Genomic DNA, 1,153,433 nt, shown 5'->3' on the forward strand with positions numbered 1-1,153,433 from the left:
ACAGTAATTAGTGCATATTTATAGCACTGATCGCAGTATAAATGTGAATGGCGCCAAAAATGTGTCAAAAGTGTCCGATGTGTCCGCCATAACGTCGCAGTCCCAATAAAAATCGCAGATCGCCGCCATTTCTAGTAAAAAAAATAAAATAATAAAAAATAATAATTCTGTCCCCTATTTTGTAGGCGCTATAACTTTTGCGCAAACCAGTCGCTTATTGCGATTTTTTTTTTTTTTTACCAAAAATATGTAGAAGAATACGTATCGGCCTAAACAGAGAAAAAAATGTTTTTTTTTTTTTAAATTGGGATATTTATTATAGCAACAAGTAAAAAATATTGTATTTTTTTCAAAATTGTCGCTCTTTTTTGTTTATAGCGCAACAAATAAAAACCACACAGGCGATCAAATACCACCAAAAGAAAGCTCTATTTGTGGGGAAAAAAGGACGTCAATTTTGTTTCGGAGCCACATCGCATGACCGCGCAATTGTTAGTTAAAGCGACGCAGTGCCGAAAGCTGAAATTTCACCTGGGCAGGAGGGGGGTATATGTGCCCAGTAAGCAAGTGGTTAATCATCTTCATTACAAAGGTGGGGGGGGGGGTAAGTTCTAGTTTGGAACATTATTTGTGATTTCAATTGAGTTTACAGGAAGTGACAAGGACACAACATTTCTGAAAATATAAACAGGTATTTTCTGCACTTGCTGAAAATGTTCTTGGCATGAAAAACAAATGCAGCCACCACATCTGAGGGCTGGTAAGCTACACTACTGTACATGTTTATTCTTGGGTTTCGATATCGTAAGACTAGGGTTTTATATTGTGATCTCATAACACAAAGCAGCTAGAATCGCTGTTTGCGATATACAAACTTCCTCTGTATTACTCTCCTGTTCTTTGCACATAGCTTAGAAAGGAACGTTAGGATTTAAAAATGCTCAATTGGTAACATATAGGAAACATTGTGATTTCATTTCCTGCTGCTTTATAGCTGTGATCAGTCACTTACAAGTAAATACATGTTCATTTTCTTAAAATAAACAATATTTCGGAAGTAATGAACACAATCACGCCCTCCGCAGCGCGCTACTCTGTAATTCTGTTCAGGAAGAGAAATGGGAATGTCTGGCCGCCTAAAGCAGAACTCCAGACCGTCAGTATATTAACTTCTTGCAATACTCTTCACTCAGAAAATGAATGTTGAGGATTTTAAGCCAGTGGGGGCTAAATTACATTACATATAGCTGGATTCAGAAAGCTTTACGCCGGCGTATCAGTAGATACGCCGACGTAACTCTGAATCTACGCCGTCCTAAATTTAAGCGTATTCTGGAAACCAGATACGCTTAAATTAGGCTAAGACATGAGCGTCGGATCTTAAGGTGCAATTTTTCCTCTGGTCGCTAGGTGGCGCTTCCGTTGAGTTTGGCGTAGAATATGTAAATGACTAGATACGCAGATTCACAAACGTACGTGCGCCCAGCGCATTTTTTTTACGTCGTTTACGCATGGCTTTTTCCGGCGTAAAGTTAGTCGAACAAATAGCTGGCCTAGTCAATGTTAAGTATGGCCGTCGTTCCCGCCTCGAAATTTGAAATTTTTACGTCGTTTGCGCAAGTCCGTGAATGGGGCTGGACGTAATTTACGTTCACGTCGAAACCAATACGTCCTTGCGGCGTACTTTGGAGCATTGCAAACTGGGATATGTACACGGACGGCGCATGCGCCGTTCGTAAAAAAACATCAATCACGTTGGGTCACCATCCATTTACATAAACACGCCCCCTCATCCTCATTTGAATTAGGCGCGCTTACGCGGCCCCATTTACGCTACGCCGCCGTAACTTAGGAGGCAAGTGCTTTGTGAATACAGCACTTGCCTCTCTGACTTACGGCGACGTAGAGTAAATACGATACGCTACGCCGCTGCAAAGATACACACATGTACCTGAATCTAGCTATCAGTGTTATTAGTCAAATATCTTTTCAGACTTTGGGAGCTGGAGAGAGTGGTGGTTAAATAGCCTACGTGGGAAGTAGAGGGCAGGGTAGGTACTCCCTGTGGTCTGTGCCTTTGGGTGGACCTTGAGGCACTATTGCTCTCAGTGACACCAATCATAGGGCACTATTTCTTCCAATGACACCAACAATGGGGCACCATTCCTCCCACTGGCACCAATGATGGGACACTATTCCTCTCACTAATACCAACAAAGAGGCACTATTCTTCCCACTAATACCAACAAAGAGGCACTATTCTTCCCACTAATACCAACAAAGGAGCACTATTCTTCCCACTAATACCAACAAAGGAGCACTATTCCTCCCACTCCCACCAATGATGGGACACTATTCCTCTAGCTATTAACAACAAAGAGGCACTATTCTTCCAACTAATACCAACAACAGGGCCCTTTTCCTCCCACTGACACCAACAGAGGGACACTATTCCCCTCACTTATACCAACGGTGGGGCACTATTGTTTTTACTGACACCAATGAGGGGGAATAGACTCCCTCCAGAGGTGGTTCTGGGAAGCTCAGTAGATTGATTTTAAAAAGGCCTGGATACTTTCCTAAATGTACATAATATAACTGGGTACTAACATTTATAAGTAAAGTTGATCCGGGGAAAATTTGATTGCCTTTCGGGGGATCAGGAAGGATTTGTTTCCCCTGCTGGAGCAAATTGAATCATGCTTTGCTGGGGTTTTTCGCTTTCCTCTGGATCAACTGTGGGTGAAGGATTGTGTATATGGGATTGTATTTTTCTTTTTTGGTTGAACCTAGATGGTCTTTTTTCAACCTAACTATGTAACTATGTAACTATGTAACTATTCCTCCCACTGACACCATTAGTGGGGCACTATTCCTCCCACTAATACCAACAACAGCGCATTATTCCTCCCATTGACACCAACAAGGGGGCACTATTCCTCTCACTTATACCAACGGTGGGGCACTATTGTTTTTACGAACACGAATGAGGGGGCACTATTCCTCCCACTAATACCAACGATGGAGCACTATTACTCCCATTAATATCAATGGGGCACTATTCCTCGCAGTAATACTAACAGGGCACTATTCCTCCCACTGACACCAATGATGTGGCACCATTCCTCCCACTGACACTAAAGAGGGGGGCATCATTTCTTCCACTGATAACTACAGTATGATGGAGCACTATTCCTCTAACTGCTACTCACGATGGCCCTATACTTACTACTGATACCAATGATGGAGCACTAATTCTCCAAGTGATACTAATGATGGAGCACTATTCATCCCACCGATACTAATGATGGAGCACTATTCCTCCCACTGAGATCAACAAGGGGGCACTATTTCTCTCAATGATGGGGCACTATTCTTACCATTGATACCAACGATGGAGCACTTTTCCTCCCACTGAGACCAAAGAGGGGGACATGATTTCTTCCACTGATACCTACTGTATGATGGATCACTGCTACTCATGACGGCTCTATACTAACCCTGATACCAATGATGGAGCACTATTCCTCCCACTGATACTAATGATGGAGCACTATTCCTTCCACTGATACTAATAATGGAGCACTATTCCTCCCACTGATACTAATGATGGAGCACTATTCCTCCCACCAATACTAATGATGGAGCACTATTCCTCCCACTGATACTAATGAAGGAGCACTATTCCTCCCACAGCTACTCATGATAGCCCTATATTTATCACTGATACCAACGATGGAGCACTATTCCTCCAAGTGATACTAATGATGGAGCACTATTCCTCCCACTGATACTAATGATGGAGCACTATTCCTCCCACTGATACTAATGATGGAGCACTATTCCTCCCACTGATACTAATGATGGAGCACTATTCCTCCCACTGATACTAATGATGGAGCACTATTTCTCCCACTGATACCAATAAAAGGGACACTATTCCTTCAACTGATACCTATAATGAAGCACTATTCCTCCCACTGCTAATCATAATGGCCCTATACTTCCCACTGATACCAACATTTGGGTACTATTCCTTCCACTAAACACCAATGATGGGATAATTATCCTCCTCCCATGAACCACAGGTGCTAGGTCTTACTCATGCCAGGGCATTTTAAATTCCTATTATTTACAATCTACCCTCCCAAGGTCTGAAGGACAGTGAAATAGACTTTTGTTTAGAAAGTTTAAGGATCTCTGATCCAAGCCATCTGAGCATGCTGTTTCAAGGTCCAATAAGCAGGCAAGAGACCCAGAATACCGCAAAACCTATCTAGGAAATAACCCGGCAGGGATGGAAAAGAGTGGCTAAAGAGAGTTACAAACACTAAAGCAGGTACATGGTTTATGCTTTGCTCAGAAAAGCCTTCTCATACTACATACATGTATAGGAATCATGTTGGATTCTTTATCTAGGCATGAGACAATCAAAGAGAACAGGAAAATGTTTAAGCACAAAAACCATGGAAGGTTTATTTAAGGCACACATCATAGAGCATCTGGTCCTTTAGTAGCAATAAGTTATCCAATGACTAGACAGATATCCAACTCTGTCAAGCACTTTTCCCACCTTCACTCCTATCCATCATCAAGGGACCATTATTGTATATACTGTGTTCTTGTATTATAAAGTTTACTTGTTTTCCTCGTCGAGTTCCTTGTTAGGCTGTCGAGGAACTCGACAAGGCAAGTTTCTCCATTCCCGTCGAGGAAAAAAGAAGACATCCTCTCTTTTTGGCTCGACGGGATCCTCGACAGTTTCCTCATCGAAAAATGTACACGCGACCGGTTTCCTTGGCAAAAAAAAAATTCCAGCAAGTTTCTTGCTGGTTTTTGCAGAGAAACTCGGTCGTGTGTACGAGGCCTTAGCATAAGCATTACTTGCTACCATTAGCCATCCTGACATGTGACTTAAAAACTCAAAAAGGTTCAGGAGACAAGAGATGGAAAATAGACAATTTGCGGTTCATATAGGAGAGTAGAATTAACAGATCCACAGAGAATATTGCTTTTCATGAATTTGGCTCTCAGAGAACCAGTTTATTACCATAATAACTATGTAAACTGCATTGTAAAACTCATACTTTCGCCTCTAGCCAAAACTGTTTTTGTCATTTTGTATACGTTTGGAAGGGCTTTTATTGGGGGGAGATTTCCCAACTATAACAAGTCAGCGAAAATCTGACTACGTTTCTAACCCTTCTTAACTCAAAACATTGTTGGGCAGGAGTATCAGTTTAATTAATAATGTTTAAATTATTAAAATGAATTAAAATAATTTAATGTAGTAAAATAAATAATTAAAACCAAATTAATTTTGTCAAACAGATTGAGTGATACCATTGCAGCTGGGATTAGTAATTAAGTATAGCGCATAATCTAATAAACTTACATTTCATAAACATAGCAATCAAGTTTTCACAACCAGCATATATGACATACACAATTACGTTACAACAAACCAAATCTCAAACATCTAAAACAAAAAGTGACTACGAAGACCATCAAAAAATCCAGAGTTAGTGGCCAAAACTGGTATACCCAACCAACAGCAGAACTCTTTTTATGTGGTTACAACATTCCAAAAACCATCCCCTATTAGTTAATTTTAAAAGAGCTAGATGTCAAAGAAAGGTTAGCCCAACAATATGGCCAGAATAACATACATTTCATAATTGCACTAATTAAATTTCACCTGATTTCTCAGTTAATATCTGAATATCCACACATAATAGTTTTAGGGATTGTTACACAATGGGACTTTAAGGCCCATTAAATATTTTCTGAATTGATAAAATACTAGAGTTTTCTAATCTATACAATGATGTGGTGACTTCTCCTTGAATGGTTCAAAGTCACATAAAGTAGGTTCTGCTCTTGATTGGTAAACCAATTCTTATACAAGAAATATACATTTGTCCAACTCCAATTTACACATTTTTGGACAAAAAGATCAACTATATTTCAATCCTGAATTCTATACAGAAATGCCAATATAAACATTATGCAATCAGATATTCAAGCCATTGAATTAAGAAATAAACACCCAAATATAGACTTTATGGACCCAGTGGTAATATTACAATTGGTGTTATCACATAAAACATTTTGTGGCATTTCCACCATGGATTCTGTTTCCCCCCTCTAGTTGAGGACATTAGCAGGGTACTCATCCCTTATCCTTGGATATCACATATATGTACATGTAGTTAAACCCTAACTACAGTCAAAACCATTTTTTGGGGGGAAGGCGGTGGGGGGAAGTAAATAATTATATCAAATTTTATTACTGCCCATAATCCTGTTGGGGAGATTTCACCTCACTTCCTGTCCCAGTGACAGCAGTAGAGATGAGAACATTTCTGCAAAGTTTGATGGTTCTAAAAAATTTGCGAACCTCCAAATTTTGGAATTTCTGAACCCAATTATTTCAATAGTTATCCCAACAAGGCTCCATAAAGGGTGCATTACAGATCAGCAAATGTTGCAAAATGTTCCAGAATGGTTTGGGAAATGCCTGGCAGCCCTGTCTAATGAGGAGATAGGGACTAAAAAAAAACAGTATGAGCTATTTCCTTTCAAAATGGTAACAGGGATACAAAGACAGAAGGGTGGGAGTCAGGACCTGGCAGTCAAGCTAAGGGAATAGTCAGAATAAAAAGCAAGTGAAAGTTTTAAAAGTTTTGATAGTCCAAATATAAAGCCTGATAAAAGTTCTATCCCTTCCTCACTCCTCGTAGTTCGGTTTAAATGTTATGGAGAACCACTAGGCAGACCATAATATTCTAGTTTTTAAATAGTTGCAGCCGGAACTCAAAGCTGAAAACCTCAACATTTTGAAAAAGCATCTTGTTACCAACGCTCAAGAGACATTATACTGCTTAATGATTGTTCCACAAAAAATATATATATATAATTTTGGCCTTTCACTTGTCCAAACCTAAATTTACCCTTTGTCAAGTTACAAATGCAGATTTAAAATTTGTTATAAAAGTAAAGGTGGATACCTGACTGAATAATGTTAGACCTAGAACTGGTCACTTACCGTTTTCTGTGTGCTCATGTTCGGTGTCCGTGAGGGTCAAGTTTGAGTTGGCTCTGCTAGATAGACAAGAGCTTCGGCCAGACTTGGTGTTCCGTGCCCATAGTCTGACTGGGTGCTCCGGAGATAATACTCCATCTGCTTCATTGTCTGCATCGTTATCACCAGACATTGAATAACAATGTGGCAAGCTAATATCGGTCCGGTACAGTGTCCCGTGTGGAGGAGTAACTTCACCAAGACCCAGTTCATGTAATGTAAAGCTGCCACCTATAACACAGCAAAAAATATAGTTTTATTAAAACACTTGCAAAATGTTTTAAATATGCAGCATCAAATGAAAAATTATATAGATGCACTACAGTGAATGAACAGGCTGTAATCTCAGTAATACTACTGGTCTTTTAGACTTCATTACTGGGCACTTAAACCCCCTTCGTGCCCAGACCAATTTTCAGCTTTCAGCGCTGACGCATTTTGAATGACAATTGCGCGGTCATACAACACTGTACCCAAATTATATTTTTTTATCATTTTTTTCCCACAAATAGAGCTTTTTTTTGGTGGTATTTGATCACCTCTGCGATTTTAATTTTTTGCGCTATAAACATAAAAAACCTGAACATTTTGAAAAAAACACAATATTTTTTACTTTTTGTTATAATAATATCCCATTTTTTTTTTTTTTTAATTAAAATTTCCCTCAGTTTAGGCCGATACGTATTCTTCTACATATTTTTGTTAAAAAAAAATCGCAATAAGCGTATATTGATTGGTTTGCGCAAAAGTTATAGCGCATACAAAATAGGGGATAGATTTATGATTTTTTTTTTTTTATTTTTTTTACTAGTAATGGCGGCGATCTGCGATTTTTTTGTCAGGCCTGCGATATTGCAGCGGACACTTTTGACACAATTTTGGGACCATTCACATTTATACAGCGATCGGTGCTATAAAAATGCACTAATTACTGTATAAATGTGACTGGCAGTGAAGGGGTTGACACTAGGGGGTGAGGAAGGGGTTAAATGTATTCCCTGTGTTCTTACTGTGTGGGGGGAGGGGACTGACTGGGGGAGGTGACCAATGCTGTGTCCCTATGTAATGGGACACAGATCGGTCTCCTCTCTCCCTGACAGGACGTGGAGCTCTGTGTTTACACACAGAGCTCCACGTCCCTGCTGTGTCATCGACGATCGCGGGTGTCTGGCGGACATCACGGCCGCCAGGCACACGCATCGGCGCCCGAGCGATGCGCCGGGCACGTTGTTTCCCCGCTGCGCGCCTCCAATATGACAACAATAGGACGTCCAAAGACGTCCACTTGGCACTTGAGAGCCGCGCTGTGGACGTCTTTCGTCAATAGCGCGGATCCCAAGTGGTTAATGAATGGACGTTACATTTTTAGTGATGTTATTGGTTTTCCAATAAATGGATAGGCTAAATTTTCACTTATATCACAAGTTCCTAGTGAATAAATAGGCTGCATTCTCTGTAATGTCATTGATCTGTAGTGAATGGATAGGCTGCATTATCAGTGAAGTCACTGGTTTCTAGTGAAAAGGATAGGCTGAAACCTAAGTGATCTCATTGGCCTCTAGTGAATGGATAGGCTGCCTTCTCGGCAATGTCACTGGTCTTTAGTGACTGGATAGGCTGCTTTCTCAATGATGCCACTGGTCCTTGTGATCCAATAGGCTGCATACTCAATGATGTCACTGATCTCTAGTAAATAGATAGACTGCATTCTCAGTGATTTCACTGGTCTCTAGTTAATCAATGGGCTACATTCTCAGTAATATCGTCAGTCTATGGTGAATGGATAGGCTGCATTCTCAATGATGTCACTGGTCTCCAGTGAATAGATAGGTTGCATTGTCAGTGATGTCACTGGTCTCTAGTGAATAGATATGGATGCATTCCTGGTGATTTCATTGGTTGGTCACTAATGAATTGATAGGCAAAGCTTTTATCGAGATCTGTACAGCTTTGGTATATCTAGTCTTGTTATGGATAAGGTGTAATAAAACAGATATTGGTGTGTAGCCCCTAACCCAATGTAGCTTGATTTAGTTACCAGCATATGCATTATGATGCAGTTGTTTGAGTTGTAAGGGCATAAAATGTGCCAACTCCATTTTGAGGTTGAAATGAAGAAGGTTTTAGAGCCAGAAGATCAGATGAATCATGAAAGTTTCTCAGCATGGCAAAGTTGGAACATCTAACTGGTTCAATCACATCTTGCACTTCACACCTTTTTTAATTAAGCCGGGCAGGTTGTGTTTCCTGACAAGCATGACAGGCAGAGAAACTTAGGCTTTCACACCTCCTAACTTCAGCAGCCAAGCCTCGTACTACAAAGCTGCCAGTGATAATTGCACCCAGACAAAAAGCTCCTTGCTTTGACAAAACGCTGCACTTCTCAGCTTCAAATGTTCGCCTAAAGTTTTAAAGATTAATCAACTTGATTTACAGAGAAGTGGTCATTTGCACTGTTTCTTTCAACGGCAGGTCCTACTCTTTCTTTCTTTTTTTTTTTTTTGCTTGGCAGAGGTGCCAGAGATGAATGTGGTGATGGATTTCAAAATAAATTCAACAGCATTTTTTTCCTAGGACGTTCACACTAATAGGCTTTTCATTTTTGGGTGTTAAAGCGGAGAGTTCAAAGTCGTTTTTCTTAGTGCCTGCTTCTCAGTCAAAACAAAACGGGGATTATTCGCAGAGACTGGCGTGGTGGTGTGGTGGCTACGTCAGGTGTGAGGAACACAGATTCTCCCAGGCCACAAGAGCTGGATTTGGGCTTTTATCCAAACTGCTTAAGGAACAAGAGGGGGGGGGGGGCAGGGAGCGTGCAAATCGCTTTTGATTTTCAGACATTTGCGAGGATTCCTCTATGACCTGAATGGGTGCAAACTTCGCAATGTTTACCAAATGGGGGAAAACTAACCCTTAAATGATAACTAAACCCAAGAACAAAAATACAATATGGTGCAGCTTAAGCCTCGTACACACGACCGAGGAACTCGACGGGCGAAACACATCATTTTCCTTGTCGAGTTACTTGTTAGGCTATCGAGGAACTCGACAAGGCAAGTTTCTCCATTCCCGTCGAGGAAAAAGAAGACATGCTCTCTTTTTGGCTCGACGAGATCCTCGACATTTTCCTTGTCGAAAAATGTACACACGACCGGTTTCCTCTGCCAAAAAAAAAATCCCAGCAAGTTTCATGCTGGTTTTTGCCGAGAAACTTAGTCGTGTGTACGAGGCCTTAGGGTCCATAGATGTAGTAGCTGCATCAGTTTTTCCTTTTTTTTTTCAATTCAAGAATTTTCTGAAAAATACAGAAATTATCTGTTGATCTTGCCATAAATGCCATGACCTGTGAGCTTCACCGAAGAATAACTTCCTTCCCAGCTGTCTTCTGTAATCTACTAATTGCCCTCATGTGATGGCCCCATGTAATAGAGATGAAGAGATTTGGACATGTTTGGAGTTCATAGCAGGAGAACACCCTAGGGTGACAACCCCGGTTCCTACCATAGATACAGTAAAGGAGTGGCATAGCCACTTAGAGACAGGAAATGTGTTATTTGCAGTGTTTCCAGATGAAAAAAAAAAGATAAAGATGCTTGAAAAAAGAAAAAAAAAATACAGCCAGAACATTAAGAACTTGTAATCTGCAATATATTACCTTTTTGGTTTTGGGTTTAGATACACTTTAACTATGGGCAGCACTTGAACAACAATAGATTATAGGAGGAAATCTCTAGAATTATCTCATCTCCAGTCATTTCCTTCCACGATCATGCCCCACAATTAGCCCTACCATACAGATTTCTATAGATGCATGGCTTACCCCCCGAGCACATATGTTCTCTCAACACAAACAAACCACCACACTGAGATTCCCACTCGCAGCTCTCTCACTTATCATACCGGGTATCTCCCTCGCTAATTGGCACTCTAGTAGAACTTCATTGTTGGAAGACTTATGCCGCGTACACACAATCATTTTTCGGCATGAAAGAAAACGTTGTTTTTCAGCATGTCCAAAAAACAAATTTTTTACAACTTCATCATTAAAAACGACGTTGCCCACACACCATCGTTTTAAAAAAAATGATGAACAAAGCGCGGTGACGTACAACACGTACAACGGCACTCTAAAAGGGAAGTCGCGCCTTTGGGCTGCTTTAGCTGATTCCTTGTTAGTAAAAGACGATTCACGTTTTTTTGTCTGTTACAGCGTGATGAATGTGTTTACTCCATTATGAATGGTAGTTTTACCAGAACGAGCGCTCCCATCTCCTAACTTGCTTCTGAGCATGCGCGGGTTTAAAACATTGTTTTAGCCCACACACGATAATTTTTTACTATCCGAAACACGACATTTTTCAGAAACTGAAAAACTATGTGCAGCCCACACACGATCCTTTTTTAAATTACGTTTTTAAAAACTACGTTTTTTTCATGCCGAAAAATGATCGTGTGATCCTACGTTTTTTTCGGCATGAAAAAAACGTAGGATCGTACAGTACGCGGCATTATATGTGGGCCCTGCACTCAAAACATTCAGAACTCTTCAACTGAAATTTTCCATTCCCTAATCTGAACACTACATATATCTCCAAATCTCACATCAACTGAAACAGTCCAGTAAATTAACTACCTCACTGCCATGGCAAATTGCTCAATACTACCTAGCTAAAACCATGAATATTAAGGGTATTTCATTATTTCATACATCTTCAAAACAAACTGGAATTTAAAAAATCATTATCTATTCAAGCATAGGAAAAGGATTTTAATAAGGTGTATTCAGATGACCAATGGCAAAGAGCATTACATATAAGGTACTCTTCTACCAGGAGCGCTAATCACTGGGAACTCTTCTAGAAAATCTTGTTACGTTGGTATCTCACCCCACATTGTATATTCAAATTTGCCCCAGACGTTTCTCCCTTGTGCTGGAGAAATTGTGGGGACCCCAGTACCTTAATACACCTTCTATGGTCCTTTCCTAATATAACCCATTACTGGAATCTAGAATTTAACCTCATAATGCAGGTCCTAAGACTCAAAATGGAACCAACACTGGGCATGACACTATTATCCCTGGGGGTGGACTCTGTCCCACCTTCTCGGAGGAAACTGATATCCCACATCTTTTTAGCAACCTGACTTAATATGTTCTGGCATTGGAAAGACAATAAGACCCCTAATATACAAGAAACCATCCAAATAATCAAGACTTATGGTACTTATGAACAACTTTTTGCATCTAGTGTGCGTAGATACTCAATTATACACAAGATCTGGAAACCTTGGAAAGAGTGGTATAATACAGTCTCTAGTTCTTGACCTAACCCCAATTTTTTTATATATTTTTTTGATAACACTAACCCTAAATATCCTATACTAGCAAGATCAAAAATACTAAAACTGCCATACAAGTGTAGCACCCTCCTAGGTAGGTTGCTAGGATGATATGTGAATTTAGATCTTTCTGGCTCCTCTGTAATTATTGAAGCAGCTGTTGATTTCTCTGGGCTTTTCTAGATCTTAAAGGCTAAAGGATTGAAGGGACTGAGAGAGTCAAATGGGCAGCTTGAGTATTAATTGTGCTGCAGCCAATCCCTGGGGAGGTGTGCCCAGTAGGTGGCTGGGTGGGGCATAAATAGGCTGGGGTCTGGAGTAGCCCTGTTCTTGTCCTGCTGGAGAGGTTCCCAAGTTCCCAGCTTTAGGGGCTGCTGCCCCTTTGAGGCCGTTCTACTGGAGTTTGCCAATGTTCAGCGAGGTCCCAGCTATAGCAGAGCTGGAGGGCCTATTCCTAATCACTTTTGGAGCTAAGTAAGCAGTTTCGCCAAAGGATCTGATCTGGAGAACTCACTGAAGAGTGCCTGATGGAGCCTGAAAGGTGTGTAGCTACTCTACAACATTGAGTACTGACCTGAGCTCAGGATCCTAGTGACTGTGTGCTGTTCTATTTGGTTGCCCTATTTTGTTTCAAATAATGTTATTGACATTTAGGGAGAACAGATCAATAGACAAAACATAGGGGCAGATCCACAAAGGTATTACGCCGGCGTATCTCTTGATACGCCGCGTAATTTCAAATTTTGCGCGTCATATCTTTGTTTTGTATCCTCAAAACAAGATACGACGGCATCTTGGCTAGATCCGACAGGCGTACGTCTTAGTACGCCGTCGGATCTAAGCTGCAATTTTTCGGCGGCCGCCAGGTGGCGTTTCCGTCGAATTCCGCATTGAGTATGCAAATTAGCTAGTTACGGCGATCCACGAACGTACGACCGGCCGGCGCATTTTTTTTTACGTCGTTTGTGTTCGGCTTTTTCCGGCATATAGTTAAAGCTGCTTTGCGTAGAATGACGTCACCGTCGGAAGCATTGGTTTGTTCCGGGTTAATTTCGAGCATGCGCACTGCGATACCCCCACGGACGCCGCATGCGCAGTTAAAAAAAAACGTTGTTTACGTCGGGTCACAACGTATTTACATAAAACACGCCCCCATTACATCCATTTGAATTCCGCGCCCTTACGCCGCCAAAGATACACTACGCTGCCGTAACTTACAGCGCAAATTCTTTGAGGATTCGAAAAAAAAGTTACGGTGGCATAGTGTATCTTAGATACGCTGCGCCCGGTGGAAGATTACGCGCAGGTACGTGGATCTGCCCCTATATCTTTATAAGTCAATTCAGAGTGGACCATACAAAGTCGATACAGTATATGTAATAACTTCCTAAATGTTGACCTACAAAGAACATCAAAGCTTTATCTGTGGATGCACGTTCTTAAATAATCCGTAAAAATTTGAATAAATCAGTAAAAAAATATTAAACTTGAAAAGATATAGCTGAATATGCGGAGAACGATCCACATCTGTCCAGATCAGGACGGGGGAAAAAAAAGGGAGGAGGATGGGGGTGGTAGAAGAAAAGTGACAGGGGGGAAAGAATAAAGGGGGTGGCAGTATTAAGGACCTTGAACCATACAGGGGAATGAGTGGGCTTAAGGAGGATGGATAGATTGAGATAGGGCATAGGGGGAGGGGAATGGAAGGAAAAGGAGTTTGGGACTGGACTAGAAGAGTTAGTTAGCATCTCATCCTTCTCATCTAATGGGTACGGCTTTTACTGGGGTGCCCAATTTAAAGGCATAAAAAAACCTGCACAAAATTGTGTTCATCAACATTAGATTAGACACTATTAAGGCCAGGGCCGTTCGAAGACATTTGGGGGCCCCAAGCAAAAAAGTTACATTTCAAGTTGAGAAGCGGGGGGGGGAGGGGTTGGCGTCTTACCTCTATCCTCTGCCGCACACGCCGGCATATGTTGGTGTCCGCACAGGGGCCCCAGCAGGGAGGGCCCTTGCCGCATCGCTGCGTCCTCCTGCAGTCCGGTCGGCCATGTACCATAACCGCGCGGTACAGGAGATTCAGTTTGCTGTTCCCGGGGCTGGACTGAAAGGAAGTGAACACTCAGTGTGTGCACTTCCTGTCAGTCCGGCCGGGAACAGGAACCTAATTCTCCTGTACCGCACGGTTATGGTACACGGCCGACCGAAATGCAGGAGGGCGCAGCGGTGCGGCAAGGGCCCTCCCTGCTGGGGCCCCTGGCCAGCTCGGGGGCCCCAGGCAAATGCTTGCTTTGCCTGGCAGGTTCCGACGGGCCTGATTAAGGCCTCTACACACGATCTGACTTTATGACAACAAACCTCAGACGGGCCTGTTTTTGCAGACAATCCGATCGTGTGCACGCTCCATCGGACAAACTTTTTCGCTTTTTCATCGGACAAATGTTCACTGTGAGAACAGACAAACTTTCCTGCAACAAATGTCCTACGTTGGCTAATCTGATTGTGTGTACACAAGTCCTCTTAAGATTTGTATTTCTTTTCTTTAAATTCTAAAATATACACAGCCCTGCCCATGCAGCACAGCCAGGCTGGTGACCTGACTTTTCTTTACTAGGGTTAGGCAATATTGTTTGGTCAGCTCCCTGCCCCAAAGATGTGATTGGCCAGTGCAGCACACTCCCTTGCTTGCTCTGCTCTCTCCTCCTGTCAGAAGTTTCTTGATAATATGCATACCCCTTTCTGCTGTACAGGGGATTACAGAAGGCCAATACCATGGGCCAGATCCACAGAGCAAGTACGCCGGCGTATCTACTGATACGCCGGCGTACTTTCAAATTTCCCACGTCGTATCCTTAGTTTGAATCCTCAAACCAAGATACAACCGCATCTGGGTAAGATCCGACAGGCGTACGGCTTCGTACGCCTTCGGATCTTAGATGCAATACTTCGGCGCCCGCTGGGTGGAGTTCGCATCGTTTTCCGCGTCGGGTATGCAAATTAGAGATTTACGACGATCCACGAACGTACGCGCAGCCGTCGCATTTTCTAACGTAGTCTGTAGTCGGCTTTTTCCGGCGTATAGTTAAAGCTGGTATTTTGCGGCGTATAGATAGACTTGCCATGTTAAGTATGGCCGTCGTTCCCGCATCGAAATTTGAATTTTTTTTTTTTTCGTAAGTCTCCCGTGAATAGGGATGGACCTAACTCACGTCTAAGTTAAAAAAATGACGTCCTAGCGACGTCATTTAGCGCAATGCACGGCGGGAAATTTTGGGACGACGCATGCGCAGTTCATTCGGCCCGGGGACGCGCTTCATTTAAATGAATCACGCCCCCTAATCGCCGATTTGAATTCCGCCGCCAGAAATACACTACGCCACCGTAACTTACGGCACGAAATCGTTGAGGATTCGAAATTCCGCCAGGTAAGGTACGGCGGCGTAGCGTATCTCTGATACGCTGCGCGGATGTAATTCTCTCTGGATCTGGCCCCATATTTATTAAAAAAATACACTGCATTAATTGATAATTCAATAGCCTCTTCTCAGCTATTCCTTAGTAATTTAATTTCAGCTACAAGGTCACAGGTTCTCTTTACAGTTCTTCAGCTCCAGCAGAAGAAGCGATCCATCAGGACAGGAGTTAAAACACCGCCCTGTCTCTGTCAAAACACATCTCTCTGTTCTCAGGGTAAGTGATCTCCGCCAGAGCCGCGGCTCATAAATTATGAAGAGACACCGCTGCTACAATTAAGTCAAATCAAATGTATTTGCAATAGGCAGCATGACATACATTGATTTCCATATCTCATGCGCCATGTCGCTTTTTAAAGTGGAATAATTCCAGCATGTCAATAAGAGAAAGATAGAAAATATTGAATAGCCTTAAAAGGCCTCCCCAGCTGAACAGCTAGATATGCGGCTGACAGAAATACACAGAGTCTGTTTTATCCACCAGACGAGTAATGTAATTGTCAAGTAGTAACGGAGACACACATTTCATGCTCACTCTCCTGATGAGCTATGTGGTTGCGTGGCATAAAAAGGTAACAACACTATACAGTACCTACAACTTTGTGTCACTACTTCACCTCCTGCCTGCACGTGGCCCAAAGGAATGTCCCCTGGTAGCTGTAAACACCAGGTGATAGGATGATAGGTATTAGGATGGCCTTCTATCAGTATTTGGATGCTCTGGTACCCATTTCTCTAGCAGAGTGTAGACAGGTGTAGGATGACCTCCCTACACAGGTGGCGCTGTTGCAAACACCATGCAGGGAGAGTGGAGGACAAGCGGAATGTACATTCCTCTAGGCCTCCATACACATAATCATGTGGGCTGCTGTCCGATTGGATGCTTCTGCCCCAGATGACTCCTGCCCCTGACTTCTATTTCTAAACTCAGACGAAAAAAGTCGGAGGCCCCGTACACACGTCCGAGAAACTCGACGGGCAAAACACATCCTTTTGCTCGTCGAGTTCCTTGTGAAGCCGCCAAGGATCTCGGCGAGCCAAGTTTCCTCATTGACTAACGAGGAAATAGAGAACATGTTCTCTAGTTGGCCCGACGAGATCCTCGTCAGTTTCCTCGGCCGAAAGTGTACAGACGACCGGGTTTCTCGGCAGAATACGGCTCAGATCGAGTTTCTGCCGAGAAACTTGGTCGTGTGTACGGGGCCTGATGGGGCCAGTGGCGTAGCGTGGGATGTCAGCGCCTGGTCCCTTGACCCATGGACTTGCCTATTTTCAGCTAGCTCCAGTCTGGTCACATGATCCACTGTGTGAGACAGCGGTGGCTGTAGGGAAGAGGAGAGCATGCTTGATAATGACTGGTAAAGTCGGTGACATCATGCATATGTTCCTATGTCCCATCTGTTGTTGGTGCTTCCTCCTATCCACACTCGTGACAGCGCCCCTCTAAACTTTGCGCCCGGGGAGGTGGCCCCCTTGCACCCCCCACGCTACGCCACTGGATAGGGCCCACACACAGTCGGAATATCCAATGAAAAAAATCAGTCTGACTTTTTTCATCGGAAATTCCGATCGTGTGTACAAGGCATTCGTGTTGCTGTCAGTTCTAAGTTGCTGCATAGACTCTGTTGCTGTATGTTGGAATGCTCTTAACAATACAATTTCTTCCAACCACTGTGTATGCCGTTCCTTCCCCTGGGAATGCTAACCACCTGTCCTCCCTTTCACCTACAAGTGTGTAAGGGTGAGGTCTGGTGACCACATTGCAGGGTGCTTTACCTTTATACTAGTCACTGCTCAAGGACATTTTATAGGCATTGCTGGTACTTTTGTTCCCACCAGTGGGGACTGGTGGCATATTTTTTGGGGAGGGGCGGCAAACAATGATGCACCCACATTCCCCCCCACCTCTTCCGTGTCTGGCATTGACTCTTCTCGCTGAGCTATGCTGGACAGCTCCCTGCCTGATCTATTGGACAATCCTGCCTGATCCATTGGACAACCCTGCTTTGTGTCTTGATTGCTGTTGAACCTTGAACTCCTTGCTCCTCCCATGAACTTTCTATATAAGCACTGTATTAATTAATAATCCAATAGCCTCTTCTCAGCTATTCCTTAGTAATTTAATTTCAGCTACAAGCTACAGCTACAAGCCTGATCTATTGGTCAATCCTGCCTGATCCATTGGTTTCCTGCAGTGTACTGTAGGTCCATTGGCGCCTACTGTACTTGTGCACTAGGGGGCCATTGTTATTGAGTGGTGTCTTATTGTGCATTGCCCGTTTCTATTGTAATGACACATGTAAACTTGTAGACTGCCCCCTCGTATTTCCTTCCAGCAACAATGGTCACCAAGACAAATAAAAGAGCAGATCTACTCAAAAGGGGCAAAAAACACAACTGAAACCCGACAGTGGGTCTAACCCCCCCCCCCCCCCCCCCCCCCAACCACTATAGCCAAATATAAAAATCTTTGGCTGAAGTTTCACATTAATGAATGCATTTGTAAAAGTTTCAGGGAACTGTCTTAAAAATAAATATTTCAAATAATGGTTGAATAGCGAAGAATGGTATTTTCCTGCACACAGCTGTCTTCCTGTCTTGTAATCCCCAAAAAAATAACAGCTGTTTTCATGCCACCATTTGCCAAAAATGGTAACGTAGAGCAATAAGCCCAAGAAGTCCTAAAAAAAGAAAATACCTCATTTTTATGCAGGTGAATATACTTGGATACATAACTTGGAATGTTATTACACTCTCAAATGATGCAAATTTTTCCAGTTCAGTTTTAGAATTAAAGAAGAGGTTTTAGTGAATTTAAATTATTTTTTTTGTGAAAGTTTAATAGTTTATAAACTGATTTTTCGTATTCCTTATAAAGGAATTCTTGAGGTACCCCCCCCCCCTCCCTCCTAAGAATTTCCCCAAAAAAACACAACTCTCTAACATCTTTCTATTGTAGCACCACCCCCACAGGAGACACTGAATTTTTGGGGTTCTCTGTTGGTCTCTGAGACCTGGGCAGAACACCACCTCTGCTAACAGCACAAAAGTACATTGGCCAGGTAGTTTTCTGATTGCATCACATAGGAAGAATACGCACACACTGGTAAAATAAATGCATAGCTGGTGTAGCACCCTCTAGTGTATGCTACAAGTAGTGAGAGTAGGTAAAAGCAATTCTGGCTCTGGGATAAACCTAAGTCATTACATCTGGGTCAGGGTTATTAGAGGCCAAGGCTGGATGACTCATTCTGGCAGCTCGCTGTTGCCTCCCCCTGTTTCTAGAACATTGGAGAATGTTCTGGAACTTGTGGGGTGAGGTTAAAAGGGGCTGCCCTGAATATTTATTGGCCCTCAGCCAATCCCCAGAGGTGGGTCTGTTGGTTGCCCTTGAGGGACCCCTGCAGGGGAGGGGCTTTGCCTCGGGCTGGAGCTCGGGATAGCTGGACTGGAAGGATCCCGCAACAGGAGGCAGTTGGAGGGATTCATGCTGGATAGGCAGCGGAAGAGAGCAAGCAGAGACAGTGAGTAGATCAGCATGATGCAGGAATAAGACAAGGGGAGACTCTGTCACCTGTAATGCCGCGTACACACCATCACTTTATGTGATGAAAAAAAATGACGTTTTTAAAAGCGTCACTTTAATTGACTGTGTGTGGGGGAAAACGTTGTTTTATGTCTTGTAAAAAACGACCAAAAAAAATTGAAGCATGCTTCAATTTTATGTGTCGTTTTTCAAAAGTGCACTTTTTACTTCACAGAAATTGACCGTGTGTAGCAAAAAACGTCGTTTTCTAAGACGTTTTTTCATCCACTCATGCCCAGAAGCTACTTATGAAGCAAGCTTCAATGGTAAAACGTGGTGGAACGTAACCTCACTTTGCAAGAACATTGTGAGAAAAACGATGGTGTGTAGGCAACTTCGTCTTTGAAAATTGAAGTTTCAAAAACGTAGTTTTTTACTTCACAGAAAGTGTCGTTTTTTTCATCACATAAAGTGATGGTGGGTACGCGGCATAACAGTGCTCTCTTGAAGAATGCGGTGTGCCAAGTTTTCATCTAACCTTGCCCTGGGGAATCAAGCAGGCAGCCAGGTGGGCTGGTGGCAGCCAGGTGGGCTGGTAGTCTTTTGCAGCGGTAGAACTGGACTCAGTGTCTGCAGGAAGGCAGAAGGTGATACTGTTCACTCCACAATGTATTAAAGTTTATCCACAAGGGATGGGATGTTCCTAGTCTGTAATGGGCTGCTGTTGAATTGACAAGACTGTTAACTCCTTGGAGTGATCAGTGGGTGCTGTTCTATGTTCTGGGTATTTTCTAAGTTGGGCATTACATAATTCCCTACCCCATCCAAGTTATTATCCCCTAATAAAACACAAAAACAAGCCAAGGACTGTTTTCTGTGTCTAAACGCATGAAGGGAATTCTAAGTGACTGGCTGTACAGTAGTGGGGACCCAAGCATCGGGCACTCCTGCAGGGGCAGTGCTACACTTGCATCAAGGTCAACAAATAGTAGCAACAAAACTGCTAACCAAATTTATCACTAAGCAAGGTAATACAGCGAATGGAGAATACAGCACAGAACAGTATCACTTTGGGACACACCCAACCATCCTGCAGGACTGAAAATGTAAACGATAACTTCTGGACAAGAGATTTCCCCCAAATGAACAAAAGAAGGTAACAAAACGCAAGGCGGCCTCACCTGTAAGCCTTCAGGCAGAAGAGTCTAAGTTTAAACTTCAGGAAGTTTGTCAGAGCTATCACCCCCAACTAAAACTTTGTATTGGGTTCTACTGCCGGCTTAGTTGGGGCCCTTAGTTGGCGTGCAGTGAACGGTGCAGTTCCTTTTAAGATGTTATGAAAATAGATTAATCCCTTTTAGTCGTAAAGCAATTTGCAGAGTTCTATTTAATTTGCAGAACTGGTAGGAAAGGTATCTTTAAGAATGGTGATATGTAGGCAAGAGTCACTCTGGTGGTCAAATTGTTGGTAATGGTCATGTTTAACCGCTTCAATACAGGGCATTTTCACCCCCTTCCTGCCCAGACCAATTTTTAGTTTTTAGCGCTATCACACATTGAATGACAATTGTGCGGTCGTGCGACGTGGCCCCCAAACAAAATTGATATCCTTTTTTTCCCACAAATAGAGCTTTCGTTTGGTGGTATTTGATCACCTCTGCGGTTTTAATTTTTTGCGCTATAAACAAAAGAAGAGCGACAATTTTATAAAAACACAATATTTTTTACTTTTTGATTTACTGGTAATAAATATTACAATCATTTTTTTTTCTAAAAACAACTTTTTTCCTCGGTTTAGGCTGATATGTATTCTTCTACATATTTTTGGTAAAAAAAATCGCAATAAGCATATATTGATTGGTTTGCGTAAAAGTTATATAGCCAGATTCAGAGAGATGGCCGCAACTTTGCGGCAGCGTAGCTTAGCGTGTTTAGGCTACGCCGCCGTAAGTTAGTGAGGCAAGTACTTGATTCTCAAAGTACTTGCCTGCTAAGTTACGGCGGCGTAGCCTAAATCGGGCGGGCGTAGGGGCGCCTAATTCAAATTTGTCTGAGGGGGCGTGTTTTATGGTAATGATGCTTGACCCGACGTGATTGATGTTTTTTTTAACTGCGCATGTGCCGGGCGCCTACATTTCCCAGTGTGCATTGCAGCTAAGTCCGCCGCACGGGCCTATTGATTTCGACGTGGACGTAAACTACGTAAATCCCTATTCAAGGACGACTTACGCAAACGACGTAAAATTTTCGAATTTTGAAGCGGGAACGGCGGCCATACTTTAACATTGGCTACGCCACCTAGGGGGCAGCTTTAACTTTAGGCGGCCTATCTCTTACGTAAACGGCGTACATGTACTGCGGCGGTTAAATATGTTCCTAGTTAGTGATTAACTGTAGGGGAGGGGACTCACAAGGGGAGGATAACGATTGTTGTTCCTCTGTACTGGGAACACACATCGGTCTCCTCACCTCTGACAGGAGGTGGATCTGTGTGTTTACACACACAGATCTACGGTCCTACCGTGATCACGGGAAATTGCGGGTGTCCGGCGGACATCGTGGCCGGCGGGGACGCGCACCGGGTCCGGAGCGATGCGTGCGTGCACCCCCTAATCGGCCGGGAAGCCCAGGACGTCATATGAAGTCCACCCAGAATGGGAGAGACCATCTATGGACGTCATTTGACTATGGGGTAGAGAAGTAGTTAAGAAAATACAAGGGGGAGGGGAAGAGGATTGTAAGATGCATGTCCCTTTAAATGGAAAAGTTGAACACTGCCATCTTGTGGTCAAAATAACGATCTGGGTTCTTCTGCCGGCTTAGTTGGGGCCCTTAGTTGGAGCGCAGTGAACGGTGCAGTCCCTTTAAGATATTATGAAAATACATTGATCCCTTTTAGTGGTAAAGCAATTTGCAGAATTCTCCTTAATTTGCAGAACTGGTAGGAAAGGTATCTTTAAGAATGTTGATATGTAGGCAAGATTCACTCTGGTGGTAATTGCTGGTAATGATTATACATGGGGAAGGGGAAGAGGATTGTAAGATGCACATCTCTTTAAATGGAAAAGTTGAACACTGCCATCTTGTGGTCAAAATAACGATGACTAAAGTCATCCCAGGACAACCGCTAGGAAGTTCCCCAAGTAAGACCCTCCCAGTCTGCAGTCCAGATGAAAGAAAATTTGGGACCCAACGCATCGTGGCACGGCATATTCCAGCAAGTAGGGTTTAAGATTATTATTTTCATAATAGTCGTAAAGCAATTTGCAGAGTTCTATTTAATTTGCAGAACTGGTAGGAAAGGTATCTTTAAGAATGGTGATATGTAGGCAAGAGTCACTCTGGTGGTCAAATTGTTGGTAATGGTCATGTTTAACCGCTTCAATTCAGGGCATTTTCACCCCCTTCCTGCCCAGACCAATTTTTAGTTTTTAGCGCTATCACACATTGAATGACAATTGTGCGGTCGTGCGACGTGGCCCCCAAACAAAATTGATATCCTTTTTTTCCCACAAATAGAGCTTTCGTTTGGTGGTATTTGATCACCTCTGCGGTTTTAATTTTTTGCGCTATAAACAAAAGAAGAGCGACAATTTTATAAAAACACAATATTTTTTACTTTTTGATTTACTGGTAATAAATATTACAATCATTTTTTTTTCTAAAAACAACTTTTTTCCTCGGTTTAGGCTGATATGTATTCTTCTACATATTTTTGGTAAAAAAATCGCAATAAGCATATATTGATTGGTTTGCGTAAAAGTTATATAGCCAGATTCAGAGAGATGGCCGCAACTTTGCGGCAGCGTAGCTTAGCGTGTTTAGGCTACGCCGCCGTAAGTTAGTGAGGCAAGTACTTGATTCTCAAAGTACTTGCCTGCTAAGTTACGGCGGCGTAGCCTAAATCGGGCGGGCGTAGGGGCGCCTAATTCAAATTTGTCTGAGGGGGCGTGTTTTATGGTAATGATGCTTGACCCGACGTGATTGATGTTTTTTTTAACTGCGCATGTGCCGGGCGCCTACATTTCCCAGTGTGCATTGCAGCTAAGTCCGCCGCACGGGCCTATTGATTTCGACGTGGACGTAAACGACGTAAATCCCTATTCAAGGACGACTTACGCAAACGACGTAAAATTTTCGAATTTTGAAGCGGGAACGGCGGCCATACTTTAACATTGGCTACGCCACCTAGGGGGCAGCTTTAACTTTAGGCGGCCTATCTCTTACGTAAACGGCGTACATGTACTGCGGCGGTTAAATATGTTCCTAGTTAGTGATTAACTGTAGGGGAGGGGACTCACAAGGGGAGGATAACGATTGTTGTTCCTCTGTACTGGGAACACACATCGGTCTCCTCACCTCTGACAGGAGGTGGATCTGTGTGTTTACACACACAGATCTACGGTCCTGCCGTGATCACGGGAAATTGCGGGTGTCCGGCGGACATCGTGGCCGGCGGGGACGCGCACCGGGTCCGGAGCGATGCGTGCGTGCGCCCCCTAATCGGCCGGGAAGCCCAGGACGTCATATGAAGTCCACCCAGGATGGGAGATACCATCTATGGACGTCATTTGACTATGGGGTAGAGAAGTAGTTAAGAAAATACAAGGGGGAGGGGAAGAGGATTGTAAGATGCATGTCCCTTTAAATGGAAAAGTTGAACACTGCCATCTTGTGGTCAAAATAACGATCTGGGTTCTTCTGCCGGCTTAGTTGGGGCCCTTAGTTGGAGCGCAGTGAACGGTGCAGTCCCTTTAAGATATTATGAAAATACATTGATCCCTTTTAGTGGTAAAGCAATTTGCAGAATTCTCCTTAATTTGCAGAACTGGTAGGAAAGGTATCTTTAAGAATGTTGATATGTAGGCAAGATTCACTCTGGTGGTAATTGCTGGTAATGATCATACAAGGGGAAGGGGAAGAGGATTGTAAGATGCACATCTCTTTAAATGGAAAAGTTGAACACTGCCATCTTGTGGTCAAAATAACGATGACTAAAGTCATCCCAGGACAACCGCTAGGAAGTTCCCCAAGTAAGACCCTCCCAGTCTGCAGTCCAGATGAAAGAAAATTTGGGACCCAACGCATCGTGGCACGGCATATTCCAGCAAGTAGGGTTTAAGATTATTATTTTCATATTGCTGCAGTGATGTGGTGGATGTATTTTTTTTTTAATGTTGGTGGAATAGTTCAGCTTTTATCATTTATATAAAATCTATAGTACAAATAAACATATATCACTGGGTGAATCCAGAACATTCAGTTTGCAAAGCATGCTGGCTTTCTAATACAAAAACCTAACACTTCCTGCACACCTGTTGTGTAAACCCAATAAGTACTTCTCCTTTGAGGCATTTAGTTTATTTTTTTATTTTTTTATCACAGCAGTTGCTATCTGAATCTCCAAATAGCTTCTGCTTTTTCATGTAGCCAACTATTGCAGTAAATATTAAATACCAATATTTTATATTTCATATTCAAAACATAAAAAAATATTTAAAATCTTTTTATTACCGACCATAAAAAATAAATAATGCATACAAAATACTAGTTTACATTCCCTTTAACAGTCCTCTAAGACATTCTTTGGGGTCAGTCCACCTAAAACTGGAACCACTGTATATTATGACGTCCTGCCTACAGAAGTCACTAAGGTAGGGTGACCAGACATCCCCGGTTTCTGGGGACAGTCCCCGGATTGAGGACGCTGTCCCCGGACCAAGTCTGTCCCTGGTTTTGTCCCCGGATTGGATTTGAACAGGGGATGGGGCAAACTACTAGGGGGTGTATTTTTTTCTGTTAATTGTGACCCTTTCTGGTGATCAAATGCTGGTCGGCGTGAAGGGAATATTTCTTCAGTTTCGGGTGCATGCCCATTCAGTTCCACTCACATGTTCTTTTGCCTTGGCTCAAGTCCCGGCCAGACACCTGTTTATCTCCTTGCCTTCCCTGGTGGAGTGATCTTCCTTCACTCCCCACACAGTAGTAGTCGGGGCCCGGAGAGAGAGGCCGCGTACACATGATCGGTCCATCCGATGAGAACGGTCCAAAGGACCGTTGCCATTGGTTAACCGATGAAGCTGACTGATGGTCCGTCGCGCCTACACACCATCAGTTAAAAAAACGTTTGTGTCAGAACACGGTGACGTAAAACACAACGGCGTGCAGAAAAAAACGAAGTTCAATGCTTCCAAGCATGCGTCGACTTAATTCAGAGCATGCGCGGGTTTTTAACCGATGCTTTTGCATACTAACCATCGGTTTTGACCTATCGGTTATCAGTCCATCGGTTAAATTTTAAAGCAAGTTCTAAATTTTTTGACCGAAGGATAACTGACCGATGGGGCCCACACACGATCGGTTTGGACCGATGAAAAGGTCCTTCAGTCCGTTTTCATTGGTTTTGACCGACCGTGTGTACGCGGCCTTAGTGTTTCCGAGGCTCTCTGGCGCCCCCCACCTCTGGCCACATGCAGTATTGCATGCCATTGAAGCTAGTGCGGAACAAATTATTTTTGTTTCCATTGACTTCTATGGGGAAACTCGCTTTGATATGCGAGTGCTTTGGATTACGAGAATTCTCCTGGAATTATGCTCGTAATCCAAGGTTCCATTGTATTTTCATATTTGCAGTTCCTGCTCCAATTCTACACCATTTGACAGTCTTAGTATTCAGGAATCTGCTATTCCTATGTCCAAAACCTGCCCTGAACAATTGCAATGAGAGGTCTTCAAAAAGTTTCCACACTTTTTTTATATTTAATAGAGTTAAAAAAGTGTAGAAACTTTTTTAAGAACCCTCGTAGCTAGCCACCGTAATGGAAGGACTCATAGTTCTCAGTGTGGCATCGCCTCACTTGTAGTCCATCGATGCTTTACAACTGACGGTCCACACCTCGTATGGACATGAGGCTTGAGGACCAGTCTGCAGGAGCAACAGCATTGCACATGTGATCCACTGATTGTGGTTGCAATGCTTTATTTATTATAATTTTTTGCAAAAGGTTGGCTATGCCTTTAACTGGTTGCCGACCAGCCACCGTCGTTTTACGGCGGCAGGTCGGCTCCCCTGCACGAGAGCACGTAGTATAACATCGGCTCTCGCGCAGGCCAGGCATACGCAATCGCTCGTTACAGAGCGGGGACCGGGAGCTGTGTGTGTAAACACACAGCTCCCGGTCCTGTCACGGAGAGAAATGCTGATCTTCTGTTCATACAAAGATCAGTCATTTCCCCTAGTGAGGCCACCCCCCCTACAGTTAGAACACACCCAGGAAACATACTTAACCCCTTCCCTGCCCCCTAGTGTTAACCCCTTCCCTGCCAGTGGCATTTTTATAGTAATCCAATGCATTTTTATAGCACTGATCGCTATAAAAATGCCAATGGTCCCAAAAATGTGTCAAAAGTGTCCGAAGTGTCCGCCATAATGTCGCAGTACCGAAAAAAAATCACTGATCGCCGCCATTACTAGTAAAAAAAAATATTAATAAAAATGCCATAAAACTACCCCCTATTTTGTAAACGCTATAACTTTTGCGTAAACCAATCAATAAACGCTTATTGCGATTTTTTTTTTACGAAAAATATGTAGAAGAATACGTATCAGCCTAAACTGAGGAAAAAAAATGTTTTTTTTATATATTTTTGGGGGATATTTATTATAGCAAAAAGTAAAAAATATTCATTTTTTTCCAAATTGTCGCTCTATTTTTGTTTATAGCGCAAAAACTAAAAACCGCAGAGGTGATCAAATACCACCAAAAGAAAGCTCTATTTGTGGGGAAGAAAGGACGCCAATTTTGTTTGGAAGCCACGTCGCACGACCGCGCAATTGTCAGTTAAAGCGACGCAGTGCCGAATCACAAAAAGTGCTCTGGTCTTTAACCAGCAATATGGTCCGGGGGTTAAGTGGTTAAAAGATGAAACCCGATTGGACTTCTCTGGGAATCTGCTCTCCTTTTACTTGCACCACCCTTTGTAAATCACCCGCAAAGGATCCTTTGCTACAACTTCAACAACCCCCAGTGGATGAGTATAGACCTCATTTTCTCTGGCGGCCATCCTTCTACTGGCTTGTTAACTTGTTTCGGGCAGCATTATTTAACTTTACTCATTGGTAATGGCAGTCTGACGAGGTCTAAGACGGGATCAGTTCAATGTTTCTCGACTGCCTTACCTCCAGCTAGAGCTGCTGTTTACACAATACCATCTGTTTTTATCAATAACTGAGCTTAATAAGGTTGGAGAAAATGCAATTCATTAGCCATTTACTGCTAAATTAGACATTTGCAATTACATTAAGAGATGTGTGCCGCTGTAGCGGTCCCAGAAGAAGTCAGGTGTATTTTGCTGCCTGCTCAGCCTTTTCAAGCTCAATAAGGTATTTTAGGTGAAGGTGGTTCAATGACTGCACATATTATATAAGAGGCTGCAAAGCATGAGGACAATGTTACATTCAAACTTCAAATTGCTCGTGCCTCTGTAGAAAATGAAGACTTTATTAATAAAGACGAAACTTGTGGGACCAGGAGCCACGCATTTTTTAACTAATAGAAATATCATTCCCTCTATTATATTATATTACTATACAGGATTTTTATAGTGCCATAGTGGGTAGGTGCAGCGTGGTTCAGAAGCAGAAAGCACTCAGGGCCAGATTCATAAAAGAGATACGACGGCGTATCTCTGAGATACGATTGTCGTATCTATGCGCCTGATTCATAGAATCAGGTTACGCATAGATATCCCTAAGATCCGACAGGTGTAAGTCACTTACACCGTCGGATCTTAGGCTGCAATTCTAGGCCGGCCGCTAGGTGGCGATTCCATTGCGGTCGGCGTAGAATATGCAAATGACTAGTTACGCCGATTCACGAACGTACGCTTTGCCCGTCGCTGTAAATTTACGTTGTTTCCGTAGAGATATGCGGCGTAAAACAAAACCTGCCCTTGGTCTAGCCAATGTTAAGTATGGCCGTCGTTCCCGCGTCGAAATTTGACATTTCACGTCGTTTGCGTAATGGCGCTGGACGCTATTTAAGTTAACGTTGAAACCAATGGCGTCCTTGCGACGTCATTTAGCGCAATGCACGTCGGGAGATTTTAGGGACGGAGCATACGCAGTACGTTCGGCACGGGAACGCGCCTAATTTAAATGGTCCCCGCCCCATTTGAATTAGGCAGGCTTGCGCCGGGCAATTTACTCTACGCCGCCGCAAGTTTACAGGCAAGTGCTTTGTGAATCAAGCACTTACGCTGAAAACTTGCGGCGGTGTAACGTAAATGGGATGCGTTACGCCGCCGCAGCGTAGGGCAATTCTATGTGAATCTGGCCCATAGAGTCCAACTGCAAAAAACACAACTGTACTGAAATTGAAATTCATAATATGCAAGAAGCACCCGGCGACCGGGAACAATCATAGAATGTGACAATGATGAGTAGTAGCAAGGGGTCTCAGGTTTGCCTACAGCATCAGTTTCAAGGGACAAACTGCAGCCTGGCTGGTCTGTACCCAAGTAGGGAGGCTTCCAGGTAGCATGACATGTCTCTGCACTTTCCCTACTCATTTGGACCTATCCCTACTCTAGCAACATGTGAAATGCATGGCAAACTGGGGAGCCAGGGTCTTAAATAGACTCTGCCTGACCCAAGATGACCTCCTAAGTCACATGGATTGCCAGCATCCAGTCGGATGTTGCCTCTCTGTGACTGAGAAAACCATAAAGGAACTGTTTGTGCAGCACTTTACAAAAAGGAGGGGGGTAGTACAGTTATAGTACAATTCTTCTGGAGAAATTAAGGAGGCAAGCATGAGAGGAGGTAACAAGGAGAGCAGCAGTTCTTGGGAGGAGTGAAGAAAACTGGTTGGTACTTTAAGACAAGGCTGATGATTTAGCTGGGGGCAGTATCCTGAAGGTTATGAACTATAAAATAAATTGGGGTAAGGAGTTCCAGAGAAGTGGAGAGGCTCTGGAGAAGTCCTGGAGGCGGGTGTGAGAGGAGGTAACAAGGAGAGCAGCAGTTCTTGGGAGGAGTGAAGAAACCCGTTTGGTTGGTACCTTAGGACACGGCTGGTGATTTAGCTGAACTAAAAGTCCAGTACTTCTTATTAGTAAGGTGCAGGATAGACATCTCTGAAGAGACAGATTTTCAGGCATCATCTAAAGATGGGGAGAGTGGGAGATTGTCGAACTGATTAGGGTAAGGAGTTTCAGAGAAAAGGGGAGGCTCTGGAGAAATCATGGAGGCAAGTGTGAGAGGGGGTAACAAGGAGAGCAGAAGTTCTTTGGAGGAGTGGAGAAAACTGTTTGGTTGGTACTTTAAGACAAGGCTGATGATTTAGCTGGTGGCAGATTTGTGGATGGCTAGGTCAAGTATCCTGAAGGTTATGAACTATAAAGTAAATTGGGGTAAGGAGTTTCAGAGAAAAGGAGAGACTCTGGAGAAATCCTGGAGGCGGGTGTGAGAGGAGGTAACAAGGAGAGCAGCAGTTCTTGGGAGGAGTGAAGAAACCTGTTTGGTTGGTACCTTAGGACACGGCTGGTGATTTAGCTGAACTAAAAGTCCAGTTTATTAGTAAGAGGCAGAATAGACCTCTCTGAAGAGATATATTTCCAGGGATGGACTGGCCATTGGGACTACAGGGGGTTTCCCGGTGGGCCGATGGCTCAGTGGGCCGGGTTCAGTGACAGCGGCCTGGGAGTTTCTCACTTCTGCCTAATCTTGTCTCATAAGGGGGGGGGGGCACCAAACTGATTCTTTGCCCCAGGAGAAATAATGTCTAGCTTCCCCACTGGTACTGACTATAAGAGTACCAGTACCAGCCGTTCTACTCTAATAAAGTAAAACGGCTAGTGGCTAGGGAAGAGGGAGAGGGGGCTTAGGTGGCCGGGGGGGGGGGGGTGCGGGAGTTGTCTGGCCGCTGTGGGAGAGACCTGTCAAAGTGGGCCAGTCTGGATGAAGTCCAGGGCCAAATTTTTGTCCAGCCCTGGGATCATCTAAAGATGGAAAGAGTGGGAGATTGTCAAACTGATTAGGGTAAAGAGTTTCAGAGAAAAGGGGAGGCTCTGGAGAAATCCTGGAGGCGAGTGTGAGAGGGGGTAACAAGGAGAGCAGCAGTTCTTTGGAGGAGTGAAGAAAACGGTTTGGTTGGTACTTTAAAGTGGAGGTTCCATTAAAAAAAAAAAATTAGAAAGTCAGCAGCTACTAACACTGGAGCTGCTGACTTTTAATAAGGACACTTACCTGTCCTAGCCGCCAGCGATGTCAGCCCCTGCCGAGGCCGATCCTCAATCCTGGCAACTCCAAGTGCCGCCATCCACAGTAAGGGAAACAGGCAGTGAAGCCGTACGGCTTCACTGCCCGTTTCCTACTGCGCATGCGCGAGCAGCGCGGCGCTTTGTGAATGGGCAGGCTGCTTTCTGGGACACACACAGTTCCCAGAATGCAGCGTGCCCTATTCACAAGAAGACGCCCAGTGTAGGAGGAGGAAGAGAATCCACCGAGGACGATGAAGAGGCAGATTCGGCACTTCCGCATAGCAACAGCTTTTCATTTTTTTTTTTTTGATTTTTGGTGAAATATTTTTTTTTTGGTGGAAACTCCACTTTAAGACAAGGCTGATGATTTAGCTGGTGGCAGATTTGTGGATGGCTAGGTCAAGTATCCTGAAGGTTATGAACTATAAAGCAAATTGGGGTAAGGAGTTCCAGATAAGTGGAGAGGCTCTGGAGATGTCCTGGAGGTGGGTATGGGAGGAGGTAACAAGGCGAGCAGCAGTTCTTAGGAGGAGTGAAGAGAACAGTTTGGTTGAAACTTTAAGACAAGGCTGGTGATTTAGCTGGGGGCAGATTTGTGGATGGCTAGGTCAAGTACCCTCAAGGTTATGAACTAAAACGTAGAAAAAAATTAAACTCTGTCATCAAAAAAGTTAACCGCTTAAGAACTGCCACACGACTATTTACGCCAGCAGAATGGCACGGCTGGGCACATAGACTTACAGGTACATCCCCTTTAAGATGCCCAGCCGTGAGTCGCTAGCGCGCCGCCGCCGGCGCGATCGCAACCTGGTCCTGTCCTCCATGACCGCGCACGCGGGACCTGATCGCCGCTGGTGTCCCACGATCTGGTCACAGAGAGGAAGAACGGGGAGAGGTAAGTGTAAACAAACCTTTCCCATTCTCCTTAGGGTGGTTGTCAGTGATCGTCTGTTCCCTGTGTTAGGGAACGACGATCAGTGACATCACACGCACAGCCACGCCCCCCCACAGTAAGAACACTACCTTAGAACACACTTAACCTCTGCAGCGCCCCCTCCTGGTTAACCCCTTCACTGCCAGTGTAATTTTCACAGTAATCAGTGCATTTTTATAGCACTTTTCGCTGTGAAAATGACAATGTTCCCAAAAATGGGTCAAAAGTGTCCGATGTGTTCGCCATAATGTCGCAGTCACAAAAAAAATCATTGATCCCCGCCATTAGTAGTAAAAAAAAAATATTAATAAAAATGCCATAAGACTATCCCCTATCTTGTAAACGCTATAAATTTTGCGCAAACCAATCAATAAACGATTATTGCCATTTTTTTTTACCAAAAAAATGTAGAAGAATACGTATCGGCCTAAACTGAGGAAAAAAACAAAACGTTTTTTTATATATTTTTGGGGGATATTTATTAAAGCAAAAAGTAAAAAATATTGATTTTTTTTTTAAATTGTCGCTGTATTTTTGTTTACAGCGCAAAAAATAAAAACCGCAGAGGTGATCAAATACCACCAAAAGAAAGCTCTATTTGTGGGAAAAAAGGACGTCAATTTTGTTTGCGAGCCACGTCGCACGTCCGGGCAATTGTCAGTTAAATCGACGCAGTGCCGAATCTCAAAAAGGGGCCAGGTCCTTTACCTGCATATTGGCCCGGGTCTTAAGTGGCTAAGGAAAATATTTAAATTATTTTTTTAGGTACTCAGAGTACACATTGATCTTTTAAAGTAGTTGATAATTGCTCCCTCCTCGTCATTAGTAATGTTTTTTTTATTTATTTTTTTATAAAAAGCTATGTTTGGTTTATTTTCTTACTATCATTGAGATTTAAATGTTTTAACATTTTTAACTCTCTAGTGACGTGACCTACATATTTGTAAGATTGCTTATAAAATATAACACTTTTATGACTTCTAGTGTACATATGGTGTTATAGTGTACAATAAACCAGTAGTAAAGGAGGTAACGGGTTTATTGGGAATGATGAAGGAATAATATTCATTTTTATGGCCATTTTTTAACATGCCTATTGCAGATAGTAATACAGTACTCTGTTAATTGAAATTGGCCTCAATCAGCTGAATATAATGAAGGGTGAAAAGGGTAATTATAGTCTTTTCATTGTTTTATATATTGTTTTATATAAATATATGCTCTTGTGATTAATCTAATATAGAACGTCTTATCAATATTTGCCTATGTTTAATAGATTTTGTTTCGGTATAAAATTTGTGAATATATACATGTATTTCATTACACATGCAGACTTAAAGTGGAACTACACCCTTCTATCCTTTACAGCCTAGAAAGCTTCCAACTTAGGGCCAGATTCACAAAAGGGATACGCCGTCGTATCCCTGTTTCTATCTATGCGGCTGATTCATAGAACCAGTTACGCATAGATATCCCTAAGATCCGACAGGTGTAATGCCCCGTACACACCATCACTTTATGTGATGAAAAAAAATGACGTTTTTAAAAACGTCACTTTAATTGACCGTGTGTGGGGGAAAACGTCGTTTTATGTCTTGTAAAAAACGACAGAAAAAAATTGAAGCATGCTTCAATTTTATGTGTCGTTTTTCAAAAGTGCACTTTTTACTTCACAGAAATTGACCGTGTGTAGCAAAAAACGTCGTTTTCTAAGACGTTTTTTCATCCACGCATGCCCAGAAGCAAGCTTCAATGGTAAAACGTGGTGGAACGTAACCTCACTTTGCAAGATCATTGTGAGAAAACGATGGTGTGTAGGCAACTTCGTCTTAGAAAATTGAAGTTTCAAAAACGTCATTTTTTACTTCACAGAAAGTGTCGTTTTTTTTCATCACATAAAGTGATGGTGTGTACGGGGCATAATTGTTTTACACTGTCGGATCTTAGGATGCAGTACCGCGGCCGCCGCTGGGGGGAGTTCGCGTCGTAAACCAGCGTTGGGTATGCAAATTAGGAGTTACGGCGGATCCCCGATGGATTTTCGCGTTCGATACGTCGCCGCTAGTCTAGTTTCCCGTCGCAAAGTTAGTCGTCGTTTTAGGTGCCCTAACTTTAGTCAGCAAACGTATTGCTGTCTAAAGTATGGCCGTCGTTCCCGCGTTGAAATTTAAAAAGTGAACGTCGTTTGCGTAAGCCGCCCGGGAATACGGAAGTACGCTACGCGCGTCGCCGCTCGAAAAAATGACGTCACGGCGTGCAAAGCACGACGGGAATTGCGCAACTGAGCATGCGCAGTAGGTCCGGCGCGGGAGCGCGCCTAATTTAAATGGCGCACGCCCATTTAAATTGGCCCGCCTTGCGCCGGAGGCAGCCGGCGTAGTTTTCATCGCAAGTGCTCTGTGAATCAGGCACTTGCGATGAAAACTTGCGGCGGTGTAACGTATCTACGATACGTTACACCGCCGCAGTTCTATGTGAATCTGGCCCTTAGTCTCTGTTTGATGTACAACTGTTGCATGGAGCACAGTTGTACATCACAGTTGCACAGTTATGACACCACCTTTGGTTAAAAGAGAAGTATGGAGTTTTGTTTTTTTGTAGAGTCATACTTACCTAGGTGGATGCAGCATTGATCTGATGCTGCATCGGTCCCCCACCGGTTCTAACACTGAGCGATCAATTACTGCCGATCACTCAGTTCTTAGAGCTCCTACAGCAGAGAGCTGCTGACTGTCAGTCACTGGCTCTCTGTTCTGCCCCCTCCTCGCTCAAGAAGCTCTGGCTCTCTGCGGCTCACTGAGAGACTATATCGAGTGCCGGTCCAGGCATATGGGCGGATCTCGACTTTGATGTCACAATCTTGCCTGAACCTGGACTGGCTCTGTGACATCAGCCGTCAGCGGGCTTCAGAACGAACTGCACTCCTGTGATCCACACAAGAAGTACAGCGAAATTAGCTTTGTCTGTACTTCTCCTTTAAGAGGACAAGCAACTGTGACCATTCATCACATTCCTTAACTACTTGCCGACCAGCCGCCGCAGTTCTACGGCGGCAGGTCGGCTCTCCTACGCGAGAGGCCGTAGTATAACGTCGGCTCTCTAAGCGGGCACTAGGGGCGGGTGCGCGCCGCCGGAGGCACGTGCGCGCGCCCCCCGCTCGTCCCTGACTCCCGTGCGTGTGCCCGTCGGGCGCGATCGCCGCCGGGCATCCGTGATTGCTCGTTACAGAGCAATGAAACACACAGCTCCCGGTCCTGTCAGGGGAGAAATGCCTGACCGTCTGTTCATACAATGTATGAACATCTATCAGTCATTTCCCCTAGTGAGGCCACCCCCCCCTACAGTTAGAACACACCCAGGGAACATACTTAACCCCTTCCCCGCCCCCTAGTGTTAACCCCTTCCCTGCCCGTGGCATTTTTATAGTAATCCAATGCATTTTTATAGCACTGATCGCTATAAAAATGCCAATGGTCCCAAAAATGTTTTAAAAGTGTCCGAAGAGTCCGCCATAATGTCGCAGTACCGAAAAAAAATCGCTGATTACTAGTAAAAAAAAAATATTTATAAAAATGCCATAAAACTACCCCCTATTTTGTAAACGCTATAACTTTTGCGCAAACCAATCAATAAACGTTTATTGCAATTCTTTTTTACGAAAAATAGGTAGAAGAATAGGTATCGGCCTAAACTGAGGAAAAAAATAGTTTTTTTATATATTTTTGGGGGATATTTATTATAGCAAAAAGTAAAAAATATTAATTTTTTTAAAAATTGTCGCTCTATTTTTGTTTATAGCACAAAAACGAAAAACCGCAGAGGTGATCAAGTACCACCAAAAGAAAGCTCTATTTGTGGGAAAAAAAGGACACAAATTTTGTTAGGGAACCACGTCGCACGACCGCACAATTGTCAGTTAAAGCGACGCAGTGCCGAATCGCAAAAAGTACTCTGGTCTTTGACCATCAATATGGTCCGGGGGTTAAGTGGTTAACCACTTCAGCCCCGGAAGGATTCACCAGGCCATTTTTTGCGATACAGCACTGTGTCCATTAACTGTCAATTGCGCGATCGTGCGGCGCTGTACCCAAACAAAATTGATGTCCTTTCTTTCCCCACAAATAGAGCTTTCTTTTGGTGGTATTTGATCACCTCTGTGGTTTTTATTTTTTTACGCTATAAACAAAATAAGAGTGTCAATTAAAAAAAAAAAAAAAAAGTACTTTCTGCTATGAAACATTTACAAAAAAATAAACGAAAATGTATTTATCAATTTAGGCCAATTTGTATTCTGCTACATATTTTTGGTAAAAAAAACAAAATCACAAAAAGCGTATATTGATTGGTTTGCGCAAAAGTTACTATGTCTACAAAATAGGAGATAGATTTATGGCATTTTTTTTATTATTATTTTTTACTAGTAATGGCGGTGATCTGCGATTTTTAGCTGGACTGCGACATTGCGGTGGACAGATAGCATAGCAGAAAGACAGGATCTGTGTGATCTCCCCTGTCAGAATGGAGATTTTCCCTGTTTACACAGGCAGATCCCCGTTCCGTCACTGCGGGGAACAATCGCGGGAGGCCAGCAGACATCAAGTCCGCCGGACTCACTGATTGCCTCCCCCGCTGCCCAGTGGGAGCGTGCTTGTGCCTCCAGCGGCGTGCACGCACCCACAGATCTCAGTGTACAAGCCCAACGTACACCTATGGCGATTTGCGCAGCCGAGCTAACCTGCTGCAGTATAAAGAATAGTGTATATTTGTTTGTGAGTAGACTGACAGCCAAACCTGAGTATGTTTTGATCTAGGTTGAGAGTGACGCAGAGCTGGGTGACTCACAGGCAGCATCACCAAAACCTCCCACTTCATTCCAGAATGTTCTAGCGTTTTCTGGAAAGGGAGGAGGAAAAAGGAGGTGGTGCGGTCTGAGGTGTTCTAATGAAGCCCTGACCAATCCCCAATCTGGATTGGCAGGGGGCATGCCTCCTTAAATACCTAGGGTAAGCCCAGCTGTGGTCCCTGGTAATAAGGCCGATAGTCCCTTACTGGCAAAAGCTTCCCCTCTACCTTCGACCGCGACAGGTCCTCCGGCCAACAGAACCGTCACATTTGGCTGGACTGCAAGCCGCAGTCCCAACCCTGCGCTGCTCTCTTACTTCTGGATAGGCCCTCAGGCAGCCTAGCAGCCAGATGTGCCTGGGATAGGCCCAATCTCTGGCCTAGCAGCACGGGCAATAAAACACATGTTCACCCAGACAGCCATCCAGATGGCACGGAACACAGATCACCTAACTCCATCCGATATAGATAGGTTCTCCAAGCAGGCCAAGGGATTCAAGAAAACCCCTGCCCATTGGCTTAGATACCCCACATACCCATAACCCGACCCTGGGTTGCTTTTCTTATATCTAAGTACCACCTAGTGGTAGAAGAGAAAAGCGCAAAAGACCAAACTTAGGGAGAAATCAATAGATCTCTATCAATCAACCAGGATAACTACTCCTGGCAGGTACATTTGTGAGGAGCTCCCTGCTTAAACTACAGAGTGCTACACATAGTGGAAATGTATAAATTGCTGTGGTATGGTATACAGGTATGAAAACTGAATTGGTTAAAGTGTTTGTAATTTCAGCTTTTTTAAAAAATTAGAGTAAAGAATTGTTGGAATTCCTTTCAGGTTTTTATTGCTGTCTGCATTACTCCTAGAAAAATTACACATTTATCTATCTGTTGACCAGTGTCTCCCAATGGTTAAATATCTTGGGCTAGATTCACGTAGGGGGACGCAAGTTTGTGCGGGCGTAGCGTATCCTATTTATGCTACGCCTCTGCAACTTAGACGGGCAAGTGCAGTATTCACAAAACACTTGCTCCGTAAGTTGCGTATCGTAATTCTGCCGGCGTAAGCGCGCCAAATTCAAATTGTCAAGAGGTGGGCGTGTTTTATGTAAATAAAACATGACCCCACGTAAATGACGTTTCTCACGAACGGCGCATGCGCCGGCCGTAAATGTATCCCAGTGCGCATGCTCCTAATCACATCGCAAATAGTCAATGCTTTCGACGTGAACGTAATTTACACAAAGCCCTATTCGCGAACGACTTATGCAAACAACGTAAAAATTTTAAAATTCGACACGGGAACGACATCCATACTTAACATTGGCTATGCCACATATAGCAGGAGTAACGTTACGCCGGAAAAAGCCTTACGCAAACGACGTAAAAAAATCCGCCAGGCGCACGTACGTTTCTGAATCGGCGTATCCAGCTCATTTGCATATTCTACGCTGCGTCATCGACAGCAGCGTCACCTAGCGGCCAGCGTAAATATGCACCCTAAGATACGACGGCGTAAGAGACTTACACTAGTCGGATCTTAGCCTAATTTTGGCGTATCTTGCTTTCTGAATACAGAAAGAAGATACGCCGGCGCAGATTTGAATTTAGAATACGCCGGCGTAAATTCTTTCTGAATCTAGCCCCTTCTATTTTTGCTCTCTAGAACAGGAAGTGAAGGGAAAACAGATGGAATTATAAACAGGGTTAAAGGGAACTTACGCATTCCCTACTCTATCCATAACAAAAAATAAATAAAAATGTATTGGCTTTCCATTCAGTTTAAGTCAATCTCTTGTTGGAACTCACCAGATCGGCAGAACTCATCGACCTCTGGGTGGACCATTTCCTTTATTCGGTTGCTGTAGGACAGTCTGGAGTCTTGGTCATAGGCTTTTAAAGTCTCGCTGGAGCTGTAAGATTTTTGGGGTATCTTGCTTTCATCACTTTCGGCAGAGGAACTCGTATATCGGCGCTCAGTATCGCGCCTCCTGGTTAGGGATCGGTACGGTTTCCTCTCTTTCACATCCATGGCACGGCCCTTCTCCTCAACATTGAATAGAATTGGTCCTTTACTTTTGAAGAGAGGAATCAGTAATGTTTCTGAAAAAACATAAGTAAAATAGTAACGTTTTAAAAATGAGCTCCAGATGAAGACGTGAAACGGCATTAATATATGTACTGTATGTTTTTATTTTAGCTAATTTGAATGCCAGAAATCTATCATTACATGGAACTGCCACATATGTAAGTGGCAGCCGAACTAAGTTTAGTAGTTTGAACTCTGCAAAGCTGAAGAGCGGGAGGTACATAAGCTAAGCTTAAAGCTGCTTTTAGCATCAACCCTTTTCTCCTTTATCCAATTTATTCAAACAATGACAGCACTTCATTGGTGGCTCTGACATTTGACTTGATTTGAGTTGCATAGTTGGAAGGTAAATAGCACAGAAAAAGATAGACATCAATAGGTCCCACAGGGGAAGTACATAGCACAGGAAAGGGTAGGCATCAATATTTCCCATAGTAGAGGTACATAGCACAGGAAAGGGTTGGCATCTATGTGTCCCATAGTAGAGGTACACAGCGCAGAAAAGGGTAACAATAGGTCCCACAGGGGAGCTAGGTACATAGCACAGGAAAGGGTAGACACCAATAGGTCACACAGGGGAGGTACATAGCACAAGAAAGGGTAGGCACCAATATGTCCCACAAGGGAGGTACATAGCACAGCAAAGGGTAGGCACCAATAGGTCCCACCGGGGAGGTAAATGGCACAGGAACAGGTGAGCGCCAATAAATCCCACGGGGGAGGTACATGGCACAGGAAGGGTAGGCACCAATAGGTCCCAAAGGGGAGTTACATAGCACAGGAAAGGGTAGGCACCAATAGGTCCCACAGGGGAGGTAAATGGCACAGAAAAGGGTAGGCACCAATAGGTATCACAGGGGATATACATGGCACAGGAAGGGTGGTCACCAATAGATCTCACAGGGGAGGTAAATGGCACAGGAAAGGGTAGGCACCAATAGAACCCACAGGGGAGGCACATAACACAGAAAAGGGTAGGCACCAATAGGTCCCACAGGGGATATACATGGCACAGGAAGGGTGGTCACCAATAGATCTCACAGGGGAGTTACGTAGCACAGGAAAGGGTAGGCACCAATAGGTCCCACAGGGGAGGTAAATGGCACAGGAAGGGCAGGCACCAATAGGTATCAGAGGGGAGGTACATAGCTCAGGAAGGGGTAGGCACCATAAGGTCCCACAGGGGAGGTACATGACACAGAAAAGGGTAGGCACCAATAGGTATCACAGGGGATATACATGGCACAGGAAGGGTGGTCACCAATAGATCTCACAGGGGAGTTACGTAGCACAGGAAAGGGTGGGCACCAATAGGCCCCACAGGGGAGGTAAATGGCACAGGAAAGGGTAGGCACCAATAGGTCCCACAGGGGAGGTACATAGAACAGGAAAGGGTAGGCACCAATAGGTCACACAGGAAAGGGTATGCACCAATAGCTCCCACAGGGGAGGTACATGGCACAGGAAGGTTAGGCACCTATAGGTCCCACAGGGGAGGTACATAGCACAGGAAAGGGTGGGCACCAATAGGTCCCAGAAAGTTGTCAGCAGGCCTGGAAATGCATTAATCATCTAAATGAGACTAAATGGCAGGCACTGTGCCTTTAGCACTGGTGTCAATGTCACATGCCACTAAAAACATAGGAAACATAACCAGGGGGCACAATGTTATAGGATGCCCAATTCAGGTGACATTTTAAGAAATTTAACATACTGTATAATCACAGAAAAAACATCCTCTTCAGTGTTGGATAGCATGGGGAGGAATTAAAAACTACGTCAGGCTGGACGAACATAACTGTACAAAAATAGCCATACAGTACCTGGAATTCATATTTAACCCCTGCCTTTTTTTCTTTTACTGTATTTCTAATTTTCCAAACATTAAATTGCATTTGGCTACATTTTTTTGTGTTGCATTAAAAAAGACTTTATTTCATTTGTAAAATAAATAGGACAATTCATGGAATAAAATTGAGACTTTTGTCTATAGTAACACATTTTTTTTTCTTAACACTGATGAAAGTAGAAAAGAATTGTGTGTTTTATGTCTATGGATTGCATAAAAAATAAAACATTTGCTTTTGGTCCATATGGGTGCACGGGTGTGAGAACTGCACTGGTTAAATACCGGAGCTAGAGATATAATTCATTAGCTGCCCTTACACATTGTCTAACTTCAATTTAGCTTTTATTTTATCAAATCATCTACGTGACATTTTCACCAGCAGCTTCCATACGCTTGGAACATGTGCATCCTACATGCTAAGCATATGCCTGTAATGTGATTAGGTTTCCACACATAATCAAATACACTCCAGTAACATATGTGCTACTCTGTACTGCTGTAAGGCCATTAATAATAATTATAGGCTGAGTGACATGCAGATGTGTTCAATAATCCCACAATTGTATTCAAATTCATAGCAATTAAGTCCTGCAAGACTGTCATACCGCACATGGTAAAAGGAGAGTTTCACAACATCATTCAAACATACTGCCCCCTGTCAATCCCTCTGCACCCCTTTCCTGCACATAGAGTTCCCTGTCATACACTCGACACACTGCTCCCCTGCACTCAATGTCTCTTTTATATCTCCTGATGCCCTCTGCACTCTTTTCCTAAACAGACACTGCTGACTGTCCTAACCTCTGCTCTCCTCTCCTGCACATACTGCTTAGTGACACCCGCCATACAGCTTTCCTGCTCTTACTGGCCCTGTCATATCCTCCACTCTTATCTCCTGCACCCACTGCCCCCATCATACCCTTCTCACTCCTCTCCTGTACATACTGCCCCCATCATACCCTTCTCACTCCTCTCCTGCGCATACTGCCCCCATCATACCCTTCTCGCTCCTCTCCTGTACATACTGCCCCCATCATACCCTTCTCACTCCTCTCCTGTACATATTGCCCCCATCATACCCTTCTCACTCCTCTCCTGTACATACTGCTCTAATCATACACTTCTCACTCCTCTTCTGTACATACTGCTCCCATCATACCCTTCTCACTCCTCTCCTGTACATACTGCCCCTATCATACCCTTCTCGCTCCTCTCCTGTACATACTGCCCCCATCATACCCTTCTCACTCCTCTCCTGTACATATTGCCCCCATCATACCCTTCTCACTCCTCTCCTGCACATACTTCCCCCATCAGACCCTCCTCATTCCTTTTCCGTACATACTGCCCCATGATATCCTCCTCACTCCTCTCCTGCACATACTGTCCCCATCATACCCTCCTCACTCCTCTCCTGTACATATTGCCCCATCATACCATCCTCACTCCTCTCCTGCACATACTTCCCCCATCAGACCCTCCTCATTCCTCTCCTGTACATACTGCCCCCATGATACCCTCCTCACTCCTCTCCTGCACATACTGCCCCCATCATACCGTCCTCACTCCTCTCCTGTGCATATTGCTCCATCATACCATCCTCACTCCTTTCCTGCACATTCTTCCCCCATCAGACCCTCCTCATTCCTCTCCTGTACATACTGCCCCATGATACCCTCCTCACTCCTCTCCTGCACATACTGCTCCCATCATACCCTTCTCACTCCTCTCCTGTACATACTGCCCCCATGATACCCTCCTCACTCCTCTCCTGCACATACTGCCCTCATCATACCCTCCTCACTCCTCTTCTGCACATACTGCCCCCATCATACCATCCTCACTCCTCTCCTGTACATACTGCCCCATCACACCATCTTCACTCCTCTCCTGCACATACTGCCCCCATCATACCCTCCCCACGCTTTTCCTGCACATACTGCCCCATCAGACCCTCCTCATTCCTCTCCTGCATATACTGCCCCATCATACCATCCTCACTCCTCTCCTGCACATACTGCCCATCATACCATCCTCACTCCTCTCCTGCACATACTGCCCACCATCATACCCTCCACACTCCTCTTTTACACATACTGCCTGCTAACATAACATCCACACTCCTCTCCTGTACATACTGCCCACTGTCATGCCCTCCACACTACTCTCCTGTACATATTGCCTTCTGTCATACCCCCCAAACTCCTCTCCTGTACATACTGCCCACTGTCATACCCTCCACACTTCTCTCCTGCACATACTGCCTGCTAACATAACATTCACACTTCTCTCCTGTATATACAACTTGCTTTCATACACTCCACACCCCTCTCCTGTACCCACTGTTATGCCCTCTACTTCTATGCATACTGCCCCCTGTGAAACCCCTCAACACCCCTCTCTTGTGCATACTGCCCCCATCATATCCTTCACACTCCTCTCCTGTACATACTGCCCGCTGTCATAGACTCCACACTCCTCTCCTGTACATATTGCCCTCTGTCATACCCTCCACATTTCTGTTCTACTCACTGTCCTATCCTCTGCACTCCCCTTCTGTAAATACTGCCTGCTGTCCTACTCTCTGACATTCCCTCCCATACATATTGCCCACTAAGACTCTCTTTTAGCAATGTATATAATAATAACCCCAAACTTGTCCATTTGAGAAGTTTTACTAGTATGTGTAATATAAATGTGTTTTTAACCTAGAGTTCAGCTTTTTAGCTCTATCATTGCCTCAATGTCTTAGCCACTTTGAGAAAAAAATAAAAAGCTTATCATAATAAACACAATCTATGATGTTGAAAGGCAACATTCACCCCTCAGTAGCTGTTATTATAACATGTACACGCCAACAGGCCCAATTTTCACATTAGCAGCCTGCAACGGCATTCTGTTAAAAGGCCACTGAGTTACGGTAGACTGGCTGGCTCTACTTCACTCCGAGCAAACTTAATTAACGGCGAGAAAACATTACCTCACATCAGCATCACTTTATAAATAAGAATACGGTTTGCGTTTTCTCAGTGGAGCAAGAGGCCGGACGGTGAAAAATAAATGAAAAGGCAATTTGTAAAATAGAATGAAAAAAAAATTTGTAATATTAAGTGCGTATATAAATATTAGCCAAGTGTGAACAGCACGATATCGGACAAGAACAAACAAGAGCCGTACTGACAGCCTTTTATTACTTGTTAAAAGGGCACAAAAAAAAAAAGCCCTTAAATCTGCGGGCACACATAATAAAACACTTTCGTATTTCCTAAACATACTTGAGAAAGCAATTGAATCTCTGTTAAGTAGCCTATTTTAATAATAAACAGTAATCGTGGTTTTATCACACACCATTTAACTTGTGCAGGGGCTGCAGCTCCCTCGGACGACAAGATGGATGAAGCGTTTACATGTAAGCGGTTACACAAACACGCCTCACACCTGGCCATCGGCCACATCGCCAATGAAGGTTTTATTAGGAAAATTGTATTTTCGCCTGGCTAATGAACGGTTCAGCCTCAATTGTCAAACTGGCGCTGAATGAAATTATTAACAATGCTTTTATCGAGATGCAAATCATAGTCATTTTGGGTTGAGTAAAGAAACGAGGCAAGCAGAGGCCTGGAATAAGTGAACAACGAAGCTAGACAAAGGGCTAGATTCACATAGATCAGCGGATCTTTAGATCCGCGTGATCTATGTGATTTAAGATCCGCTGCCGCAAGTTTGAGAGGCAAGTGGGTAATTCACAAACCACTTACCTCCAAACTTGCGGCGGCGGATCGTAAAAAACCCCCGGCGGAATTCAAATTCCGCGGCTAGGGGGAGTGTACTATTTAAATCAGGTGCGTCCCCGCGCAAAACACTGCGTCAGGCCCGCGTACGTTCATGAATTTGCGTATCTCGCTGATTTACATATTATTCAGCGTAAATCAGCGAGAACGCCCCCCGCGGCCATTTTTAAAATGCAGTTAAGATCCGACGGTGTAACACAGTTACACCTGTCAGATCTTAGGCATATCTATGCGTAACTGATTCTGTGAATCAGTCGCATAAATACGACCGGCCTAAGTCAGAGATACGACGGCGTATCAGGAGATACACCGTCGTATCTCTCTCTGAATCTGGCCCAAAGTCTTTCTTGCTGTCCATAGCAAAAGATTTACTTTATTACTTCTGTGTTTGTGCTAGCAATACATTTTTAAATCTCCAGGTGTGGGGCCAGTCATTTTCCACCAGAGTTCCTCTAGACTCAGTTGCTAGGAGTTCCTTGAAGAACTGGCATATTGATCTTCAGCCTTGTGGTAGCTTCATAGTTCCAGAGTGAATGCCACTTAATAGAGCCACCTAATAGAGCCACCGGCATGATACCAATGCTTTTGTAAGAAAGGCATTCTTCCCATTGACCCCCAGTGTTAGGTACATTTATTTTATTGGTTGCCACTGGAAGGGGCATTATTCCCATTAATCCCCAATGCAATAGTGTTGAGCAGAATATGTCATATTCGATTTCGCGATATATCTCGAATATATATTCGAATATTCGAGATATATTCGCTAAATTCGAATATTCGTGATATTTTATCGAAATTAATTGAATGCGATTTTTCGCTATTGCGAATGCGAAAATAATTGCGATTTTTTTAATAACTGCGGTAGGAGCGCTCTGATTGGCTTAGAATATTCGTGATATTTTATCGAAATATCGCAACATGCGAATGCGATATTTATTGCGGAATTTCGAGATATGCTGGAGGAGCGCTCTGATTGGCTTAGAATATTCGTGATATTTTATCGAAATATCGCAACATGCGAATGCGATATTTATTGCGGAATTTCGAGATATGCTGGAGGAGCGCTCTGATTGGCTCAGAATATTCGTGATATTTTATCGAAATATCGCAACATGCGAATGCGATATTTATTGCGGAATTTCGAGATATGCTGGAGGAGCGCTCTGATTGGCTCAGAATATTCGTGATATTTTATCGAAATATCGCAACATGCGAATGCGATATTTATTGCGCAATTTCGAGATATGCTGGAGGAGCGCTCTGATTGGCTCAGAATATTCCTGATATTTTATCGAAATATCGCAACATGCGAATGCGAAATTTATTGCAGATATTTCGAAAACTGCTGTAGCAGCACTCTGAAATCGAATATGTATGATATTTTAACCAAAATACATATTGCGATTGCGATTTTTCGATCGCGCATGCGCAATTGCGCGAACAACACGCGACCATTTCCTGGAGCCTTGCCAGTTTCCAACTTATGATCGCAGCGCAATCACACAGCAACATGGTTGGAAGCAATTTCACTAAGTCTGAGGAAAAGTTGCTGATTTGTGTAAGTATTTTGACCACTGTTATTTCATCATCTTCAACTGCATTTTAGTCTAGTTTAAAAGTTAGTATATATGATCATATATTAGTATTTCACAAAAAATGTGTCTCCTGCTTTTACAAAACTACAAGTCCCAGCATGCCTGGACAGCTGCAGACACCCTGGTTGGCAAATGTGTATTTAGGCACTTTTCCTTGTTATTTAGCATAATGAATTTAAATTTTTTTTGGACATAGGACGTATGCGAACGTCCTGACTTCAGTGTCCTCAAGGCCCAAGGACGTTCGAATACATATTGCCCTTTAGATGTTGCAGAACTACAACTTCCAGCATGCCTGGGAATGCTGGCACTTCTAGTATTGTAAGTTCTGCAGGCCCCCATTTTTCAGGCCTTTATGCACGGGTCTCTAAACTGTGGCACCCTAAATGCAGCAAAAGTAAAATTCTTAGCATGCACTGACAGACCGTGGCTGATGGGAGTAGTAGTTTTGCAACAGCTGGAGGTGGACTGGTCTTGAAACCCAGAGTTAAGTAACAAACACGTAGTGTTTTGCAACCATTCTGCCTCCAGCTGTTTTTTTCCTGTTGAAAAGCCTGTGGCGTGCAAAACACAACCCAAAAACTCCACCCGGATGCAGTGAAAAATGTGCACACACCTAAAGAGTGACATCACAAAAAACTGCGACTGGTACATACGTCAGTGGTCCTCCGAAAAAGGTCCCGTCTCTGACCCCCCGGGGCGTTAGGCTCCTGACAGGGAAAAGAGTTAGCAACGCATATCTCCCCTATACGTGTATCCTGTGTTGTTAATAATATATTCATAATTATGCAAATGATAATGGCTGCTATATTTATGCAAAAAAGGTGGCGACCGAAATGGCAGGATATAAAATCTTTCATGTTACCCCTGTCATTGATTAATAAGGCGAGAATGCTTTCAATTGTTGAATAGCATACATTTACGTCATATATCCATAAGGCTGTCAACAGAAGTATTACAATATACTTTGTTCTTCATCTTGCAGAAGTTCCTGGAAACAGGATACGATGAGCTGCGGAGGCAGCCACAGAAAAGGGCTGTGGTCAGCGCCCTAATCGCTGACTTTGGCGGCCAACATGACCACAAGGCCATTGTTAAGAAGTGGTCTGACCTGAAGAGGCGCCAAATGGTTCATGTCAGACGTCTTCGGGCTAAATATCATCCAGGTAAGTTATTGTTGACAGTTATGTTTTTTTTTAAAAAAGTGTATTTTGTGCGTGAACTCGAAAGAGAGAGGAGCCGGCCTGCAGGAGTTGGGAGGCCTCCCCCAGAGGCAATCTGCCACCTTTCTCCATGCCCCGGTTGGCAATGGCGGGTGTGAGGGGGTCCTCCCAACCCAACCTCGCATAGCACACCCACCAGGGGCGGGGCTGAGACCACCAAACTCAATTCACAGGTAGCCGAGAGCGGGATCCGAACCCCTAGCTGCAGAGGTGAATCAGTTGTCAGTGCAGTGGCAATCGCGTGGAGCCACCGCAGCTCCTTTGGTGACAGTTATGTAAGGTCATATGTAATTCATGTAAGGTCAGATGTTGTTAACCAAGATGCCATGTTGTGCTAACATATATCACCACCGGCCAAGGTATTCATAGTACTGTTGAAAAAATACATGGGGCAGCAGACAGGAACACAGAAGTTATGTGGGAACATAATTTTCCCATTGCTTTGCATGGGACTTTAAAGAAAAACCCCGACCATGGCAAGTGGGGGTGGGTAAGGTTTAAACCACCTATCCTATGTTTGTGGCTGACATATAAGTAACCTGTGTGCCAAGTTTCATATAAATATCTTTAGCCGTTTGTACGTGATGCTGGAACATACATACATACATACATACATACATACATACATTTATGCACACACACACGTTGAGTTTTATATATATAGATTACCACTAAATTCCTGTGTTAGGAGTGGGGTTGTTATAGTAATCCCGTGTGCTCCATCAGGCCCTTTTTTTAACATGAGATGGTCTGAACAAAACAAAGGAGACAAAAACAGCTCATTTTAACATGGTTGCATCCCAGCTCACGCTCAGTCCCCTGTAGTGCCCACAAGACCCTTTAATATAACATTGTCCCATTGGTTAACTGTCTATATAAATCAATTTGTATTCATATACAATACAGCACAGTACACAGAATTTGCATACGTCATTAGAAAACATTTTTATAATATATGAACATTGTGTTATTATAGGAGCTCCAATGCCAGTTGTCCGCGCCAAGCGCAGAAGGCGCCAGGCCGATGAGGAGGAGGAGGATGCGGCAGAGGAGGATGCGGCAGAGGAGGAGATGGATGAGGAGGAGCAGCCAGGGCCCTCCCACTCCCCAACCCCAGCTCCTGTTGAGGAGCAAGCTGAGGAGCTTCCCCCCCCCACCACCCCAACTTCTCAAGCAGAAGAGCAGGAGGAAGAGAGCGGTCCTGTGAGCCTCATTCAGGAAGGTAAATATGTGCACAATGATTAATAACATTTCAACAACAAAATGTAGATATAAAAATGGACAACATATAAAGCGCACCTGTCAGATTGTAGAACCATAATATGGTATTGATGCTAGAAGTATACAGGTAGTGCATAATTATTAGGCAAGTTGTATTTTTTGAGGATTCATTTTATTATTGAACAACAACCATGTTCTCAATGAACCCCAAAAACTCATTAATATCAAAGCTGAATTTTTTTGGAAGTAGTTTTTAGTTTGTTTTTAGTGTTAGTTATTTTCGGGGGATATCTGTGTGTGCAGGTGACTACTATTACTGTGCAGAATTATTAGGCAACTTAACCAAAAAATAAATAGATAGCCATTTCAATGATTTATTTTTAACAGTGAAACCAATATAACATCTCAACATTCACAAATACACATTTCTGACATTTAAAAACAAAACAAAAACAAATCAGTGACCAATATAGCCACCTTTCTTTGCAAGGACACTCAAAAGCCTGACATCCATGGATTCTGTCAGTGTTTTGATCTGTTCACCATCAACATTGCGTGCAGCAGCAACCACAGCCTGCCAGACACTGTTCAGAGAGGTGTACTGTTTTCCCTCCTTGTAAATCCCACATTTGATGATGGACCACAGGTTCTCAATGGGGTTCAGATCAGGTGAACAAGGAGGCCATGTCATTACTTTTTTTTATTTAATACCCTTTCTTGCCAGCCACGCTGTGGAGTACTTTGACACGTGTGATGGAGCATTGTCCTGCATGAAAATCATGTTTTTCTTGAAGGATGGTGACTTTTTCCTGTACCACTGCTTGAAGAAGGTCTCTTCCATAATCTGGCAGTAGGACTGGGAGTTGAGCTTGACTCCATCCTCAATCCGAAAAGGCCCCACAAGCTCATCTTTGATGATACCAGCCCAAACCAGTACTCCACCACCACCTTGCTGGCGTCTGAGTTGGACTGGAGCTCCCTGCCCTTTACCAATCCAGCCACGGGCTCTTCCATCTGGCCCATCAAGACTCACTCTCATTTCAGCAGTCCATAAAACCTTAGAAAAATCTTTCTTGAGATATTTATTGGCACAGTCTTGACGTTGCAGCTTGTGTGTCTTGTTCAGTGGTCATCGTCTTTCAGCCTTTCTTACCTTGGCCATGTCTCTGGGTATTGCACACCTTGTGCTTTTGGGCACCCCAGTGATGTTGCAGCTCTGAAATATGGCCAATCTTGTGGCAAGTGGCATCTTGGCAGCTGCACGCTTAACTTTTCTCAGTTCATGGGCAGTTATTTTGCACCTTTGTTTTTCCACACGCTTCTTTTGTTTGATGATCACGCTTCAGAAGCTTTGCAACTTTAAGAGTGCTGCATCCCTCTGCTAGATATCTCTCTATTTTGGACTTTTCAGAGTCTGTCAAATCCTTCTTTTGGCCAATTTTGCCAAAGAAAAGGAAATTGACTAATAATTATGCACACCTGATATAGAGTGTTGATGTCATTAGACCACACACCTTCTCATTACAGAGATGTACATTACCTAATATGCCTAATCTGTAGTAGGCTTTCGAGCCTATACAGCTTGGAGTAAGACAACATGCATAAAGAGGATGATGTGGTCCAAATACTCATTTGCCTAATAATTCTGCACTCCCGGGATGTGTTAGACACATAACAAGTGTATACACATGATAATGATTGATTAATAAGCAAAAAAAAATATTTATTTATTTGGTAACGTTATTTGAAATCCAAATGTTTTTTTATTATATCCTAAAAGCATCAAGAGATCTGAGGAGGCAAAATATACTCATCGAAAAGACGCACCAGAAGATCCTTCAGAACCAGCGGAAGATGAGCTACCTCAACCAACAAAATGCTCTGCTAGAGCAGCAGCTATCGGGTCAGATTGCGGAAATGCACCGCATTCAGAAACGGATTGAGAGCTATATTTAAATTTATTTTTGTATTAAAAAAACTTATTTTTTGGAAATGTTTCATTTCTTTTTGAGATAGAGTTGTAGGTTTTTCAACACATCTAACTTCACATCAAACAAATCAACATCAACACATTTAACTTCATAATAAGCAAAAACATTTTATACTATTATTTTATTTAACATTAACCTAGGACAAACTAAAGCACACGACACAGACACGACGAACACAAACTAAACTGTTGAAAAATGAACATAACAAAAGCAACAATATATATATATATACAAAGAGAGAGAGAGGGAGAGCAAGAAAGAGAGAGAATGCAGATGAGCTCTTGCAGTCAGCCCAATGGTTGCAGTATAAATGCCGCAAAACAGGGTTTAACATAAGGTTCATTGTTATAGTTACACTTGCTGTTTAGATCCGGTCTGGTAGTCCGGTCTGGTAGCTTGTAGCGGAGGCTGTTGGTGGATCCGCTGTGCCAGAAAGGTCATGAAGCTTTACTCAGCATGGAGGCAGCAGCAGGAGTATTAAAATATAATATAACTAGACAATGCATTTCCTGAGGAAAATGCGAGTGGGAATGCTGAATAGCTTAATTGGTGAGCCCCTTGCCAAAGACATTCACCATAACCACTACACTATCTTTAGGACACACAGCTTCTTTCTCTATCTGCAAAGTATAGAGTATGCTGACTTCCTGGTCGCCCCTCCCCCCTCAATAGGTTTCCCCTCCCCCCCAGGTCAGTGAGGAGGAATATTGCACTGAGGTCAGGAAAGTTATTTATGGAAAGAAATAACATTACAAACGCTTTTAATTCACAGATCTAATACATGATTTAAGCCTCCAAACAAAGCTTAATAAATCCTCAAACGTACATGCAATTGATACAACGACTACACCGTTTGAAATACACGGCCCTTGTAAACGCATCGATATGAAATTTATGTAGATAAACTTAAAAATGTGGCCATGTCTGCGATTTAGAAAAGAGCGTCTTTGTGAGTTCTGCAGCAACATTTTTTAGATAATTTCACATGAGAGTCTATGAGACATAATTTCTGGCTGTTGCTCCAATAATTAAAACTAAAATACGTATCGCAGAATTGGTCACATTGCCATAAACCAGACAAGCATAGCTACGTTTTGATATAAAAATTGTGTATGAAAAGTAGATCTTGTGGGCGTGAGACCAATTTGTTTCCCCTTTTTGTAAAGATATTTTTAATTACAAAGATCTCCAATGTTAAGGTCACATGACAGACTCTAAATCCCCTCCATAGGATTACATTATAACCTATTGCATTTTTGTGAAAAATTCGCAAAACGTAAATTGCGTTTTCACCAAAAAATTGTAAACGATAACGATCTGAAAAGTCATAGCCGGATAGCTAAATATTTTGTGACCGCTTTAAAGGTTTTTCAGTGTCTGTAAGTGAAAGTATGAAGTAGCTGAAACTTTTGGCATGGCATGTGAATTCAAAGGGGAAAAGGATGTTCTCATTGACTTCAATGTTTAAAAAAAGGGTCTAAAAGCTTAAAATTTATAAAAGTGTAAAAAGTAGAAAAAAACTTGAAGAAGTCCCATCATTAGCTGAACGAGACGAACATTTTTACAGTTGAATGGTCTCAATAGCTGAAAGTATGCCGAAGTTACGCAGAACCAAAAAACGTAAGGAATAATAAGATTACTAAATTTACGGATATCAATACTGGAAATGTTTATTAAAGCATTCACACTAATTAAGATTAATACATTTACGGGTATCCATACTAGGAATGCTTATTAAAGCATTCCCACTAAGTATCACACAGGCATGATTTACAAGCAGTAGTGGTAATAGTAATACATAGCATAAAAACACTTGGGGAATACTTTACAGCATCAGTAGTGGTCATAGTAGTCAATAGTGTACCAAAAAATTGGGACACAGGTGTCTTGACTGAGCTGTAATAGTAGTAGTAGACATTGACAATACAGTGTCAAATCACTCGGGCAAGAGGTGCCATGATGAACAGCAGTCTTAATAAGAGTATATAGGGTGTGAAATAACTGATGACATAGGTGTCTTGACTGGGCAGCAGAAGCAGCAGTAGTAGTATTAACAGTAGTAGTTGATACAGAGTCATATCACATGGGCAGGAGGTGCCATGATGAACAGCAGTAGGAATAGGAGTATATAGAGTGTCAAATAACTGCTGACATAGGTGTCTTGACTGGGCAGCAGCAGCAGAAGCAGCAGTAGTATTAACAGTAGTAGTTGATACAGAGTCATATCACATGGGCAGGAGGTGCCATGATGAACAGCAGTAGGAATAGGAGTATATAGAGTGTCAAATAACTGCTGACATAGGTGTCTTGACTGGGCAGCAGCAGCAGAAGCAGCAGTAGTATTAACAGTAGTAGTTGATACAGAGTCATATCACATGGGCAGGAGGTGCCATGATGAACAGCAGTAGGAATAGGAGTATATAGAGTGTCAAATAACTGCTGACATAGGTGTCTTGACTGGGCAGCAGCAGCAGAAGCAGCAGTAGTATTAACAGTAGTAGTTGATACAGAGTCATATCACATGGGCAGGAGGTGCCATGATGAACAGCAGTAGGAATAGGAGTATATAGAGTGTCAAATAACTGCTGACATAGGTGTCTTGACTGGGCAGCAGCAGCAGAAGCAGCAGTAGTATTAACAGTAGTAGTTGATACAGAGTCATATCACATGGGCAGGAGGTGCCATCATGAACAGCAGTAGGAATAGGAGTATATAGAGTGTCAAATAACTGCTGACATAGGTGTCTTGACTGGGCAGCAGCAGCAGCAGAAGCAGCAGCAGTAGTATTAACAGTAGTAGTTGATACAGAGTCATATCACATGGGCAGGAGGTGCCATGATGAACAGCAGTAGGAATAGGAGTATATAGAGTGTCAAATAACTGCTGACATAGGTGTCTTGACTGGGCAGCAGCAGCAGAAGCAGCAGTAGTATTAACAGTAGTAGTTGATACAGAGTCATATCACATGGGCAGGAGGTGCCATCATGAACAGCAGTAGGAATAGGAGTATATAGAGTGTCAAATAACTGCTGACATAGGTGTCTTGACTGGGCAGCAGCAGCAGCAGAAGCAGCAGCAGTAGTATTAACAGTAGTAGTTGATACAGAGTCATATCACATGGGCAGGAGGTGCCATGATGAACAGCAGTAGGAATAGGAGTATATAGAGTGTCAAATAACTGCTGACATAGGTGTCTTGACTGGGCAGCAGCAGCAGAAGCAGAAGCAGCAGTAGTAGTATTAACAGTAGTAGTTGATACAGAGTCATATCACATGGGCAGGAGGTGCCATGATGAACAGCAGTAGGAATAGGAGTATATAGAGTGTCAAATAACTGCTGACATAGGTGTCTTGACTGGGCAGCAGCAGCAGAAGCAGAAGCAGCAGTAGTAGTATTAACAGTAGTAGTTGATACAGAGTCATATCACATGGGCAGGAGGTGCCATGATGAACAGCAGTAGGAATAAGAGTATATAGAGTGTTAAACAACTGCTGACATAGGTGTATTGACTGGGCGGCAGCAGCAGCTGAAGCAGCAGTAGTAGTATTAACAGTAGTAGTTGATACAGAGTCATATCACATGGGCAGGAGTTGCCATGATGTACAGCAGTCTTAATAAGAGTATATAGAGTGTGAAATAACTGCTGACATAGGTGTATTGACTGGGCGGCAGCAGCAGCAGAAGCAGCAGTAGTAGTATTAACAGTAGTAGTTGATACAGAGTCATATCACATGGGCAGGAGTTGCCATGATGTACAGCAGTCTTAATAAGAGTATATAGGGTGTGAAATAACTGCTGACATAATTGTCTTGACTGATCCAAAGGAGTCATGGGAGAAAATCATGTGGTCAGATGAGACTATAATATAATTTTTTGATCATAATTTCACTAACCGTGTTCGGAGGAAGAATAATGATGAGTACCATGCCAAGAACGCCATCCCTAATGTGAAGCATGGGGGTGGTAGCATCATGCTTTGGTGGTGTTTTTCTGCACATGGGACAGGGTGACTGCACTGTATTAAGGAGAGGATGACCGGGGCCATGTATTGCAAGATTTTGGGCAACAACCTCCTTCCCTGAGTTAGAGCTTTGAAGATGGGTCGAGGCTGGGTCTTCCAACATGAGAATGACCCAAAGCACACAGCCAGGATAACCAAGGATTGGCTCTGTAAGGAGCATATCAAGGTTCTGGCGTGGCCTAGCCAGTCTCCAGACCTAAACCCAATAGAGAATCTTTGGAGGGAGCTCAAACTCCGTGTTTCTCAGCGATAGCCCAGAAACATAACTGATGTAGAGAAGATCTGTGTGGAGGAGTGGGCCAAAATCCCTCCTCCAGTGTGTGCAAAGTTGGTGTAAAACTACAAGAAATGTTTGACCGCTGTAATTGCAAAGAAAGCCTACTGTACCAAATATTAACATTGATTTTCTCTGATGTTGAAATAGTTATATTCAGCACTGTAAATACATCAGGTCCGGGGCTTCATCAGGGAATGCATGGCAAGGGACCCTTCAGCGCCCTGAACCGACGACGGGTGCCAGAAAGTCACCGCCGATCCAGGACTCATTCATCTTTATGAATGTGAGTCTGTCCACGGAGTCTGTGGACAGACGGGTCCTCTTGTCCGTGACCACCCCACCTGCCGCGCTGAATGTCCGCTCAGATAGTACGCTGGAGGGGGGGCAAGACAATAACTCCAGCGCATACTGAGCGAGCTCGCGGCAGGTGTCCAATCTGGCAACCCAGTACTCCATGGGGTCGTCGGTGCTCATACTGTCAGAAGCACCGACGGACGCCATGTAGTCTGCCACCATGTGGGCCAGCCGCTGGTGGTGACTGCTGCTGCTGCTGCTGGTGGTGGTACTGGGTCGCTCGGTTTGAAAGAACATCCTCATCTCTTCCATTAGGTCCCCTGCTCGGCTGCAGCTGGGTGCAGCCACCTGCTGGGTGAGATGAGGGGGGACAACTGGAGGCCGGGGAGTTGCCTGCTCCAACCGTCTGACAATGGCTGCCTGCAGTTCCTCCATCCGGTGCTGCCTCCGGCTGGCTGGGATGAACTGCTCCAGTTTCCCCTTGCACCTGGGATCCAAAAGGGTGGCCATCCAGAAATCATCCCTCGTCTTGATGGTCTTAACCCGGGGGTCCCTCCTGAGGCATCTCAGCATGTGGGCAGCCATGGGGAAGAGCACAGCCCGCTGTGACTCCTCAATGCTGGCCAGGTGAATGAGGTGCGACTCTTCATCCCTGAGGCGCTGCTGGTCAAACTCAGACATGCCCAACCCCCGGACTATCGGTGCCCCCAACACCGGCTCTCCCTCCTGACCAGGCCCTGACTCCGGGACGACACCAGCAACCACCTCCTCCTCCTCTTCATCATCATCCTCCTCCTCCTCCTCCTCCTCCTGGTCCTGGCCCTGGTCTCGGTGGAGCATTGCTGACTCCTCCTGCTCCACCAAGGCACTCTCCCCAGCCTCGAGCAGGCGATCTAGTGTCCTCTCCAGCATGAACAGTATTGGCAGCACGCTATTGAGGCCAATTTGCTCACTGCTGACCATCTTGGTCGCCTGCTCGAAGGAGGACAACACTTGGCAGACCTGGTTTATCTGCCCCCACTCCGCACAGGCGATGAAAGGGAGTTGTGGTGAAGCCCTCTCAGTGCCTAGTTCCATCAGGTACTCCCTCACCGCCCTTTGCTGCTCCCACAACCTCTTCAGCATGTGGAGGGTGGAGTTCCACCGCGTCACACTGTCCACAATCAGCCTGTGAAGGGGCAGATTGTACTTCCGCTGCAATTTGGACAGGGACGCGGTAGCGGTTGGGGAGCGCCTGAAGTGGCTGGCAATCCTACGCGCCTTTGCCACAATGTCACTCAACCCTGGATAAGTGCGCAGGAACTTCTGCACCACCAGGTTGAGGACATGTGCCAGACAGGGCACGTGCGTCAGACTGCCAGCATGGAGGGCGGCGAGTAGGTTGCTGCCGTTATCGCAGACAACCATACCTGGCTGGAGCCTTCGGGGTGTCAGCCACTTCTGGACCTGAGCTTGAAGTGCTTTCAGCACTTCTTCTGCAGTGTGTCTCCGGTCCCCTAAACTAACAAGCTGGAGCACGGCCTGACAGCGCACGTGCCCCACACTTGAGTAGCTACGGGGGCGCTTGCTGGGAGGCTCAGCAGCTGCGGAGACAGTGGCTTGAGGGAGACCAGCAGTTCTCCCCTGGACACCCCGGGGCGGCACCACAAGATCGGTTGCCGACGATCCCTCACCGACGCCTCGGAGGGAAACCCAATGGGCCGTGAAGCTGATGTAGCGTCCCTGCCCATGCCTGCTGGTCCAGCCATCCATTGTCAGATGAACCCTGTCGCTGACAGCGTGATCCAGCGACAGGGTTACATTCTGCACAATGTGCTGGTGTAGGGCAGGGACACCAGTCCTGGCAAAGAAATGGCGGCTGGGGACACGCCATTGGGGTTGGGCCTGCTCCAACATCTGCCTGAAGGGGTTATTGTCAACTATGTTGAAGGGCAGCAGATGTTGGGCAATAACCCTTGCCAGGAGCCCATTGAGGGAACGCACACGTCGGTCTCCAGGGGGGAAGGGAGTGGTGCGGTCAAAGGCGTCTGAAATCGACGCCTGGCGCCGGACGGCAGTGCGGGACACAGACGTGGAGGGTGCTGTGGAAGTAGAGGTCTGGCTGCCGGTACCAGTACCTCTACTAGAGGGAGCGGGGGGGCATGACCTGCTGGAAACAGATGAAGATGTGGCAGGGGCTGCTGTACCCTGCTCACTTGTGGTGGTGGCGCTGCTACCACCACCACGCTTCATCTCGTCATACAACGCCCAGTGGTTTATCCTCAGGTGCTGGTTCAGGGCTGTGGTACCCACCCGAGCCAAACACTTCCCTCTCTTCACCCTCACTTTACAAATCCGGCAGATGGCCACGGTAGGGTTGTCTGCCACCAGGGTAAAGAAATTCCAGACAGGTGACTTCAGCACCGCCCTCCTGTCAGATGGGGTGACGCTTACTTGCACCTGCTGGGATTCGGTGCGCACAGGTGGAGCTGCCTGCTGCTGCTGCTGCTGCTGCTGCTCCTCCTCCTGACACCTCCTGCTGCCATCACCAGTGGAGACCCTGACGATGGTCTCCCTGGTGGTGACCTGGCGCACCGTTTCACCAGGGTGCCTACCTTCCCCGTCGTCACTGACGTAGTGAGCCGACGCGTCAGATGGCAACCATGATGGGTCACCCTCTTCGCCCCCAGAGATGTCAGACCAAGGGCTGAGATGTGTTGGTCTGAGGGAACCACGTGACATGGAGCCTCTAGCCTGGCTCCGCTGTCCCCTCACCCACGCCTGGGTCTGACTAGGTGCTGCTGTTTCCTGCACCAAAACAGCAGCACCAGTTTGAAGGGATGTCTCTGGGATACTGCCAGCAGGTATCCCATCCTCCTCATCCATCCCTTCAAAAAGGTCCTGACCATCAGGACAGAGCTGGAGGTCTGCCTGATGCATGGCCTCCCCCAAGAGATCCCTATCACTGTCGCTGTCGAACAGTAAGATGCTGGACTCTTGGGGGCTGGGGGGGGGTAGTACAGGCAACGGTGTAATGGTGGTACTACTGTGAGTCGGGACCGACGACTCAGTGGCACTGCTGTGCCCCATGTAGTCCACCACTACTTGAGCCTGAGATGGCAATATCGGGCGGCTGCCCGATGGGAAGAACTCCCGGATCAGGCGTACTCCCCTTGCACCCGATCCTCTACCACTAGTAGGGGCACGAGAGGTACCCCGTGCTGGCAGCGATCCAGCACTGGGAGTAACTCCCCTACCCCTGCTGCCACGGCCACGGATGCCGCTCATTATTGCTGATATGTGTGTGGGGGGGTTAAACTTTATTGGGGGGGAAAATGTGAACAAAATGTGTTTTTGTGTTTTTTTTACAAGACAGGCACGCAGACAAAGACGTACACAGACAGCTACTAAACTATAAGAAAAGTAGTACACCAGACAAGGACTACAAAATTAAAGAAAAAAAAAAAAAAGCACTAAACAAACACTAACTTTTTTTTTTTTTTTTAAACACAAAACACAGACACTAAACACACACTAAGCTAAGCTAGATGAAATAAATGTACACTAACAGTGTGTACACTTACTACACAAAATTTAACTAAACTGAACACAAAACTTAGCTTTTATAAAAGCTCTTTAGGGAAAACTAAACAAAATTTGAACTGAGATGCCTATCAAATATCACTGAACAGCGAACCTGCAAGATCTAACAGTAACACAAGATGAACAAAACTTAGCTTTTAGAAAAGCTCTTTTATAAAGCTCAGCAAAACGTGTTCTGAAATCTCTTGCAAATATAACTGAACAGGGAGGATTGCAGGATCAAACAGTAACACAAATGAAAAAAACAGCACAAAACAGCACAAAACGTAGCTTTGAAAAAAGCTCTTGGGTCTATTGCTTTGAAAAAAGCAGTTGATATACTGGAAAAGATCCACTGGAATCACTAAATAGCAATGCTGGTGATGATCTAAATCAATCAAGAACAAAGACACAGGAAACCAGGAACACAGAAACAGCCTCCACACTCTATAGCCAGCTTCTGAATCTGCAATGAAATGGTGCTGGGAGTGAGCTTATATAATGTCCATGCAGGCAGGTTCCTATTGGTTGCTAACCTGTGACGAGTGTGGAAGGAGAACTCTGATTGGCTCTGATGCAAAAGGGCGGAGCAAATAATCGCGCAATATTCCTATTGCCGAATATTCGCATTGCGAATATTCGGCAATATAAAATGATCGCTTCAGCTACTCGGCCCAATGGCTCTAATCATACCAGCAATGCTTTCAGACGTCTATGGAGATCACTAGGATGTGATCTGTTTTAAAAATGAAACTGTAAAAATCGCTCTGATGCGGAAGATCGGGGCGAGGAAAATAATCGCGCGATATTGCGTTTGCCGAATAATCGCATTGCGATCTTTCTGGAAAATTCAATGAACGCTTCAGCTACTCGGCCCAGGGTCTCTAATGATACCAGCAATGCTTTTAGACGTCGATGGAGATATCTAGGATGTGATCTGATTCAAAAAAAAAATTGTAAAAAATCGAATATTCGGAATTGCGAATATTCACCGCGAATTTCGAAATATAGCGCGATTTCTCGAATATGCTATATTCGAGTCGAATATTCGCAATGCGAATATTCGTGAGCAACACTACAATGCAAGGGATATTGTTCCCACTGACCACCAGTCGACAATGTACTGCATGTGGCCACCTTTCCACTGACCACCAATGTAAGGAGCATTCTTCTCACTGAATACCAATGTAAGGGGCATTATTCTCACCAATGACCAATGGAAAAAGCATTCTTCCTAACAATGCCCAGCGTAAGGGACATTCTTCCCACTGACCTCCAATGTAAGAGATATTCTTCCCATTGACCACTAATTTAAGGGGCATTCTTTTGACTGACCATCAATCAAGGGGGCAATGTTCCCATTGACCATCAATGAAGGGGCATTTTTCCCACTAATCACCAATGTAAGGTGCATTCTTTCCACCGATCACCAATGTAAGTTGCATTCTTTCGACAGACCATCTATCTAAGGGGCATTCTTCCTACTGCTCAGTGCTCACCAATGTATGGGGAATTATTTCCACTGATCACCAAGGTAAGAGATAGTTTTCCTATTGACCAACAATCTAAAGGGCATTCTTTTGACAAACCATTAATCTAGGGGGCATTCTTCCCATTGATCACCAATGCAAGGGGCATTCTTCCCACCAATCAGCGATGTAAGAAGCATTCTTTCGACAGACCATCTATCTAAGGGGCATTCTCCCTACTGCTCAGTGCTCACCAATGTATTGAGAATTCTTCCCACTGATCACCAATGTAAGGGGCATTCCTCCCACTGACCTCCAATGTAAGAGATGTGCCTTGTTCACACAATCGGTTAAACCGATGAGAATGGTCTGATGGACCGTTTTCATCAGTCAAAACCGATCGTGTGTGGGTCCCATCGGTTATTTATCCATAGGTTAAAAAAAAGCAATCTTGTTTTAAATTTAACCGATGGATTCCTAACCAATGAGAAAAAAACGACTGTTAGTAGGCACAACCATCGGTTAAAAATCCACGCATTCTCAGAATCAAGTCGACTCATGCATGGAAGCATTGAACTTCATTTTTTTCAGAAAGTCGTTGTGTTTTACATCACCGCGTTTTGACACGATCGTTTTTTCAACCGATGGTGTGTAGGTGCGACGGACCTTCAGTCAGTTTCACCGGTTAACCGATGAAAACGGTCCATCGGTCCGTTCTCATCGGATGGACCGATCGTGTGTACGCGGCAATAGTCTTCCCATTGACCACCAATCTAAAGGGCATTCTTTTGACTGACCATCAATCTAGGGGGCATTCTTCCCATTGATCACCAATGCAAGAGACATTTTTAAACTGGTCATCAATGTGAGGACCATTCTTCCCATTGACCTACAATAAAAGGGTAAATTTTCCCACTAATCACCAATGTAGGGGGCATTCTTTCTTCCACTAAACACAGATGTAAAGGTGATCTCTACCACTTACCGGGAGAACTCTTGTTAGTCAGACCCATGCTTGTACGCATGCATGCACACCCATCACTGGATTGGCACCAAGTGGAATATTTTAACACATCTGCTGCACTAGGACCTTTCCTTATGGTCTAAAGTATTTTGCTACCTGCTACTTGTTCCTGTGCTTGATGCCCTGTTGCCATTCTGCTTTCCGTCTGACCATGCTTAAACTCTACCTGAACAGAGCCCTGGCTTGCTCTTTGACCACGTTCCTTCCTGATCCCTCTGCCTATCTGCTTACCATTGCCAACTCCAGTCTACTCTTCTGCCTGCTGCCCTGTTCCTGATGTACCTGCTAGTTACTGACTCAGCTTGCCTGACTCTGCTTTGTGTCCAGCCTGTGGAGGCCATCCCTACTCCTGCAGGCAAGGTCGGTGCTACCACTAGGCAAACTAGGCAAGGGCGTGCGGACACTGTTTTCCCTCTGCGTCTTCATGTTCTGCAGGTTGCAGCATGTAACTAACTCAGTCCCAGGCAGCTCCCTGTCCGACCAGTGGTGTAATTAGGGGCGCTTTGCAGAACTGAAACCAGCTCTAGAGGAAGCTGATGCTTCCTGTATAGCGCTGCCTCCTGTAACATGGGTAGGGTAAAGAGGGTGGAGTCAGGGGTGGAGCCAATGGGGCGGAAAAATTTGGTTTCGCCTAGGGTGTCAAAAATCCTTACACCAGCCCTGCCTGCAGCCTGTCAAGTACCTACTGTTTGCTGTCTGCAAGCCACCAAAGTGCCCACTGACTGTCTTCCAGACTGCTGTGCTTGCTGCCCTGCCTGGATTCAAGTGCCCACAGACCTGTCATCTGCACCCACCATCACCAGAACTGCCAGGCAGTCATGCCACTCCAGGCTCTTGTGCCTCCTGTTACCTTATCAGGGGTACCGAGCCAGAGGTGTAAGAGATTGTTTTCCTCTCCACGCCAGGCTCCATCACAAGGCTCCATCACCAGGTATGTGACACTGGTGCTTCAGTGCAATTAAGAGTCGTTCAAATACCTGACACATGCAATGGTTCCCTTCTCTGGTGGTGATCAAATACCAGCAAAAGAAGGTTATATCGGTGTGTAAAAAAAAGCAATTGTCAATTAAAGTAGCACAGTGCTGTATATCAAATATGGCCTGGTCATAAGGGTGCAAATCTTTCCGGAGGTCAAGTGGTTAATGAATGAATTATAGTTAGATGTGTTTATTTTGCTATGATAGCTGTAGTAATGGTGGCAGCTTCATATTGGAGAGGGGGGTTTAACGTTCTGAAGCTTGTATATGATTTTAATGATTTGGCCTACACCCACGTGGTTGCCCTGACATTCTTCACACATTAAAAATACAAAAATTTCACTGACCAGCGTATTTGCGAATTCTAAAACACGAAAAAATCATTAACATAATCCATAATTAAATCCCTCCCCAGCAAAACTAAAGGGATTTTCCTGAATGATTAAGGCAGCGCTTTGTTTTTGTCTTGGCGCTGCAGCTGTTTTTTCCCGGGTAAATTATACGCCGGCGATGGTGACTGATCCAATGCCGGCCGCTTCCGGAAAAAAATTACTTTCCAGCCCGGAGCTCGTAAATCTCCCTAATTTTTGACACGTATGCTAATATGATTAATGATTGAGCCCACTATGATCATGCCCAGCCGAACACACATAAAAAAAAAAAAATCGAAGGACATTTTTTAAAGTGAAACTGTAAAGCCATACTTAAAATCACGCGCTAACGTTTTTTAGTTAATTCCATATAAATCTTTCCTCGGTGGCAGTGGGTGGAATAGTGGTTTAAAGATTAGTCTTCCAATTTGAATGGGCTAAATACATAAAAAAAAGAAAAAAAAGATGTGCAAAATCTTAAAGATAATTTTTTTTTCAGAGTGCAGTATAAAAGTCTACCCACCCCCCCTAAGGCTGCATTCACACCTGAGCGTTTTGTCGCCTGAAGTGCGACGCTCAAAAACGCTAGAGGGGAAAAAATACATTATTCCCTATGGAGATGGTTCACATCTCCACTCCAAAATGCCTGACGCTGAACGCCTTTTTTGTCACGCGAATTAGGTGGTTTGGGCATTTTTGAGCTTTTTTATTTCCCATAGAAAGTAATGGAAACGCTAGATTCAGGCGACTAGCGTGACAACAAGCGTTTGCTACGGGTGTTTTGTCGCTTTAATCAATAGAACATTTCACCCAGGCAGAAGATAAAAAAAATCTACCAACATAGCAACAAGTGATGAAAAGATGATAATTTTTCCTATTGGCTAAAATAAAAAACATCGAAGTACAAAAACGTCGGACGACGCTGTATGCAAACGCGCAAATAAGCATGAATACGCGCGAAAAAAACGACAGAACGACCTACGCTCAGGTGTGAATGCAGCCTAATTATTAACCACTTCAGATCCAGAAGATTTTACCCCCTTCATGACCAGGTGGTATCTGATCATCACTGTTTTTATATTGTGTATTATATAAATTAATAAAAGACTAAGGCCCAGATTCACGTAGAGGGCGCATCTTTTGGCCGGCGTAGCGCATCTCATATGCGCTAAGCCGACGTAACATAGAGAGGCAAGGCCAGTATTCAAAAAGCACTTGCTCCGTAAGTTACGGCGGCCTAGCGTAAATGGGCCGGCGTAAGCCCGCCTAATTCAAAGTAGGCAGTTAGTGGGCGTGTTGTATTAAAATGAATCGTGACCCCATGTAAATGAAGCGCCGAACGAACGGCGCATGCGCGCGCATGCTCAGAATCACGTAAAATTTACTCCCTAAGATACGCCGGTTCAATGCCTACGACGTGAACGTAACCTACGCCCAGCCCCATTCACGTACGACTTACGTAAACGACGTAAAATCAGATGGCAGTTCCGACGTCAATACTCTAACATGACTTAGACCTGCTATTGTGTGGAATATCTTTACGCCGGACGTACGCCTTACGTAAACAGCGTAGCTTACTGCGACGGGCGCAAGTACGTTCGTGAATCGGCGTATCTAGGTCATTTACATATTCGACGCGTTAATCAATGGAAGCGCCCCTAGCGGCCAGTGTAAATATGCGCCCAAGATACGATGGCGTAGGAGACTTACGTCGGTCGGATGGAGCCGAAATTCAGGCGTATCTCCTTTGCAGAATCACACACATAGATACGACGGTGCATCCATGGACCTACGCGGCGTATCATTAGATACGTCGGCGTAAGTCTTTGTGAATCCGGCTAAATACGTCTAGAATTTTTTTTTTTTTTACTTTCTGCTATAAATAAAACACATCCAATAAAATTTTTTATAAAAAAATCGCATTTCTTTATCAATTCTGACCAAAATGTGTTCTGCTACTGGTATAGTAAAAACAAAAAAAACACAAAAAAACAATACAGTGCGTGTATATTAATTGCTTTGCCTGAAAGTTATAGTGAATACAAACTATGGTCTATATATTGGATTTTTTCTTTTTGTATTCTAGTGGTGATCAGCAAGTTATAATGGAACTGCGATGAGCAATCTGACACTAACTGACTCTGGAGGGGAACTGGCACCGGTGACACTAATACAGTATACCCAACTTTTTGAGGTGGGAATCACCTATCGAGAGGGACACCTATTAGTAAAAGTATGTAGGCATAGGACAAACCCCCTGCCATGTCCCAGACACATCCCTGCCACGCCCCCTCTACGTCATACTGGCGCCAAATGGCTAAAGTATGTCCGATATAACAGCTGTTCTGTGCCACAGAAAAAAATAAAACAGTTTTAAAGCCAAATCAGATTTGCAGAGGGTCATCATAGGCAGGTTTTATTTCAGACATATGACTGGCTGCTGTTTCAGGTACTAGGGGCCTGCCACTGGTCTAACCCTTCTGCCCCAAGTCTCTGAGGAAAATTAAATCTTTCTGAAATAGCCCTCACACGATAAAAATAAGTTATGGCGGAACTCCAAGATATAAGTACCTCACCTGGTAGCAGCATCTTGCAGTCCCTGTGCAGCAGAACTCAGATTGGGCGAGTGAGAAGCAGCAGGGGAATGAACTCTCAGATCCTGAGCTCAGAGCTCAGATCAAGGGAGGAATATGGCATGTGAGAGGTTTGAGAAAAAGCTTGCTCCTGTGATGGGGGAGGTGAGCAGGAGCAACTAGGCCTCGCTTAGCAACTTCCAGTTAGGTCTCACTTAGAAACTTCTAGTTAGGCCGCACTTAGATACTTCCAGTTAAGCCTCTCTTAGCATCTTCCGGTTAGGCCTCACTTAGCATATTCCTGTTAGGCCTCACTTAGCATCTTCCTGTTAGGCCTCACTTAGAAACTTCCAGTCAGGCCTCACTTAGAAACTTCCAGTCAGGCCTCCTAAGCTTCCAGTGAGGCCTCACTTAGCAACTTCTGGTTGGGCCCCACTTAGCAACTTCCAGTTAGGCCCCCTAAGCTTCCAGTCAGGCCTTACTTAGCAACTCCGGTTAGGCCTCACTTAGCAACTTCCAGTTAGACTAGGGTTGCCACCTGTCCAGGATTCACCTGGACAGTCCCGGTTTTGAATCAGTTTGTCGGACACATTATTCAGATTGGGCTGTGGCTTCCCAAGTAATCGAGTCACACAAATCTGTTGCCACCTGAAAGCTGTGGGCCGCTGTCTAGGGGCAGGTTTGGTATCACTGGGGGGTGGGGTTGATGTCAGCAGGAACAGTTTGGCCACACACAAGGCACGCCACATAGTTACTACTCTCCTTGGGGCATCCAAAGGTGTCCTAGGTCTTTAATAATCCTATAGTGTATACTATGGACAAAAAAATTGTCCCTGTGCCGCTAAAGTGTTCAGGATTGGCTTGAAGAAAAAGTGGCAACCATAAGTTAGGCATGACTTAGCAACTTCCAGTTAGAACTCACTTAGCAACTTCCAGTCAGGCCTCACTTAGCAACTTCCAGTCAGGCCTCACTTCAACATATAGTTAGGCCTCACTTAGCAACTTCCAGTCAGGCCTCACTTAGCAACTTCTAGTTAGGCCTCACTTAGCAACGTCTAGTTAGGCCTCACTTAGCAACCTCTAGTTAGGCCTCACTTAGCAACCTCTAGTTAGGCCTCACTTAGCAACCTCTAGTTAGGCCTCACTTAGCAACTTCCAGTCAGGCCTCACTTAGCAACTTCCAGTCAGGCCTCACTTAGCAACTTCCAGTCAAGCCTCACTTAGCAACTTCCAGTCAGGCCTCACTTAGCAACTTCCACTCAGGTCTCACTTTGCAACTTCTAGCTAGGCCTCACTTAGCAACTTCCTGTGAGGCCTCACAAGGTACATAAATGGCCTACACCTCTAGTAAGGGCCTGTTTCAACTTCAGTCAGAGCTGCTTAGTTTGTTTTTATCTACAGGCGCCCCTATATCTGCATAGGCAGTTTTTTTGGGGTAACGGTGAATTAACCCTTTAAAGGGAGACACTGTCTGTTCTAATGGTGGTTCTGCATAGGACTCAATGCTAATTATACTAATAGGTAGATTCACAAAGAGTTAGGCTGGCTTATCAGTAGATAAGCCGACCTAACTCCGAATCTACGCCGCCATATGTTTAAGCGTATGCTCAAACAGAGATATGCTTAAACAAAGCTAAGATAGGACGGCTTGCGCCGTTCTATCTTAGCTTGCAATTTTTCGGATGGCCGCTAGGTGGCGCTTCCATTGCGGCCGGCGTAGATTATGTAAATTAGCTTTTACGCCGATTCCCGAACGTACGCCAGCCCGCCACAGTCGAATTACGTCGTTTCCGTAAGGCCTATGAGGTGGAATAACAATGTTAAAGTATGGCCGCCGTTCCCGCCGTGAGGTTCGAATTTTTTACGTCATTTGCGTAAGTCGTCCGCGAATCGGGAGTTACGTCGTTTACGTCCACGTCAAAATAAATAGGCCCGTACGGCGTACTTAGCCGCAATGCGCCCTGGGAAATGTAGGCGCCCGGCGCATGCGCAGTGTAGAAAACATCAAAAAACGTGAGGTTAAGCCTCATTTCCATACAACACGCCCCCCTCCAAGTCATTTGAATTATTCGCCCTTACGCCCGCTCGTTTGAGGCTACGCCGCCGTAGATTAGCAGGTAAGAAGATTGAAAATCATTACTAGCCTAGCTAATTTACGGCGGCGTAGCCTAAACAGGCTAGGCTACGCCGCCCTAAAGATATTCCTGTGTACCTGAATCTACCTATATGTGTTGGGTAAGGACGCCCATCACAGCCCAATGCATATGACATAAATGAGCCCTAAAAAGTCAAGTCAGATGTTGCAGATTAAAGGAAAACGCTACTCCTGCAGTGTTTATGCCGTCGGTTATCACTAAAATCGAGTTAATTCCAACATCCACATTTGTGATCGTTTATCTAGATCTGTACATCAGATCTCACAAAAATAGGATTGTGACAGCCCAAGGGAGGAAGGGATTTGGATCAAAAAGAAAGTCTGATCCTCTAAGGAAGTGATTTTTGGAATTTAGGAAAGACGCAAAGCATCCGCAGAGAGTCGCCATGGCAACGTCATTGTTTAGGTAGCCTGGGGAAAGCACAATTAAATCTCCAGCCCTGTGCATATGTCTGCTGTACTCCCAATTATAAGCCCCCCCCCCTGCAATGTAATGGGGGTGTGGGTGCATAAATAAAGGAACGACAATCATAATTTGTCCACCAGAAATGTAGCCTTTGTACCATCTCTGCCCAGATCTATAAGCAGACCCCTGAAACCAAAGCCATACAGAGGTAACGATAGCCCCTAATCCGCAACACCCCATACCCGAGGGACATTGCGCTGTCATTATTACACTGACAGATGGGCTGCTGGTTCCCCGTCGTAGGAAGCAGCGTGATAATTACTGAGTGTGATAATTACTGAATTAGTACAAAGCAATGTTTATGTTTTAACGGTGACAAGCTTTCCGAATGCCTCCGCTGCGCCACCGAGATAGTCCACCAATAAACAAAACAGACTATATTTAATACTTTTATTTGTAGTCATCAAACGACTGCTCTGCTCGTGAAAAGCTTCAACAAACGCAGTATTAAACCCAAAAACAAACATGGAATATATTGCAGCTTACTGATACTTAAAGGGTAATTCCACTTTCGTGGGGAAAAATATTTGCAAATAAATAAATAAAAAGTAATAATATTGTATGCGATTGGGACACAAGTCATATTGTAATAGAATGTTATTAAAAATGACCTTTCCTTTTCAATGTGAAGCGCTGTCATTTTCTGTAAAATGCAATATGGCTGTTCTGTACACAGATATACTATAGAGTTGAGCGAACGGTTCGGCCCAAGCATGAGTTTGGGCTGAACATTGGCTGTTAGTCCCGTTGGGAATACCCAAATTTGCAGGGTGTTAGGTGGGTGTTTGCCCCGCTGAACGCCCTGCAATGCACTGCGCACTACACAGTGCATTCTGCGCCCTGATTGGGCAAAGCTTTACCCAATCTCGGCGCAGTAACAGCTGGTTGTCAAGGGGCGGGCACAGGAAGCCAGTGGGGCCTGGAAGTCATCAGCTATCAATGGGCTTTCCTGCTGACAGCTGAATTAAAAAAAAAAATGCTGGTATAGAATAGTAAAAAAAAAATGACATGGGGTCCCCCCAGTCCAGCCCACGCCAAAATGTAAAAAAAAAAACGCCCCCTCTGAACCATACCAGGCCACGTGCCCTCAACATGGGCTCTGCCCCCTCCAAAAAAAGCACCTTTTCCCCATATTGATGGGGACAAGGGCTTCTTCCCCACAACCCTGGGCTGTGGTTGTGGGGATATGCAGGCGGGGGGCACGTGGTCGGTCTTCATGGACGATGGGAATTTTTTTTTCTTTTTCGGGTGTGGCGGGCGGCGTGATTACAATGGATTTACATCAGGGCACACTGTTTTTTTTTTTTTTTTAATAAAGGAATTGTCAAAAACTGTGTTTTTATAACTTTTTGACACTTTTTTGGTGAATGGGTAGGGGTACTCATTCACGTGGGGGCGGGATCTGGGGGCCCCCCTGCCCCAAATCACCCACCCCCATGTTGAGGGCATGTGACCTGGTATGGTTAAGTAGGGGGGGGTTCGCTCACCCCCCCTTTCCTGAACTGCCAGGCTGTATGCTTGGATAAAGGTCTGGTATGGATTTTGGGGGGGCCCCCACGCCGTTTTTTTCTTTATTTCTTTCAACAGCTGGGTGCCAGCAATTGCAACCGTGATTTAATTTAAATGTGATTTGACCCGCTTTTGTTTTCTTTAGAAATGTCATTTCAATGTTCAATGCATCCTACAGATGCGACACTTTAAAAGGCAGCCTAAGGGGACCTCCCATGTACTATATTTAAAGGATGTTTTTGTTTTTATTGTTGCACTTTAAGCATCATTAAAATCACTGCTCCTGACAAAATATATATAAAAAAAAAACATTTTTGCATTGATAGATGTCCCCCAGGGCTGTGCTTGGACCCCCCATACCCCTTTTATGGCCAATTACTTGCATAGAAGCCTTTTGATTTTTCCTGTTTGGCTCCCATAGACGTCAATGGGGTTTGCCATTCGGGCCAGGACTTTTACTCTGTTCGGGAGTTCTGCTGCGAACCAAACAAGGGGGTGTTCTGCCCATGTCTACACAGCTGTACAGAATGCCCCCCTAGAAATGTAATTTTATGCTTTTCCCAGGAGACTCCACTAAGATACAAATCAGATTTTGGGCATCCCCTGCAACAAAAATTGCATTTTCGATGAGATCATGTCTAAAGGGATGCAGATCAGGCCACTTTCCTCATTAGAGCCCTGCAAGTGCATCAGCTGCTTAACTATAAAATCACTCCTATACAGATTCACTTCACACATGGACAAAGACAGACAAACAACTTTTCCTTCAGAATAATAAAAGGTAGTAATCTGCAACAAAGTTTGCAAAAATCCTTACAATGTACATAGATCACCCAGAGGGGAATGTTATTTTCTCAACAAAAGTGGAGTTACTCGTTAAATCTTTCTCCCCACTCCTCAGATGTACCCTCACCTTTTATGTTATAAAATGTGCCTTTGTTATCTCCCTGAGGAAGTCACGAGCAGTGACGAAACTAGTAGGAGAGACGAACGGAGCTGCAGATCCGGCAGGCAGGTGAAACTATCATCCTGGCACAAGCTGTATATGAGATATATGCATATTTTTTTGTATGGTTCAATAAATCTAAAATAGGATAAAGCACTATTGCATGGCTTTGATTGCTTTACATGTTATAGTTCTGACTGGAGCTTGCAAGCAGCACCAATAAGGAAGGGGGATCACTGAGAGGAGAATTTCAGAGGAATATTCATTAACAAAGGCACAATTTTATAGGGTACATCTGGTGGAGGGAGCACAGGAATCCCAGTAGATGCACGCAGGAGGATGTTTGTGAAGAGATCTATTAATCCATTTTCACTATTATAAGTGGACTGGCACGTTGGTTTCACTTTCAAGTCATTTACAAGGACATTATGTGGACCTGTGTGATATATTCATTATTTAAAACTCTGCACTTTATTTGTTTGCACTTTATTACTATTTTGATTACATTGTTTGTTACATATTTTAAGAAAGTGTGTGGAGTCCAGGGGGCTGCGTTTAGTTTGCATAGCAGCTCGAAAGGTTATTTTTTCACATGTGGCCTGGTATGGTTCAGGAGGGGGAGGGGCACTTGCTCCCCCCTCCCCTTTCCTGACCTGCCGAGCTGCATGCTCGGATAACGGTCTGGTATGGATTTTGGGGAGGCCCCCAAGCCCTTTTTTTTTTAAATGTTGGCGTGGGGTTCCCCTTAAAAATCCTTACCAGACTCAAAGGGCCTGGAATGGATACCATGTTTGTGTATTGCCGGCAATGGTATTGTACTGTCATCAATTTAAATGTCATTTTTTTTCTTAAAAAATTTCAGTTTGGCTGCAGCAGCTTCTATTCATGGTACAGATGCACCACTTTACAGGCAGACTAAGGGAACCCCCAAGCACTATATTTAACCACTTCCCGCCTGGTCAATAGTGAATTGATGTCCTGCAGGATAACAGCCGCCACGTGCCCGGGGGTGCGCATCGCGGCGATCGGTGATGCGGTGTGTCAGCCTGACACACCGCTACACTGATCCGGCGGAGGCTCTTTACCATGTGATCAGCCGTGTCCAATCACGGCTGATCACAATGTAAACAGGAAAAGCCGCTGATCGGCTTTTCCTCACTCGCGTATGATAGACGCGAGTAGAGGAGAGCTGATCGGCTGCTCTCCGGACAGGGGGGGTTTGTGCTCATAGTTTATCAGTGCAGCCCCCCTTTGGATCACTGCACAGGACCACCAGCATGCCGCCCAGGACCACCAGGGATGGGCATTCACACTGGACCACCAGGTATCCCTAGACCACCAGGGAATGCCAATTGTGCCAAGGCAGCTGCCAATCAATGCCCAGACAGCTGCCGATCAGTGCCCATTCAAAATCCCTGCCAGTGCCACCAGCGATACCCACCAGTGCTGAATATCAGTGCCGCATGTCAGTGCCCATTAGTGCCCATCAGTGCCATGTATCGATGCTCATTAGTGCCCATCAGTGCCGCCCATCAGTGCCCAGCAGTGCCGCCTATCAGTGCCCATCAGTGCCACCTATCAATGCAACCCATACACTGTAAGTACCCACAATTGCAGCCTTTCGGTGCCCATCAGTGTCGCCTATCAGTGCCCACCAGTGCCACCCATGAGTGCCCATAAGTGCCACCTATCAATGCCCATCAGTGCTGCATATCAGTGCCACCCAACAGTGCTGCCTACCCCTGCCCACCGTCAGTGCCACTTCATTGGCGCCGCCTCATCAGTGCTGCCTTATCAGTGCCCGTCAGTGCCGCCTTATCAGTGCCCATCAGTGAAGGAGAAAATTTACTTATTTACAACATTTTATAACAGAAAAAAAAGAAAAACTTAAATTTTTTCAAAATGTTCTGAATTTTTTTATTTGTATAGCAAAAAATAAAAACCCCAGAGGCGATCAAATACCACCAAAAGAAATCTCTATTTGTGGGAAAAAAAATTATAAAAATTATGTTTGGGTACAGTGTAGCATGACCGCGCAAATTGTCATTTAAACAGCGACAGCGCAGAAAGCTGAAAATTGGCTTGGGCAGGAAGGGGCATAAGTGCCTGGAATTTTTCATTTTTATTGTTTCACTTTAAGCTTCATTAAAACAATCTTTTTTTTTATGTTTTTGCATTGATACATGTGCCCCGGGACAGTACCTGGGATCCCCATGTACTTTTTAATGGCAATAACTTGCATTTAAGCCTTCAAAATGGTCACTATTGATTTTTCAAGTTCGGGTCCCATAGACTTCAATAGGGTTTGCGGTTCAGGTCCGAACTTTTGCAATGTTTGAAAGTTCTGGCGCAAACCGAACCGCGAACCGTGTGTGACCCAACTCTAGTCACAAAGAGGTTTTACATATAACAATGTTCAATAAGCCACCGGCAAGTATTATATTTTCTTTACAGTATATTCTGCGGTGTTTTGCCTTTTAGATTATCATTTTTCTTGAGTCTCTTAACACTATATATATATAGATCGCTTTCTAAAAAAAGGTATTCAGGTGAATTGGTGGCCAATTAACAGATACGAATTTCCTGACTTCACATGAGAATTTGGTTACAGGAAGAATAGCTAAATTTCAGAAATAATTTCCCTTGAGTCCTTATGAAACCTTTCTGTATTTTTGCTGGTCATTTTGTCTTAACCTTCATATAAAAGCACACCAGGCCTTCGGGCACCAGACTTGTCTCTGCAAAATGTTGAGGTCTCATTAAAGTTATTCCCAGCTGTGCATCTTTAAGAGTAAACCGTTTTAGATAAGACAAGCCATGAGAAATGTGTTTTTAAATGTGTGATTTCAAGAAATAATCAGAAGAAACTGTTAGAAGCATTATAGGTTGCTTGCCCACACTTACAGGGGTGATTATACTGCTCGGCCTAGGAATATCCAAATCTGGTCAACTGTAGTGCCTGGTGCTTAGATTTAATTCAACGCACAGATTTTACTGAGATCTCCAATTGCCTGTTCATCCTAAACATTAATTTGCAACGACCCTATAGAAACTGAGTGTATACACAATTGAATTCTCTCTACATAACACCAGTGAATAATACACACACAGGCCCAGATTCTCGTAGATCGGCGTATCTTTGTGCGGGCGTAACGTATCCTATTTACGTTACGCCTCCGCAACTTAGACGGGCAAGTGCAGTATTCTCAAAGCACTTGCTCCGTAAGTTGCGGCGGCGTAGCGTAAATAGGCCGGCGTAAGCCCGCCTAATTCAAATTTGGAAGATGTGGGTGTGTGTTATGTAAATGTTGTGTGACCCCACGTAAATGACGCTTTTTACGAATGGCGCATGCGCCGTCCATGGACATATCCCAGTGTGCATTGCTCCAAAGTACGCCACAAGGATGTATTGGTTTTGACGTGAACGTAAATGACGTCCAGCCCCATTCACAGACGACTTACGCAAACAACGTAACGTTTTCAAAATTCGACGCGGGAACGACGTCCATACTTAACATTGGTACGCCACAAGTACGCTCATATAGCAGGGGTAACTTTACGCCGGGAAAAGCCTAACGTAAACGGCGTATCTGTACTGCGTCGGCCGGGCGTACGTTCATGAATTTGCGTATCTAGCTGATTTACATATTTCTAGGCGTAAATCAGCGTACATGCCCCTAGCGGCCAGCGTAAATATGCAGTTAAGATCCGACGGCGTAAGAGACTTACGCCGATCGGATCTAATACAAATCTATGCGTAACTGATTCTAAGAATCAAGCGCATAGATACGACCGCTCAGACTCAGAGATACGACGGTGTATCTGGAGATACGCCGTCGTATCTCCTTTGAGAATCTGGGCCACAATTAATAAGAGTGAAAAATGGCATTTACTTAACTAATAACAGATGATAGGTTAAAGAAAATAACAGGCTTAGGTCTTGCTCTTAGGTTTCGTCCATCTCAACAGGGGATCCAAACCTGTCGACATCCAACACTGAAGGCTAATGAGTTTCGACGGTTATAAATTATGATGACAGTTCGCCATTCAAAGAGCTCCTAACCATCAGTACAAATGAGATGTTTAAAGGGTAACTCCACTTTCATGGGCAGTTGGTATAGTGGAAGAAAATCTACTCACTGGATCTCTGCCTGCAATTAAGGCCTAGCTCTGAATACTATGGTAAAACACTGCTTAGCTATACGTTAGGAAAAGTGGGTCAAAAGTGTAGCACCCACCTTGTGTAGGGTGATAGGCAAATGTCCTTTTTGGCTCTTTCTGCAGTCAAGGGAGTACTGATTGTTTTGGCCTGTTCAGGGTTCCACAGGCTGGGGAGTTTGACTGCTTTCCCCTGCCTCTGGAAGAAGCTTCCGGAACATAGGGAAGGAAATTCAAATAACCAGTCATGCCCTAGCCAATCCCCAGAGTGAAGTGTCCAGAAGGTGGCTGGGGAAGTAATGCACGGGAAGCCCTGGTGAGATTGTTGTAACCTTGTCATGGAGGGTTCCAAAGCCTCTGGGGGTTCTGCCCCCTGAGTCAGCCTGTGGACTGTGTAGCTGTTCTCTGAGGTCCCAGCTGTTGCAGAGATGAGGACCTGAATTGATCTTTCTGCAAAACAGGCTGTAGGACTTCACTTTAAGGGATCGGGTCATGGAGATGCATTGTCTCATTCACTAGACCTGGAGAAAGCTTTAAGGATGTGCAACTGTCCTGAGGAATTGTGGGTTTTGACTCTAAATTGTAAACCCTGAGTGACTGTGCTTTGGAGATGTAGGTGCCAGAGGTACCCGTGGACTGAACCAGCGCTGACAGGCTCTCAGAGTACTAGAACTTTCCCTGTGCTCAGCAGAACCCTGGAGTGGGAGATTAGAGAAGAGTGTGCTCTGTTATTGTGCAGCATTTAGGAATATCCCATGCCTAAACCCCTCTCCTGTTAAAGTTCTGCAACCAATACATTTTAAAAATACATCCACTAGACTAAGCTATTGGACTGGTGCTTCTGGCTATGAGTAGTCTCTGCACTATTAGGATAGAGCTAGTTATTACCAGCGCCCCCTAGGTAGGTAGCACTACAGTAATAAAGTCAAAATAGATTTTCAAAGTGGCAACATACATCTTGTAGCATTTGCTCTTAGCCAGCACCCTTAGGCCTCGTACACACGATCAGTCCATCCGATGAGAACGGTCCTTCGGACCGTTCTCATCGGTTAACCGATGAAGCTAACTGATGGTCTGATGTGCCTACACACCATCGGTTAAAAAACTGATTGTGTCAGAATGCGGTGACGTAAAACACAACGACGTGCTGAAAAAAACAAGCATGCGATAAGCATGCGTCAACTTGATTCTGAGCATGCGCGGGCTTTTAACCGATGCTTTTGCATACTAACGATCGGTTTTGACCTATCAGTTAGGCGTCCATCGGTTCAATTTTAAAGCAAGTTCCTATTTTTTTGACCGAAGGTTAACTAACCGATGGGCCCCACACACGATCGGTTTGGACCGATGAAAACGGTCCATCAGACCATTCTCATCAGATGGACCGATCGTGTGTACGCGGCCTTACTTCAAAACTTTAAAACTGACTATAGGTTCACTTTGAAGCTGAACACCAGGCAAACCGCCAACCACACATTTGAAATACATATATATGAATTGTCCAACCTGCCACAGGATTTGTAATTTGGTTCAACAAGTGTTGCGATCCAGGCACCCTTGCCATATAGCACAGAACTCTCAGCAAGATGCAGTTCAGTTAAACAGTACAGCCTGGTCTGAGACCAATTCCAGCCTGTAGCGTGAACAGCAGGGCACAGGTGAGCTCACCCTAGCATGTTCAAACACACACAACTGCACAAAACAATAGGATTGCCACTCAAAATTTGGAAATTTGAAAATTGAAAATCTAAAAATTAGAAAATTTGAAAATCCGAAAATAAAAATGAAAATCCAAAAATTCAAAAAGAATGAAAATCTGAAAATAAGAATGAAGATCTGAAAATTAGAAAATCCGAAATAAAAACTAACTAATAATAATAACTATTACTAACTATTGATGGGTATTAGAATTTCCTTTCAAATTTGGCTTTTAGTGAACGTAACAAATACAAATTCATCCAAAGTAATAAATGCTGCATCTAAATTAATGGATTGTAACAAATGAATAATTATACATAATAAAAATAAAAACTTTTTATTATTATTGGAAAAAATTGTGGGAGCAACTGCGCTAATATATAAAAATGAACAAACTAATGCTCTTAAAAAATACACGTGTGTAAACAAAATCAATGAAAATAAAGCTGCACCTTCCTGTAAATATTGTACAGTAAAACATAAATGGAAAAAACAAGATGCGCTATATAAAAAGAAACAAACTTTTTCTAAATAATCATGACATAGATCAATGTCCATATATGATCTAAAAACAAAAAGAAAGTCCAGATCCCCAGTGAAGTGAAGGAAACAGAAAAATTAGTCCATAAGTGCTTGATCTAAAACTGTAGTGACGATCCAATGAATAGCAAAACCTCCACCATGAATCAAGATGTCTGCTTACCAGATGACCAGCGGTCTCTTAATTAAAAGAAGACCAGAGAAGGCGTGTAGATAAACACTATGGCAGTTGGATTGTAGAAAAGCTGTATAGCAAGTACACCTCCGTCTCAAGCCAATCGATGGAAAATTGGGGTCCCGATAATCATGGAAGACACATAAGGGCCACAATAGTGTAGTAACGTAGGTAACATTTATTAAAAAGAAGAAAAAAACGCACTTACATATAAACGGTAAAATTTAGGCATGTCAAAATTTGGAGCTCCGGCCGGAAGCCAACCAAAAAAGACCCGTCCAGGTAGGTAGGGAAAGGTGAAGTCAACGGGGGGTGATCCGGTACAACACTCGTTCCGCCCGACCGGTTTCGCGAAAACTCGCTTCCTCATAGGGCACTATGAGGAAGCGAGTTTTCGCGAAACCGGTCGGGCGGAACGAGTGTTGTACCGGATCACCCCCCGTTGACTTCACCTTTCCCTACCTACCTGGACGGGTCTTTTTTGGTTGGCTTCCGGCCGGAGCTCCAAATTTTGACATGCCTAAATTTTACCGTTTATATGTAAGTGCGTTTTTTTCTTCTTTTTAATAAATGTTACCTACGTTACTACACTATTGTGGCCCTTATGTGTCTTCCATGATTATCGGGACCCCAATTTTCCATCGATTGGCTTGAGACGGAGGTGTACTTGCTATACAGCTTTTCTACAATCCAACTGCCATAGTGTTTATCTACACGCCTTCTCTGGTCTTCTTTTAATTAAGAGACCGCTGGTCATCTGGTAAGCAGACATCTTGATTCATGGTGGAGGTTTTGCTATTCATTGGATCGTCACTACAGTTTTAGATCAAGCACTTATGGACTAATTTTTCTGTTTCCTTCACTTCACTGGGGATCTGGACTTTCTTTTTGTTTTTAGATCATATATGGACATTGATCTATGTCATGATTATTTAGAAAAAGTTTGTTTCTTTTTATATAGCGCATCTTGTTTTTTCCATTTTTATTATTATTATTTATTATTATAAATTAGTTACGTTCCATTCATTTAGATATAATTTGTAACTTCGGATAAACTAACAGCCAAATTTCAAAGGAAATTCCAATACCTATAGTTTAATAGTCAGTAAATATTAGTTAGTTATTATTTTGAATTTTCATATTTTCGTTCTTATTTTCGAATTTTCAGATTTTCGAATTATCGAATTTCCGAATTTCCGAATTTCAAGCATAACGAATGACCCAAAAAACGAAAAAAATAAATCTATGAAACACATTTTTTGCAGTGCACATGTCTAGTGTACAGGGGCACATAGGTGCAGGAATGCTGGAAGCATATGTAACTCTACCCCTGCAAAGGGGTGCCGATTTGTCCCAGGTTCCTCTCTCTCTAGTGCAGCGGCTGTTTGGCTCAATAAACAGTCTATGGGTTGCCTTTTTCTGCATTTATTGCTGGTTAACTTGGGTAGGGCAGGGAGATGTGGGATACTCTGGAGCACTGAACAGTAATACCAGGACACCACTCTGTAGCTCAGGGCTCAAGTCCTGCGGGAACGCGTGGGAACGGAGTTCCTGCACTTTTTTCACAGCAGTAACGCAGTTCCCTTTGCAGGACTAGAGCAGCTGAGTGAAGCCGAGCCGCACAAGCCAATCCTTCACTAAGCGGCGATGCCCAGCTCGAGTCACTGTCAGGGGCAGGCGAACCTTAGTAATCCTTTATGTTACTGCCCGCTTCCTGTATATGGATTCATTGGGTAGTGTGCGGGTATTCCGTCACTTCATCAATGCCGCAATGTCTCCTGGGAGCTTTTGTCATTGTTCCCAGGAGACTTTGCGGAGATCTGGCGCGAGTTATCGCGGGATTTAGAAAGAACTTGCTTAAAAAAAAAAACATGCGTTTTAGTAATTATGCATATGAGGGTATAATTTTTATTTTATTTTTTGGTGGGGGGAGTGGATCTTGGGTGGGAGCTCCCACACTTTTTTCCCCAGGACTTGACCCCTGCTGTAGCTACTTTTCAGAATACAGGCAGTCCCCGGGTTATAAACAAGATAGGGTCTGTATGTTTTTCATTAGTAAGACCTCATCTGGAATATGCAGTTCAGTTTTGGGCCCCAGTTCTCAAAAAGGATATCGGAGAACTGGAGAAAGTGCAGAGAAGGGCAACCAAACTGATAAGAGGCATGGAGGAGCTCAGCTATGAGGAAAGATTAGAAGAACTGAATTTATTCTCTCTTGAGAAGAGGAGAATAAGGGGGGATATGATCAACATGTACAAATATATAAGAGGTCCATACAGTGAACTTGGTGTTGAGTTATTCTCTTTACGATCAACACTGAGGACAAGGGGGCACTCTTTACGTCTAGAGGAAAAGAGATTTCACCTCCAAATACGGAAAGGTTTTTTCACAGTAAGAGCTGTGAAAATGTGGAACAGACTCCCTCCAGAGGTGGTTCTGGCCAGCTCAGTAGATTGCTTTAAGAGAGGCCTGGATACTTTCCTAAATGTACATAAAATAACTGAGTACTAAGATTTGTAGGTAAAGTTGATCCAGGGTAAATCCGATTGCCTCTCGGGGGATCAGGAAGGATCAACTGTGGGTATGGAGTTGGGTGTATAGGATTGTACTGTGTTTTTTATTTTATTTTTTTATTTTTTGTGGCTGAACTGGATGGACTTGTGTCTTTTTTCAACCTGACTAACTATGTAACTATGTAACTAAGTTGAATCTGTTTGTAAGTCAAAACTTTTTAAGCTTTTTGGATAGCATAGGGAAGGGTTATCACCCTTGTAATATTTGATTTGATGTCTGTGCCCCTGTTCAGAAGATTTCACCTCACTTTCTGTCCCATGACAATTGGATTTTGAAAATTTTGGGTTGTTGTGGAAACAAGCCTTGGTGATAAAACATCAGTGAATGTACCTTTTCCCCATAATAACTCTTACACAAGTGAATTTCCCTGCTTAGGGGTAGATTTCCTCTTACTTCCTGTTGTTTCCCTCCACGCATGCGTCGAATCACTTAGACGCATTCAAGGGCTTTCGGCCGAGCGGACATGTCCGGTGAGTCTGTACAGACAACCAAACATGTCCGACGAACAGGCTTCCAGCGAACATGTTTCTTAGTATGCTAAGAAATATTTGTCCGCTGGAAACCTGTCCGATCCGCCGGAAAATTGTCCGGTCGGACATACAGACAACCGAACATGTCCGCTGAAACTGGTCTGCGGACCAGTTTCAGCAGACATGTTTGGTCGTGTGTTACGGGGCCTTAGATTTGCTGGAACCTCGTTGAGCTTCTAGGCAGGTATCAGTCAAGTGGCCTGGAAGGACAATAGCCATCCAGGCTGGGTACCTCTCCTCCTGGACCAGAAACCCTAACTGCTCCAGCCCCAGACTATTCATGCACTCTGCAGCCCCTTTGTGGTCACATGTCCACAGGGATTTGCTGAGACCTCATAAATATTCAAACTCTTCAGTTCAATTGGCCTGCTCAACTCCTATGTTCTGGAGCTTTCTAGAAAGGCAGGGAGAAGCAATCAAGTGTGCAGCCTGTGGGGCCATGATCAGTCCAAAGCAATCAGCAACTGATCCACTGATTAGAGTAGCTAAAAAATAACTACATTTACATGACATCCTAGCACCTACTGTAAGGCCCCGTACACACGACTGAGTTTCTCGGCAGAATTCAGCCAGAAACTCGATCGGAGCTGAATTCTGCCGAGAAACCCGGGCGGGTGTACACTTTTGGCCGAGGAAGCCGACGAGAATCTCGACGAGGAAATAGAGAACATGTTCTCTATTTCCTCGTTGTTCAATGGGAAATTTCGGCTCGCCGAGATCCTCGGCGGCTTCACAAGGAACTCAACGAGCAAAACGATGTGTTTTGCCCGTCGAGTTCCTCGGACGTGTGTATGAGGCCTCAGAGGGTGCTACATGGGTCTCAGAAGAGTGGGTTACAATTGGGACACAGAGAAACTTAGGGGTTCAAAGGTGTGAGAGATAATCTCAGACAGGCGTTCTCAAACACAGGAACTCGGCAGCTAGAATAGTGACGCATTGCTTGAATGCTGAACATGTGTGGTTTAAGGAAGTAGCTGGGCTCTGTTTGATGCAAAAACTTGGAGCTGGAGCAGGCGAGTGTTAAAATGTTAAGATTTTTTTTTTTTATATGAATTACTGTACTATTTAGTAGTCTTTTATGCCAGCTTTGAATTTAGCTTTAAATTTTCCTGAGAGGAGACAGCGAGGAACACTGGACTGCAGGGAATGCAGCCCTTCCATTATTAATGGGAACAAATCGAGATGCAATTAGTAAAATAATACATGGTTGACACTCAGTCTTTTGGAGTCCCATTCTCTCTCCGTTCAGCCTTCCTTTCTTTATCCTTCTCCATTCCAGTTCCTCTCGCCTAACTTTGTAATTTTTTGACTGCAGGGAGATCATGTTACTGAGGATTGATTCCGCTACCTCAAAGACACACAGAGGAAAGCACTGACAGCTCTTGAAAAGAATCTTCCATTGTTCATGTTGCCAGACACCTGGAGTCAGGAATGTTCTCGTCGTGCTTATTAACTTTTCGAATGGTTATAAAGTAAAACATAAAACGTTGGGTGAATAAACCCCTCATTTTATTCACACTCTTTTGCACAACGTGAAAATAGAACATTTCATGATTATCTTCATTAACGGTCATGTAGATCAGATCACATGATCTCTCATCAACTGCCACTTAAAACTGGTCATTTGGCAGTAGGAACGAGCCATTGGATCTTTCATCAAGTGCCAGTTGCAATGCGACTTTTCAACTGTACTGTAGCTTCCCAGTAAACCCATCACAGTGAAGAGGAAAAGAAATGGCAAAGGAGTCGGGGCAAAGCATTTGAAATTTTAACTTTCTGGGATTCAGGAAATCTTTAACATTTAATGGAAGCAGGAAGGTTTGCCACTCCTCAAGCTTGCTTCATATGCCAGAATCTGCAGGCAGAATGGAGCTCATCCATGTTCCCAATACAAGTTCACTGCAAAAAACTAAACACACACTGATAATATCAGCATCTCAATAAAACTTTATTGTTCCAGACATGCGTTTCAACCTAGAGCAGACTAAACCGTAGGGGACCGCCCCACTTTAATGTGGTTCAGCCCAGAACAGACCAATTCGTAGAGGACACACAGACAGAATTCTCACCGCTCCAGGTGAGCCTCGTGATGATCAGGGGTTGTTGAACCACCAGGGTGCTGGCAATGCGGTAATGGCAAAAAAACAAAAACATGACTAAGCACTGACGCCAGTGCGAAACGTTGGCCATACTGATTTTTGTGGGCTTGCAGTGACTGTATGCACAGTTGAAAATAAAGACATCTCTTTTAAAGAAAATTTTGGAGTGCGGCTGTCCAGCTTTTGTTCTTTTGTTTTTTGCCAATTCGTAGAGGACCTCCCCACTTTGATGTGGTTCAGCCTACAATAGACTAAATCGCAGAGGACCTATCCACTTTGATGCGTTTTATCCTAGAACAGCCTAATTGTAGAGGACCTCCACACTTTGATGGACTAAATCGTAGAGGACCTCCCCACTTTGATGGACTAAATCGTAGAGTACCTCCCCACTTTGATGGACTAAATCATAGAGGACCACCACACTTTGATGGACTAAATCATAGAGGACCTCCACACTTTGATGGACTAAATCATAGAGGACCTCCCCACTTTGATGGACTAAATCGTAGAGGACCTCCCCACTTTGATGTGTTTCAGCCTAGATTGGGCTAAATCATAGAGGACCTTCACACTTTGATGGGCTAAATCGTAGAGAGGACCTATTCACTTTGAAGCATTTCAGCCTAGAATTACCTAAATCGCAGATGACCTCTCCACTTCGATGGGCTAAATCATAAAGGACCTCCCCAGTTTAATGTGTTTTAGCCTAGAATGTGCTAACTCATAGAGGGCCTCCCCACTTTGATGCGCTTTGGCCTGGAACGGGCTTAATCGTAAAATCCATACCAGACCCTTTAGGTCTAGTATGGATTTTAAGGGGAACCCCACACAAATTAAAAAAATGGCTTGGGGTTCCCCCCAAAAATCCATACCAGACCCTTATCCGAGCACGCAACCTGGCAGGCCGCAGGAAAAGAGGGGGGATGAGAGAGTGCCCCCCCTCCTGAACCGTACCAGGCCACCTGCCCTCAAAATGGGGAGGATGTCCCCATGTTGATGGGGACAAGGGCCTCATCCCTGCAACCCTTGCCTGGTGGTTGTGGGGGTCTGCAGGCAGGGGGCTTATCGGAATCTGGAAGCCCCCTTTAACAAAGGGGAAATCCAGATCCCACCCCCCCTATGTGAATTGGTAACGGGGTACATTGTACCCCTACCATTTCACAAAAAAATTTCAACAATTTAAAAACCACAGGAGACAGTCCTCTATTAAAAATAAAAAAAAGTTTCCAATGATGTAATCCACTCTCGAGCGATACGGGGTTGGGGTCACCCGTACACGTCATTGGGTAAACCCAGGCATTCTCCTTGCGTCAGAGAGGGGGCTGGGTCACCCGCACACGTGATGTGTGGCCCGTCCTCAGCTATAAAAGAGCTGTCACACTGGCAGAGCGTCATTCGGCCGGGCGCCTCCTATGGAGGTGGTATCGTTTGTTGCATCGTTTTTTTTTTTTTTTTTTTTCCGTATCGCTCAAGAGTGAATTATATCATTGGAACCTTTTTTTTATTTTTATGTTTTTTATTTTTAGTAAAGGACTTGTACCAAACTGTCTCCTGTGGTTTTTAACACTTTTTTTGTGAAATGGTAGGGGTACAATGTACCCCGTTACCAATTCACATAGGGGGGGGGGGCTGGGATCTGGAGTTCCCCTTTGTTAAAGGGGGCATCCAGATTCTGATAAGCACCCCACCCGCAGACTCCCACAACCACCGGACAAGGGTTGTGGGGATAAGGCCCTTGTCCTTATCAACATGGGAACATCCTCCCCATGTTGAGGGCATGTGGACCGGTACGGTTCAGGAGGCGGGGGGGGGTTCTCTAGTCCCCCCCTCTTTTCCTGCGGCCTGCCAGGTTGCATGCTCGGATAAGGGTCTGGTATGGATTTTTTGGGGGAACCCCCGCCATATTTTGCAGTTTTTAAACCTTTTTTTTGCATGGATACATGTCCCCTGGGGCAGGACCCAGGTCCCCAAACACCTTTTATGACAATAACTTGCATATTAGCCTTTTAAAATTAGCACTTTTGATTTCTCCGATAGACTTTTAAAGGGTGTTCCGTGGATTTTCGAATTTGCCGCGAACACCCAAATTGTTCGCTGTTCGGCGAACGGCGACCAACCAACGTTCAAGTCGAACTCATGTTCTACTCGAACATAAAGCTCATCCCTAATCAGAACCATATAAAATACTGAGCCCATTGGAAAATGCATGACAGTTTGGCAACTAGCATTTTCAGACCAAAATACCATTGGATCATTGGCCTGTGCATTCTAATAAAAAAAGATTTTATTTCAGGTTCAGTTGACGTCAAGACCTGCCAGCTGAGTGTGAAATAGCATTAGCTGACCATCTTTTTTTTAATTATATGTGCCCTTGAAGGCTATATCCATAATATACAAATACATAAGTAGCAAGTAGTAAGTTGTGATTTTTTTTTTTTTGCAGCTGCTAAATTGAATTTATAATTTAACATGGCCATTTTGTGCATGTTAAGACAACAAATAGGGGATTTATGTGGCTACTCAGAATTCTGTATGCTTTCAAAAGAAAATTTCTACTAAATGAGAGATGTCATGGGTGTTGGCGGCACTACATGGCATTTGGCGACAGTTTTCTGCGGTGAGTGTTTTTTTTACACCTCTGGTCATTAATCTAGGAATGCGATAGAAGATGAAAATCTGATTTTTAAGACCTAAACCAGAAGGGTAAAAAAAAAACTATCCACATAAACTAGGCAAAGTGAATTTTTAATAAACTATTGTTTAAAATAGATTATTAAAACAGAGAATTATGTTAAAAAAATAACAATGTTGGGGTTAATTGCTAAAGCTGGAGAGTATAATATCTGGTGCAGCTCTGCATAGAAAATAATCAGCTTCCAGGTTTTTTCTTTCTTTTTTTTTTTTTTTAAAGTGTATTTTGTGCGTGTACTCGAGAGAGGAGTTGGGAGTAGGCAGGCCTCCCCCAGAGGCAATCTGCCACCTTTCTCCATGCCCCGGGTGGCAATGGCAGGTGGGTGAGGGGGTCCTCCCACACAGCCCGCCCTACCTGCTCCGCTTTGAAGCCCAACGGGGCAGAGGGACTCCCTATAAGGCTGCATTCACACCTAGGCGTAGGCAATAGTGGCGTTTTCCGGCGTTTTTTTTCGGCGTTTTTTTCGCGCGTATTCATGCTAATATGCGCGTTTGCATATAGCGTTGTCCGACGTTTTTGTACTTAGACGTTTTTCTTTTAGCCAATAGGAAAAACTATCATCTTTTCATCACTTGTTGCTATGTTGGTAGATTTTTTTAATCTTCTGCATGGGCGACAAGTTCTATTGACGAAACGCCCGTTGTCGCGCAATACGCGCGTGTCTGGCGTTTTACATTGATTTCAATGGAAAACCAAAAACGCTCAAATACGCGCATATCGCGCGTATTGCGCGACAAAAAAGGGTCCGGAACTTCTTTTGACTACAGGCGATGCGCGTCAGGCGCATCAGCGTGCAGATGTGAACCATCCCCATTGACTTTTCATTGCTTTTCGTCCCTCTGGCGTTTGTTTGCGTCGCGCTACATGCGACAAAACGCGAAGGTGTGAATGGGGTCTAAGGGAGTGAGAGGATTAGCCCGCTCAACCAGCCCCGTTAGTCCTTCGCCTCTCTTTTTAGAGACCGCGTGGTCAAAGTGCGTGATGTTAACCCAATTTCGAGTGCGTGTAAGTGTGGTGGTTTTTGTGGGAGGGGGGTGGGCGTACTAAGCGCAGGCTTACCTCGCATAGCACACCCACCGGGAGCCGGGCTGACCCCACCAAACTCAATTCACATGTAGCCGAGAGCGTGATCCGAACCCCTAGCTGCAGAGGTGAATGGCTTGTCAGCGCAGTGCCAATCGCGTTGAGCCACCGCAGCTCCACATCAGGTTTTTTCTTTCTAAGGCCGTGTACACACGATAGAATCGCCAGAGGAGAACGGTCTGAAGGACCGTTTTCATCAGTCCAAACCGATCGTGTGTAGGCCCCATAGGTTCTTTAACCTTCGGTCAAAAAAATGAGAACTTGCTTTAAAATGGAACCGATGGATGGTAACCGATAGGTCAAAACCGATCGTTAGTATGCAAAAGCATCGGTTAAAAACCCGTGCATGCTCAGAATCAAGTCGACGCATGCTTGGAAGCATTGAACTTTGTTTTTTTCAGCATGTTGTTGTGTTTCGGTATACTGTATCTTCCTTCTGTGTCCCATTTTAGAGAATTCCCTTAATTTCCTTTCATGTAGACATTTTTGCATCTATTGCTTATCTGCAGACAACACAAATGTTGAATCTTCCCCCCACTTTCAGATCCAATGGCAATGGTCATCAGGACCATTGACTGAGCTGCTCAATAAGGGACGACTTACGACTGTAAGGCCCCATACACACCATAGAATCTATCCGCAGATAAATCCCATCAAATGGGTTTCTGCGGATAGATCCTATGGTGTGTACACTCCGTCGGATATTTATCCGCGGATAAATCTCCCCTGGGATGGATTTCCAGCAGATGGATATTTGCTGACATGCTCAACAAATCCATCTGCTGGAATCCATTCCAACGAATGGATCCGCTCGTCTGTACAGACTTACCGGATCCATCCGTCCAAAGGGATTCCCCGCACGCGTCGTAATGATTTGACGCATGCGTGGAATTCCTTATATGACAGCGTCGCGCCCGTCGCCGCGTCATAATAGCGGCGACGGCGCGACACGTCATCTGCAGAGGATTTCAGCGCGGATTTCAATGCGATGGTGTGTACACGCCATCGCATAGAAATCTTCTGAAATCCTCGAGAGGATTTATCCGCGGATACGGTCCGCTGGACCGTATCTGCGGATAAATCCTCTCGTGTGTATGGGGCCTTACTCTATGATTTGCACATATACAATTCAGATTGAGTTACTGAGCTCTGTAAACATTTTTACAACAAATGAGCAAAGGTGACAGAGGAAAAATTTGAGAGAAGTAGCTCAGATCTCTAAGAAATATTAATATAAAAATATCAACGTTTACCTAAAAATATTTTTCACAATGTATTTTTTTTAAAAGTCCATAATAAATAAAGGACATAAACACAAAACCTACTTCACCATTCCCTTTTATATCTCTCTCAACTCTTCAGCAGTTACACTCTGAACAAGCCCTTAGTTGGTTATTCAGGTCACAGAAGACACAGTCTATCTAAAAAGGAAAAGCCGAGCTTTCTAAAGCTGAAGTGTAAATTCTGTACTTGGTTATCTTCTTCTCTAATAGCAAAGACAGTTTATCAGAGTACTTTAGTGATTCCTGGAAAGGCACACTTCTAGCTAATGGGTCCTTGTGATAAACAGTCTTTCCAGAGATAATTACACCAGGAAAATACAACTCACGAACTATTGTTGTTCTTCATGAGATGTGGCAACTTGCCATGTATACATACATATAGACTTTTGCTAAAGGGTAACTCCAGGGAAACAACTAAATACACATCTAAAACACCTAAAGTCTGTAGGAATGATTTATCTCCTAAAAGAAATTGTATTTTAACCACTTAAAGCGGAGGTTCACCCACAAAACAAGTATATAACATTACATTCTGTATACCTCAAACATGTACAGTATGCTGTTTCTTTTTTTTTTGGGGGGGTGTATATACAGTATTATCGCTATTTTTTACCTGGCTTCCGGATACTAGCTCCCGTGGGAGTGGGCGTTCCTATGCAGTGGCGCAATGTCCTCTGGGACTTCGCCCAGATGATTGACGTGCCTGACAAAAACTTCCCCCCCGGCGGATAAGGCGCGTCACGAGTTTCTGTAACTAGCCGAACTGCGAGTCAGCTCTATACGGCGCCTGCGCAGTCAGATCCACACGGCTCCTAGTCGGTGCGCCGTATAGCGCCGTATAGAGCTGACTGGCAGTTCGGGTAGTTTCGGAAACTTGTGATGCGCCTTATCTGCCGGGGGAAGTTTTTGTCAGGCACGTTAATCATTACAGGAAGCTGTGTACACTGTCCTGTCACTAGGAAGACTGGGGAAATGCTTGTTCACATAAACATTTCCCCCTTCTTCCTCACCATGATACGATCGCGGGTACGCCCGCGGCCATCGAGTCCACGGGACCCAGGGTCGGAGTCACTGAGCTTGCGGCGGGCGCGCGCGCATCCACAATGCCGCTTCTTAAAGGGGACGTATATATAAGTCCTTTTGCCTGCCCATGCCATTCTGCCGATGTATATATGCGGTCGGCGGCCGGCATGTGGTTAATAGACCTAGGGGCAGATCCTCAAAGAAATTACGCTGGCGTATCACTTGATATGCCGCGTAATTTCAAATTTCGCGCGTCGTATCTTTGTTTTGGTATCCACCAAACAAGATACGACGGCATCTGTTTTAGATCCGACAGGCGTACGCCTTAGTACGCTGTCGGATCTTAGATGCAATTTCCCGGCGGCCGCTAGGTGGCGTTTCCATTGTATTCCACGTCGAGTATGCAAATTAGCTATTTCCGAACAATCCACGAACGTACGAGCGGCCGTCGCATTTTTTTACGTAGTTTCCGTTCGTTTTTTTCTGGCGTATAGTTAAAGCTGCTATATGGTGGCGTACTCAATGTTAAGTATGGCCGTCGTTCCCGCGTCTAATTCTGAAACTTTTACGTCATTCGCGTAAGTCGTCCGTGAATGGGGCTGGACGCCATTTACGTTCACGTCAAAACCAATGACGTCCTTGCAACGTCATTTAGCGCAATGCACAGCGGGAAATTTTAGGGACGGCGCATGCGCAGTTCGTTCGGCGCGGGGACGCACTTCATTTAAATGAAACACGCCCCCTACCCGCCGCATTTGAATTTCGCGCCCTTACGCCGCGAGAGATACACTATGCCGCCGTAACTCACAGCGCGAATTCGTTAAGGATTCAAGCTAAGTAAGTTACAGCGGCGTAGCGTATCTGACATCTGCGCCGGGCGCAGAGTAAGGGACGTGGATCTACCCCCATTAACTTTAATGGCATCCCAGTCTTAGTCCGTAGGGTTCAATACTGAGTTGGCCCACCCTTTGCCGCTATAACAGTTTCAACTTTTCTGGGAAAGCCGTCCACAAGGTTTAGGAGTGTGTCTATGGGAATGTTTGACCATTCTTCCAGAAGAGCATTTGTGAGGTCAGGCACTGATGTGGGCCAGAAGGTCTGGCTTGCAGTCTCCGCTCTAATTCATCCCAAAGGAGTTCTATCGGGTTGAGATCTCTGTGCAGGCCAGTCAAATTCCTCCACTCCAAACTCGCTTATCCGTGTCTTTATAGACTTTGCTTTGTGCACTGGTCCAAATCATTTGATGGAGGGGGGATTATGGCGTGGGGTTGTTTTTCAGGGGTTGGACTTGGCCCCCTTAGTTCCAGTGAAGGAAACTCTTAAGGCGTCAGAATACCAAGACATTTTGGACAATTTTATATTCCCAACTTTGTGGGAACAGTTTGGGGATGACCCCTTCCTGATCCAACATGACTGCGCACCAGTGCACAAAGCAAGGTCCATAAATCCATGGGCCCGGATTCACAAAGCACTTACGCCGACGTATCTCCAGATACGCCGCGTAAGTGCAAATATGCCCCACAAACTGAGATACGCCTGAAAATAGGCTTCATCCGACCGACATAACTTTCCTACGCCGGCGTAAAGTGGGCGCATATTTACGCTGGACGTATTTGGCGCACCCATGGATTTTCTATTCACATATGCAAATGAGGGAGATACGCCGATTCTCGAACGTCTGTCCGTCCGACGCAGTGCGCGTAAAGTCATACGTCGGGCGTAAAGTTATGCCCCATAAAGCAGGTGTAACTCACCATGCAAATGGCTGCACCAGGGAACACAAGCCAACATATTTTACGTAGGACGTGAATATGACTAGGTTTAGGTTACGTTCACGCCGTAGGCAGTGATCCGGCGTATATTAGGGAGTAGTTTCGACGTGATTCTGAGAATGCGCACTGGGTTTGCGTCCACGGGATGGCGCATGCGCCATTCATTATACGTATCTGTCTGAGACTCAGCCCATCATTTGCATGGGGTCACGCCTCATTTGCATGGCTCACGCCCACTTCCACATATGCCGGCTTACGCCTAGGAAACCCAGCGCAGATTTGGCAGCATTGGCTTTGTGATGTGCTTGCCTCTCTGCGCCGCATTGGCGCAGCGTATATTAGATACGCTACGCCGGCATAAATATGCGCCAATGTATGTGAATCCGGGCCATGGAGTCCAGAGTCCTGACCTCAACCGGATAGAACCCCTTTGGGATGAATTAGAGCGGAGACTGCGAGCCAGACCTTTCCAGAAGAGTTGAAGCTGTTATAGCTGCAAAGGGTGGGCCAACTCAATATTGAACCCTATGGACTAAGAGCGGGGTGCCATTAAAGTTCATGTGTGAGTGTAAAGGCAGGCATCCCCATACTTTTGGCAATATAGTGTGTGTGTGTGTATATAGATATACAGTAGATATATATATCTATACGGCCAGATCCCCGTACCTTGGTGCATCTATATGTCCGGCGTAGCGTATCTCAGATACACTACGCTGCCGTAACTTACAGCGTATTTTCCGTATCCTGAAAGAATTTGCGCCGTAAGTTATGGCGGCGTAGTGTAACTGTGTCGGCGTAAGGGCGCGCAATTCAAATGGATAAGATGTGGGCGTGTTGTATGGTAATTCTTATTGACCCCACGTAAATGATGTTTTTTTTAACGGCGCATGCGCCGTCCGTGGGGGTATCCCAGTGTGCATGCTCGAAATCACGCCGCAAATAGTCAATGCTTTAGACGTGAACGTAATTTACGCAAAGCCCTATTCGCGAACGTTTTACGCAAACGACGGAAAATTCGACGCTGGCCCAACTTCCATACTTAACATTGCGTACGCCTCATAGACCCAGGGGTAACGTTACGCCGAAAAAAGCCTTACGGAAACAACGTAAAAAAATGCGCTGGGCGGACGTACGTTTGTGGATCGCCGTATCTAGCTCATTTGCATATTCTACGCGGAAATCAACGGAAGCGCCACCTAGCGGCCAGCGTAAATATGCACCTAAGATCCGATTGCGTACTAAGACGTACGCCAGTCGGATCGAGCCCACATTCAGTCGTATCTTGTTTTGTGGATACAAAACAAAGATACGACGGTGGATCGTAGAAATTACGCGGCGTATCAATAGATACGCCGGCGTAATTTCTTTGTGGATCTGGGCCTGTATGTACAGTATATAAACGCATTTTCTCAAAATGTTCATGTTTTACAGGAGTGTTGGATGCTAAAATGGTTCTTTTTCTTTTTTTTTTTTGGCTTCATGCTTCATGAAAGAAGCTTTTAAAACAGCAGTTCAACAAACCAGAAGGAATGGAGTTTCACATAATACCTCCAGATATTGAGATAACGCAATCGGACTTTCTCCAGTGAGCCTTCTTTGTTCTTTTCAATTCCTTTCCCAACTTTTCACTCTCAGACTCCCGACTGTTTCCAGCGACGGCAGTTCACATTCATTCTAGTCTCCCTGCGAAGGCCTGGGCGCGGTTGATGGGCGTAAATGGGGCTCCCGAGGGCCAATTCATCAAAGCGGAAGCACCGAAGCGAGCCACGAATCAGCCTATTAGCACACAGTGAGTGTGCCGTGGACATGTCGGGGGCCAGGGGAGGAAACTGCGTGGAGACCAGCGAGATTAGAGGTAAACTCATGATTGAAGATGACCTCTGCCACTGAGCAATATTCTGGACGGAGATCCCAATTTCCCATTGAACAATAAATAGATAATAAATCCGAGGGAACTCAATGATTTTCTCTGTGCTCTACGGCAGAGCAAAGACCAGGAAGCAGCACAGTGTGAAGAATGCAATCTATTATATTAGATGGACCTTAGTGTCAATACCATTATAACGGAACGGGCAGGTGCTGCATATGGTTGTGTTTGAAGCTATAAAAATTCAACAAAGGTTCAAAGCCATCTCCACTCAACAAAAAAAAATGCCTGGATCTGGACGTTAAAGAGGAACTTCGGGCCAGATTCACATATAATTACGTTGCTCCAGGGCAGCGTAACGTATGTGATTTACGTTACACCGCCGCAGGTTTACAGCGCAAGTGCCTGATTCTCAGAACACTTACCTGTAAACTTGCGGCGGTGTATCGTAAATGCGCTCGGCGCAAGCCCGCCCAATTCAAATGGGGCGGGCACCATTTAAATTAGGCGCGTTCCCGCGCCGAGCGTACTGCGCATGCTCCGTCGGGTAAATTACCCGACGTGGATTGCGCTAAATGACGTCGCACCGACGTCATTTGCTTAGACGTTAACGTAAATGGAGTCCAGCGCCATTCACGGACGTCTTACGCAAACGACGTTGATTTTTAAATTTCGTCGCGGGAACGACGGCCATACTTAACATGGCTTAGGACAACTAGGGCTAAGCCCTAATTTTACGTGGCGCAACTCGACGGAAACGACGTACAGTTAGATCGACGGGCCGTTCGGGATCGCCGTAAGTATTCATTTGCATATTCTACGCCGGCCGCAATGGCCTCGCCACCTAGCGGCCGGCCTAGAATTGCATCCTTAAGATCCGACAGTGTAATTCCATTACACCTGTCAGATCTTAGGGCTAGCTATGCGGAACTGATTCTATGAATCAGTCGCATAGTTAGGACGGCCCTAACACAGAGATACAACGGCGTATCAGGAGACACGCTGTCGTATCTCTTTGGTGAATCTGGCCCATCATCCTTATCTTAAATATTACACAAAGACACCATTTAAAATCTTTAGCAATGGCAATCTACAAACAGATACTTAGGCCCAGATTCTGATACAGTGGGCGTATCTCTGCGGCGGCGTAACGTATGTCATTTACGTTACGCCGCTGCAAGTTTCTCAGGCAAGTGCTTTATTCACAAAGCACTTGCCTGTAAAGTTGCGGCGGCGTAACGTAAATCACCCGGCAGAATTCAAATTCGGCGGGTAGGGGGCATGTTTCATTTAAATGAAGCATGTCCCCGCGCCCCGAATGAACTGCACATGCGTCGTCCCTAAAATATCCCAGTGTGCATTGCTCCAAATGACGTCGCAAGGACGTCATTGGTTTCGACCTGAACGTAAATGACGTCCAGCCCCATTCACGGACGACTTACGCAAACGACGTATATACAGTAACCTCCTTGTATAGAACCTTCACCTTAGGTAGTAAATATAATTGCCCTTCTATTTCTAAAAAGGTCTAATCTCAGATCTTCCTCGGCCAATGCACAGATCTCTCAGGAGTGGCTTTAAACACTGGGCTAGATTCAGGTACAATTGCGCTTTTTTTACGGAGGCGCAGGGCGACGTTTTGCCCTGCGCCCCCGCAAATTTACTGCACTGCCCTTGATTCACAGAGCAGTAGCTCCGTAAATTGCATGGGCGCGCCGGCAAAATGCCCGGCGTAAGCGCGCGCAATTTAAATGATCCCGTAGGGGGGCGGGAATCATATAAATTAGGCGCGTTCCCGTGCCGATCGTAGAGCGCATGCTCCGTCGGGAAACTTTCCCGACGTGCATTGCGGCAAATGACGTCGCAAGGACGTCATTTGCTTCAAAGTGAACGTGAATGGCGTCCAGCGCCATTCACGAATCACTTACGCAAACTACGTAAATTTTAAATTTTGCGACGCGGGAACGACGGGTATACGTAACATTGGCTGCCCCTGCTAATAGCCTTACGCGAAAAATGCCATACGGAAACGACGTAAACTGCGTACGCAGGGCTCGCGTAACGTTGTGAATCGGCGTTAGTATGCAATTTGCATACTATACGCTGAGCACAACGGGAACGCCACCTAGCGGCCATCGCGAGAATGCAGCCTAAGATATGCGGGCATAAGAGCCTTATGCCGCGCATATTTTAGGCTGCAGTCAGCGTAACAAGGTTCCTGAATCAGGAGCATTCGTTACGCCGGGGCAAGTAAGCAATTGCGCTGTGTAACTATGGTTACACAGGCGCAATTGCTTCTTGAATCCAGGCCACTCTCAGTAGGAAGCCAAAAATACTGGTCCTCCCCCTGGCCAATCTCCCCATGGACCATGGATAGGGATACAGAAACAGAATGTGCCAATAGCGTAAAACCTTCTTTGATATTATACTAAAAGTTTAAAATCACACCTACATTTTAAAAACGATCATATTGACAATCCCATTACAGTTTTGTTCACCGGCAATACATTCAAACACCCACACTTCTGGGATTGATAATGACGCGATGATGTTAGCACGCAGCTCCGCCCTATGCGCTTCGTCACATGTGACGTCAGGGCACTATGAGAAGACTTTTTCTGTTTATTCACGTGGACTATTTGGTACACTATATTTATATACCTATTTTTCAAATTTGGGGGATTTATATTATTTGAAGATTTGTATATTTAGTCTTTGTTACTTTTTGGATAGCGCAGCTCTGGAATGTATTTATGATTTAGCACACGGTATCGCTTGGCTGAGTTGCTACGTTGCACTTTATTTTCATATGTTGTGTTTTGCACAATCGAGATTTCTTTTTGCACATGTTTTAAAAAGTCTGCCATAATGTGCTAATACTGTACATTGTGCTAGTATGGCAGAGGTCTAATTCCACTTTAACCACTTGCCGACCTCCTCATGTAGATATACGTCAGCAGAATGGCACGGACAGGCACATGTACGTACCTGTACGTCCTCTGCTTGACGTGGGTCGGGGGTCCGATCGGGACCCCCCCGCTACATGCGGCGGTCGGTAACCCGCAGGGAGCGATCCGGGACGACGGCGCGGCTATTCGTTTATAGCCGCCCCGTCGCGATCGCTCCCCGGAGCTGAAGAACGGGGAGAGCCGTGTGTAAACACGGCTTCCCCGTGCTTCACTATGGCGGCGCATCGATCGAGTGATCCCTTATATAAGGGAGACTCGATCGATCACGTCAGTCCTACAGCCACACCCCCTACAGTTGTAAACACACACTAAGTGAACACTAAATGTTACAGCGCCCCCTGTGTTTAACTCCCAAACTGCAACTGTCATTTTCACAATAAAGAATGCAATTTAAATGCATTTTTGCTGTGAAAATGACAATGGTCCCAAAAATGTGTCAAAATTGTCCGAAGTGTCCACCATAATGTCGCAGTCACCAAAAAAAATCCCTGATCGCCGCCATTAGTAGTAAAAGAAATAAAAAAAATAAAAATGCAATAAAACTATCCCCTATTTTGTAAACGCTATAAATTTTGCGCAAACCAACCGATAAACGATTATTGCAATTTTTTTTTACCAAAAATAGGTAGAAGAATACGTATCGGCCTAAACTGAGGAAATTTTTTTTTTTATATATATGTTTTTGGGGGATATTTATTATAGCAAAAAGTAAAAAATATTGCATTTTTTTCAAAATTGTCGCTCTATTTTTGTTTATAGCGCAAAAAATAAAAACCGCAGAGGTGATCAAATACCACCAAAAGAAAGCTCTATTTGTGGGGAAAAAAGGGCGCCAATTTTGTTTGGGAGCCACGTCGCACGACCGCGCAATTGTCTGTTAAAGCGACGCAGTGCCGAATTGTAAAAACCCCTTGGGTCTTTAGGCAGCATATTGGTCCGGGGCTTAAGTGGTTAAGGGTAACTGTATTTATAACTAGAAACATATTACGAAATTTAGGCAGTGCTTGAAAATATCTGCTGCACCCAGCGGCCTGCAAACAGTGCTGCCGGCCGATGGCTGTAAGCTGTAGACAAGGGAGCCGGTCTTCTTCATTTTGACCTTATTCTCTAGAAGCCAGCGTGAAGCAGACAACCCTACTTGTCCGCAGCATCGGGATACAGGCTTTAGAACAGGAAGCAGAGCTGCCAACGGCTCATAGCACTGGAGGCAGGCTGCGGGGTAAGTTATCACCGGGGACTATACAGATGCTTATTTATAGCTAGCAAGCCTGTCCTTGACTACATAATGCCTGAACTATGATTTTAGTGGAAGGTCCTCTGTAACATAGCAGCCACTTACTGTCCCGTAAAAGAAAAATCACTTAGGCTATGGATAAACAGCGTGATCCAGCCGCTCAAATCTCTAGATTCATCGGTAATAGTAGCAATTGTTAAATAGATGGAAGAAACGCTCCCCCCGCGGTGTAAGCTACAGCCGCATGTAGCAAAATGCTAGAAGTCTGAGCAACTGATTGCTACTTTCCGATTGCTTATTATTTTACTTGTGTAGTAAAGAACATCGGGAGTCCTTTGTTCAGTTTTTTAGCGACTGATCACTACTTTTAGGCCCAGTTTACACTTGCGGGTGGGGAGGCCGTAAAAATGCATGGTTGAGACCAATTTTTACTGCCCCCCCCCAACACCTCACCTTTAAGCTGTAAAGGCAGCGAAGGGGGAGTGTACTAAATTACCAAAAGTATTGGGACACCTGCCTTTACACGCACATGGGGCCAGATTCACGTAGATCAGCGGATCTATAGATCCGATTTAGGCGCCGATTTAAATGCGCATGCGCCGTCCGGGGAATTTCCCGGCGTGCATTGCTCCCACTGACGTCACTAGGACGTCAGTGGTTTCGACGTGAGCGTGACTTGCGACGCGCGTGTTTGTGAATCGGCGTACGCAAACGACGTTAGAAAATTCAAATTCGACGCGGGAACGCCGGCTATACTTAACATTGGCTGCGCCTGATAAAAGCAGGGGTAAGTATACGACGGGTACGCCGCTACGGAAACGTCGTAAGAAGACTGCGTCGGGTCCGCGTACGTTCGTGAATTTGCGTATCTCGCTGATTTACATATTATTTATCGTAAATCAGCGGGAACGCCCCCGGCGCCATTTTTAAATTGAAAAAAAGATCCGACATTGTAACACAGTGTAACACTGTCAGATCTTAGCCCTATCTATGCGTAACTGATTCTATGAATCAGGCGCATAGATAGGACCAGTGTAAGTCAGAGATACGATGGTGTATCTGTAGATACACCGTCGTATCTCTTTGTGAATCTGGCCCATGAACTTTAATGGCATCCCAGTCTTATAGGTAGATTCAAAAAGAGTTAGGCCGGCTTATCAGTAGATAAGCCGACCTAACTCAGAATCTACGCCGACTTATGTTTAAGTGTATTCTCTAACAGACATACGCTTAAACATATCTAAGATACGACGGCTTGCGCCGTCCTATCTTAGGTTGCAATATTGAGGCTGGCCGCTAGGTGGCGCTTCCATTGCGGTCGGCGTAGAATATGTCAATTAGTAGATACGCCGATTCACGAACGTACGCCCGGCCGCCGCAGTACATATACGCCGTTTCCGTAAGGCATTATCAGGCCTAAAGTTATTCCATCTAATAGATGGAATAGTAATGTTAAAGTATGGCCGCCGTTCCCGCTTCGAAATTCGAAATTTTAACGTCGTTTGCGTAAGTCGTCCGTGAATAGGGATTTACGTCGTTTACGTCCACGTCGAAATCAATAGGCCCGTGCGGCGTACTTAGCCGCAATGCACACTGGGAAATGTAGGCGCCCGGCGCATGCGCAGTTGAAAAGAAACGTCAATCACGTCGGGTCAAGCCTCATTACCAGTAAACACGCCCCCTCAGACAAATTTGGATTAGGCGCCCTTACGCCCGCCCGCTTTAGGCTACGCCGCCGTAACTTAGCAGGCAAGTACTTTGAGAATCAAGTACTTGCCTCGCTAACTTACGGCGGCGTAGCCTAAACACGCTAAGCTACGCCGCCGCAAGTTTACACCATTCTCTCTGAATCTACCTATTAGTCCGTAATGTTTAATATTGGGTACAGCCACACTTTGAAGCTATAACAGCTTCAACTCTTCTGGGAAGGCTGTCCACAAGGTTTAGGAGTGTGTCTATGGAAATGTTTGACCATTTTTCCAGAAGTGCATTTGTGAGGTCAAGCACTGATTTGAACGAGAAGGCCTGGCTCAGTCACACTCAAATTCATCCCCAAGATGCTCCATCAGGTTAAGGTCAGGACTCTGTGCAGGCCAGTCCAGTTCCTCCACCCCAGACACCCTCATCCATGTCTTTATGGACCTTGCTTTGTGCACTGGTGGGTAGTCATGTTGGAACAGGAAGGGGTCATCACCAAACTGTTCCCACAAAGTTGGGAAAAGGCGGTTCTACAAAGTATTGACTCCAGGGGGCGCCATACAAATGTACACCACACTTTTCACATATTTATTTGTAAATAATTTGGAAAACCATTTATCATTTTCCTTCCACTTCACAATTACGTACCACTTTGTGTTGGTCTATCACATAAAATCCCAATAAAATACATTTACGTTTTTGGTTGTAACATGACAAAATGTGGAAAATTTCAAGGGGTATGAATACTTTTTGTACCCATATGAAATTGTTGTCCTTTTTTCTCCACAAATAGAGCTTTCTTTTGATGGTATTTAACCACTTAAGACCCGGACCTTTAGGCAGCTAAAGGACCTAGCCAGTTTTTACGGTGCGGCACTGCGTCGCTTTAACTGACAATTGCGCGGTCGTGCGACATGGTTCCAAAACAAAATTGGCGTCCTTTTTTTCCCACAAATAGAGCTTTCTTTTGGTGGTATTTGATCACCTCTGCGGTTTTTATTTTTTGAGCTATAAACAAAAATACAGCGACAATTTTGAAAAAAAAAACAATATTTTAAACTTTTTGCTATAATAAATATCCCCCAAAAATATATATATATATATATATATAAAAAAAAAATTCCCTCAGTTTAGGTCGATACGTATTTTTCTACCTATTTTTGGTAAAAAAAATCGCAATAAGCGTTTATCGATTGTTTTTTTGCGCAAAATTTATAGCGTTTACAAAATAGGGGATAGTTTTATTGCATTTGTATTAATTTTTTACTACTAATGGCGGCGATTAGCGTTATTTTTCGTGACTGCGACATTATGGCGGACACTTCGGACAATTTTGACAAATTTTTGGGACCATCATCATTTTCACAGCAAAAAATGCATTAAAAATGCATTGTTTACTGTGAAAATGACAATTGCAGTTTGGGAAGTAACCACAAGGGGGCGCTGGAGGGGTTAAGTGTGACCTCATTTGTGCTAACTGTAGGGGGGTGTGGCTGTAGGTGTGACATCATTGATCGTGTTTCCCTATAAATGGGAACACACGATCAATGACAGCGCCACAGTGAAGAACGGGGAAGCTGTGTTTACATACAACTCTCCTCGTTCTTCAGCTCCGGGGACCGATCACGGGACTCCAGCGGCGATCGGGTCCCGCGGTCACGTTCACGGAGCTTCTGACCGGGTCGCGGGCCTGTGACCCACGGCTGGGCACTTAAAGAGGACGTACCTGTATGTGCTTGTGCCCAGCCGTGCCATTCTGCTGACGTATATGTGCAGGAGGCGGGCCTTAAGTGGTTAATCACCACTAGATTTTTTATTTTGTGTGCTATAAATACAAAAAGAATTTTTTTTTTGTAAAAAAAATAAAAATCTTTGTTTCTATGAAAGGAAAATAAAAACAAATTTTTTAAAGCATTTTTTACACATTTTTACAGCACTGATGGGCACTGATGAGCACTAATAGGGCTCTGCTGTGCCACTGATGATCACTGGAATTGCACTGATGAACACTAATAGGGCACTTATGAGCACTGTAGTAGCGCTGATGAGTACTTTAGTGGCACTGAAGAGTACCCAAATAGCAAGGAAAACTTCTCACAAATTTGTGGCAGTGTTGAATTGTAAGTCTGTTAACTTTCTGCACATCTTCCCTGGCAAGTTGTACACTTGCAGAGCACTTGAAGCACAAGTTCTAGTTGACACTTTTTCAATTTGTTGCAAATTTGGGTGGCAAGTCTCTAGCAAGAGCAAAGTTGCAGTGGTGAGTCTACAGCAAGAGCTCTGCAAGTTTACAGCATGAAAATTCAACCACAGTGCCCCCCTGTGGTGGGATGACTATTGCACAACATAACTGAAACCAGAACTTGCAGCAGACTTGCAAAATGTTTGCAAAGAAAGTTGATCTCGGGTCATGCAATGCGGACTTGCTGCAATTGTGCAACAAACTTGTGAAGCCTGGCAAGTCTAGCAATAGCTTAGCAAGTCATTTTCAAACTTGCAGCTCGATTGCTTGGTATCTGGGCACTCACTGATGGCACTGTAGGGTACTGATGAGCACTGATAAGCACTCACTGATGGCACTGTAGGGTACTTATGAGCACTGATAAGCACTCACTGATGGCACTGTAGGGTACTGATGAGCACTGATAAGCACTCACTGATGGCACTGTAGGGTACTGATGAGCACTGATAAGCACTCACTGATGGCACTGTAGGGTACTGATGAGCACTGATAAGCACTCACTGATGGCACTGTAGGGTACTAATGAGCACTGATAAGCACTCACTGATGGCACTGTAGGGTACTGATGAGCACTGATAAGCACTCACTGATGGCACTGTAGGTCACTGATGAGCACTAATAAGCACTCACTGTAGGGCACTAATGAGCACTGTAGTGGCACCGTAGGGCACTGATAAGCACTCACTGATGGAACTGATAAGCACTCACTGATAGGCACCGTAGGGCACTGATGGCACTGTAGGTCACTGATGAGCACTAATAAGCACTCACTGTAGGGCACTAATGAGCACTGTAGTGGCACCGTAGGGCACTGATAAGCACTCACTGATGGAACTGATAAGCACTCACTGATAGGCACCGTAGGGCACTGATGGCACTGTAGGTCACTGATGAGCACTAATAAGCACTCACTGTAGGGCACTAATGAGCACTGTAGTGGCACCATAGGACACTGATAAACACTCACTGATGGAACTGATAAACACTCACTGATGGGCACTGATGGCACTGTAGGGCACTGATGAGCACTGTAGTGGCACCATAGGGCATTGATGAGCACTACGCTCAGGTGTGAATGCAGCCTGAGAGTGCACCAGATGATTATAATGAACCAGACCCTCCAATTCAGAATCAGTCTGCAGAGGACACGGTGAATCAAACAGCTATTTCTTGAAAGCAGAAACAAGTAGGACTCTACTTCAACATTTGTTAAAATCCCTTCATTGTACATTGATCACACAGAGGGGATTGTTTTTTTTTCTCAAAAAAAGCGGGGTTACATTTTAAGTTGCCGCTGGAAACCATGGAAACGCTGTTTCGTTCCAAGCGCCCCTTTAACCTCTATTCCAATAAAACGCCTTATTTTATTTATTTATTTTTTTGTTCTGTCTCCTTTTCCAAAACTGACAAAAAACACCTGTAAAAATAAATCTCCTGCCGGCTGTTTGGACATATCGCTGAAAAACTGACTCATGTTTCTGTTCAAGCAAAACATAATTTATTTTTAACTCGATGCTGCGAGATCTGCAGGGGTTGATGAAATTGTGCTCTGCAGTAATTCATTTGCTCGGCTAATGTGAGCTAAATCAAACACAGCCATGAAATAGACTTACAGGAAGTCTTCTGAAGAGCGGGCGGGCGCTTTTACGCGGGCCTTTAATCCTTTGGCTTCCGAGCCGCTCTTGCCCGTGAAAAAGTGTGAAAATCAAAATTAGCTGAGATACAAAAACAAAAACAAATCAATGACGTGACCACCTCTGGAACAGTATTAGGAGAACTGCTCAGAGGAATTTTTTTCGAAAAGTAGATGCCTTTTGGCAGGTGCATTGTTAAGCAAACATTTTATTTGAATATATCATGTGCTTAGGGGTTTATCAGCACCGAGATCTTGGCTTCAGTTCCCATCACAAACTTAAAATAGAACTAAAGGAAACATTTTTTCATTGCGGAGAGAGTAACCCCTGTTAGATTTTCTTATTTATTTTTTGCCATCTGTGTCTTATTTCGGAGATTTCCCTTCACTTCCTCTCCCATAGCCCAAACAGGAAGTGGGAGGACATGCCTCCAAAGCAAGGGAATGTGGGGGGTGTATAATAATAAGGGGGCGATAATAGTAGGTGATAAATAAATTCCAAATTCTAGCTTGAAACAATATATTACCTTATTTATCGGCGTATACCGCGCACTTTTTTGCCCTGAAAATTAGGGCAAAATCGTGGGTGCGCGGTATACGCCGATACCCGCGGCGAGTTTGAATACTGCGCCGACATATACCGAGCGCAGTACACTCGTGTATTGTCGGGCAGTCTCGGCTCCTCTCGCGCTGACGTCCTGGAGTAGCCGAGCCTGCCCGACAATACACGAGTGTACTGCGCTCTGTATATGTCGGGGGAGTATTCAAACTCGGCGCGGGAAATGAGCGGGGAGGACGCCGCAGAAGGACGCCGGACCCGACGAAGAGGACACCCGAAGCCGCAGACGGACCCGACGAGGCCGCCGATGGACGCCGCGCAAGACACCAAAACTGTAAGTACAAAAAACTTTTTTCCACAGGAATTCGGGGCAACTTTAGGGGTGCGCGCTATACGCGGGAGCGCGCTATACCCCAATAAATATGGTAACTATAAGGTAGGGTGACCAGACATCCCCGGTTTCAGGGGACAGTCCCCGGATTGAGGACACTGTCCCCGGACAAGTCTGTCCCTGGTTTTGTCCTCGGATTGGATTTGAACAGGCGATGGGGCAAACTACTAGGGGGTCTATTTTTTTCCTTTAATTGTGACCCTTTCTGGTGATCATATGCGGAGTGGAGGGAATATTTCTTCAGTTTCGGGTGCATGCCCAATTTAGTTCCACTCGCATGTTCTTCTGCCTTGGCTCAAGTCCCGGCCAGACACCTGTTTATCTCCTTGCCTTCCCTGGTGGAGTGATCTTCCTCCACTCCCCACACAGTAGTAGTCGGGCCCCGGAGAGTAAGGCCTTATACACAAGATCGGATAAAACCGATGAAAACGGACTAAAGTTCAGTTTCATCGTTCCAAACCGACGTGTGTGGGCCCCATCGGTCAGTTGTCCTTCTGTTCAAAATAGAGAACTTGCTTTAAAAAAATTGAACCGATGGACGCCTAACCGATAGGTCAAAACCGGTCGTTAGTACGCACGACCATCGGTTCAAAATCCACGCATGCTCAGACTAAATGAGGGGACGGGAGCGCATTCATCACGCTGTAACAGACAGAAAAGAGCAAATCGTCTTTTACTAACACAAAATCAGCTAAAGCAGCCCCAAGGGTGGCGCCATTGGATTTGAACTTCCCCTTTATAGTGCCGTCGTACGTGGTTTACGTGTCCGCGTTCTGACACAATCGGTTTTTAAAGTCAGCTTCATCGGTTAGCCGATGAAAACGGTCCTTAGGACCGTTCTCGTCGGATGGACTGATCGTGTGTACGCGGCCTAAGACTTGACAGGCTGTGAGGCAGGCGGCGGTGGCGACGGGCAGAGAGTCGCTGATTGCCACCATTACTAGTAAAAATAAAAAATATGTCCCCGGATTTCATTAAAAAAATCTGGTCACCTTACTATAAGGTCAACAATATATTAGTGATTTAAAGTGCAAGTGCTTATATAATGATCAACAATTAGGTGCAAACAGGTCCAAAAAATGCAGCAAAGGTCTCTAAATTATAAGCAATGGAAAGTCCATGCATCAAATGGTTGACTTCAGAGTAGACACCATCACCACGGAACAGATATCAAACTGACGACACCCGGTGAAAAGTAGAGGTAAGTGCCTACTTACCAGACCACTATGACCCTTTGTATGACAAAAGGATCAGGTGGATCTTTAGTACAGTTGGTGGCCTAAGGTCTGTACTGGTACCTGGATGGGACTGGCCAGGAATGGACTCTTGTGCAAGTGCCGAGACCTTGGCACTAAGGTATTAAGCGTGTTACAGCTAGATGTGATGTGGAGCACCAGCTGCACTGTGTCTCACTCTCGCGGGTAGGTGTAGCTTGCGTTGCACCACCCCTCTCTGCCAAATCTGGAAGTGGCTGAACGTGACCAGGAACGCCTCGACGTACGTTTCATCTATTGATGTCGTCAGGAAGCTCTTTGCTAAAGTTGTTTTCACACCACTCTAAAGGGCCCATAACACACGGTCGGACTTTTTGCCAACAAACTTCAAAATCTGCAAGTTTTCAAATTTGTCCGATCGTGTGTACGCTCCATCGGACCAACTTTATCGGGTTTCATCGGACAAAAAGTTCGGTCTGCAAACGGACAAACTTTACGTCAACAAAAGTCCGATGGTGCCTAGTCCGACCGTGTGTACAGCAAGCAATCGGACTTTTGTACAAAGTACGAACGCACATGCTCAGAAGCAAAGACCAGCCGGAAGCGTTCTGTCTGGTAGAACTAGCGTTCGTATTTGAAAGTGCACTTTCTTGACGCGGCAAGTTCTGAAATCAAGAAAAGCAGCGTTCTCTTCTTCTTTATAATGTGATAATACTAAAAGCTGCTCTGCTGGTGATACTGACGGAGTAAAAACAAATGTCTTTACTTTGGATTAGTGTATTTTGGTTATATGAATCAAACATATTTTTCGTAACGCGTAAATCAGAAGATACGTCGGCATAAGTCGTACGTGAATCTGGGCCAATATATATATATATAATACACACATTTATATTATGCATCACAAGCCCATTAAAAACATGAAGGCCTTTACATTTTAATGGACCCAATACAATAACAGATTATTATTTTTCCTCTATATAACAAAGACCATTCTAAGCTCCTGGGACCGCGATGACCAGAAGTCATAAACTGTTATAGTCTTGCTGAGTTCCTGCCATTCACTAAGGCGTATCACAAAATCAATAGCAGATCAGGTGAGCAGGCAACTGTTAAACAGTAATGCTCCATCTCTACACATAGTCGTTAAAAAACAATTATTAGGGCTACAATTAACTTTTAATGATGTTTGATATTTTTTACTGCATAATGCATGGCCAATAAATATGAAAATGCAAAAAGGTGAATGTTCTGAGCATTAATATACCTGCCAGTACACACCGCCACTGTGCTGAGTCCAGATTGATTTTGCTTTGGCCACAGGTCAAATACATTTCTAGAAAATTCAAGGCCAGGCTAAATAGGATTTATATATACTGGATACAAAGAAACGTTGTATATTGTACATGTATTGTGTATTTTTTATTTATTTTAACCAGTTAACCCCCGGACCATATTGCTGGTCAAAGACCAGAGCACTTTTTGCGATTCGGCACTGCGTCGCTTTAACAGACAATTGCGCGCTCGTGCGACGTAGCTCCCAAACAAAATTGGCGTCCTTTTTTCCCCACAAATAGAACTTTCTTTTGGTGGTATTTGATCACCTCTGTGGTTTTTAATTTTTGCGCTATAAACAAAAATAGAGTGACAATTTTGAAAGAAATTAATATTTTTTACTTTTTGCTATAATAAATATTATATCCACATATTTATATCCACAAAGTACAAAGTCCATTAGGAGCATTATCATAGTGACTAAATACAAAGTTAATTAATACAAAAAATTTAAAAACTCAATGCTAAGTCCATTAATACAAGTGCCAATATAAAGTGAAAAGTCCAAGCTCCCATTCCTTAAGGCTGGGTTCACACTGCCGTACGGAGCGGCTCACAGCAGAAACACGGTGCGTCCCTGTTCACTTTTTCAGATCTGATATCGGTCCGAATTGTTGGCTAATTTCGGACCTGAAACGGACCGAAAGACACACAGGACTCCTGTGCAATTCGCTCCGGAGCAGCTCTCGAGATGTGTGAGGCGCTTTGTTGACTTTGCACTTTGTGGATACGATTATGCACTTTGTTTATCACGAGAACGCTTGAAATAGGATTTGGGTTTAATTTGTTTATGATGTGTACTGCTTTAAATTATGACACAGTTACCAACAAATAATCAGGCCCCGTGGCAAAAATGAGAACATTTCTATGAATGAATGAATGAATGAAAAACTTATATAGCGTGGCACATGCGAACTAAATCGCCTCTGGGCGCTTGTTGTTCCTGTCTCCTTTGATATCAAAAGAGATGTGTCTTGATCTTTCTCCTGAATGCTAGATGGTTTTCCTCCAACCGAATGCTGGTTGGTAAGGCGTTCCATTGTCTGGGACCCTGGACCGCGAATCTCCTTTCTCCTTTTGATTTGTAATTGGCTTTCGGTATCTGAAGCAGATTTTGGTTGGTGGATCGCAGAACGCGATTGGAGTTGTGAGCTTTTATTTTTTCACACAGATAATGGGGAGCGTTCCCATGGATACATCTATGCGTTAGGCAGAGTGCTTTAAAAGCAATTCTGTCTTTTACTGGCAACCAATGAAGGGATCTCAGTGAAGGTGAGATTGATTCCCATGTTTTTTTCCCAGTCACTAGTCTGGCGGCCGTGTTTTGAACGACTTGCAGACGAGCGATTTGGTACTTTGGGAGTCTGAGGTAAAGGGCGTTTGCATAATCCAATCTGGAGTTTACAATAGCTCCCACCACGGCCGCTATGTCTTCTTTGGGAATAAAAGGAGTAAGTTTGCGAAGTAGGCGCAGCAGATGGTGAGATCCGCTGACTACTGACCCTATTTGTGCGTCCATTGTCATGTGAGAGTCGAAGATGACCCCGAGACTTTTGACTTTGGCGCTAGGGGTGATGATTTTGCCCAGAATGGGCGGGGGTATCAAAGTTGTTGCAGGTTGATTCATACGCTTGGTGTGAAATAGGAGAAGTTCTGTTTTCGCTCCGTTGAGTTTAAGATAACTCTTCGTCATCCAGTTCTCTATCAAAGAGAGGCATGTCTCTAGATTGAGATAGTGATCCTTTTCGTTGCAAATGCGGTCCATATGGGGTATAAAGGTACAGGAGTGGAACCGATTGTTACTTTGCCAAGTAAGACCTGAACACTGTCACGTTGGGGGACAGTGCTGTCCTCCTCCCATATAAGCTCCAACCTCATCAACACCGGATGGACTCAGGTTGGACTCCTGTAACAAGGACAATGTTTTCTTATTCTTATGTTTTTCCAGATAAAAAAAAAATACAAAAGGTGTGAGCAAGTCAAAATAATTTTAGATAAATGGCACTGAGACTTTGTCAAGTAAGACCTGAACACTGTCTAGTTGAGGGACAGTGTTGTCCTCCTCCCATATAAGCTCCAACCTAATCAACACCAGATGGACTCAGGTTGGACTCCTGTAACGGGGACAATGTGTTCTTAATCCTACGTCTATACAGAATAAAAATACAAAATGTGTTGGGAAATCAAAATAATTTCTGAAAAATTACATTTGAGACTTTGCCAAGTAAAACCTGAACACTGTCAAGTTGGGGGGGAAAGCCGTCATCCTCCTATATAAGCTCCAACCTCATCAACACCGAATGGACTCAGATTGGACTCCTGTAACAGGGACAATGGACCTGATCCACAAAAGGGATACGCCGGCGTATCTACTGATACGCCATCGTATCCCTGTTTCTATCTATGGAACTGATCCACAGAATCAGTTTCTCATAGATAGGCAGAAGATCCGACATGTGTAAGGGACTTACACTGATCTTAGGATGCAGTACCGCGGCCACCGCTGGGGGCATTTCTCGTCTAAATCCAGCGTCGGGTATGCAAATTAGCACTTACGGAGATCCACAAAGCTTTTTCGCTTCGTTTTTTTCTCCGTAAGTATTAGTTTGCCGTCGCAAAATTAGGGCTGCTTTTACAAAGTGAAAACTGTTTACACCATGTAAAAGTAGACCCTTCTATCCCGCGTCGCTGTAATTTTTTATTTTATTTTATTATTATTTTTCGCCGCAACTCTTCTTTTTTTTTTTTACGCCCGTCGCGATTCTCAAAACCCGGCGCAATGTAAATCCGCACAAAGCACGCCGGGAAAATAACGTCGGGAGCATGCGCAGTACGTCCGGCGCGGTAGCGCGCCTATTTTAAATGGGACTCGCCCCATTCGATTAGGCACGCCTTGCGCCTGACGGATTTAAGTTACACCGCTGAAAATTTCTAGGTAAGTGCTTTGTGGATCAGGCACTTAGGTAGAGATTTTGCGGCGGTGTAACTTAAATGGCAAAAGTTAAGTTACGGCCGGTTTTTGTGGATCTGCCCCAATGTGTTCTTAATCTTATGTCTAATCAGATTAAAAGAAAAAATACAAAGGCGTGGGCAAGTCAAAATTATTTCAGATAAATGGCACTGAGAGTAAAACCTGAACAATGTCACATTGGGGGACAGTGATGTCCTCCTCCCACCAGGTTGGACTCCTGTAACGGGGACAATGTGTTCTTAATTCTACGTCTATACAGATTAAAAAAAAAAAATACAAAAAATGTGGGCAAATCAAAATAATAAAAAAAAATGGCATTGAGACTTTTCCAAGTAAAACCTGAACACTGTCAAGTTGGGGGGGGGCAAGCCGTCATCCTCTCATAAAAACAGAACACTGTCACATTGGGGGACAGTGATGTCCTCCTCCCATATAAGCTCCAACCTCATCAACACCGGATGGATTTAGATTGGACTCCTGTAACGGGGACAATGTGTTCTTAATCTTACATCTATCCAGATTAAAAGAAAATATACAAAGGTGTGAGCAAGTCAAAATAATTTCCGATAAATGGCATTGAGACTTTGCCAAGTAAGAACTAAACACTGTCACATTGGGGACAGTGCTGTCCTCCTCCCACATAAGCTCCAACCTCATCGACACCGGATGGACTCAAGATTGGACTCCTGCAACGGGGGACAATGTGTTCCTATTCTTACATTTATCCAGATTTAAAAAAAATTATATACAAAAGGTGTCGGCAAGTCAAAATAATTTCAAATAAATGGCATTGAGAGCATCTCAGCCTACACATAATACAGCCTGTGCTAGTCAAGCTGTACTTGTGATATTTATATAAAAAAAAATACCCCATTGAGCCGCATTCACACATGATGAGCAGTGATGTTTTTTTTGCTCCTACCATAAAAGGGACTCACGCTGAGACACATTTTCTTCTTTATACCTCACCGTAACTAACAAGCGCCCTGAACTTAAGCTTCTTCTACTCATGCCAATCTATTTAATTCGAAAAATTCACATTTTACATCTTCAGTTATGATACAGTTCATAAAAAAAAAAAATAACTATTCTAGATTTTTTTGGCCAGTAAAGGCCAAAAATGACCATTAACTCATATGAATTGAAGTCATGTCTATTTAGTACACTATATGGCCCAAGTTTTGAGGACATCTGACCACCACACCTACCTATATGGCCAAAGATATGTGGTTCAGTTGTTTCCTATGAAGGGTACTGTTACTGCTTTAGCATTAACTAATTGATTGCATTCAGGTCTTTTCTGTTCTGGTATGCCTGTCCCCCTGTGTACAAAGCCAATTCCATAAAGCCATGGTTTAATGAGTTTGGTGTGGACGACCTTTAGTGTCCTGCACAGATACTGACCTCAAATCTAAAGAACATCTTTGGGATGAATTGAAACTCCGATTGCAACCCAGGTTTTCTAGTTCAACATCAGTACCTGACGTCACAAAAACTCTTTTGGTTAAATTGGAACAAAGTCCCATAGACACTAAAAAATCTTGTTGAAATCCTTCCAAGAAGACAGTATTGGCCCGGATTCACAAACAGCGGCGCATATTTATGCCGCCGTAGCGTATCTCCTTTACGCTACGCCGACGCAGCGCAGAGAGGCAAGCACTGAATTCACAAAGCCAGTGCTTCCAAATCTGCGCTGGGTTTCCAAGGCGTAAGTCGGCGTAAGTGGAAGTGGGCGTGAGCCATGCTAATGAGGCGTGACCCCATGCAAATGATGGGCCGAGCGCCAGACAGATATGTATAATGAATGGCGCATGCGCCGTCCCGTGGACGCATCTCAGTGCGCATGCTCACAATCACGTCGGAACAACTGCCTAAGATACGCCGGATCACTGCCTACGGCGTGAACGTAACCTACACCTAGTCATATTCACGTCCTACGTAAACTACGTAAAATATGTCGGCTTGTGTTCCCTGGTGCAGCCCTTTGCATGGATGCTGCTGAGTTACACCTCATATGGGGCATAACTTTGCGCCGGACGTATGAATTTACGCGCACTGCGTCGGACGGACGGACGTTCGTGAATCGGCGTATCTCCCTCATTTGCATATGTGAATAGAAAATCAATGGGAGCGCCAAATACATCCAGCGTAAATATGTGCCCACTCTAAGCCGGCGTAGGCAAGTTACGTCGGTCGGATGAAGCCTATTTTCAGGCGTATCTTAGTTTTGTGGGCACGGAGCACAGATACGACGGCGCATATTTGCACTTACGCGGCGTATCTCGAGATACGTCGGTGCAAGTGCTTTGTGAATCCGGGCCATAGTCTTCTCAGATGGAGGCTGATATAGAAACAAAGGGTGTGTGTGTGGGGGGGATGTTACTCAATATCAATGCCTATGCATCAAGCTCATAAAATGATGAAACCCTGTCTGTCTTTGCTTAAAGTGGATCTTCACCCACTCCAATGACTTGGTTCCTTTGCATCCCGCCAAACCTCTGCTGCTTATATATTGGGTTCTTATTTCTATTTAGTTGTGGCCTGCCCCCCTCTCCCCCCATTCTCCATCACTCATCTATGCAACTTACATCAGTGCATATCCCAGGAGCCCCATGCGTTTTCCTGTTGACCTACGGAGGAGGGGGGTGGGCCTAGCACCACCATCATTTGTAGGCTACACCAGAATCCAAAAGAGAGCTGGTGCAGCCTCCCAATGATTTCACAGATAAACATGGCGGCACGGTTTCCAGCGACAGCTGCAGAAAAGAGGTTCTCAGTGGGACAACATTGGATCCTCTGTGTGGGTGAATATCTGAAGTGTGGCCAACTCAGCATCAAATAAGTGGGGCATCAAGAAAAAAAAATATAGGGGGGGGGGAGGATGAAACTCCTCTTTAAGAATCAGTCCATTCAGAAGTGATACTGTAGTCATATATTTAACCCAGTGAGAAGAATAAGCCCCAGCTGCTTATAAATCATGAATGCACCAACATCGAAGTGCCCCTGTCATACTTATCAAGGTACTGTTAGCAGAATTACCACCTTAGCTTTTGTTTGGATTTTATTGCATAGAAAATGCAAGACATTCTGGAAACGGGGCCCATTCGGAGATATCAACCCCCTATGGCTACTACTGTATGCAGCTGGGAAGCAGGATTGGACCCACAAGGTAGGGGCTATCACTGTAGTAGTGATTTCCAGATTCCAGCGGGATCCCACAGGTATGAAGTAGGCATACTTACATCCAATGTAGCTATGCAATAAAATCCATAAATACATATCAGTTTGAAAGTAAATACATACTAATCAGAACCTACCCCTGCAAACAAGCAAAGCAGTAGGAAGCAAATGGTTACCGGTACATTTATTAGCAATAAAGCAGTGATATGAGCAAGCCTGCTGATTCAATTATACTGCTTAGAGAGAAAAGAGCACATATGACCCCTATTAGCCTATTGTGCCTACAAGATACCCTCACTAGGTCTAGGACAACATATGCATAGTCTGTATTGTGTTTCCAGATTTGAGCAGTACATTTAAATGCTGAATTGCACTTGTCACTCTGGTCTCCCTGAAATGAAAGCACAGGGTCACCAGCCTCCTGAGACTCTTTGCTGGTCTTTTGTGTTATCTGCAAGAGCCCTTTACCTCTAAAATTCAGGCTGGCCAAGGACAGCCATTCACTCTGAGATGCTGACTTTTCGGAAAGCTGAAATTTGCTTGCTGCAGTCACTCAGAGTGCAGGGGGCTTCCAGGACATCTGCAGCAAACCTTTGAAAGGCGGAAGGTACTGAATGACACCTGTTGGTTTCTAGTCTTCAAATCACAGCTAATTGTATGGATCAAGATAACAGACAATATTACTTTAAAGGACAACTTTATGAATGAATCCCCCCAACTCCTGAGTGCAGCCTACCCGGTAACATACCTAACCTTCCTTCCCTCTCCAGAGATTGTCAATGTATGACCCTGTGTGGCGTTCAATAGTGTTGAGCGGAATACGCCATATTCGATTTCGCGATATATCACGAATATAAAGACGAATATTCATGAAATATTCGCTAAAATCGAATATTCGTGATATTTTATATAAAAAAAAAAATTGCGAAATTTCGCTAATGCGAATGCGAAATTGATTGCGAAATTTTGACAACTGTGGTAGGAGAACTCTGATTGGCTCTGATGCAAAAGAAGGGCGAAGAAAGTATTCGCGAATATTCGGAAATCGAATATTGGTGATATTTTATCGAAATTTCGCTAATGCGAATGCGAAATTGATTGCGAGATTTTGACAACTCTGATTGGCTCTGATGCAAAAGAAGGGTGGAGAAAGTATTCGCGAATATTCGGAAATCGAATATTGGTGATATTTTATCGAAATTTCGCTAATGCGAATGCGAAATTGATTGCGAGATTTTGACAACTCTGATTGGCTCTGATGCAAAAGAAGGGCGAAGAAAGTATTCGCGAATATTCGGAAATCGAATATTGGTGATATTTTATCGAAATTTCGCTAATGCGAATGCGAAATTGATTGCGAGATTTTGACAACTGTGGTAGGAGAACTCTGATTGGCTCTGATGCAAAAGAAGGGCGGAGAAAGTATTCGCGAATATTCGGAAATCGAATATTCGCGATTGCGAATATTCGGCAACATAAAAGGATCGCCTCAGCTTAGCTACTCGGCCCAGGGTCTCTAATCATACCAGCAATGCTTTTAGACGTCGATAGGACGTGATCTGTTTTAAAAATAAATTTGAAAAAATATGAATATTCGGAATAGCGAATTTTGGCCGCAAAATTCGAGTTATTCGCGAATATTCGAATATGCCATATTCGTAACGAATATTCTAAATGCGAATATTCGTGAGCAACACTAGCGTTCAATGGCTTTTGCAATGAAGCATCCCGACTGGGGCCACGTCTTACTGTATGTTTGCACTGGCCCAATTTATTTCTGGAGCAGTCATATTCTGCTGTGTGACTGGAGGCCACTATGGCTCATCCAAAGGTACAGTGCCTTGAAAAAGTATTCACCCCCTCATTTTTCGTGTTTTGTTGCCTCACAACCTGGAATTAACATGGATTGTTTGAGGATTTCACTGTGGGGATGGTGTTCTTTGGGTGATGTGATGTGTTGGGTTTGCGCCATACAATAGCGTTTTCTTTAATGGCCAAAAAGTAAATTTTTTGTCTCATCAGACCAGAGCACCTTCCTCCACACATTTTGGGAGTCTCCCACATGCCTTTTCGCAAACTCAAAACGTGCCATTTTGTTTTTTGCTGAAAGTAATGGCTTTCTTGTGGCCACTCTTCCATAAAGCCCAACTGGCTTATTGTCGTCCTATGTACAGAAACTCCAGTCTCTGCTGTGGAACTCTGCAGGTCCTCCAGGGTTACCTTAGGTCTCTGTGCTGCCTCTCTGATTAATGCCCTCCTTGCCCGGTCCCAGAGTTTTGGTGTGCGGCCGTCTCTTGGCAGGTTTGCTGTTGTGCCATGTTCTTTCCATTTGGTTATGATAGATTTGATGGGGCTCCTAGGGATCATCAAAGATTTGGATATTTTTTTTATAACCTAACTCTGACTTGTACTTCTCAACAACATTGTCCCTTACTTGTTTGGAGAGTTCCTTGGTCTTCATGGCAGTGTTTGGTTAGTGGTGCCTCTTGCTTAGGTGTTGCAGCCTCTGGGGCCTTTCAAAAAGGTGTGTATATGTAATGACAGATCATGTGAGACTTAGGCCCTGTACACACGATCAATCCAAACTGACTGAAGGTCCGTTTCATCAGTCCAAACCTACCGTGTGTAGGCCCCATCGGACTTTTGTCCTTCAGTCCAAAAATGTAGAACTTGCTTTAAAATTGGACTGATGGACGCCTGACCGATCGGTCAAAACCGATGGTTAGTACGCAAAAGCATCGGTTCCAAACCAGCGCATGCTCAGAATCAAGTCGACGCATGCTTGGAAGCATTGAACTTCATTTTTCTCTGCACGTTGTTGTGTTTGACATCACCGCGTTGGACTCGATCGGTTTTTGAACTGATGGTGTGTAGGCACATCAGACCATCAGTCAGCTTCATCGGTTAACCGATGAAACGGACCTTCAGTCCGTTTTCATCAGTTTGGACTGATCGTGTGTACAGGGCCTCAGATTGCACACAGGTGGACATCATTTCACTAATTATGTGACTTCTGAAGGTAATTGGTTGCACCAGAGCTTTTTATGGGCTTCATAACAAAGGGGGTGAATACATACGCACATGGCAGTTATCAGTTTTTTATTTCTGAAAAATAGTTTTATGTATGTATTTTTCTAATTTTACTTCACCAACTTAGACTATTGTGTTCTGATCCATCACATATAATTCAGATTAAAACAAAACAATGAACTAAAGGATCGAATGTAACAAAATAGGTAAAAAGCCAAGGAGGTGGGGGGGGGGGTGAATACTTTTGCAAGGCACTGTATGAATTGGGCTACGACATGTAGTGAGAAAGTACAGTTGCAAAGGTTGGTGCCACGCAGTGAAAATGGCTGGAATGGGGAAAAAGGTAAGGTATTTGACCAAATGGGCTGCATTCAGAGGGTGGGGTGGGGGGGGGGGTTAAAGTGTTTCTTAACCTGAAAAGCTTACTAGTCCTTAGATGTAGTCCCTGCCTTCGTTTTTTTTTTTTTTTTTGCAAGCTTTATTTACAATATTTTTACTTGTTCGGTAACACCTTTCCAATCTTGAGGTGGCTACCCCCACTCCTTCACTGTATTTAATAAGGAGCAGCATAGCCACCGTTGGAGAACAGCCTGTGGAGAGGGTAGTGGTAAATGGACTAGTAGATTTAGATGGCCTTTGTAAAAGTGACTAACAAATTAAAGCTTAACTCCAGATGAAACCTTTTAGGCAGTTACAGTTACTTTACCTGTTTATATCCAATCTCATTTCCCAGGGGCTTAAATAGGTTCTGCCTGATCCAAGATGGCTGCAAGAGTCAAATTGGGTAGCAGCATCAAACTGTATAGCTTCCCAAGTGACCCAGGAAGCCACAGAGGAACCATGTTTCCCTCACCGTCCTCTCCAACTGTACTGTTGCTATAGATGAGCGCCATCTACAGTAGAGAAAGTAGGCTGCACCTGCCTACAAGCTCATCACCCCTGGGGTGGGGGGGTGCTCTGGTGAAGACCAAGATGCCACTTTTGCCTCGTTTCTACTGAGCGGATCGGTTCGGTACGGTTCGGTTCGGTACGCTATTTTGGGTGTTTCCATTATGAAAGTGTGCCATAAAACCGAACCGTACCACACCATTCTGGGTCCTGCTTCAGATGTGGGGCCATAGAAAATGGAACGGTACGGTTAGGGCGAAGCTACAATACATTCCACTGATTGGTGGACACGCTAGGCATTTTTTTCTAAACCCTGTATGGCCCCTGACGGTCCGACTTGCATTGGAAACGCTCACCTGAATAGACCGGACCATTCTAACTGTTCCAAACTGTGGAAACGAGGCATTAGAGATCACCTGTCATGGGTAAATATCGTAACACTTTCTCATTCTCCTATCCTTTTCTATTTAATTTTTACAATAATATTTTCTTTCCTTTTCCCTTTCCGTTTCTCATTTATTTTCTCTTTTTCTTTTCCCTTTCCTTTTCATACCCAAGTGTATCTCTACCCAAAACATATTTATTTTAGTTCTAGAAAAAATGGAAATAGGTCAGAACCCCTATCAGGTTTTATGGCTAATCGAAATTTGGCTAGTGAAATGTTCCCTCTTTTCCTGTCCTGGGGACAGAAAGATTATGTCCTCTCCCCTCTCCGAGGAGTTGAGGCAAAAGTACAACGTTCGCTCTATGCCCATCTGCAAGGACGATGAAGTGCAGGTCGTTCGTGGACACTACAAAGGTCAGCAAATTGGCAAAGTTGTCCAGGTGTACAGAAAGGAATACATCATCTACACTGAACGTGTGCAGCGTGGAAAAGCTAACGGCACCGCTGTCTATGTTCATATCCACCCCAACAAGGTGGTGGTCACCAGGCTAAAGCTTGACAAGAATCGCAAGAAGATCTTGGAACGCCAAGCCAAGTCTCGCCAAGTTGGCAAAGAGAAGGGCAAATACAAGGAAGAAACCATTGAGAAGATGCGGGAGTAACTTTATCAATAAAAACAAACTGTCAATTTTCTTTTCCACTGTTAAATTTGTATTTTCCTTGACCCTCCCTTCCCCGTCCCCCTCTCTCCTTTTTCAGTCCTATTTCCTTTCTTTTTTCCCCCCTTTTCCTTGTTCCCTTTTTCTTTTCTCCGTTCCTTTTTTCTATCTCCTTTCCTTTTCCCCTGGCCCTTACCAATTCCTCTGTTTCCCTTTTCTTTTCCCTTTCCTTTTTTCTTTCTTTTATTTTCTTCCTTCTTTTTCCATTCCCCCATGTTACCTTTTCCTTTTCCCTGTTCCATTTTTGTTTTCCTCTCTTTTCACCCTTCCTTAAAGCGGGGGTTCACCCTAAAAAAAAAAAAAATCTTTATCTACCATACAAACTAGCATACTAGCGTCAGCTACAGTATGCCTTTTTTTTTGCGTTGTACTTACGGTTTAATCCGTAACTTTCGTTTCAGACTCTGGCCGGGAAATGGGCGTTCCTATGAAGAGGGGTACATGATTGACTCCAGCTATGGCGCGTCATGCCTTCCAAAAAAAGCCGAAATAGGATGCGGACATATACGGCGCCTGCGCTGTCAGCTCCTAGTCTGTGCGCAGGCGTCGTATAGCGCCGTGAAGAGCCGAGTCCTACTCCGGCTATTTTCGGAATGTGTGACGCGCCATAGCCGGCCGTCAATCATGTTCCACTCTTCATAGGAACGCCCATTCCCCGCGGGTGTCTGAAACGAAACTTATGGATTAAACCATAAGTACAGCACAAAAAAAAAAAAAGGCATACTGTAGCTGATGCTAGTATGCTAGTTTGGATGGTACAAAGTTGTGGTTTTGGGTGAACCTCCGCTTTAATTTATTTTTGTTTTTCTTTCCTTTCACCCCTCTCCCCTTTTTCCTTTCTCTTCACCCCTGTCCACTTTTTGTTTTACTTTCCCTTCTCCCATCCTCTTTTTATTTTCCTGCCCCCTTACCCATTCCTCTGTTCCCCTTTTCTTTTCCCTTTCTTTTTTTCTTTCTTTTATTTTCTTCCTTCTTTTTCTATTTCCCCATGTTTCCTTTTCCTTTTTCCCTGTTCCATTTTTGTTTTCCTTTCTCTTCTCCCTTCCTTAATTTATTTTTGTTTTTCTTTCCTTTCACCCCTCTCCCCTTTTTCCTTTCTCTTCACCCCTGTCCACTTTTTGTTTTACTTTCCCTTCTCCCATCCTCTTTTTATTTTCCTGCCCCCTTACCCATTCCTCTGTTCCCCTTTTCTTTTCCCTTTCTTTTTTTCTCTTTTATTTTCTTCCTTCTTTTTCCATTTCCCCATGTTACCTTTTCCTTTTTCCCTGTCCCATTTTTGTTTTCCTTTCTCTTCACCCTTCCTTAATTTATTTTTGTTTTTCTTTCCTTTCACCCCTCTCCCCTTTTTCATTTTCCTTTCTCTTCACCTTTGCCTCATTTTGATTTTATTTTACCCTTTCCTTTCCCTTCTCTGTTTCCCTTTTATTTTACTTTTCTCTTTCTCCTTTTTATTTATGTTTCCTCATTTAATTTCCTTTCCCTTTTTCCTGTTCATTTTCCCTGCCCTTCTTCCCTTTTCAAATAAATTTCACCTTTTCTCATTCCTTTACCCCTTCTCTTTCCTTTCTTCTTCCTTCCTGTCTTCCATTTGTCTCCCATTTTTCTTAAGGCTCCATGCACACTGAAGCTCATAAACTGCACTTTATTGGCGTTTTGGTGTTTTTTTTTTTTAAAAGCCCATAAACTGCACTCTATGTTAGCCTATGTGTCCACGCACACATGGAAGTTTATTAGCGTTAATGAGCAGTGGAGATTATGGGCTTTTTTCTAAACGCCCAAAAATCGCGGTCAAAGTGCAGTTTTTCGGTGGGGAAAAACGCAAAAAAAACGCAAAACGCCGAAAAACGCTGCTCGCCAGCATTTTTTTGCATTTTTTTTATCCATTGAAAAAGGAAAAAAACACTACACTGAAAAACGTTGAAAGGCTTCCTGCAAAGCTACTGGCGTTTTTTATAGCTTTTTTTTAGCTTCCAGTGTTCATGGAGCCTTGCTCATTCTCTCCTCTCTTCCTTTCTTTTTTTTTCTTTCTTTTTCTATTCTCTCTTCATTTTTCTCTGCCTCGTCCATCACGCTCATTATGATTCCTTTTGTCCATCCAAACAATAAAAGGAAATAATTAACTATCCATTCGATCATCGTCTGTAATAAAATACTGCACACATCATCATTTGCATGAATGGTATTGCTGCGGAAGCATAAAAATCAATTATAAAGCTATTTTGACAATAAAAAGGGCCGGCCGTTACTTTGCATGCATGCTGGTGGCTTTGGAAACCAGATTATCAATGTTTAATGGGTTCCTCGAAGACAATATTGCACAAACATTTTCCGTCAGATGCATGCTTAATTAAGCCAGATTATTACATGCAAAGGGCAAGGCACAAGTGCACTGAAAAGAGTCCCGTGGGATTGCTTTCATGAGAAGAGTGGCTTTCTTAATTGCTAAGCTCCAGTAACGCAATGGCAAGGCTGCTTTCTTGTTTCAACCGCAAATCAATGGCTGTTTGTCTTAGACATACCAAGGGGTGCGAGTGAACATTTCTGGTTGCTGCAGCAACTGGATCACATGACCAGGACGGCATCCATGTCCCTCTAGACATCAGATTATCTAGGATTACCTTAAAAAGAAAATAGCTGTAAACAGTGGTGTAACAATGGCCATAGTGGCCCATGCAGCTGCTGTGGGGCCTGGGACAGGAGGGGGGACCTCATTAGGGGAAATTTTAAGGAAAACTAAACTGTGACGTTTTCAGTATAAAAGAGATGGGAAAAAAAGTTTACTATTGTTTATTACTACTATTATTATAGTTTATTAATATTGCATTTACTATACTGACAGCCCTCCTGCCTGTCCTGATTTAGGTAAACTTTATGTGAAAGTAGATCTTCACTCTTCTTTTGAATATTTTGGGCCCTACTTTTCCCTTTTAAAACACTTTTCAGTCATTCCCAACAGCAACAACATACTCCTTAACTTGCAAACAGGTAAAAGCAGTGGGGTAGATTCAGGTACCGCTGCACACTTCTTACGGAGGCGCAGCGTACCGTTTTTACCCTGCGCCTACGCAAATTATCTGCGCTACGCTTCATTCATGAAGCAGTAGCTACGTAATTTGCGCGGGCGCTCCTTAAGACCGCATTCACATCTAGGCGTTTTTACGCCTGTAGCGCTACTCCGCTGCCGCCAGAGGGCTGGAAATACATGTCCCTCTATGGAGATGGTTCACATCTCCACGCCGAACGCCGGACGCCTGACGCCTATCGCCTGAAAAAAGGTCCCAGACTTTTTTTTCAGGCGTCTTTCGGCGTTTCGGCTAGGAGATGGGAAGCATCTCCATAGAGGGGGTCATTCTGGGGTACATCTGGGCGGACAATACCGGCGTTTTGTCGCCGCAAATCGCGGTACAAAACGCCGCTATTTGTACCGCGATTTGCGGCGACAAAACCCCACGATTTCGTCCGCCTAGATGTGAATGGAGCCTAAAACTGTCCGGCGTAAGGGCGCGTAATTTAAATGATCCCGTAGGGGGCGTGGATCATTTAAATTAGGCGCGTTCCCGCACCGAAAGTAGTGCGCATGCTCCGTCGGGAAACTTTCCCGACGTGCATTGCGGCAAATGACGTCGCAAGGACGTCATTTGCTTCAAAGTGAACGTAAATGGCGTCCAGCGCCATTCACGATTCACTTACGCAAACGACGTTAAATTTTAAATTCGCGACGCGGGAACGACGGGTATACGTAGCATTGGCTGCCCCTGCTAATAGCAGGAGCAGCCTTACGCGGAACCCGACGAACGGAAACGACGTAAACTGCGTACGCAGGGCTCGCGTAGGGTTGTGAATCGGCGTTAGTATGCAATTTGCATACTATACGCTGACCACTACGGGAACGCCACCTAGCGGCCAGCGTAAGAATTCAGCCTACGATACGATGGCATAAGAGCCTTATGCCAGTCATATCTTAGGCTGCAGTCGGCGTATCGAGCTCTCTGAATCAGGAGCACTCGATACGCCGGCGCAACTAAGCAATTGCGCTGCGTAACTATGGTTACGCAGACGTAATTGCTACCTGAATCCACCCCAGTGATGACAGCCAAGTCAATGACCAGCCCATACCTTTATGGGTTTGCCGGAGTCATACATCCCATACCCAAGGAATGAGTAGTCCAACAAGTTCTGCACCTCTGCTTGCTTGCTTCTGCCCTACAATGAAACTCCCAAAAGCTAGAGCCTCAAAGATTATATCTTTGTATGCCTTGGTTCTTGCACTGCTTCCCATGACCAACACACTTTAGGCAGACTATTTATATAGAACCCTCTACCCAAGATACCATTGTGGCAAGGGCAGGTCTGGGTGTCAGGATTAGTAAATAAACCCACAACCTCTGCTGCATCAGACAGTGGCTCTTCTTGTGGAGCCACCTGAGGTGCTGGACAGCTCCTTGGCTGCTCCTTTGGACTTTCTTGCTTTGTTTGTTGTTTCTGGTGAACCTTGAACTCTTTACTCCTCCCATGAACTTCCTGTTTTAAGCCATGTCCTTCCTGTTCCGGGTCATTGTGCTCTGCCCAGCCGATATCTTGCTCATTTTCTTCCTTATCTCCGCTACCAATGGTTATCGACCTTTGGCTTGTTTCTTGACTATGCTTCGGCTTGATCCCAACCTGCAACCACTTGGTACTGACTTTTGGTTTGTTTACTGACTATACTTCTGCTTGATCCCTATCTGCTAAATCTTATACTGGACCCCAGATTGCTCATCTCCTGGTGGGGTGATTGGCTTGTTCCTTGAGTATGCTTCTGCTTGATCCCAACCTGCAACCACTTGGTACTGACTTTTGGCTTGTTTACTGACTATACTTCTGCTTGATCCCTACCCACTAAATCTGCTACTGGACCCCAGGTTGCTCACCTCCTGGTGGGGCGATCTTGAGGAGCGTGACCTTGTATTATTATGCAATAAAACCCATCTCCATCATCGGGAGCTTTGGTAAATACCAGTTAGTCTTTAGACCCCACACTTCGGGTGAACCTGCTTCATTCGCCAGGGTGCTCTGCTTATTTGCTTATCTTGCTGGGAGCCTCTCTACGGCTATAGCTACTGGTCTCCAAGTCTGACAGCTGAACGTGACACTGGGACTTCCTCGCTATCTATGGTACACCCCACTCACTACACTGTGGAGCTCTAGTGGCTACTTAGGGAACTACACTGCCTACTTTTCATTACAGATCTCCCAAGCCTAACTATGGTGACATCCAGTGGCCAGTTTGGGGAACTACACCAGGCAATTTTGTGCCTCTACCCTACTCTATGCATGTGTGCCTTATAGTAAATGTTGCACAATATACATTTAAGCAGTGCTCTTTAACCACTTAAGTACCTCCTGACGCAGATCTACGTCCTTTTTTTTTAAAGATGGATATCTCGGTAACAGCAGCAGCTGCTGCCACAACCGAGATATCCATATTTAGCGTGAGCGGTCCTGTAAACGATAACGGTGGTCTCCGCGGCGGATTTTCCTCGAGATCACTGTTATCGGCTGCGGGAGAGGGGCTCCCGCCGCTCTCCCGCGCCCTCCGCCGCTTACCAGAGCCGTCGATGGCGGCGGAGGCGATCGGGTCCTTTCACGTACTGTGTGGGGATGCGAGTGAGGGCAAGATGGCCCCCACCCGTCCCCATAGCATAGCAGGGCGGAAGTGACGTCAAAACGTCACTCCCACCCATGCTTCTTAAAGCAATTTTTTTTTAAATATCATTTTTTCAAATGACAAAATTTGCCTTTTTTTTTGCATTTAAGTCTAAATATGAGATCTGAGGTCTTTTTGACCCCAGATCTCATATTTAAGAGGACCTGTCATGCTTTTTTCTATTACAATGGATGTTTACATTCCTTGTAATAGGAATAAAAGTGATAATTTTTTTTTCAGTGTAAAAAAATAATAAAATAAATAAAAATAAATAAGAAAACACAAAAACATTTTTTTTAAAGCGCCCCATCCCGAAGAGCTTGCGCGCAGAAGCGAACGCATACGTGAGTAGCGCCCGCATATGAAAACGGTGTTCAAACCACACATGTGAGGTATCACCGCGATCGTTAGAGTGAGAGCAATAATTCTAGCCCTAGACCTCCTCTGTAGCTCAAAAGATGCAACCTATAGAACTTTTTAAACGTCGCCTATTGAGATTTTTAAGGGTAAAAGTTTGACGCCATTCCGCGAGCGGGCGCAATTTTTAAGCGTGACATGTTGGGTATCATTTTACTCAGCGTAACATTATCTTTCCCAATATATAAAAAAATTGGGCCAAATTTATTGTTGTCTTATTTTTTAATTCAAAAAAGTGATTTTTTTTTCCAAAATAAGTGCGCTTGTAAGACCGCTGCGCAAATACGGTGTGACAAAAAGTATTGCAATGACCGTCATTTTATTCTCTAGGGTGTTAGAAAAAAAATATATAATGTTTGGGGGTTTTAAGTAATTTTCGAGCAAAAAAAAAACTGCCAAATCTGAAAAACACCCAAGGACCTTAAGTGGTTAAAGGGCTCAATGCAGAGAGATATTAGTCTTTAAATCGTCTTTAATGTGTTCACTGCAACCGTATAAAATGCCAGTGCTAAATAATCACATGACATAACCTGCTGTTACATTTGAAGTTCATGTATACCAGCTAGAAATGTCAGGTCAGACTGGGCCATTTACACTGTGGATGGGATACTATGGCTGCTTACAGAAGGAAATGCCTACTCATACTTGTGTCCTTTATCAACACAAAAAAGAATAAAAGACACATTGCTATGTGTTTAACCTGCTTCACATTTCTGAGATAATGTAACATAATACAGATTATGCATAGGATTCATTACAGCAACTGTATAAAATGCCAACTGTCAATGATCACATGACCTATCCCGAAGTTCAGATATATTGACTATAAATGTCAGGTCATACCAGGCCAGCTACACAGGAAGAAGTACTGTGACCGCTCACAGAGAGACACGCAGAGTAATTTTTGTGTCCATTACCAAAAATAGATATATAAATAAAAAATTATAAAAAAAATGAAGAGTGGAATTTCACAAGTCCCAAGTTCTCATTCCTAAAATAGATTACAATAGCTAGTAAAAACGATGTGACGGGCCACATCGGCGTATACCGCACACTTTTTTGCCCTGAAAATCAGGGCAAAATCGTGGGTGCGCGGTATACGCCGATACACGCTTTGCCGCGCCCAGTTTTGAATACTGCGCAGACATATACCGAGCGCAGTACATTTGGGTATAGTCTGGCAGTCTCGGCTCCTTCCGCGCTCACGTCCTGGACGTACAGGACGTCAGCGCGAGAGTTGCCGAGCATTGCCGACAATACACGTGTGTACTGCGCTCTGTATATGTCGGCGCAGTATTCAAACTCGGCGCGGGAAACGAGCGGGGAGGACGCGAGGACGCCGCAGAAGGACGCCGGACCCGACGAAGAGGACACCCGAAGCCGCAGAAGGACGCCGGACCAGACGAGGCCACCGATGGACGCCGCGCAAGACACCAAAACTGTAAGTACAAAAAAAACGTTTTTTCCACAGGATTCGGGGCAACTTTAGGGGTGCGCGGTATACGCGGGAGCGCGTTATACCGCGATAAATACGGTACCTGTCACATGCCTGAGAATACAAATGGTGATGCCAACACATGCTGTCACCCTCATCAAACTGGTTCAAAAAGATCCCAAATCTCTCATTTACCTTTAAAAGCAAAAGTAAAAAAGTAACATTTTTTATTTTTTTTACTTTGGCCCAGGAACCGGAAGTGATATCAGACATCGCTCCAGTCTTCCAAAGGCATAGAGAATGAGATGAGTGGTGGCCATCTTTTCCTTACTCTTCTCTGTACAAGGGTTGCCACCTCATCCCTTTAAACCTGAACACACATGAATTACACAGGTTCTAAGGAAAATTTAATGCAGATAAGACACCAAGTGAGTTGAATACAATTGGAAAAAAAATGCTCCCAGGGACCTATAGGCAGCTGAATTTTTTTTTAACTAGATCAAATATATCCAAAAAAATCTCTTTATTGCATACAAATATATATATGGAACATAAATTAAAAACGACATGAGCTCTGGTATGCATGATATTCAAAAAATGAGATGTCAATGTTTACATATGCAGATAGCAAGAAATGCAAAGTGTATTTCTCAACACTGTATGCTACTGCTTGGAAAACCCCAACGTCTTCCAATCGTATTCTGTCCTGTACTTCCTCAGGGGGATGAAGACATCTTCAAATTGGAATATCATGTGTAATCAGCGCCAACTAAATACATAGGGACAGGTTGGTTTACTAAAAAGCACTCGATATACAGCTGACACCTTGATGGGAATTTCTTTCAAAGATATATATATATATATATATGATGTATCCCACCTAATTTTGTAGTCAGGAAACTAAATCTCATGCCACGCGGTACGGACCTGGTAGGGAGGGGGGGCCCGGGGGGGGCGTAAAAAGAACATAGGGAGGGGGCCCGGGGGGAGTAAAAAGAACTGGGGGTGCTTTGCATGCGGGGGGTGGGGTGGTTGTGGGCCCTCCATGTCCATTTTGCTTGGGGCCCCCAAATTCCTTCAAATGGCCCTGTTCACCAATTGGTCAGGTAGGCCTGGGAAACAACTGTGGGACAACTTAACTTAAAGGGGTTGTAAAGGTACAATTTTTTTTCCTAAATTGCTTCCTTTACCTTAGTGCAGTCCTCCTTCACTTACCTCATCCTTCCATTTTGCTTTTAAATGTCCTTATTTCTTCTGAGAAATCCTCACTACCTGTTCTTCTGTCTGTAACTCCACGCAGTAATGCAAGGCTTTCTTCCCGGTGTGGAGTGTCGTGCTCGCCCCCTCCCTTGAACTACAGGAGAGTCAGGACGCTTTCTACGTTGTGGATAGAGAAAGGAGCTGTGTGTTAGTGGGCGTCCTGACTCTCCTGTATTCCAAGGGACGGGGGCGAGCACGACACTCCACACCAAGGAGAAAGCCTTGCATTACTGTGTGGAGTTACAGACAGAAGAACAGGAAGTGAGGACATTTATAAGGACATTTAAAAGCAAAATGGAAGGATGAGGTAAGTGAAGGAGGACTGCACTAAGGTAAAGGAAGCTATTTAGGAAAAGAAAATGTGTACCTTTACAACCCCTTTAACTACATGCCGACCAGCCGCCGCAGTTCTATTGCGACAGGTCGGCTCCCCTGCGCGAGAGCACGTAGTATAACGTCACCTCGCAAAGCAGCCACTAGGGGCGCGCGCCGCGCAACTGCAATCGCTCGTTACAGAGCGGGGACCGGGAGCTGTGTGTGTAAACACACAGCTCCCGGTCCTGTCAGGGGAAAAATGCCTGAACAATGTATGAACAGCGATCAGTCATTTCCCCTAGTGAGGCCACCCCCCTACAGTTAGAACACACCCAGGGAACATACTTAACCCCTTCCCCGTCCCCTAGTGTTAACCCCTTCCCTGCCAGTGGCATTTTTATAGTAATCAATGCGTTTCTATAGCACTGATCGCTATAAAATGCCAATGGTCCCAAAAATGTGTCAAAAGTGTCCGAAGTGTCCACCATAATGTCGCAGTACCGAAAAAAAATCACTGATCGCCGCCATTACTAGTAAAAAAAAATATTAATAAAAATGCCATAAAACTACCCCCTATTTTGTAAACGCTATAACTTTTGCGCAAACCAATCAATAAATGCTTATTGCGATTTTTTTTTTACGAAAAATATGTAAAAGAATACGTATCGGCCTAAACTGAGGAACAAAAATGTTTTTTTTATATATTTTTGGGGGATATTTATTTTGGTAAAAAGTAAAAAAAATATTAATTTTTTTCAAAATTGTCGCTCTATTTTTGTTTATAGCGCAAAAACTAAAAACCGCAGAGGTGATCAAATACCACCAAAAGAAAGCTCTATTTATGGGAAAAAAAGGACGCCAATTTTGTTTGGGAGCCACGTCGCACGACCGCGCAATTGTCAGTTAAAGTGACGCAGTGCCGAATCGCAAAAGTGCTCTGGTCTTTGACCAGCAATATGGTCTGGGGCTGAAGTGGTTAAAGAGTATCACCTATAGTAGCTAGCTACTGCCATACCCCCGATATTTAACGTCAAACAAATTACATATTTTTACTAGAGGCCGGTTGGCAAGTGGTTAAAGCGGGAGTTCACCCGACATTTTTTTTTTTAACATTAGATTCATGCTCATTTTGTCAAGGGGAATCGGGTAGTTTTTTTAAAATCGAAGCAGTACTTACCGTTTTAGAGAGCGATCTTCTCCGCCGCTTCCGGGTATGGGCTGCGGGACTGGGCGTTCCTATTTGATTGACAGGCTTCAGACGGTCGCATCTATCGCGTCACGAGTAGCCGAAAGAAGCCGAACATCGGTGCCGCTCTATACGGCGCCTGCGCACCGACGTTCGGCTACTTTCGGAAAATCGTGACGCGATAGATGCGACCGTCGGAAGCCTGTCAATCAAATAGGAACGCCCAGTCCCGAAGACCATACCCGGAAGCGGCGGAGAAGATCGCTCTCTAAAACGGTAAGTACTGCTTTGTTTTTAAAAAAACTACCCGATTCCCCTTCACAAAATGAGCATCAATCTAATGTTAAAAATTAACATTTCCAGGTGAACCTCCACTGTAATCACTTCCCGACTGCCGCATGTACATATACGTCGGCAGAATGGCACGTACAGGCACATTGGCGTACCTGTACGTCCCTGCCTAGACGTGGGTCAGGGGTCCGATCGGGACCCCCCCCGCTACACGCGGCGGTCGGGTTCCCTCGGGGAGCGATCCGGGACGACGGCGCGGCTATTTGTTTATAGCCGCTCCGTTGCGACCGCTCCCCGGAGCTGAAGAACGGGGAGAGCCGTATGTAAGCACAGCTTCCCCGTGCTTCACTATGGCGCTGCATCGATCGAGTGATCCCCTTTATAGGGGAGACTCGATCGATGACGTCATTCCTACAGCCACACCCCCCTACAGTTGTAAACACACACTAAGTGTACACTAAATCCTACAGCGCCCCCTGTGGTTAACTCCCCAACTGCAACTGTCATTTTCACAATAAAGAATGCAATTTAAATGCATTTTTTGCTGTGAAAATGACAATGGTCCCAAAAATGTGTCAAAATTGTCTGAAATGTCCGCCATAATGTCGCAGTCACGAAAAAAATCGCTGATCGCCGCCATTAGTAGTAAAACAAAAATAATTAATAAAAATGCAATAAAACTATCCTCTATTTTGTAAACGCTATACATTTTGCGCAAACCAATCGATAAACGCTTATTGCGATTTTTTTTACCAAAAATAGGTACAAGAATACGTATCGGCCTAAACTGAGGGAAAAAAAATTGTTATATATGTTTTTGGGGGATATTTATTATAGCAAAAAGTAAAAAATATTGCATTTTTTTCAAAATTGTCGCTCTATTTTTGTTTATAGCGCAAAAAATAGAAACCGCAGAGGTGATCAAATACCACCAAAAGAAAGCTCTATTTGTGGGGAAAAAAGGACGCCAATTTTGTTTGGGAGCCACGTCGCACGACCGCGCAATTGCCTGTTAAAGCGACGCAGTCCCGAACTGTAAAAACACCTTGGGTCTTTAGGCAGCCTATTGGTCCGGTCCTTAAGTGGTTAATGTCTTTGATTTGGGGTTTGGGGATACGTACTGTATAACATTTTCAGAAAACCAGCCTCGCTAACAAGCCAGCTCGGTCGTTTTTAGTCCGTCAGATGTCATTCACAGAGGCCACAGAGAAAGGGGAAATATTACAAGCTTTTCTCCTGTTAAAGGCAAGAATACAAATTGCCGGCCGAATTTGGCCGTTACGGACGTCAAGTCCTTCTCAACTTCATTTTTGTCTTTTCTTGTGTTCGATAGAAGATACGCCATTGAAAAGAAAACCAGCATGTCCGTCACAGCTTAGGAGGCTGGTCAGAACCACCGGCGTGAAAGAAAGCCTTTTGTTTTGGTTCTCACATAATTCGCTCTGCAACTTTTGGCTCGGCCTGTCCGTTCTTTTTATTTTTTTTTTATTTTTTTTTTAGGTAAAAAATAGCCCGGGCAACCTTTCAATTAGTAACTAATGAGTAGACATGGAACACCTTTGAAGCTCTGGCTTGTTAGGGCTCTTGTTGAGGAGGTGTTGCTGTTTCTGACAAGGATCAACCAAAAAAAAAAAAAAAAAAACAACAAAAAAAAAATAACATTCTTGACAGAACTCAGCTGCGGTTTTGAAAGCCTGATCTGAGAAGGTTCCCTGCGATGTGTTGGGCTTGTTTCTTGAGTTCTGCATCTTTTGAGAGACACAGCTGGGGCCTTTGATGACTTTGGATGGAATTTAAATTTGGAGGATATTTCTGACAGCGAAAAAAATTCAAATATCAAAGTCGGCGGCAGATGTTGACATGAGATGTAAACACGGGAACAATATGTATGAAAGATTTTTTTTTTTTTTCTTTTTAAATAATTCTTCTTTCTGTCAGTCGGGGGTTATTATTTAGCAAGAGTGTTTGCTTGAAATTTACTCAGCTAATGATACAGGTGCGTGTTAAAAGCTCTCTTACTTTTACCGCTACAATGCTGTTCTTTTAGGTTTTTTAAGCATCTGCCCATATTTTAACAAGTCTAAAAACACTTTTACTTCTCTGTTAGAGTACATGTGTAATACATGTTCAAGGTATTGCTTTTCAGCACATTCCTTTTTAGATGCGTATGAACCTATTTCTGTGTGCCCAGTGCATGTCAACACAAAACACCAGGCAAACCAAAACATAATAATAATAATTATTAGGGTTGTCCCGATACCACTTTTTTAGGACCGAGTACAAGTACCGATACTTTTTTTCAAGTACTCGCTGATACCGATTACCGATACTTTTTTTTAAATGTCCCCCATATATGCAGCCATGTCCCCCACATATGCAGCCATGTCCCCACATATGCAGCCATGTCCCCCACATATGCAACCATGTCCCCCCACATATGCAGCCATGTTCCCCACATATGCAGCCATGTCCCCCCACATATGCAGCCATGTCCCCCCACATATGCAGCCATGTCCCCCACATATGCAGCCATGTCCCCCACATATGCAGCCATGTCCCCCCACATATGCAGCCATGTCCCCCCACATATGCAGCCATGTCCCCCACATATGCAGCCATGTCCCCCACATATGCAGCCATGTCCCCCACATATGCAGCCATGTCCCCCCACATATGCAGCCATGTCCCCCACATATGCAGCCATGTCCCCCACATATGCAGCCATGTCCCCCCACATATGCAGCCATGTCCCCCCACATATGCAGCCATGTCTCCCCATACCTAGATGCCACCGCCTAGTTAATCAGCGTGCGGGGAACATTACAGCTTTCATTTGAATAGCTGTGTGTTCCGCACCGCGTATAGACACTCCCCCTTGCTCGGGATTGGACGGGTGATCTGCACTTTGATAGACAGATCACCCGTCCAATCCCGAGCAAGGGGGATTGTCTATATGCGGCGCGGAACACACAGCTATTCAAATGAAAGCTGTAATGTTCCCCGCACGCTGATTAAATAGGCGGCAGGGCCGTTGCGGTATGCGGCGATGGGGGGGTGGTAGTATCGGATCTGGCATCGGAGGCATTTGCGGGAGTACAAGTACTCCCGCAAATGCTCAGTATCGGTCCCGATACCGATACTGGTATCGGTATCGGGACAACCCTAATAATAATAATTTAAATATGTTTTGCTTTCTGCTATAATACACATCCAATAAAAAGAAAATGTAAAAATCAAATTTCTTCCCCTATTTAGGCCAATATGTAGTCTGCTACATATTTTTGGTAAAAAAAAAATCTCAATAAGCGTGTTTTACCGTATTTATCGGGGTATTGCACGCTCCGGCGTATAGCACACACCCCTAATGTTGACCCTAAAATCCTGTAAAAAAACATTTTATTACATTTTACTACTTACAGTTTTGGTGTCTTGTCCGGCGTCCATCGGCGGCCTCGTCCGGTCCGGCGTCCGTCTGCGGCCTCGGTGGTGTCCTCCCGGCTTCTCCGCGTCGAAACCCCGCTTCCCGCGCTCAGTTTGAAGCCTCCGCCGACATATACCGAGCGCAGTACACTCGGGTATATTCGGCCACACTCGGCTTCTTACGCATAAACGTCACAGAGTCACAGACTACGAGCGAAGCCGAGCCTGGCCGAATGTACCCGAGTGTACTGCGCTCGGTATATGTCGGCGCAGGCATTCAAACTAAGCGCAGGAAGCGGGTATCAGCGTATATCGCGCACCCACAATTTTGCCCTGTTTTTCAGGGTATACGCCGATAAATATGGTAATTGGTTTGCGCAAAAGTTATCACGTCTACAAACTATTGGCAATTTTTATGGCTTTTTTTTGTATTTATTTTGCTACTAATGGTGATCCAGGATTTTTAGTGGGACTACAACATTACGGCGGACAAATTGGACATCTAACTGACACTTTTTTGGGAACCAGTGACATTATTGCAGTGAAGAGTGCTAAAAATATGCTGTTAGGGCTCATTTAAACTTGCTTCGGCTTCAACACACATTGAGCCCAGGTTCACACTGGGTACGATTTGGTACGATTTGAGATGCGATTTCACATGTCAAATCGCATCTCAAATCGGCTGCATTTGCCGGCAATTGTCGGCAATGGCACCGTCCTAATTGGTGCGACGCCGCATCTGCGGCGCTGCACCGATTTCAAAAAGTAGTTCCTGTACTACTTTTTGCGATTTCGGGCTGCGATTTACATTGAACCCTGCATAGATGTCTCTAAAATAGCGGCCGAAATCAGGGCAAAATCGCAGCAAAATCGCGGCAAAACCGCAGCCGCAAAATCGCAGTAAAATCGCGATTTTACAGCGATTTTGAATTCGCAGCAGTGTGAACCTAGCCTGAGGGCTAGTTTACACTTGCTTCAAATCAAGGCTTCAGACAGGCTTTGTTAAAGCTCTCTAAAATGCCAGTCAAAGCCCATGTCAGTAAAAAAAAAAACAATTCGTTTACAGTCCTGTTTACACCTGCTTTTGCTTTTATTTGCTTCAACTTCGCTTCCAAAATTATCCCCCATGTCGCTTTAGTAGTGCTTCAAAGCGTCTTCAAAGCCTCCATAGAAGTCTATGGCAAAGCTCCTATTAAAGCCCCACCGAAGATTCATTAAAGCCCCACAAAGCCCCACCAAAGGCTCATCAAAGCCCCATCAAAGCCTCATTGATGCCCTCTGAAGCACTAAGCAAAAGCAAGGTGTAAACAGGACTGTAAGCTAACCATTTTATTTAGTGACAGGAGTTTTGACTGGCGTTCCGAGAGCTTTAACAAAGCCTGTCCGAAGCCATGTTTTTAAGCAAGTGTAAACTAGTCCTTATTGTACTAATGACACTGACAGGGAAGGGGTTAACATCAGGAGTGATCAAAGGGTTGAGTGTGTCCCTAGGGGATGCTTGCTAACTGTGTGGGGGATGGAGTCACTGGATGAACACAGAGATCCGTGTTCCTGTTTATCAGATCTCTGTGTTCTTCCCTTTCAGAACAGGGATTTGCCTTGTTTACATAGGCAAATCCCTATTCTGCCACTCTGTGGGGCGATTATGGGTGGCCGGAACCGCTGATTGGCTCTTCCTCTGGCCAATTAGTGCATGCCGTCTGTTGCACGAAATGAAGTACAGGTATGTTGTTTGGCGTATGATTTAAAGTATAGCCTCTAAAGTAGTAACATATAAACATAATATAAAAGGTACCATCATCCTGAAATTTTGATATAGAAAAAATTGGGTCTAAGGTCCCCAAACCAGAGAGCCAAGAGGGGGTGGGCCGTTTGGACTATTGCGGTACTAATGAACTTGGGTAATGAAATACAATTGGAGTGTAAAAGATATAGTTTTATTAAATCAAAACATACAATAAACAATCAGCGCGAACCCCCCCTGTCAGGAGAGCGGTCGATCGGCTCTCCTCTACTCGCGTCTATCATACGCAAGTGAGGAAGAGCCGATCAATGGCTCTTCCTGTTTACATCATGTTCATCCATGATTGGACATGGCTGATCACATGGTAAAAAGCCTCCGCCAGAGGCTCTTTATCGAGATCGGAGATGCAGGGTGCCAGACTGACACCCAGCATCACCGATCGCCGCGCTGCGTGCCCCCACGGGCGCGCGCCGGCATGTTATCCTGGCTGGACGTCAATAGACGTCCAGTCAGGATTTCACAACCACTTCCCGGACGTCAATTGTCTATTGACCGGGCGGGAAGTGGTTAAGGACGGAACACTTTTTATTTATTTTTTATTTTAGTTATACTGTTATATATTGGCACATTTAGGATTTTTCGCAGATTTTTAACATTTCTGAAAGGTTCACTTTAATGTTGCTAGACTGCATTCCACTATACAGTCACACCAGCTGTTCCCTGCTTTGGTTCCTACTGCCACTGATCGACTATGTAAGGAATATCAAAGACCTGAAATAGAGTTTAAAAGGGCTATATAAAGTCGAACCAACTCTCAGTACCAAAAAGAAACATCATAAAATACAGCAGAAGTGAAAAATAGTATGGAGCATATGATATTATCTTCTACTTCCACTTTTTTTTTATTTTTATTGTGTGTCAAATAGAAGTTAGAAAGATAAAATCGAAAGGCTTCCCAATCTGTGCCCCTCAAATCCTCTTTAACTACACATCTTGACCTCTCCAGAAAAATATAGAACTGAGAAGACTTAAAGCAACACTTCCTTGTCCTAGGCATTTCATCTGACATTGGCATGCGGGAGACTGATGAAAAACTATTACGAGAAAGTTAAGATATGGCTAGCCTATTTACTGAAAGGGGATTTCCAGGCTCCATTCCCATCTGGGTTTAACAAAAATCTCGATTGCCATCTGGACATTTCTATAAGCTCATCATCACCATGAAGTATAAGCGCAAGACAGGCTAGAAAAGTTATAAGTTGGCCAATGCGTTACAAGAGAGAAGGAACTTCACTATGACATTATTTTTTCTAAGCAGTTCTCTGCAGAATGTAATTTAAAGCCAATGTATTACCGTAATGCAGTTATGCCGCATATATAGTAATAACCCAGATAGCAAGCAATTGTGCTGAAAGTTTGAAAATGACTTGCTAAGCTGTTGCTAGACTTGCCAGGCTTCACAAGTTTGTTGCACAATTGCAGCAAGTCGGCATTGCATGACTCGAGATCAACTTTCTTTGCAAATATTCTGCAAGTCTGCTGCAAGTTCTGGTTCAGTTATGTTGTTCAATAGTCATCCCACCACAGGGGGTCACTGTGGCTGAATTTTCATGCTGTAGACTTGCAGGGCTCTTGCTGTAGACTCACCACTGAAACTTTGCTCTTGCTAGAGACTTGCCACACAAATTTATTACAAATTGGAAACGTGTCAACTAGGACTTGTGCTTCAAGTGCTCTGCAAGTGTACAACTTGCCTGTGAAAATGTGCAGAAAATTAACAGACTTACAATTCAACTAGGGTGACCACGTGTCCCGGATTGCCCGGGACAGTCCCGCATTTTGCAGGTCTGTCCTGTGCACCTTTATTCCAGGACAATACAGTGTCCCGGAATGAAATTGACACAGCCACCCCCCCAGGGCCAATCTGATGCCCCCAAAAAAGGCTGCCACATCACCGCTTTACTCACTGACAGTACAGTGGGGATCGAAAGTTTGGGCACCCCAGGTAAAAATTTGTATTAATGTGCATAACAAAGCCAAGGAAAGATGGAAAAATCTCCAAAAGGCATCAAATTACAGATTAGACATTCTCATAATATGTAAAAAAAAGTTAGATTTTATTTCCATCATTTACACTTTCAAAATTACAGAAAACAAAAAAATGGCGTCTGCAAAAGTTTGGGCACCCTGCAAAATTTATAGCATGCACTGCCCCCTTTGCAAAGCTGAGACCTGCCAGTGTCATGGATTGTTCTCAATCATCATCTGGGAAGACTAGGTGATGTCAATCTCAAAGGTTTTAAATGCCCAGACTCATCTGACCTTGCCCCAACAATCAGCACCATGGGCTCTTCTAAGCAGTTGTCTAGAAAACTGAAACTGAAAATAGTTGACGCTCACAAAGCTGGAGAAGACTATAAGAAGATGGCAAAGCGTTTTCAGATGTCAATATCCTCTGTTCGGAATGTAATTAAGAAATGGCAGTCATCAGGAACAGTGGAAGTTAAAGCAAGATCTGGAAAACCAAGAAAAATATCAGACAGAACAGCTCGTAGGATTGTGAGAAAAGCAATTCAAAAGCCACGCTTGACTGCACGATCCCTCCAGAAAGATCTGGCAGACACTGGAGTTGTGGTACACTATTCCACTATAAAGAGATACTTGTACAAATATGGTCTTCATGGAAGAGTCATCAGAAGAAAACCTCTTCTACGTCCTCACCACAAAAATCAGCGTTTGAACTTTGCAAATGAACATATAGACAAGCCTGATAAATGAAGGGTTTGATAACTGTTACAGCCGCCATTGGACACAGGGAGTGGTTGGAGGAACAGCCAACTACTAAACAAAAGAAATGCTCACTTCCACAGGATGAAAAATTACTACCACTGGTTGGGAAGGGGGATTAATTACTGCAACCAGGAACAGCTGAACAATAGTGTTGAGCAGAATATGCCATATTCGATTTCGCGATATATCTCGAATATATATTCGAATATTCGAGATATATTCGCTAAATTCGAATATTCGTGATATTTTATCGAAATTAAATGATTGCGATTTTTCGCTATTGCGAATGCGAAAATAATTGCGATTTTTTGATAACTGCGGTAGGAGCACTCTGATTGGCTCAGAATATTCGTGATATTTTATCGAAATATCGCAACATGCGAATGCGATATTTATTGCGCAATTTCGAGAAATGCTGGAGGAGCGCTCTGATTGGCTCAGAATATTCGTGATATTTTATCGAAATATCGCAACATGCGAATGCGATATTTATTGCGCAATTTCGACAAATGCTGTAGGAGCACTCTGATTGGCTCAGAATATTCGTGATATTTTACAATACAAAATAATTGCGAATATTCGGCAAATGCGGAAGGAGCACTCTGATTGGTTCAGAATATTCTTGATATTTTACAATACAAAATAATTGCGAATATTCGGCAAATGCAGAAGGAGCACTCTGATTGGCTCAGAATATTCTTGATATTTTACAATACAAAATAATTGCGAATATTCGGCAAATGCAGAAGGAGCACTCTGATTGGCTCAGAATATTCGTGATATTTTACAATAGAAAATAAAAAGTGTTTTGCATTGGTGGTGATTCTTTACTCTATCCATCTGTCACAGCCGTTTGTCAATCAAACACCTTGAAGATTGAACACGTTCATGCTGCATGCTTTGGACTTTTTTTCACTTCACATATCAAAGACATTTTTATGAAAGATTATTTTTCTATTATTGGGACTATATTTCTTTATATATTTGTTTCACTGTGTATTTCACAAGTTATTTGCGCTTGCTTATTTTAAAATTTGCCCACATGTCTTGTCACTAGACATATTTTTTATTCTTGTAGAGCGACTCCATTTTCTGTCTTGTATTAAATTATGTTGTATAACATTTTTGAGTTGCTGCTGTATTCTCCCCTTTTTTTAAGGTATGCGCAATTTTTTCCTTCTTACAAAAAAAAATAATATCAAACATACAAATATTCATAACAGAAACATACACAAAGCCCCCCCCCTTTTGCATCAGAGACAATCAGAGTTCTCCTACCACAGTTATCGAAAATTCGCAATCATTTTCGCATTCGCAATAGCGAAAAATCGCAATGTTTTTTTTTATATATTCGGCAACATAAAAGGATCGCCTCAGCTTAGCTACTCGGCCCAGGGTCTCTAATCATACCAGCAATGCTTTTAGACGTCGATAGGATGTGATCTGTTTTAAAAATCAAATTGAAAAAATGCGAATATTCGGAATTGCGAATATTCACCGCGAAATTCGAAATATAGCGCGATTTCTCGAATATGCCATATTCGAGCCGAATATTCGCAATGCGAATATTCGTGAGCAACACTACTGAACAAGGACTGACAACTGTCAAGCCTCGTACACACGATCAGTCCATCCGATGAGAACGGTCTGAAGGACCGTTGTCATCGATTAACCGATGAAGCTGAATGATGGTCCATCGCGCCTGCACACCATCGGTTAAAAAAACGATTGTGTCAAAACGCAGTGACGTAAAACACAACGATGTGCTGAAAAAACGAAGTTCAATGCTTCCAAGCAATGCGACTTGATTCTGAGCATGCGTGGATTTTTAACCGATGGTTGTGCCTACTAACGTTCGGTTTTAACCTATCGGTTAGGAATCCATCGGTTAAATTTAAAGCAAGTTGGCTTTTTTTTAACCGATAATTAAATAACCTATGGGGCCCACACACGATCGGTTTTGACCGATGAAAACGGTCCATCAGACCGCTGTCCTCTGGTTAACCTATTGTGTGCTCGAAGGCCTTACAGCTGGGAACTACTGCTGGACACACAGTCCACTCACTGCAGTATCCACAACACAACCATGATTACAGCCACAAAGTAAGCTAGATATGTGTAGAGTATTATCCGATAAAGTGAAAGTTGTTGGTCCTATGTACATTCTACACCAGCATATTACTCCTCTAGCAGATAGCTATTCCCGTAGGTTGTGTCGCTAGTGATGACAAGCAAGCTGTGTGCGTATTGGTTATTTTGAGTCTCCAGATAAAGAGTTATTATTTCCTAGCTGTGACGCCTTGTCTTCAGCACGGTGTTCTACTTGTGAGGTCTAGCTTGTTGGTGACATGAGACGTCCATTACTGTGTCTAATAAAGAATTTTTCTCTACGCAGGGAAGAGATACAAGAGGGACCCCTGTGGGGGGAATGCACTTCTCCTGAAACACCATCACAGCGGGATCTTACCCTTATTAGTGACTTCATTATCGCTGTGCTCAGGGAAAAAAAAAATTACATCTGCAAGAAAAGCTTTGTCAAGGGGGTGACATGCTCTACTTTCAAGTCGGCAAAGCAAGTCAGAAAAAATTTCCATTAAACAAAGTAGGCTGTGGCATGCGCTAACTAGTGCAGTCTATCTGCAGTACTCAGATGTTTTTGTCTGCCTCCACAATAAAAGTAAAAGGTAAAACTAAAGGCAAAACTTTTTTTTTTTAGGGAAAAGAACGTTCTTGCATGTTGTACATGTGCTGCCGAATGTTCTGTAAAGTTGTTTACTCTGATCAGAGCCTGGTCTGAAGTTACTCAAGGGGTGCATTTGGGGTACTGGCATATTTCTCTAAGGAACCTGGGTCTGGACTAGCACATTGGGTATTGTGAAACATCACTACAACAAAAGGTTAACTTGCAAGGAAGTTGATATGTGTAAGACAAGGGATAATATCTTTTGGAAGAACTCTGCTTATAACACTACACACAAGAGGCTCATCTCTGAGTTGGAGGACTAACTTATTGTTTGATTATTCACATGACCATGGCCCTCGCCTTGCAGGGCCATCTTTTCCATTGGGCACGCTGGGCAGTTGCCCGGGGGCCCCGCTTGCCTGGGGGGCCCCACCGGCTGCCCAGCAACCCTAGTAAAAAATTGTGGAGAGTGACGGGCTAGAACTGCCCATGCCCAGTTTGCAGAAATCACAGAGAAGATCCGGTCCTCCACGAGTGCGGGGGGTTGCTGATGTAAGGGGGGAGTGAATGCAAAAATGTAAGGGGCACTGATATAAAGGTTCCCCCTCCTATATTAGTGACGCCCCTTACCTTAGTGTATTTACTCTACGGAAGGTGGTCTCTGGTCACCAGAGTGCCCCCCACATCAGAGTTCCCCTTTACATCAGAGCCTGCAGGATTCCCCCTTACAATGCAAGGGGGAACTCAGTCTGCGGACCCTGATGTAAGTGGGAAAGAGAAAGAAGTGGACTCTGATATAAGGTGGTCTCTGGTCACCAGAGCCCCCCTCCACAACAGAGTTCCCCCTTAGATCATGATCTGCAGCGTTCCCCTTTACATAAGAGTTCACTTTCAATGTAAGGGGGAATCCTGCAGACTCTGATGTAAGAGGAAACTATGTGCTGGCTGGGTTATAGTAACCTGACCTTCATGTCAATGAAGACATTTTTTTTTTTTACTTTTGTTTAACTTAAACACATTGCTAATAGCACTAGCTATATGTTTATAGTTTAAATATTGATATTTGCATTGTTCGGCACTGAAAACTGTAATTTTAGGTACTTTTTTTTGCAGTGGCAGTAAAAAATGTGGTTCTGCCAGTAAATGTTATGATTTTTGTCAGTAAATTCTCGTGCGTGATTGTGTAGACAGGGCCCCAGTGCACTGTATTGCCCGGGGGCCTATAATGCTCTTAAGATGACACTGTCGCCTTGTCCTGGCATTGGTGAGCAAGGTTTTACCTCTGTGCTGTGATGAGCGACTACGTTCATTGCCTGGCATAGCCTAAGAAACCAACCCTATGTGACCTCCTATGTGACCCACACTTGGCACACAAAGAGTTCATGGGGAACATGGAGGAAGTGTCAATTGCCTGCCCCTCTGCCAAGGTTGTAGGAAAGAAGAAAGCTTGATTCAAACTGTCTATGGCTTAAAAGTGAAATAAAAGTTTAAATTTTGTGTTGTCACCAGAACAGGAATATAGGGGGATCAAGAGAGAAACTGGTTAACAATAGTGATGTGTGCGATAGAAAATGTTGTTGTGTTTCAAATTCATGTGTTAAGTAAATCATTTTGTTTCATAATATTCGTGTAGCACCAGGGATGGACTGGCCATCGGGACTACCGGGACATTCACGGTGGGCTGATGGCTCAGTGGGCCGGTCGGAGGTCCGTGGTAATCTACCCGTCAATCGCCGACAGCTGGCGCCTGGCGGGTAGATCGAGATTTAGCGAGCATGCAGAGTAGCGCAGGAAGCGTGTGTAATATGTTCTTTCTCCTGTCACGGCACTCACGCTGCTCCCTGGCGGCCCCTCCTCTCTTCTCATCCATCCCCATTTGCTTGTGACATCATCTGGGATGGACAAGAAGAGGGGAGGGGCCCCTGGGGAGCCGAGTGAGTGCCGTGACAGGAGAGAGAACATATTACACACGCTTCCTGTGCTACTCTGCATGCTGGCCGGTAAACGATGTGCACCATAATGTGCCCTGTGCCCTAATGTGCTATGTGCCCTGATGTGCTATGTGCCCCATGCCCCGATGTGGTGTGCCTTAATGTGGTGTGTCCTGATGTGCTGTGATGGGCTCTGATGTGATATGCCATGTATGTGTTGTGCCCTGATGTGCTGTGCCCTGTACCCTGATGTGCTGAGCTCTGTACTGTGCCCTGATGTGCACTGTACCCTGATGTGTTGTGCCCTGGGCCGGTCTGGATGAAGTCCAGGGCCACATTTTTGTCCCAGTCAAGCCCTGTGTAGCACCCTGATGTTTAGGCAGGGTTGCTATCAAATTTAGTTGCCAGGCAATAGTTGCCTTGGCCAATTGTTAGGAGGTCAATCGATTCCTCTCCAATCTGGACTTGTTGCACCCTTTCTCTTCTGTCACTGTGTGGCACTGTTCTAGTGACATTAGATCAGACAGGGGCTTTGCAAACTCAGACATAAATGGATGGGGTGTCTCAGTCAATGGGCAGGGATGTTCTTTGGTCCCTTGGCCTGCTGGGAAAGCCTATTTATTTGGGTGGAGTCAGGTGATCTGGGTTCTGTGCCGCCTGGACTGCTGTCTAGGTGGACGTGTGTTGTACTGCCCCGGGCTGCTAGGCCAAGCCTGAGGCCTATCCCAGGGGCATCTGGCTGCTAGGCTGTCTGAGGGCCTATCCAGAAGCAAGAGAGCAGCATAGGATTGGGACTGCTGGCTTGCAGATCTAACCAGAAGTAGCGGTTCAGCCGGGCGTTGAACCAGCTGTGGTTGGAGGTAGAAGGGGAAGCTGTCGCCACTAAGGGACCAACCACCTTGTTACCGGAGACCACTGTGAGTAAGCTGAAGCCAGTGCCAGAGCAGTCTTCTCACCAGCCTGGGACGGTGGAGAAGTGGGAAAGCTTCAGTGAGTGCCCAGCCAGGGACCTAGGAGGTCAGCAGGAGTGATGCTTAAAGAGTATTCATGAGTGCCAAACCAGGGACCCAGCAGGGAACTGGGGGTGATGCTTGAGGAATTTACTGAGCATTAAAGTGGAAGAGCGCGGGGGATCTAGTGGCTATTGAATCCAAATTCTAGTGAAAGGCTGTGGAGTAAGCAGAGAACTGTTTGTGATGCCAATAGTTGACGACAATTACCATTAGTAGATGCTACAGGATTGTCCCCATAGGAGACAGCGAACCTAACCTATACAGAAGTGGTGTCCGGCTGGAGGCCTTCACCTGTTTAGCTGTCTGCCTATAGAAGTTTCAGAGTATGCCAATTATCATTGCATCTACTTAAAGCGGAAGTAAACCCATCAATTTAACAGTTTCAAAAAGCAGTTACATTTTTGGCATGCCGGGATTGCTAACTGTCACATTGGTTGTGCTCTCAACCAAACTGTCAAACCATCCAATGGCTGGTGTCATAACTGATCACATGTGCAGCACCATGGCAGTTGAAGATTAAACATAGGCCAAGATGGCAGCTTCCTTGGCTGAAAATGATAGGTGGCTTTACTTACACTTTAAGGGTGTCCTTGTCCTAACCGTCTCTCCCACAGTTCTGTTCAAGAGACAATAAATCTCTTTGCATTCAAAAAGTGTCTGGCACCCAGCTTTTCATCTTGCATTACACCCACCATGCCTTGTAACCCACTCAGAAGGATCTCAGCTGTCCCTGACTCTGGATGTCACCGTTAGGCCTCTTGAGGTCCTGGACTTTGCTACATTCGGTACGTTAGAATGATTCATTTTCAGAATTTATTTTGTATATTCATTGTTTTAAATCAATTTGGATTTTCAGAAGTTGATTCGGAAGATTGGCTATATTCGTTTTAACGTGTTAATTCATTATTTCAGGAGATTATGTGTGCACTCTGAGTTACTTCTGCTGGTTTCAGCCACAAAGAGAAATGGAATGAGGTGACTGAACGATATTGTTTGCACCGGAAAGGACAAATGGAACAAAAATAATTTCGGATTTATTTGTTATGTTATGATACAGTGATTCTGATGGATCCACCTCTATCCAACCCAAACACAATGGGCTGGATTCATGTAGATCCGCGCATTTTTACGGCGGCGTAGCGTATTGTATTTACGCTACGCCGCCTTAAGTCAGAGAGGCAAGTGCTGTATTCACAAAGCACTTGCCTCCTAACTTACGGCGGCGTAGCGTAAATGGGGCCGGCGTAAGCGCGCCTAATTCAAATGAGGATGAGGGGGGCGTGTTTTATGTAAATGATTGGTGACCCGACGTGATTGACGTTTTTTACGTACGGCACATGCGCCGTCCGTGTACATATCCCAGTGTGCATTGCTCCAAAGTACGCCGCAAGGACGTATTGGTGTCGACGTGAACGTAAATTACGTCCAGTCCCATTCACGGACAACTTACGCAAACTCGACGTAAAATTTTCAAATTTTGACGCGAGAACGACGCCCATACTTAACATTGGCTACGCCACCTAGGGGGCAGCTTTATCTTTACGCGGCGTATCTCTTACGGAAACGTTGTATCTTTACTGCGACGGGCAAGCGTACGTTCGTGAATCGGCGTATCTAGTCATTTACATATTCTACGCCGAAATCAACGGAAGCGCCACCTAGCGGCCAGCGGAAAAATTGCACCCTAACATACGACGGCGCAGGCCGTCGTATCTTAGCTAGGTTTAAGTTTATCTCAGTTTGAGCATACACTTAAACTTACGACGGGCTTAGATTCCAAGTTACGTCGCCGTATCTACTGATACGCCGGCGTAACGCTTTGTGAATCCAGTCCAATAAGTAAGAATCAACCTATTTTACTTTCTTGCCTTACTGTATCTATTGCAAGATGTTTGCATTTTAAATGCAGTGCATTTTTTTCTAATAATGAAAAATGTTAATGCAAAAAGAATCAGCTGATAATCCAAGAGTCAAAGACAACTGTCTCGCTCTCATCGGAATAAAACAAAAGTATTCTAATTAATTCGGATCATTCCTTATGTCATTACATCATTTTCAAACTTTAACAAAAGGCTCAAACTATCACATCATTTCACCCGAATGAATACAAATTAACATGTTGGCTTTGTTATAATTTATTTTGTATTCATTGAAGGTGGATACATCCAAATCTCTGAATAATGAAAATTTGGTCCGAATTTTGATTCGTAACTAAATGAATCGCACCTGTCTAGTTCACAACAGGACCAAGAGGAGTGGGGTGAGGAAAGGCCTTCCCGCCAGGGCACTGATCTCCAAACTGCAGCCTATGGGCTGAATGTGGCACTTTGGTAGCCTTTACCTGGCCCTTGGGGAGCTACTTTTCCCACTGACACCAACAAGGAGGCACCATTCCCTCCACTGACACCAACGTTGGGAAACTATTCCTTTCTTCCACTGAAACCAACATTGCGAAACCATTCCTTCCACTGACACCAATGATGGGGCACTACTCCTCCTCCTACTGACCACAGGCGCTATGACCTTTTTTTTTTACTACCACTGGACACTCTGCCCCCCATAATGTTTGGAGGACAGTAAACAAGCCCTTTGTTTAGAAAATTTGGAGACCCCTGTGCTAGGGTAACAGATAGCAGTAAAACTCAGCAAGCTCAGCAAGCATCAACCCATGCCCTTTCCACCCAAAATGTAAAATAAACAAAATAGGAAGCTTTGTTGAATCCCCCACCTAATTGCTTCACAGCATCACATTCTCTGTTCAAAATACGACTTTGTGCTCTCTAGCCAGACCAAGTGATGACACCGTGTAAGTTGGCTGAACAAGCCCAAAACGTGTCAAGCCAGACTGAACAGCTCGAGATTACATCTTCATCCGATGGACAAGATTGCAGTCCCATTTTACTCGGTGCCATCTCTGGAAGAGTTTGAAAGCCGCCTGGAGTGAAGCAAAAACATGTTTTGTCCCGTAGCCAGATCCGTAATGACTGAGTCTTTAATTCTGCTAGGTCTTTTTCTTGGCACTTTACAATTGACGGACAAATTAAGAAGCCAAATTCAAGGGCTTCTCAGCCTTTCAATTTTTTTTTTCTGTGGCTGTGACAGCGATAATTAATCTTTTTCAGTCTGCCTCGATTTTAGATGTAAACCACCTCAATCTCGATAGGGAAGATCTTCTGGATGAATCCAACTAATCATAATTTTACACAAGACGACCTGCCACGTTGTGTCAAGTAGAGAACATTCAACGTCATGCTCCACTGGCAAGACATGAAAATACAAATAAGCAACAGAATAACATCCTGATATTTATCAAGTGCTTCGGCACGTTGTTCAGCTTTACAATTACACAATGAACAAGTCAATGAGTCATTGGATAAAAAAAAAGTATGTCTTTGTAAATCATTATACAGGGTCTGACCCAAATATTTCAGCTTTGAATAGCTAATTTATTTATTTTTTGTCATGTGAATGTACAAATTATACAGACACTGTTATTCAGTGGCTTTGAAGAGTAAAACCCCCCCACCACCACCACCAGTAACACTGGTGGACCTTCTGACCCAAGGTCTACCAGGCCCAAATCCAGCTCCTGACCAGGTCTGTGCTTGTAACCGCACTGGAAGAAATAACATTTAAGGTCCAGCCAGGGCCGATCCTAGGGTCACATGCGCCTGGGTGCAGAAATATTTCTGGAGCCCCCACATGGGCGTGGCCATTTTACTAACTCTTCCCCTTTACACATGTTTCTATGGCAATGACTCAACCACAGAGATGCTCCCCCACAAAGTCTTCATTAACCTGGGATCCTTACATGATCTCTTAACAATAAACAAAATACAGGAAGAGAAGCAGAGAACTTTATTGGGACCTGGAGGAGGGCCTCTCTGATGGACACAGAGAGGGCTTCTGTTAGAGAGTCTGTTAGAAAGAGCCCCCAGACATACTACAGACATGATACAGGTGATGGTCAGAGACTGCAGACATAGTACAGGAGACGGTCAGAGACTGCAGACGTAGAAAAGGAGATGGTCAGAGACTACAGACATAGTACAGGAGATGGTCAGGGACACCTCAGTTCTGGCCGGACACACACCTATGCTCAGACTACTAGTTTTGGACGAACACAAACAAGGAGAGAAGGAGGGAGGGGAGAACTCTGCCACTTAGGTGCCCCCACCTCTGCAGGCGCCTGGGTACCCTGTGCACCCTGCCTAGGATCGGCCCTGGCTGTAGCCATCTTTTGGCCAGAGCACAGGCAGGAAGAGGTTCATATTCAAAGCAAACTCACCCATCCATCCATGTCTTCATACTTTACTTTGTTGAGAAATTTCTTTGAAAAACACCTCCCTGTGTTTAAATGTTTATTTAACAGAAAACGGTCAGAGACTGCAGATTTCGTACAAAAACGGTAAGAGACTGCAGACATAAAACAGGAGATGGTCAGAGACTGCAGACATAGCACAGGAGATGGTCAGAGACTGCAGACATAGTACACGAGATGGTCAGAGACTGCAGACATAGTACAGGAGATGGTCAGAGACACATCAGTTCTGGACAGACACACACCTATGCTCAGAACACTAGTTCTTGACGGAAATAAACAAGGAGAGAAGGAGAAAGGGGGAGAACTCTGCCACTTTGGCATCCCCACCTTTGCAGGCGCCTGGGTGCAAAGCACCCTGTATACCCTGCCTAGGATTGGCCCTGGGTCCAGCTTATTTTTAGTCCAAATAGGAGAGAAGAAACTCCCAATCGCCACACACCAAACAAACCCGGCGGTCATGCGAGTGATAGCAGCCTCTCTCCATCCAAATTACTCCTCCGATGCGTTTCACCCCATCCACCCAAACACAGCGCTAAAATGTGATAATTTGCTCAACATACCTTAATGAAAATATGTCATAAAAGAACAAAAAGTTTCTGCTATGTACTAGTTACTAGACATGTCCACACTGAAATATTTTGTTGCAGAATTTTAGTTTTCGTCTGAAAAATAAATTTATTTAGTTACTCCCGAAATTCGTTTGTATTTATTTAATTTCGTAAAAAAATGCATTCGTCCGAAAATCAAAATGAATTATGGTTGAATCTGTCATTGAAGGCTTATGGTGTCTGTCGAATGTTCTAAGAAGATCAGCGGAGCAGCTAAACTGTACGACGCTGCAATGGTACATTTCCTGTCAAATGCTCTGCCCATAGGCTATGGAAGAATTCTAATGTTGTATGACACTAGTAATAATTATATTTATAAATTATTATTACTAGTCAACCAACATTCGAATTCTTCTATAGCCTATAATCCGAGCATTTGACAGAAAATGTACCATTGCAGCGTCGTACAGTTTAGCTGCTTGTCGAATCTTCTTAGAACTTTTCGACGGACACCATAAGCCTTCAATGACAGATTCGACATTTGTATGTTTTTCGCTGCTTCGCCGAATCTTCGTCGTTCAAGTCGAAAGGTCTACCCCAACACTGTCTCTATAATGTCGAATATTTTCTCTCTATAATGTAGAATAATCATGGACTAATAGAGTTAGGTTAGGCACTTTCGACCACAGGTATCGATAGGCACAGATCGCTATTTTCAGAGTCATGTCGAATCTTCTATCTATATCGAACTGTTGTAGCAACAAAAATAAAGCATTTTTTTTAAGTCGGATCTTTCGGATTCTGCGCATTCGTTTTAGTTTGTTAAAACGATAACGAAAATACCCGAAATTCGCACGAAAATGCATTCCGACGAAAACCAATGCACATGTTTACTGGTTATCCATAACAACTGCATTTCTTCTCCAACTTATCTTGCAGAGTTAACATTTTGTAGTGGGTTTGCATCATACCCAAATTTGCATTACAGACCCTGTTCTTCTGATACACCATAATCTACCATGCATCCCTTTCAGTAACTTCAGACCAGGCTTAGAACATTTCTAAACACAATTTCAACCCAACAACTATCTCATCTGAAGCGGCCCAGGCATACTTTGACAAAGGTGATAGTCCATTTCTGGCATCCTCCAAAGCTTGGCAGTTTCTCCAAACTTCCTGTGTCTGGAAAGACTACATGAGTGCAGCAGCCTCTTTTTAGTATCCCATGTCAGTTGCGGTCAGGAGCATGGCGGGAAATAACTCTAGCCCTCCCCCTCTTTTATGTCCCAGGGTGGAGGGCAGGGCCCATAAAGCCCAGGAAAGGAGCCAAAACCTCACATTGTAATCAACCTTCCCCGGTTGCAGTCAGGAACAAGATAGGAAAGAACCCCAGCCCTCCCCGTTTTATGTCACAGGGTGGAGGGCAGGGCCCACAAAGCCCAGGAAAGGATCCTGAACCTGGTTAACCATTTTTCAGCCTGGGCAGGCTATCTGACTCTCTATAACAAAAACTCACATCATAGGCAACCTGCCTCGGTTGCAGGTAGGAGCAAAGTGGGAAAGAACTCCAGCCCTTCCCCTCTTTTATGTCACAGGGTGGAGGGCCAGGCCCACAAATCCTGGAAAGGGACCTCAAACATTATTAACCCTTTCCCAGCCTGGGCAGGCTATCTAGCTTTCTATAACAAAAATTCACATTGTATGCAACCTGCCTCGGTTGCAGTCAGGAGCAAGAAAGGAAAGAACTTTAGCCCTTCCCCTATTTTATGTCACAGGGTGGAGGGCAGGGCCCACAAAGCCCAGGAAAGGATCCTGAACCTGGTTAACCATTTTCTAGCCTGGGCAGGCTATCTGACTCTCTATAACAAAAACTCACATTATAGGCAACCTGCCTTGGTTGCAGTCAGGAGCAAAGTGGGAAAGAACTCCAGCCCTTCCCCTCTTTTATGTCACAGGGTGGAGGGCCGGGCCCACAAAACCTGGAAAAGGACCTCAAACATGATTAACCCTTTCCCAGCCTGGGCAGGCTATCTAGCTTTCTATAACAAAAATTCACATCGTATGCAACCTGCCTCGGTTACAGTCAGGAGCAAGAAAGGAAAGAACTCCAGCCCTCCCCCTCTTTTATGTCACAGGGTGGTGGGCAGGGCCCACAAAGCCCAAGAAAGGATCCTGAACCTGGTTAACCCTTTTCCAGCCTGGGCAGGCTAACTCCCTATAACAAAAACTCACATTATAGGTAACCTGTCTACAAACCTAATCTAGGCCTTTGCATTCCATAAAATCTTATACAACCTTCCATATAAAGGTTGTATAAGATTTTCGCGATAGGATTTACCTCTTTAACAATCAACAATCTTGCTCAACCAGACTATTTACTACAAGCACCTTCTTGATTATAAACTACCTACCATTAGGCATGCAATCAATATCAATTTAAACCTTCCACTTTACATTCATACAGTAGAGAAATTTCGGCGGATGAGAATTTCCAAACTTGAATCTCTACCAACAAAGAGCATCTGTGCCAAGCTCCCTGCGCTAAACAGAACTGGGATTACCTTTTGTTGAACTTGACAGCTGAAAGGTTTTGAGTGATTAATTACTTGGAGAATTGAGGAGCAGAAGAAAATAATAAACAAAACACCCCTTCACATAAAAACAACACAAAAAAAACAACACAAACTGCTATTCATTTCAAAAAGAAAAAAAAATAAATATATATATATATATTTTTTTTTAAAGGAGACAGATTGGGTTGAGATTTACAGTACCGGCAAATCCGTTGCAAAGTTAAGTTTGTCGGCAGCGACCATTAAAGGCAGGAAAAGAAAAAAACATATATGCAAATGTTATTACGGCGCGGAGGGGAAATGGGCTGCAAACGGCAGTCAGAAACTGAAAGTTCATTGTCTTACTTTACAAAGGACGGATCCCGATTGAGCCGCGGTTGTCATCTAGTTTGCATACTCTTTCTTTGCCTTAATTGTCTTTACGCAGGAAACTTATCTGGTAGGCCATGGGAACTAAAAGGCAGGCCTTTGAACAGGCGAAGTCCAATTAAAGCCCAATTATCTGTCTTTTACCGTGCTTACACATTCTGAGAGGCAGAGAAGACTTAAAAAAAAAAAAATTAAAAAAGAAAAAGTGATCAGGGCTTGTCTACATTTCTCATAAAACGATGTGTAAAACCAGGGACGAATTCAGAGGAGACATTTATCTATTCAAGGACTGAAGTGGATGATCTGGAAAGTGCGATCGCTTTTTTGTTTTTCTTTTCTTCTCTTCCCTTGGTGAACAACGTCTTCCGTCCGCCACTGCAAAGTGAGATGTCATAGGAGTATGGCAGCGCAATCTAATGGGGAATGTGAAAGATCCAAATAACCGAAGACGAGATGGGTATGGGGATTTTTAGATTTAGACTAGGTCCAAAATTGCGCTGGCCTTTAGCAGATGTGTGGTCATGGGCATCCGCTGAAATTTTTTCAGAGGGGGGTGCTTTGTCATTTTACCCTTTTTTCGACCACTAGCAGGGGTTAAAATGCCCCCCCCACGTTAAAATGTAAAAATACCCCACTGTGCCCCCTGCATCTTTCAATATCTCTTTGTCACTACTGTGTACGCCCTCTTCACAACTGCACCTCTGGACCCCTTTACATTACACAGCACCTCACAGCTCTGGACCCCTTTACATTACACAGCACCCCACAGCTTTGGACCCCTTTACATTACACAGCACCCTGCATCACTGGCCCCCTTTACATAACACAGCACCCTGCACCACTGGCCCCCTTTACATAACACAGCACCCCGCACCACTGGCTCCCTTTACATTACACAACATCCTGCACCACTGGCTCCCTTTACATAACACAGCACCCTGCACCACTGGCTCCCTTTACATTACACAGCATCCTGCACCACTGGACCCCTTTACATTACACAGCACCCTGCACCACTGAACCCCTTTACATTACAAAGCACCCTGCATCACTGGACCCCTTTACATAACACAGCACCCTGCACCACTGGCTCCCTTTACATTACACAGCATCCTGCACCACTGGACCCCTTTACATTACACAGCACCCTGCACCACTGGACCCCTTTACATTACACAGCACCCTGCACCACTGGCCCCCTTTACATAACACAGCACCCTACACCACTGGCTCCCTTTACATTACACAGCATCCTGCACCACTGGCTCCCTTTACATTACACAGCACCCTGCACCACTGGACCCCTTTACATTACAAAGCACCCTGCATCACTGGACCCCTTTACATTACACAGCACCAGAAGAGGGACAGGCACTCTAAATAAGGGACAACTAGAAACGATGCCGTAGACTACAACTCTGTGTTGTGTTTGCTCTGCGTTTCCAAACTTGCTAAAAACACATCAGAAAATAGTCTAGTGTTACCTGTGGCAACAGATGTTGGAACAAACAGAGCACTGGCCTTGTAAACAATATCAAACGGCGCTCCCCTCCCTCTGTCCTCTGGCGCTCATATCGTATGTCACGGAGCTGGGTCTGTGTGCAAGGTCCCGCCCCCCCTAGTTTGGCTTGTGTGATAGGCGGAACACTAGAAGACGATCAGCCGAGCCGATCTAGGAGGGCGGGACCTTGCACACATACCCAGCTCCATGACATACGATACGAGCGCCGGAGGACAGAAGGAGGGGAGCGCTGCAGTGACCCCTTAAAGCGCCCCCAGGGCCAGTTCGGCCCTGCTCCTGGCTCTCCCTGGCGATTCCAGGGGGGGACAAAAATGCCCTATGGAGCGGACGCCCATGTGCGTGGTGGTGTCATTATTTGTTAATAATTCCCCATACATCTGCCAACGTGCATGTTTTCGTGCACACTAAACCACATGGTTTACATGGTCCCACTGATACCAATGATGGGGCACAATTGCTCCCACTGACACCAATGATAGGACACTATTTCTCCCACTGATACTGGCAATGGGGAACTATTCCTCCCACTGACACTAATGATGGGGCACTATTCCTTTCACTAGTACCAATGCTGGGGCACTATTCCTCTCACTGACACCAATGATGGGACACTATTCCCCCTAGCAATACCAATGATGTTGCACTATTTCTCCACCACAAGGGTGCTATGTAACTTTTTTACTCCTACTAAACTACCAAGCCTGAAGTATTATCTATTCCCAGTGGCCACAGTTCACCCCTCCTCCCTAAAGTCTGAAGACAGTCTAGGTAAGGGCTTGTTGCCTCACCTCCTCACCACTAGGGATGAGCTCAGGTGTGTAAGGACATGCTAGAACTATCTCCCTGAACCAGCCTGAGCTATCTCGCTGGGAAACCTTCAAAGGTGACAGCCAATCATAGGCGGTGTAAGAATTCCCCACCATGCAGCCAGACTTATGCATGTCTGTGAGATAGAGAATGCCTTCCCAGCCTTTGACAGATTCCCGGTAGGATAGTGCAGGTGAGTTCAGACTTGTGTCCAAATACACCCAAGCTTATCACTGCTCACCACCCATTTTGACACTTAAAAGGCTGAACCACTACACACGGTTGCAGGGCGATTGCGTCGTTGTTATTGGTCGGGTACCACCACCACAGTTTTATTTTTGCAGTGGCATGTCTACACCCTGGGTAGCTGCATGCCCTTTTTAAGCATTGAGGGGGCTCATCTGCCTGCTTTTTTAGATCGTGAGTTTCTGGGTTTGGGCATCCAACACTCGATCCTCTAATGCAGGGTTCTCCAAACTGTGGCCCTTTTCTTGCCTATATCTGGCCCTTGGGGCACCATTCATTACATCAATACCAGGCACTATTCCTTCCACTGACACCAAAGATGGGGCTCGTCGCCAACCCCCCCCCCCCCCCCCCCACTGACACCATAGATGGGGCACTATTTCTTTCACTGACACCAAAGACAGGGAACTGTTCCTCCCACTGACACCCTAGATGGAGAACAAAGTCTCCCACTGACACCAATGATGTGATTTGTTTTACTCCCACTGACCACTAAGCCTATGGCATTGTGTACTCCCACTGGCCACAGTCAGCCCCCCTAAAGTTTGAAGGGCAGTAAACTAGCCCTTTTTTTTCGAAAGTTTGAAGACCCCTGCTCTAATGGAAAAGGGAAAAGTCCTGGAAGTCGCGCATTTCTGCAAAACCCCATAATCAGGAGTATGACAGCCACAACCAGGCCACGCCCCTACATTCGGTATGTCCTGCCATCTGCAGGATGGAAAGGGGAGGGCAATTATTTAAAAAAATAATTTACAAAAAGGAGCACAACATGCTAATGTATTTAGGGCAATGTACTGCATAGTTATTTCAGTTTACAAACGAAGTAAATGTATAGTAACTCTTTCAGCCTCTTACCTCTTCTTTTCTGTCTTCAAGAATAACCCATTAAATAGAGATGAAGCTTTCTCTTGGAATGATAAATGTGCGACTCCTTTCGTCTACCTGTCAGAGAAAAAGCAGTGGGGTTATTAATGTCATATTAACATAATAACAGTCATTTGTTTTCTAGTGGTAGATATATTATAGGTTTTAGAATTGAATACATTCATTGTGAATTATACTAACATTGTGTAGGGGGTGACAGGAGTCAACCCAGCTACATGACCTGCATTAGCTTGTATGAAACAGTGTAAGACCTAGTAAATGTTCTTTTAGATCTAAGCACTCTTAGGGCTCTATTTTTATAGATCTCTCTCTCTCTCTCTCTCTCTATGTATATATATATATATATATATATATATATATATATATATATATATATATATATCAATATATAAAAAAATTATAAAAATTAACGCGACAAGCATACGTCCAGCTATGCCAAATTCTGGCTTCAATGGCTTCAGGGGAGAGGAGGGGACAGCAGACAATGAATGCCTATGGGTGACGTCACCGCCCTGGCACTGCTCTCTCCTCTTCACTGAATCCACCTGCATGGGAGATAAAGTGACCAGTCGGAGCACCTTTAGATTAGGTAAAAATATACATCTGTCCTTTATAAGATAGTTAGTACAGGGCTTAGAGGGGTGGGAACAGGTTTAGGCAGTGGGAGCAGTATTAGCCCAGACCTGTGCTTTGCCCATGCAGTGCCAAGCAACAGGTTCACTATAAAGCAGTGGCTCTCAACCACTGGGTCTTCACCCATGCATGGGCCACCAGGCCATGGGGTTTTGTCTGCTATGACTGCTCTTGTTGTCACATCCAGCTTTAACATACCCATTATCTGCCCTATTTTTTTTATGAATGGTAGTGCCATTCTATACAACTGGCTTCTGTAAGAAGGCCTGTTTGGATTCTGTTTTGTTATTTTAATTAATGAATGATGATATAGTAGTGCCCGTCTAGACAACCAACTTCTAAAATAAGGTTGTCAGATTTTATTTTATTTTTAATTATTATTATTATTATTTTTTTTAATGAAGGGTGGGATAGTAGTACCAGTCTATAAAACTGGCTTCTGGAAAAAGGTTTGTCAGATTTGTTATATTATTTGTTTATTTTTATTATTTAATGATGGGATAGTAGTGGCAGTCTATACAACCAGCTTCTGGAAGAAGGTTGTCAGATTTTATTTTATTTTTAATTACTATTATTACTTTTTTTGATGAATGGTGGTATAGTATTGCCAGTCTATACAACTGGCTCCTAGACGAAGGTTTGTCAGATTTGTTTTATTATTTGTTTTTGTTATAAATTAATGGTGGGATAGTAGTGGCAGTCTATATAACTGGCTTCTGAAAGAAGGTTTATCGTTTTTTTTTTTTATTATTTGTTTATTTGTATTATTGAATGATGGGATAATAGTTGCAGTCTATACAACCAGCTTCTGGAAGAAGGTTGTCAGATTTTTTATTATTATTCTTAATTATTTTTTTTTGATGAATGGTAGTAGTGCTAGTCTACAGGGCCGCTGATAGGGGGGGACCACCAGTCCTCCTGTAGGGGGCCCGGGCACACAGGGGGGCCCAAACACCAGCGGGAAGGAGGGGCAATTACAGGATACACCTGAAAACCCTCCTGCCGACTTTTAGCTGTTGGAAGGAGAGACACAGACACAACTGCCGTCTTCCTTGTCCTGTTAAAAAAAAAAAAAATGTAACCCTGTATTGTTTGAATCCATTGTAAAAATAATTTGTAAAAATTGTAAAATTAAATAATTTTTTTTTATTATAAAAAAAATGTGTTCAACATTTTTGAAAACTATTTAAAAAAGGGCTAATTCACACAGCTTCTTTGTTATCTGTGTGTCCGCTAAAAATGATTTTAGTATATTTATTGTGAACATTTTTTATATATATATATATTTGAGGGGGGGCCCTGTCAGGTACCCTGTATGGGGCCCCATGATTTCTAACAGCAGCCCTGCTAGTCTATACAACTGGCTTCTGGAAAAAGGTTTGTCAGGTTGTATTTTTAATTATTGTTATTACTTTTTTTTTTTTTTTACGTATGGTGGTATAGTAGTGCCAGTCTATACAACTATCTTCTGGAAGAAGGTTGTCAGATTTAATTTTTAATTAATATTATTATTATTTTTTTTTATTATTATTATTCTTGAATGGTTAAATAGTAGTGCCAGTCTATACAACTAGCTTCTGGAAGAAGGTTGTCAGATTTTATTTTTAATTATTATTATTATTACTTTTTTTGATCAATGGTGGTATAGTAGTACCAGTCTATACAACTGGCTTCTGGAAGAAGGTTTGTTATTTTATTATTATTATTATTATTATTATTTTTAATGAATGGTGGTATAGTAGTATAGGAACCCCCTTCTAAAAGAAGGTTTGCCAGATTTTTTTTTTATTATTTGTATTTTTTTATTAATGAATGGTGGGAAAGTAGTGCTAGTTTATACAACCCCTTTCTGAAAGAAGTTTGGCATAATTTAATTTAATCGATTTATTAATAACAATTCAAAAGAGAAATTCTAATTTTGGATTTCCAGCGATGCAACATTCAAACAGATGCAAAGGTAACTGGAGGTGTTGCTGTTTTCATGGTTACATTAAAAAAGCTTGCTGCTATGGGAAATGACCCTGTTTTTCATTCTTTTGCCCTTCAGTAAATTATCATTCCAAATGTATTGTACGACTCTTTTTGTAATGCATAAATAGAGCATAATTAAAGAGGACCTGACTGTTTTTTTAAGACCTCTCTTTGGTTTAAAAAAACATCACATGGAAACTGAACCATAAAAGCAGTCTTATCCTGCACATTAATATATAAATTCCAAGTGCAGTACATATTGAAAAAAATTACATTTTGTTCTTCTGTTTTAATATTAATTTGCAGGCACATCCTAATAAACAGTAACATAAAAATGCATGTTTTTTTTTTTCGTGGACACATTTGGAACAAAAGAAATACAGAATTATTTTATAAGGAAAGTCAACAGAAAATTATTTAATGTGTTTAAAGCACATTAAATAAATGAACAATAATGTTCTAAAAAGCTAATTTTTAAATTATATTAACTCATGTTTATGACTTATTACTCCCGTGTTAACCTGATTACTGACTACTTTTTTTAGTAAGCTGTACGCATCATCCAGGCAATTTTTTACAAGGCAAATTAGGCTTTTATTTGATGGTAAAACTTAATGGATATTTCTTGTTTTTTATTTGATTATGAAAATAAAACTGTCAAAGAAAAAAAAAAACTTTTCTAAACTTTAGCTGTATATTTCTTACCACGACCCACCATAAAAGAAAATAAAAACAAAAAAACAAAAAAAACTCCTACTCCAGACAATCACCAGTGATACCTGTAGCAGGGCCAAGAAGCAATAGTGCACATTTTGTTATTGCTTTTTTTTTTCTATTCTATTTTTTTTTGGGGGGGGGGGGGTTTTATGAAAGTAAATCTGTCTCAAAAGATTAAAAAACAAATATATTTTTTACTCTGACTCCCCCCCCCCCTCCTCTGAGGCCTCGTACACACGACAGAGTTTCTCGGCAGAATTCACCGAGAAACTCGGTCAAAACCCAGATTCTGCCGAGAAACTCTGTCGTCTGTACAGTTTTGGCTCGATGGAGCCGCCGAGGAACTCGACGAGAAAATAGAGAACATGTTCTCTATTTTCTCGTTGTCCGCGTTGTTCTATGGGAGAAGGCGGCCCGCCGAGCTCCTCGGCGGCTTCATCCCAAAACTCGACGAGGAACTCGACGTGCCAAGCACGTCGAGTTCCTCTGTCGTGTGTACGGGGCCTCACAAGGAGAAAAAGATACAATGGGCTAGATTCATAAAGCCCGCCGTAAGTTTGTGCGGGCATATCGTATCTGAGATACGCTACGCCGCCGTAACTTAGTGAGGCTGGGGCTGGATTCACAAAGAATCTGCGCCCTAAGTTACGGCGGCGTAGCGTACATCTGCCGGCGTAAGCAAGCCAAATTCAAATTCTGTAAATAAAACATGACCCAAAACATGACCCAAAACATGACCCGTAAATGACGTCTCTAATGAACGGCGCATGCGCCGTTCGTGAAAGAATCCCAGTGCGCATGCTCGAAATTCCGCCGCAAATCGTCAATGCTTTAGACGTGAACGTAATTTAAGCAAAGCCCTATTCACGAACGACTTACACAAACGCCGCAAAATTTGACGCTGGCCCGACGTCCATACTTAACATTGGTTGCTCCTCATATAGCAGGAGCAACGTTACGCCGGAAAAAGCCTTACGCAAACGACGTAAAAAATACCGCCGGGCGCACGTACATTTCTGAATCGGCGTATCCAGCTCACTTGCATATTCTACGCTGAAATCGACGGAAGCGCCACCTAGCGGCCAGCGTAAATATGCAACTAAGATACAACGGCGTAAGAGACTTACGCCAGTCGGATCTTAGGCAAATTTCGGCGTATCTTGCTTTCTGAATACAGAAAGAAGATACGCCGGCGCAGATTTAAATTTACGCGGCGTATCAATAGATACGCCGGTGTAAATTCTTTATGAATCTAGCCCAATGTATTGATGAGTTTTGCAGACTGATGACTGATAGCCAGCCCCAGGCTTTCACAGTGATCATGTGAAGTTGGTCCTCCTGGCTCCCTATCGTTGGCATAAGACCCGGAGCCATTGTTGACAGCTCGGTCTCTGTCCTTGGAGAACGCTACGGAGTGCGCTTACAGCGCACACACTTGTGAGCATATAGGCAGTGCCTTGGAAGAAGGCCCACCACACTCTAAACACATACAGTACCACTGCTTTAAAGCCATCCCACTAGGGTGACCACATGTCCCGGATTGCCCGGGACAGTCCTGCATTTTGCAGGTCTGCCCCGTGCACATTCATTCCAGGACAATACAGTGTCCCGGAATGAAACTGACACAGGCCAATCTGATGCCCCCAAAAAAGTCCACCACATCACTGCTTTACTCACTGACAGTACTTGTCCTGGCCGGGAATGCCTGGAGGAGCACAATCCCGCCCCCTGCTTGTCATTGGAGAAATCATAAATCCCGCCTCTTGTGTCCAATCACTGTGCTGTGATTCGTTACAGCACAAGCTGATTTTTGGGAAGGAAGGGTGTCCCTGAATGGTAGTTTGGAAATATGATCACCCTACATCCCAACCTACAACCTTCCCCTCACTCCGCTTTGTTTTCTGCCAGCTCCCGCCACAACAGACCACATTCCTGTGCATTCCCCTGCAGTACAATTTGGCCTGGGCTGCATATCGCATCAGATCGCATAAAAAAGTATTTTTTAAAAACACACCACATTAAATCACGTGGCAGTGCCTGCAAACACACTGCTCCCATCCTCTTGACTAGACAATGAAGGAGTATCACCATGCGTGAAAAAGCTGGGGTTACTCTTGAACCATCGGGAGGGTTTAGAAGCTCCAAAGCAATGTCTTTAATCATCTATTGAACTCTTGAATACTTTACTTCTGTTTGGCTTCATACTCTCATAAGGACTAATGCCCCGTACACACGATCGGATTTTCCGTCGGAAAAAGGAATTCCGCTCAAGCTTGGCTTGCATACACACGGTCACACAAAAGATCTCTGAACTTTCGACCGCCAAGAACGCGGTGACGTCCAACACTATGACGAGCCGAGAAAATTATTTCAATGCTTCCGAGCATGCGTTGAATTGTTTCCAAGCATGCGTCGGAATTTTGCGCGTCGGAATTGCGACAGACGATCGGATTTTCCGATAGGAGTTTTTTTTGTCTAAAAATTTGAGAACCAGCTCTCAATCTTCTGCTGGCAGAAATTCCGCCAGCAAAAGTCCAGTGGAGCATACACACGGTCGGAATTTCCGTTCAAAAGTTCACATCGGACTTTTGCTGTCGGAATATCCGATCGTGTGTGCGGGGCATAACAGTTTATACATATTAGGAATGCAGTCTGCATGCATTTGATCCCAACTCTTCTGGATGCTCTTTGGCAGATGAAGTTTCAACCCTGGTGCTCCAATCAGACATGTATTCTGGCCTAGGCCGACAAGGCCCAGGCCTAGGGCGGCACTTTGCGGGGGGCTGCCGGCCGGTTGCGATTTTGCTGGGGGCCTGTTGGCCATTATTCATTACTATTCCCAGGGACGGAGACATTAGGAAGTGCCTAACCTGTTATTCTCTAGGCCTTATTGATCGCCACAATGTCCCTCTCTGTGCTCTTCCCACGGCATCCTTTTCCCACAGCGTTCCTCTGTCCTCTTACCACGGCGTCCCTCTGTCCTTTTCCCACGGCGTCCCTCTGTCCATCAACCACGGCAACCCTCTGTCCTTCTCCCAGGGCGTCTCTCTGTCCTTCACCCACGGCATCCCTCTGTCCTCTTCCCATGAATATGACAGGGCGGGTCTTAAAGAAGAAGGGGTGTAGCTTTGACAGGAAGGGGTGGGTCATATTTAAATTAGCGGGTGCGCAAGTTTAGTCAGGCCCAGGGCAGCACAAATCCTAAATACACCTCTGGCTCCAATCCCCTTCCCCTGGCCCTGGATATACCCTCCAGTACAACAGAAAAAGGAGGGGCTTTAGGCCCCTGCATTTGCCCTTTAGCACAACACATCCTCCCCAGGCAGCAGGCCTGGGAGGAAGAGAGAAATCCAGCAGCACGCAACCTTTCTAGGAAGCGGGTCCAGAAGTAAGAGAACTTTCCAAAGTCACCACAAAAAAATATAACCTTGCCCAACGTGCACCACTGCCACTAAACCTCCTAGTAGTTGGTCAACGAAACATAAATAGTCTTCACTTTAGATTCAGGGAAGCCATCAGAAATGTCCGGGTCCCTTACACAGCTTTCGGCCTGGTCCTCCCAGACCTGACCACCAACATTCCCTAGGGGCTGCCCACTGGCCATCCCACTAAATCCACCCACTGGCCATCCCACCAAGTCCTTCGGTGCACCCATTTTTATTTTAACACCCTTACTAAAATTAAAAGTGTAAGTTCAAGTCATCAGTGCTTTCAAGATTTAAGAGTAAGGAATTATATATTGGCCAAAAAAAATGCAGCCTTCCACCTCAACAAGGTAGAATTTTTTGAGCAGGACCCTACACCAACACTAACTGCTCTACCTTTTCAAAGAGACAGCCCAGTCCAGCTAAGAGACAGCCCAATATATTCAGCAAAGAGACAGCCCAGATAACACTGGTATCTGGTAGTGATCCTATTAATAGATAACACCAAAACCATTATACCCACCACTCTTAGTTAACTTCCCTATACCCCCACCCACCCACCGGGGCGGTGGGGAGAGAGGCACTGGGTGGGAGAGCCAGAGAACTAAATGCAGAGAACAGGAATCCTCACTGGGTTGAGGATACCGCAATGAGAAGAGTAAAGTGCCAATACTTAGTCTGGCACTAGCCTCATCCCCAGGAGCCACTCATAGGGCCCCCTACTGACTGAGTGCCCAATGGGTCAGTCTGCCCTGCTTGCTACTAAACAGAATCAACAACTCCTTGGATGGGGCCCCCGGGTACGGGCCTCCTATATGCGTATGTACTGTCCCTCCCGATTAAGGCCTTGCTTAGATTTGTTGTATCTTTTCATGCTATTGGCAGGGACACTCCCCATCAGCCAGCAGAAGTAAACATTTAGACTCAGGGGGCCGGATAAAGATAGGAGATACGATGGCCTATCTCCTGATATGCCGTCGTATCTCTGAGTCCGGCCGTCGTATCTATGCGCCTGATTCAGAGAATCAGTTACGCATAGATATCCCTAAGATCCGACTGGTGTAAGTGTCTTACACCATCGTATCTTAGGCTGCATAATCACGCTGGCCGCTAGGTGGCGCTTCCGTATAGTTACGCAAGGAATATGCAAATGAGCTAGATACGCCAATTCAGAAACGTATGTCCCGCGGCGCATTTTTTTACGTCGTTTACGTTCGACTTTTTTCGGTGTATAGTTACCCCTGCTATATAAGGCGTAGCTAATGTTAAGTATGGCCGTCGTTCCCGCGCCGAGTTTTGAAATTTTTACGTCGTTTGCGTAAGTCGTTCGCGAATATGGCTGTACGTCATTTACGTTCACGTTGAATCCAATCCGTCCTTGCGACGTAATTTGGAGCAATGCACACTGGGATATTTTACGGACGGCGCATGCGTCGGGTCAAGTAAAATTTAAATAAAACACGCCCCCAACATCCCCATTTGAATTAGGCGGCCTTACGCCGCCACACATACGTTTACGCCGCCGTAACTAAGGGCGCAAGTTCTTTCTGAATACAGAACTTGCGCCCTTTACGTCGGAAGAAAGATGCGCTCATCTTTCTGAATTCGGCCCAGGGGGGCTCTACTGCTTATGGTCCCTGCATGTCTAAGCTTCCCATTACTTTGGAGATATTTGATTTCCTTATGTATTTACCAGAGAGGAAATTAAGGAAAATTTTGCCAAAATGACGCAGGGATCGCAACTCTTTCCTACACTATCCAAAACCCAAAATAAAAGTTTTAGCTTTAGATAAACTTTAATTGAGATGCGTTACAGTCAAGCCCTCTAGCTCCTAACAAATCAGACATCCAGATGATCCATTCAGCATTGAGGAACAAGTTTGTGCTTTCCAATTTCTCACAATACTTTATTTTCAGACTCTGTACCTTGTTATGCAATTCCCAGGTGTATTAGAAGGGAAGGCCTCCATTAACTGCTGCCACAATGCTAAAACTCGGAAAAAGTCACTTTGTACGACAAATACAAGACCAAATGTGAACGGCAAGTGGCAAAAAACATGAGATTTACCCTGAAAATGTTCTCATTATTTTGTTCTCCCGTGGAGGACACAAAGCTAAGTGTTGGCTAACCTTAAATGATCTTCGTTAAATTGCAAGCCTGGACCAAAACAGCTGGGAGCAGGCAAATGTTTTTCACAGGGCAGAAGACACAAAGTTATATCTTCTGTAAACTTTTCTGAAAGGGTATTAAACTGAAAAATAAAGATGTTGAGATTCTCTACGTGACAAACTGTTTTCTAAAAGAATATTTCTGGGTAAATATATAACAAAAAAGATTTTGCTACAATCAGGTAATTCTTCTGAAGTCGTAAAAATATATAGAGTTCTGCTGTGTGTTTTCGGTGCTTGGCATTTGGAAGCAGTAGGACCACAGGAGATATGTTTGCTGTGCCAAAGCGGTACGCTTAGAATCCAACATAAAACTCACATGTAGGACTCGTAACAGGTAAAAAACCCTGGGAATCAATTTCCCCCTCCCTTAGATCCCTTCATTGGTTGCCCGGAAAAAACAGAATTACGTTTAAGGCCTGATGCACAAATGTGTACAAGGAAGTGCGCCCCAATATCTATGCGAAAAATGTCACAACCCCAATCGCGTTCTTCGTTCTACCGACCAAAATCTACTCCAGATTCCCAAGGCCAGATACAAGTCCATGGGAGGGCTGGCAGCCTTAGGCTTGGGGGGCAAGTCCAGTCAAGTGGCCCATAGAGCGTGGAAAAGTGATGGATCGAGGAAAACAGTGTAAGATTTTTCATGATCACAAGAGTTTGCACAAGAGTTTGCCCCCTTACATCAGAGTACGCACAGAGGCCCCCCCTTACATCAGAGTCAGGCAGGCTGTCTGATGCTTTTTTGGGTTCAAACTTCCTGTCCAGTGCACACACATGCCCGGGGAGTGTGGGCAGGGCAGACTCAGAAGGAGGAGGAGCAGATGAGCTCTATCTCTCCTCGTGTCTGTGCAGAGAGAGAAGGGGATGTCAGCACTGGTGTGCGCTGAGGCTGAGCTATGTGTGAGACGAGACATAGCTCAGCTCTGCAGCCATCTAACCTTAGAGCTGACACAGGCACGGCTGCACAGTGGGAGGTGAACAGCGGCCGTGACCTGTGTTAACAGACCTCCAGCAGGCATATTCCTGCTCTGCAAAAACAGCATTTGGTAGTGGCGGCCTGTGGCTGTGCATAGTGTCACCAGCCCGGAGGGAGATTTCCACCCTGCCCCCCCTGCCAGCCCTCCCCTGTACAAGTCCAAAGGAGAACGAAGATTTGCAGTCCTAGGACCTAGACTGTGGAATGCTTTACCAACCAGCATCTGATTGGAAGTGAATCACCAGGCCTTCAGAAAAAAACTCAAAACCCATCTATTCTGAAGGCAAAATATAGTAGGAAATGGATACCAAGCGCCCTGAGGTGATTCAGTTGGCATGTGTTACGCTATACAAGTTTCTCACTCACTCACTCACTCACTCACTCACTCACTCACTCACTCACATGGCTTAAAGAAACCCTGACACTTTGCCCATTCAGTGCCAAATATACCCCCCGCCCCATTACACTTACAGTAACTCCCCTCGTACTCCACTTCTCTATCAGAGAGGAGTCAAAAATTAAACCTGGTGTAAGCTCCATGTTGGACGGTATCGGAACGTCTACATCGATAATGAGATCTTTCTTTTCCTTGTACGATGGTGTTCAGCCTTGACAATTGGCCACTCAGGCACAAGAACTGCATCTTGGGTGAAGGGGCCATTCTCCCCCATACCTAGAAGCACCGGACACCGCAGTAGAGCAAACACCGTATGCCACGCCAACGCAGCGCGGAGAGGCAAGCATTGCATTCAGCAAGCCAGTGCTCCCAACGCTGCGCCAGCGTGGCGTGGGTTTCGAAGGCGCACCCCGGCGTAGGTTGAAGTGGGCGTGAACCCATGCAAATGAGGCGTGACCCCATGCAAATGATGGGCCGAGCGCCAGACAGGTACGTATCACGAACTGCACATGCGCCGTGACGTGGACTGGACGCATCCACAGCCCCCCACTGCGCCTGCTCACAACCACGCCGGCACAACTGCCTAAGCTACGCAGGATCACCGCGTACGCCGTGAACATAACGTACGCCCAGCCAGACACACGTCCAACGCACAATACGCAGGCTTATGTTCCCTGGTACAGACCTGTGCATGTTTGTTGCCGGGTTGCCCCTCATTTATGGGGAATAACTTTACGCTGGACGTACAACTTACGCGCATCTCGCGTAGCATGCGCCGGGCACACGCACGTGAATCGACGTATTTCCCTCATTTGCATGTTTGAATGGCTAATCAATGGGAGAAGCACCATGCGCCCAGCCCATATGTGCGCCCACCCTACGCCGGCGTGTGCAAGCTACGTCGGCGGGGTGTAGCCTGTTTTTAGTCGCATGTTGGTTTGTGGGTCTGCCGCACACATACGCCGGCGCACATTTGCACTTATGTCGGCGTAACGTGTTATACGTAGGCGTAAGTGCTTTGTGAATCTGGGCCATAGTACCCGGTTTTAGAGTTTTTTTCTTTCATATCTGCCTGAAGTTAACCACTTGCCGCCCGCCAATGACAGATTGACGTTGGCAAAGTGGTTGTAGAATCCTGACTGGACGTCATATGACGTCCTCAGGATTCTGAGCCGCTGCGCGCCCCCGGGGGCGCACATCACGGCGATCGTTGTTGCAGGGTGTCAGTCTGACACCCCGCAACACCGATCTAGGTAAAGTGTCTCCCACGTGATCAGCCGTGTCCAATCACGGCTGATCACGATGTAAACAGCAAAAGCCGGTAATCGGCTTTTCCTCACTCGCGTCTGTCAGACGCGAGTAGAGGAGAGCCAATCGGCTGCTCCTCTGACAGGGGGGGGTTTGTGCTGATCGATTATCAGCACAGCCCCCCCTGAGGATGCCCACTGGACCACCAGGGATGCCCACTGGACCACCAGGGATTCCACTAGATCACCAGGGATTTAAATCAAAGGTATGCCACCCTAGACCACCAGGGATGACACATAATGGATGCCGATCAGTGCCACAATGGATGCCAATCAGTGCCCACAATGGGCATCACTGATTGGCAGGCATTGTTTGGCACTGATTGGCATCCATTAGTACAACACGTTAGTTAGTGCCCATCTATGCCCATCCATGCCCATCCATGCCGCCTATCAGTGCCCATCCATGCCACCTATCAGTGCCCATCTATGCCACCTATCAGTGCCCATACGTGTCGCCTATCCCTGCCCATCCGTGCCGCCTATCCCTGCCCATCCATGCTACCTATCCCTGCCCATCCGTGCTGCCTATCCCTGCCCATCCGTGCCGCCTATCCCTGCCCATCCGTGCCGCCTATCCCTGCCCATCCGTGCTGCCTATCTGTGCCTATCTGTGCCACCTATCCATGCCACCCATCAGTGCCCATCCGTGCCACCCATCAGTGCCGCATATTGGTGCCCATCATCAATGCCACCACATCAGTGCCACCTCATCGGTGCCCATCAGTGCCACCTTATCAGTGCCAGTCAGTGAAGTACCATCAGTGCCCATTAGTGAAGGAGAAAACTTACTTATTTACAATGTTTTATAACGGAAACCAAAATTCTTTTTTTTCTAAATTTTCGGTCATTTTTTTATTTTTTTTTGCAGAAAATAAAAATCCCAGAGGTGATCAAATACCACCAAAAGAAAGCTCTATGTGTGGGTACAAAATGATAAAAATTTTGTTTGGGTACAGTGTAGCACGATCGCGCAATTGTAATTTAAAGTGCAACAGCGCTGAAAGCTAAAAATTGGTCTGGGCGGGAAGGTGTATAAGTGCCCGGTATGGAAGTGGTTAAGCTTCAATCACTGTCCAGGTGTAGTTCTTTTGTGTCGCAGGAGCGAAGCTGGATTTTTAAAAAATCGCTGCCCTTTAAAAATCGCTGAATTGCCCCTCCCCTCTCATGTGCTGTTTAATATTCTGCTTACGCTTCAAGAAACTTACTGATTGCAGTACACGTTTTTTTTTTCTCTCTTTCTAAATCAATGTTTTATTGTTCCAATTCTTTCTCTAATGTCACATGCCTATTTTCTCGAATGTTTCATAAACATTTAATAAAAAATAGATGTCTGACAAATAAAAAGCAATCTTAAGATGTATTCTGGTTTATTCGCCCACTTATGGCGTGTAGAACTGTCAATTTGTTGTTAAATATCTCGCAGACGTTTCCTGTGGCGTGCTTCTGAGTAACGTTTGCAAACTGATTTGCGGCGCTATTAACCAAATAATCGCCCAATAAAAATAAATAAGTGCCAAATCTCTCAGTCGGTTCTTTTTCCACCTTTTTTTAATAACTTAAAGGGGTTTTAAAGGTAAAAAATGTTTTCCCTAAATTGCTTCCTTTACCTTAGTGCAGTCCTCCTTCACTTACCTCATCCTTCCATTTTGCTTTTAAATGTCCTTATTTCTTCTGAGAAATCCTCACTTCCTGTTCTTCTGTCTGTAACTCCACACAGTAATGCAAGGCTTTCTCCCTGGTGTGGAGTGTCGTGCTCGCCCCCTCCCTTGGACCACAGGAGAGTCAGGACGCCCACTAACACAAAGCTCCTTTCTCTTAGCCAGATTCACGTAGAGATACGACGGCGTATCAGTAGATACGCCGCCGTAACTCAGAATCTGCGCCGTTGTATATTTAAGTGTATTCTCAAATTGAGATACGCTTAAATGTAGCCAAGATACGACCGCCGGCGCCGTTGTATCTTAGCTGTCTATTTAGGCCGGCCGCTAGGGGCGTGTACGCTGATTTACGCCTAGAATGCGTAAATCAGCGAGATACGCCTATTCACGAAATGTACGCTTGCCCGTCGCAGTAAAGATACGCCGTTTACGTAAGGCGTTTTCAGGCGTAAAGATAATCCACCAAAAAGATGGCGCAGCCAATGTTAAGTATGGACGTCGGAACCGCGTCGGATTTTAAAAATTTTACGTCGTTTGCGTAAGTCGTCCGTGAATGGGGCTGGCCGTAATTTACGTACACGTCGAAAGCAATGAGTCTTTGTGGCGTAATTTGGAGCCTGCACACTGGGTTACGTCCATGCGCCGTTCATTAAAAACGTAATTTACGTGGGGTCATGCTTTATTTACATAAAACACGCCCACCTCTTCACAATTTGAATTAGGCGCGCTTACGCCGGGAAAACATTTACGCTATGCCGCCGTAACTTAGGAGGCAAGTGCTTTGTGAATACAGCACTTGCCTCTCTAACTTACGGCGGCGTAGCGTATATGAGATGCGCTACGCCCGCCTAAAGTTAGGCACGGATACCTGAATCCAGCTATCAGCAAAGTAGAGAGTGTCCTGACACTCCTGCTCGCCCCCTCCCCCTTCAGGAGGCTTTCTCCACACCAGGGAGAAAGCCTCGCATTACGGTGTTGAGTCACAGACAGAAGAACAGGAAGTGAGGATTTCTCAGAAGAAATAAGGACAAATTTCCTGCGCTACCCGCGATTCTCGGAGCAGTAGCTCCGTAAATTGCGTGTGCGCTGTGTAAACTTGCCCTGCGTAAGGGCGCCTAATGTAAATGATCCCGTAGGGGGCGGGAATCATTAAAATTAGGCGCGCTCCAGCGCCGAGCGTAGAGCGCATGCTCCGTCGGGAAACTTTCCCGACGTGCATTGCAGCAAATGACGTCGCAAGGACGTCATTTGCTTCAAAGTGAACGTGAATGGCGTCCAGCGCCATTCACGAATCACTTACGCAAACGACGTAGATTTCAAATTTTGCGACGCGGGAACGACGGGTATTCTTTAGCATTGGCTGCCCCTGCTTTTAGGATGTGCAACCTTACGCGAAACCCGACGTACGCAAACTACGTAAATTGCGTACGCAGGGCTCGCGCAACGTTGTGAATCGGTGTTAGTATGCAATTTGCATACTATACACTGAGCACAACGGGAACGCCACCTAGCGGCCATCGCTAGAATGCAGCCTAAGATATGCGTGGCATAAGAGCCTTATGCCACGCAGATTTTAGGCTGCAGTCGGCGTTACGATGTTCCTGAATCAGGAGCATTCGTAACGCCGGGGCAAGTAAGCAATTGCGCTGTGTAACCTATGGTTACACAGGCGCAATTGCTTCTTGAATCTAGGCCAATGTTACAATATAGGCCAGTTCTTCTCAACCTTCTTTATTCATATCACCGTTTGAGAATATGCAAAATCTTCAGGCACCCCAGTCTAAAATGGGGTCCTCTATAACAAGGGTCTTCAAACTTCCTATACAAAGGGACAATTTACGGTCCCTCAGACTTTAGGGGGGGGGGGAGTGGCCAGTGGGAGTTGAAAATGCTCCGGCATTAGCGGGAGTAAAAAAAAATACATGGGCACGGATTCACAAAGCACTTGCGCCGATATATCTCGAGATACGCCGCGTAAGTGCAACTATGCGCCGTCGTATCTGTGCGTCGTGCCCACAAACTGAGATACGCCTAAAAATAATCTCACCAACGTAACTTGCCTACGTTGGCGTATCGTGGGCGCATATTTACGCTGGACGCAAGTGTTGCTCCCATTGATTTTCTATTCAAATATGGAAATGAGGGAGATACGTCGATTCAGGAACGTACGTGCGCCCGGCGCATAATATACGCGGTTTGCGTAAGTCGTACGTCCGGCGTAAAGTTATTCCCCATATAGGAGGCGCAACTCATGCAAAGGTATGGACCAGGGAACACAAGCCGCCGTATTTTTTTTTTTTTTTCTCACGTCAGACTCTGCACACATATAGCCGAGAGGCTAGCTCACGGTTCGCCCGCCCTTAGCGTCTCTCTTGCGGCTTCGCATCATTCGTGGGTTTTTGTCTTTTTCCCCTCTTTTTTTTTTTTTTCTCTTTTTTTTTCTTTGACATTACAGATTTAACATTTTTAAACTGTTAGGTTAGTATTTTCCCGCTTAACGAATCCAACTGCATTCTTTGATAGCATATCATAATTAGCATATCATAATTAATCCCCCCCCCCCTTTTTTTTTTTTTTTTTTTTTTTTTTTTCCCCTTTTTCCTCCCCCCTTTTCCTTTCCCCCCCCTCCTCCCCCCCACCCCGGATCTGTGTGCCATGCAATCTTCTTTATGGTTTCTCAGCTTTCTGCTTCTATCGTTCCCTGGACGAACTTTTCTGTGGATTTAAACACTTTCCACTTTTCCCAAACCCTCCTGTTTTTGTCCTCTTCTCCTAACTCTCTGCAGGCAAGATACTCCATCTCTTCTATATATTCCACCCTTTCTATCCACTCTTTAATTGATGGCCTCTTTGGGTGTAGCCAATTTTTGGGGATCAGAGCCTTAGCTGCATTTAACAACACTGGGGCCAGAGTTGTTCCATATTGTTTTTTTGTTTTTTCTGTTCCGTGAAACAAACAGGTCAGCGGGCTACATAGAATCGTCTCTCCTGTTATTTCTACAATATATTTCAAGATTTCTTTCCAAAATTCCTGCATTCTCGGGCAGTCCCACCATATATGTAGCGTTGTTCCTTTTTGTTTACAGTTTCTCCAACATAGCTCTGAATTTCTAGGGTGGATCTTATTCATTCTTGATGGGGTCATGTGCCATCGCACCATACATTTATAGTTTGCTTCTATGGTGGTAATGTCCGCAGCATGGTTATATACTGCACCTATCATTTGTGTTTTATCAATTTTTTTACCAATGTCGCTTTCCCATTTTTCTAAAAAGGGCAATGCTTCCTGGGTCTCGAGTTCTGTTAGTATCCCGTATACCTTTGATATACCGTGTATCAGGGGCTTGTCCATGCTGCATATTTTTTCTATTGGATATAGTGTCTTGTCTTCCCTAATTGGTTGTGGTAGTGTGCTCACAAAATGTTTTAACTGCATATACTCCCATTCACTCATGCTTTGTTCCCCTTCCCCTATTTGTATCTCTTGTCTAAGTTTAATTTTTCCCCGTGTAACAATATCTTTTAATTTTTTCTCCCCTAAGTGTTTTCCAAAACGTGTTCCGTTACCTGGTGGAAAAAAATTTGTGCCTGCTAATGGGATTAATGGGGAGTTATACTCCCATTTTTCCCGTCTAAATATTGTGTCCCATATCCTAAATACGTTCCTTGTTATGTTGTGTGTGTTCGTGCTCAATTCCCTCATTTTCGGTGGTATCCATACGTTTCTGTTTAATAGTGTCCTACTTAATATTTCTTCCATACGTACCCATTTTTTTTGTGTATGTGCGTTTGTCCATTCTACCAGCCTGGCTAAGTTTACAGCAAAATAATATCTTTTTATATCAGGGAGCCCCAACCCCCCTCCTTTTTTTTTCATGCTCAACAATGAATAACTTAATCTAGCCTTTTTACCTGCCCATATATATTTCAAAATTACTGTTTTAATTACTTTAAAGAAGCTTTGCGGTATTTTTATTGGGAGCATTTGAAGTTTGTATGTTATCTTTGGTAAAATCATCATTTTAAACGCATTAATCTTGCCTATCCAGGAGATATGTTTTTTTGCTAGGTTTTTCAGGTCTTGGTTAATGTCGTTAATTAAGGGGACAAAGTTGGCCGAATAGAGTTTTTCAACTTTAGATGTAATTTTTATACCCAAGTACGTTATAGCTTCTTTTTCCCATGTAAATGGAAACTCTTTCTGTAGTTCTTCTGCTTCTTTTTTTTCTATCCCCAGATTCAAGATTACCGTTTTTATCGGGTTTATTTTAAAATTTGAAAGTTCTCCATATCTTTTTATTTCCTTTATAACATTAGGGAGAGATACTCTAGGTTTGGTCAGATATAGGAGTATGTCATCCGCATACGCCGCCACCTTGTGTTCTTCATCTCCCACTCTCACCCCTCCTATCCCCGGGTTTTCCCGGATTTTTGCTAACAACGGTTCCAAGGCTATTACATATAGGAGAGGTGAGAGCGGGCACCCCTGTCTGGTTCCGTTTTCCATGTTGAACACAGATGACACACTCCCATTGACCTTCACCCTTGCCGTCGGGTGGCTGTACAGGTTCTTTACCCATTTCATGAACCTTGGTCCCAGGCCTATATTTTGTAAAGTTTCCATCATAAACCCCCAGTCGACTCTGTCAAATGCTTTTTCGGCATCTAAGGACATGAGTACGACTGGGGGTTTCCTTTTTGGATCTTGTTGTAACAGTAACAGGGTCCTTATACTATTGTCTCTTCCTTCTCTGCCTGCTACAAAGCCCGCCTGATCTGAGTTTATTAATTGCGGCATTAAACCTTTTATCCTGGTTGCTAATATTTTCGTGTATACTTTCAGGTCTGCGTTTAACAGTGCTATTGGACGATAGCTGGAACACAACGTTCCATCTTTTCCCGTTTTAGGGATAATAGAAATATTTGCCAAAAGAGATTCTTTTCTTATTTCTTCTTCCTCTCCTATTTTGTTAAAATAGTTACACATCTCTGGGACCAGGAGTTCGCTAAATGTTTTATAATATTTGATCGGCAAGCCATCGGGGCCTGGACTTTTCCCGCACGGGGTTTCCCGAAAGGCTCTATATACCTCTTCTTGAGTTATTGGGGCCTCTAGGGATTCAATGTCGTTTTGAGAAATTTTAGGTAATTTCGCTTCTTCTAAGTATTCCCTGATTTTCCTTTTTCTCATCTTTTCTTGCTCCTGTGTTTCCTTGGTTCTTATTGAATATAATGAACTATAAAAAGTCCGAAAGGATTCCGCTATTTCAGACGTCTTATATTTCATAAGGCCGTCTTGATTCTTTATTTTTTCGATGTAGTTTTTTTTTTTTTTTTTCCTGGATATTCTGGCTAAATGTTTCCCTGGTTTGTTCCCCCATTTATACCTCTCCTTTCTAACATTTTTGAATATGTCTCTTGTTTCAACCTTCATCAGATCTCTAAGCTGGGTCCTCTTTACAATAATTTCATGATATATTTCATTTTCTCCTCGCTCTTTATGCATTTGCTCCAGTTCAAATAGCTCAGTTGTTAATTTTTTCATGTTTAATTTCCTTATCTTTTTTTTCCCTGCTCCTATTGAGATTAATTTCCCTCTGATGTATGCCTTATGGGCCTCCCAAACGGTAGCTACCCTTACTTCAGGTGTGTTATTAAGGGTGAAATATTGATCCAGATCCATTCTCACTATGTTGTTTACCTCTATATCCTCTATAAGTTCTTCATTCAAGTTCCATGATCCTTTTCTTTGCTCTATTTCTTTGAATCTAATTTCCGCTATTACAGGAGCGTGATCTGAGATTGTAGATACCCCTATTGAAGTTTTAACTACCTCTTCCAATAACTCATGGTCTACCAATATATAGTCCAGTCTTGAGTATGTTCCGTGCACGGAGGAATAGTAGGTATAGTCTCTTTTATTTGGATATGTAATCCTCCAGGGATCTATTAAACAGTAGCTATGCATTTTTTTTCTTAATATTCTAAGCTGTTTAATATTTCGCCTCTGAGCCCCGGATGTACTATCCAGTTGATAGTCCATTGAGAGATTGAAATCTCCTGCTAGTATTACATGTCCTAATTTAAAGTCCATAAAGGCATTCAAAATCCCCCTCAGATATTTGTGTGGTTGGCTGTTTGGGCAGTAAATATTTGCTAACGTGTATTTTTTCCCTTGGAGTACTCCTTTTAGGAACAAATAACGACCTTCCGGGTCTACTTTCCTATCTTCTACTGTAAAGGAAATATTCTTCCCTATTCCTATGGCGACCCCTTTTGCTCTCTTCTTTGGGGAGTCCCCATAGTACCAAATAGGGACTGCCCGAGAATACAATCTAACATTAGAGTCCAACGTTATGTGTGTCTCTTGCAGGAAAACTATTTCAGCGGAATACCTTTCAACTTCTCTTAGTACCATATGCCTTTTTTCAGGGCAACTGAGACCTCTTACATTGTATGTTAAGAAATTTATGTTTGTCATGTTTTTTTTTTTTTTTTTTTCCCCTCTGTCTTGGGTATATATGTTCTTTCCTGCTGCATGACACACAGATCTGAATCCCTTTCCCCCCCTCTCTAATCTTCCCCTCTCCCTTCCCACCCAAACTCCTCCCCCCCTCCCTTCTCCCTCCCCCCCCCTCCCTTCCATTTGTACCTTGCCCCCCTGTTCTTCTTTTGGGGCTTTCTCCTCCCCTCCCCCCCCCCATTCGATCCCTGACCTTCTGGTCATTTTTAGAGCTTTTTCTATTTGGCGCTCCTGGCGCTCTTTTGCTCCTCAGGCTGAGGTGGAGTTCTATTTTGGCCCGGTCTCCTGTCCCCCTATACTAGGGAACTGGTGAAGAAGCACTCACTGGGTCTCCCTTCTCCCCAGTCCCACTCCGATGGCTTACTATGTTGACCCTCCCCATTTCCCTCCCACCCACCGCCCCCCCCCCCCACAGTTCCCCCCCTCCCCAGCCGATCAACACTAATAATTTTTTGGTATTGGGATGCCTAAGCTATGACAAAATTCTGGTATTTCCTCCAAAAACCTCAGTCTTGCCGAAACACCATTTTTCCTGCCTATTAGGCACGCTGGAAATCCCCAATTATACTGAATATCATGCTCCTGCAGAACACCTAGCAAGGGTTTTAAACTTCTTCTTCGTTTTAACGTCTCTTGTGACAGATCTTGATAAATTTGAATATTATGTTGATCGTATTCTAACGGCGACTTCCCTCTCAGTTTTCTCCATAGCTGGTTTTTCTCTTCCCAACTTTCAAAACGCACAATAATGTCCCTTGGGTAATCCTGTGCTCTCTCCCTAGGACGTCTTATTCTGTGTGCTCGTTCTATTCTGAGCGGGGAAGTTGTTTCTCTCTCTAATATTGGATTGCAGATTTTTCTTATTATTTCTGGGAGGTCCTCGGCTTGTGTCGTTTCTGGAACACCGCGTATTCTTATATTCTTTCTTCTATCTCTGTTCTCTTGATCTTCTAATTTATACGCCTGTTCTCGTTGGTTTATTTTTAATGCTTTTATTTCATCTTCTAGTTTTTTAAATGAGATTACATTGTGGTCAACTTTTTTCTCCACTTCTTCCACTCTTTCCAATATATGCCCCATATTTTTCTCCATTTTTTCCATTTGCGTTTTGAGTGATCTTTCTAAAGCAGCGAACATTCCTTCCATCTCCCTTTTTGTTGGCAAAAGTGTCATATCCTGCGTTTCTTCCTTATTTCTCTGTTCTAGATCTATTTCTTTGTCTGTTTCCCTGTCTTGGTCTGTTCTGCTCTCTAGGAGTGATTCTGAAAATGTTTCTGAGTCCGCCAAGGTATTAGCTGGCCCCTTTTTCTTATCTTTTTTCTTTTCTTTTTCTGCTTGGCCTGCTCTGCCAATCGATGGTTTTTCTATGTGCTGGTTGTCGCCATTTATCCCATGGGTCACAAATTTACACATCGGGCCTGGGCTTTGACTTAAACGGGGTACCTTTGGGGTTGCCCCGCCTTTCACTATTTTTCCCCTTGTGGTCATCCTTGCCCCTAAGTTGTAACTATGTCACTTTAGAGCGGTTCCGGGGGAAATCCGTTTGCACTTGTGATAGGTGTGTACTCCCCTCTCCTCCCCGTCTCCAGCGCCCGTATATCTTGGGAACCTTCTCCTACGGGTTTTCCTGGCTCTGTAGTCAGATTACCCACAATGTGTATAATACTTTTACCGATACTTTTACCGTTATGTTATGGCTTTTGATGTTTCGTTTATCGCAATTTAAGGTTATTTAAGGTTGTTGTAATATTTCTGTCCTTTATCTTTAACTTTATATAAAGATTTTCAGAACCATTCAAAGCCATATACATGTATACTGACCCCCCTCTTCTATCCGACTCCAGTGTCCATCTACCAAATATAGTACAAAAAATTCCGTGTATCTTGTTCACTTATTGATCCCCATAAGAAGAAAGAAAGTATCAAGAGGGGGCCACAGGAGAAACTATGGGGTTACCGACCTCCTTGCAGGAACACAAAAAAAAAAAAAAAAAGAGAAAGCAGTGCTGAACTCATGGCTCTCATGTCACATTATTCCATGCTATCATCACAGTCCCATCCTTTTATCATTCTCCACAGAGAGCAGTGTCCCATTTATATATTTCTTTTTAATAGTTCTTATATATTTTTTAATAAGGAGTTTGTACTCACCACTTCAATGGTTGAAGTGCACTCGTAGTGTGTACTCACCGGTCCAATGGTTGATAGGGGGGCTTACCAGCTGTTGTAGTAGGTTCCAGGATGTTTCCCCACCTACTATTGTGGCTGTGATGGTGAAGCCAGCTGCAGGCTAAGTCCTCTTAGTCTAGGACTGGTGCTCCATTTCACTGGGCTGCAGGGCTACGGAGCTTACAGAGCCTTCCCAGCACTGCATGTCAGTCCCCCCCCCCCGAGCCCCCCTCCTGGAGCCGCGCGGCGCGCCTCCACAGCGCGTCCACTCGCACGCTCCGGGGGTCTGGGCAGACCAGGGAGATGTAGCACCTGGACGCAGCACTGCTGCTATCAGCCAGGAGAATCAGGAGGGACGAGGGAGACGCAGCGCCGCCACTAGCCTGTCAGCCGGGAGAGACAAGGGAGCCGGAGAAGCCGCCCACGTGTCAGGTTAGCCGTCCGGGGGAGACCCGTGCAGATCTGCTCCGAGCGGCCGGCCAGGAGCTATGTTCCGGAGAGGGAGGGAGGAGGGAGGGGGGCACCCGCGCCTAGTGGAGGAAGCGGAGGGAGCGGAGGGAGCGGGGGGTCCAGCTCTCACTCAGTTCGGCGTAGGTTCGGAGCATGGCTGGAGAGCGGGCATCCCGTCTAGCTGCTCCTCCACACTGACCGCACCATCTCTAGACTCCTCCCTCCTCCAGGCAAAACAAAGCCGCCGTATTTTACGTAGTTTACGTAGGACGTGAATATGACTAGGCGTAGGTTACGTTCACGTCGTAGGCAGTGATCTGGCGTATCTTAGGGAGTAGTTCCGACGTGATTCTGAGCATGCGCACTGGGATGCGTCCATGGGACGGCGCATGCGCCGTTCATTATACGTATCTGTCTGAGACTCAGCCCATCATTTGCATGGGGTCACGCCTCATTTGCATGGCTCACGCCCACTTCTACATACGCCGGCTAACGCCTAGGAAACCCAGCGCAGATTTGGCAGCACTGGCTTTGTGGATCCAGTGCTTGCCTCTCTGCGCTGCGTCGGCGTAGCGTAAAGGAGATACGCTACAGCGGCATAAATATGCGCCGATGTCTGTGAATCCGGGCCATAGTGCCTATAGTCAGTAGAAGGAGGAAGAGTGCCCCATCATTGGTAATAGTAGGAGGAATAGTGCCCCATCATTGGTAATAGTAGGAGGAATAGTGCCCTATCATTGGTAATAGTAGGAGGAATAGTGCCCCATCATTGGTATTAGTAGGATGAATAGTGCCCTATCATTGGTATTGGTAGAATGAATAGTGCCCCATCATTGGTATTAGTGGAAGAAATAGTGCCCCATCATTGGTATTAGTAGGAGGAATAGTGCCCCATCATTGGAATTAGTGGGAAGAAATAGTGCCCCATCATTGGTATTAGTAGAAGGAATAGTGCCCCATCATTGGTATTGGTAGAAGGAATAGTGCCCCATCATTGGTATTAGTAGAGGGAATAGTGCCCTATCATTGGTATTAGTGGAAGGGATAGTGCCCCATCATTGGTATTAGTGGAAGGGATAGTGTCCCATCATTGGTATTAGTGGAAGGGATAGTGCCCCATCATTGGAATTAGTGGGAGGAATAGTGTCCTATCATTGGTATTAGTAGGAGGAATAGTGTCCCATCATTGGTATTAGTAGATGGAATATTGTCCCATCATTGGTATTAGTAGGAGGAATAGTGCCCCATCATTGGTATTAGTAGATGGAATAGTGCCCCATCATTGGTATTAGTAGAAGGAATAGTGCCCCATCATTGGTATAAGTGGAAGGAATAGTGCCCTATCATTGGTATTAGTGGAAGGGATAGTGCCCCATCATTGGTATTAGTAGAAGGAATAGTGTCCCATCATTGGTATTAGTGGGAGGAATAGTGCCCCATCATTGGTATTGGTAGGAGGAATAGTGCCCCATCATTGGTATTGGTAGGAGGAATAGTGCCCCATCATTGGTATTAGTGGAAGGGATAGTGCCCCATCATTGGTATTAGTAGAGGGAATAGTGCCCTATCATTGGTATTAGTAGGAGGAATAGTGCCCCATCATTGGTATTAGTAGAAGGAATAGTGCCCCATCATTGGTATTAGTAGAAGGAATAGTGCCCCATCATTGGTATTGGTAGAAGGAATAGTGCCCCATCATTGGTATTAGTGGAAGGAATAGTGCCCCATCATTGGTATTGGTAGAAGGAATAGTGCCCCATCATTGGTATTAGTGGAAGGAATAGTGCCCCATCATTGGTATTAGTAGAAGGAATAGTGCCCCATCATTGGTATTGGTAGAAGGAATAGTGCCCCATCATTGGTATTAGTAGAGGGAATAGTGCCCTATCATTGGTATTAGTGGAAGGGATAGTGCCCCATCATTGGTATTAGTGGAAGGGATAGTGTCCCATCATTGGTATTAGTGGAAGGGATAGTGCCCCATCATTGGTATTAGTAGATGGAATAGTGCCCCATCATTGGTATTAGTAGAAGGAATAGTGCCCCATCATTGGTATAAGTGGAAGGAATAGTGCCCTATCATTGGTATTAGTGGAAGGGATAGTGCCCCATCATTGGTATTAGTGGAAGGGATAGTGCCCCATCATTGGTATTAGTAGGAGGAATAGTGCCCCATCATTGGTATTAGTAGATGGAATAGTGCCCCATCATTGGTATTAGTAGAAGGAATAGTGCCCCATCATTGGTATAAGTGGAAGGAATAGTGCCCTATCATTGGTATTAGTGGAAGGGATAGTGCCCCATCATTGGTATTAGTAGAAGGAATAGTGCCCCATCATTGGTATTAGTGGGAGGAATAGTGTCCCATCATTGGTATTAGTAGGAGGAATAGTGCCCCATCATTGGTATTAGTAGGAGGAATAGTGCCCTATCATTGGTATTAGTGGAAGGGATAGTGCCCCATCATTGGTATTAGTGGAAGGGATAGTGCCCCATCATTGGTATTAGTGGAAGGGATAGTGCCCCATCATTGGTATTAGTGGAAGGGATAGTGCCCCATCATTGGTATTAGTAGGAGGAATAGTGTCCCATCATTGTTATTTGTAAAAGGAATAGAAAAGTAAAAGAATGATAGTGACCAGAGAGGCAATGAGAATGATTCAGAGAGGAGCATGGCAAGGACGAGGAATGTTCAGACGGCAGAGCATGCATTTGTAGAGCAGAAGGATCTATATACACAATGGGGGTTATTTACGAAAGGCAAATCCACTTTGCACTGCTTGTGCACTTGGAAGTGCAGTTGCTGTCGATCCGAGGGGGACATGCAAGGAAAATAAAAAGAAGCATTTTAGCTTGTACATGATTGGATGATAAAATCAGCGGAGCTTCCCCTCATTTCAGATCTTCCCCTCAGATATCCAGCGACTGAACTTTTCAAGTGCACAAGCAGTGCAAAGTGGATTTGCCTTTCGGAAATAACCCCCAATATTACCAAAAGTATTGGGACGCCCGCCTTTGCACGCACATGAACTTTAATGGCACCCAGTATTAGTCCGTAGGGTTCAATATTGAGTTGGCCCCACCCTTTACAGCTATAACAGCTTCAACTCTTCTGGGAAGGCCGTCCACAAGGTTTAGGAGTGTGTCTATGGGAATGTTTGACCATTCTTCCAGAAGAGCATTTGTGAGGTCAGGCACTGATGTTGGATGAGAAGGTCTGGCTCACAGTCTTCATCCCAAAGGGATGTTCTACCAGGTTGAGGTCAGGACTCTGTGCAGGCCAGTCAAGTTCCTCCGTCCCAAACTCGCTCATCCATGACTTTATGGACCTTGCTTTGTGCACTGGTCCAAATAATTTGGTGGAGGGGATTATGGTGTGAAAAAAAGGGGTCACATATACGTATTCTAGCGCCATTATTTTTTATTGGACGAGCAAAGCTTGCTGGAATTCTTGGTTAACAACTGAAATTTCATTATGGAAAATAACAGTGAAACAAAAGACGCCCCCCCCGACTAATGAACCTTTTCTCAGCTGTAAAACAAGCCGTCCACCGAGCGGAGATCTCCCTGCAGCAACAATAGCGGCGACATTCGTTTAACGATCACAGCTGCTTCCTTCTCACATATAAACGCATTGATGAACCGCCATTGATCGTTTAACCTTGGCGCTATGCGCTTTTCATTTGTTTTTTAAATAACAGTTGCCCTTTTCAAGCCACACGGTGCGGAAGCATTACCATTCGCTGCTGCTCAGCACTTTTCTGACGCAAATTTAATAAGATCATCAGTTGTATGTAAAAAAAAATTAAAAATATTGGCAGCCAATCAATGGCGGGTTTAAGAGGCCACAGCTGGAGCTTAATACCGACACAGATTATCTATGAGACCTGATACAGTATAAGCGCTGACCTGGCAGAAAGAGGCTGTACAGGTACCTCTGCTGTCACAGATACTCTCAGTTGTGAATCACTTCCGCGGGAGATGGAAACAAATCTATGAAATGAGATACGCATTAAAGATGCCTATTTATAGAGTTGTGCGCAGTGAAAAAAAATGTATATTAACCCTTTAAAAGGACCAAAGCAGTGTCTAAATTTCAGCTATGGGCCCATTAACTCTGCAATATGTTATCAGAGTGAAGATAAACATACATCATTTTTTTGGGGGGGTCTAAAGATTTTTTTGGGAAATTATCTTACAAAAATTATTTTATTTTTATATTATTATTATTATTATTATTATTATTATTATTATGATATTTTATTTTTATTATATTATTATTATTATTATTATTATTATTATTATTATTATCATCATTATTTTATTTTTATATTATTATTATTATTATTATTATTATTATTATTATTATTATTATGATATTTTATTTTTATTATATTATTATTATTATTATTATTATTATTATTATTATTATTATTATTATTATATTTTATTATATTATTATTATCATCATCATTATTTTATTATTATTATTATTATTATTATTATTATTATTATTATGATATTTTATTTTTATTATATTATTATCATTATTTTATTTTTATATTATTATTATTATTATTATTATTATTATTATTATTATTATTATTATTATGATATTTTATTTTTATTTTATTATTATTATTATTATTATCATCATCATTATTTTATTTTTATATTATTATTATTATTATTATTATTATTATTATATTTTATTTTTATTATATTATTATTATTATTATTATTATTATCATCATTATTTTATTTTTATGATATTTTTAACGCAATTAAAAAATGAAAAAAATACTATTTTAATTTAGTCCGACTAGTGATAGGTTTAACCACCTCAGCCCCGGAGGATTTGGCTGCCAAATGACCGGGCCACTTTTTGCAATTCGGCACTGCGTCGCTTTAACCACTTAAAGCGGGAGTTCACCCGAATTTTTTAACATTAGATTGAGGCTCATTTTGTCTAGGGGAATCGGGTGTTTTTTTTTAAAATCGAAGCAGTACTTACCGTTTTAGAGAGCGATCTTCTCCGCCGCTTCCGGGTATGGGTCTTCGGGACTGGGCGTTCCTATTTGATTGACAGTCTTCCGACAGGCCTCTGACGGTCGTATCCATCGCGTCACGAGTAGCCGAAAGAAGCCGAATGTCGTTGCGGCTCTATACGGCGCCTGCGCACCGACGTTCGGCTACTTTCGGAAAATCGTGACGCGATGTATGCGACTGTCGGAAGCCTGTCAATCAAAAAGGAACGCCCAGTCCCGCAGCCCATACCCGGAAGCGGCGGAGAAGATCGCTCTCTAAAACGGTAAGTACAGCTTCGATATAAAAAAAACGACCCGATTCCCCTTCACAAAATGAGCATCAATCTAATGTTAAAATTAAGTTTTCGGGTGAACCTCCACTTTAAGACCCGGACCTTTAGGCAGGTAAAGGACCCAGCCAGTTTTTGTGATTCGGCACTGCATCGATTTAACTGACAATTGCGTGGTCGTGCGACGTGGCATCCAAACAAAATTGGCGTCCTTTTTTTCCCACAAATAGAGCTTTCTTTTGGTGGTATTTGATCACCTCTGCGGTTTTTATTTTTTTGCGCTATAAACAAAAATAAAGCGACAATTTTGAAAAAAATGCAATATTTTTTACTTTTTGCTATAATAAATATCCCCCAAAAATATATAAAAAAAATGTTTTCTCAGTTTAGGCCGATACGTATTCTTCTACCTATTTTTGGTAAAAGAAAAACGCAATAAGCGTTTATCGATTGGTTTGCGCAAAATTTATAGCGTTTACAATATAGGGGATAGTTTTATTGCATTTCTATTATTTATTTATTTTTACTACTAATGGCGGCGATCAGCGATTTTTTTCGTGACTGCGAAATTATGGCGGACACTTCGGACAATTTTTACACATTTTTGGGACCATTGTCATTTCACAGCAAAAAATGCTATAAAAATGCATTGTTTACTGTGAAAATGACAATTGCAGTTTGGGAGTTAACCACTAGGGGGCACTGAAGGGGTTAAGTGTGACCTCATCTGTGTTTCTAACTGTAGGGGGCGGGGCTGGATGTGTGACGTCATTGATCGTGTTTCCCTATAACAGGGAACACACGATCAATGACAGCGCCACAGTGAAGAACGGGGAAGCTGTGTTTACACACAGCTCTCCTCGTTCTTCAGCTCCGGAGGACCGATCGCGGGACTCCAGCGGCGATCGGGTCCGCGGGTCCCACGGCCGTAGTCACGGAGCTTCGGACCGCCCGCGACCCACGGCTGGGCACTTAAAGAGGACGTACAGGTACGTGCTTGTGCCCAGCCGTGCCATTCTGCCGACGTATAAGTGCAGGAGGCGGTCATTAAGTGGTTAACTGACAATTGCGCGGTCGTGCGACGTGGCTCCCAAACAAAACTGACGTCCTTATTCTCCCACAAATAGAGCTTTTTTTTGTGGTATTTGATCACCTCTGCGATTTAAATTTGTTGCGCTATAAACAAAAAAAGAGCGACAATTTTGAAAAAAATAAAGCAATATTTTGTACTTTTTCCTATAATAAACATCCCCAATTTTTTTTAAAAGGCAATTTTTTTTTATTTCAATAGGTCTTTATTGAAAGTTTTTTTTTAAATAGCAGTAAGCAAAGTAAAGAGCTGGCACAGCAGCAACATATAGGTTAGAACAAAGTGCTGCCAGTGGGTCCAGCACAAGGAATATCTAAACAAAATAGAATAAAACGTAATGGAATAAAATGCTGTAAATACTGGTAACATAAGATGAAATAAAAGAAAAAGAAAATAGAATAGAACAGCCCAAGTATCAAAGTTGGTTTGCCCTAAAGGAGATAATTGTATTTAGTATCACTATCCTTTGTTCTTCTCATACCATAAAAGGCATTTTTTTTCTCATTTTAGGCCGATATGTATTCTTCTACATATTTTTGGTAAAAAAAACAAAAAAAAAACGCAATAAGCATTTATTGATTGGTTTGCGCAAAAGTTATAGCGTCTACAAAATAGGGGACCATTTTATGGCATTTTTATTATTATTATAAATTTATTTTTTACTAGTAATGGCAGCGATCAGCGATTTTTATCGTGACTGCGACATTATGGCGGACACATCGGACACTTTTGATGCTATTTTGGGACCACATTTATACAGCGATCAGTGCTATAAAAATGCATTTGATTACTGTATAAATGTGACTGGCAGGGAAGGGGTTAACCACTAGGGGGCTAGGAAGGGATTAAATGTGTCCTAGGGAGTGATTCTAACTGTGTGGGGGCGGGGCTTACTGTGACACGACACTGATCACTGCTCCCGATGAGAGGGAGCAGACGATCGTGTCCTGTCACTAGGCAGAACAGGGAGATTCCTTGGGCTGGATTCAGATACATTGGCGTATCTGTCCGCCCGGCGTAACGTATCTGAGATACGTTACGCCACTCTAACTTTGGGGCGCGAGTTCTTTATTCAGAAAGAACTTGTGCCCTTAGTTACGGCGGCGTAGCGTATGTGTTGCGGCGTAAGGCCGCGTAATTCAAATGGGGATGTAGGGGGCGTGTTTTATTTAAATTTGTGTTGACCCCGCGTTTTTTACGTTTTGTTTGAACGGCGCATGCGCCGTCCGTAAAATATCCCAGTGTGCATTGCTCTAAATGACGTCGCAAGGACGTCATTGGTTTCGACGTGAACGTAAATTACGTCCAGCCATATTCGCGAACGACTTACTCAAAAACTCGGCGCGGGAACGACGGCCATACTTAACATTAGCTACCCCTCATATAGCAGGGGTAACTATACGCCGGAAAAAGCCGAACGCAAACGTGGTTCAAAAAAAGCGCCGGCCGGTCGTTCGTTTCTGAATCGGCGTAACTCCTCATTTGCATATTCCTCGCGTAAAAATACGGAAGCGCCACCTAGCGGCCAGCCTGGAATTGCAGCCTAAGGGTCCTTTCACACTAGCGGACCGTTCGTCCGCTCATTACAAGTCCGTTAACGGACTTGTAATGAATCCCTATGGGAACGTGTCCGTTAGCGGATGGAGCATCCGCTAGCGTCCGCGTCAGTCGGGATCCGCTTTTCCGAACGGAAGAAACCCTATTTTTCTTCCGTTCGGCGGAGCGGAACTGATGCAGACGGACAGACGGACCGTCTGCATCCGGTTCCCCATAGGGCAGAGCGGAGCAGAGACAGGGCGGTCCCTGCACTGTGTGCGGGGACCGCCCTATCCGCCGACAGCTGAGCGGGGATCCCCACTGAGCCGACGGAGACACACGGAGCGGACCCGGAAACGGTCCGCTCCGTGTGAAAGAGCCCTAAGATCCGACAGTGTAAAACACTTACACCTGTCGGATCTTAGGGATATCTATGCGTAACTGATTCTCTGAATCAGGCGCATAGATACGACAGTCGGAACTCAGAGATACGACGGCGTATCTCTTTCTGAATATGGCCCCCTGTCTACACTGGCCTGTTTGGCTGATTAGCAATTTGTGTTACCAATCAATTGAACAGGCGTAGCTAATGAAGTGTCCGGTGAGTGTATATTTGTCAATTCCCAAGAGAGTTGGATGCCAAAGGTAGTCCAACACCATATCATTCTTTTACCTGGTATTTCCATCACTTTGTCCAACCCACGTATATAATACATGTTTGTTTTTGGGTTTAATACCGTTCTAAAAAGAGTCCTGTTCCCAGGGGCGGACTGACAACTTACGGGGCCCCTGGGCAATAGGAGATTATGGGGCCCCTGGGCAATAGGAGATTATGGGGCCCCTGGGCAATAGGAGATTATGGGGCCCCCGGGCAATAGGAGATTATGGGGCCCCCAGGCAATAGGAGATTATGGGGCCCCCGGGAAATAGGAGATTATGGGGCCCCCAGGCAAGAGGATATTATGGGGCCCCCAGGCAATAGATTATGGGGCCACACAGTATACATACACACACTGAAACGTTCTGGAGAGGCAGGGCAGCTATAATCTTGGGATTTTTTAGAGCGAAAGGATGTCGGTAAGGGACATTTCAGGGACAGATGTTAAAAAAAAAACACACATTTTTACATACTGTCCCTAGTTTTACTGAGGCTGGCAACCCTGATGGGGCCCCCTAGTGGCATGGGGCCCTCGGGCAGTGCCCGAGAGCCCAAATAGTCAGTCCGCCCCTGGCTGTTCCTATGTACTAGATGTGTGTCTGTATGAGAACAGATACCCCAGGCAGCTGGCCCAGTTTCCTTCTAGACATTTCAGGGCTTCCATTTTCAATTTTGACTTTAAAAGGAAAAAAACTTGTTTTCTCTGATCTTGTCCTTCCCGCCCTCCATGGAGTCTCGGTAAGTCAGGCTCGCCATCGGACCTTGCAGATCTCGGTTGTTTTATGATTAATGACACATTTTTGCTCGTTCTTCCTTACAATAACGCGGCCTCTCTTGAGAAAATAGAGACTAGAAACTGGCCAGAGGACACGGGAAGACGGGGGGAAGACAGTATAAGAACAGGCTGCCTGTTTCACGCTTTGTTGTTTTCTTTAAGTGCCCAGCCGTGGGTCGCGGGCAGGCGCCCGCGACCTGGTCCAAAGCTTCGTGACCGCGGCCGCGGACCCGATCGCCGCTGGAGTCCCGCGATCGGCCCCCAGAGCTGAAGAACGGGGAGAGTTGTGTGTAAACACAGCTTCCCCATTCTTCACAGTGGCATCTTCATTGATCGTGTGTTCCCTGATATAGGGAAACACGATCAATGACGTCACGCGTCCAGCCCCGCCCCCCTACAGTTAGGAAAACATATGAGGTCACACATAACCCCTACAGCGCCCCCTAGTGGTTAACTCCTAAACTGCCATTGTCATTTTCACAGTAAACAATGCATTTTTATAGCACTTTTCGCTGTGAAAATGACAATGGTCCCAAAAATGTGTCAAAAGTGTCCGATGTGTCCACCATAATGTCGCAGTCACGAAAAAAAACCGCTGATCCCCATTACTAGTAAAAACAAAATATATTAATAAAAATGCCATAAAACTATCCCCTATTTTGTAAACGCTATAACTTTTGCGCAAACCAATCAATAAATGCTTATTGCGATTTTTTTACCAAAAATAAGTAGAATAATATGTATTGACCTAAACTGACGGAAAAAAAATGTTTTATATATTTTTTGGGGGATATTTATTATAGCAAAAAGTAAAAAATATTGAATTTTTTTCAAAATTGTCGCTTTATTTTTGTTTCTAGCGCAAAAAAAAAAAAAACGCAGAGGTGATCAAATACCACCAAAAGAAAGCTCTATTTGTAGGGAAAAAAGGACGCAAATTTTGTTTGGGATCCACGTCGCACGACCGCGCAATTGTCTGTTAAAGCGACGCAGTGCCGAATCGCAAAAAGGGGCCTGGTCCTTTACCTGCATAATGGTCCGGGTCTTAAGTGGTTAAAGTTCATGTGCGTGTAAAGGCAGGCGTCCCTATACTTTTGGTAATATAGTGAATGTATAGCACCCCTCCAGCCTTTATCTGCCTGCATTGCACAAAGATGCACTGAGACCCTGTGATGGCATCACTGGGTCTGAAATAAGGAATATCAGGACTGTTAGCTCTTAAGAGGAGTACTGAGGCATTGTGCTGTGATGTTTCAGGAAGTATGTACAGCGCTCTGCCGCCAGCCATTAATAAAAATTATTGGATATCGCACTTGAATAATAATTATTAGATATCGTCTCTATGATATGTTTATCAATGCATCTGACTGCATTGCATAGAGAAGCACAAAGACACAGCGATGACATCACTGGTCCTAAATTAAATATAATGAAAACCAGAAAGGTTTCATTAAAAAACTTCAATTTATTAGCATGTTGATGACCAGAAATTATTTTTGCATAAATGATTCCTTCAGTCACCCAGAATGTGAAGATGGATGGATATGATGACACCTTTTGAATTCTATATATTTTTATGGGGGTATTTATTTTTATTTTTTTAAAATTTTTTATATTTCTTCTTTCTTAATATAATATATACATATTTTATTCCTTTTTTTAGGATTTAATTTGAGTATTATCTTGGTGTTAACAGGGCCGATCCTAGGGTCACAGGCTCCTGGGTGCAGAAATATTTCTGGCGCCCCCACATGGGCGTGGTCATTTTACTAACCCCTCCCCTGTACAAATGTTTCTCTGGCAACGACGCAACCACAGAGATGCTCCCCCGCAAAGTCTTCATTACCCTGGGATCCTTACATGATCTCTTAACAATAAACAAAATACAGGAAGAGAAGCAAAGTACTGTGGGCCAGATTCTCGTACAATTGCGGCGGCGCAACGTAACCCGTTTACGTTACACCGCCGCAAGTTTTCAGTGTAAGTGCCTGATCCACAAAGCACTTACCTGTAAACTTGAGGCGGTGTATCGTAAACACGTCCGGCGCAAGCCCGCCCAATTCAAATGGGGCGTTTACCATTTAAATTAGGCGCGCTCCCGCGCCGGACGTTCTGCGCATGCTCCGTTCGCAATTTTCCCGACGTGCTTTGCGCAAAATTACGGCGGCACAACGTGTTTGTGAATCGCGACGCGCGTAACATACTTACGCCGAAAAAAAATATTTCAAAATCGACGCGGGAACGACGGCCATACTTTAACATGGTGGAGTAATTTTACACCATGTTAATAGCACACCTAACTTTGCGACGGGAAAAAAAACTTGCGCCGACGTAACGAACGCGAAAACCTTCGTGGATCGCCGTAACTGCTAATTTGCATACCCGACGCAAACTCCACCCAGCGGCGGCCGAGGTACTGCATCCTAAGGTCCGACGGTGTAAGTCAATTACACCTGTCGGATCTTAGGGCTATCTATGCGGAACTGATTCTCTGAATCAGCCGCATAGATAGGACAAGAGATACGACGGAGTATCAGGAGATACGCCATCGTATCTATTCTGTGATTCTGGCCCTTTATTGGGACCTGGAGGGGGGCCTCTCTGATGGACACAGAGAGGACTTCTGTTAGAGAGTCTGTTAGAAAGAGCCCTCAGACATACTACAGACATGATACAGGAGATGGTCAGAAACTGCAGACATAGTACAGGAGATGGTCAGAGACTGCAGACATAGTACATAAGATGGTCAGAGACTGCAGACATAATACAGGAGATGGTCAGAGACTGCAGACATAGTACATAAGATGGTCAGAGACTGCAGACATAATACAGGAGATGGTCAGAGACTGCAGACATAATACAGGAGATGGTCAGAGACTGCAGACATAGTACAGAAGATGGTCAGAGACTGCAGACATAATACAGGAGATGGTCAGAGACTGCAGACATTGTAAAGGAGATGGTCAGAGACTGCAGACACAGTACAGGAGATGGTCAGAGACTGCAGACATGATACAGGAGATGGTCAGAGACTGCAGACACAGTACAGGAGATGGTCAGAGACTGCAGACATAATACAGGAGATGGTCAGAGACTGCAGACATTGTAAAGGAGATGGTCAGAGACTACAGACATAGTACAGGAGATGGTCAGAGACTGCAGACATAGTACATAAGATGGTCAGAGACTGCAGACATAATACAGGAGATGGTCAGAGACTGCAGACATAATACAGGAGATGGTCAGAGACTGCAGACATAGTACAGAAGATGGTCAGAGACTGCAGACATAATACAGGAGATGGTCAGAGACTGCAGACATTGTAAAGGAGATGGTCAGAGACTGCAGACACAGTACAGGAGATGGTCAGAGACTGCAGACATAATACAGGAGATGGTCAGAGACTGCAGACACAGTACAGGAGATGGTCAGAGACTGCAGACATAATACAGAAGATGGTCAGAGACTGCAGACACAGTACAGGAGATGGTCAGAGACTGCAGACATTGTAAAGGAGATGGTCAGAGACTACAGACATAGTACAGGAGATGGTCAGAGACTACAGACATGATACAGGAGATGGTCAGAGACTGCAGACATAGTACAGAAGATGGTCAGAGACTGCAGACATAATACAGGAGATGGTCAGAGACTGCAGACATTGTAAAGGAGATGGTCAGAGACTACAGACATAGTACAGGAGATGGTCAGAGACACATCAGTTCTGGACGGACATATACCTATGCTCAGAACACTAGTTCTGGACGGACACAAACAAGGAGAGAAGGAGGGAAGGGAGAACTCTGCCACTTTGGCGCCCCCACCTCTGCAGACGCCTGGGGGCAAAGCACCCTATGAACCCTGCCTAGGATCTGCCCTGGGTGTTAATACAGTTGTGTGCAATTAATGCAAAAACAGTGGGCCAGATTCACAAAAGAGATACGATGGCATATCTCCTGATACGCCGTCATATCTCTGAGATATGATTGCCGTATCTATGCGACTGATTCATAGAATCAGGTTACGCATAGATAGCCCTAAGATCCGACAGGTGTAACTGTGTTACACCGTTGGATCTTAGGCTGCAATTCTAGGCCGGCCGCTAGGTGGCGATTCCATTGCGGTCGGCGTAGAATATGCAAATGACTAGTTACGCCGATTCACGAACGTCCGTTTTGCCCGTCGATCTAAATTTACGTAGTTTCCGTAGAGATGCGTCGCGTAAAACTAAGTATGCCCTCTAGGTGGTCTAAGCAATGTTAAGTATGGCCGTCGTTCCCGCGTCGAAATTTTAAATTTCACGTCGTTTGCGTAAGTCGTCCGTGAATGGCGCTGGACGCCATTTACGTTAACGTCGAAACCAATGACGTCCTTGCGACGTCATTTAGCGCAATGCACGTTGGGTAATTTGACGGACGGAGCATGCGCAGTACGTTCGGCGCGGGAACGCGCCTAATTTAAATGGCGGGCTTGCGCCGTGCGGATTTACGTTACACCGCCGCAAGTTTACAGGTAAGTGCTTTGTGAATCAGGCACTTGCGCTGTAAACCTGCGGCGGTGTAATGTAAATGGGATACATTACACCGCCGCTGCTCAACGTATTTCTCTATGAATCTGGCCCTGTGTTGCTTAAAGTGTAACTTTCATTGGAAAAATAGCAAATAAGAAAGGAGATAGTTTTCCTTTTTGGAGTTACTCTTTAATGCCTTTGCTACTGTTGCTTCATATTAAAAATAAAAATAAAAAACTTGACAGGAGTTTTAACCATTCTCTAATAAAGCTAAAATGAAAAGTTTGGACTTTAGATATAATTTAATTGGCTGTAGTTATAAGAAAAAAAAAAAAAAAATCTGCTTTGGGTTCTTCTTCAGGAAGGAGGGGCAGGAAACCTCAGCGTATTTAAAATTTCATTTTTATTTGACAGGAAAAAAAAAAAAAAAAGTGCCTCAAACAAAAGTGAGTTTTGCAGTATTCATAAAGGCTCGATTTACACCTCTGTTAAACGATTTAGGCCACTAAAAAATTGATGTCCAGAATCCGGGGTCATAAAACTTCATTTACTCAAAGGTGTAACAACTGCAGAGTAGAATAAAATGTTTATGGCACAAATAAATTGCTGTGAGCTGGTATTAATGTCTATGAGCTAAAAAAAAGTTTCATCTTGCTGTGACTCGGATGTACCCGGCGAGTTCGGGGATTGTCACATTAATGATTTGCATATAGCAGTCTATTTAGCGGGACAGTTAACAGGATGTTGTTAACAAAAAAACTTCTCAGAGGAGTCAATCATAGCTCATAAAGAAGAAGATAAGGACAAAGAACAGCAAAAGCCGGCTTACTTTTAGCTTTATTGACGGGAAGGGCTCTAGCTATAAAAATTACATTGAGCCACTATCAGCAAAAATCACGAATAACACCCTTGCAAATGCTTTTAATAAGTGTGAAATTTGATTTTCCGATGTGCAAGTTGTCTTTTGCTGGTTGATGTAACATTCTGTTTGTTTTGCTGTTTCCAAATCAAATGTATTTGGGACAGGGTAACTATTATGCGTGTTATTATTTGGAATTCTTAGGCCCCGTACACACGATAGAATCTATCCGCAGATAAATCCCATCAAATGGGTTTCAGCGGATAGATCCTATGGTGTGTACACTCCGGCGGATATTTATCCTCGGATAAATCTCCCCTGGAATGGATTTCCAGCAGATGAATATTTGCTGACATGCTCAACAAATCCATCTGCTGAAGTCCATCCCAAAGGATGGATCCGCTCGTCTGTACAGACTCACCGGATCCATCCGTCCAAAGGGATTCCCCGCACGTGTCGTAATGATTTGACGCATGCGTGGAATTCCTTATATGACAGCGTCGCGCCCGTCGCCGCGTCATAATCGCGGCGACGGCGCGACACGTCATCGCCAGAGGATTTCGGCGCGGATTTCAATGCGATGGTGTGTACACGCCATCGCATAGAAATCTGCTGAAATCCTCGAAAGGATTTATCCACGGATACGGTCCGCTGGACCGTATCCGCGGATAAATCCTCTCGTGTGTATGGGGCCTTAGTCAAATATAAGCAGTACTGGTTGCAACATATTCTAAGAGCAGTCCATCCTATGAGAAAATACCCGCAGGCTTCATTTCCATGGACGTTTTTACAGCTTTTTTTAGCCTTTTTTACAGCTTAAAAACACCTGTCCATGTTTTTTTAAAGCTCAAAAACGCAGCGGTAGCGTTTTTGCGCGTTTTTGTGCGTTTTTTAACATCTGGCGTTTTTACAGCTCTAACGCTGGAGCTTCAGAACGCACTGGTCCTATTTTTTTTTTGCAGCTTAAAAACGGCTCAGCCATCTACAGCTCAAAAACGTCATGGTGGGCATGAGGCCATAGACTAACATGGAGAGCCGTTTTTAAGCTGCAAAAAACGCTCACAAAAGTGGCTGTAAAAACTTCCAAAAACTTCCATGGAAATTAAGCCTAATGCCGCGTACACAAGATCGGTCCATCCGATGAAAACGGTCTGATGGATTTTTCCATCAGTTAACCGATGAAGCTGACTGATGATCAGCTGTGCCTACACACCATCAGTTAAAAAAACGATCGTGTCAGAATGCAGTGATGTAAAACACAAAAAACCGAAGTTCAATGCTTCCAAGCATGCGTCGACTTGATTCTGAGCATGCGCGGGTTTTTAACCGATGCTTTTGCATACCAACGATCGGTTTTGACCTGTCGGTTAGGCGTCTATCGGTTAAATTTTAAAGCAAGTTCTCATTTTTTTGACCGAGGGATAACTGACTGATGGGGCCCACACACGATCGGTTTGGATCAATGAAAACGGACCTTTAGTCCGTTTTCATCGTTTTGACCGATCGTGTGTACGCGGCCTAAGAGCAGCCCATCCTATGAGAAAATACCCTAAGAATATTTGATCAGAAGAGAAAATAGCCTAAGAACATTTGAACAGAAGATAAAATACCCCAAGAACATTTTATCAGAAGGAAAAATAACCCTAGAACATTCATGTCTAAGATAAAATATTACTAGAACTCTTGATCAGAAGAGAAAAAAGAACATTCCACCCTTACATAAAATACCCTAAGAACATATGATCAGAAGAGACTTAAGAACATTCAATCAGAAGAGAAAATATATACAAAAATCATTTAATCAAAAAAGAAAAATGCCCCTAGAACATTAATTCAGAAGAGGAAATATCCTAAGAACATTCAATACCTTAAGAACATTCCATCAGAAGATTAAATACCCTAAAATCATTTGATCAGGAGGGAAACTAACCGTAGAAGATTCAGTCAGAACGGAAAATACCCTGAGAACTCTTGATCAGAAGAGATAAGAACTCTAGGAATATTCAACCCTTAGGCCCCATACACACGATAGAATCCATCCGCTGAAAAATCCCAGCGAATGGGTTTCAGCGGATAGATCCTATGGTGTGTACACTCCAGCGGATCTTTTTCCGCGGATATTTATCCCCTGGGATGGATTCCAGCAGATAAATATTTGCTGACATGCTAAACAAATCTCTCCGCTGGAATCCATCCCAACGGATGGATCCGCTGGTCTGTATAGACTCACCGGATCCATCCGTCCGAAGGGATCCCCCTCATGCGTTGTAATGATTCGACGCATGCGTGGAATTCCTTATATGACAGCGTCGCGCACGTCGCCGCGTCATAATCGCGGCGACGGCGCGACACGTCATCGCCAGAGGATTTCGGGGCGCGGATTTCAATGCGATGGTGAGTACACTCCATCGCATGGAAATCCGCACAAATCCTCGAGAGGATTTATCCGCGGAAACGGTCCGCTGGACCGTATTCGCGGATAAATCCTCTCGTGTGTATGGGGCCTTACAGAAAATACCCTAAAAACATATGATCAGAAGAGCACTTACCACAAGAACATTCAATCAGCAGAAAAAATACCCTAAGAACATTCAATCAGAAGACAACACCCTAAGAATATTTGGTCAGAAGAGAAAATAGCCTAAGAACATTTGAACAGAAGAGAAAACACTCTAAGAACATTCAATCAGTAGAGAAAATACTTAAAAAACTAGAACATATGATCAGACGAGAATATAATCTAAGAGCTTTCAATCAGTGGAGAATATACCCAAAGAACATTCAAACTGATCAGAAAATACCCTAAAAACGTTTGATCAGGAGGAAAACTAACCCGAGAAATCTCAATTTGAATGGAAAATACCCTAAGAACTCTTGATCAGAAGAGAAAAAACTCTAGGAACATTCAACCCCTACAGAAAATACAAATATATAGAGAACAGTGCAGCGCAAACCAATAATTAAGTATAAATGAATAATCAATAGAGTCCAAAAGAGATTGACAATCCAATTCTTAGGAATCTTCACCAAGTGAAAGTAGGCACACCAAACTAATAAGTGATCCCTCCACCAGTAGAGATGGGTACTCTCACCTCAGCAATAGACCACTGTGTTACCAGATGGTCAAATGGGCAGGTAAAATCAACCAAGGAGACCAGGGAGCAAGATGGCGATTCAATTCCTCATAGTATCAGCCATACACATGGACCGGAACATGTAAGGAGAAATCAATACAGAAAATACCCTAAGAATGTATGAAATATTTGGTCAGAAGAAAATATACCCTAAGAACACTCGAGCAGAAGAAAAAATACCCTAAGAACATTCAGCCATTTGAGAAAATACCCTAAGATTATTTAATGAGAAGGAGAAATACCCCTAGAAAATTTAAATCGTCAGAGAAAAAAACACTACGAACATTCATTAACTAGAGAAAATACTCCAAGAACATTTGATCAGAAGGAAAACTAACCCTAGAACATTTGATCAGAAGGAAAACTAACCCTAGAACATTTGATCAGAAGGAAAACTAACCCTAGAACATTTGACCAGAAGGAAAACTAACCCTAGAACATTCAGATCCAAGAGAAAATATTACAAGAACTCTCGATCAGAAGAGAAAAAAGAACATTCAACCCTTACATAAAATGCCCTAAGAACATATGAACAGTTAATCAGAAGGGAAAATACTCCAACAGCATTCAATCACAAAAGAAAATACCCTTGGCACAATTAAACAGATAGGAAAAAGCATTCAAGCAGACAAGAAAATGCCCCATGGACATTTGATCAGAAGAGAAAAATATCCCAAGGGCATATGATTTTTGCCACGTTCGCACAACAGCTTTATATATTGTGTGAAAACGTCTTAAAACGAATCAAGAAATGCTGGTTAATTCACACAGGACGAATGTATATGCAGTTTTGCTGGATAAATTGCTATGCAAATATTTTATAAATAGACCCCTTATTGTTCAGTGGCAGTTAGAAAAGTGAAGACCACTCCGTTAGTTTTCAGCGTCACCATCTTAGTCGCATTTGGTGAAGAGACTAAGAGTGTTCTAAGCCAACCCTGACACAAGATTGTCTAGTATACTGTAGATCAGAAGGTATCAAAGTGGATGTCTATCCACAACTGCTTTTTCTAGTTTTGGATAGAGTAGGGAAGGGTTAAAACCCTGTCAGTTAATATTTTGCTTTCTTTGTCCGGTTGAGATTTCCCTTCACTTCCTGTTCCAAAACTCAACAGGAAGTAAGAGAAATTCTCTCCAATGGGAGGAGAAATCTCCTCTTAGCTCGAACAGGTTGCTTCCATTGGAAGATTTCCCCTCACCTTCTCTTTCTGGGACAACTCTCAACGTTTGGATTTCCCATTACTTTTTGTACAGACAATGGTCATCAAGACAAATAGAAAGGGTGACTCTACACAACAGGGACACAGACAGCAATGAAAACCTGATAGTCGTTTTAACATTTCCCCATTCTGTCCAAAATATAAGAAAATAGACATTGGGCATTACGTACATTACGTACACCTTAAGGCCTAGTTTACACCATGGCCCCTTTTAGGTCAATCCCTCCTGCAGTGATGTTATGGGTGAGGCAGCACCTATATATAAGCCAGGATTGGGGTTGTCTGGGGTGCCTCTCTTTATGCTGTCTGATGCCCCATCTGGGCTTCCATTCCTGAGTTTTGCCAATCTTTAATACTCCAAAATTAATGTTTTTATTGATAGTTTAATAAAATACAATTTTAATTGTAATTATAAGATTGTATCTTTTTGTAGATGTATATGGTCGACTCCTCCCGAAGAAGCGACGTATGTCGCGAAACATGTAGAGAACAAAGTTTGAACCTACATCTTTGTGTCCCCACACATCATTGGGGTTTACTATGTTCTCTAAGTGTGAACTAAATTGAACCTTTTGCAACAACCATCCTTTATGTATTGTTGTACTTAATGTGTGTGTATGTTTTTTTTTTTTATGAAAATTGTCTCAATAAATGTATGTTTTTATAATTATCTTGTTCTAATCCCTGGGTACCGAAATAGTCCTCAACACTATTGACGTCTTGGGGCAACGTTTTGGAGTAGCCCCAGGCAACCCCACTTCTAATATCCATCGTCTAATCTCAGGATGATGGTACCCCCCCCCCCATGTGTTTAATCATTCAATCGAGGCAATACCTTTTAGTCTACCTTTTATATATAAGCTAGGTGGGAGAAGCCTAAGAAACAGATGAGCATGGGATCCAAGTACCCCACACCTATGTAGATGTAGTCTGCTCAGGATAGAAGTCCCAGGATTGGTGTGCAGAGTTCAGTAGTAGCAAAATGCAGCAATCCTGTCTCTGGAACCACTAAAGAGTCATGAGTCAGATGCCCAAAGCCTAATGGGCAAGTCAGAGCCCTCTGAGTGAGTAATCACTATTCTGTCTCTAGGACAGATGGCTAAACCTTCTAATCATATAAACTTCAGATACCATATTTCTTTGATCTCAGTTTTATTAGAACAAGCCAGGTGAAACTACAAAATAACAGAAATAGACCTCAATAAGTACAATATTGCATACACTACAGCATACATTACAGAAACAACGATCTGCAATATAGGATGAGATAGTAACAACATAGGGCCAGATTCAGGTAGACTTACGACGGGCGTATCAGTAGATAAATGTTGCTAAGATACGGCCGGCGTAAGTCTCCTACGCCGTCGTATCTTAACTGCATATTTACGCTGGCCGCTAGGGGCGCGTATGCTGATTTACGCCTAGAATATGTAAATCAGCTAGATACGCCTGTTCACGAACGTACGCCCGGCCCTCGCAGTAAAGATAAGCCGTTTACTTAAGGGGTTTTCAGGCGTAAAGATAAACCACCAAAAACATGGTGCAGCCAATGTTAAGTATGGACGTCGGAACCGCGTCAAATGTTTCAAATTAGCCGGGCTTACGCCGGCCCTAATACGCTACGCCGGCGGCAAAATCTTTGAGAATACCCTACTCACCTCTCAAAGTTACGGCGGCGTAGCATATAGGGGACACGCTACGCCCGCCTAAAGGTATGTGAATCTAGCTAATACTTTTTAAGTTCTCTAAAGGGTGATAGTGATAGATTGAGAAATACATGTCTTGCTTCCTGCAGTATCTTCTCAAATAATGGTGGCTGGTTCACTTCCTGTGAAGATCCTACCCAGAATTCCCTGCTTACTAACAACTTCCTTAACTACACATACAGTAAATCAAATAAACAGAACAACTGCAGCAATACCCAAAAAGAACACTAGATGGAACCTGCACTCCACATAGGATTGGCTTATGTAAATAACAAACCTTACATGTAATTTTAACAACACAGATACAGATAATCAGCATAGAAATCTGGTGGACAGAACCATAACTCAATTCTGGGATCAGGAGAGTAACTGCAGGGAGCATATCTGGCTGGGTAGAGCTATGGGGCCGGATTCAGATACGAGATACACCGTTGTATCTCTGAGTTGCGGCGTCGTATCTATGCGCCTGATTCAGAGAATCAGTTACGCATAGATTTCCCTAAGATCTGACTGGCGTAAGTGTCTTACACCGTCGTATCTTAGGCTGCATATTTACGCTGGCCGCTAGGTGGCGCTTCCGTATAGTTAAGCAAGGAATATGCTAATTAGGTATTTACGCTGATTCAGAAACGTACGTCTGGCCGGCGCATTTTTTTACGTTGTTTACGCTAGGCTTTTTCCGGTGTAAACTTACCCCTGCTATATGAGGCGTAGCTAATGTTAAGTATGGACGTCGTTCCCGCGCCGAGTTTTGAAATGTTTACGTCGTTTGCGTAAGTCATTCGCGAATAGGGCTTTGCGTAAATTACGTTCACGTCGAAACCAATGAGGCTTTACGGCGTAATTTCTAGCATGCGCACTGGGATTCTTTCACGAAAGGCGCATGCACCGTTCACAAAAAACGTACAATACGCAGGGTCATCTTAAAGTTAAATAAAACACGCCCACAACATCCCCATTTGAATTAGGCGGGCTTACGCTGCCACACATACGTTACGCCGCTGTAACTAAGGGCGCAAGTTCTTTCTGCATACGGAACTTGCGCCCAAAGTTACGGCGGCATACCGTATCGCAGATACGTTACGCCAGCAGATAGATAGAGAAATCTATCTGAATCCGGCCCGCAGAGTGGAACTTGAGGGGAGAGACTGTCTGAGGAAAGATGGCTGCTAAAGTGTTGACTATGCTTTCACATGTGACTGCTGTGGATTGTCCACGAGATGTGTTTGGCAATATACTGTCAAGTGACTCCAGAATGTATGTAGATGTGATGTGACTGTTTTGTGCCATTTTCCAAGTACCACCAGTAAAGTGTAATAACTTATTTATGTGTGGACATTCCATTATTTGGGGATATAAAGGTCAATGGCTCGGAATGAAGTGTAGATGCCTCTGGTATGGAGTGAGCACAATATGGCAGAGGGTATAGCCTCAGCAGGAGGGTTAGTGTTCCAGAAAGAACAGGAATAGGACAGGGACTTGTGCTTTGGCGCCAACATCCAGCTAATTACAGAGCTCCTCTTACAAGATGGCATTGGTTTTCAGTGGGCGGTCGGGGGGACGATTAAACCATGGCTACCGTGTTTTAATTAACTTTCCAACTAAGGCGATGCACCTCCATTGCCACAAATTTCCACAGCACCTCTAAAAAAAACTACCAAATCCTCTGTGTCAAAAATCAACCTACTGTGAAGGATGAAAAAAGAATGAGAGAAACCATTAGAGTTTAGTAGCTTTATGACTACCATGTGACTTCAGAGTATCAGCTTCATGTTTCCAGTAATAGGATTATAGGAAATAAGGTAGCAGCATAATGGTTCAGCAGTTTTATGATCCTCCAGCACATCAATGAGAGTACACAGCACTAGCTCCATGTTCCCGGTAACAGGGGATTAAGGGAAGGAACTCACGGCTAGTAGCGTTCAGCGGCTTCAGCAGCTTTTTGCAGGATAGGAGCTGCCACGACTGCAGCATCATCATGTTAAAGAAGATTTAAAACATGGGAAAAATAGGTGACCAATATGAGCCCCCCCAAGGCAGTGTTCTAACATGCCACAACCTCTATTACATAAAGACCTATGACATAAAAAAAAAAAATCATATACCAAATGTTAGCATTAGAATAATGGTTTGGACACATTTCATATATACAGGTGTGTGTGTATATATATATTGGAAATTACAGAAATTAGGCTCTGTACCTGGACCCCATGGGACTTGGTGAAGCCCATTCTGCCCACAAGTAGTGTTCCCAAAGATTGATATTCCCTAGCTGGGGAATACTTGGAGAGGTCCTGGTGGCCTGTATACTGGAAGTTGTGGATAGGACATAGATGGCCCAACCTGGGAAAGTGCAGACGACCGTGACCATAATGGTGAGGATTTATGTGCCCAGAAGTTGAAAACGTATTGGACTCACTTCTTCTTGTTACCCATTCTAGGCCTATTGTTTGAACTGGAACCTGTCTCAGTTGGGGAAGAATACAAGATTAAGAGTTGGGCTTGGAAAAATACCTGTGTTGGCAAATGTATGCTTATTTTGCTTCTTCTGGGAGTCGGGACTCACACTAACAAGTAACTAGGGCAAGGGGCCTGTTAGTGGTACCTGGTAATGGAAGATATACCCCACATTCTGATGGCCCTGCCTACACATCATTTGGCTGTGATGAAGATCTGTAAACCTCTAGATTAGTGTCTCTCAACCACCAGGCATCAACCCACTGCCTCCCTCCTACTGGGCCATCCTCTAACATCCCACACGACTGCCCAACTCCCATAGTGCTAACTGCCAACCTTGCAAAGTGGACAGTATTGCCCCTCAAGCCCCACAGTGCCCACCAATCTCCCTTAATGCACCCTCCCACAGTGTTATACTATCTCCTGCAGTGTCCCTAAGCCCCCCTGAAGTGGTTCCCCACCTTCCAAAGTGAACAGCAGTGCCCCTCAAGCCCCACAGTGCCCCCAATCTCCCACAATGCCCCCTCACCCTCCCACAGTGTTCTACAGTCTCCTTCACTGTCCCCAAGCCCCCTGAAGTGGTTCCCTACCATCCAAAGTGAACGACAGTGCCCCTCAAGCCCCACAGTGCCCCCACACCCTCCCACAGTGTTCTACAATCTCCTGCAGTGTCCCTAAGCCCTCTGAAGTGGCTCCATACCTTCCAAAGTGAACAGCAGCGCTCCTCAAGCCCCATAGTGACTCACAATCTCCCACAATGCCCCCTCACTCTCCCACCGTGTTCTACAATCTCCTGCAGTGTCCCTAAGCCCTCTGAAGTGGTTCCATACCTTCCAAGTGAACAGCAGTGCCCCTCAAGCCCCACACCCTCCCACAGTGTTCTACAATCTCCTGCAGTGTCTATAAGCCCTCTAAAGTGGTTCCATACCTTCCAAAGAGAGAAGCAGTGCCCCTCAAGCCCCACAGTACCCCTTAATTTCCCACAATGCCCCCTCACCCTCCCACAGTGTTCTACAAGCCCCCACAGTGTCCCTAAGCCCCCTGCAGTGGTTCCCCATTTTCCAAAGTAGACAGCAGTGCCCCTCAACCCCAAAAGTGCCCTCCAACCTGCCACAATGCCCCTCACTTTCCCACTGTGTTCTACAATCTCCCACAGTGTCCCCAAGCCCCCTGAAGTTGTTCCCCACCTTCCAAAGTGGACTGCAGTGCCCCTTGATCTCCACAGTGCCCCCCCCAATCTGCCAGAATACCCACTCACTCTCCCACAGGGCCCTACAACCTCCCACAGTGTCCCTAAGCTCCCCATCCAACTGCAGAGCCTCCAACCCCTGATAGTGCCCTCAGTCCCTCGGAGTGTCCCACACTACCCCCTCAGCTCCCTGTTTTTTTTTTACTGTTGAGGCAAGTAAAGTTTTGGAAGAATTTTCCCGGCCCCTTAATAGGGTTGATAATCAGTGCTGTACTTCCTCGTCTAATGTGATCGTTGCTCTATAACTTTCGCTGTTGGTACTCAAACATATTCAGCTAAGACTTCTGTGATTACCATTATGTTATAAACCGTGTTTCAGGTCCCCTTTCATGGCTAAGTGAGAGGGATTTTTTTCTTTTTTGTTCCTTGCAAGGATGGTAAAGTATCCTACTGTATGTCATGAAAAGCGGAGCTGCCATGTAATAATTTTGTCACGTGCCGCAAGACTCTGTTATAATTGCTCTTCTCTACATGCCATCAACTGCCGATGTTCAAATGCTGTCCGGAAAAAGGCAAACTGAGCACTTCAAAGCTGAAGATGAAAAACGTCAGCTCTTTCCCTGACTAATTCCTTTTTCATATCGCCTCTTTTGAACTCTGGTGGAACTTTACAACCATGAGTACGTTTGATGGGCAAAAAAAAAAGATAAAAAAAAATAAAAAAATATTTTGTTGGGTGAAATTAAAGCTTAAAAAAGCAACTCCAGGTAATGAGTAAAACCAGTCAGTGAAAATCAAAACTACGGAGATCTCCAGCCACAACTTTTTAATATGTGTTTTTGGGTTCTATAAAAATAGGTTCAAGTATATTCCTCTTCAACAATGAACTTCTGATATTTGGTTAACCGCTTTAGCCCCGGACCATATTGCTGGTCAAAGACCAGAGCACTTTTTGGGATTCGGTACTGCGTCGCTTTAACTGACAATTGCGCGGTCGTGCGACGTGGTTCCCAAACAAAATTGATGTCCTTTTTTTCCCACAAATAGAGCTTTCTTTTGGTGGTATTTGATCACCTCTGCGGTTTTTAGTTTTTGCGCTATAAACAAAAATAGAGTGACAATTTTGAAAAAAATGAATATTTTTACTATATAATAAATATCCCCCAAAAATATATATATATAAAAAAAACTTTTTTTCCTCAGTTTAGGCCGATACATATTCTTCTACATATTTTTCGTCAAAAAAAAATGGTTTGCGCGAAAGTTATAGCGTTTACAAAATAGGCGGTATTTTTATTAATATTTTTTTTTACTAGTAATTGCGGCGATCAGCGATTTTTTTTCAGTAATGCGGCATTATGGCGGACACTTCGGGCACTTTTGACACATTTTTGGGACCATTGGCATTTTTATAGCGATCAGTGCTATAAAAATGCATTGGATTACTATAAAAATGCCACTGGCAGTGAAGGTGTTAACACTAGGGGGCGGGGAAGGGGTTAGGTATGTTCCCTGGGTGTGTTCTAATGGTAGGGGGATGAGGAAATGACTGATCGCTGTTCATACATTGTATGAACAGAAGATCAGCATTTCTCTCCCTCACAGGACCGGGAGCTGTGTGTTTACATCAGTGCCGCCTATGAGTGCCCATCAGTGCAGCATACCAGCGCCGCCTATCATTGCCCATCAGTGCCGCCTATCGGTACCCATCAGTGCAACCTCATCAGTGCCCATCAGTGCCGCCATATTAGTGCCCATAATTGAAGAAGAAAACTTACTTATTTACAAAAAAAAAATTAACAGAAAAAAAATACAGAGGTGATCAAATACCACCAAAAGAAAGCTCTATTTGTGGGAACAAAATTATAAAAATTTCATTTGGGTACAGTGTAGCATGACCGCGCAATTGTCATTCAAATTGCGACAGCGCTAAAAGCTGAAAATTGGCTTGGGCGGGAAGGTGCGTAAGTGCATGGTATGGAAGTGGTTAAGTAGTGGACATACATGGATAACTTTTTTTTTTAGAAAATAAGGATATCATTCAGTGTCACTTTAAGTGGTAGAAAGGGATTACTGTGGAGCACAGCTCCTGATCTAAGGTGAATATTGCAGCAAGAGCGGCTTTTTCATTTTTACAAGCCCAGGCAGCATAATAAAATACAATTTTCATACAGTATGTATCTGAAACACTTAAAAAAATGCTTGTGTTTTGTTTTTATTTTTTAAATAATCAGAAGCCATCCTATAATATGGAACACAGCAGGCTGCGGGTCTATAAAGCATAAAGCACATTTCACGAAAATTTGCCATCATAGGAATAAAGGCCCAGATTCACAGAGGAAATACGCCGTTGTATCTCTCAGAGTATCTATGCGGCTGATTCATAGAATCAGTTACGCATAGATATCCCTAAGATCCGACATGTGTAATAGTTTTACACTGTCGGATCTTAGGATGCAATACCGCGGCCGCCGCTGGGGGGAGTTTGCGTCGTAAACCAGCGTCGGGTATGCAAATTAGCACTTACGGAGATCCACAAAGCTTTTTCCCTTTGTTAAGTCGCCGTAAGTGTTAGTTTGCCGTCGCAAAGATAGGGTACCTTTTACAAAGTGTAAAGTTAGTACACCATGTAAAAGTGTACCAGTCTTTCCTGCATCGCTGTCAAATTTTTAAAACATTTTTTTTTCCCGACGCAACTTTTTTTTACCCGTCGCGATTCACAAAACCTCGGCGCACCGTAACTTCGCGCAAAGCACGTCTGGAAATTTGCGTCGGGAGCATGCGCAGTACGTCTGGCGCGGGAGCCCCATTTGAATTGGCCCGCCTTGCGCCGGCCGGATTTAGGATACACCGCCGCAAATTTTCAGGTAAGTGCTTTGTGGATCGGGCACTAACTTGGAAAAATTGCGGCGGTGTAACTTAAATCGGAAAAATTAAGTTGCGCCCGGGCTACGTGAATCTGGCCCAAAGGGCCCTTATGCCGCGTACAGACGGTCGTTTTTTGTGATGAAAAAAAACGACGTTTTCGAAAACGTCATTTAAAATGACCGTGTGTGGGGGAAAACGTTGTTTTATGTCTTCTGAAAAACGACAAAAAAAAAATTCGAACATGCTTACATTTTTTGTGTCGTTTTTTAAAATGTAGTTTTTTGTGTCAATGAAAATGATAGTGTGTGGGCAAAACGACGTTTCAAAACAACGTTTTTAAACCCGCGCATGCTCAGAAGCAAGTTATGAAGCGAGCTTCAATGGAAAAGAGTGCTGAACGTAACCGCGCTTTGCTAGAGCATTTTGAAAAAACGATGGTGTGTAGGCAACGTCGTTTTTGAAAATGAAGTTTCAAAAACGTCGTTTTATTTCATGATTCAAAACGTCGGGTTTTTTTCATCACAGAAAACGACCGTCTGTACGCGGCATAAGGATTATGTCAAAATGTTGGCTAACTATGAAATAAGATGGTCCGGTTAAATTGTATACTGCAAAGATAATGCTACGGTAAAGATTCCACGGGCAGCCAAAAGCAAACACGGCACCGTAATATTATCCTCAAAGGTGCTATTGAAAGATAATGACAGATCCAAAGTGGCTGTTTACATCACAGGGACACACTTAGGTCCGAGGTGTCACTCATGGATAATTTTATAAGCCGGTGCGCTAATGTGACCCGAGAAACGCACATCCCTGTGCCGAGAGTTCATGCTAAACTTCATGGATTAATAAAATAAAAATGCAACACAAGCATAATAAAAGAATACTATCCCCCCCCCCCCCCCCCAGCAGGCCTTGGGGCACAGTCGCTATTTTTATCTTAACCTTCATACAGTATCTCACAAAAGTGAGTACACCCCATTTTTGTCCCCTGGAAGATTTATGACCTTCATGACCAGGCCATTTTTTGCCTTTTGGCACTGCATTATTTTAACTGACAATTGCGCGGTCATGCAACGCTGTACACAAATTAAATTTATATATCCCCCCCCCCCCCCCCCCACACACACACACAAATAGAGCTTTCTTTTGGTGATATTTGATCACCACTGGGTTTTTTATTTTTTTTGCACTATGAATGAAAAAAGACCGAAAATCGATAAGCAACGCTGGTCCCCTTATCGGACAGGTGAAACAAACGCATAAAATATAATATAAGAGGTCTTCAAAAAGTTTCCCCATTTTTTTATATTTATTAATATAAATATAATATATATTGATAATCTAAAAAAATAATATAATATACGTATAATATAATATAATATAATATAAGGGGTCTTCGAAAAGTTTACGCACTTTTTAATATTTAATAATATAATATATATTGATAATCTAAAAAATATAATATAATATATTTATAATATAATATAAGACAAGGAGTCTTCAAAACGTTTCCACACTTTTTTATAGTTAATAATATAACATTATTTATATTTATAATCTAAAAAATATAATCTAATATATTTATAATATAATATGAGGAGTCTTCAAAAAGTTTCCACACTTTTTGATATTTAATAATATCATATTATTTATATTTTTTAAATAATATAATATATATTTATAATATAATATGAAAGTTTCCACACTTTTTTATCCTTAATATAATATTATTTGTATTTATAATATAACATATAATATAATATATTTATAATATAATATGAGGGGGTCTTCAAAATGTGTCCACACTGTTTTTATTTAATATAATATTATTCATATTATATTTAATAAGATCATATTATTTAAATTTTTAAAATCTAAAAAATATAATATATTTATAATATAATATACGTGTGGGGGGGGGGGGTCTTCAAAAAGTTTCCACACTTTTTTTAACCAGTTGGTAACCGCCCTATAGCCAAAATACGGCTACAGAGCGGTTACTGTACTCTAGGAGGGCGTCAATGTACGTCCTCCCAGAGACTGCGTTGTGCGCGCCCGAGCGGGCGCGCACACGCGATCGCCGGTGCTCGCCGGGTCTACGGGACCCGCAGCAACAGCACTCGCGGTAAGGAGCCAATGGACGCGGCTCCTTACCACGTGATCGCGCCGTCCAATGACGGCGCGATCACATTTGTAAACAAACCCTGCGGCTGGGTCACATGCAGGTCATCTCTCTCCTCACACCGTTGCAGCGTGAGAGGAGAGGAGAGAGATTTTTTCAAATCATAGTAAGTGCCAGCAGTGCCCAGCAATCCCCAGCAGTGCCCAGCAGTGCCCAGCAGTGCCCCATCTTTACCCCAGCAGTGCCATCTGTCCCCCAGGAAGTGCCATCTGTCCCCCAGGAAGTGCCATCTGTGCCCCAGGCAGTGCCATCTGTGCCCCACTAGTGCCATCTGTGCCCCACTAGTGCCATCTGTGCCACCTGTGCCCCACAAGTGCCCCAACAGTGCCACCTGTCCTACACCAGTGAACACCAGTGCCACAAAAGTACCACAACACTGCCACATCAGTGCCACAACACTGCCACCTGTGCCCATAAGTGCCACCTGTGCCCATAAGTGCCACCTGTGCCCATAAGTGCCCACAAGTGCCGCCTGTGCCCACGAGTGCCGCCTGTGCCCACGAGTGCCGCCTGTGCCACACCAGTGCCGCCTGTGCCACACCAGTGCCGCCTGTGCCACACCAGTGCCGCCTGTACCAAACCAGTGCGGCACCAGTGTCATCTGAGCCACACCAGTGTCATCTGAACCACATCAGTGCCGCCTGTGCCCATCAGTGCCACCTGTGCCCATCAGTGCCGCCTGTGCCCATCAGTGCCACCTGTGCCACACCAGTGCCGCCTGTACCAAACCAGTGCCGCCTGTACCAAACCAGTGCCGCACCAGTGTCATCTGAGCCACACCAGTGCCACACCAGTGTCATCTTTGCCACATCAGTGCCGCCTGTTCCCATCAGTGCCACCTGTGCCCATCAGTGCCGCCTGTGCCCATCAGTGCCACCTGTGCCACACCAGTGCCGCCTGTACCAAACCAGTGCCGCCTGTACCAAACCAGTGCCGCACCAGTGTCATCTGAGCCACACCAGTGCCACACCAGTGTCATCTGAGCCACATCAGTGCCGCCTGTGCCCATCAGTGCCACCTGTGCCCATCAGTGCCACCTGTGCCCATCAGTGCCACCTGTGCCCATCAGTGCTCATCTGCACCCCACCAGTGCTCATCTGCACCCCACCAGTGCTCATCTGCGCCCCACCAGTGCTCATCTGCACCCCACCAGTGCTCATCTGCGCCCCACCAGTGCCATCTGCGCCCCACCAGTGCCATCTGTGCCCCACCAGTGCCATCTGTGCCCCACCAGTGCCACACCAGTTCCACCTGCACCACTGCAGTGACGCCTGTGCCCACCAGTGCCGCCTGCTAATCAGTGACCCCAGAGCCACAGCAGTGCAACCAGAGCCACACCAGTGCCACATTTGCCCATCAGTTACACCTGCGCCACTGCAGTGCCACTAGTGCCCACCAGTGTTCTGCAGTCCAGCCTCACTAGCCACCAGTATGGCAAAATTTTTTTTTACCACCGAGCAGGCCTTCCAGAAACTATGGGCGTCTGATGACAGCTGTGAGGAGTCTCTGTCCGATTCCGATTCGGCCTATGAGCCCGTAACAGGAAGCGGGTCTGATACTGATTCAGAGGAGGAACCTGTGCCCGTTAAAAGAAGGCGTTCTGGCGTGGAGCAGCCTACTACTAGTGCAGTGCCGTCCACCTCGCAAGCAGTGCCGTCCACCTCGCGAGCAGTGCCGTCCACCTCGCAAGCAGTGCCGTCCACCCCGCAAGCAGTGCCGTCCACCCCGCAAGCAGTGCCGTCCACCCCGCAAGCAGTGCAACAAAGGTCAGGCACCAGTAGGGTGTCCTCTCTGCCCCAAAGGGATAGGGGCCATGCCAGCCTTCCCTATGGCCTTCAAAACCCCCTGTGGCTGCCTTCGAATTCTGGAGCATCAAGTATCCCCCCTTTCACCGCCCAACCAGGTGTACAGGTGAACACCGATAATTTTGACACGATTGATTTTTTTCATTTAGTTTTTACAGACGAATTATTGTCATCTATTGTGGCCCAGTGCAATCTCTACGCTCAGCAATTTATTCTAAGCAACCCCGATTCCAGCTATGCCCGCCCCTTTCATTGGAGAGACCTGACCGTAGAGGAGTTTAAAATATTCTTAGGCCTGACCTTCAATATGGGTCTCTCAAAAAAAAACAAAGGGTACGCCTATTGGTCTACCAAAGCCATCCACCACATGCCCGTCTTCTCATCCCGTATGCCCAGATCCCGATACTTCATGATTCTACGGTTCCTCCACTATAATGACAACACCCAGTGCCCTCCCCGAAATGACCCTGCTTTTGACAAATTATTTAAAATTCGGCCACTTCTAAATTTTTTTTCTGAAAAATTCCCCCAGTTATATACCCCTCAACAAAATATATCAATAGATGAGTCCCTTGTAAAATTCCACGGCAGGCTGGGCATCAAACAATTCATCCCAAGCAAAAGGGCCCGATATGGGGTGAAGATGTACAAACTGTGTGACCGAGACACGGGGTACATCTACTCCTTCATTGTTTACGAAGGGAAGGACTCCCAACTACATCCCCCCGAATGCCCCGAATACATCGGAACAAGTGGAAAAGTCGTCTGGGAGCTCATCTATCCACTACTTGGAAAAGGATACCACCTTTACGTGGACAATTTTTATACCAGCTTGCCCCTGTTTAGAAATCTTTACCGGAGAGACACCCCAGCATGTGGCACAGTGAGAATAAACAGAAAGGGCTTCCCCCAAAAATTGTTGAATCAGAAGCTGAGACGAGGAGAGACGACGTCTTTACGGAACCAGGAGCTATTGGCTGTCAAGTGGAGGGACAGACGAGATGTCCACATGCTCACCACCATCCACAATGACACCTACGTGGAAGTCCCCAAAAGAAGCGGCCCAGTGCAGAAACCATCTTGTGTCTACGACTACAATTTATTTATGGGTGGCGTAGACTTCAATGACCAGATGATTGAACCCTATCTTCCCTCCCGAAAATCCCGTCACTGGTATAAAATAGTGTCCATTTACTTTTTCAGTTTGGCCTTCTATAACTCTTATGTTATCTACAAAAAAGCAACACAGAATCCCGTTCCATATCTACTCTACCAAGAAGACGTTATCACCGCCCTTTTGTTCCCTGAAATGCCACCAGACATTCTTTGCACTGATTGCGTGAGCAGACTTCACGAACGGCACTTTCCTGACAAAATCCCCCCCCGTCGAACAGGTGCAGCCCGTCAGAAGAAATGCCGGGTGTGCGCCAGAGGAGGAGTCAGAAGAGACACAACAGTTTATTGTCCCGATTGTCCCTCCCAACCAGGCCTCTGTTTAGGTGCATGTTTCCGCCGTTACCACACTATTGAAAATTATTAGGTAAACAAAATTCAAATTCCCTGTCATTTTCCTCCACACCCCTTATGCCACTGCACTCTACATACCTCTGCCTTCTCCGGAACCGACCCTGGACTGTTATACGACCACGATTTTGCCTAATGCTAAAAATACCTCTGCTTTCTCTGGAACTGACCCTGGCTTGTTATACGACCACTCTTTTGCCTAACCCTAAACTGTACCTACATCTGCCTGCTCTGGAATTGACCCTGGACTGTTTGACCACGTTTTTTGCCTGCCCCTTGGATTAATCTTTTACCCTGCTATGCTAGTGGGAACACAGGGGTCTCACACATGTGAGGGGCTCCAGAATTGTTTTTCTGGATGAAAAAACTAATTTTTTAGTTTTCTTATTCCCAGATTAGGGTCTGGTTGCCCGGAGGCTTCAAAGAGATTTGGGTGGGAGAAGCCTCTACCCCTGTCCCCATTCTTTCCTGGCCTTACTACCAGGACCAATATTTTGGCACTGCTGGCTATGTACCGACTATGAACAATATTGCTGCCTGGACAATTCCATTCATTGTCGCTGACCACGTCCCTGCCTGCTGCCTGGATCAGGGCTCTCCTCCTGTGGACAATTGCACTACTAAAAACACAGGTAATCCTTTTTTTTGTACCCATTACTCAGCAGAATGTATTTTAGGGTGTAATTCTTGGTATGTACATGCTGTGTTAGAAATATGAAGGGCCTTCAAAAATGTGATAGATTGTAAGGAAATTGGATGTGTAATTTGTGTCCCTACAACACCTGATGGTGCTTCTTGGATGTTGGGTCTCTATGTGGCCAGGCTGTGTAAAAGTCATACACATGTGGTATCGCCATACTCAGGAGGAGCAGCAGAATATATTTTGGGGTGTAATTTTTGCTATGTACATGCTATGTGTTGGAAATATCCTATAAATGGACAACTTTGTGTAAAAAAAATGCGTTTTAATTTTTTTTCCACATTTTCCAAAAACATCTGCAAAAAAATGAACTGTTCAAAAGACTCATTATGCCTCATAGATTATACGTTGGGGTGTTAGCTTTCCAAAATGGGGTCACTTTGTGGGCGTTTCCATTGTCCTGGTGCTCCAGGGCCTTCAAAAGTGTAATAGGTGGTTGAGAGATTAGATGTGTAATTTATGCTCCTAGAATGCTTGAAGTTGCTACTTCGGTGTTGGGCCTCTGTATGTGGCCACGCTGTGTAAAAGTCTCACACATGTGGTATCGCCATACTCAGGAGGAGCAGCAGAATACATTTTGGGGTGTAATTTTTGCTATGTACATGCTATGTGTTGGAAATATCCTATAAATGGACAACTTTGTGTAAAAAAAATGTGTTTTAATTTTTTTCCACATTTTCCAAAAACATCTGCAAAAAAATGAACTGTTCAAAAGACTCATTATGCCTCATAGATTATACGTTGGGGTGTTAGCTTTCCAAAATGGGGTCACTTTGTGGGCGTTTCCATTGTCCTGGTGCTCCAGGGCCTTCAAAAGTGTAATAGGTGGTTGAGAGATTAGATGTGTAATTTATGCTCCTAGAATGCTTGAAGTTGCTACTTCTGTGTTGGGCCTCTGTATGTGGCCACGCTGTGTAAAAGTCTCACACATGTGGTATCGCCATACTCAGGAGGAGCAGCAGAATATATTTTGGGGTGTAATTTTTGCTATGTACATGCTATGTGTTGGAAATATCCTATAAATGGACAACTTTGTGTAAAAAAAATGCGTTTTAATTTTTTTTCCACATTTTCCAAAAACATCTGCAAAAAAATGAACTGTTCAAAAGACTCATTATGCCTCATAGATTATACGTTGGGGTGTTAGCTTTCCAAAATGGGGTCACTTTGTGGGCGTTTCCATTGTCCTGGTGCTCCAGGGCCTTCAAAAGTGTAATAGGTGGTTGAGAGATTAGATGTGTAATTTATGCTCCTAGAATGCTTGAAGTTGCTACTTCGGTGTTGGGCCTCTGTATGTGGCCACGCTGTGTAAAAGTCTCACACATGTGGTATCGCCATACTCAGGAGGAGCAGCAGAATATATTTTGGGGTGTAATTTTTGCTATGTACATGCTATGTGTTGGAAATATCCTATAAATGGACAACTTTGTGTAAAAAAAATGCGTTTTAATTTTTTTTCCACATTTTCCAAAAACATCTGCAAAAAAATGAACTGTTCAAAAGACTCATTATGCCTCATAGATTATACGTTGGGGTGTTAGCTTTCCAAAATGGGGTCACTTTGTGGGCGTTTCCATTGTCCTGGTGCTCCAGGGCCTTCAAAAGTGTAATAGGTGGTTGAGAGATTAGATGTGTAATTTATGCTCCTAGAATGCTTGAAGTTGCTACTTCTGTGTTGGGCCTCTGTATGTGGCCACGCTGTGTAAAAGTCTCACACATGTGGTATCGCCATACTCAGGAGGAGCAGCAGAATATATTTTGGGGTGTAATTTTTGCTATGTACATGCTATGTGTTGGAAATATCCTATAAATGGACAACTTTGTGTAAAAAAAATGCGTTTTCATTTTTTTTCCACATTTTCCAAAAACATCTGCAAAAAAATGAACTGTTCAAAAGACTCATTATGCCTCATAGATTATACGTTGGGGTGTTAGCTTTCCAAAATGGGGTCACTTTGTGGGCGTTTCCATTGTCCTGGTGCTCCAGGGCCTTCAAAAGTGTAATAGGTGGTTGAGAGATTAGATGTGTAATTTATGCTCCTAGAATGCTTGAAGTTGCTACTTCGGTGTTGGGCCTCTGTATGTGGCCACGCTGTGTAAAAGTCTCACACATGTGGTATCGCCATACTCAGGAGGAGCAGCAGAATATATTTTGGGGTGTAATTTTTGCTATGTACATGCTATGTGTTGGAAATATCCTATAAATGGACAACTTTGTGTAAAAAAAATGCGTTTTAATTTTTTTTCCACATTTTCCAAAAACATCTGCAAAAAAATGAACTGTTCAAAAGACTCATTATGCCTCATAGATTATACGTTGGGGTGTTAGCTTTCCAAAATGGGGTCACTTTGTGGGCGTTTCCATTGTCCTGGTGCTCCAGGGCCTTCAAAAGTGTAATAGGTGGTTGAGAGATTAGATGTGTAATTTATGCTCCTAGAATGCTTGAAGTTGCTACTTCGGTGTTGGGCCTCTGTATGTGGCCACGCTGTGTAAAAGTCTCACACATGTGGTATCGCCATACTCAGGAGGAGCAGCAGAATATATTTTGGGGTGTAATTTTTGCTATGTACATGCTATGTGTTGGAAATATCCTATAAATGGACAACTTTGTGTAAAAAAAATGCGTTTTAATTTTTTTTCCACATTTTCCAAAAACATCTGCAAAAAAATGAACTGTTCAAAAGACTCATTATGCCTCATAGATTATACGTTGGGGTGTTAGCTTTCCAAAATGGGGTCACTTTGTGGGCGTTTCCATTGTCCTGGTGCTCCAGGGCCTTCAAAAGTGTAATAGGTGGTTGAGAGATTAGATGTGTAATTTATGCTCCTAGAATGCTTGAAGTTGCTACTTCGGTGTTGGGCCTCTGTATGTGGCCACGCTGTGTAAAAGTCTCACACATGTGGTATCGCCATACTCAGGAGGAGCAGCAGAATATATTTTGGGGTGTAATTTTTGCTATGTACATGCTATGTGTTGGAAATATCCTATAAATGGACAACTTTGTGTAAAAAAAATGCGTTTTCATTTTTTTTCCACATTTTCCAAAAACATCTGCAAAAAAATGAACTGTTCAAAAGACTCATTATGCCTCATAGATTATACGTTGGGGTGTTAGCTTTCCAAAATGGGGTCACTTTGTGGGCGTTTCCATTGTCCTGGTGCTCCAGGGCCTTCAAAAGTGTAATAGGTGGTTGAGAGATTAGATGTGTAATTTATGCTCCTAGAATGCTTGAAGTTGCTACTTCGGTGTTGGGCCTCTGTATGTGGCCACGCTGTGTAAAAGTCTCACACATGTGGTATCGCCATACTCAGGAGGAGCAGCAGAATATATTTTGGGGTGTCATTTGTGGAATATACATGCCATGTGAGAGAAATAACCTGTTATAATGACAATATTGGTATGAAAAAAAAAAAAAAAAATCTTAATTTTGCAAAGAATTGTGGGAAAAAAATGGCAACTTCAAAAAACTAACTATGACTCTTACTAACTACCTTGGAATGTCTACTTTCCAAAAAGGGGTCATTTGGGGGGTATTCGTACTTTATTGGCTTGTTAGGGTCTCAAGAAATGAGAGAAGCTGTCAGTACTTCAGGTGTGATCAAATTGTTCAATTTTCAGAAATTGGTACCAAAGCTTGTAGACCCTATAACTTTCACCCAGACTAAATAATATCCAATTTTTTTTTTTTTTTTACCAAAAATATGTAGCAGTATGCATTTTAGGCCAAATGTATGAGGAAAATTACTTTTTTACAAAATGATATGATAGAAATGAAGAAAAATTCATTTTTTTACAAAATTTTCGTTCTTTTTTCATTAATAGCGGGAAGAAAAAAAACGCAGAGGTGATCAAATACCACCAAAAGAAAGCTCTATTTGTGGGAAAAAAAGGACAAAAATTTCATTTGGTTACAGTGTTGTATGACTGAGTTATTGTCATTCAAAACGTGAGAGCACCAAAAGCTGAAAATTGGTCTGGTTATTAAGGGTGTTTAAGTGCCCAGTTGTCAAGTGGTTAAGATTTAAAATCAAGAAATTATATATATTTATACTCTAAAAAATATAATCTAATATATTTATAATATAATATGAGGAGTCTTCAAAAAGTTTCCACACTTTTTGATATTTAATAATATCATATTATTAAAAATGTTAAACTCTAAAAAAAAATATATAATATATATTTAAAAATATAATATAATATTAAAGTTTCCACACTTTTTTATACTTAATATAATATTATTCGTATTTATAATATAACATATAATGTAATATAATATATTTATAATATAATATGAGGGGGTCTTCAAAAAGTTTCCACACCTTTTTAAGATTTTTAAGATTTAATATAAAGATATTATATATATTTATAATCTAAAAAATATAATCTGAATGGGTCTTCAAAAAGTTTCCACTTTTTTTATGTTTAATAATATAATATAATATTAATTATATTTATAATCTTAAAAATATAATATATTTATTATATAATATAATATGAGGGGTCGTCAAAAAGTATTGACACTTTTTTATATTATAATATTATTTATATTTATAATCTAAAAAACATAACATAATATAATATATTTATAATATAATACGAGGGGGTCTTTAAAAAGTTTTCACACTTTTTTATATTTAATAATATAATATTATTTTGATTTATAATATAAAAAATATCATACAATTATAATATAATAAGGGGTATTCACAAAGTTTCCACACTTTTTTTTATATTTAATAATATACTATTATTTATATTTATAATATAAAAATATATAATATAATATATTTATAATATAATATAATATGAGGGTTCTTCAAAAAGTTTCCACACATTTTTATAATTAATAATATAACATTATTTAAAATCTAAAAAATATAATATCATATATTTACAATATAATATAATATGAGGGTTCTTCAAAAAGTTTCCACACTTTATTGGTTAATAAAATAAAATTATTTAAGATCTAAAAAATATAATATCATATATTTACAATATAATATATTTATAATATAAAATAAAATAAAATGAGGGGTCTTCAAAAAGTTTCCCCACTTTGTTATATACTTAACAGAGTTAAAAAAAAAATAGTGTGGAACTTTTTTGAAGAATGTTAATATAATATAATATGATATATTTATAATATAATATAATATGAGGGTTCTTCAAAAAGTTTCCACACTTTTTTATTGGTTAATAATATAATATTATTTAATATCTAAAAAATATAATATATATTTATAATATAATATATTTATAATATAATATGAGGGGTCTTCAAAAAGTTTCCCCACTTTGTTATATACTTAACAGAATAAAAAAAAAAGTGTGGAACTTTTTTGAAGAATGTTAATATAATATAATATGATATATTTATAATATAATATAATATGAGGGTTCTTTAAAAAGTTTCCACACGTTTTTATTGGTTAATACTATAATATTATTTAAAATCTAAAACATATAATATCATATATTTATAATATAATAGTTTTATAATATAATATGAGGGGTCTTCAAAAAGTTTCCCCACTTTGTTATATAATTAACAAAGTAAAAAAAAAAAGTGTGGAACTTTTTTGAAGAATGTCAATATAATATAATATGATATAATATCATATATAATTTTTTATTATACATTTTTGTTTTATCATTTTTCATCTGGTAATGCACTAGGCCTCTGCACCCTCTTGTTTTAATTTAAAAAATGAATTTAAGTGGAACTAAATCCTCCTAGGAAGCCAAGGAAGCTGTCATCTTATATCGGTGAGAGAAGATAATTCAGCACTAAAAAACATTTTACCAACTAAGAAATACACTTCAAAGAATTTTAAATAAACACATAGTGGATTGCTTGGTCTATTTTTTAATACAAATATGAACACACAGAATAGGATTTGTACATTAACAAATCACTACACAATTTACAGCTGTAGCCCATTTGGTGAGATACGTTGATTTTTTTTTTATTTTGTGTGTATGTGTTTAACTTACAAAGTGAAATTCCCTTTGGGGCAACACCTGTCTGGGAAAACGACCGTTCTTCCCGAAGAAACAGTACCCTGCTTATTTCCGCCATATGGCAAGAACACAACGCGCCAGCTGGGCACCGTCTGGCAATATCGACGTTTCCCCATCAATGACACGTAGAATTATCCCTCCCATTAGCGTGACATAATCACATAAACAGAAACTGACCAACTGAATTACTGTCTGTAGCGACATCAGCATTGCATATAGCGCACGCCAATGCCTCTGCCACATCCAGCTACTATTAAAAGAAATATTTTGGGACATTTCAATCATATTTGCACATAAAAACAAAAAACTTTTTTTATTTTTTTATCAGGAATGCACATTTGTAATCATCTGAATCTCCACTGGTAAGGTGTAATACAATAAGCTTTACCTTTTAGGGATAGGTGTGTGTGTTGATATTTACTTGTATTTTCCCCCTGTCTATGCCTCAGCTCAGGCTATAAGGTGCTGACCTGTCTCCTGCCTTTGTTATATGAGGCCTCGTACACGCGACCGAGTTTCTCGGCAAAAACCAGCAAGAAACTTGCTGGGATTTTTTTTTTGCCGAGGAAACCGGTCGTGTGTACATTTTTCGACGAGGAAACTGTCGAGGATCCCGTCGAGCCAAAAAGAGAGCATGTCTTCTTTTTCCTCAACGGGAATGGAGAAACTTGCCTTGTCAAGTTCCTCGACAGCCTAACAAGGAACTCGACGAGAAAAATGATGTGTTTCGCCCGTCGAGTTCCTCGGTCGTGTGTACGAGGCTTGAGAGCTTTTGAATGTCTTTTCTTAGGCCTCGTACACACGACCGGGTTTCTCGGCAAAAACCAGCAAGAAAATTGCTTCTTGCCGAGATTCCCGTTCATTTGTACAAGGCATTCAGGTTTCTCGTCAGGAAATCTGGCCAGAATCTCGATGAGAAAAATAGAGAACCTGCTCTCTTTTTTCTCGTCGAGATTCCCGTCGGCCTGTTTCCCGACGAGAAACCAGAGAGTGTGTATACTTACCTGTCGCGGTGGAAACCCACGCATGCTCGAAATGACTTTTACGCATGCGCGGTAGCTTCCACGGCATAGGTAGGGTGAAGCAAGATGGCGGCGACGGCATCGAATGTGACGAGCGCATGCTCGTCATACGCAATGACGTCACCGCAATTTCCTTTCAAGAGAACCGTGGTTCTTTTGAAGATGAAAGTCAGTACACTCCGGCGGCAAGAGTTTCTTGCCAAGAATCTCGTCAGGGAAAACTATTGGGTTTTTCCTGACGAGATTCTCGGACGTGTGTACGAGGCCTAAGCCGTGAGTCAAGAAAGCCATACAGCATGACGCCTCTGCTCTTAGGATGCATTCGCACTTCAGCGTTTTGAATCAAGGGCGGGATTTGTCGTGAATCTGCCCGCGATGTGAAAGCGCTGATGTGTGAATGACAAATCGCGGGACTCGCAATAGAGATGCCATTCATTTAAATGACACCTCAAATCGCGGTGCGGGTCTAACCGTCATTGTCCACGTGATAAATCGTGCTGCAATCACGGCAAACCCGCATCGTTGGAAGCATGTCGCCCCAAAAGTAGCTCCCAAACTCTTTTTGGGGGACATGCGGATTTGCCCCAAGTGCAGCATGATTTATCGTGTGAACAATCGTGGCGGATCCGCACCACGATTTGAGGTGTCAGTCAAATGAATGGGATCTCAAATGCGAGTCCGGCAATTTATCATTCACACATTGGCGCTTTCAAATCGCAGGAAATTGTCCTGCGATTCAAAACACTGAAGTGTGAATGCAGCCTTAGGGGGGAATACAAGTGCAAAGTGTACAAGTGCACAATCTTTGATTTCAGCATTATATGTAGTTAGAATTCGACTGGAGTTTAATGTAAAATTAAATTCGAATTTCAGCCTGAATTTCCTAAATTCAGATGAATTTTGTTACGTTTTTCAGAGCATTCGGTAAAAAAAATTTATATTGTAATTTGGGTACTCGGATATATGTAATTCGGGAATCTCCAAATAACGAAAAACTCGTCCGAATATCAATTCGGAGCGAACCGCACATGGCTAGTATTGCTAGAGAGGTTTTTTTTTTCTTGGGAGAGTGCATGTGATCAGCACAGGGCCAATCAGCACTGTCCAGATAAAGGATCAGGGGTGCTACAGCCTCATTGGACAATCAGGGGAGAATTAAAACTCCTAATGCAAGCTTTACCCAGACACTGATAGAAGTCACAAGACTTCTATATACTGCTGATTAGACATGTGCACACTGAAATATTTTGTTTCGGAATTTCGTTTTCATCCAAAAAATAAATTTATTTAGTTACTCCCGAAATTCATTTTTATTTATTTTGTTTGACATTGCATTCGTCCGAAAATCCAAATTAATTAAGGTTGAATCTGCCATTGAAGGCTTATGGTGTCTGTCGAATGCTCAAAGTAGATTCGACAGAGCAGCGAAACTGTACAACGCCGAGATCGTACATTTCCGGTCGAATGTTCCGCCTACAAGCTATAGAAGAATTCTAATTTTGTATGACTAGTAAAAATTATATTTATTAATTATTATTACTAGTACAACCACCATTAGAATTTTTCTATAGCCTATGGGCCGAGCATTTGACCGGAAATGTATGATTGCGGCGTCGTACAGTTTAGCTGCTTGTCGAATCTTCTTTGAACATTCGACAGACACCATAAGCGTTCAATGACAGATTCGACGTGTGTATGTTTTTCGATGCTTTGTTGAATCTTCATCGTTCATGTTGAATTGTCAAGTTAGTTCTAGCTATTTTACTGCTCCTCCTCTTTGGTTACAATCAGCCAATAACATTCCTTATTTTTTTTTACTTCCCCCACCCAATTCCAGCAGCGACCTTTTCTCTCTATACTGTTGAATCTTTTCTCTCTATAATGTCGAATCTTTTCTCTCTATAATGTCAAATCGTTTCTCTCTATAATATCGAATCTTTTCTCTCTATAATGTCGAATCTCTTCTCTCTATAATGTCGAATCTTTTCTCTCTATAATATCGAATCTTTTCTCTCTATAATGTCGAATCTTTTCTCTCTATAATGTCGAATCTTTTCTCTCTATAATGTCGAATCTTTTCTCTCTATAATGTCAAATCGTTTCTCTCTATAATATCGAATCTTTTCTCTCTATAATGTCGAATCTTTTCTCTCTATAATGTCGAATCTCTTCTCTCTATAATGTCGAATCTTTTCTCTCTATAATATCGAATCTTTTCTCTCTATAATGTCGAATCTTTTCTCTCTATAATGTCGAATCTTTTCTCTCTATAATGTCGAATCTTTTCTCTCTATAATGTCAAATCTTTTCTCTCTATAATGTCGAATTTTTTCTCTATAATGTCGAATCTTTTCTCTCTATAATGTCAAATCTTTTCTCTCTATAATGTCGAATCTTTTCTCTCTATAATGTCAAATCTTTTCTCTCTATAATGTCGAATCTTTTCTCTCTATAATGTCAAATCTTTTCTCTCTATAATGTCAAATCTTTTCTCTCTATAATGTCGAATCTTTTCTCTCTATAATATCAAATCTTTTCTCTCTATGTCGAATCCTTTCTCTCTATAATGTTGAATCTTTTCTCTCTATAATGTCGAATCTTTTCTCTCTATGTCAAATCTTATCTCTCTATAATGTCAAATCTTTTCTCTCTATAATGTCGAATCTTTTCTCTCTATAATATCGAATCTTTTCTCTCTATATGTCAAATCTTTTCTCTCTATAATGTCAAATCTTTTCTCTCTATAATGTCGAATCTTTTCTCTCTATAATGTCAAATCTTTTCTCTCTATAATGTCAAATCTTTTCTCTCTATAATATCGAATGTTTTCTCTCTATGTCAAATCTTTTCTCTCTATAATGTCAAATCTTTTCTCTCTATAATGTCAAATCTTTTCTCTCTATAATGTCAAATCTTTTCTCTCTATAATGTCAAATCTTTTCTCTCTATAATGTCGAATCTTTTCTCTCTATAATGTCAAATCTTTTCTCTCTATAATGTCGAATCTTTTCTCTCTATAATGTCAAATCTTTTCTCTCTATAATGTTGAATCTTTTCTCTCTATAATATTGAATCTTTTCTCTCTATAATATTGAATCTTTTCTCTCTATAATATCAAATCTTTTCTATCTATAAAGTCAAATATTTTCTCTCTATGTAGAATAATCTTAATAGAGTTAAGGTTAGGCACATTCGACCGCCGAAAATGAAAATAAAGCATTTATTTATGTCGGATCTTTCGGTTTTCGTATTCTGCAATTTCGTTTTTGTTTGTTAAAACAATAATGAAAATAACTGAAATTCGGACAAATATGTATTCAGACGAAAACAAATGCACATGTCTACTGCTGATGAGAAAAGGTATTTAGCAGTTTATATTTACTAAAATAATTGCATTTCCATGTTCTGTGTACTGTTGAAGACCAGATATAGTTAATGCATGGTCCTGGGTTTAGTAACACTTTAACCACTTAAGGACCGCCTCCTGCACATATACGTCGGCAGAATGGCACGGCTGGGCACAAGCACGTACATGTACGTCCTCTTTAAGTGCCCAGCCGTGGGTCGCGGGCGCGCGCCCGCAAAACGTTCCGAAGCTCAGTGAACGCGGTCGTGGGACCCGCGGACCTGATCGCCGAGTCTTGCGATCAGTCCCTGGAGCTGAAGAACGAGGAGAGCTGTGTGTAAACACACCTTCCCTGTTCTTTACTGTGGCGCTGTCATTGATCGTGTGTTCCCTGATATAGGGAAGCATGATCAATGATGTCACAAGTCCAGCCCCACCCCCCTACAGTTAGAAACACATATGAGGTCACACATAACCCCTTCAGCGCCCCCTAGTGGTTAACTCCCAAACTGCAATTGTCATTTTCACAGTAAACAATGCATTTGTATAGCATTTTTTGCTGTGAAAATGCCAATTGTCCCAAAAATGTGTCAAAATTGTCTGTGTCCACCATAATGTCGCGGTCATGAAAAAAATTGCTGATTGCCGCCATTAGTAGTAAAAAAAAAAATATTAATAAAAATGCAATAAAACTATCCCCTATTTTGTAAACACTATACATTTTGCGCAAACCAAACGATAAACGCTTATTGCGATTTTTTTTACCAAAAATATGTAGAAGAATACGCATCGGCCTAAACTGAGGAAAAAAAAAGTTTTTTTATATATATTTTTGGGGGATATCTATTATAGCAAAAAGGAAAAAATATTGCATTTTTTTTTAAAATTGTCGCTCTATTTTTGTTTTTAGCGCAAAAAATAAAAACCGCAGAGGTGATCAAATAACACCAAAATAAAGCTCTATTTGTGGGGAAAAAAAAGACGCCAATTTTGTTTGAGAGCCACGTCACACGACCGCGCAATTGTCAGTTAAATCGACGCAGTGCCGAATCGCAAAAACTGGCCAGGTCCTTTACCTGCATAAAGGTCCGGGTCTTAAGTGGTTAAGCTTTGGCAAGACATGTGGCCACATACTACGTAGAGGGTTCTTTACTGTAAAGGCCCATACACACAATCAGATTTTCCGACAACAATTGTGTGATGGCAGGGTTCTTGTCAGATAATCTAACCGTTTGTATGCTCCATCGGACAATTGTTGTCGGAATTTACGACAACAAATGTGGGATAGCATGCTCTCAAATTTGCCGACAATCCGATCGTGTGTACACAAGTCCATCGGAATAAAATCCAAAAGTACAAACACGCATGCTCAAAACCAATGCTAACCATAACACAAAATTAGCAGAAGTTGCCCAAAGGGTGGCGTTAAGGAGCTGAAAAACAAGGTAGTTTCGAATGCCACAGATTTTTCCAATGGAAATCCGATCGTGTGTACGAGGCATAAGAGCGGCCAGGATGTGGAATTCCCTTCCACAGGCGGTGGTCTCAGTGGGGGGTATCGATTGTTTAAAAAAACTATTAGATAAGCACCTGAATGACCACAACATACAGGTATATACAATGTAATACTGACATATAATCACACACATAGGTTGGACTTGATGGACTTGTGTCTTTTTTCAACCTCACCTACTATGTAACTATATATGTAACAATAAAACCTGGAGGCCTTTTGGCTACTATGCAGAGCTGCACCAGATTTTGCACTCTCCAGTTTTATTAAATCAACTCCTGACTGTGTCTTACGGAAGAGTTAAGCTGCCTGTGGATGATGCCAAGTTAGCAGTTGACCATACTGCCTGGACAGACTAAGGTCTAAGGACGTATGTCAATGCATAAAGTGACATTGAAAACAGGACAACAAGAAGTGGTGCTAGAGACTAGTCTAGGGTTGACACTTTTCATTCAAGCCAAACCCGAACACTTTAGCAGCGAACAGCAAAAAATTTAGGGGCAGATTCACGTACCTCCGCGCATCTTTCCGCCGGGCGCAGCGTATCTAAGATACACTACGCCGCCGTAACTTATTTTTTTGTTTTCGAATCCTCAAAGAATTTGTGCCGTAAGTTACGGCGGCGTAGTGTATCTTTGGCGGCGTAAGGGCGCGGAATTCAAATCAATGTGATGGGGGCGTGTTTTATGTAAATACGTCGTGACCCGACGTAAACAACTTTTTTTTTGAACGGCGCATGCGCCGTCCGTGGGGGTATCCCAGTGCGCATGCTCGAAATTAAACCGGAACAAGCCAATGCTTACGACAGTGACGTCATTCTACGCAAATTCCTATTCGCGAACGACTTACGCAAACAACGTCAAAAATTCTAAATTAGACTCGGGAACGACGGCCATACTTAACATTGAGTACGCCTCATAATCGCAGCTTTAACTATACGCCGGAAAAAGCCGAACGCAAACTACGTAAAAAAATGCGCCGGCCGGAAGTACGTTCGTGGATTGCCGTAACAAGCTAATTTGCATACTCGACGCGGAATTCGACAGAAACGCCACCTAGCGGCCACCGATAAAATGCACCTAAGATCCGACAGCGTACTAAGACGTACGCCTGTCGGATCGAGCCGAGATGCCGCCGTATCTTGTTTTGAAGATACAAAACAAAGATACAACGCGCAAAATTTGAAATTACGCAGCGTATCAAGAGATACGCCGGCGTAATTCTTTTGTGGATCTGCCCCTCAGTATTTAGTATTATAGGATTGTAGTAGACCTGGGACACCTTTAGGCACTCCAGTAATGTGGAACGCATAGTGCACCCCTCACCCTTCTGTCAGGCCCTGCTCTGGGGCTCATTCCTGTCTGAATAATGTGTTCGGGTTTCAGGCAGACTGAAACCTGGACACATGATTCAAAACCTGGACTGTCCAGGTGAATCCCGGACAGATGACAACCCTAGACTAGTCCCTTGCCCTCTGCCTGCATTTTTTTGGGCACCGTTTCCATAGTTCAGTTCCTATTTCAGGGAAGACGGTGCGATAATAACCGAAAATATATACTCACTCAATGTACACTATACTACCCCTTTAATAATGAGAACACTTTGTTGATCAGGATTGACATTTAACATCAAGAGGACCTAAAGTGCTTTTTGAATTGGCCTCGAACATCAACATTTTTCCCGGCCTTGTATCCTTTTATAGTTTGTGACTGCATGAAAACTCCAGATAAGCAGATTCTTATCAGCTGTGTGTTTGGTGTGTCTTTACGATCGCCGGAGTAATGCAATATCTCCATAACATCGAGCACTTCAGCTTCTATAAAAGTGCAACAATTCAGAAGCAAAGTAAATAAAGCATATATTCCTGCATGTGGAGAGGAAAATGTCTGTTTTACAATTCATGCATCCTCAGTAATATCCTCTGTGCTGTAATATAACTGGGCAAATCAATACTTTATAGCCTGGGATCAATATGCGTACATTGTATACTTAACTGTATCTTCTATAGTGTTATTTACCTATTGCTGAATGTTGTTGTGTGTGCTGCTTCTTTGTATTGACTAGAATGCAGCAAAACACTATGAGACATGCCATCTTGTTTCTGATACGTCCAGATCTCGCCCTCGGGTGGGTTGGACTCACCGATAGCATCATTTTGTTTTGGTTTTTGGAGCACCCTCTAGTGCAGGGGTCTTAAACTGGCGGCCCTCCAGAAACTACAAGTCCCATGCGGCATTGCAAGTCTGACAGCTACAAGCATGACTCCCACAGGAAGAGGCATGGGACTTGTAGTTTCACAACAGCTGGAGGGCCGCCAGTTTGAGACCCCATTCTCTAGTGTGTGCTACTAGTAGTGTAGTGTAGTAAAATCTAACTCTGACTCATGCTGTAAATCTGTGAGTCTTAATTGGGTCAGGGTTACAAGAGTTTAGGGCTGGATGATCCATCCTGGCAGCTCTCTGGTGCCTCCTTCCATTCCCAGAATATTGGAGAATGTTCTGGAATTAGCGGGCGGCGGTGAAGAGGAGCTTCCTTGAATATTCATGGGACCTCAGACAATCCCCAATAGTGGGCTGGCATGGGACTGAGAAAATCCCAAAAATGGATATGGACCTTGCCATCAGGGGAGTCAGATGGAAGCTGAAGATGCAGTGCTGAGGAGGCTGTTGGTGGCCCTTGCGGTAAACCCCCTAGTCTGGGGAGGGGGTGTGCTCTGCCTCAGGCCAAGGCTCGGGTGCTGGTCTGGAAGGACCCTACCACAGAAAAAGCTGAATGGAAGCTTTCCTGAGAGGTGGGGGGGAGACAGAGTAAGTAAAGTGTCCGATGTGTCCACCTTAATGTCGCAGTCATGAAAAAAATCACTGATTGCCGGTTTGCCGCCATTACTAGTAAAAAAAAAAAATATTAATAAAAATGCAATAAAACTATCCCCTATATTTTGTAAACGCTATACATTTTGCGCAAACCAATCGATAAACGCTTATTGCGATATGTTTTGCCAAAAATAGGTAGAAGAATACGTATCGGCCTAAACTGAGGAAAAAAACGTTTATTTATATCTTTTTGTTATAGCAAAAAGTTAAAAATATTGATTTTTTTTTAAATTGTTGCTCTATTTTTGTTTAAAATATATAAAACAAAAGGACAGCCAAATGGCTCCTTACTTGATCCGGTGTCCAAGTCCCCGGCACTGAGGCTACTGCATGTATATCGAAAATAGAGAGAGCGGGTCTCCGTATGTCTCCGTGTGTGTTTGGCGTGCGTTCTACCTCCACCAACATAGACCCGGAAAGAGCGTGCGTAAGCGTGACCAGTGTGCGCCTCGACGTACGTTTCGTAATAGATTACGTCATCAGGAAGCATGGAATTCTGTTGCCTGGAATACTATCGCTGATTGGATTCTCCCTGTCTGCATAGACCATTTTTACCTTGTGTAAAACAAGCTCATTTGACCTATTTTTAGTTATAGGGTCCAATATTGTTGGTAAGTAGCCAATTTATTTATTCACGTCGGGTGAATGTCTTATGTCTGGTGAAGGCTTCACTGTCTACTCAAGATATCGACTTTCCTCACGAGATTACTATATTTAAGGACTTGATCACAAATTCATTTCTTTTGCACAATATTGGATATTGTATCTTATATATATATATATATCTCATATGGACTTTATCTATTTATATCACAATTGACATTTTTATTGATAATGTTTGTTATTATTATTTATTTATGCACTGTTTAATTAAGCGCCCCCTTCCCTCACCTCTTTTCCATTTACTATTCAGTCATCTGAATTTGGGGAGCTGCTATATATAGTTTATTTTATTTTATTTTTATTTTTCACTGGTTTCACCATTGGGTTATTCCAGCTGTGGCGCAAAGATTTACACCATACCTATTTTTGTTTATAGCGCAAAAAATAAAAACCGCAGAGGTGATCAATTACCACCAAAACAAAGCTCTATTTGTGGGAAAAAAAGGGACGCCAATTTTGTTCGGGAGCCACGTCGCACGACCGCTCAATTGTCAGTTAAAGCGACGCAGTGCCGAATCGCAAAAAGGGGCAAGGTCCTTAACCTGCATAATGGTCCGGGTCTTAACCGGTTAAAAACATTCACGCGGGTGCTATTTGCCACTTGTATGTGGATATTAATACATTTGCATAGCAATTTTTTATTATTTATAAATAGACCCCATAGTATCTCAGTACATACTGGCAAATCACAAGTACATTTTCAAAAAATGTTTCCAACTTGTGTTCTAGGTCTTGGAACGCCTAGTATTCCGGTAGGAGATTATTCACGGCGATCACAAAATTATTGAAAAAGACTATCAGACCCTTTTAACGTAATTCTCCTTTATTAGCGAGAAGCCTTGAAATCCTTTTAACGATAGCCAGCCTGGAGAGTTCCCCTGTGTTTTACAGCTTGTACGCTTTAACTAAACCAAAGAAGATCTCAAAGTCCCGTTGAAAACAGCAAAACTCCAAATTTATGGCTTAGCTGGCGGTACAGGCATAAAATGTATATACATTTTATGGCGCGGTCCAGAGGTCTGGGACTGAGCTCCTCGCCACACTCCTGTTCCTGCGGTGGCTTTTATAAAGCGGGACTGAAGGGTAGTAACACGAGTCCTCAGAGCTCGGTCCTCGGGGGACACTTAATCTTTTGCGCTGTGTGCTTTGTGCCGCGGTACGTCAGCTGGTGTCCACACTGGATCCAGTAACAAAGCATGTTGGAATATTAAACAGAACATGGGGGGGGGGGGTTAGGGGACCCACGAACCGCAAGAAATAAAACAGCAGATCTTGTTAGGGATTTTCGAAGGAAAGAGAAAGGCAGACTTGTAAAACAGCAAATGTACTTTTGGTGGTTACACGTGTCACCTGAAGGACAAATCTATTTTCCAGCTTCTCGGGCTCATTGTATTGCTGTCGTAATTACACATCTGCCCGGCTAACTTTTATAGATGTATAAACCACACGTGCGCCAGATCTGCTGCTAAAGGAATGGCGGATCTTTAAAAGGTGTTTGGGTTTAATTACTTTACCATCAAGATTTTTGAGGATTTATTTTTTACAGCTGAACTTCAGTCATGTACCGTTTTTTTTATTGCATCTGCGGTGGTGTTGAAACACCCCCCCCCCCCCCCCCTCCTCCCAAGGGCTACCTCTCCCTGATCCCCCCGGGATGAAAGGCTCCAGACAAGGGGCCAGATTCTCAAAAGAGATATGCCGTCGTATATCTGAGTTGCGCCATCGTATCTATGCGCCTGATTCTTAGAATCAGTTACGCATAGATTTCCCTTAGATCCGACAGGCGTAAGTCTCTTACGGCGTCGGATCGTAACTGCATATTTACGCTGGCCGATAGGGGCGTGTACGCTGATTTACGCATCGAAATATGTAAATCAGCTAGATACGCGAATTCACGAACGTACGCCCGGCCGACGCAGTACAGTTACGCCGTTTACGTTAGGCTTTTCCCGGCGTAAAGTTACCCCTGCTATATGGTGGCGTAAGTGCGGCGTACCAATGTTAAGTATGGCCGTCGTTCCGCCGCCGCGGCTGTGGAGTCGGAGGAAATTTTGGGTACCTGGATTTGGAGTCGGAGTCAGCAAACAATGCACCAACTCCAACTCCAACTCCTACTAAATTTAGATTCTCTAAACATTTAGGAGTCAAAACATTTATCTACCGACTCCACAGCCCTTCCCGCGACAAAATTTGAAAATTTTACGTTGTTTGCGTAACTCGTCCGTGAATGGGGCTGGACGTAATTTACGTTCACGTCAAAACCAATACGTCCTTGCGGCGTATTAGGAGCAATGCACACTGGGAGATTTCCACGCGCCGTTTGTGAAAAACGTCAATCACGTCGGGTCACAGAACATTAACATAAAACAAGCCCCCCTGTCCCACATTTGAATTAGGCGGGCTTACGCCGGCCGATTTACGCTACGCCGCCGCAACTTACGGAGCAAGTGCTTTGAGAATACAGCACTTGCCCGTCTAAGTTGCGGAGGCATAACGTAAATCGGATACGTTACGCCCGCGCAAAGATACGCGGATGTACGAGAATCTGGCCCAAGGACGTAGAGTACAATATGGTCCACCTAGCCAGAAGGCCTGGCGGACCCCTCTTGGCCAGTCGAGGTCCACCACTAGGTCGAGGGGCTTTCCCGAAGAAGACCTCTACTCATGCCGCATCTAAAATATTATCTTGTACTAGTAGAGATTTGCAGGAACATGTCCTGTCAATATAAATTAATATACAGACAGCACTTGCTCAGCCATGAACTATTGGATTATACCACAACTGCTATAGTGAATACTATAATAGTGTTCCAAAATTCTAATAACAGCTGATCACATGACGTAAACAAAGGGCCAGATCCACAGAAGAATTACGCTGGCGTATCTATTGATACGCCGCGTAATTTCAAAGTTCCCGCGTCGTATCTTTGTTTTGTATCTACAAAACAAGATACGACTGCATCTGGGATCGATCCGACAGGCATACGTCTTAGTACGCCGTCGGATCGTAGGTGCAAGTTTTTCCGCCGGCCGCTAGGTGGCGTTTCCGTCGAATTCCGCGTTGAGTATGCAAATTAGCTAGATACGGCGATCCACGAACGTACGTCCGGCTGGCGCATTTTTTTACGTTGTTTGCGTTCGGCTTTTTCCGGCGTATAGTTACCCCTGCTATATGGTGGCGTACTCAATGTTAAGTATGGCCGTCGTTCCTGCCTCGCATTTTTAATTTTTTACGTCGTTTGCGTAAGTCGTTCGCGAATAGGGATTTGCGTAGAATGACGTCACCGTCGTAAGCATTGGCTTGTTCCGGTTTAATTTCGAGCATGCACACTGGGATACCCCCACGGACGGCGCATGCGCCGTTCAAAAAAAACGTTGTTTACTTCGGGTCACAACGTATTTACATAAAACACGCCCCCATCACATCGATTTGAATTGTGCACCCTTACGCCGCCAAAGATACACAATGCCGCCGTAACTTACGGCGCGCATTCTTTGAGGATTCAAAAAATAAAAAATAAGTTACGGCGGCGTAGTGAATCTACGCCCGGCGGAAATATGCGCCGATGTGCGTGAATCTGCCCCAAAGTGTTTTTTTCTCCTCACGCTTATAGCGTGAGGAGAAAGAAAAGCCAATCACTGTCTTGTTTACAAGAGACATCGGTCCCGAAGAGGAAGGAGGCACATCAGCCTCATCAGTGCCCATAAAACCCACCTGCCAGTGCCACCTGCCAGTGCCCACAGTGCCACCTATCAATGCCCACAGTGCCACCTATCAATGCCCACCTGTGAACCCAATCAATGCCACCTAGTAATGCTGCCTGTCAGTGTAACCAATGAGTGCCCATCACTGCCACCTATCAGTGCCCATCATTGCCAGCTATCAGTGCCACCTATCAATGCCACCTAGTAGTGACACTTTTCAGTGCCCACCAGTGCCACCTATCAAGGTCCTTCAGTGCCACCCATCAGTGCCCACCAATGCCGCCTATCAGTGCCCACCAATGCCGCCTATCAGTGCCCACCAGTGCCAACTCAGTGCCCACCAGTGCCGCCTTATCGGTGCCCATCAGTGCAGCCCATCAGTGCCCATCAGTACAGCCTCATCAGCGTACATCAATGAAGGAGAATGCAAAATGTTATAACAAAATATATTTTTTTTTTTTTTTTTTTAAATCTGTCTTTTAAATTTTTTTAACAAAAAAGAAAAACCGCAGAGTTGATCAAATACCACCAAATAAAGCTCTATTTGTGGGGGAAAAAATCATAAAAATCATTTGGGTACAGTGTTGCACTGAAAGCTGAAAATTGGTCTGGGCAGGAGGGGGTTTAAGTGAAAATCAAGAATAGAGACTATAATAATTATTAAAATGATTGGACAATGCTGTCTCAGCAAACCCAGACTTATGCCTTCTCATAATGTGGTTTAATTTTAAACAAGTTAGCTACCTGACACCTGCATTAAACATTTCTTTTTTTACTATTCCTAAGATATACATTCTTAGCGTACAGGGTTATACAAGGGCAGCAAGAAGCTGATAAAAAATGTATAATACACTAAAGAGTTGTCTTTTTATTCCTAGACACCTGTCACATTTACATTCATAGTCAATCTATACCAACAAAGGACATTTTTGATGGCTCAGGTTTCAAGAAGATTGTATTAATATATTTGACTTGCAATTAAGTTTCTTATTATTCATCCACATGTATTGTATTATTATTTTAGAAGGCTTTAATGGTTGGCATCTGAAAAAAAAAAATATATATAATAAATATATATATATATATATATATTTATTAAAAAAAAAGTTTTTCAAAGTTCTACTTTTAAGATAGTACCAAAATAAAGTACAACCTTTGAAATTCCTGGCAAATGGAACATGCGGTAGTTTTAAAGGGATTGATTTTTTTTAATTGTAAAATAGTTTCTCTTTCGTTATTATAATCAGAACTAAAAAATAAATAAAATAACAAACATGCAAAATACATGTTCCTTGTTCAGTTAAATCAAAATATTTAATTTGAATATTATGTGAATTTAAATCCAATCAGCACGTGTAGTAGCGAGGACCTAGAGCTCTTATGTTGTAGAAAGGCTGTTTACGAGGCTCAATAGCTAAATCAGACGTGTACACACACAAGTAAATAAAGCAGATAACTCCCCCAAGCCCTCCAGAGGGTTACACCTTCCTCTCCTTTTTCCAGAGCAGACACTTCTTAGAGACGACAGACGCGAGTGAGGAAAAGCCGATTACTGGCTTTTCCTGTTTACATCGTTATCAGCCGTGATTGGACTCTGGAGACTCTTTACCTAGATCGGTGTTACGGGGTGTCAGACTGACACCCTGCAACAACGATTGCCGTGATGCGCGCCTCCGGGGGCGTGCAGCGGCTCAATATCCTGAGGACGTCATATGACGTCCACTCAGGATATTGAAACCACTTTGCCAACGTCAATCTGCAATTGGCGGGCGGCAAGTGGTTAATTATGTTGCACTTATAGAGTAATATATAGTATGGAATATAGAGTAAAGAGACTGATTGCGGCATATCACAAATATTGCATCTCTCATCTCTTTCATTAAATTTGTAGCATAAATATTTTCTACATTATAAGAGGCAAATAGGTTTTAAGGTGATGAGGCTACATGGCCAAAGGAAGGTTATAGTAATTCTGGCATATTGTTAAATCCATTTTCTTTTCTTGCTACTGTATACTGTGTGAACCTACTGTCTGACAATTGGTTACACCCCTATAAGTCAATTATGTACTTTATAATATGACTGCCTTACATTTGATTATCTTTGCAACGTGTACCATGTCTAATGTTTGTATACACAATTCCACAAGGTAAGGTGCTCCAACCCATTATACCTCTATCAGGCTTTGGTATGATGCTTCACTGTGCCAGACTAGCAGTTTCCAATTGCTTCCCAGTAGATAATCATAAAAAAAAAAAATCTTCTTTATTGAAAACAAGAAGTAAAATGTTCTGCTAGCGTCGATGCCACGTATGACGCACCGTGCGTGTGACGTCGTCTGTACGTCTCCACGCCGGCAGCGTCTTACTCCTTCTGCGGCTAATGGGAGGAGGTCCCTTGAGTCTGATGCCGGAAGACGGCGCCCACCTCGCCCTCTCCTCCTCCAGCACGCTTGTGGCGTTTGGTTGTGTTTGGCGTGTGGACCACCGTTGGCTCTGTGTGTGGCGGCCTGTCCTCAACTGCTGGCCCCCCTTCAGATATCGGCTAGCACCCATCCGTGCACATCTTGGCTTCTTATGTTTTTTTATCAGGTAACTTATGCAGCCTACTTTTTGAACTGCACTCTTTGTTCTTATTTAATCACAGGAATGTTATCTGATCTTTACAAACACTCACTTTGTCATAGAAGCCTCCCAGGTGATTTGTAGCCACCATCTACCAAGGTCACACTGAGCCATCATCCTGTGGACATGTCACCTCTATGTGCCCTCGTTTGGATCCGCAAGCGCCCTATGCTGCCACAGTTCCCGGACAAGATGCCCCCACAGGGGAGTGCTCGGTTCTCAGGACACCCATTCACAGAGTGTTCGTGAGTACTGTCATTTAGACCACATCATTTTCACAGTAGGTACCCGCTGTTCCTTCACTTTAGTGACACAGACATTTTATGTCCTATTTCAGACCATACATTGCTGCTCCTGAAGAGTGGATATCAATACTCCACGAAACGCGTTGAGCCTCTGTACATGCAATGTTTCAGCCGACTATGTATCTCTCTACACTCTCATGGACATTTTGCACATTATTATTACGGTCATTGAGATGTTATGTTACGGGAAGTTTCTCAGATGGTGTAGCACATACCCCTATCCACTGTCATGTTTTACCATGTTCCTATGTACATATATGAATTTTGCTGTGATTTTATGTATTTAACCCATGGTTTGTCATTGATCTACATATCAATATACCATTTTCGGGCTCTCTACTGCTGACTGCGTGTCTCATTTAAAGTCCCGCCCTCCCTCTTTTCTTCTGGGTTGTGCTATGAAACATTTGACTTCTTGTTTTTAATAAAGAAGATCTACTGTTTGGTCAATAAAATCAATAAAATCTACTGTTAGTAAACCATTTAACTTGAAATAATAAAAATGTATTGATATATATCTATATATATATATATATATATATATATATATATACTATTAATTTTCTTTTTTTAATACTATAATTGTATCAGAAGACAGTTACAGTATTAAACAGTAGCACACTGTCATCTAAATGCTGCTGTGGCCTTTGCAAGCCAAAACCATTTTTTTGTCAATTACACCTTCACTTAATGTGTGATCTCTTTGCCATGTAGTAACTACATGGTTGGAAACTACTATAACTGGTTCTCAATCAATAGTGGAAACTGAAGCTGTCAGTGAAAGCCAGGTTTCACAACTAGAAGCTGAGAAAATGCTGGCTGCTAGCTGTAAAGTAGGGATGAGCCGAACACCCCCCAATTCGGTTCGCACCAGAACCTGCGAACAGACCAAAAGTTTGTGTGAACTTTAGAACCCCATTAAAGTCTATGGGACTTGATTGTTTGAAATCTAAAGTGCTAATTTTAAAGGCTAATATGCAAGCTTATGTTTAAGTGTATTCTCAAACAGAGATACGCTTAAACATATCTAAGATACGACGGCTTGTGCCGTCCTATCTTAGGTTGCAATATTGAGGCTGGGCGCTAGGTGGCGCTTCCATTGCGGTCAGCGTAGAATATGTAAATTAGTTGATACGCCGATTCACGAACGTACGCCCGGCCGCCGCAGTACATTTACGCCGTTTCCGTAAGGCATTATCAGGCCTAAAGTTATTCCATCTAATAGATGGAATAGTAATGTTAAAGTATGGCCGCCGTTCCCGCTTCGAAATTCGAAATTTTTACATCGTTTGCGTAAGTCGTCCGTGAATAGGGATTTACGTCGTTTACGTCCACGTCAAAATCAATAGGCCCGTGCGGCGTACTTAGCCGCAATGCACACTGGGAAATGTAGGCGCCCGGCGCAAAAAGAAACGGCAAAAAACGTAAGGTCAAGCCCCATTAACATAAAACACGCCCCCTTACACACATTTGAATTAGGCGCCCTTACGCCCGCCTGCTTTAGGCTACGCCGCCGTAACTTAGCAGGCAAGTACTTTGAGAATCAAGTACTTGCCTCGCTAACTTATGGCGGCGTAGCCTAAACACGCTAAGCTACGCCGCCGCAACTTTGCACCATTCTCTCTGAATCTACCTAATAGACTTTTCCAGGGTGTCCTGCCGCTTTTCGAACTTGCCGCGAACACCCCAAATTGTTTGCTGTTTGGCGAACAGGCAATGTTCGAGTCGAACATGAGTTTGACTCGAACTCGAAGCTCATCCCTACTATAAAGTGGTAACACTGGCAGTAGCATGGGGGAGAAATTCATGAATGCACACTGATTATTCTTTTTCCACTCAGTAACATCCACTACATTGTATGAATGTGTAGCGTTGTGAACGGGAAATGGGGTCATGTCAGTGACTACAGTGTTCCAACTCACAAAGCATTCTGCACATAGCGGTCGGTCACAGACACGCTCAGCTTTCCTGTATTGAGAAGTTACAGGTAATAAATACATTTCATAATATAGTTGGGCAGCCCTTATTATATATAGCAAAATCAGTTTGCTAAATAATATAAAATAATAAATTATAATATAATTTTATACCGTATTTATCGGCGTATATCGCGCACTATTTTCCCCTTAAAATAAGGGGAAAATCGTGGGTGCGCGATATACGCCGATAGCCGCTTCCCGCGCTCAGTTTGAAATCCTGCGCCGACATATACCGAGTGCAGTACACACGGGTACATTTGGCTAGTCTCGGCTTCGCTCGTGCTCACGCATAAACGTCACAGAGCGTGAGCGCGAGCGACGCCAAGCCTTGCCGAATGTACCCGAGTGTACTGCACTCGGTATATGTCGGCGGAGGCGTTCGAACTGAGCGCGGGAAGCGGGGACTCGACTTGAGGCGCGCGCTGGAGAAGCCGGGAGGACACCACCGAGGCCGCAGACGGACGCCGGACCAGTCGATGGACGCTGGGAAGACACCAAAACTGTAAGTAATAAAATCATAGAACATTTTTTTTTACAGGAATTTCGGGGGAAACTTAGGGGTGCGCGGTATACGCGGGAGCGCGTTATACCGCGATAAATACGGTATATAGATATATCTAGATATATCTATATAGATAGAGGTATATATATATATATTTAAAGTGAGGAATCAAGTTAAACTCACTTTTAACATCACTTCTGCATGACTTGAATTGAGCATTTCCATGTTACAAGTTAATGACAGGGAAAACAGCTCCAAAGTTAAGCTTTCCTGCACCCCACCACAAGATCTAATTAGTTTAAGGAGGAGGAAACGACCCACTCAAATGTGTTCCACTTCAGCAAACTTAAAGCCATTCAAAAAAGTTAAAATTCTGCCACAGAGCCAGCCATTGTACATGCTCACTGCAAGTCATTAAAAATAAAAGGTTAAGAAACGCATTATGGGGTTTGCTCATTAGGGTATAGATCAACGGGCAGATAACAATTCATCTTTTGATAAAATTGGATTGGTTGCTCTGGGTTATTGTGAATACAGGTTGATAGCATAATTAGATGAAGCTGCATTTTATGTTTTTTTTATATATATATATATATATATATATATATATATATATATATCGTATCGTACGTCGTATCTGTGCGCCGGACCCACAAACTAAGATGCGCCTAAAAACAGGCTTCATCTTGCTGACGTAACTTGCCTACGCCGGCATAGGGTGGGCACACATTTAGGCTGGACGCATGGTGGCGCTCCCATTGATTAGCCATTCCCCATAAAGGAGGTGTAACCCAGCAGCAGACATGCAAAGGTCTGCACCACGGAACACAAGCCGGCGTATTTTACATTCGACGTGTCAGGCTGGGCGTAGATTACGTTCACGCCGTACGCAGTGATCCGGCGTAGTTTAGGCAGTTGTTCCGACGTGGTTGTGAGCATGCGCAGGGGGATGCGTCCACGTCTCGGCGCATGCGCAGTTTGTGATACGTATCTGTCTGGCGCTCGACCCATCATTTGCATGGGGTCGCGCCTCATTTGCATGGCTCACGCCCACTTCCACCTACGCCGGCGTGCGCACTGGCTTGGTGAATTCCATGCTTGCCTCTCTGGGCTGCAATGGCATAGCGTACATTATTTGCGCTATGGCGGCGTAATGTGCGCCCGCTCTCTGTGAATCTGGGCTATAGTTCGCAGTACAATCTACATAATGCAAGGTTAGGCTGGTTTCACACTAGGGCAAATTGGATGCGTAAAATAACCGGGTCATGAAGGGGGGGGGTAAACCTTCTGGAGCTGAAGTGGTTAAACATTTAATATGTTTTCTATTTTCTATTATGAATAAAAGACGGGTTTATGAGATTTGCAATTCATTGCATTCTGTTTTTATGTAGATTTTACACAGCATCCCAACTTTTTCGGAATTGGGGTTGTATATATTTTATATACTGTATAAATATATATCTTTTTTTGTGTTCTGTGTTTGTCCCAAGCATGTTTGAATCCACTTACTGTTGACTGGCTCACTACCTCCACTGGAAGTCTAATCCAATCATCATGTGCTCTTCTGGTAAAATAATAATTTCTAGGATTAGTTTTGAACTTTTCTCGGGCTATTTAAGGTCACGTCCCCATGTTCGTGATTTGATGTTTATATTGAAACGCAGTATTCATTATTACACCCCACTCACAATCTGGACAATCAGAACGTTGGGTTGGCCTTTCTTTATTAGAACGTAGCTGATGCTCATTTTCCTATGCCTTTTATCTGTTATGTTAATAATTATTGTATTGTCCTTGTGAGGCTTGCTCAGAGATGACCTTTTGCTTCTAGGAAAATAATTTGAGATAAATTTAGATCGTTCCATCCATGCACTTCTCCTCAACAACCTAATGAATGTTTCAGGAGTTGCCAAGCTCGGAGGGGGGGGCTGGAAAATGCTCTTTCCTATTACCGTAGTTCACAATCAGCGCAAATTACAAATGTTCTCAGTTGGATATGGCACACCTCAAAACACGCCATTTTCGTTCTATGAATAAACAATTGTGATATTGATGAAAATAGCTACATATGAATTGAAGAAGTCCGCTAAACACTACGTTTTATAATGTAACTCATGGCAACAGGTATAATCATTTTGTCAGTGGCTAAAGAATCTGCAATCGTGTTAAACCTGAGCTCCAGGCAAACCGCTAAATAAACAGAAATACATACTGTAAATGGGAGCGGTTTTGCCTGCCAAAGGATTTGTATTTCTGTTTATCCAGTTTTGAAATTTACACAACCTGTAAAAGGAACCACAAGGGATCCGTGGTATCAGAAGTTCAGGAAATGATCTCCTGAATGCCTTTTTATTTAATTATTTTTTTGCCGAACAATGCCTAAGCTTTCAGCCTCAGCAAAGTCCCATTGGTTTGAATGGCCCAGGTTGATAGTCAGTGACACTTATCAACTGGACATGCCATGTTCAACGCCTTGAGTTGAGAACCATCATACCTAATGCCTTGTTTCCACTGAACGGAACGGTTCGGGTCAGTAGATTTGGAACGGTTTAGAACGGACCGGTCTATTCTCGTGAGCGTTTCCACTGCAAATCGGACCGTCGGGACCATACAGGATTTAGAAAAAATGCCTAGCACGTCCACCAATCAGTGGAATGTATTGCATCACCGCCCTAATGGAACTGTTCCATTTTCTATGGCCCCACATCTGAAGCAGGACCCAGAATGGTCCGGTACGGTTCGGTTTTATGGCACACTTTCATAATGGAATTACCCAAACTAGCGCACCGAACCGTACCGTACCGAACCGATCCGCTCAGTGGAAACGAGGCATAAGTGTAGCAAGATCACAGGCCTCTTTTAGTCTATTGAGAACCTCCAGAGCCAGAGACAGCTGACATCCTTCTGTATAGAGTGGGTTGCAAGGCATAGTGGGTGTAATGTAAGGTACATTCTTAGGCGCCAGACACTTCTTGAATACAAACAGATTTATTTTCTCTTGAACATAAATGTGGGAGAGGGTGTTTAGGTCCAGGACACCCTTAGGTAGTTGCAATGTCAATTGGCAGACTCAGAGACTTCTACAGGTAGACAACCATGCTCTCTGACTAGACTTGCTGATTCACTGCCACTAAATCCTGTGAGCTCTTCTAATCTTCTTACTTTGGTGTGTTTCTTAAGCGTCACCCCCACTTCCCTGCTGGGTCCCTGGCTTGGCACTCACAAATACTCATCAAGCGTCACCCCACTGGCTCGGTCCCTGGCTTGGCATCTGCTGAAGTTTCCCGATTCTTCACCATCTCCGGTTGGTGAGAATACTGCTCCTGTACTTGCTTCAGCTACTCACTGTGGTACCTGGTAACAAGGTGGTAGGTCCCTTAGTGGCGACAGCTTCCCCTCTACCTCCGACCACAACAGGTTCTCCGGCCAGCAGAACTGTCACTTCTGGTTGGACTGCAAGCTGCAATCCCAACCCTACACTGCTCTCCTGCTTCTAGATAGGCCCTTTAGACAGCCTAGCAGCCAGATGTCCCCGGGATAGGCCCAAACTTTGGCCTAGCAGCCCGGGCAACACAACACACGTCCTCCTAGACAGTCGTCCAGGTGGCACAGAACACGGATCACCTGACTCCACCCAAATACATAGGTTCTCCCAGCAGGTTAAGGGGGCCAAAAAAAACCCTGCTCATTGGCTGAGACACCCCATATACTCCTAATCTGTACTGCCCAGTAAAAAGGATAGTTCATCTTTACCAAAAAAACTGTCTATGCAGGTAAGGGATGTTTGTAGTTAAAAACAAACAGTGCATCTCTGACGAAAGATGAATAAAGCCCTTTCTATAAGTGTAGACCATTTACATACCTTATATAGCCTGACTGGAATACTTCCAAGACATTGCTAAGTGAGGCATTAGTCGTCACTGCTCACCTCCATCACAGCAGTGAGCTTTTTCTATGATTTAAACCCCCTTACATACTATTGTAGCGCTACCCCCGAAGGAGCCGCTGATTTGTTGTTGGGATCGGCGTATTGAGTTACCTTGGTGTTGTCTAGGGGTGCAGTTGGAGAACAGAGTAGTGAGCAAATGTCCAGACAATGAATAAAGGTTTTCCAATGCTTTATTTCCAGGCCAACATCAACTTCAAATAGGAAGAAAAGGTTGATGAAGCAGAAGGGAGAACTCAGTAGTATCAAATTGCAGTTCGTCGCCACTCTTGCCAGAGTGGGTGAAGTGCCCCCGGACAGACTCCTGCCACAAGCCTGGCAGCCGAAGTGTCACTTTAGATTGCTGGGAGGAACAGGCCTCTAGGGCTCTAGGGCCTCTGCCACAGGCCTATTACTTTAGATGACCTAAATGGACGAATTGAGCGAATCCTCCCAGTAGATTTAAGCTTAGGTCACCGGATGACAGCAAAGCGTACCTGTCAGCATTCCGGTCACCAGATCCCCGATGGTTCGTTCAAGCTCTGTTTGTCAGTAAAGTGGGGGACCCAGCAAGTCACTGGGGCCCCTCTCAGCAATATAGAACTCCGCGTAGCATTTGACCCCAGCCTGGAAGGCCATCACCGGGGTCCGTTGGATGCGCGCACCCTAAAGGTGGATGCCGCACCTAGAACCCGTGGGAAGAACCAATAAAGATGGTGTCTGCCACAGATATACCCCTCCCCAGCATGCTCCGCGAGGGAAAAATCTTCTAATTGGCTGCTGGGGAAAAGTGGCTCTGCCAGAAGCCCTCTAGCGCCACCTGTCGCCCAGGGGTGGAAATAACACCCCTGGAGAGCAGGCTGACCTACAGGACATTTCTGGAATGACAGCAGCCCAAATTTGACAAATTGTGAATGGGAGAAAAAAGAACTCTCCCATTCCCCACTAACTTTAGCGTAGTGCCCATACTGAAAGTAAGGGGGCGCTACACTTTCTTTCCCCTGATGCAGTAGCTCCGAGCTCAGCATTTGAGAACTCACTTCTGTGATGGTGGAGGTGAGCAGGGGTGACTAGGCCTCACTTAGCAACATCCTGGGAGTATTTCAGTCAGGCTTTATAGGGTATATAAATGGTCTACACCTATGGCAAGGGCTTTATTCAACTTTAGTCAGAGCTGCACAGTTTGTTTTTATTTACAGATGCCCTTATCTGCATAGGCAGTTTTGTGGTAAAGGTGAACTATCCCTTTTATGGACCAGGCCTTTTTCTGACATTTGTTGGTTACAAGCTTAAATTAGTAGGGGACCCTTCATGGTCATAATCCCCTGCACTCAGCCCCTCCACGGTGACGGTCCCCTGCACTCACCCCTCCATGGTGACTGTCCCCCGCACTCAACCCCTCCACGATGACGGTCCCCCCGCACTCAACCCCTCCACGTGATGGTCCCCCGCACTCACCCCTCCATGGTGACGGTTCCCCGCACTCAACACTTCACGGTGACGGTCCCCCCACGCTCACCCCTCTACGGCTTCTCCTCCCGGCTAACCTAATCCGCCTCCTGTCCTGATTGGCCAGGAGGAGAAGCCAAAAGACAATAGCGCATATTGATTCACTAGTGTCACAGGTGAGTGGGTTCGGGGGGCAGTGCTCTGCCCCCTAAACCAACCTTGTTCAAGCCAATTAGAGTTTTAGAAACCTATGAGTCCGGCACCCTGCATGCATCCCCGCATGCAAACTAGGAGAATGGCGCCCCAAATGAACCAGCCGCTTCTGGTAATGGGTACCCCTACCCACAAAAAAAGTGAAAAGTAAATAAATACACAAACACAGCTTTGTTTAAAAAAAAAAGTCCCATGTTGTAGACCCATGTCAATCATAATTCCTGACACCCATCATAACAAAAATCCCAAAACCTTATTGTGATGTCCCCGTTCGCTAAATGGCAGCTCCCCGAGATGTCATCGCCAACATTAAGGGAAGGGGCCATATTTAGGCAATAATGTCCCCCCCCACCCTTTTGCTTACGTGGTCGGGATTTCTGGCCATGTAATTGAGTAAGCAGTGTGATGTCAGTGGTTGCTAAGGATGGAATGGATGCAGGCACCCTCTACTTCCTTAGAAACCACTGTCAGCAGGAAGCGGACATGTTTATCCACGCTAAATGCCCTAAGTGAACGCTCAGCTCACCTCTAATTGTGCAGAATAGATCAATTTTAAAATGGAAATGATCTTTCATTCCATAAGAAATTCCATCTCTATAGATCAATTTTTCCATGTGGCATTGATTTATGAAAAAGCTTACATACAACAGCTTTCTATGATCTCTCTTTAATGAACAAACATTTGACTTGAAATAACCCATTTCTTCTGACTGCTGTAAACAACACTAGAAAATGAGGAAACTAACACATACAAGAATAGGCGTCAGGGGGAAAAAAAAGATTTTACAGGTAGGTACAGATGGTCACCATAACAGCGTAAAAAGTGAATTTTAATTCCCTGTTAAGTCCTGGAATGACCATGTTTACAGGATAAAATTTGTTTTCTTAAAAAAAAAAAAATTCTGTGCCTGACTACAGACAAAATTAATTCTGCATTTCACTAAGATTAATTACTTTAATTATGGTGCATATGCAAATGAGGACGTGGATTCAGCTGACCAGGAAAAATGATGTAGCTTAGCTACCATGGATGTTTGCAATTGGTGTGATATGTAGTAGGTTGGGATTTACAAGAAAAGGGGGCACAGAAAAACACCTCGGGGCAATAGCAGAAGTGTTTTCCTCATAAACCAGTCAACTTTAATATCAAACTGAGTGCCTAATCTTAGAAACATGGAGCGTGGAAGAGGGGAGTATTTCAAGAGCAAATGGCTCCTCAAGGCATGAGCTCCAGTTTTCTCCAGTTCTTAAACCTTCTCTTTTCATAAATCAGAACCTTTAAGGAATCGCATGACTTTCTATGAGCAATGGTGCCAGGTTGATTAATTCTTTTTTTTTATAAATGATTCCTACTGACTAAAGACAAACAAGCCACTTGGCAAATATTCACCATAGGTCCTAAGAAACTCAGAAATACTGAAACATGATTGCCGAGATAAACAAAGAGCTTAGTGGGTAAGCTAGTAGCTAAGAATTTGGTAAAGAAAGGAAAAAAAAAATTTACTTTTGGAAAATTGGAATAATCTTTCAGCTGACCACAGCTTCATCCTACCGCACAGATAAGCCAGATGTAGATATAGCTATGTTATTTTTATTAATTTTTATTATATTATCATTGTAGCACTACCCCCGAAGGAGCTGCTGGTTTCGATTTTTGGGTTTTGCACATTACTTCTAAGTTCGTTGTCCAAGGGGAGAAAGTCTGTAGAAATTGCACTGTCCACACAAGATGTAAAACCTTCAACTGTTGATCCCATGCAAATGATGGGCCGAGCGCCAGACAGATACGAATCGCCAACTGCGCATGTGCCGTCTCATGGGCGCATCTCAGTGCGCATGCTCACAATCACGTCAGAACAACTGCCTAAGATACGTCGGATCACTGCCTACGGCGTGAGCGTAACCTACGCCTAGTCATATTCACGTCCTACGTAAAATACGTCAGCTTGTGTTCCCTGGTGCAGCCCTTTGCATGGATGCTGCTGAGTTACACCTCCTTTATGGGGCATAATTTTACGTCGGACGTTCGTGAATCGGCGTATCTCCCTCATTTGCATATGTGAATAGAAAATCAATGGGAGCGCCAAATAAGTCCAGCGTAAATATGCTCCCACTCTACGCCGGCGTAGGCAAGTTACGTCGGTCGAATGAAGCCTATTTTCAGGTGTATCTTAGTTTCTGAGTCAGGCGCATAGATACGACGGCGCATATTTGCACTTACGCGGCTTATCTGGAGATACGTCGGCGCAAGTGCTTTGTTCTTACAGCACTCAAAGAAATTATATCTAACTCGAAGGAAAATGAAAAATTAAACAGAAATCCTAACCTTAATTCTTCATAATACAAAAGAAAAACAAAGTCTAGTTAATCCAAGGGTTAATGGATTCATTTTATACTAATATTTAATTGACCCGACTAAAAACTTGGCCCAAACTTCCTTCAGACAAATTATCTGCCGGTGATGAATGGAAAACTCCTCTCCCAGTTTGATGGCGTGTTTCAAGCCATACATAATAATAAGTAATTTTGCATTGCGCTGCCTCCATAGCCAGGTCATATTTTGCCCCGGGAAAGCGCGTTAATCAAGCTTGTCTATATGAGATATTATCTCAATAAAAGGCCTCGCTCAGGAATAAAGTGCTCATGAGTCCAGCTTAGATTTGTGGCAGGTGTTCCGACGATACAAATGATTCACAAGGCTGCAAACATCTGGAAAGCAAAGCAATTAGCACGTTGGAGCGTGCTCACCTTCCTACCCTATCAATTATTTATTGCCGTGGCGTGATATCAAAAGTTTTGGTCCAGTGTGGGACCTTCATCAGGATTAATGAATCTTGGAAAGTTTCTGTGGAGGATATAAATAGGCTACTCCAGATAAAAGGAAAATAAAAGTGTTTGGTAACGGCTATAACGTTGACTGCATTCCTGTGAAGATTTTATCTTAATATTATTATTATTATTATACAGGATTTATATAGCGCCGACAGTTTACGCAACGCTTTACAATATAAAAGGATACAGCTACAATACAATAAAATACAAGAGGATTAAGAGGGCCCTGCTCAGAGGAGCTTACAATCTAATAGGGTGGGGCAGGTGGTACAAAAGGTTGTAACTGTGAGGAATGAGCTGATGGAAGTGGTAAAAGATTAGTTGGAGACGTGATAGGCTTCCCTGACGAGATGAGTTTTCAGGGATCACCTGAAGGTAGCAAGAGTAGGGGATGGCCGGACAGGTTGAGGTAGTGAGTTCCAGAGGATGGGAGAGGCTCTGGAGAAATCCTGGAGACGAGCACGGGAGGAGGAGGAGCTTGACAGTAGGAGGTCGGAGAGCGGAGAGGACGGTTTGGGTGATGTTTGGAGACAAGATTGGTAATGTAGCTCGGGGCAGAGTTGTGGATGGCTTTGTAGGTTGTGGTTAGTATTTTGAATTTAATTTGCTGGGTGATAGGGAACCAGTGTAGGGATTGGAGGAGAGGGTTGGCAGACACTGAGCGGTTGTTAAGGTGGATAAGTCTGGCAGCAGCATTCATGATAGACTGAAGAGGGGATAGCCTATAGAGAGGCAGGCCAATGATAAGGGAGTTGCAATAGTCAAGGCGAGAGATAACAAGGGAGTTATGTGCAGACAGTAGATAATGGACCATCTGAAGAGGGTCCCACCAGCCAGGAATATTTGAGGGTACAACCTCACCCCCTGAAATATTTCCACCCCATAGGAGCTTTTTATAAAAGTGGACTGTTGGGTAAATGGAAAGTCTGTTGTTTTTTTTAGCTATCTTCAATCAGCAAAGTTTATATCGCTGCTGTTTAGAGACCTCTAGCTCTGACTCAGCAGTGACTGCATCGGACCTCTGCAGTGAGACCAGCTTTGAAATGAAACCTGGTTGATCCTTTATAACCCATGCTATAGCATTTAGCAGTGAAAAAGTTGAAAAAGAGTACCATATTTATTATCGTATATGCCAGCCATTCTCAACTAGTGTTGAGCAGAATACGCCATATTCGATTTCGCGATATATCACGAATATATAGCCGAATATTCGAGAAATATTCGCTAAATTTGAATATTCGTGATATTTTATCGAAATGAAATGTTTGCGAAATTTCGCTATTGCGAATGCGGAAATAATTGCGAAATTTCGACAACTGCGGTAGGAGCACTCTGATTGGCTCAGAATATTTGTGATATTTTATCGAAATTTCTCAAAATGCGAATGCGATATTTATTGCGGAATTTCGACAACTGCGGTAGGAGCACTCTGATTGGCTCAGAATATTCGTGATATTTTATCGAAATTTCGCAAAATGCGAATGCGATATTTATTGCGGAATTTCGACAACTGCGGTAGGAGCACTCTGATTGGCTCAGAATATTTGTGATATTTTATCGAAATTTCTCAAAATGCGAATGCGATATTTATTGCGGAATTTCGACAACTGCGGTAGGAGCACTCTGATTGGCTCAGAATATTCGTGATATTTTATCGAAATTTCGCAAAATGCGAATGCGATATTTATTGCGGAATTTCGACAACTGCGGTAGGAGCACTCTGATTGGCTCAGAATATTCGTGATATTTTATCGAAATTTAGCAAAATGCGAATGCGATATTTATTGCGGAATTTCGACAACTGCGGTAGGAGCACTCTGATTGGCTCAGAATATTCGTGATATTTTATCGAAATTTCACAAAATGCGAATGCGATATTTATTGCGGAATTTCGACAACTGCGGTAGGAGCACTCTGATTGGCTCAGAATATTCGTGATATTTTATCGAAATTTCGCAAAATGCGAATGCGATATTTATTGCGGAATTTCGACAACTGCGGTAGGAGCCCTCTGATTGGCTCAGAATATTCGTGATATTTTATCGAAATTTCACAAAATGCGAATGCGATATTTATTGCGGAATTTCGACAACTGTGGTAGGAGAACTCTGATTGGCTCTGATGCAAAAGAAGGGCGGAGAAAATAATCGCGCAATATTCCTATTGCCGAATATTCGCATTGCGAATATTCGGCAATATAAAATGATCGCTTCAGCTACTCGGCCCAAGGTCTCTAATCATACCAGCAATGCTTTTAGACGTCGATGGAGATCTCTAGGATGTGATCTGTTCTAAAAATAAAATTGAAAAAATCCGAATATTCGGAATAGCGAATATTGACCGCAAAATTCGAGATATTCGCGAATACTCGAATATGCCATATTCGAGCCGAATATTCGCAATACGAATATTCGTGAGCAACACTATTCTCAACCAAGGTTCCTGTGGAACCCTAATGCCCCGTACACACGATAGGTTTTCCCGTCGGATAAAAGTTGGATGTTTTTTTCCGACGGAATTCCTCTCAAGCCTGGTGAACTTTTGACTACCAAGAACGCGATGACGTATAAGACTATGACGAGCCAAGAAAATTAAGTTCAATGCTTCTGAGCACGCGTCAAATTGTTTCTGAGCATGCGTAGGAATTTTTCATGTTGGGATTTGTACACAGGAAAAAAAGAGATCCTGCTCTCTATCTTTTTCCAGCAGTTTTTCTGTTGGAAAAAGTCTGATGGACCATGCACACGGTTGGGATTCCCGACCAAAAGCTCTCATCAGACTTTTCCTAACAGGAAAACCGATCGTGTGTACGGGGCATAAGGTTCCTCCAGAGGTTGCTAGGGGGTTCCTGGAGACAGGGCCGTCTTTAAGGCAGGGCAAAAGGGGAAGCAGACCTGGGCCCTGTCATCGTTGTGGGGCCCAAAGCAGCTGCTTCATACTTGCCAACTATCCCAGTTTAAATTCCCATGTCTCTTGAAGTTTTAGTCCTTTGCTGTGTCCTGATATCTCAGTGTGAAGTGCTGCTAGTAATGCTGCTCTTCCCTATTGTTGTGTACAGATGACTCACCTGCAGACCCTGTGTTTACATGTAAATAACCGTTATTCATATGTAAATAAAGGCGGAATTCATATGTATATCATGCCCCCTTTGCAGTGAAGAGATGATGTGCTGTAACCTCTAGCAACCAATCAGTGAGCAGTATTACTGTATAGTAATCTCTAGCATCCAATCAACAAGAAGAAATCATGTGCTGTAACCTCTAGCAACTAATCAGTGAGCCATAATGTGTGCTGTAACCTCTAGCAACCAGTCAGTAAGTGGTAATGATATGCTGTAACCTCTGTCAACCAATCGCAATCACTGCCTGATCTGATACAGTATACTGATTTTAAGTCTAGCTGATATTTATAGTATGTCTCAGAGCAGGTGGAGAGCAAAATTGCATGGGGGGGCCCAAGATTTTTTTTGCCCAGGGTCCAATCAACATTAAACATGGCTTTGCCTGGAGATGTGCCTTATTGATCTACCATGTGATGGTGTCTGCATAGTTCGACGCAACTTAGCAGAGCCAGTGGCTTGACACCAATGATCTTTGTGCTATCTTTAAAGGTGGCATTATGACCACCAGTGTAAGGGGGGCATTCTTCCAATTGACCACCAATGTAACAGGCATTTTTCCGTCAAACCCCTAATAAAGTGGTTTTAGTAGAGGTTTCCTGAGACCTGAAAATTAGTTTGAAGGTTCCTCTGGGGTAAAAAGGTTGAGAAAGGGTGGTATATGCAGTTTGACTGCATTAAAGTACCGTATATACTTGAGTATAAGCCGACCGAATATAAGCAGAGGCACCTAATTTTACCACAAAAAAATGGGAAAACGTATTGACTCGAGTATAAGCCTAGGGTGTCCATCTGCATGCCTTACTTTGCCTCACTGTGTCCATGTGCATGGATCACTGTGCCCATGCCTCACTGTGCACATGCCTCATTGTGCCCATGCCTCACTGTGCCCATGCCTCACTGTGCCTCACTGTGTCCATGCCTCACTGTGCCCATGCCTCACTGTGCCTCACTGTGTCCATGCCTCACTGTGCCTATGCCTCACTGTGTCCATGACTAGACTTCCGTTTAACATGGGAGTATATAGAAGGGGTGCCCGGCTTTGAAAAATCGGTGCTTCTCGGCCATAGGTCCCCCAGACAGCAAACTGTGCACACTTGTAGAGGAGAACTGGGGCTACAAGTGTGCCAAGTACCGGGTCCCCAAAGTTACCAGCAAAATTACCGTTTAACATGGGAGTCTATGGAAGGGGTGCCCAACCTTGAAAAATCTGTGCTCCCCGGCCGTAAGTCCCCCGGACAACAAACTTTGCACACTTGTAGAGGAAGTGCGGGGCTATATGTGTTCCAAGTTACCGGGTCCCCAAAATCCGAGAGATTAGGCGCAAAAAGGTGACTCAGGTATAAGCCAAGGGGGGCATTTTCAGCACAAAAGAAATATGCTGTAAAAATCGGCTTATACTCGAGTATATACGGTAATAAATAGTGAAGATTAATCTGTGTTTTAATAGTTCCCAATAATGAAGATAGGGCCAGATTCACAAAAGAGATACGACGGCGTATCTCCTGATACGCCGTCGTATCTCTGTGTTAGGGCCGTCCTAACTATGCGGCTGATTCATAGAATCAGTTACGCATAGCTAGCCCTAAGATCCGACAGGTGTAATTGAATTACACTGTCGGATCTTAAGGATGCAATTCTAGGCCGGCCGCTAGGTGGCGAGGCCATTGCGGCCGGCGTAGAATATGCAAATGAATACTTACGGCGTTCCCCGAATGTCCGAACGGCCCGTCGATCTAACTGTACGTCGTTTCCGTCGAGTTACGCCACGTAAAATTAGGGCTGAGCCCTAGTTGTCCTCAGCCATGTTAAGTATGGCCGTCGTTCCCGCGTCGAAATTTAAAAATCATTGTCGTTTGCTTAAGACGTCCGTGAATGGCGCTGGACGCCATTTACGTTAACGTCTAAGCAAATGACGTCGGTGCGACGTCATTTAGCGCAATGCACGTCGGATAATTTACCCGACGAAGCATGCGCAGTATGCTCGACGCGGGAACGCGCCTAATTTAAATGGTGCCCGCCCCATTTGAATTGGGCGGGCTTGCGCCGAGCGCATTTACGATACACCGCCGCAAGTTTACTGGTAAGTGTTCTGAGAATCAGGCACTTACGCTGTAAGCCTGCGGCGGTGTAACGTAAATCACATACGTTACGTTGCCCAGGAGCAACGTAATTATATGTGAATCTGGCCCATAGCCCTTACTAATCTAAGAATGCTGCCAAGCTTTCCAAATCATTTTCAAAAAGCCAGTGCTTCAGCATATCAACATTTAGGTATGCTGGATTGTTAAAACTGGCAGATTGCAATATTATCCATTCCACATGCACACTATTCACTAGGAGTATTTGAAATAATAAAAAAAATAATAATAAGAGAGTTTCCTTTAGTCCCGTTCATCCAGGGAGAATCTGAATTGCAGAAAAGAATTTCCGGAGACGGAGAAAAGGGTTTTGAAAGTTGTGCTGAAATGGAGAGCAGAGGCAGCCTAAAAAGCAACTTTTATCTGACAGCCCATCAATCATATTTCAGACTCTTCAAAGTGTCTTTCAGAGACATGTCCCAGTTTGGACTCCACTGTCTGGACGTCCTCTGCACTTGTCTATGGGCGATTTGCAGCCTGACTGCCAATGGCCCAGTAGCATCTGTTGAAATAGGTCATAATTGAATGCATCAATTCAGAATAGGAGAGTATAACGGTATGACCTTGATTCTATCCTCACCGCTAGATAGCCATTATTGCTAAAGAGGACAACGAACTGCCATTTATATTCATCAACATATACAGAGGTATCATTTGGTAATAGACAGTCCTGAAACTATGTGTGATTGGGCCCCACAGCAAAACCATTAAGGGGCCCTCCTGTATCTCTATGTAGCACTACCCCCGCTGGAGCTGCTGGTTATATTTTTGGGTGGCACGTTACCTCTGTATTCTCGCTGTCCAGGGTGAAAGGCGAGAGTCTGAAGAATTCCAATGTCCACACAATACACTTATTTTTCTAGGATTTATTTGGGAGAACTTCAGAAGAAAAGAAGGATGAGGGGTGGAAGGGTAGGTAGGTTTATGTGCATAATCAAAGTAAGGAAACACTCCTGTTTTCAGCAAACAGCTCTCGTCGCCACTCTAGCCAGAGTGGGTATTGCTCACCTGGATAGGTCCCTCTCACTGGCTTAGCAGCCAGGATAGCGCACGAAGCAAGTACAGTCTCTGCCACAGACCTTCCTTTGTAGAACCAAAGGACCAAAATCTACTCCAGATACCCAAAGCCAGATACAAGTCCAAAGGAGAACGAAGATTTGCGGTCCAAGGACCCAGACTATGGAACGCTCTACCAACCACCATCCGACTGGAGGTAAACCACCTGGCCTTCAGGAGAAAGATCAAGACCCATCTCTTCTGAGGGCCCAGGGAATGGATACCAAGCGCCCAGAGGCAATTCAGTTCACATGTGTTGCGCTATATAAGTTTCTCACTCACTCACTCACTCACTAGATGAGACACTTTTGGTTCGAAATCCCCTGCCACAGGATTCAGCAGCCGGATCTCTTTAGCTTGGCTTCTTTAGAACTTTTAGATCCGACAGGCAACACTATCAAGCCTTTCGGTGTGTGGTGCATCCTTCGATGAATTTTCCAGGTCTTCTCCCAAGGTACCAGCCTCTTGCATGGCCCTCTCCAGGAGAGGTCCTCCCCTGGCTTCTTTCATCAAGTGGCTTCCTCCCGCAGGACGGACAGCACAGGATCACCCTTTCAGCACAGGCCCCAGCCAGACAACTGGGCCCACAAACGAAGCCGCAGCTCCGGTCCAACGTGGTCCCGGAACCAGGATTCGTGACGTGCACCTTAGGCCAACCGCATCTCAAAATATCACCCAACCTGTCCTCCTCATTCCTCTCAAGACCTTTATCTCCCTTGTCACCTCCTCCCATGTTCTCCTCCAAGACTTATTGGAAAGCAAAACTACTGCATACAATAAGCAATGCTAACCAGACATCCACTGTAAAGTCTGTAAGGAAGCCATCCACATATCTTCCATAACCTTTGACACCAACTCAAAATATCACTCAAACTGTCTACTTTACTCCTTCCAAGACCTCCTGCTTTCTAGCTCCATTGTTCCTTCTTCCATGTTCTCCTTCAGGACATCTCCAGAGCCTCTTCCATTCTCTGGAACAACAAAACCATCCACAACTCTTCCCCTAACTACAATGCAAAACACATCTAAAAATATCACCCAACCTGTCCTCTTCATTCCTCTCAAGAACTCTAGCTCCATTGTCACCTCCTCCCATGGTCTCCTCAGAGACTTCTTGGAAAGCAAAGCTACTGCATACAATAAGCAATGCTAACCAGACATCCACTGCAATGTCTGTAAGAAAGCCATCCACATATCTGCCCCAAGCTTTGACACCAACTCAAAATATCACTCAAGCGGTCTACTTTACTCCTCTAAAGACATCCTGCTCCATAGCTCCCTTGTTCCTTCTTCCATGTTCTCCTCCAGGACATCTCCAGAGCCTCTTACATTCTCTAAAAAAAACAGAACCATCCACAAATCTGCCCCCCGCTACATCACTGTAACGCCACCGCCGTTACACTCTGCAGAACGGGCGCAGCTGCACCTATTCCCGAACAGCTGCGCTCCGTTCTACAATGCACTCGGGTCACTTCCGGTGCGCGGACGTCTGCGTTCCACGCTGGAACGTGGAAGTGCGTCCTAACCTCCTGCAGCTCCTCCTTCTGACCTCCGTGGCAAATTTAAACGCCCAGGTTTGACTGCAGGTCGTTCCACTATTTTGCTTGGACGCCTGCCGCCACCTGGGACCCTGAACCTCCACACCAGAGCTCACCACCTAACCAGCGCTACAAGGATTTCCCCTTCAGGATACTGCGCTGCCATCAGACCCCTCCTGGTCCAGTCCAGGAAGAACCCCTGGCAAACCACCTGCTACTCAGCAACAACCGCAAGTACTCTGAAGCTTATGTAGCAACCATTTATTCATTCATATCTGGGGAGTATACTAATCCATACCTAGGAGCTACAGTTTGCCATATATGCCTGTAAAGTATCTTTTACATGCCTATGAACTAAGCCAGTGATTATCAAGGACTGTTAGACGTCAAGCTTACATGTAGTTGTTACTATAGTTTTGAGAACTCTGTCATACTACTAAGTAACCTGGGGGACGTCCATCTCCACTTCAGTATAGTTGCTCCATTCCCTCACCTGGTACACTTTAGTAGTAGTTCTGGACTTAACTACGCTTATGAGGTAATAAGCGTCTCCCAGATTCCGTTTATTCCCTTTGAGGCTGTGATGACCTAACCCAAAACTCTCTTCTGAGATTGAGAGTGAACTGGGTTTAGACCTGAGAAGCCTCCACAGCTGAGATCCATACTTACGCTAATTTCAGACAGGAGTGTCGTAACAATCACCATCCTCATCTTAAAATGTCACCCAAACCATCCTTTTCCCTCCTCCCAACACCTCCTTGCTCCTTCTCCCATGCTCTTCTCTAGAACATCTCCAGAGTCTATCCCAGGGGTCTCCAAACTATGGCCCTCCAGTTGTTCAGGAACTACTATTCCCATCATGCCTAGTCATGTTTGTGAATGTCAGAGTTTTACAATGCCTCATGGGACCTGCAGTTCCGCAACACCTGGAGGGTCGTAGTTTGGAGATCCCTGCTCTGGAACATCCCTACCCCAATCTGCCCAGCTATCCCCTACTCTATCCGCCAGAAAACTCACTTCTTCAGGGAAGCCTATCCCACCTTTATCTGACAACTGAACTTTTGCTTTCACAATTAACTCATTCCCACACAAGTATTACCTTCTGTATCACTTGCTCTTCGTTTTTTAGATTGTAAGCTCTGACGGGCAGGGCCTTTCTAACTCTCTTGTCTTGAGTTGTATTGTTACTGTATTGTCTCCTTTTATTTGGAAAGTGCTGCTTTTGGTGCTTTATAGATCCTGTATAATAATGACTACGGCAGACGATGGTATCCTGATTACCTTAGTTGAATCTGACAATTTTGGCTCAGATTCCACTGCCGTCAATGTTGTCCCGAACGTTATGCAAAAACTTTTCACAAGCAGGTCTGCATAGCTATAGATGGCCGAAATCTGGATAATCAGCTTTTCTGCCAAACTAAGCACAAAAGGCAGACACAGATAAGCAGCTTGTCTCATGGCTTATTTATTGCGGATTTATTACTGACCCTTCTGATAAAGCCATGAAGCCTCCAATAGCTCAATGTCTTTCTCACTTCCTGTTTTTTGCTACACGCCATCTTATTTATTTTTTTGCCCGCACAAGGTGGAAGTGTCATCAACCTTGTGATACAAGTTCAAAAGAAAAAAAAAACAGAGATCACTTTCATTAAGTGTGCAGATCAGAGGAAAATGAGATCAATTATCACACCTTTTTATTCTAATCAACCAAACAGGCAGGGCATTATTCCATATACCCTATCAGTTTCCTCCATTCGACCTTCACTCAGTAGCCTTGTCGTTTAGCAAGGAGCCATTGAACAAGAAAGGTTTAAATCACCTCGCATGACGCTGTAGACAGCCACAGTGCCAGGTTTCTGAGTAGTCAGAGGACAAATGCAATAAATTAGAAACAAAAATCAATTAAAAAAAAAAAAAGATTCACATCCAATATCCCGGAGTGATATATAGCCACCGAAGGTTTTCTCTGCAGTCGGATTTCCAAAAGAAAATAGCAAAAACATAAATTATTTTATTTTAAAACTCTTATTTTCCATTGCTGTACTGCCACTAATGATTCGACTGAAGCCGCTGACAGCTCTGCATTCAATATAATAAATTTACAACCAATCAAAAAATACCATGCTGGGTTTTAATGCATCTATCACGGTTTTAAGACGCTGTCACGCTGATGACACAACGATATTTATGATTGCTCTGATAAAAATAAAACTTTTAAGTGTCAGTCTCAAAACTTCTCACCAGGACTGAAAAGATTTTTTTTTTTTTACTTTCCTTTTATGCTTGTTTGTTTTGGTGGGATTTTGTGAGCTTACATGCTGTCAAATAAAAGGGGACATTTATACAACTCAGGAAGGAGAATGGCAATTTTCTTTGCTAAGAAAACACAATTCGGCTAATTATTTACCATGCAAAACAGTAAGGAGTGCTCAGCGGGACATTATAAATATAATGACCTTCAGAAATAATATACAGACTTCTAGAAAAACATGCAAAGCACAAACAGGGCTGGATTTTGAGCTAGGTTTCATAAATGCCCTTTCAAATATAAAAAAGAAATAAAAAGAAATATATATATATATATATATATATATATATATATATATATATATATATATATAATTATTTTTGTGTGATTCTTGTCAGTGAAGGAATAATTTTGTTTTGGGGTATTCAGTCACTTGCATGCAACAGCTTTCAAATACACAGTAGAGAGTTGGGCTTGGAGCAGTGGCTCCAATGCATGCATAACATTATCACAAGATGCACATTTATAATTACTTATTTTTTCTTTCCTTCTTATTATTATCAGGATTTTTTTTCAAAGAAAATAGGTGCATGAACCCCCCCCCCCTCCAAGTCACCTCTTGTCTCCTCCCCCTACCCACCTCTGAGCACTGTCCCCTGGCTCCACCCCCTACCCACCCCCAAGTGCCTCCTCTTTTAGAGAATTCAGAAGCAAGCAATATCTTGTAGTACTAAGAAATTTGTATGGAGTTTGTTAATGATAACAGGAAAAGCAGCAAAATAGATCCCCCCCAGCAACAACAGATCTCCCCCAAGAACTAAAGGCCGCTGCATCAAAATACTACTTCAGTAACAACTGGCAGCTGACAGCCAGCATTGATTGACTGTCCAGCAGCCAGAAACAACTGACCCCTTCTCAACAGTAGCTCTCTCCCATCTACAATTCCCCCCTCCCCAGTCTCATTGCTGTGGGCCTTCTTCTGTGGGGCTGCATATGTGTGTGTGGTCAGTCACTGTACAGCCTGCCCCTGTTGTTTCTCCTCTTAGAATGGAGAAGAAGATACATTGTAACAATAGCCCCCCTTGACAAAATACCCCCTAAGTAACAATAGATTGACTCCAGCAACAATGGACCCCAACCAGCAACAATGGACCCCAACCAGCAAAAATAGACCCCCCCACGAGCCATCATCCATAGGCCCCTCCTGCAGAAAGCAACAATAGACCCCTTCCTCAAAAATAGATATCTCTGATCAACAATAGACCTCCCCTGCAACAAAAGATCCCCACGCAACAATAGAACCTTCAGCACACCCCGCCACACCTTGCCATTACATGCATTTATTGTTGAAAATGCCGATCCCCTGAGTTCTCGATAAAAAAAAAGCCTTGATTATTATCATTATTATTTTCAATTTAGATTACTACTCATAATAATTATTATTTTATTGTTACTATTTTTTTATTTATTTAATACTTTAATTGTATCAGACAATTACAATGTTAAACAGAAGCACACTGCCATTGAGAGGCTGCAGTAGCTTTTGCAAGCTGAAACTATTTGTTCTTAATGAATCTTCAACTCATATGTGATCTCTTTGCCATAGCTGATGTAGTAATTATATGAGTTGCTACCATCTTCACTAATATTGTTAAACTCTGCTATTGCTAGCTGAAGGCACAAAGACAGGTATCTCACCCAACAATGATAAATAAATGACAATTAATAGGTCAGTGCTATTTAAATGAACTTATATAGTGCAATGCTTACATAATCTTAAGACCTCTATTGATGTGCTATACCAAATTGATAGACCCAACTCTATAAAGTGCTCTGTACAACAAAAAGTCATCGATCGTGTGTCTCCAACTGAACTGTGGAAAAAATGTGTACACAAATACAGATATTAAATGTATGCTAAATAATAATGTATAATAAATTAATAATAATAATACTAATAATAATACTAATACTAATAATAATAATACTAAAAATAACAAAACTAAAATTAATAATAATTATGATAAAAATAATAATAATAATAATAATAATAATAATAATAATAATAATAATAAATATAAAATGTTTATATAAATCTATAAAATTATACTGATTTCATGATGATCTAACTCTCATGCCCACAGCTGAACAGACATACATTTGTCCAGAAGGATGACCCTAATGGTCCTTCTTCATAGGCTAAAATACCTCCCAGATTTGTAACACATAGCACATTTTCTAGCTTGCCCTATTAATGCATGGGCGAGGGTGGTATTGGAGGGGGCGGTAAGCTGCAGAAGTTATCACCAATGTCTTGCTCGGTGGGGCACTACTGCCCACCAAATGTGACTCAGTCGCCTGAATGGGGCCAAAGCACAACCACACAGCTGCATGTAAAGTTATATTAGGGGGTTAAAACAAGTGGTGAAGAAGCAACATGACACATCCTCACTGTTTGTCAAACCCCTTCTAAAGAGTGATCCACTGTAGATCAACTGCACTGTGGACTAGCCCAGTGTTTCTCAACTTCAGTCCTCAAGGCGCCCCAACAGGTCATGTTTTCAGACTATCCATTATTTTGCACAGGTGATTTGATCAGTTTCACTTCCTTAGTAATTACCACAGCCATTTCATCTGAGGGAAAACCTGAAAACATGACCTGTTGGGGCGCCTTGAAGACTGGAGTTCAGAAACACTGGACTAGCCTATAACCCCTTCCCACCCAACGTACGCTAATATACGGTTTCATTGCCGTGGGCCTTCTTCTGTGGGGCCGCATATGTGTTTACCTGCTTTTTTTTTCTGGGAGCAACAGACCCGGGTCTGGTACTAAAGATCAGGAGATAGGAGGACAGGTTCTCGATCACATGATTGCTTTGATAGCCTGTCATTGGCTATTGGCTGTGATCAGTCACTGTAACGCCTGCCCCTGCTCCTTGCTAGAAGAGAGAATTTTAAAAAGGGAAATTGTGTAAAAAACAATAATTATATAAATATAAAATAGCTAAATTATGGTTTAATTTAGGTCAGTGTCAGGATTTGGATCTATGTTAGTATCAGAGGTCATGGTCAGGGTCAGGTAGAATAAAAAAAGTGAAATGGACACTATTGATTCTTGGCCCTAATACTGTATGGATTCAAACATCAAATAACATACACATATGTGGTACCCCAGCGACCATCAGGATAATTTTTTGGGGTTGGTCTTTGGTGGTAGGTTACAGTAGTAGCAAGAAATAGACAGCAACATTTCAAATATTTTTTATTTTTTTTTACCTTTTTGGGACAGTTTCCTTTTAAAAATAAAAAAAATTAGAAGATTTCCATTACTGATGAGCACCAAATGAAACTCCAATTTGCCCTATAACTACGCAGTGTAATTCCCCTGGATATACTAAGTAGTTGGGATGATATGTACAGTTTTACTAACACTTGCCAAAGTTGCAAAACTGGGTTCAGGCGTTAGGATTTGCTTTATCCTCTGTCATAAAGGGGTTAAAACAAAGGTGGTTATTCCAAGTCCTTTACCTCTGCTTCAGGAATCACTTTATATGTTGGTAGCAATGTTACTTAGTCTTATTTCCTATAGTGGCCAACCTGTGGCCTGGGGCTGCATGTGGCCCTTTGACACTCTTTATGTAGCCCTAAGGGCCTCTGCAGACACTAATCTTTTTTTATATGGCCATGATTTCTAGCAGTCACATGTAATGTGTCTTAAGTCTATGACATCCCTGGTTTCCAACCACGCCTATAACATTTTCACAGCCTCTGACCCTCTCTTGTATCATGTACTGTACACAGTCTCTGACCCTCTCTTGTATTACATCCACAGTATCTGACCATCTCCTGTATTAGGTTCACAGTATCTGACCATCTCTTGTATCATGTCTGCAGTCTCTCACCATCTCTTATATCATGTCTACAGTAACTGACCATCTCTTGTATCATGTCTGCAGTCTCTGACCATCTCTTGTATCATGTCTGCAGTCTCTGACCATGTTTTGTATCATGTCCACAGTCTCTGACCATCTCCTGTATTATGTTCACAGTATCAGACCATCTCTTATATCATGTCTATAGTATCTGACCATCTCTTATATCGGTCCACAGTCTCTGACCATCTCTTGTATTATGTCCACAATCTGATCATCACCTGTATTATGTTCAGTCTCTGACCACCTCTTTTATCATGTCCACAGTCTCTTTCCATCTCTTGTATCATGTCCACAGTCTCTGACTATCTCCTGTATTATGTTCACAATATCAGACCATCTCTTATATAATGTCCACAGTCTCTGACCATCCCTTGTATTATGTCCACAATCTGATCATCACCTGTATTATGTTCAGTCTCTGACCACCTCTTTTATCATGTCCACAGTTTCTTTCCATCTCTTGTATCATGTCCATAGTCTCTGACCATCTCTTGTATTACACCCACAGTATATGACCATCACCTGTATTATGTTTAGTCTCTGACCACCTCTTTTATCATGTCCACAGTCTCTTTCCATCTCTTGTATCATGTCCATAGTCCCTGACCATCTCTTGTATTATGTTCACAGTATCAGACCATCTCTTATATCAGGTCCACAGTCTCTGACCATCTCTTGTATTATATCCACAATCTGATCATCACCTGTATTATGTTCAGTCTCTGACCACCTCTTTTATCAAGTCCACAGTCTCTTTCCATCTCTTGTATCATGTCCATAGTCTCTGACCATCTCTTGTATTACACCCACAGTATATGACCATCACCTGTATTATGTTCACAGTCTCTGACCATCTCTTGTATCATGTCCTCAGTTTATGACCATCTCATAAACTGACCATGTCTTATGGTATCATGGTCTTTGACTATATTTTGTTGTGTGCATGTTGTCTCTGGGACTGAATATTCACAGAATTTTATGTGCAGCCCATTGGTGATGTCAGAACCCCCCCCCCCCAATATCAAGAAAGTTGACCACCACTGGTCTATAGGCTGCCGGGCTGCTGTGCATGCTGCTGACTATAGGACAAACAAATAGCCACTGCCCCCACCTATAACTGACCTTTGCAGCAAGGAGCACACGGAAGTGCAAATCTGAGCTAACTAAACCCCTGTTTTTAACACATACTGTTAGACATGATAATTTGGTTGGTTGCAGATTGCTGAAAATAACTGTGACGGGAGGGACCTTCAGCACACAGCCTGTGATTGATAGCCTCAGCTCTGTTCTTGTGTGAATTGGGGAGGGGGGGGGGGTATCCCTTTCCTCCAATCAGCTCTCAGAGATTTTCTCACTGAGCTCTTCAGAATATAATTTCAGCTCTCCACCCCCTTTTTCTGACACCTTGGACAAGCTTTAAAAAATTCTGGACTTTAAACGGATGTAGAGAAGAGTAGACAAACAGGTACAAACCTATGGAGGAGAATATGTTTCATCTCTGTGTATCACCTGAGGCCAGTCACTTCACTGGGTGTGTGCAAAGGATTACAACGACTTATCGCTAATGATTGTCGTTTGCAGAATGTGCAGCTGATGCATTTTATTTTAAATAGTTTTGTACCTTTTACTCAGCTCTCCCACTCTTTTTTTTTTTTTCAATTATTTGAAAAAGAAAAAAAGAAATTGCAATGAGACAGATCTTCAGAGGCCCACGTGGACAAGCATTTCTTCCACTGCAGAAGGCAGCGATCAGTTACCTTACCAGGAAAGACAAAGCATAAACGCCAAGACTCACCATATGCATATGACAGATGGTGGCCTAGGAAAGAAATAATAATATAACTTCTGTTTTAAAATATCCTCAGAACAGAACACCTAAAGAGAGCCAAGATAGAAGACGTACAATCACATATGTCAAATAAAACAAACCTAAATTTGTAGAAGAGTTTAAAAATGGCTCAAGCTGAACCTTGGGCACAAATTGCCTTCATTTAAACATATTCCGCCACAAAGGATATATATACTGATATACACCTTTGAAAACCCAGACATTACGTTGTAAGTGTAGCAGTGACATAATCAGTGGCCCAGATTCAAGAAGCACTTGCGCCCGCGCAACCATAGTTGCGCGGCGCAAGTGCTTACTTGCTCCGGTGTAACGAGTGCTCCTGATTCAGGAACCTCGTTACACCGAATGCAGCCTAGGATGTGACAAACATAAGCCTCCTTATGCCTTCACATCCCAGGCTGCATTCTTGCGTTGGCCGCTAGGGGGCGCGGCCTTTGTGATCGGCGTGTAGTATGCAAATTGCATACTACCACCGATTCACAAAAGTTGCGCGGGCCCTGCGTACGCAAGGTACGGAGTTTCCGTACGGCGCCTTTAGCATAAGGCTGCTCCTGCTAATAGCAGGCGCAGCCAATGCTAAAGTATAGCTGCGCCTCCCGCCCGTGAAATTTAAATTTCACGTCGTTTACGTAAGTGAACCGTGAATGGCGCTGGACGCCATTCACGTTCACTTAGAAGCAAATGACGTCCTTGCGACGTCATTTGCCGCAATGCACGTCGGGAAAGTTTCCCGACGGAGCATGCGCTGTTAGCTCGGCGCGGGAGCGCGCCTAATTTAAATGATTCCCGCCCCCGGCGGGATCATTTACATTAGGCGCCCTTACGCAGGGCTAATTAGCATAGCGCCCGTGCAATTTACGGAGCTACTGCTCCGTGAATCGCTGGGCAAATGGAAATATTTGCGTGGGCGCAGAGAAAAATCTTTGCTCTTTGCCCACGCAAATATTGCTCCATTCTACCTGAATCTGGGCCAATGTGTTCTACATAGTCTGAGCAGAGAACAGAGCCGTGGGAGGGGCCCAGCAGGCTCCACCCACTACAGAAAACTGCAGGAGGGCAGCGGCGACACCTCACATATGTGGTTTGAACACCGATTTCATATGCGTTCACTTATGCGCGTGAGCTTGTCGAGACGGGGCGCTTTAAAAAAATCTTTTTGCTTGTAGCACTACCCCCGGAGGAGCCGCTGATTAGATTTGGGATCGGCATATTTAAAGTGGAGTTCCACCCATAAATATAACATTACATCAGCAGTTTTAAAAAAATGTCATTAGTCCTTTAAGAAATTTTTTTTTTTTTTAGATGCCTTCAAAGTGTTGTTGCTAGGCAGAATAGTTAATCTTCCCTCTTCCTGCACCTAGGTGCTTAACCTACACCGCACAGACTCCTGGGAATGTAGTGGGTGTAACTTTCCAGGAGTCTGTGCACTCCCCAGTCTCGAAGAATCATGTGACTTGGACAGTACAGGTGCTGAAACCTGATCTGAAACCTATTGCACTGCTTGTGCAGCACTGAGCATGTGCGAGATCTGCAAGGCTGACATCCAGGAAGTCATACAGTCTGGCTTCATGATGCCCACACTTAAGATGGCCCCAGTCAATTTCTATTTTATAAAGTGTCTAAATGCTGTAACAACCTAACAAAACAGACCTTAGTTTACAGACTAACTTTACTAGAATACATTAAGCTTGTGTATTACAGGGGTATTTATATTTAAAAAGTGAAATTGTGGCCGGAACTCCGCTTTAAGTTACCTCTTTACTGTGTCTAGGGGTGATGGTGGTGTTGAGAGCAGTAACAGAATGTCCATACAGGTGTTTGACGTTTTCAATGCTTTTATTTTTCCGGTCAAACATGACCAACATGACAACTTGAGGTAGACAGGACAGGTTGGTGAAGGAAGAGCAACTTCACAGAATCAGGCTATGGATAGTAAAGGCAGTCCTGCCCTTTAGCAATGGTATTTGTATGCGTCGCCACTCCCGCCGGAGTGGGTGAAGTCCCCCCTCTCACAGGCCTGGCAGCCAGAGCGCCACTTAGAATTTCTGGGAGGAACAAGTCTCGGCCACCGACTTGGCTCTAATTAAATTGAGATGTTAGATGAGGCCTCTGCCACAGGCCTAGTGCTGAAATTGTGAACGGTAGAGCGAATCCTCCCAGTATGTCTTTTGGGGTCACCGACTGACAGGGTGAATGTGACCTGTCAATGTCCGGTCACCCAGATCCCCGATGGTTCGTTCAAGCCCTGTTGGATCACCTGCCTCTGGGTTCTCCTCAGACCGATCCCCCACCGAACAGCACCCAACTTAGGATCTTCTCCATAGAAGTGGGGACCCAGTAAGTCACTGGGGCCCCTTTGTTGCATCGGTTGCTCTGGGCTATGAGAGCCCAGAGTCAGGAACTCCGCGTAGCACGCGGCCCCGGCCTGGTAGGCCATAGTGGTGGGGCCAGTGATGTGCGCACACCTTAAAGGTGGGTGCCGCACCTGGAACCAGGAATCCGCGAAGAACCCCGAACAACAGCCTCCGCCACAGAAATACCCCTCCCAGCATGCCCCGCGAGGGAAAACTCCTCTAATTGGCTGCTGTGAAGAAGCGGCTCCGCCTGGACCCCTCTGGCGCCACCTGCTGCCCAAAGATGAGACTGCATCTCTGGGGCACAGACTGACCCACAGGACAATCCAGATTTGGCAAAAGCCAAATTTGTCAAACCAAAGAATGAGAGTAACATAACTCTCTCATTCTCCCACTAAATTTAAACATAGCACCTGTACGAAAAGTACACAGGCACTACATGTTTTTTTCTTATGTATTTTACTTGATTTTTTTGATTTTGAATGTGCTTTTTTTTAATCAATATACGCTTATTGCGATTTTTTTTAACAAAAATATGTAGAAGAATACGTATCGGCCTAAACCGCGGGAATTTTTTTTTTTTAAATTTGATATTATTATAAGTAAAAAATATTGGGGCAGATTCATGTAGCACTTACACCGTTTTTTTGGGAGATGCGCGGCGTAAGTGCAGATTTGCGCCGGCGGATCGCTGCGCCGTACCCAGAGAACCAGATTACGCCTCCAAATAGACTTCATCGCCTCGGTGTAACATTTCCACGCCGGCGCGGCGTTGGTGCAGATTTACGCTGGTCGGATCTGGCGCGGCCATGGTTTTTGTGTTTTAAATATGCAAATGAGGTTGTTGGGCCGATTCATCAACTTAAGCTTGACCGGCGCAGGCTACTCCCGGTGCGCGGACCAGAAAATTCCGGCGCCAAGTTACCCCTCATAAAAGCAGGGGTAACTTTGCACCAGACTTGAACAGGTCAGCTGGAGAGCAGCTAAAGCAGCAGCGTTACAGACGACCTGAGCAACAACACTTGCTGGACAACACATCTGTGTGCCAACATGCCAGGGGCAGCCGTGGTCCTTGCACTATTGCGTCGACGGGCACGTAGGAGGGCACGGGAGAGGATATTCCGCACGCGCATTGACGTCTTTGACATGGGGGAATTGGAGGTGTATCGCACCTACAGATTCAGCCGTGAAGTCATCCTGGAATTAACCAGAATCCTGCAGGATGACATCACCAGCCCAGCACACTGCAAACGACCTAGCTTGGAAAAAAAAAGCTTCAGTACATTTGCACCTGCAGGGCGGAAGTCTGGGTTGATTTATAGACTGGGGGCCAGATTCATGAAGCACTTACACCGTTTTTTTTGGTAGATGCATGGGGTAAGTGCAGATTTGCGCCGGCGGATCGCTGCGCCTTACCCAGAGAACCAGATTACGCCTCCAAATAGACTTCATCGCCTCGGTATAACCTTTCCACACCGGCGCGGTGTTGGCGCAGATTTACGCTGGTCGGATCTGGCGCGGCCATGGTTTTTGTGTTTTAAATATGCAAATGAGGTTTTTGGGCCGATTCATCAACTTAAGCTTGACCGGCGCAGGCTACTCCCGGTGAGCGGAGCTGAAATTTCCGGTGCAAAGTTACACCTCATAAAAGCAGGGGTAACTTTGCACCAAACTTGCAGAGGTCAGCTGGAGAGCAGCTTAAGCAGCAGCGTTACAAACGAACTGAGCAACAACACTTGCTGGACAACACATAGAGGCGGTCCCCATGTTGGGAGAGGCCCTCAATAATTACAGCCCTCTCCTCTGGGCTGAAATTGGTCATCCGCCCACCTGAGGATTCCTCATCAGCCATAACTGCCCCACCACAATGCAAACGACCTAGCTTGGAAAAAAAAAGCTTCAGTACATTTGCACCTGCAGGGCGGAAGTCTGGGCTGATTCATGGACTGGGCTTTGGTAGTGGGTCGGCGTAGCTCAGGGATCACGCCAGGTCGCAGTTCTGAGCATGTGCAGATTGGGGCATTTACCCCTGGATGTCACTGAGCATGTGCGGTCTAAGATGCGCCCCGGCGTGACCCCTGTGCCACGGTCGGCACTTCATTAGCATAGGGTGACTCCCAGTTGGCCTTACCCCGCCTTACGCCGTCTAAAATCCGCCCCGCTGGGGCATCGTAGACAAAAAAAGTTTCTTGAATCACCTAACTGCCTCTCCGCGCTGGACCGGTGTAGTCTAAAAATGATGCACCACGCCGGTGCAAATCTGCACCATTGTACATGAATCTAGCCCAGTGTGTTTTTCAAAATTTACAGTTTTTTTATGTTTATAGCGCAAAAAATAAAAATCGCAGAGGTGATCAAATACCACCAAAAGAAAGCTCTATTTGTGGGAAAAAAATGATAAAAATAGACCCGGGATCCTTTTAGAAGAGCATGTTGGTCATGATGGGAAAAATATTCTTTCGGCATATGTCTGTCTTGGGGCCTCTGAATGCTGATAATTTATTATAAAATGGGTTCTTACACCTATTGCAGTTAGAGAATTTTACTTTGCATTTGGTCCTCTTTTTTTTTTTTTTTTGTAAGCATCCCACTCACAAAATCTTTTCCAGCATGTTTGCACCTGTTAAAAACACCAGCTTATTGATGTTTTTGCCAACTCTTACTGAGAACATTTGTGCATTCAGTAAGGACTCTTTTGGCAATTATACCTGGTTATTTTAGGAACACCTGTCACTTGGAGAAAGTTATCCGAAGTTGCACTTGTTGCCTGGGGGCATCGGTGCTGAGTCTGAGCAATGCCACATTGGGGGGGGGGGGGGTTCCTAGTCCTTTGCAGACTGTCAAGACTGGTGGAAAATTCAGCACTAATAAAGTACTATACCCACATATTAAAAAATATACACAACAAATATTGTTTAGGAAGAACTCACACTGATGCCGCGTACACACAATAATTTTTCGGCATGAAAAAAACGTTGTTTTAAAAAAATGTCATTTATTTCACGTCGGAAAAGCGCACTGTGTCATGTGGAGTCCCCCAAGGATCCCCCCTGTCACCGGTGCTTTTCAACATCTATCTTCGCCCTCTCTTTGATATTATCAGTAGCCAAGAACTACTCTATCACTCTTATGCAGACGATACGCAGCTGTATTTTCGCATCTGCAACAAAAAGGATCATCATCCCAGTTTAGAGAAATGTCTCTCTTTGATAGAAAACTGGATGACAAAGAGTTATCTTAAACTCAACAGTTCAAAAACAGAACTCCTTATGTTTCACGCCAGCCGAAAGAGTCAACTGGCAACAACCTGGACACCCCCGCCCATTCTGGGCCAAATCATCACCCCTAGCTCCAAAGTCAAAAGTCTCGGGGTCATCTTCGACACCTTCATGACAATGGACGCACAAATAGGGTCAGTAGTCAGCGGAGCGCACCATCTGTTGCGCCTACTACGCAGACTTATTCCATTTATCCCCAAAGAAGACGTAGCAGTCGTGGTGGGAACAATCGTGAATTCCAGACTGGACTATGCAAATGCCCTTTACCTCGGACTCCCAAAGTACCAAATCTCCCGTCTGCAAGTCGTTCAGAATACGGCCGCCAGACTGGTGACTGGGAAAAAAACATGGGAATCAATCTCACCTTCGCTGAGAACCCTTCACTGGCTGCCAGTAAAAGACAGAATTGCATTTAAAGCACTCTGCCTGACACATAAGTGCATCCATGGGAAGGCTCCGCAATATCTTTGCGACAAGATAGAACCTCACAATTCGAATCGCGTTCTGCGATCCACTGACCAAAATCTGGTCAGGGTACCAAAAACCAAATACAAGTCCAAAGGAGAAAGAAGGTTTGCTTTTCAAGGTCCGAGACTATGGAACGCTTTACCAACCAGCATTCGCTTGGAGGAAAACCACCTGACTTTCAGAAGACGGATCAAAACTCTGCTCTTTTGATGTCATGAGACACGAACAACTAGCGCCCAGAAGCGATTCAGTTCGAATGCGCCGCGCTTTACAAGTTTTTCATTCATTCATTCAAAATTATGGTGTGTGGGCTTTACATCATTTTTCGGCTTCTGAAAAACAACAATTTTTTCCCCCGAACATGCTGCATTTTTTAACAACGTTTTAAACAATGTCGTTTTTCGGGTTGTAAAAAATGATCGTGTGTGGGCTTTAACGACGTGAAAAATCCGCGCATGCTCAGAAGCAAGTTATGAGATGGGAGCGCTCGTTCTGGTAAAACTACCGTTCATAATGGAGTAAGCGCATTCATCACGCTGTAACAGCGATTATTATTGTGACTGCGACATTATGGCGGACACATCGGACACTTTTGACACTATTTTGGGATCATTGTCATTTTTACAGCGATCAGTGCTATAAAAATGCAATGATTACTGTGTAAATGACACTGGCAGTGAAGGGGTTAACCCTTAGGGGCGCTAAAGGGGTTAAGTGTGCCCTAAGGGAGTGATTCTTACTGTGAGGGGGGCGTGGCTTGGCGTGTGACGTCACTGACCGTTGTTCCCTATGATAGGGAATAGATGATCAGTGACAGTCTGACCAGAAAGCACGGGGAGAGGTAAGTGTAAACAAACAGCTCTGTGACCCGATCACGGGACACCAGCGGCAATCAGGTCCACGGGTACCGCAGGCGCGGTCACGGAGTATCCGACCAGGTTTTGAGCGCTCCGACATTCTGCCGACGTACTTCGGCGTGCAGCGGTCGGAAAGTGGTTAAACAAGTTTGGGGTTTACATGCACTTTAAACAAGAGAGTAAAAACCACAGGCCCGGATTCACGTAGAAGCGCGCATCTTTGTGCGGGCGTAACGTATCCTATTTACGTTACGCCTCCGCAACTTTGACAGGCAAGTGCCGTATTCTCAAACCAAATTTGTGGCGGCGTAGCGTAAATAGGCCGGCGTAAGCCCGCCTAATTCAAATGTGGAAGATGTGGGCGTGTGTTATGTAAATTTTATGTGACCCCACGTAAATGATGCGCCATCCGTGAAAGTATCCCAGTGCGCATGCTCCAAATTAACCCGCAAGAAGCCAATGCTTTCGACGTGAACGTCAATGACGCACAGCCCTATTCACGAACGACTTACGCAAACAACGTAAAATGTGAAAAATTTGCCGCTGTTCCGACGTCTATACTTAACATTGGTACGCCTCATCTACGCCTCATATAGCAGGGTAACTTTACGCCGCGAAAAGCCTAACGTAAACGACGTATCTGTACTGCGTCGGCCGGGCGTACGTTTGTGAATTGGCGTATCTAGCTGATTTACATATTTCTAGGCATAAATCAGCGTACACGCCCCTAGCAGCCAGCGTAAATATGCAGTTAAGATACGACGGCCTAAGAGACTTACGCTGGTCGTATCTTAGTGAAATTTTGGCGTATCTGATTCTTTGAATCAGACACCAAGATACGCCGGCTCGGACTCAGAGTTACGACGGCGTATCTGGAGATACGCCGGCGTAAATCGTACGAGAATCCGGGCCACAATCACTAAATCTCATATAAGCCTAAAAATATTATTGTGATTTTAAAAACCATTTTTAATATTTTTTACATCTGTAGCTTTCAGTATAGAACAGCTGGTGGGTTACAGAACAAAATGGTTTGGTAGTTTAATTGGCTTCCTCTCAAACTGACCCGAGCGCGGCGCGAGTTGTCAGCACTACATCAAAGGATAAAATAAATAGAAATACAACTTTTATTTTTTTTATTTTTTTATGTAGTCATTGAATTCCCAGGTCAGTACCTCCACTTCAAGACTTTCACTGAACAAAAGCAAACCAGACTCTTTTCAGCAAACAAAATTCAGCCACTTCCACGTCAAGGAAAAAGCGACTATTTAATGTTGTAATTGCTACATTTATCCTAAGATTTGCTGTTAATTGTCTATTGATGCATTTTTGAATATTTAATACCGAGAAAGGAGAGTGGCTAAATAACCCGCTATCAATAATAGCTTGAAAGACGCTTCGAGCATTTAAAAGCGGCATTTTTTTTTTCCTATCGATTATACTCCTGCTGCTTTCTGCAAATTATTTAACAATCTTGACTGTTGAGGGATCTGAAATTGCACTTTTACTCGGGATGCCAGACTGTCAGATTTAGCACAAAAGGGGGGAAAAAAATGAAAAGGAAAATAAGATACAATGGAAAGGAAAAAAAAAAAGGAAAAAAAAATCACTTTTTTCATTATATCTCTGCATCAATTTACAATTAACACTTCACTCCCCTTAGCGCAATATTTACCTTTGTTTATTTGTTAAAAAAAAAAATCATAGATTTGTCAGATTGCTGTAAAATGAACCTGTGCCACCTTCAAATATTAGAAGCCAAGTCTGCTCATAAGTGACTTGATTAACCTTTCTGTGACCAGTGATCATTTACACCTGGATGCCCAGCACACAGCATCAGTGTGCCATGATCACCATCATCTGCATGACCGATTTGCATACTTATTTTTTTCTATTTTTAACCAATTAAAGCGGAGCTCCACCCTAAAGTGGAACTTCCGATCATCAGAACCCTCCCCGGAACCCTTAGCACCTTTCAGGGGGGAGGGGGTGCAGATACTTGTCTAAGTCAGGTATTTGCACCCACTTCCGGGAACACACTCTGCGGGGACCTGCGTGTAGTGCGTCACTTCCCGTCCCGTCCCCCCGTTGTGTTCTGGGAAACACACGTCTCCCAGAACACAGCGGGGACCAGTAAGGACGACGCAGAGTGTCTCGCGCATGGGCAGTAGGGAATCGGGCAGTGAAGCCACAACGTTTCACTTCCTGGTTCCCTCATCGAGGATGGCGGTGGGGGCACCAGAGAGACGAGCAATCGCTCGTCTTCTGCTGCCGATGTCGCTGGACTCCAGGACAGTAAAGTGTCCATTTATTAAATGTCAGCAGCTGAAGTATTTGTAACTGCTGGCTTTTAATATTTTTTTTTACGGCGGAGCTCCGCTTTAAGGCTGCATTCACATTGTAACGCCGCGTACGCTGCATATTTTGCCGCGATTTGTTTACTTTTTTTTTTTGCAGATTATTTCCATTGATGTCTATGCCCGAACGCCAATGCCGCCTGAAAAAAAGGGTCCGGGACTTGTTTTCAGGCATTCGGCGTTTCGGCGTTCGGCGTGAGATGTAAACCATCTCATAGACATCAATGGAAATTCGCCCCTCCAGCGGCACGAGCGTCGCGCTTCAGGCGTTTTGTTGCCTAGGTGTGAATGCAGCCTAAGGACCGAGCCTCTTTCTGAGATTTGGTATTTACAAGTTAAAAAAAAACATTGCTAGAAAATTACTTAGAACCCCCAAACATTATATATATATTTTTCTAACACCCTAGAGAATAAAACTGTGGTCGCTGCAATACTTTGTCAGACCATATTTGCGCACTTTTTTTTGGAAGAAAATCACTTTTTTTTTATTAAAAAATTAAACAACAGTAAAGTTTGCCCAATTTTTTTTTTTATTGTGAAAGATAATGTTAAGCCGAGTAAATTGATACCCAACATTTCACGCTTTAAAGTTGCGCCTGCTCGTGGAATGGCGACAAACTTTTACCCTCAAAATTCTGCAGGTTGCATGTTTTAAGTTACAGAGAAGGTCTAGGGCTAGAATTATTGCTGTCGCTCTACCGATCGCGGTGATTAAGGAAGAGCACTGGCGTGTTCGCATGCTACACGTGCAGGGCCGCCAGGAAGTGTGTACGGCGCTAGGCTAATCACAGCCAGGGAGACATTTCCCGATCTCTTCAGCCGAGCATCGGGACAATGTCTCCTTGGCTGTGATTAGCACAGCGCTGTGGCAGGCTCTGCACGTGTAGCATGCGAACACGCCAGAGCTCATCCTTAGCGGTGATACCTCACACGTGTGGTTTAAAGATCGTTTTCATATGCGGGAGCTGCTCACGTATGCATTCGCTTCTGTGTGCGACTTATTTTTTTTACTTTATTTTATTTTGACACTGTTTAAAAATAAAAATAAAAAATTATGTCATTCAAAAAATGAATACAAAAATAAATGTCCCTTTAGGAGCATTGGGCGGAAGTGACGTTTTTACGTCGCTTCCGCCCTGCAGTGAAATGGTGATGGGTGGGGGCCATCTTCCCCTCACTCGTCTCCATACACAGCAAGGGAACAGACCCAATCGCTTCCGCTGCTGCCGACGGCTCCGGTAAGCACCAGAGAGCACAGGGGGGCCCCTCTCCTGCCACCGATAAAAGTAATTTTGTGGCGTATCCGCTGCAGAGACCACTTTTATCATGTAGCGGACCGCCCGCTCTTGAAGAGGATACCGGGGTTATGGTAGCTAGCTGCTACCATAACATGGTCCGTAAGTGGTTAAAGCATAACTAAAGGCAAAACGTTGTTTTTTTTTAGTTTAGTTTTCTTTTCATTGTTATTATTATTTTTTGAATATTGTAATTGTATCCAACATTTGCACTACATAGCAAAGCAAATCCCACTGCAGCCTGAAAGGGCAGGGTTCATCTACAAATTGAAGGCTTGGAGATACGCCGACATAACTCCTTTTTGAATCTAGCCCTAAATTGTTTTATCCTTGCCTTGAGAACTCAAACTCTAAAAGCATGAGTAGAAGAAAAAAATCAATAGCAACACTGCATACAGCTAGTTGGCATTTTACCGAGCATATCACCCAATGCAGGTTAATAATAATAGCTACAAATTCTCTTTACTTCGAACATCCATTATGGGTTATGAAAATGTTAGAAGGTCAAATGTGACATAAGGAAATAAAGAAAACAAAATTATTATTTTTATACCGATGTCTATTTCAAGTATTTTGTTAAATTTATAACAACGCGGCGACTTTTTCAAGAAGTATTTTAATTCACTGCCAAAATTTGGGTAGGTGCACTTGAATGTTTTTATTCCATCCAAAAAAAAAAAAAGTTATAAACATTTAAGAAACTTCATGTCTTAGCAAAGCAGGAAAACAGAGCTGAAGAAAATAAAACTGGTTTCAGGGCTTTGTGACCAGGATGGGGTTATTATAAAGTGTGATCACGTGTGGGTGGAAGTTTTCACCTTACTGGGGTGTGGAGCTCAGATGGAGGTTAGGAAAAGTCACATGGATATTGTAACGGAACGTCCCACACTCCACTTGAGTGCTTCCGTCATATACCGCTTCCTATCAGTCTGGATATAGATATCAGATATTACAGCTGCTCTCAACACACAACGAGATGAGACTTGTTTGTGTGCTAAACATGGAATGTTTAATAGAATCAAGAATGCAATCCTTATATACAGTTTAAAGAGGAGGTAACCAGAACATAAATTAACATGAGCTAATTAACTAATCATTTACCCGGACTAGGCGACTCAGATATGACCTTTCAGAGTAGAAGTCCCGTCTCCGCTCACCTGCTATACAATACACATTATCATAAGTGTAAACACAGGACGTCTTCACACAATAGCAGGGTCAATTAGCACAGAGAACAGACAGATGGCATTAGCATCTAACAGTATGAATGAGTCACTCTTACAATTAACCCGTTGAGTTCAGAATCAACAACCAGTAAATAGTTCTTTACAGATATCCTGGAATATATTGTGGATAATAATTACATAATAATCCCATCTCAGGTAGTCCAAGATATCATTCCTTAGTCATCCTATGCCCCTGGTGGACATAGGATGATTTTAGACATAAGAGGGTCCGAGTCTGTCACAGATATGTTATGGACTGGCTGGCATTTCAGAAAGTTTTTCAGACGAGGAAATGTGCCATTGTTGTTTTTTTTAAGAATGATGTAGACGGGTTGTCTGTTTGGCTACAGCTAGGCTGGTATGGGTCTTTGGAGATCCAATATATATAGGCAGTCCTTGGGTTACAAACAAGATAGGGTCTGTAGGTTTTTTCTTAAGTTAAATTCGTATGTAAGTCTGAATAGGTAAATTTTTTAAGTGTAGCTCCAGCCCAAAAAATGCATTTTAAGGTTTTTGGATAACACAGGGAAGGGTTAACACCCCTGTAACATTTTTGTTGCTGTCTGTGCCCCTGTTTAGGAGATTTCACCTCACTTTCTGTCCCAATGACAATTGGATTTTTAAAATTTTGGGTTGTTGTGGAAGCAAGGATTGGTTATAAAGCTTCAGTGGAGACACTTTTTTTTTCCCATGACAGCTCTTACAGAAGAGAATTTCCCTTCCTAGGGGTAGATTTCCTCTCACTTCCTGTTGTCTCCTTCCGTTTCCTTCTGTTTGTAAGTAGGAGTCAGTTGTAGGTTGGATGTTTGTAATATATATATATATATATATATATATATATACAGCCCTCAAACTTTCCACTCACCTACTGGAATGGAAAATGATTGCTGGTGAGTGTTGGGCTGCCTCGTTGGGGGGGGTGCACTGCCGGTAGCCATTCTCCCAGCGATTGCCTAGGGCAAGAGATAGCCGGCCGAATCATCAAAGAGCAGGTAACATCACTGTAACAGCTTTCATCAGAATTGATGCCAAAATGTCCCATTAACCCCATGTAGTGCAACCAATTGAAATCAACAGGCTGCCCTATGCATATCACAGTAAAAATGAGACACAAAACGTTCGCTCCCACTATGCTAGATGTGAATAGGGCCTGAAAATGTGTTGCGTTTACACAAGAACAACAAGGCTCCATTCACATCTGTGTGTTTCCTTGCATTTCAGAAATGCGCGGCACCAAAAATCGCAGTAAAAAATGCACCAAGCTCCGCTTGAAAAGAAAGTTCTGAAGCTTTTCTTTGGGGCGATTTCTGTGTGTAGGGCAGTCCATTCAGGTGGATTGGGTGCCCTATGTGTGATGAGTGAAAATGCTCCAAAACGCCTCCCCAAAAATACATGTGGGAATGCGAGTTCCCGCTATGCAGAGATGTGAACGGGGCTTGACAGCTGAGTGTTTCTGTCCACTCCCTCTTATGTACTTGTATAAATATGGCCATACACTATGCAATATGATTGTGTATTTAGTGAGAAGGGTGATCACTAATTGATTGCATTTCATTTAAAAAAACGTGCACCTGGGAATGGGAGGGTAGATGATGCAGGATGTGTACTAATGAGGTCAGCTGGTCAACTCCTTCCTGTGTCATGATCTAAAGTCTGTAAGGACTTAAAGGAAGTAAGACATTACTGGAAACATGGATGAGGAAGTAAAGTTAGTGTAAGTAGTAATAATGGAAAACGTTGATTTTTTTTGCACAAAAAGTACATGAATGCTCTATTGGTACATAGGTGAGCTGGAATTTAGAGAAAAAAAGTTGTGAACAAAGGTGAACTTATCCTTTAACCTACAATCCTCAGCATTCACTGCCTTGAAAATCAATCCTAATTCAGAAATGATGTGGAGTAAGAGATCAAAACCAAACTGAAGCTGTGCATCTGTACAAGTACTCTATGGAGGAAGAGGTAAGCCTTAACATTCAAAGTATTTCTATATTTATTATAGAAATAGGCCTTTTAGAAACCAAAAGTGCTTAATGGAATTCTCAATCGAGGAAGCAGGTGCTGTTTACATCTCTACATATAACCCATTAAAGCTGAATTCCAGACGGATATAAAAACATCAATTAAAGGCTCGGTCCATCTTTTTCGAAAAATAAATAAATATATAATAAATAAATAAATTCACATATATTTTCAGGGGAAAAAAACATGTACATTTATTATTTTATTTCCTTTCAAATCAGCCTGCAAAGCATTGGAACAGTGGATTGTGGGATGCAATTCAAGACTGTTCGGGACTCATCCTCCAGCTACCTGTCCATGGGGAAGATTGGGGGTAGGGTGGGGTCCCATTTGCACCATGTTACACCCTAAATAAGAATGGGGCAAGCGTATTTAAAATGATAACATGATTTTTAAATGCAAAGAAATGAAAAGAAATACACCTCCTTTTGCAGGTAAAAAAAATAGATCAATGTGTAAGTTTTTTAAATATACTGTATATTGGAGTATAGTAGGATTATAATCTTTGTCAGGTTGTGTTTTATTGATGTTGGGTGATTATCAGGGTGATTAACCTGTACAAACAGGAAGTAAATGGAAATTTTCTCGAAATGAGAAGAAATTCCAATTCTGAGAGTTGTCACAGGTACAAGCGCCTTCATTCGAAGATTTTCACTCTGCTCTTGGTTTCTACCCTACTGTATGCATCCTCTAGTCCAGTGATGGCACACCTTGGCACCCTAGATGTTTCAGGAACTACATTTCCCATGATGCTCATGCAGTTCTCTAGCAAGAACTTTGCTCTTGCTAGAGACTTGCCACGCAAATTTGCTACAAATTGGAAAAGTGTGAATTAAAACGTGTGCTTCAAGTGCACTGAAAGTGTACAACTTGCTAGTTAAAAAGCGCAGGAAGTTAACAGACTTACAATTCAACACTGCCACAAATTTATGGCAAGTTATCCTTGTTCTCTGGGACCAGGACTAGGGATGAGCTCAAGCAAGTTAAGATCCTAGTTCGAACCCACCTGAGCAATCCCACCATCCAAAATTTGAGTCTTGGTGGTGCCACTTGTACTAAGGGTAAGCTCAATCAAGTTCACATCCTGGTCTGAACCCACCATCCTGGTCCGATGCCACCATCCCAACTTTGCGTTTTGGTGGTGCCACTTCTGACTAGAGACAAGCTCAAGCAAGTTCTGATCCTAGTCTGAACCCACCTGAGCAATCCCACCATCCCAATTATGAGTCTTGGTGGTGCCACTTCTAACTAAGGATGAGCTCAAGCAAGTTCAGACCCAAGTCTTAACCCACCTGAGCAATCCCACCATCGAAAATTTGAGCCTTGGTGGTGCCATTTTTACTAAGGGTAAGCTCAATCAAGTTCACATTCTGGTCTGAATCCACCATCCTGGTCCGATGCCACCATCCCAACTTTGCATTTTGGTGGTGCCACTTCTGACTAGAGACAAGCTCAAGCAAGTTCTGATCCTAGTCTGAACCCACCTGAGCAATCCCACCCCAGATAGCAAGCAAGCTGCAAGTTTGAATATGACTTGCTAAGATATTGCTAGATTTATCAGGCTTCATAAATTTGTGGCACAATTGCAGTCTGCATTGCATGACTCCACCTCAACTTTCTTTGCGAACATTCTGCAAGTCTTTGTAAAATGCCGGGGGAGGGGGATAGAGAGGTAGACAGATAGAACAGAGACACAGAAGACAGAGGGGACATATGCCTCTAACACGTGTCATGCGATGTGTCAAAAACTCTCCTCCAGGCGTTGCTTCCAAAATATTCAGACATAGGTTCCTTCATTATACAATGTTTATTCTCCAAAGATATGACAGCAAACAGTTAATGCTTACGTTGTTACAGCTTAGTCAAACATCATGGCAGGTAGGCATCTCAGAAAGTTAACAGAAGGAGGAAATAGATGTTACATCTTCTCTGTTGGATAGAGTCCCTCCTAGCAGGTTGGGTTCCAACCCCCATCTCTCTGCAGAGTCCGATGACCCCGAGACCCCCGTCGGGTCGGGTGACCCTGGAGTTCCTACCCACTATGCTCACCACGTGTACATTTATACAGGTTTAACAGCTAACTAAGCACAATTCTAGCTTTCCAAAGAAGGTTGCTATGAGCTTTAACGCCCACTTATGTATTTTTAAGTAACATCTCCACCCTCTTTCTTGACGTATGCTTCAAGAATAGATGTGGCCTATGCTATAACAGCTGTTCTGTCGTCCTACACTGACCTTCGTTTGTCTTTAACAAACCTTCAAATGCTACCATGTTTAAACCAATGATTCAGAAACATCTATAACATAATATCAATACATTTAAAAACTAACAGTCTGCTGCAATTTCTGGTTCAGTTATGTTGTGCAATAGTCATCCCACCACATGGGGTCACTGTGACTTCCAGAGCTCTTGCTGTAGACTCACCACTGCAACTTTGCTCTTGCTAAAAACTTGCTACGCAAACTGGCTACAAATTAGAAAAGTGTCAATTAGAAATTTAGCTTAACCTGCCTGAGCAATCCCACCATCCCAACTTTGAGTCTTGGTGGTGCCAGTTCTGACTAGGGATGAGCTCAAGCAAGTTCAGATCCTAGTCTGAACCCACCTGAGTGATCCCACCATCCCAGCTTTGAGTCTTGGTAGTAACACTACTGAATAGGGATAAGCTCATGCAAGTTCAGATCCTAGTCTGAACCATTTGAGTGATCCCACCAGGTGTGATCTAGTTCAGATCCTAGTCTGACATCCCCTTAGCAATCCCACCACGACTAGGCATGAGCTCAAGCAAGTTCAGATCCTAGGCTGAATCCCACCAGGAAACTGTTACCTGTACTGGGTCAATAATAAGAGGACAGGGCATTACCCACACGGCAGCTGCACATATGCAAGGTATGTGGGTGGAGAATGCCTTTGCCGCTTATAAAAGGACCAGTACAGGTGACATGCTTCCTACCAGAATTGTTTGGGTGAGTTCAGACTAGGATCTGAACACACCTAAACTCATCCCTACTCCTGACCATGTCTCCCTAGGCGCTGGTCCACAAGAATTCTATGATATTAGGAAAAATTCAAGCCTGGCAATACAGGTGTGTGAAGAACGCCATCATATCCGATGACAATATTCCATTTTATCTCCACTGTGCAATAAAGTGACAGTAAAATCAGCTCTGTCATTAGCTGCAAGTCATTTTTAAGGCCGGTGCACAGCCCTGTAAAAGATAACCGGCACAAGGCAAGTGGCAGGCTATAATTCTGTGCCCTGCAATGTAATGTTGAATCTACATGCTGATAATTGACTTTCTCCCGATCCACAAATCAAAACGCGCTCATGGCGCCAGGCTCGGCTGCCAACGCTGGAACTCTGCACAGACCTCACAGTGGGCAAAGCAGACAAGGCAACACCTGTTCGTTGTAAACAAGCGCTTGCCAACCTTTCCAAGCATCACAAAATTATCCCTGTGCAGGCGGAGAAGTGCGCGGATGGCTTTATCATCCCAGGGAATAACCCTCAGTGGTATTTTTCCTGTAATAAATGTAGTTATAGGCCCTTGTTCATCTGTAACAATAAACTAGCTAGACGAATAAGCTTTTGTCTTATTTAAAGGTTCAAAGTTTGAGATTTCTCTTTGCATCTAGCACTCTGGAAACAGTTTTATTGCATGCTGCCTTCTCTGACAGTTAACATGAACCTGTCACAAACCTGGGCAATTCAAAGTGAGAATAAAAAGAAAAACAAATGCATACACCCAACTCTGGGTTACATTTTTATTTTTTAATAGACAGCCCAGCCAGTGCAAAAAAAAAGCCCAGCTAAGTCTGGCTGCAATACTCACCTGGTCACCGCAGTACATTTTCTGTGCCACAAGATGTCCTCAGTCTTCAGGCTTAAATGCTGCCCAGTGCTATTCAACCTGGAGGACTGAGGACATACTGTGAGGCCCCGTACACACGTCCGAGGAACTCGACGTGCCAAACACATCAAGTTCCTCGTCGAATTCAGTGTTGAAGCCGCCGAGGATCTCGGCGGGCCGACTTTCCTCATTGAACAACGAGGAAATAGAGAACATGTTCTCTATTCGGCCCGACGCGTTCCTCGTCGGCTTCCTCGCTGAAAAGTGTACACACGACCAAGTTTCTCGGCAGAATCCAGCTCCGATCGAGTTTCTGGCTGAATTCTGCCGAGAAACTCGGTGGTGTGTACGGGGCCTGAGTGTAAGGTGTTGAGAAGACAGGGATTTTGTTTTCCGGTGTCCTACACAGCTTCTGACAGCAGCACCTGCTTCTTGGCTCCTGAAGACAAACCAAGGCTCAACGGCAAACCACACTGGGTGGAGTACATGCTGTTATCTTTACGCATCTTGTGAGTTGCCTCTTGTGACCATTGTTGGTCTTTTTTTCTTTTTAGCAAAAAATAAAAATCCCAGTAGTGAATAAATATGTCAAAAGAAAGCACTATCTGTCTAAATAAAATTGACAAAAATGTCACTTGGGTACAGTGTTGCATGACCATGCAATTGTCATTCAAAGTGCGACAGTGCTGAAAGCTGAAACTTGGCCTGGGCAGGAAGGGGGCAAAAGTGCTCACAACTGAAGCGGTTAACAGACCAAAAGAGTGCAAATAAGAGCACTTTTTTTTGTTCGAGTTTACATACACTTTAAATATGTATAGAGTGTGGTGAAATAGAATCTCCGCAACAGGTACTTGGATAGGACTAAAAGGTTCTAACCCTTTCCCACACTGTCCAAAATGAAATAAAAAATATGGCTGAGGTTCCACTTTAATACATACCATGTTGCCACAATGCCTTTTGCTGTCTGAAACAAAATGATACTTAGATATTCTGAACTGGTACAGATGAGATAGATGCTAAGCTATAATTTCTCTTCTTTGCAATAAAAAAAGAAAAGGGAAAAAAGTTACAGAGTCCTTAAATCAGCAGTTCTATGCAATTCAACAAAAGGCAGTAAGTCTAGAGAGAGATTCATAGGTGGGCAAGGCGGAGGCAGACTCTTGGCAAAACACAGTTTCCAGGAGACTATTTATAAGAGGAGAGATCGAGGTCGGCATGAGAGACACTTGAGTTTTTTTGAGAGGCTGCAGTCGGATTTGAAATTGACTTTGGCCAAAAGAGAAGACATACAACAGAAGCCCTTGAAAAGTCAAAATGTACGCAAGTAGGCAATAACGGACAATAGACACAATATGACCACACGATCCAGCCATTTGTTGGGAACTATTTCTACACTAAGAAGAGGCTGACCTGGAAACTCAAGAACCCAACAATCTCACGCACATCGGCACTTCAACAAAAATGCATTGAAGAGCCAATTGTGGAAAGAAGGAAGGCACATAGGCATTATTTGTGAAACTAGACTTGCAATGTAAAAAATCTACCAGTGGATAGATATTTATGGTAAGAGAGACTCTGTATGTCTCTCATGTCCAAAATGTTTTTCCCTTGCCTCATAATGTTTTTTTTGACAAATGCACATGTGCAGATCAAGGTACAACCCGGTATTCATAAGTAAGAGAGTAAGTGTTGAGTACAGGACCGTCTTTAAGGCAGGGGGCAAAAGGGGAAGCTGCCCTGGGCCCTGCCATTGTTGTGGGGCCCAAAGGAGCTGCCTCATACTTGCCAACTATCCTAGTTTAAATTCCCTTGTCCCTTGAAGTTTTAGTGCTTTGCTGTGTCCTGATATCTCAGTGTGAAGTGCTACTAATGCTGCCTAGCTCTGCCCTATTGTTGTGTACAAATGACTCACCTGCTGACCCGGGGGTAGATTCAGATAGATCAGCGGATCTTTAGATCCGCGTAATCTATCTGATTTACGATCCGCCGGCGCCAGTTTGAGAGGCTAGTGCTCTATTCAGAAAGCACTTACCTCAAAACTTGCGGCGGCGTATCGTAAATCTCCCGACGGAATTCAAATTCCGCGGCTAAGGGGAGTGTAGTATTTAAATCAGGCGCGTCCCCGCGCTGATTTAACTGCGCATGCGCCGTCTGCAAATTTTCCCGGCGTGCATTGCTCCCAATGACGTCGCTAGGACGTCATTGGTTTCGGCGTGAGCGTAACTTGCGTCCAGCGCTTTTCTGAATCGACTTACGCAAACGACGTAAAAATTCAAAACTCGGCGCGGGAATGACGGCCATACTTAACATAGGATACCCCTCACATAGCAGGGGTAACTATACACCGGAAAAAGCCGAACGCAAGCGACGTAAAAAAAAAGCGACGGGCGGGCGTTCGTTTCTGAATCGGCGGAAATCGGCATTTGCATATTCGTCGCGTAAAAAAACGACGAGAAAAAAGAGATCATGTTCTCTTTTTTTATCGCCAAGATTCACAACAGTTTTCTCGACGAAAAACATACACACGACCGCTTTTCTCTGCAAAAATGCTCTGCCAGCATTTTTCTTGATGGATTTTGCCGAGGAAAACGGTCGTGTGTAAGAGGCCTATGACTCCCTTCACTTTGCTGCTATGGGCTTTAGCCCCAGATCTTTGTAGACCTGCTGATGCCCCTGTGTATGGACCATGGGCAGTGGCGACAGTATCCCAGGGACAGGGTTCAATATGTTGCCAAATATGGAACTGTAGAGGGCAGCTGGTTTGGGGGATGATGAGAAGAGTTAGAAGCCTTGCTAAAGTGTAAGAAACTTAAAAGAAAATGGCATGCTGGCTTCAATAGTACATCATTTCTATTGAAAGGTTTTGGTTATACCTACACTCTTAATAAAATTATGTAATGTTACAAGAAGAGGAGCTTTCCGAAAGGATATCATCAACGTTTTCTAAATGTAGCCCGGAGTGGGTGGTGTTCTGGGTGGAATTGAACCCACGACTCGACTGTAATACACTATTATAAAAGCAGACACATGGAAAGAACTTTTCAGAAAAGCTACTTGAAGACTAGTTAATGAGTACGAGAACTCAACAACCCCATACTATTTAATCGCAGCAGATGTGCCAAGGATCTGACCTAAAAGAAAAATAGACAGGCAGCTCCCTGGGACTTGCAATTGGTTAATCACCGACATCGGTAGACAAACACAAACTCTCAATGGCATATATCTTCCTGTCTGCTTGATCTCAGGGTTGACCTGAAAACTGACCACAAGCTGTTACTAACTTTCCTAATAGCCCAGCAGGGCTTACTGAAGAAGAGAAGGTATGGCATGTACATGCTCAGTCCTCCTGCCAAGATATTTTATAAATCCAGAACAGCTTGCTATGGGGGGGGGGGGGTCATATACTAATAAAGGTGGAAATTTTTACCCATGCCAAAATCCAATTAAAGCCAAACTCCTAGCAGATACAGAAGACTCAAAAAAATAACACAACTCTGTATTCATTAATATATTAACTGTATTTTTACAGCAAGCGGTGTATCTGATTTTTGCCTGGTTTCAGTTTCTTGCATTCAACTGTACAACAGAACTCAGATTGCAAAAGGAGAAGCAGCCCAATAAGTTAGTTGCAAGAAGCATGCTAGAGAGCAGAGAGATGAGTCCATAATGCCCTGTACACACGACCGAGTTTCTCGGCAGAATTCAGCCAGAAACTCGATCGGAGCCGTATTCTGCCGAGAAACCCGGCCGTGTGTACACTTTCGGCCGAGGAAACCGACGAGGATCTCATCGGGCCAAATAGAGAACATGTTCTCTATTTCCTCGTTAGTCAACGGGGAAACTTGGCTCGCCGAGATCCTCGGCGGCTTCACAAGGAACTCGACGAGCAAAACAATGTGTTTTGCTCGTCGAGTTTCTCAGACGTGTGTACTCAGTCTGCTGCTTCTCTTCTGTTTACTACCCAGTCAGAGGCTGAAATGAGATGTATTTTTTCATGAGAGTGCAGCAATTTACTCGCATACGCGCGTTTACTCATCTATAAGCATGTTTACGCGTGAGTATATTACTATACTGGCAATGAAGAATTTTGCTCGTCTATACGGTTATGCACCTTTACTTGCCTATACTCAACATCACCTAGCAAAATTAGGTGAATCTCTGCTGACTTCTATCATGCTATTATATGCAAGCATGTTTTTTTTTTCTTGCACATGACTGGTGTGAGGGTGGGACTCTGTGCTATGTGAAAGATTGCTGGTTTACGCCAGATTTTGGAGAGAATGACACATTTATTGCACAGCTGTGTCTTGGGTTTTTTAGTTCTGACTCTGACATGGCTCAGAGCCCCACCCAACAGACAGGAAGTCTGTTCCTGGGAATCAGGTGGATTTCCAATCCCTCTGAGAGGAGTCAGAGACGCTGCATGGGTTGCAGCTAGAACATGCATGTCTGCAGGAGGCAGATGTCGTTTGAGGATTGAGCAGCAAGGCGCTGATCAGGAGAAAGCTAGGTTTGAGCTTATCCCTAGGAAACTGTTTGTTCTGAGGAACAGAACTTAGGCCTAAGATAAAGGCCTGAAACCAAGATGGCAAGTATGGAAGCCAGGAGGCTAAACTGTTGGTTATGCAAGATGCAGAAATACTGTTGTGTTTGTGAACTTTTGTGCTTTTAAATAAAAGTGGGCTACCAGGCCCTTAAAAACTCAGTTCTGGACTGGCGTACTCACTGGAAAACGCACCTACCACTGGAGTCTGATCACCCAAATCCTACACTGGGTATTGTGAAAATATGTTTCCGCGCTTAAACCAATTAACGTAAACCAGCAGCTAACATGACAAACAGACAATTTGCAATAATAGTGATAAAAGTAAAAGTACAGCTTGGTGAATAACTGGTGAACAAAAAGTGAAAGAGAGTAATCCGCCACCGATAAGATGAAGGCTTACCAAATGGTTTGAACCCAAGAGGACGTACGTCCTATGAGTCAAACAAACTTGTATTGGCAAACGCCAATGCTTGGAAATATAAACTCTGGAGATCTTTTGACGGATACACCAGATCCTAAAATGGTCCTAAGGATAGTAGTCTCCATGGGCGATATTTTCACCTGGGAAAATGTTTGATAAGGTTGCTTTAAACGGACTTCATTTGCAGACCAGAGTTCCTCACTTTGATCGCACAGCCCTCAACATCAATTATCCCTCATACAATATTCCACAACCGGAAACGCGATGAACGGAACTACATAGAACGGGATCATTTAACAGCCGCGTCTCCCATAATGTGCTAGTATGCATCGCAGCTCGCTGTCACCACTGAAGGATCTTCCATCTTCATCCGGTCTCCCTTCCAGGTTTGCAGGCTTATGCCTCATACACGCGACCGTTTTTTCCGATGGGAAAACTGCTATGAGAGATTTTCGTCGGGAATCCCGGCCGTGTGTATGCTCCATCGCAGGTTTTCCGACGGGAAAACTGCTGGACAAAAAAAAAGAGCAGGATCTCTATTTCCCTGCAAGGAAAACCGTTCGTCTGTATGGTTTTCCAACGGGCAAAAAACCCTGCATGCTCATAATCAAGTATGAGACGGGAGCGCACTTTCTGGTAAAACTAGCATTCGGAATGGAGATAGCACATTCGCCGCGCTGTAACGGACTGAAAAGCACGAAGACTGAAAAGCGCGAATCATCTCTCACCAAACTTTTACTAACACGAGGATCAGCAAAAGCAGCCCACTATAAAGGGGAACTTCCCCTTTATAGTGCCGTTGTACGTCACCGCACTTTGGACAGGTGGACTTTTGCCTGAGCGTGTGTATGCAAGGCAGGCTGAGAGGAATTCTGTCGGGAAAACTGTTGTTTTTTTTATCCGATGGAAAAACCGGTCATGTGTACTAGGCATCAGGCTATCTAATTGGCCGAGCTGGTAATGACGTCACTCCCATGCAAGCACGTAGGAGTCGCTGTTTACGGCATGGCTCTGAAGGAACAGCACGGGTATGCCGTTCCTTCAGAGCGCACGCTGTGATGGCGTCACAGGCTGCATCCAAAGTAAATATCTCCTAAATGGTGCACGCATAGGAGATATTTACTGCACATATAGGTACGCCTTATTATAGGTTACCTATAGGTAAAAATCATAGGTAAAAATCATACATGTGAGTTTACACCCACTTTAAGGCCGGGTTCACACTATCTTTGCATGTGGCTCACAACAGTGCGTCCTTCTTCACCCTTTTAGGTCCGATTTCAGCCCAAAAAATTGTCTGAATTCGGACCTGAAACTAACAAAAAGACGCACAGGACTCCTGTGCAAATTCGCACCGGAGCTGCACCGGAGATATGTGAACCGGCTCCATAGAGAACCAGTCAAAATCTCCTGCTATTGCGAATAGGATGCGGGGAACCACTAGCCCATTCGCAATAGTGTGAACCCAGCCTAAAACAGCACGCAATTCCCACATGCTAACAAGCAAACACAGATTATGTATGTAGCTGATGTGTATTACAGCGAGTACACATTTTGCATGCAGCATTTACAACCGCCGTCAAAAAAACACTGCTAATTCTTGCCAGTGGCCACCCATGTGCAGCCATGTGAATAGGCTTGACATGTCCTGTTTTTCCATTCAATAAGGTCTCTTGCAGATGGCTGGTTGTGGGTGGTAAGAACAGGTGGATGGGGCCGTTCACATACCACAACTGTGATGCTTTTGGGTTGATTTACTAAAGGCAAAAATGTTCCTTCCACATGATTGGGTACTCTTTGCAAAGTGAAGTCTTGGCTCATTTACTAAGCTCTGGAGCAACTGCTTCTGCAGAGGGCAAGGGCACTTTGCAAAATGCACAGTCTATTCGCCTTTAATAAATCAACCCCAAAGAGCAGAGCTGTCTTAGCCCGCATTCACATCTAGGCGTTTTTACGCCTGTAGCGCTACGCCGCTGCCGCCAGAGGGCTGGAAACACATTTCCCTCTATGGAGATGGTTCACATCTCCACGCCGAACGCCGGACGCCTGACGCCAGCCGCCTGAAAAAAGGTCCCGGACCTTTTTTTCAGGCGTCTTTCGGCGTTCGGCTAGGAGATGGGAAGCATCTCCATAGAGGGGGGTCAATCCGGGGCACATCTAGGCGGACAATACCGGCGTTTTGTCGCCGCAAATCGCGGTACAAAACGCCGCTATTTGTACCGCGATTTGCGGCGACAAAACGCCGTGATTTCGTCCGCCTAGATGTGAATGGAGCCTAAATGAGAGGACATACCTGGGCACTTCTCAGGGGCCCCAGCTGCAATTTCCCCAAAGCAGCTCATCCTTGAACCTACGCTGCCCCTAAATTGGGGGCCCCATGATGGCAATGAAAGTGATAGATACACAGGGGAGGCAGTCTGCCTCCTACCTACTGGATGTCTGTTTACTTTCACTGTCTTTTTTTTTGCGTGTACTCGAGAGAGGAGTCGGACTGCAGGAGTTGGGAGTAGGCAGGCCTCCCCCAGAGGCAATCTGCCACCTTTCTCCATGCCCCTGGTGGCAATGGCGGGTCTGTGAAGGGATCCTCCCACACAGCCCGCCCTACCTGCTCCGCTTTGAAGCCCAACAGGGCAGAGGGACTCCCTATAAGGGAGTGAGAGGATTAGCCCGCTCAACCAGCCCCGTTAGTCCTTCACCTCTCTTTTTAGAGACCGCGTGGTCAAAGTGCGTGCATGTTAACCCAATTTCGAATGCGTGAAAGTGTGGTGGTTTTTGTGGGAGGGGGGTGGGGGTACTAAGCGCAGGCTTACCTCGCATAGCACACCCACCGGGAGCCGGGCTGAGACCACCAAACTCAATTCACATGTAGCCAAGACCGGGATCCAAACCCCTAGCTGCAGAGGTGAATGGCTTGTCAGCGCAGTGCCAATCGCATTGAGCCACCGCAGCTCCTTAGTTTCACTGTCATCATTGTAGGGGGCCCCAGAGATTTACTTTGCCCAGGGGCCCATGATGCTATTAAGACGGCCCTGCCAAAGAGTCCTAAATGGGGGGGCGGCGCACTGGAGCTGCAGCATATTGGAACCTGGTATAGACAGCATTGACAGACATGAGGGGTCCTGGACATTGCACCTGTGCCTCCTGGGTGCGTTAAAACGCCAGGATTGGCCACACACTGGCTAAACGCCTAGTGTGCATGTGGCCTAAATAGGACTGCAGCTACTGTACATTTTGCATAAAGCTAGTTTTCCCAAATGAGGCTTAAAATCCATGTGTTTGTTAATATTGTATTTCTAATAAAAAAAAAAAAAAAAATAAAGGATAAAAAGATAAAAACCTGCAGGAACAGATTACCAACAAATAGAGCATTTCCAGGCTAAATTTATATTTTATTAACAGCCAAGATCCATCTGAGAAAATCCGCCTTGGAGTCCAGCCGTATTGACAAACAAGGCAGATGTCGAGCCTTGGGGAATTTTCGATAAAGCAGATTAGCATCCTAACGCCAACCAAAATCTCTATTGACAAGCATGAAGTGGAGAAGCTGCAACTAGGCCTGAAGGCAGAGTCACACTCAACCCCCCCTCCCCCCCCCCAAACCCCTTTGAAGCTTGTCAACAATGATCATTACCAAATGAGGAGCCGGAGAGCTACAAGGGTTCAGCCCCCCCCCCCCCAAATATACCGGGAGGGAAAACAGGCTGAGCGTTTGCAGCGAGGTGACGAGAATGAGCCTCAGCCATAATAAAGAATTCAACGCGTCCCATTGACTGTAAGCGAGGATGGGCCATTGTTATTCTGGGATAATTCTCTTTTTGTGGACAGGAACATCAAAGGTGTTTGGCTTTCTGAATGCGTTCATTATCCCCCGTCCATTGGGATATTAAATATCCGACTTGACATTGTACAAAATGCTAATGACGAGATGGAGAATGAATGCTTCGTCTCCGTTCTCCGGGTAATTGCCTGCCTGGAAGAATGCAAACCCAAAACTTGTTTTCTTCTTTTCTTTATTAAGCACATTTGTCAGCAAAAAAAACTTTAATCGAAGGCCAACTCTACGTTGAATCTGATATTTTCGCTTAACAAGGTAGCTGGCGAGTTTAATCACACAATGTTTTATGTCTCCCAATAGGGATGAGTAAATCTGGCCAGGTTTGAACTCGTCAAACAACTTGCAAATTGCGACTTTTATGCAAAACCCATAGAAGTGAAGTTAATGGGTGGCAAGGCTTGAAAATAGATTTGGGCCATTTTCAAGCTAATAGGAAAGGAAGGCCCGGAGCTATGAGGAAAGAATGAAGCTTAGGGCTGGCATGACAGGGTGGAAGGGGAACCAGACAGCATAGAGTTAACATGTTCAAATGGAGATGTAGGAGGTTTACGTGATTGGTTGAGGAGAGGAGGTGATGGGGAGGAGTGTAGGAAAGTAGACTGTAAGCAGGGGTGGGACAGTAACAGTAGGGGTTGGAAAGCCATCCGATGAACATCCCACCCTCCCTACCTGAGATAAGGTAAGTAGGTTGGAGGTACTGTATGTACAGTACAGTATCTCACAAAAGTAAATATATAGTACCCCTCACATTTAAAAAAAATATTTTATTTCCGTATTTATCGGCGTATACCGCGCACTTTTTTCCCCTTAAAATCAGGGGGAAATCGTGGGTGCGCGATTTACGCCGATCCCCGCTGTCTCTCCGAGAGCCGAGCCAAATGTGTACTGCACACTCGGCTAGGTTCGGCCACGCTCGGCTCCGCCCACAGCCACGCGAGAGGAGCCGAGAGAAGCCGATACAAGCCGAGAGGAGCCGAACACACAGGAAATCCGGCTCCTCTCGGCTCACGCCAAAATCCAAAAACGAACACCGGTCACGCTCACCTGGATGGAGGCCGCAGACGGACACGCTGGACGGAGACGGACACCTAGATGGAGGCCGCAGACAGACACCTCCAAAGCCGCAGATGGACCCCGCGCAAGGAAGCCGCAGACGGACACCAACAAGGCCGCAGACGGACGCCGGACAAGGCCGCCGATAGACGCAGGACAAAAATGTAAGTTCTATTTTTTTCCTTTTTTACCTTGCTAAGCTTGGGGTGCTATTTATCGTGGTATACCCCGATAAATACGTTATATCTTTTCATGTGACAACTCTGAAAAAATTACACTTTGCTACAATGTAAAGTAGTAAGTGTACAGCTTGTATAACAGTGTAAATTTGCTGTTCCCTCAAAATAACTCCCCTCAAAAATAAACCGCTAGCAACAAAAGTGAGTACACCCCTAAGTGAAAATGTCCAAATTGGGCCAAATTCGCCATTTTCCCTCACCGGTGTCATGTGACTTGTTAGTGTTACAAGGTCTCAGGTGTGAATGGGGAGCAGGTGTGTTAAATTTGGTGTTATCGCTCTCACTCTCTCATACTGGTCACTGGAAGTTCAACATGGCACCTCATGGCAAAGAACTCTCTGAGGATCTGAAAAAAAGAATGGTTGCTCTACATAAAGATGACCTAGGCTATAAGAAGATTACCAAGACCATACAGCATGGTGGCCAAGACCATACAGCAGTTTAACAGGACAGGTTCCACTCATAACAGACCTCACCATGGTCGACCAAAGAAGTTGAGTGCAGGTGCTCAGCGTCATATCCAGAGGTTGTCTTTTGAAAATTGAGGCCCAATAAATTTGTTTTAGTATGGGTTCCTGAAAGTATTTTAGGAGTTCCTCTGGGATAAAAAAAAAAAGACTAGTCATAGGAGTTGTGTGCCAGCGCTGGGAAAAGAAAAAACATAAAAAATAAAAAGTAAGACAATAATAATTACTTTGTGGATCCTGTAAGTATAGTTCACGGGTCTCCACGGCCAGTTCATTGTCCTTCAAACTGTAGGGGGGCCAGACTGTGCCAGTGGAGTAAGAAAATGTCTTGGCCTCAGTGAAGTTGACAATGCCCCATCATTGGTATTAGGGAGAGGAATAACGCCCCATCATTGGTATTAGGGAGAGGAATAATGCCCCATCATTGATATTAAGGAGAGGAATAATGCCTCATCATTGGTATTAAGAGAAGTACTAGTGCTCTACCATTGGCATCAGTGGGAGAAATAGTGACCCATCATTGGTGTCAGCATAGGTGTGTGCAGCCTATTGTATTAGGGTGTGCCCCCTAAAGCTCGAGCACACGTGTGTCTACATATATAGCATGCAGACAGGTAATGTAGCTCAGTCTCCCTGCCGGTTCAATGAAATAGAAGTGTGTAAGTACTTCTCTAAGAGCCCTTTCACACTGTGCTGCCCATAGCATCGGCGGTAAAACGCCGCTATTTTTACCGCCGATGCTATGGGCGGATTTGTGGCACATTTCGGCCGCTAGCGGGGTGCATTTACCCCCCCCCCGCTAGCAGCCGAGAAAGGGTTAAAACCGCCGCCAATGCCATCGGTATAGCCGCGCTGTCCCATTGATTTCAATGGGCAGCAGTAAACACACCACTCCTTCTCCGCTCCAAAGATGCGGCTAGCAGGACTTTTTTTACCATCCTGCTAGCGCACCGCTTCAGTGTGGAGTGAATAGGGAAAGGTTTTTACGCTCCAGTGTGAAAGGGGTCTTATGACAGAGGCGGTAAGATGGAGATCTTTCCCATTTTCCTGCTGGCACACAGAACGATAATGTTAATGTGCATGGGGTGATTAGGGTGTGCCCAGGCACACCCAGCACAACCTGTGCGCACACCCAGTGCCGATCCTGACCTCCCTGGGCCCCTAAGCAAAATTACATGTCACATTAAAGTTGAAAAGCGGGGGAGGCTGCCGAAAATTACATGTCACATTAAAGTTGAGAAGGGGGGGCGCTGCCGACAGTGACATGTCACATTAAAAATTAAAGTAAGAAGCAGGGGGTGCTGACTTCTTACCTCTTCTCCCATGCAGCCATGCAGCCAGCGAGTTGAGGAGCGGGGTGAGGGGCCAAAAATTACTTCTCACCAGGCGGGGCCTCTAGTAATTTGGGGGGCCCTCCGCAGCTATGGGTGTCAGTGGGAGGAATAGTGCCCCATCATTTGTGTCAATGGAAGGAATAGTGATCCATCACTGGCATCAGTGGGGGGAATAGTGCCCCATCATTGGTGTCAGTGGGAGGAATAGTGCTCCATTATTGGTGTCAGTGGGAGGAATAGTGCTCCATTATTGGTGTCAGTGGGAGGAATAGTGCTCCATTATTGGTGTCAGTGGGAGGAATAGTGCTCCATTATTGGTGTCAGTGGGAGGAATAGTGCTCCATTATTGGTGTCAGTGGGAGGAATAGTGCTCCATTATTGGTGTCAGTGGGAGGAATAGTACCCTATTGTTGGAATCAGAGGGAGGAATAGAGCTCCATCAATGGTATCAGTTGGAGGAATAGTGACCCATCATTGGTTTAAGTGAGAGGACCAGGGGCGGACTGACCATTCGGGCACTCGAGCACTGCATAAGGGCCCCATGCCACTAGGGGCCCCCCCCATCAGGGTTGCCAGCCTCAGTAAAACCAGGGACAGTATGTAGAAATCTGTGTTTTTTTATAAATCCCAAGATTATAGCTGCCCCACCTCTCCAGTACATTTTCAGTGTGTGTGTATGTGTATTCTGTGTGTATGTATACTGTGTGTGTATATTGTGTGTCTGTGTGTGTATGTATACTGTGTGTGTATATTGTGTGTCTGTGTGTATTCTGTGTGTATGTATACTGTGTGTGTATATTGTGTGTCTGTGTGTGTATGTATACTGTGTGTGTATATTGTGTGTCTGTGTGTATTCTGTGTGTGTATCTGTGTGTGTATGTACACTGTGTGTATGTATACTGTGTGTCTGTGTGTATACTGTGTGTATGTATACTGTGTGTGTATATTGTGTGTCTGTGTGTGTATGTATACTGTGTGTATGTATACTGTGTGTGTATATTGTGTGTCTATGTATACTGTGTGTGTATATTGTGTGTCTGTGTGTGTATGTATACTGTGTGTATGTATACTGTGTGTGTATATTGTGTGTCTGTATACTGTGTGTGTGTATACTGTGTGTGTGTGTGTATTCTGTGTGTATGTATACTGTGTGTGTATATTGTGTGTCTGTATACTGTGTGTGTGTATACTGTGTGTCTGTGTGTATACTGTGTGTATGTATACTGTGTGTGTATATTGTGTGTCTGTGTGTGTATGTATACTGTGTGTATGTATACTGTGTTTGTATATTGTGTGTCTGTGTATATTGTGTGTCTGTATACTGTGTATGTATACTGTATGTGTGTGTGTGTCTGTGTATATTGTATACTGTATATTATGGGGCCCCATAATCTCCTATTGCCCAGAGGCCCCATAATCTCCTATTGCCCGGGGGCCCCATAATCTCCTATTGCCCGGGGGCCCCATAATCTCCTATTGCCCAGAGGCCCCATAATCTCCTATTGCCCGGGGGCCCCATAATCTCCTATTGCCCGGGGGCCCCATAATCTCCTATTGCCCGTGGGCCCCATGAGTTGTCAGTCCTCCCCTGGAGAGGACTAGTGCCCCATTGTCGTTGTCAGCGGCAGGAACTATGCCCCACTGTTGCTGACAGTGGGGGGAATAATTCCCCAAGGGCCGGCCAAAAACAAGAAAAGGGTCACATCCATCTGGCACCCAGGCCGTAGGTTGGAGACCACTGATATCGTTTATGGGGAAACTACAATTGGGATTTTAAAATGCAGTACTGGAAAAGCCCATCTGGCCCCACTCTAAGTCCTAGAATAAGAAAAGCGTCAAATCTCTTCAGCGCACCTGAGTTTTATCACAGCTTATTGAACGTCTCTATCACCATCTATATGCAGAATGCCTCTCTCTTCTGTTTAGCCCCGTCTGCCGCTACAAAGTAGAAAATCTAAACCTATTACGCAGCTTACAATGATGTTTTATGCCTTTCCTTTGTAGGATAAATCTAATTTTATTGTTTCTGGCTTCCTTATAAATTGCTACAATTTATTATCCCCTTTCACGTTCCTCCATTTGTTCTAATCAAGACCAAGAAATCCATCCAATCGTTTAACTTAATCCCATTCTGGAGCAGAAATCCAAAAAAAAAAAAAATCCTAATTATTTAAGAAGGAATTGCTGTGCGCATTTGCATACGGGAAAATTTCGACACAGATTTAAAGGGATTCTTTTCCGAAGCAAATGACTGTGTTGGGGAGAAGTACGGATGCAGGAGGCCGCTTCAGTTCCTGGGCTGCCTTCTACATCTGCAACAACAGATGCACTGTAGTAAAGATGGCCCTTAACCACTTAAGACCCGGACCTTTAGGCAGCTAAAGGACCTGGCCAGTTTTTGCGATTCGGCACTGCGTCGCTTTAACTGACAATTGCGCGGTCGTGCAAGGTGGCTCCCAAACAAAATTGGTGTCCTTTTTCCCCCACAAATAGAGCTTTCTTTTGGTGGTATTTGATCACCTCTGCGGTTTTTATTTTTTGCGCTATAAACAAAAATAGAGCGACAATTTTGAAAAAAAAAAAACAATATTTTTTACTTTTTGCTATAATAAATATCCCCCAAAAACATATAAAAAAAAAATGTTCTTCAGTTTAGGCCGATACGTATTCTTCTACATATGTTTGGTAAAAAAAAACGCAATAAGCGTTTATCGATTGGTTTGCGCAAAATTTATAGCGTTTACAAAATAGGGGATAGTTTTATTGCATTTTTATAAAAAAAATTTTTTACTAGTAATGGCGGCGATCAGCAATTTTTTCCATGACTGCGACATTATGGCGGACACTTCTGACACATTTTTGGGACCATTGTCATTTTCACAGCAAAACATGCATTAAAGATGCACTATTTACTGTGAAAATGACAATTGCAGTTTGGGAGTTAACCACCAGGGGGCGCTGAAGGGGTTAAGTGTGACCTCATCTGTGTTTCTAACTGTAGGGGGGTGTGGCTGTAGGTGTGACGTGATTGATTGCGTTTCCCTATATTAGGGAACACACGATTGATGACGGCGCCACAGTGAAGAACTGGGAAGCTGTGTTTACACACAGCTCTCCCCGTTCTTCAGCTCTGGGACCGATCGAGGGACCCCAGCGGCGATCGGGTCCGCAGGTCACGGAGCTTCGGACCGGGTCGGACAATGGTCCCAAAATAGTGTCAAAAGTGTCCACCACAATGTCGCAGTCATGATAAAAATCGCAGATCGCCGCCATTACTAGTAAAAAAAAAAAAATGATAAAGAAAATGCCATAAAACTATCCCCTATTTTGTAGACGCTATAACTTTTGCGCAAACCAATCAATAAACGCTTATTGTGATTTTTTTTTAATCAAAAATATGTAGAAGAATACGTATCGGCCTAAACTGAGAAAGACATTTGTTTTTTTATATAATTTTTTGGGGGGGTATTTATTACAGTAAAAAGTTAAAAATATATCTATTTATTTTCAAAATTGTCGGTCTTTTTTTGTTTATAGCGCAAAAAATAAAAACTGCAGAGGTGATCAAATACCACCAAAAGAAAGCTCTATTTGTGGGGAAAAAAGGACGACAATTTTGTTTGGGAGCCACGTCGCACGACCGCGCAATTGTCTGTTAAAGCGACGCAGTACCGAATCGCAAAACCTGGCCTGGGCATTTAGCAACAAAATGGGCCGGGGCTTAAGTGGTTAATGTCACTTTAAGCTTATCACATTCACCATTTTATATATATTAAAAAACTGTCATAATGTCGGAACTTCTTTTTAATTTACATTTTGCTATTTTAACAAATTCCCACCCAATATCTAAGAGAGAAAATAAAGTGCTCTGTTGAACCTCCTATCACACAGGGGTTAGACTGCAGACAAAGTATTGCAAGACAATAGAAGGTTTATGTTGCATGACATATTGAATATGCATCTGATATAAAAGGGATCAGCGGCTGAGCGGACAGTAATAATTAGAAGATGAATGTTCCGCAAACGAACGTTTTACTGGTGTTTTTTAATGAGCCAAAAACCTACTGTAGAGTGAAATGCTAATTGTAAGTTGCCAGTAAAAAGGTTACTCAGAAAAGAGCGCATGAATACCGGTTACAATCATTTTTCACTCCTGCGCGTGTCTTTAGGAAAGAAAAACTGGGAATCTGTCATGTATTTCTGATTAGGAGGGAAAAAAAGAAAAGTTGTTCTGTTTAGCAGGAGAGAGAGATCTTCGAATGTGCAAGCTCGGGCTTATTACTGAACTTTTGTCTTCTAGGAAAACTTTTTGCTGTGTAATAAAAGGAAATGTGTAGTGCTTCTGTATCTTTTTTATGGTCAGGACTGACATTTTTTTATGCAAAGGATTTACCATATATACTCGAGTATAAGCCGACCCGAATATAAGCCGAGGCACCTAATTTTACCACAAAAAAATGGGAAAACGTATTGACTCGAGTATAAGCCCAGGGTGTCCATCTGCATGCCTCACTGTGCCTCACTTTGCCTCACTGTGCCTCACTGTGCCAATGCCTCACTTTGCCTCACTGGGGCAGATCCACATAGAAATAGATGGGCGCAGCGTATGTGAGATACGCTACGCCGCTGTAACTTACTTTTGGCCGGTTCGAATCCCCAAAGAATTTGCGCCGTAGTCTATCTCTGGCGGCGGAATTCAAATCGGCGATTAGGGGGCGTGTTTCATTTAAATGAAGCGCGTCCCCACGCCGAATGAACTGCGCATGCTCCGTTTCTAAATTTCCCGCTGTGCATTGCGCTAAATGACGTCGCAACAACGTCATTTTTTTAACTTAGACGTGAATTACGTCCATCCCGATTCACGGACGACTTACGAAAAAAAAAAATTCAAAATAAACGCGGGAACGACGGCCATACTTAACATGGCAGGTCTAACTATACGCGTCAAAATACCAGCTTTAACTATACGACGGAAAAAGCCGACTAGAGACGCCGTAAAAAAATGAGCCGGCCGCTCGTACGTTCGTGGATCGTCGGAAATAGCTAATTTGCATACCCGACGCGGAAAACGACGTGAACGCCACCCAGCGGACGCCGAAGTATTGCATCTTAGATCTGAAGGCGTACGAGGACGTACACCTGTCGGATCTAACCCAGATGCCGTTGTATCTTGGTTTGAGGATTCAAACCAAAGATATGACGCGGGTAATTTGAAAGTACGCCGGCGTATCAGTAGATACGCCGGCGTACTCGCTCTGTGGATCTGCCCCACTGTGTCCATGACTAGACTAGACTTACGTTTAACATAGAGTATATATAGAGTATATAGAAGGGGTGCACGGCTTTGAAAAATCTGTGCTCCCGGCCGTAGGTCCCCCAGACAGCAAACTTTGCACACTTGTAGAGGATAACTGGGGCTACATGTGTGCCAGGTTTTCGGGTCCAGGGGACCTACGGCCGGCACCGGGTCCCCAAATTTACCAGAGAAATTACCGTTTAACATGGTAGTCTATGAAAGGATTGCCCGACTTTGAAAAATCGGTGCTCCCTGGCCCTAGGTCCCCCGGACAACAAACTTTGCACACTTGTAGAGGAAGAGGGATCCAGGGGACTTACGGCCAGCTGGTACCGGGTCCCCAAAGTCCGGGAGATCATGCGCAAAAAAGTGACTCGAGTATAAGCTGAGGGGGGCATTTTCAGCACAAAAAAATGTGCTGAAAAACTCGGCTTATACTCGAGTATATACGGTATATATATATATATACAGTGCCGATCCTGACCTCCCTGAGGCCCCAAGAAAAATTCTGCTAAGGGGCCCAGTGCACACCATGCAGTATTGTGCCCAGTGCCCAGTAAATGCAACCTAAATGCAAAACTAAAAACTATAAATAAAATAAAGTATAAAATAAAAACAAACTAACTAAATACAAAATACAAATACATGGATTTTGCAAAAGTGTTTGGAGCAGTTCCCCACACACGACTAATATGTAAGATAGGCAACACCCATATGTAATGCTGAGCCTCCGTGATTGAAAGAACTGGAATCCAATTAATAAAAGGGGCAGGCCAGGGACAGTAATTGTGGGGAAGAAAGGGCTAGATCAGAGGTCTCTAAACGGTCTAAACAAAGGGCTAGTTTGCTGCCCTTCAAGCTTTAAAGCGGAGCTCCACCAAGAAAAACTTGCTCATGCGCAGTAGGGAATCGGACGGTGAAGCCGCAAAATTTCACTTCCTGATTCCCTCACCGAGGATGGCGGCGGGGCAGTCGAGACCCGAGCGTTTGCTCGGCATCGGCTACCGTCATTGCGGGCACCCTGGACAGGTAAGTCTCCTTAGTAAAAGTCAGCAGCTACAGTGTTAGTAGTTGCTGATTTTAATTTTTTATTTTTTTTTTATAACCAGACCTCCGCTTTAAGGGGCCTAACTGGCTGGTGGGAGGTGAAGATGTGCTGCCGTCAATGGGAGTAAGCAATACCCCAACATTGGCTTTAGTTGGAGGAATATTGGAGCAATTGGTGGAATTGTGCCCCGTTGTTGGTTTTAATTGCTGGATTAGTGCCCTGTTGTTGGTCTCAGTATAGGATTAGTGCCCCTTGTTGGTTTTAGTTGGTGGATTAATAGCCTGTTGTTGGTCTCGGTTACAGGAGTAGTGCCCTGTTGCTGGTTTCAGTTGGTTGATTTAGTGCCCCATTGTTGGTCTCAGTTAGAGAATTAGTGCCCTGTTGTTGGTATCAGTTGAAGGATTAGTGCCCCATTGTTGATATCAGTTGGAGTAATAATGCCCCGTTGTTGGTATTGGTTGGAGGAATAGTGTCCCATTTTTTATATCAGTTGGGTTAATAGTGCCCCATTGTTGGTCTCAGTTGGAGGAATAGTGTTCCATTGTTGGTATCAATTGCAGGAATAGTGTTCCCGTTTTTGATATCAGTTGGAGGAATAGTGCCCCGTTGTTGGTATCAGTTGGAGTAGTGGTTCTCAACCTTAAGTACCCCCAACAGGCCATGTTTTAGACTTTTTTCTTAGATAAAATAACTGTCCAAAATACCAAGCCATTGACTCTGATTTAAAGCACCTGTGCAAGATGAAGGAAAACCTGCAAACATGGTATGTTGGGGGTCATTGAGGACTGAGGTTGAGAACCACTGAGTTGGAGGAATAGTGTCCCATTGTTGGTTCCAGTTGAAGGAATAGTGCCCTATTGTTGGTATTAGTTAGAAAAATAGTGCCCCATTGTTGTTATCAGTTGGAGGAATTGTGCCCTGTTGTTAGTATCAGTTGGACGAATTGTGCCCTGTTTTTGGTTTGCGTTGAAGGAATAGTGGCCCGTGGTTGGGATTAGTAGGAGGAATAGTGCCCCGTTGTTGGAATCATTTGGAGGAATAGCGTCCTGTTGTTGGTTACAGTTGAAGGGATAATGTTCCGTTGTTGGGATTAGTTGAAGGAATAGGGGCCATTTGTTGGTATCAGTAGGAGGAATAGTGGCCTGTTGTTGGTATTAGTAGGAGGAATAATGCCCCATTGTTGGTATCAGTAGGAGGAATAGTGCCCTGCTGTTGGTTTCAGTTTAAGGAATAGCGCCCTGCTGTTGGTATCAGTGGTTAAGTGCCCCAAAATTGGTGTCAATGGGAGGAATGCTGCCCCAAGGACCAGATAAAGGCAAGCAATGGGCCACATCCATCCACCGGGCCACAGATTTAGAACCACTGTGCTAGATGATGCTGGATGTCCTCCAGCCAGGAAATAAGGTCTGCTTTTCCTGGCTTGATGCAGCTTCTAATGCACATTGTAAGAGGCTCACAGTGTGCACTGAAGTCAGAGTAAGCCTCCTGGCATCCAATGGTCCTCAGGGTTGTCATCAATGGTGCTCAGAGTAAATAAAATAGACTTCCCATGGTGAAGTACGCAATGTACAGTTTAATAAAAAAGATAGAATCGCTGCTTATGTCACGTGGCTTCATCAGAGGTGACGAATTGGTTCAAAAAATCCGTCACCTCTGATGAAGCCACGTGACGTGGCGTAACATGTAAGGGACGGAACCACTAGGAACAACACCAGGAAGCACTGTGTGGATTGTTTACTTTCATTTTACCCTTGTATGCAGCGATTCTATCTTTTTTTATTAAACTGTACATTGCGTATTTCACCATGGGAAGTCTATTTTATTTACTCTGAGCACCATTGATGACAACCCTGAGGCCTCGTACACACGATAGGTTAACCAGAGGACAACGGTCTAAAGGACCGTTGTCTCAGGCCCCGTACACACGACCGAGTTTCTCTACAGAATTCAGCCAGAAACTCGATGACTGCAGAGAAAACCGGTCGTGTGTATACTTTTCGCCGAGGAAACCGATGAGGATCTCGTCGGGCCAAAAAGAGAACATGTTCTCTATTTCCTCGTTAGTCAATGGGAAAAGTTGGCTCGACGAGATCCTCGGCGGCTTCACAAGGAACTCGACGAGCAAAACGATGCGTTTTGCCCATCGAGTTTCTCGGACGTGTGTACGGGGCCTTAGGTTAACCGATGAAGCTGACTGATGGTCCGTCATGCCTACACACCAACGTAAAACACAACGACGTGCTGAAAAAAACAAAGTTCAATGCTTCCAAGCATGCGTAGACTTGATTCTGAGCATGCGTGTGTTTTTAACCGATGGTCGTGCCTACTAACGATTGGTTACCAATCCATAGGTTAATTTTAAAGCAAGTTGGCTTTTTTTTAACCGATGGTTAAATAACCTATGGGGCCCACACACGATCGGTTTTGACCGATGAAAACGGTCCATCAGACCGTTGTCCTCTGGTTAACCGATCGTGTGTACGAGGCTTTAGTCTACACCATTGGACGCCAGGAGGAACCGGATCTGTGGGAGCCATACAGCAAACATCCACCATCACCATAAGCAGAGACCTATACATTAAAGGAGCTACTATCACTGCAGGAAGGTAAGCGCTCTGTGAGCTCACTGTTTTGAAGAATTACCTAGAAGACCACAGGAAGAACATCATCACCACCATTATTATTGTTATATTGATTCATGAAGATTTCTCACTTATGGGACATTTGTGTTATGCATTTACCATTCTTTTAGTTTTTTAGCTTAACCACTTAAGCCCCGGACCATATTGCTGCCTAAAGACCCAAGGGGTTTTTACAGTTCAGGACTCCGTCGCTTTAACAGACAATTGCGCGGTCGTGCGACGTGGCTCCCAAACAAAATTGGCGTCCTTTTTTCCCCACAAATAGAGCTTTCTTTTGGTGGTATTTGATCACCTCTGCGGTTTTAATTTTTTGCGCTATAAACAAAAATAGAGCGACAATTTTGAAAAAAATGCAATATTTTTTACTTTTTGCTGTAATAAATATCCCCCAAAAACATATATACATTTTTTTTTTCCTCAGTTTAGGCCGATACGTATTCTTCTACCTATTTTTGGTAAAAAAAATCGCAATAATCGTTTATCGGTTGGTTCGCGCAAAATTTATAGCGTTTACAAAATAGGGGATAGTTTTTTTGCATTTTTATTTTTTTTACTACTAATGGCGGCGATCAGCGATTTTTTTCGTGACTGCGACATTATGGCGGACACTTCGGACAATTTTGACACATTTTTGGGACCATTGTCATTTTCACAGCAAAAAAAGCATTTAAATTGCATTCTTTATTGTGAAAATGACAGTTGCAGTTTGGGAGTTAAACACAGGGGGCGCTGTAACATTTAGGGATCACCTAGTGTGTGTTTACTAGTGTAGGGGGGTGTGGCTGTAGGAATGACATCATCGATCGGGTCTTCCCTATAAAGGGAATCACCCGATCGATGCGCCGCCACAGTGAAGCACGGGGAAGCCGTGTTTACACACGGCTCTCCCCGTTCTTCAGCTCCGGCGAGCGATCGCGACGGAGCGGCTAAAAAACAAATAGCCGCGCCATCGTCCCGGATCGCTCCCCGAGGGGACCCGACCACCGCAAGTCGCGGGGGGGTCCCGATCGGCCCCCCACCCACGTCTAGGCAGGGACGTACAGGTACGCCAATGTGCCTGTACGTGCCATTCTGCCGACGTATATGTACATGCGGCGGTCGGGAAGGGGTTAAAGCGGAGTTCCACCTAAAAATGAAACTTCCGCTTAACCCACTCCACGCCCCCTTACATGCCACATTTGGCATGTAATTTTTTGGGGGGGGAGTGGGGGCTTCAGGAGAAGGGGACTTCCTGTCCCACTTCCTCCTTCCGCCGAGGGGCTGGAAAGGCGATTAGCTTAACCGCCTTTTCACAGCCCCTCCCTGTAGGCGAGCGCCTGTCCAATCGAACGGTGCCGCGCCGCTAGCGCATGCGCACTGCCGCTCACGCATGCGCAGTGGGTGCCCGGCCGTGAAGCCGAAAGCTGTCACTGCCGGGTGCCCACACTAAGAATGAAGACGCCGGCCAGCGAGGGGGGGCGAGGAGCGATGTACAGTTTAATAAAAAAGATAGAATCGCTGCTTATGTCACGTGGCTTCATCAGAGGTGACGAATTGGTTCAACCAATCCGTCACCTCTGATGAAGCCACGTGACGTGGCGTAACATGTAAGGGACGGAACCACTAGGAAAAACACCAGGAAGCACTGTGTGGATTGTTTACTTTCATTTTACCCTTGTATGCAGCGATTCTATCTTTTTTTATTAAACTGTACATTGCGTATTTCACCATGGGAAGTCTATTTTATTTACTCTGAGCACCATTGATGACAACCCTGAGGCCTCACACGATAGGTTAACCAGAGGACAACGGTCTAAAGGACCGTTGTCTCAGGCCCCGTACACACGACCGAGTTTCTCTACAGAATTCAGCCAGAAACTCGATGACTGCAGAGAAAACCGGTCGTGTGTATACTTTTCGCCGAGGAAACCGACGAGGATCTCGTCGGGCCAAAAAGAGAACATGTTCTCTATTTCCTCGTTAGTCAATGGGAAAAGTTGGCTCGCCGAGATCCTCGGCGGATTCACAAGGAACTCGACGAGCAAAACGATGCGTTTTGCCCATCGAGTTTCTCGGACGTGTGTACGGGGCCTTAGGTTAACCGATGAAGCTGACTGATGGTCCGTCATGCCTACACACCAACGTAAAACACAACGACGTGCTGAAAAAAACAAAGTTCAATGCTTCCAAGCATGCGTAGACTTGATTCTGAGCATGCGTGTGTTTTTAACCGATGGTCGTGCCTACTAACGATTGGTTACCAATCCATAGGTTAATTTTAAAGCAAGTTGGCTTTTTTTTTAACCGATGGTTAAATAACCTATGGGGCCCACACACGATCGGTTTTGACCGATGAAAACGGTCCATCAGACAGTTGTCCTCTGGTTAACCTATTGTGTGTACGAGGCTTTAGTCTACACCATTGGACGCCAGGAGGAACCGGATCTGTGGGAGCCATACAGCAAACATCCACCATCACCATAAGCAGAGACCTATACATTAAAGGAGCTACTATCACTGCAGGAAGGTAAGCGCTCTGTGAGCTCACTGTTTTGAAGAATTACCTAGAAGACCACAGGAAGAACATCATCACCACCATTATTATTGTTATATTGATTCATGAAGATTTCTTACTTATGGGACATTTGTGTTATGCATTTACCATTCTTTTAGTTTTTTAGCTTAAAGCGGAGTTCCACCTAAAAATGAAACTTCCGCTTAACCCACTCCACGCCCCCCTTACATGCCACATTTGGCATGTAATTTTTTTTGGGGGGGAGTGGGGGCTTCAGGAGAAGGGGACTTCCTGTCCCACTTCCTCCTTCCGCCGAGGGGCTGGAAAAGCTTAATCGCCTTTTCACAGCCCCTCCCTGTAGGCGAGCGCCTGTCCAATCGAACGGCGCCGCGCCGCTAGCGCATGCTCACGCATGCGCAGTGGGTGCCCGGCCGTGAAGCCGAAAGCTGTCACTGCCGGGTGCCCACACTAAGAATGAAGACGCCGGCCAGCGAGGGGGGGGCGAGGAGCGGAGCCGTGGAGCAGGTAAGTGTCTGTTTATTAAAAGCCAGCAGCTACACTTTTTGTAGCTGCTGACTTTTAATAAACTTAAAAAAAGGTGGAAACCCCTTTAATAGGCTATTCACATAGCACTTGGTTGTGTTTATTTACACATTTATTGCGCTTATCACCTACTATTACCATTACACAAGTGCTGGCAAATTATAATGTTTCTTTTTTTCTGAATAGTTTATATATTTATACAATGCAATACATGGGGTTTAGGACAACTGTATCTGCACAGTCATCCAGTACACAATATTAATTGAAATATATTTTATTTCCGTTTTCACAAACCCCTGTGCCTTTGGAAGCATCACATTCATGGATCCTATGGGCCGAGCTACGGCAGAGAAGATTAATTGGGTACAGATGTGATTCAGATTTTATTACCTTGGCGGAGGTGGAGGGAGGGGGGGGGGGGTTAGAAAACAAAATCGCATCAAATACCATTTTACAGGGAGCCGATAACAGCCCACAGCACGCGGCGGCAGCTCCCAGCCCGCTAAGCCGAATTTTGGGGAAAGTTTACTAATAATATATGCATAGTTGGAGCAGGTAATTACCAAATACTGCAGAGGAGAGCGCCCATGATTATTCTAAATTTGGAATGCAAGCGGCGGAGGATAATGACTGTGACCTTCTCTGTCGCAGAAAAATGAATAAAAACAATATTTCATATCAGGAATTTTCCTAGGGGGTTTAAAGGGCACCTGTAATTTTGGGAGAGGATAACCAGATACATTGTGATGAGATGGGGGGGGGGTCAAAAAAAGTCTTCAAATCAAATATGAGCATCGCATTTCGTTTTTGACGTCTTTCTTCGTTATTGAATAGCTTTAGTTAACCCTCATTAATCCTTGAGATGAATATGAAGAATTCGGCTTACCTGCTCAGGTACTTTAAAGGGGTTAAAAAAAAATAAAAAAATATATAAATCACGCTACCCCCTAACTATTTGGTAATCTTAGTAAAAAAACTTGATACACCAAAATTAAAAATTACCAAAAAAATTAATCAAATAATAATAAACGTATGTGACTAGTAACATATAATGATGTGACTCCTAATATGTCCAATACTATAAAGCATATTGGGCCAAATTCACGTAGAATCTAGGAGCTGTAACATATCCTAGATACGTTACACCGCCGCAAATTTTCATCGCAAGTGCCTGATTCACAAAGCACTTGTGATGAAAACTACGCCGGCGGCCTCCGGCGCAAGGCGGGCCAATTTAAATGGGCGTGTGCCTTTTAAATTAGGCGCGCTCCCGCGCCGGACCTACCGCGCATGCTCCGTTTCCGAACTCCCGCCGTGCTTTGCGCGAAGTGACGTAATTTCTTCGAACGGCGACACGCGTAGCGTAATTCCGTATTCCCAGGCGGCTTACGCAAACGACGTTATTTCTTACATTTCGACGCGGGAACGACGGCCATACTTTATACAGCAATACGATTGCTGTGTAAAGTTAAGGCACCAAAAAAAACGACTAACTTTGCGACGGGAAACTAGACTAGCGGCGACGTAGCGAACGCAAAAAAATAACCGTTGTGGATCGCCGTAACTCCTAATTTGCATACCCGACGCTGGTTTACGACGCGAACTCCCCCCAGCGGCGGCCGCGGTATTGCATCTTAAGATCCGACAGTGTAAAACAATTACACCTGTCGGATCTTCTGGCTATCTATGCGTAACTGATTCTATGAATCAGCCGCATAGATAGAACAACAGATACGACGGCGTATCAGGAGATACGCCGTCGTATCTGCTCTGTGAATCTGGCCCCCAGTGCCTATTAATAAAGATGGATTATAAAGTGACCATAAAAAATGATTGAATTTAAATTCATGTGACAAATAATAGTCCATAAATGTATTAAATAATTCATCAAAATTGCTGAATACCAGTGCTCTGTGACGAAATCTAGAATCTAAGGATAAACGTGTCCAAAAAAGTGATGATCCTCCACCAATCAATAAAATGGCTCCTTACCGGCTTACCAGGATCCCATATGACAGGGGATCATTAAAGCCTGTAGTCAAGGTTCTCACTTCAGCCACGCAGCTCAGACAAATTCAGCCTTTACAGCTATGAATCTCATCCAATATTAGTTGTGGATCCCCAGCATATATACCCGACATGCAAGAGACAACAGTGGCTCCACATAGCGCATTAAACGTATAAAAAGTTTATTAAAAGAATAAGTGTTACACTTACAAATTTGGCAGAAAAATAGGCCTTAAATCTGGTGTGCCGGCCAGTAAACACCGTCCTGTTGGGGGAATCGTTTGGAGCTCGAGGTGACGTCAGTAAGCCGCTCCGCCCTACGTCCGTTTCGTAAAAAAACGTACTTCTTCCAGGGGCTTTAACCACTTGACAACCGGGCCTATTTTGTCACTTCTCTCCTTCACGTAAAAATCACATTTTTTTGCTAGAAAATTAATCAGAACCCCCAAACATTATATATTTTTTTAGCAGACATCCTAGGGAATAAAATGGTGGTCATTGCAACTTTTTTTTCTCACACGGTATTTGCGCAATAATGTTTCATGAATAAAAAAATAACAAAACAGTAAAGTTAGCCCAATTTTTTTGTATATAATGAAAGATGATGTTACGCCGAGTAAATAGATACCTAACATGTCACGCTTTAAAATTGCGCACACTCATGGAAAGGCATCAAACTTCGGTACTTAAAAATCTCCATAGGCGACGCTTTAATTTTTTTTACAGGTTACTATTTTCTAGTTACAGAGGAGGTCTAGTGCTAGAATTGTTGCACACGCTCTAACGCACGCGACAATACCTCACATGTGGGGTTTGAACGGCGTTTACATATGTGGGCAGGGCTTGCATGCGTGTTCGCTTCTGCGCGTGAGCTACCAGGGATAGGGGCGTTTAAAAAAAAAAAAAACATTTTATTTTTATTTTACTTAATTTTTTGATTTTTACACTTTTATTTTTTATTTTTATTTTTTTTGATCACTTTTATTCATATTACAAGGAATGGAAACATCCCTTGTAATAGGAATCAGTGTGACAGGTCCTCTTTATGGAGAGATGTGGGGTCAATAAGACCCCACATCTCTTCTCCAGGCTTACAAGCATGAAATCGGTGAAAAAACATTCACCGATCTCACACCGACAGGCGCGATTGCGGCTTTGTTTACTTCCGGGTACCGGGCGTGACGTCATAACGTCGCGCCCGGGCCACCGACGGTCATAGAGATGACTGGTGACCATCTGGTCACCAGTCATCTCTATGCTTCCCCAGCCAGCTCCGGCCGATTCACTCCCCGGGCCCCCGATGGCACGGGAGAGCCCGGAGAAGCACCAGATGGCGGCGGGAGGAGGGGACATCCCCTCCCGCTGCCTAAAAGAACGATCAAGCGGCAGAACTGACGTGCACAGAATCGCCGGCTGAAGACGGTGATGTCTGAATGATGCCTGTAGCTGCACCCATCATTCAGATATCACCACACAAAGTCAAGGATGTATTTTGTCGTTCAGCGGTTGTAAAGTGGTTAACCACTTAAGGACCGTGTCGTGCTAGCCCCCTCCCTTGGACAACAGGAGAGTCAGGACGCTCTCTACGTTGCGAATAGAGAAAGGAGCTGTGTGTTAGTGGGCGTCCTGACTTTCCTGTAGTCCAAGGGAGGGGGCGAGCTCGACACTCCACACCAGGGAGAAAGCCTTGCATTACGGAGGTGAGTTACAGACAGAAGAACAGGAAGTGAGGATTTCTCAGAAGAAATAAGGACATTTAAAAGCAAAATGGAAGGACGAGGTAAGTGAAGGAGGACTGCACTAAGGTAAAGGAAGCTATTTAGGAAAAAAAAATGTTTTCCTTTACAACCCCTTTAAAGTTAATTTTGAAATTACATTAACCTGTTAAAGCTTCTATTAGATTTTATTGATTGGGTTTAGCTTTATTCTATGCCGATGGTGAACCCATGAAATGAAAACAGCCCAAGGTACTTATAACTCAGCACTGCTTCTTAGCACTGAAAATTTGATACATCAGTCTTCCTGCATATAGCAGTCTACAGCGGGTGTGCTTGGGAATATCTCTCTTGCTGATTGGACAAAAACGGAGCGTCAGCACACTGGGGAGGTCATCGGTCTGCTCAGTCTGTTCTTTACTCCTGTTAACAAGAGTTTGATTGACAGCACTGTGAGCAGGTAGGCAGAAAGGGGTCCCAGATCATTAGATTGCTGAAAGGAAGTGCATGAGCCAGAGGCTGCTTCCACATTCTCTTCTCAGGAGGCATACATAATAAGAAATCACTGACATCCTTATAGTCAACCAGCTCTAAAGCCTCGTACACACGATCAGTCCATCCGATGAAAACGGTCTGAAGGACAGTTGTCTTAGGTTAACCGATGAAGCTGACTGATGGTCCGTCACACCTACACACCATCGGTAAAATAGCCGATCGTGTCAGAACGCGGTGACGTAAAACACAACGACGTGCTGAAAAAAACGAAGTTCAATGCTTCCAAGCATGCGTTGACTTGATTCTGAGCATGCGCAGGTTTTTAACCGATGGTTTTTCATACTAACGATCGGTTTTGACCTATCGGTTAGGAGTCCATCGGTTAAATTTAACCACTTAAGGACCGGACCAATATGCTGCTAAATGACCCAAGGGGTTTTTACAATTCGGCACTGCGTCGCTTTAACAGACAATTGCGCGGTCGTGCGACGTGGCTCCCAAACAAAATTGGCGTCCTTTTTTTCCCACAAATAGAGCTTTCTTTTGGTGGTATTTGATTACCTCTGCGGTTTTTATTTTTTGCGCTATAAACAAAAATAGAGCGACAATTTTGAAAAAAATTCAATATTTTTTACTTTTTGCTATAATAAATATCCCTCAAAAATATATAAAAAAAAATTTTGTTCCTCAGTTTAGGCCGATACGTATTCTTCTACCTATTTTTGGTAAAAAAAAAATCGCAATAAGCGTTTATCGGTTGGTTTGCGCAAAATTTATAGCGTTTACAAAATAGGGGATAGTTTTATTGCATTTTTATAATTTTTCTTTTTTTTGCTACTTATGGCGGCGATCAGCGATTTTTTTTTCGTGACTGTGACATTATGGCGGACACTTTGGATAATTTTGACACATTTTTGGGACCATTGTCATTTTCACATTTAAATTGCATTGTTTATTGTGAAAATGACAGTTGCAGTTTGGGAGTTAACCACAGGGGGCGCTGAAGGAGTTTCGTTTCACCTAGTGTGTGTTTACAACTGTAGGGGGGTGTGGCTGTAGGTCTGACGTCATCGATCATGTCTCCCTATAAAAGGGATCACACGATCGATGCAGCCGCCACAGCTCCAGGGACCGAGCTTCGGACCGGGTCGCGGGAGCGCGCCGCGGGCGACCCACGGCTGGGTACTAGTACAGGACCTACCTGTACGTGGATGTGCCCAGCCGTGCCAGCCGACGTATATGTGCAGGAGGCGGTCCTTAAGTGGTTAAAGCAAGTTGGCTTTTTTTTAACCGAAGGTTAAATAACCTATGGCGCCCACACACGATCGGTTTGGACCGATGAAAACGGTCCATCAGACCGTTTTCATCGGTTTAACCTATCGTGTGTACGAGCCTTAAAACGACCTGAAAGACACAGAGATATGGAACCAATTTCCGTTGTCTTTTTTCTATCCTGAGAACTTCTCCAAATTGCACAGATACTTTACAGCCGACTTAAAAAAAAACAAAAAAAAAACAGATCTGTCACAAGTTTGATAAGAAAGCAGGATGGCTGATAAAGGTGTGGTCTTGTATAACTTCAGCCTCAGACCTGGTCACTCCGTGGAGTTGGAGGGATCCATTCCGGAAAGGCTGTAAACGGTTTTCCATAGACTTGGGAACAGAGGATAAGAATTATGTGCTACACTTTAATCCTCGATTTGACATCCTTGGAGACAAGCACAACATAATCTTAACCTCGATGGTCAATGTGTGGTGAGTGGAGCAGAGGTAAAGCTTACAGTTAAATCACACTTGTTTAATAATAATAATAAAAAGATAAACAAAGTAAGCGTAGTCAAAACACAGCCAGAGTTCAGGAACCGGATCGGATAGTCAGCCAAGCCAAATGTCATAGAGCCAGAGATAAGCGTAGTAGAACAGCAAGCAGGATCTGGAGCCAGAAGAAACGTCAGCCAAGCAAGTCTTCAACAGGAACACAGGAGATATTCTCTGTGATGTTGACCAAGGCGAAGGCAGAGATCAAGTGAGCTGGACGGCTTAAAGTGGAAGTAAACCCACTCTCATCCTTTCTAAACTTCTGCCATAGTGCTGATCTATAAGGATATAGATGCCTCCTGCATGTATCCTTACCTGTCAAATGTCTCCCCTCTGTCTGTTATAAGAACTGAAAAACTGGAGATTCTGTGGGTGGGTCTGTTGTCTGGAGCTCGGTGGGTGGAGTCATGATGTCAGTAGACTCCCCTTGTCAACATGCATTTTCTCCTGTGTATTCCTTACACTAAAATTCTGCTATGATCACTAGCATCCAGTCAAAATACAGAAAAGGTACCACATGACTTCATAAAAGGAGTGGGGGTGGGAATTAAAAAATAATGCCTGTCTCAAGCTAGTGCATGAGCTATGTAAATAACCTGTCATTCACAGGAAGGGGGAAGAATGGACAAAAGTTTTCTCCTGTTTTTTCACTGAAAAAAGAAAAGAGAATTGCTCAGAGCTGGATTAACTCTTTGTGGCAAGACTGGCACAGATAGGAAATATTATACTCTACATTGTGACAGCAAAAAAAAAATCGGGTTTACATCCACTTTAAGTAGGCAGGACTGACTAGCAGGATCATCAATAGGTGAGTCACTGTGGAGAGATAGGAGCCAACAATTAGCCAACAGCTGAGCGGCCAACTCAGAGAAGGAAGGGCTGAGCCCAGCCCTGACACAGGATCATCATACAATAACCTCATGGAAAGCCTTTCACATTTCCAGTCTGTTTTCTAATCTAGGAGATCTCGTACATGGCCGTGAAAGACATCACACAATAATAAAGATCTTTGCAATAGAGGAGTAGCCTTTCTCATTTCCAGTCCGCTTTTTCATAGAGAAGATGTCATACTTGGCCAGGAAAGACCTCCAGCTCAAGTCTATCACACTAAAATTAAGAATCCTGCAATAGAGGAGTAGGCTGTCCCACGTGTCCATATCCAGGCTCTGTGAAATGGTCATAGTGGACGAAGAAGAAAAATATTATTTTATCCTGTTTTGTAACCCCTTCCCTCCAATCTGCATCCTTGATGTTCATGTAACCATACATTGTGCTTGCTCATTTCCTTTACTAGAAATAATTTCATCCATATTGCAAAATAAAAATAAAAAATCAGATCCAATACAAAGACTCAACCAATGTCTATTCCAGTGCAAGTCTTCTCCCAGGTCCAATGTAACTCACCCGAATTCCTGTGAGCCCTGGGTGTTTCGGGAGGGCTGATAGTTGAATACTGCAGAGAGGAATGCCAAAAAGGTTTTCAATTTTGAAGTAAAAGGTAGGGACACTTTTCAGTGGGGGCAACTGAAAGCAGAGAAGGGGGGTTCTGGACTTGGGCTTTATTGACTATATGTTACTCCAGTGTTCTGTTTTTCTTCAGGAGAATAGAATAGACACAGTAGACCAGTCTTCCTCAACCAGGTTTCCTTGTAACTGTAGGGTTTATCATGAGGTTGCTAAGGATTCCTTGAGCAGTAAGCAAATATGAACTGAACATCAGTGCAAAGAGGACAACTTAACACCAATGTAAGGCCTCGTACACACGTCCGAGGAACTCGTCGGAAAAGACACATCGTTTTCCTCGACGAGTTCCTTGTTAGGCTTGTCGAGAAACTTGACAAGCTTTCTTTGCGTACACACTGTCAAGATCAAATCTCCTCATTCTCAAACGCGGTGACGTACAACACATACAACGGCAGGGGGAGTTCGATTCAACTGGCACAACCCTTGGGGCTGCTTTTGCTAATCTCATTTTACTGCGCGTTAAGTAAAAGTTTGGTAGGAGACGATTTGCACTTTTCAATCTGTTACAGCGTGACAAATGTGCTATCTCCATTACAAACGCTACTTTTACCGAAGGTGCGCTCCCGTCTCATACTTTATTCTGAGCATGCGCGGGTTTCTAAGCATACACACAAACGTGTTTCTCGTCGAAAACCAGCCCGACGAGGAACACAGCGAGGAAATTGAGATTCCCGTAGAGGAAAAAGAGAACTTGTTGTCTTTTTTTCTCGTCGAGTTCCTCAACAGTTTTCTCGATGAAAAGCATACACACGACCGTTTTCGTTGGCAAAAAAGCTCTGCCACCAAGTTTCTTGATGGATTCCTTCGAGGAAAACAGTCGTGTGTACGAGGCCTAAGAGATAGAAACTCCAGAGATAAACCAATAGTTGACATTTTATAAAACTCTGTTTCAGCCACATCTGGAGTATTTCGTCTAGTTCTGGAAGGTTGTGCTGGAACTGGAGAGAGTCCAGAGAAGGGCAACACAATAATAAGGGGACTGGAGGTCCTTATGAGGAATGTTATGAGGAATGACTACAAGCACTAAACGTATTCCCCCTGGAGAAGAGATGCTTGAGAGGAGATATGATAGCGATATACAAATATCTCAATGATGATCCCAGTGTAGGTAGGAAACTATTTATTCTCAGGGAGTGTAAGAAGACATGGGAACACAATATGATTGGAGGAGAAGCGGGTTAACCTTAAGCTGTGTAGGGGGTTTAGGGGTCAGAGCGGTAAGGATGTGGAACTCTCTTCCACAATTGGTGGTGTCAGCAGGAAGTATTGATAGTTTTAAGAGACTCTTGGAGGTGTATCTTAGCAAACACAATAAATAGGGATATGGGAAATGAGTATCAACATGAACAAACACACACCAACACAGGTTGAACTGGATGGACTATTGTCCTTATTCAACCTTACTAACTATGAAACTAAAAGCTCACTTCTATACAGACCACTAATGTTAGAGGACACCACTATTTGTACGGCCTGCCTTTCTTTTCTGCACCTATTATTTGTTTCAAGAATATTATTGAAAATATTTCTGTAGGGGTTTGGTAACAAAATCAACTGCCCTAAGTGTCAAATATTCTTCTCCACAACACTAATGCTTTAACTTTCCTCAACTTTTCTCAAGCTAATGTATTGTGAGCTGTAGGCAGGATCCTTTGTAGCGGGGCACACCGAGAGCCTGAAAATCATTTCAAGGGTTCCTCAGGCTAAAAAGTTTGAGAAAGACTGCAGTAGATGCTGTATGCCTGATCTAAAACATTATCTTAAGCTAGTCTGTCTACCAAAAAAAAGAAAATTAGCACTATTGTGCTATACATATTCTATCACTGTTCTAGTTTTATTGGGTGTCCTTGCTTGCCCCCAACCCTTGGCGCATGCGTTTCGCAACATTTCCTCCCAACCTTTTGAAACACTTATTGTCTTAAATTCAGTAGATTTGGCCGCACCCGGAGGATTTCATTTCCCAAGGTGATATCTTTTTTTAAATTTCTTTTAATGTTATTTATATATTTCCATGTAAATTTCCCATGAGGCCGCTGAAAGCTGCGAGAGCTCGCACCCCCCTTCCCCAATTATCCCACGGGTGGCCCTTGTGGAATACGACGCTGCAAGTTCAAGCCGGTTGCACATCTTGCAACTGAGAAAACGATGAGGTATGCAAAGAGTTTTACTACATAAAATTATAAGCTTCGGGCACAATTTTATTCTATCATCTATTACATTTATAAAAGCCTTTCAAAAAGTGACGCGGCTCTTTAATAGTAAAATATGTAAAGAATTATATGCGTTAAGGAGGCCGCCATCTCAGGTACCCGCTGAGAAGTTAGAAGGTGTGCCAGACTGTGAGGTCTCGTACAGACGACCAGACATGTCCGATGAAAATGGTCCGCGGACCGTTTTCATCGGACATGTCCGCTGGGATCATTTGGTCTGATGTGTGTACACACCATCAGACCAAATTCCCCGCGGACAGAATACGCGGTGACGTGGCGGCGACGATGACGCCGCGACGTGCGCGCACCAGGAAGTTCAATGCTTCCACGCATGCGTCAAATCACTTTGACGCATGCGTGGGATTTCGGGCCAGCGGACATGTCTGATGAGTTGTACTGACCATCGGACATGTCCGACGGACAGGCTTCCAGAGGACAAGTTTCTTAGCATGCTAAGAAACTTTTATCCGCTGGAAAACCTGTCCGCTAGGCCGGGAAACTGTCCGGTCGGCCCTACACATGACTGAACATGTCCGCGGAAACTGGTCCGATGGACCAGTTTCAGCGGACATGTTCGGTCGTGTGTACAAGGCCTTAGGGGTTGATTCACTAAAACAGAAGAGTGCAAAATCTGGTGCGGGGGTTTGTATATGCATTTTTAGGGTGTTTTCAGGCTTGAGAATCTATGTTTTATCAATTTGGAAAGCTAGTTACTAGTAGAAGGAAATGCATTGGGCACAGTCTAAGGGACCAAAAAGCTTTTGCACATTTCAGAGCTTCGAGCAACAAGCCTTAAGCAACATGAGGCTCAGGTGTGGACAGGCACTACTGAATACAGTGGCAATCTTAATAACGAACATTGAATCGCTTTGGGGAAATGCTTCAAATTGCTCAGGTATTAACTAGGCCCCATGCCAAGTACACACGGCCCAAATATTGGCTGAAAATGGTCGGTTGGGCAGGAACCGGATGACTTTTAGCTCATGCGTACAGCTCCCTGTCTGACAGAAGTCTCATGATTGGCTTCTGTCAAACAGGCATGCTTGCAAACCAGCAGCCAACTGGCATCTGATCAGCGCTGGCAGTCAATGGCTGTGAGCACTGACCAGTGCATTGTGGCCGAGAGCGGTCCCCCTATCAGAACACACCCAGATAGCAAGGATAACGTGCCACAAATTTGTGTCAGTGTTGAATTGTAAGTCTGTTAACTTGCTGCACATTTTCATTGGCAAGTTGTACACCTGCAGAGCACTTGAAGCACAAGTTCTAGTTGACACGTTTCCAATTTGAAGCAAATTTACGTGGCAAGTCTCTTGCAAGAGCAAATTTGCAGTGGCGAGTCTGCAGCAAGAGTTCTGCAAGTCTACAGCATGAACATTTAGTCACAGTGACCCCTGTGGTGGGATGACTATTGCACAACATAATTGAACCAGAACTTGCAGAAGACTTGCAGAATGTTTGCAAAGAAAGTTGATCTGGACCCATGCAATGCGGACTTGCTGCAATTGTGCAATCTGGCAAGTCTAGCGCTAGCTTAGCAAGTTATTTTCAAACTTCAGCTTTTCCTCCCAATCATACTCCCTTAAGCTGCAAAGGTAGCCAGACAGGGGTGTACACATGCCACAGAGGTGATACTTTGCTTCATAGCACGGAAAAAATTATCCCCGTCACACTTGGCAGTTGAATGCCGCGACCACAGACCGTCATCTCCTTCAGACCAGACACAAATTTAGGCGCAGTGTTCAACGGGAAGCAGATAACAATATGCATTCTCCATTATAAATGTGCCTCTAAGCCCTAACTCCTCCTGGTGCCCCACCTTATGCCATTCAGCAATCTAGTGCCTAAATCCTAAAGTCAGCTGGGGCTCTGGCTTATTGCTAGACATGTACAGGATGAAAAAAATTGTTTTGTTTCGATTCGTTATTTAATTAAATTTGTTTAGTTAAGTTTGTTGCATTCATTACATTCATTTTCGGGATTCATTTCGTATTCAAAAAAAATTCTACCGCATTCGAAAACAAATCTACCGAATTCGAAAAAAATTATCAAATTCGAAATAATGCTATATAAACAAAACTATATATAACCATTTACTGAAATTCAAAATTCGTATAGAATGAAATCGAATTTGAATAGAAAAGATTAAAATAGAATCGAAAATACTAGAAAAGAATAGTATAGAAAAACTATAGCACAGAACAGAAAAAAAATATTGTATATATCTCTCTCTCTATATATATATATATATATATATATATATATATATATATATATATATATATAACATCTTCTGAAATTCGACTTTGGTATAGAATGAAATCGAATTCCAATAGAAAAGATTAGAATATAATAGAAAAGAAAAGCATAGAAAAACAATAGAACAGAATAGAAAAAAAATAAAATATATTCTATTCTAATCTTTTCTATTCCAATTCGTTTTCATTCTACATGAAATTCGAATTTTGGCAAATGGTTATATGTAAAAAAAAATTGGATGTGGTAGTTTTTTCTAATTTAGTAGATTTTTTTCAAATGTGGTAGAATTTTTTCAAATGCAGTAGATTTTTTCTAATCTAATTACATTTTTCAAATTTGATCGACTTTTTAGGAATTCGGTCAAAAAATTTTCAAATTCTAATATGAAACGAATCTTTTATAATCTTTTCTTTTCAAATTCGATTTCATTCAATAAGAAATTCGAATTTCGTATAAGATGAATTCAAATTCAAATAGAAAAGATTAGAATGGAATAGAAAAGAAAAACAACAGAATAGAATAAAATATAATATATATTATAATTGATTCTATTCTGTTCTATTGTTTTTCTAGTTTATTAACTTTTCTATTATTTTCTATTCTATTCTAATCTTTTCTATTCCAATTCGATTTCATTCTATATGAAATTTGAATTTTGGAAAATGCCTATATGTAAAAAAAAATCGAATGTGGTAGTTTTTTCTAATTTAGTCGATTTTTTTCAAATGCGGTATTTTTTTCTAATTCGGTAGATTTTTTTCAAATGCGGTAGATTTTTCTAATCTAATAAACATTTTCAAATTTGATCGACTTTTTATGAATTCGATATTTTTTTTTTTTCAAATTCTAATATGAAACAAATCTTTTATAATCTTTTCTCTTCAAATTCGATTTCATTCAATAAGAAATTCGTATTTCATATAAAATGAATTCAAATTCAAATAGAAAAGATTAGAATGGAATAGAAAAGAAAAACAAGAGAATAGAATAAAATATAATATATATTATAATTGATTCTATTCTGTTCTATTGTTTTTCTATTCTTTTATATTTTAGTTTCCATAAATTTTAATTATTTTAATTATTTTCCAATCTATTCTAGAATTCAAATTTATACTATTCGAATTTCGGAAGACTGTCATGTTCTATATTATTACATTCTATTAACTTATATTCTATTGTTTTTGATTCTATTGCTTTATATTCTATTTTATTGTAGTTTTTAGAAAATTGATTTCTATTTTTTCAAATTCGATTAGAATTTCGTTCGCGTTTTTTCGAATTTGTTTAAATTCGTTAATTTTGTAATTCGGAAATTCGGATGCATACGAATTTCCGAATAACGAAAAATTTGTCCGAATTCGAATTCGTAACGAAACGAAATGCACATGTCTGCTTATTGCCAGGAAAGATGGTTTAGCATTGGCACAACCGCAGACTGGCATCCCCTTCAGCCACAGAGTTCTATAGTAGTGGTGGTACTACTTTTGTAAGCCCAGCAACATGACCTGCATTTTTTGAATCGTTCCTTAAATGGCTCCTAAAATTTAGACGCAGTGGTTTAGCATTGAACAGAGCAGAAGGCATGGTCCTGTGTATAGCCAAAGCTTATGCCGCGTACACACGGTCTGAATTTTAGACAACAAATGTTCGATGGGAGCTTGTTGTCGGAAATTCTGACCGCGTGTATGCTCCATCGGACATTTGCTGTCGGAATTTCCGACAACAAATATTTGAGAGCTGGTTCTCAAATTTTCCCACAACAACAAAACTTGTTGTCGGAAATTCTGAGTGTGTGTACACAATTCCAACGCACAAAATTCCACGCATACTTGGAATCAAACCGAAGAGCCGCACTAGCTATTGAACTTAATTTTTCTCGGCTCGTCGTACGTGTTGTACGTCACCGCGTTCTTGACGTTCGCAATTTCCGACAACATTTGTGTGACCGTGTGTATGCAAGACAAGTTTGAGCCAACATCCGTCGATCCACGGTTTTGTTGTTGGAGTGTCCAATCATCTACGCGGCATTAGAATGCATGGACACGATAATGGCAAATGGACTGAATTTTTAAAATGTAATGGAATGCGCACTACAAGGTGCTTACACTTCACAATTATTAGCTGAGACACTTTTAACTGCTTGCCGACCAGCCGCCGCATGTTATACGGCGGCAGGTCGGCTCTGCTGGGTGAGAGCACGTAGATCTACGTCATCTCTCCCAGCAGCCAATAGGGGCGCGCGCGTGCCCCCGCTTGCCCCTGACTCCGGCGGGCGTGCCAGCGGTCGCGATCACCGCCGGGGCACCCGCGATCGCTCGTTACACAGTGAGAACCGGGAGCTGTGTGTGTAAACACACAGCTCCCGGTCCTGTCAGGGGAGAAATGCCTGACCGTCTGTTCATACAATGTATGAACAGCGATCAGTCATTTCCCCTAGTGAGGCCACCCCCCTACAGTTAGAACACACCCAGGGAACATAAGTAACCCCTTCCCCGCCCCTAGTGTTAACCCATTCCCTGCCAGTGGCATTTTTATAGTAATCAATGCATTTTTATAGCACTGATCGCTATAAAAATGCTAATGGTCCCAAAAATGTGTCAAAAGTGTCCGAAGTGTCCGCCATAATGTCACAGTACTGAAAAAAAAATCGCTGATCGCCGCCATTACTAGTAAACAATAAAATTTTAATAAAAATGTCATAAAACTACCCCCTATTTTGTAAACGCTATAACTTTTGCACAAACCAATCAATAAGCACTTATTGCGTTTTTTTTTTTTACAAAAAATAGGTTGGAGAATATGTATCGGCCTAAACTGAGGAAAAAATATGTTTTTTTATATATTTTTGGGGATATTTATTATGGTAAAAAGTAAAAAATATTAATTTCTTTCAAAATTGTCGCTCTATTTTTGTTTATAGCGCAAAAACTAAAAACCGCAGAGGTGATCAAATACCACCAAAAGAAAGCTCTATTTGTGGGGGAAAAAAGGACGCCAATTTTGTTTGGGAACCACGTCGCACGACGGCGCAATTGTCAGTTAAATCGACGCAGTGCCGAATCACAAAAAAGTGCTCTGGTCTTTGACCAGCAATATGGCCCGGGGCTTAAGTGGTTAAGACCAGACATTCCCTTTAGCTTGCAGCTGTCATACAGGTAAGAGAGTCTCAGCTCATACCTGATGGCTTGTTAAGAACAACAATATATTTTATTTCCCTTTGCAGCTGTTTTTGTACATAAATCTTTATTTTATTTTTTTCCCCCCTTATTGTTTTCACTGCTGTTAATTTCAGATTGTCACCTGACCTTTCCTTTGATCTCAAAGCTGTATACTTCCCAGGCACCAGATGACAAGAGAGAAGTACAATCCTTGGAGGGCAAATATTTTACACGGAATGTGCATCAAATCTGCCAAAGAAATGGACGGCGGTATCTATTTTCATTGTGCTGCGAAATGATGATCTTTAACGGCCCACTTCACATCAAAGCAAGCAAGAAAGAATGTTCATGTCAAGGATTTAGAAGTCTGCTGCAAATGTTGCTTTTGAACCACCGTATAACTTTGCCTAACAGTCATCAGATTCAATCAAAAGACTTTAACTTTTTTTTTTTTGCATAAATGGCTACAAAGTGCAGTGCGCATAGATATTATAGGACAGCGCGTTTGTGGTGCGGTCCCATTTACTTGAATGTGTTTCGTAGTATTAGCCTTCAAAATGCTACATTCTGTCTAAAATTTATCATGCCAGGGCATTTTCACCCCCTTCCTGCCCAGACCAATTTTTAGTTTTCAGCGCGGTTGCACTTTGAATGACAATTGCGCGGTCATGCAACACTGTACCCAAATGAAATCTTTATGTTCTCCCCCCCCCCACAAATAGAGCTTTTGTTTGATGGTATTTGATCACCTCTGAGCAGTGGCTTCTCCAGCTTTCATATTTAGGGGGGGCACATGGGGGGACAGGGACAAAAGTAGGGGGGCCAACTATAAAATGAAATTATATATATATATATATATATATATATATATATATCCTGGGGCTCTTTACTACGATCCCACTATGGGCCCTTTCACATGTTCTGCAGTGAGCTCCCTTCCTACTATACTGGGGCCCCCCAGGGTGGCAGAAAACAAGAGATATATGTCACCAGCACACCAAGAAAATATAAGGGTCCAAAGCAGTGGGAGAACTATCATTGTTGCAAAGGTTGTCTTGCCACCGGGCCCTGGTGTTCTGCCACAGTGGGGGATCCCCAGCTGTCCTGTCCCTGCTATTTACAGCGCTGGTCTGGCGTCTGTCTCCTTGGCAGCGGCGGCAGTCTATTAGAACCTAGTGCTGGTGACATTATGGGTGCATGCAGGGGAAGGCTGGCACTATTGGTTATAGAGAGCTGAGCCCCCAGCTGGTCACCTAGCAGCAGTAATGCTGTATAACCTTCTCTGTTGACATGCTGATCGGGATGTGATCCAGGTGATGCTCCCAGTCAGATCTAATAAACACAGTATTTATTAGCATCAAGAGTACAACCACATAAATATAATCAACCATATGATCAGCAGCCATGTGGGCTCTATGCCTGTAAAGTGTGGGCTTTGATCAATAAAATCACTGATATTTATGACTAGGATTTGACTAAGAGCATCACCTGGATTGCATCCCAATCAGCATGTCAGAGAAGGGTCCACTGCTGCTAAGCAACCTGCAGGGAGCTCAACTGTCTACAACCAATAGAGATGGGCTCGGGTCTGTTTGAAATCCCACATGCCCGATCCCGCCAGGAAGCCGACACTCCACAGTGCTAATCAATGTATGGGCTGCCTAAGAGCTAAGACCTGCCATAGACAGTTTAAATCTCAGCTGGTTCAGCATAAACTGGCTGAGATTTGAACCATTAATGAGCAGATTCTCTTATAATTATCACTAGTGGTTGCTGTATAGTCACTAGTGATAATCACTGTTTGTCGGGAGAATACAATTGCTGGGCAGGAGGGATATTCCCCTGTCACCACTGTCTGTTGATGGGGGAATCATGCAAGTTTCTTTCCTGCAATCTGTGGACGCAGGAAAGAAATTTGCACCGTATATTATCTGCCTGACTGAAAGTGAAAGTAAATTGTGAATGTTTTGAAAGAACAGGAGAGGGGAGGGAGACAGATGGGGGGGAGAAGGGATGGAGATAATGAAGTTCAGTGATTACAGTGTACTGCAGTCTGCAGTGCACACACTTAAACACTGCCCAGGCTAGAATATCTGGTCGTGTGAGCGCTCGCATTATGCAGTGTCGGCGAGCACAGGGAGGGGGAGGAATCCCCTGCAAAGCTGACTGGGGACGCTCTCCCTCTCGGGGAGCAAAATACAAAAATTGCAAAAATTGCAAAAAAAAAAAAAAGTTTTTTTTTTTTTTTTTTTTGGGGGGGGGCACATGGTGGTGCACAACATGATGTTGGGGGGGTCAGGGCCCCCTCTGGCCCCCCCTAGGGACGCCTCTGCCTCTGAGGTTTTTATTTTTTGTGCTATAAAAAAAAGAAGAGAAACAATTAAAAAAAAAAACACAATATTTTTTTACTTTTTGATTTAAAGCCGAGTTCCGGCCACAATTTCACTTTTTAAACATAAATTCCCCCTGTAATACACAAGCTTAATGTATTCTAGTAAAGTTAGTCTGTAAACTAAGGTCCGTTTTGTTAGGTTGTTACAGCATTTAGACACTTTATAAAATAGAAATTGACTGGGGCCATCTTAAGTGTGGGCATCATGAAGCCAGACTGTATGACTTCCTGGATTTCAGCCTTGCAGAATTAGCACATGCTCAGTGCTGCACAAGCAGTGTAATAGGTTTCAGATCAGGTTTCATCACCTGTACTGTCCAAGTCACATGATTCTTTGAGACTGGGGAGTGCACAGACTCCTGGAAAGTTACACCCACTACATTCCCAGGGGTCTGTGCGGTGTAGGTTAGGAAGCATTAAAGCGGTGGTTCACCCTGCAGAACAACATTTTAGCATAAAATTCGGCATAGTAGCGCGAGCTACAGTATGCCGGTCTTAATTTTTTTATCGCGTACTCACTGTGTAATCGTACATAGTAGATTCTGACTGCCCGCGGGGAATGGGCGTTCCTTTCAAGAGGGAGGGTGATTGACGGCCGGCTCTGGCACGTCACGCTCCCCGAAGACAGCCGGAGTAGGTCTCGGCTCTTCACGGCGCCTGCGCACAGACTATGCGCAGGCGCCGTGAAGAGCCAAGCCTATTTCGGCAATTTCCGGAGAAGCGTGACGCGCCAGAGCCGGCCGTCAATCACCTTCCGTCTGGATTGGAACGCCCATTCCCCGTGGGCAGTCGGAATCTACTATGTACGATTACACTGTGAGTACGGCGATAAAAAAATTAAGACCGGCATACTGTAGCTCGCGCTACAATGCCGAATTTTAGGCTAGAAGAAAAAAAAAAAGTTTTTTTATTTTATAGGGTGAACCCCCGCTTTAAGCACCTAGGTGCAGGAAGTGGGAAGATTAACTATTCTGCCTAGCAACAACACTTTGAAGGCATCTAAAAATAAAATAAAAAATCGTAAAGGACTAATGACATTTTTTTAAAACTACTGATGTAATGTTATATTTATGGGTGGAACTCCACTTTAATAAATATCAACATTTAAAAAAATAAAAATAAAGTTTTTTTTTCCCTCAGTTTAGACTGATACGTATTCTTCTACGTATTTTTGGAAAATGGAAAAAGTAAAGCGCTGTGAATACTTTCCCGGATGCACTGTACATACAAATTTACTCATACCCATAATTTTACCCCATAATTTACCTATAAATGTGCCTTTTCAACGAATACTATGCCAGATTGCCAAACATATACTTTTTCATCCTAGGTACAGTGTTACACACCCCTGAAGAGCGAGCTGGATCTTGCGAAACTAGTGGAGTCGGGTAGTATGATGCCCGTGTACTCTGTCCACTATTATACTTGTGTATTAATATTTACTGTCTATGTATTGTTTCATTTGGCAATTGTTGGTGTTATGTATGTAACATTTTTACTCTACGCATGTAAACAATTTTACTTGAATAAATTATATACTATACAATTACTGTTATTTTTACTGGCGGAAACGTTACCCACTTCATTTAAAGTCCCGAGGCGAATCCTTTTGTTTTGACTTTATGTAACAGGGATGGAAGTGTGTCACTGGGGACACCAGACCTTTCCTCTTTCTTAAATGGGTGTGAAAATTAATCCTCCTCCCTCGCACCCTTCTCCTTCTGTATGCCTCCATCAGATTACAGACATTGTGCATGAAAAGAGACATCTACTGCTCTGCTGCTTAGTAAAGCCAGAGTGCTCTGGGAGTCCCTTGTCATTTATTAGATATCTGTTTCCAAATCATATATCAACAACATGGAAACTTATAAACTTTAAATAAAAGGAAAAATTAAAATGAACCCCAAACAATTATAGTTTCTTTTTAAGAAATAGAAAATAAGGTATTTATCAATGTCACACTGCTAAAAATCTCCAGTATGCCAGTGAACCCTCATCCTTTGTTATTGGTTGGGACTTCTGTATAGAACTGCAAGGTCATGGCAATGACTCAACTAAATTATTTTCTTTAAGTTCTTCCTAAAATCCTATTTCACAGCAGAAAACGTTGTTTTATTATGCAGAGATTATAGGGAAAAAAATAATCCCGCCTTCCCTTCGCTTAAAGTGCTTTTAATTGCAATGTTCCGTGATTACCTTACCGGGTTATTAAATGCCACTTTAGGTCACCTGCTTAGATAATAATCACACAAGTGTTAACAGCAATTCAGGACATGGACATGTTGCTTTGGTTCATTAAATGCTTTCCAAGAACAGTATAAATTGTTATTACAGCAGTCCTTGTAATGTATAATTTATACAGCGTCACTGGACAAAAACCTTGTCAATTCCTGCTTCATCAAGTGTTTTTATGAGGAGCAAGTATGAAAAAAAGTCCAGGCTGACCCCGTTCTAAAAAAAAATGTCAAATGGCCGTCTGGTTGTCCAAATCATTTGATGGAGGGGGGATTATGGTGTATGGTTGTTTTTCAGGGGTTGGCCCCTTAGTTGTAGGAGTGAAGGGAACTCTTAAGGTGTCAGCATATCAAGACATTTTGGACAATTTCATGCTCCCACAGTTTGGGTATGGTCCCATCCTGTTCCAACATGACTGCGCACCTGCGCACAAAGCAAGGTCCATAAAGACATGGGTGAGCAAGTTTGGGGTGGAGGAACTTGACTGGCATGCCCAGAGTCCTGACCTCAACCCAATAGAACACCTTTGGGATGAATTAGAGTGGATACTGCGAGCCATGCCTTCTAGTCCAACATAAATACGTCTCTGGACACACTCCTAAACCTTGTGGACAGTCTTCCCAGAAGAGTTGAAGCTGTTATAGCTGCAAAGGGCGGGCCAATTCAATATTGAACCCTACGGACTAAGACTGGGATGCCATTAAAATTGATGTGCGTGTATAAGCAGGTGTCCCAATACTTTTGGCAATATAGTGTATGTTTACATATTCTAACTTACATGGCCGAATTGACCTTTGCAGCTATGACATTGTAGAGTAATTAATTCTCAAATGTCTGAATCTGAAACTTGTCAGTTTCCTTTTCATTTTCTCTCTCTACCTCACCCCCTCCTCCCATCGTTGATTTGGCAGTCTGCCAGCATTCTAATCTTTAAAGTGGGAGTTCACCCGAAATTTTTTTTTTAACCTTAGATTGATGCTCATTTTGTAAAGGGGAATCGGCTAGTTATTTTAAAATCGAAGCAGTACTTACCGTTTTAGAGAGCGATCTTCTCCGCCGCTTCCGGGTATGGGTCTTCGGTAGCGGGCGTTCCTATTTGATTAACAGTCTTCCGACAGGCTTCCGACGGTCGCATCCATCGCGTCACGAGTAGCCGAAAGAAGCCGACCATGGGTGCCGCTCTATACGGCGCCTGCGCACCGACATTCGGCTACTTTCGGAAAATCGTGACGCGATGTATGCGACCATCGGAAGCCTGTCAATCAAATAGAAACGCCCAGTCCCGAAGACCATACCCGGAAGCGGCGGAGAAGATCGCTCTCTAAAACGGTAAGTACTGCTTCGATTTTAAAAAAACTACCCAATTCCCCTTCACAAAATAAGCATGAATCTAATGTTAAAAATTTAGTTTTCGGGTGAACCTCCACTTTAAAGTAGCTCTAAACATTCACCTCCCCTCAATTTACCAAATGTCAGAGAGTCCATGGTGTCTGTGCCCCCTGGGAGTGGTCATCCTAGTGGTGCTCTTAGTAACACTTGGGTGTGGGACCCCACTGTGCGAACAGGCACAGGTCACAGTCACTAAAACTTTTTCTGCACTGGGCCTTTTGCCTAATGCCGCGTACACACCATCACTTTATGTGATGAAAAAAAACGACACTTTCTGTGAAGTAAAAAATGACGTTTTTGAAACTTCAATTTTCAAAGACGAAGTTGCCTACACACCATCGTTTTCTCACAATGATCTTGCAAAGTGAGGTTACGTTCCACCACGTTTTACCATTGAAGCTTGCTTCATAAGTAGCTTCTGGGCATGCGTGGATGAAAAAACGTCTTAGAAAACGACGTTTTTTGCTACACACGGTCAATTTCTGTGAAGTAAAAAGTGCACTTTTGAAAAACGACACATAAAATTGAAGCATGCTTGAATTTTTTTTGGTCGTTTTTTACAAGACATAAAACGACGTTTTCCCCCACACACAGTCAATTAAAGTGACGTTTTTGAAAACGTCATTTTTTTCCATCACATAAAGTGATGGTGTGTACGCGGCATAAGTCCGGGGGAAATTTTTGTCTTTCAGGCCTCAGGACCCAGCCATTGCACATGCACGGCCACTTATTTATTTAAATTTATTTCCCCTCTACTGTTTGTCACAGTGTCGTAGTCTCGATAAAAATCACAGATCACCGCCATTACTAATAAAAAAAAAATAATAATAATAAAAATGCCATAAAACTACCCCCTATTTTGTAGACACTATAAATTTGCGCAAGCCAATCAATATACGCTTATTGCGATTTTTTTATCAAAAATATGTAGAAGAATACGTATCGGCCTAACTGAGGAAAACATTTTTTATTTTATATATTTTTGGGGATATTTATTATAGCAAAAATTAAAAAATATTGCTTTTTTTTCACAATTGTCGCTTTTTTTTTGTTTATAGCGCAAAAAATAAAAACCACAGAGGTGATCAAATACCACCGAAAGAAAGCTCTATTTGTAGAAAAAAAAGGACATTAGTTTTGTTTGGGTGCCACGTCGCACGGCCGCGCAATAGTCAGTTAAAACGACGCAGTGCAGAATCGCCAAAAAATGGCCCGGTCATTGGGCAGCCAAATCCTCCGGGGCTGAAGTGGTTAATAACTTTAGAAACTCAACAGATTTACTGTAAAAACTTTTAAAAGAGAATGTTGATCTTGTTTATTTTTTTTCCCCTCTGAGAAATCACCTTCGAGAGATGAAGCCAAACACCCTTCTCGTTCAGGAGATTCACGTGCCGCAAAGGCGAAGAGGAATGGAGCAGAATTATGGGAACTTTTGTGTCTCTCAAACTGTGGAAAAGGTTTTTTTCAGAGTAAATTTATCACGTCTGCTGTTCAAAGCGGCTGGATTCTCTGGCCATGCTTACATTTTTACTTCTGGCGGATGAATTTAGGAAGCCCTGTTCAAAGTGTTACTAAATCGCCAATCAATTTCACATGAACGCACAGCGGGGGAGTAGCGGGGTCTGTGATCAGAAGCGGGGCTGCAGATATCTGTCTTAAGACTCTGAACAGCCTCACAATATGGAGTTTAGCTGTCAGTCGATTGGAAGGAAATTCTGCTAGATTGGTACAACTTGGATTTTGTCATCAACAAAACATTTTCCTAGCAACAGGGGGGCATTTGTTTAAAGTAGACACCCATGAAAACCCCCCCCCCCCCTTATCCTGACTACCTTAATCCCATTAAGTATAAGTAAACCCAAGAGAAAGAGAAAGTTTCTGCAAATTTTTTAGTACAAAACCTGGTAATCTTGCCAGAAATGCAATGTCCTTGTCATTTTCTGTAAAATGAGCTGGAAGCAAAACAACGTTTTCCTTCTTGTTTAACCACTTAAGACCCGGACCTTTAGGCAGGTAAAGGACCTGGCCAGTTTTTGCGATTTGGCACTGCGTCGATTTAAAGCGGAGTTCCAACCACAATTAGCATTTTTTAAATGTATGTCCTTTCATCCTGCGTTTTTATAATATAAATCTGGTCACTTAATATTTTACAATCCGCCGCCGATCCGCATAGATATTCAAAAAAGATAGGTTATAAAACTATATCTACACCATTGTCATTTTGCTTGTGAGCATTGTGAAGCCTACAGGCATATAGGGCCAGATTCACCAAAGAGATACGTTTGGGTATTTTGTTTGGGTACCATGTCGCACGACCGCGCCAGTGTCAGTTAAAACGACGTAGTGCCGAATCGCAAAAAGTGCTCTGGTCAGGAAGGGGGTAAATTCTTTCGGGGCTGAAGTGGTTAAAGAGGTGAAGCTGTGTTGACTTTTACAAAAATCCTTTTTCTTTTTAGATAGTTTGGCTTGCCCAACATGATTAGATATTTAATGCAAAGGGAATTTTCCTCTCATAAACTAGGGGAAAATTAGCTTTGCCAAAGTGAACATGCTCTACTGCTTTAGTAATTAATCTCCAATGTCTAAAAATGTTTTCTGTCCCAAACAGGAAGACGTATTTATCAGTGCTCTTCTTTCCCATCTCACAACTCGCCCTACACTTGCTATTCCACATATCCATTGAGGCTTCATTTTTGGGGAAGGCTGCTCGACTATTGCAAACTTGATGATTTTTTTTTTCTTTTCTCCGGTTGCAAAATTACTTTATTACACTTGGCACCAAAATGCTCTTTTCTAGAACTGTCCAAATCAATACTCCATTTTCTTCAGTTTCAGGCAACTAATCTGTGGGGAGAATGACAGGTAGTCGCTATCCCTCAGCATGATTTTTTCCATCGTGGGAAGCTAGCCACGACAGCGCGATCTGGAGACCGGCTATGACTAACCGCCATTTACATACAACATCAGTGTTCTTTCTACTAATGCAAGTGTTATCAGTTTACTCCTATTAGTACATTTATCCAGCAATGTAACTAAATTTTCAATCATTGTTTCCCCCATATATTCTTTATTTCTATAGAGTAATTTTTTTAAAAAAAAATAAGGTATTTTTTGCATTTCTTTTTATTTAAATATTTGAGAACGTATACTGCATGTTGAAGGAGAGTCTGTTGCTTCAGGATTTCAGATGTCTTTTACAATTAAGCTGTGATCAGATCGAAAACAAAGGATTTCAGGTTACATATGGAAACAGAGCTGACTGAGCTGATCTGAATGACTTAAAGAAGGGCCCCGATTTCTTATCTCCTGTAGAGGTGTTCTTTTGATCTTCAGTCTGCAGGGGTAACTAACAAGTGCAAGGCCCATGCTGGGCTTTCTTTTTAGACAGCCTGAGCCCAGCTTGCACTGCACACCCTGATGCTCAGCATGATCTGCACACCATAAAGCTTAGCGTGATCTGCACACCCTGAAGTCCAGCATGATCTGCACACCCTGAAGCCCAGCATGATCTGCATATCCTGAATCCCAGCGTGCACTGCACACCCTGAAGCCCAGCATACACTGCACACCCTGAAGCCCAGCGTGCACTGCACACCCTGAAGCCCATCATGCACTGCACACCCTGAAGCCCAGCATGCACTGCACACCATGAAGCCCAGCATGCACTGCACACCATGAAGCCCAGCATACACTGCACACCCTGAAGCCCAGCGTGATCTGCACACCCTGAAGCCCAGCGTACACTGCACACCCTGAAGCCCATCATGCACTGCACACCCTGAAGCCCAGCATGCACTGCACACCATGAAGCCCAGCGTGATCTGCACACCCTGAAGTCCAGTGTACACTGCACACTCTGAAGCCCAGCGAGCACTGCACACCCTGAAGCCCAGCGAGCAGTGCACACCCTGAAGTCCAGCATGATCTGCACACCCTGAAGCCCAGCGTGCACTGCACACCCTGAAGCCCAGCGTGCACTGCACACCCTGTAGCCCAGCGAGCACTGCACACCCTGAAGCCCAGCGAGCAGTGCACACCCTGAAGCCCAGCATGATCTGCACACCCTGAAGTCCAGCGTACACTGCACACCCTGAAGTCCAGCGTACACTGCACACCCTGAAGCCCAGCGTGCACTGCACACCCTGAAGCCCTTGTACGAAATGTCTAGTAAACAAAGTAAAGCCAGCTACAAATACTTTTCAAATATTTTCATATAAAAATTAGCAGAGCTCATCTTTAAAGCTGAACTAGAGGCAATCATTCACATCAGTGGTTTTTCACCGTTGAGCTAAAGGGGACCTCAAATGCGGCCCCAGACATCATCAAAGGGCCTTCACATAATGTTTATTATATATAATGCTTGAGAGGACTGTCAAAAGCTGCAAACCTAATAGAGGAAACTAGGGCCAGAGAGTTTGGACAGAATACATTTTTCTTGTTGCAGAAGACAATACGAAACAAGTTACATGGGATAAATGCTATTACTCCAATCAGTATTTCCACTACAGACTCCTGAGGCCCAAAGCCCGCACATCATTTACCAAAGGGCCGCATGTGGCCCTCGGGATTCAGGTTGGGCACCAGGGGTCTAAAGTCACACAATATATAATATAATGATCATAATAGTAATAATAAGAAGAAGAATACGAATAATAATTATATACTGTGTGTATATATATATATATATATATATATATATATATATATATATATATATATTAGTGTCCGTTTGTTTAATTTAACCATGGAGCTCAGTTTAAGGAGTGTAAACAAGTCATGCAACAAATTTGGTTGAGGAACCACTTTAGTCTGCCATATCCACCCTTTAATGCCATTGCAGCTTGGTGAACAAGGGACAAAAAGAGGAAAAAAAATAGACAAGTGGAAAGATTAACACATCCTTGGGTCTTAAATAAGTCCCGGTCTCTACTCATTAGCAGAACACAGAGGTCTAAATGCAGGTGACACAACAAAAGGTGCACCTTTAATTTAGCAGAAGATAAAAAACGATGGAAAAGGTTAAATAAACATAAATTATACTTTATCTAATAGCATGTGCCCATAACTTCCCCAGAACAGCTGCTAATATACATAATTGCCCCATTCTACTAAGTCCAGAATCCCCTTGGAGACCATCATAATACGTCTTCCTCTATTTCCAATACTCTGGGTCAACCATTGAAATCATTGCCGCTTTATCGTGACCTGTGAAGATTCAACAAAAAGGCATTTACTTTATATATTGCTGTACAGGTCGCATTGTCTTGTCACATGGATGAGTGGGCACAATAATTTGCCCGAGCAAGGTAGATCCGCTAGTCCTGGTATGGCAGCCAAATGAATGAGATCTTTTCAAAGGATGCTGTGTTTGTCACAAAAGCTCAGCCGGACGCAGTTCAGAAGGTTTATTTTAGATGTTGGCTGACCTGTTGGGCATTTAAAGTTCAGAGTGCCACTTATAGAGTAACCGGTGATTGATGGATCGTCCGCCACCTGCACGCTGCATTCAGATTGTCAGGGGTTAGCTTCTGGATGCTCCAGTCTATTCAGACTTTACCCTACATTTTATTTTTAACACAGGATGTTTCTTTTTCTCAAAGTGCCTTTAGCTGGTCTCTGTGAGAAAGAGCATGGATCTTTTTTGGCTTTGTTGGAAAATGGGAGAAAAACTGAACTTCTAAAAGGAATACAATCTTGTTTTTATTTATTTTGGTATGTACACCAATCAGACATAGAATTTAATTAAAGTGAATAACATTGATTATCTTATTTACAATAGCATTTTTTTTTTAAGTGTATTTTGTGCGTGTACTCGAGAGAGGAGCCGGACTGCAGGAGTTGGGAGTAGGCAGGCCTCCCCCAGAGGCAATCTGCCACCTTTCTCCATGCCCCGGGTGGCAATGGCGGGTATGTGAGGGGGTCCTCCCACACAGCCCGCCCTACCTTCTCCGCTTTGAAGCCCAACGGGGCAGAGGGACTTCCTATAAGGGAGTGAGAGGATCTAGCCCGCTCAACCAGCCCCATTAGTCCTTCGCCTCTCTTTTTTTAGAGACCGCGTGGTCAAAGTGCGTGCATGTTAACCCATTTTCGAGTGCGTGTAAGTGTGGTGGTTTTTGTGGGAGGGGGTGGGCGTACTAAGCGCAGGCTTACCTCGCATAGCCCACCCACCGGGAGCCGGGCTGAGACCACCAAACTCAATTCACATGTAGCTGAGACCGGGAGCCGAACCCCTAGCTGCAGAGGTGAATGGCTTTTCAGCGCAGTGCCAATCGCGTTGAGCCACCGCAGCTTCCCGTTACAATAGCATTTAAAAGTGGGTTATATATTTTAGGCAGCAAGGAAACTTTTAGGCAGCTGATCTGTTGAACGCAGAAAAAACAGGCAAGCGAGCGACCTTGAAAAGGGCCAAATTGTAATAGCAAGATGACTGGGTCAAAGCAACTCCAGCACTGCAGCTCTGGTGGGATGTGCCCGGCTTGCAGTGGTCAAAGGCTGTCAAAAAAGACTGCACTGTACAGGGTATACGGCTTAAAAACAAAAATAAAAAATAAAAGCAATAATAAAAAGCTCAGATGCGCTTGTGCACTCTGTAGCTGTACCGGGTACAACTCACGCTTCCCCGGAAGTGACGTAATGCGCAAACTCCGCCTGACGCGCGTTTCGTGATGACGTCTTCTCCTCCCACTGTGTCTTTGTATTCCTACTGGCAAGTGAGTGACTTTGACAAGGGTCGCATTGTAATGGCAAGACGACTGGGTCAGAGCAACTCCAGAACTACAGCTCTTGTGGAATGTCCCCGGTTTTTAGTGGTCAGGACCTACCAACAGCGGTCCGAGGAGGGAAAACCGGCAACCTGGCAACAGGGATGTGCCAGTGGATTGAAGAAAAGAACTGACCCAATTCCCCCATCCACACCATTTGAGATGGATGAGGGAGTCCTCCCACTGTGTCTTTGTATTTTGACAGTGGGGAGACCACCGCCCCCCCCACCATCAAAATACTAAATAGCCTGCAGGGCTGATCAAGCAGCTAAAATCTGACAGGTTGGTTGAACAGAAGTTAATATATCAACTTCTGTTCAATCACAATTGCCATACGTGGATTGAAATTTGGCCAGTCCCTGCTGGCCCGTCCCAATTTCAATCTATGTATGGGAGGCTTAAGCATATCAAGACTGACTATCCAGATACTGGAAGTTTGGTGGTGGATATGTGGAGAACATGGAGTAGCTAAAGAAAAACACATAGCTTGTGGACACTTTTTATTGCTATAACTGTAATCAGTTGCTAGCTTGCTAGGGAAGGAAGAGGCACAGTGTGACATGTAAAAAACAACTGGTAGACTGCTGTTAAAGTCCTTATGGAAGATTTACTCCTCACAGTACTTGACCTTTAAATAATTGGTGGGCGCTCAAATTGATTGCTACGGATTATGCTGTTTCAGAACCAGATACGGAGATACAAAGTCACCAGCACTCCACATAAATGTGTTTGACAGACATATTTATCACAAAGACAAATTATAAGTCACACAAATTATAAGAAACCGACATTTCGGAGCCTCACAGGATCCCTTTCTTGAGGGTTGATCACTATCTCTCTTTAAATAAGGGAACCCCGAAACGTTGGCTCCCTATGACTTAGGTGGCACTGTCTTTACAATAAATATATGTAGCGGAGTGCAGATGTCGCCAGTCACACAGACAGCAGTCTATGCACACAGGCTTGAAATAACAGTCTAGGGCCCAGATTCTCAGAAGAGATATGACGGCGTATCTCCAGATACGCCATTGTAGCTCTGCGTTGCGCGGTCGTATCTATGCGCCTGATTCTTAGAATCAGTTACGCATAGATTTCCCGTAGATCCGACTGGCGTAACTGTGTTACACCGTTGGATCGTAACTGCATACTTACGCTGGCCGCTAGGTGGCGCTTCCGTCGAATTCCACATCGAGTATGCAAATTAGCTAGATACGCGAATTCCCGAATGTACGCCCGGCAGACGCAGTAAAGTTACGCCATTTACGTTAGGCTTTTCCCGGCGTATAGTTGCCCCTGCTATATGAGGCGTATATGCGGCGCACCAATGTTAAGTATGGCCGTCGTTCCCACGTCGAAATTTGAAAAAGTTACGTCGTTTGCGTAAGTCGTCCGTGAATGGGGCTGGACGTCATTTATGTTCACGTCGAAACCAATGACGTCCTTGCGGCATAATTTGGAGCAATGCACACTGGGAAATTCCATGCGCCGTCCCGCAAAAACGTCAATCACGTCGGGTCACAGTAGTTTTGCATAAAACACGCCCCCCTGATCCAAATTTGAATTAGGCCGATTTACGCTACGCCGCCGCAACTTACGGAGCAAGTGCTTTGAGAATAGAGCACTTGCCCGTCTAAGTTGCGGCGGCGTAACATAAATCGGATATGTTACGCCGCCGCAGAGATACGCCGCTGGACGAGAATCTGGCCCTAGGTGTTTGTCTTTTTTGTGATCTATTGCTAGTAGAACTTGTAAAAGGAGTGGGGATTGGGGCATGGGATGCACCAAATGGTTATCAAATTACTGTATGAGGACACACTTCTCCTTAATAAAGTCCAGATTTTTACAACTGAAAACCACAAGGCAAGTCTCTAGGGCAGTGATGGCAAGCCTTGGTACTCCAGATGTTTTGGAACTACATTTCCCATGATGCACAATTACACTGCAGAGTGTATGAGCATCATGGGAAATGTAGCTCCAAAACATCTGGGGTGCCAAGGTTGCTCTAGGGCAGGGGTAGGCAACCTTGGCCCTCCAGCTGTGGTGAAACTACAAATCCCATCATGCCTCTAGGAGTCATACCTGTGATTGTCAGGGTCTTGCAATATCTCATGGGTCTTGTAGTTTCAAAACAGCTGGGGGGCCGAGGTTGCCTATTCCTGCTCTAGGGCATCTATGGTAGCAAGAATGCATACTTAGGGTACTGTACAGCTTGCATTGACCAGCCACGGCACTTACTCACAAATCCCAGGAGAGCTGCCTCTTTCCAGCTTCCACAATCCAGTGAGTGAGACTCTCTTTATAGACTCGATCCCCAAGTGCAGGAATGCAGCATTCAGCTTTAAGGTGATCACAGGTCTTCAACCCAACCACAAATGAGACCCAGCAGCAACTCAGTCCAAAGAGGAGAGCTCTAGGGACAAACAGTCCCCTGAAGCTCACAGATCCCTGCCTGATGGGGGGAAAACAGTTTTCTTAAGACTACAAGCTATTTATCCCCTACCAGACCACCTTCTTGGCACAGCTCACCAGTGATTGGCCAAGGCATAGTAAGTATTCAGGCCAGTCATTTGAAATGGTGGAACCATGAGCATTCACTCACAGAGGGAGCCATGTTGGCCTTATTTACTGGACTTCAAAATGTCTGTTTAACTTTAAAGGAACACTAAAGGCAAACTTTTTATTTTTCTTAAATACTGTATCACTCGGCCCCGCCCCCCGGCGCGCCGCGTCATCCGCTGTGATTGATAGCAGCGCCAGCCAATGGCTGCGCTGCCATCAATCCGTCCAGCCTAACCAATCAACGGCCAGGCTGGGAACCGAAGAGGATCACGTGTACGCGGGGGCGGGACTTTCGAGGGGTCAGGTAAGTAAAATAGGGGTTCGGGGGGGGCCGGTACCGTCGGATGTTTTTTCACCTTAATGCATAGGATGCATCATGGAGCAATGCCTGGGAATCAGGGAGGCGCATCCCACACAAGTCTCTGTTTGCAATTTTCCACACATGGAGTGTATAGGTCTCTGCACCTACTGAGTCACTAATTGGGACTAATTTATTACACTGTTATTGCATTATTGTTGCACTATTGCAAAAGGTTTTCACATCATTAGAGTTAATTTTTCTGCGCATTGTCACTTATATCATTTATTGTTTGGTTAGTTCACCTGTTTTATATGCAGCGATTATTATTTGGTTGTTTTTTTTTTGGTGTTATATATTTGAGTATTTAGTAGAGCTGTAGTACATTTATATCTTTAATGGGAGGAAATATACCTTTGGCATTAGTAGGAGAAATGGTTCCCCATTGTTGTTATCATTGGAAAATAATAGTGCCTCATTGTTGGTGTCAGGTTGGCACAATAGCATTTCAATGGGAGAAATATGCCCCAAAGGGCTAGATAAAGGCAACCAAAGGGCCACATCTGGCCCCCGGACCACAGTTTGGAGACCACTGATCTAGTGGAAGGAAAAATGTATCTTCTGTATTGAAGATAAATATTGTATCTAAACCTGTTTTTTTATTAAGTCTTTTAATGGGCTATTTATTTTTAACTTGTTTTCTTTTAGCTGGATTTAAAGTTATTGATCGGTCCACTTCAAGTAAAAAAAAATAAGACAAACAAACAAAAAAAAAAAAAACATAAATAAAATTACATCTAAACTAAAGCATTTTGCAAATCAATCGACTCTGTCAAAGATACAGTAATTGTAAAAATTCAATTTATTCCAGTATCACGTGGCCTACATCAGATCTGTCAGACATCTCTGCTACCCACTTGTCTGATCCAATCCCGTGACTACTTGCAGGCAGCAAATGATAAAAATCCCAGTACGTTCCACATGGATTCTTCTGAAAATGAGTAATAAGCCGGCAACCGACATGTACATAAATCAAATTATAATTAAGTCTGGAATTTACATCCAAGCAACACTTTCTTATTCATGCAGGAACTTCTCTCCTCATTCTACTCACCATTTAAATTCCGATCCAGTTTCCCCAAAATTCATATTTAATGATTTCTGCTCTAAAGGTATAATGATCATGCGTGATTTAATTATCTTTCACTGAGTCTATAACCAGGCAGCGTTTTATGCCAATATAGGGTACAGGAGATTGCCATCACACTGATACACTTTGGCGCTTTTATCTGTAATTCCACAGGTTGATTTAACATGCAACAGTCATCATGGGTTGGAAAATATGCTCAGCAGCCTGGAAACGCAATCAGCAAAAAAAAAAAAAAAACGTATTTATTTTTAATCATACGCTCGTTTTTACAAGGTTACAGAAGTATGGAGATTACCGGAGAAAAAAAATTGTTTATACTGCTGTTTTATAAAACTTTAAAGTGCACCTGACCTGTGTCAAGTCTATGGACATTAACCACTTAAGACCCGGACTAAAATGCAGCTAAAGGACCAGGCCCCTTTTTGCGATTTGGCACTGCGTCGCTTTAACTGACAATTGCGCGGTCATGCGACGTGGCTCCCAAACAAAATTGACGTCCTTTTTTTCCCACAAATATAGCTTTCTTTTGGTGGTATTTAATCACCTCTGCGGTTTTTATTTTTTGCGCTATAAACAAAAATAGAGCGACAATTTTGAAAAAAATTCAATATTTTTTACTTGTTGCTATAATAAATATCCCCCCAAAATATAAATTAAAAACTATTTTTTTCCTCAGTTCAGGCCGATACGTATTCTTCTACTTATTTTTGGTAAAAAAAATCGCAATAAGCATTTATCGATTGGTTTGCACAAAATTGATAGCGTTTACAAAATAGGGGATAGTTCTATTGCATTTTTCTAAAAAAAAATTTTTACTACTAATGGCGGCGATCAGTGATTTTTTTCATGACTGCGACATTATGGCGGACACTTCGGACAATTTTGACACATTTTTGGGACCATTTAAAATGCATTGTTTACTGTGAAAATGACAATTGCAGTTTGGGAGTTATCCACTAGGGGGCGCTGATGGGGTTATGTGTCACCTCATCTGTGTTTCTAACTGTAGGGGGGTGTGGCTGTAGGTGTGATGTCATCGATTGTGATTCCCTATATAAGGGAACACACGATCGATAACAGTGTTTACACACAGCTCTCCCCGTTCTTCAGCTCCGGGGACCGATCGCGGGACTCCATCGGCGATCGGGTCCGCGAGTCCCGCGGCCGAGGTCACGGAGCTTCGGACCGGGTCGCGGAGTGCGCGCCGCGAGCGTGTGCCCACGACCCGCGGCTGGGCATTATACAATCACGTACAGGTACGTGATTGTGCCCAGCCGTGCCATTCTGCCGACGTATATCGGCGTTAGGCGGTCCTTAAGTGGTTAAAGCAGAACTAAACTCTCTCAATCAATGTTTTTTTTTTTTTTTAAATCAAACACTTTTTATTTTACCATTTCTCATTTAGTACATATATATGCCTTTCGACGTCCCATACAATTCAGTTGAAATACATTGTAGAAATTTTACATTCATATAATATAACAATATCCATATCTATTTTGCCTATAACTTTTCTCCTCTGCTTTTTTCCTCTGCTCTCTACATAAGAAGTCTATTCGTCACCAGTTTTGGTGGTGCAAGGCTCGGATCTCCCAACTAGAGTTGCCATATATCCTCAAATTTACCCACTGCCTTTCTACGTTTATAGGCCAGATGTTCTCTACACAATAGGGAGTTAACGTACACAATCCATTGCTTCCCTGTGGGAACCGCGGGTGCCATCCCGTAAGCTTTCTAGCCAGTAGGGATGAGCCGAACACTCCCCCGTTCGGTTCGCACCAGAACCTTCAAACGGACCGACCATTCGTGTGAACATTTAGAACCCCATTGACGTCTATGGGACTCGAAAGTTCGAATTCAAAAGTGCTCATTTTAAAGCCTAATATGCAAGTTTTTGTCGTAAAACGTCTTTAAGAACCCGGGTCTTGCCCCAGGGAACATGTATCAATGGAAAAAAAGTTTTAAAAACGGTCGTTTTTTTCTGGAGCAGTGATTTTAGTGATGCTTAAATAAAAAAATTTAATAAATGAAAAATTCCTTTAAATGTCGTACCTGCTGGGTGTCTATAGTATGCCTGTGAAGTGGCACGTGTTTAGAACTGTCCCTGCACAAAATGAGATTACTATAAGAAAAAAGTAATTTAAAACTGCTTGCGGCTTTAATGTAATGTCTGGTGCCTGCAATATGGATGAAAATCATTGAGAAAAATAGCACAGACACAGACAGTACACACACCACGTAGCTTTAGGTGCACATTGCAGAGGACAAAGGCAGTACACACACCACGTAGCTTTAGGCCTCATTCACACTTGGCCGTTCGGGTCCGTCTGTCGGCGGACCTGAACGGCCGCTCCATGCATCGCTATGGAGCGTCGGATGTCAGCGGAGACATGTCCGCTGACATCCGACCCGATCCGACCCGCTAAAAATAGACGTATGGGGGCCACGTCCCCATCCGTCCATGCGGATCGGATCGGGTAAGATCTGATGAAAACGGACAAACGTTTTCATCGTTAGTCAATGGGGAAACTTGGCTCGCCGAGATCCTCGGCGGCTTCACAAGGAACTCGACGAGCAAAACGATGTGTTTTGCCCGTCGAGTTTCTCGGACGTGTGTACGGGGCCTCAAGGTGTCGGCATACTAAGACATTTTGGACAATTTCATGCTCCCAACTTTGTAGGAATAGTTTTGAGATGGCCCCTTCCTGTTCCAACATGACACACAAAGGAAAGTATACAGCAATGATTGCCAGGTATAATCTATTGTCATGCCATGTCATTGTTGCTTCATTTCTATTGGACAACAGAGTAGAAATAAAAAGAATGCAAATAAACATTTAAACACAGGAAGGTGTTTTTCAAAGAAATTTCTCAACACAATAAAGTATGAAGACATGGATGGATGGGTGAGTTTGCTTTGAATATGAACCTCTTCCTGCCTGTGCTCTGGCCGAAAGATGGCTACAGCCAGGGCCGATCCTAGGCAGGGTGCACAGGGTGCTTTGCACCCAGGCGCCTGCAGAGGTGGGGGCACCTAAGTGGCAGAGTTCTCCCCTCCCTTCTTCTCTCCTTGTTTGTGTTCGTCCAAAACTAGTGTTCTGAGCATAGGTGTGTGTCCGTCCAGAACTGATGTGTCTCTGACCATCTCCTTTTCTACGTCTGCAGTCTCTGACCGTCTCCTGTACTATGTCTGCAGTCTCTGACCATCTCCTGTATCATGCCTGTAGTATGTCTGAGGGCTCTTTCTAACAGACTCTCTAACAGAAGCCCTCTCTGTGTCCATCACAGAGGCCCCCCTCCAGGTCCCAATAAAGTACTCTGCTTTTCTTCCTGTATTGTGTTTATTGTTAAGGGATCATGTAAGGATCCCAGTGTAATGAAGACTTTGTGGGGGAGCATCTCTGTGGTTGAGTCGTTGCCATAGAAACATTTGTAAAGGGGAGGAGTTGGTAAAATGACCACGCCCATGTGGGGGCACCAGAAACATGTCTGTACCCAGGCGCCTGTGACCCTAGGATCATCCCTGGCTACAGCTTGGGCTTCCAGTTCTGGAAGGGCATCCATGGCCAAAAAACATGCATCATTGTATCCGACAAGTGAAAATGCATCTTGTATTAGATTGCCCAGGGGTGTCAGCGGTGGTCAGTCGTTTGTTGTAGGTCACCGGCATATGGTTCACCCAGATCCCATCGTCATCGAAGCAGCATGCACTTAAGCTCCCTGTAGTACTGAATACAACCGTTTGTTCTGACCCCTTTTATTTTTCCTCCTTTCTTTTTTTGAATTCAACGCTTGATTAAAGATCTCTCTTGAATATTCCACTTCTGGAAATAGAATTTTTAATTGATTCATTGTGCCGGCTATCTGAACGCTTAGAAGTATAATTAGATCATTCCCCAGCAATCTCTTGTGCACAGCGATACCTCTTGTTTTCAGCCTGCTTATCATTACGTGCATCACAATGCGTTTTGATGTGACTAATTGCTCACGAGAGCACTTTTTGGTTGTTTAGATACAGAATGCTGAAAGGATGGGACTTTTTTTAAGTAAAAGAAAATGGTAGATTGAATGCCTATCCTGGGAACTGGAATTCCAGCCAAACTGTAAAGAGTACTCAAAATAGGATGGGACCACCTGACACAGCGGGGACCTTTTCTGTGGAAAACCTTAGTGGGAGAGCTAAGGGTTACATCAAAGTTGGGATAGGTCTTGAGTCCTGAGCAATATCTTTATTTATTTTTTAAATCTTTGTGTATTTAAACCTAAAAAAAAATCTACACATAACAGCTTACAATTTCTGAAATATGGTGGCCCATTGATGATTTGCTGCCCTCTTTATTAACCTCTTGACGACCGAGGATGTCCCTGGGTGATATCTGAATGATGGGTGCAGCTACAGGCATCATTCAGATATCGCCGTCTTCAGCCACCGATTGTGTGCACGATAAGAATGATCAAATCGGTGATCCCGCCGCTTGATCGTTCTTATAGGCAGCCATCTTCTCCGGGCTCTCCTGTGCCATCGGGGGCCCGGAGAGCGAATCGGTCGGCGCTGCTGGAAAGCATAGAGATGACTGGTGACCAGATGGTCACCAGTCATCTCTATGACCGTCGGAGGCCCGGGCGCGACGTTATGACGTCACCCGGGAACCCGGAAGTAAACAAAGCCACAATTGCGGCTGTCGGCATGTGATCGGTGATTTTTTTTCCACCGATTTCATGCTTGTAAGCCTGGAAGAGAGATGTGGGGTCTTATTGACCCCACATCTCACACTGATTCCTATTACAAGGGATGTTTACATTCCTTGTAATAGGAATAAAAGTGATCAAAAAAATAAAATTTAAAAAAAACTGTAAAAATAAAAAAAAATTAAGTAAAATAAAAATAAAATTATATATATATTTTTTTCAAAACGCCCCTGTCCGCGTTATCTCGTGCACAGAAGCGAACACGCATTCAGGTCCCACCCACATATGTAAACGCTGTTCAAACCCCACATGTGAGGTATCGTTGTGTGCGTTAGAGTGTGTGCAACAATTCTAGCACTAGACCTCCTCTGAAACTCGAAAATAGTAACCTGTAAAAAATGTTAAAGCATCACCTATGGAGATTTTTAAGTACCGAAGTTTGGCGCCATTCCATGAGTGTGCGCAATTTTAAAGCGTGACATTTTAGGTATCTATTCACTCAGCGTAACATCACCTTTTTACATTATACAAAAAATTTGGGCTAACTTTACTGTTTTGTTATTTTTTAATTCATGAAACCGTATTTTTTTCCAAAAAAAGGTGTTTGAAAAATGATTGCGCAAATACTGTGCGAGAAAAAAAGTTGCAATGACCGCCATTTAATTCCCTAGGGTGTCTGCTAAAAAGAAAATATATATAATGTTTGGGGGTTCTGATCAATTTTCTAGCAAAAAAAAATAGATTTTTACATGAAGGAGAGAAGTGCCAAAATTGGCCCGGTGGTAAAGTGGTTAAAGCGGTTGTAAACCGCATAAACTTTTTTTTTTTTTCCCAAACCTGCAATGCAAAAGGCATAATAGGCTAGTATGCACCGCATACTAGCCTATTATGAAATACTTACCTCGGAACGAGGTGTGTACCACTTACCTGGTCCACGCCGAGCAGGATGTCATCTTGCTCCGGCGTGTCTTCCGGGTATCGCCGCTCCAGCGCTGTGATTCGCTGGAGCGGCGATGACGTCACTCCCGCGCGTGTGCGCGGGAGATTTAAAATCGGCAGGGTCCGGCGGATGCCGGTCCTTCAGCCGTGGATTCCCCCCTGCGCATGCGCCGCCCGCATTGCGGGGGGAATATCTCCTAAACCGTGCAGGTTTAGGAGATATTCTCCTTACCCACAGGTAAGCCTTATTATAGGCTTACCTGTAGGTAAAAGTCCAAATAGTGGGTTTACAACCACTTTAAGATACTGTATATGCCAAATGTAAGGGAAGAAAATTCCAGGGAAACCTTTTTCTATTTGCATCCAGCAAGCCATTGTAGGTGGGGAATATGTTCTATTATTCAAAGGGGCGCAGCTCTACAAGAGCCATATCATTACCCTATTGTACAATTTAATTTTAAAGTAGAAGTAAACCCTTTTTTGGCACTTGTACCTACATGAAAGCCTATAATAAGGCTTACCTCCTGTAGGTACAGTGAATATCTCCTAAACATGCATGGTTTAGGAGATATTCACACTGGATGCAGCTGGTGACGTCACAGGCTCAATGCTTTCTGAAGGGAAAGTATTACCCCTGCCATATCTTCAGAGCTCCGTGCCACATTCCGTGACTCCCGTGCGCGGGAGTGATGTCAATAAGGAGCGGGCAATCGGACGGCCGGAGGCGCGAACCAAGTTATAGGGACTTCAACAAGCAACCCCCCCCCCAAAAAAAGTTCTTGAGTGAGCTGTCACAGGCCAACGTGGGAATACAGTTGCTAATTTTGCTTTGTAGGTGCACAAGGCTTAAAGCGGAGGTTCACCCAAATAACATATATATTTGGGTGAACCTGAGGACTATTCGTTCTGACACGCTGGCCGGCCGGCTCTTTTTATCCTTGATGTTTCATGCTACTTGAACTGTAAGTGTGCTGCTCGTTTTTTTTTATTAAAATCTCTACGGTATCACGCTATGTGAGTTTTCCTTTTTAATATATATTTGGACCTTTCCTGGCGATTTTGATGCTATTGGTTGGGACGTCTCACAACTCCACATTGCTCTCATCCCCTCCGCTTTGATTGATCCTGATGGATCACAGGTTCTGGTAAGGGTCAGTGTGTGTACTGGTGGTGGTTTCCATTTGTTCACACTGTCTGTTGCCAGTCACTGGGGGATGCTCTTTATGTATTGATTATCGCACGGATTTACACCATATTAGTTTATTTCTCTGGTTGCTTTACTGGTGGATCGGTGACTCCGTGGAGGATCGCTTCAAGAGACAGGCTCCATCCCAGCATATGCGATCCAGTGATTTCTGCTTGATGAGATCCGTTAGGATCTTCCTTTCTGGTAAGGGTCAGCAGGCTACAGTGATCATTGGACCCAGAGTTTTTTCTCACGTTTGCAGCAGTGTGCCAACACTCAGACTCGACACATTGTTGGACTATTAGTTTCATTTCAATTTAGTAATTTGTTTTACACTTTTGGATATATATTGGACTCATACACAGCCTTCATATTGATATAGATGGCATATGAAGGCCTTTTCACTCTTTAGCGCTACTCCACCGTTTGTTCATGATTTGTATGTTTGTATAACATTTTTGAGTTAGCTGCTTCTATTTTCATTTTTATTTTGTTATTGGTAAGCGCACTTTCTCACTTCTTTCATATATATAAGACCAACTTCTTTATATTTCTAACATGTACAGTATGCACTTTTTTTTTTAGGCTGTACATACCTTATTATTGCTATTTTCAATCCGGCTTCCGGGTACTCACTTCCACGGGAGTAGGCGTTTCTATGCTGTGCCGCAATGTAATCTGGGAGTTCGCCCAGATGATTGATGTCCTTCAGAAAAAGTTCCCCCCGGCGGATAAGGCCGGGGGGAACCGTATTGCGTAGGCCGTTACGAGAGTCACAGAGTTTCCGAAAGTAGCCGAACATGTAGAGCCGCGAGTTAGCTATACACGGCGCCTGCGCACCGACTAGGAGCCGTGTAGAGCTGACTGCGCAGGCGCCGTATAGAGCTGACTCGCAGCTCCACATGTTCGGCTACTTTCGGAAACTCAGTGACTCTCGTGACGTGCCTACGCAATACGGGGGGCGGGGGCCTTATCTGCCAGGGGGGAACTTTTTCTGAAGAACATCAATCATCTGGGCGAACTCCCAGATTACATTGCGGCACAGCATAGAAACGCCTACTCCCGCGGGAGTGAGTACCCGGAAGCCAGATTGAAAATAGCCTAAAAAAAATAAAAAAAGTGCATACTGTACATGTTAGAAGTATAAAGAAGTTGGTCTCATATAGATGTTATTTCGGTGAACCTCCGCTTTAATAGCATTAAACTTTGAAATGTTAGCCTTGGATTGCTCAAGTTGATGGCTGAGCACTTGTTATGAGTGTTCTCGTTCATGGTTTAATACATTTTCAAGGTTATTTAATTGTTGAATGACTTGTTGATGGTTGTAGAAAAATATATCTTTTGCATGTGAAGTGTTTATGATCTGTCCTTTTTATCTTAAGTGATGGAAGCACAATTTTTGCCTAAAAATGTTGATATTAAGGCATTAAGTATGCATGGGTATGTTTTAGATCTTGCTCTTTTGAAGAGCTGCATGTTCAAGAGGTATTCACAAAGTATTTAAAAAGCTTTAAAGTATTAGTAAACCTAAGGCAAGTTAAACACCTAGGGGCAGATCCACAGAGCGAGTACGCCGGCGTATCTACTGATACGCCGGCGTAATTTCAAATTTCCCGCGTCGTATCTTTGTTTTGAATCCTCAAAACAAGATACGACGGCATCTGGGTTAGATCCGACAGGCGTACGCCTTCGGATCTAAGATGCAATTCTTCGGCGTCCGCTGGGTGGAGTTCTCTTAGTTTTCCGGTTCGAGTATGCAAATTAGCTATTTCCTGACGATCCACGAACGTACGCGTGGCCGTCGCATTCTCTTACATCGTCTCTAGTCGGCTTTTTCCGACGTATAGTTTAAGCTGCTGTTTTGGGGCGTATAGTTAGACTTGCCATGTTAAGTATGGCCGTCGTTCCCGCGTCAAAATTAGATTTTTTTTTTTTGCTTTCGTTCGTGAATCGGGATGGACGTAATTCACGTCTATGTTAAAAAAAATGACGTCCTTGCGACGTCATTTAGCGCAATGCACGGCGGGAAATTTAGGGACGGCGCATGCGCAGTTCATTCGGCGCGGGGACGCGCTTCATTTAAATTAAACACGCCCCCTAATCGCCGATTTGAATTACGCCGCCAGAGATAGACTACGCCGCCGTAACTTACGGCGCAAATTCTTCCAGGATTCGAACTAAAGCCAGGGAAAGTACGGCGGCGTAGCGTATGTCTAATACGCTGCGCGGGTGCAGATCTCTGTGGATCTGCCCCATGATAGCCAATAGTTAAGCATGCAGTTTAGGTAAAAATGTGGCAGGCAAGCACAAGCTATAGAAAAAGCTTGGGTTGGTACGTGGGAAGACAGACACAGAATACACATAACAGTAGGCAAGCACGTTGGGAATGCTCAGGCAATCTGGACCGCACTGAGTATGTCTATATTCAGGGAAGCCGATTGGGAGGTGGCCCAGGAAGTGAAAGAAGGGAAAATTATATAAATCCACAGTAGACCAGGCGACACCCATAGGTGAACAGAGAAGCTGGTGTAGTGCCTTCTTGTGTTAGTTGGGCATCCCATACACCCCTAGACCCTATCCAAGTTGTTTTACCCACAAATAAATTGGGAGCCACGTCACACAACCGCGCAATTGTCAGTTAAAGAGACGCAGTGCCGAATCGCAAAAAGTGCTCTGGTCTTTGACCAGCAATATGGTTCCGGGGGTTAAGTGGTTAAGGGAGCAAAACCAGTGCCCCCCGAAGTCATTTTTATACCACAATTTCTATGTCTGACCGGCATTTACATTTAACTATCAATATTTTCCAAAGCAAGCAGCCAAGCTATATTTCTATACAAATACCATTACCAGTCAATAAGACCTGGCACTCTCTCTTCCAAAGCAATAAACCTCCTCTTTATATATAGCGTGGCAATAAAAGAGCCTTAGATATAGAGAGATATTAACTGCTCCTGAAAGCACGTCTGCAAATTTTCTGTCATCTTAAAAATGACAACGAGGGAATAGCCGGTAGGAGAAGAGACAATTTTGTTTTGCAAAAAAAAAAAAAAAGTCATGATCAACAGCCCCTTTTATTAGGCCAAGCAAAGGGATCAGCAGTCGTAGACATCTTCGGCGCTTACATAAAAAAAAAAAAAAAACGAAAAAAAAAAAACCACACAATCCCTCCCCTCCTGGATACAGCAGTACGCTCCATTAGTTAGTGTCTACCGGAATCATGAACTAGATTTTCTACAAAGCATTAGCATCGTCCCCCTGTGAAAGGTGACTCTCACAAATGTGACCTACATCTTGATGCGGCGGAGTTATTGCTTGAAGAAAAACTGTACGTGTCTGTGGCTTGGTCTATTTAAAGAGATGCCTGTCATAGGCAGGATACTAAAAGTAGACATTTTTTTTTGTTAAATAAGACAATGTTCATCCGTTTTACATATGCATATTGGTTCGTATACGGGGGCCGCAGCAATCTTGTGGGCTGAGCCAACGTTCATCCATATGGACAAAAATCCAATGACTAGAAGGCATTGACGTAACAGGTTTTATTCTTGGAACAGCTGGCCTAGGTTATATAATGGTCGCTGTACGTAAGAAGGTTCTCGTTTATCCAGGTCATGGTATAGCTAGGAGTTAGTCACATTCAACTGGACTTTTTCTGTAAGGGATATACAAAAAGTATACCTGCTCTGTTGTCCTGTGTTCTGAGGAAGACCAATGGTGTGACCAATTACAGCCTTCACAGGTCATCACTTTCATTTATAGCCATACTTAGTGTACTTTTGTGATCTCTGTGATTGGCCACAGTGATCACATGGTACAGGGGTTGTAACGGCTACCCAAGTAGTGAGAGGGTATCAGCCGTTGGAGACGTCCTTTTCCCTGGCAAGTTGCGATATGCAAGTACCGCCGGTATATCCCATCCATGAGATCCAGAGAGAGAGTCAGGTTCAGCTGTAAAAGGAGCAGAATAATAATCCCATCGAATGCCCTTTCAAGAACGAGACAGGGCTATGTTTTGAAGGGTCAAGTAGACTCTTTATTTTTAAGTACACAGCACACTTTTATACAGAATTTGGAACATCCCACCCCCTTGCCATCAGAATAATTAACATGAGCCAATTATCTATCATTTAGCCTGACGAGGTGGCTAGGCGTCTCGTCTGCAATTCCCCACACATACAATGAACTTCAATCACATTCTAAAAGTCATTTAGTGGAGGTAATTATCACCTAGAGACGTCCCGTCTCTGACAACAGCTATTAACCTGCAGAACACAATAACAAGGTATTTCACAAGCCGGCTCCACTTAGCATTTCAATAGCCTGAGCTAAGCATTGAAGGGTCATTGTCCTATTGACCTAGTCAGGACAAAATAATACACTTGTAATGTGTCCAGTATCTTCTGCAATGAACTGTCAGTAATGTCCTATCTTCTGAAATACATAGTTCCGTTACAGGGGTCATTCACAGCAGGCCTGTATCATGTGATAGCTAAAGCCTCGTACACATGATCAGTCCATCCGATGAGAGCGGTCTGAAGGACCGTTGTCATCAGTTAACCGATGAAGCTGACTGATGGTCCGTCGCGCCTACACACCATCGGTTAAATAACCGATCATGTCAGAATATGGTGACGTAAAACACAACGACGTGCTGAAAAAAAAGAAGTTCAATGCCTCCAAGCATGCGTCGACTTGATTCTGAGCATGCGTGGATTTTTAACCGATGGTTGTGCCTACTAACGATCGGTTTTGACCTATCGGTTAGGAATCCATCGGTTGAATTTAAAGCAAGTTGGCTTTTTTTTAACCGATGGTTAAATAACCTATGGGGCCCACACACGATCGGTTTTGACCGATGAAAACGGTCCATCAGACCGTTGTCCTCTGGTTAACCTATCGTGTGTACGAGGCCTAATGCCAACCACAGCACAATCACAATAGTACATAATGACACATGAATGCATGCCGTTCATAAAAAATGATTGCTTATAACGGTGATCAGATCATCACTGTAAACAGCAATTATAGTGCAAAAAAATTTAAAATCCTGACCCCTACTGGTCAGTACACAAAAAAAAAAAATCGAAAAAAATGTATATTACAACTTTAAAAAAACTCACCATGCCTCTTACTAAATACCTTGGACTGTCTACTTTTTTAAAAATGGGTCATTTTGGGGGTATTTGTACTGTCCTGACATTTTTAGGCCTCAAGAAATGAGTCAGTACATCAGGATTGATCAATTTTCAAATATACTGTATGTAACGGAACGTCCCACACTCCGCTTGAGTGCTTCTGTCATATACCGCTTCCTATCAGTCTGCATATATATATCGGATATTCCAGCTGCTTTCAAGCACACAACGAGACGAGACTTGTTTGTGTGCTGAACATGGAGTGTTTAATAGAACCAAGAATGCAACCTTATATACAGTTTAACCGCTTAACGACCGCCGCATGTATATGTACATCCACAGAATGGCACGTACAGGCAGATGGGCGTACATGTACGTCCCCGCCTTTCCGCGGGTCGGGGGTCCGATTGGGACCCCCCGCGGTACATGCGACGGTCGGAAACCCTCGGGGAGCGATCCAGGATGAGGGCGCGGCTATTCGTTTCTATCCGCCCCCTCGCAATCGGTCCTCGGAGCTGAAGAACGGGGAGAGCCGTATGTAAACACGGCTTCCCCGTGCTTCACGGTGGCGGCTGCATCGATCGTGTGTTCCCTTTTATAGGGAGACTCGATCGATGACGTCAGACCTACAGCCACACCCCCCTACAGTTGTAAACACACACTAGGTGAACCCTAACTCCTACAGCACCCCCTGTGGTTAACTCCCAAACTGCAACTGTCATTTTCACAATAAACAATGCAATTTAAATGCATTTTTTGCTGTGAAAATGACAATGGTCCCAAAAATGTGTCAAAATTGTCTGAAGTGTCCGCCATAATGTCGCAGTCACGAAAAAAAACACTGATTGCCACCATTAGTAGTAAAAAATAAATAAATAATAAAAATGCAATAAAACTATCCCCTATATTGTAAACGCTATAAATTTTGCGCAAACAATCGATAAGCGCTTATTGCGATTTTCTTTACCAAAAATAGGTAGAAGAATACGTATCGGCCTAAACTGAGGAAAAAAATAATTATATATGTTTTTGGGGGATATTTATTATAGCAAAAAGTAAAAAATATTGCATTTTTTTCAAAATTGTCGCTCTATTTTTGTTTATAGCGCAAAAAATAAAAACTGCATAGGTGATTAAATACCACCAAAAGAAAGCTCTATTTGTGGGGAAAAAAGGACGTAAATTTTGTTTGGGAGCCACGTCGCACGACCGCGCAATTGTCTGTTAAAGCGACGCAGTGCCGAATCGCAAAACCTGGCCTGGGCATTTAGCTGCCTAAAGGTCCGGGGCTTAAGTGGTTAAAGAGGAGGTAACCAGAACATAAATTAACATGAGCTAATTAACTAATCATTTACCCAGACTAGGCGACTTCGAGACATGACCTCTCAAGGTAGACGTCCCGTCTAGTCGCTCACCTGCTATACAATACACATTATCATAAGTGTAAACACAGGACATCTTGACACAATAGCAGGGTCAATTAGCACAGAGAACAGACAGATGGCTAGAGTTGGTGACATTAGCATCTAACAGTATGTGTCCCATCATTATGAATGAGTCACTCTAAGGCCCCATACACACGAGAGAATTTATCCGCGGATACGGTCCAGCGGACCGTTTCCACGGATAAATCCTCTCAAAGATTTCCGCAGATTTCGATGCGATGGAGTGTACACACCATCGCATTGAAATCCGCGCGGAAATCCTCTGGCGATGACGTGTCGCGCCGTCGCCGCGATTATGACGAGGCGACGGGCGCGACGCTGTCATATAAGGAATTCCACGCATGCGTCAAATCATTACGACGCGTGCGGGGAATCCCTTTGGACGAATGGATCCGGTAAGTCTGTACAGACGAGCGGATCCATCCGTTGGAATGGATTCCAGCAGATAGATTTGTTGTGCATCACAGCAAATATCCGATCTGCTGGAATCCATCCCAGAGGAGATTTCTCTGCGGAAACAGATCCGCTGGCGTGTACACACCATAGAATCTATCCGCAGAAACCCATTTGCTGGGATTTATCTGCGGATGGATTCTATCGTGTGTACGGGGCCTTACAATTAACCCGTTGAGTTCAGAATCAACAAACAGTAAATAGTTCTTTACACATATCCTGGAATATATTGTGGATAATAAGTACATAATGATCCCATCTCAGGTAGTCCAAGATATCATTCCTCAGTCATCCTATGCCCCTAGTGAACATAGGATGATTTTAGACATAAGAGGGTCCGAGTCTGTCACACTGTATATCCCATAGTTTGTAACAGTGACAGCCCCTCATGCAGGGGGTGCACGGGCACCGCCCCCCCCCCCATCAATGTGTCCGTCCCCCTAATCTACATGCAGGGTGCTGGACGCATCAATTTAAATTTTTGTTTATTTTTTAAACACATGATCAGAGCCTGAGGCTCTAAATGGCTTAAAAAAAGGGAGAGATCACCGGAGTGACCACAATCTGCCTTGTTTACATAGGCAGACCGCTGTTCTGCCTCTCTCTCCGCCGGACCCTCTGATCCCAGACTCAGATGAAGCCGCAATGTACAGGTATGTTGTTTCGCGCAGCCAAGCCGCCCTGCCACAAAGAAAATGTGCGGTGGACGGTCCTAAAGTGCAGTATTTTGTTGCCATTCCATGGGAGTGCGCAATTTCACAGTGTGACATGTTTGGTATCTATTTACTCAGCGTAACTGCATATTTTATATTTTACCAAAAAAGGGTATTATAATTTGTTTGTGTTCACTAAAATTCAATAAACTGTAGGGTACAGAGTACACCGGCGTATCAGTAGTACTTTGAAATTACCCGCGTCGTATCTTTAGTTTGAATCCTCAAACCAAGATACGACGGCATCTGGGTTCGGTCCGACAGGCGTACGTCTTCGTACGCCTTCGGATCTTAGATGCAATACTTTGGCGTCCGCTGGGTGGAGTTTGCGTCGTTTTCCGCGTCGGGTATGCAAATTATCGATTTACGACGATCCACGAACGTACGTGCGGCCGTCGCATTCTGTTACGTCGTCTCTAGTCGGCTTTTTCCGGCGTATAGTTAAAGCTGGTGTTTTGCGGCGTATAGTTAGAATTGCCATGTTAGGTATGGCCGTCGTTCCCGCGTCGAAATTAGATCTTTTTTAATTTTTTGCGTAAGTCGTCCGTGAATCGGGATGGACTTAACTCACGTCTAAGTTAAAAAAATGACATCCTAGCGACGTCATTTAGCGCAATGCACGGCGGGAAATTTCGGGACGACGCATGCGCAGTTCATTCGGCGCGGGGACGCGCTTCATTTAAATGAAACACGCCCCCTAATCGCCGATTTGAATTCCGCCGCCAGAAATACACTACGCCGCCGTAACTTAAGGCGCGAGATTGTTGAGGATTCGAAATTCCGCCAGGTAAGGTACGGCGGCGTGGCGTATCTCTGATACGCTGCGCCCATCTATTTCTCTCTGGATCTGGCCCGTTTTTTTTTTTTTTTTTTTTTTAATGCGTTTGGAAAACCGTTGCCCAACTACCGCGCGACATAAACAATACAACACCCAGCATTTTATTGTCTAGGGCCTCTGCTCCAAAAAAGATATACAGTATAATGTTCTAAGTAATTTTCTAGCAAAAAAAATAAAAAAATGTACATGTGGGAGAAATGTCAGAATTGGCTTTGGCAATGTAGTGGCTAAAATATATCTAAACCTCAGTCCTTAGATGTGATGGCTGCATTAGTTTTTTTTTTTTTTTTACCTTTATTTCATCTGGTGATCCTAACAGTTAGGCCCCATACACACGAGAGAATTTATCCGCGGATACGGTCCAGCGGACCGTTTCCACGGATAAATCCTCTCAAAGATTTCCGCAGATTTCGATGCGATGGAGTGTACACACCATCGCATTGAAATCCGCGCGGAAATCCTCTGGCGATGACGTGTCGCGCCGTCGCCGCGATTATGACGCGGCGACGGCGCGACGCTGTCATATAAGGAATTCCACGCATGCGTCAAATCATTACGACGCGTGCGGGGAATCCCTTTGGACGGATGGATCCGGTAAGTCTGTACAGACGAGCGGATCCATCCGTTGGAATGGATTCCAGCAGATGGATTTGTTGTGCATCACAGCAAATATCCGATCTGATGGAAATCCATCCCAGAGGAGATTTCTCCGCGGAAACAGATCCGCTGGCGTGTACACACCATAGGATCTATCCGCAGAAACCCATTTGCTGGGATTTATCTGCGGATGGATTCTATCGTGTGTATGGGGCCTAACACAATCTTGTCCAAGGGTGACCATGCTCAATGTACTGTACCTGCATACTGCATAATTATTACAGAAAGGAAAGAGCTGAAGGGATGACACAAGCCATATTGTAACAGAGGTTTCCTTCTGAGAGTTCTGCTAATTGAAAGTGAATTAATACTCCTATTATTTAAAGGTTAACCATTGTCATTAACCTTGGCCTTTCCTTATCCTCTCTGATCCCAATACACAGGAGCCGCAGCTTCCCAATCCACTGGCAGCAAAGTTAAGCTGCTTTTGGAAACCTCCTGACAATACAGAGGTGGCCATTGAGACATATAGTTATGGAAGGGCAGCGTTTAAACCCTAGGACAGGATGTATGTTAGGACAACAGAACACATCTCTCTCTCTTCATCTCTAGAATCTTTGAGTATCTCCAACTGCACAACTAGATAGCAACATTCTCCCTAGCTCTCTAATCTCCTCCTTCAATGCATGTCTCCAGGACTTTTCCAGAGCCTCTCCCATCCTCTGGAACTCACTACCCCAATCTGTCCAGCTATCTCCTACTCTGTCCACTTTTGGGCGACCCCTGAAAACTCACCTCTTCGGGGAAGCATATCCTGCCTTCAGCTAAGAACCACATTTTCCATCTCTCCCATCAGTTAATCCCTCACAGTAATTACTTTTTGTTCCACCAGTCCTTCCTTATTAAGCCTCATACACACGATCAGATTTTCTGCGGACAAAGCGTAGGACTTTTGTTCGAAGGGCGTTGGCCAGGAACTTGTCTTGCATACAAACGGCACACAATTGTCGGCCAACAAACACAAAACTATGTGGTTTTTCAGCTCTTTAGCGCCACCCTTTGGGCACCTTCTGCTAATGTTGTGTTATGGTGAGCATTGTTTCCGAGAATGCGAGTTTGTACTTTGGAGTTTTGTCTGACGGATAATCCGACAGCACAAAATTGTTGGCGGACAATTTTAAAGCATGCGATCCTACATTGGTCCGCGGAAAATGCGACAACAATTGTCCGATGGAGCGTACAAATGTTCGGATTTTCCGACAACAGCCTATCATCACACAATTCCCCAGTCGGAAAATCCGATCGTGTGTATGAGGCTTTAGATTGTAAGTTCCAAGGAGCAGGGCCCTCCTAACACCCTCTGACATACATCCTTGTTGAAGTCTACTTAGACGAAACACGTTGGGCTTGGCTTATTGCTCCCCATATTGGTCCTTTTTACTTTCGTGATCACAAATTTGTATTACTACGGATGCCAATTTGTTTTTATTCAATAAAACCTTTAGTTTTTGATCTATACCATGTGGAGCCCTTCTTTTTTCGTGGATGTTTCCACATGTTCACTATATCACTGCACTTCACTTCGGAGCAACAGCTATTTTATACTGGACTTTATTAGCTAGATTCACATAGACTGCCCTAACTTTGCGGCGGCGTATCGTGTTTACACTACGCCGCCGTAAGTTAGCGAGGCAAGTACATGATTCACAAAGTACTTGCCTGCTAAGTTACGGCGGCGTAGCGTAAATCGGGGGGGGGGGCGGCGTAAGTGCGGCTAATTCAAATTCAGCGGAGGGGGCGTGTTTTATGTTAATGGGGGGTGACCTGACGTGATTGACGTATTTTACGAACGGCGCATGCGTCCGTGTACATATCCCAGTGTGCATTGCGGCAAAGTACGCGGCACGGTCGTATTGGTTTCAACGTGGACGTAAATTACGTCCAGCCCTATTCACGGACGACTTACGCAACCGACGTAAAAAATTTCAAATTTCGACGCAGGAACGACGGCCATACTTAACATTACTATTCCAGCTATTTGATGGAACAACTTTAGGCCTGAAAGTGCGTTACGTAAACGGCGTATCTTTACTGCGTCGGGCAAGCGTACGTTCGTGAATCGGCGTATCTATTAATTTACATATTCTAGGCCGACCGCAATGAAAGCGCCACCTAGCGGTCAGTACACTTTAGGATACGACGGTGTAAGACACTTACGCCACTCGTATGTGAGCCTAATTTAAGCGTATCTGGTTATCAGAATACGCTTACATTTGCGTCGGCGCAGATTCAGACTTAGGCCGGCGTATCTACTGATACGCCAGCCTAAGTCTTTCTGAATCCACCTATATGTGTTCACTACATGGATTGGTTCATTCATTTGGACATTTCCCCATAATCTTCCATATAGGAGTTATATTTATACATGTTATATTTTCACACTTTGTGACCTACCTTCTTGTGTATAGCAACATTTGATTATTTGAATATTTCTTACTCAACTTTTTAGCACTACATTTTCCATTTACCTTGTGCCAGTGCTTTTTTTTGTCAGACAATAGGTGCAGGAACTCCCCCTTTCCGGGTCACCCCTTTTCTCCGCCCTCTACCCACCTCCCAGTACCGCCCCTTTTAGACAATCTAGAACCAAGTATATATTTGTGGTGCTAAGTAATTTGTATGGAATTTGGTAATGATATCAAGAAAAGCAGTAAAATACCATAGATCCCCTGCAGCCAGCAACAATAGACCCCCCAACAACAATAGACCACCCACAACAAAATCCCCCCCCCCAGGGCTGGACTGGGACAAAAATTTGTCCCTGGACTTCATCCAGACTGGCCCACTTTGACAGGTCTCTCCCATGGCGGCCGGACAACTCCTGCCCTCCCCCCTCGGCCACCCAAGCCCCCTCACCCCCTCCCCCCTCGGCCACCCAAGCCCCATCTCCCTTCTTTACTAGCCACTAGCCGTTCTATTTTATTAGAGTAGAACGGCTGGTACTGGTACTCTTATAGGCAGTACCAGTGGGGAAGCTAGACATTATTTCACCCGGGGCAAAGAATCAGTTTGTTGCCCCCCTTATGGGACAAGATTAGGCAGAAGTGAGAAACTCCAGGCCATAGCTGTTGAGTCAGCTGTCTGTCCCCTCCCCCCATGCTCCTCTGTCATCCCCCCTGCACCTCTGGTCCTCCACCTGCTTCTCTGTTCCCCCCAGGTGAGCGCTGTGGGGAGGGAGAGGTGGTGAGCGCTGCGGGAAGGCAGAGACAGAGGAGCTGAGGGGGGCGGCAGTCCCCTCTCACTGAAGCCGGCCCACTGAGCCATCAGCCCACCGGGAAACTCCCTGTAGTTCCAATGGCCAGTCCATCCCTGCCCCCCCCCCCAGCAACAATAGACTCCCAGCAGCATCCCCAGATCTCCGCACAGCCAGCATTAAAGCGGAGGTTCACCCTAAAAACATGTATATAACATTACATTTTGCATTCTTCCAAAATTTACAGTATGCTGTTTGTTTTTGTTTTTTTGCTGTACATACCGTATTATTGTTATTTTCCACCCGACTTCCGGGTGCTCACTCCCGCGGGAGAAGGCGTTCCTATGCAGAGGCGCAGTGTCATGTTCGCCCAGATGATTGACGTCTTGAGAAAAACTTCCCCATCGGCGGATAAGGCGCGCCACGAGTTTCCGAAAATAGCCGAAATGCGAGTCGGCTCTATACGGCGCCTGCGCAGTCAGCTCTACACGGCTCCTAGTCGGTGCGCAGGCACCGTATAGCGCCGACTCGCAGTTCGGCTATTTTCGGAAACTCGTGACGCACCTTATCCACCGGGGGGACGTTTTTCTCAAGACGTCAATCATCTGGGCGAAGTCCCACATGACACTGCGCCTCTGCATAGGAACGCCTACTCCCACGGGAGTGAGCACCCAGAAGCCGGGTGGAAAATAGCAATAATACGGTATGTACAGCAAAAAAACAAACAGCATACTGTAAATGTTGGAAGTATGCAGAATGTAATGTTATATACATGTTTTTAGGGTGAACCTCCGCTTTAACCGATTGAGGCCTGCGCTATAGCCGAATGACGGCTACAGCACGGACCTGAAATTCCAGGAGAACGTCAATTGACGTCCGCCCCTTTGCTCGTTCCCCGCGCGCGCTCCCGAGCGCGCAGCGGGGAAATTCTGTGCTGGCCGTGTCCCTTGGACACAGCCAATCACAGATCGCCGTGAACGGCCAATCGGAGTGGCCGTTTGCTATGCAATCTGTGCGGCCAATGAGAGATGATCTCAAATGTAAACATTTGAGATCATCTCTCATTGCCGGCTCACACAGAGACAGCGTCCTGTCTCTGGAGAGGAGACCGATCTGTGTCCCTTGTACATAGGGACACAGATCGGTCACCTCCCCCAGTCACCCCCCTCCCCCCACAGTTAGAACACTATGCAGGGTACACATTTAACCCCTTCCTCACCCCCTAGTGTTAACCCCTTCCCTGCCAGTCACATTTATACAGTAATTAGTGCATATTTATAGCACTGATCGCAGTATAAATGTGAATTGTGCCAAAAATGTGTCAAAAGTGTCCGATGTGTCCGTCATAATGTCGCAGTCCCAATAAAAATCGCAGATCGCCACCATTTCTAGTAAAAAATATATAATAATAAATAATAATTCTGTCCCCTATTTTGTAGGCGCTATAACTTTTTGCGCAAACCAGTCGCTTATTGCGTTCTTTTTTTGTTTTTTTTTTTACCAAAAATATGTAGAAGAATACGTATCAGCCTGAACTGAGAAAATAAATTTTTTTTTAATTGGACTATTTATTATAGCAACAAGTAAAAAATATTGTATTTTTTTTTCAAAATTGACGCTCTTTTTTGTTTATAGCGCAAAAAAATAAAACGCAGAGGTGATCAAATACCACCAAAAGAAAGCTCTACTTGTGGGGAAAAAAGGACGTCAATTTTGTTTGGGAACCACGTCGCACGACTGACTGCGCAATTGTCAGTTAAAGCGACACAGTGCCGGAAGCTGAAATTTCACTTGGGCAGGAGGGGGGTATATGTGCCCAGTAAGCAAGTGGTTCATAGACTCTCTGGCAGCCATTAACAATAGACCCGTCCCCCAACAGTAGATTTCTTTCAGCAACAATAGGTCCCCCACCAGCAACAATAGATCTCCTCAGCAACAATAGACCCCCCTGAAAAAATAGATCCCCAGCAGTGATAATCAGTACCCTGCAGCACACCCCAGCACCGCTTGCCATTACATACAGTCAGTCCAGGAGGTGCCGGAACTGCGTTCCCCCGCGTTCCCGCTGAAAAAAAGCCCTGCCTTGTTCACCAATCTTTGTCCCATTTGTATGTAGAAGCTTTCCACGTTTCACCATTGGGTTAGCGCAGTATTATTCCCTTTTTTACACTAGCCCACAAGAAACCAGTCCTACCCTGAAGGGGTCAATCGGCGGTAATTGCCTCCCAGGCCAAAAGCTCCTGGCCTTCCCCTGTGCCGAGCAATTTCTTAAAGGGGCAGTATGATTGATGACAATGAAAATCTCTTCCCGGGAATAGTCCTGGCAGACGTTCATAAAGAAGCAGCATATCTTTAGACCACAATTTATGGGACTCAAAGTTGTCTCTTTTCCCCCCCATCTCCACCCGCTGAGCTGTGCGCGGCTCCCGTGTTACTAAACAAAGCCCCGGATTGGAAATTGATAAGCAGCACGACAAGGCGAGTAAATAAAAATCTCTAGTCACTACGAAGGACGTTATGTCGTATAGAACAAATTGCCATTAATAACGGCAATGACAGGCAAGCCTGAGGGGAAAAGTGTGTAGAAAAATATCTTTCATCGTGTTCCTCCATCTTCCCCTTCAGGTAAAAACAAGACAAGCAATTTAAAGAAACAAAACGCTTTCTTCTGCGTCAGCCATTTTATTTATTTATTTGTATTTTTTTTTTTTTTTGCATTCTTAGATAGCAACCTGACCCAGATAGCGCTCACCTAGTAATCATGCTGTCATTCAGTAACCGTGCTACCTATGTGCCGCGGTCCTGAGAGCATTCAGGCGAAGGCCGCAGGAACGAAGGCGAAAGCAGGTCAGTATAGGATTTCATGGGCCGGATTCAGATAGGTTAGCGGATTTTTAGATCCACGTAATCTATCTGATTTACGATCCGCCGACGCAAGTTTTTGAGGCGAGTGCTTAATTCAGAAAGCACTTACCTCAAAACTTGCGGCAGCGTATCATAAATCCCCCGGCGGAATTCAAATTCCACGGCTAGGGGGAGTGTGGTATTTAAATCAGGCGCGTCCCCGCGCAGATTTAACTGCGCATGCGCCGTCCACGAATTTTCCCGGCGTGCATTGCTCATTAGCATATTCGACGCGTAAAAGACACGGAAGCGCCACCTAGCGGCCGGCCTGGAATTGCAGCCTAAGATCCGACGGTGTAAGTCACTTACACCTGTCGGATCTTAGGCATATCTATGCGGAACCTGATTCTATGAATCAGGCGCATAGATATGACCGGCCGGCCTTGTAGATACGACGGCGTATCAGGAGATACGCCATCGTATCTCCTATCTGAATCTGGCCCCATGTGTTTACTTGCAATGTAGCATTAAAGTGGATGTAAACCCAAACATTTTTTTGATGTCACAATGTAGAGAATACGATTTCCTATCATCTGTGCCCAGTCTTGCCACACAGAGTTAATCTAGCTCTGAGCAATCCTCTTTTTATTGTTCAGTGAAATAAAACAGACTTCCAGATAAAGACCAAAGTCCTTGCTTGAGTGACAGGTTATTTATATATCTCGTGCACTAGCTTGCAGACATGCACAGCTTCTGTAAAGTGCACAATTCACATCCCCCTCCCCTCTCCTCTTCTCCTCTCCCGTCCAGCTCTCCCAGGATTGGCTGTCTTTCCTGTGTTTTGATTAAATGTTTTCAAAATATGGGGTGATCCACAGTTCAGTGTAAACAGCCATCAGACTATACATAGACAAGAAGCTGTACATGTCTGCAAGCTAGTGCACACGATATGTAAATAACCTGTCACTCAAGCAAGGACTTTGGTCTTTATCTGGAAGTCTGTTTTATTTCACTGAACAATAAAATAAAAAGCGCTCAGCGCTGGATTAACTCTGTGTGGCAAGACTGGGCACAGATGATAGGAAATCGTATTCTCTACATTGTGACATAAAAAAAAAACAACCTTGGGGACGGCCCCTTCCTGTTCCAACATGACTGCTCACCAGTGCACAAAGAATGGTCCATTTAACAAAAAAAAAAAAAAACAAGCTTTACAATCACTTCAAAGTTTAAACACAACATTAAAATAACTAAGAATTTGTGCTCACTGAAAATGCCCTATATGTTTCCTTTGTGCAGCCCTAATTAGTTATTTGGGCAATGCAACTGCATCTATGTTTATATCCTATGCCGTTTCACCAAGTTCATTGTGTATAGGTATGCTGCCACCCTGTGGTCATTGTATTAACTGCACCAATTGTCTGTAATCCATTTTTGTATGACTTCCTTCCCCCCTCACTATGAGTTCCTGTATTGTTCCTGCAAGACGCACATTGAGGTTTGGAAATAAATATCCCCTTTGACCTTCAAACACTTTTAAATACCAACATCTACTGCCTTATTATTTGATTCAACCAGTGGTGTATTTAGGTTTTGTGCTGCCCTAGGCCTGACCAAACTCATGCACCCCCTAATTTAAATATGACCCACCCCTTCCTGTAAAGGCCACACGCCTTTTCTGTTTAAGACCCACCCTTAAATTTTCCAGTGGGGACACTAGTTCTGAGGGCATGAGGGGGGCAATGGATTCCCTTAAAGTGGGAGTTCACCCGAAAAATTTTTTTTAACATTAGATTGATGCTCATTTTGTCAAGGGGAATGGGGTAGTTTTTTTAAAAACGAAGCAGTACTTACCGTTTTAGAGAGCGATCTTCTCCACCGCTTCCGGGTATGGCCTGCGGGACTGGGCGTTCCTATTTGATTGACAGGCTTCCGACGGTCGCATACATCGCGTCACGAGTAGCCGAAAGAAGCCGAACGTCGGTGCGGCTCTATACGGCGCCTGCGCACCGACGTTCGGCTACTTTCGGAAAATCGTGACGCGATGTATGCGACCGTCGGAAGACTGTCAATCAAATAGGAACGCCCAGTCCCGCAGCCCATACCCGGTAGCGGCGGAGAAGATCTATCTCTAAAACGGTACTGCTTCGATTTAAAAAAAACACCCGATTCCCCTTGACAAAATGAGCCTCAATCTAATGTTAAAAATTAACATTTCCGGGTGAACCTCCACTTTAATTTGCATAGATTTCCTCTCACTTCCTGTTTGGCTATGGGACAGGAAGTGAAGGGAAATCTCTGCAATGGTACCGGGATGGTAAAAAATTAACTGACAGGGGCTATAACCCTCCCTTACTCTATCCAAAAAAAAGTGTTGCCTATAGTTCTACTTTAAGCACACATTTCTGATAATTTTATGGAGAGGACTGACCATGCCAATGCTGCAGCAGAAAACATATAGCACAGTGAGGATAGGACAGTCCAAATTAGAAGCAGCGCCCCCACCGTTGCGGAACGCTGGCCGCCCGCATACAGGAAGCAGTGCGGCCGCTTTATGGGGGCGCTAGACTAATTTGCCCCTCAGCCACCCCATAAGACTGGTGCTACACTAACAGTGTAGTGCAAGCCAGTGGGGACTCCTTCCGTGCTGCCCCCCTGCAAAGTGCTGCCCTAGGACTGGGCCTTGTTGGCCTAGGCCAGGATACAGCGTTGGCTTCAACCCTTCTGTATGTATTAAAGCCAAATGTTTGGTGGGGTAATGACTGTCTGCAGGGATTGCCTCCGATACATTCAGACCAGGCATAGAGGTCGCAGGAATGGATTGGTCACTATTAGACATGTGCAGACTGGAATATTTTGTTTCGTTTTTTCGTTTTCGTTTGGAAAATACATTTATTTAGTTACTCCCGAAAATCGTTTTGATTTATTTCGTTTTTCGTTGGGGAATAGCTTTCGTCTGAAAATCCAATAATACTTGGTTTCTGTCGAATGGTCAAAAGAATATTCGCCGGAACGTCAAATCTTTGTTGGTTTCTGGCTAATGGTAAAAAAATATTCGCCAGAACGTCGAATCTTTACGTCGAATCGTGCATTTCCGTTCAAATATTCCGCCTACAAGAATTCTAATGTTGTATGACTAGTAATAATGTTGAATCTATTCTCTATAATGTCGAATCTATTTTCTCATAAATCGAAATCTATTCTCTGTAATGTCGAATCTATTATTTCTATAGTGTCGAATATTTTCTCTATAATGTCGAATCTTTTCTCTATGATGTCGAATCTTTTCCCTATAATGTCGAATCTCTCTATATCGAATTTTTACAGCAACGAAAACGAAAATAAAGCGTTTTTTATGTCGGATCTTTCGGTTTTCGTTTCTTGCACTTTCGTTATCGTTTGTTAAAACGATAACGAAAAAAAAAGATTTTCGGACGAAAATGCATTCTAACGAAAACGAATGCACATGTCTAGTCACTATTACAAATACTGAAGTCAGAATACCCTTTAGGGAAAAAGGCTGGGACTTACAGTTCCTCCTCCGCTCAAGGAACAGCCCTTGGCTGAGCTAATCCTTTAAAATAAACTTCTAAATCTAATCCCTAATTATATCAGCTGCAGATTCGCTGAAGCTTAGTTGGCTAAGAAGTAAGCTCTGGGGCTTAATTTTATAAAGTTGATGAGTAAATACAGTAATCTGTGAGGACTCTGCTGAGACGGAAGAGCTGAAGAGACGCTCCTAGCCAATACTGGAACAGAGGCTTCCTTCTCAGAACTCTGCTAATTTACTTTGAAATAATACTCCTATTATTTATAGGCTAACCATTGTCATTAACCTTGGCCCTTCCTTATCCTCTGTGATCCCAATACACAGGGGCCGCAGCATCCCAATCCGTTGGCGACACGTTAAGCCGCCATTGGAAACCTCCTGACAGTGCGAAGGCGGCCCATCGATACAAATGATTTTTCTCTGCTGCACAGTTATGTTTACAGTGTCAGGCGAATCAAGAATGAACTTTTCCTGCGAACAGCGAGCTTTATAACGACGACAGAGGCTTTTAGTGTGAATAAATACATTGATCCGGGAATGACTGGAGAATGCTTATATGAATACAATTAGAGGCTGAAAACAAGCCGTTCGCCCTTATCCTCTACCTACCTCCTTCTACCGACCTCCTCCGAACTACCTCCTCCTACCTACCTCCTCCTACCTACCTCCTTCTACCTACCTCCTCCTACCTACCTCCTTCTACCTACCTCATGCTACCTACCTCCTCCTTCCTACCTCCTCCTTCCTACCTCCTCCTTCCTACATCCACCTACCTACATCCACCTACCTACCTCCTTCTACCTCCTCCTTCCTACCTCCTCCTTCCTACCTCCTCCTACCTACATCCACCTACCTACCTCCTTCTACCTCCTCCTTCTACCTACCTCCTCATTCCTACCTCCTCCTACCTACCTCCTCCTACCTACCTACTTCTACCTACCTCCTCCTACCTACCTCCCTCTCCCTACCTCCTCCTACCTACCTCCCTCCTACCTCCCTCCTTCTCCCTACCTCCTCCTACCTACCTACTTCCCTTATTTGTATCTTACTCCCTCTCTTTTCTCTACTTTTTCTCCCCCTGTCCCCCCATTGTCTCCCTATTTCTATTGGTTTCTTCCTTTCTCTCTCTTTTCTCTGTTATCTCTCTCTTTCTATGTACCACCTTTTTTTTTTCTTCTATCTTCTACTCCTATCTCCTACTTTTTCTCTCTCTTCTTCCTTCTCCTTTTCTTTCATCTACTTACAATTCTTTCCTATATTTTTTTTTCTTTCTCTTATCTGCTTCCACTCAATTTCTTCTCTCTGCCCACCTTCCACTCTTCATATTTCTCTCTTTCTCTCTCTCTCTCTCTCTCTTCCACTCTATTCCCCCCCCCCCCCCCACTCCACATCTTTATTTCCCCCCACACACGATCGGACATTTGTCCAACCATATTCACAACGGAATTATTCGCTCTCTCTCTCTCTCTCTCTCTCTCTCTCTCTCACCTCCAATCAATTTCTTCTTTATCTTTCTCATCTTTAAACTCTTTTTTCTCTCTCTTTCACCTTTCTCTCTTTCTCTTCTTTCTTTCTTTCTTTCTTTCTTTCTTTCTTTCTTTCTTTCTTTCTTTCTTTCTTTCTTTCTTTCTTTCTTTTCTTCCTTTCTTTTCTTCTTTCTCTCTATCTCCCTCTCTCTCTCTTTCTTTCTTTCTCTCTTCTAATTTTCTCTTCTTCCTTCCTAAACTCTATTCTTTCTTTTCCTCTCTCTCTCTCTCTCTCTATTTCTTTTCTCTCTTTCCTTCTCTCTCTCACACTCTATTACTTCAATCTTTCTCCTCCGTCCACTCAGTTTCTTTTCTCCCCACCCTCTTCTCCTCCATCCACTCAATGTTTTCTCTCACTCGCTTCATTCTCTCCCTTTTTCTTCTTCTTCCACTCAGTGGGTGTAATTCAGTAAAGCTGCTCTACCAATTTTCTGGCGTCAATCCCGCTTATTAATGTATTGGGCCAAAATCATGGAGCACTTTTCTCTCCCCATCCACTGCCTTCTTCCTCCTTCTTCCTCCTTCTACTGGTTTCTTCCTTTCCTTTTGTATCTCTCTCTTTTTATTCTTTCTCTCCTATCTGTGGCTTTTTTTCTCCTTTCTTCCCTCTCATCTACTTACAATTCATTCCTTTCTTTCTCTCTCTTTCTCATCTTTACGCTCTATTTTCTCTCTCTCTCTCTCTCTCTTCTCCCTTCCACTTTCTCTCTTTCTTTCTCTATCTCTTTCTTCCTTCCCTCCCCTTTCCCTTTCTTGCTCTCTCTACCCTATTCTCTCTATCACCCTTCTACCCTTCTACTCTTCCCTTTCTCCTGGGGGTGGATCATACTGGTGCTGATCCCCTGTATTTTTTACCTGTGGCAGCTGAATGCAAGCAGGCGGGAGAGGAGGAGAAGCCTATTTTCAGCTGCTGCAGGAGGAAACTACAGAACTGGTACCGATCCCCTGAATCTTTTACCTGTGGCAGCTAAACGCAGACAGGAGGGAGAGGAGAAGAAGACTATATTCAGCTGCTGCAGGAGGAAAATACAGATCAGATTCAGTAGATGCCTAAAGGGCTCCTCAAGGCAAGAGGGAGAGGGGGAGAAGCCTATTTTCATCTGCTGCAGGAGGAAAATACAGAACTGGTATCAATCCCCTGTATTTTTTACCTGTGGTAGCTGAATGCAGACAGGAGGGAGCAGGGAAGAAGACTATATTCAGCAGCTGCAGGAGGAAAATACAGAGCAGATTCAGTAGATGCCTAAAGAGCTCCTCGAGGCAGGAGGGAGAGGGGGAGAAGCCTATATTCAGCTGCTGCAGGAGAAAAATACAGAACTGGTACCGATCCCCTGAATCTTTTACCTGTGGCAGCTAAACGCAGACAGGAGGGAGAGGAGAAGAAGACTATATTCAGCTGCTGCAGGAGGAAAATACAGATCAGATTCAGTAGATGCCTAAAGGGCTCCTCAAGGCAGGAGGTAGAGGGGGAGAAGCCTATTTCAGCTGCTGCAGGAGGAAAATACAGAACTGGTACCGACCCCCTGTATATTTTACCTGTGGCAGCTGAGTGCAGGCAGGAGGGAGAGGGGAAGAAGACTATATTCAGCTGCTGCAGGAGGAAAATACAGATCAGATTCAGTAGATGCCTAAAGGGCTCCTCAAGGCAAGAGGGAGAGGGGGAGAAGCCTATTTTCATCTGCTGCAGGAGGAAAATACAGAACTGGTATCAATCCCCTGTATTTTTTACCTGTGGCAGCTGAATGCAGACAGGAGGGAGCGGGGAAGAAGACTATATTCAGCAGCTGCAGGAGGAAAATACAGATCAGATTCAGTAAATGCCTAAAGGTCTGCTCAAGGCAGGAGGGAGAGGGGGAGAAGCCTATATTCAGCTGCTGCAGGAGAAAAATACAAATCAGATTCAGTAAATGCCTAAAGGTCTCCTCAAGGAAGGCCTACCGGTCATACTGTATGCCTGCAATTAATAAGGAGATCACGTTTGAGGGGTTGCTGAATCCCTGGATAAGGGTGTGTCCTGGCACGCCTGACACACCCCGTGCACACGCCTATGCTGTATATTGTGAAATTAGAAATTGACTCCGTTTATGAAAGATCCACTTTAGGAAGAAAAGTTAAGAATGCACTCAGTAAATAGCGGAATTATGGCAGTCAGCATCCCCTATATTCATCAATTTTATGTCGGCTAGAGCGCCCAATCAATAACATTAATTTTAGTGCGTCACAACGTCTCATATCTGATTCTGTCTACTATGGATAAAATGGGTAACGTATTGCTTTCTAAGAGGTTTTTCCAATTTTATTTTTTCCCCCCCTCCTGTCTAACAAGATTAACAGCAAACCAGGGCCACTGGTAATGGCTGTGCCTGCTTTTAAACAACTCCACGCAATTAATCTTCGGAGTAAAAGAGATTATGGATGAAATTAATGGATTCGCCGTCTTTAGTCAATGTCAATGATTATGTAAGTATTTCGCTGCGACATGCATCATGTCAGCTTTCGTGGAAAAAGTCCCACAATAATGACTTTACATTTATTTTAGAAAATAACCTAATGAATTATTAATCTTGCTCCGTATTGGACGTCGCCAGCGTCGGTTGCATCTTATAGAAGCGGGATTCTAGAAGCCTGCCAGCTTTCTCCTTCAACGCTGAAATAAATGAACAGACTTTGTTTTATGTAAATGACGGCTGAAAAAAATATATCCTGCCTTTAGGAAGGGATTAGAGCTTACTCGCTAAGGTTTCTTTCTATAAGTGTATTTTAGACAATTTTGTGGAGGTTGAAATATTTTGTCACTTAGAAAGGAAAGATGATTATTTTATTATTATTATTATTATTATTTAATTTTTTTATTTTATTCAGTAGGTTCCCTGCGTGGTCTACGCCAATTCTTTGCATCCTCTATATTTCCTTTCATGCTCCGGTCCCTAGTCTGAGATACAGGTGAGATGGGGTTTGTCTATTTTCTTTTCAATTTTATTATTGAATATGTTTTTTAGCAGAAAGTAAAAATATATATATATATATATCTTTTTTCAAAATTGTCTTTTTTTTGTTTATAGTGCAAAAAATAAAAACGCAGAGGTGATCAAATACCACCAAAAGAAATCTCTATTTGTGAAAAAAAAAAAGACATAGGGGTAGATTCAGGTAGATTGACTTATTTTTCTGCGGGCATAGCGTATCTCAGATACGCTACGCCGCCGTAACTTTGTGAGGCAGGTTCTGTATTCACCAAGAACCTGCGTCCTAAGTTACGGCGGCGTAGCGTAAATCTGCCGGCGTAAGCCCGCCTAATTCAAATTGTGAAGAGGTGGACGTGTTTTATGCAAATAAAACATGACCCCACGTAAATGACGTTTTTGACTAACGGCGCATGCGCCGTCCGTGAAAGTAACCCAGTGCGCATGTTTCAAATTAACCCGCAAAAAGCCAATGCTTTCGACGTGAACGTAAATTATGCACAGCCCCATTGACGGACGACTTACGCAAACAACGTAACATTTTCAAAATTCGACGCGGGAACGACGTCCATACTTAACATACTGTAGGATACGCCTCATATAGCAGGGGTAACTTTACGCCGGAAAAAGCCTAACGTAAACGACGTAAAAAAATGCGCCGGGCGGACGTACGTTTCTGAATCGGCGTATCTATCTAATTTACATATTCCTTGCTAAATTGACGGAAGCGCCACCTAGCGCCCAGCGTAAATATGCAGTTAAGATACGACGGTGTAGGGGACTTACGCTGGTCGTATCTTAAACAAATTCTGGCGTATCTGATTCTTTGAATCAGGCGCCAAGATACGATTCTTCACACCCAGAGATACGACGGCGTATCTGGAGATACGCCGTCGTATCTCCTACGTGAATCTACCCCACACATTTTATTTATGTACAGCAATTGTCAGTTAAAACAACGTAGTACCGTATCGCAAAAAATGGCCTGGTCTTCCTGGAGGTGCAGAGGTGCCATCCTGCAGCAGTAAAACTACTATAGGGCGGCCCTTTAGGCTGCATTCACACCTGAGCGTTGGTCGTTCGGTCGTTTTTTTCAGCGTTTTTTCGGCGCGTATTCATGCTTATTTGCGCGTTTGCATACAGCGTCGTCCGACGTTTTTGTACTTCGATGTTTTTATTTTAGCCAATAGGAAAAATGATCATCTTTTCATCACTTGTTGCTATGTTGGTAGATTTTTTTAATCTTCTGCCTGGGTGAAAAGTTCTATGGATTAAAGCGACGAAACGCCCATAGCAAATGCTCGTTGTCGCGCTAGTCGCTTGAATCGAGCGTTTCCATTACTTTCTATGGGAAATGGAAACGCTCAAAAATGACCAAACCGCCCGATACGCGTGACAAAAAAGGGTCCGGAACTTTTTTGAGATTCATCCCTTCGTCGTCAGGCGTTTTGGAGTGGAGATGTGAACCATCTCCATAGGGAATAATGTATTTTTTCGCGCTTCAGGCGACAAAACGCTCAGGTGTGAATGCAGCATAAGTGGTTATAGCATAACATACAATAATGGGTAAAAGCAAAGTCTGTGATTAAAGCATAAATCAGCCTTCACTTCACCTCAATAAAAAAAAAAAAGAAGAAATCTTGCAATCTTTCACTGCCGTGATCTTCTAAATGTTCTTCTTGCTACATTTAACGCCATGTTTTCCTTCACCCTATGGAAAAACACTGAAATGCTATGACCTTAAATTTAGAAAAGGTCATTCAAATCCAATAATTCCGATGTCACCTATTCTGTGGATAATGTCTTTAGAGAATGTAGCTTAGTACAATACAATAAAAAGCCAATAGTGTGTATACCTTTTTTTTGGGAGGGGGGGGGCTATGTGAAATGTCCCTCCCCAAACAGGATATTGCTCCAAACCTGTAGGCAAATAGCAGAACCAAAATTTCCCTAAGTAGAAGAGTGGGTGTGATAATAAAGTTGGCAGTGCCTCCTCCCAGGACAGGTCCTCTGAATTGCTACACAGCAGGGGTGGATCCGGGGGGGGGGCAACGGGACAATTGCCTCCTTTGAGAATGCGGGTGAGAGCGGACAGCTCCGCGGGTGACAGCGCGGGTGGTTCCGCGAGTGTGTGGCTCTGCATGCGACATAGCGGGCGCTCGGTCGGCGAGTGAGCGGGCGGGTGAGGGGGGGTAGCTGGGTGGCTCAGCGTGAGCGCTGCTGGCCAATCAGGGAGCAGGCAGGCATGGGAGCAGAGAGATTGCATCATCTCCCAGCGCCCGCCCTGCATCCTTGCAGTTCCGCCCTCTCTGTGACTGTGTAGGCAGCAGTGGGCAACAGAGAGATTACATAATTTCTCTGCTGCCAGACTTTGGGACGGAGCACCTTAGCAGGAAAGTGACAGTGACACTTTAGGTGTGCATTAAGGTGAAAAAACATTTCCCTTTACAACCCCTTTAATAGCATCATGGGCCCCTGGGCAAAGTAATGCTCTGGGGCCCCTACAATGATGACAGTGCAGGTAAACAGACATAAAGTAGGTAGGAGGCGGACTGCCTCCCCTTTGCATCTATCACTCTCAGTGCCATCATGGGGCCCCCAATTTCAGGGCAGTGTGGGCTCAAGGACCAGCTGCTTTGGGGAAAGTGCAGGGGCTCCCAATGCAGCTGGGGCCCCCGGGCAGTGCCCAGGTATGCCCTCTCATGCACCCATTATTACTATAATAAAAAATAGACCTTGAGTGTCAACTTTCCTTTAAATTTCCATAAGGACTAAAGGGCTTTTCTATTCCCAAATAGTTTGACGTGCAATAATTTATCACCTCATATTGCAGCTTCAAACTGTTAAACCCGAGAACCTGGAGTATTTGCAGGAATGCTACAATATAGTTATTTTCCGCACCTTTTTAGATTTTTGCTGTGGAATAAATGACTCTGGAGACATTTCAATTAAACACCCCGATCCATCTAATATGTTTCTTTTTTTTTATTCTCCTGAGCTTAAAATAACCCATGTTCATCATGGATGGTGGCTGGCAGGTTCCAAACAGGTTAAAGGGAATTTTCAGTATCCTGAGTGACATTTTATTCTGTCAGCAGTTTAAACTAAAGTCCTTAACTTACATTTAGCACAAGCTGTCCTCTGTCACTAAATGACATTTGTTAGTAATATGAGTGACACCCTCAGTCACTTCCACCCTTCCGTTCTAGGCAGGTTTTCAAGAAAGTGAGAAAATCAAGATCGTGGACACCTATGCTATATTGCCGGCGGCAGTGCCATTCCAGGTGTAAGCTACAGCCATTAAGAGTGGTGCCATATTGCCAACATGGTGCCATGTCACAGCCAGCATTGTGCCAGGTCATCTAGGTAAAACAATCTTAAAGCCAAGTAGGACCACATCAGCTAACAGATATTTTGACGTTTTAGCATGTACCAGTTTACTAAACAACGTTTTACTTTTTAACTGCTTTGACCACCAAATTATTTTCACTAATTTTTTGATGGTTTTATTTTTGTGGGAAAAAATGCATAAAAAAAAATAAATGCAGCATTTTTTGCTTTATAGGATGGTGGGTATATAATTTTGAGGACCCCTTGGTTTATGTCTACTCAATACACATTTTTATCAATTAGGGGGCTTCATTTGTTTTAAAAAAAATAGTCTAAATATATTTTTTAATGGGAAGAAATCCCCCAAAAATGCAGTTTTATTTATTTATTTTTTTAAGGATGATGGCTATATTAATTGAAGGACCCCTTGGTCAATAGACTTTTTTTTTTAGCACTTATGGAGCTTAATTCGTTTTTAAAATACCCTAACCTTAATATTTTTTTTTAATGGGCAGAAAAATGGATAGATTTAAAAAAAAAGCAACTTCTCATCCACATCAGTGCCTGACTTCACAAATGCGCTTCTGGAAGAATGGTGAAACATTCCCATAGACACACTCCTAAACCTTGTGGACGGCCTTCCCAGAGTTGAAGCCGTTATAGCTGCAAAGGTGGGCCAACTCAATACTGAACCCTTCGGACTAATGCCACGTACACACGATCCGAAAATCGGACGACAGATCGTCCGACTTTTTCCATTTACAAGTCGCAAGTAGAAATTGAATAGGTTGCTAAAGTCACAAAAATTCTCGTACGACAGAAAAAAAAATCGGAAGTGATGTCATGTGTTGTAATGTATTTGTGTTGCATTTTCGGACGACAACTGTACTGACCAAACGAAAATCGTACGATCTGGAATCATACGAGGAAAATTTTCATCATGTCCGATAAAATAATATCGTATGAACTGTCATGATCGGCTCACAGAAGCCCTGTACTAACGTTCCGATTATCGGACGATTCTTACTCGGACGACATTTTTCATACAATATTCGCATCGTGTGTACGTGGCATAAGACGGGGATGCCATTAAAGTTCATGGGCTAGATTCAGATAGGTTAGCGGATCTTTAGATCCGCGTAACCTATCTGATTTACGATCCGCTGCTGCAAGTTTTTGAGGCAAGTGCTTTATTCAGAAAGCACTTGCCTGTAAACTTGCGGCGGCGTATCGTAAATCCCCTGGCGGAATTCAAATTCCGCGGCTAGGGGGAGTATACAATTTAAATCAGGCGCGTCCCCGCACCGAAATGAACAGCGCATGCGCCGTCCTCAAATTTTCCCAGCGTGCATTGCTCCAAATGACGTCGCTAGAACGTCATTGGTTTCGACGTTAACGTAAATTACGTCCAGCCGTATTCGCGAACGACTTACGCAAACAACGTAAACAATTCAAAACTCGGCACGGGAACGACGGCCATACTTAACATAGGATACGCCGCACTTACCCCTCCTATAGCAGGGGTAACTATCCGCCGGAAAAAGCCGAACGCAAACGACGTTAAAAAAAAGCGCCGGGCGGTCGTTCGTTACTGAATCGGCGTAAATGCTCATTTGCATATTTGATGCGTAAAAGATACGTAAGCGCCACCTAGCGGCCGGCCTGAAATTGCAGCCTAAGATCCGACGGTTTAAGTCACTTACACCTGTCGGATCTTAGGCATATCTATGCGTAACCTGATTCTATGAATCAGGCGCATACATACGACGCCTGGACTCAGAGATACGACGGTGTATCAGGAGATACACCGTCGTATCTTCTTTCTGAATCCGGCCCCATATGTGTGTAAAGGCAGGTGTCCCAATACTTTTGGTAATATAGTGTAGTTAGACTGAAAAAAAGACACTAGTCCATCTAGTTTAACCGACTAAAAAAAATACACACATACAATATATATATATATATATATATATATATATATATATATATACACACTAACTTATACCTCCAGTTACTCCAAAGGAAGGGGAAAAAAAACTCCAATAAATCATGATCCAGTACATAATGTTTAATGTTTCTGCATTTGTTTTTTTTAAAGTATCCAATATGCCCAAAGGGAAATGATCACATTTTGCGTCTAGTCATTGAGATTTGTGTAGAAACTATAAATTTTGTGTCTCAGTTGGAAACAGTGCACAGACGATTATTCTGGGCCTGTGGGGGCAATAAAAATTGATTGGCCCATATTAGCAACAGCCTTGTCTGTGTTTACAGTAAAGTACAATTATGGGAAATATGGATGAGATAGTGGTTAGGGAGTCTAATGCTCTTGCAGGATAGGTACAGATGTGACTGATGGATCAAAGGGACCATTATACACTGGGGTGACTGTCCTTTGCTGACCTGATGTTGACATATTATCAGATAAAGTTCATACAGTGATGTGAAAAAAGTATTTGATCCCCTGCTGATTTTGTACGTTTGCCCACTGACACAGAAATGATCAGTCTATCATTTTAATGGTCGGTTTATTTTAACAGTGAGAGACAGAACCACAAAAATATTCAGAAAAATGCATTTCAGAAAAGTTATAAATTGATTTGCATTTTAATGAGTGAAATAAGTATTTGATGCCCTATCAATGAGCAAGATTTCTGGCTCCCAGGTGTCTTCTATTCAGGTAACGAGCTGAGATTAGGAGCACTCTCTTAAAGGGAGTGATCCTAATCTCAGCTTGTTACCTGTATAAAAGATACCTGTCCACAAAAACAATGAAACTCCACTCTCTCCACCATGGCCAAGATCAAAGAGCTGTCCAAGGATGTCAGGGACACGATTGTAGACCTACACAAGGCTGGAATGGGCTACAAGACCATCGCCAAGCAGCTTGGTGAGAGGGTGACAACAGTGGGTGCGATTATTCACAAATGGAAGAAACACAAAATGACTGTCAGTCTCCCTCGGTCTGAAGCTCCATGCAAGATCTCACCTTGTGGAGTTTCAATGATCATGAGAACAGTGAGGAATCAGCCCAGAACTACATGGGATAATCTTGTCAATGATCTCAAGGCAGCTGGGACCATCGTCACCAAGAAAACAATTGGTAACACCTCTACGCCATGAAGGACTGAAATCCTGCAGTGCCCACAAGGTCCAAGCAATGCTCAAGAAAGCACATGTACAGGACTGTCTGAAGTTTGCTAATAAACATCTGAATGATTCAGAGGAGAACTGGGTGAAAGTGTTGTGGTCAGAGGAGACCAAAATCAAACTCTTTGGCATCAACTCAACTCGCTGTGTTTGGAGGAGGAGGAATGCTGCCTATGACCCCAAGAACACCATCCCCACCTACATACATGGAGGTGGAAACACTACGCTTTGGGGGTGTTTTTCTGCTAAGGGGACAGGACAACTTCACTGCATCAAAGGGATGATGGACGGGGCCATGTACTGTGAAATCTTGGGTGAGAACCTCCTTCCCTCAGGGCAGAAAAATGGATCGTGGATGGGTATTCCAGAATGACAATGACCCAAAACACACGGCCAAGGCAAAAAAGGAGTGGTTCTGGAAGAAGCACATTAAGGTCCTGAAGTGGCCTAGCCAGTCTCCAGACCTTAATCCCATAGCTGAAGGTTCGAGCTACCAAAAGTCAAAACCTTAATGACTTGGAGAGGATCTGCAAAGAGGAGTGGGACAAAATTCCTCCTGAGATGTGTGCAAACCTGGTGGGCAACTACAAGAAACATCTGACCTCTGTGATTGCCAACAAGGGTTTTACCACCAAGTACTATGTCATGTTTTGCGAAGGAGTCAAATACTTATTTCACTCATTAAGATGCAAATCAATGTATAACTTTTTTGAAATTTGGATTTTGTTGTTATTCAGTCTCACTGTTAAAATAAACAGACCATTAAAATTATAGACTGATTATTTCTTTGTCAGTGGGCAAACGTCCAAAATCAGCAGGGGATCAAACACTTTTTTCCCTCACAATATTATATATTCAGCTGCCTCTTTTCTTTTTAACAACTCTTATCTAAAAGCTATATACAAACTCTACCTCCCAACGCCAATGAATAATATGAAATCAAGTTGGGTTTTTCAGCTAAACTGCTGTTGACCCTTGCCTGGCTGAATTTTCCTTTATTCCAGCACAACATCTAATAGACACTGCTGAAAAGCCCCTCTTCAGTCAAGTCCCTGCCTCCCAATTCCACTCATCCTTGGGGGAAAGAAGTAAAGTGGTGCCAATTAATGGCTGTGGTATAGGCTCAGAACTGTGTAGCACACAAGGCATAAGGTTTACGAATGTGTAACACACAAAGTACAAGACAAAGGAATGCATAGCAAACACTGTGCATCTCACCATCCACAGCTCACCTATTCACCCCACCATCCACAGCTCACCTATTCACCCCACCATCCACAGCTCACCAATGCATCCCACCATCCACAGCTCACCTATTCACCCCACCATCCACAGCTCACCAATGCATCCCACCATCCACAGCTCACATATTCACCCCACCATCCACAGCTCACATCCCCCCCCCCTGTCCACAGCTCACCTATTCACCCCACCATCCACAGCTCACCTATTCACCCCACCATCCACAGCTCACCTTTTTTCCCCCCTGTCCACAGCTCACCTATTCACCCCACCATCCGCAGCTCACATATTCACCCCACCATCTACAGCTCACTTTTTCCCCCCGTGCACATCTCACCTATTCACCCCACCAGCCACAGCTCACCTCTTTTCCCCCCGTCCACAGCTCACCTAATCAACCCACCACTCACAACTCACCTATTTACCCCACCATTCCACCATTCATAGCTCACCTCTTCTCCCCCTGTCCACAGCTCACCTGATCACCCCACCATCCACAGCTCACTTATTCAACCCATGATCCGCAGCTCACCTCTTCTCCCCCCGTTCACAGCTCACCTGATCACCCCACCATCCATAGCTCACCTATTCACCCCACCATCCACAGCTCACTTCTTCTCCCCCCCCCCCCCCCCCCCCCCCCCTTTATTCATCCCATCATCCACAGCTCGCCTCTTCTCCCACCTTCCACAGCTCAGCTATGCACTCCACCATTCACAGTTAATTTCTTCTCCTCCTGTCCACAGCTCACATATTCACCCCACCATCCACAGCTAACCTATTCTTCGATCAACCACAACTCACCTCTTCTCCCATCATTCACAGCTCACCTCTTCTTCCCCCTTCTACAACTCATCTTTGTACCCCCTTTCAACATCCCACCTTCAGCAACAACAGCTAACCTCCCAGTCCACACCTTACTATTGCATGACCAACCACAGCTTATCTTTTCACACCTATTTCCCTTTCACATTTTACTTCTGTGCCCCCATCTACAGCCCTCACATCTGCAATCCCACATCTTTCACCTCTGCACCCCCAGATCTCCAACTACTGTTTTTCTTTTAATTGTGGTTGTATAGACAAAAATGTCGCTGTCTGTAGAATATTTATATATTTATATACAGTATATGTGGAATATTTTTTGTTCTTCCTGAATTAGTAGGCTTTGACCTGTGAAACACGTTGAATGTGTTTGTGGAGTCTCAGAAACCTGTACGAAGGAGCTGCGGTGGCTCAACGCGATTGGCACTGCGCTGACAAGCCATTCACCTCTGCAGCTAGGGGTTCGGATCCCGGTCTCAGCTACATGTGAATTGAGTTTGGTGGTCTCAGCCCGGGTCCCGGTGGGTGTGCTATGCGAGGTAAGCCTGTGCTTAGTACGCCCACCCCCCTCCCACAAAAACCACCACACTTACACGCACTCGAAATTGGGTTAACATGCACGCACTTTGACCACGCGGTCTCTAAAAAGAGAGGCGAAGGACTAACGGGGCTGGTTGAGCGGGCTAGATCCTCTCACTCCCTTATAGGGAGTCCCTCTGCCCCGTTGGGCTTCAAAGCGGAGCAGGTAGGGCGGGGTGTGTGGGAGGACCCCCTCACACCCGCCATTGCCACCCGGGGCATGGAGAAAGGTGGCAGATTGCCTCTGGGGGAGGCCTGCCTACTCCCAACTCCTGCAGTCCGGCTCCTCTCTCGAGTACACGCACAAAATACACACACAAAAAAAAAAAAAAACATGTACGATGGGCATTGTTTTTAATGGTTATTTTTTAATTGTTTTGGTTATTTCTATATAAAATGATTAGTAAGTTTGGTACCTCAAAATTCCTATTAGTTTGTGCTTGGAGGGAATTTGTCTTCAGCGTTATCTTTTTTTTAACCGAAACGGCCAACCATCAACAAAGTCAACCAGTTTTTGCGAGGCCATAAAGGAAGGGGTGCTTTTTTTTTTCTTTTGCTCCGTTGAAACAAGAGCTTTAGAAAAAGACCTTTATCTTCACAATGTGACTCTTAGGAGACAACTTGACAAGACCATGGAAAGAAAAATAATGACTTGTCTTCAGACTGTCTGGCACTAGACCTCCTTGATGACCTAGCAAATGGTGTCAAAGATCTTACCTCTGAGGGTTTAAACATTCTGTCTGTGAAACGCCTATCTATAGGCTCTATGAAGCGTCCTCTCCCAGATCAATGTCTTAAGTGAGAAGTGCTTTGCGTGTGAAATGTGTTTGATTAGTACATCAAGATCCTGATTGATTGGTCTTCTGAATAATTAATTGTCTCATTTTGGAAAACTTTCAGACAGGCTCCACAGCCATCCGCGTGTTCCTCACACATTGTTTGGTTCTCTCCTTTCCCCTTTGCAACAATTAATTAGGCCGCAAGAGAAACCCTTCTCTCTCTTTTTTTTCCCTTCCCAAAAGCGCTTTTGCTGTAAAGTCAAGCATCGAAGGAGAATTTCTGGAGGCTTAGGCAGAACAGAAACAAAACGAACTAGAGCAAAGAAATATGTGCGTTCAAGGTCACAGAATGCTGTAAGATCATTTCTTAGTAGACATAAGCAAATTGATCGAAAAAAATAAAAATAAACTTAGATCCGGCACAGGTCACGTAGAAGGACCATGGCTGGAAGTCAATACTTAAAGCTGAGAAAGATTATGCAGATCTGCAATCATTATTACATCATTAAAGTGTATGGTACCCTAAATATTGTTTTTTTATATGTGTGTGTTTACATATGTGTATTTTATAGATCATAGTCCCTATCATTTGCATGTACCGTATTTATCGGCGTATACCACGCACTTTTTTGCCCTGAAAATCAGGGCAAAATCGTGGGTGCGCGATATACGCCGATACCTGCTTTCCCGCGCCGAGTTTGAATACTGCACCAACATATATCGAGCGCAGTACACTCGTGTATTGTTGGGCAGTCTCGGCTCCTCTTGCGCTGACGTCCTGGACGTACAGGACGTGAGCGCGACAGTAGCCGAGCCTGCCCGAGTGTACTGCGCTCGGTATATGCCGGCGCAGTAATCAAACTCGGCGCGGGAAAGCGAGAAACGAGCGAGGAGGACGCCGCAGAAGGACGCCGGACCCGACGAAGAGGACACCCGAAGCCGCAGACAGATGCCGGACCCGACAAGGCCGCCGATGGACGCCGCGCAAGACACCAAACTAAGTACAAAAATCTTTTTTTCCACAGGAATTGGGGGCAACTTTAGGGGTGCGCGCTATACACGGGAGCGCGCTATACCCCAATAAATACGGTACTTCTTTCATCTGAAGTACCTGGTTGATCCTGACGGTCACCTTTCTTTGTTCTAAACCCTCAGAGGACTCCAACCCCCAGGCCGCGGCACGGACCAGTGCTGGTGCAGAAACGTGAGCTTGTACAGCTTGCACTGCCACCCTCCAACCACAAGAGGGCACCCGTTCTCCTTCTCCCAGCACTACTACCCCATTTTCTCTCTGTGGTCACGTAGGTGACATGCGGTAAGAAGTGGGAGAAAGACGAGGAGAAGGGGGGAAGGAAGGAGACTGGAAGGATGGAGAGCTAGGCTGGGGACAGGATCGTCAGAGCACAGGTGAGACCCATACACTGCTCTGGTCTATAGGAGAGAGAGAGACAACCATGACTATGTCCTGGGGGCCTTCATACTGAGCTGATTTCAGATGACAGGCTGCACCCCCCCCCCCCCCAGGTAACAGGCTGCACCCCCACACACCCCTTCCTACCAGTGATTGACTGCACTTGGTAAAGGCCAGTTCCTGGTGCTGGGGAGGTTGGAGACTACTGTTCCAAACTGACCACACAAAGCATAGAAGCTGATCTGTGTTAATGTGGTCAGTTTCATCCTTTGGCTGGCTATTCAGAGGTACAGAACACTGTGCAGACACACAGCATGCCTGTATTGGGTAGTTTGTTCAGCCGCCACACCGCTGACTAAGGATGAGCTCTGGCGTGTTCGCATGGTACACGTGCAGAGCCCGCCAGGAAGTGTGCACGGCGCTGCGCTAATCACAGCCAGGGAGACATTTCACGATGCCTGCAGCCGAGCATCGGGACAATGTTTTCCTGACTGTGATTAGCGCAGCGCCGTGCACACTTCCTGGCGGGCTCTGCACGTGTACCATGCGAACGCGCCAGAGCTCATCCTTACTGCTGGCCAATCATAACCTGCCTCTTGCACACACCAGATACCTGCATGCCTGTATTAGAATGTGTCCATACTACACTGTATCCTGGCCTAGGCCAACAAGGCCCAGGCCTAGGGCAGCACTTTGCAGGGGGGCAGCAGGGAAAGACTCCCCGTCGGGTTGCACTACACTATCTTATAGGGCGGACTGGGCTAGGAGGCAGATTAGTCTAGTGCCCCCATAAAGTGGCCGCACTGCTTCCGGTATGTGGGCAGCCGGCATTCTGCAACTGTGGGTGGGTGGGGGGGCTGGAGCTGCTTCTGATTTTGACTGTCCTATCATCCTGGATCTCACTGTGCTATATGTTTTCTGCTGCACCATTGGCACGGTTATATCTTCTTAGTCCTCTCCATAAAATGATCAAAAATTGGTGCTTAACCACTTCCATACCGGGCACTTATACACCTTCCCGCCCAGACCAAATTTTAGCTTTCAGCGCTGTTGTACTTTGAATGACAATTGCGCGGTCATGCTACACTGTACCCAAATGACATTTTTATCATTTTGTACCCACAAATAGAGCTTTCTATTGGTGGTATTTGATCACCTGTGGGATATTTATTTTCTGCAAAAAAAAATAAAAAATGACCAAAAATTTTGAAATTTTTTTTTTGTTTCTGTTATAAAACATTGTAAATAAGTACGTTTTCTCCTTCACTGATGGGCACTGATGGTACTGCACTGAAAAGGCAGCACTGATGGGCACCGATGAGGTGGCACTGATGTGGTGGCATTGATGGGCACTAATATACGGCACTGATGTGCGGCACGGATGGGCACTGATAGGCGGCACGGATAGGCGGCATGGATGGGCTTGGATAGGCGGCACGGATAGGTGGCACAGATGGGCACAGATAGGCAGCACGGCTGGGCACGGATAGGCAGCAGGGATGGTCACAGATAGGTGGCACGGATGGGCGGCACGGATGGGCACTGATAGGCGGCATGGATGGGCACTGATAGGTGGCATGGATGGGCACTGATAGGTGGCACGGATGGGCACTATCGTATGTGTTGTACTAATGGATGCCAATCAGTGCCAAACAATGCCTGCCAATTAGTGATGCCCATTCGGGGCACTGATTGGCATCCATTGGGGCACTGATTGGCATCCATTTTTTGTGTCCTTCTCATCCCTGGTGGTCTAGGGTGGCATACCTTTTTTTTTTTATCCCTGGTGGTCTAGTGGGCATCCCTGGTGGTCCAATGGGCATCCCTGGTGGCCCAGTGGGCATCCTCGGGGGGGCTGTGCTGATAATCGATCAGCACAAACCCCCCCTGTCACAGGAGCAGCCGATCGGCTCTCCTCTACTCGCGCCTGACAGATGCGAGTGAGGAAAAGCCGATTACCGGCTTTTCCTGTTTACATCGTGATCAGCCGTGATTGGACACGGCTGATCACGTGGTAAAGAGTCTCCGTGAGAGACTCTTTACCTTGATTGGTGTTGTGGGGTGTCAGACTGACACCCCGCAACAACGATCACCGCGATGCGTGCCCCTGGGGGCGCGCAGCGGCTCCGAATCCTGAGGACATCATATGACGTCCAGTCAGGATTCTACAACCACTTTGCCGACGTCAATTTGTCGTTGGCGGGCGGCAAGTGGTTAAAGTAGAACTAAAGGCAACACTTTCTTTTTTATTTTGGATAGAGTAAGGGAGGGTTACAGCCCCGGTCAGTTTATTTTTTACCACCCCGGTCCCATTGCAGAGATTTCCCTTCACTTCCTGCCCCATAGCCAAACAGGAAGTGAGAGGAAATCTATGCAAATTAAGGGAATCCATTGCCCCCCCCCCCCCCAGGCGCGTCTTAAAGAGAAAGGGGTGGATCAGAAAGGGGGTGACAGAAAGGGGTGCACAAGTTTAGTCAGCCTAGGGCAGCAAAAAAACTAAATACACTACTGTGTAACACTGTATGATCACAGCTACTTTAAATTTATTTTTAAATGCAAACAGTATAAGTACCCATATCTGACCTGGTATCAACCCCTACAGCAGAACTGGAATACGGGAGGAAGAAGCAGTACAAGGAACCCATCAGTTAATGTGCTAATAAAAAACATGCCGATAGAAGAAGAGAACAGAGTAACAGAGAGATGAGCTCATCGCTGTGCTGCATCGCCTTTCCTTGTCCACCATCACTGGCTGCGGGTAGGTTCAATATGACCTGGGCTCAGGAAAAATGGGTAGAATAATGCTGGCAATCAGACTGAGGACATCCAGTGGCAGAAAAAGGTACTGCTTAGTGGCTGTTGTATGATAGTCTAATTAATTCACTACAAGCCTAGACTGGGTCTGTCTGGTTGGAAACAGTAATCCATCTGTGAGCTTCAATTATGGGAGACAAAGGCCGTGTAATCTAAGCTGCATAAGCCTTAGATCATGTGAAGAAAACATTTGTCTTTTATATTACAGAGTATGTTTTTTAATGTGAGAATGTAGTTGACAATATAGATGGCCAAGTGAACAATAGAAGAATAACAGTATTCATTGGAACAGTATAGTTTAAGGTTGGATTAGGGATACTGGGTCTAAGGATGAACATTAAAGGGTCACTAAAGGATTTTTTTTTTTTAGCTAAATAGCTTCCTTTACCTTACTGCAGTCCTGGTTTCATGTCCTCATTGTTCGTTTTTGCTCTAATCCTTCTCTGTTCTAAACACTTCCTGGTTGTCTGTTTCCTGATGAAAAAAGTCAAGGGAGCTTTCTCTCTGTGGTCACTAATCAAGGAGGTGTGATTACTGTGGGGCAGATCCACAGAGATCTGCACCCGCGCAGCGTATCAGAGATACGCTACGCCGCCGTACCTTACCTGGCTTTAGTTAGAATCCTTAAAGATTTCACGCCGTAAGTTACGGCGGCGTAGTCTATCTCTGGCGGCGTAACGGCGCGTAATTCAAATCGGCGATTAGGGGGCGTGCTTCATTTAAATGAAGCGCGTCCCCGCGCCGAATGACCTGCACATGCGCCGTCCCTAAATTTCCCCCCGTGCATTGCGCTAAATGACGTCATTTTTTTTAACATAGACGTGAATTACGTCCATCCTAATTCACGGACGACTTACGCAAAAAAAAAAAATCTAAATAAACGCGGGAACGACGGCCATACTTAACATGGCAAGTCTAACTATACGCCGCAAAACACCAGCTTTAACTATACGCCGGAAAAAGCCATCTAGAGACGACGTAAGAGAATGCGACGGCCGCGCGTACGTTCGTGGATCGTCGGAAATAGCTAATTTGCATACTCGACGCGGAGAACGACGAGAACTCCACCCAGCGGACGCCGAAGTATTGCATCTAAGATCCGAAGGCGTACGAAGCCATACGCCTGTCGGATCGAACCCAAATGCCGTCGTATCTTGTTTTGAGGATTCAAACCAAAGATACGACGCGGGAAATTTAAAAGTACGCCGGCGTATCAGTAGATACGCCGGCGTACTCGCTCTGTGGATCTTCCCCTGTGTGTCTAAAACCCCTCAACACCAATCAGTTTTGTTTTACAAACCATCACTGCCCTGTATTGTCTCTGTGTCTCTGTACATCACAGAGCAGGAAACAACAGCAAAAACGAAACTGAAACTGTAGGTACATTATATGATTGATTTGTATCTATTTTTAATCATTTTTAAAAGGAATCAGTTAACTATTATGTCTCTATACCCTGTAAACAGTCATTTCAGCAAAAAAAAAAATGTTTCCTTTACAACTCCTTTAAGCAGTATGCATTAAATGGACAGCGGTTGGTCTGTTATCTAGCAATTGGAAGAAATGGGGCCGGCCTTAGCTAATAGAATATAAAATGCAATTTAGGTGCCAACCAACGCATTTATAGCAAACATGAGGTACATATGTGACTGATATATATATTTTTTTGTTTTTATATTAGCTCCACTTTGAGGCCTCATCTTGAGGTTAAGTGTTAGTGAAAAAGGATAAAAAAAAAGATTCTGTTAGATTCAGCACTTGGGTTAGGGACAGTTCCAAGACTTCATGTGAAGCTTAGCTGAATCGCTTGGGTTTGGCTTTATGTTAGCTCTAGAGTTAGGGTCTGGGTGACTATTAGTATAAGTGGTATCTTTTAAGCCCAAGATCCCCCCACTACACCATCTGTTCGCCTCCCCGTCCTCCATTTTTTATCTCACCAGAATCCAGTAGAGAGATTCTGAATGCTGCAAAGTCATCCCAGAAGAAGACTTTTCTGATGTCCTGGGCTCACAGGAAGTCCTGCCATTCCAGAAGAAAACTTCCCTGATGCCCTGGGCTCACAAGAAGCCCTTCCATCCCAGAAGAAGACTTCTCTGATGCTCTGGGCTCACAGGAAGTCCTGTCACCCCAGAAATCGACTTCTCTGTGATCCTGGGCTCACAGGAAGTCCTGAAATTCAAGAAAAGGGCTTAACTGATATCCTGGGTTCACAGGAAATCCTGTCATTGCAGGAAAAAAGACCCCTCTGATGCCATGAGTTCACAGGAAGTCCTGCCACCCCAAAATAAGAATTCTATGAGGCCCTGGTATCAAATAAAGACCTGCCACTCCAGAAGATTTATTTGATGCCCGAGGCTCACAGAAAGTTCTCCCATCCCATAAGAAGACTCCTCTGATGCGCTGGGCTCACAGGAAGTCCTGCCACCCCAGAATAAGTTCTCTCTGATGCCCCAGCGTCACAGGAAGTCCTGCCACCCCAGAATAAGGTCTCTCTGATGCCCCAGCGTCACAGGAAGTCCTGCCACCCCAGAATAAGGTCTTTTTGATGCCCAGCGTCACAGGAAGTCCTGCCACCCCAGAAGAAGGTCTCTCTGATGCCCAGGGTCACAGGAAGTCCTGCCACCCCCAGAAGAAGGTCTATCTGATGCCCCAGGGTCACAGGAAGTCCTGCCACCTCAGAAGAAGGTCTCTCTGATGCCCCAGCATCACAGGAAGACCTGCCACCCCAGAATAAGGTCTCTCTGATGCCCCAGCATCACAGGAAGTCCTGCCACCCCAGAATAAGGTCTCTCTGATGCCCCAGCATCACAGGAAGTCCTGCCACCCCAGAATAAGGTCTCTCTGATGCCCCAGCATCACAGGAAGTCCTGCCACCCCAGAATAAGGTCTCTCTGATGCCCCAGCATCACAGGAAGTCCTGCCACCCCAGAATAAGGTCTCTCTGATGCCCCAGCATCACAGGAAGTCCTGTCAATCCAGAAGAAGACTTCTTTGATGCACATAGCTCAAAGAAAGTTCTACCATCCCAGAAGAAGATTTATTTGATGCCCTGAGCTCACAGAAAGTCCTGCCATTCCAGAAGAAAACTTCTCTGATGCTCTGGGCTCACAGGAAGTCCTGCCATCCCAGAAGAAGGTCTCTCTGATGCCCCGGGGTCTTCTTTGAAGAAGACTTCTTTGATGTACATAGCACACACATGAAGTCCTGCCATTTAAGAAGAACACTTCTTTGATGTCCGGGGCTCACGTGAAGTCCTGCCATCCCAGAAGAGGACTTCTTTGATGCAATATGCTCACAGGAAGTCCTGCCATCCAAGAAAACGGCTTCTTTGATGACCTGGGCTCACAGGAAGTTCTGCAATACCAGAAAAAAGCTGGTACTGGTTTTCTGAGGAACTGACCCTGCATAAATAAAAGCTTCAGAGAGAAGGAGAGTATAACAGCCCAAACTTTTTGTTTAAGAGTTGCTGGTGGATTTTTTGCGGAAGTTTGCTGAAGATGGAATCAGGCTTTAAATATATATTTTAACTATATTTTTTTATTCAACCTAAACAGCACATAATACTAACATTTTCTTTCACAAAGCTCTTATGTTCTTTCTCTGAATATTTAAGGCAATGATTCAGTAAAAAAACAAAAACAAAAAAACACACATTTTTTCTGCGATACTCATCTTCAACCTACATGTTCCCTGCAGTACTTCTTTTACGCCACTAGATGTCTTCAGTCTTCTGAGTTGAATGATGAACAACCGGAACACCTCCTCTAAGCCCAGGCTGTCATAGACACACCCCCAGCCTGTAACTGGACAACGAATGAGAAGCAGGACAGAGCTAATTTCTCCATCACCATGCTGTCTCCTCCTATCAATATTCTGACTGGGTCATTGTGCTGCTTTTTTTTCTCTCCCTTGCTGTGCAAGGACTACAAGAGGCTGATAACAGATCACATGCAGGTACTACAAAAAAAAGATGTATTTATGAAAACAGAGGGCCAGATTCACAAAAGATACGACGGCGTATCTCCTGATACGCCGTCGTATCTCTGAGGTACGATTGTCGTATCTATGCGGCTGATTCATAGAATCAGTTACGCATAGATAGCCCTAAGATCCGACAGGTGTAACTGTGTTACACCGTCGGATCTTAGGCTGCAATTCTAGGCCGGCCGCTAGGTGGCGATTCCATTGCGGTCGGCGTAGAATATGCAAATGACTAGTTACGCCGATTCACGAACGTCCACTTTGCCCGTCGATCTAAATTTACGTTGTTTCCGTAGAGATGCGTCGCGTAAAACTAAGCATGCCCTCTAGGTGGTCTAAGCAATGTTAAGTATGGCCGTCGTTCCCGCGTTGAATTTTTAAATTTCACGTCGTTTGCGTAAGTCGTCCGTGAATGGCGCTGGACGCCATTTACGTTAACGTCGAAACCAATGACGTCCTTGCGACGTCATTTAGCGCAATGCATGTCGGGAAATTTTAGGGACGGAGCGTGCGCAATACGTTCGTCGCGGAAACGCGCCTAATTTAAATTGTGCCCGCCCCATTTGAATTAGGCGGGCTTGCGCCGAGCGGATTTACGCTACGCCGCCGCAAGTTTACAGGTAAGTGCTTTGTGAATCAGGCACTTACGCTGTAAACTTGCGGCGGTGTAACGTAAATGGGATACGTTACGCCGCCGCAGCGTAACGTAGTTCTATGTGAATCTGGCCCAGAATGCATTACTTTGTGTCTTTAACATGTGCATGGAGTGTGCCTTTAAGTAATACCAGATTTTACCTGCAGGTGGCAGTCCAGATAATACATTTTTTACCAAGAGGGGAATTTTAGCTTGGGACTTTTTATTGTTACTGCTTCAGGGTATAAGGGGTCAGAAGCCCATCTGATTTTTTTTTTTTTGTTAGATATTTTCTGGCAACCCTTTAATTTACTTATAAACAAGAATCACAAGCAGGCGACGAGGGAGATTCTGAATAAGAATTGTGCATTCTCATGGACGGGTTACTTTTATTTAAGAATCCTAGGGCAGCCGTTATTGATGTTTTTCCAGGCAGCAACAAAATCAGCCTTGGTACATTTTTCTTTCATAGCGCAGGCAGTCTGAAGTTGGCGATAAACTTTCTGGGAAGAAAATAATAGCTGTGAAGAAATGATGTATGGAGTGAGCTTGTCCATTGAACTGATCTGGGGGGGGGGGGGGGGGTGTAACTTTCTTACCTGGCAACATACAGATTAAAGTGCAATAGCATCCAGACAGCTCAATACACCAGGGTGGCCCCACATCTAATGTACAAAACTAGCAAGTAGAGCCAAAAAGCCTCCCTAGAAATCAGCCCAAGGGATGGACTTGTCAAAAATATATATATTTTTATATTTATTTACAGCATTTAACCACTTCATGTACTTTTCTACTCTCCATAGACCTGAGAAATTTCTATATACTACTATGAACCCGTTTAGTTGTCAATTACTTTGCCATAATTAAAGATAGCAAAGTATTACATGAAAATAATAATAATCTTTAACAAATATATAATTTATAATAATTTATAATTATATATCAGACAGGAGGCTTCATATCTTGCATTAATCTTTCTTTTTAATGCTCATAGCAGAAAACATAAACATTTGTTTCTTTAAATTTTGAGAAAAAACTTCATAGAACTACAGTACCCAGATGCCCCATGGACCCCTCCCCCAAGTCCTGGTCTCTATATAAGGGGCTGTCTGGGTCTCCTCCTCCTCTTTCTTTCTGCTCATGGCAAGAGATAAGTATATGCATTTTATGATTGACATATATCTTTTATAATTATTCTGTTACTGATAATTGTCATATACTGTACTGTATATTGTTTGTTTTTTGTATGTAAATAGATTCGCAGGCTTGGGAAGGGTGCGGTACTACCGCTATTCCTATCGGTCTACTAACCTGACTGTCTCTCAGACTCAGTCAGGATCCATTAGGACACAGCTCCCTTCCCCCTCGCTTCTCCTGCACTCCCAACCGCGCTTCGCGGGCTTTCTCCTGGACGGGGGCGTGGCCGAGCGACGCTCGTCGTAACGCCACGCCTCTGCACCGTCAGGCGTCCTATCAGAATACTCCCGGCCGTAATCTCGCGAGATTACGGCCGAGGAGCTGCTACCAACGCGCCGTCAGCCCTGACTCTCACTGTACGGGCAGAGAGCACAGGAGCGCGCTGCTGATCAGGACTGCTGACATCCCTCCAAAAATCCCTCAGTCAGGTACCTTAAAGGGGAATAGTACTCGCTCACTACCTCTCTGGCCATACTTAGCCAGAACTTGGGCAAGCTCACCCCCCCTAACGTTTTCCCACTTAGCCTGGAGGAGGGTCAGTGATTTATCCCTGACACTTCCGAATAAAGAATTATAAATATATTACACAGGCTACTTCAGAATGGCTACTGAGGGATTGCTTAGTGAGGTGGTGGATGTGGATGCTGCGCATCTGCTATCCACAACCCAGATACAGGAATTGATCTCAAAATCGATTCAAGCAGCGCTGACTGCAAATGCTAATATACAAATTCCTGGGCCATCTACCTCAGGGTGCCCCCCTACAAAGGGTAAAGTGTCCCAAAAACAAAAGCACCTGTCAGTGCACCTCGACTCCCCGGCAGGGGAAGTTTATAATGTGCCCCAAGCAGGATCAGACCAGACCTGCCAGGCCTCACACAGGCCAAGCCACATTCGACCCTTGGGCCCCAAGGAGTTTTTAAAAGGGCAAGGATCAACCAGACGCATCAAACCTAATTCATTTGACACGTCTGAGGACGAATCTGACATGTCTGGCAACGCCGAATCCTCTGATTCTGACATGAGTGATGACGAGGAGGAGGCGGGGTTTACAGCAGAAACCAACACTGAGGCGACACAAAATGCCATCTTAGATGCCCAGGGTCAATCCCTGTTTAACCCGGACGAGATATCTCACCCTCGTTCGGGGGACTGGACCCCACTACCTCATGTGGCACAGTATCTAGAATTATGGACCAGAAGGTCTCTAGACAGGGCAAATCGCAATAAGTTGCGAGCAGAATGCCCCAGGCCTCACGTGGCAAGCAAGGTGGCTATCACCCCAGAGATTGACCCGGTACTGCTAAAGTACCTCACAAGATCCGGGAAATACGCTAAAAAAGGCATCGAGCGGTCATTTAAAGTTATACAGGACCGCATATTGGACCTCCTTGGTCCACTCACAAAAATTCTGAATTTATCAGAACAGGCAGTGGCAGCTGCCCAACCCGTTGATCTGACACAACTTAGAGGCTGGGCTCAGCGTGCTATATGCTTACTGGGCACCGCCAACACAACATGCTCAGTGGAGCGCCGCCGCTCCATACTGATGAAGTTGGATCCCCAACTTAGCCATCTTGCTGAAAACGAACCGGGACCATCCGCCGATGGCCTTCTGTTCGGAGAGGATTTAATAAAGAACATAAATAAGTTTGTCAGCTTATTCTCGAGTCTAGACAAGGCACAGACCTCATTACGTAAATCACAACCTGGCAAGGTTTTTGGCAAGGCCGGTAGAGGCAGAGGGCGATCTACCGGCCGCGCCGCTCCGTACAGGCCCTACTCAAGACCAATCCAGCAGTATGCTCCTGCACCACAAGCGTACGCCATGCCCATGGCTCAACCACCACCCTTCTTCCCTCCCCGCGGACGCCCCTGGAGGGGACGCGGAGGCCGTGGATTCCCCAGGTCAAGACCACCGACCGGTGAGTTTACTTCTACATACGATTCCACACACTCAGGTGGGGGGAAGGCTAATGTATTTTTCCCACGTCTGGTCCACGATTTCGGCGGACGCATGGATACTCTCGACGGTAACGGGTTACCGAATAGAGTTTGTGTCCCTCCCGACCATGAATGTCATACCCCCTCCCATTCGTTTTTCCACTCAAAACATAGGGCTGATAGACGAGGAACTCAGAGACCTGCTAGACAAAGGAGCGGTTCAAGAGCTAGATCCCCTCTCGACTGGTTTTGTCAGCAACGTTTTTCTAGTAAAAAAGAAGGACGGCGGCTATCGCCCCGTCATAAACCTGAGGGAGCTCAACCAACATGTGACCTACCGCCATTTCAAGATGGAAGGTATTCACCTGTTACGAGACCTCCTCTGGCCGGGAGACTGGCTAATAAAAATAGACCTAAAAGACGCATACCTTACGGTCCCTATACACACGGAATCTCAAGCTTTCCTAAGATTCCTGTGGCGGGACCGCATGTGGCAGTTCACCTGCCTTCCATTCGGATTGTCATCAGCCCCCTGGTGCTTCACCAAACTACTCAAACCAGTAGTAGCTGCTCTGAGGAGCAGGGGGGTACGCCTAATCATCTACTTGGACGACATGCTGATCATGGCACGTTCCAGAACACAAGCGACCCTACACAGCCAATGGGCGGTGTCATTGCTGAGGGAACTCGGATTCCTCATCAACTACAAGAAATCCGTTCTTCTACTATCTCAGGAGATGGAATTCTTGGGGTTTCTGGTAGACACCAAACAGGCTTTGCTCCTGTTACCAAAGGCGAAACTAGCTCTGATCCGCAAGGAAATCAGAGCCACGTTGCGCAAAGGGCAGGTATCCTTGCGGTTGATTGCTCGTATAGTAGGCCTCCTATCGGCGTCTATCCAGGCAATCTTCCCAGCACCCTTACACTATCGCGCTCTACAGCGCCTAAAAACACTCCATCTGCGCCAGGGCTTGCGGTACGCAGACGAAGTCTCGTTAGACTCGGACGCAGTGGAGGAATTGCTGTGGTGGCTCCGCCACGCAGTGGAATGGAACGGCAGAACTATTTTCAATTCATACCCAGATGTGATCATAGAATCCGATGCGAGTCGCCAGGGTTGGGGCGCTCGATGCGGACAAATTACAACCGGGGGGAAATGGTCAGTGGAGGAAACTCGTCTCCACATAAATGCTTTGGAACTTTTGGCAGCATTCTTTGCGATCAAAAGTTTTCTCCCACATACGTCCAACAAATGCGTACTCTTACGCATGGACAACATAGCAGCGGTTCAATATGTCAACCGCTTGGGGGGGACAAAATCCAAGATATTAGCAGACATCGCGTCAGAATTCTGGCAATTCTGTCTGTCAATAAATACCACCCCGGTAGCGGAATACCTCCCCGGGATTTCCAACACAGTCGCAGATTGGAACTCGCGTTATCTGACGGATTCCAGCGACTGGGCACTGGATCGTTCAGTCTTCCTGACACTACAAACAAGGTGGGGTCCCTTTCATACGGACCTTTTCGCTTCTCGCCTCAACAGACAACTACCCCGCTTTTACAGCTGGAGGCCGGACCCGGAAGCATTGGCAGTCGATGCATTCCGACAAATTTGGACGAGAGGGACGCAGTATGCGTTCCCTCCGTTCAATATGATCACCAGAACCCTTCTACAGGTAGTGACTCAAGGGGCGACGGTGGTGTTGATCACCCCCTGGTGGCCGACGCAACCGTGGTTTCCCCTTCTGCTGGGGATGTCAATCGATTATCCCCGATTGCTCCCCTTCTCACCTCATCTCCTATCAAACGCGTCCATGGGTTGCCATCCATTGCTGCTGGAGGACAACCTCCCACTGCTAGCATGGTTAGTATCGGGTTCGGAACCACTGACATCAACTTTTCACAATCAGCTAGAGATCTCCTCGCCCTGGCCTGGGCCCCCGGGACTAGGTCGGCGTACAGATCTGCCTGGACCATGTGGGTTCGTTGGTGTGATCAACGGCAAATTGATGCCGTTCATGCACCTGTACCTGCGGTCGTGAACTACTTAGCAGACGCATATGAGACAGGTAGATCCTACAGCTCTCTGAATGTCTATAGGTCTGCCATATCGGCCTATCACTGTCAGGTTGACGCGGCACCGGTGGGTAAACACCCGCTGGTCTGTAGACTGCTACGGGGAGTGAGATTCAAACGACCTCCCCGACCAAGGTATCAATCCACTTGGGATGTCTCTCGGGTTCTACAACTCTTCACCTCGTGGGGGGACAATGAGGTCCTCTCTCTGAAGAAATTGTCTGTCAAACTCTCTACCCTTTTATGCCTTATTTCCATAAAAAGGGTCTCGGATGTTAGAGCTCTAGACATATCCCGGCGCCAATTCCTGCCAGAAGGAGTTAGATTCTCTGTGGTTCGTCGGACGAAAACAGGAATACAGTCAGTGTTCTACCCCCTTTTCACTGACCACCCACACATCTGCGTGGTGCGATGTTTACAGCAATATGAACATCGGACCGCGATCCTGAGGTCGTCCTCTTGTACCCAGTTACTGGTCTCTTATGTGAAACCCCATCTACCAGTGTCTTCAGCATCATTGGCCAGATGGGTGAGAACGGCCATGGAAATGGCTGGGATCGACACCTCGCTCTTCGGAGCCCATTCCACCAGAGGGGCCATGGCTACTAAGGTGGTCACATCGGGCGGTTCTCTCTCAGACCTCCTATTAGCGGCGGATTGGTCGTCAGAAACGACTTTTCGTCGTTATTACTTCCGACCTCAAAGTCATGTTTCCTCTTCAGTACTTTAACATTGTTGCATGTATCATACTAAGTCTGTTAGCTTTAAACATGCAAGATATGAAGCCTCCTGTCTGATATATAATTCGGGATTTTCCTAGCTATCATGACGGAAAATCTGAGTTATATGATGACAGGAGGCGAATATCTTCCCACCCTACCCACCCTATCACGATATATTTTCTCGTTTCAGGTTATTGATGGGTGGAGTCTACGCCTATGCGGAAGATAAGAAAAGGTTCTGGAGTTCCAGTATGACGGTTATTTTGTTTTTGTTCCAGTTGAGCACAATTATGACCGTCGGAGCATCCTCCAGGTATTACTGTCGACAAGGCCCGGTTGGCCTACTTCCAGCGTCGGAGACAGGTTTCCCGATCTCTGTGGAACGTGTTGTCTACTACGGCAAGGTTATTTGAAGTTTTGGATTTGCCAGCATCGCATGAAGAAAGAGGAGGAGGAGACCCAGACAGCCCCTTATATAGAGACCAGGACTTGGGGGAGGGGTCCATGGGGCATCTGGGTACTGTAGTTCTATGAAGTTTTTTCTCAAAATTTAAAGAAACAAATGTTTATGTTTTCTGCTATGAGCATTAAAAAGAAAGATTAATGCAAGATATTCGCCTCCTGTCATCATATAACTCAGATTTTCCGTCATGATAGCTAGGAAAATCCCGAATTATATTTACTTTAGTTATATATATATATATATATATATATATATATATATATATATATATATATATATATATATATATATATATATATTTATTTATTTATATATATATATATATATATATATATATATATATATATATATATATATATATATATATATATATATATATATATATATATATATATATATATATTTTTTTTTTTTAATTATTATTATTTATTTATTTATTTGTATATATACCAATATATATAATTTTATATATGATATACTAATATATATATATATATATATATATATATATATATATATATATATATATATATATATATATATATATACACACACACACATTTTAATAATTCTAATGATTTTTTTTTTTGGGGGGGGGGGGGATGAAACAATATGTTCTTACAAACATTATTTTATTGTCTATGGGATCTATAGACCTGCATTTTTTTTTCATTAGTTTTAAAAAATGTTTTCGTTACCTGGGGTAGAGCCAAAAAGCCTCCCTAGAAATCAGCCTGACTTGTCAAAAATATATATATTTTTATATTTATTTACAGCATTTAACCACTTCATGTACCTTTCTACTCTCCATAGACCTGAGAAATTTCTATATACTACTATGAACCTGTTTAGTTGTCAATTATTTTGCCATAATTAAAGATAGCAAAGTATTAACAAATAATCTTTAACAAATATATAATTTATAATTATATTTACTTTAGTTATATATATATACATATACATATACATATACATATATATTATTTATTTTTTTGTATATATACCAATATACATATAATTTTATATATGATATACTATATATATATATATATATATATATATATATATATATATATATATATATATATATATATATATACACATTTTAATAATTATAATGATTTTTTTTTTGGGGTGTGGAGGATGAAACAATATTTTAATACAAACATTATTTTATTTTCTATGGGATCTATAGACATGCATTTTTTTTCATTAGTTTTAAAAAATATTTTGGTTACCTGGGGCCCCCAAAAAATTCCCTTGATTTACAGGGATTTCCTCTCACTCCCTGTCAGGCATTTCTCCCCTGACAGGACCGGGAGCTGTGTGTTTACACACACAGCTCCCGGTCCCCGCTCTGTACCGAGAGATCGCGGATGCCCGGCGGTGATCGCGACCGTGGGAGTGAGGAGCGGGCGGGGGGGCGCGTGGGCGCCACTAGTGGCCACTTCCTCTGCCGACGTAGAGCTACAGGCTCTCGCGCAGGAGAGCCGACCTGCCGCCGTAGAACGGCGGCGGCTGGTCGGCAGCCAGTTAAAGAGAAAATAAATAAATAATAAAGACAAAAAAAATAAAATGTGAATTTGTTAGTGACCAATCAGATCCCCCATGTGGATTCTACCACACTTTTGTGCACGCTAGAGTGCGTTTTGTCTGGCATTCTAAAAACACTTGGACCTATGTGCCTATTTATCTCTAATGGAACCCCAATGTGCATACACAATCAAATCCATGGCAGTTGACCCCCAGCACAAAGTATGGATATGCTAAACCAAAAATGTCAGGTGTGTATTTTTGTCATTGGATGCACGTTGAGAAAAAAGGAAATATTATAGAAATATAAATTTATAAAAAAAATATAAAAAAAAATTATAAGAAAATAATTGGGCCCCTTTAACAGAACAAATGAGTGAACACAAGGAACAGTAAGAATGGGCCCTAAGTGGTCTCCTTTGCATTTCTGATTGAATTTCCTTGTAAAAAGCCCAATTGTGTGGTGTTATTCTTAATAGAAAGGGTTATTATTTGTCTGAGATGACGACTGACGCACAGTTCCCTTTTTATCTGTACGATTACTAGAACTGTTTAAACAAGACCGCCGTGTACGGCCATCAAGGCATGTTATACAAAGGGACGAGCCGCTCCTGCAGTGGGAATAGTGTCAGCTACCGGTCTGGCTCTATCCCTGACATTTCCGGATCACTCCGGCTGACCTCCTGTCTATGTGTTTTAGCGTTGGGATTAATTAATCTTATTCCCCCAAGGACTCTGCCATCCACCCTCCCCTGCAACCTTCCCATATCATTAGGCAGCCGTGATCAAACCTGGGAATGGACAAGGCCAGGCCGACATGAAATAGCAAGATCCTTGGGGACGTAGCGTCTTATGTAAGGAAGGCAGTCTGAAATGACATACAGAACGCTTATTAGGGTCCCTAATGTCGAAGACATAGATTTCCTTATCTAAGCATGATGTAACAGGGTACTGTGACTACCCAACATTCACTGGATGATAGTCACTTTAATTTAAATGCTTCGGGGAAAAAAGTGGCCATCACTTTTATTGACAGTCCCTGGTTTTCAATATCGGTCTATCAAATGTTATTGTTTTTTATGACCGTTCCTGCTCTATGAAATTTATGTTTTGCATATTAATTTCAGTTTCCGCAATAAACCTTGAAGAGGACGGGCTACGGGAGCATATGACAAAGCCAGGATCTTCATGAGAGGAAAATTGGTCCGTAGAGGGCAAAGGATCACTGGCTAACTATGGAGCGAAAGGGCTATTCCCTTCCAATCAATGCAGACAGAAAACCAACACTATATATGCATAAATCACAATTTAATCACTCAAGTGATATTATGTGCAATAAACACCCACATGTAAGTGCAATACAGTGAAACCAATAAGTGAAATAAGTCCCTGTGAAAGGAGTCCAATTTGTATCACAATCCAAATACTTTCAATTAGATATGTGCATTCCCGTTCGTATGAATGTTATTTTTGTACGAAAATTTTCATTTTCGTACCCGTGGAATAATGTGTACATACGAAAAAATGAAAGCACCAAAATACGAAAACGACGGGATTACGAATTAGCCGCATAACGAACAACCGCAAATACGAACGAACGATCCGACGAAAATACGACAAAACGAAAACGGCAAAAGAACGAAAATTACATCTATAACAAAAGATTTGCATTCTGTATTTTGTTTGAATCCTTTTTCTGTTCGTATGTTCATATGACATCTATAACAAAAGATTTGCATTCTGTATTTTGAATTCCTTTTTTCTGTTCGTATTTTGGATTCAAAATACAGAATGCAAATCTTTTGTTATAGATGTCATATGAACATACGACTGAAAATACCAAAAGAAAAAGGATTCAAAATACAGAATGCAAATCTTTTGTTATAGATGTCATTTTTGTTTTTTTTTGAATGGGCAGTGAGTGTAGTTAGTGAAGCAGCTTCTCTTTTGTGCTGAGTAGTACAGTAAAGCCAAATAAACTTTTCTGTGGATTTTCATCTGAAGGGAGATCAGTTGGCCAGACTTTTGAACCCAAAAATGGTTTTCTGATGGAGTTTAAAAACAAACAAATTTTCTGAGAACGAACGGAAAACGATTGTGTTTATGTTTATTGTTAAAAAAGTCTGACCAAGTGTATGGGGCTTAACAATAGTTAATATGGATGAGCCGCATGTTGAAAGTGCCGCGAATCCCGCGATATATTTACGAAAGTACAAAATTACGAAAATCCTTTTTCTGTTCATATTTTCAGTCGCATGTTCATATGACATCTATAACAAATTGTTATAGATGTCATATGAACATACGACTGAAAATACGAACAGAAAAAGGAATTCAAAATACAGAATGCAAATCATTGACGAAAATTCACGAAAAATTATTGTCTAACAAGTAACGAACATGAATTAAACAGAATAACGAACCATCCCGCATGTACGAAAATAAAACGGTAACGAAAATACGAAACGATCGGAATACGAAAAAATCTCGTTGTACGAAAAACGAACGGGAACGAACAGGAAAACGGGCGTCTTACGAAAAACGAACGGAAACGAACCTACGGAGCGATACGAAACGGAACACATGTCTACTTTCAATAATAAAGCTCTTCACCTTCGTGCTCGGTGTCCAATATCTATAAAAAGGCTCACCAGATTTAAATGACCCTCTAAACAAGTCAGGAAGTGCTTTATGCGGGTAAGTATGGAAAACTCAAATTCTTCCTCCTCCCTTTTTCAGGGCCTCTGCTGCACGCCTTACCTTTCAAATTTCACAAGGTAAGAGAAAAGCACCTCCAACTCCTCTCTTTGCTTCTCTGGTTACACCGCTGTTATATCTACCCTGTTCTGTTCTCTTAATGCTCTGTGTATGCTCGGTTCATCATCACAGGTATAAGCATTTAAAACAAACATAATTGTTTTATTATTACAATAATATATAATATTACAATATTATTAATACTATTATTATTGATAATAATATAATAATAAAAATAATAATAATAAATATTATAATAATATTTAATATTACATTTAATGCAATATTGTACATAAATACATACAATTTAATCATTGTATTTACCACTGCCAGTGTTAAATGGTTTGTCTCATCCATGTAAACTGATACATTCTGCTGGAAGGCTTAAGCGTTTGAAAAAAATAAAAATAAGGCCCCATAATGCCGAAATCATAGATTTCCTTATCTTAACATGATATAACAGGATACAGTGACTAGCCAACATTGACTAGATGATAGTCACATTCAATTTAAATCCAATCAGTGCAGACAGAAAACCAACACTATATATGCATAAATCACAATTTAATCATTCAAGTGATATTATGTGCAATAAACACCCACATGTAAGTGCAATGCAATTAACCCAATTAGTGAAATAAGTCCCTGTGAAAGGAATCCAATTTGTATCACAATCCAAATACTTTCAATAATAAAGCTCTTCACCTTCGTGCTCGGTGTCCAATGTCTATAAAAAGGCTCACCAGATTTAAATGACCCTCTAAGCAGGTCAGGTAAAATAATGCATTTGGGTGGCAAAAATTCAAATGCAATTTATACACTGGGGGGAGAACCTCTTGTGGAATCTAGGATGGAAAGGGACCTGAGGGGTCCTAGTAGATGATAGGCTTAGCAATGGCATGCAATGCCAAGCTGCTGCTAACAAAGTAAACAAAATATTGCCATGCATTAAAAAGGGGCTTAACTCCAGAGAAAAAATTATAATTCTTCCGCTCTACAAGACTCTGGTCCGGCCGCACCTGGAGTATGCTGTCCAGTTCTGGGCACCAGTCCTCAGGAAGGATGCACTGGAAATGGAGAGAGTACAAAGAAGGGCAACAAAGCTAATAAGGGGTCTGGAGGATATTAGTTATGAGGAAAGGTTGTGAGCACTTATTGGGGCAGATCCACCAAGATCTGCCCCGGCGCAGTGTATCTGAGATACACTACACTGCCGTACCTTACCTGGCTTTGGTTCGAATCCTCAAAGAATTTGCGCCATAAGTTACGGCGGCGTAGTGTATCTCTCGCGGCGTAACGGCGCGGAATTCAAATCGGCGAGTAGGGGGCGTGTTTCATTTAAATGAAGCGCGTCCCCACGCCGAACGAACTGCGCATGTGCCGTCCCTAAATTTCCCGCCGTGCATTGCGCTAAATGACGTCGCAAGAACGTCATTTTTTTTTACTTGGACGTGAATTACGTCCATCCCGATTCACGGACGACTTACGCAAACAAAATAATTTTTTTTAAATTATACGCGGGAACGACGGCCATACTTAACATTGCGTACGCCACCAAATAGCAGGTTTAACTATACACCGAAAAAAAGCCGACTAGTGACGACGTAAAAAAATGCGACGGGCGCTCGTGGATCGTCGGAAATAGCTAATTTGCATACTCGACGCGGAAAACAAGTTAAACGCCACCCAGCGGACGCCGAAGTATTGCATCTAAGATCCGAAGACGTACGCCTGTCGGATCTAACCCAGATGCCGTCGTATCTTGTTTTGAGGATTCAAAACAAAGATACAACACAGGAAATTTGAAAGTACGCCGGCGTATCAGTAGATACGCCGGCGTACTCTCTCTGTGGATCTGCCCCATTCTCTCTGGAGAAGAGACGCTTAAGAGTGCATATGATTTAAATTTACAAATACCGTACTGGTGACCCCACAATAGGAATAAAAAAAATTCACGGAATGGAGTTTAAAGAGACACATGGCCACTCATTAAAATGAGAAGAAAATATGTTTAACCTTCAACTACGTAGAGGGTTCTTTACTGTAAGAGCAGCAAGGATGTGGAATTCCCTTCCGCAGGCGGTGGTCTCAGCGGGGGCATCGATGGTTTCAATAAACTATTAGATAAGCACCTGAATGACCACAACATACAGGGATATACAATGTAATACTGACAAATAATCACACATATAGGTTGGACTTCATGGACTTGTGTCTTTTTCAAACTCACATACTATGTAACTATGTATATTCCTAAACTATTCAATGCAGACAGGCAAACCTGCACTATATAGACATAAATCACAATCAAATTATTCAAGTGATACTGTACTATGTGCAAAAAAACACCCACATGTAAGTGCAATACATAAACACAGTGAAGCCAATAAGTGAAATAAGTCCCTGTGAAAGGAGTCCAATTTGTAACACAATCCAAATACTTTCAATAATAAAGCTTTTCACTCTTGTGCTCGGTGTCCAATATCTATAAAAAGGCTCACCAGATTAAAATGACCCTCTAAGCTAATCAGATCAGGAAGTGCCTAATGCTGGAGAGTGTGGAACACACTGGCCCGGATTCAGATAGAATTGTCTATCTATCGGCGGGCGTAACGTATCGCAGATACGGTATGCCGCCGTAACTTAGGGCGCAAGTTCCGTATGCAGAAAGAACTTGTGCCCTTAGTTACGGCGGCGTAACGTATGTTGTCCGGCGTAAGCCCGCCTAATTCAAATGGGGATGATGTGGGCGTGTTTTATTTAAATGAATGGTGACCCCGCGTATTTGACGTATTTTACGAATGGCGCATGCGCCGTTCATGGAAAAATCTCAGTGCGCATGCTCGAAATTACGCCGCAAATCGTCATTGCTTTAGACGTGAACTTAACTTACATACAGCCCTATTCGCGAACGACTTACGCAAACGACATAACATTTTCAAAACTCGACGCGGGAACGACGTCCATACTTAACATTAGCTACGCCTCATATAGCAGGGGTAACTTTACGCCGGAAAAAGCCTAACGTAAACGACGTAAAAAAATGCGCCGGCCGGACGTACGTTTCTGAATCGGCGTATCTACCTAATTAGCATATTCATCGCGTAACTATACGGAAGCGCCACCTAGCGGCCAGTGTAAATATGCAGCCTAAGATACGACGGTGTAAGACACTTACGTCGGTCGGATCTTAGGGGAATCTATGTGTAACTGATTCTCTGAATCAGTCGCATAGTTACGACCACGCACACTCAGAGATAGGACGGCGTATCCGGAGATACGCCGTCGTATCTCCTTTCTGAATCTGGCCCCATAACTTTACTCCTTCTTCCTACTTTATCAGGGCCTCTGCTGCACCCCGTATTTTCCAAAATTCATAAGGTAAGAAAACCACCTCCAACTCCTCGCCTCGCTCCTCTGGTTACACGGCCGTTATATAACCTGAGCTGTTCTCCATTTGCTCTGTTTATTATCACAGGTATTGGCATTTAAAAAAAAAGACACTTGTTTTATTATTATAGTGATATGTAAATAATAATAATAATAATAATAGTATTATTGATAATAATAATAATAATGAAAACATATTATAATACTAGTTAATAGTACATTTAATGCAATATTGTACACGAAAAAATACAAGTTAATCATTTTATTTACCCCTGCCAGTGTTAAATTGTTTCTCTCATCCTTGTAAACTGATACATTCTGCTGGAGAGCTTGAACTTTTGAAATAAGTCCAGTTTGTAACACAATCCAAACACTTTCAATAATAAAGCTTTTCACCCTTGTGTTTGGAGTTCAATATCTATAAAAAAGCTCACCAGATTTAAATGACCCTCTAAGAGCACACGGAATGGGGGCACTTGAATTTTTTTGTATCACTTGTATTGCGATCACAAGAAATGTAAACATAACCACAAAGCATGACAGGTCCTCTTTATGGAGAGATCTGGGGGTCAATAAGATCCTGCCTCTTTCCTCTATAGATTTGGGGCAAATGGTTCGGGCGGAGCATTAGTTTGGGCCGAACATTGGCTGCTCGCCCTGCTCGGGGAACATCTGCATTTGGAGGGTGTTCGGTGGATGTTCGCTCTGCCCTACCCCCTCATGTTGAGGGCATGTGGCCTGATATGGTTCAGGAGGGGGCTCGCTTGTCCCCCCCTCTTTTTTTTTTGTCCTGCCATTGGATAAGGGTTTGGAATGGATTTTTGTGGGGACCCCACGCCATTTAAAAAAAAAAAATTGGCGTGGGGTTCCCTTTAAAATCCATACCAGACCCTTTGGATCTGGTATGGACTAGGGGGGGAACCCTACGCCGTTTTTTCTTTATTTATTTTTAAATAAATAAATTGAAATTGCAAACGCGTGTCTATTTAAATGGGATTTGCCCCCTTTTTTTTCTTCAGAAATGTCAGTTTGTATGCCCAATTACTTGCATATGAGCCTTCAAAATGTATGCGATGCATACTAGCACATTATGCCTTTACGCGGCAGGTGAACTTCCACTTTAAGGTTTATATATACAGTATCTTAAATTGGAATTTAACTCAAATAGTGAGATTTTCGATGTTTTAGGAAACATCCAAGAATGTTAAATGTGCTTAAGCAGTACTCACCCATTTTTTAGAATTCCTCTTGAAAAATAGCAGTGCACTCCTCTGTTAATAGGCTCATATATCTGCAGTTTACTCACTTCTTTTTTACTCACTTCTATCTCGCTGTTACTAAGCAGATTTCGTAATCTGCCTAGTTCCTGGTTCTAGGTGGTTCAACTTCCTGTCCTAATGCCGCGTACACACGGTCGTTTTTCGGCATGAAAAAAAACGAAATTTTTCAGCATCTCCAAAAAACGAAGTTTTTCCAACTTCATCATTAAAAACGATGTTGCCCACACACCATCGCTTTTAAAAAATGATGAAGAAAGCGCGGTGACGTACAACACGTACGACGGCACTCTGAAAGGGGAAGTTCTATTCGCCTTTGGGCTGCTTTTAGCGGATTCCTTGTTAGTAAAAGATGATTTGCGCTTTTTTGTCTGTTACAGCGTGATGAATGTGCTTACTCCATTATGAACGGTAGTTTTACCAGAACGAGCGCTCCCGTCTCATAACTCGCTTCTGGGCATGCGCGGGTTTAAAACGTTGTTTTAGCCCACACACGATCATTTTTTACAACCCGAAAAACTACATTTTAAAAAACTACATTTTTCAGAAGCCGAAAAACGATGTGAAGCCCACACACGATGATTTTAAATTACGTTTTTAAAAACGTAGTTTTTTTCATGCCGAAATACGACCGTGTGTACGCGGCATCAGACTAGGGCTGGGAAAAGAATAGATTTGTATCTTGAATCGAGTTGTAAGGGCAAATATTTTTTTAGATTTTTATTTCCATAGGTCAGCGCTCCGCGGACTAGGCCGAAGCCGCAGCCTCGCCTAAAAACCTTTTCCCAGGATCGCGGCGAGCTGCGGGCAGGATTTTTTAGGCTAGGCCGCGGCTTCGGCCTAGTCCACGGCCTTTTTCCAGGATCGCTGGGGACTAGGCCGAAGCCGTGGCCTCGCCTAAAAATGTAGGACTGGCGCGGTGTCCAAGGGAAAAAAAAAAAACTTGATTCGTATCGTGAATCGAATTTTATTTTTGAAAATCGCAGATTTTATTTTTTTTTGCCTAAAATCGCCCAGCCCTACCTAAGACCCCATTGCCTCCTGGGAAATTATGACACTAATTTCCCAGGAGTCTCTGGGCATTACTGTGCCTAAAAATCACCCAGCATGCACCTCTTCCTGAAAACCAGGAAGAAAAAGAAACTGTGCTTCACATGCCCACACATATGATGGATACGGCCACAACATGAGCTGGAGGATATAAGGCAAGTGTTTGCAATGACTTCTGGAATGATTGGGGAGCTATTAATATGGTTTAGGGACTATTTAATGTGATTAATTTTAGCTTGCAAAAGAAAATTAAAAATATGCCCGGAACCCCACTTTAAGATCTAAGGCACTCTGACTAGTGGCTTTGGGAGAAGTTGGGTGAGATTTGGTGACGTCATTACTCTGCTGCTCAATGGTCTCCTTGCTGGAGGCTCTAACATGAGGATGCTAACCCCTGCCTCAACCAAGATGGCCACTCCCCAACTAAAAAAATAAATAAAAATAAATAACCAACAATGTACTGGGCCCTGCACTTTCTTCCCCATGTCTCATTGTAATTTCACATACCTGCCATAAATGTTGTTTAGAATATAAAAGCCTGCACGTTTTTTACATTAGCTGTTCCTATATGATTTAATAAGGCTCTGCCACGGAATGTCAGATAAGTGCACTTGAATGCTTTTTCGTTTAATGGAAGAACATGGGTATAACAGGCGGGGGGGTTCAGAGAGAAGCAGAAAGCTCAATGTGTACAAGCAATCTGCTTTAGGATAATTTTTCAGTTATTAACTCTGTTTAAAGTGGATTAATGATAAGTGTCACATGGATAATTATCTTCATTACATGGAATAAAAACAAGATGCTCTTCAACCACTTGTGCACATTTTGCATAAAAGAACCCAAAACCCAAAGAACCATCACTGGATGAATTCAATGATTTTCTGTTCTTTCTTTATACTGGCCTATAGTCTGTCTCAAAATCTGGGAGATTTAATAGGCAATTATTTCTAACGAGTGCAAAACTAGCAAACAGTGTGGCCAAGCAATGGTAAAAATATATAGAATTCTGGGAATAATCACTAGAAGGATTACCAGCAGGAGGAAGGGGGTCCTGAATCCTCTATATAGATCATTAGTTATCACTAGAGGGGTCACCAGCAGGGAGAAAGAGGTCCTGATCCAACTATTTAGATCTTATTACTAGAGGGGTCACCAGAAGGAGAAAATAGGTCCTGATTCCTCTATACAGCCACAGAAACACTTGACGCCATCAACAAGGCGCTGCTACAGTCAGCTGACTTGGTGGCACTTGCATCCGGAAAAACAACTCCAGCTGGTTTAATGACCAGCTGACGTTGCTAAAGCAAGAGCGTAGAAGAGCAGATGATGTCAGCAAAATAAATTTAGCCGCACCCACTGTTTGCTGTGGCCCGCTATGCAAACTGCATTACCACTCTCCTTGGGGCACCAAGGCCACTAGTGTTCGGATTTGGCTGGAAGAAAAGGTGGCAACCCTATTCTGAGAGGGAGAGGTTAGTGCTCACAATGCCACAGGACAGCTAAACGCATCTTCCACCAGATACTCTTCAATGAGCTCTCCAGACCAGATCCTTAGAAGAAGTCCTTTAGGTAGCTCTAAAGATACTTAAAGTGGAGTTCCACCCAAAAGTGCAACTTCCGCTCGTTGTACTCCTTCCCCCCTCCAGTGCCACATTTGGCACTGGAGGGGGGAGCAGGGACAGGATACCTTTCACAGGTATCCTGTGCCCACTTTCGAGAGCCTCAGCTGTGGGTATTTGCGTCATCACTGGGGATCCCTCCTCCTCCCCCTGTCGCCAGGGGTTTACTTAAAGCGGACCTCCGCTTTAAGTAAACCCCCCTCCCACCCACTCTGTCACATCTGGACTTCAATCAACACTAGCAAAACTCCAGTGGAACTGCCTCAGAGGAGCAGCAGCCCCTAAAGCTGTTAACTTCTCCAGCAGGACAAGAACCTGGCTGCTCCACACTTCAGACTGTTTACATTCTCTTTAGCCATTTACTGGTCACACCTCTCCAAGGACCGGCTGAAGCACAATAAATATTCAAGCTGCCCATTTGACTCTCCCAGCCCATATGTTCTAGAAACCTCTAGAAGGCATGGGGAAATAGTCAAACCTCCTTCCTCCTGCTGGAGCGCGAGAGAACTACGGAAGGTGGTGGGAGGGGGGGGTGTTCCCTTTTCGCTGCTTGAAATAGCAATCAAGTGGCTAGTAAGCTGATCCGATTGCTATTACAAGAAAAAAAAAAAGCAGGCATCAGGCATCATTACAGGATAGCACCGGAAAGTTCAGTGACAGGAAGTGGTTAACTATGAATCTGAAAGCAGCTGCATTGTTTACAATAGAGCCATTCACACAGGAATCAGGGACACCTACTACCAAATGTATGTAGGCATAGGACATGCCCCCTGCCACACCCCCTTAAAGGAGAATTTACCAAAAAAAGGTTAAATTAAATCCACAGGGGCTTTTTTTTACCACTATTATTCCTTTATATTGGCTTTTAACATTTACAAATGCAGCAATTTTGAATTTGGATGAAAGGTTTAGCGCTGGGAAACACTTTTTGAAAGATAAAAAGTGCATTTTATATACAGCTTTATAGATCAGACCAAAATGAGGGACAAATGAGGGGGAATTTGCTCCAAATTAAGGACAGTCCCTTGAAATCAGGGACAGTTGGGAGCTATGTATAAGCGAAATTCAGATCCGCAACACAGAATACAAGTGCTTTATGCACTTTCATGTGTAAGCACGTGTATATGTGTGTTAATGAGGTCTAAACAAAGGGGAAAAATAAATGATAGTAAAAAATGTTATGCATGCATACGTGTCTTTAAGCGTCTTTACACATTTAAACACATCTATATGCAGACAAGTATTTTACTGTTCATTACAAACTTTTCTCCTAGCCACTTACAGACCGCCCGCCGTCATTATACGTCGCTACTTTGAAGAGGAATACCGTTGTTATGGTAGCAGCTAGCTGCCATAACCCTGGTATCCTCTTCAAGAGCGGGCGGTCCGCTTCAAGGTAAAAGTGGTCTCTGAGGCGGATTCTCTGGGAGATCACTTTTATCGGCGGACCACTCTCCGGTCCCCTTTGCCGCTTACCGGAGCCACCGGCAGCGGTGGAGGCGATCGCGTCTGCTCCCTTGTGTGACATGGACGAGTGAGGGGAAGATGGCCTCCACCTGTCTCCATATCATTGCAGGGCGCAAGCGATGTCAAAACGTCACCTCCGCCCAATGCTCTTAAAGGGACTTTTTTAAATTTATTTTTTAACCACTTAAGACCCGGACCAAAATGCAGGTAAAGGACCCGGAAAGTTTTTTCAATTCGGCACTGCGTCGCTTTAACTGACAATTGCGCGGCTCCCAAACAAAATTGGCATCCTTTTTTTCCCACAAATATAGATTTCTTTTGGTGGTATTTGATCACCTCTGCGGTTTTTATTTTTTGCGCTATAAACAAAAATAGAGCGACAATTTTGAGAAAAATATTTTCTCCGCCGCTTCCGGGTATGGGCTGCGGGACTGGGCGTTCCTATTTGATTGACAGGCTTCCGACGGTCGCATACATTGCGTCACGATTTTCCGAAAGTAGCCGAACGTCGGTGCGCAGGCGCCGTATAGAGCCGCACCGACGTTCGGCTTCTTTCGGCTACTCGTGACGCGATGTATGCGACCGTCGGAAGCCTGTCAATCAAATAGGAACGCCCAGTCCCGAAGACCATACCCGGAAGCGGCGGAGAAGATCGCTCTCTAAAACGGTAAGTACTGCTTCGATTTTAAAAAAACTACCCGATTCCCCTTCACAAAATGAGCATCAATCTAATGTTAAAAAAAAAAATTCGGGTGAACTCCCGCTTTAAAGGGACCTGTCATGCTTTTTTTCTATTGTTGTTTACATCCTTGTAATAGGAATACATATGACCCATTTTTTTTAAATAACAGTGTCAAAATTAAAAATAAAAAGGAAAATAAATAAGAAAAATATTTAAATATTTAAATGTGCCCCATGCCGACGAGCTTGCATGCAGAAGCTCCCGCATATGAAAACGCTGTTTAACCACACATGTGAGCTATCGCCGTGATCAGCAGAGCGAGAGCAATAATTCTAGCCCTATACCTCCTTTAAAACTCAAAACATGCAACCTGTAGAATTTTTTAAACGTCGCCTATGGGGATTTTTAAGGGTAAAAGTTTGTCGCCATTCCACGAGCGGGCGCAATTTTGAAGCGTGACATGTTGGACATCAATTTACTTGACGTACTATTATCTTTCACAATATAAAAAAAAAAATGGGCTTACTTTAATTCCAAAACGTTTTTTTTTTCTCAAAAAGATTGCGCTTGTAAGAGCGCTGCGCAAATACGGTGTGGCAAAATGTATTGCAACAACTGCCATTTTATTCTCAAGGGTGTTATAAACTATATATATATAATGTTTGGGGGTTCTAAGCAATTTTCTAGCAAAAAAAATGTTTTTAACATGTAAACACCAAATCTCAGAAAGAAGCTCGGTCCTTAAGTGGTTTAAGAACACAAGTAAAAATTTTATGGCCGTGTGAATGAAGCCTGAAAAAATAAAAAACGCGTTTTCGTGCACACCGTGGGAAAGCGCGCAGTTTCACGTGCGATCTTGCAGCACACAGATAGGAGCTGAGCCTTTAGCCTAATCATGTGCTACGCCTTACTTGTTCAGGAGAATGTCTTGCCTTGGGAATGTCCGGCTCCCTTTTCGGCTCTCTCGGTTCTTCCCCGAGGTTGATGCTCTGCGTTGTGCCAGCACTGACTTTGCCATTGAGACAGAAAAGCATTGTGGGTCTCTGGCTCAGTCTGAATAATTAACACAATACTTTCAACGAAAGATCTCTTTTTTTTCTCGTATAATCCGGCCTGTGTAGTGCGGAAATACGCCATCGAGCTGGATTAGGTGACATCTGTGAGATTCTTACGGCTATGGAGTGAATGACGAAACGTAGCAGAGGATGGTATGTTGTTATTGCTGTGTATACATTGGAACCTTTATAGGATCCTTCCAACACTTCCTATGTGTGGTGTTGTCTTGAAGAAGATGCATTGGCATTTACTAAAGGCAAATAGACTGTGCACTCTGCGACTAATTTTCCTTAGTAAATCTATTGTAGTGTAATAAATACATATGCATTATATGTACATATTGATACAGGAGGACTATGTTGGTTTCGTTAGGCATTCGTGGGGGGTGGCTGGTGTCGGTTTCCTCCACATTGTAATGTACAGGGGACACTGTGATATAGTGGGGACAGTACTGTAAAGTGGCACTGTAATGATTACAGTACCCCTTTACAGATAGGCCCCTTTATATTACAGTGTCCCTGCAATTATCCCCCCCCCCTTTTACTCTCTGCTCACTGTGCAGATCTCCAGCTCCTCCTACCCCTTACATCAGAATCCGCACAGAGCCCCTTTACATCAGAGTCCGCACAGAGGCCCCCTTACAGCAGAGTCCGCACAGAGCCCCCTTACATCAGGGGCTGCACAGAGCCCCCTTACATCCGAGTCCCCTTACATAAGACCCCTTACATCAGACCCCCCCTTACATCAGAGTCCCCACAGAACCCCCTTACATCAGAGTCCCCACAGACCCCCCTTACATCAGAGTCCGCACAGAGCCCCTTTACATCAGAGTCCGCACAGAGCCCCCTTACATCAGGGGCTGCACAGAGCCCCCTTACATCAGAGTCCGCACAGAGCCCCTTTACATTAGAGTTCGCACTGAGCTCCCTTACATCAGAGCCCCCATACATCAGAGCCCTCTTACATCAGAGTCCCCTTACATCAGAGTCCAATCAGAGCCCCCTTACATCAGAGCCTGCACAGAGCACAGAGGACACACAGTGCTCCCTTACATCAGACCACTCTTACATCAGAGTCCACACAAAGCCACCTTACATCAAAGGACGCACAGAGCCCACCTACATCAGAGCCCCCTACATCAGAGTTCCCACAGAGCCCCCCTACATCAGAGTCCACACAGAGCCCCCCCCCCAGTTAAAGTTCTCCATCATGGACTCGGGGCAGGGGAAGGTCGGTGAGTGGACCACAGTGGATTGCTGGATGAAGCATGCCAGTGGAGCTGGGTGCGAGACCAGAGGAGAGACTGTGGGGAAAGTGTCAAATCGATTAGGCCTGAGGGCGCAGGATTTGCAAACTGGACTAGCTGGAAGCAGTAGTCCGCCAATCTACACATGCTACTAAAATGCTAGGCCACCGGGGAGAGGTACTGCAGACCTCTGGCCTAGTAACAGCATCTATTGCTGCCAGACTGTTCAGTTCTCTTTCATAGAGGATGCTGTGACAGGAACGATAATGATCTACAGTAAAGTTTGTGCAGGAGGATAGAAGTCCTGGGAGCAACAGTCCGCAGGAGATATACAGAGGAGGGGAGATAGTCTGTATGGTGATGCAGGGGAAGTGACTGTAGATATTATATGTGCTTCAGTGCTTCAAGGCTCAACCAAATTTCAAATGACTTCATATGATGGCAAAGCAACATGTTCTATAGGCATCCCATATTCCCTTTCCCCCAATCAAGTTATATCGCCCAATAAACTAAAACAAAAAATGCAAATAACTGTTCATTGTCTCTGAGGTGATAAATAAAGGTCTGGCAGCAAGGTGATATGGTGGATGTCTGTTACTAGTAGCAACCAAGCGCTACAATAACTATTGCTGAATCCTTGTGCCAAGCAGAGTATTTCTGTCCTATTATTATCTCACATGCACAGTGCCAGATAACTACCATCGGCGGACGGCGGTGATACAACTTACGCAGGGCCACCAGTGGAAAGTGTATCCAGACGCTCACTCCTGACATCCCTGGCTACAACCCAGCATTACACCCTTTTCTAAATCATATAGGAGCGATACGTGCGCCTTGTGCACTGTTGTGACAACCTTGGGCTTGGTTGGAGAGAGGGAGGTGTTTGCTGTCCTACTAGGTGCCCCTATTTTCCCGTTTAAGGGGCCTCGTCTGCCACTGCCTAGATGTTTTCCGGCTCAGCCATGAGTTCATATATATGGTGACGCTGTGACCCCATACGGACACTGATGAAGGGACAAGGTCTCGAAATGCGTAGGGCCTGAACGAACCCCTGTGGACAAGTCAGACACCTATCCATGAACCTTGGTTTTTAACATTTATATTTTTGTATTTATTGTATAATAAACTTTTATTACTATTACTACGCTTTTGATTCAATGAGCTGTTACCGTTAAAGCCCCACCCTGGGGGATCTCTATCTTTCCCATGCCAGATAACTAGGACTGCGTTCCAGGCTGGTTGGAGGGGATCACTGGAGGGACTCATCATCACCTCAGATCTTGTGTTCAGGTTTCCAACACAAAGACGGATCATCCTCAGGGGCCCCTGCAATAGGACTTTGCTGCAACATTCATCTGGAGTTACCTCTAGAAATTACTTTATATACCCCCGGTACGTTGTAGATGTTTACAATTCCGTCAAAACTGCTTTATGAGAAATCTGGAAGTTATAGAACATGTAGATGGTAAAATCCGCATGGTAGTTTTGAGTTAATACCAACAGCAGTTGCCTTCAATAAGAATATGTATTTCTATAGCTCCGCACTGTCCTCTGGGTAAAACCGCTGCTCAAGGCCTGCTTACTACTCCAACAACAGAACAACAGACCCCAGCCCCTGCATGAATTCATTTAATGCCTATAGATCATCAGCTGCTGGCAGATTATCATAATCCTTATCCTACTAGAGCATTGCTTCCAGACCTAGAATTTTTATTTATTTATTTATTTTTACCCAGGCAGTATTAGCATGTTTCCTTTGTGCTAAATCTCTTCTTTTAATACTGCCGGAGAGCTATGTTCATTCCAACTTGTCTATGGTCTCTCTTATGCAAAGCTTCTCGCCTTCCTTCAACAATAACGTAGCTGTTAGCCAATAACAATGGAAAAACAAAAAAAATAAAAGTTTGTTGCTTAAGGTGTAAAATCGATTTATTTACTTTATTTAAATGCAGGTCTTGTGAATAGTTTACAATATATGCCAGGAACACTCTGCCAATGGCCTGCTGGATGAAATTATTCCTCAACAAAACCGTCTAAAGAAACGTGGGGCCCTTTGTATATTCGTGTTTGTTTAACGGCATTGGTAGGAAATTAGTGGAACGGGTGAAAAGCTCCAGGGCTCCAGAAGGCATCGCAATCACAAGGTCTATTCAACTTACCTTAACCACTTAAGCCCCGGGCCATTTGGCTGGCCAAATGACCTGGCCACTTTTTGCGATTTGGCACTGCGTCACTTTAACTGACAATTGCGCGGGGAGCTGCGGTGGCTCAACGTGATTGGCACTGCGCTGACAAGCCATTCACCTCTGAAGCTAGGGGTTCAGATCCTGGTCTCGGCTACATGTGAATTGAGTTTGGTGGTCTCAGCCCGGCTCCCGATGGGTGTGCTATGCGAGGTAAGGCTGCGCTTAGTACGCCACCCCCCTCCCACAAAAACCACCACACTTACACGCACTCGAAATTGGGTTAACATGCACGCACTTTGACCATGCGGTCTCTAAAAAAGAGAGGCGAAGGACTAACGGGGCTGGTTGAGCGGGCAAATCCTCTCACTCCCTTATAGGGAGTCCCTCTGCCCCGTTGGGCTTCAAAGCGGAGCAGGTAGGGCGGGCTGTGTGGGAGGACTCCCTCACACACCTGCCATTGCCACCCGGGGCATGGAGAAAGGTGGCAGATTGCCTCTGGGGGAGGCCTGCCTACTCCCAACTCCTGCAGTCCGGCTTCTCTCTCTCGAGTACACGCACAAAATAAACTTTAAAAAAGAAATAAAAAAATAAAAAACGACAATTGCGCAGTCGTTTTTTTTCCCAAAAATAGAGCTTTCTTTTGGTGGTATTTGATCACCTATGCGGTTTTTATTTTTTGCGCTATAAACAAAAATAGAGCGTCAAATTTTGAAAAAAAAGCAATATTTTGTAATTTTTGCTATAATAAATATCCCCAATTTTCTTTTTAAAAGGGCATTTTTTTTTCTCAGTTTAGGCCGATATGTATTCTTCTACGAATTTTTTGGTAAAAAAAAATAAAATAAATCGCAATAAGCGTATATTGATTGGTTTGCGCAAAAGTTTCAAAATGTTTTTTACTTGGTATGGCGTGACTGCGACATTATGGCGGACACATTGGACACTTTTGGCACTATTTTGGGACCATTCACATTTATACAGCGATCAGTGCTATTGCTGTGTAAATGTGACTGACAGTAAAGGGGTTAACCAGTAGGGGACGCTGAAAGGGTTAAGTGTGTCCTAGGGAGTGAGTCTAACTGTTAGGGGGCGTGGCTTACTGTGACATGTCACTGATCGCTGCTCCAGATGAGCGGGAGTAGACGATCAGTGCTGTGTCACTAGGCAGAATAGGGAGATGTCTTGTTTACAAAGACACCCCCCCGGTCTGCCGTTCCGTGACCCGATCACGGGACACCAGCAGACATCGAGTCCACGGGTCCCGTGGGCATGGTCACGGAGACCTCGACGGGCAAGCTTGAGAGCACGTGCCCACTAGGGGGCAGGTTTAAAGTTGCTTTGCCTGCCCATGCCATTCTGCCACCGTATATCCACGTGAGGTGGTCGGCAAGTGGTTAAAGGTCACTATAGCTGCCATTCTCAACCACAGTTTTCTTTAGCTTAGGCTCGATGATGATGCTTGAAAATGTCCAGAGGCAATGCCGCTTGACAAAGCCAGCAGCATGACACCAGTTATCTATTTAGCTGTCTGTGAGGTCTCGTACACACGACCGTTTTCCTCAACACAATCCATCAAGAAACTTGGTGGCAGAGCTTTTTTGCCGAGGAAAACGGTCGTGTGTATGTTTTTCATTGAGAAAACTGTCGTGGAACTCGATGAGAAAAAAAGAGAAAAAGTTCTCTTTTTCCTCGTCGGGAGTCTCAATTTCCAGGTCGTGTTCCTCGTCGGTCTGGTTTTCGACGAAAGAAGTAGCAGTAGCAGGGGATTACTGGAAGGGTGAGAATTAGGGTTATTAGGAGAGCGTGCATTGGCTTCCTGCCTTCATAATGTCTGCATCCACTTGGGAGGCACTATGTACTTCTTTACATACTTTTTAAACTCTGCACTCTGGGCATTACTTACTTCCAACCCTTGCATTTTGTGCCTTACATACTTTTCACCTCTGCACTATGTGCACTATGCACTCCTGACCCCTGCACTCTTAGTTGCTTACTACTGATCTCTGCACTTTATGAGCTATGCACCCCTAACACCTGCACTCTGTGTGTTATGGACTCCTTACCCCTGCAAACGGTATGCACTCCTGACCCCTGCACTCTTAGTTGCTTACTACTGATCTCTGCACTTTATGAGCTATGCACCCCTAACACCTGCACTCTGTGTGTTATGGACTCCTTACCCATGCAAACAGTATGTTACTCCTGACCCCTGCACTCTTAGTTGCTTACTACTGATCTCTGCACTTTATGAGCTATGCACCCCTAACACCTGCACCCTGTGTGTTATGAACTCCTGACCCCTGAACTCTGTATGATACAGACTCCTGACCCCTGCGATCTGTGTATTACAGACTCCTGCACTCTGTATGTTACAGACCCCTGACCCTTACTTACTTTTGATTTCTGCACTCTGTGAGTTATGCACTCCTAACCACTGCACTTAGTGTGCTATGGACTCCTGACCCCTGAACCCTGTATGATACAGACTCCTGACCCCTGCGCTCTTTTTGTTACAGACTTCTGAACCCTGCACTCCATGTGTTATGAGCTCCTGACCCCTGCACTGACCTCTTCACTCTGTCTGTTACTTACTTCTGATCTCTACACTCTAGTTGCTATGCACTCCCAACCACTGCACTCTGTGCATTATGGACTTCTGACCCCTACACTCTGTATGTTATGGACTCCTGACCCCTACACTCTGTATGTTATGGATTCCTGACCCCTACACTCTGTATGTTATGGACTCCTGACCCTTACACTCTGTATGTTATGGATTCCTGACCCCTACACTCTGTATGTTATGGAATCCTGTCCCCTGCACTCTGTATGTTATGGACTCCTGACCCCTACACTCTGTATGTTATGGACTCCTGACCCCTGCACTCTGTATGTTATGGACTCCTGACCCCTACACTCTGTATGTTATGGACTCCTGACCCCTACACTCTGTATGTTATGGACTCCTGACCCCTGCACTCTGTATGTTATGGACTCCTGACCCCTACACTCTGTATGTTATGGACTCCTGTCCCCTGCACTCTGTATGTTATGGACTCCTGTCCCCTGCACTCTGTATGTTATGGACTCCTGACCCCTGAACTCTGTATGTTATGGACTCCTGTCCCCTGCACTCTGTATGTTATGGATTCCTGACCCCTACACTCTGTATGTTATGGAATCCTGTCCCCTGCACTCTGTATGTTATGGACTCCTGACCCCTACACTCTGTATGTTATGGACTCCTGACCCCTGCACTCTGTATGTTATGGACTCCTGACCCCTACACTCTGTATGTTATGGACTCCTGTCCCCTGCACTCTGTATGTTATGGACTCCTGTCCCCTGCACTCTGTATGTTATGGACTCCTGACCCCTGAACTCTGTATTTTATGGAATCCTGACCGTTGCACTCTGTGCATTACAGACTAATGACCCCTTGACTCTGTGCATTATGCACTCCTAACCCCTGCATTCTGTGCATTACACACTCTCGGCCTAGGGCAGTGAAGGATAAGGGTTTATTTACCCATATCTCTTCAAGACTATCCTACTGCTAGCACCATTTGTTGACGCTTATCATTTGGTGCACATTAATTAGTCCCGCCCCTGCTCCACCTCTACAAAAAGTGGGAATGGTTAGGCTGTCCCCAGATTTCATTTAGAAAATCAGTTTACTTTAGTCTAAGTGGCGCCTAGTATGTGTGTGGGGGACTTTAGCTTGTAAGCTCCTTGGGGGCAGGGACCCTAAGGCCCCTTTCACACTGGGGCGGGGGTGGCGGCGGTAATGTGCTACTATTTTTAGCGGCGCTTAACCGCCAATTTCGCAGCGATATTCGCCCGCTAGCGGGAAGGCTTTACGCCCGCTAGCGGCCGAGAAATGCGCATTGACGGCGGTATAGCCGCGATGTCCCATTGATTTCAATGGGCGGGAGCGGTGGAGGAGTGGTATACACACCGCTCCTTCACCGCTCCAAAGATGCGGCTAGCAGGACTTTTTTTTACCGTCCTGCTAGCGCACCGCAGCAGCGGCTGTTTAGGGTCGGTTTGCAGGCGCTATTTTTAGCACAATAACGCCTGCAAACCTCTCCAGTGCGAAAGGGGTCTAACCCTTGAAGACAAGGACTGATGTGAATATAGAGGCCTAGATTCAGGTACGGCCGATCTACGTTGCGCGGGCGTAGCGTACCGTATTTACGCTACGCCGCCGCAACTTAGAGAGGCAAGTGCTGTATTCACAAATCACTTGCCTCCTAAGTTACGGCGGCGTAGCGTAAATGGGCCGGCGTAAGCGCGCGTAATTCAAAGTAGGCTGTAGGGGGCGTGTTGTATTTAAATGAGGCTTGACCCCATGTAGATGCATGGCCGAACGAACGGCGCATGTGCGCGCATGCTCAGTATCACGTTGTATTTACGCCCAAAGATACGTCGGCTCAATGCCTGTGACGTGAACGTAATTTACGCACAGCCCTATTCGCATACGATACGTTTGTTCAGACGTCCATACTTTGCATGGGCTGCGCCACCTAGAGACCTGCTTTATCTTTACGCCGGCGTATCTCTAACGTAAACGACGTAACTAATTGCGACGGGCGCATGTACGTTCGTGAATCGGCGTATCTAGTCATTTGCATATTCTACGCCAAACTCAGCGGAAGCGCCACCTAGCGGCCAGCGTAAATATGCACCCTAAGATACGACGGCGTAGGAGACTTACGCCGCTCGTATCTGAGCCTAATTTAAGCGTATCTGGTTTCCAGAATACGCCTAAATTTACGACGGGCAGATTCGGACTTACGACGGCGTATCTACTGATACGCCGACGTAAGTCTCTGAGAATCTGGCCAAGAGTATGTAAAGTGCTGCATAAATTGTCTAAATTATGTAAATACTTGCTATATCCACTGACAACTCTGAATTTTGGATTTTCTCTTTACTTTCTGTTTCACTGAAAAACCATCACCAGGAAAAATTGAGTGTATCCTCCCAGTGGAGACACAGCGGGGACACCATAGAACTCAGACAATAAATTAATTTCCACTGAAAATCAGAGACTTAAAAAAGAAGCTGCAAATACTGATTTCTGAGAAAAATAAACCGTAAATCCTATTCCAAGTGGAGGGAATTTATTCTTATTCATAGTGAGAGCAATTTATAAAAGCAATAGCTTTAGGAAGCCATGCTTTATTCCTACCCAGGGTAAGCAAACACCCCCCCCCCCCCAAAAAAAAAAAAAAAGCTAATCTGTTTAGTGCAAAGGGATTAACATTTCATCAGTTGTATTTCCACTGGGGAAAATCTTTATAAGCAGACATATGAAACTGTGATTTTTGTCCGCTCCTATATCAAATGTCTGGCATGGAAATGCAATCACATGGGGCGTGCACTGGCACATTTATACAGCTGTTGTACTTTACAGAGGTTCTAACCCCTTACTAGATATGTGCATTCCCGTTCGTACGAATGTTCATTTTCGTACCCGCAGAATAATGTGTACATACGAAAAAATTAAATCACCAAAATACGAAAACAACGGGATTACGAATGAGCCGCATAACGAACAACCGCAAATACGAACAAACGATCTGACGAAAATACGACAAAACGAAAACGGCAAAGGAACGAACATTACATCTATAACAAAAGATTTGCATTCTGTATACTGTTTGAATCCCCGCTCTGCTCGTATACTCAGCCGCATGTCCACATGACACCTACAACCAAAGATTTGCATTCTGTATCTTGTTTGAATCCCTTCTCTGTTCGCACCCTCAGTCGTATGCTCACACGACATCCACAAAAAAAAACTTGCACCCTGTATTTTGAATTCCTTTTTTCTGTTCGTATTTTGGATTCAACAGAATGCAAATCTTTTGCCACAGATGTCACACGAACACACGACCGAAAACACCAAAAGAAAAAGGACCCAAAATACAGAATGCAAATCTTTTATTATAGATGTCATTTTCGTTTTTTTGAATGGGCAGTGTATAGTTAGTAAAGCAGCTTCTCTTTTGTGCTGAGTAGTACAGTAAAGCCAAATAAACTTTTCTGTGGACTTTCATCTGAAGGGAGATCAGTTGGCCAGACTTTTGAACCCAAAAATGGTTTTCTGATAGAGTTTAAAAACGAACAAATTTTCTGAGAACGAACGGAAAACGATCGTTTTTATGTTTGTTGTTAAAAAAGTCTGACCAAGTGTATGGGGCTTAACAATAGTTAATATGGATGAGCCGCGTGTTGAAAGTGCCGCGAATCCCGCGATATATTTACGAAAGTACAAAATGACGAAAATCCTTTTTCTGTTCGTATCTTCAGTCGCATGCCCACATGACATCCACAACAAATTGTCATAGATGTCACACGAACACACGACCGAAAACACGAACAGAAAAAGGAATCCAAAACACAGAATGCAAATCATTGACGAAAATTCACGAAAATTATTGTCTAACAAGTAACGAACATGAATTAAACAGAATAACGAACCATCCCGCATTTACGAAAATAAAACGGTAACGAAAATACGAAACAATCGGAATACGAAAAAATCTCCTCGTACGAAAAACGAACGGGAACGAACAGGAAAACGGGCGTCTTACGAAAAACGAACGGAAACGAACCTACGGAACGATACGAAACAGAACAAAAAAAAAACTAATTTTTTTTCTGTGCACATGTCTACCCCTTACCATCTTATCCAAACCTAAAAAAGGGGTAGTTGTTGTTAAAAACAATTAAAAACAAACCCAATGCAGAGCTTTAGTCTAGAAAGAAGAAAAAGCCGGCTGTACTCTAGGAAAGTTCACTGGCAAATTAATTGTTGTGTACAAGCTAGGGATGCACCGATACTGATACTGGTATCGGCGCCGATACTAGCCATTTTCGTGAGTACTCGCGAAAATGGTCCAATACTGGAAACCGATACCGGAAGTGACGTCTCGTGGGAGCGGACCGCCTCCTCCTCCCCTCCAGACAGTGTCATCCCCGCTGCTTCCTCCCAGTGGCATTACTTGGTGCAGGCCCGCCGGGCTGCCTGTTCCAGCCTTGTCTCCAGCTCTGACTCCCAGCCACACAGAGCACTGGATCCGGGCTCTCCCTCTGTGCCTCTCCTGGTTTCGTTTCCGGTAATATCATTGTCATTGTAGCGTTTTGATACTTATGTGATTTAACGCTTAACTCCTCTTTTCTTTTTTCAGTGAGATAAACGGACAAACAGGAGAAAGCTTTTGTCTGTTCTTCCCCCTTGCTGTGAGTGACGGGTTATTTACATATCTCATGCACTAGCCTGAGACATGCATTTTTTTAAAATTCCCACCCCCACTCCTTTTCTGAAGTCATGTGGTTACTTTTCTGGATTTTGACTGGATGTTACTGATCATAGCAGAATTTCATGTAAGGAATACACAAGAGAAAATGCATGTTGACAAGGGGACTGTAGAGGTGGGCAGGGAGTCTACTGGCATCACGACTCCACCCACCGAGCTCCAGACAACAGATCCACCCACAGAATCTGCAGTTTTTCAGTTCTTATAACAGACAGAGGGGAGACATTTGACAGGTAAGGATACATGCAGGAGGCATCTATATCCTTATAGATCAGCACCATGGCAGTAGTTTAGAAAGGATGAGAGCGGCTTTACATCCACTTTAAGTATTGTGTTTTTTTTTGGCATAAAACTTTAGAAAAGTGTATTTTCTTTCCCAAAAACTGCATTTGAAAAACTGCTATGCAAATACCGTGTGCCACAAAAAATTGCAAGACCCACCAATTTTATTATTCTCTAGGATCTCTGCTTTATAAAATATATATAATGCTTGGGGGTTCTAAGTAATTTCTAGCAAAAAAAAAAACGAATTTTACCAAAAAGTGCCAGGAAATGCCTGGTCTTCAACTGGGTGATATACTACAGCTCTGTCTTTTAGCTATTAGATTAAAAAGTATCCTGTTTGAGTTCCTCTTTAATAAGTGAAGAAGAAACATCAGTGCACTCTAAATTACCCGGCTGTCTAATATCCCATGTCGTCTTCCTATGGCAGCTCCATCTGAAATGCCGGCTGGTGCGCCCAGTAAACGTAGCAAAATTTTTATGAATCGGCATCTCTGCCGTTTGTGTTCTCTCGCCGCTGAACCTGCGGCACAGTACAGCTGCACAATGCATGCATAGTTAGATGTGTAAAAGGGAGCAATTTTCCAACTCTTGTCTGATAATACAATTTAGAAATTAATGTTATTATTTCTTAGGCTGCTGTCTGGCGGAAATCAAGCTTGAATTAAAGAGTACCTGTCACCATCACGCAACCACTTATTAAGCAGACAGCTGAGCCTGGAGTGCTAAGGAACTAAATATCGGTTACATGGAGTGTATTGTTTCTTCTCATTCCTTGAACCTCACTCACCTTGTTAGCTTCTTAACCCTTTTTACGATAATAGATCTGCAATGGATTGTCGAAAATGCAATATGGTCCAGATTGGCACAACGTAAGTATCACATATGTCATCATGCCTGAGGCAGTGGCTGAATTTTCATAGTCGCAACAGTCGCAGTTGCGACTGGGCCCTAAGTCCGGGGGGGCCCCTGACTGTCACAGACTAGTGTGTTATGTTGCCAGCCAGCAGATGACGATGCGGTGTGGCGCGCACTGCATGATGTTCGTTCAGCCGCGGGGCGTGCTTTTGGCGCTGAGGTAAGAGAGAAACAACAAGCTTGAGGCAGCACTCACTGACTGTGATTGTGGCCCGTCACCGTCCCCGCCCCCGCCTCCGCCTATCCAGAGACACAGATGTAGGCAGGCGGGGCGGACTCTGCAGCAAATGAGAGAAGACGAGGAAAAGTTTTCCCTTCTGCGGCAGCGTGCGTGCGTGGAGATTGGAGTACGTACCCGGTGTCTACCCTGAGGCAAGGCTCCTGGCGGGAGAAGGCACACGGTGACTCAGTCAGAGTCAAACCCAGGCCACAGAACACAAACGATATCGAATCGTCGATTGACTGACGGTAAGTCAATCAAGAGTGACAGAGCTCAGCAATTGATACCATCCTCCACTACCTGTGCCCCTTACTGATCCCACCCCCCCACCACTGATCTCATTCCTATCCCCCCCATTCCTTCTACAACAGAGGTGATAGGGGGATAGGGATGAGATCAGTGGTGAGGGGATGGGATCAGTAAGAGGCACAGGTGGTGGGAGAGGATGGCACCACCACTGCCACCAGCCTCAAGTAACAGCACGGCCACCCCCCTTCAAGTACCACCGCTACCACCCCTCTTTAAGTACCACTGCTGCCACCCCCCCCCCCTCAAGTATTACCGCTACTACCCCCATCAAGTACCAGCGGTGGTACTTGTGGCAGTGGTGGTGCCATCCTCTCCCACCTGTGCCTCCTTACTGATCCCATCCCCCCCACCACTGATCTCATCCCTATCCCCCTCATTCCTTCTACAACAGAGGTGATAGGGGGATAGGGATGAGATCAGTGGTGGGGGGGATAGGATCAGTAAGGAGGCACAGGTGGGGGTGGTGGGAGAGGATGGCACCACCACTGCCACCAGCCTTAAGTACCACCACGGCCACCCCCCCTCAAGTACCACCGCTACCACCCCCATCAAGTACCAGCGGTGGTACTTGTGGGAGGTGGCAGTGGTGGTGCCATCCTCTCCCACCACCACCTGTGCCTCTTACTGATCACATCCCTCCACCACTGATCTCATCCCTATCCCCCTATTACTTCTACAACAGAGGTGATGGGGGCGATAGGGATGAGATCAGTGGTGGGGGGGATGGGATCAGTAAGAGGCACAGGTGGTGGTGGGAAAGGATGGCACCACCACTGTCGCTGCAGCCACCCCCCTCAAGTACCAGCAGTGGTACTTGAGGGGGGTGGTAGCGGTGATACTAGAGCGGAGTGGTAGTGGTGATACATGAGGGGGGTGGTGCCGGTGGTACTTGAGGGGGGTGGCAGCGGTGTGCCATCCTCTCCCACCACCACCCTTGCCTCTTACTGATCCCATCCCCCTACAGCCGCACCACTGATCTCATCCGTATCCCCCTATTACTTCTACAACAGAGGTGTTGGGGGGCTACTGATGAGATCAGTGGTGGGGGGATGAGATCAGTAAGAGGCACAGGTGGTGGTGGGAGAGGATGGCACTGCCACTGCGGCCACCCCCCCTCAAGTGAAATCAGAAACAGAATTGTTTTACTTTGTTGTATAGTGTAAAAAAATTAAGTATCAAAATCAGTCTTTCGGGGGGGGGGGGGGGCCTTCATGATTTCTTGCACCGGGGGCCCTGAAGTCTCTAGTTATGCCACTGGCCTGAGGGGCCATTGGGGAAGATTAAAATTACTGAAGTAGTTGGCATATGGTTGCCATCTTTTCTTCAAGGCAAACGCAAACACTTTAGCTGCCTGGGACACCTTTGGGTCCCCCAAGAAGTGTAATAATGCGGTGCTTATAGCATGCCTGCATGGAACAGTGAGTGTGGCCAAATTTATTTTGCTGACATCATCACCCTGCTCCCCAGTGATGCCGAACCTCCCCCCAAATAGCCGCCTGCAGCTCCTGGACGGCAACAGATTTGTGTGTGACTATCTTGGTTACTTGGGAGCCACAGCTCGGTCTGAATAATGTGTCTGTGTTTCAGTCCGCCTGAAACCCAGGACACATAATTCAAAACCTGGACAGTTTGGGTGAATCCTGGACAGGTGGCAACCCTAAGTTGGCACTACTACAGTGATATCTGTGATCTTCCAGGTCCTATGTCAAGCGGCTTCCCCTCTGTACACTGAGCACAGTGCGTGAGGGGTCACGATCTTGGTACTACCACCATATGTATTTTTTCACTTAATACAAGATTGGGTGACATGGAGAGCAGGGGAGGTGACTACATTTTCCAATCAGAGAACACCCTGTATTCTTTAAAATAATACAAGAGGTTTGGTGAATTGCAGCAGCCCAGATAACAAGCAATTGAGCTGCAAGTTTGAAAATGACTTGCTAAGCTATTGCTAGACTTGCTAGGCTTCACAAGTTTGTTGCACAATTGCAGCAAGTCCGCCTTGCATGACTCCAGATCAACTTTCTTTGCAAACATTCTGCAAGTCTGCTGCAAGTTCTGGTTCAGTTATGTTGTGCAATAGTCATCCCACCACAGGGGGTCACTGTGGCTGAATTTTCATGCTGTAGACTTGCAGAGCTCTTTCTGTAGACTCACCACTGCAACTTTACTCTTGCTAGAGACTTGCCACACAAATTCTCTACGAATTGGAAAAGTGTCAACTAGAACTTGTGCTTTAAGTGCTCTGCAAGTGTAGAACTTTCCAGTGAAAAAGTGCAGAAAGTTAACAAGACTTACTATTCAAGAGGGATGAGCCGAACACCCCCCCCGTTCGGTTGGCACCAGAACCTTTGAACGGACCGACCGTTCGCGTGAACATTTAGAACCCCATTGACGTCTATGGGACTTGAACGTTTAAATACAAAAGTGCTAATTTTAAAGCCTACTATGCAAGTTATTGTCGTAAAACGTCTTTGAGAACCCGGGCCTTGCCCCAGGGAACATGTATCAATGAAAAAAATTTTTTTTCTGGAGCAGCGATTTTAATGATGCTTAAATAAAAAAAAATGTAAAATTAAAAATTCCTTTAAATATTGTACCTGCTGGGTGTCTATAGTATGCCTGTGAAGTGGCACGTGTTTAGAACTGTCTTACTATAAGAAAAAAGTAATTTAAAACTGCTTGTGGCTTTAATGTAATGTATGGTCCCTGCAATATGGATGAAAATCATTGAGAAAAATAGCACAGACACAGACAGTACACACACCACGTAGCTTTAGGTGCAATCTGCAGAGGACACAGGCAGTACACACCACGTAGCTTTAGGTGCACACTACAGAGGATACGGGCAGTACACACCCATAGCTTTAGGTGCAAACTACAGAGGACACGGGCAGTACACATACCACGTAGCTTTATGGTGCACACTGCAGAGGACACAGGCAATACACCACGTGCAGGGCAGGACTTAGGGTGGTGGGGGCCCCTGGGCTTGAGTGTTGAAGGGGCCCCCTGGAGCCGAGAATTGGGGGGGATCGAAGTTGTTGAGCGGGGGGGGGCGAATTGAAGTTGTTGAGCGGGGGGGAGCGCATTAAAGTTGTTGAGCGGGGGGGGATTTTGCAGTTGTTGAGGGGGGGAGTGCCTCTCACCTGTGCCAACAGCCGGGGCCACAGACTGTCATTAGCCCGGCTGTCGGCTTTCTTCCCTTCAGCAGCCACAGTCCTCCACACACCACTCCGGTTCCTCCTGCTTCCGTGCTGCCTCCTCCTCTTGCAGTGCGGGAAAATTAACCCTTTTGCGGGACTGCGGGAAGAAGCTGTCTGTGCGGGAAAGTCCCACAGAATCCGTGCGTGTTGGGAGGTATGCGCAGGGCCGCCATCAGGAATTTTGGGGCCTCTTGCACAGCTTAAGGCATGGGCCCCCTGAAGCAGAGAACCTAGGGGGGGTGGGGGTGCTGCCGCCTGAAATTGAGAAGCGTGGGGGCTGCCGCAAATTGAGAAGCGGGGGGGCCTTTACAAAAAAAAGAAGAAATAAAGAAGAAAACAAATATATATAAATATATGTAGCCATCCGGGGCCCTGGGGACCTCTGGGCCTTTTAATAAAAAGAAAAAATAAACCTCTGGGCCCTTTAATAATAAAAAAAAAAACATTTATAAAAAATACATAAAAAAAGGGAGGCTGCCAAACTCGGGGGCCCTGGGGACCTCTGGGCCTTTTAATAAAAAAATAAAAAAATAAACAAAAATAAAAAAATAAACATTTATAAAAAAAATAAAAAAAGGGGGGGTTGCCACATGGGGCCCTGTGGACCTCTGAGCCCTTTAATAAAAATATATATATATATATATAAAAAAAATGTAATTTTTTTTATAAAAAAATAAAAAAGGTGGCTTGCCATCCGGGGGCCCTGGAGACCCCTGGGCCCTTTAATAATAATAATATATATATATATATATATATATATATATATATATATATATATATATATATAAAAAATATATATAAAAAAACATTTTTTTACAAAAAATAAATAAAAAAAAGGGGGGTTGCCGTCCGGGGGCCCTGGAGACCCCTGGGCCCTTTAATAATAATAATAATAATATATATATATATATATATATATATATATATATATATATATATATATATATATATTATATATATAAAAATAAAAAATATATAAAAAAAAACATTTTTTTACAAAAAAAAAAATAAAAAAAAGGGGGGTTGCCGTCCAGGGCCCTGGGGGCCTCCTGGCCCCTGGGGACCTCCGGACCCCTAAAAAAAAAAAAAAAAAAAAAATTTTTTTTTTTTTTTTTTTTTTTAAAGGGGGCCCCCTATTGGGTGGGGCCCCTGGGCTTGAGCCCAGTCAAGGCCAATGGTAAGTCCGGCCCTGACCACGTGAGAATACTGCAGCTAGCACAATCACCTGCCTGCCAGTAAATTAGGAAGTGCAGATCTAGCTAAACTATACAGTGTATAAATATATATACAACACCTGGGATGTATATATATCCTCTACACACTGTGGGGCAGATTCATCAAGAGATACGACGGCGGATCTCCTGATCCGCCGCCGTATCTGTGAAAGCCGACGGTCGGATCTGTGAGATCCCACGGTCGGAGCTATGCGACTGATTCATAAGAATCAGTTCCGCATAGATCTCCCTTAGATCCGACTGGTGTAAGTGACTTACATCAGTCGAATCTTAGGCTGTAATCTCCCGCCGGCCGCTAGGTGTCTTTTTTTTCATGCAAATGAGGAGAACCGCCGATTCACGTCCGTACGCCCGCCCGTCGCTCTTTTTCAACGTCGTTTGCGTTCGGCTTTTTCCGGCGGATAGCTACCCCTGCCAATATGAGGGGTAGCTAATGTTAAGTATGGCCGACATTCTCGCGCTGAGTTTTAAATTTGTTACGTCGTTTACGTAAGTACGTCGGGAATACGGATGGCCGTAAGTAACCAAGCCACCGAAAACAATGACGTCCTAGCGACATCATTTGGAGCATGCGCACTGGGCTTTTTCGCCGGCGGCGCATGCGCAGTTAAATCGGCGCGGGAACGCGCCTGATTTAAATTGTACACTCCCCCTAGCCGCGGAATTTGCATTCCGCCGGGGGGAGTTAGGATCCGACGGTGCAATTTGCGAGGTAAGTGCTTTATGAATCATGCACTAGCCTCGCTAAATTGCACCGGCGGATCGTAAAACAGGTAGATCTAGCGGATCTAAAGATCCGCTGATCTACCTGAATCCGGCCCTGTAACTTTAACTGACTAGCCTGCCTGCACTATCTACTAAAAATGACACTCTCTCTCTCTCTCTCTCTCTCTCTCTCTGTCTTCTCTCTTTTAACCACCGCAACACACTACACAAGGTTGACCTGCAGCCGGCCTTTTATAGTGTGGGGCGTGTACTAAACCCCCTGAGCCAAAATTGGCCAAAACCACCCTGGCTTTGGCCAATCCTGGCTCTCAGTTTATTGCAAGCTGTGATTGGCCAAGCATGCGGGTCATAGTGCATGCTTGGCCAATCATCAGCCAGCAATGCACTGCGATGCCGTAGTGAATTATGGGCTTTGAAACATAACTCGAATTTGGCGAGAACGGCCCAAAACGTTTGTAATTCGACGTACAAACGAACATACGATGTTCGAGTCGAACATGAGTTCGACTCGAATATGAAGCTCATCCCTACTATTCAACACTGCCACAAATTTGTGGCAAGTTATCCTTGCTATCTCGGAGTGCTGAGAGAGTGACTCCTTGTGGTCAGTGTGCAGAAGGACAGTCACTGGGTACAGGACCCGGAGGATAGTGCTGACTACTACAGTAATTTACAGCATTCCCAATCAATTGCCCCTCAGGTATGAAATATGCATAATTACATGGGGGGGGGGTTGATTTACTAAATCTGGAGAGTGCAAAATCTGGTGCCGCTCTGCAAAAAAAAAAAAACAATCAGCTTCCAGGATTTTTGGTCAAAGCCTAATTGGACAAGCTGAAGTTAGAAGCTGATTGGCTACCAGTGGTGGCTGATGGTACATTTTTTGGGGAAGGGATGGCAAACAATGCACCCGAAACTCCCCACCCTCTCCGGTTAATCATCAGCCCTGCACTTACTGCATCTAGGCCACGGGCAGCACTGCCTCCGGGCGGCAGGCAGTGGCTTCCCCTGCATCTCCTCCTCCTCAGCACCTGCAGATCAGCTCCTGTTGTGTTTAACCAACTTTGGGAGTGGGCCAGCGGCGGTGCATATGCGCACTCCCTACCCGGAAGTGTTGTGTTTTACTAGGGGAAGACATGGATCCATGTTCCTGCTTTGCAGAGACACAGGATCCACGCCTTATATCCTGTCAGAACGGTGATCTGCCTTGCTTAAAAACCTATTAAAGTGGAGTTACCCTTTAACTGATTGCGGACTAGCCACCCTCATTATACTGTGGCCGGTTGGCACAGCTGCGTGAATTGGCATAGGTGTACGTCGCTCGCTTTAGGAGCGATAGGGGGCCCGCAGTGGGATGCCTGAGCCGATGTGCGTGGCCGGCGGATGCGATGTTGGCCGGCGACCCACAATCACCCCTCAGAGAGCCAGAACGGGGATCTGTCAATGTGAACAAACAGATCCCCGTTCTGACAGGGGAGTAGAGAGAGATCTGCTGTTTCTAGTGATCAGGAACAACGATCTCTCTCTACTCCCAGTCAGTCCCCTCCCCCCCTACAGTTATAAACAGCTCCCTAGGGAACACTTAACCCCTTGATCGCCCCCTAGTGTTAACACCTTCCCTGCCAGTGACATTTATACAGTAATCAATGGCTATTTTTAGCGCTGATCGCTGTATAGATGTCACTGGTCCCATAAAAGTGTCGAATCGCTGATCGGCACCATTACTTGTAAAAAAAAAATAATAATCATAAAAATGCCATAAATGTATCCCCTATTTTGTAGACGCTATAACTTTTGTGCAAACCAATCAATAGATGTTTTTTTTTGCTAAAAATATGTAGAAGAATACAAATCGGCCTAAACTGATTAAACTTTAATTTGGGGATATTTATTAAAGCAAAAAGTCAAAAATATTTAATTTTTTTTCAAAATTGTCGCTCTTTTTTGTTTATAGCGCAAATTTTTTTTTGCAGAGGTGATCAAATACCAGCAAAAGAAAGCTCTATTTGTGGGAAAAAAATACGTAAATTTTGTTTGTACAGCATCGCACAACCGCGCAATTGTCACTTAAAGCGACGCAGTGCCATATCGCAAAAAATGGCCTGGTCATTAAGGGGGCAAATCTTCCGGTTCTTAAGTGGTTAAATAATGGAGAAGAATGTGTAGCAGATATTCATGGTTAGGTAATGTGAACAAGCCGGATCTACGGCTTAAATAAGTTCAGAGTTAGCAGTACGATATTAAAATTGCATTAAGCTAACAGTTTAATTTGCATTCTCCTGCTATCACCGTACAAGTGCCGACAAATGACTGATAATTTGCCGTGAAACTCTGATGACTTCTCTGCGATGTGCGTTCCCCTGACCCATCAGGGTACTGCGAGACGAACTGACTACAAGATAATTAGCCTGAGAATAACCCAGCGAGACTTAAATATTTCTTGTGAGGGTCAAATGTTTTCCAGCTTATTCCCCCGGCGGTACCGGCAAGGCCTGCGCGGCTGCATAATACGGTCTACCTACCCAACACGTGCCTCATTTGTACCTGACCTCACATAAACTCTCCAGGATTTACGCCCAGGTGCGAGCGCTGTAATTCCGATAGTCTTCGCCGACTGCAAGGATTGCTGCTATTTCCTTCAGATGATGCAGATATTGGCAAGCTATGGACCTGCTTGAGGTGGGGACTACATGTCACAGCATGCCTTACAAGCCTGTGTAGACCTTTTCATAGCAATTCCACCACATTACCTGGGCTTATATAGTAAAAGCACATCGGAGGTCTCAGCAGATTGGTACTGAACACCTTTGCAGCAGGAAATGGGTGGATTTTATTCTCGTCAGATATCAAAGACACAAATGAACGCAGATCTGTTCATGAATACATTGGCACATACTTTTAAAGGCAAGCAATAGTATTACCTGACTCTGACCTGGTACTATTCCTAATGGAACCCAAATGCAACTTTCCAACATACATGCTTTGTGTCATGGATATGCAATAGTCTGGCAGCTTACCTGTTTCCATATGTCCATTAAGAGGCCTGACTCTGTTATGGTTACCTTCTTATCTCCTCTATATCCTGTATGGCCCCACCCAGGCCATCCCAGGAAGTCTATATTAACTGTTGCACTGCAGGCTTGCAGTGCTGTTCAACAGTGTTGTTTGTTTAAGTTCCTGTCTGCAGTGTGCTACGATTATCCCTCTGTGTACCGTTTTTGGCTCGTCCCTGACTTCTCCTGTTTGCCTGTGCCCTTGACCTTTTGCCTGTCCCTCGGTTACCCTGTCTGCCTGTTGCCCTGACCTCGGCTTACCCATCACTTCCGTTTGTCCTGCTTGCTGCTTCCCCTCTCTCTCTGTGGAGCGTGACCTAGGGGATCCCAGGGGTCGCGATCTGGGCCCAGCTGCGGCGAAGGCCATCCTCACCACTAGAGGCTCTGGCGAACACAAAGCTGGGTCTTAGACTCCGCGCCCTGGGCGATCTTGGGTTCACGCTTTCTCTCAGATAGCAGCAGTTGGCTACAGGGTTCACTACCCTGAGGTGCATCCCTGACCCCTACGGGGTGCACTTGTCACCTGGCCACAGGTGACGTGACACTTTGCAGCACATCCACGGATTTATTTTCAGTGGGAACGCAGTCCTGGCACATCCAGCACTGAATGTATGTAATGACAAGGGGTGGTATGATGTGCTGCATAGTTGCCAAAAGTCACGAATTTCCCGGGACATTCCCGGTATTTAGACCCTTGTCCCGGTCTTACCGCGTCACAGGAAATTTCTGATTTTTCACCGCTAGAGGTCTGGGGCCATCACTGGTGAATTTTCTCCGCCGCCATTTTACAGAAGACCAGCTCTAGTGAGGAAGAAACAAGAGGCAGAGCCCAGGTGGCTGCTCCATTTCTATTGGCAGCTGCTTTAATTGCCACCCAGGCTCTGTCTCTTTTTTTTCCCCTTCGGCCTCCACAAGAGCTGTTCTTCGTATATGGCACGGAGACCGAATCACTGATACAGAGCAGCATGGACTAGCTGCATCTGTGGTGACAAAGTGCGCTGTATCTAGGTGACGCGCTGTATCTGTGGTGTTTGGAGTATCTTTATCTGCTTTAACTACCTTCTTTCTTTCCTTTCTTCCTTCTCTCTCCTTCTTCCCTCCCTATCTCTTTCTTTCTTACTGTCTTTTTTCCTGTCTTTCTCCCTCCATCCCTCTCTTCCTTCTCCCCCCAGCCCTCTTTCATCTCAGACTCTAACCACACACCATGTAAGCCACGCCCAATACAGTAAAACCTTGGATTGCAAGCATAATTCGTTCCAGAAACATGCTTGTAGTCCAAAGCACTCTTATATCAAAGCAAATTTCCCCATAAGAAATAATAGAAACTCAAATGATTCGTTCTACAACCATGTATTCATAGGTCCTTCAGTTTATAGTCCATATAAAAAGATTATAGCAATGTGACCAGGTTGTGTCACCATAACATGTCCATCCACAAATGGAAGCCTCCACAAGGGGATTAGAAGCAAAATCCAGCAGGAGCTGCAGAGTATAAAAGAGAAGAGAGGCGCCTCTAAGTGTAGCAATATGTTGCTAAATGTTGTACCTTCAATAAAAGTAAACATTAACAACAGAAAAAAATGCGCTTATCACAGAAATAATAGTCGATGACAATCGAAAATCGCACCGACACCAATAGATAGGGAGGCAGCAGCTCTTGTGCAGATGCACTAGAAAGATGTAGGGAAAGATGTAGTGTATTTCTACACTAAGGCCCCTTTCACACTGGGCGGGAGGTGCAGTGGCGGTAAAGCGCCGCTATTTTTAACAGCGATTTACAGTTGGAATTGCGGCGTATTCGACCGCTAGTGGTGCGGTTTTACCCCCGCTAGCGGCCGAAAAAGGGTTAATACCGCCGGCAATGCGCCTCTGCAGAGGCGCATTGCCGGTGGTATAGCTGCGGTTTCTCATTGCTTTCAATGAGAAGAAGCGGTGGAGGAGCGGTAAACACAACGCTCCTCTCACCGCTCCAAAAGACTTTTGGGGCGGTCCTGCTAGTTCACCGCTCCAGTGTGAAAGCCCCCGGCAGCCATTGTTTCAGGTCGGTTTGCAGGCGCTATTTTTAGCGCAATAGCGCCTGCAAACCGCCCCAGTGTGGAAGGGGCCTAAGAGGCGCCTCTCTTCTCTTTTATACTCAGCTGTGACATGACACTTCCCTTATATCAAGACATCGCTTGTATATCAAGTCAAATCGTATTAAAATGTTTTGCTTGTCTTTTAAAATGCTCTCAAACCATGTTACTCCCAAAGTTTTACTCTATTTGGTTTAGCCCACGCCCCTTTTGTAGCCCACATCTCCTTTTGGCACTCCCTCCCACCTCTCATGTTACATCAGTGCCCAGGTCATCTATTCCTCTTGCCCACCCCTTGTCCAGGCCCTGCTTTAATGAGTCCCATTTGGCGGTGCTACTGCCCACTGGACGCAACCTGTGGTTAGACAATTGGAGATCGATAAAACTGCAATTTAACTGCCTGATTTTACCACCCCCTGCCATGTAATCTAGGCCAAAGCAAAATAATGTGCATCAATGAGTGTTGTTTAAACACACAGCAACAGTGTGAACCCACCTGACACTCCGTTCCCTTCCCACTCCCACTTCCCAGTACCAGGGCTGGACTGGGACAAAAATTTGGCCCTGGACTTCATCCAGACTGGCCCACTTTGACAGGTCTCTCCCATGGCGGCCGGAAAAAACTCCCGCACCCCCCGGCCACCCAAGCCCCCTCTCCCCCTTCACTAGCCACTAGCCATTCTACTTTATTAGAGTAAAACGGCTGGTACTGGTACTCTTATAGGCAGTACCAGTGGGGAAGCTAGACATTATTTCACCCGGGGCACAGAATCAGTTCGGTGCCCCCCCTTATGGGACAAGTTTAGGCAGAAGTGAGAAACTCCCAGGCCATAGCTGTTGAGTCAGCTGTCTGTCCCCTCCCCCATGCTCCTCTATTGTCCCCCCTGCTCCTCTGGTCCTCCCCTTGCTTTTCTGTTTCCCCCCAGGTGAGCGCTGCAGGGAGGGAGAGGAGGTGAGCGCTGCAGGAAGGGAGAGACAGAGGAGCAGAGGGGGGAGGCGTTCCGCTGTCACTGAAGCCGGCCCACTGAGCCATCGGCCCACCGGCAAACTCCCTGTAGTCCCAATGGCCAGTCCATCCCTGCCCAGTACATTTGCTGATCTGCAAAAAAAAAAAAAAGGCACCAGCGCTCGTATACTGTGGGGTAATATAACACGCTCTGCGGTGGCTAACGTCATTTACAGTCACAACGTATCTGTCACAGCGAAGACTTTCAGATTACTTTGGGTCAAAGAAAAAAAAAACATTTCAAGACAGGATATGTTCCAAAAACCAAAATGCCAACGGCGTGAGCAATTGTCGTTTTTTTTTTTTTTTTTCCTTTCATTCTCTGTTTTGTCTGACGTTATCTTTCAAAGAAAAAAATGAAATAAAAAAAAATGTAAAAATAAAAACCAAATGCGAGAATCCAAACTGCTTTTTTATTTTTTTCCAAACTTAGATCCAAGTGTGAAACTAATTCTTGCCTCTCGCACAGACATCCACATCACAGACAACTCGCCAAAATGTCAAGGGAAGCGCAACTGAAATTATCTCCCTTGAAATGGAGATCCGACAAGCCTGACAAGCGCCTTGATTCCAAAACCAGAATGTTTGATAATTTTTTTATTTTTTTTTGTGGGGGGGGGGGGGGGGGGGGGCAAGATATAGCACCTACTTTCTCAAAGATGGGAGAGACAGAGAGAACCTGATAACAGAGCAGAACACAGCGTTCCGTACAGAGGCAGTGACATTTCATGTAAAACAAAGGCACGCCGCTTGCAAAAAAAAAAAAGCAATCAGGCGTAGCCGCCGGATGACAAAACGGCGGGCGGATCGTCGTCGCGGAAAGAGAAAACAAAAAGTTTTGACTTACATTGCCTTGGGAGAACTGTTGGGGAAACGTTTGCGAAGTTTTCGTTGATGGCGAATAAAGTTTAACCCCGATCCGGAACTTCGTATTGATTCATTCGGTGAATAACGAGAGGGAGAGCTGCGGAAATTCAAAAACACATGTGATTAGTAATTTGTTAACCACTTCGTATTCAGGTCAATTCTGGCATTTCTCTTCAACATATAAAAAACATATTTTTTTTTTGCTAAAAAATAAATACTCAGAACCCCCAAAGATTATATAGGCAGTATCTCACAAAAGTAAGTACACCTCTCACATTTCTGTAAATATTTTATTCTAACTTTTCATGTGACAACACTGAAGAAATGACACTTTGCTACAATGTAAAGTAGTGAGTGTACAGCTTGTATAACAGTGTAAATTTGCTGTCCCCTCAAAATAACTCAACACACAGCCATTAATGTCTAAACCCCTAGGTGAAAATGTCCAAATTGGCCCCAATTAGCCATTTTCCCTCCCCGGTGTCATGTGACTCGTATACATCTATCCCTGGACACAATGGCCCAGATTCTCAAAGGGCTTACAACGGCGCAACGCAATGTGCGCCGTCGTAAGTCCTAATCTGGGCCGTCGTATCTATGCGACTGATTCTTAGAATCAGTTACGCATAGATAACCATTAGATCTGACAGGCGTAAGGCTCTTACGCTGTCGGATCTTAAATGCAATTTTTTTTTTCGCCGCTAGGTGTCGCCTCCGTCGTTTTCCCGGTCGAGTATGCAAATTAGCAAAATACGCGAATTCCCAAACGTACGCGAGGTCGACGCAGTGAAGTTACGACGTTTACGTTAGATTTGCGACGCGTAAAGTTGCCCCTGCTATATGAGGGGCAACCAATGTTAAGTATGGCCGTCGTTCCCGCGTCGAAATTTAAAAATGTACGTCGTTTGCGTAAGTCGTCCGTGAATGGGGCTGGACGCCATTTACGTTCACGTCAAAACCAATGACGTCCTTGCGACGTCATTTAGAGAAATGCACGTCGGGAAATTTTAGCGACGGCGCATGCGCAGTACGTTCGGCGCGGGAACACCGCCTAATTTAAATTATCCACGCCCCCTACCCGGCTCATTTGAATTAGGCGGGCTTGCGCCGGGGGATTTACACTACGCCGCCGCAACTTTACAGGCAAGTTCTTTGTGAATAAAGCACTTGCCTGTAAAACTTGCGGTGGCGTAATCTAAATGATTTACGCCCAGATACGAGAATCTGGGCCAATATGTAGTTGTATAGGGTGGGCATATTTTTAAAAATTTTATTTTTGAATTATTTGTGTCACTGTCCCGCCTCCCTTCTTCTGATTGGGCTGCTAATAAACAGCATCATCATAACGCTCTTTCTCCTGTGAGCTCATTATAAATATGTCTTTCAAATGAGCTTGGATATGCAGAAAAATGACAATCTAGGTTAGGTCAATTTCTAACTTCATGGTAATGAGCAGCTTGCGATTGTTTTGGGCTGTTATGGGTCTCACTGCTTCGCCCTGCCTTCTGGACAGTTCTGGAAAGTACTGGGCTGGATGAAGCAAATCAGCAGCTGAATATTAACGTTGTCTCAGCCAATCCCTGGGAGAAGTTGCCCAGATGTGGCTGGGAGTGAGCATAAATAGTCTAAGGCCTAGAGCTGCCCAGTTCTTGTCTAGGAGGAGGAGATCCCAGCCTGAAGGCGAGCCAGGCCTTCTCGCCCGCATTAGTGTCTGACCTCACAAATTTTGTTCTGTTATTCTGAGCATTCTATAAACTGTGTTTATACTGTAATTTGGCTATTTGGATATATCAAAATCTCTGAATAATGAAAAATTTGTCAGAATATTATTCGGAACTAAACAAACCACACATGTCTAGTCCAAATCATTTGGTGGAGGGGGATTATGGTGGGGGGTTGTTTTTAAGGGGTTGGGCTTGGCCCCTTAGTTCCAGTGAAGGGAATTCCTAAGGCATCACCATACCAAGACATTTTGAACAATTTCATGCTCCCAACTTTGTGGGAACAGTTTGGGGACGGCCCCTTCCTGTTCCAACATGATTGCACACCAGTGCACAAAGCAAGGTCCATAAAGACATGGATGAGGGAGTTTGGGGTGGAAAAACTTGACTGGCCTGAACAAAGTCCTGACCTCAACCCAATAGAACACCTTTGGGATGAATTAGAGTGGAGACTGTAACCCAGATCTTCTCATCTAACATCAGTGCCTGACCTCACAAATGCCCTTCTGGAAGAATGGTCAAACATTCCCATAGACACACTCCTAAACCTTGTGGTCTGCCTTCCCAGAGAGTTGAAGCTGTTATAGCTGCAAATGGTTGGCCAACTCAATATTGAACCCTACGGACTATGTCTAGGTACATTTTGCAATTACATATTAACTGAGAATTGGAATTTACAGAAAAGCAAAAAAGCAAAAAAGAAAGACCTCTATACCACATACGATCGTCTGAGCCCACACTAGAAAAACTCACAATGGAAACCACTCCAACATTATATTATTGCTATAGGGTTGCAATGAATTCATGTAATTATATAAATAAATATATATATATATATATATATATATATATATATATAAAACACAGCAACCAGCGATTTAATACAAACCATTTATTGATTAAAAAAAACTAAAAATCCATATTGACAAAGGTATCCCTTCTAAACCTAATGATAAAAACATTCTGCTTCCGAGATTGTTATTGGGTTTAGATACCTATTCAATTTAGCAACTACCTGCGAGCTGAGAAGGGGTCGGCCGGGCCCCTGGGAACATTCAGGCCCCTTACGGGTGTAATGCCTGTACCCCCCTGATGGTGGCCCTGGCAGGAACACGCACACCAATGTAGGGTTTATCAATGATGTCATAAGCAGATCAAAGTTCCCATATGGTGTGAAGTTTGGCTCAATTCAAAAAGCTAACACACTAGGATAGGGATCCTAATTTTCAAAAACATGAAAGCTGTTTTCACTTGGTGCCAGTGAGATTTGGAAGCTGGGCGTTGCCAATGGGGACATGTACTAATAATGCCAGAAGCAAAATTCTAAAGTCCAAAAATGTAAAGATCTTTTAGCATTCAATTGTCGGCTTTTCATAACAGCACCAATGCACACTGATTGTGTATAATAATAATAATAATAATACTATCTATATACTGTAGCGCCAACAGTTTACCCATCACTTTACAATTTATAGGGGGAACAACACCGTTACAGTACAGTTTAATACAAAAGGTACAGGAGGGCTTCGCTTGTAGAGCTTACATTCTAAAGGGAGGGGGTGGTGGTGCAAAAGGTAATAGTAGTATGGCTTGTGTTGGGTCATCCTTTGATACAAAGTGAGTGGGGTTATCTATCCCTTCACATAATTGGCAACTACAAATCAGTAAACCATTTTTTTGGTGGTGAACCTGTAAAGTTTTAATCAAACTTCCTAAGAATTCTCTGTAAACTCATAGTACAGGCTTTCTTAACCTATTTACCCCAAAGGAACCCCTAAAATAACTTTTAGGTCTTGAGGAGCCCTTACTAAATCCAATTCACATGTGGCCAATGGTAAAAACTCACCTTTGCATTCAGGGCTGGACTGGGACAAAAATTTGGCCCTGGACTTCATCCAGACTGGCCCGCTTTGACAGGTCTCTCCCATGGCGGCTAGACAACTCCCGCACCCTCCGGCCACCCAAGCCCCCTCTCCCCCTTCACTAGCCACTAGCCATTCTACTTTATTACAGTAAAACGGCTGGTACTGGTACTCTAAGGCCCCATACTCACGAGCAAACATGTCTGCTGAAACTGGCCCGCAGGCCAGTTTCAGCAGACATGTTTGGTCGTGTGTGGGCGCGAGCGGGCCGAATTCCAGCAAACATTTGCCCGCCGGGCCTTTTCCCAGCAGACAAATATTCCTGGACTTGTTTTAAAACAGTCCGCTGGAATTCTGCCCGCTCGGACATGTACGGTCGTCAGTACAGACCTACCGTACATGTCCAGGCGCCCGCCGTCCCTCGCATGCGTCGAATGACTTCGACGCATGCGTGGAAGCATTTTAAAGGCGGGCCGCCCACGTCGCCGCGTCATTGTCGCGGCGACACCGCGTCATCGACGCGGCGACACCGCGGACACGCCCCGCGTATTGTTTACGCGCGGACTTCTGTACGATGGTGTGTACAACCATCGTACAGAAGCCCTCTGGCAGACATGTATGGTGAAAACGGTCCGACGGACCGCTTTCACCATACATGTTTGGTCGTGAGTACCCGGCCTTATAGGCAGTACCAGTGGGGAAGCTAGACATTATTTCACCCGGGGCAAAGAATCAGTTCAGTGCCCCCCTAATGTGACAAGATTAGGCAGAAGTGAGAAACTCCCAGGCCATAGCTGTTGAGTCAGCTGTCTGTCCCCTCCCCCCTGCTCCTCTGGTCCTCCCTGCTTCTCTGTTCCCCCCCCAGGTGAGCACTGCAGGGAGGGAGAGGAGGTGAGCGCTGCGGGAAGGGAGAGACAGAGGAGCAGAGGGGGGAGGCGGTCCGCTGTCACTGAAGCCGGCCCACCGAGCCATCGGCCCACCGGGAAACTCCCTGTAGTCCCAATGGCCAGTCCATCCCTGTTTGCATTGCAGGTCAGTGGGAAGAATGCAAACTTCAGATAGTCAGAGTGCAACTGTTTTTTGCCAAGTGACATTATTCCTGGAGTTTTCCAGGCACCATCAGTTGGGAGATCAATAAGCCATGGTTCCAGGAACCCCTCGCAACCTCTGGAGGAACTCTAGGGCTCCACAGAACCCTGGTTGAGAATGGCTACCATAGTAGAACCGGGAGCCCTAACCTCATCCCTACTCTACTGTCTTCCTGTCTTGGTGCCTTCTAGATTTGGGTTGGCTGACTCTTTAAATGTTAAAAAAAAACTGGTGAAAGTTGAAGAAGACAACCAATTAATGTCCATCGATGGAGATAAAATATACCGAAAGTACATCTAGACAGCTCAGGCTTGTCACTTGGCAGTCTTGTCAGGAGGACGTATGGAAGTGTGGGCTCGATAAATATGGTGTGAAATGGCTGATTTCTTGTGAATATAACATTTCCTCAGAGTCCACGATTATTGCCGACCATTCCTAAAAATAGAACTTGCTATGTTATTCAGCTGTTCTCCATGCAGCCCCTCTTTCCTCAACGTCCCTATTTTTTTTTTTTTTTACAACGTATATCAATATATAATGATCATATCAAAAATTGATAAGCAGTTCTAGTTGGGTTTGGCGATCATCATGAGACGTGGTTTGATTACTTTGTGCAATACATCCCCTCTCTATATAAATCTTACATTTCCACCACGCTTGGAAATGCCATTTTTTTTTACATGGCAGCTAGATCCTGTTATATCATGGAGGATTTATTGCTTTAATATTTCACACTATTTAACATAAAAGACATATGGCTCGAGGATGGAAACAGGATGTACTGTTCAATGTGTGGAGGTGCAAATAATGTGCTGCCGGTAAGTATGACATTAGGAAGAATACCGAAAACTTAATTTACTAATAATTAATACCGTTGAGCTGAGGGAATGTGCGGTGAAATGCGCGTTCTACTGCACATTGCCGCAACCCGCAGATGAATTTTGATTTTGAAAGGGCATCCCGCACACCTTAAAAGAAAGAAGATTTTGGAGAAAGGAGTGTTGGCAGGGATAAATTCCCCCTGGTTGGGACACGGCATAACAGCGCATGTTAATGCTTGTAACACAAGCCGGTGCACTCATGTGAATTCAGCATTAAGGCGGCACTCCAGATATAGAAATTGAGCCAGCTCTTGCACAGTTAACACTTTTGACTTCTAAAGCCCTGTACACACGATCGGTTTGTCCGATGAAAACAGATGTCCGATGGAGCATACACACGGTCAGAATATCTGACCAAAAGCTCACATCGAACATTTGTTGTCGGAAATTCAGATTGTGTGTACGGGGTATTAGAGAGGAAAGAGAAAAGGGTGTGACTTAGACAAAGCTAAAGAGAAGAGAAGAAGCACACCGCTCCAGGGGCGGACTGACCATTGAGTCACTCGGGCACTGCCCGAGGGCCCCATGCCACTAGGGGGCCCCATCCGGGTTGCCAGGCTCAGTAAAACCAGGGACAGTATGTAAAAATCTGTGTTTTTTTTAGATCTGTCCCTGATATGTCCGAAAATGACATGCTTTTAATGTGAATATCCCAAGATTTTAGCTGCCCGCCTCTGCACTACCTCCTGGCGTGGTGGTCATCTGTAAGCCAGAGGGGCCCCATACTCTTCTATTGCCCAGGGGCCCCATGAGTTGTCAGTCCGCCCCTGCACCGCTCAGAGAGGAATCAAGGACCAGGGATTGAGTAGTAAGAGTCAGCACTATGGTTCACATGGGCTGATTTATGTAAACACTCCACGGTTCCCACACCGCCTCAAATGTATTAGAGGTGGCCATCAGAGTGCTGACCATCTTTTCCTGAGCCATTACCCAAGATATCTTTAGTTTAGCTGCAACATATGACACTGTTGGTTGCTTCCATGCTTGGGCTAAGTTAATCTTAGCCCCTAGCAATATAAAATGAATGAGTTTCTGTAGGTACTTAGAGCCTCCTGCCTGCTTGCTATTGAGTAAGACGTACTGCAAGGCCGGTGACTATGCGCAGCACACAAAAGATTCTGTTCCAAAAGCCCCTATTGCCCTCTATGGGGCATTCCCACCATATGTGGTAGAGTGAACCCACGTGGTCACAACCCCTAAAGCATAGAGAAGAGCCCCGGGAACATGTTGGCCAGTTGGGATGGGACCAGGTACCAACGAGTGAATAACTTGACATTCACTTCCATCAGTGAGACATTCATAAATCCCTTAAATGACCTTTGAAAAAGTCTGTACCAGGTGTCAGCTTCCCAGGTGATCTCCAAATCCAGTTCCCAACTTTAATGCAGAGGAGGGTTTTTCAGAGGTCTCTGCTAGAGTGCTTATAAACAGTAATTTGTGGGGGGTCAGGCTTATACCGCGTACACACGACCGTTTTTTGGGTTCCAAAAAAATAAAAAATAAATTTATGTCATTAAAAACGATCGTGTGTGGGCTTCAAAGCATTTTTCGGGTTAAAAAAAAATTGCCAATTTTTTTTTAGAACATGCTCTATTTTTTCACTACGTTTTTTAACGTTGTCATTTTTAAGGTTGTAAAAAATGGTCATGTCTGGGCTTTAACGACGTGGAAAAACACGCATGCTCAAAAACAAGTTATGAGACGGGAGCGCTCGTTCTGGTAAAACTACCATTCGTAATGGAGTAAGCACATTCATCACGCTGTAACAGACCGAAAAGCGCAAATCGTCTTTTACTAACACGGAATCAGCTAAAGAAGCCCCAAGGGTGGCGTCATCCGAATGGAACTTCCCCTTTATAGTGCCGTCGTACATGTTGTACGTCACCACGCTTTGCTAGAGCATTTTTTTTTTCACGATGTGTAGGCAAGGCCGTTTTAATGATCAAGTTGAAAAAAACGTTGTTTTTTCTAGAGCCTGAAAACTTCATTTTTTACAACCCGAAAAACGGTTGTGTGTTCGCGGCATTAGACCTCCAAATGCAAAAGGTGTCAGATTTGGTGCAGTCTGAATCTTTCAGAAAGGGGCATCTCCAATTTATTGATACAATCGGACACTGTAAGGCCTTGTATACACGATAGGTTAAACAGAGGACAACGGTCTGATGGACCGTTTTCATCGGTCAAAACCGATCGTGTGTGGGCGCCATCGGTTATTTAACCATCGGTTAAAAAAAAGAAAACTTGCTTTAAATTTAACCGATGGATTCCTAACCGATAGGTCAAAACCGATCGTTAGTAGGCACAACCATCGGTTAAAAATCCACGCATGCTCAGAATCAAGTCGACGCATGCTTGGAAGCATTGAACTTCGTTTTTTTCAGCACGTCGTTGTGTTTTACGTCACCGCGTTCTGACACGATCGTTTTTTTAACTGGTGGTGTGTAGGCGCGACGGACCATCAGTCAGCTTCATCGGTCCGTTCTCATCGGATGGACTGATCGTGTGTACGCGGCATTAAAGGACCCATAGAATTCTAAATAAACCCTTGTTTGTCCACCATTTAAATGCCCGTATATCCTGTCCAGGGGGAAATTGAGGATTATGAAAAAGATGTCTGCATTGACCTTTTTGAGCAAGTGCATGGGGTTGACAGAAGCTCAGATGTGGAATCGACACCTGCTGCATGATGATAATAGCCAGGGTGTGGAGCTAAGCTTTTGTTTTTTGCAACACCCAAAAAATTTAAATGGCTATTCTTTGCAAAACAAGAGGTATTATGTTCACCTCCCTGGTGGCCCCATGTATCCTAACTTTGCTTAATTCAGGTACTGCAGCTTCCATCAGACATTTCCAGGGGTGTGAAATTCCTGTGTCCCTCCTTGGCATTGCTTTGGTTCCATCTGCTGACCCCTATGTCACTATTATGTCCTATAGTGATTCCCCATGACAAAGCTCCAGGGGCCAGAGCGAAACACGTTGGGGGCATGGCCTGGTAGGCGTGCAGGCTGAGGTTGCCACTTTGTTCACCTCTACAGGATTTTGTGGATGTGCGGCATTAGAGATCACCCCTTTTCTTTAATGTCTTATAGTGATGTTGGGGGAAGAAGGAAGGAACCGCAGGGGAGGGGACTCCTGAAAGTGTCAAATGTTGAAGATTCTGACGTAGACTGAAGTGCTAGAATAGAGGAAAGACAGAAGACCTGGGCCGCCAAAGAGGCAAGTACCAACTGCAGTAGGATTTTTTTTTCTTTTACGCACAGATGTCACTTTAAAACGTTTTCCAAGCCATTTATGGAATATATAGAGTGACGATTATATGATAATAAATCAAGTGTTTTTCTATAACATACATCTCTCGAGGTGTCATTTTAGTCTGTGCTTTCTCTCACACCGCTGTGTAAATAGCGCTGTATCACATTATATTTACATTCTTATATAGTGATACAATCTGATACCTGCACCCAGCTGACTTAATATATTGTAACAGCTTTGGTTTGCTAACCTTTTTAATTGCTGTTACACTGACATTTGTGTTACAGTTTAGAAGCTCTGTGCTGCCACAGCCTAAACTAATCTTTATTTTTAGAATCTCTATGCTGCAGAAGCCTGAATGAATTATATTTTCTCTTCCATTTTCCATTAAGTGCAATTCCATTTGGATTATTTATTTCTTTTATATATTTGCCTGATTTTAAAGTGAAAGCATAATGACATTGGTTGAAAAAAACAACAACATTATATATATATATTGTAAGGCAGGGGTGGCAAACTCAAATTCATCGAGGGCCGCATCAGCAGTGTGGTTGCCCTCAAAGGGCCAGTTGTATATGGATCGCACTACATACAGAATGCAGAGCTCAGGATTTCGTCAGGATTATGCTACGTACACAGTGCAGGAATTCAGGGGTCCGCACAGACCCCCATTACATCATAGTCCGCACAGACCCCTATTACATCAGAGTTCGCACAGAGCACCATTACATCAGAGTCCGCATAGACCCCCTTGTAATGCTGTGGACTCGGATGTAAAGGGGAAACTCTGATGTAAGGTGGGCTCTGACCACCAAAGCCCCCCTCTTGCACCAGAGTCCACAGAGCACCCCTTAAATTAATTTAATATATACACTTGGAGGTGGGAGAGGGTGAGCTTACTCACCCCAGGATGGAGGGTCAGGGGCGGGCTGCCTGCATCTTCCTTCACATTTTCCCAGGGATGTGTGAGCGGGGAAGACACAGGGGGTGTGGGCATGCCACACAGTGTAGAGAGGCGGGAAGAGGAGCAGTAGTGTCCAAGCTGAACTGTCAGCGTGGATTCTGAGGCTGAGCTGTGTGTGAGAGAGACACACAGCTCAGCCAATCAGCCGCGTCGGAGCCCGGAGATGACACAGGAGCGGCCGCATAGCGGTAGGTGAGCGGCGGCCACGACTTGTGTTAACCCTGTCCAGGCCGCGGGCGCCGCTTACCTCCCGCTGTGCGGCCTGAGCGGGCAGCACTGGCACAAGCGGTGGAGGCTGGCGGGCCACATGACAAGGCTTGGCGGGCCGGATTCGGCCCGCGGGCCTTGTGTTTGCCACCCCTGTTGTAAGGGGTTAGCTCGGTAGCGGGGGTGTGTGACCCCCTGGATGTGTTCACTACACACGAAACGATACAGAGAAACAGCCGAAGACGGTTGAAAACAAAGATTTTGGTTTATTCTTCCATCTTGCTGGAAACAAGTGCAAGCATCCAAACAGCATAAACAAAATCAAACATAAAATAAACCCTAGCCACTTGGGGCGTCTACCTTCACAACACAGGAACCTATCTATGGAGTCTGGCACAGCCTACTGCTGAGCAGACAGTGCTGGTCATACAGCAGAAAAACAATAGTCTTTTTGATTTTTATCACACAGAAAAATCAAACAGCACATCACCTCTTCAGAAGTATTTCTGTTCACTGCTCTCCTTCACTCAAAAAGCCTCAGGATGCAGAAATCAGTAGTAATCCTCTGGATTACTTATAGAGGCCTTAATTGCCTCATTCTGAACAGCTGAAGTTTTCCAACGCCCTTAAACCTTTCTGGCTACTTCTGCAGCCGACGCCTGATAATAATTGGTGTATTGTCTAAACAAGGCAGAAATGTATCTCCCATCTGTGACAACACCCACGGATTTACCTGACTTCCTGTCACAATATATATATATATATATATATACTGCTATGCAAAAGTTTTAGGCAGGTGAGGAAATGCTGTAAAGCAGGGGTGTCCAAACTTTTTTCAAAGAGGGACAGATTTGATGAAGTGAACATGCGTGAGGGCCGACCATTTTGCCTGACATTCTTTGAACCATTAAAATCCGGTCTAATGCCGCTTACACACGATCATTTTTCGGGTTGTAAAAAACAAAGTTTTTCTAGAGAAAAGACAACGTTTTTTTCAACTTAGTCATTAAAACGGACTTGCCTACACACGATCGCGGAAAAAAAAATGCTCTGGCAAAGCGCGGTGACGTACAACATGTACAACGTCACTATAAAGGGGAAGTTCCATGCGGATGGCGCCACCCTTTGGGCTGCTTTAGCTGATTTCCTGTTAGTGAAAGACGATTCACGCCTTTCTGTCTGTTACAGCGTGATGAATGTGCTTACTCCATTACGAACGCTAGTTTTATCAGAACGAGCGCACCCGTCTCATAACTTGTTTTTGAGCATGCGCAGATTTTTCACGTCGTTAAAGCCCACACACGACCATTTTTTACAACCCGAAAAACGACAACGTTTAAAACATCGTGAAAAAATTGACCGTTTTTAAGAACCCGTAAAATGCTTTGAAGCCCACACACAATCCTTTTTAAAGCGGAGGTTCGCCCTCATTTCAAAGTCTTGCTTAATCACACCGGCTCAGTGTATATACTTAAAGTTGGCTATGCAAAAATGTATATATTAATGCCATACCGTGTTTGTCTTGTCCGAAGGAGGCACTTCCTGGTTCACCTCCCGCGGGAGTGGGCGTGTCGGTTTATCTCCGATCGCCCCAGTGTCTCCTGGGAGCACAGCGTGACGCTGCCCAGGAGACGATTCTGTACCGAACAAGAAGAACTATCGCGTGATTTGCCCCTGTATCCCGGAAGTATTTGCTTGTGGGCTTCACAGTGCCCACAAGTAAGATGGATCTATACAGGACACTTTTTTATAAACCATTCTCTAAGGCCGAATGTTGATGCGGAGGGATACAAAAACGAGACACGTGAGTACAAACTTAATTATATGAAGAGCGGTGGATACACTTAAAAAAAAAATGTTTTTCCGCGGAACCCCTGCTTTAATGACATATTAAAAAAAAACTTTGTTTTTTACAACCCGAAAAATGATCGTGTGTACATACTGTAAGTGTGTTCATTTGAGTACTAATACACGGCCCAACAAGAATTATCTTGCCTTTGTGGCTGTGTGTGGTGAAGAGATGAGCTTGGGCGTGTTATTTCGATATACCGTATTTATTGGCTTATAACACACACCTTAATTTTAAAAAGGAAGTTTCAGGAAAAAATCTTAAATTTTAAATAAATAACTGTGAAGCAAAATAAGGGTCAGTGCCCATCAATGCAGCCTAATCAGTGCCCATCTACAGCCTCACAAGTGCCATTAATGCTGCAAACCCCATTGACATGAATGCAGACTCACCATTGCAAACAGACATACAGGAGAAACTCTCGGCAGCCTCTTTAATCGAAAGTCCCGCCTCCAATGATGGACAGAACAGTCGTCCAATGGCAGTGCAGGAGACAGGACTTCCTTTTAGTCAGGGTAATTTCACACATATATCCCTTTCTTTAATTCTACACTTCTCTCTTTCAGTCTACATCTCTCTCTCTCTTTTTCTTAACACATCTCTCTCTTTCTTGCTTTACCTTTACACATCTCTCTGTCTTCCTTTCTTTCCTTCCCTCTTTAATTTTACACAGCTATCTCTTTCTTTCTTTAATTCTTCACATCTCTTTAGTTTTTCTTTCTTTTTTTCTTACGTTCTTTTTTTCTTTTTTTATCTTTTTTTTTATCTTTCTTTTTCTTGTTCTTCCCTCCCTCTTTCATTCTACACCTCTTTCTCTCTTTCTTTCTCTCTTTATCTTTACCTTTACACATCTATCTCTTTCTTTCTTTAATTCTTCACATCTCTTTCGTTTTTCTTTCTTTCTTTTTTCCATACTCTTTTTTCTTTCTATCTTTATTTCCTATTTCTTTATCTCGTTCTTCCCTTTCCTCTTTCATTCTACATCTCTCTCTCTCTCTCTCTCTTGACCTTTACACATTTCTCTCTTTTCTTTCTTTCTTTCTTTCTTTCCTTTCCCTCTTTAATTCTACACATCTTTCTTTTTTTTCTTTTTCTTTCTTGTGTTCTTTCCTTCCCTCTTTCATTCTAGGCATCTCTCTCTTTATTTCTCACTTTCTTTCTCTTTTAACCTTTACTTATCTCTCATACTTTCTTTCATTCTTTCTTTCCCTCTTTAATTCTACACATCTATTTTTTTTTCTTTCTCTCTTTTTTTTCTCTTTCTTTCTGTCGTTCTTTCCTTCCCTCTTTCAATCTAAACACATATCTCTCTCTCTTTCTTTTTCTCTTTACCTTTACACATCTCTCTTTCTTTTATTTTCTTTCCCTCTTTATTTCTACACATCTTTCTTTTTTTTTCCTTCTACAAATCTCTCTCTCTCTCTCTCTCTTTCTTTCTTTCCCTCTTTCATTCTACAAATCTCTCTCTCTCTTTTTCTTTCTTTCCCTCTTTCATTCTATACATCTCTCTCTCTCTCTCTCTCTCTTCCTTTCCCCTTTTCTTTTCCTCTTTCATTTTACACATCCGTGTTCTTTGCTGTTTATTGGAGCCAAGCATCTCCATCTTGCAGCTTGGTTACATCGCTCCCAGTAATCAATGAAAGCATTTTGTTATTGCACGATTCTCATTGGCTTTTCCACAATGGATACTCCATTTAAAGTACATAAGATAAATAACCAGATGAGGACGTCATTTATCAACATGACATATCGTGGGGATGTGACACATTTATGTCACCCTTCCCTGCAATGTTTTAACACTTTCTCAGTGTGAAATGACTGTGTAATATATTATAGGTACCCCTGATGGGGGAGGGGGAAGCGGTATGCCTGTGGATCTTATTAGCCGGTTTGGTTGCTCCTCCAGTGGCTGGTCTTGGCTTTCTCAGTGAAATTTATCAAGCTGCCTTAAATGAGGCTTGAACGCCTATGAGGGATTAGGCATGCCAAATAAAATATGCCACCTTTGGCCCGGCCTCTCCCTGCGAATACGGAACAAATTAGTGTGCAAATGATAAAGAATCAATATATTAATTTGTAAAGCAAAATTTGTCATGTGTGATGTATGCATATAGATCACAGCGTAGTAGAGCTGACTGAGCATTTTTTTTAACTTTTTAAATACATAGGGCTAGATTCACATACCTTTAGGCGGGCATAGCGTATCTCCTATACGCTACGCCGCCGTAATTTTGAGAGGCGAGTATGGTATTCTCAAAGATTTTGCCGCCGAAGTTACAGCGGCGTAGCGTATTAGGGCCGGCGTAAGCCCACCTAATTCAAATGTTGAAGCTGTGGGCGTGTTTTATGTATATTAAGTGTGACCCCACGTAAATGACGTTTCGATCGGCGAATGCGCGGTCCATGGACGTATCCCAGTGCGCATGCTCCAAATGACGTCGGCAAATCGTCAATGCTTTTGACGTGAATGTAAATTACGGCCAGCCCCATTCACGGACGAGTTACGCAAACAACGTAAAATTTGAAAAATTTGACGCGGTTCCGACGTCCATACTTAACAATGGCTGCGCCATCTTTTTGGTGGTTTATCTTTACGCCTGAAAACCCCTTACATAAACGGCGTATCTTTACTGCGATGGCCGGGCGTACGTTCGTGAATAGGCGTATCTAGCTGATTTACATATTCTAGGCGTAAATCAGCGTACACGCCCCTAGCTGCCAGCGTAAATATGCAGTTAAGATACGACGGCGTAGGAGACTTATGCCGGCCATATCTTAGCAACATTTAAGCGTATCTCCGTTTGAGCATAAGCTTAAAGTTGCGACGGCGCGGATTCGGACTTATGACGGCGTATCTACTGATACGCCCGTCGTAAGTCTACCTGAATCTGGCCCATATTCTATCTAGAGGGATCACAAGGTTATTTGTGTACCTAGTCTGTGTTAGGTACTTTTACTAAGGGAAGTGATAGAAATGGTTAATACTGATGTATAGGAACATTTGTTACATAGTTACATAGTAGGTGAGGTTGAAAAAAGACACAAGTCCATCAAGTCCAACCTATGTGTGTGATTATATGTGAACATTCCAATCAATTTGATACCAAACACACCTATATTGCAAAATCCAAAAACGGACACATTTACACTTCTAAAGGAGACATTCATGTTATCCGTATCATATTTGGTGTCTAATAAATCATAATGTCATTCAATGCAATAATATGTTGGTGGTTGGATTATGAAACTTTGGCAGCTGGAAATATCAATGTAGCAACTGCAGCAGAACACTTTAAGGCTGGGTTCACACTATACTACACAACTGTAGTAGGACTTTCGTCCTACTTTGCGACATTGGTCCTACATTGATCCTACATTGGTCCGACATCCATCCGACTTTCATGAACAGGATACTACTTTGATCCGACTTTGTGATAGTCTGACTTGTTCTTTGACCAATCAAAACAATCCCAGTGTGATATAAATTCCTTTCACTGCTGCTGTAATCACATGTTGGATGGTTAGGACAAGGCTCCTACTTTCATCCGACTTCAATGATATTCAATGGTCTGAAGTAGGATCAAAGTCGGACCAAAGTAGTAAAGGGAGCATTTTCAAAGTCGGACCGACTTGTGTCGGACCAGTTGAGACGAATCTCATAGGCAGGCCCGTCGGAACAGGAGAGGCAAAGCAAGCAATTGCTTGGGGCCCCCGAGCTGGCGGGGGGCCCCCAAGCAGGGCCCTTGCGGTGACACCATCCCGACTCCCGAGGTTGAGGAAAGCCCTGTCTTTTTTTTTTTCAGCTGACACGGCCGGAACACATCCAGCGCCGCACCACCCCCTATTCATGCACCCGGCCCCTTTTCTGAAGCCGGGTGGCTGAATTCATAGACTTTAATAGGCTTCAAAAGCACATTAGTGGCATTTAGTGGGCACAATGGCTGCGTTTGATGGGGCACAGTGGCTGCGTTTGATGGGGCACAGTGGCTGATTTTATGGTACAGCGATGTTTTTTGCAAATGTTCAATTGTTCGTATGTGGATCGCTGTGCTGTGGTTCCTGTAGACTTTGTGGGTGTGCGGGGGGGGTTGGGGGCCTCCATGTCCATTTTGCTTGGGGCCCCCAAATTCCTTCAAACGGCCCTGTCATAGGGAAACATTGATTTTCATACGCATGAGCTCCCAATGTCGGATCGTTTGTCGGACCAGTGTGAATCCAGCCTCAACCCAGCCTTAGGCTGGGTTCACACTATACTACACGACAGCAGTACGACTTTCATCCTACTTTGCTCTGCGACATCGGTCCTACATTGGTCCTACATCCATCCGACTTTCATGAACAGGATACTACTTTGATCCGACTTTGTGATAGTCTGACTTGTCATTGACCAATCAAAACAATCCCAGAGTGAGATAAATTCCTTTTACTGCTGCTGTAATCACATGTCGGATGTCAAAAGTCAGATGATAAGGACAAGGCTCCTACTTTGGTCCGACTTCAATGATATTCAATGGGCTGAAGTAGGATCAATGTCGGACCAAAGTAGCACAGGGAGCATTTTCAAAGTTGGACCGACTTGTGTCGGACCAGTTAAGACGGCTCTCATAGGCAAGCATTGATTTTCACACGTCATGCGACATGAGCTCCCATTGTCGGAGCTTTTGTCGGACAAGTGGGAACCCGGCCAAAGGCACAATTCCAGGAACTCTTATGCCGCGTACACACCATCACTTTATGTGATGAAAAAAAACGACACTTTCTGTGAAGTAAAAAATGACGTTTTTGAAACTTCAATTTTCAAAGACGAAGTTGCCTACACACCATCGTTTTCTCACAATGATCTTGCAAAGTGAGGTTACGTTCCACCACGTTTTACCATTGAAGCTTGCTTCATAAGTAGCTTCTGGGCATGCGTGGATGAAAAAACGTCTTAGAAAACGACGTTTTTTGCTACACACGGTCAATTTCTGTGAAGTAAAAAGTGCACTTTTGAAAAACGACACATAAAATTGAAGCATGCTTCAATTTTTTTTGGTCGTTTTTTACAAGACATAAAACAACGTTTTCCCCCACACACAGTCAATTAAAGTGACGTTTTTAAAAAAACTTCATTTTTTTTCATCACATAAAGTGATGGTGTGTACGCGGCTTTATGATAACAAACTCGGAAATAGGAACAGGTGCAGCAGTACTGGTAGTGACAGGAGCAGTAATTAGGGTTGCCACCTGACCAGGATTCACCCAGACAGTTCGGGTTTGGAATCATACGTTCGGGTTTCAAACTGCCTGAAACCTGGACACATTATTTAGACTAAGCTATGGCTTCCCAGCAAGGTTGCTGGCTGTAGTTGTCTAAGCTGAGAGTGTCTGCTACACTCTTTCACACTGCCCAGCACTATCAACTCCCCCCCCCCCCACCCACTATCAATTCCGCTCAAGCTTGGTTTGCATACACACGGTCACACAAAAGTTCTCTGAACTTTTGACCGCCAAGAATGCGGTGATGTACAACACTACGACGAGCCGAGAAAATAAAGTTCAATGCTTCCGAGCATGCGTTGAACTGTTTCCGAGCACGCCTCAGAATTTTTCGGAATTGGTACAGACGGTTTTCCAATAGGAATTTCCGATAGGAAACAGAATATCCGATAGGAAATGGAATTTCCGATAGGAATTTTTTCCGTCGGAAAATTTGAGAAATTCTGACAGCAGACGTCCGATGGAGCCTACACACGGTCGGAATTTCCAAACCAAAAGCTCACATCGGACTTTTCTTGTCGGAATTTCCGATCGTGTGTACGGGGCATTACAGATATAACCGGCCCTTTGAGGGCGACCATAATGCTGATGCCGCCCACAATGAAATTTAGTTTAACACCCCTACTCTAGGCAAAGCCAACAGTTAAGCCTTGCAATGCAGAGGGAGACCCAATGCATGGGTAGAGGTTTTTTTTTTATGATGGACTCACTTTTTGGGTTACACATAATAGTATTTGTAGATAAACACGAGCTTCCTCAAAGGTCTTTGGAATCTAATCCTACAATCGTAGGCTGCTTGAACATTTTCTCGTTCTGTGCCTGTATGACCTACAGACTTGTCTATATCAGAGATTTATCCAGACAGGAGCTCTGCCCCGGTGACAGAAATCTCCAGCTTAAAATCTACATCATGAATCACATTTCACTCCGCGACTTCATTTATATCATTCACTGCAGAACACACAAGAGAGACTTTGCTGCCAAAACTGTTGTGGGTCTTCGTCATTCCATGGAGATATTATGCCATTTATTTTAAATACTTCTGTTAAATTTCTAGTTTACAAATAAACTGACCAATCAGAACTGCTCTAATCTGTCCTTGCATCCCTAGGGAAAGAAGGAGAACGATGCGTTTTGTTTTTAAATTGTGGATTTTTTTTTCCCAGTTTATAGTGCATAAAATAAAAAACTGCAGAGGTGATCAAATACCACCAAAATAAAGCTCTATTTGTGGAGAAAAAAATGCGTACGTTTTATTTGGGTACAGTATCCCACGACTGCGCAATTGTCAGTTAAAGTAACGCAGTGCTGTATCTTCTGGCCGTGTTTTCTATTGCTTGGCTTTGCTTATGCTCAGCGCTCCGATCCGCGGGAACAGATCGGGAAACACGGGGAGGTTCAGTTCAAAATATTTCATTTGCAGGTACAAAAAGTGACTACAAAGTTAAAAGTGTCAAACGCACAGCTCAGGGGGGATTTCTGTATCACCTTGCTGTCACTTTTCATCACTACAAATAAATCATTTGACCTGAAAATTCCGTTGCTTTTCCTGGACAACTTTTGTGACCTTTATAGAACATTTTTTTTTTTTTACAGACAGAGGATACAAAAAATTATACATGGATTTGGGTAGACACATTACTTATTTCTTTATGAATTTGATAAAGTGCAAGTTTAACTACTTCAGCCCCGGAAGGTTTTACCCCCTTCATGACCAGGCCATTTTTTGCGATACAACACGGTGTTACTTTGACTTACAATTGCGCGGTCATGCGACACTGTACCCAAATCAAATTGATGTCCTTTTTTTCCCCACAAATAGAGCTTTCTGTTGGTGGTAATTGATCACCTTTGCGTTTTTTTTTGTTTTTTTTGCAATAAAAACAAAAAAAAGAGCGACAATTTTGAAAACAAACAAACAATTTGTTTTACATTCTGCTATAAAACATATCCAATAATAATAAAAAAAAAAAATCTTCATCAATTTAGGGCAGTGCTTCTCAATTATTTTCTGTCATGCCCCCCCTAGGAAGACGAAAACATTTTGCGCCCCCCGCGCGACTGTAAATAGTATCATTTGTCTATAAAATTGTTATAAGTACACCTCTGCATAACACTGTATCCACATATCCCCCCACACAGTATTGCCCTTCTTCACATATCCCCCCACACAGTATTGCCCCATCACATATCCCCCCACACAGTATTGCCCCATCACATATCCCCCCACACAGTATTGCCCCATCACATATCCCCCCCACACAGTATTGCCCCCTTTACATGACCCCCATCACATATCCTGCACACAGTTTCCCCCATCACATAACCCCCCTTTTCCCCCCACAGCACAGCCCCCACTCCTCGTCCTTAACATTTCCATATATTTTTCCTCCCTTCCTCCCTCTCCACTCCTACCTGTAACTTTTCAGCGCGGAGAGCAGGAGGCGGGACATTCGTCAAGTGAAGCCGCAGCAGCACTGGGAGGGGCGGGGAGACTTTTGGGCGAACTGGTGATTGGCTGCTAGGACCGCCTCCTAGCAGCCAATCACCTGCCGTCCAACATGACAGGCTGCTACCTCTCTGGTCCCGTCCCCCAGTTCAAAAATGTCCCGCCTCCCGCTCCTCTAACTAGCAGAGGAGGCTGGGGACAGAAGCGGATACTTAATGGCGCGATCGCCGCGGTCCGGAATGAGCCCCCTTTATGGAGCCTCGGGCCCCCCCTGGGGGGCGCGCCCCACTATTTGAGAAGCACTGATTTAGGGCAATATGTATTCTGCTACATATTTTTGATTTAAAAATACCAAAGACGATCCAAAGACGATCAGCGATTTTTAGCAGGACTGCGACATTGCGGCGGACACCTAACTGACACTTTTTTGGGGGGACCAGTGACACCAATATAGTGATCAGTGCTAAAAATATGCACTGTTACTGTACTAACGACACTGGCAGGGAAGGGGTTAACACCACAGGGCCATCAAAGGGTCAAATGTGTCCCTTGGCGGTGCTTATTAACTGTGTGGGGGTTGCTCTATGTTCTCCCCTGACAGAATGGCGATCTGCCTTGTTTGCCTCTCTGGGGAAGGATCGTGGGTGGCCGGCCCATAGTCTTTAAGGACCTTGCTTTGTGCATATAGGTGAAATTAAAAGACTCTCGATTGGTCACCAGGGAAGAGGGAGGAAACGGAAGCTGCAGCTGCCGCCGCCGTGGAGTCCTGTGTATAGCATGGGAACAGGAGGCTGCTGCCAAGCATGGGAAGCCGTGATGGGGTAAGTGAGACGTCCAACTGGCCGTCGAAAAATTCCACCGGCCGCCAATGGTGGGAACTTATTTAAAGAGAAAGTAAACCCTGATGGGGTTTACTTCCTCTATCTTTCCCTGCAAAGGTAAAGCATAATGGGCTACTATGCATCGGATAGTAGCCCATTATGTGACACTTACCTGCAGTAGAAGCCCGCAATGTTACCGTCTTCCATGCTGGCAGCGAGCATCCATCTTCACCCCTATTCTTCCGGGGGCCGCGAACTCCGGCTCTCTGACTGGCCGGAGTCGCGTGACATCACTGCTGCGCATTTGCGTGGGAGCTGCTTTTCACTGCATGACCCCTGCTTGAAACGGCACAGCGTGCCCTTTCAAGACGGCACATATGCCGTTGAATTTGTCGCTCAGGGAAATTGCAAATATCTCCAAGACCGTGTAGGTCTCGCAGATATTGCAAGAACCTACAGGTAAGCCTTAATCTAGGCTTACCTGTAGGTGTAACTTGTCCTCAAGGGTTTACAACCACTTTAAGAGGCAGAAATTGCTCATTGCTCAAGAAAACCCTTAGCAAACTCTGGAGGAACCCTAGTTCAGAAACGGTGCAATAGATCATTCCTCTTTTCTCCGCCTCCAGCAGCCAAACAGGAGCTGGACCAGCATAGACAGCGATTAGACATCCTCAGAAGAGGAGAGGTAGGGACAGGGCCGATCCTAGGGTCACAGACGCCTGGGTGCAGAAATATTTCTGGCACCCCCACATGGGCATGGTCATCTTACTAACTCCTCCCCTTTACAAATGTTTTTATGGCTACGATTCAAACACAGAGCTGCTCCCCTAAAAAGTCTTCATTAGTGTTCCCCATCAGAGTCCCCTCCAGCAGGTGTCCCCCATCAGACGCCCCCCACAGCAGATGTCCCCCATCAAAACCCTCCCACAGCAGGTGTGCCCCATCAGAGCTCCCCACAGCAGGTGTCCCCCATCAGAGCCCCCCACAGCAGGTGTCCCCCATCAGAGCCCCCCACAGCAGGTGTCCCCCATCAGAGCCCCCCCACAGCAGGTGTCCCCCATTAAAGCCCCCCACAGCAGGTGTCCCCCATCAGACGCCCCCCACAGCAGGTGTCCCCCATCAGAGCCCCCCACACCAGGTGTCCCCATCAGAGCCCCCCACATCAGGTGGGCCCATAGATCAGTACTTGTCCAATAGATCTATGTATTTCTGGCGTGCTGGGAGCAGAAGCACATTACAGGGGGTGGGGCATACGTGGCATCTTTGGTTACTTGGAGGGTGGCACTCGGAGAGCATTTCTGGGAGTGCACGGGATCATTGGCAGAAGCTCCAGCCAACCCAGAAGCCTCTCATCACACCGCCTATGGGAAAAGAGCAAACACACGCAGAGGGGGCGGGGCAGACAGGAGACTGCTCCATGCACCCCGGACAGCTACGCTGTGGTACCCAGCCCGGATTCCGAGGACAGCGGGAGGTATGCGCTCTTGTCAGTTGCCAGCGGAGAGAGCAAGCGGGATGGGGAACCGCAGCACCCGATACATGCGCTCCGCCTCTGGACATAGACAAGGAGGAGGGAGGGGAGCACTTGGAGCTTCGGCACCCCCACTGGATGCGGAGCACCCTGTGCACCCTGCCTAGGATCGGCCCTGGGTAGGGAGGGGGCTGTGCCATGGAGTCGACTCTCCCCAAGAAGTCAAATAGGTAGATTCACAAAGAGTTAGGCCGGCTTATCAGTAGATAAGTCGACCTAACTCAGAATCTACGCCGACCTAAGTTTAAGCGTATGCTCAAACAGAGATACGCTTAAACATATCTAAGATACGGCGGCTTGCGCCTTCCTATCTTAGATTGCAATTTTTCGGATGGCCGCTAGGTGGCGCTTCCATTGCGGTCGGCGTAGAATATGTAAATGAGGTGATACGCCGATTCACAAACGTACGCCTGGCCGACGCAGTATTTTTACGCTGTTTACGTAAGAGATAGGCCGCGTAAAGTTCGAGCTAGGCTCTAGTGGAATAGTAATGTCAAGTATGGCCGCCGTTCCCGCCGCGAAATTCAAAATTTTTACGTAGTTTGCGTAAGTCGTCGGCGAATCGGGATTTACGTCCACGTCGAAATCAATAGGCCCGTACGGCGTACTTAGCCGCAATGCGCACTGGGAAATGTAGGCGCCCGGCGCATGCGCAGTAGCCAAAAGACATCAAAAACGTGAGGTCAAGCCTCATTACCATTAAACACGCCCCCCTCCAACCCATTTGAATTAGGTGCCCTTACGCCCACCGCGTTTACACTACGCTGCCCTAAGTAAGGAGGTAAGTGCCTTGAGAATCATGTACTTGCCTCTCTTACTTAAGGCGGCGTAGTGTAAACACGCTAGGCTACGCCGCCGCAAATTAGCGCGCTCCTACCTGAATCTACCCAAAAGTTTCCATCAAGTTTGAAGGCACATTTCAAAGTAATAAAAATAATGCATGGAAAATGAAAAAGCACTACGAGTAAGCATTTCCAACTCTTGATTTTTTCGGTGATTTCACTTGCAATTATATAAGTCGGTGACAGGATCTGTTTAAAACACATCGTATTTCGGTCAAGCACTTTATGAAAGCATTGTATTCCGGGTTATATCTTTCCGAATGACGCTTCATATATCAGTTACATGAACGATAGAGCAGGATAAGTGCGGCAGTTCATCAGCAGCTCCCGGAATCTTCAGGGCAATTTCCATGAAACATTTTTAGCGTTCTAATGATAAAAGTATTATTGTCTTCACATCCTATTAATAATCCATCATCAACTCTTCTGGGGAGAAATATTATCACCCACTGGTTAATATTGAGACGCTTAAGCCGGCGCAGTACAGTATGTTCTTTTTTTTTTTTTTATCTGATGAAAAATGAAAAAAAAAAAAGTAATAAATGCAGGAGGAGAAGAAAACGACACGTTTGGCCAAAGTACGCCGTCCCCGATTACGCCAGCTGCCACTTCCTTTGATTGCGGCTCCACTTAATGCCGAAATTGCAAAAAGATGTCACTCATTATAATTGAACACATTTTTTTTTTCTTTTTTGAAAAGCTAAAAAAATAAATCCTTTTATTTATTTTTTCAATTCGATTTTTTTAAATACATTCAGCCACTGGGATTTTTGTAACGCTCTATATTTAAAGGGGATGTGGCAGAATTTTAACTAGTGATTTAACCTCTTAAGGACCGCCTCCTGCACATATACGTCGGCAGAATGGCACGGCTGGGCACAAGCACGTACATGTACGTCCTCTTTAAGTGCCCAGCCGTGGGTCGCGGGCGCGCTCCCGCGACCCGGTCCGAAGCTCCGTGACCGCGGGACCCGCGGGACCGATCGCCACTGGAGTCCCGCGATCGGTCCCCGGAGCTGAAGAACGGGGAGAGCTGTGTGTAATCACAACTTCCCCGTTCTTCACTGTGGCGCCGTCATCGATCGTGTGTTCCCTTATATAGGGAACCACAATCAATGACGTCACACCTACAGCCACACCCCCCTCCAGTTAGAAACACAGATGAGGTTATACATAACCCCTTCAGCGCCCCCTGTGGTTAACTCCCAAACTGCAATTGTCATTTTCACAATAAACAATGCATTTTAAATGCATTTTTTGCTGTGAAAATGACAATGGTCCCAAAAATGTGTCAAAATTGTCCGAAGTGTCCGCCATAATGTCGCAGTCACGAAAAAAATCGCTGATCGCCGCCATTAGTAGTAAAAAAATTTTTTTTTTATAAAAATACAATAAAACTATCCCCTATTTTGTAAACGCTATAAAATTTGCGCAAACCAACCGATAAACCAAAAATAGGTAGAAGAATTCGTATCGGCCTAAACTGAGGGAAAAAAAATGTTTTTATATATATTTTTGGGAGATATTTATTATAGCAAAAAGTTGAAAAAATAGATTGATTTTTTTTCAAAATTGTCGCTCTATTTTTGTTTATACCGCAACAAATAAAAACCGCAGAGGTGATCAAATACCACCAAAAGAAAGTTCTATTTGTGGGAAAAAAAGGACGCCAATATTGTTTGGGAGCCACGTCGCACGACAATTGTCAGTTAAAGCGACGCAGTGCCAAATCGCAAAAAATGGCCAGGTCCTTTAGCTGCCTAAAGGTCCGGGTCTTAAGTGGTTAATAAGATGCTCATTATTAACACAATGCTTGGGAAAGGACATGGAAAAAAAAAACGACCAAAAATAACAAGATGAAAAATGAAAAAATAAAAAAATAAAGATTTTGATGCATATGTAGCACCCTGGTGTTTAGGGAGGGTCGCAAACAAATTTAGTCTGCTGGGTAGTAAGTGTCCTGGCTAATTGTTAAAGGATCCACAGTTTTTTTTCCCTAAATCTGGATTTTCCGCACTTCTCTCTTCTGTCACTGGGTGGCACTGTTGCCGGTGACGTTGGATTGACAAGAGCTTAGCAAAGTCAGACAATGAGTGGATGGCGTGGTCTCTTTAGCCCTCAGGCTTCTGGGAGAGCCTATTTACTTAGGCAGAGTCAGGTGATCGGGGGGTTCTGTGCCACCACAGAGGATCCAGTGACGACTGGGATCTGGAAGTCTACTAGAGACTGGGAGCTCAGTGAGTAAAAATCTTCAGTGGGACACTGAGATGTAAGAAAAGATCTATATTAAGTTACTGTGAGTTACATGTAAGGATCCCTATTGACTGTACCCAATTAAGGGGCCGAGCCCAACCCCTGAAAAACAACCCCCACATCATAATCTCCCCTCCACCAAATGATTTGGAATTTCCTTTCAAATTTGGCTGTTAGTGAACGTAACGAATACGAATTTATCCAAAGATGCGAATGATCCGAAATAACGAATGCCGTATACAAATGAATGGAACGTAATGAATTCATAATAAATAAATAACAAAAATAATAATAAAAACTTTTTATAATTATTATTTATTAGTTCCCACTCATTTGTTTAGATATGGCATTCGTTATTTTGGATAATTCGTAACTTTGGTTAAATTCGTATTCGTTGCGTTCACTAACAGCCAAATTTGAAAGGAAAGTCCAATACCTATAATTTAATAGTTAGTTATTATTAGTTAGTTATCCTTATGAATTTTTGGATTTTTTTGGAGTTTTCTGATTTTCTTTCTTATTTACGAATTTACAAATTACGAAAGAATCACCCCCCAAAAAAAAAAGAATGAAATGAAAATGAACACATTTTTTGTTAATGCACATGTTTAGACCTCCGGAAGATTTACCCCAATTCATGACCAGGCATTTTTTTGCGATACGGCAATGCGTTAATTTAATAAACCATTGCGCAGTCGTGCTACGCTGCACCCAAATAAGGGGCTAAGCCAAACCCCGAAAAAACAACCCCACTTCATAATCTCCCCCTCCACCCAATGACTTGGACCAGTGCACAAAGCAAGGACCATAAAGCGGTGGTGGGGTGAGGCATTCATCACACTATAACACTTTAATGCTAGCTATCAGGATGCCCGCACCCTCTTCTAGTCAGGGATCACCGGGGTATAGGGTGACCACATTTCCAAACTGCCATTCAGGGCACAAAAATTTGCCAATTTTAAAGTTTTTCAGGAGTAGTGATTCTAATTATGCTTAAAGTGCAACAATAAAAATGAACAATTCCTCTAAATATAGTGCCTGGGGGTCCCCTTAGTCTGCCTGTAAAGTGGGGCATGTGTACCATGTATAGAACATGCTGCAGCAAAAATGAAATTTCAAAAGAAAAGTTACATTTAAATTGACTCACAATTGCAATTGCTGGCACCCGGCTATTGAAAAAAAGAAAAAGCAAAAAAAAAAACTAGTGCCCCCCCCAGTCCATCCCAGCACCCATGGGCTCTCCACCCCCCACCCCAAAGCATGACGTCCCCATCTTACCCTGACTGGTGGCTGTGGTGGCATGCAGGCAGGGGGGTTATCAGAATCTGGAAGCCCCCAAAGGACCCAAAGGGTCTGGAATGGACTAGGGGAGGGGGACCCCACGTCGTGTTTTTTTTTACTTACTTTTTACTGGCAGCTTTATTTTTTATTTAGCTGTCAGCGGGAAAGCCCATTGACATCTGAAGACCCATCAGTTGTTAGGGACGCCGGCTTCCCAGCCCCGCTCTCTGTCAGTTTCATTCCGGGACACTGTATTGTCCTAGAATGAAGGTGCCTGGGCCCCCGGGACAGAACTGCAAAATGCGGGACTGTCCCGGGAAATCCGGGACACGTGGTCTTCACCCTACCGGGGTAAAAGCATCGAAGAGCACTTGGAGTGGCGCTGCCAGTTACTGAGAGTTGCCCTAATAATGGTATTGTTTCATTCATTTGATTTCAACTGCTTTAAAAAGCTGAGCAAGGAAAGTTGATCCTTATGTTACTTTTTTTTTTCACATATTTAACTTTCTAAAAAAGAAATCCAGTACAGATCTAATACCTGTTAGTGAAGAGGTATTGTATGCAAGTGACTATACTAACAGAATACAGGGACAGGCCTGAGACAGATGTTATTGCTCTCTAAATGAAGGCTCGGAGACGGCATAGTGCTTCCCTCTTTAATCCTAATGCGGTGAAGAGCCTAGGTGTAAATGCGCGATAATTTACTTGTCAGCATCAATAAAGGCATGATCCCAATGATGGGGCCAGGTGAGCAGCCTGAATGGTTCTGCTTCCTGATCAAATAAAGCTTGACAAATGGCTGGTGCTCTCTGCGGGACAACTCGCCGAGCCTACAGCTGTCCATACCCAGACTTTACTGTCATTCTTAATATTCTACCCGATAAACCTGCACAGCTCGCCACATTCATTGCTCAATCTCTTTGTTATGCAGTGATAAAGTGGTTGGCATTGTGGCCAGTGACGGATTTTTTTTTGGGGGGTGGGGGCGGCACTGCCACAACCTGCCCAGTGGCGAGGCATTAGCGAACCCCATCTCACGCTGTCTGTCGGTCGGTCCTTACCCCATCTAGGTTGTGGGGTGTGGGCAGCTGCTTTAGTGTCCCCTCCAGTATGGCGGGTGGGGCCCATTTAGTTGGCGAGGTGCGGGCAGCGGATCCTGCGTCCCCTCCAGTATGGCAGGCGGGCCCCATCTGGGTGCCGGTGTGCGGACAGCTGCTCCACTGTCCCCTCAAGTACGGCCGGCGGGCCCTATCTAGGTGGTGGGGTACAGGAAGCAGATCCGGTGTCTCCAGCATAGTGAGTGGGCCCCATCTAGGTGGCGAGGTGCGGGCAGCAGATGAGACATCATGGCAGGCGGGCCCCATCTAGGTGGCGAGGTGTGGGCAGTGGACCCTGTGTCCCCTCCAGCACAGCGGGCAGGCCCCATCTAGGTGGCGGGGTGTGGACAGCAGCTTCAGTGTCCCCTCTAGTTTAGCGGGCGGGCCCCATCTAGGTGGCAAGGTGTGGGCAGTGGACCCTGTGTCCCCTCCAGCACAGCGGGCAGGCCCCATCTAGGTGGCGGGGTGTGGACAGCACCTTTAGTGTCCCCTCCAGTATAGCGGGCGGGCCCCATCTAGGTGGCAGGGTGCGGGCAGCGGGCCCCATATAGGTGGTGATGTGCGGGCAGAGGATCCTGCGTCCCCTACAGCACGGCGGGCGGGCCCCATCTAGGTGGCGGGGTGCGGACAGCTGCTCCACTGTGCCCTCCAGTACGGCGGGCGGGCCCTATCTAGGTGGTGGGGTACAGGAAGCAGACCTGGTGTCTCCAGCATAGCGAGTGGGCCCCATCTAGGTGGGGCGGTGCGGGCAGCGGATGAGACATCATGGCAGGCAGGCCCCATCTAGGTGGCGAGGTGTGGGCAGTGGACCATGTGTCCCCTCTAGCACGGCGGGCGGGCCCCATCTAGGTGGCGGAGTGTGGACAGCAGCTTCAGTGTCCCTTCCAGTATTGCGGGCGGGCTCCATCTAGGTGGCAGGGTGCGGGCAGCGGGCCCCCATATAGGTGGCGATGTGCGGGCAGCGGATCCTGTGTCCCCTCCAGCATGGCGGGCGGACCCCATCTAGGTGGCGAAGTGCGGGCAGCGGATCTGGTGTCCCCTCCAGCATTGCGGGCAGGCACCACTGTCCATATACTACCCTAGCCTGTCTATATACTACCCTAGCTTGCCCCTATACTGCACTAGCCCACCCCTTGGAATTGAACATAATGGTAGGTCATATAATTTTGCATATAGACAAGGTGCTGTTGCATGACTTCCTGGTAAATTAAATTTTAGTTTTAATTATCGTGATATAAAATAATAGATGTGGGGACCTTTTGGTGGGCATGATTTTTTTTGGGGGGGGGTGGTGGGCAGCATTTTCATTCTTGGACCCAGGCAGCACAATGTCTTGGGCCTGCCCTGATGGTAAACAACAGTCTTTATTGAAAGCAATTGATCTTCAGAATAAAAGGCGTACGCCCTTAACAACAAACCTCTGAGCCCAAAAAAAAAGTTTTTCCTGAAACTCATCCAGTTTTTTGGGCGCAGACGCTGATCGCCTTGACACACACGCAGACGGACAAGTAGCGGAGCAGACAGTGGCCGAGCTATCATTGACATTCTCCCCATAACAAGTGTTTGCCGAATCCCTCGGAGCAAGGCGACCTTTACATCAAGAACCGCGTTTTCCTCCTTCCGGCAGATTGCCCAAACTAATTTGGGATCATTAACTACCCGGGCGCTATCTCCCAAAATGCTCCATCGATCTTTGCCAATATACAAAATGTCATCTTCCAGTGAGTGGCGGAGACAGCGCAGCGTTTATCGGGTATTGATCACCCCGTCGTATGTTTTCTTACCTTGAAAGAGACATTATTTTTTCCTTTTTAGTAATTTAATGCACAATTGACTTTTTTTTTTTACTTTTAAACCAATGGATTTATTCATCAAGCTTTTTCTGGGGGGAAAATCCACAGACCAATCATTCTATGTGAACAGAAGCATTTATATTAAAGACTTCTTAACTGCCAGTGATTTCATCCCAAATGTCAGGGGGTTATAAGGTCTATCCACCCAAAATGAATCTTTAACCACTTAAGCCCCGGACCATATTGCTGGTCAAAGACCAGAGCACTTTTTGCGATTCGGCACTGCGTCGCTTTAACGGACAATTGCGCAGTCGTGCGACGTGGCTCCCAAACAAAATTGGCGTCCTTTTTTTCCCACAAATAGAGCTTTCTTTTGGTGGTATTTGATCACCTCTGCAGTTTTTAGTTTTTGCGCTATAAACAAAAATAGAGCGACAATTTTGAAAAAAAAATAATATTTTTGACTTTTTACCATAATAAATATCCGCCAAAAATATATAAAAAAAATATATTTTTCCTCAGTTTAGGCCGATACGTATTCTTCTACATATTTTTCGTAAAAAAAAAATCACAATAAGCGTTTATTGATAGGTTTGCCCAAAAGTTATAGCATCTACAAACTATAGGATAGATTTATGTATTTTTCTTTTTTTTTTTTAATAGTAATGGTGGTGATCAGCAACTTAGTGGGACTGCGACATTGCAGCGGACAAATTGGACACCAAGTGACACTGTTTGGGGACCAGTGACACCAATACAGTGCTAAAAAAAATGCACTGTCACTGTACTAATGAAACTTGCAAGAAAGGCATTAACATTAGAGGTAATCAAAGGTTTAAATGTGTTCCCTGGGAGTGCTTTCTAACTGTGAGGGGGATGTGCTTTTACTGTGAGAAGGCAGAGATCCATGTTCCTGCTTAGAAGAAACACAAGATGACTGCCTCTCCCTATCGCTGTCCTGCCTGTGTCACGTTTGATCGCCGGGCGCTGGGGGAACCGCTGATTGGCTCCCGCTGTGTCCAATCACAGTGGCAGCGGGTCAGTGGCAGTGTGCTCCCCAGACCTGGAAAGGCAGAATGACGTACAGGTACGTGATTCTACCTGTAGGAGCCACCGCCCCACAGTACATGTACATGGGGCAGTCTGAAACAGGTAAAAATCGAAGTTCCACCCATTTTAAAAATGTACTACCATCCACATGCCTGCATTCCAATTTTATTATTTTTTTAATTTTTTTTTTTTAAATCTAAATACTTTATTTTAGATGTCCTAATGGTGCCTAGGCGATGTCGTCACAAGGCAATTCCCATGGACTCTTGGAATACCTGCATCATCTATCTCAGGAGTCCATGGGAATTGCCTAATGCGGAAATCTTGCATTATTTCCAGACTGGAAAGGAGACGAGAGGAGTTAGTAAAGAAGAAACAGCACCGCCCAGTGGAATTACTGGGCTAGCGTGAGATCAGAAGGTGCATGCTGGGTAGCCAGCAGCACCGAATCCTGGAAATGGAGATAAGCGGGCTTTCCGATGCCAACAACAGCGATGGACCTGTTTCCAAAGTTAGGTTTGTTTTTAATGATTTAAAAAAAACAAGAAGGACCAAGGGCCAGATTCACGTAGACTAGCGGAGGCGTAACGTATCGTAGATACGTTACACCGCCGCAAGTTTTCATCGCAAGTGCCTGATTCACAAAGCACTTGCAATGAAAACCTACGCTGGCGGCCTCCGGCATAAGCCCGCGTAATTTAAATGGGCGTGTGCCATTTAAATTAGGCGCGCTCCCGCGCCGGACTTACTGCGCATGCTCCGTTTCGAAATTCCCGCTGTGCTTTGCGCGAAGTGACGTCATTTTTTCGAACGGCGACGTGCGTAGCGTACTTCCGTATTCCCGGATGTCTTACGCAAACGACGTGAATTTTTAAATTTCGACGCGGGAACGACAGCCATACTTTATACAGCACATACGTGGGCTGTGTAAAGTTAGGGCACCCAAAACGACGACTAAATTTGCGACGGGAAACTAGACTAGCGGCGACGTAGCGAAGGCGAAAAAACGTTGTGGATCGCTGTAACTCCTAATTTGCATACCCGACGCTGGTTTACGACGCAAACTCCCCCCAGCGGCGGCCGCGGTACTGCATCCTAAGATCCGACAGTGTAAAACAATTACACCTGTCGGATCTTAGGGATATCTATGCGTAACTGATTCTATGAATCAGTCGCATAGATACTCTGAGAGATACTCCGTCGTATCTCCGCTGTGAATCTGGCCCTATATTCCTGACATTATCCAAATGTTACAGTAGAAGTGGTAAACAATGACAGAGGAGCATTTATAAAAAATAAAAAAAATGTGGAACTACACTGCAACTGAGCAACAAAAATGTGATTTCATTCATTTGTGCCCATCTGCTGCCTCTCCATTGCCCATCAATGTAGCCTGCTCAGTGCCCATCTGTCGTCTCTCCATTGCCCATCAATGCAACCTGCTCAGTGCCCAACTGCAGTCTCTCCATTGTCCATCAATGCAGCCTGCTCAGTGCCCATCTGCAGCCTCGCCATTGCCCATAAATGCAAGCTGCTCAGTGCCCACCTGCAGCCTCACCATTGCCCATCAATGCAGCCTGATCAGTGCCCATCTGCAGTCTCGCCATTGCCCATCAATGCAGCCTGCTCAGTGCCCATCTGAAGTCTCGAAACTGCCCATCAATGTAGTCTGCTCAGTGCCCATCTGCAGCCTCGCCATTGCCCATCAGTGCAGCCTGCACATAGCCGGGATCTCCTGTTCACTAGGTCCTGCCTCCTGGACAGCTCCTATGATAGACAGAGCACCGGTCCAATGCCGGGACATGTGACATGATCTATCCTATGAGTCGTCCAGGAGGACTCCTTATTCAAACACTAAATTATCGCATTTGTTATTTTGAAATGCCATGAAAAGAATCCTATCCATGATACATTTTTAATTGCAGGAACAAGGACGTTTATAGGACCAGCTTTCAGGGTGTCCCCTTCTTCTGGTCCCATCAGTACTTATACCCATACCCCATAAAAATAGGGGCGCTGGTCAGGGACACATTCTTTGCCCATATACTTTGTGCTACAAGGGCTATCTCTTCCTCATCTCAAAATGTTGGCAGATACATAGCTAGATTCAGGTAGGGGCGCGCAACTTTAAGGCGGCGTAGTGTATCGTATTTACGCTACGCCACCTTAAGTCAGAGAGGCAAGTACTGTATTCACAAAGTACTTGCCTCCTAACTTACGGCGGCATAGCGTAAATAGGGCCGGCGTAAGCGCGCCTAATTCAAATTAGGATGAGGGGGCGTGTTTTTTGTTAATGTGGTGTGACCCGACGTGATTGACGTTTTTTACGAACGGCACATGCGCCGTCCGTGTACATATCCCAGTGTGCATTGCGCCAAAGTACACCGCAAGGACGTATTGGTTTCGACGTGAACGTAAATTACGTCCAGCCCTATTCACGGACGACTTACGCAAACGACGCAACATTTTCAAATTTCGACGCGGGAACGACGGCCATACTTAACATTGACTAGTCCAGCTATTTGATGGAATAACTTTACGCCTGAAAACGCCTTACGTAAACGGCGTATCTTTACTGCGACGGGCGCACGTACGTTCGTGAATAGGCGTATCTAGTCATTTACATATTCTACGCCAAACTCAACAGAAGCGCCACCTAGCGGCCAGCCTAAATATTGCACCCTAAGATACGACTGCGCAGGCTGTTGTATATTAGATAGGTTTAAGTGCATCTCAGTTTGAGAATACACTTACGACGGCGCAGATTCCGAGTTAGGTCGGCGTATCTACTAATACGCCGGCCTAACTCTTTCTGAATCCACCTAACTCTTCTCAGCACTGGGGTAGATTCAGGTACCGCTGCGCACTTCTTACGGAGGCGCAGCGTCCCGTTTTTACCCTGCGCCTACACAAATTATCTGCGCTATGCTTCATTCATGAAGCAGTAGCTACATAATTTGCGCGGGCGCTCCTTAAAAATGCCCGGCGTAAGGGCGCGTAATTTAAATGATCCCGTAGGGGGCGTGGATCATTTAAATTAGGCGTGTTCCCGCGCCGAACGCAGTGCGCATGCTCCGTCGGGAAACTTTCCCGACGTGCATTGCGGCAAATGACGTCGCAAGGACGTCATTTGCTTCAAAGTGAATGTAAATGGCGTCCAGCGCCATTCACGATTCACTTACGCAAACAATGTTAAATTTTAAATTCGCGACGCGGGAACGACGGGTATACGTAGCATTAGCTGCCCCTGCTAATAGCAGGAGCAGCCTTTACGCGGAACCCGACGAACGGAAACGACGTAAACTGCGTACGCAGGGCTCGCGTAGGGTTGTGAATCGGCGTTAGTATGCAATTGGCATACTATACGCTGACCACTACGGGAACGCCCCCTAGCGGCCATCGTAAGAATGCAGCCTACGATACGACGGCATAAGGAGCCTTATGCCAGTCATATCTTACGATGCAGTCGGCGTATCGAGGTTCCTGAATCAGGAGCATTCGAGACGCCGGCGCAAGTAAGCAATTGCGCTGCGTAACTATGGTTACGCAGACGCAATTGCTACCTGAATCTACCCCACTGTTTTCTAGGAAGGTTTACTTTCAAACTTTCAGTTTGGTAAGTTTGCATGGCCCCGGTGTCATACTGGATGGGTCAAAGTTGACCTTGTCTAGAGCTTACACTGCATCAAGCTGTAATGACATCCATAGATGAACACAGAAGGGACACTGTAGATAAGGCGTCCTGTGACACCGGCACATCTGTTATGAAGCTGCCTTCTGCCAGGTACACACATCGGCCCTGGAGGATAACCACCACATTTGTTTTTGTACATCAGTTAGCGCAGAACTGATTGCTGAAATTGGAACAGAAGTGTAAAAAACAAACAAAAGGACTTTAATTCATGGGCAGCGAGGGAAGTCATGGGTATCGTTGGCTGTGCTTGGACCAGCTGTTTCATATACAGATGTTTCTCATATCTACAATGATCAATAGAGCGGAGATAACTAACAAATACAAGACAGCCGCATTAAAAAGGAAAACTACACGCCAATAGGAGAGGCTGCTGACAAATTCAGATAAATAAAGTAGATCTAAACCCAATAATCAGAGTTAATATCATTTCAAATGTTGTGATCCATCTTTTCTAAATCTGCAGTTTATATTAAAATAATCCCCAATAATCTTGCCTTTGAGGTTCTTGTTCATGTACTGCCTTTTATCAGGTGATAACTCTTCATCTATTCCTCGATCATAAGCTCAATAATAACATGCAATGCCAAGCTGCGGTTTCCAAAGCGAGCAAAGTCCTTTCTTGTATTACGAGAGGTATGGACTCCAGAGACAGAGATATCATTTTGCCCCCCCCTGTACAAATCATTAGTAAGACCTCATCTGGAATATGCAGTTCAGTTTTGGGCTCCAGTTCTCAAGAAGGATATCAGGGAACTGGAGAAAGTGCAGAGAAGGGCATCCAAACTGATAAGAGACATGGAGGAGCTCAGCTATGAGGAAAGATTAGAGGAACTGAATTTATTCACTCTTGAGAAGAGGAGATTAAGGGGAGAAATTATCAACATGTACAAATATATAAGGGGTCCTGTCAGGGATGTTCTGCCCGCTTCCGTAGGCGTGCACCTATGCGCATGCGCAAAACACGGACCTTGCACGCACCTATGCGTATGCTTGAATCACGGCCTTTGCGAGCGTTAGACGCACCTTTGGCGCCCAACAGTCTATAAAAGATGCTCTAGGAATGCTGCACCTTGCGGCTTGATCTGCGTCCATTCCTTGTGTTCCTGTTCCAGTGAGAAGCATTCTGTTCCTGTGTATGACCCGGCTTCCTGACCTCGCTTCTATCTCCAGTCCTGACTTCGGCTTATTTGATCCAGCTCAGTTCTCTGCCTGTTGCTAAGACCTGGCCTGGACTCTGACTATTCTCCTGCCTGTCGTTTATGCTTTACCCTGATGTGTATGACCCGGCTTGTCTGACTCCGCTATTCTGCTGATCTGCCCCCGCTGCTCTGCTGCCCTGCATCCACGGCTCTGCTGACCTGCATCCGCAAGCCTGCTGACCTGCATCCGCTAGCCTGCTGACCTGCATTCCCTGCTTCCTGCCCAGCGGTTCCAGCTCCTTCTTGGCTCCTTTACACCCTGCAGCAAGGACCGGAACAGGCACCTTTACCTCACCGTGCTCTTACCACCACTGTCTCCATTCCAGTGGTCTCCGAGCCGGGGTTGTACGGGAGGTCTCCCTCCACGCATCAGGCTCACACCTAAGGTACGTAACAGGTCCAAATAGTGAACTTGGTGTTGAGTTGTTCACTTTACGGTCAACACTGAGGACAAGGGGGCACTCTTTACGTCTAGAGGAAAAGAGATTTCACCTCCAAATACGGAAAGGTTTCTTCACAGTAAGAGCTGTGAAAATGTGGAACAGACTCCCTGCAGAGGTGGTTCTGGCCAGCTCAGTAAAGTGCTTTAGGAAAGGCCTGGATTCCTTCCTAAATGTACATAATATAACTGGGTAATGACATTTATAGGTAAAGTTGATCCGGGGAATATCCGATTGCCTCTCGGGGTATCAGGAAGGAATTTTTTCCCCTGCTGTAGCAAATTGGATCATGCTCTGCTGGGGTTTTTTGCATTCCTCTGGATCAACTGTGGGTGTGGGTATATAGAATTGGGTATATGTGATTGTACGATATTACTATGTAACTATGTGCTTCTGTCCTGTCACCCTGTCATCTTCACCCCTGGTAAAGACTATTGAGTGGTGCGCTGACACACATTTTACAGTTTTGGAAAGGTTTGGTTTTAGCCTGAACCTGGAAGTTAGATGTCATTGCTGGGCCAATGAGCCATGGGCAGGACATTCCTTACCCCGCAGTTGCATATATACAAAGGCGCAGGGATACTGGTGACATCATTAACTTAATATGGGCAGTTGGCACTGCCACATGGCCATATTAGGTCAGTGGCATTGATCTGATTTGGCTGCATGGCCTTCTTATGCTAATGAGATTTATCTAATTTGGGCACATGGCCATATTGGGTCAATGACGTTGATTTGATTTGGCCACATGGCCATAATATGTTAATTATATTAATCTGATTTGGTGACATGGCCATACTGGGTCAATAGCATTGATCTGATTTGACCACATGGCCATTCTAGGTCAATGGGATTGGCCTAATATGGTAATGTACCCATTTTCGGTCAAAGGTGTTACAAGTAGTGTTGAGCAGAATATGCCATATTCGATTTCGCGATATATCTCGAATATATATTCGAATATTCGAGATATATTCGCTAAATTCGAATATTCGTGATATTTTATCGAAAGTAAATGATTGCGATTTTTCGCTATTGCGAATGCGAAAATAATTGCGATTTTTTGATAACTGCGGTAGGAGCACTCTGATTGGCTCAGAATATTCGTGATATTTTATCGAAATATCGCAACATGCGAATGCGATATTTATTGCGCAATTTCGAGAAATGCTGGAGGAGCGCTCTGATTGGCTCAGAATATTCGTGATATTTTATCGAAATATCGCAACATGCGAATGCGATATTTATTGCGCAATTTCGAGAAATGCTGTAGGAGCACTCTGATTGGCTCAGAATATTCGTGATATTTTACAATACAAAATAATTGCGAATATTCGGCAAATGCGGAAGGAGCACTCTGATTGGCTCAGAATATTCTTGATATTTTACAATACAAAATAATTGCGAATATTCGGCAAATGCAGAAGGAGCACTCTGATTGGCTCAGAATATTCTTGATATTTTACAATACAAAATAATTGCGAATATTCGGCAAATGCGGAAGGAGCACTCTGATTGGCTCAGAATATTCTTGATATTTTACAATAGAAAATAAAAAGTGTTTTGCATTGGTGGTGATTCTTTACTCTATCCATCTGTCACAGCCGTTTGTCAATCAAACACCTTAAAGATTGAACACGTTCATGCTGCATGCTTTGGACTTTTTTTCACTTCACATATCAAAGACATTTTTATGAAAGATTATTTTTCTATTATTGGGACTATATTTCTTTATATATTTGTTTCACTGTGTATTTCACAAGTTATTTGCGCTTGCTTATTTTATAATTTGCCCACATGTCTTGTCACTAGACATATTTTTTATTCTTGTAGAGCGACTCCATTTTCTGTCTTGTATTAATTTATGTTGTATAACATTTTTGAGTTGCTGCTGTATTCTCCCCTTTTTTAAGGTATGCGCAATTTTTTCCTTCTTACAAAAAATAATAATATCAAACATACAAATATTCATAACATACACATACACAAAGCCCCCCCCTTTTGCATCAGAGACAATCAGAGTTCTCCTACCACAGTTATCGAAAATTCGCAATAATTTTCGCATTCGCAATAGCGAAAAATCGCAATTTTTTTTTTTTCAACTTGGCAACATAAAAGGATCGCCTCAGCTTAGCTACTCGGCCCAGGGTCTCTAATCATACCAGCAATGCTTTTAGACGTCGATAGGATGTGATCTGTTTTAAAAATCAAATTGAAAAAATGCGAATATTCGGAATTGCGAATATTCACCGCGAAATTCGAAATATAGCGCGATTTCTCGAATATGCTATATTCGAGTCGAATATTCGCAATGCGAATATTCGTGAGCAACACTAGTTACAAGCATTCTACCCTTTGTGTATTTCAGCTGCAGGAGGTGTAATCTCCTGCCTTCAGTTTATTGGACCAGCAATGACAGCTAGCTTCCAGGTTTGAACAAACTTAAAATCGCACTAAACCCAAGCCTTTTTGGCTTTTTGGGTGTTTAGATAAATGCCTGAAGTTTAGCCCATTTGGCCCCCTGTTCAATGGGAACCCTGCATCATACATAGAAGCAGTATTTATAACATTTCTGTAGATGACAGCTTCCCATTATCACTAGTTCCCAAGGAAGCCATCAGTTATTGTACTCATGGTGTCCCTAGGAACCACTGACTTTGTGGGGAATCCCCACTCCTTTTAAGCAGGGGAAGCAGTTGTATCACTGTCCAAATATGGTCAAATATTGTCACTGGCCATATTAGATCAATGACCTTGGCTTAATATGGTAATGTACCCATATTAGGTCAATGACGTCACACAAATTCCACCTTTTGTGTCTATAAGCTCCAGCTCACATTTTGTTGATCCAGCAAGGACAACTAACTTCCAGGTTTGACTGAACTTGGCTTTGGACCCAGCCCAAGCCTGGACTCAAGCACATCACTAGTCTACAGTTGTCACTTTGAGTAAGCTAATCCAGAGCAATACTGTGCATCCAATGCTGGAGAAGATGCACAAGATGCATAGAGCCTGTAGGAGATCAGCAGTACTGAGATGCTTGCCTGTGACCCACCCACACCACTTCAACTATCAGAGAGTCGTCAACTTCTGTTCAACCAAAATCGTTTTTTTTGCCCTTGGCAACATGAGCATTTCTGCTTTAGTGCCGTTCACACAGGGGCAACCCGATTTACAGCGCGACTTTGCAAGGCGATTTGGAGGCAACTTCAGCGCGACTTAAGCGTGACATTGAGCAACTTACAACACAACTTAAAGTTGCCTCCAGGACAGGCGACTTTGGCTGTGGCCAATCACAGAGTAATCAGCTCTGTGAGAGGGAGGGGTTTGCATGGGTAAACTATTTTCTTTTCCTGTAAAGTTGCTTCAATTAAGATGGAGATCCGACTTGGAGGCAACTTCCATTGAAATCTATGGGTACAAGTTGCCTAAAAGTCGCCTTGAAGTAGTACAGGAACGTTTTCTGAAGTCAGAGCAACTTCAGTAGTGTACATTAAGACGGCTCCCATTCACTTCAATGGAATTTCTTATGTCCAGCGACATGGGGCAACTTAAGGTCTGACAAGTCGGATCCCAAGTCGCTGTAGTGTGAACCGATACTTAGGCCCAGATTCTCAAAAGAGATACGACGGCGCATCTCCAGATACGCCGTCGTATCTCTGCGTAGCACCGTCGTATCTATGCGACTGATTCTTAGAATCAGTTACGCATAGATATTCATTAGATCCGACAGGCGTAAGTCTCTTACGCAGTCGGATCTTAACTGCAATTTTTTTTTTGCCCGCTAGGTGGCGCTTCCGTCGGTTTCCCCGTCGAGTATGCAAATTAGCTAGATACGCGAATTCCCAAACGTACGCGCGGCCGACGCAGTAAAGTTACGACGTTTACGTTAGGCTTTTCCCGGCCTAAAGTTGCCCCTGGGTCTATGAGGCGCAGCCAATGTTAAGTATGGCCGTCGTTCCCGCGGCGAAACATTTTAAAATTTACGTTGTTTGCGTAAGTCGTCCGTGAATGGGGCTGGACGTCATTTACGTTCACGTCGAAACCAATGACGTCATTTGGAGCAATGCACACTGGGATATTTTAGGGACGGCGCATGCGCAGTTCGTTCGGCGCGGGGACGCGATTCATTTAAATGAAACACGCCCCCCTACCCACCGAATTTGAATTCCGCCGGGTGATTTACGCTACGCCGCCGCAACTTTACAGGCAAGTGCTTTGTGAATAAAGCACTTGCCTAATAAACTTGCGGCGGCGTAACGTAAATGAGATACGTTACGCCCGCACAGAGATACGCCGATCTCTGTGAATTTGCCCCTTAGTGAACAATGGGATGTCCCCTAAAGGTCGCACATCTAGTTGTCCTGGATTGGGGTGTAGAGTGGTAACCTCAGCCTGGACTTCAACCAGGCCACACCCCCAACACATTTCACTCTGCCCCCCGAAGCTTAGTCATGGGTATTTCTGCTTTAGTAATAGCGATGACAAAAGTGAATGCGCCTGGATATTTATCTGTAATAAAAGGAATGTTGAGGCTCTCCTTCTGATAATGCTCATTGCTTGCCTGCCCAAATGATCCTACCTGAGCCATTCCTACATTGCATTACTACTGACATAAAGGGGTACACCATGTTACTCTGGAAAGTGAAGGATCCTATTTAACATACAAACAGAATACGAATATTGTACAAAGCCAGCAGATGATCAGCCACCAATCCCAGAAATGTTTGTGATCGGAATACATTTCCAGCTTTGGAAAATTGTTATAATTAATCTATTAGGAGCACTATGCCATTATTAGCGTCTTTACTTTCCTTCTCTGTACAACAGGTGCGACGGATCTCTGTGTGGTGAAAACAGCTGGCGCAGCCAATAGGCGTAAACCCCCGATTTGCATATTTATAGCATGTATTAATTAGCACTAAGCCTGTTAACATGGAGGAATGTGAAATAAAATGAACAGAAAAGAGGAGTTTCAACAAGGATTAAAGAAAACCCTGAATTGATTATGGGATTATTATTATTTTTTTTTTTTCAAAGAATGCGTGGCAACTAAAACATTTAATAATTAAATAAAAATCTAATTAAATATTAAATAGCACCTTGCATCATGATCAAATTAGGACATTATTTATTTAAAATAAAAAATAAAATCAAAGATTAACCACTTCCATACCGGGCAATTATACACCTTCCCGCCCAGACCAATTTTTAGCTTTCAGCGCTGTTGCACTTCGAATGACAATTGCGCGGTCATGCTACACTGTACCCAAACACAATTTTTATCATTTTGTACCCACAAATAGAGCTTTCTTTTGGTGGTATTTGATCACCTCTGGGATATTTATTTTCTGCAAAAAAAATAAAAAAATGACCGAAAATTTAGAAAAAAAAAAGTTTTTTGTTTCTGTTATAAACATTGGCCCAGATTCAGGTAGATTGGAGCAATATTTGCGTGGGCAAAGAGCAAAGATTTTTCTCTGCGCCCACGCAAATATTTCGATTTGCCCAGCGATTCACGAAGCAGAAGCTCCGTAAATTGCGCGGGCGATATGCTAAACAGCCGGGCGTAAGGCTGCCTAATGTAAATGATCCCACCGGGGGCGGGAATCATTTAAATTAGGCGCGCTCCCGCGCCGAGCGAACAGCGCATACTCCGTCGGGAAACTTTCCCGACGTGCATTGCGGCAAATGACGTCGCAAGTGCTTCTAAGTGAACGTGAATGGCGTCCAGCGCCATTCACGAATCACTTACGTAAACGACGTGAAATTTAAATTTCACGGGCGGGGGGCGCAGCTATACTTTAGCATAGGTTGCCCCTGCTATAGCAGGAGCAACCTTGCGCTAAAGTCGCCGTACGGAAACTCCGTACCTTGCGTGCGCAGGGCCCGCGCAACTTTTGTGAATCGGTGGTAGTATGCAATTTGCATACTATACGCCGATCACAATGGCCGCGCCCCCTAGCGGCCAACGCAAGAATGCAGCCTGGGATGTGAAGGCATAAGGAGGCTTATGTCTGTCACATCCTAGGCTGCAGTCGGTGTAACGAGGTTCCTGAATCAGGAGCACTCGTTACACCGGAGCAAGTAAGCCCTTGCGCCGCGCAACCTATGGTTGCGCGGGCGCAAGTGCTTCTTGAATCTGGCCCCTTGTAAATAAGTATGTTTTCTCCTTCACTGATGGGCACTGATGGTACTGCACTGACGGGCACTGATAAGGCGGCACTGATGGGCACCAATGAGGTGGCACTGATGTGGTGGCAATAATGGGCACTAATATGCGGCACTGATGGGCGGCACAGATGTGCACTGATAGACGGCACAGATAGGCGGCACGGCTGGGCACGGATAGGCGGCACCAATGGGCACGGATAGGCGGCACGGATGGGCACTGATAGGTGGCACGGATTGGCACTGATAGGTGGCATGGATGGGCACTGATAGGCGGCATGGATGGGCACTGATAGGTGACACAGATGGGCATAGATGGGCACTATCGTATGTGTTGTACTAATGGATGCCAATCAGTGCCAAACAATGCCTGCCAATCAGTGATGCCCATTGTGTGCACTGATTGCCATCCATTGCGGCACTGATTGGCATCCATTTTTTGTGTCCTCCTCATCCCTGGTGGTCTAGGGTGGCATACTTTTTTCTTTTTTTTTTTAATCCCTGGTGGTCTAGTGGCCATCCCTGGTGGTCTGGTGGCATCCCTGGTGGTCCAGTGGGCATCCTCGGGGGGGCTGTGCTAATAATCGATCAGCACAAACCCCCCCCCTGTCACAGGAGCAGCCGATCGGCTCTCCTCTACTCGCGTCTGACAGACGCGAGTGAGGAAAAGCCGATTACCGGCTTTTCCTATTTACATCGTGATCAGCCGTGATTGGACACGGCTGATCACGTGGTAAAGAGTCTCCGTCTGAGACTCTTTACCTTGATCGGTGTTGCGGGGTGTCAGACTGACACCCTGCAACAACGATCGCCGCGATGTGCGCCCCCGGGGGCGCGCATCGGCTCAGAATCCGGAGGACGTCATATGACGTCCACTCAGGATTCTACAACCACTTTGCCGACGTCAATATGCCATTGGTGGGCGGCAAGTGGTTAAATAAGACTTTGCATTATGGTCAAATAAGACATTATTTATTATTAATATCCCAAGTTCATTTAATTTAATTACATATTAGTTGCTAGTGCCACTGTCTAGTCCAGTGTTTCTCAACTCCAGTCCTCAAGGCACCTCAGCAGGTCATGTTTTCCCTCAGATAAAACAACTGTGGTAAATACTAATGCAGTGAAACTGATCAAATCACCTGAGCAAAATAATGGTAAAACTGAAAACATGACCTGTTGGGGTGCCTTGAGGACTGGAGTTGAGAAACATTGGTCTAGTCCACACATAATGCCGTGTACACACGATCAGTTTGTCTGATGGACCGTTTTCATCAGACTAACCGATCGTGTGTGGGCCCCATCTTTTTTTTTATCCATCGGTTAAAAAACTAGGAACTTGTTTTAAAATTATCTGATGGTTAACTAACCGATAGGAAAAAAACGATCGTCTGTAGGTACGTCCATCGGTTAAAAATCCATGCATGCTCAGACTAAATTAGGGGACGGGAGCGCTCGTTCTGGTAAAACTAGCGTTCGTTATGGAGATAGCACATTCATCACGCTGTAACAGACAGAAAAGCGCAAATCGTCTTTTACTAACACAAAATCAGCAAAAGCAGCCCCAAGGGTGGCGCCATTGGATTTGAACTTCCCCTTTATAGTGCCGTCATAGGTGGTTTACGTGACCGCGTTCCGACACGAACGTTTTTTTTAACCGATGGTGTGTAGGCACGACTGATCATCAGTCAGCTTCATCGGATAACTGATGAAAAAATCCATCAGTCCGTTTTCATTGGATGGACCGATCGCGTGTACAGGGCATAACTTGCATTCCCTGTGAAGGATGTATTCTGGGCCTGTCATATTTGATTCTCCGCAGAGTGAACTGGCTGAATGGATAGAAGAGAATAGGATAACAACGCTTGTCAAAAAATATAAAAAAAAGTCAGGATCTTTGCAGGATTGTTTGGTTTCTCGTTATAAGAAAATGGGCAGAGCAGGAAGAAAACACATTTTTCTGTTTTTTATCTGGTATAAAGCTGAGTAGGCAAATTACATTGATACAATGCAGGGAGGGGCGGTGAGGTCAGTGGCTGGTGAGGCACTGGCTAGTATCAGGGACAGATACACACAGGTTACATATGACGCGATCATTAGAGCGAGAGCAATAATTCTAGCACTAGACCTCCTCTGTAACTCTAAACATGTAGGGGCAGATCCACGTACCTTCGCGCAAGAATCCGATGGGCGCAGCGTATCTAAGATACACTACGCCGCGGTAACTTATTATTTTTTTTCGAATCCTCAAAGAATTCGCGCCGTAAGTTACGGCGGCGTAGTGTATCTTTGGCGGCGTAAGGGCGCGTCATTCAAATTTCTGTGATGGGGGCGTGTTTTATGTAAATACGTCGTGACCCGACGTAAATAACGTTTTTTTTTTAACTGCGCATGCGCCGTCTGTGGGGGTATCCCAGTGCGCATGCTCGAAATTAACCCGGGAACAAGCCAATGCTCACAACGGTGATGCCATTCTACGCAAATCCCTATTCGCGAACGACTTACGCAAACGACGTAAAAATTACAAATTTCTACGCGGGAACGACGGCCATACTCAACATTGAGTTTGCCTCATAACAGTAGCTTTAACTATACGCCGTAAAAAGCCGAACACAAACAACGTAAAAAACTGTGCCGGCTGGACGTACGTCTGTGGATCGCCATAACTAGCTAATTTGCATACTCGACACGGAATTCGACGGAAACGCCGCCTAGCGGCCACCGAAAAATTGCTTCTTAGATCCGACGGCGTACTAAGACGTACGCCTGTCGGATCCATCCGAGATGCCGTTGTATCTTGTTATGTAGATACAAAACAAAGATACGACGTGCAAAATTTGAAATTACGCGGCGTATCAAGAGATACGCCAGCGTAATTCTTTTGTGGATCTACCCCGTAACCTGTAAAAAAATGTACAGCTTCGCCTATGGAGATTTTTTAAGTACTGAAGCTTGGCGCCGTTACACAAGTGTGCGCAATTTTAAAGTGTGACATGTTAGGTGTGTATTTACTCTGCGTAACATCGTTTTTCACATTATACAAAAAAATATGGCTAACTTTACTGTTTTTTTTTTTTATATCATGAAACAAAAAAACGTGTTTGAAAAATTGCTGCGCAAATACAGTGTAGTGTAAAAAGTTGCACCGGCCACCATTTTATTCTCTAGGGCAGGGGTGTCACACTCAATTTCATCGTGGGCCAGATCAGCATTATGATTGCCCGCAAAGGGGCTGGTTGTATCTGTAAGGTAAGATGTCCAGCGCACCCCCTCCCCTTACATTAGATGTCAAGAGCCCCCCCACCATCAGAAGTTGGGTCCCCCACTCTCCCTTACATCACAGTGCACCCCCCGTTACTTTATACTGCTCCTGGGAAGAAGCTGGATGCATTGCTTGAAAGCAGACAGTAAGGCCGCGTACACACGATCGGTCCATCCGATGAGAATGGTTCGTCGGACCGTTTTCATCGGTTCACCGCTGAAGTGGCCTGATGGTCTGATATGCGTACACACCACTGTTCCAAAAACCGATCGGGTCAGAACGCAGTGAAGTAAAAGACGCGACGTGCTGAAAAAAACGAAGTTCAATGCTTCCAAGCATGCGTCGACTTGATTCTGAGCATGCGCGGGTTTTGAACCGATGCTTTTGTGTACTAACCATCGGTTTGGACCTATCGGTCAGCCGTCCATTGGTTCGATTTTAAAGCAAGTTCTCAATTTTTTGTCCGAAGGACAACAGACCGATGGGCCGTACACACGGTTGGTTTGGACCGATAAAACTGGACTTCGGGCCGTTTTCATTGGTTTGGACCGACCGCGTGTACGCGGCCTTAGGGTCTGGAAGAGGACCAGAGGAGGGCTTGCTCAGCCTCACCTGTCTCCCCTGACTGCACGTCCCTGATGCAATGTTATTTTTCAACAAATGTATCCTTCAAAGTTTAATTATTTTTTTATTTATTTTTTGCTATACAGCTCCAGACACAAAACTTACCTGTAAGGCTAGCTTCATATCTGTGTGGGTTCGGGCGTGCACGTAAATCGCACACGTTCCCTCACCCACATGCAGCTGCTGTTAAGAAGATGTGTGGGGGGATGCAATTAACACGTAATGGCCACCCCACGCACTGAAAAACGTGGTGCAGTTTCTGTGCAGCCGCATTTTAAGGGTCCATGCACACTGGGAGCAGAGAAAAATGAGTTTAGAAAAGTTTATGGGTATTTTTCCAAAAACGTTCCCCTCGTTCCATGTTTCACTATAATCAATATACGCTTGAAAATGACGAATGCTCCTAAACACACCGCGTTTATGAGCATTTAGCATTTTTTTGCCTGAATACCTTTCTCAAAAACGCCTAAAAACTCACTTATGATGGGTTTTTGCCTCTTAACCACTTAAGCGCCCGGACCGTTATGCAGGTAAAGGACCTGGCCAGTTTTTGCGATTCGGCACTGCGTCGATTTAACTGACAATTGCGCGGTCGTGCGATGTGACTCCCAAACAAAATTGGCATCCTTTTTTTCTCACAAATAGAGCTTTCTTTTGGTGGTATTTGATTACCTCTGTGGTTTTTATTTTTTGCGCTATAAACAAAAATAGAGCAACAATTTTAAAAAAAAATCAATATTTTTTACTTTTTGCTATAATAAATATCCCCCAAAAACATATAAAAAACGTTTTTTCCCTCAGTTTAGGCCGATACGTATTCTTCTACCTATTTTTGGTAAAAGAAATCGCAATAAGCGTTTATCGATTGGTTTGCGCAAAATGTATAGCGTTTACAAAATAGGGGATAGTTTTATGGCATTTTTATTAATATTTTTTTTTTTTACTACTAATGGCGGCAATCATCGTTTTTTTTTCGTGACTGCGACATTATGGCGGACACATCGGACAATTTTGACACATTTTTGGGACCATTGTAATTTTCACAGCGAAAAGTGCTATACAAATGCATTGTTTACTGTGAAAATGACAATTGCAGTTTAGGAGCTAACCACTGGGGGGCGCTGAAGGGGTTATGTGTGACCTCATTTGTGTTTCTAACTGTAGGGGGGCGGGGCTGGACATGTGACATCAGTGATCGTCATTTCCTATATCAGGGAACAGACGATCACTGACAGCGCCACAGTGAAGAACGGGGAAGGTGTGTTTACACTCACCTCTCCCCGTTCTTCAGCTCCTGTGACCTATTGCGGGACACTGGCGGCGATCGGATCCGCGGGTCCCACGGGCGCGGTCACGGAGCTTCGGGTCGCGTGCGTGTGCCGGCGGCGCCCGCGCGACCCACGGCTGGGCTTTTAAAGGGCGACGTGCCTGTGCCCAGCCGTGCCATTCTGCAGACGTATATCGGCGTTAGGCGGTCCTTAAGTGGTTAAAATATGCCTATAAACACCCTAATTTGCATGGACACAAGGGTTAGCATTGAGCTGTTTTTACAGGTAGGAGAAAAAAAACTCAAAACTCGTGTACACGCAGATGTACTGCAGCAGGACAGCCCTTCTTGCGCAAAATCATGTACCTGTATGTGATTTCTTGCATGGGGTCTGGGGCATGCGTGCGCACTGTCCACCAGGACCATCCGATCGTTCTGAGGAGAGGCAGAACGGCGGTCTGCCTCCGTAAACAAAGCAGATCGCCGTCCTGCCAGAGAAGAAAATGGAGATCCTGTGTTTCTGCTAAGCAGAAACACAGATCTCTATTTTCCCCCAGTCAAAGCATTCACCCCATTGTTATCTAGGGACACACTTAAAGGGGAGTTCCACCCACAATTTCACCTTTTAAATATAAATACCCCTGTAATACACAAGCTTAATGTATTCTAGTAAAGTTAGTCTGTAAACTAAGGTCCGTTTTGTTAGGTTGTTAGAGAATTTAGTTAGTTTATAATCTAGAAATAGACGGTGGCCATCTTAAGTGTGGGCATCATGAAGCCAGACTGTATGACTTCCTGGATTTCAGCCTTGCAGATCTTACACATGCTCAGTGCTGCACAACCGATGTAATAGGTTTCAGTCAGGTTTCCATAGCAACGGGAATGTCAGAGGAAGTTGCCACCCCTTCTCTATGCAAATAGGCTATTTGAAGGACTACTGGGATACATGATGCCTATCCCAGAAACCCTTGTGAATAGCCTTGTGACTTAATAGCTTAGGCTAATAAGGAGGAGGAAGTAATAAAGGACTACAAAATAAAGGTATTTACAAGCAACAAAATAAATAAAAATTGGTCATTCTGAACACTATGAGATTAGGGCATGCAGCACAGACAGACATAAAAAAATGGGTGGAACTCCACTTTAACTAGACATGTGCGACTCGTTTCGTTCAGAATTTTTATTCGGACCAATTTTTCGTTATTGGGAGATTCAGATTTAAAGTACCCGCATTATAATATAAACAAATTTTATCGAATGCTCCGAATAACGTAACGAAATTCGTCCAAATTTAGAAAATTCAGGACTGAAATTCAAATCGAATTTTACATTGAACTCCAGTCGAATTCTAACTACACATATTGCTTAAAGCGGAGCTCCACCCTAAAGTGGAACTCACGCTGATCGGAACCCTCCCCCCTCCGGTGTCACATCTGACACCTTTCAGGGGGGAGGGGGGTGCAGATACCTGTCTAAAGACAGGTATTTGCACCCACTTCCGGCCACAACAGTCTCAGGCAGACTGCGGGCATGACGTCACCTCCCGCGCCCCCCCCCCATTGCGTGCTGGGAACACTCGGCTCCCAGTACACAGTGGGAGCCAATCGGCAGGCGCAGTGTGACTCACGCATGCGCCGTAGGGAACCAGGCAGTAAAGCCGGATCGCTTCACTTCCTGGTTCCCTCACTGTGGATGGCGGGGGGAGCAGCAGAGTGACAAGCGATCGCTCGTCCTCTGCTGCGGACGGCGCTGGACTCCAGGACAGGTAAGTGTCCTAATATTAAAAATCAGCAGCTGCAGTATTTGTAGCTGCTGGCTTTTAATATTTTTTTTTCAGCGCACATCCGCTTTAAATCCAAGACTGTGTGGGTTATAATGCCGCGTACACACGACCGTTTTTCATGACGAGAAAATGCCATTTTTTAAATTGCTCGTGAAAAACGGTTGTGTGGGCTCCAGAGCATTTGTCTCGACGCGAAAAATGGGCATTAAAATTTTTGAACCTGCTCTATTTTTTCTCGTCGTTTTTCTCGTCGTGAAAAACGGTCGTGTGTAACAACGGGGAAAAAACATGCATGCTCAAAAGTGAGTTATGAGAAGGCAAATTTGCATAATCAACCCAAAGGGTGGCGCCATTCAAATGGAACTTCCCCTTTATAGAGTCGCCGTACGTGTTGTACGTCACCGCGCTTTGCTCGAGCATTTTTTATCACGAATGTGTGTATGCAAGGCAGGCTTGAGAGGAATCGCGTCGAGAAAAACATAGTTTTTTTCCATGACATGAATAACGGTCGTGTGTACGCGGCATTAGAGTACCATTTGGAAATAATGCTGTTTTTGTTAAGCCAAAAGGTGATTTAAAGAGTTATTGTAATCATTTGATGAAGATTTTTCTTGTGTTTGAAAACAATATAACATTTTCGTTTCAACCAATTTGAAAATCTATTGATTTGAACGTTTCGGTAAATTCAAAGAAAATTCGAAAATTTCGAATACGAATTCCGTGTACAAATTGAACGAAACAACTGAACTAAAAAAAATAACTAGATTAACAAATCAAAACAATTTTATTTCATCATGCACATGGCTATACTTAACCCTTTCATTGGCCCGATGTTAACCCCTTCCATGTCAGTGTCATTAGTACAGTGACAGTGCGATTTGTCCACCGCAATGTCGCAGTCCGGCTAAAAAACCCTAATCGCCAACATTAATAGTAAAAAAATAAACAATAAATTACATAACAATATCCCATATTTTGTAGACGCTTTTACACAAACTAATCAATATAGCCTTTTTGGGATTTTGTTTACCAAGAACGTGTAGCTGAATACATACTGTATTGGCCTAAATTGATAAAGAAATTCGATTTATTTTTTATTTTTTGTTTACCTTTTTTTGTTTGGGTATGTTTTAAAGCAGAAGGTAAAAAATATAGTTTTTTTTCTAAATTGTTGGTCTTTTTTTACATATAGTTCAAACAATAAAAACCTCAGCGGTGATCAAATACCACCAAAAAAAAAGGACATCAATTATTTGGGTGTACCGTTGCACGACCGCACAATTGTCAGTTAAAGTAATGCAGGGCTGTCTCGCCAAAAAAATGGCCTGGTCATAAATGGGGGGGGGGGGGGTTTGAACCTTCCAGGGCTGAAGTGGTTACGCTCAATGAGCATGGACCCTAAAAAAGGTTCAGGGATCTTTTGCCTGCAAGAAACGCAGCACACAGAACCGCAGCACACAGAACCGCGGCACACAGAACCGCAAAGATGTGAGCCAAGGCAAATGAGGAGTACCTTGTGCCTGGCTGACTGTTGCACAGTGTAGGAATCTTCTCCCTGCTGCAGATGGGTCCTCCCTACAACGCAGATTATTCGGTGATGCTGCGGGGTTAACAGTAGCCGCTGTAAAGAATACAAATCGTTCTAAGAATGAAGGAACGGCGGATAAATGACAGGATCCACTTCTTCCAAACAAATACAACTTTGCATTCTGGGAAAGAATAGTACAGGTTCTTTTAACTGTAGAGCCGGTGATCTGACGATATGGTTCAGGCTAGGACTGCCCAGGTGCAATCCTTGCAGACGGAGATCACTGAACCTCCAGGGCGACGTGGAATTTGAGGTAAGTGGCCCCCTGGCTCTTTTTTTAACATCCTCCAATCCACGGGGATGTTAAGGAATGAGCCTGGATGCTGGCCGAGGTTCGGAGATTTCCATCGGCAAGGATTGCGCTTGCAGAGTCCTAACAGGAACCATCTCGATAGGGGAACCTTACCGACAAGTCACCGGCAGAAGGGTCAGGTGGAAGGGCAAACAAGCGGTGCAACTCTCAGATACTCTCGCACCTGCTGATGTTATTCTAGGAGAAGCAAAAGATCAGCACTGTAGGAAGGACCCGGCGGCAATAGGGAGAAGATTCCTACACTATGCAGCACCCACCTGGACATGGGAAAGACTTCATTATAAATAAGTTTTAGCCATTGGTACTGATACCAAAAAAATGTCAGCCTTAGGGGTCGTTCACACTAGCTGTTTGGGCAGTGCTGTGACTGTCCACTGCAATCTCAATGCGAAAAATAAGCCAATTTGCCTCATAACCTGAGAAGAGAAGAGGAGAGGAAAACAGAGGAAAAAGAGTAGAGGAGAGAAAACAGAGAAACGATGAGAAGAAGAGAGGGAGAAAAGGAGAATATAAGAAAGAGAGAAAAGAAGAGAGAAAAGTTAGAAGAGACAAGAAAAGTAGAAAATATTAGAAGTGATTTTGTACAGCATGAGATGAAGAAACCAATGCATTTCTTTTTAGAAGAGATGAAAGGAGAAGGGAAGAGAGAGGAGAAGAAGAAAGAGAAGAGAGGAAAAAAAGAAAGAGAAGCGAGAAGAGAAGAAGAAAGAGAAGAGAGGGGAGGAGAAGAGAAGAGAAGAGAGAGGAGAAAAAGAAAGAGAAGAGAAGAAGAAAGAGAAGAGGGGAGGAGGAGGAGGAGGAGGAGAAGAAGAAGAAAGAGAAGAAGAAAGAAAATAGAGGAGAGGAGAAGAAAAGAAATAAGAAAAGAGAGGAGAGGAAAAATATTAGGAGAAGGAATTTTATACAGAATGATATAGATGAAACTCATTTATTTTGAATTGTAACATGTAAAATACTAAAAAAGAAGATAAGAAAAGAATAGGGAAGAGAGAGGAGAAAAAGAAAGAGATGAGGGAGGAGAAGAGAGAGGAGAAGAGGAAAGAGACATGAGAGGAGAAGAGAAGAGAAGAGAGAGGAGAATGAAGAGAAGAAAGAGAATAAAGTGAAGAAGGAAGAGAAGAGAGAGGAGAAAATGAAAGAGATGAGAGAGGAGAAGGAAGAGAAGAAGGAAGAGAAGAAATAGAAGAAGAAAGAGAAGAGAGAGGAGAAGGCGGAAGAGAAAAGAGAGAGGAAAAAGAAAGAGAGAGGAAGAAGAAAGAGAAAAGAGAGGGGAAGAAGAAAGAGAAAAGAGAGGGAAAGAAGAAAGAGAAAAGAGAGGGGAAGAAGAAAGAGAGGGGAAGAAGAAAGAGAAAAGAGAGGGAAAGAAGAAAGAGAAAAGAGAGGGAAAGAAGAAAGAGAAAAGAGAGGGGAAGAAGAAAGAGAAAAGAGAGAGGAAGAAGAAAGAGAAAAGAGAGGGGAAGAAGAAAGAGAAAAGGGAGTGGAAGAAAAAAAGAGAAAAGAGAGGGGAAGAAGAAAATGAAAAGGGAGTGGAACTAGAAAGAGAAGAGAGAGAAGAAGAAGAAAGAGAATAGAGAGAGGAACTAGAAAGAGAAGAGAGAGAAGAAGAAGAAAAGAAGAGAGGAGAGGAGTGGAGAGAGAAAATATTAGAAGAGATTGTATATGGAATGATATAGATGTAGAAACTGAACGTATTTCTTTTGTATTGTAACACATAAAATACTAATAGCAGATGGCAGAACAATGTTGTTCGTTTTGCTTCAATTATGAGAAAGAAGAGATGAAAACACATATTTGGGAACTGGCACATCAAATAACTGTCTGGAAGGAGCTGGTTTATTAATATTTCGAAAACATCTGAAATACGGAACATAACAATATGCCACACAAGTTGCTCCTTTTAATATAGTCTCATTTTCATTCTCCCCTGAGCAGTGGGATCCTATTGCACTTGCAAATCCCATATGTCAGTCCCTATGAAGGTGCAGTTTAGGACAGGCATAGTAATAATAAAGCTGGGTTTCTAGCAAGCTATCTTCGTAATATGCTGTTTAAAGGGAAACTATAAAGATTTTGGATCCATTTTATTTTTAAAGAAACGCTGTCATCTAGGTTGACCACATTTTCAAACTGCCATTCAGGGACACCCCCCTCCTTCACAAAAATTTGCCAATTTTAAAGTTTTTCAGGAGTAGTGATTCTAATTATGCTTAACGTGCAACAATAAAAATGAACTATTCCTCTAAATATAGTGCCTGGGGGTTCCCCTTAGTCTGCCTGTAAAGTGGGGCATGTGTACCATGTATAGAACATGCTGCAGCAAAAATGAAATTTCGAAAGAAAGAGTAAAAATACATTTAAATTGACTCACGGTTGCAATTGCTGGCACCCGGCTATTGAAAAAAAGAAAAAGCAAAAAAAAAACAGTGCCCCCCCTAGTCCGTACCAGCACCCATGGGCTCTACACCCCCCACCCCAAAGCACCAAGTCCCCATCTTACCCTGGCTGGTGGTTGTGGTGGCATGCAGGCAGGGGGGTTATCAGAATCTGGAAGCCCCCAAAGGACCCAAAGGGTCTGGAATGGACTAGGGGAGGGGGACCCAACATCGTGTTTTTTTTTTTACTTACTTTCTACTGGTATCTTTATTTTTTATTTAGCTGTCAGCAGGAAAGCCCATTGACAGCTGAAGACTCATCAGTTGTTAGGGACACCGGCTTCCCAGCCCCGTTCTCTCATCGGATGGCTGTTTCAGTTTCATTCCGGGACACTGTATTGTCCTGGAATGAAGGTGCCCGGGACCCGGCACAGAACTGCAAAATGCGGGACTGTCCCGGGCAATCCGGGACATATGGTCACCCTACTGTCACCTAGTTTATTCAGAACAACTCAACTCTCCAGCACTCTACTGCTTCTTCCTCTGTGGCCACCATAGTAACATTTCCAATGCTTCTGGGTATGACAGAGCGTGTGACCTCCACCTATGATGAAATTCTTGAACTCAGCGACTAAAAAAATTAAATAAAATTGCAAATGCAAAGGTTTTAAAAACAAGAAAAATAATTATTTAGAATGTTGATTGGGGGTAGGGGTGAGGTGCAGGGAAGGCAGATTAAACCTCAGCAATATGTCATGCATTCAGGGTTTACATCTAAGTTAACCTGATTTCTCTCTGATCCACTGCAGCAAAATTATTTAGTTTCATACAGTATATACACTATATTACCAAAAGTATTGGGACACCAGCCTTTACACACACATCAACTTTAATGGCATCCCAGTCTTAGTCCATAGGATTCAATATTGAGTTGGCCCACCCTTTGCAGCTATAACAGCTTCCACTCTTCTGGGAAGAGTTGAAGCAGTTATCTTTGTTGGTGCCGTTTTCCATTTTTTTCATATTCTTCTGGGAAGGCTGTCCACAAGGTTTAGGAGTGTGTCTATGGGAATATTTGACTATTCTTCCAGAAGTGCAATTGTGAAGTCAGGCACTGATGTGGATGGACCTGGCTCGCAGTCTCCACTCCAATTCATCCCAAAGGTGTTCTATCGGGTTGAGGCCAGTACTCTGTGCAGGCTAGTTAAGTTCCTCCACCCCAAACTCGCTCATCCATGTCTTTATGGACCTTGCTTTGTGCACTGGTGCACAGTTATGTTGGAACAGGAAGGGGCCATCCCCAAACTGTTCTCACAAAGTCACATGAAATTGTCCAAAATATCTTGGTAGGGTGACACCTTAAAGCGGGAGTTCACCCATTTAAAAAAAAAAAAAAAATCTCCCCTTAGCTTCCTGCTCGTTCGGTCTAGGGGAATCGGCTATTTATATTAAAATATAAGCAGTACTTACCCGTTTTCGAGCTGCATCTTCTTCCGTCGCTTCCGGGTATGGGTCTTCGGGAGCGGGCGTTCCTTCTTGAGTGACAGCCTTCCGAGAGGCTTCCGACGGTCGCATCCGTCGCGTCACTCGTAGCCGAAAGAAGCCGAACGTCGGTGCGGCTCTATACTGCGCCTGCGCACCGACGTTCGGCTTCTTTCGGAAAATCGTGACGCGATAGATGCGACCGTCGGAAGCCTCTCGGAAACCTGTCAATCAAGAAGGAACGCCCATTCCCGAAGCCCATACCCGGAAGCGACGGAGAGGATGCGTCTCGTAAACGGGTAAGTACTGCACATATTTTAAAATAAATAGCCGATTCCCCTAGTAATAACGAGCAGGAATCTAAGGGGGAAAAGTGCCCTCTAAGGGTGAACCCCCGCTTTAAGAGTTCCCTTCACTGGAACTAAGAAGCCAAGCCCAACCCCTGAAAAACAACCCCACACCATAATCCCCCCTCCACCAAATGATTTTGGACCGGTGCACAAAGTAAGGGCCATAAAGTCATGGATAAGCGAGTTTGGGACGAAGGAACTTGACTGGCCTACACAGAGTCCTGACCTCAACCTGATAGAACACCTTTGGGATGAATTAGAGCGGAAACTGCCTGACCTCACAAATGCACTTCTGGAAGAATGGTCAAACATTCCCATAGACACACTCCTAAACCTCGTGGACGGCCTTCCTAGAAGAGTTGAAGCCGTTTTAGCTGCAAAGGGTGGGCCAACTCAATATTGAACCCTAATATCTGGGATGCCATTAAAGCCATTTATGTGCATGTAAAGGCAGGTGTCACAATACTTTCTTTCAAAATGTTTATATTTTTCTCAAAAAGAAAATAAACTCTTTTACACAGAAGAGTAAAACATTGAATGTACAGTTATGCCCTGTACACACGAGCGGAATTTCCGTCTGAAAAAAGTTGGATGTTTTTTCCGACGGAATTCCGCTCAAGCTTGCATACACACAGTCACACAAAAGTTCTCTGAACTTTCGAGCATTAAGAATGCGCTGACGTAAAACACTACAATGAGGCGAGAAAAAGAATTTCAATGCTTCCGAGCATGCGTCAAATAGTTTTTTTCCCATCGGAATTCCATACAGACAAACGGAACCTGCTCTCTATCTAAGTCCGTCGGAAATTCTGACGGAAAAAGTCAGATGGGGCATACACACGGTCAGAATATCCGATGAAAAGCTCCCATCAGACTTTTTCCATCGGAAATTTCGACCGTGTGTACGCGGCATAAGGATGTGATGTAATAACGATGAACATAAAAGAGATGGGACTTGACGAATAAACCCAAGACTGAACAATATTGATTACCATAAAACCATAAACAATCAAAACACTTATGACTTCACCCAGTGATTGACTGACGGACAATGTGAAAAATAAAGTGAACCACCACCACCAAACACACTGTCCCTTACCAGACCAAAAGATCCCAATGGGGATCAAACAGAGCAGAGAAGGTGTAATCCAGCATGGCGGATAGAAGGGTCCCGGATGTATGGATCCTCAAAGTCACCAGTGGAGTTATTGTTCCAGGAGGGTGCGCTCCGGGGATCGGAGGGATGCTGATTGGGGACAGAGATGGAAGAGATGGGCTCTCCGGCACCCAGGTGGGATCAGCATCCATCTGATCCCCGGAGCGCACCCTCCTGGAACAATAACTCCACAGTTGGGTGCCGGAGAGCCCATCTCTTCCATCTCTGTCCCCGATCAGCATCCCTCCGATCCCCGGAGCGAACCCTCCTGGAACAATAACTCCACTGGTGACTTTGAGGATCCATACATCCGGGACCCTTCTATCCTCCATGCTGGATTACACCTTCTCTGCTCTGTTTGATCCCCATTGGGATCTTTTGGTCTGGTAAGGGACAGTGTGTTTGGTGGTGGTGGTTCACTTTATTTTTCACATTGTCCGTCAGTCAATCACTGGGTGAAGTCATAAGTGTTTTGATTGTTTATGGTTTTACACTATGCGAGTATTTTTTTCTTTGGATGCTCTGTGACGTGATCAGTGGCTACTGAGGACCCCGCTAGGTGGTGCGCTACATCCATCCTCACCATTGTGATTATTCCTGCATTACTTGATCCGTTGGGATCATTGATTCTGGTAAGGGTCAGTATTGTCGTTTTGGGTGACCTGCACATTGTTTATCCATTGCAGCAGTGGTCTCTTACAATACACAGATTGAGCACCGTTTCTATACTATAGACTTTGCAAGAATATTTTTTCTGGCTTTATTGACACAATTCTAGACTGCTAATTTTTTTTCACAGACTTTTTACACACATTTTTTATATATATTTTTTCACTAAGATATTCTCAATTGTTTAGCGCGACTCCAGCTTTTTTCTTAGTAATTTTAAAAATGCTTAAAGTGAAACAATAAAAGTTAAATATTCCTTTAAATTTCGTACCTAGGGGGGGGGGTGTATAATATGCCTGTAAAGCAGCACGTGTTTCCCGTGCTTAGAACTGTCCCTGCACAAAGTGTCATTTCTGAATTGTCTCCTCCCAGAAATACAGAGAAAAGGCATTGAAAGTCATTGAGAAAAAAAAAAGCCCCGTCATTCCCGGGTTGTCTCCGGTGGAGACAGGTGATGCGCTGCGGACATCTCATCGCTGGATCCTGGACCTGGATGAAGAGGAGATCTTCTCATCACTGGACCCTGGAGAGGAGATTACTCATCGCAGGATACTGACAGCTACCCAAAATTTGGCATGAAAATCTGAGCTAAACTACAGCTCAGATAACTAAAATTTACAAAATAGTGCCTACTCAACAGGAGCAGGGCGCTACAGATAAAAAACTGAGATACAAAAACACAAAATATGCTTTTTTGTACATATTTACTTGACATTTTCAGAATGTCAAGTATGGAGGTGAAACATGGATTTAATGTTAGAGACAGTGGTCCGGATTCAAAAATAATTTACGTTGGCGTATCTATTGATACGCTGCGTAAATTCTAGCATGCGCCGGCGTATCTTCTTTCTGTATTCAGAAAGCAAGATACGCCGGAATTTGGCTAAGATCCGACTGGCGTAAGTCTCTTATGCCGTTGTATCTTAGTTGCATATTTACGCTGGCCGCTAGGTGGCGCTTCCGTCGATTTACCCAAGGAATATGCAAATTAGGTAGATACGCCGATTCAGAAACGTACGTCCGCCCGGTAAATTTTTTTACGTCGTTTACGTTAGGCTTTTTCCGGCGTAAAGTTACCCCTGCTATATGAGGCGTTAAGTATGGACGTCGTTCCCGAGTTGAATTTTGAAAATTTTACGTCATTTGCGTAAGTCGTCCGTGAATGGGGCTGGACGTAATTTACGTTCACGTCGAAACCAATAAGTCCTTGCGGCGTACTTTGGAGCAATGCACACTGGGATATGTCCACGGACGGCGCATGCGCCGTTAGTAAAAAACGTCAATCACGTCGGGTCACGATTCATTAACATAAAACACGCAACCCTGTTCCTCATTTGAATTAGGCGCGCTTACGCCGGCCCATTTACGCTACGCCGACGTAACTTAGGAGGCAAGTGCTTTGTGAATACAGCACTTGCCTCACTATCTTACATCGGCATAGTGCAAATGGGATGCGCTACGCCGGCAGAAAGATACGCCGCCGTACGTGAATCTAGCCCAGTGTCTGCAGGTTATTGTGTCTCACCCATCTGCCAGTGTTATAAACTCTGCAAAATGAGAAGATGAGGGCTCTGAATTTTTTTTTAAAAAATTAAACGCTCTCCAGCTATTTTTAGAGAGGATTTTTTTTTTTCGAGGCTGACAGTTCAGGCCTCCCAAACACTGTCCCCATTAAAAGCCTCTCAGGAGAAAGTGTTTTGTGGAGCACAATGTTTTCTGTCAACTGAATGAAGCTCTATGGAAACTATAATGACAGATCCAATAACTCAGCAATAGCCAGACTGATGGATGATGGCCCTCACTTCTAAGGAAGCTTTGGTGAAACCTGAAAAGGATTGGATTTATTCTTCGGGAGGAAACAAAATGTGCTTTTTAAAAACTTTTACCATGAACCATAGTCAAGAACTCAAGCTAAACATTTTTCTATGCTAAAGCTAAGTACTTTCTATGGTGACTGATAGAAACATAGAAGAGCGACAGCAAAACAAGACCAAGTCTAGTTTTTATTTTTATTTTTACGTTTTTGCCTGAGCATAATTTTTTTTTTTTTCCAAAGCTTCTTTGGGCCAGATCCTCAGAGCGAGTACGCCCATTTATCTACTGATACGCCGGCGTACTTTCCAATTACCCGCGTCGTATCTTTAGTTTGAATCCTCAAACCAAGATACGACGGCATCTGGGTTCGATCTGACAGGCGTACAGCTTCGTACGCCTTCAGATCGTAGATGCAATACTTCAGCGTCCGCTGGGTGGAGTTTGCGTCGTTTTCCGCGTCGGGTATGCAAATTAGCGATTTACGACGATCCACGAACGTACGCGCGGATGTCGCATTTTCTAACGTCGTCTGTAGTCGTTTTTTTCCGGCGTATAGTTAAAGCTGCTGTTTCGTGGCGTATAGTTAGACCTGCCATGTTAAGTATGGCTGTCGTTCCCGCGTTTATTTTGAATTTTTTTTTTGTTTGCGTAAGTCGTCCGTGAATCGGGATGGACGTAATTTACGTCTATGTTAAAAAAAATGACGTCCTTGCGACGTCATTTTGCGCAATGCACGGCGGGAAATTTAGGGACGGCGCATGCGCAGTTCATTCGGCGCGGGGACATGCTTCATTTAAATGAAACACGCCCCCTAATCGGCGATTTGAATTACGCGCCGTTATGCCGCCAGAGATAGACTACGCCACCGCAACTTACGGCGCAAAATCTTTATGGATTCGAACCAAGGACAAGTAAGTTACGGCGGCGTAGCGTGTCTCTGGTACGCTGCGCGGGTGCAGATCTCTGTGGATCTGCCCCATCATTTTTTTTTCTAAATACCTTTTTTCCCCCTCCTTTCTTTTTATAAGTGATCACTTATCCTCTGTTGTCAACTGCATAAGAGGTGGGGGGGGGGGGAGCAGCACAGCACAGCATATTTCTGTGCTGGGGAGGCATGGCAGGACAAGTCTTATCACAGAAGGAGAGCAGGCTGAGTTCCCAGCACAGCCAGAGAACTGACCACGCTGTGCGCTCATGCCTAGTGTGGTCAGTTTTTAATAGGAAGACAGGATCACCAGGGATTTTACACAAAGGAAGCAATACAAAGAGAACAGGATACTTTTTCATACAAGTATACAGCAGGCACATAATAGGAATAGGAAATGTTGAGTGTACATATTCTTTAACTAAATGACTAAACAGTAGTGGTCTAATTACAATACTCCTATTTCCATAATGTCATTCATTTCTATATATAGCACAAGGGTTCTCTTTACAGAAAAGACAGGTCAGCGTTTTACGCCATGCCGGGACTCTTCCCTAGAGGCAATCAAATACAATAACCCATCAGCCCACAGCGGCGTGTATTTTTATAGAAAGCGGAAATAATATTGGATGTCGAGCGGTGTGAGCGGCAAGAATAGTCATTCTCTTTCCTTTTTATCACACCTCAGCAGAGAGTACATGTGTTGACAAATACAGCGAGAAGAGATCAATACTTTCATTGCAATGTCATTCTGGAAACACGCGTCCAATGCAAAGAGTATTCAGAGAGACGGAGAAGGGATTAGAGATGACAGCGGCCCCGGAGAGCGAGGGAGGAGAGACTGGAGGAGAAGCCTTGCTTTACAGGGCCAAGTACATTTAGGGGAATCTGGCAAACCTTCATCCAAAGATGAGAATCTTGCATTTACGTTTTCCTGGCCATAGCTGACCATCCTTAACCACTTGCTTACTGGGCATATATACCCCCCTCCTGCCCAGGTGAAATTTCAGCTTCCGGCACTGCGTCGCTTTAACTAACAATTGCGCGGTCGTGCGACGTGGCTCCCAAACAAAATTGACGTCCTTTTCCCCCCACAAATAGAGCTTTCTTTTGGTGGTATTTGATCGCCTCTGCGGTTTTTATTTTTTGCACTATAAACAAAAAAGAGCGACAATTTTGAAAAAAATACAATATTTTTTACTTGTTGCTATAATAAATGTCCCAATTTAAAAAAAAAACACACATTTTTTTTTCTCAGTTTAGGCCGATACGTATTCTTCTACATATTTTTGGTAAAAAAAAAAAAAAAATCGCAATAAGCGACTGGTTTGCGCAAAAGTTATAGCGCCTACAAAATAGGGGACAGAATTATTATTTTTTATTATTTTTTTTTTTACTAGAAATGGCGGCGATCTGCGATTTTTATTGGGACTGCGACGTTATGGCGGACACATCGGACACTTTTGACACATTTTTGGCGCCATTCACATTTATGCTGGGATCAGTGCTATACATATGCACTAATTACTGTATAAATGTGACTGGCATTGAAGGGGTTAACACTAGGGGGTGAGGAAGGGGTTAAATGTATTCCCTGTATAGTGTTCTAACTGTAGGTGGAGGGGGGTGACTGGGGGGGGGTGACCGATCTGTGTCCCTATGTAAAAGGGACACAGATCGGTCTCCTCTACAGAGACAGGACGTTGTCTCTGTGTAAGCCGGCAATGAGAGATGATCTTATATGTTTACATATGAGATCATCTCTCATTGGCCGCACAGATCGCATCGCAAACGGGCACTCTGATTGGCCGTTCGCGGCGATCTGTAATTGGCTATGTCCAAGGGACACGGCCAACACAGAGTTTCCCCGCTGCGCGCTCTGGAGCTCGCGCGGGGAACGCCCAAAGGGGCGGACGTCTTTTGACGTCCTGTTGGATTTTGGGATCCGCGCTGTAGCCATCGTTTGACTATAGCGCGGAAAGAAATGTGGAAGCTGCCATCTTTGCCGTCTTCTCATTTTACAGATGCCAGTTGCTTGCCCGTCATTCAGCCCTTCTCGTTTTAATACTGTGAGTCAGTAATCCGGAACAAGTATGCGGATAAGGACCACTGACCTTAGGCTGACTTCCTCAATGTTTTTGGGTCAGTGAATTACTCAGCCAGACGGCCAGCATATGGCCTCCCCCGTGTACAAATATAATTATAATATACATATAGAGGGAGATTTACTGGAGTGCCCAGAATCTAGTACAGCTGTGCCTAGTAACCTATCAGCTTCTAACTTCAGCTTGTTAAATGAACTAAAGGTTCATATTTTTTTTCCATGTTATACCTCCACTGTGCAGTTCATTGGCCCCCGATCCACCTGTTCTGGGGTCCCTCGGCGAATATTCCATGCCCCAAACCTCTCTCTCCTGTTGATGTTCTCTAAGCAAAAAAATACAAAAAGACATCCCTTATGCCTTGTACACAGGATCGGAATTTCCGTTGGGATAAACTCCGACGGATTTTTCAGATGGAATTCCATTCAAGCTGTCTTGCATACACACCATCACACCAAATTCCAACCATCAAGAACATGGTAATGTACGACACTACGACGAGCCGAGAAAAATGAAGTTCAATGCTTCAGAGCATGCGTCAACTTGATTCTGAGCATGCACGTTTTTTTCTCCATCGGAGTTCCATACAGACACATAACAGAATTTCCGATATAATTTTTTTCCATCGGAAAAAAAGAGAACATGTTCTCTTTGTAAGTCCGTCGGAATTTCCGAAGCAAAAACTCAGATGGGGCACACACACGGTCGGAATATCCAATAAAAAAAATCCGTCTGACTTTTTTCATCTGAAATTCCGATCGTGTGTACATGATAAGTATAAGACTGTATTATTGAAGCTTTTGTGAATGGACTGGTGCTTGTGGAGATGGGCAGCCTCTGTACTAGTTGGGGAAGGACCAGTAAAAGCCTTTGGCGGTAGAGCTCAGGGCCGCCATCAGGAGGGTACAGGCAGTACACCTGTAAGGAACCCAGGGGTCCCCAGGGGCCCGAATGGCAACCCCCCCTTTTTTTTTTCTTTTTTTTATTAAAGGGCCCAGAGGTCCCCAGGGCCCCGGATGACAACCCCCCTTATTTTTATTAAAAAAAAAAGTTTTTTCATATATATTTTTTTATTTCTTGTATATATATATATATATATATATATATATATATATATATATATATATATATATATATATATATATATATATATATATATATATATATATATATATATATATATATATATATATATTTTTTTTATTTTTTATTTTTTTTTATTAAAGGGCCCAGAGGTCCCCAGATCCATGAATGGCAACCCCCCTTTTTTTATATATATATTTTTTTATATATATTTTTTTATTAAAGGGCCCAGAGGTCCCCAGGGGCCCGGAGGACAACCCCTCCATTTTTTTTTATAAATGTTTACTTTTTTTTATTATTATTATTAAAGGGCCCAGAGGTCCCCAGGGCCCCGGATGGCAACCCCCCTTTTTTTATAATTTTTTTTTTAATTTTTAATAAAAAAAATTATTTTTGTTATACACATTTTTTTCTTTCTTTATTCTTTTTCTTTCTTTTTTTTCTATATATATTTTTTATTAAAGGGCCCAGAGATCCCCAGGGACCCGGAGGTCCCCAGGGCCCCGGATGGCAACCCCCCTTTTTTTATTTATTTTTTATTATATATATAAAAAAAATTATATATATATTTTTTTATTAAAGGGCCCAGAGGTTTATTTTTTTTATTTTTATTAAAGGGCCCAGAGGTCCCCAGGGCCCCGGATGGCAACTCCCCTTTTTTTATAACATTTTTTTTTTTTTTATATACACATTATTTTCTTTCTTTATTCTTTTCCTTTCTTTTATATATATATATATATATATATATATATATATATATATATATATATATATATATATATATATATATATATATATAAAAAACAAGGTGCAATCAGCGCAAATATATAGATCAAAAAATTATGATATTAAAAGTGTATTTATGTGATACAGACCCCCAGGGTTCAGATCACTGGTAATGCCAGCTGAACACTAAGGGAAATTCGCAAAAATCCTAAGCAAGTAAAAAATAAAATAGAAAAAGTGCAGCGCAAAACTCAAATATATAAATGATACTGGTATACTCAAACACCAATACCATAAGTGTGAATATAAATATGCAGAAAAAAAAAAAAAAAAAAAAAAAACAAAAAAAAAAAAAAAAAAAAAAAAAAAAAAAATATATATATATATATATATATATATATATATATAAAAAATTAAATACAATTCAAACAAACAGTCCAAAAGTCCATAAGTGTCAGAAGATGAGTGAATTAAACGAAAATAAATCTCCACCACGTGACAATCCACCAAAATTTTGAAGTGATCCCTCCACCGTTGTAGATGGCTACTCTCACCTTCATATATGGACCACTGAGTTAACAGATGGTCAATAAAGCAAATCAAATAGGCAGGTCATGAACAGGAACCAGGCTGATGTATTAGATCCTCATAAGACAACCAAACCGCAAAGGACAGGTGCATGTAAAGAGATAATCACAGACTAAGTGCTCACTGTTGCAATGTGTGGATTTATTCTTTAAAAGAAGCAAAAGTCAGGCTACTCACATTTGGCCAGACAAAAAACGGCATGAAGTAACAATCTTTAGGAATGAACAGCAGATGAGCGACGTGATGTTTCAGGCTCCTAAACCACCGGACGCGTTACGTTATATCAACTTCCTCAGCGGGGCGGGTATATATATATTTTATTAAAGGGCCAAGAGATCCCCAGGCCCCCAGAGGTCCCCAGGGCCCCGGATGGCAACCCCCCTTTTTTTATTTATTTTTTATTATATATATATATATATATATATATATATATAAATATATATATATATATATATATATATATATATATATATATATATATATATATATATATATATATATATGTATATATATTTTTTTTTATTAAAGGGCCCAGAGGTTTATTTATTTTTATTTTTATTAAAGGGCCCAGGGGTCCCCAGGGCCCCCGGATGGCTACACCCCCTTTTTTTATATTTTTTTTTCATATATCTCTTTCTTTTGTAAAAATTTGCGGCGGCACCCCCTCCCCCCGCTTCTCAATTTCAGGTGGCAGCACCCCCCGGTTCTCTGCTCCAGGGGGCCCATGCCTGAAGCTGTGTAAGGGGCCCCATAATTCCTGATGGCGGCCCTGGTAGAGCTGCACTGTACAGTATATCTAGCATATAAAATAAAGTTCCAGTGTCTCTTTAAGCTCACTGAGCGCCTCGTCGCCTCTCTTTTCCATCTGGTTATTAAAACGACTCCGTTCCTTTTTAGAATACCGCTTGCTTCTAAATTGTTCGACATCAATTCAGCCGGCGAAATTGCAAAAAAAAATAAAAAAATAAGAAGTATTCGGCTCGATAGGTCATTATTAAAACTATAAAATGCAAAGTGAATTTTCTGCGCTGGTTTAGGCACTGGATCGATACGAATCTAGCTTCTCTCAAAGCGCCGCTCTTTGTCTAGCACTTCATAAGATCTGTCCCGTCAATACGCATCTCTATTCACAACAGCTCTAATATTTATTGAAACAGAATAATTGCGGCAGAGATCCTTCCACAAAGGCCACCTGGGCCCGCCAATGCATTTTTCCTCTAAAGGAGAAGCATCGCTCTGCATTTAGATGCCTTGTCACAAATTGTATTTCCCGAAATCAAGCACAATTGCGGAGAGATGATATTGGAAAGACCACAGGGAGCGCAAACAAAATGTTTTTATTTTTCCCCAAAGAAACTATTCATTATATTATTGGAGCAATGAAGGCTTCAAAATGTATCACAATACATCAGTAAGGAATTTTTCTTTCTATCTCGGGAAGAATGCCGATCGCCGCTGTCACCGCCTAAGAAGCCAAAAAAATGTTAAGAAACGGGGTTTGTGTTCTTTTCAAAGCCCGGTAGAAAAATAACAGGACATAGCAAAGACTGACTGTAAATAGAGATAAATGGATTGTTTCAATTTGGTCAAATCCCGAGAATGTATTTTTTTTGTTGTTGAGAAGCAAAGATAAATGAGCAAGTCAGTTTGCCTTAAATAGGGTTCATGCTGGACTGGGCAGATCTAAGGGTAGCCAGTGGGGTAGATTCAGGTAGGGCTGCGCACTCTTATGGAGGCGCAGCGTACCTTTTTAACACTACGCCTCCGTAAATTACTTGCGCTACGCTTCATTCACGAAGCAGTAGCTCCGTAATTTGCACGGGCGCTCCGTAAAACTGGCCGGCGTAAGCGCGCGTAATTTAAATGATCCCGTAGGGGGCGTGGATCATTTAAATTAGGCGCGTTCCCGCACCGAACGTAGTGCGCATGCTCCGTCGGGAAACTTTCCCGACGTGCATTGCGGTAAATGACGTCGCAAGGACGTCATTTGCTTCAACGTGAACGTAAATGGCGTCCAGTGCCATTCACGATTCACTTACGCAAACGACGTAATTTTCAAAAATCGTGACGCGAGAACGACGGGTATACTTAGCATTGGCTGCTCTTGCTAATAGCATGAGCCGCCTTACGCAGAAACCGACGAACGCAAACGACGTAAAATGCGAATGCCGGGCGCGCGTACGGTTGTGAATCGGCGTGAGTATGCAATTTGCATACTCTACGCTGACCACTACGGGAACGCCACCTAGCGGCCAGCGTAAGAATGCAGCCTACGATACGACGGCATAAGAGCCTTATGCCAGTCATATCTTAGGCTGCAGTCGGCGTATCAAGCTTTCTGAATCAGGAGAAGTCGATACGCCGGCGCAACTAAGCAATTACACTGCGTATCTATGGATACACTGACGCAATTGCTTTCTGAATCTACCCCAGTGACTGTATAGATGAACCAGTGGGGCAAAACAATTTGTTTAAAAAAAAAAAAAAAAAAAGTAAAAAGTATAAAATAAGTAGCCCTGTAATAGTAAAAACAACAAAATAAAAATAAAAAAAGCAACAGCTGTAATTCCTTTATGCCTCCATGGAGCCCAGGTTACAATAGACCAGCCATTTTGGGGTGGCATCATCACACACCTGGGCTCATAGTATTACTGCACTGAAAAGCACTAACATGTTACTACTTGGGTCCTCATGGACATAGAGTCATGAAAGGTTCTTACTGACCACTTATAAAGCCATGGCCAGTGGTGACTGGTACTCCAGCCAGGGGGGGCAGCAAACAAACCACACGACCCCCTCCTCTCTAGCACCCTCCAACCCCCATGGGTGGTACTTCACACGGGCAGGCTCTGGCAACTCCATATGGCCCCCCTGTTGGCGGATACATGTTCAAAAGCACTCCCTGTGTGCACGCCTATGCTGGATCATGATAGGACAGCTCAGTGCAGTATGAAAACTCCTTCTGCAAGCTTTACCAGGAACTGATAGAAGTCACAAGACTGCTATATACTGCTGATGGGAAAAGGTATTTAGCAGTTTATGTTTACTAAAATAATTGCATTTCCACTGTGGGATACCAGATATAGTGAATCCTGGGTTTAGTAACACTTTAAAGCGGAGGTTCACCCGAAAGTGAACCTCCGCTTTTCGGAACCCCCCCTCCGGTGTCACATTTGCCACCTTTCAGGGGGTGTGGATACCTGTATAATACAGGTATTTGCACCACTTCCGGGTATAGACTCCTGCCCCTTCACGTCACCCAAACCCCCCCCCCCCCTGTTGTGTTCTGGGAAACACACGGCTCCCAGAACACAGCGGGGACCAGTGAGGACGGCACAGCGTGACTCACGCATGCGCAGTAGGGAACTGGGCAATGAAGCCGCATCGCTTCACTTCCCGATTCCCTTACCGAGGACGGCGGCGGGGGAAGCCGAGAGCCGAGCGGTAGCTCTGCTTTGGCTGCCGACGTCGCGGGTGACCTGGACAGGTAAGTGTCACATTTTTTAAAAATCAGCAGCTGCAGTATTTGTAGCTGCTGCAACACTGTATCTTGGCCTAGGCCAACAAGGCCCAGGCCTAGGGCAGCACATTGCAGGGGGGGGGGCAGCACAAAAAGAGTCCCTGCGGCTTGCGCTACATTTTTAGTGAAGCACCAGTCTTGGGGTGGACTGGGCCAGGAGGCAAATTGGTCTAGTGCCTCCATAAAGCGGCCACACTACTGCCGGTATAATAATACTGGCAGGGCCACCATCAGGGGGGGACAGCCCATACACATGGAGGAGGCTAAAGCAGCAGACTCCAACCAATGAGTTGTTGTGTGGGGGTGCGGCGTTCCGCAACTGGGGGGGGGGTTTGGATCGCTTCTTGTTTGAACTGTCCTCTCATAACAGTAGACCTCTCACCCGAGTTCTCAGAGAGAGAGAGAGACAGATGCCATGTTGGGAGGCTAAAAACTGTCAGAAAGTCAGTTGATGGGCTCCATAGCAAAACAGGAAGTGAGAATAAATCCCTGCAAATTAAGGGACTCTACTGCCCCCCCAAGGCCCTCAGAACTAGTGTCCCCACTGGAAAATGTCAGGGCAAGTCTTAAATGGGGGTGTGGCCTTGACAGGAAGGGGTGGGTTATATTTAAATTAAGGGTTGCACTAGTTTAGTCAAGCCTAGGGCAGCACAAAACTCGCTTAGGTAGATTCAGTAAGAGTTAGGCCGGCTTATCAGTTGATAAGCCGACCTAACTCAGAATCTACGCCGACTTATGTTTAAGCCTATGCTCAAACAGAGATACCCTTAAACATATCTAAGATAAGACGGCTTGCGCCGTCCTATCTTGGGTTGCAATTTTTCGGATGGCCGCTAGGTGGCGCTTCCATTGCGGTCGGCGTAGAATATGTAAATGAGTTGATACGCCGATTCACGAACGTACGCCCGGCCGCCGCAGTAGCTTTACGCCGTTTCCGTAAGGCATTAGCAGGCCTAAAGTTATTCCATCTATTAGGTGGAATAACAATGTTAAAGTATGGCCGCCGTTCCCGCTGCGAGATTCGAATTGTTTACGTCGTTTACGCAAGTCGTCCGCGAATCGGGATTTACGTCGTTTACGTCCACGTCGAAATCAATAGGCCCGTGCGGCGTACTTAGCCGCAATTCACACTGGGAAATGTAGTCGCCCGACGCATGCGCAGTAAAAAAAAAACGTAAAAAACGTGAGGTCAAGCCTCATTACCATAAAACACGCCCCCCTCCAACACATTTGAATTAGGCGCCCTTACGCCCGCCGCATTTACGCTACGCCGCCCTAAGTAAGGAGGCAAGTACTTTGAGAATACAGTACTTGACTCTCTTACTTAAGACGGCGTAGTGTAAACACGCTAGGCTACGCCGCCTTAGATTTGCGCGCCCCTACCTGAATCTACTTAGCGGACTTTTAAAAAAAAACCTCCGCTTTAAATCATCAAACATGTATGCTAAGAATCTGCTGCATTAGATTGGCAGGTAAGCAGCAAACCTTCCCCCCATCGCCGGTCCCCCTATACAGACGCAGATCAGATTACTTCTGAACCGTACAATACCAGGACCGCGCCATCGCTCATTTCCCTGACTATTATTTTATTACATTTCTTTTTTTCTCCCGGATTGCTTACCATAGCGTGCACTTTACAATTTCCCCAAGGATGCTTAAAATGCCACCTTGTTCAATGCTGACATGTTTATTGGCCCTTCCAGATCACTTCATTACAAAAGAAAATTTTACAATCCAATCAGCTGATAACATTTGTACAGGGCTCTGACATATTACGCTGCGGCATAAAGAGATTAGGGCACGGCTCACTCTCCATTTGTTTTTTTCATTAGCCTTATTTACTCTTTGAGGTAAAGCAATAGCAAGAAAACAAAAAGAAAAAAACTAAAAAAATGCCAAGAATTGGACGGCCAGCACCGTCTCAATAAAAAAAGGCCAGATTTCTTCTTCTTTTTTTTAATAGCATCAGCTTGAGCTGACTGGGGGTTCTTAGCTATTACATTTAATCCCTTAAATCTTCTTCCAGCATCTCTTAGTTGGTTACCCAAATACACAAATGTGAGATCAAAGGCTTCGCTTGATACCGCAATAGCATTAATGCCTCTGTACAAGCGGCACAGACCAGCTGCTAAATTTAAAGGGGACTTGCCAGAGAGAGAAAAAAAAACAGGCAGGCAACCAATGCTAGTACTTAAAGCACTGGTCCATTAAAATAAAAAATAAAAAAAAACACAGCTTTTGATGTGTCTTCCCATAGGAACTCGGCCTTGTCAGTGGTTGATGGCCCTCTTCTGGTTGAATGACAGCTAGCTTCATGCAACCCACTTCCTGTGAACCCAGGCTGTCATAGACACACCCCCTATGGGTGCATCATCACATCAGCCTAGGGCCCTGGTGATGGCGAACCTTGGCACTCCAGATGTTTTGGAACTACATTTCCCATGATGCTCAATTACAGTGCAGAGTGCATGAGGATCATGGGAAATGTAGTTCCAAAACATCTGGGGTGCCAAGATTAGCCATCACTGGGGCCCTAGGTCCAGGGGTGACCCGTCCATTAAGGGCGCACGGGTGCTGCCCCCTATGTCCATCGCCACACCCCCTATCCATGCGTCTGGCCCCTTTCAGGACACAGGTGCATGGATTCCAATGCTGTTTTTTTGAAGCACCAATTAGATCCAGAGGCCAGAGGCTCTAATAGGCTTCAATATAGGGTGGGCTAGACCTTCTCGACTGATCGCTCAGTTTAGACCCATGGGGGTCACCCGTACACATCACTGGATAACCCCCGGCGATTTCCCATGTGTCTCTGGCCCCACCCTCAGCTATATAAGAGCTGTCAGGCTGGCGGCGCGTCATTATTCGGGTGTCTCCAGTGGAGGCAGAATTGTGTGCGTCGTATCCTCGCTGGAGATCATTGCTGGAGATCGAGAATGGATTACATTGCTGGAATCTTTTATTTTTTTTTTTAATAAAGGACTTTTTTTGTGAAATGGTAGGGGTACAATGTACCTCTTACCAATTCACATAGGGGGGCGGGATCTGGGGGTCCCCTTTGTTAAAGGGGGCTTCCAGATTCCGATAAGCCCCCCCCGCCCACAGACCCCCACAACCACTGGGCAAGGGTTGTGGGGATGAGGCCCTTGACCCCATCAACATGGGGACATCCTCCCCATGTTGAGGGCATGTGGCCTGGTACGGATCAGGAGGGGGGGCGCTCTCTCGTCCCCCCTCTTTTCCTGCGGCCTGCCAGGTTGCGTGCTTGGATAAGGGTCTGGTATGGACATTTGGGGGGAACCCAACGTCATTTTTTTTATTTTGGCGTGGAGTTCCCCTTAAAATCCATACCAGACCTGAAGGGTCTGGTATGAGTTTTTGGGGGGGACCCCACACCATTTTTTTTATTTGGCACAGGGTTCCCCTTAATATCCATACCAGACCTGAAGGACCTGGTAATGGAATTTGAGGGGACCCTCATGCATTTTTATTTTTTATTTTTCAATGACTTTCAATGACTTTATCTGTATTGCCAGGACACGACAATTCAGTATAGCCACAAGTGGTTTTAAATTACTTTTTTTTCCCTTTTAGAAATGTCATTTTGTGCAGAGACTGTTATAAACATGGGAAACATGTGCTATTTTACAGGCATACTTTAGACACCCCCCAGGTATGAAATTTAAAGGAATATTTCACTTACATTGTTTAAGCATTATTAAAATCATTGCTCTCGAAAAAAAAAGGCAGTTTTTAAAACTTTTTTTTTGCATTGATACATGTCCCCTGGGACAGGACCTGGGTCCTCAAACACTTTTTATGACAATAACTTGCGAATTAACCTTTAAAATTAGCACTTTTGATTTTTCATGTTCGTGTCCCGAAGACTTTAATGGTGTTCGTGTGTTCGAACAAATTCTTTGCCTGTTCGCATGTTCTGCTACGTACCGAACCGGGGATGTTCGGCTCATCCCTAGTGGCTGCAAATGATGGGCACAGTGAGGCTGCAGTTGATAGCACAGTGGCTGCATTCGATGGGCACAGTGGCTGCTTTTGATGGGCACAGTGGCTGTATTTGATGGGCACAATGGCTGCAATTGATGGCATAGTGGCTGCATTTGATGGGCACAGTGAGGCTGCAATTGATGGGTTTTTTTTTCAGTATTTTTGCACCCCCAAAAAAATTTGAGCACCAGCCACCACTGATGAGTTGTAGATCTAGTGACTTCTACCAGGGGTTCTCTGAGACCAGAAAGTTATTTCAAGGGTTCCTCTGTGTTAAAAAAAAGTTGGGAAAGGCTGAACTAGACTAAAAAGTGTTTCCTTTAACACATCTGCCTAGAACTTGCGTTCAATAAAATATTTAATTTGCCTCTTGTGTAAGAAAAAGGAGGAAAGGGGAGTGTTACACAGTTTGTAGAGATCCATTAAATTCCAGCTGTCTTTTTTTATATTGCAGCTGAGATTATGAATGATAACAGCTGATAAAAAAAATAAAAAACATACTTTTCTTTTTACCCAGTTTTTTAAAACATGAATCCCATTATGTGTTATATTTTTTTCCCTTACAGACACATTTATGGCTAATGAATAGCTTGGTGATGTATAGCAGATGGTTGAACAGTCTAAATTGGTATTCTCAATATTGCAAAAATAAGGGGGACAGACCAAAAGTCACATTGTCACGCAACCGCATTAATTACTATTTCTATAAAATGTTTTCAATTCTGTGATTCTTAGATTTGTCATTTTTTTATCATGCCACCCAACTTTCTGAGATGAGAGAGACACCATTTAATACAATGGGCCAGATCCACGTAGCCCGGCGTAATTTTAGGCAGGCATAGCGTATCGTAGTTACGCTACGCCGCCGCTACTTTGAGAGGCAAGTGCTGTATTCACAAAGCACTTGCCTCTAAAGTTACGGCTGCGTAGCGTAAATCTCCTGGCGTAAGGGCGCGGAATTCAAATGATGAACAGGGGGGCGTGTTTTATGTAAAATAAGCTTGACCCCACGTAAATGACGTTTTTTTCGTACGGCGCGTGCGCGCACATGCTCAGTATCACGTCAAATTTTCAAATTAAATTACGGCCGCTCAATGCCTAGAAGTCGTGAACGTAATTTACGCAAAGCCCTATTCGCGAACGTTTTACGCAAACGGCGGAAAATTTGACGCTGGCCCGACGTCCATACTTAACATTGCGTACGCCTCATAGAGCAGGGGTAACGTTACGCCGAAAAAAGCCTTACGTAAACGATGTAAAAAAAATGCGCCGGGCGGACGTACGTTTGTGGATTGGCGTATCTAGCTAATTTGCATACTCGACGCGGAAATCAACGGAAGCGCCACCTATCGGCCAGCGTAAATATGCACCTTAAATCCGACGGCGTACTAAGACGTACGCCAGTCGGATCTAGCTCAGCTTCAGGCGTATCTTGTTTTGTGGATACAAAACAAAGATACGCCGGAGAATCCTAGAAGTTACGCGGCGTATCAAAAGATACGCCAACGTAACTTCTTCATGGATCTGGGCCAAAGTCTATAGGCAAAGGACGCACCCCTGCCACGTCTCAAAATGTAAAAATCATATTTTTTTTGCTAGTAAATTACTCAGAACCCCCAAACATTATTTAATTATTTTATTTTAGCAGAGACTAAATGGGGAATAAAATGGTGATTGTTGCAACTTTTTATGTCACACGATAATTGCACAATAATTTTTCAAACGCATTTTTTTGGTGAAAAAAACTGTTTCATGAATTAAAAAAAAAAAAAATAAAGCCAGTAAAGTTAGCCCAATTTGTTTGAATAATGTGAAAGATGATGTTACCGAACATGTCACACTTTAAAATTGTGGAATGGCGCCAAACTTTGGTACTTGAAAATCTCCATAGGCAAGTTAGTTTTAAAATGTTTTACAGGTTACCTGTTTAGAGATAGAGGAGGTCTTGGGCTAGAATTGTTGGTATTGCTCTAACACATGCAGCGATACCTCACATGTGTGATTTGAACGTTGTTTACATATGTGGGCCGGACTTATATATGTGTTTGCTTCTGTGCGCGAGCACGCGAGGACGGGGACGCTTGACTTTTTTTTTTATTGTTTATTTTACTTGATGTTTTTTATTTATTTTTTTGATCACTTTTATTCCTCAAGGAATGTAGCATCCATAGAAATGGTGCGTGACAGGACACATCTCTCCTCCAGACTGGAGGGACCGCTGTGAGGTCAGACACTAAAGTGGATGAGAAGGCCTGGCTCACAGTCTGCGCTCTACAGTAATTCATCTCAAAGGTGTTCTATCGGGTTGAGGTTAGGTTTTAATCAAGTTCCTCCACCCCAAACTTGCTCATCCATGTCTTTATGGACCTTGCTTTGTGCACTGGTGTGCAGTCATGTTGGAACAGGAAGGGGCCATCCCAGAGTCCTGACCTCAACCCGATAGAACACCATTGGGAAGAATAATGCTGCGTACACACGACCGTTTTTCGGGATGTAAAAAATTAAGTTTTTTTTTTAATGTCATTAAAAACGATCGTGTGTGGGCTCCAGAGCTTTTTTTACAACGTAAAACATGGGCATTAAAAATTTAGAACATGCTCTAAATTTTCACGTTGTAAAAAATGTTTGTGTGTGGGCTTTAACGACGTGAAAAAAATGCGCATGCTCAGAAGCAAGTTATGAGACGGGAGCGCTCGTTCTGGTAAAACTACCGTTCGTAATGGAAATCGCACATTCATCACGCTGTAACAGACTGAAAAGCGCAAATCATCTTTTACTAACACGAAATCAGCAAAAGCAGCCTCAATGGTGGCGCCATCTGAATAGAACTTCCCCTTTATTGTGCCGTCGTACGTGTTGTACGTCACTGCGCTTTGCTAGAGCACTATTTTTTCCGCGATCGTGTGTAGGCAAGGCTGGCTTAACAATAATCGGGTTGAAAAAAACTTTGTTTTTTCTAGACCATTAAAAATGGTCGTGTGTGCGCCATTAGAGCGGAGACTGTGAGCCAGGCCTTCTCGTCCAAACATCAGTGCCTCACCTCACTTCTGGAAGAATGGTCAAACATTCCCATAGACACACTCCTAAACCTTGTGGACGGCCTTCCCAGAAGAGTTGAAGCTGTTATAGCTGCAAAGGGTGAGCCAATTTAATATTGAACTCTGCGGATGAAGACTGGGATGCCATTAAAGTTCATGTGTGTGTAAAGGCAGGTGTCCCAATACATTTGGTAATATAGTGTATATATATATATATATATATATATATATATATATATATATATATATATTATTATTATTTTTTTCTCTTATTTTTTTTCAATTGATTAATTCATTTTGATGTGCAGAAGAGGAAGAGAATGTTTACTATATAAATGATGCGGTATCTCAGTGATATATAAATGTGGATTGCTTTCATGCACAGAAAAAGTTCTTGGGGTAGATTCAGATAGATTAGCGGATCTTTAGATCCGCGTAATCTATCTGATTTACGATCCGCCGGCGCAAATTTGAGAGGCTAGTGCAGTATTCAGAAAGCACTTACCTCGAAACTTGCGCCCGCAGACCGGAATTCCCCCGGCGGAATTCAAATTCCGCGCCTAGGAGGAGTGTAGTATTTAAATCAGGCGCGTCCCCGTGCCGATTTAAATGCGCATGCGCCGCCGGCTAAATTTCCCAGCGTGCATTGCTCCAAATGACGTCGCTAGGACGTCATTGGTTTCGGCGTGAACGTAAATTACGTCCATCCGTATTCGTGACCGACTTACGCAAACGACGTAAAAATTAAAAACTTGGCGCGGGAACGACGTCCATACTTAACATTGGCTGTGCCTCCTAATAGCAGGAGCAACGTTACAAACGAAAACGACTTACGCAAACGACGTAAAAAACTACCGCCGGGCGCACGTACGTTTGTGAATTGGCGTAAGTAGGTAATTTGCATACTCTACGCTGAAAACTACGGGAGCGCCACCTAGCGGCCAGTGTGAGAATGCACTCCAAGATACGACGGCGTAAGAGACTTATGCCAGTCGTATCTTAGGCTAATGTCGGCGTATCTAGCTTTCTGAATACATAAAGTAGATACGCCGGCGCAGATTTGAATTTACGCGGCGTATCTATGGATACGCTGGCGTAAATTCTCTCTGAATCTACCCCCTTGTTTGCTAACAAGTATTTCACATCATGTTGGTTATCCTTCAGATTAAATCAGAAGTTACTTAGTGAGCAAGGATGCATTCAAAGCAATATCATGCTGCCTGCTTGCTTACTAGGTCATGCAACTCCACTTGTGTTGATCTACGAATCATCAGCGCTACCTTACCTTAAACCTAAAGTACAGTCAAAAACTATTTTTTAAAACTTGCACTGTAAAAAAAAAAGACAACTAATGAGGTCTGTCCAACGCATAGGCATGTGCAGGGGGTGTGCCAGGCTTCCCTCCTCTCCTCTCCCCCGGGTGCTTCAAAGGATGTTTCAGGATGGAGAACGGGGGAAGGGGCTAGTAAATATGTAATTTACCAGCCCCTTCCTTTTTTTAAATGAACACTATGCTTCAGTCATCAATGGACACAGTGAGTGAGTGAGTCCATTTATAACTCAAGCATAGAAAAATGTGTTTACTATACTTCAGTTTGTGAATGCATAGGCATGTGTGTTTTAGCTTTGGGGTGCACACCCTAATGTAGTAGGCTGCGCACACCTGTGGTCTTATGTGTAGCTGCTGTATTCTATGGGAAAAAAACATACTTTTGTTCAGTCCATACAGTACAGTAAGTGCCTGAAATGTATACATCTGCCTGGAGTACACTGATGATAGGGGGGTCGCTCGTTGTGCACTCCCTCCATTCAGAAAACATTGTACATCCTTCTCACAAGATGCAAGGTGTTCTGTGAATGGAAAAAGTACAGATTAAAGTCCCCTTTCTTCCAGTCGCAGAACGCCTTGCATTCTATTAAACGATTGCAAGATGTTTTCTGAATGGAGGAGGTGTAGAGCAAAGTACCCATTATTATCTGTATACTATACCCAGAAGTGTAATTTATCAGCACCGGATATTCAATGCTTTCTGTACGGTACAGGCTGAACAAAAGTTTTCCTGAACGCACCAGACATACTCTTTGTAACGGTCATGGGTTAACACCGTTTACGATATTCCATTCCACCAACCCAAGACAGCTTATCCGACACTCCAACAATCCAGCAGATACGATCCATTAGAATTCCCCAGAAGGACAAGACACACACAGCTCTGTCTCTGGTTCAAAACAAATGAATGTTTTAATGGTAACTCAGCCTTGTTATATACAGTTGCAAGCATGCTACAGTAATCACAGGGACAATGAAACTCTCCACCCAAAACATCACACAATGGGTGCTTAACGAGTTCCCCCTCAATCCACATCCCAGATAAACATTCTGGCACCGAATCTACAAAAGTTAATTGCTACAGCTGACAAGTCACATTCCACATCTATTATCAATAGTATTTTCACACAAAACAGTGTCATTAGCATACACAATGAAATATCTTAGGAGCAGACCTAATTAGCACAATGGACATCAGAATGCAATCACAGTAAGCCCCATCACCACAGCCAGGTGTGGTCAGAATAAACAACCTGCAATGTTTCAAGATCTCCTGCAATACATGAATTATCATTAATGTCCCATCTCATGTAATCCGAGATATCAGTTCTCAGTCATCCTATGCCCCTAAGCGACATAGGATGACCCTAGACCCAAGAGTCATTGGTGAAGCTAGCACAGGAGTTAGTACCCCACATCCTTCAAAAGTCTCTGGGTATCACGGGCCATTCCATTGCACTCTTGATTTACAGTAATTTATTTTTACAGTGCAAATTGTTTTTGGCCAGCTTTAAATAATCATTGACTACCTGAAAGATTGACAGGATAATTACCTGGTGTCACAGATGCGACCCCCTCTGCATGCACCTACAAATCAAAAAGTGCCACCCCCATACTTGAGAGTTCAAAAGTATTTATTTTATCATAAAAGTGAAAGAATTCCAACATGTTTCAGTGGTTCAGAAGGGCTCCCTCCATCAGGGCTCAATGTGCTGGTGGATATAAGAGGGGGGGGGGGGGGGGGAGACCATCGGGCCCCTTATAGGTGCAATGCCAAAAAAACGGGAGGGGGGCGGCCAGTCGGGCATGTAAGGGGGCCTGGGGACCATCTTACAGGTTTAATGGGGCAACTATACAGTAGGTGTTTGTGATATTGTGCTTTTAGCACGACAGCGTCGCGCTGATACTCGGCGACAGGGTGCCGAGATCTCGCCGACATCTCACACTCACTGGAATAGTGACAGCACATTCCAGCAAGCGCGTCATAGAAGCGACGGGAGATCCGACTTGGATTCCCGCCAATTCTACACGTGTGCGGCGTTTGTTATGAATCCTGAAGGGGAAGTCCCCGCCGGATTTTAAATAAAAATCCGGCATGGGTCCCCCCTCAGGAGCATACCGGGCCCTTAGGTCTGTTATGGGTTGTAAGGAGAGCCCCCCTACGCCGGAAAAAACGGCGTAGGGGGTCCCCCTACAATCCATACCAGACCCGTATCCAAAGCACGCTACCCGGCCAGCCAGGAAGGGAGTGGGGACGAGCGAGCGCCCCCCCCCCTCCTGAGCCGTACCAGGCTGCATGCCCTCAACATGGGGGGGTTGGGTGCTCTGGGGCAGGGGGGCGCACTGCGGCCCCCCCCACCTCAGAGCACCCTGTCCCCATGTTGATGAGGACAGGGCCCCTTCCCGACAACCCTGGCCGTTGGTTGTCGGGGTATGCGGGCGGGAGGCTTATCGGAATCTGGGAGCCCCCTTTAATAAGGGGGCCCCCAGATACCGGCCCCCCACCCTAAGTGAATAAGTATGGGGTACATCGTACCCCTACCCATTCACCTGCAAGAAAAGTGGTAAAAACACAAATAAACCACACAGTGTATTAAAATATTTTATTTTTCTGCTCCGGAGGCCGCCCCCTGTCTTCTTTATTAGCTCTTTTACCAGGGGGGGCTTCTTCTTTGACGTCTTCGGGTGGGTGGGGGCCGCCGTCTGGTTCTCTTCCACCGCCGGGGGGGGGTGGCTTTTAAAAAGCCCCCACCCCCCCGGCGGGTTTCCTCCGGCGTCTTCGGCGGGGCTCTTCTTCTTCCGCTATCCCGACGGGTCTTCTCAACTCTCCGGGGTTCTCCTTCTGTCTTCGCCGCTCTCCGTTGTTGACTCGTCGCACCCCGGTTCTTCGTCTCGCTGTCCGGTGTCTTCTTCCGTGATGTACGTCTTCTTCTCCTTCCGTGCTGTGATGAGTTCTTCTTCCGTGCTGTGACGTCATGTTCTTCACTTCTCTCCTTCTCCCGATGTTGCCACGCCGGTCCTCCTCGCTGAAATGACGGATGCGCGCCTTGCATCGGACCTATATAGGCCTCACAGTCCCATCATGCTCTGTACCTACCCATGTGATACCTACCCACGTGGTAGGTATCACATGGGTAGGTATAGAGCATGATGGGACTGTGAGGCCTATATAGGTCCGATGCAAGGCGCGCATCCGTCATTTCAGCGAGGAGGACCGGCGTGGCAACATCGGGAGAAGGAGAGAAGTGAAGAACATGACGTCACAGCACGGAAGAAGAACTCATCACAGCACGGAAGGAGAAGAAGACGTACATCACGGAAGAAGACACCGGACAGCGAGACGAAGAACCGGGGTGCGACGAGTCAACAACGGAGAGCGGCGAAGACAGAAGGAGAACCCCGGAGAGTTGAGAAGACCCGTCGGGATAGCGGAAGAAGAAGAGCCCCGCCGAAGACGCCGGAGGAAACCCGCCGGGGGGGTGGGGGCTTTTTTAAAAGCCACCCCCCCCCCGGCGGTGGAAGAGAACCAGACGGCGGCCCCCACCCACCCGAAGACGTCAAAGAAGAAGCCCCCCCTGGTAAAAGAGCTAATAAAGAAGACAGGGGGCGGCCTCCGGAGCAGAAAAATAAAATATTTTAATACACTGTGTGGTTTATTTGTGTTTTTACCACTTTTCTTGCAGGTGAATGGGTAGGGGTACGATGTACCCCATACTCATTCACTTAGGGTGGGGGGCCGGTATCTGGGGGCCCCCTTATTAAAGGGGGCTCCCAGATTCCGATAAGCCTCCCGCCCGCATACCCCGACAACCAACGGCCAGGGTTGTCGGGAAGGGGCCCTGTCCTCATCAACATGGGGACAGGGTGCTCTGAGGTGGGGGGGGGCCGCAGTGCGCCCCCCTGCCCCAGAGCACCCAACCCCCCCATGTTGAGGGCATGCAGCCTGGTACGGCTCAGGAGGGGGGGGGGCGCTCGCTCGTCCCCACTCCCTTCCTGGCTGGCCGGGTAGCGTGCTTTGGATACGGGTCTGGTATGGATTGTAGGGGGACCCCCTACGCCGTTTTTTCCGGCGTAGGGGGGCTCTCCTTACAACCCATAACAGACCTAAGGGCCCGGTATGCTCCTGAGGGGGGACCCATGCCGGATTTTTATTTAAAATCCGGCGGGGACTTCCCCTTCAGGATTCATAACAAACGCCGCACACGTGTAGAATTGGCGGGAATCCAAGTCGGATCTCCCGTCGCTTCTATGACGGCTCTGTATCCATCGCGGCAAGCCAGCTCGGCGCTGGCTCCCGCGATGGGGCTCGTAGGTGCTCAATCTCGCTGAGAAAGAGAGCGAGATTGACACAAAATCGGGTTCACCTACTGTATATTACGCCAATGATTTACAAAGCACTTTACATATATACATTCACATCAGGCACTGTCCTCAAGGAGCTTACAATCTAAGGTCCCTAACTCACATTCATACATACACATAATGGGACCAATGTAGACAGGAGCCAATTAACCTACCAGCATGTCTTTGGAGTATGGGAGGAAACAAGATTACCCAGAGGAAACCCATACAACAGGGGTAGGAAACCTCAGCCCTCCAGCTTTTTTAAAACTATGAGTCCCATGAGACATTGCAAGACCCTGACAATCACAGGGATGACTCCTAGAGGCAGAGGCATGATGGGATTTGTAGTTTCACCACAGCTGGACTGCTGAGGTTGCCTTACCTGCCATACAAGATCATGAAGAACACGCAAACTCCATGTAGGTAGTGGTTGTAATTCGAACTTAGCACTGCCAGTAGTGCTAACCACTGAGCTTCCCCTTTGGATTTTGTCTTGAGTCTATATATCAGATCCCACGCAACAAGATCAAGCTACTTTCGAATCCAGTGCCTCCCACCTACATCTTTTGAAACAAGACCTCCATCCACTCATTAAAAAAATTTGCCAAGAGGATTTTTTTATTTTTTTTTCTTGAAATTGCAGTGGGGAGCAAAAAAAAAAAACCCTGTGAGCAAAAAAGTGCACGTGAAAAATGAACACAAAACAGTGCACTTAAGGGTGTCTCTACTCCACCTCCCAAACAAATAAGACCTTAACCTGACCCACTGGGGTGCAAGGGCTACTAATAGGGGCAAGACTCAACTTGGTCTACCTAGCCAAAAGGCCTTGGAGACCCTTCTCGGCATGGTCAGTTGAAGCTGACCAACGAGTTCTAGGCAAGGGGCTCTCCCGAAGAGAGATCACCCCCCCCCGTTCAGGGGAGGAAGGAACCTGATGGATACACATCCTCCCCTTAGACTTTAGGGTAGGCTGAGGACCCACACCCTCCATCCAAGTGAGAAAAGAAACACAGACAAAAGTTGAATATCACAAAAGGTTAGAGGGAAAAAAGTGTAGGTGCACTGGTTAGGCCCTGAGGCCTGGGAGCAAAAATTTCCATGGACTTAGCTAAAAGGCCTAGCCCAATGTGCTCAGTTCTCACAGTGGGTTTCTCACGCCCATTCCCATGATACTAAGAGCACACCTGGGGCAACCAAATCCCAGGGGGCACAACACAGCCGATTCTCTGCCTTCGCAGCCTATGGCCAGACAAGGTGGACCCATTCGAACCAAGAGGCACTGGGCCCCTCCACGTCCAGACAAAGTAGACCTATTGGAACCAGGGGGCACTGGGCCCCTCCATGGCCAGACAAGGTAGACATATTAGAACCAGGAGGCATTGGGCACCTCCATGTCCAGACAATGTAGACCTATTCAAACCAGGAGGCACTGAGCCCCTCCAGGTCCAGACAAAGTAGACCTATTCGAACCAGGAGACACTGAGCCCCTCCATATCCAGACCAAAGTAGACCTATTGGAACCAGGAAGCACTGGGCCCCTCCAGGTCCAGACAAAGTAGACCTATTGGAACCAGGAGGCACTGAGCCCCTCCATGTCCAGATAAAGCAGACCTATACGAACCAGGAAGCACTGGGCCCCTCCAGGTCCAGACAAAGTAGACCTACTGGAACCAGGAGGCACTGAGCCCCTCCATGTCCAGATAAAGCAGACCTATACGAACCAGGAGGCACTAGGTCCCTCCATGGCCAGACAAGGTAGACCCATTTGAACCAGGAGGCATTGGGCCCCTCCATGGCCATACAAGGTAGACCCATTTGAATCAGGGGAAACAGGGATCCTCCAGTCTTCCCTGTGGAATTACTTCCTTGCCCCACATTTAATGGGTGCCCTGATTTCTAATCCAGCCAGTGCTAGCTTTCAGAGCCCCCATCATACTACCAGGGACACCATACAGCCAGCCATTCCTACCAAAAGGCCAGAATGATGGTGCAGCACCACTAGATCTAAGCCGATGCCAAGAGGATCAAAGCTGCTCCTTTAAAAGTATAGGTAATAACATGCCTAATCCCAACTCTTTGACATCACTGGGTCGGTTGTCTAGCAACCATGGGCACCACTTGCAGCAAGAGGAAGACCAGGAAGGTGCCAGGCTGCATGGGAGCAAAAAGAAAGGTGTGTGATATATTACCAAGCTTTTCCAAGAACATGATTCTGGACAAAACAGTAGCTGTTTAAGTGCATGACTCCAGGTCAAGAACACATTTTTTAATAATTATTTCTTCCCCGTAAGCGCTTCTTTTCTAATATTTTGTTCTGCGGGAACATGCAGGATTATTTGTCTAATACTTGGCTGCTAGGTTCTTGATCTTCTTCAATTTGCATAACACTTATTATCCCTTTTCCCTAATAATCTTCGTAAATGGTCTCCGAATATACGCGCATACAATGAGCCCTGCATTATCTCTCTTCTAAAGAGAAAAAAGAAATGATCTCATTAGCTGTAAGATAAGACATACACAACGCGTTTCGAGGTATCAATACCTCCCTGAGAATACATGACTATCAAAGACAAAATTTCAGCCTCTAGGTAATGAGTTATTTTTTTGTGCCATGTTAATAAATTGGTTGTTATGTGCAGATGGAAAAACAATCATTTGATAAAGTTTTTTTTTTTATTTGAAGTAAGGAAGATTTATTATCTGTGAACGGCAGAACTTATTCTACAGAAAAATATGAGATGCAAAAAAAAAAGGAAAAATAGCAGAAAGCGCATCTGTACTTTGTCTTGTTGCGAAAGAAGGGCAAGGGTGAATATACTGTACATACCTTCCAAGTGTTCCAATGATACCACCTTCAAAATGACGAAACCCACCGCAAAATGACTACTGTGTAGGTTCTGACCAAATGCTGGGTTGGAGCTTACACATGGCTAAGAATCCTTTCTATATCCCATGTGACAGTCACCCAATATTGCATCATTGGAGGCAGTGGAGAGCCACATACTTGTGGTGGCCAAACGCTGATTGGCCACTTAGGCACTTTATGAAAGTCCTAAAGTTCTAAATAAGGAGGACCTGTACTGTGGAAACTGTGCCCATAAAAAATGTCAAGCAAAGGGCAAAGGACTAGGCACCAATATGGCCTGTGATCTTCTTTGCGCAAATCTGTTTCTCGTTACGGACTTACAATGCCATGCATTTGTACGGTGTCGGTGTGGAGACCATCATCTTCCTAGAGGAGCAAGGCTTTGCATGCTCATCTTAGAGCTTTCCTGTAATGACTGGTGAGGCTTATAATAAAATAGCATCAGGAGAGATTGATTGACAGAGAAAACAGTTTCAAAATTGGTAAGGTTAAATAAAGACACCAGTCCATCTAGTTCAACCCAGGGATGGACTGGCCATAGGGACTACAAGGAGTTTCCCGGTGGGCCGATGGCTCAGTGGGCCGTTTAAAAATATATATATATATATATATATATATATTTTAAACTGAGACTTTCTCAGTCCCCCCCTCTGTCTCTCAGTCCCCCCTCTTTTAGCCCCCTCCTCTGTCTCTCAGCTCCCTCTATCCCTCAGACCCCCCCTCTGTCTCTCAACACCCCCCCTCTGTCTCTCAGCTCCCCCCCCCTCTGTCTCCCAGCTCCCTCTTCTGTCTCATTCACTGCCTGACTCTTAGGCTGCTTTCACACTGGGGCGGGCATTGACGGTAAAACACTGATAGCTTTAGCAGCACTTTACAGTCGTTTTAGCTGCACTATTCAGCGTCTTACCGGGCGCTTTTAACCCCCACTAGCAGCCAAATTCAAGGTTAAATGCGCCCACGTAGCGCTGCTGCCGAAATGCTTTGCAGGCGCTTCAGCAGTGGTGGCCATTCATTTCAATGGGCAGGAGCGGTTTGTACATCGCTCCTCCACCGCCCCCCAAAGATGCTGCTTGGAGGACTTTTTTTAACGCTCTGGCAGTGCCCCAGTGTGAAAGCACTTGGGCTTTCACACTGGGATTGCAGCGGAGGTGTTTTTCAGGCGCTTTACAGGCGCTATTTTTAGCCCAAAAGCGCACTCACTCACTCTCTTTTTCTTACACTCACCCCCCTCTCTCACCCACCCCCTCTCACCCCCTCTCACCCCCTTTCCCTCAACCCTCCCTCTCTCTCTCATTCCCCTCTCTCTCACCCTTTCATGATATACAATAATGGATGTAGGGGCCTTTTGGTGGGTGTGATTTTTCGGAGGGGGGGGGGGGGGTTGGGGCAGAATTTTATTAAATTAAAGTGGGCCGGTCTGGATGAAGTCCAGGGCCAAATTTTTGTCCCAGTCCAGCCCTGGTTCAACCTGTGTAGGTGTGGGCATGTGTGTGTGAGCAGGGCCATGGTTAGAAATCATGGGGCCCCGTACTGCCTACCTAATAGGGCCCCCCTCGATATCGCACTTGACCCCACCCCTGACCCCGTGCTGTCACGGAGGGGGATGGGGAAAACTGGTGGCAGGAGCATTTTACGAACAATCCACCCTAAAAACAGGTGAAACTTGCTACTCGTTTCAAAGGGTGAACTTATCCTTTAACCACTTCCATGCCGGGCACTTACGCCCCTTCCTGCCCAAGCCAATTTTCAGCTTTCAGCACTGTCGCACTTTGAATGACAATTGCGTGGTCGTGCTACACTGTACCCAAACAATTTTTTTATCATTTTGTTCCCACAAATAGAGCTTTCTTTTGGTGGTATTTGATCACCTCTGCGGTTTTTATTTTTTGCGCTATAAACAAAAGAAGAGTGACAATTTAAAAAAAAAACACTATTTTTTACTTTTTTATTTAATAAATATCACAATTTTTTTTAAAAAAAAAGTTTTTTTTCCCTCAGTTTAGGCCGATATGTATTCTTCTACATATTTTTGGTAAAAAAAATCGCAATGATCATATATTGATTGGTTTGCGCAAAAGTTATAGCGTTTACAAAATAGCTGATAGATTTATGGCATTTTTATTTTATTAATTTTTTTACTAGTATTGGCGGCGATTTGCGATTTTTTTTACTGTCACCGTGACATTGCGGCGAACACATCGGACACTTTTGACACGTTTTTGGCGCCATTCACATTTATACAGCGATTAATGCGATAAATATGCACTAATTACTGTATAAATGTGACTGGCATTCAAGGGGTTAACACTAGGGGGTGAGGGAGGGGTTAATATGTATACCTGAATTGTGTTCTAACTGTGGGGGAAGGGGGGTGACTGGGGGAGGTGACCGATCTATGTCCCTATGTACAAGGGACACAGATCGGTCTCCTCTCTCCCCTGACAGGACGTGGAGCTCTGTGTTTACACACAGAGCTCCACGTCTTGTCCCTGTAGCCGCCGATTCCGAGTGCCTGGCGGACATCGCGACTGCCAGGCACGCGCATCGGCATCTCGGGGACGCGTCGGGCGCGCGCGCGCCGCCGCCGGCGCGCTCGCGCGCCCCCCAGTGGCCGCAAGAATACAGGATGTCAAATGACGTCCTGTTGAATTTTCAGAGTAACCGTGGAGCCGTCATTTGACGATGGCCCGGTACTCTAGTGGTTAATAACCATTAATATTCTAAACGCATTACACATATTACAAAGCACAGATGTCTCATTTTAAAACTTTTTTCACAACCGATCAGGTGTGTTCGGATCCTAGTTTGAACCCACCTTAGCTATCGTGCCAGGAAACCGTCACAACACCCCCACCAATCATAGATGGAGCTGAATGGGACAGATGTCAGTGCTTTGATGTCCATGCTTTGAGCCCAGCACTGCTGGGCTCTGAGGAAGAGGTCTCTGTCACCTCGAAACGCGTCAGCCAGCAGCAACGCACCTCGCCACCCCCCCTACATTCTGGAGTGTGGTTCGAGGGGTATTTTAATTATCGTTTGACAAGCCTTTTATCATTCTTTGTTTGTGAGTAGTTTTCATTATTTTGTTATTTCATTAAAATTTGTCAAACGGTAGTACACGAGGCTGGTGCGCCTTTCTTTCTCCCTTTTTGTCTTCTATCAGGATTCCCCCATCCATGAAGGGCAGCAAGGCCTCTGTTACTACGGTTTTTTTTGACATTCAAGGAGAACTGTATGTAGATATCTGACTAATTATCAAGGATCCCACTTGTGCGCAGGAGTTTGTGTTTCTTGTCAGTAAACAGACACAAGCCCATTTACATCCGGACTCTCTAGACCTACATGGAGCTTTCAATCAGTTCTGCAGGAAACACATGAAGAAAGGGAGATGCAAAAACACATGGAAAGCCAAGACACCAGCTGCAATATATCTGTAATTAGAAAGCAACCCTGCCCCCTTGTCAGTGCAAATAATTTCAAATGGTTCAGTCTCAACTAATGACCTATAAAAAGGTGTGTCATTACCAAGGTGTCACACAAGAAACATTTCATGATGGGTAAAAGCAAAGAGCCCTCTCAAGACCTTTGCAACCTTACTATTGCAAAGCATGCCGATGGCATTGGTTACAGAAGGATTTCTAAACTTCTGAATGTTCCAGTGAGCACAGATCAGGTAGGGATATTGACACGAGTAAAGAAATATGGGCACAGTGAGGCATGCAGATGGACACAGTGAGGCAGAGTAAGGCATCCAGATGGACACAGTGAGGCTGCAAATGGGCACAGTGAGGCTGAGGCATGCAGATGGACACAGTGAAGCTGCAAATGGGCACAGTGAGTCTGTAGATGGGCATTGTTGACCCTCTTTTCCACTTACAGTAGCTGCTGCATTTCTCACCCTAGGCTTTTACTCGAGTCAATACGTTTTCCCATTTTTTTTGTGGTAAATCTAGGTGCCTCGGCTTATATTCGGGTCGGCTTATACTCGCGTATATACTTTCTAAACGTGTTTATTTTGGTGTCTTTGAATGTCTGTATTGCATGGATTATTACCAACATGTGGTGAACATTTCATGTCAGTAGCACCTTTATAAAAATAATTGCTTAGAAAAATGCAACGTGTTCAATACTTATTTTACCCGCTGTATATATAGACATGTGCGTAGAAAGATGTTATTTTGCAGAATTAGTTATGCGTTTCTATATTGCGTCGTCATGCATGATTGACATGCATAGCGGAGTGCTTCCAATGCATTTTCACATTTAGGATTGGGAGTGGATAAATTTAACAGCCATTGACCAAAGCTTGGAAATACCCGCCAATGCATCAAAGCGCTTTTAAATGCTTTACCATTGAGTTCTATGGGGCCCCCAATGCATTAAAAACACAGACAAAAATAGATGTGATATTGTTTCAAAATACACTGCAATGCAGCACAGAAAGGGAAGCAGATACAGTCTTGGGCGTAGCATCAGGGGTTGCATTTGTGACCCCACCGCTAGCTCCAGGGGGCCCACAGCTCTGCTCCCTGCAGTTATATTACATTTGATTTCCTCCACAAAATCCCAGAGCTGGAGACGATCTCCAATCTGCCTTGTGTCCCCCAGGGCCCAAGCCAAGTTCTATAATGCAGTAATCAGCTTCCAGTTGTTTTCCTTCTCCCCAGCCCACACTCTTCCTCTGCTCTCATTGGCTGGGGTCATGTTATTACTAGGATGGTGGGGGGGGGGGGGGCAAGGCCATGTCATTACTAGGATGGGGAGGGAGGTGAGGTCATGTCATTAATAGGATAGAGGGGGAGGAAGGGACAAGGTCATGTCATTACTAGGATGGGGAGGGAGGTGAGGTCATGTCATTAATAGGATAGAGGGGGAGGAAGGGACAAGGTCATGTCATTACTAGGATGGGGGGGGGCAAGGTCATGTCATTACTAGGATGGGGGGGGTCATGAGATTACTAGGATGGGGGGGGGAGGTCATGTCATCACTAGGATGGGGAGGGAGGTGAGGTCATGTCATTAATAGGATAGAGGGGGGGAGGGACAAGGTCATGTCATTACTAGGATGGGGGGGCAAGGTCATGTCATTACTAGGATGGGGGGGGGGGGACAAGGCCATGTCACTACTAGGATGGGGAGGGAGGTGAGGTCATGTCATTAATAGGATAGAGGGGGAGTAAGGGACAAGGTCATGTCATTACTAGGATGGGGGGGGCAAGGTCATGTCATTACTAGGATGGGGGGGGGTCATGAGATTACTAGGATGGTTTCTACGAAATATTTTGAATTACCCTTTCAATATGTACATAAATCTCTGAAATAACTCTTATACCACTTGGAGTATCTTGGCGCATATTGGGAGTATCTTGGTGCGCAGTGGAAGGGGCAGTTGGTAGTGAGGGGCCCCAGGACAACTTTTGCATCTGGACCCATAAACTTCAAGCTACCCCTCTGGATACAGTTTAAATGGCCGCAAAACAAAACACATCTAAACAAACACGTCTAAATGGGCCCCTGGTGCAAAAGAGGGCAGTTGTGGAAGAAGAAGAATAGTTGTAGAGGAACGTCCTCATAATTACCTCCTAAAGTCTCCAAAAATGTTTGGTTCCTCCCCTTATCAAAATGAACAGGATCTGTTTCTTACACCAAAAAAACCTCCACAGTGTGTGAATAAAATTCCAGATAAAATAGTGGCCGGTCCATCTATACACAAACAAATGTCTCTCTAATTCTGAAGAAGAGGCAGTGACAGAAGGCCAATTCCTTAGCAGCCGCGAGAAAAACTTTAATCGACACCTATATCAGTATTAACATTCGGCAGACTTGACAGAATGATTGTTGATTTAAGCAGTCCTCATACATGAAAAGAGAGCAGTTTCTTTTATTAAGCAAGATTAATAACATCAATGCTGCCAGCGATACCGTCATTACAGATGCTGGCGGACTGGAAGGACAGCGTTTAATACCGCTGTGCTGATCTTCGGTTGTAAATATAAATCCTAAGAGATTTGTTTCGAGTTGTCTTCTATCAGGTAATAGCTGTCATGAATTAAACGAGAAATCCTAATGGGGTAAATTTCACCAGCAAACATTGAGTAGTCAAGTTCAATACTGCTCATCCCTAAGCAAGATGGCAGCCTGAGGTTGCGGTTCTGCAACAACTTCAGAAAACAAAATAATATATTCAGAATTGAAGGTTAACCAAGTAGATGAGTTGAAAAAAAGGTTGGGTCCCACCAGTCACATTACCACCCTCGATCATACTAAGAGGTATTGGCAGGTCCCCTTAAAGCGGAGGTTCACCCTAAAACAATTGTAATAGATTAATTAATTTCCTGACACAATTTCTAAGGGTGAAACCAATTCCCCGGTTTGATTCAAATTAATAAGGTGAGATATATAGATCAGACAAAGAATCTACATCTTGCTCACCTTTCAGCTTGGCTCCAACAGGAAGGCCAAACCCATTTATTGGTCCTTTTATAAACAATATGACATCACACACACAAGCACATTTGATAGGTTCACATTATACATTTTACTCCCAGTTACCCTTCCCCTTACCCACCCCCCCTGTGTGGCTTGTCCTTGGCATGAAGCCCTCATTGGTCAGTTCATATAGGGATGGTTTATTTTTGGAAATTCATTCTTGGGCATGCACACACACCCTTGTGATTCCACGTGTCATAAAGAGTCCATTGTCAGCTCTGCAAATTTCCTTCCAAGCTGGTCTGAGTGAGAAGGAGGGGGAGGGGGAGGCTTTCCTGTTACAATTTAGAAGGGAGGGGTGGTTTGGGAGCAGGGCCGGCCTTTAGGCGCCCTGTGCGAGAAAGCTTTACAGCGCCCCCTAGTGACCACGCCCTCCATAACCACACCACTCCGTAACCACACCCTTCGTAACCACGCCCCTCCGTAACCTCGCCCTTTCAGTGTCCACACCCATTTCTCCAATACCGACTCCATTTAAAGCCTTCCATTCCGTTAAGTTCCCAAAAAACAGATTACAAGCTATGATAAAAATACAACTTTTATTCACATAATAACTCCACCTTTACTGCAAATCACATGGAATAATAACGCCACCTATACTGCAAATCACATGGCATAATAACGCCACCTATACTGCAAATCACATGGCATAATAACGCCACCTATACTGCAAATCACATGGCATAATAACGCCACCTATACTGCAAATCACATGGCATAATAACGCCACCTATACTGCCACATAAAGTAAATCACATGGTATAATAACACTACCTGTAAATTTACAATCAAATATCAAACATAATTACAATAGTATTACAAGTATTTTTTTACTTTTGTATTTACTGTTCCTTTAAGAAACACCCTATTTAAATAATAAAATACAAAACAGACATTAAGCAGTACCTTGCATTTATGAAAAAATTATTTACTTACAGAAAAAAGTTTTTGGCACCCGGGGCGGATCCTATATCTGCCCCCCCCACGGTAAAATTTAAAAACCCCACTGTGCCCCCTGCATCCTTCAATATCTCTGTCACTACTGTGTACCCCCTCTCCACAACTGCACCACTGGACCCCTTTATATTACACAGCACCCTGCATCACTTTACATTACACAGCCCCCCACAGCTCTAGACACCTATATGTTACACAGACACCCCCTAAGGCCCCTTTCACATTGAGGCGTTTTTCATGCGGTACAGCGCTAAAAATAGGGCTGCTATACCGCATGAAAAATCATGCCCTGTAGTGTTCAATGTGAAAGCCCGAAGGCTTTCACAATGAAGCGGTGCGCTAGCAGGAGCGCTCCAAAAGTCCTGCTAGCCGCATCTTTACTGCGGTATAGGAGCGGTGTGCTCCTATACCGCGCCTTCCCATTGAAATCAATGGGAAACCGCGGTAATACCGCCCGCAACGCCGCTAGCGGGGGTTAAAACCTCACCGATAGCACCCGAATATCGCGGTAAATACGACGGTATAGCGGCGCTACAAATAGCGCGGCTATACCGTCACCGCGGCTCCACGCCTCAATGTGAAAGAGGTCTAACAGTTCTGGACTCCCTGCATGTTACGCAGACCCCCCTACGGTCTCCCCCTACAGTGCAGACCCATCCCCCTACAGTGCAGACCCCCCACAGTGCAGGACCCCCCCAATACAGAACCCCCTCCCCCTTAAAATACAGACCCCCCACAATACAGGACCCCCCCACAATACAGGACCCCCTTCCCCTACAACACAGACATCCCCCTACAACACAGACACCCCCCCCCCACAATACAGACCCCCCCACAATACAGGACCCCCCCAATACAGAACCCCCTCCCCCTTAAAATACAGACCCCCCACAATACAGTACCCCCCCCACAATACAGCTCCCCCTCCCCCTACAACACAGACACCCCTCCCCCACAATACAGACCCCCCAATACAGAACCCCCTCCCCCTTAAAATACAGACCCTCCCACAATACAGGACCCCCCAATACAGAACCCCCTCCCCCTTAAAATACAGACCCCCCCCACAATACAGGACCCCCTCCCCCCTACAACACAGACACCCCCCCCACAATAAAGACCCCCCCACAATACAGGACCCCCCAATACAGAACCCCCTCCCCATTAAAATACAGACCCCCCCACAATACAGGACCCCCCACAATACAGGACTCCCCCCCCTACAACACAGACCCCCCCAATACAGACCCCCCCACAATACAGGACCCCCCCAATACAGAACCCCCTCCCCCTTAAAATACAGACCCCTCCCACAATACAGGACCCCCCAATACAGAACCCCCTCCCCCTTAAAATACAGACCCCCCCACAATACAGGACCCCCCCCACAATACAGGACCCCCCCCCCTTCAGACCTGGCACCTGGCAAGCTGGTCATCTGAGCCACGTGCTGCACAGGACGGAAAAGGGGGAGGCGGCTGCACTGCTCGGCTGTGAGACAGGCAGCCGAAGACTCATCAGACCCGCGGCGCTGCACAGGGAAGGGGGATCATTGCGGCCGGGTCCCTGGTGTGCTGACGGCTCGCTGGGGTGCGGCTGCCTTCCTGTCACCACGCACGGCATGCCACCCGGCGCCTCCTAACGGCGCTAAGTCCTATTTTGTCCCGGGGGGGGGGGGGCGCTGAATCTGTGTCAGTGACCGGTCAGAATCTGTGCAGGTCGCCAGGCTCCCATGTTGGTATGGCGCCCTGTGCGACCGCACACCCCGCACACCCCAAAGGCCGGCCCTGTTTGGGAGTGAGAGTGAAGAGTGGGGGGGGGGTGGAGCTGCTTTCAATACCTTTTGCATCTCCATTTCAAATGGTTACTTTTTACAATGTAATATCTGTTTCTTCATATTTTCAATGCTGGGTTCATAACTTTAAAACAATATCTGATATAAAATCCTCAAGGAAAATAAGCAGTATTGATCATTCCCATACATATATATGCATAATGCGTATACAAACAAATTAACAGTATAAGGAATATAGGAAAGAGAAACATTTCAGTGATTCTAATAATAAAAAGAATTAGCCTAATTTGAAAACAAGAATTTTAGAATCATCCACCACACAATTATATACCATTACATCCAGCATACTTCCGACATCTACAGTATGCTGTGTTTTTTTTCGCCGTACATACCGTTTTATTGTTATTTTCCCCCCGGGGGAGTGGGCGTTCCTATTCAGAGGTTAGATGATTGACGTCTGGTGAAAAACTTCCCCTGGCGCATAAGGCGCGTCACCAGTTTTACGTAACTAGCCGACCTGCGAGTCTGCTCTATACGGCGTCTGCGCCCACCGTGTAGAGCTGACTGCGCAGGCGCCATATAGAGCCGACTTGCAGGTTGGCTAGTTACGGAAAACTGGTGATGGGCCTTATGCGCCAAGGGAAGTTTTTCACCAGACGTCAATCATCTAACCTCTGAATAGGAATGCCCAGTCCCGCGGGAGCCAGAACCCAGAAGCCGGGGGGGAAATAACAATAAAACGGTATGTACGGCAAAAAAAAAAACAGCATACTGTAGATGTCGGAAGTATGCTGGATGTAATGGTACATAGATGTTTTTTAGGGTGAACCTCTGCTTTAACAAAAGGGGATTACATGGGGCTTAAAGGGGTTGTAAAGATTTGTTTTTTATTTTCTAAATAGGTTCCTTTAAGTGCCGCCTATGAATGCCCATCAGTGCAGCATACCAGCGCCGCCTATCAGTGCCCATCAGTGCCGCCTATCGGTGACCAGCAGTGCCACCTCATCGGTGCCCATCAGTGCCACCTCGCCGGTGCCCAGCAGTGCCCCCATATCAGTGCCCATAATTGAAGAAGAAAACGTACTTATTTACAAAAAAAATGAACAGAAAAAAAAAAAAAAAATTTTTTCAAAAATGTCGGTCTTTTTTTAGTTGTTGCGCAAAAAATAAAAATCGCAGAGGTGATCAAATACCACCAAAAGAAAGCTCTATTTGTGGGAACAAAATGATAAAAAATTCATTTGGGTACAGTGTAGCACGACCGCGCAATTGTCATTCAAATTGCGACAGTGCTAAAAGCTGAAAATTGGCTTGGGCAGGAAAGTGCGTAAGTGCCTGGTATGGAAGTGGTAAAAGTCGTCCGCTGTCTGATTTAGTCTGGAATTAGAACTTATATTATCTTTGCAGCGCCGTTTCCATTTTGCTTGTGGGCACTGTGAAGCCCACAAGCACTCATTTCCTTGTTCCGAGCAGTGACGTCGACTTCCGGGTTTCCATCTAAACGGGCGTCACATTCGGCTCTCCTATCACAGATTGCTCTGGAAGTGACGTCCCGTCGTCGCCATCTTGCTACACCGCTTGACAAATGCCATAAAACTATACCCTATTTTGTAAACGCTATAACTTTTGCGCAAACCAATCAATAAACACTTATTGCGATTTTTTTTTTACGAAAAATATGTAGAAGAATACGTATCGGTCTAAACTGAGGAAAAAAATTGTTTATATATTTTTGGGGGATATTTATTACAGCAAAAAGTAAAAAAAAAATGTTTTCAAAATTGTCGAGCTATTTTTGTTTATAGCGCAAAAACTAAAAACCGCAGAGGTGATCAAATACCACTAAAAGAAAGCTCTATTTGTGTGAAAAAAAGGACGCCAATTTTGTTTGAGAGCCACGTCGCACGACCGCGCAATTGTCAGTTAAAGCGACGCAGTGCCGAATCGCAAAGAAAGTGGCCTGGTCTTTGACCAGCAATATGGTCCGGGGCTGAAGTGGTTAAAAGCTACAAATTTGTACGTAAAAAGCTTTTTTTTGTATTTCAAATTCCAGTAGTATTTCTCCATAGTAACACTATTATCTTTTTCTTTCTTTACAGAGGAAAGATGGGAGGATTTCCAGTAGCTGGATGCAGTGTTGTACCACGCTCAGTAATCGAATAGCTCCACATGAGTACGCCGTCCATACAATGTGCCGCCTGAGCCTCTTCACTCCCCCTCCCCTCATCCTCAAATAACCTCCCAGTATTCCTCTATAATTCATTGCCAGGTATTATCCACACACCTGAGCTAATCCCGACCCCCCCGATCCGCACAATCCTTCACCTGCCATCGGACAGGCAATCATGAAGGGGTTAATGATGTCACTATGATGAAAATGCATGGCAGTTTCACATTCTTGCATAAGATTGAGCAACACATGATGAAATACTAATTGTTGATGAAATCCTGGGAGAGAAAATTGAAAACAGCGAAAAGTGAAATTTAAAACTGTGATCTGGGCTTAAATAGCCCATGGAAGCAGCAGTTGGTTCCCAGGATGGAGGAGGGAGGGGGGGACTACAAAACAGAAAATACACCCTAAAAGTCCTGGATTTAGTCTTTGACAAAGAGCAGCGTTCAGATTATTTTCTATGCCACATTTAGGGTGACCACATTTCTAAACGGCCATTCAGGGACCCCCTTCCAGGGCCGCCATCAGGGGGGTACAGGCAGTACACCTGTAAGGGGCCCCGATGGCAACCCCCTTTTTTTTATAATTTTTTTTATAAATTACATTTTTTTTTAATTAAAGGGGCCAGAGGTCCTCAGGGCCCCGGATGGCAACCCCCCTTTTTTTTATAAAAAAAAAATATATATATATATATTTTTTTTTATTATTTTTTTTTATTTTTATTTCTTTTTTATATATTTTTTTTATTAAAGGGCCCAGAGGTCCCCAGGGCCCCCGGATGGCAACCCCCTTTTTTTTTTTGAATTTTTTTTATATATTACATTTTTTTTATTAAAGGGGCCAGAGGTCCCCAGGGCCCCGGATGGCAACCCCCCTTTTTTATAAAAAAAAAATATATATTTTTTTTATTTTTATTTCTTTTATATATATATATATATATATATATATATATATATATATATTGCCCCGGATGGCAACCCCCCCTTTTTTTTATTTTTTTTTATTAAAGGGCCCAGAGGTCCCCAGGGGCCTGGAGATCCCCAGGGCCCCCGGATTGGCAACCCCCTTTTTTTTCCTTTTTTATATAAAAAAATATTTTTTTCTTTTTATTAACCACTTCCATACCGGAAATGCCCGCGGCAGGAACCCCTCGCCGATCCAGGTGGACGTCAGGTGGACGTCAGGTGGACGCGATTGCCGGTAATCACGGCAGGAGTGTGGATCTGTGTGTGTAAACACACAGATCCACCTCCTGTCAGCGGTGAGGAGACCAATGTGTGTTCCCAGTACAGAGAAACACACATCGGTCTCCTCCCCTTGAGAGTCCCCTCCCCCCTACAAGTTAGAACACACCTTAGGGAACATATTAACCCCTTCAGCGCCCCCTAGTGGTTAACCCCTTCCCTGCCAGTCACATTTACACAGTAATCAATGCATATTTATAGCATTTATCGCTGTTTAAATGTGAATGGTCCCAAAAACTTGTCAAAAGTGTCCGATGTGTTTGCCGCAATGTCACGGTCACAGTAAAAAATCGCAAATCGACGCCAATACTAGTAAAAAAATTAATAAAATAAAAATGCCATAAATCTATCACTTATTTTGTAGACGCTATAACTTTTGCGCAAACCAATCAATATACGATTATTGCGATTTTTTTTTTTACCAAAAATATGTAGAAGAATACGTATCGGCCTAAACTGAGGAAAAAAAATTTGATATTTATTAAATAAAAAATTAAAAAATATTGTGTTTTTTTTTTTAAATTGTCGCTCTTTTTTTGTTTATAGCGCAAAAAATAAAAACCACAGAGATGATCAAATACCACCAAACGAAAGCTCTATTTGTGGGGGGGGAAAAAACAAAGATTTCGTTTGGGTACAGTGTTGCATGACCGCGCAATTGTCATTCAAAGTGCAACAGCGCTGAAAACTAAAAATTGGTATGGGCAGGAAGGGGGTGAAAATGCCCTGTGTGGAAGGGGTTAAAGGGCCCAGAGGTCCCCGGATGGCTACCCAGCTGTTTTTTTTATTGTAAAGGGCCCATGCCCGCTCCTCAATTCACGGCAGCCCCCCCGCCTCTTAATTTGAGGTGGCAGCACCCCCCCCCCCCGGTTCTCTGCTTCAGGGGGCCCATGCCTGAAGCTGTGTAAGGGGCCCCATAATTCCTGATGGCGGCCCTGCCCCCTTCCCAAGAATCAGCTTGTGCTGTAATGAATCACAGCACAGCCGGGGCAGCGGATGCGCGCTCTACCCAGAAGAACTGATCCCGCCCCCAAAAAAAAGCAGCCGCACCGCCACTTTACTCATTGACAGCACTTGTTCTGGCTGGTCATGACCCATTTTACCTTGTTCCACCGCTGGCTTTACACTGCCCTGCTGTGATTAGACACAAGAAGTGGGATTTATGATTTCTCCAATCACAAGCAGGGGGCGGGGATTGTGCCTCTCCAGACATTCCCATCCAGGACAAGTGCTGCCAGTGAGTAAATCGGCAATGTGGTGGCAACAGATAGAGGGGAGGTGGCTGTGCCAGCTTAATTTTGGGACACTGTATTGTCCTGGAATGAAGGTTCCCGGGACCTGGGACAGACCTGCAAAATACGGGACTGTCCCGGGACACATGGTCACCTAGCCACATTGTATTATTGCTTTTTTTTTATATTTTATTTGCGTTTTCATAATTTTCATATTCAGGCACTAACGGTGCGAAATTCGTATGAAAATTCTTTGAATTCTTTCTAAATTCGAACCGTGTGTGGCCACCTTTAAGCTTAGACAAAACAAAGCTGGAAGCTGATTGGCTACTATTAGGGATGAGCTTCGAGTTCGAGTGAGGCCCCATACACACCATAGAATCTATCCACAGATAAATCCCATCAAATGGGTTTCTGCGGATAGATCCTATGGTGTGTACACTCCGTCGGATATTTATCCGCAGATAAATCTCCTCTGGGATGGATTCCAGCAGATCGAATATTCGCTGACATGCTCAACAAATCCATCTGCTGGAATCCATTCCAACGGATGGATCCGCTCGTCTGTACAGACTTACCGGATCCATCCGCCCAAAGGGATTCCCCGCACGCGTCGTAATGATTTGACGCATGCGTGGAATTCCTTATATGACAGCGTCGCGCCCGTCGCCGCGTCATAATAGCGGCGACGGCGCGACACGTCATCGGCAGAGGATTTCAGCGCGGATTTCAATGCGATGGTGTGTACACGCCATCGCATAGAAATCTTCTGAAATCTTCGAGAGGATTTATCCGCGGATACGGTCCGCTGGACCGTATCTGCGGATAAATCCTCTCGTGTGTATGGGGCCTCAAACTCATGTTCGACTCGAACATTGCCTGTTCGCCTGTTCGCCGAACAACGAACAATTAGGGGTGTTCGCGGCAAATTCGAAAAGCCGCGGAACACCCTGTTAAAGTCTATGGGAGAAATCTAAAGTGTTAATTTTAAAGGCTAATATGCAATTTATTGTCCTAAAAAGTGTTTGGGGACCCGGGTCCTGTCCCAGGGGACATGTATCAATGCAAAAAAAAGTTTTAAAAATGTCCGTTTTTTCAGGAGCAGTGAATTTAATAATGCTAAAAGTGAAACAATAAAAGTGTAATATTACTTTACATTTCATACTTAGGGGGGTGTAAAGTCAGCATGTGAAAAAGCGCATGTTTCCCGTACATAGAACTGTCCCTGCACAAAGTGTCATTTCTGAAAGAAAAAAAGGCATTTAAAACCGGCTTTGCGGCTCTAATGAATTGTCGGCTCTGGCAATTCAGAGATGATTCATTCATAAAAAAGAAAAAGAAAAAGCGTGGGGTCCCCCCAAATTCCATTACCAGGCCCTTCAGGTCATTCTCCGCAGTGACAGAACAGGGATTTGCCTGTGTAAACAAGGCAGATCTCTGTTCTGACAGGGAGATAACGCAGATCCTGTCTGTTGTGCAGGAACATGGATCTATGTTTTTCCCCAGGCAGCCCACACAGTTTGGAAACACCTGGAGGGAATAGATTTAACCCCATTGATCGCCCCCGATCATACCACTGATCACCAATGTAAGGAACATTCTTCCCACTGACCACCAATGTAAGGAACATTCTTCCCACTGATCACCAATGTAAGGAACATTCTTCCCACTGATCACCAATGTAAGGGGCATTCTTCCCACTGATCACCAATGTAAGGGGCATTCTTCTCACTGATCACCAATGTAAGGGACATTCTTCTCTCTGATCACCAATGTAAGGAGCATTCTTCCCACTGATCACCAATGTAAGGGACATTCTTCCCACTGATCACCAATGTAAGGGACATTCTTCTCACTGATCACCAATGTAAGGGACATTCTTCTCACTGATCACCAATGTAAGGAACATTCTTCCCACTGACCACCAATGTAAGGAACATTCTTCCCACTGACCACCAATGTAAGGAACATTCTTCCCACTGATCACCAATGTAAGGAACATTCTTCCCACTGATCACCAATGTAAGGGGCATTCTTCCCACTGATCACCAATGTAAGGGGCATTCTTCTCACTGATCACCAATGTAAGGGACATTCTTCTCTCTGATCACCAATGTAAGGAGCATTCTTCCCACTGATCACCAATGTAAGGGACATTCTTCCCACTGATCACCAATGTAAGGGACATTCTTCTCACTGATCACCAATGTAAGGGACATTCTTCTCACTGATCACCAATGTAAGGAGCATTCTTCCCACTGATCACCAATGTAAGGAGCATTCTTCCCACTGATCACCAATGTAAGGGACATTCTTCTCACTGATCACCAATGTAAGGGACATTCTTCCCACTGATCACCAATGTAAGGAACATTCTTCCCACTGATCACCAATGTAAGGAGCATTCTTCCCACTGATCACCAATGTAAGGAGCATTCTTCCCACTGATCACCAATGTAAGGGACATTCTTCCCACTGATCACCAATGTAAGGGACATTCTTCTCACTGATCACCAATGTAAGGGACATTCTTCTCACTGATCACCAATGTAAGGAGCATTCTTCCCACTGACCACCAATGTAAGGGACATTCTTCTCACTGATCACCAATGTAAGGGACATTCTTCTCACTGATCACCAATGTAAGGAACATTCTTCCCACTGATCACCAATGTAAGGAACATTCTTCCCACTGATCACCAATGTAAGGAACATTCTTCCCACTGATCACCAATGTAAGGGACATTCTTCTCACTGATCACCAATGTAAGGGACATTCTTCTCACTGATCACCAATGTAAGGAGCATTCTTCCCACTGATCACCAATGTAAGGAACATTCTTCCCACTGATCACCAATGTAAGGGACATTCTTCCCACTGATCACCAATGTAAGGAACATTCTTCTCACTGATCACCAATGTAAGGAACATTCTTCCCACTGATCACCAATGTAAGGAACATTCTTCCCACTGATCACCAATGTAAGGAACATTCTTCCCACTGATCACCAATGTAAGGGACATTCTTCTCACTGATCACCAATGTAAGGAACATTCTTCCCACTGATCACCAATGTAAGGAACATTCTTCCCACTGATCACCAATGTAAGGGACATTCTTCTCACTGATCACTAATGTAAGGGACATTCTTCTCACTGACCACCAATGTAAGGAACATTCTTCTCACTGATCACCAATGTAAGGAACATTCTTCTCACTGATCACCAATGTAAGGAGCATTCTTCCCACTGATCACCAATGTAAGGAACATTCTTCTCACTGATCACCAATGTAAGGGACATTCTTCCCACTGATCACCAATGTAAGGAGCATTCTTCCCACTGATCACCAATGTAAGGAGCATTCTTCCCACTGATCACCAATGTAAGGAACATTCTTCTCACTGATCACCAATGTAAGGAGCATTCTTACCACTGATCACCAATGTAAGGGACATTCTTCTCACTGATCCCCAATGTAAGGGACATTCTTCTCACTGATCACCAATGTAAGGAGCATTCTTCTCACTGATCACCAATGTAAGGAGCATTCTTACCACTGATCACCAATGTAAGGGACATTCTTCTCACTGATCCCCAATGTAAGGGACATTCTTCTCACTGATCACCAATGTAAGGAACATTCTTCCCACTGATCACCAATGTAAGGAGCATTCTTCCCACTGATCACCAATGTAAGGAGCATTCTTCCCACTGATCACCAATGTAAGGAGCATTCTTCCCACTGATCACCAATGTAAGGAGCATTCTTCTCACTGATCACCAATGTAAGGAGCATTCTTCTCATTGACCACCAATGTAAGGAACATTCTTCCCACTGATCACCAATGTAAGGAGCATTCTTCTCATTGACCACTAACATAAGGCACATTCATCCTAATGATAACCAATGTTAGGCCCAGTGGCCACCCCACTACTGTACCAGGAGCTGTAGATATAGCAATTACAATAAGGGTTCCCAAAGACGAGGGTTCCTTCATGTAAAGAAGGTTGGGAAAAATTGTTGTATGTTCTCAGGAGGTTTTACTGTACAAAGTTCTATATTTCCATTAGGGGCCAATTCACATCATTGCACTCTGAATGGCACCAAAACAGGTCACCTGTGTTGCAGGGGCAGCAATGCACTAACAAACAGTGCGCTGTGCTGCCGAAAATATGCTGCAGGAGCAATTTTTGTTCCATTGTGGTTTGTTGGGCATTTTCTTGCTATAGAAAAAAAATAGCAGTGCCCTTTATGTGTTGCAGCAAGATGTGAGCTGCCCCCATCTGGTGGGACATGGCATTGATGGGTAACTTGTAAAATGGGGCGATTGCAAGGCATTAAAAGGTCATTTAGCAATCAAGTTACGGGGCTGATGTTAGTGTTGAAAATATATTTGTACATACAGTAGATGGAAACATATCCCTTTACCTTGGCACCTTCTTTTCTGGCACCAATAACTTGTCACATTGCAAATACACCAACACTTCCATTGTGTACATTTTTGGTGTGACATGAAGCTGCTAGTGACATAACAAGGTGATAATATCATGGTGATAATATAATATTTATAGCCAAGTCTGTATACATTTTATCTGAGGTTCAACCAAATTCCAGGACCATGACCATCCCCCTCTTACTCCCCCCTCCCAAAATATTGACACTTTTGGCCAGATTCACAAAAGGGATACAACGGCATTTCTCCTGATACGCCGTCGTATCTCTGTTTCTATCTATGCGACTGATTCATAGAATCAGTTACGCATAGATATCCTTAAGATCCGACAGGTGTAATTGTCTTACACCGTCGGATCTTAAGATGCAGTACCGCGGCCCCCGCTGGGGGGAGTTTGCGTCGTAAACCAGCGTCGGGTATGCAAATTAGGAGTTACAGCGATTCCCGACGGTTTTTCGCGTTCGCTACGTCGCCGCTAGTCTAGTTTCCCGTTGCAAGGTTAGACTTTTTTTTGGTGCCTTAACTTTACACAGCAATTGTATTGCTGTATAAAGTATGGCCGTCGTTCCCGCGTCGAAATTTAAAAAATAACGTTGTTTGCGTAAGCCGTCCAGGAATACGGAATTACGCTACGCGCGTCGCCGGTCGAAGAAATTACGTCACTTCGCGCAAAGCACGGCGGGAGTTCGGAAACAGAGCATGCGCGGTAGGTCCGGCGCGGGAGAGCGCCTAATTCAAATGCACACGCCCATTTGAATTGGCCCGCCTTGCGCCGGCGTAGGTTTTCATCGCAAGTGCTTGGTGAATCAGGCACTTGCGATGAAAAATTGCGGCGGTGTAACGTATCTACGATACGTTACGCCGCCGCTCTTCTATGTGAATCTGGCCCTTTGTGCCCAATTTGGACATTTTCACTTAGGGGTGTACTCACTTTTGTTGCCAGTGGTTTAGACATAATGGCTGTGTGTTGATTTATTTTGAGGGGACAGCAAATTTACACTGTTATACAAGCTGCACACTCACTACACAACATTGTAGCAAAGTGTCATTTCTTCAGTGTTGTCACATGAAAAGATTGAATAAAATGTTTACAAAAATGTGAGGGGTGTACTAACTTCTGTGAGATACTGTATATATAAAGAAAAGATTATAACCACTTTTTTTTTTTTAAGTAATCACATGACTTCTGTTTCCAGCTGCATAAGAGGCTTAGGCCCCGTACACACGAGAGGATTTATCCGCAGATACGGTCCAGCGGACCGTTTCCACGGATAAATCCTCTCAAAGATTTCCGCTGATTTCGATGGGATGGAGTGTACACACCATCGCATTGAAATCCGCGCGGAAATCCTCTGCCGATGACGTGTCGCGCCCGTCGCCGCGATTATGACGCGGCGACGGGCGCGACGCTGTCATATAAGGAATTCCACGCATGCGTCAATTCATTACGACGCGTGCGGGGAATCCCTTTGGACGAATGGATCCGGTAAGTCTGTACAGACGAGCGGATCCATCCGTTGGAATGGATTCCAGCAGATGGATTTGTTGTGCATGTCAGCAAATATCCGATCTGCTGGAATCCATCCCAGAGGAGATTTCTCCGCGGAAACAGATCCGCTGGCGTGTACACACCATAGGATCTATCCGCAGAAACCCATTTGCTGGGATTTATCTGCGGATGGATTCTATCGTGTGTACGGGGCCTTAGAGAGGTGGGGAGGAGAAACAGCAGCACACTGGTCTTCCCAGTGAATGTCTGTGCAATGTTTGGCTATTGGAGGACAGGCAGGCTGTTCTCCCAGCACAGCTAGAAAACTAACCATGCTGGGATGGATGAACTCTCATGACTATTGTGGTCAGTTAGAAATAGGAAAGCAGAGAAACTGTCAGGAACACCAGATATTTCATACAAAGGAAGAAATACAAAGAGAACAGGATACATTTTAACATGTCGGATCTTCTGCCTATCTTTGGAAAACTGCTTCTGAGGATCAGTTCCAAAGATAGGCACAGGGATACGCAGGCTGAACAGCAGTTCCGCCTGCGTATCCCTTTTGAGGATTTGGCCCATAGAATGTTGGGGTAACATATTCTTTAATACCCAGACCCTTGTGCTACAATTTAACACATTACACTGATCATATCCAAGCAGAATCTCCCTATTAGATTGTAAGCTCCAAGGAGCAGGGCCCTCATAACCCTCTTGTATTGACATTTAATGTTGCTGTATTGTCTTCCTTTATATTGTAAAGTGCTACACAAACGTTTGGCACAATGTAAAACCTATATAATAATCGAAAAAATTGTTGCCAACTTTAGGGCCACATGTCTACCGTATGAGCTCGCCGGTACTTACAGCGTAGCTACTTTGCGGCCAAAGTGATGAAGAACCTGGCCCCCGCCCCCTTCGCCCCGAGCTGTAAATATATTACATCTCATTGTTTTGTCTATTGAAGGAACAACATCGTAGAAGCAGATGACTTGTTTCTTTGCTCTGTTAGCAATCGTATTGATGTCAACAGGATTACCCGAAAGACATTGGCCCAAAGATGACCCCACCTATTACAATCTGACTGTCATATCTCCATTAGATCCAGCAACAATTATGTAATGCAAGAGCTTGCCTGACTGGATACAAAATAATTGGAAAGTTTAGGTAGGCGCACCCATTACTTAGATCTGGCAAAGCCCACCACACATTACAACCTGATGGAACAGCCTACTTTAGATCTATGAAGGACTACATAATGCAAGGGCTTGCTTGATTGGCTACAAATTAATAGAATAGTTTATGTAGGTCAGGGGTGCCCAACCTTTTGAAGAGCGAGGGCCACTTAACCACTTAAGGACCGGACCAATATGCTGCTAAATGACCCAAGGGGTTTTTACAATTCGCCACTGCGTCGCTTTAACAGACAATTGCGCGGTCGTGCGACGTGGCTCCCAAACAAAATTGGCGTCCTTTTTTCCCCACAAATAGAGCTTTCTTTTGGTGGTATTTGATCACCTCTGCGGTTTTTATTTTTTGCGCTATAAACAAAAATAGAGCGACAATTTTGAAAAAAATTCAATATTTTTTACTTTTTGCTATAATAAATACCCAAAAATATATATATTTTTTTTTTCCCCTCAGTTTAGGCCGATACGTATTCTTCTACATATTTTTGGTAAAAAAAATCGCAATAAGCGTTTATCGGTTGGTTTGCTCAAAATTTATAGCGTTTACACAATAGGGGATATTTTTATTGCATTTTTATAATTGTTTTTCTTTTATTACTAATGGCTGCGATCAGCGATTTTTTTCGTGACTGCGACATTATGGCGGACACTTCGGACAATTTTGACATATTTTTGGGGACCATTGTCATTTTCACAGCAAAAAATGCATTTAAATTGCATTGTTTATTGTGAAAATGACAGTTGCAGTTTGGGAGTTAACCACAGGGGGCGCTGTAGGAGTTAGGGTTCACCTAGTGAATGTTTACAACTGTAGGGGGGTGTGGCTGTAGGACTGACGTCATCGATCGAGTCTCCCTATAAAAGGGATCACTCGATCGATGCAGCGCCACAGTAAAGCACGGGGAAGCTGTGTTTACATACGGCTCTCCCCGTTCTTCAGCTCCGGGGAGCGACCGCGACGGAGCGTCTATAAACGAATAGCCGCGCCGTCGTCCCGGATCGCTCCCCGCGGGAATCCAACCGCCACATGTAGCGCGGGGGGGGTCCCGATCGGACCCTTGACCCACGTCTAGGCAGGGACGTACAGGTACGCCAATGTGCCTGTACGCGCCATTCTGCTGACGTACATATACATGCGGCGGTCTGGAAGTGGTTAAGCAAAATGGTAACCAGTCACGGGCCACAATGAGCGGAGCAAGCGGATGACAGGTCACGGCTACACTATAGGCCCTCCGATCCGATCCTCCCAGATGGAAGGGGACGAATTCCCTGCTATGTTTGTTTTTTTTAGAGCGTCAGATAGGAGATAGGCGGGCATAACTGGACAAAAGTCTGTTTACATCTGCCGCTCTGTAGAGATGAATTGAGGGTCCGGTTGGGTCGGGCCGATCGTGTGAAAAGGGCCTAAGACTGCTTTCACACTAATGTGCTGCGGTTTACCCACACCGCGGGTGCAGCGTAGTGCACCTGTGTCTATCCTGCAGGTTAGCTGAACTTTGCCATAGACTCCGCCCTTTGGCAAAAGCTGGCGCTGTACAGGAAGCATCGGCTTATGGGGCTCTACTCCACCGCCATTTTCTTTCTCTACCACCAGCTTCATTCACCACACTGATGCTGTGGTATGATGGGTCGGCAACCCGCCATTCCAGAGCGGGAGGTCGCAGCCCACATGTGCTGCCCGGGCCACTGGTTGGCCACCCCTGATGTAGGTCATTATATTACATCATTTTGGTAAGTCTGAAGTTGATTGTACAAAGATTGCATGGCTACAAATTAGTTGGATAGTTTAGGTAGGTCCTCATAATGCACAGGTTTGGTAAGTCTGAAGTTGATTGTACAAAGCTTACATAACTACAAACTGGTTGGATAGTTTAGGTAGGTCGTTATATTACATAGTCCGAGCAAATCTAAAGTTAATTATACAAAGATTATATGGCTACAAATTGATGGAATAAATGAGGTAGGTCCTTATATTACATTGTTTTGATTTATCTAAGGTTAATTGTATGAAGAACGCATGGCTGCAAATTAATTAGAAAGTTTAGGTAGGCCCTTAAAATACATAGGTGTGGTTGGTCTGAAGTTAATTGTACAAAGATTGCATGACTACAAATTAGTTGGATAGTTTAGGTAGGTCCTCATAATACACAGGTTTGGTAAGTCTAAAGTTGATTGTACAAAGCTTACATAACTACAAACTGGTTGGATAGTTTAGGTAGGTCATTATATTACATAGTCCGGCCATAGTTAATTATACAGGGCCAGATCCACAGACGAAGTACGCCGGCGTATCTACTGATACGCCGGTGTACTTTCAAATTTCCTGCGTCGTATTGTTGTTTTGAATCCTCAAAACAAGATACAACGCCTTCTGGGTTAGATCCGACAGGCGTACGTCTTTTTACGCCTTTGGATCTAAGATGCAATTCTTTGTGTCCGCTGGGTGGCGTTCCCCTCGTTTTCCGCGTCGAGTATGCAAATTAGCTATTTCCGACGATCCACGAACGTACGAGCGGCCGTCGCATTGTTTCTAGTCGGCTTTTTTCGGCATATAGTTAAACCTGCTATTTGGTGGCGTACTCAATGTTAAGTATGGCAGTCGTTCCCGCGTATCATTTAAAAAAAAAAATTTGTTTGCGTAAGTCATCCGTGAATCGGGCTGGACGTAATTTACGTCCACGTCAAAACAATGACGTCCTTGCGACGTCATTTAGCGCAATGCACGGCAGGAAATTTAGGGACGGCGCATGCGCAGTTCGTTAGGTGCGGGGACGGGCTTCATTTAAATGAAACACGACCTCCCTACTCGCCGATTTGAATTAGGCACCGTTACGCCGCGAGAGATACACTAGGCCACCGTAACTTACGGCTCGAATTCTTCCAGGATTCAAACCAAAAAAAGTAAGTTACGGCGGCGTAGCATATCTCAGATACACTGCGCCGGGCAGATCTTTGTGGATCTGCCCCAAAGTTTGCATGGATACAAATTGATGGAATAAATGAGGTAGGTCCTTATATTACATTGTTTTGATTTATCTAAGGTTAATTGTATGAAGAATGCATGGCTTCAAATGAATTAGAAAGTTTAGGTAGGCCCTTAAAATACATAGGTGTGGTAGGTCTGAAGTTGATTGTACAAAGATTGCATGGCTACAAATTGATGGAATAGTTGAGGTAGGTCCTTATTTTACATAGTTTTAATGTATCTAAAATGTATTGTACAACGATTGCATGGCTACACATTAATTAGATAGTTTAGGTAGGTCCTTATATTACATAGTTCGGGTAAATATTAAGACAATTATATAAAGATTGCAAGGTTACAAATTGATGGAATAGTCGAGGTGGGTCCTTATACTGTATTACATAGTCTTGATTTATCTAAGGTTGATTGTACAAAGATTGCATGGCAACCACTTGATTGGATAGTTTAGGGAAGCCCTTATAATACACAGGTTTGATAAGTCTGAGGTTGATTGTACAAAGATTGAATGGCTACAAATTGATTGGACAGTTTAGGTAGGCTCTCATAATATATAGTTTTGACGACTCTAAAGTTGATTTCGCAAAGCTTGCAAGGCTGCAAATTGATTGGATAGTTTAGGTAGGTCCTTATCTTACATTGTTTCGATTTATCTAAAGTTGACTGTACAAAGATTTCACTGTGGACTTAAAGCTGACCATACACGGAGCAAATTTCAGGAAGGAACCAGCCAAAATTTTAACTTTGGGTGGCCCTTTTTTTGCCCCCTTTGACCCAAAATCTTTTAATCTGAAAAATTGATTTAGCCGAGCAGAAAATTATCCGCTGAATAGTGGCTGCATCCAATCAGGTGCTGGCTATTAGTATCTAATAGCCAGCCGGAAAGATTTGTCCATCCACATCGTTTAAAGCGGGGGTTCACCCGTACAGAACACTTTTTCCCTTAGATGGATGCTCGTTTTGTCTAGGCCTAGGGGAATCGACTAGTTGTTTTAAAATATGAGCTGTACTTACCGTTTACGAGATGCATCTTCTCCGTCGCTTCCGGGTATGGGCTGCGGGACTGGGCGTTCCTATTTTGATTGACAGTCTTCCGAGAGGCTTCCGACGGTCGCATCCATCGCGTCACGATTTTCCGAAAGAAGCCGAACATCGGTGCGCAGGCGCAGTATAGAGCCGCACAGACGTTCGGCTTCTTTCGGCTACTAGTGACGCGATGGATGCGACCGTCGGAAGCCTCTCGGAAGACTGTCAATCAAGAAGGAACGCCCGCTCCCGAAGACCCATACCCGGAAGCGACGGAGAAGATGCATCTCGAAAACGGTAAGTACGGCTCATAGTTTAAAACAAATAGCCGATTCCCCTAGACAAAACAAGCAGAAATCTAAGGGGAAAAGAGAAAAAAAAAACATCATTGGGTGAACTCCCGCTTTAACATGGATGGGGAAATTAATAGATTTCTCTTGTTCAACCAGCGGAGTTGAACAAGTGAAATCTTACAGTGTATAGCTAGTTAAAAGAAGATTGTAGAGTCAAATTGTAAGATGTATGGCACGTTTTAGACAAACCCAAGTATAGAGTATTGTATCAGCGACTTACCCTTAGTTGGAAGATAATCAGCTCTACTTCTCAGGCGACTTGACTCATAAAATCGGTAAGCGTACAAGACCCCCAAGTTACCATTTCCCACGCCGCACTGTTCCATCCTTTGCGGAATTCCAGAAATCTTGCACGAATAACGCATACGAAGTCCCCAACAGTTGTTCAATAAGCATCACAAGATTAAAACTGAGCGTGGAAGAGCCGGAATCCCTGGAAGAGGTCCAGAGCCCATTCAGAGCAGCTGAAATCCAGGCGTATTGGGGGCTGGCGGGCAGAGAGGCTGTTTGCAGTCATGTTGGTTATCGCTGTGGAACGTGTGTGTGTTGTGATCAAACATTTCTCCGAGACTGTCTGCAGTCGAACATGCAATAGGCTACAAGTGCAGGTCTCCGGAGAACGAGGATGAGCAAGGGAGGAGGAGAGAAGATAGGGAGCCTTACCACAGCATCAAAGCCAATCTCCAGGGAAAGACGAGGAGGCTGAATTGTTTCCTTGCAAAACTAAAATGATTCATCTAGTGTAAGCTAAAAATGATCATCACCAACAGTGAATCCAGCCAGAGCAAGCCTGGGGGACGGCCAACCTGTCACAACCAGACCTGCTCACACTTCAGTATGTCCTTCTCATCTATACTTCAAAGAAAGGGCTTACTACACGTCAACGTGGGAGCGAAGAAGAAAAGCTTATTGATACACAAAATAATAATAATAATAGTAATATATATCACATAAATGTGAGAGCTAAGAATAAAAGCTTATTGATACACAAAATAATAATAATAATAATAATAATAAATATCACATACATGTGAGAGCTAAGAATAAAAGCTTATTGATACACAAAATAATAATAATAATAATAATAATAATAATAATAATAATAATAATAATAATAATAAATATCACATACATGTGAGAGCTAAGAATAAAAGCTTATTGATACACAAAATAATAATAATAGTAATAATAATAATAAATATCACATACATGTGAGAGCTAAGAATAAAAGCTTATTGATACACAAAATAATAATAATAATAATAATAATAATAATAATAATAATAAATCATAATAATAGTAAATATCACATGAATGTGAGAGCCAAGAATAAAGGCTTATTGATACACAAAATAATAATAATAATAATAATAATAATAATAAATCATCATAATAGTAAATATCACATGAATGTGAGAGCCAATAATAAAGGCTTATTGATACACAAAATAATAATAATAATTATTATTATTATTATTATTATTATTATTATTAATTACATGAATGTGAGAGCCAAGAATAAAGGCTTATTGATACACAAAATAATAATAATAGTAATAATAATAATAATAATAATAAATATCACATGAATGAGAGAGCCAAGAATAAAGGCTTATTCATACACAAAATAATAATAATAATAATAATAATAATAATAATAATAATAATAATACAAATAATACAAATAATGAGAATGTGGGAGCTAAGAATAAAAGCTTATTGATACACAAAATAATAATAATAATAATATTAATAGTAAAAATAACAATTATAATAATAAAAACACATGAATGTGATAGCTAAGAATAAAGTGTTATTGATACACAAAATAATAATAATAATAATTATAACAATCACATAAATGTGAGAGCTAAGAATAAAGGCTTATTGATACACAAATTATTAATAATAATAATAATAATAAAAATCACATGAATGTGCAAGCTAAGAATAGAGGTTTATTGATACACAAAATAATGATAATAATATTAGTAATAATAATAATAATCACGTAAATGTGGAAGCTAAGAATAAAAGCTTATTGATACACAAATCATTATAATTATTATTATTAATAATAATAATCATGTGAATGTGGGAGCTAAGAATAAAGTCTTATTGATACACAAAATACTACTACCAATAATAATACATCAATAATAAAGGCTTAGTGATACACCATATAATAATTATGTGAATATGGGAGATAAGCAGAGAGGCTTATTGATAAATAATAATAATCAAGTGGACGTTGGAGCTAGGGATAAAAGCTTATTGATACACAAAAAAATAATAATAATATTATTAGTAATATTATTAATAATAATAATAATAATAATAATAATAATAATAACATGAACGTGGGAGCTAAGAATAAAGGCTTATTGATACACAAAATACTAATACTACTACTACTAATAATAATAATAATACATCAATAATAAAGGCTTATTGATACACAATATAATAATAATCAAATTGTCAATGTGGGAGCTAAGCAGAGAGGCTTATTGATAAATAATAATATTAATTTTAATAATTATATTCAAGTGGACGTTGGAGCTAAGAATAAAAGCTTATTGATACACAGAATAATAATAGTAATAATAATAAAAATCACATGAATGTGAGAGCTAAGAATAAAGGCTTATTGATACACAAATTTAACTAATAATATTCTTAATAGTAATAATGATAATAATAATCACGTGAATATGGGAGCTAAGAATAAAGGCTTATTGATACACAATATAATAATAATAATAGTAATAATCATCTGTTATTAGACAGCATAGGACATCAGCTAAAGATATACAGTCTGTTGGAGGAGCTCTGTGCCAGGTAATCACTCTGATGGTCAATTATAGTGATCACCATTCTAAACAATGTTTCTCTCCTGGAAACTTTCTTCCATTAGAAAACTTCCACTTGGTTTCAAATTGTCGAACTTTTTAAAAAAATCTAAAAAGTGCTGTGTTATGCCCAGTAGGTGGCTGGAGAGCTTATAAATAGTCTGTAGCCTGGAGCAGTTGGGTTGTTGGTCCTGGGACCCATCCCACAGGAGGAGCTCTTGGACCAAGGGGCCCTTGCGCCTAAGGGCAGTCTAATGGAACTTTGTTGAAGGGTCATTAAGGTCCCAAATTCTGCATAGCTGGGGGGTCTATTCAAAAGTTTGTAGTGGGACTTTGGTTTGGAGAGCTTGCTGAGGAGTACCTGGTGGAAGTTGGAGGAGGGTGTGCAGCTGTCCTATGGTATTGTGAGTTTTTCTCCCTCACTGAAAAGTACCTGGTAGAAGTTGGGGGAGGGTGTCCAGCTGTCCTATGGTATTGTGAGTTTTTCTCCCTCACTGAAGAGTGCCCAGTGGATATCGGAAGGAGGCAACTGATGATCCTGTGGCATTGTGAGTATTGCCTGGAATTCAGAATCTTAGTGACTGTGTACCGTGCTCAGCTCTACAACAAGGCACTAAATGATTACTCATTCAGAAGAGATCTTTGTAGGAACTTTGTGTCATCTACCTCCCATGCTTTATGACACAGGGGCAGATAAGCTGGCAGCAGAAGTATCCTCTAATTACATGGGCCGACAGTTCAGGTCCACCTGTCAGTTTTTTAGGTGGACCTGAACGGGCGCTCTGTGCACCTCTATGGAGCCACGGATGTCAGCGGTGACATGTCCGCTGACATCCGACCCGCTCCGATCTGCAAAAGTGCGATAGAGGAAAACCCTACTTTTCCATCCATCTGGTGGATCAGATCGGATGACAACGGACTCTACGGTCTGTCGTCATCCGATCCCCCATATGGGAGAGCGGTGCTCTGACAGGTCGGTCCCTGCACAGTGTGCAGAGACAGACCTGCCATCTGCCTGCTCAGCGGAGATCGACGGAGCGCGCACACGGACAGCCCCGTGTGAAAGGGCCCTTACAGTTCCTTCTTTTTTGGTGTCCTGTGTTTCCCTCACCTCTACCCAGGTTTAAGCAGCAATAAAAGACATTCCCTGGACTACTTATCAAGCCAGAGAGTGTGGAAAATGCTTTATGTCCAGCTGTCCCCGCACCAACCAATCAAAAAAGAACCAATCCAAATCTAGCTGCTCCTGCGGGGGTAGCGTTACATTAACATTTGGCTTTCATTGACTTCAGTGGGGTTCAGATTCGGTACAAGAACTTCAGTAATGTTTGGCTTGTCCCTAGTAGAGTGTTACGTTGTAGTCTGTTCTGTACATAATGTTCCAGCTGTTGCTATTTCCCGAATTGGCAATTCTATGGTAAACACACAAACTTGTTTCTTTTGCACATCAAGTGTTTATTTTATTTATCTGGATACAAAAGAAATGACTGGAAAGTCTGACTAGGGGTGCGGCTGGGTTGGGATTGTTGCTATCTCGAAAGTTCGGAAGGTAGGCACTTTGCCTTAAAACTGAGCTCCAGGCACCAAAAAAAAGAGAACTCACCCTTTAATCGAATTACATTATCATTAAAAATTCATTTGAAGTGTATTTCCAAATACTGCCAGTTCGGCTGAAGTTCAGCCATAGCACATCGCTTATTAGGAGGTATGTAGAGCTCCTGCCTGTAGACATGAACGCAGAACTTGAGTGTTAGCAAACACTTTCTTGTAGTTCTTATGCCGCGTACACACGACCGTTTTTCGGGTTCTAAAAAATGAAATTTTTTTATGTCATTAAAAACGATCGTGTGTGGGCTTCAGAGCATTTTTCGGGTTCTAAAAAATGGGTACATTTTTTTTTCGAATACATGCTCTAATTTTTCACTACGTTTTTAACGTTGTCGTTTTTAACCACTTCCATACCAGGCACTTACGCACCTTCCTGCCCAAGTCAATTTTCAGCTTTCAGCACTGGCGCACTTTGAATGACAATTGCGCGGTCCTGCGACGTGGCTCCCAAACAAAATTGGCGTCCTTTTTCCCCACAAATAGAGCGTTCTTTTGGTGGTATTTGATCACCTCTGCAATTTATTTATTTTTGAAAAAATACGTTTTTATTTTTTTCTGTTAATTGTTTTGTAAATAAGTACGTTTTCTCTTTCAATTACGGGCACTGATATGGCGGCACTGATGAGATGGCACTGATGGACATCGATGAGGTAGTACTGACGGGCACAGATGAGGTGGCACTGATTGGCGGCGCTGGTATGCGGCACTGATGAGCACACATAGGCAGGAAATGATGGACACACATAGGCGGCACTGATGGGCACACATGGGCGGCACTGATGGGCACACATGGGCGGCCCTGATGGGCACACATGGGCGGCCCTGATGGGCACTCATGGGCGGCACTGGGCACTCATAGGCGGCACTTATGGGTGGCACTGATGGATACTTATGGGTGGCACAGATGGGCACTGATAGGTGGGCACTGGGCATGGATGGGCACTGTGGGGTGGCACTGATGGACATTGTGGGGTGGCACTGATGGACACTTGGGCCAAGGGGGCGCGCGGCATGAAATCCTGCAGGACGTCCATGGACGTCCTGTCAGGATTTCACAACCACTTCCCGGACATAAACCGGCCATAGGCCGGGCGGGAAGTGGTTAAGGTTGTAAAAAATGGTTGTGTGTGGGCTTTAACCACTTAAGGACCCCTTCACGCCGATATACGTCGGCAGAATGGCACAGCTGGGCACATCCACGTACCTGTACGTGGCTCTTTTAGCCCAGCCGTGGGGTCGCGGGGGCGCGCCCGAAGCTCCGTGACCACGGCCGCGGGACTCGCGGACCCGATCGCCGCTGGAGTCCCGCGATCGGTCCCCGGAGCTGAAGGACGGGGGGAGGTGTGTGTAAACACAGCTTCCCCGTTCTTCACTGTGGCGCTGTGATTGATCGTGTGTTCCCTTTTATAGGGAAACACAATCGATGACGTCACACCTACAGCCACACCCCCCTACAGTTAGAAACACAAATGAGGTCATACTTAACCCCTACAGCGCCCCCTTGTGGTTAACTCCCAAACTGCAATTGTCATTTTCACAGTAAACAGTGCATTTTAAATGCATTTTTTGCTGTGAAAATGACAATGGTCCCAAAAATGTGTAAAAATTGTCCGAAGTGTCCGCCATAATATCGCTGATCGCCGCCATTAGTAGTAAAAAAAGTGTTTTTTATAAAAATGCAATAAAACTATCCCCTATTTTGTAAACGCTATAAATTTTGCGCAAACCAATCGATAAACGCTTCTTGCGATTTTTTTTACCAAAAATAGGTAGAAGAATACGTATCGGCCTAAACTGAGAAAAAAAAATGTTTTATATATTTTTGGGGGATATTTATTATAGCAAAAAGTAAAAAATATTGCATTTTTTTTCAAAAGCAGTTTTACGCCAGCAGGTCGGCTCGGCTGCGCGAGATCACGTAATATTACGTAATCTCGCGAATCAGCCAATAAAGGGGCGTGCTTCCCCCGCTCACCCCTGGTCTGCGCAAACCAATCAATAAATGCTTATTGCGATTTTTTTTTTACGAAAAATAGGTAGAAGAATACATATCGGCCTAAACTGAGGAAAAAAATAGTTTTTTTTATATATTTTTGGGGGATATTTATTATAGCAAAAAGTAAAAAATATATATTTTTTTCAAAATTGTCGGTCTATTTTTGTTTATAGTGCAAAAAATAAAAACCGCAGAGGCGATCAAATACCACCAAAAGAAAGCTCTATTTGTGGGGAAAAAAGGACGCCAATTTTGTTTGGGAGCCACGTCGCACGACCGCGCAATTGTCAGTTAAAGCGACGCAGTGCCGAATCGCAAAAACTGACCGGGTCCTTTAGCTGGCTCAGAAGCAAGTTATGAGACGGGAGGGCTCGTTCTGGTAAAAATACCGTTCATAATGGAGTAAGCACATTCATCACGCTGTAACAGACAGAAAAGCGCAAATCGTCTTTTACTAACACAAAATCAGCTAAAGCAGCCCAAAGCGTGGCGTCATCCGAATGGAACTTCCCCTTTATAGTGCCGTCGTACGTGTTGTACGTCACCGCGCTTTGCTAGAGAATTTTTTTTAATGATCGTATGTAGGCAAGGACGTTTTAATGATCGAGTTGAAAAAAACGTTGTTTTTTTTCTAGACCCTTAAAAACTTAATTTTTTAGAACCCGAAAAACGGTCGTGTGTACGCGGCATTAGTCTCAAATCATATACCGTAATACATATTCAACGTTAAATGAGTTAGGCCCCTTATACCAATGGAGTTCACCTGCTCAGCGGTGGATCTGTCCGCTGATCCCTACTAAGCAGGCGGATGACAGGTCCATGTCCACTCCGCTTACGCAGAGCGGGCACAAATACATCCCGCTCTCCTCTATGGGCGGGTTGGATGTAAAGGGACTGCTTTTCCTTTACAACCAACTGCCATCGGATCCAATCCGCCAGATCCGCTCTGTTAGTTTTTAGTGGATAGGATCGAATCGGATGTTGGCGGGTGTCCACACATGTCCGTTGACTCCCGCCGCTCCATAGAGGAGACTGGAGGGTCCGATCAGGTCCACCTGAAAAACTGACAGGTGGACCTAATCGGTCCACTAGTGTGAAAGGGGCATAATGCCTTGTACACACGATCGGAATTTCTGATGAAAAAAGTCAGACGGAATTTTATAGATATTCCGACCATGTTTGGGCAACCCATCAGCCTTTTTTCCACCGGAGTTTAGAAATAGAGCATGTTTTATTTTTTTGCTTAGAATCAAGTCGACGCATGCTCGGGAGCATTGAACTTAATTTTTCTCGGCTCGTCGTAGTGTTTTACGTCACCGCGTTTTGGACGGTCGGAATTTGGTCTGACAGTGTGTCTGCAAGACAGCTTGAATGCAAATTCCGAGGGTAAATTCCATCTAATTTTATCCCATCGGAAATTCCAATCGTGTGTACAGGGCATAAGAGATCTAAATATATATATATAAAAAAAAAAAAAAAATGGAAGGAGATATCAAAAATAATAAATTTCATCAAAGCAGTAGTAAACTCAGTAGGGCCCCCTGCAGGTTCATGCCCTAATGTGCTAGTATGCACCACTGTACCTACTACAGGTAAGTCTTAGTATGAGCGCATCTGCAGGTACAAGTTAAAGATGAGTGTTGGCTACTGCTTTAAAGCCCAAAGGGCACAAAGTAAATAAATATAAAAAAAAAATACCCTTGCAGTGCCACCCCTCCCCCATTCTTGTGTTAGGAGTGGGTGGGGGATTTGGGCTAAGAAGGGAAACTGGGGGGACTTGCGGAATGTCAGTGCATTTACTCTGGCAGCATTTGATTGGGCACACTGGCGGCAATTGATGGGGAAAACTGGCGGCAATTGATGGGGCAAACTGGCAGCAATTAATGGGGCAAACTGGCTGCAATTGATGGGGCACGCTGGTGGCAATTGACGGGGCACACTGGCGGCAATTGATGGGGCACTCTGGCAGTAATTGATGGTTACAGTAGCTGCGTTTGATGGCACAGTGGCAGCAAATTTATTGGTACAGTGACTGTGTTTGATAGGCACAGTGGCTGCGTTTGATGGGCAGAGTGGTGGCAATTTATGAGTAAAGTGACTGTGTTTGATAGCACAGTGGCTGCGTTTGATGGGTACAGTGGCTGCTCTTGATGGGCTCAGTGGCTGCGCTTGATGGGCTCAGTGGCTGCGTTTGATGGGCACAGTGGTGGCAATTTATGGGTAAAGTGGTTGTGTTTGATGGCACAGTGGCTGCGTTTGATGAGTACAGTGGCTGCGCTTGATGGGCACAGTGACTGTGCTTGATGGCACAGTGGTAGCGTTTAATGGGCACAGTGGTGGCAATTTATGGGTACAGTGGCTGCGTTTGATGGCACAGTGGCTGCATTTGATGGACACAGTGGCTGTGTTTTAATATGCACAGTGGCTGTGTTTGATGGGCACAGTGGCTGCGCTTTATGGCACAGTGGCTGTGTTTGATGGGCACAGTGGCTGTGTTTGATGGGCACAGTGGCTGTGTTTGATGGGCACAGTGGCTGCGTTTGATGGGCACAGTGGCTGCGCTTGATGGGCACAGTGGCTGCGCTTGATGGGCACAGTGGCTGCGCTTGATGGCACAGTGTCAGCGTTTGATGGGCACAGTAGCTGCGCTTGATGGCACAGTGGCTGTGTTTGATGGGCACAGTGGCTGTGTTTGATGGGCACAGTGGCAGCAGTTGATGGCACAGTGTCAGCGTTTGATGGGCACAGTGGCTGCGCTTGATGGCACAGTGGAAGCGTTTGATGGGCACAGTGGCTGTGCTTGATGGCACAGTGGAAGCGTTTGATGGGCACAGTGGCTGCGCTTGATGGGCACAGTGTCTGTAATTGATGTTTTTTTTTTCAGTTTGTTTGCGCCCCAAAAAAATTTGAGCACCAGCCGACCAGCCTCCACTGCTCCCAGGCAACTCCCCTTGCAAGCAAAATGACCCTTTAAGGACTCGGTCAGTTTAAAAGGAAATTTCTTTGATATAAGTCAGCTAAAGTAACCAGGATATTGGAGGTTTTCTTTCTTAGATATTGTGTGACAACTTTAATAAGGAAATATGAAATATGCAATTTCCCCATCAGGTGGTACATTTGAATTGGAGGACCTAAAAAGAAGAATAATTTTTGCTACCTAACTATTGAGCTTACTTCAGCTTAAAATGAATAAAGGTCCACTAATAGACATTTCAGTCTGTGGACAAAGATCCCCATTACCTGCAAGAACAAAATAAGAAATTGGTTCATTTGACTTTAGCTGGTGTCAGCTCGGCTGCAGTACAGACGGGTCTACCACGCACGCTTCATATAAACTGTATTTGGATCTAAGGCAGCCAAGTGAGAGCGTCTAAGATCGATATTCATACTGGGGGGCTACGGATAGGTTAGTTGCTGCTATTTTAACCATAATAACAAGGTGAGGAGCAATTTTTGGCGGCTCAATACCTGCTCGGAAAGCGGATGGCTTCTCACTGCAATTTTGGAGTTTAACGAAGCTTGTTAAAAGGCCAGCGTCTTGGTGCTGGGCGAGAGTTATGATTGTTCAGGAGTTTTCCTAGGAGAACTTTCTTTTAAGGTCACCGGCTCCATTGAAGTGGCGGCAGTCAACCGGATCCAGTCAGCGAACCTTGTAAGTTGTGATGAGATGAAGTGTTACGGTTTAAAGTTGAAATCTGGGACAATCAAATGTTGTCTGAATCCATTCATCGTGTGTATTCTTCCTTGGATCTTGGCGTGCTTTGTGTATTTCTTCCAGATCCTTGCAGTAATCCAGTGTGAAACACTGAAGCTTCCTGTAATAAGGACCAGTCACTGCTGCTCCCTCTCCTTGTGTCCGGTGACTGGTCTTGTCTCTGCCCCCTTGTAGGCAGGTGCAGTTAGCTAGTCTGCCACTAGGTGGCTTTGTGCCAAAAAAGTGTTTGGTTACAGAAGACAGTGGGCCAGATTCAGCAATAGATACGACGGCGGATCTCCTGATCCGCCGTCGTATCTGTGAGACCCGACGGTCGGATCTGTGAGATCCGACGGTCGGAGCTATGCGACTGATTCATAAGTATCAGTTCCGCATAGATCTCCCTTAGTTCCGACTGGTGTAAGTGACTTACACCAGTCGAATCTTAGGCTGTAAACTCCCGCCGGCCGCTAGGTGTCGTCGCTTTTTTTTACCCGTCGCATATGCAAATGAGGAAAACCGCCGATTCACGTTCGTACGCCCGCCCGTCGCTCGTTTTCTACGTCGTTTGCATTCGGGTTTTTCCGGCGGATAGCTACTCCTGCTATATGAGGGGTAGCTAATGTTAAGTATGGCCGACGTTCCCGCGCCGAGTTTTAAATTTTTTACGTCGTTTGCGTAACGCGATCAGGAATCCCGATGGCCGCAATCGACGTACCCGCCGCAAACAATGACGTCCTAGCGACGTCATTTGGAGCATGCGCACTGGACTTTTTCGCGGCGGCGCATGCGCAGTTAAATCGGCGCGGGAACGCGCCTGATTTAAATTGTACACTCCCCCTAGCCGCGGAATTTGCATTCCGCCGGGGGGAGTTACGATCCAACGGTGCAGTTTGCGAGGTAAGTGCTTGCTGAATCATGCACTAGCCTCGCTAAATTGCACCGGCGGAACGTAAAAAACTTAGATCCAGCGGATCTAAAGATCCGCTGATCTACCTGAATCTGCCCCAGTGTCATCAGGTGCAAGGACCATTTTAGGTAGAACTTGTCTGCAGTGATTTTATTGGTGAGATCAGCAGGGGATCAAATACTTTTTCCCCTCCCTGTATATATATATATATATATATATATATATATATATATGTGTGTGTATATATATATATATATTTTTTTTTTTAATCAAGTATGTGAAAAATAAAAAGATGTATTTTCGTCACAGTACCAAATGGTAATTTATTTACTTTTTTCGAGAATATCAACAAACAAAATCAATAAAACTAAGGCAAAGAAAATATAGAAAAATGTATTATCTAATATTAAGCTCAGGCCGATTCACTATTAATGTCCAACCATAATTATAATAAAAAACAATAGTGATTTTCAAAGTCATGGAGAAAGGTGTGAGATTTCCTATATAGTATGTAATGCCCAGATCATTAAATACTGCTGGGGATTGGAGGAGAGTAGAGTTGAACGGACACCTGGATGTTCGGGTTCGACGGGTTCGGCCGAACTTCGGAAAAAAGTCCAGGTTCGGGACCCGAACTTGACCCCGAACCCGAACCCCATTGAAGTCAATGGGGACCCAGGCTTTTGACTACTAAAATGTCTCTAAAAAAACGAATGGAAAGGGCTAGAGGGCTGCAAATGGCAAATGTTGGTAATGTTGGTAAGAGCATGGCAAGTACTCGTACAATAAATGTGGATAGGGAAATAACTTAAAATAACATAAAAAAATAAAAAAATAATCTTGACCTAGGAGGACGAGGTCAGGGTTAGGGTTAGGGTTTATCTCACACGTACAGATATGGAGGAAACACTGCAAAAACTGGAGGAAACACTGCAGAATATATATTTTTGCCCTAAATGGGTGATTTTTGAATAGAACAATAGAAGAACACTGGCTAAAGTGTTTATCTCACATGTACAGATATGGAGGAAACACGGCAAACACTGGAAGAAACACTGCCACATTTTTTTTTTTCCCTAAATGGATGTTTTTTGAATAGCACAAAAAAGAAAAGTATCTAAAGGGTAGACGTGTGCAGGATGAAAACATTTGTTTTGTTTCGTTTCGATTCGTTATTTAATTAAATTAGTTTAGTTAAGTTTGTTGCATTCATTACATTTGTTTTCGGGATTCATTTCGCATTCGAAAAAACTCTACCGCATTTGAAATAATTCTAACGTATTCGAAAACAAATCTACTGAATTCGGAAAAAACTATCAAATTCGAAATAATGCTACCACATTTAAACAAAACTATATATAACCATTTCCTGAAATTCAAAATTTGTATAGAATGAAATTGAATTTGAATAGAAAAGATTAAATTAGAATCTAAAAAAATAGAAAATAATAAAATAGAAAAACAATAGCACAGAACAGATATATATATTAATATATAACATCTTCTGAAATTTAAATTTCGAATAGAATGAAATTGAATTCCAATAGAAAAGATTAGAATAGAATAGAAAATAATAGAAACGAAAAGCATAGAAAAACAATAGAACATAATAGAAAAAATATAATATATTCTATTCTAATCTTTTCTATTCCAATTCGATTTGATTCTATATAAAATTCGAATTTTTGAAAATGGTTATATTTAAAAAAAAATCGAATGTGGTAGTTTTTTCTAATTTAGTCGATTTTTTTCAAATGCGGTAGTTTTTTTTCTAATTTGGTAGATTTTTTTCAAATGCGGTAGTGTTTTTCTAATTCGGTAGATTTCTTTCTAATTCAGTAGATTTTTTTCAAATGCGGTAGGATTTTTTCGAATTCAGTAGATTTTTTCTAATCTAATTTAATTTTTAAAATTTGATCGACTTTTTAGGAATTCGGTAAAAAAAAAATCAAATTCTAATATGAAACTAATCTTTTCTATTCAAATTCGATTTAATTCAATAAGAAATTCGATATTCGTATAAAATGAATTCAAATTTGAATAGAAAAGATTAGAATGGAATAGAAAAGACAAACAAGAGAATAGAATAAAATATAATATATATTATAATTGATTCTATTCTGTTCTATTGTTTTTCTAGTTTATTAACTTTTGTATTATTTTCTATTCTATTCTAATCTTTTCTATTCCTTAAAAAATGGGAAAGGGAACTCGGAACACAGCGAGATAGGGTCACAATAGATAAAATGTTGGCTCTGACAGACTCCTCTGCGGTAGACAGCCGCACAGCGGAGATGTGTTTTAAATGTATATCCGGATGGTACATGACCCCGGATAAGTTAAGAAAATTTAAAGAAGAACAGACAGGAGAGTGCTGGAGGGGCTCTGGATTACCAGGAAATATGGCACACCTCTGGTGGGGATGTCTCAAGGTTAAGAGGTATTGGGAAAAAATACTGGCCTGTGTGGAAGAGATCACAGGGAAACAGATCAAGATGGACCCATGGGTCATCCTATTTCATGGGGGGGAAGAAGGCATAAAAAAGCTACAGGAAAACGCTTGTACCGCATTTACTCAATGCTGCCAAGAGACTTATCCCAAGGAGGTGGCAAGAAGTGGAGTGCCCCTTAATCTGGGAGTGGATAGACGCGGTAGAAGAAACTTATAAAATGGAAGAACTAAAAGAGGGCATAGAGGGTAATAACATCTTACAAATCACGAAATGGGATAATTGGAGGACTTTCAAGAAATCATGGAGTTACGCAGAAAAATTAAGGGTAGATACTTAAAAGATATACTAGAAGAAAATTAGAGAGAACTAGAGGCATAAGAGATTGTTTATGGTGAGATAGGGGGGGGAAGGATAAGAGGGGGATAATGTAATTGTAATTTTTTGTGCCTCTTAAGTAAGAGGAGTGATACCTAACAAATATCTATAAGATATATATAAAAATAAAAATAAAAAGAGAAAATATAATAAATATATATTAAAAAAAAAAAAAAAAAAAATTCACACAAGAAGAAGGGACACTAATGATGCGAACCCAATATAGAGATGCAATGGGCTGGCACGCAGAGCATGAGCATATAACGCACACTCTATGAGGTTGAGTCTGAAGTGGGAAGAAAAGAAAAAAAAAAAAAAAAAAAAAAGAATTTCATATAAAATGAATTCAATTTCGAATAGAAAAGATTAGAATGGAATAGAAAAGACAAACAAGAGAATAGAATAAAATATAATATATATTATAATTGATTCTATTCTGTTCTATTGTTTTTCTAGTTTATTAACTAATGTATTATTTTCTATTCTATTCTAATCTTTTCTATTCCTTAAAAAATGGGAAAGGGAACTCGGAACACAGCGGGATAGGGTCACAATAGATATAATGTTGGCTCTGACACACTCCTCTGCGGTAGACAGCCGCACAGCGGAGATGTGTTTTAAATGTATATCCGGATGGTACATGACCCCGGATGAGTTAAGAAAATTTAAAGAAGAACAGACAGGAGAGTGCTGGAGGGGCTGTGGATTACCAGGAAATATGGTACACCTCTGGTGGGGATGTCTCAAGGTTAAGAGGTATTGGGAAAAAATACTGGCCTGTGTGGAAGAGATCACAGGGAAACAGATCAAGATGGACCCATGGGTCATCCTATTTCATGGGGGGGAAGAAGGCATAAAAAGCTACAGGAAAACGCTTGTACCGCATTTACTCAATGCTGCCAAGAGACTTATCCCAAGGAGGTGGCAAGAAGTGGAGTGCCCCTTAATCTGGGAGTGGATAGACGCGGTAGAAGAAACTTATAAAATGGAAGAACTAAAAGAGGGCATAGAGGGTAATAACATCTTACAAATCACGAAATGGGATAATTGGAGGACTTTCAAGAAATCATGGAGTTACGCAGAAAAATTAAGGGTAGATACTTAAAAGATATACTAGAAGAAAATTAGAGAAAACTAGAGGCATAAGAGATTGTTTATGGTGAGATAGGGGGGATGGGGGGGAAGGATAAGAGGGGGATAATGTAATTGTAATTTTTTCTGCCTCTTAAGTAAGAGGAGTGATACCTAACAAATATCTATAAGATATATATAAAAATAAAGATAAAAAGAGAAAATATAATATATATATAAAAAAAAAAAAAAATTCACACAAGAAGAAGGGACACTAATGATGCAAACCCAATATAGAGATGCAATGGGCTGGCACGCAGAACATGAGCATATAACGCACACTCTATGAGGTTGAGTCTGAAGTGGGAAGAAAAGAGAAAAAAAAAAGAATTTTGTATAAAATGAATTCAAATTCGAATAGAAAAGATTAGAATGGAATAGAAAAGACAAACAAGAGAATAGAATAAAATATAATATATATTATAATTGATTCTATTCTGTTCTATTGTTTTTCTAGTTTATTAACTTTTGTATTATTTTCGATTCTATTCTAATCTTTTCTATTTCAATTCGATTTCATTCTATATGAAATTCGAATTTTGGAAAATGGTTATATGTAAAAAAAAATCGAATGTGGTAGTTTTTTTCAAATTCGGTAGATTTTTTTCAAATGCGGTAGAATTCTTTTGAATGCAGTAGATTTTTTCTAAGCTAATTACATTTTTCAAATTTGATCGACTTTTTAGGAATTCGGTCAAAAAAATTCTGGAATTCAAATTTATACTATTCGAATTTCGGAAGACTGTCATGTTCTATTTTATTACATTCTATTAACTTCTATTCTATTCTTTTTGATTCTATTGCTTTATCATTTTATATTCTATTTTATCGTAGTTTTTAGAAAATCGATTTCTATTTTTTCAAATTCGATTTGAATTTGTTTTCAAATTCGATTTGAATTTGTTTTCAAATTCGATTTGAATTTGTTTTCAAATTCGTTTTGAATTCGAATTTCGTTCGCGTTTTTTCGAATTTGTTTAAATTCGGAAATTTTGTAATTCGGAAATTCAGATGCATACGAATTTCCGAATAATGAAAAATTTACAGTTTTACAGTTCATTTAAAGTTCGGGTTTGCTCAACCCTAGAGGAGAGTAAAGGGAAGGGAGGTGGGGTGGCATTATTATTAGTATGTAATCTATAAAAAAATTATCTGCTGTATAACCTATAGGGAAATGAACAGTGGCTCCCATATAGAATTTCCCAACGCCACAATATTGCAATATAATATGTACCGTACTTACTATGCTGGTGAGAGAGACCATCCACTTTGACTATATCAGACCATCTAAACGAAAAAAATCCCAGGTGTAAGGATGAACCTGCAAGTAATAATGTAATCGTTATTATTCTGTAAATATCACTTATTTACAGAATAAACAAATGCAATAATACCACTTATTGGGCCTCTTCCACACAAGTCGGACTCTGTCTCTGCAGGTCTCTGCTGAGCCGGCGGATGACAATTCCCTCTCTGCTCACTCAGTGGGGAGGGGCTTGTGCAGCGCCGCTGTCTCCTATGGAGAGATCTGATGAAAATGGACAGCATTTCATCAGATCTCACCCCATCCGATCCGCCCTGAACGGTCCGACCGTGTGAAAGGGGCCTAACTGATGCATAAATAAGTTGTTTAAAAAAATTGGGGGGTAAGGCCCTGTACACACGATCAGTCCAATCTGATGAAAACGGACTGAAGTTCAGTTTCATCAGTCCAAACCGACCGTGTGTATGGCCCATCGGACTGTTGTCCTTCAGTCCAAAGTTTTAGGCCCTGTACACACGATCAGTCCAAACTGATGAAAACGGACTGAAGGCTGAAGTCTGATGGTCTGATGGACTGATGGTCTGATGTGCCTACACACCATCAGTTCAAAATCCGATCGAGTCCAACGCGGTGACGTAAAACACAACGATGTGCTAAAAAAACGAAGTTCAATGCTTCCAAGCATGCGTCGACTTAATTCTGAGCATGCGCGGGTTTTGAACCGATGCTTTTGCGTACTAACCATCGGTTTTGACTGAATGGTCATCAGTCCATCAGTCCGATTTTAAAGCAAGTTTTAAAACTTTGGTCTGAAGGACAAAAGTCCGATGGGGCGTACACATGGTAGGTTTGGACTGATGAAACTGAACTTCAGTCCGTTTTCATCCGTTTGGACTGATCGTGTGTAAAAGGCCTCAGAACTTGCTTTAAAATCAGACTAATGGACGCCTGACCGATCGGTCAAAACCGATGGTTAGTACCCAAAAGCATCGGTTCAAAACCCGCGCATGCTCAGAATCAAGTCGACGCATGCTTGGAAGCATCGAACTTCGTTTTTTTCAGCACGTTGTTGTGTTTTACGTCACCGCAGTGGACTTGATCGGTTTTTGAACTGATGGTGTGTACGCACATCAGACCATCAGTCCGTTTTCATCAGTTTGGACTGATCGTGTGTACAAGGCCTAAGTTATATCTGCTGTTTGGAGGCCAACATCTCTAGATTGGATATAATACAACATTTCCCCTTGGGAATGGGACTTTGTAGGCACAGATTGTGAAACAATGTATGTTTTAAAAATTGTTTAATTGGATTGTATTTTCGTATCAAAAAATAGTATCATAAAGAGTAACAAACATGTGTATGAGAATATTAAAACATAGCATGTTGGGTTATTGTACTTACAACATTAGATGCATATATTACCCAGAAAATCCAAATATAAATGCATCTATAGTGTAAACATAGAAATATCCTAATATGAAATCATATTTCCTATGCATTGCAGAGTACAGTAGACTCCTGCTCCAGGGAAAGTCCGATATGCAGTTATAGTAATAGTAGTAATCTAAAAATACATAAAAAAGAATATAAACATTATACATCCATTAGATATTGAATCGACATAATGGCAAAAGATGGAAAACGGCAAATCAACGCTGCTCATATACTCACATGTCCAATGATAAAACAGGGCCCAACATGAAGAAACATACATTGCTTCACAATCTGTGCCTATAAAGTTCCATTCCCAAGGGGACATTTTGCAAAAAATAATATCAGGCATATAAAGTTGTATAGACCTATATGGAATTCACAGAATGGTGACAATTTATACTACCTCATTTAGTCCTCCTGCAGAGAGAGAGTGCTACCTTCCTGGTGTGAAACCCAAACTGTTACCACAATTGTCTACAATATCTTTGCATCCTTTAGCATTTTCACTGGGAGCGCCCGATCTCAATGAATTGGAGTGGTTTCCACATACTTTTGGCTATAAAGACAAGTGGGATGATCAAGTGACTACAAACTATTAGCAGTGGTGTGTCCATAAGGGGCACACGGGCGCCGCCCCCTCTCTCCTGCCACTTCTCTCTCACCATAGATTCATGCATTGCATTAAACTATCTATGGTCGCCGCTGCCACCCCCTATTCAGGTCTGCCACCCCCTATTCAGGTGTCCGACCCCTTTTCGGGCGCCAGGCAACCTGAATTACATCGGCAGGTTGTTTTTTGGAAGCACCTGATTAGAGCCATAGGCTCTAATAGAAATCCAAAAAGGTGAACAGTGGGCGCCATGATGGAGGCTCGCTATTCATTCAGCGTTGTGTTAGGAAAGCAAATTAATATTCGCTTTCCTAACACTGAACCGCCTCTCAGCCAGTCAGGTGTCCAATCATAGCAGAGGATGGGAGAAGACATGGAGGAGCGTGCAGGACATCGCGGCCGTGACCCGCTGTCCCACCGAGACAGGTAAGCGGGGGATGCACACTGGCAGCATTTGATAGGGCACAATAGCGGCAATTAATGGGCACACTGGCAGCATTTTATGGGGCACAGTAGTGGCAATTGATGGGCACAATGGCAGCAATTGATGGGGCATAGTAGCGGCAATTGATGGACACACTGGCAGCAATTGATGGGCACACTGGCAGCAATTGATAGGCACAGTAGGGGCAACTCATGAGCACACTGGCAGCAATTGATGGGTACAGTAGTGGCAATTGATGAGCACACTGGCAGAAATTGATGGGCACAGTAGCAGCAATTGATGGGCACAGTGACAGCAATTGATGGGCACACTGGCAGAATTTGGGTATAGTAGCTGCGTTTGATGGCATAGTGGCTGCAATTTATGGGTACGGTGGCTGCGTTTGATGGGCACAGTGACGGCAATTGATGGCACAGTGGCGGCGTTTGGTGGGCACAGTCACTGCATTTGATGGGCACAGTTGATGGTTTTTTTTTTCAGTTTGTGTGCGCCCCCCCAAAATTTTGAGCACCAGCCGCCACTGACTATTAGTGTGGGTTGCAAACTAAAATTTAGGAAAGTGCACCGTAGTATGAAATATAGGCTTATGGGGGCAGATTCACAGAGCAAGTACGCCGGCCTATCTACTGATACGCCGGCGTACTTTCAAATCCTCAAACCACGATACGACGGCATCTGGGTAAGATCCGACAGGCGTACGGCTTCGTACGCATTCGGATCGCAGATGCAATACTTTGGCGTCCGCTGGGTGGAGTTTGCGTCGTTTTCCGCATCGGGTATGCAAATGACTTTTCCGACGATCCACGAACGTACGCGCGGTCGTCGCGTTCTCTTACGTCGTCTGTAGTCGGCTTTTTCCGGCGTATAGTTAAAGCTGCTATTTTGTGGCGTATAGATAGACTTGCCATGTTAAAGTATGGCCGTCGTTCCCGCGCCGAAATTTGAATTATTTTTTTTGCGCAAGTCGTCCGTGAATAGGGATGGACGTAAGTCATATCTAAGTTAAAAAAATTACGTTGTTGCGACGTCATTTAGCGCAATGCACGGGTGGGAAATTTAGGAACGACGCATGCGCATTTCATTCGGCGCGGGGACGAGCTTCATTTAAATGAAACCCGCCCCCAACCCGCCCAATTTCAAATACGCCGCCAGAAAAACACTACGCCGCCGTAACTTACAGAGCAAATTCTTCCTGGATTCGAATTTACGCCAGGTAAGATACGGCGGCATAGCGTATCTCTGATACGCTGCGCCTGTCCAATTGTATGTGAATCTGCCCCATAGTATGTTTTTTTTTTTTTTTTTTTTTAACTCTTTAGCCTTGAATACAAAAAAAAGGATTGAAATAAGTTTTGAAATGTAAACAAATGGCCGATCATTTGGCTATGACACCTGCAGCAGATTTCCTCATTCTCTCCGGTGGTCTACAAACTTAACAGGAAACTTTCCACATTTACTGACAGCTAACATGGCACAACTCTCTTCTGGGGATTTAAAAAAGAGAGAAAGCAGAAGCTGACACCTACACATTTGTGTGGGCATTTTTTTTTAATTCCAACCTTCTATCCATCACAGCAAGAGGGTGGAATAGAAAATGGATCATAAGCAACCAACCTTCTGCAAACCAATCTGTTCCAACTGCTGATCTGCTCAGGAACGTGCCAAAAACTCAGGTACTTGGCCAACGTCTGACAATGGGAAAGAAGGTAATTTAGCCGGGGAAGAATTGATTATGAATTCTCTTACAGGAACGGGGAGCAGCTTGACAATTGTTTAATAGATCCAAACACTGAAGACTAAAAAAAGACATAGGTGTGCGACAGGCAATATGCTGTTCAGCACGTCTAAAAGGGGAAAACTAAAGTTCAAAAAGAGAAAGAAAAATCCTCCATAGTGCTGGCATTCAATGTGAGATTTAATTGTTGGTATGCAAATAGAAATCCCTATCAATAGGGATAAGCCAGCATTTCAAACTTTGGTTGTTCGGATGGATACCCAAACTTTTATCCGTATTGGCCCGCTGTTCAACAGGAGAAGAGTGTCATACTGCAGCCCTCAAAATTTCCACTCGCCTACTAGCATTTGGCGAGTGGATTTAAGCTGGGGGCGGGTGATGACAGGGCTGCATGACCAATCTCCCTCCAATCTGTGCCTACACTTAGAGTCCCGATGAGATTGGCGGCCGAAGAGGAAAGGTGCATGCTCGGGAAAAGTAGTCTGGTGAGCCGCGAACAGGCAGAGCAGTACACAGGTGCTCTCCTTACAATTCTCATTAAGCCATGGGACCCAGGCCCGGATTGGCCATAGGGCAAACCGGGCATATGCCCGGTGGGCCGCGGCCGCCGGGCCGCTGTTCTTGCTTGCGGGGCCAAGGCAGGCTGCTCTGTAAGCCCGCGCCGGTCCTCCGACCTTTCCGCGGCCGCCCGGCTGCCAGTTCAGCCTTCGGCATCGGCATTTGCAGCAGGAGGACGTAAACAAGAAGGGGGAGGGACTAGAGGAGACACCGCTCCACGGCCGCCAATGAACTGCAGCCGTTGGTGCCGGGGGCGTGACCAGGAAGGGAGAGGAGCCTGCTACAGCATGTTCTGCAGATGGGATCTCTCCGAGAAAACGTAAGTGCCGGCCCCTGTAACCTGAATAGGAGGAGCGGTGGGGTGGCTGCATCTAAAAGAATCATTCTCTCCATCGTCCTCCCGCGGTCTCTGAATGCCTGCTTTTGCTCCTCTCCCTCTCGCAGGCATTCAGGTACTGCGGGAAGAAGATGGAGAGAATGATTCTTCTATATGCAGCCACCCCACCGCTCCACCTATCCTACTCATCTCTGCTGCCCCCACAGTGCTCCCCCCCCCCACAGGACTCTCAAGCCCCCCCAGTGCTCTCCACCTCACCCATGCTCTCTGCTGCCCCCTGCCTCTCTTCCTGTGCTCTCCTCCTCCCTCCTGTACTCTCCACCTCCCCCCATGCTCTAGGCTGCCCCCCTGTGCCCTCCGCCTCTCCCCCTGTGCTCTTCACCTCCCCCAGTGCTCTCCAGCCCCCCCAGTGCTCTCCACCTCCCCCCATGCTCTACGCTGCCCCCCTGTGCCCTCCGTCTTTCCTCCTGTGCTCTCTACCTCCCCCCATGCTCAACGCTGCCCCCTGTGCCCTCCGCCTCTCCCCCTGTGCTCTCCACCTCCCTCTGTGCTCTTTTCAATTCCCCTTAATTCTCTCCAGCCCCCTCAGTGCTCTCCACCTCCCCCCATGCTCTACGCTGCCCCCCTGTGCCCTCCATCTCTCCCCCTGTGCTCTCTACCTCCCCCCATGCTCTACGATGCCCCCTGTGCCCTCCGCCTCTCCCCCTGTGCTCTCCACCTCCCCCTGTGCTCTTTTCAATTCCCCCTAATTCTCTCCAGCCCCCCCAGTGCTCTTCAACCCCCCCAGTGCTCTCCAGCCCCCCTTCTCTCCACCTCCCTCCTGTGCTCTCCACCTCCCCCATGCTGCCCCACTGTGCCCTCTGCCTCTCCCCCAGTGCTCTCTAGCCTCCCCAGTGCTCTCTACCTCACCCTGTGCTCTCCAACCCCCCGTTCTCTTTAACACCCCAGCCCAGTTCTCTCCACCTCCCCCCATGCTCTATGCTGCCCCCCTGTGCCCTCCGTCTCTCCCCCTATGCTCTCCACCTTCCCAATGCTCTACACCTCCCCCTGTGCTCTCCACCTCCCCCCCATGCTCTACGCTGCCCCCTGTGCCCTCTGCCTCTCCCCCAGTGCTTTCTAGCCCCCCCCAGTGTTCTCTAGCCCCCCAGTGTTCTCTAGCCCCCCTTTGCTCTCCCCTCCCCCATGCTCTACGCTGCCCCCTGTACCCTCTGCCTCTTCCCCAGTGCTCTCTAGCCCCCCAGTGCTCTCCAGCCCCCACTGTGCTCTCCACCTCCTCCCATGCTCTACATTGCCCCCTGTGCCCTACGCCTCTCCCCCAGTACTCTCCAGCCCCCCATTGATCTTCACCTACCCCCTGTGCTCTCCACCTCCTCCCATGCTCTCTGCTGCCCCCCTGTGCCCTTCGCCTCCCCCCAGTGATCTCCGCCTCCCCCATGTGCTCTTCACCCCCGTGCTCTCCTGCCCTCCCTGTACTCTCTGCCCCACCCTGTGTTTTTGCTTCCCCCTGTGCTCTTCAACCCCCCACTCCCTGTGCTCTCCAGACCCCCATGCTCTCTGGCCCCCTTGTGCTCTCCTCTTCCTCCCTGTGACCTCTGCCTCTCCCCTGTGCTCACTGCCCCCTCATTCTCTCCACCTCCCCCCGTGCTCTCACCCCACCCAATGTTCTCAAGGTTCTTCCCTGTGCTCTCTGCCCCCCCTGCTCTTTCCCTGTCCCCTTGCCCCCTGCACCTTTGCAGGGTTTCCCCCTCCCCTCTCCCGAGGGATCCTTTAGGATGGAGAGTGGGGATGTGTCGGTTAAGGTGTCATGGGCTGCTCATTCCAAAATGCCCGGGCCTATTTTTTGTCCCAGTCCGGGCCTGATGGGACCTAACAGTATGACCTCTCTGAGCCTGCTCCCCCGGGCCCTGATCAATGTAGCTGGAGAGCAGAAAGTAATGAGTGAGGTGGAGGATTGCAAAAATTACCACTCTGGTACAGCGCTCACTGAAAGTTGCCCTGACATGAGAGCGGCAGCCTTCTAGTTTGTGCAGTTTTCTTCTCCTTGGGCTCTAAGGGCTCTAAGTGTCCAACAGTTTAGCCTGAGCACTGTGAACAGACTGGTCTCAATGTGTGCTATGCGCTGTCAGTGTGCGCTGTGCTATGGTGTCAATGGCTGTGCAGTTGTGTGGATATCAGCGCTGGATTGTACTCCCTCCCGCTGTGCTGCAGCTCCTCTCCTCTCTGCCAGCCTGAATAAAAGGGGGAAGTGGGGACATGCAAGCGTGGAGCCGCACACACAGGCTCCTGATGATGAGATGAATGGGAGAGAGAGAGAGGATGGATGGGAGTTGCAGAGGAGACAGCAAGAGAATGGGGAAGAGACCCAGTTCTAGTGCCCTGTCCCTCTTATCTGCCCCCAGTGCCCTGTCCCTCTGGTCTGCCTCCAGTGCCCTGTCCCTCTGGTCTGCCCCCAGTGCCCTGTCCCTCTGGTCTGCCCCCAGTGCCCTGTGCCATTTTGTTAAAGTTGTTGTTGGTAATATTTAATTTTGTAACTTGATTCTGCATAAAACATTGTCATTCCATGAGATAATCTACGAGGGTGTGTTTACGGGTGCAATTAGGCACAGGGCAGTGTATGAATTAGGTGGGGCAACTGGTGGCGAGTAACTCTTGAGGCCTGGCTAGTAGCTCAGGACTTGAAATGTTGAGCCCTGTCATACTGTATATAGAAGCTGTCAATGGTTCCTAAGGACTATGTACCACTTACTTACTCACGTGTGGAGTATCTGGGGGCCCCCTATTTGTTCTGCCCACAGACCTCCACAACCTCCAGATCAGGGCTGTGGGGAAGACGCCTCTGTACTTATCAACATGGGGGCAAGATGCTTTCCCTGGGGGTCTCCACTGGCAAGGCACCCCCCGATGTCGAGTGCATGTTGCCTGGTATGGTTAAGGAAGGGGTGCATGCTCATTTGCATCTGTATGTGCATTTTTTGCTTATTTTTTTGTTTTTGCATGGTGTAGCGCTACACCCTTGGATTTATGGGTCTACCTTTACAAGCACAGGCAGGGAACAGGAATTTTCAGAATTTACTCAGTAGTCAAAAACCAGTCCAATGTGATTTACATTGTAGCCATGATTAAGCACTGACCGCAGTGTGAAACGCTTAGGGTGCTATCTCCACAGTTTTGCTGTACTTTGTAGTGCATTTGCCATTTTCTTTTAAAATAAAGACAACCTAAGGGTTTTTTGGAAGTGCGCCTGTCCATTCCTCTAGCCTTTATTATTTGTGATTTACTTTGTTTTTGTTTTTTTTAGTTTATTGAGGATTCAGAAAAAACTTGGATAGGGATGGGAAGATATGGGATTCCCAGAACTTCAGTTGAATTTACAGTAACTCGACGACTAGAACTGTTTCTACTACCAAACAAACATCATACGGCTGTCCTCTTGTAAGATAAACAGATCAGCTCCACTGACTAACCACTTGGCGCCCGCGCAATAGACGAATGACGGTTACAGCGCGGACCCCAAATGCCAGGAGGACGTCAATAGACATTCCCCCCTTCGCACTGTGCGCTATGATCACCCGAGTCACTGAGACGCGGTGATCACGGATCCAAGTAAGGGGCCGGTCCTGGCCCCTTACCACGTGATCAGCTGTCAGCCAATGACAGCTGATCACGTGATGTAAACAAAAGCCGGTAATCGTTTTTTTTTCTCTTCACGCTGACACTGAAAGGGACATCGGCCCCGAAGAGGAAGAAGGCACATCTGTCTCCTCTGTGCCGCCAGTAACCCCTGCCAGTACCCCCTGCTAGTGCCACCTGCAAGTGACCACCAGTGCCACCTATCAATGCCCACGAGTGCCACCTATCATTGCCCACCAGTGCCACCTAGCAGTGCTGCCTATCAGTGCCCATTACTACCACCCATCAGTGCCAATTACTGCCACCCATCAGTGCCAATCACTGCCAGCTATCAGTGCCACCTATCAATGCCACCTTTTAGTGCCACCTATCAGTGTCATCTCTCAGTGCCGCCTTATCGTGCCCATCAGTGCAACCCATCAGTGCCCATCAGTGAAGCCTCATCAGCGTACATCAGTGAAGGAGGAAAATTACCTGTTTGCTAAATTTTATAACAAAATATAAAAAATATATAATTAAAAAAAAATTGTATTTTAATCTTCTTTTAACAAAAATAAAAACCGCAGAGGTGATCAAATACCACCACAAGAAAGCTCTATTTGTGGGGAAAAAATGATAAAAAATGTATTTGGGTACAGTGTTGTATGACGGCACAATTGTCATTCAAAGTGTGTCAGCGCTAAAAGCTGAAAATTTGTCTGGGCAGGAGGGGGGTTTAAGTGGCCAGTTAGCAAGTGGTTAAAGAAAGGATTTCAAACACTGAATGTAGGTGCTTTTCCTCTGTAGAAAAATGCCAATTCACTTGGCTTGTTTATAGAATCACTAAGCAAGAGGTGTAGGGTAGCTAGGACGGCTTGAATGTCTCTAAGCTGTCCTCCTGTAGATAGCTAGATGGGTACGGTACCTGGCTGCTTCTCCTCTATAGGTTCTGGGGTGTAGCGGTTGAAGCTACACACTCAGTCCTTTTGAAAGATCATGTAGCTCATGTGGTGACTGCGGAACAAGCCTTCTGCTGGACAGGTCCCAATGGCTCCCAGGGTGACTCCGTTAAGCCTAACTGAGGCTGAAAGGCTGTAAGGCTTCCTCTGCTGCTCTTGCTTTCTTCCTGTCTCTTCTTTTTGCTGGCTCCTTCTGACTGGAGGCAGAGCCCCCCATGACAGGGGTTCCCTCCAGGCCTGGACCCTGGACTCTGCTTCCACGTTTCCAGGTTTCAGAATACCTATGGGCTGTCTCTCCACCTTCTGGGTTGTCCTCACCCAGGGATTGGAGGAAACTCCATAAATATTCACGCCTCATCTCTGCCCCTCCGACCTCTAAGTTCTAGAGCTCTCCATGAGTTCTAGAAGCCAGGGGGAGGTGACAGAGACTCAGCCCTTAGAGCTCTGACATGCTAACTCGGCAGGTGTCGTGATTGATGGATCTACATCGGGGGGCATCTTTATTTTTTAATAAAAGAATTGTCAAAAACGTATGTTGTGTCTTTATTTACTTTTTTAGTCATTCACATAGCATACCTCCCAACTTTCTGAGATGGGAATGAGGGACACCTATCAGCAAAAGTATGCAGGCATAGGACACACCCCTTGCCATGCCCCCTTAAAGGAGAATTGTACAAAAAAAACAAGATTGGTTAAACCCACCAAGTGCTTTTTCTACCACTACTATTCCTTTATATTGGCTTTTGGAATTTACAAATGCAGCAATTTAGAAATTGTATGAAAGGTTTAGCACTGGGAAACACTTTTTAACAGATAAAATTGAATTGTATATACAACTCTATAGATCAGACCAAAATGAGGGACAAATGAGGAGGAATGAGGGACAGAGGGACATTGCTCCAAATCAGGGACAGTCCCTCGAAATCAGTTGGGAGGTATGACATAGGGGTCTGTGGGCCCCCTCTTTAAAGAAGGTTTCCAGATTCCGATAACCCCACCCACAAATCCCCACCCAGGGTTGTGGGGAAGAGGCCCTTGTCCCCATTAACATGGGGATAAGGTGCTGTGGGATAGTGGGGGGGGGGGGGCATCCCCACCCCAAAGCACTTCCCTCAATGTTGAGGCCATGTGGCCATGTGGCCTGGGTATGGTTCAGGAGGTGGTGCTCACTCACCCCCCCCCCCCTTTTCATGGCCTGCCGGGCTGCATGTTCGGATAATGGTCTGGTGTGGATTTTAGGGGGCCGTTTTTAGCACGGGTTCCCCTTAAAATCCATACCAGACTTAAGGGGCCATGCTGTTTTTTTTTTTCTGAATGTTCTATTCCTGGCGTTCTTTTGTTTACATTTCAGCTGTCACTTGTTGTTAACAACTTGTGGACTGCCTAACGTACAGGTACCTTGCTTTGAATCTGCCGCCTGTCGGGCGTACACGCCGCCACCGGCGAGCTCCGTGACTGAACCCACGGGACCCACTGACTCAATGTCTGCCGGTGTCCCGCGATCATGTCACAGAGCTGCAGAACTGGGAGATGCCTATGTAAACAAGGCATTTCCCTGTTTTGCCTAGTGACAGGGCACTGATCTTCTGCTCCCTGTCATCGGGAGCAGTGATCACTGTCGTGTCACTGGTAGCCCAGCCCCCCCCCACAGTTAGAATCACTCCCTAGGACACACTTAACCCCTTCCTAGCCCCCTAGTGGTTAACCCTTTCCCTGCCAGTGTCATTTACACAGTAATCAGTGCATTTTTATAGCACTGATCGCTGTATAAATGTGAATGGTCCCAAAATAGCAGATTAGTCTGGCGGCCTGGTTCTGGACGAGCTGTATTTTCTTCAGCCACTTTAAAGGTATACCCAGATACACAATGTTGCTAGTAAAGTAGCTGCCATTACTAGTAAAAAAAATAATTATTGATAACAATGACATAAATCTATCCCCTATTTTGTAGACGCTATGGGCCAGATTCATGTACAATTCCGGCGGCGTAACGTATCCCATTTACGTTACACCGCCGCAAGTTTTCAGCGCAAGTGCTTGATTCACAAAGCACTTGCCTGTAAACTTGCGGCGGCGTAGCGTAAATCCGTCCGGCGCAAGCCCGCCTAATTCAAATGGGGCGTGTATCATTTAAATTAGGCGCGTTCCCGTGCCGAACGTACTGCGCATGCTCCGTTTTGTAATTTCCCACCGTGCTTTGCGCGAAATGACGTCGCACCGATGTAATTTTTTGAACGGTGACGTGCATTACGTCCTTTCCTATTCCCGGATGACTTACGCAAAAAAAAAAAAAAATTAAAATTCGACGCGGGAACGACGGCCATACTTTAACATGGCTAGTCTAAATATAAGCCATTGAAATAGCATCCGTAACTTTACGACGGGAAAATCCAACGTAAGAGAATGCGACGAGCGCGCGTAGCTTCGTGGATCGCCGTAAACAGCTTATTAGCATACCCGACGCGGAAAACAACGCGAACTCCACCCAGCGGGCACCGAAGTATTGCATCCTAAGATCCGAAGCTGTACGCCTGTCGGATCTTACCCAAATGCCGTCGTATCTTGGTTTGAGGATTCAAACTAAAGATACGACGCGGGAAATTTGAAAATACGCCGGCGTATCAGTAGATACGCCGGCGTATTTCATCTGTGAATACTAAAAATATGTAGAAGAATACATATTGACCTAAACTGAGGAAAACGTTTTTTTTTTTATATAAATATTTTTGGGGATATTTATTATAGCAAAAAGTAAAAAATATTGCTTTTTAAATGTTGCTCTTTTTTTTACAACGCAAAAAAAAAACCGCAGAGGTGATCAAATACTACCAAAAAAGGTGCCAAGTCGCACGAACGCGCAATTGTCAGTTAAAACGATGCAGTGCCAAATCGCAAAAAATGCCCGGTCATTGGGCAGCCAATTCTTCCAGGGGGTGGTAGTGGTTAAGAACGTTGGGGCCGTCTTCCTGGCCTGCTCCTTGACAACCAGCTATTCTTCACACAGAATTCAGATCGGTTGATCATTTTTCGACCAATCCGATTTTGAATTGTTCGGAAAATTTGGAATTCGTTAGAAAATTCATAAACAGGATTAAATGAAACAAAACAAATTCTGTAGACGCTATAACTTTTGCGCAAACCAATCAATATACACTTATTGCGATTTTTTTTATTTTTACTAAAAATATGTAGAAAAATACGTATCGGCCTAAACTGAGGAAAAATTTTTTTTTTTTAGATATTTTTTTGGGGATATTCATTATAGCAAAAATAAAAAATATTGCTTTTTTTTCAAAAATGTTGCTCTTTTTTTTATAACGCAAAAAAGAAAAACTGCAGAGGTGATCAAATACCACCAAAAGAAAGCTCTATTTGTGGGGAAAAAAGGACCTCAATTTTGTTTAGGTGCCGAACGTGCAATTGTCAGTTAAAACGATGCAGTGCCGAATCGCAAAAAATGCCTGGTCATTGGGCAGCCAATTCTTCTGGGGGCTGTAGTGGTTAAGGACGTTGGGGCCGTCTTCCTGGCCTGCTCCTTAGCAACCAGCTATTCTTCACACAGAATTCAGATCGGTTGATCATTTTTCGACCAATCCGATTTTGAATCGTTCCGAAAATTTGGAATTCGTTAGAAAATTCATAAACAGGATTAAATGAAACAAAAACTAAACAAATTCCGAAATGAAACAACAAAACAAAATTAGTAACATAACAAATCTATCTAAGACAAAATAATTCTTTACCCCCCACTTAGGAAAAAAAGAAAACGGTGGACAGTTCCCTCGAACTAGCATCTATTTTTTAGTATAATATTAAAAATACCAAGCTAATCCTCCACAGAGAGCGAAGTATTTTTAGTCATTTAAAAGCAGCGCTGGAAGAGCGGGGTCACCTCAGGGTACCGCCATCGTGTTGGCTTATTTTAAAAAACACTCGCTCTCCGACGTCTCTATCTCTCCATCATCCGCTTTCCATCATACGCGGCAGTCTGTAACACATGTGACACGGTGATGTGACACTGATTTATACGTCCCCGGCTCTGGCGGCTGATAGGATCTCCGGCACAATCCATTTACAAACGTGGCAGACAAAAGTACATTTGTTTGGAGTTTTGCTTCAACTTGGTTTTTTTTTGTTGTTTTTTTTTTTTGTGATTGGAAGCAAAAACTGCTGTTGTTTTAGATGGAATGTTTTGTGGTCATGTAACAGCTCCATGAACTAAAACATGAGAAGCTAGAGCTAAAGTCACACGCAAATGATTTATGACTCAATTTTTTTTAATATCCACCCCCCCTCCCAAAAAAAAACCCCTGATCTAGCTACCGTATTTGCCAGCGTATAAGACGACCCCCTAATTTTCCAGCTAAAATGTTGGTTTGGGATATACGCGCCGTATAAGATGACCCCCTTCCTACTAGTCATGCCTCGCCTCACCTCACTGTGCCATTACATGCCTCACTGTGCCATTACATGCCTCACTGTGCCACCATTACATGCCAGACTGTGACACCATTACATGCCAGACTGTGACACCAGTACATGCCACACTGTGCCACCATTTCATGCCAGACTGTGCCACCATTACATGCCAGACTGTGCCACCATTACTTGCCTCACTGTGCCACCATTACATGCCTCACTGTGCCACCATTACATGCCAGATTGTGACACCAGTACATGCCTCACTGTGCCACCATTACATGCCAGATTGTGCTACCATTACATGCCAGACTGTGCCACCATTACATGCCTCACTGTGCCACCATTACATACCAGACTGTGCCACCATTACATGCCTCACTGTGCCACAATTACATGCCAGACTGTGCCACCATTACATGCCAGACTGTGCCACCATTACATGCCTCACTGTGCCACCATTACATGCCAGACTGTGACACCATTACATGCCTCACTGTCCCACCATTACATGCCAGACTGTGCCACTATCACATGCCTCACTGTGCCACCATTACATACCAGACTTTGCCACCATTACATGCCTCACTGTGCCACCATTACATGCCTCACTGTGCCACCATTACATGCCAGACTGTGCCACCATTACATGCCTCACTGTGCCACCATTACATACCAGACTGTGCCACCATTACATGCCTCACTGTGCCACCATTACATACCAGACTGTGCCACCATTACATGCCTTACTGTGCCACCATTACATGCCTCAACGATCCCTTAAGCCTCGTACATACGATCAGTCCATCCGATGAGAAAGGTCTGAAGGACAGTTGTCCGAGGTTAACCTATGAAGCTGACTGATGGTCCATCGTGCGTACACACCATAGGTTAAATTACCGATCGCGTCAGAACGCGGTGACGTAAAACACAACGGCGTGCTGAAAAAAATGAAGTTCAATGCTTCCAAGCATGCGTCGACTTGATTCTGAGCATGCGCAGGTTTTTAACCGATGGTTTTGCATACCAACGATCGGTTTTGACCTATCGGTTACCATCCATAGGTTAAATTTTAAAGCAAGTTGCCATTTTTTTTAACCTAAGTTTAAATAACCTATGGGGCCTACACATGATCGGTTTGGACTGATGAAAACGGTCCTTCAGACCGTTTTCATCGGTTTAACCTATTGTGTGTACGAGCCTTTACCTTATCCCTGACATGCAGAATCTCAGTCAGACCGTGGGCGTCCATTTTTCAAAAGCCGCGCCCTCCTCGTGCTGTTCTGTGATAGGCGGAACACTTCCCAGCAGACACTGTGTTCAGTGTTCCGCCTATGACGGATGCCCTCTCGTCCGAGACCGAGGACGAGAGGGCATCCGTGATAGGCAGAACACTGAACAGAGGCTCTGCTGGGAAGCTGAGTGTTCCGCCTATCACAGAACAGCATGAGGAAGAGGCGCGGCTTTTGAAAAATGGACGCCCACGGTCTGACTGAGAGTCTGCATGTTAGGTACCGGCGTATAAGACGATCCCCGACTTTTAAGAAGAATTTCATGTGTTTTATGTAGGGTTGTCCCGATACCACTTTTTTAGGACTGAGTACAAGTACCGATACTTTTTTTCAAGTACTCGCCGATACCGAATACCGATACTTTTTTTTAAATGTGTCCCCAAATGCAGCGATGTCCCCCCACAGATGCAGCCATGTATCCCCCCATCCAGCCATTGTCTCCCCCCATGCAGCCATTGTCACCCCCATGCAGCCATTGTCACCCCCCATGCAGCCATTGTCTCCCCCCATGCAGCCATGTATCCCCCCATCCAGCCATTGTCACCCGCCATCCAGCAATGTATTCCCCCAGCCATTGTCACCCCCCATCCAGCCAGCGTCACCCCCCATCCAGCCAGCGTCACCCCCCATCCAGCCAGCGTCACCCCCCATCCAGCCAGCGTCACCCCCCATCCAGCCAGCGTCACCCCCCATCCAGCCAGCGTCACCCCCCATCCAGCCAGCGTCACCCCCCATCCAGCCAGCGTCACCCCCCATCCAGCCAGCGTCACCCCCCAACCAGCCAGCGTCACCCCCCAACCAGCCAGCGTCACCCCCCATCCAGCCAGCGTCACCCCCCATCCAGCCAGCGTCACCCCCCATCCAGCCAGCGTCACCCCCCATCCAGCCAGCGTCACCCCCCATCCAGCCAGCGTCACCCCCCAACCAGCCAGCGTCACCCCCCAACCAGCCAGCGTCACCCCCCAACCAGCCAGCGTCACCCCCCATCCAGCCAGCGTCACCCCACATCCAGCCAGCGTCACCCCCCATCCAGCCAGCGTCACCCCCCATCCAGCCAGCGTCACCCCCCATCCAGCCAGCGTCACCCCCCAACCAGCCAGCGTCGCCCCCCATCTAGCCAGCGTCGCCCCCCATCCAGCCAGCGTCACCCCCCCATCCAGCCAGCGTCACCCCCCATCCAGCCAGCATCACCCCCCATCCAGCCATTGTCTCCCCCCATGCAGCAATGTATCCCCCCATCCAGCCATTGTCACCCCCCATCCAGCAATGTATTCCCCCAGCCATTGTCACCCCCCATGCAGCCATTGTCTCCCCCCATGCAGCCATGTATCCCCCCCATCCAGCCATTGTCCCCCCCCCATCCAGCCATTGTCTCCCCCCATCCAGCAATGTATTCCCCCAGCCATTGTCACCCCCCATGCAGCCATTGTCACCCCCCATCCAGCCAGCGTCACCCCCCATCCAGCCAGCGTCACCCCCCATCCAGCCAGCGTCACCCCCCATCCAGCCAGCGTCACCCCCCATCCAGCCAGCGTCGCCCCCCATCTAGCCAGCGTCGCCCCCCATCCAGCCAGCGTCACCCCCCCATCCAGCCAGCGTCACCCCCCATCCAGCCAGCATCACCCCCCATCCAGCCATTGTCTCCCCCCATGCAGCAATGTATCCCCCCATCCAGCCATTGTCACCCCCCATCCAGCAATGTATTCCCCCAGCCATTGTCACCCCCCATGCAGCCATTGTCTCCCCCCATGCAGCCATGTATCCCCCCCATCCAGCCATTGTCTCCCCCCCATCCAGCCATTGTCTCCCCCCATCCAGCAATGTATTCCCCCAGCCATTGTCACCCCCCATGCAGCCATTGTCACCCCCCATCCAGCCAGCGTCACCCCCCATCCAGCCAGCGTCACCCCCCATCCAGCCAGCGTCACCCCCCATCCAGCCAGCGTCACCCCCCATCCAGCCAGCGTCACCCCCCATCCAGCCAGCGTCACCCCCCAACCAGCCATTGTCTCCCCCCATGCAGCCATTGTCACCCCCCATCCAGCAATGTATTCCCCCAGCCATTGTCACCCCCATGCATCCATTGTCACCCCCCATCCAGCCATTGTCACCCCCCATCCAGCAATGTATTCCCCCAGCCATTGTCACCCCCCATGCAGCCAGTGTCACCCCCCATGCAGCCAGCGTCACCCCCCATGCAGCCAGCGTCACCCCCCATGCAGCCAGCGTCACCCCCCATGCAGCCAGCGTCACCTCCCATCCAGCCAGCCTCACCCCCCATCCAGCCAGCCTCACCCCCCATACAGCCAGCGTCTCCCCCCATACAGCCAGCGTCTCCCCCCATCCAGCCAGCGTCCCCCCATGCAGCCAGCGTCACCCCCCATCCAGCCAGCGTCCCCCCATCCAGCCAGCGTCCTCCCATCCAGCCAGCGTCTCCCCCCATCCAGCGTCTCCCCCCATCCAGCCATGTCACGCTTACCTGCATCCCCGCTGCCGCCGACTGTGTAATATGGGCGGGAACATTACAACTTTGAATCTCTGTTATGATTGGCGCCGCGCTGCGTATAGACACTCCCCCTCGCTCGGGATTGGACAGTTCACCCGAGCGAGGGGGAGTGTCTATGCGTGGTGCGAATCATTACAGCTATTCAAAGCTGTAATGTTCCCGCCCGTATTACACAGTCGGCGGCAGCGGGGAAGCGGCGAATGGCGGCGGATTACGGCGTTTCGTGGCGGCGTTCGGCGGCGGTCGGCGGCAAGTATTCTATTTATGTATCGGGGCGGGGTATAGGCGTCTGAGTACCGCCGAAAAAACTCGGAATCGGTCCCGATACCGATACTAGTATCGGTATCGGGACAACCCTAGTTTTATGCCTTATACGCCAGAAAATATGGTATTTTATCTTTATTTATTTTATTTGTTTATTTTTTTACGACTCTGACAATATTATGACATATTTAGAACCCATTTAGATCTACACCATATTACCAAAAGTTTTGGAACACCTGCCTTTACAGCCACATGAACTTTAATGGCATCTCAGTCTTATGACTCGTACACACGAACGGGATTCCTCTCAAGCCTGCTTTGCATACACATTAACTCACCGCTCCTAATGTGCTCCTGCCCATTGAAATCAATGTTGCGGCACACTGCAGCCGGTTTTAACCCTTTTTCGGCCACTAGCGGGGGTTAAAAGCGGTAGCGGCAGAAATGCGCCGCAAATCCGACGGTAAAGCGCCGTTTTACCGCCGATGCTCGGGACGGCACAGTGTGAAAGGGCTCTAACACATGGCTGACATATTAAAGTAGCATTCCACTGTACCACAATTGCTCTTCCAAGAATATCCTATGTCTTATAAATTAAATTACGGTTCTTACTTATCCAGGTCATGTAGGGTTGCCACCTCATTCCTTTTACCCCGAACACGTATGAATTACACAGGTTCTGAGGCTAATTTAATGCAGGTAAGGCACCAAGTGAGTTTAATTACCACCTTAATCAGCCACAGCCCTGTGTAATTCATCTGTGTTCGGTTTTAAAGGAATGAGGTGGCAACCCTAAGGTCATAGTGGGCCAGATTCAGGTACCCGCGCTGCGGCGTAACGTATCCCGTTTACAGCGTAAGTGCTTGATTCACAAAGCACTTGCGAGTAAACTAGCGGTGGCGTAGTGTAAAGCCGTCTGGCGCAAGCCCGCCTAATTCAAATGGGGCGTGTACCATTTAAATTAGGCGCGTTCCCGCGCCGGACGTACTGCGCATGCTCCGTTTAGAAAATGTCACCGCCGTGCTTTGCGCAAAATGACGTTGCCCCGATGTAATTTTTTGAATGGGGACGTGCGTAACGTACTTTCGTATTCCCGGACGACTTACGCAAAAAAAAAAAATTTGAAATTCGACGCGGGAACGACGGGCATACTTTAACATGGGCTGTCTATTGTTACACCACCTAAATAGCAGCCGTAACTTTGCGACGCGAAAAGCCGACTAGCGATGACGTAAGAGAATGCGACAAACGCGCGTACCTTCTTGGATCGCCGTAAACAGCTAATTAGCATGACCGACGCGGAAAACGACGCGATCTCCACCAAGTGGCCGCCGAATTATTGCATCCTAAGATCCGAAGGCGTACAAAGCCGCACGCCTGTCGGATCTTAGCCAAATGCCATTGTATCTTGTTTGTGAATTACAAATAAAGATACGACGCGGCAAATTTGAAAGTACGCCGGAGTATCAGCAGATACTCCGGCGTACTTTTTCTGTGAATCTGGCCCTTTGTATACCTAGTAGTAGTTACTCACATTCAGCTGGACCTAATCTGCAATATTTAAGTAGCTTCCTCAGTTGTAATGATTATTGGGAATATTCCCCAGCATTTCTAACTATACAGGCAACCTTCACCCTAATGCCCTGTACACACGAACGGTTTGTCTAATGAAAACGGACCGATGGACCGTTTTCATCGGACGAACCGATCGTGTGTGGGCCCCATCGTTTTTTCCCCATCGGTGAAAAAAAATAGAACCTGTTTTAAATTTTTCTTATGGTTAAAAAAACGATAGAAAAAAAATGATCGTCTGTGGGGAAATCCCTCGGTCAAAAATCCACGCATGCTCAGAATCAAGTCGACGCATGCTCGGAAGCATTGAACTTCATTTTTCTCTGCACGTCGTTGTGTTTTAAGTCACCGCGTCACTGCGTAAGTCAGATTTTTAACTGCTGGTGTGTAGGCAAGACTGATGAAAGTCAGCTTCATCGGATATCTGATGAAAAAAATCCATTGGTCCGTTTTCATCAGACGAACAGGGCATGACCCAACCACCATGGATGGTGTCAAGACAGTTCTTGATTGTCTATGAGCAGTATGGTGTGAAACTTTATGAAACCAACTACACCAGGGGTGTCCAAACTTTTTTCAAAGAGGGCCAGATTTGATTAAAGCGGTAGTTCACCCTCCTTCACATCATTAGACCATTACTTTCGGCATCGTAGCGCGAGCTACGGTATGCCGGTCTTAAATTTTTAATCCCCGTACTCACTGTGGTATCGCTGATTGAAGAATCCGACTCCCGCGGGGAATGGGCGTGCCTATGGAGAGGGAGGATGATTGACGGCCGGCTCTGGCACGTCACGCTCCCCGAAGACAGCCGGAGTAGGTCTCGGCTATTCACAGCGCCTGCGCACAGGCTATGCGCAGGCGCCGTGAATAGCCAAGCCTATTTCGGCTATTTCCGGAGAAGCGTGACGTGCCAGGGCCGGCCGTCAATCACCTTCTCTCACCATAGGAACGCCCATTCCCCGGATCCTTCAATCAACGATAGCACAGTGAGTACGGGGATTAAAAATTTAGGACCGGCATACCGTAGCTCGCGCTACGATGCCGAAAGTAATGGAATAATAAAAAAAAACATTTTTTTTTTTTAACAGGGTGAACCCCCGCTTTAAGTGAACATGCGTAAGGGCCGACTATTTTGCCTGACATTCTTTGAACCATTAAAATTCTGTCTAAGTGTGTTCGTCCGAGCAACTAATACACGGCCCAACAAGAATTCTCTTGCCTTTGTGGCTGTGTGTGGTGAAGAGATGAGCTTGGGCGTGTTATTTGGATATACTGTATTTATTTTATCTGTGGCCCCAACGAATCCCAGAGCACTGCTTAGGACTAAGGATGAGCTTGGGCGTGTTATTTGGATATATCGTATTTATTGGCGTATAACATGCACAGGCTTACCATTGCCATGAATGCAGCCTCATCATTGCCATGAATGCAACCTTACAATTGCCATGAATGCAGCCTTACCATTGCAACCAATGCAGCCTTACCATTGCAACCTCACCATTCCAACCAATGCAGCCTCACATGTGCCATAAATCCAGCCTCACATGTGCCATAAATGCAGCCTTACCATTGCCATCAGTGCAGCCTGAACGATGCCCATCTGCAGCCTCGGAGGGCAGAGGGAGGGGGCGGGACGAGTGCCGACAGATTACAAACAGGAGAATGTCTTGTTTACTCTGTGGCCTCTTTAACCACTTCCCGACCGCCGCATGTATATGTACGTCCACAGAATGGCACGTACAGGCAAATGGGCGTACATGTACGTCCTTGCCTTCTAGCGGGTGGGGGGTCCGATCGGGACCCCCCCCCCCGATACATGCGGCGGTCAGATCCCCTCGGGGAGCGATCCGGGACGACGGCGCGGCTATTTGTTTATAGCCGCCCTGTCGCGATCGCTCCCCGGAGCTGAAGAACGGGGAGAGCCGTATGTAAACACGGCTTCCCCATGCTTCACTGTGGCGGCTGCATCGATCGAGTGATCCCTTATATAAGGGAGACTCGATCGATGACGTCAGACCTACAGCCACACCCCCCTACAGTTGTAAACACACACTAGGTGAACCCTAACTCCTACAGCGCCCCCTGTGGTTAACTCCCAAACTGCAACTGTCATTTTCACAATAAACAATGCAATTTAAATGCATTTTTTGCTGTGAAAATGACAATGGTCCCAAAAATGTGTCAAAATTGTCCGAAGTGTCCGCCATAATGTCGCAGTCACGAAAAAAATCGCTGATCGCCGCCATTAGTAGTAAAAAATTTTTTTTTAGAAAAATGCAATAAAACTATCCCCTATTTTGTAAACGCTATAAATTTTGCGCAAACCAATCGATAAACGCTTATTGCGATTTTTTTTACTAAAAATAGGTAGAAGAATACGTATCGGCCTAAACTGAGGAATTTTTTTTTTTTTTATATATGTTTTTGGGCGATATTTATTATAACAAAAAGTAAAAAATATTGCATTGTTTTCAAAATTGTCGCTCTATTTTTGTTTATAGCGCAAAAAATAAAAACCGCAGAGGTGATCAAATACCACTAAAAGAAAGCTCTATTTGTGGGGGAAAAAAGGACGCCAATATTGTTTGGAAGCCACGTCGCACGACCGCGCAATTGTCTGTTAAAGCGACGCAGTGCCGAATCGCAAAACCTGGCCTGGGCATTTAGCTGCCTAAAGGTCCGGGGCTTAAGTGGTTAATACAAAGTCCTGCCTCCTATGATAGACAGAACAGTCATCCAATGGCATCCCAGGAGAGGGGACTTCCAATAGAGACGCTGCTGAGTAAACAGGAGATTCTCTTCATGTAATCTGGCGGCGCTCGTCCTGTCCCCTCCCTGTCCCCTCTAAGGCAGCGCCAATAAATACAGTATATATCTTTTGTGGCCCTGGGGGCCACAAACAATATATATATCCAAATCCCCAGGGGGGCCATATTAAATCAACAGGGGGGCCGCATTTGGCCCCCGGGCCTGACTTTGGTTTGGACATGCCTGAACTACACAAACCAGTTTTACAACCTTTTTTTTTTAGAACATGGCCACGGCAACCGGGCAGTTAATCCTTTCCAAGGAGCGGACACTTGATACAGCAGCAACACCTAGATCATCCCAGGTCTCTCTATTTTAAAAGAGATTTTCAGCTTTTTTCATGAGTAACAAAGGCGACGGAGCACATAGACCTTCTCCAACAAGCCCCGTCTGTTTACTGCATTCACATCCACAACGTAATGAGTCCAGGCTCAGCCGGCTCTATCCCTCGGCAAAATATAGGCAGGCATTAATTCAAAGGAGAAAGGTTTTATCTGCTGCATCATTGTGAAGACAGGGAGGTCCCATTACTCTCCAACAATAACTGCATAATGATGTGCAGCAAGAGGCTCGGAAAATACCAGGGTGGTGCATAATTGTATTTTCTAGGCATCCTCACCTTTAATTATATGTGCAAAATGGCACCTTTTATACCCTCACATCAGCTGGGGACGGAATGCTGAGAACAGTAATGCTACCCCGACAAACATAATCATCTTTTACATCCTCAGTCTGAAAGTGGTTTTCCAATCTACTCAGAGATTTTTCTAACCCCTCTTTAACCACTTATCTACTGCGCCAATTCTGACATGTCTCTCATACGTGTAAAAATCTTAAACATTATCTGAAGACAGACGCCCTAGAAAATAAAATGGTGATTGTTGCAATTTTTCTTTTATGTTAACCACTTCAATACATGGCTATATTTATTATAGCAAAAAGTTAAAAAATACCGTATTTATTCGAGTATAACGCGCACCCGTGTATAACGCGCACCCCTAATTTTCAATTAAAAATCGGTATAAAATCATTGTAATTGCCAAAAATCATTTATGTCCAGCCATGCCCCCTGTATGTCCAGCCATGCCCCCTGTATGTCCAGCCATGCCCCCTGTATGTCCAGCCATGCCCCCTGTATGTGCAGCCATGCCCCCTGTATATCCAGCCATGCCCCCTGTATGTCCAGCCATGCCCCCTGTATGTCCAGCCATGCCCCCTGTATGTCCAGCCATGCCCCCTGTATGTGCAGCCATGCCCCCTGTATATCCAGCCATGCCCCCTGTATATCCAGCCATGCCCCCTGTATGTCCAGCCATGCCCCCTGTATGTCCAGCCATGCCCCCTGTATGTCCAGCCATGCCCCCTGTATGTGCAGCCATGCCCCCTGTATATCCAGCCATGCCCCCTGTATGTCCAGCCATGCCCCCGTATGTCCAGCCATGTCCCCTTACCTTTAATCACGCGGCGCGCGGGAACATTACAGACAGCGTTCGTTTGAACAGCTGTTTTCCCTGCCACGCATAGACACTCCCCCTTGCTCGCGATTGGACAGATCCGTCCAAGGGGGAGTGTCTACGCGCGGCAGGGAAAACAGCTATTCAAACGAAAGCTGTCTAATGTTCCCCCGCGCCGCGTGATTAACGTTGTAGCGGCGTTGGTGGCTTCGGTGGCGGCGGCGGTAGCAGCGGCGTGTGCGGCGGCGGTAGCAGCGTTGTGTGCGGCGGCGGTAGCAGCGGCGTGTGCGGCGGCGGTAGCGGCGGGGGGGACAAAGTCCTCGAGTATAACGCGCACCCAAACTTTGATCTTTTTTTTGGGTATAAAATTTTGCGCGTTATACTCGAATAAATACGGTATATATATTTATAGCACAAAAAATATCAAATATCACCAAAAGAAAGCTCTATTTGTGGGGAAAAAAAGTACATCAATTTTATTTGGGTAGCGGAGCTGGCGGAACAGGCTGGTGGGCATCAGTATGCTGCCCCCCTAAAAGTGCTGCCTGGTACCCATGGTACCACCCGGTCCCATCATAGGGCCGGCCCTGCCTCCATACCAGGCCTATTCTGGCACTTCTCTCCTACATGTACAAATCATCATTCTTTTGCTAGAAAATTACGCAGAACCCCCAAACATTATATGTTTTTTCAGCAGACACCCTAGGGAATAAAACGTCAGTCATTGCAACGTTTTATCTTGCACGGTATTTGCGCAATAATTTTTCAAACGCCTTTTTTTGGGGGAATTTTTTTTTTTTTATGAATTAAAAAAATTATAAAACAGTAAAGTTAGCCCAATTTTTTTGTAAAATATGAAAGATTATGTTACACCGAGTAAAAAGATACCGAACATGTCACGCTTTAAAATTGCGTACACTCATGGAATGGCGCCAAACTTCGGTACTTAAAAATCTCCATAGGCAACGCTTTGAAATTTTTTACAGGTTACCAGTTTAGATTTACAGAGGACATCTAGTGCTAGAATTGTTGCTGGCACTCTAACGCACGCGGCAATACCTCACATATGTGGTTTAAACGGCGTTTACATATGTCGGAGGGACTTGCGCGTGCGTTCGCTTCTGCGCGCGAGCTATCGGGGGCAGGGGCATTTAATTTTTTTTTTTATTATTTTATTAATTTTTTTACTTATTTATTAATTTTTTTACACTTTTAAAAAACATAAAAAATGTATTACTTTTATTCCTATTACAAGGAATGTAAACATCCCTTGTAATAGGAAATGTGTGACAGGTCCTCTTTATGGAGAGATGCAGGGTCAAAAAGACCCCACATCTCTCCTCCAGGCTGGAAAGCATGAGATCGGTGAAAAAAATGTCACCGATCTCATGATTACTGTTGCTTACTAGCCGCAATCGCGGCTTTGTTTACTTACGGGGACGTGACGTCATCACATCGTGCCCGGGTCCTCCGACGGTCATAGAGATGACTGGTGACCATCTGGTCACCAGTCATCTCTATGCTTCCTGCCAGCACCGGTCGATTCGCTCTCCGGGCCCCCGATGGCACGGGAGAGCCCGGAGAAGCACCGGATGGCGGCGGGAGGGGGGGGATGTTCCCTCCCGCCGCTATGATCATTCTTATGGTGCGCAGGATCACCGGCACTAAAGAATGATATCTGAATGATGCCTCTAGCTGCAGGCATCATTCAGATATCCCCCACAAAGCCCAGGACGTCATATGACGTCCACCCAGGATGGGAGATCCCATCTGTCGACGTCATATGTCTATGGGCCAGTATTGAAGTGGTTAAACTTTATTGACAGAGCAGTTTATTCTATGCAAATACTTAGAAAAAAATACACTTTAACCTCTAGAAGATTTACCCCCCCTTCATGGCCAGGCTATTTTTGTGATACGGCACTGCATTATTTTAACTGACAATTGCGTAGTTGTGCGACACTGTACCCAAATAAAATGTACCGTATATACTCGAGTATAACCAGACCCGAATATAAGCCGAGGCACATACTGTAATTTTACCACAAAAAAATGGGAAAACGTATTAACTCGAGTATAAGCCTAGGGTAGGAAATGCAGCAGCTACTGTAAGTGGACAAGAGGGTCAACAATGACCATTTGCAGCTTCACTGTGCCCATTTGTAGCCTCACTGTGCCCATCTGAAGCCTCACTGTGCCCATTGCATGACTCATTGTGCCCATTGCATGCCTCACTGTGCCTATTTGCATGCCTCACTGTGCCCATCTGCAGCCTCACTGTGCCCATCTGCAGCCTCACTGTGCCCATCTGCAGCCTCACTGTGCCCATCTGCAGCCTCACTGTGCCCATCTGCAGCCTCACTGTGCCCATTGCATGCCTCACTGTGCCCATTGCATGCCTCACTGTGGCCATTTGCATGCCTCACTGTGCCCATTGCATGCCTCACTGTGCCCATTGCATGCCTCACTGTGGCCATTTGCAGCCTCACTGTGGCCATTTGCAGCCTCACTGTGCCCATTGCATGCCTCACTGTGCCGATCTGCATACCTGATCTCTGTGTCATGCAGTCAGTCGGTGTCCATCCAGTGTAACAAAGCTCCGCCTCCTCCTCGCCTGTGATAGACGGAACACTCAGTTTTCCAGCAGTGAATCAATGTTCCCACCTATCATGGACGGGGACGAGGAGGAGGTGGGGCTTTGTTACACTGGACGGCCGCCGTCTGACTGCATGACACAGGGGCTGATCAGGTATGCAGATCGGAGATACTCGAGTATAAGGCGAGGGGGGCTTTTTTTTTCCACAAATAGAGCTTTCTTTTGGTGGTATTTGATCACTGATGAGGTGGCACTGATGAGGTGGCACTGATGAGGAGGCACTAATATGCTGCACTTATGGGCACTGACCGGCTTTTCCTGTTTACATCGTGATCAGCCGTGATTGGACATGGCTGATCACGTGGTAAAGAGTCTCCGTGAGAGACTCTTTACCTAGATCGGTGATGCGGGATGTCAGACTGATACCCTGCAACAACAATCGCCGCGATGCGCACACCCGGGGGCGCGCATCGGCTCAAAATCCTGAGGACGTCATATGATGTCCACTCAGGATATTGAAACCACTTTGCCGACGTCAATCTGTCATTGGCGGGCGACAAGTGGTTAATATATAGATTACTTGTGGCTCCTCGTTTAACGACCTGGTCGTTGGAACTGAACCTGGTCGTTGGAACTGAACCTGGTCGTTGGAACTGAACCTGGTCGTTGGAACTGAACCTGGTCGTTAAGTGAGGCGTATCTGTACAAAGAAATTTGCAATTAAACTTTAGCCCGCCATTTATATTAATTTGTGCCAAGTCAGTGTGTGCGTTACGTATCAAATGTCTCTTTACAGCACAAGTACAAGCCTGGTTGCTACTTGAGAAAGGGTTTACAATGCTCTCGGGCACACAACATTTTTAATATGTTCTCCATCCTTTTAAAGCCTTTCGGAGACCCAGGGCAATTGGCTACCTGACACCAAGTTGAGAAGTCTTTGATTCAATCTGCGCAGAGGGATGGATATTGCTGCACCACACCTCGCGTTAAGTGATTGGCTTTCCACCCTCATTAAATGTGTGCCAGTCACTGCCTCATGGCCATTTCGCATTGTTCTACAACGTGAAGTTTAATGCCAGTGCCATGGAAACACCCATTAGGGAGACACAAACCCGGCAAGGTGGGGAAGTTGGGAATGGAGCAGCATGCGTCGGAAAGTCAGCTGCACGTTTAACAGCTATCGAGCGCTGCTAATAACAGCTCCTATTATGTGCTCTGTGTAGGATTCATTTTCAATTAAAGCAGACAGCATAACTATACAGGTTATGGTGAGAAGGGACTAAAGCAATCAAAAAGTCCTCCAACCGAATCAGTGCGTAGCACAGTAATGGCTTCCGCAAACAGAAGGTATTCACATGTCTCATTCCATCACATATCCCATAAAATATCAGGCTTACTCTTCATTTCAAGACAATAAGCATGCAAAAAGGGGTTAGTGTCCCTATTATGGTGGTCTTGGCCCATTCTCTAACCAATCTGTGCTAGGCTTCCTCTGCCCAGTGGCGTCACTAGGGTTGGTGTCACCCAGTGCGGTAAAACATGGTGTCACCCCCCCTCTGTCTAGACTGCCCAGCACCAAGCAGGCAGCGCACGGGCACGGGGCGCACCCCAAACCAGCCCCTGTAAATGATAGTATAGGGCAGTATAGTGGCGGGTTAGGGTAGTATAGAGTGGTATAGTGGCAGGTTGGTGTAGTGGGGTGGTATAGGACAGGTTAAGGTGGTATAGGGCATGTTGGGGTGATATAGGGTAGTTTGGGGTGGTATAGGGCAAGTTACTGTAGGGTTGCATAGGGCAGGTTGGGGTGGTATAGGGCAAGTTAGGGTGGTACAGGGCAGGTTGGGGTGGTATAGTGCAAGTTAGGGTGGCATAGGGCAAATTGGGATGGCATGGGAAAGGTTGGGGTGGTACAGGGCAAGTTAGGGTGGTATTGGGCAGGTTGGGGTGGTATAGGGCAAGTTATGGTGGCATAGGGCAGATTGGGGTGGTACAGGGCAAGTTAGGGTGGCACAGGGAAAGTTGGGGTGGCATGGGAAAGTTTGGGGTGGTACAGGGCAGGCTGAGGTGGTACAGGGCAGGCTGTGGTGGCACAGGGCAGGCTGGGTGGTACAGGGCAGGCTGGGGTGGTACAGGGCAGGCTGGGGTGGTATAGGGCTGTTTGGGGTGGTACTGGGCAGGCTGGGGTGATACAGGGCAGGCTGGGGTGGTACAGGGCAGGCTGGGGTGGCACAGAGCAGGCTGGGGTGGCACAGAGCAGGCTGGGGTGGTACAGGGCAGGCTGGGATTGCACAGGGCAGGCTGGACATGTCAGCTAAAAAAAAAAAAAAAACGGGATGGTGTCACCCCTCTAGCGGGTGTCACCCAGTGCGGACCGCACCCCCCTAGCAACGCCTCTGCCTTTCTCAGGTATATAAAGGGGGTGGAGCTACTAAGTGGTGGTGCATGGAAAGAGCTACCCATAAGGAACTCCCTGAGATGGCAGTAATATAGCCATATGCTCCTCATTAGCGGGCCCCAGCTTAACCACTTGCCGACCGCCGCACAAACTTTTACATTGGCAGAATGGCACGGACAGGCAAGTGGCCGTACAGGTACATCCCTCTAAATTTGCTGCCATGTGGGCGCACGCCCCTGCTGCGAGCTTCGTGATCGTGCCCGCGGGACCCGCGGACTCGATGTCTGCCAGTGTCCCGCAATCGTGTGCACAACGGATCTGCAGAATGGGGGATGCCTGTGTAAACAAGCATCTTTCCATTCTGCCTAGTGTCAGGACACTGATCGTCTGCTCCCTCTTATCTGGAGCAGCGATCAGTGACGTGACACAGGAAGCCACGCCCCCTAACATTTAGATTCACTCCCTAGGACACACTTAACCCCTTCAGTGTCCCCTACTGGTTAACCCCTTCACTGCCAGTCACGTTTACACAGTAATAAGTGCATTTTTATAGCACTGATCGCTGTATATTTGTGAATGGTCCCAAATGGTCCCAAAATAGTGTAAACAAGCATCTTCCCATTCTGCCTAGTGTCAGGACGTGTCAGGACACTGATTGTCTGCTCCCTCTCACCTGGAGCAGCGATCAGTGACGTGACACAGGAAGCCACGCCCCCTAACCGTTAGAATCACTCCCTAGGACACACTTAACCCCTTCTGTGCCCCCTACTGGTTAACCCCTTCACTGCCAGTCACATTTACACAGTAATCAGTGCATTTTTATAGCACTGATCGCTGCATATTTGTGATCGGTCCCAAAAGTGTCCGATGTATCCGCCATAATGTCACAGTCACGACAAAAATTGCTGATCACCGCCATTATTAGTAAAAAAAAATATATTAATAAAAATGCCATAAAACGATCCCCTATTTTGTAGACGTTATAACTTTTGCGCAAACCAATCAATAAACGCTTATTGCGAAGAATAGCAAAAAGTTAAAAATATTGCATTTTTTTTTCAAAATTGTCGCTATATTTTTGTTTATAGCGCAAAAAATAAAAAACGCAGAGGTGATCAAATACCACCAAAAGAAAGCTCTATTTGTGGGGGAAAAAAGGACGTAAATTTTGTTTGGGAGACACGTTGCACGGCAGTTAAAGCGACGTAGTGCCGAAACGCAAAAAGTGCTCTGTTTTTTGGCCAGCCAAATGGTCCGGGGCTGAAGTGGTTAAAATTGGTTCAGCAATGGCGGGGTAATGGACTGTGAGAGCAACCTGTTCAGATACAGGGCACTGACAACCAATACCTCTATACCGGCCCATACGTTTATATGGAGAGGATTGCTGTGCCAATTATTTAAACTTTGTGCTGTCAGTGTTATAGAGTAAAATATTTAGGATGTGTATTAACGCCCAACATGATGTTGTGCGTGTTCACACCCTGGTGGGCCCGATGCATAGCAAGAATAGGTGTCTTTGTCCCCAGGGATGGACTGGCCATTGGGACCACAGGGAGTTTCCCGGTGGGCCATTGGCTCAGTGGGCCGGCTTCAGTGACAGCGGACTGCTGCCCCCTCCGCTCCTCTGTCTCTCCCTCCCCGCAGCGCTCACCTGGGGGTAACAAAGAAGCAGGGGGAGGACCAGAGGAGCAGGGGGACCACAGAGGAGCATGGGGGGAGGAGACAGACAGCTGACTCAACAGCTATGGCCTGGGAGTTTCTCACTTCTGCCTAATCTTGTACCATAAGGGGGGCACCGAACTGATTTGGGTGAAATAATGTCTAGCTTCCCCACTGGTACTGCCTATAAAAGTAACAGTACCAGCCGTTCTACTCTAATAAAGTAGAACGGCTAGTGGCTAGTGAAGGGGGAGAGGGGGCTTGGGTGGCGGTGCGGGAGTTGTCCGGCCGCCATGGGAGAGACCTGTCAAAGTGGGCCAGTCTGGATGAAGTCCAGGGCCAAATTTCTGTCCCAGTCCATCCCTGTTTGTCCCTCTGAGTGGAAGACAAAGCAAGCAGGATTCCGCTGCTGTTCTGATGCCTCGTACACACGACCGGTTTTCCCGACGGGAAAACTGAGGAGAGCTTTTGGCCGGGAATCCCAGCCGTGTGTATGCTCCTCGCAGTTTTTCCGACTGGAAAACTGCCCAAAAAACGCCGGACAAAAAAAAGAACCAGTTCTCTTTTTTCTCGCCGGGAAAACCAGCGGACTTTTGCCAGGCGGTTTTTGGCAGTTTTCCTATGGGAAAAACTGCGATGGAGCATACACGTGGCCAAAGCTCCATCGCAGTTTTCCTGTCGGGAAAACTGGCCGTGTGTAGCGGGTAGGGATGAACCGAACACCCCCCCCCCCCCCATTCGGTTCGCACCAGAACCTTCGAAGGGACCGAACGTTCGCGCGAACATTTAGAACCCTATTGACGTCTATGGGACTCGAACGTTCCAATTCAAAAGTGCTCATTTTAAAGCCTAATATGCAAGTTATTGTCGTAAAGCGTCTTTGAGAACCCGGGTCTTGCCCCAGGGAACATGTATCAATGGAAAAAAAGTTTGACTCGAATACGAAGCTCATCTCTAGTAGGGGGAAAGACTGACCGAGAAGGTTCTTGGCTTTCTGAGGGGAACTTTTCCCGTCGGAAATCCCGTACGTGTGTACGAGGCATTAGATGTAAGTTAGGGAGTTTAGCCCAGAAAGCTATATGCCCTTTTGAGTTTCTTTATGACTACAGGTGAACCAGTTCAGCCACCCATGGACTTTGAGGTTGCATTCACTACAGGCTATGCGGCCATGCACGGCCTCAAAAACGATGTGGTTGTAAGTTGGCAATGAGTCCCCCAGCAAAATAAAAGAAGTGGTAGCTCAACCCCTCTTGTTCCATGATCTACTATAGTCCTCCTGATGTATAAAGTGCGTTATTACCTGCTGCTAGAAGGCCCTACAGGTGGGGGTCATGCAAATCATGCCTTTAAAGTGGTTGTAAAGGCTGATTTTTTTTACCTTCATGCATTCTATGGCCCGGATTCACATACCTTGGCACATAGTTATGCCGGCGTAGCGTATCGAATATACCATACGCCGACGTCGCGCAGAGCGGCAAGCACAGTATTCACAAAGCACTTGCTCCCTAATCTACGCTGGGTTCCCTCGGCGTAACTCGTCGCAAGTGGCAGTGGGCGTGAGCGCCATGCTAATGAGGCGTGACCCCATGTAAATGATGGGCCGAGCGCCATCAAGTTACGAATAACGAACGGCGCATGTGCCGTCCCATGGACACTTCCCAGTGGGCATGCTCAGAATCACGTCGAAACAACTGCCTAAGTTACGTCAAATCACTGCCTACGACTTGAACGTAACCTACGACTAGCCCTATTCACGTACTACGTAAATGACGTAAAAAACAACGCCTGTGTTCCCTGGTGCAGCCATTTGCATTGATGCTGCTGACTTACACCTGCTTTATGAGTCGTAACTTTACGCCGGACGTACGACTTACGTAAACCGCGTATATTAATGCGCCGAGCGCAAGTACGTTCGTGAATCGGCGTATCTCACTCATTTGAATCGTAAATCAATGGGAGCGCCCCATGCGGCCAGCGTAAATATGCGCCCACGATACGACGGCGAAGGAAACTTACGTCGGTCGGATGAAGCCTATTTACAGGCGTATCTTGCTTTCAGAGTCAGGCGCATAGATACGACGGTGCATATGTGCACTTACGCGGCGTATTTTGAGATACGTCGGCGTAAGTTCTACGTGAATCCGGGCCTATGTATGTATCCTGGTTCAGCAAGAACCGGCCAAGGTTAGAATAGTCTATGACTGGCCTTATACACTTTAAGGGGGTTCCATTGGACCTCTTCGACAAGTGCATTGGTTTGCCCGGTAAAGCAGATTAGCAGTAGTGTTGAGCGGAATACGCCATATTCGATTTCGCGATATATCACGAATATATAGACGAATATTCGTGAAATATTCGCTAAAATCTATTTTATAAAAAAAAAAAAAAAATTGCGAAATTTCGCTAATGCGAATGCGAAATTGATTGCGAAATTTTGACAACTGTGGTAGGAGAACTCTGATTGGCTCTGATGCAAAAGAAGGGCGGAGAAAGTATTCGCGAATATTCGGAAATCGAATATTGGTGATATTTTATCGAAATTTCGCTAATGCGAATGCGAAATTGATTGCGAGATTTTGACAACTCTGATTGGCTCTGATGCAAAAGAAGGGCGGAGAAAGTATTCGCGAATATTCGGAAATCGAATATTGGTGATATTTTATCGAAAATTTCGCTAATGCGAAATTGATTGCGAGATTTTGACAACTGTGGTAGGAGAACTCTGATTGGCTCTGATGCAAAAGAAGGGCGGAGAAAGTATTCGCGAATATTCGGAAATCGAATATTCGCGATTGCGAATATTCGGCAACATAAAAGGATCGCCTCAGCTTAGCTACTCGGCCCAGGGTCTCTAATCATACCAGCAATGCTTTTAGACGTCGATAGGATGTGATCTGTTTTAAAAATAAATTTGAAAAAATACGAATATTCGGAATAGCGAATTTTGGCCGCGAAATTCGAGTTATTCGTGAATATTCGAATATGCCATATTCGTAACGAATATTCGAAATGCGAATATTCGTGAGCAACACTAATTAGCAGTCAGCTGCCAACTGATATGATCACCCCTAGTTGCGTTATACATCTAGTTGGACATTTTTCAAAATGTTGATAACCCTTTGTCAGAATGAACCCCTAAACTGCATGTTTACTAGAATCTTATCCCCTATATTATGACCACATTGCAGTCTCTGTGGTTTGTTTATTTCGCAGTTTTATTTGTTGTGCTACACCCATTCGCTTTGCGAGTTACTTGACCCCGCGGGGGAGGAATTTTTTTACGGTCTTCTCAGTTCATGCTTAGCACAATCTCTAAGAATCTTTAAAACAAGAACTGCAAGCCTGAATTTTCTCCAGAATCTCCATATTGTAATAGAAACATCATGTAATATTCCCATAGGCTGATATAAGCAGCATAGTGTCCTAAATTCAATGTCAATTGAAAGTCAATTTTATTATATTCAGGAAAGGATGGAGCTAAACTGCATCATAACAGAAGTGCATGACAAGAGAAATTCAATCACAGCTCCTACACTGTAATGTATTTGGTTACTATAAATATTTAAAACCTATAGAGCAACGTAGTTTCTTAGGCGCTGACAGCTAACCCTAGGCTAAATGTGTTTATACATAAGCGGTTTTCTTTACATGTTTAGCATCTATCAGTGATATGTTGGCTTTTCGATTGCTGCAGACACCAAAGCCTAGATGGTGTTCACAAGGGAGGCTCACTGCCCGTGGACTCATTTATTCAATGGGGATCACAACTTAATTTTCTGAAATGGGAAGGAGGGACAACCTTTAATGAGAACCTTTGCTTGACCCATGTAGACAAGACAACAGCTTCTGTTCAGCTGCTTGAGCTTGAAGTTGGGTTTCAACCAAAACCTTCCCCTAAAGACGCGGTTCACACTGGGGCGACTCGTCAGGCGACACAGCCACCTGACAAGTCGCGTCCCATTGTAGTCAATAGAACCGTTCTAATAGGAGCGACGCAAGTCGCTCCGACTTAGAAAAAGGTTCTTGTACGACTTCGGGGGCGACTCGGGGCGATTTGCATTGACTTCTCTACAGAAGTCATTTTGCAAGTCGCCTTAGAAGTCGTCTTCAGGTCGCCTGGCCGAGTCGCCCCCGAAGTCGTGCCGCCCCAGTGTGAACCTGGCTCTAAATCTTACACCAGGGGTGCCCAACCTTTTAAAGAGCAAGGGCCAATTAAGCGACTTGGTAACCGGTCGCGGGCCACAATGAGCGGAGAGGGCTACTCTATTTTTTATTTTTTTGGTAGGCGGATTGGAGGTAGGCGTTTGTAAAAGGACACAAGTCTATTTACATCTTCTGCTTTTTGGAGGGTCCGATTTGGTCGGACTGACCTTGTGAAAGGGGCCTAAGCCTGCTTTTACTGATGCATGGTTGTTAACCCGCATTACGGGTACAGCACACTTCACCAGTGGCTTTCCTGCATGTTAAAGCAGAGGTTTACCCTAAAACAATTGTATAACATTACATCCAGCATACTTCCGACATCTACAGTATGCTGGTATTTTTTTTTTTTCGCCGTACATACCGTTTTATTGTTATTTTCCCCCCGACTTCCGGGGTTCTGATTCCCGCGGGACTGGGCGTTCCTATTCAGAGGTTAGATGATTTTCACCAGACGTCAAACTTCCCCTTGCGCATAAGGCGCGTCACCAGTTGCCGTAACTAGCCTACCTGCGAGTCGGCTCTATATGGCGCCTGCGCCCGCCGTGTAGAGCTGACTGCGCAGGCGCCATATAGAGCCGACTCGCAGGTCGGCTAGTTACGGAAAACTGGTGATACACCTTATGCGCCAGGGGAAGTTTTTCACCAGACGTCAATCATCTAACCTCTGTATAGAAACGCCCAGTCCCGCGGGAATCATAACCTGGAAGCCGGGGGGAAAATAACAATAAAACAGTATGTCCGGCGAAAAAATAAATAAAAATACCAGCATACTGTACATGTCAGAAGTATGCTGGATGTAATGTTATATAATTGTTTTAGGGTGAACCTCCACTTTAAGCTGCACTTTGCCATAGACTTCTAGGTATAGTGCACTTTCAGAAAGCTCACCAAACTCGCAGGTAATAGAAGTCTAGGGCTCAGTGCAAGTAACCCGCAGGTGCACATCTCTGTACCTGTGGATCAGTTTGAAAGCAGCCCAGTTACCACTGTAGAAGCGATATGCCCAGATATACACTGTGATTTTAGTAATAAACTTACCTTTAATAACAGTATTCTATTCTATTTTATTCCATCCCAGAGCAAGAGGTTGCGGGCCACATCAGAGGGCTCCGCGGGCCACATGTGGCCCCCGGGCCACTGGTTGGGCATCCCTGTCTTACACTAACCTCAACTTTACCTCTTCGCCTGGGCCAGTGATGGCGAACCTTGGCACCTCAAATGTTTTGGAACTACATTTCCCATGATATCTCATGCACTCTGCAGTGTAGTTGAGCATCATGGAAAATGTAGTTCCAAAACATCTGGGGTGCCAAGGTTTGCCATCACTACCCTAGACTAACAACAATGCATGCAATATGGCACAATCACAGATAAATAGAAACTCTCATACACAAATATATTTTTTAAGTGGGAATGCAGAGGATCGCAGTTCCAGCACCTCCAGCAGTGAATGTATGTAATGGCAAGGGGTGGTGGGGTGTGCTGGAGAGACTATTTTTGTTGGCTGCTGGGGGATCAATTGCCTCTGAGGAGGATCTATTGTGGAAGGAACTATTTTTGCTGGGGAGGTACATTGTTGCTTGTGGGGGATAAGCCGAACACCCCCCGGTCCGGTTTGCAGCAGAACATGCGAACAGGCAAAAAATTGGTTCGAACACGCGAACACCATTAAAGTCTATGGGACACGTACATGAAAAATCAAAAGTGCTAATTTTAAAGGTTAATATGCAAGTTATTGTCATAAAACGTGTTTGGGGACCTGGGTCCTGCCCCAGGGAACATGTATCAATGCAAAAACAAAATTTTATAAACGGCCGTTCTATTGGGAGCAGTGATTTTAATAATGCACTGCATTAACTACACTGCAGAGTGCATGAGGAAACCTCCGTTGCGTCAAAGGGGGGCGGGGGTCACCTCTCCACGTCACGGGTGTCCCCCGCCCTCAGTTATTTAAGAGCTGTCAGACGGCTCGCACATCATTCGGCCGGGTGTCTCCTATGGAGGCTGTATTGTTCATAGCGGCGGGTCGTGACTCGTAGAAGGATTACAGCGCTGGAATTTTTTTTTATTTTTTTATTAAAGGACTTGTCCCAAGCTGTGTCTGTTTTTTTTACCTTTTTTGTCACTTTTCTTTGTGAAATGGTAGGGGTACAATGTACCCGTTACCAATTCACATGGGGGGGGGCGGGATCTGGAGGTCCCCTTTATTAAAGGGGGCTTCCAGATTTCTGATAAGCCCCCCGCCCGCAGACCCCCACAACCACCGGGCAAGGGTTGTGGGCATGAGGCCCTTGTCCCCATCAACATGGGGACATCCTCCCCATGTTGAGGGCATGTGGCCTGGTACATTTCAGGAGGGGAGCGCTCTCTCATCCCCCCCTCTTTTCCTGGGGCCTGCCAGGTTGCGTGCTCGGATAAGGGTCTGGTATGGATTTTTGGGGGGAACCCCACGCCATTTTTTTTTATTTTGCCGCGGGGTTCCCCATAAAACCCATACCAGACATTAAGGGCCTGGTAATGAAATTAGGTAATACCCCTAAGCATTTTTTTTTTTGGTTCTGAGTTCCTCTTAATATTCATACCAGACCCAAAGGGCCTGGTAATGGACTGGGGGGAACACATGTCGTTTTTTTCAATGACTTTTATCTGTATTGCCGGGACCCGACAATTCATGAATAGCTACGAGTAGTTTTTAATTACTTTTTTTCCTTTAGAAATGTCATTTTGTGCAGGGACTTTTCTAAGCACGGGAAACATGCGCTACTTTACATGCATACTATAGACACCCCTCAGGTACGAAATTTAAAGGAATATTTCACTTTTATTGTTTCACTTTAAGCAGTATTAAAATCACTGCTCCCGAAAAAACTGCAGTTTTTCATTTTTTTTTGGCATTGATACATGTCCCCTGGGGCAGGACCCAGGTCCCCAAACACTTTTTATGACAATAATTTGCATATTAACCTTTAAAAATTGATTTCTCCCATAGACTTTTAAAGGGTCTTCCGCCACTTTTGAATTTGCCGCGAACACCCCAAATTGTTCGCTATTCAGCGAACGGGCGAAGAGCCAATGCTCAAGTCAAACTCATCCCTACTTACTATATTGAAAATAAAATAAGAAATTGTTTGTAGCCTAAATACTGAAATTTGCACTTAAAACTGTAATTTTGTAACTTTTGGAAATGCCAGGAAAATTTGGCTTTGTCAGTAAATTTCGGGTGTCGTGTCAGTAATTTTCGTATGGGTTCAAAAAGTAGAGAGACATGCTAGTTTGTCCAGTACAGGTTCATTTTAAGAGACCCACAACAGTCAACTTTTTTTTTTTTTTTTTTAGGTTTAACCACTTGCCGTCGCCGCACCGTCGAAATACGTCCACAAGGTGGCTCTCCTAGGCGAGATCACGTTATATGACGTCCTGCCTATTAGCCGCCACTAGACCTCCGGCGGCGCGCGTGCGCCCCCCGCTCGCCCCCGACTCCCGTGCGTGTGCCCGGCGGGCGCGATCGCCGCCGGGCACACGCGATCGCTCCGTACAGAGCGGGGAACGGGAGCTGTGTGTGTAAACACACAGCTCCCGGTCCTGTCAGGGGGGGAAATGCTGATTTTCTGTTCATACAATGTATGAACAGAAGATCAGTGTTTCCCCTAGTGAGGCCCCCCCCCCCCCCCACAGTAAGAACACACCCAGGCATACTTAACCCCTTCCCCGCCCCCTAGTGTTAACCCCTTCACTGCCAGTGGCATTTTTATAGTAATCTAATGCATTTTTATAGCACTGATCGCTATAAAAATGCCAATGGTCCCAAAAATGTGTCAAAAATGTCCGAAGTGTCCGCCATAATGTCGCAATACCGAAAAAAAAATCGCTGATCGCCGCCATTACTAGTAAAAAAAAATATTAATAAAAATGCCATAAAAATACCCCCTATTTTGTAAACGCTATAACTTTTGCGCAAACCAATCAATAAACGCTTATTGCGATTTTTTTTTACGAAAAATATGTAGAAGAATACGTATTGGCCTAAACTGAGGAAAAAAAAAGTTTTTTTATATATTTTTGGGGGATATTTATTACAGCAAAAAGTAAAAAATATTCATTTTTTTCAAAATTGTCGTTCTATTTTTGTTTATAGCACAAAAAATTAAAATCGCAGAGGTGATCAAATACCACCAAAAGAAAGCTCTATTTGTGGGAAAAAAAGGACGCCAATTTTGTTTGGGAGCCACGTCGCACGACCGCGCAATTGTCTGTTAAAGCGACGCAGTCCCGAATCGCAAAAAGTACTCTGGTCTTTGGGCAGCAATATGGTCCGGGGGGTAAGTGGTTAAAGATGCTTTGTGTAGTGTTCCTTTTAAAATTCCTTTCCCTTTCATTCATTATTTTTCCGGTGCTTCACAGACATTGTTGGTTTTGATGGGTACGCAGACCTTTTCACAGTTTCATATTCTTTGTTGTCTCTGTGCTATTACCTGTGTGTCAGTTACCTGTATATCTTCGCTGCTGAAAAAGCTACTGCAAAAAAATTGTATTGTGCAGACGCACGGCAATTGTTTATTCAGCTGCCTATCCCTTTTCACAGAGTCTGAACATCCAAAGATGCTTTTAACTATTCTCATTTTACTTAGACGCTGTCGTCTGTAAAGGTCTAAATTTAGATTATAGCCTTAGATTGATGAACTTTAAATTAAAAATGGATGAACTCTATATAGGAATACCTGAGTCTAGACACTTAACCACTTCAGCCCTGAACCATTGGGTTGCCCAAAGACCAGAGCACTTTTTGCGATTCGGCACAGCGTCGCTTTAACTGACAATTGCGCGGTCGTGCGACGTGGCTCCCAAACAAAATTTACGCCCTTTTTTTTTTCACAAACAGAGCTTTCTCTTGGTGGTATTTGATCACCTCTGTGGTTTTAATTTTTTGCGCTATAATCAAAAAAAGAGCGACAACTTAGAAAAAAAGCACTGGCCCAGATTCACGTAGAATCGGGCAAATCTGCGGCGGCGGAACGTATGACATTTACGTTACGCCGCCGCAAGTTTTACGGGCAAGTGCTTAATTCACAAAGCACTTGCCTGCAAAGTTGCGGCGGTGTAACGTAAATCCCCCGGCGCAAGCCCGCCTAATTCAAATGATCCGGGTAGGGGATGTACTGCGCATGCGCCGTCCCTAAAATTTCCCGACGTGCATTGCGCTAAATGACGTTGCAAGGACGTCATTGGTTTCGACGTGAACGTAAATGGCGTCCAGCCCCATTCACGGACGAGTTACGCACACGACGTAAAATTTCGACGCAGGAACGGCGTCCATACTCAACATTGGCTGCGCCTCTTAATAGCAGGAGCAACGTTACGAAGAAAACGAGTTATGCAAACGATGTAAAAAACTACCGCCGGGCGCACGTACGTTTGTGAATCGGCGTAAGTAGGTAATTTGCATACTCTACGCTGAAAACTACGGGAGCGCCACCTAGCGGCCAGCGTGAGAATGCACCCTAAGATACGACGGCGTAAGAGACTTATGCCAGTCGTATCTTGGCTAATGTCGGCGTATCTAGCTTTCTGAATACAGAAAGTAGATACACCGGCGCAGATTTGAATTTACGTGGCGTATCTATGGATACGCCGGCGTAAATTCTATCTGAATCTACCCCAATGTTTTTTACTTTTTTGCTATAATAAATATCCCCCAAAAATATATTAAAACATTTTTTTTTCCTCAGTTTAGGCCGTAAAAAAAATTGCAATTAGCGTTTATTGTTTGGTTTGCGCAAAAGTTATAGCATCTACAAAATAGGGGATAGTTTTATGGCATTTTTATTATAATTTTTTTTTGTTTTACTAGTAATGGCGACAGGTGACAGGCTTTTCTACTCAAAATGTGGCTGCTTTCCAAAAAAAACTGTGAAACTGTAGGAGATTGGACTATGGTAATTTGTTTTGTTGCACCTGGAATGTATTTAGCTGCATTTAAATGAAGGTTTAGTTTTATTTTAAAGTAGTCTTTTATACCTCTTTTATAACTCGTTGCTACACACCAATTCTGGCAGGTATGAATATGACTTTTAAATTCATCATTAGATGTGTAGTGGAATGTGATGTCCTTTAGGTTAGGGCAGGGCTCGACAAATCCCGGGCGCCAGGTCGCCATGGCGACTAGAAATTGGGTCCTGGCGACTTGGCTTGGAAGGGGGGGCAAATCTGGTGGTGAGCCATTGGTATTACAAGTTATTACCATCAGATGTGTAAGCTGGCGCCATCTGGTGGTGGCCGTTGGTATTACAAGTTAAGCATTACAAGTTAAACCGCAATTCTAATGTAATTTTTCACTATTTTCACTGCCATCTTCTTCCCTCTAATTAGAACCCCCAAACATTATATATATTTTTTAGCCTAACACCCTAGAGAATAAAATGGCGATCGTTGCAATACTTTCTGTCACGCCGTATTTGCGCAGCGGTCTTGCAAGCGCACTTTTTTTGGGAAAAAATTACACTTTTTTTAATTAAAAAATAAGACAACAGTAAAGTTATCCCCATTTTTTTTAATATTATGAAAGATAATGTTACGCCGAGTAAATTGATACCCAACATGTCACGCTTCAAAATTACGTCCGCTCGTGGAATGGCGTCAAACTTTTACCCTTTAAAATCTCCATAGGCGACGTTTAAAAAACTCTACAGGTTGCATGTTTTGAGTTACAGAGGAGGTCTAGTGCTAGAATTATTGCTCTCGCTCTACCAATCGCGGCGATACCTCACATGTGTGGTTTGAACACCGTTTACATATGCGGGCGCTGCTCACGTATGTGTTCGCTTCTGCGCGCAAACTCGTCGGGACGGGGCGCGTTTTCTGGCTCCTAATTTTTTTAGCTGGCTCCTAGATTCCAAGCAAATTTGTCAACCCCTGGGTTAGGGTACCATTTTAAGGTTCCTCCTGGCACTCACCCAGGGTATATAAGTAATAGGAGATGATGTGACTGGGCTTTTGAGTGGGCAATGGAGCAGCAGAGGACTATTTCTTGTCTGAAGCTTACACAAAAGACAACATTTAAGTGCATGTTTATCAGGACGTACATCCCCCCCTTTCTCTAGTAGGGGAAGGAAGCCATGGCACCCCTTAGTTGAGAAAAGTATGTATGAGGAAGTTTATGCAACACATGGACACAAGTCTCTCCAAGAGAGCCCAGTGGTTTGGAACTTAACCAAAAGTATGTGCAACAGAAGTAACTGAGAAGTAGCAGATGCCTCTGCAGATGTTGTAAGTAACATTACTAACGATGTAGACTAAAGGATTTATCTTGTTAAATATGCAGTTCTGGTCTGTCATTATTCCTTCATCAGGAAGGTCTCTTGATCACAAACGTGTATTCAGTGCCAAATGGGCAGATGCCGGCAAAGAGTGTGCGCTTGATGGTGGGCAGTGGCATCACTAGGGGGTGGCTTCTGGGGCTATAGCGCCAAATCTGGGGCCCATAGCCCTGAATCTCTTACTGGGTGCAGTGTTGCAGTACTCCCGGCGCTGCATTCCTGGTTCCTGCTGGCCACTGACTGACATTCCAGTGGTGGTTGGTTGCTAGGACCGCCCAGCGTCTAGTAAGCAATCACCTGACTGCACCCGCCACCGGCATTCAGCGGAGAGCGGAACTTTCCTGGCTTGCAGTCCTGTCCTGGGCTGGCTGCTGCCTCCCAGTGTGGAACCTTCTCATTTAGACCTGGCTGCTGCCAGTGCCCCACCTCCCTCTTCACACTTTGTGAATTTAAAGAAGGTACAAAACTTTAGGAGGTTTATATTTAATGCTAGAGGAGGAGCAGCTCTGGGGAACCTGATGTAAGGGGGGCTGCACTCTGGGAACCCTGAAGAGGGGGGGACCCTGATGTAAGGGGGATCTCTGGGGACCCTGATGTAAGGGGGTGGCTCTCTGGAGACCCTGATGTAAGGGGGTGGCTCTCTGGGGACCCTGATATAAGGGGAGGCTCTCTGGGGACCCTGATGTAAGGGAGCTCTCTAAAGACCCTGATGTAATGAGTGGGTGGCTCTATGGGGACCCTGGTGTAAGGAATGGGCTCTCTGGGGACCCTGATGTAAGGAAGGGGTCTCTCTGGGGTCCCTGATGTAAGGGAGCTCTCTAAAGACCCTGATGTAATGAGTGGGTGGCTCTATGGGGACCCATATGTAAGTAGGGAGGCTCTCTGGGGACCCTGAAGTAAGGGGGTGCTCTATGGGGACCCTGATGTAATGGGGGGCTCTCTAAGGACCCTGATTTAAGGGGCGATCCGCACTCAGATATTTTTAACAATTATATATATATATATACTGTATATGTGGTCACCCTACTGCCCAAGCATATGCCTTTCTTTACTTCGCTGCTATGGGCTCTAGCCCCAGACCTTTAGTAGACCTACCAATGCCCCTGATGATGGGACTGTAATCTGGTTAGGCCAGGTTATGTTGTCTCACTGTTCCATTCTTAGAGAAGCAGGAAATTTGGGGAGCACAAACATGCAAAAAGCAACTAGGATTGGACAGGACTGGGTGCACCTTGAAGCATAAGCTTAAATTTGCACATTAGAGGCCTCTGTGCTTTGCCCTTTAAGGGTAACTTAAAGGGCTGACCCTAACCTGACACTGACCCTAACAAAGGTAATTTGCTTGTCCCTACTATTTTCTGTAGTTAAAGCACTTGTAGGAACATAGCACATTAACATTTGTTTTTGGTATCGTCACCTCACCTTTATAAAAGGAAAGTGTCTTTGAAACATTGGTTTTGTCTTCCATGGAACTTTAGTAAAATCTGTGAAGTTTCTCATTTATCCAGGTCATGGTATAGCTAGTAGTAGATAGTCACATTCAACTGGACCTGTTGTGTAATATTAACCACTTCCCAACCGCCTCATGTAGATATATGTCGGCAGAATGGCACGGACAGGCACATCAACGTACCTGTACGTGCCTGCCTAGACGTGGGTCGGGGGTCCGATCGGGACCCCCCCCGCTACATGCGGCGGTCGGATCCCCTCGGGGAGCAAACCGGAACGACGGCGCGGCTATTCGTTTATAGCCGCTCCGTCGCGATCGCTCCCCGGAGCTGAAGAACGGGGAGAGCCGTATGTAAACACGGCTTCCCCGTGCTTCACTGTGGCGGCGTATCGATTGAGTGATCCCTTATATAAGGGAGACTCGATCGATGACGTCAGTCCTACAGCCACACCCCCCTACAGTTGTAAACACACACAAAGTGAACACCAACTCCTACAGCGCCCCCCTGTGGTTAACTCCCAAACTTCAACTGTAATTTTCACAATAAACAATACAATTTAAATGCATTTTTTGCTGTGAAAATGACAATGGTCCCAAAAATGTGTCAAAATTGTCCGAAGTGTCCGCCATAATGTCGCAGTCACGAAAAAAATCACTGATCGCCGCCATTAGTAGTAAATTTTTTTTTTTTATAAAAATCCAATAAAACTATCCCCTATTTTGTAAACGCTATAAATTTTGCGCAAACCAATCGATAAACGCTTATTGCGATTTTTTTTTACCAAAAATAGGTAAACGAATACGTATCGGCCTAAACTGAGGGAAATTTTTTTTTTTAGATATGTTTTTGGGGGATATTTATTATAGCAAAAAGTAAAAAATATTGCATTTTTTTCCAAATTTTCGCTCTATTTTTGTTTATAGCGCAAAAAATAAAAACCGCAGAGGTGATCAAATACCACCAAAAGAAAGCTCTATTTGTGGGGGAAAAAGGACGCCAATTTTGTTTGGGAGCCATGTCGCACGACCGCGCAATTGTCTGTTAAAGCAACGCAGTGTCGAATTGTAAAAACCCCTTGGGTCATTTAGCTGCATATTGGTCCGGTCCTTAAGTGGTTAAAGACTTTTATGGCTTATCCCAGCCACTTCTTAATTTCTAATTAGAGTCGGGTACTTATCCCAGCATATATATCCTCCCATCCTGTTGTTGGACAATCAATATCTGCCTTGGAACATTTGATGCTGAATGGATTAACGTGTCTGTGCTACCTGTGAGGAATGCTGGGGTATGTTCCCAACACTCAATAGAGCTGAGAAAGCTATTTGGATGAGTATCAAAATGTCTTTAGCATTACAGACAAAGTGCAGTTAAATGTGACTACCTACTACTATGTATTCCATGACCTGACACTCAATAGAACTGAGAAAGTGGTTTGATAAGCTATGAAACATCTTCAACATTACAGAACAAGTACAGTTGTATGTGACCAACTACTACTAGCAACAGTAAAATCTCTACTTGCGTGCGTGTGGTGTGCTGGGTTCTCTAGTAATGGATATTTGATGGTGCCACTTGTAAGGTACCTGTGATAGGTAGTGTCCGAAGTGGAAGTGTCTGAAGTGGACATTGTGTACTGAGGATTCAGGCTAAAACTTAGTCAGGTAGATCAGGTCGGCAACAGATCAGGCAAAGTGGTACACGATCGAATTCCAGAGAGTGGTCAGGCAGGCAAAGGTCATACACGAGCTGGCGGTGAAGTACAAAATCAGCAGGCTAGAGAGTAGTCAAGAATTCAGGTAGAATTTCATATATGGTATTCAGAGTCACAAAGCAGTCACAACACCCAGGGAGCTAGTCCACACAAACGGGAACTGAGAGACAGGAAGTGCTGCTATTTATGGGCTGCTTTGATTGTAGATTGTCCACAGCTGGCAGCAGGTGGGGCTAGTGAGTCCAAGGTAATGCATCAAACTGAGAGAACATAGCCATAACTCCAGAGCTCCTCCGTGGCACAACAAGTAAGACTGCAGCTGTGCGACCAGGAACATCCTGATTCGAATACACCCAGGTACATGACACCACTGTTGGCCAAGCACCCATTAAACCATCTGGAAGTTGGACACTGCAGCACAAACTGATGATGTTGGGCCAGATTCTCAGAAGAGTTACGACGGAGTATCTCAGGAAACTCCGTCGTATCTCTGTTTTTTGACCCACGTATCTATGCGAGTGATTCCTAGAATCATTTTCGCATAGATACGCTGTAGATCCGACAGGTGTAAGTCACTTACACTGTCGGATCTTAAATGTAATTCGCCTCCGGCCGCTAGGTGGTGTTTACGTTCAGGTCTCATTTGTTTATGCAAATGAGCCTGATACGCCGATTCCCGAACGAAATCGCGTCGCGTAACCGTCGCTTACGTCCTTTGCGTAAGCGTAATGTTACCCCTGCTATATGAGGGGTAACCTTATGCCAGTCCGACGTATGCCATGTTAAGTATGGCTTTGGGTCCGCGTCGTCTTTTCCCGTCGGGTACGTCGTTTTAGTAAGTCGTTCTTGAATACGACTTTACGTCAATGACGCACACGTCGGCGTCATTGACATTTTCCATCGAGAACTGGAGCATGCGCACTGGGCTATTTTTAGCCCGGCGCATGCGCAGTTCGATCGGCATGGGGGCGCGCTTAATTTAAATATAAGCCGCCCCCTTTGAATTACGCGGGTATACGCCGGGCCGTTTACACTACGCCGCCGCAAACTACGGAGCAAGTGCTTGAGGAATATGGCACTTGCTCCAGTAAGTTGCGGCGGCGTAGTGTAAATGGCTTACGCTACGGCCGCGGGAAAACTACGAGAATCTGGCCCGTTGACATTAACTTTCCTGTCTCTGGCAACAATTCACCAGCAAACAGGATCGCTAAAGACAGAACTTATCTTCTCCTACGACCTCACTCCCTTGCTAGGCCTAAATACTTATCAGCGTCGGAGTGGCACCTCGTTGGTTCAGCCAGTCAGGGTGCATCATCAAAGAAACAGCTGAGTGCTTTGTTAACAATCGCTAGTGTGACATGGACCTTAGCACAAAGCTTTTATAAATACTTCAGCATTTTTGTGACTAATAATTTTCAAAAGATATCTCTTGTGTTGTTGGAATGTTTGTATATCTCTATAAAACCTCCTATAAGTCACCAGATATCTAAAAGAAAGGTGAGCTCACCACAGCAATAAAGGGTTGTCACTAGGCTTACCTTTTGCTTTTTAGAGATACAATGCACCATTCTTGTCTATTCAACACTAAGGTTATTAATGCAGAAAAAGCTCTGTACGCTCCCATATTCTATCTTCTGTTGAGTCGGGGAAGCTGACAGAGGTCAATGAGACAGCGAGTGTTGCTATGTCTAACTCTGAGGCCCCCCCGCTATCAACCGAACACAGCTTTGTAGCTGGGAATGCATGCTGACTGATGTACAAGAGGTTTTATTAGTAATTAAAGGACAGCTCCGGCCAAATGGAAAAGCTGAGTGTGTATATATATATATATATATATATATATATATATATATATATATATATTTTTTTTTTTTTTAACAAGAAGGCGCTGAAAGCACGAAATACAGGCAGATGAAAAGATTACCCCCTGTTTTTAGGAGAACAGTCTATATTAGTTTGTAGATCCTATACTTGTGTCTGGGTCCACTGCTTTCCTCATCATCATGCCTACTGCAGCACAATTTATGTACAGCAGACCATGCAAGGATCTGAGGCCCAGATTCTCAAAGGACTTACGACGGCGCAGCGCCATGTACACTGTTGTAAGTGGTAATCTGTCCCGTCGTATTTATGTGACTGATTCTGAGGCCTTGTACAGACGAGCAGACATGTCCGATGAAAACGGTCCGCGGACCGTTTTCATCGGACATGTCTGCTGGGAGGTTTTGGTCTGATGTGTGTACACACCATCAGACCAAAATCCCCACGGACAGAGAACGCGGTGACGTAGACAACACCGACGTTCTCTGACACGGAAGGTCAATGCTTCCACGCATACGTCGAATCAATTCGACGCATGTGCGGGATTTCGGGCCAGCAGACATGTCCGATGAGTCGTACTAACCATCGGACATGTCCGACGGACAGGCTTCCAGCGGACAAGTTTCTTAGCATGCTAAGAAACTTTTGTCCGCTGGAAACCTGTCCGCTAGGCCGGAAAACTGTCCGGTAGGCCCTACACACGGTCGGACATTTCCGCGGAAACTGGTCCGACGGACCAGTTTCAGCGGACATGTTCGGTCGTGTGTACAAGGCCTTAGAATCAGTTGCGCATAGATATCCATTAGATCCGACAGGCGTAAGTCTCTTACGCCGTCGGATCTTAACTGCATTTTTTTTTGACCGCTAGGTGGCACTTCCGTCGAATTCCGCATCGAGTATGCAAATTAGCTAGATACGCGAATTCCCGAACGTATGCGCGGCCGACGCAGTAAAGTTACGACGTTTACGTTAGGCTTTTCCCTGCGTAAAGTTGCCCCTGCTATATGAGGCGCAGCCAATGTTAGGTATGGCCGTCGTTCCCGCGTCAAAATTTAAAAATGTTACGTCGTTTGCGTAAGTTATCCGTGAATGGGGCTGGACGTCATTTACGTTCACGTCGAAACCAATGACGTCCTTGCGGCATACTTTGGAGCAATGCACACTGGGAAATTCCAAGGACGGCGCATGCGCCGTTCTGCAAAAACGTCAATCACGTCGGGTCACAGTAGTTTTGTATAAAACACGCCCCCCTGATCCAAATTTGAATTAGGCGGGGCTTACGCCGGCCGATTTACGCTACGCAGCCGCAACTTACGGAGCAAGTGCTTTAAGAATACAGCAGTTGCCCGTGTAAGTTGCGGAGGCGTAACGTAAATCAGATACGTTACGCCCGCACAATTTTACGCGGCTCTACGTGAATCCGGGCCTTAGTGTATTATGGGAGAAGAGTTTTAACATGCTGCCTCGTCAAATACAGACACTAATTCCTTATAGCCAAATGGAAGCTATAGAATTAGCGTTAGATAGACATTGTACTAGCAACCTCCATTTTTTTTGTGTTACCCCCACTTTCCTGTTAAAGAAGTCGTGCAGGATGTCTAAATATGGGTGTGCGGTCTAGTGGGAGCTAGAGTTTGACTGCACTGCCAGTGCTCTAACAGAGCTGGTCAGAAACACCTTCTATCTTCCTTCAATGCACCTCTTCTCTTTCATCACTTAGCCTCCATCTTACTTCAAAGCACCCCTCTCTTCTTTTAACACCCCCTCTTTACCTACAAAGCACCCCTCTCTTCCTTCAACACCCCCCTCTTCTTTTAATGCACCCCCTCTCTTTTATCTATGAACCTCCACTCTTCCTTCAAAGCACCCTTCTCTTCTTTCAGTGCACCTCCTCTTTTCCTTTAATGCACCCCTTCCCTTCCTTTAATGAACCTCCAATCTTCTTTCAATGCACCCCTCCCCCCTCTTCCTTCAATGAACCTCCTCTCTTCCTTCAAAGCACCCTTCTCTTCTTTCAGTGCACCCCCTCTCTTCCTTTAATGCACCCCTCTCTTTCTACTATGAACCTCCTCTCTTTCTTCAGTGAACCTCCTCTTTTATTTCAAAATACCCTTCTCTTCCTTCAATGCACCCCTCTCTTCCTTCAATGCACCCCTCTCTTTCTTCTATGAACCTCCTCTCTTCCTTCAATGACTCTCCTCTCTTCCATCAATGACACTACTCTCTTCCATCAATACACCCCCTCTCTTCCTTCAATGAACCTCCTTTCTTCCTTCAACACACACCCTCTCCCTTTCTTTCAATGAACCTCCTCTCTTCCTTCAACACTCCCTCTCTTCCTTTAACATCACCTCTCTTCCTTCAATGCACTTCGTCTCTTCCTTCAGTATACCTTCTCTCTTCCTTTTATTGAATCTTCTCTCTTCCTTCAGTGAACCTTCCATATTCCTTCATTGCACCCCTCTCTTCCTTTAGTGCACCCCTCTCTTCCTTTAGTGCACCTACTCTCTTCCTTCATTGCACCCCTATCTTCCTTTAGTGCACCCCTCTCTTCCTTTAGTGCACCTACGCTCTTCCTTCATTGCACCCCGATCTTCCTTTAGTGCACCCCTATCTTCCTTTAGTGCACCTACTCTCTTCCTTCATTGCACCTATTCTCTTCCTTCATTGCACCCACTCTCTTCCTTTAGTGCACCCCTCTCTTCCTTTAGTGCACCTACTCTCTTCCTTCATTGCACCCCTCTCTTCCTTTAGTGCACCCCTCTCTTCCTTTAGTGCACCTACTATCTTCCTTCATTGCACCCCTCTCTTCCTTCATTGCACCCCTCTCTTCCTTTAGTGCACCCCTCTCTTCCTTTAGTGCACCTACTCTCTTCCTTCAGTGCACCTACTCTCTTCCTTCATTGCACCCCTCTCTTCCTTCAGTGCACCTACTCTCTTCCTTCATTGCACCCCTCTCTTCCTTCAGTGCACCTACTCTCTTCCTTCATTGCACCCCTCTCTTCCTTCAGTGCACCTACTCTCTTCCTTCATTGCACCCCTCTCTTCCTTCATTGCACCCCTCTCTTCCTTCATTGCACCCCTCTCTTCCTTCAGTGTACCACTTCTCTTTCCTTCATTGCAACCCTCTCTTCCTTCATTGCACCCCTCTCTTCCTTCAGTGTACCACTTCTCTTTCCTTCATTGCAACCCTCTCTTCCTTCATTGCAACCCTCTCTTCCTTCATTGCAACCCTCTCTTCCTTCATTGCAGCCCTCTCTTCCTTAAGGCTGCATTCACACCTAGGCGACGAGTAACGCCGCGTACGCGGCATATTTTGCCGCGATTCGTTTAACTTTTTTTTTTTTTAACAAATCATTTCCATTGCTGTCTATAGCCGAACGCCAATGCCGCCTGAAAAAAAGGGTCCGGGACTTGTTTTCAGGCGGCAGACGTACGGCGTTTCGGCGTTCGGCGTGAGATGTGAACCATCTCATAGACAGCAATGGAAATTCGCCCCTCCAGCGTATCGAGCGTCGGGCGTTTTGTCGCCAAGGTGTGAATGGAGCCTTAGTGCACCTACTCTCTTCCTTCAGTGCACTTACTCTCTTCCTCTGCACTCCTTGGCACAGACCTGTAGTGCAGAGGATGAGAGGAGGTGCATTGACAGAAGAGAAGTAGGTGCATAGAAGGGAGAAAGGGGTTGTTGTTGAACAAGAGGGAGTGCATGAAAGAATGAATGAAGTGCATTGAAGGAAGAGAGGTGACGTTGAAGGAAATGTTTTACTATCCAAAGTTAAAACTACAAGGGTAGAAGATTTACAGTAATAGATGGAAAGATGGAAAAAAAGACTGAAGCTTTAAAGCGGAGGTTCACACAAAAATTGGACCTCCGCTTTTTCATCCCGGAGACAGGTATTTGCACCACTTCCGGGTTCTGACTCCCGCGGGAGTCCAGCCTCGTCACGTCACCCCCCCCCCCCGCGCTGTCTTCTGGGAAACACTGTTCCCAGGAGAGAGTGGGGACCAGTGACGGAGCGCTGCGATCCTCGCAAGGCTTCACTGCCTGATTCCCCCACCGAGGATGGCGGCGGAAGCAACCAAGGACCGAGTGATTGCACAGCCTTGTCTGCTGACATCGCCGGCGCGCTGGACAGGTAAGTGTCCATTTTTTTAAAAGTCAGCAGCTGCAGTATTTGTAGCTGCTGGCTTTAAAAAAAAAAAAAAAAAAAAACGGGTGGACCTCCGCTTTAAGTATATTATAGTAGCAAGACTATAAAAGAGCAGCATACAATTTTTTATTTCAACAGAGATGAAGACTATTGTTAATGGAATGGACATTCAAACAAAAGACCATTCTTGTAAGCATATGTGAATGGGTGGCCTTCATAATATTATCCCAAAATCACTGAAACTGTACTACAAACTTTACTCATTCACTTTCTCTATTAAGTATACGTAACCCTCGGCAATTAAATTCTCTTATTTGCTGCCTGTCAGTCTGTTAAATGTATTATTGAAAGCAGGGCTTTTTTTCAGCAGGAACGTGGGGGAACGCAGTTCTGTCACCTCCAGGACTGAATGTGTGCAAGGAGTGCTGGGGGGTTTTGAAGAGTCTGCTGATGCTGCCTGCTGTGGGATCTATTATAGCTTGGGGGGTCTATTTTAGCATGGGGGGGGGTCTATTGTTGCTGAGGAAGTCTGTTGATACTGGTGGGAGATCTATTGCTGGCGGGTTTTATGTTGCTGGGGGGAGGTTAGTTGTTGCTGGGAGAGATCTACTGTTGAGGGAGGAGTCTAGTTGCTGGCTGCAGGAGGGTCTCTTGAAGCTGGCTGTAGGGATATCTGTTATTGCTGCTGGGGGGGGTGGATAATTGCTGGGGAGTCTATTGTTAGTGGGGGTCTATTTTTGTTGGAGGATATTTTGCTGCTGATGGTTCATTATTGTTGTAGGGAGATCTATTGTTGCTGAAGGTTCTATTGGTGTTTCTGGCTGCAAGGGATCTATTTGACTGTTTTTTTTGTTATTATTAACAAATTCCATACAAATGACTTGGCACCAAAATGTTTTACTTGGTTCTGTATTCTCTATAAAGGGCAGTACTGGAAGGTGGGCAGGGGGTGGAGCCAAGGAACGGTCCTTGGAGGTTGGTAAGGGGAGGAGAAATGGAGTGACATTGATGGTCGCTGGTAGGCTGCATTTGATGGGCGCTGGTGAGGCTGCATTGATGGGTGCTGGTAGGCTGCATTTGATGAGCGCTGGTAGGCTGCATTGATGGGCGCTGGTGAGACTATATTTGATGGTTGCTGGTGGGCTGCATTTGATGGGCGTTTCATTAACGCCCATCAATAACGCAAAATTAGGTTTCGCATAGGGTGTCAAAAATCCTTGTACCAGCCCTGGGTGAGTGATTGCTGTCACTCTAGGACAAGAAGCATGTTACTGGCTGGATCACTAGGTGAAAATAAAGGAAATAAAAGGCTTAAAAAAAGAAAGGTAAAGCAGCTCCTTAGATACACTTAGATAAGTTTTTAAATTTAAATTATTTTGGATAGAGTGTGGAAAGTTTAGAATCTTTGGGCCAGATTCAGAGAGAATGGCGTAAGTTTAGGCAGGCGTAGCGCATCTCATATACGCTACGCCGCAACTTAGAGAGGCGAGTACCGTATTCACAAAGAACTTGCGCCCTAAGTTGCGGCGGCATAGCGTAAATGGACCGGCGTAAGCCCGCCTAATTCAAAGTAGGCTGGTAGGGGGCGTGTTGTATGGTAATGAATCGTGACCCCACGTAAATGACGCGCCTTACGAACGGCGCATGCGCGCGCATGCTCAGTATCACGTCGAATTTTCTCCGTAAATTACGCCGGCTCAATGCTTAGTCGACGTGAACGTAACCTACGCCCATCCCCATTCACATACGACTTACGCAAACTACGTAAAATACGACGCTGTTCCGACGTTTCCGACGTCCATACCTTAACATGACTTACCCCTGCTTTATGAGGGGTAAAGTTACGCTGGTCGAACGCCTTACCGAAACAGCGTATTTTAATACGCCGGGCGCAAATACGTTCGTGAATCGGCGTATCTACCTCATTTGCATATTTGACGCGGAAATTAACGGAAGCGCCACCTAGCGGCCAGCATAAATGTGCACCCAAGATACGACGGCGTAGGAGACCTACGCCGCTCGTATCTTGGCCGAATTCAAGCGCAAATTATTCTAAGAATCAGGCGCGTAGATACGACGGCGCACATTCGGACTTACGACGGCGTACGTGGAGATACGCCGTCGTAAGTCCTTTGTGAATCCGGGCCTTTGTTTTTTGTTGCTGTGTGTCCTTGCTGGAGCTATTTCCACTCCAGTCCTTGAGACATGACGGGACGTTGTAGGAAATGGGCTAAAAAGAAAGTTCTATTCCAGATCTTCATATTCCTTTTTTTTCACCTTGCCCAATCAGAGAATAGCTTTGAAAGAAAGCCAGCAGGCCCCGACTATGCATGCACTGTGTCAGATATCAGAAAGACAGCAGTCCCTACTAGCGCCAGTGGGTCCTAATCGTGCACAGGCCGGCCAGGCAGAAAAAAGATGAAAACAGTATTTTGTTAAAAAAAAAATATATAGGAACTGTTTATAATAAACTGTCTTTTAGCAAACTGAATGCCATGAAGTTATGATTATCCTGGACTCTAATGGGGCTATTATAAAAAAAACAGTTGCTGTAATGTGTAATATTTTTGTTTTATGTGATCGTCAGCTCCATCTAGTGGCCATATTCCTGTATTTTATTGATTCAGGTAAATCAGAAATATATTGCATTATGGCCACTAGATGGAGCTGGAGATCACAGGATATAAACATAACAGACACATTACGGTGATTATTAACCGCTTAAGGACCGCCTCCTGCACATTTACGTCGGCAGAATGGCACGGCTGGGCACATGCACGTACAGGTACATCCTCTGCTAGTGCCCAGCCGTGGGTCGCTAGCGCACGCGCGACCCGGTCCGAAGCCCCGTGACCGGGACCCGCGGACCCGATCACCGCTGGAGTCCCGCGATCGGTCCCCGGGGCTGAAGAACGGGGAGAGCTGTGTGTAAACACAGCTTCCCCATTCTTCACTGTGGCGCCATGATCGATCGTGTGATCCCTTTTATAGGGATACACAATCGATGACATCACACCTACAGCCACACACCCCTACAGTTAGAAACACATATTAGGTCATACATAACCCCTTCAGCGCCCCCTTGTGGTTAACTCCCAAACTGCAACTGTCATTTTCACAGTAAACAATGCATTTTTTGCTGTGATGATGACAATGGTCCCAAAAATGTGTCAAAATTGTCCGAAGTGTCCGCCATAATGTCGCAGTCACGAAAAAAATCGCTGATCGCCGCCATTAGTAGTAAAAAATATTTTTTTTATAAAAATGCAATAAAACTATCCCCTATTTTGTAAACGCTATAAATGTTGCGCAATCGATAAACGCTTATTGAGATTTTTTTATCAAAAATAGGTAGAAGAATACGTATCGGCCTAAACTGAGGAAAACATTTATTTTTTATATATTTTTGGGGGATATTTATTATAGCAAAAAGTAAAAAATATTTTTTCAAAATTGTCGCTCTATTTTTGTTTATAGCGCAAAAAAAAACAAAAAACGCAGAGGCGATCAAATACCACCAAAAGAAAGCTCTATTTGTGGGAAAAAAAGGACGCCAATTTTGGTTGGGAGCCACGTCGCACGACCGCGCAATTGTCTGTTAAAGCGACGCAGTGCCGAATCGCAAAACCTGGCCGGGTCCTTTAGCTGCCTAAAGGTCCGGGTCTTAAAGCGGAGTTCCACCTAAAAATGGAACTTCCGCTTAACCCACTCCTCGCCCCCTTACATGCCACATTTGGCATGTCATTTTTTTTGGGGGGGGGGGGAGTGGGGGCTTCAGGAGAAGGGGACTTCCTGTTCCACTTCCTCCTTCCGCCGAGGGGCTGGTAAGGCGATTAGCTTGATCGCCTTATTGCAGCCCCTCCCTGTAGGCGAGCGCCTGTCCAATCGGACGGCACAGCGCCGCTCGCGCATGCGCAGTGCCGCTCGCGCATGCGCAGTGGGTGCCCGGCCGTGAAGCCGAAAGCTGTCACTACCGGGTGCCCACACTAGGAATGTGGGGGGCAAGGAGCGGAGCCCCGGCTTGCGCGTCGCTGGAGCCGTGGAGCAGGTAAGCGTCTGTTTATTAAAAGCCAGCAGCTACACCTTTTGTAGCTGCTGACTTTTAATAGACTTAAAAAAAGGCTGGAACTCCCCTTTAAGTGGTTAATGTGTAAATGCTTGAGGAATTTCACAAGTTCTCTTGGGCAAGTGCCGCAGCCCGATGTGCTGTGCAACCTCCTTCTTTGAGAACTACAAAGGGCAGTACTTAGAACCTGGGAACACCCGACCAATGTTCATCCTAATCAAAAATTCAGGGATTGAGAATACAGATGACAGTAGCTGTAGGAATTCAGGAAATGGGGCTGTGAAGATGAAATGAAGCATGAAGCAACTACCTTTTTACATAGATATTTATAATTAAATAAAATCCCATAGTGAAGTTCACTTTGCTAAGGTGCTTAATTATGCATCATTAAGCTAAATAGATAATGATTTTTTTTTTTATATTATTATTTACAAGAAGCTTTATAAACCAAATGCTAATTAGTCTAAAAAATAAAAAATAATGGTGTTGTAAATCTTAAACAGCTAGGGATGCTACGTGTCGTGATAAACATATCTGATCTCGAAGATGAACCCAGAAATGAGAGGGATCTCTCCGACTTGGAACCCTAACAGGATGTCAGGTGTGAACCGATCGGAGCTGTCGAGGGGAAAATGTCTTCAGCGTTAATGTTACACGTAATTATGCATGTTTACCTTAAATTATCACAAAGGATTTACTTCACTGATCGAGCCATTAATCAACGCGTAATTCATAAACATATTCAACCAGACAAGTGTATGGATAATGGGGAACTCTGATGGCTGTAGACAAGGGTATTGATTACATTTACTCTGATGTGGAATAATTGTAATATCTGTCTAGACTTCATTACATACAGGAGAAGTATTCGGAAGCTGTAATGTACTGTAACGTAATTAAAGAGACTCCATTTAAAAAAAAAAAGGAGATTTTTTTTTATTGGCAGATCTTAGTTCTATCAGTGCCTCCATGCTATAAGTCTGCCTTAACTTGAATAATGAGGCTTCCAAATTCTGAGGCCTCGTACACACGGCCGAGAAACTCGACGGGCAAAACACATCGTTTTGCTCGTCGAGTTCCTTGTGAAGCCGCCGAGGATCTCGGCGAGCCAAATTTTCCCATTCCCGTCGGGGAAAAAGAAGACATGCTTTCTTTTTGGCCCAACGAGATCCTCGTCGGTTTCTTAGTCGAAAAGTGTACACACGACCGGTTTCCTCTGCAAAAAAACCCCTTGCTGATTTTGCCAAGAAACTCGGCCGTGTGTACGAGGCCTCAGGCTACAATTGTTACTCTAGAGCAGCCTTATCGACCATGGATGCATGGAGCCTTTGGGCTCCTTCAGAGAAGTGGTCTCCAAACTGTCCATCTGCTGCGCCTACTACGTAGACTTGTTCCCTTTATCCCGAAAGAAGACATAGCAGTCGTGGTGGGAACAATTATCAACTCCAGACTCGACTATGCAAATTCCCTTTACCTCGGACTCCCAAAATACCAAATCTCTCGTCTGCAAGTCGTTCAAAATACGGCCGCTCGACTCGTGACTGGGAAAAAACCATGGGAATCAATCTCGCCTTCACTGAGATCCCTTCATTGGTTGCCAGTAAAAGACAGAATTACTTTTAAGGCACTCTGTCTGACGCATAAGTGTGTTCAAGGAAATGCCCCCCAATATCTATGCGGAAAAATTTAAATGTCACAACCCCAATCGCGTGTTCCGATCCACCAACCAAAATCTACTCCAGATACCCAAAGCCAGATACAAGTCCAAAGGAGAACGAAGATTTGCAGTCCAAGGACCTAAACTACGGAACGCTCTACCAACCAGCATCCGAATGAAGGTGAATCACCTGGCCTTCAGAAAAAAACTCAAAACACATATTTTCTGAAGGCAAAAGGATAGTAGGGAACGGATACTAAGTGCCCCGAGGCGATTTAGTTTGCATGTGTTGCGCTATATAAGTTTCTCACTCACTCAGGCCCCGTACACACGACCGAGTTTCTCGGCAGAATTCAGCCAGAAACTCGACCGGAGCCGTATTCTGCCGAGAAACCCGGTGGTGTGTACACTTTTGGCCGAGGAAGCCGACGAGGATCTCGTCGGGCCAAATAGAGAACATGTTCTCTATTTCCTCGTTAGTCAATGAGGAAACTTGGCTCACCAAGATCCTCGGCGGCTTCACAAGGAACTCGACGAACAAAACGATGTGTTTTGCCCGTCGAGTTCCTCGGACGTGTGTACGGGGCCTCACTCACGAATGCAGCCCTTTGCTTGCCTTTATCCGGCCCTTGGAGTGCTATTCCTCCCATCCTCCCACTCATTATACCCCCCACAGGCTTCACTTGATGAATTTGCAGCTCAACCCCACATGCACGCAATGCAAAAGAGACCATGGAAATTGTATCCATATGCTGTGGAGGTGTCCCAAACTCCACACATATTGGGCGGGAGTGGTGACTACAATCAACTACAGTCAACCCGGTTTTTGGAGTATCTCTTCCACAGGACTCGCATGCTTGTCTCCTGGGTGCTCTGGAGGAATACGAGTGGGAAGAAAACTGCAAGAGAGAGGCTATTCATAGAGTTTTGTTCCAGGCGGGGAAATTGATTATGGTACACTGGAAGTCTGAGGCTCCCCCGACCATGCAAGAGTGGATTACCAATATTGGGATGGTACTGAGAATGGAGAAACTGGTATATCAGCATAAGTTTGAGAAGCTATGGGCAAGATGGTTGGATGTACCTGGACTCGCCCCGGTGGACTTAGTGGTAGACAGACTACTGGGAATTATAATCGGGTGAGATATGGGATATGTGAACTACCAATGAGGAGATTGTGAAGTTTCTTATGTGGTTATGTTGATGGTTAATATTTGATTGGACAGCCGGTTCCTAATCCAGTACTGCATTGAAGTATATGTATGCACTGTCTTTTGCCCCACAATGTAAAGGGGAATGTGTATGTATTGTACCTCTGCAAAACTAATAACATTTTGTTGGATATAAAAAAAAAAAAAAATCAAGGAAGGACAATTCCTTCCACTGACACCAACAGTGGGGAACCATTCCTTTCACTAGTAATACGTCATATTCCCATTGCACATGTTCCTTGTATAAGGAACTCAAAATTTGGGTGCTGCAGCAACATGCTGGTTACTGGTTCAAGTCACAAAGTTGATACAGTATTTGCCAGCACACCTAGGATCAGCACACAGTGGCATCCAAATGGGTAATTTATTGCATGATCACAACACAAGAAAGGTGCAACGTTTCGGAGTCACGCAGGACCCCTTCGTCACATGCCTGATGAAGGGGTCCTGCGTGACTCCGAAACATTGCACCTTTCTTGTGTTGTGATCACGCAATAAACTACCCATTTGGACGCCACTTTGTGCCGATCCTTGGTGTGCTGGCAAATATCTACTCCATTCCTTTCACTGACTACAACAATGGGGCAATGTTTCTTACACTGACACCAATGACTGGGCACTATTACCCAACTAAAACCAATAATGGGGCAGTATTCCTCTACCAGGGCTGGACTGGGACAGAAATTTGGCCCTGGACTTCATCCAGACTGGCCCATTTTGACAGGTCTCTCCCATGTCGGCCGGACAACTCCCGCACCCCCCCCCCTGGCCACCCAAGCCCCCTCTCCCCCTTCACTAGCCACTAGCCGTTCTACTTTATTAGAGTAGAACGGCTGGTACTGGTACTCCTTTAGGCAGTACCAGTGGGGAAGATAGACATTATTTCACCCGGGGCAAAGAATCAGTTTGGTGCCCCCCTTATGGGACAAGATTAGGCCGAAGTGAGAAACTCCCAGGCCATAGCTGTTGAGTCAGCTGTCTGTCCCCTCCCCCCATTCTCCCCTGTCGTCCCCCCTGCTCCTCTGGTCCTCCCCCTGCTTCTTTGTTCCCCCCAGGTGAGCGCTGCGGGGAGGGAGAGACAGAGGAGCGGAGGGGGGCGGCAGTCCGCTGTGACTGAAGCTGGCCCACTGAGCCATCGGCCCACCGTGAAACTCCCTGTAGTCCCAATGGCCAGTCCACCCCCGTCCTCTACTGACTACAGGCATTTTTTTAATCCCACTGATGCTGTGGAATTTTCTACTCCCACTGACCTCACCAACTCCCAGAAGAACAGTAAAGTGTCCGTTGCTTATTGATTTTGGAGACCCCAGATCTAGAGGTTGTTAGGATTCTTTGACTAGTGGATAGGCTAATTTTTACTCTATGGATGAGGAATGGGGGTCCAAAGAAGGTTGGATTCACATCAGTAAATGAAATTTAGAGTGGGCATAAGCACGTCTGCATAACACTGCCCAGCACACAAAGATTTGCGTACACGCTTGGCTCTGATATTGGTGCTCTGTGGCTTATATAAACAGAAGAACCACTGAAGGAAGTTACTCACGGGTCTTCATCTCCACCAGTTAAATGATAGAAGTTCTCCTTCCACACTACCATCCTGTGACAGGTCAACATTGTGTAATGACCATCTACCTCTACCTGCATTTGGTTCGGGTCTATTGGTGGTCATAGTGGTCATGTGGTTGGGGTCTTTGGAGGCGTCCAAACATTTGCTGTGAGAGCTCATATTAGGGACCTAGCTAAGGTATGGGGTCCTTTGTTGAATCTTAGTTTATAGTGGATTAACTGGGAAGTTGGAAATGGATGTATCTACAGAGAGTTGGGATTGTCCCAGAGTTGGTGTTCTGCAGCTAGGGACCTTTATGTGGTGACACAGCTACAAACCTGATGTTGGTTCTTTTGTGCCTCCAAAGATTGGCAACCTTTATGTCATTGTTATAATCATTATTGTTTCTGTTTTATAGAAATTTAGGACAAAAGGGGCTACATGTATTGTACTGGTCACATTAATGTGTCTGCAGATACATTGTTTAGCAGGGGGGTTCCTTAGACATGAAAAAAGATTTCATGGGTTCCTGAATGATAAAAAAAAAATGAGAAATAATAAATAATCCCTGCAAGGTGTACTTCCTATGATGGCCAGCTCCATCCAGGGCTCATTGTGTGGCATTTTCCTGAAATTGTTACGAAGGGGAGGAAAAGAGGAGCTGGGCCAGCACATACACTTATTAGATACTTCCAGAAGAGGACACAGCTATAAAGGCAGATTGCAAGTGAATAAAAAAATAAATAAAAAAAATCACTTATGGAAAGGAAACACACTGCAAGAAAGCATTTCGAAAATTGTCTTTGTGTTAATCTACCTCGGCTTCAACTTTAACACATATTCACAATATTATTATCATAAACCTTATCGAACAAAGCTCTCTAAAAAAAAAAAAAAAAAAAGATCAAATTCCCAAATAAATATAAATGAGCTTCATTCTGCAGACTATGGATCCGCAAACCAGTTATCAGCGGCCTAGAGAAGTCAATATATCGCCCGTTCTCTGCTTAGGTCAGGCCGACTCAGTTTATTAAACTCGTGTCTACAAATTAAATTTCCAACGCAAAATCGCATTCTCCGTCTCATAAAGATTATAATAACTGCAGGAGATAATTCCTCTGGTAGGAGCATCAATACTTCTACGTCCCTGCACTCCGAGGTATTTAGGCTGAGTAAATATCCATCCTACCGCGCACATAACATATTGTGCGGCGCAGCAAATCTATGGTGTATTGACACAGTTCTGTCACTCTCTCCTCAAACTAAAGTCAGAGCAACGTGTGTTCACTGTCAGAGGAAAGACGGGACGAGTTAATTATCATTCACGCACAGTCATTCTCCCGTCATTTTTACGGGGCTGCTGATGACTTCGCCTGTATGCTGGTGATGAATAAATAGAGAAAAAGTATTCATAAAAAAATCTGGGAAGGCGTCAAACCTGTGTATATATATGTGTATATATGCAGGTTTGACGCCTTCCCAGATTTATATATATATATACAGTATATACACAAAATATATATATATATATATATATATATATGCAGGTTTTACGCCTTCCCAGATTTATGTATATATATATATATATATATATATATATATATATATAATGTGGAAAATATAAATATAATGTGGAAAATTTCAAGGGGTACAAATACTTTTTTAAGGCACTATATACATATATATATACACATATGAATATATACACATATATATATATATATATATATATATATAGGCAGATCCACAGAGATCTGCACCCGTGCAGCGTATCAGAGATACGCTACGCCGCCGTAACTTTCCCGGCTTTGGTTCGAATTCTGAAAGATTGCGCGCCGAAAGTTACGGTGGCGTAGTCTATCTCTGGCGGCGTAACGCAGCGTAATTTAAATTGGCGAGTAGGGGGCGTGTTTCATTTAAATGAAGCAAGTCCCCGCGCCGAATGAACTGCGCATGCGCGTCCCTAAATTTCCCGCCGTGCCTTGCGCGAAATGACGTCGCAAGGATGTCATTTTTTAAACTTAGACATGACTTACGTCCTTCCCGATTCATGGACGACTTACGCAAAAAAAAAGAAAAAATTAAAATTTTGACGCGGGAACGGCGGCCATACTTAACATGGCAAATCTAACTATACGCCGCAAAAAATCAGCTTTAACTATACGCCGGAAAAAGCCGACTAGAGACGACGTAAAAGAATGCGACAGCCGCGCGTACGTTCGTGGATCGTCGGAAATAGCTAACTTGCATACCTGACGCGGAAAACGGCGTGAACTCCACCCAGCGGACGCCGAAGTATTGCATCTACGATCCGAAAGCGTACGAAGCCGTACGCCTGTCGGATCAAACCCAGAAGCCGCCGTATCTTGGTTTGAGGATTCAAACTAAAGATACGACGCGGGAAATTTGAAAGTACGCCGGCCTATCAGTAGATACGCCGGCGTACTCTCTCTGTGGATCTGGCCCATAGTGCCTTAAAAAAGTATTTGTACCCCTTGAAATTTTCCAAATTATATTTATATTTTCCACATTATATATATATAGTGCCTTGAAAAAGTATTCGTTCACCTTGAAATTTTCCACATTTTGTCATCTTACAACCAAAAAAGTAAATGTATTTTATTGGAATTTTATGGGATAGACCAACACAAAGTGGCACATAATTGTGAAGTGGAAGGAAAATGATAAATGGTTTTCAAAATTCTTTACAAATAAATATGTGATAAGTGTGGGTGGTACATTTGTATTCAGTCAATACTTTGTAGAACCTCCTTTCTAACACATGAATATACTTTGATCTAAACCATTCCATTGTACCTCTGGCTGTATGTTTAGGGTCATCGTCCTGCTGGAAGGTGAACCTCCACCCCAGTCTCAAGTCTACTGCAGACTCTAAGGCCGCGTACACACGGTCGGACAAAACCGATGAGAATGGACCGAGGTTCAGTTTCATCGGTCCAAACCGACCGTGTGTATAGCCCATCGGTCTGTTGTCCTTCGGTCCAAAATTTTAAAACATGCTTTAAAACCGAACCGATGGACAGCTGCCCGATCGGTCCAAACCGATGGTTAGTACAGAAAGCATCGGTTCAAAACCCACGCATGCTCAGAATCAAGTCGACGCATGCTTGGAAGCATTGAACTTCGTTTTATTCAGCACGTCGTGTGTTTGACGTCACCGCGTTCTGACTCGATCAGTTTTTGGAACGATGGTGTGTACGCACTTCAGACCATCAGGCCACTTCAGCGGTGAACTGATGGAAATGGCTCGTCGGACCATTCTCATCGGTTTGGAACGACCGTGTCTACGAGGCCTAACAGGTTTCCTTCTAATGCCCTGTACACACGATCGGTTTATCCGATGAAAACGGTCTGATGGATTTTTTCATCAGATATCCGATGAAGCTGACTTTCATCAGTCTCGCCTACACACTGTCAGTTAACTGCTTGCCGACCGCCCACCGTTCTTTTACGGCGGCAAGTCGGCTCCCCTGCGCGAGAGCCCGTAGTATAACGTTGTCTCTCGCGCAGGCCACTAGGGGCATGCGCGTGCCCGGCGGGCACGATTGCCGCCGGGCACACGCGATCGCTCGTTACAGAGCGGGGACCGAGAGCTGTGTGTGTAAACACACAGCTCCTGGTCCTGTCAGGGGGAGAAATGCTGATCCTCTGTTCATACAATGTATGAACAGCGATTTGTCATTTCCCCATGTCAGTCCCACCCCCCTTGAGTTAGAACACACCCAGGGAACAAGATTAACCCCTTCCTCGCCCCTAGTGTTAACCCCTTCACTGCCAGTGGCATTTGTACAGTAATCAATGCATTTTTATAGCACTGATCGGTATAAAAATGCCAATGGTCCCAAAAATGTGTCAAAAGTGTCTGAAGTGTCCGCCATAATGTCGCAGTACCGAAAAAAAACGCTGATCGCCGCCATTACTAGTAAAAAAAATATTAATAAAAATGCCATAAAAATACCCCCTATTTTGTAAACGCTATAACTTTTGCGCAAACCAATCAATAAACGCTTATTGCAATTTTTTTTACGAAAAATATATAGAAGAATACGTATCGGCCTAAACTGAGAAAAAAAAAAGTTTTTTTATATATTTTTGGGGGATATTTATTATAGCAAAAAGTAAAAAATATTGTGTTTTTTTCAAAATTGTCGCTCTATTTTTGTTTATAGCGCAAAAACTAAAAACCGCAGAGGTGATCAAATACCACCAAAAGAAAGCTCTATTTGTGGGGAAAAAAGGACGCCAATTTTGTTTGGGAGCCACGTCGCACGACCGCGCAATTGTCAGTTAAAGCGACGCAGTGCCGAATTGCAAAAAGGGGCAAGGTCCTAAACCTGCATAATGGTCCGGGTCTTAAGTGGTTAAGTAGTGTTCATGGACACATAGGAGAACACTAGTTGGCTTCTAGGAGCAATAAAATAAAAAATGCTAATAGCTTCTAGGAGCTTAAAAGGACGCTAGTGTGCATGGATCTTTATTATTAAAGAGAACACATTTGCTTCCATTATTCCATCAGATTGGCAACAGTTTAGAAACAAACTCAGGCCAAATACAAACAAACAAATACGTAGTTTGAACAGTTCAGCGATCCGGCTCCTATCACCGCCCTGAAGCTACCCGAGCGTTTCTCTTCCTCCTGTGAGGCAGCCAGGTGCCAAAGCTTCAGAAGCCCACCACGCTCCACTCTTCTGTGAAACACGGGAAACAAGTCGCGCATCAATTGTTTCTGCTCCAACCTGGTTCAATCAAGCTGACAGCACACACTGTAACAAACGCCAGAAAGCACACACTAACGCGTTTCGTCCACCACAGACTTAATTGTAGGCTTAATCGCACGGCTTGTTTTTCCATGTTTCACATAGTGTCAACGCTTGCTTAACCACTTAAGCCCCGGACCATTTTGTGGCTAAAGGACCAGGCCACTTTTTGCGATTCGGCACTGCGTCGCTTTAACTGACAATTGCGCCGTGGTGCGACGTGGCTCCCAAACAAAATTGATGTCCTTTTTTTCCGCAAATAGAGCTTTCTTTTGGTGGTATTTGATCATCGCTGCTGTTTTTATTTTTTGCGCTATAAACAAAAATAGAGCGATCATTTTGAAAAAAAAAAAAATATTGTTTACTTTTCGCGATAATAAATATCCCCAAAAAATATATTTTTTCCTCAGTTTAGGCCGATACGAATTCTTCTACATATTTTTGGTAAAAAAAAATCGCAATAAGCGTTTATTGATTGGTTTGCGCAAAAATTAGAGGGCCAGATTCACAGCAGTAATACGCAGGCGTATCTTCAAATTTGCCGCGTCGTATCTTGATTTGGAATCCTCAAACAAAGATACGACGGCTTTTGGCAAAGATCCGACAGGCGTACGGCTTCATACGCCTTCGGATCGTAGGTGTAATTTTCCAGCGGCCGCTGGGTGGAGTTTGCGTCGTTTTCCAGCGTCGGGTATGCAAATTAGCTGTTTACGGCGATCCACGAAGGTAAGCGCGTTCGTCGCATTCTCTTACGTCGTTTTTTTGCGTCGTAAGTTAAGAGTGCTATTTAGATGGTGTCAAATTACACCATCCATGTTAAAGTATGGCCGTCGTTCCCGCGTCGAATTTACATTTTTTATTTTTTTTTGCGCAAGACGTCCGGGAATACGAAAGTACGTTACGCACATCGCCGTTCAAAAAACACGTCGGGGCACCGTAATTTCGCGCAAAGCACGGCGGGAAATATCCAAACGGAGCATGCGCAGAACGTTCGGCGCGGGAACGCGCCTAATTTAAATGGCACACGCCCCATTTGAATTAGGCGGGCTTGCGCCGGACAGATTTACGTTACGCTGCCGCAAGTTTACAGGCAAGTGCTTTGTGAATCAGGCACTTAAGCCGAAAACTTGCGGCGGCGTAACGTAAAGGGGATACGTTACGCCGCGGTAATTATTCCTGAATCTGGCCCATAGCGTCTACATAATAGGGGGTAGTTTTATAGCATTTTTATTAATATTTTTTTTACTAGTAATGGCGGCGATCTGCGATTTTTATTGTGACAGCAACATTATGGCGGACACATCGGACACATTTTTGGGACCATTGTCATTTTTACAGCGATCAGTGCTATTAAAATTACTGTGAAAATGAAACTGGCAGTAAAGGGGTTAACCACTAGGTGGCGCTGTAGGGGGTTAAGTGTTCCCTAAGGAGTGATTCTTACTGTAGGGGGGCGTGGCTTGCTGTGACATGTCACTGAACGTGTTCCCCCAACAACCGCTTCTTAAAGGGGATGTACAGGTACGTCCTTTTGCCTGCCCGCGCCAGACGTATATCTGCGTGCGGTGGGCGGCAAGCGGTTAAATAACCAAACTAACCAGAAATACCACCATTTATATTTATGTTGACCCTATCAAGACCTTATAACAACAAACACAAATAATGAAGAGGGATGTCAGGGAATTTTCTCCTGTGCAAAGATTTAAGCATAATTACTTATGGAAAACCAATAATAATAGTAATAATATATAATAATAAGACATGTAAAAAAACAATGAAACATCCATAAAATGAAAAATAATGACAATACAGCAATAAATAACCATTAATAAAATAGTAAAAACAATACACCAACAAACGCATATTACTTAAGATAAAAAAAGTGAATATGATATGCTATATATATATATATATATATATATATACACACACACACACACAGTATTTCACAAAAGTGAGTACACCCCTCACATTTTTGGAAATATATTCTTCTATCTTTTCATGTGATAACACTGAAGAAATGACACTTTGCTACAATGTTGTGTAGTGAGTGTACAGCTTGTATAACAGTGTACATTTGCTGTCCCCTCCAAATAACTCAACACACAGCCATTAATGTCTAAACCACTGGCAACAAAAGTGAGTACACCGCTAAGTGAAAATGTACAAATTGGGCCCAAAGTGTCAATATTTGGTGTGGCCGCCATTATTTCCCAGCACTGCCTTACCCCTCATGGAGATCACCAGAGATTCACAGGTTGCCACTGGAGTCCTCTTCCCCTCCTCCATGATGATATCACTGAGCTGGTGGATGTTAGAGACCTTGCGCTCCTCCACCTTCCGTTTGAGGAGTCCCACAGATGCTCAATAGGCTTTAGGTCTGGAGACATGATTGGCCAGTCCATGACCTTTACCCTCAGCTTGGCAGTGGTCGTCTTGGAGGTGTGTTTGGGGTTGTTATCATGTTGGAATACTGCCCTGCAGCCCAGTCTCTGAAGGGAGGGGATCATGCTCTGCTTCAGTATGTCACAGTACATGTTGGCATTCATGGTTCCCTCAATGAACTGTAGCTCCCCAGTGCCGGCAGCACTCATGCAGCCCCAGACATGAAACTCCCACCACCATGCCTGACTGTAGGCAAGACACACTTGTCTTTGTATTCCTCACCTGGTTGCCGCCACACATGCTTGTCACCATCTGACACCAAATATGTTTATCTTGGTCTCATCAGACCACAGGACATGGTTCCAGTAATCCGTGTCCTTAGTCTGCTTTTCTTCAGAAAACTGTTTGCAGGCTTTCTTGTACATCATCTTTAGAAGAGGCTTCCTTCTGGGACGACAGCCATGCAGACCAATTTGATGCAGTGTGCGGCGTATGGTCTGACAGGCTGACCCCCCCCCACCCCTTCAACCTCTGCAGCAATGCTGGCAGCACTCATATGTCTATTTTTCAAAGATATATTATATCTTATTATATAAACAGTATATTATACAAATAAAATAAAAAATAGGCTACAAATAAAGAAAGTAACTATTTAGCGAGAAATTTTAGGGAGAGCGGCGACTCATTAGAATAGTATAGCAGTGTCCAGGGCTGCTGTTATAAATCACAGAGCCCCATACAGCCTACCTGACAGGACACCCCGGCCGGAAGTGACTGAGAACATAGATTTACCAGTCCCTTTCTCTGTAGCCTCAGCTGTACAGATGAATGAATAGAAATTGCTCTGTAGGTTTCTGCTTATTCACATCTAAAGCATAGTAAACACAATTTTCTATGCTTCAGTGATGAATTGACGCAGGAGTGATTGGAACTGATCACTCACTGTGTTCATTTAGAAAAGGAAGGGGTCAGTAAGTGAAATCCCCCTGTGTGCTCGCAGCAGCTGCCGAGGTAAGAGAAGGAAAGCCTCCAGTGCTGTTGGGAGGAAAGTGGCACACAGGGGGGCCCGGACAGCAGAAGAAAGGGGCACATTTGCTAGAACCAATCCCCCTGCAGTGCAGCCCGAGGGAGGGAGAGGAGGAGAAGATGGCAGCATTGCAGTGGGAGACAGAAGAGGATTGGCATCTGCAATAAGACAGTACAGCTGGCCTTGCTGCCCTGCCTGGGTCCCCCTTTTGAACTAATAGAGCCCAGTGCAGGAGGGCTCTGGCTGTACAGCCTTATCAGCGGCCCTGGCAGTGTCAGATTGAAGCCTACCTGTATATATATATATATATATATATATATATATATATATATATATATATATATATATATATATAAATTCATTGGCCCAGATCCACGAAACAGTTACGCTGGCGTATCTATTGAAACGCCTCGTAACTTCTAGGTTGCTCCGGCGTATCTTTGTTTTGTATCCACAAAACAAGATACGCCTGAAGCAGGGCTAGATGCGACTGGCGTACGTCTTAGTATGCCGTCAGATCTAAGGTGCACATTTACGCTGGCCGCTAGGTGGCGCTTCCGTCGATTTCCGTTTCTAGTATGCAAATGAGCTAGATATGGCGATCCACGAACGTACGTCCGGCCGGCACATTTTTTTTACGTTGTTTCCGTAAGGCTTTTTTCGGCGTATAGTTACCCCTGCTTTGTGAGGCGTACGCAATGTTAAGTATGGACGTCGGGCCAGTGTCTAATTTTCCGTTGTGTACGTCGTTTGCGTAAAACGTTCGCAAATAGGGCTTTGCTTAGAATTACGTTCACGTCAAAAGCATTGGCATGCTGCGGGTTAATTTGGAGCATGCGCACTGGGATACCCCCACGGACGGCGCATGTGCCGTTCAGAAAAAAAAACTTCAATTACGTGGGGTCAAGTCAAATTAACATAAAACACGCCCGCATCTTTATCATTTGAATTCCGCGCCCTTACGCCGGCAGATTTACGCTACGCCGCCGTAACTTTAGAGGCAAGTGCTTTGTGAATACAGCACTTGCCTCTCAAAGTTGTGGCGGTGTAGCGTTACTACGATACGATACGCCTGCCTAAAATTACGATCCGCTACGTGGATCTGGCCCAAAGTGTGTATAACATTTGATATAGAGGTTTAAGTGTTAATATAGAAAGGATATTGGATTGATTCATGCGTGATGTGGTTTCTGGTGTACTGCACATATGAGCATGTGGAACGTTATTGTATCAGATTTATTATTTTCACTGGCTTAGGAAAGAGCAAGAAACGTGAAACTGCTGCCGTTGCATTTGTAATGTGAAATCTTGGAAATAAAATTATGAAATTACGGACTTTCTTCTTCTTTGCTGCACCTTCACCTTGCCAACAGTTTCTTGAAAGCATCCCTTCCATAAGGATGAAAAACAGCGCCATATATGCATTTTATGTGTGCACATGAAGTTCTCTGACTCCTGGGAAAGGCACACAGCAAATAAATGTAAATCAATCTGAAAACCGCATCGCTACACATGTTAAAAAAAAAAAGACTCCAAAAAAAAAAAAAACATAATAAAAATGAATGCATTATCAAATATATGGGCCAGAAAAAACAGTGAGCTTCTGAAGGACACCAAGAAAGCCAATTATCCGTGAGTGGTGATAGGCTTCTTGTCTGTTCCAGTAAAATAGGAAGACAGAGAAGCTCGGTGTAAAGGGAGGAGGAGGTGATTAGGGGCTTACTTTTTGAGTAGTCAAGTGATGTAGATAGTAGGAGCAATGAGGAGGTCTTTGGGCAGTACTAAGTTATTTTGTGTCTTATGGACAATGGACACCAAGGAAGCCAATTAGCTGAGTGGAGATAGGCTTATGCCCCATACACACAAGCAGAATTTCCACCGACAAAAGTCCAATGTGAGCTTTTCATCGGAAATCCCGACTGTGTGTATGCTCCATCAGAGAACTTTTGTGTGACCGTGTGTATGCAAGCCAAGCTTGAGCGGAATTCCGTCGGAAAAAACATCCAACTTTTTTCCGAAATTCCGCTCGTGTGTACAGGGCATAACAGCTTCTCGTCAGTTACAGTAAAGTAGGACTTCAAGACATGGAGAAGCTAAGGGCCAGATTCACATACAATTCCGGCGGCGTAACGTATGTCCTTTACGTTACACCGCCGCAAGTTTTATGGGCAAGTGCTTGATTCACAAAGCACTTGCCTGTAAACTTGCGGCGGCGTAGCGTAAAGCTGTCCGGCGCAAGCCCGCCTAATTCAAATGGGGCGTGTGTCATTTAAATTAAGCGCGTTCCCGCGCCAAACGTACTGCGCATGCGCCATCCCTAAAATTTCCCGACGTGCATTGCGCTAAATGACATCGCAAGGACGTCATTGGTTTTGACGTTAACGTAAATGGCGTCCAGCGCCATTCACGGACGACTTACGCAAACGACGTGAAATTTCGGAAGGACGGCCATACTTAACATTGGCTAGACCACCTAGGGCTTAGCTTTATCTTTACGCCGCGTATCTCTACGGAAACAACGTAAATTTACAGCGACGGGCAAAGCGTACGTTCGTGAATCGGCGTAACGACTAATTTGCATACTCTACGCCGACCGCAATGGAATCGCCACCTAGCGGCCGGCCTAGAATTGCAGCCTAAGATCCGACGGTGTAAGTCACTTTACACCTGTCGGATCTTAGGGAGATCTATGCGTAACCTGATTCTATGAATCAGGCGCATAGATACAACAATCGTATCTCAGAGATACGACGGCGTATCAGGAGATACGCCGTCGTATCTCTTTTATGAATCTGGCCCTTGGTGATAAGGAGGAGGTGGGGCTAGAAAAGGGTTAATGTAGGAAGGGTCTTACCTTTTGGGTAGTCAAGTTAGGTGAGTAGTAAGAGCAATGAGGAGGTCTTTGGGCAGTACAATGTTATTTTGTGTTTTATGGACACCAAGAAAGGCAATTAGCTGAGTGGAGATAGGATTAGAGCTTCTTGTGCATTCCAGTAAAGTAGGACTTAAAGAGGAAGTAAACCCTCTCTAAAAAATAAAATAAAAAAAACACCCTGCAAGACAAAGGCATAATGCATAGCATACTAGCTCATTATGTATTAAATGATAAATGGTAACATTTAATCATTATTGCTCTGTTATAAATACCCTTTAGTCCATAGCACCGAGATAGTGGAATTAGGCCTTGATCTTCACTATTTGTTTACATTATGTAGTACTTACCTGAGATTGAAGCCCTTGCAGCGGTCCTGGGTGACCTCCTCCATTGCCGCCATGATACCCGGAGTGACTTCCGGGTATCGCTGCTCCGGTGCTGTGACTGGCCGGAGCAGCGATGATGTCACACCCGCAGGTGCCATCACTAACGGCATGATCGCCGTTAGAAGCAGCACGCTCAGTGCGCCTGTGCCCGATGTCTACGGCGCATGTGCCGTAGACATCGGTGCCGGTATTTTCTGCCAATATCTCCTAAATCTTTTAGGTTTGGGAGATATTTGTTGCACCTACAGGTAAGCCTTAAAGTGGATGTAAACCCAAAAAATAGTTTTTTTAGAGTATAAGATTCCCTATCATCTGTGCCCAGTCTTGCCACACAGAGTTAATCCAGCGCTGAGCAATCCTCTTTTAATGTTCAGTGAAAATTAACAGAATTCCAGATAAAAACTTGCCAAATTATAAAGTCCGTTTCTCTGTTCTTGCTTTGTGTTACAGGATATTTACATATCTAGAGCTTGGACATGTTTATCATATGTTATGTTATGTTTATCATAATATGAGGTGATCCAAAGTTCATTGTATATTACCAGGATATGTAAATAACCTGTAACACAAACCAAGATTCTTTCAAATTTGGCTGTTAGTGAAGGAATTTATCCAAAGTTACGAATTATCCAAAATAACAAATGCCGTATCTAAATGAATGGAGCGGAACCAATTAATAATAAATAATAATAAAAAGTTGTTATTATTATTTATTATTATTATTATTATTATTATTATTAATAATAATCAGGTTTGTTTCAAAAATTATTTTTAACAAATATCAACAAATTGGTTATTTCGGAAATATCCCAATTACTGAAAACCTGTTTAACAAATCTTTCCAAATATTCATAAATATGTCAATTCGCAAATTCGAAAATTTTCAAATTCGTAAATTTGAAATGTGAAAATCCAAAAACCACAATTTTTTAAAATCGTAACCATTTGCCGACCGGCTCACGCCGATATACGTTGGCAAAATGGCACGGCTGGGCATATTAACGTACCTGTACGTTGCCCTTTAAGATGCAGCATTGTGGGCGTGCGTGTCACCGCCCGCCACAAGCTCCGCGAGTGTGACCGCAGGTCCCGCGGACTCGATGTCCGCCGGGAGTCCCGCGATCATCTCACGGAGAGGAAGAACAGGGAAATGCTGATGTAAACAAGGCATTTCCCCATTCTGCCTAGTGACAAGGACACTGATCACCGCTCCCTGTCATTGGGAGCGGTGATCAGTGTCGTGTCACAGGTAGCCCAGCCCCCACACAGTTAGAACACATCCCTAGGACACACTTAACCCCTTCAGCGCCCCCTACAGGTTAACCCCTTCACTGCCAGTCACATTTACACAGTAAGCAGTGCATTCTTATAGCACTGTTCGCTGTATAAATGTGAATGGTCCCAAAATAGCGCTAAAAAAAGGGCAGATTTGTTAATAATAATGTCACAGACACGATAAAAATCGCTGATCGCCACCATTACTAGTAAAAAAAAAAAAAAAATATTAATAAAAATGCCATAAAACTATCCCCTTTTTTGTAGACAATATAACTTTTGCAATAGACGCTTATTGCGATTTTTGTTACCAAAAATATGTAGAAGAATATGTATCGGCCTAAACTGAGGGAAAACATTTTTTTATATATACTTTTTGGGGATATTTATTATAGCAAAAAGTAAAAAATATAGCTTTTTTTTTTACAAATTGACGCTCTATTTTTGTTTGTAGCGCAAAAAATAAAAACCGTAGAGGTGATCAAATACCACCAAAAGAAAGCTCTATTTGTGGGGAAAAAAGGACGTCAACTTTGTTTGGGAGACACGTCGCACGACTGCGAAATTGTCAGTTAAATCGACGCAGTGCCGAATCGCAAAAAGTGCCTGGTCTTTGGGCAGCCAAATGGTCCGGGGCTGAAGCGGTTAAATTATAACTATAAATTATAATTATAAGCTATTTCTAACTATGAAATTACAAGTATTGGAATTTCCTTTCAAATGTGTCTGTTAGTGAACGTAAAAAATACAAATTTAGCCGCAGTTACGAATGATCAGAAATAACAAATGCCGTATCTAAATGATCGCGCCCAGCGCGATCAGCGCCAGGCACCCGCGATCGCTCGTTACAGAGCGAGAACCGGGAGATGTGTGTGTAAACACACAGCTCCCGGTCCTGTCAGGGAGAGAAATGCTGATCTTCTGTTCATACAATGTATGAACAGCGATCTGTCATTTCCCCCAGTCAGTCCACCCCCCCCCTCCTTCAGTTAGAACATACTCAGGGAACATACTTAACCCCTTCCTCGCCCCCTAGTGTTAACCCCTTCACTGCCAGTGGCATTTTTATAGTAATCAATGCATTTTTATAGCACTGATCGCTATAAAAATGCCAATGGTCCCAAAAATGTGTCAAAAGTGTCTGAAGTCTCCGCCATAAGATCGCAGTACCGATAAAAATCACTGATCGCCGCCATTACTAGTAAAAAAAAAATATTAATAAAAATGCCATAAAACTATGCCCTATTTTGTAGACACTATGGGCCAGATTCATAAAGAAGATACGACGGCGTATCTCCTGATACGCCGTCGTATCTCCGAATCCGGCCGGTCGTATCTGTGCGCCTGATTCATAGAATCAGGTTCCGCATAGATCTCCCTAAGATCCGACAGGTGTAAATGACTTACACCGTCGGATCTTAGGCTGCAATTCTAGGCTGGCCGCTAAGTGGCGATTCCATTGCGGTCGGCGTAGAATATGCAAATGTGTTGTTACGCCGATTCACGAACGTACGCTTTGCCCGTCGCAGTAAATGTACGCCGTTTCCGTAGAGATACGCGGCGTACAGATAAAGCTGCCCCCTAGGTGGTCTAGCCAATGTTAAGTATGGTCGTTGTTCCCGCGTTGAAATTTGAAATTTAACGTTGTTTGCGTAAGTCGTCCGTGAATGGCGCTGGACGCCATTTACGTTAACGTCGAAACCAATGACGTCCTTGCGACGTCATTTAGTGCAATGCACGTCGGGAAATTTTAAGGACGGCGCATGCGCAGTACGATCGGCGCGGAAACGCGCCTAATTTAAATGATACACGCTCCATTTGAATTAGGCGGGCTTGCGCCGGACGGATTTACGCTACGCCGCCACAAGTTTACAGGACAGTGCTTTGTGAATCAAGCACTTGCCCATAAAACTTGCGGCGGTGTAACGTAAATGCGAGACGTTACGCCGCCGCGATTCTACGTGAATCTGGCCCTATAACTTTTGCGCAAACCAATCACTCATTGCGATTTTTTTACGAAAAGTATGTAGAAGAATACGTATCGGCCTAAACTGAGGAAATTTTTTTTTTTTATATATATTTTTGGGGGATATTTATTATAGCAAAAAGTAAAAAATATAATTTGTTTTTCAAAATTGTCGCTCTACTTTTGTTTATAGCGCAAAAAATTAAAACCGCAGAGGTGATCAAATACCACCAAAAGAAAGCTCTATTTGTGGGAAAAAAAGGACGCCATTTTGTTTGGGAGCCACGCCGCACGACCACGCAATTGTCAGTTAAAACGATGCAGTCCCGAATCGCAAAAAGGGGCCGGGTCATTGAGCAGCAATATGGTCCGGGGCTGATTGGTTAAAGCGTGACGTGTTAGGTATCTATTTACTCGGCGTAACATCATCTTTCACATTATACAAAACAATTGGGCTAACTGTATTGCTTTGTTGTTTTTTGATTCATGAAACAGTTTTTCCCCCCAAAAAAAGGCGGTTGAAAAATGATTGCGCAAATACCGTGCGAGATAAAAGGTTGCAATGACCGCCATTTTATTCCCTAGGGATATATAATGTTTGGGGGGTTTCTAGCAAAAGAATGGTGATTTTTACATGTAAGAGAGGAGTGCCGGAATCGGCTCGGTATGGAATTGTGGTTACGTTTTAAATGAGAAAATTAAGCTTTTGTGTTGCTTGTACAAATATGACAGTTTGATAAAACTCAGTGACAGTTGTGTCGCAGTGACATTCACCATCACTTTCCTGGTAAGTGTTTCTCCCTCTTCCTATAAGGACAGTGGCAATCAGTGACACCCAGACCATCCTGACCCAAAGCTTCTTTCTTTCCCATATTGCTGTTAGATTTCCTCCTGTCTCTGCACACAGCGACAATCTACAATGCTGATTATGTGACCTCCCAAATGATTTGTCGAGGAAGCTGATGTAAAGCCCAGTAACAAAAGAAGATGAGCTAAGAGCATTGTAAAATAAATAGAGGCAGCCCCGAGCCATCTCCAGACAAGCCCTAATTTGTTTTCCTAGAATAACTTCCTGGCTATAATTAGGGGTGCGGATTTAGAGTTTTTTTTTTTTTTTACAGTCTCAGTTTACTTAGCAACTCACTAGCTCTAAATTTGTTTAATTTTCTTAAAGGACAACTCCATGAAAAAAAAAAATCGCAAATAAAAAAATAATACAACATAAAATAGCATATACAGCACAACTGCTACAAACACCACCGATATTGTAATTTAATGTCATTAAAAAATGATCTTTAATTTGCAATCAGCAGCCGCTGTAATTTTTTCTGTAAAAATATTTTACAAAAGTTAAAGCGGGGGTTCACCCGCACATAAAACTTTTTCCCCCTAGATGGATGCTCGTTTTGTCTAGGGGAATCGGCTAGTTGTTTTAAAATATGAGCTGTACTTACCGTTTACGAGATGCATCTTCTCTGCCGCTTCCGGGTATGGGCTGCGGGACTGGGCGTTCCTATTTTGATTGGCAGTCTTCCGAGAGGCTTCCGATGGTCGCATCCATCGCGTCACGATTTTCCGAAAGAAGCCGAACGTCGGTGCGCAGGCGCAGTATAGAGCCGCACCGACGTTCGGCTTCTTTCGGCTACTAGTGACGCGATGGATGCGACCGTCGGAAGCCTCTCGGAAGACTGTCAATCAAGGAGGAACGCCCAGTCCCGAAGACCCATACCCGGAAGCGACGGAGAAGATCGCTCTCTACAACGGTAAGTACTGCTCAGATTTTAAAACTAGCCGATTCCCCTTGACAAAACGAGCATCAATCTAAGGGGAAAAGAGAAAAAAAAAACATCATTGGGTGAACTCCCGCTTTAAGCGCTTCAGCCCCCGAACCATTTCGCTGGCCAAAGACCAGAGCATTTTTTTTTTTTGCGATTCAGCACTGCGTCGCTTTAACGGACAATTGCGCGATCATGCGACGTGGCTCCCAAACAAAATTGACGTCCTTTTTTTCCCACAAATAGAGCTTTCTTTTGGTGGTATTTGATCACCTCTGCGGTTTTTATTTTTTGCGCTATAAACAAAAATAAAGCGACAATTTTTTAAAAAAATTCTATATTTTTTATTTTTTGCTATAATATATATCCCCAAAAAATATATAAAAAACTAAGGGCCAGATCCACATACATTTCGATCGTCGCAGCGTATCAGAGATACACTACGCCGCCGCACCTTACCTGACGTATATTCGAATCCTCAGCGAGTTTGCGCCGTAAGTTAGGCGGCGTAGTGCATTTATGGCGGCGGATTTCAAATTGGGCGGGTTGGGGGCGGGTTTCATTTAAATGAAGCGCGTCCCCACGCTGAATGAACTACGCATGCGTCGTCCCGAAATTTCCCGCCGTGCATTGCGCTAAATGACTTCGCTAGGACGTCATTTTTTTAACTTAGTGAGTTACGTCCATCCCTATTCACGGATGACTTACGCAAAAAAATATTTTTTTCAACTTTTGACGCGGGAACGACGGCCATACTTAACATGGCAAGTCTATCTATACGCCGCAAAATACCAGCTTCAACTATACGCTGGAAAAAGCCGACTACAGATGACGTTAGAAAATGCGACGGCCACGCGTACGTTCGTGGATCGTCGTAAATCACTAATTTGCATACCCGACGCGGAAAACGTCGCAAACTCCACCCAGCAGGCGCCAAAGTATTGCATCTAAGATCCGAAGGCGTACGAAGCCGTACGCCTGTCGGATCTTACCCTTAATGTCGGATCTTCTACATTAAACCTTATTTGCCATGTAGTTGCCCACCCCATTAATTTGTTTTTTGCAAGGTTTCCACATCCTGCTGAGACGTTATTGCCCTGCTTAGCTTAGTATCATCCTCAAATACAGAGATTGCACTGCTTACCCCATATTCCAGGTCGTTTATGAACAAATTAAACAGGATTGGTCCCAGCACAGAACCCTAGGGGACCCCACTACCCACCCCTGACCATTCCGAGTACTCCCCATTTATCACCACCCTCTGAACTCGCCCTTGTAGCCAGTTTTCAATCCATGTACTCACCCTATGGTCCATGCTAACAGACCTTATTTTGTACAGTAAATGTTTGTGGGGAACTGTGTCAAATGCTTTTTGCAAAATCCAGACACATCATGTCTACGGGCCTCCCTTTATCTAGATGGCAACTCACTTCCTCATAGAAGGTTAATAGATTGGTTTGGCAAGAATGATTCTTCATGAATCCATGCTGATTACTGCTAATGATACCGTTCTCATTACTAAAATCTTGTGTATAGTCCCTTATAACCCCCTCCAAGAGCTTACATACTATTGATGTTAGGCTGACTGGTCTGTAATTCCCAGGGATCAAATTTGGCCCCTTTTTTAAAGGGCTTTTCTCCAATCAGCTGGTACTAGTCCAGTGGCATGACTGACAAAGTAGAATCCCGACCACTACTGTAAGGCTAACATTCTTCCCATTGACCACCACCAATGTAAGGTGCATATTCCCAATAGCCCCCTGATGGAGAGGGGGGGGGGCTGTGAGATGTGAAAATTAGTTAAAGGGTTCCTCTGGGGTAAATAGGTTGAGAAAGGCTGCTTTAATGCATACCTTTCTTTGTGTCAAAGCCTAGATTCCTACTTTACTGCATTGCCGCACCCTCATGCGCTGTGGGCTGCTGTGCAACAAGTCAGGCTGTATAAGCAATTTGTCAGCCTCTGTTAAAACACATTGTGCCATCAACATAATTTTAGAACAATTTTGCATCACTGGTATACTGAAGCTATCCAGGGAGAGTTAGATAAACTCAGTGTGTCTGCTGCCAGAGGTTTATAAAAGCGCCTTCAATCAGCTTATCAAGTTTCATTATTAATTAGTTATGATCCTTCGTTTGATACAACCATGGCTACATCTTAAAATCAGTTCAAGGCAAGCATAATCATAACTGAGCCGCCACCAATGGGGATGAGGCTGCGAGAGAAGGGATTGAAGTTGCGACGTCTGCCAAGTCACTTATGGATTGGAAAACACAACCAGCCTTGTCTTTATCAAGTCTGGGTCTCTGTAAGAGTGTGATCGGCGTTCGTTCATAGATCACAAATGACAATTCTGATTTATGATGGCAGTCATGAGTTTTCTTTTGTCATATTTTTTATTTTTCGTATAAGAGGAATTAAATGAAAGCAAAACTTGTAGGGCTCATTTGCCAAGTTAGTCAATGCATCATAACACATTAAATTGCGCAGTCTGGAGGATATTCATAGTGGTGCATTGCTATTTCTTTTAAATAGTACCTTAAAATACATATACAGTGCACTGTGGCACAAGGCAATGCATATAGGGAAATGCTCCATGTGTTGTAGTGCACTTGGGGGGGGTAATCCACAAAGATCCGGCGTAACTTAATTTTTACCATTTAAGTTACACTGCCTTAAAATTTCTACCTAAGTGCCCGATCCACAAAGCACTTACCTAGAAATTTTTGGCTGTGTAATTTAAATTCCGCCGGCGCAAGGCGTTCCTCTTTTCATGGGGGCGATTCCCATTTAAATTAGGCGCGCTCCCGCGCCGGCCGTACTGCGCATGCTCGTGACGTCATTTTCCCGATGTGCATAGCGCGAAATTACATTACGCCGAGCTTTGTGGATCGCGACGGGTCAATAAAGTTGCGTCTGGAAAAAAAAAAGATACGGCGAAAAAAAAAAATTCAAAACAAAAAAAAAATTGCGTCGCTGGACAGAAGGGTCTGCTTTTACATGGTGTTAACAGTTTACACTTTGTAAAAGCAGCCCTAATTTTGCGTTTGCAAACTAAAACTTACGGAGAAAAAACGAAGCTGAAAAGCTTTGTGGATCTCCGTAAGTGCTAATTTGCATACCCGAGGCGGCATTTCGACACGAAATGCCCCCAGCGGCGGATGCGGTACTGCATCCTAAGATCCGGCAGTGTAATTCCCTTACACATGTCGGATCTTCTGCCTATGTGAAACTGATTCTGTGGATCAGTTCCATAGTTAGAAACAGGGATACGACGGCGTAACAGCAGTTACGCCGGCGTATCCCTTTTGAGGATCTGGCCCTTGGTTTTTACAATTGGTCAATGGTACCAATCCAAGGACCAGCTGCTTTGGGGAAAGTGCAGGGGCCCCCCATACAGCTGGGGCCCCTGGGCAGTGCCCAGGTGTGCCCTCTCATTGAGACAGCCCTGTGTGTCATTATGTGACACAGAGATCTTCCTTGTTGAGGGCAGGGATGAAAGTGAATGTAAAAGTGCTGTATGCATTGTTGGCATTCTATAAATATCTGTAATAAATAGGAGCGGGGTTAGCTCTCCAATAAGCGTAGAGATGGAAATAGGTGTTAACCTGTCTCTACTCTATCCAGAATTAAATTAGGTTTTTCCCAAAACCCAACATCCTCAAACAACTGGTTGGAAATGTTTGGAACAAGAGGCCGACATTCAAGGTTTAAGGACAAACAGATTTCAAATAAGAGGCACCAAGAAATGCATGCATAGTTAGGAAAGGGCGCCTTAAAGGTAAAACAAAAGAAAAAGCTCAACTGATCGGTTGCCACTTTAGTAGTAGGTTGTGTATGCTAAATCGCTATGTGGCCAGCATGGGCGTCCGCTGAAATTTTTTCAGGGGGGGGGGGGGCGCTTCCACAGTGGCGATACACAGTCGCATTTAACCCTTTCTTCAAACGCTAGCAGGGGTTAAAATAGCGCAGCTAAAACAATGGTAAAGCAGCGCTTTACCGACAACGCGGCCAGCTGGCAGTGTGAAATTGCTCTTGAGATAATTCAGCTTCACTCCATGCCCATATAAATATAGCCTAGAGAATGTACAGACCCCCCTTCAGCACAAACCCCCCTTCAGCACAGCCCCCCCATTCAGCACAGACTCCCCCTTCAGCACAGATGGACCCCCATTCAGCACAAACCCCCCCTTCAGCAAAGACAGACCCCCCTCCCCCATCCCATTGAGTACCTCAGATCAGCCATCAGTACGGCATGGGCACAGCAGGTTTCCTCCCCCTGTGTACACATAAACACTGGAGGGGGAGGCGGCTTCACTCTGCTCGCTGTGTCTGTGTGACATCCGGCCTGGGACTGCTCAGACAGCCCACAGGCGCGAGACTCTTCAACACCGTCTCGATTTTACAGGGGGAGTCAATTGCCCCCCTTTGCCCTATGGAGCGGACGCCCATGGTGGCCAGGGACATAGGGTGACCACATTTCCAAACTACCATTCAGGGACACCCCCCTTCCCAAAAATCAGCTTGTGCTGTAACGAATCACAGCACAGGCAGGATTTATGATTTCTCCAATCACAAGCAGGGGGCGGGATTGTGCTCCTCCAGGTATTCCCGGACAGGACAAGTACTGTCAGTGAGTAAAGCGGTGATGTGGTGGCCTTTTTGGGGGCATCAGATTGGCCCGGGGGGGGGGGGGGGTTGGCTGTGTGAGTTTCATTTCGGGACACTGTATTGTCCTGGAATGAAGGTGCCCGGGACAGACCTGCAAAATGCGGGACTGTCCCGGGCAATCCGGGACACGTGGTCACCCTACAGGGACAGTGTTGGTGGTGCATGTTTTATGGGGACAGACACCTCAAAACAGGGAACATTACTTTCACTTGGCTTGTCCCAGGTTGGGGTGAGTCTAGGATGACTTGGGCTCTGGGGAAGTGGGCTAAAAGATGCTGACCTTTAGAATGAGGACATCTAGCAGCTGCAAAAAAAAAAAAAAGTACTGCTGGGACATATCTGTATTGAAGCTGAATATTGCACCTAAAGCTTCTTTCGTTATCACATATTTTAATAGGTTATTTATTTTTATCTTGGAACTGGTATCTGGAGTCCTGATATAACTCCTGGTGTCTCCAGGCCTCCCTGTCTCAACATTTTCTTGCAGAGCCCATTCAGAAAATCATTGGTTCTATCTGTAGCTTAGGTTGTTTGTGCAAATGTCAATCTTTAAATAGTAGTAGGCCTGGAATAACCCTTTGTTCCATGAGATGACACTTAAATTGTACTGGGCAAAAATTTAGACAGTTTTTACATCTTTATAAAATCATCCAAAAGCGCTCGATATGCAGTGACCTGGGCTATGGACTAGGCTATCCAAAATGAAAAAAGCATTTAATACTGTGTTCTGCTAATTTTTTTATTTACTTTTTCAAAATAATCTGGTTTTATCAGAACCCTTTTTTTGTTTGAAAGAATGTTGTTCCAGGCCTTTTGTAGCTTTCGCCACCCCCCACTGGGTGCAAACGCCATACTTGAATGTGCTCTCCGTCCCCATGGCAAAGTCAAATGGAAAAAATGGCTGCACTCAATTTCAGTGTTGGTTATTTTTCCCAATAGACAAAGGAAAAGCTCAGTTTACGACCATGTCTCTAATGTATTTTACCCATTACAAGCCTAAGTGAAGTCAGGTGAAATGCGTCATCAAGAGGAACTCCAAAGCTGGGGTTTGTTTGTGCTTTGGACTGAAAAATTGTTGCTCAGATTATATGCCATTAGTAAGCATTTCGAAGGAATACTTGTGGAAGAGCAGCAGATCACATGGAATTGATTTTCTAACAGGCTCACGTAATGTCTCTCCAGCCTATGACTCTTTCCTGAAGTATGTTCCCAGTCTCCAACAAATTCTATAGCATATTCCTAGTCTCTGACCATCTCCTGTAGTATGTCTGCAGTCTCTGACCATCTCCTGTAGTATGTCTGCAGTCTCTGACCATCTCCTGTAGTATGTCTGCAGTCTCTGACCATCTCCTCTAGTATGTCTGCAGTCTACGACCATCTCCTGTAGTATGCCTACAGTCTCTGACCATCTCCTCTAGTATGTCTGCAGTCTCTGACCCTCTCCTCTAGTATGTCTGCAGTCTATGACCATCTCCTCTAGTATGTCTGCAGTCTCTGACCATCTCCTTAGTATGTCTGCAGTCTATGACCATCTCCTCTAGTATGTCTGCAGTCTTTGACCATCTCCTCTAGTATGTCTGCAGTCTATGACCATCTCCTCTAGTATGTCTGGAGTCTATGACCATCTCCTCTAGTGTGTCTACAGTCTTTGACCATCTTCTGCAGTGTGTCTGCAGTCTCTGACCATCTCCTCTAGTATGTCTGCAGTCTATGACCATCTCCTCTAGTGTGTCTGGAGTCTCTGACCATCTCCTCTAGTATGTCTGCAGTCTCTGACCCTCTCCTCTAGTGTGTCTGCAGTCTATAACCATCTCCTCTAGTATGTCTGCAGTCTCTGACCATCTTCTGTTGACTGTCTACAGTCTCTGAGCATCTATTGTAACATAACAATATAAAATGAACACCACGTCAGTGCTCAAGTGTTGCTGACAATGGCAACCTTGATTAGAACCGTAAATAAAATCAATGAGGCTCAGGTGGTACATAGACTGGTTAATCTACATGGTGCCAAATATACACCAGCAGCTGTGCAGCTTTCTTCAGATAGGAGCGATGTTTAAATCTAGACAAGAAACACCAAGAAGGGTGCAATAGCCTAGTACACCAGGTAATGCACTAGTCTGGTGCACCCTTATTACTGTTTCTTGTCTAGAATCAAAGATCTACTGTAGTATGCCTGTAGTCTCTGACCACCTCCTATAGTTTGACTGCAGTCTGTGACCATCTCCTGTATGTCTGCAGTCTGTGACCATCTCCTGTATGTCTGCAGTCTATGACCATCTCCTCTAGTATGTATGCAGTCTATGACTATCTCCTGTTGTATGTCTCCAGTCTCTTACCATCTCCTCTAGTATGTGTCCAATCTATAACCATCTCCTCCAGTATGTATGCAAAGTATGACCATCACCTCTAGTATGTCTGCAGTCTCTGACCATCTTCTCCAGTATGTTTGCAGTCTATGACCAACTCCTCTAGTATGTCTGCAGTCTTTGACCATCTCCTCTAGTATGTCTGCAGTTTTAGACCATCTTACGTAAAATGTCTGCATTCTCTGACAGCTTTCCATTCACTGAATATTATGCATGGACCACCATTGAAGTAGACCACCAGTTGACCACCATTGAAGTAGACGGTTCACTTGTAATAATTTTTCCAATCAAAAAGCTGGTGGAAAGTTTCTAAAATTGCCCCACAATACCACATGTATTGGCAGACAGCAAAAGAGACATTGGCCCGGATTCAGATAGCCTTTACAACGGCGTATCTATTGATACGCCGCGTAAGTTCTACGAAGCGCCGGCGTATCTTCTTTCTGTATTCAGAAAGCAAGATACGCCAGAATTTTACTAAGATACGGCCGGCGTAAGTCTCTTACACCGTCATATCTTAGGCTGCATATTTACGCTGGCCGCTAGGTGGCGCTTCCGTAGATTTCCGCATTGAATATGCAAATTAGGTAGATACGCCGATTCAGAAACGTACATCCGCCCAGCGCATTTTTTTACTTCGTTTACGTAAGGCTTTTTCCGGCGTAAAGTTACTCCTCATAAAGCAGGGGTAAGTCATGTTAGGTATGGACGTCGAAAACGTACGAACAGTGTCGTATTTTACGTCGTTTGCGTAAGTCGTTCGCGAATAGGGCTGTACGTAAGTTACGTTCACGTCGAAAGCATTGACAGTTTGCGGCGTAATTTGGAGCATGCGCACTTGGAAACGTTCACGGACCGCGCATGCGCCGTTCGTAAAAAACGTCAAATACGTGGGGTCACAAGTAATTTAAATAAAACACGCCCACATCATCCACATTTGAATTAGGCGGGCTTACGCCGACACATTTACACTACGCCGCCGTAACTTAGGGCGCAAGTTCTTTCTGAATACGGAACTTGCGCCCTAAGTTACGGCGGCGTAATGTATCTGAGATACGTTACGCCCGCCGATAGATACGCAATTGTATCTGAATCCGGGCCTTTGTGTTTTTTTTTGTTTTGTTTTTTTACATTTGTCTGGGTTCTTTCACTTACTCCGCAATTCACAAGTAAAGTTTTTTTCTCATCTATTTTGTCTAATGTATTTTACAAACAGATCTTTTCTGTGGCTCATGCACTAGGAGAACGCTTGCTTGAGTGGCTCTGGAGGGAATAATGAAATGAGATCATTAGTGCTGCTCTTTGGAAAAGGAATTATCTTCTTGGACACATACATATTAGATGTAAAGAAAGACTGAGGATCAGATACATTAATTAATGGGCTTTATGTGATATTAGAGAACCTAAAATGGGAACATTTATATTTCCGTTAGACTTATTTATGCTCCTTAGCTACTTCTGTCCAATCATAAGTCTTTCTGAATATCTCTGCAGACATATTAAATGCAGAACATAAATAAGAGAGATTCATTTAAAGAACATTTTTTTTTTTTTTTTTATGCTATCACGGCCAACTCTACCTGTAAAATCTTTATCTGTGCAGATAGTACTGCGATAGGCAGAACAGCAAGCAGATGATGCGGCAAAAGAAGACAACGGCACAAACTGAGGTTCGAGGAGATGTTGGCGGCTCTAACACTTAACTGCATAGTGCGCTGCTACTAAAAGTGGGTGAGACTAATTTAATTGAAGCATATCTAAAGGAAAGTAAAGAAAATCCCCTTTACAGGTGTGACTGAGCACGTGCACCTTTCCAACACGTGTGTGCGCGTTGTCTGTAGAGCAGTCCATTCATTTCAACTTTATGTGCAAAAAATGCAGAAAAGAAGTCCCTGGCCTTTTTCCAAAAAATTTACTCTACTCAACCGCCTGGTGCTTCAACACCATGAGGTTTGGCACGTGTCAAAATGTGCTTGCTAAAAGGCAACGTGTTTCTGTGCGTGCAGGAAATGCACCCGATTTTGCATGTGTTCTCAATATGCATAGATGTGAACCTAACAGTTTTCATGGCAAAAAGGGTTCCCCATTGGATGACGTGGCCTCTGTTACTATTGTAGCGGCCTGCTACTTCCTAGCCGGTGCTGCTTTAAATTTAGAGGGTAGTCTGAGAGTTAGTTGACTCAGACCATATGATTTTTCACCAAATTTGGGCCTCTGTTCCAGCCATAGCTGTACTGTGATGAGTGACCACTATTGTTGTCTGGGGTGTCGTAATCCCAGGCTGAGGGTGGGAGCAGTCAGGTCAAGGTTTTTTGGGTGTTCAGCTTCAGCAGGAGTACTTAAGGGACAGACGTCATTAGTTCAGGGTCGTTCCCTGATCCTGGTCTGTCGTCCCACCACCCCCCGTGTGTGGCCCTCCTGGCCGGGGGTGCATGTTCCTGTAATCCTGGCTCCGGGAACCACGTTGGTCCGGGGTTGTGATCTACTAAGTAGGCCCAGTAGTCAGACTGGGTCTACGCTGCAGAGTGGTCCTGTGCTGTGAGTCCTGAGGGAGGAAGCCACTTGATGAAGAACCTATCTTGGAGAGCATCGAGCACGAGGCTGGTATCTCAGGAGAGGCCTTGAACTTCATCGAAGGACGCACTATTACCGAGAGGCTGAGTGATGGTCGCCTGTCAGTTCTGAGTTCACAAGAATTTATTCAAGAGAGATCCGGGTGCTTAATCCTGTGCTGAGAGGATCCTGGACCGACTATATCTCCATCTTTGGGAAGGTCTGTGGCAGAGACTTTACCAAGTTTCCGTGTGACATCCTGGCTGCTAGGTTCGTGAGAGAGGCCTATCCAGGTTCACAATACCCACTCTGGCTAGAGTGGCAACGAAAGCTACGTTGCTGGAAGCAGGAGTGTTTCCGAACAAAAGTTATACACCTGAACCTATTACCTCTCCACCTCTTGAACTACTACTTTTACTCTTTTACCACGTTTGGTAAATAAAACAAAGAAAAAGAAGCCTAAAGTGTGGAAATTGAAGTTTTTCTCAACTCTCATCTGATACCCTAGAGGGCGAAGAAATAGAGGTAACATGCCGCCCAAAACAATCTAGCAGCTCCTTCGGGGGTAGTGCTACACTATTGTGGTGACAACTTGAAATTTTGGATCAATTTCAGTCCAAGTGACAAAGGCCACTTACACAAATGTAGCCCGCACTCCTGAAGGGGCTGCTGGATTTACCCATACAGTGCAGAGGCAGCCAAGCACATACTGTATTAACAGTTCACTCAATCCAGCTCAAAAATCAGTCCAGGGGATGAGTTTTCTTTTATTTTTTAATTTTTAGGTGTATTGTTGTAAACTTGAACGGAAGGAGATTAATGAGGGATAGGATACTCCAAAATACTTGAGTGCAAATGCAAGGTGATGATACTCCTTTTCTAGAGGGATGCAATCATTACATTCACAGCTGAAGACCATGAACAACTGGGTTTTAGCACAGTTTAAAGTAGAATAGAGCAACCACAAACCCTTGCAGCTAAGAACCATGAACAACCTTGAACAAGTTCAAGGCTAACTGGAACAGTCTCTATCCATAGCTGGGGACCATGGGGAATTGGGGGGTTCTGTCCATAGCACTGAGTAAACCAGCAGCCAGTCCTAGATGGCTCCCGGGGGAAGCAACCCCCTGAAGTGTCAACAGTTTCATAGTTGGTAAGGTTCAATAAAGATGCTAGTCCTATCCAATCCAACCTGTGTAGGTGTATGTATGTCAATAACTTTTTCCCATATCCCTGTATGTTGTGTTCACTAAGATGCAAGAGTCTTTTAAAACGATCAATACTCCCCACCAATTGTTGAAAAGAGTTCCACATCTTTATCACCCTGACAGTGAAAAACCCCCTACGCAACAAAAGGTTCAACCGCTTCTCCTACAGTCTCTGCGTGTGAACCTGTGTCCTCTTACACTCGCTGAGACTGACTCATTTTTTATTTTCCTACACTGGGATCACTATTGAGATATTTGTATAACGATATCACATCTCCTTTCAAGCCTCTACGTTTAGTGCTTGTAGCTGTTCCTCATAACTAAGGTCCTCCAGTCCCCTTATTAATTTTGTTGTCCTTTTTTAGACTCTTTCTAGTTCCAGCACATCTGTCCTGAGGATTGGTGACCAGAACTGGTTGGAATACTCCAGATGTGGCTGAACCAGAGTTTTTTTTTTTAAAGTTCATCCTCAGATTGGTAGGACCAGGCACCAACTAACTCCTCTGCCTAGGCTTTAGCGCATTTACCCTCTTCCCTGACCACCTATTGGGCACCCCCCCCCCCACCAGGGATTGGTCAGTGGTTAGTAAATATTCAAGCCGAGCATTTGAATCTTCTTGCCCCAGGCTCTGAAAGTTTCTTAACAAAGCTAGAGGGAAGCAATCAATCCCACAGCCTGTGAAGCTACAACAGACCAAAGCAAACAATCCAACTCCTCAGTCTACAGAGTGAGCCAAATACTAAATTTCACTAGCACCTAACCACACAAATAAAGAGGATGAATTTTCCCCCGTGAGGGCACAGACCTACTGGAAGGGGTTATAACTTTCTCCTTCTTTATCCAAAACCAAAACCAAACGTTTTGGCCTTATTTACAATTAAAAACTGTTCTAAAGTCAATTTTTTTTCACCTTAAAATGGTTCTAAAGGTAGGACATTTGTTACCGATCTTAATTCCATGCTGGTCTCAAGTGCAGCTCTCTCTTCCTCTCCTCAAAGCACACATTGAGAGCAGTGGGAGTCCTAGGCGGCTTCTGCTGCTGTCAGTCAAATCCAGTACGGAGGGAGTGGGGGTGGGGCAGCGGGGGAATCACGCTAAGTGTGTCTATAGTTGCACACAACCCGACTCGGGAGCAGGTTTGCCCCCATAAGAACCAGCTTCCTTTGGTGGTACTCTGACAAGAGAAGGAGCCTAGAATGCCGGTGGGGAACCCCAGAAGAGAAGGCTTGGGGTCATGCTGTACAATACCATTGCATAAAGCAGGTAAGAACAGTATATCATGTTTAAAAATAAATAAATAAATCAAATCAATAGCAAAGGAGCACCTAATTAAACCTGTGCAAATATAAACATATGAATATCATATTAGATAATATACAAAGCATCATAAATAAAATATATTCGATTGCAAGCTCTTATGAGCAGGGCCCTCTTAACCCTTGTGTATTTTATTGTATTGTAACTGTATAGCCTTCCTTTATATTGTAAAGCACAGCTCAAACTGTATAATAATGATAATAATAATAAATCTATAGGACCTAGTTTAGACACCCAAGATGCAAATGAAGGTCTTCCTGGCACTGTTATGCTGATAAAGTGGAAATCAAAATCAAAACACCCAGTGATTAATCCCATAGGAGAGAAGCTCATTTGCTACTAATTTGACATTGCGTGTGTATTATTTATGAGGTGACTGCCAATTTATCATTAATTATTAGTGTTTTATGCTTATTATTTGTGCACAGCACATTCATTTTGAATTTATCACCTTAAGGCATTCTCTTCATTATGGTAAAAAATGCCCCACTACCTGTCCCTGCTGCTGCCGGTCAAACTCCTCCAAGGATGGAACAAGGATGTGGCCTAATGGTGCTGGCTTGCTACAGGAGGCACTGGCAGGAGGGAGGAGCAGACAACACTGGTGGAGACCGCCAGTAGAGGGGGTAAGTGACCTTTTTGTGCAATATCATTGCACAGAGCAAGTAAGTATAATCTATTAATTAATTAAAAATTAAGTATCACTTTCAGGGGCACTGTTGCAAAATGTCTTTATTTCGGTTCCTCATCTCCCCATCCCCTCTTTTTTTTTCTGCCCTGCTCACCATGCGGATCCATCGTTGACTTGCCGAGATACTCTTCCCAGAAGCCACCGATGGGGTCCCACGCCACCATGTTTGTGGGTGACATTATTGGGAAGTCCGCCTGCTATCCCAGGTTTATCCGGCGGGCCTCCTGATGACGTATTGCTAGACCCCCACCCATCCTATCTGCAACTGTGAATGAAACACTAAGGCCTTCTGGTATATTTGACACACATATCCCAGAATGCCATGTTTTGAAGGCAGGACTGAACCCTTATTTAGTAAAAAAAAAAAAAAATTCTGATATTCAGGAAGTGGACCGGAGCAGGGGTGGACAGGATGGACTTTTGATCTTAGGGCGAATATCAACTTTTATTACCATAATGGGTCAATAAACATCTGGAGTTTTTTAACCACTTGCCCACCAGGTAAATTCTGGCACTTCTCTCCTTCATGTGAAAATCACAATTTTTTTGCTAGAAAATTTATCAGAACCCCCAAACATTATATATTTTTTTTAGCAGACATCCTAGGGAATAAAATGGCAGTCATTGCAATACTTTTTGTCACACCGTATTTGCGCAGCGGTCTTACAAGCGCACTTTTTTTGGATAAAAATCACTTTTTTGAATTAAAAAATAAGACAACAATACATTTTGCCCAATTTTTTTATATATTGTGAAAGATAATGTTACGCCGAGTAAAATGATACCCAACATGTCACGCTTAAAAATTGCGCCCGCTCGTGGCATGGCGTCAAACTTTTACCCTTAAAAATCTCGATAGGCGACGTTTAAAAAATTCTACAGGTTGCATTTTTTGAGTTGCAGAGTAGGTCTAGGGCTAGAATTATTGCTCTCGCTCTAACGATCGCGGCGATACCTCACTTGTGTGGTTTGAATACCGTTTTCATATGCGGGCGCTACTCGCGTATGCGTTTACTTCTGCGCGCGAGCTCGTCGGGACGGGGCGCTTTAAAAAATTTTTTTTGGGTTTTCTTATTTATTTTTATTTAGTTTTATAATTTTTTACACTGAAAAAAATAAAATAAAAAAAATTGATCACTTTTATTCCTATTACAAGGAATGTAAACATCCCTTGTAATAGAAAAAAGCATGACAGGTCCTCTTAAATATGAGATCTGGGGTCAAAAAGACCTCAGATCTCATAATTAGACTTAAATGCAAAAAAAAAAATAAAAAAAAAAAAATGTCATTTTTTCAAATGACAAAAAAAAAAATGTTTCTTTAAGAGGCTGGGCGGGACTGACGTTTTGACGTCACTTCCGCCCAGCAGAGCTATGAGGACGGGTGAAGGAGATTTCTCCTTCAGTCCCGTCCCCGCTCAGCTGCCGGACACATCGGATCCCCTCCGCCGCTACCGACGGCTCCGGTAAGCGGCGGAGAGCGCGGGAGAGCGGCGGGAGGGGGGGGGGCCCCTCTCCCGCCACCGATAACGGCGATCTCGCGGCGAATCCGCCGCGGAGACCGCCGTTATCGTGTACACCACCGCCCCCTGCAAAGATGAATATCTCGGTTGTGGCAGCAGCTGCTGCCGTTATCGAGATATTCAACTTTAAAAAGGAGGACGTCTTTTTGACATGGGGCGGTGGTCAAGAGGTTAAGGGTTTTCTGGTAGGGGTGCAGCGTTTTAGTCTTTTTCCTCCTAATAGATTCCCGCAATATTTTTTGAATTTCTATCTAACAATCTTGGTTGATGATGAATGTGGAAGAGAGGGGACATTTTTGACACGTTTCTTGTGTTATGTCAGTAGTCTCTTTCTTCCAGGCGTTTCGTTCCCAATATACAAGACTTAGGCTTTCATTCCAATAATGTGAAGTTTATTCGTCAAGATAGGAAATCGACAATGCTTGCATAATTACAGCAGGTAACACATGACAAGATGGTAATTCCTAAGGTTTCGGAAGGAGGATCTCTGCTGGGTTTCCATAGTGAAAGCTTCCTGCTGGGTGGGCTTCCTACCCCCATCTCCCTGCAGGGTTGGGTGACCCCCGAGGTCCTAACTAGCTACTCAAACCACATGGATTCTTATACCGTTCTAAAAGCCAAGCTAAGCATATTTACATTTAGAATAGCTCCAAGAAAGGTGATGCTACTGTCATAAACGTAACACCCACTTGTGTATATTAAGTAACATTACTCCACCCATTGTCTTGACGTAGAACTTCAAGAATAGATGTAACCTACACAGCAAATGACCTTTTCTCTTCTCCTCAGCAACCTTCAAAATTAACATGTTTCAATAGAGAAACTTTTATCACACAAAATAGTAATAAATTCAAAATCTAACAGTTGACCATTGTGCCATGTTCTATGAACTCATAATGAACTATCTCCCTGTGATCAAAAAAGCACACCAGCATGAGCATACAAGTGTTATCACTCCATCCACATTTGTCCTTTGTGTTTTTGGCTGCCCACTTCTTGCGTCATCGTGGACATCTTCTCTTTAAACTACTTATGCCATTCATGGAATTTCATCATAAGTCTGTTGTAACAGAGCTAAAGTTTCACTCACAGTTTTGCAAATTTTCTTGTTTGAATTATTTCATTGAAAGATAACAAGGTAACAGGTATAATACAAACTTGCAATTCTGAAACAATCCAAACAGAAGGGTTCATAAAGTAGCATCAGGTTGGTAGGGATCCAACCCAAAGGAGACCAATAGACATTTGAAAAGCTAGTCAGAAGTACAATAGATCCTTCTACTTTTTAGTTTCGGCTAGATGAACCACTATTGCCTCATCAAGTTGTGTTAATGTATGTTAGAGAGATTTAGTATACAAATAACAGGGACATAATTGAGTCCACTTGAGCTGAAGAATGTGTATAAAACATTAGAGGGGCAGCTGCAGGGCCAGAAAAATGTGAGGCAACTAGAGGGAGCACTGTGTACACTGAGGGTCTATGGACTTAGTGGGGTGCACAACAAACCCTACTGAAGGTAGTAAACTAAGGAGGCAGGCAACCGAAAATAGGGAAAACCTGCGAAGTGTATGGAACAAAGAAGATAAAAAGTGAAACAGTGTCTGAAAGTAGATGTAGCGCCCCCTTACTTTCAGTATGGGCACTACGCTAACGTTAGTGGGGAATGGGAGAGTTATTTTGCTCCCATTCATAATTTGTTAAATTTGGGCTGCTGTCATTCCTGAACTGTCCTGTAGGTCAGTCTGCGCTCCAGGGGTGCCGATCCCACCCCTGGGCGACAGTTGGCTCTAGAAGGGCTCTGGCAGAGCCACTTTTTCCCAGCAGCCAATTAGAGGAGTTTTCCCTCGCGGGGCATGCTGGGGGAGAGTATATCTGTGGCAGACGCCATTTTTGTTGGTTCTTCACGGGTTCCAGGTGCGGCACCCACCTTTAGGTTGTGCGCATCCAACGGACCCCGGCGATATGGCCTACCAGGCCGGGGTCGCATGCTACGCGGAGCTCCATGTTGCTGAAAGGGGCCCCAGTGACTTGCTGGGTCCCCGGCTCTATTGAAGAGATCCCAAGCTATGTGCTATGCAGTGGGGGATCGGCTCAAGGAAAACCCAGAGGCAGGGGCTTGGACGAACCATCGGGGATCTGGTGACCCGGGACATTGACAGGTACACTTCAACTGTCACCCGGTGACCCTAATCTAATCTACTGGGAGGATTCACTCAATCCATTTAGCTCATTCAAGTACTAGGCCTGTGGCAGAGGTCCCTAGAGCCAGGTCTGTGGCAGAGACCTGTTCCTCCCCTCAACCTTAAAGTGGCGCTTCGGCTGCCAGGCTCGTGGCAGGAGTCTGTCCGGAGGCACTTCACCCGTTCTGGCTAGAGTGGCGACGAACTGTATCTACTACTACTGAGAGCAGCATTGCTCTTTCTCATATCCAGGCCTGATACTGCAGAATTCTCTATTGCTTCATCAACCTTTTCTCTCTACCTCATGTTGATGTTGGTCATGTTGGGCCAAAAATAAAGCATTCAGAAAACCTTAATTTATTGTCTGGACATTCACTCACTACTCTACTCATCAACTTCACCCCTAGACAACGGTAAGAGGTAACTTAATATGCCGATCCCAACAACAACCAGCGGCTCCTGAGGGGGTAGCGCTACATAGAAAGGGGAAATGTTAGGAAAGGATAGAGAAGAGGAAGGGGACCTCAGGTTAGATAAAAACAAGGGCCCAGATTCTCATACATTAGCGTTGTCCCTGGGCAGCGTAATGTATGAGCTCTACGTTGCACCGCCGCAGGTCTACAGGTTTAAATCCTGATTCTCAGAACACTTACCTGTAAACTTGCGGCGGTGTAGCGTTAGATTGCTCGGCGCAAGCCCGCCCAATTCAAATGGGGCGGGCACCATTTAAATTAGGCGCGCTCCCGCGCCGAGCGTACTGCTCATGCTCCGTCGGGTAAATTACCCGACGTGCATTGCGCTAAATGACGTCGCCCCGACGTCATTTGCCTAGATGTATAAGTAAATGGCGTCCAGCGCCATTCACGGACGTCTTACGCAAACGACGTAATTTTTATTCAATTCGACGCGGGAACGACGGCCATAGTTAACATTGGTTGCGCCTGCTAATTAGCAGGGGCAACCTTACGCGTCGGGTACGCTACGCAAACGACGTTAATTCGCTGCGTCGACCTCGCGTATGTTCGGGAATCGCCGTACTTACCTCATTTGCATAGACGACGGGGAAAAGCGACGATGCGACACCTAGCGGCGGGAAAAAAAATTACTTTTAAAGCGGATCTCCACTCTAAAGTGGAGTCCCGCTGATCGGAACCCTCCCCCCCTCCGGTGTCACATTTGACACCTTTCAGGGGGGAGGGGGGTACAGATACCTGTCTACAGACAGGTATCTGCACCCACTTCCGGCCCTACGATACGGGCAAAGGACGGGTTTTTTCCTTGCTTCCCGTCCGTCCCCCGTTGTATGCTGGGAACACTCGGCTCCCAGCACACAGCGGGAGCCAATCGGCGGGCGCAGCGCGACTCGCGCATGCGCCGTAGGGAACCGGGCAGTGAAGCCGGAGCGCTTCACTTCCTGGTTCCCTCACCGAGGATGGAGGGGGGAGCAGCAGGGTGACGAGCGATCGGCTCGTCATCTGCTGCGATCGGCGCTGGACTCCAGGACAGGTAAGTGTCCTTATATTAAAAGTCAGCAGCTGCAGTATTTGTAGCTGCTGGCTTTTAATATATTTTTTTAGTGGCACATCCGCTTTAAGATCTGACAGCGTAACAGCCTTACGCTTGTCAGGTCTAATGGGTACCTATGCGCAACTGATTCTGAGAATCAGTCGCATAGATACCCGGGGCCAGATGAGGTGTTACGACGGCGCTAATGGTGTTGCGCCGTCGTAACGCCTTTGAGAATCTGGCCCAAGGTGACTCAAGGGGTAACTCAAAAGGTAAGTGCCGATACATATGTCAAGGGGATAGTAGCATTTCATCAAAGTCAACCTATGGTTTCCATAGTTTATTGTACCTACTAACCCTGTCCAAAAGTACTGCCTCGACTTTAGCATGTATCACGGCTCGAGTGACCCTGCTTTTAGTTTCTAGAACTCTAAAAGACGAGGAGTTTTCCACGCCTTTGAGATGGTTTGTTTTGTCGCAGTAGTAACATGCAGGAAAAGTTTAAACTGGTGACGTGTCACTTCCAAGGGTTTTCTATTAAAGGGGTTGTAAAGGTTTGTTTTTTATTTTCCAAATAGGTTCCTTTAAAATAGTGCATTGTTGGTTCACTTACCCTTTTATTCGATTTCCCTTCTAAGGGCCAGATTCTCATAGATCGGCGTATCTTTGTGCGGGCGTAACGTATCCTATTACGTATATACGTTACGCCTCCGCAACTTAGACGGGCAAGTGCTGTATTCTCAAAGCACTTGCTCCGTAAGTTGCGGCGGCGTAGCGTAAATAGGCCGGCGTAAGCCCGCCTAATTCAAATGTGGAACAGGGGGGCGTGTTTTATGTAAATAACTTGTGACCCGACGTGATTGACGTTTTTCACGAACGGCGCATGCGCCGTCCGTGGACATATCTCAGTGTGCATTGCTCCAAAGTACGCCGCAAGGACGCATTGGTTTCAACAGGAACGTAAATGACGTCCAGCCCCATTCACGGACGACTTACACAAACAACGTAAAGATTTCAAAATTCGAAGTGGGAACGACGTCCATACTTAACATTGGTACGCCGCATGTACGCCTCATATAGCAGGGGTAACTTTACTCCGGGAAAAGCCTAATGTAAACGGCGTATCTGTACTGCGTCGGCCGGGCGTACGTTAGTGAATTTGCGTATCTTGCTGATTTACATATTTCTAGGCGTAAATCAGCGTACACGCCCCTAGCGGCCAGCGTAAATATGCAGTTAAGATCCGATGGTGTAAAAGACTTAAGCCGGTCGGATCTAATACAAATCTATGCGTAACTGATTCTAAGAATCAGGCGCATAGATACGACCGCCCAGAATCAGAGATACAACGGCGTATCTGGAGATACGCTGTCGTATCTCCTTTGAGAATCTGGGCCTAAATGTTTTTTTTTCTTTGTTTTCTTTGTCTGAATTTCTCACTTCCTGTTCCTCCTCAGTAAGCTGTTCTGGCTGACTAACCCCCAGCCAGAACGGCTCGGATGATGGGGGCAAGCTTACTGAGGAGAAACAGGAAGTGAGAAATGTAGACAAAGAAATAAAACATTTAGAAGGGAAATGGGAGGAAAAGGTAAGTGAACCAACAATGCACTAGCTTAAAGGAACCTATTTAGAAAATAAAAAACAAACCTTTACAACCCCTCTCAGTAGAGCTGTGGCTGGGTCTACAGGTAAAGGACGATCGAACAGGGTGGTAAGAATTTGAAAGATTTCGACCCAATAGGTTTGGACAATCTGAACTTTTGCCAGTTTTCAAGAAAAATTTGATGTTAGTCCGCTGCTCCCAATTCTGTCACTCATTTTTCGCCATGTTATTCACACACATGTTATTTCTTCTACTACTCCATAAAGACCGAGTCAACTGGTCTGCAACCCAGGCGAGTGCAAGTTCAAACATGTCAGAACATGTTCAAGTGTGAATAACTGTGTGACTCACCCCCATAACTGTGTGACTCACCCCCATAGTGCTACTCCGTAGGCATTTCAGAACATAAATTGTCATACCTCTCATAGAAAACCAACTAGAGGGATTCAAAAACAGTCAAAAACAGCTTTCAGGTAATTGCTACAAAAAATCCACAAAATTGTCCACTTCTCGAATATACACGTAATTTTCCCTTTATCCATGTAACATCATCTTTGCATATGTTAGGTCACATCTACTGGATTATCCACATTGACCTGCCCTCTACTGTTTTCTCCAGTGCACCTTGTATGATAAGCCTGTATAGATCAGTCCAGAATGACTTCAATACACATTTAGGTAGATTCAGTAAGAGTTAGGTCGGCGTAAGTCGTCCGCGAATAGCGATTTACGTCATTTACGTCCACGTCGAAATCAATAGGCCCGTTGGGCGTACTTAGCCTCAATGCACACTGGGAAATGTAGGCGCCCGGCGCATGCGCAGTAAAAAGAAAAACGTCAAAAACGTAAGGTCAAGCCTTATTAGCATTAAACACGCCCCCTTCCACACATTTGAATTCGGCGCCCTTACGCCCGCCCGCTTTAGGCTACGCCACCGTAACATAGCAGGCAAGTACATTGTGAATCATGTACTTGCCTAGCTAACTTATGGCGGCGTAGCCTAAACACGCTAAGCTACGCCGCCGTAACTTTGCTCCGTACCTGAATCTACCTAAATGTTACAGACATGACATCTAAAGGGCCACATAAGGCCACAACGACTTTGGTGTTTATCCGCTAAAGCGTAACGTTGTTTTCATTACTCTGTGTTGTTTGTTCATTTTTAGAATTGACAATGATGTCTCCTCAATTTTCCAAAAGCATAACATCGTATGTGTTATTTGTTCATTTTTATGATCGAAAATAAAGTTTTCTCGATCGGTTTTATCACACGGATCACTTGGATTTACCACATGCAAGTTATGTTATCGATTTCTACAGTATTGTGTGTTAGAAGCAATTCAGAAAAAAATAGCACAATGTTTTTTTTTTCTCTCTATAACAGTTGTAGTTGCTGGCTGGCGTTACAGTAGGTCCAAAGAGGACCAATAAAATTTCATCTAAACTTTAATATGTTAATGTATTTAAAAAGTGGTTTTCAATCTTTTTTTAAATCTGAGGTTCTTGTAATGATGATCTTCATCAGGGTTGGTCACATACAGGGCCTCTGCGGGGGGTTCAAGGTTGTTGGTTGCCTGACCAGTGCTGCCTCATCAGTGCAGTCTCATCAATGCAACCTCATCAGTGTACATCAGTGCAGCCTCATCAGTGCAACCTCATCAGTGTCCATCAGTGCAGCCTCATCAGTGCAACCTCATCAGTGTCCATCAGTGAAGAAGAAAATTGCTTAATTGCTAAATTTTCAACAGAAACAGAGAAAAGGGGTTTTATTTCTTTCAACATTTTTGGTCTTTTTTAGTTTGTTTAGCAAAAAATAAAAACCCCAGTGCTGATAAAATACCACCATAAGAAAGCTCTACCTGTCTCCAAAAATGATAAAAAGTTAATTTAAGTTTAGGCCCCGTACACACGACCGAGTTTCTCAGCAGAATTCAGCCAGAAACTCGATCGGAGGCGTATTCTGCCGAGAAACCTGGTCATGTGTACACTTTCGGCCGAGGAAACCGACGAGAATCTTGACGTGCCAAATAGAGAACATGTTCTCTATTTCCTCGTTACTCAATGAGGAAATTTGGCTTGCCGACATCCTCGGCGGCTTCACAAGAAACTCGACGAGCAAAACGATGTGTTTTGCTCGTCGAGTTTCTCGACCGTGTGTACGGGGCCTCAGTGTAGCATAACCTGCACAATTGTCATTTAACCACTTAAGGACCGCCTCCTGCACATATACGTCGGCAGAATGGCACGGCTGGGCACAAGCACGTACCTGTACGTCCTCTTTAAGTGCCCAGCCGTGGGTAGCGGGCGCGCGTCCACGACCTGGCCGAAGCTCCGTGACCGCGGCCGCCGGACCTGCGGACCCGATCGCCGCCGGAGTCCCAATATCGGTCCTCGGAGCTGAAAAACGGGGAGAGCTGTGTGTAAACACAGCTTGGAAAAATATGATACTGCGCTAACAAACTAAACAAATAAAGAATTAGTGAGCTGCAACAAAAATTGTGATATACACACAATGTACATAAGGAAAGAAAAAATCAGTTGCGCTAAACCATAAGTGAGTAAATAAAAATGTAAATTGATAAAACTAATGTCCATAAAGTCCAATGGGCAAAAAATGTTCGTTCACGTTGTGTAAGCTCACACGTACACTACGTGAACGAACATTTTTTGCCCATTGGACTTTATGGACATTAGTTTTATCAATTTACATTTTTATTTACTCACTTATGGTTTAGCGCAACTGATTTTTTCTTTCCTTATGTAAACACAGCTTCCCCGTTCTTCACTGTGGCGTGGTCATTGATCGTGTGTTCCCTGATATAGGGAAGCACGATCAATGATGTCACACATCCAGCCCCGCCCCCTACAGTTAGAAACACATATGAGGTCACACTTAACCCTTTCAGCGCCCCCTAGTGGTTAACTCCCAAACTGCAATTGTCATTTTCACAGTAAACAATGCATTTTTAATGCATTTTTTGCTGTGAAAATGACAATGGTCCAAAAAATGTGTCAAAATTGTCCGATGTGTCCGCCATAATGTCGCAGTCAAGAAAAAAATCGCTGATCGCCGCCATTAGTAATAAAAAAAAAATAATTAATAAAAATGCAATAAACCAATCCCCTATTTTGTAAACGCTATAAATTGTGCGCAAACCAATCGATAAACGCTTATTGCGTTTTTTTTTACCAAAAATAGGTAGAAGAATACGTATTGGCCTAAACTGAGGAAATTTTTTTTTTATATATATTTTTGGGGGATATTATAGCAAAAAGGAAAAAATATAGAATTTTTTTCAAAATTGTTGCTCTATTTTTGTTTATAGCGCAAAAAATAAAAACCGCAGAGGTGATCAAATACCACCAAAAGAAAGCTCAATTTGTGGGGAAAAAAAGACGCCAATTTTGTTTGGGAGCCACTTCGCTTGACCGCACAATTGTCAGTTAAATCGACGCAGTGCCAAATCGCAAAAACTGGCCAGGTCCTTTACCTGCATTTTGGTCCGGGTCTTAAGTGGTTATTGTGTGACAGCATTGAGAGCTGAAAACTGGCCTGGACAGGAAGGGGGTGAAAGTGCCCAGTATTGAAGTGGTTAAACTCCGAACATTCTACATTAATTGATTGGTAACACAGTACAATTCTCTATCACTGCTATGATGTCTTGTAAGAAACAAAAAGTTCTTCTAATCTCCTCTGTGTCACTAGAGTCCCACAGGTGACATTGCTTTGAGTCACCACCCCCTCTGTACTCATTCAGTCAGAAAGAGAGACAGGTATTACGCCCTAGAAGGATCCCTATGTGCCTTCCACACAGCAAAGCCATCATTAAGCCTCCCAGATTTGTCTGTGCTCTGACATTTGTTGAGACGCAAGACGACAGCCTGACATAACTTTGGATGCAGAACACAAAAATTCTCATTTTCTTTTCAGTTCTCATGTAGGCGGACTGAGAGGACAGGGATACAGACATTGAGGAGGAATATGATAGACTTCAGCTGTATCTGAACATTATGGCAACCAATAGGAACTGCAGATGAAATATAGGGCCGGATTCAAATAGCCTGGCGTAAATTTGTGCGGGCGTAGCGTATCTCAGATATGCTACGCCGCCGTAACTTAGTGAGGCAGGTTCTGTATTCAGAAAGAACCTGCGCCCTAAGTTAAGGCGGCGTAGCGTATGTGGTCCAGGGTAAACACGCGGAATTCAAATTATCCATGCAGTGGGCGTGTTGTATGGTAATGAAGGCTGACCCCACGTAATTGACGTTTTTGACTTGCGGCGCATGCGCCGTCCGTGAACGTAACCCAGTGCGCATGCTCCAAATGAACCCACAAAAAGCCAATGCTTTCGACGTGAACGTAAATTACGCACAGCCCTATTCGCGAACGACTTACGCAAACTACGTAATCAACGGAAAATTCCATGCTGGCCCGACGACCATACTTAACATAGGATACGCCTCATATAGCAGGGGTAACTTTACGCCGGAAAAAGTCTAACGTAAACAACGTAAAAAAAAGCGCCGGGCGGACGTACGTTTCTGAATCGGCGTATCTACTTAATATGCATATTCCTTGCGTAAATCGACGGAAGCGACACCTAGCGGCCAGCGTAAATATGCAACTAAGATACGACGGCGTAAGAGACTTACGCCAGTCGGATCTTAGCAAAATTCCGGCGTATCTTGTTTTCTGAATAGAGAAAAAAGATACGCCGGAGCATCCTAGAAGTTACGCGGCGTATCAATAGATACGCCAGCGTAACTTCTTTCTGAATCTGGCCCATAGAGAACAAACCTTCAAATTGGATTGGAGGCTGAGAGCAATGAATGGAAACCCAAAAATATCTTGCAATATGAAATTTTGCATGGTTAAGTAGTCCAAAGTATCACAGAGTCCATGTTAGAGACTGGTGGCAACGATACAAAGTACCTTCGAGAAGTCATTTCTGCTAAAGAGGGTATCTAAGGCACAAGGTGTACTTACATTTTCCACAGTACACCATTACAGCTATTGGTATTTTTGTTAGATTATTAAAATATTATTTAGGTATCTCCTTCTATGGCGGTATGTCAATAGAGGGCGCAGGAGTGCCGCCCCCTCTCTCTCCTGCACCGCCACTGATCAACAATACATAGATTCATGCATTGCTTGAATACATGTATTGTTGCTGCCGCCTACTATTCAGATGGCCGGCCCCCTGGTGAGCGCCGGCCATCTGAATAACAGCAGCTGGTTGGCTTTGGAAGTGCCTATCACTGATAGGCCTTCCGATTACAGCCTGAGGGCTGTAATCAGCTTCCAAATAGTCAACCATGGGACGCACGGGGGGTGCGTTCCCTGGTTAACACTGACAGGCGTCTCAGCCAATCGGGTTCACCGGCTCTGGTTACCGGTAACCTGATTGACTGAAGCGTCATCGAGGGCGGGAGAAGACATCGAGGGACAGTGGAAGGAGCATGGCTGACCCCAGAAAGGTAAGTGCCAGGCGGGGGGCAATCTGGCAGCATTTTACAGGGCACAGTGGCGACAATTGATGGGCACAGTGGCTACAATTGAAGGGCACAGTGGTGACAATTGATGGGCACAGTGGCGACAATTGATTGGCACAGTGGCGACAATTGATAGGCACAGTGGCGACAATTGATGGGCACAGTGGCGACAATTGATGGGCACAGTGGTGACATTTGATGGCACAGTGGCGACAAATGATGGCACAGTGGTAACAATTGATGGCACAGTGGCTGCGTTTGATGGCATGGCACAGTGGCTGCGTTTGATGGCACAGTGGCTGCGTTTGGCATGGCATAGTGGTGACAATTGATGGCACAGTGGCAACAATTGATGGCACAGTGGCGACAATTGATGGCACAGTTGTTACAATTAATGGGCACAGTGGCGACAATTGATGGCACAGTGGCTGTGTTTGATGGCATGGCAAAGTGGTGACAGTTGATGGGCACAATGGCGACAATTGATGGGCACAATGGCGACAATTGATGGGCACAGTGGTGAAAATTGATGGTACAGTGGCGACAAATGATGGCACATTGGTAACAATTGATGGCACAGTGGCTGCGCTTGATGGCATGGCACAGTGGCTGCGTTTTATGGCATGGCATAGTGGTGACAATTGATGGGCACAGTGGCGACAATTGATGTCACAGTGGTGAAAATTGATGGCACAGTGGTGACAATTGATGGCACAGTGGCGACAATTGATGGCATGGCACAGTTGTGACAATTAATGGGCACAGTGGCGACAATTGATGGCACAGTGGCTGCTTTTGTTGGCATGGCACAGTGGTGACAGTTGATGGGCACAGTGGCGATAAATGATGGCACAGTGGCTGCGTTTGATGGCATGGCGCAGTGGCTGCATTTGATTACATGGAACAGTGGCCACAATTGATGGCACAGTGGCGACATTTGATGGTGCAGTGGCTGCATTTGATGGGCACAGTGGCTGCCTTTGATGGGCACAGTGAGGCTGCAATTGTTTTTTTGTTTTTGTTTTTCATTTGTTTGCGCCCCCCCAAAAAAATTGGATCACCAGCCGCCACTGCCTTTGACTGTAGGCACATTTTATAAATGAAGATCTAATGTTTGCCTATTCAAATATGTTAAAATAATTATCAATTTCTAGATATAGGTGTATATATGTAAGAAAACTCCTGCGCTGCTACTTATGTGATCAAAAATAAAGAAGAAATGTGAATAAAAGTAAAACGTTAAATTGGTAATATATTGTAAAGTGATTCTTAATGTGTTCAGTGTCTTTGTAGAACTCCTGCTTACCACTCTTATGCCGCGTACAGACAATCGGACATTCCTACAACAATACCGTGGATTTTTTTTTCGACGGATGTTGGCTGAAACTTGTCTTGCATACACACGGTCGCACAAATGTCGGCGGAAATTCCGATCGCCAAAAACGAGGTCACGTACAACATGTACAATGGCACTATAAAGGGGAAGTTCAATACCAAGCGCACCACCCTTTGGGCTCCTTCTGCTAATCTCATGTTAGTAGAAGTTTGGTGAGAGACGAATCGTGCTTTTCAGCCTCGTGCTTTTCAGTCCGTTACTGCTCTTCAGTTTATCAGCATCAAAACAATTTCATTATTCTATCATTATAAAGAAGAAGAGAATGTGCTGTATTAAAAGATTAAAAAATTTACAGCGTGACAAATGTGCTATCTCCATTACAAACGCTAGTTTTACCAGACCGAGCGCTCCCGTCTCGTACTTGATTTAGAGCATGCGTGGAATTTTGTGCGTCGTAATCGTCTACACACTCTTCGAAATTCCAACAGCAAATGTCCGATGGTGCCTACACACGGTCTGAATTTCCGAAAACCAGCTCCCATCGAACATTTGTTGTCGGAAATTCCGATCGTGTGTACGTGGCATTAGTGTCCTCCTACACTAATCACAAAAGACTCTAGATAAATAAATGGTACACTGTTCCTTTAAATAAATCCTACCAAATTTATAAAAACAAATTCTCATGTGCTCCTCTATCTATACCAAGTACAAATAATGGGCCAGATTCTCAAAGAATTGGCGTAGTGTAAGCCATTTACACCACGCCACCACAACTTACTGGAGCAAGTGCCGTATTCTCCAAGCACTTGCTCCGTAATTTGCGGCGGCGTAGTGTAAATGGCCCAGCGTATGGGCGCGTAATTCAAAGGGGGCGGCTTGTATTCAAATTAAGCGCCCATACGCTGGGCCATTTACACTACGCCGCCGCAAATTACGGAGCAAGTGCTTGGAGAATACGGCACTTGCTCCAGTAAGTTGTGGAGCCCAGTGCGCATGCTCCAGCTCATGACGGAAAACGTCAATGACGCCGACGTGAGCGTCATTGACGTAAAGTCGTATTCGCGGTCGACTTAGTAAAACGACATAACCGACGGAAAAAGACAACGCTGACCCGACGCCATACTTAACATGGCATACGGCGGACTGGCGTAAGGTTACCCCTCATATAGCAGGGGTAACCATACGCTTACGGAAACGACGACTACGCGGTGCAAATTCGTTCGGGAATCGGCGTATCAGGCTCATTTGCATAGTCAAATGAGAACTGAACGTAAACGCCACCTAGCGGCCAGCGTCGAATTACATCTAAGATCCGACGGTGTAAGTGACTTAAACCTGTCGGATCTTGGCCGTATCAATGCGAAAATGATTCTAGGAATCACTCGCATAGATACCCGGGGCCAAAAACAGAGATACGACGGTGTTTCCTGAGATACACCGTCGTAACTCTTTTGAGAATCTGGCCCTATATCATTCCAAATAAGTCACAGCCAGGGTTGTCAACTTTCAGTAAATTTACAAAAAGTTTGAAAAATCCGTAATTTTTGCATCTGTCCACAAATGTCCATTATGGACGTGCAGTCTGTATGTCCGTAATGGATGTTTATGGACAGATGCAAAAATTACGGATTTTACAAACTGTTTGTAAATTTACTGACGGTTTGCAACCCTGGTCACAGCCTAACGACATTAAATAAAAACAAAAAGAGTGGTTCTATCTGGAATCTCAGTCATTATGGAGAGAACTGGAGCACCACTCCATTCCGTACGGAAACATAAAACTCTGCCCTGCAGCCTCCATCCGAAAAATATGCTCCCTACTTATCTCTCCCACACCATAATACCAATCTCTAAAGTTTGGCGAAAGTTTATTTTGGCAACAACCCTATCTTCACCCATTAAATTACCTACAGTATATCTATCTTATAATTATTAATTCCTGATCTAATCCTTTGTTTATGGCCAAAACAAACCTCTTTTTCCCTTGAAGACCTACTCCTAAAAGGTCAGCTGAAACCGTTCCACCAACTATGGTCGGACTTAAATCTACCTCCAGAGACCCTTTACCAATACATACAAATTGCCCATTGCCTCCAACATAACCCTCACCTATTCACCCCTATCACCAACCACACCTATCACCCAACTCTAAATTCACCAAATCTCGACGTTTTACAGTTTTCTCCAAGAAAAAAAACGATTTTTCAGCACCCACGTCTGTTTCACCAATGGGAACGGGACATAGTTCAAACATACTCTACCCACCAATGGAAAACAGCCCTTATTTCCATCTACAAAGCTACCAGATGTACCTCACTCTGGGAATTAAGACAGAGCATAACCCAACAAAGATATCTCACCCCACTCAAAATATCTACCTTTGCCAAACACACATCATGTGAAAGCTGAAGCATATGCAGATCCAATGGCTCATTATTCCATATTCTGTGATGTCCACTCCTGACCTCCTTTTGGTCAGAGGTGTACTCCTTGATTACACAGATTACACATATATCAATTACCCCATCACCTGATATGGTACTCCTACATCTCACTATAGATACCATACCCCAACATTATCATAAAGTAGTAACTCATATCCCTTAAGCTGAACATCATGAAACTCTGGAAGACACCTAATCCACCATCCGTGTTATGTGTGTTTAAACAGGTCCAAGACCACTTAACATATGAAACAATTCTAGCGGCAGATAGATGTACTCTGGTCAAACAATCTCAAACATGGGAACCCTGGTCCTCGTGGTATAAATTCCACTTTCATTGTTGACTACAATGGTAAATCTATAGGTGTATAGTGCATTCCCCCCCCCCCCCACCCATTATTCCTGTCCTTAGTTGCTTTGTTCTTTCTTACTATTATTTCCCCCCATATTCCTCCTTACTGCTCTGCTTTCTTGCCTCTTTTAGAAGCAAGTCTCAGAAGGGCAGTACTTCCTTAATGAGACCATCTCGCTCATTGCAAAGCATTGCAAAGCAGTTCTAAGGCCCCGTACACACGACCAAACATGTCCGCGGACCAGTTTCAGCAGACATGTTCGGTCGTGTGTACGGGCAATCGGACAGGATTCCAGCGTACATTTGCCTGCCAGACCGTTTTCGAGCGGACAAATGTTTCTAAACTTGCTTAGAAACATGCCCGCTTGAATCCTGTCCGTCGGACATGTTTGGTCGTCTGTACAGACTTACCGTACATGTCCGAGCGGCCGCCATCCCTCGCATGTGTCGAATGACTTCGACGCATGCGTGGAAGCATTGACCTTTCAGCGTCGCGCACGTCGCCGCATCATCGTCGCGGTGACGGCGCAAACACGTCACCGCACTGTCTGTCCGCGCGGATTGTCTCTCATTTCTGTATGATGGTGTGTACAGCCATCATACAGAAATCTCCGGGCGGGCATGTCCGCTGAAAACGGTACGGCGGACCGTTTTCAGCGGACATGTTTGCCCGTGTGTACAAGGCCTAAGGTGTATACAGTTAAGCCTCGTACACACGATAGGTTAACCAGAGGACAACGGTCTGAAGGACCGTTGTCATAGGTTAACCGATGAAGCTGACTGATGGTCCGTCACGCCTACACACCATAGGTTAAATAACTGATTGTGTCTGAACGCAGTGACGTAAAACACAACGACGTGCTGAAAAAAACGCTTCCAAGCATGTGTCGACTTGATTTTGAGCATGCGTGGACTTTTAACCGATGGTCGTGTCTACTAACGATCGGTTTTGACCTATCGGTTAGGAATCCATAGGTTAATTTTAAAGCAAGTTGGCTTTTTTTAACCTATGGTTAAATAACCTATGGGGCCTACACACGATCGGTTTTGACCGATGAAAACGGTCCTTCAGACCGTTTTCCCCTGGTTAACCTATCGTGTGTACGAGGCCTAATAGTTTGTTATGCATAGTTTTGAATCCTGCCCTTTGATGTTTACGTATCTTACCTTGGTGAGAGACCTTTGTACCTATTGTACTTTGTACTTTTGTACCTTTTATTTTATTATGAGAAGTACCTACCATGTTTATGCTTTTTACTAAACCTTAATAGAAAGTATTGAAAATAAAATAGCTACATAAATAAAAACCAAACAAACACAATGTGATAAGGTGATATGTTATATACAGATTTGGGGCAAATGCATGTCCAAATGTCCATGCGGTCACCATTCCAACATTTTATTTTTTTTCACGACACCAACATTTTCCAAAATAATGTACTCCAATCAACCAGTGCTACCACTTCGCCTATAAGTGAAATGCCTGCTCACTTGAGGTAATCAGTGTGATTCCACATTTAGCTCTTAGAAGCTGCCTCCCTTTAAGAGACCTGTTCCAACTTGCTTCAATGCAGTTGAGGCTCAAAGGGAATAGAAGAATATTCATAGCACACCCCATAATATAAGATAAGCCAATTTATTTGGTCAAATATGCACTCACATAAATAAATATGGAGCCCCTCACCAAACTTCCAGTTTGAGCATGACCGGAAGTTACGTCACCAGCTCCACATGATGCGTTTCGTCAGTTAATCATGTGACTTATTCAGGTCGGAGCTGTGGCAGAGACGAGCCTCTCTGCGACTGCATGTAGAAGCGCAGGATCTGGCTCAGGAGTTCTGTTCTTGTCTCTGCTGCCAACTGCTGAGACAAAGTGGGGGCAGACACTATGGGGCTTCAGGAGAGGTGCGAGGACCACATTAAATGTCCCAGGTATGCTGGGTTTTGACACGTATGTTAGCGTGACCAAAGAGTGGCAATCCTAGTTTAGGTGGACCCACTGATTAACCGGCTTTGCATTACTGAAAAAGGACCACCAAGGAACAAGAAAGAACAGTTGAGAGTATACCTACTTTGTATCTGAACAGTGTTTGTAAACTCTGTCTCAGACGTCTATTTGTTGACAGCAGCAGCTCCTATATTTATAACATCCTCACTGTCTTTTTGACAGTAAGGAATTGATTGAAAATCTAATGGAGGGGGGGGGGGGGGGGTCAGCACTTGGGCAAAAGGACAGGGCCTACTATGTTCACCCTGTGTACCTTGATTAAGTTGTTTGGGCATGTGTAGTAGGCCCGGTGTCTACAACTGGTTACAAAAAGGAAAACCAAAAGAAAAAAATGGTCTTTCAAGTCTTTTGCCCTTATAATAAAAATGGTTGCCTTTATTTTCTTGTTTCGGTTATACTATGTTGCTGGTTGCAGGGGGATTGTCAGTACCCATAATCCACCCCTTTGTTGCCTATAGGGAGGTGTCCCCAGGGGTGGACTGACAATTCATGGGGCCTCCGGGCAATAGAAGATTATGGGGCCCCTGGGCTTACAGATGGCCACCACGTCAGGAGGCAGTGCAGAGGCAGGGCAGCTAAAATCTCAGGATTTTCACATCAAAAGCATGTCGGTTTCAGACATATCAGGAACAGATGTAAAAAAACCACAGATTTTTACATACTTTCCCTGGTTTTATTGAGCCTAGTAACCCTGATGGGGCCCCCTAGTGGCATGGGGCCGTCGGGCAGTGCCCGAAAGTCCCAATGGTGAGTCTGCCCCTGGGTGTCCCTGTACTCTGCAGACTCTCAGAAGCTTCCCTAGGCAATTCTGTAGGCGTGACTAGAACCCCTCTGCTTGTTGTGCCGGAACTGTTGTTGGTAATACGTGGGTCAGTAAGGCTAGGTTCACATCTATGTGTGTTGGGAACACGCACAAAATCGCATGCTTTCCCAACAGGCACAGGAGACACGTGGCAGTGCTAATGACAATGTCAATTGTTACACGCCAACCCCTCGTTGTGGTGAGTATATTTGGAAAAGGGTCAGCGACTTCTTTTCTGCACTTCTTGAAATGCAATGAATGGGCTTCCCTACACGGGACATGTGGGAACATACGAAAAGATGCACAAAAATATGGCCGTGCTTGGTCCCACCTGTAGGTATGAAGCAAGCCTGAAGGGGAGGTGGGAAGCAGCCTGGGAGCAAGAGTCCAATGTCATCCATGACTGCTGTGGCCACTGTTCCTTTTCCACTGGAAAAAAGTTACCACATTTCAGCAGGAATAAGTTACTTGGGCTCTCCTTGAATGTGAATGCATCCATTTTCTCTGGTGGAGATTCGGAAACTGAGATGAAAAAAATAGACTTCACGTGGATCTAAATATAGCATTTTCACGTGGTGAGACAATCAGGCAGGCCGTCTAATAAATGAGAGACAGAGATACGGAGATTGAGCAGTAATAAGATATGATTCAGCTGCCCATATCTAATGACAGTAGATCAAGCACAAATGAACTTGCTGATTATTCTTGAAAACGTTTTGACACTCAACCAAGCGGCTCCTTCACTTCATCAGATGAGAGAAGGACTCAACATTAAACCCTATGGCTAGTCCAATCACCATAATGTAACGCACACAAGTCCGGTGTTAGCTAGAGTACGCAGTTCAAGGTCTTAATGAAATTAGAAGGAAAATATCAGGGTTTGGGATCAGTTTATTTTATTCTTTAAAGCTGAACTCCAGAAAGATATAAAAAACACATCACTGCAGCCAGGGCCGCTGTTAGGAATCATGGGGCCCCGTACAGCCAACTGACGGGCCCCCACCCCCCACCCACACACATGCCTGACGGTATTCTATACAATATTTTCACAAAAAAATACATGAAAATCATTATTAATGGACAGAAATGCCACACCAATTCCCCCTCCTAGTACAAATCTCCCCTGCCTGCACAATTTCCCCAATCCCTCTTATTAGCCCCAAATGCCCTCATCGGCTCCTGGTACACAATCACCTGCATCTTCCCTCCCAGCACAAATCTTCTTTCTTCAATCCCTCTCCTATTACACATTCCCACAAATCCCTCCTCCTAGCACAACCCCCTCTCGGGGCAGGGGAAGGAGCTCAGCACCGGCTGGCCAAGTTCATTATCCCTCTATGTCTCTCACCCAGCAGCTAAAATCCGGCGTGAGGGAGAGAAACCTGGGTGAGAGACACGGAGGGCATTGTTCTCCACCAACCCTCCTGCTGTCTGGGCCCCTCTGTGTGCCAGGGCCCCCTACAGGAGGGCTGGTGGTCCCCCCCTATCAGCGGCCCTGACTGCAGCTCTGTATTCATTAATGCATTATTAAAGCCCAACTCCAAGCAGATAAAAAATGGTTAATTGCCCGTTGCCTAGGCTTCATCGGTTTTGGGTCCTACACATGGTGGCCCATCTGTCCTGTGGACAGCTGAACAAGGACGCTCTTTAGGGGGAACAATGTGGATTGAGCTTCGGGAGTTCCTGGATATGTGAGATAGCAGTGAGCTGGAAAGTTAAACACTTTCCTTGGATGCTCTGGCTTTTTGATATACTCGCGGAGCTGGGCTTTGTAGTTCCTTGGTGTTTGGCTATACACACACACACAGACATGTGGGCAGGGCTTAACTCACCCAGTTGGGGAACCTGGAACAAGCTCCCTCTAGTGCCCCCCAGTGGCAGGCTGTGATTGCGGTCACGTGAAATCAGAGTTAGGGCAGGGCACTATCCTAAAAGCAAGGCTCCCCTGTGGAAACACCATTAACCTATTTGTAATCCACAGGCAAAACCCCTATACTCTACACTACTCCTAAACCCATACTTATTCTCCTCCTGAGGTCTCACTACAACTCTTGTTACTCTCAGGCTAGGTTCCTAAGTATTCTGTGCCGCGAGAACAGTCCCAGCATGTGGGGAACTGGTCACCAGCAAAAGGGCCAAGCGTCAAACCCCTTTACTATAACAGTATCCATCTCCCATGCCATGTCACCCACTTCCTTGCTGGTTGGTTGCTAAGCACTGGACACAAGTACTGTAGGCATAAGCAATGGCATTATTAACCACTTCAATACCGGGCACTTTTACCCCCTTCCTGCCCAGGACGATTTTCTTCTTTCACCCATGGTTTTGATTGGCAATGGGAGGCAGTTGCATGGATCAGAGGGTCTTTTGGATTTGATGCCACCCAGTTAAGTTTGGTTTGATGTCTGGTGTGTTTTTGTTAATAAACTTTTACTAAGGTATTTTAAAGCTACAAAGGTACAGTTCTTAACAACATCTGCAACACATTTCCCTAACAAAGTTCTCTAAGTGCTCCTGTAACAGTGCCCCATGATGTGGTCATACCTTGGTTAGGTGGTAAAGTCCATTAAAAGTCCTTTGCAAGGAGGGAGTCCATTATTAGCAGTAAATACATAATTGGCAGCAATAGTCCACAAAAGTCCATAATATGAAAGCATAAGTCAACATAAATCCCAGCCCCTCAGCGAACCCAGCTGGACTCCCACAAGGGGCGCTGAGCGGCAGAGTGACGGCTACTCCCCTGGACTCAAGGTCAACATGGCAAAGACTGTCCCTCATTTTGGTCTGATCAATATAGTTGTATATAAAATGCACTTTTTAGCTCTCAAAAAGTGTTTCCCAGTGCTAAAGCTTTAATCCAATTTCTAAATTTCTGCATTTGTAAATGACAAAAGTTAGTATAAAGGAATAGCAGGGTAAAAAAAAGCACTTGTGATTTTAACTAATCTTTTATTTTATAATTCTTCTTTAAGGGGGCATGGCAGGGGGTATGCCTACATACTTTTGCTCATAGGTGTCCCTTGTTCCCATGTATAAAATGGGAACAAGGGACACATGTTGGCCTAGGATGAAGAAAGTATAAATCCATCCTTGACTGTTTTCAAACTGTTCAAGAGGGGGTTTGCGCAAAATTCTCACCTTTTGAGAATTAAAACATTTTATCAAGCTTAGTGTGCTGCAGGGATCGCTACAGCATCTTAGATTTTCACATAAAGAAGTTCAAGGTCATTTCTTTCTAAGACTGAAATAGCCTTATCTGTAGAGAGATCACAGGAGACCACTAACATGGAGAGGCTTCCTCTCTTTATGCGCATTACATGAGTTTTTTTTTTTCCGTTTCCACATTGAGCAGGTGATTTACTGTTCACGGGAAGGTGGATTATACAACCCAAAATGAAGAACTGTACAGCCTGAATAACCTGGCTTATGTGTGACAATATGTTCTATCTCCTAATACATGAGGTTTAACTTGTTAAAGTGGGATCCAAACTCATTCTCTCAGTCTGAAAATACTGTAAATATGAATGAGAAACGTGGTTTGGCGTCAAGTAACTCGTTTTTCTATTTCACCGTAGTGGAAATTCCTAATTTTGCTCTTGAGCTGCTTAGGCACATTTTCTTTGAGGGAAAAAAATGGGAGGGGTATATTTTGGGTTTGTGTCCTTTCAAGCCTCGTACACACGATAAGTTAACCAGAGGACAACGGTCTGAAGGACCGTCGTGATAGGTTAACCGATGAAGCTGACTGATGGTCCGTCACGCCTACACACCATAGGTTAAATAACCGATCGTGTCAGAACGCGGTGACGTAAAACACAACGACGTGCTGAAAAAAACGAAGTTCACTGCTTCCAAGCATGCGTTGACTTGATTCTGAGCATGCGTGGATTTTTAACCGATGGTCGTGCCTACTAACGATCGGTTTTGACCTATCGGTTAGGAATCCATAGGTTCATTTTAAAGCAAGTTGGCTTTTTTTTAACCTATGGTTAAATAACCTATGAGTGAGTGAGTGAGAGACTTGTAAATCGCAACATATGCGAACTGAATCGCCTCTGGGCGCTGTATCCATTTCAAGGGTAAGGAACCCCTTGACCTCAGTAGAGATGGGTTTTAATCTTTCTCCTGAAGGCCAAGTGGTTCGACTCCAGTAGGATGGTGGTTGGTAGTGCATTCCACAGGCGGGGTCCTTGGACTGCAAATCTTCGATCTCCTTTGGACTTGTATCTGGCTTTGGGTATCTGGAGGGGCCTATGGGGCCCACACACGATCGGTTTTGACCGATGAAAACGGTCCTTCAGACCGTTGTCCTCTGGTTAACCTATCGTGTGTACGAGGCCTTAGTGTTAAAATATAGTGTCCCTTTAGGTTTGATTGCTATCACTTAAACATTTTTATTTTACTTTATTTCGGGGTTACCAATATTCAAATTGGAAATCCAAATGCAATATTCCCCTGGGTGCTGTAATGACCACCAGCTGGAAATCAAAGACCTGCAGAAAACCATAGACAATCTGAGTGAAGACATTTCATCAGCACACCAAGGATTCCTCATAAGGGTCCAATATGATGATGGACCCTTCTGAGGAAACCTTGGTGTGCTGATGACATTTCTTCACTCAATATCTGAATATTGAATATGGGACATAATTAAAGCAGAACGGTCAAAAATAAGATTAAAATATTAGCCCAGCAACACTTTCTCTGCCAGTGATGTGGCTTTGACAGGGTTGAAACAAGCTCATGGTTGCCAACCTCCAAGCCTCCTTCCAATGACTATCTGCAAACCTACCACAACTCTATGGTCTCCTAATCACCTGATCCTCCTGGGAGGTAGGGATCACAAAAAGTTGTTAAAGGGGTTGTAAAGGTAAAACATTTTTTCCCTAAATTGCTTCCTTTACCTTAGTGCAGTCCTCCTTCACTTACCTCATCCTTCCATTTTGCTTTTAAATGTCCTTATTTCTTCTGAGAAATACTCACTTCCTGTTCTTCTGTCTGTAACTACACACCGTAATGCAAGGCTTTCTCCCTGGTGTGGAGAACCGATCGAGGACTGCACTGAGGTAAAGGAAGCTACTTAGGAAAAAAATAATTCCTTTACAACCCCTTTAAAGGGGTTGTAAAGGATTTTTTTTTATATAATAAGCATCCTTTACCTGCAGACATTCCTCTTTTCACTTCTTCATCGTTCGTTTTTGCTCAGAAGTTGCTCTATTTCTTCTCTGTTCTGTTCACTTTCTGCTTGTCTGATTGTTACTCACCACCGTGACGGGAGGGTTTACTGCGGTGGTCAGTGACGTGCTCGTCCCCTCCTGGGAACTACATATGTGTAGCAGGATGCTCTCTACGTGTTAGAGACTTCAAGGAGGTGTGAATTACTGGGCGTGCCACAATACATACTGGGAAATGTAGTTCTTACATGAACGGGCGCCGCAAACCAGGAAGTGAATGAGAGAACAGAAACTAGAACGCCGGAGGTGATATAGATGAAGGAATTTAATAGGTATTTACTCTTTTTTTTTAACAGAATCATTACACTATTCTGTCTGTCTACCTTGCAGACATTAATTTTAGGCAAAACATTTTTTCCTTTACAACTCCTTTAAGCTAGGGAGTGGGAAGTCATCCATTCCCCCCATGTCCTCTATTAAATATGACCCTAGAAGTGCTCAGCTTGAGGACATCCATTCCCCCATGTCCTGTGTAGAGTGTGAACCTGGAAGTGCTCAGCTCTGAGCACTTCCAAGTGCACAACCATCAACATCTCAGCTGCAAAACCGGGTGCACTGTGGATCAAGCACAGTTGGCACTCAATTGAGTAAGGAAGATGGCAGGGGAGATATTAGGGGCCTGACCCCTGATGTCTTCATAAAGAGCACTAGCCCCCTTGCAGACATTAATTTTAGGCAAAAAATGTTTTCCTTTACAACTCCTTTAACCTAGGGAGTGGGAAGTCATCCATTCCCCCCCATGTCCTCTATTGATTGTGACCCTAGAAGGGCTCAGCTTGAGGACATCCATTCCCCCATGTCCTGTGTAGACTGTGAACCTGGAAGTGCTCAGCTCTCAGCTCTGAGCACTTCCAAGTGCACAACCATCAACATCTCAGCTGCAAAACCGGGTGCACTGTGGATCAAGCACAGTTGGCACTCAATTGAGTAAAGAAGATGGCAGGGGAGATATTAGGGGCCTGACCCCTGATGTCTTCATAAAGAGCACAATCCCCTTGGATATCAAAAAAGTGTTTAAAATTAAAATAAAAAAATAACAAAACAAAAAAAAATAAAAGGTTAAACTGCTTCTCAGCCAACTTCATTGAGTGGCCACATGTCTTCTTAAGCGAACTGAGGCTAAATAGTTTTCTCCCTTTGCTTAAATCAACTATGAGATATTTGTATATCACTATCAAATCTCCTCTTAAGAAATGTATTGGTTGTAGTCGTTCCTCGTAACTGAGGTCCTCTAGCCCCCTTATTAGCTTTGTTGTCCTTCTCTGGACTCTACAATTCCAGCATGCCCCTCCTGAGGACTGGTGACCAGAACTGCGTACTCCAAATAGGACTGGACCCGATTTTGTAAAATAGTAATAGAGCCTAGTGGCAACAATCTTTATATTTACTGTAGCAAACATTGCAGAAGAACTCTATCATTTTCAAACTTTCCCTGCTGTTATAATAGAGCCTTTATTTGTATTTATCCCCACCGGCAGACTTCAAGCCAGCCAACTCTCCGTACATAAGCATGGATTTGATCCAGGAATATATTCAGAGCTTTGATAACCTCTTTAAGCAGACACCATAGATCTACTTTGCTTTTTTTTTTAATCTTTTAAACTGTAAACGGTTGACGTGTGCAGTAAATTTTGCAGTCGCGGTATTTCAATCCGGTGTCTTTGTTGGCAGCCGTCAGGGTTAAGCCAAGTGTAAGTTAAAACATTACTTGCTAACACAATACCAGAACATTCAATGTCAGTCTGACTGATAATGTGGGATGAGGGACACCCACATTGTGCCAATCTGATAATGCCATTATTATCAGATCCTCTACTCCTCCATGTACAATTTCTATTCCCTGTCACCTTTTTCTAATTTCAGGAACAGAGCTGCCTAAAATATATGATACAAATATCAGGAAAAGATAAGCCCCTTCTTCAAATGAGAGAATATATATATATATATATATATATATATATATATATATATATATATATATATATATATATATATATATATATATATAAAATCAGGGGCGGACTGACCATTGAGGCACTTGGGCACTGCCCGAGGGCCCCATGCCACTAGGGGGCCCCATCAGAGTTGCCAGGCTCTTTGGGCCAGATTCACATATAACTGCGGCGGCGTAACGTATCGTCTATACCAGGGATAAGCAATTAGCGGACCTCCAGCTGTTGCAAAACTGCAAGTCCCATCATGCCTCTGCCTCTGGGTGTCATGCTTGTGGCTGTCAGGAGTATTGCTATGCCTCATGGGACTTGTGGTTCTGGAACAGATGGAGGTCCGCTAATTGCATATCCCTGGTCTATACGTTACACCGCCGCAAGTTTTCAGCGCAAGTGCCTGATTCACCAAGCACTTGCGTGTAGACTTACGGCGGTGTAACGTAAAGGCGTCCGGAGCAAGCCCGCCTAATTCAAATGGGGCGTGTACCATTTAAATTAGGCATGCTCCCGCGCCGGACGTACTGCGCATGCTCCGTTTTGAAATTCCCACCGTGCTTTGCGCGAAGTGACGTCATTTTTTTGAACGGCGACGTGCGTAACGTACTTTCGTATTCCCGGACGTCTTACGCAAAAAAAAAAAATTGAAATTCGACGCAGGAACGACGGCCATACTTTAACATGGCTCGTCTAAATTTAAGCCATGTTAAAGCAGCCGTAACTTTGCGACGGGAAAAAACGACTAGCGACAACTTAACGAACCCGAAAACCTTTGTGGATCGCCGTAAAAGCTAATTTGCATACCCAACGCTGGAAAACGACGCAAACTCCACCCAGCGGCGGCCAAAGTATTGCAGCCTAAGAGCCGAAGGCATACGAAGCCGTAAGCCTGTCGGATCTTAGCCAAAAGCCGTCGTATCTTGTTTGTGAATCACAAATTAAGATATAGAGAGAGGTTGGCTGTGCCCCACCAAAACCTTGGATATTCAGTAAAACTTTTTTATTTAAGTCTTGCATCTGCTTTTCTTTTTTTTATGTATACATAAACTTATGATATGCTTATATACTTACAGTATGTGCTAGGTTAAAGAGCCTAGACAAGTGGTCACGGGCCCAAACTTTGGGTAGAGGACTGACAAGCTATTCAGAGGCTGGGCAGGACAGCTTTATTGAGTCAGATAATTAGGGCCTGTGTTTTTTTGTCCAATGCTTTTCTCTCCATTGAAGACTATGGGAATGTAAAAGCAACTTTTGATTTTTCTCAAATAACAGGAAGAATTGCAGATGTTTCCACACACAGAGATATGTGTAAAAATGCACAATATCAATTCAGGTATTTAAGGCCAGATTCACAAAAGAGATACGACGGCGTATCTCCTGATACGCCATCGTATCTCTGTTTCTAACTATGCGACTGATTCATAGAATCAGTTACGCATAGATAGCCAGAAGATCCGACAGGTGTAATTGTTTTACACTGTCGGATCTTAGGATGCAGTACCGCGGCCGCCGCTGGGGGGAGTTCGCGTCGTAAACCAGCGTCGGGTATGCAAATTAGGAGTTACGGCGGATCCACGACGGATTATCGCGTTCGCTACGTCGCCACTAGTCTAGTTTCCCGTCGCAAATTTAGTCGTCGTTTTTGGTGCCCTAACTTTAGTCAGCAAACGTATTGCTGTCTAAAGTATGACCGTCGTTCCCGCGTCAAAATTAAAAAATGAACGTCGTTTGCGTAAGCCGCCCGGGAATACGGAATTACGAAAAAATGACGTCACGGCGCGCAAAGCACGACGGGAATTAGGAAACGGAGCATGCGCAGTAGGTCCGGCTCTGGAGCGCGCCTAATTTAAATGGCTCACGCCCATTTGAATTGGCCCGCCTTGCGCCGGAGGCCTCCGGCGTAGTTTTCATCGCAAGTGCTTTGTGAATCAGGCACTTGCGATGAAAACTTGCGGCGGTGTAACGTATCTATGATACGTTACGTCGCCGCAGTTCTATGTGAATCTGGCCCTTAGGGATTAGCATTTAGAATCCAACATCAACCGAGAGGTGTTGGTATAAAGAACAGTGGAAACACAGTACAAAGAAAAAGTGTGAAATGGTCCACCCAAGCCATAGGTCGGGGAATAGTACGAAACCAAAGAATGCGGAAGAAGCATACAGTAAGACCTGGTTCACACAGGGGCAACACGACTCTGGGCCCGACTTTGCGAGGCAACTTCAGTACGACTTTGGGGCGACTTCAAGTCGACTCCCAGGACAGGCGACTTTGCCAGTGGCCAATCAAACAGAAAACAGCTCTGTGGGAGGGAGGGGTTTGCCTGAGAAACCTAGTTTCTCTTCCTGTAAAGTTACTTCAGTTAAGACAGGGGATCCGACTTGGAGGTAACTTCCATTGAAATCAATGGGTACAAGTTGCCTAGAAGTCGCCTTGTAGTACAAGAACCTTTTCTGAAGTCGGAGTGACTTCAGTAGTGTGCATTAAGAAGGCTCTCAATCACTTCCATGTAATTTGTCATGTCGCGCGACTTAGGGCAACACAAGTCGCCCCCCAGGTCACGGTTGTGTGAAAAGGCTTTAAACCGCAGGGGGCTTTGGAGAAAAGAAAGTGAAACAAAGGGAAAAAGGGAGAAGAAGGGTTGAAGGGGTGGTTCTTGGGATTGTACAGGGCAGGAACCTGAGGGTACTAGATAATGACTAGGTTATGAGGTAAGTTAAGGCTCCAAGAGGGATGCAACATTGTCAGAAGGCAAGTATTTGTCTATCAAATGCTGCCAGACTTTAAAATATCAGGATACACAGTACTGGAGGCAAGAGCAACTTTAAGCAAGTTGATACAAATTAGAAGACAGTCAACTGTAGGTTGTAACAAAATAAACTTCGGGTCAAATGCAAACTTGAGTTATCTAAGAAGCATCTCATACATGTCAAATGCAATTGGAATGAACCTGAAAGAAAGCTGCACTTGCGCATTAACCCTAGCCTTTGGAGTCGAGTTTACCAAAAAGTGGTCTATATTGTACCCCAAAGGTTGATGAGACTATCTAAGGGGTTGAACAAATTGCTGGAGGTCAAAAGGTAGACAGTAAGGGCCAGATTCACAGACATTTGCCATGGCGCAGCGTATCAGAGATACGCTACGCCGCCGTATCTTACCTGGCAGAATTTCGAATCCAGGAAGATTTTGCGCCGTAAGTTACGGCGGCGTAGTGTATTTCTCGGCGCGTATTTCAAATTGGGCGGGTAGGGGGCGTGATTAATTTAAATGAAGCGCGTCCCCGCGCCGATTGAAATTCGCATGCTCCGTTTCGAAATTTACCGCTGTGCTTTGAGCGAAATGACGTCGCACCGACGTCATTTTTTAAACGTAGACGTGAGTTACGTCCTTTCCTATTCACGGACGACTTACGCAAAAAAAAAATCAAAATTCGACGCGGGAATGACGGCCATACTTTAACATGGCAAGTCTATCTATACGCCACAAAATAGCAGCTTTATCTATACGCCAGGAAAAGCCGACTAGCGACGACGTAAGAGAATGCGACGGCTGCGCGTACCTTCGTGGATTGCCGGAAAAAGCTAATAAGCATACCCGACGCAGAAAACGACGCGAATTCCACCCAGCGGGCGCCGAAGTATTGCACCTACGATCCGAAGGCGTACAAAGCCGTACGCCTGTCGGATCAAAGCCAGAATCCGTTGTATCTTGGTTTGAGGATTCACACCATACAAGATACGACGCGGCAAATTTGAAAGTACGCCGGTGTATCAGTAGATGAATCTGGCCCTAAATGTCTTGGTGTCCAACAAATGAAGAGTCTTCAGAGTTCTCTGAAGAGCTCCACATCAGTCCCAGTGCTTTGCATTGTATATCTGTGTACTTCACCTTTCCCCTATATATACATATGTTTACTACCAGGGCCGAGCATACTTCCCCTGACAAAAAACTGGAGAGCTAGTGGGTACACCTATTGTATTAGAAGGTAGCCATTACACCAGTATGAGTCAGTCAAGCCAAGCATATATGGTGACATGCAAGGCCGATCCGCCCTATAGGCTCACTATGCAAGCTGATTAGGGCCCCACAAAGCTGCGGAGGGCCCCCAAATTACTAGAGGCCCCGCCTGGTGAGAAGTCATTTTTGGCCCCTCACCCAGCTTCTTAACTCGCTGGCTGCATGGGAGAAGAGGTAAGAAGTCAGTACCCCCCCGCTTCTCACTTTAATGTAAGATGTAATTTCCGACAGCAAAACCCCCCCTCCCCCGCTTCTCAACATTAATGTGACATGTCATTTTGCTTAGGGCCCCAGGGAGGTCAGGATCGGCACTGGTGACATGGATGAGAAGCATAGTCAGATATAAAGCCAGGGTCATGGACAAAAGTAACTGGAGATGAGGTTCAAAATCAAATCAGGAAGCATGTAGTCAGGATTAATAACAGCAATATCAGGGAAGGGTAAGTTTAAGAGAAGTAATGGCAAGTAATATAAGTAACACAGGTCAGTAAGAGAAATAAAAAACGTTCTTATCTATGAGCTAACAAACTCTATAATAAGTAATTTGACAGTATATTAATTGTGGTATTTTAAAAAATATGTTACTATTTTGCGCATTGCATTCTTTTAAATTTTAAGTTCATACGGAAAAAAAGAAACCTTAAGGGTTTCTTTCCATTAACATGTTTTAAAGGTTTAAAAGTTTATAATTGAATTTTTTATAATTTATTTTATAAATAAAGATATTTTATTTTTTTAAATAAAATGGAATTAAAATTATTTAAAAAAATGTACAGATCTTTCCATTAAAGTTTACAAGGCATGCAATGTAATAAGAGCCGACATGCTTTATTTTACCCTTGGTGTTTGGTTAAATGGGTTTTCCACCTTTTTTTTAAGTTTATTAAAAGTCAGCAGCTACAAAGTGTAGCTGCTGGCTTTTAATAAACAGACACTTACCTGCTCCACGGCTCCAGCGACGCGCCGGACGGGGCTCCGCTCCTCGCCCCCCCTCGCCGGCCGGCGTCTTCATTCTTAGTGTGGGCACCCGGCAGTGACAGCTTTCGGCTTCACGGCCGGGCACCCACTGCGCATGCGCGAGCGGGAGTGTGCAAGCGCGAGCGGTGCCGTCCGATTGGACAGGTGCTCGCCTACAGGGAGGGGCTGTGAAAAGGCTATTAAGCTAATCGCCTTTCCAGCCCCTCGGCGGAAGGAGGAAGTGGGACAGGAAGTCCCCTTCTCCTGAAGCCCCCACTCCCCCCCCAAAAAAATGACATGCCAAATGTGGCATGTAAGGGGGCGAGGAGTGGGTTAAGCGGAAGTTCCATTTTTAGGTGGAACTCCGCTTTAAAGTAGATCTAAACCCTAAATAAATGGGGTACTAATAATGTTTGAATTGTATATATTTTTTTTTTAGGTAGCTACTAAAATTTATCACTTTGTTAGCGTCATTGATTTTTTCGCTGTGTAGCAATTGTATATACAAATAATTCTAGAATGAAGGTTTATGGGCATCACCAGACTGAGATCCAGATATATCATTCTTGGAGGGGAAAAAAAAACAACTCTTTGATTCTGAGACTGTTCACTGCCAAGATCAAGGAAAGCATCTGATGCATCAAAACAATGGAGCTTTTTTGATTAAATATTTAGCATATTACTAGTGCTTATTTCATTCTAATGGTGTACAAACACGCACAGAAGCAGAGTGTTATTCAATCAGACATTTCAGCAACTGGCAACCTTTTCTTAAAGTGGGATGTCTGATAACTTTACAACTCTACATAAAGAAATTCCTGACGTCATCACGTCCAGTAGCAGAAAGCTCCACCTTTATCATTAAAAAGCCATGCTGTAGCTCCAGTTCACTTTTTCGAGGCTGAAATGATGTTAACAGTCTGCTGCAGTATAGAGGAAGCATTTTCCCAGTCTGCCCTTCCCCCAGTTATAAGACTGGGACATTCTAACTTTGTAGTAGGTCACATCAGGGCAGATGCAAGGGGGCAGATTCATGTAGATCTGCGGCGGCGTAACGTATGTCATTTACGTTACACCGCCGCAAGTTTTACGGGCAAGTGCTTGATTCACAAAGCACTTGCCTGTAAACTTGCGGCGGCGTAGCGTAAATCCGTCCGGTGCAAGCCCGCCTAATTCAAATGGGGCGTGTATCATTTAAATTAGGCGCGTTCCCGCGCCGAACGTACTGCGCATGCTCCGTTTAGAAATTTCCCGCTGTGCTTTGCGCGAAATGACGTCGCACCAACGTCATTTTTTGAACGGCGACGTGCGTTACGTCCTTTCCTATTCCCGGACGACTTACGCAAAAAAAAAAAAATTAAATTTGACGCGGGAAGGACGGCCATGCTTTAACATGGGCCGTCTAAAGATAGGCCAACAAATAGCAGCTGTAACTTTACGCCGGGAAAAGCCGACTAGCGACGACGTAAGACAATGCGACGAACGCGTGTACCGTCGTGGATCGCCGTAATCAGCTAATTAGCATACCCGACGCGGAAAACGACGCAAACTCCACCCAGCGGGCGCCGAAGTATTACACCTAGGATCCGAAGGCGTACGAAGCCGTACGCCTGTCGGATCCTAGCCAAAAGCCGTTGTATCTTGGTTTGAGAATTCAAACTAAAGATACGACGCGGGTAATTTGAAAATACGCCGGAGTATCAGTAGATACTCCGGCGTATTTCTTCTGTGAATCTGCCCCAAGGTGTTTTGTCTACTTAAGCAAAGGTGCATTTTGCCGCCCTCGCCACTGATGGAACACAAACCATGTTCCATCAGCTGCTTTCCCCAGCACTGATCCCGGAGAATGACAGCACCGGTCCAGGAAGTGACGTCATACATATACATAGGAAGGAGGCTAAGCAGATGGAGGTCCACGGAGCAACACCTGCCATGACAGCACCAGGCCCGCAGGTGGAACATCAGAGCCCAGTGAACATGGCGGTGAGGGGGGTGGCACATTGCAGTGGTGGAAGTGATAGGTGGCATCAAAGCCGCTTGTATCACTTCCGTCGGACCTTGCTGGGGTGAGGTACTTCACAAGTTTGTCCCCCCTCCTCCTCCATCATTCCCCTGCTGCCGGGCCAGTAAAAGAGTGTAGCGTGCTTCGTGCAGTAGGGAACATGGTGGCGAGGGGGGGGGGGTCGCACATTGCAGTGGTGGAAGTGATAGGTGGCTTCAAAGCCGCTTGTATCACTTCCGTTGGACCTCGCTTGCGTGAGGTACTTCACAAGTTTGTCCCCCCTCCTCCTCCCTCCTTCCCCTGCTGCCAGGCCATTAAGAGAGCGTAGCATGCTTCGTGCAGTAGGGAACAGGCTGTGAAGCTGCAAGACTTCACTGGCAGGTTCCCTTACCAGCAATGGTGGCGGCAGCACCCGACAAGCGATGGAAACATCGGCTGGGGTGCCAACATCGCTGGATTCCAGAACAGGTAAGTGTTCTAATATTAAAAGTCAGCAGCTAGTGTGTGTAGCTGCTGACTTTAAATGTTTGGAGGGAGGGGGGAGCGGAGCTCCGATTGCAAGTGTTTGTTACACAAAACAAACCACAGATCCTGTTTCCTTAAAGCATGTTATACAGCACAGTGCTTGTGTATTTGGCCCCTTCTATCAACTAAAAAACCTTGCTGATCGTTCCTGGCTATACTCTCCCCCCTGTAAACTGACCACAGTTTATCATGGCTGATGAGCCCTGACACCATGGTCATTTTCCGTGCCTCCATCATCTGCTGTGTCTCCTCTGTCCTCCTCTCTCTCCCCTCCCTGCCTGTCTGTTCTGTGTCAGTAACAAAGAAAAAGATTATTGCGCATACCCAAAAAAGAAATAAAGTGCATACATCAGCTGCGTCTCAAGGATGTCATACAACATCAAGCATATATGGAAGAAAAAGGAGTCGCGCTACTAATATTGTGATATAAACAAACACCAGTGAGTGTCAGTTGAACAATAAATAAATGGTTAAAATTACTATAATGTCAGAAAAATTAATGAAAATGATACATCATGATTTAACCATAGTGAAATATAGTGGAAAAAACAGAGCCAAAAGTTTAAGAGCAAAGTCCCAAAGTGTGGCGATGACAATCTCAGGTGCCAGTTGTATCCTTAACACAGTGATCAGTGCAAGCAGGAGACCTCCACCAACGGGTAATACTGACTCTTACCACAGCTCAGAAAAATAACAGCATGAATTACATCCACATCAAGGGCCAGAAACAATCTATCATCTAATACTGATGTTTCAATGGTGGAAATTTACTTGTGGCTTCGCCTTCACTCCGAGCGGCGTGTTTGACAGGCGATTGACGCGCCGCTCGGAGTGAAGGCGAAGCCACAAGTAAATTTCCACCATTGAAACATCAGTATTAGATGATAGATCGTTTCTGGCCCTTGATGTGGATGTGATTCATGCTGTTATTTTTCTGAGCTGTGGTAAGAGTCAGTATTACCCGTTGGTGGAGGTCTCCTGTTCTGTGTCAGTGCCCGCCCCTCTCCTCCTGCTGCTATCAAAGCTAAAATAAAATCTTCTCATCCCTTCTGTAACATGACGATATGTGCCCCTGTGTCTGTGATATGTAAAAAAGCTGCCGATCTGTTCCTATATCAGAGTGTCTCCTAACGCTCACGTGACTCCTCGGCTCTCTCTCCTCTCCTCCTCCCTGACTGGCGCCAGCGGAAGTGCTCAGCCCCGCCCAATATAGCTGTCAGCCGGGCAGAGGAGAGAGGCGAATAGTCACGTAAAAGCCAGGAGACGCTCTGATATAGGTACAAATATGCAGCTTTTTAATATAACACAGGCCCAGGGACACATATCCTCATGTTACAGAGGGGATGGGGGGATTTTATTGTACTGAGGTAACAACCACTATAAGTTACTGATGTTAGGTCAATATTGACCAGTGATGGTCCACTTTCTTGATAGGGGGGGCCTCAAGTGCGGCTTGCGACATCACCAAAGGGCTGCACATGAAATTCAGTGACAATTCACTATCAGAGACAGCAGACATACAATAGGATATAGTCAAAGACTAACTTGATACAAGAGATGGCCATAGATACCACAATACAGGAGATGGTCAGTGACTGTGCACATGATAGTCAGAGACTGTGGATATGCGGTAGAAGACTGTCAGAGACTGTGAATATGCTATAGAAGTTGTCAGAGACTGGGGACACACTTTAGGAGACAGCCATCTGGAGACATATTACATGAGACTGCTAGAAATCACTAATATAACAGGGCAATAGGGAAACACAAATTAGCAGAGACCCCAAGGGCTTCACAAAGGGCAGGTTGGGCACCAGGGCTATATAACAAATGGAATCCCTTTTGTGTAAAAATAGTTGACAGCCAGAACTGTATTTCCTTTTTTTTTTTTTTTTATCATGATGATTCTTATGGGACAGTGCCCTAGACCAGGGGTCTCCAAACTGCGGCCCGAGGGCCAGATGTGGCCCTTTACTAGCCTTTATCCGGCCCTTGGGGCACTATTCCTCTAACTGATATGAGGCACTATTCCTTCCACTGACACCAACAAGGGGGCACTATTTCTTCCTCTGATACCAATGATGGGATACTATTCCTCCTACTAATAGGGACACTACTCCTCCTCCTACTGAGACCAACCTTGAGGCCATATTTATTGTCACCGATGCTGGGCCTGAGACATTTGCTGTCTCTGCTGGCCACAATTCGGCCTTCCTAAAGTCTAAGGCCCTGTACATACGACCGAACATGTCTGCTGAAACTGGTCCGACGGACCAGTTTCAGCAGACATGTTCGGTCGTGTGTACGGCCGACCGGACAATTTTCCGGCGGATCGGACAGTTTCCAGCGGACAAATGTTTCTTAGCATGCTAAGAAACATGTCCGCTGGAAGCCTGTCCGTCGGACATGTTCGGTCGTCTGTACGACTCACCGGACATGTCCACTTGGCCCCAAGCCCTCGCATGCGTCGAAGTGATTCGACACATGCGTGGAAGCATTTACCTTCCAGGGCCGCGCACGTCGCCGCGTCATCGTCACGGAAACGGCGCGGCACGTCACCGCGTATCGTGTCCGGCCGGATTTCTGTATGATGGTGTGTACAACCATCATACAGAAATCTCCGAGCGGGCATGGCCCCGTACACACGACCGGATCTGTCCGCTGATATTTGTCCGCGGACCAGTTTCAGCAGACAAGTTCGGTCGTGTGTACGGCCTATCGGACAGTTTTCCGGCGGACACTTGTGCAGCCGACCGTTTTCCAGCAGACAAAAATTTCTTAGCATGCTAAGAAACCTGTCTGCTGGAAACCTGTCCGTCGGACATATCCGGTCGTCTGTACAGACTCACCGGACATGTCCGATCGACCGCCATCCCTCGCATGCGTCAAAGTGATTCGACGCATGCGTGGAAGTATTTACCTTCCAGGGCCGCGCACGTCGCAGCGTAATCGGTGTGTACAACCATCAGACCAAAATCCGGCAGCAGACATGTCCGATGAAAACGGTCCGTTTTCATCGGCCAGTCCGTCCGTGTGTACGAGGCCTAAAGGACAAAAAAATGGCCCTGTTTGAAAAGTTTGGAGACCCCTGCCCTAGACTATGCTATTTTTTTTCCACTGCAGTTCAAGAAATGTGAACCCATTTCTCATTTCACATGGTTGTTGGTCAGTACAGCTAAAAAGTATCTCAATATATAAAGTAGACTGTATACTTATTCCGGGAGCTCATTCTAGTGGTAGTTTTTATGACCCTGTTGACAGTCTTTGCCTAATTATTATTAATGCAGCTTAGAAAACCTCCACTTCAGCTTGAAAGCAGTTATGAGAAAACATGGGCCAACCATTATTCACTGTAAAGCAGAGTATAAATGTTCCGTTTTTCTTTTTTAAACCAGTGGGCTGAAAGAAAAAAAAACAACAAATAATCAACAGATTCCCGCATCAGCACAAACGACTGGCTGCAAGCACTGATTGAATGCTGGTTCTTTAGCAGGGCCGGTCAACTGAAGCCGGTCATTAGACTTCTGTTGAACAGACAGCAGTATACATGGTCTGTGCATACCCTGCTTAACAGTCGAACCAACCCATCTATACTTACCTTGCTTTGAGACTTCCTCAGGGTGCACAATACATGTATTCCTGCACATCCATAATCCACAATGTCTGGAATAGAAGGGGTGTGTATGACCAGGTCTGTTAGATCAGGGGCCCCCAATGCCTGGGCTGTGGACCAGTGCCAGTCCATGGCCTGTTGATGACTAGGCCCCACAGCAGGGGATGAGCGGCCACCACGGTCCACACAAGCAGGGGTGGACTGACAACTCATGGGGCCCCTGGGCAATAGAAGATTATGGGGTCCCCGGGCTTACAGATGGCCACCACGCCAGGAGGCATTGCATAGGCAGGGCAGCTAAAATCTCAAGATTTTCACATCAAAAGCATGTTGGTTTTGGACATATCAGGGACAGATGTAACAAAAAAAACACAGATTTTTACATACTGTCCCTGGTTTTATTGAGCCTGGCAACCCTGATGGGGCCCCCTGGAGGCATGGGGCCCTCGGTCAGTGCCCGAGAGTCCCAATGGTCAGTCCGCCTCTGCACACAAGGCCACAGTTGCTGCTCACCTCCTGCTGTCCGGCCATGCCTGTGTGTCCTCTCCTGGTTCCTCCACTCACCCAGCCGACAATGTCATCTAATCAGCAGGGCCGGGGGTGGGAGGAATTGCAGATCAGAATGGAGAGCTCCTCCCACCCCCTGCCCTGCTGATAGGATGATATCCTCGGGCTGGCGGGGGAGCCAGGAGAGGACACACGGATTGATCACAGCCTCTACCCTACCAAAGGTAGGAGTCCTGGTTAGGGGAGGCAGAGATTAGAATAGGCAAGAGTGATGTTAGAGAAGAAAGGGGGCAGACTGTAGGGGCACTGTGATGGGCAGTCTGCAGGGGCACTGTGATGGGCAGACTGCAGAGTCACTGTGATGGGCAGACTCCAGGGGCACTGTGATGGGCAGACTGTAGGGGCACTGTGATGGGCAGACTCCAGGGGCACTGTGATGGGCAGACTGTAGGGGCACTGTGATGCGCAGACTCCAGGGGCACTATGATGGGCAGACTGTATGGACACTGTGATGGGCAGACTGCCGGAGCACTGCAATGGGCAGACTGTAGAGGCACTGGGATGGGCAGACTCCAGGAGCACTGTGATGGGCAGACTCCAGGGGCACTGTGATGGGAAGACTCCAGGGGCACTGCGATGGGCAGACTCCAGGGGCACTATGATGGGCAGACTGTAGGGACACTGTGATGGGCAGACTGCCGGAGCACTGTGATGGGCAGACTGAAGGGGCACTGCGATGGGCAGACTGTAGAGGCACTGGGATGGGCAGACTGCAGGAGCACTGTGATGGGCAGACTGTAGGGGCACTGTGATGGGCAGACTGCAGGGGCACTGTGATGAGCAGACTGCAGGGGCACTGTGATGGGCAGACTGTAGGAGCACTGTGATGGGCAGACTGCAGGAGCACTGTGATGGGCAGACTGTAGGGGCACTGTGATGAGCAGACTGCAGGGGCACTGTGATGAGCAGACTGTAGGAGCACTGTGATGGGCAGACTGTAGGGGCACTGTGATGAGCAGACTGCAGGGGCACTGTGATGAGCAGACTGTAGGAGCACTGTGATGGGCAGACTGCCGGAGCACTGTGATGGGCAGACTGAAGGGGCAGACTGTAGAGGCACTGGGATGGGCAGACTGCAGGAGCACTGTGATGGGCAGACTGTAGGAGTACTGTGATGGGCAGACTGCATGGGCACTGTGATGGGCAGACTGCAGGGGCACTGTGATGGGCAGACTGTAGGAGCACTGTGATGGAGGAGGCTGTAATTGCTAGGGGCACTGTAAAATAAAGGGCAATGCACTGTAAAGGGGGACTGTAATCATTACAATTCCCCTTTACAGTGCAGTCCACTTTACATCACAGTGCCCCCTTTACAGAGGAGTCCTCGTTACATTAATGTAAATGGGACTGTACTGTAAAGGGACACTGATGTTAAGGGGGACTGCACTGATATACAGTCGGTGAGCTCAGCTCCATGCGCACAACTTAATCTGTCATTTACAAGTTACATGGTAGGGGTATGAATCACTTGACTAGTGCCTTTTTTCAGTCGTAGCATCAACAATTTCTAAAAGTCCAAAAATATCGAGAGGTCGGACTAAAGCTCCATACACACGAAAGGAATTTCCGATGGAAAAAGTCAGACGGACATTTTCCAAGGGAAATTCTGACCGTGTGTATTCCCCACCTGACTTGCTTCATCGGAAATGCCGATGTGATTTTGGCCGGTCAAAAGTCTGACCGTGTGTACGGCGCATAACTCTCAATGGCTGCAGCAGATTTACTCAACTGGACCCAAGGCCTCTCCAGCTGGAGACACAGAGAGATATAAGAAATCATTTAAAAGGGTTTACCTGCCAGGCTTCTAGCAAAATATTGGTTTTGGGTGGATTGACCCTTTGTGGAAAATTTGCAAGTGTAAAACATAGGCTATGTGTAGGATATCGAATATTTTGTAGTTTTGCTGAACACATAGAAAGCTACTGAATTGTGTGCAAATGCTGGGGTTACAATCTCAACCAATGGCATGCATGTAAAGGGGGGCACTGATATAAAGGGTGGACTGTGCTGTAAAGAGGGGATGAGGACCAACTTTGTGAATAAACCCCCACCCCCACCGCCAGTCCCCTGGAAGATTGACTGCCGTGAAACCGGTCCCTGGTGACAAAAAGGTTGGGGACTGCTGTTAGATTACAGATTGACCAGTGCAGTGTGATCAAACCTGTGATACCTCTTGGACTGCGCAGCATTCTCAACCAGGGTTCCTCCAGATGTTACTAGGGTTTCCTTAACCACTTCAATACCAGACGCTTACCCCCCTTCCTGCCCAGGCCAATTTTCAGCTTTCTGCGATGTCGCTGTTTAACCACTTCAGCCCCGAACCATATTGCTGGTCAAAGACCAGAGCACTTTTTGCGATTCGGCACTGCGTCGCTTTAACTGACAATTGCGCGGTCGTGCGACGTGGCTCCCAAACAAAATTGGCGTCCTTTTTTTTCCCACAAATAGAGCTTTCTTTTGGTGGTATTTGATCACCTCTGCGGTTTTTAGTTTTTGCGCTATAAACAAAAATAGAGCGACAATTTTGAAAAAAATTAGTATTTTTTACTTTGTACCATAATAATATCCCCCAAAAATATATAAAAAAAACATTTTTTTTCCTCAGTTTAGGCCAATACGTATTCTTCTACATATTTTTCGTTAAATAAAAAATCGCAATAAGCGTTTATTGATTGGTTTGCGCAAAAGTTATAGCGTTTACAAAATAGGAGATAGTTTTATGGGATTTGTATTAATATTTTTTTTTACTAGTAATGGCAGCGATCAGCGATTTTTTTTTTGGTACTGCGACATTATGGAGGACACTTCGGACACTTTTGACACATTTTTGAGACCATTGGCATTTTTATAGCGATCAGTGCTATAAAAATGCATTGATTACTATAAAAATGCCACTGGCAGAGAAGGGGTTAACACTAGGTAGCGGGGAAGGGGTTAAGTATGTCCCTGGGTGTGTTCTAACTGTAGGGGGGGTGGCCTCACTAGGGGAAATGACTGATCCTCTGTTCATACATTGTATGAACAGAAGATCAGAATTTCTCTCCCTGACAGGACCGGGAGCTGGGTGTTTACATACACAGCTCCCGGTCCTCGCTCTGTAACGAGCAATCGCAATCGCACGCGCCCCTATTGGCTGCTGGACGAGGTGACGTATAGCTACGGGCTCTCGCCCAGCAAAGCCGACCTGCCGCCGTAAAACTGAGGCGGCTAGTCGGCAAGCAGTTAAATGACAATTGCGCGGTCATGCTACACTGTACCCAAACAGAATTGTTATCATATTGTTCCTACAAATAGAGCTTTCTTTTGGTGGTATTTGATCACCTCCACGTTTTTTTTTTTTTTTTTGCTAAACAAATAAAAAAAGACTGATATTTTAGAAAAACACGTTTTGCTTTTGTTTCTGTTATAAAATGTTGTAAATAAGTACGTTTTCTCCTTAACTGATAGGCACTGATAAGGCGGCACTGACGGGCACTGATAAGGCGGCACCGATGAGGTGGCACCAATGAGCACGCACGACCGCGCAATTGTCAGTTAAATCGACGCAGTGCCGAATCGCAAATACTGGCCAGGTCCTTTACCTGCATAATAGTCCGGGTCTTAAGTGGTTAAATAACTATTATGGTAGGCAAGGAAACGCTGTACTGTAAACAAACATTGTACACGGGTCCCTTTAATGGCATCATATGAAATGCATTTAAAATCAGCATCTCCGAGGCGACAACTAAAGGCTTGTGCAAGACCGAGCAAATTCTTCAACTGATGTAACCAGAGGACAGAGCTGGAAATGTCCCTGAGAATACATGTGACAATACAAGCTGAGCGTTCCAAATTTAGACTTCAGTGGGCAGAGCTGCAAGAACTCATTCCCTGTGAAAACAAAAAATCGCCGCGCACTGCCAAGCATAACTTCCAGTTTTCTGAGATAGTAGAGAGTGACAGTATGCCACACATTTCACTAGACCTGTCACAAGAGAAATAAGGTGCCTTCCATTTCTGAAGATACCAAATGCCCAGCTGGTGCGCTGAATTTCTGGCTACAATTCTGTAGTATTGTCTAGTTACCACCTGGAACAAGCAGCAAGAGCTGGAAGGTTGTAGAAAAGTAAAAAGTCCTTATTTGCAATGCCAGCTCATTCTTGGTTGGTGACACCAAGAATTTAAGAGAGAATATCAGTGTGACAACTGGGCAACTAGCAATTTTACAACATTCAAAATATGGCATTGAGCACGCTTTTTTTTAAAAAAGCATTCTGAATGCCAATCAAAGCACCTGTCATTAAAGGGGTTGTAAAGGTAAATGTTTTTTCACCTTAATGGGGGTACTACTGAGCAGAGAATATGCTGAATGAGGGTATTAATAGGCCAGGGATCTGCTCAGTGAGGGTACTAAGAAGCTAGGGGTCTGTTGACCGGGCATAATAATGAGCAGCAAAACTTCTGAACATGGAAACGAATGAGCTGGGGATCTGCTAAACAGAGGTACTAATGAGCTGGGGATCTGCTGAACAGGGGTACTAATGAGCTGGGGATCTGCTGAACAGGGGTACCAATGAGCTGGGGATCTGCTGAACAGGGGTACTAATGAGCTGGGGATCTGCTGAACAGGGGTACTAATGAGCTGGGGATCTGCTGAACAGGGGTACTAATGAGCTGGGGATCTGCTGAACAGGGGTACCAATGAGCTGGGGATCTGCTGAACAGGGGTACTAATGAGTTGGGGATCTGCTGAACAGGGGTACTAATGAGTTGGGGATCTGCTGAACAGGAGTACGAATGAGCTGGGGATCTGCTGAACAGGGGTACCAATGAGCTGGGGATCTACTGAACAGGGGTACTAATGAGCTGGGGATCTACTGAACAGGGGTACTAATGAGCTGGGGATCTGCTGAACAGGGGTTCTAATGAGCTGGGGATCTGCTGAACAGGGGTACTAATGAGTTGGGGATCTGCTGAACAGGGGTACCAATGAGCTGGGGATCTGCTGAACAGGGGTACCAATGAGCTGGGGATCTGCTGAACAGGGGTACTAATGAGCTGGGGATCTGCTGAACAGGGGTACTAATGAGCTGGGGATCTGCTGAACAGGGGTACCAATGAGCTGGGGATCTGCTGAACAGGGGTACTAATGAGTTGGGGATCTGCTGAACAGGGGTACTAATGAGTTGGGGATCTGCTGAACAGGAGTACGAATGAGCTGGGGATCTGCTGAACAGGGGTACTAATGAGCTGGGGTTCTACTGGCCCATTTTAAAACAAATAAAAAATCAACACGCACAGGGCATTTGCCAGGCTTCATTGAGGCTGGATTCTCACCATTGCAAATTGGATGTGGGATTTCCGCATCCAATTCGCAATAGAAGGAGATTTTCATCCATCTCTATGAAGCCGGTTCACAAAGCTCCACAGCGGGTCCGGTGCGTTTTGCACAAAAACCCTGTGGGCCAGATTCACAAAGAATTGCCCTGGCGCAGCGTATCAGAGATACGCTATGCCGCCTTATCTTACCTGGCGGAATTTCGAATCCAGGAAGATTTTGCGCCGTAAGTTACGGCGGTGTAGTGTATTTCTTGGCGCGTATTTCAAATTGGGCGGGTAGGGGGCGTGATTCATTTAAATGAAGCGCGTCCCCGCGCCGATTGAAATGCGCATGCTCCGTTTCAAAATTTCCCGCCGTGCTTTGCGCGAAATGACGTCGCACCGACGTCATTTTTTGAACATAGACGTGAGTTCCGTCCTTTCCTATTCACGGACGACTTACGCAAAAAAAAAAATTCTAAATTTGACGCAGGAACGACGGGCATACTTTAACATGGCAAGTCTATCTATACGCCACGAAATAGCAGGTTTAACTATACGAATGCGACGGCTGCGTGTACCTTCGTGGATCGTCGGAAAAAAGCTAATTTGCATACCCGACGCGGAAAACTACGCAAACTCCACCCAGCGGGCGCCGAAGTATTGCACCTACGATCCGAAGGCGTACGAAGCCGTGCGCCTGTCGGATCGAAGCCAGAAGCCGTCGTATCTTGGTTTGAGGATTCAAACTAAAGATATGACGCGGGAAATTTGAAAGAACGCCGGAGTATCAGTAGATACTCCGGTGTACTTCTTCTGTGAATCTGGCCCTGTGAGTCTTTTGGTTCGTTTCAAGTCTGAATTCAGCCCAAAATTCGGGCTGAAATCAGACCTGAAATAGTAAAACAGCACGCACCGGACCCCTGCTGTAAGTCGCATGCGGCTCATATGTGAACCGAGCCTAAAGCTTCAAATAAGCATCTCGGAAGCATCAAAAACACATGAAAAAGCATGTTATATCAGTAGGCAGTTTAATGTGTGTTACCTTCGAAACACGTGTAAAAGAGCCCTTATGAAGAGTTTTTTATTTTTTGGACTTTATGTGCATCAGCACACAAAACAGAAGAAAAGGAGACCACTGCCCAGAGACAACTGTATAGCAAAGGTACAATCTGTTGTTGAGTCCCATATGATGCATTAGCAATAAGATCAAAAGTCTGGGTACATATGCAAACAAATAATCTAATGCCACGTACACACCATCACTTTATGTGATGAAAAAAAATGACGTTTTAAATCATGAAATAAAACAACGTTTTTGAAACTTCATTTTCAAAAACGACGTTGCCTACACACCATCGTTTTTTCAAAATGCTCTAGCAAAGCGCGGTTACGTTCAGCACTCTTTTCCATTGAAGCTCACTTCATAACTTGCTTCTGAGCATGCGCGGGTTTAAAAACATTGTTTTAATTGACACTATCATTTTAATTGACACAAAAAACGACATTTTGAAAAAGACATAAAACAACGTTTTCCCCCACACACAGTCATTTTAACCACTTCCATACAGGGCACGTATACACCTTCCCGCCCAAGCCAATTTTCAGCTTTCAGCACTGTCGCACTTTGAATGGCAATTGCGCGGTCGTGCTACACTGTACCCAAACAAAATTGGCGTCCTTTTTTCCCCACAAATAGAGCTTTCTTTTGGTATTTGATCACCTCTGCAATTTTTTTTTTTGCGCAACAACTAAAAAAAGACTGGAAATTTTGAAAAAAAATTACGTTTTTATTTTTTTCTGTATTTTTTTTTGTAAATAAGTAAGTTTTCTCTTTCAATTATGGGCACTGATATGGCGGCACTGATGGGCACAGATGAGATGGCACTGATGGACATCGATGAGGTAGTACTGACGGGCACAGATGAGGTGGCACTGATTGGCGGCGCTGGTATGCGGCACTGATGGGCGCTGATATGCGGCACTGATGGGCACTCATAGGCGGCACTGATGGGCACACATAGGCGGCACTGATGGGCACACATGGGCGGCACTGATGGGCACACATGGGCGGCACTGATGGGCACTCATGGGCGGCACTGATGGGCACTGTGGGGTGGCACAGATGGGCACTGTGGGGTGGCACAGATGGGCACTGTGGGATGGCACAGATGGGCACTGTGGGGTGGCACTGATGGACACTGTGGGGCGGCACTGATGGACACTGTGGGGCGGCACTGATGGACACTGTGGGGCGGCACTGTTTTCCTTTTGTTGCCAGTCAGTGCCCATTTGTGGGCACTGATTGGCATCTTTATTTTTTTTTCCAGACTTTTTTTTTTTTCAAACTTTTTTTTTTTTTTTTTTTAGACTTTTTTTTTTGCCCCGTTTTTTTTTCTTCCTGCCCTTCCGTGGTGGTCCAGGGTGGGCTTCCCTGGTGGTCCGTGTGGCGATCCGAGGGGGGCCTGCGCTGATAAACAATCAGCGCGACCCCCCCCTGTCAGGAGAGCCGCCGATCGGCTCTCCTCTACTCGCGTCTGTCAGACGCGAGTGAGGAAGAGCCATTAACGGCTCTTCCTGTTTACATCGTGATCAGCCGTGATTGGACACGGCTGATCACGTGGTAAAGAGTCTCCGTGAGAGACTCTTTACCGAGATCGGTGTTGCGGGGTGTCAGACTGACACCCCGCAACAACGATCGCCGCGATGCGCGCCCCCAGGGGGCGCGCAGCGGCTCAGAATCCTGAGGACGTCATATGACGTCCAGTCAGGATTCTACAACCACTTTGCCGACGTCAATCTGTCATTGGCGGGCGGCAAGTGGTTAATTGACATTTTTCAAAACGTCGTTTTTTTTTCATCACATAAAGTGATGGTGTGTATGCGGCATAAGATCCCAGCTGAAAGTACTGTCATTGTACACGCTGCAAAGCATGTAACAGATATGCCGCGTACAGACGGTCGTTTTTTGGGATGAAAAAAAACGTTGTTTTATGTGATGAAAAAAAAACGACGTTTTTGAAACTTCATTTTAAAAAACGACGGAGCATACACACCATCGTTTTTTCCAACGTTCAGCACGTACGACGGCACTCTGTTCCATTCAAACTCGCGTCCTAACTTGCTTCTGAGCATGCGCGGGATTAAAAATGTAGTTTTAAACGTCGGTTTTGCTACACACGGTCAATTTTTATGACACAAAAAAACGACATAAAAAATTGAAGCATGCTCGAATTTTTTTTTTGTCGTTTTTCAGAAGACATAAAACAACGTTTTCCCCCACACACGGTCATTTTAAATGACGTTTTTTTAAAAAATTTTTTTTTACATCACAAAAAACGACCGTGTGTATGCGGCAATAGGCCCGCCTGGGCAGCAGACCAAAGCAAAAGAAAAATTTGCAATATGAATCAAAAAAAGAATGTGCAGGATAAAAGGGGAGTGATAAAAGCAAAAGGAGAAAGATTTAGAAGCTCAAAAGAAAAAAAAAAAAGGGGGGATAATGGCAAAATAAGGTGACCACTGGGGGGGCATAACAAAGCAGAAAAAGCAGCATCATATCAGCAATATTGTGTGGTCAAAGCCTTTGGATCTGTGATATTCTATCCAAGGCTGAGAAGGATGTTCAGCACCTCCAGCAGAACATAAAAAGACAAGCACTATCTCTTTGAATAAAAGCATTACAAATTGGTGTGGTAATTTAGCACTTTGACCAAATCCGGCTGTCCATGTCCTCTCTATTCCTTCACACTACAAGTCTGTGTGAGGATGCATATAATGAGGGGTGTGGTTGTTACCCATCTATATCAACATTGAACACTGGAGTGCATTTCCACTAGGAAAAGGGATTTAAAGCTGAACTCCAGATATAGGGCCAGATTCTCAGAGCACTTTCAAATTTGCAGCGTCGTATCTTTAGTTTGAATCCTCAAACCAAGATACGACGGCTTCTGGCTTCGATCCGACAGGCGTACGTCTTTGTACGCCTTTGGATCGTAGGTGCAATACTTCGGCGCCCGCTGGGTGGAGTTTGCGTCGTTTTCCGCATCAGGTATGCTAATTAGCTTTTTCCGTCGATCCACGAAGGTACGCACGGCCGTCACATTCTCTTACGTCGTCTCTAGTTGGCTTTTCCCGGCGTATAGTTAAAGCTGCTGTTTCGTGGCGTATAGATAGACTTGCCATGTTAAAGTATGGCCGTCGTTCCCGCGTCAAATTTAATTTTTTTTTTTTTGCGTAAGTCGTCCGTGAATAGGAAAGGACGTAACTCACGTCGAAGTTCAAAAAATTATGTCGGTGCGATGTCATTTCGCGCAAAGCACGGCGGGAAATTTTTTAAAACGGAGCATGCGCAGTTCATTCGGCGCGGGGACGCGCTACATTTAAATGAATCACGCCCCCAACCCGCCCAATTTCAAATATGCCGCCAGAAAAACACTACGCCACCGTAACTATATATATGTACTTTATTATTATTATTATTATTATTATTATTATTATTAAAGAGCCCAGAGGTCCCCAGGGCCCTGGATGGCAACCCCCCTTTTTTTTATATAATTTACATTTTTTTTAATATATTATTTTATTTCTTTTTTTTTATATATATATATATATATATATATATATATATATATATATATATATATATATATATATATATTTCTTTATTAAAGGGCTCAGAGGTCCCCAGGGCCCCATGTGGCAACCCCCATTTTTGTTTTTTTTATAAATGTTTATTTTTTTATATATTTATTTTTTATTTATTTTTTTATTAAAGGGCCTAGAGGTTTCTTTTTTTTTTTTCTTTTTATTAAAGGGCCCAGAGGTCCTGGATGGCAACCCCCCTTTTTTGTAATTTCTTTTTATTTTAATATTTTTTTCATTTTTACACACACACACATATATATATATATATATATATATATATATATTTTTTTTTTTTCTTTTATTAAAGGGCCCTGAGTTCCCCAGGGCCCCGGGTCGGATGGCTACCCCCCTTTTTTTCTTTTTTTATATATATTTTTCTTTATTTCTTCTTTTTTTTTGTAAAGAGGGCCCCCCCCGCTTCTCAATTTGCGGCAGCCCCCCGCTTCTCAATTTCAGACGGCAGCACCCCCCCCCCCCCCGGTTCTCTGCTCCAGGGGTCCTATGACTGAAGTTGTGTAAGGGGACCCATAACTCCTGATGGCGGCCCTGTTTATATATATATATATATTACCGTATTTATTGGGGTATAGCGCGCTCCCGCGTATAGCGCACACCCCTAAAGTTGCCCCGCATTCCTGTGGAAAAAAGGATTGTGTACTTACAGTATTGGTGTCTTGCGCGGCGTCCATCGGCGGCCTCGTCGGGTCCGGCGTCTGTCTGCGGCTTCGGGTGTCCTCTTCGTCGGGTCCGGCGTCCTTCTGCGGCGTCCTCCTCGCTCGTTTCCCGCTTTCCCGCGCCGAGTTTGAATACTGAGCCGGCATATACCGAGCGCAGTACACTCGGGCAGGCTCGGCTACTGTCGCGCTCACGTCCAGGACGTGAGCGCGGGAGGAGCCGAGACTGCCCGACTATACACGTGTGTACTGTGCTCGGTATATGCCGGCGCAGTATTCAAACTCGGCGCGGGAAAGCGGGTATCTGCGTATATCGCGCACCCACGATTTTGCCCTGATTTTCAGGGAAAAAAAGTGCGCGGTATACGCCGATAAATACGGTATATCTATCTAAAACAGCTGTAAAAATACTATTATAGCTTCTGAATAATTTAATTAATCAAAATAATTAGCCTAATTATCCTTATATATTTTCTGGCCTTGTTTTTAAAGAATTCATTTGTTGCTCTTCTGACTAATTTACTCCACTTTAACTGTTGTGACACAGAAATGTGTGTTTCTACAGTTTGTTTCAATGGGTAAAATACATGTTGTCAAGCATGTAACAAGAAGGAGAAACTAGAACACCGAGTAAATATCACAGTACATAATAATGTGGTGTTCACATCGTACAAATCACAAAGACGATCAGGCACTGTAATATGCACAGAAGTTCAACCACAGACACAGAGAGATTTTTAGTGGTCAGATTATTATTTTTATTTTTTTTAAACAGGCATGAAGAGGCATGAAAGGAATAAAAAAAAATCAATTGTATCTCCAGACAAGCACAGGCAGCTTTTTTTTTTTTCTTTTTTTTTTTTTTAACGAGAAAAGCATAAAAAGAATAACACATTTTATTGTGCCTCCAGACGCAGCTATATTAGGCACTTCCACATGATTATCATTTATTTTTTTTAGATGAGCCAGACAAATGGCTAAATACAGAATTAGAAATACATTTATGTGATCTGTTTTATCTGTCACATGATTTGAATTCTGTTCCATTAATCTTGAGATTTAGTAACACCTGCTGGACAGCATAACCTGGTCGGTCACTTTTCTCCACCGCAGTTAACCACTTAAGACCCGGACCTTTATGCAGGTAAAGGGCCTGGCCAGTTTTTGCGATTCGGCACTGCGTCGCTTTAACTCTTTAACTGACAATTGCGCGGTCGTGCGACGTGGCTCCCAAACAAAATTGGCGTCCTTTTTTCCCCCACAAATAGAGCTTTCTATTGGTGGTATTTGATCACCTCTGCGTTTTTAATTTTTTGCGCTATAAACAAAAATAGAGCAACAATTTTGAAAAAAAATCTATATTTTTAACTATTTGCTATAATAAATATCCCCCAAAAAGATATAAAAAAACGTTTTTTCCCTCAGTTTAGGCCGATACGTATTCTTCTACCTATTTTTGGTAAAAAAAATCGCAATAAGCGTTTATCGTTTGGTTTACAAAAAAAAATGTATAGCGTTTACAAAATAGGAGATAGTTTTATTACATTTTTATCAATATTTTTTTTTTACTACTAATGGCGGCGATCAGCGATTTTTTTCTTGACTGCGACATTATGGCGGACACTTCGGACAATTTTAACACATTTTTGGGACCATTGTCATTTTCACAGCAAAAAGTGCTATAAAAATGCATTGTTTATTGTGAAAATGCCAATTGCAGTCTAGGAGTTAACCACTAGGGGGCGCTGTAGGGGTTAAGTGTGACCTCATATGTTTTTCTAACTGTAGGGGGGCGGGGCTGGACATGTGACATCATTGATCGTGTTTCCCTATATCAGGGAACACACGATCAATGAAGCTGCCACTGTGAAGAACGGGGAAGCTGTGTTTACACACAGCTCTCCCCGTTCTTCAGCTCCGGGGACCGATCGCGGGACTCTGGCGGCGATCGGGTCCACGGTCACGGAGCTTCGGACCGGGTCACGGGCGCGCGCCCGCGAGCCACGGCTGGGCACTTAAAGAGGACGTACATATACGTGCTTGTGCCCAGCCGTGCCATTCTGCCGACGTATATCTGCAGGAGGCGGTCCTTAAGTGGTTAAGGAATGAGCCTTTTTTTTAGATGTGGTGTTTTAAGTTAAAAAAAAAAAAATTCTACAAAATTACTTAGAACCCCCAAACATTATCCAATTTTTTTTCTAACACCCTAGAGAACAAAATGGCGGCCATTGCAATACTTTTTGTCACACCTTATTTGTGCAGTGGTCTTCCAAGCGCACTTTTTCGGGGAAAAAAAACATGTTTTTTTAATTAAAAAAAAGGCAACAATAAAGTTAGCCCAATTTTTTTTTATATTGTGAAAGATAATGTTTTGCCGAGTAAATTGATACCCAACATGTCACGCTTCAAGGAAGGGAGTTACCGTTCAGGTGTGATTGATGAACCGTTTCACTGGAAACGGTAAATAAACCATTGGAAAACCCTTTATTCACTGTCTGGACCTTCGCTCACTGCTTTGTTCTCCAACTACACCCGTACGCCACATTAAAGAGGTAGTTCCCCCTCAAAAAAATTGTTACCCTATTTTGTCTAGGGGAATCGGCTAGTTGTTTTAAAATCGAAGCTGTACTTACCGTTGTAGAGAGCGATCTTCTCCGCCGCTTCCGGGTATGGGTCTTCGGGTCTGGGCGTTCCTTCTTGATTGACAGTCTTCCGACAGGCTTCCGACGGTCGCATCTATCGCGTCACGATTTTCCGAAAGTAGCCGAACGTCGGTGCGCAGGCACCGTATAGAGCCGCGCCGACGTTCGGCTTCTTTCGGCTACTCGTGACGCGATGGATGCGACCATCGGAAGCCTGTCGGAAGCCTGTCAATCAAAATAGGAACGCCCAGTCCCGCAGACCATACCCGGAAGCGGCGGAGAAGATCGCTCTCTACAACGGTAAGTACAGCTTCGATTTTAAAACAACTAGCCGGTTCCCCTAGACAAAATGAGCATCAATCTAAGGGTAACATTTTTTTTGAGGGGGAACTACCGCTTTAAGGTAACTCAATATGCCGATCCCAATAACAAATCAGCGGCTCCTGCGGGGGTAGCGCTACATTTAATTTTTTTTTATTTTTTTTGGACGGAGCATAATAAATAAATAAAATTAAATAACATAAAAAACATACATTACTATTATTACAAAAAAATAAAAAAACTTTTGTTCAGTTTTACAAGCTTGTAGAGCAAACAAGCTTGTCTGAGGTCTCCCCACTATTCATCCCACTAGTGTCAATTCTTCAGTATTATGCTCTCAGCCTTGTGACAGTTCTCTCCATTCCCCGAGTACCATTATGTTGAGAAATGAGCCTGTGACCTGTCTGCCCTCATAGAGCTGACATTTCACGGCCATTAGTCCAGTATTCTGCTGGCCGAGTGACTTAAACTTCTCATGCCACTCTTTCTATTAAATCAAGCATTAATCACGCACATTATCGCACCCTGGCCTGTCAGCCTTGTTGCACATCTTTTTGGCATCTGCAAAGAAATGTTTTTCCTGCTACAGTTTGTTGTGCGCGGTGAAGGAGGTAAGCTGCTTTGTTTTATTTCATTTGTTTTTTGTTTGTTTTTTCCACTTTGTCAACCAATCACCATTTTTCTAAGATTGCATGTGTGGCCTTTTCAATGAAGGAAGAGCACCTTGTTCTCTGCTTGGGAGAACTCCGAGATCAATGCAACTATGAAAAAATATCATTTGCTGCACTGCTATCCTACTCAGTTGGTACATACAATAAAAAAGATAGGAAATAAGCCCTCCTGTAAAGGAATGTAGAATTATTGGAGTGGGCATTGATAGCGGGCATTGATAGCGGGCATTGATAGCTTAGCTCCATGAGGGCAGGAACTGATGTGAATGTACAATATACACCTTTGAAAACGATCGGGAAATCGAAACGTACGTCAGTTGTGTGGAAAAATATTTGCCCCCCATTTCAATTTTTTTTTTTGCATATTTGTCACACTTAACCACTTGCTTACTGGGCACTTAAACCCCCCTCCCGGAGTTCCAAAGCCTTAGAAATTACCTTGAAACCCTTCCTAGACCGATACATGTACATTACTTTGTTTCTAATCTGTTTTTGAATTAAATTATTTTTTTAACTTTTTTAGACTGTGGCATTGTGTGTGGCTTTTTGGAATCTGTTAGCACGCTTTACTTTGCCAGACAGCTTTTATTTATGTGATTTCTTGATTCAACAGGTCTGGCAGTAATCAAGCCTGGGTGTTGCAAGTGAAATTTAATTCAGCTTTCCAAAAAATTGTGGTTAATCACAGTTCATCCATGATTCAGCATGGGAGGGGGGCAATTATTTTTTCACATAGGGCCAGGCAGGTTTGAACAGCTTTTTTCCCTTAAGGCCAGGTTCACACCTATGCGAATTGAGTGCGGTTTAAACCGCATCTAATTCGCAGGACATTTCAAAATACATTGTTTTCAATGAGGCTGGTTCACATATGTGCGATGCATCCGCACTGCGTATTGCCTCCAAACCGCATGCGGTTTTTATGTCTTGCGGTGCGAATTCAGTCCCATTATCTTCTATGGGTACGCATCTAATTCGCACATGTGTTCAGTTCTCTGCAGGAGTTTCTCTCATTCAGCTCAATACAATTCTCCCCCACTCTCCTCTCACCCGGAAGTTCTCCCAGGTCTCCAAATTCGCACCTGATCTGCAGCTAAACCGCAGTTGATCTGCAGAACACCCTCTAGAGAAATCTGCAACGACAACGCAGCTCAAAAAAGCAACGCACTAGTGTGATTCCGGCCTAATAAATTAAATAATAATTAAAAAACTGCATCTTCGATTTACTCGGGTTATCTTTTTGTAATATTAAAATGAGTTTGATGATCTAAATCATTTAAGTCAGGTATGTCCAAAGTCCGGCCCGCGGGCCAAATGTGGCCCCCCTGTTGATTTAATATGGCCCCCCTGGGGATTTGGATATATATATTGTTTGTGGCCCCCAGGGTCACAAAAGATATATACTTAGGCCCAGATCCACAAAGAAGTTACGTCGGGGAATCTATTGATACGCCGCGTAACTTCAAGGATGCTCCGACGTATATTTGTTTTGTATTCACAAAACAAGATACGCCTGAAGCTGGGCTAGATCCGACTGACGTACATCTTAGTACGCCGTCGGATCGAAGGTACATAATTACGCTGGCCGCTAGGTGGCGCTTCCGTTGATTTCCGTGTTGAGTATGCAAATTAGCTAGATACGCCAATCCACAAACGTATGTCCGGCGCATTTTTTTACATTGTTTACGTAAAGCTTTTTTCGGCGTAACGTTACCCCTGCTCTATGAGGCGTACGCAATGTTAAGTATGGACTTCGGGCCAGCGTCGAATTTTCCGTTGTTTACGTCGTTTGCGTAAAACGTTCGCGAATAGGGCTTTGCGTAAATTACGTTCACGTCGTCTAGGCATTGAGCGGGCGGAATTTAATTTGAAAATTCGACAGGATACTGAGCATGCGCGCGCATGCACCGTACGAAAAAAGCGTCATTTACGTGGGGTCAAGCTTATTTTACATAAAACACGCCCCCCTGTTCCTCATTTTATTTAGGCGCGCTTACGCCGGCAGATTTACGCTACGCCACCGTAACTTTAGAGGCAAGTGCTTTGTGAATACAGCACTTGCATCTCAATATTGCAGTGGCGTAGCGTTACTACGATATGCTACGCCCATGTAAAGATACGCCTATCTACGTGGATCTGGCCCTGTATTTATCGGCGCTGCCTTGGAGGGGACAGGGAGGGGGCAGGACGAGAGCCGCCAGATAACATGAAGAGAATCTCATGTTTACTCAGCAGCGTCTGTATTGGAAGTCCCGTCTCCTGTTCTGTCTATCATCGGAGGCGGGACTTTGTATTAAAGAGGCCACAGAGTAAACAAGAGATTCTCCTGTTTGTAATCTGTCGGCACTCGTCCCGCCCCCCTCACTCTGCCCTCCGAGGCTGCAGATGGGCATCCATCAGGCTGTACTGATGGCAATGGTAAGGCTGCATTCATGGCACATGTGAGGCTGCATTTATGGCACATGTGAGGCTGCATTGGTTGCAATGGTAAGGCTGCATTGGTTGCAATGGTAAGGCCCCATACACACGATAGAATTTATCCACGGATACGGTCCAGCGGACCGTTTCCACGGATAAATCCTCTCGAGGATTTCCGCGGATTTCTATGCGATGGCGTGTACACACCATCGCATTGAAATCCGCGCCGAAATCCTCTGGCGATGACGTGTCGCGCCGTCGCCGCGATTATGACGCGGCGACGTGCGCGACGCTGTCATATAAGGAATTCCACGCATGCGTCGAATCATTACGACGCATGCGGGGGATCCCTTCGGACGGATGGATCCGGTGAGTCTATACAGACGAGCGGATCCATCCGTTGGGATGGACTCCAGCAGATGGATATGTTCTGCATGTCAGCGAATATTCCATCTGCTGGAATCCATCCCAGGGGAGATATATCCGCGGAAACAGATCCGCTGGCGTGTACACACCATAGGATCTATCCGCTGAAACCCATTTGCTGGGATTTATCTGCGGATGGATTCTATGGTGTGTACGGGGCCTAAGACTGCATTCATGGCAATGGTAAGGCTGCATTCATGGCAATGGTAAGCCCGTACGTGTTATACGCCGATAAATACGGTATATGCAAATAACACGCCCAAGCTCATCCTTAGTCCTAAGCTCATTGGGGCCACAAAAGAAATATTTATGGTATATCCAAATAACACGCCCGAGCTCATCTCTTCACCACACACAGCCACAAAAGCAAGAGAATTCTTGTTGGGCAGTGTATTGGTGCTCAGACGAACACACTTAGAACGAATTTTAATGGTTCAAAGAATGTCAGGCAAAAAAGTCAGCCCTCACGCATGGTCACTTTATCAAATCTGGCCCTCTTTGAAAAAAGTTTGGACACCCCTGATTTAAGTAATCAAATAAAAATCAGGAAGGGGGCACATATTTTTTCACACAACTGTATGTAAAGTTCTGCATAAATTGAAGGCGCTATATAAGTATATGTTATAAATAAATAAATAATAACTTGTTTTCTGATTGGCAACAAGCATATACTGTAAGTATTAATTGCTCCATGACAGGTGTATGTACTAGATGGTGGTGTAACTATAGTCATATGGCTGTTATAGGGGCACAAGGGAGGACGTTGGGGTATTGCCTGATTGCATTGTTATGGGACTGTTATATAGTTTAGTGTTTCACGCCATGGAGAAACATGTGTTTGATAAACTGGAAGAGCTCATAGCACTGCATCTCTGTTTAATGTCGTGTTTATCCAACTGGTCCCTTGAGACATCAAAGTAGGCTATACAACAAGGGCAATTGGTATGGGTGCTGGTATGGGGAAAACAGTGAAGAAGAAGGTGAGAATATTGGTATGGGCACATTAGAGAGGAGAAGAATGAGGTTATGGTATGGAGGCATTAGAGAGGAGCAGAGTGAGGTTATTGTATGGGGGCATTAGAGAGGAAGAAAGGGAGGTTATGGTATGGGGGCATCAGAGAGAAAGAAATGAAGGTTATGGTATGGGGCATTAGAGAGGAAGAAATTAATGTTATGGTATGGGGGCATTAGAGGTTATGGTATGGGGGCATTACAGAGGAAGAAAGTGAGGTTATGGTATGGGGGCATTAGAGGTTATGGTATGGGGCATTAGAGAGGAAGAAATGAAGGTTATGGTATGGGGGCATTAGAGAGGAAGAAATTAAGGTTATGGTATGGGGGCATTAGAGGTTATGGTATGGGAGCATTAGAGAGGAAGAAATGAAGGTTATGGTATGGGGGCATTAGAGAGGAAGAAATTAAGGTTATGGTATGAGGGCATTAGAGAGGAAGAAATGAAGGTTATGGTATGGGGGCATTACAGAGGAAGAAAGTGGGGTTATGGTATGGGGGCATTAGAGGTTATGGTATGGGGGCATTAGAGAGGAAGAAATGAAGGTTATGGTATGGGGGCATTAGAGGTTATGGTATGGGGGCATTAGAGGTTATGGTATGGGGGCATTAGAGAGGAAGAAAGGGAGGTTATGGTATGGGGGCCTTAGAGAGGAAGAAAGGGAGGTTATGGTATGGGGGCCTTAGAGAGGAAGAAATTAATGTTATGGTATGGGAGCATTAGAGAGGAAGAAATTAATGTTATGGTATGGGAGCATTAGAGAGGAAGAAATTAAGGTTATGGTGTGGGGGCATTAGAGGTTATGGTATGGGGGCATTAGAGAGGAAGAAATGAAGGTTATGGTATGGAGGCATTAGAGGTTATTGTATGGGGGCATTAGAGGTTATGGTATGGGGGCATTAGAGGGGAAGAAAGTGAGGTTATTGTATGGAGCTGCAAAATAAAGATGCTAAGTACCAACAGAGCAATATGAATTGAGAAAAAATAAAAATGCGCTAGAAATCATCCACTAAAGGTATTTAAACAAACTGTCAGACAATTATATACGTATTTCTAACATTGAATGGTAACATGTAATAATCCCATATGGTGCTTGTGCTCAAAAGATATCTCCTATGGACTGGTGCTCAGACTGGGTGCCCCACATAGATGTGCACTCACCGCAAAATATGGACCAACTATCGCTAGTGTGGTCTAGTAAGCATGTGGGGATACCCCGAACTCAGGACTTTAGGATGACGTCTTATTGGTAGAGATGTACCTCATAAGGGATGGATGGGATCAAAAGAGAAAAAGCCTCATTGTGCAATGCCATATAAAAAAAAAAAATTTGGTTCCACAAAAAAAAAAAAGTTTACACTTACATACCTCCCAACCGTCCCGGATTTCGCGGGAATGTCCCGCGATCCCGCGAGCAGTACCATCGTCCCGTAAATCCCGCGATTCGCGGTAAATGCCGCGGTCCCGCGATTGTCGACAAACCCCCCCCGCTCAACTTTGATCCACGGTCTCCCCCCCCCACTCAACAACTTCGATCCGCGGACCCCCCCCCAACAACTTCGATCCGTGCCCCCCCCCCCGCTCAACAACTTCGTTTGGGGGGTATGCTCATTTGTCCCTCATTGTGAAGTTGAAAAGTTGGGAGGTATGCACTTACATTGCCGAGTGCCCAATAGTTCTGGTTGACTTCTATGTTGCTTGTGGTCTCCCTTTAATATCTATTGCTAAGGTTGCATTTTGCTATAGGGAAGGCCTATTTAATAAGTGTACTCACAGAACTGAGGATCCTCTATTAAACATGATGAGGATGGAGAAGATCGCCAGCTGAGAAAGTGTCATGTGGAAAAGTGATAGGCTGGCAAAAAAAAAGAAAAAGAAAAAAAGAAAACCTGCCAATATAATGTCAAGTGACACTGAACGGCTTGCGGAAAGTGATTAACTTGCCACATGCTGCTAGGTCAAGCGCGGAGCGCGTCAGCTGTCAGGTGCAGCGCAGATCCGACTGAGCCGAGCTTGTGTTCATTTGTTTAATCGTACGCAGCATCATCTCCTGATGAATATGTTCACGATGAAGGTGGTTGCTGCAAGTGACCTCCACCGTCCGGCTGTGATCCTCCGCAATGATGAGATCGAGGTGTCCACTTTTTATCCAGGGTCATATTTCCCATAAGACATTTGTAGGCTAATGCCTAGGGCAGCAGGTTAATAGGGCAGTACCTGTACATTGAAGCATTAGGCCCAGTCATGGCTGACTGAAGTGGCCTTAGTTTATAATATCTAAAGATACAGTATATACATTGGTTTCACGCATATATACATCGGCAAAATGGCTTGGCTGGGCAAAGTAGATACGCCGTCGTAAGTCCGAATGTGCACCGTCGTATCTTGAAGGCCGCGTACACACAGTCGAACATGTCCGCTGAAACCAGTTTCCGCGGACATGTTGGACCGTGTGTACGGCCTAGCGGACAGGTTTCCAGCGGACAAAAGTTTCTTAGCAAGCTAAGAAACTTGTCCGCTGAAAACATGTCCGTCGGACATGTCCGATGGTTAGTACACCTAATCGGACATGTCCATTGGTTATGACGTGTAACCAGCGTCCCGAAATCCCGCGCATGCGTCGAATTGATTTGACGCATGCGTGGAAGCATTGCACTTCCGTGTTTGAGAACGTCGGTGTCTTCTACGTCACCGCGTTTTCTGTCCGCGGGGATTTTGGTCTGATGGTGTGTACACACATCAGACCAAAAGCTCCCAGGAGACATGTCCGATGAAAACGGTCCGCGGACCGTTTTCATCGGACATGTCTCCTCGTGTGTACGGGGCCTAAGCGTATTCTGGAAACCAGATACGCCTGAATTTGGCCAAGATACGACCGACGTAAGTCTCCTACGCCGTCGTATCTTAGGTGCATATTTACGCTGGCCGCAAGGGGTGCTTCCGTTGATTTACGTGTCGAATATGTAAATGAGCTAGATACGCTGATTCACAAACGTACTTGCGCCCGTCGCTGTAATCTTCGTCGTTTACGTAAGGCGTTTTTCCGGCGTAAAGTTAAACCACCAAAAAGCTGGCCTTAGTCGTTTAGGGTATGGACGTCGGAAGTGCCGTTGGCCGTTACGCCCAGCCCCATTCACGTAAGTCGTACGTGAATGGGGCTGGGCTTAAGTGAGGTTTCACGTCGTACGCATTGTGACATCGTATCGTAGGGAGTATTTGCAACGTGATTCTGAGCATGCCCACGCATGCGCCGTTCGTTCGGCCATGCATTCACATGGGGTCACGATTCATTTCAATACAACACGCCCACTACCAGCCTACTTTGAATTACGCGGGCTTACGCCGTAACTTAGGGAGCAAGTGCTTTGTGAATACTGTACTTGCCTCTCTATGTTACGTCGGCGTAGCGCATATGAGATGCACTACGCCCGCTTAAACATAATGCCGCTCTACGTGAATCTGGCTTTAAGTTCCCTGGTGTCCCGCGATCATGTCACAGAGCTGCAGATCAGGGGGATGCCTGTGTAAACAAGGCATTTCCCTGTTCTGCCTTGTGGCAGGACACTGATCTACTGCTCCGTGTCATCAGGAGCAGTGATCAATGTTGTGTCACATGTAGCCCAGCCCCCACACAGTTAGAATCACTCCCTAGGACACACTTAACCCTTTTCTTGCCCCCTACTGGTTAACCCCTTCACTGCCAGTGTCATTTACACAGTAATCAGTGCATTTTTATAGCACTGATTGCTGTATAAATGACAATGGTCCCAAAATAGTGTCAAAAGTGGTTTGATCTGGTGATTTGGAGGCCAGCCGAGAGATATGGGGTCTTACATAAAGAGGACCTGTCATGGCCAGTGCTATCACAAGGGGTGTTGTTCAAGGATGTTGTAAGGTAGGGTGACCAGACATCCCTGGTTTTCGTGGACAGTCCCCGGATTGAGGACACTGTCCCTGGACCAAGTCTGTCCCCGGTTTTGTCTCCGGATGGGATTTGAACAGGAGCTGGGACAATTTCAAAGACAGTCAGTGCAGAATAAAAAAATAAAATAAATTCTGAATTACACCCCCTTGCTCTAGCTTGAGGGGGAGGTATATTTTTCATTATCTGTGCCCCTTTCTGATGATCATGTGCTGGTCGGAGCGGAGGGAATATTTTGGGTGAATGCCCATTCAGCTCCGCTTGCATGTTCTTCTGCCCTAAATCAAGTCCCAGCCAGCCGCCTGCCTATCTCCTTGCCTTATCTGGTGGAGTGATCTTCCTCCGCTCCTCACCCAGTAGAGTAAGACTAAGGCAGCGGCAGCGACGGGCAAAAAAGTCGCTGATTGTCGCCAATACTAGTAAAAAAAAATATGTCCCCGGATTTCATTAAAAAAAAAGGGCCTCTCTGCAGACTCTGATGTAAGGGAGGATCTGCGGACTCTGATGTAAAGAGGGCTCTGTGAACTCTGATGTAAGGGGCGCTCTGCAGACTCTGATGTAAGGAGGGACTCTTGTGATTAAATCCATATGATTAGAAATGCTATTTAATCACAAAACATATGTAGAGTAAAACCTTGGTTTAAGAGTAACTTGGTTTGAGAGCGTTTTGCAAGACAAGCAATTTTATTTTATACATTTTGACTTGATAAACAAGCGATGTCTTGATATACAAATAGCGTCATCTCACAACTGAGTGTAAAATAGAAGAGGCACCTCTAAAGCCGCGTACACACTATCAGTCCATCCGATGAGAACGGTCTGATGTACAGTTTTCATCGATTAACCGATGAAGCCGACTGATGGTCCGTCGCGCCTACACACCATCGGTTAAAAAAACGATTGTGTCAGAACGCGGTGACGTAAAACACAATGACGTGCTGAAAAAAACAAATTTCAATGCTTCCAAGCATGTGTTGACTTGAGTCTGAGCATGCATGGATTTTTAACCGATGGTTGTCCCTACGAACGATCGGTTTTGACCTATTGGTTAGGAATCCATCGGTTAAATTTAAAGCACGTTGGCTTTTTTTAACCTATGGTTAAATAACCTATGGGGCCCACACACGATCGGTTTTGACTGATGAAAACGCTCCATCCATTGGCTCCTACTGCTGTCAATCAATGAATCAATCCAATGACATGCGCGTCAGGGGCGGGGCCGAGTCATACATACGGCGGATATGGCTGCCGAATGAATGACTCGGGAGCACGCCTGCAAGGTAACCCCCCCGGTAGAGCGCTTCTCCTAGGGGGTTATCTGATGACAGGAGGAGCTGCAAGAGCCACCGCAGGACCCCAGAAGACATGAATCGGGGCCACACTGTGCAAAACGAGCTGCACAGTGGAAGTAAGTATGACACATTTGTTAAAAAAATGAAGCTTTACATCCACTTTGAACTACTTAGAGGGTTCTTTACTGTAAGAGCGGCAAGGATGTAGAATTCCCTTCCACAGGCGGTGGTCTCAGCATCGCTAGCTTTCAAATTAGATAAGCACATGAATGACCACAACATCCAGGGATATACAATGTAATACTGACATATAATCACACACATAGGTTGTCTTTTTTCAACCTTACCCACTATGTAACTATGTAACAGTAGATAGTGTTGCAGAACATAAACAGGTGAGCATCTGTAATGAAATAAGCTCCAGTATATAGTTGACTTGGAGGGGACAATGAAACAGGGGGGGTTTCCCTTTATGTACGCTCTTGCAGCGCACCGCCATTAATACATTTTGATGATCCGACTGATTAAAATTCTGATTGCACGTGGCCAGCGTGACTCCTATATTTCATACACAGCATTATATCTATTTGCCCAGAAATCCGCTTTTATGAAACGCCAGATGCTCTGTCAAGCTCGCCGGTCGCGTTCGTGTTTTTAATCAGCTCCCTTTTAAAGTTTACTCATGCTCTTGACTTCCCCTGGCCGTGCAGTAATTCAATTACACACAGTAATGGTGTACTAGGGCGTACGGCTCCGACCATAATCGGATACATCTTTGTTTCTTTTCTGCTCAATGCGAAACGCGCACATTTACTGTACTGAATACGACGGGACATTTTTATTTATTTTTTGCCGTGCCAGGAGCACTTCCAATGCGCTGATCGGAGTGGAGAGGCCCCCGTAATAAAGGATAAGTATGTCTGGCTGGGACCAGCGCAGGTTGTTAATGGACGGGGTGAGGATCGCTTTTACATAAGGCCAGTGTTTTTTTGGAAAAAAAAAAGAACATTGCAATCCAGAACGCGGCGCGGCCAAAATGCTTTGAGAATAGTCCGGTTTTTGTAATTGTTTTGTCGAGGAGACATTTGTTCGGGAAAAGTTGACTGCCAATGACTCCATATTTTCAAGCCAGTAGCGGGTTCGATGTGCCAGGGATATAGAGTGGCGCTGAATACAAATGATGCAATTCTGTTTGTGCAATGGGCATCAAAGTATATAGAGGGCAACGTGTTAGATGTTGGCGTTAAAATATTTAAATATTATAAAACGCCAATTAGCCTAATCCGTGTAGTCATTAAACTCTCTCAATTGTTATTCCTTATGATGTTAGCATTAGTAAATAGATAGGAAGGTATATTATCCCTTTCATGGCTAAGCCTATTTCTGACATGTGTTGCTTACAAGTTAAAATCTGTATTTTTTTTGCTAGAAAATTACTTAGAACCCCCAAACATTATCTATCTATCTATCTATCTATCTATCTATCTATCTATCTATCTATCTATCTATCTATCTATCTATCTATCTATCTATCGTCCGTTTGCAGAGCGAACTTTTGTCCAATGAAAACCGAAAAAGTTTGTCCGCGTACACACGGTGGGATTTTTTAAATCTTAAAAGCCAGCAGCTACACATACTGCAGCTACTGGCTTTTAATAAATGGACACTTACTTGTCCTGGAGTCCAGCAATGTCGGCAGTAAGGCTACACTGCCGCCGCCATTGCAGGTAAGGGAAACCGGCAGTGTAGCCTTTCGGCTTCACAATGGGAACCCTACTGCGCATGCTCGAGGCCCGCTCCTCTTTCCTATTAGCCTGGTGGCCAAGGGAGGAGGAGGAGGGAGCCCCGCAGTGATGTCACGGCCGGACTCCCGGAAGTGGGAAAGGATACCCATCTTTTAACAAGAAATAATTCTTAAGTGATAATAATAATGTCCATATATATAGTGGTAGTGAGCCACTTAGATAACAATGGAGTGAATCTTGCAGTGGACTAGAAGAAAAAACGTGCAATCCTCTCATATACTGCAGTGCTTAAAAATCCTTCCACCAATTCCGCAGAAACGACACCCAAAAGTGAATAAATATATGCGCTTACCACAGCGCTTTGACTCCTTTAACTAAAAAGAAAGTCAAACACGCTTGTGCAGTTCTGAATGTCTGCAAACATATAATGCGTTCTCCAGTAGTTGACACAGGCAAATCTTCTCCCAATATTCTCAGAGATGAAATGAAAAACAGAAAAACTCCATAGTGCAACCGGTTTTTAATATAAAATAATAAAACAAAACATGGGCCAAATGGCCACTTACATTAAAAGGTGCCCATCCCGGCACTGGGTCTGCGGGCCTTTAAATGGGGAGGTGGAACCTCAATTTGCATGCGGTGTGTGTCTCCTCTTGCCTCGCCAGCTCACAAGAGTCGGATGATGGGGGAAGATAAAAAACGTGACCAGGCTACGCCGCCGACGATCGTTTCGTGTAAACGTCTTCAGGGGGGACGCATTATATGTTTGCAGACATTCAGAACTGCACAAGCGTGTTTGACTTTCTTTTTAGTTAAAGGAGTCAAAGCGCTGTGGTAAGCGCATATATTTATATGCAGTATATGAGAGGATTGCACGTTTTTTCTTCTAGTCCACTGCAAGATTCACTCCATTGTTATCTAAGTGGCTCACTACCACTATATATATGGACATTATTATTATCACTTAAGAATTATTTCTTGTTTTAAGGTGTTGGGAGCACATCTCTTTTCAATTAGAGGTTCCCTTGTGAATCTTATTTTTTCAATTATTGATTCAACTGTGTCTTTGCTAATTAGCTCTGATCAATTAGTTGTTGTTTATTTTTAATTGGTATCACATATATTTGTAATTGCTACCACTTTAAAGAAATTTTTTGTGTCACTAGCGCCCCCTACCTATCACACATTCACTAAATTTAATGAGAGATTGTCCTCATATATTTTTAGGGGAGCAGCTTCTTAATATATATTCATATATATTTTTTTATTTTATTTAATACGTTTTTATGTTCCACTTACACTCTATTGGCGCGAAAATCAACTCTCAAACATACCCATCTTTTGCCAATTGTGGCACCGGGGGGGTCCAATGAGCGGAAGTTCCACTTTAGGTTGGATCTCCGCTTTAAGTAATTATGTGCAAATCACTTAGTAGCACAAAATGATAATTGGTTCTGTATTCTCTAAAAGAGGATGTACTAGGAGGTGGAACCAATGGATGGTGCTCAGAGGTGGGTAGGACGCAGAAACAAAGGGTGACTAAAGAGTTCCTGCACCTATTCTCTGAGAAAAAAAACTCCACTTACTCCACATCTCCTGAGACTAGCAGTCAGAGGTAGCAGTGCCTTCACTATAATATAGAAAATCTTCACTTTTGGGGTTCTGGTCTGGTTTAAGGTTTAAAAATACAATAATAAGTATAGAGAAGAAATCTCCTTAGGCTTCCATCTCTGGTATTTACTCAGGTGAATTCACATGTTAAAATAGAAAGGAGACCATGCGTCCCACACAGTGTAAAACTGATATGTGTATTGTTAAAAGCAACTAATATGCACTCACAAAAAAGTAAAACTGCACTTCCAGTAATACAATACAGACAGATCAGAACCCACTTCCAGAGACACATCTGGGAACTAGACATGTGCATTAGTTTTTGTCCGAATACATTTTCGTTCGAGTTTGAGTTTTTCGTGTTCGTTTTAACAAACGATAACGAACGCTGAGAATCCGAAATCCGAAAGATCCGACATAAAAAATGCTTTATTTTTGTTTTGTTGCGACAACAGTTCAATATAGATAGAAGCAGGGCCGCTGATAGGCCAGTACAGCTAGCCCTGTTGTACCGGGCCCGGCTAGCAGGGGGGCCCGGGCAGCCTCGACAGAACTAATTCATTTTATTAAAAAAAAAAAAAAAAAAAATCCACAGCCCTGACCGCTAGTCATCCGTCCGCCCAAAGCCACCAGCCCCGCACCTCCCCCCCCCCCCCCCGCTTTCTACGTTTTTTTTTTTTCTGGCTCAGTACCTTGCCTGCTTGCTCCGTTCGTAGGCGGCAGCAGGACGGGACTATTTCCTCTATTTCGGCCGCGGAAGAGTATCTATTCTCTCTTCCTCTGCTACTCTGCTCAGTTTGCTGCTGAATCAAGTCCCGGCCAGCGTGTCCTTCCCTGGCGCTGCGGAGTGATTCTTCTCCCTCCGCTCTCTTGGCGCTGAGAGAGAAGAGAGAAGCAGCGGCAGTTGCAGAAAGAAAAAAACTTTTCCAGGCAGCGAATCCAGGCAGGCAGACAGCACAGCAGCACTACTACTACTACAGTCAAGGAGGAAGTGACTCTGTCCTGGGACCAGGAATCAGGATAACAGGTATGAATGTACTTGTTTGGGGGGGGGGGGGTCACGAGTGGTAGCATTTAAGGAAAAGGTTTCACTGCAAATAGCCAGGTGAGTACAAAAAGGCATTGAACAGCAAAGGGGGTTCCATGATGGAGAACTATGAAATATGACTTTGCAAGTTAATAGTGCCAGAAATAAAGTTATCTTTAACTTAACTACAAGTTTTATTGTTGGTTTTTATTACAGCTTAAATACGTACAAATCTTGTCTTTTCTCATATATCGAATCTGCGGTTGAATGTAGCGGTTCTCCACCCTAAAGTGGAGTCCCGCTGATCGGAACCCTCCCCCCCTCCGGTGTCACATTTGACACCTTTCAGGGGGGAGGGGGGTGCAGATACCTGTCTAAAGACAGGTATTTGCACCCACTTCCGGCCCGGCATTCACGGGCAAAAGACGGGCATTCCGTCACATCCCGTCTCCCCCCCCGTTGTGTGCTGGGAACACTCGGCTCCCAGCACACAGCGGGAGCCAATCGGCTGGCGCGGCGCGACTCGCGCATGCGCCGTAGGGAACCGAGCAGTGAAGCCGCAGCGCTTCACTTCCTGGTTCCCTGAGCGTGGATGGCGGGGGGAGCAGCAGAGAGACGAGCGATCGCTCGTGCTCTGCTGCGATCGGCGCTGGACTCCAGGACAGGTAAGTGTCCTCATATTAAAAGTCAGCAGCTGCAGTATTTGTAGCTGCTGGCTTTTAATATTATTTTACCGTGGCACATCCGCTTTAACTCTTTTAGTCCAAGATTATTCTACATAGAGAGGAAAGATTTGACATTATAGAGATATGAAGATTCGACATTATAAAGACATGAAGATTTGACGAAGCAGCTAAAAACATACGATCGCCACGAGCGGACATTTAGGGTCAAATGCTCCGCCCATAGGCTATAGAAGAATTCTAATGTTGGTTGACTAGTAATAATAATTAATAAATATAATTAATACTAGTCATACAACATTAGAATTCTACTATAGCTTGTGGGTGGAACATTCAAACGATTGCAGCGTTGTGCAGTTTAGCTGCTTAGTCGAATCTTCTTAGAACATTCAACAGACATCATAAGCCTTCAATTGACAGATTTGACCTGAATTTATTTAGATTTTCGGACGAATGCATTTTTTAACGAAACAAATAAATAAAAACGAATTTCGGTAACTAAGTAACTAAATAAATATTTTTTTTCGGACAAAAACTAAATTACGAAACAAAATACTTCAGTGTGCACATGTCTACTGGGAATGTGCTGACGCCACAGCACATAGCTCCACCTGATGTGTTTCGTCACATATGACGATTTCAAGGCCACCGACTCGGTGGATAACAGTGCAGACCCTGGATGAACAGTGGATACATTTATATAGAGTGTTTTACAACTTCTCTTTAACCAGAGAATTATTGATTTTTGTTGAGCCTTCAGGTATGCCTATCTGGTGGCAGTGACCTAGTCTGGCGAGGGATTTTCCTTTTGGGTGTTTGGAGGATTCATCATCACGTATTATTACCCCTGTTGGACCTTTTCGGACTTTCACTTATATGTTTATTTATTCATCTATTCATTTTTGAAAGTTGGTGTATTTCTATTTGTGTAGTGCAGTACATATAAGAAATGTAACACTGTGTTTTTTTGTTGTCCATTTATAGACAGAAGAGGGACAGTAAGTGCATCTGGTACGTCAGACAAATGCGAAATTACATGTGACAAAAAGAACTTAATGCAGGAAATACAATAGTTTAGCCATAAACGCAAGGCATCTATGTATTCGTTTATTCACAGGATGGAGGCTGGTGATAATCACTCCAGTGAACTAATGGCTCTACTCACATTCATTAAAAGGCAAGTATAATTGTATTGCTGCAATGTATTATTGCAATTAGCAACTGTTATAAAATACTTATGTATGTAGGCCGTCAGTGCAAATTAAGTGCTACAACACGAGTGAGATCCTGGAGAGAAAGGAATCGAACCTGATGGATTTATTTCAGCAAAGAATGGTAGCAAAGGAAAGGATGACGAAAGAGAGCAGGAATAATAATATTCTAATGTGCTCCAATGCAGCCCACCAAGACAGAAATGTGGAGGCTCCCATTGCTTGCTTTTAAAGGTTCAGGGTCTGGGGATGTCAACTTCATCCTGTTGGGGTACACCAAACCAACGACGTCCAATGAACATGAACATCCCGTCATTCCCCTTACCATCCCCTTCCATCCTTTTACCCATACTTTAAGTGATTATTCAATTTCACATCGAAACTACGTGGTCCTTCACGTACCATACCTTACCACCATCTCTTAACGGTAAACCAAATCGGCTGGTCAGGCAGGAATGCCCGGCCGCTACATACATCAGATGAGAAACAATATTCACCGGGGTCTGTTATTACATAATTAGATGTTGATGAACCACACCTGCTTGATAAATATGTAGAACTACTAAGAGCTCTTTCACACGGGTGGACCGCTCAGGTCCGCCTGCCAGAATTTTAGGCGGACCTGAACGGGCGCTCCGTGCTCCTCTATGGAGCCACGGATGTCAGCGGTGACATCCCCGCTGACATCCAACCCGCTCCGATCCACCAAAGTGTGACGGAGGAAAAACCTATTTTCCATCCGCCTGGCGGATCAGATCGGGTGACGACGATCCGTCGTCATCCGATGCCCCATACGGGAGAGCGATGCTCTGACAGGTCGGTCCCTGCACAGTGTGCAGAGACAGACCTGTCATCTGCCCGCTCAGCGGGGATCTTCGGAGCGATCCCCGCTGAGCAAAGCGGTGCCCGGAAACGGTTCGCCCTGTGTGAAAGAGCCCTTAGGGTACCCTCTCGATCACAGTTTGATCCCTTTTGGGGTGATTGGGATGCAGAAGACCTGTATAGGTTCATTCGCTCATCCCCTTGACACCCCAATACTTTACGCAACTCCAGATGGCCTTAAGGACATAGCAACTTACTTCTTAGGCCTCGTACACACGACCGAACATGTCTGCTGAAACTGGTCCATCGGACCAGTTTCAGCAGACATGTTCGGTCGTGTGTAGGGCCGACCGAACAATTTTCCGGCCGACCGGACAGGTTCGCAACTTCAGTTTCACAACTTAATTAGAAACAAGGAAGCAGGTCAAGAACTACTACTACTACTCAGGCCCATCATTTACGATAGTGACTCACTAGGTAGCAAAGCTATGATAAGGATGATGGCCCCTCTCCCCTTTCGCCTCCCAAAACCCAAATGTTATGCCTTGTACACACGACCGTTTTCCTCGGCAAAAACCATCAAGAAAATTGCTGGCAGAGCTTTTTTGCCGAGAAAAACGGTCATGGGTATGTTTTTTGTCGAGAAAACGGTCGTGGATCTTGACGAGAAAAAAAGAGAACATGTTCTCTTTTTTCTCGTCGGGAGTCGCAATTTTATCGTCGTGTTTCTCGTCGGGCTGGTTTACGACGAGAAACACGTTCGTGTGAATGCTTAATAACTCGTGCATGCTCAGAATAAAGTATGAGGCCCCGTACACACGGCCGAGGAACTCGACGTGCCAAACACGTCGAGTTCCTCGGTGAGTTCAGGGATGAAGCCGCCGAGGAGCTCGGCGGGACGCCTTCTCCCATAGAACAACGAGAAAATAGAGAACATGTTCTCTATTTTCTCGACGAGTTCCTCGGCGGCTCCATCGGGCCAAAAGTGTACAGACGACAGAGTTTCTCGGCAGAATCCGGGTTTGACCGAGTTTCTCGGTGAATTCTGCCGAGAAACTCTGTCGTGTGTACGAGGCCTGAGACGGGAGCGCACCTTCGGTAAAAGTAGCGTTCGTAATGGAGATAGCACATTCTACACGCTGTAAATGACTGAAAAGCACAAATCATCTCTCACCAAACTTTTACTTAACACGCAGTAACATGAGATTAGCAAAAGCAGCCCCAAGGTTGGCGCCAGTGGAATTGAACTTCCTCTGTATAGTGCCAACGTACGTGTTGTACGTCACCGCGTTTGAGAACGACGAGATTTTGTCTCGACAGTGTGTATGCAAAAAAAACTTGACAAGAATCTCGTCAGGCTTTACAAGAACCTCATTGAGGAAAACAACGTTTCTTTTACGACGAGATCCTCGGTCATGTATACGAGGCATAAGAAGAAGAATTAGATAAAAACTTTAATTGGAATGGTTAGATGCCCTTTATGCCTAGGGGTGCCGAAATTAGGAAAAGTACCATAATCCTGGCTCCCGGAGACTTCTTTCAATAGATTAACTGGTCCCCCTCTCTAAGCTGCTCAAGGCCATGATCACAACCTCGCCCCCAGGGTCAATAACTCTGCATTGTATGTGATAAAAAAACTGATGTATGTGATGTAATGTCCTTACACAAAATTACTCTCTAGCCATACTAGAAACTTTTTGTAGATCTACAAACCACTGCTGTCTTTAAAGGTTTTAGAAGAGAAGAAACTCTGGGATTTGTGACTGCATTGGGCATACAGGGTCCAGGGTTTCAGTCCGTAGTAGAAATTCAGACGGAAATAAATCTACACCTACCTCTTTCTGCATATAAGGTGATTAGCAAGGGTCCCTAGGTTTACGTTAACGTCGAAACCAATGACGTCGTTGCAACGTCATTTGGAGCAATGCACGCTGGGAAAATTTGCGGACGGCGCATGCGCTAAATAGTACACAGAATTTGAATTCCGCCGGGGGATTTACGATACGCCGCCGCAACTTTAGAGGCAAGTGCTTTCTGAATAAAGCACTTGCCTCAAAAACTTGCGGTGGAGTAACGTAAATCAGATCTAAAGATCCGCTAACCTATCTGAATCTAGCCCCCTGATTTTATCTTCTGGTTCACACATTTTAGAAAGGTCATAATTTATGCAAAGATAACATTTATGCAGTTCAAGACGCTTCCAATGAAAACAAATATTCTCGAACAACAGTTGTTGAGGTTTTTCAAGATATGTGACATGCAATTACAATCCAATAACATCATCAGGTCAAAATCATTTGTATCTTCACACTTTCATCTAACCTCGAAGATTCTCAATAAAACAATAAAGATATCAATGAGCGCTTATCTGACCTCCACACAAACATCTATACAGCAAATCAACAGACACAGAAACAGCTCCAAGGCAGGTGTTGACACCTTGAAAACCCATTCCTACATCAAACACGTAGATCAATTTTATATTTGGTTCTTCTTGAAAACACTATGAAAAAGTATTCATACCCCTTGAAATTTTCCACATTTTGTCATTGTTACAACCAAAAACTTAAAGCGGGAGTTCACCCAAATTTTTTTTTTAACATTAGATTGAGGCTCATTTTGTCAAGGGGAATCGGGTGTTTTTTTAAAAAATCGAAGCAGTACTTATCGTTTTAGAGAGCGATCTTCTCCGCCGCTTCCGGGTATGGTCTTCGGGACTGGGCGTTCCTATTTGATTGACAGTCTTCATACAGGCTTCCGACGGTCGCATACATCGCGTCACGAGTAGCCGAAAGAAGCTGAACGTCGGTGCGCTCTATACGGCGCCGGCGCACCGACGTTCAGCTACTTTCGGAAAATCGTGACGCGCTGTATGCGACCGTCTGAAGCCTGTCAATCAAATAGGAACGCCCAGTCCCGCAGCCCATACCCGGAAGCGGCGGAGAAGATCGCTCTCTAAAACAGTAAGTACGGCTTAGATTTTAAAAAAACTACCCGATTCCCCTAGACAAAATGAGCATCAATCTAATGTTAAAAATTAAGTTTTCGGTTGAACCTCCACTTTAAATGTATTTTATTGGGATTTTATGTTATAGACCAACACAAAGTGGCAAATAATTGTGAAGTGGAAGGAAAATGATAAATGGTTTTCAATTTTTTTTACAAATAAATATGTGAAAAGTGTGTGGTGTACATTTGTATAGCGCCCCCCCGGAGTCAATACTTTGTAGAACCACCTTTCTCTCCAATTATAGCTGAAAGTCTTTTTGGGGATGTCTCTACCAGCTTTGCACATCTAGAGAGGGACATTTTTTCCCATGTCACACTCACCACCTTGTCCAATCAGAGAATGCGCTGCATTCATTGAAAAAATGTTAAGCATTCTCAGAATGGACAAAATATATAGAATAAGTGCAGCACAAAACTCAAGTAAATAAGATGCTGGTATGCTAAACACCCAATACCATTATAATGTGAATATAAAGGAAAAATTGAATAAAATTCAAAATAACAGTCCAAAGTCCATAAGTGTCAGAAAATAAGTGAAATAGACTAAATAAATCTCCACCGCGTGATAATCCACCAAATTTAGAGTGATCCCTCCACCGTTACAGATGGCTACTCTCACCTTCATGTATGGACCACTGAATTAACAAATTGACCATATGGACTGCTATTTAGAATTTTATTCAATGTTTCCTTTATATTCACATTATAATGGTATTGGGTGTTTAGCATACCAGCATCTTATTTACTTGAGTTTTGCGCTGCACTTATTCTATATATTTTGGCTTTTCTTGGATTTTTGCGAATTTCCCTTAGTGTTCAGCTGGCATTACCAGTGATCTGAACCCTGGGGGTCCGATTCACGTAACACATTTATTAACATTTATTAATTTTGATCTATATATTTGCGCTGATTGCACCTTGTTTTATATATTCTCAGAATGGAGCCCGTGCCAAGCAGACAACCTCCTATATTCACAATGCAGCAGGCCATCACTGTACTAGCAGTGTTTACTTTTCTCCCAAGCTTCTAGAGCAGGCATGTCCAAAGTCCGGCCCGTGGGCCAATTGCGGCCCCCCTGCTGGTTTAATAAGGCCCTCCTGGGAATTTGGATATATATATATATATATATATATATATATATATATATATATATATATATATACCGTATTTATCGGCGCTGCCTCGGAGGGGGCGGGACGAGTACCATCAAATTACATGAAGAGAATTTCCTGTTTACTCAGCGGCGTCTGTAATAGGAAGTCCAGTCTCCTGGGATGCCATTGGATGACTGTTCTGTCTATCATAGGAGGCGGGACTTTGTATTAAAGAGGTAACCGAGTTAACAAGAAATTCTCCTGTTTGTAATCTGTCAGCACTCACGCCCCCCCTCCCTGTCCCCTCCGAGGCTGCAGATGGGCATCAATCAGGCTGCACTGATGGCAATGGTAAGGCTGCATTCATGGCAATGGTAAGCCTTTGCGTGTCATACGCCGATAAATACAGTATATCCAAATAACACACTCAAGCTCATAATTGGTCCTGAGCAGCGCTCAGGAATTCGTTGGGGTCACAAAAGAGATAAATACGGTGTATCCAAATAACACGCCCAAGCTCATCTCTTCACCAGAAACAGCCACAAAGGCAAGAGAATTCTGGTTGGGCAGTGTATTAGTTGCTCGGACGAACACACTTAGACCAAATTTTATTGGTTCAAAGGATGTCAGGCAAAATGGTCGGCCCTCATGCATGTTCACTTCATCAAATCTGGCCCTCTTTGAAAAAAGTTTGGACACCCCTGTTCTAGAGGGATCCCACAGGTTTGGTATATGTATAGTTACACTGGACCAACTGGATCAATGTGACTATGTAAAAAAATATTTATTTTCTAATGTTACATTAGAGCTGCTCCTTGTATGGTCTACACCAGGGGTCTCCAAACTTTCTAAACAAAGGGCTAGACTTTATGAGGGGCCAGGCAGTGCTCAATCGAAGTAGAAAAGGTCTCGACGTCAGTGAGAAAAAATAACGCCCCATTGTCTGTTTCAGTGGAAGTAATTGTGCCCCACCATTGGTGTTATTGGGCCCCATTGTTGGTGTCATTGAGGGAAATTGTGCCCCATCATTTGAGTCAGGGGGGAGGAATTCTGCCCCATTGTTGGTATTAGTGGATGAAATCGTTTTTTTTATCTAGCCCCGAGATTTACACAACCAGCCAGGTTGGCCTCACTGGTATCTGCCAGTTCACCTCTTCCCGCCCAACATCAGTGCCCTTTTTACAGGGGGGGGGGGCAGGTAGGATCGGCAATTAGAGGCAGGTAGGATCAGCAATCATGTGACCATTGTGATTGGTTGTAACTGTGGTCATACGATCAGGACCCAGTCCTGCTGGCTACCAATTGTTAGTGGGGAGTCTGGGGACCAAGAGCACAAACACCTTGGCTACTCATTGACACATATGAGTGGATTGTGGGCATTAAAGCATTAAAGTCCACATACGTGGGTGGGAATACCATGCATTTTCACCCCCTTCCTGCTTACGGCGCAAATTCTTTGTGGATAAGGAACCTCTAAGTTACGGCGGCGTAGTGTATCTGAGATACACTACGCCAGCCTATATATACGCCGAGGCACGTGGATCTGGCCCATACTGGTTAGGGGTATATTTTCAAGTTCAAACGGGCTCCCTGACTATTTCCTTGAAAGGAAACCGCTGCCAATTGTCAGTACTATTCAGAGGTTTTTAGCATGAAACAACGAACGACTCAACACAGCGGGCCACTTGTTTTAATTAAATGTAATGTCAAACATCTCTGTTTCTGTACAAACATGGAAACTTTTACAAAACATATGCTGAATGTTCTTTAATGCTCTGCTGTAAAAGGTAATTTGCACATTCGGTTAACTGGTCCTTTTGTAATTGCAAATTAGTTTTTTGTTTTTTTGTTTTGTTTTGGATAGCTTGGCTAAGGATTAGACGCCCTATCAAGTTTTTAATGCTGTCTGTGTCCCCATTGGGATGATTTTCCCTTCTTTTTGTCCATGGTGACCATGGGCCACGACCAACAGGGAGAGGAAATCCAAAATATTAGCGTTTTTTACCAGAGCAAGAGGTCAATTCATGAATTTGGGACAAATATTTTGGTGACAGCGATCTAAGATGGGAATTCTCTTTACTTGGAGCTTGTACCCAGTTACCAATTCAGATAGGGTGGCTGGAATCCGGGGGCCCCCTTGTTAAAGGGGGCTTCCAGATTCCGATACGTCCCCCACCTGCAGACCCACAACCACCGGGCAAGGGTTGTGGGGGTGAGTCAATCCTGCACCAAAGCACCCATCCCCCCATGTTAAGGGCATGTGGCCTGGTACGGTTCAGGAGGGGGGGCACTCTCTAGTCCCCCCCCCCTCTTGCTCTGCGGTCTGCCAGGTTGCGTGCTCGGATAAGGGTCTGGTATGGATTTTGAGGGGACCCCTACGCCATTTTTATTATTTGGTGCAGGGTTCCCCTTAATATCCATACCAGACCTGAAGGGCCTGTTATGGATTTTTGGGGGGACCCCCATGCAATTTGTTTTTTTATTTTTGGTTCAGGGTTTCCAACCCAAAGGGCCTGGTGTATTCCCGGGACCCGAAAATTCATTACAGCCGCAGTTTCAAATGACTTTTCTTCCTTTTAGAAATGTAATTTTGTGCATGGACTGTTCTAAACATAGGAAAAATATGCCACTATACAGACATACTATAGACACCCCCCAGGCACGAAATTAAATTTAAAGGGATATTTCATTTTTATTGTTTCACTTTAAGCATTATTAAAATCACTCAGAATCCTGTTCACAAGTTCTGGTGTGAACCGTACCGGGGGGGGGGGGGGGGGTTTGGTGTTCGGCTCATCCTTAGTGTTAACCTGTGCTGAAAGGATGGTATTTAGGGACCTACTTTAGGTTGCTCAGTCCTCCATCATTATTGGTGAGTTGTACATCAGATGATCTATTTATGAGTGTGGGTTGAAGATCTAGAACAAACAGTTGTGTGACTTGGTGATACGTTTTATAATATATTTTTTCAGTTAAGAAAGTTGTATAAAGCCATTGATTGCTCCTTGGGGGATAATGCCTGCTTCTTATTCAACATGCTTATATTTTTACTTTTCCTGCCCCCCACCCACCTTAAACAAGCTAATTGCATTTTTTAATTAAACCCTTGCTGCTATACATAGTTTCCTGAAAAAGGGACGCTGTGGTAGGGCCTGCATGGGATGCTGAGCCTCCATAATTTAAAAGAACTGAAGTTGAGTGAATGAAAAAGGTGGCCCAGGGACAGTAAAGCTTGGGAAGGAAAGAATTGAAAGAACTGGAATCTGAAGAATGAAAGGAGTGGGTCAGGGACAGTAAGGTTGGGGAGGAAAGGGATACATTATGCTGGATGTCCTCCAGTTAGGAAATCAGACGGGCTCTGGAGGTCAGCTTTAAGTAAAAAAAATGTGTAATTCTACTCAGACTAAGTTTACTGAATGCCATTGTTTGGGAATAAGATGGGCAGGATTGTTAATGCCACCTCCATGGCTAAGCCCCATGGGTGGGGTGAAACGCGTTGGTGTGTGTGGCCTGGACAGAGCTGGGCTGAGACTGTTTTTATCCAAGGCCTCGTACACAAGACGGGACATGTCTGATGAAAACGTTCCGCGGACCGTTTTCATCGGACATGTCCGCTGACGGATTTTGGTCTGATGGCTGTACACACCATCAGACCAAATTTCCCGCGGACAGCGAATGCGGTGACAAGGCCGTGCCATCGCCGCGACGATGACGCGGCGACGTGCGCGACCCTGGAAGGTCAATGCTTCCACGCATGCGTCGAATCACTTCGACGCATGCGAGGGCTTTTGGCCGAGCGGACATGTCCGGTGAGTCTGTACAGACGACCAAACATGTCCGACGGACAGGCTTCCAGCGGACATGTTTCTTAGCATGCTAAGAAACATTTGAACGCTGGAAACCTGTCCGATCCGCCGGAAAATTGTCCGGTCAGCCGTACACACGACCGAACATGTCCGCGGAAACTGGTCCGATGGACCAGTTTCAGCAGACATGTTCGGTCTTGTGTACGAGGCCTAAGTGACATTTTGGATTTGTTGGTGTGCGGCGCCCAGGACACTTCTCTCCTGCTGGATTTGGTGTAAGTATCTGGCTGGGTTTGGCAAACTGATAGGGGGGTTTAACCCTTTCCTAGTCTATCCAAAACCAAAAAAAAAAAAATCTTGTTATACATACATTTTAAGCATAGACAGTCTATAACGACATACATTATGACCTCCTACCTTAAACTTTATAGCTGCCCTTTCTGCTCCGCCATGTTCAGTGCTCTACATCGTGGTACTTTAAAAACCATTGATTTTCATGTCATTCATAAAGATGCCTGTAAGAAGTAAGGAAATGAGTTAGTACAATGCTATTTTATATTATATTTGTGGAAAATTACACTGTAGATATGTAAATATCACTCTCTAGATGTGCAAAGCTGGTAGAGACTTCCCCAAAAAGACTTGCAGCTGTAATTGCAGTGAAAGGCGGTTCTACAAAGTTTCCTTTGAAAAATACAATAAAAATTCTCTTCTTCCGCTGTTCCGTGACGACTTCTACTTCTCCCTTCAGGCCGCTGTGCTGTGACGTCTTCTCTTCTTCTCTTCTCCCAATGCTGACACGTCGCCTCTTCTCGCTCCAATGACGGGTGCGTGGCTTGCATCGGATTTATATAGGCCTCACAGTCCCATCATGCTCTGGTACCTACCCATGTGATACCCACCCACGTGGTACCTACCGGAGCATGATGGGACTGTGAGGCCTATATAAATCCGATGCAAGCCACGCACCCGTCATTGGAGCGAGAAGAGGCGACGTGTCAGCATCGGGAGAAGAGAAGAAGAGAAGACGTCACAGCACAGCGGCCTGAAGGGAGAAGTAGAAGTCGTCACAGAACAGCGGAAGAAGAGGAGAAGACGTCACAGAACAGCGGAAGAAGGAGAAGGCACCGGACAGCGGGAGGAAGAACCGGGGTGCGCCGAGTCAAGAGCGGAGAGCGGCGAACATAGAAGAAGACCCCCCGGAGCGGAGAAGACGTCACAGAACAGCGGTGAAGACCCCGGAGATCAGGAGAAGACCCCCGGAAATCGGAAGAAGAAGCTCCCCCTGGTAAAAGAGCTAAAGAAGACAGGGGGAGCCTCCGGAGCAGACTAATAAAATATTTTAATACCCTGTGTTTTTTATTTGTGTTTTTACCACTTTTCCTCCAGGTGAATGGGTAGGGGTACGATGTACCCCATATCCATTCACTTAGGGTGGGGGGCCGGTATCTGGGGGCCCCCTTATTAAAGGGGGCTCCCAGATTCCGATAAGCCTCCCGCCCGCATACCCCGACAACCAACGGCCAGGGTTGTCGGGAAGGGGCCCTGTCCTCATCAACATGGGGACAGGGTGCTCTGGGGTGGGGGGGGCCCGCAGTGCGCCCCCCCTGCCCCAGAGCACCCAACCCCCCCATGTTGAGGGCATGCAGCCTGGTATGGCTCAGGAGGGGGGGGGCGCTCGCTCGTCCCCACTCCTTTCCTGACCGGCCGGGTAGCGTGCTTTGGATACGGGTCTGGTATGGATTGTAGGGGGACCCCCTACGCCGTTTTTTTGGCGTAGGGGGGCTCTCCTTACAACCCATAACAGACCTAAGGGCCCGGTATGCTCCTGAGGGGGGAACCCATGCCGATTTTTTTATTTAAAATCCGGCGGGGACTTCCCCCTCAGGATTCATAACAAACGCCGCACACGTGTAGAATTGGCGGGAATCCAAGTCGGATCTCCCGTCGCTTCTATGACGCGCACGTTGGAATGTGCTGTCACTATTCCAGTGAGTGCGAGATGTCGGCGAGATCTCGGCACCATGTCGCCGAGAATCAGCGCGATGCTGTCGTGCTAAAAACACAATATCACAAACACCTACTGTAGGCTGGATGGGAAGGATAAATTCCATTGAAATGACTCTTTTACCTAGGATTTTATACCTATTCCGTTCGCTCCCAATACCAATAAAGTCAAACCATTTGAAAACCTTTCAGAGTAAGCTTACCAAATTTGTTTGGAATAAGAAGTACCCACGTATTTCTTCACGCTCTCTTTTTAATCTACCTGAACAGGGTGGTTTTGGTCTTCCGAATTTATTGTGGTATTTCAAGGCTGCTAGATTGGCTCAACTTTCGGACGTTTACATCCAAAGTGATCGTCCTGGTTGGATAAGTTTGGAAGAGCAGGCTACTCCCTCTTACTCGTTGGAAGATTTATTATGGATTACTCCCAAAAGTAGACCTCCTATTATGTCACCGACTCTGTCTCAAGCCATGGTACTGTGGGATTCACTTAGAAAAAATCCTTCTTTGGTCTCCAAAGGTCACCCATTGGCTAATATATTCAGAGACCCTACTTTTGCCTCGGAAGTAAAAGGGGAATCCCTTCAATGGTGGCGTGACAAGGGGGTGTACCACATTGGACGTTTCTTCTCACATTCAGGTCCTCTTTCCGAAAAATATTTTACGGATAATCTGGACCTCCCATCCTCTGAAAAACCGAGATTTTCTCGAATCTTTAGTTTTACTAAGAAGCTTTCGTTAGATAAGACCGTGTCGGGCTATATGACGGATTATGAGGTTAAATGTGACCAAGCCTTGGGAAGGAGGGGAGGAATTTCTATAATATATAAATCGCTTGCTGCTAATGAACAAAAATTACCTCATATGATTGCTTGGGAAAGGGATCTTCAGGTTGATTGGGATTTGAAAAAATGGTACTCTAATTTTGATAGATCCGTGAAAGGGATTACCAATGTTTCACTCATAGAAGCTAATCTGAAGGTCTTTACTAGATGGTACTTGGTACCCTTGAAGCTAGCCACTATTTACCCCTCTCTGTCGCCTCTATGTTTTAGAGGATGTCAGGGAGTTGGTTCTATGATTCATATATGGTGGGAATGCCCAAAAATACGCAGATACTGGAATAGGGTATTTCATATTATAAGACGTATAACTGGTTGTAATATACACCAATCTCCAGCGATTGCTTTGCTGAATGGACTAGTACCGCATGCTCATAAGTCTACAAGAAGATTGATATTATTTATCCTACTAGGAGCAAGGATTTCGATAGCTGCTGCTTGGAAAAAACCGACGGTTTCGATATCATATATGAAAAGGAAAGTGACTTGGATAATGGAGAATGAAAAACGGTTGGGCTTGTTGTTAGATTCAGGTAACCAGTTTCATGATATTTGGGAACCGTGGATGAAGTACTTGGGTATATTAAATTCAACGTGAATGTAATATGGTGATTCACCGTATTCTGTTGTATACACTTGGCAGGTAGGCTATCTACTCTTCTTCCTCTCTGATCTTTAGTCCTCATCTTTTCTTTCTTTTTCTTTCTTCCTGTTCACCTCTTGGTTCGATTTCTTTAAATTTTCTTTTATTTCTAATTTTTAGATAACATATGGTACTATCTATATGTGAATATGTTGTTAATGACTTGGTACTCTTCTTTATCATATACATTTTTTTTTTTATCCATTTGGATGCACTCTATGATCAATTTGGATAAACTAGAATTTCTGGATATAATATCTTTTGACTCATGGATCCTGTGGAGAGTATATTGGAGGTGGATTCATTTCCTCAGACAATTTCTAGACATGGTTGTTTGACGATATTTTCTGGTGTGAAAATATTTTTTTAAATAATCCGGAAATATCAATTTGACAAAGTTTATGGTTGTTTATTCAATCTTTATCTTTTCATTTTATCCCTTCCAATTCTCAATATGAAAATATTTTGGCAATGGGGGATGAAATGAATTAATGGGAAACTATACATTGGTTGAAACGACTCGACTCTAATGTGTTTGAAGGATTAGGGGTGGGAGGTATAGAATTTAATTATTCTTAAGAGGTCAAATGGTACTACTTATGATTTGACAAATACTATAGATTGCCATGACTTCGAATTATATTGGGTGATAGTTTGGAGTATATAGTATAAATATAATTATTAGACCTCCGATGGATCGATTTACAAAAACAGGGGTTTGTTCCTTTAATTTTGTTTTTTATACCTCTGACTATAGAGTAATCCCTTCATTGGAACCTAAGTATTGTTAGAATGTAATGTACTATTAATATATGTATTTCTATATCACAATGTATTGATATTTATCTAATGTATAACATCTGATGTACCATCTACTTTTCATAATAAAATTAAACTTGATTGAAAAAAAAAAAGAAAAGTGTATGGGGACCTGAATACTGCCCTGGGGGCGCACCGACCTAGTGTGATACTGCTAAAATGGATTTATTCAAATGTTAAAATCAATCATTGTACTCACAATGTGGAGATTAAAATCAGGCATTGAAAGACAGTGCAGCAGAAATCCAGCAACATCAGTGGAACACGATAGTCTCTTGAACCAACAAACAATGTTAAAGCTGACGCGTTTCGGGGGCGTACCCCTTACTTCAGAGCTTAGTGGTCTGCTGATGTTGCTGGATTTCTGCTGCACTGTCTTTCAATGCCTGATTTTAATCTCCACATTGTGAGTACAATGATTGATTTTAACATTTGAATAAATCCATTTTAGCAATATCACACTAGGTCAGTGCGCCCTCCGTTCTTTTCTTTTTTTCTAGTTTTATGAATTCCCACAATTCTGAGGAGGGCTGCAAGACTCTAGAAGATATCTTTTAAATTGAACTACATCACCCCATAGCACCTCCTGAAAATACCGGAGCGCAGGAGATTTGTTTTTGTCTGATACTGCCCTGGGGGACATGTATCAATGCAAAAAAAAAAGTTTTTAAAACAATAATTTTTAAAGGAGCAGTGATTTTAATGATGTTTAAATTGAAACAATAAATATGAAATATTCCTGGGTGGCAAGTTAGCTGAAGCCTCAAAACACCATAGAAGGCTTCTTACATTTAAATTTATATTAGCAAAAATGACAATATCTAGAAACTGGAGGTCTGCAGCCCGACCATTTGACCAACTTAAACACAAAGGCCCAGATTCAGAAAAGAGATACGACGGCGTATCTCCTGATAAGCCGTCATATCTCTGAGTGTGGTCGGTCGTATCTATGCGCCTGATTCAGAGAATCAGTTACGCATAGATATTCCTAAGATCCGACAGGTGTAAGTGTCTTACACCGTCGTATCTTAGGCTGCAATTTCAGGCTGGCCGCTAGGTGGCGCTTCCGTATTTTTACGTGAGGAATATGCAAATTAGTATTTACGCCGATTCAGAAACGAACGACCGCCCGACCCTTTTTTTGTACGTCGTTTGTGTTCGGCTTTTTCCGGCGTATAGTTACTCCTGCTATATGAGGCGTAGCTAATGTTAAGTATGGCCGTCGTTACTGCGCCGAGTTTTGAATTTTTTACGTCGTTTGCGCAAGTCGTTCGCGAATACGGCTGGACGTAATTTACGTTCACGTTGAAAGCATGACGATTTGCCGACGTCATTTGGAGCATGCGCACTGGGATATGTCCACGGACGGCGCATGCGCCGTTCGTTGAAAACTTCAAAAATGTGGGGTCAGTACTATTTTACATAGTACACGCCCCCAACCAGCCTATTTTGAATTAGGCGGGCTTACGCCGGTCCAGTTACACTGCGCCGCCGTAAGTTTAAGCGCAAGTTGTATGTGAATACACAACTTGCTGCTCAAACTTACGGCGGCGTAGTGTATCTGAGATACGCTACGCTACGCCCGCCTAAAGATAGGCGAAGCTATCTGAATCCGGGCCAAAATGTCATGGCTTATGTTAAATAAAAGATTAACAGCAATCATACAGGATAAGATGAAGTTGTTTAACAAAGTATGGGATCCATGGATTAGATACCAGACAAATGATCCCAGGACGATCACAAACCAGAACCCTTCTTGATGGATAAGTTAAAGAGCACAGAGCCTACCCTCCCCCTCTCTACCTTTCCTTCTGAACTCTACCCCCCACTCTTCTTCTCTTCTCTGATCTACCCCCTTTTGTTCCTCGGTAAGAAATCGATCTAATGGGGTCTGGAGGGTGCCCCCCTGTGACCAGAAAGGCCGGGCTCCCCCAATGGAAGGTTGGGGAGCTGGCGTTTCCTAGCGGGTGGGGCATATTGTGTGGCCTATGATGTGGGGCATGTACTAGGCCACAGAAAAAGTGATAAAGTGTATGGTGTAGGAATTTTGGTAGGGTGCAATATATACACAATAACTACTAGAGTAAATAAGGTACAGTCTACATCAGGACATGATAATGGGCCTTGCTAAACTAAAGAGGAGGATTCCTTGTGTATATAGGGGCAGATCCTCAAAAAAATTACGCCGGCGTATCTGTTGATATGCCGCGTAATTTCAAATTTTGCGCGTCGCATCTTTGTTTTGGTATCCACCAAACAAGATACGACGGCATCTGTGTTAGATCCGACAGGCGTACGCCTAATTAGTACCCTGTCGGAGCTAAGATGCAATTTTCCGGCGGCCACTGGGTGGCGTTCACGTCGTAATCCGCGTCGAGTATGCAAATTAGCTTTTTCTGGCGATCCACGAACGTACGAGCGGCCGTCGCATTCTTTTACGTCGTTTCCGTTCGGCTTTTTCCGGCGTATAGTTAAAGCTGCTATCTGGTGGCGTACTCAATGTTAAGTATGGCCGTCGTTCCCGCGTCTAATTTTGAAAATTTTACGTCATTTGCGTAAGTCGTCCGTGAATGGGGCTGGACGCCATTTACGTTCACGACGAAAACAATGACATCCTTGCGACGTCATTTGGAGCAATGCACCCTGGGAGTTTTGACGGACGTGGCATGCGCAGTTCGTTCGGCGCGGGAACACGCTTCATTTAAATGAAACACGCCCCCTACTCACCGCATTTGAATTCCGCGCCCTTACGTCGCGAGAAATACACTACGCCGCCGTCACTTACTGCGCAAATTCTTTCTGGATTCAAACCAAAGCCAGGTAAGTTACGGCGGCGTAGCGTATCTCAGATACTCTGAGCCGGTGCAGATCTTTGAGGATCTGCCCCATAGTATGTATAATGCACTAAGAACTCGGTACAATGCTTGATGAGATGCCAAGATCTTTGTTATCTGTTCTGTAAAACTTTAATACAAATTACTGAAACATAAAAATTAAATATTCCTTTAAATATCGTGCTTGGGGGTCCTCTTAGTCTGCCTGTAAAGTGGCACATCTGTGCGATGTATAGAACATGCCTTAGCAATAATGAAATTTCTAAAGAAAAAAGTGTAATTTAAACTTGCTCCCGGCTTAATGTATTGCCAGCTCCCAGCAATACAGATAGAAAAAAAAGAAATGGAAACATACCAGACCAAAATGCATACTAGACTCTTATCTGAGCATGCAGCCTGGCAGGTGAGGATAAGGGGGGGGGGGGGTGAGCGAGCGCCCCAACCTCCTGAACCATACCAGGCCACATGCCCTCAGTATGGGGGGTGGGTGCTTTGGTGCAGGGGGCTCTGTGCCCCCCACCCCAATGCATCTTGTCCTCATGTTGATTCGGATAAGGGCCTCTTACCAACAACCCTGGGCTGTGGTTCGACTCGAACATTGAGCCCATCCCTAATTGCCAGGAGACAATTAGCAAAATTAAGCACTCAGTACTGCAATCCTGGTATTTTTCAAGTCATACAACCCTTTTCTTAATATTTTTAATGCTAAATGAATCTTTCTCCACTTTACGATTTCCCAGCCGTTTAGATTTCCAAACATTCCATTCCATGAATCGGGGCCAGAAGGAGATGGTTTCCTCTCCTCTGACAAGTTCTGGTGGTCTTCTTGGAGTACACAAATTCTCTGTTTGCTTCGAGGTCTTGGCTGCAAGCCGCATGTGGAAAAACACACTGGAGATGTCAGAAGTTATTGGCTCGTAAGATTCAATGGATCTTATTTTCACCCTAGGTAATGATGGTTTCCAAATTTTTACTGAGTGTAATGTAAGTCCCGAGGAAACAGATATAAATGTTTAAAATATTATAAAAGAGGAAAGAAAAATGAATATTTTAAGAGTGCCGTAGCCGTTCCTGGGCTTTTAGGAAAAACAAATTGCGTGTCATGTTAAGATGATAATTTATTTCTTATGTTTGTTGACCCAAAGCCAGAGAGAAATGCTTTCAGCTACAACTCGCCAAAGCTGAAGTCAGAATTTAATGTAAAGTTTTCTTCATCCTCCCCTCACGGAATATGTTGGTGGAAAAGAACGTTTTTAAAGAACCCTGACCAGATTTGAAGGAGAACTCCAGTACAGAAAAGCACCACCCAGCACAGTCTGAATGCAGAAATATATGGGAGGGGGGGGAGACAAGACCAGTCACCTAATACCGGGACAGGTTGATCTAGCGCCCAGGGCAAGCCACTGTTAATGTATGCCATAGACTATCATGTGTCCATTCTCTGATTCCTTGCTCCAGTGTGCCCAGGGCAGCCTCCCCTACTTGATTAAAGCAGAAATATAAAAACAGCCCGCACAGAGCTTGTTAGTAGTCCTGCAGCAGCGCTGCAAACCCCTGGTAGCCTCCCCTACTTCCCACCCCTTGTCCCAGCCCTACGGTCAGTGGCGTCCCCAGCTTTCATATTTAGGGGGGGCACATGGGGGGACAGGGAAAAAAGTAGGGGGGCCAACTATAAAATGCAATTTTATATATATACAGTATATATATATAAAATCTCCTGGGGCCCTTTACTACGATCCCACTATGGGCCCTTTCACATGTTCTGCAGTGAGCTCCCTTCCTACTATACTGGGGCCCCCCAGGGTGGCAGAAAACAAGAGATATATGTCACCAGCACACCAATAAAATATAAGGGTCCAAAGCAGTGGGAGAACTTTCAGGGTTGCAAAGGTTGTCTTGCCACCGGGGCCTGGTGTTCTGCCACTGTGGGGTTCCCCAGCTGTCCTGTCCCTGCTATTGACAGCGCTGGTCTGCCGTCTGTCTCCTTGGCAGGGGCGGCAGTCTATTAGGACCTAGTGCTGGTGACATTATGGGTGCATGCAGGGGAAGGCTGGCACTATTGGTTATAGAGAGCCGAGCCCCCAGCTGGTCACCTAGCAGCAGTAATGCTGTATAACCTTCTCTGTTGACATGCTGATCGGGATGTGATCCAGGTGATGTGCCCAGTCAGATCTAATAAACACAATATTTATTAGCATCAAGAGTACAACCACATAAATATAATCAACCGTATGATCAGCAGCCATGTGGGCTCTATGCCTGTAAAGTGTGGGCTTTGATCAATAAAATCTCTGATATTTAACACTAGGATTTGACTAAGAGCATCACCTGGATTGCATCCCGATCAGCATGTCAGAGAAGGGTCCACTGCTGCTAAGCAACCTGCAGGGAGCTCAACTGTCTACAACCAATAGAGATGGGCTCGGGTGTGTTTGAAATCCCACATGCCCGATCCCGCCAGGAAGCCGACACTCCACAGTGCTAATCACAGCCAGTGAGACATTTCCTGATCTGTGCAGCTGCGGACCGGGAAATGTCTCACTGCCTGTGATTAGCGCTGTGCAGTGTGGGCTTCCTGGCAGGCTCTGGCATGTGGAATTTTGAACATGCCCAGCCCATCTCTAACAACAAATTGTGCTGGCCCTCCTGTACATCAGCCCCATAAAGTAACCAGCTCTGGGTTCCAATGTCCTGCCGCCGCTGCCATGGAGACAGAGACCAGCGCTGTGAATAGCCGGGACAGGACAGTAACTCTGGTTGTTCCAGCACTGGTCCACACTGGGACGATTCCCCCATCCACCTATAATGTGTAGATGAGGGAATTGGATCATTTCTTTTTTTTTTTATTCAACCTAATAGTTGAATGAAAAAAAGTGATCAATGTATGGGCTGCCTAAGAGCTAAGACCAGCCATAGACAGTTTAAATCTCAGTTGGTTCAGCAGGAACTGGCTGAGATTTGAACCATTAATGAGCAGATTCTCTTATGATTATCACCAGTGGTTGCTGTATAGAATACAATTGCTGGGCAGGAGGGATATTCCCGTCACCACTGTCTGTTGATGGGGGAATCATGCAAGTTTCTTTCCTGCAATCTGTGGATGTAGGAAAAAAATTTGCATTGTATATTACCTGCCTAACTGAAAGTGAAAGTGTAACAGAATGGCCCGTGACACCCAGAGACTTTTGAAGGATGGGGTTTACTCCTGTGCCAGCGTCACTATGCCCTTTTGGGCATAGGGTGACTGAGAAATGATAATTATAAATTACATGAGATGGGACATTACTGATAATTCATGTATTGCAGGATATCTTGAAATATTACAAGTTGTTAAAGACTCCGACAGGTCAATAAAGTGTTTTCATTCAATGGGGGGACACATGCTTTTGAGGTGTTAATTGAGCCTGCTCCTAGACATTCCTTTGTGTGATGCTAATACTGTTTTGTGTCCATTGTGCTAATTAGGTCTTCTCCTAAGACCTGTTCATTGTGTATGCTAATGACAATGTTAAGATGTGGAATGTGACTTGTCAAGCTGTAGTAATTAACCCCTCTAAATGCGGAGCCAGACCGTCTGGGTAATAAGTAGTAATTAACTCATCGGAATGTTATTATCTAAAAGAATGTGTATGAAGCCCCCCATTGTGTGATGTGTGGGTGGAGTGTGTCTTTGTCCCTGTGATTAACTGTAACATGCTTGTACTGTATATAACAAAGCTAAGTTACCATTAAAGGATCCATTCATTCATTTTGGAGCCAGTACCAGAGCTTGTTTTGTCTCGTTTATTCTGGGAAATGAAATGGGTCGTGTCTGATGTCTGTCGGACTGTCGGATAACCTGTCGTGGGGCGATGGATTGGAATATCGTAAACGGTGGTGACCGTTACAGAAAGTAAATTGTGAATGTCTTGAAAGAACAGGAGAGGGGGAGGGAGACAGATGGGGGGGGACAGAAGGGATGGAGATAATTCAGTTCAGTGATTACAGTGTACTGCAGTCTGCAGTGCACACACATACCCACGGTCCAGGCTAGAATCTCAGGCATCATTCACACACATGCTGCTGATTTTCATATTTCCTGAACACACATCCCCTCTCTTCAGATACAGCACACCGAGATAGTGTGGGCGGGACTGAAAGGAGAAGGAGGAGGAGCTTTATTCCTCCCTGCTCGTATGTGAGGAGAGTGGGGGGGGTGGCTAGACTCGCTGGGCTGTAAAAGAGTGTCATAGACTGACACTTGGCTCAGCTTGCAGTCACCACTCTCGGAATTTACAGGCTGGTTCTCCTGTCCTAAGGACGGGAGAAATCAGTCTGTTTTTTTTAGTAACTGAGATGAAGGCTTGGGCCCCCCTCCCCCACAGTGCTCATGGAGTCCTTTCTGCAACTCGCTCTTCTCCGTGCCAATGAGGATGCAGGGGAAGGAGCAGATCGGGCGGCTGTGGTTGTGTGAACGCTTGCATTATGCAGTGTCAGCGAGCAGAGGGAGGGGGGAGGAATGCCCCGCAGAGCTGACTGGGGACGCTCTCCCTCTCAGGAGAGACTGTTACTCCAGCGGCGGCCCAAAAAAAAAAAAAAAAAAAGCAAAAAATTTTTTTTTTTTGGGGGGGCACATGGTGGGGCACAGCATAATGTTGGGGGGGTCAGGGCCCCCTCTGGCCCCCCCCTAGAGACGCCTCTGCCTACGGTCACCCTGGGACAGAAACAGCGCTTCTCAAAATATGGGACGACGCCCTCGAAGCAGCAGATGACGGAGAATCTTCTCTACTGATACTGCTGGACCTCAATGCTTCCTTTGATACAGTAGATCACAAATAGTGTTGAGCAGAATATGCCATATTCGATTTCGCGATATATCTCGAATATATATATTCGAATATTCGAGATATATTCGCTAAATTCGAATATTCGTGATATTTTATCGAAATTAATTGATTGCGATTTTTCGCTATTGCGAATGCGAAAATAATTGCGATTTTTTAATAACTGCGGTAGGAGCGCTCTGATTGGCTTAGAATATTCGTGATATTTTATCGAAATATCGCAACATGCGAATGCGATATTTATTGCGCAATTTCGAGATATGCTGGAGGAGCGCTCTGATTGGCTCAGAATATTCGTGATATTTTATCGAAATATCGCAACATGCGAATGCGATATTTATTGCGCAATTTCGAGATATGCTGGAGGAGCGCTCTGATTGGCTCAGAATATTCGTGATATTTTAACGAAATATCGCAACATGCGAATGCGATATTTATTGCGCAATTTCGAGATATGCTGGAGGAGCGCTCTGATTGGCTCAGAATATTCCTGATATTTTATCGAAATATCGCAACATGCGAATGCGATATTTATTGCGCAATTTCGAGAAATGCTGGAGGAGCGCTCTGATTGGCTCACTCTGAAATCGAATATTCGAGATATTTTAACGCAATTTCACAAAATGCGAATGCGAAATTGATTGCAGATATTTCGAAAACTGCTGTAGCAGCACTCTGAAATCGAATATGTATGATATTTTAACCAAAAAACATATTGCGATTGCGATTTTTCGATCGCGCATGCGCAATTGCGCGAACAACACGCGACCATTTCCTGGAGCCTTGCCAGTTTCCAACTTATGATCGCAGCGCAATCACACAGCAACATGGTTGGAAGCAATTTCACTAAGTCTGAGGAAAAGTTGCTGATTTGTGTAAGTATTTTGACCACTGTTATTTCATCATCTTCAACTGCATTTTAGTCTAGTTCAGGGGTCTCCAAACTTTTTACTTCGAGGGCCACATTCTATATTTTACACATATTCGCGGGCCGGAAACATAATTTATAAATAAATCCACAGTAGAAGAAGAATAGAATAGAATTTGACTTACTGCTGACAGCAAGATTGAATGGTGCTCCTCTATTCTTTGCTGGCACCTAAACGCTGGAGCATCATGCAGCGGGGCTAAACTTCCAGCGTGCATGAGGCTTTACATCCGTGTCACCATCATCTGTGTCACCATCAGTCTCTCCATTCATCTGTGTCACCATCATCTGTGTCCCCATCCATCTGTGTCCCCATCAGTCTCTCCATTCATCTGTGTCCTCATCTGTGTCCCCATTCATCTGTGTCCCCATCAGTCTCCCCATCCAACTGTGTCACCATCATCTGTGTCCCCATCAGTCTCCCCATTCATCTGTGTCCCCATCAGTCTCCCCACCCAACTGTGTCACCATCATCTGTGTCCCCATCAGTGTCCCCATCTGTGTCCCCATTCATCTGTGTCCCCATCAGTCTCCCCATCCAACTGTGTCACCATCATCTGTGTTCCCATCAGTCTCCCCATTCATCTGTGTCCCCATCAGTCTCCCCATCCAACTGTGTCACCATCATCTGTGTCCCCATCAGTCTCCCCATTCATCTGTGTCCCCATCAGTCTCCCCATTCATCTGTGTCCCCATCAGTCTCCCCATCCAACTGTGTCACCATCATCTGTGTCCCCATCAGTCTCCCCATTCATCTGTGTCCCCATCAGTCTCCCCATCCATCAGTCTCCCCATTCATCTGTGTCCCCATCAGTCTCCCATTCATCTGTGTCCCCATCAGTCTCCCCATTCATCTGTGTCCCCATCATTTTCCCCATCCATCTGTGTCCCCATCCATCAGTTTCCCCATCCATCTGTGTCCCCATCCATCAGTTTCCCCATCCATCTGTGTCCCCATTCATCTGTGTCCCCATCCACCTGTGTCCCCATCAGTTTCCCCATCCACCTGTGTCCCCATTCATCTGTGTCCCCATCAGTCTTTCCATTCATCTGTGTCCCCATACATCTGTGTCCCCATCAGTCTTCCCATTCATCTGTGTCCCCATTCATCTGTGTCCCCATCCACCTGTGTCCCCATCAGTTTCCCCATTCATCTGTGTCCCCATCAGTCTTCCCATTCATCTGTGTCCCCATCAGTCTTCCCATTCATCTGTGTCCCCATTTATCTGTGTCCCCATTTATCTGTGTCCCCATTCATCTGTGTCCCCATTCATATGTGTCCCCATCAGTCTTCCCATTCATCTGTGTCCCCATTCATCTGTGTCCCCATTCATCTGTGTCCCCATCAGTCTCCGCATTCATCTGTGTCCCCATCATCTGTGTCCCCATTCATCTGTGTCCCCATTCATCTGTGTCCCCATCAGTCTTCCCATTCATCTGTGTCCCCATTCATCTGTGTCCCCATCCACCTGTGTCCCCATCAGTTTCCCCATTCATCTGTGTCCCCATCAGTCTTCCCATTCATCTGTGTCCCCATCAGTCTTCCCATTCATCTGTGTCCCCATTCATCTGTGTCCCCATTCATCTGTGTCCCCATTCATCTGTGTCCCCATCAGTCTCCGCATTCATCTGTGTCCCCATCATCTGTGTCCCCATCATCTGTGTCCCCATCATCTGTGTCCCCATCATCTGTGTCCCCATCATCTGTGTCCCCATTCATCTGTGTCCCCATCATCTGTGTCCCCATCATCTGTGTCCCCATTCATCTGTGTCCCCATCATCTGTGTCCCCATCCATCTGTGTCCCCATCATCTGTGTCCCCATTCATCTGTGTCCCCATCAGTCTCCGCATTCATCTGTTTCCCCATCAGTATCCCCAAAAATTGGTGTCCCCATTAGAGCCCCCCCATCATTTATCCGAGTCTCCCTGCACATTTGTGTCCCCATCACAGCCCACCCCCGCCTGCATATTTGTGTCACCATTAGAGCCATCAGCCCCCCTCCTCACATGTTTGTGTCCCCATAAGAGCCACCAGCACCCCCACATTTGTGTCCCCATCAAACCCCACAGATATTTGTGTCCCCATCAGAGTCATCACCCCCCCCCCCCCACATTTATGTCCCCATCTGAGTCATCCCCCCCCCCCCCCATATTTATGTCCCATCAGTCATCAGCCCCCCCCCCCCATTTATGTCCCCATCAGTCATCAGCCCCCCCCCCACATGTATGTCCCCATCAGAGTCATCACCCCCCCCCCACATTTGTGTCCCCATCAGAGTCATCAGCCCCCCAACATTTGTGCCCCCATCAGTCTACAACCCCCCCTCCAGGTGTGTCCCCAGCAGAGTCATCAGTCCCCCAAAATTTGTGTCCCCATCAGAGTCATCAGCCCCCCAACATTTGTGCCCCCATCAGTCTACAACCCCCCCTCCACGTGTGTCCCCAGCAGAGTCATCAGTCCCCCAAAATTTGTGTCCCCATCAGAGTCATCAGCCCCCCAACATTTGTGCCCCCATCAGTCTACAACCCCCCCTCCACGTGTGTCCCCAGCAGAGTCATCAGTCCCCCAAAATTTGTGTCCCCATCAGTATGAAAAACCCCCTCCACGTGTGTCCCCATCAGAGTCATCAGCCCCCAGATGTTTGTGCCCCATCAGCGCCATTCAACCCACCCCCACACAAGTGTATCAGCCCCCCTCCTTGCATGTGTCCAGCGCGTCTCCACTCTCCATCACTGGCTGTGCACTGCAGACCTGCTGCATCTCCCGACTCCCGCCCCGCTGGTATTACACACTCGTTACTGGTTAACAGCGAGGCGGGAGGCGGGAGCAGGGAGGCGGCAACAGGTCTGCCCTAAACACCTCATTGGCTGCTGGGATGCCGTGGTCCCAGCCAGCAGCCAACACACACAGTGAGACGCCGGGAGGGATTGCGGGACCTGCGCTGCATATTGCCTGGGGCGAATATGCAGCGCAGGTTCCACAACTAACAGGGGAACTAAGGATTCACGCTGCGGGCCGGAATAAATGGCCTGGCGGGCCGGATGTGGCCCGCGGGCCGTAGTTTGGAGACCCCTGGTCTAGTTTAAAAGTTAGTATATATGATCAGATATTAGTATTTCACAAAAAATGTGTCTCCTGCTTTTACAAAACTACAAGTCCCAGCATGCCTGGACAGCTGCAGACACCCTGGTTGGCAAATGTGTATTTAGGCACTTTTCCTTGTTATTTAGCATAATGAATTTAACATTTTTTTGGACATAGGACGTATGCGAACGTCCTGACTTCAGTGTCCTCAAGGCCCAAGGACGTTCGAATACATATTGCCCTTTAGATGTTGCAGAACTACAACTTCCAGCATGCCTGGGAATGCTGGCACTTCTAGTATTGTAAGTTCTGCAGGCCCCCGTTTTTCAGGCCTTTATGCACGGGTCTCTAAACTGTGGCACCCTAGATGCAGCAAAAGTAAAATTCTTAACATGCACTGACAGACCGTGGCTGATGGGAGTAGTAGTTTTGCAACAGCTGGAGGTGGACTGGTCTTGAAACCCAGAGTTAGGTAACAAACCCGTAGTGTTTTGCAACCATTCTGCCTCCAGCTAGTTTTTTTCTGTTGAAAAGCCTGTAGCGTGCAAAACACAACCCAAAAACTCCACCCGGATGCAGTGAAAAATGTGCACACACCTAAAGAGTGACATCACAAAAAACTGCGACGGGTACATACGTCAGTGGTCCTCCGAAAAGGTCCCGTCTCTGACCCCCCGGGGCGTTAGGCTCCTGACAGGGAAAAGAGTTAGCAACGCATATCTCCCCTATACGTGTATCCTGTGTTGTTAATAATATATTCATAATTATGCAAATGATAATGGCTGCTATATTTATGCAAAAAAGGTGGCGACCGAAATGGCAGGATATAAAATCTGTCATGTTACCCCTGTCATTGATTAATAAGGCGAGAATGCTTCCAATTGTTGAATAGCATACATTTACGTCATATATCCATAAGGCTGTCAACAGAAGTATTACAATATACTTTGTTCTTCATCTTGCAGAAGTTCCTGGAAACAGGATACGATGAGCTGCGGAGGCAGCCAGAGAAAAGGGCTGTGGTCAGCGCCCTAATCGCTGACTTTGGCGGCCAACACGACCACAAGGCGATTGTGAAGAAGTGGTCTGACCTGAAGAGGCGCCAAATGGATCAGGTCAGACGTCTTCGGGCTAAATATCATCCAGGTAAGTTATTGTTGACAGTTATGTTTTTTTTTTTCAAAAGTGTATTTTGTGCGTGAACTCGAAAGAGAGAGGAGCCGGCCTGCAGGAGTTGGGAGGCCTCCCCCAGAGGCAATCTGCCACCTTTCTCCATGCCCCGGTTGGCAATGGCGGGTGTGAGGGGGTCCTCCCAACCCAACCTCGCATAGCACACCCACCAGGGGCGGGGCTGAGACCACCAAACTCAATTCACAGGTAGCCGAGAGCGGGATCCGAACCCCTAGCTGCAGAGGTGAATCACTTGTCAGTGCAGTGGCAATCGCGTGGAGCCACCGCAGCTCCTTTGGTGACAGTTATGTAAGGTCATATGTAATTCATGTAAGGTCAGATGTTGTTAACCAAGATGCCATGTTGTGCTAACATATATCACCACCAGCCAAGGTATTCATAGTACTGTTGAAAAAAGACATGGGACAGCAGACAGGAACACAGAAGTTATGTGGGAACATACTTTTCCCATTGCTTTGCATGGGACTTTAAAGAAAAACCCCGACCATGGCAAATGGGGGTGGGTAAGGTTTAAACCACCTATCCTATGTTTGTGGCTGACATATAAGTAACCTGTGTGCCAAGTTTCCTATAAATATCTTTAGCCGTTTGTACGTGATGCTGGAACATACATACATACATACATACATTTATGCACACACACGTTGAGTTTTATATATATAGATTACCACTAAATTCCTGTGTTAGGAGTGGGGTTGTTATAGTAATCCCGTGTGCTCCATCAGGCCCTTTTTTTAACATGAGATCGTCTGAACAAAACAAAGGAGACAAAAACAGCTCATTTTAACATGGTGGCATCCCAGCTCACGCTCAGTCCCCTGTAGTGCCCACAAGACCCTTTAATATAACATTGTCCCATTGGTTAACTGTCTATATAAATCAATTTGTATTCATATACAATACAGCAGAGTACACAGAATTTGCATACGTCATTAGAAAACATTTTTATAATATATGAACATTGTGTTATTATAGGAGCTCCAATGCCAGTTGTGCGCGGCAAGCGCAGAAGGCGCCAGGCCGATGAGGAGGAGGAGGAGGATGCGGCAGAGGAGGATGCGGCAGAGGAGGAGATGGATGAGGAGGAGCAGCCAGGGCCCTCCCACTCCCCAACCCCAGCTCCTGTTGAGGAGCAAGCTGAGGAGCTTCCCCCCCCCCACCACCCCAACTTCTCAAGCAGAAGAGCAGGAGGAAGAGAGCGGTCCTGTGAGCCTCGTTCAGGAAGGTAAATATGTGCACAATGATTAATAACATTTCAACAATAAAATGTAGATATAAAAATGGACAACATATAAAGCGCACCTGTCAGATTGTAGAACCATAATATGGTATTGATGCTAGAAGTATACAGGTAGTGCATAATTATTAGGCAAGTTGTATTTTTGAGGATTCATTTTATTATTGAACAACAACCATGTTCTCAATGAACCCCAAAAACTCATTAATATCAAAGCTGAATTTTTTTGGAAGTAGTTTTTAGTTTGTTTTTAGTGTTAGTTATTTTCGGGGGATATCTGTGTGTGCAGGTGACTACTATTACTGTGCAGAATTATTAGGCAACTTAACCAAAAAATAAATAGATACCCATTTCAATGATTTATTTTTAACAGTGAAACCAATATAACATCTCAACATTCACAAATACACATTTCTGACATTTAAAAACAAAACAAAAACAAATCAGTGACCAATATAGCCACCTTTCTTTGCAAGGACACTCAAAAGCCTGACATCCATGGATTCTGTCAGTGTTTTGATCTGTTCACCATCAACATTGCGTGCAGCAGCAACCACAGCCTCCCAGACACTGTTCAGAGAGGTGTACTGTTTTCCCTCCTTGTAAATCCCACATTTGATGATGGACCACAGGTTCTCAATGGGGTTCAGATCAGGTGAACAAGGAGGCCATGTCATTACTTTTTTTTATTTAATACCCTTTCTTGCCAGCCACGCTGTGGAGTACTTTGACACGTGTGATGGAGCATTGTCCTGCATGAAAATCATGTTTTTCTTGAAGGATGGTGACTTCTTCCTGTACCACTGCTTGAAGAAGGTCTCTTCCATAATCTGGCAGTAGGACTGGGAGTTGAGCTTGACTCCATCCTCAATCCGAAAAGGCCCCACAAGCTCATCTTTGATGATACCAGCCCAAACCAGTACTCCACCACCACCTTGCTGGCGTCTGAGTCGGACTGGAGCTCCCTGCCCTTTACCAATCCAGCCACGGGCTCTTCCATCTGGCCCATCAAGACTCACTCTCATTTCAGCAGTCCATAAAACCTTAGAAAAATCAGTCTTGAGATATTTATTGGCACAGTCTTGACGTTGCAGCTTGTGTGTCTTGTTCAGTGGTCGTCGTCTTTCAGCCTTTCTTACCTTGGCCATGTCTCTGGGTATTGCACACCTTGTGCTTTTGGGCACCCCAGTGATGTTGCAGCTCTGAAATATGGCCAATCTGGTGGCAAGTGGCATCTTGGCAGCTGCACGCTTAACTTTTCTCAGTTCATGGGCAGTTATTTTGCGCCTTGGTTTTTCCACACGCTTCTTTTGTTTGATGATCACGCTTCAGAAGCTTTGCAATTTTAAGAGTGCTGCATCCCTCTGCTAGATATCTCTCTATTTTGGACTTTTCAGAGTCTGTCAAATCCTTCTTTTGGCCCATTTTGCCAAAGAAAAGGAAATTGACTAATAATTATGCACACCTGATATAGAGTGTTGATGTCATTAGACCACACACCTTCTCATTACAGAGATGTACATTACCTAATATGCCTAATCTGTAGTAGGCTTTCGAGCCTATACAGCTTGGAGTAAGACAACATGCATAAAGAGGATGATGTGGTCCAAATACTCATTTGCCTAATAATTCTGCACTCCCGGGATGTGTTAGACACATAACAAGTGTATACACATGATAATGATTGATTAATAAGCAAAAAAATTTTTTTATTTATTTGGTAACGTTCTTTGAAATCCAAATGTTTTTTTATTATATCCTAACAGCATCAAGAGATATGAGAAGGCAGAACAGACTCATCAAAAAAACACACCAGAGGATCCTGCAAAACCAACGCAAGATCCGCTACCTGACGCAACAAAATGCTCTGCTAGAGCAGCAGCAATCCGAACATATTGCGGAAATGGAACGGATTCAGAAACGCATTGATAGTTATATCTGAATTTATTTTTTTATTATATATATATATATATATATATATTATATAAATCTTATTTTTTGGAAATGTTTCATTTCTTTTTGAGATAGATTTGTAGGTTTTTCAACACATCTAACTTCACATCAAACAAATCAACATCAACACATTTAACTTCATAATAAGCAAAAACATTTTATACTATTATTTTATTTAACAGTAACCTAGGACAAACTAAAGCACACGACACAGACACGACGAACACAAAATAAACTGTTGAAAAATGAACATAACAAAAGCAACAATATATATATATATATATATATATATATACAAAGAGAGAGAGAGGGAGAGCAACAAAGAGAGAGAGAATGCAGATGAGCTCTTGCAGACAGCCCAATGGTTGCAGTATAAATGCCGCAAAACAGGGTTTAACATAAGGTTCATTGTTATAGTTACACTTGCTGTTTAGATCCGGTCTGGTAGCTTGTAGCGGAGGCTGTTGGTGGATCCGCTGTGCCAGAGAGGTCATGAAGCTTTACTCAGCATGGAGGCAGCAGCAGTAGTATTAAAATATAATATAACTAGACAATGCATTTCCTGAGGAAAATGCGAGTGGGAATGCTGAATAGCTTAATTGGTGAGCCCCTTGCCAAAGACATTCACCATAACCACTACACTATCTTTAGGACACACAGCTTCTTTCTCTATCTGCAAAGTAAAGAGTATGCTGACTTCCTGGTCGCCCCTCCCCCCTCAATAGGTTTCCCCTCCCCCCCAGGTCAGTGAGGAGGAATATTGCACTGAGGTCAGGAAAGTTATTTATTTAAAGAAATAACATTACAAACGCTTTTAATTCACAGATCTAATACATGATTTAAGCCTCCAAACAAAGCTTAATAAATCCTCAACCGTACATGCGATCGATACAACGACTACACCGTTTGAAATACACGGCCCTTGTAAACGCATCGATATGAAATTTATGTTGATAAACTTAAAAATGTGGCCATGTCTGCGATTTAGAAAAGAGCGTCTTTGTGAGTTCTGCAGCAACATTTTTTAGATAATTTAACATGAGAGTCTATGAGACATAATTTCTGGCTGTTGCTCCAATAACTAAAACTAAAATACGTATCGCAGAATTGATCACATTGCCAGAAACCAGACAAGCATAGCTACGTTTTGATATAAAAATTGTGTATGAAAAGTAGATCTTGTGGGCGTGAGAGCAATTTGTTTCCCCTTTTTCTAAAGATATTTTTAATTACAAAGATCTCCAATGTTAAGGTCACATGACAGACTCTAAATCCCCTCCATAGGATTACATTATAACCGATTGCATTTTTGTGAAAAATTCGCCAAACGTAAATTGCGTTTTCACCAAAAAATTGTAAACGGTAACGATCTGAAAAGTCATAGCCGGATAGCTAAATATTTTGTGACCGCTTTAAAGTTTGTTTAGTGTCTGTAAGTGAAAGTATGAAGTAGCTGAAACTTTTGGCAGGGCATGTGAATTCAAAGGGGAAAAGGATGTTCTCATTGACTTCAATGTTAAAAAAAAGGGTCTAAAAGCTTAAAATTTATAAAAGTGTAAATAGTCGAAAAAAACTTGAAGAAGTCCCATCATTAGCTGAACGAGACGAACATTTTTACAGTTGAATGGTCTCAATAGCTGAAAGTATGCCGAAGTTACGCAGAACCAAAAAACGTAAGGAATAATAAGATTACTAAATTTACGGATATCAATACTGGAAATGTTTATTAAAGCATTCACACTAATTAAGATTAATACATTTACGGGTATCCATACTGGGAATGCTTATTAAAGCATTCCCACTAAGTATCACACAGGCATGATTTACAAGCAGTAGTGGTAATAGTAATAGATAGCATAAAAACACTTGGGGAATACTTTACAGCATCAGTAGTGGTCATAGTAGTCAATAGTGTACCAAAAAATTGGGACACAGGTGTCTTGACTGAGCTGTAATAGTAGTAGTAGACATTGACAATACAGTGTCAAATCACTCGGGCAAGAGGTGCCATGATGAACAGCAGTCTTAATAAGAGTATATAGGGTGTGAAATAACTGCTGACATAGGTGTCTTGACTGGGCAGCAGAAGCAGCAGTAGTAGTATTACCAGTAGTAGTTGATACAGAGTCATATCACATGGGCAGAAGGTGCCATGATGAACAGCAGTAGGAATAGGAGTATATAGAGTGTCAAATAACTGCTGACATAGGTGTATTGACTGGGCGGCATCAGCAGCAGAAGCAGCAGTAGTAGTATTAACAGTAGTAGTTGATACAGAGTCATATCACATGGGCAGGAGGTGCCATGATGAACAGCAGTAGGAATAGGAGTATATAGAGTGTCAAATAACTGCTGACATAGGTGTATTGACTGGGCGGCATCAGCAGCAGAAGCAGCAGTAGTAGTATTAACAGTAGTAGTTGATACAGAGTCATATCACATGGGCAGGAGGTGCCATGATGAACAGCAGTAGGAATAGGAGTATATAGAGTGTCAAATAACTGCTGACATAGGTGTATTGACTGGGCGGCAGCAGCAGCAGAAGCAGCAGTAGTAGTATTAACAGTAGTAGTTGATACAGAGTCATATCACATGGGCAGGAGGTGCCATGATGAACAGCAGTAGGAATAGGAGTATATAGAGTGTCAAATAACTGCTGACATAGGTGTATTGACTGGGCGGCATCAGCAGCAGAAGCAGCAGTAGTAGTATTAACAGTAGTAGTTGATACAGAGTCATATCACATGGGCAGGAGGTGCCATGATGAACAGCAGTAGGAATAGAAGTATATAGAGTGTGAAATAACTGCTGACATAGGTGTCTTGACTGGGCAGCAGCAGCAGAAGCAGCAGTAGTAGTATTAGCAGTAGTAGTTGATACAGAGTCATATCACTTGGGTAGGAGGTGCCATGATGAACAGCAGTATTAATAAGAGTATATAGGGTGTGAAATAACTGCTGACATAGGTGTCTTGACTGATCCAGAGGAGTCATGGGAGAAAATCATGTGGTCAGATGAGACCATAATATAACTTTTTGATCATAATTTCACTAACCGTGTTCGGAGGAAGAATAATGATGAGTACCATGCCAAGAACGCCATCCCTAATGTGAAGCATGGGGGTGGTAGCATCATGCTTTGGTGGTGTTTTTCTGCACATGGGACAGGGTGACTGCACTGTATTAAGGAGAGGATGACCGTGGCCATGTATTGCGAGATTTTGGGCAACAACCTCCTTCCCTGAGTTAGAGCTTTGAAGATGGGTCGAGGCTGGGTCTTCCAACATGACAATGACCCAAAGCACACAGCCAGGATAACCAAGGATTGGCTCTGTAAGGAGCATATCAAGGTTCTGGCGTGGCCTAGCCAGTCTCCAGACCTAAACCCAATAGAGAATCTTTGGAGGGAGCTCAAACTCCGTGTTTCTCAGCGAGAGCCCAGAAACATGACTGATGTAGAGAAGATCTGTGTGGAGGAGTGGGCCAAAATCCCTCCTCCAGTGTGTGCAAAGCTGGTGTAAAACTACAAGAAAGGTTTGACCGCTGTAATTGCAAAGAAAGCCTACTGTACCAAATATTAACATTGATTTTCTCTGATGTTAAAATAGTTATATTCAGCACTGTAAATACATCAGGTCCGGGGCTTCATCAGGGAATGCATGACAAGGGACCCTTCAGCGCCCTGAACCGACGACGGGTGCCAGAAAGTCACCGCCGATCCAGGACTCATTCATCTTTATGAATGTGAGTCTGTCCACGGAGTCTGTGGACAGACGGGTCCTCTTGTCCGTGACCACCCCACCTGCCGCGCTGAATGTCCGCTCAGATAATACGCTGGAGGGGGGGCAAGACAATAACTCCAGCGCATACTGAGCGAGCTCGCGGCAGGTGTCCAATCTGGCAACCCAGTACACCATGGGGTCGTCGGTGCTCATACTGTCAGAAGCACCGACGGACGCCATGTAGTCTGCCACCATGTGGGCCAGCCGCTGGTGGTGACTGCTGCTGCTGCTGGTGCTGGTACTGGGTCGCTCGGTTTGGAAGAACATCCTCATCTCTTCCATTGGGTCCCCTGCTCGGCTGCTGCTGGGTGCAGCCACCTGCTGGGTGAGATGAGGGGGGACAACTGGAGGCCGGGGAGTTGCCTGCTCCAACCGTCTGACAATGCCTGCCTGCAGTTCCTCCATCCGGTGCTGCCTCCGGCTGGCTGGGATGAACTGCTCCAGTTTCCCCTTGCACCTGGGATCCAAAAGGGTGGCCATCCAGAAATCATCCCTCGCCTTGATGGTCTTAACCCGGGGGTCCCTCCTGAGGCATCTCAGCATGTGGGCAGCCATGGGGAAGAGCACAGCCCGCTGTGACTCCTCAATGCTGGCCAGGTGAATGAGGTGCGACTCTTCATCCCTGAGGCGCTGCTGGTCAAACTCAGAGATGCCCAACCCCCTGACTATCGGTGCCCCCAACACCGGCTCTCCCTCCTGACCAGGCCCTGACTCCGGGACGACACCAGCAACCACCTCCTCCTCATCATCATCCTCCTCCTCCTCCTCCTCGTCGTCCTGGCCCTGGTCTCGGTCGAGCATTGCTGACTCCTCCTGCTCCACCAAGGCACTCTCCCCAGCTTCGAGCAGGCGATCTAGTGTCCTCTCCAGCATGAACACTATTGGCAGCACGCTATTGAGGCCGATGTGCTCACTGCTGACCATCTTGGTCGCCTGCTCGAAGGAGGACAACACTTGGCAGACCTGGTTTATCTGCCCCCACTCCGCACAGGCGATGAAAGGGAGTTGTGGTGAAGCCCTCTCAGTGCCTAGTTCCATCAGGTACTCCCTCACCGCCCTTTGCTGCTCCCACAACCTCTTCAGCATGTGGAGGGTGGAGTTCCACCGCGTCACACTGTCCACAATCAGCCTGTGAAGGGGCAGACTGTAATTCCGCTGCAACTTGGACAGGGACGCGGTAGCGGTTGGGGAGCGCCTGAAGTGGCTGGCAATCCTACGCGCCTTTGCCACAATGTCACTCAACCCTGGATAAGTGCGCAGGAACTTCTGCACCACCAGGTTGAGGACATGTGCCAGACAGGGCACGTGGGTCAGACTGCCAGCACTAAGGGCGGCGAGTAGGTTGCTGCCGTTATCGCAGACAACCATACCTGCCTGGAGCCTTCGGGGTGTCAGCCACTTCTGGACCTGAGCCTGAAGTGCTTTCAGCACTTCTTCTCCAGTGTGTCTCCGGTCCCCTAAACTAACAAGCTGGAGCACGGCCTGACAGCGCACGTGCCCCACACTTGAGTAGCTACGGGGGCGCTTGCTGGGAGGCTCAGCAGCTGCGGAGACAGTGGCTTGAGGGAGACCAGCAGTTCTCCCCTGGACACCCCGGGGCGGCACCACAAGATCGGTTGCCGCCGATCCCTCACCGACGCCTCGGAGGGAAACCCAATGGGCCGTGAAGCTGATGTAGCGTCCCTGCCCATGCCTGCTGGTCCAGCCATCCATTGTCAGATGAACCCTGTCGCGGACAGCGTGATCCAGCGACAGGGTTACATTCTGCACAATGTGCTGGTGTAGGGCAGGGACACCAGTCCTGGCAAAGAAATGGCGGCTGGGGACACGCCATTGGGGTTGGGCCTGCTCCAACATCTGCCTGAAGGGGTTGCTGTCAACTATGTTGAAGGGCAGCAGATGTTGGGCAATAACCCTTGCCAGGAGCCCATTGAGGGAACGCACACGTCGGTCTCCAGGGGGGAAGGGAGTGGTGCGGTCAAAGGCGTCTGAAATCGACGCCTGGCGCCGGACGGCAGTGCGGGACACAGACGTGGAGGGTGCTGTGGAAGTAGAGGTCTGGCTGCCGGTACCAGTACCTCTACTAGAGGGAGCGGGGGGGCATGACCTGCTGGAAAGAGATGAAGATGTGGCAGGGGCTGCTGTACCCTGCTCACTTGTGGTGGTGGCGCTGCTACCACCACCACGCTTCATCTCGTCAAACACCGCCCAGTGGTTTATCCTCAGGTGCTGGTTCAGGGCTGTGGTACCCACCCGAGCCAAACACTTCCCTCTCTTCACCCTCACTTTACAAATCCGGCAGATGGCCACGGTAGGGTTGTCTGCCACCAGGGTAAAGTAATTCCAGACAGGTGACTTCAGCACCGCCCTCCTGTCAGATGGGGTGACGCTTACTTGCACCTGCTGGGACTCGGTGCGCACAGGTGGAGCTGCCTGCTGCTGCTGCTGCTGCTCCTCCTCCTGACACCTCCTGCTGCCATCACCAGTGGAGACCCTGACGATGGTCTCCCTGGTGGTGACCTGGCGCACCGTTTCACCAGGGTGCCTACCTTCCCCGTCGTCACTGACGTAGTGAGCCGACGCGTCAGATGGCAACCATGATGGGTCACCCTCTTCGCCCCCAGAGATATCAGACCAAGGGCTGAAATGTGTTGGTCTGAGGGAACCAACTGACATGGAGCCTCTAGCCTGGCTCCGCTGTCCCCTCACCCACGCCTGGGTCTGACTAGGTGCTGCTGTTTCCTGCACCAAAACAGCAGCACCAGTTTGAAGGGATGTCTCTGGGATACTGCCAGCAGGTATCCCATCCTCCTCATCCATCCCTTCAAAAAGGTCCTGACCATCAGGACAGAGCTGGAGGTCTGCCTGATGCATGGCCTCCCCCAAGAGATCCCTCTCACTGTCACTGTCGAACAGTAAGATGCTGGACTCTTGGGGGCTGGGGGGGGGTACTACAGGCACCGGTGTAATGGTGGTACTACTGTGAGTCGGGACCGACGACTCAGTGGCACTGCTGTGCCCCATGTAGTCCACCACTACTTCAGCCTGAGATGGCAATATCGGGCGGCTGCCCGATGGGAAGAACTCCCGGATCAGGCGTACTCCCCTTGCACCCGATCCTCTAACACTAGTAGGGGCACGAGAGGTACCCCATGCTGGCAGCGATCCAGCACTGGGAGTAACTCCCCTACCCCTGCTGCCACGGCCACGGATGCCGCTCATTATTGCTGATATGTGTGTGGGGGGGTAAACTTTATTGGGGGGGGGGAAATGTGAACAAAATGTGTTTTTGTGTATTTTTTACAAGACAGGCACGCAGACAAAGACGTACACAGACAGCTACTAAACTATAAGAAAAGTAGTACACCAAAGACAAGGACTACAAAATTAAAGAAAAAAAAAAAGCACTAAACAAACACTAACTTTTTTTTTTATTTTTTTATTTTTTTTAAACACAAAACACAGACACTAAACACACACTAAGCTAAGCTAGATGAAATAAATGTACACTAACAGTGTGTACACTTACTACACAAAATTTAACTAAACTGAACACAAAACTTAGCTTTTAGAAAAGCTCTTTAGGAAAAACTAAACAAAATGTGAACTGAGATGCCTAGCAAATATCACTGAACAGCGAACCTGCAAGATCTAACAGTAACACAAGATGAACAAAACTTAGCTTTTAGAAAAGCTCTTTTATAAAGCTCAGCAAAATGTGTACTGAAATCTCTAGCAAATATCACTGAACAGCGAGGATGCAGGATCAAACAGTAACACAAATGAACAAAACAGCACAAAACAGCACAAAACGTAGCTTTGAAAAAAGCTCTTGGGTCTATTGCTTTGAAAAAAGCAGTTGATATACTGGAAAAGATCCACTGGAATCACTAAATAGCAATGCTGGTGATGATCTAAATCAATCAGGAACAAAGACACAGGAACACAGAAACAGCCTCCACACTCTATAGCCAGCTTCTGAATCTGCAATGAAATGGTGCTGGGAGTGAGCTTATATAATGTCCATGCAGGCAGGTTCCTATTGGTTGCTAACCTCTGACAAGTGTGGAAGGAGAACTCTGATTGGCTCTGATGCAAAAGGGCGGAGCAAATAATCGCGCAATATTCCTATTGCCGAATATTCGGCAATATAAAATGATCGCTTCAGCTACTCGGCCCAAGGTCTCTAATCATACCAGCAATGCTTTTAGACGTCTATGGAGATCACTAGGATGTGATCTGTTTTAAAAATGAAACTGTAAAAATCGCTCTGATGCGGAAGATCGGGGCGAGGAAAGTAATCGCGCGATATTGCGTTTGCCGAATAATCGCATTGCGATCTTTCTGGAAAATTCAATGAACGCTTCAGCTACTCGGCCCAGGGTCTCTAATGATACCAGCAATGCTTTTAGACGTCGATGGAGATATCTAGGATGTGATCTGTTTTAAAAAAAAAAATTGTAAAAAATCGAATATTCGGAATTGCGAATATTCACCGCGAATTTCGAAATATAGCGCGATTTCTCGAATATGCTATATTCGAGTCGAATATTCGCAATGCGAATATTCGTGAGCAACACTAATCACAAACTGTTGCTAACCCGGCTCACAGAGATAGCTGGAGTGGCAGACTCGGATCTACCATGGTTTTCATCATTCCTAGAAAATCGATCCCAGATAGTGAAACTAGGACCTTTCACATCTGAATCACGCAACGTGTCTTGCAGAGTCTCTCAGGGATCTTCCCTATCGCCTGTGCTATTCAATATTTACCTCCGCCCACTCCTAAAAATTATTAGTAATCACAACCTTCTCTATCACTCCTACGCAGATGATACGCAACTTTATTTTCGTATCAGCGACAAAAAGAACCAATACCCCGCATTAGAACAATGCCTCACTCAGATAGACATCTGGATGATGGAGAGTCACCTCAAACTCAATGGAGCAAAAACAGAAATCATTCAACTCCATGCAAACCGGAGGAAACTGGCCAGGACTACCTGGACCCCTCCACCCATTTTAGGACAAACCATCACCCCTAGCACCAAGGTCAAAGTCTAGGAATCATCTTTGACTCGGACATGACAATAAATGCACAAATAGGATCCGTAATTAGCGGATCGCACCATCTTCTACGGCTACTACGAAGAGTGGTTCCCTTCATCCCTAAAGAAGACACAGCGGTAGTGGTAGGGTCAATCATTAACTCCAGATTGGATTATGCAAATGCCCTTTACCTCGGACTCTCAAAGTACCAACTCGCCCAGCTCCAAATCATCCAAAACATGGCAGCTCGACTAGTAACAGGGAAAAAACCCTGGGAACCAATCACCCCGTCCCTGAGATCCCTCAATTGGCTGCCCATTAAGGACCAAGTCACTTTCAAGGCCTTATGCATAATGCACAAATGTGTACACGGAAGCGCGCCCCTATATTTAAGTGAGAAAATAAAACAACAAAACCCAAATCGAGTTCTTAGATCAACTAAGCAAAAATGATTACAAATTCACAAAGCCCGATATAAGACCAAAGGAGAACGTCGTTTTTCAGTTCAAGGACCTTGACTATGGAACGCTTTAACAACTAATATCCGAATGAAAATTGATCACCTGGCCTTCAGAAAAAAACTAAAGACCCATCTATTCTGAGGGTTAAACTGAAGGAAAATGGATGCCAAGCGCCTTGAGGCGATTCAGTTCGCATTTGTAGCGCTATATAAGTAATTCACTCACTCACCCTGAGGCCCCGTACTCACGACCAAACATGTCTGCTGAAACTGGTCCGCGGACCAGTTTCAGCAGACATGTTTGGCCGTGCGTAGGCCCGATCGGACCATTTTCGGGCGGATTGGACAGGTTTCCAGCGGACAACTGTTTCCTGGACTTGCTTTAAAACAGTCCGCTGGAAACCTGTCCGCCCGGACATGTACGGTCGTCTGTACAGACCTACCGTACATGTCCTGCCGCCCGCCATCCCTCGCATGCGTCGAATGACTTCGACGCATGCGTGGAAGCATTTTAAAGGCAGGCCGCCCACGTCGCAGCGTCATTGTCGCGGCGACACCGCGTCATCGACGCGGCGACACCGCGGACACGCCCCGCGTATTGTTTACGCGCGGACCTCTGTTCGATGGTGTGTACAGCCATCGAACAGAAGTCCCCGGGCAGTCCCCGGGCAGACATGTCCGATGAAAACGGTCCGCGGACCGGTTTCATCGGACATGTCTGCTCGTGAGTACTCGGCCTGAGAGAGCAGCAGTGAGTGGTCTTTATTACAGGAAGCCAAAGTTTCACACTGGACTACTGCACAGATCTGGAAGAAATACACAAAGCTCACCAAGAATCCAAGAAGAATACACATGAGGAATGGATTTAGACAATATTTGCTGATCCCGGAGTTCAGCTTTAAGGAGACAGAATTTGATGTTGAATGTATGAACTCCTCTAAACCGAGTGTGAACATAAATAATGATCTAAGACAAGAGATGACAAAACCGAGGGCTTTTATTCCTCCTTTTAGGTTTTCTCTTAAAGCTGAACTCCAGAGATGAAAAAACAAACAAAAAAAACAAACAAAAACAAAACCCCCCACTGATAAAGGATTTAAAGTGGCTCTAAACTGTGGTTTTAAAGAAAAAAAAAATCTATACAAGTTATTTTCTTAATTCAAAAACATTGCGTCATATATGAAATATATGGCATACCCTATTTACCCCGAAGATGGATTTTCCGAAACGCTTTGAGTCTGTCCTGGTTTGGCAACAGTGCCGATAAGGTAACACTATGGAGAGTTTATATTAGCATCCAGCCACCGACAATTATTTGGCAGATCAACAAGCATTTTTCTGTGCAGGGCATTTCACCACTTCCTTACCAGGCCAATTCTGGCACATTCCACATGTAAAAACCTACTTTTAGTTTGCTAGAAAATTACTTAGAACTCCCAAACATGACAAGTCCTGCAGATCATCCACAAGATTACGGATGTATTCCTTCAGGATAACCCTGCAGCAATACTCCTAAACCTGACTTCCATGTCCTGTAAAAGATATCGCAAATCCCTATTAAAACACCTTTTGAATGCGGCAGTATGTGGAAGCAACAATCCCCACCAGTGGTGTCACAGTGGTTTGCAAGGGTGTGCGACATACTGTACAGCGAATCATGGAACATCTTAAAGCTGCCTTAGGGGAAAGGGAGGAGAAACACAACACTCGCTGCATACACTGGGATCTGTTTCGGTTCTCGGACTAATTTAAGTCTTATGCCGCAAACACACGACCGTTTTTCGCGATGTGAATTTTTTTTTTTTTTAATGTCATCGTGTGGGGGCTCCAGAGCATTTTTTGGGCAATAAAAATTTAGGGCCAGATTCACGTAGAATAGCGGCGGCGTAACGTATCGTAGATACGTTACACCGCCGCAAGTTTTCATCGCAAGTGCCTGATTCACCAAGCACTTGCGTGAAAACTTACGCTGGCAGCCTCCGGCGTAAGCCCGCGTAATTCAAAGGGGCGTGTGCCATTTAAATTAGGCACGCTCCTGCGCCGGACCTACTGCGCATGCTCCGTTTTGAAATTCCTGCCGTGCTTTGCGCGAAGTGACGTCATTTTTTCAAACGGCGACGACGTGCGACGTGCATAGCGTACTTTCGTATTCCCGGACGTTTTACGCAAGACAAAAAAAATGTTACATTTCGACGCAGGAACGACGGCCATACTTTAAACAGCACATACGTGTGCTGACTAAAGTTAGGGCAGGTCAAACGACGACTAAAATTGCGACGGGAAACTATACTAGCGACGACGTACCGAACGCGAAAATCCGTCGTGGATCGCCGTAACTGCTAATTTGCATACCCGACGCTGGAATACGACGCGAACTCCAGCCAGCGGCGGCCGCGGTATTGCATCCTAAGATCCAACAGTGAAAAATAATTAGACCTGTCGAAACTAAGGGCTATCTATGCGTAACTGATTCTATGAATCAGTCGCATAGATACTCTGAGAGATACGGCGGAGTATCTGTGATACTCCGTCGTATCTCCGCTTTGAATCTGGCCCTTAGAACATGCTCTAAATTTTAGCGTCGTAAAAAATGGTCGTGTGTAGGCTTTAACGATGTGAAAATAATGCGCATGCTCAGAAGCAAGTTATGAAATGGGAGCGCTCGTAAAACTAGCGTTCTTAATGGAGATAGCACATTCATCACGCTGTAACAGACTGAAAAGCGTGAATCGTCTCTCACCAAACTTTTACTAACACGAAATCAGCAAAAGCAGCCCCAAGGGTGGCGCCATCCGAATGGAACTTCCAATGACACGGCGTGCCGGGGGGCGGGGCAGAGTGATACAGTGAGCGGCTATAGCCACTCGCTGTATCACGGAAGCACGCCCGCAAGGACTCCACACCATGCAAGCGAGCTTGCATGAATTAGTGGAGTTCTTGCGGGGAGGACCAGACACAGCCGCCGAGGGACCCCAGAAGACGTGGATCCAGGCCACTCTGTGCAAAACGAGCTGCACAGTGGAGGTAAGTATAACATTGTTTATTATTTAAAAAAAAAATGTTTTCTTTACAACCCCTTTAAACGCTTTTACAGGTTACAAGTTTAGAGATACACAGGAGGTCTGGTGGTAGAATTATTGCTTGATCGCGACGCTACCTCACTTCCTGTTTGGTTATAGGACAGGAATGAAGGCAAATATCAACAATGGGACACAGATGGAGAAAAAAAAATGTAAAAGGAGTTATAACCCTCACTTGCTCTATCCAAAATGGAAAAAAAAAAGTTTTGCCTATAGTTCTACTTTAATTTCCTAGGCCATTGTTATTTGGCTTCTGTATAGGGGTGTCAAACTCAATTTCATAGCGGGCCGCATCAGCATTATGATTGCCCTCAAAAGGGCCGGTTGTATCTGTAAGATTAGATGTCCAGCACATCCCCTCCCCTTTACATTAGATATCAAGAGACACCCCACCATCAGTAGTTGAGTCAACCACTCTCCCTTACATCACAGTGCACCCCCTTTCCTTATGCTGCTGCTGGGAAGAAGCTGGATGTATTGCTTGAAAGCAGAAAGTAAGGGTCTGGAGTAGGACCAGTGGAGGGCTGGAGCTCTCCTGCAGGAGAGGCGCAAGGGCCACATGAAATGGCCTGAAGGGCCAGATTTGGCCCACGGGCCTTGTGTTTGACACCTGTGGTATAGTTGGTTAGACCATACCTCCCAACCAGCATGGATTCTGCAGGATTTTCCCGCACTGACTGCATATTCCCGCAGTCCCGCGAAAGGGCTAATTTTCCTGCACTGAGGAACAAACTGCAAGCAAACCCCCCCCCCCCCCTCCGCTCAACAAGCGAGCGGAGCTGAATGGGCAGTACTGTAGGAGGAGGCGAGCGGAGCTGATTGGGCAGTACTGTAGGAGGAGGCGAGCGGAGCTGATTGGGCAGTACTGTAGGAGGAGGCGAGCGGAGCTGATTGGGCAGTACTGTAGGAGGAGGCGAGCGGACCTGATTGGGCAGTACTGTTGGAGGAGGCGAGCGGAGCCGAATGGGCAGTACTGTAGGAGGAGGAACCGTAGCGGCGTGACAGCTGAGAGGGAGGAGACACTCTGTGCACAGGTGAGAGGCATCCACCCCCCCGCTCAACAACTTAAACCCCCCCCCCCGCTCAACTACTTCGTTCCCCCCCCTCAACAACTTCGATTCCCCCCCCGCTCAACAATTTTGATCCCCCCCGCTCAACAACTTCGATTCGCACCCCCCCCCTGGTCAACAACTGTCCTGCAGTGGACTTTTTTAAATGTTGGGATCTATGGGTTAGACTGCCATCTTGTCGTTATTTTGGTAATTGTACCATCTTTTTCTGTTTTATTCTCTGTGCCCCTCCCATACTTGTGATGTATTTCCTGTTCCTTTACACTGTCTTGTGGGGGTAAAGATGGCCACTTGTCTCAAGGACACATGCAATCTGCTTACACCAGGGAACTCATTACCATGTTTTGACCTGCAAATAGTGTCCTTTCAATCATCTACCACATCCTGTTGTCTGCTGTCATTTCCTGCATTCAATAAAGATCACATGGATGAGGTGTTTCGTGAGTTCAGCTATCTGATAAAGACTGTGGCGATTGTATCTGTTTATACAGGCCAGGCTTAGAGGTCTCAGCAAGGCATAAGTCACTATTACAACAGTTGGAGTCAGAATACTGTCTGATCATGTGACTTCTGTGATTGGCTATCAGAGAGGTCACATGACCAGGGCAGGAGCCGGTCCTGTGGACTCACGATAATTACTAGACATCAGGAGGAGAGGTGGCTCTAGACTTTGTGAGGCCTTAGGCAAAACTTGACATGGGGCCCCACTCACACCCGTGATGGGGAAAAAAAAATCAAGGACAAAAGCCTCTTCCCCACAACCCTGGCTGGTGGTTGTGGGGGTCTGTGGGCAGGAGGCTTATCGTAATCTGGAAGCCCCCTTTAACAAGGCAGCCCCCAGATCCTGCTCTTTAATAACTAAGGGTCGGGGGCCACCCGTGATGTCACCTGATGAACCCGCCCCTTGTGACGACATTGACTGAGGGCATGCTGGGTCATTGACGTCACAAGAAGTGGTGTCACCGATATTCACTGGTTGTTAGGGATGCTGGAGGCCCCGCTCCTGAGTCAGGGCTCATAACGCTGCCTGAGCACAGCAGCGTTAAGGTCCCCTGTCCCTCAAAACTGGGGTAATGTATTGGGCAAGTTAGGCGGCCGTGAAGCCCCTGTGAGTATGAGGCCTAATTAAAGAGCCGCCTCTGATCAGGAGCTATCCTTGACAGTTTGATCTTAGTTCTGGGAGCACGCAGCAAGCGCGAGCAGCAAGAACTTCTGCTGCCCATGGAAGCATATATGTGGCATGTGGGTGTTAAAGGCCACCGTCTTTGCTGCTGTACATGTGCTCTATGTGGCCAGCAATAAGTTTGCAATCAATTTGTGATTAAAAGAATACCACCATACAAGAACAACCCTTACAAAAATGTTTGGCTGACTGGCTATTACAGTCACAACATCCTTCCTGTTCTACGCATTGACCCATATTACACTACTGGTAAGAGGATGGGTTTCTAGGTTACAGACTATCTTGTAATATACTGTATGTACTTTCTTTTGTTATAGACCTATCTCTTTTCTAAAGCTCATTACCGGCATAACAAGCTTTAGCACTCTCAAGGCTCTCCAGTAGGCTTTTGAACTAAATGGAATACTTGCATGCGTGCTACCGCCTAGATTGGCGAAAACCATATAAGTATTGAACCTTACAGCAACGTCTGAATATTTTGTACCATAACCATGTTCCTTGCTGGATCTCATCCCTGTACTACACATAGCTATCTCTATTTTTCTGTATCATTTTGGAAAATGTCAATAAAAATTCAATGAAAAAAAAAAAACCTTTGCTAACCTTGTTTCCGGGTATTCTGTAAAATGTAAGAGGGAAAGTATTATTAGAGGCTATCGATCTGCGATTGGATCAGAGGTGGGGAACATAGAGAGGTGAGCCAATGTGACTCCATTCCTCCTACACACAGACGGAATGCTCAGGTTGCCAAGAAACAGAAGAGTAATCAGGGACGCTGGAAAAGAAATGAAATCTAACGTTGATGAGAATGTTGGCCGAAAACAACAAAAAGGAACGCTTGCACGCCGTGGTCTCTCATAGAAAACACCTGTCTCTGGCAGACCTATTGTGTGTGTGCGTGTGTGTGTGCGTGTGTGTGTGGCGTGGGGGGGGGGGGGGGCTGTTTTAGCTCACCTGTAATAGGCCACTTGTTAGAAAATGAGACATGAAGGAGAGCCACCTCACTAAACAGATCGTGGGTTCTTCAACCAATCACTAAAAGTGACAACTAATTAAATCTCTACACATAGTTACATAGAGATAACCAGTTTGAGAACAGTCGTCGATCAATAAAAGACAACAACTTGTCTTTCTTCATTAACCCCTTCCCGCCCATGATGTGTCCCTTTCATAGAGTCTTTATGCCTGAGGGAGTAGGATAGATTGGCTGATTACATGACCATTGTAATTGGTTGTCACAGTAGATACAGGAAAGAGAAGTTACAAGCTCCACACACCAGCACAACCCAACACTCGGCAGAGTAAAAGCAGCCTCAGCCCAGCTACACCCAGGCCACATGCCCCACACACAGGGCTTCGTCATGGAGATTCTAATACTAAGCCCCGTGTGTGGGGTGAAACTCGTTTGAGGGTGAGGCCTGGATGGAGCTGGGCTGAGATTGCTCTTACTCTGCCGACTGTCGGGAGGTTCCATGACTAAGCCCCCTGGGCGGGGTGAAATATGTTAGAGGGTATGGACTGAACAGAGCTGTGCTGAGGCTGCTCTTAGGCCCCATGCGCACGAGAAGCAAATGAAAACACATGTAAACTCAAGTTTTCAAAGGCAAAAAACAGCGTTTAAGACGTCCGTTTTTGCCGCGAATTTCGCAGTGTTTTGCTGCGTTTAGCGGCGTTTTACCGCGTTTGTGGCTATCAGCGTTCATAACAAAGACATTGTAGACCCTCCCAAAGCTTTGAAACGCAAAAACGTTTGCGTCTGAACCCAAAATTTTGCGTCTGAAAAAACGAGCCTAAACCCAACTGCTTTAAAACGCAAAAAAAACGTGAATGTGTGCATGGACACATAGGATAACATTAAATGTGTTCAGGGGCAGTTGAAAAAATGCCCAAATGCCTCTGAACTCGAGTTTACCAGCGTCTCGTATGCATGGGGCCTTACTCTGCCGACTGTCAAGAGGTTCCATGACTAAGCCCCCTGGGCGGGTGAAATACGTCAGAAGGCATGGACTGAACGGAGCTGTGCTGAGGCTGCTCTTACTCTGCTGACTGTCAAGAGGTTCCATGACTATGCCCCATGGGCGGGGTGAAATACATCAGAGGGCATGGACTGAACGAGGCTAGGCTGAGGCTGCTCTTACTCTGCCAACTGTCAGGTTGCATTGGTGTGCGATGCTCGGGACTTATCTTTCGTGTATCTAGTGCACCGAGCCAGGGCAGGCTCTTCCCAGCCACAAGCCTCACAGTGTGAGTTACCGGATTGGGACACAGGCGCTTACAGAGGTACCTCTTAGTCTTTTGAGGGTTGTCACAGCAGTCACATAATCAGAAGCCTATCCCACTGTGTCCCATACATTAGTAATGACCAAGGGCTGTCTTTGACAGCTCAGTCACTGTGCTGGGAGTGCGGAGTAAACACGCTCTCAGCACAGAAAGAGCCGCTGCCCGTGAATGAAGGTGGATATAAAAAGGCTACACACCCCTGTTGAAATGTCAGGTTTCTGTGATGTAAAAAAAAAATGAGACAAAGATAAATAATTTCAGAACTTTTTCCACCTTTAATGTGATCTATAAACTGTATGACTCAATTGAAAAACAAACTGAAATCTATTGGGGGGAGGGGGGATAAAAATAAAAAAATAAAATAATGTGGTTGCATAAGTGTGCACGCCCTCTTATAACTGAGGGTGTATACGTGCTCAGAATTAAGCAATAACATTCAAACGCATGTTAAATAGGAGTCAGTACACACCTGCCATCTTTTAAAGTGCCTCTGATTAACCCCAAATGAAGTTCAGCTGTTCTAGTAGGTCTTTCCTGACACTTTCTTAGTCGCATCCTACAGCAAAAGCCATGGTCCACAGAGAGCTTCCTAAGCATCAGAGTGATCTCATTGTTAAAAGGCATCAGTCATAAGAAGGGTACAAAAGAATTTCCAAGGCATTAGATATACCATGGAACACAGTGAACACAGTGAAGATAGTCCTCATCAAGTGAAGAAAATATGTCACAACAGGGACATTACCAAGAATTGGACGTCCCTCCAAAATTTATGAAAAGATGAGAAAAATACTGGTCAGGGAGGCCGCCAAGAGGCCTACAGCAACATTAATGGAGCTGCAGGAATATCTGCCAAGTACTGGCTGTGTGGTACATGTGACAACAATCTCCCGTATTCTTCATATGTCTGGGCTATGGGGTAGAGTGGCAAGACGGAAGCCTTTTCTTACGAAGAAAAACATCCAAGCCCGGCTACATATTGCAAAAACACATCTGAAATCTCCCAAAAGCATGTGAGAAAATGTGTTCTGGTCTGATGAAACCAAGGTTGAACTTTTTTGCCATAATTCCAAAAGATAATTTTGGTGCAAAAACATCACTTCACATCACTAAAAGAACACCATACCCACGTGAAACATGGTGGTGGCAGCATCATGTTTTTCTTCAGCTGGAACAGAGGCCTTAGTCAAGGTAGAGGGAATTATGAACAGCTCCGAATACCAGTCAATATTGGCACAAAACCTTCAGGCTTCTGCTAGAAAGCTAGACATGAAGAGTAACTTCATCTTTTAGCGTGACAACGCCCCAAAACATACCATATTTGCCGGTGTATAAGGTGACCCGGCGTATAAGATGACCCCCTAATTTTACAGTTTAATATTTTTTGCCTGTACTCACCGTATAAGACGACCCCCTTCCCGAGGCTTCCGACGCTTCATATTTCTTCCTTCTGGAGCCATATTCTTCTTCATTCTTGCTGGAGCTGGAGCCAATCACAGCGATCAATGTATTCTATTAATTAATACAAAGCCTGCTTGGATTGGCAGAGGCTGTAACATCATCAGCCCACGCCTCTCTGACTCTCAAAGCCAATCCGAGCAGGCTACTGTATGTAGCCTGCTCGGATTGACAGAGGTTGTTACTCCAATCCGAGCAGGCTCTGTATTCATTTTAATACATCGCTACCGGGATTGGCCAAGTGGTATATACTGTATGTAGCTAAAGCTACATACAGTATTACCGCACATCCAGCAGGCATCCGAGTAGCTGACCCGGCGAATAAGACGACCCCTGCTTTTTGGCCTTTTTTTTTTTTTAGTGTAAAAGGCAGTCTTATACGCCAGCAAATACAGTACATCCAAATCAACAAAGGAATGGCTCCACCAGAAGAAGATTAACGTTTTGAAATGGCCCAGGCAGAGCCCAGACCTGAATCCCATTGAAAATCTGTGGGGTGATCTGAAGAGCGCTGTGCACAGGAGATTTCCTCGCAATCTGACAGATTTGGAGTGTTTTTGCAAAGTCAAGATGTGCCATGCTGATAGGCTCATACTCAAAAAGACAGAGCGCTGGAATAAAATCAAAAGGTGCTTCAACAAAGTATTAGTAAGGGTGTGCAAACTGATGCAACCATATTATTATTATTTTTTCTTATAGGTCACATTAACCGCTTAAAGCGGGAGTTCACCCATTTATTAAATTTTTCCCCTTTTCCCCTTAGATTCCTGCTCGTTCGGTCTAGGGGAATCGGCTATTTGTATTAAAATATGAGCAGTACTTACCCGTTTTCGAGATGCATCTTCTTCCGCCGCTTCCGGGTATGGGTCTTCGGGAGCGGGCGTTCCTTCTTGATTGACAGTCTTCCGAGAGGCTTCCGACGGTCGCATCCATCACGTCACTCGTAGCCGAAAGAAGCCGAACGTCGGTGCGGCTCTATACTGCGCCTGCGCACCGACGTTCGGCTTCTTTCGGAAAATCGTGACGCAATGGATGCGACCGTCGGAAGCCTCTCGGAAGACTGTCAATCAAGAAGGAACGCCCGCTCCCGAAGACCCATACCCGGAAGCGACGGAAGAAGATGCATCTCGAAAACGGGTAAGTACGGATCATATTTTAAAACAAATAGCTGATTCCCCTAGACAAAACGAGCAGGAATCTAAGGCTAAAAAGTGCCCTCTAAGGGTGAACCACCGCTTTAAAGGGACACTAAAGGCAAAAATGTTTTTTTTTTTTTTAAATAACAAACATGTTATAATTACCTCCACTGTGCAGCTCGTTTTGCACAGAGTGTCCCCGAATCCTGTCTTCTGGGGTCCCTCGGCGGCTGTCTCGGCTCCTCCTCGCAAAAGCTTTCCACCTTCATGCAAGCGAGCTCGCATGGTGGAAAGCTTTTGCGGGCGTGCTCCCGTGATACAGCAGCGGGCATAGCCGCCGACTGTATCACTCGGCCCCGCCCCCCGGTGTGCCGCATCATCGGATGTGAAGGACAGCAGCGCCAGTCAATGGCTGCGCTGCTATCAATCTGTCCAGCCTAGCCAATCAACGGCCAGGCTGGGAACCCGAAGAGGATCACAAGGACACGTGCGGGACTTTCGAGGGGTGAGGTAAGTAAAACGGGGGTTCGGGGGGGGGGCGGTACCGTCGGATAAAAAACATTTACCTTTACAACCCCTTTAAGGACCGCCCACGCCCATCTGCAGAATGTCACGGACAGGCATTAACACGTACATGTACGTGGCCCTTTAAATGCCTGCCGCCTTCCCCGTGAGTCGGACCGTGGGTCCCGCGGGCTTGATCACCGCTGGGAGCCCCGCGATCGTCTCACAGAGGTATAAAGCAGGGAGATGCTTGTGTAAACAAGCATCTCCTTGCTCTGCCTAGTGGGAATGACACTGATCTCGGGCTCCGTGTACTCAGTGTCATGTGACAGAGAGCCCATCCCCCTACAGTTAGAAACACAAGGCAGGGAACACTTAACCCCTACAGCGCCACCAAGTGGTTAACTCCTTCACTGCCAGTGTCATTTTTACAGTAATCAATGCATTTTTATAGCCCTGATCGCTGTGAAAATGCCAATGGTCCCAAAAATGTGTCAAAAGTGTCCGATGTGTCCGCCATAATGTCGCAGTCACGAAAAAAAATCACTGATCGCTGCCATTACTAGTAAAAAAATAACTATCCCCTATTTTGTAAACGCTATAACGTTTGCGCAAACCAATCAAACGCTTATTGCGTTTTTTATACCAAAAAATATGTAGAAGAATAAGTATCGGCCTAAACTGAGGATTTATATATATATATATATATATATATATATATATATATATATATATATTGGGGGGATATTTATTATAGCAAAAAGTAGAAAATATTGCATTTTTTTCAAAATTGTCGCTCTATTTTTGTTTATAGCGCAAAAAATAAAAACCGCAGAGGTGATCAAATACCACCAAAAGAAAGCTCTATTTGTGGGGAAAAAAAGACGCCAATTTTGTTTGGGAGCCACGTCGCACGACCGCGCAATTGTCAGTTAAAGCGACGCAGTGCCGAATCGTAAAAAGTGGCCTGGTCTTTGACCACCCAAATAGTCTGGGTGCTGCAGTGGCTTAAGGTGGAAAAAGTTCAGAAATGATTTATCTTTGTCTCATTTTTTTACATCACAGAAACCTGACATTTTAACAGGGGTGTTCACCCACGGTATATGTGCAGCTTGTGGGCATCCACACTTATATGTGCAGCTTGTGGGCATCCACACATATGTGTTCCATGGTATGTGTGCATGCGTATCTAAACCCAAATTCTATTTTTCAATTTTTGGCATCAGGCTTCATGGTATACAGTTTTCTTGAGCAAATGTTTTTATTTTTCTGTTACAAAACATATTATCTGCCAGTACCAGCACTTTCTGTTGCAAGCCACTGCCTCACAATTAGCACCTACATTGTCAGCTTGTTTTCAGCCCGAAACAGGCCATATTGCCTATAATTAGCCCTATCTAGTTCTCCCACGTCAACATGCTAATAACATCTGTAAATAAAACCTTTCCATTTTTATTAGATACCTTATTTTAATTCCAGTGATGTTATCCCTGGGTCGTTGTGTATCTCTATGCACTGCAGACAGATCACGGCTGGTAGGAGGACCCGGCAGGGTGCTATACATAGCTTCTTGTAAACATCACAGCACCCTGCCTCAGTACAGTGGAACCTTGGATTGCAAGTAACGCGGTTAACAAACGTTTCGCAATGCGAGCACTGTATTTAGAAAAATCCTAAATTGGTTTACGAGTGTTGTCTCGCAACACGAGCAGGATTCAGGCCAGAGCGGTGTGCAGTACCGCGTTTGGCCTGAGGTGGGGGGGGGGGATGCCTGAACCGAGCGGAGTCATTCGGAAATGCTTGGAAAGACACAGAAATACTGAGTTCCCCAGTCTTTCTGAGGTTTCCGGAGTTTAGCAGAGCTGTCCTCAAGACTTCCGGCTGTTTTTGAGGCTCTCTGGCGCCCCCCACCTCTGGCCACATGCGGTATTGCATGCCATTGAAGTCAATGCGGAACAAATTAATTTTCGTTTCCATTGACTTCAATGGGGAAACTCGCTTTGATATGCGAGTACTTTGGATTACGAGCATTCTCCTGGAACGGATTATGCTCGTAATCCAAGGTTCCACTGTACATCCTTCAAGAGCCTTCGGTAAACAGTGAGTTATGCAAATATCAAAATGCTTTTGGTTTCCGTCTGGAGTAATGGGCGTTCCTAGGCTTTCTGTATTTGACTCCAGACCCGTGTGATGCTGTGTCGCCATGATTAAAAGAACAGAAATCCAATTATAGAAAGGGTGGGCCAGGGGCGGTCAGGCAGGGGAGGTAAGGGCTAGATCAGCGTTTCCCAACTTTTTCAACACAGAGGAACATTTCTAAGGGAACCCCTACTAATAATTACTATTGGCTAGATTCAGAGAGATTGCCTTAACTTTAAGACGGCGTAGCTTAGCGTGTTTACGCTACTCCGCCGTACATGATTCTCAAAGTACTTGCCTCCTAACTTACGGCGGCGTATCGTAAATCGGGCGGGCATAAGGGCGCCTAATTCAAATTGCTTGGAGGGGGGCGTGTTGTATGGAAATGAGGCTTGACCTCACGTTTTTTGACGTTTTTTGCTACTGCGCATGCGCCGGGCGACTACATTTCCCAGTGCGCATTGCAGCTAAGTACGCCGTACGGGCCTATTGATTTTGACGTGGACGTAAACGACGTAACTCCCGATTCGCGGACGACTTACGCAAACGACGTAAAAAATTCGAACCTCGCGGCGGGAACGGCGGCCATACTTTAACATTGTTATTCCACCTCATAGGTGGAATAACTTTAGGCCGCCTAAGGCCTTACGGAAACGACGTAATTCAACTGCGGCGGGCTGGCGTACGTTCGGGAATCGGCGTACAAGCTCATTTACATAATCTACGCCGCCCGCAATGGAAGCGCCACCTAGCGGCCATCCGAAAGATTGCAAGCTAAGATAGAACGGCGCAAGCCGTCCTATCTTAGCTTTGTTTAAGCGTATCTCTGTTTGAGCATACGCTTAAACATACGGCGGCGTAGATTCAGAGTTAGGTCGGCTTATCTACTGATAATCCGGCCTAATTCTTTGTGAATCTACCTATCTGTGTTTTGTTCTTGTACAAAACTAATAAAAATCTTTGAAAGAAAAAGTGAAGAAGTTGTTTGGTTGAATAGCAAAACATCTTCAGTGTTGCAGAAAAAGTTCAGTTGATTGCAGCTAACTACTACCATTATTTTTTACCCGTGTGGATAGGTCATTTTTGCAATTATAGCAAATATATAACATATAAAAATATTGGAATGGTTCTGAATGAGCATGGATTGTCTATGGCATACCCAGAACTCAAGCTTTATTGTAGTTGCTTAGTGGCTCCCACCTACATAACTGTCACAAGGTCATTGGTACGAGAGGACAAAAGATGCCCAAGGTCCACCACTGTCACCAGAGGTGCTGCTTCCACCCGTCACAGTTCAAAGAAGCTTTTCATAATTAAACTAGGTCAGAGATGAGATGTCAGAGATGTCAAACCGAAAGGGGAAAACTGCCTAATAGACACGCAGTGACAAGACACGAGGTGACAGCCGGAGTCACAATGGGATCAGGACCAAACACCGAAAGTTATACCATTTTGACATATAGCTGAGCAGAAATTAGTGTTTTATGAAACGCCTACAGATTCCTCATATGCAGTGGAGACTGGATAAAGTGTCAGAATGCCGTGTCCTGCCAGGTTATAGACTTCAATTGGGTTTCATGGATACAAGTTTCTAAGGCTCCATGCAAGCTCCAAAGCTTTTCAGAGTATTTTAACACATTGGAAAGGACATTGAGCATCGGGGCACAGTACACCTTGGACATTTTAAGAGTAACAGGGAAATCATTCACTAGACTTGCAGACCAAAAAGCTGGTCCAGTTTTTTTATTACAACAGAGCTTAATTTACTGCCGAATGACGGCTACAGCGCAGACCCCAAATTCCGGGAGGATGTCACTAGACGTCCTCTCCTTCGCGCGCTCCTCGCGTGCCCCTGCAGGGCACGTGGCGCGCGCTGTGATCCCCCGAGTCACTGAGACGGATCCGAGTAAGGCCCCTTACCACATGATCAGCTGTCAGCTGACAGCGTGAGGAGAGAAAAAAAGCCGATCACTGGCTTATGTGAAAGGGAAATCGGTCCCAAGAGGAAAGAGGCACATCTGCCTCATGTGCCGCCAGTAACCCCTGCCAGTACCCCCTGCAATTGCCCACAGTGCCACCTATCAATGCCCACAAGTGCCACCTATCAATGCCCACAAGTGCCACCTATCAATGCCTCCTTAGTGCCACCTATCAATGCCTCCTCAGTGCCACCTATCAATGCCTCCTCAGTGCCACCTATCAATGCCTCCTCAGCAGGCCCATCGGAACCCGACAGGCAAAGCAAGCATTTGCCTCGGGCCCCCGAGCTGGCCAGGGGGCCCCCGAGCTGGCCAGAGGCCCCAGCTGGGAAGGCCCTTGCCGCACCGCTGCGTCCTCCTGCAGTCCGGTCGGCCGTGTACCAAAGCCACGCGGTACAGGAGAATCAGGTTCCTGTTCTCGGCCGGACTGACAGGAAGTGCACACACTGAGTGTTTACTTCCTTTCAGTCCGGCCCTGGGAACAGCAAACTGAATCTCCTGTTCCGCGCGGTAATGTTACACGGCTGACCGGACTGCAGGAGGATGCAGCAAGGCCCCTGTGCGGACACCAACATCTGCCGGCGTGTGCGTGGTGCGAGGATAGAGGTGAGTCGCCAAGTCGTCCCCCCCCCCCGCTTCTCAACTTAAAAACTGAAATGTCACTTTTTTTTTGCCTGGGGCCCCCAAATGTCTTCAAACGGCCCTGCTCCTCAGTGCCACCTAGCAGTGATGCCTATCAGTGTCCATTACTGCCACCCATCAGTGCCACCTATCAATGCCACCTTTTAGTGCCACTTCTCAGTGCCCACCAGTGCCACCTATGAATGCCCTTCAGTGCCACCCATCAGTGCTACCTCTCAGTGCCCACCAGTGCCGCCTATCAGTGCCCACTATCAGTGCCCACCAGTGCTGCCTTATCGATGTCCATCAGTGCAGCCCATTGGTGCCCATCAGTGAAGCCCATCGGTGCCCATCAGTGCAGCCTCATCAGCGTACATCAATGAAGGAGAAAAATTACCCGTTTGCAAAATTGTATAACAAAATATAAAAAAAATATAATTTAACCACTTCCGGACCGCCACATGTACATTTACGTCAGCAGAATGGCACGGACAGGCACATTGGCGTACCTGTACGTGCCTGCCTAGACGTGGGTCGGGGGTCCGATCGGGACCCCCCCCCCGTACATTCGGCGGTTCCCGTGGCTTCAGGAGCGATCTGGGACGAGGGCGCGGCTATTCGTTTCTAGCCGCCCCCTCGCGATCGCTCCCCGGAGCTGAAGAACGGGGAGAGCCGTATGTAAACACGGCTTCCCCGTGCTTCACTGTGGCGGCTGCATCGATCGAGTCATCCCCTAGGGAGACTCGATCGATGACGTCAGACCTACAGCCACACCCCCTTACAGTTGTAAATACACACTAGGTGAACCCTAACTCCTACAGCGCCCCCTGTGGTTAACTCCCAAACTGCAACTGTCATTTTCACAATAAACAATGCCAATGGTCCCAAAAATGTGTCAAAATTGTCCGAAGTGTCCGCCATAATGTCGCAGTCACGAAAAAAATCGCTGATCGCCGCCATTAGTAGTAAAAAATAATAATAAAACTATGCCCTATTTTGTAAACGCTATAAATTTTGCGCAAACCAATCGATAAACGCTTATTGCGATTTTTTTTGCAAAAATAGGTAGAAGAATACGTATCGGCCTAAACTGAGGAAAAAAAAAATTATATATGTTTTTGGGGGATATTTATTATAGCAAAAAGTAAAAAATATTGATTTTTTTTCAAAATTGTTGCTCTATTTTTGTTTATAGCGCAAAAAATAAAAACCGCAGAGGTGATCAAATACCACCAAAAGAAAGCTCTATTTGTGGGGAAAAAAGGACGCCAATTTTGTTTGGGAGCCACGACCGCGCAATTGTCTGTTAAAGCGACGCAGTGCTGAATCGCAAAACCTGGCCTGGGCATTTAGCTGCCTAAAGGTCCGGGGCTTAAGTGGTTAAGGGGGCGTGGCAGGGGGGTGTGTCCTATGCCTGCATACTTTTGCTGATAGGTGTCCCTCATTCCTATCTCAGAAAGTTGGGAGGTGTGTATGTGCTTCAAAAAAAAAAAACAATAGAAATCCATGCGTCTGGTGCCCTGCATGTAGATTAGGGGTCAGATGAATGGATTAGGGGTGGCGGCCCTTATGGAGCGGCTGCCATTCATCTGGGCCCTCTTACAAGCTCTGCAGCTGATCGGTGATACACTATAAGCCAGCCACACATTTGTACCCATAACACACAGACACGCGATCATCTCATATTATTTACACATTTCAACATTAAGAACCCTTTGTTGTAGAACAGTGACTTGAAAATTTCAATAAAATCAATCAACAAAACATGTAAAAAGCCCAAAGGGGTGAATACTTATGCAAATCCTAGTACACTCCCTTTAAGGCCTGTACAATGGCAGGATAAACATTCTATTCCGGCTGCTTGTTTTCAGCTCAGATCCTTTTGGCTTTTGGAAAAACAAAGCTCTCATCTGCCATCAGCAAAAACTAGACAGTGTATTATTTAGCATTAGGAACGCCAGATCTGTGAAATGGCGCTAATTATTTTCTGCAAAGAATAAAAAATTATGTAAGGATGCAAAATGACAACTGATCTGCTAAGTAAGGCTTCGGAAAAGCGTTACCCGTCTACCTGTTAGAAAAAATGGCGCCGTCTTTTAGGCATTTATTTATTTGAGCTTAAAGTTCCTGTTAACTTTGTACACAATTTATTTGTATGTTTAAAGCTAAACTCCGGGCAAACAGCTACAGTAAATACAGATCTGAAATACAAATATGGGAGCTGTGTTAGCTGCCAAAGGATTTGCATTTCTATCCAGCTAGGATGGTACCCTGATTTTTCTCTACCCCGCTGACAGCTAATGAATCATCGGCTGTTAAGGTTGCGGCAGCCGGCTTCCCAGCTATTAGGGTTGTCCCGATACCGATACTAGTATCAGTATCGGGACCGATTCCGAGTATTTGCGGGAGTACTCGTACTCCCACAAATACCCCCGATACCCAAATAGAATACTCCCGCCGCCCCCCCGCCGCCGTTACGCCGCAACCCGCCGCCGTTACGCCGCTACCGCCGACTGTGTAATACGCGCCGGGAACATGACAGCTTTGAATAGCTGTAATGATTCGCGCCGCGCATAGACACTACCCCTTGCTCGGGTGAACTGTCCAATCCCGAGCGAGTGTCTATACGCAGCGCGGCGCCAATCATTACAGCTATTATAAGCTGTAATGTTCCCGGCGCGTATTACACAGTCGGCGGCAGCGGGGATGCAGGTAAGCGGGATATGGGGAGAGACATGGCTACATGGGGGGATACATGGCTACATGGGGGGATACATGGCTGCATAGGGGGATACATGGCTATATGGGGGGATACATGGCTGCATGGGGGGATACATGGCTACATGGGGGGATACATGGCTACATGGGGGGATACATGGCTACATGGGGGGATACATGGCTACATGGGGGGATACATGGCTGCATGGGGGGATACATGGCTGCATGGGGGGATACATGGCTGCATGGGGGTGGCTGCATGGGGGGAGACATGGCTGCATGGGGGGAGACATGGCTGGATATGGGGGGAGACATGGCTGGATATGGGGGGAGACATGGCTGCATATGGGGGGACATGGCTGGATATGGGGGGACATAGCTGCATATGGGGGGACATGGCTGCATATGGGGGGGACATGGCTACATATGGGGGGGACATGGCTACATATGGGGGGGACATGGCTGCATCTGGGGGGGACATGGCTGCATCTGGGGGGGGACATGGCTGCATCTGGGGGAGACATGGCTGGATATGTGGGGGGACATGGCTGCATTTGGGGACACATTTTAAAAAAGTATCGGTATTCGGTATCAGCGAGTACTTGAAAAAAAGTATCGGTACTTGTACTCAGTCCTAAAAAAGTGGTATCGGGACAACCCTACCAGCTATATACAATGTACAGCTATATACAATGTACAGCTATATACAGTGGTAAAATAAGAATCGCAAAACACATCAAAAATTGCACCACTTGCATTTCTGGCGCAGCTCCATTACATGCAAAGCGCAAACTGCAGTGGCAAAAAAAGTCCCCGACCCTTTCCAAAAAATTCAACGCTGCAAAACGCACAGATGTGAACTAGTACCATAGGAAACCAGACTATAGTGCGTTTCTGCAAACTACAAAATGCACAAAAAAACGCATTTTTGTAAGCGTAGGGTTAGAGTTCCCACTGTCGTGCGCGTGCAAGTTACCATCTTTTGCGTTAAGACTAACTTGCAGCTAAGCTAGTGCAAACCAATCGGTTTGATAGATAAATGCACACGGTTGCGGAGCCTTGCTCATTCACCCCATTATTCCTATAAAGAGTACCTGTCACCTCCCCATGTTATCACATTGGAGGCTTATTACCCTCGTGATAGCAATAATAAAAAAAAAAAGAGATGGGGTGGGGAATATAATAGGTTTTTCAGTGTAATGCATAGAATGCATTAAAGTGATACTAAAGTCTTGTTTTTTTTTTCTATTAAAAAAAAATAAAAAATGTTAAACTACCTGCCCTGTGTAGGGGTTTTGCACAGAGCAGCCTGGATCCTCCTCTTCTCGGATCTCTCGCGGGCGCTCCTGGCCCCTCCCTCCTGCCGAGTGCCCCCACCAGCCCCCTTTCTCTCCTCATTGGCTAACTGGTTTTGATTGACAGCAGCAGGAGCCAATGCCACTGCTGCTGTGTCTCAGCCAATCAGGATGATTGAGGCACTCATGCACATTGCTGGATAGAGATGGGGCTCAGGTAAATATTAGGAGGGCTGAAGGGGGGCTGCTGCACACAGAGGGTTAGATTCAGAGAGAGATACGACGGCGTATCTCCTGATACGCCGTCGTATCGCTGAGATCCGACGGTCGGATCTATGCGACTGATTCATAAGAATCAGTTACGCATAGATCTCCCTTAGATCCGACAGGTGTAAGTGACTTACACCGTCGGATCTTAGGCTGCAATCTCCCACCGGCCGCTAGGTGGCGATTTGTTTTTTTACGCGACGAATATGCAAATTCCGATTTCCGCAGATTCAGAAACGAACGTCCGCCCGTCGCTTTTTGCTATAGCAGGGGTAAGTGCGGCGTATCCCATGTTAAGTATGGCCGTCGTTCCCGCGCCGAGTTTTGAATTGTTTACGTCGATTGCGTAAGTCGTTCACGAATACGGCCGGACGTAATTTACGTTAAAGCGACGTCATTTGGAGCATGCGCACTGGGAAAAATCACAGCCGGCGCATGCGCAGTACGATCGGTGCGGGGACGCGCCTGATTTAAATAATACACTCCCCCTACCCGCAGAATTTGAATTCCGCCGGGGAATTTACGATCCGCCGGTGCAACTTTTGAGGTAAGTGCTTTCTGAATACAGAACTTGCCTCAAAAAATTGCGCTGGCGGATCGTAAATCAGATAGATTACACGGATCTAAAGACCTGCTAATCTATCTGAATCTACCCCAGAAGGTTTTTTATCTTAATGTATAGAATGCATTAAGATACAAAATATTCTGCCTTTACAACCACTTTACGACCCCTTTCACACTGGGGCACTTTGCAGGCGCTATAACGCTAAAAAATAGCGCCCTGAAAGAGTCGCTGCTGTCTCTCCATTGTGAAAGCCCTCAGGGCTTTCACAATGGAGCGGTGCGCTAGCAGGACGGTAAAAAAAGTCTTGCTAGCAGTATCTTTGGAGCGGTAAGGGAGCGGTGTGTTTACCGCTCCTGCCCATTGAAATCAATGGGCCAGATTCACATAGAGTTACGCCGGCGTATCAGTAGATACGCCGACGTAACTCCGAATCTAAACCCGTCATATGTTTAAGTGTATTCTCAAACTGAGATACACTTAAACATGCCTAAGATACGACGGCCTGCGCCGTCGTATCTTAGGGTGCAATATTTACGCTGACCGCTAGGTGGCTCTTCCATTGCGGTCATGGTAGAAGATGCAAATGAGTCGTTACGCCGATTCACGAACGTACGCTTGCCCGTCGTAGTAAATTTACGTCGTTTCCGTAAGAGATACGCGGCGTAAAGATAAACATGCCCCCTAGGTGGCGTATCCAATGTTAAGTATGGCCGTCGTTCCCACGTCGCAATTTGAAAATTTTACGTCATTTGCGCAAGTCGTCCGTGAATGGCGCTGGACGCCATTTACGTTCACGTCGAAACCAATGACGTCCTTGCGACGTCATTTACTGCAATGCACGTCGGGAAATTTTAGGGACGGCGCATGCGCAATACGATCGGTGCGGGAACGCGCCTAATTTAAATGATCCACGCCCCCTACCCGGATCATTTGAATTAGGCGGGGAATTTACGCTACGCCGCTGCAACTTTTACAGGCAAGTGCTTTGTGAATCAAGCACTTGCCCGTAAAAAAACTTGCAGCGGCGTAACGTAAATGCGATACGTTACGCCGCCGCAGATGTACCTGAATCTGGCCCAATGGGACACCGCGGCTATACCGCCGGCAAAGTGGCACTAGCGGGGGGTAAAAGCGCTCCGCTAGCGGCCGAATAGTGATGCGAAATTGAAGGTAAAGCGCCGCTAAAAATAGCGGAGCTTTACCGCCGACGCACTCACCGCCCCACTTTACGCCTTATCTGACCACACCCACCCATCAACAAGTCCCACCTGCCCTATAGTATTGGCAAAAATCCTCAAACAATGAAGCTAGCTACTTCGTCACATCCATTGCAACAATTCTTTATTGGCTACATAGCAGAATAATTGAATAACATGCCAACGCGTTTCGGCCAGAGCCTTACTCATCACATCGTTGGGATAAGCACGCTTTCATGTATCTCTTTCAAAAGTTTTGGTTGAGATTTCATAGATGTCAGAATAACCTTTGACTATTATTTTAAAGTCAGCTAATTAGATGATTTTTTTTTTTACATTCAGCCTGTGGATTTCAGAAAAACACAAATGACACGTACGATCCATTTTGAAATTTGCAAGCAATAAAAAGTAATATTTTATTATTGATCTATCTTCCCCGCTTGATTCGGGAATGTGTAATGCAGAGATGATATTGTTGATGAATGGTCCTATGTTCTCGTACTGGGATTTGAAAAACATTGAATATAACAACAGCTGGAACCAAAGCGGCGGGATGCTTAATAGGCGAAGGGTACAAAAGACTTGTTGAAAGTGAGAGCACTTCATATAGACACTTGTTTTGATTAGAGAGGCACGTGGGAGGCTTTGCAGAAGCAAATAGCTGTATGAAAATATTGGAGGTTACAAATTATCTTTTTTCAAAGGTTACTGAGATGTATGTTTAGCGGTTTCTTCTGTTTCTTATATTTTTGTTTGTGCTTTACTTCACCTAAATTATTAGCTGAATTCAAAAGTAAAGTATGTTTTTTTTTTTTTTAGAATCATTGGCCCAGATTCTCAAAGGCGTTACGACGGCGCAACACCATTTGCGCCGTCGTAAGTCCTAATCTGGCCCCGGGTATCTATGCGACTGATTCTTAGAATCAGTTACGCATAGATACCCATTAGATCTGACAGGCATAAGGCTCTTACGCTGTCAGATCTTAAATGCAATTTTTTTCCCGCCGCTAGGTGTCGCCGACGTCGTTTTCCCCGTCGCTTCTGTAAATTAGCAAATTACGACGATTCCCGAACGTACGCGCGCTCGACGCAGAGAATTTACGACGTTTTCGTAGCCTTTGCGACGCGTAAAGTTGCCCCTGGGTCTATGAGGCGCAGCCAATGTTAAGTATGGCCGTCGTTCCCGCGTCGAAATGTAAAAAATCTACGTCGTTTGCGTAAGACGTCCGTGAATGGCGCTGGACGCCATTTACGTTAACATCTAAGCAAATGACGTTGGTGCCACGTCATTTAGCGCAATGCACGTTGGGTAATTTACCCGACGGAGCATGCGCAGTACGCTCGGCGCGGGAACGCGCCTAATTTAAATGGTGCCCGCCCCATTTGAATTGGGCGGGCTTGCGCCAAGCGCTTTTACGAAACACCGCCGCAAGTTTACAGGTAAGTGTTCTGAGAATCAGGCACTAACGCTGTAAACCTGCGGCGGTGTAACGTAAATCACATACGTTACGCTGCCCAGGAGCAACGTAATTATATGTGAATCTGGGCCATACTTCGGGCCTTTGCTGCATCTCTCCCCCACCGGCTCTAAGGCCACGTACACACGATCAGTCAAAACCGATGAAAACGGTCTGAAGGACCGTTTCATCGGTTAACCGATGAAGCTGACTGATGGTCTGATGTGCCTACATACCATCGGTGAAAAAACCGATCGTGTCAGAATACGGTGACGTAAAACACACAACGTGCTAAAAAAAACGAAGTTCAATGCTTCCAAGCATGCGTCGACTTGATTCTGAGCATGTGCGGCCTTTTGACCGATGCTTTTGCATACTAACGATCGGTTTTGACCCATCGGTTAGGCGTCCATCGGTCAAATTTTAAAGCAAGTTCTCCTTTTTTGATCGAAGGATAACTGACCGATGGGGCCCACACACGATCGGTTTGGACCAATGAAACGGTTCTTTAGTCCGTTTTCATCGGTTTTGACTGATCGTGTGTACGCGGCCTAACCGATGAAGCTGACTGATGGTCTGATGTGCCTACACACCATCGCTTATAAAAATGATTGTGTCAGAACACGGTGACGTAAAACACACGACGTGCTAAAAAAACGAAGTTCAATGCTTCCAAGCATGCGTCCACTTGATTCTGAGCATGTGCGGCCTTTTGACCGATGCTTTTGCATACTAACGATCGGTTTTGACCCATCGGTTAGGCGTCCATCGGTCAAATTTTAAAGCAAGTTCTCCTTTTTTTTGATCGAAGGGTAACTGACCGATGGGGCCCACACACTGCCCGTTTTCATTGGTTTGGACTGATTGTGTGTACGAGGCTTAAGACTGCCAATTGCTCGGTACTCAGAGCCCCCTGATCAGAAAGCTGGTGACTGCCAGTTACTGCTGTCTGTTCTGCCCCCCTGTCCCCCTTGCTCACTGGAGCGCTAGGCTGTGGAGGGGGCAGGAGCGGCCGTCTCAGGCTCCCAGTGGCTCGCTGAGAGGCTGAGCTGGGTGCAGGTCCAGGCATGTGAGCGATTCCCAACTTAATTGCCGCGGTCTTCCCCCGGCCTAGACCGACTCTGTGACGTCAGCCAACAGCAGGCTTTAGCCTGCTGTCTACTGAAAACGGGTCACAGGAGTACAGAACAAACTGCACTCCTATGATTCACAGGAGAAGCCCAGCCAAATGAGCTTTGGTTCTACTTCTTCTTTAAAGGCATGCTACACATTTTCAGAAATTTTCTAGATAGGCAACTCCTATCCCAAATATTGATCAGTGGAATGAATTATAACTACTGCAGTAGGGAACCTCAGCATCAGTTTAGTTGGTGCATTTGAGGTTTTCTTTATAACCATGCTTAAGTCTCACATCAATATTAGAATTGTAAGCAGTAAATAGGCGGGATAGCTGCTTATCAATTGGGATTAGGATGAGGGGGGCATGTTTTATGACCCGACGTGATTGATGCGCCGTCCGTGTACATATCCCAGTGTGCATTGCTCCAAAGTACGCCGCAAGGACGTATTGGTTTCGACGTGAACGTAAATTACATCCAGCCCTATTCATGAACGACTTACGCAAATGACGTAACATTTTCAAATTCCGACGCGGGAACGACGGCCATACTTAACTTTGAATATTCCAGCTCTTTGATGGAATAACTTTACGTCTGAAAATGCCTTACGTAAACGGCACATCTTTACTGCGACGGGATCACGTACGTTCGTGAATAGGCGTATCTAGTCATTTACATATTCTATGCCGAACTCAACGGAAGCGCCACCTAGCGGCCAGCCTAAATATTGCACCCTAAGATACGATGGCGCAGGCTGTCGTATCTTAGCTAGGTTTAAAGCGGTAGTTCACCTGCAAAAAAAATTTTAAGATTAGATTCATGCTCATTTTGTCAAGGGGAATCGGGTAGTTTTTTTAAAAATGAAGCAGTACTTACCGTTGTAGAGAGTGATCTTCTCCGCTGCTTCCGGGTATGGTCTTCGGGTCTGGGCGTTCCTTCTTGATTGACAGTCTTCCGACAGGCTTCCGACTGTCGCATCTATCGCGTCACGAGTAACCAAAAGAAGCCGAACGTCGGTGCCGCTCTAGACGGTGCCTGCGCACCGACGTTCGGCTACTTTCGGAAAATCGTGACCCGATAGATGCGACCGTCGGAAGCCTGTCGGAAGCCTGTCAATCAAGAAGGAACTCCCAGACCCGAAGACCATACCCGGAAGCGGCGGAGAAGATCGCTCTCTAAAATGGTAAGTACTGCTTCGATTTTAAAAAAACTAGCCGATTCCCCTTGACAAAATGAGCATGAATCTAATCTTAAATTTTTTTTTTGCGGGTGAACCTCCACTTTAAGTGTATATCAGATTGAGAATACACTTAAACTTAGGACGGCGCAGATTCTGAGTTAAGTCGGCGTATCTACTGATAAGCCGGCCTAACTCTCTCTGAATCTAGCTATATGTCCGTAAATTGGGGCAGGCTGGTAGGGGCACCATTGTATTACTTTGCCCAGGGGCCCATGATGCTAATAAGATGGCCCTCAGATCACTGTAGTAGCGTTGACTTCCAGCCTCCACAGGGTTCTCCCAGATATGGTACATATATCTAAGCTGGACCAATGCAATCTGGAATTTTTCTTTTATCTGGCCAAACATTACAATTTGAGTGATCAAGCCTTCAATTCCATTTTGTTGTCAAAATGGCAAAGCAATCAAAGTCATAGCATGATGAGTTTCGTTCAACCACAAGAAGAAGGGATTGAAATTGCCCCAAAGCAAATAAACATCTGATTGCTCTCTAAAAAAAATTGCTGTCGATTTTTTTTTTCCTGTATGTAATTTGATTGTTTAATAAACTGCAATAAAGCTGCTGGTTTCACTTCACAATCAACCAAATTCTGGTGGTTGATCATACTTGTGAGTGGTAGATTCATTTTCTATTTACCTTTCTTACTTCTCGACATTTCTGAAAGTTACTTGCAGTCGTATGTGAATTGTGTGTTGGAAGAAAAGTGGTTGAAAATGACTGTAATTGCCACTTGTATGGCAAAATGTATTGCTACCTCTTTCTACCTAGAATGTCTCTTTAACCACTTAAAGCGGGAGTTCACCCATAAATGTTTTTTTACCCTTAGATGGATGCTCATTTAGTCTAGGGGAATCGGCTAGTTGTTGTAAAATCCGAGCAGTACTTATCGTTGTAGAGGGGCGATCTTCTCCGCCGCTTCCGGGTATGGGTCTTCGGGACTGGGCGTTCCTTCTTGATTGACAGTCTTCCGACAGGCTTCCGACGGTCGCATCCATCGCGTCACGAGTAGCCGAAAGAAGCCAAACGTCTGTGCGGCTCTATACTGCGCCTGCGCACCGACGTTTGGCTACTTTCGGAAAATCGTGACGCGATGGATGCGACCGTCGGAAGCCTGTCGGAAGACTGTAATCAAGAAGGAACGCCCAGTCCCGCAGCCCATACCCGGAAGCGGCGGAGAAGATCGCTCTCTAAAAAGGTAAGTACAGCTTCAATTTTAAAACAACTAGCCGATTCCCCTAGACTAAATGAGCATCAATCTAAGGGCAAAAATAGCAATTTACCGGTGAACCTCCACTTTAAGGACCGCTGCACGCTGATATACGTCGGCAGAATGGCACGGCTGGGCACATCAACGTATATGTACGTTGCTCTTTAAGCCCAGCCGTGGGGTCGCGGGCACGCGCCCGTGGCGCGCTCCCGCAACCCAGTCCGAAGCTCTGTGACCGTGACCGCGGACCCGATCGCCGCTGGAGTCCCGCGATCGGTCCCCGGAGCTGAAGAACGGGGAGAGCCGTATGTAAACACAGCTTCCTCGTTCTTCACTGTGGCGGCGTCATCGATCGTGTGATCCCTTTTATAGGGGGACACAATCGATGACATCACACCTACAGCCACACCCCCCTACAGTTGTAAACACACTTCAGGTCACACATAACCCCATCAGCGCCCCCTTGTGGTTAACTCCCAAACTGCAATTGTCATTCTCACAATAAACAATGCATTTTAAATGCATTTTTTGCTGTGAAAATGACAATGGTCCCAAAAATGTGTCAAAATTGTCCAAAGTGTCGGCCATAATGTCGCAGTCACGAAAAAAAACGATGATTGCCGCCATTAGTAGTAAAAAAAAAAAATGCAATAAAACTATCCCCTATTTTGTAAACGCTATAGATTTTGCGCAAACCAACCGATAAACGCTTACTGCGATTTTTTTTTTTATATATTTTTGGGGGATATTTATTATAGCAAAAAGTAAAAAACATTGCATTTTTTTCAAAATTGTCGCTCTATTTTTGTTTATAGCGCAAAAAATAAAAACAGCAGAGGTGATCAAATACCACCAAAAGAAAGCTCTACTTGTGGGGAAAAAAGGACACCAATTTTGTTTGGGAGCCACGTCGCATGACCGCGCAATTGTCAGTTAAAGCGACGCAGTGCCGGTTTGCAAAAAGGGGCCTGGTCCTTTAGCTGCATTTTGGTCCGGGGCTTAAGTGGTTAATGCTAAACATATAAAAATTCCCAGGCAATCTCAACCACTTTTAACCAGCTTCAGTCACAAACATGATCAAAAGCGGTTTCAAAATAGAGGGTAACCTACCGTGAATGAATTTGATTGAATGGCAAGCTTTGATCTTTTATTACAGTTTTGACATAGATTCAACAGATTAAAAAATAAATAAAAAATAATTGCAATCCACTAGAAAAATGATATCAAAAGCAGAAATCTCATAAACCAATCTGATAAAAAGTGATCACAATTTTCCACTGTGTTCCCATGGGGTTTTTTTTTAATATAATTGCTCAGAGTTCGATCAAAAATAGTGGATTATCTATTTGATTCGTGGAAAATGGGGTTAAGGGCTCATTTGCACTTAAAGTGAAACTTGATAAAAAAGAATGTTCTTTGGCAAGGAACATACATTCCACATTAATAATTATGCTACCAAAATTAGTGTGTGCTGTAAATTGCCTCCAGGATTGTACTTTTTTTTTTTTGCCGGAGGTTGCCATTTTGTTGAAGCCCAGAGCAAAAAAAAATCTTTAGGCTGTCTACAGATTGCCCTTTAAAAGTTTGGCCCAGTGCCTAAAAATAGAGAGCAACTGAGCATGTGCAGAGCAGGGTGAGACAGTGTATTACTGGATTTTAAACAGTATAGGCACTTATTTTTAATGTTTACATGGCGATACCTGCAAAAGGAGCCAGCCTGAAATGAGGACTTGATTTTCTGACTAAAGTTACACTTTAACCACATGTCGACCAATCGCCGTCATTATACCGCGATCCCACAAACTGTCGTAGCTGTACGTCGGTCCCTGTAAGCGGGATAGCAGCCAGCTGCATCGCGGGGGTGCTGATGCTCGTGACCGGCGGTCGCAATGACTGGCGGTCGCGGTGACCGCCGGCCGAGAGCGAAGCAGAACAGGGACATGTGTGTGTAAACACACAAATCCCTGATTTTCTTCTCTGAGGAATGACAGATCGTGAGTTCCCAATAGCTAGGAACCACGTGATCTGTTAGTTCCTCTAGGTTGTTCCCATCCCCCTTCAGTTAGAATCACACTAGGGAACACAATTAACCCCTTAATCGCCCCCTAGTGGTAACCCCTTTCCTGCCAGTGACATTTTTACAGTAATCACTGCATTTTTGTAGCACTGATCGCTGTATAAATGCCAATGGTCCCAAAAATTTGTCAAAGGTGTCCGATGTGTCCACCATAATGTCGCAGTTCCGATAAAAATCACAGATCGCCACCATTACTAGTAAAACAAATAAATAATAAAAATGCTATAATGCGGCCCTTTACTTGCCTTTATCCCCTTGAGGCATTGTTCCAGTCTAGCTACTGACACCAACAATGGGACATACCGTAATTCCTTCCAATGATGAGACAGGGTTACTCCCACTGAAATCAACGATGATGCACTATTGTTCCAACTGACACCAACAATGGGACATAATTCCTTCCAATAATAGGAACATGGGCACCCGCTGAATTTTTTGCAGGGGGGCGCTTCTGCAGCGGCAATACGCATTTAACCCTTTCTTTAAACGCTAGCAGGGGTTAAAAGCACCGTGCTATCGGCCAAATAGCGCAGCTAAAATTATGGTAAAGCGACGCTTTACCGATAACGCAGCCAGCTGGCAGTGTGAAATAGCTCTTGAGATAATTCAGCTTCTCTCCATTCCCTTATAAATATAGCCTAGCGAATGTACAGACCCCCTCAGCACAGATGGACCCCCCTTCAGCACAGACCCCCTTCAGCACAGACCCCTCCATTCAGCACAGACCCCTCCATTCAGCACAGATGGACCCCCCTTCAGCACAACCCCCCCCCCCCCATTAAGCACAGATGGACCCCCATTCAGCACAAACCCCCCCTTCAGCACAGACGAACCCCCCCCCCCCCCCATTCCATTCAGTACCTCAGATCAGCCATCAGCATGGCATGGGCACAGTAGGTTCCCTGTGTACACATAAACACTGGAGGGGGATGTGGCTTCACTCTGCTCACTGTGTCTGTGTGACATCCGGCCCGGGACTGCTCAGACAGCCCACAGACGCGAGACTCTTCAACACCTTCAAGATTTTCCAGGGGGGGACAATTGCCCCCCCTTGCCTTATGTAGCGGACGCCCGTGAATGGGACAGTCTTACTCCCACTGACACCAACTACTTCTCCTCCCAGTAATAACAAAGGTGGGGCATTGTTTTCTCTCACTAGGCACAGTCCAGCCCACCTAAAGTCTGAAGGACAGTAAAGTGGCCCTTTGCTTTGAAAGTTTGGAGACCCCTGGTCTAAACCAATGGCTTGGGTTGTAAACTGATTAAAAAATGTTAATGACCCTTTTTGTAACAATAGGGTGCACCATAAGGCTTGCATGTGGAGTTGTGGTGCTCTGCGATGTGCTTTGCATGCTACTGTGCAGTGCTTTGGGGTGCCAATCACAATAGATTGCCCAGCACATGCATTACGCAATGCACAGTTGTGAATGGGCCCTGAAGGTCTAAACCAATGGCTTGGGCTGTAAACCGACCCTCTCTTTACTTGTATCAGTTATTCCAAAGTTTTGTCTTCATTTTTATGTATTAGCATATAGATGACTTGGGGTCTCTGATTGCACATCTCTATGAGTGACCTATGTAAGCGGGCAGTGGAGCCTTTGGTGTTGGTTCTGCAGTTATCTTACAGCAGATACCTGAGACATATTGTTTTGACAGTATTTGCTGTGAGCTATTTCTATATTACAAGTGGGATGCACTGTTCACCGATGCGAAACTGGTAGTCAGGACTTACTATTGTACGCCTCAAGGACCTAGAGACCCTGGTGCCCAACCTGCACCCTTGGGGCCCTCACAGACAGTACACTGTGTTTTCCTTATTTAGGTTCTTTTTTAGACCAGTTATATAAAAAATATTCTCTGAACTGCATTCTAGTAGTTAAATTGCTTGTTTTATTTCTTTCAGACTTAGTTTTTTTTCTGTGCTGTCCATCTCATTATTCTATATACAGTGGAACCTTGTATTACTAGCATAATCCGTTTCAGGAGAATGGTTGTAATCTAAAGCACTTGCATATCAAAGCAAGTTTCCCCATAGAAGTCAATGGAAAAAAAGATAATTTGTTCCACATTGACTTCTATTGCATGCGATACCGCATGTGGCCAGAGGTGGGGGGAGCGCCGGAGAGACTCGGAAATACTCGGTGAACGCTCAGCTGCACTCAGAAACCCTCAGAACAGAGTATTTTCAGAGTGTAACCGGCGCCCCCCCCCCCCCCACCTCTGACCAAATGCCGTACTGCACACCGCAGAGGCTTGAATCCTGCTTGTATTGCGAGACAACACTCGCAAACCGAGTCAGGATTTAAAAAAAAATGCGAAAACGCCCGTTAACCGCGTTACTCACAATCCGAGGTTCCACTGTATACCTTTTTCCCTCTGATCTTTGATAGTAATGAGCAAAACAGCCCTGGGTTGGGTTCAGCAGGGGATTGCTGAACTTCATCCACTCGGCACAGGTGGCATTCAGGTTGGGGGGGGGGGGGGGGTGACACCACATTCTCTATCTGATCCAATCAGTGAATGCGATTAAAGCGGAGGTTCACCCAAAAGCGAACTTCCGCTTTTTGGAACCCCCCCCCCTCTGGTGTCACATTTGGCAGGTATTTGCACCACTTCCGGGTATAGACGATTTTGCGTCAATCAATACCCCCCCCCCCCCCGTTGTTTTCTGGGAAACACATGGCTCCCAGAACACAGCGGGGAACAGTGAGGACAGCGCAGTGCGACTCACACATGCGCAGTAGGGAATCGGGCAGTGAAGCCGCAGCGCCGGATGGCAACTGGGGGAGCCGAGCAGTAGCTCGGCTTCGGCTGCCGACATCACGGGCGACCTGGACAGGTAAGTGTCCATTTTTTAAAAGTCAGCAGCTGCAGAATTTGTAGCTGCTGGCTTTAAAAAAAAAAATCCTGTGAACCTCTGCTTTAATGAAAGGCATCTGTGCTGAACGCTGGACCTCCTGCAAAGCAGCCACAAGGCATGGGATCCTGAAGCAAGTAGACAGTAGCGTGGTGAACTAGAGCAGGGATCTCCAAACGACAGCCCTCTAGCTGTTGTGGAACTACACATCCCATGAGGCATTGTAAAACTTTGACATTCACAGAAATGACTAGGCATGATGGGAATTGTAGTTCCTGAACAACTGGAGGGCCATAGTTTGGAGACCCCTGTACTAGAGTGATCCAGAGTTTCATGTTCCAGTGGGATCCTACAGGTATGGTATATGCATAGTGACATTAGTCCAAGTTGGACCAATGTAACTGTAAAAAATGCCATAACTGGAGTTATTCTTTAATCCTGCATTCAAAGCCTGCTTTCATATTCCTAAATAATCTGTTGACAACCTTTGTGTTTTCTGGGCTCCCTAAAACTCCATCACAATGCCGTAACATAATCCATCATTCATTGACTAATCCCATCCACCTTTGCTGCTCAAAAAGTTTCTGAGTGATAGTCCCATTGAAATGTCCCACTTTATGCAAATACTGCAAAAATGCTGGGATGTGCGATTTACTCCATACCTTAACCACTTCACGCCGATATACGTCGGCAGAATGGCACGGCTGGGCACATCACGTACCTGTACGTTGCCTTTTAAGCCCAGCCGTGGGGTCGCGGGCGCGTGCACGCGACCCGGTCCGAAGCTCCGTGACCGTGGTCGCGGGACTCGCGGACCCGATCACCGCTGGAGTCCCGCGATCGGTCCCCGAAGCTGAAGAACGAGCTTCCCCGTTCTTCACTGTGGCGCCGTCATCGATCGTGTGTTCCCTTATATAGGGAATTACAATCGATGACATCACACCTACAGCTACACCCCCCTACAGTTAGAAACACAGATGAGGTCATACATAACCCCATCAGTTGTGGTTAACTCCCAAACTGCAATTGTCATTTTCACAATAAACAATGCATTTTAAATGCATTTTTTGCTGTGAAAATGAGAATGGTCCCAAAAATGTGTCAAAATTGTCCGAAGTGTCCGCCATAATGTCGCAGTCACGAAAAAAAAACGCTGATCGCCGCCATTTTATAAAAATGCAATAAAACTATCCCTTATTTTGTAAACGCTATAAATTTTGCGCAAACCAACTGATAAACGCTTATTGCGATTTTTTTTTACCAAAAATAGGTAGAAGAAGACGTATCGGCCTAAACTGAGGAAAAAAAATTTTTTTATATCTTTTTTGGGGGATATTTATTATAGCAAAAAAGTAAAAAATATTGCACTTTTTTCAAAATTGTCGCTCTATTTTTGTTTATAGCGCAAAAAATAAAAACCGCAGAGGTGATCAAATACCACCAAAAGAAAGCTCTATTTGTGGGAAAAAAAGGACGCCGATTTTGTTTGGGAGCCACGTTGCACGACTGCGCAATTGTCAGTTAAAGCAACGCAGTGCCGAATCGCAAAAACTGGCCGGGTCCTTTAGCTGCCTAAAGGTCCGGGTCTTAAGTGGTTAATGGGCTTCCAGGCATTATAGGGAGCCACTGACAACCTTGCCCACCACACCCTTCATACTACGGCCTCAATTAGCAATAATCAGAATTTTGTGATTCGAATTTACAAAAGCTATAGCGATAAGCAGAATTTGGGGCATGGTGTTGACTTTAAATGACCAATGCTGAGAGTTTACATAAAACAGAGACATTGGGGGTTATTTACGAAAGGCAAATCCCCTTTACACTACAAGTGCAAAGTGCACTTGAAGTTGCAATGAAAGTGCCGTCGCTGTAGATCCGAGGGGGGCATGCAAGGAAAATAAAAAACAGCATATTAGCTTGCACATGATTGGATAATAAAATCAGCAGAGCTTCGCCTCATTTCAGATCTACAGCGACTGCACCTCCATGTGCACTTGTAGTGCACTTTGCACTTGTAGGCCCGGATTCAGAGAGATCGGCGTATCTTTAGAGCGGCGTAGTGCACTGATATGCGCTACGCCGACGTAACATAGAGAGGCTCGTACTGTATTCACAAAGCACTTGCTCCCTTTCTTGAGCCGGCGTAACGTAAAATGGCCGGCGTAAGCCCGCCTAATTCAAAGTAGCAAGGCAGTGGGCATGTTGTATTAAAATTAACCGTGACCCCATGTAAATGCATGGCCGAGCGAATGGCGCATGCTCAGAATCACGGCGCATATACACCCTAACATACGCCGGCTCAATGCCTGTGACGTGAACGTAACCTAGGCCCAGCCCCATTCACATACGACTTACACAAACGACGTAAAATATGACGCTGTTCCCGCGCCCATACCTTAACATGACTTACCCCTGCTTTATGAGGGGTAAACTTACGCCGGACGTACGCCTTACGTAAACGGCGTAGATTACTGCGACGGGCGCAAGTACGTTCATGAATCGGCACATCTAGGTCATTTACATATTCGACGTGTAAATCAACGGAAGCGCTCCTAGCGGCCAGCGTAAATATGCACCCAAGATACGACGGCGTAAGGAGACTTACATCGGTCGGATCAAGCTGAAATTCAGGCGTATCTGGTTTCCTGAATACAGCGCATAGATACGACGTTGCATCCTACAACTTACGCGGCGTATCAACAGATACGTCGGCGTAAATTGTCTGTGAATCCGGGCCGTACTTTGCACTTGTAGTGCAAAGTGGATTTTCCTTTCGTAAATAACCCCCATTGAGCCTTCTTTTTTTTTATTTTAAATACAACAAGTACAATAAAAAAAAAAAAGTAATAAAATGAATAAATTAAGAACCAATATAAACAACAACAAAAACAACCTTTTGTGCTAAAGACTTGCCTTTCTCTTTGCATCCCATTCTATTTATTTTTTCTGGCTTTAATTGTCTTCCCCCTAATTACTCTTCGATAATTTCGGCTCATTCCTCAAACAGCGTATTAGAGTGATTAGGATCCGCATCTGATGCCTTTGATGTTCATTTATTGTTTCAACTTTTGCCGTGTGCATAGTTTATTCTTTTTTCTTCCAAACTGTTATTGTTTTTTCGAGATTTAGTCAAAACGCTTGACGCACTCATTTGTGCTATGCGACTTATTATCTTTCACTATTTATTACATGAATATCAATTATTTTACATCTTAATGCCAATGGATTTTACTTTTAATTACTGCAATCTGATTTTCAGTTTATTTAAATGCTGATTTATAATTTCAGTATCCCCTGGTATCAATTTTATTCCAGCTTAGATCCCAGTGTAACTTAATTACTTGTAGTCTCGTTCTTTTGCAAGCTAATGCTAATTAAAACAGTTTTTATTACTGTAAGGTAGGGAAGGAGAATTAACCCGTCCTTCTTTTAATGTCAAAGAAATTACAGCGGAAGTTGTATATTTATGTGTTTACTTGTGATATCCTAGAATCGCTAATGAGTGAAATGTAACAGCCCAACTCCATTTAGAATCAACATTTTTAAAAATCGCTTCCTACCACTCTTCAATAGTTAAAACAATGGGTCTTACTGCAATACTCACCCTATCCCGGACTCTGTCTGCCAAAAACTCACCACCGTGATCCAAAGCTGGTCCTCTTCTGGGCTGAATGATGCATAGTGCCATTCAATCCACTTCCTGTTAGCCAAGGTTGTCAAGGACCCACCTCCTGGTGGTGCATCATTAATCTGCACTGGGCTAGAAGGAGAATGCTCGATATGTGGTTCAGGATCTACCAAATGCCGGAGGAATTTCATGTGTCAGGAATGTTATGTGTCAGCAGGGGCGGACTCAGGGCCGGCCCTATGATGGGACTGGGTGGTACCATGGGTACCAGACAGCACTTTTAGGGGGGCAGCATACTGATGCTCGCCAGCCCGTTCCACCAGCTCCGCTACCCAAATAAAATTGATGTCCTTTTTTTTCCCACAAATAGAGCTTTCTTTTGGTGATATTTGATCACCTCTGCGGTTTTTATTTATTGTGCTATAAATATATATATTTTTTAACTTTTTACTATAATAAATATCCCCAAAATTTAGAAAAATAAACTATTTCTTCAGTTAAGGCCAATATGTATTATTCTACATATTTTTGGTACCAAAAAAAAACCACAATTAGCGTACATTGATTAGTTTGCGCAAAAGACATTGTGGCCGCCGGCAATTCACAGGTCCCTTTATACTCCTGGATACATGTATAGAGCCATGGCAGGTCCTTTTATACGCCTATATGCATGTATAGAGCCATGACAGGCCCTCTTTATACATCTATAGAGCCATGACAGGCCCTCGTTATACTCCTTTATACATGTATAGAGCCATGACAGGTCCTCTTTATACTCCTATATACATTTATAGAGCCATGGCAGGTCCTCTTTATATTCCTTTACATGTAAAGAGTCTCGACAGGTCCTCTATATACATGTATAGAGCCATGACAGGTCCTCTTTATACATGTATAGAGCCATGATAGGCCCTCGTTATACTCCTTTATACATGTATAGAGCCATGTCAAGTACTCTTTATAGTCCTATATACCTTTATAGAGCCATGGCAGGTCCTCTTGATATTCCTTTACATGTAAAGAGTAATGACAGGTCCTCTATATACATGTATAGAGCCATGACAGGTCCTCTTTATACTCCTATACATGTATAGCGCCATGACAGGTCCTCTTTATACTCCTTTATACATGTATAGAGCCATGACGGGTCCCCTTTAGTTATCATTATATAAAATAATGAATGTGGGGGCCTTTTGGTTGGCATGATTTTTTTTCTGGGGGGGGGGGGGGGGCAGCATTTCATTCTTGGTCCCAGGCAGCACAATGTCTTGGGCCGGCACTGGGCGGACTGACAACTCATGGGGCCCCCGGTCAATAGAAGATTATGTGTCCCCTGGGCTTACAGATGGCCACCGCGCCAGGAGGCAGTGCAGAGGCGGGGCAGCTAAAATCTCGGGTTTTTTACATCAAAAGCATGTCGGTTTTCAGACATATCAGGGACAGATGTAAAAAAAAACACAGGTTTTTACATACTGTCCTTGGTTTTACTAAGCCTGGCAACCCTGATGGGGCCCCCTAGTGGCATGGGGCCCTCGGGCAGTGCCTGAATACCTCAATGGTCAGTCCGCCCCTGTGTGTTAGGACAGAAGACCCATGGAAAAACCCATGTTTCTGGTGTGCTACCCCTGCAGGGGCCTCTGATTGTTACTGGTTATCCCCCAGGCATCACAGAGGCTACCAGCAACCCAAGCAATAGTTCATTCACTACAGATCCAATATACAGTGTAGAAGTTGTCTTTTTGTGGTTAACTACAGGTAAACAGAATGGGGATTATGGCATGGGATACTCCAAAAAAGCTCTGCAACGGTGGGTGATGAGAGGACAGTGTTTCTAGTAGTAGCAGTGGCTAATGGTTAACAGTCCAAGGCCCCACAGTTGAAGTCCATGGGGCAAATCTTTGGGCACCTGGTTACCCTGCTCCTGTGCACAATTATCTGTACCCAGTTCAGTGTTCAAGACACACTCACATGGATCAACTAAGGGTCACTACTCACACATCCCCAGGACAGCTGCCTCCTCCCAGCTTCCTATGGACCCATGGAAAAATGCGCTACCCCTGAAGGGTCCCCTGATTGTTACTGGTTCTCTCCCAAACACCACAGAGGATACCAGCCGCTCAAGCAACTATTCATTCACTCTGGCACCAATAAACAGTCTAGAAGATTTATTTTTGTGGTTTATTGCTGGTAAACTTGAGAACAGGATGGTGGAAAAGGGCATGGGATACTCCAAAATGCTCTGCGATATTTGGTGATCAGAAGACAGTCTTTCTAGTAGGAGTAGTAGCGGCTAATAGTTAACAGTCCAAAGCCCCACAGCTAACGACCATGAGGCAAGTCTTTGGGCACCTGGTTACCCTGTGCCAATAATCGGTAACCAGTGTAGCATCCAGCACACAGTCACAGGGATCAACTAAGGGTCACTACTCACATTTTCCCAGGACAGTTGCCTCCTTCCAGCTTCCCATGGACCCAAACCAGTGAATGAGAGGACTCCTCTTAGTACCAGATCCCTTGTGGTGTGGTTCTGCTGTCAGTTCTGAGCAAAGTCCATTAGAATTTGTTCCTTGCACTTCCCAGGCCTCCTAGAGTAGCTGTTTAGTCCATCGGCTGCCTGGCAGCAGCAGGCCCTGCACCTCTGAAGCCCTCCTAGGGAGAAGGAACTCTGCTCTCCAGTGTTATTTATCCACACTCCAGCCCCCTACTGGACACTTCCCCTCCAGGGATAGGCTGGAGCCTGATAAAAATTCAGGCTGGTCAATTAGAATATCCTGCCCTAAGCTCTGTAAGCTTCTTCCAGAGGCAGGGGAAAGAAATCTAACTCCCAGCCTGTGAGGCCCTGAACAGCATTTGCTGCTCTATTAATTACGGAATGAGCAAAACTTGATTTTCCTAGCAATCTACGCTAGGAAGGTGCTACACACCCACGAATCCTTACATATATACACTATGATAGTTAAAAGAATAAAAGCAAGAAAAGGTGCACCAAGGGGGCAGGGAGAAAGAAAGATATTCAGTGGCGCCTATCCATTAGGGGCGCATGTGCGCTGCCCCTCCTTCTCATCCATGTGTCCGGCCCCCTTAATCTACAAGCGGGGCTTCCGGATGCATGAATTCCAATGTTTTTTTTTGGGGGGTGGAGGTTTAAGCAGAGCCTCTAATAGGCTTCAAAAAAAGGGTGGGCTCAGGGCGCAGAGCACCTTCTCCTTGGTCTTTTTTCCCCCACTGAGCAGAGACCCCATAATCATATACATATATATATATAATAATGGATTTTCATGGCCAGTTCTACAGAGTTTCCAGTTCTGCAGACACAGAATAGGCATGCAACTAGTAAAGTCAGAACTCCTGATCTGCATACCAGTAATGGGTCAGTGCTGGCTCTTAGTACTTAGCACTTAGTGCTGGCTCATAGTAGCTAGGTATTTTAAAAAGATAGCTCGGCAACTCTGCAGCAATCTAATTTTCATAGTACAGTACAGTAGCTGTGACCTTGTCCTTCACAGTTTGATGCTTTATGTTCTACTGGAACAAGTTTATTAGTTATGAACCATCTATTGGTTCTTTACAAGCAAGAAATGTCTATGTCACTCATAGAATACTGTCACAAAGCTAGTAGACCCGCTGTGTCAACAGATAAATGTAGGCCCTAAAGCATACCCTCCCAACATTTAGAAAATACAATGCGGGACATCTTGTTGAGCGGGGGGGTTCTCCTACCTGTGCATATTCCTCTGTCCCGACACCACGCCTGCGCCATTCGACTGTAGCCTGCTCCGTATTTCCCGCCGCACTGTGATTGGGTGTATAGCGGTCATGTGCGGAGGCGGGACTTCTAGACGATCAATGACAGGCCAGCCCCACCATATGCCCAATCACAGGGAACCCAAAACCAAACATGGCGGTGGAACGCAAACATGGAGGTGGACCGCAAACATGGAGGCACGAAATGTCGCGCCCGGACCCTGTTTTGCGGGATTCTAGTCTAGTCCGCGGGACCCCGGGACAGACTTTGAATTGCGGGAGGATCCCGCGGAATCCGGGACAGTTGGGAGGTATGCCTAAAGGAGGCCAAAACTCACAACAGTCAAGGGATGATGGGCTTTGTTTTAGATAAACACCAAGTTGCGCCCCTGTGTTAAACTCCAAGTGGGCACAGCTGGCAAAAGGAAGAAATGAAGCATGGTACAAAAACAGCAGGCAAGGTTGTGATCAAATAGGCGAAAATGTCATGGCAGGCAGATTACAAGTATTTTCCCAAAACAGCCAGAGGTTGGTAATAAGAATGAGCACTGGAACATACAGTAAATCATAGGAACAGGGACCTGGGAACAGATACTCAGAGGTCTTTGCTCGGGAAAATTATAACGCACGAGTAGATATAACCCTTTCGATGCCAGTGCCATTTTTGCATTTTTTGCACACATGCACATTTTAGGCCTGAAGATTAAAGATGATCAAACATGACCCCAAATGGCTGGTGAAATCACAAGGTGAGGCAATATCTGCTCCAACCACCCTTGGACAATATCCTATCTGGTTCATCACTTTCTAAGATCTATAGGAGACCTTTATGTTGCCATGCAGCTCATACACCTTATGTATTCTCTCTTCTATATAAGACCTTACCACACCACCAGAGCACAATGTCCCTTCATATATACAAAAATGGGAAACTAAACTCCGAATTCCCCTCTTACCATAACAGATCCTGCAGGTCCAACAGGCATTACACAGCCCATGACCTGGGATGTACAGTATATGGCAGGCGCGCAAGACCAATGAATCAAAAAGGCAGACACCGAGATGAGGGTATAAGATACAATATATACTTGACGTGTCCAAGATTCTCCACGTGGGAATATTTCTGTTCATAATCATATTGTCATCTTGATATGATGTATTTTAAGCCCAACATTTTTGTGTTGTGATGTTTCTGAAGTAAAAAAAAAACAAAAAAAACAACAAACATATATTTTCTGAAAACAGAGACCCTGGGGAATAAAATGGTGGACGTTGTAATTTTTTTATGTCACATAATATTAGCACACAATATCTTTAGCAAAGCCATATTTTCACTAAATAGTACACTGAAGTAAATTTTAGTGCACACAAACACAATATATTACCCAGTTTTTTTGGGGGTAAAATATAAAAGATGAGGTTGTATCGAGTAAATAGATACCCAACATGTCAAGCCCTAAAATTATGTGACAAACTTTGGTACCCAAAACTGTTCATAAGTGACACTTTTAAAGCCTTTACAGCTCATCATTTTAATGTTAACCGTGTATAATTGCTTGAGAATTATTGCTCTCACTTCGACGTGTGCAGCAATATTTAAAGGGTTAGTTCACCTTTACCAAAAATCCGACGATGCAGATAAGGGGTGACTGTAGATAAAAACAAACTGTGCAGCTCTGACTAAAGTTGACTAATGCTATTGCTATAGGTGCCTGACTGGAATACTCCCAGGACGTTGCTAAGTGAGGCCTTTCTATAGGTGAAGCCTGACTGGAATACTCCCAGGACATTGCTAAGTGAGGCCTTGCTATAGGTGAAGCCTGACTGGAATACTCCTAGGACGTCGCTAAGTGAGGCCTTGCTATAGGTGCCTGACTGGAATACTCCCAGGACATTGCTAAGTGAGGCCTTGCTATAGGTGAAGCCTGACTGGAATACTCCTAGGACGTCGCTAAGTGAGGCCTTGCTATAGGTGAAACCTGACTGGAACAATCCCAGGACATTGCTAAGTGAGGCCTTGCTATAGGTGAAACCTGACTGGAATACTCCCAGGACATTGCTAAGTGAGGCCTTGCTATAGGTGAAACCTGACTGGAATACTCCTAGGACGTTGCTAAGTGAGGCCTTGCTATAGGTGAAGCCTGACTGGAACACTCCCAGGGCGTTGCTAAGTGAGGCCTTTCTATAGGTGAAGCCTGACTGGAATACTCCCAGGACGTTGCTAAGTGAGGCCTTGCTATAGGTGAAGCCTGACTGGAATACCCCCAGGGCGTTGCTAAGTGAGGCCTTTCTATAGGTGAAGCCTGACTGGAATACTCCCAGGACGTTGCTAAGTGAGGCCTTGCTATAGGTGAAGCCTGACTGGAATACTCCCAGGACGTTGCTAAGTGAGACCTTGCTATAGGTGAAGCCTGACTGAAATACTCCTAGGACGTCGCTAAGTGAGGCCTTGCTATAGATGAAACCTGACTGGAATACTCCTAGGACGTCGCTAAGTGAGGCCTTGCTATAGGTGAAACCTGACTGGAATACTCCTAGGACGTTGCTAAGTGAGACCCTGCTATAGGTGAAGCCTGGCTGGAATACTCCCAGGATGTTGCCAAGTGAGGCCTTTCTATAGGTGAAGCCTGACTGGAATACTCCCAGGACGTTGCTAAGTGAGGCCTTGCTATAGGTGAAACCTGACTGAAATACTTCTAGGACGTCGCTAAGTGAGGCCTTGCTATAGGTGAAGCCTGACTGGAATACTCCTAGGACGTCGCTAAGTGAGGCCTTGCTATAGGTGCCTGACTGGAATACTCCCAGGACATTGCTAAGTGAGGCCTTGCTATAGGTGAAGCCTGACTGGAATACTCCTAGGACGTCGCTAAGTGAGGCCTTGCTATAGGTGAAACCTGACTGGAACAATCCCAGGACATTGCTAAGTGAGGCCTTGCTATAGGTGAAACCTGACTGGAATACTCCCAGGACATTGCTAAGTGAGGCCTTGCTATAGGTGAAACCTGACTGGAATACTCCTAGGACGTTGCTAAGTGAGGCCTTGCTATAGGTGAAGCCTGACTGGAACACTCCCAGGGCGTTGCTAAGTGAGGCCTTTCTATAGGTGAAGCCTGACTGGAATACTCCCAGGACGTTGCTAAGTGAGGCCTTGCTATAGGTGAAGCCTGACTGGAATACCCCCAGGGCGTTGCTAAGTGAGGCCTTTCTATAGGTGAAGCCTGACTGGAATACTCCCAGGACGTTGCTAAGTGAGGCCTTGCTATAGGTGAAGCCTGACTGGAATACTCCCAGGACGTTGCTAAGTGAGACCTTGCTATAGGTGAAGCCTGACTGAAATACTCCTAGGACGTCGCTAAGTGAGGCCTTGCTATAGATGAAACCTGACTGGAATACTCCTAGGACGTCGCTAAGTGAGGCCTTGCTATAGGTGAAACCTGACTGGAATACTCCTAGGACGTTGCTAAGTGAGACCCTGCTATAGGTGAAGCCTGGCTGGAATACTCCCAGGATGTTGCCAAGTGAGGCCTTTCTATAGGTGAAGCCTGACTGGAATACTCCCAGGACGTTGCTAAGTGAGGCCTTGCTATAGGTGAAACCTGACTGAAATACTTCTAGGACGTCGCTAAGTGAGGCCTTTCTATAGGTGAAGCCTGACTGTAATACTCCTAGGATGTTTCTAAGTGAGGCCCTGCTATAAGAGAATAGGGTCCACATTTTCAAACTGCCATTCAGGGACACCCCTCATCTCCCTTCCAAAAAAAAAGATGAGGGGGGGGGGAGGGTAGTAGTCTCGGGGGTTGATGGGTAATCCGACAGCGGGTGTTTTATTTACGCGACTAGCTATTGTTAGCACTTCATCCCAACACCATGCTTAATATTGTGTCAGGATGATCAAATCATATTTGTATTATTACAATTTTCACTTCCCACCATTGCCTGCCACCAGATGCAGTGTGCCACTTGCCACCCGCAGCCTGCCACCAAAGACGTGGGCATTTATGTACATATATGTGCATACTTGAGGATTTAATTAATACATTTTTTAAATTGTGTGTTACTTTATTTAAAAAAATAAAAATCTCTTACCTTTATTGCTATCACATGGGGGCAGGGGTATGCTCTATCCGCTGACACTTGTCATGCCTGTCCCAGGCCTGCAGAAGGGACAGAGGAGCCCAGGACACATGGCGGGGGGGGGGGGGGGGGGGTGATGTTGTAATTGGTGTTGACAAATATTCCAGTTGCTATAGCAACCAAGAGTTTGTTTAACCACTTCAGCCCCGGAAGGATTTACGCCCTTAATGACCTGGCCATTTTTTTTGCGATACGTCACTTTAACTGACAATTGTGCGGTCATGCGACATTTTACACAAACAAAATTGATGTCCTTATTTTCCCACCTCTGCAGGTTTTTTTTTTGCGCTATCAACAAAAAAGACTGTAAATTTTGAAAAAAAAAAAATATATTTTCTGCTTTTTGCTATAATAAATACCCCCCAAAAATGTCTTCATCAGCTTATACCAATATGTTTTCTTCTAGATATTGTTTGTGAAAAAAAAATGCAATAAGCGTATATTGGTTTGCACAAAACTTATAGGGCCATATTCTCTCTAAATATCCGCCTGCTTCGCTTAGGGCACTTACACTCCGCTGTCCCAACTTACTGGAGCAGGTGTTGTATTCCCCAACCACTTGCTCCATAAGTTGGGACAGCGGAGTGTAAGTGTCCCGGCGTAGCCTGGCGGATCTCCAAGGGGGCGGCTTCTATTCAAATGAAGCGCGCCCCCGATGCAAAAGAACTGGGCATGCGCCGGGCTGCAAAAAGCCCAGTGCGCATGCTCCAGTTCTCGGCGGAAAACGTCAATGACGCCGACGTGTGCGTCATTGACGTAAAGTCGTATTCAAGAACGACTTACGTAAACGACGTATCCGACGAAAAAACACGACGGGGACCCGACGCCATCCGTAACATGGCCTACGCGAGACTTGCGGAAACTTACCCCTCATATAGCAGGGGTAAGTTTCCGCTTACGCAAACGACGTTAGCGACGGTTACGCGACGCGAACTTGTTCGTGAATCGGCGTAGAAGGATCATTTGCATATGCAAATGACTCCTTCATGTAAATGCCATCTAGCGGCGGCCGGCGTCATTGCATTTAAGATCCGCCAGTGTAAGTGACTTACAGATGGCGGATCTTAAGTGTATCTATGCAAAAATGATTCTGAGAATCAGGAGCATAGATACTACACGGGTCAAAAAAGGGAGATACGATGGAGTATCCTGAGTTACTCCATCGTAACTTTACTCAGAATATGGCCCATATCAGCTACAAAATAGGAGATAGATTAATGGCATTTTTATTATAATTATTTTTTGTACTAGTAATGGCAGTGATCAGCGATTTTTAGTTGGACTGCGACATTGCGGGGGGACAGAATAAACACTTTTTTGGGACCAGTGACAAATATACAGCGATCAGAGCTAAAAATAGCCACTGATTACTGTATAAGGATCCTTTCACACAGGCGGACTGATCAGGTTTTTTAGGCGGACCTTAACGGACACTCCGTGCAGGTCTATGGTGACATGCCCGCTGACATCCGACCCGCTCCGATCCGCTAAAGTGTGATTGATGGAAAGCCTATTTTCCATCCGTCTGGCGAATCAGATGAAAACGGACTCTAGGGTCCCGTCTTTATCCGATCCCCCATAGGGGAGAGCGGCGCTCTGACAGGTCGGTCCCTGCACAGGGTGCAGTGACCGAGCTGTCATCTGTCTGCTAAGCTAAGCCGAGCCCGTACACGGACACGTCTGTGTGAAAGGACCCTAAATGTCACTGGCAGGGAAGGGGTTAACACCAAGGGGTGATCAAGGGGTTAAATGTGTTCCCTAGGGAGGTGTTTCTAACTGTCAGGGGGAAGGACTGATTGGGAGGAGGAGAGAGATTAATGTTTCTGATCACTAGGAACAGCAAATCTCTCTCCTCCTCCCCTGTCAGAACAGGGATCCGTTTGTTTACAGTGGCCCAGATTCAGGTAGCAATTGCGTCTGCGTAACCATAGTTACGCAGCGCAATTGCTTACTTGCGCCGGCGTTGCGAATGCTCCTGATTCAGGAACCTCGTTACGCCGACAGCAGCCTAAGATATGACTAGCATAAGGCTCTTATGCCAGTCATATCGTAGGCTGCATTCTTACGTTAGCCGCTAGGGGGCGTTCCCGTAGTGGTCAGCGTATAGTATGCAAATTGCATACTAACGCCGATTCACTACCCTACGCGAGCCCTGCGTACGCAGTTTACGTCGTTTGCGTACGTCGGGTTTCACGTAAGGCTGCTCCTGCTATTAGCAGGGGCAGCCAATGCTACGTATACCCATCGTTCCCGCGTCGCAAAGTTTAAATTTTACATCTTTTGCGTAAGTGAATCGTGAATGGCGCTGGACGCCATTCACGTTCACTTTGAAGCAAATGACGTCCTTGCGACGTCATTTACCGCAATGCACGTCGGGAAAGTTTCCCGACGGAGCATGCGCACTACGCTCGGCGCGGGAACGCGCCTAATTTAAATGATCCACGCCCCCTACGGGATCATTTAAATTACGCGCCCTTACGCCGGGCAGTTTTCCGGAGCGCACACGCAATTTACGGAGCTACTGCTCCGTGAATCAAGCGTAGCGCAGGAAATTTACGGAGGCGCAGCGGCAAAACGGTGCGCTGCGCCTCAGTAAAAAAGGGGCAAAGCTACCTGAAGCTGCCCCACTGACAGATCCCCATTCTGGCTCTTTGTAGAGCCATCTCGGGGTGGCCGTCGGACATCGTGGCTGCCGGCCACGTGCATCGTCTCCGCCTACTATTGCTCCTAAAGCGGCCGATGTACACCAACGGCAATTCGTGTAGCTGTGCCAACCTGCTGCATATAATGACAGTGGGTGGTCGGCAAGCGCTTAAAAGGCCATGCTGTTGAAAGCCTTAAGTCAGTGGCAGCAAAAGGCTCTCATGGCAAATGGAAGATCCCCTTTTTTGCCCCCCCCCCCCCCCCAACATAAATGCAAACATTTGTAAACAAACCAAACACCTATAGTAAATCTGTCTGTGAGGTGAGGCAACCAGAGCTGAGAGCTGGATATCCCAAGCCACGGGAACGCAATCTTGCAATGGTGTATAAAAAGGCCTACAGCAGATTCCCAGGGTTTTAGAAACCTGCTGCATGGATGGAGATGAACCAAGTATTGGGCCTAGGTGCGAAACAGCAGGCTGATCCTGCAGAGATGCAGCTGCAATACAAACAGCTGCGGACATTGATACAGATTAGTTCTGAAGACAGTGACAGTAACCAAAACCTGAGACGCGGTTGGCTTCACTGGTGTATTTAGTAAGACTCTTCGGAGGAGACTGACAAAAAAATAAAAAAATAAAAGACCAGCGTATCCAAGGGTATCACAAAAATGTGCAGATTTAGGCCCTTTTCTCATTTTCTGTGTTTTGTAATTTTATTCTGTTGCCGTGTTCCCGGAGTTCCCCCAGCAAGCCTTCTGCTGGTTGCCAGGGCAACTGGGCCTCTTTCTGCTACACGTGCAAAACCTATCATGCTTTTCACTACTTAATATTATTCTTTTTATGTCTAAAATTAGACATCAGATGAGACCGTAAGTGTTTTTTTTTTTTCTTTTTTTTTTTTTTTCTACTCAGCTTTCTGTGAGAGCTGATTTTCAAAAATGGAACCTTTTACCAGTCATATGAGTCCACACCAAACCAATCGCCAATTATCATAGAGAAAGCTGTATCTGGACATATAGCATAGAGGTCAATCACCGTACCCGGCTATACCCTTGTTTATACAAGTGCTTGCATGAACATGTGTACAGTGCTCAACATAAATGAGTACACCCCGAGATTTGTTAATTTGCACACACAAAAAAGTATTTTTCCTAACAAGTTCATTCAAGACCTTGTTGCAAAAATGAATACACCCCAATGAAAGTCAAGTGGACAATTCTCACCACAGACAGTCTGTGTCTAGGGCAGTAGCCCATACGCATACTCATATTATGCAAGCAGGGCCGGTGCAAGGATTTTTGCCAACTCAGGCGAAGGTGCATTTTAAAGGCCACCCCCCCCCCCCCCCCCGGCGTGCACGCACGCACAGGGCACAACACATCAGGGTACAGTGCACATCAGGGCACAGGGCACAGCCCATCAGGGCACATGAGGGCACAGTGAACATCAGGGCATAGCACATCAGGGTACAGCACAGCAGGCCACATCAGGGTAAAGGGCACAGCACATCAGGGCACAGGTCACAGTACATCAGGGCACAGCACATCAGGGGACACGACATTGAGGCACAGCAGACTGGGGCACAGCACATCAGAGCACGGGACATCAGGACACATGGCACATCAGGGCACGGGGCACTTGGCGCACATCAGGGCATATTGGCACACATCAGGGCATACTGGAGCACATCGGGGAATATTGGAGCACATTGGGGCATATTGGAGCACAATGGGGCATATTGGAGCACATTGGGGCACAGCGTTAACCTGGCAGCCAGTATGCAGGAAGCATCTGTGATACGTTCTCTCTCATGTCACGCTGCCCCGGCGGCCTCTCCTCTCTTCTCGTCCATCCCAGATGATGTCACAAGCAAATGGGAATGGACGAGAAGAGACACGCTGCCCGCGTGACATGAGAGAGAATTTATCACACACACTGCCAGCGCTCCCCTCCCTCCCTCCTCCTCTACACTTCACACACAGCAGGCATCTCCCGCTGTGTGTATCAAGGCTTAGAGTGAAAACTTTGGCCGCGCTGTGAGAAAAGTCCCGCCCTCCTCCTAGATCAGCTTGTGTGATAGACGCATTGTTCTGCCTATCACACGAGCTGATCTAGGAGGAGGGAGACACTGACACAGTGACACTGTCAATTTTCCGCCCTGTTCCCTGGCACCGTAAGGCAAGTGCCCATGTTGCCTTGCGCTAGCACAGGCCCTGTATGCAAGTGCATGTGTTCATGTGCATATAGCATGGTACAGCCATTGACTTGCGTACATCGACTGATGTAACCATGCCCTGGTAGCACTACTTGTGTGAACTCGCTTTTGCATATGGATGTCAAATTCTGGTCACAGACAATTTGAGTCCTGAATAGTAGTCCCATACATATGCTCATCCTATGCAAGTACCTGCGTATGCATGCAAATAGTTGTGTATAGCCATCAAATTCCAGAGCGATGTTACCATGCCCCAGTAAAGCTACCCATACATAATTATGTAGACTCAAAGGATTGTGAATGTAATTGCCGTCATCCCAATATGAAATTTTTAAAGCATGACCTCATTAGGTGGGATTTTTAAGGCAATCAAAACATGATATTAATTATAAAATAATTTATCGAAAAAAAATGTTGTCATTAAAAAATTGTAAAGAAAGAGGTATAGTACAATCTTAACATACCCCGACATGAACAGCGAGCAACCACTCCCACTGATTCGCTGCTGAGGGGAATACCCAATACACCTTGACCTTGCTGCTGCCACCCTTGGCCTGGGGTGGTAATGACACCCCCAGGCGAACAATGGTGGATACTCCCAGCATAGTCACGGCTGGAACAGAGGCTAAATTGTCCCTAATCACTTATATCTGAGCCAAATACCAGCTCAGACAACACTAAATTTAAAGCAGCTGTTCAACAGGAGCAGGGCGCTACATGCATATAGCCATGTACAGGCATATAGTCACGTACAGGCATTGCATAGCTGGGAGCTGGAAATCCTTTGGGAATGCACTCTTGCAATGGTCTAGAAATTACCATTGCCTACAGCTTGCAATTAGGAATTTCCCCAACAAAGAAGCCCACAGGTGCTGCATACAGACACCTATAGAGGTCAATAGCTGTACATGACATGGAGCCCACAGGTGCTGTATGCAGCCGCTTTTAACCACTTCCCTTTGGCCGCATGTATATGTACGTCCACAATATGGCACGTACAGGCAAATGGGCGTACATGTACGTCCTTGCTTTTCCGCGGGTCAGGGGTCCGATCGGGACCCCCCCCCGCTACATGTGGAGGTCGGGTTCCCTCGGGGAGCGATCCGGGACGACGGCGCGGCTATTTGTTTTTAGCCGCTCCGCCGCGATCGCTCCCCGGAGCTGAAGAACGGAGGAGAGCCGTGTGTAAACACGGCTTCCCCCGTGCTTCACTGTGGCGGCGTATCGATCGGGTGATCCCTTATATAAGGGAGACTCGATCAATGACGTCAGTCCTACAGCCACACCCTCCTACAGTTGTAAACACACACTAGGTGTACCCTAACTCCTACAGCGCCCCCTGTGGTTAACTCCCAAACTGCAACTGTCATTTTCACAATAAACAATGCAATTTAAATGCATTTTTTGCTGTGAAAATGACAATGGTCCCAAAAATGTGTCAAAATTGTCCGAAGTGTCCGCCATAATGTCGCAGTCATGAAAAAAAAATCGCTGATCGCCGCCATTAGTAGTAAAAAAAAAAAAAATTATAAAAATGCAATAAAACTATCCCCTATTTTGTAAACGCTATAAATTGTGTGCAAACCAATCGATAAACGCTTATTGCGATTTTTTTTTCCTAAAAATAGGTCGAAGAATACGTATCGGCCTAAACTGAGGGAAAAAAAAATGTATATATGTTTTTGGGGGATATTTATTATAACAAAAAGTAAAAAATAATGATTTTTTTTCAAAATTGTCGCTTTATTTTTGTTTATAGCGCAAAAAATAAAAACCGCAGAGGTGATCAAATACCACCAAAAGAAAGCTCTATTTGTGGGGGAAAAAGGACGCCAATTTTGTTTGGGAGCCACGTCGCACGACCGCGCAATTGTCTGTTAAAGCGACGCAGTGCCGAATCGCAAAACCTGGCCTGGGCATTAAGCTGCCTAAAGGTCCGGGGCTTAAGTGGTTAAGGAGCTTGTGTTCTCCCTGGCAGGGAAATATGTTAGAATTTTACGCTACAATGAATTCAGTTTCAGAACAATAGAAGAACCTGTGCAACTGTGCAAGACTGATGGGAAGGGAACCCCAGAGTTCTGTTTTAAGAAATAGAACTAAAATATGACCCTTATTAACTAAGGTTACTCTTTAGGGGAAATCAGGTATGTAGGCCACTTACTGTATAGAACCAATGACAAAGGGACTGTTTTCATGTGGGTATTGGCCATTATGTTTGCCTGAACAGATCTTTTGTTTAATTGCATTGTTACATATTGTTAGTGTAACTTCCCTGTAAATTTTTATTCTCAACCATAAATCTCTGAGAACGAATTCCAAAACATCACCCTTTTGACTTTTTGTGGATACATGCCTCATCGGCTTCCAGGATGCCTGCTGGCTCGGAAATTCTATACCGCTGCACCGGGCCAAAACATCACTCTGAGTTTTACTGCTATGTAATGTTTCTTGGTTTGGCTCAAGCTGCTTCCAATAGTCACCCATGTCTGGGAGTCTGTAAAAGAATAGGAGCATTTTGTCTCTGGATATACTGTAGTTCAGAAAATATGTCTTCAATATTCTGCTAGATATCTAATAAATCGAAGCTTCAAAAAGTCAATCCATGACAATCGTTCTCAGCCATCCCTATGCTGTCTTCACAACTTTACCATCCCCCGAAGAGACAATTGGTGTAGCTTTGTCCAGTTTTAGGCCTGATAGTGAATTACCGTATTTATCGGGGTATACCGCGCACCCGCGTATAACGTGCACCCCAAGCTTAGAAGGGAAGTTTAGGAAAAAACATGCATTTTGGATGCTCAGCCTTGTCGGTGTCCGTCTGCTGTCGGCGTCCATCGGCGGCCTTGTCCGTCTGCGGCCTTGTGCGGGGTCCGTCCAGCCTTGTCGGTGTCCGTCTGCTGTCTTGCCCGGCGTCCATCGGCGGCCTTGTCCGGCATCCCTCTGTGGCCATCCAGCCTTGTCGGTGTCCGTCGTGTCCGTCTGCCGGTCCGTCCAGCCTTGTCGGTGTCCGTCGCGTCCGTCTGCCGGGTTTGAGTTTGGCACCTCGGTCGAGCTGTGCAGAGCCGGATTTCCGGTGTGTTCGGCTCCTCTCTGCTCCTCTCGGCTCCTCTCACGTGGCTGCGGGCGGAGCCGAGCGTGGCCGAGCCTAGCCGAGTGTGCAGTACACTCGGGCTTGGTCTTTGTCGGCGGCGCTCAGAGACAGCGGGGATCGGCGTATAACACGCACCCATGATTTTAAGGGAAAAAAAGTGCACGTTATACGCCGATAAATACGGTAATTGGGGCTTCCATTTCCTTTAAAAATGCAGTCCATGACCATCCCTCTCATCTATCCCTAGATTGGGAATGTCATCACAATTTTCCCACTCCCTAATAGGCAGTGGGTGTTTTTTTTTTTTTTTGCCCAGTTTGGGGCTTCGTAACTAATAAATGGAGGCTTCCATTTCATTAAAAAACTCAATCCTCTACCGTTCATCTCAATTATCGCTATCCTGTCTTCATAGTTTTCCCACCCCCAAAGAAGCAGTGGGTGAGGCTATGCCCAGTTTGAGGCTTGAAAGCTAATAAATAGGGGCTTTCACTTCATTTAGAAAATCAGTCCATGACCATTTCTAAGCTATCCCTATTTTGGGAAAATGCTTTACAATTGTCCCACCCCCAAAGAGGCAGTAGGTGTGGCTTTGACCAATTTGAAGACAATTACAAAAGAAGGGCGCACCAACCTAACGCATTATCAACATAAATTTTATTCCAAATAAAAACAACAATGGTTGTACTCACATACAAATGGAGTGTGAAGAGGGAGAACCTTTTGGGGAATCTAGGATGGAAACGGATCTGGGGGTCCTAGTAGATGATAGGCTCAGCAATGACATGCACTGCCAAGCTGCTGCTAACAAAGCAAACAGAATATTAGCATGCATTAAAAAGGGAATTCTCCCGCTCTACAAGACTCTGGTCCAGCCGCACCTAGAGTATGCTGTCCAGTTCTGGGCACCAGTCCTCGGGAAGGATGTACTGAAAATGGAGTACAAAGAAGGTAATAAAGGGTCTGGAGGATATTAGTTATGAGGAAAGGTTGCGAGCACTGAACTTATAAGTTCTTAAGTTCTATAAGTGTTATGTGCTGCTGGTGGTACAGAGTCATCAACTGAAGTGGTGAAAACCAGCAGGTCAGAGCTTAGAATTTCAAGACATTGAATTTGAAATATGGTGCCTTCAAGGAAAACCAATGCAGGACTTTTTATTTTTCTCACTAATGGTTTAACTTTCAGGGCAAGCTTTTGGGGGTTAACCTTCTTCTAAGGTCCAATCAGTGAACCCCACGAAAGCTTGCCCTGAAAATGTAACCATTAACACACATTGCAGATATTAAAAGTATCATAGACAGTATGCAACTGCATTGTTGTACATGCACTAATGCAGCTACAATTACAGCGCCCTGCCTCATTACTCTGGGAACTACTCAACACACTTTGTTCTCCAAAAGAAGAACTAGACAGTTCCCCTTAACAGACTTCCAGATAAAGAACCTGTTTAAATAAAAAGTCCTTTCCTCTCTCCTTGCTTCGAGTGACATACATTATCTCTCACAATGAATTGTGGATCACCCCCCATATTATGATAAACATCCAGGAATGTGCATATGTCCAAGCTAGTGCACGAGATATGTAAATAACCTGTCACTCGAAGCAAGGGGACGGAAAGGACTTTTTATTTAGACAGGTTTTTATCTCGAAATCTGTTAATTTTCACTGAACAATAAAAGAGGATTGCTCAGAGATGGATTAACTCTGTGTGGCAAGACTGGGCACAGATGATAGGAAATCTTATACTCTACATCAGCCCTCAAAATTTCCACTCGCCTACTAGCATTTGGCGAGTGGATTTAAGCTGGGGGCGAGTGATGACAGGGCTACATGACCAATCTCCCTCCAATCTGTGCCTACACTTAGAGTCCCGATTAGATTGGCGGCCGAAGAGGAAAGGTGCATGCTCGGGAAAAGTAGTCTGGTGAGCCACGCACAGGCAGAGCAGTACACAGGTGCTCTCCTTACAATTCTCATTAAGCCATGGGACCTAACAGTATGACCTCTCTGAGCCTGCCCCCCTCCCCCCTGACCAATGTAGCTGGAGAGCAGAAAGTAATGAGTGAGGTGGAGGATTACGAAAATTACCACTCCGGTGCAGCGCGAGAGAGAGAGGATGCATGGGAGTTGCAGAGGAGACAGCAAGAGAATGGGGATGAGACCCAGTTCTAGTGCCCTGTCCCTCTGGTCTGCCCCCAGTGCCCTGTCCCTCTGGTCTGACCCCAGTGCCCTGTCCCTCTGGTCTGACCCCAGTGCCCTGTCCCTCTGGTCTGACCCCAGTGCCCTGTCCCTCTGGTCTGTCCCCAGTGCCCTGTCCCTCTGGTCTGTCCCCAGTGCCCTGTCCCTCTGGTCTGTCCCCAGTGCCCTGTCCCTCTGGTCTGTCCCCAGTGCCCTGTCCCTCTGGTCTGACCCCAGTGCCCTGTCCCATTTTGTTAAAGTTGTTGTTGGTAATATTTAATTTTGTAACTTGATTCTGCATAAAACATTTAACAGTGTCATTCCATGAGATAATCTACGAGGGCGTGTTTACAGGTGCAATTAGGCGCAGGGCAGTGTATGAATTAGGTGGGACAACTGGTGGCGAGTAACTCGAGGCCTGGCTAGTAGCTCAGGACTTGAAATTTTGAGCCCTGCTCTACATTGTGACATAAAAAAAATAATAATAATTGGGTTTACATCCACTTTAAGGTACATTGACATGATCAGTATTGGGTGAATAGTTTCCTTGACACGGGGTATCTGGGTACCTATGGATATAAGTAGTCTATAACTGTTTTGAATTTAGAATGCCCGAAGGTAGTGAACAGAAGAGATCTTGGTTTCCAGCTGATAGAATCTGATTCTAACCCACCAATGAGCACAGTCAGTCAGATATTGCAGGACGAATTATTGATAAGTTGAACGTGAACCTTATATATAGATTCTATTTTAAGCACGCTGTCTGTGGCATTCTAATCATTCTAACAAAATTGGAAACTTTCCCAGCATATCTCTCTGGATTGAGCTGGGCTGGATCCAATCCAGTTCCACCTTGTGCTGATTTTCTACCATGATTATAATGTGAATCTTTCATCATAATACAATTATTTGTTATGGTACTGGACCACAGCTAGTGTCGAAACAATTAAATAGCAAACGATAATAGAGTTATTTCACTTCCTTTTTAAACAAGTATAACTTTATTATGACCCTTGCTCAAAGCACACACGAGTCTGTCCAAAAGATAATGCATTTGCCAAATATTTGTTAAACTTCAACCCTTAAAAACAGAAGAACTGGTTGAACCCGACTAATTCTGAACCCAGTGGGAAATGGTGAGATTTCAAATGACCATTTCTCTGTTTGCTCAACATTCCCTTACAGACAGCAGTTGATAGTAAATGAAGCTACGTGATTTTAGTTTCAAAACAAAAATCCAAATCAGCCATTCTCAACCAGGTTTCTATGGAACCCTAAGGTTCCTCTAGAGCAGCGGGCTCCAAACTGCGGCCCTGGGGCCAGATGCGGCCCTTTGCTTTCCTGTATCCGGCCCTTGATGCTCTTTCTACCCACACCAACACTGGGGCATAAATCCTTCCATTGTCACCAACAATGGGGCCATAAAAACCTCCCAGTGTGACCAACAATGGGGCCATAAAAACCTCCCAATGTGACCAACAATGGGGCCATAAAAACCTCCCACTGTCACCAACAACGGGGCCATAAAAACCTCCCACTGTCACCAATAATGGGGCCTAGATCCTCCCACTGTCACCAACAATGGGGCCTAGATCCTCCCACTGTCACCAACAATGGGGCACTATTCCTCCCACTGACGCCAACTGTTTCTCCCCCTAAAACCAAAGATGGGGCATTGTTTTCCCCCACTGGGCACAGTCCGGCCCCCCTAAAGTCTGAAGGACAGTGAACTGGCCCTTTGCTAAGAAAGTATGGAGACCCCTGCTCTAGAGCAGACTTTCTCAACATCTTCAATGCAGAGGAACCCCTGAAATACATTTATTTCAGGGGTTCCTCTGCATAATTTCAGGGCCAGTGCCATTTGGCTAAATCAATGACACCAATGAATTTTTTGGTTGTCCATAATGGTGACATTCTGCCCACTACTGTAAGAGGCTATTCTTACTAATGCAGGGCCGGTGCTACCACTAGGCAAACTAGGCAGCCGCCAAGGGCATCTTGCTGCCTAGGGCGCCCGGCCACTGGTGTTCTTACTCTCTTTTTTCTGCAGCAGGCAGCCACCGCTCTGTTCACACATAGCTTCAGAGGCACAACGGCTGGCGGAGGACTGTGTCTGTGTCCTGACTCCCGAATGAATGTAAGCAAGCAAACATTTATGGACGCTGGTAGGCTGCATTGATGGGTGCTGGTAGGTTGCATTCATGGGCGCTAGTAGGCTGCATTTGATGGGTGCTGGTGAGGCTGCATTTGATGGATGCTGGTGAGGCTGCATTTGATGGGCGCTGGTGAGGCTGCATTTGATGGGCGCTGGTGGGCTGCATTTGATGGGCGCTTCATTAAAAGATGGGGTATACATGGGCAGGGCAAAGGGAGTGGAGCCAAGGGGGCGGCAAAATAAGGTTTCGCCTAGGATGTCAAAAATCCTTGTACCAATGACCAATGTAAGGAGCATTTTTCAATAGACAAATTGGTTTTGGCAGAAGTTCCCTGAGACCTGAAAGTTATTTTAAGGGTTCCTCTAGGGCAGGGCTCTCTGAAAGATTTTTATCTGAACCACAGTGTCAAGGTTAGTGGCAAATCCCCAATGTGGGCCCACTGTGCTCTTACGTGGTTCTCGCTTCAGGCCAGGTTTACTCCAGGTTCCCCTTACTGTGATGTCATCATCCTCGCCATTGGTTACTAGGACTGCTGAAACCCTAGCAACTGAGCATGTGCTTGCCCCTGCATTTAAAGTAGGACTGACCAGTTGCTACAGCCATGTCCCTCACTCTCACCTTGCTGCTATAGCCACACTGTAAGTCTAAGGCCTTGTACACACGAGAGGATATCCGCTGGAAACGGTCCGCCGGACCGTTTCCAGCGGATAAATCCTCTGGCGGATTTGGATCTGATAGCTGTACACACCATCAAATCGAAATCCCAGCGGAATACATCCACGGTGACATGGCCGCGCCGTCGCCGCGACGATGATGCGGCGACATGCGCGACCCTGAAGGTAAATACTTCCACACATGCGTTGAATCATTACGACGCATGCGAGGCATGGGAGCGGACGGACTGATCCGGTGAGTCTGTACAGACGACCAGATCAGTCCGCTGGACTGGATTCAAGCGGATAGATTTCTTAGCACAGGGTTTGACAAATTTGCTTGGAATCTAGGAGCCAGCTAAAAAAGTTAGGAGCCAGAAAACGCGCCCCGTCCCGACGAGCTTGCGCGCAGAAGCGAACACATACGTGAGCAGCGCCCGAATATGTAAACAGTGTTCAAACCACACATGTGAGGTATCTCTGCGATTGGTAGAGCGAGAGCAATAATTTTAGCCCTAGACCTCCTCTGTAACTCAAAACATGCAACCTGTAGATTTTTTTAAACGTCGCCTATGAAGATTTTAAAGGGTAAAAATTTGTCGGCATGTTTGGCGTAACATTATCTATCATAATATTAAAAAAAATGGGGATAACTTTACTGTTGTCTTATTTTTTTATTAAAAAAGTGTAATTTTTTCCCAAAAAAGTGCGCTTGTAAGACCGCTGTGCAAATACGGCGTGACAGAAAGTATTGCAACGATCGCCATTTTATTCTCTAGGGTGTTAGGATAAAAAATATATATAATGTTTGGGGGTTCTAATTAGAGGGAAGAATATGGCAGTGAAAAATGACATTAGAATTGCTGTTTAACTTGTAATGCTTAACTTGTAATACCAACGGCCACCACCAGATGGCGCCAGCTCACACAGCTGGTGGTAATAACTTGTAATACCAATGGCTCACCACCAGATGGCCCACCTTCCAAGCCAAGTCGCCAGGACACCATTTCTAGTCGCCATGGCGCCCGGGATTTGTCGAGCCCTGTCTTAGCATGCTAAGAAATTTTTATCCGCTGGGAATCCGTCGGCTGGATTTTTATCCGCTGGGAAATGTCCGCTCGGACGTACACACGACCGGATCTATCTGCTGGAACTGATCCGCGGATCAATCCCAGCGAATAAATCCAGTCGTGTGTACAGGGCCTAAGGTAAGGGTGGACTCTGATAGGGACCTTAATGTTAGGGGGGACCCTGATGAGGTCTCTGATACATGGAGGACTCTGATTTAAGGGGGGCTTTGATGGGCAACCTACTGTAAGGAGGGACTGTGATGGGGACTGTGATTTAAGGGGGACTTTGATGGGGAACCTACTGTAAGGAGGGACTGTGATGGGGACTGTGATTTAAGGGGGACTTTGATGGGGAACCTACTGTAAGGAGGGACTGTGATGTAAAGGGGGACTCTGATGGGGACCCTTAGGGCAAGGGGAAACTCTGATGGGGACACAGATGTCTGTTGTTCTGAATTACATCACGTGGAAAGGAAAGCTCCAAGAAAAGCTTTTTCATCCATTTTATTTATTCATTAATAAAACTTATTTTTTCCAGCCTGCAAATATTTGTAAAATATATAATGTGGCCCTTGCAGTGAAATGTTTGGAGACCCCCCGGCTCTAGGGTAAAAAGATTGAAAAAGTCTACATTTTATTTATACCTACTAACATCTGTGTTTTTGTAGACTGCCTATTACAATTGTAGCTCCCTTGAGCTCTTTTTTCATGTGGACTACCTTGTCTATTTTGTAAAATACATACCTTGGAGCAAGGAAACGTCTTTTCCTATTGACCTTGGCTATACTTTATATTTATACCTCTGCAATTATGTTCCACATTGGAGTCCTCATTCCAACCTAAACAAACCTATTTAGTTCCTATTTTCTCATCACTGAACCCTTTCATTTCCCGTTTCATGTTGTAATCTTGGTACACATTCCAGCTACATAATGTATTTTTTTATGACTTGACGCCAAACACAGATCTAGTGGATGGAGTAAAGTAAAACTCTCAGGATTTATACAATGGCAAGATTGTATTTTTCTTCTTCAGCATAAAAGCTTCCTCTGAGACTATGACAGAATATGATTTCATTGTATTATACCGGCTTTTCCGGGGCACTGATTGACATTAAGTGCAGTTTAGAAAATTTAATTATCTCCTTATTATTATTATAGGACAATTTTTTGAGAATAGAAAGGTATTTTATTCAATATGTATAGAATACAATAAATGTACAATAATTAAACCATGTGTTTATTTACCCTTTTTTGTAAGGTCCAGGGATGGACTGGCCATTGGGACTACAGGGAGTTTCCCGGTGGGCCGATGGCTCAGTGGGCCGGCTTCAGTGACAGCGGACTGCCGCCCCCCCTCTGCTCCTCCGTCTCTCCCTTCCCACAGCGCTCACCTGGGGGGACCAGAGGAGCAGGGGGAGGACCAGAGGAGCAGGGGGGACGACAGAGGAGAATGGGGGAGGGGACAGACAGCTGACTCAACAGCTATGGGAGTTTCTCACTTCTGCCTAATCTTGTCCCATAAGGGGGGAACGGAACTGATTCTTTGCCCCGGGTTAAATGTCTAGCTTCCCCACTGGTACTGCCTATAAGTGGACCAGTACCAGCCATTCTATTCTAATAAAAGTAGAATGGCTAGTGAAGGGGGAGTGGGGGGGCTTGGGTGGCTGGGGGGGGGGGGGGGGTGGTAGTTGCCCGGCCGCCATGGGAGAGACCTGTCAAAATGGGCCAGTCTGGATTAGGTCCAGGGCCAAATTTCTGTCCCAGTCCAGCCCTGGTAAGGTCCATTCAAACGTTTTCACTGATTTGGTTGACATGGTTTTTATTGGACAGAATACATCCTTTCCTCCCATTACACTGAAGACCCTAAAGCGGGGGTTCACCCTAAAAACAATTTTCTAACAATACATTGAGCTCACTCTCGACATTGACAGTATGCCGATTTTTATTTTGCTGTACATACCTCGTACAGCTATTTTCTTACCCGGCTTCCGGGTAGTGCCTCCCGCGGTAGTGGGCGTTCCTATGCAGCAGTTAGTGATTGACGTGATGACAAAAACTACCCCCCCCCCCCCGTCGCATAAGGAGCGTCACCAAAAGAAGCCGAACGTCGGTGCACAGGTGCCGTATAGCGCCGACTCGACGTTCGGCTTCTTTCGGCAACTCGTGACGCTCCTTATGCGACGGGGGGATAGTTTTTGTCATCAAGTCAATCACTAACTGCTTCATAGGAACGCCCACTCCCGCGGGAGGCACTACCCGGAAGCCGGGTAAGAAAATAGCTATACGAGGCATGTACAGCAAAAAAAATAAAAAATCGCCATACTGTCAATGTCGGGAGTGAGCTCAATGTAATGTTAGAAAATTGTTTTTAGGGTGAACCCCCGCTTTAATGACTATTCCTCCCACTGACACCAACAATGGGGCACTATTCCTCCCACTGACACCAGTGATGGGGTGCTATTCCATCGCTTTGATTGCCTGTATTTTATTCTTGAGACACTATTGCTCCTAATGATATGACACACTATTCCTTCCACTAGCACCAACGATGAGGCACCATTCTTTTTACTGACACCAACAATGGGTCACTATTTTTTTTTACTGACATGAATGGTGAAACACTATTCCTTCTATTGACACCAACGATGGACCACTGTTCCTCCCACTGATATAACAATGGGTCACTATTCCTTCTATTGACACCAACAATGTAGCACTATTCCTTCCACTAACACCAATGATGTGGCACTATTACTCCCAATGATACCAGCGATGGGGCACTATTCCTCCCAATGACACGGTGATGGGGTGCCATCCCTTTGCTTTGCTTGCCTTTTTTTGACTCTTGAGACACCATTCCTCCTAATTATATGAGGCACTATACCTTCCACTGACACCAAATGGTGAATCGACATTCTTTTCACTCACACCCACAATGGGGCATTATTCCTCCCACTGACACCAACAATGGGCCAATACTCTTTTTGCTGACATGAATGATGAAACACAATTCCTTCCATTGACACCAACGATGGACCACTGTTCCTCCCACTGATACCCACAATGGGGCACTATTCCTTCCACTAACACCAATGATGGGGCTCTATTCCTCTCAATGACACCAGCAATGGGGCACTATTCCTCCTACTGATACCAACAATAGGGCACTGTTCCTCCCACCAATACCAATCATGGGGAACTATTCCTCCCACTGATACAAACTAATAGGGTACTATTCCTTCCACTAATACCAATGATGAGGCACTATTTCTCCTCCTACTGGACACAGGGGCTATGCCATTTTCTTACTACCACTGACCACCAAGCCTGAAGTGTTGTTTAATTCCACTCATGCCAGGGCATTGCCTACTTCCACTGGTCACAATTCGGCCCAAGTCTGATAGTAATCTGGCCTTTTGTTATGAAAGGTTGGGGATTTCTGGGCTAGAGGCTAGGTGGAGCAGGTCAATTTTTATTTTATGCAGACTTCGAAATTACCGATAGTTCCACTTTATCATTTGTTGAAAAGATTAGTTATCAATATTCTCACACACACAAGCAAGATTTAAAAGACTAATTTCCCTTTCATTCTAATTTTTTTTTTTTCCCATCCAGTGTTTGACAAAGATACGGGATTCAGATTCAGAAAGAGATACGACGGCGTATCTCCTGATACGCCGTCATATCTCTGATCCGATATCTCTGATCTCTGATCCGACGGTCGGATCTATGCGCCTGATTCATAGAATCAGGTTCCGTATAGATCTCCCTAAGATCCGACAGGTGTAAGTGACTTACACCGTCGGATCTTAGGCTGCAATCTCCCGCTGCCCGCTAGGTAACGCTTCCGTTTGTATATGCGACGAATATGCAAATGAGGAGATCCGCCGATTCAGAAACGAACGCCCGCCCGTCGCTTTTTTTTTACGTCGCTTGCGTTCGGCTTTTTCCGGCGTATAGTTACCCCTGCTATGTGAGGCGTATCCTATGTTAAGTATGGCCGTCGTTCCCGCGCCGAGTTTTGAATTTTTACGTCGTTTGCGTAAGTCAATTCAGAAAAGCGCTGGACGCAAGTTACGCTCACGCCGAAACCAATGATGTCCTAGCGACGTCATTGGGAGCAATGCACGCCAGGAAAATTCGCGGACGGCGCATGCGCAGTTAAATCGGCTCGGGGACGTGCCTGATTTAAATACTACACTCCTTCTAGCCACGGAATTTGAATTCCGCCGGGGGATTTACGATACGTCGCCGCAAGTTTTGAGGTAAGTGCTTTCTGAATACAGCACTAGCCTCTCAAACTTGCGCCGGCGGATCCTAAATCAGATAGATTAGCGGATCTAAAGATCCGCTAATCTATCTGAAACTACCCCACTGATTTCACTGTCTGACATACACATGGCCACTAGAGGGAACACTACCAACTCTGTGCTTGGAAATGTGGTCCAGCAGTCAAATAAAAGGGAGAAAACTGTGTCAAACCTACTCTCTGTGCAATAATAACTCATAATGAGTACTCACTAAAAATAGCTTCCATTTAAATGACAGGAGCATTATAAAGTGCAGGGAAGTCATCGCATATTTCTCTGGGTATGATGTTCACTCTCTGCGCAATGTCTGATGTTTCCCTTCATAAAATGACTCCCCTCCGTTATACATTATTCCGTATGGAACGGTTAATACGACCCCCTACAGACGTGATTTTTGGACTGTGCAATACAACCAGGTATCTGCGCCTGCAATAATTAGGTCCTAAGACGGTCCTAAAACACCCGCGGCATAGAGAAGGGGAATTTATTTTTCCATAACGTAGAGGCTCGTTTATATTTGATGCATCGGGGTTGGGGGGGGGACAGAGAGATGCAGAAAGTCCAATTAATATGGAGATATTTTATCACTTCACATGGAAATGCGTGAGAAGCTAGACTATTGCAGCATCTGTTAGAGGCAATATATTTATTATTTAGTACGGCAAACCCTGCAAAACTGCAATATAGGTGATGGTATAATGTGGAAATAGTAACTACCGTATTTATCGAGGTATACCGCGCGCCGGCGTATAACGCGCACCCCAAGCTTAGAAAGGTAGTTTAAGGGAAAAAAAACACGTACATTTTTGCCCTGCGTCCATCGGCGGCCTTGTCCGGCGTCCGTCTGCGGCCTTGCGCGGGGTCCGTCCAGCCTTGTGGGTGTCCGTCTGCGGCTTTGGAGGTGTCTGTCTGCGGCTTCCTCGCTGGGTCCGTCCAGCCTTGTGGGTGTCCGTCTGCGGCTTCCTTGAGCAGGGTCCGTCCAGCCTTGTGGGTGTCCGTTTGCGGCTTTGGAGGTGTCCGTTTGCGGCTTCCTCGCGGGGTCCGTCCAGACTTGTGAGTGTCCATCTGCGAGTCCATCCGCACCTTGCCCGGGGGTTGCAGCGGTGTTTGTTTTTGGATGTGGCGCCTTTGGCGCCATGAGGAGCCGGATTTCCTATGTGTTCCGCTTGTCTCGTCTTCTCTCGGCTCCTCTGTTGTGGCTGCGGGCGGAGCCGAGCGTGGCCGAGCCTAGCCGAGTGCGCAGTACACTCGGCTCGGCTCTAGGCTGCTCAGAGACATGATTTTAAGGGGAAAAAAGTGTGCGTTATACGCCGATAAATACGGTATGTACAGCATATGTATACTGTAGATAGATAGATAGATAGATAGATAGATAGAGTGCAGCCGGAAAGTGTTCACAGCGCTTCACTTTTTCCACATTTTATGTTACAGCCTTATTCCAAAATTTATAAAATTTATTATTTCCCTCAAAACTCTACAAACAATACCCCATAATAGAACAAGTGAAAAAATATTAATTAGTACTACAAAAGTGAATGGATGAGGTGCACAAGTGACTAGAGGCAAAATAAGAAATTACAATATGATAGCAGTATACTGAACAATCTCTACATATACAGAGTGTGATGGACTTTTTACCTATATGTCAGTTTAATCCTCCCTGCTTGTTTAAGGCTGTTAATTGTAATTACTCTTCTGCAGCTAGCCCTGTTTCAAATGTTAATTGTTCTAGCCCTGTGTTTACTGGTTACTGTGATTAGATAAGTGGCTTGTGTTAATTATGTTGATTGCTTCCTTGTGATAATTATCTCTCTATATGCGGTGCCGAGCCGGCTAGCTGCTGAGTAGTTCAAAGAAATATCTTTACTTCAAAGGAGCTGTATTGGAGACCCCCCACTGTGTGAGGGGGGGCGGAGATTTGTCATTGTAACAGTTGTAACCACATATAAACTCTGGTTTCTTACTATTAAAAGTCTGTGTTGTTCAAGCAGTAAGCTGGTCTCATGTGTGGCTTTCTGGGCGATTCCAGGGATATCCCTCCTCGTGGAATATTGGGGTGATTTTCGTATGGGAAGAAGGGAACGTTGACGGGGATATCATACCGATACCGTCACAATTGGTTGGTAGCAGTGGGATTTTTCCCTTCTATTCCCCTTCACACCCGGATTCCAAGCAGACACTGGAAGAACTACTGGAAGTTCGTGGAAGGATTGCTAGCAACAAAACCAAGCGGGTCATCATAGCAGAATCAATGGAGCTAGACCAGGAGGACGGGATTGCAGCAACGCCAGCAGTACAAGAGATGGAGACACCAGTGATTCAGGAGGAGGAATCGCCAGCCAACAAGCTAATGAGAGAGAAGCTAGCGTGGTTCGGCCCGAACCCAACGCCAGATGTGGTACTGAAAGTGATGGACATGTTAGTAAACGCAGAGCTACAGTTAAAACTGGCAGCAGTCCAACAAGCAGCCGCACCTTCTACGAACAGTGAGTACAGCACAGCAGACGCAAGGAAGATTCCGTTTAGCGCTTTTAAAGCTTTTGATGAAAAGGACTGTGAGATTGATAACTTCCTGGCGGATTTTGAGCGACAATGTAACCTGCACCGAATAGCTAGAGGAGACTGGGTTGCAATATTGTCAGGCAAACTGTCAGGCAAAGCTTCTGATGCTTTCCGGACCGTGCCAGATCAGGATATTCATAGCTACGCCCGGGTTAAAGAAGTGCTCCTGGCTCGTTATGCAGTAACCCCAGAGTCCCACCGACAGAAGTTCAGGGACTCACGCAAAACCACGAAAGACTCTTATGCGGAATGGGCATGCCAATTGTCCCGGTCGGCCTCTAACTGGGCTAACAGCAGCCAGGCCACCACCGCAGAGGACATTTTGCAACTAATGCTCCTGGAGCAATTTTACAATCACATCCAGACGGACGTCAAGGATTGGGTGAGAGATCGCAGGCCCATGACTCTACCAGAGGCCGCGAAGTTGGCGGATGAATATGCAGATACTCGCAAGACGAACCAGGTCACACCACAGGAACAACCTCCACCACAAACGGTGCCCTCACACCCACCAACCGCTAGATACCAACCTCCTAACAGACCGGTGACATCTAGCCCTCGCTATCATCGCCAGGAGGGCAACGAACAACGCTGCTTCCGGTGCAAACAGCTGGGTCACTTCAAGCAGAATTGCCCCATGAATGACAACACCAGGTCAAATTGGTCTCAACCTGGGTACCGCCCACCAGCAGCAGCCCATTGTGTAGACTCGGCTTGGGATCCAAAGGAGCTGGGTCAGGAAGAACCATTGGGCACCCCTTACGAAGCCCTCATGGTACAATCTGTTATTACGGACAACAGGGAACACCATTGTCAGCTGGTCATGGGCGACAGCCCTGAGCCGGAGGGGCCCTGGAGGGAGCTGGGCAGAAAGAGGCACCGCCGGCCACCCTTCAAGAAGAAGAGGTCCTGGAAGCCGTATAATAAGCTGACCTGGGAGGAGAAGAAGCGACTGGAGGAGAGGGAGTCGCAGCGGGTGTCCCAGATGCGTGCCGAGATGTTCGCCAAGGGCCCACCGGTGGCCCCTTATACCACCACCCAGTTCCTGATGATGAAGGACCACGTGGAGAGCCTGCAGGACATGAGCAAGCAGGAGCTGATCCGTGAGTACATAGAGCTGGAGGAGTGCATAAGCCGCATGGAGGAGGAGAACAACCACCTGAGGTCACAGCAGCATGAACTGGAGATGGAGCTGGAGAAGCTCCAAGAGGAGAACCGGCGGCTGCGGAGGGAGCAGGGGGTGGCTGACCTTATGGGGCTCTGATTCCCCCCCCCCCCCCCCCCCCCGGACTCTGAGCACCAGTGCTACAGCATTTCAACAAATATAACCTTTTCTTTTTATGAATCTCCTGGGATTGTCACTTCAGAGCCATAACCTGCCCCCTCCCATAGCGGGACACCTAGACGGCGGCGCACAGACCCATTCGCTGTCTTCACACTGACTTCTGGTGACTTTGCAGATCGCACAAAGACTTGGGGACTGACCGGCGTGTGATCTGACGACCCGGTGACATACCTGAGTCTGAAGCCGTTGCCAAGGGAGGTCAGTCATGCCAAACGGAGTTAACCTCGGACTAAAAGCTCTGAACCCGTCAACCCTACTGGACCAGGAAAGGTCCAACAGGCTTTTCCGGAGCAGGGAGAAGAAGGGGGGCCATTGTGATGGACTTTTTACCTATATGTCAGTTTAATCCTCCCTGCTTGTTTAAGGCTGTTAATTGTAATTACTCTTCTGCAGCTAGCCCTGTTTCAAATGTTAATTGTTCTAGCCCTGTGTTTACTGGTTACTGTGATTAGATAAGTGGCTTGTGTTAATTATGTTGATTGCTTCCTTGTGATAATTATCTCTCTATATGCGGTGCCGAGCCGGCTAGCTGCTGAGTAGTTCAAAGAAATATCTTTACTTCAAAGGAGCTGTATTGGAGACCCCCCACTGTGTGAGGGGGGGCGGAGATTTGTCATTGTAACAGTTGTAACCACATATAAACTCTGGTTTCTTACTATTAAAAGTCTGTGTTGTTCAAGCAGTAAGCTGGTCTCATGTGTGGCTTTCTGGGCGATTCCAGGGATATCCCTCCTCGTGGAATATTGGGGTGATTTTCGTATGGGAAGAAGGGAACGTTGACGGGGATATCATACCGATACCGTCACACAGAGTGATACACATAAGGGGCCAGATTCATCAATAGATACGCCGGCGGATCTCCTGATCCGCCGTCGTATCTGTGAGACCCGACGGTCGGATCTGTGAGATCCGACGGTCGGATCTATGCGACTGATTCATAAGAATCAGTTCCGCATAGATCTCCCTTAGATCCGACTGGTGTAAGTGACTTACACCAGTCGAATCTTAGTCTGTAATCTCCCGCCGGCCGCTAGGTGTCGTCGTTTTTTTTTACCCGTCGCATATGCAAATGAGGAAAACCGCCGATTCACGTCCGTACGCCGGCCTGTCGCTCGTTTTCTACGTCGTTTGCGTTCGGCTTTTTCCGGCGGATAGCTACCCCTGCTTCTATGAGGGGTAGCTAATGTTAAGTATGGCCGACGTTCCCGCGCCGAGTTTTAAATTTTTTACGTCGTTTGCGTAACGCGATCGGGAATACCGATGGCCGCAATCGACGTACCCGCCGCAAACAATGACGTCCTAGCGACGTCATTTGGAGCATGCGCACTGGGCTTTTTCGCGGCGGCGCATGCGCAGTTAAATCGGCGCGGGAACGCGCCTGATTTCAATTGTACACTCCCCCTAGCCGCGGAATTTGCATTCCGCCGGGGGGAGTTACGATCCAACGGTGCAGATTGCGAGGTAAGTGCTTTATGAATCATGCACTTGCCTCGCTAAATTGCACCGGCGGATCGTAAACCAGGTAGATCTAGCGGATCTAAAGATCCGCTGAGCTACATGAATCCGGCCCAAGGTCTGTAAAAGAAAAGTCCAGCAAAACGGAAGACCACACAGTTCTTGATAGATCTGATACAACCGATGGATGAAAGTAAAAAAAGGCACCCAATGGAAGAAGACCCCGTAACCGAAGACTAGTGAGAAAGGTAAGCCGCACACCCTAGAGTCTCACACACACCTCCAGTGGTCCCAACAGCTCACCTCACGGCTAATATATATAGCCTGTTTGCCAAACACTTGCACATGAAGTTCTGGTCTATATAACAGATGTTGTTCTTATGGTCCCAGTGCAGAGCAGTACATGCAAAACAAGAGAACATAAAGCAGGATGGTGTAATACTGGTATGCCAGGGAGCCTAACACGTAACCAGCGTAAGATGCACTCACATGAATGTAAAAAATATGGGGCTTATCTCCACGAGCAGCAAGCTCGTCAGTGTCCTGCTTCTCCTCTTTCTCCAAGCCTCTCGTATGTCAAGCTGGAAGTACTAAGTGACTTGAGTGGCAGTGTCACAAAAAAAGGAAGAGGGAAGGAGGGCACATCGCATAATCCAGTAAAACCAGGTAAATTTTTATAAAAAACAGCATACAAAAACTCACATTTAAGCAGGTAAAACTTGCATGGTATCCACGAGCGGCGAACTCGTATTGCCGTCCGGCAGAGTATATCCAGCGCTCCAATCCCGACGCGTATCGTCACACCACGTGATGAAGTCACCGCTCGTGGATACCATGCAAGTTTTACCTGCTTAAAGCGGGGGTTCCGCGGGATATCGTTTTTTTTTTTTTCCCTCTAATCAGCGGGTCTTACCTTTAATCCCGCACTAACAATGTGTCCCACTCTTTAAGCCATCCGATGCGCTGTATTTAGATAAATTATATATTTGATCCTGATCCGATGGACGTTTCCATCTTGCCTGTGGGCAAACTGAAGCCGACAGGGTCTTCTTCCGGGATAGGGCGAATGCTGGCCTCCCAGCATTCACCGCTCGATCCCGCGCATGCGCAGTGTTGACGGCGAGCGTCACCGTCAACACTACATGGTTGGATGTCGCGCGATTACATGACAGCGCGTCGACGGAGGAGTTGCTAAATTGGAGTGACAGGACGGGGGAGAATGGACTTACACGCCCATTCCCCGCGGGAGATATTGATTGACAGGTCGAAACATCGAGCAGGAAATGGGTAAGGAGGACTCAAAAAAAAAAAAAAAAAATTGTTTGGTGTTTATTTTTGCAGAGCATTTGAATAGACAGCATGTTATAAAACAGGGTGAACCACCGCTTTAAATGTGAGTTTGCCTGCCCTTTACGGAAGCCAATGGAGCATGGATCGTGCTCCATTATCTTCTTCCCCGGCCACAGCACCCAAGGAAAGTGACAGCCAGGCTTGGAAGTGATGTAATGCACATCACTTCCAAGTTCTTACTAGGTAGGAGAGGTCAGTGAACAGATTTATGTTGGTCACCCTCACCTCTTCCTGGCAGCACCCTCTATGGAGTTCCTGGGCTCACAGGTGGGAGTGCAGAGCTTGGAGAAACATGGAAAAGGAATTGTCCTGGAGTACCTTTAGCAGGAGTATGTGTAAAACTCCACACTGCTGACCTATACTATACATCGGTGGCAGAAAAAGTGTTCAACACTTCTTTAAAGTGGTTCTAAAGCTCTAAATAATAAACACATCGGCCCAGATTCACAGAGAGCAAGGCGCGCATTACGCCAACGTAGAGCAAACGCCGTACGCCACACCAACGTAACGCAGAGAGGCAAGCATTGCATTCAGCAAGCCAGTGCTCCCAACTCTGCGCCAGCGTGGCGTGAGTGGGCGTGACCCCATGCAAATGATGGGCCAAAAGCCAGACCGGTACGTCGGCGTGGTGCAGTGTTTTTTACGCCCGGCGTATCACGAACTGCGCATGCGCCGTGACGTGGACGCATGCACCTCACCCCTCTGCGCCTGCTTACAACCACGCCGGCACAACTGCCTAAGCTACGCCGGATCAATGCGTATGCAGTGAACATAACGTACGCCCAGCCAGACACACGTCCAACGCAAAGTACGCCAGCTTGTGTTCCCTGGTGCAGACCTGTGCATGTCTGTTGCCGGGTTGCACCTCATTTATGGGGAATAACTTTACGCCGGATGTACAACTTACGTGCATCTCATGTAGCATGGAATGGTTTTGCAGGAAGCAGCCCTGACCCTCCTTTTCTCGGGTCCCCCGGCAGCGCTTCTGACGCTTCCTCCTTGCTGAGTGCCCCAAAGCGTGCTCACTCCCGAGCTGCCTTTTTGTGTCTATGGGAAACACAGTCCTGCCTCCTGCACCCTCCTCATTGGCTGTGATAGACAATGGCTCAGCTCTCGTGGACATCGCTGAATCGAGATCGGTCTTGGGTAAGTATTAGAAAGGGCTGAGGGGGGAGATGCAACCTGCATCCATAGAATGCATGAAGTCAAAAAACCTTCAGCATTTACAAAAACTTTAATTTCATATTAATTTGAATTATTATTTTTTTTTATTATTTTTTTCTAGCTTAAACAATTTACTTATAATCAGCAAGATGTTACGGGGCCCAAAGCCTCCTTCTGCCTCAAGGCCTAGTTTGGCTGTGGCCCTCGTCACTTCTGGTGCTTAGGCCCTACTTTAGACACAAATTTCCCTCGCAGACGGCTAAAGGGAAATGAAATTCTCATAAATATTAACAAAAGCAGCTTTGTCAGGGAGAAGATGTATGCTCCCTCTTTAGCCTATAAACTAACTTAGAAAAGAGGTATTTGGAACATGGTGAGTAAGCAATTTATCAAGCATTAAACTCCTGTCAGTGCTAGGTAAGGAGATCGCGCCGCGGCACGCTGTGCTCCTCACACAGGCCTCAGATGCTTTCCTCCACAGTATCGCGGCTCTGGATTCAGATGGGGACACCATATTGTTGAGCCCGACGCAATATGTGAGGCATTAAGGCGAATGACAAATATAAACAGCCAGGGCCGAGCAGAAAGCGAGGCACACGCGGCGACGACTGGGGAGAAGATTTATCCTAAAAAGCCGCGGCGAAGGCACGGAGTGATAGGAGCAGATTGTGTCTTCGGGATGAATAATGAGGTTGTGGCGGGCGGGGAGAGGGACCAAAATATACCGGTAATTAATGTTAAGCTCAGCTAAGATAAACAAGTTCATTTGTGGAATTTGGTTCATATAAGAGCACCTTGAATGTTTTTGTTAGTGTTGCTTGGAGTTGAAGCAACGCCATTTGTTGGTTAACTCAGCGGTTTCCAAACTGCGGCCCTTTGCTTGCCTATATCTGGCCCCTGGGGCACTATTTCTCCAACTGACACCAATTATTGGGCACTATTCTTCCCACCGACACCATTGATAGGGCAATATTCTCTCAAGACCTCCCATTCTCAAGCGCCCTTGTCTCCTCCACTCCCGCTCTTATCCAGGACTTCTCCAGAGCCTCTCCCAACCTCTGGAACTCTATTCCCCAATACCCCAACCAGTGTTGCCAACCTACCAGATTGAAACTTACTGACACAACACCCAAAATTTACTGGCACAGCCAAGTTTTTACTGACATATCGAAAAGTTACAACATTACAGTTTTAGGTGCAAATTGCAGTATTTAGGCTACAAACAAGTACAATACCCGATTAGAAAAGTGATTTAAGGTAGGTATTAAGGCAAAAACATATTTATTATTTTATTTTCGATATAGTAAAAAAGTAGCTCAGGGACAGGAATCGAGAGGGCAAGAGATTAGAAGGGGTGGCACACACGCACATGAAATTGACTCTCAGGCCTCGTACACACGACCGAACATGTCTGCTGAAACTGGTCCGCGGACCAGTTTCCGCGGACATGTTCGGTCGTCTGTACGGCCGACCGGACAATTTTCCGGCGGATCGGACAGGTTTCCAGCGGACAACTGTTTCTTAGCATACTAAGAAACATGTCCGCTGGAAGCCTGTCCGTCGGACATGTTCGGTCGTCTATAGTATACGACTCACCGGACATGTCCGCTCGGCCGAAAGCCCTCGCATGCGTCGAAGTGATTCAACGAATGCGTGGAAGCATTGACCTTCCAGGGTCGCGCACGTCGCTGCGTCATTGTCGTGGCGACGGCGAGGCCACGTCACCGCGTTCGCTGTCCGCGGGAAATTTGGTCTGATGGTGTGTACAGCCATCAGACCAAAATCCGCCAGCGGACATGTCAGATGAAAACGTTCCGCGGACCGTTTTCATCGGACATGTCCCGTCGTGTGTACGAGGCCTTACAGTGACACTGACAGCAGTGTGCAGTAGCACAGATGATGATGGCACCTCACCAACATGACACGTCCCCTCCCGAGTCAGTGACCCTATCTCTCCATGCCAGGCGGTCCCTTCAGTCCACTCCCCGCTTGCCTTCCTCCCGTTCGGCAGACCTGCACATGAGGCTCTGGTTGCTCCATTACCTTGCACCATGACTTCACGTGACACACTGCTGGCACAGTCCGAACACACTGTAACTGGCATTTACTGGCATGAGAAAAGTGCCCATTTTTTTACTGGTGGTTGGCAACACTGTCTCCTACTCTGGCTGCCTTTAGGCAATCCCTGAAAACTCATCTCTTCAGGGAACCATATCATGCCCCCAACCAGTGCCACTAGGGGCACCCCCCCTAGGGTTGCCACCTCATCCCTTTAAAACAGAGCACATATTAATTACACAGGTTCTGTGGCTAATTAACCAGTTAAGCCCCGGACCAATATGCAGCCTAAAGACCCAAGGTGTTTTTACAGTTCGGGACTGCGTCGCTTTAACAGACAATTGCGCGGTCGTGCGACGTGGCTCCCAAACAAAATTGGCGTCCTTTTTTCCCCACAAATAGAGCTTTCTTTTGGTGGTATTTGATCACATCTGCGGTTTTTAGTTTTTGCGCTATAAACAAAAATAGAGCGACAATTTTGAAAAAAATGCAATATTTTTTACTTTTTGCTGTAATAAATATCCCCCAAAAACATATATAAAAACATTTTTTTTCCTCAGTTTAGGCCGATACGTATTCTTCTACCTATTTTTAGTAAAAAAAAACGCAATAAGCGTTTATCGATTGGTTTGCGCAAAATTTATAGCGTTTACAAAATAGGGGATAGTTTTATTGCATTTTTATTAATTTTTTTTTTTTTACTACTAATGGCGGCGATCAGCAATTTTTTTCGTGACTGCGACATTATGGCGGACACTTCGGAAAATTTTGACACATTTTTGGGACCATTGTCATTTTCACAGCAAAAAATGCATTTAAATTGCATTCTTTATTGTGAAAATGACAGTTGCAGTTTGGGAGTTAACCACAGGTGGCGCTGTAGGAGTTAGGGTGCACCTAGTGTGTGTTTACAACTGTAGGGGGGTGTGGCTGTAGGAATGACGTCATCGATTGTGTCTCCCTATAAAGGGGATGACACGATCGATGCGCCGCCATAGTGAAGCACGGGGAAGCCGTGTTTACATACGGCTCTCCCCGTTCTTCAGCTCCGGGGAGCGATCGCGACGGAGCGGCTATAAACAAATAGCCGCGCCGTGGTCCCGGATCGCTCCCCGAGCGGACCCGACCTCCGCATGTAGCGGGGGGGGGGGTCCCGATCGGACCCCCCACCCGCTAATAGGCAAGGACGTACGTGTACGCCCATGTGCCTGTACGTGCCATATTGTGGACGTATATGTACATGCGGGGGTCGGGAACTGGTTAAGGTGGTAATTAGACTCATTTGGTGCCTTACCTGCATTAAATTAGCCTCAGAACCTGTGTAATTCATATGTGTTCTGTTTTAAAGGGATAAGGTGGCAACCCTAACCCCCCCCATCCATGCATACGGCCCCCTGACCTAGATGCAGGGACGCCAGACACATGGATTTCAATTGGGGGGTGTTTTTTTTTTTAAGCACGAGATTAGAGCCAGCCAAAAAAGGGTTGTCTCGGGGCACAGAGCACTGCGCTCCGAGCCCACCCAGTTGTGTTACAATAGTGAATGAATATTCAGGGGTAGATCCACATACAAATACATTGGCGCAGCGTATGTGAGATATGCTACGCCGCTGTAACTTACTTTAGGCCGGTTCGAATCCCCAAAGAATTTGCGCCGTAAGTTACGGCGGCGTAGTGTATCACAAGCGGCGTAACGGCGCGGATTTCAAATCGGCGATTAGGGGCCGTGTTTCATTTAAATGAAGCGCGTCCCCGCACCGAATGAACTGCGCATGCGCTGTCCCGAAATTTCCCGCCGTGCATTGCGCTAAATGACGTCGCTAGGACGTCATTTTTTAAACTTAGACGTGACTTACGTACATTCCGATTCACGGACGACTTACGCAAACAAAAATAAATAAATTCAAATTAAACGTGGGAACGACAGCCATACTTAACATGGCAAGTCTAACTATACGCGACGAAATAGCAGCTTTAACTATACGCCAGAAAAAGCCGACTAGAGACGACGTAAAGGAAAGCGCCGGACGCTCGTACGTTCGTGGATCGTCGGAAATAGCTAATTTGCATACCCGACGCGGAAAACGACGTGAACGCCACCCAGCGGACGCCAAAGTATTGCATCTTAGATCCGAAGGCGTACGAAGACGTACATACACCTGTCGGATCTAACCCAGATGCTGTCGTATCTTGGTTTGAGGATTCAAACCAAAGATACGACGCAGGAAATTTGAAAGTACGCCGGCGTATCAGTAGATACACCGGCGTACTCTCTCTGTGGATCTGCCCCTCAGTGTTTTATTAGAGTGAGTTTAGAGTTTTATAAAAAGAACAGTCTAAGCTGGGAAAAACTTTTTTTTTTTTTTTTTAAATACAGAAAATCTTTATTTCCAATTACCAAAATATTATACTTGTAGCCATAAAACCACCTTAATACAAAATCATTTAAAAGCATGCAGCCATGCTCCCAAAGAAAAAGAAAAGACCTTGTTAGATTTAAAGATATATATAATAATTTACTTTTTTTTTTATATATATCTGTAACAGATAAAGGCAAGTATAAAATAAATCTATGGCTCTTCTCAAGGTTGTAATTACAACTGAGAAGTACAGGTGCCAACATGAGTTAAATACACACATAATGCCGTTGCGGTGATGGACTAACAACAGGGCTCCTGCACATGGACACATTCGGATGTTTCTGCATATTTACGTGCCCTGGAGTCCACAGGAGTGGAGTACAGCCGCGGCCTGAAGCCTTTACAAATCAATGAAAGACCTACCTATGGTTGTTCAAACTCTTCTGCACTCTACCCAGAGCTATAAGTAAAACTTTTATAGGTAGATTCAGAAAGAGTTAGGCCGGCTTATCAGTAGATAAGCCGTCCTAACTCAGAATCTACGCCGACCTATGTTTAAGTGTATGCTCAAACAGAGATACGCTTAAACATATCTAAGATACGACGGCTTGCGGCGTCCTATCTTAGATTGCAATATTTTGGATGGCCGCTAGGTGGCGCTTCCATTGCGGTCGGCGTCGAATATGTAAATGAGGAGATACGCCGATTCACAAACGTACGCCCGGCCGACGCAGTACTTTTACGCCGTTTACGTAAGAGATAGGCCGCGTAAAGTTAGAGCTAGGCTCTAGTGGAATAGTAATGTCAAGTATGGCCGCCGTTCCCGCGTCGAAATGTGAAATTTTTACGTCGTTTGCGTAAGTTGTCCGTGAATCGGGATTTACGTCGTTTACGTCCACGTCAAAATCAATAGGCCCGTGCGGCGTACTTAGCCGCAATGCACACTGGGAAATGTAGTCGCCCGGCGCATGCGCAGTAAAAAAAAAACGTCAAAAACGTGAGGTCAAGCCCCATTGCCATAAAACACGGCCCCCGCCACCACATTTGAATTAGGCGCCCTTACGCCCGCCGATTCAGGCTACGCCGACGTAACTTAGCAGGCAAGTACATTGTGAATCATGTACTTGCCTCGCTAACTTATGGCGGCGTAGCTTAAATTCCTTAAGCTACGCCGCCGCAAAGTTACGCGTTCGTACCTGAATCTACCTATTAGCCTCCATTTTAAAACCCAACTCTGGGAAACTTTAAGAGCCTGTTCACACTGGGGCAAGTCGCGTCCCATTCTATTCAATAGAACCGTTCTAATAGGAGCGACGCAAGTCACTCTGACTTAGAAGAAAGGTTCTTGTACGACTTCGGGGGCGGCTCGGGGCGATTTGCATTGACTTCTATACAGAAGTCATTGTGCTAATCGCCTCTGAAGTCGTCTTCAGGACAACTTGCAGAGTCGCCCCCGTAGTCGTGCCGCCGCAGTGTGAACCGGCTCTAAATTGATTCCCTGGAGTGGGGCTGTGCCTGCCCTGCAAGGGTTGCTTGCTTGTATAGGTTTAGGGGACATAGAGAAGAAGGCCTACCTACCCGATCCTCCTCACTGCTAGTCTGGTACTTTTCTTCCATGTTGCAGCGCAGCCTTTCTCAACCTTTTCAAGACAGAGGAACCCATGAAATACCCTTATGCCCCGTACACGCGATCATAATTCCGCTCAAGATTGGCTTGCATACACACGGTCACACAAAAGTTCTCGTAACTTTCGTCTTTCAAGAACGTGCTGGCGTACAACACTACGAAGAGCCGAGAAAATTAAGTTCAATGCTTCCGAGCATGCATCGTATTGTTTGAGCATGCGTCGGAATTTTGTGCGTTGGAATTGTTACAGACGATCGGATTAGGATTTTTTTCTTTCGGAAAATTTGAGAACCAGCTCTCAATCTTTTGCTGGCGGAAATTCCGCCAGCAAAAGTCTGATGGAGCATACACACTTTCGGAATTTCCATTCAAAAGCTCACATCGGACTTTTCCTGATGGAATTTCCGATCGTGTGTACGGGGCATTACAGTCTCAGGGAACCCCTGCTAAGAATGACCATATTGACAACTCATGATCCATTAGTGTGATGGTCAGTGGGAAGAATGCTCCCTACACTTGTGGTCATTGGGAAGAATAACCCCCCTTACCAGTAGCGGTGCATCTATAAAGGGAGCAGGAGAGGACAGAAGAATACATGGAGGACGTGCAGGCACTCCAATACTTTTGACAATATAGCGTATATATGACTTGTGTTTCCATAACTCCAGTGCTGCAACACAAACTTCAAATAAAACAAGCTCCACCTCAAAGTGCAAAGTGCGCCCTCACCTTCAATTATGGTTCCATAAATACTACAGGTCAAATATTATATCCAGGGAAACAAATGAGCTTAAGGACACTATCACCGCTCCATTCTTCCTCCCAGCCAGTAGAGGTGCATTCCCCTTTAAGGGAGCTGAGCTGACTGCTGAAATATGCTTAGATTACAAAAAAAACACTATAGTGAAGTATTTGCAAATAAAAATAATTTATTGAAAGTAATACACTCACATAGTAAAAGCAGTATGCAGGACATTCAAAATAAATCGTTAGGGATACCAAAACTCTGCATTTCTGGTAGCGCCATGACGTCACCTGGCTCCACCCCAATGTGTTGCGTCCATCACTGAAGCATGGCAGAAGGCTGTCTGCCGGGGTAACTAAGGATCAATTAAGAGTGATTTTCCATGAGCAGTTAACCCTTGCAAGTGCAGATTGCAGCCGCACTACAAAGGAGAGTTTTAAAGTTTCCCGGAGTTGGGCTTTAGGCACTTTAGTCAAAATGTTTTGTCACTAAAAGAGATGACTTGCAAAAGAGATCATTTGTTTCATGAGTCACTGCATGTTATTTTTCAATTTTAATTTTGATAAACAACCATTTGTAATTACTTGGCTACAGGTTTCACCACCAACGCATCTGCAGATGGGAGAAGTTGACGCAAATGCCGAAGAAATTCGGCAACAAAAGACATGACGTGATTCTAAACAATACAGATCACTGACCGACGTAAAGTATAACTGAAGGCAAAACTTTTCTTTTTTTTAGTTTGCTAAACCCCCCCCCCCCCCGACTCCCCCCCCCCCCCACTACTAATGCATGACATAGAATGGGCATACCACCCTGGGCCCATTCTCTGCCACCTTTGCTCCACCTGCCCATGTTTGGTATAAAGATTCCCCTGCACATGTGTGGCCAATCGCTTGCTTCCTAGCAGTTAGAACATGGGTAGACTAACCTAGAGAGGCGGAGATGTCTCTGGATAACATAGAAGAGATCAAAGATCTCACCCTTTTTTTAAAGAAATAAACTCAATCCCCCAATAAAAAAGATGGCATAAAGAACACAGTGGGTCACAGTAGTATCCTATGCCCCCATCAAGTCACCCCCTACAGCAGTGTCCTCTGTACCCAGCACAGTATTGTTCTCTGCCCCCTTTCACATTACTCCCCACACTAGTGTCCTCAGCCACCCTCCCCCCACAGTAGTGTCCTCTTCCTCCCTCACGGTAGTGACCTCTGTCCCCCTTCCACATCACCCTCCACCGTAGTGTCCTCTGCTCACAGTAGTGTCCTCTGCCCCCCTTCTACATCACCCTCCACCGTAGTGTCCTCTGCCCCCCTTTCACATCACCCCCCCCATAGTAGTGTCTTCTGACACCCTCTAACATCACCCGGCCCTCAACGTAGTGACTTTGTCTGATTTAGTCATTAGACTACTCTGCTTGGTGTATTGATTGCCTTGAACCTTGACCCCCTTGCTCCTCCCATGAACTTCCTATATAAGCCTTGTCTCAGCACTTCCTCTTTGCCAGGTTATTGTGCCTTCCCTGCTAGTGCCTTGCTGTTGTCTTTCCTGCTGCCATTTGTACCCGCAACCACCCGTGTTTGACCCTCGGCCTGTTCCTGGACTATACTGCCTGATCGCAACTACTCGTTACCGACCTTTTTGGCTTGCTTACTGACCACGCTGCTTTCTAACCCTTATCTGTTTATCCGCTACTGTACCCAGCTTGCTCACACCCAGGTGGGGCAAACCTGAGGACCGCGACCTGGTACTAGCTGCAGCTAAATCCATCTCCACCATCAGGAGCTCTGGTTAACACCAGCTGGTACTTAGACTCAGCACCTCAAGGGAGCCTGTGTCATCTGCCAGAAGTGTCTGCCTGTTTTTCTGTCCTGCCACTGCTGTAGCGATTGGCCTCCAAGCCCAACGCCTGATCGTGACAGACTTCTGTCCCCCTTTCACATCACCCTCCACAGTAGTGTCTTTGCCCCTTTTTACATCTCTCCCCACAGTAATGTCCTCTTTCCCACCCTCACAGTAGTGCCCCCTTGCACATCACCCCCCCATAGAAGTGTCTTCTGCCCCCCTCTTACATTACCCCTCACAGTAGTGTCCTCTAGCCCCCTTTCACATCACACACCACAGTGGTGTCCTCTTCCTCCCCCACAGTAGTGATCTCTGCCCCCTTTTCACATCACCCTCCACAGTACTGTCCTCTGCCCCCTTTCACATCTCTCCCCACAGTAGTGTCCTCTCCCCCCCCCCCACAGTAGTGACCCCTTTCACATCACCCCCCATAGAAGTGTCTTCTGCCCCCTCTTACATTACATTACCACTCACAGTAGTGTCCTCTGCCCCCCTTTCACATCACACTCCACAGTAGTGTCCTCTTCCTCCCCCACAGTAGTGATCTCTGCCACCCTTTCCCATCACCCTCCACACTACTGCCCCCCCTTTCACGTCTCTCCCGACAGTACTGTCCTTTGCCCCCCTTTCATGTCTCTCCCCACAGTAGTGTCCTCTGCCCCCCCCATAGTAGTGTCTTCTGCCCCCCTCTTACATCACCTCTCATTGCAGTGTCCTCTGCCCCCCTATTTACACCACCCTCCACAGTAGTGTCCTCTTCCTCCCCCACAGTATTGACCTCTGCCCCCTTTTCACATCACTCTCCACAGTAGTGTCCTCTGCCCCCCTTTCACATCACTCTCCACAGTAGTGTCCTCTGCCCCTCTTTTACACCTCCCCCACAGTAGTGTCCTCTGCCCCCCCCCCCCCACAGTAGTGTCTGCTGCCCCCCTTTCAAATCACTCTCCACAGTAGTGTCCTCTGCCCCTCTTTTACATCTCTCCCACAGTAGTGTCCTCTGCCCCCCCATAGTAGTGTCTGCTGCCCCCCTTTCACATCACTCCCCATCAGTAGTGTCCTCTGCCCCCTTTCACATCACCCCACACAGTAGTGTCCTCTTCCTACACCACAGTAGTGAACTCTGCCCCTTTTACATCTTTCTCCACAGTAGTGTTCAATGCCCCCAACAGTAGTGACCTCTGCCCCCCTTTCATATCACCCCCAACAGTAGTGTCCTCTGCCTCTCCCACAGTAGTCCTCTCTGCACCCCCTTCACATTACTTTCCTGTGCCCCCCAAAACAGTGTCCTATGCCCCCCCCCCCCCCCCATAATAGTGTCTTTGGAATACAAAGTGAAGTGAAATCTTCACAATGGGACACAGGGGTTGCAGCCTTCCATCCAAAAAATAAATAAATACCTTTAGTGCTACTTTACCTTAGCTCCAGAACAAGCAGGTGGCATACATTTGCAGGGTGCTATATTAGGCATAGCCATGACTATTGAAAGTTCCTTGTTTATCTTCCCCCGGAGGTCTACTTTAACCCTGGCATAATGAGTCAAAACATTGCTCTACCACTGCCGCGCTTTTTCTCCCCCCTTCCTTCCCTTTCCAAGGCGGCATATCCATTTGAAAGGTTAAATCTGCCACCGCCGAGATTTGTTATTGCATATCTGTAATCAATGAGAACAAGATGTTACAACATATATCCGCGCCGACACTTTGAATCAAGAGCGATTAAAAGTCGTTTTAGAATCACTAATCATCCTTCGCCTTCCAAAACCTAAGTGGCAATATGTCAATGGGAGTGAGCGCATTAAGATATTGCCAACAATAATGAGAATTTAAGTAGACGGCGCTATTAATTGCTCTATAATGTGTTCAAAATATTGCATGTTCCCGTGACAAGCGCTGTGCTCATTCCTCCGCGTCTCCGCTGGTGACATTAATATGGATAACAGACATTTACAGAGGTTCTCATGCAAATTAGCATGTTCTGTATGTTCCTAGGGGGGGGAAAAAATCTTTGTATTCATTGAAAGCTTTCATAGCCCTTATAATAAAAAGAAATCCACATATACAATATTTATAGGATGGAATGTCAACCCAATAGCTATAGTGTGAATGGGACCGTCTTAACCACTTGTCTACCAAGGTACGGGTATAACCAGCATGGTTAAGTTAAACTCACGGCTGCTGCTGCAACTGTGAGCTTATTACTAGGGATGAGCTTTGTATTCGAGTCGAACTCATGTTCGACTCGAACATCGTATGTTCGATCGTTCATTGAAATACGAAAAAAACTGGTCGTTCGCGCCAAATTCGAGTGACGCGCCACGGCCCATAATTCACTGCGGCATTGCGCGCTGATGATTGGCCAAGCATGCACTATGACCCACATGCTTGGCCAATCACAGCGCCGTCAGTACAGAGAGCCGTAATTGGCCAAAGCCAGGGTGGCTTTGGCCAATTATGGCTCAGGGGGTTTAGTACACGCCCCACACTATAAAAGACCGCCTGCAAGTCGGCCTTGTGTAGTGCGTTGCGGTGGTTAGAGAGAACAGAGAGGACAGATACACTGTATAGTTTAGCTAGATCAGTTCTTCCTAATTTACTGGCAGGCAGGTGATTGTGCTATTTAAAGACGTTTTCACAGGCATACTATAGACACCCAGCAGGTACAATATTTAAAGGAATTTAAAAAAAAAATTTGGTCAATTTAAGCATCATTAAAATCACTGCTCCTCAGAATCACCTGCTGGGTGTCTATAGTATGCCTGTGAAAATGTCTTTGAGAACCCGGGTCTTGCCCGAGGGAACATGTATCAATAGAAAAAAAAGTTTTAGGAGTCCTGAAAAAAACGACCATTTTTAAAACTTTTTTTTCCATTGATACATGTTCTCTGGGGCAAGACCCGGGTTCTCAAAGACGTTTTACGACAATAACTTGCATATTGGGCTTTAAAATGAGCACTTTTGAATTCAAACGTTCGAGTCCCATAGATGTCAATGGGGTTCTAAATGTTTGCACGAACGTTCGGTCCGTTCGAATGTTCTGGTACGAACCGAACGGGGGGGTGTTCGGATCATCCCTACTTATTACTGGCTTTAAAAGTTGGCAAAGGCTTTCCTATAAAAGTGATTCAGGTAGCTAGAGCCTCCGGATCACCGCTCTCAAAGTGCGCCTCCATCAGCAGCGATCCTGGACTCTCCTGTTTCTCTGGGGGAGTCTGGGAACTTGGTAAACAGCCTAAACAGTGAGGGTAATGCCCCGTACACACGATTGGAATTTCCGATGGAAAAAGTCTTCGGATTTTCTGATCGTGTGTAGCCCCATCTGAGTTTTTTCATCGGAAATTCCGATGAATTCCATCAGAGTTTAGATATAGAACATGATCAATTTTTTTTCGATGGAATTCTATCGGAATTCTGATGTGATTTGGCCGGGCAAAAGCCCGATGGTGTGTACGCGGCATAAGAGAAGCTCGGGCACCCATTCCCAAATCCCTCCTGCAACTAATGACCCCAGAGGCGACATAATGATTAGGTCACGTCCGTGGTCACTGCTGTTCCACAGCTTGTGGAGTTGACTAAACATCCTTGAGAAAGCAGCTACATCCTCCTCCGTTCCCCAATCCCTCCTGCAACTAATCACCCCAGAAGTGACATCATGATTAGGTAACGTCCATGGTCCCAGCCAGGGCTGGACTGGGACAAAAATTTGGTCCTGGACTTCATCCAGACTGGCCCAATTTGACAGGTCTCTCCCATGGCGTCCGGACAACTCCCGCACCCCCCCCGGCCACCCAAGCCCCCTCTCCCCCTTCACTAGTCACTAGCCGTTCTACTTTATTAGAGTAGAACGGCTGGTACTCTTATAGGCAGTACCAGTGGGGAAGCTAGACATTATTTCACCTGGGGCACAGAATCAGTTTGGTGCCCCCCCCCTTATGGGACAAGATTAGGCAGAAGTGAGAAACTCCCAGGCCTTAGCTGTTGAGTTAGCTGTCTGTCCCCTCCCCCATGCTCCTCTGTCGTCCCCCCTGCTCCTCTGGTCCTCCCCCTGCTTCTCTGTTTCCCCCAGGTGAGCGCTGCGGGGAGGGAGAGACAGAGGAGTGGAGGGGGGCGGCGGTCCGCTGCCACCGGGAAACTCCCTGTAGTCCCAAATGGCCAGTTCATCCCTGGCCCCAGCTGTCATTCCTTAGTCCAGTTTAGTTGACTTCACATCCTTGAGAAAGCAGCTACATCTGCAATGTTTGGATAACTAGATCCTGGAGGATGCAGCTATTCAAACATGTTCTGTGCTTGAATAGCTGCAATGGAGTGCAGGGGAGATGTTGAAGGTCCAATAGACCCCCCAATGTCTCTGTAAAGAGTTTCTGTCACTTACATCTTATCACAAAGTGAGTTTAATGGAGTTCTCAAAGTGCATCCACAACAGCAGCAACTGTGGTGGTTCTCGGACTCTCCTGTTTCTCCAGGGAGTCGGGGAACATGGGAAATAGCCTGCACAGTGAAAGCAGGAGGAACTTGGGGAACACCTATTCCCAGATCCCTCCTGTGGCTAATGACCCCGAAAGTGACATGTATTAGGTCATGTTTGTGGACACAGCCGTCATTCCTTGGCTAGTGTAGTCAAGGATGCAGCTATTCAAACATGTTCTGGGCTTGAATAGCTGCATTGGAGGGCAGGGGAGACACTGAAGGTCCAATAGACCCCCAATGTCTATGTAAAGAGTTCCTGTCATCTGCCCATGCTATCTGAACCTGCATTGGATTACAGGGGAAACATTAGAGGTCTAAAAGACTCTGAAAAGAGTAGCTATCTAAAAAGGAGGTTGTTATGGAGATCTCAAAGTGCACCCTCACCAGCGGCAACCGTGGTGGTTTTCGGACTCTCGTGTTTTTCCTCTATTCCCCAATCCCTCCTGCAACTAATGACCCCTGAAGTGACATCATGATTAGGTAACGTCCATGGTCCCAGTTGTCATTCTTTAGTCTAGTGTAGTTGACTTCATATCCTTGAGGATGCAGCTACATCTTCAGTGTTTGGATAACTACATCCTGGAGGATGCAGCTATTCAAACATGTTCTGTGCTTGAATAGCTGCATTGGAGGGCAATGGAGACATTGAATGTCTAATAGACCCCCCAATGTCTCGGACACATCGGACACTTTTGACACATTTTTGGGACCATTGTCATTTTCACAGCGAAAAGTGCTATAAAAATGCACTGATTACTGTGAAAATGGTAATGGCAGTAAAGGGGTTAACCACTAGGGGGCGCTAAGGGGTTAAGTGTGCCCTAAGGGAGTGATTCTTACTGTAAGGGGCGTGGCTGTAGGTGTGACGTCACTGATCGTCGTTCCCTATAACAGGGAACAGACGATCAGTGACAAGCCACAGAGAAGAACGGGGAAGGTGTGCTTACACTCACCTCTCCCCGTTCTTCAGCTCCTGTGACCTGATCGCGGGACACCGGCGCCGATCGGGTCCCGCGGGCGCGGTCACGGAGCTTTGGACCAGATCGCGAGCTGGGCACTTAAAGGGCAACATACCTGTACGTGATTGTGCCCAGCCGTACCATTCTGCCGATGTATATCGGCGTTAGGCGGTCCTTAAGTGGTTAAAGGAGACTTAACTGAAAAAAAAAGGTTAATTAAATCCACAAGTGCTTTTTATCCCACTACCATTCCTTTATATTGACTTTTAAAATTTACAAATGCAGCCATGTAGAATTTTTATGAAAGGTTTAACACTTTTTGAAATATACAAAGTGCATTTTATATACATCTATATAGATCAGACCCAAATGAGGGACAAGTGAGAAGGAAAGAGGGGCAGAGGGACATTGCTCCAAATCAGGGACGGTTGGGAGCTGTGCTGATCCCACTTGTGGCTAATGACCCCAGAAGTGACATGTATTTGGTCACAACTGTCATTCCTTGGCTAGTGTACTCAAGGATGCCTAAATGCATTGAGTTGCTGCCATGTGATTGGCTGATTAGCAAGTTGCGTTACCAAGCAATTGAAGAGGTGTACCCAGGGCCGGCCCTATGATGGGACCGGGTGGTACCATGGGTACCAGGCAGCACTTTTAGGGGGGCAGCATACTGATGCCCGCCAGCCCGTTCCGCCAGCTCTGCTACCCAAATAAAATTGATGTCCTTTTTTTCCCACAAATAGAGCTTTCTTTTGGTGATATTTGATCACCTCTGCGGTTTTTATTTATTGTGCTATAAATATATATATTTTTAAACTTTTGCTATAATAAATATCCCCAAAATTTAGAAAAATAAACAATTTTCTTCAGTTTAGGCCAATATGTATTCTTCTACATATTTTTTGTACTAAAAAAAAAAACACAATTAGCGTACATTGATTAGTTTGCGCAAAAGACATTGTGGCCGCCGGCAATTCACGGGTCCCTTTATACTCCTGGATACATGTATAGAGCCATGGCAGGTCCTTTTATACGCCTATATGCATGTATAGAGCCATGACAGGCCCTCGTTATACTCCTTTATACATGTATAGAGCCATGACAGGTCCCCTTTATATTCCTATATACATTTATAGAGCCATGACAGGTCCTCTTGATATTCCTTTACATGTAAAGAGTCTCGACAGGTCCTCTATATACATGTATAGAGCCATGACAGGTTCTCTTTATACTCCTCTTTATACTCCTTTATACATGACGGGTCCCCTTTAGTTATCATGATATAAAATAATGAATGTGGGGGCCTTTTGGTTGGCGTGATTTTTTTTCTGGGGGTGGGGCAGCATTTCATTCTTGGTCCCAGGCAGCACAATGTCTTGGGCCAGCACTGGGTGTACCTAATAAAGTGTCCGGTGAATGTATATCAGTGGTTAGGGCCACTTTGAGATGTTATGGTGGGGTAATAATCTGCTGCAATGAATAGACTGCACTCATATGAAGCCTCTGTATTAGAGATAATTATCTTATGTCTACTGATAATTTTATTCCTAATGTTATACAGCGCCCCAGACACAAGATTGTTTCACAAGAACAAAGGAGTAGAAATGAGGATGGGAACACATCCAATTAAACAGTGCAACCAATCAAGCTTCAATTAGTTGATGTCAGACCAGGACAAAAAACAACTTCCCATTGGTTGGTAGGGATGAGAGCGCTATATCCTAATATAGCCTACTTAGTCCAAATATAACAACAACAACGACAATATTAACCACGTTCTTACCGGGCACTCAAACCCCCCTCCTGCCCAGACCAATTTTCAACTTTCAGCGCTGTCACACTTTGAATGACAATTGCGCGGTCATACAACGCTGTACCCAAATTACATTTTTATCATTTTTTTCACACAAATAGAGCTTTCTTTTGGTGGTATTTAATCACCTCTGGGGTTTTTATTTTTTGCTAAACAAACAAAAAAAATATGAAAATAAAAAATAAAATAATGTTTCATAGTTTGTTTTAATAATTTGCAAACAGGTAAATTTTCTCCTTCATTGATATGCGCTGATGAGGCGGCACTGGTGGGCACTGATAGGCTGCACTGGTGGGCACTGATAGGCTGCACTGGTAGGCACTGATAGGCACAGATAAGGCAGTACTGATGGGCATAGATTAGGTGGCACTGATGGGCACTGATGAGTGGCATTGATGGGCACTGATGAGTGGCACTGATGGACACCGATAGGTGTTACTGATAGGTACCACTGATAGGTGGCACTGATGGGCACTGATAGGTGGCACTCATAGGTGGCAATGATGGGCAATGGTAGGTGACACTGATGGGCACTGGTAGGTGGCACTGATGGGCACTGATAGGTGGCACTCATAGGTGGCAATGATGGGCAATGGTAGGTGACACTGACGGGCACTGGTAGTTGACACTGATGGGCAGCACTGGTAGGTGACACTGGTGGCACTGTCGGGTGACACTGTGGGCACTGATGGGTGACACTGTGGGCACTGATGGGTGACACTGTGGGCACTGATGGGTGACACTGTGGGCACTAATGAGTGGCACTGTGGGCACTGGTAGGTGGTGCTGGTGGGCACTGGTAGGCGGCGCTGGTGGGCACTGGTAAATGGCACTGGCAGGTGGCACAGATGAGCAGGCGGATGCTCTCCTTGATCGGGACAGATGTCCCTCTAAAGCCCTGTACACCCGATCGGTTTGTCAGCTGAAAACCCACCGATGGACTGTTTTCATCGGACAAATCGATCGTGTGTGGGCCCCATCGGTCTTATTTCCATCAGTGTAAAAAAATAGAACATGTCTTACATTTTTCCAATGGTTAAAAAAAACAATAGAAAAATCCGAACCTCTGTATGGAACTCCATCGGTCAAAAGTCCAAGCATGCTCAGAATCAAGTCGACGCATGCTCGGAAGCATTGAACTTTTTGACTGATGGTGTGTAGGCCAGACTGATGAAAGTCAGCGTCATCGGATAACCTACAAAAGAAATCCATCGGATTAGATTCCATCAGATATCCGATCGTGTGTACAGGGCTTAACAGCCGCCAAGACCGGCTTTTTTTTTTTCTCCTCACGCTATTAGCGTGAGGAGAAAAAATAGCCGATTACCGGCTCTGTTTACATCACATGATCAGCTGTCATTGGCTGACAGCTGATCACGTGGTAAGGGGTCGGGATCGACCCCCTTATTCCGATCTGTGATCAGCCGAGTCTCAGAGACTCACTGATCACAGAGCGCGCCGCACGCACCCTGCAGGGGCGCGCAGGCCGCTAAAGCACGGGAGGACGTTCATGGACGCCCTCCCGGCAAATTAGGCCGTATTTCGGCTATAGCCCAGATCTGAAGTAGTTAATAATAATAATTTTATATTATATATATATATTATATTCTAATCAACATCTGCACTCTCTGGGCCAGATTCACAAAAGAGATACGACGGCGTATCTCCTGATACGCCGTCGTATCTCTGTTTCTATCTATGCGACTGATTCATAGAATCAGTTACGCATAGATAGCCCTAAGATCCGACAGGTGTAATTGTTTTACACTGTCGGATCTTAGGATGCAGTACCGCGGCCGCCGCTGGGGGGAGTTTGCGTCGTAAACCAGCGTCGGGTATGCAAATTAGGAGTTACGGCGGATCCACGACGGATTTTCGTGTTCGCTACGTCGCCGCTAGTCTAGTTTCCAGTCGCAAAGTTAGTATTCTTTTTTGGTGCCTTAACTTTAGTCAGCAAGCGTATTGCTGTCTAAAGTATGGCCGTCGTTCCCGCGTCGAAATTCAAAATTTAACGTCGTTTGCGTAAGCCGCCCGGAAATACGGAAGTACGCTACGTGCGTTGCCGCTCGAAAAAATGACGTCACTTCGCGCAAAGCACGGCGGGAGTTAGGAAACGGAGCATGCGCAGTAGGTCCGGCGCGGGCGCGCGCCTAATTTAAATGTTAGCCGCCCATTCGATTTGGCCCGCCTTGCGCCGGACGCATTTACGATAAAACGCCGCAAGTTTCCAGGTAAGTGCTTTGTGGATCAAGCGCTAAACCTGAAAACTTACGGCGGTGTAACTTAAATGGCTTAAGTTTCCAAAGGCGCAATTGTACGTGAATCTGGCCCTTAGTACACGTTCAGTATATTTATTTTTATATTTGACAAATAGCGTCCCTTTTTATCACATAGACAGGCTGGCGTGATAGTAAGAAATCCCATCTCAATCATTTCTTTCGGCATTTTGTGGTTCGGTTTCTTACGCGATCTTCAGACTTTTCATCCCAAAACCGATTCTCAGTTTAAAAAAAACAAAAAACAAACATAAACTGACTTTCTCGTTTCCGGGCCAAGTACTTTACGGCCGACTTACTAAACCAATATTATCTTTTAATAAGAATTCCAGTAACACAAACCAACAAAGAACATTATTTTATGGAAAAAAGCTCCGATTGAGGGCCACAGCCGAACAGATTAGCAAGTACAAATATTTGAGCTCATAAAAATGTAAATGATAAAAATCGCAGCAGTGAGAAAATTGAAAAAAAATAAAATAATAATAATAATTTAGTGGCTATAAAACAACAGTCACCATTCTGCCAAAGGCTAGGTACCTGTGACATGAACTATGGCGAGGGGCCATTTACATTTTTTTTTTTTTGTTAATGTAAATGAACAGGCATTGCGTTAAAGTGGAACTCCTACCTAAAACTAACTATGCTTAAAAATGACAACAGTTTTGAAGAGATCTTTTACCTGACAATTGCCCTGTCCTGTGACACTGTAACCAATAAAAGTTATTTCGTTTTTTTCCCATAAATAGAGCTTTTTTTGGGTTGGTATTTGATCACCTCTGCTTTTTTTATTTTTTGCGCTATGAAAAAAAAAAGACAATTCTGAACAAAAAAAAAAAAAAATTGTTTTACTTTCTCTAAGGCCTCGTACACACGGACGGATTGTCCGCTGAAAACGGTCCGCCGGACCATTTTCAGCGGACAGTCCGCTGCCGGATTTCTGTCTGACGGTTGTACACACCATCAAACAGAAATCCGCGTGGACACGATACGCGGTGACGTGGCCGCGCCGTCGCCGCGACGATTACACGGCGACGTGCGCAGCCCTGGAAGGTCAATGCTTCCACGCATGCGTCGATTCACTTCGACGCATGCGAGGGCTTTCGGCCGAGCGGACATGTCCGGTGAGTCGTACAGACGACCGAACATGTCTGACGGACAGGCTTCCAGCGGACATGTTTCTTAGCATGCTAAGAAACATTTGTCAGCTGGAAACCTGTCCGATCCTCCGGAAAATTGTCCGATCGGCCGTACACACGACCGAACATGTCAGCTGAAACTGGTCCGCGGACCGTTTTCATCGGACATGTCTCCTGGGAGCTTCTGGTCTGATGTGGGTACACACCATCAGACCAAAATCCCCCGCGGACAGAGAACGCGGTGACGTAGAAGACACCGACGTTCTCAAACACGGAAGTGCAATGCTTCCACGCATGCGTTGAATCAATTCGACGCATGCGCGGGATTTCGGGACGCTGGTTACACGTCATAGCCAGCGGACATGTCCGATTAGGTGTACTAACCATCGGACATGTCCGACGGACATGTTTCCAGCGGACAAGTTTCTTAGCTTGCTAAGAAACTTTTGACCGCTGGAAACCTGTCCGCTAGGCCGTACACACGGTCGGACATGTCCGCGGAAACTGGTCCGCGGACCAGTTTCAGCGGACATGTTCGACCGTGTGTTCGCGGCCTTATAAAACATATGCAATAAAAAAAAAAGTAAAAAAATCTAAATAATAAAAAAAATCAAAATTAAAAATCTAATTGAAAAAAAAATGTAAAAAAAATTGTAAAAATGTAAAAAAATCGAATAAAAAAATAATAATAAAAAAATCGAATTTCTTCATCAATTTAGGCCAATGTATTGCAAGCCGCTGCAAACGCGCATTCGCGCCCGCTACCCTGAAATGTGGGGTTGCGTATATATATCTGGCGCACTCCCATTGTATTGTCCATTGTAAGACCACCCTATAGCACTGTTACCACTACAGAGTGGCGCACAGTGGTCGCCCTGTAGCGGTAAAACTGCTATAGGGTGGTCGTGAAGTGGTTAAGGAATTTTTTCACTCTCATTAACAATTCTAGAGAACACTAAATGTGTGCAAGTACTCACATCAGAGGAGTCTTAGCCTGGCCTAAAAGCCTTCTGCATACCAAGCACAGCCTACATCAGACCGTGTAAGATTCAGGGCAACTACAGCTGGTTCTTCTGGATGTTGAACTACCTACTACCCAGGGCTTCAACCCAATTAAGGGCCCTAACGTAGTTGCTGATGACATCCACTTGGCTGTGGGGTATTTGGCTCCCATTCCAACTCTGTAGACTCCTCCCATCCTGTAATTTATATGGGCACTAACCCGGCTTATTACATCTCTAGAGGAAGGTTTTCTCTAAAAGGGGCCAAACACCCAATTACTCCTTTCCCTATACCAGACTATATCATGAACAAAGCCACCTAGTGACAAGAAAGCTAACTGCACCTGCTTACGCACTTTCTGTGAAGATACTACATATTCCACAATCCCTGGGTCACTCAGGGAATAAAATCGATCTTTTCCACTAATAAAAAACGGCACACATATGTCACAAAAACACTGGCTAGGCACACAGTTAACCCTTTGATGGCCCCTGATGTTTAACCCCTTCCCAGCCAGTGTCATTAGTACAGTGACAATTTATATTTTTTAGCACTGATCACTGTATTAGTGTCACTGGTTCCCACAAAGTGTCAAAAGTGTCACTTAGGGGTTGATTTACTAAAGACAGAAAGACTGTGCATTTTGCAAAAAGTGCAGTTGCTCCAGAGCTTAGTAAATAAGCAGAAGCTCTGCTGACTTCCATCATCCTATCATGTGCAAGCAAAAATTATGTTTTTGTTTTATCTTCCTTGCACCTGATTCGGTACTCTTTGCAAAGTGAAGCTTTACCTCATTTGCTAAGTGTAACGAAATGTCCCACACTCCGCCTTGAGTGCTTTCGTCATATACCGATTCCTTCCAGTCTGAATATAGATATCCAAACTGCTGACAAACAAGAACTAGACAGTACTCGTTTTGGCTGCTGAAAATGAACAGTTTATTGAAACACAGGTACACTCAGGATAATCCCACCCCCCCCTCCTTTTTCATTCAGGGTGGGGTAGACTGTCCAATCAGCAGGGAGAGCTGTTGGAGGAATTCCCCCCTCCCTCCTCACTGCAAGCACACATACCCAAGCCATACTATTTTGCTCCCAAGGCAGACAGACACAATAGAACAATGGAATACAGCCACACCCCAAGCGACCTACCAAAGAGCACACCATAGTATGAGACAATATACAATATATATATATATATACATAATCTACCGTATTTATCAGGGGAAAATCGTGGGTGCGCGATATACGCCGATCCCCGCTGTCTCTGAGCGCCGCAGCCTAGAGCCGAGCCGAGCCGAATGTACTGCGCACTCTACTAGGCTTGGCTCCGCCCGCCGCAGCCTAGAGCCGAGCCGAGTGTACTGCGCACTCGGCTAGGCTCGGCCACGCTCGGCTCCCCCCGCAGCCACGCTGAGAGAAGCCGAGAGGAGCTGAACACACAGGAAATCCGGCTCCTCTCGGCCGAAAACAAAAACGAACACAGCTTCAACCCCGGGCACGGACACGCTGGACGGAGACAGACACCTGGATGGAGGCCGCATATGGACACCTCCAAAGCCGCAGACGGACATCCACAAGGCTGGACGGACCCCGCGCAAGGAAGCCGTAGACGAACGCCGGACAAGGCCGCCGATGGACCAGGGCAAAAATTTAAGTTTGCTTTTTTTTCCTTAAACTACTTGGGCTTGGGGTGCATGTTTATATATATATTTTTTTTATACACACAACATTCCAGTGTGGTTGTACAGCGAGTCCATTTAGTACAGATCAGACTGGGTTTCCCAGTGACCCTGTGCCCCTAATAGATACATTGTAACTTAGACATAGGAGGTGCATGGGGAGCTGAAACAAGGGTTTCCCAACCTCTCCAAGGGATTCTGGGTTCCAGGGGCCCCCTGCCCAAAGTGACTCCCGTCACACTAAGCTTTGGAGCAACTGCACTTGCAGAAGTCTTTTTGCCTTTAATAAATCAACCCCTGTGTGTCCGATTGTCTGCCGCAACATCGCAGTCTCGCTGTAAGTAGCTGATCGCCACCATTACTGGTTTAAAAAAAAAAATATATATATATATATACACACCATAGTTTATATACGCTATCACTTATGTGCAAACAAATCAATATACGCTTATTGGGATTTTTTTTTTTTTTTTACCAAAAATAGGTAGCAGAACACATAGGGGTAGATTCATAAAGAAGTTACGCTGGCGTATCTATTGATACGCCGTGTAACTTCTAGGATGCTCCTGCGTATCTTTTTCTGTATTCAGAAAACAAGATACACCGGAATTTGGCTAAGATCCGACTGGCGTAAGTCTCTTACGCCGTCGTATCTTAGTTGCATATTTACGCTGGCCGCTAGGTGGCGCTTCCGACAATTTACGCAAGGAATATGCAAATTAGGTAGATACGCTGATTCAGAAACGTACGTCCGCCTGGCGCATTTTTTTTACGTCGTTTACGTTAGGCTTTTTCCGGCGTAAAGTTACCCCTGCTCTATGAGGCGTATCCTATGTTAAGTTTGGACGTCGGGCCAGCGCCGAATTTTCCGTCGATTACGTCGTTTGCGTAAGTCGTTCGCGAATAGGGCTGTGCGTAATTTCCGTTCACGTCGAAAGCATTGGCTTTTTGCGGGCTAATTTGGAGCATGCGCACTGGGTTACGTTCACGGACGGCGCATGCGCCGTTAGTCAAAAACGTCATTTACGTGGGGTCATGTCTTATTTGCATAAAACACACCCACCTCTTCACAATTTGAATTAGGCGCGCTTACGCCGGCAGATTTACGCTACGCCGGCGTAACTTAGGGCGCAGGTTCTTGGTGAATACAGAACCTGCCTCACTAAGTTACGGCGGCGTAGTGTATCTGAGATACGCTACGCCCGCAGAAATTTACGCCAATCTACCTGAATCTACCCCATATTGTGCTAAATTCATGAAAAAAATTGGATTTTTTTTTATTATTATTGGGCGTGTATTATAGCTGTAAGTAAAAAAATATATATATATTTTTTTTCAAATTTGTCTTTTTTTTTTTTTTTACAGTACAAAAAATAAAAGCCTCAGTCAGAGGTGATCAAATACCACCAAAAGAAAAAAATTGGAAAAAATAATTGCATGACCGTACAATTGTCAGTTAAAGTAACGCAATGCCGTATCACAAAAAATAGCCTGGTCATGAAGGGGGGGGGGGGTGAATGAAGGTCAAGAGGTTAAAATCCTTGCAATGTACATTAATCACCCAGAGGGGGTAGCTATGCTGTAAGCACAGGCTAGATAGAAGGTGTTCCCAAAAGACCAGTTAGTGGGCAACGAGGGCCTGTTGTACGCAAGCAATACCGAGATGATAAATAACAGACCGTGTCCATTGAAAACATTTCTGTGCTAATTTTTCCAGTGCGACTGGAGTGAACCTTTAAATCGCTAATTTAATTTTCAACGCTGTGTATTATTTAACAAAATCGAACCCTCCTAAATGCAAATGACCTAATGTTTTCCTGGATATTACAACCCCTTATGAGCCAACCTTGTTTGTTAAATGCAATATTATTGTCGCGGTAACGATACAGAGACAAGCAAATTATGAACATTCTATAGATTTTCCTCCAGCCAAAATCAATTGCAAAAGGTGTTCATTGCAGACACAAGCGTCAGCCTAATGTATACATAATGGAGCAAAGTGATGAAATTAATTGTAATAACACAACGTTCTAATTTAGCCCGGGCTTACTGAGGGCTCATCATATCCCATCCTTATTTATTCTGTAAATTGTTACATCATGTGAAAAAAAATCTTGCAAAGCTATGGAGTAAATGCACTGAATTCTGGAAGCGGTGCCCAAAAACAGAAAGCACAGGACAAAGGGCTGGTCACCAGCATTGCCTGTGGTCAGGGCCGCTTATAGGGGGGGACCACCAGCCCTCCTGTAGGGGGCCCAGGCACACAGAGGGGCCCAGACAGCAGGAGGGTTGGTGGAGAACAATGCCCTCCGTGTCTCTCACCCAGGTTTCTCTCCCTCCCGCCGGATTTTAGCTGCTGGGTGAGAGACATAGAGGGATAATGAACCTGGCCAGCCGCTGCTGAGCTCCTTCCCCTGCCCCGAGAGGGGGTTTTGCTAGGAGGAGGGATTTGTGGGAATGTATACTAGGAGAGGGATTGAAGAAAGAAGATTTGTGCTGGGAGGGGAGATGCGGGTGATTGTGTACCAGGAGCCGATGAGGGAATTTGCGGCTAATAGGAGGGATTGGGGAAATTGTGCAGGCAGGGGAGATTTGTACTAGGAGGGGGAATTGGTGTGGCATTTGTGTCCATTAATAATGATTTTCATGTATTTTTTTGTGAAAATATTGTATAGAATACCGTCAGGTATGTGTGTGGGTGGGGGGGGGGGGCCTGTCGGGTAGGCTGTACGGGGCCCCATGATTCCTAACGTCGGCCCTGCCTGTAATCTCCCTGCAACTTCTCTTTTCCCTACTACTGCTCTACCAGGTCTTGTTCTTGGTAGAGGAGCAGGGCTTTACCTCCTCGTGGTAGAGCTGTATACCCCTATCACTGGCAGGGAATATTCAAGAAGCAGAGGAGAGGTGAAGGAGGCACAGATTCACATGAATTAAATGAAGCAGAAGCAGGGAAGTCCTTGTACTGCAGGTCCCCAGGTGCAGCTTTCTCTCCAGCAAGGAGAACTGTAAGCAGAACAGTGACATAGCCAAATCTTACTCCAAATCTCATGGGACTAGCAGTCAGAGGCAGCAGTGCCTTAGATCTCACACTGTAGATATACAACTAAAAAACCCCTTTAATACTGGAGCTGCCCGTGGGTTAGCAGTAAAGTGCAGCTCGTTTTAGCGGCGCTTTACCGCTGATTTAGCGGTGCTTTTCTGGCACTAACGGGGAGCTGTTAACCGCAAAGAAGGGGTTAAAAATGCCTGTGTTGCGGCACTCCCAAAATGTTTTTCAGGAACTTCGGGAAACTGACCACTCTCCAGCCTGCTATCAGAACCTGATCTGCTTGCTAGCTGCTGACCTGGATTTTCCGACTCTACCTTGTGCCCATCCAGCATCCTGCAACCTTCTACCTGCCACTGCTCCTCTGCCAGCGTGTCTGGTCCTGCGATTCCTGCATTCCAGGTGCACACCAGCACCTGCCAGTGAGAGACTTTACAGGCACTCGTGCCACCCTGAGCTCTGGCGTTCCTTGTCACCCCACCTGGAACTCCAGAACCAGGGCTGTAAGAGAGGCCTTCCTAAAATGCTTCAGGTTCCACCACCAGGTACGTTACAGAGCTTGTCCTGGATCTACATATGTGACTGTAAGAAAAATAGCCTGATCGCCGCACTCCAGGAAGACCCGATAGTCAAGCATGTGAAAGCAGCCTAGCTCTGTTCAGGCCACCCTCCTCCATCACATTTCCCCCCACCCCCTGTGGCTTAGTCATGGACCTCCATGGCGGGGCAAAACATTATAGGGGTCGTGAAGAAAAGATGTTTCGTCTCGATGGGGACGTGGTCACGGGCCCTTCGAGACAAAACGTTGGTAGGCGACGTTCTGACGTCACCGCATCACGTGATCAGACCCGGAAGATACGGGCTGCACGTTCTGAAAGCCGGCCGGCTTGATACTTTTAACGCTCCTTGATGACATCTTTTTTATAAGTGTACATCTTTTTATTCCAATAAATACATCCAAAGATTTTATGCTATGCGAGTCCCCTCTTTTCTCTCTGCATATATCTTCCATTATGGCATTGCTTGATGAATATCTAATCGGTGAGATCTGCTTGAGCTGACGGTACCATCCAATGATTTCATGTGTATATGCTGGTTTAATTCTCTCTTCTGGTAAGAGTCAGTGTTTGATCCTGGTGGAGGTGCTTCTATCATCACTGTTTCTGGACCTGTTTGTGGATCAATATCTCACTGGGGCTACCACTGAATGCTATCATCTGTTCATATCTGTTCACAATTGGACTTTGTTTTTTTATTTTTCATTCACTGTGTTTACCACTATTGTGTTATCTACATATCACTGTATGGGTCATCAATATATTCATTGGTGATGTGTTTTGTTTGTTACTGTGTTGGGCATAATTATATTGTCCACTATTATTAGCACGACTCCCTTCTTTCTACATATATATACTGGCCCGATTTGGACAGGATCCAATTAACCTACCAGCATGTCTTTGGAGTGTGAGAGGAAACCCATGCAGACACAGGGAAAACATGCAAACTCTAGGCAGATGGGGCCTGATTTACCAAGCCTTTACTCCATGACTCATGGAGTAAAAGCAGGAGTAGCAGCCGTTTGGCCATTTACTAAAGAAATACGCTGCTAGTGCAGTGTATTTCCCTAGTTACTAATGTGCTCCGTGCGCCCAGGAGAGGGTGCATTGTGCACCAGTACAGACCTGGCGCACGGCACATTAAACTATAAATTGCGGGGGTTTGGGCGGGAGTTTATTAAGGGGGGAGGTGGGGGGATGCAGGGGAAGTGAAGTGACATGTGTTTTGAAGTGTTTGGCGGGCCGAATTGAAAGGGAAAGTGTTTTTTGAAAACAGATCCCCGTACGCTTGCACAGTGCGCCTGAACCTCGGGAGGTTCATTTGCATACTGGGCATGCGCAGAGAGAAAAGTCAGGGATTCCCGTGCGCCCTGTCAGTACGCCGTGAAAATCTTGGTAAATACCAAGCGGCGTACCCGTGAATGCGCTGCGTGACGCGGCGCACGGGAATCTCCGAGCTGTTTTCAGCCCTGAAGGGGAACTCGGCGCCAAATTTCAAACTTGAAATCGGCGCGGGTCCCCCTTCAGGGCTACATTAGGCTCTTAGGCTTGGTCCGGAACGTGAGGGGTTAAACCCACGCCGATTCGGCGCGGGGGTCCCCCCCAGATCCAAACCAAGCCCTCATCCCAAGCATGCAGTCTGGCCCGGACAGGAATGGGGGAGGGGACGAGCGAGCGGCCCCCCCCCCCTCCTGAGCCGTACCAGACCGCATGCCCTCAACATGGGGGAGTGTGTGCTGTGGGGGAGGGGGGCACTGCCCCCCCACCCCAAAGCACTCTTGCCCCCATGTCGATAGGGACAAGAGCCTCTTCCCGACAACCCTTGCCGTTGGTTGTCGGGGTATGCGGGCGGGGCTAATCGGAATCTGCGAGCTCCCTTTAATAAGGGGGCCCCCAGATGCCGGACCCCCACCCTATGTGAATGAGTATGGGGTACATCGTACCTCTACCCATTCACATGGGGGAAATGTAAAGTAAAAAAAAAACACCACACAGAATAAAATATTTTATTAATCTGCTCCGGAGCCCCCCCTTTCTTCTTTAGCTCTCTTAGAAGGGGGGGTTTCTTCTCTCCCGATCTTCCGCCGGGACCCTGGGCTTCGGTGATTTCTGCCGGGGGAGGGCGCCATCCCTCGGTCCTCTCCGGAGCCTTCCGCCGGATGCCCCCACCCCATTTAAGCTCTTTTTCATTAGGGAGGGGCATCCGGACTTCGGGGTCTTCTGCCGGGGGATGGCGCCTATCCCCCGGTCTTTCCGGTGCCTTCCGCCAGGGTTCCGGTCTTCCTGGTCTTCTGCCGGGGGTGCGCCAACTCCCCGGTCTTTTCTCTTCTGTCTTCTCTGCTCCCTCTTCTGCCTGGCTCCCCCGCGGAGCCAGGGCTTTCTTCCGTCTTCTTTCTTCTCTCTTCCTTCTTCTGCCTGTCTCCTCCGGGAGCACAGGGCTTGTCTCCGCTGTCTTCTCCCTTCTCTTCCATTGGATGTTGACACGACGAGGTCCGGCGCTGGAATGCCGTCTGAGCAGTGGGCATGGACTTATATAGGGCAATGCCACCATGTGACCTCAACCCATGTGACATCACATTCCCATCATGCCCAGGGAATGTGATGTCACATGGGTTGAGGTCACATGGTGGCATTACCCTATATAAGTCCATGCCCGCCGCTGACACGGCATGTCAGCGCGGAACCTCGTCGTGTCAACATCGAATGGAAGAGAAGGAAGAAGACAGCGCAGACAAGCCCTGTGCTCCCGGAGGAGACAGGCAGAAGAAGGAAGAGAGAAGAAAGAAGACGGAAGAAAGCCCTGGCTCCGCGGGGGAGCCAGGCAGAAGAGGGAGCAGAGAAAAGACCTGGGAGTTGGCGCACCCCCGGCAGAAGACCAGGAAGACCGGAACCCTGGCGGAAGGCACCGGAAAGACCGGGGGATAGGCGCCATCCCCCGGCAGAAGACCCCGAAGTCCGGATGCCCCTCCCTAATGAAAAAGAGCTTAAATGGGGTGGGGGCATCCGGCGGAAGGCTCCGGAGAGGACCGAGGGATGGCGCCCTCCCCCGGCAGAAATCACCGAAGCCCAGGGTCCCGGCGGAAGATCGGGAGAGAAGAAACCCCCCCTTCTAAGAGAGCTAAAGAAGAAAGGGGGGGCTCCGGAGCAGATTAATAAAATATTTTATTCTGTGTGGTGTTTTTTTTTTACTTTACATTTCCCCCATGTGAATGGGTAGAGGTACGATGTACCCCATACTCATTCACATAGGGTGGGGGGCCGGAATCTGGGGACCCCTTTATTAAAGGGGTCTCTCAGATTCTGATAAGCTCTCCGCCCGCATACCCCGACAACCAACGGCCAGGGTTGTCGGGAAGAGGCTCTTGTCCCTATCGACATGGGGGCAAGAGTGCTTTGGGGTGGGGGGGCAGTGCCCCCCTCCCCCACAGCACACACTCCCCCATGTTGAGGGCATGTGGTCTGGTATGGCTCAGGAGGGAGGGGGGCGCTCGCTCGTCCCCACCCCCATTCCTGTCTGACCAGACTGCGTGCCTGGGATAAGGGCTTGGTTTGGATCTTGGGGGGGGGGGGGGCACGCTATTTTTTTGGGCCCCGGTTTAACCCCTTATGTTCCAGACCAAGCCTAAGAGCCTGGTATGCACCTGGAGGGAACCCACCTTATTTTTTTTGGGGGGGTCTGGAGTTCCCCTTCATGAACAGCGATCTGTCATTTACACATGTCAGTCCCATCCCCCCCCCCTACAGTTAGAACACACCCAGGGAACATATTTAACCCCTCCCTCGCACCTAGTGTTAACCCCTTCCCTGCCAGTGGCATTTTTTGAGTAAGCAATGCATTTTTTACAGCACTGATCGCTGAAAAATGCCAATGGTTCCAAAAAAGTGTTCGATGTGTCCGCCATAATGTCGCAGTACCGATAAAAATCGCTGATCGCCCCAATAACTAGTTAAAACAACAAAAAAAAAAAATTTGTAGACGCTATACCTTTTGCAAAAACCAAACACTAAACGCTATTTGCGATTTTTTGGAACCAAAAAGATGTAGAATACGTATCGGCCTAAACTGAGGGGTTTTTTAGTTTTTTGAATATATATTTTTGGGGATATTTATTATAGCAAAAAGTAAAAAGAATTTTTACATATGTGGGCGGGACTTACGCAAGTCCCGCCCACATATATAAACATCGTTCAAACCACACATGTGAGGTATTGACGCGTGCGTTAGAGCGAGAGCAATACTTTTACCACTAGACTTTCTTTGTAACTATAAACTGGTAACCTGGAAAAAAAAATAAAAGGTCGCCTATGGGGATATTCACGGAATTCATTTTGGCCCCATTGCAGGAGTGTTTCCAATAGTAAAGCGTGACATGTAAGGTATCTATTTACTCAGTGTAACATCATCTTTCACATTATCCCCAAAAATTGGGCTCACTTTTGTGTTTTGTTAATTTTTAACCACTTGAGCCCGGACCATATTTCTGGTCAATGACCGGGCAAGTTTTTGTCATTCGGCGCGGCGTCGCTTTAACTGACAATTGCGCAGTCGTGCGACGTGGCTCCCAAACTAAATTGGCAACCTTTTTTTTCACACAAATAGATTATTAAATGTGCGTGTTTACTTCTGTCTTTAACACCTCCCCTTCAGGCTGGAAAGCATCAGATCAGGGGAAACAAAAAAAAAAAGCTCTCATTCCATTGCAGCTTGGTTCCTACATGTGTGATGAACTGAGCATGCTCAAACACTTAGAAAAAAAATATCCTTTCTTTTTAAAAGGTGAAAAACACTCATTGGATGCTCATAGAGCGTGGTTTGGGTTAATTGCAGGTGTGCCCAATTACAAGCTCACCCAAACTAGAGACTGCAATTTGGTCATGTGATTTCAATTGCTTCATTACTAGCACTGTTATAAAAAGCTTGGATCGATCATTCCTCAGCTGCCCTCAGAAGGGGCAGGCTGGCAGAAATGCTGTTGCTAAACACAAATGTGGTTTGTTGCATGGGTTTTGTTTTATTTTGCCAATGGTTTTGGTTTATTTTTAAATAATGTTCACTTTGATGTATTTGTCTATGTGGCCTTATTTTATGAAAAATGTGTAAAGCTATGGTTAATTAGAATTTTGAAATGTATTTTTGTTTGTTTGTCTTTTTTTGCTTTCCTTGTTTTGTTGACCAATAAAAATTACTTTAAAATTGTTAAGTTTGTCTTTTGTTACTTTTTCATGCTACATATGTTGACAGCTGCAGCTGAACTAGGTTTGGGCCTAACAAATTATGTGTGATTTTTGTCTAAGCTTCTTTCCTGGTGTGTAATCATGAAATGTTTGCCATGTTTATTCTCCCTGACTTTAAAGACAAAAACTGGTAAGTATTTTATTTATTCTGCAGTGGTCCTCAGCCCTCAAGTACCCCCGACAGGACATGTTTTGGGGATTTCTCTTATCAAGAATTGCTGTCCAGACTATTTTAAAGCACATGTGCAAGATGAAGGAAAACCTGCAAACATGGCCTGTGGGGGGGGGGGTTTGCTATTGGTGGACAGGCTTGACGTGCTGATTTACAGCACTGTGCTTAAATCTAGCGCAAGGCAATCCTATTCAAATTGTGGGTGTTTGAGGGAAGCCAAGTGAGTGTTAGAACCCCTGCTTTGTGTTTTTTTATTTTTGTGTTGAGCTTTGTGTCCCTTTTCTTAAAATTGGCTTCACTTCCTGTCACACAGCTGAACAGGAAGTGAGGTTAAAACCCTACCAGTGTCATTTCTTGGACACCGGTCAATCTAACTAGTGTCCCCATTAAGCAAATTGCACTCCAGCACTGCTGTGTACACCCCAAATCATGGGTCTTCAAACTACGGCCCTCCAGTTGTTCAGGAACTACAATTCCCATCATGCCTAGTCATGTCTGTGAATGTCAGTGCATTACAAGGCCTCATGGGATGTGTAGTTCTACAACAGCTGGAGGGCCGTAGTTTGAGGATCCCTGCCCCAAATGATTATTTAGTTTGGGGTTTAGTAAAGGCAAAGCCACTCTGCAGTACAAGCATAGTTGCTGAAAATCAGAGAGGAAGCACTGATGGTTTTAACATCCAATCCTGTAGAAGCAAAGTTGTTTTGTTTTCTTCCTTGCTTTGCACTTGTAGGAGTGGATTTGCCTTTAGTAAATGGACCCCAAAGTCCAAGATCCCTAATAATTTGGGGTGTACACAGCAAAATGCTAGAGTGCAATTTACATAATGGGAAACTATTTAGATTGATCTCTGTGTCCCCAAGAAAAGATATTAGTAAGGTTTTACCCTCACTTCCTGTTTGGCTATGTGACAGGAAGTGAATGAATTAGAAAGGGTGAAGACACCTCACAAATGTTGTCACTATCAGGGGTGCAGACATCCCCAAAAAAATGAGCAGATAATACTTATTTGCAAATTAATAATTTTTTAGTTAACATTGGGTGGGGTGCTCTAACACACATTCCTACATATTAGCAACGCTCTATCCTGGCCTATTGGCATGGTTATATTTTCTTAAGGCTCTCAATAAAACTCTATGAAATTTGTGCTTAAACTAGAACCAGGGGCGGACTGACAACTCATGGGGCCCCTGGGCAATAGAAGATTATGGGGCCCCTCTGGCTTACAGATGACCACCACGCCAGGAGGTAGTGCAGAGGCGGGCAGCTAAAATCTTGGGATATTCACATTAAAAGCATGTCATTTTCGGACATATCAGGGACAGATCTAAAAAAAACACAGATTTTTACATACTGTCCCTGGTTTTACTGAGCCTGGCAACCCGGATGGGGCCCCCTAGTGGCATGGGGCCCTCGGGCAGTGCCCGAGTGACTCAATGGTCAGTCCGCCCCTGACAAGAACTATAATCAACAAGTTTTATTTTCTTTCATTTTGGATAGAGTGAGGGAGGGTTATAGGCCCTGTCAGTTTATTTTGGATTATCTGTGTCCAATTGGGGAGATTTGCCTTCACTTCCTGCCCCATAGCCAAACAGGAAGTGAGAGAAAAACTATGCAAATTAACCACTTCCCGCCCAGCCTATGGCCGATTTACGTCCGGGAAGTGGTTACACAATCCTGACAGGACGTCCTGCAGGATTTCATGCCGCACGCGCCTGTGGGGGCACGCAGCGCGGCGATCGGTGATGCGGGGTGTCAGTCTGACACCCTGCATCTCCGATCTCGGTAAAGAGTCTCTCACGGAGACGGAGACTCTTTACCACGTGATCAGCCGTGTCCAATCACGGCTGATCACGATGTAAACAGGAAGAGCCATCGATGGCTCTTCCTCACTCGCGTCTTACAGACGCGAGTATAGGAGAGCCGATCGGCGGCTCTCCTGACAGGGGGCGTTCGCGCTGATTGTTTATCAGCGCAGCCCCCCCTCGGATCACCACACTGGACCACCAGGGATGCCCACCCTGGACCACCAGGGTGTGCAAAAAAAAAAAAATTATAGAACAAAAAAACAAAAAGCATTAAAAAATAAGAAAAAAGATGCCAATCAGTGCCCACAAATGGGCACTGACTGGGAAAATCAGTGCCACCCCACAGTGCCCATCCATGCACAGTGCCCACCTATCAGTGCCCACCTGTGCCACCCATAAGTATCCATCAGTGCCACCCATAAGTGCCGCCCATAAGTATCCATCAGTGCCACCCATAAGTGCCGCCCATCTGTGCCGCCCATCAGTGCCGCCTATGAGTGCCCATCAGTGCCGCATAGCAGCGCCGCCAATCAATGCCACCTCATCTGTGCCGTCAGTACTACCTCATCGATGTCCATCAGTGCCATCTCATCGGGGCCCATCAGTGCCGCCATATCAGTGCCCGTAATTGAAAGAGAAAAACTTATTTACAAAAAAATTAACCTAAAAAAAGAAAAAGGTTTTTTTGTTTCAAAATTTGCAGTCTTTTTTTAGTTGTTGCGCAAAAAAAAAACACAGAGGTGATCAAATAACAACAAAAGAAAGCTCTATTTGTGGGGAAAAAAGGACGCCAATTTTGTTTGGGTACAGTGTTGTATGACCGCGCAATTGCCATTCAAAGTGCGACAGTGTTGAAAGCTGAAAATTGGCTTGGGCGGGAAGGTGCGTAAGTGCCTGGTATGGAAGTGGTTAAGGGAATCCAGTGCCCCCCCAGAACTAGTGTGTGGGTCCCCTGAAAATTACTGGGCGGGGTTATACAAAAACAGGGTGTGACCTTGACAGGAAGGGGTGGGTCATTTTTCTATTAGGAGGTGCAGATATGTAGTCAGGCCTAGGGCAGAACCAAACCTTAATATACTACTGCATATTAGGGCTTATTTAGACCGGAACCGATTTACAGCGTGTTTTTATATTGTGGGAGGAAACCCACGCAGGCACAGGGAGAACATGCAAACTCCATGCAGATGCTGTCACGGGCGGGATTCGAACCAACGACTCTTTTGCTGCTAGGTCAAAGTGCTATACACTACACCACTGTGGTGAACGAACATGATTGCAGCTGAAAGCATGAGATCTATTTTTTTTTTTTTCAATACCATGCTTTCCAGCCTTATTGACCCCGCCTCTCTCCATAAAGAGGACCTGTCACACACTAGTCCTATTACAAGGGATGTTTACATTCCTTGTAATAGGAAGAAAACTGATCATTTTTTTTTTATTTTTTTATTTCAGTGTAAAACATTATAAAACTAAATAAAAATAAATAAGAAAACCCCAAATAAAAATTTTAAAGCGCCCCGTCGCGACGAGCTCGCGCACAGAAGCAAACGCATACGCGAGTAGCGCCCGCATATGAAAACAGTATTCAAACCACACAAGTGAGGTATCGCCGCGATCGTTAGAGTGAGAGCAATAATTCTAGCCCTAGACCTACTCTGCAACTCAAAAAATGCAACCTGTAGAATTTTTTAAACGTCGCCTATCGAGTTTTTTAAAGGGTAAAAGTTTGACGCCATGCCACGAGCGGGCGCAATTTTTAAGCGTGACATGTTGGGTATCATTTTACTCGGCGTAACATTATCTTTCACAATATAGAAAAAAATTGGGCAAAATGTATTGTTGTCTTATTTTTTAATTCAAAAAAGTGATTTTTATCCAAAAAAAGTGCGCTTGTAAGACCGCTGCGCAAATACGGTGTGACAAAAAGTATTGCAATGACTGCCATTTTATTCCCTAGGATGTCTGCTAAAAAAAAATATATAATGTTTGGGGGTTCTGATTAATTTTCTAGCCAAAAAATTGTGATTTTCACATGAAGGAGAGAAGTGCCAGAATTAACCCGGTGGGCAAGTGGTTAAAGTACTCATGGCTATAAAGAATAGAGTCATTGCTCATTAAAACAAAAAAAAAAAAGGGGGGTCCCTCCAAATTAAATTACCAGGCCCTTCAGGTCTGGAATGGATATTAAGGGGAACCCCGCCGTAAAAACCCCAAAAAAAAAAGACGTGCGGTTCCCGGCAAATATCCATTCCAGACCCTTCAGGTCTGGTGTGGATTTTAAGGGGAACTCCACCCCAAATTGAAAAAAAAAATGGCGTGGAGTCCCCCTAAAAATCCACACCAGACCCTTATCCGAGCACGTTGACCTGGCCGGCCGCAGAAAAGAGGGGGGGACAGAGTGCGGCCCCCCCCCTCTCCTGAACCGCACCAGGCCACATGCCCTCAACATGGGGAGGATGTCCCCATGTTGATGGGGACAAGGGTCTCATCCCCACAACCCTTGCCCGGTGGTTGTGGGGGTATGCGGGCGGGAGGTTTATCAGAATCTGGAAGACCCCTTTAACAAAGGGGACCCCCAGATCCTGACCCCCCCCCTGTGTGAAATGGTAATGGGGTACATTGTACCTCTACCATTTCACCCCAAAAAAAATGTCAAAGTGATAAAAATGACAGTAGCCGGTTTTTGACAAATCTTTTAATAAAGTCTTCTTTTCTTCTTTCCTTCGGGGTTCTTCCGCTGCTTCTTCTCGTCCACATCTTGCCCGACGTCTTCTTCTATCTTCTCAGTCCGTCCTTCCGCCTTCTGGTCCCGCATCTTGCCCGTTGTCTTCTCCGTCCGCCTCCTCGTCCGCATCTTGGGTCTTCTGCGGTCTTCTTCTCGGTCCGCCGCCTTCTCGTCCCCTGCGTTTGAATTGTAATTGGCCGCCGTTTTCCCGCTCCTGGGACCCGCCCCCCTCTGACGCCACAAGTAAACTCCTTAGAAGGTCATGTGCGTCAGAGGGGGGCGGGGTCGCAGAGCGTCACACAGCGGGGGAATTCAATTTCAATCGCGCCGCCCGGAGAAGAAGTTCCCGCCGTGTCACACTCATGTGACCCCGCCCCCCTCTGACGCACATGACCTTCTAAGGAGTTTACTTGTGGCGTCAGAGGGGGGCGGGTCCCAGGAGCGGGAAGACGACGGCCAATTCAAATTCAAACGCTGGGTCCGGAGAAGACACAAGATGCGGACGAGAAGGCTGGCGGACCGAGAAGAAGACCGCAGAAGACACAAGATGCGGGACCAGAAGGCTGAAGGACGGACGGAGAAGATAGAAGAAGACGTCGGGCAAGATGTGGACGAGAAGAAGCAGCGGAAGAACCCCGAAGGAAAGAAGAAAAGAAGACTTTATTAAAAGATTTGTCAAAAACCGGCTACTGTCATTTTTATCACTTTGACATTTTTTTTGGGGTGAAATGGTAGAGGTACAATGTACCCCATTACCATTTCACATAGGGGGGGGGTCAGGATCTGGGGGTCCCCTTTGTTAAAGGGGTCTTCCAGATTCTGATAAGCCTCCCGCCCGCATACCCCCACAACCACCGGGCAAGGGTTGTGGGGATGAGACCCTTGTCCCCATCAACATGGGGACATCCTCCCCATGTTGAGGGCATGTGGCCTGGTGCGGTTCAGGAGAGGGGGGGGGCCGCACTCTGTCCCCCCCTCTTTTCTGCGGCCGGCCAGGTCAACGTGCTCGGATAAGGGTCTGGTGTGGATTTTTAGGGGGACTCCACGCCATTTTTTTTTTCAATTTGGGGTGGAGTTCCCCTTAAAATCCACACCAGACCTGAAGGGTCTGGAATGGATATTTGCCGGGAACTGCACGTCTTTTTTTTTTTTGGTTTTTACGGCGGGGTTCCCCTTAATATCCATTCCAGACCTGAAGGGCCTGGTAATTTAATTTGGGGGAACCCCTACACATTTTTTTGTTTGTTTTATGAATGAATCCCTTTAGAATTGTCAGAGCCGACAATTCATTATAGCCGCGTGTGAATTTTTAAATGACTTTTTTCCTTCAGAATGTCACTTTGTGCAGGGGGAGTTCTAAGTGCGGGAAAAATGCGCTATTTCACATGCTGACATTACACCCCCCCTAGGTACGAAATTTAAAGGAATATTTCACTTTTATTGTTTCACTTTAAGAATTATTAATTTCACTGCTCCCGAAAAAACGGCCGTTTTAAAAAATAAAAAAAGCATTGATACATGTTCCCTGGGGCAGGACTGAGGTCCCCAAACACTTTTTAGGACAAAACTTGCAGATTAGCCTTTAAAATGAACACTTTTGATTTCTCCCATAGACTTCTATAGGGAGTTCGGCGCGGCTTTACATATTAGTTTCAATGCGCCGGCTGCTACGCTGGTTCATGCGCCTGATTAAGCCTCCACCCGGAGTACTAATTAATGCATGAACCAGCGCAGCGCACATAGCTTAGTAAATCAGGCCCATGGTGTCACAGTCGGGATTCGAACCAACGACCCTTTTGCTGCTAGGTAAAAATGTCCCCTCAAAATAACTCAACACACAGCCATTAATGTCCAAACCGCTGGCAACAAAAGTGAGTACAACCCTAAGTGAAAATGTCAACATTGGGCCCAGTTTGCAATTTTCCCTCCACGATGTCATGTGACTTGTATTACAAGGTCTCATTAAGGGAACCATAAATACCAACATGTACTGTGACATACTGAAGCAGAGCGTGATTCCCTCCCTTCGGAGACTGGCCCGCAGGACAGTATTCTAACATGATAACGACACCAAACACACCTCCAGGACGACCACTGCCTTGCTAAAGAAGCTGAGGCTAAAGGCGATGGACTGGCCAAGCATGTCTCCAAAACCTAAACCCTATTGAGCATCTGTGGGGAATCCTCAAATGGAAGGTGGAGGAGCACAAGGTCTCCAACACCCACCAGCTCAGTGATGTCATCATGGAGGAGGGGAAGAGGACTCCAGTGGCAATCTGTGAAGTTCTGGTGACCTCCATGCCCAAGAGGGTTAAGCCAGTGCTATAAATTAATGGTGGCCACACAAAATATTGCCACTTTGGGCCCAATTTGGACATTTTCACTTAGGGGTGTACTCACGTTTGTTGCCAGCGGTTTAGACATTGTGTGTTGAGTTATTTTAAGCTGACAGCAAATTTACACTGTTATACAAGCTGTACACTCACTACTTTACATTGTAGCACAGTGTCATCTCTTCAGTGTTGTCACATGGAGAGATAGAATAAAATATTTACAAAAAATTGGAGGGGTGTACTCACTTTTGTGAGATACTGTAAAACTAAAGGCAATTCGTTTTTTCAGATAGAGTGGAGAGGGATTAGAATACCTGTAAGGAGTTCAGGGGGCAATCCTGCATTCTCCCCAATTCTTTTTTTTCTTTTTTTTATTTATTTTTCCTTTTCATTCTACACAGACTGTTCTATGAGGCTGCAGGACCCCCGACTCTCTGTCTGGACAGTGCTGCTTGGTCCTGTGCTGATCACATGCACCTTCCCAAGAAAAGAAAAAAGCTCTCTACTAGGGATGAGCTTCGTATTCGAGTCAAACTCATGTTCGACTCGAACATCGTATGTTCGATCGTTCGTCGAAATACAAACAAAACGGGTCGTTTTTGCACCAAATTCGAGTTACGTTTCACAGACCATAATGTACTGCGGCATCGCTGGCTGAAGATTGGCCAAGCATGCACTATGACCCGCATGCTTGGCCAATCACAGCTTGCAAAAAACGGAGAGCCATAATTGGCCAAAGCCAAGGTGGCTTTGGCCAATTATGGCTCAGGGGGTTTAGTACACGCCCCACACTATAAAAGTCCGCCTGCAGGTCGGCCTTGTGTAGTGTGTTGCGGTGGTTAAGAGAGAACAGAGAGAGACAGAGAGAGTGTCATTTTTTCTAGGTAGATAGAGCAGGCAGGCAGGCTAGTCAGTTAAAGTTACAGTGTGTAGAGGATATATATACACCCCAGGTGTTGTACATATATTTATACACTGTATAGTTTAGCTAGATCAGTTCTTCCTAATTTACTGGCAGGCAGGTGATTGTGCTAGCTGCAGTATTCTTACGTGGTTTATTGCCCGTGTCCTCTGTAGTTTGCACCTAAAGCTACTCGGTGTGTACTGGCCGTGTGCTCAGTAGTTTGCACCTAAAGATTCAGGACTCCTGAAAAAAAAACGACCGTTTTTAAAACTTTTTTTCCATTGATACATGTTCCCTGGGGCAAGACCCGGGTTCTCAAAGACGTTTTATGACAATAACTTGCATATTAGGCTTTAAGGGCCAGATTCAGGTAGAATTGCGGCGGCGTAACGTATCATAGATACGTTACACCGCCGCAAGTTTTCATCGCAAGTGCCTGATTCACAAAGCACTTGCAATGAAAACCTACGCTGGCAGCCTCCGGCGTAAGCCCGCGTAATTTAAATGGGCGTGTGCCATTTAAATTAGGCGCGCTCCCGCGCCGGACCTACTGCGCATGCTCCGTTTCGAAATTCCCGCCGTGCTTTGCGCGCAGTGACGTCATTTTTTCGAACGGCGACGCGCGTAGCGTAATTCCGTATTCCCGGGCGGCTTACGCAAACAACGTTAATTTTTACATTTCGACGCTGGAACGACGGCCATACTTTATACAGCAATACCATTGCTGTGTAAAGTTAGGGCAGGTCAAATAACGACTAAAATTGCGACGGGAAACTTGACTACCGACGACGTAGCGAAAGCGAAAATCCGTCGTGGATCGCCGTAACTCCTAATTTGCATACCTGACGCTGGTTTACGATGCAAACTCCCCCCAGCGGCGGCCGCGGTACTGCATCCTAAGATCCGACAGTGTAAAACAATTACACCTGTCGGATCTTATGGATATCTATGCGTAACTGATTCTATGAATCAGTCGCATAGATAGTCTGAGAGATACTCCGTCGTATCTCGACTGTGAATCTGGCCCTAAATGAGCACTTTTGAATTCGAACGTCGAGTCCCATAGACGTCAATGGGGTACTAAATGTTCGCCCGAACGTTCGGTCCGTTCAAAGGTTCTGGTGCAAACCGAACGGGGGGGGGGTGTTCGGCTCATCCCTACTCTCTACCCATACACACCAAACTAGGCATGTGCAGAGTTACTCCAAAGGCTCTGTCTTATCAGGAGATGGATTGGGGACTGTGGAAAAAGGGAAGGACCAAGAAGACAGGATCAAACAGCCTTTTCACACATTGCAGAGGATTAACCCCTTAGGTTCCACAGTGAGTATAACCAGCATGCTTTCCTGCATATACAGACTGATTTTACTGTTGTGGGTTTAGCAACACTTTAAGACAAGAACTCATGAATCTAAACAGAACTCTGACAGTAAGGATCCGTACAAGAGACGTCACACGGTAGTGCAAACCATTACAAAAGGTCGTTAGCCATAATCCGCCAAGACGTTTGACAGTTGCCCGGCGAATGCGCCTGGCGTTTACATTATCTCCCCTCGCGATGGCGGCTATTCCTTCGCCGCCTCGCAGTCAGTCACTTTTATGTCTATTTTACACAGAGGGATTTCTGAGTAAACGGAGCAGTTTAAGCATAATGCCATTAATGTATTTCAATTTCTACTCAGTATGAAGAGTTTTATTAGCTCTATCTCCAGCAAATATTTAAATGTTATTATAAAGTTGACGGGAGCAATTACCGGGAATCCAGGGCCTTTTCGCTGGTCTAGACGGAGATGCCGTTTTGGCGCTGGCGGAGATTAGATTAACTATTGCTCACCGTTCATGGGCAAAGAAACCTGAGCAGGGAAATTTGAACATGTTACGGTGCCGGGGTTATCAAAACCGCATACAATTCTGCATCGGAAAATTCTCTGGTCAGATATGGTATTCGGACTTACTTTGGTTAGATAGGATGTTACATACAGTGCCTTGAAAAAGTATTCATACCCCTTAACATTTTCAACATTTTGTTATGTTAAAACCAAAAACGTAAAATTTATTTTATTGGGATTTTATGTGATAGACCAACACAAAGTGGCACATAATTGTGAAGTGGAAGGAAAATTATAAAAATAGTTTTAAAAAATATTGACAAATAAATATGTGAAAAGTGTGGGGGTACATTTGTATGGCGCCCCCCTGAGCCAATATTTTGTAGAACCGCCTTTCTCTGCAATTACAGCTGCAAGTCTTTTTGGGGAAGTCTCTACCAGCTTTGCACATCTAGAGAGAGACATTTTTTCCCATTCTTCTTTGCAAAATAGCTCAAGTTCTGTCAGATTAGATGGAGAGCGTCTGTGAACAGAAATTTTTTAAGTCTTGCTACAGATTCTCAATTGGATTTTGGTCTGGACTTTGACACATAAATATGCTTTGATCTAAACCATTCCATTGTAGCTCTGGCTGTAGTTTAGGGTGGTTGTCCTGCTGGAAGGTGAACCTCCACCCCGGTCTCAAGTCTTTTGTAGACTCTAACAGGTTTTCTTCTAAGATTGCCCTGTATTTGGCTCCATCCATCTTCCCATCAACTCTGACCAGCTTCCCTGTCCCTGCTGAAGAAAAGCATCCCCACAACACGATGCTGCCACCACCATGTTTCACAGTGGGGATGGTGTGTTCAGGGTGATGTGCAGTGTTAGTTTTCTGCCACACATAGCTTTTGCTTTTAGACTAAAAAGTTCAATTTTGGTCTCATCTGAGCAGAGCACCTTCTTCCACATGTTTGCTGTGTCCCCCACATGGCTTCATGATCAAAGCTTGGTATATTTTTTTTATAACCTAACCCTGCTTTATACTTCTCCACAACTTTATCCCTGACCTGTCTTGTGTGTTCATTGGCCTTCATGATGCTGTTTGTTCACTAAGGTTCTCTAACAAACCTCTAAGGGCTTCACAGAACAGCTGCATTTATACTGAGATTCAATTACACACAGGTGGACTCTATTTACCAATTAGGTGACTTCTGAAGGCAATCGGTTCCACTAGATTTTAGTGAGGGGTATCGGAGTAAAGGGGGCTGAATACAAATGCACGCCACATTATTCAAATATTAATTTGTAAAAAAAAAAATGCAAAAGCATTTATCATTTTCCTTCCACTTTGTGTTGGTCTATCACATACAATTCCAATAAAATACATTTACATTTTTGATTGTAAAATTACAAAATATGGATAATTTCGAGGGGTATGAATACTTTTTCAAGGCTCAATTCACAAAGCTTTAGCACAAGGATTGGGTTCTTTGGGCCAGATTCACGTAGAATCGCGGCGGCGTAACGTATCCTAGATACGTTACACCGCCGCAATTTTTCATCGCAAGTGCCTGATTCACCAAGCACTTGCGATGAAAACCTACGCCGGCGGCCTCCGGCGTAAGGCGGGCCAATTTAAATGGGCGTGTGCCATTTAAATTAGGCGCGCTCCCGCGACGGACCTACCACGCATGCTCCGTTTCCGAACTCCCGCCGTGCTTTGCGCGGCGTGACGTCATTTTTTTGAACAGCGACGCACGTAGCGTACTTCCATATTCCCGGACGGCTTACGCAAACGACGTTGATTTTTAAATTTCTACGCGGGAACGACGGCCATACTTTATACAGCAATACACTTGCTGACTAAAGTTAAGGCACCAAAAAAAAAGTGTAACTTTGCGACGGGAAACTAGACTAGCGGCGACGTAGCGAACGCGAAAAACCGTTGTGGATCCGCCGTAACTCCTAATTTGCATACCCGACGCTGGTTTACGACGCAAACTCCCCCCAGCGGCGGCCGCAGTACTGCATCCTAAGATCCGACAGTGTAAAACAATTACACCTGTCGGATCTTCTGGCTATCTATGCGTAACTGATTCTATGAATCAGTCGCAAAGATAGAAACAGAGATACGACGGCGTATCAGGAGAAACGCCGTCGTATCTCATTTGTGAATCTGGCCCTTTATTTCAGCCTTGTGGATGCCATTTTTACATTTTATTGTGCTTCACTGAAAATAACTATCATTTTTTGAAAATAATTAATAGAAATAAAAAAAGCATCATTACCTTGATGTACTAGCTGATGAACCTTTTGTCCCTTTATGCATCACCTTTTAGCAAATGTTTGGATAATAGATAGAAAGGAAGCAGAAAAGAAAGAAGGAAAGGAAAAAGAAAAAGGGAAAGAGGAAAAAGAAAATGGAAAGGAAAAGATCACAGCAGTCATATTGTAATTGTGTGTTGGAACTGTTATAGTGGCCATATGTTTCAATAAATGGTTTATCTCTCCCTATTAGAAATAATCAATCTATAGTCGACAATCTATTTGATAAATATTCCACACATGGGGAAAAGCAAGGACACAAATAAAAGGCTTGTGGTGTAATAATGAGAGAATGGATCATCCTCACGTATAGTTTATGCCAAGATGGGAAATGCTTCTATATACTGAAAAGGTCTCCGGCCGGGCTCCATTTAGAAAGACCGATGTCTACAAATCTCAGTGGGATGTCTTTAGCCATGTAACATGCAGTATAACCGAGAAGGAAACAAAAAAACTCCACATAGTGTAAAGCCGTAGGTATACTAAATTTATTGTAAAAAATATTGGGAACACTCACAAAATTTGGTCTAAGAAGACATCACCCCAGATGATGTCTTCTGAGACGAAACACGTCGGGACGAGCTCTGCTGATGTCATTGCGTTGCTTTTATTTATGATTGCAAGCGTTTGTTTTACTTTACAAATGTGTTTAAAAAATTGCTGCGCAAATACTGTGTAACATAAATAGTTGCAATGTCCACCATTTTATTCCCCAGGGTGTCTGCTAAAACAATATAAAAAATGTTTGGGGGTTTTGAGTAATTTTCTAGCAAAAAATTAAGGTTGTCCCGATACGGACACCAGAGCGGAGATAGGAGCCGGTAAATCTGGCTTCTACCTTTTCCGAATGTACAGAGTCAGTGATTACTGACTCTGTCCATTCACATAACTGAAACATTGTAAACTGTAAGCCAGATTCAGAAAGAGTTAAGCCGGCGTATCAGTAGATACGCCGTCGTAACTCTGAATATGCGCCATCGTATATTTAAGTGTATTCTCAAATTGAGATACACTTAAATCTAGCTAAGATACGACTGCCTGCGCCGTCGTATCTTAGCTTTCTATTTAGGCCGGCCGCTAGGGGCGTGAACGCTGATTTACGCCTAGAATGCATAAATCAGCAAGATACGCCTATTCACGAACGTACGCTTGCCCATCGCAGTAAAGATACGCCGTTTACGTAAGGCGTTTTCAGGCCTAAAGTTATTCCACCAAAAAGATGGCGCAGCCAATGTTATGAATGGCAGTCGGAACCACGTCGAATTTTGAAAAATGTATGTCGTTTGCGTAAGTTGCCCGTGAATGGGGCTGGACGTAATTTACGTTCACGTCGAAACCAATAAGTCTTTGCGGCGTATTTTGGAGCATGCGCACTGGGATATGTCCACGGACGGCGCATGCGCCATTCATAAAAAACGCCAATCACGTCGGGTCATGATTAATTAGCATAAAACACGCCCACCTCTTCACAATTTGAATTAGGCGCGCTTAGGCCAGCACATTTACGCTACGCCGCCGTAACTTAGGACGCAAGTGCTTTGTGAATACAGCACTTGCCTCTCTAACTTACGGCGGCGTAGCGTATATGCGATACGCTACGCCTGCCTAACGTTACGCCCATCTACGTGAATCCAGCTATGTGTTTACGATGCTTCAGTTTATGAATGGAGAGGAGCCGCTGTCTTCTCTCCATTCATTTTCAGCACAGCTGAGGCTGCTGAGAAAGGGACTGGGGAATCTGTGTCCCTAGTCCCTTTCGTTGTCTCAAAGGGGAGATGTCAGAGGTCTGTTAAGACCCCTGATATCTCGCCAAAGCCCCCCAACAGGGCTGATAAAAAAAAAAGAATTGCAATAAATAATAAAATAAAAAACACACTGACACTGTTCACCCCCCCCCCCCCTTAAAAAAAGAAATAAATAAATAAAAAAAGAAAAGAAATTGTAAAAAAAAAAAAAATGAAAATAATCGGTACTTGTACTCGGTCTTAAAAAAGTGGTATCGGGACAACCCTAAAAAAAAAATGATGATTTATACATGTAGAAGAGAAGTGTCAGAAATGTCCTGGGTGGCAAGGGGTTAATTATCATACGTAAGTAATATACAAATAATTATTATATATTGTTTGTAAGGTAATTTACTATATTTTCAAAAACTGTACTCAAGTAGGTGGCTTAATGGACACATTGCTGAAGTTTGACGTTATAAATTCCAACCAGTAATTTCACAGTAAATAGATAAATAATAAATTATTATCTTACAACATATAGCATATAAATATATGATTTAGCTTGTACTGTACCTTTACGACAGCAGAAGTTTCACATTCTCTCTCTTAACTGTGTGAGAAAAAAATGGGATTATGGGTAAATCTTATACACATAAACACAATTTTTTTCATTCTAGTTAAGAGGGCTGGGCTGGAAGGGACACATTTCCCTTCTATGACACTGCAGTGAGAGGCGTGCCTCCACGGCAGCATTTTTATTGGACAGCTGGGGCTAATGGTACTTTACCATTGGTCCAAGGCTCCAAGCTGTCCATTGAGCTCAGTGCCTCTGACAAGAAGTGAGGAGAGGCACTGTGAGCTCATCCTCTCAATCTGCTGAAAACAGAGTGTACCAGCCTGAATTTAAACTGGCCGCTCTGTATGTAGCTTCTGACCCCAGGTCGCTGAGCTACGACCCTCAAAGTCAATTTTTTTTCATTGTTCATGTCTCACCTGCCTCCCCTGACTGCACGTCCCTGCTTTCTATAGTAAAGACACTTTTGGGGTTATTTACAAAAGGAAAATCCACTTTGCACTACAAGTACAAACTACACTTGAACCTGAAAGTGCACTTGGAAATGCAGTCGCTGTAAATCTGAGGGGAAGATCTGCTGATTTTATTATTCAATTATGTGCAAGCTAAAATGCTGTTTTTTATTTTCCTTGCATGTCCCCCTCAGATCTACAGTGTACTTTCAGTGCAATTTCAAGTAGTGAAAAGTGGATTTGCCTTTAGTAACTAAAACCCTTTGTATCAAAATGCTTTATTCGTCGCTATGAAAGACAAAAACACATTCTATATCATCAAGCCTAGAACTGCCTTTGAATCTACTTGAGTCTATTTTATGAGTTGATGCTGCCTGTGGATCTTGTTGAGTTAGCAAGTGGCCATATTGTCAGTACAGACTGGGGTTGAGGAGAAAGTGAAGTTTTAGATAGATAGATCTCTGGGAGGGGAAAACATAGTATGATGGGTTAGAAGGGGTAGGAAAGAGGGATGGTAAAACAATATTGAGGCTTTAAGAATACAATCCCTTCTCCTTAACCACTTCCCGACCGCCGCATGTAGATATACGTCGGCAGAATGGCACGGACAGGCACATTGGCGTACCTGTACGTCCCTGCCTAGACGTGGGTCGGGGGTCCGATCGGGACCCCCCCCCCCGCTACATGCGGTGGTCGGATTCCCGCGGGGAGCGATCCTGGACGACGGCGCGGCTATTCGTTTATAGCCGCTCCGTCGCGATCGCTCCCCAGGGCTGAAGAACGGGGAGAGCCGTATGTAAAAACGGCTTCCCCATGCTTCACTGTGGCGGCTGCATCGATCGAGTGATCCCTTTTATAGGGAGACTCGATCGATGACGTCAGTCCTACAGCCACACCCCCCTACAGTTGTAAACACACACTAGGTGAACCCTAACTCCTACAGCGCCCCCTTGTGGTTAACTCCCAAACTGCAACTGTCATTTTCACAATAAACAATGCAATTTAAATGCATTTTTTGCTGTGAAAATGACAATGGTCCCAAAAATGTGTCAAAATTGTCCGAAGTGTCCGCCATAATGTCGCAGTCACGAAAAAAATCACTGATCGCCGCCATTAGTAGTAAAAAAAAAATATATAATAAAAATATCTCCTATTTTGTAAACGCTATAAATTTTGCGCAAACCAATCGATAAACGCTTGTTGCAATTTTTTTTTACCAAAAATAGGTAGAAGAATACGTATCGGCCTAAACTGAGGAAAAAAAATGTTTTATATATGTTTTTGGGGGATATTTATTATAGCAAAAAGTAAAAAATATTGCATTTTTTTCAAAATTGTCGCTCTAATTTTGTTTATAGCGCAAAAAATAAAAACCGCAGTGGTGATCAAATACCACCAAAAGAAAGCTCTATTTGTGGGGAAAAAAGGACGCCAATTTTGTTTGGGAGCCACGTCGCACGACCGCGCAATTGTCTGTTAAAGCGACGGAGTGCCGAATTGTAAAAACCCCTTGGGTCATTTAGCAGCATATTGGTCCGGTCCTTAAGTGGTTAAGGAGCGTAAACAGTTTGTGTTCCTTCCTGTTCCTTCCATCATAAAACACGAGTGCAGTAAACAGCCGGTGGGTTCAGGTAATTAGCCAGCCTGTATAACTAATCACCCCAGACACCAGGTACCTGGAATCCAGGGCCACTCACACAGACCACCGAGGTCATGCAATATTATGTATTTTAATTATGTGTATTTGTTTAATTAATTTCACCTTTTCAGTTTTTTCACCTTTTCTGACCGCGCTAGAACTTAGAAAACAAGTTGTTGCTCACCCAACGTCTTCTCACACTTCACGCTCATTATTTTCCCAAGAAATTTAATGAGAAAAAAAAATATTATTTATTGGAGCTGGATGGATATGTGAGCCCAGAAGGCCGATAATGTATAAATACGAGATCATTTTATTTTTCGCTTTAATAAAAGTATCTTTAGGAGTTGAAAAAAAAACTGTAAACACCTCTGATGCCCTGTACACACGATGGGTTCGTCTGATGAAAACGGACCGATTTCATCGGACGAACCGATCGTGTGTGGACCCCATCAGTTTTTTTTCCCATTGGTGAAAAAAAATAGAACCTGTTTTAAAATTTTCGTATGGTTAAAAAAACAATAGAAATAATTGTGTCCAACGCGGTGACGTAAAACGCAACGACGTGCTGAGAAAAATGAAGTTCAATGCTTCCGAGCATGTGTCGACTTGATTCGGAGCATGCGTTGTTTTTTGACTGATGGATTTCCATCGGTCAAAAAACAACGCATGCTCCGAATCAAGTCGACGCATGTTCGGAAGCATTGAAATTCATTTTTCTCAGCACGTCGTTGTGTTTTACGTCACCACGTTGGACACGATTTTTTACCGATGGTGTGTAGGCAAGACTGATAAAAAGTCAGCTTCATCGGATATCTGATGAAAAAATCCATCGGCCCGTTTTCATCAGACGAACCGATCGTGTGTACAGGGGATAAAAGGGTCACAGCAATCACAACATGACCATGACTCCATGACAACCTCTCTCTTCATGTTATGACTTTCCAGAATCCCCTGGCTCATGCAGCTGGCTCACTTCTTATTTTAGAAGTCTGTTCAGAGCTGGAGGTTAAATCTCAGACATCCCCTGCATTGTCTTCTTATTACGGGATGATACCTTGAGTGATCTATTCAATATGCAGGAGGAAGGAAGTAAAGAAGGAAGGAATGAATAAATGAAGGAATGAAGAAATAAATGAAGGAAGGAAGAAATAAATAAATGAAGAAAGGGAGGAAGGAAGGAAGGAAGGAAGGAAGGAAGGAAGGAAGGAAGGAAGGAAAGAATGGGATAGGGAGAAATGGAGTAAGAAAGAAAGGAGTTTTGGAAAAAGGAAGGAAGGAAAAAAGGGAGTAAGGGTGGGTAGGAGGGATGAAAGGAAAGAAAAGAGGAAGGATTGATGGAGGGAGAAACCAAGGAAAAAGGAAAGATAAAGAAACAAAGGGAGGGAAAGAAACAAGGAAGAAAGGAAAAATGGAGGAAGGAATGATGGAAGGAAGGAAGGAAAGAATGAGAGAGAGAGAGAGAAATGGAGGAGGAAAAGAAGGAGTTTTGGAAAAAAGGGAGTAAGGGTGGGTAGGAGGGATGAAGAAAGGAAAAGAGGAAGGATTGATGGAGGGAGAAACAATGGGGGAAAAAAAAGTAACGAAACAAAGGAGGGAAGAAAACAAGGAAGGAGGGAAAATGAAGAAATTAATAATGGAAGGAAGAAAGGAGGGGGAGAAATGGAGGAAGAAAGGAAGGAGTTTTGGATAAAAAAGGAAGGAAGGAAAAAAGAGAGTAAAGGTGAGTAGGAGGAATGAAGGAAGGAAAGGAAAGGAGGAAGGATTGATGGAGGGAGAAACAGAGGAAAAAAGAAAGGTAAAGAAACAAAGAGGGGAAGGAAACAAGGAAGAAAGGAATGGAGAAAGGAATGATGGAAGGAAGGAAGGAAGGAAGGAGGAGAGAGAGAAATTGAGGAAGAAAGGAGGGGAAAAAAGGTAGGAAGGATGGGTGGAATGGAGGAAGAAGGAAGGAAAGATGGAAGGAGGGAGGGGAGGAGAGAAATAGAAAAATAAAGGTAGACAACTAAAAAGGAAGGAAGGTAAAATCTCAGACATCCCCTGCATTGCCTTCTTCCTACAGCATGATACCTTGAGTGAAGGAAGGAAGGAAGGAAGAAAGAAGAAGAAGGAGAGAGAGAAATGGAGGAAATAAGGGAGTTTTCGTTTTCAGAAAAAGGAAGGAAGGAAAAAAGGGAGAAAGGGTGGGTAGGAGGGATGAAGGAAGGAAAAGAGGAAGGGTTGATGGAGGGAGAAATGGAGGAAATAAGTAAAGTTAAAAGAAACAAAGGGAGGGAAACAAAGAAGGGAAGGAAACAAGAAAGAAAGGAAAAATGGAGGAAGGAATGATAGAAGAAAGGAAAGAAAAAATGGGTTATGGGTGGAAGGAAGGAAGGACAGAGTAATAGAGGGAGAAATCATGGAAGAAAAGAAGGTAAGAAGAAAGGGAGAAAGGGTGAGTGTAAGGAAGATAGAGAAAGACATTAAAAAAAAGGGCCATAAGAATGGGTAGGATGGAGAAAAGAAGGAACGAAGAAAGGAAGGAGAGATGGAGGGAGAAACAGTGGAAGAAAGAAAAATAAAGGTAAAGGGAGAAAGGTTTGGTGGGAGTGAGGAACGAAGAAGAGAAGAAAGGAAGGAGAAATGGAGGAAGGAAGGGGAGAGAGAAATGGAGGAAGAAAGGAAGGAACAAAAAAAGTAGGATGGGTGGGTAGAACGGAAGGAAGAAGGAAGGAAAGATGGAAGGAGGGAGGAAGCGAAGGAGAGAAATTTAGAAATAAAGGAAGGCAACTAAAAAGTAAGGAAGAGTGGATAGGAAAAGTGAAGGAAGAAATGAGAAAGGGATGAGAAAGGGAATAAAAAGAGGTTAAGGGTGGATGGGAGTTTTAGGAAAAAGGAAGGAAAAAATGGAGTAAGGGTGGGTAGGAGAGAGGAAGGAACAGAGGAAAGAAAGGTAAAGAAACAAATGAGGGAAGGAAACAAGGGAGAAAGGAAAAATGGAGGAAGGAAATATAGAAGGAATAAAGGAAGGAAAGAGTGATAGAGGGAGAAATCATGGAAGAAAAGAAGGTAAGAAGCAAGAGAAAAGGGTGGATGGAAGGAAGAAGGAGGAAGGAAGGAAAGAAATAAAGGAGGGTAAGGGCGGGTAGGATGGAAGAAGTAAAAAAAGAAGGAAGGGTTAAGTGTGAGCAAAAGGGAGGAAAGAAGAAGGGGTAGATGGAGAAATGGTGGAAGAAAGGAAGGTAAGAGGACAGGGGAAAAAAGTGGGTGGAAGGAAGAAGGAGAAAGGAAGGAAAACAAAGGGGGATAAGGACAAGAGGAAGGAAGGAAGGAAGGAGGGAGGAATGGAGGGAGAAGATTGGCTTAAAGAAAAGTAAGGAGAAAGGGTCGGTGGGAGTGAGGGACGGAGGAGGAAAGACAGCAAGGAAGGAAGGAAGGAAGCAGTGAGGAAGGATGAAAAAAGAAATGGAGGAAGAAAGGAAAGACTAAAAGTACAGGTGGGTGGGAGGAGGGAAGGAAGAAAGGAAGGAAGGAAAAAAGGGGGATAAGGATGGGAGGAAGGAAGGAAAAAGGTAGGAATGGAGGGAGAAGAGTGGAATAAAGAAAAGTAAGGAGAAAGGGATGGTGGGAGTGAGAGACGGAGGAAGGAAGGAAGGAGGGAAGGAAGGAAGGAAAAAGAAATGGAGGAAGAAAGGAAAGACTAAAGAAAGTACAGGAGGGTGGGAGTGAGAGACGAATGAAGGAAGGGAGGAAGGAAGGGAGGAAGGAAGGAAGGAAAAATAAATGGAGGAAGAAAGGGAAGACTAAAGAAAGTACAGGAGGGTGGAGGAGGGAAGGAAGGGAAAAAAGGGGGTAAGGGAGGGTTTAAGTAAGGTAATAATGAAGGAAGAAAGAATGGAAGAAGGGGAGGAAGAACGTAAAAGAAATAGAGGAAGCAAGGAAAGACTAAGGCTACATTCACACCTTTGCGTAGGCGATTTGCGGCGTTTTGTACCAAGATTTGCCGCGACAAATTGCGGCGTTTTGTACCGCGATTTGCCGCGACAAAGCGTGTTGTTTTTAACTGCGGTTTTGTATAGGTCATTGTCGGCTATGGAAAACGCTGAAGCCGCCCGATACGCGCAACAAAAAAGGGTCTGGGACTTGATTCAACTTCAGGCGTTCGGCGTTTCGGCGTGGAGATGTGAACCATCTCCATAGACAATAATGTTATTTTTCCACTCCAGCGTATTATAGCGTCGCGCTTCAGGCGACAAAACGCCTAGGTGTGAATGCAGCCTAAAAGTACAGGTGGGTGGGAGGAGGGAAGGAAGAAGGGAAGGAGGGAAGGAAAAAAAGGGGGATAAGGATGGGAGAAAGGAAGGAAAGAGGGAGGAATGGACGGAGAAGAGTGGAATAAAGAAAAGTAAGGCGAAAGGGATGGTGGGAGTGAGAGACGGAGGAAGGAAGGAAGGAAGGAAGGAAAAAGAAATGGAGGAAGAAAGGAAAGACTAAAGAAAGTACAGGAGGGTGGGAGGAGGGAAGGAAGAAACTAAGGAAGGAAAAAAAAAAGGGAGGGTGTAAGTAAGGGAAAAACTAAGGAAGAAAGAATGGAAGCAGGGGAGGAAGAAGGTAAAAGAAATGGAGGAAGAAAGGAAGGAAAGAATAAAGGAAGTATATTGGAAGGGAAGGATTAAGTTTCCCTTTAAATTCCCTTTTGTTGATCATACTATAATGGCAGTATGCCAGGATAAACATACATTATGTATATATATATATATATATATATAAATTGTTACAGTTTTTTGAGAAGAATCAACACCGATTCTATGATAATTTGTGGAAAGCATTAGAAATGCGGTGTGGGTAGAAGCCGCGTCGTATTATGGATATATGGACATATGCTGGTGGTGATGTGGTGTCAGATGTAGTCGGAGATCTTCCTCTACAGACAATGATTGTAGAAGACGTCTCTCAGCACACACCATCATTAATCTGGGATCCCTCTATACTGTCACAGCACGATCCATCAGAAGGCCAATCTCCGGGAATTACACTCAGCCCGTATATTGGTCACAATTACATCACCATTGTTTGTTCACTTCCTATGAAATCCTTTGATGAATCTTTATATCTGATTACATTACCATATACTATACATATCCAGATAATAGACTGGATTGGAAGGAAAAGTGTCTCGTGGTGTCTCAAGTCGTCATGTGACACAACCCCCGCTGTCATTTTCAGAAAAACTACAACCAATTTTATGGTTTAAAGATTAAATGCAGCTTGTTGAGTAGTTGGGGAAAAAAACAGCTCTGGCTGCTATACTCACCCTGTCTCCAGAGCTGTCCCCTACAGAAGGGTTTGACAAATTTTCTTGGAATCTAGGAGCCAGCTAAAAAAGTTAGGAGCCAGAAAACGCACCCCGTCCCGACGAGCTTGCGCGCAGAAGCGAACACATACGTGAGCAGCGCCCGCATATGTAAACGGTGTTCAAACCACACATGTGAGGTATCGCCGCGATTGGTAGAGCGAGAGCAATAATTCTAGCCCTAGACCTCCTCTGTAACTCAAAGCATGCAACCTGTAGATTTTTTTAAACGTCGCCTATGAAGATTTTAAAGGGTAAAAGTTTGTCGGCATTCCACGAGCGGACGCAATTTTGAAGCGTGACATGTTGGGTATCAATTTACTCGGCGTGACATTATCTTTTTTAATATTAAAAAAAATGGGATAACTTTACTGTTGTCTTATTTTTTAATTAAAAAAAGTGTAATTTTTTCCCAAAAAAGTGCGCTTGTAAGACCACTGTGCAAATACGGCGTGACAGAAAGTATTGCAACAATCGCCATTTTATTCTCTAGGGTGTTAGGATAAAAAAAATATATATAATGTTTGGGGGTTCTAATTAGAGGGAAGAAGATGGCAGTGAAAATAGTGAAAAATTACATTAGAATTGCTGTTTAACTTGTAATGCTTAACTTGTAATACCAACGGCCACCACCAGATGGCGCCAGCTCACACAAGGAAGAGCTGGGGACTTCACTTGCCCACCTTCCAAGCCAAGTCGCCAGGACGCTATTTCTAGTCGCCATGGCGACCTGGCGACCGGGATTTGTCGAGCCCTGCCCTACAGGCTAACCGACTCAATTCAGCATCATTCCTCCTCCAGGTTGGATGACACCCAACATTATTCAACCCACTTCCTCTGAGCCCAGGTCACCCAGGACCTGCTCCCATCCTGTGACCAGACAGTGAAAGGAGAAGCAGAACGGTCATGAGCTCATCTCTTTGTCACTCCGCTCTCTCCTCCTATCATCTAGACACGTGCACTTCCCAATTCATTCATTCGTTTTTGTTTCATTTGTTTGTTTGTTTTTTTTTTCTTTTTTTCGGGTCATCTGTTATGATCGCAATTTGTAAATTCGAAAAATTAGAAAATTCCTAACAAATGCTGCATCTAAACAAACAGGACAGAGCGAATGAATAATAAATAATAATAGAAAAAATTGAAATTGATTATTATTATTATGGCTATTTATTATTATTAATTTGTTACCTTTCATTCGTTTAGATACGGTATTCGATTCTTTCGAATAATTCGTAACTTTGGATACATTCATATTCGTTACGTTCACTAACAGCCAACTAATAAATTATAGGCACAGTGGAACCTTGGATTACGAGCATAATCCATTCCAGGAGAATGCTCGTAAATCAAAGCGAGTTTCCCCATTGAAGTCAATGGAAACGAAAATTATTTGTTCCACATTGACTTCAATGGCATGCAATACTGCATGCAGCCAGAGGTGGGGGGACGCCAGAGAGGCTCAGAAACAGCCAGAAAAGCCCAAAGACAGCTCAGCTGGCCTCGACAAACCTTGGATTGGCTCGGGAACGGAGTATTTCTGAACGGATCCGGCGCCCCCTCCCCACCTCAGGCCAAACGCGGTACTGCACACTGCTTTGGCCTGAATCATGTTCGTTTTGCGAGACAACATTCGCAAACCGAGTTAGGATTTTTTAAAATACAGTGCTCGTATTGCGAAACGCTCGTTAACCGCATTACTCGCAATCCGAGGTTCCGCTGTATTGGAATTTCCTTTCAAATATGGCAGTTAGTCAATGTAACGAATACGAATTTATCCAAAGTTACAAATTATCCGAAATAACGAATGCCGCATCTGAACAGATGGAACGGAATTAATTATTATTATACGTTTTTTCAATGACGTTGGATAACAGAGGCAACGTCAAACATCACTTCCGTCCCAACGGACTTAAAGGAGGAAAAAAAATGTATTGAAAAAAAAAAATGACTTTTTAACCACTTGCTGACCGCCGCATGTACATATACGTCCACAGAATGGCACGTACAGGCAGATGGGCGTACATGTACGTCCCTGCCTTTCCGCGGGTCAGGGGTCCGATCGGGACCCCCCCCCCCGGTACATGCGGCGGTAGGGAATCGTGTGGGAGCGAACCGGGACGAGGGCGCGGTTATTCGTTTCTAGCCGCCCCCTCGCGATCGCTTCCCGGAGCTGAAGAACGGGGAGAGCTGTGTGTAAACACGGCTTCCCCGTGCTTCACTGTGGCGCCGTCATCGATCGTGTGATCCCTTTTATAGGGAATCACAATCGATGACGTCACACCTACAGCCACACCCCCCTACAGTTGTAAACACACATGAGGTCACACATAACACCATCAGCGCCCCCTAGTGGTTAACTTCCAAACTGCAATTGTAATTTTCACAGTAAACAATGCATTTTAAATGCATTTTTTGCTGTGAAAATGACAATCGTCCCAAAAATGTGTCAAAATTGTCCGAAGTGTCCGCCATAATGTCGCAGTCACGAAAATAAATCGTTGATCGCCACCATTAGTAGTAAAAAAAAAAAAATTTTTATACAAATGCAATAAAACTATCCCCTATTTTGTAAACGCTATAAATTTTGCGCAAACCAATCAATAAACACTTATTGCGATTTTTTTTTACCAAAAATAGGTAGAAGAATACGTATCTGCCTAAACTGAGGAAAAAATAATTTTTTTATATTTTTGGGGGATATTTATTATAGCAACAAGTAAAGAATATTGCATTTTTTTCAAAATTGTCGCTCTATTTTTGTTTATAGCTCAAAAAATAAAAACCGCAGAGGTGATCAAATACCACCAAAAGAAAGCTCTATTTGTGGGGAAAAAAAGGACGCCAATTTTGTTTGGGAGCCACGTCGCACGAGCGCGCAATTGTCAGTTAAAGCGACGCAGTGCCGAATCGCAAAAAGGGGCCTGGTCCTTTAGCTGCATTTTGGTCCGGGTCTTAAGTGGTTAAACGCTCTTCCACGTCCCTATGCCCATGCACACTAATGTTTACAGAAGTTTGGGGCAAGGAGAGGATAAAAAAATTGCTCAAAAGTGCCTTAACGCACCTAAACACGTGGTAATGCTAGGCTAATACACTCTAATGCCGCGTACACACGATTGGAATTTCCGACAAGAAAAGTTTGATGTGAGCTTTTGGTTGGAAATTCCGACCGAATGTAGGCCCCATCTGACTTTTTCCGTTGGAATTTCCGACAGCAAAAATTTGAGAGCAGGTTCTCAAATTTTCCGACGGGAAAAAGTTTTTGTCGGAAATTCCGACGCACAAAAAAAAACACGGGATGCTCGGAATCAAGTCGACGCATACTCAGAATCATTGATCCTTAATTTTTCTCGTCTCGTCGTAGTGTTGTACGTCACCGCGGTCTTGACGGTCGGAATTTTGTGTGCCCGTGTGTATGCAACACAAGTTGGAAAAAAATCCACGGTTCTCTTGTCGGAAATTCTGATCGTGTGTTATAGCCAATAGTTTATTCTGGCTAATAAAGCCATTTGGATGCGTTAACGCCAGATGCGTGAACGTGCGTTAACCACTTCCCTACCCGCCCATCGTCCACAGATGGGATCTCCCATCCTGGGTGGATGACATATGACGTCCTGGGCTTCCCGGTCATCTAGGGGGCGCTCACGCTCGCGGCATTGCGCGCGACCCGGTGCGTGTGCCCCGCGATTTCCCATGATTACAGCAGGACCATGGATCTGTATGTTAACACACAGATCCACGTCCTGTCAGAAGTGAGGAGACCGATGTGTGTTCCCAGTACAGAGGAGTCCCCCTCCCCCTACAGTTAGAATCACTCACTAGGGAACATATTAACCCCTTGATCGCCCCCTAGTGTTAACCCCTTCCCTGCCAGTTACATTTACACAGTAATCAGTGCAGTTTTATAGCACTAATCGCTGTGTAAATGTGAATGGTCCTAAAAATGTGTCAAAACTGTCTGCCGCAATGTCACGGTCACGATAAAAATCGCAGATCGCCGCCATTACTAGTAAAAAAATGTAAATAAATAAAAATGCAATAAATCTATCCCCTATTTTGTAAACACTATAACTTTTGCGCAAACCAATCAATTAACGCTTATTGCGATTTTTTATTACCAAAAATATGTAGAAGAATACGTATCGTCCTAAACTGAGGAAAGAAATTGTTTTAAAAAAAAAGTTGTGATATTTATTAAATCAAAAAGTAAAAAATATTGACCCGGATATAGATACAATGGTGTATCTCTCGGCGGGCGTAACGTATCTCAGATACGTTACGCCGCCGTAAATTAGGGCGCAAGTTCCGTATTCAGAAAGAACTTGCGCTCTAAGTTACGGCGGCGTAACGTATGTGGTCCGGCGTAAGCCCGCCTAATTCAAATGTGGATGATGTGGGCGTGTTTTATTTAAATTAATGGTGACCCCGCGTACTTGACGTTTTTTACGAACGGCGCATGCGCCGTTCGTGAAAGAATCCCAGTGCGCATGCTCGAAATTACGCCGCAAATCGCCAATGCTTTAGACGTAAACGTAACTTATGTACAGCCCTATTCGCGAACGACTTACGCAAACGACGTAAAATTTTCTAAATTTGATGCGGGAACGACGTCCATACTTAACATAGGATACGCCTCATATAGCAGGGGTAACTTTACGCCGGAAAAGGCCTAACGTAAACGACGTAAAAAAAATGCGCCGGGCGGACATGCGTTTCTGAATCGGCGTATCTACCTAATTTGCATATTCCTCGCGTAAATATACGGAAGCGCCACCTAGCGGCCAGCGTAAATATGCAGCCTAAGATACGACGGTGTAAGACACTTACGCCGGCCGGTTCTTAGGGAAATCTATGCGTAACTGATTCTATGACTCAGTCGCATAGTTACGACCCCGCAACTCAGAGTTACGACGGCGTATCCGGAGATACGCCGTCGTAACTGCTATCTGAATCCGGGCCATTGTGTTTTTTTCAAAATTGTCGCACCGTTTAGGCTGCATTCACACCTAGGCGTACAAAATCGCGCCGCGAATTGCGGCGACAAATTGCGGCGTTTTGTACCCCGATTTGCGGCGACAAAACGCTGCGATTGTGAATGCAGCCTCACCCCCTCTATGGAGATGGTTCACATCTCCTATGCCGAACGCCGAAAGCCGCCTGAAAAAAAGGTCCGGGACTTTTTTTCAGGTGGCAGGCGTACGGCGTTCGGCGTGGAGATGTGAACCATCTCCATAGAGGGCAATGTGTTTTCATCCCTCCAGCGTCTCGGGGCTGCTGCGGCGTCACACTCGGGGCGACAAAACGCCTAGGTGTGAATGGGGGCTTATAGCACAAAAAATAAAAACCGCAGAGGTGATCAAATACCACCAAAAGAAAGCTCTATTTGTGGGGGGGGGAGACATCAATTTTGTTAGGGAGCCACGTCGCACGATCGCGCAATTGTCAAAGTGCGACAGCGCTGAAAACTAAAAATTGGTCTGGGCAGGAAGGGGGTGAAAATGCACGGTATGCAAGTGGTTAATGTGCATAAATGCCCATGCAAAAAAACACATGTGCTTTTTTCTGCTGCTCCTGTTGGAGAAAAGGCGTCCTAGAGAATGCATGTGGCCTAACCTTCCTCTTAGAATGAGATAAAAAAAAGAACCGGGTGCACATAGGCTGATATTACGTCAAGCAGTTTATTATTATTATTATTATTATTTTTGTTTTTTTTAATCCCAGTTAGAGTTCCCCTTTAAACGTTGACCTCAGCCAGCATCGCACTTACTTTGCAAGTCTGATCCTCCAGCTGTACAGACGTTTCCCGTATCCCTCGATGAACTGTGAAATGGTAATCTTGGCTCGATGATCGGAGGAGGCTGATAAATTAGAATGCTCTAATTAGCAGTCTCTTCAATACATGCGATGGTTGAGTTGTTATTTATTCCGCAGATTGGGATGGAGTCTTTCCAGAGTGAGGAATCCGCCGTGCGTCTTATCTTCGCTGCGCTCTCACCGACTTCACCTGTCTGGGATGTGATGATGCAACCAGGCGAGGCTGCAGTGCAAGAGCCAGGCAAGGTGTCTGCACTAATCACAGGTCACTTCAAGCACAGGGAAATATTCAGTGATAGAGAGGAGGAGATTTATTAGAATGAAAAGGAAACAACGTAATTTATCTTTTTTTAAATCTTTTGTTACATATCAAGGCTTGTGATCTCCTGCTGCCTCTTTGAAGTCACTTTCTGTCTGAGTGCCGGTTCACACAGGGGCAACCCGACTTACAGCGCGACTTTGCAAAACGACTTCAGCGCAACTTCAGCGCGACTTGGAGCAACTTACAACACGACCTAAAGTTGCCTCCAAGACAGGCGACTTTGGCTATGGCCAATCACAGAATAATCAGCTCTGTGAGAGGGAGGGATTTGCCTTAGTACACTGTTTTCTTTTCCTGTAAAGTTGCTTCAGTTAAGACAGCGATCCGACTTTGGAGGCAAATTCCATTGAAATCAATGGGTACAAGTCGCCTACAAGTTGCCTAAAAGTCGCCTTGAAGTAGTACAGGAAACTTTTCTGAAGTCAGAGCGACTTCAGTAGTGTACATCCGGCTGCATTCACACCTAGGCGACAAAACGCCTGAAGCGCGACGCTACAATACACTGGAGGGGAGAAATAACATGATTCTCTATGGAGATGGTTCACATCTCCACGCCGAACGCCGAAACGCTGAACGCCTGAAGCTCAAACAAGTCCCGGACCCTTTTTTGTCGCGGCATATCGGGCGGCTTCGGCGTTCTCCATACCCGACAATGACCTATACAAAACTGCGGTAAAAAACGCTGCGTTTTGTCGTGGCAAATCGCGGTAAAAAACGTTGCAATTTGTTGCGGCAAATCATGGTAAAAAACGCCGCAAATTGCCTACGCCTAGGTGAGAATGCAGCCTTAACCACTTAAGGACCGCCTCCTGCACATTTACGTTGGCAGAATGGCACGGCTGGGCACAAGCACGTACATGTACGTCCTCTTTAAGTGCCCAGCTGTGGGTCGCGGGCGGGTCCGAAGCTTCATGACCGCGGCCGCGGGACTCGCCGCTGGAGTCCCGCGATCGGTCCCCGGAGCTGAAGAACGGGGAGAGGTGTGTGTAAACACAGCTTCCCCGTTCTTCACTGTGGCGCTGTCATTCATCGTGTGTTCCCTAATATAGGGAAACACGATCAATGACTTCACACGTCCAGCCCCGCCCCCTACAGTTAGAAACACAGATGAGGTCACAGTAAACAATGCATTTTTAATGTATTCTTTTTGCAGTGAAAATGACAATGGTCCGAAAAATGTGTCAAAATTGTCCAATGTGTCCGCCATAATGTCGCAGTCACGAAAAAAATCGCAGATCGCCGCCAATAGTAGTAAAAAAAATAAAATAAAAATAAAAATGCAATAAAACTATCCCCTATTTTGAAAACGCTACAAATTTTGCGCAAACCAATCGATAAACGCTTATTGCGATTTTTTTTTACCAAAAATAGGTAGAAGAATACGTATCGGCCTAAACTGAGGAAAAACTTTTTTTTATATATTTTTGGGGGATATTTATTATAGAAAAATAAAAAATATTGAATTTTTTTCAAAATTGTCGCTCTATTTTTGTTTATAGCGCAAAAAATAAAAACCGCAGAGGTGATCAAATACCACCAAAAGAAAGCTCTATTTGTGGGAAAAAAAGGACGCCAATTTTGTTTGGGAGCCACATCGCACGACCGCGTAATTGTCAGTTAAAGCGACGCAGTGCCGAATCGCGAAAAAAGGCCAGGTCCTTTACCTGCCTAAAGGTCCGGGTCTTAAGTGGTTAAGTGCCCGTTCACACTACCACGACTTGGGATCCGACTTGTGTTGCCTCAAGTCGCGCTACATGAGAAATTAAAGTGAATGAGAGCCGTCTTAATGCACACTACTGTAGTCGCTCCGACTTCAGAAAAGGCAACTTCTAGGCGACTTGTACCCATTGATTTCAATGGACGTTGCCTCCAAAGTTGGATCGCTCTCTTAACTGAAGCAACTTTACAGGAAGAGAAAATAGTTTTCTCAGGCAAACCTCTCCCTCCCACAGAGCTGATTATTGTTTGATTGGCCACTGGCAAAGTTGCCTGTCCTGGAGGCGACTTGAAGTTGCCTCAAAGTTGCCTCACAAAGTCATGCCGACTTTCATGTCGCTGTAGTGTGAACCAGCACTTAGACGGCTCTCATTCACTTCAATGGAATTTCTCATGTCGCGCGACTTGGGGCGGCACAAGTCGGATCCCAAGTCGCTGTAGTGTGAACCGGCACTAAGGCTGGATTCACACCCATGGCATTTTTTGTGCTTTTTGCATTTTGTAGATTTGCACTACAGAAAGTGTTCCATAGGAAACCATGTAAAATGGACTGTAGAGCAAATCTGCAAAATGCAAAAAGCACTAAAACTGCATAGGTGTGAATCCAGCCTTAGACCCGGTTCACACTGATGCGAGTTCAAAACGAATGTGAGGCATCAAAAACATTCTAAATTCACATGTCATCCATAAAGTCATTGTTTCCAATGACGGTCGTTCACATATATGCGTTGCGATTCCTCTATGAATGCGATGCAATAAAAAAAAGGGTCTTGTGCGCGTTTACAGCGCTGGTTCACATATGTGTGAATTCCACCACACTACTCTCCACAAAAACCAGGAAGTACACAGGAAGTTAACACCTTTTTTTTTTTTACATTATGATTCCATTGGCTAGATAGAACATCAATCGCAGCGATGTCTAACTCCTGAAATTTGCGGTAAAATCGCAGTAAATTCACAGTAAATTCGCACCTCACATAGGACAAAAAACGGAACAAATTCACAGCGCAGCAGTGTGAACCGATCCTCATGCCCCGTACACACGATCTGGCTTTTGCCCGGCCAAATCACATCGGAATTCCGACGGAATTCCATCGGAGAAAAATAGAACATGTTCTATATCTAAACTCCGATGAAATTCATTGGAATTTCCGATGAAAAAACTCAGATGGAACTATACACGATCGGAATATCCGATGGAAAAAGTCAGTTGGACTTTTCCATTGCAACACAGTCCTCCACCTTGCACTGCACTAAGACTAGTAATTCATGAAATGTTACTGTGTCATTTCAATAAAGTTCATAAAAAATAAATAAAATAAAACTGCTGTCATCCCAATCCACATGACCAGTTCCTGTTTTTTCAGTGCATTGCAGTGCGACGCAGTTCACCGCCTCTCACCACACTAAGACCGGTAGAACTTAATGAAATGCTATTGTGTAATTTCTATAAAGTTAATAAAAAAAAAAAAAAAAAGTACACTGACAAAGTTAATTTGCAAAACAAACTGCTAGCTAGTTACTTTATTTTTTTTGTTCAGTGCAATGCAGTCCACCACCTTGCACTGCACTAACACTAGTACAACTTAACTCCCCTGGCGGTATTCCAGAGTCTGGCTCGGGGTCCAATTTCAGGACCAAAAGCGGTAACCCCTGAGCCAGACTCGGGCTCGCCTCGCAGCAGCAACAGGCAGGGAATTACTTACCTTGTCCCTGGATCCTGCAATGCCGCCGCGCTGTGTGATTGAGTTCACAGTGTCCCTGTGTGCCGCCGAGCTCCGTTCCCTGCGACGTTACAACGCACGGGGGCGGAGAACGGCGCCAAATTCAAAAAAGTTAATAAACACAATACATACAGTATACTGTAATCCTATAGATTATAGTATGTAAAAAAAAATACACACCCCCTTTGTCCCTAGTGGTCTGCCCAGTGCCCTACATGTACTTTTGTATAATAAAAAACTGTTCTTTCTGCCTGGAAATTGTAGATTGTCCATAGCAACCAAAAGTGTCCCTTTATGTCAAAAATGGTTTTAGATCAGCTAGAAAACAGCGATAATAAATTATAATCACTTGCAGAATTGTGCGATAGCGATTTGTGGGGAAATTCGTCATAAAAAATAAAAGTAATGACAGCGACAATTCTGCAACTGAGCAAATTTCAGTGATTTTGAGCTGATTACATTGAATAATTTTTATTATAATTATATTATTATTTGTTATAATTATTTATACTTATTTATTATATTATAATTTATGATTTTGTTTTTAAACTTTTTCATACCCGGGATGTCTACTAGACTCTTGTTTGGACAGATTTAAGTGAGTTATTCCTAAGAATTACAGGCCTACAATTTAAAACGCCAAATTTCCTTGCAAAATAATGGTACCGCTTTCAGCACCTAAAATCTGAAATAATCATACCGCCAGGGAGGTTAATGAAATGTCATTGTGCCATTTCAATACAGTTCCTAAAAAAAAAGCAAACTGATAAAAAAAAAAAAAAACAACAACAAAAAGAAAACTGCTGTCATCCCAATGCACCTGGCCAGTTCCTTTCTTTTCAGTGCATTTCAGTGTGACGCAGTCCACCACCTTGCACCACACTAAGACCAGTACAACCTAATGAAATGTCAATGTGTCATTTCAGTAAAGTTCATAAAAAAAAAGTAAACAGATAAAGTTCATAAGAAAAAAAAAATTGCTGTCATCCCAATGCACCTGTCCAGTTCCTTTTTTTTTTCAGTGCAACACAGTCCACCACCTTGCACTAATAATTATTGAAATGTTATTGTGTCATTTCAATAAAGTTCATGAAAAAAAAAAGCCAACTCATAAAGTTCACAAAAAAAATAAAAAAAATAAATGCTGTCATCCCAATGCACCTGACCAGTTCCTGTTTTTTCAGTGCGATGCAGTTCATCACCTCTCACCGCACTAAGACAAGTAGGGGTAGATCCACAAAGAAAGTACGCCGGAGTATCTATTGATACGCCGGCGTAATTTCAAAATTCCTGCGTTGTATCTTTGTTTTGAATCCTCAAAACAAGATACGACGGCATCTGGGTTAGATCCGACAGGCGTACGTCTTCGTATGCCTTCGGATCTTAGATGCAATTTTTCGACATCCGCTAGGTGGCGTTCCCGTCGTAATCCGCGTTGAGTATGCAAATTAGCTATTTCCGATGATCCACGAACGTACGAGCGGCCGTCGCATTCTTTTACGTCGTTTCCGTTCGGCTTTTTCCGGCGTATAGTTAAAGCTGCTATCTGGTGGCGTACTCAATGTTAAGTATGGCCGTCGTTGCAGCGTATAATTTTGAAAATTTTCGTCGTTTGCGTAAGTCGTCTGTGAATGGGGCTGGACGCCATTTACGTTCACGTCGAAAACAATGACGTCCTTGCGACGTCATTTGGAGCAATGTACCCTGGGAGTTTTGACGGACGGGGCATGCGCAGTTCGTTCGGCGCGGGGACGTGCTTCATTTAAATGAAACGCCCCCTACCCGCCCAATTTGAATTCTGCGACCTTACGCCGCGAGAGATACACTACACGGCGCAAATTCTTTCCAGATTCAAAGAAAAGAAAAGTACGTTACAGCGGCGTAGCGTATCTCACATACGCTGCGCCCACGCAGATGTATGTGGATCTGCCCCGTAGTATTTAATGAAATGCCATTGTGTCATTTCTATAAAGTTCATAAAAAAAAAAGTAAACTGATAAAGTTCAATAAAAAAATAAGAATTGTTATCATCCCAATGCACCTGGCCAGTTCCTTTTTTTTTTTTAGTGCGACACAGTCCACCACTTCGCACCACATAGAAATAATAATAATAATAATAGGTCACTGTGTCATTTCAATAAAGTTCATTCAAAAAAAAAAAGTACACTGATAAAGTTAATTTACAAAAAAATAAGAATTGTCATCATCCCAACGCACCTGACCAGTTCCTTTTTTTCAGTGCAACGCAGTCCACCACCTTGCACTGCGCTAAGACCAGTACAACTTAATGAAATGCCACTGTGTTATTTCAATAAAGTTCATAGAATAAAAAAAAAAAGATAAAGTTCATAAAAAAAATAAAACGCTGTCATCCCAATGCACCTGGTGCATTGCAGTACAACGCAGTCCACCGCCTTGCATTGCACTGAGACCAGTACAACTTATTGAAATGCCACTTTTTTTTATGGGTGCTGCATTGTTGGGATCTAACAGAAACTCTGATAAAAAAAAAAAAAAACTGAGGGCCAGATCCACAAAAGGGATACGCCGGCGTATCTACTGATACACCGTCGTATCCCTGTTTCCAGGGCCGGCCTTAGGTGTTCAGGCGCCCTGTGCGAGCTAATCTTGTGGCGCCCCCCCCCCCCCCATCTTCGCCCCCTGGTCACCTAAACATACACAAAGAGGAAAAAAATATTTGTAACAAATAATTTGCTTTAATAAACAAACAGACAATTTAAGTGCGTCTCAATGGACCTTTCACACTGAGTCCTGCAAGCAGCATCTTTGGAGCAGCTTTTGGGCACTGAAAAAAAAAAAATCGCTCCAAAAACGCCCCTCTCCATTGAAATGAATTAAAAGCGCTGTAAAAACAACTTACCCTTTCACACTGAGGCACTGCAAAAACGTCCTAAAACGTTAGGGTCTTAGCGGTGCTTTACCAGCACATTGGGATTGCAGATGAGGCTTCGCTTGAATAACGCTCAAATAACAGTTAAGCCTTTAATTGCTCTAGATCAGGGGGTCTCCAAACTGCGGCCCAGGGGCCAGATGTGGCCCTTTACTTGCTTTTATCTGGCCCTTGGGGCAATATTTCATCTTCTGACATAAAAAATGGGGCACAATTCCTCCTAATGACACCAACAATGGGCCACAATTCCTCCTAATGACACCAACAATGGGCCACAATTCCTCCTAATGACAGCAACAATGGGCCACAATTCCTCCTAATGACAGCAACAATGGGGCACAATTCCTCCTAATGACAGCAACAATGGGGCACAATTCCTCCTAATGACACCAACAATGGGGCACAATTCCTCCTAATGACAGCAACAATGGGGCACAATTCCTCCTAATGACACCAACAATGGGGCACAATTCCTCCTAATGACACCAACAATGGGCCACAATTCCTCCTAATGACACCAACAATGGGGCACAATTCCTCCTAATGACACCAACAATGGGGCACAATTTCTCCTAATGACACCAACAATGGGGTACAATTCCTCCTAATGACACCAACAATGGGGCACAATTCCTCCTAATGACACCAACAATGGGGCACAATTTCCTTCTAATAACACCAACAAAGGGGCACAATTCCTCCTCTTACTGACACCAAAAAACGTGGCATTGTTTACTCCTGATACCGGAACATTTTTGCTATTTCCAGTGGCCACAGTCCGGCCCCCTAAAGTCTGAAGGACAGTAAACGGGCCCTTCATTTAATACGTTTGGAGACCCCTGCCCAAGATGATTAACCCCTTGCCAGCCAGTGTCATTAGTACAGTGATCACTGTATTAGTGTCACTGGTTCCCACAAAGTATCAGATTGTCAGTCACAATATCGCAGCCCTGCTATAAGTCCCTGATCTCCGCCATTACTAGAAAAAAAAATCCATAAATATATCCCATAGTTTGTAGACACTTATTAGGATATTTTGTACCAACAACATTGACCTAAATCAGAGGTCTCCAAACTGCGGCCAGGGGGCCAGATGTGGCCCTTTGCTTGCTTTTATTCCGGCCCTTGGGTACAATTCCTCCTACTGCCACCAATGATGGGGCACAATTCATCCAATGACACCGATAATGGGGCACAATTTCTCCCAATGACTCCAATGATGTGACACAATTTCTCTTAATGACACCAATGATGGGACACAATTTCTCCTGACAACACCAATTATGGGGCAACCATTACTCCCATTGACACCAATTATGGGGCACAATTTCTCCCATTGACACAAAAGATGGAGCATGGTTTTTTCCCCACTGACATCAGGACATTTTGTACTCCAAATGGCCACAGTCTGGCCCTCCTGAAGCACAGTAAACCAGCCCTTTGTTTAGAAAGCTTGGAGACCCATGGCCTAAATTTATGAAAAAAACGTTAATAAAATTGGATATGTTATATAGCAGAAAGTAAAAAAATATTTTTTTTCAAATTTGGTCTTTTGTTAAAACAGAAAAAATAAAATAACGCAGAGGTGATCAAATACCACAGAGAAAAAAAAATACAAATTTTATTTGTGTACAGTGTCGCATGACCGCGCAGTTGTCAGCTTAAGTTATGCAGTGCACATCGCAAAAAATGGCCTGTCATGGAGGGGGGGTAAATCTTCCAGACCTCACGTGGTTAAACCGTGACATTTTTTTGCCCAGAGTTTATTTATACTTCAGGCAATAAACATGGGGTGTCACAAACATGAAGTGATCCTCTGTAGGAGTACAGGCCAATTACAGACTGCCTGAAGTATAAATAAACTCTGGGCAAAAAAATCGAACCTCTGGAAGATTTACCCCCCCCCCCCCCCCTTTCATGATAGGCCATGTTTTGCTATGTGCGCTGCTTAAAGTGGAGGTTCACCTAAAAAAAAAAAAAATTATCATTGCATTAGGCTATTTAGTAGAATGAGAATCTGCGTTTGTTTTTTAAAAATGCTAGCGGGACATACCTTTTTCTATATAGATGATCAACGCGGCTTCCGGGTATGGTTGTCGGGGCTGGGCGTTCCTAATTGACAGGCATCCCGACAACGCATACAGCGCGTCACGAGTAGCCGAAAGAAGCCGAACGTCGGTGCGGCTCTATACGGCGCCTGCGCACCGACGTTCGGCTTCTTTCGGCTACTCGTGACGCGCTGTATGTGTTGTCGGGATGCCTGTCAATCAATTAGGAACGCCCAGCCCCGACAACCATACCCGGAAGCCGCGTTGATCATCTATATAGAAAAAGGTATGTCCCGCTAGCATTTTTAAAAAACAAACGCAGATTCTCATTCTACTAAATAGCCTAATGCAATGATAAAAAATTTTTTTTAGGTAAACCTCTACTTTAACTTAAGCTGACAACTGCACAGTGATATTTGATCACCTCTGCGTTTTATTTTTTTCGTTTTTTTTTCTCTAACAAAAGACCAATTTTGAGAAAAAAAATTAATTTTATGTTTTGCTATAACATAAAAAATGTTTTACAGGCTCACATCTGGTGTACAGGTGGGGGGGGGGAGAGGGAATGACAGGTGTGAGCCTGCTATATAACGGGGAGGGGACGGGCTGCCTTACCGTTACTTTTCTTCAGAGTTACGGCAGTCTGTCAGGCAGGTCCCGGCTTCAGTCGGTCAGTGCTCTGCTGTCTCTTGGCGCCATTAGGTTTTGAAGGTGAGCGGCATGCATCACGCATGCACGCTTTACGCTACGGCGCCGCGCTACCCAGGCCAGTACCACCTGAGACAAGGAGAGGAGGAGGGAGGGTCAAGACCCCGTGCATGAGTGTCAGCGGGCGCGACGCTCCCCCCCCCGCAGCGCCGGGGTGCCGTGCTCTTGCTGAGCAGTGACCTGGGCGGCGGCCGCTCTGCTCCTACCACATTCAACATATTTTTAGTAAAGTGACTGCAAGATGTGACAGCCGCACGGCGCCCGTATTGTCCAAGGCGCCTTGTGCGATCGCACAACTCGCACAACGCAAAGGCCGGCCCTGCCTGTTTCTATCTATGGAACTGATCCACAGAATCAGTTTCTCATAGATAGGCAGAAGATCCGACATGTGTAAGGGACTTACACTGTCGGATCTTAGGATGCAGTACCGCATCCGCCGCTGGGGGCATTTCTCGTCGAAATCCAGCGTCGGGTATGCAAATTAGCACTTACGGAGATCCACAAAGCTTTTTCGCTTAGTTTTTTCTCCGTAAGTATTAGTTTGCCGTCGCAAAATTAGGGCTGCTTTTACAAGGCCTAAACTGTTTACACCTTGTAAAAGTATACCCTTCTATCCCGCGTCGCTGTCATTTTTTTTTTTTTTTCCCCGCCGCAACTCTTTTTTTTTTTTACGCCCGTCGCGATTCTCAAAACCCGGCGCAACGTAAATCCGCGCAAAGCACGTCGGGAAAATAACGTCAGTACGTCCGGCGCGGGAGCGCGCCTAATTTAAATGGGACTCGTCCCATTAGATTAGGCACGCCTTGCGCCGGACGGATTTAAGTTACACCGCTGAAAATTTCTAGGTAAGTGCTTTGTGGATCGGGCACTTAGGTAGAGATTTTGCGGCGGTGTAACTTAAACGGGAAAAATTAAGTTACGGACGGTTTTTGTGGATCAGGCCCTGAGACAGTAAATGATTTAATCAAACTATAACGTGCCAATAATAACCTGAGCTTTTGCACAGAAAACAAAAATCCCACAATAACCAACTGTTCTTCACCATAGAAAAATATAACAGTAATATAATTTTCTAAATCTATCCGGAGTTCTCTCTCTGCTCTCCTCCGGGATTCGCATTACTCATTGATGCGTTTACTAAAAGTAAAAAGTTTTGGCAAAATTGTCTCTCCAGATGAACAACAGATTGAACACATATTTGCTGCAAAATAATTATCCAACTTGTTAGCTCAATGTTAGACAAATCACAGGCTTGTGCTAATTTTATTCTTCATTCCAGAAATGTCGCCCAATCACAGAAAGGCACCAGATTTTCTGAACACCGGGGACCGCCCACTCACGACCCCCAATCATCGGAATGAATGACTTATCAAGTTACCGTGTATGCCTGATAAGAGTGACATTGTGATATGAAGGCATTTATTTTGTTTAATAAAACACACGGGAAGATGGCAGAGCAAGCACATCGGCATGGTGTAGAGTCAACTTTAATGTTGAAAGAAAATATCCAAATGTTGGACTCACAAATTGCTATCTTGTGCTGTAAGCATTTAGGCCATGGGCATCGGCTCCTTGTGGGCACTGCTAACAGCAGACATCCCAGCCTGCAAAAACGAATTTCAGGGAGGTGACGCTTTGCGCTGGCGCTGACCCACCCCCCAATGAAATGCAGCCTTACCAGTGCCAATGAAATGCAGCCTTACCAGTGCCAATTAAATGCAGTCTGATCAGTGCCCATGAAATGCAGCCTTACCAGTGCCAATGAAATACAGCTGTGCCAGTGTCAATTAAATGCAGTCTGATCAGTGCCCATGGAATACAGCCTTACGAGTGCCCATGGAATACAGCCTTACGAGTGCCCATGAAATGCAGCCTTACCAGTGCCCATGGAATACAGCCTTACCAGTGCCCATGGAATACAGCCTTACCAGTGCCCATGAAATGCAGCCTTACCAGTGCCCATGAAATGTAGCCTTACCAGTGCCCATGGAATACAGCCTTACCAGTGCCCATGAAATGTAGCCTTACCAGTGCCCATGAAATGTAGCCTTACCAGTGCCCATGGAATACAGCCTTACCAGTGCCCATTAAAAACAGCCTTACCAGTGCCAATGAAATGCAGGCTTACCAGTACCAATTAAATACAGCTGTACCAGTGTCAATTAAATGCAGTCTGATCAGTGCCAATTAAATGCAGCAATACCAGTGCCCATGGAATACAGCCTTACCAGTGCCCATGGAATACAGCCTTATCAGTGCCCATGGAATACAGCCTTACCAGTGCCCATGAAATGCAGCCTTACCAGTGCCCATGAAATGCAGCCTTACCAGTGCCCATGGAATACAGCCTTATCAGTGCCCATGGAATACAGCCTTACCAGTGCCCATGAAATGCAGCCTTACCAGTGCCCATGAAATGTAGCCTTACCAGTGCCCATGGAATACAGCCTTACCAGTGCCCATTAAAAACAGCCTTACCAGTGCCAATAAAATGCAGCCTTACCAGTGCCAATTAAATACAGCTGTACCAGTGTCAATTAAATACAGTCTGATCAGTGCCAATTAAATGCAGCAATACCAGTGCCCATGGAATCCAGCCTTACCAGTGCCCATGAAATCCAGCCTTACCAGTGCCCATGGAATACAGCCTTACCAGTGCCCATGGAATACAGCCTTACCAGTGCCCATGGAATACAGCCTTACCAGTGCCCATGAAATGCAGCCTTACCAGTGCCCATGAAATGTAGCCTTACCAGTGCCCATGAAATGTAGCCTTACCAATGCCCATGGAATACAGCCTTACCAGTGCCCATTAAAAACAGCCTTACCAGTGCCCATGAAATGTAGCCTTACCAGTGCCCATGGAATACAGCCTTACCAGTGCCCATTAAAAACAGCCTTACCAGTGCCCATGGAATACAGCCTTACCAGTGCCCATTAAAAACAGCCTTACCAGTGAAACCCATGAAATACAGCCTGATCACACAGAGCTCTGAATCAGATTTGAATATCCTGGCCGCAACTGTCCACACTGTAGCCATCATTCGGCTGTAGCGTGGGCGGCAAGAGGTTAACCACCAGTGATAAAAACACAATTGCAACATAAAAACAATCAGCTGATAAGTAGCTGGATATTACACAGAGACCACCCTCAATAAACCATACCTAGGCGGTTACAATCACCACAATTTTGTAAATAATTCCAACGCGTTTGAATTTTGCAGTCGAAACACGTTGGGTATTATTTACCGTACTTAAGAAATAAGCACTTCTGTAATTTTTTTTACTAATTAATTTTTTTTCGGTGCCTTATAAAATCCCAACCTGGATTCCTTAATCATTATAACATTATTAGAGATGTGTCACTCTGGCACTGATCGGACTTGGTATGTAGAGAGATACGGTAACTCCGAAAGTCATATGACCGCAGATTTAGTAGGTGGACACCTGGAGAGTAACGTTAAAATCCTGCCATTAATGACACAGTATAGTATGGCCCAGATTCACAAAGACTTACGACGGCGTATCTCCAGATACGCCGTCGTAAGTCCGAATGGCCGCCGTCGTATCTATGCGCCTGATTCATAGAATCAGTTACGCATAGATTTGGCCAAGATACGAGCGGTGTAAGTCTCCTACGCCGTCGTATCTTGGGGTGCAATAATTACGCTGGCCGCTAGGTGGCGCTTCCTTGATTTCCGCGTTGAATATGTAAATAAGCAAGATACGCCGATTCACGAACGTACGTACGCCCGTCGCAATTAGTTACGCCGTTTACGTAAGACATACGCCGGCGTAAAGATAAAGCAGGTCTCTAGGTGGCGCAGCCCATGCAAAGTATGGACTTCGGAACAAGCGTATCTTTTTACGTCGTTTGCGTAAGTCGTACGCGAATAGGGCTGTGCGTAAGTTACGTTCACGTCACAGGCATTGAGCCGGCGTATCTTTGGGCGTAAATACGACGTGATACCGAGCATGCGCCGTTCGTTCGGCCATGAATCTACATGGGGTCAAGCCTCATTTAAATACAACACGCCCCCTACCAGCCTACTTTGAATTACGCACGCTTACGCCGGCCCATTTACGCTACGCCGCCGTAACTTAGGACGCAAGTGCTTTGTGAATACAGCACTTGCCTCTCTAAGTTGCGGCGGCGTAGCGTAAATACAGTACGCTATGCCCGCGCAACGTAGAGCGGCCGTACGTGAATCTAGGCCTATATGTTTTTTATTCAAAAGGCGCCTACGCAAAAACAGCGAGTTTTTATTTTATTTATTTTTTGCAACAAAAATGCTTATTCCCCAGCTAAGCAATACTAAATTGATCATTCTGCGCTATTAAGAATGACATTTCAGAGTTATTCGAGGAAATGCGCTCGGAACGAGATGGTACTCACTGCGCTTTTCTGTTTTTTAAGTCGGTGAGACTTTTCAGCCCTTCAAGCTGGAGGTGGCTTTCCCGTCATGCATCAGTCAATGGGCCTATCTGCTCACAAAAGGCCATAATGCATCTGAAGTGGCTCTAGTGAACAAAGCCGCGCTTGGAAACGGGAAAACAAAGCCATCAACTCAAGTAGTCGCGGAACTAAAAGCCCAAGCTTCGGCAAAAGGTCTACCACTGTCCCGGTGAATGGACCCTCTTGTAGGTGGAAGAAGAAAATCAGAACGTATCCTCTGGCGGCGGGCAGTTACGGTAGGAATGTTCCGTCTTATTAAGACTTGCTTTTACCTCCTCTGTTTTCCTGGAAGAGAAAACGGTACAAGAAAAATAGAGTTATTTTTTTTTATTATTTAAAGCCGCTAAGGTGATTTTATTTTTGTTTATTGCAAACTCTGCTCCATATTTTGGGGTGAAATGTGCAAGTACCTTGCTAGAAAAGAGGGGTTTATATAATCCCCATTATATAATTTTATGTTTTTAAACAAAATACTATAAATAAAGGCCCAGATTCAGAAAGGAGATACCACGGCGTATCTCCGGATACGCCGTCGTATCTCTGAGTGTGCGTGGTCGTAACTATGCGACTGATTCAGAGAATCAGTTACGCATAGATTTCTCTAAGATCCGACCGGCATAAGTGTCTTACACCGTCGTATCTTAGGCCCCGTACACACGATAGAATCCATCCGCAGATAAATCCCAGCAAATGGGTTTCAGCGGATAGATCCTATGGTGTGTACACTCCAGCGGATCTGTTTCCGCGGAGATTTCTCCCCTGGGATGGATTCCAGCAGATCGAATATTCGCTGACATGCACAACATATCCATCTGCTGGAGTCCATCCCAACGGATGGATCCGCTGGTCTGTATAGACTCACCGGATCCATCCGTCCGAAGGGATCCCCCGCATGCGGCGTAATGATTCGACGCATGCGTGGAATTCCTTATATGACAGCGTCGCGCACGTCGCCGCGTCATAATCGCGGCGACAGCGCGACACGTCATCGCCAGAGGATTTCGGCGCGGATTTCAATGCGATGGTGAGTACACTCCATCGCATAGAAATCTGCGGAAATCCTCGAGAGGATTTATCCGTGGAAACGGTCCGCTGGACCGTATCCGCGGATAAATTCTATCGTGTGTATGGGGCCTTAGGCTGCATATTTACGCTGGCCGCTAGGTGGCGCTTCTGTATATTTACGCAAGGAATATGCAAATGAGCTAGATACGCCGATTCAGAAACGTACGTCTGGCCGGCGAATTTTTTTACGTCGTTTACGTTAGGCTTTTTCTGGTGTAAAATTACCCCTGCTATATGAGGCGTATCCTATGTTAAGTATGGCCGTCGTTCCCGCGTCAAGTTTTTAAAATTTTACGTAGTTTGCGTAAGTCATTCGCGAATAGGGCTGTACGTAAGTTACGTTCACGTCTAAAGCACTGACGATTTGCGGCGTAATTTCGAGCATGCACACTGGGATTTTTTCACGAACCGCGCATGCGCCGTTCGTAAAAAACGTCAAATACGCGGGGTCACAGTTAATATACATAAAACACGCCCACATCATCCACATTTGAATTAGGCGGGCTTACGCCGACACACATACGTTACGCCGCCGTAACTAAGGGCGCAAGTTGTTTCTGAATACGGAACTTGCGCCCAAATTTACCGCGGCGTACCGTATCTGCGATACGTTACGCCCGCCCATAGATAGACAATTCTATCTGAATCCGGGCCAAAGATTGTTGTACTTTTATATCGATATCTTTGGTTTACACTATGACCCTCAAAGTCCCATGGGAAGCTTTATTGTGTTTTGTGTTAAAGGGGTTGTAAAGGTAATTTTTTCCCCTAAATAGCTTCCTTTACCTTAGTGCAGTCCTCCTTCACTTACCTCATCCTTCCATTTTGCTTTTAAATGTCCTTATTTCTTCTGAGAAATCCTCACTTCCTGTTCTTCTGTCTGTAACTACACACCGTAATGCAAGGCTTTCTCCCCGGTGTGGAGTGTCGTGCTCGCCCCCTCCCTTGGACTACAGGAGAGCCAGGACGCCCACTAACACACAGCTCCTTTCTCTATCTGCAACATGACTCTCCTGTAGTCCAAGGGAGGGGGCGAGCACGACACTCCACACCAGGGAGAAAGCCTCGCATTACTGTGTGGAGTTACAGACAGAAGAACAGGAAGTGAGGATTTCTCAGAAGAAATAAGGACATTTAAAAGCAAAATGGAAGGATGAGGTAAGAGAAGGAGGACTGCACTAAGGTAAAGGAAGCAATTTAGGAAAAACATTTTTTACCTTTACAACCCCTTTAAGTTGGCTTGTAATTACTCACTGTGGCCAGTAGATGTTACTGGTACCACTGGTCATAGTATGAGATTTTACAAACAAAACTAAGATATGAATTTTTATATTTTCTTCAGCCAATCCAGTAGGAGGAGTATGCCACTGGTGCATGCTGGGGAGGATATAAATATGTGGGACAGGTCATGTGCTCATTCTCTTAGGGCAGGGGTCTCCAAACTTTTCAAACAAAGGGCCAGTTTATTGTTCTTCAGCCTTTAGGAGGGCCGGATTGTTGCCAGCGGGGTAGAAGATGCCCTGGGCCCAGCATTGGTGAGAATAAATTTGGCCTCATAGTTTGCGATCAGTAGCATAAGGAGTAGGGCCCCTATTAGTAGGAGTAATTGTATCTCATCATTGGTATCAGTGGAAGAAAAAGTGCCCCCTTGTTGGAGTCAGTGGGAGGAATAGTGCCCTGAGGGCCGGATAAAGGCTAGCAAAGGGCCGTATCTGGCCCTCGGGCCGCAGTTTGGAGACCCCTGTCTTATGGTAAAGTAAAGGAAGCTATTTATGAAAAAAAATTGTACCTTTACAACCCCTTTAAGCCCTGTACGGCCCAAAATCTCGTCAGGAAAAAAAAACATTGTTTTCCCGACGAGATTCTTGGCAAGAATCTCTTGCCGGCCGAGTGTACAGACACTCCATTCAAAAGAACCGCCGTTCTTTTTGAATGGAATGAACCCGGTGACTTCATCGACTACGACGGGCATGCGCTCGTCACATTCGATGCCGTCGCTGCCATCTTGCTACACCCTACCTATGCCTAGGAAGCTACCGCGCATGCGTCAAAGTCATTACGAGCATGCGCGGGTTTCTACGGCGACACTCTCGGGTTTCTCGGCAGGAAAACACTGCCAAGAATCACGACGAGAAAATAGAGAGCAGGTTCTCTATTTTTTCTCCTCGAGATTTTGGGCAGTTTTCTTGACTCTGCTTTTAACATACTAAGTTAGACAGTTGAATTTGGCTTGCAATTTGGTTGGTAAGTTTGAGCCTGGTTATTACGCTATACAACTTTATTTATTTACTTATACATACTGGCCCGGATTCAAGTAGATTTGCGCATTTTTTACGGAGGCACAGGGAAACGTTTTTGCCCTGCGCCCCCGCAAATTTACTGCGCTGCCCCTTATTCACGGAGCAGTAGCTCCGTAAATTGCGTGGGCGCGCCGGCAAAATGCCCGGCGTAAGCGCGCGCAATTTAACCTCCCTGGCGGTATGATTCTTTCAGAAAAAACATGCTAAAAGCGGTACCATTATTTGCAAGGAAATTTGGCGTTTTATATTGTAGGTCTGTAATTTTTAGAAATAACTCACTTAAATCTGACCAAACAAGATTCTAATAGGCATCCCGTGTATTACATTTTTTTAAAAACAAAATTATAAATTATAATATAATAAATAATTATAAATAATTATAACAAATAATAATATAATTATAATAAAAATTATTCAATAATGTAATCAAATCAAAATCACTGAAATTTGCTCAGTTGCAGAATTGTCGCTGTCATTACTTTTATTTTTTTATGACGAATTTCCCCACAAATCGCTATCGCACAATTCTGCAAGTGATTATAATTTATTATCGCTGTTTTTTAGCTGATCTAAAACTATTTTTGACATAAAGGGACACTTTTGGTTGCTATGGACAATCTACAGTTTGCAGGGAGAAAAAAAGGTTTTTATTATATAAAATGACATGCAGGACACTGGGCAGACCACTAGGGACAGGGGGGGTGTGTTTTTTTTACATACAGTACTGTAATCTATAAGATTACAGTATACTGTGTGTATAGTGTTTGTTTACGTTTTTGAATTTGGCGCCGTTCTCCGTCCCCGTGCGTCGTAACGTCGCAGGGAACGGAGATCGGCGTCACACGGAGGCACTATGTGAATCGAGCGAGGTCCCGCTCGCTCACACAGCGCGGTGGCATCGCTGGATCCAGGGACAAGGTAAGTAAAAAGTGCCTGTGGATCTAGCGAGGCAAGCCCGTGACTGACACGGGGTTACCGATAGTAGCAAGAAAATCTAACCCCGTGTCAGTCTCGGGAAGACCGCCAGGGAGGTTAAATGATTCCGTAGGGGGCGGGAATCATTTAAATTAGGCGCGTTCCCGCGCCGAGCGTAGAGCGCATGCTCCGTCGGGAAACTTTCCTGACGTGCATTGCGGCAAATGACGTCGCAAGGACGTCATTTGCTTCAAAGTGAACGTGAATGGCGTCCAGCGCCATTCACGATTCACTTACGCAAACTACGTTAATTTTAAATTTCGCAACGCGGGAATGACGGGTATACGTAACATTGGCTGCCCCTGCTAATAGCAGGGGCAGCCTTACGCAAAAAACGCCGTACGGAAACTATGTAAATTCCGTACGCAGGGCTCGAGCAACGTTGTGAATCGGCGTTAGTATGCAATTTGCATACTATACGCTGAGCACAACGGGAACGCCACCTAGCAGCCATCGCAAGAATGCAGCCTAAGATATGCGGGCATAAGAGCCTTATGCCGCGCATATCTTAGGCTGCAGTCGGCGTAACGAGGTTCCTGAATCAGGAGCACTCGTTACGCCGGGGAAAGTAAGCAATTGCGCTGTGTAACCTATGGTTACACAGGCGCAATTGCTTCTTGAATCCACCCCACTGTTTGCATCAATACGCATCTCATTTAAAGTCCCAAACCCTTTCTCTCTTTCAATTTTCAGGGATGGAGGCATGTGTCATCCACATGCCTCATTCAAAGTCCCAAACCCAGTTCCATGTTTTCTTGAAGAGAACCCTGAAAGCCTCGTACACACGCTCGGTTTACTTGGCAAAGAGAAAGTGCCGAATCGAGAAAACCGAGCGTGTGGCCATTTGGCCTTTTGGTTTTGGTCTACTAACCCGCTACATTTAGTCTTTCTCAACATTATCTTTATACGGTATCCAGGGGCGGACTGACAACTCATGGGGCCCCCGGGCAATTGAAGATTATGGGGCCCCTGGGCTTACAGATGGCCACCACGCTAGGAGGCAGTGCAGAGGCGGGGCAGCTAAAATCTCAGGATTTTCATATCAAAAGCATGTTGGTTTCAGACATATCAGGGACAGATGTAAAAAAAAACACAGATTTTTACATACTGTCCCTGGTTTTACTGAGCCTGTCAACCCTGATGGGGCCCCCTAGTGGCATGGGGCCCTCGGGCAGTGCCCGAGAGCCTCAATGGTCAGTCCGCCCCTGACTATCTTTTCTTTGGCCAACCAATAAATGCTTTTGCTGTAATGTCCTTCCATTCCATTCTCTCTACACATCCTATACATCTCAATCTATAGCTATGCTAGAACCTCTGTATCTATATATAAATATATGATTTCTCTATTGGCACTTTTGTTTTTTTTTTTTTTTTTTTTTTTTTTTTTTCACACATTTTCCACACGTTTTATTCCCATAGGTTCAATAAACATTTTCTTGCATACTATGTTTTTCTATTACATGAAAATACAAGGTCAGTTTTTATCCTGCAGGCCCCGACCTCTTCAATAAAAAGGGCTAATTGGAAGCCAGAATAAAATATAAAATCATCCTGGGGATGTTTTTTGAGTTATGCTCTTGCCCGCTGCCCTGGGCGTTCTTCATGGATCAAATTTTAACTCTTTCACTGCCAGAGCAGTTTTTTGCTTTTTTTTTTTTTGGTCTTCAGATTAGTTTAAACCCCCAAATATTATATTTTTTTTTAAATTAGAGACCCTGCAAAATAAAATGGCGGTAGTTGCATTTTAAATGTTGCTTGATATTAACAAATCAACTTATCAAACCTAGTAAAAAAATATATATATATATATATATATATATATATATATATATATATATATATATATATATATATATATATATATATACACAAACACACACACATATATATATATATATCAAATTTTAGCGCACGCAAACACAATATATTACAATAAATAACCCAATGTCCGAAGACTAATTATACAAAACATATAAACATCAAAAAACAATTACCTGCCACTTTAAATTAAATAAATCCACTTGTGAAGAATTAAAAAATGAAAACACAGAAATAATAAAATAAAATAAAAAAACACAATATATTGCCCATAATTTTTAGGAGAAAGTGGCATCGAGTACCTTATATACTCAAGTATAAGGCAACCCGAGTATAAGCCGAGGCACCTAATTTTACCACCAAAAACTGGGAGAATGTATTGATTCGAGTATAAGCCCTCTCCAGCAAAAATAGGTCCCATCAGCAACAATAGATCCCCCACACAACAGTGGACCCCAGCAAAAATACCCCCCCCCCCCCTCCCAGATACAATAGACCTCATCCCAGCAACAATAGATCCCTCACACAAGAATATACTCCCCCAGCAACAATGGGCCCCAGCAACAATTGTTTACCCCCCAGCAACAACATACCCTAGTCCAGAAACAATAGATCCCTCACACAACAGTGGACCCAATCAGCAACAGCTGCCCCAGCAACAATAGACCAATCCCAGCAACAATAGATCCCTCACACAACAATAGACTCCCCCAGCAACAATAGACCCCCACCCCAGCAACAATAGTTCCCCACACAACACTAGACCCCTCCCCCACACACAGCAAAAATAGGTCCCCTCAGCAACAGTAGATCCCTCACACAATAGTGGACCCCAGCAAAAAATATCCCCCCCCAGATACAATAGACCTTATCCCAGCAACAATAGATCCCTCACTCAACAATAGACTCCCCCAGCAACAATTGGTCCCCCCAGCAACAATATACCCTAGTTCAGCAACAATAGATCCCTCACACAACAGTGGATCCAAGCAACAACAGCTGCCCCAGCAACAATAAACCAATCCCAGCAACAATAGATCCCTCACACAACAATAGACTCCCCCAGCAACAATGGACCCCAGCAACAATTGTTTCCCCCCCCCCCAGCAACAATATACCCTAGTCCAGCAACAATAGATCCCTCACACAACAGTGGACCCAAGCAACAACAGCCGCCCCAGCAACAATAAACCAATCCCAGCAACAATAGATCCCTCACACAACAATAGACTCCCCCAGAAACAATAGACCCCCACCCCACCAACAATAGTTCCCCACACAACACTAGACCCCCCCCCACACACACACAGAAAAAATAGGTCCCCTCAGCAACAATAGATCCCTCACACAATAGTGGACCCCAGCAAAAATATCCCCCCCCCCAGATACAATAGACCTTATCCCAGCAACAATAGATCCCTCCCACAACAATAGAATCCCCCAGCAACAATGGACCCCAGCAACAATTGGTCCTCCCAGCAACAATATACCCTAGTTCAGCAACAATAGATCCCTCACACAACAGTGGACCCAAGCAACAATAGCCCCCCCAGCAACAATAGACCAATCCAAACAACGATAGATCCCTCATACAACAATACCCTCCCCCCAGAAACTATAGACCCCCATCCCAGCAACAATAATCCCCACACAACAATAGACATCCCCCCTACACACTCGCACAGCAAAAATAGACCACCCACAACAAAATACCAACCCAGCAACAAAAGATCCACCCGAGCAACATTAGACCCCCCCAGCAGCAGCAACAGATCTCCCAGCATCAATAGACCCTCCCGCACACCACTCACCCCTTCCTATTACATACATTCAGTGTTGGAGGTGCCAGAACTGCATTCCCGCTGCAAAAAAAGCCCTGTGTGTTGTGCATGTGTAGCCCCCCGACGCCGTAGCTGTGAGCTCAGCCAATGGGAGCTCAGCCTATGGGAGCTCAGCCTAAGGGAGCTCAGCCTATGGGAGCTCAGCCAATGGGAGCTCAGCCAATGGGAGCTCAGCCTATGGGAGCTCAGCCAATGGGAGCTCAGCCAATGGGAACTCACTCCTGTGATGGTGGAGATGAACAGTAACAGCTGGACCTCACTAATCAACGCCTCGCCACACAATGCTGGAGCAGGAGCTTCTTTGGCGCGTTTGTCACGCATAGGGCAGTCCATTCACGTGACACGCAAAAACGCACAAAACGAAACCCGGGAGAGGGAACACGTGAAGTGTGGACGGGGGCCTTACACATTCCTTGGGATCCCATTTTAATAAATAATTAAGCACTTAATGAAAACCAAGCTTACCATATTCATCTCGTAGAGGAGACGGAGGAAAGCCCCGGCTGCCTGTGCCGTTGACCCGCAGAGTGAAAAAAGCGCAGCGCGGCGGTGTCGTAGGTCTCATTATTTCCAATCTAGAGTAAAATATAGATCTGCCACTTCGGCAAATCATCCTGTCAGACCTATCTGGGCCAGGCATCGACCCTCTATATATAAGGTAACAATTAAAGATAATGAGTGCTTTTTATACTGTGCTTAATGAATGCCAAGGTCTGAGAACCTGACAGACTAAATTATATATATATATATATATATATATATATATATATATATATATATATATATATATATATATATATATATATAGATACACATATATTTATACACATATATATGTGTATATATATATATATATTGTGACGCTATGCGAGGTGCGATACATGATCATAGGTACATTTCACCTCGCATACGTTCTATCATGAGAGACTGAACCGGAATCCATTCCGGGTTTTACAGTCTCTGGGCCTGGCTAGGATTCCGGTCCGGATGTTTGGGTCCACTGGAGTCCACAATCAGCTGGACTTTAAATGTCCAGGAAGAGAGCACAACAGGGCTCTGGCTTGAAACTCAGGAAGGGACCTGAGTGAGGGGAGCGCTGAGTGCTGGACTAAAAGGTTTGCTTTACTACATGTTTTGTGGGTGTCAGGGACTAGCCCCACACTGTATAGAGAGGAGATCCTGTTTGTTTAGTTTAGCGCCGGACGGCAAGGATTTAATTTACTGTTTTGTTTATTTTAATCTGCAAACCGTTTATAAATAAAGTCTGGCATCCGCCAGACTTAAAAGAAAGTGCCTGCTTACAGACTGTGATTTCAGAAAAGGTGATCCCCACGAGCTAATCCCTCACAATATATACACACACATATATATATATATATATATATTAGGGGTGCACCGATATATCGGTGCCGATACATATCGGCCGAAAATCGTGATTTTGGGGTCATGCCGAAACAGAAATAATCGCCGATATAAAACCACCTCAGAGCCGGACTTAATTACCGTCCGTACGGCTCATTTCCTGTTTCCCCTGCTCTGCCACTGCCAGCGTCGGCGTCGTGACGTCGCAGCCAGTCACTGGTGGTGGGGGGGAGCCCATAGAAGAAGTATGGAGGGATGGATGGCATACACAGTCCGCACTCACCGCTGCTGGTACGAGCTGACCCCGGGCACATTGAGCGGGTGGCTCCCCCGCTCTTGGCCGCCCCGGGCTCGGGAGGAGCCCCGCCAGCCCCCGTAGCTGCCGTCACCCGCACACTGAAGTCGGGGAAGATCCGGATCATCGCGGCGACCGCTGAGCCACTAAACCCGGGCAGATCGCATCCCCTGCCCGGGGAATCCTGCACACCATCCGGCACTGAGACCCGGGAGAGAGACGGGGAGACAGACAGAGAGGAGAGAGACAGAGGGGGAGAGCAGAGAAGAGAAAGAGAGAGAGAGAGGAGCCTCACACCATCCTCCTACTGAGCACTGCCTGCTACTACTGAGCTGCAACTAGTGACTGGGGACTACACACTGCACCGGAGAGAGACTCTATATCTCACATCTCCCCATCTATATACACCTCATCTATATACTATGTGTATACATCTCCCCATCTATATACACCTCATCTATATACAGTATATAGATGAGGTGTATATAGATGGGGAGATGTGTGGTGTGTGTATACACATAGTATATTATATACTATGTGTATACACACCACACATCTCCCCATCTATATACACCTCATCTATATACTATGTGTATACACACCACACATCTCCCCATCTCCTGCAGTACACACAGACATCTAAGATCATTGTGATCTGAATGAACTAATACTCCCACTGCTTGTCAACAGGAGTGGCAGTATTTACTCCAAGTCCACGCATATTCTCACACAAGTATCACAGATTAAAGGGGTTTGTGGTGTTTGTCTCGGTCAGATTGATTACAGGTACTTATATAACACCATTAATTTATGCAATTTATACAATTATTTAAAAAAAAAATTGAAATAGGGGGGAAAAAAAGAAAAGTAATTTTCGGTTTCGGTTTCGGACTGAATTTTTTTTTTATTTCGGTTTCGTTTCGGTTCCAAAATTTCCATTTCGGTGCACCCCTAATATATATATATATATATATATATATATATATATATATATATATATATATATATATATATATATATATATATATATATATAGCCGGATTCAGAAAGATCAGCGGATCTTTCTGCCGGCGTAACGTATCCCCGATACGTTACGCCGCTGTAACTTTGGGCGCAAGTTCTGTATTCAGAAAGAACTTGCGCCCTTATTTACGGCGGGCGTAAGGCCGCGTAATTCAAATGGGGATGTTGGGGGCGTGTAGTATTTAAATTTGTCTTGACCCCGCGTTTTTTACGTTTTTTTTTTTTAACGGCGTCCGTAAAATATCCCAGTGTGCATTGCTCCAAATTACGTTGCAAGGACGTATTGGATTTGACGTGAACGTAAATGACGTACAGCCGTATTCGTAAACGACGTAAAAAAAAATCAAAATTCGACGCGGGAACGACAGCCATACTTAACATTGGGGTAGATTCAGGTAGCTTTGCGCACTACTACGGAGGCGCAGCGTACCGTTTTTACGCTGCGCCTCCGTAAATTACTTGCGCTACACTTCATTCACGAAGCATTTGCTCTGTAATATGCGGGGGCATTGCGTAAAAGTGGCCGGCGTAAGCGCGCGTAATTTAAATGATCCCGTAGGGGGTGTGGATCATTTAAATTAGGCGCGTTCCCGCACCGAACGTAGTGCGCATGCTCCGTCGGGAAACTTTCCCGACGTGCATTGCGGTAAATGACGTCACAATGACGTCATTTGCTTCGCCTGGAACGTAAATGGCGTCCAGCGCCATTCACGATCCACTTACGCAAACGACGCAAAATTCGAAAAACGCGACGCGGGAACGACGTCCATACTTAGCATTGGCTGCGCCTCCTAATAGCAGGAGCAGCCTTACGACGGAAGCGCCGTACGCAAACGATGTAAAACTCGAACGCCGGGCGTGCGCGCGTTTGTGACTCGGCGTGAGTATGCAATTTGCATACTCTACGCTGACCACTACGGGAACGCCACCTAGCGGCCAGCGTCAGAATGCAGCCTAAGATACGACGGCATACGAGCCTTATGCCAGTCATATCTTAGGCTACAGTCGGCGTATCGAGCTTTCTGAATACAGAAAGTCGATACGCCGGCGCTACTTAGCAATTACGCTGCGTATCTATGGATACGCAGGCGTAATTGCTACCTGAATCTACCCCATTGAGTACGCCTCATAATAGCAGGGGTAACTATACGCCAGAAAAAGCCAAACGCAAACTACGTAAAAAAAAATGCGCCGGGCGGATGTACGTTCGTGGATCGCCGTAACTAGCTAATTTGCATACTCGACGGAAACGCCACCTAGTGGCCGGCGGAAAAAATGCATCTACGATCCGACGGCGTACTAAGACGTACGCCTGTCGGATCGATCCCAGATGCAGTCGTATCTTGTTTTGTAGATACAAAACAAAGATACGACGCGGGAAATTTAAAATTACGCCGGCGTATCAATAGATACGCCGGCGTAATTCTTTTGTGAATCTGGCCCAGTGTTTATATAAATGTATATATTGTATATAAAATAGCGATAGATAGATAGATAGATAGATAGATAGATAGATAGATAGATAGATAGATAGATAGATGGATGGGGGGGAGGGTGGCGCTAAAATCCAAGCGCTGTCACCAATAACTCTTTTCAGCAAGGCCTACAGTCCAAGTCTATAAGGGAATGTAAAGTGTTTTTTACATTTTAAATGTATTCTGTTTAATTATGTATGTAAAGCCAAGTGCAATATGTCATTAACCACTTGCATACTGGGCACATATACCCCCTTCCTGCCCAGGCGAAATTCCAGCTTCCGGCACTGCGTCGCTTTAACTGACAATTGCGCGGTCGTGCGATGTGGCCCCCCCCCCCAAAACAAAATTGGCGTCCTTTTTTTCCCACAAATAGAGCTTTCTTTTGGTGGTATTTGATGGCGTTTTTTATTTTTGTGCGCTATAAACACAAATGGCCCGGATTCAGAAAGGAGATACGACGGCGTATCTCCGGATACGCCGTCGTGACTCTGAGTTGTGTTGTCGTATCTATGCGCATAGTTAGGCATAGATTTCCCTAAGGCCTCGTTACACACGGGCAAACATGTTCACGGACCGTTTTCATCGGACATGTCCCGTCGTGTGTACGAGGCCTCACAGTCTCACAGTCTCCTGACATGCGAATAGGATGCAAGGAAACTCGAATCCAATTTGCACCAGTGTGAACCCAGCCTTAGGACCAGTTTGTTTAACCACTTCCCGCCCGGCCTATAGCCGATTTACGTCCGGGAAGTGGTTATGAAATCCTGACAGGACGTTCCACAACGTCCTGCAGGATTTCATGCCGCGCGCGCCCGTGCGGACGCGCATCGCGGCGATCGGTGATGCGGGGTGTCAGTCTGACACCCTGCATCTCCGATCTCGGTAAAGAGACTCTTTACCACGTGATCAGCCGTGTCCAATGACGGATGATCACGATGTAAACAGGAAGAGCCGTTGATGGCTCTTCCTCACTCGCGTCTGACAGACGCGAGTAGAGGATAGCCGATCTGCGGCTCTCCTGACAGGGGGGGTTCGCGCTGATTGTTTATCAGCGCAGCCCCCCCTCGGATCGCCACACTGGACCACCAGGGATGCCCACCCTGGACCACCAGGGTGGGCAAAAAAAAAAAAAGCCTGCAAAAAAAAAAAAAAAAGACATTTAAAAAAAAAAAAAAAAGCATTCAAAAAAAGAAAAAAGATGCCAATCAGTGCCCACAAATGGGCACTGACTGGCAACCTGGCAAAATCAGTGCTGCCCCACAGTGTCCATCAGTGCCACCCCAGTGTCCATCAGTGCCACCCCACAGTGTCCATCAGTGCCACCCCACAGTGCCCATCCATGCCCAGTGCCCACCTATCAGTGCCCATCTGTGCCACCCATAAGTATCCATCAGTGCCACCCATAAGTGCCGCCTATGAGTGCCCATCAGTGCCGCCTATGTGTGCCCATCAGTGCCGCCTATGTGTGCCCATCAGTGCCGCCTATGTGTGCCCATCAGTGCCGCCTATGTGTGCCCATCAGTGCCGCCTATGTGTGCCCATCAGTGCCGCCTATGTGTGCCCATCAGTGCCGCCTATGAGTGCCCATCAGTGTCGCATACCAGCGCCGCCAATCAGTGCCACCTCATCTGTGCCCATCAGTACTACCTCATCGATGTCCATCAGTGCCATCTCATCGGTGCCCATTAGTGCCGCCATATCAGTGCCCGTAATTAAAAGAGAAAAAAATTATTTACAAAAAAATTAACAGAAAAAAATAAAAACATATTTTTTTCCCCAAATTTTCAGCCTTTTTTTAGTTGTTGCGCAAAAAAAAAAAAATCGCAGAGGTGATCAAATACCACCAAAAGAAAGCTCTATTTGTGGGGGAAAAAGGACGCCAATTTTGTTTGGGTACAGTGTAGCATGACTGCGCAATTGCCATTCAAAGAGCGACAGTGCTGAAAGCTGAAAATTGGCTTGGGCGGGAAGGTGCGTAAGTGCCTGGTATGGAAGTGGTTAACCACCAGTTGACCTATCCGCATGCTCTTGGATTGTTGGAGAAAACCAACACAAAGGTAGCACCTGTGATGAGAACTGATCTCAGGACCTTGCCATTGCTACCAGTGGCCACCATGTTTATGCCTCGCTTTCACAAATCCGCCTGACTCTGTGCAAAGTCATCCTTACCCCATGATGTGTTATGGTACAAGGAGAATGGTAATGCTTTGCTTTTCAGAACAGAACATTGCTTGCAAGTTCCATAATGAGCTTTGCCATATTTCTTTAAACGTCCTTACGTTGTTTCAAGCCACTGACTTTAATCAATAGCTAAATTGCCTTTCTGGGTGGACTGCGTGGTGCAGCATCATTTTTATTTTTGTTTCATTTACAGAAAAACTTTGAACAGTTAAATCACCGCTTCAGTTTTCCTTAAACATTACAGCTATGCTAATGACAAAAAAAAAAAAAATCCGCTCAAATTACATTTAAACAACTTGAATTTTATATATATATTTACGTTACGCCTCCGCAACTTAGACGGGCAAGTGCAGTGGGCCAGATCCACAAAGACCCGGCGTAACGTAAAAATTCCCATTTAAGTTACACTGCTTTAAAATTTCTACCTAAGTGCCCGATCCACAAAGCACTTACCTAGAAATTTTTGGCGGTGTAACTTAAATTCTGCCGGCGCAAGGCGTTCCTCTTCAAATGGGGGCGATTCCCATTTAAATTAGGCGCGCTCCCGCGCCGGCCGTACTGCGCATGCTCGTGACGTCATTTTCCCGACGTGCATAGCGCGAAATTACGTTACGCCGAGCTTTGTGGATTGCGCCGGGTCAATAAAGTTGCGTCGGGAAAAAAAAAAGATATGGCGAAAAAAAAAAAATTTAAAACAAAAAAAAAATTGCGTCGCTGGACAGAAGGGTCTGCTTTTACAAGGTGTAAACAGTTTACACTTTGTAAAAGCAGCCCTAATTTTACGATTGCAAACTAAAACTTACGGAGAAAAAACGAAGCTGAAAAGCTTTGTGGATCTCAGTAAGTGCTAATTTGCATACCCGAGGCGGCATTTCGACACGAAATGCCCCCAGCGGCGGATGCGGTACTGCATCCTAAGATCCGGCAGTGTAAGTCCCTTACACATGTCGGATCTTCTGCCTAACTATGGAAAACTGATTCTGTGGATCAGTTCCAAAGATAGAAACAGGGATACGACGGCATATCAGTAGATACGGCGGCGTATCCCTTTTGAGGATCTGGCCCAGTATTCTCAAAGCACTTGCTCCGTAAGTTGCGGCGGCGTAGCGTAAATAGGCCGGCGTAAGCCCGCCTAATTCAAATATGGATCAGGGGGGCGTATTTTATGTAAATGTTATGTGACCTGACGTGATTGACGTTTTTAACGAACGGCGCATACGCCGTCCGTGGACATAGCCCAGTGTGCATTTCTCCAAAGTACGCCGCAAGGACGTCATTGGTTTCGACGTGAACGTAAATGACGTCCAGCCCCATTCACGGACGACTTACGCAAACGACGTAAAATTTTTAAAATTTGACGCGGGAACGACGTCCATACTTAACATGGGTACGCCGCATGTACGCCACCATATAGCAGGGGTAACTTTACGCCGGGAAAAGCCTAACGTTAATGGCGTATCTGTACTGCGTCGGTCGGGCGTACATTCGTGAATTCGCGTATCTAGCCGATTTACATATTTCTAGGCGTGAATCAGCGTACACGGCCCTAGCGGCCAGCGTAAATATGCAGTTAAGATCCGACAGCGTAAGAGACTTACGCCGGTCGGATCTAATACAAATCTATGCGTAACTGATTCTAAGAATCAGGCGCATAGATACGACGGCTCAGACTCAGAGATACGACGGCGTATCTGGAGATACGCCGTCGCATCTCCTTTGAGAATCTGGGCCTTAATGTTTTTAAACATTTTTTTTTCCTGCTCAATATTTTACAAAGAAATTTGAGAAATAATTTTGATGGGAGAGAAAAATGGAGGTTCAGTTTCAGCTGAACAGCTCCATCTTTCCCACTCATGTCATTGGTTGGACTGTCATTTTCGGCACATTATCAATCAGGTCATAAAAACCCAATTATAAAGTCCCAGTTGACGGAACATTTTCTCATTAAATCCAACAATTACACCAATAATTTAATTATAACACATGGTGAGAGCTTCAGGTGAAAGTTCGCCCATTTAAATTTTGCAAACACCTGTCGTTACATTTGTTGGAAGCGGGATGGTGAAACAAGTGCGCCAACTTTAAAAAAAAAAAACACCTTCATCTGTCATATAATTTTTCTGCCATATTTGTAAAGACAAAAAGACAAAATTAATGTGATATGTGGGAGAATGTGGGGAATGGTGGGGGGGGGATTATTAATTAGATTTTTTTCTTAAATAAACAAGACAATAAGCTTAACCACTTAAGGACCGGACCAATATGCTGCTAAATGACCCAAGGGGTTTTTACAATTCGGCACTGCGTTGCTTTAACAGACAATTGCGCGGTCGTGCGACGTAGCTCCCAAACAAAATTGGCGTCCATTTTTCCCCACAAATAGAGCTTTCTTTTGGTGGTATTTGATCACCTCTGCGGTTTTTATTTTTTGCGCTATAAACAAAAATAGAGCGACAATTTTGAAAAAAATGCAATATTTTTAACTTTTTGCTATAATAAATATCCCCCAAAAACATATATAAAAAAAATGTTTTCCCTCAGTTTAGGCCGATACGTATTCTTCTACCTATTTTTGGTAAAAAAAAAATCGCAATAAGCGTTTATCGATTGGTTTGCGCAAAATTTATAATGTTTACAAAATAGGGGATAGTTTTATTATTATTTTTTTTTTTACTACTAATGGCGGCGATCAGTGTTTTTTTTTTTCGTGACTGCGACATTATAGCGGACACTTCGGACAATTTTGACACATTTTTGGGACCATTGTCATTTTCACAGCAAAAAATGCATTTAAATTGCATTGTTTATTGTGAAAATGACAGTTGCAGTTTGGGAGTTAACCACAGGGGGCGCTGTAGGAGTTAGGGTTCACCTAGTGTGTGTTTACAACTGTAGGGGGGGTGTGGCTGTAAGACTGACGTCATCGATCGAGTCTCCCTATAAAAGGGATCACTCGATCGATGCGCCGCCACAGTGAAGCACGGGGAAGCCGTGTTTACATACGGCTCTCCCCGTTCTTCAGCTCCGGGGAGCGATCGCGAGGGGGCGGCTATAAACGAATAGCCGCGCCGTCGTCCCGGATCGCTCCCCGCGGGAATCCGACCGCCGCATGTAGCGGGGGGTCCCGACCCACGTCTAGGCAGGGACGTACAGGTACGCCAATGTGCCTGTACGTGCCATTCTGCCGACGTACATATACATGCAGCGGTCTGGAAGTGGTTAAAGTTATGAAAGTCAACATTTACTCCATTTGAAACTTTTAGGCCTCGTACACACGATCGGTTAAACAGAGGACAGCGGTTAAAAAAAAGCCAACTTGCTTTAAATTTAACCGATAGATTCCTAACCGATGGGAAAAAAACGATCGTTAGTAGGCACGACCATCGGTTAAAAATCCACGCATGCTCAGAATCAAGTCGATGCATGCTTGGAAGCATTGAACTTCGTTTTTTTCAGCACGTCGTTGTGTTTTACGTCACCGCGTTCTGACACGATCGTTTTTTTAACCGATGGTCCGTCGCGCCTACATACCATCAGTCAGCTTCATCGGCTAACAGATATGAAAACGGGCCATCGGTCCGTTCTCATCGGATGGACCGATCGTGTATACGCGGCATTAAAGTACAGAACCATTCGCAATGCATCGCAGCTTGCTGCATTGTATTACATTGCGTTGAGAGATGCTGAAACCTTTTCTACTCTATTTCTGTGCAGCCCAAGGTGCAAATTGCCTTGTCTATGACTGCATGGGGCAACCTACGGGGCTGCTGTGAATGAGCCCTAAGGGCAAACACAATAGAGTGCCTGTTATTGGTTTAATTAGCCAAAAATACCTTTTCTGTGCCCTTCTCTGACTAAGATGGATTGCTTTTTTTCAATCAGCCAGTGGGCCAGGTAACCCAGCGGGTTTCCCTCTAGAAACAAGACTCTCAGTCTAAACCCTTTTGTTTTTCCTCCTCTTTAATGCGCGTAAATTTGTTTCACAAAGTCCATAGACAAGCATTGTTCCATCTTGCTTGGCTGGCCAATTTCTATTTTTTTCTCCACTAACAGGGCTTTCTTTTGTAATAACTTCCATTTTACATAGCCTCTGTTGATGCCCTAACTTTTCCTGATGCCCTAACCCTCCCACAAAGGAGTAGGACCAGATCAGACCTCAATTCTACTCGCAACTCCCTATCTACTCTCTCAACTGGGAACCCACAGATCCAGACTCCACCAGAGCTACTCATCCACTCCTTCCAACCACTTTCTCCTAGGTCGAGACCCTGCTCCTCACTAACAAGCCTTTCATGTATAAGAGGTGCTAGATGTCCTATTAATGTCCAAAAAGCAAAGCCTGCACTTAAAGCGGGAGTTCACCCATTTATTATTTATTTATTTTTTATCCCCTTAGCTTCCTGCTCGTTTGGTCTAGGGGAATCGGCTATTTGTTTTAAAATATGAGCCGTACTTACCGTTTTCGAGATGAATCGTCTCCGCCGCTTCCGGGTATGGGTCTTCGGGAGCGGGCGTTCCTTCTTGATTGACAGTCTTCCGAGAGGCTTCCGACGGTCGCATCCATCGCGTCACTCGTAGCCGAAAGAAGCCGAACGTCGGTGCGGCTCTATACTGCGTCTGCGCACCGACGTTCGGTTTCTTTCGGAAAATCGTGACGCGATGGATGCGACCGTCGGAAGCCTCTCGGAAGACTGTCAATCAAGAAGGAACGGCCATTCCCGCAGCCCATACCCGGAAGTGGCGGAGAAGATGCATCTCGTAAACGGGTAAGTACGGCTCATATTTTAAAACAAATAGACAATTCCCCTAGACAAATCGAGCATCCATCTAAGGCTAAAAAGTGCTCTCTAAGGGTGAACCTCCGCTTTAAAACGGTTTGGAGCATAAAGCTCCACTACCTGTTGATACGAATATGTTATTTGAGATCTATGAATGTTTGCAAACTACTTTGAATCCACACATTGTTGAACTCACATTATCATTCTTTTTTGGTTTATATCGCAAAAAATAAAAACCGCAGAGGTGATCAAATACCACCAAAAGAAAGCTCTTATTGTGGGGAAAAAAGGACGTAAATTTTGTTTGGGAGCCACGTCGCACGACCGCGCAATTGTCAGTTAAAGCGACGCAGTGCCGGAAGCTGAAATTTCACCTGGGCAGGAGGGGGGTATATGTGCCCAGTAAGCAAGTGGTTAAAGGAGAATTGTACAAAAAAAATAAGATTGGTTAAACCCACAAGGGCTTTTTTTTTTTCTTTTTTTTTACCACTACTATTCCTTTATATTAGCTTTTGGAATTTACAAATGCAGTAATTTAAAAATTGGATGAAAGGTTTAGCACCGGTAAACACTTTTTGATAGATAAAAAGTGCATTTTATATACAATTATATAGATCAGACCAAAATGAGGGACACATGAGGAGAAAAGAGGGACAGAGTTACATTGCTCCAAATCAGGGACAGTTGGGAGCTATGCTTGACTGGTAATGACGCTGTATTACTTAAAGGGGTTGTAAAGGAAAACATTTTTTTTTCATAATAAGCATCCTTTACCTGCAGACATTCCTCTTTTCACTTCCTCATTGTTGGGTTTTTGCTCAGAAGTTGCTCTATTTCTTCTCTGTTCTGTTCACTTCCTGCTTGTCTGATTGTTACTGACCACCGTGATGGGAGGCTTTACTGAGGTGGTCAGTGACGTGCTCACCCCCTCCTGGGAACTACATCTCTTTACGTGTTAGAGACCTCAAGGAGGTGTGAATTACTGGGCGTGCCGCAATGCATACTGGGAAATGTAGTTCTTACATGAACGTGCGCCGCAAACCAAGAAGTGAATGAGAGAACAGAAACTAGAACGCTGGAGGTGATATAGATGAAGGAATTTAATAGGTATTTACTAGTTTTTTAACATAATCATTACTCTATTCTGTCTGTCTACCTTGCAGACATTGGGGCAGATCCATGTACAGTGGCACTTCTCTCTGCCAGGCGTAGCGTATCTAAGATACACTACGCCGCCGTAACTTTTTTTTTTTTTTCGAATCCTCAAAGAATTTGTGCTGTAGGTTACGGCGGCGTAGTGTATCTTTGGCGGCGTAAGGGCGCGGAATTCAAATGGATGTGATGGGGGCGTGTTTTATGTAAATACGTCTTGACCCGACGTAAACAACGTGTTTTTGTACGGCGCATGCGCCGTCCGTGGGGGTATCCCAGTGCGCATGCTCGAAATTAAACCGGAACAAGCCAATGCTTCCGACGGTGACGTCATTCTACGCAAATCCCTATTCGCGAACGACTTACGCAAACGACGTAAAAAATTCAAATTTCGACGCGCGAACGATGGCCATACTTAACATTGAGTACGCCACCATATAGCAGCTTTAAAGGGGTGGTTCACCCTAAAAACTACTTTTTTATATTACAATGGCCCCCCACATTACAATACGATTAAGGCTATTATTTTTTTAAAGCTGTACATACCTTTGTACAGCATATTCACCCGTTGCGAGTCCCGCGGGAGTGGGCGTTCCTCACATGTCTGTGATTGACATTTTGACCAAAAACGAGCTCCCCCCGTCGCGTAAGGAGCCGAACGGCGATGCGCATGCGCAGTATAGCGCCTATTCGCCGTTCGGCTCCTTTCGCCAACCATGACGCGGCTTACGCGACGGGGGGAGCTCGTTTTTGGTCAAAATGTCATACACAGACATGTGAGGAACGCCCACTCCCGCGGGACTCGCAACGGGTGAATTTGCTGTACAAAGGTATGTACAGCTTCAAAAAAATAATAATAGCCTTAATCGTATTGAAATGTGGGGGGCCATTGTAATAAAAAAAAGTAGTTTTTAGGGTGAACCACCCCTTTAACTATACGCCGGAAAAAGCCAAACGCAAACGACGTAAAAAAATGCGCCCGCCGGACGTACGTTCGTGGATCGCCGTAACTAGCTAATTTGCATACTCGAAGCGGAATTCGACGGAAACGCCACCTAGCGTCCGGCGGAAAAAATGCACCTAAGATCCGACGGCGTACTAAGACGTACGCCTGTCGGATCGATCCCAGATGCCGTCTTATCTTGTTTTGTAGATACAAAACAGAGATACGACGCGGGAACTTTAAAATTATGCGGCGTATCACTAGATACGCCGGCGTAATTCTTTTGTGGATCTGCCCCATTAATTTTAGGCAAATTTTTTTTTTCCTTTAGTGACCCTTTAACTGCAGTGGGCAAAAGTTAGGCCACCGACCCGGCTGTGCAATGTGGCAGGTATACCTAGATTGCAAAACAGGGTGAACAGGATTAGAATGATAAATCCCCTAGCTCGTTAAGTGGCTTGTTAATTCAAGTTTTCATACAGTACATACTTTTTTTTTATATGTGCATTCAGCTGCTTGCCTGGAAGTCCCCTGAGCAAACTTTCTGACTTTATCACAGTTTATATATCCTGGATTGGCATCACTAGTTCGTTGACTGATTTTATTGCCGGGCTAATGTTCATGTTTGCTGTGTACCTAAAAAAACAATATCAATTCGGTGAGACAATAATTGCCGTTCGAAATGTCTAATTTGCAAAAGCTGAAAGAGCTCCGGTCAGGAGAATAATGCTTTATACAGTTTAAGTAACCCATTTAGTTTATGTACAATGGGGGGGAAAAAAAAGGAAAGAGTAACTCGGAATAATAACAGTTACAATCCTCTACAAATGAATGCATGCAAATAATTGAAATTAATTGAAATGCGGCGATATATTTCTACAGAAAACAATGGAAGAAAACACTTTACTTATAATTCATAACAAATTGGCTATTGTTCTGTGACAGCCAAGGAGCGCGGTATACGTTAATGACACGCGATTATTACCCGCCGTAAATTAAATGCTTTATTTAATATCTGAGACGTCCTTTGTACTTTTTAAAGAATGCAGAAAGAAAAGCACAAACAGCACAATAGAAGGATCCGAGCCTTGAAACAATCCTGGTTTCGCTCACATGTTAAGGGTATTGTTTAAAATTGAGACATGAGGGATTAAACGATTAGGACGTGTACTATGCTGAAACTAGAGGTGCGTGCAGTGTTCTGATTTAAAGCCCAGATCCAGGAATTAGGAAACATCTACCTGTGCAATGACCCCCCCTTGCACTTCAAGAGTCAAATGCCCCCTATGTTTGTTGCCTCCTTGCCTTGCACTTCAAGAGTCAAATGACCCCCATTGAGAACGTCCTAGTAGTGACGAAACGCGTCTGGGAGGCTACGTCAGTGACGTCACCACGCTCGGGAGGAGGGCTCCTGTATGCCGGCCGGCATTTTCATTTAATACACATGCTGTTTTATCTTCTACGCTTGTAAGTACAATACTTTTAATTAAATTGTGTTACCCCGCGGAATTACGTTATATGCGTCTTCTTTTTTACCATACATACATATGCTTCGGAGTGGCCTGTATCAGGATAATCGGGACGCTGTCTGCTCTGTCTGAGACCCCTGGGGTGCTAAAGGCCGTGGCTGGGTTATAGCCAACTGCTTATATCACTTGCCATCTGGTAAGCTGCTCACACTTACGGTGGAGGGATCTCACTGAATGCATATGTGTCACCGGGTGATTGGAGGATCAGATCTGTCATTTCAGTGTCATCAAGTCCTATGGAGCAATGATCTGGTGTTTAGGAATTGCATTTTTCAGCTTCTGCTAATCCTAATATTTACATGGACTGTTTGGACTTCCTACTAACCCACTTTTCTTTCAGAGTTGGGTGTTTTAAAGTTTTATAATTTTGGCGCGTCTTTTTTTGTTTTTAAATGCCCCTTATGTTTGTAGCCTCCTTGCCCTAAACAGGGGCTACCATGTCAATTTAGTTTTTGGCTGGACTGTAGTTAGCTGAGGCTGATTGTATAGTTTTTCACCTGGTTTTTCCCTAAGCTTAAGTTGGCTTGTAATTTCTCACTGTGGCCAGTAGATGTTACTGGTACCACTGGTCATAGTATGAGATTTTACAAACAAAACTAAGTTATGAATTGTTATATTTTCTTCAGCCAATCCAGTAGGAGGTGTATGCCACTGGTGCATGCTGGGTGAGGATATAAATATGCGGAACAAGTCATGTGCTCGCTCTTTTTCCTTGGGCTGAGGCCTATAGAAGTGCTGCTGGATGGAACTCTGCTGTTAGGCCAAACAGCCTGTTTTGGGGTCTAACGTGTTTCCGAAGTGGTCTTGAAGCTGTCCTGCCTGGTCTGGAGGAAGCTGCGCCAAGCAGGTGACCCAGAGGAGGCCCCTTGCTGGAGAGAGCCGGGCTGGTCTCCCAGAAGGGCCTGGTGACTCACCTGAAGGACGAACTGAAATCTGGGAACGTACTTACAGTGTTGCTGGGTCAGCTTAAAGGTTTTGACACTCGTGCAAATGCTCCGATGCCTGAAACCAATACTTTCAGGCTTGGTTCTTTCAGATGTCAGTGGGACCCCCCCCCCCAAATCAGGCAATTATCGGTTGTTAAGGAGCGGGGCCGCCGCTGATGATTCATTCAGCTGATTCATTCAGCTGTCAGTGGGGTTCCCCTGTTGAAAGCTGAAGTGTAAGCGTAGTCCTGGCAATTGGAGCTGTAAAAAAAAAAAAGAAAAAAAAGCAGCAGTGCAAAGTTTATCAACAAAATTACAGAAAGATAAAAAGAAACATTGTTTCTTTTTGTATCTTTCTGTTTATACATCTACATATCAAAGGGATTAACTTCGATCTGCAGATGAAGTCAGTTTAACCACTTTAAGACCGCCCATTGCACATATACTGCAGCAGGGCGTCTCTATTGCGCAAAACGACGTACTTATATGTCGTTTCATGTAATAGATACAGGGCGCACGTGCCCGGTGGCCACGATGTCCGCCGGACACACTGTTGCGCAGAAGTTATAGCGTCTACAACAGCCCTCAAAATTTCACTCTTTTGCTCGCATTTTATGAGTGGAATTTAGTCCAGGGCGAGTGAGAAGCAGGGATGGACCAGGCTGACAGAAAATGTTTTCCCAGGGCAAAGTAATGCTGCAATTGATGGGGCAATTGATGGGGCACAGTAATGCTACATTGATGGGGCACAATAATGCTACAGTGATGGGGCACAGTAAGGCTGCAAGTGATGGGGCACAGTAAGGCTGCAAGTGATGGGGCACAGTAAGGCTGCAAGTGATGGGGCACAGTAAGGCTGCAAGTGATGGGGCACAGTAAGGCTGCAAGTGATGGGGCACAGTAAGGCTGCAAGTGATGGGGCACTGTAAGACTGCATTGATGGGGCACTGTAAGGCTGCATTGATAGGGCACAGTAAGGCTACAAGTGATGGGCACTGTAAGGCTGCATTGATGGGGCACTGTAAGGCTGTGTTCACAGGCACACTGAGGCTGCATTCACAGGCACAGTTAGGCTGCACAGATGGGTACTGATATGCTTTATGTTAATATTGTTAAAGTTGTTAATATTTATTTTTGGAACTTAATTCTGCTTAAAATATTTAACAGTGTAATTTCATGAGATAATTTACAAGGGCGTGTTTAGGGGCGGGCTTAGGGGTGGGGCAACTGGTGGCGAGTAACTCTTAAGGCCTGGCTAGTGGCTCAGGACTTGAAATTTTGAGCCCTGGTCTACAAAACAAGGGATAGATTTATGGCATTTTTATTGTTGTTATTATTATTTTTTACTAGTAATGGCGGCGATCTGCGATTTTTAGCAGGACTTTGACATTGCCGTCCACAGATCGGACACTTTTGACACATTTTTGGGACCAGTGACGTTCATACAGCGATCCGTGCTTTAGAAATGCACTGATTACTGTGTAAATGTCACTGGCAGGGAAGGGGTTAACACTAGGGGGCGATCAAGGGGTTACATGTGTTCCCTCATGTGCGTTTCTAACTGCATGGGGGCTGGAATGATTGGAGGAGAGAATTTGCTGATCCTAATCACTAGGAACAGACAGTCACTCTCAGCTCCCCTGTCAGAACGGGGATCCGCTGTGTTTACACTTGCAGATCCCCGTTCTGCCTCTGTATGGAGCGAACGTTGGTGGCCGGTGGACATTGTGCCCACCGGCAACGCTCAGGGCTCCGGTGGCGCGCGCATTACTGCTATATCTGCTACACGGAGCGGCGTACAATGACGGGCATTCGCGTAATGGAGCCAACCTGCCACAGTACAACTACGGCGGCTGGTCTTTAAGTGGTTAATGCTTTGTACCATTGCTGACAGCTGAAGTGTAAACAAAACCGTTGCGGTAAGTGTCAGTAATTACTGTAGTATTGGTGAGAGTACTTAAAAAAAGTATCGGTAATCGCAAAAAAAATAGTATCAGTGAAAGCCTAGTCATGGGTGGACCAGGCTTTTGTGCATGTCGGAACAGCCACCTAGCCTCCATCTGGAGCATGTAAGACAAGGTGACAACAAAGGAAGACAAGCGGCAGACTGTTGTCACCCCAAAACAGGAAGTACCTGAATAAGGACCTTCATGTTGGGGTCATCATGGATTATTTTAATGAAAGCTGGCAATTTAATAATATAAAAGCAATTTGGTAATGCTCTTAGAAGGTTTTAGGAATTACACTCATGCCCCGTACACACGATCCGAATTTCCATCGGGTTAGGGTTAGGGGTTTGGGTTTCCCATTGAAGAATATTGCTAGGACTCAAGAATTGGAACAGGGACCTCCCCCAAAGGTCAAAGGTCAGAAGGCAGGTTCCCAGAGGTCAAAGGTCACAGGGTGTGGCTGACCCAACCCTCACCAAAGTGTACCGCCTACCCCAACTAAGACGGGGAATGAACAAGTCGGGGAATGAACAAGTCGGGGAAAGGTTTTAGGAATTACACTCATGCCCCGTACACACGATCCGAATTTCCATCGGGATAAACTCTCAGGCCCCCTACACACGTCCGAGAAACTCGACGGGCAAAACACATCGTTTTGCTCGTCGAGCTCCTTGTGAACCCGCTGAGGATCTCGGCGAGCCAAGTTTCCTCATTGACTAACGAGGAAATAGAGAACATGTTCTCTATTTGGCTCGTCGGTTTCCTCAGCCAAAAGTGTACAGATGACAGGGTTTCTCGGCAGAATACGGCTCCAAACGAGTTTCTGGCTGAATTCTGCCGAGAAACTCGGTCGTGTGTACGGGGCCTCACTGATTTTTCTGACGGAATTCCGTTCAAGCTGTCTTGCATACACACTGTCACACCAAATTCCGACCGTCAAGAACGCGGTGACGTACAACACTACGACGAGCCGAGAAAAATGAAGTTCGACTTGATTCTGAGCATGCGTGTTTTTTCTCCGTCGGAGTTCCATACAGACGAACGGAATTTCCGATAGAATTTTTTTTTTTTATGTTCTCTTTCTAAGTCTGTCGGGATTTCCGATGGAAAAACTCAGATGGGACACACACGCATTCAGAATATCCGATGAAAAAATTCCGTCTGACTTTTTCCATCAGAAATTCCGATCGTGTGTACTAGGCATCAGATCTATTTTAATCCTGACCATAATATTCAAGCAACTATATTTACATTCACTACAGATTCCCTTTCAAAAGACAACAATATCCCCGGCTTTATGCGCCTTTATTCAGAGAATATCCCCCCCCCCCCCGTACTTACTGAAAGGCTAAACAAAGTTCAGTGTAGGAAAATAAAAAGCCCCAACTATTCAATCACGCCGCTTCTTGGAAGTTCAGCCGAAATGGCTATCGAGATACGGAATTAGCTCAGCTAATAATGCACAGCCATTCTTAATGAACAATTGCGCAGTGATTTTCCTGGAACCGAGTACTTATCTCAGTATAGCACGGCGATTCTGCAACCAGCAAACAATACACTGCAGCCACAATAAACCCATCCTTGTTTTGTCTCTTTCTTACTGCCACGACTGTGTGTCCTCTTGTTTTAACCGTTTAAGACCCGGACCAATATGCAGGCCCCTTTTTGCGATTCGGCACTGCGTCGCTTTAACTGACAATTGCACGGTCATGCGACGTGGCTCCCAAACACAATTGGCGTCCTTATTTTATGACAAATAGAGCTTTCTTTTGGTGGTATTTGATCACCTCTGCGGTTTTTATTTTTTGCGCTATAAACAAAAACAGAGCGACAAATTTGAAAAAAAAACAATATTTTTTACTTTTTGCTACAATAAATATCCCCAAAAAAGATATAAAAAAAACATTGTTTTCCCTCAGTTTAGGCCGATACGTATTCTTCTACATATTTCACAATAAGCATTTATTGATTGGTTTGCGCAAAATTTATAGCGTTTACAAAATAGGGGATAGTTTTATGGCATTATTATTATTATTTTTTTTTTTACTAGCAATGGCGGCGATCAGCGATTTTTTTCGTGACTGCGACATTATGGCGGACACATCGGACACTTTTGACACATTTTTGCGACTATTGTTATTTTCACAGCGAAAAGTGCTATAAAAATGCACTGGTTACTGTGAAAATGCCAATGGCAGTGAAGGGGTTAACCACTAGGGGGCACTAAAGGGTTAAGTGTGTACTAATGTGTTTTTTCTAACTGTAGGGGGCGTGCCTGGGCGTGTGACGTCACTGATCCTTGTTCCCTATGACAGGAACAGACGATCACTGACATTGCCACAAAGAAGAACGGGAAAGGTTTGTTTACACTCACCTCTCCCCATTCTTCAGCTCCTGTGACCGATCGCAGGTCCCACCGTCACGGTGCTTCAGACCGGCGCACTCGCGACCCACAGCTGGGATCTTAAAGGGGACGTACCTGTACGTCCATGTGCCAGAGCTCTGTAGTGTTTACGTCTGTCCTGTCTTCAGGGCTGGGACAAAGGGTGGGCAGGAGGCGAGGCTGCCCTGGGTGCAATGGTTTATTGCAGGATCCTAACCCTAATGGAAGTAAAAAAAAAAAGGTAAAAAAAGTAAAAAAAAAAAAAGGTCCTTAGCCGCACTGTGTCCGAGCGCCGGGCGCCGGGCACAGTGCGGTGGGGGTAGCGCCACGTCTGTGCGGACAAGGCGCTACATTGACAGCAAAAAAATGCCTGTTATTACGGCTGGGCGGTTGCACACTTTCTGTGTGCACCCGCCCGTCTCTGTGCTAGTCCCGACGTCACAGGAAGAACATGAAGTGACGTCGGGACTCTCAAGCTCAGTGCGCCTGGTGGAACAGGTAAGCTGAGCTATGCCATCCATGCCTGCAGCAGTATTATTAATACGGCGGCATCAGCGGCTCGATTCCCCACCCGTAAACGAACCCCCCCCCGCTTATTCAAAGTTTTTTAATATGTAGCATTGGGCAAAAATAGCGGCCGTAACGGCACTCCAACCCTCCCCTTATTCAAATGTTTTTTTTTTATTATTATTTATTTAATTGCTGGTAATAGCGGTAATGTAAAATTTGGCACTGTGCTATGAAGGGATACTGCTTTATCAAGGGGGGTACTGTAATGTAAAGGATGGCTGTCATGTAAAGGGGCAACTTGATATGTAAAGGGTGTGAGGGTGTGGGGGATGCATTGAAAAGAGTGGCACTGTGTAAAGGGGTGGACTGTGGGTACTGTGATGTATATGGAGGGAGTGTGATGCAAATCAGGACTGTAATGTAAAGGAAGGTGCTATAATGTAATTTAAAGGGGGGCTGCAAAGTAAAGGGGTGGCTGTAATGTAAAAGGGGGTGCTGTGACGTAAAGAAAGCTGTAATTTAGAATGAGGGCTGTAATGTAAACAGGGGGACTGCAATATAAAGGGGGGCTGCCATGTAAAAGGGGGCAGTGTTGTATATTATGGTTGTATTGTAAAGGTGTACCACAATGTAAAGAGGAGCCCTGTGATGTATATGGAGTAACTGTGATGCGAATAGGGGACTGTTGTGTAAAGGGAGGGCTCTGTGATGTAAAGGGAGCTATCGCAGTGGCGGCCCGTCCATAAGCGGGTGTGGCTTATGATAAGTGGGAGGGACCAAATGTGGAGGGGCGGGGTCTTGCGCCCCCCCATCCTAAAACTTCACCAGCCACCACTGCCATGGAGGAAACCTAAGGTTCCATGAAACCGGAGTGAAGAATAGTTGCTCTGGTGTGTGGACCCTCCTGCTCTGGAGCCAAATTACTTATATCAACATCAATACTTTAAAGAAGAACTCGCCCATCCAGTGGATCCAGCGTTGACCCGCTGAGATCATCTCATGCCTAGCCAAAGCTCCACCCCACACCACCATGTCCTCTCTGGCATCATCGAGAGGCCCGCTGGCTCTTCCGCGAGCCTCTCAATGGTGCGCCAATAGGCCCGTCCCCTCCTTCTGTATCTGAATGAAAGACTACGCCTCCTGGGATATGTGTGCGTGTCATTCGGCTAAGGAGAGTGATGTGCATGGGGAAGCGGGCCGTACTTTCAATAAAAAACAAAGAAGTAAACAAAAGGAAAAAGGGAGGGGAGGGGGTGTGGCCAGCCGGGATCGGGTAAAGGTCCGCTTTTAAAGCGGAGTTCCGGCCACAATTTCACTTTTTAAATATTAATACCCCTGTAATACACAAGCTTAATGTATTCTAGTAAAGTTAGTCTGTAAACTAAGGTCCGTTTTGTTAGGTTGTTACAGCATTTAGACACTTTATAAAATAGAAATTGACTGGGGCCATCTTAAGTGTGGGCATCATGAAGTCAGACTGTATGACTTCCTGGATTTCAGCCTTGCAGATCTCGCACATGCTCAGTGCTGCACAAGCAGTGCAATAGGTTTCAGATCAGGTTTCAGCACCTGTACTGTCCAAGTCACATGATTCTTCGAGACTGGGGAGTGCACAGACTCCTGGAAAGTTACACCCACTACATTCCCAGGAGTCTGTGCGGTGTAGGTTAGGAAGCATTAAGCACCTAGGTGCAGGAAGAGGGAAGATTAACTATTCTGCCTAGCAACAACACTTTGAAGGCATCTAAAAAAAAAAAAAATTCTTAAAGGGCTAATGACATTTTTTTAAAACTACTGATGTAATGTTATATTTATGGGTGGAACTCCACTTTAAGAAATACCAATAAGATAACCCTACGGGTCCAACAACCATATAAACTCGGCGTGCCGCTCCAAGCATTGTCCCGTGATACTCTGATGACTCACAGAGTGCAGATGCTGGTGTGAAGAGAGCCCGTCCCAGCACTGTATACACACATAGAGAAGGGAAGGATGGAACAAAGGAACAGTCCAGGCTTCAGCCGACTCCTCCCAAATCACGCTCCCAACGCATTTCGTCCTGCTCACACGGCTTTGACATTAGAGTCCCTGCAAGTCCCTACCAAGACCATAATGAGTCCCTGTGATCACTCTGGTTAAACTTTTGAGTTTCACGGAAGTGTGGTTCGCACGTGTCCCGATAATGACCTTGAAGCTTTTATGTCCGTCTTTTGACCATATATTGACTGCAGTCTAAGCTGAATGTCCTTTGTGTAATATCTACGAGAAGGGATGATAAAACTGAAGTGCCATCGGCTGATATTGATACAGATGGTGAAAATCAAAGACAGAGCAGTAATGACACTTACAATTTGCCCGAGCCTTTCTTACTTGATTGCATCACTAGTGGCCTAACAATTTTGCAGAGTAACACGAGTTAAGAGCATGCTAATATATTTCAATAGCAGTTATTTAAAGCCGCAATTAGAGAGGGCTGATGAATCTTTATTATAGAGCGCGCATGGCATTCCTAAGTGGCACTCGGAGCTCAAAAAATAATTGATGCAGAGGCTCTAAAAATATTATCAAAACTGGCTGTGTGGGTTTTTTTTCTCCAGATTATGAATGTTTGCAAGGAAAGGCATTGTGTAATCTTAAAGAGAACCTGTCATCCACAGCAGTACATACTCACCTTTCCTTCCCCAGCCATTCAGTTGCCATGACCAAAGAAGGGAGCCCTGTGTAAGCTCTGACTTACTCCAGATGGAGCTTACACAGGACTGGGGATTATATTTCCGCCAGGGACGGACTGACCATTGAGTCCCATGCCACTAGGGGGCCCCATCAGGGTTGCCAGGCTCAGTAAAACCAGGGACAGTATGTAAAAATCTGTTAGGTAGATTCACAGAGAAAGGCTTAAACTTGCGGCGGCGTAGCTTAGCCTGTTTAGGCTACGCCGCCGTAAGTTAGCTAGGCAAGTACATGATTCTCAATGTACTTGCCTGCTAATATACGGCGGCGTAGCCTAAAGCGGGCGGGCGTAAGGGCGCCAAATTCAAATGTGTGGAAGAGGGGCGTGTTTAATGTTAATCATGCTTGACCTTACGTTTTCGACGTTTTTTTGCTACTGCGCATGCGCCGGGCGCCTACATTTCCCAGTGTGCATTGCGGCTAAGTACGCCGTACGAGCCTATTGATTTTGACGTGGACGTAAACGACGTAAATCGCTATTCGCGGACGACTTACGCAAACGACGTAAAAATTTTGAATCTTGCGGCGGGAACGGCGGCCATACTTTAACATTGCTATTCCACCTAATAGATGGAATAACTTTAGGCCTGATAATGCCTTACGGAAACGGCGTAAATCTACTGCGGCGGCCGGGCGTATGTTCGTGAATCGGCGTATCAACTCATTTACATATTCTACGCCGACCGCAATGGAAGCGCCACCTAGCGGCCATCCGAAATATTGCAATCTAAGATAGGACGGCGCAAGCCGTCCTATCTTAGATATGTTTAAGCGTTTCTCTGTTTGAGCATACGCTTAAACATAGGTCGGCGTAGATTCTGAGTTAGGTCGGCTTATCTACTGATAAGTCGGCCTAACTCTTACTGAATCTACCTATATGTTTTTTTTAGATCTGTCCCTGATATGTCCGAAACCGACATGCTTTTGATGTGAAAATCCCGAGATTTTAGCTGCCCCGCCTCTGCACTGCCTCCTGGCGTGGTGGCCATCTGTAAGCCCAGGGGCCCCATAATCTTCTATTGCCCGGGGGCCCCATGAGTTGTCAGTCCACCCCTGATTTCCGCCCCCTAGTGACGGAGCCAAGCAAGCATATGCTCCTCCATTCTTGGAAGTAATACGTCTTTTCTCCTGGAAGCTAAACAGAGCGGCAATGTACAGGTGAGTATGCATTAATAGGGCATTATGAACCAGCTGCTTTGCCCTGATTTATTGGTTTGATAAAAAAGCAGGCCTCCTAACACGAACCCCCCCCCCCCACCACCCCCTCCCGGTACCACTCCCCAGGGCCGGCCCTACCATGGGACCCGATGGTACCACTGTACCAGGCAGCACTTTCAGGAGGGCAGCAAATTTCCTGCCCGCACGCCATCCCATTCCGCCAGCGCCACTCTCCACTCCACTGTGGGGCTAATTGCCGCCCGACCGCTCCTCCCGTTCCGCTCTCCGCTCCACTGTGGGTTTAGTTGCATGAATAGAGCCATAACAGGTCCTTTTTTTACTCCTATATACATGTATAGAGCCATGATAGGTCCACTTTAGTTATCATGATATAAAATAATGGATGGGGGGCATTTTGGTGGGCGTATTTTTTTTTGGGGGGGGCAGCATTTCATTTTTGGCACCAGGCAGCACAATGTCTTGGGCCGGCACTGCCCCTCCCCACCTTACGATACCACAGTGCCCATGGCAGCCGCCCCCTACTGCCAACCCCTTGTCCTGGCCTTGCCTTTAGTGTGGGACTACCATACATGATTACTGGCAATAGCCTCTTCCTATTGGGTAACTGACATGATAATGAGAAGCAATAGAGGAATCCCCTATCTTTCCTAAACATGTCTCTCTCTGTGAGTGGGTGTGAAGATGGGCACATGTTTCTGTTATTTTAACCAATGAGTTCCAGCAGAAGGACTCCAATAAAGGGTCGCATTGCAGCAAATCAAAATTTCCCTTGTGTTCCCTGTGCTATATGGCTTTCCAACCAATGAAGAGCATGACCCATATTTTGGGCTTGCACTTAACGCACGACCTAAGTAATGAGAGAGGGGAAATCTTCCAATAGGGAAACTAGTTCTGGTGACCTGGGGGGCGTCAAGGGATATCCTTAATTTATAGGTATTTCTTCTCACTTCCTGTTTTATCTATGATACAGGAAGTGAAGGTAAATCCCCCCAATGGGACACTCACAGAGGTTATAACCCTCACTCTCACCAAAATGAAAAAAGTTTTGCCTTTAGTCTTACTTTAAGCTCTGAGCACCTCCCTTCCCCTGAAAGGTAACACTGTCAGAGCTTTGCCTGAGATTTGTAATAGACCTGAGCCGCAGATGATATTTGCTTCTCCTGTGATTGCAGTGCAGTTACTCCCACTCTTACGCCCAACCTCAGTTGGTGCAGAACACATCAATTTAATATCAAGGTCATGGGTACTCATGGACCTGTTGAGAAGTATCTGTTTTTCTACCTGGAGGCATTTACAAAAAAAATAACCCAAAAACTAAATTTAACGAAGGTATACATTCCTTTGAATTATATTGTATTATAACTTATTTATGCCCCATGGGGCCTGGCTGTCTTTAACATATAGGTATATTCAAACCACCACACAGTTGTAATACGTACTGTATATGTGAAATCTCTCATCTGAAAAACATTTTGTAATTCTGTACTGTTTTCTATCCAGACACTCCTACCAGACAGCATACAAGGTCCTACTCCTGACCAGTTACTGCTCTCCACTGCCGTTTATGCCAGGTGTCTCCATACTATGGTCCGTGGACCAAATATGGCCACTGCAAGATTTTATCCCGTCCTCTGATGTAAGATGGACTCTAATGGGAACTCTCATGAAAGGCCCTTTTCACACAGGCTCCTCTGTAGCGCATTCTCTCGCTCTGAGCAGCAGTGGCAGCTGGTACTCCATTTTGGGGAAGCGGCAAATAAACCACCCGCACCCCCCACTCCCACGTTGCTCGTTCGTCCATCGGTCCACCCACCAGCCCCCCACTTACCCCATCAAGGTCGCCGGCAGCTTCATGCGGCTTCCCGGCAGCTTCTCCTTTGTCTCCTCCTCCTCGGTGGCCAATACGGTTGCTTCTCCTCTCGGCCAATTGCATCTCTGGACCCGCTTCCTGAATGGCCAGGTGGAGAATCAGAAAGACAGTAGCGAATATTAATTTGCTATTGTCACACAAGTGGGTGGGCTCGGGGTGCAGTGCTCTGTGCCCCGTGCCCGCCCTTTTTGAAGCCAATTAGTGTCTCCAGCTCTAATCACGTGCTTCAAAAAAACAAAAACCTATTGGAATCCATGCGTCCAGTGCCCTGCATGTACAGGGTGGGCCATTTATATCGATACACCAAAAACAAAAGTTGGATTCAAAATGGCTGACTTCAAAATGGCCACCATGGTCACCACCCATCTTGAAAAGTTTCCCCCTAAAGGCTCATACACACGGTAGGACATCCAACAAAATTTCCCTTGGATTTTTGTCCTAATTGATTTGTCCTGCCACACCCATAGCATACACACAGTCAGACTTTTCTGCAAACTTTTCTAAAAGTTTCCTAACATCACGTTTTTTTTGCTCTTTTCTGCTCTTTACCGCCACCCTTTGGTTAACTTCTGCTATTGTTTGTTGCTTTTAACATTGGTTCTGAGCATTCGTATTTGCACTTTGTCCAAAAGTTGGTTGGATTGCTGTACACACGGTCACACAAAGCACCATCAGACTTTTGTTGCCAAAAAGTTGGTCCGTTCGCAGACAAAACTTTTTGTCGGATGAAACCAGAAAAAGTTGGTCCGATGGAGCGTACACACGGTCGGACAAATTTGAAAAGTTGCAGATTTTGAAGTTGGTTGGCCAAAAGTCCGACCGTGTGTACGGGGCTTTACATATACTAATTTGCCACAAACAGGAAGTTAATATCACCAACCACTCCCATTTTATTAAGGTGTATCCATATAAATGGCACACCCAGGTGGATCCATATAAATGGCCCAGCCTGTAGATTAGGGTCCAGTCGCATGGATTGGGGGGGCCCTGCGCCCCATATGTAACAGCTGCCTCTGCTGAGCAGGCAAATGACAGGTCCATCTCCACTGACTGTCAAGCTCTCCTCTATGGGGAAATCATATGGAAATGGGCCACCTGTCTGTTTCCATCCAATCCACCAGATGGATGGAGAATAGGACCACCAAAACTGACAGGCGGACCTGATTGGACAGCCCGTGTGAAAGGACCCTAAGGGGTTACTCTGATGTAAGGGGGACTTTGATGGCACACTGGTGTAATGGGGCTCCAACAGGGACTCTGATGTAAGATTTGATTGTAAATATTTGACGTAAAATGTATCAATTCAAGCTGAAATAAAATAACCAAATGTAATTAAACTTAATTAATTAATAATAAAAAAAAAACACATTTCCATATTAATTCCAGGGTCCTATCAAATACTGTGGGCCAGATTCACAAAGAGATACGACGGCGGATCTCCTGATCCGCCGTCGTATCTCTGAGATCCGACGGTCGGATCTATGCGACTGATTCATAAGAATCAGTTACGCATAGATCTCCCTTAGATCCGACTGGTGTAAGTGACTTACACCATCGGATCTTAGGCTGCAATCTCCCGCCGGCCGCTAGGTGTCGCCTCGGTCTTTTACGCATCGGATATGCAAATGAGGAGAAGCGCCGATTCAGAAACGAACGCCCGCCCGTCGCTTTTTTTTTACGTCGTTTGTGTTCGGCTTTTTCCGGCGGATAGTTACCCCTGCTATATGAGGGGTAGCTAATGTTAAGTATGGCCGTCGTTCCCGCGCCGATTTTCTAATTTTTACGTCGTTTGCGTAAGTCGGTCTGGAATACGGATGGCCGCAATTGACGTTGCCGCCGAAAACAATGACGTCCTAGCGACGTCATTTGGAGTATGCGCACTGGGAAATTTCGCAGGCGGCGCATGCGCAGTTAAATCGGCGCGGGAACACGCCTGATTTAAATTGTACACTCCCCCTAGCCGCGGAATTTGAATTCTGCCAGGGGAGTTACGATCCGACGGTGCAATTTTCGAGGTAAGTGCTTTGTGAATACTGCACTAGCCTCGCTAAATTGCACCGGCAGATCGTAAATCACATAGATTACGCGGATCTAAAGATCCGCTAATCTATGTGAATCTAGCCCTGTATGTCCATTCCAATTCATCAAATGCTTACATAATGTAGGTAAGTGCAATGTCATTCAGAATTGATTGCAATTTAGTTCCAAATGTCACATGGATTGCTATAATTTGAAATAAAAAATTTTTTTACCGTGTGTTAACGCAACGCAATAGTTGGGATGGACCCTAAAAATTCCTTTTGTATATGCTTACTGCACCATATTCCATGGCATGGCACGTCTCCTTTACCCGACAAATAAAATACGCTTCCCGTCGTCCATCTGGCATTTTAGTATGCTTTAGTTATATCAAGTAAAACATAAAATATATATACATTTGTTTCCTTCTCCTTTCTTCCTTGTAGAGAAAAAAATATATATATTCACGCTGCCCTAATGTCATAATGTATATATCTTTTTCTCTCCATAATCCTGTTATGATGTGCTCAGAACATCACTATAAAAGACGCGGTAGCAAAAATCCTTATTCCCAGGGGTGCAACCAGCGTGAGTGAGAGTCAATCTAAGAATAAAGCAGATTTATTTCAAAAAGATGTTCTTATCCAGACAGCACATCTCCCTCATTATAATCCTCTGCCAGATGAGCGGTGACGATGGAAGTAAACAAGATACAAGCACAGTAAATAAAGTTACAAAGTCATAAAAGTACTGCAAAGATACAGAAGGTTTGACAAGGCTCTGCAAATATATATAATATTAAATAATAATAATAATAATAATAATAATAAAAAATATATATATATATATTCCCTGTAAAAGTTTATATATTTCAATATAATAAATGAATATAAACCATCCTCTACTTGCTGTTACTTGTACAATAATGGCACTCTATAAATTATCTATTAAGCCTGCCTAGCAGAAGCCGTTTACCTGTAGACTATTAGCTAGATTCAGAGAGACTTAGGCTGGCGTATCAGTAGATACGCCAGCCTAAGTCAGAATTTGCCTCAGGGCTAATTTAAGCGTATTCTGGTAACCAGATACGCTTAAATTAGGCTCAGATACGAGCGGCGTAAGTGTGTTACACCCTCGTATCCTAACCTGTAATTTTTAGGCTGACCGCTAGGTGGCGCTTCCATTGCGGTCGGCGTAGAATATGTAAATCAGTAGATACGCCTATTCACGAACGTACGCCGGGCCGACGCAGTACAGATACGCCGTTTACGTAACGCATTAGCAGGCCTAAAGTTATTGCATCAAATAGATGGAATAGTAATGTTAAGTATGGCCGCCGTTCCCGCGTCGAAATTCGAAAATTTTACGTCGTTTGCGTGAATAGGGATTTACGTCATTTACATCCACGTCAAAATCAATAGGCCCATGCGGCGGACTTAGCCGCAAATGCACACTGGGAAATGTAGGCGCACGGCGCATGCGCATTTCCAAAAAAACGTCAATCACGTCGGGTCAAGCCTAATTATCATAAAACACGCCCCCCTCAGCCTAATTTGAAATAGGCGCCCTTACGCCCGCCCGCTTTAGGCTACGCCGCCGTAACTTAGCAGGCAAGTACATTGTGAATCATTTACTTGCCTCGCTAACTTACGGCGGCGTAGCCTAAATGCCATAAGCTACGCCGCCGCAAGTATGTGCTCGCCATCCTGAATCTAGCTATATGGGCCAGATTCAGTAAGAGTTAGGCCGGCGTATCAGTAGATACGACGACCTAACTTGGAATTTGCGCTGTCCTAAGTTTAAGTGTATTCTCAAACTGAGATACACTTAAACCTATCTAAGATACGACGGCTTGCACCGTCCTATCTTAGGGTGCAATATTTAGGCTGACCGCTAGGTGGCGCTTCCATTGTGGTCGGCGTAGAATATGTAAATCACTATATACGCCTATTCACGAACGTACGCCCGGCCGACGCAGTACAGATACGCCGTTTACGTAACGCATTATCAGGCCTAAAGTTATTCCATCAAATAGCTGGAATAGTAATGTTAAGTATGGCCGTCGTTCCTGCGCCGAAATTCGAAAATTTTATGTCGTTTGCGTAAGTCCTCCGTGAATAGGGATTTACGTAATTTAAGTCCACGTCGAAACCAATAGGCCCGTGCGGCGTACTTTGCCGCAATGCACACTGGGATATGTAGGCGGACGGCGCATGCGCCGTTCCAAAAAAACGTCAATCACGTCAGGTCAACACAAATTAACATAGAACACGCCCCCCTCAGCCTATTTTGAATTAGGCGCCCTATCGCCCGCTCGCTTTAGGATACGCCGCCGTAACTTAGCAGGCAAGTACTTTGTGAATCATGTACTTGCCTCGCTAACTTACGGCGGCGTAGTGAAAACACGATACACTACGCCGCCGCAAAGTTAGGGCGGGCTATGTGAATCTAGCCCTATCTCTCTCTAGTTGACACTGGCCCACAATAAGCAGGAGTAAAGTCAGGAAACCTGTTCTGCATTCTTGCTCCAGGTCAGTGACTCTCACCTCCATTCTGACCCAGTACCAGGTCTCCAGAGTTCTGGTGCCATGGCCAGTCAGGAGACGGCTCTCCTAATAGTTGCAGCCTCAAATTACAAAGCGACCTATGGCTCAAGGTTTGAGTAATGCAGCACTACTATTAAGCCAAGCTGCTGTTCCTTACGTGGCTCTTAATGTTTTTTGGTTCTTCTGTGCCTGTCGTCAGCTGTGTTACTCCAGTGACTCCAGGACATCCTACCTTGGATGTCACACAGAGCATGCTCTGTTGACTAGGGTGACCACATTTCCAAACTACCATTCAGGGACACCCCCCCCCCTCCCCAAAAATCAGCTTGTGCTGTAACGAATCACAGCACAGCGATTGGACACAAGAGGCAGGTTTTCTCCAATCACAAGCAGGGGGCGGGGATTGTGCTTTCCCAGGCATTCCCGGCCAGGGCAAGTACTGTCAGTGAGTAAAGCGGTGATGTGGCGGCCTTTTTTGGAGCCATCAGATCAGCCCGGGGGGGTTGCTGTGTCAGTTTCATTCCAGGACACTGTATTGTCCTGGCAAAATGTAGGACTGTCACAGGCAATCCGGGACACGTGGTCACCCTACCTGGGACCCGGGACAGACATGTAAATTGCGGGACACGTGGTCACCCTACCGTTGACCAGTGACTCTAGTGAACCCTGTGCACCCCATAATCCCAGTGTATCTTGGACCATCCTGTATTACCGTATTTATCGGCGTATACCGCACACTTTTTTGCCCTGAAAATCAGGGCAAAATCGTGGGTGTGCGATATACGCCGATAGCCGCGCCGAGTTTGAACCACTGCGCCGGCATATACCGAGCGCAGTACACTCGGGTATAGTCGGGCAGGCTCGGCTCCTCTCGCGGTCACGTCCTGGACGCACAGGACGTGACTGCGAGAGGAGCCGAGCCTGCCCGACTATACCCGAGTGTACTGCGCTCGGTATATACCGGCTCAGTGGTTCAAACTCAGCACGGGAAGCGGGGATCGAGCAGGGAGGACAACGCAGAAGGACGCCGGACCCGACAAGGAGGACACCACCGAAGCCGCAGATAGACACCGACCCGTCGAGGCCGCCGATGGACGCCACGCAAGACACCAAAACTGTAAGTACTAAAATGATTTTTTTTACAGGAATGCGGGTCCACTTTAGGGGTGCGCGCTATACGCCGGAGCGCGCAATACCTCCCGATAAATATGGTACTTAGTGACCTCAAAGCATTTTGTGTTACCCAGTGACCCCAAAGCAACCTATGTCCCACAGTCACCCAGAGCATGTTGTGTTGACTATTGATTCCAGTGCGCCTTGTGAACACCATAATTCCAGTGCATCCTGGAGCATCCTCTATCACTTAGTGACCCCAAAGCATTTTGTGTTACCTAGTGACCACAGAGCAACCTCTATCCTCCAGTGACTCCAGTGCACCCCATGATCTCAATGCATCCCAGATCCCAGGAGTATCCTGTTTTACCCAATCACTCCAAAGCATCCTATGTCACCCAGTCACCAAGAGCATGCTCTGTCAACCAGTGAATCCAGTGCACCCATTGCCCCAAAGAATTTTGCTTTATCCAATGACTGCAGAGCATCCTCTATTGTCCAGTGGCTCCAGTGCGATCTGTGCATCCCATGATCCCAATGCATCCCAGATTCCAGAGCATCCTATGTCACCCCAATGCATCCTGCGTTACCGAGTGACACCTGAGCATCTTATATCATCCATTGACCCAGTGTATCTTGTGTCATCTAGTGTCGCCAGAGCATCCTTTGTCCCCCAGGGACTCCAGTGAACCTTGTGCACCTCATGATCCTACTAGCATTCTGTGTCATCCAGTGACCCTAAAACATTCTGTTTCACCCAGTGACCCCAAAGCATTCTGTGTCACCCAGTCCCCCTGAGCATCTTGTGTCACCCAGTGACCCCAAAGCATTCTCTGTTGCCTGGTCACTTCACTCAATTAGACATCATCGAGCACCTGATCAGTGCACCTCTTGTTCCTACAGCATCCTAATGGAGCATTCTGTGTCACCCATTGACCTCAAAACATCCTGTGTCACCCAATCACCCAGAGCATGCTCTGTTGACCAGTGACTCCATTGCCCCCTTGTGCAATGCATGATTCCAGTGCATCCAGGAGCATCCTGTATAACGCAGTAACTCTAAAGAATTTGTGTTATCCAGTGACCACAGAACATCCTCTGTTGCCAAGTGACTCCAGTGCGCCCTGTGCACCCCATGATCCCAATTTATCCCAGAGTATCCGGTTTCACTCAGTGACCCCAACGCATCCTGTGTCACCCAGTGACCCCAACGCATCCTGTGTCACCCAGTGACCCCTGAACACGTTGTGTCATCCACTGACCCCCCTCAGCATCTTGTGTCATCCAGTGACCCCAGAGCAGTGTTGCCAACCGTCCGTATTTTTACGCACAGTTCGTAAAAACGGGCACTTTTCCCCCCGTTCGTAAATGTCCGTAGTTGCGGGAATGTGGCAGTAAAAATAGCCGAGAGCGGTTCGGCTTGGAACTGCGCATTGAGATTGAAGGCAGGGGGTGATTGAAGGCAGGGGGTGATGGTGTCTGTGGTGGCACCGCAGAGGGCAATGGAGGCAGGGGGAGATTGGAGGCAGGGGGTGATTGGAGGCACCGCAGAGGGGGATGGTGGCACCGCAGAGGGTGGAGGATGGAGACAGGGGTTGTTGGTGGCACTGCAGAGGGGGGTGGAGGCAGGGGACAATGGAGGCAGGGGGCCTGGGGGAGATTGGAGGCAGAGGGAGATTGGAGGCAGAGGGAGATTGGAGGCAGAGGGAGATTGGAGGCAGGGGGAAATTGGAGGCAGAGGAAGATTGGAGGCAGAGGGAGATTGGAGGCAGGGGGAGATTGGAGGCAGGGGGAGATTGGAGGCAGAGGGAGATTGGAGGCAGGGGGAGATTGGAGGCACGGGGAGATTGTGGCACCGCAGAGGGGGGTGAAGGCAGGGGGTGTTGGTGGCGGAGGGCGATGGAGGCAGGGGGTGATGTGACTAAATAATTTGCCCTTATTATATCGAAAATAACAAAAATATATTTTTTTTACCTTAATATCTACCTTAAATCACATTGCTATTTGCCCAGTGTACTTGTTTGTAGGCTAAATACTGAAATTTGCACCTAAAAATGTAATTTGGTAACTTTTGTGAAATGTCAGTAAAAACTTGGCTGCGCCAGTAAAATTTGGGTGTCGTGCCAGTAAATTTCAATCTGGTAGGTTGGCAACACTGCCCCAGAGCATCCTTTGTCCCCCAGCGACTCCAGTGAACCCTGTGCACCCCAGTAACCCACTGTATCCTTAAGCATCTTGTGTCACCCAGTGACCCCAAAGCATCCCTTGTCACGTCAGTGCAAATATTAAAAAAGTGCATGTTCTGGATATATCCAAACCAGAAGACGAAATAAATAATAAAAATGTTTAAATAGAATGTTTGATACAAATATTGTCAAAAATTATTATTCAAGAGAAAATAATGTGCCACAAAAGTGTCAGTACCTGAAATGAAAGTGCAATCCGTGACTTCATTAAAATAATATTAACCGTTTAAACAAAAAAAGTCTATTGTGAAGTGCAATAAAACTTGATTGGTATATGGATCAATCACATCCTCCCATGGACCCGTGCTCTAAGGCAGTGGTTCTCAACCTCAGTCCTCAAGTACCCCCCATGGGCCATGTTTTCAGGTTTTCCTTTACTTTGCACAGCTGCTTTAAATCAATATCAATGACATGGTATTGATAAGAGCTATTTTATCTAAGGGAAGTTCCCAAAACATGGCCCATTGGGGTTACTTGAGAACTGAGGTTGAGAACCACTGCGCCAATGCTATTCAACTTCAATTTACTTCATGATGTCAAAATTAACAGTGCCTGTCACGGCCCATGAAGAAAAGTATACCGCTCTAAAAACAATCAATCCCCATTGCTTCCGTCCCAACAAACCAAGAGGGTGCTGGCTGTGCTCAATTACCATGAGATGAAAGAAAAATCCTGGATCGCCGCACTCCTCAAAAAACGGTGGCCCAGATTCAGGTACATTTGCGCTTTATTTGCGGAGGCACAGGGCAACGATTTTGCCCTGCGCCCCCGCAAATATTTTGCGCTGCCCTCGATTCACGGAGCAGTAGCTCCGTAAATTGCGAGGGCGCGCCGGCAAAATTGCCCGGCATAAGCGCGCGCAATGTAAATGATCCCTCCGGGGGCGGGAATCATTTAAATTAGGCGCGCTCCCGCGCCGAGCGTAGAGCGCATGCTCCGTCGGGAAACTTTCCCGACGTGCATTGCGGCAAATGACGTCGCAAGGACGTCATTTGCTTCAAAGTGAACGTGAATGGCGTCCAGCGCCATTCACGATTCACTTACGCAAACGACGTAGATTTTAAATATCGCGACGCGGGAACGTGGGTATCCTATAGCATTGGCTGCGCCTGCTATTAGGATGTGTAACCTTACGCGAAACCCGACGTACGCAAACTACGTAATTTGCGTACGCAGGGCTCGCGCAACGTTGTGAATCGGTGTTAGTATGCAATTTGCATACTATACACAGATCACAATGGGAGCGCCCCCTAGCGTCCAACGCAAGATTGCAGCCTAAAATCTGCGTGGCATAAGAGCCTTATGCCACGCAGATTTTAGGCTGCAGTCGGCGTAGCGATGTTCCTGAATCAGGAGCATTCGCTACGCCGGAGCAAGTAAGCAATTGCGCTGTGTAACCTATGGTTACACAGGCGCAATTGCTTCTTGAATCTGGCCCGATGTCTTTATTCAAAACATGAAAAAACAACAAAAATTTAAATGGAAAAAATTGCCAAAATTCATGCAGTCAACCAAGAAGTGGATTAGGAAAAAAGAGCTGACATGTTTCGCATCCTGTGATGCTTACTCATGTTTTGCATCCCTTGTGACAGCAATAAAGTTAATCCAAACAAAAAAAAATTAGTAAATTTTTTTTTGTATAAAATAAATAAGAACAAAGATTTTTTTTAGAGCACCCCGGTCCCACCGTGCTTATGCGCAAATGCGAACGCATACCATATTCCCTTACTTGTATGTAAACGGTGATCGCACCACACGTGAGGTATTGTCACAAACGTCAGAGTGAGAGCAATAATTCTAGCAACAGACCTCCTGTGCAACTCTAAATTAGTAACCTGTAAGGTTTTTAAAGTGTCGCCTATGGAGAATATTTAAAGCATTGTAGTTTGCTGTCATTCCACAGGCAGACGCATGCAAGTGTGACATGTTTGGTATCTATTTACTCGGCGTACCATCAACCTTGCAGGAACAAAGATTGTCTCTGGACAGCCGCACTCTGAACAAATTGTAGCCTTTATTAAAGTGGGGGTTCACCCTAAAAAACACTTTCTCTAATTACACTGCCCCCCCACATTACAATACGATTATGCCTGTTATGTTTTTTTTTTCATGCTGTACATACCTTGGTACAGCTATTCACCCGTGGCTTCGGGGTTGCGAGTCCCGCGGGAGTGGGCGTTTCTCACATGCTGGTGATTGACGTTTTGACAAAAAAACAGCTCCCCCCGTCGCGTAAGCTGCGTCACGACAGGCGAAAGGAGCCGAACGGCGAGTCTGCGCTATACTGCGCCTGCGCATCGCCGTTTGGCTCCTTTCGCCAATCGTGACGCGGCTTGCGCGACGGGGGGAGCTGTTTTTTTGTCAAAACGTCAATCACCAGCATGTGAGGAACGCCCACTCCCGCGGGACTCGCAACCCCGAAGCCACGGGTGAATAGCTGTACGAAGGTATGTACAGCATCAAAAAAAATATAACAGGCATAATCGTATTGTAATGTGGGGGGCCAGTGTAATTAGAGAAAGTGGTTTTTAGGGTGAACCTCCCCTTTAAAAGGACAGCACTACAAGTCACAGCAAAATAAAATAAAACCTGACTGCTGATGCGTTTCGCACTGAAACTAGTGCTTAGTCAATGACTTAGCACTAGTTTCAGTGCGAAACGCATCAGCAGTCAGGTTTTATTTTATTTTGCTGTGACTTGTAGTGCTGTCCTTCTTTTAATAAAGGCTACAATTTGTTCAGAGTGCGGCTGTCCAGAGACAATTTTTGTTCCTGCTTTGCTAAGTGCATTGCCTGCACCTGAGTTGTCTGTAGCGGAGGTTATTCGTCTGGGTTCCCACCCTTTTCCCGTAACATCAACCTTCCCATTATATAAAACAATTGGTTTAACTTTAGTGTTTTTCTTTTCTCTTTTAATTCATTAAAAAAAAATTGCATTTGAAAAATCACAGTGTGACATAAAAAATTGCAACACCCATCATTTTATTCTCTAGGGTCTCTGCTAAAAAATATATCTAATGTTTGGGGGTTATAACTAATTATCTACATGTAGGAGTGAAGTGTCAGAATTGGTCTGGATGGCAAGTGGTTAATGCTTCTTACACAGACCAGTTTTGGAGCTCACATGTCTATAAAGCAGAGAGGCATATCATTGTGCAAAAGCATCTTTATTAAAACACACCCACACATAAAAAAGTTACTCACATTGGGCCAGATTCAGGTAGCTATTTGAAATCTGCGCCGGCGTATCGTTACGCCGATTCTCAAAGGCAGATACAATCAAAAAATAGGCTTCCTCCGCCGACGTAACTTGAATACGGCGGCGTATAATTGTGTGCAATATTATGTTGGCCGCTAGGGGCGCTCCCGTTGTTTTCGGCATAGAATATGCAAATTACCTAGATACGCCGATTCACAAACGCACGTACGGCCGGCGCAATTTATTTACGTTGTTTACGTTAGGCTTTTTCGGCGTAAGGATGTTCCTGCTATTAGAAGGCGCAGCCAATGTTAAGTATGGACGTCGTTCCCGCTTCGAAATTTAATTTTTTTACGCCGTTTGCATAAGTCGTTCGCGAATAGGGCTGGACGTAATTTACGTTCACGTCGAAACTAATACGTCGTTGCGGCGTACTTGGGAGCAATGCACACTGGGATATGTACACGGACGGCGCATGCGCCGTCCATACAAAACGTCAATCACATCAGGTCATCATAGATTTACATAAAACACGCCCCTCCTTCCACATTTGAATTACGCGTGCTTACGCCGGCCCCATTTACGCTACGCTGCCGCAACTTACGGAGCAAGTGCTGTACTCAGAGTCGTCTTTAAGGCAGGGCAAAAGGGGCCCTGTCATTGTTGTGGGGTCCAAAGCAGCTGCCTCATACTTGCCAACTATCCCAGTTTAAATTCCCTAGTCCCTTGACGTTTTAGTCCTGTGCTGTGTCCCGATATCTCAGTGTAAAGTGCTGCTACTAATGCTGCCCAGCTCTGCCCTATTGTTGTGTTCAGATGACTCACCTGCAGATCTTGGGCTAGATTCAGCAAGAATTTACGCCGGCGTATCTATAGATACGCCGCGTAAATTCAAAGCTGCGCCAGCGTATCTTCTTTCTGTATTCAGAAAGCAAAATACGCCGAAATTAGGCTAAGATCCGACTGGCGTAAGTCTCTTACGCCGTCGTATCTTAGGGTGCATATTTACGCTGCCCGCTAGGTGGTGCTTCCGTGGTTTTCGGCGTAGAATATGCAAATGACCTAGATACGCCGATTCACAAACGTACGTGCGCCCGGCGGAATTTTTTACGTCGTTTGCGTAAGGTTTTTTCCGGCGTAACGTTGCTCCTGCTTCTATAATGTTAAGTATGGACATCGTTCCCGCGTCAAATTTTGAATTTTTTACGTTGTTTGCGTAAGTCGTTCGCGAATAGGGCTGGACGTAATTTACGTTCACGTGGAAAGCAATGACGATTTGCGGCGGAATTTCAAGCATGCGCACTGGGATTCTTTCATGAACGGTTCATCCGCCGTTCGTAAAAAACGTAAAATACGCGGGGTCAACAATAATTTAAATAAAACACGCCCACATCATCCCCATTTGAATTAGGTGGGCGTACGCCGGCCCACATACGTAACGCTGCCGTAACTTAGGGCACAAGTTCTTTATGAATACGGAACTTGCGCCCTAATTTACGGCGGCGTAACGTATCGGAGATAAGTTACGCCGGCACTAAATTACGCAGGGCTATCTGAATCTAGCCCCTTGTGTTTAAATGTAAATAACCGCCATTCATATGCAAATAACTGAGCATTCATATGTAGATAGCGGCCGGCAGCAGCATTGATATGTAAATAAAGGCAGCATTCATATGTATATCATTCCCCTCTGCAGTCAGGAGATGATGTGCTGTAACCTCTAGCAACCAATCAGTGAACAGTATTACTGTACAGTAATCTCTAGCAACCAATCAACAAGCAGAAATCATGTGCTGCAACCTCTAGCAACTAATCAGTGAGCCATAATGTGTGCTGTAACCTCTAGCAACCAGTCAGTAAGTGGTAATGATATGCTGTAACCTCTAGCAACCCAGGGTTTGACAAATTTGCTTGGAATTTAGGAACCAGCTAAAAAAGTTAGGAGCCAGAAAACGCGCCCCGTCCCGACGAGCTTGCGTGCAGAAGCGAACACATACGTGAGCAGCGCCCGCATATGTAAACGGTGTTCAAACCACATATGTGAGGTATCGCCGCGATTGGTAGAGCGAGAGCAATAATTCTAGCCCTAGACCTCCTCTGTAACTCAAAACTTGCAACCTGTAGATTTTTTTAAACGTCGCCTATGAAGATTTTAAAGGGTAAAAGTTTGTCGGCATTCCACGAGCGGACGCAATTTTGAAGCGTGACATGTTGGGTGTGAATTTACTCGGCGTAACATTATCTTTCATAATATTAAAAAAAATGGGGATAACTTTACTGTTGTCTTATTTTTTAATTAAAAAAAGTGTAATTTGTTCCCAAAAAAGTGCGCTTGTAAGACCGCTGCGCAAATACAGCGTGACAGAAAGTATTGCAACGATCGCCATTTTATTCTCTAGGGTGTTAGGATAAAAAATATATATAATGTTTGGGGGTTCTAATTAGAGGGAAGAAGATGGCAGTGAAAATAGTGAAAAAATTACATTAGAATTGCTGTTTAACTTCTAATGCTTAAAGCGGAGGTTCACCCGTATATATTACTTTTTCCCCTTAGATTCATGCTCGTTTTGTCTAGGGGAATCGGCTAGTTGTTTTAAAATATGATCCGTACTTACCGTTTACGAGATGCATCCTCTCCGTCGCTTCCGGGTATGGGCTGCGGGAATGGGCGTTCCTTCTTGATTGACAGTCTTCCGAGAGGCTTCCGATGGTCGCATCCATTGCGTCACGATTTTCCGAAAGAAGCCGAACGTCGGTGCGCAGGCGCAGTATAGAGCCGCACCGATGTTCGGCTTCTTTCGGCTACGAGTGACGCGATGGATGCAACCGTTGGAAGCCTCTCGGAAGACTGTCAATCAAGAAGGAACGCCCGCTCCCGAAGACCCATACCCGGAAGCGGCGGAGAAGATGCATCTCGAAAACGCGTAAGTACGGATCATATTTTAAAACAAATAGCCGATTCCCCTAGACAAAACGAGCAGGAATCTAAGGGAAAAAGAGAAAAAAAAACGAATTGGGTGAACTCCCGCTTTAACTTGTAATACCAACTGCCACCACCAAATGGCGCCAGCTCACACATCTGGTGGTAATAACTTGTAATACCAACGGCTCACCACCAGATGACGCCAGCTCACAAAAAAAAAAAAAAAATTTTGTCTTCCAAGCCAAGTCGCCAGGACCCTATTTCTAGTCGCCATGGCGACCTGGCGCCCGGGATTTGTCGAGCCCTGTAGCAACCAATCACAATTGCTGCTTGATCTGATACAGTAAACTGATTTTAAGTCTAGCTGATATTTATTGTATGTCTCAGAGCAGACGGCGAGCGAGAATGCATGGGGGGCCCTGGCTGTACTACCCTGCTAGCACAGTCATACCTGCCCTTCCCCTATTTTGCTTCGGCCCTCTCTCTCCTATAATCTCCTGGATTGTCCCTCTCTCATTGTATATAGACCCTGACGGTGACAACACCGTACTTTCCCTCAGTACAGTTTCTGTTGAAAGAGAAAAAGAACATCTAAGGCCGACATCCCTTTAAGCGTTGAAAAGCAAGCTTGTTCTTTCGGTCGTCACAGAGGCTGGGAAAAATCCCAGGTCCATTTGTGATTGTCTTTGCCATGTAATTAACGCTCGGGGCTCTGGTCGGCTGAAGTGTATAAATTATCCATATCGGGATTCTGGGTCAGTCACTTGCTGTTGCGCTTCTCTTAAGTGTGCAATTTGTCAGGAGCAGCTCCAGCTGCTTATTCAAGAAACCGGCCCCAGCTCCACGCCGGCTCCGCAGCGTCACCAAGAATAAAGATCAAAGTCACACGTGACATTCCCCCCTTTCTCCTTCCATTATGGAGGGCTCTGACAAAGCCTACAGAGGGTCTTTAAGGCCACCCACCGACAGAACCCAGCGCTCACCACAATGAACGTCAATGCAACAGTTATCAACTCCACGTTTTCTGAGCTTCGTAAGATTGATTGCGCTAAAGTCCCGGTGACTTTCTTTACCGAGTATGAATGCAAACTACACATGCCTGATGATAATAGATTAATAGAGAAATGCTTTCATGGACAGAAAAGGCACCAATCATTGCGCAATCATTCAGTAAGCTTTCAACCTCAACTAGGGTAACAGAAGCTTCCCTTTCAATACATTCCTCATTAGCGCACATAAGACATAAATCAATTTCCTGTGCTCCAAATGACTTTGCAAGTCAGATATTACCGTATTTATCCACTTAAGACCCGGACCTTTAGGCAGTTAAATGCCCAGACCAGGTTTTGCGATTCGGCACTGCGTCGCTTTAACTGACAATTGCGCGGTCGTGCGACGTGGCTCCCAAACAAAATTGACGTCCTTTTTTTTCCCCCCACAAATAGAGCTTTCTTTTGGTGGTATTTGATCACCTCTGCGGTTTTTATTTTTTGCGCTATAAACAAAAATAGAGCGACAATTTTGAAAAAAATGCAATATTTTTTACTTTTTGCTATAATAAATACCCAAAAACATATATAACATTTTTTTTCCCTCAGTTTAGGCCGATACGTATTCTTCTACCAATTTTTGGTAAAAAAAAAAATCGCAATAAGCGTTTATCGATTGGTTTGCGCAAAATTTATAGCGTTTACAAAATAGGGGATAGTTTTATTGCATTTTTATTATTTTTTTTTTTTTTACTACTAATGGCGGCGATCAGCATTTTTTTTCGTGACTGCGACATTATGGCGGACACTTCGGACAATTTTGACACATTTTTGGGACCATTGTCATTTTCACAGCAAAAAATGCATTTAAATTGCATTCTTTATTGTGAAAATTACAGTTGCAGTTTGGGAGTTAACCACAGGGGGTGCTGAAGGATTTATGCTTCACCTAGTGTGTGTTTACAACTGTAGGGGGGTGTGGCTGTAGGTCTGACGTCATCGATCGAGTCTCCCTATAAAAGGGATCACTCGATCGATGCAGCCGCCACAGTGAAGCACGGGGAAGCCGTGTTTACATACGGCTCTCCCTGTTCTTCAGCTCCGGGGGGCGATCGCGAGGGGGCGGCTAGATGGGATGGTATCATCCCGGATCGCTCCCTGAGGCTTACTGACCGCCACATGTACCGGGGGGGGGGGGGGGGGTCCCGATCGGACCCCCGACCAGCGGAAAGGCAGCGACAGGCGGGCACGTTGTTCTGCCTGTCCGTGCCATTTTGCCGACGTATATGTACATGCGGCGGTCATAAAGCGGTTATCGGCGTATAACACGCACTTTTTTCCCCTTAAAATCGTAGGGGTGGTGGTATACGCCGATCCCCGCTGTCTCTGAGCGCCGCCGACATAGACGGAGCTGAGCCGATCGTACTGTGTACTCGGCTAGACTCGGCTACGCTCGCAGTCACGCCCTGTCCTGCCTCCTAGCTTTTATGTCCCGCCATTGGACTGCTGTGGTGTCCGTCATACGAGCCGGGCCAAGGGGCGGGACTGGGCAGGACTGCGAGAGGAGCCGAGAGAAGCCGAATACACAGGAAATCCGTCTCTGTATAGCTCGGCTGAGGCGCTAAATTTAAAAATACATAATGCTGCAATTTTGGCCAGGCTGCAGATGGACACTTATAAGGCTGGATGGACTCTGTGCAAGGCTGCAGATGGATGCTGAACAAGGCTGCTGATGGATGCTGGGCAAGACAGCAGATGGACACTGATAAGGCTGCATTGATGGGCATTTAAAATGTAAGTTTTTTTTCCTTAAACTTCCCTCCTAAAAAACATATACCTTCCCTTCTAAGCTTGGGGTGCGTGTTATATGCCGGTGCGTGTTATACGCCGATATATACGGTAGCTTGTAAAAGAAGCAGTGACATCATCTTATCACTGTGCTGTGCATATCCTGTGCAGAAAGCAGAGCTGTGGGAGGGGCTTAGCAGCTCCACCAACCACAGGCTGCCTGCAAAAAACTAAAGAGGTGTGGCGGAGACAAGACCAGTCACCCTGCACAAGGAGAGAGAGCAGCAGTGAGCGGTCTTTATTACAGGAAGTGAAAGTCTCACACTGGATAATTTCACAGATCTAGAAGAAATACGCAAAGCACACCAAGATTCAGGACTCTTGTATTTAGACAATATTTGCTGATCCTGAAGCTTAAATTTAACCACTTAACTACCGGCCGCCGTCAATTGACGGTGGCACGATAGCTCCATTGTTCTGAAAGGACGTCATATGACGTCCTTGTCTTTTAGAGCCGCCAGGGGGCGCGCGCACCCGCCGCGTTACTGGGAACACAATGCACGTGCCGGGCGGCCGCGATGGCCGCCGGGCACCCGCGATTGCCCAGTAACTGAGCAGGACTGTGGATCTCTGTGTGTAAACACAGAAATCCACGTCCTGTCAGGGAGAGGAGACCGATGCTGTGTCCCTTGTACATAGGGACACAGATCGGTCACCTCCCCCAGTCTGTCCCCTCCCCCCACAGTAAGAATCACTCCCAGGGTACACCTTTATCCCCTTCCTCGTCCCCTAGTGTTAACCCCTTCCCTGCCAGTCACATTTATACAGTAATCAGTGAATATTTATAGCACTGTTCACTGTATAAATGTGAATGGTCCCAAAAATGTGTCAAAAGTGTCCGATGTGTCCGCCATAATGTTGCAGCCCCAATAAAAATCGCAGATCGCCGCCATTACTAGTAAAAAAATAATAATTATGTCCCCTATTTTGTAGGCGCTATAACTTTTGCGCAAACCAGTCACTATACGCTTATTGCGATTTTTTTTTACCAAATATATGTAGAAGAATACGTATCGGCCTAAACTGAGAACATTTGTTTTTTTTTTAAATTGGGATATTTATTATAGCAAAAAGTAAAAAATATTGTTTTTTTTTTCAAAATTGTCGCTCTTTTTTTTGTTTATAGCGCAAAAAATAAAAACTGCAGAGGTAATCAAATGCCACCAAAAGAAAGCTCTATTTGTGGGGAAAAAAGGACGTCAATTTTGTTTGACTTGGACTTTTTCTGTCGAAATTTCCACCAGCAAAAGTTTGAAAGCAGGTTCTCTATTTTCCCAACGGAAAAAATTCCTAACGAAAAAAAAACGTTTGTCTGTATGTAATTCCGACGTGCAAAAAAACACACATGCTCAGAATCAAACAGAGGAGCCGAACTGCCTATTGAACTTCATTGATCTCGGCTCGTCGTACGTGTTGTACGTCACGCGTTCTTGACGGGTGGAATTTGGTGTGACCGTGTGTATGCAAGACAAGCTTGAGCGGAATCCCGTTAGAAAAAAACATCCAAGGTTTTTCTGGCGAGAAAACCGATCGTTTGTACAGTATGTGGCATTAGGGTCCACTGGGAAGATTCACCCTGCTACTACTACTTGTACTGGTGGTCATTGCCACCAGGAAAGAAAGTGATGGGATATCCAAAATTTTACACTTGTCCCCAAAACAAGAGACACAAGGAAATCTTCCAAGACACCTCTTCCAGAAACAACTGTCTAATGCCCCATAGACAGGATGCAAATGTCCGATGCAAGCTTTTGAACGGAAATTCCAACTGTGTATATGCTCCATCAGAATTTTGCTGTCAGAATTTGCGCCAACAAAGGATTGAGAGCTGGTTCTCAATTTTTCTGACGGAAAAAATTCCTAGCGGAAAATCCGATCGTCTATAGCAATTCCGACGCGCAAAATTCAGACGCATGCTCGGAAACAATTTGACGCATGTTCGGAAGCATTGAACTTAATTTTCTCAGCTCGCCGTAGTGTTGTACGTCACCGCGTTCTTGACGGTCGAAAGTTCAGAGAACTTTTGCGTGACCATGTGTATGCAAGCCAAGCTTGAGCGGAATTCCGTCGGAAAAACCATCCAAGGTTATTCCGAGGGAAAATCCGATCGTGTATACGCAGCATAGGTTTTTTAATTATAACCTACTTGTTTTGTGTCCTATTTAATTATTTGTCTTATAGATTATTCCTCCTGAGGAAGCAGTGTGTGTACCCCGAAACTAGTTGAGGAAAGGCCAATTTATGAGATGTATCCCGCATCAACAGATACCTCTTGGGGGAACCCTGAGTATTTGTTTATTGATTTTTAAATATATTCTGCAAGTCATTTTTATATGTAATAAATATCTTATTTTATATAAGAACCACATTGTTGTTTATCAGTACCGAGATAGTCCATTATAACCATTTGGGGCAGGAACAATTTGTATGGTCAGCTTTAACAACTGCCCTTATATTCCCACCCCCTTTTTTCCTCTAAACATTTACTGAAGGTGCATGTGTTTTTAAACTTGTTCACATAGGTGTACTAATACAAACGTCTGTGGGAGGCCAGTGTGTTTGCCCTCACAGGGGGTACCTACTGTAGGTGTTCCATAAATCCCCATTCCGTGTGTCCCATTCATGCCAATTGGGAAACAGCAGCTGCATGGACACTTTGCTGCTCCTAAGTTGACAGCCAAGTGGGGGCAACGGCCCCAAACGCACACAATGTGAGTTCAGGTATGCCCATCTGCACCCACATGCCTTTCAAATGGCCTCTGCGTTCCAATTGACATGAATAGGACTGCCTTCATTGGGATGCACGGAACTCCTAGGCCTCGTACACATGACCGAACATGTCTGCTGAAACTGGTCCGCGGACCAGTTTCCGCGGACATGTTCGGTCGTCTGTACGGCCGACCGGACAATTTTCCGGCGGATCGGACAGGTTTCCAGCGGACAAATGTTTCTTAGCATGCTAAGAAACATGTCCGCTGGAAGCCTGTCCGTCGGACATGTTCGGTCGTCTGTACGACTCACCGGACATGTCCGCTCGGCCGAAAGCCCTCGCATGCGTCAAAGTGATTCGACGCATGCGTGGAAGCATTGACCTTCCAGGGTCGCGCATGTTCGCTGTCTGAAATTTGGTCTGATGGTGTGTACAGCCATCAGACCAAAAATCCGCCAGTGGACATGTCCGATGAAAACGGTCCGTGGACCGTTTTCATCAGACATGTCCCGTCGTGTGTACGAGGCCCTAGACAGTCCCATGTAGAAAAATACGGCCCTGGCATAGGTGCATGTATTGCTGAAAGTATGGTCAATGTATGGTCAATAATTCCAATGTGCGAAGAGAGCGGGCCGGGTGAAACCAGAAGTGTTTCTATTAAAACGTTTCTGCAATGACACAAACACATGACCTTCAGACTGATAGACTGAGTAGCAACTGCTATGGTGTTCATACAAAATAATACACATCTATATCTATAATAATAACATTCACATATACAGGAATAATGTCCTCAAAGAAAATAATAATCGTACATGTGTTTATATGTTAATTAATCACACATCAGCCTTTACTGATCCCAAGGATGTAAATACAATCACTTTCACCCTGTTTATAGCCTTAAATATGCTCCCTCTTACCTGCAATGACACAAACACATGACCTTCAGACTGAGGCCGCGTACACACGGCCGAGAAACTCGACGGGCAAAACACATCGTTTTGCTCGTCGAGTTCCTTGTTCGGCTGTCAGAAAACCCCTTTTTGAGCCAAATGTTCCCATTGCCCAACGAGGAAATAGAGAACATGCTCTATTTTTGGCTCGACGAGTTTCCCGACGGGTTTCTCGGCGAAAAGTGTACACACGACCGTTTTTCTCGGCAGAATACGTCTCCCATCGAGTTTCTTGCTGAATTCTGCCGAGAAAACCGGTTGTGTGTACGGGGCCTGATAGACTGGGTAGCAACTGCTATTGTTTTCCCACCAGAAACAAAGGTCAGTCTTTTGGTTCCCCTGCTATTCGCAATGGTTCCATTAGAATGTGCTTTATGTCATTCAGGCCTAACACTCTATGCTGCCATCTACTGGTGATTTAATAGAAATGCCATGAGTTTTACTTTCTCCATTAGCAGAACTATACTCCCTTTTTTTTATGGGGTACCTGATTTTGACATCCCTTACACATGCTTTAGAACGCCCATGTGAACAAAGCCTTGATATTCACTACTTGATAAATATGGCCCTAAATGATCTACAGTGATACAATGTTTGGTGAAAATCATATTCACTATATGATAAATATGCCCTTTAAATGATCCACTGTAAAACCCTTCTCCACAATATCCAGACCCAGATTTATCTATAAAACTGGGGGAAAAAAAGAGTTTCCTTCAGGTTGGGAATCATAAGACTCAAAGTAATTTGTTAAAAACTTATCATTACTAAAAAATGGAGCCTGAAATGTTTTTTTTGGCCTTAAAAAAAGGAAAAAAAAATATATATATATATATATATATAAAAAAAAACGCATCAAAGGAAAATATTCAAAGCAATACTTATAAGAGAGCTGATTTGCATGCTCGAATTCAATCTATTAAAGGCTGATATCAAAGGGATTGCAGCAGGCAAGGGTGTTAACTGTGCAGAGCTGTGCAAATATGTGACAGGCAGCGCTGAAGGGACGCATATAAATTTAGCACAATGAAGATCTTCAGCTCTGCTCATTACTTCCTAAAAACAATATAGTTTAAAAGCATGATTTGAAGAGACTAAAAAAAAAAAAAAAAAAAAAACTGTGAAGATGTGCTAAATACTACTGAAGAGGTGTTATTGTCTATTTGGCAAACTGTGCAAAGCAAATGTATTCCTTGGAGGGAACCACTTACTTATTGGTTTACATAGTTATATTTATTTATATGGGGGAAAAAAGGATCAACTCAAGTTATTTTCTTCCATAAATTGATATCAAAGGAAAAGTGTGGGCATATAATGATATGAGATGCTATTGCTGACTATGCTTACTAAGATGCTTTCCCCGATCTACATCTGATAGAGGTAGAGGAGGCTTGATAGGCATCTGACATCTCCAGAAATAGAACTTTTATAATAAAAAGATTATAATAAAAATGTGTATCTTATCCTAATCTTCCCACAATTTTCACGACTTTTTCCCTCTCCTGCACATACTGCCCCCAGCATACCCTCCACACTTCTATCCTACACATACTACCCCCATCATACCCTCCACATTTCTCTCCTACACATACTACCCCCATCATACCCTCCACATTTCTCTCCTACACATACTACCGCCATCATACCCTCCACATTTCTCTCCTACACATACTACCCCCATCATACCCTCCACATTTCTCTTCTGCACATACTACCCCCATCATACCCTCCACATTTCTCTCCTACACATACTACCCCCATCATACCCTCCACATTTCTCTTCTGCACATACTACCCCCATCATACCCTCCACATTTCTCTCCTACACATACTACCCCCATCATACCCTCCACATTTCTCTCCTACACATACTACCCCCATCATACCCTCCACATTTCTCTCCTACACATACTACCCCCATGATACCCTCCACATATATCTCCTACACATACTACCCCCATCATACCCTCCACATTTCTCTCCTACACATACTACCCCCATCATACCCTCCACACTTCTATCCTACATATATTGACCCCATCATACCCTCCACACTTCTCTCCTACATATACTGCCCCCATTATACCCTCCACACTTTTCTTCTACACATACTGCCCTATCATACCCTCCATACTTCTCCCCTACACATACTGCCCCCATCATACCCTCCACACTTCTCTCTTGCACATATATGCTGCAACATACCATCCACACTTCTCTCCTCTACATACTGCCTCATCATACCCTCCACACTTCTTTCCTGTACATAATGCCTACTGTCATGCTCACCACACTTCTCTTCTACACATACTGCCCTCATCATACCCTGCACACTTCTCTCCTCTATTTACTACCCCATCATACCCTCCACAGTTCTCTTCTACACATACTGCCCACCATCATACCCACCACCACACTTTTCTCCTCTACATGCCCACTGTTATACCCTCTACACTCCTCTCCTACACATACTGCTCCCATCATACTCTGCACACTTCTCTCCTGCACATGCTGCCCCTTCATACCCACTGCAATTCTCTAATCTACATACTGTCCCCATCATGCCCTCCGCACTTATCTCCTACACATACTGCCCCATCATACCCTCAACATTTCACTTCTGCACATACTGCCCCCATCATTCACTCCACACTACTCTCCTAAACATACTGCCCCCCATCATACCCTACACACTTCTCTCCTGTACATACTGCCCCCCATCATACCCTACACACTTCTCTCCTGTACATACTGCCCCCATCATACCCTCCACTCTTCGCTCCTGCACATACTGCCCACTGTCATGCTTTCCACACACTGTCCATTGCCATACCCTCTTCATTCATCTTTTGCACATACTATCTGCTGTCATACCCCCCTGAACTCCTTTTCCGCAAACACTGCCCACCATGGTATCCTGCACACTACTCTCTTGTACAACTACCCACTGCCAAACCCTTCATATTATTGTTTTATACACACTGGGTCTGCCCAGCACTGACAGGCTGACCCCCCACCCCTTCAACCTCTGCAGCAATGCTGGCAGCACTCATACGTCTATTTCCCAAAGACAACCTCTGAATATATTGCTGAGCATGTGCACTCAACTTCTTTGGTCGACCATGGCGAGGCCTGTTCTGAGTGGACCCTGTCCTGTTAAACCGCTTTATGGTCTTGGCCACCGTGCTGCAGCTCAGTTTCAGGGCCTTGGCAATCTTCTTACAGCCTAGGCCATTTTTATGTAGACTAAAAAAAAATGTTCAGATCCTCAGAGAGTTCTTTGCCATGAGGTGCCATGTTGAACTTCTAGTGACCAGTATGAGAGATTGAGAGCGATAACACCAAATTTAACACACCTGCTCTCCATTCACACCTGAGACTTTATAACACTAACGAGTCACATGACATTGGGGAGGGAAAATGGCTAATTGGGTCCAATTTGGACATTTCCACTTAGGGGTATACTCACTTTTGTTGCCAGCAGTTTAGACATTAATGGCTGCGTTGAGTTATTTTGAGGGGACGGCAAATTTACACTGTTATACAAGCTGTACAATGACTACTTTACATTGTAGCAAAGTGTAATTTCTTCAGTGTTGTCACATGAAAAGATAGAATAAAATATTTACAAAAATGTGAGGGCTGTAAATCCTGAATAATAATCTGTATGGAGTTTGCATGGTCTCTCTGGACTTGTGCGGTCTTCCTCCCACACTCCAAAGATGAACGCTGTATCTTGGCCTAGGCCGACAAGGCCCAGGCCTAGGGCAGCACGTTGCAGGGGGGGCAGCACAAAAAGAGTGCCTGTGGCTTGCGCTACACTTTTAGTGTTGCGCCAGTATTGGGATGGACTGGGCCAGGAGTCAAATCGGTCTAGTGCCCCCATAAAGCGGCCACACTACTGCCGGTATAATAATACTGGCAGGGCCACCATCAGGGGGGGGCAGTCCATACACATTGAGGAGGCTAGGGCAGCAGACTCCAACCAATGAGTTGTTGTGTGGGCATGCAGCGTTGCGCAACTGGGGGGGGCGGCTTTGCGTCGCTTCTAGTTTGAACTGTCCTATCATAACAGTAGACCTCTCACCTGAGTTCTCAGAGAGAGAGACAGATGCCATGTCGGGAGGCTAAAAACTGTCAGAAAGTCAGCTGACGGGCTCCATAGCAAAACAGGAAGTGAGAGTAAATCCCTGCAAATTAAGGGACTCTACTGCCCCCCAAGGCCCTCAGAACTAGTGTCCCCACTGGAAAATGTCAGGGCAAGTCTTAAATGGGGGTGTGGCCTTGACAGGAAGGGGTGGGTTATATTTAAATTAGGGGGTGCACGAGTTTAGTCAGGCCTAGGGCAGCACAAAACCTAAATACACCACTGCCAGAGATATGCTGGTAGGTTAATTGTCTCCTTTACTAGTTGGCCTTGGTATATGCATTAGAAAGGGACCTTCGATTGTTAGCTCCTTGAGGGCAGGTACTGATGTGAATGTACAGTATGTAAAGCACTGTGTTAGGTGTCAGTGCTATATAAAGATCTGTAATAAATTGATAGAAGCAAAAACGTTGACAATAAAACCGAACACAATGTTTTTTTATTGCTTGGAAGAAAAGAGAACAAAAAAAAGGAAATTCAGGAAAGATAGAGATACAGCATGTTAGCGAACCTCGGGGCGGCACGTAAGTGATGCATACGTCTCAAGTCAATGACAAACGAGGCCAAGATAATAGCCGGTGATTGCAAGTGTCATCCGCTGGTTGCCTGTCTTGTGATAATGAGAGCTTTGTATGAGAAATATTCCATTATCAGATGTTAATATTGCATCTTCACAGGTATTTCCACTTACACACATTTTGCAGCATACACTTGACCTCCATTAGTGCCGGGTGATGGAGGAACTTAAAAGGAATTTATTCTAAAATCTAATACTGATCTCTCTTATGGTAAAAAAAAAAAAGAAAAAAGAAATACGCATATGCATTATGTTATGGCTTCTCTATCCTCCCCAGAAGACGATGGGGTAGATCCACGTACAACGGTGCATTATTGCGCCGGGCGTAGCGTATCTAAGATACACTACGCCGCCGTAACTTACTTTTTTTTTTCAGATCCTCAAAGAATCCGCGCCGTAAGTTACAGCGGCGTAGTGTATCTTTGGCGGCGTAGGGGCGCGCAATTCAAATCGTTGTGATGGGGGCGTGTTTTATGTAAATACGTTGTGACCCGACGTAAACAACGTTTTTTTTAAACGGCGCATGCGCCGTCTGTGGGGGTATCCCAGTGCGCATGCTCGAAACTAAACCGGAACAAGCCAATGCTTACGACGGTGACGTCATTCTACGCAAATCCCTATTCGCGAACGACTTATGCAAACAACGTAACAAATTCAAATTTTGACGCGGTAACAACGGCCATACTTAACATTGAGTACGCCACCATATAGCAGCTTTAACTATATGCCGGAAAAAGCCGAACGCAAACGTGCCGGCCGGACGTTCGTGGATCGCCGTATCTAGCTAATTTGCATACTCAACGCGGAATTCGACGGAAACGCCACCTAGCGGCCAGCGTAAGTATACACCTACGATCCGACGGTGTACTAAGACGTACGCCTGTCGGATGGATCCCTCATTCCGTCGTATCTTGTTTTGTGGATACAAAACAAAGATACGACGCGGGAACTTTGAAATTACGCGGCGTATCTATAGATACGCCGGCGTAATTTCTTTGTGGATCTGCCCCTGATGAGTCTTCAGCTGTCAATGGGTTTTCCCGCTGACAGCTAAATAAAAAATAAAGCTGGCAGTAAATAAAAAAAGTAAAAAAAAACACAGCTTGGGGTCCCCCTCCCCTAGTCCATTCCAGACCCTTTAGCGGCTTCCAGATTCTGATAACCCCCCCTGCCTGCATGCCACCACAACCACCAGCCAGGGTAAGATGGGGACGTGATGCTTTGGGGTGGGGGGCGTAGAGCCCATGGGTAACGACGGCCATACTTTACATTGAGTACGCCACCATATAGCAGCTTTAACTATACGCCGGAAAAAGCCGAGCGCAAACGACGTAAAAGAATGCGCCGCTTGGACGTACGTTCATGGATCGCCGTATCTAGCTAATTTGCATACTCAACGCGGAATTCGACGGAAACGCCACCTAGCGGCCAGCGTAAGTATACACCTACGATCCGACGGTGTACTAAGACGTACGCCTGTCAGATGGATCCCTCATTCCGTCGTATCTTGTTTTGTGGATACAAAACAAAGATACGACGCGGGAACTTTGAAATTACGCGGCGTATCTATAGATACGCCGGCGAAATTTCTTTGTGGATCTGCCCCTGATGAGTCTTCAGCTGTCAATGGGTTTTCCCGCTGACAGCTAAATAAAAAATAAAGCTGGCAGTAAATAAAAAAAGTAAAAAAAAACACAGCTTGGGGTCCCCCTCCCCTAGTCCATTCCAGACCCTTTGGGGGCTTCCAGATTCTGATAACCCCCCCTGCCTGCATGCCACCACAACCACCAGCCAGGGTAAGATGGGGACGTGATGCTTTGGGGTGGGGGGCGTAGAGCCCATGGGTGCTGGTATGGACTGGGGGGGGGGGCACTAGTTTGTTTTTGTTTTGTTTTTTTCAGTAGCCGGGTGCCAGCAATTCCAACCGTGAGTCAATTTAAATGTGATTTGACTTTTTTCCTTTTCTTTATAAATTTAATTTTTGCTGCAGCATGTTCTATACATGGTACACGTGCCCCACTTTACAGGCATACTAAGGGGACCCCCAGGCACTATATTTAGAGGAATTGTTCATTTTTATTGTTGCATTTTAAGCATAATTAGAATCACTGCTCCTGAAAAACTTTAAAATTGGCAATTTTTTGTGAAGGAGGGGGGTCTCCCTGAATGTCAGTTTGGAAATGTGGTCACTCTAGTTGCCGCTATGTGTTAAATTATAGTTGTCTGAGCTGTAGTTTGGCTCGGAAGGATTATGCTAAATTGTTGGTTCTGTTTCAGTTCAGCTGGGTTCCAGAAGTTTCCCCTTGATGGTGGGTGTCGCTGTTACCACAGGTCAAGGTTGGAAAGGCAGCAGGCTGGATGCATTGGGTATCTCTTTCCCAGAAGTAGCTCAGGGGACGTGGCCAACCACTGTGCATTCTGGGGAGGGGTACTTAAGGGACAGACGCCGTTTGGCGTGGTTCGTCTCCCGATCCTGACCTGAGGGCCCTCCTGACCTGCTTAGTTTACATAAAACACGCCCCCCTGTTCCTCATTTGATTTAGGCGCGCTTACGCCGGCACATTTACGCTACGCCGCCGTAACTTTAGACGCAAGTGCTTTGTGAATACAGCACTTGCCTCTCTAAGTTGCGGCGGCGTAGCGTAACTACGATACGCTACACCCGCTTATATTTACGCCTATCTACGTGAATCCGGCCCATTGTATTTAGACTATATTTGCTTATCCTGAACAACGGCTTTAGTTTTTTATTCCCTTCATTTCAACAAAGGAAAAAAAAAATAGGCGTGTTTTACATATTAAGCTGTGCCAGCATTTTTCCTGACAGACAGTTATAGGATTATTGATGATCTGACAAGTCGCTGATTCACTGAATGGCACACGGAATCAATACAGATAACTTGCTAGGCCGGCCGAGGGGATAAAGTGAGGCTCACACTCCCGACTTGGCAAGATCTCTCTGCTTTATGATCCTTTCTCTATAATATTTTCATTGCTAAGCCTTGGGAACACTGAGCGTCCGATAAGCCATAAAGCACTGGCTGACAAATTAACAAAAGGGAATCACTAATTTGCCATTTTAATCCTCAATGTCCACATAGCATCACTCTGTTATAATTAGCTGCCCATCTAACTTGTGTCCCTAGGACAGGACTACAAACACCATCCACTCTCCTTTCCCCACACAATATAGGGGGATATATTTTGCAGTCCGACAGGATAGCTGGAAACAATGGCCCAGATTCAGGTAGAATTGCGCTATTTTTACGGAGGCGCAGGGCAACGTTTTTGCCCTGCGCCCCCGCAAATTTTCTGCGCTGCCCGCTTTGAATTACGCGGGCTTACGCCGGAGGCCGCCGGCGTAAGTTTTCATGCAAGTGCTTGGTGAATCAGGCACTTGCAATGAAAACTTGCGGCGGTGTAACGTATCTACGATACGTTACGCCGCCACAGTTCTATGTGAATCTGGCCCTATATTACCAAAAGTATTGGAACACCTGCCTATAAATTCGTATTTGTTACGTTCTCTAACAGCCAAATTTAAAAAGGAAATTCCAATACCTATAATTTAATAGATAGTAATAGTTAAGTTATTATTAGTTAGCTATTATTTCAGATTTTTAAATTTTCAGGTTTTTGGAATTTTCGGGTTTTTATTCTTATTTTCGGATTTCCGTTCTTTTGAACTCTGGGTGTGATTTTTGGATACAGTATTTATTTTATTTTTTTCCACAATGATACAGTATTTCAAATTTTAAATTTACGAATTTTCTAATATTCAAATTTATGAATTTACGAATATTCAAATTTTATGAATATTTGCAAAAAGTAGTTGAACAGCTTTTTAGTTTTTAGTTTTTTATTAAATCATTTTAACTTGGATTAATTTCAATGAAATATCCGAATGTACGGATTTGTCAAAATTTGTTAAACGAATTTGGAACCAAAGAAATTGCACATGTCTACTCTTAATCATTACAGATATAATGCCCCATGCTCCTTGCGGAAAATATATCATGCCTGCATGGATGACGCATTTTGAGACTTGCTCTTCCTTAGGGAAAATTAGATGAACAAAACGGTGTCATAGATGAATAGTACAAATCATATATGAGAAAACATCTCACTCTTTGCAAACCCAACCCGGCGTAGGTTGAGGAGAGAGAAGAGAGGCCATGGCGCAACGGCGGAGATCCCAGAGGCGCTTAACCACTTACGGACCGCCCGCCACAGGAACACGCTGGCTGTTTGAAGAGGAATACCGTTGTTATGGTACCAGCTAGCTACCATAACCCCCGGTATCCTCTTCTTTAGGCTGCTTTCACATTGGGCAGCAGAGGTGCGGTAACGGTATAGCCACGCTATTTTTAGCGACGCTATACCGTCGTATTTACCGCGATATTCGGGCAATAGCGGTGAGGTTTTAACCCCCGCTAGCGGCCGAAAAAGGGTTAATACCGCCCGCAATGTATTACCGCGGTATCCCATTGATTTCAATGGGAAGGCGTGGTATAGGAGCGGTAAACACCCCGCTCCTATACCGCTCCAAAGGTGCGGCTAGCAGGACTTTTGGAGCGGTCCTGCTACCGCCCCCGCTTCAGTGTGAAAGCCTTCGGGCTTTCACATTGAAGCCTGCAGGGCATGATTTTTTCATGTGGTATAGCAGCGCTATTTTTAGCGATGTACCGCATGAAAAACGCCTCAATGTGTAAATGTGGTCACTGTGGCGAATACACCGCAAGATCACTTTTATTGGTGGCGGGAGAGGGCCCCCCCCCACACCACTCTCCGGTGCCCTCCGCCGCTTACCAGAGCCGTCGGCAGCGGCGGAGGCGATTGGGTCTGTTCCCTGCCTGTGTATGGATACGAGTGAGGGGAAGATGGCCTCCACCTGTCTCCACATCACTGCAGGGCGGAAGCGACGTCAAAACGTCACTTTCACCTAATGCTCTTAAAAGGGAAATTTTGTTTTTCTTTTTTTATTGCAATTTAGTCCAAATATGAGATCTTTTTGACCCCAGATCTCATATGTAAGAGGACCTGTCATGTTTTTTTCTATTACAAGGGATGCTTACATTCCTTGTAATAGCACTAAAAGTAACCCAATTTTTTTTTTTTTAAAGTGGCAAAATAAAGCAAAATAAATACGATTTTTTTTTTTAAACACCCTGTCCCGACGAGCTCACGCGCAGAAGGGAACGCATACGTGAGTAGCGCCCGCATATGAAAACGGTGTTCAAACCACACATGTGAGGTATCGCCGCGATCGCTAGAGCGAGAGCAATAATTCTAGCCCTAGACCTCCTCTGTGACTCAAAACATGCAACCTGTAGAATTTTTTAAACATCGCCTATGGAGTTTTTTAGGGGTAGAAGTTTGTCGCCATTCCAAGAGCGTGAGATGTTTTCTCATATATGATTTGTACTATTCATCTATGACACCGTTTTGTTCATCTAATTTTCCCTAAGGAAGAGCAAGTCTCAAAATGCATGACATGTTGGGTATCAATTTACTCGTGAAACATTATCTTTCACAATATAAAAAAAATAATTAGGTTAACTTTACTGTTGTCTTATTTTTTAACGAAAAAAAGTGATTTTTTTTCCAAAAAGAGTGCGCTTTTAAAAATCCTGCGCAAATACGGTGTGACAGAAAGTATTGCAACGACCGCCATTTTATTCTCTAGGGTGTTTAAAAAAATATATATATAATGTTTGGGGTAATTTTCTAGCAAAAAAAAATGTTTTTAACTTGTAAACACCAATAGCCATATTCAGAAAGACTGGCTTAACTTTGTGCGGGCGTAGCGTATCTTATTTACGCTACGCCACCGCAACTTAGAGAGGCAAGTGCAGTATTTACAAAGCACTTGCGTCCTAAGTTACGGCGGCGTAGCGTAAATGGGCCGGCGTAAGCGTGCGTAATTCAAAGTAGGCTGTAGTGGGCGTGTTGTATGGTAATGGAATTGTGACCTCACGTAAATGACGCGCCTAACGAATGGCTCATGCGCCGTCCGTGAACGTATCCCAGTGCGCATGCTCAAAATCACGTCGCAAATAGTCAATGCTTTCCTACGCCCAGCCCCATTCTGAATCGGCTTACACAAACGACGTAAACGACGTAAAATTTGACGGCTGTCCCGACATCCATACTTAACATCTTTTTGGTGGTTTATCTTTACGCCTCAAAACGCCTTACGTAAATGGCGTATATTACTGCAACGGGCATGCGTACGTTCGTGAATAGGCGTATCTTGCTCATTTGCATATTCTTGGCGTAAATCGCCGTACATGCCCCTAGCGGCCAGCGTAAATATGCAGCTAAGATACGATGGCGTAGGAGACTTACGCCGGTCGTATCTTAGCAACAGACAAGCGTATGTCAGTTTGAGTATACGCTTAAAGATACAACGGCGCGGATTCGGACTTACGACGGCGTATCTACTGATACACCGTTGTAAGTCTTTGTGAATCTGGCTACAAATCTCAGAAAGAGGCTCGGTTGACAAGAGATGCCAAGGGGAACCATCCAGCGGCATGGCCGCCCACTACAAAGAGGAGCCATAGACAGCATTTGCCATTATTGACTGTTCTTCTAATTCTCTATTGAAATATACAATGTATAAACAGGGACATAATAAAAATTTGCATAAACCCAAAACGAAAGGATCTGTACGGCTCTCCATGGGAAGTGCGGGGAGTACAGTTGTGTATAACACAAAGCTTTGTTAGAAGGTTACACTCATTCAGCACTGATCACAGCAGGTCATTGCGTGATTGTCACCGCAACTACGGAAAAGATGTAGATCATTTTTATTTTCTTCTTAATTCAGTTATAATATAGACTCCAATTACCTAATATATAATCAGTCACTTTAAACCCTAGGTGACCCTACCTTTCCTTAATTACAGTCTTCCTCCTCTTCTCCTTGGCTACTTGTTTTCTCATCTCATTATAATAAATAAAAAAAAAAGATACAATTACTATGTAAGTGTTTTTTTCTTTCATTAGTCATTCATTTTGATGTAATTGTATTGTAGTCTTGAAAGCGTTAAGAAGCGAATAACGTCTAAATGGCTTTGCACCATATCGCTTCTCGGCCTTTTGGGTAAGATCAAGTGTAAATTCATGGTCCATGTATATGGCAAAAAAAAAAAAAATATATATATATATATATATATATTTATATATATCTTGCATCTATACTAATATTGGATGTAAATTGGAATTGTAATAGCGGCCCCCTGAACACAGAGCCAGGCCTTAAGACTTTTGGAGGCAAGACTGTGGCTAGTGAAAGTAGAAAAAAATCCCATCATCAGTGATCAGTGAAAGTAAGCAATGTCCCAGGGTTGGTGGCTGGTGGGAGCAAAAATGGTCTAGTACCTTTGGTTAGTGGGAAAAGGATTAGTGCCCCATTTCTGGTGTCAGTTGGAGGAATAATGTCCCACCATTGGTATCAATGAGAGGAATAGTGCCCCATCATTGGTGTCAGTGGGAGGAATAGTGTGCCATTATTGGTGTCAGTGGGAGGAATAGTGTGCCATTATTGGTGTCAGTGGGAGGAAGAGTGCCCCATGATCAGTGTCAGTAGAAGGAATAGTGTCCCATTGTTGGTGTTAGTAAGATGAAGAATGCTCCATTATTGGTGTCAGTGGAAGCATTAGATTCACATCGTTGGTGTCAGTAGAAGGAATCGTTCCCCATCATTGTTGTCAGTGGGAGGAAGAGTCCCCTATCATCAGTGGCCTGGATTCAAGAAGCAATTGCGCCTGTGTAACCATAGTTACACAGCGCAATTGCTTACTTGCCCCGGCATAACGAATGCTCCTGATTCAGGAACCTCGTTACGCCGACTGCAGCCTAAGATATGCGCGGCATAAGGCTCTTATGCCCGCATATCTTAGGCTGCATTCTTGCAATGGCCGCTAGATGGCGTTCCCGTTGTGCTCAGCGTATAGTATGCAAATTGCATACTAACGCCGATTCACAACGTTACGCGAGCCCTGCGTACGCAGTTTACGTCGTTTCCGTACGGCGTTTTTCGTACGGATACGTATACCCGTCGTTCCCGCGTCGCGAAATTTCAAATTTACGTAGTTTGCGTAAGTGATTCGTGAATGGCGCTGGACGCCATTCACGTTCACTTTGAAGCAAGTGACGTCCTTGCGACGTCATTTGCCGCAATGCAAGGAATAGGAATAGTGTCCCATCATCGGTGTCAGTGGGAGGAATAGTGCCCCGTCATTAGTGTCAGTGGGAGGAATAGTGCCCCATCATTGGTGTCAGTGGAAGAAACAGTGCCCTGTCGTTGATGTCAGTGGTAGGACTAGTACCCCATTGTTGACGTTGGTATAAAGGAATAATGCCCCATCATTGGTGTCAGTGGGAGGAATAGTGCCCCATCATTGGTGTCAGTGGGAGGAATAGTACCCCATTGATGACGTTGGTATGAGGAAGTGTGCCCCATCATTGGTACTAGCAGGACATGTGGACACCATCAAAAAAATAAATGTTGCCCTTCCAAATAATATACTTTCATATTGTAAGTAATAAACCCCACAGCTAAATTGCAGGAATTGCTTTGGTCCATAAGGGTTACACAACTTCTAGTACTGAAGTGATTACAAGCTGCATCTCTAATGATGTATACATAATAAATGTACAGTACAAATGACATAGCGGGGGGTTAAGGCCGCGGGTCAGGCTCCCAAATTATAATCCTGTTTAAAGAGCAATCTATACGGCACCCACACATTCCTGCTGCGCCACGACAGCACAAAGGCAGCAATAAATAATGACACTAATGTTATCAATCAGGGAAAATTACATGTTCTGTCACACCGAACCCATGAGGTCTGTATTACAAGTAATGAACGAGACGCGCCTTTAAATTAGGACAAGCTTAACGCGCGGCTTCTAACAGTCAGTATAGAAGTGGCTTTAAAAAAAAAAAAACTGTGGAAATTTGTATTGACAAACCACGTGGCAAAGTTAACTATCGCTTTGCAGATTGCAAAATCCACCCACCCAGGGCCGGATTTGCTCTCCCTGCCGCCCCAAGGCCAGGTTCCGCAATGCACCCCCTCCCTGCCAACCGACCCCCCCCCCCCCCCAAATTAACAGTTCAAATATTTTTTATTTATTCTTTACTTTTTTATCACTTTTTTTTTGTAGCTTGTCGCTTACGTTTATTAATTTTTGTATAATTTTCTTATTATTTTCCTTATTATTTTTTCTTATTCTTTACATTTTTATTTTATTAATTTAATTATTATTTCTTATTATTTATTTATTTTTTATCAATTTTTTTCACTTGACATGTTCTCTTTATTGACCCTGTCACCTCCAAAACAGGAGTCCTAGCACTGTGCTAGAACTCCTGTCACAGCTGAGATGGTAAGAGCACAGCTCTCCCCTCTCTCTGTGTACATCGGCAGCAGGGACAGGAGACAGACTCGGTGGCCAGGGGGGAGGGGGGAGTCCCGAAGACAGAGCCAGCAAAGAGAGGTATGTGGGGTGGGGGGAGAGGGGAGGACGGACGAGAGCACACATTTTACAAGTGATTTCGGCGACATCGCCGCAATCGCTTGTTAACGAGCGAGCGGATTCCCCCATAACTTACCGCCCTTAACTGTATGTTGCTGTACGTCGGGGGACCCCATGCCACTGCCGCCCCTTGGCGCCCTGCCGCCCCAAGGCCTGGCCTCAGTGGCCTTGTGGGAAATCCGGGCCTGCACCCACCCTGTTAAAGTGTATCTAAACCCAATAACAAGAATGTAATCTGTTGCAGTTTTCCAGTCCTTAGATGTGGTAACTGCATTTGTTTTCTTTTTTTCATCTACCTGTGTGGCTCCCTGCATCAGGCATGTGGCATCAACAAGAAGGGTGGAGTGCACAGTGCTAGGACTCCTGTTTTGGAGGTGACAGGGTCAATAAAGAGAACATGTCACCTCCAATTGCTATCACACAGGGAATTATTTTCTCCTGTGTGATAGCAAAAAAACCTGTACGTCCCCTTTAAGTGCCCAGCCGTGGGTCGCGCACGCCCGCGACACGGTCCGAAGCTCCGTGACCGCGCCCGCGGGACCCGATCGCCGCCGGTGTCCTGCGATCGGTCACGGGAGCTGAAGAATGGGGAGGGGTGTGTGTAAACACACCTTCCGCATTCTTCACAGTGGCAATGTCAGTGATTGTCTGTTCCCTGATATAGGGAAAGGCGATCAGTGATGTCACACGTCCAGCCCCGCCCCCCTACAGTTAGAAACACATATGAGGTCACACATAACCCCTACAGCGCCCCCTGTGGTTAACTCCTAAATTGCAAGTGTCATTTTCACAGTAAACAATGCATTTTTATAGCACTTTTTGCTGTGAAAATGACAATGGTCCCAAAAATGTGTCAAAATTGTCCGATGTGTCCGCCATAATGTCGCAGTCACAAAAAAAACGCTGATCGCCGCCATTAGTAGTAAAAAAAAAAAATATTAATAAAAATGCCATAAAACTATCCCCTATTTTGTAAACGCTATAAATTTTGCGCAAACCAATCGATAAACGCTTATTGAGTTTTTTTTTTTACCAAAAATTGGTAGAAGAATACGTTTCGGCCTAAACGGAGGGGGAAAAAATGGGTTTTTATATATTTTTTTGGGGAATTTATTACAGCAAAAAGTAAAAAATAGTTTTTTTTTCAAAATTGTCGTTTATAGCACAAAAAATAAAAACCGCAGAGGTGATCAAATACCACCAAAAGAAAGCTCTATTTGTGGGAAAAAAATGACGCCAATTTTGTTTGGGAGCCACGTCGCATGACCGCGCAATTGTCAGTTAAAGCAAAGCAGTGCCGAATCGCAAAAACTGGCCAGGTCCTTTACCTGCATGATGGTCCGGGTCTTAAGTGGTTAATGTGTGTGTAAAGGCAGGCGTCCCAATACTTTGGATAATATAGTATATATATATAAATACAGTATATATGCACTGAGGTTGGCACACAAAGAGATAAAATGCTTTTATTTGCTGTTTCACAAATGCAGAACTCATTTACAACATCCTCTAAATACATTGCTCATAAAATGTAACCTTTCCACTCCGCAGGAATGTCATAAATCCATGCTTTGAGGCTGTCAGTGCATTTTACATGTTAATAATCTTTATGTTGAAAAGCTCTGTGTAACCTCGCAGACCTTGACCATTAGCATCCTTTCAGGCTGAGCTCTCCAAATTATCCTGGATGGACCACAAACAGCCCCCCCCTTCCTCATCACTCCGAAGAACACTTTGTATCGAGCCGCGTGATTTATTGTAGCGCGCTTCTCTCCTTGATATCATGTTAACCTCGCCGCTGCATATCCTCGCCGAGCCTAAGAGCGGACGCATTCCACTTTAGTAAGGTTTTATTGTGGGAGGCGCAACATTTAATGGATTTTCGAATAGCACTCATTAGACTTTGTAAATGTTGTTCTGCAGTCATTAGAGGTGGACTTAGTGGAAGTCACGGCTCGGGGTATTAGAAAACCTGTGAAAAATTTGGGCAGTTCAAACTGAGAAAGTCATTTTATGGGAAAAAAACAAACACATTTCGATTTCAGTGATACAGACAGCTAAAGCTATAACCAGATCACTGTTATGGCATTCTTCTCACTGATCACCAATGTACGGAACATTCTTCCCACTGATCACCAATGTAAGGGACATTCTTCCCACTGATCACCAATGTAAGGAACATTCTTCCCACTGATCACCAATGTAAGGAGCATTCTTCTCACTGATCACCAATGTAAGGAACATTCTTCTCACTGATCACCAATGTAAGGAGCATTCTTCCCACTGATCACCAATGTACGGAACATTCTTCCCACTGATCACCAATGTAAGGAGCATTCTTCCCACTGATCACCAATGTAAGGAACATTCTTCCCACTGATCACCAATGTAAGGGACATTCTTCCCACTGATCACCAATGTAAGGAACATTCTTCCCACTGATCACCAATGTAAGGAACATTCTTCCCACTGATCACCAATGTAAGGGACATTCTTCTCACTGATAACCAATGTAAGGAACATTCTTCACACTGATCACCAATGTAAGGAACATTCTTCCCACTGATCCCCAATGTAAGGAGCATTCTTCCCACTGATCCCCAATGTAAGGGACATTCTTCTCACTGATCACCAATGTAAGGAACATTCTTCCCACTGATCACCAATGTAAGGAGCATTCTTCCCACTGATCACCAATGTAAGGAGCATTCTTCCCACTGATCCCCAATGTAAGGGACATTCTTCTCACTGATCACCAATGTAAGGAACATTCTTCCCACTGATCACCAATGTAAGGAGCATTCTTCTCACTGATCACCAATGTAAGGAGCATTCTTCCCACTGATCACCAATGTAAGGGACATTCTTCTCACTGATCACCAATGTAAGGAACATTCTTCCCACTGATCACCAATGTAAGGAACATTCTTCCCACTGATCACCAATGTAAGGAACATTCTTCCCACTGATCACCAATGTAAGGGACATTCTTCTCACTGATCACCAATGTAAGGAACATTCTTCCCACTGATCACCAATGTAAGGAGCATTCTTCTCACTGATCACCAATGTAAGGGACATTCTTCCCACTGATCACCAATGTAAGGGACATTCTTCTCACTGATCACCAATGTAAGGAACATTCTTCCCACTGATCACCAATGTAAGGAGCATTCTTCTCACTGATCACCAATGTAAGGAACATTCTTCCCACTGATCACCAATGTAAGGGACATTCTTCCCACTGATCACCAATGTAAGGGGCATTCTTCCCACTGATCACCAATGTAAGGGGCATTCTTCCCACTGATCACCAGTGTAAGGAACATTCTTCTCACTGATCACCAATGTAAGGAACATTCTTCCCACTGATCACCAATGTAAGGAGCATTCTTCCCACTGATCACCAATGTAAGGAGCATTCTTCCCACTGATCACCAATGTAAGGAACATTCTTCCCACTGATCACCAATGTAAGGGACATTCTTCTCACTGGTCATCAATGTAAGGAACTATCTTCCCACTGATCACCAATGTAAGGAGCATTCTTCCCACTGATCACCAATGTAAGGAGCATTCTTCCCACTGATCACCAATGTAAGGAACATTCTTCCTACTGATCACCAATGTAAGGAACATTCTTCCTACTGATCACCAATGTAAGGAACATTCTTCCTACTGATCACCAATGTAAGGAGCATTCTTCTCACTGATCACCAATGTAAGGATCATTCTTCCCACTGATCACCAATGTAAGGAACATTCTTCCCACTGATCACCAATGTAAGGAACATTCTTCCCACTAATCACCAATGTAAGGAACATTCTTCCCACTGATCACCAATGTAAGGAGCATTCTTCCCACTGATCACCAATGTAAAAGGTCTTCATCCTTCTGACCACAAATGTAAGGGAGCAGGGCCATTTGAAGGAATTTGGGGGTCCCAAGCAAAATGTACTACGACATTTGTTTTCAAGTTGAGAAGCGGTGGGGGTGCTGCTTAGTTTTTCCCAGTTGAGAAGCGGGGGGGGTTAATTCAAGTTGAGAAACAACTTTGTAAGATGAGAAGCGCGGGGGGGGGGGTCAGGCGGCTACTGAAGAAGATTACTTCTTGATTCTTCCGACACACACATCCGCCTTCCTTCTCCCGTACAGCGAACAAGTTGAAAGGGAGGGCCCCAAGCCAGCACGGGGCCCCAAGCAATTGCTTGGCTTGCCTGTCCTGTCGCAACGGGCCGCATTTCCCCTGTGGTACAAAGGTTAGCCTCACTATCATGTTTTTATTGCTATTAAAGAGAAAAATCTAAATAGAATTATGTTTCTAGTAAAATATAAAACAATAATTTCTTTACTAGCACAAATTTGCATATATATATATATATATATATATATATATAATATATATATATATATATATATATATATATATATAAAACTAAAATTGCAAACACATTATAAAGGTGGTGGATTCCTTGACAATTGAAACTCATCTGCACATTATTTTCTAAACCACAATCTCTGAAGCCTCGTACACACGGCCGAGGAACTCGACGTGCCAAACACATCGAGTTCCTCGGCCAGTTCAGCACTGAAGCCGCCGAGGAGCTCGGCGGGGAGAGAGCTCCCATAGAACAACGAGGAAATAGAGAACATGTTCTCTATTTCCTCGCCGAGCTCCTCGTCGGCTTCCTCGGCCGAAAGTGTACACACGACCAGTTTCCTCGGCAGAATTCAGCCAGAAACTCGGTCGGAAGCTGAATTCTGCCGAGGAAACTGGTCGTGTGTACGGGGCCTTATCTGCATTGCACATATTCCTTATACCAGTAATAGGCATTGCGTTCAAATGTAAAATATGGCTTATTGCACATGGTTGCCTGGGGCTTTACAAAGTAGAAAAGCCACAGGTGCTGCGTACAGCTGCCCAAAGAAAACATGCGCTGTACGCTGGCATACGCCAGTGCTTTTGCGTAAACAAATGCATACGTTGAAATGTGCGCCACTGGATGCCGACAGCCCCTATACCAATAATGAGTATTATGTTCGAATGTCAAATATGACCTCATGCACATGGGTGCCTGGAGCTGTACAATGTGCCTGGGGCTTATTTCTCAGCATGGGAGCCACAGATGCTGCATACAGCTGCCCATAGAAATCACTGGCTGCACGCGGGTACTTGCCAGTACTTGTGTAAACATGCAGATGAGTGCAAATATAAGCCCCCTGGAAGGGATCTACATATTCATGTATGTTTGAGCAAGTAACCCATGCACAGTCATTGATTTCTATGGAGCTGTACCCAGGAATCAAGGGCTTCTTGTTGGAGAAATTCACCCAAATGTTAGGTTTTGGAAGTCCTGACACCCGTGTGCATCAGTTTTTATGAAGTTTAAGATCCTTGCAAAAGCAATTGCTGTAGTAAAGAACATATCCAACTATATTATATACAGTATATAATTTCCAAATATAAAGAATTATTCCAGTTATTCACTACATCGTTTTTCCACCACATTTACTTCAACTAAAGAAACAGCACATTGTAAGCGCTCCTTAGAATACCACTTCGGAACTCAGAGCTCGGTATTCCTAAATAAGTAGAATATGTCAAGGTTCATATAATGACGATTTCATTGACATAATGCCCAAAGTATCCCAATGGAAGCATTTGCTTAATGCTCCTAAAGGAGTTCTTAATGATACATTAGATCAACCTTATTTGACTATAATGGTTACATACCAGCATGCATATAGCACCAATTTCAGTCCTGCTAGGTTTATCACTGTCCAGCACACCATAGCGTAGTTCATACAGACTTTACAGCTTGTGTGTTTTTGGAAAAGATCCTTGTACCAAAACTATTGGGATGCCTTTACATGCACATGAACTTCAATGTCATCCCAGTCTTAGGGCTCTTTCACACGGAGCGGACCGTTTCCGGGTCCGCTCCGCGTGTCTCCGTCGGCTGAGCGGGGATCCCCGCTCAGCTGTTGGCGGATAGGGCGGTCCCCGCACACAGTGCAGGGACCGCCCTGTCTCTGTTCCGCTGTCCCCTATGGGGAACCTGATGCAGACGGACCGTCTGTCCGTCTGCATCAGTTCCGCTCCGCCGAACGGAAGAAAAATAGGGTTTCTTCCGTTCGGAAAAGCGGATCCCGACTGACGCGGACGCTAGCGGATGCTCCATCCGCTAACGGACGCGTTCCCATAGGGATTCATTACAAGTCCGTTAACGGACTTGTAATGAGCGGACGAACGGTCCGCTAGTGTGAAAGGACCCTTAGGCTGTAGGGTTCAATATTGAGTTGGCTCACCCTTTGCAGCTATAACAGCTTCAACTCTTCTGGGAAGGCCGTCCACAAGGAGTGTGTCTATGGGAATGTTTGACCATTCTTCCAGAAGCAAATTTGTGAGGTCAGGTACTGATGTGGACAAGAAGGCCTGGCTTGCAGTCTCCAAAGGTGTTTTATCGGGTTGAGGTCAGGACTCTGTGAAGGCCAGTCCAGTTCCTCCACCCCAAACTTGCTCATCCATGTCTTTATGGACTTTGCTTTGTGCAGTGGTGCACAGTCACGTTGGCACAAAAAGAAGCTATCGCCAAACTGTTTTCACAAAGTTGGGAGCATGAAATTGTCCAAAATGTCTTGGTATGCCGAGGCCTTAAGAGGTCCCTTCACTGGAACTAAAGGGCCATTCCCAACCCCTGAAAAACAACCCCAAACCATAATCCCTCCTCCACTAAATGGTTTGGACCAGTAAGGCCCGTAAAGACATGGATGAATGAGTTTGGGGTTGGAGAAACTTGATGAATATTAGTATAAGAAGAGAAATGTTCACGAATCCCCAGGGACACGTATTATTGGAACTTAAATCTTACTACAAGGTTGGAGTACAATGTCTTTGTATGTTAGGGTTCATCAATGGAGATTGAATGGCTGTGGGGTTGTTTTTTTTTACCTATGGTTTTGGAATTGGTTATCCACCAAGCTTACGTAGCACTCCTGCAGGGGCCGCTGGTAACTGGTTCCCCTACTCCTGCACAGCCAGGCAACACACATTCTCCATTTGCATCCAAACACAAGGAGTCAGTCCCTTGGCTTTGTTTTTGATGTTTTATTAGGGGTAACAACTTGGATGGGGTGAAGGGATTTAAGGGATTTCTCAACTTGAACCAAAGAACAATAAGAAAAAGGGGACAGCTTCCTTCTTCTGTACAAAAAGATCCTGAACTGCTGACTTTCCTTTCCTCACACAGTCTTCAGGAGATTAGTAGCAAACGTCCATTACAGACCAGGAGCTCTAAGCCCTTCTTGGAAATAGCACAAAAATTTTGGCAAACTGCATGCAGGAGTGTATCCTCTATTTGTGAAGAACTGCTCCCAGCTAAACTGCTTGCAGGCACTACCAGCCGTTCTGTTCTGAAGATCTCCTAGGGCAAGGATAAAAAGGTTAAGCACAGCACTGTCCTTTAGAAAGCTTGCTACACGTGTTTCGCCTCTTGCAAATCCCGGGGTGTGCTGATGTACTCACTGTCCTCCTCGCTCCCACTGCTGTCAGGCAAGATTCAAAGTAAAAATAGCTCTCTTGAATGGATCCTCCTGAGACAGCCTGGGGATGGAGTCTCCCCTAGAACTAGGAGACCCCTCCTAGGCCACTGATAGCCTCCCTTAGCACTCCATCTTCCACTTGACTCCCCTACTAGCATGACTCATCCATATTTAAGGGCTGGCCTAGCCACCCTGCCAGAACAGTATAACTTGGGGTTGGCCAGGTTCTCCTAAGTATGCAGATCAACCCTCCTGGCCTCCACCCACTAACCTCTAGAAGTTTTTCCAAATTTCCAGAACCAGAGGAAGGCACCAGAGAAGAACAATGAGAAGCACACTGCTCCAGGCAGAATCAGGTGCAAGGTAGATCACAGGTGCAGACCTTGGCTGACCACCGTGAAAGACAAATAAAACAAGAAATTGGTCGCACTCTGGACCAATTTTTCACAAGCGATAGCTTGATTGTTTACAACAAAGTTTGTTGTGAACAAGCAAGCTATAGCTTGTGAAACGCATCTACCATTGCCTGTATCTGTCTGACCCTTTTGACAATAAAGATGACATCAAGATAAGTTGGAGTTCCAGTGTGCGACCAATTTCTTGTTTTAGAAGGCACCAGAGACCTGCCTCTGTAAAGCCTTGTACACACAATAGGTTAACCAGAGAACAACGGTCTGAAGGACCGTTGTCCTAGGTTAACCGATGAAGCTGACTGATGGTCAATCACGCCTACACACCATAGGTTAAATAACCGATCGTGTCAGAACGTGGTGACGTAAAACACAACAACGTGCTGAAAAAACGAAGTTCAATGCTTCCAAACATGCGTCGACTTGATTCTGAGCATGCATGGATTTTTAACCGATGGTCGTGCCTACTAACGATCGGTTTTGACCTAACGGTTACCAATCCATAGGTTAATTTTAAAGCAAGTTGTCTTTTTTTTAACCTATGGTTAAATAACCTATGGGGCCCACACACGATCGGTTTTGACCGATGAAAACGGTCCTTCAGACCATTGTCCTCTGGTTAACCTATTGTGTGTACGAGGCCTAAGTCATATAGCCTGACATGCAGTAAACCCTGACCCAGATTCCAGACTGAGGCCTCGTACACACGACCGAGGATCTCGACGGGCAAAACACATAGTTTTGCTCGTCAAGTTCCTTGTTAGGCTGTCGAGGAACTCGATGTGCCAATTTTCTCCATTCCCGTCAAGGAAAAAGAGAACATGCTCTTTTTTTGGCTCGTCGAGTTCCTCTACAGTTTCCTCGTCGAAAAATGTACACACGACCGGTTTCCTCGGCAAAAAAAAACAAAACGGTAAGTTTCTTGCTGGTTTTTGCCGAGAAACTCGGTCGTGTGTACAAGGCCTCACACTTACCATGAGTTGATAGATTTGCCTGCACTAAACTAACAGCACACTAGAGGGTGCCACACTTATATAAGTGTGTTGCGTACATGTTAATAAATGTCCATACATTTGTTCCCAAAGGTGTTCGGTAGGGTTGAAGTCAGGGCTTTGCGCAGATCACTCGAGTTCCTCCACGCCAAACTCACCAAACCATGTCTTTTTTGAACTGGCTTTGTGGATGGGGCACAATTGTGGTGGAACAGAAAAGAACCTTACCCAAACTGTTGCCATAGGGGCATGATTGACTACAATGTCTTTGTAAACAGCACTCAATCATTTGAAGGGGCTCCATATACTGTACTTCAGCCCACATAGTGTATCTCAAAATGCATGGTCGTTGAAAACAAAGCTGTGTTTGGATTGTTCTACAATCAAAGACAACCACTGGTCATTAGGAAGATAAAGAGCAAACACATTGCTGGTCTCTAAGCAAAGATCTGCTCCACTCTCAAAGCCTTTAGACCAAAATAATTGACGGGTATCTACTTTCTCCTCTGGTTATAATAGCTGTAGCGTAATCAACACTCTTACCGTTTGTATTTGCTGAAATAAATTCAGCACTCCTTCTTTCTGTATAATTTCTCTGTGTGAGCCTTTGTCTATTATGTTGTTATACTGCATTAATCCAGGTTGTGTAACATGTAAATGGCTAACCGTTAGCTACCTGCCTAAACAGTTCGGCACACACAACTGATTCGTACTCGCTACCTGCTAATAAAAATCAGCCTCATTCAATGAAAATTCAAATGTATTCGGCAATCCTTAGACGCCGAGATAAAAATGTTCTGGCTGTGAATGCTAAAAGGGAGAAAAATATCTGGAATAAAATATGGGCTTTAAATATGAATTTTGTTGAAATTGCCTCCAACAAAAAGACAGGAGGAAAAAAATATGTGTTGCGCTCAGCGACAATCTGAACACATAAATGAATCTTTAGAAGCGCACGTTGCATTGACAAGGAATATCTAGGGATATGTACAGCCACTATAATACAGAATAGAGACAAACAAAATGTTTTAAATCCACTTAGCAGAGACGTCGGTTGTGCTGGGCCTGGTATCCAATCTTGCTTTCCATTCATAGGTCGTTGCCCATTTGGATTGATACAGAGGCTATAAGGGAGAATTAGTGCCCTTACGATTTAGGATGGCATGTCCCATTCTTATTGTTGCTTTACAATGATGCTTGATATAAGGTAATCTAACCCCTAATTTGATGACATTTAATTTAATAAACCACTGTGCATCATAAGCATTTCCTCTGTTTGAGAGCCAACAGCCGACACTTTGCGCGGCTGCTGGCTCCCATTCCCGGCAGTCACTGACAGCTTGGATTCCCACTGCCAAACGAGAACCAAGCAAAGTAGTTCCCAAACATGCGATCACTATGTTAAAATGATCACATGCAGGGGACTTCAGTTACCAAAATAACCCTTCAGCTGACAGTTTCTGTAAAACACTGAAGCCTCGTACACACGACCGTGGAACTCGACGGGCAAAACACATCGTTTTCCTCGTCTTCCTCATCGTTTTCCTCGTCTTTTTCCTCTCTTTTTGGCTGGTCGAGTTTCTCGACAGTTTCCTCGACAAAAAGGTTTGTTTGTCTCTTTAATACAGAGACAAACAAACCTTAAGCGTTCAGAACAACTTTAATCCAATAGGCTAGGTAAGTCTGTTTGCTGCTGAGTAGGGTTGAGATGGTAAAATAAAGATAGTTTTGTTTCAGAATCTCCAGCATAAATCACCTAACTTCTCTGTATAAAATAAATATTACATTTCCTCCAAGGAAAGGAAATGTTATGCACGTCTTGGGTAATAAAGCGCAATGTGTGGACTACAGAGGTAAAGCGAACATGCAATACTATATTCACCTTTAAGCATTTCCATTGCCAGAGGCTCAGTATGAGAGGAAGACTTTTATGTTGTACTGGACGTTAAGAGACTGAAGACATCTGCAAGACATAACAGGGACCATGTTTTTTTTTTTGTTTTTTTTCTGGTAAGACCATAGTTCCACTGTTCGAAATGTTCCTCTATGTTTATAGAGTGGATTTTATGAATAATGATAGATTACAGATGTGGCCAAATGGGAAATGTGTTCTATGGCGTGTTTGCCGTTCCTTTAGGAAAATAAACACATGCTCGTGTCCTTAAAAAGAGCCTGATTTGCTGAAGGTTAGATCTAAACCCAATGACTAAGATCTCATACAATATTTAACATGTAAAGTACCGTATTTATCGGCGTATACCGAACACTTTTTTCCCCCTTAAAATCAGGGGAAAATCGTGGGTGTGCGATATACGCCGATCCCCGCTGTCTCTCTGTCTCTGAGCCTAGAGCCGAGCCGCACTCGGCTAGGCTCGGCCGCGCTCAAGTCCGCCCGCAGCCACGTGAGAGGAGCCGAGAGAAGCCGAGACAAGCTGAACACACAGGAAATCCGGCTCCTCTAGGCGCCAAATCCAAAAACAAACACCGCTGCAACCCCGGGCAAGGTGCGGATGGACTCGCAGACGGACACGCTGGACGGAGATGGACACCTGGATGGAGGCCGCAGACGGACACCTCCAAAGCCGCAGAGGGACACCCACAAGGCTGGACAGATCCTGTGCAAGGAAGCCGCAGACGGACACCCACAAGGCTGGACGGACCCCGCGCAAGGCCGCAGACGGACGCTGGACAAGGCCGCTGATGGACGCAGGGCAAAAATGTAAGTTTTCCTTAAACTACCTTTATAAGGTTGGGGTGCGCGTTATACGTCGGCGCGCGGTATACCCCGATAAATACGGTAATTATTAATATTTTAAATCTGCAGCTTTCCTTGAATAAAACCTGCACATGAACCTGCAATGAAGGTCCATGTTCAGGCACTTCTATATAACGGGTGACAACGCTCTGTTCCTGTCTCCCAATTTATTTTACTGTATGGTCACCTTGTCAATGGAGACCACTAGTTACCATTTCAACACACATTACACATTCATGAAAACTCAACTCTGGAAGCGGTTTCCAAAAAAGGCAGGCAAGATGGAACAGGACTATTTACTGGTATTGGCTGTCGGCTCCCCAAAGCAAATTTTTTTTGCCATTACTGACTTATCATGCCTTGCTCTGAACCTTTTATATCCCTTATGCCGCGTACACACGATCGGAAATTCCGACAAGAAAACCGTGGATTTTTTCTGACGGAATGTTGGCTCAAACTTGTGTTGCCTACACACGGTCACACAAATCTTGTCGGAAATTCCGACCGTCAAGAACGCGATGACGTCAATGAAGTTCAATAGGCAATTCAGCTCCTCTGCTTGATTCTGAGCATGCGTGTTTTTTTTTGCGAGCAGATTTTCCGATAGAAACTTTTTCCGTCTGAAAAATAGAGAACCTGCTCTCAATCTTTTGTTGGCGGAAATTCCGACAGAAAAAGTCCAATGGAGCATACAGACGGTTGGAATTTCCGACCAAAAGCTCACACACACACACACTTTTCTTGTCGGAATTTCCGATCGTGTGTACTCAGCATTTGACTTTTATATCCATCATAGTTTACTTGTGTATTCATTTTTATATTCATGACCTTTTACTTTTAGAATTATGACTTTTATATTTGCACTTGTTTTGAAGCCCTGATGAAGCAGGAGTGTGAGAACGTCCAATTGATGACGAAACACGTCTGGGAGGACGTGCAGTGACGTCACCACGCTAAGGAGGAAGGGCTCCTAGAGTTTGCCGGCTGGCACTTTCGTTTTTTTCCATTTTTTAAATCGATGTTTGTAAGTACGCTTACGGTTTTTAATAAATACCAATTTTTTATTATGCTATGGTGCACCTTCTTTTCTATTCTTATAATCGGATGAGCCTGAGATCGTGCCTGGTGTTTTCCTTGGGACCTGTCTCCCCTGCATTCCTGAATATCCACAAAGGCAACGGCTGGGCTATAGCCGACTGCATAGAAAGCTTGCCCTCTGGTAAGCGGCCTTACATTTTTGGTGAAGGGATCACTTCAATATTGCAATACCTGTCACTTTGGGTGGTGTGAGCTTCCAGGAACCTATATCTGTATGAACTTCACTGTCACCTATTTAGAATCTCTTTGGCGCGGCTTTGTTGTTTATGTAGGAGTGTGTTTAGCCCCTGAAACGTATTGGATTTATTCTGCTATGAATCAATTTTATCAATAAATTATCTTGGACTCTTGGATGTTTGTTTGGTGCTCTCATTGAATTGTATGTATGTGGATTCTCCCTTTTGCCTGTTCCTGGGGCTGGTCCCAGTATTGTGGGGTGTTTTTGAACCAGAGCCAGAGCCAGTGTGCCCAGTGCCACTTTTGGCACCATCTGAACCAAATAAGTTTATATTGGTCTCGTCAGACCACAGGACATGGTTCCAGTAATTCATGTCCTTAGTCTGCTTGTCTTCAGCAAACTGTTTGCGGGCTTTCTTGTCTATCATCTTCTTTTTCTTTTTTTTAACAAAAAAGCTTGTGCATCATCTTTAGAAGAGGCTTCCTTCTGGGACGACAGCCATGCACACCAATTTGATGCAGTGTGCGGTGTATGGTCTGAGCACTGACAGGCTGACCCCCCCACCCCTTCAACCTCTGCAGCAATGCTGGCAGCACTCGTACATCTATTTCCCAAAGACAACCTCTGAATATGACGCTGAGCACGTGTATTTTTTTTTTCCTGAACTGTGTCTCTGGGAAAAGGCAGACATCTTGGTAGAGGCAGGGCTTTGCTTCCTCATGTCAATGCCTCCAGCAAGGAGACTAGTGAGCAGCACAGTTGTGACATCACCAAATTGCACTCCAAATCTCCTTCCACAGTCATTTTCAGCAGTGCCTTAGATCTCACACTACCGAAATACAGCTATGAGGCTGTAGGTACAGGAGTGCCTAGGCACCCTCACAAACCAAGAAGGTGGACTGCTATTTTCAAAGAGGATTTCTGCAGAAAATGTAAATTTTTCAGGGTACTTCTTAGGGAAAATTAATGTTTAAATGTTTTTCCAATAATATAGCAATTTCTGAACTCCCACATTAAACCACTTGCCGACCGCCTAATTGGGAATTTACATCATGACCAGGTTGCGGCTCCAGCTAAATGCCATAACCCCGGTATTTTCTTTCCCTCAGGTGGCCAGCTTTCAAATAAAAGTGATCCCACTTTAAGAAGTGGCAGGAGAGGTGCCTCCCCACCCACCTCTCGCTGATTTCGGGTGGTTCTTGGGCTTTCGTTACCGATCAGTGAGCCCGGGAACCATCCGGCATCAGCAATCTTTTCCCATAGAGATAAGCGATTGCAAGATGGCCACTGCTCATCTCTATGCCCTTGGAGGACCAGGGTGACGTCATTTCCGGTTCTCGGGCCATGTAAACATGTTTTTTTTTATTTCTCGAAACAAAAGATAAAAAAAGTTTTTTTTTTATCTTTTGCTTTTAGCCCAGGTTCACACTGGGTACGATTTGGTACGATTTGAGATGCGATTTGCCATGGCAATTGTCGGCAATGGCACTGTCCTAATCGGTGCGACGCCGCATCTGCGGCGCTGCACCGATTTCAAAAAGTAGTTCCTGTACTACTTTTTGAGATTTCGGGCCGCGATTTACATTGAACCCTGCACAGATGTCTCTTAAATCGCGGCCGAAATCGCAGCCGCAAAATCGCGGTAAAATCGCGATTTTTACCGCAATTTTGAATTTGCAGCAGTGTGAACCTAGCCTTAAGGATAGAAAGATCTAGGTTCTTTTAGACCCAAGATCTCTCTATAAAGAGGGCCTGTCATGCTCTACTGTTAATCGCAAGTAATGTTTTAATTCCTTGCAATAGCAATAAAAGTGACAGTGTAATTTTATATTTTTTTTTATAAAATTAATTTTCATTTTATTTGTTTATAAAACGCCCCTGTCCCCACGCGCTCGCACACAGTAATGAACGTACGCATATGTAGGTCATGCCCAAATATGTAAACCGTGTTTGTACCACACATGTGAGGTATTGTCAGAGCGAGAACAATAATTCGAAAACGGCACCTCCTCTGTAACGTCAAACTGGTAACCTGTAGAAAATTTTAAAGCATCGCCTATGGAGATTTTTAAATACAGTAGTAAAAATTGGGGTCTGTATTGTGTTTGTTTTTTTTAATTCATTAAATTCATTAAAGTGTATCAGTAAATAGCTTCAAACATGCTTGTGATAAAAATACAGTGCCTTGAAAAAGTATTCATACCCATTGAAATTTTCCACATTTTGTCATGTCACAACAAAAAACGTAAATGTATTTTATTGGGATTTTATGTGATAGACCAACACAAAGTGGCACCTAATTGTGAAGTGGAAAGAAAATGATAAATGGTTTTCAAAATGTTTTACAAATAAATATGTGAAAAGTGTGGGGGGTACATTTGTATTCTGCCCCCTTTACTCTGATACCCCTAACTAAAATCTAGTGGAACCAATTGCCTTCAGAAGTCACCTAATTAGTAAATAGAGTCCACCTGTGTGTAATTTAATCTCAGTATAAGTACAGCTGTTCTGTGAAGCCCTCAGAGGTTTGCTAGAACCTTAGTGAACAAACAGCATCATGAAGGCCAAGGAACACTTTAAACAGGTCAGGGATAATGTTGTGAAACAGTTTAAAGCAGGGTTAGGTTATAAAAAAAAATCCCAAGCTTTGAACATCTCCAGAGCACCGTTCAGTCAAAAATGGAAAGAGTATGACACAACTACAAACCTACCAAGACATGACCGTCCACCTAAACTGACAGGCCGGGCAAGTAAAGCATTAATCAGAGAAGAAGCCAAGAGGCCCATGGTAACTCTGGAGAAGCTGCAGAGATCCACAGCTCAGGTGGGAGAATCTGTCCACAGGACAACTATTAGTCGTGCTCTCCACAAATCTGCCCTTTATGGAAGAGTGACAAGAAGAAAGACATTGCTGAAAGAAAACAATAAGAAGTCCTGTTTGCAGTTTGCAAAAAGCCATGTGGGGGACACAGCAAACATGTGGAAGAAGGTGCTCTGGTCAGATGAGATCAAAATATTACTTTTTGTCCTTAAAGCAAAATGCTATTTGTGGCAGAAAACTAACACTGCTAATCACCCTGAACTCACCATCCCCACCGTGAAACATGGTGGTGGCAGCATCATGTTGTGGGGATGCTTTTCTTCAGCAGAGACAGGGAAGCTGGTCAGAGTTGATGGGAAGATGGATGGAGCCAGGGCAATCTTAGAAGAAAACCTGTTAGAGTCTACAAAAGACCTAAAACTGGGACGGAGGTTCACCTTCCAGCAGGGCAACAACCCTAAACATACAGATAGAGCTACAATGGAATGGTTCACATCAAAGCATATTCATGTGTTAGAATGGCCCAGTCAAAGTCCAGACCAAAATCCAATTGAGAATCTGTGGCAAGACTTGAAAATTGCTGTTCACAGAAGCTCTCCATCCAATCTGACAGAGCTTGAGCTATTTTGCAAAGAAGAATGGGCAAAAATTTCACTCTGTAGATGGAGGAACTTGATTGGCCTTCACAGAGTCCTGACCTCCACCCGATAGAACACCCTTGGGACGAATTAGAGTGGAGACTGCAGTGCCTGAACTCACAAATGCGCTTTTGGAAGAATGGTTAAACATTTCCATAGACACCCTCCTAAACCTTGTGGACAGCCTTCCCAGAAGAGTTGAAGATTTTATAGCTGCATAGGGTGGGCCAACTCAATATTGAACCCTACGGACTGGGATGCCATTGAAGTTCATGTGCGTGTAAAGGCAGGCGTCCCAATACTTTTGGTAAAATAGTGTATATCATTATCACTATAGACAATGCTTCCCAATCATATACAGTATGTGTAATTACCGTATGATGAATAATTACAGGTCTGCAAAATGAAGTCAATTGACACTGCAATTTTTTATTGCTAATCTTGTTTACATCCGTTGAAGGGACTTGTGCATTAAACTCTTTATGCTAATCACCGTCTCTAATTGAGAGTGTAATAGGGGTCTGCCAACAAGCAAGCGAATGACTCCTCCACTTTTAAGGAAGACGATGCTAATTTGATCTCCATTACAAGTGGAGTTTGTCCAAAATCATATTCTCCGAGAAGCCTCTCATTGCTAGACTGTTCAGCAATTAAAATCTGAATTTTAAGCTTTTACCTCCTGGCAGCCGGGCTCCGATTTTACTCCTGTTATATCTGATATACATAGTTATCTCCATAAGTGAGCTAATGCGCTGAGCTGCCAGCATGGGTTATATTCATTGTCTCGGCTGCCGTAGTGTGACAAAGTTAATTTGTGATTGGCTAATATAAGGGCCTATGCCAACGGGTTTATGTTCAAGTGGGTTTTGCATCGCTACACAAGTCTATGAAAAAGCAAAACTTGCTTGAAGCAGGTCAGTTGCAGTTCAGAAGAAATTCAACTGCAGGTTGGAAGCCGGTCAACTGCAGTTGAGAAGGAAGTCAACTGGAGTTCATGATCAGGTCAACTACAAAAGCATGTCAACTGAAGTTCATAATCTGGTCAACTGCAGAAGCATGTCAACTGAAGTTCATAATCTGGTCAACTGCAGAAGCATGTCAACTAAAGTTCATAATCTGGTCAACTACAGAAGCATGTCAACTGAAGTTCATAATCTGGTCAACTGCAGAAGCATGTCAACTGAAGTTCATAACCTGGTCAACTACAGAAGCATGTCAACTGAAGTTCATAACCTGGTCAACTACAGAAGCATGTCAACTGAAGTTCATAATCTGGTCAACTACAGAAGCATGTCAACTGAAGTTCATAATCTGGCCAACTACAGAAGCATGTCAACTGAGGTTCATAATCTGGTCAACTGCAGAAACATGTCAACTGAAGTTCATAATCTGGTCAACTACAGAAGCATGTCAACTGAAGTTCATAATCTGGTCAACTACAGAAGCATGTCAACTGAAGTTCATAATCTGGTCAACTACAGAAGCATGTCAACTGAAGTTCATAATCTTGTCAACTACAGAAGCATGTCAACTGAAGTTCATAATCTTGTCAACTGCAGAAGCATGTCAACTGAAGTTCATAATCTGGTCAACTGCAGAAGCATGTCAACTGAAGTTCATAATCTGGCCAACTACAGAAGCATGTCAACTGAAGTTCATAATCTGGTCAACTACAGAAGCATGTCAACTGACGTTCATAATCTGGTCAACTGCAGAAGCATGTCAACTGAAGTTCATAATCTGGTCAACTGCAGAAGCATGTCAACTGAAGTTCATAATCTGGTCAACTGCAGAAGCATGTCAACTGAAGTTCATAATCTGGTCAACTACAGAAGCATGTCAACTGAAGTTCATAATCTGGTCAACTGCAGAAGCATGTCAACTGAAGTTCATAATCTGGCCAACTACAGAAGCATGTCAACTGAAGTTCATAATCTGGTCAACTGCAGATTGCAGAAGCATGTCAACTGAAGTTCATAATCTGGTCAACTGCAGAAGCATGTCAACTAAAGTTCATAATCTGGTCAACTGTAGATCAGAGTCAAGTCAACTGTAATTCAGAAACAGGTTGCTTAGAGTTCAAAAGCAAGTCAACTGTGGTTCAGAAACAGGTCAACTCTCCCACCAAAAAGACTAAATTAGGAAAGGCATTTCCATTATTTATGACATACTATCTTTCCCAACCAGACAACAAAAACGCTCACATGTTGAAATGGGAGAAAGACTTAAACCAAAACTTCTCCTGGGAGCAAATAATTAACCAATCATCGTCATGTATCGAACACTGGGATAATGCCCAAAAAATAACAGGTGGTATCTAACCCCTTATAAATTGTCTAAAATCTATCCATCCACATCTGACATTTGTTGGAGGTGTAATGAGCAAACTGGCAATCTTTTGCACACTCTATGGAGTTTTAAAACCCTGAAAAGCTTTTGGAACTCAGTCTCATCCTTCATAGTAGATATTACAGGAAACCTTTCCACGCTGAAGACCTGAAGACACACGAGCGAAAATCCCGTTGCAAAAAAAAACTTTACTTGTTAAGCTTGACGGGATTCTTGTCTAGCTTTCCTTGCATACACACTGTCAAGCCAAAATCTCGTCGTGCACCAGTGATAGTGCTCATTTTAATGTGAGTGTTTTTTTTTATAACCTTTTTTTAAGAAAATAGTAATATTTTATGAAAAGCACTAGGATCTACTTTAGTTTGTGGATTTGCTTGAGCATATTTCGCTGGATGAACTGAATTGAATTTCCTCATTGTTTTAACACATCCAATACACCCCTTAAGGCAGGGGTCTCAAACTGGCGGCCCTCCAGCTGTTTTGAAACTATATGTCCCATGATGCATTGCAAGGCTGACAGTAACAAGCATGACTCCCACAGGCAGAGGCATGGTGGGACTTGTAATTTCAGCTGTGCCGACACTCACAACAGGTCAGGGAAACCCAAGTGGAACAGTAGAACTCTATAAAGAAAAGGAATAGAGGGCGCACCAGCCTAGCTCATTACCTTTGCAACAATTTAATATAAAAAAATGTATAAACTATACTCACAAACAAATTAATATGTCAAGCAAAATATACTCCACCCAGCATGATCTGCTGGCAAGTAACAATTGTGGAATGAAGAGTCCAAAAAAAATCTGACACGTTTCAAGGGATAATTCACGAAAATATAGGCATTGGTGACTCATCCAAGGCAGTCAGAGGTAGGTGACAAAAAGAAATCCTGCATTAGTCACACTAACCAAATCATCTTATCCGATTTGATAGTAGTCATAGATATAATATTAAATACTACTATCTGCATTCCTCTGAATTAATACTGCATATCAAAAAATGGGAGAGAAAGAATTGGTCAGAAAGGAATACGGATAAATATGACTGCAATTTATTAATTATCCACATAAAAACACATTAAATAACACAAGAAGTGCCAGTATCTCCACAGCACTAGTAAAATTAGACGTTAGTCTAAACAAGGACGAGTGGCCACCACAACCATACACACAGCTTACATAGACTTGCAGGAATCAAAGAACTGGAGCGTGATAAAGAATATATATATCACAGGGCTAGATTGAGGATAATATAGCCGCAAAAAAATCTGTGAAGCTAAGTACAGTTCCAATCAATTCTATCACCAGTTCATAGAGGACTATTCCACATGGAGATGAAGTAGAATAAACGTTTCAAGGGATGTCCCCTCTTCCTCAGAGGAACAGATGTGGAGGGGACATATGTGTGTGCCGTGGACTTATATGAGATTTTGGTCATTAAGTTTCTACTTCCTTGCTGCCTCTGCTAGGACCGGCTTGTTTGCAAACTTCATTTTGCAATTTCCATTTCCCAAGTAGCATCCCTCCATTGCGGCTGCATATGGCCACCCGCTCAGCTCCTCGCAATCATATTATTGTAGGCTGCACACACACACGGACCTTTCCGCAGCGGCATTAATTTCTCAATTTCCATTTAGAACGTCTCTTTACCTCGCTTCACATTTTGTAAAATATGTTTCAGGGGCGACAAGTTACCATAGAGGAAGGTCAGCAACTACATGGAGACAAAATAACAGGTTAATGTGAGCTCTGAAAGTGTCATCAGATTGTATTAAAGCTCCATAATTTATTGCTAAACTGCTGATTTCATTTCCTATTGTTTTAATTTAAATATATTGTCCTTTTTCTCCTTAACAGCCTGTAGTCTCAGATGCGAATACGGCGCTGGATGCCGAAACACGCTGCCCGGCAATCATTACCGCATAAAAGGCCCAGCTATTTTCTCATGTATCGGGTGCATATATGTATGTGTAATGAGCAACAGCAAAGACTTTATTAAAGCTGAACTCTGGGATAAGCAAATATTGTCTAAATCCATTTGTCGTTTGTATTCTTGGCAATCTTGGTGAGCTTTGTGTATTTCTTCCAGATCTGTGCAGTAATCCAGTGTGACACGGGAGCTTCCTGTAATAAAGTCCGGCCACGGCTGCTCTCTCTCCTTCTGCAGGGTGGCTGGTCTTGTCTCCGCCCCCTCCTGTAGTTTCTACAGGCAGCCTGTAGTGGGTGGAGCCTGTGGGACCCCACCCACAGCTCTCCTCTCTGCCCCGTAGATGTACAGCATCCCTACAATTTAAGGTAATATCTGGGTTTCCAATGGAATTTTTGCACACAAGGTATTGACGAAAGTATGTAAAGTTTTTTGTGCCCAGAGTTCCGCTTTAAAGTGTAACTAAATCAAGGAAGAGCTATAACCCCCATTAGGTTTTTTTATTTTTTATTGATCCATTGTCCCTTTGGGGAGATTTCCCATCACTTCCATCCCATAGCCGAAACAGGAAGTGGGAAGAAATCCCTCCAAAGTGAGGGAATCCCGGTGTTCCACCAGGGTCACCAGAAATAGTGTCCCCTTTGGAAGACCTCCCCTCTGTTAGTGTTTTAAATATCTACCCAATATTTGGGATTTCCTTTTACTTACATGTTCGATGATAACAGTAAACTTCCTATACTATGATCAAAAAATAAAGTGAGAGGAACCCCCTCCAAAGTGAGGAAAACATTGGCTGTCACCAGGGTCACAAGAACTAGTTTCCCTATTGGGAGATTTCCCCTCTCTAACTGTTCTGGAGTCAATCCAAATCTCTTATGCCGCGTACACACGACCGTTTTGAAATTTTTAATGGTTTAGAAAAAACAACGTTTTTTTCAACCCCATCGTTAAAACGGCCTTGCCTACACACGATCGTGAAAAAATGCTCTAGCAAAGCGCGGTGACGTACAACACGTACGACGGCACTATAAAGGGGAAGGTCCATTCGGATGGCGCCACCCTTTGGGCTGCTTTTGCTGATTTCGTGTTAGTAAAAGACGATTCGCGCTTTTCAGTCTGTTACAGTGTGATGAATGTGCTTACTCCATTACGAAAGCTAGTTTTACCAGAACGAGCGCTCACGTCTCATAACTTGCTTCTGAGCATGCGTGTCTTTTTCACGTCGTTAAAGCCCACACACAACCATTTTTTACGACGTTAAAAACGTCGTAAAAAATTAGAGCATGTTATAAATTTTTAATGGCCATTTGTTACATCGTGAAAAAATGCTCTGGAGCCCACACACGATCATTTTTAATGACATTAAAAAAAACTTTTTTTTTTTTTTACAATCCGAAAAACGGTCGTGTGTACGCGGGAATACTTTCACTTGCGATGATGATAACAGTAAACCTGAAAAATAGAGAGGGTGAATCTTCCTAACAGGGGAAAACATGTACACATGATCAGATATCTGATGGAATCTAATCCGATGGATTTTTTTGTCGGATATCCGATGAAGCTGACTTTCATTAGTCTTGACCATCAGCCAAAACGCGGTGACGTAAAACAATATGACGTGCTGAGAAAAATTAAGTTCAATGCTTCCGAGCATGCGTCGACATGATTCTGAGCATGCGTGGATTTTTGACCGATGGAATTCCACACAGACGATCGTTTTTTTCTATTGTTTTTTTATCCATAGGAAAAATTTAAAACAGGTTCTATATTTTTTTACTGATGGAAAACAAACCGATGGGGCCCACACATGATCGGTTTGTCCGATGAAAACAGTCCATAGGTCTGTTTTCATCGGACAAACCGATCGCGTGTACAGGGCTTAACACTTTAAAGTAGGTTGACCAAACACCCCTGGTTCCCGGGACAGTTTCCTCTTTAAGGAGGCTGTCCCCGTATATAGTGTCCCCAGCTACTTTATGTCCCTGGAATAATGTCTCAGGCCACAGCAAGGATTCCCGAAAAAAGTGTTGGAGCAGGTAGGGCGGGCTGTGTGGGAGGACCCCCTCACACACCCACCATTGCCACCCGGGGCATGGAGAAAGGTGGCAGATTGCCTCTGGGGGAGGCCTGCCTACTCCCAACTCCTGCAGTCTTTCTCCTCTCTCGAGTACACACACAAAATACACTTTAAAAAAAAAAAAAAAAATAAGTGTTGGGTTATTTTCGGTCATGCTCGAAGGGTCTTGTTGGGTTTCGGCCATTCTCAAAGGGTCGGGTTAGGTTTCAGCCATGCTCAAAGGGTTGGGTTATGTTTTGGCCATGCTCGAAGGGTCGGTTAGGTTTCGGCAATGCTCGAAGGGTTGGGTTAGGTTTTAGCCATGCTTGAAGGGTCGGGTTAGGTTTTGGCCATGCTCAAAGGGTTAAGTTAGGTTCCAGCCATGTTCAAAAGGGTTGGGTTAGGTTTCGGTCATGCTCAGGTGTGCTGACAGCCCATTCAAGATGAATTGGTTCACTTAAAGATGAGCAAATTAACCACTAGCTGACGGCCGTACGACTTTGTACGGCCGCAGAGCGGCTCTAGATCTCTAACAGGCTGTGTTTTTACGGCCGCCCCTTTCCTCATTCCCCGCGCGCTCCCGAGCGCGCAGCGGGGAACTGCTGTGCTGGCCGTGTCCCTTGGACACAGCCAAACACAGATCGTGGTAAATAGCCAATCACAGCGCCTATTTACAGCGCGATCTGTGCGGCCAATGAGAGATGATCATGATGATGTAAACATATGAGATCATCTCTCATTGCCGACTCTCCCCTCCTCACACAGCTCTATAAGCTCACCTTTTATTTCTACTCTGAGAGGTGTTTTGTAGAGGTGCCATCACTTGTACACTTCAGTCTCGCCGGATCATCTGGTATTCTCCTCACCCAGACACAGGCAATAACACTTACATTACTTTTATTGTTGCAAAACCGTGTGAATAATTTAAATTAATTTTTCACATGATTAATCCCAAGTGCAAAATTTAAAGCACAAAACGGAAAACCGTGAATGGATGTCTAGACGTTACCAACCTGAGTCGGCTGTATCTCTGGAATACATTTTATTTCTCATTAACTACCCTTCCATGCACTTATTTTGAAAATGCTTTTATTATCTATGATTTTATCGAATATAAAAATCTAGGTAAAAACTGCTTATGAAGGGCTTCTAACTATTCAAACTAAAAGACAAGTAATTCAAAATGATATGCATATTTTAATCAAGAAAATGTCCATATTTAGCAAATTTTTATTATCTGGGTAACAATAATAATAATACAACGTTTTACTTTTTAATACAAAGTGTATATTTAACATCATGAATATGCAGTTGGTAAAGAATATAAATAATATAATGAATGCACTCAGTGGGACATACTACAGAACAAATTTTACAACATAGTTTAGTAAATGTCAGCATTTCGGGATGGGGGACGGGGGACGGGGGGTCGATGGGGGATGATGACAAAGCCCGCCATTCTCAAGACTAATAAAAATAACAATAATATTAATAATAATAACTTTTTTTCTAAATACAGCATTCATATTCAGTATTATTATTTAGATAATAATAATAAGTTGCACTTGTTTAAATACAAAGTGCATATTTAGCATTATGAGTATATAGACTAGACATGTGCACAGAATTTTTTTTTCTTTTTTTCTTGTTCCATTTCGTATCGTTCCGTAGGTTCGTTTCCGTTCGTTTTTCGCAAGACGCCCGTTTTCCTGTTCGTTCCCGTTCGTTTTTCGTACGGCGCGATTTTTTCGTATTCCGATCGTTTCGTATTTTGGTTACCGTTTTACTTTCGTACATGCGGAATGGTTCGTTATTCTGTTTAATTCATGTTCGTTACTTGTTAGACAATAATTTTCGTGAATTTTCGTCATTTTGTACTTTCGTAAATATATCGTGGGATTCGCAGCACTTTCAACACGCGGCTCATCCATATTAACTATTGTTAAGCCCCATACACTTGGTCAGACTTTTTTTAACAACAAACATAAAAACGATCGTTTTACCGAACGTTCGTTCGTTTTTAAACTCCATCAGAAAACCATTTTTGGGTTCAAAAGTCTGGCCAACTGATCTCCCTTCAGACGAAAATCCACAGAAAAGTTTATTTGGCTTTACTGTACTACTGTACTCAGCACAAAAGAGAAGCTGCTTCACTAACTAACTACACTCACTGCCCATTCAAAAAAATGAAAATTACATCTATAACAAAAGATTTGTATTCTGTATTTTGAAACCAAATTACTAACAGAAAAAAGGAATTCAGAATACAGAATACAAATCTTTTGTTATAAGATGTCATATGAACATACGAACAGAAAAAGGATTCAAACAAAATACAGAATGAAAATCTTTTGTTAGATGTCATATGAACATACGACTGAAAATCGTTATGCGACTCATTCGTAATCCCGTCGTTTTCGTATTTTGGTGCTTTAATTTTTTCGTATGTACACATTATTCTGCGGGTACGAAAATGAACATTTTCGTACGAAAATAACATTCGTACGAACGGGAATGCACATATCTAATATAGACAATAAATAATATAAATACAATAATATTAATCATAATTGTAACTTTTTAATACAACATTCATAATCAGTATTCATTTTTATATAATAATAGTAAGAAGAAGAATCATCATCATGATCACCATCATCACCTTAATTTGATTTATTTTTTTAAGTACAGCCCAGGGTGGGGAGGGGAGGGGGCTTGGTACTTGGCAGAAGGAGGGGTGGGGGGAGAGCACTGTACTATGGGGGGCAGTTCTGTATTTTGGGGGAAGGAGGATGGAGAGAGAACCCTGTACTGTGGGGGCATCTCTGCACTTTGGGGGAAGGGGGAGAGCTCGGTACTTGGAAGGGGGTAAGGGGAGAGCTCTGTACAGTAGAGGGGGAGCCCTTTACTTTGGGTGGGGGGAGAGTACTGTACTGTAGGGGGGAGCTCTGTACTTGGAAGGAAAGGGGTTGGGGAAAGAGTACTGTACTGTACTCTATACTTGGAAGAAATAGGTTGGGGAAATAGCTCTGTACTGTACAGGGGAGCTCTGTACTGGGGGGAGGTGGAAGGATCAGGGTGGAGCTCTGTACTTAAGGAGAATCGGAAGGATCAGGGGAGAGCTCTGTACTGGGGGGGGGGGCTTTGTACTTGGAAGGAAAGGGGTTGGGGAAAGCGAGCTGTACTGTAGGGGGAAGCTCTGTACTGGGGGGAAGTGGAAGGATTAGGGGAAAGCTCTATACTGGGGAGGGGTCTATTTTTATAGATGGCCAGTATGTGGTCTGTGTTACTCATTCCTGAATCATGTGTGATATGCACTCCTGAGCCCTATACCCTACAGTACACTGTACTGATGTGCATTCCTGAATCTTGCACCCTGTGTGATACGCAGTTCTGAGCCCTGACCACACCTACTACTTTGTGATGTGCTGCTTGTGTTTATGCTATCCACCAAATGTGACCCATCCAAGTGAATGGGGTCAGCCACATAGGTGTGCGCACAGGGTGTGCTGGGTGTGCCTGGGCACACCCTAATCACCCCCATGTACGTTAACATTATCCAGGAGTGGCACCAGGTGTGTGGTTTGGGGTGCCAGTGGCCAGTGTAAATGCCCCCATTATATTAAAGGTTAGGTTCAACCATAGGAACACACTTCACTCGTATTTAGAGTGTAATAGACTGCGCACACCTATGGTCAGCCAACAGCCGAATGCAAAGACAGGTAGTGTGGAAGTGATATAATACCTTCTCTCCACCTAAATGCCCTCTGAAGCAAGATCCACCGTGGATCGCTCTTCAGAGTTTGACACTAGTGTAAAGAAACCCTTTGGATCTTGCAGACATATGGTCCAGCGCATAATTATATAATTACACTGCTAATGATCAGCTAATGATTATTATATAAAATTACAGGGACGCAGTGAAGAAAGTGCTACGCTCTTGCATTGTCTAAATACGTATATTTACAACCTTTTTTTTATCGCTTATCAGGATTTCAATTGTTAAAAATCACTTCATTCATCTCGCCATGCAGGGATTTCACATTAACCCACCAACTTCATCTGTGTGATTTAGAAAACGTTTTAATCTTGAATGGCGAGCGGCGAGCACGCCTAGAGACAAGCACAGTGCAGAGTCGGCATCTGTTTCTCAGAATAGAAAACACTTCACAAAACTAATGGGGGATTAGCACATCTCACACTGACCTACAAAGGCTTCACTAACGCGGAATTCTTGCAGAAGCAGACAGCACTAAACAACATACGATTACACTAATTCCCATATATTAATAAACTCATATTTAAAGACTGGGTAGAGGGCAAGCCGTCTTGTAGCAGATGTTGGAATAAACTGCACATTGGTTTAACCAATAAGATGATTTAGTAACATTTGTGGACAAAAGAGTTGTAGTGCTTGGAGAATAACAATAGAAGAAGAACAAACCGCTAGTCCTAACGTGTATCTAAACTCTAGGGGGCCATTTACACTATTATGTTGCAGCAACACACAATTTATTACAACATGCAGTATGTTACTCATGCCCGTGGGCGAGGTGCATTTAGAATGAATGGCACCCCAACTCATCAATGTTGCTGTGCTGGGGTACCCCAACACAGCTTGCCAATGTTATGGTCACCATTGTCACTGAAATCCAAAGATTTTATAACAAACATATAGGGGCAGATTCACATAGAATTCCGGCGGCGTAGCGTATCTCATTTACGTTACACCGCCGCAAGTTTTACGGGCAAGTGCTTGATTCACAAAGCACTTGCCTGTAAATTTGCGGCGGCTTAGCGTAAATCCCTCCGGCGCAAGCCCGCCTAATTCAAATGGGGCGTGTATCATTTAAATTAGGCGCGTTCCCGCGCCGAACATACTGCGCATGCTCCGTTTTGAAATTTCCCGCCATGCTTTGCGCGAAATTACGTCGCACAGACGTGATTTTTTGAACGTCAACGTGAGTTACGTCCTTTCCTATTCACGGACGACTTCCGCAAAAAAAAAAAATATTGAAATTCGACACGGGAACGACGGCCATACTTTAACATGGCAAGTCTAAAGATAGGCCAAGAAATAGCAGCTTTAACTATACGCCGGGAAAAGCCGACTAGCGACGACGTAAGAGAATGCGACGAACGCGTGTACCTTCGTGGATCGACGTAAACAGCTAATTAGCATACCCGACGCGGAAAACGACGCGAACTCCACCCAGCGGGCACCGAAGTATTACACCTACGATCCGAAGGCGTACAAAGCTGTACGCCTGTCGGATCGAAGCCAAAAGCCGTTGTATCTTGGTTTGAGGATTCAAACTAAAGATACGACGCGGCAAATTTGAAAGTACGCCGGAGTATCAGCAGATACTCCGGCGTACTTCTTCTGTGAATCTGGCCCATAGTGAACATTATTAGCCGGATTCAGGTAGAGCGGCGCTTCTTTAGGTCGGCGTAGCGCATCCCATTTGCACTACGCCGACGTAACATAGTGAGGCAAGTACAGTATTCACAAAGCACTTGAATGAATGAAAAACTTATAAAGCGCGGCGCATGCGAACTGAATCGCTTCTGGGCGCTAGTTGTTCGTGTCTCATGACATCAAAAGAGCAGAGTTTTGATTCGTCTTCTGAAAGTCAAGTGGTTTTCCTCCAACCGAATGCTGGTTGGTAAAGCGTTCCATAGTCTAGGACCCTGAAAAGCAAACCTTCTTTCTCCTTTGGACTTGTATTTGGTTTTTGGTACCCTGACCAGATTTTGGTCGGTGGATCGCAGAACGCGATTCGAATTGTGAGGTTCTATCTTGTCGCAAAGATATTGCGGAGCCTTCCCATGGATGCACTTATGTGTCAGGCAGAGTGCTTTAAATGCAATTCTGTCTTTTACTGGCAGCCAGTGAAGGGTTCTCAACGAAGGTGAGATTGATTCCCATTTTTTTTTCCCAGTCACCAGTCTGGCGGCCGTATTCTGAACGACTTGCAGACGGGAGATTTGGTACTTTGGGAGTCCGAGGTACAGGGCGTTAGCATAGTCCAGTCTGGAATTCACGATTGTTCCCACCACGACTGCTACATCTTCTTTGGGGATAAATGGAAGAAGTCTGCGTAGTAGGCGCAACAGATGGTGCACTCCGCTGACTACTGACCCTATTTGTGCGTCCATTGTCATGAAGGTGTCGAAGATGACCCCGAGACTTTTGACTTTGGAGCTAGGGGTGATGATTTGGCCCAGAATGGGCGGGGGTGTCCAGGTTGTTGCCAGTTGACTCTTTCGGCTGGCGTGAAACATAAGGAGTTCTGTTTTTGAACTGTTGAGTTTAAGATAACTCTTAGTCATCCAGTTTTCTATCAAAGAGAGACATTTCTCTAAACTGAGATGATGATCCTTTTTGTTGCAGATGCGAAAATACAATTGCATATGGTCTGCATAAGAGTGATAGAGTAGTTCTTGGCTACTGATAATATAAAAGAGAGGGCGAAGATAGATGTTGAAAAGCACCGGTGACAGGGGGGATCCTTGGGGGACTCCACATGACACCGTGCGCTTTTCCGACGTGAAACAACCCAATTTAACTGTTTGTGATTGGTTTTCAAGAAAGGAAGAAAACCATGGTAAATCACCTTCTGCGACTTCTGCTACCTTGGCTAGTCGCATCAGTAACAGTTTGTGGTCTACCGTGTCAAAGGCTGCGCTTAGGTCCAGCAGAACCAGGAGACAAGATTCTCCTTCGTCTGCGGCCTCGAGGGCATCGTCCCATATTTTGAGTAAGGCCGTTTCTGTCCCGTGTCCGGGACGGAAGCCTGATTGTAATGGATCCAGTAGATTGTGGGTATCTAGATGCTGTTGCAGCTGTTGTACCACTACTTTCTCCATTATCTTGGAGAGAACATTTAGGCCTGTTATGGGACAGCGGTGAGTTGGGTCCTTGGGATCCAGGTTAGGTTTTTTCAAGATGGGCTGGATTGTGCCCTCTTTCAACAGGGATGGCACTGTGCCTTCCTTAAATGACTGGTTTATAAGCTGTGTGATGGGTGGTGACAGGATGTCGGCACATTCCTTCAGCAGTTTGGTGGGGATGATATCATTGGGCGATGTGCTGTTCCGCAAAGCACCAATGATATTTTTTGTGGTATCGATGGAGATCGGTTCCAGAGTGAACTTTGTTGATTGTAGAGCGTTTCTGTGGGTGTTTTGTGGTTGATTGACGGTGGGGTTGAGGGGGGTATTGTTTTGCATGATGCTTTCCCGGATTCTTTCAATTTTGTTGATGAAGAAATCCGATAGTTCATTGCAGAACTCTTGGGTGTCTGAGTTGGGGACTTCAAGACATCCTGGGTTCATGGTCTGGGTGACCATCTTGAAGAGTTTGCGGGGGCGGTTTAGGGTGCTGTTAATCGCCATAGAAAAATGATGTTTCTTGGCTTTGAAGATTTCTTTATGATATCGTGTTGTTATTGCCTTGTAGATGATGAGGTTATCCTCTGCAGGACTTCTTTTCCAGGCGGCTTCCGCCCTTCTGCGCTCTTGCTTCAGAAGCGACAGCTGGTTGTTGAACCAGCCGGACTTTCTTTTTCGGATGCAGGCTTTGCGTTTCGGTGCTACTAAATCGGCTGACTGTAGCAGGGCTGTGTTTATGGCATCCAGTGTATCTGCGGCTGTTTGATGTGGATGGATTGTTTTGATTCTGTTTCCCAAGGTAGATTTGAAGAGTTCCGAATGGAGCTTCTTCTGAGATCTAGCCCAGTGTATTGTCACCGGCTTGGGTGCTTTTATCACTGGGGGAATTTTGGAGATTATGAAATTAATTGCATGGTGGTCTGTCCATGGCAATGGTTCATTTTCTAAAATGCTTATTTTCAGATTTTGTCTGAAAATTAGGTCGAGTGTGTGACCTGAAGCATGTGTTGGCCCGCATATAAGTTGCTGTAGCCCTAATCCCTCCAGGTGATCAATGCAGGCGTCCGCAATGGGATCCTGTGCGGAGTTGGCCCACAGATTAAAGTCCCCGAGCAGCAAAAGGTGTTTGCTGTTAAGGGTATAAGTGGATATAAACTCCGTTAATGATGGCAAAAACTGCGATTTTGGCCTAGGTGGCCTATAGCAGAGGAGAATGTAACTTGCCTCCTAAGTTACGTCGGCATAGCGCAAATGGCCCGGCGTAACCCTGCCTAATTCAAAATAGGCAGGTAGGGGGCGTGCTCCATGTAAATTACCCGTGACCCCATGTAAATGAGGGCCGTTTGTACGGCGCATGCTCAGAATCACGTCGGAAATACTTAATGCTTTTGACGTGAATGTCACCTACGCCCAGCCCCGTTAAAGTACGACTTGCGTAAACGACGTAAAATTCGACGGCACTTCCAATGTCCATACCTTGCATGGGCTGCACCACCTTTTTGGTGGATTTTTTTTACGCCTGAAAAACGACTTAAGTAAACGGCGTAGCTTACTGCGACGGGCGTCCGTACATTCGTGAATAGGCGTATCTTGCTCATTCACATATCCTAGGCGTAAAGCAACGTACACGCCCCTAGCGGCCAGCGTAAATAGGCAGCTAAGATACGACCACGTAGGAGACTTACGCTGGTCGTATCTTAGCAACTGAGAAGCGTATCTCATTTTGAGAATACACTTAAAGATACGACGGCGCGGATTCGGACTTACGACGGTGTATCTACTAATACGCCGTTGTAAGTCTTACTGAATCCGGCTATATGTGTACTCTATGTTAGAAATAAAGGCTTTTTTGGGGGGGGGGGATTTTAGTATATACTACATTGCCAAAAGTATTGGGACACCTGCCTCTACATGCACATTAACTTTAATGGCATCCCAGTCTTAGTCTGTAGGGTTCAGATTTGAGTTGGCCCACACTTTACAGCTATAACAGCTTCATTTCTTCTGGGAAGGCCGTCCACAAGGTTTAGGAGTGTGTCTATGGGAATGTTTGACCATTCTTCCAGAAGCGCATTTGTGAGGTCAGGCACTGATGTTGTTTGAGAAGGTCTGGCTCGCAGTCTCCTCTCTAGTTCATCCCAAACGTGTTCTATCGGGTTGATATCAGGACTCTGTGTAGGCCAGTGAAGTTCCTCCACCCCAAACTCACTCATCCATGCTATATTGCCAAAAGTATTGGGCTTCCCCTACAAATCATTTAGTGGAGGGGGGATTATGGTGTTGAGTTGTTTTTCAGAGGTTGGGCTTGGCCTCTTAGTTCCAGTGAAGCAAACTATTATGCCGCGTTCGATGGGAGCTTGTTTTTTGGAAATTCCGACCGTGTGTGGGCTTCATCGGACATTTGCTGTCGGGATTTCCAACAACAAAAATTTGAGAGCTGGTTCTCAAATTTTCCGACAACAAGTTTTGTAGTCAGAAATTCCAATCGCGTGTGCACAATTCCGACGCACAAAATTCCACACATGCTCGGAATCAAGCAGAAGAGCCACACTGGCTATTGAACTTAATTTTTCTCGGCTCGTCGTCATGTTGTATGTCCCCCCGTTCTTGAAGTTCGGAATTTCAGACAACATTTGTGTGACCGTGTGTATGCAACACAAGTTTGAGCCAACATCCGTCGGAAAAAAAATCCATGGTTTTGTTGTCAGAATGTCCGATCTTGTGTATGTGGCATTAAGGTGTCAGCCTACCAAGACATTTTGGACAATTTCATGCTCCCAACTTTGGGGATGGCCCCTTGCTGTTCCAACACACCAGTGCACAAAGCAAGGTCCATAAAGACATGGATAAGCCTTACAGGTTCAGCACTATTTTTCGACTTACCGTAATCAATCTTATTCCAGATTATAACTTATACTTGTGTCATTGTCGTAACAACATGGACACCCCCGCCCATTCTGGGTAAAACCATCACCCCTAGCACCAAAGTCAAAAGTCTAGGAGTCATTTTCGACACCGACATGACAATGGATGCACAAATAGGGTCAGTAGTCAGAGGATCCCACCATCTGCTGCGCCTACTACGTAGACTCATTTGCTTTATCCCGAAAGAAGACATTGCAGTCGTGGTGGGAACAATTATCAACTCCAGACTTGACTATGCAAATGCCCTCTATCTCGGACTCCCCAAATACCAAATCACTCGTCTGCAAGTCGTTCAAAATACGGCCGCTCGACTACTGACTGGGAAAAAACCATGGGAGTCAATCTCACCTTCACTGAGATCCCTTCATTGGTTGCCTGTAAAAGACAGAATCACCTTCAGGGCACTCTGTCTAATGCATAAGTGTGTTCAAGGAAATGCCCCCCAATATCTATGCGAACAACTAAAAGCTCACAACCCAAATCGTGTTCTGCGATCCACCAACTAAAATCTACTCCAGATACCCAAAGCCAGATACAAGTCCAAAGGAGAACGAAGATTTGCAGTCCAAGGACCTAGACCAGGGATCCTCAAACTACGGCCCTCCAGCTGTTGTAAGACTACACATCCCATGAGGCATTGTAACTCACTGACATCCACAGACATGACTAGGCATGATGGGAATTGTAGTTCCTGAACAACTGGAGGGCCGTAGTTTGAAGACCCATGACCTAGACTATGGAACGCTCTACCAACCAGCATCCGACTGGAGGTGAACTACTTGGCCTTCAGAAGAAAAATAAAAACTCTGAGGGCAAAAAAGTTTACTCAGGGAATGGATACTAAGGGCCAAATCCACAAAAGAGATACTCCGGCGTAAGCCGTCGTATCTCTGGTTCTAACTTTGGAACTGATCCTCAGAAGCAGTTTTCCTAAGTTAGGCAGAAGATCCGACATCTGTAAGGGACTTACACTGCCGGATCTTAGGATGCAGTACCGCATCCGCCACTGGGGGCATTTCGAGTCGAAATGCCTCTGTTAGTATGCAAATTAGCACTTAGGGCGATCCTCAAAGCTTTTGTGCCTAGTTTTTTCGCCGTAAGTGTTAGTTTGCCTGGTGTAAAACTAGGGCTGCTTTTACAAAGTGTAAAGTTAGTCACACCTTGTAAAGGCCCATTCAAGCGACGGCATTTGGTATGCATTCCCGAGGGAGAACTCCACGGCAATTTGTAAATTCCAAACCGGCATGGGTTCCCCCCCAGGAGCATACCAGGCCCGTAGGTCTGTTATGGGTTGTAAGGAGACCCCCCTCCGCCGAAAAATAGACGTAGGGGGTCCCCCTACAATCCATACCAGACCCGTATCCAAAGCACGCTACCCGGCCGGCCAGGAAAGGAGTGGGGACGAGCGAGCGCCCCCCCCCTCCTGAGCCGTGCCAGGCCGCATGCCCTCAACATGGGGGGGTTGGGTGCTCTGGGGCAGGGGGGCGCACTACGGGCCCCCCCACCCCAGAGCACCCTGTCCCCATGTTGATGAGGACAGGACCTCTTCCCGACAACCCTTGCCATTGGTTGTCGGGGTCTGCGGGCGGAGGCTTATCGGAATCTGGGAGTCCCCTTTAATAAGGGGGCCCCCAGATACCGGCCCCCCACCCTAAGTGAATGGATATGGGGTACATCGTACCCCTATCCATTCACCTGTAGGCAAAAAGTAAAATGTAGTAAACACACAACACAAGGCTTTTTAAAATAATTTATTATTCTGCTCCGGATGCCCCCCCTGTCTTCGTTATTAGCTCAATTACCAGGGGGGGCTTCTTCTTCCACTCTCCGGGGGTCTTCTCCGCTCTCCGGGGGTCTTCTCCGCTCTCCGGGGGGGCTTCTCCGGACTCCGGGGGGCTTCTTCCATCTTCTCCCCTCTTCCGCTCTTGACTCGGCGAACCCCGGTTCTTCTGCAGCTCTCCGGTGCCTTCTTCTTCAGCGCTGGCTGCCTGCTATGTTTGTGTGTTAGCTCGATTTCAAACAGGCAGCCGGCGCGGTCTTCTGTGGCGTCAGGGTCTTCTGGTCTTCTCCCCTCTTCCGATGTTGCCTCGTCGCCTGTTGTCGCTGTAATGATGGAAGCGCGCCTTGCATCCCATTTATATAGGCATCACCGTCCCATCATGCTCCGGTAGGTACCCACGTGGTGGGTGCCTACCCACGTGCACCCACCACGTGGGTACCTACCGGAGCATGATGGGACGGTGATGCCTATATAAATGGGATGCAAGGCGCGCTTCCATCATTACAGCGACAACAGGCGACGAGGCAACATCGGAAGAGGGGAGAAGACCAGAAGACCCTGACGCCACAGAAGACCGCGCCGGCTGCCTGTTTGAAATCGAGCTAACACACAAACATAGCAGGCAGCCAGCGCTGAAGAAGAAGGCACCGGAGAGCTGCAGAAGAACCGGGGTTCGCCGAGTCAAGAGCGGAAGAGGGGAGAAGATGGAAGAAGCCCCCCGGAGTCCGGAGAAGCCCCCCCGGAGAGCGGAGAAGACCCCCGGAGAGCGGAGAAGACCCCCGGAGAGTGGAAGAAGAAGCCCCCCCTGGTAATTGAGCTAATAACGAAGACAGGGGGGGCATCCGGAGCAGAATAATAAATTATTTTAAAAAGCCTTGTGTTGTGTGTTTACTACATTTTACTTTTTGCCTACAGGTGAATGGATAGGGGTACGATGTACCCCATATCCATTCACTTAGGGTGGGGGGCCGGTATCTGGGGGCCCCCTTATTAAAGGGGACTCCCAGATTCCGATAAGCCTCCGCCCGCAGACCCCGACAACCAATGGCAAGGGTTGTCGGGAAGAGGTCCTGTCCTCATCAACATGGGGACAGGGTGCTCTGGGGTGGGGGGGCCCGTAGTGCGCCCCCCTGCCCCAGAGCACCCAACCCCCCCATGTTGAGGGCATGCGGCCTGGCACGGCTCAGGAGGGGGGGGCGCTCGCTCGTCCCCACTCCTTTCCTGGCCGGCCGGGTAGCGTGCTTTGGATACGGGTCTGGTATGGATTGTAGGGGGACCCCCTACGTCAATTTTTCGGCGGAGGGGGGTCTCCTTACAACCCATAACAGACCTAAGGGCCTGGTATGCTCCTGGGGGGGGGAACCCATGCCGGTTTTTTCGTTGAAAATTGGCATGGAGTTCTCCCTCTCAGGAATGCATGCTGAGCGACGCTGTCATTTTTTGTTTTAATTATTTGTTTTCCCGGCGCGTCTTTTTTTCACCCGTCGCAACTTTAGTGTCCCGTCGCAATCCACAAAGCCGCCCGGCGTCAATTACGTTCGCGCGATGCACGTCGGGAAAATGACGTCACACGCATGCGCAGTACGGCCGGCGCGGGAGCGCGCCTCATTTAAATTGTAAACGCCCCCCGGAGAGAAGGAACGCCTTACGACGGCGGCACTTAACTTACACGGCTTGAAATTTTTACGTAAGTGCTTTGTGGATCAGGCACTTAGGTAAAAACTTTAAGTCAGTGTAACTTAACTGCTGAAAGTTAAGTTACGCCGCCTGGCTGAGGATTTGGCCCTAAGCGCCCAGAGGCGATTCAGTTCGCATGTGTTGCGCTATATAAGTTTCTCACTCACTCACTCATTGACATGTAGGCCATGGCACAAAGTTTACAGGAAGAGCAGCGTTGACAACCTAACTAGGTAGAGCCATATTATATGGGTGGCTGTGTGCTTCCAAACTTGGACCTCCTGCCCTATGCTATGGCCCATATTGCCTATGCAGAAACTGGCTTGTTAGGAATTATCTTCCAGGAGAAATTCCCACGACACACAACACAACAAACATGGCCGATTATTTATTTATTTTCCCAGAGAATATTGTGATATCATGTAAATTTACCCAGAAACTATTTAGCCTTGAGTAAAGAGCGATGCCTATCACAATTAAATTCTGCACAAAATTCAATTATTTCATTACCCCGCTTTATGCGTCACAGTCTCAAGTCGGGTGTAACAGTACCTGCCGCCGGTGGATAACGGAGACAGACATTATGAAAACCCCGATTGGAACATTTTATTTAGCTGGCGCCCGTATGTAATTGGCACCGTTTCTGGAGTAAACCATCCTTATCAGGAAATAAATCCGGTTAATTGATCCATAATGAGAATTGTGAACCCTGGGGTGATGCTGGCTGTGGTTAAAATTTCAATCTAAAAAAAAAAGTAATAAATTGCGTTACAGCATAATCAAAGTAAATTAAAATTGTCGTAATTTAACAAATTACTCTAATAATGGAGGATCAAGTGTACTTCAGCAGCTCATGTCAGCATCTGAAATACAGATTCCTAGGTGTAACTCCTTCCTGCCCCAAGCAGGGTTTGCATTGAGTGGGTACAGGTCTGTGAGTTGTCTGCTAGGAGAGATAAAAGATTGGAAGACCTTCCTGATCCCACATACAATCTTATTCAATAGAGAGATCTTAACCACTTTACCACCGGGCCAATTTTGGCACTTCTCTCATTCATGTAAAAATCAAAGTTTTTTTGCTAGAAAATTAATCGGAACCCCCAAACATTATATATTTTTTTTAGCAGACACCCTAAGGAATTAAATGGTGGTCATTGCAACTTTTTTTCTCGCACGGTATTTGCGCAATAATTTTTCAAACGCCTTTTTTTGGGAGAAAAAAAAACGGTTTCATGAATTAAAAATAACAAAACAGTAAAGTTAGCCCAATTGTTTTGTACAATGTGAAAGAGGATGTTACGCCGAGTAAATAGATACCTAACATGTCACGCTTTAAAATTGCGCACACTCATGGAATGGCGCCAAACTTCAGTACTTAAAAATCTCCATAGGTGACGCTTTAACATTTTTTACAGGTTACTATTTTCGAGTTACAGAGGAGGTCTAGTGCTAGAATTGTTGCACACACTCTAACGCACGCAACGATACCTCACATGTGGGGTTTGAACGGCGTTTACATATGTGGGCGGGACCTGCATGTGTGTTCGCTTCTTCGCGCGAGATAACAGGGACAGGGGCGTTTTGATTTTTTTTTTACTTAATTTTTTTTATTTTTACACTTTTTTTTACATTTTTTTTATCACTTTTATTCCTATTACAAGGAATGTAAACATCCCTTGTAATAGGAATCAGTGTGACAGGTCCTCTTTATGGAGAGATGTGGGGTCAATAAGACCCCACATCTCTCCTCCAGGCTTACAAACATGAAATTGGTGAAAAAAAATATCACAGATCACATGCCAACAGCCGCGATTGCGACTTTGTTTACTTCCGGGTACCGTGCGTGACGTCATAACGTCGCGCCCGGACCTCCGACGGTCATAGAGATTACTGGTGACCATCTGGTCACCAGTCATCTCTATGCTTTCCAGCAGCGCCGACCGATTCACTCTCCGAGCCCCCGATGGCACGGGAGAGCCCGGAGAAGCACCAGATGGCGGCGGGAGGGGGGGGGGGGACGTCCCCTCCCGCTGCCTCTAAGAATGATCAAGCGGTGGAACCGCCGCTTTGATTGTTCTTATGGTGCAGAGAATCGGTGGCTAAAGACGGCGATATCTGAATGATGCCTGTAGCTGCACCCATCATTCAGATATCACCGCACAAAGCCGAGGTCGTCCCAGGGACGTCCTCGGTCGTCAAGAGGTTAAAGGGTAAATCCACCAAAAACTGATGTCCGTGTTTTTAGTAGATGCTGGAAGGTTATACGAGGGGATTGCTCTGCCCATCTGTAAATAAAAAAATACTTTTGATAGAGTAACTATTTAAATGTTAAGTGCAGAAATAATGATGTTTGACTTTACTGAAGTCAAACAAGAAACATATCTTTTCTATGAGTTACAGAAGTGAAGATTAAGTGGTACTCCGGACAAAGAGCTAAACACACAAATAAAATTCATACATGAAAGCTGTTTTACCTTTAAAAAAAAAAAAAAATGTTCCTGTCAATCCAGTGTAGCTCTGCTAGCCCAGTTATGGTGAGGGGACCCTTATCTTTTTCACTCACAGGTGATAGGCCTCTGTCCCCATGAAGGGCCAGTGAAATGAGAAGTAGCACACGCTGTCTTTTTTTGTTTATAGCGCATTGAGAAGTCTTGTTTTTCCATACTTGTATTTCTCTAATACTTACAAAATATTGTATGTTTACTTGTACTGTATTATTCTCAATCAAATATTTGAAAATAAAGAGAAGTTCTTTAGAATTAAGATACTTCCAAAAAAATGACATTGACTGGAAGAACCATGGACGGCATCTACCCTACTTTCTTCTTTATAGAATTATTGTATATACACACACATACTGTATACAGTAAGCTCATTCCCTAAGAAACCCTTTCCATTGCCTATGCAGGATAAAGTGATAGGGTTACTTACCCCCCCGTCCATCCCCTGCCGTTCCCAGCAGCACATACTAGGGTTGTCCAGAAAACCGATACTAGTATCGGTATCAGGACCGATACCGAGCATTTGTGCCATTTGTGCTCCCGATGCCTGACCCAATACTTGGTCGGCGGCGAGCGGACTCTTGGCGGAGAGGGTGGGCAGCGTCAGTAGGCAGATTGAGACGCCTCAGTGGGCAGAGCGGGCGAACAGTTTTAGTGGGCAGATAGGGCGGGTTTGGCGTCAGTAGGCAGATCGGGCGGAGTGGACGGGCGGTCTCAGTGGGCAGAGCGGTCGTCGTCATCTTGGCGCACCCTGCACTTGGCCACAGTAAACCAGCAGCTGACATCTTGTTACACCCAGCCCATGTAGTTCGGGCTGGGTGTAACAAGATGTCTGCTGATACTTACTGATGCCGAGTGCAGGGTGTACCAAGATGGGCGCTGCAGCATAGCATTTTCTCATGTCATTTATTGCTGCATTTCAGTGCCTGCCCATAAGTGCCAGCCACCTGTCAGTGCCAGCAGTGCCCATAGGTGCCGCCTATCAGTGACATCTAATAGTGCCATCCACCTATCAGTGCCCATAACTGCCACCTATCAGTGCCAGCCACCTGTCAGTGCCATTAGTGCCCATAACTGCTGCCTATCAGTGCCAGCCACCTGTCAGTGCCATCAATGCCCATACGTGCCACCTATCAGTGCCAGCCACCTGTCAGTGCCCATAGGTGCCACCTATCAGCGCCCATCAGTCAGTGCCATCTATCAGTCCCCGTCAGTCAGTGCCACCTATCAATGCCCATGAGTCAAACTGTCACATGTTAAAAAAAAGTATCGGTAATCGGTATCGGCGAGTACATGAAAAAAAAGTATCTGTACTTGTACTCGGTTCTAAAAAAGTGGTATCGGGACAACCCTAGCACATACCCTTTCCCCACTGTTCAGCCACCAGAAATTGGGATAGAAAACCCTATATAAGCTATGGGAGTGCGGATATGACTTACATGTTCACCCATACCTGGAAGTGCCAGTAATGTCACTTTAGCCCCTTCCACACAGGCATCTTCTGTTTTGATCAGCAGGTTGTCTTCCACTGATCCCCTGCTGATCAGAGCAGAGAGGGCACTGGTATCCGCTCAGTTTATGCAAAGTGGACATGTATAGAACCCACTCTGCTCTATGGACGGCCGGGTGTAAACTGACTCCACTGTCTGTTTACACCCTGCTACCCTCCAGAGGAGAACAGATCCTCTCCCATTTGTTTTTAGCGGATGGGATCGGAGGCAGGTGGGTTTAAACAGGCACAAGTCCGTTTACACTGATTCAGTGGCTGAACCAGGGATGGACTGGCCATTGGGACTACAGGGAGTTTCCCGGTGGGCCGATGGCTTAGTGGGCTGGCTTCAGTGAAATCGGACTGCTTCCCCCCTCCGCTCCTCTGTCTCTCCCTTCCTGCAACACTCACCTGGGGGGAACAAAGAAGCAGGGGGAGGACCAGAAGAGCAGGGACGACGACAGAGGAGCATGGGGGAGGGGACAGACAGCTGACTCAACAGCTATGGCCTGGGAGTTTCTCTGTTCTGCTAATCTTGTCCCATGGGGGGGCACCGAACTGATTCTTTGCCCTGGGTGAAATAATGTCTAGCTTCCCCACTGGTACTACCTATAAGAGTACCAGTACCAGCCGTTCCACTCTAATGAAGTAGAACGGCTAGTGGCTAGTGAAAGGGGAGAGGGGGCTTGGGTGGCCAGGGGCGGGGGGGGGGGGGGTTGCGGGAGTTGTCCGGCTGCCATGGGAGAGACCCAGGGGCGGACTGACAACTCATGGGGCCCCCGGGCAACAGGAAATCATGGGGCCCCCTATGTTCCCGCCCACAGTCAAGCCACACCCACACAAAGTCCCACCCCCATCTTGCACTGCGTGCACGCCTCAATTCTGGGTCGAACCTGAGATAAACAGTACACAGAGGGCACCAGGGCAAAGCATGGGGGAACCATGGCAAAGTATTGAAGTCAGCAGGTCATAGCACAGGAAGGCACAATATGTATGTGTGGAGGACAGGAGGGCACACTACATGGGGAGCAGCAGGGCGCATTAAGGGGCACACAAGGGCACATTACAGATTGGGGGGGCACAGTAGGACACATTACATGGGGGGGCAGCAGGGAACATTATAGTGCCAATTACATGGGGGGAGGCTTAGGGGCACATTATGGGGCACAGCATGGAAACATTACATGGGGCAGGAGGGCACATTATGGGGTACAGCAGAGTATATTACATAGGGGCATGAGGGCACATTATGGGGCACAGAGAGCACATAATGGGATACAGCAGGGCATATTACATGGGGGGCATGAGGGCACATTAAGGGGCACAGCAGAGCACATTAGGAAGGATAAAATCTTATATTATGGGGCACAGCAGGGCACATTATGAGGCATAGCAGGGCATATTACATGGGGGGGCAAGAGGATATATTATGGGGCACAGCAGGGGATATTACATGGAGTAAGAGAGCATATATAGGGCACAGTATGGCGCACACAGCAGAGCACATTATGGGGCACTGAATGATGCATCACAGGGCACACAGCAGGGCACATCATATGGCACACAGCAGGGTACAGGGCACATCATGGGGCATTAGGTAGGGCTCAGGACAGATCACAAGGCCCACATGAGGGAATTGGGCACACAGTGAGGCACACAGTAGGACACACCAGACAGCTGGATATGGGGCAGACAGCAGGCCATGGGGCACAGAAAGGGGTAAGGGGCAGACATTGGGGCATGGGGACACACAGAAGGGCATGGGGCAGACATCAGGGCATGGGGCAGACAGAAGGGCATGGGGCAGACAGAAGGGCATGGGGGCACAGAGCAGGGCATGGGGCAGACAGCAGGGCATGGGGGCACGGAGCAGGGCATAGGGCAGACAGCAGGGCATGGGGCACAGAGCAGGGCATGAGGTAGACATTAGGGCATGGGGGCGCAGGGCATGGGGGTACCGAGCAGCACATGGGGCAGACAGACAGCAGGGCATAGGGCCACAGCGCAGGGCATGGGGGCACAAAGCAGGGCATTGGGCAAAAAGCAGGGCATTTGACCCATCTTGTCTACTGACGCTGCTTGATCTTGATATGTAATATATTGATCCCCCATTGCTGACTTTGGCTCTTGTCTTGACTTCGTCCTCTGCTGTTTTGGTACTTCTGCTAACTCCAGTCTGGACGCTGACACTGCTCCTGCCTTCCAATTTGGTCTCTGATCTCTGCTACAAGGTTGTTGATTGATGACTCTGGCTCCTCTTATATACTTCTTTGCTTTGTGCATCTGCACATCCCTGTGCAGATGCTCCTGTGTGCCAGTATTCTGCACCATTTACAGTCTGAGCATCCATAACATCCCAGTAGGCTCTAGAATGTTGTTTGACCACCCAGTGTCAGGACCATGTCACTCTTTGTCCTGCTGCACCCTGTCATTACCTTCAAGGGGCATTGGACAGGAGAAATAAAGGAAGCCCTCTCATCAGCTCAGCTGTTACAAAGTATGCGAAAACTAAATTCAATACTTAAACATCACTCTGACTCAGGCTGAAGCTTAGACTGGTTACTGGCTGGTTAAATCTGCTTCAGGTTTGTCCCTAATAGATCTCACACTGATAAGGATCTGTAACTGAGAATTTTGAAGATCCATAGTGCTACAAAGGATAGAGCTGCTAGTCTCAGAGCTACCTTTAAAGCAGATATACTGTATATCTAACAGGTAGGAGTTCTTCTCACCTCACAGAGGAGTACCCTCTCCCAGCATGGTGGTGTCAGTGCAGTACTCATTATGTTTATGCAGGTGTATTTAATGGCGACTGTTGCCACTGCGGACATGTTTCTTAAAGGTGTCAGTGTGGTAATAGATGTACCTCTACACATATGTTTCTAGTTGTGTCACTGTAGTACAGATTAGACTGTCAAAGTAACTGCACTGCAGCCACAATGCTTTCATTATTTACGACACTGACCTGCTTCTTCACACATGGCAGATCAGAGTGGATGCCGTTCGTTCCTGGCTGTGTCTGTGCTGCAACTATGTCTGCTCTGCCTGCCTCCGAGTCCAGCAGCTCCTTCAGACAGTCCTCCGCGGCAGTGACTTATGGCCCCGCCCCCTCAGCTGAATTCCACAGGGGGAGAGGTGGCCGGAGCGCCTGTCATAGTGACTGCACTGTACATCCCCGCGCGGCTCTGTCTGAGCCATCAATCCACGCCAAGACATCACCCAGCTAGCTGCCCGGGATTTAATGGTCCAGCCATCTCGGGGTACGGATGGACTTTTTTTTACTGTGTAGAATAGATGCTGACGCTGCTGCGGGCACCTCCAGGGGCGGACTGAGCCAGCCCGGGCCCCCCCCACCACGGGGCCCTCGGGAAGTGCCCGACTGACCGAATGGTCAGTCCGCCCCTGGAGAGACCTGTTAAAGTGGGCCAGTCTGGATGAAATCCAGTGCCAAATTTCTGTCCCAGTCCAGCCCTGGGCTGAACAGAGAAGCTTGGGTATGAAGAAAAGGTGAGCATGTGTTGCTGGGAAGGAGGGAAACGAAAGAAGACCTAACAGTGGAAGATGTGACCAAAAAGAGCAAGCAGAGGACAAAGCAGAGGGCTAGTCAACAGTATTGCCTATGGTGTTTCTACAGCTGATGTGCTCTCCATTATTGACTCACCAGGCCATGTTCTGCACTGTGTGGAGGCAACCATCTTAATAAAGAAGTTGGGCTATACTTCCTCATGTGAGACCTGACCCCTTTGATGGCTGGTAATCTGATAACTGTTGGGGTAAAATTTAAGAAGCAGAAGGGGTGTGTCAGGTCACCCGTAGCCAGGTGACAAGTGCACCCCGTAGGGGTCAGGGATGCACCACAGGGTGGTGAATCCTATGGCCGACTGCTGCTAGCAGAAACGAAGCGTGAACCTAAGATCACCCAGGGCGCGGAGTCTAAGACCCAGTATTGTATTCACCAGAGCCTTTGATGGTAAGGATGGTCTTGGCCGCTACTGGGTCCAGGTCGCATCCCCGAGATTCCTCAAGTCACACTCCGCAGGGAGAAGGGGGAAGCAGCCAGCAGACCAAACAGTGGTGATGGACAGGCCGAGGTCAGGGCAACAGGCAGACAAGGATAACCGTGGAACATGCAAATAGTCAGGGGCACAGGCAGACAGGGAAGTCGGGGACAAGCCAAAACGGTACACGGAAGATGATCGTAGCACTCTGCAAACAGGAACTAGCAATACACTGCAGACAGGAACTAAGCATGGAACACTGTTGAACAGCACTGCAGACCTGTAGAGCAACGGTTAATATAGGCTTCCTGGGATGGACTAGGGTGGAGCCATACAGGAAGAGGAAGTGATAAAAAGGGGAACCAGAGCAGGATCTGCCTCTAATGAACACATGGAGATCAGGTAGGCAGACAGGCTTGATGCATATTCATGACAGTACCCTCCCTCTTAAGGCCCCTCCCCAGCCTGGAGCCAGGGCTAAAGGGGAATCCCAGAAGAAACCTCTTCGACAAATGGGGCGCAAAGATCTCAGATGCAGAAATCCAAGACGCCTCCTCAGGACCAAATCCTCTCCAAAGCACAAGGTACTGAAGAACGCCTCTGCGGAGACGAGAATCCAGAACTTGAGTATCCTCATTGACCAGAACCGAAGTAGGGACAGGGGGAGAGGATTTATTGAGGACCAAAGGCCTTTTAGGAATAAGTAAGGGCATGAGAGGGTCAACAGGAATCCGAGGAGGATCAAGCAGACCCTTAAAGATGAACTGGGGATTAAGCACAGGACCATCAGACTGGGCAGAGGTCAGAGGAACCCTGAAGTCAGGTTGGTTAGAAGGTGACAGGGCACAGGAGTCAAGCTGGATAGCAGGGAAACCAGCAGAATGCAGAGAGCCCTGAAAACAAGGTAGAAAACCCCATTTGGCCGACGATGGCAATCTATCCAAAGGATGGATTGAGCCCCTTAGACAGGTTGCAGGAGGGCCTGAACAAGAAAAGGTAGGAGGCTCACTGGGCATGGGCTGACCTGGCATAGCTGATGCAGAGGCCGATTGAATAGCATATTCAGGTGTAGCGATTACCCGAATCGCATCACAAGGCGTAGTGACTGCAGAACTCGCAGACAAGTTAACCTGGCTGTGCGTTTTAGGGACAGTCAACGGTAAACTGGAGTGAATGATCGGCTCAGGTTCACAGACGGGCTCCTCATCCAGAGTGCTACATTGGCTAGAAAGTGCATCAGCCTGACTATTGCAGGACACATTCCGGACATCACTACATGTGGTGGAACGAGCAAAAGATTCTGGAATGGTGGCAACAGGAAGTTTCTCTTTTGGGGCAACCTTGGGTAGGCAAGACGTGGAACAGGAGGGACCCCAAGCCAGGATCTGTCCGGCAGTCCAGTCAATGTGAGGAGAATGGAGTCTTAACCAAGGAAGACCCAAAACGATAGGAGCTGAGGTCTTAGGTAGAACAAGGAAGGATATCCACTCCTGGTGAAGTGTGCCTACTGACATCTTAACAGGGACCGTCTGGAAGCGAATAGGACCCCCCGGGAGAACAGTGCCATCAATCGCCGAGACCACCAATGGTGTGGTGAGGGGCAAAAGGGTAAGTCTCATGGACGATGCGATTTCCCAGTCTATGAAATTGCCAGCGGCTCCGGAATCCAGATATGCCGAGACCGAATGAGAAGAAGCACCAAAATGAAGGGACACAGGAAGAAAAAGACGAGAAGGTGAAGGAGATATTTCTGGATCCAATACTCCACCTTCCAGATGTATTGAACCCGAGCGTTTCTCGGGGCGAAGAGGGCAAGTGTCACGAAAATGACTTTTGCCCCCACAGTATAGACACAGGCCTAGAATTCTGCGCCTGGCACGTTCCTCAGGGGATAGCCTGGTCCGACCCAGCTGCATGGGTTCCTCAGTTGGCAAGGGATGCTCCACGGGTCGAAGAGAGGGAAGCTCAGGCTGACTAAGGGCCAAGGAATGTTGGCGTCGCTTTTCTAGGGTCCTTTCCTGAAAGCGAATATCGATCTGATTACACAAGGAGATCACTCCGTCCAGATCAGTGGGGATGGTTCTTCCTGCTAGTTCATCCTTCACTCTATCAGATAGGCCATGCAAAAAGGTTGCGACTAAGGCCTCATTGTTCCAGCTCAGTTCAGCTGAGTGGATACGGAACTGCAGAGAATATTGTCCCACTGAACGGGATTCTTGGCGGAGACGTAAAAGGGCGCTGGCTGCTGAAGAGACACGAGCCGGTTCTTCAAAGATATTCGGAAAAAGTTTCAAGAAAACAGGCAGGCTAGAAACCACTGGATCATTCAATTCCCACAGAGGGGCAGCCCAGGCTAAGGCCTCCCCGGAGAGGAGAGAAATGATATAGGCTATCTTGGCCCGATCAAACAAGAAGTACTGGGGCAGGAGCTCAAAATGAATAGTGCATTGGCTAAGGAATCCCCTGCAGGCTTTGGAGTCTCCAGAAAAATGGATTGGAGGTGATAACTTCAGTGAATGCGACTCTGCGACTGGTGCAACAGGTGCAGCTGCTGGTTGTACTTGGGGTTGCGGATTCGGGGTTCCCAGCGAGGTCTGAAGCTGATCAAAGCGGGAAGCCAGATCCTGAAGGAAACGCATCACCTGATCCTGATTAGCTTCATGCGTCTCGAGTCTGCGAACAATGCACTGTAATGGATCATCTGCGGGGAGCGGCATGTCGGCCGGATTCATGGCTGTTCAAACTGTCAGGTCACCCGTAGCCAGGTGACAAGTGCACCCCGTAGGGGTCAGGGATGCACCACAGGGTGGTGAATCCTATGGCCGACTGCTGCTAGCAGAAACGAAGCGTGAACCTAAGATCACCCAGGGCGCGGAGTCTAAGACCCAGTATTGTATTCACCAGAGCCTTTGATGGTAAGGATGGTCTTGGCCGCTACTGGGTCCAGGTCGCATCCCCGAGATTCCTCAAGTCACACTCCGCAGGGAGAAGGGGGAAGCAGCCAGCAGACCAAACAGTGGTGATGGACAGGCCGAGGTCAGGGCAACAGGCAGACAAGGATAACCGTGGAACATGCAAATAGTCAGGGGCACAGGCAGACAGGGAAGTCGGGGACAAGCCAAAACGGTACACGGAAGATGATCGTAGCACTCTGCAAACAGGAACTAGCAATACACTGCAGACAGGAACTAAGCATGGAACACTGTTGAACAGCACTGCAGACCTGTAGAGCAACGGTTAATATAGGCTTCCTGGGATGGACTAGGGTGGAGCCATACAGGAAGAGGAAGTGATAAAAAGGGGAACCAGAGCAGGATCTGCCTCTAATGAACACATGGAGATCAGGTAGGCAGACAGGCTTGATGCATATTCATGACAGGGTGGTAGAGGAATTTCAGAATTAATGAAGCACAAGCAGGTAGACCTCTTGCACTGCAAATCCTCAGGTACACCTTGCTCTTCAGCAAGGAGAATAGAGAGCTGTAGCAAGATCTCCTGAGACTAGCAGTTTTAGGCGGTAGAGATGATCTCACACTATAAATGTACAGCTATGCGGACACAGAACTTCAGGTCCACTGTAGGTAACCCTTAAATATGCCTTGCCTGGGTAATTGAAGCCACTTTAAATAGCTATTTTGGAATAACATTGAGTTGGATCACAAAATTCCCGAAGCCGAATATTCTTAAAATAGTTACGAAATAATTGATCAAAGAAGAATAAAAAAAAAAAAACACATCTGCATGAAAATAAACAAGGCTACTCAGGATTTTTCAGCTAAATGCCTTATCAATCCTGGAACATCAAAAGCGTAATTTAATTAACTACTTTCTTTTTTGTAGTCATGTAGCATGAACGAAAAAAAAAGAAGTACAGTATTTTGAGACTTTGAGGAATAAGCCCTGTGGCAATGTGGATTTGCATTTATGACAGGCATTTGGCAGCCAACATAACAGTCGAGTGTTTTCCAGAGATGGCAGATGAGCGACGAGCGTGAGATAGCCGCTATTGTTTCACATACGTTAAATTACAATCTCTCCCGGAATGTGCGTCTACGTCTGTCTGGATATGTCAGAGCCATAATGAGCTGTGATGGCCGGCCAACTTCTTCATTGTTTTCATTCCAAGTTCCTCCACTCCCCGACGATAACTTCAGAACTGCACTGCAAACTGGGAGAGAATTCTTAAATGGAGATTAGACGGTGGTGGGGCCTGTTTGAGGCCCACCTCCAGCAAAACACCTGCATGGATGGACATACATATATATGAACTGTCTCACCTGGTAAAATATTTGGGATTTTGTTCAGCCGGTTTTGTTTGACATACACCTCTGCCACACTACATAGCTAGGAAGGTGACATTGCCTTTTCAAGACCATGGCCCGGATTCACAAAGCACTTGCACCAACGTATCTCAAGATACGCCTCGTAAGTGCAAATATGCACCGTCGTATCTATGCGCCGGACTCAGAAACTAAGATACGCCTGAAAATAGGCTTTATCCGACCGACGTAACTTGCCTACGCCGGCGTAGAGTAGGCGCATATTTACGCTGGACGTATTTGGAGCTCCCATTGATTTTCTATTCACATATGCAAATGAGGGAGATACGCCGATTCACAAACGTACGTTCGTCCGACGCAGTGCGCGTAAAGTCATACGTCCGGCGTAAAGTTATGCCCCATAAAGGAGGTGTAACTCAGCAACATCTATGCAAAGGGCTGCACCAGGGAACACAAACCGACGTATATTACGCAGTTTACGTAGGACATGAATATGACTAGGCGTAGGTTACGTTCACGCCGTAGGCAGTGATCCGACGTATCTTAGGCAGTTGTTCCGACGTGATTGTGAGCATGCGCACTGAGATGCGCCCACGGGACGGCGCATGCGCAGTTGGTGAAACGTATCTGTCTGGCGCTCGGCCCATCATTTGCATGGGGTCGCGCCTCATTAGCATGGCTCACGCCCACTTCCACTTACGCCGACTTACGCCTGAGAAACCCAGCGCAGATTTGGGAGGAAGTGCTTTGTGAATTCAGTGCTTGCCTCTATGCGCTGCGTCGGCGTAGCGTAAATTAGATACGCTACGGCGCCATAAATATGGACCAGTGTCTGTGAATCCGGGCCCATGTCCCCAGATCCTTCATCTCAACAACAATATTCCCATAAGGGGTTATATGCATAACATAAAAAATTTAATAACATAACATAATAACGTAATAATAACATTATAATAGGGAGCCTGTCCTGCCAACTCCCAATGAGAAGCTTTGACCGAGTGCTGAGTGAGTAACTTGTATAGCGCAACACAAATGCGAACTGAATCGCCTCTGGGCGCTTAGTATCCTTTCCCTACTGTACTTTTGCCCTCAGAAAATATGGGTTTTGAGTTTTTTTCTGAAGGCCAGGTGATTCACCTTCAACCGAGTTCTGGTTGGTAGAGCGTTCCATAGTCTAGGTCCTTGGATTCCAAATCTTCGCTGAGTGAGTGAGTGAGTAACTTGTATAGCGCTACCAATGCAAACTAAATCACCTCAAGGCGCTATATCCAATGTCGTCGTCCAGCCTCGCTTCAGAATAGATGTGTCTTAAGTTTTTTTCTGCAGGCCCTGTAAGTGATAGCTTGGTCACTGTGGTGGGAAATGGACAATCCCTCTAAAAACTTCTCCTCTTCTTCGGTCATTTGTCAACACCCTTGCTGATGTCATCACGTGCAATGTGGCTACTGCTGGTCCTGCATTTTAGATGATGACCTCAAGGGCCAGACCACATTCCGAGTCTGGAGTAGAAGAGAGAAAGAGCACTGGCTGCCAAGTGACCCAAGATTGAGGTAATAGTTCCTATGCATTACACCCTCCTAGATAAAACGAGCAATAAAGTATAACTACATTTTGGGAGAAGTAGGGCAATCTTGAGCAATGATCAATTTCTGTCACTCAGATAAGTAACCAAGGACACCATTGGACTTTTAATGTGGGTGGATGGATTCTTCCCAATGTAACCACAATTGTAAGGGACAGTTTTCACTCTGACCATCATGCTAATGTACTGTGAGTTGTAGATATAGTCATTATTAGCTGGGGTTCCCTGAGACTGGAAAGATATTTTAAGAGTTTCTCCATAATAAAAAGGATGAGAAAGCCTGGAATAGAGAATGGTAAAAACACCACTAAACTTTTTTGGGGTTTTTATTTGGGGAGATTTCCTTTCACTTCCTGTTCTGTAGACCCACCAGGAAGTGAAAGAAAAACGCAAAGTCAGGAAAATGCCCCCTTAGACAGTTATCATTGGAAAATGTCCTCTCTTTTCCTTGGTTGCTCTACTGGTTTCTCCATTACTTCGTAATGCTCACCAAGAAAACTCAAGAAAGTGTATTTCCATAATGGGAATACCAGCAAGGGTTCTAACCACAAACCACTCTTTTCTGAACTAAAATAAAAGTTTTGGGTGTGGCGGGTTAAAGCGGATTTTCACTGCATCTGAGCACCACAAACCAAAAACCCAATTTAATAAATTTTTAATATTCAAAGGAAACTCCACCATCAATCCATATCTCCGTGCTTTATTTTGTTGAGATATCACTCCCTAGCTTTTACTGGCAGTGGCCATCTTGAGTAAGGGCAAATGATTCATGTAGCCTTTACTTCCGGGAAATCCATCTACCCTTAGCTCAAGTATGCATGCAGGAGAGTGCGCTTAGCTAAAAAAACCCTCCTCCTCTCCTCCCCTCCTGAAGACTCCTGGGATGTATGACACCATTTGCCTAATCAATATATTGATACAAATCGATAGTAAGACCTCATCTGGAATAATTTAGTTTTGGGTCCCAGTTCTCAAAAAGGATATTGGAGAACTGGAGAAAGTGCAGAGAAGGGCAACCAAACTGATAAGAGGCATGGAGGAGCTCAGCTATGAGGAAAGATTGAAAGAACTAAATGTATTCACTCTTGAGAAGAGGAGAATAAGGGGGGATATGATCAACAAATATATAAGAGGTCCATACAGTGAACTTGGTGTTGAGTTATTCACTTTACGGTCATCACTGAGGACAAGGGGGCACTCTTTACATCTAGAGGAAAAGAGATTTCACCTCCAAATACGGAAAGGTTTCTTCACAGTAAGAAAGTGTGGAATAGACTCCCTCCAGACGTGGTTCTGGCCAGCTCAGTAGATTGCTTTAAGAAAGGCCTGGATTCTTTCCAAAATGTACATAATATAACAGAGTACTAAGATTTATAGGTAAAGTTGATCCAGGGTAAATCCGATTGCCTCTCGGGGGATCAGGAAGGAATTTTTTTCCCCTGCTGTAGCAAATTGGATCATGCTCTGCTGGGTTTTTTTTTTGCCTTCCTCTGGATCAACTGTGGGTATGGAGTTGGGTGTATGGGATTGTATTGTGTTTTTTTTGTTTGTTTGTTTATTTTTTTTGTGGTTGAACTGGATGGACTTGTGTCTTTTTTCAACCTGACTAACTATGTAATATACCAGGAAGTAACTTTCCTATCTGTAGAAGTCTGTATCCATGATGTGAAACATGTTAGCTTTTTTATCCCCCATGTCCACTTCCTGCGCACCGACGTTCGGCTACTTTTGGAAAATCGTGACGCGATGTATGCGACCGTCGGAAGCCTGTCAATCAAGTAGGAACGCCCAGTCCTGCAGCCCATACCCGGAAGCGTCGGAGAAGATGCATCTCTAAAACGGTAAGTACTGCTTCGATTGTAAAAAAAACCCGATTCCCCTTGACAAAACAAGCCTCAATCTAATGTTAAAAAAAAAAGTTTTTTTGGATGAATCTCCACTTTAAGTGGTTAAACAGTATGTCAAGGGCAAAATATTTTTGTTTACCAAAAATACTTAGAAGAATACATTTCGGCCTAAACTGATGAAGAAATTGTTTTTTTAAAACATTTTTTGGGATATTTATTATGACAAAAAGTACAAAATATTGTGTTTTTTTTCAAAATTGACGCTCTTTTTTTGTTCATAGCGCAAAAAAAAAAAAAAAAACGTAGAGGTGATCTAAAAAAAGGACATCAATTTTGTTTGTTTACAGCGTCGCAATTGCACAATTTGCCTGGTCAGGAAGAGGGGAAAAATCTTCGGGGCTGAAGTGGTTAAATAATAATAAAACGATATAAGAAAAATACATAGAAAAATATGATAAAGTGAATACGTACTGTAAATTTATGTTAAGCATTTTCGTGAAGCGTTTTCCCCTTAAATAAGGCTGCCTTCTGTCTCTTTGTATTTGGTCCCCGGCAGTAAATGTGATTTAATGTCAGATCTTTCACTCTTATTAGCCGGAGCGCGGATCCCGAGAAAGGCAGAAGTGGGCCAGATCCTGCAAGCGTTGTTAGTCAGCCGATATTGCTCTATATCCGGCTTCCTCTGCAGTCCTGCCATGGAAACTCGCTGGAGACCACAGCTGAGGCAGGAGCGCGCTAAATAATTCATAACCGTTAACATCGGGTCTGATGTAGGTATAAAAATAGTTGGAAAACACAACGCTGCACATGTTTACATTACACAAGCACCGTCTCCTCGGGAAGGGAGATACCTCAAGAGCGGGCGCTTTCCTTCCTGAGCGGAGAACTGAAAAAAATTCCCACTGTGTTTAGGTTGGTAAAAGGAATTCAACCTAAACAAAAAATCCCGGTCGGGACACTATCTGCATGGAGTTTCATGTTCTCCCTGGTTTTCTCCAGACACCGTATTTATCGACGTATAACACACACTTTTTCCCCCTTAAAATCAGGGGGAAATCGTGGGTGCGTGTTATACGCCGATATCACTTTCTATTTTACTCTTTTTTACAAACGGGGTGGGTGGGGATCGGGCGGTGGTGTCATGCATTAGCAAGCGTCGGGTTTGCTGGAACCACGGGTTTCCCTAGCAACCTGTGATGCCCCCTGCTCCTCACAACAGGGAAGACTCACACTCACGAGCCGCTACTAGGGGCGTGACGTCACGTGCGCCCCGCCCCCTGCTGCTCGCAGTTCCCGGGTTTCAGTCTCTCCTTGCGAGTAGGGGTGTGAGGTCATGTGCGCACCCCCCCGGTGTTCGACCGGAGACCTGGTCCTGGCTCTCCTTTCAAATAGGAGCGTGAAGTCACCTGCACGCTCCCCCCCCCCTTCTGCTCGCGGTTCCCAGGTCCTGGTCGACACATGCTTGGAAGCATTGAACTTCGTTTTATTCAGCACGTCGTGTGTTTGACGTCACCGCGTTCTGACCCGATCGTTTTTTGGAATGATGGTGTGTACGCACATCAGACCATCAGGCCACTTCAGCGGTGAACCGATGGAAATGGCCCGTCGGACCATTCTCATCGGTTTGGAACGACCGTGTGTACGCGGCCTCAGTGTTTTAGTTACCTCCTGCATTCAAGGTATATGGGCATGTTACACTGCTGGGCATATTTTGTTAAAGGTCACACTGGGGGGTCTCTTGGGAGTGCAAGGGGGCTGTGCAATGTAAAGGAGGGGGGGCTTTGGTCTGTGTAATGTGCATGGGGGGCTTTGGAATGTAAAAGGGCTGTGGAAATTTTTTTGCCTTAAACTTCCCTCTTAAAATTAGGGTACGCCGGCGCGTGTTATACGCCAATAAATACGGTACTTACACATGCCGGTAAGTTAGTTGGCTCCTGTCTATATTGGCCTTGCATCTTATATAGCACCCTCCTAGTTAGGATTCAAGATACATTTAGTTTTTTGGCTCCTCCTGCAGTCAAGGGAGAAGTGATTGTTTGGTCTGACTGCTCAGGCTTTCACAGGCTTGGATTTCTATTACTTCCCCTGCCTCTAGAATAGGGTGATCAGACATCCCCGGTATCCAGGCACAGTCCCCGGAATGAGGACACTGTCCCGGACCAAGTTTATCCCTGGTTTTGTCCCCGGATTGGATTTGAACAGGGGCTGGGGCAATTTCAGTGCAGAATAAAATAAAAAATCTGAATTACATACTCCCGCACCGCCACTTCTACTAGCTTAGGGGGGTGTATTTTTTCCATTATCTGTGTCTCTTTCTGATGATCATGTGCTGGTCGGAGCGGAGGGAACAGTTCTTTAGTTTTGGGCGCATGCCCATTCAGCTCCGCTCGCATGTTCTTCTGCCTTGGCTCAAGTCCCGGCCAGCCACCTGCCCTGTTTATCTCCTTTCCTTCCCTGGCGGAGTGATTTTCCCTTGCTCCCCACCCAGTAATAGCTGGGCCCCGGAGAGTAAGACTTGACAGGCTGTGAGACAGACCAGAAGAGAGTCACTGATTGCTGCCAATACTAGTAAAAAAAAATAATAATATGTTCCTGGATTTCATTTTAAAAATCTGGTCACCTTACTCTAGAAGAATTTTGTAAAGCTTAAGGTGGGGGAATTAAAATAACCAGCCTGAATATTGATCAGGTCCTAGCCAATACCTAGAGAGGTGTGCCCAGATGGTGGCTGGGGAAGCTGATAAATAGTCTGAAGCCCTGGAGAAATGGTCTTCCCCAGCAAGACGTTTGCAACCTTAGAGGGGGGCTGCTGCCTTTTTGAAGCAAGGCTTTGATTGTGTCGCTGCTCTCTGAGGTTTTGGGGCAGAAGACCTGGAAGAGACATGGAACTGGCTGTAAGAATTCATCAAAGGAATATGGTCTTCAGAAAGTTTTTCTGTTTCAATTGGTTTTTATTAAATGTTTTCTTAGAGGGGTTGTAAACCCTTGCGGTCCTTCACCTCAATGCATAGATACATTGAGGTGAAAAACATCTTGTAGTGCACCAGCCCCCCAGAGCCCCCCTTTTACTTACCTGAGCCCAATCGTTCCTGCGGGGGTGAGCACACCCGCTCTAGCCGGTGTCTCAGTTCTTGATTGGATAGACTGATAGCAGCGCTGCCATTGGCTCCCACTGCTGTCAATCAAATCCAATGACGCAGGATCCCGGGGGTGGAGCAAAGTCCTGCTGTCTGTGTCAATGGACGCAGCAGCAGGATATGGGAGCGCGCCCGCATGGGTGAGGAGGAGGAGCCAGGAGTGCCACTGAGGGACCCCAGAAGAGGGGGTTCGGGGCCACTCTGTGCAAAACCAACTGAGGAGGTAAGTATGACATGTTTTTTTGTTTTGTTTTTAAACTGAACGTTTACATATCCTTTAGAGTCGGTTCACACAGGGGCAGCACGACTTTGGGGGCAACTCGGCAAGGCGATCTCAAGACGACTTCAGAGGCCATTTGCAAAATGACTTCTGTATTGAAGTCAATGCAAGTCGCCCCAAATCACCCCCAAAGTCGTACAGGAAACTTTTTCTAAGTTGGAGCGACTTGAGTCGCTCCTATTAGAATGGTTCCATTGAACAGAGCGGAGCGCAACTTGTCAGGCGGCTGAGGCACCTGACGAGTTGCCTGTGTGAACCGACTCTTAGGAAAAAGGAGGAACATTACAAAGCATAGCATCTTGTGCTCTGTACAGACAATAAAGAAGATCAGGGCCGGCCCTATGATGGGACCGGGTGGTACCATGGGTACCAGGCAGCACTTTTAGGGGGGTAGCATTCTGCCGCCCGCCAGACAGCCCACTCCGCTGCCTGTGAGGACACTCACAGCCGGAGGGGAGCAGTCTGCGAGTGAGAAAGGCAGGCGCCGCTTCCTCTGAGGAACCTGTTGTGCCGAGAATGGTTGCCCGTCGGAATCTGTTCCCCCTAGCTCTCGGCTCCAATCGGAACTCCGCCTCTCCAGCCCTCTGCATTACCGCTCCCTCCTACTCTACCCACAAATTCTTATGATCCTAATACCGCCCCGTCCCCGTGCGTGTCCCCGGTACAATGTAATTACTCATTATGGCAGATTGGATAGCAGCGTTTGCCCCCGGGAGACAGCCTGTGTACAGGATATAGCTATGCCTATGCCTATGTGGTTTGGATGACTTTGACTATTTTCCTCTCTTGTCTGTCCTGAAGAAGCCTCATGGCGAAACGCGTAGGCGCACAGGGGACATTTATAGGCAACATACATACCTGACATCTTGTATGGTTTTCTTTTTAATGTTGTTTTATGTAACTACTTTGTAATAAAATTATATATTTTTTGCTATTCCTGTCTGTGTTGCCTATAAAGTCCGACCATTGGTTGCTTTCCTTAAGCAATTTTGTCTTTATCACATGAATAGAGCCATGACAGGTCCTCTTTATACATGTATAGAGCCATGACGTGATTTTTTTTTGGGGGAGGGGCAGCATTTCATTCTTGGTCCCAGGCAGCACAATGTCTTGGGCCGGCACTGAAGAAGATACACAATGGTGGGGGGGGGGGGACAAAGAGGGAACATGACAAATGGGATGACCCATCTTTGAAGTCGGTTATAGCTGCATACAAACAAGAAGAACATACATGTTATGGATAACTACACATTATAGATCAGTGTTTCCCAACTCCAGTCCTCAAGGCACACCAACAGGTCAGGTTTTCAGGCTTTCCATTATTTTGCACAGGTGATTTGATCAGTTTCACTGCCTTAGTAATTACCACAGCCGTTTCATCTGAGGGAAATCCTGAAAACATGACCTGTTGGTGTGCCTTGAGGACTGGAGTTGGGAAACACTGTTATAGATCAATAGCCCAATAATAGTTGGAGGAAAGTCATCCTGAGAGATAGCTAACCAAATCTGTCTATGAAAAGCATGAGGTCCATGAGGTCTAGAATATCAATAATACTTAACCTCAATAGAGACGTCTACAGAATGGCATAACGTTTAACTTGTTTTATAATATAACCAAAACTCTTCCCGTTGTCAGACATCAACTTAGTTACTTATTGGGGTCACGAATACCCACAACTAATGCATAATACTCTAAGGCCCCATACACACGAGAGGATTTATCTGCGAATACGGTCCAGCAGACCGTTTCCGCGGATAAATCCTCTCGAGGATTTAAGCAGATTTCTCTGCGATGGAGTGTACTCACCATCGCATTGAAATCCGCGCCGAAATCCTCTGGTGATGACGTGTCGCGCCGTCGCCGCGATTATGACGCGGCGACGTGCGCGACGCTGTCATATAAAGAAATTCCACGCATGCGTCGAATCATTACGACGCATGCGGGGGATCCCTTCGGACGGATGGATCCGGTGAGTCTATACAGACCAGCGGATCCATCCGTTGGGATGGATTCCAGCAGATGGATTTGTTTGGCATGTCAGCAAATATTCGATCTGCTGGAATCCATCCCAGGGGAGATTTATCCGCGGAAACAGATCCGCTGGAGTGTACACACCATAGGATCTATCCGCTGAAACCCATTCGCTGGGATTTTTCAGCGGATGGATTCTATCGTGTGTATGGGGCCTTAAATGAGAAAACGGAAAGGAAAAGGGGAGGGAGCTGAAGAAGGACTGAAGGGGAGAGTGAAAGGGAAGAGAGAAAATTTTGAGAAAAATTTGAGAATGAGATAGATCTGCACGATTAATCGTCAAGAATCGTTATCGCAATTTTTACCCGATCTTGACAAAGGGTTTCCCGATCTTCACAATATTTGGTATGCAGAGAATTTTCTATCTTTTGTTCTATCTAGTTTTGAAAACATTCTATTAGTGGAATGTTAAGTCTAAACATTGTATCAATTTGACTTTTACATCAAAGGAATAGACTTCTGTATGTAAATTAGGAACGTTTAACCACTTAAACACCTTTTTCTGACTTTTTTTTGCTAGAAAATTACTTAGAACCCCCAAACTTTATATACATTTTTTTTAGTAGAGACCCTAGAGAATAAAATGGTGGTTGTTGCAATATTTTATGTCGCACTGTATTTGCGCAGCGCTCTTTCAAATGCAGTTTTTTGGGAAAAATTACTTTAATGAAAAAAAAAAAAAAAAAAAAAAACTAACCAGTAAAGTTAGCCAATTTTTTTTTTGTATAATGTGAAAGATTTTACGCCGCGAGAATCATAAACTCCCATGTTAAACAGTAATTTCTCCGCTAACTTTGGGGACACAGAGAAAATTAGAATCGATTCAAACTTGAATTCCATTCGAATTGCATTCAAATTCAAAGCAAATTCCATTCAAATTGCATTCAAATTTCATTTCATTCAAAATCAAATTAGTTCTATTTGAAATTCGATTTTTGTAAGATGATTATATTCTTTCTATTCCTTTCTATTCTATTGTTTTTTTTTCTGTTTTATTCTTTTATTTTCTATTCTATTCTTTTCTATACTATTCAAATGTATTATATTCTAAATTAGAATTTTGGAAAACAGTTATATTGTTATATTCTTTCTATTCTTGTTTTTCTATTGTTTATTCTATTATATCCCTTTGTATTCTATTCTAAATTTGAATTTCAGACGCAGGTTATATTCGTTCTATTTTATTCTATTCTATTTTATTTTATTTGTTTTCTATTTGATTCTTTTCTATTCTATTATTTTATTTTCTACTCAATTATTTTATTGTCTACTGTATTTTGTTCTGTTTTACTCAATTCTTGTCTATTTTTTTATTTTCTATTCAATTTATTTTCCATTCTTTTATTTTCTATTCTGTTCTGTTTTACTCTATGATAATATATTCTTTTATTTTCTATTGTATTTCAATTCTATTTCTTGACGTTCTATTAAATTTTCTCTTCGGAACTTAGAACTATATTCAAAAACTATTTGAATTTGAAAGCTATTTGAATTTCACTTTGAAAATTATTCAAATTCTAATTTTCTCCGAAGGTTTTTTTTTTTTTTTTCGCTATTTCGGATTTGTTTAAATTCGTTACTAATGTAATTTGGAAATTCTGATGTATAAAGAAACGTTTGTCAGAATTCCAATTCGAAACGAAACAAACCGCACATGTCTAAGGCCTCTTTCACACGGGGCGGATCAGTAATGATCTGCCCTGTGCACCTCCGCTTGCTCAGCGGGGATCGCTCCGTTGATCCCTGCTGAGCCGGTGGATGACAGGGCAGTCCTCGCACACTGTGCAGGGACCGCCCTGTTTTTTCTCCGCTCTCCCCTATGGGGTACATCCGCGCAATTTTGTGCGTGTGTAACGTATCTGATTTACGTTACGCCTCCGCAACTTAGACGGGCAAGTGCTGTATTCTCAAAGCACTTGCTCCGTAAGTTGCGGCGGCGTAGCGTAAATCGGCCTAATTCAAATTTGGATCAGGGGGGCGTGTTTTATGTAAATCTACTGTGACTGACGGCATGCGCCGTCCGTGGAATTTCCCAGTGTGCATTGCACCAAAGTACGCCGCAAGGACGTCATTGGTTTCGACGTGAACGTAAATGACGTCCAGCCCCATTCACGGACGACTTACGCAAACAACGTAACTTTTTCAAAATTTCGATGCGGGAACGACGGCCATACTTAACATTGATGTGCCGCACTTATGCCACCATATAGCAGGGGCAACTATACGCCGGGAAAAGCCTAACGTAACTTTACTGCGTCGGCCGCGCGTCCGTTCGGGAATTCGCGTATCTAGCTAATTTGCATACTCAACGCGGAATTCGACGGAAGGGCCACCTAGCGGTCAAGAAAAAAATGCAGTTTAGATCCAACGGCGTAAGAGACTTACGCCTGTCGGATCTAATGGTTATCTATGCGTAACTGATTCTAAGAATCAGGCGCATAGATACGACGGGTCAGATTAGGACTTACGACGGCGTACATGGTGCTGCGCCGTCGTAAGTCCTTTGAGAATCTGGGCGGAACTATCCAATCACAAGCTGGGAGCGGGAACGTTACCAGGCTGTGGCCCAGATTCAAAGAGCAATTGCGCCTGCGTAACCATAGTTACGCAGCGCAATTGCTTACTTGCGCCGGTGTAACGAATGCTCCTGATTCAGGAACCTCGTTACGCCGACTGCAGCCTAAGATATGCGTGGCATAAGGCTCTTATGCCCTCATATCTTAGGCTGCATTCTTACGCAGGCCGCTAGGTGGCGTTCCCGTTGTGGTCAGCGCAAATTGCATACTAACGCCGATTCACAACGTTACGCGAGCCCTGCGTACGCAGTTTACGTAGTTTGCGTACGTCGGGTTTCGCGTAAGGCTGCACATGCTAAAAGCAGGGGCAGCCAATGCTAAGGATACCCGTCGTTCCCGCATCGCGAGGTTTAAATTTTACGTTGTTTGCGTAAGTGAATCGTGAATGGCGCTGGTCGCCATTCACGTTCACTTTGAAGCAAATGACGTCCTTGCGACGTCATTTGCCGCAATGCACGTCGGGAACGTTTCCCGACGGAGCATGCGCCCTACGCTCGGCCTAATTTAAATGATTCCCGCCCCCTACGGGATCATTTAAATTGCGCGCGCTTACGCCGGGCATTTTGCCGGAGCGCCCACGCAATTTACGGAGCTACTGCATCGAGGGTAGCGCAGAAAATTTGCGGGGGCGCAGGGCAAAAAACGGTGCCCTGCGCCTACGTAAAAACTGCGCAAATGTTACTGAATCTACCCCTGTGTTTCTTAATTGCAGAAAACAGAGTGCGATCACCAACCTGGCTCTGCTGTCTGGTAGGGTTATGTAAAATTCAGGACTGAATGGAAAGAAATACAAATACGATGTACTTAAATTTTACTTATTTTACTGTTTGTTTGTTTTTCAGGGAAGTATTACACTAATAAAAAACATGTATAGCTGCCGAGCTAAGCGCTGGAGAATAAGTATTTAATGGCATCCAATTATATAAAATAGGGTTAACAGAGGAAGCAATTGAGTGATATATGACAAGTGTCAGCAGGAAGCCCTTGAGAAAGTCAGATGACGAAACGAGTTGGTGGGCCCCTTAATGACGCCTGGGTTTTATGTCTTTATTACTGACGACACTGGTTTTAAGTGATTTTATAACCATCTATATAAACATTACACAGGAGCGTTCTCTGTGTTATCTTTCCTCCCACACTTGACGCTCAGTGACTCGGTGATGGCAACACATCCATGTAATGAGACAGCGTGGGAGGAAGGGAGCGTCGCGAGAGGAGGAGATCCTCAGCGTGTCACAGGTACTGGGATGTGGAGAGTAATCTCCAGGGAGCTAGATGACCTACATTTACTGTACATGGTCTCAACTCTCCGATAAGTGAATTTACTTACAAGGCTCGGTGGAGAACGGTAAATAAAACAGGGATAGGCATGACTTTTATAAAGAGATAAGGAAACGATTCCGGACGGCTGCACTTTCAAAAATCCTTTTATTGAAGCTTCATATGACAAGTGGTTGACAGACGGAGCAGGGGACAAAAAGGTAGACGAGCTTCGTGAAAATGTCTGGTAATGACTAAGCGCCAACATTTATGCGAAACGCGCCTACCTTTTTGTCCCCTGCTCCATCTGTCAACCACGTGTCATATGAAGTTTCAATAAAAGGATTTTTGGAAGTGCAGCCGCCCGGAATCATTTCCTTATGTTACACAGCATGCAAACTGGGCTAGCACCTGACTAGTGTGTGTGGGGATTAACCGCTTGCCGACCGCCTCCTGTACTTATACGTCGGCAGAATGGCACGGCTGCGCAAAGCAACGTACCTGTACGTTGCTTTGAATTTCCTGCCGTGCGGGCGCGCACGCCCCTGCCGCAAGCTCCTTGACTACAGGACCCACAGACTCTGTGTCCCGCGATCGTGTCACGGAGCGGCAGAATGGGGAGATGCCTATTAGCCAGATTCAGGTAGGGCGGCTTACTTTTGAGGCGGCGTAGCGTATCGCATATACGCTACGCCGCCGTAAGTAAGTGAGGCAAGTGCTGTATTCACAAAGCACTTGCCTCCTAAGTTACGGGGGCGTAGCGTCAATAGGCCAGCAAAAGCGCGCCCAATTCAAATGAGGATGAGGGGGGCGTGTTTTATGTAAATTACTCGTGACCCGACCTGATTGACGTTTTTTACGAACCGTATGTGTACATAACCCAGTTTGCATTGCTCCAAAGTACGCCGCAAGGACGTATTGGTTTCGACGTGAACGTAAATTACGTCCAGCCCCATTCACGGACGACTTACGCAAACGACGTAAATTTTTCAAATTTCGACGCGGGAACAACGGCCATACTTAACATTGACTAGGCCAACTATTTGTTCGACTAACTTTACGCCGGGAATCGCCTTACGTAAACGGTGTATCTTTACTGCGACGGGCGCACGTACGTTCGTGAATCGACGTATCTAGTCATTTGCATATTCTACGCCGAACTCAACGGAAGTGCCACCTAGCGGCCAGCGGAAATATTGCACCCTAAGATACGATGGCGCAGGCCGTCGTATCTTAGTTAGGTTTAAGTGTATCTCAGTTTGAGCATACACTTAAACTTACAACGGCGCAGATTTCGAGTTACGACGGCGTATCTACTGGTAACTCTTTGTGAATCTGGCTATTTGTAAACAAGGCATTTCCCTGTTCTGCCTAGTGACAGGACAGGGATCTACTGATCCCTGTCATCGGGAGCAGTGATCAGTGTAGTGTCACTCATAGTCCATCCCCCCCACAGTTAGAATCACTCCCTAGGACACACTTAACCCTTTCCTCGCCCTGTAGTGGTTAACCTCTTCCCTGCCAGTGTCATTTACACAGTAATCAGTGCATTTTTATAGCAATGGTCCCAAAATAGTGTTAAACGTGTCCGATGTGTCCGCCATAATGTCCCCGTCGTGATAAAAAAAAATCGCAGATCCCCGCCATTTCTAATAAAAAACAAAAAATAAAAAAAATGACATAAATCTATCCCCTATCTTATAGACTTTTGCGCAAACCAATCAATATACGCTTATTACAATTTTTTGACCAAAAATATGTAAAAGAATACGTATTGACATAAACTGAGGAAAAAAAATTATGTATTTTTTGGGGATATTTATTATAGCAAAAAGTAAAAAATATATATTTTTTTAAAAAATTGTCGCTCTTTTTTTGTTTATAGGGCAAAATAAAAACTGCAGAGGTGATCAAATACCACCAAAAGAAAGCTCTATTTGTGGGGGAAAAAGGACGTCAATTTTGTTTGGGTACCACGTCGCACGACCGCACAATTATCAGTTAAAGCGACGCAGTGCCGAATCGCAAAAAAAGGCCCCGGTTATTGGGCAGCCAAATCCTCTGGGGCTGAAGTGGTTCACCAGAGACTAACTCACCTGGAATGTCTTTTCTTGTTTTATAAAGAGAGACACCCCTTGCCTGCCACGCTTAGGGCCCTTTCAGATGTGCGGACCGTATGTCCGCTTTTTCATCCATCCGTTTGCGGATGAAAAGGGGACATACATTGGTCCCTATGTGATTGCGGGTGTCAGCGGATAAACATCGGCTGACACCCGTAATCACCCGCATCCGCAAAGATCCGATTTTGCGGAGGCGGGTGAAAGCCAGAGGGCTTTCACACTGGAGCAGTGCGCTAGCAGGACCGCCCCAAAAGTCCTGCTAGCAGCACCTTGGAGCGGTGAAGGAGCGGTGTGTTTACCGCTCCTCCACCGCTCCTTCCTATTGAAAGCAATGGAAAAATGCGGTAATACCGCCGGCAATGTGCCAACTCTTTTTCAGTTGCTAGAGGGGGTTAAAAACGCACCGCTAGTGGCCAAATTCTGCTGCTATTCCAACGGTATAGCGCCGCTAAAAATAGCGGCGCTATACCGTCAGCGCACCTCTCGCCCCAGTGTGAAAGGAGCCTAAGATATCTGACCCTCTCCTCCCTCCCATTTTTAAATCAATACTTTGACAGACACTACAAACACGAAACACAAAAAACAAAACACAAAAAAACCCCACAAACTCTTTCTCCTTTCCTCTATATCACCTATGTTAAACACAAGGCCCTCAGGCCGAATCTGGCCCTCCGAACCATGTCATGTGGCCCTTGCACTCAGTTTTGCAGCCGTATTATGGCGGAACCCCATTGAACACCCCTAAACCCTACACTCTGTACAAAGCAAACCCCTGAACTCTGCACTCTGTACATAGAGCACCCCTGAACACTGCACCCTCTACATAGCGCACTCCTGAACTCTGCACTCTATACATAACTCACTCCTGAACTCTGCACTCTATACATAACTCACTACTGAACGCTGCACTCTATACATAACTCACTCCTGAACGCTGCACTCTGTACAAAGAGCACCCCTGAACACCGCACTCTGTACATAGAGCACCCCTGAACACTGCACCCTCTACATAGCGCACTCCTGAACTCTGCACTCTATACATAACTCACTCCTAAACTCTGCACTCTATACATAACTCACTTCTGAACTCTGCACTCTGTACATAACTCACTCCTAAACTCTGCACTCTATACATAACTCACTCCTAAACTCTGCACTATATACATAACTCACTTATGAACTCTGCACTCTGTTCATAGAGCACCCCTGAACACTGTACCCTCCACATAGCGAACTCCTGAACTATGCACGTAGCATACCCCCAATACAACTGGCCCTTTGAGGGCAGCCATTCTGCTCATGTGGCCCGTGATGAAATTGACACCCTTGTTCTATATACATTTTTTCATACAAATAGATTTTTCTTTTGGTGTTATTTGATCGGCACTAGATTTTTTTTTTTTTTATATATATAAACGAAAAAAGAGAATTTTCAAAAAACAAAACAATATTTTCTACTTTCTGTTATAAAACAGTTCCTTATTTCCTAATATTGACTTGCTATGAACCTCTTGTAAGGCACATACACTAGGAAGTGGGAAGGGCGGCATGAAGCGCCAAAGAAGCCTAGAAGCCACTAGAAGGGATGACCCATCAAGGTCCTGTTGCTGCTGTCCGGTCACCAACCTGGCTCTGCTGTCTGGTAGGGTTATGTAAAATTCAGGACTGAATGGAAATAAATACAAATACGATGTACTTAAATTTTACTGTTTGGTTGGTTATAAATTCAGGCAAATATTACACTAATGAAAAAATTGTGTATCTGCCGAGCTAGTCGATAGTCGCTAAACAAATTCTCTCTCCTCTCCTCTCCTATATATCCGCTATATAATTTTTTTCACACAAATAGATTTTTTTTTTGGTGTCATTTGATTGCCACTGGATTTTTTTTTATCATATAAATGAAAAAAAGAGAATAAAAAAAAAAAAAAAAAATAATCAATATTTTCTACTTTCTGTTATAAAACAAATTGAATAAAAAAAAAATCTAATTTCTTTATAAATGTAAAGCCAAAATGTGTTCTGCTACATGTCTTTTGTATGAAAAAAATCCCAATACGTGTATATTAATTGGTTTGTGTAAAAGTTATAGGGGCAGATCCACAAAAGAATTACGCCGGCGTATCTCTTGATACGCCACGTAATTTCAAATTTTGCGCGTCGTATCTTTGTTTTGTATCTACAAAACAAGATACGACTGCATCTCGGATCGATCCGACAGGCGTACGTCTTAGTACGCCGTCTGATCTTAGGTGCAATTTTTCGGCGGACGCTAGGTGGCGTTTCCGTAGAATTCCGCGTTGAGTATGCAAATTAGCTTGTTACGGCAATCCGAGCGTACGTCCGGCCAGCGCATTTTTTTACGTCGTTTTAATTCGTCTTTTTTCGGCGTATAGTTACCCCTGCTAATATGAGGCGTACTCAATGTTAAGTATGGCCGTCGTTCCCGCCTCGCATTTTGAATTTTTTACTTCGTTTGCGTAAGTCGTTGGCGAATAGGGATTTGCGTAGAATGACGTCACCGTCTTAAACATTGACTTGTTCCGGTTTCATTTCGAGCATGCGCACTGGGATACCCCCACGGACGGCGCATGCGCCGTTCAAAAAAAACGTTGTTTACGTAGGGTCACGACGTATTAGCATAAAACATGCCCCCATTACATCCATTTAAATTCCGCGCCCTTGCGCCGCCAAAGATACACTACGCCGCCGTAACTTACGGCGCAAAATCTTTGAGGATTCGAAAAAAAAAGTAAGTTACAGCGGCGTAGTGTATCTTAAATACGCTACGCCCGGCGGTAAATTGCGCTGCTGTACGTGGATCTGCCCCATTGAGTCTACAAACTATGGTATATACAATGAATCCGGAAAGTATTCACAGCGCTTCACTTTTTCCATTTTTTTTTCTAAATTTATTAAATTCATTATCTTCCTAAAAATTCTACAAACACCCCATAATGACAACGTGAAAGAAGTTTGTTCGAAATCTTTGCAAATTTATTAAAAATAATAAACTAAAAACATCCCATGTACATACCTGTAAGTATTTACATACTTTGCTTAATACTTTGGAGAAGCCCCTTTGGCACCAATTACAGCCTCAAGTCTTTGAGTATGAGGCTACAAGCTTGGCACACCTCTTTTTGGGAAGTTTCTCCCATTCTTTTTTTCAGCTCCATCAGGTTGGATGGGGAGCGTCGGTGCACAGCCATTTTCAGATCTCTCCAGAGATGTCCAATCGGGTTCAAGTCTGGGCTCTGGCTGGGCCACTCAAGGACATTCATAGAGTTGTCACTCCTTTGTTATCTTGGCTGTGTGCTTAGGTTTGTTGTCCTGTTGGAAGATGAACCTTCACCCCAGTCTGAGGTCCAGAGCGCTCTGGAGCAGGTTTTCATCATGGATGTCTCTGTACATTGCTGCATTCATCTTTCCCTCAATCCTAACTACTGTAGTCTCCCAGTTCCTGCAACTAAAAAACATCCCCACAGCATGATGCAGCCACCACCATGCTTCACTGTAGGGATGGTATTGGCCAGGTGGAAGGAAAACAAGGTAAGTGGGGGTAGTGGCGCTGCCTAACCGGGACACAATAGCTACGGGGACCTGCAAAGGGTTAACCGTGCTGTGTCCTAAGCTTAATTAAAGCGGTGGTTCACCCTCCTTGACATCATTATACCATTACATTCGGCATCGTAGCGCGAGCTACGGTATGCCGGTCTTAAATTTTTAATCCCCGTACTCACTGTGCTATCGATCATTGAAGGTTCCGACTCCCGCGGGGAATGGGCGTGCCTATGGAGAGGGAGGATGATTGACGGCCGGCTCTGGCACGTCACGCTCCCCGAAGACAGCCGGAGTAGGTCTCGGCTCTTCACGGCGCCTGCGAACAGGCTATGCGCAGGCGCCGTGAATAGCCAAGCCTATTTCGGCTATTTTCGGAGGAGCGTGACGTGCCAGGGCCGGCCGTCAATCACCTTCTCTCACCATAGGAACGCCCATTCCCCGGAATCTTCAACGATCCATAGCACGGTGAGTACGGGGATAAAAAATGTAAGACCGGCATACTGTAGCTCGCGCTACGATACCGAATGTAATGGTATACATGGTATAATAGGGTGAACCCCCGCTTTAAGTGATAATCCCTCACCATTCATGTGAATAGATACAAGGGACCAAATGTGCACCTGTAGAACTAAATACTGGGGTGCCTGAATGTCTATTTAGTTTTATTCATAACGAGTGAGATCTCTAGTCATACCTCCTTAAAGCGGGGGTTCACCCCAAATTTTTTTTTTAATTTTACACACATTAGAGCCAGCATAGTAAGGGCATTTACATTCGGCGTTTTTTTTTTTTTTTCTCTGTACATACCTTTATATTCTGTTTTTCTCCAGGGCTTCCGGGTTCCGATGACTGCGGGACTGGGCGTTCCTATCCCTGCCTCAGGGTTCCGATGACTGCGGGACTGGGCGTTCCTATCCTTCCGTTGGATGATTGACGGCTTGTGAAACAGGTGACCTGTCGCATAACGCGCGTCACCAGACGTCGGGAAATAGCCGAGCTGCAAGTCGGGACTATACGGCGCCTGCGCAGTTAGCTCTACACGGCGGGCGCAGGCGCCGTATAGTGCCGACTTGCAGCTCGGCAATTTCCGGAAATCTGGTGACGCGCGTTGTGCGACAGGTCACCTGTTTCACAAGCCGCCAATCATCGAACCGAAGGATAGGAACGCCCAGTCCCGCAGTCATCGGAACCCTGAGGCAGGGATAGGAACGCCCAGTCCCGGAGTCATCAGAACGCGGAAGCCCTGGACAAAATCAGAATATAAAGGTAAGTACGGAGAAAAAAAAAAAACTGCCAAAAGTATATGCCCTTACTATGCTGCCTCTAATGTTAAAAAATAGTTTTTAGGGTGAACCTCTACTTTAATAGTTCATTGGCTCACTCATTGGCCCCCCAACAGTCCGAGGGACTGTGAACTGGCCCCCTGTTTAAAAAGTTTGAGGACCCCTGGTCTAGAAAGAAAAAAAAACCTTCTTAAAATGAGACATTTCGAATGATACTCTACTAGCGTAAGGCCAGCTTTAGTTACATGTTGGCTTACATCATTATCAAATTTAGAGAAGCATCCATTTCTGGATTAAACAAGATGTCCTCTGTTAAATGGATCTCCTACTGTTCCATGGCACGGTGGGGGGCTGTTAACACGCAAATGGCTATTATGAGAGTGTAATAATATAATGCCACTCTGTAATTTAAACCTGCTGAAAAAAAAAAAACAAGGCTTTGTTCACCTGTCTGTGCAATGTAAAGCCAAGGAACCCGGCATGAGCGACATTACTGGGAGTCTTGTTAAAGGGTTTGTGATGTTCTGAATAAACAATTTTAGATTGTAATTTTATGCGACAGCGGGTGTCAGTATTATGTCTGAATACCAGCCTCTGCATGCAGGGATTTCTCATTGGAGGCCAAAGGGAGGAAACCACGGTATGGAGAATGGCAGTCCAACAATCTATCAAAAGCATTGTTGAGTGGAGTGATCATCTGTCACGTGGCGCCTGTATTATGCAAGTTGTGATGTCACCATGAGGAGCGGTGCAAGGCATGGAGCCTGCACAGATGTAAGACCTGGGCCCAGGAATACCAATGGTGGGGAACCATTTGTCCTACTGCCTCTAATACTGATTATCTGGCACCATTCCTACTACTGAAACCAAGGATAGGGGGCCAATCCTACCACACTGACCACTAATGCCAATGTTGGGGCCCCATTCCTACCACTCATATCAAAGGTGGGGCACCATTCCTCCCACTAATACCAAGGATGGGACTCCATTCCCACCACTGACACCAAGGGTAGGGCATTATTTCTCCCACTGACCACTGATATAATGATGGGAAACCTTTCTACCACTGATACCAATGATGGCGCACCATTCCTACCACTGATACCAATGATGGTGCACTATTCCTACCACTGATACCAATGATGGCGCACCATTCCTACCACTGAAATCAATGATGGGGAACCATTCCTCCCAAAAAACAGTGATGCCAGAGATGGGACACTATGGGCCAAATTCTCAAAAACGCTGCCTAACTTAACTTTCAGCAGTTAAGTTACACAGGCGTTAAATTTCTACCTAAGTGCCCGATCCACAAAGCACTTACCTAGAAATTACACGCCGTGTAACCTAAGTGCCTCCGTCGCAAGGCGGTCGTCTCCTCGAGGGGGCGATTCCTATTCAAATGAGGCGCGCTCCCGCGCCGGACATACTGCGCATGTGTGTGACGTCATTTTTCCCGACGTGCAGCGCGCGAACGTAATTTACACCGGGCTTTGTGGATTGTGACGGGACAATAAAGTTGCGACGGGTGAAAAAAAAATACGCGCCGGGAAAAAAAATTCAAATTTAAAAAAAAATTTACATTGTAAAACCAGCCCTAATTTAACACGTGCAAATCGTAACTTACGCAGAAAACACAAAGCTTAAAAGCTTTGTGGATCTGCTTAAGTCCTCATTTGCATACGCTAGCTGGCATTTCGACTCGAAATGCCCCCAGCGGCGGATGCGGTACTGCATCCTAAGATCCGACAGTGTAAGTCTCTTACAGATGTCGGATCTTCTGACTATCTTTGGAAAAATCCTTCTGAGGATCGTTTCCAAAGATAGCCACAGGGATACGCAGGCTGAACAGCAGTTCCGCCTGCGTATCTCCTTTGAAGATTTGGCCCTATATACCTACCACTAACCACAGATACCAATAATGGAGCACCATTCTTACTATTGCAGCACTAATAAATATAAAGGGGAGCCATTCCTACAACTGATATCAATGATGGTGCACTATTCCTACCACTGATACCAATGATGGTGTACCATTCTTACCACTGATGCCAATGATGGTGCACCATTCCTACAACTGATATCAATGATGGGGAACCATTCCTAACACTGATACCAATGATGGTGCACCATTCCTACAACGGATACCAATGATGGTGCACCATTCCTACCACTGATACCAATGATGGTGCACTATTCCTACCACTGATATCAATGATGGGGAACCATTTCTACCACTGATATCAATGATGGCGCACCATTCCTACCACTGATATCAATGATGGGGAACCATTCCTCCCAAAAACCACTGATGCCAGAGATGGGACACTATACATGCCACTAACCACAGATACCAATAATGGAGCACCATGCTTACTATTGCAGCACTAATAAAAATAAAGGGGAGTCATTCCAACAACTGATATTAATGATGGTGCACCATTCTTACCACTGATACCAATAATGGGGCATCATGTCTGTCACTGATCCCAATGATGGGGCAGCATTTATCCCACTGACCACTGATACTAATAATGGTGAACCATTCCTACCATTAATAACAATGATGGCACACCATTCCTGTCACTGATCCCAATGATGGGGCAGCATTAATCCCACTGACCACTGATACTAATGATTCCCATAGACACACTCCTAAACCTTGTGGACGGCCTTCCCAGAAGAGTTGAAGCTGTTATAGCTGCAAAGGGTGGGCCAACTCAGTATTGAACCCTACAGACTAAGACTGGGATGCCATTTAAGTGCACGCACGTGCAAAGGCTGTCGTCCCAATACTTTTGATCATGTAGTAGACTCCCTCATAGACTGTAAGCTCTAAAGAGCAGGGCCCCCTAACTCCTCCAATATCGAATTGTATTGTAATTGTACTGTATGCCCTAATGTTGTAAAGCGCTGGGCAAACTGTTGGATCTATATAAATCCTGTATAATAATAACAATAATATAGTGTATATATATATATATATATATATATATATATATATATATATATATATATATATATATATATATAATTATTTATTTTTATTTATTTTAATGGTGCTGGAAGGCAGGTTTCCGGATATGCTTCGGATGTTATGGTTTTACAACAGAGATTTTTGGACTATATATATATATAAAACTTTATTTATGTTTTTCTTTTTCTACACAACATGACACATTTATTAGTTCTTTTTTATATATGTGACGTATGACCTCCTAGTTTTCCACTTGACGTTGCTTTTCCTAAATCCAGCATGCTGTGTAATTAATACTATCTGTGTCGCCCTTTCTGGTACAAGGCTTGTAAAACATGCATAAATTGAAACCTCTCTATACACCACAACACGCCATTATAATGCAAATGAGTGCGCTTTTAGCTCGCCATATTTCACTGAAACAGATTTATGTCACGCAAGCTTCATATTTCCTCCTGCTAAGCTTTTATTTGGCATCTTTGTAAATACAATCTAACTGCCGATCTGCAATAGAAAGCACAAAATACACAACGACACAAAACTGTCTAACAATAGTTTTCACCTTCATACAACTCCAAACGCAGTTCCGCCGCTTGATCGTTCTTACAGGCAATGGGAGGGGACGTTCACCCCCATCCCTCCGCCATTCAATGCTTCTCCGAGCTCTCCCGTGCCATCAGAGACCCGGAGAAAGAATCGCCCGCCACCGGATAACGACTAATGGCCCAGATTCTCGTATCTCTGCGGCGGCGTAACGTATGTCATTTACGTCACGCCGCCGCAAGTTTTTCAGGCAAGTGCTTTATTTACAAAGCACTTGCCTGTAAAGTTGCGGCGGCGTAGCGTAAAACACCCGGCGGAATTCAAATTCGGCGGGTAGGGGGCGTGTTTTATTTAAATGAAGTGCGTCCCCGCGCCAAACGAACTGCGCATGCGCCGTCCCTAAAATATTCCAGTGTGCATTGCTCCAAATGACGTCGCAAGGACGTCATTGGTTTCGACGTAAATGACGTCCAGCCCCATTCACGGACGACTTACGGGGACGACGACCAAACTTAACATTGATTGCGCCTCATATACCCAGGGGCAACTTTACGCCGGGAAAAGCCTAACGTAAACGTCGTAACTGTACTGCGTCGGCCGCGCATACGTTCGGGAATTCGCGTATCTAGCTAATTTGCATACTCAACACGGAAATCGACGGAAGCGCCACCTAGCGGGGGAAAAAAAATTGCAGTTACGATCCGACGGTGTAAGAGACTTACGCCTGTCGGATCGAATGGATATCTATGCGTAACTGATTCTAAGAATCAGTCGCATAGATACGACGGCCCAGATTAGGACTTACGACGGCGTACATGGCGTTGCGCCGTCGTAAGTCCTTTGAGAATCTGGGCCATAGAGATTACCAGTCACCTCTATGACCGTCGGAGGCCCGTGCGCGGTGTTATGACGTCACGTCCAGGCCCCGGATGTAAACAAAGCCGCGATCGCGGCTAGTAAGCATGAGATCGGTGATTTTTTTTTTCTCATGCTTTCCAGCCTGGGGGAGAGAGGTGGGGTCATATTTACACCGCATCTCTCCATAAAGAGGACCTGTCATGATAGATTCCTATTACAAGGGATTTTTACATTCCTTGTAATAGGAATAAAAGTGATCAATTTTTTTTTTTTTTAAGTGTAAAAATAAAAAAAATTAAATAAAAAAATAATTATAAAAAAATTAAAACGCCCCTAGCTTGCGCTCAGAAGCGAACACACAAGTCCCGCCCACATATGTAAACGCCGTCCAAACCACACATGTGAGGTATCGCTGCGTGCGTCAGAGCGCGAGCAACAAATCTGGCACTAGACCTCATTTGTAACTCTAAACTGGTAACCTGTAAAAAAAATTAAAGCATCACCTATGGAGATTTTTAAGTACCGAAGTTTGGCGCCATTCCATTCGCAATTTTAAAGCATAACATGTTAGGTATCTATTTACTCGGCGTAACATCATCTTTCACATTATACAAAAACATTGGGCTAACTTTATTGTTTTGTTATTTTTTAATTTGTGATTTTTCTTTTCAATAAAAAGACGTTTGAAAAATGATTGCTCAACACTTGCAATGACCGCCATTTTATTCCCTAGGATGTCTGCTAAAAAAAAACATATATAATGTTTGGGGGGTTGTAATTTTCTAGCAAAAAAATGAAGATTTTTACATGTAGGAGAGGAGTGCCAGAATAGGCCCGGTATGGAAGTGGTTAGGGATGAAATAATTTGCCTATTTGACCGTGATCCCTTGTTTCATGTATGTGTAAGCCAACTGCTTTATACCACAAGAGGCTATCACAGAGAATGCAGGTTGTGCTTTCGTCATTTTTGATAAGCACATATTTGGGCCTTGTTCACGTGGGCAGCCAGGGGGGCAGTAAAAACACAGCTTGCCCGTTCTTCACTGTGGCGCTGTCATCGATCGTGTGTTCCCTTATATAGGGAATCACAATCGATGACATCACACCTACAGCCACACCCCCCTACAGTTAGAAACACAAATGAGGTCACACATAAGCCCATCAGCGCCCCCTTGTGGTTAACTCCCAAACTGCAATTGTCATTTTCACAGTAAACAATGGCCCGGATTCAGCTAGATTTGCGCATTTATTACGGAGGCGCAGGGCAACGATTTTGCCCTGCGCCCCCGCAATTTTTTTGCGCTGCCCTCGATTCACGGAGCAGAAGCTCCGTAAATTGCGCAAGCGCGCGCAATTTAAATGATCCCGTAGGGGGCGGGAATCATTTAAATTAGGCGTGTTCCTGCGCCGATCGTAGAGCGCATTCTCCGTCGGGAAACTTTCCCGACGTGCATTGTGGCAAATGACGTCGCAAGGACGTCATTTGCTTCAAAGTGAACGTGAATGGCGTCCAGCGCCATTCACGAATCACTTACGCAAAGTACGTAAAATTCAAATTTCGCGACGCGGGAACAACGGGTATACGTAACATTGGCTACCCCTGCTAATAGCAGGGGCAGCCTTTACGCAAAAACCGCCGTACGGAAACAACGTCAATTGCGTACGCAGGGCTCACGCAACGTTGTGAATCGGTTTTAGTATGCAATTTGCATACTATACGCTGAGCACAACGGGAACGCCACCTAGCGGCCATCGCAAGAATGCAGCCTAAGATATGCGGGCATAAGAGCCTTATGCCGCGCAGATCTTAGGCTGCAGTCGGCGTAACGAGGTTCCTGAATCAGGAGCACTCGTTACGCCGGGGCAAGTAAGCAATTGCGCTGTGTAACCTATGGTTACACAGGCGCAATTGCTTCTTGAATCCACCCCATTATTTTAAATGCATTTTTTGCTGTGAAAATGACAATGGTCCCAAAAATGTGTAAAAATTGTCTGAAGTGTCCGCCATAATGTCGCAGTCACGAAAAAAAATCTCTGATCGCCGCCATTAGTAGTAAAAAAAAATAATAATAATAAAAATGCAATAAAACTATCCCCTATTTTGGAAACGCTATAAATTTTGCGCGAACCAATCGATAAACGCTTATTGCATTTTTTTTTACCAAAAATAGGTAGAAGAATACGTATCGGCCTAAACTGAGGGAAAAAATTGTTTTTTTTATATATTTTGGGGGGGATATTTATTATAGCAACAAGTAATTTTTTTTTCAAATTTGTCGCTATATTTTTGTTTATAGCGCAAAAAATAAAAACCGCAGAGGTGATCAAATACCACCAAAAGAAAGCTCTATTTGTGGGGGGAAAAAGGACGCCAATTTTGTTTGGGAGCCACGTCGCACGACCGCGCAATTGTCAGTTAAAGCGACGCAGGGCCGAATCGCAAAAAGGGGCCTGGTCCTTTAGCTGCATTTTGGTCCGGGTCTTAAGTGGTTAAAAAGAACCCAAGATTATAGCTGCCCCGCCCATCCAGTACCTTTTCAGTGTGTGTATTTGTATTCTATGTGTATGAATACTGTGTGTGTACATACCTCCAAACTTTTCAACTTCAGAATGAGGGACAAATGAGCATACCCCCAAACGAAGTTGTTGAGCGCGCGGGGGGGGGGGTCCGCGGATCAAAGTTATTGAGCGAGGGGGGGCGCGGATCAAAGTTGTTGAGCAGGCGATAACAATAGCACCGCTCGCGGGACTGCAGGATTGAATGCGAATAGCGGGACATTCCCGCGAAATCCGGGACGGTTGGGAGGTATGTGTGTATATTGTATGTCTGTGTATGTGTGTATACTGTGTGGCCCCATAGTCTATTGCCTGGGAGCCCCATAATCTCCTTTTGTCATTTTCACAGTAAACAATGGCCCGGATTCAGCTAGATTTGCGCATTTATTACGGAGGCGCAGGGCAACGATTTTGCCCTGCGCCCCCGCAATTTTTTTGCGCTGCCCTCGATTCACGGAGCAGAAGCTCCGTAAATTGCGCAAGCGCGCGCAATTTAAATGATCCCGTAGGGGGCGGGAATCATTTAAATTAGGCGTGTTCCTGCGCCGATCGTAGAGCGCATTCTCCGTCGGGAAACTTTCCCGACGTGCATTGTGGCAAATGATGTCGCAAATGACGTCGCAAGGACGTCATTTGCTTCAAAGTGAACGTGAATGGCGTCCAGCGCCATTCACGAATCACTTGCGCAAAGTACGTAAAATTCAAATTTCGCGACGCGGGAACAACGGGTATACGTAACATTGGCTACCCCTGCTAATAGCAGGGGCAGCCTTTACGCAAAAACCGCCGTACGGAAACAACGTCAATTGCGTACGCAGGGCTCGCGCAACGTTGTGAATCGGTTTTAGTATGCAATTTGCATACTATACGCTGAGCACAACGGGAACGCCACCTAGCGGCCATCGCAAGAATGCAGCCTAAGATATGCGGGCATAAGAGCCTTATGCCGCGCAGATCTTAGGCTGCAGTCGGCGTAACGAGGTTCCTGAATCAGGAGCACTCGTTACGCCGGGGCAAGTAAGCAATTGCGCTGTGTAACCTATGGTTACACAGGCGCAATTGCTTCTTGAATCCACCCCATTATTTTAAATGCATTTTTTGCTGTGAAAATGACAATGGTCCCAAAAATGTGTAAAAATTGTCTGAAGTGTCCGCCATAATGTCGCAGTCACGAAAAAAAATCTCTGATCGCCGCCATTAGTAGTAAAAAAAAATAATAATAATAAAAATGCAATAAAACTATCCCCTATTTTGGAAATGCTATAAATTTTGCGCGAACCAATCGATAAACGCTTATTGCATTTTTTTTTACCAAAAATAGGTAGAAGAATACGTATCGGCCTAAACTGAGGGAAAAAATTGTTTTTTTTATATATTTTGGGGGGGATATTTATTATAGCAACAAGTAATTTTTTTTTCAAATTTGTCGCTATATTTTTGTTTATAGCGCAAAAAATAAAAACCGCAGAGGTGATCAAATACCACCAAAAGAAAGCTCTATTTGTGGGGGGAAAAAGGACGCCAATTTTGTTTGGGAGCCACGTCGCACGACCGCGCAATTGTCAGTTAAAGCGACGCAGGGCCGAATCGCAAAAAGGGGCCTGGTCCTTTAGCTGCATTTTGGTCCGGGTCTTAAGTGGTTAAAAAGAACCCAAGATTATAGCTGCCCCGCCCATCCAGTACCTTTTCAGTGTGTGTATTTGTATTCTATGTGTATGAATACTGTGTGTGTACATACCTCCAAACTTTTCAACTTCAGAATGAGGGACAAATGAGCATACCCCCAAACGAAGTTGTTGAGCGCGCGGGGGGGGGGGGTCCGCGGATCAAAGTTATTGAGCGAGGGGGGGCGCGGATCAAAGTTGTTGAGCAGGCGATAACAATAGCACCGCTCGCGGGACTGCAGGATTGAATGCGAATAGCGGGACATTCCCGCGAAATCCGGGACGGTTGGGAGGTATGTGTGTATATTGTATGTCTGTGTATGTGTGTATACTGTGTGGCCCCATAGTCTATTGCCTGGGAGCCCCATAATCTCCTTTTGTCATTTTCACAGTAAACAATGGCCCGGATTCAGCTAGATTTGCGCATTTATTACGGAGGCGCAGGGCAACGATTTTGCCCTGCGCCCCCGCAATTTTTTTGCGCTGCCCTCGATTCACGGAGCAGAAGCTCCGTAAATTGCGCAAGCGCGCGCAATTTAAATGATCCCGTAGGGGGCGGGAATCATTTAAATTAGGCGTGTTCCTGCGCCGATCGTAGAGCGCATTCTCCGTCGGGAAACTTTCCCGACGTGCATTGTGGCAAATGATGTCGCAAATGACGTCGCAAGGACGTCATTTGCTTCAAAGTGAACGTGAATGGCGTCCAGCGCCATTCACGAATCACTTGCGCAAAGTACGTAAAATTCAAATTTCGCGACGCGGGAACAACGGGTATACGTAACATTGGCTACCCCTGCTAATAGCAGGGGCAGCCTTTACGCAAAAACCGCCGTACGGAAACAACGTCAATTGCGTACGCAGGGCTCGCGCAACGTTGTGAATCGGTTTTAGTATGCAATTTGCATACTATACGCTGAGCACAACGGGAACGCCACCTAGCGGCCATCGCAAGAATGCAGCCTAAGATATGCGGGCATAAGAGCCTTATGCCGCGCAGATCTTAGGCTGCAGTCGGCGTAACGAGGTTCCTGAATCAGGAGCACTCGTTACGCCGGGGCAAGTAAGCAATTGCGCTGTGTAACCTATGGTTACACAGGCGCAATTGCTTCTTGAATCCACCCCATTATTTTAAATGCATTTTTTGCTGTGAAAATGACAATGGTCCCAAAAATGTGTAAAAATTGTCTGAAGTGTCCGCCATAATGTCGCAGTCACGAAAAAAAATCTCTGATCGCCGCCATTAGTAGTAAAAAAAAATAATAATAATAAAAATGCAATAAAACTATCCCCTATTTTGGAAATGCTATAAATTTTGCGCGAACCAATCGATAAACGCTTATTGCATTTTTTTTTACCAAAAATAGGTAGAAGAATACGTATCGGCCTAAACTGAGGGAAAAAATTGTTTTTTTTATATATTTTGGGGGGGATATTTATTATAGCAACAAGTAATTTTTTTTTCAAATTTGTCGCTATATTTTTGTTTATAGCGCAAAAAATAAAAACCGCAGAGGTGATCAAATACCACCAAAAGAAAGCTCTATTTGTGGGGGGAAAAAGGACGCCAATTTTGTTTGGGAGCCACGTCGCACGACCGCGCAATTGTCAGTTAAAGCGACGCAGGGCCGAATCGCAAAAAGGGGCCTGGTCCTTTAGCTGCATTTTGGTCCGGGTCTTAAGTGGTTAAAAAGAACCCAAGATTATAGCTGCCCCGCCCATCCAGTACCTTTTCAGTGTGTGTATTTGTATTCTATGTGTATGAATACTGTGTGTGTACATACCTCCCAACTTTTCAACTTCAGAATGAGGGACAAATGAGCATACCCCCAAACGAAGTTGTTGAGCGCGCGGGGGGGGGGGGGGGGGTCCGCGGATCAAAGTTATTGAGCGAGGGGGGGCGCGGATCAAAGTTGTTGAGCAGGCGATAACAATAGCACCGCTCGCGGGACCGCAGGATTTAATGCGAATAGCGGGACATTCCCGCGAAATCCGGGACGGTTGAGAGGTATGTGTATATATTGTATGTCTGTGTATGTGTGTATACTGTGTGGCCCCATAGTCTATTGCCTGGGAGCCCCATAATCTCCTTTTGCCCGAGGGCCCCATAATCTCCTATTGCCCGGGGGCCCCATGAGTTGTCAGTCCGCCCCTGGACACGATCCAAAATAGCATACAAAATCACCTTTCTTAATGCTCTAGCATTAAAGTACCGCAACAGCGTGAGTCCCTTAGTGAATAGAAATCTGATAAATATGAAGCAAGCTTTTTGAAGCGAACGTTATTCATTCAGCGCGGTTTTTGCATTGCATTGTTCCCGTCCATGTTTGGCATTAGCCGTCACTGCTCCTGCGTCTGTTAGCATTTCACGCACCAGCAATTTACAGGGCCGTACCTTTAGCCAACGTGTTGCTGCATTCACTACACACATCGCAAATTCTGATCCTTTTATTAATTCTGCCGCTCGTGTGACCTCAAAGCATGACTTGCCTGCAACGCCGCAGTTTAAGTCTTATTATTGGGGGTTTTATCTAAGCGCCGTGAGCTGCACACTGACAACTAAGAAAAGAAAAGATTCTTGTCCTGGGGACCAGCAACACAGGAGGGGAACCCTATGGTGGTTCAAAGGGGCCCCTCTAACCTCTGACTTCAAGTTAAAGGAGGCTTTGCCTTCCTAATATATTTTGGTTTAAAACTGAATCTAGGGAACAAAAAGGTTCATTTAAATGTATTCCTCAATTGTCACAAAGCATATACCGTATTTATTCGAGTATAACGCGCACCCCTAATTTTCGATTAAAAATCGTTAAAAATTGATTGTAAATGCCAAAAATCATTTATTGACAATTTATTGACCCCTGTATATCCAGCCATGTCCCCTGTATGTCCAGCCATGTCCCCGTATGTCCAGCCATGTCCCCGTATGTCCAGCCATGTCCCCTGTATATTGTAAAAAGGAAAAAATTGCATTTTTTCCTTTTTACAATAAAGAGCACGTCTTTTTTCAACAAGACTTTTTGGAGTGCGGCTGTCCATCCATTCTCCCACCTGTTTAATTCTATGCATTGCCAGCACCCGTGTGATTCCTGAGTGGACATTGATTACCTGCCTGTGCTCACCTGGAGCGGCGGTCTCCCTACCTATCATGTCCCCTGTATAACCAGCCATGTCCCCGTATGTCCAGCCATGTCCCCGTATGTCCAGCCATGTCCATGTATGTCCAGCCATGTCCCCTGTATAACCAGCCATGTCCCCGTATGTCCAGCCATGTCCCCTGTATGTCCAGCCATGTCCCCTGTATAACCAGCCATGTCCCCGTATGTCCAGCCATGTCCCCTGTATGTCCAGCCATGTTACCTGTATAACCAGCCATGTCCCCGTATGTCCAGCCTTGTCCCCTGTATAACCAGCCATGTCCCCGTATGTCCAGCCATGTCCCCTGTATGTCCAGCCATGTCCCCTGTATGTCCAGCCTTGTCCCCTGTATAACCAGCCATGTCCCCGTATGTCCAGCCATGTCCCCTGTATGTCCAGCCATGTCCCCTGTATGTCCAGCCTTGTCCCCTGTATAACCAGCCATGTCCCCGTATGTCCAGCCATGTCCCCTGTATGTCCAGCCATGTCCCCTGTATGTCCAGCCATGTCCCCTGTATAACCAGCCATGTCCCCGTATGTCCAGCCATGTCCCCTGTATATGCAGCCACCTACTGTTAATCACCGCGGCGCGGGAACATTACAGACAGCGTTCGTTTGAACAGCTGTTTTCCCTGCCACGCATAGACACTCCCCCTTGCTCGCGATTGGACAGATCCGTCCAAGGGGGAGTGTCTACGCGCGGCGGGGAAAACAGCTATTCAAACGAAAGCTGTCTGTAATGTTCCCCGCGCCGCGGTGATTAACGTTGTAGCGGCGTTGGTGGCTTCGGTGGCAGCGGCGGCGGCGGCGGCAGCGGGGGGGGGGCAAGGTGATACAAAAGGCTAGGTTTAAAGTGGAACGCCACTGCCACCCCACCCCAGTCCTCGTGTATAACGCGCACCCAAACTTTGATTTTTTTTTTGGGTATAACATTTTGCGCGTTATACTCGAATAAATACGGTACATGTTTGTATACCCCAAATGCCTTACAAACCCAGTTAATCCCCTGCAAAAGTAGCAAAACGAGCAGGATTCAAGCCTATTCTATGTGCAGTATAGGGTGCGCCGCAGCCGATCTGAGCCTTTTCTGAGTGTTTCCGAGCCTTTCCAAGGGTTTCCGAGTCTCTCCGGCGCCCCCCCGCCTCTGGCCACGTGCGGTATTGCATGCCATAAAAGTCGATGTGGGACAAATTATTTTTGTTTCCATTGACTTCTATGGGGAAACTCGCTTTGATATGCGAGTGCTTTGGATTACAAGCATTCTCCTGGAATGGATTATGCTCGTAATCCAAGGTTACACTATATTTATATTTGTAGTATCTTCATATATGTTTATTTATTAAATATGTATCTATACTTATTAACTGTTATCATTATTTATTAATTATTATAATGACTTATATATACTTTAAGAGCTAGTTCACACTAGGGCGGCACGACTTTGGGGGCGACTCGGCCAAGCGACCTGAAGACGACTTCTAAGGCAATTTGCAAAATTACTTCTGTATAGAAGTCCATGCAAATCGCCCCGAGTCGCCCCCGAAGTCGTACAGGAACCTTTTTCTAACCTTTTTCTAAGTCGGAGAACGGTTCCATTGACTACAGTGGGACGCGACTTGTCAGGCGGCTGTGTCGCCTGACGAGTCGCCCCAGTGTGAACCGGGTCTAATAGCAACTAGAATTACTATACAGTAATTTATTATATTTAATTTATAGAACTTTATATATATATATATATATATATATAAATAAATATATATATATATATATATATATATATATATATATATATATATATATATATATATACATACACAATATAATCTATAGATTATTGATGTCAAGGGGTTAACCACACCAACTAGCCAATAATTGAAAAATAAAAGTCAAATTGCCTAGGCCTGGAAGGGTGAACGTGAATCCCCAAAGGCAAGTACTGGAACCAACGTGGAAGCAAATGGCGAAGAGCAAGACCAAGAGAACGCGGGTGATGGGCCACTGAGTGCTAAGAAGGAAAAGGAATTGCTGGAGGCTAGTTAATGAATTCGTAAAAATATGGAATGTGTTGGTGAGGCTTCCTAACTGGGCTGAAGTAAATGGAAATAAATCATGTCAAGCCGTTTTCGTTCTGTGGTCTGTTTGATATGCTATAGCTGTATATGTATAACTCAAACCCGCTGTCTATGGAGTGCAGCAAAGGCGGTTGGATCGACTTGCGGCGTTACATTGTGTCGTTGAGCGCATGGTACATGATTGTTGGGTTCTACAGGTAATTTCGTCCTCAGAAAATACATGCTGGGCCAGAGTCTTGTATTGATTTACACTCTACAAGGTAGGAGGTTGACAACAGTTCCTGCCGCAGTCCATGTTGTACTGGATGGACTACAAAATTGCTATTGCTTAAAGAAACCCTCTCAGATCTCCAAAAGAATAAAAAAGCAACAGCCTCCTGTAAGGAAAGAGATGTTATACGCAACTTTTCAGCAGCCTTCCTATCTTTGCTTTGGTCCAGCCTCGGTGTCTTTCAGGAGTGTCGAATGCCCATGTCCCCCAATACTCTGTGGTTCCCTTCCTCGACCCCTACATCACTGCTGAGTATTATAGTGATAAGGGGTCAAAGGAAGGAACCACAGCATGCCACAAGGGGCATGGGCATCGGATACTTCCAGAAGCGTCTGAAGCCAGAGCTAGAACAGAGAGGACTTTGGGAGACATAGACCATTGGAGAGGTAGGCATCTCTTCTGCAGTTCTGAGACCTTACAAGATCTTGCTAAAGGGCACATTCCTCGTATAACCTTTTCAACCTGTAGAATGCTCACCAGTGATCATTTATTATCGATAATTACCATTCCCCTCCCCCATGTCAATTTTTTTTTTCTTCTTCTTCTTCTTTTAATTTGGCCCTGAAGGATCTCCCACACAAATGGAGCCCCTATTTGTTCAGAAGCAAGTCACCACTAAAGCCCCCCAAACTGTTTATAACTGCCAGAAATCCTTCTCCCTCTGTACAGTTTGTAATTATATTTGGACAAGGTGGTAGCCATAATTTCCCATTGTTCTGATTCAGAGGCGGCTCTTTAATTAGGCAAATTAGGCGGTCGCCTAAGGCCTCGCGCTCACAGGGGCCTCGCGGCCACCTAACTTGCCCAATGCATTACCCCAGTTTTGAGGGACAGGGGACCTTAACGCTGCTGTTCTCAGGCAGCGTTATGAGCCCTGACTCAGGATCGGAGCCGCCAGCGTCCCTAACAACCAGTGAATATCAGTGACACCACCCCTTGTGATGTCAATGACCCAGCATGCCCTCAGTCAATGTCGCCACAAGGGGCAGGTTCACCAGGTGACATCACCGGCTGGCCCTCGCCCTTTAGTTATTAAAGAGCAGGATCTGGGGGCCGCCTTGTTAAAGGGGGCTTCCAGATTCCGATAAGCCCCCTGCCCACAGACCCCCACAACCACCGGCCAGGGTTGTGGGGAAGAGGCTCTTGTCCTTGAATTATTTTTCCCATCATGGGCGTGAGTGGGGCCCCATGTCAAGTTTTGCCTAAGGCCTCACAAAGCCTAGAGCCGCCTCTGTTCTGATTTATGCTACACAATGGTTGCGTTTGGCTGAATGGCAAGCAATGCAGAGAGGCCAAGTTACTGCACTAAAGCTGGCCATACACCAGTGGCATCAAAGCAGTGATTGTTTTCAATAAAGACTTCCCCGCTGCTTCATGTACACAGGAGGTTGGCTGCTTGGCATGGGCACCATTTAGAGAATGCTATGCATTTTCTGAATGAATGCAAAGGGCCAGATTCAGAGAGAGATACGACGGTGTATCTCCTGTTACACCGTCGTATCTCAGAGTTGCGTCGGTCGTATCTATGCGACTGATTCATAGAATCAGTTACGCATAGATATGCCTAAGATCCGACAGGTGTAACTGTGTTACACCATCGGATCTTAACTGCATTTTTAAAATGGCCGCGGGGGGCGTTCTCGCTGATTTACAGCGAGAATATGTAAATCAGCGAGATACGCCAATTCACGAACGTACACGGGCACGACGCAGTGTTTTTACGATGTTTACGTAAGGGTTTTCCCGGCGCATAGTTACCCCTGCTTCTATGAGGCGCAGCCAATGTTAAGTATGGCCGTCGTTCCCGCGGCAAAATTTGAATTTTTTACGTTGTTTGCGTAAGTCGTTCGCGAATACGGATGGACGTCATTTACGTAAGCGTCGAAAACCAAGGACATCGTTGCGACGTCATTTGGAGCAATGCACGCTGGGAAAATTTCCGGACGGCGCATGCGCTATTCGATCGGCGCGGGGACGCGCCTGATTTGAATAGCACACTCCCCCTAGCCGCGGAATTTGAATTCCGCCGGAGGAATTACGATCCGCCGCCGCAAGTTTGGAGGTAAATGTTTTGTGAATTACCCACTTGCCTCTAAAACTTGCGGCGGCGGATATTAAATCAGATAGATTACGCGGATCTAAAGATCCGCTGATCTATCTGAATCTGGCCCAAAGTGTTCTCTGATTGGATGAGGTAGAGAGGCTGGGCAATAATGTCACACTGCCCGCCTTGTCCAATCAGACATGGCACCAAAAGAAATGGCACCATGCCGAGCAACTGGCCTCCTGTATTCAGAATGCAGCAGGGTATATGCTCAGCACGGGACCAGAAGTTAGTGGAGATCAACGGAATAGAAGTGTCTTCTTCAGTGATTTCTAGCTTCTAGGGGCATCAGCCAAGTTTGGCATATAGTATACTCAAAGAAACTCCTCAAGGTCCCAACATATATGTTGGTCTATGCTGGACCAATGTAACTATGTAAAAATATACCATGCATGGAATTCATCAACCCCTTTAAGCCACTGAGAGCTACATCAAATGGCTACCTTACCAAGATCTATACTTACATGGAATCTCCGCCTTGCCCATTCCTGGATTCTTTGAAGTTCACCCTACCTCCTATTGATGCTTACTTTCCCCCTAATCCTCCACTGTTCCCTTCCTTTGTCAACGCCGTACATCTAATCCTATGTAATTTCTCCAATCAATAGGGTAAATATAGGTCTGTGACCAAGCTGTAAAGCTTACCTGTAGAGCCATAGATCGAAAACCTATGTAATTTCTCCAATCAATAGTGTAAATTTAGGCCTGTAAACGAGCTTGTATTGCTTAACAGTAGTAGTAAAATGTGCAGTCATTAATTTGCGGACTGGCAGATGGGTCTACAACATGACAGGAAAAGACCTTTACAGTATATATGTACCATATTTTCCGGCGTATAAGATGACTTTTTAACCCATGAAATTCTTCTTAAAAGTCGGGGGTCGTCTTATACGCCGGTAACCTAACATGCAGACTCTCAGTCAGGCCGCGGCCGTCCATTTTTCAAAAGTCGCGCCTCCTCCTTCTGCTGTTCCGTGATAGGCGGAACACTCAGCTTCCCAGCAGAGCCTCTGTTCAGTGATCCGCCTATCACGGATGCCCTCTCGTCCTCGGTCTCGGACGAGAGGGCATCCGTAATAGGCGGAACACTGAACAGAGTGGGCTAGATTCATCAAGCCCGCCGTAAGTTTGTGCGGGCGTAGCGTATCCTATTTACGCTACGCCTCCGCAACTTAGACGGGCAAGTGCAGTATTCACAAAGCACTTGCTCCGTAAGTTGCGGCAGCGTAGCGTAAATCTGCCGGCGTAAGCGCGCCAAATTCAAATTCTGAAGAGGTGGGCGTGTTTTATGTAAATAAAACATGACCCCACGTAAATGACGTCTTTAACGAACGGCGCATGCGCCGTTCGTGAAAGAATCCCAGTGCGCATGTTCGAAATTCCGCCGCAAATCATCTATGCTTTCGACGTGGACGTAATTTACGCAAAGCCCTATTCGCGAACGACTTACGCAAACGACGTAAAAATTTCAAAATTCGACGCGGGAACGACGTCCATACTTAACATTGCGTACGCCTCATATCAGCAGGAGCAACCTTACGCCGGAAAAAGCCTAATGTAAACGACGTAAAAAAATGCGCCGGGCACACGTACGTTTTTGAATCGGCGTATCCAGGTCATTTGCATATTCTACCCTGAAATCGACGGCAGCGCCACCTAGCGGCCAGCGTAAATATGCACCCTAAGATACGACGGCGTAAGAGACTTACGCCAGTCGGATCTTAGGCAAATTTCGGCGTATCTTGCTTTCTGAATACAGAAAGAAGATACGCCGGCGCAGATTTAAATTTACGCGGCGTATCAATAGATACGCCGGCGTAAATTCTCTCTGAATCTAGCCCAGTGTCTGCTGGGAAGCTGAGTGTTCCGCCTGTCTGACAGATTCTGCATGTCAGGGATTGTCGAGACATGCAATGGCACAGTGAGGTATGCAGTGACACAGTGAGGCATGTAATGGTGGCACAGTGAGGCATGTAATGGTGGCACAGTGAGGCATGTAATGGTGGCACAGTCTGGCATGTGATGGTGGCACAGTCTGGCATGTGATGGTGGCACAGTCTGGCATGTAATTCTGGCACAGTGAGGCATGTAATTGTGGCACAGTGAGGCATTTAATCGTGGCACAGTGAGGCATGTAATGGTGGCACAGTGAGGCATGTAATGGTGGTACAGTCTAGCATGTATTGGTGGCACAGTCTGGCATGTAATGGTGGCACAGTCTGGCATGTAATGGTGGCACAGTCTGGCATGTAATGGTGGCACAGTGAGGCATGTAATGGTGGCACAGTCTGGCATGTAATGGTGGCACAGTCTGGCATGTAATGGCACAGTGAGGTGAGGCGAGGCATGACTAGTAGGAAGGGGATCGTCTTATACGGTGAGTATATCCCAAAACCAACATTTTAGCTGGAAAATTAGGGGGTCGTCTTATATATAATACGGTATATTTTTTTCCCTGATCTGTATTTAGCTGTTTGTGTTTCAGAGTTAAGTGTTATTTTTCACCATAATAATTTTCATTTAAGCTGTTGCGTTCTCCAATCTCCATCAAAAAAGGGCATGGGCATAAAAAACTGCCCTCAGTTGTCTGTTGGCACCAATGGGCCAGATTCACAGAAAAAGTACGCCAGAGTATCTGCTGATACTCGGGCGTACTTTCAAATTTGCTGCGTCGTATCTTTATTTGTAATTCACAAAGATACAACGGCTTTTGGCTAAGATCCGACAGGCGTACGGCTTCGTACGCCTTCGGATCTTAGGATGCAATACTTCGGCGACCACTGGGTGGAGTTTGCGTCGTTTTTCGCGTCGGGTATGCAAATTAGCTGTTTACGGCGATCCACGAAGGTACGCGCGTTCGTCGCATTCTCTTACGTCGTCGCTAGTCGGTTTTTCCCGTCGCAAACTTAAGCCTGCTATTTCATGGCTTAGATTTAGACCAGCCATGTTAAAGTATGGCCGTCGTTCCCGCGTCGAATTTCAATTTTTTTTTTTTGCGTAAGACGTCCGGGAATACGAAAGGACGTAACGCACGTTGCCGTTCAAAAAACACGTCGGGGCTCCGTAATTTCGCGCAAAGCACGGCGGGAAATTTCCTAACGGAGCATGCGCAGAACGTTCGGCGCGGGAACGCGCCTAATTTAAATGGTACATGCCCCATTTGAATTAGGCGGGCTTGTGCCGGACGGCATTATGCTACGCCGCCGCAAGTTTACACGCAAGTGCTTTGTGAATCAAGCACTTACGGCGAAAACTTGCGGCGGAGTAACGTAAAGGGGATACGTTACGCCGCCGTAATTGTTCGTGAATCTGGCCCAATGTGTTTAAAATGTTTGTACATTATTGTCAACTCAAATGGGTTCGAGGCGTGAAGGAGCCCTAAAGAGGGCAGAGGAGGAAGATCAGAAGGAAGAATGAAGTGGAGATAAGCAGGGAACATATCTTTGAATTGGGCACCGAAGGTCAAACTCTCGGTGAGGCCCGGCCAACAATTTCTGCGGAAATAGGTCTTCTGAAAATAACTATTTTTATCCAAGTATTTTAGAGGGATTTCATAACTTTTCTCAAACTGATGGGTGACATTTCTAGCGTGACTTATTCTCTTTAAAGCCCGTTTGAGTATTTATTGGAAGAATATCAGGTGCTTGAACTTCTTCATTCATGCAGGGATTTTGAAAATGTTCTAATCTTGAATCACGAAAGGAGAGCATGCTTGACACTGACCCACGAAGGCTTAATCACTCAGAGGGCTTGCAGAAAGAGACGCTAAACCACCCACTGATAAACTAATTCCCATATAGTAATACACGCGTATGTATATCTATATATATTATATATATTTTATATTTACAAAACAATGGCCCAGATTCACGTACGACTTACGCCGGCGTATCTTCTGATACGCCGGCGTAAGTTCTCGAATGCGCCGTCGTATCTATGCGCCTAATTCTTAAAAGAAGATACGCCTGAATTTTGGCCTCATCCGACCGACGTAAGTCTCCTTGGGCGCATATTTACGCTGGCTGCAAGGGGCGCTTCCATTGATTTACGCGTTGAATATGTAAATGACCTAGATACGCCGATTCACGAACGTACTTGCGCCCGTCGCTGTAATCTATGCCGTTTACGTTCGGCGTAAGTTTACCCCTCATAAAGCAGGGGTAATTTCCCGACGGAAATTTCCGAACCTCGCGCGGCATCCAGGCTCATTCTTTAACATCCCCGTGGATTGGAGGATGTTAAAAAAAGAGCCAGGAGGCCGAGCGAGCGAAGCGAGCCGTCCGAGCGCAGCGAGGACGTGAGGCCGACTGGCCCCTTACCTCAAAATCCACGTCGCCCTGGATGCCGGCCGCCGTTCTGGGATTTCCGTCAGCAAGTTTGCACCTGCGCAGTGCTTGAAGGAACTTTCCCGATAGCTGGAACCATCTCAGCGCATCAGTTTGCGCATGCGCTTGAACTTCCATGATACCTGGAACCAGCACGGCAGATCACCGGCACAAAGATGCGCCGAGCTACGTGAATCTGGGCCAATATATATATACACAATATCTACCTGTCCCAGTATGTCCGGTCAGCCCCTACCCTGTCCACCTTTAGGAGATCCCTGAAATCTCATTTAGTCAGGGAAGCCTACCCCACACCCACCTAACAACTGTCCCCGAGACCCCCCCATCAAATCATTCTCTGCAGCTATTACCTTTTGTACCACCACCCCCTCCCTTTAGAATGTAAGCTCTACGAGCCGGGCCCCCCTGTACCTTCTGTATTGTATTGTACTGTAATTGTGTTGTCAACTGTTGGCGCTATATAAATTGTGTATATTAATAATAATAATAATATCTCACAAAAGTGAGTACACCCCTCCTATTTTTGTAAATACAGTTGAACCTCGGATTACGAGCATAAACCATTCCAGGAGAATGCTCGTAATCCAAAGTACTCGCATATCAAAGCGAGTTTCCCCATTGAAGTCAATGGAAACTAAAATAATTTGTTCAGAATTGACTTCAATGGGATGCAATCCTGAATGCGGCCAGAGGTGAGGGGGTGCCAGAGAGCGCCGAAAAAGTCACAAAGAGGACACTTTGGCTCCCGTACTTCAGGCCAAATGAGGTACTGCAGGCCAATGTTCTGCTCTGCTCGGCTTCTGCACCCCGTACCTCAGGCCAAATGAAGTACTGCAGGCCTATTTAGCTTGAATTTTGCTCGTCTTGCAAGTCAACACTCGCAAACCTTTTAAAAAAAAAAAGTTGCTTGCAAATCAAAACGCTGACTCGCAAGACTAGCAGGATTCAAGCTAAATAGGCCTGCAGTACCTCATTTGGCCTGAAGTATGGGGGTGCAGGAAACGAGCCGAAGTGTCCTCGGACCTTTTCGAAAATTTTCGGCGCTCTCTGGCGCCCCCCACCTCTGGCCACATTCGGTATTGCATCCCATTGAAGTCAATGCGGAACAAATTATTTTCGTTTCCATTGACTTCAATGTGAAAACACGCTTTGAGTACGTTGGATTACGAGCACAGTCCTGGAACGGACTATGCTCGTATTTCGAGTTTCAACTGTATATCTGATTAAAATTGTAGAAGGGAGAGGGGCAGAGGAGTAGTTTCCAAAAAAAAAAGAGCTCTGTATATTTTTATGTTTAACCACTTCCGGACCGCCGCATGTAGATATAAGTCGGCAGAATGGCACGGACAGGCACATCAACGTTCCTGTACGTGCCTGCCTATACGTGGGTCGGGGGTCCGATCGGGACCCCCCCCTGCTACATGCGGCGGTCGGAAATCCTCGGGGAGCGATCCGGGACGACTGCGCGGCTATTCGTTTCTAGCCGCCCCCTCGCGATCGCTCCCCGGAGCTGAAGAACAGGGAGAGCCGTATGTAAACACGGCTTCCCCGTTCTTCACTGTGGCGGCTGCATCGATCGTGTCAGTCCCTTTTATAGGGAGACTCGATCGATGACGTCAGACCTACAGCCACACCCCCCTACAGTTGTAAACACACACTAGGTGAACCCTAACTCCTACAGCGCCCCCTGTGGTTAACTCCCAAACTGCAACTGTCATTTTCACAATAAACGATGCAATTTTAATGCATTTTTTGCTGTGAAAATGACAATGGTCCCAAAAATGTGTCAAAATTGTCCGAAGTGTCCGCCATAATGTCGCAGTCACGAAAAAAATCGCTGATCGCCGCCATTAGTAGTAAAAAAAAAAAAAAAAAAAATAATAAAACTATCCCCTATTTTGTAAACGCTATAAATTTTGCGCAAACCAATCGATAAACGCTTATTGCGATTTTTTTTACCAAAAATAGGTAGAAGAATAAAAAAAATAAAACTATCCCCTATTTTGTAAACGCTATAAATTTTGCGCAAACCAATCGATAAACGCTTATTGCGATTTTTTTTACCAAAAATAGGTAGAAGAATACGTATCGGCCTAAACTGAGGGGGAAAAAAATGTTATATATGTTTTTGGGGGATATTTATTATAGCAAAAAAGTTAAAAATATTGCTTTTTTTTCAAAATTGCCGCTCTATTTTTGTTTATAGCGCAGAAAATAAAAACCGCAGAGGTGATCAAATACCACCAAAAGAAAGCTCTATTTGTGGGGAAAAAAAGGACGCCAATTTTGTTTGGGAGCCACGTCGCACGACCGCGCAATTGTCAGTTAAAGTGACGCAGTGCCGAATTGTAAAAACCCCTTGGGTCATTTAGCAGCATATTGGTCCGGTCCTTAAGTGGTTAACAGTATTATATTATATATTTATTATACATTACATTATATTTGTAATTTTATTAAAATTGGAAAGATCCTGCTGTATATCCGTAGTAATGACACCAAGATTGAAAACAAAAGTAGAATGAAGAGGCATCTGTCCCTGAAGATACTTAGTCCTTATGTAACACTACAGACACGTTCCTTTGTCCGCCGGAGCAGCCTGTACTGTATGATGACACTGCAGTGTAATATCCCCGCCTGGCTAACAAGCATGGAGAAATGAGACTGGAAACAAAACAAAGAGCAGTCTTAAGCAAACCATATATCATCATATAAGTATGTGAAGGGAAAAAGAAGGAATCGACAGCAGGCACCAGTAGATGTGTAGACTTCTATTAGATATAATTTCTCCTATCCGCCCCTCTCTGCTCCCTTTCTGCCCCAAGACCAGCCTCAAACTGCATGCTTGTGCAGAAAGACAGAGCACCGCATGGCATAACACAGTACAAGGGATGACAATTGTCTTGGATTTCCCAGAACTGCACCCTTCTGTCCCACCAATGCTGTGTCCAGGGCAACTGCCCCCTCTGTCCCACCAATTCTGTGTCCAGGGCAACTGCCCCCCTCTGTCCCACCAATGCTGTGTCCAGGGCAACTGCCCCCTCTGTCCCACCAATGCTGTATCCAGGGCAATTGCCCCCCTCTGTCCCACCAATGCTGTGTCCAGGGTAACTGCCCCCATCTGTCCCACCACAGCTGTGTCCAGGGCAACTGCCCCCCTCTTTCCCACCAATGCTGTGTCCAGGGCAACTGCCCCCTCTGTCCCACCAATGCTGTGCCCAGGGCAACTGCCCCCTCTGTCCCACAATGCTGTGTCCAGGGCAACTGCCCCCCCTCTGTCCCACCAATGCTGTGTCCAGGGCAACTACCCCCCCCCCCCCTCTGTCCCACCAATGATGTGTCCAGGGCAACTGCCCCCCTTTGTCCCACCAATGCTGTGTCCAGGGCAACTGCCCCGTCTGTCCCACCAATGCTGTGTCCAGGGTAACTGCCCCTGTCTGTCCCACCAATGCTGTGTCCAGGTTAACTGCCCCCGTCTGTCCCACCAATGCTGTGTCCAGGGTAACTGCCCCTGTCTGTCCCACCAATGCTGTGTCCAGGGCAACTGCCCCCCTCTTTCCCACCAATGCTGTGTCCAGGGCAACTACCCCCCCTCTGTCCCACCAATGATGTGTCCAGGGCAACTGCCCCCCTCTTTCCCACCAATGCTGTGTCCAGGGCAACTGCCCCACCAATGCTGTGTCCAGGGCAACTGCCCCCCTTTGTCCCACCAATGCTGTGTCCAGGGCAACTGCCCCCCTCTGTCCCACCAATGCTGTGTCCAGGGCAACTGCTCCCCCTCTGTCCCATCAATGCTGTGTCCAGGGCAACTTCCCCCTCTGTCCCACCAATGCTGTATCCAGGGCAATTGCCCCCCTCTGTCCCACCAATGCTGTGTCCAGGGTAACTGCCCCCATCTGTCCCACCACAGCTGTGTCCAGGGCAACTGCCCCCCTCTTTCCCACCAATGCTGTGTCCAGGGCAACTGCCCCCTCTGTCCCACCAATGCTGTGCCCAGGGCAACTGCCCCCTCTGTCCCACAATGCTGTGTCCAGGGCAACTGCCCCCCCTCTGTCCCACCAATGCTGTGTCCAGGGCAACTACCCCCCCCCTCTGTCCCACCAATGATGTGTCCAGGGCAACTGCCCCCCTTTGTCCCACCAATGCTGTGTCCAGGGCAACTGCCCCGTCTGTCCCACCAATGCTGTGTCCAGGGTAACTGCCCCTGTCTGTCCCACCAATGCTGTGTCCAGGTTAACTGCCCCCGTCTGTCCCACCAATGCTGTGTCCAGGGTAACTGCCCCTGTCTGTCCCACCAATGCTGTGTCCAGGGCAACTGCCCCCCTCTTTCCCACCAATGCTGTGTCCAGGGCAACTACCCCCCCTCTGTCCCACCAATGATGTGTCCAGGGCAACTGCCCCCCTCTTTCCCACCAATGCTGTGTCCAGGGCAACTGCCCCACCAATGCTGTGTCCAGGGCAACTGCCCCCCTTTGTCCCACCAATGCTGTGTCCAGGGCAACTGCCCCCCTCTGTCCCACCAATGCTGTGTCCAGGGCAACTGCTCCCCCTCTGTCCCATCAATGCTGTGTCCAGGGCAACTTCCCCCTCTGTCCCACCAATGCTGTGTCCAGGGCAACTGCCCCCACTCTTTCCCACCAATGCTGTGTCCAGGGCAACTACCCCCCCTCTGTCCCACCAATGATGTGTCCATGGCAACTGCCCCCCTTTGTCCCACCAATGCTGTGTCCAGGGCAACTGCCCCCCTCTGTCCCACCAATGCTGTGTCCAGGGCAACTGCCCCCCTCTGTCCCATCAATGCTGTGTCCAGGGCAACTGCCCCCCCTCTGTCCTACCAATGCTGTGTCCGGGCCAACTGCCCCCCTCTGTCCCACCAATGCTGTGTCCAGAACAATGTGACGGGATCACAGCATCAACCTTATTTGAATTATTGCATGTGTGCAGTAACTCCAAAGGGCATTCATTTGGGCATCAGGACTGTAAGTGGGCAGTACCAGCATATTCTGAGGTGGGGTCTGGGTAGGACGAATCTATAAAGTGGGCATGATGTGACTATCTTTGCATATTTAGATGAGGCTCAAGCACCCTCCTCCCAAAAAGTGTGCTGATCGGCTCTCCTCTACTCGTGTCTGTCAGACGTGAGTGAGGAAAAGCCAATTAATGGCTCTTCCTGTTTACATTGTGATCAGCCGTGATTGGACACGGCTGATCACGTGGTAAGGAGCCTCTGTCAGAGACTCTTTATCGAAATCGGTTTAGCGGTGCGTCAGCCTGACAGCGCCACAATGCGTGCCCCCACGACAAAACGCCCGACGCTCGATACGCTGGAGGGGCGAATTTCCATTGCTGTCTATGAGATGGTTCACATCTCACGCCGAACGCCGAAACGCCGTACGCCTGCCGCCTGAAAACAAGTCCCGGACCCTTTTTTTCAGGCGGCATTGGCGTTCGGCCATAGACAGCAATGGAAATGATTTGTGGGGAAAAAAAAGTTACACAAAACTCGATTTTAGAAAATGATAATAGAACATAAAATAAAGGAATACAATTAAAAAAAAAAACACAATTGAATAGAATGGAATAGAAAGAATATAACCATCTTCCAAAATTAGAGTTTGGAATAGAATAAATTAAATTTTGAATGCAATTCGAATTCAACTCAATTCGAATTATACGAATTAGAATAAACAAAAATGAATTACATCAATTAAACAAATTTAACTAAACAAATTTATGTAAATAACAATTTTTTTTTTTTTCCGTTCTGCATATGTCTATTCTTTTTGTCTCACGATAAAATTATTTTTGGTGATGCCCCGGACATTGGGAAAGGCAATTGTCTTTCAGAGTCTGTACTGAAAGGTAAACATTATCCCAGTTTATTTGCCACTTTTTCATATAGTCCAACTTTTTTTTTTTCTCGTTTCATCTCCTTTTATCGCCTCGCACAGCACTTCTCGGCTGAAATCCGGTGGCCTGATTAATGTCCTGGAGGCAATTTCAAGGGAAGCAGCGTGATTCCCCAGGAAGAAGTGCCGTATTTGACACGGCGGATAATCCGTTGCAGAAATTGGTGTCACTCATATGTCTTGCAGCACAGATGGGGCAAAATACAGCAAAACACGGCAGTCTGGTGATGAAGGCTGTCATTGACGTATCTGAGCCTCGGCGTTAGAGGGGCTCCGCATATACACCACCGGCGGTAAAAATAAACCTGACTCATCGTCTCATCGTGCTGATCATTTGCAGCCTACGTTGTCTGAAATTCGTTTTTTTTTTTTTTTTTTCACATGGCACCTCAATTACAGCATAATACACAGATGGAATATAAAGAAAAACTATTTTACTTTTACTTACAAAGTCTAGAAAATAATATTTTCTAAGAATGAGTGGGGTGATTTTGGAAAATCGAATGACAATGTCAAAATCTATGGATTTCAATGTAACTTTGCCAAAAGTGAAATTCTCCCCCAGGGGTGGATTGACCATTCAGGCTCTCTGGCTGAGAGACCGAGGGCCGGGGCCAACAGGGAACCTATGAGAGGCTCCTGAGTGTATGGGACAGGATGGATTTGGCCACGTGATGGGTGGCGTCAACAGGATCCTGGTCTTGAGAGGAGAGAGGGACCGAGAGACCTTTGGGAGGAGGAGAACACTTCCTGGACTCGGGAAGGGTTACTGGCTGTGACGGTGGAAGGAGGGACCAGGGAGCAGCTGAGAACCAGAGTGTGACAGCCTGCCTTCTACACGGACAGGGGAGAGACCACTCTTAGGCCGCGTACACACGGGCAAACATGTATGATGAAACCGGTCCGCCGGACCGTTTTCACCGTACATGTCTGCCCGGGGATTTCTGTACGATGGCTGTACTAACCATCGTACAGAAATCCGCGCGTAAACAATACGCGGGGCGTGTCCGCGCCGTCGCCGCGACGATGACGCGGCGACGTGGGCGGCCCTGCCAGTTCAATGCTTCCACGCATGCGTCAAAGTCATACGACGCATGCGAGGTATGGCGGGCGCTCGGACATGTACGGTAGGTCTGTACAGAAGACCGAACATGTCCGAGCGGGCAGGATTTCAGCGGGCTGTTTTAAAAAAAGTCCAGGAATATTTGTCCGCTGGGAAAAGGCTCGGCGGGGCAAATGTTTGCTGGAATCCTGTCCGCTCGGGCCTACACACGACCGAACATGTCTGCTGAAACTGGCCCGCGGACCAGTTTCAGCAGACATGTTTGGTCGTGTATACGGGGCCTAAAAGGAGACATGTGTATGTGGGTGGGGGATGTACTGTACTTTATAGAGTATATTAGTGGTACATAGCAGACATACTGATCAAACCACCTCTCCTTCTCTCTCCCCCCTCTCACCCCCCCTCTTCCTACAGCCCCTCCCCCTCTCTTACTACCCCCCACTTCCTACACCCCCCCTATCCCCCCTCTCTCACCACTCCCCCACTTCCTACAATACCCCTCCCCCTCTCCTCCCTCTCTCACTACCCCCCCCACTCCATACACCCCCATCCCCCTCTCCGCCCTCTCTCACTACCCCCCTCTCCTTCTAACTCCCCCTCCCTCCCTCTCTCACCACCCCCTCTTCCTACACCCCTCTCCTTCTCCCTCCCCTCTCCCACATCTTCCTACACCCTCTCCCCCTCTCTCACTATCCCCTGTATCCTCTATTCCTCTCCCCCTCTCCTTCTCTCTCACTACCCCCCTCTCTCCCTTCCCTTACCGTTTCCAGCGGATAAATCCTCTGGCGGATTTGGATCTGATGGCTGTACACACCATCAGATCCAAATCCCCGCGGAATACATCCGCGGTGACGTGTCGTGCCGTTGCCGCGACGATGATGCGGCGACGTGCGCGACGCTGGAAGGTAAATACTTCCACGCATGCGTCGAATCATTACGACGCATGCGAGGGAGGGGAGCGGATGGACTGATCCGGTGAGTCTGTACAGACGACCGGATCAGTCCGCTGGACTGGATTCCAGCGGATAGATTTCTTAGCATGCTAAGAAATTTTTATCCGCTGGGAATCCGTCGGCTGTTTTTTTATCTGCCGGGAAATGTCCGCTCGGACGTACACACCACCGGATCTATCTGCTGGAACAGATCCGCGGATCAATCCCAGCAGATAGATCGTCTGTACGAGGCCTTAGTGTCGCTGGTTCCCACAGTGTCAGCTAGTGTCCAAATGTCTGCCACAATATCACAGTCACTGATCGCCGTCATTGCTAGTAAAAATAATTAAAAATTCCAGTATATATCCCATTGTTTGTTGACACTATAACTTTTAAGCAATTTTTGCATTTTTTTTTTACCAAAAACATGTACATATTTTAGATTTTTTACATATGTTTTATAGCAGGAAGTATATATATATATATATATATATATATATATATATATATATATATATATATATATATATACATACACACACATATATATATATATATATATATATATATATATATATATATATATATATATATATATATATATATATATATATATACATACATTCAAAATATCCTGTCTTTGTTTGTTTATAGCCCAAAAAAATAAGAACCACAGAGGTGATCAAATACCTCCAAAAGAAAGCTCTATTTGTGGGAAAAAAAGGACATCAATTTTATTTGGGTACAGCATTGAGTGTGGGCGGGGACTCAGGGGCCCCATGATCTCTTATTGCCCCGGGGGCCCCACGAGTTTTCAGTCCGTGCCTAGTATGGGCTGCTCAATCTAAGATGCTTGAGCTTTGTTCCTCACACGGGGCACCAAAAAATACAAAAATACAAAAATAAAATGCCTGGGCCTATTATTTGTCCTAGTCCGGGCCTGGTGTTGGTCAATTGCATAAAATCCCCAATAAAATACATTTACGTTTTTGGTTGTAACATGAGAAAACGAGGGAAAATGCAATGGGTATGAATACTTTTTCAAGGCACTGTAAACCAATCAATTAAAGCGGAACTAAACTTAGCAATTTATCGGGTTTTAAAAAAAAACATATATGCTCAGAATGGTAACTGTCACATTTGTGCTCTCATCCAAACTGACAAACTGTAAAATGGTGGGGGTTCAGTCATCTGGGAAGGAAGGTGCAGAAGATCCATACCAGCATGCAAAATGGACACACTCTGCAGGTGGCCCCCCGTCAAACATTTTTCATGTTTGACGGGAGTACACCTTTAAATCTTGACACATCCATGAGAGTGATTTTTCAGCAGGTTGCATAAACTCTCCAGCGACCATTACCGACAAACAAATAAGGTCAGTCACGTTTGCCGAATACCATTCTGTAGCATTGCTGAAACACGTACAAAATTTCATCAGGTGCAGGTTCCAATTGTACCAGCTTCTGATGTAATTTAGGATAAACCAACCAACAGGCTAGCTCTCTGTAGACCTGAAAACAATTTCAATATGTGCTAATTACTTCAAGCCGGAAAAAAAAGAAAATGTGAGCCAAGTCACATGAAACCGGTGACTGTCAGCGTTATAAGAAGAGAAATACTATGACATGGTTGGACATGGATCTCAGTAGCTATGGGTGCTAGGGAGGAGTCGATTTTTACTATTTGCTATAATAAATATCCTTAAAAAAAAATCTTCCTCAGTTTAGGCTGATGTGTATTATTTGCTATAATAAATATACCATTTTTTTTTTTAAAAAAAGCAAATTTTTTTCTCAGTTTAGGCCGATACGTATTCTACATATTTTTGCAAAACAATTTTTTTTTAGCAATAAGCGTATATTGATTGGTTTGCGCAAAAGTTATAGCGTCTACAAAATAGGGGATAGATTAATGGCATTTTTATTATTATTATTATTTTTTTAATAGTAACGGCGGTGATCAGTGATTTTTAGCAGGACGGCGACATTGCAGTGGACAGATCGGACACTTTTGATACTTTTTTGGGACCATTGATATTTATACAGCGATCAAGGGGGCAGGGGCGGACTGACAACTCATGGGGCCCCCGGGCAACAGAAGATTATGGGGCCCCTGGGCTTACAGATGGCCACCACGCCAGGAGGCAGTGCAGAGGCAGGGCAGCTAAAATCTTGGGATTTTCACATCAAAAGCATGTCGGTTTCGGACATATCAGGGACAGATCTAAAAAAAACATAGATTTTTACATACTGTCCCTGGTTTTACTGAGCCTGGCAACCCTGATGGGGCCCCCTAGTGGGGCCCTCGGGCCATGCCGGAATGTCTCAATGGTCAGTCCGCCCCTGCAAGGGGGCAATCAAGGGGTTAATGTGTGTCCTAGGGAGTGTTTCTAACTGTGGGGGGGATAGGACTGCCTGGAGGAGGAGACCGATCGCTGTTCATAAGCAGTATGAACAGTAGATCTGACTCCTCTCTCCTGACAGAACGGAGATCTGTCTGTTTACATTGTCAGATCTCAGTTCTGTCTCTCTCAGGAGCGATTGCGGGTGCCCAGCCGACATTGCGGTCCCCGGGCACGCGCATCGGCTCCGTTGTCGCGTCATGGCCCCTAGTGCTCTTAAAGCTGCTGACGTACAGCTACGGCGATTCGCCCAGGGGAGCCAAACTGCCAAAGTAGTTGGTCCTTAACTGGTTAAAGGTCATATAAACCCAACTCGTAACTTTTAGTTTTAGAGTAGGAAAGGGTTATTGTTTATCCTGTCTGTTTCCTACTGGGGGAGATTTTTCCTCAATTCCTGTCCTGGGGCATTTCATAAAAAAATTGACATTATGGCAGAATGCATTGGAATCAGAGTGCGATTCTAAAGTGTATATAAACCCAAAACTTTTCATTTTAGATAGAATAGGAAAGGGTTATATTTTATACTGCCTATTTCCAAATGGCAAGATTTTTCTTAACTTCTTGTCCTGGCACATTTCACCAACAATTTGGCAGAATGCCATGTGGTCAAAAAGCGATATTAAAGTGTATGTACAGCTGTAAACTCAATATTATTAATTTTTGAAAGAGTAGGTACAGGATATTTTTTTTATGCTGCCTTTTTCCAACTAGGGAGATTTTTTTTCACTTCCTGTCCTGGGGCATTTCCCCCAAAAAATGTCATTATGGCAGAATTCAGAATGCATTGAAATCAAAAGGTGATATTAAAGTGTATGTAAACCCCAAACGCCTAGAGATGTTTCCAAACCTCTTGAAAACGTCCCCTATGCCAAAACGCATTGGGGCGTGGCTAGTGCTTACATCATCACGCCACCGGACCCACTGGCAGTCCGTTACTGCTCTGTTAACAATGTGAAATATTTTTTTAAGACATGCGTAGTTTTACGTGTATTTGTGATTCATGTCTTTGCCAGTATTGTGCCACATTCCTGCTGGAGAGGCCTGTGGTTCCCGGGATCCGGTCCATAAGTGAGAGCACAGTTGACAGATGTCTTGCTTCATTAAACGCTATACAGAGCTCCTATAATCTGAGGTCTTGTATTCTGGTAAGAGGCTGGTGTTTCTGTGTGGTGGTGGAGTTCACAGGAGGTCACAGAGAAGTTCATGAGCATCAGTGGTGGACTTTATTTATTTTGATTTTTACATGATTTGCGGTGCTGGCACAATTTTATAGATTTATATGCTAGATTACAATTTAAAGGTACAGAGCAATAAATAACTCCCTAATCAATAATAATAATAATAATAATAATAATAATAATAATAATAAAACAATGGTTCTTGAATGCTGGGGAAGATCATCTCATTTATCCTTGACCTGTGCTTGAGGCAACAATTGACCCTATATTAGCAGAGAAATCCTAAAGCCCCATACACACGATCAGAATTTCCAATGGAAAAAGTCTGACTGACTTTTTCCATCGGAAATTCCGACTGTGTGAATGCCATCGGAGTTTAGATATAGAACATGTTCTATTTTACTCCGATGGAATTTCGTCGGAATTCCGATGTGAGTTTGGCCGGGCAAAAGCCAGATCGTGTGTACGGGGCATAACTCTTACCTTTACCAAAACTTTGTTTATAAAAGAACCCATTGGCATTAGATTAGCGTTAGCATTAATATTAAGACTTAGGGTTAACACTAAGGCCACGTAAACACGATCGGTCAAAACCGATGAAAACGGACTGAAGGACTGTTTCATCGGTCCAAACCGATTGTGTGTGGGCCCCATTGGTCAGTTATCCTTCGGTCAAAAAAAAGAGAACTTGCTTTAAAATTTGACCGATGGACTCCTAACCGATGGGTCAAAACCGATCGTTAGTATGCAAAAACATCGGTCAAAAGGCCACGCATGCTCAGAATCAAGTCGACGCATGCTTGGAGGCATTGAACTTCGTTTTTTTCAGGAGGTCGTGTGTTTTACGTCACCGCATTCTGACACGATCATTTTTTTAACCGATGGTATGTAGGCACATCAGACCATCAGTCAGCTTCATCGGTTAAGCGATGAAGCGGCCCTTCGGACCGTTCTCATCGGATGGACTGATCGTGTGTTCGCGGCCTTAGGGTTAAGGTTGGCTTTGTTTTCAGACAAATTTTCCCTAGGTTGTCTGCATAGCAAAATTTGAGGCCAATTTTGCCGAAATTTTAGCAAAGGTGAATTCTGTCATTTTTAATTTCCATTTGGACAATGCTATTTCCTGCTCACAGAGAACATTAAATATACTCCGAAGAAGAAGGATAACGTGTGGGTTTTTACATAACTTCAGGACTTTTTCGTGATTTTACAAGAACTAAAATTCGATTTTTACATTTACTTTGGTGGTTTTCTTTCAAAAGACCTACCACTAAGCCGGATGCTAGCTAATAATTACCAAAATAAGCTGATTTCAGAACTATTTCTATAAAAGCAAGTCTGGCTCATGGAATCCCCTATGGGCATCCTTTGCTCATGCCTTTGATCTACACTCATTCTCCTTCCGAGCTCCTTCATCCTTCCCAAAAATGTTGCCTTCTTCCTGCTGTCTAAGAGCAGACACGGCATGTTGCCCATTATTAGCCAGAGACCTTGACTCTGTGTGCCTCTCTGAAACTAGTTTTATATTGTTAGCTTTAGTCCAACGTTTCTCAATCTTTTTTTTCCAGTCATGGCACCCTTGGAAAGTATGCATAGTCTCAAGGCACCCTAGTCTAAAATGTAAAAAAAAGTAAATGTAACTTATCAATGGGAAACCTGAGGTTGGGGCAATGCACACAACCACCTTTACATCAAAAGACCCTCTACACATCAGAGGTTCCTTCATCACATCAGATATCCCCCCATTACATCAGAGGCCCTTTATCACATCAGAGTTCCCCAAATCACATCAGATCACCCCTTTACATTACAGTCCCCTCTTCAGATCCGAAGCCCCCCATCACATCCAAGGCCCCCATCACATTAGACCTCCCTCATTATGTCAGTGGTCCTCCCATTACTTAAGAGTTATGTCAGAGACCCCCATTAGACCAGAGTTCCTTCTATACTTGAGAGCCCCTCATCAAAAGTCTTGTCAAAGGCCCTGATTAAATCAATGGCCCCCTTTACATCAGAGGTTGTCTGGCCGCCATAGGAGAGACATGTCAAAGTGGGGCAGTCTGGATGAAGTCCAGGGCCAAATTTTTGTCCCAGTCCAGCCCTGGCCGAGAGCGCTGCCTTGCGCACTCCTGGAACAGTTACCGATGCCTAACGGAGATATCCGAATTGTTGCTTGCAACCGGAAGCTTTCCGATCATGTGGTCTGCTGTGACAGCCAATCAAGGTGATCGCATGATCATAAACCCTACCTCCCAGCATCCTAAACCCCTTGAAGGGCCGGGACCTCTTGGCTCAAAGGGGTTAAGAAAAGGTGCCACTTGGTGGGGTTTGGACCAGAAACTGGGCCTTCAATAACAAAGTGGATCTAGTTTCAGAGTGGCACAGACAGGATGGTATTTTTGGCCAACCCAGGTAATAGTAGGCACATTGTGGAGTCTGCTCTTGGGAAATCCTTTAAGTTTTCAATTTTATAAATAACCAAGCTTCGCTTTAAGAGTTAATTCCATATTTAATCCTTACATTACGGTGCTGTAATGCACATGTGTTAATGTGTGTTGCGGATGTTGTGTTAGTGCAGGTCATCATGGCCAGTCAATGCAACACAATGGGTGAAACCCTTATTGACAAAGCAGAGCACCACAGCGCATTGAGCAATGATTGACTGTTTTATCACAGTAACATGATAGTGTCTGTTTTTAAGGTTTTTCAAGATCGTACAAACACTTGTAGGTAAAATCAAACCGTATATAACATTTTAATTAAATAATGCCAAACAAAGAAAAAAAGATAACAAATGTAATAATATTGAAGAATGTAACAAGAATACTTAGCTATAGATGCCTTCTCGCCAAGGAGTCCCCCATTTATGGCTTGGCAAAATGATCAAAACTGGCGCGTACATTAAACAGCCCTGGGACGGGACTACCTTTCTCCAGTTTTGGCTGTAGTATATACAGGACTAAAGGGTAAATAATAACCAATTATAACTCAGGAAAAGTACTACCTTTTAGGTAGGGTTGCACAAATACTAGTATCGGTATCGGTATCTGTGCCGATACTGAGTATTTGCACAAGTATCGGTACTCGTGCAAATGCACCAATACCTGAAACCAATCATTTCAGTCTCGATTCTTTGCGCTGTCAGTGGGTTTCCCCTGTTGACAGCTGAGGTGTTAAAGAAGTCTGGTAAAAATTATAATTTTTTTCTTTCTTACCTTTCTTACCTTTTTGGTAAAAAAAAATTGAATTTTAATAAGGACACTTACCTGTCCAGGGAGCATGCGATGTCGGTCCCCCAGGCCGATCCGTCCATCGAATCGGGTGCCACCATTTCAACTAATGGAAACCGGCAGTGGAGCCTTGCGGCTTCACTGCGGGTTTCCTACTGCACATACAGCTTGTCTTCTAGGACACACATAGGTCCCAGAAGACAATGGGGGAGCTTGCCAAAGAGGAGGATGTGACATTATGGATCGGAAGTACACTCGGGGGGACTGACTTTGCCGGCTCCCTGGACAGGTAAGGCCGCGTACACACGGTCGATCCATCCGATGAGAATGGTCCGACGGACCATTTTCATTGGTTCACCGCTGAAGCAGACCGATGGTCTGATGTGCGTACACACCATCAGTTCAAAACCCGATCGGGTCAGAACGCGGTGACGTAAAACACACAACATGCTGAAAAAAACAATCAATGCTTTTGTGTACTAACCATCGGTTTTGACTGATGGTCAGCCGTCCATCGGTTCGATTCAAGTTCTATCATTTTTGTCTGAAGGACAACAGACCGATGGGCCGTGCACACGGTCGGTTTGGACCGATGAAACTGGACTTCAGGCCGTTTTCATTCGTTTGGACCGACCGTGTGTACGCGGCCTTAGTGTCCTTATTCAAATGGGTGAAACTCCACTTTAAGGTAACCAGGCTTAGAATTCATCCTTATGCCGCGTACACACGATCATTTTTCGGCATGAAAAAACTAAGTTTTTCGGCATGTAGAAAAAACGTAGTTTTTTCCAACTTCATCATTAAAACGACGTTGCCCACACACTATCGTTTTAAAAAAATGCTTGAGCAAAGTGCGGTGATGTACAACGGCACTCTAAAGGGGAAGTTCTATTCGCCTTTGGGCTGCTTTAGCTGATTTCCTGTTAGTAAAAGACAATTCACGCTTTTTTGTCTGTTACAGCGTGATGAATGTGCTTACTCCATTATGAATGGTAGTTTTACCAGAACGAGCGCTCCCGTCTCATAACTTGCTTCTGAGCATGCACAGATTTTTAACATTGTTTTAGCCCACACACGATAATTTTTAAACATAACATATGTTATGTTATGTTTATCATAATATGAGGTGATCCACAGTATAAAAAGTGAAAAATCCACCCCTCCCCCACATAACACATCCTGGTAATATACAATGAACTGTGGATCACCTCATATTATGATAAACATAACATAACATATGATAAACATGTCCAAGCTAGATATGTAAATAACCTGTCACTCAAAGCAAGGAGAGAGGAAAGGACTTTTTATTTAGACAGGTTTTTATCTGGAAGTCTGTTAATTTTCAGTGAACAATAAAAGAGGATTGCTCAGAGCTGGATTAACTCTGTGTGGCAAGACTGGGCACAGATGATAGGAAATATTATACTCTACATTGTGACATCAAAAATAAAATAAAAAATGTGGGTTTACATCCACTTTAATAGCTAGATTCAGGTACATTTGCTCAACTTTGCGGCGGCATTGCTTAAGGAATTTAAGCTACGCCGCCGTAAGTTAGCGAGGCAAGTACATGATTCACAATGTACTTGCCTGCTAAGTTACGTAGCCTAAAGCGGCGGGCGTAAGGGCGCCTAATTCAAATGTGTTTAAGGGGGGCGTGTTTTATGTTAATAGTGCTTGACCTTCCGTTTTTTACGTTTTCTTCGAACTGCGCATGCGCCGGGCGCCTACATTTCCCAGTGTGCATTGCGGCTAAGTACGCCGCACGGGCCTATTGATTTCGACGTGGACGTAAATCCCGATTCACGGACGACTTACGCAAACGACGTAAAAATTTCGAATTTCGACGCGGGAACGGTGGCCATACTTAACATTACTATTCCAACTAGTGCCTAGTTCTAACTTTAGGCGGCCTACTGTATCTCTAACGTAAACGGCGTAAAAGTACTGCGTCGGCCGGGCGTACGTTTGTGAATCGGCGTATCTACTCATTTACAGATTCTACGCCGACCGCAATGGAAGCGCCACCTAGCGGCCATCCGAAATATTGAAATCTAAGATAGGACGGCGCAAGCCGTCGTATCTTAGATATGTTTAAGTGTATCTCTGTTTGAGCATACGCTTAAACATAAGTCGGCGTAGATTCTGAGTTAGGTCGGCTTATCTACTGATAAGGCGGCCTAACTCTTACTGAATCTACCTATAAGTGTTACCTGCATTTTCCATGGAGGGAATACACATTATCGGACCGACTCTCAGCTGAGACTCAGTCCCGCTGTCTGAGCCGAAAACAGTACAGTAGCCTTCAAAAAAGAAATGTTGGCAAAGTAAGCACATAGAAAAAAATAAACAACTTTCAACGACCTGACTGCTGATGACAGATCGCGTTTAATCAAACCTCTACAGGAATGGCGCTGATAAAGAGGAACGCCCGGTGTCCAACTATCCCGCTATCAAAGCCCCGAGTAATATAGGATTTCCAAAACTGCATTAAACCCTTCCTGTTTTTAAATGGATTGACGCATGGATTTTCGCGAAGGCAGCTCAGCCGGTCTCCCTTTCCCAAATTAGCCATCACTTATATCTCCCACTGGCTTTGCTAACCTCGTTTCAAATGGGTAGCTGTCAAAATCGTGAAAGCCGTCCTCTCCCGGAGATAAGGAAAGGTGGAACTGGCTGCTACCCCTTCCCCAATTATCGATCCGCCTTTTCACTACAATGAAGTTATTTTCGGCTAATCGCACAGAAATTCGGGATGACACGGCCAGGCGGCGGTTTGATTTATAGAAGTTCTGCGGGAACATCTCCTCCAGATCTATCACAAGGTGGATTTTCATAGCGACCAGACGTTTTTTAGACCCCAGGACGTACGTGGCAGCTGTTAAATGGGAAAACACACAGCACTGCCATAAAGCATTTATTTTATCTCTGTTTCTTTGCAGTAAAGGAGACTGGCGTGTATTCTTCCTGCACTGTCATATTCTTCTTGCAGAAGTAAATTACAGGGCCAGCAGCAAAAGAAAGAGCGCCATCTACTGTGACAATGAAGAAATAGCTAAATCTCTTTAAAGTGGATGTAAAAAATGTTTTCTTTTTTTTGATGTCACAATGTACAGTATAAGATTTCCTATCATCTGTGCCCAGTCTTGCCACACAGAGTTAATCCAGCTCTGAGCAATCCTCTTTTATTGTTCAGTGAAATAAAACAGACTTACAGACAGGGCCGGATTCCTCACAAGGCCACCTAGGCCGGGCCTCGGGGCGGCAGTGGGTGCAGGGGCGGTGCGCTCCCCTCCCTCTGTCCTCCGGCGCTCAGATGTCACGGAGCTGGGTCTGTGTGTGCAAGGTCCCGCCCCCCTAGAACAGCTCGTGTGATAGGTGGAACACTGATTCAATCTATTATCACACAAACTGGTCTAGGGGGGCGGGCCGTGTTTTTTTCTGTCGTATGAGAATTTTCGTGACTTTAATAACCTATTCAACTTCTACCTGCGACTATTAAGCGGAAAAAAATTGTACGATATTCGGATCGTGTGCACGGGGCTGGGCATACTCTAAGATATTCCCAATGAAGGTTTGCGATTTTTCTAATTATTTAATCCTTAGTTAGAATAGACAGCGCTCAAATTTAGTTTACAGCGGATAAAGAAAAACTGTGAGCACAGTACAGACAAGGGGGCAGATCCACAAAGATCTGCACCGGCGCAGCGTATCTAAGATATGCTACGCCGCCGTAACTTACTTGGCTTTGTTTTAAATCCACAACAAATTTGCGCCATAAGTTACGGCGGCGTAGTGTATCTCTCGCGGCGTAAGGGCGCGAAATTCAAATGCGGCGGGTAGGGGGCGTGTTTCATTTAAATGAAGCGCGTCCCCGCACCGAATGAACTGCGCATGCGCCGTCCCTAAAATTTCCCGACGTGCATTGCGCTAAATGACGTCGCAAGGACGTCATTGGTTTTGACGTGAACGTAAATGGCGTCCAGCCCCATTCACGGACGACTTACGCAAACGTCGTAAAATTTTCAAAATTAGACGCGGGAGCGACGGCCATACTTAACATTGAGTACGCCACCAGATAGCAGCTTTAACTATACGCCGGAAAAAGCCGAACAGAAACGACGTAAAAGAATGCGACGGCCGCTCGTACGTTCGTGGATCGTCGGAAATAGCTCATTTGCATACTCGACGCAGATTACGACACGAACGCCACCCAGCGGCCGCCGAAAATTGCATCTTAGATCCGACAGCGTACTAAGGCGTACGCCTGTCGGATCTAACACAGATGCCGTCGTATCTTGTTTGGTGCATACCAAAACAAAGATACGACGTGCAAAATTTGAAATTACGCGGCGTATCAACAGATACGCTGGCGTAATTTCTTTGAGGATCTGCCCCAAGATGTATTATAATTATTACAAAGAAATTACAAAGCAGGGAGAGCATGTTAGGATTTTTTATGCAAAAAAAAATCACTTAAAAAGGTGAGCAGCATTCTTGTTGAAAAAAAAGGTAAGCATCATTGTTTTATTTATTTATTTTAATTAATTTGTGCTGTGTGAATGGGAACATTTAACAAGTATAAAGTAGGTGTTTCTTCAATTTAGCTGCAAACATGAAAATACATTAACGTGAACTCTCAGTCATTTTAAACGTGTACGTTCAAAAAAAAAATCCTAACATATTAAAAATATACACCAACAGTATCATATATATATATATAAATCTCCATTAGAAAGTAATCCCTTGACCTCCAGTCTAAGGCCGGGTACTAACGAGCAAACATGTACGATGAAAGCGGTCCGTCGGACCATTTTCACCGTACATGCCTGCCAGAGGGCTTCTGTACGATGGTTGTACTAACCATCGTACAGAAGTCCGCGCGTAAACATTATGCGGGGCGTGTCCGCGTCGTCGCCGCGATGATGACGCGGCGACGTGGGCGGGCCTGCCATTTAAAGGCTTCCACGCATGCGTCGAAGTCATTCTACGCATGCGAGGGACGGCGGGCGCTCGGACATGTACGGTAGGTCTGTACTGACGACCGTACATGTCAGAGCGGGTAGGATTCCAGCGGACGGTTTTAAAACACGTCCAGGAATATTTGTCTGCTGGGAAAAGGCCCGGCTGGCAAATGTTTGCTGGAATTCGGCCCACTCGCGCCTACACACGACCGAACATGTATGCTGAAACTGGTCCGCGGACCAGTTTCAGCATACATGTTTGGTCGTGTGTACGGGGCCTAATGATTAGGCTGATATGATGCAAACAGTTTGCTGTGGGCAGGAGGACACATATCGCCCCCCCCCCATGCTCCACCCTTATTTCCCCTGTGACTTCTTTAAATGTATTAGGCCCCTTGATGTTGAAATAGGAAATGATTGCTATGATTACTTTTGTGTTCTTAACGTCTATCCTTTGATTGGAAGAAACTATATATTTAGATGGTCAGTTCGAATTGAACACTCCACATCATATATTCTGTGTATTTTGTTATAATATACTATGTTTTTCCCTTTATTTTGTTTTTCAATTTTCAGAACCCCCTCTCCTGAAGAAGCACAGCTGCGAAACACGTTGAGATACTGGCACTCTTCCAAAGCTTTTGATTTGATTTGGAGGCTTTAGATCAGTGGGTTCCAAACTGCGGCCATTTGCTTGCCTTTATCTAGGCCCTGGGGTCCATCCACTGACACTAAAAATGGGGCATATCTTCTGTTGATGACACAAACAGTGGGGCACTATTCTTCCCACTGACACCAACGATGGGGCACAATTCCTTCCATTGACACTGTAAGGTTGGTGGTTCAACTAGACCCGGGCTTTTAGGACTCCTGGATGTATGGAGCTCTCTGATGCATCGGCGAGTCAAGCACACACACAGCAATATGGTGAATCCAAGACTAGCCTTTATTTCTCGTGCGTACTTGCACCTAATCAAATCATACAAGAAAGGAACGCCCTTGGCTCAGCCAATCATATTTAAGTAATTAGGTTATTCAAGTAATACTCATCACAATTTATACAACGTGTGTAAAACATAGCAGTCTATATTCTGTGTGACCAGCTAAAACCTTGTTCCCTCTGCACGCCTTATCTTACGTTATTGTTCTCTGCTCAGTACATAATAACATTTGGCAAGGTTGTTCTTAGTTTCTGTGTAATTAATCCTAGAAGCTCTAGGTTAAAGGATACATCTTCATACAAGCATTCATTACTATGGGGGAACTCTAGCAAGCCTTACAATGCATTGATATTATGGGGGAACTCTAGCAAGCCTTACAATGCATTGATATTATGGGGGAACTCTAGCCTTACAGACACCAAAGATAGGGCACTATTCAACAACTTCCCAATATCCCTTGGGATTATTAACCACTTAAGACCCGGACCATTATGCAGCTAAAGGAACAAGCCCCCTTTTGCGATTCGGCACTGCGTCACTTTAACTGACAATTGCGCAGTCGTGCAACGTGGCTCCCAAACAAAATTGGCGTCCTTTTTTTCCCCACAAATAGAGCTTTCTTTTGGTGATATTTGATCACCTCTGGGGTTTTTATTTTTTTGCGCTATAAACCAAAATACAGCGACAATTTTGAAAAAAATATCAATATTTTTTTACTTTTTGCTATAATAAATATCCCCCAAAAATATGTAAAAAAAAAAAAAAAATTTCCCTCAGTTTAGGCCGATACGTATTCTTCTACATATTTTTGGTAACAAAAAAATCGCAATAAGCGTTTATTGAAATTCCAACAGCAAAAGTCTGATGTGAGATTTTGAACGGAAATTCCGAGCGTGTGTAGGCTCCATCGGACTTTTGCTGTCAGAATTTCCGCCAAACAAAAGATTGAGAGCAGGTCCTTAAATTTTCAGATGGAAAAAATTTCGACACGCAAAATTCCGACGCATGCTCAGAAACAATTCGACGCATGCTCGGAAGCATTGAACTTCATTTTCTCGGCTCGTCGTAGTGTTGTACGTGACCGCGTTCTTGACGGTCAAAAGTCCAGAGAACTTTTGCGTGATCGTGTGTAGGCAAGCCAAGCTTGAGCGGAATTCCGTCGGAAAAACGGATTGTGTGTACACAGCATAACAGGAGCACAGACAGCAATAAAAACCTGACAGGGCTTCTAATCCCTCCCCATTTTATATAAATAAAAATAAATAAAAAATAAAGATTTTGCATTTAGTTTTACTTTAACCACTTAAGGACCGCCTCCTGCACATATACGTCGGCAGAATGGCACGGCTGGGCACAAGCACGTACAGGTACGTCCTCTTTAAGTGCGCAGCCGTGGGTCGCGGGCGCGTGCCCGCGACCCAGTTTGAAGCTCCATGACCGCGGGACCCGATCGCCGCTGGAGTCCCGCGATCGGTCCCCAAAACTGAAGAACGGGGAGAGCTGTGTGTAAACACAGCTTCCCCGTTCTTCTGCACTGTGGCGCCGTCATTGATCGAGTGTTCCCTTTTATAGGGAAACACAATCAATGACGTCACACCTACAGCCACACCCCCCTACAGTTAGAACCACAAATGAGGTCACACTTAACCCCTTCAGCGCCCCCTTGTGGTTAACTCCCAAACTGCAATTGTCATTTTTACAGTAAACAATGCATTTTTTGCTGTGAAAATGACAATGGTCCCAAAAATGTGTCAAAATTGTCCGAAATGTCCGCCATAATGTCGCAGTCACGAAAAAAATCGCTGATCGACGCCATTAGTAGTAAAAAAAAAAATTAATAAAAATGCAGTAAAACTATCCTCTATTTTGTAAACGCTATACATTTTGCGCAAACCAACCGATAAACGCTTATTGCGATTTTTTTTAACCAAAAATAGGTAGAAGAATACGTATCGGCCTAAACTGAGGAAATACATTTTTTTATATATTTTTGGGGGATGTTTATTATAGAAAAAAGTAAAAAATATTGTTTTTTTTTCAAAATTGTCGCTTTATTTTTGTTTATAGCGCAAAAAATAAAAACCGCAGAGGTGATCAAATACCACCAAAAGAAAGCTCTGCTTGTGGGGAGAAAAGGACGCCAATTTTGTTTGGGAGCCACGTCGCACGACCGTGCAATTGTCGGTTAAAGCGACGCAGTGCCGAATCGCAAAACCTGGCCTGGGCATTTAGCTGCATTTTGGTCCGGGGCTTAAGTGGTTATTATAGGAAAAAGTAAAAAATATTGCATTTTTTTTCAAAACTGTCGCTCTATTTTTGTTTATAGCGCAAAAAATAAAAACCGCAGAGGTGATCAAATACCACCAAAAGAAAGCTCTATTTGTGGGGAAAAAAGGACGCCAATTTTGTTTGGGAGCCACGTCGCACGACCGCGCAATTGTCAGTTAAAGCGACGCAGTGCTGAATCGCAAAAACTGGCCAGGTCCTTTAGCTGCCTAAAGGTCCGGGTCTTAAGTGGTTAAATTGTATTGTCAAGAAAATGATAACTCAATATGGGCATTTAATGAACAGAAGTTAGAGTTCCCCTTTAATCACGTTTCAATGTACTTCAGCTGGAGAATTTGGGATCCTTTCATCCCTTTCATCCCGTGTTTTTGGTAGCAGAAGCCGTAAACAGCACGTGACGATCTGTGCGAAGTCGGCAAACACACTTCTTACTATGCAAATTATTTGCTTCTCAGCAGAGCCGCGGCGGAATGACACAGGGAAAAATAACGTCAAATTAAGCACTTTTTTTTTTTTCTTTTTGCATGCTGGCTGCAGACGAGCTCTCTCCGGTCCGGGAGAGATTGGGAGCAGATCTCCCTCCAATACCAGAGAATTTTATTTTATTTTTTTATTATTTTGCTGTGACAAATTGGGAATTTAAAATGAAAGGAAAAAAAAAAAAAAAAAATTTCCTTTTGAAAGCTGCTGAAAATTCATTGGAGCGACTTCCACGAATACCCAATTCGTTGGCAAGTGGTGCGTATTTTTTATTTTTTTTCTGCTGTCACGGTGCCTAGAACCGCCAATCTGTCAGTCCAAGGCAGGAACGGAATATTTAAGCTTTTACTTGGAATTGGCCGGAGTGACAGCCCGGGAGAAGCGTGTCTAGGTGACAGTCGGCCCCCCGAAACCTAAAAAAAAATAAAAAATGCTATTGACTTATTAATTTTATCACTGTTGTTGGCTACAGTATGGAATGTCATACGGAAATAGCTGAGCTTCTCCTCGGATGACCCTGGAGTTCACGATCCATTTTTTATGTGTAACAAAAATGTCATACACTATATTACCAAAAGTATTGGGACGCCTGCCTTTACATGAGCGTTAACCACTTCCATACAGGGCACTTCCCGCCCAGACCAATTTTTAGCTTTCAGTGCTGTTGCACTTTGAATGACAATTGCGCGGTGATGCTACACTGTACCCAAACTAAATTTTTATCATTTTGTACCCACAAATAGAGCTTTCTTTTGGTGGTATTTAATCACCTCTGGGATATTTATTTTCTGCAAAAAAAAAAAAAAAAAATATCAGTGCCCTGATAGGTGGCACGGATGGGCATAGATGGGCACTATTGTATGTGTTGTACTAATGGATGCCAATCAGTGCCAAACAATGCCTGCCAATCAGTGATGCCCATTGTGGGCACTGATTGGCATTCATTGCGGCACTGATTGGCATCCATTTTCTGTGTCCTCCTCATCCCTGGTGGTCTAGGGTGGCATCCTTTATTTTTTTTAAAACATTTCTGGTGGTCTATATGGCCATCCCTGGTGGTCCAGTGGGCATCCCTGGTGGTCCAGTGGGCATCCTCGGGGAGGCTGTGCTGATGATTGATCAGCACAAACCCCCCCTGTCACAGGAGCAGCCGATCGGCGCTCCTCTACTCACGTCTGACAGCCGATTACTGGCTTTTCCTATTTACATCGTGATCAGCCGTGATTGGACACGGCTGATCACATGGTAAAGAGTCTCCGTGAGAGACTCTTTACCTTGATCGGTGTTGCGGGGTGTCACCCCGCAACTCATGTCCATACCTTTCCATGAGTTGCGCCTCCTATATGTGGAAAAACTTTACTCCGGACGTACGCCTTACGCAAACCGCGTATATTATGCGCTGGGCGCAAGTAAGTTCGTGAATCGGCGTATCTCCCTCATTTGCATATGTGCATAGAAAATCAATGGGAGCGCCCCTTGCGGCCAGCGTAAATATGCGCCCACGATACGCCGGCGTAGGAAAGTTACGTCGGTCGTATGCAGCCTATTTTCAGGCGTATATCTCAGATTGTGGGCACGGCGCATAGATAGACTTACGTGGAGTATCTAGAGATACGTCGGCGTAAGTGCTTTGTGAATCCGGGCCATAGTGTACATTGCAGCTTATCAGTCCTTATACGTGGTGGCTGCATTTGTTTTCTTTAATCCTTTATTCTCACTTGGTGATCAGCCAGTAACACACTTCCTAAGGTGACAACGCTTACTCACTGCATTATGGAAAAACAGTGGCCCAGATTCAGGTAGCAATAGCGTCTGCGTAACCATAGTTACGCAGCGCAATTGCTTACTTGCGCCGGCGTTACGAATGCTCCTGATTCAGGAACCTCGTTACGCCGACTGCAGCCTAAGATATGACTAGCATAAGGCTCTTATGCCAGTCATATCGTAGGCTGCATTCTTACGATGGCCACTAGGGGGCGTTCCCATAGTGGTCAGCGTATAGTATGCAAATTGCATACTAACGCCGATTCACTACCCTACGTGAGCCCTGCGTACGCAGTTTACGTCGTTTCCGTTCGTCGTTTTTCGTGTAAGGCTGCTCCTGCTATTAGCAGGGGCAGCCAATGCTACGTATACCCGTCGTTCCCGCGTCGCGAAGTTTAAATTTTACATCGTTTGCGTAAGTGAATCGTGAATGGCGCTGGACGCCATTTACGTTCACTTTGAAGCAAATGACGTCATTGCGACGTCATTTGCCGCAATGCACGTCGGGAAAGTTTCCCGACGGAGCATGCGCTCTACGCTCGGCGCGGGAGCGCGCCTAATTTAAATGATTCCCGCCCCCTACGGGATCATTTAAATTACGCGCCCTTACGCCGGGCATTTTTGAGGAGCGCCCACGCAAATTACGTGGCTACTGCTTTGTGAATGAAGCATAGCGCAGATAATTTGCGGGGGCGCAGGGCAAAAACGGGATGCTGCGCCTCCGTAAGAAGTGCGCAGCGGTACCTGAATCTGGCCCAGTGTTGTCATCCTAGAACAGGACTAGGGTGTATGGCCAGGCTTTGGGAATCGGTTTGCCATTCTGAATATCACCCCACTGATTACGCTCTTCATATCCATTCTGGAGCAGTAAAAATGCGATTCTTTTCCCTAATCTATTCAAAACTAAAAATGATTAGACTGTAGAGTTACTGTAAAGAATTGCAGATTCAGACAAATGTGCAATAGATCTTTGCATGACTGTGCTGTAAAAATACATGCAAATGTAATGTAGAATGAGTTTTGATACCTGCTGAGATCTGTCCAATTCCTGAAAATGCAAATGAGGTCCCCAGAGATATCTGACAACCACAATCATTCCTTGCTGATGTTTGAGAGACATGTTTTGTCTCTAGGGTGAGGACGGGAGTTATGTAAATTTATACATCCCCTGCAGCTCTAGTAAAAAATTGTTTTTCGTTTTTTTTTATTTTATTTTTTTATTGGTACTACAGAACGTACTACAGAACGTGCATATACTGTATGCACAGAGCCATCTAGGGGTTGGTTGGTGCTACAAAACATGCACATTCTGTATGCACAGCGCCATCTGGTGGTTGCTTGGTGCTACAAAACATGCACATTCTGTATGCACAGCGCCATCTGGTGGTTGCTTGGTGCTACAAAACATGCACATTCTGTATGCTGATCACCATCTAGTGGTTGATTGGTGCTACAGAACACACACATTCTGTATGCACAGCACCATCTAGTGCAGGGGTGCCCAACCTTTTGAAGAGTGAGGGCCACTTAAGCAACTTCGTAACCAGTCGCGGGCCACAATGAGCAGAGCGGGCAGATGACAGGTCACGGCTACTCTATAGGCCCTCTGATCCGCCCTGATGGGATGAATTCCCTTCTGTTTTTCGGATTGGAGGTAGGCGGGCGTAAACAGACACCTGACTCTCTGAAGAGGGGAATTGGGTCCCATTTGGTCGGGCTGGTTGTGTGAAAAGGGCCTAAGACTGCTTTCACACTGATGTGCTGCAGTTTACCCACACTGCGAGTGCAGCGTAGTGCACCTGTGTCTATCCTGCGGGTCAGCTGAACTTTGCCATAGACTCCTCCTGTGGCAAAAGTCAGTGCTGTAGAGGAAACATTGGCTTATGGGGCTCTGCTCCTCAGCCACTTTCTTCCTCTACCACTGATGCTGTGGTATGACGGGTCGGCAATCTGCGATCTGGGCTTGCCAACCGCCATTCCAGAGCAGGAGGTCGCGGGCCACATCAGAGGGCTCCGCGGGCCACATTTGGCCCCCGGGCCATTGGTTGGCCACCCCTGATCTAGTGAATGAATGATTGGTGCTACAAAACATGCACAATCTGTATGCATAGCGCCATCTAGTGGTTAAACGATTGGTGCTACAAAACATGCACATTCTGTATGCTCATCATTATCTAGTGGTTGATTGGTGCTACAGAACATACACATTCTTTAATTCTTTATGCACAGCGCCATCTAGTGGTTGAACGACTGGTGCTACAAAACATGCACATTCTGTAGGCTGATCACCATCTAGTGGCTAATTGGTGCTACAAATCATGCACATTCTGTAGGCTGATCACCATGTAGTGGTTGATTGATGCTACATAACATGCACATTCTGTTTGCACAGGGCCATCTAGTGGTTGGTCGGTGCTACAAAACATGCACATTCTGTATGCACAGCACCGTCTAGTGGTTGGTTGGAGCTATAAAACATGCACATTCTGTATGCACAGCACCATCTAGTGGTTGGTTGGTGCTACAAAACATGCGCATTCTGTATGCACAGCGCCATCTAGTGGTTGATTGGTGCTACAGAACATGAACATTCTGTTTGCACAGGGCCATCTAGTGGTTGGTTGGTGCTACAAAACATGCACATTCTGTATGCACAGCACCATCTAGTGGTTGGTTGGTGCTACAAAACATGCACATTCTGTATGCACAGCACCATCTAGTGGTTGGTTGGTGCTACAAAACATGCGCATTCTGTATGCACAGCACCATCTAGTGGTTGATTGGTGCTACAGAACATGCACATTCTGTATGCACAGGGCCATCTAGTGGTTGGTTGGTGCTACAAAACATGCACATTTTGTATGCACAGCACCATCTAGTGGTTGGTTTGTGCTACAAAGCGTGCACATTGTGCATTTATTTTATTGCCGGTACTTATACTGTATAGTGCTGTCAATTTACACAACACTTTACATATACTATATATGTTGTACGTTCACATCAGTCCCTGCCCTCATGGAATTTACAGTCCCTAACTCACATTCATACATACACATACCAGGACCAATTTAAACCATCCAGTTAACCTAAGAGCATGTCTTTAGAGTGTAAGAGGAAACCCACACAGGCACAGGGAGAACATGCAAACTTCAGGATGGAAGTGCCATGGTTGGGATTTAAACCGATGATTCTAGTCCTGCTAGGCAGAAGTTCTAACCATTTAGCCACCCTGCTGCTTAGTACCATCTGGTAGGTGATTGGTGCTACAAAACATGCACATTCTGTATGCTGATCACCATCTAGTGACTGATTGGCACTACAAAACATGCATAGTCAGTTTTTTTTTCAGGTACTTATCAATTTAGGCAGTGCTTTACATATATATTTGCACATTCACATCAGTCCCTGCCCTCAAGGAGCCTACAATCTAAGATCCCTAATTTACATTCATGCTCACTAGGGCCAATTTAGACCAGATCCAATTAACCTACCAGCATGTCTTTGGAGTGTTGAAGGAAACCCACTTAGGCACAGGAGGAACATGCTGCAAAACCCAGGCAGGTAGTGTTGTGGTTGGGATTTGAACCAACATCCCTAGTGCTACTAGGTAGAGGTGCCAACCACACTGCTGCTGAGTACCTTCTGGTCCTTGAGCCCACGCTGCCTCAAAATTGGGGGGCCCAAGATGGCACTGAGAGTAATGAATACACAGGGGAGGCAGGCTGGCAGCAGTGCGCCGTGCTGTGCAGAACGATACCTATTATTTCACATCCGGCAGGGAGGGGCAAGGCTGGAGCGCCAGTGATGCTCTGGGGTGAAGAGGAGTCAGAGTTCTGGGGGGATATCTGGTGTGTAGAGGGCTCAGAGTTCTGGGGGGGGATATCTGGGGTGTAGAGGGGTCAGAGTGCTGGGGGGATATCTGGTGTGTAGAGGGCTCAGAGTTCTGGGGGGATATATGAGGTGTAGAGGGGTCAGAGTGCTGGGGAGATATCTGAGGTGTAGAGGGGTCAGAGTTCTGGGGGGATATCTGGGGTGTAGAGGGGTCAGAGTGCTGGGGGGATATCTGGTGTGTAGAGGGGTCAGAGTGCTGGGAGGATATCTGAGGTGTAGAGGGGTCAGAGTTCTGGGGAGATATCTGAGGTGTAGAGGGCTCAGAGTTCTGGGGGGGATATCTGGTGTGTAGAGGGGTCAGAGTGCTGGGAGGATATCTGAGGTGTAGAGGGCTCAGAGTTCTGGGGGAATATCTGGGGTGTAGAGGGGTCAGAGTGCTGGGAGGATATCTGAGGTGTAGAGGGGTCAGAGTTCTGGGGAGATATCTGAGGTGTAGAGGGCTCAGAGTTCTGGGGGGGATATCTGGTGTGTAGAGGGGTCAGAGTGCTGGGAGGATATCTGAGGTGTAGAGGGCTCAGAGTTCTGGGGGAATATCTGGGGTGTAGAGGGGTCAGAGTGCTGGGAGGATATCTGAGGTGTAGAGGGGTCAGAGTTCTGGGGAGATATCTGAGGTGTAGAGGGCTCAGAGTTCTGGGGGGGATATCTGGTGTGTAGAGGGGTCAGAGTTCTGGGGGGATATCTGGTGTGTAGAGGGGTCAGAGTTCTGGGGGGATATCTGGAGTGTAGAGGGGTCAGAGTGCTGGGGGGATATCTGGGGTGTAGAGGGGTCAGAGTGCTAAGGGGGATATCTGAGGTTTAGAGGGGTCAGAGTTCTGGGGGGATATCTGGGGTGTAAAGGGGTCAGAGTGCCGGGGAGGCATCAATCTAGCAGATATATTATATGCACATGACAGCTTTGCTACTTTTTGTATGTAGTATTTCCCCCACTGTTTCTTTGCTGTACAGAATTATTGTTCAGTTAATTAAAAGGAGCTCCACCCATAAGGGGAAGCTCCGCGTGTCTGCCTCCTACCCACTCAATGTCTATTTACCTGCACTGTCTTCGTTGTAGGGGCCCCAGAGCATTACTTTGCCTAGGGGCCCATGATGCTATTAAGACAGCCCTGGTACCATCTAGTGGTTGATTGGTGCTATGAAACATGCACATTCTGTATGCTGAGTACCATCTAGTGGTTGATCGGTGCTATGAAACATGCACATTCTGGTTCATCCAGTATTTTTAGTGTTATCATGTGGTCACACCAGTAGGGACACCCATGGGAAGGCCAGTGCTGGGACAAGGTCATCTAGCGCCCAGGACGAAGATGGCAATCGGCACCCCTACCCTCCCAACCTTTCAAAAAATGTATGAGCACTATGTGTCAGCAAAATTCCCCTTCCTACAAAAAAAATTAAGCACTAACCTGCACGCTTACCACCTAAGCATAAGCATTGCAAGCCAACATTTTCCCTAAAAAATAATTCCCCCTCTTCCAGTATAAATCCCCCCCTCCCCCTGCTGAAATCCCAGCCTAGCACAAATCATCCCTCCCTCTCCCAGGAAAAAAAGACTCCCCCTCAGCACAAATCCTCTACCTCTTAGGCCTCGTACACACGACCGAACATGTCTGCTGAAATTGGTCCGCGGACCAGTTTCAGCAGACATGTTCGGTCTTGTGTAGGACCGAGCGGACAGGATTCCAGCGTACATTTGCTCGCCGGCCTTTTTCCAGAGGGCAAATATTTCCAAATTTGTTTAGAAACAGCCCGCTGGAATCCTGTCCGCTCGGACATGTTCGGTCGTCTGTACAGACCTACCGTACATGTCCGAGCGCCCACCATCCCTCGCATGCGTCGAATGACTTTGACGCATGCGTGGAAGCATTGAACTGGCAGGGCCGCCCACGTCGCAGCGTCATCGTCGCGGCGATGGCGCGGCCACGCTCCGCGTATTGTTTATGCGCGGATTTCTGGATGATGGTGAGTACAGCCATCATACAGAAATCCCCGGGCAGACATGTACGATGAAAACGGTCCGGCGGACCGGTTTCATTGTACATGTTTGGTCGTCTGTACAAGGCCTTAGGCCTCGTACACACGACCGAACATGTCTGCTGAAACTGGTCCGCGGACCAGTTTCAGCAGACATGTTCGGTCATGTGTAGGGCCGACCGGACAATTTTCCGGCCGACCGGACAGGTTTCCAGCGGACAAATGTTTCTTAGCATGCTAAGAAACATGTCCGCTGGAAGCCTGTCCGTCGGACATGTCTGATGGTCAGTACGACTCATCGGACATGTCCGCTGGCCCGAGAACCCGCCGCATGCGTGGAAGCATTGAACTTCCGGGTCCGCGCACGTCGCTGCGTCATCGTCACCACCACGTCACCGTGGGGAATTTGGTCTGATGGTGTGTACAGCCATCAGACCAAATGATCCCAGCGGACATGTCCGATGAAAACGGTCCGCGGACCGTTTTAATCGGACATGTCCGCTCGTCTGTAGGGGGCTTTAAAATTTCCCTCTGAGCATAAATCCCCCCATTCCCCCCAAGTCCTTACTTGCCTACTCATTCAAGATCTGTGCCAGGCAACTAGCATTTGCAGGAGGAGAGATCCGCATCAGCAGCCCGCATACGTTTCCTTTGATATCACCCTCAATTCTAACTGCATCCCAGACACATCCAATTGTATCCGGACTTGTGAGCATGAAGAGGAAGTAGGAAAACCTCTTATATGTGATCAAAGTGCACTTGCTACAAACGGATGTGAAGACACAGTGACCGGGTGTGCTGCATAAGCGCGTGCGTACCCTCAAAGCGGAACAAGATGACCCAGATGGCTATTCCAAAGCATCCAGAAATAGAAAAGTCCTAAACAATCTTTCTAGTCATTCTTGCAGCTGGAACGCTTTTTCCTACGAGCTCTCGGCTTCCTTTTTTCTGCTTTTTAATCTACCGGCATGCAAAGTGCTACATTACTCGCCGAAGACAATTTGGTCCATCGGAAGAGCCGGAGAATAGCTAAAATAACAAAATTGCTCAGAATGCTCTCTGAACACAAAACACTCATTTGCGTTGCGTTGCGGTGTGTGTTTCCGTACGCCGAGCAGCGCTAAAAGGTTATATCACATCGCTCCATTTACAAAAATTAACTTTGATTTTTCCTTTTCTCACTATTCAGGAAGTACAACAAAAGACAGGAATATAAGTGATGAAATGCTGCAGATTAGATGTTTGTTATATATGAATGGCATAAATATAGACGCCGCTCTAAGGAAACCAGTACTGAGAAAAATGTGGTGGGACGCCAAACGCTGACCTACGTCTGAAAATGCTAGGTGCCCGAATGTCTTTGGCTTGGAGACGCTGACCTGGGACAAGTCATAAAGATATGGTATAGGAGCTGCGGTGGCTCAACGCGATTGGCACTGCGCTGACAAGCCATTCACCTCTGCAGCTAGGGGTTCGGATCCCGGTCTCGGCTACATGTGAATTGAGTTTGGTGGTCTCAGCCCGGCTCCCGGTGGGTGTGCTATGCGAGGTAAGCCTGCGCTTAGTACGCCCACCCCCCTCCCACAAAAACCACCACACTTACACGCACTCGAAATTGGGTTAACACACACGCACTTTGACCACGCGGTCTCTAAAAGAGAGGTGAAGGACTAACGGGGCTGGTTGAGCGGGCTAATCCTCTCACTCCCTTATAGGGAGTCCCTCTGCCCTGTTGGGCTTCAAAGCGGAGCAGGTAGGGCTGGCTGTGTGGGAGGACCCCCTCACACACCCGCCATTGCCACCCGGGACATGGAGAAAGGTGGCAGATTGCCTCTGGGGGAGGCCTGCCTACTCCCAACTCCTGCAGTCCGGCTCCTCTCTCGAGTACACGCACAAAATACACTTAAAAAAAATAAAAATAAATAAAGATATGGTATTCAGACACCAGATTGGTATACCCAGGTGCAGGGTTCTGAAACGTCTGCTGGAGGCCCCAAAACAGTCAAATAAAAACGATGTTGTCAGTACACCTCATTCTTCTGCCAAAGGAACCACCTTTATTGAAATTTGTTCAACATGTCATACATCCATAAGGGGTCTTTCACCAGGGACATGCCACTTGTCCTGATGAAGGGAGCCTTGGGGGTTGGGAAACGTTGCCCTTAGCTGCATAACATGTTGAGCGAACGTCAATAAAGGTGGCTCCTTTTGAAGAAGATTGAGGTGAGCTGGCAACATAGTCTTACTTAGGCCTCGTACACACGACCGAGTTTCTCGGCAAAAACCAGCAAGAAACTTGCTGGAAGATATTTTTTTGCCGAGGAAACCGGTCGTGTGTACATTTTCGTCAAGAGCATGTTCTCTATTTCCTTGATGGAATGGAGAAAATTGGCTTGTCGAGTTCCTCGACAGCCTAACAAGGAACTCGACGAGGAAAACGATGTGTTTCGCCCGTCGAGTTCCTCGGTTGTGTGTACGAGGCTTTAGAGCTGTCCTGTGAGAAAGAATGCCAAGTGCTTGGATGTCTTTGGCTTAGAGACGCTGACCCAGGACAAGTCATACAGATATCTACAATGAGCACCAGCATTTAATACAGCGAAGGGCAACGTTTCACATCCACCAGGGGGGGCCTTCATCAGGAACATGCCATTTGTCCTGATCAATGGACCCTCGGTGGTTGCAAAAGACTTGTTGGATACAGACTTTGCTGTGCTACAGATCGGAGTCATCCCAGGCAAACCAGTGTGAAGAGAAGAGACACCTAACAAAAGGAACCACTACTACTGTGTGACCAGGTTTTCTGAGAGGGCCTTGTATAACTTGCAGCCACTATTAGAGACTGAGCTCTTAGGAACACACTACATAGCTGTTTTAAAGCTCTGGTACTGCCAGCCAGACCTTATTTACTGACCTCAAGCATTCAAATGGTGTTATTGGGCCCCAACACTAGCCGGCTGAAGAGTCGGGACTAAAGACTGCCCTTACAGTTGCTACCCAGAGACTCTCGCCACCTTCTTAGTTAAGAGGTACCTCTCAGAGGATGCTACTCCATACCCCAGCCATTCCATTAGAATGCATGCTAACCCAGTTGTAGGGTTTTTATTTACATTGCAGTTAACATTTTTTGCACTGTTTATTGCTGAATTTGCTGATTCATGTGTCGATTCCCTTTGAGTAATTTAGAACACAATCCTAAGTTACTTGGGCATAGCTATTATTCTCTCTAGCACACTGTCTTCGAATTTGCCTACTGTGTGCTCATTTATGTTCAACCCTCCACTTATTCTAACCTGTATCAATACATTGAGTTCATCTACCACTAAACGGTCTTTTTCTTGTAGTAACCTACAGCCAAGAGAAAGTCATCTATACTCATGTACTTATACGCATTGGCAGTGAAGTTCATTCAACCAGATGTGTCAGAGGGGCTGAGGTCGTTCTTGGAGTCGAGGCGCAGAACAGAAAGCCCAAAGTCACCAAGCAGCTCCTTTGGGAGGGGGGGGGGGGGGACGCATTTATACACATACATTTTTTTTTGCAATTCTATCTCTCTCCTCCAAGCCACCACATTCTCCTGACCAATATAAAAGATGGATATGGGCTGGTTGCATAAGCGTAGAAGATAGTGACATATGGCAGCTGCTAAAAATAAACATTTACACTGGAAATTCTGAAGCAAGTGCCAATTATTTGTTCCCACCACTTCAAGGTGTGAAACGCGCTAACATCCATTAATGCGTCTCTATGTACATATGGAGATAGCTCAGAATGTCAAACTGAGTGTGGTGCTACTGTGAAAAGGCTATAGCACTCTCTTCCTGGAACTACTCCATTCTACATCTGCTTTTAAAGGATCTTTTGTCACTTGGGGGGCTGCTACTGAAGAAGTTAGGGCCACCAGTAGTTGCTATTAAAGGATTCCTTAGTAACTGGGAGGCTGCTACTGAAGAAAAGAGGACCTCCAGTAGCTGCTATTAACCACTTAAGGACCGGACCAATATGCTGCTAAATGACCCAAGGGGTTTTTACAATTCGGCACTGCGTCGCTTTAACAGACAATTGCGCAGTCGTGCGGTGTGGCTCCCAAACAAAATTGGCGTCCTTTTTTCCCCACAAATAGAGCTTTCTTTTGGTGGTATTTGATCACCTCTGCGGTTTTTATTTTTTGCGCTATAAACAAAAATAGAGCGACAATTTTGAAAAAAATGCAATATTTTTTACTTTTTGCTATAATAAATATCCCCCAAAAACATATATAAAAAAATTATTTTTCCTCAGTTTAGGCCCATATGTATTCTTCTACCTACTTTTGGTATAAAAAAATCGCAATAAGCGTTTATCGATTGGTTTGCGCAAAATTTATAGCGTTTACAAAATAGGGGATAGTTTTATTATTAGTTTTTTTTTTTACTACTAATCAGCGATCAGCGATTTTTTTCATGACTGCGACATTATGGCGGACACTTCGAACAATTTTGACACATTTTTGAGACCATTGTCATTTTCACAGCAAAAAATGCATTTAAATTGCATTGTTTATTGTGAAAATGACAGTTGCAGTTTGGGAGTTAACCACAGGGGGCGCTGTAGGAGTTAGGGTTCACCTAGTGTGTGTTTAGAACTGTAGGGGGGTGTGGCTGTAGGTCTGACGTCATCGATCGAGTCTCCCTATAAAAGGGATCACTCGATCGATGCAGCCGCCACAGTGAAGCACGGGGAAGCCGTGTTTACATACGGCTCTCCCCGTTCTTCAGCTCCGGGGAACGATCGCGAGGGGGCGGCTAGAAACGAATAGCCGCGCCCTCGTCCCGGATCGCTCCCCGCGGGTTTCCGACCGCCGCATGTAGCGGGGGGGGGGGGGGGGGGTCCCGATCGGACCCCCGACCCACGTCTAGGCAGGGACGTACAGGTACGCCAATGTGCCTGTACATGCCATTCTGCCGACGTACATATAAATGCGGCGGTCCGGAAGTGGTTAAAGGATTCATTTTTAACTGGGAGGCTGATACTGAATCTTAAGAGCCACCATCAACGTTTGCTATTGTGAAGCTTCCACTGAAATATAAGAACCACCATCAACTTTGTTACTATTAGGAGGCTGCTACAAAATTATTAGATCCACTGTCAACATTATTACTACTGGGAGGCTGCTACTGAAATATTAGAGCTACCCTTAATTTTTGTTGCTAACATAAGGCCTATATTGAAATATTTTAAGGGCTCAAGTCCTGTGGGAACGCACTTTTTTCACAGCAGGAACTCAGTTCCCTTTGGACTAGAGCAGCCGAGAGCAGTCGAGCCGCCTGAGCCAATCCTTCACTAATGCCCAGCTCGAGTCACTGTCAGGGGCAGGCGAAACCTTAGTAATACTTTATGTTACTGGCTGCTTCCTGTATATGGATTTATCAGGTAGTGTGCGAGTATTCCGTCACTTCCTCGATGCCGCAATGTCTCCTGGGAGCTTTTGTCATTGTTCCCAGGAGACATTGCGGAGGTCTGTCGCGAGTTATCGCGGGATTTAGAAAGAAGCAAGTTCTTTCTAAATCCCGCGATATACAGGAAGCGGCCAGTAACACAAAGGATTACTAAGGTACAGTGGATCGAAAAAAATAAAAAACATTCGGTTTAGTAATTATGCATATGAGCGTATTTTTTTTTATTTTATTTTTTTGGTGGGGGAGTGGATCTTGGGTGGGAGTTCCCACACTTTTTTCCCCAGGACTTGACCCCTGATAATTTGGATATCCTGTGCCTTAAACTCACTCTCCATGAGTTTGTTGAGCAAATAAACTACAGAGTGATTGAATCCTAATTGCCACCATCAACTTTGTTACTATTGAGTGGCTACTACTAAATCATTAGGAGCGCCATCAATTTTGTTACTATTGAGTGGCTACTACTAAATTATTAGGCGTGCCATCAACTTTGTTACTACTGAAAAACAGCTACTCTTTTTTTTTAAAGAGCCAACTCTCCTACTGGGAGGCTGCTACTGAAATATTAGACCCACCAACAACTTTGTTACTACTGGAAGGCTGCTACTGAATTTTTTAAGCCACCATTAACTTTGTTTCTACTGGGAGGCTGCTACTGAAATATTGGAGCCACCATTCATTTTTGTTATATAAGAAGGTCTGGAATATTTTGTTATAATTTAGGTATCCTGAGCCTCAAACCCAGTCTCCATGACTTAGTTGAACACATTGGGCCAGATTCTCAAAGGCGTTACGACGGCGCAACACCATTAGCGCCGTCGTAACACCTCATCTGGCCCCGGGTATCTATGCGACTGATTCTCAGAATCAGTTGCGCATAGGTACCCATTAGATCTGACATGCGTAAGGCTGTTACGCTGTCAGATCTTAAAAGTAATTTTTTTTCCCGCCGCTAGGTGTCGCATCGTCGCTTTTCCCCGTCGTCTATGCAAATGAGGTAAGTACGGCGATTCCCGAACATACGCGAGGTCGACGCAGCGAATTAACGTCGTTTGCGTAGCGTACCCGACGCGTAAGGTTGCCCCTGCTAATTAGCAGGCGCAACCAATGTTAACGATGGCCGTCGTTCCCGCGTCGAATTCAATAAAAATTACGTCGTTTGCGTAAGATGTCCGTGAATGGCGCTGGACGTCATTTACGTATACATCTAGGCAAATGACGTCGGGGCGACGTCATTTAGCGCAATGCACGTCGGGTAATTTACCCGACGGAGCATGCGCAGTACGCTCGGCGCGGGAGCACGCCTAATTTAAATGGTGCCCGCCCCATTTGAATTGGGCAGGCTTGCGCCGAGCAATCTAACGCTACACCGCCGCAAGTTTACAGGTAAGTGTTCTGAGAATCAGGATGTAAACCTGTAGACCTGCGGCGGTGTAACGTAGATCTCATATATTACGCTGCCCAGGAGCAGCGCGAATGTATGAGAATCTGGCCCATAAACTTCAAAAAAACGTGACTGAAACCCAATTGTCATTGTCAACTTTGTTGCCTATTCGGAGGCTGCTACTGAATTATTAGGAGCACCATCAACTTTTCTTACTACCAGGAAACAGCTACTATTGTTTACTTTTATTTTAGAACCATCATCAGATTTATTACTGGAAGTCTGGTACTGAAATATTGGACCCACCAACAACTTGTTTTAATACTGGGAGGCTGCTACTGAATTTTTAGAGCCACCGTCAACTTTGTTACTACTGGGAGGCTGATACTGAAATATTAGAGCCGCTATTCATTTTTGTTGCGGATATAAGAAGACCTGGAATATTTTGTTCTAATTTAGGTATCCCGTGCCTCAAACCCAGTCTCCATGACTTAGTTGAACACATAAACTTCAAAAAAACGTGAATGAAACCCAATTGTCATTGTCAACTTTGTTGCCTATTGGGAGGCTGCTACTGAATTATTAGGAGCACCATCAACTTTTCTTACTACCAGGAAACAGCTACTATGTTTACTTTTATTTTAGAACCATCATCAGATTTATTACTGGAAGTCTGGTACTGAAATATTGGACCCACCAACAACTTTTATTAATACTGGGAGGCTGCTACTGAATTTTTAGAGCCACCGTCAACTTTGTAACAACTGGGAGGCCGCTATTTAATTTTTTTAGAGCCACCAACAACTTTGTTACTACTGGGAGGCTGCTACTAAAATATTGGAGCCACCATTATTTTTGTTGCTGATATAAGAAGGCCTGGAATATTTTGCTATAGTTTGGGTATCCTGTGCCTCAAACCCAGTCTCCATGACTTTGTTGAACAAATAAACTTAAAAAAAAACGTGACTGAAGCCCAATTGTCATTGTCAACTTTGTTACCTATTGGGAGGCTGCTACTAAATTATTAGGAGCACCATTAACTTTCCTACTACCAGGAAACAGCTACTATTTTTATTATTTTAGAACCATCATCAGATTTATTACTGGAAGTCTGGTACTGAAATATTGGACCCACCAACAACTTTTTTAATACTGGGAGGCTGCTACTGAATATTTAGAGCCACCATCAACTTTGTTACTACTGGGAGGCCGCTATTGAATTTTTAGAGCCACCAACAACTTTGTTACTACTGGGAGGCTGCTACTATAATATTGGAGCCACCATTATTTTTGTTGCTGATATAAGAAGGCCTGGAATATTTTGCTATAGTTTGGGTATCCTGTGCCTCAAACCCAGTCTCCATGACTTTGTTGAGCAAATAACAAACTACAAAAAACAAAGTGATTGAAGCCCAATTGCCACCATTAACTTTATTACTGTTGGGAGGCTGCTACTGAATTTCTTAGACCCACTATCACATTTGTTACTACTGGGAGACACCAGTGAAACATAAGAACCACCAATAATGTTGTTACTACTGGGAGGATACTACTGATTTTTTAGAGCTACCATCCATCAAATTTACTACTAGGAGGCTGCAATTGAAATATTAAACCTGCCATCAAATTTACCACTGGAAGGCTGTTACCGAAATATTAGATCCACCATCAACTTTGTTACTACTGTGAGGCCCCTACTGAACTTTTGGAGTCATCCTCAACGTTGTTACTATTGAGAAGCTGCTACTGAAATATTAGACCCACCATCAACTTTTTTTATTAGTTAATGGCTGTTACTGAAATATTAGACCCACCAATAACTTTGATACTACCGAGAGGCTGCTAGAGGCTCCGAGAGCGCAGCGTGACTTGCGCAGTGCGCGCCTGGCCGTGAAGCCACAAGCTGTCATGGCTGGGTGCCCACAGTTCCAATGGAGGCGCCAAGAAGAGAAGGGGGAGAGAAGCGGCCATGGGACAGGTGAGTGGCTGTTTATTAAAAGTCAGCAGCTACATATAGCCTGGAACTCCGCTTTAACAGCAAGTGGTCTAAGGACCAGTTCCTACTCTAGCGCATGCCACAATGTGTTGAATATTAGATGCAGTTGCCATGTGGTCAAGCAAAATGACAGCCATCTAACGTGCAGTATGATGCATTTTTTAAATCTTAAAGTTTATGGAAGCCCAGTCATTAAAATCCCATAATAGCTTTCACATGTTAATGTCATTACATAAGTAAATTTTAAGATATTTTTAGAAACCACAGTTTTCAATTAACTAACCCCTGGTGATCCTGCCATGGAGTTTTCAAGTGGCAGTGCCGAAACACATTGCACAGGCATGGTCCACTGCTGGTAAGATAAGAAGACCTGCCCTAAAAAAGCTGTTAGCCACTTTCGTTTAAAACATGTATTTAAAATGCATAATTATGAAGTGTTGCAAATATATCCTAACTACAGTAGGTGAACCCGATTTTGTGTCAATCTCGCTCTCTTTCTCGGCGAGATTGAGCACCTACGAGCCCCATCGCGGGAGCCAGCGCCGAGCTGGCTTGCCGCGATGGAGACAGAGCCGTCATAGAAGCGACGGGAGATCCGACTTGGATTCCCGCCAATTCTACACGTGTGCGGCGTTTGTTATGAATCCTGAGGGGGAAGTCCCCGCCGGATTTTAAATAAAAATCCGGCATGGGTCCCCCCCTCAGGAGCATACCGGGCCCTTAGGTCTGTTATGGGTTGTAAGGAGAGCCCCCCTACGCCGAAAAAAACGGCGTAGGGGGTCCCCCTACGATCCATACCAGACCCGTATCCAAAGCACGCTACCCGGTCAGCCAGGAAGGGAGTGGGGACGAGCGAGCGCCCCCCCCCCCTCCTGAGCCGTACCAGGCTGCATGCCCTCAACATGTGGGTAGGTATCACATGGGTAGGTACAGAGCATGATGGGACTGTGAGGCCTATATAGGTCCGATGCAAGGCGCGCATCCGTCATTTCAGCGAGGAGGACCGGCGAGTCAACATCGGGAGAAGAAGAGAAGTGAAGAACATGACGTCACAGCGCGGAAGAAGACGTACAGCACGGAAGAAGGGACCGGACTGCGAGACGAAGAACCGGGGTGCGACGAGTCAACAGCGGAGAGCGGCGAGACCCCCCGGATAGCGGAGAAGACCCGTCGGGATAGCGGAAGAAGAAGAGCCCCGCCGAAGACGCCGGAGGAAACCCGCCGGGGGGGTGGGGGCTTTTTTAAAAGCCACCCCCCCGGCGGTGGAAGAGAACCAGACGGCGGCCCCCACCCACCCGAAGACGTCAAAGAAGAAGCCCCCCCTGGTAAAAGAGCTAATAAAGAAGACAGGGGGCGGCCTCCGGAGCAGACTAATAAAATATTTTAATACACTGTGTGGTTTATTTGTGTTTTTACCACTTTTCTTGCAGGTGAATGGGTAGGGGTACGATGTACCCCATACTCATTCACTTAGGGTGGGGGGCCGGTATCTGGGGGCCCCCTTATTAAAGGGGGCTCCCAGATTCCGATAAGCCTCCCGCCCGCATACCCCGACAACCAACGGCCAGGGTTGTCGGGAAGGGGCCCTGTCCTCATCAACATGGGGACAGGGTGCTCTGAGGTGGGGGGGCCGCAGTGCGCCCCCCTGCCCCAGAGCACCCAACCCCCCCATGTTGAGGGCATGCAGCCTGGTACGGCTCAGGAGGGGGGGGGGGGCGCTCGCTCGTCCCCACTCCCTTCCTGGCTGACCGGGTAGCGTGCTTTGGATACGGGTCTGGTATGGATCGTAGGGGGACCCCCTACGCCATTTTTTTCGGCGTAGGGGGGCTCTCCTTACAACCCATAACAGACCTAAGGGCCCGGTATGCTCCTGAGGGGGGGACCCATGCCGGATTTTTATTTAAAATCCGGCGGGGACTTCCCTCTCAGGATTCATAACAAACGCCGCACACGTGTAGAATTGGCGGGAATCCAAGTCGGATCTCCCGTCGCTTCTATGACGCGCTTGCTGGGATGTGCTGTCACTATTCCAGTGAGTGCAAGATGTCGGCGAGATCTCGGCACCACGTCGCCGAGTATCAGCGCGACGCTGTCGTGCTAAAAGCACAATATCACAAACACCTACTGTATATATCTTTTATGCACCTATTTATGCTTGTATATATGCTAATATATATATATATTGCATATACCAGGGCTCAAAATTTTAAGTCCTGAGCTACTAGCCAGGCCTCAAGAGTTACTCGCCAACAGTTGCCCCACCTAATTCATACACTGCCCTGCACCTAATTGCACCCGTAAACACGCCCTCGTCGATTATCTCATGAAATGACAATGTTTTATGCAGAATCAAGTTACAAAATTAAATATTACCAACAACAACTTTAACAAAATGGGACAGGGCACTGGGGGCAGACCAGAGGGACAGGGCACTGGGGGCAGATAAGAGGGACAGGGCACTAGAACTGGGTCTCTTCCCCATTCTCTTGCTGTCTCCTCTGCAACTCCCATCCATCCTCTCTCTCTCTCTCCCATTCATCTCATCATCAGGAGCCTGTGTGTGCGGCTCCACGCTTGCATGTCCCCACTTCCCCCTTTTATTCAGGCTGGCAGAGAGGAGAGGAGCTGCAGCACAGCGGGAGGGAGTACAATCCAGCGCTGAGATCCACACAACTGCACAGCCATTGACACCATAGCACAGCGCACACTGACAGCGCACAGCACACATTGAGACCAGTCTGCTCACAGTGCTCAGGCTAAACTTACATAGAGCACAAGGAGAAGAAAACTGCACAAACTGGAAGGCTGCCGCTCTCATGTCAGGGCAACTTTCAGTGAGCGCTGCACCGGAGTGGTAATTTTTGCAATCCTCCACCTCACTCATTACTTTCTGCTCTCCAGCTACATTGGTCGGGGGAGGGGGGCAGGCTCAGAGAAGTCATACTGTTAGGTCCCATGGCTTAATGAGAATTGTAAGGAGAGCACCTGTGTACTGCTCTGCCTGTGCGCGGCTCACCAGACTACTTTTCCCGAGCATGCACCTTTCCTCTTCGGCCGCCAATCTCATCAGGACTCTAAGTGTAGGCACAGATTGGAGGGAGATTGGTCATGCAGCCCTGTCATCACTCGCCCCCAGCTTAAATCCACTCGCCAAATGCTAGTAGGCGAGTGGAAATTTTGAGGGCTGGCATATACTATACACCAGAGCTTTTTTTTCTCAGAAAATAGGTGCAGGAACTCAACCACGAGCCCGTTCAGATTTCACAAACAGTAGAAGGGTCTTAAAGGGGCATTAAATACCAGGATTGCATTACACACAGATTGCAGAGTTCAGGAGGTTACACACAGAGTGCAGAGCTGTCACTTGTAAACACAGGAACCAGACTTCTGTGTTTACAAGTGATTGTGGTGAACAGGCACCAAAGGGTCTGAGCCAAAGGTGGTGGAACTGAGTTCCCCCAAGTTCCCCCTGAAAAAAAGCCCTGCTATACACACAAATACTCTACTTAAAGCGGAGTTCCAACCAAAAGTGGAACTTCCGCTTAATCCACTCTTTGCCCCCTTACATGCCACATTTGGCATGTCATTTTTTTGGGGGGGGGGGAGTGGGGGCTTCAGGAGGAGTGGGACTTCCTGTCCCACTTCCTCCTTCCGACCAGGGGCCGCTAAGGCGATACGTCATATCGCCTTTTGGCGGCCCCTCCCTGTAGGCGATCACCTGGGACACGTGACAGGTCCCAGGCGATCGCCTGTCCAATCGGATAGCGCAGCGCCGCTCGAGAATGCACAGTGAGTGCTCGGCCGTGAAGCCGAAAGCTGTTACGGCCGGGTCCCCACTGTAACAATGAGGACACGGGCCGGAGAGGGGGGGAGAGGATAGGAGCTCTGGCCGGTGTGTCGCTGGAACGTGGAGCAGGTGAGTGCATGTTTATTAAAAGCCAGCAGCTACACTTAGCTGCTGACTTTTAATAAACATTAAAAATGCCTGGAACTCCCCTTTAATGTTTTTCTTGTTAAATAAGTAATTACGAGTCATTTATAATCATTTTTACTCTTACCAGAGACACTTGTCAAAACAGAAAAAATCAGATGCAAAAAGCAAATGCTAGAGAGCCATTTTACGAAAGCATTACATTTTATAAATATTGTAAACTAGGCCATAGCTTTGTATTTTTAACCAGATGGAAGAATTATGATACAGCTCACATATAGTTCAAAAGCTCTATATATACAGAAAAGGACAAAATAGAATTATGTCAATAGAAGATTGATACAGTTCCCAGGCATGCAGCTGTATAACAGGACACCACTGAGCCTTGACTGTTTTTTTTTATTTTTAATTATTATTTGGAGGGGAAAATTATTATTACTTCCACAGTTTGCAAATTTACCAAGCTATTTTTTGCTTTTGCCTCATTAAAAAAAAAAAATGAGAAAAAAAAACAACCCAAAAAATGTTGTATTATAAATATTATTATTATTATTATTATTATTATTATTATTATTATTAATAATAATAATAATAATAAACTGTAGATAGAATTTGCTAATTTATGCAGGCAGTTATTGAGATTTTCTCCCAGCCTTATCTGGCATAATGTATTTTTTTTTTTCATATAGAAAAGTAGGGATGAGCTTCGAGTTCGAGTCAAACTCATGTTCGACTCGAGCATTGCCTGTTCGCCTGTTCGGCGAACAGCGAACAATTAGGGGTGTTCGCGGCAAATTCGAAAAGCTGCGGAACACCCTGTTAAAGTCTATGGGAGAAATCTAAAGTGTTCATTTTAAAGGCTAATATGCAAGCTATTGTCCTAAAAAGTGTTTGGGGACCTGGGTCCTGTCCCAGGAAACATGTATCAATGCAAAAAAAAGTTTTAAAAATGGCCGTTTTTTCAGGAGCAGTGAATTTAATAATGCTAAAAGTGAAACAATAAAAGTGTAATATTACTTAAAATTTCGTACCTAGGGGGGGGGTGTAAAGTCAGCATGTGAAAAAGCACATGTTTCCCGTACATAGAACTGTCCCTGCACAAAGTGTCATTTCTGAAAGAAAAAAAAGGCATTTAAAACCGGCTTTGCGGCTCTAATGAATTGTCGGCTCTGGTAATTCAGAGATGATTCATTCATAAAAAAAAAAAAAAAGCGTGGGGGTCCCCCCAAATTCCATTAACAGGCCCTTCAGGTCTGATACGGATATTAAGGGGAACCCCGCCGTCAATTTAAAAAAAAATTACGTGGGGTTCCCCCCAAATATCCATACCAGACCCTTCAGGTCTGGTGTGGATTTTTAAGGGGAACTCCACCCCAAATGTAAAAAAAAAATGGCGTGGAGATCCCCCAAAAATCCACACCAGACCCTTATCCGAGCACGTTAACCTGGCCGGCCGCAGAAAAGAGGGGGGGACAGAGTGCGGCCCCCCCTCTTCTGAACCGCACCAGGCCACATGCCCCCAACATGGGGAGGATGTCCCCATGTTGATGGGGACAAGGGCCTCATCCCCACAACCCTTGCCCGGTGGTTGTGGGGGTCTGCGGGTGGGGGGCTTATCAGAATCTGGAAGACCCCTTTAACAAAGGGGACCCCCAGATCCTGCCCCCCCCTATGTGAATTGGTAAAAGATAAACTATAGTGTTTTCATTGAATTATATTTTTACTATGAATGTAATATCTTTATTTGACAAATATAAATGTAATGCATGTCAAAAGAATCCTAGAGCACTACGGGTTATGTAAAGAAAGGGCATAGCAGATGAAACTTGCTTTCAGGCACCTTTGTCTGACTGAAAGTTTAGACTGAGCCATCTGATAAGGGTGCCACTGCTTTGATGACTTCTTATGCCTTGTACACACGATTGGAATTTGCGATAAGAAAAGTCAGACGGAATTTTTTTCATCGGATATTCCGACCGTGTGTGGGCCCCATCGGACTTTTTTCTGTCGGAGTTTAGAAATGGAACATGTTCCGATCGTCTGTGTGGAACTTCGACGGAGAAAAAAACATGCATGCTCAGAATCAAGCTCGAAAGCATTGAACTTCATTTTTCTAGGCTTGTCGTAGTGTTTTACATCACCGCGTTTTGGACGGTCGGAATTTAGTCTGACAGTGTGTATGCAAGACAGCTTGAACGGAATTCCGACGGAAATTTCCATTGGATTTTACCCCATCGGAAATTTCCGATCGTGTGTACAGGGCATTAGTGATCTATAACCATTCTTTCAACACAGCTAAAAGGTATTCATTCGAATGATGTGAAGAAAGAGCTAGAGCTCCTACTGCTGGATGTAAAGAAGATTGCATAATATTAATATGCACTATGCCATATATCTTTTTTCTATAGTTCTGCCATAATCCACACTCACAAATACAGTATCTCACAAAAGTGACACCCCTCACATTGTTGTAAATATTTTATTCTATCTTTTCATGTGACAACACTGAAGAAATTACACACAATGTAAATTAGTTAGTGTACAGCTTGTATAACAGTGTAAATTTGCTGTCCCCTGAAAATAACTCAACGCACAGCCATTAATGTCTAAACCGCTGGCAACAAAAGTGAGTACACCCCTAAGTAAAAATGTCCAAATTGGGCCCAATTAGCCATTTTCCCTCTCCGGTGTCATGTGACTCGTTACTGTTACAAGGTCTTGGGTGTGAATGGGGAGCAGGTGTGTTAAATTTGGTGTTATCGCTCTCACTCTCTCATACTGGTTACTGGGAGTTCGACAACATGGCACCTCATGACAAAGAACTCTCTGAGGTCTTGAAAAACAAGAATTGTTGCTCTACATAAAGTTCTCCTAGGCTATAAGAAGATTGGCAAAACCCTGAAACTGAGATGCAGCATGGTGGCCAAGCAATTTAACAGGACAGGTTCCACTCAGCAGGCCTCACCATGGTCGACCAAAGAAGTTGAGTGCACGTGCTCAGCATTATATTCAGAGGTTGTCTTTGGGAAATAGACATATGAGTGCTGCCAGCATTGCTGCAGAGGTTGAAGGGATGGGGGGGTCAGCCTGTCAGTGCTCAGACCATACGCCGCACATTGCATCAAATTGGTCTGCATGGCTGTCATCCCAGAAGGAAGCCTCTTCTAAAAATGATGCACAAAAAAGCCTGAAGACAAGCAGACTAAAGACATGGATTACTGGAACCATGTCCTGTGGTCTGATGAGACCAAGATAAACTTATTTGGTTCAGATGGTGACAAGCATGTGTGGCGGCAACCAGGTGAGGAGTACAAAGACAAGTGTGTCTTGTCTACAGTCAAGCATGGTGGTGGGAGTGTCATGGTCTGGGGCTGCATCAGTCCTGCCGGCACTGGAGAGCTACAGTTCATTGAGGGAACCATGAATGCCAACAGGGCAGTATTCAAATATGACAACGACCCCAAACACACCTCCAAGATGACCACTGCCTTGCTAAAGAAGCTTCCGTTGGAATCCACGTTGAGTATGCAAATTAGCTAGTTACGGCGATCCACGAACGTACGTCCGGGCGGCGCATTTTTTTACGTCGTTTGCGTTCGGCTTTTTCCGGCATATAGTTAAAGCTGCTATATGGTGGCATACTCAATGTTAAGCATGGCCGTCGTTCCAGCGTCGAAATTTGAATTTTTTACGTTGTTTGCGTAAGTCGTTTTTGAATAGGGATTTGCGTAGAATGACGTCACCGTTGTAAGCATTGGCTTGTTCCGGTTTAATTTCGAGCATGCACACTGGGATACCCCCACGGATGGCGCATGCGCCGTTAAAAAAAACGTTGTTTACGTCGGGTCACGACGTATTTACATAAAACACGCCCCCATCACAACGATTTGAATTGCGCGCCCTTACGCCACAAAGATACACTACGCCGCCGTAACTTACGGCGTGGATTCTTTGAGGATTTGAAAAAAAAAATAAGTTACGGCGGCGTAGTGTATCTTAGATACACTACGCCCGGCGGATAAATGCGCCACTGTACGTGGATCTGCCCCCTAAAGCCTGATTTAGCACAGCACCTTTAGGTATTTGGATTGGATGCCTCATTGCCAATCACAATCTTCCTAGAATTTTGAAACTTCTAGGACATTCTTTAATGGAGTCTATACTTTTTTTATCGATTAAAGACATTCTTTCACACTATTTTATTGAAGGCTCTAATTGTCCTTGAGTCAGAGATATTTTACTGTTCACAACCATGAAACTCTCCTCTCAGCAGGGTAATTGCGCCATTGCGAGGCAAGGTTATATAGAAAATGGAAGTAAAAACATACACTCATGTGGTTCACAAAAGAAAAAAGCTACGGAAGATATTCGCAACCTTCTAAAGGTTATAATGAAAAATATCAGCAGACGGATTCGTCTTCAACTCATCAACTGAAATCCGCAGCTTCTGTCTGCAAGGACTACTATATAGAATGGGTTCACAGTCTAATGAAAACAACCAATCAGCAGCTACAGTAGGTGAACCCGATTTTGTGTCAATCTCGCTCTCTTTCTCGGCGAGATTGAGCACCTACGAGCCCCATCGCGGGAGCCAGCGCCGAGCTGGCTTGCCGCGATGGAGACAGAGCCGTCATAGAAGCGACGGGAGATCCGACTTGGATTCCCGCCAATTCTACACGTGTGCAGCGTTTGTTATGAATCCTGAGGGGGAAGTCCCCGCCGGATTTTAAATAAAAATCCGGCATGGGTCCCCCCTCAGGAGCATACCGGGCCCTTAGGTCTGTTATGGGTTGTAAGGAGAGCCCCTACGCCGTTTTTTTCGGCGTAGGGGGTCCCCCTACAATCCATACCAGACCCGTATCCAAAGCACGCTACCCGGCCAGCCAGGAAGGGAGTGGGGACGAGCGAGCGCCCCCCCCCCTCCTGAGCCGTACCAGGCTGCATGCCCTCAACATGGGGGGGTTGGGTGCTCTGGGGCAGGGGGGCGCAAAGAGCTAATAAAGAAGACAGGGGAGGCCTCCGGAGCAGAAAAATAAAATATTTTAATACACTGTGTGGTTTATTTGTGTTTTTACCACTTTTCTTGCAGGTGAATGGGTAGGGGTACGATGTACCCCATACTCATTCACTTAGGGTGGGGGGCCGGTATCTGGGGGCCCCCTTATTAAAGGGGGCTCCCAGATTCCGATAAGCCTCCCGCCCGCATACCCCGACAACCAACGGCCAGGGTTGTCGGGAAGGGGCCCTGTCCTCATCAACATGGGGACAGGGTGCTCTGAGGTGGGGGGGCCGCAGTGCGCCCCCCTGCCCCAGAGCACCCAACCCCCCCATGTTGAGGGCATGCAGCCTGGTACGGCTCAGGAGGGGGGGGGCGCTCGCTCGTCCCCACTCCCTTCCTGGCTGGCCGGGTAGCGTGCTTTGGATACGGGTCTGGTATGGATTGTAGGGGGACCCCCTACGCCGTTTTTTTTGGCGTAGGGGGGGCTCTCCTTACAACCCATAACAGACCTAAGGGCCTGGTATGCTCCTGAGGGGGGACCCATGCCGGATTTTTATTTAAAATCCGGCGGGGACTTCCCCCTCAGGATTCATAACAAACGCCGCACACGTGTAGAATTGGCGGGAATCCAAGTCGGATCTCCCGTCGCTTCTATGACGCGCTTGCTGGGATGTGCTGTCACTATTCCAGTGAGTGCGAGGTGTCGGCGAGATCTCGGCACCATGTCGCCGAGAATCAGCGCGATGCTGTCGTGCTAAAAGCACAATATCACAAACACCTACTGTAGCTGTAATTTTTCTGATTATTAAACCAATAAAAGGGTGAATCTGATTGGCTAATGAACTTTCCAGCACTGATAAACATGAAATAGCCTTCAACCACGCCCATCAATTTGGGCTAAACTGGGCAGTGATGTTCAGATTTCCGCAGCCATTTGCTATTGTGGGAATTCATTTTTGTTTTTTTTCACACAAGTTTTACTATTTCCCCTTTGATTGGCTACCGGAGATGTCGAACATACGTAAACACACATGTTCAGCCACTTCATTATTTTAAAGTTTATAAAATGATAGGATAAAAAAAAAAGTTGCCATCTCCTTCGAACCTTAGCCCAATTGCAAGACATTCGACTGATTAATTGCAAAATAATAATAATACATTTGTTTAGACCTTTTCTCCTGGGGACAGAGTACAGTACGTGGTAAAATTCAGTATCCTTAACCACTTAAGACCCGGACCATTATGCAGGTAAAGGACCTGGACAGTTTTTGCGATTCAAGAATGCGTCGCTTTAACTGACAATTGCGCGGTCGTATGACGTGGCTCCCAAACAAAATTGGCGTCCTTTTCCCCACAAATAGAGCTTTCCTTTGGTGGTATTTGATCACCTCTGCGATTTTTTTTTTTACGCTATAAACAAAAATAGAGCGACAATTTTGAAAAAAATGCAATATTTTTTACTTTTTGCTATAATAAATATCCCCAAAAAGGATATAAAAAAACATTTTTTTTCCTCAGTTTAGGCCGATACGTATTCTTCTACATATTTTTGGTAAAAAAAATCGCAATAAGCATTTATCGATTGTTTTTTGCGCAAAATTTATAGCGTTTACAAAACAGGGGACAGTTTTATTGCATTTTTATCAATATGTTTATTTTTTTACTACTAATGGCGGCGATCAGCGATTTTCTTCATGACTGCGACATTATGGCGGACACATCGGACAATTTTGACACATTTTTGGGACCAGCGAAAAGTGCTATAAAAATGCACAGATACTGTGAAAATGACAATTGCAGTTTAGAAGTTAACCACTAAGGGGCACTGAAGGGTTTAAGTGTGACCTCATATGTGTTTCTAACTGTAGGGGGTGGGGCGGGGCTGGATGTGTGACGTCAGTGATCGTCGTTCTATATCAGGGAACAGACGATCACTGACATTGCCACAATGAAGAACGAGGAAGGTGTGTTTACACACACCTCTCCCCGTTCTTCAGCTCCTGTGACCAACCGCGGGACACCGACGGCGATCGGGTCCGCGGGTGCGGTCACGGAGCTTCGGACCGGGTCGTGTGCACGCGCGCACGACCCACGGCTGGGCACAGGGCAACAATAACAGGGCACAGGGCAACTTCCCCTTTTGCCCTACCTTAAAAACGGCCCTGGTTCTCCCCCCCCCTCTTCCGAGGCCATCTTAGACAACACTCATAGAGGCACAGTGGTGGGTGGCACCATACTAGACACTTTGTCCTCAGTGCATGTTTACCCCTTTGTATGTTCAGCCCTCAGGCTGCACAATGATGTTATGTGGCCGGCCACAAGAGTCCTAGCAACCAATGACATTGTGCGTGCCCAGCCACCAGGGTCCTCACAATCAATGATTGCATGGTCTAGGCCAACAATTTCCTGACAATCAATGATGATGTATTGTGGGTTGTATAATATAAGAGGGTGCTTAAACAATATAGTAAATGTACACTATAGTTAAATGACGTGAAAAATAAGGTGCAAAAGTGCTTAATATTTCATATTTATCACTAATATGATATTTGGAAATAGTCCAAAGAAACAAAGTGCAAAGTGAAAACAGCAATCCGGATGGATTATATAACAAGAATGTCCATAAAAGATGTGAAGCAATTCAGGTCTTTACACCGTCACCACTGGAAACGATTATGGAAACAAATGACACGCGGGGCATAAGGGAAAGTATCCTACTTACCAAACCACCACGACCCCTTTAATTAAAAAGACAGGTCAGGTGGAGCTTTGACTGGTTTAGGTACTGTGGTGTGTGCTGGTAGACAACAATGGGATAAGCCTGGGAATCGCACCACTTCAAAATTGCTCAGAAAAAAATGGGAATAAGCGGGACCATAATTCCAATTTATTTAAAATTGAAGAAGTAAAAACAGCAAGCCAAATGGCCTCTTGCTTTAAAAAGTGTTTTGCCTCTGGACTGAAAGAAACCACATAAAATGCCAGGTGGATTGTAAAGCAGCCGTCCCACTTGCGCTGTGTTTGGTCGGCGTGCATTCCACCGCTGGGAGATGCAGAAACCTTAAGAGGCCGGAAGTGAGAACGTGCACGGGATGCGCCTCAACGTACGTTTCGTTGTGATGACGTCGTCAGGAAGCGCCCTGGTCACTGAATGGGTCATGTTTTTATTTACCCAGGTCCAATATGATTGGCCGAAGCTAGAAAGCTCCAGTCAGTCAGGTGCAGCTGTTCACAATCCACCAGCTAGGCAACAACAAATATATTATAACAGATGACAATAGATTTAAAAGATGGATTAAGCTAGGAAATTACATAAAAAATAATTAAATACCAAGACAAGTATGTTTTAAACCTCTCTAGACCTATGATTTTAAAACAAAATAAATAATTTGAGACACTACAGTACTTAATATGATTAATCATTTGTTAAAAAACAATTTAAATCAACGTCTATGTTTAGACTAACAGGTTGCAAAGTGTCTAAATTATATAACCATTCAGTTTCGTTTTGTGATACTGCTTAAATGTTTTTTCAATGTTTTTTCACTTTATCTATCCCATAGAAGGTTGCTAAGGAGGGATCTCTGTCATGAAATAGCCTGAAATGATTCGATAGGCTATGTTTTGGGAAGCCATTTTTGATGTTAGCTAAATGTTCCTTAATTCCAATACGTAATTTACGTGTAGTTCTACTTAGATATTGTTTTGGGCACGGACATTTTATTACATATGTGACATTTTCTGAATCGCAGGTGATTAATGGTTTAATTTTACATTTATTTTTAGTTACTATTGATTGAAAACTATCAATTTTCCTTCTTGCCCTCTTTGTTGTTTTACATGTGTAGCGCTGACATTCTTGTATATTGATGTGTGTTTGCATACTTTAATACAACGTCTATGGACATTGCTATGTTTAAGTATTTGGAGCCATCTAGTGACCAAATACTGGTAATGCAGAGAGATGTTTTGTTGATGTTTTTGGTTGCCTTGAAAACGAGGAGAGACAGGGGAAAACAATCCTGGTTGTTGGGGCAAGGATCTGAGGGTGCCCGAGGGACAGGGGCCGGATTGCAGAGACCGAGAGACACTCATCCGAGCATCGGGGAACCGGATCCATCCAGCGGAGCTGAACGGAGCTGACGGAGAAGCAAGTTGCAGTCACAGGACCCTGAACAAAAGTTACTACCCGGAGCTCCGATCCAGTGGGTGAGCGGGTCACGACCCACAGTTTGCTAAGTTTACACGCAGTTAGACTCATATACAGGCCTCACTGGGATTTATAGAGGAGCAGAGGAACTGAAACTGAGAAGGCTTGAGGCCTATCTAATTTGACGTTTCAAGCGATTTTAAAATAGTTGTTGCAGTTACACCAGGAGCATTTTCAATTCAATTTGACTCATCAAAACGGTGGATTACAAATCACTTTAGCTAGCGAAGAAAAGAAGATCCAAGACCAAGTACTTTAAGTGAGATCTCACGCATAGCTAATAAAGTAGGGGGAGCTCCCAGGTAAAAAATGTTTATGTATACTGTTTTCAAATAGCTTATGTTTAATCAATTCTGCTGTCGTCTTACGTTGGGATGACAGCACAATTACTGTAATCATTTCTTTGCATATTTCACAGTAAAATATATCTCTGGTTAAGTATCCAGTTTTTGTGGCATACTGTTTCTTTCACTCTAAGTGCAGTCAGTGGATCCTGGGGTTATAATACAGGTATTTTGTATTGTCTTACATTGTACTGTATTGCATTGCATCACAGCTGTGCCAAGGGGATTGAGCCAAGTTAGTGGGGTTTATAAGACTGACAGGCGTCTCAGCCAATCAGGTTGGCCGATTCTGGCTACCGGTAACCTGATTGGCTGAGACACCTGTCAGTCATCGAGGGCGGTAGAAGACATCGAGGGACGTGGATGGCTGACTCCAGTAAAGGTAAGTGCCGGGCAGGGGGGGGGGGCACTTTACAGGGCACAGCGGCGACATCAATGGGCACAGTGGCGACAATAGGCACAGTGGGGACAATGGGCACAATTAAAGGGCACAGCGGCGACAATTAAAGGGTACAGCAGTGACAATTAAAGGGCACAGTGGTGACAATTAAAGGGCACAGTGGTGACAATTGATGGCACAGTGGCTGTGTTTGATGGCATGGCACAGTGGTGACAATTGATGGCACAGTGGCTGCGTTTGATGGCATGGCACAGTGGCTGCGTTTAATGGCATGGCACAGTGGTGCGAATTGATGGCACAGTGGCTGCGTTTGATGGCATGGCACAGTGGTGACAATTGATGGCACAGTGGCTGCATTTGATGGGCACAGTGAGGCTGCAATTTTTTTTTTCGTTTGCGCCCCCCCCAAAAATTTTGAGCGCCAGCCGCCACTGCGTTAGACACAAAAGAAGGAGAAAGGAAAGACAGAGTGATTTGGTCCCAAAAGAGGAAACGGGGGACAGTTGGGAGTTCAAGTGGACATTCACAGCATAAAAATCACTGTGCATCATTGATTACAATGATGGGCTTAGCCATGACTAAGCTCCAAGGGGGACGGAGTGAAACACTTGGGGGGCGTGGCCTGGTCAGAGTCCAGGCTGAGGTTACCACTCACACACTCAATCCAGGGATGACATCGATGTGTGACCTTCTTGTTTTAAAGTCTTGCTATCTTAAAATAATGACTTGTATAGCAAATGTAAGCTATGTTTAATTTTCTTTTTTTGTTCTATTAAAGTGTACTTACCCTTCAAGAGAAAATACAGCTTTGCTATAAAACGTCTAATAATTACAGTTTTATATATATTGAAGGTAACAGTTACTCGTAGATTTCTGCAGTATACTCTTGTTTGGAAAATCTTTCAAAGTGTTATTGCTGGTTGTACAACTTTTCCAGAATGACTGGCATTCATTGTGAGAGAACAGAATTACATGCCCCATCAACCTTCAATGTTCTAAGCCTGTTAGGGGCCAGGCTTGTGAAGGCTGAACAATAATACCGCATAATGATGTTGAAAGTATTAATCTTAATAGCCTGTTGTTGTATGTAACCTAACTAGAAATGAGAAATAGTTTACACGTCCCTGCTCCTGAAGCTGGCAGTTTAGAACCTTTTAGTCAATGTACAGACAACCTACATGGTTATTTTCTTCTTTGATGACAAGCCCGTCTAGCATAAGCAGAGGGAGCGTATATCTTGTGGCAGTGGCGGCCCGTCTATACAGTGCGCAGGGGCGCCGCCAGGGCTCAAGTCTTGCGGGAACGCGTGGGAACGGAGTCCCTGCACTTTTTTCACAGCGGGAACGCAGTTCCCTTTGCAGGACTAGAGCAGCCGAGAGCAGCCGAGCCGCCCGAGCCAATCCTTCACTAAGCGGTGATGCCCAGCTCGAGTCACTGTCAGGGGCAGGCGAACCTTAGTAATCCTTTATGTTACTGGCCGCTTCCTGTATATGGATTCATCGGGTAGTGTGCGGGTATTCCGTCACTTCCTCGATGCCGCAATGTCTCCTGGGAGCTTTTGTCATTGTTCCCAGGAGTTCTTTCTAAATCCCGCGATAACTTGTGGCAGACCTCTGCAATGTCTCCTGGGAACAATGACAAAAGCTCCCAGGAGACATTGCGGCATCGAGGAAGTGACAGAATACCCGCACACTACCCAATAAATCCATATACAGGAAGCGGCCAGTAACATAAAGGATTACTAAGGTACAGAGGATCGAATAAACAAACAAACACGGTTTAGTAATTATGCATATGAGCGTATCATTTTTTTTTTTTGGTGGGGGAGTGGATCTTGGGTGGGAGTTCCCACACTTTTTTTCCCAGGACTTGACCCCTGGGTGCCGCCTCCCTAATCCATGCGCCCGGCCAATATTATCTTGCACAGAGTCCTGACCTCAACCCCATAGAACACCTTCGGGATGAATTAGAGCGGAGACTGCGAGCCAGGCCTTCTCCTCCAACATCAGTGCCTGACCTCACAAATGTGCTTCTGGAAGAATGGTCAAACATTCCCATAGACACACTCCTAAACCTTGTGGACAACCTTCCCAGAAGAGCTGTGTAAATTCAGAAGCAACCATACAAAAAAGCGCTATTTGGCCAAGTCTTGTTCAGAAAAAATGAACAGGCAAAAATCAATAAGCAGAACTATTTATTGATTTAATGTTGCCATAGATTAATATGTTAAAAAACAATTCACTTCTCCTTTGCATAGACGGTCAACAGTCAGTCAGCTTGCTCAGCACTATAGTGATATCTTATGGAGGCGGCCAATAGGCTGGTTGGAAAGTTTGTTGCAGTGATGGAATCCTCATGTATCCCCTGTGAAGACGGACGGGGAGGGGTGAGGAAAACAACCCAAATTCATTGTGGAATGGGAGCCGAATCAAGCTTTAACCGAATCCCACCAATGAGTGGTAAATCAGCTGGCCAGCTATGGATGGAAAGAGGAGCCAGAAGGCAGTGTGAACGAGCTTCAATAGGACCACGAAGGATGTGGGACTCCCGGGCGTGGCGTCAGAGCGCTCAGGGAGACCGAATCCAAAGCGAGGCTTGGAGCTCAGAGTGGTAAAGAGCAAGCCGAAAGAGGGACTGTCCCTGATTTGGAGCAATGTCCCGCTGTCCCTCTTTCCCCCTCATTTTGGTCTGATCTATAGAGTTGTATATAAAATGCACTTTTAGGCCCGGATTCAGAAAGGACTTACGACGACGTATCTCCAGATACGCCGTCGTAAGTCCAAATGTGCGCCGTCGTATCTATACGCTCATTCAGGAAAGCAGATACGCCTGAATTTTGGCAAGATACGACCGACGTAAGTCTCCTACGCCTTCGTATCTTGGGTGCATATTTACGCTGGCCGCTAGGGGCGCTTCCGTTGATTTATGCGTTGAATATGTAAATGAGCTAGATACGCCGATTCACGAACGTACTTGCGCCCGTCGCAGTAAGCTACGCCGTTTATGTAAGATGTACGTCCGGCGTAAGTTTACCCCTCATAAAGCAGGGGTAAGTCATGTTAAGGTATGGACATCCGAAACGTTGGAACAGCCAACGTATTTTACGTAGTTTACGTAAGTCGTATGTGAATGGGGCTGGGCGTAGGTTATGTTCACGTCGCATGAATGGACCCGGCGTATCTTAGGGAGTAAATTCGACGTGATTCTGAGCACGCCGTTCGTTCGGCCATGCATTCACATAGGGTCACGGTTAATTATAATACAACACGTCCACTGCCTTGCTACTTTGGATTAGGCGGGCTTACGCCGGCACATTTACGTTACGCCGGCGTACATATGGGAGCAAGTGCTTTGTGAATACTGTACTTGCCTCTCAATGTTACGATGGCGTAGCGCATATGAGATGCGCTACGCCTATCTAACGATGCGCAGATCTCTCTGAATCCCGGCCTTTATCTTTCAAAAGTGTTCTAAATCTTTCATCCAATTTCTAAATTGCTGCATTTGGAATTACCAAAAAAAACAATATAAAGGAATAGTAGTGGAAAAAGCACTTGTGGTTTTAACCAATCATTTTTATTTAATACAATTTTCCTTTAAGAGGGGCGTGGCAGGGGAGCGTGTCCTATGCCTACATACTTTTGCCAGTAGGCGTCCCTCATTCCCATTTTGGAAAGTTGGGAGGTATGTACGCATACTGGGCCAGATTCACAAAGGAGATACGACAGCGTATCTCCTGATACGCCGTTGTATCTCTGTTTCTATCTATGCGACTGATTCATAGAATCAGTTACGCATACATATCCCTAAGATCCGACAGGTGTAATTGTTTTACACTGTCGGATCTTAGGATGCAGTACCGCGATCGCCGCTGGGGGAAGTTTGCGTCGTAAACCAGCGTCGGGTATGCAAATTAGGAGTTACGGCGATCCACGGCGGTTTTTCGCGTTCGCTACGTCGCCGCTAGTCTAGTTTCCCGTCGCAAAGTTAGTCGTCGTTTTTGGTGCCTTAACTTTACACAGCACATGTATGTGCTGTATAAAGTATGGCCATCGTTCCCGCGTCAAATTTTTTAAATTCACGTCGTTTGCGTAAGACGTCCGGGAATACGGAAGTACGCTACGCACGTCGCCGTTCGAAAAAATGACGTCAGTTTGCGCAAAGCACGACGGGAATTGCGAAACGGAGCATGCGCAGTAGGTCCGGCGCGGGAGCGCGCCTAATTTAAATGGCACACGCCCACTTGAATTGGCCCGCCTTGCGCCGGACGTATTTGCGATACACCGCCGCAAGTTTCCAGGTAAGTGCTTTGTGGATCGGGCACTAAAACTGGAAACTTGCGGCGTTGTATCGTTAACGGGTTACGTTACACCGGCGCTCTTGTATGTGAATCTGGCCCACTATAACTTGCACCACTATGACCAAAGTTACCCTAATACCTAGGTACATGCAGTTGACCAACTGTTTAACTTAGTGGCCAGTTGTTGGATATTATCAATCATTTTAGGCTAAATAAGGATTATGAGCGACAGTTGGCAGTATATAAGGGAATAAAAAATAAAAACTCCACCCCAAAAAAACAACATAATCATAAATGAGTTCAGTTTGGACAACCTTCTAAAACCCCCCGACCGATTTATCCATGAATGTAACAGAAGAACCCAAAGTCTTAAAACATGTTCACTGTCCCTTTAAATACATCTCCGTTGTATCATCAAATGCATAGACTGCGAAGAACCCGGGCTGTTTATGTAAACAGAACAGAAAAGAATAAAAAAAGAAATAAATAATAAATTGCAGAATTTGGTAAAGTCCATCGCCCCCCGGGCCGGTCTCCAACCTTCGCCAAGCCTTCACCAACGTTGTTCTCGGTTGATGACGACTGATGTGCTCGGCACTTTCCCTTCGTATTACAAATCGATGCTGCGCGCTGCTATCTATGCTGCTAGGTTGTAAAAAGACGCCGGCGAATAATTTGCTGCCATTTATTTATTTATTTATTCCACGTGACAAACCGCGCTTAGTCTTGGCTTCACGCTATGGAACATATCACACTCACATGCAAATTCAATTGGACAACTTCAATGGAAATTTCAACAGTTCTTGTTTTTTTTTTGTGGATGTCGTGTTCACACACACACACACAAAAAAAAATGGACACTTTGAGAGATGCGCTCAGTCTGCATGCGCAAAAAATTCTTACATAACCGCTATCATGACTACCGAGGTCACTCTGTTTCCACAGATAAATACACTGAGTGTTATTGTCCCTGACTTCAGTACTTGTCAGCTGCAAAGACTAGAATACAACGCTCAGATCAACCAACTGTAGACATACTGCAACCCTTTGCCTGATGGAGAACTGCAAATAGGAGCATGTCTGGCTTAGGGGACGGGGGGGGCATGATGAGACTTGTAGTTTCTCAAAAGAAGGGGGGGGAGATCGGTAAACATAGGCCTGTTATATACAAGGGGTTTTAAAAGGAGGTGACAACCAGGGTATGCAAGTTCTAGATATAGATAGATACTGTAGATAGCTGATAGATCCAGTAGATTGAGAGATGATGAATAGATAGATAGATAGATAGATAGATAGATAGATAGATAGATAGATAGATAGATAGATAGATAGATAGATAGATAGATAGATAGATAGATAGATCGTGTAGATTTATGGGCAATAGATACGGTAGATAGATGATACATACAATAGATTGATAGATTATAGATCCAGTAGATTGATATATACGATAGATAGATAGATAGATAGACAGACAGACAGACAGACAGACAGACAGACAGACAGACAGATAGATAGATAGATAGATAGATAGATAGATAGATAGATAGATAGATAGATAGATCATGTAGATTGATAGATGTTAGATAGATAGATAGATAGATAGATAGATAGATAGATAGATAGATAGATAGATAGATAGATAGATAGATAGATAGATGATGGGTCATGTAGATTGATAGATGATAGATACTGTAGATAGACAGATAAACAATAGATAGATAGATAGATAGATAGATAGATACTGTAGCTAGATGGATAGATAGATAGATACATAGCTGATAGATCATGATGATTGATGGATCCTATGGATTTATAGATGATAGATACTGTAGATAGATAGATAGATAGATAGATAGATAGATAGATAGATAGATATAGATAGATAGATAGATAGATAGATAGATAGATAGATAGATAGATAGATAGAAAGCTGATGGGTCATGTAGATTGATAGATGATATATATTGTAGATAGATAGACAATTAATAGATAGATAGATAAAGAGCTGATGGGTCATTCAGATTGATAGATGATAGATCCTATATATTGATAGACGATAGATACTGTAGATAGACAAACAATAGATAGATAGATAGATAGATAGATAGATAGATAGATAGATAGATAGATAGATAGATCATGTAGCTTGATAGATGATGGATCCTATAGATTGATAGATGATAGATACTGTAGATAGATAGATAAACGATATATAGAGATAGATAGATAGATAGATAGATAGATAGATAGATAGATAGATAGATAGATAGATAGATAAAAAGCTGATGGGTCATTCAGATTGATAGATGATAGATCCTATAGATTGATAGACGATAGATACTGTAGATAGACAAACAATAGATAGATAGATAGATAGATAGAGATAGATAGATAGATAGATAGATAGATAGATAGATAGATAGATAGATAGATAGATAGATAGATAGATAGATAGATAGATAGATAGATAGATAGATAATGCAATAACTGAAAAACACCTTCTACTGATTTTTTCTAACCCAGCAGTTCATGTCACCTGCACTCATTTCATACCCACTCTCTATGGGCCAGAAAGTCAAGTCCTCTTTCCTTGACCAAAAGGGTTAACACCCCAAACCCACTTCCATAGTCTCAAGGCCCGAAACACCGAGGCCAGTTACCGATCAGATGCCGGTTCTCTTGGCACCCACCCTTACTCTACATCTGTAGGCACACCAACACCATAGCAAGCAAACATTAAACATTAACAAACCCGGCTCTCCTAAAGCCCACCTAGACCACATGATCCCATCCACATGCCGATGACAGAAAGCCTCTTCAGATATCATCGGGAACCCTTAAAAAATCACACCAGGGTATTGGCAAATGTTTCAATGATGATAGGGGGTTAAAAATCCGAGGAGCAGCAGAGATACAATAACCATTTAAGGAGCCTCCGGTATGCTGGAGAGGAAGTAAAATGGCAAGGAACCCGCACATGACCATAAATTGTGTCTAAGACGTACACGGGACAATGAAAAATTAGGGTACTTGTCAACGTTAGGCTTAGAACAATCTGGTAGAGCCACAGCACACACAGATCCACACAGCAACACAGACAAGTCCAAGGAAGCAGAAAATATATTGATATCCCAGCAGGCAATTTTCTCCCAAAATGCAAGCACTGTCCTGTTTTTACACCATGCAGTGGGTCTCTACCGTGTCTCGGTACACCCAAGCAGCCAGATAGAAACCCAATAGGCTGGCCACGAATCTAAGCAATCTTCTGAAAACGATTGCCCGTTGCCACCGCAACACGAGCAGAGCCACACACGTGCTGCAAAACGATTGCTCCTTTCCCACAAGGAACGATCTGTAGCTCGGTCATAGAGGTTGTCTTTAACGATGGTTGAACCCAACCCCACCAATCGGTTGAGCTAGTTGGCGCCTCAACCGAAGCTGCCTACAGACACAAGACGGCAACTGGACGATCCACCCTATAGAGTGGCCACCACATGAACATGCATGCCCGTTTCAGCCGAGTGGGCAAGTTAAATCCGCTGGCCTTATCTCGGACGGGGGGGGGGCATTTACCGTCCACATCAATCGGTTGAGCTAGTTGGCCCCTTAACCGAAGCTGCCCACAGACACAAGACTGCAACTGGACGATCCACCCTATAGAGTGGCCACCACATGAACATGCATGCCCATTTCAGCCGAGTGGGCAAGTTAAATGCGCTGGCCTTATCTCGGAGGGGGGGGGGCATTTACCGTCCACATCAATCGGTTGAGCTAGTTGGCCCCTTAACCGAAGCTGCCCACAGACACAAGACGGCAACCGGACGATCCACCGTATAGAGCCGCCACCACATGAGCATGCATGCCCGTTTCAGCCGGGCAAGTTAAATGCGCTGGCTTTATCTCAGGGGGGCATTTACCGTCGCCAAGGGAAATCTACTTGGGAGGTCAATATGGAAGATCCCAAAAAAAACAAATACCATTGGGAATTTGGGAATTGCCAGACATGGATATTTAAAAACCGCTTTGGGACCATCGATTCTTTTCCCCAAGGTCGGCCGTCCAGGGTTGGTGGAAACGGAAAGAAGAGGGGGGGTGGGGGCTGTCGCCTGGCGAGGTCGCACGCTGCCGACTAGACGTTATCGCCCCTCTCTCTCTCGTTACGACCGCAGTCGTCAGGATCAGATGACCGCCTTCTCGTGTCTGTGGGCACCTTCAGCTTTTTTTTATTTTTTTTTCGCAAGCTTGCCCTTCCACATCTTGCGGCTTTGCTGGATTCACAGACGGAGACTGGCTGCTACGCCGTCAAGAGGATGAAAGCGACGGAAGCGACTCTCTTTGCAGCAAGCACTTACCGTATTCGTTGGGGCTCTCACGCCGTGCTCTCCCGTTGAATCCAAAACTGGTTAAGTGAAGCCTCTCTCTCTCTATCTCTCGTTCTCTCTCTCTATCTCTCGTTCTCTCTCTCTCTCGCTCTCTGCAAAGACACACAGCGGCAATGTCCTGGTTTCCTTAAGATACAGTGTATCCCTCTTTTGTAGACCAACCCAGAAGGATGGAGGAGGCTTGTTATCCACAGAGCTCCGTATCCTGCTTGATTTTCCTCTTCTTCCCGATACAAATGTCCATATCAGCTGAAGCACACACAGGTGACATGAATGGGAAAAGGGAACCAATCCTGCAATGCCTGCGAATGACAGGCACACATGCATTCAAAGGCAGGCAGTACCACTGGAGGAGGGAAGGGAGGGGGGAGAGGCTGGCTGATTCTCTCCATCCCTCAGCCATGCTCGGCTCTCCTCTCCGGAGCTGAAACCCACCCCACAGGTTGAGCGTTCCCGTCTCTGCCGTTTCTCCCTTTACTATATTTACTGTATGCTACATACATGCTTAGAGAGAGGCTGGAGGGGCTCCAAGGCTGCCTGCCTGCCTCAACAAGTTTGTGTCACCAAAAAGAATCTACAATGTCATTGTCTGCGCACAGAAAACCAAACAAATCAAATAAAAGAGATCTGCTTACCGAGCAAAATCAACTTTGCGTGCATGACCGATTGACGCTGAATGTTCGCCGGTTTGAAACTATATAATCGTATTTAATATGCAGAAATCTATGTGAAAGAAAAAGAAAGGGAGTTAACCCTATAAAAGGGATCCACTTACCATGTAGAATGAACTTCGCATTCACGACTAATTGGCGCTGGACGCTCGCCGCAAACATGGCCGTTGTTTCTTAACTATATAATCGTATTTGTATATGCATAAATCTATGAAAAAAAAAGGAAAGGGAGTTAACCCTATAAAAGGGATCCACTTACCATGTAGAATGAACTTCGCATTCACGACTGATTGGCGCCGCAAACGTGGCCGTCTTTTTTTAACTATATAATCGTATTTGGATATGCATATATCTATGAAGAAAAAAGAAAGGGAGTTAACCCTATAAAAGGGATCCACTTACCATGTAGAATGAACTTCGCATTCACGAATGATTGGTGCTGAACGCTGGCCGCAAACATGGCCGTTGTTTTTTTAACTATATAATCGTATTTAATATGCATAAATCTATGAAAAAAAAAGAAAGGGAGTTAACCCTATAAAAGGGATCCACTTACCATGTAGAATGAACTTTGCATTAACGACTGATTGGCGCTAAACGCTCGCCGCAAACGTGGCCGTTGTTTTCTTTTAAGCTATTTTAACGTATTTGATTTTGTAGATATCGACTTAAAAAAACAAAAAAACAAAAAGAGGAACAAAAAGAAAGGGAGATAGCCCTAGAAAAGGGATCCACTTACCGCTCAGAATGAACTTCGCATTCACGACTGATTGGCGCTGAACTCTCGCCGCAAACCTGGCCGTCTTTTTTTTAACTATATAATCGTGTTTGGATATGCGGATATCTATGGAAAAAAAAAAAGAAAACATGTAACCCTATAAAAGGCATCCACTTACCACTCAGAATGAACTTCGCATTCACGACTAATTGGCGCAGAACGCTCACTGCAAACGTGGCCGTTGTTTTCTTTTAAGCTATTTTAACGTATTTGATTTTGTAGATATCTACTTAAAAACAAAAACAAAAACAAAAAAAGAGGAACAAAAAGAAAGGGAGTCAGCCCTATTAAAGGGATCCACTTACTGCTCAGAATGAACTTCACATTTACGAATGATTGGCGCTGGACGTTCGCGGCAAACGTGGCCGTTGTTTTTTAACTATATAATCGTATTTGTATATGCAGATATCTGTGGGGGGGGGGGGGGGGAGAAGGGGAGATAGCCCTAGAAAAGGGATCCACTTACCGCTCAGAATGAACTTCGCATTCACGACTAATTGGCGCTGAACGTTTGCCGCAAACGTGGCCGTATTTTTTTAACTATATAATCGTATTTGGAAATGCAGATATCTATGGGGGAAAAAAAGAAAGAAAGGGAGTTAACTCTATAAAAGGGATCCATTTACCGCTCAGAATGAACTTTGCATTCACGACTAATTGGCGCTGAACGCTCGCCGCAAACGTGGCCGTTGTTTTTTTAACTATATAATCGTATTTAATATGCATAAATCTATGGAAAAAAAAAGAAAAAGGAAAGGGAGTTAACCCTATAAAAGGGATCAATTTACCGCTCAGAATGAACTTCGCATTCACGACTAATTGGCGCTGAACGTTTGCCGCAAACGTGGCCGTCTTTTTTTAACTATATAATCGTATTTGGATATGCAGATATCTATGGGGGAAAAAAAGAAAGAAAGGGAGTTAACCCTATAAAAGGGATCAATTTACCGCTCAGAATGAACTTCGCATTCACGACTAATTGGCGCTGAACGTTTGCCGCAAACGTGGCCGTCTTTTTTTAACTATATAATCGTATTTGGATATGCAGATATCTATGGGGGAAAAAAAGAAAGAAAGGGAGTTAACCCTATAAAAGTGATCCACTTACCACTCAGAATGAACTTTGCATTCACGAATGATTGGCGCTGAACGCTCACCGCAAACATGGCCGTTGTTTTTTTAACTATATAATCGTATTTAATATGCATAAATTTATGAAAAAAAAAAGAAAAAAGAAAGGGAGTTAACCCTATAAAAGGGATCCACTTACCATGTAGAATTAACTTTGCATTAACGACTGATTGGCACTGAACGCTCAGCGCAAACATGGCCGTTGTTTTCTTTTAAGCTATTTTAACGTATTTGATTTTGTAGATATCTACTTAAAAACAAAAATAAAAAAAGAGGAACAAAAAGAAAGGGAGATAGCCCTATAAAAGTGATCCACTTACTGCTCAGAATGAACTTTGCATTCACGACTGATTGGCGCTGGACGTTCGCCGCAAATGTGGCCGATGTTTCTTAACTATATAATCGTATTTAATATGCATAAATCTATGAAAAAAAGAAAAAAGAAGGGAGTTAACCCTATAAAAGGGATCCATTTACCGCTGAGAATGAACTTCACATTTACGAATGATTGGCTCTGGACGTTCGCCGTAAACATGGCCGTTGTTTTTCAACTATATACCGTAATCGTATTTGTATATGCAGATATCTATGGGGGGAAAAAAAGAAAGAAAGGGAGTTAACTCTATAAAAGGGATCAATTTACCGCTCAGAATGAACTTCACATTCACGACTGATTGGCGCTAAACGCTCGCCGCAAACGTGGCCGTTGTTTTCTTTTAAGCTATTTTAACGTATTTGATTTTGTAGATATCTACTTAAAAACAAAAACAAAAAAAGAGGAACACAAAGAAAGGGAGTTAGCCCTATTAAAGGGATCCACTTACTGCTCAGAATGAACTTCGCATTCACGACTTATTGGCACTGGACGTTCGCCGCAAACGTGGCCGTTGTTTTTTAACTATATACCATAATAGTATTTGGATATGCAGATATCTATGGGGGAAAAAAAGAAAGAAAGGGAGTTAACCCTATAAAAGGGATCTACTTACCGCTCAGAATGAACTTCGCATTCATGACTGATTGGCGCTGGACGCTCGCCGCAAACGTGGTCGTTGTTTCTTAACTATATAATCGTATTTGTATATGCGGATATCTGTGGGGGAAAAAAAGAAAGAAAGGGAGTTAACCCTATAAAAGGGATCCATTTACCGCTCAGAATGAACTTCGCATTCACGACTTATTGGCGCTGAACGCTCACCGCAAACGTGGCCGTCTTTTTTTAACTATATAATCGTATTTGGATATGCAGATATCTATGGGGGGAAAAAAAAAGAAAGAAAGGGAGTTAACCCTATAAAAAGGGATTCATTTACCGCTCAGAATAAACTTCACATTCACGAATGATTGGCGCTGAACGCTCGCCACAAACATGGCCGTTGTTTTTTTAACTATATAATCGTATTTAATATGCATAAATCTATGAAAAAAAAAAGAAAAAAAGAAAGAGAGTTAACCCTATAAAAGGGATCCACTTACCATGTAGAATGAACTTCGCATTAACAAATGATTGGAGCTGAACGCTCAACGCAAACGTGGCCGTTGTTTTCTTTTAAGCTATTTTAACGTATTTGATTTTGTAGATATCGACTTAAAAAAAAACGAAAAGAGGAACAAAAAGAAAGGGAGATAGCCCTAGAAAAGGGATCAACTTACCGATCAGAATGAACTTCGCATTCACGACTGATTGGCGCTGAACGTTTGCCGCAAACATGGCCGTCTTTTTTTACTATATAATCGTATTTGGATATGCGGATATCTATGGGGGAAAAAAAGAAAGAAAGGGAGTTAACCCTATAAAAGTGATACACTTACCACTCAAACTGCAATTGTCATTTTCACAGTAAACAATGCATTTTTATAGCATTTTTTGCTGTGAAAATGACAATGGTCCCAAAAATGTGTCAAAATTGTCCGATGTGTCTCAGCCATAATGTCGCAGTCATGAAAAAAATCGCTGATCGCCGCCATTAGTAGTAAAAAAATAAATATTAATAAAAATGCAATAAAACTATCTCCTATTTTGTAAACACTATAAATTTTGGGCAAACCAATCGATAAACGCTTATTGCGATTTTTTTACCAAAAATAGGTAGAAGAATACGTATCGGCCTAAAATGAGAAAAAAATATGTTTTTTTATATCTTTTGTGGGGATATTTATTACAGCAAAAGGTAAAACATATTGATTTTTTTTTCAAAATTGTCGCTCTATTTTTGTTTATAGCGCAAAAAATAAAAACCGCAGAGGTGATCAAATACCACTAAAAGAAAGCTCTATTTGTGGGAAAAAAAGGACGCCAATTTTGTTTGGGAGCCACATCGCACGACCGCGCAATTGTCAGTTAAAGCAACGCAGTGCCGAATCGCAAAAACTGGCCGGGTCCTTTAGCTGCCTAAGCCCCCATTCACACCTAGGCGTTTTTACGCCTGTAGCGCTACGCCGCTGCCGCCAGAGGGCTGAAAACAGATGTCCCTCTATGGAGATGGTTCACATCTCCACGCTGAACGCCGGACGCCTGTCGCCTGCCGCGTGAAAAAAGGTCCCGGACCTTTTTTTCAGGCGTCTTCGAGCGTTCGGCTAGGAGATGGGAATCATCTCCATAGAGGGGGTCATCTTGGGGCACATCTAGGCGGACAATACCGGCGTTTTGTCGCCGCAAATCGCGGTACAAAACGCTGCTATTTTTACCGCAATTTGCGGCGACAAAACGCCGCAATTTCGTCCGCCTAGATGTGAATGCAGCCTAAAGGTCCGGGTCTTAAGTGGTTAAAATGTAAGAAGATTGAGGGTGGGGTGGTTGATGGGACCCTACCCTTGCATCTCCTACATTAGTTCTTGAGAGACCTTGGTCATTAGGAAGATGGTTGTTTTGCAAGTATAATTACCTTCAAGTCGAAGTTCACACGAACCATGGTTAACCTTCGTGATTTATACAATCCTTTACTTAAAGTTTATCTTACATACAATGGCGCTGTTAATGCATTTTTACTCAAGTAGCAATATTGCACAATACAAAAACTATGTACAGAACTTCAAGGTTGAGTTGGAGGTCTACCTCAATTGCTTATGTAATAAGTGGATTGTAAGCCGTGATCTCTTATATTTCCTGCATTGTAGGCCGCACTGCCTCGTTTTGTACCTATTGTTTTTATGTTTGTATTAATTTATCATATGCAGCCTCAAAAACCCAAATAGCTCTTTTCTTCTTTAAGGTTTGTATGTATCTGTTCAGTTGTATCTGACCTTCGGCGAGCTCTCTAGGCACCATATCTGATAAGCATGAGAATAATCAGATAAGCAACATTTTCTTGGCAATTTTTTATAGGTCACCAGCCAGCATGAATTGGGTTCAGTCCAGGGGAGCTGCGGTGGCTCAATGCGATTGGCACTGCGCTGACAAGCCATTCACCTCTGCAGCTAGGGATCCCGGTCTCAGCTACATGTGAATTGAGTTCGGCTCCCAGTGGGTGTGCTATGTGAGGTAAGCCTGCGCTTAGTACGCCCACCCCCTCCCACAAAAACCACCACACTTACACGCACTCGAAATTGGGTTAACATGCACGCACTTTGACCACGCGGTCTCTAAAAAGAGTGGCGAAGGTCTAACGGGGCTGGTTGAGCGGGCTAGATCCTCTCACTCCCTTATAGGGAGTCCCTCTGCCCCCTTGGGCTTCAAAGCAGAGCAGGTTGGGCGGGCTGTGTGGGAGAACCCCCTCACACACCCACCATTGCCACCCGGGGCATGGAGAAAGGTGGCAGATTGCCTCTGGGGGAGGCCTGCCTACTCCCAACTCCTGCAGTCCGGCTCCTCTCTCGAGTACACGCACAAAAAAATACACTTTAATAAAAAGAAAAAGAAAATTGGGTTCAGTCCAGAACCCAAGCTCGGCTGAGCCCCAAAAATTAGCTGTCAGTGACGGCCCAGTCATCTGCCTCTCCGTGGCATGTACTGGGGATTATTCTGACATTATCAACCTAATATGACTACATTAGGCCAATGAGATTGACCTAATAAGGCCACGTGGCAAAATTAGGTCAATGATGTTGCAGGTATCCCTTTATATGTGCAAGAATGTGGCAGAGATCAGCAAAGAAATGTATTTAGATAAATATGGCACCAACATCCCTAGAAACTAGAAAATGGATTTGGTTGGAGGTATATAGCTAGATTCACAAAGAGTTAAGCTGGCGTATCAGTAGATACGCCGTCGTAACTCTGAATCTAAGCCGTCGTACATTTAAGTGTATTCTCAAATTGAGATACACTTAAATGTAGCTAAGATACGACTGCCTGCGCCGTCGTATCTTAGCTGTCTAGTTCCGCCGGCCGCTAGGGGCGTGAACGCTGATTTACGCCTAGAATGCGTAAATCAGCGAGATACGCCTATTCACGAACGTACGCTTGCCCATCACAGTAAATATACGCCGTTTACGTAAGGCGTTTTCAGGTGTAAAGTTAGGCCGGGTACACACGAACAAACATGTACGGTGAAAGCGGTCCGTCGGACCGTTTTCACCGTACATGTCTGCCAGAGGGCTTCTGTACGATGGTTGTACACACCATCGTACAGAAGTCCGCGCGTAAACAATACGCGGGGCGTGTTCGCGTCGTCGCCGCGACGATGACGCGGCGATGACGCGGAGACGTGGGCGGGCCTGCCATTTAAAGGCTTCCACGCATGCGTCAAAGTCATTCGACGCATGCGAGGGACGGCGGGCACCTGGACATGTACGGTAGGTCTGTACTGACGACCGTACATGTCCGAGCGGGCAGGATTGCAGCGGACGGTTTTAAAACACGTCCAGGAATATTTGTCTGCTGGGAAAAGGCCCGGCGGGCAAATGTTTGCTGGAATTCGGCCAGCTCGCGCCCACACACGACCGAACATGTATGCTGAAACTGGCCCGCGGACCAGTTTCAGCATGCATGTTTGGTCGTGTGTACGGGGCCTTAATCGAACAAATAGCTGGCCTAGCCAATGTTAAGTATGGACGTCGTTCCAGCGTCGAATTTTGAAAATTTTACGTTGTTTGCGTAAGTCGTCCGTGAACGGGGCTGGACGTCATTTACGTTCACGTTGAAACCAATAAGTCCTTGTGGCGTACTTTGGAGCAATGCACACTGGGATATGTCCACGGACGGCGCATGCGCCGTTCGTTAAAAACGTCAATTACGTCGGGTCATGGTTTATTTACGTAAAACACGCCCACCTCTTCACAATTTGAATTAGGCGCGCTTACGCCGGCCCATTTACGCTACGCCGCCGTAACTTAGGAGGCAAGTGCTTTGTGAATACAGCACTTGCCTCTCTGACTTACGGCGGCGTAGCGTAAAGACGATATGCTACGCCAGCTCAAAAATACGCCGCCCTACGTGAATCCACCTAATAGGACTTTTACGGTGCACCAACAACCATGCCACGTTAAAAGTCACTTAAATCTCCTTTCTGGTCACCTAAACATACACAAAGAGGAAAAAATATTTGTAACAAATAATTTGTTTTAATTTAACTTTACATTACACAGCACCCTGCATCTCTGGACCCCTTTACATTACACACACCCTGCATCTCTGGACCCCTTTAAATTACACAGCCCCCTGCATCTCTGGACCCCTTTAAATTACACAGCCCCCTGCACCCCTTTACATTACACAGCCCCATGCACCCCTTTACATTACACAGCACCCTGCATCTCTGGACCCCTTTACATTACACAGCACCCTGCATCTCTGGACCCCTTTACATATTACCCAGCCCCCTGCACATCTTTACATTACACAGCACCCTGCATCCCTGGACCCCTTTACATTATACAACCCCCTGCACCCCTTTACATTACACAGCACCCTGCATCACTGGACCCCTTTACATTACACAGCACCCTGCATCTCTGGACCCCTTTACATTACACAGCACCCTGCACCCCTTTACATTACACAGAACCCTGCATCACTTTACATTACACAGCACCCTGCATCTCTGGACCCCTTTACATTACACAGGACCCTGCATCTCTGAACCCCTTTACATTACACAGCCCCCTGCACCCCTTTACCTTACACAGCACCCTGCATCTCTGGACCCCTTTACATTACACAGTCCCCTGCACCCCTTTACATTACACAGCACCCTGCATCCCTGGACCCCTTTACATTACACAACCCCCTGCACCCCTTTACATTACACAGCACCCTGGATCTCTGGACCCCTTTACATTACACAACCCCTTGCACCCCTTTACATTACACAGCACCCTGCATCTCTGGACCCCTTTACATTACACAGCACCCTGCACCCCTTTAAATTACACAGCACCCTGCATCTCTGGACCCTTTTACATTACACAGCCCCCTGCACCCCTTTACATTAAACAGCACCCTGCATCTCTGGACCCCTTTACATTACACAGCACCCTGCATCTCTGGACCCCTTTACATTACACAACCCCCTGCACCCCTTTACATTACACAGCACCCTGCATCTCTGGACCCCTTTACATTACACAGAACCCTGCATCTCTGGACCCCTTTACATTACACAGCCCCCTGCACCCCTTTACATTACACAGCACCCTGCATCTCTGGACCCCTTTACATTACACAGCCCCCTGCACCCCTTTACATTACACAGCACCCTGCATCTCTGGACCCCTTTACATTACACAACCCCCTGCACCCCTTTACATTACACAGCACCCTGCATCTATGGACCCCTTTACATTACACAGAACCCTGCAGCTCTGGACCCCCTGCATGGTACACAGACCCCCTTCAGTGTAGCCCCCCTTCAGAGTAGCCCCCCTTCAGAGTAGCCCCCCGTTCAGTGTTGCCTCCCCCCGTTCAGTGCAGCCCCCCTCGTTCAGTGCAGCCCCCCCATTCAGTGTAGCCCCCCCTTTCAGTGCAGCCCCCCCTTCAGTGTAGCCCCCTCATTCAGTGCAGCCCCCCCTTCAGTGTAGCCCCCCTCGTTCAGTGCAGCCCCCCTTCAGTGTAGCCCCCTCATTCAGTGCAGCCCCCCCTTCAGTACCTCAGATCAGTGCGGCGGCACATGCACAGCAGGTCCCCTCCCCCTGTTTACACATAAACAGAGAGGAGGGGGAGGCGGCTTCACTCGGCTGTGCCTGTGTGACATCCGGAAACACACAGACAGGCAGCCCGTGGCCGCAAGAGGAGGGCGTGGTAGGTGCAGCAGTGTCTCCCTGCACCCCCCCCTGCACCTCCTCCCCCTCGCCACTGTAGCTAGCTCGCGTCTCCCTGCCTGTGCCAGTGTGCCGCTGCCTAAACCCGCGGGTGTAATACAATCGTGGAGGGGGGTTTCCGGTCTGACACACCCCCAGTGTGTGGTACCCGGGGGCGGCTCGCCCCCCCTTAGTACGCCTCTGGATGGCCGCACGGCGCCCCTGTTGCCCATGGCGCCCTATACAGCTCGCACACCCCAAAGTCCGGTTCTGTATAGCGCGGTCATTTACCCCGTAGGATCCCGATGTGCTTGGCCGAGTCCCTAGTAAAAAAAAAAAAACAGGGACTAGGAGGAGACAGAATCAGATGGAAGCAGCATGAGAGATGGAACAAGAGAGGCTACGCAGGAAAGGCTTGATAGCGTCCTTCTGGGTTCAACCTGAACCCAAGCTCATCTCTAGTGACAAGGGGCCAGATCCAGAGAGCAAGTACGCCGGCGTATCTACTGATAGGCCGGCGTACTTTCAAATTACCGGCGTCGTATCTTTAGTTTTATTCCTCAAACCAAGATACGACGGCATCTGGGTTCGATCCGACAGGCGTACGGCTTCGTACGCCTTCGGATCTTACATGAAATACTTTGGCGTCTGCTGGGTGGAGTTTGCGTCGTTTTCTGCGTCGGGTATGCAAATTAGCGATTTACGACGATCCACAAACGTACGCGCGCCCGTCGCATTTTCTAACGTCGTCTGTAGTCGACTTTTTCCGGCATATAGTTAAAGCTGGTATTTTGCGGCGTATAGATAGACTTGCCATGTTAAGTATGGCCGTCGTTCCCGCGTCAAAATTAGAATTTTTTTTTTTTGCGTAAATCGTCCGTAAATAGGCATGGACGTAACTCACGTCTAAGTTCAAACAATGACGTTGTTGCGTCGTCATTTCGCGCAAAGCACCGCAGAAAATTTCTGGACGACGCATGCGCAGTTCATTCGGCGCGGGGACGCGCTTCATTTAAATGAAACCCGCCCCCTGATCGCCGATTTGAATTCCGCCGCCAGAAATACACTACGCCGCCGTAACTTACGGCGCGAAATCGTTGAGGATTCGAAATGCCGCCAGGTAAGGTACGGCGGCGTAGCGTATCTCTGATACGCTGCACGGATCCAATTCTCTCTGGGTCTGGCCCAAGGTCTTTTCTCAACGTTCCACATTGCTCAGCTTAGGACTGTCATGAAGAATATGACAAGGCATGTGCATAGCCAATTTGTAACCACACATGGTAGGGGCCAATTATCCTACCAGCATGTCTTTAGAGTGTGCATACTCCATGCAGATAGTGGTGCCCTTGCCAAGATTCAAACTGAGAACCTCATTGCCTGCAAGGCAGGAGTGTTAACCACTAAGCCAATGTTCTGCCTTAATAAAGATTACCTTGATGAAGCAAGACATGTACGCCTTTGTGCATACTCATATTAATGCAGATGGGTAGAACGCAACCACAGATGCCCGTTAATAGGCCAAAAATGTATAGAGGCCTCACTCATTGGATCAGCCGGCCAGGGTGGTTAGTGCAGTCCATAGACGGGAGGATCATCACCCAATTAAGCCCCAAATCATCCAGGCGACAATCATTCCTCGTCTACGGGGGACTTTAATTATTTGCTTTTCCGATTCTCCGCTATGCAGCAAGAGAACGCCATGCCTGGGTTTTTACTGCGCTGTTAGTAAACATTTCCTAAAGACCCCCTAGTGTGGCGTTCTGCGCCGGAATAACGTATTATATTTCCCAGTTATCCGACATTACATCCATTTAATATATCATTTCAGAAACACAAGCAGTTTCGGCTTCTGTGTGAATGCAAAATACTGATTATGGAGTGTGATGCTCCAGGGGCTTGTGTGATGCATTATGTTTCACATTGAGGAACGCTTAGATTCTGCTCTCTCCGTTCCGTCATTTAATCAGACGGCTGATAACAGAAGCCCTCTGCTGGACAATCAGGGGAACATGTCCTAGGATATTAGGAAGGGCCGATGCTACTCTTAAGACTCAAGAGACCCCGTCACCGACTAAAAAAAAAATGCAGGTAAAACACAGAAAAATCTAGTATTTTAAATGCTTACTTTCAGAGTTTTTCCTTTCCATAAAATATTTATTATTCACTTGCAATGTGCCTCGGAACTTGCTAAAAAATTTGATAACTCCAGAATTGCTGATTCCTTAGCACAGCCTCCTACCTCCTTAGCAGAGCCTCCTACCTCCTTAGTACGGCCTCCTACCAGACATCCCCAGTTTCAGGGGACAGTCCCCTGATTGAGGACACTGTCCCCGGACCAAGTCTGTCCCTGGTTTTGTTCCCAGATTGGATTTAATAGGGGGCAGGGGCAATTTCAAAGACAGTCAGTGCAGAATTAAAATTAAAAAAATAGAATTACACCCCCCCGCTCCGCCGTGCCTTCTAGGATAGGGGGGTGTATTTTTCGCATTATCTGTGCCCCTTTCTGATGATCATGTGCTGGTCGGAGCGGAGGGAATATTTCTTCAGTTTCGGGCGCATGCCCATTCAGCTCCGCTTACATGTTCTTCTGCCTTGACTCAAATCCTGGCCAGCCACTTGCCTATCTCCTTGCCTTCCCTGGCGGAGTGATCTTCCTCCGCTCCCCATCCAGTAGCAGCCGGGGCCCAAAGAGTAAGACTTGAGAGGCTGTGAGGCGGGCGGTGACGGGCAGAGAGTCGCTGATTGCTGCCATTACTAGTAAAGAAAAAATATGTCCCAGGATTTCATTTGAAAAATCTGGTCACCTTAGGAGATTAATTGGTATAGAATACCCCCTAAATTTAGGGATCTGGCCTGGTTGTGCTTCCATGGGAGGCTCTATGTTCGGGGCAATTTGAAATTCCGCAGTGGGATGGATCGTAGCTGTCCTCGGGAGGAGTGTGCAGATGAGGAGGAGACTATGGACCATTTTCTGCTTCATTGCCCTTTTAACATAGAGGTGTACAAACAGGTGGGGCGGGCGCTCGGTGTTCCTTTCCTCTCCAGGCTGGGTTATGCTGAGTGGGTGTACGGAGCTTTCAGTACCGGTGGAGGTTTTTGTTTGGATACACTTTTTTAGTTAGCCTAGTGGTCCGTTATTTCACCTGGAACGCACAGTGTCAGGTCAGCATTCGGCAAAAATCCTTCCTGTTAAGGTGGTGGTGTATGACATTGTGCATGAGGTGGGGAAGATTCGGGAGCTTGAGGGAGACAAGCGGGGTCAGGGGGCTTGGTTGAAGGCATGGAGGGGTTTCAGGCCTCCCTGACTGCCAGGAGTCTCTTTCCTGGGTGTGGCTGTCTGTCTCTTATCACCCTAGATTATTATTTTTTGAGTAATTTTTTATAAATGGCTGCGTACATAGGTGACGGGTTGTGCCTCTTAGGCCCTCTCTGCTGCTTTATGTAAATAGTTTTCTAAAAATGTTTTGGTAGTGGACTATGTATATAGGCCCGGATTCTCAGAGGACTTACGACGGCGCAGCGCCATGTACGCCGTCGCAAGTCCTAATCCGAGCCGTCGTATCTATGCGCCTGATTCTTAGAATCAGTTACGCATAGATATTAATTAGATCCGACAGGCGTAAGTCTCTTACGCCGTCGGATCGTAACTGCAATTTTCCGCTGGCCGCTAGGGGCGTGTAAGCTGATTTACGCGTCAAAATATGTAAATTAGCTAGGTTTTTATTGCTTACATTACATTTTATACAGTATTTTCTCTATAGATTCTTTAATGTAAAGTTTTTGTTTCTTTTTAGTTGATTCATTTTTTACTATCTTTTGTAAACTATTGTTAGAAAGCTCTGTTTTACCACTTATACCTACAGGTAATCCTATAATAAGGCTTACCTGTAGATACTGTGAATATCTCCTAAGCTTGCACTCTTTAGGCGATAGAGTGCATTGCATACAGCACATTATGACATTGCCTTGCAGGATAATTATTTGTATTTTTTTTCTTCAGCTGTGGTTTATTACCACTTTAAGAAAGCTTCATTGTAATTTTCTTTCACAATCAGATCAATATTATTTTGATCTGGTGTTATGGGGGTCACTGTGCTTGGGGGACACAGCGCATCACAGTAACATCACAGCGAATCACAGACACAGGGGAACACAGTGCTTGGTGGATACAGAGGATCACGGCGCTTGGTGGACACAGCGAATCACAGTAATTGGTGGACATAGGGGAAAACAGTAATTGGTGGACACAGGGGAACACAGTGCTTGGTGGATACAGAGGATCACGGCGCTTGGTGGACACAGCGAATCACAGTAATTGGTGGACATAGGGGAAAACAGTAATTGGTGGACACAGGGGAACACAGTGCTTGGTGGATACAGAGGATCACGGTGCTTGGTGGACATAGCGGTTCATGTACTTGGTAAACACAGTGCTTAGTGGACATAGTGGAGAATGGTCCGTGTTTCGCTGTGTCCACCAAGCACCGTGTTCCGCTGTGTCCACCAAGCACCCTGATTCGCTGTGTCCACCAAGCACCCTCATTCGCTGTGTCCACCAAGCAAACTGATCCGCTGTGTCCACCAAGCACAGTGTTCCTCTTTGTCCACCAAGCATCGTATTCTGCTGTGTCCACCAAGCACCGTGATCTACTGTGTCCACCAAGCACCGTAATCTGTTGTGTCCAGCAAGCACCGTGATCTGCTGTGTTCACCAAGCACCGTGATCTGCTGTGTCTGCCAAGCACCCTGATCCGCCATGTCCACCAAGCACCGTGATCGGCTGTGTCCGCCAAGCACCCTGATCCACCATGTCCACCAAGCACCGTGATCTGCTGTGTCCAGCAAGCACCGTGATCCGTTGTGTCCAGCAAGCACCGTGATCCGTTGTGTCCAGCAAGCACCGTGATCTGCTGTGTCCAGCAAGCACCGTGATCCGTTGTGTCCAGCAAGCACCGTGATCCGTTGTGTTCAGCAAGCACCGTGATTCGTTGTGTCCAGCAAGCACCGTGATCTGTTGTGTCCAGCAAGCACCGTGATCCGTTGTGTCCAGCAAGCACCGTGATCTGTTGTGTCCAGCAAGCACCGTGATCTGTTGTGTCCAGCAAGCACCGTGATCTGCTGTGTCCAGCAAGCACCGTGATTTTCTGTGTCCAGCAAGCACCGTGATCTGTTGTGTTCAGCAAGCACCGTGATCCGTTGTGTCCAGCAAGCACCGTGATCTGCTGTGTCCAGCAAGCACCGTGATATGCTGTGTCCAGCAAGCACCATGATCCGTTGTGTTCAGCAAGCACCGTGATCCGTTGTGTCCAGCAAGCACCGTGATCCTTTGTGTCCAGCAAGCACCGTGATCCGTTGTGTCCAGCAAGCACCGTGATCCGTTGTGTCCAGCAAGCACCGTGATCCCCTGTGTCCAGAAAGCACCGTGATCCCCTGTGTCCAGCAAGCACTGTGATCCCCTGTGTCCACCAAGCACTGTGATCCGTTGTTTCCACCAAGCACCGTGATCCTCTGTGTCCAGTATAGGGGGGCGCTATAAGTAGTGATAAGTAGTGATAATGATTAGTGATTAGTGATTAATAGTGATTATTATACCAATACACACTCAAATGTATACCTAAAAAATCTTCAAAGTGGACACCTGTGCAACACTGTGAAAGAATATATATATATATAGAGTCCCAATTATATAATAACACAAATTGTGATATTCAAAGTCCATAGAAAATCCAACAACAGAATTCGTTCTACTGTGATGTTATCTTCAAATGGATTATACGTGATCCTTCACCAGACTGTGATAAGCCACCCAAAGTGATTGAATATATAGTCTGCTTACCAAAAATAAATGACTTCTTTACCCAAACAGAAAGTTAATCAGCGGTTATGCAGGATTGTGCCTGCTCATATTAAGTTTAGCTGGAGATATATGTACACTTTCCTCTACATAAGTGCCTTTCCTTTGTAAACAGAAAGAGGAGAAGGGAGCAACATGGCCACACACTACAGTGCCAATCAGTACGAGAGCGCGTTCCACCCCCAGCAACTGCAGAACTGGACCGTCCCGAAACCCTTCAAACAGCATCCTTCCACCTATGAAGGCTTCACTCAGTTTATCGCCAATGACAGAGGTCATCTGCTTTCCGGAGTACCCAGGGCCAAGACCAGCCCATGGGGAACGTTCATGGGGACATGGGACATGCCTCTGAAGATCCCTCCTTCTAAACTGAGCCTCACCTCCCGCTCAGCAGACGCATCGAAACGCCTGACACAGTGGGTTGAAAATTCGGACCCTCTCATCAGCGCCTCCAACGGGCTGAGGCTCACCATCACTGGCAAGGCGCAGAAGGTGGGGTCCTGGAAACCGAGTCCAACCCCCAACCAGAAGGGTGGGCGTGCCGCGGGGAGCCCAGAGAAGACGAGAGAGATGGTGGCACAGAGATCACCAGCTGTCACCCCAACTGGCTCTCAGAAAGATGGCCGCAGGAGCTGGCGGGCCCCCGAGGAGGCGGAGCAAGTGCACAGCGGCAGTAGACCACCATCGCAATGTGACGCTCAGAAAGAAGACTGACACCTCTCTGTGACAACTTCGACTTGCAACTAGGAACTAAAGAATGTTAAATTTTCCTTAGTAAAAATAAAAATGTTGACATTATTAAAAAAAAAAAAATAAGTGCCTTTCCGGATATGCAATAAAAATGTAGAACATCCATAGCATAATATTGTTTATTAAAAAGAGCAAGTTAAAAAATATTGCCAAATGGCTACTTAAATTTAAAAAGTGCCTGACCCGGCTGCTGGCTTGTCAACCGAGATGTGTGTGCCGTGATCGCGTTCACCTCCGTGGATGGCGTGCGCTCCACCTGCTCCAGGGCAGCAACCAACAGGACCGGAAGCTGTGTGGATAACATGACGAGGTACCGCCTCAACGTACGTTTCGTGATTACGTCTTCAGGAGGCACCTTGATCCGATGTGTCAATCAAGCACGGTGTTCCCCTGTGTCCACCAAGCATCGTGATCCACTGTTTCCAGCAAGCACTGTGTTCCGCTGTGTCCACCAAGCACCCTGATCAGATGTGTCCGCCAAGCACCATGTTCTGCTTTGTCCACAAAGCACCGTGTTCTGCTGTGTCCACCAAGCACTCTGATCCGCTGTGTCCGCCAAGCACCATGTTCTGCTTTGTCCACCAAGCACTCTGATCCGCTGTGTCCGCCAAGCACCATGTTCTGCTTTGTCCACAAAGCACTGTGTTCTGCTGTGTCTACCATCACCCTGATCCACTGTGTCCACCAAGCACCCTGATCCGCTGTGTCTACCAAGCACTCTGATCTACTGTGTCCACCAAGCACCGTAATCTGTTGTGTCTGCCAAGCACCCTGATGCGCCATGTCCACCAAGCACCGTGATCTGCTGTGTCCGCCAAGCACCCTGATCCACCATGGCCACCAAGCACCGTAATCCGCTGTGTCCAGCAAGCACTGTGATCCACTGTGTCCCAGGCGGCGCACCAGTGCGCATGTCCTGAGTGACATACCAGTACATAGCTTAGCCTGAAGCTGCCACCCACCCACAGTAAATGTTCTGTGTTCAGGAGGTAAGTGGTTAAGTGGGAAGCCAACCCATTACATTAACAATACCCATTATCATATATTCTTTAATAGAACAACCCTTAATATTGAAGGCCACAAGTGTCACTTGGCAGATCTAGTGCAAAAAAACAAAACAAACAACAACTTGCGCTCCTTGAGAAAGAACGATGCTATAATAATATTTATAGCGGTTGAAATTCAGGAAAATGTATTTATTGTTTCACTTTAAGCATTATTAAAATCACTGTTTCCGGAAAAAAACCGGACGATTTTAAAACTTTTTTTTTTGCATTGATACATGTCCCCTGGGGGCAGGACCCGGGTCCCCAAACACTTTTTATGACAATAACTTGCATATAAGTCTTTAAAACTAGCACTTTAGATTTCTCCCATAGACTTTTACAGGGTGTTCCGCGGCTTTTCGAATTTGCCGCGAACACCCAAAATTGTTCGCTGTTCGCCAAACAGGCGAAAAGGCAATGTTCGAGTGGAACATGAGTTTGACTCGAACTCGAAGCTCATCCCTAATTGGTACCATTGGGAGGAATAGTCCCTCTTCGTTGGTGTCCAGTAGGAGAAATAGTGTCCCGAGGGCCAGATAAAGGCAAGCAAAGGGCCGCATCTGGCCCGCTGGCCACAGTTTGGAGACCACTGTCCTGGACAATTAGCTAAGGAACAGCCAACATAAACATCCACAGTACGCTAATTAAAAACAAGTCTTGATTAGCCAGGGAGTGCATAAACATTCCGTTAACAAGCTTGTAACCCTGAATACACAAAGTATAAACACATAAACATCCCACAATGGTTGGAGATTGAAGTAAAGTAGATACATGACTAAGCCCATCATGTAGGAACCTCCAGAAGGATTAGCCAACAGACAGAAACAATAGGTGACTCAGCTCAGTTAACAATGGGAATTCACACCTAGGAGGCACACAATAGGGCAAGGACACTTAACAAATAATACTTTAAACAGATTATAGCAGGAGAACCCAGCATCAGGTTATTTTTAGCTGATTACATTGCTGGTTTGGGCACAGAGGCCCTCAAAACTGTATCCAGGCCCTAGGTTCCCAGAGTCTGTGTGTTTCGGGGAGACATGAACTTGAATCCGAAGCAAAACCACTCCAAAGGTCCCCCAGGCACACACCTACAAATGAGTAGAGCGCCCTCAAAAGCCAGGGCCCATAGTCAGAAGACAAAAGGCTACCCTGCAGTCCCCTCCAAAAGCCCCTGTCCTGGTTGGTCACAGTGACACAAGACAGAAAATGTGGGTATATTTCCAATAGCAATAAAAAGTAGAGCAGGGAAAGTCTGGAACCTTTTTTCTGTTTAGGAAGTTTAGAACTGTCAGGTTTTACTACTTAAAGCGGTAGTAAGCCGCAGCAAAAAAGAAATAATTTTTTTTTTGGCAGTTTAACCACTTGCCGAAAAGCCGCCGTCATTATATGGCGGCAGGTTGGCATGTTCCCACGAATTGCCGTAGCTGTACGTCGGCTCCTTTAAGAGCCATAGGAGGCACAATGTCCGACAGCCACATGCGATCATGGGCCCGAGAGCCAGAACAGGGATATGTGTGTGTGTGTAAACACACATATCCCTATTCTGTCAAGAGAGGAGAAACAGATCGTGTGTTCCTACTAAGTAGGAACAGCGATCTGACTTCTCCTCTAGTAAATCACATTTAGAAACACCTAGCAGGGAACACAGTTAACCCCTTGATCGCCCCCTAGTGTTAACCCCTTCCCTACCAGTGACATTTACACAGTAATCAGTGCATTTTTATAGCACTGATCGCTGTATAAATGTCAATGGTCCCAACAATGTCATAGTCCCGCAAAAAATTGCAGATCATCGCCATTACTATTCAAAAAAAAATTATAATATTTTTTTAAAAATGCCATAAATCTTTTTCCTATTTTTGTAGACACTATGGGCCAGATTCACAGAAGAAGTACGCCGGAGTATCTACTGATACTCTGGCGTACTTTCAAATTTGCCGCGTCGTATCTTTAGTTTGTATCCTCAAACCAAGATACGACAGCTTCTGGCTTCGATCCGACAGGCGTACGGCTTCGTACACCTTCGGATCGTAGGTGCAATACTTCGGCACCCGCTGGGTGGAGTTCGCGTCATTTTCCGCGTCGGGTATGCTAATTAGCTTTTTCCGGCGATTCACGAAGGTACGCGCGGCCGTCGCATTCTCTTACGTCGTCGCTAGTCGGCTTTTCCCGGCGTGTAGTTAAAGCTGCTATTTTGTGGTCTAAAGTTAGACTTGCCATGTTAAAGTATGGCCGTCGTTCCCGCGTCAAATTTTTTTTATTTTTTTTTGCGTAAGTCGTCCGTTAATAGGAAAGGACATAACTTACGTCTACGTTCAAAAAAAGACGTCGGTGCGACGTCATTTCGCGCAAAGCACGGCGGGAAATTTCAAAACGGAGCATGCGCGGGAACGCGCCTAATTTAAATGATCCACGCCCCATTTGAATTAGGCGGGCTTGCGCCGGAGGGATTTACGCTACGCCGCCGCAAATTTACAGGCAAGTGCTTTGTGAATCAAGCACTTGCCCGTAAAACTTGCGGCGGTGTAACATAAATGCGATACTTTACGCCGCCGCAGATGTCTCTGAATCTGGCCCTATAACTTTTACGCATCAATATATGCTTATTAGGATTTTTTACTGAGGAAGGAAGAATTACATTTTTTTTTGAGTATATTTATTAAAGCAAAAAGTAAAAATTCGAAATTGTCCCTCTTTTTTTGTCTATAGCGCAAAAAAATTAAACCACAGAGGTGATCACATACCACAAAAAGAAAGCTCTATTTGTGGAAAAAAAAGGAACTAAATTTTGTTTGGGTACGCAATTGTCAGTTTAAGCAACACAGTGCCGTATCGCAAAAAATTGCCTGGTTCTTAAGGGGGAAATTCTTGTGGTCCTTAAGTGGTTAAGCCATAATAGGTTAGTATGCACCACATTCTAGCACATTATGGCAGATATACCTGAAAGCAAACCCCTCCAGCGGCACTATCACTTTTCACGTCTTCCTTCTGGGTTCGCGGACTTCGGCGGGATGAATGGTCGAGCCATGATGACGTCACTCCCACGCATGCCCAGCAAGTCACTGTTTACGGCACAGGGCTCTGGATGGCACGGGTGTGCAGTTTATAAGTAAATATCTCCTCAACAGTGCACGTTTAGGAGATATTTACTGTACCTCTGTGTAAGCCGTATTATAGGCTTATTGTTATAGGCTTACTTATAGGTGCAACTCAACCAACACAAGTTTACTCCCATATTAAAGTGGAAGTAAACCCACAGATTTAATATTTTCAAAAAGCAGTTACATTTCCGGCACTTGCTCCGACACTCTCAACCAAACTCTCAAACCATCCAATGGCTGGTGTAATAATTCATCACATGTGCAACATCATGGCAGTTGAAAATTAAACAGAGGCCAAGATGGCAGCTTCCATGGATGAAAATGATAGAAGGGTTTACTTCCACTTTAAGCTCCGGAAGGTTTGCCCCCTTCATAACCACTGCATTTTTGCTACTCGACACTGCACTACTTTAACCACTTCCCGACCACCGCATTTAAATGTACGTCCACAGAATGGCACGTACAGGCAAATGGGCGTACATGTACGTCCTTGCCTTCTAGCAGGTGGGGGGTCCGATCGCGACCCCCCCCCCCCCGCTACATGCGGCGGTCGAATTCCCGCGGGGAGCGATCAGGGACGAAGGCGCGGCTATTCCGTCGCGATCGCTCCCCGGAGCTGAAGAACGGGGAGAGCCGTATGTAAACACGGCTTCCCCGTGCTTCACTATGGCGCTGCATCGATCGAGTGATCCCTTTTATAGGGAGACTCGATCGATGATGTCAGTCCTACAGCCACACCCCCCTACAGTTGTAAACACACACTAGGTGAACCCTAACTCCTACAGCGCCCCCTGTGGTTAACTCCCAAACTGCAACTGTCATTTTCACAATAAACAATGCAATTTAAGCCGTACGCCTGTCGGATCTAAGCCAGAAGCCGTCGTATCTTGGTTTGAGGATTCAAACTAAAGATACGACGCGGCAAATTTGAAAATACGCCGGAGTATCAGTAGATACTCCGGCGTATTTCTTCTGTGAATCTGGCCCCCAGATTTTATTTCCATCATTTACACTTTCAAAATTACAGAAAACAAAAAAATGGCGTCTGCAAAAGTTTGGGCACCCTGCAGAGTTAATATCTTGTACTGCCCCCTTTGGCAAGTATCACAGCTTGTAAACGCTTTTTGTAACCAGCCAAGAGCCTTTCAATTCTTGTTTGAGGTATCTTTGCCCATTCTTCCTTACACAAGTCTTCCAGTTCTTTGAGATCTCTGGGCTGTCTGTCACACACTGCTCTTTTAAGGTCTATCCATATATTTTCAATTATGTTGAGGTCAGGAGATTGTGAAGGCCATGGCAAAACCTTCAGTTTACGCCTCTTGATGTAATCCCCCGTGGATTTTGAGGTGTATTTAGGATCATTATCCATTTGTAGAAGCCGTCCTCTCTTTAACTTCAGCTTTTTCACAGATGGCATCAAGTTACCAACCAAAATTTGCTGAAATTTTATTGAATCCATTTTTCCTTCTACTTTTGAAATGTTCCCTGTGCCACTGGCTGCAATACAACCCCAAAGCATGATTGATCCACCCCCATGCTTCACAGTTGGACAGAGGTTCTTTTTATTAAATTCTGTGCCCTTTCTTCTCCAAACGTACCTTTGCTCATTCCGGCCAAAAAGTTCAATTTTAACCTCATCGGTCCACAGAACTTGTTTCCAAAATGCATCAGGCTTGTCTATCTTTTGCAGAGTTCAAACGCTGATTTTTGTGGTGAGGACTTAGAAGAGGTTTTCTTCCGATGACTCTTCCATGAAGACCATATTTGTACAAGTATCTCTTTATAGTGGAATAGTGTACCACAACTCCAGTGTCTGCCAGATCTTTCTGGAGGGATCGTGCAGTCAAATGTGGGTTTTGAATTGCTTTTCTCACAATCCTGCGAGCTGTTCTGTCTGATATTTTTCTTGGTCTTCCAGATCTTGCTTTAACTTCCACTGTTCCTGATGACTGCCATGTCTTAATTACATTCTGAACAGAGGCTATTGACATCTGAAAACGCTTTGCTATCTTCTTATAGCTTTCTCCAGCTTTGTGAGCGTCAACTATTTTCAGTTTCAGTTTTCTAGACCACTGCTTAGAAGAACCCATGGTACTGATTGTTGGGGGAGGGTCAGGTGAGTCTGGGCATTTAAAACCTTTGAGATTGACATCACCTGATCTTCCTAGACGATGATTGGGAACAATCCATGACACTGGCAGGTCTCAGCTTTGCAAAGGGGGCAGTGCATGCTATAAATTCTGCAGGGTGCCCAAACTTTTGCAGGCGGCATTTTTTTTGTTTTCTGTAATTCTGAAAGTGTAAATGATGGAAATAAAATCTAACTTTTTTTTACATATTATAAGAATGTCTAATCTGTAATTTGATGCCTTTTGGAGATTTTTCCATCTTTCCTTGGCTTCGTTATGCACATTAATACAAATTTTTACCTGGGGTTCCCAAACTTTCGATCCCCACTGTATAATGGATTTTTGTTTTGTTTTGTTTTTATTCTTGTTGTAACACTACCCCCAAAGGAGCTGCTGGTTTAGATTTGGGCCTGCCGTTACCTTACTGTTCCTTGCATTCGTCTCAGGGGTTCTCCTTGAAGAGTTACCCTGAAGAAATGTCTGCACCAACACAAAGGGCCAGATCCACAGTGAGAGTACGCCGGCGTATCTACTGATACGCCGGCGTACTTTCAAATTTCCCGTGTCGTATCTTTAGTTTGAATCCTCAAACCAAGATACGACGGCATCTGGGTTTGATCCGACAGGCGTACGGCTTCGTACGCCTTCGGATCATACATGCAATACTTCGGCGTCCGCTGTGTGTAGTTTGCGTCGTTTTCCGCGTCGGGTATGCAAATTAGCTTTTTCCGACGATCCACGAACGTACGCACGGTCGTCACATTGTCTTACGTCGTCTCTAGTCGGCTTTTTCCGGCGTATAGTTAAAGCTGGTATTTTGCGGCGTATAGTTAGACTTGCCATGTTAAGTATGGCCGTCGTTCCCGCGTCGAAATTAGATTTTATTTTTTTTGCATAAGTCGTCCGTGAATCAGGATGGACGTAAGTCACGTCTAAGTTTAAAAAATGACGTCCTTGCGACGTAATTTCGCGCAATGCACGGCGGGAAATTTCTAAACGGAGCATGCGCAGTTCATTCGGCGCAGGGACGCGCTTCATTTAAATGAATCACGCCCCTTAATCGCCGATTTGAATTCCACCGCCAGAGTTTCACTACGCCGTCGCAACTTACGGCGCAAATTCGTTGTGGATTTGAAACAAAGCCAAGTAAGTTACGGCGGCGTAGCGTATCTTAGATACTCTGCGCCGGTGCCGATCTATGTGGATCTGGCCCAAAGTCTCTTTCAAAGGTTTTATTGAACAAACTTTCCAACAGAGGGATAGAGGGATGGGAAGGACTAAGGCATCTTACTTGCAGATCACGAACATTTTCCTAGGTTCAGAGGAACAACTGTCTCCAAGCTGGACTCAGCAACCACCGGATAGGCCCACTCTCACTGTCCTAGCAGCCGGTGCAAAGCTAGGTCTAAAGCTAGTCTCTGCCACAGACTAGGTAGTAGAATTTGTTCATTAGTCTCTGCCACAGACTTGATGAACTTAGGATTCACTCAATAGTCTCTGCCACAGACTTGTGCAACCCCTCACTGGGTTAACTTCTGAAGAAAAGAACAGAACAAAGCTCTCAGTGCCAGGCTCTGCAATGCTTTACAGCAGTGTTTCTCAACTCCAGTCCTCAAGGCGCCCCAACAGGTCATGTTTTCAGGCTTTCCATTATTTTGCACAGGTGATTTGATCAGTTTCACTGCCTTAGTAACTACCACAGCCGTTTCAACTGAGGGAAATCCTGAAAACATGACCTGTTGGTGTGCCTTGAGGACTGGAGTTGAGAAACACTGCTTTACAGGTCCCTAACACAAATAAATACAAATGCACATTTTCTTTACCTGCAAAACAATGTGCATTTATTATTTTTTTGGTAAAAGTGAACGTATCCTTTAAGTGAAAGCATTCAGTACACACATGCAGTTAGTGGCCCAGATTCAAGAAGCTATTGCGCCGCGCAAGCTGTTTTGCTCCCGCGAATGCCCCTGATTCAGGAACATCGCTACGCGGACTGCAGCCTAGGATATGACAGACATAAGCCTCCTTATGCCTTCATATCTCAGGCTGCATTCTTGCGTTGTCCGCTAGGGGGCGCGGCCATTGTGATCGGCGTATAGTATGCAAATTGCATACTACCACCGATTCACAAAAGTTGCGCGGGCCCTGCGCACGCAAGGTACGGAGTTTCTGTACGGCGACTTTAGCGCAAGGTTGCTCCTGCTAATAGCAGGGGAGGCCAATGCTAAAGTATAGCCGCCCTTCCCGCTCGTGAAATTTAAATTTCACGTCGTTTACGTAAGTGATTCGTGAATGGCGCTGGACGCCATTCACGTTCACTTAGAAGCAAATGACGTCCTTGCGACGTTATTTGCCGCAATGCACGTCGGGAAAGTTTCCCGACGGAGCATGCGCTGTTCGCTCGGCGCGGGAGCGCGCCTAATTTAAATGATTCCCGCCCCCGGCGGGATCATTTACATTAGGCGCCCTTACGCCGGGCTAATTAGCATAGCGCCCGCGCAATTTACGGAGCTATTGCTCCGTGAATCGCGGGCAAATCAAAATATTTGCGTGGGCGCAGAGCAAAAATCGTTGCCCTTTGCCCACGCAAATATTGCGCGGATCTACCTGAATCTGGGCCAGTGTTTACTTAAAGCTTGACTTGGAGCTCTGATCTTCCCCCTTTTTTTTAATACTTATCTATTCTAGATATCAATACCTTCCAACTGTCCCTGATTTGGAGCAATGTCCCTCTGTCCCTCATTCCTCCTCATGTGTCCCTCATTTTAATCTGATCCATATAGTTGTGTATAAAATGCACTTTTTATCTATCAAAAAGGGTTTGCCAGCGCTAAACTTTTCATCTGATTTCTAAATTGCTGCATTTGTAAATTATAAAAGCCAATATAAAGAATTAGTAGTGGTAAAAAAATACTTGTGGGTTTAACCACTTACCCCCCGGACCATATTGCTGCCCAAAGACCAGAGTACTTTTTGCGATTCGGGACTGCGTCGCTTTAACAGACAATTGCGCGGTCGTGCGACGTGGCTCCCAAACAAAATTGGCGTCCTTTTTTTCCCACAAATAGAGCTTTCTTTTGGTGGTATTTGATCACCTCTGCGGTTTTTATTTTTTGCGCTATAAACAAAAATAGAACAACAATTTTGAAAAAAATGAATATTTTTTACTTTTTGCTGTAATAAATATCCCCCAAAAATATATAAAAAAACTTTTTTTTTCCTCAGTTTAGGCCGATACGTATTCTTCTACATATTTTTCGTAAAAAAAAATCGCAATAAGCGTTTATTGATTGGTTTGCGCAAAAGTTATAGCGTTTACAAAATAGGGGGTATTTTTATGGCATTTTTATTAATATTTTTTTTACTAGTAATGGCGGCGATCAGCGATTTTTTTTTTCGGTATTGCGACATTATGGCGGACACTTCGGACATTTTTGACACATTTTTGGGACCATTGGCATTTTTATAGCGATCAGTGCTATAAAAAGTCATTAGATTACTATAAAAATGCCACTGGCAGTGAAGGGGTTAACACTAGGGGGCGGGGAAGGGGTTAAGTATGCCTGGGTGTGTTCTTACTGTGGGGGGGGGGGGTGGCCTCACTAGGGGAAACACTGATCCTCGGTTCATACAGTGTATGAACCGAAGAAAAGCATTTCCCCTGCTGACAGGAACGAGAGCTGTGTGTTTACACACACAGCTCCCGTTCCCCGCTCTGTACCGAGCGATCGCGTGTGCCCGGCGGCGATCGCGCCCGCCGGGCACACGCACGGGAGTCGGGGGCGAGCGGGGGGCGCGTGCGCGCGCCTCCGGCGGCGCGCGTGCGCCCCTAGTGGCGGCTAAAAGGTAGGACGTCATAATACGTGATCTCGCCTAGGAGAGCCACCTTGTGGACGTATTATGACGGTGCGGCGACGGCAAGTGGTTAAACAATCTTATTTTTTGTACAATTTTCCTTTAAGGGGAGCGTGACAAGGGGTGTGTCCTATGCCTGCATACTTTTGCTGATAGGTGTCCCTCCTTCCGACCTCAGAAAGTTGAGAGTTATGTACTGTAGATATCTGCTGCAGGCCTTTCATTACATGACACCGTAGTGCCCCCATTTTATGGGCTGGGCAGTAATCACAGAGAGTGGTGCTGTTACCATGAATAATGGGTGACACCCCAAAAAAGAGGCGTGCTCATGACACCCTGCACACTCACTGGCCCAGATTCAAGAAGCACTTGCGCCCGCGCAACCATAGGTTGCGCGGCGCAAGGGCTTACTTGCTCCGGTGTAACGAGTGCTCCTGATTCAGGAACATCACTACGCGGACTGCAGCCTAGGATGTGACAGACATAAGCCTCCTTATGCCTTCACATCCCAGGCTGCATTCTTGCGTTGGCCGCTAGGGGGCGCGGCCTTTGTGATCGGCGTATAGTATGCAAATTGCATACTACCACCGATTCACAAAAGTTGCGCGGGCCCTGCGCACGCAAGGTACAGAGTTTCCGTACGGCGACTTTAGCATAAGGCTGCTCCTGCTAATAGCAGGCGCAACCAATGCTAAAGTATAGCTGCACTTCCCTCTCGCGATGTTCAAATTTTACGTCGTTTACGTAAGTGAACCGTGAATGGCGCTGGACGCCATTCACGTTCACTTAGAAGCAAATGACGTCCTTGCGACGTCATTTGCCGCAATGCACGTCGGGAAAGTTTCCCGACGGAGCATGTGCTGTTCGCTCGGCGCGGGAGCGCGCCTAATTTAAATGATTCCCGCCCCCGGCTGGATCATTTACATTAGGCAGCCTTACGCACGGCTGATTAACATATTGCCCGCGCAATTTACGGAGCAATTGCTCCGTGAATCGCGGGCAAAGCGCAATATTTGCGTGGGCGCAGAGAAAAATTTTTGCTCTTTGCCCACGCAAATATTGCTCCATTCTACCTGAATCTGGGCCACTATGTCCTCAGTATTGTGATATACAGTAAGTGATGTTGGGCATCATTCAGTCTGGAAAACTGGGGACATCTTGTGGCTAAAAAGAGGTACTGAGGGGGGAAGCTCCAGACTGATGTACTAAGGGGCGGGGCAGCTTATCTTTTCAGCTTGAGCTGCTTTTTTAACATTGTCTAGGGGGCCTTTTTATGAAAAAAGTGTATTCCAGAGTTGGACTTTAAAGATAAATATAAGGTTAATCAAAAAAATATCAAATATGTTTGAATATAATATTAAAAGTCATTTTTTAATCACTTTAAAGCAGAGTTCCGGCCACAATTTCACTTTTTAAATATAAATACCCCTGTAATACACAAGCTTAATGTATTCTAGTAAAGTTCATCTGTGAACTAAGGTCCGTTTTGTTAGGTTGTTACAGCATTTAGACACTTTATAAAATAGAAATTGACTGGGGCCATCTTAAGTGTGGGCATCATGAAGTCAGACTGTATGACTTCCTGGATTTCAGCCTTGCAGATCTCGCACATGCTCAGTGCTGCACAAGCAGTGTCAGATCAGGTTTCAGCACCTGTCTTGTCCAAGTCACATGATTCTTTGAGACTGGGGAGTGCACAGACTCCTGGAAAGTTACACCCACTACATTCCCAGGAGTCTGTGCAGTGCATTAAGCACCTAGGTGCAGGAAGTGGGAAGATTAACTATTCTGCCTAGCAACAATACTTTGAAGGCATCTAAAAAGAAAAAAAAAATTTGTAAAGGACTAATGAATTTTTTTTAAAACTACTGATGTAATGTTATATTTATGGGTGGAACTCCACTTTAAATTGCAGCTTTCATTAAAATAATCCCTGGTGATCTAGCTGTGCCCAGGGGGGGGGGTGTTGGCATAGGGCCTAGGGGTTGGGTGCTGGAGGGACCCTCTACATCACATGAAGGAATCCTTCCTGGAGGCACGAGAGCAATGAGAGAGGACAGCGGGAGCAGGTCATCACCTCCGGGAGATCTCCTGAGTCAGCCGGGTGGCCTGGTGAGTGAGCAGTCTGGAAGGACTGTGGGAAGGGTTTCAGTCTGGGCGGACTGAGGAGAAGCAGCCAGTGAAAGGGGCAGCTGCAGCCAGGCTGGCTGGCAGTGCCTAAAGAGGTGGTGCTGGGAATTAGTGGCAACAGGAATGCAAGCTCGAAGCCAGACTTTGCTACACAACCAAAGGGGCCCAGGGGCCCTGCCTGTAAAGGGCTTTTGCTTTTATCTGGCTGAGTGCTCTGCCAGATCTACTAAAGTGTCCCAGCTGAGTCTGTGTTCTTTTTCAAGAAAGTAAAGTGCTGGAGGAAGAGAAAGGAGTATATATAGCTGTGTATAGGAAGAGTTGTCCCCGAAGAGTTTTCTGCAGTCAAGTGGGCATCCCATATTACCCCTACTCCCCATCCAAGTAGTATACCGTTAATAAAAAACACAAACAAAGTACTAGACTGTTTTCTGACTCAGAAACAGGAAGTGAGAAATTGGTGCCAAAGGGGCTTCAACAAAGGGCTAGATTCAGGTACCTGTTACGGCGGCGTATCTCGTATCGCCGACGTAACTTGAATACGGCGGCGTATAATTATGTGCAATTCTACGCTGGCCGCTAGGGGGCGCTTCCGTTGTTTTCGGCATAGAATATAGTGCTTTGTGGATCGGCACTTAGGTAGAGATTTTGCGGCGGTGTAACTTAAATGTCAAAAGTTAAGTTACGCACGGTTTTTGTGGATCAGGCCCTTTGTTCTGTTCTTTTCTTCAGAAGTTAACCCAGTGAGTGGTTGCACAAGTCTGTGGCAGAGACTATTGAGTGAATCGCAAGTACCTGAATCTAGCCCAAAGAATACTTATGTACATGGGAATTTTTTCGTTTTTTATTTTTAATAAGTTAAAAAAAACTTCTTTCATGTTGTCATTATGGGGTATTGTTTGTAAAATTTTGAGGAAAATAATGAATTTTTCCATTTTGGAATAAGGCTGTAAAATAATAAAATGTGGAAAAAGTGAAGCGCTGAGAATACTTTCTGGATGCTCTGTAAGGAGGAAATGCTGCCCAAACCAGCCAATCATTTTCTACCTTTTCTTTTTCTGCTACAGCTTAGAAAATAAAAGATAATACGATTGGTTGCTATGAACTACAATTTTCTTTTTCCCCCCTCTGCACATTTTTATACCTGAAATCAAACACGTACATGACAATTTTACTTTCTTTATTCAGCTCCAAGATCATGGAAAGCTGAGGCTGAACCTTTTCTTTTTTTTTTTAATTAATCAGTTTTAGAACAGTATACATAAAAGTCACTGAAGTAAAAAATAAGACATTTAATCACGCTGTTCCTGTCATTACTCAAACACTTTACAGTAATAATTGTCACAGGATTTCTAGGCCTGCGGAAATTATTTAAGACTGCAGAGTCTTTTTTAAGCATAACATATCAGTACGTTAAAGTCGGTGTAGGATCCGATAACCAAGAAAATGGCCAAAGCCGTTTTCCAGTTATAAGTGAAATCTGGTGGATTGCTTTATCTATTGGCTTTTTATTGGTTGAATTCCATCCGTGAGATCTCTCTGCTTTAGTTAAAGCAGGGGTTCACAAGGGAGCTGTGGTGGCTCAACGCGATTGGCACTGCGCTGACAAGCCATTCACCTCTGCAGCTAGAGGTTCGGATCCCGGTCTCGGCTTCATGTGAATTGAGTTTGGTGGTCTCAGCCCGGCTCCCGGTGGGTGTGCTATGCAGGGTTAGCCTGTGCTTAGTACGCCCACCCCCCTCCCACAAAAACCACCACACCTACACACGCACTCTAAATTGGGTTAACACACTCACATTGACCACGCGGTCTCTAAAAGAGAGGCGAAGGACTAATGGGGCTGGTTGAGCGGGCTAATCCTCTCACTCCCTTATAGGGAGTCCCTCTGCCCCGTTGGGCTTCAAAGCGGAGCAGGTAGGGCGGGCTGTGTGGGAGGACCCCCTCACACACCCACCATTGCCACCCGGGGCATGGAGAAAGGTGGCAGATTGCCTCTGGGGGAGGCCTGCCTACTCCCAACTCCTGCAGTCCGGCACCTCTCTCGAGTACACGCACAAAAAAAAATACACTTTAAAAAAAAAAAAAAAAAAAAAAAAAAGCAGGGGTTCACCCATAAATTTTTTTTTTTAACATTTCATAACATTAGCCATTTTTTTTTTTAATCCTTGCCGTACATACCGTTTTATATATATATGTTCACCGCGGCTTCCGGGTATAATCTGCGGGACTGGGCGTTCCTAATTGATTGACATGCTTCAAACCGGCGCATTAAAATGCGTCACGAGTTGCTGAAAGAAGCCGGACTGCGAGTCGGCTCTATACGGCGCCTGCGCACCGACGTTCGGCATCGCTGGCTGATGATTGGCCAAGCATGCACTATGACAGCACTATCACAGCTTCCAAAAAATGGAGAGCCATAATTGGCCAAAGCCAGGGTGGCTTTGGCCAATTATGGCTCAGGGGGTTTAGTACACACCCCACACTATAAAAGGCAGCCTGCAGGTCGGCCTTGAGAACCCGGGTCTTGCCCGAGGGAACATGTATCAATGGAAAAAAGTTTTAAAAACGGTTGTTTTTTCAGGAGCAGTGATTTTAATGATGCTTAAATGAAAAAAATAAATGAAAAATTCCTTTAAATATTGTACCTGCTGGGTGTCTATAGTATGCCTGTGAAAACGTCCTTGAGAACCCGGGTCTTGCCCGAGGGAACATGTATCAATGGAAAAAAGTTTTAAATACTGTCGTTTTTTCAGGACTCCTGAAAACTCCTTTTTTTCCATTGATACATGTTCCCTCGGGCAAGACCCGGGTTCTCAAAGACGTTTTCACAGGCATACTATAGACACCCAGCAGGTACAATATTTAAAGGAATTTTTCATTTTTTTTTCATTTAAGCATCATTAAAATCACTGCTCCTGAAAAAACAACCGTTTTTAAAACTTTTTTTCCATTGATACATGTTCCCTGGAGCAAGACCCGGCTTCTCAAAGACGTTTTACAACAATAACTTGCATATTAGGCTTTAAAATTAGAACTTTTGAATTTGAACGTTCGACTCCCATAGACGTCAATGGGGTTCTAAATGTTCGCGCGAACGTTCGGTCCGTTCGAAGGTTCTGGTGCGAACCGAACCGGGGGGGGGGGGGGGTGTTCGGCTCATCCCTATTGCTGGGTTGTTGAAAATAAATTAGCTTCTCTGTATTTTCTGCACAGTAAGTGCTACAGAGAACCTGTGGTTTCTCCATGTAGAGCAAAGCTGACCTTCAACCTTACCTTAAACAATACCCAACTGTACAGCCGCCTCTCCTCTTCAGAAATGGTCTGCTCTAGGTCATTGAACACTGTAAACTTCTGTGAATGAGTTGCCTTATACTGAATACCTCTCGTCTCCCTCTGGGATGAGTGATGTCCTTATCACTGGTTGCACTAAGCTGCTTCTCCCCACAAGTCCTGCAGTTGGCCACACCTCATCAAGTACAATGCAGGACCATCATTAAAACAATGCTTTTAGGAGCTGACTTAAAGGGGTTGTAAAGGTTCCTGTTCCTGACGATTACCGACCCCCCGGTTTTTCTTATCTGAGCCCTGGAATGTCCCGTGTCGCGAACACGCTGGATCTTTGCCCAGGGTTCTCGGCTCTTTATTGGATAGATTGATAGCAGTGCAGCCATTGGCTCACGCTGCTGTCAATCAAATTCAATGACGTGGGCGCTGGGGGGCGGGGCCGATTCCTGCACTCCGTGGCTATGAACGCTGAATGCAGGACTCAGGAGCACGCCCGCAAGGTAACCTCCTTGGGAGAGCGCTTTTCAGAGGGGGTTATCTGAGGCGGGGAGGATCTGAGACAGCCGCCAGGGGACCCCAGAAAACGCAGTTCGGGGCCACTCTATGCAAACCGAGCTGCACAGTGGGGGTAAGTATGACATGTTTGTTATTTAAAAAAAATGTAACCTTTAATATCACTTTAAGTTCATCTTGCCAGAGGATGTCGCTGTGAGCTGCTGCATTTTGTGAATGTAATCACAGCTTGAGAGGGTGGCAGAGCAAGAAGTGGAGCAGCGATCCAACATTAGCGGTCAGAAGTAAACACTATGGTCACATGATTGCTGCTTACCTCCGGCACTAGAAGGAACCTGCAAAGGACTAACTTGTCCTCTAAATTGGGCGTTCTGTGGCTTGTTTAAGAGCTTGTGTCTGATTGGTTACAGAGCTCTCCCAAAATGTGGCCAGCCATATTGAACCCAGAGAGGCTATACATAGATTCTGCTTGGTCCTTTTTGCATGCTCTGCAGTGCAGTAGTGCGGTAAGTGCCTCTAAAGCCCCATACACACGGTCACACTTTTTGCCAACCAACTTCAAAATCTGCAAGTTTTCTAATTTGTCTGACCGTGTGTACACTCCATCGGACCAACTTTTTCGGGTTTCATCCAACAAAAGTTGGGTCTGCAAACGGACCAACTTTTCGGTGACAATAGTCCGATGGTGCCTTGTCTGACTGTGTGTACAGCAATCCAACCAACTTTTGGACAAAGTGCAAATACGCATGCTCAGAACCAATGTTAAAAGCAACAAACAATAGCAGAAGTTAACCAAAGGGTGGCGGTAAAGAGCAGAAAAGAGCAAAAAAAACACGTGATGTTAGGAAAGTTTTAGAAAAGTTTGCAGAAAAGTCTGACTGTGTGTATGCTATGGGTGTGGCCGGACAAAAATCCAAGGGAAATTTTGTTGGATGTCTGACCGTGTGTATGAGCCTTTACACTGGTAGTCAGTGGGAATAATGCCCTTTATATTGGTGATCAGTGGGAAGAATATCCCTTACGTTGGTGATCAGCAGGTGGAATGCTCCTTATATTGGTAGTTTGTGAGGGAAGAATTCCCCTTTACTTTGGCAGTTAGTGGGAAAAATGCCCCTTACACTGGTGATCAGTGGGAAGAATGTCTCTTAGGGTCCTTTCACACGTGCGGACCGTTCGTCCGTTTTTCATACGTCCGTTTACGGACTGCAATGCTTTCCAATGGGATAGCGTACGTTAGCGGATGAGAATCTGCTAACGTCCGTTAACATCCGTCTCCGTTAAGCTCTGTTTTTTTGAACGGAAGAAAACCCTATTTATTTATTATAAATTCCCGCATATCTTCGCATCTCACAACAGTAAGAAAAAAAAAGGAGTCCTGACGATCATCAAGGATTCAATCTCCTTTCAACTTTTGGACTCAAAAATTGACCAACAAGGTCAGTATGTAATACTGGTTGCAAAGATTGAAAACACAATACTAACATTAGTCAATATCTACGCACCAAATAGGAACCCACAACAATTCCTTCAAAAAGTTATCACAATAACAAAGAAAATACAAAAAGGCAATATTATCTTATGTGGGGACTTTAATGCAACGATGGACCCTACTCTGGACACCACTAAAGGGATCCAATCCAAACGAAGAGGTTTGAAGAACATCTTCTCACAAGAAGACCTCCATGATCCTTGGAGGTGTCTCCACGCAACAGAAAAGGACTTTACGTTTTATTCAAATGTCCATAAATCCTATTCTAGGATCGACTTCTTCATCACTGACAGAGCTCTCCTCCAGAAAACCACAGATGCCCATATACATAACATAACATGGTCTGACCATGCTCCAATCTCTTTAATTATTGATCTAGCCCAACAAAATTCGAAGCATGTTCTTTGGAGGAACAATACATATATTTTGTCACATAGAGGAGCTCTGGCAGAGATGAAGGAAAGACTAGAAGAATATTTTAAATTTAATGACAACGACGAAGTCTCTATCTCTAGTATATGGTGTGCCCACAAAGCTTTCTCCAGAGGAATGCTGATACAATTGACGTCTAGGGAAAAAAAAAGGCGGTCACAGGAGGTAAATAATCTATTAGTGAAAATAGACAAATTAGAGAAGGAACACAAGCTAGCCCCCAAACACATCCTCCTCCTCCAACAACTTAATGAAGCCAGACACGAGCTTAGAGCGACTTTGATCTCTGATCATGAAAAATACCTCAAAAAACTAAAACTAAACCACTACTCCCAAGGAAATAAAGCGGGTAAGTTACTTGCCATGCAACTACGTATTAGACAGAACAAACAGAAAATCCATGAAATTGTTCACCACAAGTCAGGAAAAGTATTGTATAACCCACAGAGTATAGCTGATGCGTTTGCAGAATACTATGAGGGCATATATAATCTAAAAAAAGATCATACTGTCACCCAACCAACCCTAAAAGATATAACCCAATTTCTTGATAAACTTAACATCCCTACAGTAGATTCCGCTACATTAGAAAAATTAAATGATCCTATAACAGTAAATGAAATCAAAAAAGTAATCTCAATGTTACCACTAAATAAAGCGCCCGGTGCAGATGGCCTATCTAGTGAATACTTTAAGGCATTTGAAAATATGCTTTCTCCATACTTGACCAGATTGTTTAATCAAGCTGTCAACACCCGCTCATTCCCTAAGGAAATGCTTGAAGCAATTGTCATCACAATACCAAAGCAAGGGAAAGACCCGACTTCTCCAACTAATTATAGACCTATCTCGCTACTTAATTCTGATTTAAAAATTTTTGCTAAGGTTCTTGCTAATCGACTATTAGAAATTACTCCTTATCTGATTGAACCAGATCAAGTTGGATTCGTGAAGGGACGTCAAGGCCCGGATAGCACCAGACGGATGATTAATCTACTTAGCCATGTAGAGCGCGGTCAGATGCCTTCTCTGCTTCTCGGACTGGATGCGGAGAAGGCATTCGACAGAGTGCACTGGGGATATGTAGCGGAAACCCTTAAGAAATTTGGTCTCACAGGATTTATTTTTGAAGCCATAATGTCTCTCTATACTACACCATCTGCTAGGGTATTTACATCGGGAAGTATATCTAAACAGTTTAGTCTCTCAAACGGTACTAGACAGGGATGCCCCTTATCACCCATTATATTCTCATTAGCAATTGAACCACTGGCAATATCTCTCAGATCTAACCCCAATATCGTAGGAATCAAGGTCGGTCAAATAGAACATAAATTGGGATTATTCGCGGACGACGTTCTTTTAACTTTATCTGCTACCGACACACTACTAGAAGAGGTAACCGCTATCCTAGATAAATTTGGATCAGTCTCTTATTATAAGATTAATCATAGTAAATGTTTTGTACTACCTATGAACATCCCGCCAGACCTAGTTGTTAAACTAAAACAACAATCTAGCTACAATTGGGACAACCCCTCCATTACCTATCTTGGGATTCAACTTACTTACCCACCTAATAAACTGTATGAAGCAAATTATCCCTCCTTATTAACTCAAATCACTCAAGATACACAGTCTATTAAAAAGACACAACTATCTTGGATTGGAAGAATAGCAGCCTTTAAAATGAAGACGTTACCAAAAATTCTATATTACTTCCGCTCCCTCCCCATCCCATTACCGACTAAATTTTTCACACAAATTAACTCGAAATTGAGCAACTTGGTCTGGTTGGGAAAGAAACCTAGAATTGCTTTATCTACTATGTCATTGGTTAAAGCTAAAGGAGGCCTAAACCTCCCAGATTTACGCCTATATTACTTCGCCTCACTCCTTGATCAAATGAGATACTGGTTCAGATATTCAAATGATAAATTATGGTTGAACATTGAACGAGAAGTGTCTAAAGGGAAGTATCTACTTTCCCTTTCCATGGCCTGCTATGCTCTACCAAAAATTAATACACCCAACTTCCTAACAATTAGAGCTACTCTGGCAGCCTGGAAGTTTGCTCTAACAAAATTACAGCCGACATGTAACCCAGTCCTAATGCCAATACCACTAGGAGTAATCGATTACTGTAAAGTAAGAATTACTACCACACCCTGGTCCAAACAGGGAATCAATTTTTTTGATCAGCTATCACCCGATGACATACATAAAATAACGAATAAACTCATAGCCAAACCGTTCAATAAAAACTTTGACCCAAAGAAAAGTGTGGAACTCCCTAGGGCGCTGTGGGAATTCTTCACTTCCTATAAAATAAGTGGGAAGAGAGGCATATCCCATATATATAAACTACTTTCATCTTTTCCAATTCAAACCAAAACTTTAAATATGATTAAATGGGAGAAGGATCTATCACAAACTTTTACGTGGGAAGAATGGCAAAAAGCCATCCATATTAACAGTTCTTCTTCTGCATGTGTAGAACATTGGGAGAACGCCCAGAAAATACTAAACCGTTGGTATTTGACCCCTTACAGACTATCCAAAATATTCCCTAGCTCCTCCCCCATATGCTGGAGATGTGAATCCCACACTGGCAATTTGTTACATACCCTCTGGGATTGTAAAACCTTATCTAGCTTCTGGAATAATGTATCCTCCTTTATCGCATCCTTCACTGGTAATCTAAAAATACTCACACCTGAATTAGCCCTACTAGGTTTAAATCTAGATGTCTATCCTCCTCAATTTAGAACTATAGTTGCCAACTTCCTTACAGCAGCGAGACTCACCATAACAAAACTATGGAAATCTACCTTAGCACCTAACTTATCTGATGTTGTCCAGAGACTCAATACTCAGGCTCACTATGAGCTAATGTTAGCACATAGGAAAGGAACCATAAGTAAATTCATTAAAAATTGGAATGAATGGATTACTCATCCTAGGGCCTCAAATTTTCTAAAGAATTTTAATAATTATTAAGTGTGTTCCTGAACGACTACACTCCTAAACTAGACCGGATGTAAAAGATAACTTCCTACTCACCTTCCCCTCCCCTCCTTCCCTTGATACCCCTTTATGTTAATTTTGATTTTATTAAATAATATAAGATAATGAGCCATTTTTCCCTTGTTTACAGCATGATCCCGTTGGGGTAAACAGGGATTGCTAGTTACTTGTTTAAGCATCTGACCACTATCCAACTGGACTAAGGCCCTATATGGTTACTGTTTAGTAAAATGATAATTTGAAGCCTACCCAGGCACACTGTTGAACACATAGTATGACTAAGAAACTGTTGTATTGTTATGACTCTTATTTGTGCTTTATTGTGTATCTTTGAAAAATACAATAAAAAACATTTGAAAAGGAAAAAAACAGAACGGACGAAAAACGGATGTTAGCGGACGATCCGTTTAACATCCCATCCGCTAACATCCGTTTTTCATCAAAATATGTAATAAAAATAAAGTTCTAACAAAACAAAAAAAACGGATGAAAAAACGGATGAAAAAACGGATGAAAAAACGGATTAACTGATGATAAAAAACTGATCTAAAAAACGGTCCGCACGTGTGAAAGGACCCTTACATTGGTGATCAGTGAGAAGAATGTTCCTTACATTGGTGATCAGTGGGAAGAATGTTCCTTACACTGGTGATCAGTGGGAGAATGCCCCTTACTGTACATCGGTGATAAGTGGGAGGAATGACACTTACATTGGTGTCCTGATGGATATCTCTCCTCCTTGTGTGATGACCAATAAAACTTAAATAAAAAAAAAAGTGACTGGCGCCCAATGTTCTTTCACTTCCTCATTTTAGAAATAGACTGAGCCCTGGGGTGAAATGCTGACCACCCCTTGTCTCTGGAGGTGCCACCATGCCTCCGGGGTTTGGGGTCGAGGGTGCTACACGTTTTGAGAGGCAGAAACTGCTCATTACTAAAGGAACCCCTTGCACCCTCTGGAGGAGGCCTAAGTTTAAATTGTCTTGCCATTGTCCGGCGGATCGGACAGTTTCCAGCGGATAAAAATTTCTTAGCATGCTAAGAAATCTGTCCGCTGGAAACCTGTCCGTCGGACAAATCCGGTCGTCTGTACAGACTCACCGGACTTGTCCGACCGACCGCCACCCCAGGGATGGCGGTCGGTCGGACAAGTCCGGTGAGTCTGTACAGACGACCGGATTTGTCCGACGGACAGGTTTCCAGCGGACAGATTTCTTAGCATGCTAAGAAATTTTTATCCGCTGGAAACTGTCCGATCCGCCGGACAATTGTCCGCTTGGGCCTACACACGACCGGATCTGTCCGCTTCAACTGGTCCGTCGGACCAGTTTCAGCGGATAGATCCGGTCGTGTGTACGGGGCCTTAGATATGTTAACAGTAATGCCGCGTACACACGATCGGTTCGTCTGATGAAAACGGTCTGATGGACCGATCGTGTGTGGGCCCCATCGTTTTTTTTTTCCCATCGGTGAAAAAACTTAGAGCCTGTTTTAAAATGATCTGATGGTTAAAAAAACGATAGAAAAAAAACGATCATCTGTGGAGAAATCCATTGGTTAAAAATCAACGCATGCTCAGAATCAAGTCGACGCATGCTCGGAAGCATTGAACTTCATTTTTCTCAGCACGTCGTAGTGTTTTACGTCACCGCGTTCTGACACGATCGTTTTTTTTTAACTGATGCTGTGTAGGCACGACTGATGAAAGTCAGCTTCATCGGATATCTGATGAAAAAATCCATCAGACCGTTTTCATCGGATGAACCAATCGTGTGTACAGGGCATTAGAGCTGTGAACATGTGGAATAGACTCCTTCCAGAGGTGGTTCTGGCCAGCTCAGTAGATTGCATTAAGAAAGGCCTGGATTCTTTCCTAAATGTACATAATATAACTGAGTACTGACATTTATAGGTAAATCCGATTGCCTCTCGGGGGATCAGGAAGGAATTTTTTCCCCTGCTGTAGCAAATTGGATCATGCTCTGCTGGGGTTTTTTGCCTTCCTCTGGATCAACTGTGGGAATAGAATTGAGTATATGGTATTGTACGATATTTTTATTTTATGGTTGAACTGGATGGACTTGTTTCTTTTTTCAACCTGACTAACTATGGGCCAGATTCTCAGAAGAGTTACGCCGGAGTATCTACTGATACACCGGCGTAATTCGAATTTCCCCGCCGTCGTATCATTGTTTTGTATCCACAAAACAAGATACGACGGATTTAGGCGAGGATCCGACTGGTGTAAATCACTTACACCGTCGGATCCTAAATGCAATACAACGCCGACCGCTAGGTGGCGTTTACGTTCAGGTCTCATTTGTTTATGCAAATGAGCCTGATACGCCGATTCCCGAACGAATTCGCGTCGCGTAGCCGTCGCTTACGTCGTTTGCATAAGCGTAAGGTTACCCCTGCTATATGAGGGGTAACCTTACGCCAGTCCGCCGTATGCCATGTTAAGTATGGCGTCGGGTCCGCGTCGTCTTTTCCCGCCGGGTACGTTGTTTTCCTAAGTCGTTCTTGAATACGACTTTACGTCAATGACGCACACGTCGGCGTCATTGACGTTTTCCGTCGAGAACTGGAGCATGCGCACTGGGCTATTTTAAGCCCGGCGCATGCGCAGTTCGATCGGCACGGGGGCGCGCTTAATTTAAATACAAGCCGCCCCCTTTGAATTACGCGGGGACACGCCGAGCCTTTTACACTACGCCGCCGCAAACTATGGAGCAAGTGTTTGGGGAATAAAAGCACTTGCTCCTGTAAGTTGGGGCGGCGTAGTGTAAATAGCTTACGCGACGCCGCCGCAGGATCTTAGAGAATCTGGCCATATGTAACTATGTGGGGTAAGAGGGGTACAGAGGGCAGGCATAGTGGTCTTGGTGACAAGGGATTGAATGAGGACTTCTGTTATTCCCTAGTCAAGTGGGTCTATACTATTTTTTGTTGTAACTTGTATATGAACTTAAAAAAATATATATATAAAAAAAATCACTATGGCTGGCAAATTCACCCACCAAGGTAAAAGCTGTTTTTTAGAGCTTTTTATGTGGCATTGGACTGCTGTCCACATTTGTATGACAGATGAATGTAGATGGATGCCAGAAAGGCAAATTTCTATAGAAGATTTGCTTGTAAATTTGCCAGCTATTCCATTATAAAATAGACCCCGTGGTTTTGTTATTTCAGTTGATTTGGCTATAGGCTCTACACTGGTGGTCCCACATCGATCTGGGCTTTTTGCACATATACAGCCTCCTCAGCATCGAGCATCTTGGCTTAATGTTACCTGGGCAGAGGTGAAATACCTGGGTTTGCCTAGTCAAGGTGATCACTGGCTACACATGAACACTCATTCCACCTGAAAGCCTAGAGCCAGATCAACATAGCGAGTATGCCAGCGTATCTACTGATATGCCGGCTTACTTTCAAATTACCTGCGTCGTATCTTTAGTTTGAATCCTCAAACCAAGATACGACGGCTTTAGGCTTCGATCCGATAGGAATCGTAGGTGCAATACTTCGGCGCCCGCTGGGTGGAGTTTGCGTCGTTTTCCGCGTCGGGTATGCAAATTAGCTTTTTCCGACGATCCACGAACGTACGCGCGGCCATCGCATTCTCTTACGGCGTCTCTAGTCGCTTTTTCCAGCGTATAGTTAAAGCTGCTATTTTGCGGCGTATAGATAGACTTGCCATGTGAAAGTATGACCGTCGTTCCTGCGTCAAAATTAGAATTTTTTTTTTTGCATAAGTCGTCCGTAAATAGGGATGGACGTAAGTCACGTCTAAGTCACGTCTAAGTTCAAAAAATGACGTTGTTGCGACGCCATTTCGCGCAAAGCTCGGCGGGAAATTTCGAAACGGAGCATGCGCAGTTCAATCGGCGCGGGGAAGCGCTTCATTTAAATGAATCACGCCCCCTACCCTCCGATTTGAATTCCGCCGCCAGAAATACACTACGCCGCCGTAACTTACGGCACAAAATCTTCCTGTATTTGACTTAAAGCCACGTAAGATACGGCGGCGTAGCGTATCTCTGATACGCTGCGCCTATGCAATTATATGTGGATCTGGCCCCTTATTTGCATTACGTACAAATCGTAACCTTTATGCAAGTTGTGAGTCTATCAATGACAAATCCCATGACATATAAAATGTGTTTCAGAGAAAGCAACAGTGCCATCTCCAGGTTCAGGAATGGCAGACTAAAGCCATCTCTTTTTTAATTATTATTATTATTATTTTTTTCTTATACTTGTGTGCTTGGCTTCACCCCTAATGCCGCGTACATACGATCGGACATTCCGAAAACAAAACCGTGGATTTTTTTCTGATGGATGTTGGCTCAAACTTGTCTTGCATACACACGGTCGCACAAATGTTGTCGGAAATTCCGATTGCCAATAACGCGGTTACGTACAACACTGAGGCCTCGTACAGACGAGGGGATCTCCGCTGGAAACGGTCCGCCGGACCGTTTCCAGCGGAGATTCCTCCTCCGGATTTTGATCCGATGGCTTGTACACACCATCGGATCAAAATCTGCGCGGAATACATCCGCGGTGACGTGTGCCGATGGTGACGATGCCGCGGCGACGTGCGCGACGCTGGAAGGTAAGTACTTACACGCATGCGAGGGAGGGGAGCGGACGGATTGATCCGGTGAGTCTGTACAGACGACCGTATCAATCCGCTGGACACGATTCAAGCAGATAGATTTCTTAGCATGCTAAGAAATTTCTATCCGCTTGAAATCGATCAGCTGGACGAATCTCCGCGGATAAATATCCGCTAGGCCGTACAGACGACCAGATTTGTCCGCTGGAACTGATCCGCGGTTCAATCGCAGCGGATAGATCCGGTCGTGTGTACGAGGCCTTACAACGTCACTATTAAAGGGAAGTTCAATACCAAGTGTGCCACCCTTTGGGCTCCTTCTGCTAATCTTGTGTTATGCCGTGTACACACGATCAGGCTTTTGCCCGGCCAAATCTCATCGGAATTTCTGACAGAATTCCATCGGAGAAAAATAGAACATGTTCTATATCTAAACTCCGATGGAACTCATCAGAATTTCCGATTAAAAAACTCAGATGGGGCTACACACGATCGGAATATCCAATGGAATAAGTCCCTCTGACTTTTTCCACCCCGGAAATTCCGATCGTGTGTACAAGGCATTAGTAGAATTTGGTGAGAGACGATTCACGCTTTTCAGTCGTTACTGCTCTTTAGTTTGTGCTTGTGGGTTCGTATCTGGTTTTCAGTGCATTCCTCCTTAAGTGGTTGCCGACCAGCCGCCGTCGTTTTACGGTGGCAGGTCGGCTCCCCTGCGCGAGAGCCCGTAGCTATACATCGACTCTCGCGCAGGCCACTAGAGGTGCGCGCTCCCACTCTCCCCTGACTTCCGTGCACGTGCCCGGAGGGCGCGATCGCCGCCGGGCACACGCGATTGCTCGTTACAGAGCGAGGAAACACACAGCTCCCGGTCCTGTCAGGGAGAGAAATGCTGATCTTCTGTTCATACAATGTATGAACAGAAGATCAGTCATTTCCCCTAGTGAGGCCACCCCCCCTACAGTTAGAACACACCCAGGGACATACTTAACCCCTTCCCTGCCCCCTAGTGTTAACCCCTTCACTGCCAGTGGCATTTTTATAGTAATCCAATTAATTTTTATAGCACTGATCGCTATAAAAATGGTCCCAAAAATATGTCAAAAGTGTCCGCCATAATGTCGCAGTACCGAAAAAAAATCGCTGATCGCCGCCATTACTAGTAAAAAAAATATATTAATAAAAATGCCATAAAAATACCCCCTATTTTGTAAACGCTATAACTTTTGCGCAAACCAATCAATAAACGCTTATTGCGTTTTTTTTTTTTACGAAAAATATGTAGAAGAATACGTATCGGCCTAAACTGAGGAAAAAAATTTTTTTTATATATTTTTGGGGGATATTCTAGCAAAAAGTAAAAAAATATTCTTTTTTTTTTCAAAATTGTCCCTCTATTTCTGTTTATAGCGCAAAAACGAAAAACCGCAGAGGTGATCAAATAGCACCAAAAGAAAGCTCTAAAAAAAGACGCCAATTTTGTTTTAGGAGCCACATCGCACGACCGCGCAATTGTTAGTTAAAGCGACGCAGTGCCGAATCGCAAAAAGTGCTCAGGTCTTTGACCAGCAATATGGTCCGGGGGTTAAGTGGTTAAAGGGTTACTAAAGCAAAAAAAATAACAAACATGTTATACTTACCTCCACTGTGCAGTTCGTTTTGCACAGGGTGGCCCAGATCCATGTCTTCTGGGGTCCCTCGGCGGCTGTCTCTGGTCCTCCCCACAAGAACTCACCACATTCATGCGAGAGAGCTCGCATGGTGATAAGTCCTTGTGGGCGCGCTCCCGTGATACAGCGAGCGGCCGTAGCCGCTCATTGTATCACTCAGCCCCGCCCCTCGGCGCGCCGCATCACTGGATGTGATTGACAGCAGCGCCAGCCAATGGCTGCGCTGCTCTCAATCCATCCACTCTAGCCAATCAGCGGCCATGCTGAGCGGTGCAGAGGATCTCAGGACCGAGCGCGGGAGTTTCGATGAGTCAGGTAAGTAAAACCGGGGCTCGGGGGGGGGGGGGGGGGGGGGCAACATCATCAGATGTGTTTTCACCTTAATGCATTAAGGTGAAAAAAAAAATTCCTTTACAATTTCTTTAAGGTTAACAAATACAGGATAATAATGGCGTTGTGGTAACTTGACACACAAAAAGTAAAAAAAAATATCATGGAGATCACTAGAATAATAAAAAAAAAAAAAACAGGAGATCTTGATTAAAAATAAAATAAAAAAAAAGATCACTATAAAAATAAATTCTAAACATTATTATGGAGATCTGGTTTAAAAAAAAAAAAAAAGATTATTCAGGAGATCACGAGAAATAATAAAGAAATCAGTTTGTCAGAACTCTGTGTGACTATCAGCAGCAAAACAACTTCATTATTCTAGCATTATAAAGAAGAAGAAGAAGAGAATTCGCTGCATTAAAATATTAAAAAATTTGCAGCGTGAGAAATTTGAGAATGTGAGAATTTGTTGCCAGTGAGAAAAAAGTACAAAGGGCGCAACAAATGTGAAATAATTTCCAATAATGATCAATAAATTATATCAATATAAAGTTCAACAACTGCAGATTTAAAAAATGATGATAAAATGCTGTGCTTCAAATTTATGCTCCAACCACCGTGCTTTCAGAAAGTGCAACGTGCATAATAAAGTACTTCACCCGATGTGCCAATCAAAATGCGCTCACCAGATATATACGGTCATAAAGACCATCAGGCATGTAAGAGGTTCTTTTCAAGATCCTTCCTCTACGATCTCTCCCAAATCGAATCAATTCCCAAAGGTGCCTCCTTGTAATAAACTGAATGTTCCAATCCTCCAATCTGGAAAGTTCAAAACCCGGCTCCACCACAATGAGCCAAAAAAACGGATATAGTGTAATACCGCTTTTATTAATGTAGCGCCTGGTTACTTTTCAGAACTGCTGTAAATTTAGAGGGGGTCAGGGAGTTAAGTGACTCTGACCAGGTTAATTTGTTTAAATTTGGAGCCTCTGTCCCAGCTTTGGCTGTGCTGTGGGCTCATGCTGACGTTTCTGGGGTGCTGATCACACCCCAGGTCGACAGGTGGCAGCAGCGGAGTCAAGGATTTGGATGCTTCTTCCCAGTAGCCTATCAGGAGGAGGCTTCCTCGCTGTGCATGCTGGGGAGGGGTATTTATGGGGCAGATGCCATTTTCTTGGGTCTTCTTCCCGTGTGGCGCCCACCTTCAGGGTAGTCATCTCACGGCACCCCGGCAAAATGGCCTTCTGGGCCGGGGTGTGCGTGCTACGCAGTGATCCTGGTTCTGGGATCACATTGGCTCGGAGCAGATCTGATCTGCCGCTGGGGCCCAGTAAACGACTGGGTCCCCAATCTGCTGAGGTCCTGAGCTGTCCGTCCTGTTGGAGGAAAGCTGTCCGGTGGAGAGTCTGCCTGAGGAGTGCCAAGAGAGGCTGGTGTTCCAATAGGGGCCTGACCATCCACGGGGGACCGGGAAACCGGGTGCTGAGAGGCAGGATGTTGATCGCCTATCAGTCGGTAACCTAACCAAAACTACCTGAAGGAGATCCAGGTGTCGAATCTCAGAGAAGATTCTGCACCACTTTGTTTCTTCAATCATTGGGAAAGTCTGTGGCAGAGACTTAGCCCCGAGTTCTGGCTGCCAGGCATGTCCAGAGAGAGAGAGAGAGGCATGTCCAGGTGCGCTAAACCCATTCCGGCTGGAGTGGCAAAGTAAAGTGTCGTTGGAAGCAGGACTGTTTCCCATCTACATGCACCTGAATCTGTTGTTCATCATTTCTGCTATCCCTTCACCTTTCAATTTTTTTAACCGTTTTTACCCGGCTGGGTAATAAAAGCACAGAAAATACATTCCATTTACTACAACTCTCATCAAGTACCCTAGACGGCGGAGATAAAGAGGTAACGTGCCACCCAAAACAAACCAGCAGCTCCTTCGGGGGTAGTGCTACATTAAAATAACTTACAGAGTTATAATAGTGTGTACAGGCAGGTTGTAACGCTATTAGCGTTAATTTGTGTACAAGGAGCGCAGCTTTACCTGCAATGACAGCTGCGCTCCATTCAAGAAGACATCCGCGTCACTTCCGGTACGCGGACGTCTGCGCTCCACGCTGGAACGCGGAAGTGCGTTCCAGTGTGTGGCGCTCGGCGTGGATGGGAGACCGGGCTATTTAAACCTCCAGCACTGGCGGCAGGTTGTTGGAATATTCCTGTTGGACCCTGCCGCCACCTGGAGACCCTCCACCAACCCACAGCAACCTTGAAGTTCCCCCTTTGTGGGACACTTGGATCCAAATCTCATTGCTATACTGGATAGAAGGACCACCACCGCTGCATACTGCTAAGGAGATACCATCAGCACCTGTGCTAACTTTCCCAGTCTGGACTACCTCCTAACCGCAAGTATATTCTGATCATATTACTGCATATTGGGATTACCATCTGCTCCTGTGCAAACAGACCTGGTCCACACTACCTCTTAAACTGCATGAGTATATAGACCATATTACTGCATATTTGGAAATACCATCTGCTCCTGTGCAAACAGACCTGGTCCACACTACCTCTTAAACTGCATGAGTATATAGACCATATTACTGCATATTTGGAAATACCATCTACTCCTGTGCAAAGAGACCTGGTCCACACTTCCCCTTAAACTGCATGTGTATATAGACTATTTTGCCACATAGATAGTGTTGCTATCCATACTCAGGACTGTCTCCTTCTCTCTCTCTCAGAATGCATATTAACTATTGAGATACTTGCTCTAATTATATTGGGGTTCTTTCTATGTGTTATATCAAGAGTGCTAATTTTCTACATGACTCTAGTTCACTACCTATATATGCAGAAAGCACCTACTAAAGACTTATCCTTGTTATTTTTTAGATAAAAGATACAACATAGTTTAACAAGTATTAGACTATTACTACATGTTTTGCTCCAATCAGAGGATATGATGATATAGACCCCATACTCTTATAGTTCAGTGAGAGTGAGCTGGTGGTTAATTCTGATAGGCCTCTACAGCTGGAGTCTAAACTTGAGACAGAGTGTTCTCAGAATCAGGGTCGTAACACAGGTACCCACACAGCTGTGCAAGGAGGCAGCGGCCGTACTTGTCACTAGAAGCGATACGGCCCCGGCATGCATCTAAAATGTAAAACTTACAAGCACACAGGTCCAGTGTGTAGGCGTGCTGGTGGCAGATCTCTATGCATTTCGCGTATCACACGTCATCAGGAAAAAGTTAGTTTTACCAGACCGAGCGCTTCCGTCTCTTAATTGATTCTGATCATGCGTGGCATTTTGTGCGTCGAAACTGTTTTCACATGCTCGGAATTTACGGGAATGGATTTTGTTGTCGGAAAATTTGAGACCCAGCTCTTAAATTTTTGTTGTCTGAAATTCCCACAGCAAATGTCCGATGGAGCCTACACACGGTCGGAAATTCCGACAACAAGCTCCGATCGAACATTTGTTGCCGGAAATTCCGAGCGTGTGTACGGGGAATGCAATATTAATGATGGTCAATAGGTGGTGCTTCAGCATCATTATTTTCTGTTCTGCAATATTTACCTAAAAAAAAAAAAACCCTTTGGGGTAATTATGATGTCAAATACCACATTATGACCTCATATTTTGTGACAGAGGCAATGATGACAAATCATGCCTTTAATTGCAGAAGCATAAGAATGTATACAGGTTCTGGGGTTGATTAAATAAAGGTAAAGAAAGTGACGGAATCAAATTAGGCGCCGAACATTTATAATATTCAGTAAAATATTTTATTTATAATGTTTAAAATCTTCAGTTGTAAATAACTATTGATAATTACAGAGT

The 1,153,433-nt window shown here is 44.9% G+C and overlaps 3 protein-coding genes across 3 annotated transcripts; 2 read left to right on the forward strand and 1 right to left on the reverse strand.

Annotated features, from left to right (window-relative positions):
* Positions 1-6,077: 6,077 nt before the first annotated feature.
* Positions 6,078-533,439, reverse strand: LOC120928899 (teneurin-4-like). Its single transcript, XM_040339966.1, has 5 exons — positions 532,932-533,439; positions 424,394-424,510; positions 151,221-151,307; positions 38,271-38,564; positions 6,078-7,315 (listed from the first exon to the last, which is right to left on the reverse strand). The coding sequence occupies exons 4-5, from the start codon at positions 38,491-38,493 to the stop codon at positions 7,041-7,043; spliced, it is 498 nt and encodes a 165-aa protein (XP_040195900.1). The 5' UTR covers positions 38,494-38,564; positions 151,221-151,307; positions 424,394-424,510; positions 532,932-533,439; the 3' UTR covers positions 6,078-7,040.
* Positions 115,302-115,762, forward strand: LOC120928195 (60S ribosomal protein L26-like). Its single transcript, XM_040339305.1, has one exon. It carries the CDS (start codon positions 115,302-115,304, stop codon positions 115,746-115,748), a length of 447 nt encoding a protein of 148 aa, XP_040195239.1. The 3' UTR covers positions 115,749-115,762.
* A 587,876-nt stretch (positions 533,440-1,121,315) lies between the features above and the next one.
* Positions 1,121,316-1,121,971, forward strand: LOC120928511 (protein Flattop-like). Its single transcript, XM_040339606.1, has one exon. It carries the CDS (start codon positions 1,121,339-1,121,341, stop codon positions 1,121,915-1,121,917), a length of 579 nt encoding a protein of 192 aa, XP_040195540.1. The 5' UTR covers positions 1,121,316-1,121,338; the 3' UTR covers positions 1,121,918-1,121,971.
* Positions 1,121,972-1,153,433: the final 31,462 nt, after the last annotated feature.

Source organism: Rana temporaria, chromosome 2 (genome assembly GCF_905171775.1).
Source record: "Rana temporaria chromosome 2, aRanTem1.1, whole genome shotgun sequence".
In the NCBI taxonomy this organism is placed as follows: Eukaryota; Metazoa; Chordata; class Amphibia; order Anura; family Ranidae; genus Rana; species Rana temporaria.

What these genes read in the sequence shown, in the direction of transcription:
- LOC120928195 (XM_040339305.1), top strand. Translation starts at nt 115,302, where the DNA reads ATGGAAATAGGTCAGAACCCCTATCAGGTTTTATGGCTAATCGAAATT.
- LOC120928511 (XM_040339606.1), top strand. Translation starts at nt 1,121,339, where the DNA reads ATGGCCACACACTACAGTGCCAATCAGTACGAGAGCGCGTTCCACCCC.
- LOC120928899 (XM_040339966.1), bottom strand. Translation starts at nt 38,493, where the DNA reads ATGGATGTGAAAGAGAGGAAACCGTACCGATCCCTAACCAGGAGGCGC. An exon ending in CGATGAGTTCTGCCGATCTG is followed by an intron (nt 7,316 to 38,270) that starts GTGAGTTCCAAC and finishes GCTGTGTTATAG; the next exon opens with GTGGCAGCTTTACATTACAT.